The 1,069,324-nt window shown below is 44.2% G+C and overlaps 2 protein-coding genes, 2 long non-coding RNA genes and 1 pseudogene across 4 annotated transcripts; 3 read left to right on the forward strand and 2 right to left on the reverse strand.

Annotated features, from left to right (window-relative positions):
• Positions 1–227,645: 227,645 nt before the first annotated feature.
• On the reverse strand, positions 227,646–755,332 carry AGBL1 (AGBL carboxypeptidase 1). Its single transcript, XM_059180043.1, has 22 exons — positions 755,050–755,332; positions 682,011–682,074; positions 680,249–680,395; positions 677,464–677,595; positions 673,728–673,821; positions 615,020–615,057; positions 595,430–595,638; positions 588,683–588,848; positions 587,459–587,526; positions 583,300–583,416; positions 581,694–582,274; positions 580,115–580,198; positions 579,786–579,872; positions 577,006–577,154; positions 575,379–575,466; positions 566,824–566,968; positions 553,564–553,717; positions 454,856–455,036; positions 358,462–358,591; positions 341,399–341,530; positions 333,038–333,214; positions 227,646–227,813 (listed from the first exon to the last, which is right to left on the reverse strand). The coding sequence occupies exons 1-22, from the start codon at positions 755,098–755,100 to the stop codon at positions 227,646–227,648; spliced, it is 3,162 nt and encodes a 1,053-aa protein (XP_059036026.1). The 5' UTR covers positions 755,101–755,332.
• LOC131837353 (U4 spliceosomal RNA) lies at positions 381,557–381,633 on the forward strand (annotated as a pseudogene).
• On the reverse strand, positions 627,048–628,042 carry LOC131835634 (uncharacterized). The gene is made up of 3 exons (XR_009355280.1): positions 627,854–628,042; positions 627,506–627,705; positions 627,048–627,169 (listed from the first exon to the last, which is right to left on the reverse strand). It is a non-coding gene; the product is annotated as an uncharacterized LOC131835634 (long non-coding RNA).
• Positions 704,035–705,904, forward strand: LOC131835635 (uncharacterized). Its single transcript, XR_009355281.1, has 3 exons — positions 704,035–704,071; positions 704,530–704,564; positions 705,475–705,904. It is a non-coding gene; the product is annotated as an uncharacterized LOC131835635 (long non-coding RNA).
• Positions 755,333–1,012,681: 257,349 nt separating the features above from the next.
• On the forward strand, positions 1,012,682–1,047,094 carry KLHL25 (kelch like family member 25). The gene is made up of 3 exons (XM_059180045.1): positions 1,012,682–1,012,841; positions 1,036,544–1,038,347; positions 1,045,334–1,047,094. The coding sequence occupies exon 2, from the start codon at positions 1,036,555–1,036,557 to the stop codon at positions 1,038,322–1,038,324; it is 1,770 nt and encodes a 589-aa protein (XP_059036028.1). The 5' UTR covers positions 1,012,682–1,012,841; positions 1,036,544–1,036,554; the 3' UTR covers positions 1,038,325–1,038,347; positions 1,045,334–1,047,094.
• Positions 1,047,095–1,069,324: the final 22,230 nt, after the last annotated feature.

Raw genomic sequence — 1,069,324 nt, forward strand, 5'->3', positions numbered from 1 at the left:
ACTCAGGCTCACCCCTCCCATTCCCTTTTAATCAGAGGTGGAACCTGGGAAGATGGTGAGATTTTACTATTGTCATTATGTTGTATCATAAGGAACAGGGTGAGCCCAATTTAATTGCACCAGCCTTTCATAAGCAGAGCGTTTCCTCCAGCTAGTAGCAGAAGAAATCAGAGTGGAAGCGTGAAGGGGGTTCAACATACTATTCATGGTTTTTAGGTGCCACCTTCTACGGAATGAGGGCTGAGCACAAAACAGCCCCCCAGGTGACAACCAGCAGGAACCCAGGAAGTTCAGTCCTATAACCACATGAACTGAATTCAGCCAAACTTATGACCACGCCCAGAAGCAGATTCTTTTCCTGAGCCTCCACGTCAGATCCCAGGCTGGCTGATACTTGGGTTCCTTGGCTTGGAGGAAGGAAGCAGAGAACCTAGTGGAGTTTTCCCATACTTCTGAGGGCAGAACTGTGAGGTAGTAAGTAGATGTTGACTTGTACTGCTAAATTTGTGGCAACTGACTTTGCAGCAATATATAACTAAGGCATAATAACTGATATTACCTATGGGATGGCCCTTGCCTCCCGAGGTCCATGACAGAGTGGGTTATCCCAAAGTCCATGACAGAGTGGGTGAGACAGCCACAACCCATTCTTTCTCCCTTGTCCCACTCTGATCCTATAGTTCTTCCACCACACCAGTGAGGATGCATCCTCAGCTGGACGCATGACACCATCTTTGCCATATTTCCTTGCATAAGATCTTGTGACACCAATTATAACGCATCATGAGAAAGGCTGCTTCAGTATCTTCTATTTATAATCTTCTTCCTCTTGCCACAGAAATCCTGTTCTCTGCAGTGGTCACCAAATCAGTATTCTTGAATGTTCCATTTTGCCCTTGATCCATAAGAATACTTAAGAAAGCTGTGTGTGTGTGTGTGTGTGTGTGCACGCGCGCATGGCCACAGTGAGCAGCTAATCGTTGATGATCCTGAGATTTGACTTCTCTCTAATTCTCTGGGTTCTGACTTTCCTTTTTTTTTTTTAAGCTAAATGTCTCTGGTCCTATTATTATAGAGCCAGAGCAGATGAGAACAAAACAAATGAATCAAAAAGAACAAAGATATTCAGAAGAAGAGTAACATGACTCAGGTAAACTGTCTTTGTGGAATATCATTGACTTAATGCCACATGAAATGGAAATCCATTTCCAACCGAAGAGGGCAAGTTCATCCTGTTGCTCCTTGCTGAATGGCCTTGTTGACATGGCTGGCTCCCTTGAGCACTGGTAAACAGAAATTAAGTGAAGCTGAGAGGTAGTGATAGATTAGGTTTCAGAGATCAGAGATCCTGGACAAATCAGTTGAGAATACTTGAAACTAGGCAATGGCTACATGATGCTCATAGATTTCCGTACGTAACATTGAAGAGGATCCTAAGTGCCCTCACCCTAAGGTGGCAGCAAGATAGAACTCTAACAAAAATATGGCCACTGGGAACATCTCATATTGTCCAGAACACTCACAGCATGACAGATGGAGATCTGAAAATCTATCTCCTGACCCACGGCAAACATCATAAGGAAAATCTTTCCTTATCCTAACCCAACCCTGATTTTGTTGGGATGGGGCCACATTCCTCCATGATGTTCACTTAACCCATCTGAAATTCATGTTATTTATCTTTGAAAACATTGCTCTTGGCATTTGCTTCAGGAGACTTACAGTGTGCTTCATGAATTTCACATGCATGGTGTCAGCCACCACCTTCAACCCATTGGGAGATCCCTTTAAAAGGTCATGCAGCATTTTCAGCTAGAAATATGGAAAGAAGGCTGAGTAAAATTAAGATTAATAGGTGTGTGGGGAAAGAATAGTTCCTGACGAAGTTTGAAAATAAGATGCTGAAAATTACAGATTCACTTCTAGTTAAATCTGAGGAAGGAAGCATGAAGGCTAGTTTGCTTCAAGAAAAAGAATAAAAGGAAGGAAGGAAGGAGGGAGAGAAGGGAAGAGAAGGATATTCAGGAAACAAGAGAGGTAGGGAAAGGAAGGGAAGGGAAGAGAAAAGAAGGGAAGAGAAGGGAAGGGATACAAGGAACTTCCAGCAAATGATTCACTAAAGATAATTTCTTTTTAGGGATTATTATACCATAGAGAAAATGAGTTTAGCTCAGAGCCTAACGAGGCCTCTCTCCTAGCTACTTACTTAGCACACACTACTGAGCACCTTTACAAAATGGGGACAGTGATGGTCACTTACCTCACAGGGATTTTGTGAATAATAAACCCTCAGCCTAAGAACTGGTACATAGTCAGTGTTCCTGGTAACTTGGTGACTATTACCACCATTATTATTTTCATCATTTTCATATCAGAATAAAATGGCTGAAGCTTCCAAGGAATAGTGTGGGAACTGTACATGTAGTCTTTTTATCCAAAATGCATAAGCTCATCTTCCATTTCCTCAAAATATAACCAGAACCCCACTCTTGGGGAAAGTCAACTTTACTGACTATAAAGATTTTATTTATTTGGGAGAGACAGAGAGTGAGTGAGTGAGAGAGAGAGAGGAAGAGAGAGAGAGAGCATGAACACGGGGGGCAGGGAGAGAGGGTGGGAAACTGAAGCAGACCCCCCGGAGCCTGAGATCATGACCTGAGCTGAAACCAAGACTCTGGTGTTTAACACCCAGGCACCCTGGCTTTTACAGAAGTTTTGAGGGTGTAGTAGAGGCCTGAAATTAGACCCCATAGATCAGGAATTGACTTAAACTCTACGCATTGTTTATAATTTTATGAGTCAGGGTTTCTCACAAGGCCTGAATTCTCCTTGGATTCTGGCCTCCGGCCTCCCAGGGAAGCCCCCTCCTTTCCAATTCTTCCCTCTCCTTTTCAGCCAGCATGTGAGACCCCAAAATCTGTCACCATCTAAAGACAGCCAGCAGCTCCTAGACCTTCACCCCAATGACACCCACACTGCACAGCCCCAAGTTCACTGAGCTGACTTGCTAAACAACACCTCCACCTGCTTTTGCTCTCCACCCTGGGCAAGGTGGAGGGAGAACCAGGAAGGGCCTGCAGGCATGCAAAGGTGGCGTTGGCGCAGGAGTGGAGTTCACCCGCGACTTCCCCCGCAGCTGCTTCTCCGACCCCGCTACGGCAGAAAGTTCCGACCTCCAGGGGCAGCACGTGGAACATGCTTCGTGTCTATTAGCTCCGTTTCCCTGCCTAACCCTCTTGCAACCTCCAGCCCAACTCACCAGATCCTAAAGTCATTTGCAATGAAATCCTGAGTGTGTGCAAAGAGGAAGCTGGTCCCAAATCCGGGCTGGGGGGGGGGGGGGGGGCGGGGAAGACAAGGTCAATGAGGGCAGCTGGCCCGGGCCCCAGTAGAGGGCCCACGACAGGCCTTGACTCTTAAAGAACTCTCTGAGCTTCCAACAAAGAGCGGGGCTACGAGTGGGCGGGTCAGCTGTGCCGGGAGAGGAAATGAGCCCAAGAGCCAGTCACATCTCTGCTCCGGGAGCATCCTCTCCGGGCATCACACCGCCCCTTCCCAGAGCACTTGCCACCCCACAGTTACCCAGCAGGGCTATGAGCAATGAGAATTTCATTGCCCCCCACAATGCCCCCTGACTCTGCTGACTCAATTTGCCCCCCTCCCCCACTTTTAGGTCTTCCTGTTGATGTCGCTTTGTTTCATTATTTATTTTTAGCTCTGATTTCGGAAGCTTTGATTCTGCCGGGCACTGGCAGTGTCTCAACGGCATCGGCCTGGGCTCTGAAAAGATCATTGTGCGCGCCTGGCCTCGGGCCCCGGACGGACAGAGCGCTAGTGTGAGCCAGCTCACGCTGCCCCTGTGTGCGCTGGGCCAGCCCAAGGCTTGGAGGCCCTCTCCGCGGGCCTGCCGGCACAGCCACGGTGAGGGGGACAGAAAGAAGCGACCGCACATTTCACCAGGTCCGGCTCTGGAGTGGAGAAACTGAGACCCCTAGAAATGAAGCGTCCTTCCCGCAAATCACACATTGAGGTTGCAGAGCCAGACCTCAAATCATGGACTCTCAAATTCTGGTCCAAGGCTCTTTCCCATGCATGAGAAAATAATTTCTGGAACAGAGTCATCAGTTCCTAAATTTCATGATGGGAAGCCACCAGGCTGCCTGCTCTGTCTTTATGGTACCATCTCCCCCATTCCCTGGACTCTGAATGGGCTCCCATTCATGGGGGAAAAAATAAAAGGCTAGGGGTGCCTGGGTGGCTCAGTGGGTTAAGCCGCTGCCTTCGGCTCAGGTCATGATCTCAGGGTCCTGGGATCGAGTCCCGCATCGGGCTCTCTGCTCAGCAGGGAGCCTGCTTCCCTCTCTCTCTCTCTGCCTGCCTCTCCGACTACTTGTGATTTCTCTCTGTCAAATAAATAAATAAAATCTTTAAAAAAAAATAAAATAAAATAAAAGGCTAGGACAACAGTGGGAGCGCCTCTCATCGTGCCCATAGGCCCTTCTATTTTTTTTGTTGTTTTTCTCTAAGAGATACGAAAACATTTTTGCTGTGAGTCAGGAACAGTGAGCTGGTGTGGCTCGCCTCCTCCAAGGGGCTGCTGCAGCGATGCAGAAGGGACGAGCTTCAGTTCCCTGGACAATGGGCTCTTTGACTGGGAATATACCGAACCAGAATTACAAGTGTGCAAGAATAAACAAGGCCGGAGTCAATCTAAAGTTGTTTTACACTCTGTTTTATTAAAGTCAATGCATTTCCGTTCCTATGCACTGCGCCTAGGTTTGCTTAATTGTAGACACCCGGGGTGAATGCTAATGGAGCGGAGGGCAGCCTGCGATCTGAAACCAAGGCCCTTTTCTGACCTCTACAGGCCATTTGGAGGAAAAAAGGAAGCTGCTTCTGGAAAATAACAGCGGAAGGCATCACAGAGCACGGGCTGAGGGAGATTTTTTCCTGGAGGCTTCCTGGCTGCTCTGAGTGTGCTGGACACAGGCGTGCCCTACTTTTCTGCAGCTCTGCTTTTCGTGTTTACTAGGTTACTGAGGCAACGAGGACGAGGTCATTCTCAGAAGACCTTCGGAATGGAAATTGAGATCTCAGTCACTCAACACATACTTAATGAAGGCCCTCCAAGTCTTGGGCACGATGCTGGGCCCTCAGGATATAGCAGTGAACCACGTCTCTCTTCAACAAAAATGCAAAGTCTCGGGGGGCGGGGTTGGGTGGGTAGAAAACCCAGAGGCCCCAGCGTCCAACAGAAGCTATGGCGGGTTTCTACAGGACCAGAGGAGAGCTTGGAGTCAAGCTCCCAGAGGTGGAAACAGAGACAGCGAAAGAGTAAAGTGCTTTCTGGAAACTGAAAATGATTTTTTATGGCTTCAGTAGAGGCTTGTGTTAAGACAGGATACCAGAAAGTTAGTCAGTGGCTGGATCCCCAAGGCCTCAAGGGCCAGGGGCTATTTGCATTTTATCCCTGGGACCCCGGAAGGCCACTGAAAGGTGGTAAGCAGCAGAAACAGAAAACAGAAGCTCATTCCAAACATCATCTGGCTGCACAGGGAAGAAGGGACTGGAAAGGAGGCAAAATCACAGATGAGGAGAGCCATGGGGAAACGATCACTGAAACCCAGGCAAGAAATGAACCAGGAAGAGTGAGTAAGGGACAGATGCATTTAAACCGAAGATAAGAAGAGCAAGACTTGGCAAGACTGGTAGGTCCATGGATTTAGTGAGTGCTTCATGCCTGTCTTGCTCAGACTTAGGGCTGTGCATCGGGTACACAAAAAACAAGACGACATAGATTCCTGTCAAGGTGATCAAGTAAGGAACTTGGAGGTAGGCTTGGTGGGAGGAAATCACGAGGATGTGACTTCAAACCTGTGAGTTTGAGGTGGAGTTGGGCGTTCTGCAGGGATGTCTGAATCACGGATGGAAAACAACAACAATTCTGCCTCCATGGAGACAGGGAACTACTCTGTGGCTTCTAAAACGCCCTCAGGGGTCTCTGAAGAGCCCGCTTGTCTTTGGAGGGCAGATTGGGGTGTCAGACCGCTTGAGACCATGAGCCCACCACTTAGTGGCTGCATAATCATAGGCGAGTACTTGCCTTCTTATGTCGGAGCATCCCTCCTGCCACAGTAGGGATGACCAGAGGGCTTACCTCTGGGTTCAGTTGTGAAGCATCACATGACAGCACATGGCCTTAGACATGTGCCATCATGTTCAGCACAGGTGGATGTTAGCATGATGTGTGTGTGTGTGTGTGTGGGGGTGCGGATCAGAACTTTCCCGGGAGCAGACTCTAGTCCCAACACCTACAGAAAGTGCAGCTGGTCCTCACTTTGAAAATGGCAGTACTGATGCCCGTCTATCACACGGAGCTGTAGGGAGAGCTTAAATGAGTATGAGCAGAGAGGGAATCACAGACAGGTTTTTTTCCTCCCCGATACCTTCTAAAATCACTGATTCTTCAGACAGAAGTGTAGGTGGGGACCAGTTGATAGGATTCTGTCTGAGAACATCCATTCATTAAGCTCCATATTCTGGCTGACAGGGCTGTCCATGTCTTTGCTCCCTCTCCCTGTCCCCCAGCTAGCACACGGAACCGACCTCAATGCCACTGCTTATCCTGACCCCCAAAGCACAAAGCCACACTCAGACACCCCAACTGAACTGCTCCAACAATGGCGCTTAATTATTAGTAGTAGTATTTTGTCAGGGGTGAGGGGGTAGTAGTGATAATATTTGTCTACTGCTAAGAAGTCATCAGCCCTAGAAAAGATCAGAAGCTCCTAACCAGAATAACCAGTTTGTTCCAGATAGTCATCCACTGCTCTGTCGCTGTCTTGTCATAAGACCCAAATGTGGTTTATCTGGTAATTCTCCCACAAGGATGCATTCTCTTCCAGAGAGACTGGATCCATTTTTTTTCTTCGTGACCTAAGCAGGCTCGAAATAAACACAGACTACTTTATACCATATGCTGATAAGCAGGCTTCACCTTCTTCCTGAAAAGTCTTCCATCTCAAATTGTGTCTGGCAGTGTGGGGTAAAAGCACTGTCTAACTGCTGCCCACTTTTATGATCATGTGTCTGATCATAAACTTCCCCTCACTCGCTGTTTTCTTGCTTAAAGCCCTGAACTTATATTTTGAGTGTGTGTGTGCCTGTGTGTGTGTGCGTGTATGTGTAAGGGAACTCGAACTCAATCCCATCTCCATTGGGTTGGAATGTGTGCAGTAGATGATGTTAAGTTACACACAATTGTATTCTTTTCATTATTAGGCACGGAGCGGCTGTAATACAATCTGTTTTTATCCGAAAGTGTCTTTTTACCACTTTCTTTTATCTAAGCAACACTTTTTTTTTTTTTTTTTTTAAATCAAGAATCAGTTGGGCACTCGGGAAGCCAAACCACAACATGAACAAAAGAGGACATCTGTTGGGAAGACAGCAGCAGGCTCCAGACCTAATGAATTATTTTTTGCCCAAAAAAAGCTCTCGTGGTGAGGACCCAGGCTACTGTCTCTGTGCCTTTCCAAGCCTGGAGCCTTTAGGGGGCTGGAGCGGATTGCACCAGCAGGGCAAAAGGAATCTATCACTCTAATGCAGATGCAAATGTTCACACCCACCATGCAGGCCACTGTCCTGAGTCCCTAACAAGGATGACTTATGTCAGGCGTTCCATGGAAGCTCCTTCCCTTGGCAGAGAGCAGTGGCTCCCCTTGGAATATGAAATTATTTTGGCAGCTCAGCTGTCCAGGCTGCGAAATAAAAACTGGGCATCAGAACTTCTCCTCTTAGGGGTGTCATGTGACCCGACGAGTGCTGGCATCCCTCAATGTGAGCCCATAACTCAAGAATCAGGTTATTTTCAAAATGTGCTTTGTGGCTCTGAACCCTTTTTTTTTCTGGAGGCCTGGCAGAAATGGGAGCCAATGGCTGGAATGCTTGGAGTCTCACAGACCGGACTGTAAGAAGGCCCCAGGCGGCCATGTTGGCACGAAGCACACAGAGCCCCATGCCCATTCCCACCAAAGGCAGTCCTTGCTGCAGAGCACCTGGCTGAATCCTGCTATCATTGGCAATGCCTGGGGATTCTGCTCCCCCATTCTCTCTGCTCTAGCTAAACATTTGCACAATACAGGCGAGGGCAAGGCCACTCGGCTCCTTCTCAGGCTTGCCTCACATGGGAGCCAGTCTTCCACGGAAGCCATCAGCTTGAGAGGCTGAAGTGTGCCTGTGCTCGATGCCCTGTTAGTGAAATCAGTTACCTTTTCTGTAACATAAACTCTGATTTGAGATGGGAGAGGAAAGAATTGAAGGGAAATATATGGGATTTCACTGAAACATTGGACGTTCAAGTTTGAGGTTGGGGGAAGATATATTTTGACTGCCGCCAATGTATCAAGATGAATGCCGGCTGCAGGAAGAGATGGTAAGATAGACTCAGGCCCAGGCGTCTTAAGAGTTCTCCACCCATTGGCCAGTGGGGGTGAGGCTATGCAAACCCCATGAATAAAATTGTAAATAAAGAGGGGCGCCTGGGTGGCTCAGTGGGTTAAGCTGCTGCCTTTGGCTCAGGTCATGATCTCAGGGTCCTGGGATTGAGTCCTGCATCGGGCTCTCTGCTCAGCAGGGAGCCTGCTTCCCTCTCTCTCTCTGCCTGCCTCTCCGACTACTTGTGATTTCTCTCTGTCAAATAAATAAATAAAATCTTTTAAAAAAATTGTAAATAAAGAGCACCCTTCAGGAGGGACGTAGAAATAGTGCAGCAGAGACCTAGATGAGAGATTCTAGAACCTGGCTGGGCAGATTAGGAAAGGTCTAATAGAAGGAAGGTGTTATTTGAACTGGGTCTTGAAATGCCCAAATCGCATAACGGGAGATGCTCATCAGAGACAGAGGAAAAATGTGAAAATGTGTGAAAAATCAAAGAAGGTATTTAGGGAGCTTTGTGGCTCGAGAAATGATTGTATGTGTGTGTGTGTGTGTGTGTGTGTGTGTGAGCACATGTGTGCATGCATCTGTGTGTGTGTCTATGCATGTTCACACATACATATGTGCAGTGAGATCAAATAAAGCTATGTCCCATGACAAATGGAAGAGACTGCAGATAAGTAGAAACTAAGTCAGCAGAGAAGAGTGGGGGCTGGGTTGTGCAGGGCTCTTTCTTCTGTGGGAACTATGGAGCTAAAAAGTCCTTTGCCATGGAAAAGTATCAAGAGTAGCCAGCAGATTCCACCCTTAGGGGATCCTGAAAGTATGATCCTTAGGGGATCACAAGAAGCCTTGTACTTCTCTACCCCAAATGGGATGTCCTAGAGGTTAAAAGGCTAGCTACCCACATTTGCCCATCTGAGAAAGGCTACCCCCAGGAAACTGCAGCCCCACTGCTCACTCCCTTCCTGTCCTAGCCCAGCCAGGCAGGGCACTGAGGACCAGCTGGTCTGGCACACCTGTGCCCATGGTCTGGCTCCAGCATCAGTGCTCCAGACTCGCATCCCCCCTGCACACTTTGAACCACGTCTGCTTCCCATTAGAGCCCATCACTGCCTGGAATCCTTGAGTAATCTTGTTTGGCTCTGAGTTCGGTGGAAGAGGGTTTTCAGAACAATTCACTGTAGTGGTTTGGCCTGTAAGACACATGTCTGGCCGGGCTGGAAAAGCCACTCCTATTACTATCTGGAGTTGACTTGCCAGTGAGCCCTCTCTCCCCCAAGACTGAAAATCAGTGAGGTGTAGCACACAGTGGTCTTCAGTCCCAGTGAGAAGGGACGAAAGTCAGCTCTCTCTCTAACTCTTTTGTTTCCTCTGAGCAAACTCCTCCTCAGCTGACTGGCACCTGGGCTTAGTTACTCAAGACTCCCACCAGTCCCCATCTCACTGTTTATGCCTCTTCTTCTACTGATGCACTTCTAGAAGCCCATTCCTGATGGAGCTGTCATCGGCGCCCAATATTCAACATGACCCCAAACTGCACTCATGATCTCCCCTCTTACTGAAAACCTGCTGATCTTCAAAGAGGGTCATGTCACACTGAGGGCTCTCATACTACCGAGCTACCACCATAGCAGAGTATCCAGTCAGTGGGACGGCAGTCCTAATGATGCCCGCGAACATCATTCCTGGGCATGCTTCTGCTGAAGATTCTTGGTCTCCGCCAGCACATTCAGAACAAAGACCAACCTTCCCATCCGGCCCTTTCCATGTCCAATGTTCCTTGATCAGGTTGAGGGCCATGTTCTCCCGTTCATCTCTTGTCACTCCCCTCCCATGCCCACATACAAACACATCTTTTAAACCAGTCACAATCATGATTTTGTTCCAAGCTCTAACCCCACCACATGGCTTTTGCACAAAGTCATTCTACTCCTTAGCATGTTTGTTCCTTTTTACCTGACAACTCTTGCAAGTCCTTCAAGCATCACCTCAATTATCATCTCTCGGTAGACGTTTCCCACCACCACTGCCCCATAGATGATCTTCTCCAGAGGCGTGAGCCCCTTTATTAAGATGTTTACTGCTCATCTTTCCCACTTGTAAACAGAATAGTTCTTTCCCCTGCATCCTTGGGGCTTAGTGAAATACACGACACACAGTTGGTACTTAATGTATGTTTGTTACATGGCTCAATCACATGTTCCATGTCCCCAGCTTTTCCTAAACCTGCTACATAGAAGTTTTCATGTCTGGGTCACTTGCCCTCAGAAACAATGTCAGGTGACTGGAAGCTCACCCCGTAAATGAATGCCAGATGAGGCATCAAGTGGCGACGATGAGTCACTATTATTCCCATCCCTCCCAACGTTTACGTTTTCAACACAACTGTCTTCCCTGACTCCTCCAAGCAAGGGGAGAACAGAAACATTTTTCTATCCTCTATTTAAGAGTGGAAAGGTTTATAAGAGCAGTTGAGCCCTCCTGTTATCTAGGATTTGAATGTGGTGTCTTTGCTACTTCCCTTAAACCTCTTATATATGCTTCAGCCATTTGAGTGTCTTAACACCAAGAATGGATATGTGGTTTCTGAACTATAGCAAGGAAATTCGGAAAGGAGTTGGAAGAAGAAGGGATTATCAGTCATAGTAGTAGTAGCAGTAAAAGTAATAATAATAATCATAGAATAATATTATCAGCTCTTCGAATCATAACACACCTGCCTTTCTCCTATGCCTCAGAGCTAAATGATGGCAAAGTCTTACAGTGTGGCTTTCTGCTGGTCTTGATGGCTGCTGAGAGTTTTTTCTGAAATTATTGTTTCCAAAATCTCATGGTGGTGATTGGTTTATCAAGAGAAGTATTTGCCAATATTTGATCCCCAGTGTGCATTATCCTCTTTTCCCTATGCCCAACTCAAACACAGACTATATTTTCCAACCTCTCTTGCAGGTACTTGTGGCCACAGGACCACTTGTTAGATGGTGGAATTGTGGAGAAGTGCAATGTATAACTTTTTGAAATACAGAGAATGAGTTCTTCTTTCTCTATCCTTCTTATTGCTGACTGGGACGCAGATGCAAAGGCTGATGCTTTGGTAGCCATCTTGGGCTAGACAGAAGCTACAAGCAGCAAAGCTAAAAAGCCATAGACACTGGGTCCTGGACACCAGGTACTCAGGATACCAGCTCTGGCCTGCCTATATCTGGAATCCACATAGAAGATAAACAGATTTTGTTTTACAAAGGTACTGCAATTTTGGGTTCTCCTTTTCTTATAGCTAAACCTAATCATAACTAAATATAGATGGCATCTGGACAAACATAAATTCCACCTACCGTATTTTCTCCAGATTATCGCTCAATTCAGTATCTGCCTTCTCATCCTTTCTGCTTGGGCCCTGTCCAGCTAAAGATCATCTAAGTCTCCAAGCTATTTGCCTCTGTGTGCCAAAGTTCTTTACTCCATTTCACTTACTTTATGACTTTTCAACCTCCTACACTCTGCTCCTCTGTAACCTCCTTCCCACATTCTTTCCAGGAAGAGGGAGTACCTTCTAACCATGTGACTGCAGGTGATGCCTTCTGTAACTGTGAGAATGCCTATGCACAATGCTCTACTTGTGTTAGGGAGGAAAATCAGCCAACATTATTGGGTAACTACCATGGGCCAATCTGTATACTTTTATATATTATCTCATTTCATCTTCACAATAACTTTATCATATAGATAATGTTCATCTCCATTGAACATACAAGAAAACTGAGGTTTGGGAAAATCTAATTAGTTGCCTTAGTTCTCCTAACAACTGACTGCCAAATCCAGGATATGAGCCCCATCTGTCTCCGTCTGAAATGAATGATTTTTCCACCATGACTTGCTGCCTTCCAGCATCATGGTTAGTGGCCTGAATTCATAGGATTTTAAAGTTTGTAAAGACCAATGGCCATGTCTTATTCAGTACTGTGCCTTTTCCCTTAGAATCTAGGATGGTTTCTGGGTATACTGGATCTGTAAAGTATATGTTGTTAAAACAGACTAAGCATTAGGCTTGCAAATTCCCCTCTGTTGTGTGGCCATTCAGGCTCAAGAATTCAGCAACCGAAGACCCTGCTAGGACCCTCAGAGGTTCTCAGTGGGGCTCATAATTTGTGCTGAGGAGTTCAGACGCTATAGTAGGAATACAACTATCAGAGAGAACACTCATATGTAGAACAGCTTAGACAACCATACAGAAATCTGGCTGAGAAGTCAAAAAGAAGCCCAACTCCAACTTGCAGTCAGCTCCAGTTTCAAGCACAGGAAGGGAGAAGAGCTCAAAATAGTGATGAGAAGATCCATGGTAATCCTGAGAGTAGCCCTTTCTAGAATAATGGCAGCTTGCGTGGGCTCCAAAGGCCACCTAATGATGTATGTAAAAGGTAGAACTGTAATGTGGCCAGTCTCTATGCCTAGTGAAACTAAAACAAAATCTGGCATTCGGTTGCTGGGCTCACACGGGCTGGCTTTTGCACCGATGCTGTACAAGTCTGATGGTGAAGAAACAACACAGCTGCTAGTTCCATGGTTAAAGACATGGAGCTCACTCTGAACCTCAGGGCTAAGGGATGGCTTTTCTTCCCTGGCCTGGCCCCTCTTCTTCTTCCCCTTCCTCGTCCATGTTGAAAGCGCACTCTTGGATCTGCCGGTCCAGCTCAGAGAAGCTCCCTTCTAGGTCTGAGCTGCTGTCTGTACTGTAGTCAATTTCCTCCATGCAGGGGGGCTCATCATCCAGTTCTGACGTCACGCTGCTGCTGCTGCTACGTCTGCCGTGGGTTCCCAGGAAACGGGGGAAGAGAGGGGAGGAAGGGAAAGGGATGAAAAATACAGAAGGGGAGGGAAACAGAGAGTGGGGGTGGGTGGGGAGAAAGGAGAAGGAGAGGAAAAGAGAAGTTACTCAAAGGAAGGAGCAGTTACAGTAGATTGGAAAGGGAGAAGGACAGTTGTCTTTCCTGAGTCTGCATCTCAACAGCCCCTGCGCCTTTAAACGTGTCCCATACACAGTCCCTGGGTCCTCAATCATTATTTTGAGATGGCAGAGGAAATCACATAAAATCTTTGGGATTCCTTTGTCCTTTGCCAGAACATTTCTAAGTTGGATCAGAAGATTTCCAGTCAGAAGAGGTGGACGACCTCATGCATTTAAGGTCTTCAGGGTCTCTTTGGCTCAAAGTGAAACATCAGAGAAGGGTGTCACTGTCACTGAGTATGGGAGAATGTCACGTCAACTGTGTCTGGGGAAGGGTGGGGTTGGCATTTGGGTAGCTAAGACCAAAAGCCCTAATGTGTCCCATGGCAACTCACAGCGCTATGACTCACTGCATAGCTCTCGTTCATTGTGATGGATGGTTTGTTGGAATTAGACAATTAATCCAGGTTGAAATTAATACAGGAGAGAGTAAGCAGGCAAACAGCATTCTCTTTCTGCGACGTTCGTGCATCCCATCATCTTCCTTCTCTGCCATTTATGTTAGTTTATTTACAAATGGAAGATCAGCAGGGGCTGACCAGCAAGAGGTAGAAGGGTACCGCAGGAATGGACAACAAACCTTGACCACATATTGAGAGCAGGGGATATTTCTTCCCAACGAACTGTAGATCTATCTCATTTGCATGATGTACCTTCTTTCCTGAAGACTTTCTAATCACTCCCTACTTAGGACTTAACCAATTAGGATTAACAGCGTGCTGGGTTTCTACTCTGTGATTTATAGAAGGCAAGCACTTCATAAATCAGGCAGAGCTGTTCATCCACCTGCCTCGCCATAAACAATGAAAATGGGTAATCAGCAGTATGGTTACATGTTAGCTTGGGAAATGAATCAGAGTCCAGTTTCCTAATTGTCCACCGACTGATGGGAGCAGCCTCTATGTTCTCCAGGCCCTAAACCGAAGGTCTGGTGGGACACTGCCTGAGTGCAGGGGAAGGGGAAGAAATACGGATCTTGTTCCCATAGTAGCACAGCATTAAACTGTTATCATATTTTACAAGCTGAATTGTAGGTGATAAAGCAGTTGAGTAAAGGAAGGTAAGAGCTGCCCAAGTGTAACACGAGCTCAAGTCAGCAAGAACTGATGGCCTGTGACTCAGCCATCACCATACTAGGGACCGAGATGACATGCTGTACAGTGTCAAGAGCCTGAGCTTCAATCCTGGCCATGAGACTTTAGAAAACCCCCAGCCCCATAGGATAGCAAGAATAATACCTTAAGAGCTATTGTGCAGACTAAATGAGAAAGCACACAGATGCTATCTAGCAGAGTGTCTGGCAGAGGAAAGGCCATCAACAAATCTTCATTCCATGCTCTACTGTGGATATGGAAGAAGAGGGTGAATCACGGTCTTGAAGGAAAAAAGCACTGAGCTTTGTTGCTTCACACCTGAGTCATAACAATAGCAAAACCATTCAAATTTACACTGCTGATAGCTTCTCTAAAGCATCATTTTGATTATGCCACTTCCAAATTTGGAATTTTCCATGACTTTTCCTTGCTTATTAATGTAGTGTGGATATTGATGGATGGGATGCTCCCTATGGGGTCCCGTTGGCAGAAGTCTATAAATAAACACCACAGTCAGTCTTCCTCTAATGAGGGCCTGTCTTTCCTCCACTGTGGAGTCTGCCCCAATCATTCCTGGACCTGGACCTTTCCCACCACAGTCAAGTCATCAAGCTGTTCTGGTTGTGATCATCCAAACATATCAGACTGCATGTTTTTCCAAGCCTTTAGTCAGGTAAAGATTTCTCATCTCTAAAATGATCTTCCAATTCCTCAGCATCCAACCAAATAAGATACACCATTTTTTTAAAAAGGCTCATCTTAATTTCTACCAAATGACTATCTCGATAGCTCTATCTCTTTGAAATATTCTCCCTTTGAATTTTGATCTTCACAGATTCACTTAATTTGTTTTGATCCTTAGTAACATTTGTGAATAAAGCCCAAGCCTCTGCCTAATTCTATATTATTCTATAGGAAGTCTAAAATGTGCTAAGAACACAGTAGGCATACAATAAACAGTTCCCAAACTGAACATATAACATGTATGTATGTAGAGAAATACATACATGCCATTTTGGACCATGTTTGGAAGGAATTACTTTGGTCTTGATTTTTTTCAAAGGTTTTATATATGAATTAAGCCATAATTATCACATTATTGATTTCAACAAATACAGTTTCTTTTGCAATTGATATATATATATTGTATAACATTCAATGTATAATACAGTATTAAATAATATATTATATTTATTTATATAGAGATATATATATTTACATTTAAATTATATTTGTAAACATATGTTTACATTTATATTTAGTTTATATATGTAAAGGCTTAAAAAAGTTGAATTACGTCTTTCACTTATTTCTCCAAATAAAGTACAATTATTCTTATAAATTAGAAAATCAAATTACATGTTGAGAGACTTCCACTTCTGTATGTAGAGAGAAGTACTTCTCTTTTTTCTTCCTCATACATTATTCTGGATATTTTATATAAAACAAACATAAGAAGATTCTGAAATGTGGATGACATATGGAGGGAAGGAAGCAGATTAGATGTGGTCCCGGGACTAAAGGACAATATGGTGGTGAGCTCCCTGACATTTCTCTTGGCCTCTTATATCCCAGACATGGAGCTAGACAAGCTGACAACCTGGAAATGCTAACAGGTATGGACAAAAACAACCCCAAATGGAGCTAGTTCTCTCTAGCCAAATAATAAGGAAAGAGGCAGCCTAGCAAGAAAGATGAGTTTAAGCTATACTAGCTCTACTCTAGCCAAAAACCACAGAAAAACCAGTGGCCCCAACCTTACCCTACTAAGAGAAGCAGGGAGCCTAAACTTCTACTCTCACTAGACTATAACAAGGTGCTCACAATCCCTTTCTTTCCCCCAAACTAAGGCATCAGAGAAGGTAGGATAGGAAGCTGGAACTTTCATTCCTAGTGTACAGTAGTGAGGTTCCTGACCTCTCAATACCACTGGAGGCCATGTGGGAGCCTGAACTTCCACACACAACTGTTGGTAACAAGAATGACCCCTACCAGTGTCAATGGAGAGCAGCAGCAAGGCCCTCCTGCCCCTTGACTCAGAGTGGTATTAGTAAAGGTCTGGGGTGGGGGGCGGACCTAAAACTCTGAAACTCTCCCCACTGCCCATCAGCAACAAGGACGCTCACACCTAGAGTGTCAGTGTGGCTAAACAGTGAACCTAGACCTTCACCTCCACCTGCCCATAACGGGCCCCTTCTTCTCCTATCTCAGTGGTGTTGGAGGGGACAAGTTCAAACAAAAGATTCAAATAAGATCTTAGTCTCATAGGGTAATCCCCAAAATGTCCAGGTTTCAATGTAAAAGGATTCACCACACCAAGAATCAGGACAACTAACAGATACTAGCATCAACATGACAGAGAAGTTAGAATTATCTAATGAGAATTGTAAAACAAGTATCTCGCAAGTGCTCTACTGAGAATTATGAACACACATAAAAAGAAATAGAATGTCTCGGTAAAGAAATAGAAAATCTCAGCAAAGAAAAAAATATATTTTTATGTATTATTTATGTATATGGGGTATACATTATTTACATATATATTTTTATATATGGAGTATGAGGAAAAAAACAAATGAAATTTTAGAAGTGAGAAGTGTACAATAACAGAAATGTAAAATGTGACAAAGAATAGAAGGTTTTGCAGAGAAATATAAGATATAAAAAAATCAGGTAGAAAGTTGAAAACTGAAAATAAAAATAAATGAATGAATAAATAATTCAGCAGAAGCATGGAAGAGACTGTGGAGAGATTCAGTGGATTTGAAAATAGAACAATAGAAATTACTCAATCGAAACAGAGTGAAAACAGACTAAGCTAATGAGCAGGACATCAAGACTTGTGGCACTATAACAAAAGATCTATCATTCATCCCATCAGAGTCTCAAAAAGAAGAAAATCGGAAAAACTTTTCAAAGCAATGCTTGAAAACTTCTTAAACTTGGCAAAGACATAAACCTACAAGCACAAGAAGCTGAGCAAACCCCAAAGAGATAAATCCAAAGAAATCCACACCAAGACAGACTGCTGACAATCTTCTGAAAACACATTAAAAATCTTGTAAGCAGTGAGAGAGAAACTTCAGGGGAACAACACTCTAGGGAAAACATAACTTGAATGGCAGTAGTGTTCTCCTCAGAAACCACAGAGGCTAGGAGAAAATGGAGAAAGAACAAATGGAAAAACAACGAATGGAAGGCTTAGCCTTAACATACCAATAACATTAAATGTAAGTTGTCTAAACACACCAATTAACAGAGATTGTCAGAGTGGAATAAAAAACATGATAAAATTATATGCTGTCTATAATTACTCACTGAAAATATAATGAAAAAGGTAGGTAGAAAGTGAAAGGATGGAAAAGATACTCCATTTAAACATTAATCAGATAAGTTAACCATCAGGTAGAGGAAATGGCCAGGGACATAGAGGTGTATGATGATAAAAATGTCTACACATCAAGAATCATAGCACTCCTGTATGTGAATGCACCAAACAAAACTGCATAGAATGTGAAGCAAAACCTGATAGAACTGAAAGGAGAATTAAATCTATAAATATAGCTCAAGACTTCAACATTCCTTTCTCAGTAGTTGATCAAACAACTAGGCAGAAAATCAACGACAACACTATCAACTAACTGAATATAACTGACGTTAATAAAATACTTCAGCCCTAAACAACATAATACATATTCGTTTTCAATGTACATGGAATACATGAGAAGGACCATATGCTCCACCATATATAAAGCTCAATAAATTTAAAAGGAGCAAAACTACACTGATTGTATTCTCTGACCGCAGTGGAATCAAGCCAGAAATCAAAAATGGAAAGACAAAAGGAAAGTCCCCAAGCACTTGGAAAGTAAGTAAATACACTTTTAAATAATTCAGGAGGTCAAATAAGCTATTTCAAGGAAAGAAAAAAAAATACATTTAATTGAATGAAATTGCAAATATAACCTATCAAACTCTATGGGACACAGATAGAGCCATAGTGGGATGGAGATTTATAGCAGTAAATGCTTACCTTAGAAAAAGTCTAAAACCAAAAATCTAAGGTATTACCTTAGATTAGAAACCTAAGAGCAAAGTAGAAAGTAGAAGTAGAAACCTAAGAGCAAAATAAACCCAAAGCAAGTAGAAAAAAGGGAAGGAAATAATAAAGAAACAGAAAACAATGTAATTGAAACAGAAAAACAATGGAGAAAAATCAATGAAAAAAGAGCTGTTTGAAAAAAAAAAATCTATAAAATTGACTTGCCTCTAACCAGACTAACAAAAAAAGAAGGAAGGCATTAAATACCACATCAGGAATGAAACAGGACTATCACTATAGACTCTGCAGGCATTGAGAGGAGAAGGAAATACCACAAAAAACTCTATGCACATAAATTTGACAACTTAGATAGTATGGACCAATTCCTCAAAAAGTATAAACTACAACAATTCATGTAATATTAAATAGATTGTTTGAATAGCTCTATAACTCTTAAGAAATTTAAATTTATAATTTAAACTCTTGAAGAAGAAATCTCTAGGGTCAGATATTTTCACTGGAGAATTCTACAACATGATTTAAAAAGGATTAACACCAGTTCTACATAATCTTTTACAGAAAACTAAAACAAATTCCTATTCATTTCATGAGTCAAGTATTACCCTGAGACTAAAACTAGACAAAGACAGTAAGAAGGAGGAAAGAAAACTACTGACCAATATACCCCATGAATATAAATCCTTAATAAACTATCAGCAAGTTGAGTTCAGCATTATATAAAAAAGAATTATCTACCCTGACGAAGCTGAGTTACTTCCAGGGATTCAAAACTGGTTCAATATTCAAAAAGCAATCAGCAGAAGCCATATACTAACAGGCTAATGAAGAAAAATCAAATGATCATATAAATTTATGCAGAAATGCATTTGACAAAATTCAACGTCCATAAAAGAGAAAAATCATCAGAAAAGATATTATAAAGAAGGCCTTGATAAAGAACATGTATGAAAACCTACAATTACTATTATACTTAATGGTGAACGACTTAATGCTTTTCCCCTGTGATCAGGAACAAATCAAAGATGTCTACTGTTAAACTTGACACTCAAAAAACAAATAATCAAGTCAAAAAATGGGCAGAAGACATGAACAGACACTTCTCAAAAGAAGATATACAAATGGCTAACAGACACATGAAAAAATGTTCATCATTAGCCATCAGGGGAAATTCAAATCAAAAGCACATTGAGATACCTCCTTACACCAGTTAGAACGGCAAAAGTTGACAACAAACAACAAGTGTTGGACAGACTGTGAAAAAAGAGGAACCCTCTTATACTGTTGGTGGGAATGCAAGCTGGTGTAGCCACTTTGGAAACCAGTGTTGAGATTCCTCAAAAAATTAAAAACTGGCTACCCTTGACCAGGCAATTGCACTACTGGGTATTTATCCCAAAGATACAGATGTAGTGAAAAGAAGGGCCAAATGCACCCCAGTGTTCATAGCATCAATGTCCACAATAGCCAAACTGTCGAAGGAGCGGAGATGCCCTTCAGCAAATGAATGTCTAAAGAAGATGTGATCCATATATACAATGGACTATTACTTCATCACCAGAAAGGATGAATACTCAACTTTTGTATCAACATGGACAGGTCTGGAGGAAATTATGCTATGTGAAATAAATCAAGCAGAGAAAGACAATTATTGTATAGTTTCATTCATTTGTGCAACATAAAAAATAGTGTGGAGGACATTAAGAGAAGGAAGGGGAAAATGAAGAGGGGGAATTTGGAAGCAGAGACAAACTATGAGAGACAAACCATGGACTCTGGGAAGCAAACTGAGGGTTTTAGAGGGGAAGGAGTTGGGGATGGGTTAGCCCAGTGATGGGTATTAAGGAGGTCACAAATTGCATGGAACACTCGGTATTATATATAACAACGAGTCATGGAACACTGCATTAAAAACTAACGATGTACTGTATGGTGACTAACATAACGTTAAAAAAAATGTATGTCTATTGTCATCACTGAGATTCAGCATAGTTTCAGAAGCTCTAGCCAGCACAGTGAGACAGGGAAAGAATATAAAAGCATATAGATGGGAAAGCAAGAAATAAAACCATCTCTATTTTGGGGATGTACAAAAACAAAAACCAAGTAAACAAAAAATGACTCCTAGAGCTATAACTGAGGTCCATTAGGTCATAGATAATAAGATCAATATACAAAAATCAATTCTACTTCAGTTAGTAAAAAGGGTAATGTAAACATCACTAAACTTTTATAATCACTAGACAAAAATCAAACACCTAGATGTTAATAAGCACAAAAGATATACCAGCCCGGTATACTAAAAAAAAGATGAAAAAAAGCTGATGACAGAAGTCCAAGAAAATTTAAATAAATGGAGAAACGTATATGGCCCAGAAGGCTCAACATGGTAAAGCTGGTAACTTTCCCCAAATTGGTATACAACTTTAACAGGACTCTTAACAAAATTCCAAAAATACTTTTGTTGATCTGGATGAGGTTATACTAACATTCATGTGGAAAGGCTAAGGAATTACAAATAGCTAAAACATCTTTGAAAACAAAAATTGAGCAGGAGGGAGGGATCCCTCTGCTCAAATTTCATGATGTGTTCTGTATCTACAGTTACCAAGACTATAGAGTTCTGGCAAAGTGATAGACATGTAGGTCAACAAAATCAGACAGAGAACCCAGAAATCTGTCAACATAGGTAAGACCAACTGATTTTTAACCAAAAGCAAACTCGACCATGAGGGAAGTTTTTAATTTTATATTTACACGAAGCCGATTTTACGAAAGAAAGACATCAGCAAACGTGCAAGACTTCAAGAAATATAAAGCGATTTGTTTTTCTCAGGGAGGTGAAGTTGAGGCTGGGGAAGACTTCATGTGAGAAAGTCTAAGTGACTCAAAGATGAAACAGAATAAAGATTTCAGAATCGGAAATGCCATAGTTAGAAAACGTTGATGAGCATAGAACCGTGTTAAATAAGTAAGGCTAATCTGGAGATGATGTTTAGAGAATAGAATATAAAGTTACAAATCTTGTCAATGTGAAAACAATGTTGTAACTGATACAAATAACATAACGTATGAGTCGAAAGGAAATGCAAATTGGCATCGTTTGATCATTTACCACACGAGTCAATAGATAACATAATTAGTTCAAAAATAAAGCAATGTTAACAATGTAATAATTTGAAAATTTAATTGTGGAAAGGGGAAAGAACTTGACAAACTAAAGAAAACACGGATGATAGAGAAGATTCGGGACCCAAAAATTGCACTGTGCATATAACCAGTGCGATTCTGGTTGGCAAAACCCTAAGGTCCGCCTCAGAAACTAGCATAAAACTACCATGGAGGTATTCTTCCAAATCCCAGGGTGGAGGTGAAGGATACGGCTTGTTGAAGGTAAAACGCGAAAACAAGTTATGGATTAGGTGAGGAAACTATTCAGATATCCACAAACCTGAAACAATATGACAATCTGGAAGACAAAATAGAATAAGGACATTTAAAATGATCTGGGGATTAGAATAAATTCCAGAAACATGAAAGAATAAGATCCTTTTGAAGAAAAAATAGGAGAATTTAGAAACTGAACAGATTCCTCTGGAAGAACAAAAGATGCAATTATAAGATCAATGGGCAGTTTGACAGCACAAAAGACACAGTTAAACAGAATTCATAAATAAGAAGACAGAGGTATATAGGGGGTTGTAGGTTAAATTGGTAACGGGCAATCTCCAAACAGATAATAGTGGGAAGTGGGAAGTTCTCAAATTGAAGAAATGCTCTGGGAGACGCCTGGATGGTTCAGTCAAGTCATGAACTCAGGGTCCTGGGATCCAGCCCCACATTGGGCTCCCTGCTCAGCGGGGAGCCTGCTTCTCCCTCTGTCTGCTGCTCCCCCTGTTTGTGCTCTCTCTCTTTCTCTGATAAATAAATAAATAAAATCTTTTAAAAAAAAATACTCTGGAACCCAGGAAAATTTAAGTAACAAAACAAAGTCCATGATTATACATATCAGGATGAATATCAATTTTAAAAAAGGGGTGAATCAGAGAAACTAGGAAAGAAAAAACAGATTATCCTTAAATGAATGACATTTAGAGCAACAGATTTCCTATTAAAACACAAACAAACATATAAATAGGGGGACCAGGTAAAGGGAACTCTCTATCTTGGCAGCTTCCCTATAAACCTAAAACCAAAAAAAACCCAAAACTAAAAAACCTAAAACTCTAAAAAGTTCATTTTTAGAAGCTTGAAAAGCAATATAAACATTACACATAGCCAGAAAAACAAAACAAAACAAAAACAATGAATGGATGTCTTGGAAATGCTGAGGAAAAACAAACCCCAAGTTGCAATTACATACTGAAACCAACATACATGACTTTATTTTTTTGTGAAAAAGAAAAAAACAAATACACTTTCCCTCACATGGACCATCACTGAAAGAACCGCTACCGTGTATACTTCTATATGAAAGAAACTGACCTCAGAAAGAAGAGATAAGATCTCGAGAAATAATTTTGTAGAAAAAAAAGGCTAAACATGGGATACTGAGGGAAGTATACTCCTACAGTCTCACCGTGGTTGCAGTTGGATAGTCAGACTAGAGTAACTTAAAATAATCAGGGACCAAGAGAGTGTGGGCAGACGTGATGTTCGACACTTTCCAGCCTGGCCTTGGGGTGCCCTGAGCAAGCAATCCTCCATGATTCTATGTTTTCTAATATTATAGTATATATACACCATCAAATATTATATTTGATATATAATATATACACCATCTAATATTATAGTATACATACACCATCTAATATTATAGTATATATACACCATCAAATGATTATTTTGGTGAGAAAAAAGTGATACTAAAATGATTTTAATACAAAAGATAAAAGAAAGGGGGGGGATATAAAGAAAATAATGGGAAAGAAACTATATCAAAAACTGGGGTCGGGACGCCTGGGTTGCTCAGTGGGTTAAGCAGCTGCCTTCGGCTCAGGTCATGATCCCAGGGTCCTGGGATCGAGTCCCACATCGGGCTCCTTGCTCGGCAGGGAGCCTGCTTCTCCCTCTGCCTCTGCCTGCCTCTTTGTCTGCCTGTGCTCGCTTGCTATCTCTCCCTCTGTCTCTGACAAATAAATAAATAAAATCTTAAAAAAAAAAAAAAAACTGGGGCACCTGGGTGGCTCAGTGGGTTAAGCCTCTGCCTTCGGCTCAGGTCACGATCTCGGGGTCCTGGAATCGAGCCCCGCATCAGGCTCTCTGCTCAGCAGGGAGCCTGCTTCCTCCTCTCTCTCTGCCTGCCTCTCTGCCTACTTGTGATCTCTCTCTGTCAAATAAATAAATAAAATCTTAAAAAAAAAACTATATCAAAAACTAATGATGTACTGCTATATGCTGGCTAATGGAATTTAAATAAAAACATAAATTTAAAAAAAAGTAAAGAGAAAAAGAGGGAAGGAGGGAAGGAAGGAAAGGAGGGAGCCAAGGGGGGGCAGAGGGTGGAGGAGAGAGGGTTAGGGAAGATGAGCTGTTGGTGGCAGGTGTCCTTGGCAAGGTCCTGCCCCCACGTCACCCATTATCTTATTTCCTTTGAACGGAATTGCTCACATCCAGTAAAACGCAGTGAAATTGTCCTTGACGCTCCTGACGATCTCGCCCATCTTGAAGGCAAAGCTTGCATCCCGCCTCTCCTTTGAAATCCTGGCCAAGCACAGTGGCCTCTCTCCTTTCTTTACTGGTTCAAGCACATAGTGGGTCCACTGTCTGCAGCACATGCTACTGTCTAATATTACCGTCCGTGTTCAAAGCGATTCCCTGTAGGCTGATCTCTGGTTAGGGGCCAGACTACTCGTTGCACTGTCCTATGCCCAAGGCAAGTGATGAGTACGTCGGAGCCGGACTGGCCCGAGCTCCTGAGCGGTTTGCTGGCTCTCTGCAATGCCCACCCTCCTCAAGAGCCTCACCCTAATGTTAGCCCAGCACACCAGAACAGTAAACAGAGCCCCGGCATCCAGGGAGAACCTTCTAGGGACAGTGTTCCATGTGACAGAGTACAGGCTTGAGTTTCTAAAATGAAGCTGTGGATGCTCTCACTGTAGCTTACAGATTCAGCTACTTACTAGCTTCTTCTCTCTTTCTCTTATTTTCCCAGACTGATGAATTTGGTAAGAAGGAATCATCCTCTAAATAGAAATAAAAGGAATGAACTTCATGCAGAAATCAAACGGTCTTTCCAGCTCCTTAATACCCAGATGTGGGAAGTGTATGGAGTAAACACCCAAAAAGTGATTTCATTTCTTCCTTCTAACCTGGATGCTTCAATAGCTTGGAGATACGCATTCAGATCTCACACTGGATGGTGTTGGAGAATCATGTGGTACAGTAGGAAAAAATGCAGATCAGGAACAGAATGTAAACTTGGAGTGAGACAAGTAATTGAAGGCTTGAAACCCGGCTCCAAAGCCCAAACGAAAAATGGTAAACTTACTTTCTCTGGGCTGCACTGTCTTCATTTATATAATGGGCATCCTACTAGCTTTCTTCTTGAAATGCTATAGGGGAAGCAAATTTCGCAGCACCAAACCTTGACTGAATTTTGATTCCTCTTCCCTCTCCATAGCGTTTGAAGACAAGGCATGAAAATATTTTTTATCCTGGCAAGTCCATCGTCTTGATCGTCCCACATAAACCCAATAAATGCGGCTGGCAAACAGTTTCTAAGCAAAGCCATTAAGAAGTCTCCGTCCCTTGCAATCCTTCCAAGCCAGCCCAGTACAGCAATTTGTAAATTTATGATGTGATAGATAGAATTTCTTTGTTTTGATTTTGCATTTGCATATTTATTGAGATATGACGATGTTAATTAGTTCTGCCTTTTTTGTTTTGTTTGTCTTCCTGGTTGGGAAAAGACAGCTTTCTATAGTGCAAAATAATTCTGCATGCTAACAGGGTGAGCCAAACCCAGCCTGTGGCGCTCCTTGATGTTGATGCTGCTTAAAATGCAGCTTTGTGGAGTCTCTTTTCACTTGTTTTCTCTTTAAATGCTGAGGTAATGCTAAAGACTTGGGTGAATGCCAGACCTCAAGAGGCAACCACCTACTGAGAAGCAAGAGAACTCTTTTAAAATTCCAGACACTTGTACTCATCCTACATGTTCTCCCCAGACTACCTATCACCCGTCTCCCTCCTGAAAAAGCTAAGCCCCATCAAATGCCTCTTCGAAATGCCTCTCTTGCTTCTTGGCTTTTGGAGAGGAGAAAATGCATCCGAATTTCCTCGGTGGATGCATCCCAGGGGAGTATCTGGACATGCTGTTCACACTGGGCTTTTCATCCTGGACCTTCTATTTATTTTCTGCAGGAGCAGAGCTGTGCGTGAATTCTGTGCCCCATCCGAGAGGCAGCAGCAGCCCAGTGGACAACACATAAACACGTGAAGACATACAGATCTTGCCCACCACGGGCATCTCCCCATCCATCCTCACCCAGAACAATTAGCACGATTCCCTAGAGTTTCCCATTTGCCTAGTTCTTCACACCATCACGAGGTCTGTCACTGTTTCGACACTTCCACGAGGAAGGATATAATTTATGATTTCCCTGGGATTTTTTTTTCCTTTTGGTTTTGTTTATGAAAATAACCCAGTAATGGAGAATTTTCTGTATACAGAGAAAAGCACCAGGCACCATTGGTAAATGGAGGCAAAAATAGCACCGCTCATCACCTACTGTATGTCAGATGTTTTGCATTTGTTTCATTTCACTCAAAATGCAAACCAATATGCATATCTATGGGGTGATATTATGATTTTATAGCTGGGAAAAGAGAGATCTTGGGCATTTAGAAAATGTTCGCAGTATCTTAAAGCTACACATGGCACAGAAGATGTATGATAATCAGATAAGACTGAGGGTTTCTGCATCCCTGAATTCAATCAACAAATCCTGATGTATGAAATCTACTTTGCCTGAGGGAGAAATGGAGGAGGTATTAATTCAGCCAAAATCAAAGCCATGGGCTCTGTAAAGTGGTCTGGAAAAAGTCCAATGCCATTCTCACCAAAAAAGTCTTTTTTTGTTTGTTTTTTTTTAAAGATTTATTATTTATTTATTTTCGAGAGAGAGAGAGAGAGAGCATGAGCCAGGAAAGGGGCAGAGAGAGAGAGGGAGAGAGAATCCCAAGCAGATTCCATGCTGAGTGCAGAGCCCGATGTGGGGCTTGATCTCACGACCCTGAGCTCATGAGCTGAGCTGAAATCAAGAGGCAGACAATCAACTGACTGAGCCCCCATGCGTCCCTCAATGTCCTGCTTCTTAATGAACAAGTGAATCCATGTGGGGGATGTGGTCCCAATTCTTCACAAAAATAGAAATACAGAATAAAAAAGGATGAGAGTGGGTTAAAGAGAAAAGAATGAAAACAAAACGAGGATGAGAGAGACAGGAGAGACAGAGATGGAGATGGCGTATGAGGTGTTCAGGAAACTTGTCGGTCAGCAAGAGCTTTACTTCTGTGATAAGCCAGTTGACCTAAATGGCCTGGGGGGAAGGGGGGGGAGATATGTAAGATGCGGGGTTACTGTGGAGGATAATGAAGAGCTGAAAAAGTTGTATGACAGAAGATTTCTGAGGGATCCACGGAGGTTTCAGACATTCACTTTACATTATTCATCTAGAACAGCCAAGGAAGTACCGCTGAGCCAAATCATAGCCTCTGGCTCCGTCTTTCGCTTTAGAAATATATCTGGTGGTAAAACAGGGTGTGCGTCTGGGGTGTGTGGTTGGCCATACTCCGTCGCTAAGGGATCTAGAGAAGGGAACTAGCCCATATAGGTATCCAGTGCACGAGCGGGATGACCGTTGTCAACTGACTAGAGAAGGTGTCTGTGAGCAAGTCAGCTCATCGCTTCAGAAATGAATGACAACAGTAGAGCTCAGTCTCTCTCACATCGCCATGTTCCAAAGACACCCACTTTCCCACCTGTTTTCCACCATTCTCACTGTGTTTTCTCATTGAACAGTTCCAAATACATCCTATCGAATATTTGCGGGTAACTGCCCAAGAGCCACAACAGAGTGGGGCAAGCTGAAATACGGTGCCTTTTGCAACATTCCCCTGAGCAGTGGGACCCATGGTGCAATGTCAGTTTCAATGGATCAAAACAAAACAAAAGCCCCAAAACCACTCTAGGTGGCACCAAACAATAGAACTGTGGTTGTGTCTCACTCAGTGACACTGTCACACTTATCACTTCAAAACCTTGCCAGAGAACATTTTCTCATTGTCTGGAAAACAGAACATCTGAGAGAAGTACACATTGGCGGAAAGCACTTAGATTTCTGTGTAATTTTTGGTCCAACTTTTCTCTGCTGAGAGGCATCGCCATTCCAGCATTAAGAGAGAAGGACTTTCTTTTGTTCTTATGTGCTTCGAAACCACAGAGAAAGAAACCTCGTTACCAGAAATAAAATAAACAACATTTCAAGGATAAATTATGCGATGGGAAAGGTCAGGGGTGATTTCTCGGCAAAAACAAATCAAATTAAGAAATTTTAAAAGGCGGACATAGGTTTTGATCCTTTGAAAAGTTAAAAGGTAATCTGTGCATTGATGTTCTGACTCATAATTTTATAGGCATATCTCCTTAAGTGCCACCCCGCACTTATTTGCTATAGAACTCTTAATGTTATAAATGTTTATGTATTGTTGGTCTCACAGTGGAAGCAAACACCATCTATTGGGCTCAGCCAATGAAAGCAGTATGCCATTCTGCCCTCCTTTTATTTTAGAAAGTGCTCATTTTTAAACTCCTCCACATTTTTCTCTTTCTGACATGATTTTATGTTCTGGTGAACAGTTTTGACTCATAATGGCTCACAAAAGACATGCGGATAATAGTGCCGGTGGTACAGACGGTGAACACTGGTTTTAAAGTGGTTGGAGGCCATGAGCACATTTAAGGAAATTAAGGGTAAGGGAACTGATGGTAATGTCCAGGGCCAACTGAGGTCTCCATGGAGGTCACGGAGGGAACCCCATTTTTACCGGGGTTTAGAATCACTCCGATTTCTTCTGTCTCCAGAAAATTCCATTTTATATTTGGATCTTCTGTGCTTTACCATCCTCTCTCCTGGAATTGTTGACACCTATCAGCCCAGATACAACACTGGCTGAGAGGACTTCTGACACACCCAGACATAGGCACGTGGCTGGTTAGCATGAGTAATGAGGATGACCCTCTGATAAAGTCTAAGGTGACAAAATGGGTCATGGTTCATGTTGCTCCTTTCCTCCTTGCTGGTTCCAGGACTGAAGTTATGTACTCCTTGAGCCCAAAGAAAAAGAATCCAGCTTTCCAAAACCCTGAGACTCTCACAAGGATGCAGCTTCTCTTCCCTACAGTTGGCATGTATGGGTGGCAGGAATGATGAGAGACTGTAACCTAAACTCCTCTTTTTGCTACACTTCCTCCCCATTCTTCCCCAGAGTGCTGAGAGTAACTGATGGGAAATTAACAGCTTGCTGGGGTTTATGCACATCGTTGTGCATCTATGATTCTGTGCCGAGATCCCTTTATCCGAGGGCAGGGGACCATGTTTTCTTTTTTTGTTTTGCTTTGTTTTGTTTTTATTCCCTCAATCATACAAACTTAACTGGATCTCTGTAGAAGTCCTTTGACATTATTGAGAGCTTCATAAACCCCACTGGATCCTGTGAGATCCCTAACCTCAAACTGCGTCATCTGTAGCCAGAAGAATCTATGGTGGGTGCTGGAAAAATGTCAGGGAATTACAAGTAAAGAAGAACAGCAGTTCTACAGTACGATGTCAGAAACTCCTCTGCAAAGGGACTTTGTGTCACAGGACTTGCAAGGATTTGATTCAGGTGCAATTCCCCTTTCCACAAACACCTCCTCCCCTCTCAAGTCAGAATGGCTGTACATACTAGAAACCGAAAGATTCATAGGAGAGCACAGCGGGATACAGCTTGAGGGGGAAGCTTAAGCAATACTGGAGGAATGAGTCTTAAGGAATAAAAGTCCTGGTGAGTATGTAGTCTGAGCTCAGACAGGTGGCTTTAAGTGATTAGGTGGGCGAGCAGCAGAGAAAGTGTTTCAATAACATTACAATATATAAATGTATCAAATTCACATGCTGCACACCTTAAAGTTACAAGGATGTTATATGCCAAATATATTTCAATAAAAAAAGCTGAGATTTATGGTTCAAAAGATGGAAAAGTTTGAAAGTAAGAACCAAGATGGAGAGATCGATAGACATATGTATCTTTCCATATATATATCCTATCGTTTCTATTTGTTTTAATAAATGACTTTTATGAAGCAGTCTTTATATAAACAGTTTAAACATTTTTTTACTTAGTATCCATATCTTAAACACATATTATAACCAAAGACCCTTCACAGTGGGCACTCTGTGAGCTCTCAGAAAATCCTGGTTGATTTCTCTACCCCTTAAGTTAATAGAGTTTTCGTTTATATCAATACTTCTATTATAGAGACTTGATATTACAAACCTGGGAGAAAAAGGAGCTCCTGCAATCTGATCTCGACTTACTTCTTTATCCCACTTTTCAAACTATATTCTCCCACATAATCCCTCCATTAAAGTTGGTCTCTCGCCTCTCCTCAAAGCCGTGAGGGGCTTTGCTTCTGCTCTGACTTGGCTCACATGGACGCTACCTGCAGTGCTGCCCTTCTCACCACTGGCAACACAAACCCTCATACGCCTGAAGATCAAGTCCAAATGTTACTTCTCTGATAAAGAGCCTGTGACTCCACGGGCTAGAAATAATTACTCATCTGACTTTAGTGCACTTATTCACTGCCCTACTGTCCCTTGGGGGTCAAAGATGTGTTTCAGATTCATGTGCAGCTTTCCTAGTTCTTCCTCCTCGCCTTATACACAAAAAATGTTCAAAATAAAATACCAATTACGGAATGGCAGAAAAAAAAAAAAAAAAAAAACCTTTCCTAATGTAAGAAAAAAGCACTTCACTCCCAGATGAGGGATAGATAGCCCTATGTCCCTTGTCATTTCTCCTGGCCAGCCACAGAAATCGAAGAGGTGGGGTGTGTAAGAGAATTCATACTTTGAATTTTGAAACTGCATAAGTGACAGTGCTAGACTAGCCCCTTCTCTACAAGATCATTTGCTAAAATTCAATATAATTGGGGTTTTTACATGAGATCCCAGTTTGCTTGCCCTAGGCAAGTATCTGTGTTCTCTGCTCTAGGAATGGAAGGACTAGAATCAGGTGTTTCCAGATAAAATGAGAAGGGCAGACATGGACAGAAGTTCCAGATTTGCAGGACGGGGTGGAAGGTAGAGATTCTCCATGGAAAAACAAACTCATGCACTGCTATTTAAAGGCTCTGTTTTGTTACCTTGGGAGCTGTCTCCCAAGTTCTATGTTTCTATCAGGCTCTCAGGTTTCAGATAAAAGGATTTTGTGTTGCTATTGTTACAGCCTAAAAGAATTCTTTACACAGACCTTTTTGTTGTAAGAACACAATCAAATCTCCCTGCCTTCTGAAACACCCAGGGATTCCAAGGAGTTTACAGAGCAATGAATTCTGATCTCAGTTGTAAGGAAAAATACACACACACACACACACACACACACCCCAAAATCAAACCTGAGAGCTACTGGTTTCTGAGCAGAGAGCCATATATGTACCACCTACCAACAAGCCTAGGGTGAAAACCACCATTTTCGTGGCCACCTGATTCCATTTTGGCTAAAAGTAACCCATTTACAGTTATGTGCTGGTCATCGCTGTGACCACACATCTTTCTCCTGATAATGAAGTTACATGATGATCAGGCAGAGTGATGGGAACCAACCAGTGCCATAAGCATCAGTGGGAGGAATCACAGGGTGAGTGGGACGAGAATGGAGTCGCTATATTATCAGAGATTATATGACGTTGGTTATTTATCTTCCTGATGGCAAAAAGGATTGCGACCCTCTGCCTCACAGAAATTTTAAAAGATGTGAATCGTTTCTGATCGACTCCCCTGTTGTACAAGCAGAGTGCAGAAAAATTGAGTGTTTTCACAGGGTGTGTGTGAGAGAAAGCTATCAGTACCTTCTGAGGGGGGTTGCCCTAATCCTAGTAAGTCCATTTTAATTTACGTCACATGCAGTTCTAAGGGAATTTAACTAAAAGGGCGTTAACCGAATCAATTTTACTCTAAACGTGACTGTTGACCTTCAAGGAAGTAGTTGGATTTGAGCAGTTAACTAGGCACAGCTTGCATTGGGTTGATGAAAAAAAGTTATAATTTTAAGTGACAAATACGGCCTATTTTGGAATATCGAATGATTAACTCCTTAGAAGACAGCTTCTGATGATCGTGATAGTGACGAGGACAGAGGTGACGATCAGAAGCAAGCCAGCACAAGCTGGTCACAGGGAGTCACAAATAAAATCACTGTAGGAGGGGCTGTGATAATTCGTTACAAACATCATAATAAAATGCATTATGTAATTTATTATGATAAAATTTAATTGATGCATAATACGTCCTAGCAAGTTGGCCTAGGGCAGGAATAAATAAATAGCCCTTAACGAATCCATAATACGGTAGGAACACAATTCTAACAAAGAACAGAGTCTACATATGTAAAAATTATTTCACACATTATATATAAACTACATTTTCTTATTATTATACTTCCAAAGAAAGCCTCTTTAAGGGAAAATAGCACTATTATATAGATGTTTTACTTTCATCTGGTAGCATGTCCTATGAGGCAGTATTTTTACTAATTACTGATTAACATAGCAATAATGATAAGAGCACAATGAAGGAAATCTATGTGCTTCAATGCTAGATATCTAGTATCTTAGAGTTACAAATTTAATCTACTCACTCATGCAATAAACATTTATTGATTGTCTAGAGATTTTCTTTTATTCATGTTTGTATTCATTAATTGAGGAATAAAAAGGGGAAGTGAAACAACCCTTAATCCACCTCCCATGTACTGGGGGCTGTTGCTTGGGAAGTGAACACAAAAGAGCCCAGGAGTGGAGTTAGGGGTGGGAGCGGGGGGTCAGATGCCCTCAGAGGTCAGCTAGGGGATGTTCAGTGAATGTTCTAGTAGAGAAGCAGGCAATGCACCCTGGGAGCTCAGTGTATGGAACAAGTCAGTCTGTCAGAGGGAGGCATGAAGGCTTTCTCTTGGGGCTGAACATGTGAGTTCCATCCAGGCCAAGGGAGGACTGGACTCCCCAGGGTGAAGAGTAATGTGTGTGTAGTTCCAGCATCATGACGGTAAACCCTTCGGGGTGCTGGAAGCATAAGCTTCTGGTGGTTGGTGGGGACACAAGAGGCTGGGGGTCTAAGGGCAGAAGCTAAGGGAGCTGGTTAGCCAAGGAAAAGAAGTCAGACTTAATTTTACAGGTCATCTTATTTTGTATTTATAAAGAAAATGCTGGAGCACACTCTTTATCCCATTAGCATTAGACATAATTATTTAAATATAACTTGTTAGAGATTAGCTGTTTAATTTAAAAAACATAATTAATTGGAGCAATGTATTAAATAATAATATTTGACATCATTAATGAGGGTATAATTATATGTGCTATTTAAAAACTTAGTGCAATACCAATATTTTCTCATAAAATGAAGCAAGAATTATTATCCACAAAGCAACTTAGCAACTTGACTAAGTTCATTTTGGAATTCACATCCCTGGCAATAACCGCTCGAATTTAGAAAATCTATCTAAAATCTCTCCACATCAAGTCACATAAGTATAAGAAAAATGTAGTAATATTTTCATAAGGAATAGGTTAAAGAAAAAAAGGAGGGAGTAAAACTCCCATTAAGAACATGTGAATTTATAAAAAGGTCTCATCTCTCCTCTCAGACTTCAGGGGACTTGGAGAGACTGCCACCTACCCGCCTCCTGAGATTCGTCATTTATTTATTTATTTATTTTGGGGGAAGTTTTTATTTACTCATTTGAGGGAGAGAAAGACACAGACAGAGACAGAAAGAACACAAGCAGGGGAGAAGCAGAGGGAGAGGGAGAAGTGCTATTTATATGCCTAATTCTTATATAAGGAAAATGAAGCTCAAAGAGGTTAGGTGACTTGCCCAAGGTCATTCAGCTAATAATTAATAGCATCAAGCCTGGCTCTGAGTTTGTGACTATTCCATAGTGAGAGAAACCATGCACTGATCTCAGAAAGGATACAGTTCCATTGATAACAGAGGCAAGCATTAAATGTAGGCATTGACATGTTTTATCATTTGATTTGAACATTGCATTTTAATGGTATATATCTGCTCTTTGCCGTCTGTTTTCTAGCAAATAGCATCTATGAGAAATAAGGCACATATGTAATTCCGAGTAAGTGACCAGGAAACACAGTACAGCGATGTTCCCTCAAAAAACTGCTGTCATTGGATGTCACCAAAGACTTGCAAGCAACATGCTGGTATCTAGTTAAACTCTATTAAATGGTGCTTTTTGAGGTCAAGAGAGGTGCAAACACTGCCAATGTTTGAACTTAATACAATACGATCTTTCTATGGGACGATCACTTTCTATGGGAAGGTCACCTTGGCAAGGGGACTAGCATGGAGAAGGGGAAATGGAACAGGAAAAGAAGTTGGAATGTTCTTGCCATGATACCCACGAGAAAGAATGACTGTGTTCAGAAAAGCAACTAACGAAGACGCTGAGAGGTTCCTGAATCATCTGCAAGCCAGACTAACACATAACCATGTGGACATGAGGAGGGAGATAGAGATAACAGGATGACGCTGAGACTTTGGGGGGAAAAGAAACAGTGTTTAAATGAGATAAGGTTTCTTCCAACCTGAAGAATTATTTTTAAAAATATTTTCTTCTTGTGCCTACAGGAGTTTTTCTCTATTTCATGTTGGTTTCGAGAAATATATTTCTGTTTTAAAAAACAAACATGCCAGGGCACCTGGGTGGCTCAGTGGGTTAAAGCCTCTGCCTTTGGCTCAGGTTATGATCCCAGGGTCCTAGGATTGAGTCCCACGTCTGGCTCTCTGCTCAGCAGGGAGCCTGCTTCCCCCTTTTCTCTCTCTGCCTGCCTCTCTGCCTACTTGCGATCCCTCTGTCAAATAAATGAATAAAATCTTTTTAAAAAAATGCAAAAAAAAAAAAAAAACACGAAAGAAAGAAGAAAAAGAAAAAAAAAAAAAAAAAAGGCAATGAATCCCAGACTCCCAAAGCTGCAAAACTGAACTTAGCCCTTCTGATGGGGAAGGAGGGAGTAAGTGCCAGTCAGGCGCGCCCCACAGCTCTGATTCTCATAGCATGGTGTAGTTTCTCCACTTGGCAACCTACCAGGAGTCAGGCTCAGAGTCAGATGCTGGGCGTGGGGTGAAGAATACAAGCTTTCCCCTGCTCTGCCCTACCTAGTAGGGGTCAATGAGATGTGCATTTGCAACACCAGCTGTGCAGGCAGCTGAGGGGGGCGGGTGGAGGAGTAATGAGGGTCTTAGCTGATCTAGTGTGTATCAGTGCTCCCTACATGCACACACACATCCATGCACTCACACCCATATGCGTGCACATATAAACACAAACACACACACTCTTGCACAAACTCATACACATATATATATATATATATATATATATATATATATATAGGGCACACACACAGTCACCTCTGCACCCACGTGTGCACACGTGAGTATGCACATCAGCACATGTTCATGGGCACATACTCACGCCTACACCCACACATACACCCTTGCACACACACTCTCCCACAATTCAAATCTGTACCCATCCACACACATGCCCATATCCAGCCACACACGTACCACAACTGTGCACGTGGAAAGACACACAACCGTCACCGCCCCCAGGATATCCTGAATAGGAACATCCTCATTACAGTTCAGATACAAAGAACATTTTTCCTTTTCTCAGCCATCCTTGGCTCTCCTAACACATACAATTGCTTCTCAATTTCTCCATCCTCTGATTCCCTGCCTGGAATGCTTACAACTTCGCTACCCTGTTTCCTTTCTTCTTTTGTCCTGATAATTATATTAACAGTTCCAGATAACCCCTCCCACGGATGGCAGTCCCAGGCAAAGCTATCTTCTACTTTAAGGCTATGGGTCCTAAGAATGGACTCATTGCGTATTCTTTATTATTGATATAATTCTAGAATTTGCTTTCCCACTTCCCTTCAGTCAAGGAAAGCCTTTAATGGTACCTAATGTTGAGATTCAGCAAACTTTAAGATTCCTGGCTCTGTTGTTACTGGGAAAAAAAAGAAAAAGAGAAATACAGATTTCCAGAGTCTGCTTCTGAGTTTCTTCCCTGACATGCCTTCTCACTGAAGGAGGCTCTGATTACTGCTGGGGCCAACAGAAACATGGTGCTTTGTTTTCCATTCTAAAATCCCCCTGCCCCTTTGCTTTCCCATTGCCCTGCCCCACCCCCAACCCATAAGATTTTCACCAGGTAAACCAAAGCTCCTCCCTGTGGTGGGATGACAGCACAGAAGCTCAGGGATCACCTTCTAACTTCCATTCCACCAAAGTTATTAGCGGCATGGCTGCTTCCCAGAGGGGACCCTAGGGCCACCGCTGACCGACACCCAAAAACACACAGCACAGCCAAATCAAGAGCAGACTCACGGTCACCCCTGGCAGGGCTGAGAGGCATGCTTAATCTGCCTCCTCATAAGAGTTTTCTGGAATATAAAGCCAAAGGAAAGGGGTAATTTATTGTGTGGATTGCGTATTAATTAGTTTTCAGGAGTTCCTTGGGTAATTACAATCTGTAACATTTGTAATTGATTTGGCTAGATTAAAAATGGATGCTTTGGTGCATCCGTGAAATTAGCAAGGAGCCAAGAAGAAGTGGGAGGAGGAAATGTCTTACCTATGCGATGAGGAACCAGTGGGCCTCAGGCCAAGCTCCAGATGATAGATACCTTCTCTGGAGTCAAAATCCCAGCAGACATCTAAGACTGTACGCTCAGCAGGAGAGATCTTTCCCCAAAAAGACCCCATGGGGGACGGGTTCTACCTATGGGTAGGTGACCAGATGTCTCCTGGAGCAGCTCTTTTAACAACTGCCCTCGAGGAGAGCTTTTCCTAGGACCTTAGAAAGTCAGACACCTCCCTCAGTTCCACCTTGATAGTGGTCAGGCCAACAAGATGGGCATAACTGAATCTCAATCAGTCCACAAAACAGAAGGAAGGAGCCCTTCTCCTGGCAGGGAGGAGGAACCAGGCCAGGAGGAAGGGAGCAGGGATGTCGAGAGGGAGCTGTCCCCCGCAAGACAAACTCTGGGGCGGAATGCCTCCCTCCTAAGTCCTGTGGATGGCTTCCTGTCCTCTGGGACCCTTCCAGAAAGACTCTTGCTCCCTGTCTGCCTTACTCGAGCTCCTGCCAGGAGTCCTTCATGCATCTGTCACCACCGGTCATGCCGTTGTGAACCAGACCCAGTGCCCCACTCTTCGGGCAGGGGCTGGGACTCAGAGCATCCCATCCAAAAGGCCACACCCTCACCCCTGACGCTGACAAGTCTTAACACAGAGGTGATGAGGTGCTCCTGGAAGACGGATGCTGTGGAGTTGTGGGTGGAAGACCAAGTACAGAGATTCAGGAGAAGAATGATTAAGCTGTCTCAATTTAGTGGGCATGTTAGCTAAGACTCATGGGACGCTTGCTATGTACAAAGTACATAGTGCCTAGGTGCCTCAGTCGGCTAAATGTCTGCCTTTGGCTCAGGTCATGATGCCAGGGTCCTGGGATCGAGCCCCGCATAGGGCTTCCTGCTCAGTGGGAGTCTGCTTCTCCCTCTCCCTCAGTCTGCTGCTCCCCCTGTTTATGCTCATTCTCTTTCTCTCTGATAAATAAATAAAATCCTCTACCCCCCTCTCAAAAAAAAAAAAAAGAAGCACTGCAGGAAAACTTAGAAACTCTCAACTACAGAGCTTCAGGGAAGTCTAGTAGTGGGCAGGTGGGGAGGGTTATAGGACAATATGGTGAGCAAAGGCTTTAGAAGAGATACGGATAAAAGAGATGGAGGACCTAGAAAAGGGAATCAAAGGGAGGAGTACAGAGAGAGATCAAAAGATAAGGGAGGGAAAGAGAAGTGGAGAGAGACACCTGCACTGGGCCAACAAAAAGGAGGGAAATCCTCACAGAGAAAAGAGCGATTTTCTCTGTAACAGACTTCTGCAAACTAGAGCCCACTGCCTGTTTTTGTAAATAAAGTTTTACTGGGACACAGACATGACTGTTCATTCACATATTGTCGGTGGTTGTTTGTGTCCTACAACGGCAGAGTTGAATACTTGCATGAGAGAGATATGCAAAGCCAGAAATAGTTACCTACTCTTTATGGAAGAAGTTTGCTAAGCCCTGTTTGAGAATAAAACCCTAATCACAGAAGCCTGCTCCACAAACGAGAGCATGTGTCCATTCTCTCTCCAGGATTGACTGACAGGGGTCTGCTTTTGAGATCCAGGTAGAGATCAGCCCTGCTGGGGGAAATGTTCCGCTCCAGGAGAGAGAGAACTGGCATTCGCCAGCGTTACTCATCTTTCCCCCTGTCAACACGGCGTGAGGAGGAAGTAGGTCTCACCAGGATGGGGATGACTCCATTTTAAAATACAGATGGGGGCGCCTCGCTGGCTCTTGATCTCCCCCTTTGTAAGTTCGAGTCGGGTGCATTACTTAAAAATAAATCTTTGGGGGTTGAAATTTCACCTTTGGCTCAGGTTATGATCCCAGGGTCCTGGGATCAAGCCCATTGTGGGGCTCCCTACTCAGTCGGGAGTCTACTTCTCCCTCTCCCTCTGCCTGCTACTCCCCCTGCTTGTGTTCTCTCTCTCTCTGTCCAATAAATAATAAATAAAGTCTTTTAAAAAATAAAATAAAATCTTTAAGATAAAATAATACAATAAAATAAAATTTAAAAATAAAATAAAATACAGATGTGTGTTGTTAGAAATGATCTTGGGGAGAAAGCAAGTGAGAAGAGAGAAGCAGGCCAGTAACCACACTGCATGTGGGGCGGACGGGTGGTCCTGGAAGGAACAGTGTTTAATCCAAAACAATAGCCAGAAGAATGTTGCTAAACTATGGAGCAACAAGTGGCCACCAGGTCTCTTTACTGGATGTATTTCTGATAGCTGACAAATACAAAATGTAGATAAGTGCTTAGTATCTTCAGGATTCAGAGAGTAAGCCTTCTTAGTAAGGATGGCAAACATCTAATTGAACTTGGAGATGCCCAGACTGGAGTTTTCCCCCTGTGTGTGGGGCTCATGCCTCTTTACTTTCTGCGTGTCTCCCCCATCCTCACCATGCTCACAGCAAGAATAGCTTCCAAGTATCTTTTGACAAGGTCTGTCTTCAGTGGTCACTGGTTTCCCCCTCCCTCCAAGAAGACTACTTAATTTTCTACAGAAGGGGTGGTTTTCCGCCCAATCTCTTCTTAACAGAAGAGCACTCCAGCCAGGTCTGGGGATATAAGTTTTAGCAATCCATTCGGTTAAGTATAAACACATTTGTGCCATCTACTTAGCGAATAGCTAGGCACCTGCCACCTTCTTCCCATCCAGGGATCATAACTCAGGTTTCCTTAGCTAGTTCACTGCTGAGTGGCAACTAGGATGACTGAAGCCCATTAAGCTAGACGAGCCTTCAGTAAACACACGGGGAATGGGATGGGCATTAGTTATGGGTTTTTTTTTTTTTTTATACATCTGTATAGATACAAGTTTGAGATTTGGTAGATGACCCATGTACGCTGTTATCATGGGGACCTGGGAAGATTTTCTCAAGCCCAGGGAGTGAGATAAGTGAGGAGAATTGGTCCATGCACACTCCTTCATAGCCAAGGAATAGAAAAATAGTATTAATAAAGACAATGAATATTGTATCGGTCTTGGGATTGTTACCACTGTGCCAGGCACTACACCGCATGATTACCCTGTACTCTCTCAACCTTTCAACCCTAGAGGTAGGTGTCCTTATTCCTTTTTATAAATGAGGAAACCAGGGCTTAGGGAGCCCAAAGCATACATCAGCTGGTCAGCTACACACTTAATCTCTCCCTGACCCTGAACCAGTGGCAGTCATTCCCCCCAGGGACTCTCTCCCACAACAAAGGAGGATCTGGGAGAAGTCCTTTTCTTTCATCCAGAGCATCCGACCTGAACATCACTCTGGGAGCCCATAGGAGCATCACTTCCAGGCTCCTGACTACCCCTGGCTTCTAAGATCTATTTGATTCCTTGTTGGGCCTGGGGTCCTCCTGCCTTGAACCATGGACCAGGTTACTGGGATAGGATCTTTCCTCATGTCCCCCAAGGTGCCTTCCCTTGTGGTTGAGACCTCCCTCCCTCATTGTTCCCTTCTGCTTGGATGGGCCTCCTGGTTGTGTGACTTGAATCCAAGATGGCAGCTCCCTAGAAACTGAATCTGAGGGCTCCATCTTTCATGGTTTTGACTGGCCTGGATCAAACTAGAGTTGGTTTATATTCAGTTTTATACTTGATGACAAAAGGGCCCCCAATACTTATGGTAAATAAGATCCTGTATTCTGTCTGACAAAGCTGCTAGGATGATTCAGGAGTCAAGGGACCACTTTGTTTCTTTCTATACAAATTGGCTCATGGTCCATACGAATTGCCTGCTCGTGGAGGATGAGCGATGGGCAGGAAGTCAAGTCTCATGTTGAGGTAAGGTGATATTTTAGCCTGGATCTTCCAGCCTAGGTTTTCCTGACCTCCACCCCATTCTTAATGATCACCCCCTTAAGGGTCCCTTGCTAACCTCTATCTTTAATCCAGCCTTTGAACAGAGAGGCCAGAAAGTTGGAGAAAAGCCAGGGGTTCAATATCCTATGCAGTCGTTAATTTCTTTCTCACAGGAAACAAATCTGTATGTCAGTGCTGTGCTAACATTGCATCTCTAACATCATGGCAGTAGCTTTAGGCCAGTGAGCATTAATAAAACAAACTGACTTGAACAGATGTGACGCAGACACTAAAGAGAAAGCCATGAGGCTCAATACTAACCCCAATTGCTAACTCATCCCCTCTTCTTCTATGGAAACTTCCATTAAATTATTTTTTTTTTAAATGGGAAATCTTCAATTAAACTGTGGCAAAGAACATGCTGTGTGTCTAAGGGAAGTGGGATGTTCGTCACCCACAATCTGGATACCGAGCTGTGATGTGGCTCTGATCTCATCCCATGCAGCAGGCTTGCGTATGAGACCTACATGTTACTTACGGCGGCAGTGGCAAAGCCTGATGAAGCAGTGCCCTGAGTGGAGGGCAGGGAGGCCCAAGTTTGATTTCACACTTTCACTGCTTAAGAGATTCTTAGCATTTAAGTTGAAGGAAATTGTGGGACTTTTCCTCTGGGACTCAGTAGCAAAAATTCCAAGAAAGAACAAGGTATATATATATTATATATTACATATTATATATTATATATATATATTTTTTTCTGTTCTGTATTTTTTATCTCCTCTAAACTCACAGTCCTGGTTATGACCTCTCTGTTTTCATATTTGCGACACAGTAACAGTTGGCTCTGTTACTTCTCAGATAGGGATATCTTAGGAAGGGTCAAATGAAGTTGTGGTGTTGGATGCCATGCTTGGAGACCCTCTCAAGAAGCATTTTTAAACTGTTGGATTGCGACCAGTTAGGGTGTCACAAAATCTTATATTTAAAGATCATAGGATGAATATACCAGGAACTCGTATACAATAAGAACAGGAAAATCAAAAATTTTATCTTTGGTTATATCTGTGTATGTTGAAGTATAAAGAGTCTCTGTATAAAATGTACTTCATAATGTGGGTTGCATTAAAAATTATTTTGATAAACTATGTTCTAATGTTTAACCCCAGATCAGTTAGAGGGGCAAAGAATACCACCCCTTCTCCTTCATGTGGTTTATCCCACATAGGGGATAAAACTTACAATACTGTACTGTCTGGTGCTCAAGAGGCAGCTAGTGTTTCTGGGCTCCTACAATAGAGACCCCATGCATCCACTCTGGTACTCCCTCAAAAAGGACTCCGGGCTTTCCTCAAACCAGGAGCAAACCAGACTGAATAGACAGTCAAAGAAGGAACTAACCTTAATTTGGTACTTACTATGTGTTGGGTACTTGACCCAAAGCATTAATGTATATAATGATACTGTATATTATATACATTATATTATACTATAGTATTGTGTATTATATATGTATATTATATATTAATGTATTTACAATATGCATATTACCTGTATATGCATATATATATACACAATATAATAGATACATGCACATATTAATGTATATGTATATTATATTATATGTATACTATATAGATGTATAAAATATGTATTTTATATATCTATGATACACAATAATCCTAGGACAGTTTTTTTTAAGGAAGGCATCTTACTTACTTTTGCACATAAGGAAATGGAAGTTGAGAGACACAGCACCACGACTTTTGTTTTTCTTTTTTTTCAAAAGACCTTATTGTCTAACATTTTTTTTTAAAGGATTTTATTCATTTGACAGAGAGAGATCACAAGTAGGCAGAGAGGGAGAGAGAGAGAGAGGAGGAAGCAGGCTCCCTGCCTAGCAGAGAGCCCGATGTGGGACTCGATGCCAGGACCCCAAGATCATGACCTGAGCTGAAGGCAGCTTAACCCACTGAGCCACCCAGGCAGCCCCTAACATTTTTTAAAATCGTTTTTTTCTTACACATAAGTGACTCCTAAGACTGTTACCATTCTCTCTGGAAAGAGTTGGGAAGAACTGAAAAAACAGTGGCCCTCCATAAAGGCACTTTACATATCAGGTTTCACAATTAACAAACCACTCCCATAGTCTTATCTGACTCGACCTTCACCATCTGTCAGTTAGTTAGGGGAAGTATTGTTCCCATTGTACAGATGGAAAAACTGACATTCGAGAGGGCCGATCACTCCCATGCTTAACAGAGCTTGAACCCACTGCTCTGCTTCCAAGTCCACTGCTGTTTGGTGTATTTCTACCATTGTTATGAGGGCATAAAGACTGTGCCTTGAGTAGTAGTCTACAGTTTTTACTACTGGAGGCAAAAAATAATAATAATAATAATTAGCATAAAAAGAAAAGGAGGAAAAGCAGACATTATGAAGACTATGGAATAGAGATTTTCAAACATCTTCAAAACCACTGAATAAAAGTGAATTTCTAAAATTTCCATTCTCATTATTAATATCATCTGGCACTTCATGGTAATTACCCAGATTACAAAGTCCTTTACAGAATCCTGAGAATTTTGTTTAGAAATCAACTCATCTGGCTCAGCAGGGAGACAGTACGGACCAACAGGCCTCTGTTCCCACCGCATTCCCCAGCTCTGAGAATGAAAACCAAGAGATAAGCGTTTTCTCTGTCATTTTAAACATGGAAAATTAATTGCTCCTGCAGAGATGAAAACTTCATGTTTGAAAGGAAACCAGGGCAGAATTCTTTTTTCTTCTGTTCCCACCTGTGGAGACCCAAGGTTTGGCAGCAATTGGAGCTTACAAAGTGTAGTCACAAAGACAAATGCCAGATCCCTCCCTAATTAGGAAGCCAACCGTCTGGTAGACACCACAGCCAAAGGCTGAATGTCCGTAGAGGGAAAGGAGATGAGGTGTATAATATTTGCATGTTTGAGAGTGAACATATCACACTGGTTGTGTATATAGAAGTAGGTCTGCCTATTGAATCCTGAGTGAGTACTGAAAATTAAATAAACAAGATTTACTAATCATAATCATATCATAGTAGAATTGCAGGTGACCTAGGAAGCACTTTCTCTGTATTTTTATCTTTTTTTTTTAAGATGTTATTTATTTTTTGCAGAGAGAGAGCACAAGCAGGGGGAGCAGGAGAGGGAGAAGCAGGCTCCCTGTTGAGCAGGGAGCCCAAAGCAGGGCTCGATCCCAGGACCCTGGAATCACAACCTGAACTGAAGGTAGATGCTTAACCTACTAAGCCACCCAGGCACCCCCATATTTTTGTTATTCTGTCTGCAATAATAATTACCAGGCTTACTCTACCATGAGTAGCAGAGTCCAATACACTGATTCTTGAATGAGGAAATTTTGACCTAGTGGTTACAGTTGGCTGAGGATTCAGAACTTGGAGCTGCTAATCTCAGTCTTCCAGTAGCCCAGGTATAGCCAGGTCAGGCCAGTTTGTGTCTCGGTTTCCCGCTTCTGAAAATATGAGGAATGGGAATGCTTCCCTTCTTGACTTCAAAAAATCTACCAAGAAGAGATGGGCAAGGGGATGTGGTGGGGATCCACAGGACGCTTTGTGATTCAAGCAAGCAAGTGTTCTGTCTCTACAATCTAATTACTGTGGTCGCCTTGATAGAGCGTCGGAGTGTGCTTGGGACTGCATGTGAGCTCTGAAATCCCCTCTTTGTTCACATGCTAGATATGCCTCTGTTGATCGATATGAATGTGAGAAATCCATTTTGACATCACACCAACTGCTTTCTCATCCGAATGAGGAAATGGGGATATGAAAACCTCAGGTTGACTAGTAGGAGAAGCCATGAAAAAATATGCACCAAAGGGCTTCATGATTGTAGTTGTTGAGTATTTTAAAGTTCGCTGTATCAGGTGGCAATCATTCCAATAAACAATCTGGCCAGTCGTTCTTCCATTTGAGGAATGATGTGGAAAGACAAAGTGTATGTGTTTAGACTCTCTTGACACAAAGGGTGGTTCTGGACTTCATATTGAGGGAGGCCTTGTGGGAGGTGGGCCATCAGATATGGAGAAAGGTCAGAGCCTGAGGTTACTGGGAAAAGCACAAAAGGCAAAGAGTATCCAAGAGTCCAAGTGTATTATCAGAGAAAAAATCTGAAGGTGGAGCAAAGCACCCCTCAGCTGCCCTAACTGCAAGGCACTGAGGCAGTTAGATACCTCCGAGTTTAGTCAACAGGTGAGGAAGGAGGAGAGCAGGTAGAAAGATAGGAGTCCCTGAAGAGCTACACCACCGGCATGCTAGCCTCTTCCCAAGGAGCCTGTGGGAAGGAAGAAAGAAGTGTGGTGAGTCTGTTTAGTCTACAGGTTGAATAATATCACTAGTTATGGTGAGCCGAGGAATCCACATCAGCTTGTTTGATGAGTGAAGAATGTTCTAGTAGCTGGACTTCCTGACAGAACAGGTGTCAACACTGACAGGCTGAGCCTGAGCCTGACCCTTCTGAGTGTCTCAGCCAATGGATATTCCCCCCTTTTTTTTTTTTTTAAAGATTTTATTTATTTGACAGAGAGAGATCACAAGTAGGCAGAGAGGCAGGCAGAGAGAGGAGGAAGCAGGCTCCCTGCTGAGCAGAGAGCCTGATTCGGGGCTCCATCCCAGGACCCTGGGATCATGACCTGAGCCAAAGGCAAAGGCTTTAACCCACTGAGCCACCCAGGCGCCCCTGGATATTCCCTTTGAAGGATGGCCCAACTTGTGAGAGACAGATGTCTCTAGCGGTCATGGACACAGGGGCCACTTACTCTCCATCCCAGGCTCCTATCCACAGATCGTTAGAAAAGACACAAAAGCAACATGACACTGGCTTTCCCTGGTTTGAAGCCTCGAGAAGACTTCCTGGTTAAGCCAATCAAGGAAGTCTATCCGATTAATGGAATGATTCTAACAACAAAGCACAGCACGGGTTGCTAGGTATGGCAAGATATAAATCACAAGACCTAGCCAATTAGCTACTGGGTTCCAAAGCCAATTTACCCAGTCCCTCTGTCTTGACAATGACGGGATCCATATTTTAGATATTCATTCCAGCTACAAACTTTGTTTGGAAACTTCCAATGTCATTTCTACAGCCAACCGGCCAAATTGAAAGATCAGATCCAATATCAACTTTGATGAAACAGTAATCTCTCCATCCGATGTATTCCCTGCAGTACAGACAGCATCGGCATCCCAGAACATCCCAGAAGGCATCGAGGCTGCAATTATACTGCAGCTTTATTTCTCATGGCCTCTCCCACTCGCTTCTTCATCAGATAATTTTTTTTTCCTCCTCGCCTTTCTTGCTTTCCATATATCTATTTGAAGTATGTCTGAAATAAACCCCAGGACTCCCAAGAATATTCCTGCTCGTGTAAGCACATGTACAACTTCCCTCCTTGTGTTTTCATAGAACAATGTTTAAGTGTCGAAGGGATTATGTGTCTGCATGTTTTTCTTTTGTTTTTGGGTTTTTTGTGTTGGCAGGTATGCTCTATGTCCTTTTTACCACCGTCAGATACAGGCTCTGGGTCCTTTTAAATGTCCTTTCTGAGGCAGAAAGAAGTCATGGAACAGCTTAAATCCCAGCTCTGTGACTCACTACCTATTTAACCTTCAACATGTGACTTAAATTCCCTAAGCCTCAGATTTCTTCCTAGTAAACTGGGGGTGGAAAATAAAGCAGCCTAAGAGGATTGCACTTGGTTCTTAAAAAGAGACTGGATATAAATGGCCATAAGTTGACTCCCTTTCCTTTCCTTTTCTGATTAGACTCTATTAAGACAATTCAAGATGATGACGTTCAATTATAAACATGAATGGCTTAAAAACATCAAAGTTATCTGATAACTTAGAATAGATTAGGGGGGGTCCCAAAGGCACTGCAGTCAGAATGGGAGTGGATGACCAGCCCAGGAGGAGGAAGGGGGCCCCGGCTTTGCTGAATTTGTTCCACAGCATAAGCCTGTGGGCTATGGGATGGCCTGTTTTCCAGCTCTGCTGGATACAAGCCCAGATAAGGAGCCAGACTGTCAAGTCAAAAAAATGATGCTGGTCTCTCCTTCATGAACTCCCTGAGAAAGTGGGGAATCCACTTAATAATGGCTCTAGACATGGGAAGGATATCAAGAGATGCTTGAGTGGAGGTGTTGGCCAACTGAGCTAATGTGGGCAAAACACTTGGTCAGGGCAATGCTCATCAATGCTTGCGATAGTTGGGGTTTTAAAGGCTGTTTGGGTTGTTACCTGGAAGTATTTGTCTGGAATCAAATCAAAGCAAAGTCTGATAGCACCCTATTTTGCGTGTGTATATTCTACCTACGTATTGGACTTACAGGTTCTAAATGGACATCCTATGAAGAGCACCTCTTGAGATTTCTGGACTCTGCTCTAGGTTCTTCTCCAGGATTGTTAACACCACATAGTACCTTATTCAGCTTTATCTCATCTTGGGACTAAAATGTCTACAGATTAATTTCTAAAGAAAGAAACTAAGGCCCAGAAAATGGCCATGATTACTAGTCCAAGGATGGTCGGGGGCTCAGGGCAGGGAGGAGACAACTGCTGGGGTCTCCATGATGAGCAGGTTCAACTCTCCATGATGAGCAGGTTCAACTCTACCACGGCGTTAGGGGCAGCCATCCCACTGACTGCTGGGAAGAGGTAGTGGGTAGCTTTTGTACAGTTGTGCCCCGATCCCCCAGCCCCTCCCAGTTTTTCCACTGGCATCCGCCAGTGACCTCTCCAGTGAGGAGTGTGGGGACAGACCATGAGAGAGTACAGCAGTCATTCAAGTAGAGATTCATAGACTTTAGTCTGCTTAACTCAAATTCAAAGGCAATTTATCACCCTGCCACCAAGGCAGCTGACAGCTAGGATACAAATGCTCTAAAAATTATTTCAAAATGATGCCTTTGCTTGGTCCTTGGAACTGTGTGATTTAAAGGCTTTGCATTTGAAATATCCGAAGCTGTGGGCCAAGGTGGGCATGCCACTTTCTTTCATTACCCTCAATTGAAAGCATGGTTCTTTCATTAGTAAGAATTTTTTTTTCCTATTCTTCTTCCTACTTTGAGACAGCTTTTCATTTTCTCAACATCTGCTTTCTGTCACCATTCCATTAATTTGTTCACCCCCACTCATACCTGCTAATGGTTCATGGGCCCCACTTTTAGCAGTTTTGTTGGATATAAGCCCAGATACGACCCAGGCAGTGTGAAGCCGCAGAAGAAAGCTCTTCTCTATTTAATGAACTCCCAGGGTGAATGGGAATTGATTTAATATGGTTCTAGGTAGTCATCTTTCCTGACAACGTCTTCATGATTTCCTCACACCTCTCTATTTCTTCAGCATGCCTCTACCAGATTTTAAAATACTCAGAATTCTGTGAGGGAGCTGAACCTGAGTCATACGAATCATCCTTTCGGGGGAACTGGATTCTTCTTCCATGGTTTTTAGCTACTTAATCTGTAAGAATTCCCTGGGCTCAGGACTAGGAAGAAAGGTCATAAAAGGCTTGCTTAATTGCTGTGCAAATAAAACTTCTCATCTGGAAAAGACTCAAGAGGCTGCAGTCTTGTGTGGCTTGGTTAGTTACAGGAGAACCTTGTACCATGAAATCGGCACCACATATAAGTACTCTCTGGTGACCTCACAGTGCTGGAAGCTTCTCTTCTGGCCCGTTGAACAAAAGCATCTACACTCCATTTCTCGACCTGTTCCTTTGCTTCCTGCCTATGTGTATGTGCCTGTGTGCATGGAGAGGGGATTATTTTTTCAAGCTCCCTGATGCCTGGCATTCTTTCATTTCATCTGGTGTCACATTCTGACTTCCATTTTTGATCAAAGAGTGGATGAGCCACGCTGACAATTCATCCTTCTGACAAACTGTAGAAGACACACCACCGTACATCTATCTCTTGGATACTGCCCCAGAAGCCTGATCCAGATCCAGACACGAATGAAACACCAATATGCGCTCACCCTTCGGTGGTGGTTATGATTTCCCTTTGTCCCTGTCACAAAAGCCTCTGGATTAACTGTATTTTTGGCATTCACAACAAAGCTGAGAAATTTGCCTCTAAGAGACATATTCATGTCTCAGTCTTTAAACTCAACCCTACCTATCTCCTCAGTTTCAAATTCTATCTACTGATTTATTTCCCTCAGCTTTTACACAAACGTAGGTCGTGTTTCTACCAAATGCCCATCTATTTTTATACGATGCCGAGAAGAATGCAATGGAACCCCAAATAACTGGCACCAAAGCCGTACGTAGCCAACCTACATTTTGCCATTTTCTTGTTGTTCTCTTGGTTTTCAGAGGTAGAGACGATGGCCTCCCCTCATAGCTCTGCTCACAGGGGATGGTCCCATCTCAAGTACCACACTATGTCCATTTACTAAAATACCAAAAACCCATTACTGCAAATAAAAATTCAAAGTACCAAATATAATTTGGCACTTACATTTATTTTGTTAACGACTGTTTTTACTGTTGCCACATACAGAATCCCACATTCCTGAGGGGGCTAGTAAGTTGAAATACATACCGCAAAATTCAGAAAGTTATTCTCACCTACCGAGTGGGAGAGTTGATTTGTAAAATGTAGAGTTAACATGCTGCCAGCTCTGGGCGAGAGGGAAATTGAAGTGCCAGCACTTCCAGCATGGTTTTGAAGGAAGTGTCGTACTGGTATCATCCAGACTGTGACCAGTATGGGCAAAGGGAAATTGAGGGCGGAGTAAAACCCCAGTAAATTCTATCATTATCATAACCATTTATGATTCTGTGACAGAATTTACCCACCCCTAAGACAAGGATAAAACCTAAAGCCCTGAAGCATGAGATGTGAGTGTTTTGATGAGATTACTTTTCTCTCCCCTAACTGCCCCCCACCTCCCCATGCCATAGCCACGCTATGGTCCATATCCATCAAGGGGGGGGCGTCTATACCCTCACCCCATGCCTTTGCATCTCATGCCTTCATCAGACAGGAGCTCTGATACCCACTCTGTGTGACTTCCATCCATCCTTCCAAATTCTCTTATGATAGTCTCTTCTCTGAGAAACTTTCCTAATTTCTGCAGCCCGTGTTTGATGGGGGCATAGCAGACCAAGTGCAGTTCTGTTACAGGACATGTGGTATTTTTCTACAATATAACCTTTTCTCCAGTGAGTCCGTTGTTTGAGATCAGACAGGGCATTCTGTTTATTGTTAATTCACCAGAGTTTAGCACAGTGCCTTCTTTGGCAAATAGTAAGTACTCAAAGATTACTTCCTCAAAGACCCTTGAAAGAGGAAGTAAATTAATCACCACTCCCCCTCCCCTTACCACCTGGTTTTGTCTGAAGAAACGGGAGCCCAACTCACATGTTGCCCTCACAAATGTGATCAACGCCAGACTGAAACGAAGTGAGTATTGCTCAGGCCATCGGGGGGTGGCATTTGGGACTGGGGTTCAACAGACTAGTCAGGAGTAGCACAATGAGGAAGCAACAGATAGCCAGTGATCTTGGTCACTATTTAAAAAAAAAAAGAAATCTAGAGGCGCCTGTGTGCCTCAGTCAGTTAATATGCATCTGACTCTGGATTCCAGGTCAGGTCATGATCACAGGTCATGAGATTGAGCCTCACATCAGGCTCTGTGCTGGATGTGGCACCTGCTCAAGATTGTCTCTCTCTCTCTTCCCCTCTGTCCCCCTCCACCACCCACTTCTACACACACACGTGCTCTCTCTCTCGTGCTCTAAAAATAAATAAATAAACAAACAAGCAAACAAATAAATAAGTAAAATCGACTGTCCTTCAGTTGACAAGATGACTTCCAATTCTTCCAATGGAATGTTAATTTTGAGTCATATCCCGGCTGTGAGAGAACAAATGGTCTTGTTCTTGTATTTAGGACTATAATGAAAGGAAACTGTGGTTTGAGAATTTAGAAGGGAGGTGAAGAGAATGGCAGAGAAGGATGAGCTGTTTCTCCCAGTGTGACCCTGGGGGAGGAGAAGATGGCTAAGGCAAGATCATCTGGACGTGAGAACACTAACAACAATGAAAATCATGATGGTAACAGCCACGAGTGAACAAGCCCTTGGTCACATGCCGGGTCTAGAGCTAAGGACTTCATATATGGCCACATAGTTAATCTTCTCACAATTCTGTGAAGGTGTGAAGCACCAGGAGGTTACCTATCTTGCCCCAAAGCTGCACAGAAGGAAAGAGGCAGACCTAGGGGTTGAACCTGGGCAGGCTAACTGTGGACGCCAGTTCCTTCAGAGGGGGCATGGGAGAAGGGGAGGTAGAAATGGAAGCAGTACAATACTCTGAGTTCGGCTCGCTGTGGTTGAGATTCTTATGGATGAAGCTAAGGTTTGGCTTTGGACAGCAAGTGCAGGGACTGGCTTTAGGAGACGGGTTTTTCCTCTTAGTTCTACCCAGTAAAGAAAATTAAATGGAGTTCATCTACTCCATTGGTCATCTACCTCAGTCATGTACTCTCTTTTCTTCAGAGTCATTGTGGAATTCGGAAGGTAGAAATTGTTTGCCTCTCCTCGCTTACTGATCCAATTATGTCAAGGACCTGGGTTTGTGAAATGCTCAGTGATGTGGTACCTCCAAAATGTTTTCATAGTTTCATTTGCAATGTGGCAAAATAAAAAGTGTGAGGCTTTGAGTCAAAGGGATTGGAGCCTTCCATGCTGTATGCCTTTGGATAATTCAAATAACCTCTTTGATACTCTGATTCCTCTTCTGTAGAGTGAGGAGAGTAATTTTAGCTCTCTCATGGGGCTGTTGATGAATATCAAATGGAACATTACATTTGCCAGCATTTTCTAAGCTTCGGGGAGATGATGTAAAGTGTTATACGAGGGTTCATCATTGTCGTGTTCACTCACTGTTCACTCAACAGCTATGTACGTAATTCCCGCAGTGTGTGAGCTCTGTTGTGGGTGTTGGGGATTCTAGAATGAACAAGTAAACAAGACACCTACTCCAGGGGGAAACAAATATGTCCACAGGGTGGACAAAGGGAGAAAGGCAATAAGCCAGTAAACAAATATAATCATTTCAGATGCTAAGTACTATGAAAAATCAAACTATGAAAAGATTTTTGGCTGTTTTGTGCTACACCATATTCCAACCACTAGCAATGACGGATTGCAGAATACTCACATAAACGTATCTTCTAGGCATTCATACCATGGCGGTGTGAAATCCAGAGTGATTTGCTGCGCTATTGAGAGCCCGCTGTAACTTTTGCAACCTGCCACCCAGTAAACACATCGAACACATGCTTGTCAACGCTCCAGAAAGTGCATGTCCGTGACTGGTGATTTCCTGGTGTCCCCTTGCCATGAAGGATTCATAAAAGGGTTATGCCATGTCGAGTTAAAAGGTAACGTAGGGCTTTAATGAGCTCAATATCGTGACTTTGGTGGAGGTAGTTTAGAATAAATGCACATTGTCGAGTAGCACACTCTACTAGGATAGTATAAAGGCAAGCCCAGGAATTACCCTTAGCTTAATCCAATTACCAGGCTAAGTTACTTAAACTCTGTATACTCACTTTCTCATCTACAAAGCCGGGTAGTCAAAGTACCTTAACTCATGGGATTGTTGATTGTATGACCTACACTATTGTAGAAGGTACTTAGAATGGTTCCTGAATACGGTACACTTCCAATACATGTTGATTATTACAGGTTTCCTCTCTTCTTCCCTCCCTCTGTCCTTCCTCCGTTCTTTCTTTCCCTTCATAGATGAGAAAACTGAAGACCTCAAGTTATTTTCCCATGCGTCAAAGTCAAGTTAGTGGAAAAACATTTAAAAATCAATGTACTGTTCAGTATTTACATCTACTACGACTCATAACCGTAGGTTCACGGTCCCTCTGGGCATGGGATATTTTTTCAAAGGGATCAGGCTACAGAGCGAGTAGATTTTCTTTCCTCTATCCCCCTCAGGAGGAAAGAATGTACAGCAGCTCTGCATGGATTCTTTGCCTTCTGTCCTCATGCAAAGCTGTGGCACCGAAGCAGTGAGACCAGCTCCGCACACCAGGATGCCTGCCATGGGGACAAACGGGCAGTCCTTTGCCACTCTGACTCTAGGACATAATCATGATTACCTTTTGTGGAAACCGTGCTCTATGCCAGACCCTAGGCTACATAGTTTATATATAACATTTAATTTTTTCAGAATAGTTGTTATTATCCTACTTTTAAAATTGAGAGAAGGCAGGCATGGAACTCATTTGGTATCACACGGGAGTTTCTGGTCCGTCTGATTTCCAGCCTGTGAGGCTTCCACTACAAAGCACTGCATAGAGATAATCAAGTTCCTAAAATTATCACGGCACCATGTCTATGATGCCATGAAAGACGGCTTTCTGAAATTTAACATGCGAAAAGTGGGGAGCCTGGGTGGCTCAGTCGGTTGAACATCTGCCTCTCGAATTCAGATCATGTCGTGATCTTGGGGTCATGGGAATTGAGCCCCGCAATGGGCTCTGCAGTGAGCATGGAGTCGGCTTGAGGTTCTCCCTCTCCCTCCGCCCCTCACCAACTCATTCTCTCTCTCTCTCTCTCCCCCTCTTAAAGAAACAAACAAATAAATAAATAAATGCCAAAACCTTGCCACCCATACTGGGCATCATGGCTAATAAGCACCATGAATACCTTTGCCTTGAGTAGGGGACATTGACTCCTTTTACTAACCACAGGAAAGAAAAACGAGGATTTTTTTTTTTTTTTTTTAAAGAAAACTGGCCTCTGCAGTTGGTGGTAAGCTTTCACCAGCACTGATGACTAAGGCTTCCCCAACACATCACATGTGAGGCATCCGTTAGACCCCATGCGCTCAGAGCTAGAGCCAGAGCGGCGGCTGCGGCAGCTAGCACGATGTAAATGTTTAAAGCTCTAATCAGACATCCAGTCACCAGCTTCACGGTTGCTTTTCCTTTTGATGAGGAAATATGCAATCCCTTAGGGGTGAATGTCAAGTGTTCATAAACAGAGAAGCATCTGAAATACCTGCGAGCGATACTTATTTATATGAATCATTTATCCCGCATCTCCGTGTGCCTTTCCAGCTCCCGTATTCAGCTGTCACATTACCGCTCACTGCACGGCACCCATACAGCCACACGCTCTTTCTATTTATGTGCACGGAACCCAGCGCCCTAATTGTTTCCACGTCTCTAAGTAGCGCCCACAGCAATTCCCCTCCTGCCAGGTGGAAGCCTGAGTTCCTCGACGTCAGCATCTCCCCACAAAAAACCTATTGGCAAGTCATGTGTCTGTCCATTCATGGTTTCTCCCCACATCAATCAGCCACTATGTTCATTTCTATCGAGCACGTCTGTCCTAACCAACGCAGGGTTCTTTCCTTATTCAGTGCATTTCCTGCATCCGCCTTTTCCACTTCCTTCCTCTTCGGACCCTCCTGTGAATGTTCACATGTATGCACATCCTTGGCACAACCAGTGACTGTTCCCTAATGCTCGTGGCCAACATGGTGGGGAAATACATTTGTTTTACATTATGGATATGTGAGTTCAAGCCCAATTTTATCACAACGCCACTTTGGGTTAACATAAACTATTTAAGTCTCCTCGTCGGTAGGACCTGATTAATAACACTAATCTTACTGTTTTTGTGGAGGGTATGCTATAAATTACCTGCTCTGCCTATAAATCCTGGTTTTCTGTGAAATAGACTTTCTCAAGACCTTTATGTAAATATTTGCTAGAACTTTCTCTGTGGAGGCACCTGGGTGGCTCAGTTGTTAAGCATCTGCCTTCAACTCAGGTCATGATCCCAGGGTCCTGGGATCGAGCCCCACTTTGGGCTCCCTGCTAGCTGGGAAGCCTGCTTCTCCCTCTCCCACTCCCCCTGCTTGTTTTCTTTCTCTCACTGTGTCTCTTTCTGTAAAAATAAATAAATAAATAAAATCTTAAAAAAAATTTCTCTGTGCAGGGACTATTGTTCATATTTTTCAACTCACTTAAGCTCCAAGTACCTCTAAGAGGTAGACACTCTTGTTATTCCAGTTTCATAAGATGAGAACACGGATTGGCACAGAGGTTGGTAACTTGCATAAAAACACACAACTACAAAGGCAGGCAAGAAAGATTCCAGTCCTCATCTTTCTGGACACAAAGCGCCAAATAAACTATTTACTGTTGACTCCTCAGCGCCTAAACAGTGTGCTTGGCTCTATAGATTTGACTTGATGCTATGAGTTACTGCTATCTCCAGAGTGCACTTATATTATTGTGTTGTGATAGTTCATGACCATCTAGTTGTCTTGAGAATGTGACTAAACTGGGCAGGTAGGTCATAAATGCAAATGAATATGGAGGGTCTAGAGTTGGCCATTTTAAACAGGTTGGTCTCTTCTGGGGAATACGGATGACAGATTGAGGACACTGATGAAACTGTTTAAAATCACCTAACATCTGGTATGCTTGCTACAGGCCAACACCCAAAACCAACAACTCAATATATACTATCTTCTTTGAGCCTTACAACAACCCTATGAGGTAGATAACATTGTTACTCCAGCTCATTGGATGCGGAAACTCAGTAACAGAAGTTTAAGTAACTTGGTCCTTACTTAAGTAACATTGATATTAACAATTTAAGCCAGGGTATGAGCACTGATACTCAGTCTCCAAAGCCCCCTTATGGTTGAGCATCATTTCAGGTATAAATTTAACAGAGTTAATGATATTACCTAACTCACAGTGTTACAGGAATTAATGAGATACTACATTCTTGACATAGTTCTTGGTATGTTGAAGGGTGAGCTCAATCCATATTAATCATTCGTGTTCACAGCTGCTAGAGTTCAAGCTCTTTGAGTGCAGATTATCAAGTCTTTAGTGTCCTTTGATATCTCACCCCCAGGACCCCAGGAAGTGTGCTGCTGCCTAGGATTCGCACATAATAAATGCTTTTGAATGAAACTGAACAGAAAATGGGGTTCAGGCAATGAGGATCAGAATCCCTCAGGAGGGATTTAGGTCAGTGGATTTCAGGAATGCCTCGGGGCTTGGAGAAGGGTGTGGTTGCTTGATAAGTCCTCTTCCATCCACAATAAAATCTAATCTTAAAAAGCCTCATCTCTTTGGAATTCCACTGACCTCCCTAATCACAGGAATGAGACTGATGCAAATTCCTACCTCCTACTGTCCCCCTCTGAATGGGCTGGCCAGAGCCACAGAACAGCCAAATGCCAAGAAAGAGGAATCAAATGGCTATGATTGACTCCCTTCACCTCATCATTGCCTCCTACCCACAAGGGACACACTCAGAGCATAGATTTACCTGGAGCAGGTGGCAGGCCCAGTCACACGTTCCAAAGCACAGAAAACTATGTTCATCCGGACGCCATATGTCTACATATGCATACATAAGCAGACACTCAGAGGAAAAGAAACGTCAGGGATGGTGGAGCCTATACGAAATCCAGCTCCCTGGGCTTGGTTGTTGAACAGGAACCCCCTGCTGCAGAACCAGGTATCAAGGCCTAATTTGTAGGCATGTAGTGCATGCCAACACACCTGGGTGGCCGTGTAAAGTGTTTATAAATCAGACCCTAATGAACACCCCCTGTGCTTTAGGACTGCATTTAACTCTTTCTCACTTCTCAGTTGGTAGGAAATGGAAGAAATAAAAAAATACACCAGGAGGGAAAGAAGGAAATCATATTCCTAATAATTTCCCTTGCAAAAGAGGAATGAAGGGAGTTCACTGTAGCTGTGATACTAAGACAATTATGGCTACAGCACGTTGAGAACTCATTATGTGCTGAGCGGGGAGACACACAGGTCCGACGGCGGGCACAAGGTATCTTTCTGACAGACCGTGACTACTTTATTTCACACGCGTGCATGCACACACACACACACGCACGTACTCCATCCCCAGGCACTCAGAATCCCCGCAACCCTCCCAAATTCCTGTTCTCCAATGCACTCCCCACCTTCCTATATACCGTAGGTCTTACCTTTGTTATTTCCTCTCTCCCTGCTGCCGTCCCCACTCCCATCTGAGAACCCAAACTCTCAGAGCAGGACGCTACGTCTCCTTATTTACTGTCGTGTCTCAAGAGACACGATGCCTGGAACAGTGTCCAGTGCAGAGCAGGCTCTCAGTGAATGTTTAGTGAACGGATGAAAGAGTGATTATTTACCATTTTGCAGCTCGTCTCTCCCTCCCTAACATGCAAATACACACACACACATACACACACACGTGCACTCCTGGCACACCTGGCTTGGTACTGGGAACTTCTTAAGGTCAGCACCGGTTTTGCACTGACTCTGGTCCCAGGCTTCAGCACAGTGCCTGGCCCAGCCTTCAAGGACCAATGGTTCTGGTTGGTAAAGCTTCTCCCCAGAATGTCCTCCAGAGCCCCATTCCATTCAGTTTTAATAGGCTCTATTAAGTCTCATTTTTCAATTCTTTTCTTCACTTTTTCCCCATAGTTTTCTTCAATATTTCCTTCTGAGCAATTATTTCTCCATTTTTCATTCTGAGTTTTTGCATTTTTTTTTCCACCTTGCGATACCGTCATCTACTGCTGAACGACATACTCCCTCCTGGGCGACTATGTTGAAGTCTGTGCTATAGATATTATATCAGCAGCACCGGCTGATATAATCTTTGCCAAAGTGGTATCTGGGGAGCCCCGCCTGTGTAGAGGGGCTACAAGGTGTTACTTGGGCATAATGAAGAAAGGGAGCTGGAAAGACTATTCTGGAAGGAAAGGAAAGTTCTGGCTAGGGCTCATATTAAAGGCAAGAGCCCAAGACGAGTGTGCCAAAAAAACATTTGTGAAAGAAGAGCCCTGGCTGTGGGATACAGTAAAGAAGTTGTGGAATAAGGAGGAAGCCAGATAGAAAGAAATGTAGGAATGGATTATGGATTCTAGACTGATTTGAGCCTGTTCAGTCATTATTTCAATTAATACTTGTTGAGTACCTTCTAGGTGTCAGCTCCTGTACTGGGTGCCAAGGAGACCCCGATGAGACGGACATAGTTCCCACAGCGCTACATCTTGGAGCCCAGCGGGGAGCTAAGCACAAATGGACTGGTCATGTGAGTACATAATGAAGAGTGTGTGTGTGTGTGTGTGTGTGTGTGTGTGTGTGTGACGGGAGGTTCTGATCTACCCAGAAGGGTCAGGAAGGGCCTCCTCAGAGAGGCCACCATTAAGTTGAGATTCAAAGATGAGGAAGAGTTACAGTTAAGGAGGCAGAGGAAGGTGAGCAGAGTTGGCAGGGAGTCCAAGTAGAGGAGATGACAGCCACGGAGCTTGTATCTGGGGAGAGAACACGGAAGAGGAAATGAAAGGAGACCCAAGGGCTGGATCAAGAAGATACAGAGATCGGTTTGAGAAGAGGCCCGAGAGATAGGCAGGGATCCCACCCTGGAGAGAAACAAAGACCACAGAAGGGATTATGGCCTCTACTGTAAGAAGGGTGGGAAGCTACTGGAGTGATTTTAGCAGAAGAGTGATATGTCACCATTTGCATTTTCTAAAGTTCATTCTGGTTAATATATAGGAAATGGCGTGGATGGAATAGAGGGAAGAAACAGGAGAACCCACTGGACGGTAACTGCAAGAGTCCATACAGGAGGTTATGATGGTTCGGAACAGCGTGCTGGCCATGAGCAGAAGAAGAATGGGGATATATTCAAGAGGTTCAGAATATGAAACGGCCAGGAATTGGTAACAGACACAATATGCCAGGTGACGGCAGTTTCCAGCACGGTGCCTGGGTTTTTGGATTGTGCTGCTAAATGGCTAGGGGAGCTACGTGGGTGAGGACGGGTGGGTCTAGAGAAAAGTATTTGGGAGTTTGGGTCCAAAAGTTGGCTTTCTCCGACTTTCTAGTCATGAAACATGTATGCCATGAGCTTCACTTTTCAAAGCTTATTTTCTTCATTTGCAAAGTGAGGATAACAACTCCCAGCCCAGAGTTGTAAAAATAAGATGAGACAAGATACATAAAGGGTGCGATGCAGCACCCAGCTGGAAGCCCGCACTCCACTGACAGTAGCGGTCACTGCATCTCTGACACCATGAACTCAAGCCAGGCAACTCACCTCTCTCTCATCCATGAGGTGGAAGAAAAATGGCGGCCACCTGGCGCTCTGCTGAGAACAGCACAGAGGAAGCACTTGCTACACTTGCTGAGCACACATGACTTACTAACACCAACATTCCAGAAATGTACCTGTTTTCTGTTTAGCTGAAAGGGTAGGAAACAACTGCATGAAGGGGCTAATCAGCCAAGAGCAAAACGTCAGACATTTGCCTGTTTTCGTTACTGCCCGCCTTTGACAGAGTTGTCTGCTGGGTCTGGACTGCCACTTTCCAATCTGTGAAATGGCGGTAGAGTCTGTTTCCAGTTTATCTCCCAGGAACCGTGGAGAAGGTCATGGAAGAAAGGACTGCGGGTACCTGGGGAATAACAGATCACTGCTTCTCAACACGCTCACGGGAAGAGCAGGTTCTTCTTCAGGAAAGTCCGAGATAGCATCTCAGCCTCCAGGGAGCCACGAGACAGAAAAGCCAAGAGAAAGAGAGAGGTAGGTGGACAAAGACATAGCCTGGAGTTAACCGTGAGAGACAGTCGGCCTGCCTGCTGTCCACCCCTATGCGGCAATGTCAAGTCGGGGCCCATCACTGTTGATGAGAAATCAGATCTAGGGGCTGTGAGAAGGTACATTCCAAGGAGTAATATATCTCCAGAGGCTGAACCTATGTAATGTCCTTACTAATCTCGGGCTCCTGGGTTATGAAGCCTGCCGTCAGGGATGAGTTATATTTCCAATAAGTCATTCTAGCTAATCAGGCTTTCTCATCATGAGCTGCTGAAGAAGAGACAGGATGAGCCGCTCAGCAGCTTCTGAGCAGGCGTCCCAGATGAGATGAGAATTCTCGGCAAGGGCTTCCTTCCTGTCCCAAACGGGCAGTGCCATGCCCCCCTCCCCTTGGCAAGTGGCACAGAGGGAAACACAGACTGCGCAAGCACAGGAAGATGACGGGGTCTGTTTGATAAGGTTATGATTAAATCAAGGTTTTTGCTCTAATTACACTGCCTTTAAATAAATGCAGCCTAGTAAGTAATTGTAATTGATGTGCAATTAAACATGTATTTATATCACCATTGCCTTTCTCTGTGCAGCTGTCTATTCCTGCTTCTCATTGTGGCTGGAGATACTGAAATGCGCCTGCATCTCAGGAGGAGGAAGCCCCACTTCTCTCATGTGGGTGCCTGGTCCCAGGGCTGTAGGAGGAGCTCTGGGCACCGTCAGAAATGCCACAGCATTCCGGGGCCTGAATGATAAATTCAAGTCTTCTCAACTGACCTTTCCAGAAGAGTTAGGGGGCTAAGCATCCCAATTATCTCTCCCTCTGCCCACAGAAGGTTCTTATCTTCTCTGTGTGCTGGACAGGCCATTAAACATGGACCCGGCTTGAAAGGGGATGACAAATCACAATCAGGTAAAGCATCACTGAAGTCATTAAAAAGCAGTGATGAAGATCTCTGAGAGGCTAAGTGGCAAGTCTGTGAATTTCTATGTGTTGTCGCTATCAGGAAGGCAAGACCCAAATACTGCGAGAGGGAGACAAAATGACATGCAAGGAATCACATGAAGTCTGAAGCTCCATTATTATTTCAGTGAATACTAACTAATGCTAGCATCTAGAATAAATCATAAAGCTAAACATGCTCTCAGGATGTTCACAGTCCAAGCTGTATGAAGGTGGAGAACCAGCTCAGGCAAAGGGTTTAAAACATGGAAATAAAAGGTGAAATGCTGAGCTCAAACAGAGTGGACTGTTGCTTTGGGACCTAGATGAATGTCATAAACCTTTGGCCTCATTCCCCAGCCGCCATGATGTAATGCCTCTCAGATGGGCCCCTCTTTACCCATCAGAGTGCTAATCACAGGGCCAGAGAAATGCCACCACCCACCTCATCTGTTTTTATTCTCCAGCTAAAGGACACCATGCATCTCCCTGACAGCTAGTCATTACGGGAGCATATGGGCACCGCAGGCTCCTGCCAGGGACAGCTAAGGCCCGTAAGAACCCAAGCAGAGCTCTGGGCTACCCTGGTGCTCAGAAGGGATCCACACTGTCACAAGATCCGATGACTGGTGTAGGTTTCTGACACCCAAAGGAGTGTTGTGAGACGGGCCTCAAGGGGGTGCAGGTGTTGGTGGAAGAGAAAAACCAGGAGGAGGGAGAAACAGCTCGCCTTGTGTTATTGCAACTTTCTGAGTTCAGTTTCAGATCGAAAGCACTTGGAAGGTGCAAAATGGTTTTCAGCATATTAAAGAAAAAAAATGCAGCCTTTCTACTCTTCAGAGCTCTTCTTAGCTACCAAGTGCTTAGCTACCAAGCACTTCTCTATTTTATTTGACCTTGATCCTATGGCAGGAATTACCATCTCTAAGTGACTCATTCTAAGAAAAAAAAAAAAAAAAAAGGAGATCCAGAATGTTTAAGGGACTCTTCAAGGTCAGAGGATTAGGTGAATGACAGGCTTGGGAATAAACCCAGCTCTTCTGATTTCTAGCCCAATGTTCTTTAAAAGCCAGTCAAGTAAATGGGCACAAGGGATGTTTTAGGGATGATGGAAATGTTTCAAAACTGGCTGCACAACTCTGTAAATTTTCTAAAAATCACCGCGCACTTAAAACAGGTGAACTTTATGGTATGTAAATTATATTTCAAGCTGCCCTTAAAAATAAAGCAGCCAAGTGTAGTCAGCAGAGCGTGGGATCTGCTGTCATTATATTATGGTCCAGATCCTGATTCCAGCCCTTTATGCCCTAGGTAACCTTGGATAGGTGCCTTAATTTCTTTACATATACATTTCTTCATCTTTAAAAACTGGAATGAAAGAAGATGGGATTGGGAGGGAGACAAACCATAAGTGACTCTTAATCTCACAAAACAAACTGAGGGTTGCTGGGGGGAGGGGGTTTGGGAGAAGGGGGTGGTATTATGGACATTGGGGAGGGTATGTGCTTTGGTGAGTGCTGTGAAGTGTGTAAACCTGGTGATTCACAGACCTGTACCACTGGGGATAAAAATACATGTTTATAAAAAATAAAAAATTATATTAAAAAAACTGGAATAATATTATCTACTTCTCAAGATTGCTATGATGATCAGAACTGAAGCAATAACAGCTAATTTTATTTCTGTTATTTCTGATGCCTAAGAATCACGATATAAAAAAATAATTAGCTCTCTGCTGCTTCCTTAACCACTAATGCTTATTTGTGTCAAGGATGAACCTTGTATGAGCAGAAGGCATATAATGTAGTTTTAGTCGAAACCCCAAATCAGTGCATTTAATTGGCATTCAACTAGCAAATAACAGTGGTTCAGCATACCAAGGACATACGCGTCCTCACCTTCTCCTAAACTGTGTACTCCCGAACCTGACTGTTCACTGGGATCATTGGGAGACTTGTAAAAATGCTGATACCTGGGCCCCACCCCAGAGAATTTTATTTAAATGGTATGGAGTGTGGGCCTGGGCTTTGAAGGTTTTGCAACCACCCCATGCGATTCTGGATTCTGACTGCAGCACAGTTAGAGAACCATAACGTATGGGCTTTTAACTCTGAGTACAATATGATCTATCTGGGGAGCTTAAAAAAGACCAAGCCTGAGCCTCACATCAAGAGGTTCTGATTTTGTTGGTCCTGGGTGGAATGTAGGCAGCTGGGCACGTTAGACGTTCACCCAGGTGACTCTAATGTGCAGCTCCAGCAGAGAACCACAGCTTCAAACCTTCTCAGGAAGATGCCGTATGGATAAGGGATCTACTCCCTAACTCCCCACCTCATTCCTCTTCCCTCCATCCATGAAAAGGGCTTACAGGATGGTAGGACAGGTACTTCCTATAACCCACCAGGTGTTGATCTCAGAGGATAGGCCAGCTGTAGCTACACAAGCCCTGGGGCATTTCAAATTCTCAGGAGTGAAGGAAGGGGATTATAACCAATGCCGACGCAACAGGGCCATAAGCAAAGTAGCTACGTTTCTTCAAGTCACAGGGTCTGCATTGTGCACGGAAGCCGAACATGCATCAGAATAGAGCTTCCAAGTAGTGGAAGAATTCAGGAGGTGCTTCAAGAGACTCTCAGGAAAGGGACTGGCCATCAGACCATCCATTCAACGAAGGTCCATGGAGTTGTGACGCTGTCATAGGTACAGCGCCATTTTGAGCAAGGTAGACGTAAAAAATAAAAACTGACCTCTGCTGTAGGCAAGCCATTCAGTAAAATGAGCCTGAGCTCACCACCAACTCTTCTCTGTTGGTCATCCCTGCTGCTCTTTAAGAAAGGCTCTAGCATGTCCCATATATGAATGCTTGTCACAGACCCCACTGCTCATCATCCCCATGCCTTCCCAGCCCAAGCTTGGGATGATACCCTCCCTTGCTTCCCTGATCCTGCCCTACCCAGATCCAGACTCCATCCATCCATCTATCTACCTATTTATTTATTTTAATCAAGCCAGTTACCACTTAAGAGACCATGAGAATGGAAGAACTTTGGGGGTAATCCATGAATCATCTGGAACTAAGCCTTGCTGATTGGGTCTGAAAAGCATGCTCTTTTAAAGGAGTTTTCATAAAACTCTAGGAAAACAGAAAGTTTCACTCACTGAACAGGTTCAATATGTGTCTTACCACTTCAACTACATTTCTAGTTCTTGATGCCTAGAGCAGTGCAGCAATGTCTTGTCCTTGATTGTGAGATGAGCCTTTCTGTCTTTATTGTTCATTTCATCCGTCATGTGTGGACCCTTCCTACAAGGTCGGGTTGGCAGAATTCACCAGATGTGGTAGACTTAGCTGTGAGATAGGGTCACCACCTGCCCCAGATCCTGGCGATTTGTATTCTCAGGAACAAGAGAACCCACAGGTCCAGCTGCCAATTTCCTCTCTGTGGCTTTATACCTGCACTCCTTTCTCACACTTATTGCCCTCTTTCCCAAAATAGTTGATGAGGGTGATGCTGTCGGGAAAGCACTTAGAAGGGATAAGAGTGGGTAATCCCTTCACTACTGTGATTTGTGACATCACTCACCCTTAATCAGATGGTCTAAAGTACCTTATAAATCTAGTCCATTCAGCAGTTGATCAAAAAGCCCACCCAAACACATTTCCGAGGTGAAGTCAGAGAACTATTTTTAATTTTCTATAGCCCTGTTTCCTTATCAGTAAAACAGACATGATAATAATTAATGAGATAAGGTACTTCACATGGAATCTAATTGATGCCAATGCTGTCTCTTATTACTGATGTTGTTAGTTACCAGGAGAAAATGATTGTGTACTTTTTTAGAAGGGTTTGGAATGACCCGATGATGTGAAGAGTGCTGAATGAGTGCTTGCCACGTGGTATGTATTATTTTAAGCACTTCTTTAATATGACCTCATTTAAGCCTGACAACAACATATCAGATAGCTACTGTTATCGCTCTCATTTTATAGTTGAGGGAAATGACCAGAGAGAATTTAAGTAAGCATACCAATAATTATTTTTGCTCTGCATTAATAAAAACATGTGGTAGATTCCAAGGGAAATGAAAGAGAGAGAAAAAAGGTGTGTGTGTGGGGGGGGTGATGGAGAAATAATCTGAAACAGGTGCAAACAAAAAAGAAAGAGCCAACATGATGGCAGGTAGGAGGCAACTGAATGCTTGGTTCTTTGGTGAAAAAACAGTGAAGTTGTATTCACAGAAAGGACACGTGATAGATGCAGACGTGAGTGAACAATAGGATGGAGGAGGGAACGAGAGTGACAGAGAAAAGATGGAGAAGTCAAGCAAGGCAATTCACGTGCCCTCTGCACATGGGTAACTCCTCTGCATTTAATCCATGCCATGTGCAGACACTATTTAATAAAATAATGAATGATGGAATGAATAAGTAATGTCCATAGCCTAAGGCGGCAAGCACGGTAACAGCTTTCTATTTCCCAAGCCCTGAACATGACTGTCCTTTGGAATCCAGTTATCAGTACATTTTAACCAGTACTAACTAGGTGTTTTATAGTTGGGAAATAGCCAAACAACATCTTTTTATCATTCCCATTGCACACAATTGAGTTGAGAGAGACTGAGTATCATACCACCACTTAGGTGGGTACACTTATGCTATGGAAACCACAAAGCAAAAGGGTTGAGGTCTCCTTGGCCAAAACGATTGGCTGGAGAACCAATGGGAAGAGTAACAAATCCTTCTTTATTTTCAAAACCATAGTAAGATTGAAAAGAACAGCTCCTTCTATGAACCTCCTATTAAAACTAAAGCATATTATGGACAGAGGCCCTACCCACTCTGTTTCCAAGGGAAGCAGATTGCTGCTGAGGCAGGAGAAGCTTTGTTCTCCTCGGAGGAGGATTTGGGCTCACAGGCTAATAGAAATGTGCTCAGGGGGTCGTAGAGGCTGAGCTGGCATAACCTGTGCCTTTTCTGTCACTTCCAGAACTCAGGGATGAAATTGGATAGAGCTTTCTCCATTCCAGACACGATTCCATTTTTTTTTTCTGTTATAAGATCTATCAGGATTTCAGCAACATTATTCTCAAGCAACTTGGTATTCTGATTCTTTCTGTGTGGTTTGCATAAGATTGGTCAAAAAAAAAAAAAAAGAAAGAAAACAAAAAAACATTGGAAACTATCACCTTATTTTCACAGCCTCTTGTTCCACTTATCCAATGCCCTCTGATTCAGGGACTGCCAGCAATTGTGATCTAAATTCCCCAGCCCCATCGTGATTTGTGTACCATTGTTCTAGTGGAGGCGATGGGGCTACTTATCATGCTGGAGGTACTTCCGCCCTGCAGAGCAGTGTGGCTGCTTCAGCAACCAGAGGACCTGCTTCTTAGGGAATTTTCCTAGGGACTTGCAAGTTTTTGAAGTAAAGCAGAGACATCTGCGTGAACTGGGACCATGCAACGCTAAAATGTGCTGTAAATTGGACTTGTTTTAAAATTGTACACCCGTCATCTTCCCTCAGTCTGCCCCAGAACTGGCAACAGTAAGGCAAGGCACTCCCAAATAAGAAAACTCCCCTCACTGGATAAGGAGCAGCATGGCCTGGTCAGTAGGTGACCAGCTCTGGACCCACAGTATCCGCACTCAAACTCCAGCTCAGCCGTTTGCCAGTTCAGCAATTTTAGGCAGGTTGCTTACTCCAGCTGATTTCGGTTTTGTCATCAGTGGCATTGTGAAGATTAAAGAAATAATAAGTAACCTGTAAAGCACCCAAAAAGGTGCCTGAAATAGGAAAATCCTTCAAGAAATGTTAGTTTTTATTGATACTAGTACAGTTGGCTTTTATTCCTAAGGTTATTTCTATGGCCACCATCAAAACCAGATTAATAAAGAGTTATGGTATCAACCCCAAATTCTCCTATGGCAATTTATTCTAGTGGCTTTTCTCACTACTTTCCTACCCTGGACCTTCAGTCTAAGCCTAAACAAAGACTACTGAAAAGATAAACCTTTATTGTTGACTACTGAACACAGGAAGAAAGAGTCCCAGGAAATCTGTCCTCCAGAGGTAAACTGTACTACTTAAATGAGGGAGAACGTCTGCAAAACTGTATCCAATCCAGGGATCGCAAATTAAAAAGGGGTGTTAGTAATCAAAGATCTAGATTAAGATCATGAGGGGCCTTGATATATAATAAAAAGGATGCGCATGGGATACCATGTCTGAATTTTTGTTTTAATGGGGGAATGATGACAGCTGCATTCTTATTGAATCATTTATTCCTTCTTTCAAGAATAATTTTTTGAGACAGAACTTCCAACATGGCAGTTTTTGCCCAGCAAATCCTCTCCCCACAAACCAGCTATAAAACCAGAAAAAAAAATATTAAAAGATAAATTTGAGGGCTTTGGAAATCACCCATATGTAATACATCAAGTTGGGAAGCAGTTACCAATGAAAGAATAGACAACTGGAAGTCTGTGGCATCCTTGTTTTGGGGTACTCCCATCCCCTCCTCCTCAATCATTAACACGATAGTTCTACCAGAGTGGGCCAGTCTGTGAAAACTAGAAGTTTCACTGATGAAGAGGGATGACTGTATTTGCAACAAGAGGGAAAAACAATACTGTATCTAACAGCATTGTTGATTATCATAGCTAGCTCTGCCACAAGTGAGTCAGAGACCAATAGCTCAGTTAGACTAAGATGTAGACCTCATTGGGTTAAGCAATGAAGTGGCACAGTAGTCAGAAATTTAGCAGGAAAATCTGGGAAATGACATAGTGATAAGGGGCCTTGCTAACTTTTCCACTTATACCCAGCTGACTGGAAAGCTGTGCACACAAGCAAAGTAAACCAAACAGAATCTAAGTTATCCACATATCATTGTGTGACTCTGTCTTTACATGTGCATGATAGGAACTGCAGAAATTAGTGTTATTTCAAGTTACTAATCTTGTAGTAATTTGCACCACAACATAGAAAATGACTATAGCTACAGTGTCAATTTTCTTTTCACAGCACACTACAGGCTTTGCCACAGAAGCATGTATAGCTTTGATAAGGACGCAAGCTTTTGACATAGAAAGCAAAGAAGTACCACTTCATTTTGTAGTATTGGCAAAAGTTTCTATTAACCAGCGATGCACATGGGCTAGAGCAACACAGTAAGATACAGAAAAAAAATTATTTTATCTAATATAACCTCATTAATCATTGCTGACTGTTTACAAATCATTGTAAACCACTTTGTCCACATAAATAAATTGTTTTGCCTGTCAAAAAATATAATAACTAGAATGAAAATTTCATTAGAGGAAAACAATAGCAGAATTGAGATGTCAGAAGAAGGAATCAGTAAACTTAAAGATAGATCAATAGAAATTATCCACTCTAAAGAACAGAGAAGAAAAGGTTATGAGGAATAAAGACCTCAAACTCAGAGGATACCAAAAGACATATCAATGCAGTCCCAGAATAAAAGAGGACAGAGAAATTCCAGAAAAAAATTGTGAAAGATTAATGGACAAACACTTCCCAAATCCAATGAACAATATAGCCTCCAAAACAAAGAATCTCAAAAAGTTCCAAGTAAGATCCATTAGACACACTGTACCCAAACTGTTCATAGCCAAAGGCAAGGAAAATATGCTATTAATATAAAGGACACCGAAAATGAAACCAACAGTTGACTTACTATCAGAAACAATAGAAGTCAGAATGCAATGGAATGACATATTCAGAGTGATGAAAGCCAAAAACAAATCAAAACAAAAGATGTCAACCATAATTCTGTATCCTGAAAAGCTATTCTTCAAAATGAAGACAAAATAAAGAGATTGCCAAGCAAAGGCTGAGTTATATTTTAGCTGACATGTCATAAGAATAATAATAAAAATATTTCATTTCATTTAAGTTCATATTAAGTTGAAATAAAATGACACCAGATGGTACTCAAATCCACATAAAAAAATAAAGAGGACAAGAAAAGTAGGAGTTTACTATTAGTCTAAAGAAGATTGTCATAAGTTAAAGTACATGCTATAGTCCTTAGAACAACCACTAGAAAAATAAAATAGTAAGAAAATCAGTGAAGGAATTAAAATGATACAATTAAAAATTCTATTTAACAAAAATCATAGAAGCATAAAAGAGCAAAAAAGACCAGAAACGTATAGAACACAAAGACCAAAATGGTAGATGTAATTCTAACCTGACAATAACTACATTAAATGTGGATGGACTATGGAATTGCCATCAAATGACAGAAATTGTTAGACTGGATTTAAGGATCATAGTCCAAATATATCTTCTCTATAGGAGACACACTTAAATTCAAAGATACAAATGGGGTGAAATTAAAAAGCCGTCAAACAATATACCATGCAAACATAACCATAAGAGAGCTGGAATGATTATATTAATATCAATTACATTGTTTAAAAAAGATCACTGGGGGGGAGACAAGATGGCGGAGTAGCAGACTGAGATGACTTCAGGTCGCAGGAGTTTAGCTAGATAGTTATCAAACCATTCTGAACACCTATAAACCCAATGGGACATCTAAGAGAAGAAGAGCAGCATTCCAGAAACAGAAAATTGACCGCTTTCTGAAAGGTACGACGTGTGGAGAAGTGAATCCGAGGTGATGGGGGTGGGGTAGGGTCGGCTCCCGGCAAGCGGTGGAGCAGCAGAGCACAAAATCAAACTTTCAGAAGTCTGCTGCACTGAGGGACATCGCTTCAGAAGCTATGCGGGGTGGGAGGTGGGGTGGGGTTGTGAGGACAGTGTGGTCTCAGGACCTGCAGGTTCACAGAAAGACCTGGGGTCTCTGAACGTGGCAGAGCTGCCAGGTGTCAGAGCGGGGAAGTCGGCTGCAGAGATGGAGCTGGGGCGGTGGGGGGGGGGGGGGGAGGCTGTCAGCTCAGGGTCAACTTAAATTGTGATCCAAGACATAGTTGAGTCACTGATCTTTGAGCATGGATCCCAAAAGTGGTAGATTCAGGGAGACTTACCGTCCTCAGGGAGGAGCCGGGCTGCAGGAATCTGCTGGGTTTGGAGACTCCAAACAGGCCATGCGCCAAAGACAGAAACACTTGGTCACAGGCCAGGTGAGCTCAGAGTGCAGTGGGAGACCAGGGAGATGGGAGGGATTGACAGCTTTTCTCTGAGGCTGCACTGAGGAGGGGGGCCCTGAGCACGTGGCTCCTCTGGGTGGAGATTGGGAGGCGCCATCTTTATTCCCATCCTCCAGAACTCTATGGAAAGCGCTCAGGGAACAAAAGCTCCCAAAGAGCGAACCAAGCAGATGACTTAGCCGGGCCCCTGGCAAGGGTGGTGCAATTCCACCTCAGGCAGAGACACTTAAGAATCACCGCAACAGTCCTCTCCCACAGAAGATCAGCAAGAAATCCAGCCAAGACCAAGCTCACTGATCAAGGAGAACGGCAGAATTCCAGAGGAGGGGAAACCAAAGCATGGAATTCATGGCTTTCTCCTCATGATTCTTTAGTATTACAATTTAATTAAATTTTTTAAATTTTATTTTTTTCCTAATTATATTTTTAAACTTTTCCTCTTTCCTCTTTTAACAGTTTTTAACTAGTTTATTGTAATAATACCTTTGTAAAATAAAAAATCTTTCTAAGCCTTCATTATTGTAGTCATATTTTATCCTTCATTATATCTAACTTTATTTTTGCGTACATATAGGGTTTTTTCTTCTAAAAAATTTTGGGATACCATTTCTTCTAATAGATCAAAATATACCCTAAATCTAGCACAGGGCTTTGTTCTGGTCTCCAGTCCGAGCAAATTCTCTCCACTCTCTTTTTCTTTCTTTTTCCAACCAACTTATCAATTTCTTTTTTTTAATAATTTTTTTTTTAATTTTCATTTTTACAGTCATAGTCCATCCCTTCATCATGTTTACCCTTGTTTTTTTAATATATATGACTTTTTCCTTCCTTAAAATTTTGAGAGGCAGTTTCTTCTAAGAGACCAAAATACACCCAAAATCGTGCTCGCTTCGGCAGCACATATACAAAATACACCCAAAATCAAGTGGGTCATTCTGTCTAATATATGCTCACCAGTCTAATATATATGTAAATTTTAAAAAAATTTTTACTCCCTTTCTTCTCCCCTAATTTGGGGTCTCTTCTGATTTGATTAGTGTACCTTTTCCTAGGGTCTTTCCCACCCTTTTAGTATTTAATTCTCTCTTTCATATATTCTTCTGGTATTTTTAAAGATTTTATTTATTTATTTGACAGAGAGAGATCACAGGTAGGCAGAGAGAGAGGAGGAAGCAGGCTCCCCACTGTGCAGAGAGCCCGATATGGGCCTCGATCCCAGGATGCTAAAATCATGACCTGAGCTGAAGGCAGAGGCTTTAACCCACTGAGCCACCCAGGTGCCCCTCTTTCATATATTCTTATCTGGATAAAATGACAAGGCGGAAAAAGTCACCACAAAACAAACAAACAAACAAACAAAAAGCAGTACTGAAGGCCAGGGTCCTAATTCAATATGGACATTAGGAATGTGTCAGATCTATAGTTCAGAATGATGATTCTCAAAGTGCTAGCTGGGTTCGAAAAAGACATGGAAGATATTAGAGAAACCATGTCTTGGAGAAATAAAAGGTCTTTCTGGAGAAATAAAAGAACTAAAATCTAACCAAGCTGTTAACAAAAAAGCTTTTAATGAGGTGCAATAAGAAATGGAGGCTCTTACTGCTAGGATAAATGAGGCAGAAGAGAGAATTAGTAATATAGAAGACCAAATGAAGGAGAATAAAGAAGCTGAGCAAAAGAGAGCAAACAACTACTGGACCATGAGGAGAGAATTCAAGAGATTGTGATACCATCAGATGAACAATATTAGAATAATTGGGATTCCAGAAAAAGAAGAAAGAGAGAGGGGGACAGAAGGTATACTGAAGAGAATTATAGTAGAGAAGTTCCCAAATATGGCAAAGGGAACAAGCATCAAAATCCAGGAGGCACAGAGAACCCCCATCAAAATTAATAAAAATAGCACCACATCCTGTCATCTAATAGTAAAACTTACAAGTCTTAGCAACAAAGAGAAAATCCTAAAAGCAGCTCTGGACAAGAAGTCTGTAACATACAACGGTAAAAATATTAGATTGGCAGCAGACTTATCCACAGAGACCTGGCAGGCCAGAAAGAACTGGCATGAAGTATTCAGAGTACTAAATAAGAAAAACATGCAGCCAAGAATACTATAACCAGCTAGGCTATCATTGAAAATAGAAGGAGAGATAAAAACTTCCAGGACAAACAAAAACTAAAACAATTTGTAGACACCAAACCCGCCCTACAGGAAATATTGAAAGGGGTCTTCTAAGCAAAGACAGTCGTAGATCAGAAAGGAAGAGAGAAAATTAAAAGAAGAAGAAAGGAAGAGAGACAATATACAGTAACAGTTACCTTACGGTCAATACAATGGCACTAAATTCATATCTTTCAATAGTTACCCTGTATGTACCCAATCAAAAGACACAGAGTATCCAAATGGATAAAAACACAAGACCCATCAATATGCTCTGTACAAGAAACTAATTTTAGACCAAAAGACACCTCCAGACTTAAAGTGACGGGGTGGAAAACAATTTACCATACTAATGGACATCAAAAGAAAGGTGGGGTGGCAATCGTTATATCAGATCAATTAGATTTAAAGCCAAAGACTATACTAAGAGATGAGGAAGGATGCTATATCATACTCAAATGGTCTGTCCAAAAAGAAGATCTAATAATTTTAAATATCTATGCCCCTAACATGGGAGCAGCCAATTATATAAATCAATTAATAACAAAATCAAAGAAACACAGCAACAATATGGTAATAATAGGGGACTTTAACATCCCCCTCACTGAAATGGACAGATCATCCAAGCAAAAGATAAACAAGGAAATAAAAGTCTTAAATTGACACACTGGACCAGATGGACATCACAGATATATTAACATTCCATCCCAAAGCAATAGAATACATATTCTTCTCTAGTACACATGGAACATTCTCAAGAATAGATCATATTCTGGGTCACAAATCAGGTCTCAACCAGCACCAAAAGATTGGGATCATTCCCTGCATATTTCAGACCATAAGGCTCTGAAGCTAGAACTCAATCACAAGAGGAAAGCTGGACAGAACTCAATTACATGGAGGCTAAAGAGCATCCTACTAAAGTATGAATGGGCCAACCAGGTAACTAAAGAAGAACTGAAAAAAATGCATTTAAGATTTAAATACATAGTCAGTTAGATAAAATTATGGATCCCCCCTCCCAAAAAAATGCACGGAAACAAATGAAAATGAATACACAGCTGTTAGAAATCTCTGGGACATAGCAAAGGCAGTCCTGAGAGGAAACTATATAGTGATACAAGCCTTTCTCAAGAAATAAGAAAAGTCTCAAGTACACAACCTAACCCTACCCCTAAAGGAGCTAGAGTAAGAATAGCAAAGAAAGCCTCAACCCAGTAGGAGAAGAGAAATCATAAAGAACAGAGCAAAAATCAATGAAATAGAAACCAAAAGAACAGGAGAACAAATCCACGAAACTAGGAGTTGGTTCCTTGAAAGAATGACTAAGATTGATAAACACCTGGCCAAACTTATTAAAAAAAAAAAAAAGACAAAGGATCCAAATAAATAAAGTAATGAAGAAAAGAAGAGAGATCAAAACCAACACCAAAGAAATACAAACAATTACAAGAACATACTATGAGCAACTATACGCCAGCAAATTTGACAATCTGGAAGAAATGAATGCATTCCTAGAGACATATAAACTACCAAAACTGAACCAGGAAGAAAGAGAAAACCTGAACAGACCCATAACCAGTAAGGAGATTGAAGCAGTCATCAAAAATCTCCCTACAAACAAGAGCCCAGGGCCAGATGGCTTCCCAGGGGAATTCTACCAAACATTTAAAGAAGAATTAATACCTATTCCCCTGAAACTGCTTCAAAAAAAAAAAAAAAGAAATGGAAGGAAAACTTCCAAAGTCATTTTATGAGGCCAGCATTACATTGCTCCCCAAAACAGACAAAGACCCCATCAAAAAAGAGAATTATAGACTAATATCCTTGATGAACATGGATGCAAAATTCTCACCAAAATACTAGCCAATAGGACTCAACAGTACATTAAAAGGATTATTCCCCATGACCAAGTGGGATTTATTCCAGGGCTGCAATGTTGGTTCAACATCCACTAATCAATGTGATACATTAATAAAAGAAAGAACAATAACTATATGATACTCTCAATAGATGCTGAAAAGAATTTCACAAAGTACAGCATCCTTTCTTGATCAAAACTCTTCAAAGTGTAGGGATAGAGGGTCCATACCTCAATATCATTAAAGCCATCTATGAAAAACTCACAGCGAATATCATCCTCAATGGGGAAAAACTGAGAGCTTTTCTGCTAAGGTCAGGAACATGGCGGAAGTGTCCATTATCAACACTGCTATTCAACATAGTACTAGAAATCCTAGCCTCAGGAATCAGACAACAAAAAGAAATTTAAGGCATCCAAATTGGCAAAGAAGTCAAACTCTCACTCTTTGCAGATAATATGATACTTTATGTGGAACACCCAAAAGACTCCACTTCAAAACTGCTAGAACTCATACAGGAAATCAGTAAAGTTTCAGGATATAAAATCAAAGCACAGAAATCATTGCATTTCTATACAACAACAGCAAGACAGAAGAAAGAGAAATTAAGGAGTTGATCCCATTTACAATTGCACCCCAAACCATAAGATACCTAGGAATAAACCTAACTGAAGAGGCTAAGAACCTATAGTCAAAAACTATAAAGTACTCATGAAAGAAACTGAGGAAGACACAAAGAAATGGAAAAATGGTCTATGCTCATGGATTAGAAGAATAAATATTGTTAAAATCTCTATGCTAAAGCATCTACATGTTTAATGCAATTCATATCAAAATCCCATCAATTTTGTCAAAGAAATGGAACAAATAATCTTAAATTTTGTATGGAACCAGAAAAGACCACGAATAGCCAGAGGAATGTTGTACAAGCCAACGTTGGTAGTATCACAATTCCAGACTTCAAGCTCTATTACAAATCTGTCATCATCAAGAAAGTATGGTACTGGCAAAAAAAACAAATACATAGATCAATGGAAAAGAATAGAGAGCCCACAAATAGACCCTCAACTCTATGGTCAACTAATCTTTAACAAAACAGGAAAGAATGACCAATGGAAAAAAGACAGTCTCTTCAACAAATGGTGTTGGGAAAATTAGATAGCCACATGCAAAAAAATGAAACTGGATCCTTTCCATTTCCTTATACCGCACACAAAAATAGACTCAAAATGGAAGGCAGCTATGCTCGCCACTATACTGCCAACACAATAGACTCAAAATGGATGGAAAACCTCAATGTGAGAAAGGAATCCATCCTAATCCTTGAGGAGAACACAGGCATCAAGCTCTTCGACCTCAGCCAAAGCAACTTCTTCCTACAAACATTGCCAAAGGCAATGGAAGCAAGGGCAAAAATGAACTATTGGGACTTCATTAGGATCAAAACCTTTTGCACAGCAAAGGAAACAGTCAATAGAACCAAAGACAACTGACAGGATGGGAGAAGATATTCACAAATGACATATCAGACAAAGGGCTAGTATCCAAAATCTATAACAAATTTATCAAACTCAACACCCAAAGAACACATAATCCAATGAAGAAATGGACAGAGGACATGAACAGACATTTCTGCAAAGAAGACATCCAGATGGCCAACAGACACATGAAAAGGTGCTCCACATCACTTGGCATCAGGGAAATAAATATCAAAATGACAATGAGGTACCACCTCACACCACTCAGAATGGCTAAAATTAACAAGCCAGGAAACAAGAGATGCTGGCAAGGATGCGGAGAAAGGGGAACCCTCCTCCACTGTTGGTCGGAATGCAAGCTGGTGCAGCCACTTTGGAAAAGCAGCATAGAGGTTCCTCAAAAAGTTGAAAATAGAGCTACCCTATGAATCAGAAATCACACTACTGGGTATTTACCCTAAAGATACAAATGTAGGGATCCAAAGGGACACACGCACCCTAATGTTTATAGCAGCAATGTCCATAATAGCCAAACTATGGAAAGAACCTAGATGTCCACCAACAAATGAATGGATAAAGAATGAATGGATATATATACTAGTAGTATATATATACTATCTATACACACACACAGACACACAGACACACACACACAGAGTGGAATACTACGAAGCCATCAAAAGAAACAAAATCTTGCCATTTGCAATGACATGGATGGAACTAGAGGGTATTATGCTGAGCGAACTAAGTCAATCAGATAAAGACAATTATCATATGATCTCCCTGGTATGAGGAAATTGAGAGACAGAATGGGGGGTTTGAGGGGCAGGGAAGGAAAAAAAATGAAACAAGATGGGATTGGGAGGGAGACAAACCATAAGAGACTCTTAAACTCACAAAACAAACAGGGTTGTCGGGGGAAGTGGGGTATGGAGAGGGTGGCTGGGTTATGGACATTGGGGTGGGTATGTTCTATGGTTAGTGCTATGAAGTTTGTAAGCCTTATGGTTCATAGACCTGTACCCCTGGGGCAAATAATACATTATATGTTAATAAAAAATAAAAAATAAACTTAAAAAAGATACAAACTTCTAGTTACAGGATAAAGAGGATAAATAAGGGATGTAATGTATAACAGGAGAATGTAGCTAACACCACTGTATGATATACAGAAAAGCTATTAAAGAGAATAAAATCCTAAGAGTTCTCATCAGGAGGAGAAAATTTTCTTTTCCTTTCTTTGTTTCCTCTGTTTGAAAATATGGATGTGAGCTGAACCTACTGTGGCAATCATTTTGCTATATATGTAAATTAAACCACCATTCTGTATTCCTTAAAAAAAAGTTCACTATGAACAATGAAGGATATTAAATGATGATAACATGATCAATTCACTGGGAAGATACAATAATTACAAATCTATCCACACTTAACAACAAAGTCCCAAAACACATGAAAAATAGGACAGAGGTAAAAATATAAATATAGAGTACAACAACATTTGAAGACATAAATATCCCATTCCCAAGACAATGAGAAAGACTATAGATACTTAATTAGTACTATTCTCTAACTTTATGTGATTAACATATGTAGCACCTTTCACCTAATACTGCAAAATATGTATTCATTTTAAGGGTGCATTTCTCAGGGAAGATCATATGCTAAACTACTGAGTAAGTTTCAGTACATGTAAAAGAGTTTAAATCATTCAAAATATGTTCTCTAACCATAGCTAGGTTGGAGAAAGCCATGGATGACCAAACAGAATTGATTAGGGCCGAGTTGAAAGCGACCAGACAGGATGTTCACAGTGTTAGGGCGGAGCTTAAAGTTACCAGGGAGGGAGGAGGTTCACAATGCTCTCAATGAGTTCCAATCTAATCTAAACTCTCTCAAAGCTAAGGTAACTGAGACAGAAGATAGAATTAGTGATCTGGAGGACAAACAGAGAGAAAGTATCAGGAGGAAGCCTGGAACAAACAGCTTAGAAACCATGAAAACAGAATCAGGTAAATAAATGATGCCATGAAATGTTCCAACATCAGAATTATTGGAATCCCTGAAGGGGAGGAGAAAGACAGAAGTCTAGAAGATATAGTGAAACAAGTCCTTCATGAAAATTTTCCCAAAGAAAAAATTAAATCAGAAATTTTAAAAAGAGGGAGAGAATGCCCTACATATTTGGAAATTTAAAAAAATCTCCTATCTAGGGGTACCTGAGTGGTACAGTTAAGTTGCTGACTCTTGGTTTCAGCTCAGGTTGTGATCTCAGGGTCGTGAGATCTAGCCCTCATCACATTCCCTACTCAGTGCAGAGTCTGCTTCAGATTCTCTCTCCCTCTGCCTCTGCCACTCCTGCTCATGCTCTCTCTTTCTAAAATAAATAAATAAATTGTAAAAAAAAAAAAAAAAAGGAAACTCATATCTAAATAAATCATAGGTAAACAAATTACAAAAAAATTAGAAAACATTTTGAACTGCTTGAAAAATAAAACACAATATATCCAAATATATAGGATGCATCTAAATCAGTGATTAGAGGGAATTTATAGCTTTAAATAACTATATTTAAAAATCACATGAGTCTTAAAATCAGTGCCTTAAACCATAACAGATTAGAAAAATGCAAACAGACAAAAGTGTAACTAAGCAGAAGAAAGCAAATAATAAATATTCTGGTGGAAGTTAATAAGACAGAAAACAGAAAAAAACAATAATCAGTGATGGTGTTAGTTTGCAACTTCCTCAGAAGCTCCCTAGGTGTGATTTAAAACCAGCTCTCATACAGAGAGAGCAGGGAAAGACCAAAGAGGGAGGCCACTCCAGATTAGTAGATGACGGGTTTAATGAGCAAGGGAATTTACTTAAGAGGCTTGTTGTGGGCAGCTGCAAAATGAGTAGATGTCTGGACCTGCATGCCATAATCAAAAGTTTATACAGAGACCTTCACTGGGCTCAGCCATTACTACCATCCAGATGATCTCATCACTAAAACACTATCTCAAGTCTATGTCCTTGCAGCAGCTTCTGGGAGCAGAATGCACATTCCAAGGACTGGAAATGGGGTGAGGAGTCTCCAATCACCAGGGTCCAGCTCATGGGTCAATTTAGTGGTCACATACTCTCAATGACCTCCTTCAATAGTCCCAAAAGTTTGTTCTTCGTAAAGATTCACAATATTGACAACTATTTATATTGATAAGAAATCGAACAAATTAACAAAATCCAAAATAAAGGAACCTTAAAAAATGGAAAGGTATTGTTTAAGGCAACAGAGATTCACAACAATTTAGATGAAATGGATAGACACAATTTACTAAAACTGACTCAAGAAGAAATGAAAAATCTAAATAGACCCATAACAAGTAAGGGAATTAAATTAGTGATTATAAAACTTCCTACCAAGAAAAACTGAGGCCCAGATGGCTTCACTGGTGTTTTATCAAAAATAAAATAAAACAGGGCGCCTGGGTGGCTCAGTGTGTTAAGCCGCTGCCTTCGGCTCAGGTCATGATCTCAGGGTCCTGGGATCGAGTCCCACATCGGGCTCTCTGCTCAGCAGGGAGCCTGCTTCCTCTTCTCTCTCTGCCTGCCTCTCAGCCTACTTGTGATCTCTGTCAAATAAATAAAATAAAATCTTTAAAAAAAATAATATTGATCTTTCACAAAATCTTTCAGATAATAGAGGAGGAGGAAGCATTTCCCAACACATTGTATGAGGTTGGTATTACTATGATATCAAAGCCAGAGAAAAACAATACAAAGGAAAAAAATGTAATAACTACAGATCAATATTCTTCATAAACATCAACATAAAAATTTAGCACAGTATCAGAAACAAAATCCAGCAAAATATAATGAAGGATTGTACTCCATGACTGAGATTGATCTTAACAATGTAAGGTTGACTGAATATTCACATCCCAATTAATATAATGAACAGTATATAGTGCACTGTGTTATAGTGTACAATGTATTGTGTATGGTGTATATTGCAATAGAGACAGCATAATCATCTCAATTGCTGCATACAAAAGGAGCTGACAAAGTCTAATACTCATTAATTATAAGACTCTTAAACTAGGAAGAGAAGAAAACCCCATTAATCTGATAATGGGCATTTATGAAAATCCCCACAACTAACATCATATTTAATAGTGAAAGAGTCAATGCACCTTAAAGATCATGAACAAAGCAAGGATGCCAGAACTCTGTATTCTATTCGGCACTATACTGGAAATTCTAACTAGTACAATAAGGGATTTGAAAAAGATAGCCAGATTGGAAAGGAAGAAGCAATGTGCGCATTTGCGCGCACACACGCACACACACATACCCCTTTCTAGAATAAATGAGTTTAGCAAAGTTATAGGAATGTATAAAGATATAAATATATTCAACAAATATAGTGCAAATTCATATACTAAAAACTACAAAACATCACTGAGATTAAAGTTTAAATAAATGGAAAGACATTCCTGTTCATGGAGAAGATTCAATATTAGCAAGAGGAAATTCTCCCCAAATTGATTTAGAGATTCAAAGTCATCTGTAACAAAATCCCAATGGACTTTTTGTGGAAATTGACAAACTGATTTTAAAATGTATAGGACCCAGAATAACCAAAACTTATAATAAAGAACAAAGCTGGAGGACTTCACTTTTAAACCTTACTATAAATCTATAGTCATCTAGACAGTGGGTATATCCATAATGATATAGATCAAACAAGATTAATTCTAAAATTAAATTAATTCTAATTAAACATACATAATGATACAAAAATATATATTTGAGTATATATTCAAATATATAAAGTGATATAAAAATAAAATTAAAATTTAAATTTAAAAATATTTGTACTTCAGAAAATACAGTGAGAAAAACAAAAAAAATACAAGCTACAGACTGAGAAATAATATTTGCAAATTATTCATCTGATAAAGGATTTCTCTTAGAATATATAAAGAATTCTAATGACTGACTAATAAGTAGATAAAAAAGCATAATTATAAAATATTTGAATAAACATTTTAGCAAGATGTTCAAAGGGCTAACAGGCATAAGAAAAGATGTTCAGATCATTAGTCATTAGGGAAATGTAAATCAGAACCACAGTGAGATGTAACTACACAGTCACTAGAACACCCATAATAAAGATGGACACTAACAACTCTTGGCAAGGATGGGGAGAAATTGGAAACTTCACACACTGCTTATGGAATTGTTGAAATGATATAGCTACTTTAAAAACTTTACAAGTGACTTAAAAGTTAAATATACCCTTATCATATAACGAAGCAATTCCATTACTAATGGAATTGAAACATGCGTCCGCACAAAGATGGTGTGTGGATGTTCATGGCAGCATTATGTGTAATAACCCCAAACTGGAAACAATCTCAGTGTCTATCAACTGATGCGTGAAAAACCAGAGGTGGTAGGTTTACCCATACAAAAGAATACTATTCAATCACAGAAAAGAAACAGACTCTTGATATATGCTACAAGACAGAGGAGTCTCAAAGACACTGCTGCGTGAGAAAAGCCAGATGTAGAAGATTACATATTATATGATAACGATGTGTATGAAATGTCCAGAGGAAGAAATTACCTCTAGAAAAAGGACTGATGGTTTGCTGGGCTGTGTCTGAGAGGAGGGGTACTAGGATTGATTCCAGGTGAGCACAAGGAAATTCAGGATGATGGTAATATTCTAACCTGGATTGTGGTGGGATTGCATGACTGTAAGTAACTAAAAATTATTGACTCTTACACTCACTGTGGATGAAATTTATGGCATGTAATTTATATCTCAATGAAGCTGTAAAAAAAAAAATCTTGACTATAAGATTCTTGAGGTCAGAGTTCCCACCACAAAGTTCAGTTTGAAGACTTTAATTTCAATCAAGTGATTAGGGTTGAAAAGAGGAAGGTAAGTATTTATTCATTCTAGATGGCCTTATTGCCTTGCCTGGGGAATAATGTTCTAGGTACCTCCAACCCAGCTAAGTTCATCCATAGATAACTTTAAAAAAGAAAAGAAAAGAAAAGAGAAAAGAAAAAAAGAAAGAATAGAATTTTTTTTTAAAAAAGAAAAAGAACAAACAAAAAGCCTAGAATGTCATTGGTCTGTTGGTTGATTGGCTGGTTTTTCTGGTTTAGTTAATTTTCCAGGGCTAAATGTCCATCAAATATCCTTACCATGGAAATTGTTTGAATCCAACCTCTACTTCTTTTTCTCACAACTGCCTTGTTCCTTTTGCCTTAAAATTCTGACCCTTCACCATTTGTAAATCATTGTATAAATAAATAAATGGCCCCATGGCGACTGCATTCAATCTGTTCTTGCTATTACAACATCTGTCATTCTCTCCACAGCAGGACCATCAAGCTGGCAGGGCTGAGGGAAGCTTTGCTGATCCCTGTGCCCCTCTGTAGAGCCGGGTCGGAAGCATCGGGCTGTGGTGGATCCAGATGTATTCTCTTTAGGCAACTGGCTTCTTTGTTGTTGTTGCCCATTAAGGATGCTATTATCGCTTGCTGTGTCTTTGAGTCAGAGGTGCACAGTCAACACCTGCTGTTCTTTGCTTAGAGAACTGTCCCCACATCCATGCTCCCTAAGTTCCTTCCAATCATGGTGCCCTCTCTGCCCCAAGGTGTGACTGCTGACCTGGTCTGCAGGAGCCCTAAACCCTATCGTGAGGATAATTCCACACGTTGAGAGGCTTGCATGCACTTTCCAGATGGGATTCACTGTCGAGTAAGATCATTAAGGAAGCAAGGGAGAGCCAGCACGGTCCGTCTTTAATCATCTAGTCTGATGGACAACTGCATGCTGGGGAAGGAGGCTACTGCTCAGGCAGATCTGCTGTGCTAATCACCAAGCCTCTGGTCGAGAGTTATTCTGTGCTTCCAGTTGGAAGGAAAGAATGTCTCTCCTAGAGAGTCTTTGGATGATTGGAAGAATTAAGGAAAAATACATGATCCCATTTGGATCCAGTACTAATTGGAATGAGCCAAATAATCAGCTCATCAGCAGGAAGCATAACCCCTTACCTTTTTGCCACAGAGAGGAGCATTTCCCTACATAATAATGAGCCCCGATGGCCCCTTCATCAACAGTTAGATTGCCTGTTCCTCCAGAGTACCCTGTGGGACGTGCCTATACCATTTCTTCTGCGAGCCGCTCTCCGACTCAGAGGAAGGAAACCTTCTAATTACATCGAGATGGAAATGGAAGACCAGCCCCGTGGCTAGGCTGGGCTCTGCCTGGCCATGGAGCTCAGGCAGAGGTGCCTGCAATATCACAGAGCAAGTTTCAGAGGTTTGGTTCATTAGAGAAAAATCGATCTATCTGAGGAGCTCGGAGTCCAGAACAAAGTTCTGAGGCAATTCTTGCACCACCACTTCAATAAAAGCCTTCCACTTCCTGAAAGCAAAAACACTCAAGGCAGATGAAGTTTTACTTTCTTCGACATCAATGGCTGAGGTCTCTTGTCCTTCCTGAAGAATGAACACTTAATTCTTTCACACTGTCAATAAAGGCTACCAAAATGAAGCTGTTTCCTTTAGGTAAGAATTCAGATTATATTTAGACTCCTGATGGACCCAGAGTTTTGGGTTCTTCTACACCACCCACTCACATATCCATTCATCTACCTTCCTTGCCCTTCTTGACCTTTAAATATGAGTCTGGCTCTGTTAATTGATTTATTCTGCTTTATAGATGAGAAAACAGAGTCTCGCGATAATTGAACTTAATCAACTCCCATATCTAACCAGGACCGGAGCTGGTATTTAATCCTGATTTGCCTGGCTTAAGAGCCCAAATCCTGATATGTATGCTGGAAATGCTAAGTTTTGGAGACAGAGTGGTTAAACATAAAATTTAAAATAATAAATTTAAAATGGATTTTGAAAAATCTGTCCTAGACCCTTGAAGACACTAATATCACATCAAAGCCTTCTCTGGAATTCTTATCTTCATTCAGCATGTGCCCACGGGGCTTGCATTTTTCCACAAAGAATTCTCTACCTACCGCATTAGTTTCCTCTTCTGCCCTCACTCCTTATAGCTCCTCTGTTCTCTCACTTTTGTTAAAAGAAAACTATTTCTGGAAAGAATCTGGAAGTTAGCTAGGACTGAATGATGCACCTTTGAATCCTTTTAGCAATAACTACATTTTGTCTACTGCCCTACCGCTCTTCCTTCTTGTCAAAAGGGAGCAGACAAAGAAATGCAGGGGAGCTGCCTAGGGCTGGTAAATGCCGTTGCCTCATCCAGGTTGCTTCCTTCTCCCCAAGGATAAGCAGCAGTGGGCGTGTCCTAGGACCTTCTGATTAATAGAAAAGAAACATTTTAAACAATTTTGGGGGAAAAGTGACCTTGTAGTCTTATTTTCAAAGAGCACCTTTTTTGGATGGGGATGGTAAAGGACGTGGGCTGCTGTTTGTGAATTGCAGTGAAAATGATGTAGTACATCTTCTGTTGGGGCTACTCTGGTTTGTAGTTCTGGAGAACTAGCAGGGTCGGGCATGACCTAAAGAAACAAAAGACAGGGACATAGGTGATTCAAATGTGATGGAGGGAAGGACCGGAAGATAGAGGCTAGACATGAGCATGGCTTACTATTTCTAAGAATAGACATGCATTTGGGTAGAAAATCTTGGGATGTAGCTTTTCGGAACTTAAGGTTTGTGGATGAGGGATATTAGTAAGAAATAGTTCTCATTTTAACAAGTTAAAAGAAGCCAAAGAAATAGTTATTTAATGTTGGGGGTGAAATTCTGTAAGTGGATAGGTGAGGAATTCTTCATGCTCTAAGATGATACCACTAGACATTTGGGCAAGAAACCTTTAATGCCCTGATCTAAACATGATGTACTCCACATTCATAATAGATGCAGACCTATCACTGGCCATGGGCAGAAGCAATACACAGGAGTGTATTACAAAAGCATTACTAGGTATGGTTACATGGTGGGGAATAGAAGACTTAGAAGTAATGTATGAACAATCATATCTATTTGCTTGAAGTAGGACGCCCAATATATCACCTACCCACATATGAGGCAGTGTGGAGTTACATAGTATAAAACCACACCACTTGGTGTCAGAAAACCCAGGTTCAAATCCCTCTTTTTAGTACTGTTTTGAAGCACATCAATTCACTCCTCTGAGATTCACTTTCCTTATTTGAAAATGAAGTTGTTGAACCAGAAGACTCTTCTATCTCAAGCTCCATGAGTCAGTTTTCTAATGAAAGGGAATTGAAAGGCACATTAAGTTAGGTTTCAGGTTCAGTCAGTTGTGGGCTCTCATAGATACTGTACCTCTCTCATATTAGGCAATATTTTTTTCTCTCCCCATAAAAATATGCTCTGTATAACTGAGCAAATTTCTCTCCTTAGGCACTATAAACTTCCTGCCCAACAAGATATGAGAAAATTGTGACCTGCCTGGAAAGATACTTAAACATAGTAATTTCATGGAAAGAAGTCTGAGTTGAGATTTGCTTCTCATAAATACTTTGATTATGGTAAGGGGAACCTCAGAGGAATAAAAGCTAGGACAGTTAAGAGTGTGAAGTTAGAATCTGGCCTGACAGGTTTGAAGGCTCTTCCTCGACATTCTTGAAAAGACTTTCTCCCTTGTACTCTTCTATCCTCTATCAAAGTGTTTTTCAACCAGGAAAGATTTGGGTCCTGAAAGAGATTTAGCAATGTCTGGGAACATTTTTGGTTCTCACAACTAAATATTACCCAAACCAATCTGTCAGTAGTGCTAAGGGTGAGGAAGTTTGCTATATATTGACAGTACCTAGAGACCACAGCGAGATACTCTAGAACTTTGTGAATCGAACTGATACATTTAACATGCAACAGATCAAATGAGAAATAATGACATTGCCTTCAGAGGATGAGCATTCCTATGGCAGAAAGAGTAGGCTTTAATGGAGTAATTGATTATCTGACAATATCTAAAGCAAGAATGTCTCAATAAAATGCATGTAGAAAATCGGCTCTGTAGAGGCCAAAGCTAGAGATATTCATCCAGGACTGTTCAGAGGATAAATTACTTCGACCCACAATGGGGTTTTGTTGTCTTCTGAAGGCTCAGCTCTTAAATAGTCTAGAAACAGCTGTGTACCTATTGCCAACTGTTTAATCTCACCACCATCTGCTTGAATCCTGTACTCACCAAACAACCTTCTGGGCTATAGTTTGGCTTCTCATGTAGCATATCTTAGAGGAACATAATGTGCTGACCAAAGAAAGAAAATTATTCTGATCTCCTTGGCTGTTCTATCTCTTGTAGTGATTTGATAAACTGGCATTTTGATTACTTTACCAGATGAAGCCTTGGGAATTTTGTGGGGGTCAGTCCTGTGAGAAGCATCCCAAAAACCTGAGGACCCAATCAGGGTCCTTACTAGGACTTTGTGAGCATAATTCCACTGTTGACAGCCAGCTAAACATTATCTCTGGGCAATATCTCTTTCATAGCCTAAAATTCATGGCACCTGGAATAGCAAAGATTTAAAAAGAACTAATTTAGCCCTTCCATACTTTTTTTTTCCCCCTCTCTAAGTGATCTAAAGGGAGTTTATGGAAAAGAGTAAGGGTTTACTTTGTATCCACTCTAAAGCTTCTTATATAAGAAGTCAAACTGTGGAAAGAACCAAGATGCCCTTCAATGGATGAATGGATAAGGAAGATGTGGTCTATATACACTATGGAGTATTATGCCTCCATCAGAAAGGACGAATACCCAACTTTTGTAGCAACATGGACGGGACTGGAAGAGATTATGCTGAGTGAAATAAGTCAAGCAGAGAGAGTCAATTAACATATGGTTTCACTTATTTGTGGAGCATAACAAAAAGCATGGAGGACAAGGGGTGTTAGGAGAAGGGGATTGGGGTAAATTGGAAGGGGAGGTGAATCATGAGAGACTATGGACTCTGAAAAACAATCTGAGGGGTTTGAAGTGGTGGTGGGGTGGGAGGTCAGGGTACCAGGTGGTGGGTATTATAGAGGGCACGGATTGCATGGAGCACTGGGTGTGAGGAAAAAATAATGATACTGTTATGCTGAAAATAAATAAATGAAAAAAAAAAGAAGCTCAATGTATACTACAATATATTGTAGGTTACTGATTTTTTTAAATAAAGTATACCTTTTCAAAGTAGGAAAAGAGTGTGAAATGTTTCAAAGGGGAAATATGAAAATAAAACTTTTTTTTTTTTCATAAGGCTGGAACAGGAAATTGAGGCTAAGTTGGTTTATCAGACAAAAAAAAAAAAAAAAAAAAAAATCCCCAAATAGCAAGGTAAGATCTTGTGGGAATGCCTTGAGGTAAAGCCAATTCAATTAGTTTTTGCAGCATAACTGTCAGGACCCAAAAACTAGGTGGAATAATGAACTGATTAAAACCTGTAATTGCAATTCAATGGAGGAAACCATTCATCATGAAGATGGCAGCGTTCCCTACATTCCAGATTGCATGGAGAGGAGACAATGACAAAGGCAGGCATGGGGGGCTGGTATGAATCAGAGGAGAACAACAACACACTTCTTCATAGGAGAATGCAGCACTAGCCTGAAAGGGGAGTGTGGTCTTCATCCTGTAAACTGGATTTCTGACCTAACCACTGAAATGTAGGCGTCTCCCTCAGGCTTTAACCCAGACCATTTTGAGGATGCACTTCTAATCTGATCACTATCAATGTTCCTGGATTTTACCCAAAGCCAATACTAGTCAACGCTCTTGATTTTTCCCTGATGTTCTGAGGTGTTTTTCTCATGCATCTTCCTATCTTTGAACACACATTGCTTTGTATCAGGGTCGGTCAACTTTTTCTCTAAAGGACCAGTTAGGAAATACTCTTGACTCTGCTGTTATGGTCCAAAAGCAGCCATAGAAAACATAAACAAATGACTGTGGGCTGTGCTCCAATATAGCTTTTTCTACAAAGATAGATGGGAGGTCGTATACGCCGTGGTGCTGTAGTTTGCTCCATATATACAGTCGCAACCAAGATAACATGCAAAGCAAAATAATGAAATAAATGACCGACATAAAATAGCTTTCTTTTTTTTTTTAAAGATTTTATTTATTTATTTGACAGAGAGAAATCACAAGTAGACGGAGAGGCAGGCAGAGAGAGAGGAAGGGAAGCAGGCTCCCTGCTGAGCAGAGAGCCCGATGCGGGCCTCGATCCCAGGACCCTGAGATCATGACCTGAGCTGAAGGCAGTGGCTTAACCCACTGAGCCACCCAGGCACCCCATTAAAATAGCTTTCTTAATTTCTTCAAAGACTTGGTGGTCGTTTTATACAAAATGGCATTTTCCTCTGAGAGCTAAGACTTTAAGACCAGCTTGTAATAAAAGCAGTAATCAATGCAGGAATCCTGGTAGTAGACAAATGGGAAAAATGCATCAGGGATACTTAGCTTCATTCACTGGTTCTTCTTCATTGGCTCAGCAGTATATGTATAGACACTGGGGTGCGTGTTGCTATCGGTTCCAAGTACTCTTCTAGGTTCTAAGGATGTCACAGTGAACAAGACAGAAATGGTTCCTGCTCTTTTGGAGACCATACAGTGAACAGATGAAGATACAAGCAAGATGATTGCAGTAATGGAAATTACTAGAATGGAAATAAAATGATGTGATATGGAACATGTGTAGGTAATTAGCTGCTGCCATAGCTTGGGAAGTTGAAGAAGGCCCCTCTGACAGGGACCCTTAAGCTGAGATTAAAGATGGCAAATCTCCTGCAAAAAGACTTCAGAAAAGAAAAAAAAAAAAAATAACACTGGTACGGTTGGAGCTGGAGTGTGGTGGAGAACACCAGACACAAGGTGACAGAGGTAAGCCAGAGCCAGGCTATGCCTTGGGACTAGGTGCTGATGTTTGATTGTATTTTTAACAGGAGGAGAATGCATTTCATGGTTTTATAGGAAAGATGAGGCTATCTCACTAGATTCTTTAAAGGACAGTTCTTATTGGGATGTGAGCACAAATTCTTGGAGGTGTTGAGGGACATTATTGACTGGGGGACAAGTTAGGAGACTCTTGCATGATGGTGGCTTGGCCTGGAGAGCTTCTTTCATCTGTCCCCACTGTATCAATATATTTCAAATGTAGACCTTGGAGGAAATTGGCATTTTAAGCCCTATTACTATGACAAGTTAATTCTACAAAAAGGATCAATGTCTGGGTCTGCTGGGAATGGATCCTTTGTTGTCTTAACTCTTAAATCACTAACCTTCTATACTAACCCTCCTGATTTCATCAGATTCTATATTAAGCGCAAACCAACTGGCCTTGGTTACTCTGGCCTATTGGACAGAGTAAGTACTGGGTTTCAGAACACAGTCCTCAGTATTTTTGTCAGTGACTATGCTTCTAATCTGGCATCACTTTCTAGTTTTCTTAAATAGTCAATCTTTGTTAAGCAATGGAAAATTGAACTCCTACCTCTCAGTCTCTAAGGCTATACAAGTGGTTTCTCCCTTAATCAGCAGAATAAAAGGAGTTGGGACAGCTGGGTGACTCAGTCAGTGAAGTGACCGACTCTTGATTTTGGCTTAGGTCACCATCTCAGGGTCTTAACATCAAACCCTGCACCAGGCTCCCCACTGGAGTCTGCTTCAGATTCTCTCTCTCCTTTTCCCTCTGCCCCTTGCCAAAATAATTTTTAAAAATTAAGAAATATAGTCTGGCTCACATGCCTGGGTGAGAGAGGGTGGACTTCTCTTGACATGTTTCAGAAACTAACTGGATACTGTATAAGCCTGAGTAGGGAGTCAGGTGCCTCTCTGATATCTCCTCTACATGGGCCTTGTTGTGAGTTAACACCGCACATCTCTGAACCCTGCCCAGGCTTCTCAGCTTAGTCCTTCACACCCTAGGACGTATCAACTTCCAGTTCACACCCCTGCTATATACTTTATGTGCCAATACATTAGAGAAATCCCCTTGCCCTGCAACTATTTCTAAATGATATTCCTCCCTTTCTTTCCTCCCATGCTTCTCTCTCCTCACTTTTTTTTTTTTTTTTTTTTTTAAAGCTGCTTACCAAAGACACCCTCCCTTTCTCTAGCAGGATGTTTTGCCTTAGTATGTCCATAGTATAGAATACTTTCGCTATACTGGTCTACTCCACATGGGAAGGCACTGGCCTTGCGTTCAATCTCACTGATTAACCATCATTTCACTTCTAACCATTTCTAGTCCAGGACTTTCATTATGTACCATCCCATGCAAACTGGGACTGCTGAATCTACAAAACTATTTTGTTTTGTTTTGTTTTGTTTTAATCATTCTAGATGTCTTCAACAATTAGGTCATGTTTGTCTTCTATTAAGCCTTTTAATTAAGAGCTGGATTGTGAGTCAGGTGGGCCTATGTTTAAAGAAGCTAGATATGTGAACTTTAGCAAGTTGGGTAACTTCTTTGTGCCTCAGTTTCTCATCTATAAAATGGGAATAAACTGAATACACTGTCTTAGCCTGTACTACCCAGAAGGAAGTGACTGAGGCTACTAACTAACCAGGAAGTGCAGCCCCAGGGAACCAAGAGTCAAGAAAAAGGGGAGTGAGTCAGGGAAGAGGAGAGCCAATAGGAGGCCACCTCACTGAGGTGGTCACTGCTTGGTCACAAGCTCCCATGATTGGTCAATGTAATGGGACATCTTCTGGGTGTTCATAAGAAATAGCACTTGTCAAGAGAGTCTGTGGAGCAGGAAAGAAGAACTGGTCCTCTGGATCCCATATTCCATAGGTTTTCCCCAAAGGGAATTAACTGTTCCACAATTCTGACTTGTGTATACCTGGCTGGTGCCCAGGTTCATGGCATCTCATACCTAGTATCAAGAGGGCAGCTCCAGGGTAGAGAGCAAGAGTAGTCTGGCATAGGCATGGGGCAAAGGGTATTGGTTTGTATCCTTATGAGGCAAGTCACAGGCCACACAGAGCTGGCTGCCTCCTGGAAGCCACGCAAAACAAGAAGCCTCCAGAAAGAAGAGGCTGAAATGACCTGAGTGGTGCCTAAGAGCTGTCTGATTTGTCCCTCACTTGAAACACTTGGATCCGTGTGGGCCCTTTTATCACACCAACCTCTCAACACCCAGGGCATACCTCCATCTTTATGAGAAGATACTAATCACATCCCTGAGAGGGCAGGTAAAGAGTCAACCATTCCTAGAGTTCCACTCAGCTGGTGGCAGCTCATCCCTGTGAGGAATTAAGGCGAGGGTGTTCATGAAACAGATGAAATCCCCTGGAACCACAGCTGATACGAAGACCATGACACTCATGATCTCTCTTCTCTTCCTTCCTTTCATGACTTCCCACACCTGACCAGGACATAAGCTAGTCTGTGTTGTTTGCCTGATGGAGCAAACCAGATCTTCATCCCTAAAGGGTGTGAACTCTCGACTGTCTTGCCATTGCTGGGGTGCTGTGTTTATAAAGACACTTGTTTGCATCTATCTGGGAAGGAAACACTGAAATGTCCCAGTGAATCCCTTAGGACCAGGCATTGCTCCACATTGTGTTGGAGCAAATGCAACCCCTCATGGTGATCAAAGGTAGCTTCAGGAGTTGGCATTTAGCCCTTCCTAATGTAATATCCCTTACACTCCAGCAGGTAACCAGCCGGGGCTGCTATTTAGTAAGTCCACATCAATTATACATGCAGGATCCAGGGAAATAACTACAAGCCAGGTTCAGGTCCCATCAGACATGCACTATGACTTGGGTTAAATTCCATGTATTATCTGGCTTTCCTATACCTCAACTCCACTGGAGGATTGTGAAAGCATAGCAGGTCTCCTGGAATTAGTGTTAGAAGGCCCCTCTAATAATCGTCAAAAATTTGGGACATTCCCTAGTCTGTGTATGCACAGCAACCCTTGCATAGGTCCCTCTGAAAGGATCACACTGATCCTCATGACATCTACTTGCAAAAGAGTCGAAGAGCCCTGACTCATGAGGTGGAGATATTCTTTAAGTCAGAAACTGTTTTTTAAGTCCTGATCTTTCCGCCACTGCTACAAACCACTGCAGGCCCAGGCACCCTATTGGGCACTGCAGGCTTCTATCAGAGTGATGACAGCAGGTGCCCCACACTGTCTCTGTCTCTGATGGTCAGGTGCTGCCACCTAGCTTCAGTCGTTCTGGCATCTGGCCACTGATGTCAGACAGCTTACGTTATGTTCATCTCTCCCACTTGTCAAACTTGGCCTGCAGAGGATAACCACCACTGAACTTCTCAAAGATGCTGGTGCTGCGCCCCCGTCCAGCACCTTTCCCATTCCCTTAGTGCCGAGTTCTCTCAAAGTGTGGCCTTCAGAACTAACTAACATAGGTATGCATCACCAAGGAGCTTTTTAGAAATGCAAAATGTATAACCCCAAACTTCAGGGCATACTTCATCAGACTTGGGAGGTGGGGCCCAGAAAGTGATGTTTCACAAGCCCTCCTAGAGATGCTGATAGCAGGTCAAGTTTGAGAACCACTGACTTAAAGAGAGGAGTATCCTCTAAGATAATAAGATACTCATTCTAATATTTCCACTGCTCTGAGTTCTCAGATTCCATCCTCAATATTCTGCAAAGTCATCTCTGTCTTATTCATGTAGGACTTGGATGTGCAGAAGCTCTAGAGAGCTACTCTGCAGATTTTTGTTAATACAAGGAAAACAAAAGAAAGCTGTAGAAATCAATGAGTTGCATCAATGTGAATATTCTGATACTGGACTATTGTTTTGTAGGAAGTTACCACTGGGGGAAACAGAGTAAAGTATACATGGGATCTCTATATAATTTCTTATAGCTGCATAGGAACCTACCTCAATCTATCTAGCAACTATCTATCACCTATCATCTAAAATCTATCTACATATCTATCACCTATCACCTAGCAATCTATCATGTATTTATTAATCTCATGTATCTATGTACCTAAGTATCTACCTATCTATCATTTATCATCTATCAGTATTTTACAATCCTACTAGCAAAGAACGAGTAACCCATTTTCTCTGCATCCTTGTCGGCATTTGGTGTTGCCACTATCCCACTGTGGGTTTTTGTATGCTGGGTCAGTTGTTTTTTTCTTTTGCATTTCCCTGCCATCTACCTATCCCCTTTAATAAAGTTGGCTTTTGCGTCTGTTTTCTAATCGCATCATTAGATTTTACTGATGACCTCTGAGCATTCACCATATCGTCTATATATAAGCCCTTTGTCAGCTCTGCGGTTTGCACCTATTTTATTCAAACTTGGAGCTTGGACTTTCATGGCCTTCACATCGTCTGTACCAGAACAAAATTTGTAATTTCTATGAAGTCTAGTTCATCATTTTTTCCTTTAGTGGATCATACTTTTGGCATCAATTCTAAAAATCCAGTTGATTTTTGAATAGGGTGTGCAGTATAGGTTAGGTTTCATTTTACTGCCTCTGATGGCCAGTGGTTCCAGCACCGCTTATGAAAAAGGGTTCCTCCACTGAATTGCTTTTGCATCTTGTCAAAGTCAGTTAAACATATTTATGTGTGTCTATTTCTGGGTTCTGGGTCTATTTCTGCATTGATCTATGTACCCATTCCTCTGCTAAGATCGAACTGTCTTGATTACTACAGCTGGGAGCCTTAATGTGGAGGGTGATTCCGCCCATTTTATTCTTTTCATCAAGATTATTTCAGCTGTGTCTTTCTAACAAATTTTACAATAAGCCTTTCTACCAAAAAACCTTGCTGGTATTTTGATAGGGGTTTCATTAAGTGTGTAGATCAATTTGGGGAGTATTCTCATCTTTACCATTGGAATTGTCTTTCCATTCACGAACATGGTATGTCTCTCCATTTACTTGCCTCTTTGATGTCTGCCACAGCATTTTGTAATTTTTACCATAGAGATCTTGTCTCTGTTTTGTTAAGTGTCTGCCCAGGTGTTTTAATTTCTTTGCAGCAATTATAAACTGTGCTGTATTTTTAATTTCTGCTTCAGCATATACAGTTTTAGTACATAGAAATGTACCTGACTTTTGTGTGGTGCCCTTATGTCCTGCAGTCTTGATCATCCTACTTATGAGTTCTTGAAGGGTTTTTTCCTGGAGGGTAGTGTATGTTTGGATAATGAATTTCTATATAGACAATTATGTCATCCAAAAATCAGGACAATTTTCTTTCTTTCCTTCTAATCTCTATGTCTTTTATTTCCTTTTCTTGCCTTATTATACTTTCTAGAGCTTCCAGTCCTACATTAGATAGCAATGGAGCACACATCCTGTTCTGTTCCCAATCTTAGGGGTAAGACTGTTTTTACTAGTAGATATGATATTAGCTGTGAGGTTTTCATAGATCCAGTTAAAATAATTCTTTTGCATTCTTCACTTTCTGGAAGTTTTTATCATGAATGGATGTTGGATTGTGCCAGATGCTTTTTTCTGCATCAATTGTGTCTGATTATATGATTTTTCCTCTTTAGCCTATTGATACGGTGAATATAGCAGACATTTAGAATCTCTTCTAGTTGCCTGTGACAGAACATTAAACTCAGAGTCTCAGGTGAGCGCTCCTCTGTCCATACATTCTCCCCTCCCCGGTCTCAAAGTTGTCTATCCCTACCCCAATCGCCCTTCCTCAAGAGGCATGCCTGTTCAGACTCTCCCAGTTCTTACTTAAACGCATTAGCAAGGACCCACAAATGCTTTCCTTTCACATGAGGTTATATCATCGTGGAGCAAACTACACTTTCTTAATTGAGCTGTGCTATAACCTAACTCAGACTATTGGCCTGGGGGCATCAGAGGGTAAGAGGGAAGACCTTGAGGAGTATAAGCATTACCTTGCAAGGTTTTTTCTTCTAGTAAAGAGATTGAAAGTTTCTAGGCCCAAAGAGACTGCTCTCCTGCAGTAAGTGGGAGGAGGGTTATTTCTGCTGGCTTCAAGAATTCCAGGGAGAATTTGAGGCTTAAAGATTCTCAGGCATGTCCAGCCAAATGTCCGCATCCCAGATTTCTGTGTCCATTTGTCTTCCATTCAGGTTTTCAAATTTTTCCAAGGTGATTGATTGAATGCCAACAGTCAGGTTCATTTACAGTTCTGTTATCCTTAGAGTGAACTCTGTCCCTGACTTTCAGTACCATGAGCTTTATGGTTACAGAAGATGAGAGTCTGTTTCAAAGGTATTCCAGGCTTCATAGCATGACTTAAGCTCGCAGTAGACTGCCCTGAGCCTAAATAATCTGTTGTCAAGGCCACCAGCGCTGTTAACAGAAGCCATTCTAATCTATAATCCTTACAATGGTCATTGTGTCCATTGGGCACCATCTCCATATAGCCTCCATATAACCAATGCTTCACCTTCTGCCTGTCTCTCACCCCAATCATCCACAAGTGAAGGCCACAGAAATAGTGATGCCCCTGCACAGCAGACAGATAACCACCCAATCCTGCTGCCATTGTCTTAGCCTGGGTTCTCAGAAAGGTCAACGTTCATGGCCTAGTTGTTCATTGGGAAGAGAAATACCAGAAGAGGAGGAGTAGAGTGAGGGAAAATTTAATGGGACAGAGAAAAACAGTGACAATAAATGAGGCTGAATCACTGTGGTACATACTCCTTGTGATCAGGAACAAGGGATTTCTCTACCTTGGGAGATTCTTATCTCTGTGTTATTGCATCATAGGAAAGTCAATACAGAGAGAGGAAGGGAGACAAACATATTCACTGATGCCCATTACCCATTGGTTATTGTTTCATCCTGTATGGCATTAAATCTCCTACACTTTAGGAGGCTGTACACATAGACTGTGCCACTGCATATCTCAAGGATTATTAGGAAGCTCTGGGGTGAGAGGGAAAAGGTGAGCAGCACAGATAGGTGCTAAGGTGCTGTTGGGTTGTGCCCAATGACGGTGGTTGGAACCCATGCAAAGTTACTTACTGCCGGAGCATATGGGATGGAACAAGAAGCCAAAAGCTCTGGAAATGAGCGAGGCTGGGCAGATCGGAGGCAGCGTGTTGGAAGCGTGAAATGCTAGCTCAAAGGGTTAAGAATTGTATGACCTAAATGGCTAACAGACACATGAAAAAATGACATTGAGATACCACCTTACACCAGTTAGAATGGAAAGAAAATTGGCAAGAAAAGAAACAAATGTTGGAGAGGTTGTGGGGAAAGGAGAACCCTCTTACACTGCTGGTGGGAATGCAAGGTGGTGCAGTCAGTTTGGAAAACAGTGTGGAGATTCCTGAGAAAGTTAAAAATAGAGCAACCCTATGAACCAGCAATTGCACTACTGGGTATTTACCACAAAGATACAGATGTAGTGAAAGGAAGGGCCACATTGCACCCCACTGTTCACAGCAGCAATGTCCACAATAGCCAAACTGTGGAAGGAGCTGAGATGCCCTTCAACAGATGAATGGATAAAAAAGATGTAGTCCCTATACATACAATAGAATATTACTCAGCCAGCAGAAAGGATGAATACCCAACTTTTGCGTCAACATGGACGGGACTGGAAGAGATTATGCTGAGTGAAAGAAGTCAAGCAGAGTAAGTCAATCATCATACAGTTTCACTTATTTGTGGAACATAAGGAATAGCATGGAGGACATTAAAAGAAGGAAGGGAGAAATGAAGGGGGAAGAAGTCAGAGGGGGAGAAAAACCACAAGAGACTATGGACTCCAAGAATCAAACTGAGGGTTTTGTGGGGGTAGAATGGATGATCCTGGTGATAAGTATTAAGAAGGGCATATATTGTATGGAGCACTGGGTGTTTTACACAAACAATGAATCACAGAACACTACCTCAAAACTAATGTACTGTATGGTGACTAACATAACATAATAAAAAAGTATAAAAAAAGAATTGTATGACCTCATGCTCATAATATCCTTAAGACTGTAAGAGGAAAATAGTAAATGCTCAATAAAATCATGAATACCAGTAACGTACGTTTATACCACCTCCTGGCTTCTATAGCCATCACATAACAGGGAAAAGATCCATCAATATAACATACTGCTCTGTTACACAAACAATTCATTTTGAGTTCCCTGTCTTCACCAACTATCTTTTTTAATGCATTATTTTTTTATTTTTTTGTAAATACTTGGTCTTGTCCTCCATCTCCTCTCTGTTACCTGGAATTACTTTCAGTTTTCCTACCTGAGACCAAAACCATGTCCCTTGTATCAACTGAATTCATTCTCAGTCTTGGATTTGGAATGTGAATGTTGTCCTCTCCACTACATCTCACATTCTAATACATGCAAATCACCTGGAAGATGTTTGGAGCATAATAACCAAAAACCACATTTGCCTTTCCTCTTTACCTTTCTTCTTACCACAACCTCTACTACGAATAATACCACTACCTACAGCATTATGGTATCTTTAATATAAAACAAGTTATTTTAGTGTTACATTCTTTCCTCATCATTCTCAGCTTCTACTGTCTGTAGCTCTGGACAAAAATACTGCTAGAAAAAGGCATATATGGGAATGACATAACTCTATTACAACCATTACCAACTCAAATTTATCAAGCACTAAAAGGTACAGTGGTTCACCTTGTACATGTCCATGCCATTTAATCTTCAAAATAATACCATGGTGTCAGAACTATTATATTTATTCTACAAATAAGTAAGTGGTCTTAAAATCCTTAAATAACATCCTCAGTGCTTCCCAGCTAAATAGAGGCAGGCAACAATTTGAAACTATTTGTGTCTGGTTCCAAAAATACTGTTTAGCCACAGTAATATCTTACCAGTCTTGGTCCACTGCAAATACTCTGGGGCTTTCTTTACTCCTTTGTGGGCTCTTACACTTACCCTCCATTTTGGTCATTCATACCTTCTCCTTTCTGTTCAGATTTTTACGAACCACTTAAATGATGTCCCTCTGTGCAGTTTTCTAAGGCTGCCATAATAAAGTATCATAAGCTAGCAGCTTAAAACCATGTAAATTTATTGTCTTAAGTTCTGGAGACCACAAGTCTGAAATCAAGGTGCCAGTAGGGCCATGCTCCCTCAGAAAGCTACAGGAAAGAACCCTTTCTTGCAAATCCTTCCTTGCACCTTCTAGAATCTGGTGTTTGTTGGCAATCTTTGGCTTGTTCCAGTCTCTGCCTCCATCATCATCTGTCATCTCTCTGTTTGTCCATCTCTGTGTATCTCCTCTTAGAAGAACACCAGTTACATAAGATTAAGGGCCTACTCTACTCCACTATGACCTCATTTAACTTACATCTTAATTACATCTGCAAATAGCCTATTTCCAAATAAATTTATATTCCCAGGTGGCAAGGGTTAGGGCTTCAACATATCTTTTGGGGGACATAATTCAATCCATAACATTCCCCAATGAGTGTGCACATGTGCATGTGCGCACGCACCCACACACGCACACACAGACGCATACACCTTATTTAACAGCTTAAGGCCACCCAACTGCATCACTGCCATTTTTGATTTATTCTCCAGCATAAGTGCAGATGTGTGATGAGCATGGCGAAGGCTAGGCCCTTGCCTACTATCCTAAGACTAGGGCATGTGAATTGTTGGCCTAATGCCACCACTCTCCCATATGTGTGTGTGTGTGTGTGTGTGTGTGTGTGTGTACATATATATATATAAATTCCACAACTCTCCAATATATATATTGATGAATTCACTTGCCTGATCTAAGACATCATTTACACAATGTAAGATGGGAATAATAATGTTTTCTTAACAGAGTCAGTGTGAAGGTTTAATGATCTAAGGAAAATGGTAAATGAGAAATTGGAATGATAGATCCTGTAAGCCGTGAGGTATTTTCAAAGGTAAAATAACATGATCTTCATTTATACGCATTTACCTCTTTTCCTCTGGCATTGATCTCAGGGAGAGGCCAGTTTTCTAGTGGCCCTGAGCTCCTCTCTGCCTGCTGAGGGATTTTTTTCCTTCCTTACTATAGTTCTCCATCTTGGTATCTCCAGATTTTCTCCCTCAATTGAATCAGCCTCAAATACACTGTTTTGTCATTTTTTTTCCCCCCTAAATCTTGAAATGATTTTTAAAGGGCTCTACTCACTGCTTCTGCTTGTCTCCTTCCCTTCACGGCCAACTTCCAGATGAATGCTCTACACTTGTGCTTTCATTTCCTTTTAACCAATCTCCCTGATATCTCTTTGACATCGGGGTCACTTGTCAACTGAGCTGCCTTTATGAAAGTCACAAGGGCATTAAAGGATTTTGGCATTGAAAGCAACTGGCTGGGTGCAAATATGTTTCTCCTTGGTCTCCATGCTCTTGACAATTCTGTTGTGTATTCCAGCCGGCCACCCCTCCTTCTTGATCTTCTCTTTGTCTTGACTTCTGTGATATGACCAAAGGCTCTCTTGGTCCTCTCACCTTTGTGAATAAGACCTCTCAATCCTGCCTGACTACACAGAGAGTTTTCTTCTGTTTCCTCCTGGTGGGTGTTGTCCAATTCTCAGGCTTTCATAATGTGTCCTTTCTTTAATTCCTTTGGAAGAACTCATGTTTTCTATGGTTTTGACAGACACCTTATAGTCATCATCCAGCCCTACCTTCTTACTGTGTACCTATCTTTTATGCCTGGCTGAAGTTGGAAAGTACTCACACAGCACTTGAAATATATGCCCGTGATTCCTGCTATCAACAAATATAAATGACAAGCGTGCTTTTTTCCTTCCTCAGTCCTTGATTCACCAAAGCATCCTTCACTAAATTCCTCATTGGTCTTTCTTCTTTTCTAAAACAAGTCTCCCTAAAAGTATAATTGTATACAAAAGTACAATTAGGTGCCTTCCTTTCTTCGACAACTCCTAGTAACTTGCAACTGTGAGCCCTGGCTGACTTCTTAAATGTTCATGACTTTCTAAACATGAACATTTTACCAGAATGATCCATCTCTTCAATCTCTCTCATACACAGATTCTGTCCCCCTGCTCCCAAATCCTTGCAGGGGGAAGGAAAATCTTATAATGTTTTACCAAAAAGAATACCAACAACCATGCTAGAAATTGGGAGTGGATACTATTAACTCCTGCTCACTGATCTAGCCCAGCTCACCTCATACTTGTAACCTCATTGACTTGAGTATTCCCAAGTCTAACATTTAAAGAGTAAAAGTTGCAAATATCTCTTAAATTATCCAATCAATAAAAATTTCTTGAATTGCTGCTGAGTGCAAGCTACTTAGATCATTACTGCGGGAAGATTAAAGTATGAGGCAGTTTCTCAGTCAATTACCTCACAAATAAATGCCAGTTACTTACTGGTACACAAAATATTATATTATACTGTCCCATAATTCCTTCCCAGGGGATACACCAGTGGTCAACTGCTGTATAACCAACAGTTTGATTCTTGAAGTATTCTATGTAAATTACACAGGGACACAAGAAGGTGAAAGAGAGAAGCCAAGCAACATTTATTTGCAATCTATTATGACTAGGAAGTTGGTACTCTGGGAGGGACTTTATGTGTTCAACTAGGTGATCTTCATCAGCACATGCTGGGTATTTCTAGTTACACTTAATAGAGGAGGGAAATGAAGTTCAAAGTTATTTTAAAAATCCCCAAGAATCGACTATTTAAAGAAATCAGTACAAATTTATTATTTTCCATGGTGGGTGCTGGGGTATCAGGATGACAAAGACAGACACAATCTCTGCCCTGGTGAGATATAGGTGTCACCAGTGATAACAGAATCGGATTTGAACAAGATCATCCAGATATCAGGGTCCTAACTCCTACTCCAGATAACACTTTCTCCTCTTCCACGCTCCTCTTACTTCCTGAAATATGAGGAACCATCCCTTATGAGTTCCAAAGAGTATATTTCTGTGACCTGGACACTTCCACAGGTGAACACTTGTGTATATCTGTAGTATGTTAATGGTCAATATTCATCTTGACTTTCCTATCTGAGTTCAGTCCTGCCTGGTCACCCCATCCCTTCTTGTCCGTCTACACCCTCATTCTTCCCAGGTCTTAAGCTAAGTCAGGGGAGGGCAGTTGGCAGGTGATATGGGCATCTGGATTCCGCTCCACACTCTTGAGTCTGCTCTCCTCTCATTCCCAGTCAAGACCCAGGGCCAAACACAGGCGGAAAAGGAAGCAGTGTTTCTCCTTAACTCGAACAGCAGGTGTGTGTGGTTCATATCTCAGCTTAGATCACTAGTGTCCTCTGGACCTAGAGCTCAGTCCTGAATCTCCTATGATTTTATTAGCACTGTAGCCTCTGCCTCGTCATTGCAAGCTCTCTCTCTATCCGGAATGCTGTTCCCTCCTGCCCAGTGACTGACAGACAGCTTGTTTTAATCTCAACAGTTCTCCTCAGAACAAAGATGCTGCCACCCAAAAGAAATGAGAGCTGGTGAGGATTTCAGAGGCTCTGTAGGCTGGCATGGGAGGAACGGAGGGCAGAGCGGACATCGGGAAAATGTTCTCTGGCAGTAACCTGTGTTGGAAAGCAGCAGACGAGTGGACAGGGGTTCCAGAAAACATCTGTGCCCCTTTTGACTAAAAAGGAAACAGATGATAGAACCATTTGCATCAGAACATGTCTCTTGGTTCAGAAATGTTATTAGGAATAGCTTTTTAGTTGGGTTTATATTAATATATATTATATTTGTATTAATCATATATTTAATTTAGCTATATACTATATTACGTATCATGTATTTTATTATTTATGTAATAGTATATATTAAATATATTATATTTATATATTATATATTTAGATATGCCCATATATACACACACACACACACATATATATATACACACATACATATATATTGGGGATTTTATATATATGTGTGTGTGTGTGTACACACACACACACACACACACACACACATATACTACATAATCTTATTAGAACAATGAGAATGGAAAGCCATGCTATGTCTTGAGAACAGCACAGTGTCAAGCATGGCATCTAAATCTAAATCTTTTTCACTGGCCCCTGCTGGTTTCTCCCTTGTCATCCACGGATGACAAGGGAGATGTCACTGATCTCACGGATGCCTCCCATCTCCTCACACATTATTCGTTACTGATCATGCCTATCCAAAGTTCCCACGAATAGCTTTCCCAAGAACAGCTCAAGGCTCTTTGTGACTCCTTACACATGCTCCATCCTCCTCCAAGAATATCTTCTTTCTACCTCCTTCTACCAGCTCCCTGTTCTCTGTTTGCCCTGGCTTGACCCACTTTTCTCTGACTGGAAAATTCTCATTCACCCCTCAGATCTTGCCCAGGGATAGTCTCCCCTGTAGAGTCTCCTTCCTTCCTGCCCTCTTCTCTAACAAAGTACTCCCAGTTCTTGAAGGCCTAGTGGACTTTACATATGAATATCACAGCAAGTATCACATTCTTATTAGGTTTACATCTTTAAGTGCCCCATTCACCCCCAGAGTGCCCCATAGGCAGCAACTGTGTTTATTCATCTGTATATCTAGCATCAAGTTTGGACTTGTAAAATAACCATAGATCTCAGTGGGCTTGCCTTTTGTCCAAAGTACGGGGAGGAGGGGCTATGAGGTAAGTCAGGGGATAGAGCAACATACCAGATCAGTTGTGTTGCATGAATTTATATGCCTGAGACCACGGGTACAGACTGATGCACAAACACACACACACACACACACACGAATCACATTTGGCTCTTTTTAGTTCTCTTTAGCTAAATCCATGTGCTGGGATTTAACCACTCTATGCAATTCAGGACATCCTAATTTCAGAGGTCCTTGGTGGGGTTTTGACACCAAAACTTTTTAAGAGAACTCTACAGGGGATTCTAATACCAAAGCAGAGCTGAGAATTCTATTGGTCATTGAAACAAACAAACAAATAAACAAAAATAGCAGTTTAACAAATCCTCCTTTTCTTTGTAGATTCTTCTAAGGTTTTTGCTCTAAGTACCAAACAGAGTGGTCAGAATTGGGAAGAGAACATGGGGTCAGAGTGTGTGTGTGTGTGTGTGTATGAGAGAGAGAGAGAGAGAGAGAGAGAGATGACAAAGTCAGTTTGCTGTGTGGAAAAAAAAAAAACAACTGTGGGTTAAATTCTCTTGGAAACAGAGTGAGGTGTACACACACACACACACACACATATATATATAATAAAGAGTAAGCAAATTATCATATGGTTAGGCTAGAAGTCAGAAGCTCTGGGCTTTAATACTGGCTCTGTCATTAATTAGTTATTTGCCCTTAGACATTATAATTAAAGTCATCTATTCTGAGAGTACATTAAAGTTCACAAACTGTTTTTCCACATGTTGACTGATCTGAAAAGGGGGCAAACACAGCTATTTCCCCCTGGTTTTCCAAGTTGAAGAAATGAGTCCTGGAGTGGATAAGCAGCTTGAACATGAGTAAAGCTAATTAATATGAATTCATAGACATGTTAGAAATGGAAATGACTCTAAATCAGCAACTTAAACTGTATGTGTTTTATAACTGCTTCCAAACTCAATGGCAGGTGTTATTCTGTCAGTTTAAAAAAGACTCACTCAGGGGCACCCAGATGGCTTAGTGGGTTAAAGTCTCAGCTTTCAGCTCAGGTCATGATCTCAGGGTCCTGGGATCAAGCCCCTCACTGGGCTCTCTGCTCAGCAGGAAGCCTGCTTCCCTCTCTCTCTCTGCCTGCCTCTCTGCCTACTTGTGATCTCTATCTGTCAAATAAATAAATAAAATCTTAAAAAAAAAAAAAGACTCACTCAAAATTGTTGTCACATCTTATATTGGCCTATAACTTTCTTTTTACTATTGTGCTTCCAAGAGCTATTTCCAACATCTTGAATATTTTCTTAAGATTTATTTATTTTTGTGTGTGTGCACAAGAGAGAGAGGGAGAGAGAGAGCAGGAGTGGAGGGCAAGGGGCAGAGGGAGAAGCAGAGTCCCCTACCTCCACTGAGCAGGGAGCCCAGTGTACGACTCGATGCCAGGACCCGTAGATCATGACCTGAGCCAAAGGCAGATACCCAGACACTCTGTGTTACCCAGACACCTCCCAAAAACTTGAAATTTGGGACTGACCTCTCTAAATCATAGAAGACTAAGAATATTCCATGATCATTGATTGTAGCAGTGCTACAGATTTAAATATTCAATTATACTTAAATCAGAAGGGAACTTTGGAGATTTTTTTTTTTTAATTTTTATTCAGGACCTGGAAGGGCACAGAAAGCCTGTTAGAACACATTAGAATGTACTGGTCCATCACAGAGAGTTGATTTACCTATTTTCTTTCAAGTGAAGGAAAATGTTGGGGCCATGAGAGAGAAATGTATCGGCAGAAAGAAGCAAGGTCACATCGGAGGCCCCAAATCCCATGACTCTATAATTTTCTCATATCTCAATCTTTCCTATAGCCTCTTGACTGTTCCCTCCCACCTTTACTTCCCTCTCAGGTTCTATCCTTTATTCTACCAGACTGATCTTCTCAACACTCTCCTCTGCTAAAACATGTCTGATGGTTCCCCACTACCTACAGGACAAAGACCAGGCTCCTTGGCTTATTCTATATAACATTTTGATGCTTATCTTTTGCCATTACTCCACCTGACCCTGAAACTTTGGATATACTGAATTATTTCAGTCCAATCATTATCCATATATTTGCACATCATCATAGCCCCCTGCTTAAAATAACCTTCTGGGTCCTATCTGCTTGGCAAATAATAACCAAGTCCTTGAGATTCGGTTCATGTGTTGCCCCCTCTGTACTGTAGGCAAAGTTCAGCACTTCCTCCTCTGTGTACCCCAAGGGACTCTTTCTGACCAGCTTCCCCTTCCAGACTGAGAGCTTCCTCAGTGTTATTTGGGGATCACAGCTGCGTCCTCAGCAGCCCCGTGCGCTGTGCCTAACACATACCAAACTGTAATCGTATTTGTTGGTCAAATGACTGTTTAGAGATAAGAGCCAGAGTTTAAGGGTAAGGACACTCCTACAGCAAAGAAAGGGCATCAGTGAGTGAAAAACTTCTCTGAACGTTCCCTCAGAAGCTTCAGCACAGAGAGAGATCTGGACTCTGAAGGATTCTGAGAAATGGGGCTAATTAATCAAAGCAACACAGGAGACTGAGATGACTTCAGGTCGTTTAGCCCTGCCAGGACTATAATATTCCCCACAGTATATTTCCTAGTGTATTATCCTGTCACTCTTTAAATATTCTCAGTAATGGGGCCTTTCAGAGGTACTGATTAATAGGGTTTAAAGAAAGACTGCAAGATGGAAGGCGTATGATAAGGTACACAGGGAGAGAGATGGGCAATCTCATGTCTTTGAGGCTAGAAGGTGAAATGATCATTCTCCATAGGCTGTGTGTGTTGGAAACAGGCAAGAAAACCTTTGGTTGTGTTGGTGCTAAAAGCCAGATGAAAAAGCCCCTTCTCACTCACGAGGGACAGTGATGGGTCAAATGCCGAAGAAGCTCGTAGAACTGCATGGCAATGGCACATGCTTCTCTCTCTTTCTTACCACCCGTGGCAGCAGAACTGAAAATCTACTTAGTCCTGAGGGAAGGAGAACTGATATTTTCCACCAAACGTTCCTGCTTTTGAACTCATTTGACACATACCCAGCAGGGCTGCCAAATCTCTTACTTCAAGATGGTAGGAATCTAGGGCCAAACTAATGTGCCATTTTAATGGACTTGAAAAAAAAAAAAACAAAGCCTGAAACCCAATGTTTCCATTCCAAGTATAGAGGTAATCATTCATTTACCTTGTTAAAAGTCTAATAATCCAAAAAAGAATTGACGAAACAACACGTAATACACACACGCACATACACACACACGCACATACTCACGCACACGCACACACACACACACACAGAAAGAAGACAAAAGCCAGATTCTTAGCTATTTGTCCTCTTAGAAATTTCCAGTCTTTCCTGGATAGCCTCAATTTCAAATATTACATCAAAACATTGTGGTCTACCCAACGGCTATAGACTACTGACACTGCTAAATACTGTTCCTTTAAGTCAAATAGATCTTAATGTCTTTACAAAATGATCCAGTATGACTAGAAGTTCCCCAAGTCCATATGATCTTTTCATAATGTCCAGGCACTGCCTGACTCTCTCGGCCACTATTTTTGTGGGTTAAGGCAATATCTCCAGAACGTTCCAGCCAAAATAAAGTAGCATTGACACTAACAGCTACTCACAAGTTAGCACACAAGTTAACATTAGTGTATCAAGTTAGCTGGTTTCAGAGAATAAGGGAATCCGAAAACTACCAGACACAATGGGGTTGTGGGGAGAAAGAATCCTGGATATGGGATGGATTAGATTATGTGGTTGTATGTGGGGACAGGTGGCTTTTAAAGATGTTAAACTTGGGTGCCGGGGTGGCTCAGTTGGTTAAGCATTTGCCTTTGACTCGGGTCATGGTCCCAGTGTCCCGAGATTGAGTCCCACACTAGGCTCCCTGCTCAGAGGGGAGTCTGCTTCTCCTTCTCACTCCTCCTCCTCTCTCTCTCAAATAAATAAATAAAATCTTAAAAAAAAATAAAGGTGTTAAACTTGACATGCTGAGGATAGGGACTGTTTTGGGTAGAAGCAGTCTTTAAACTCTCTTAAGCTCGTATTTTGTCCAAGGAAGACCTCAGTAGTAAAAACGTTCAAGTAACCATTCTAAAAGAAGAAAAATTAGAAGACCAACATGAATTATTTCACTACTCACCCAAATTAGAATGAACCATTGTGCTTCAGTGAAATGTCTTAGATTGAATCATGAATCTTATCACTTTCTAGTTAGTGACCTTAGGCAAGTTAATTATTTTCCCTAATCCTTACATGAGTGAGAATAAAATGAGACAATGTATGTGACAAGCCTCTCTTTTTTTTTATGTATTCATATATAATTTTTTGAATACAGAAGAGTGATTCATCAAAGAAACTATGAGATTGTACCTTTGTTCTCTTCATCACCATCTCACACAGTGTCTGGACCAATTGAAAGTGACCAATAAATATTCACAAAGTATACGATTGAATGAGTTATCCAAAGAAAAACAAAATTACCCATGATTACTGCTCATAAAGGATAGAGCTAACTAAAATGAAGTCAAAGAAGCATTAAGAGGGGTAAAGAACAGATGATTCCGATGAGAATGGAAGCAACTAAAGAAACAATGGAAAAGTTGGAAAGAAGCGAGAAGGGGAAGGAAAGATGGAGGAAGGGGGGCAGGGAGGAAGAGAAACACCATAAAATTGAGCAGAACCATCAGTTTTTCATTCTAGCAGATGTGGGAGAGGTTTATACCCATTTTTATATTCCTCATTCAGTTCCCATGGGGCATTTTAAAGATGAAGGAAGACCAGTGGGAGTTAGAAACCAGAACTCATCAGCTGTGTCAGGTTAGTGCATGCTATTCCAATCTTGGCCAGCTCCTCAGTGTTCCTCAAGGTCGTATTATAAAGCCTTGTAAAGGTCTCCACAGAACACCATCTCCTCCAGGAGAAGGGCATGAGGAACATGGAGAAGTACCACTTTCAGAATCTCTTGACTGAGAAATGCAGAGGTTACCATGGGTCAATCAGTGTTTGGGAGCCTTATTTCTCAGAAGGATCATTTTTGCATAAAATTCATGGACTAAAAATCCATTGGAAGAAAGAAAAGAAGGGAGGAATGAAAGAAGGGAAATCCTATCTATTAATTTCTCCCTTGGAGTAATTCTCTTTTTCCGTTCAATCCCATTCTAACCCACTGAGGTCAACACTATTATGAGCGCTTCACAGATGATAATATTCAGACCCTGAAAATTTCCATGGTTTGCCCGATTTTACACAGCCACAAAGTTGTGGAGCCTCTATTCACACTCTGATGTCACTACCAGGGGAAAGAACATGTGTAACATTTGTTCTACTTCTACTCTGCCTTATGTACTTGATGTAGACTTTCTTATTTGATAACGAGAGTTCTAAGGGCACCTGGGTGGCACAGTCAGTGAAGTGTCTTACTGTTGGTTTCAGCTCCGGCTGTGATCTCAAGGTCTGAGATGGAGCCCCTTGTAGGGTCTGCCTGGGACACTCTTTCCCTCTGCCCCTTGCCCCCTGTGCACTTTCTCTCTCTCTCTTCCTCTGCAAAATAAAAAAATATATATAATCTTTTCTTTAAAAAAAAAATTCTGTAAGTCAGGCTTTATTTTCCATATGTGACAATTGGAAAATGTGATTCAGAAAGTCGAACTCCCATATTCAAAGTGAGGATTCACTTGAAAGCACTGCAAGTCCCACACCCTGGAATCCTTCTTCCAGCCAAGCTGCAACAGACCACCACCTTAACCATTCATGGTTTCACGGTCAATATACTTTTCATAATACCCAGGACTCCCAAGGTACATGGACAACCCTGGTGGCCTGTGTGGCCTCCTGGTTTGAAGCAGGGAAATTACGGGAGGTTCCAACTCCCCTTTACCAGAAACCAGTAACTACAGCAAAGACAGTTGTTCCTTCTGTCCTCCTTCACCGCTGCCATCACCCTGCCCACAAGACAGTGCTTTTGGTGCACTTACTATGTACCAGGCCTGGTACTCAATGCCTCACATGCAATGTCCTTCTCAGACTTTCTGTTATGAGCTCAGAGAAAGTGATAATATTTGTAGGCCACTCTAAGATAAGAGAACAGTTGTTGTCAGAGACAACCAGCCAAATGTTCCTATTTTCCTAGATCCTGCTGCCCATTTGTGAGGCGAAAGTGCTCCCTGTGTGGCCCCGTTGTAACTCATGCAGAGCACACCAACTGGGCCACTTTGCTCTCTCTTAGTCAAATTCCCCACTTGACCTTGTTTCCAAGTTCAGTAAACTGGGACGTGAAGCAGGTCAAGCTCCTACAGCTAGTACATGTGAGAGCTAGTCTTGAGTCAGCTTATGTAGACTATTTTTCATAAAACTTAGAAAGCAATTACAAATTTTGAGAAAAGAGTAGACACCAGTTTATCCTCAAAGCTTCAACACAGATGTAGTCACCAATAAAGAAGAATATACGATACACGACATGATATATAACATACAGTATATACCATATCACAATACAATAGAATATAATCCACGGTTATATATATTATAATAGCTATTAATTATAGTATTTTATATGTTACATAATTAAATGCAATATGCATTACATAATTCTATGTTGTATACGTTATGTATAATATAATAAATGTAGAACAGCAATACAACAATGAGCACTTACACATCACTTTCTATGCATCAGCACTGTCACAAGAGCTTTCATATATAAATTAACTCAAGTCATCCTCACAACAATGTTCTAAGGTAAGTGCTGTTATTCTCATTTTAGAAATAAGGAAAGGAAGGTGCAGAGAAGTTATGTAAACTTGCCTAAGTTTGTATAACTAATGCTAAAACCAGAATGTGGACACTGCCAGCTCCAGAGTCCCTGTCTTTAATTACTGACCATCACAGCATGTGAAAGTAACAAGGTACACCTCTTGGGATGCCCAGACCAGGAACATGCATTCTAGAAGGCATGAACAACTTGTTCTTCTTTGGGGAGCTTCAGCTCTGCTTAGCCACGCAAGCGAAATCTCTCCCCAGTGTTTCTTTCCCAGGCCATGTTTCCTCTTCTTGTTTATTAGGGTTTTGTGCCTTCCTGGTCTGCTTCAGACTGATCCAACAGGGTCCCTCTGGAGTGGTGGAGATGTCTTTAGCTTTCAGTTTGACAGCATTGATCTAGACTATGAGCACCTTCTCATCATCTCAATCATTGAGTACCAAATCCCACAACTCGTTCCAAGTCTCTGGAATCTATCTTCATGTTTCTACAAGCACTCCAACCTTCTTTCCAATACCTAATCCCCGAAGGGCCCCCAGGCAGGAGAGCCAATATATGAGTATGTTGGGCCTTGAGCTCTGATGAGTTCTTGGCAGGAAGAATTCTCTGGGGAAGGCAACTCTTGAGGTCAGTGTAGACTGTAGTGGTATTTGCCAGCCCTAACTCCAGGTTGTCTTGGTTTTTCCTGCTGCTACACACCTACCAAGAACTCATTAGGATCAGTATAGTGCGAATGGACTTTCAGGGATTGTAACTGGGTTATAAATAGCTGTGTGCTGTCATTGGTTATGGAAACTCAGCTTTTAATACCTTTTTTTTGTGCTTTTAGAGAAAAACCAGTATTTCATTTAGAGGAACATACTTCTTTCCATTGAAAATTCGAAAAAGATAGGCATTTCAGAGAATACTGAGAAAATCAACAGGCAGGTCCCACCAACTGCAAGGGACCATATCATGGTCCTTTTATGTCTTCCTAACAGCTAAAAATCATTCCGAGCTATCCCTGATCTTGTCTCCTATGCCAGCCAACATCCTAATGAGCACATGGCCACATAACAGAGTCCTACACATTTCAACTAGCTCCTTTGTTGGCAGGCTCAGAAGAGGGGATCAGATGCTGAGTGGCCCTCAGTACCAAGGAACTCTCTCATACCAAGTAGGGGTGTTGTGTAGGTGGTAGGGCGGGCACAGAAACCGAGCTCTTGAGGTAAGTTTTGAGGGATGCTGGGAGAATTTACAGAGGAGATGCAGTGTTTTTGCTCAGTGAAGTCACTATTATGTGAGCTAATAGAAAACCTCAGTCTCTAGGGTCTATTCGCCGGGTGCTCCTTACAAACATAAAATTCATTTTGAGAATGGGTGGAAAAGAAAAACCACCTTCTTTTTCCTTTTTTTTTTTTTTATAAAAATAATGGGTTGTTATAATTTATCATTGGCCCATGGGTGAGACTGCTCTGCTCAGCTAGCCAATTATCTCCTGGGGCCAAAAAAGACCGCCGAAGTCCTTTGCAATCGTTTTATCTAATGTGTTCTAAAAGCTTCGCACTGGGAGTCCCTAAGCCCCTCCCCGTGGGACCCTGCTCACTCCCTGATGGTTCTGTCTTAACATTTCCCTTACTGGCTAATCTACACTTTTCCTACTTCAACTCTGAAACTCTGGCTCATATTCCATGATTTCTGGCTGCTGATACCTCTTTTCTCTAGGAATGCTTGGAAAATAATTCTTCCAAAATGTTTTTGGCATTGCGATACTAAGATCTTCTAGAACTTCCCTTTCACGTAGAGGTAAGAACTCAGGACCCTTGCCCTCAGAACCCACTCTGCCGTGTTTCCCTTCAGGACCTCTGTGATGCCTTCCCCAGGAACAGGGATCCAGCTATTTCTATGTGAGAGAGAACAGCATGGCCCAGGCTGCTGGAGGTGTGTCTTGGGCCAGAGCCTAGAGAACTGGCCTAGCTTGCCTTCCAGTTTAGAAGCACATCAAATTGCAATCAGGACCCATGCACGGCGTGTACCCTTGGCTTTCCTTCCTTCAGTTTTGTATCTTTCCCGAGGCCAGATCTGTTGTTCCTGTAGTTGTTATTTTTCATTTCGGCTTTTGCTTTTTTCCTGCCTTCACCATTGACATGATGCAGAAAACCAGCAAAGGGAGAAATAGGATGAGTTAGAAATGGGTCAGAAAGTTCTGTGTTAAATTGTGGTCTTGTCAGTAACCAGTTCCATGTTTGTGAGCTCATCTTTACAATGGTAAATGAAGTTGCTTACCTGAGCTTGTTTTTTTTATGATAATTAACATGAGATATACATAAAGCTTGTCACAAAACATTTCCTCAACAGATGCCTGTCTTCTTCCCCCATTTCACATTCACTAATATGACTAGTGAATGACTCCCTTTGGAAATTATGTCAATTCTTTTCACTCTCTTAATATTCCTTATTAATTTTTAAATTATACAATTACATAATTCGTGGTGCTGGATTTTCACTCCCTTCCCTTTGTCTAAACCCCTTTGTCTTCCAAACCAGTTAGTATTCCTTTCTTCAAAGAAGGTTTCTATAATGTCTATTTTCTTGAGATGTCCTCAAGAAACCATTGAGTGGCAGACTTGTTATGAACACTAGACCATTCTTGTTTCCCTATGACAGTATTCCTCAACCTTGGCATCACTGACATGTTGGGACAGATACGTTTGTTATGGGGACTGTCCTGTGCATTGCCAGATGCTTAGCAATCACCATTGGCCTGTCCTCATTAGATGCCAGTAGCATCACCCTCCCTGGGTGTGACAACCCCAAAGTCTCCTTCGTATTATCAAATGTCTCTTGGAGGGCACAATTACCCCTGGATAAGAGCCACTGCCCGATGCCCTTCCCAGTCTCTTTCTCTCAAGACTCTTGGGATAAACTTGCTCCTTACCAAAAAAAAACAGAAGTAATTTGCTATATTGGTCAGAAAAGTCCAAATAGCCAAAAGATCAGGGAAAACTCAAAGGAGAGAGGCCAGTGACCGACATGATTCACATGGATCACTCATGACACACCAGAGTTGCCTCTAATCTTTTCCAAAATGAAGCAGGGTAAATATTGAGACACACACACACACACACACACACACACACACACACACACACGTATATATGTATATACACACATATATATATACATATATATTATATAAAATTATACACATATCTCTCTCTTTCTCTCTCTCTCTCTATATATATATATATATCAGTGCTGCATATGATGCTTCTTATGTTAAACAAATCTAAATTGCTCCCCATGGTATTGTCCTGGAGTTTCCTATAAAAGAAATACAAGGTGCGCCTGGGTGGCTCAGTGGGTTAAAGTTTCTGCCTTCAGCTCAGGTCATGATCTCAGGGTCCTGGGATCGAGCCCCACATTGGGCTCTCTGCTCAGCAGGGAGCCTGCTCCCCCCCCCCCCGCTCTCTGCCTGCCTCTCCGCCTACATGTGATGTCTCTGTCAAATAAATAAAATCTTAAAAAAAAAACTAAACCGTTTGATTTGCTTTCATGTGCTAAGTTGACATATTTACTGCTGAGTATATGTTAGGCTTAAGAAACATGGTTCTACTTTATGATATAAGGGAGAGATGCAATAGAGGTGTGTCTGAGATTGGACATTTGCCTACCACAAGCACATTAAGCAAGAGATATGTGTTTTAAGCCCTGCCAAGTGCCAGGCTCTATGCTAAGAACTGGGATACACTGGTGAATTAGTAGACACAACTCTGTCACCACAAGTTTCTTTTTATTGAACATTAAAAGATTTGAAAAACTCATTAGAGAAGACACTGATTCATTTGAGAGTGGGAATAGCAGTCCCAAGTCTAAAAAAAAAAAAAATAGAGCTGGTGAGTTTAATATGAAGAAACAAGTGCTGCCCACTGGTTCTGTCAGTTGAACCATTCATGGAGACTCATAAACTCAGGATCCCTCCATAATCACAAAAAAGTACTGGACAAATTTAAATCCCTCTACTATCATCAAAAATGTTTTTAGGATTTATTCCCACTGTCTAGAGAGTTGTTTAATCTCCAAAGGAAATAAAGTTTAATTCTTCCAAACCTTAGTAGCATCCATCAGTTGTTGGCTGAGCTTAAACATTCCTCTTCCTTAATGTAAACTGACCAGATTTCAAATCTCATTCCCTTCAAGAGTCTAGGACTCAGGTTCCTCTCGCCTTTCTCCAGAGGGTACATGTAATAATAATAGCAGTGGTCTTTGAGCTTATTGGTTCTTGCTCCCCTCCCCGCTCCCTTATCACCCCCCGCATACTTCCAGGGCTTTAATCATAAATCCATCAAATCTTCATGTAACAAGTATTGGTGGAGACTTTAGGTCCCTGCTGTGATAGGAAGACCTTCATGATGCAGACTGAAAATAATCTATGTTATAATTATAATAATCTATATTATTATATTAATAATCTATATCTGTCCCTATAGAGAGATAGATACAGAGATAGTTGGAGGTCAGAAGATGTCCTCAGCGATGCAACATCTTCCATTATGAGAACATATTCCATTGTTTGAAGAGGGGACTACCTTACAAAGGAAAATAAAGCATGACATAATGTGCAGAGGGACTAGCGTCCGTAGGCAGATCAAATAAACTCAAAGTGGCTCATCAGGCAGCAACACGATGGCGGATTCAGAAGAGCAGGATGTGAGTTAATGTGTAAGGGTTGTGACAGGCTTTTGTATATGGTTACATAAATAAGGGGATAGGCTGAACAGGTGGAAGCTAAGAAAAAAACACACTTAGTTCTTTTCTGCTTCTTCCCCACATTTTTCCAAGCAAGAGTTTTGCCGCCAGATAGAATTTAGAAAACGAACTCAAGAGAACCAAGGGAGCCATGATGGTTGCCCCAACAGGAAGTGGTCTTTGAGGCTGAGTGATGGTGAATGTGAGGTGCACTTTGAGGTTGGGTCCCAAAGAGGCATCACACATGGAAGTTCTAGGTTCCTTTGGTTTTGTTTTATTTTGTTTTGTTTTTTGTCTGAAGGCAAGTGTGTACCAAGAGACCTTGATTCCATACTCAATAACCCTTGGCTGGGGAAATTGGCTTTAAAAAAATTTCCTCAATGCTCATTTTTAGTTGGTATTTTACTTATCTGACCTCATGAAATGCCACCTGCTATGACCTAATTCAGCCACTGCTGCTTCTGATGGAAAAAAAATTTTTTTAAATGTATTGTCCTCCATCAGAAAGGATGAATACCCAACATTTGTAGCAACATGGACGGGACTGGAAGAGATTATGCTGAGTGAAATAAGCAGAGAGAATCAATTATCATATGTTTTCACTTATTTGTGGAGCATAACAAATAGCATGGAGGACAAGGGGAGATGGAGAGGAGAAGGGAGTTGAGGGAAATTGGAAGGGGAGGTGAATCATGAGAGACTATGGACTCAGAAAAACAATCTGAGGGTTTTGAAGGGGCGGGGGGTGGGGTGGGAGGTTGGGGGAACCAGGTGGTGGGTATTAGAGAGGGCACAGATTGCATGGAGCACTGGGTGTGGTGCAAAAATAATGAATACTGTTACACTGAAAAGAAATAAAAAAAAATATATTGTCCTCAAATTAGGTGATTCAGTTCTCTCCTTATGGTCCGTCTTCCACCCTCTCCTTACATTCCACTTCTCTCTTTGTAAGTGACCTTCTTTTTTACAATCCACCAGGTAACTGTAGAGCAAACATTTTCAGATGGGGCAGACAGCATGCCAAGAGTGTTCTGAAACGAACTTGCCAGATGGTGGCTGCTAGCATATGGCTCCTGCCTAAACCTGGCACGGCTTGCCAAATTCAATTTTTAAATTATGTCTCACTTAAAAAAAAAAATCCCCTAAAAACATAAGAGGCCAGTCTCCTCAGCCAGACTTTTGAACGAGGTATGTAGAGCGAGGATGGTGTCATTGGAAATAACAAGAGGTGGGGTGTCAAATACCAAATATGCTTATGGAAGGAATGTACTTGGGCTCCAGATTGCAGCTTTCTCTCTGTTCTAGAAACTCTGCAGGGGCAGGCTGACCCCATCTAATTGCTTGTCGTCAAGAGTGTCTCTTTGCAAGAATATAGAAAGAACAGAACGATAAAATAAACTTAAAACTCCTTGATTCGAATGGTACATCAGTAAACTTAAGAGTCTCTTTCCCTACTTTCAAACATTTTGTAGTTCTGCGGTATACTCTTTTGCTACCTAAGGTCCGTAAGAATGTCCCCAAAGAATATGTGCCTATTAATGGCTGGGATCCATGACAAAAACAATAATATCCTATGAAGTGATATCACTTCAATTATTTTATGACGGGGCAGGTGTTTGCTGAAGAGAAAGTGTCCATTAGACATAAATTAATAAACAAGCATGATATTGGCTCCGATATTAAGAGAAGTGAGAATAATGAAAAATTACTTAATGTTCTCAAAAGAAATTTGCTATTTTGAGAAGCCTGTATTCCTGAATGTATTAAGCTGCATTATACCTGGGTAATCATGTGGATATTTTTCTGTTCTTCACTGGAACCTTAATTTTCTGATCTAAACACTGCCAGTTACATGGTAATTAATCTTTGAACTTTCTGATGACTTCAAGTATTATTAAGCAGTAATTTGCAGAACCATTTCATTACAAGGTAATAATTAGTTTTATATGCAATTCTCTAGCACTTTTCAGCTAAGAATTTCAAAATGGCTTATAGATTCAAGATGAAGATGTTGGGGTTTCATTTTCTTGTCCAAAGTCAACAAAAAACAGAAGTGAAGGTCAGAGTACTTATTCCATCTCCCCAAATGCCTGGAGCATGCAGGATTTCCCTAGAGGAAGAATTCTAGAATTTAGCTAATCGATTCAGAATATTGGAGGCCCCCCCCTTTTTTTTTAATCTGATGAGCTACTCTGAAAAAAAGAAAGAGTATTAGGAAATCAGTGTTTATGGATGACTGAGTACTTGAATTATCTTGATCTAGAGAAGACAGTGTTACCTTTTGTGCCAGATTAATCTCTTAATACCCACCCCTTTTGCCTACCCTTCAGACTGCTCATTTCTATGTGTCCATACATTTTTTAAAAGATTTTATTTAAGTATTTGAGAGAGAGAGAGAGAATGAGCAGGGGGAGGGACAGAGGGAGCAGCAGACTACCCACTGAGCAGAGAGCCCAACATCCCAACATGGGTCTTGATCCCAGGACTCCAGGATCATACCTGAGCCAAAGGCAGATACTTAACTGACTGAGGCACCCAGGAGCCCCAGCGTTTATGCATTTTTGAAGATATCAGAGATAGGTTTATTTAATATGGGGGGGACTGTCTAAGGACTTCTGCCCATAGTAAGAGGCCCTTGAAAGTCATAATTACATTCAGATGCAAACAAAAGGAATCAGGGATGACATTCAAACCAGATAGGACTCTGAATCAACAGCCTGGCTACTATCCAGATCCTGAGTGCTAGTAAAACACTGCAGTATAAAAGAAACATGTTTCTAAAAGGAAGACTTTCCTTGGATAGATAGGTATTTAACTTATGCTCAGGGTCCCAAACAAAGATTGCCAAGCAAATGAGCTTCTACCCCAACACATAGTAAGTCCTCAGTCTCCCCATTCAAGGAGTTTCACTTAAAACAACAATTAAAAAAAAAAAAAAAAGGACAAACAACAAGCAAGAACCACCAACAACCACCAAATATCTCCTACCTGTTGTTTCATCCAACTCTTCAGTAAGGAGAAGACCCTAAGCTCCCTAACCCAGTGATCTAAGGGCACATCTCGGATATCTAGACATACTACCTACCATATATGTGGTGTAAACAGGACAAGTTAAGTCATCTACCCTACAGTTGTCCAAAGGCTAAACGGGATAAATAACATGTATCTAATATGGTTGTTATGGGACTAAAGTGTGGCGTGCAGAGTCTAACTTTTTTGCTATTGGAGAGTAATGGCCCATTCAATGGCCCAGTTAGTTAGCTGATAACTAATCCTAGTCACAAAGGAAAGTAGGATCCTCTTGATTCAAATTTCTAAGAATGTCCAGGGATTGAAAATACTCCTGTGATGAAGAAAAAGGCTGTTTCAGCAACCCAGGTGATTTGTTTATGCACTCTTTAAAATGTAATTCCAGTTTTACAGACATTATAGACAGATTCACTGAACTCTATTCCAACACACTCATGGCACACATTATAGTGTACTTAAATGTTGGCAAGCTAGAGTCTAAATTTCCCAGTTTCCCTTGCAGCCAGGATTCCAAGGGTATCCTGGCTGCCACCAAGCTGACACTTTTACTCAGGACTTTGAAGCCAGAAGCTGATACGGCGAGCAGTGGCTTCCTGGCTCTTTAAGCGAGCGTGTGATTGAGGACATTGTAGGTGGTTTTTTTCCTGAAGAAATAGCAGCAGTTTTATTTTGAGGTTGGCCGTCTAATGGCTACTGAAGGACTGCAGTGACAACCTCAGAATACAGTTGGGACATTCGCCCTGAGCGGCTGGCCATTTCTCCTGGCTGTATGTATTACTTATGGCTGGGTAGCACCCAAGCTTAGTTACATGAACCTCCAAGAAATTCTGTGTAATAATCATTGCCCTTAATAAATCTTTTCCTGCTTAAACTAAAACTTTGATACATTAGCAGACTATAATCTGATAACACGGTCATATCCAAAAAAGCTTTGCTTCACATCCAACAAGCCACCTTCTTTCTTTCCATTGCATGTTGGTCCAGATTTTGTACTGATCCTTCTTGTTGATGACCTTTCCCATGCCTCTACTTAAATGTGATGGGAAGCTTGTCATATCTCTTAAAATGCATCTGTACTCGGTGTGTGTGTGTGTGAGTGTGTGTGTGTGTGTCTGTCTGTGTTCCCTGCAGACACTCTGCTACTGAAATATTTAAATAGGGCCCCTATGTCCTGACCCATCTCAGTTGTGAGTAGCTGGAAGGCTTGCTCTGTAACATGAGATGGTGGAGCCAAAGGGGAGATCATAGGGAGGGAGGTATCAGCAGTTAGCAACTCCCTGGGACATATTTGATTCATCAGAGCAGGCAGGTTGAGATACCTGTAGGATAATAGGTCTCTGGCCTAAGAAAGACTAATGAGGGAAAGGAAAGAAGAGACAGTTTTGCTACTTGTTTGAAATGGCTTTGCTTTTCCATTCCATTCATAGGGCTTCAAGGCACCCAGTCTCCTGCAGGCTGTGCATTATGGGATGTATAAAACAATCTGCCAGCCCACCAATGGTAAGAGCTGGTGTGTGCAGACCTCCAACGTGCCAGCATCACTGAGGCCTTCACCGTGTGGCAATGCAGTCTTTGGAGGGCCATAAAGAAAATATCACTTAGTAAGACCTGCTATGTATCAGGCACTTGGGTACCCAATTTAATCTTTAAATAATCCTGCAAGGTAAGATTATTATGTGTACTTCCCAGATGAAGAAATTGAGAGTAGCCAAGTGACTTCCCTATGAGTGCACAACTAGAAGAGCTTGGAATTTTCTGATTTCCAGAGTCCGTGTTCTCTATCACTCCTTCTCAAGAAGCATCTCAGCCCTTTCAGCCCTACACAATCTACTTTCACTGACACTGGGAGTTACACTTCAGCATGAGAAAGCACCAGAGGGTCCTCCCTCCTGAGCCATCAAACAGGGCTCTAAAACCTTCCTCTGTACAGGGCCAAGTAGTAAAAATTTTAAGCTTTGTGGGTCTTACAGTCTCTGATACTACCCCCCCCCCCAAATCAGCCTTGTAGCACAGAACCAGCCTTAAACAACTTGTAAATGAGTGCGTGTGGCTATGTTCCAATAAAACTTTATTTACAAACAAAACCAAACACAAAAACAAAAACAGTTAGAGGACTAGATTTTTCCCTTGAGCTCTAAAACCAAAGCCTTTTGGTGTTCCATGAGCTGCTAAGTCGTATGAACCAGAATGGCTTTAAAGTTCTGAGGCCATAGCTAAATTTTTGGTCATTTTTAAAGATACTCGTCATGCCTTAGGTATGAGTTGCAGGTGGTCAGAGTCACTTTGACCAGTGACACATGAGAGGCAAGTAATACTATTTTCATCTTCAACCCTTGCCCTAGTTGATGTCAACGGATAGACTGAGACTAACTACTTTGGGTTTTGGAGAGTTCACTAGTGAGCTTGTGGGGCTCAGATCTTTTATGACAGACATGAAAGGACAGAGTGCATCACATTCAAAGTCTGATGACATTTACTTTTCTGACAGACCAAATGTCCAGTCAGGCAACCTGTCTCTTCACTTTCCCCAATGTGAGGTGGAATGAATGTGGCCTTTGGATCATAAAGAAGGAGAGAATGCTGGTTGCAGCAGCTGCTTTTATGTATGACCTTGGGCAAATCATTTTATGCTTCTGAGCCTGAGTATGTATGTGGATCCTGACTTGAAGGTATGAAAACCAATGGGAACCTCCCAGGCTTGATGTGAAAATTTAGTTGTTGAGCACATATCAGAGGGCTACTGAACAGGCCCTCGGCGCAAAGTAGACACATGACACTTTCATAAGAATGTGAAACTGAAGGCCATTATCTTCAGGAAAGTGGTCTATAGCTGCTTTCCTGTGTACCAGTAAGCCTCCCTTTGGACTACAAGACCAAGAAGCAAGCAAGCAGGCTGCTTACCAGCCTGATGCCTGTGTTGGGGGGGTGTGGAGGGAGACAGTGCCCTTATGATGGGAAGGAAGATTGAGCTTCTGAACATCACACTGGAACTCAATCTCCAACAAGCACTTGCAGAGTCCTGCTCCCTGGCCCAGGTAATGGGAGCCCCCGGAGAATGTTCAGGAAGCTTTTATTTCAAGGATGAGCGTTTCTGAGTGCTCCACACAATTCCAGTCCTGGTCCTAAAGCCCAGAAGCTTTCATAAAAGATTGGCTGTCAGATATCGCAACAGGGCTCAGCCAATCAACCTCCTTCCACAGAACGATTTATCTTTTTCCCCATTTCTCCTTACCACTGGGGGATCCTGGCAAGAGCAAGCAGTCAATGGGAATTGATGATCTGACAATTAAAGCTGAGGATTCCAATTGTGGCTGAAGTGCCTGAGCTGGACCCTGTTGCTGTCAGAGCTACAGAGACAAAATTTCTAATTCTGATAGCCATCTTCTTCAGATGACCTTTAGCAGATGGCCCTCAGCACTACGTTCTGAAGCTGATTAACTGATTGTCCCTGGGGTGTGGAGTCTACCACTTTTCCTCCTTTGGCAATTTTCTTGCTTTTTGGCAGATACTGGTTCCCAGGTGGCCCTCTAATTAGGAAGTTTCTGTGATGTGATGCCTCAGATCACCATGTCCACTTTGGGACCCTCTCTACAAAACTAGCTGTTAAACTGTCTGTGCACAGCTCTTTGTTCAGGACGGAAAGACTAGCGCCATCCACTCCCGGCTTCACTGGGGATGAGCGAAATATTTTCCATTACATGGAAAATCCCCAGGAATATATCCGAAGGCTGTCCAGTTTCAGAAAATCATGGAACACAGCACTGGGGGAAAGAGCACCAATGTGGAAGTAGTCAACTTGAGACCCCACATGCTTTTGGTTATTGTCATTTTTCTCCACTGAGATAAAATTCACGTAACAAAAAATCCCGCATTTTAACTTCTTCAAAGTATACAATTAAGTGGCTTTCTGTACATTCACAATGTTGTGCAATCATGACCACCATCTCCTTCCAGGACATCACCCAAAAAGAAACCCCATTAAGGAGTCACCCCTGCCCCATCCTCATGGGAATCTGGCAACTACTCTATCATTTGCTTTCTGTCTCTATCGACCTCCCTACTTTGGTCACTTAGTAAGAACGGAATCATACAAGATGTGGTCTTGTGCAGCTGACTTCTTTCTTTTCTTTTCCTTTTTTTTTCTTTGAGTGAAGCATTCACAGTTTATTATAATTGGTATTTCTAAGTAGGCTGCCTAGTAACTTTAAAAAAAACACACAGATGAAGCTGCAAATCTCTTTTTAGGCAGAACAATGAGTGCTTTTATTTTAAGATTTTATTTATTTATTTGACAGAGAGAGGGAGAGAGATCACATGTAGGCAAAGAGGCAGGGAGTGGGGGAGGCGGGAGCAGGCCCCCTGCTGAGCAGAGAGCCCGATGCGGGGCTCGATCCCAGGACCCTGAGATCATGACCTGGGCCAAAGGCAGAGGCTTAACCCACTGAGCCACCCACGTGCCCCAGAACAATGGGATTTTATTAATTTGTGTGGTTGTTATAACAAAGTTTAATAAATTTTCTGGTTGAATAATCTTTGATAGACAAGCTGTCTTTTTTCGCTTACTATAATGTGTTTAAGGTTTACCTCTATTGTTGTAAAGCGTATCAGTCCTTTACTGCTCATTACGGCGGAATAATATTCCATTGCGTGAATATACCACGGTTTGTTTATCCATTCATCAGTTGATGGGCAATTAGGTTGTTTCCTCCGTTTGGCTATTGTGAATAGTACTGCTGTGAGCGTTCATGTACAAGTTTTTGTTTGGACATGTGTCTTTCATTCTCTAGTTATATGTCTAGTACAACTGCTGTGTCATACGGTGATTTTATGTTTAATAGTTTTGAGGAAACAACAAACTTCTTTCTATAATAACTTACAGTACACCATTTTATATTCTTACCAACAATTTCTACATAATTTCAACAATACTTGTGACTTTCAGTGTTTTTGATTATACGTACCCTCCTGGGTATAAAATGGTATCTCATGGTGGGTTTTATTTGCATTTTAAATGCACATTTATGTGCGTCTTATTTGCATTTCTCTGATGACTAATGACTCTGAGCATCTTTTTCTTTACTTGTTGGCCATTTGTATCTCTTTGGATATATGTCTATTCATGTCCTTTGCCCACTGTTTAAGTTGAGTTGTCTTTTTGTTGTTCTGTTTTTATATATTCTGGATACTAGCCCATCAGCAGATACAGGATAGGAAAATATTTTCTCCCATTCTGCAGGTTGTTTTTTTTTTACTTTCTATCATCCTTTAATGCAGAAAAGCTTTTGATTTTGATAAAGTCTAACTTATCTATTTTTCCTTTCATCATTTGTACCTTTGGTGTAATATTTAAGAAACCACTGCCAAATCTAAGATCATGTAGTTTACAACTATGCTTTCTTCTAGGACTTTTATAAGTTTAGCTCTTGCATTTAAGCCTATGATCCATTTCATGCTAATTTTTTTGTGATGTGAAGTAGGGATCCAGCTTCATTTTTTTTTTTTTTTTTTTTTTGCATGTGGGTATCTACTTGTCCCAACATCATTTCCTTAAAAAATTATTCTTTGCCCACTGAATGGGCTTGACACCCTTGTCGTAACTGACTCTAGATGTTGGGGTTTATATCTGGACTTTCAATTCTATCCCACTGACTCATAGGTCTACATTTACACCAGTCCCTCCAATGCTCTTTTAGTCAACTTAATCCATTCTGCATCTCAAATTTCTCATATTCAAAGTATATACGTGGCAAGGAGGCAGATGCAAGAATAATACTCTACAGTGCTTCTCTAATTCCCAGAACAAATGTTTTCTTATGAACATTTTATTACTATTAAAATCATATAAAGAATGGTAAATTCTATAGACTATTTTTAATCCTTTGTATATAGAGTTTAATAAAAAATTTTAAGTATGGATACTGTTAGTATTTGTGGGGCATTAAGTGACCACAAAAGTGAAAACAGCTCTGTAGTTTTAAGATACATAAGAAATAGGGCTGCTTTGGCAACAGAAGGGATGAATATCCACATTTTTTTGATAAAGTTACTAAGAATCATAACATAAAGAATTGCTGAATCACTATAATGTATACCTAAAACTAATACAACACTGTATGTTAATTATACTGGAATTAAAATTAATACACCAAGAATCATGGAAATACATCCTTGACTTTCTAAATTTCTGTCTTACGATCTCTGGATGTTGTTACATTTTATGAGGAGTATTGCAAAGACCTAGCCCTGACAAATAAATATGGGCACAGTAGGTAATGATTACAAGCCTGTTTAACTGCTTTATTCTCTCCAATAAATTTCTTCATAATCTGGATCCTACTGTATATATAATTCTGGATTCTCCCAACAAACATCAACCACCCCTTGACAGCCCCCCACGCCCCACCAACACTGAGTAAACCATGTTCATACCCGGCTTGGCATCCTCATTCATATTATATCCCCAACCCTCTGGACAATTTTCAATCCATAATAATGCTTCCCAAATTTTAGCCAATGGACGGGTTATAAAAGAATCACCTGGGTACTGATTGATAGTAAACGGAATTCCAAAATCTACTCAGATCAATCAAATCGGAATATGAAAGGGGGAAGGGGACTGGAGAGGAAAAGAAATAAACAAAACCCTCTGTAATTCTGATGTAGAGCGAAGGTAAAGGCCCTTCTGCGTCCTGCTCAGGGCAGGGGGCAGGTGATCAATGTAGCTATTACGCAAATTTAGAGCAGGACTGTTTCAGAATAGGTGTGGGCTCTGGAGTTAGAGGTCGAGTCACAGAATGTTAGCCAGATAAAATCAGATATGGATTGGGGCAAAGAATTGTGTTAAGTCTGTATGAAACCAGTAAAGATGGTTTTGGAATCCTATAGCAAAAATCAGAGGAAAGGGAACCCTGGGTGGCTCAGTCAGTTAAGTGTCTGCCTTCGGCTCAGGTCATGATCCTAGGGTCCTGGGATCAAGCCCCACTTCTAGCCCAAGCAGGAAGCCTGTTACTCCCACTCTCCCTGCTTGTGTTCTCTCTCTCTGTGTCATATAAATAAATATATTTTTTTTAAGTCAGAGGGAAAACATAATGACTGTTGTCTTGATTAAAGACCTAGGTGAGAAACAGAGGTACCCCGGAGATATTCAGTGACAGTAGTTTGGTGAGAAAGCAATTTGAAGGAAGGAAACATTTCTCATTCAAAGTTCCATCTGACTTTACTCTTCTAAAGAATACTGCCTTGGAAAAGGGCAACCATTGTTTTCAGCTTTCAGCTTTCCTACCCCAAGAACACAGGCTAGCCTTTACTAAGCCTTTACTAACCGCTATGGGTGAGGTGTTTAGCACGAATTATTTACTTCTCCAAGTAATTATATGAACTAAGAACATCCCTAACTTTTAAAAAAGTGAAAGTTAGGGAGTTTAAATATTTACTCAAAGTGATAAAAAAATAACAGAGGGAAGGACTGAGATTCACTTGGCGCTAACCCATTCAGAAATTCTGGCCTTAGCCTTGTCAGGATCTCATCTTCAGACCTCAGCGGCTCACTCAAGTGACATCGTCAAACGGCAGAAGACTGGAGAGGTTCACCCTCAGCAGAAGGTAATTTCACATTCATGTGTTTTCCAGACCACGATTAAGATCTCAGACTGAAGGCTGGGTCTTTATATAGTTCTGAATAGACCCCATAGGCCAATGCTACCTCTCTCTTGATGACTGCTGATAGTCTGAAAATTCTGATAAAGACTGACCTTCCTCCTTCTTATCCCCCTGCAGCATGGATTATTTGGTTATTTTACTGATGGATTTTGCAACTTAACCTATTTCATCTCTGTTTAGGGTTTGGGACTCATTACCATTCTCTCATGAAATGACTTCCTATGGGTTACGGACGCCATGCAGTATGTGAAGGGAGTTGCTACTTCATGGAATGGTGACACGATTCGCAAGTGCTCACTGAATTAAATTGAAGGCACGGTAGATCTTTCTAATGGGAGAGACTTTCAGCCACATCAGATGAAGAGGGAGCAATCACTATAAATTCCAAGGCTCTGCTGATTTCATCCTGCCTTCCCTTATTGCTATTTCAATGGAAACCATTTCCCACAGCCATACAATAAGAAATAACAGGATCCCCCAAAATAATAATAATAAAATACAAAATACGAGTCCAAATGATCATCTCTTATGACACAATATTCTAGAAATAAGGCTCAAGTTGCAAGTTTGCCCCCAGGGCACTGGCTTACTGGCCCTGCAGTGGTCCACCAAGCCCTGAGACAGCCTTAGAGGACAGAAATGGCAGAAATGCAGTCTTTGCAAAATAAAGCTCGCAATCGGTGTGTGTATGTGTGTCTCCCTTTCTGTTCTGCTGGTGAAATCAATACACCACAGAAGCTCCTTTCCCAAGGTTGCCAGAGTCACGCAAATGTCTTGATGGGATAACATCTATAGCATCTTTCTTCTGGAGAAATACAGTGCTGTCCCCCGTGAAAGGTAGGTGAGCTTTATGATTGGGAAATGATTGCCCAGAGCAAAAATGCAGCTGTGGGCACCTTCTTGAGAAGACCGTGCATTCCTTGGGAAGAGATGTAAGGAATGAGAGTACACTGCTATGTACAGAAAACCATGAAAACAAAACACTTTTTAAATAATGTCTAACTTTAAGAAATCTGATAAAAGAAGGGAAGAGAGTGAAAATCAGGAATGAGTATGTTTCTGATTAAGGGGAGTGGTGTCTCTGAGTCTCTTGGTAACTATTTTCATCACCAGAGACTATTCAAATGATTGGAGGCATTTAAGCAGAACTAAGAGCCATAAAGTGACTTGAAAAGACTATCCAGAGCTAACTCCTGGGAAGGAAGAGCTATCCTATGCCCCCTTTCATCAAGCAGCATTCAGCAGGTCAAGTGAACATTTCTATTCTCTCAAAAGCAAAGGGGGGTTTCTCTAGGGCTTAGGAAGACTCCTAAAACATGCACGTGTTTAAAACTACCCCTTAGAGTGAGTGATGTTAAGAGCTGAGAGGGGCGCTTTGGAGATTCGGGGGTTGGGGCTGGATTGCAGTACTGCGTAGACCCGGGTCATTGACCAGGAGGTATGATTTAAAGTTTCATGGCTTGCCCCTGTTCAGCATTCTGATGAAGCCTGGTCCATTTGTATTCAGCTGTTTATCCCCAGTAATGAGATCATCTAGAAACCTGCATGATACATCTGGCAAAGAAAATGTCACCCGACAGCTACTACCAAAGCCGAAGTAGAAGCTTCAGTGATGGGAATTTAGTTGAAACTAACTAACCCTCTTACCCCTTGCTAAAAAATCAGAATCTGAATTCTGTTCCAGTCACATCCCCGGGGGAAAAAAAAATCTCCCCTGGCTGGATTACTTGATGGCTTTTGTCTGAAGATGGAACCTATAGAGGTTTCAGGACTCTAGATTAGGAGACACAAGTGTGCAGGCAATTGGGCTGAGCTCACGCATCAGGAAGAACCACATACCGTGGCCTGCTGGACCTTGCATCTGACTCTGTGGTTACACAGATTAATGGACTTCGATGCTGAAACTTTGACTTTGCCCAGTGTATTTACTCTCCTAATCTCTGTTCGTGTATTTCCTATAGTTAGAATGTTCTTTAGTTTCTATCCTTCCAGATTTTGCCCAATACGAGCTCTGCTTCACAACCTACCTTCAATCTCAAAGCCCCCCTGCCAACAGTTCCCATCTCTCTCTTTTTCTGTGGTTTCTGTTTATCCCCGAAGCCTAAGCTCATTCTTCCCTTGCAGACCTGCACTTGACTCCTTCTGTACACGGAATATTGTCCTTCCGGAAGTCATGTGGCCAAGTCTTTCCCATTGGATACATCTCAAACAGTGGCTCCTCAGACAGGCCTTCTTTGGCCATACCATCTGTATAGACCACCTCTCTACACTTGTCACTGCATTATCCTTTTTAAAATATGTCCAGCATGCAATTCATCATTATGTGAATTAGCTTGCTGAAGAACTTTCTAATAATAATTATTTATTCATGGCAGTAGCTTTATTTGCTGAGAGTTTATTAGTCATCTCGCATCTTTAAAATATGGGCTCCTGGAATTCTTGTCTCTCTTGTTCACTGCCATGTCCCTTGTCCCCATAGTAGGTGTTCAAAAAATACTTCACACATGAATGAAGAAATCAATGACTCCAATACTACCCTGTCCTCGGCTCTCTTAAGGCTCTTGTCACACCATCACACAATGGCCTCTTTAGAGGTGGGTCCCTTTGGCCATACTGAGAGCTCCTGAAGATCAAGGTCTGTGTCATCTGCACATACTGTATGTAGTGTGTGTATAACATGAGTGAGCCGGTGCACAAGACTGGTGTGTAGTGTGCGTTCACTGAGTACTGACAAAAATAACAACTCAGTTCCTTATTCTTCCCTTGATTCATATTTGGTTCTGTGATGGTGGTGCTGCCTGAGCCCACAAGGGAGAGACCAAAGAAAGCATGAAGATTCTTCCAAGGGCTCAGCCTCAGACTCTAACTTTTGGCTCTTGATCCCATTCCTCTGACCTTAGCAATCCATTGTTATTTTCCATTCTCTTCCTTCTCTTGCTTGATCCTTTACGTTCAAGAAGATGTCTCTTCCCCCCAAAGATACCCCACAGCCTGAGAGATATTTTTAATACAATTTAACAACTAGAATTACTGTCCAGAATATGTAAAGGACTCCTTGAAATCAACATTTAAAAAAAGAAACAATAATCAGAGGTCAAAGAGGTATAAGATATTAATAGGATATCCTTGGAAGAGAAAACCTAAATGTCCCACCTCAATAATAAGTAAGAAAATGCAAAGTAAAACCACAATCAGATGACCAATCAAATATTTGACAATTATAAATGAAAAGCCAACCAAGACCAACTATTGACAACGAAGTGGAGCGTGGAGAGGTCATACACTGCTGCTCTCCACGCCACGGAGAGCAATATGGAAATATCCAGAAGATGTGTACACATGACAGCACAGAAAGCTCTATTCCTTTTTTTTTTTTTTTTTTTAAGATATAATGTATTATTTGTTTCAGGGGTACAGATCTGTGAGTCATGAGTCTTACACAATTCAGAGCACTCACCATAGCACATACCCTCCCCAACGTCCATCATCCAGCCACCCCATCCCACCACCCGCCTCCCCTCCAGCAACCCTCATTTTGTTTCCTGGGATTAAGAGTCTCTTATGGTTTGTCTCCCTCCCGATCCCATCAATTTTCATCATTTCCTCCCTATCCCCTCTGACCCCCTGCCCTGCCTCTCAAATCCCTTATATCAGGAAAATCATATGATAATTGTCTTTCTCAGATTGACTTATTTAGCTTAGCATATTATCCTCTAGTTCCATCCACATTGTTGCAGGAACAATTACACAAGGGCATAGGAAATATATGCAAGAGAGTTCAGTGCAGCACAATATTTAGTAACAAGTGAATAAATTGTGATGTATTTATACTACAAGAGAATTCAATAAAAGTCCTGGACCTACATATATTAACATGCATAATTCTCAAAAATACACGTTGAATTAAAGAAGAAAGTAGCAGAAGAATACATAAAGCATGGCAACAATTATATAAAAGTTAAAACATGATAAAAAATCATATAAATGTGGTTTATAGATACATGCAGAAATAGTAAAGATAGAAGAGAGGCCTTGGACTGGTACAAGCTAAATCCAAAATAGTGGCCACCTGAGGTTGTAAAGAGGAAAATGCATTATGACACAAGCATAAAGAGTGCATCCATTTTATTTGTGGTGTTTTATTGTCTAAGCTTGAGAGTAAGTACTAGTGTGCCTTTTATATTTGTCCATATATGTTTTATATGCCTTAAATATTTTATTAAAAAATCACTGTACCTGCTGTCCTTTGCACCTGTTATTCCCTAGTACCATGGTTCTAGTCAAGGACCAGAGGACTCTGACACCTGTCTGGCTATGCCCTTTTCCCAGGACCAACACAGGCACTCTGTCTCCTTCAGGAAAAATGTGCCCAGAAGAGGACAAGTATGCGGGATGGCTTGGCACAGGCTACATCTGGCCCTACGCTCTTCCTACAACTCACAGTCTCTAGCAGTCATGAGCCTTCAGAACCAAGGCTGTCGCACAAAGGTAAGTCTTGGAAACCAGTAACAACCCTCTGAGAAAAATCCAGAAAAGTGCAAAGCCTCTGAAGAGAAAGCAAACCCTTTCACTACTATTTACCCAGTGGTGTCTGTGTACAATTCACCGGATAATTCTCCTAGAGCTTTGATCCTGCAGCATTGGTGCTAGCCCAGAACACCAAAATAATTTCCCATCTTGGGTCTCAGATACAGCATCTGCCTCTGCTACAGCCCCAGCCCTCCTGTCTTGAGTTTCTGCAATGACATACTAGCTCCTACCCTCTGTGCCCCATTGGGAAGAACTCTCAGAGCTGTGCTCCTCATTCTCCTGGGGTCCAATTATCTGAATACACAACTTGTGATTTTCTTCTAGCTTCTAATTCTTTACTGATATCTGTGGTTCCCAAACCTGGCCAGTCATCATAATCACTACTGACTACTTACCCCAGGGCTTTCGAATCAGCAAGACACCTAAGGGATTCTGCTTGTCTGCAAAACACTGAGCTGGACCATGCTTCCTCCTGATTCTCTCGCCCCACCTCCCATCCAGTGGGGCATCCCCTGAGCTGCCTGCGTGTGCTTCTCTACAGTCAGACCCTGGTTCTCCCTTCTCCTTGACCTTGGGCCTCAGAGACATGAAAGGGCTGACAGAGTCCCTTATGAATGGATGGTCTCCTGCAAAAACACCAAATCACATTAAGGGTCCTAGCATGAAAAAAATGCAGACTTCCTGAATCTAGGATGATAATTATTACTATTACATGGAATACCAGGAGTTGAAAAGGCACTTGGGATAATAAGAAGAATTTATAACCTAATTTTTTAAAATAACCTTTTTCTTTGGGGATAACTTTAGATCTACAGAAAAGTTGAAAAGAGAGTATAAAGACTTCTTGTTCTAATGATGTCAGACTTTATTTTGACCAATGAGCTTAACACCGAAAGGGTTCTAGTGCCTTTGAAAGGACTCAGGCAAGATCTATTGAAGACCATTGTTCTAGAATATTCTAGAGGCCAAGACAGGCTGACTGACCTGACTTCAAAGACAATTCTCTAAAGCACCAGGAGTCACAGTTACCTTTGGAACTAGACTAGGGTGGTTTGTTATGTAGAGTTAATGGAAACATCTAGGTTACTTCCTAAAAAGCAGAATCCTTACTTCCAGGGAGACCAAAATAAAACCTATAAGGACGGAACCTGGGCTTCTGCATTTGTAACAAGCTTCCTGGGGATTTTTATTCACAGTAAGATTTGAAAACCATTGGGGCAGTGAATATACTCTGGCAAGCTGAAATAAATGTTAGCTATTATTTCTGGAATTTGCATAACCACGTCTCCTGTTTGCAGTCGACCAGTTCACAAAGCAAATTAACTCTCTGGCTATATTTTTTCCTGAATTCCATCAGTAGGTTGCCTCTGTGGGGAACAGTACTCTCTATGCCCCAACATTATTAATATCATTATTAATATTTAACATGGCATTAGGAGCTTATAATGTGCCAGCTCTGTCCTAAACGCTTTATATAAGTTATCTCATTTAAAATTAACACTCCTTTATGGCAAGTATTATTACTATTATTCACAAGTTACAGATGGGGAGCTGAGGTTAAGAGATTGTGCAAAGGTGCACAGCAACTAAATACTGGATCAGGGACCTAAAGTCATGTCACTCAAACCTCAAAATCTATGCACTAATCTCTCCTCCAATGCTGTCTCTGCTGTAGCCCAGAGATGTGATTTTCTTAGTGAATGGGTCAGAGCTCCACAGAAATTCACAGTAGTTTCTTCTAATGTATTTTTCACCTCTTTTTTAAATTAAAGAAAAAATCAACAGCTTAATTGAGGTATAACTGATAAATAAAAATTGCATGTTGTGAAAGTATACAATGTGATGTTTCCCACATGTATATGTCATGGAGCGATCGCTATAATCCAGCTAATTAATGTGTGTACCTATCATTTCCCATAGCTACCATCATTTGTGCATGGTGAAGACACTTCAAATCTATTCTCTCAGGAAATTGCAAGTATACAATGTAGTATTATTCATGATCGTCACCGTGCTGTACATTAGGTGTCTCGAAGTTATTCAGCCTGTGTAACTGCAACTCCGTACCTTTGGACCAACATTTCCCCATATCCCTTCTAATGAGACTGAAAAACAGAGATGCAGAGCAGACTGGCGGCCGGGAGTCTTCGCAGCTTGGAGACGGAGCCAGGATGGTGTGGATACAACACAGTCTTGAGCACACAGATAAATACTTCTCCTGTTTGCAATGCTGTGAAGGAAAGCAAGACTGTTTCTACCCCGAAAGGGAGAGAGAAGGTAAAAAATAAATAGGAAAGTTTGTTTCAAAGGATGTAATTTATTTCTAGAGAGCTTCAGACATTAGAAAACTCCATAGTAGCTGATCGCCCTGAACACAAAGCAGGTGCATGCCTTTGAAGAAGATGAGAAAGAAGAAGGAACAGAAGACCCGAGCTTAGTCTTAGGACTCCTGGTAGGGGAATGTACATGCCTTCAAATGGATTAACAGGAAGGAAGGTGGCAGTGGGGACATGGCGGGGGGTGGGGGTTCACAAGAGGGTAAGGATTAAAATAACAATTTCATTTAGTGGAAGAACTTCCTTACAACAACTGGAAAACACAAGCAATTTGGAAAGAATGAAGCAATTTCATGGATATGGATTCCCCGGAGATCCAGCTGTTTTTCTCAGCCTTTTAACTAATTATGCATGCCACTGGAGAGATGGAGCACCACTTAAAAGAAACAAACAAGCAAAAAGTGGCCAAAGAGTTTGGTTACTGCAAGTGGGAACTAATTTCACTTCAATCAAAAGCTCCCATGGAAAGCAGTTAGCTCTGGGGCTTCTGGCAAATTTAGTAACGATATCCCCACTGTCTTTAAATCTTAAAACATTTCATGGCTGACCGTCCTGAGGATAAGATATCTGCTTTACCATTGCGAAGCAAAGTTCCAGATGATCTCCACAATTATAAAAATGCTTTCTAGGGCTAAATGGTTGTTTTTCCTTCCTTCTCCACTATCACCTGTCCCCCTCTTGGTCAACCTTGAATTTGTTTGATATACTCAAACTGTAACGTCAACTTGAAGCAGTTTCTAGTTTCTAGAGGCCTCTTAGTTTCTAGAGGCCTTTTGGAGGCCCACACCAAAGAAGGAAATTGTTGTTTCTGGATCTTGCTTCCAATTCCCCAAGTAAGATCAGAATGGACTAGGTAATATTTCAGAAACATTTTTTGTTTTAAAGTGGGAAGGGGTAAACTCTTACTGCTTCCCCTATAGAATTTACACCCAAATCATCCTGTCTGCTTTTGCAGGGGAAGTAGGATATTGGAATAAGAAATCAAATCTACCAGGTAGCACTGAGTGTAATAATGAGTCGGACATTACATCTGAAAGGTATACAAGTATTAGTGTTATGTAATCCTCACACAGTATTAGTATTATGTAATCCTCAAGTAACAAGAACAAAAAAAAAATCATAAGGATTTTGAAATGAGTCAAGGCCCTTTGTTAGATGTGTTCCCAGATTACATCAGGGCTGATATTTGCATGAACCATGAACAGTGTTGTAAGATGATGACATTACAGTTGGAAATTTTGCAGATTGAAAAGACCGTGAACCCAGAATCCATAACTGTTCCTCAGAGCCAGAGACCCATGAATTATGACTGGAAGGAATTATGAACAGGGGCACGGGGTGGCTCAGTTGAAGAAACATCTGATGTTGGCTCAGGTTATGATCTTGGGGTCCTGGGATCAAGCCCCAAGCTGGGCTCCCTGCTCAGCAGGGAATCTGCTTTTCCTTCTGCCTACCACCCCCCAACTCATGCTCTCTCTCAAATAAAAAAATTCTTAAATAAAAAAGAAGAAGAAAGAGATTATGAACATCCAGGAAAAACTCTTTCATGGAAATGAGAAGGCACAATTCTGTTAATAAATGAAAGCATCCCAATTAAATACTTCGGGGGGGGGGGCAGAAATCCCCAAAGATCAATACAGTGACACTCTGATCATTTACTGTGGATCACAACTAATCTTTTACAAGTCACATTTAGGCCAGCTGGAAACAGCACACATCAGTGTCTAGGCTCAAAAGCTTCAAGGGGAGACTCCACTATCCTGGCCTCGGACATCTTGGGAAGCTATTCTGTGTACAGGCATCCTTGGTGCTTTTAGTAATTCAATTTTGTTCTTATGATGAGAAAACTCAGATACTGAAGTCCTTTGGTTACCACAGGTTTGATATCCAGCCTTACAAAGATCTAGGGAGTGATCCAGAGAGGTACACAGTGAGAGGAAGTAAGGGAAGATGATGAATTTTGGATCTTGATAATATTTCTAAAAGTCAGGCAGGAATACTCCTAACGATAATTACCATTTTTTTGAGCACATATCATGGGCCGTGCACTCAGAATACACTGCCTCATTATTGCTACTAAATTCTCATATCAACTCCCACAAAGGAGGTGTTATGTTGAAATATTAAGGAAAACCAATAAAAGAATAAAAGCATAATGTGCACCTTCCAAAACAGTAAGGAGGAGACTAGAATAAATAAAATTTATCAATCCCATGGAAGACAGAAAATATGGAGATAAAAGTAAAGAAAAAACACGATATGCAGACAATTCAAAATAGGTGAGAGAAAACAAATTAACACACATCAGTGATGTAAATGGACTAAACTTGTCAGAAAAGACAGAAATGGTCAGCTTGAAAAAAAAATCAGCTTCATGTTATTTAAAAGAGATATAAAACATAATATAGCCTTAACAAAGATGTGATTTTTAAGAGATGCTATTTATCATAAGATGTCAAATATCTGTGAATAAATTAAGTTAATGAAAGTTCTACAAGACTTCTGAAATGAGAAATTTTAATAATTATTGAGAGAAGTTAAGAGAACCAATTAATTAGAAAGTTACTCTCTACTCATAGAATGAGAGATTTCATGTTGTCAGGTTGCAAATTCTCCTGCAGAATATAATTTTTGTGGAAATTTATAAGTTAATTCTAAATCTATGACAATGCAAATGTCCAAGAATAGGCAAGGTAATATGGAAGAAGAAAAACCAAATCGAAGGACACACCCAATAGGATACCAAGTCTTGTTATAAAACTATGATAAATAAGACAGTGTGATATTGGCCTAATGATAGACAAATAGGTCACTGGAACAGAATAGAGTCCAACAATAGTTTCTAACATATGTGGTCATCTGATTTATGATGAAAGTGACACTTCAATGTAGTAAGTGCAAGAATGTTCTTGTCAATCAATGGCAATGTGTCAGCTGGATATCCCAAAGGAAAGAAGATATCCCATATCTTGACTCCCTCATCATGCTGTTTACAAAAGGTAACTAGACATAGATCATAGACCTACATATGAAAACAAGATAATAAAGCTTTTAAAGAACACAGAAGAGGATGGTTTCATGACATTGGGGTAGGTAAGAATGTCTTAAATAGGACACAAACAGCACTAGCCATATAAGAAAACAGTGATAAGTGATACTACATTAGATTAAGAATGACTGTTCATCAAAATACACTGGGAAGGCAAAGAAAAGCAGAGTGTGTGTGTGTGTGTGTGTGTGTGCGCGTGCGCGCACATGCAAGCGCCCAAATACACACTTGTCCAAATCAATCAGAGAAATACAACCAACTCAACAGAAGAATAATGAAAAATCTGAACAGGCTCTTCACAAGTGAGGACACTCAAGAGACTAACAAAATAGAAAAATGAAATACTGTATTTCATTAGTCTTCTGAAAAAATGCAAATTAAAACACAGTGAGATATCACTATTCTCTCATTATAAATAATCAATGAAAAAGAAAGACAAAACCAACGATTGGTATTGTAGAGCCCCAGAATTCTCCATATAGTGCCTAAAACCTTTTTGGAAGTACTTGTTACACAGTGAATACTCATTTACCTGTGATCCAGTGATCCCACACCTAAGTGTATACCCAAATAATTGTAGGCATATATTTATTGAAAGACACAATAATGTTCATAGCAACAGTATTCATAATGGCCCTCCACTAGGAGCTACCCAAATGTCCATCAAAGTTTCAATAGATAAATAAATAGATAAGTAATATTCACACAATAGAACATTATACAGCAGTGAAAATAAATGACAACTTTATGCAAAAGTACGGATGAATTCTAAAACCCTATGTTGAGTAAGAACAACAAAAAAGTCAAATCCAAAAGAATGCATAGTATATGGTCAAATTTATATAACATTTTTTAAAAGGCAAACTGTTTTATGGTTTGATAAAAAGGATAGCAAAAGATCTCAAGGAAAGGCAATGACTCAAAGCCGGCATGAGGGGGCTTCTGGAAAGTGCACATTCTCTTTCGTGATCTGGGTGACACTTTTTTACCACAACCGTTTTGTAACCAACCCTTCCAGTTATGATTTGTCCCCTTATCTGTATCTACGTGATATGTCGATAAAAACTAAAAGAAAAGAAGCAGAGAAGAGGTATGCAGTTGTTGTCGAATGCAAATGGGGACTTACTTTCCAGACAAAATATATTCCAAATAAAAATTGTAATGTACAAAACCCTTCTGTCCAGAATGTAGGATTTTACAAAAAGATGAAAAAGAAATCCTATGAGTGAGAACAGAGAAATCTAACACGGATGGTCATTACCAATTTAACAAAGACTCCAACTGCTCCAAAGTTAATCTGCAAATTCAGTGTGATTGCAGTCAGATTTCCAACAGGACTTTTTGTGAACCTGGATAAAAAGATTGTAAAATTCCTGTGGAAACTGAAAATCAAATAGGCTAAGATAGCCTTGAAAAAGGAAAAAACATGTACATGAGAAAGGCAACTTTGATGAGAAAGAGGGAGAAGGGGGAGACACAGGATGAGTATGGGTTGGTATTAGGAATATTTTATTTTAATGGAAACATGTAATATGCTTAATCTGCATACATTTGCATATAGATTATTAATATGATATAAGTCACATTAACAATAGTAATATTAATTAAAATGTTAATATTTTAATCAGGTAGCACATGTACAGGAAAAAATAATCCAGGGAACAGAACAAAGACACAGACTCTTGAGTGTATGGGAGTTTGCATGACAGAGGTGGTGTTATAGAGATGACTTCAGTAATGGTGTGGAGACTGTGAATTGACTGTCCATACTGAAAAAGATAAAATGAGAACCCAGCCCTGCCTATGTGTAAAAATAAATTTCAGATGGATCAAATACCTAATTATGGGAGGAAGTCCCATAAAACATTTAGAAGAACAAAAAAATAGAGGAAAAAAAGCTTGATTGTGTTTAATTAGGCAAAACTTTCTCAAGCAGTACAAAAGAAACAAATTCTAAGGGAGAAAATTCATAATTACAATGCATATTAAATTAAATGAATAAACAACAAAAAATTTTTTTTTTTTTGCCATAAAGAAAAAAAAATACCAAAAAATGAAAAGAAAATCACAGACTAGGTGAAGCCAATTGCAACCCCTGGACCAAAAAAGAATCAAGCACGCATGATGTAGAACACATTTCTACAAGTCAGTCAGAAAATCAATATAACAGAAAGAGAAACAACAAATGGACAAAGCCTGTCAATGGGTGACTGATGGCGGAAGAACCTCAAATAGCTGATAACATGTGAGGAAAAAACCCTCAACCTCACTCATAATCAGAAAAGTAAATACTTAAACAATTAATGAAATATAAATTCACTTCCAGACTGTCAAAAAGCACCTATAAGGATATCACCAGGTTTTGATGAGGATACAGCCAGCTACAATAGCGAACACAGAGAAATTTTTACCTAAGGGAAAAAGTGGAGAGAAAGTTACGATCTCTCAACAAGGAAAATGGATCTATAAATGGTAACTATCTTTGCAAGGGGCTACACACGAAGACAGAATGAATGAACTGAATCCACTTTTGTCAACATGGGAAAATCTCAAGAGCAACATTTTGAATGATGATGAGATGGGAAATGATCAGGTGTGATTCAGTTTCTGTAAGTTTTTAACACAAATGATGAGTTGTTTGTGGATACGTGTATGTCCAGCAAACCTGGAAGGATAGGCAATGACATTCACTGACTTACAGTGACAGTTTCCTCTGAGATGTTCAGGATGATGAAGAGAGATGAACAATGATTTGATTACACTTAAACTGCCCAAGTAAGATCTCTGAAACAAACAGGATGAGATGTCACTCTAAAATATCAGTGATTGGGGCACCTGGGTGACTCAGTGGATTAAGCCTCTGCCTTCAGCTCAGGTCATGGTCTCAGAGTCCTGGGATTGAGCCCCGCATCGGGCTCTCTGCTCAGCAGGGAGCCTGCTTTCGCCTCTCTCTTTGCCTGCCTCTCTGCCTACTTGTGATCTCTGTCTGTCAAATAAATCAATAAGATATTTTACAGAAATAAAATAAAATATCAGTGATGGTTACATAGATGTCATATTATTTCCTGCACATTTTTGTTTGAAATATTCATAATTAAAATTTTAATATAAAATACACCTATATCTTGGGGAAAATAATCTCCTGGCCTGAGTTACAAATATAAGAATCTGCAACTGCAGAGCTCTGGCCCAAGAAAAGTTCTAGATAGGAACTCTGAATGGGCCTTTCTTGCATATTACCTTATACTAAGCCTTTCTCATGTTAGCTGCTCAGAAACTGGCTATGCCGAGTGATCTTCTCCTGAGGGTGTGAGGTATTGAGATTGCAGCCTTGGACTTGCATGTCACCTCTCACCACGTCAGCATTCATTTCAGGGATGCACCAACTGAACTGCAAAGTTTGGGTGGCCTCCTTTTTCTTCATAGAGAAGGCTGAATCCTAGTCTACGGCCATACCACCCTGAACGCGCCCGATCTCGTCTGATCTCGGAAGCTAAGCAGGGTCGGGCCTGGTTAGTACTTGGATGGGAGAAGGCTGAATCCTATCATGTCATTTCAACAAGAGACATTTATCGTCACCAGAAGATCCCAGTTGCCTTCTGTACCTTCCTTCCTTCACATATTTGATACCGGTTTCCTATGGCCTCTACTTCTATTGCATCCATGGAATCAATTCATTCATTCCAGCTCTCTGCCTTGGTACAAGCCACCACCATCTTCTGTCTGGTTTACTGCCACAGGACTTTAAGATGACCCTGACCACCTGCCCCCCAAACCCCCTCTCTGCATTCCACAATGCTATCCCAATGACCCATTAAATCACCAGCATAATATCTGTGTCACTTATAAGCTCTTCAAGAGCAGGGACGCTGCCTGCTTGGAATATCACAGTATTTCCAGTGGTCAGTAGAGCATCTGACATAGAACAAAGACTAAGAAGTATTTTCTGAACATGAGTAAATTAATGAATAGTTTCCGAAGTATAAACATAAGGATACCTCCTTTCCAGTGAAACCTGTTCTATGGTTACCTAAAGGATAACATCAGAACTCCTTAGTGGGCCATCTGAGACTCTACATGATCTAGTCCCTGCTGACCTCTGCACCTCATTTCTTTTTTTCATTTATTTATTTTCAGCATAACAGTATCATTATTTTTTCACCACACCCAGTGCTCCATGCAATCTATGACCTCTATAATACCCACCACCTGGTACCCCGACCTCCCACACCCCCCCCCCCGCCATTTTTTATACTTCTCTCTTTGTCCTGCAAATCCCATGCCATGAGTCATTCAGCAAATACGCCTCACTCATGGTCTCCTGGTCTTAATACCTATCCTCACTTCATACAACTCCATCCCTTCCTTCTTCCTCAATATAAATCCCAAGGTTTCTTTCATTTTACCTCCCCCTGTCAGCCTTCCATGACCACTCAAAGACTGGATCACCCACCTCTTCTTGAGGCTCCCTAAACTTACAGCTCCCGAACCTAAGCCTCCCTACTGTTGCAATGATCTCACTGCACTGAAATGACCTAGTTGATGTCATTTGTCTTAAACAATATTGTGCCCCCAGTCTATGTAAAATGCTAAATAAATATTTGCTCAGTGAGTGAGCTGAATGAAACAAAAGGCAAGCCAATAGTGTATGCAGGACATTGTCCCTATTCCATGTCCCATCCATTCTGTAATGACATTCAAACTTCGTGTTCATATCCTTATTTGAAACCATCCATCGTTGGCATGCTGGTCCACATGAAAAGGCCGTAGAGAGTTTAAGTTTCTGGGGGGAGAGTGATTCTGTTTTGGGGATCTATTGGGCTGTCAAGATGACTCACCTCAGTGAGGAAAATAGGGGAAGAGATAGAGCACTTGGCTCAGGTTCAGAGCCCTCTTTCTTCTGCACACACCACCTGATTTCTCACACTTGGAGGTCTTTCACAAGACTGAAGTTGCGGATGATCTTGGTTACAGTTGCTAGGCAAAGCCTTCTGGGATGGAACCACCTGCCCTAATTAATAGACAAATATTCCTGAATGCGGGTCATTGGGTCCCACCAATACCCACATCTCTGAGAATAGATTTCTGCGACTGTGTGGTCCCTCTTAGAGCCAGCCTATTCATTTTCCATGGCTTGTTAAATAGGTTCCCATCTGTCAGAGGCGTCCCTGTGGAGCTGATGTATTTCATTCTGAAACCCCGTGGAGATAAGAAGTTCAGGAGAGGTTCTTTTCGATTCACACCTAACAGCTTTGCTTTTTCCCTTTTCAGCGGGTACAGAGCCAACTAGTGCTGGTTAGACTACATCATCAGTAGAAGTAAACTGACTTCTAGCTTTCTGTACATTTATTCCATTAAGTGCATGAAGGCTTATTGTATTGATGCCCATTTTTTTCCCTATGGATTGGCTCCATGTACGGAACTGTTCTAATTCTACAGAGAGAGACACAAATCCTACAAGACTTGGTATCCTTCAAGATTTGGTTCAGCTGTCCCCTCCCACCAAGGGGCCTTGGCTGCCCCTCTCAGAAACATCTCCTCTGCATTCCTTCACTGCACTACCATGTTGAATTAGAACACTGTTTTTACAAGTCTGTCTCCCCAACTAGATGATCGGTTCCTCAAAGCCAAGTACCAAGTCTTGTTCAACTCTCTACATAACGCAGAAATTAACAAAGGGTGTATATCAAATAATCTGCATGAACGTAACTGAACAATGGACAAAGAGCCAAGCATAATTGTGCTCTGAGAAATCTAGGCAGATCTTACCCCACTTCAATTGGCCAGGCATGCATCTAGCTGCTGCTGGTTCCTTTTTGCACATGCAAGTTTTACTGCCTTGAAAGTGTGGTTTATGAGACCCATCTGCATTTCATCCCTCCTCACTCCCTCCTCCACTCACTCCATCTGACCTGTGCTCTGATCACAATATTGAAGCAAGGTCATCAGTGGCATGCGTGTTGCTAAATTTGATTAGCATTTTTCAGTTCTCAGTTTATTAGACCTGTCAGCAGCAATCAGCAATGCTGACCACAACATCCGCAAGCACATTTCTCCTGCCTTGGCTGACACAGTGGCCCCCTTGATTTCCTCCTACCTCTCTGGTTGCCCTTCCTCTGTCTTCAATTGTAGACTCACTCTTTTCTGCTTAGCCATTAAATACTGGACCCAATGAGTAGCCGAGGCACAGTCCCAGGCATATTCCCCACTCGCTCTTAACCTCTCACTCCATGATCTTGTACAAGCCCATAGATTAAATTGCCATCAATGCACAGATGACTTGCAAGTGTTTACTCCTGGCCAGAGTTCTTCCCTGAAACTCAGGTCCAACTTTCCAGCAGCCTAATTGAAATTTTCATATGAGTGAAATAAGAACAGCGAAAATGTAATAGATTCAAAAGTGAAACTCATGATCTCCACACCCCCTCCAAATTTGTTAGTCTTACCAATTGCTCTGTTTTTCCTTGAACAACCCCCCAGTTCAACCACTCTCCTAAGCCGGAAACATAGGAGTGATCCTTAACAATTCCCTTTCTTTTCCATACTTGATTTATTAATACATGTGTTATATTTTATCCCCTAAATTCTCTGTGTTATTTTCTCCCCTCTGAGCTCCCATACTCAAATCCACGCTACTCACCTCTCTCATCTCCATTACCATAATCCCCTTCTAGCCAGTCCACCCACATCCTTTCTGGCTCTCTCCACTGTCCTCCACGGGATAGCCAGTGTCATGTCATTGAAGCACACCTGTGAGCATGTCTCTCTCTTGCTTCAATCCATCAGTAACTTCTCACTGCTGCTGGAGAATAGGTCCAAGTGCTTATCCTGATCTACAAGAACCTTTAGTATATGTGTTCCTTTGGGTTGCAAATGAGAACATCCCAACGAAAATTAATTTAGAAAGAACACAGGAAAGTATAGCTCTTAAAACTGAAAACTGGTTTTTTTTTTAAGATTTATTTATTTGATAGAGAGAGAGTATGAGCCAGAGGAGCAGAAGGGGGAAGAAGAAAATCTCAAGAAGACGCCCAGCTCAGCCCAGAGCAACAGAGAACTTGAACTCACGACCCTGAGATCATGACCTGAGCCAAAATCGAGAGTCAGATGTTTAACCAACGGAGCCACCCAGGTGCCCCCTAAAACTGAAATCTTGAAGCATTTCGTTGATTTTATTTATGACTATATCTAGGGCTACACAACATTATCTGGATGAGTTTTTCTTTTTTCCTTCCCCAATCTCTAAAATAGCTTTCTTCTGTGAGGCTGCATCCTTAAACAGGTTCTTCTCAAGGACTATTCCTAACACCGCACTGGACAAGGCAGTTAAATATGTCTGTAATCAGAGAAACAGTTCCCAGGAGCAGAGACATCCTCGGGGTAACTCCTATTGGTGCTGAGAAGGTAATATGCCCAGGCCTAAAGCGGTCACTGGGATTGGGGTTATGGTGGGAGATGGGGACAGAAAGAAGTGATGGGTCAAGTCTGGATCAGATTCTCCATCCTGGAAGTAGAGGTGTTCAGCCACAACTTCATTCCAAAGCCTAAACATGGAGGAGAGTGGTTTCCCAAAGAGGTGCTGGACAGAGTTAAAAACCCACGCCCATCTCAATGTCTCCCCAGCCTCATTTCTCACACTTGGGAGACCCACCCACACCAGCCCTAGAAGGAGCCCCTCGAAGATAGCCATGTTGCCCATCTCAGCCCTGTCTACACAAGAGCTGCCGGATCTCCCATGGCTGGTAGAGGTGAACATCCATTTCCTTTAATGGCTCTTTGGCTACTGCTAACTTCCCCTTCCAGCAGCCTTGGGGACCAATAAAGTCTCTGACTGGGAAGGAAAATGCAACCTCCAGCCACTGGGAGAGGCAGAAGGTTCTTTGCTTCATGTATATTCTCAGTTCATTGAAGAAAAAAAAAATAAAGGAAAACTTCAAGCAACCCCATTTGTGAAGGTTTTGTTTTCATCCATCTGGGAGTGTTTGACAGCAATGTTCAGCTCCTGCCAGAGTAGTTCCTATTTAATGACCATGTCACCTCTTATTCTGGGTTAAATATCCGAAGCAATGGGAATGCTGTGTTGATATAAACCAGCCATGGAGACCGGGAAGAAAGCCGGTGGTTCTTCCTCTAAACCGGAAGAGAAGAGAAGGATGCAAATCTCTGGAGAGAAGCTCTCCCTCAAAAAAGTTATCCGGAGTCATTCCAAACTAGTTCCGACAGAGGAAAGGAGCAGAGCTAAGTCAGCACAGTGAAAAGACCATGCATTTGGCTCCGGATTCTCTCCACTTAGTAACTTAGGTTACTTCGGCACACCTGGCCCTTTCTCTGTATGTTTTTTTTTTTTTTTTAAGATTTTATTTATTTATTTGACAGACATCACTAGTAGGCAGAGAGGCAGGCAGAGAGAGGGGAGGAAGCAGGCCCCCTGCTGAGCAGACAGCCCGATGCGGAACTCGATCCCAGGACCCTGAGATCATGACCTGAGCTGAAGGCAGCGGCTTAACCCACTGAGCCACCCGGGCACCCCTCTCTGTATGTTTAAATACTGAAAATAACACCCATCTTGCAAGGTTCCTGAAAGGATTAGAGGTAATGTGCCTCAAGGACCTGGCCCTACTGGTTTAATTATGGTAGCCCTCCTACTAGAACACATAAGCCCTGAAATCCCAAGGACTTAATACCATGAAAATTTAGTGTTTGCTGCAGGAAAACCCAGTGCATGGCCTTTCAAGCAGTGATTCAAAGTCCAGCCTCTTTCTGCCTGTGGCACCTTCATCCCCAGGCTCTTATCATCCTTGGCTCCCAGCCAGGGTGGGGGAAAGACAGTGAGGGCACACACAGGAGGCTTTGGGAGCCTGGAGGTGGACAGCCCACGCTTGCCCGCAGTCTGTGGCCGCGCAGTCACACGGCTGCCTCTACCGGAGAATATGGCTGAACAGGTCATTTAGCTGCTTGGCCAAGTGGAACAGAAGACAGGTCTGAGCAGAGCTGGCCAGTCTGCTCCCCTGCTCTTCTTCTTCTTCTTCTTTTTAAGATTATTTATTAGAAAGAGTGAAAGTTAGAGAGAGAGAGAGAGCATGAGTAGGGGAGGGACAGAAAGAGAAGCAGACTTCCCCACTGAGCAGGGAGCCCTATGGGGAACTCAATCCCAGAACCCTGGGATCATGACCTGAGCCAAAGGCAGATGCTTAATGGACTAAGCCCTCCAGGCGCCCCAGGCCCCCTGTTTCTGACACAGGGAGTTTGAATGTGGTCATGACGTCATTGCTCAAGTGACTTCAAAAGTTTCAAAAGAGTAGATCCTACACTCACTGCAACTATTCCTATGTCCTGCCTCCAAAGGCCCCTTGTATTCTTGGGGGTTAAGAAGTGCTCTGGTAGGACACAAATGCCGTGTGTTCCAGCCAGGGAGAGAGCCCACCTGCACCGTCCACACCATCTACTCAGAAAACCGCTCGTACCCTGTGAGGTTCAGCTCAAGGCTCGATTCTTCAGTTCCGGCCTCTGGGACTGTCCCTGCCACCCTCCAGTGAGTTATCAGCCCCTCCCCCTGTGTTGCTCTGTGCATTTCTTACTTTGGATGCAGCCCTATTACCCTATCACAGAGTCCCTAAATCTCAGCGCTGTTGACATTTTGGATCAGATAATTCCCTGTTGTGGGAGAAGAGGACTGTGAATTGTAGGATGTCTCGCCCCATCATGGGCCTCTGCCCAGTGCATGCCGGTAGTAATCCCGCCTTCCCCCAGCCACGACAATCAAATGTGTCCAGATATTGCAAAGGCTTGCTGGGATGGGGGTGGGGGACAAAATCAACCCCACGTAGGAACCACGGCCCTGTTTTCGTTTATGTTACCCATCCCGGGAGGTCATGTCTGGCCGCCTCTCCAAACTGGACTCTGCTTCACATCAAGTCACTCTCTCCCATACTGTACTCCTAAGATTTCCTTCACAGAAGTTATCACCAGCTACAGATAAGCTTTTTCTTTTTTTTTTTTAAAGGATTTTATTTATTTATTTGACAGACAGAGGTCACAAGTAGGCAGAGAGGCAGGCAGAGAGAGAGAGAGGAGGAAGCAGGTTCCCTGCTGAGCGGAGAGCCCAATGCGGGTCTCGATCCCAGGACCCTGGGATCATGACCTGAGCCGAAGGCAGAGGCTTAACCCACTGAGCCACCCAGGTGCCCCCAGATTAGCTTCTTGACTTGATTCCTTGTTTTTTTCATCCCCTGCAACGTTAAGACCCATCAAGTCAGGGGGCTGTTCTATGCAATTTACTGTTGTGTCCCAAGGGCTTAGAGGAGTCTCTCTTGAGCAAGAAGTGCTTTTTAAGAAAGCTGCTGGGTGAAGGTGGCGCCGGGGTGGTTCAGTCGGTTAAGCCGCCCTTCGGCTCGGGTCATGATCCCAGAGTCCCAGGATCGAGCCCTGCATCTAGGTCCTTGCTCACTGGGGACCCTGCTTCTCCCTCTCCCTCTGCCTGCTGCTCCCCCTGCTTATGCTCTCTCTCTGTGTCAAATAAATAAATAAAATCTTAAAAAGAAGAAGAAGGAAAAAAAAAGAAAGCTCCTGGATGAATGAATCGTTGAAGAGATTAAACATTTAAAACATGGTGTTCTGTCAGCCACTGTGAAGGGTATGAGATTGTAACCTACTTGCCAGATAACATGAGACCTCCGGGTCAGAGATAAAGACAGTGTATTACTCACAACAGAAGCAGCTGCCAAAGCAGCCTGTTTCATCAGTTCCCAGGGCCCATTCCCCGGATGCAGCAAGGGCTCCTGCACATGTCCCGGGTATATTAACAAGGGAGGGACCTGGAAGGAGAGCCGCTGGTGGGCTGCCCATCTGGAGAGGCAGGGAGACAGCGGGAGAGAGAGAGGGAAGGGGGGTGGTTGGGGGAGAGGTTGGGAGAGGGAGAAGTAAATCCCATTTTCACTCTAGAGTATAAGCAAATATTCTCTGATGAGGGCAAGGGGACGTCTGTATCTTTTCTACCCTTGGGGTGAGTTCTGCAAAATCTCACATTCGAAGAGAATGCAAGTTTGTCTGATTTCTCAGCTTCGAGTCTGATGTCACCAGAGGGACAGTGGCATGTGTTACAGTAAGAATATCAAGAATAAGGAACAGCACTGTCCATGGCATCAGAAAATCTGACGTGAGGGGCACCTGGGTGACTCAGCCCTTTAAGCATTGGACTTCAGCTCAGGTCATGACCTCAGGATCCTGGGGTGGAGCCTCGTGTTGGGCTCCCTGCTCATCGAGGAGTCTGCCTCTCCCTCTGCCCCTCTCCCTGCTCAAGCTATCTCTCTCTCTCTCAAACAAATAAATTAAATCTTAAAAAAAGCGAGAGAGAGAGAGAGAAAAAGAGAAATTCTGATATTAAAACCTCTATTCTTACTCCCATGGGAGAAACCTCAGAAGCAAGGCTCAATTTTCTCAACTACAAAATGGGAATATTAATAAATCCATGATGAGTCATTGAGAAATATAAGCCAAGTAACATAACAAATAAAAAAAAAAAAAAACTGGAGAGAGGGGGACAAACCACAGAAGATTCCTAAAGACAGAGAACAAACTGAGGGTTTCAGACAGAGGTGGGTGGGGGATGGGCTACCTGAGCGACGGGCATTAAGGAGGGCACTTGTTGTGATGAGCCCTGGGTACTGTACGTAAGTGATGAACCGCTAAACTCTACTCCTGAAACAAACAAACAATCTGGGGCCCAGTAAATCCTATATCCTTTCCTTCAGTTTAAGACACGGTGTCTGTTTGCCTCTGGAATCTTTGTTATCTCCTAAAATTAAAACCAGGCTTTGAGTAAACAAATCTCCTCTGCATTTCTTACAAGGGGATCTAATAACAGTAAAAAGCATGGTTAAATTCTTAAAGGAAAAGGAAGACAAATAAGCAAAGAGAGAAAAAGAACTCTCTTTCCCGAGCTTAGCTTTACTTATTTCAGACGAATCTGTAATGGCACAAGACCAAGGCTAATTGGTCTGTATCCCTAGAGGCATCACCAGAATGCCTCTACTGCAGCTACCCTGAAGGGCCACAGATTAATTCCCGGTGGGGGGTGGCTATCTCTTTCCCCGGACTTTGAGGATTCATCTCTGTGTGGGATTTCATTCTCCAAACAAAGATTTCAAAATCTGAACTTCACTTGTACTGTTAATTATGTTTTTAAAATAGTGATACTTCTTTAAATAATAGCTCAAAGGAAGTAAGCATTAGACACAATGGGATGCTTCGCCATGAATTCTTAAACATTACTATGCATTACTATTTAATACAAGATAAATAAATGTCTTACCTAAATTTTAGTATAACCCTTTTTACTCACTTACCCAGAATCCTTCTGTGAGAGCTACAGCTCCCCCCTCTACGGTTCCCAGTCAGATTTCAAAAAGTGGCTCGGTAGATTATCTTGTAGATTCTCAGAGCAGAGGTGTGTATGTTGAGATTCTTTTGCCAAGATTTTTCCTTAAAAAAAATATTTTTTTCCTAAAAAAATTTCTCTGAACATTTGATTTCATAATTTTGGTTTAACTAAATGAAAGAGAGCCTCTGCTCTCCAGGTTTCCTGATTCCCGTTGTCCTGTCTCTCCCATGAGAGACAGCAGCAGAAATAGGAATTTGATTAGGCCCAATTGACTGAGAGATTCTGAGAGTTAGGACCGTGTCTTTTGGACTTTATGTCCCTTGTACATGAGCAGCATCCAGGATATAATTAACACTCAATAAATATTTGACAAATGAATGGATGGATGGATGAATAAGGGAATTCACACTGAAATATAAATCACTATGACTTTTTCCCCTATATTAGAAACAATTTTATATGACCATCTATCTTTTCATATAAATTTTGAATCTCTTATAATTGATGGGTCTAGGATGAAATAAAAATGTTGAATGAAATAATTTCATTATCAATGAGCTTAATGACAACATCAATTATTAACTTGTCTAGGACACTGAGTTACAGAATCCTCATGTTACACCATCTTTATAAAAAGACCAGCATCTGGTCTAAAGAAAATAAATTCTACATAACATGCAGAAAGTCAAACAAGCCAAACAGTGGAATGGCTTTATTAATGGAAACAGGAAATGGTTTTACTCTAGAAGGTGGTATAGCACGGCAGTGAGAGTATGGACTCTAGGGCGAGAAGACCAGGGTTTGACTCCTGGATGTACTCACTGGCTGTGTGACCCTGAGAAAATTACTTAACCTCTCTGTGTTTTATCTGTAAAATGAGAGGATAACTGCCACTTATCTCATTGGGTTGGTATGAGAGTTCAGGGAACGTACATGAACTTCTAGATCAATACCTGGCACCAGAAAATAATTCAGTAAGTGTTGGTTGTTGTTTTATAATGGTGAGGTAATACAACAAACATGGTATTAAAGAACTAAAGGTACTTTACAGCAAATAACTGTCTCTAAGTTGGAATCTGCTCCTCCTTTGTTAAAACGGCCTAGTGAATCCTTCTAGCTCAGTCTACTGAAAACATCAAGGAACCAGAGTGTTGAATCAGATCCCTGTAATTTTGGTTAATTTTTCTCTCTCCCTTGCTATAAATTATTTCACAGCCAAAGACAGCTTTCTGTCTTCAGACTCATTCCCCCAAGAAGGCAGCACGTACCCTGGTATGGAGGGTGACAGAAGTCTAGTCACCACCTCAGAATTTCCACAGCATGCTATGAGTATGGTCTGTCGTTAGGTAGTTCCTGTCAGACCTCAGCCCCTGAGGCTCCAGGGATTTAAAAGTACTGCCCCTACCATGTGGGATGTGCTGTCCTTGTTGGTTAATTTTATAAGTGAAAGGGAATGGGCTGAGGGATAGCCTGAGAGCCTGTAAAACATCATTTCTGGGTGCGTCTGTGAGAGGGTTTCTGGAAGAGACTAGCGTTACTATCAGGAGAGCTTCCACACCAATTCAAGTGGGCAACATCTCATCCTTTAGGGGCTTGAATAGAACAAAAAGGCCGAGGAAGGGGGGGAATCTGTGCTTTCTGCTTGAGCCTGGATGTCCATCTTCTTCTGCCTCAGACACTGGCATTCCTGATTCTCAAGCCATTGGACTCAGACTGAATATCATACCAGCAGCTTTTCTGGGTCTCTAGCTTATAGACTTAGGTGGTGGGACTCTTCAATCTCCATACCCACATGAGCTAACTCCTATAATACATTTCTTCTGGTGCGTCTGGGTGGCTCAGTCAGTTTAGCGTTCAGCTCTTGGTTTCAGCTCTTGGTTTCTTGATCTCGTGGTCCTGAGATCTAGCCCCATGTTGGGCTCCGCACTCAGTGGGGGGAGGGGGGTTTGCTTCATATTCTCTCTCCCTCTCCCTCCCATTTACTCTCTCTCCAAATAAATAAATAAAATTAAAAAAAAAATCTTGGGGCACCTGGGTGGCTCAGTCAGTTAAGTGTCTGTGTTTGCGTCATCTCATGATCTCAGGGTCCTGGGATCCAGCCCAGAGCTGGGCTCCCTGCTCAGCGGGGAGCCTGCTTCTCCCTCTCCCTCTGTCCCTTCTCCTTGCTCATCCTCTCTCTCTCTCAAATAAATAAATAAATAAAATATTTTTAAAAAATCTCTTCTTACATATATTTCTATATATCTTATTAGCTCAGAATATTTGGAGTACTCTGACACACGGTCTTCTCTTTTTCAGTTAGCCAAAGGTTTCTTCTCACCAAGTGGTACTTTCTCCAGGTTTGTCTCTGGCCAGGTCCCCATCCTGCGCCCGCCCTACTACACTGAGCGTCTTCACCAGTAGAGCTTGCCCGTTGGGATTGCTGTTGTCTACAGCCCACTTCTCTTTCTCACTGATCCATGAGGGCCTTGATGAAAGTATCTCTGTGTATCTCTGTGTCTCCTGGGCCCGTGACAGTGCATGGTACTTATTTGGAAAATGATTATTTGTCTTAAAAAATGATTTATCACAATGGGAATAAAGCGAGGGAACTGGACACAGAGAATCTCAACTACTGGGAAAATCCAAAACAAGTATGTTCCTGCATCTAGATCTGAATCATCTTCGGATGTGGAAAAATCACATGTGCGATCCTGATGTAGTCGGGCATCATGATATGGGGTAGAACGAGTTAAAGTTCATTCCAGTCACAAGAGAGACCCTGGGCTGCTTTTCCATGTTTCTTATCCTCCTGGTTTCTCCCAAGAACACCAGCCCGCCACCTTCCCATCTTCCCACCTGCAATGGAAACACCTCTCTTGGGGAATCAAAGGCATCCTGGTGTAACTGATTACAGAGGTTCGGTGCTCTTTATCATTGTCTGGAAATAGGTTCATTAGAGTAGAGATTAATCAGGTGTTTTCTGTATAATCTACATCCACCCAGCCCCCAAATGGCCCAAATTAACATTAACAAGTCATTTAAGGTTCACCTGCAAGATCTTAAAAAAAACTTCGTGGCCAGAAATGGCTTAGACATTTATGACCTCCTAATGACCCCAGGCACTGAAACAAAGCAACCATAAGAAATTTATGTTACAAAGTCTTTACAAAAAAAAAAAAAAAAAAGTAAAGTCTTTATGGAGTAGATTATCAGATTTATAACACTATTATCAGAAGTGCTAAGGATTATAAATAATGTACTAATTTCATGTTTTAAAATTTTTATCATAAAATAGAACTTAAATATACAAAAGCATAAGGAAGATTTATAACAGGCACCCCATACGCCCATTTTATAGACCTAACCCATGTTAACATTTTATGTATTTGTCTCACATCCTTCCTAAATACACATACACATCATCAGAACAAGTTCAGTTAAATACTTCAGCCCGTGCCCACGCCCCATCCCTGTCTTGCCTCCCTGGTAACCCTAGCTGACAACAGCACGTTTCTGTCGTGTCAATGTCTTTAAACTTCTACCACATATGGTTGTATCCGTAAACAGCCCATACGTCATCGTCCTGCACTCACCCATCTAACCATCGATATGATTGCACTACTTTCCTTTTTATCTCCCTCCCTTCCAACCCCTTGCTTATTTCTGGAAGCAAGAGTCCTATAAGGCTCAGTAGTCCCAACAAGTGGCAACTGGGCCAGCTTCCCAAGCCAATTTGCTTTCTTGCTCCTCAGAGATCATACAAGCAAGACTTCTTCTCTTTTCCTTCTCCCTCTTCTCATCAAATGAGCTCTTCAACACATACTCATCCGACCTTTCTGTCTATTCATTTCCTACACATGGAAAAATATCCAACCCTCACTTCTTTCCATTTTTGATTTATCTCCTGACAAGTAACAATAGTCTTGGGGAACAAAGGTGAGAGCTGCATTAGCCATGCACCTCCATCGGCAACAAAGAAATGTTATAGACTTAGAAGTAAAATAATGATAAAGAAGCAAGGCAGCCATCTCTCAAGTCCTAGACACTGCCCAGAAATGGATCTTAGAATTTCAGTCATTTCCCCATCTTCCTTAAATGCAGATGCTTTTTTTCATTAAAACAAGACTAACTTATATCCATATATATTTTTCCTAAGTTGTTGAGCATAAATTATCAACATTAGTAATATTTCCTGATGCTATTTATTGAGGATAAGAAATTCCCAGACACCTTGTGAGTCAAATAGTTCTTTAGTGATGTTTCTTGAGAATCTGCAAATAATTCAGAAAATTTTTCTTATGGGAAAATATTTGGGAGAGTGCCTGAGTGAACCACCTCCTAGGTGTCCATACGCATAAAACACAAAACTCACAGTCAATAAATATCTGTAGAGTTATGACTGGTAGAGTTAACCATTGCTGCTATTATCAATGGAATGCAGGCCAAGAGAGTATGATACAAAACAAAAATGCACCACACCGATGAAATTCAACCATGATGTGGCCCATTACTGCTCCTGCCTTCCGCTGCTCAACAACCTAGCATTTCACTTACACACTATTATGCAACCCTGGATTTTCTGTGATTAGGTACTGGACTCTAATTTTAGCCCCGTGGTGTATGTGTGTGTTTTGTTGGTGTTGCACTCTGTTTCTGTCTCTACCCATCCTAACCAAAATCACCTTTCCCCTCCCTCCACTTCTGCTCTTCACCTGAATGCATTCACTCAAAACATACTCCACTCTCCCATAAATATTCAGCAAGAAAGAACACCAAATATATGTGGAAGGGAGTACATTCTTTGAGTCGGAATCACAGAATTCCAAAGCTGTAGTAAAAACTCTCTGGTTTCACAGCTGAGGAAACCCAATTTAACTTCCCTAAAGTCACGGGGCTCAGGAGTGACAGTTCCAGAGCTAGAACTCAGGTCCCCCCAATCCCATTTCTGTCCCGTCTCAATAGACTTTGTGTCCTTGTGGAGCTGTCCAGGGCCCACCAATCATGGCTTGCTCTGTGAGTTTCATGATTCCCCAGCTAGGGAGACGCATCCAGGATTAGTTTCCTCTCTCCCCTGAACTTTCCCAAATCTCCTCCCAGCTACTGGGATACTGACATCACTCTTTGCAATCCCACACTTGGCTTTGAATTGGTAGGACAGTCCTCTTTTCTAGATGCAGAAAATCACTGTAGTTAAGACCTCAGATTGGGGAGGGGAGAGCACCTGGGTGGCTCAGTCAGTTGGGCATCTGACTCTTGATCTCAGCTCAGGTCTTGAGCTCAGGGTCCTGAGCTCATGTTGGGCTCTCTTCTGGATTTGAGCCTACTAAAAGCAAACAAACAAACAAAAAACTAAACCAAAACAAAAACCACACAACATAAAAACAAAAAAACACCTCAGATGGGCCTGCATCAGACTGGCCTCTCCCAGGACAAGCTGAATGGAAGCCCACATACCATGGAGCAGGTAAAGCTCTACCTAGAGCGTTCCCCCTTCCCCCTGCAGAGACTCCTCCTGTAGGCCTATACCTAAATTTGTATTCATTTCTTTCCTCAGAGGCTCTTCAAATAGTATAATTCTTAGGCACCAAAGAACTTGGATCTTTCCTGTCTAAGCTGCGTGAACCTAGGAAGATCATCACTAACATCAGTTTTCTCAACACAAAAATAGGATAATAATCCTTACTTTGCAGTACGGTTGTACAGATCAGTTCTTTTAGTGTATGTCCAGTTAACTCATCCCAGTATCTGACGTATAGTCAGCCCCCAGTGAACATATTCTTGTTATTACTGACTTTCTAGTCTTGCCTGGAAGACCCCAGTAAATGGGAGCTATGAGCTTCTAAGTTCCATCATCATAATCAATTGGGTATGCAATCAGAGGCAAAAACCTAGGATACCTGCCTAAGAAAAAGAGCCCCAAATCACTTTGTGTACATGCATCAGCACCAAAAAGTCTGTTCCAAAAGTAGGATATGAGGTGGGAATACTGTTTCCTCCTAAAAATTACTGAACGGAGCTCTCTGTCCACACATCACTATGGTATCAACTTTTATAAAGGTGTCCACCAACCTAATCAGTCTATGAACTAACTAGCTCAGTTTTACTGAACTTCCCGCTTCTCTCACTTGCAGACCTCTAGAGCATCTTCAGTTGTGGTGTTCCGCTCCAGGATGAGGGGAGCAAATTTGGGGAGATCCGATTAATTTCCCAAAGCTGACATTTCCTCCACAAAGCACTCAACCTCACCACTTTCCTTGTCCATCAGGATATGATAACCAAGTAAAGACAGAGCTGTCTTCCACATCACAGGAGGAAAGCTATCTGGGTGGACACCAAGTTGTTTATTTTTGCAGGGGGAAGAGGAGAACGGGAGGCAAAGCTTCTGTAGCTCTCCCAGCAGCATCTGGCTGGCTGAGTGATCCATCATTTTGTTCTTACATTGGTCCATTTACATTCATAGGAGCAGGAGGCAAGCAGCAGAGACATCTCTCAGTTGTGTGTTTCCATAATGTCCCCCCATCCTTCACCCCTTCTGCGGTTTTTCTCCGCATTTAGAAAGTCATTGAGAAATGTTAATGGTCTAGGGGAAGACTAGCGATTGGGGAATGACGAATGGGTGAGTAGCGGAATGAGGGTTTGCAGCTAATGATTTCCTACAAGTGATGATTAAACATCGTTCCTCCATCTCTCAGCACCTAATTCTCCCCAAGGCTGATTTATGGAAGACACCCTAACGTACAGTTCCTGCAGTTTTATTAGCCAGGAACAATTTAGTCATGAGAGTAGTCTGCCCCTGCTTCTCATTTTCTTCCAGCCCAAGAAGAAAGAAATGATAAAATGTAAAGAACAACAGGAGCCTCATTCTCTTAATACTAAAAAGACAAAATAGCATAATATAGAGACCACTAAAGAGGCAGGTAATCATCAGCGGGATAAAGTTTATGATGGCAAAGTCATTACTTCATAGAAGTCATTACCTTGTCCCAGACAGAGGGGAAGGTCCCTACAGTTCCTATAAATGGAAACCTGCTGTTGCTATTTCAGTTCATCTAAAAATAAACTGCATACCTCATTTTTCCAAATGTCAGAGTGCCTGCCTTTACTCCTTTAGGAAAGGTTATAAGGTTACCGTAAGTACTCACTCAGACACAATGTGGGCACTGTGGTTTTTAAAAGTGATGACAAAAAAAAAAAAAAAAGTTCCCATTGTGGGCCAAGAGAAATTAGGATCATGTGAAGATCATCCAAAAGAACGTGGAGTCATCAGGATCTTTCCCTCCCTAACGGAATCTACTTGCTGGTTTTCTATCAAAGATTTTCCTATCTTCCAAGGTGCAATATCAGTATTTTTAAAGAGTGTCTTTTTATTTTAGGATTTTATTTATTCATTTGACAGACAGAGATGACAAGTAGGCAGAGAAGCAGGCAGAGAGAGGGGGAAGCAAGCTCCCTGCTGAGCAGAGAGCCTGAGCAGAAAGCCTGATGTGGGGCTGGATCCCAGGAACCTAGGATCATGACCTGAGCTGAACGCAGAGGCTTTAACCCACTGAGCCACCCACATACCCCAAAAGAGTGTCTTGATGGCATCTAAAGTCATGACTTTCTAATGCAAGTGTTACAAAAGGAGGTGTGGTCTGTGGATTTTGGAAGAAAGCCAAACGAAATGAATTAATATTTATTAATTCCCTAGTAATTTAATAATATGCATTAATCCCTTAATTACATAAGATATAACATTTATTGGGCACTTAATTAATGCCTAGTACTATATTATTTATGTACTTTGTAAAGATTATTTTGTTTTAGCCTTATCAATCTTAGCTGGAAGTTGCTAATATTATTTCTATTTTACAAGTGAGGAAACAAAGGGAAATTAAACAATTGACACAAGGTCACATACCACTAAGCAGTATTTGATGTGAAGAAGTCTGACGCTAGAACCGAGCTTCTAGCCTTGTAGTACCACAATCCCCTGCCTGCCTCCCTCTGTGACATTCACCTTCCATAGGCCAATGGATGGTAATCAGCATAAATCAATCCCAGAGTATTTAGGAGTTCCAAACTAACCATGAGTCCTATAACATTTTGCATGAAATGCAGAGTTTGGAACTGATCTGCATAGGAACACGGTTCTCTATGAAGATACAACTCAGAACTCCTTCAAGCTACAGAAATCTATATCAAACCTTGTCATCCTCTTTATCTAGCCTCACAGAGTAGTTTAAATGCTTTTTGTTTCAAAGATTGATAGGCTGGTTTTAGAGAGAGCACATGCACAAGAAGGGGGAGGGGCAGAGGGAAAGAGAGAGAGAGAATCCTCAAGCAGACTCCCCGCTGAGTGTGAAGCCCGACTCAGGGAGCTTGATCTCATGACCCTTAGATCATGACCTGAGCTGAAATCAAGAGTTGGATGCTTTGCCAACTAAACCACTGAGGTCCCCCAGTGTTAGTTAAATTCTAATGGAAATGGATCAGTTGCCATTCCAAGGGCAACTGAGTCACCCATAATGTAACCCAGAGCAGGGAGTCAAACTTGTAACAGGCTCACCAAGCATGTCAGCACCAGGGACAGAGACTGCAGGGTGTGCATGAGTAGACCTCAGGGTCTCAATCACGAGGCCTCTCACCCAGTGCAGGGGACAGTCATTTATCAGTTAATTTCAACACAGAATGCAAGTAACCAGAACCACCGTTCTAAAGGAAGGGTACATGGTACCCTGGGAGCAAGAGTCTGAACTATTCTAGCAGCTAGGAAACACTTTCTTGAGTGAGAGAAGAAGAAAATGAGAAGATGTTAGCTAGAGGGTCGGTAAGAGGTTTCCAGGCAAAAAGTGACTAGGTGAAGTTGTTAAAGCAGGAGGGAGTTGGGTATTTGAGAAACAAAAAGAATACCAGTACGGATGGAGCATGAAAAATAAAGGGTCTTAGGATACCAGATGAGATATGTGTGTGGGGGGGGGGGCAGGAGCACGGACAAGAGTCAGCTTGGGAGGCCATGGCAAAGCTCTTGGTTTTAAGTATATAAGCAGTGGGAGGCCATGGGGACCCTGACTTGGTGTCAAAATAAATAGATAGTATTTTAGAAGCCTTAATGATTGCTTGTTTCAAGATCTCCCCACACTTTAAGAGCAAGAATGCCAATCTCTACATCAGAGATGAGACGGTGCCAGCTCCATCAGGTGGAATGAAGTGCCCCAAATCTTTCTTGTCCCACTTTTCAAGATCAGAATCAGAAAGAGAATCTGGGTTTCTGCGATTCACATCTGCATTTATACCCTCCTACCCTCTGGTCAAAGAGCAGAGTCCTAGGTGGCAGATGCAAATATGATTCAAGACTAGAAGCTCTAAATCAGCTTAGAGTAATAACGGGCCAGATAAGAGGACCAAAGGGAGAAAAATAAAAAGGAAATCCTGAGAGATTCAGAGGACGGAGCCAAGGCAAGACTGTTTGGCATTTAAACCAAACATACCATTTCTTTTTCTGTTTTCCAAGGAATATTCCAGAGCTCTGTGACCCTTGGTCAAGTCACTTAGCCCCACTGAGCCTTGGTTTTCTCCTTTGTAAAATTAGAGTTAATAAATCCTTCCCCAAACTGTCATAGAAGGGATCAAAAAGGAATGGCAGTGGCAAGTATTTTTCACTTGGGCAGCTGCTCACTAAAAAATTAGGCCACTCTTCTAGTTCACAGCAGAACATTAAAGTCAACAGCTAAGGAAGTGATCTGTTTCCTCATCTGGGAGGCGCAGAATACCAATACTATGCACTCATCCCACCTGAAGTCAGGCCACCAGATTAAAATGGGACAATGTGGAGGAACTCCCCAACTGCCTAGATTGGGCAAGAAAAGCAGCATCCAGCTTATACAAGAAGCATGCCAGGAGGGTGGGGCTCTCTCTATGCTGCCAAGAGGACGGGGCTTTCTCTATGCCGCTTCAGAAAGCAGCACTGGATATCAATCATGAATAAGCTTGCCTAGACGTCCGGAGATGACAGGAATTTAAAAGGCAGGACAAATCTTACACTGTTATCAGTTGTCAATAGATTCTCAATGAACAATTTGTGAAACCCAAGATATGTCACTCTCTGGGACGTGGTTGCTGCATAATTACTTACAACTTGAATGATGGGGAGGATGGAAGGGAAAAAAAGGTGCTAACTGGATTTGAGTATCAACCTATGGCCAGAGGTATGTGAATAGCCAATTTTCTTGCTTAAAACACCAAAGGGGCTTCCAATCAGCCTATTAATAAAAGCCAAACTCCTTACCATTATTTATACGATGGGCACAGCCTACCTCCCCAGTGTCAACAACCCTCTTACCTTCTGTCTACCTCTCCCAGAAGCAGCCATATTGAACAGCTCTCCTTTCCTGCAAACTCAGGATGTCACCACCAGGTCGGCACACATGCTGTTCCCTGGCTCACAGCTTTCACCTGGCCACGAGCCTCTAAGGCTGGGGGTCTTCTCCGTTTACAAACGACCATATCCCCAGTGCCCAACACACAGTGCTTCCTCTAGAAGTCCCACACATGAATAAATGAATTCCAGAAAAGGGATTTGAAATCTTCAGAGCAAACCTGACCCAAAGCCCAAGAAATTTGTGAAAAAGGGGCTCTGTAGTCTTATTTGGTTTTGTTTTAAATGGGGGCACTAAAGGGAAATTTGTGGGACATAGCTCATGGTGTGGGCCTTTTCCGCGTATCTTAGGGTATTTATCACTCATTCCTGTCTCCAGGCATTCAATGCTCCTCTTACCCCTCCCACCCTCGAGTCATCGAGAAACTTACAAGTGATCCCAGCACCGTCACTACATATATATTCTCAGATACCCCTGGGGGATGTGCTCTTCCCAGCTGAGAAAGATGGCAGCCCATCTAAGCCCTCTGGGTCCTTCATAACTAGTGTAATTAAATCTCAACCTTTAGCCACTTTCTTTCCTTGTCATTTTAATGATGTCCTTTTTTAGGGTCCACCTCTCAGGGAATAAGCCCATGTGCATCACAGCCTGCCGGACTGCCCCCCATGGGTCCTTCTTCCCCATGCTGCCTCTCCCTCCCTTAGTAAAGGTGAAGCAAGAAGCTCTGTGCTGGAGAGAAGTCCCTTCGTGGCGAGAAAGCCCACGTATATGAGCGCAAGTCAAGTGCAAGCAAGTCTTGACTCTATGAGTCAAGAGACGAGAGATAAACAAAAGCTAAAATCAAAGCATTCCATGTCTACCTTCAACAGCCAGGCAGGAAGGCACAGAAGGAGAGGCACAAAAGAAGCTGACGTGCACACCAAAGGAAGACAGAAGCACAGAAGTGTACAGAGGGGTAGGCAGTCAATCAAGGAAGAAAACAGGTTTCCCCCACTACTCCAGAAGTAGTGTGTTCCTATAAAATCTTTCATAAACCCAAATGGTGAAAAGCCAAGAAGCAGTTACCATTAATTTACACAGAAAAATACTTGAGCATTCCCAGATCCCCCCAATAGCCTCACTCTTAGGCTTTCCTGATACCCTAAGACACATCTGGCTAAGGGATGCATGAGATAAAGTGAGCCTGGATGCTCACACACACAGTTCAAAGATCTCTCAACTTGATGCTGAGATGCTGAGGGTAGCTCTGGGGAAGGGGCTGGCAGGGGGCACCCCCTCACTGCTCGGGGAGCATGCTGCTTCTAAAACAGCTCACTGGAAAACCAAGTCTGAACCCTATTTTCACTTTTTACCATCTATATATATATATATGTATATATATGTGTATATATATATATGTATGTATATATGTATATATATGTATATATGTATATATATGTATATATATATGTATATATGTATGTATATATATATGTATGTATATATGTATGTATATATATATATACATATATATATATGTATATATATATATTAATATATATACAAAAGCAAAAATCCTCTTCGGATTTCTTTCAGTAAGCGAAAACAGGTACTAATGTAGGTCTTTGATAAAAGCAAGTTGGGGTATGTGACCTTGGGAAAAGTGAAGATACCTGTTCCAAGCAGAGGGGGAAACCAATGCTACTTCATCTCTAACAACACAAAAGGTCTTTAAGAAATGGCATCAGTGCCCATCGCCCCTTGGAGAAGACAGGCCGCTGGACTTGTTACGGGATTTTGACATTTTGGGAGCCACTTTCCTCGATTTTTTGCTCACTCCAAACCGAAAAGCAAAGGCTTGCCCTCTCAAGGACTCTCGCGGTTCTGGCTGGTCTGCTGCTCCACGATAACATAACTGTATCTGAAGTGAAACACAGGATTGAATTTTCTGCACTTCCCACTCCACAGGGCACTCGGTGTTTTCATTCTAATTTTGAACTGAGTCTAGATGAATTGGCTTCTTCTCAGTCTTCGAGGGAAGCAGCCAAAAGCCTGAGGTCATCCATCCTCACTTGTATTTGTCTTCGTGTATCTTTCTCCCTCCATTCTTCCTCCTCTTTTGTCTTTTTTATACACACATCTTCTCCATCTGGCCTCTCTTCCTCAGACGAATGTATGCATGTCCCATCACTTTGCACTGAAAGCTTTCTGATAAATCTCAAACTTCGTGTCACACGTCCCCTGTTCTCTTTGGCTAGTGAGACTCCAAAGGTGCTCCAGGGGAGAAAATGAAGTCGAAATGCTAGAGGAGGAAGGGAGGGGCGGGAGGGGGTGGGGGGAGGGGGAGAGAGAAATGGCAGAGAGCGGCGACTGCCAGGTAAAGGAAGGACAGATTAGGTTTCTTCTCGAGCTTGGCAAAGCGTGCAAGCGAAAAGGTCAGCACTGCTGTAGAGAAATACAAAAGGATAAAAGGATGGAAACAAAGAGAGCACTTGACGCGGGGATTTTAGTGCTATCAGCAGCAATAAAGAAGCAGGGCCAGGATCGAAGAGCATCGAGTGGAAGATGACACTGGGCAGGGGCTGGCTGGCGCTTTGCGGCTGCGCGGAGCACACGTCCCATGGCGGCAGCGTGAGCACCAAAGCATCGCCAAGGATCCTCGGGGTCAGATCTCAATGATCCCAACAACAAAACACGACAGAGTTGGTATGTGTGCCCACTTCTGGACAAAAGTCCCTCCATCTTTGAATAACCGCAGAGCAAAGGAAAAACCCAGACGATGTTGTTTGAACATCATGAATGTTCTTCGCTGGCTGGGGACTTCAGAACTCATGTGAGTCCTGTCTTCTGCCCTTAGGAATCTTGCCGTCTAGCTGGGCAAGTATGACATACATATGTGTGTGTGTGGCAGGGGACAAACAAACAAAACAAACAAACAAACAAACAGCAACAACAAAAAACATGGATGGCCGTATTAATGAAGGCCGTGTTTCTCAAACTTGGAGTAAGCACAAATCCCCTTTTAAAGATAAATGTTCCCTTCAAGCTCTTAATTTTTTAAATGATAGCATTCCAACCTGCACCAACATGAGACATGACACTATATTTAGAGCTCTTACACCACAACACTAACGAAATTGCAGTGCATCCTTATAATTTAGTGGGCTAGGCGTTGTTCTTCTGCTAACATGAAACCAGTGACATAGATTCCATGATTTTGGATTCCCTGGTGTGGGACCCAAGCAGCTACAGTCATAGCCTAGGGAGACGGGAAGGCTCTCAACATGATTTTACTTAGGCTTGGTTCCTTAGGGCACGGGAGGCATGGAAGGCTCACTACCCTGCTGTCAAGTTGTTCAGGCCTCTCTACAGAGGCTACGTGAGCCCTGGAGAGACATCAGAACACGGGAGACCTGTGTCTAAGGAGGGACAGACTTCCATTTCATAGACTCAGTGCCCTGACATTCAGAGATCCCCATGGACAAATGTTGCTGGAGAGACAGAGGGCACCTTTCCCCTCTCTCCTTAGTATGGTCTTGGTGTAGTAGTTAGGATCAACAGTTAGAACGTCAGCCTTGATTCCTGCCTTGGATGACTCTTACGCATCCCCGAGCAAATCTGTGTAAAATGTGGCTCCTTGGAGCTGACCTAAACAATCACTGGTACCTCATCACCGGCCAGAATCCTTGGCCAGCACAGCCAGAATGGAGACAGAGCAGGAGAAGTCCTGTCCCAGGGCTCCCCAGGGCCACGCTGTGAAGACACCATAGGATAATAAACATAATATATTATCCATATAACAGAGACACACATTCTCTAAGTGCATTTAGTCTCTGCTCTTAACTGATTTATACAGACGGGCCATGAGGTCATGAAACAGAGTGAGTTTAAAAGGAAGAAGTTGTCAGGGATGAGTAGGTAGAATAGAGTCTCTTATAAACAGCACCTTGATTTTGAAAGGCCCAAAGACAGAGGAAGAGAGGGGGAGAAGGAGGGAGGGAGGAAGGAGACGCAGATTGGTTATTCTGTACTCAGGAGATTTTATTTGTGAATATCGCAGAATTTTGTGCGTAAATATTGCAATACTCTGGTCCATTAATTCTGCTAATTCACTGTCCCCTTATCTAATCGTATGTCCTTGATGTTTGGTTCGGAAAATGTCTGGCTTGAAAAATGAAAGAATAGCACAAATATAACCACTCTTCGTGGAACATAAAAGGGTTGGGTCACAGAGTCTGCTTCACCTTGTTTCCTTCCTCAAAAATATAGTTCCTAATGTATCTATTTCGTGGAAGGTAGGGTAAGGTTGTCACCCCTCATGTCAGCCTTAAAAATACATCTGTAACAATAAAGAGGGTATGGGAACCCTTTCTGCCTGGTCTCTGACCCCTAGGAATGGTATAGGGGTGATGAGGAAGAACAGGGCTGGGGTCCTGAGCTTGAGGGTTGTCATTAGGACAGGAGACCCTGCAGGGTGGTGACAACAGGGAAATAACCTGCCTCCTTCTGCTGTCACCACATCATCTGAATCAAACTCATTACCTGGGGAAGTACCTAGAAATCCCTCTACACCAGATAAAAGATGAAATGACTTTATCCCCTAAACCTGGATGGATTAAGACTTATTTCAGAAACATATCTGTTTTGCTTCAGCACTCAACACGTCCCAAACCCACAGGTTACAAACGCTGGTTCCAATGAAAATCAAAGATGGATAAGCATAAAACCAGGAAAACTGGAATGGGAGGGGGAGGGCAGAGGTCTGCACGAATGGAATTACTGCTATGTGATCTAAAGGTTTCGCTTTGCCTTTTGGTCTACATGATGGTGACACCACACACGGAGAGATGAGTGGAGGTTCCAGAACGTCCACCTACGGAACATTAACTCCCCACCAAGACAGGCCACCTGGACAGGAATGTGATTCGTAGAACAGCATAAGGGAAAGTTAATTTATTCCCTTTATGTAACAAAGTAAACCAAGGTAATAAAGGGCTGCCTAAGAAAGATTGTTACAGAACAACTTAGATAAATATGTTAGGGTAGTTTATAAAGAGAATATCACTCCTTTAATGTTGAATGAGCATTTCTAAAATTCTGGGACCTGTGATTAAAATACATTTTTCTCTAAAAGGGTCTTGCCATTGCCTATGTAATCCTGTCTCGATTTATGATTTGCTTTCACAAAAAAGCTGTTGGGTTTTTTGGTTTTGTTTTATTTTTAGCTGATTTCAGTACAGCATCCAAGATAAATGCATAGTAATAAACAAGAAAATATGTGCAATCTCATTTATAAAGAAGATATTTAAATAAAAACACGATATAGAATTTTTCATCGATCAGATTAACGAGCATTTCCTATTGCTGGGGTGTCTGCTAGAAATCATTCTGCCCCTACACTGATCAATGGGATGTGGAGTTACGGTAAGTGAGAAAAATCTTATAAAATATAAAACGATCACTTGTCTTACCAGCAAGCCCACTGCTTAATATTTATTTTGGAGTTATGCTAGAAGGAAAATGTCAATGAATGTTCCCACCAACATTGTTTTTCAAAGCAAAAACAACACGGCAACAACAAACACTACTGGACAACAACCCAAAGGTACAACAGTGGAGGCTAGCTAAATAAATGATGTGATAGCCATAAAAAAGAATATTACACAGCTGATAAAAAGAGAAAAGGTCATTCCCTGTGTGTTGTCATAGAGGAGGTACCAGGATATATTTTTCAACTAACAAGTAACTACAGACCACATGCATAGTGTGGTTCCTTTTTCTATTAAGAGTAATTACACACACATAGTTGTTTGATAAATTTTTTTCTGTAGGAATTCTTAAGAGAATATTAAGAATCATTACCTTTAGCAGGAAGAATTGTTTCATGCTTTTTATGCTTTTACAACTTTTATATATTTCACTTTTTTTTTTTTTTTTTAAAGTAGGCTCCGCGCCCAGTGCTGAGTTCAACACAGGGCTTGAACTCACAACCCTGAGATAGATACCTGAGCTGAAATCAAGAGTCACCAAATGAAATCAAGCTTCACCAACTGAGCCACTCAGGTGCCCCGATTTTGCAGTTTTATACATGTTAAAATTTTTATATGCTTAATTTTTTATATCATTTCCATTTTCTAACTAAGCATACATAATGTCTTAATTTACAAAATGTCATCAGGAAACTTTCTGGAAAATGGGGACATGGACCACTATTGTTTTCTTTTAAATATTTTTTATAATGTATCTAAAAAAATTATCTTAAGCTGTAAAATGCCTTCATGTTTGACTGTGAGTTCCAGGTGAGAACAGCAGGAAAGCATGACGCAGGTAGTTGGCCCCCTCACTCCTAGGAAGGGGAAAGGGGGAAGCGCGCCCTCTAGAGTCTGGAAATGCCCGGGGAGGTGTGAAGGCTGACACACAGGGCTGTGCCATGGCCCCTCATTTTCTATTTCCATTATGCTAATGAGCACACCACTTAATGGCTGAGATACTGAGCACTAAATTTTCACGTGACCTCATCTACTCCATGACTGCTAAACAATGTCAGTCTATGACTGGTAATAGGGTCTGTTGCAATATTTTTGCACGGAACTTAATCAGAATTTTCCACGGTAGTGTGTGAGTTTATGTAGTTATGTAGTTACGCATTTCGACCGATAAGACGGCAAGCTCCACGAGGTCAGTCTTCACACTAGCTTTCCTCTCCATTATTATCACCAGCACTAGGCTCGTGGCTGGAATCAAATATGCTGCAGAGAACGGAAGAGCGGCTTACCAAACATCCATGAAGCATTTCCTCACTTAACAAATCTTTAATGGATACCTGTTTTGGGGCCAGCCTGGTGCTAAATGCTGAGGACATCATGATGTATGAGACAGATAAGGTTCCCAGTCCCCAGGGGTTTACAGCCCACAGGTGGAGACTGTGGTGCACATTCAGGGCACTACAATACAGGGTGGTAAGTGTGAGGTATGGAGTACATGCAGGAGGGTGTGTTCTGAGCACATCATAAGGGATCCAAAATGAGTTTCTTGAGAGAAGTGAATGAGGAACACTTCATCAGCCTGATAAAGAGGATTTAGGCCTTGGGAACAGCAAGTTTAAAGACTCTACAGCAAAAGAAACCACGTCTTGTTTGAGAGAATAAAGCCATTTCAATACGGATGGCGATTCTAGAACAAGGACCTTATCTCCCAGGATGCTGTGGGAATCACGTTAAGAAGGACATGCAAGGGGCACCTGGGTGGCTCAGTGGCTCAAAAGCCTCTGCTTTCGGCTCAGGTCATGACCCCAGAGTCCTGGGATGGAGCCCCGCATCGGGCTCTCTGCTCAGCAGGGAGCCTGCTTCCTCCTCGTTCTCTGCCTGCCTCTCTGCCTACTTGTGATTTCTCTCTGTCAAATAAATAAATAAATCTTTAAAAAAAAAAAAAAAAAGAAGGACATGCAATGATCAACAATAGCCAAATTATGTAAATAAAAACTTTAAAAATCCACAATAGCCAAATTATGGAAAGAGCCCCAAATCCATTGACTGATGAATGGATAAAAAAGAGGTGGTAAACATATACCGTGGAATAGTACTCAGTCATAAAAAAGAATGAACTCTGGCCATTTGCAATGACAGGGATAGAGCTGGAGAGGATAATGCTAAGTGAAATAAGCTGGTCAGAGGAAGACAAATACCATTATGATTCCCTCAGGTGGGGAATTTAAGAAACAAAGTGAATGAGCAAAGGGGAAAAAAAGAAAGAGAGAGGAAACCAAGGAAGAGACTCTTAACTCTGGAGAGCGAATTGCCGGTGACCAGACGGGAGGTGGGATGGGGATGGGGAATCAGGTGATGAGGAAGAAGGAGGGCGCCTGCCGTGCTGAGCACTGGCTGTTGTATGGAAGGGCGGAATCACTGTATTGCACACCTGCAACTAATGTTACATCAAGAGTGACTGGAATTTAAAAAACGATAATAATAATAAACTTTAAAAATTAAAAAAGAGCTACTAGAATTTAAGTAAAAACCTCAAAAAACATTTTTTTTTTTAAAAGGAAGGACACACAAGAGGATCCAAGTCCATCTTTTCAGTGGGGTGGGTTGTGGGCAGGTGCGTTTTGGAAAGGTCTCTTTGGCTACGGCGTAGGGGAGAGACTTCAGGGAAGAGAGAAAAGAGGCGGAGAAGAGGCCTTAACTGGGACAAAATACTGAGACGCCACCAGGCACCAAAATGGTCACTGCTCTCCGCTGCCCTGGCTTCTGAACACACAGCAAGGAATGGAAGACCCCCTCCCCCCACTCTAATCAGGAAAGAAACATCAGAGCATCTGGGTGAGACGAAATACGGAGACGTGATCGGTCCCCACGGGCTCCTGTCCCCAGACTCTTGCTGGCAGCTGGCTTGACGAGACAAAGTCACCTGGAGTTCTGCAGGTGGTCCAGGAGAGATGGCCCAAATGGACCTTAAACAAGACGCTTTAACTGCCCCGAGTAGGAAAGGATTAGTTACCAGGGGAAGGAAAAGACTTATAAACCCCACGGACCTGAGTGACAGCTTTGTGTCAGCCGTGGACTCGCCATGTCCTTCTCTTGTCTATTTCCTCAGGGATAAAAGGCAGGAGGGGGCGTGTCCTACTGTGATTTCTGAAATCTGATGGGCACACGGGACATTTTAATATGGTAAGTTCTCTATGCAGTCTCACGTAGACCAAGATTTTAGTCCAAATGCTTGGCTCCTACCCAAGGTCCAGAAAAGAGCGAAATGCCTCTGGGGGCTAGCTCCCAATTCCTCACAGCTCCTTTGTACAGTGCCAAATGCATGCCCTTTCTTGTGGCACGGAAACGTGCTTGGTCAGAGAGCCCCAAGCAAGATAGGCTTCACTTAATATTTTCCACACGTGTGACCCAGAACAAATCACTTAGACTTCCAGAGCCTCTGTATCCCCATCTGTTAAATGGGGCTAACGATACCCCCACTTAAGGGCTGACATGTTTAAGAAAGATGCGGCACAATGCCCGGCACATAGATCTCAGCAAACAGCAGCCCCTGTTCTCACCATCATCTATATAATTGATTATTTCTCATATACCACATATTGATGTCATTCCCTGAATTAAACATACTCTCCCTCTTTGTTCTCCTTGGTAGATTATGATGTTACATAAATAACAAATGGGTCAGGGGAGAAGCAACAGGTCTAGTGTGGAGATGCCCCATGAACTCGTCTTGACCCAGTGGCTACCTGGTGGCCCTTGGGACTTGGTGGTCCCACTTCTAGCCCCATCCCTAACAGGTGCCTCTGCAGAGAGACCAGTGGTTGCTGATGCAGACCAGGAGCAGGGCAGAGCTGCATTACGGAGCAACGGAAGGCTTCGAAATGACACCGATCCCACACCTGTATCTAGCACCGCGTTCACAGCGAAAAATTAAGAAGAGCTAAAGATAAAAACAAACAACCCCATCTCTCAAAACTGCATTAACGCAATCAACAAAAAAAATAGACAGTAAACCATCCTGTGAAGGTGAGAGTTTCTTCCAGCTGAATTCCAGGACACAGAGTGTGGTGGGTGGGGGTAGGGAGGGAGGGGAGAAGTGGGGAGGGGGCTCGTGTTCACCCCTCCCCCTATGCCGGTGAATGTCTCCCATCTTGTCTTAGTCTAATGTTGATCTATAGAGGAAAGCACCTCTGCCCTTTGCCTCCGGAATTGATGGTCTTGGACTCTACTGTTACTGCCCCAGCTCTCTGAAAGATCTCTTGATTTATTCCCTTTATATTAGAAAACCATATCTTCTCATTATCTAGGAAGGTCACTGGAAGAGAGATATTTCTTCCAGCTTCAATAGCAGATCACTTGGCTTTTTTTCACATCTCTCTTGGCACGGCAGGGGCTCTGTGAGAATGGGGGAGGCAGGGACCAACAATAAAAGCCAGTTTATTCCTAAGCAGAAAGCACAATCAATGCAAGGACCTGGCAGATTATGTAATATGCAAAGCAGGCTCGCTCCTCAGCGAGTGTCCTCCGTTCCTATCTCAACTTTTATTTCCAAAGCTAATTATTTCTGTCAATAGGAAGTCCTGCCTTAACTAAGGTGGCCGGAGACCATTAGTCATCAGAAATGTTCTTGTGCTTCAGAGGAGGCTTTAATTCCCCCATTCCATTCATTTCCCAGCAGGGATCCAGGCTCAGCTAACATTTTCGAATGGGTATCTATATTTAACAAGATGTGACATTGTTCTAAAAATTATTGTCATGGGGAAATGATAGGTATTTAAGGTCTATGCTACTTTTTCTGCCTCATCCATATTAGATTGCCCTTTATTCTAGCCAAAGAGAAACGTGTACATGTGTGTGTTTCATTAGATGCACCAGAAGGGCCAGGATAGCACTAGAAATGCTTAGAGCAATGACATCAACATTTCCAGCTTCCAGCCGTGCTGATGTTGCTGTGGGTCTGTCCAGCATCCCTCAGAACAGCTTCAGGGACTCTACATCAGAATGCCCTTGGGCATTCTGTCCCCTCCTGAACCAAGCATTTTGGGGAGGCAGAACTCAGGAATCTGCATATTGAACATGACCCTGACTGGGATCCACTGGGCTGTTCAGGTAAGAAGTCTCTAGTGGGAACACGGGTGTAGAGCCCAGGAGCACTGTGGCCCCAGCCGTTCCTTTGTCTCATAACCGGACAGCGGAGAAAGCTCTCCCGCCAGGAGCTCAGCCTTCTATGGGTACAGACAGCCCAGCGGGCTCTGAGACCACCAAGTGGGTTTGTAAGAAAGCACAGTTACAGCTTTGATGGTAACCTTTAACCTCCCTAGGTTCCCCAAAAGATTCAGAGAGTCACTCTCCCTTTCATTAGAACAAGAGTTGAGTCAGGAATAAATGCAACGTCAGGGTCAATAAAATTGTTGAAATAAATAAAATATTGTAAAGAAAAAAAATTTTTTTAAGTGAATATAATTGGAGTGTGAGTATCTTCCATTGCTGATGTGTTCACGCCTTTAATAGCTCCATGGTTAAACTCTCTGGGCCTCTCCAAAATGCACCCATTCACCCAGTGAATAATTACTGAGTCCTGATCTAGCCACAGTTTAAGACTAGCTTCTATGATACGAAGGTGGGGAAAAATCTTCCAATAAACTGTATACACTACCATTACCGGAGAATTTGTCCATATAACAAGCACTGAGGTATGCTGATTTTTTAGTTTGGTTCCCTCATTATTTGCTGTATAAAGCTACCTGTAGGCTTCTGACTCTTTCCAATGCAGAATTTAATTTGGTGACTAACAGACCAAAGCAGAGAAAGCGGTGGGGACCATTTGATCTGCATAAGGAGACTTGTGTTTACTGTGATTCTATCTATCAAAGGAGCACGAGCACTGCAGGGAAGGGTTTCTTTTCTCTGACACCGCTAATGCCTCAGACGTCAGGTCCAGCTCCCTCTCTGTGACAATCTAGGCAAACACTAGGAAAGACACAGCTCGGGGAGTGGCATAGAGGGACAGGACTTGGACAGGCAGGGGACCTCGGCAGAACCTCAAGACGAGCCAAAGATGAGAGGCAGGTGCTCCCTTTTCCTTGCCTGCATCCCATAATTGGATTTCATGAGACTCCAACCCCGTGGGAACAACAAGCTAAAGAATACATCATTGGTGAACAAGTGTAAGGTCAGATGACCAGAGTCAGGACTTCGGGCTGTTGTAGAAGTGTAGGGACAGAAAGGTCTAGTCATCGTGTCATTTATTTTGTTGCAGAGAGACTCCGGAAACCAGAGGGCATTGTTCCATCTGTAACTAATTCTAATCCATCTTCCCTTTTGAGGCGCCTGGGAAACCACGCAGTCTGATCCTACTTGCCAGGGCTCATAAGGAGGGCAGAATGGAAATCCTGGAGGAACAGAGTTCTGACACAGTTGGTGCTTTGCTGTCTGGGTTACTTCACTTAATTTCTACCCGATCAGAGGGATGCCCATGTCGTCAGTGAGCACGGATGGCTCAGTGTCTCGGCACTGGGTCTCCGTGCCAGCCTCTCTGCCCTTCCTCTGCACTCAAAGGGCCTTCCCCTTCCCTTTCCTCACACTCCACCTGACACAGAATTTAAACCATCCATAGTTAAATTTTTTTTTTTTAATTTAAAAAAAAAAGAAAGAAAGAAAAGAATCCCAGGCGTGCCTGGATGGCTCAGTCGGTTAAGCATCCAACTCCTGGTTTTGGCTCAAGTCATGATCCCAAGGTCGTGAGATCAAGCCCCGTGTCAGGCTCCACACTCAACGGGGAGTCTGCTGGAGATTCTCTCTCTCTCTCTCTCTCTCCTCTCTGCCTCTCCCACTCTCTCTTTCTCAAATACATAAGTAAATTTTAAAATAAAAATCCCTAGTAGACAAGGAGAATTAATACAGACCTAGATCTAAAGAAAGTTAGGCCGGAAGTTAATTACCCTCTACAAACATCTACCATATATCTGGGCACTCTGCCAGACGCACGGCCTTAACCCTTAAAACAACTCTCAGATGTAATCATTGCTTCCCTGTTTCATTGATTGAATAAAACAGGGGGAAGTTAAGTGAAAGGCTTACTAGTGAACACTGAAGCCAGATTGAAAACTTGAGCCTGGCTTCTTTTCCATCAAGCTGTGGTGTTTCAAAACCCAATAAAGAACCAAACTCTTTTCTCGAAGGTCAATTAGAACAGCGTATAAAGTTTTTTTCCCTGCTCCTGTTTGATCACCCGATAATCTGAAATTTAAAAGGCTCTGCGGACATGCCGCTTGTTGTCTTATCACCCTTCAAGGCTTGAACATCGTCATCTCCATCTTCATGGTCAACAATTCACGATCCTATTTATTTACCTTGTCAGTGTTTATTCTCTTTCCACTCATTCATCATTTTCTTGAATTACAAAACCATGCCTGATCTGGCTGAATTCTCTCTTCTGAGTTTGGCTCTAAAGCACTGACCACTCTAGCCAGCAATCTGCTCATAATCTTGGTCTTGGCCCCTACTTTCCCCTAGCATGGCGTGCCATTTTGCACTATTGGTGTCATTCCCCTTCCTTGTCAGGGGACCCTTTCCTGCTTCCAGACCCTGGAGAAAAAAGTTCTATACTCTATACTGTGTGGCCCTCCTTAACCCTAGGAATGGCTGACTAGCCCACCATGGGCCCCTAACACAGGAGGAAGGGACCAACAGGCTGTTTCCTGGCAAGCTGATGTGTAGAGTTCTGTCCTCACGGAGAGGTGGGGCTCCAGGCAAGAGAATGAATATGCAGTATGTTTTTCTAGAGAAAAGAGGTCCCGCAGGCATTCTTGAGATCTACAGGCATCTACCTGTCTTCTGAGGTCTACAGATGGTGACATCTCTGGACCCTGACCTTTCATTTCTCAATTTCTAGTCACCTAAAACTGGGTTGAATTTCCTTTCCTATCTGGAATTAGCAAAATTACTTTATCCTTGTTCTAAAACTTGACTTTTTTCACTTGGGACACCTTAAGTCACCTCATCTTTCTCGCAAATGAAAAGACAATTTCTCACAAATGAAGGAGGAACTTCTTTCTTTTGATCTACCGCTCTGTCAACCCATCTCCCCAGGAAGCCGTTCCTGAACGAAAGTGATCTCTCCCTGCCTGCGAGTCCCCTGCAGGCACTTGTTACGTGTATGCTGGAGTCCCCCCTCCTCTTCTCACTGACTGACTGTTTTCTCGGTCCGTCTTATGTCCCCCAATAGACAGCCATCTCCTTAAGATCAGGGACAATTTGGGATTAACTTGCATCTGCCTGAATCCCAACAGAACCTCTAATCTCATCCCTTCTATCAGATCCTCAGAGGCAAAGAAGCCAACTATGTGGTTTATGCCTAGCAACACGTTTATGCCAAGTCATAGAACCTTCTGGGTGATCAGGCTGCAGGGATATATACAGGAACCTCTTGAATTTACATCTAGGAAAGTGCGGAGCCTCTAATGATCAGTCAGCTGAGAAGACTCAGCATCAGCTCTCGAGCAAGGCAACTACGGAAGACAGAGAAAGAATTTTACTCTTTGTATTTGAAAATGAAAGAGACAAAACCACCCAGCTTTTCATTGATAGAAGACCAGCGAGCCCATCATGAAACATACTGGCAGAACATCTATTCTTTGAGTTACTGAAGTTCTAATCAGGGCACGTCTATTCTTCTTCTTCTTCTTCTTCTTTTTTTTTTTTTTTTTTTTTAATTGTATTGCCTTTTTAAAGCCAGGTTATTTTTATAGCAATAGAACTCCTAGAACAGTAAACAGGAGGTGAATGTATTAGGCTTTAAAGGTGAAAGGGGTTATTTAAGAGTGTTATCAGAACTAGCCAGCTGCAAACACATACGGTATCGGAACACTGAAAAGAAATAAAATTTTAAAAAAGAAGAAGACGACCATAAATGTTTCGCTCCATAGCAGGGCTCCGTCACTCATTCCGCCACCCTGCTGCAGGGAAAGGGTCTTTGAAACTTAGTGTCACACAACCCTTGAGGTGTCTAGCCCTCGCTGCTATCCTACTTTCTAGATGAACAGTTCAAGGGAAGTAAAAATGATCTATCTGTCCTCCCTTAACCTGATGGCATTAGGGTTTTCCAAGGGATAATGATAATGATAAGAATCACCATTTTCTGCCACTTTCCAAGTGCCAGGGTGAATCTATTTTCCTAAGGGTCAGTAGGTTACTTACAGGAAATGATACAGCAAGTTAGAGGCAGAGCTGGAATTTGAACCTGCATCTTTGGGAGACTGCTAACCTGGTACTCTGACATTTCTAATCTCTTCTCTCCAAGGAACGCTAATCTGATTGATCTCACGGTTAACTTCTTTAAAAGTTAAGGAGGAAGGACCTAATAGTCAAATTATCCGCCCACAACTTCTAAATCTGGGGGTTTCAGGAGGCACACTAGTATATTAAAGGATCTGAGAAGGTCTACAATACAGATGCATGCTTTTCTTATACAATGCAAGTTTCCCAAAGTCATGAGAATTCCATTTCCTATCACATGAGGCAACAGTCTATTGCCATGAACACCTCTTGGATAAGGATGCATGCCACATACAGGCTTGGCAAGCAGAACCTTACCTAGTTGAAAATGGAATAATATTTTCCCTTATGGAGAAGTGTAAGAGGAGCAGAGCAGGAGTCAGCAGGATAGGGACCATGCTCAGTTGTGCTCATTCTCCCAGGTTTATTTTTGGAAAATGGAGCCTGCTGCAGCTCTGGGGTGGGGGAGGTTCTGGGCAACATGGATGAAGGGGAGTGGGAGGTTCAGTCTTCCAGTTATGGCATGACCAAGTCACAAGGATAAAAGGTACAGCATAGGGAATATAATACAGTCAGTGGTATTGTAATAGCCTTGTGCGGTGGCAGAGGGGAGCTACACTTGTGGGGAGCAGAGCATAACATACAGACTTCCTGAATCACTATGCTGTACACCTGAAGCTAAGGTAACCTGGTGTGTCAACTATACTGGAAGGGAAGGGAAGGGGAGGGAAGAGGAAGGGCAGGGCAGGGGAGGGGAGGGGAGGGGAGGAAAAGGAAAGAAAAGGGAAAAGAATAAAGAAAGGAAAAAGCCAGAAAGCCTGGTTTTGCCAGGGCAGTGTGGTTGTAGTGGAAACAGCCAGGCTCCTGAGTCGGCTTCGCTCTCTCAGCAGAACCTAAGGTGTCACAGACGCTTTGCTACCCTTTTGAAACCTCAGTTTCCTGATGTAAAACAGGGATTTAAAAAAAAATCTTTACTCTGCAAGAGTGTTGTATAGCTAGAAATAATGCATCTGAAGCACGTTCAACAAGTCACCGATTACCACGGCTCTCCGTTAAGTTTGACAAAAGTGATGTTCCCTTTGCCTGGAAATCGCACCTGCTGTTTCTCTACTCGGCAAAGTCCTGTTCACTTGATCAGGCCCAGATCAAAGGTCACCTCCTCCACAAGACTTTGCAAGGCCCTGTGACTTTCCCATTGACCTTCTCACCTCCACTCTCCAGGTGCTCACAGAACCCACTGTTTGCCGCTCCCACATCACTCACCCCGTGGTTTCAGTCTTATTCTGTGTCTGTCTTCTCCAGGACACTATCAGCTCTTTGAAAGCAAGGCATGTGTTGTAAGCACAGTGTCTTCTACACTGAGCGTGCAGTGCAGAAGAGGGCATACACACGCCCAATCAATATCATCCAGAAAGAGATAAAAGAGAAAGGTATTATAGGGGCGCCTGGGTGGCTCAGTAATTTAAGTGTCTGCCTTTGACTCAGGTCATGGACCCAGGGTCCTGGCATTGAGCCCCCCACATTGGGCTCCCTGATCAGCGGAGACTCTGCTTCTCCTTCTGTCCCTCCCCCTTACCTGTTACTCTCTCTCTCAAACAAATAAATGAAATCTGTTAAAAAAAAAAAAAAAAAAAAGAGGAAGGTATTGTAAACTGTCATCTTTGACTCCAGAGACTTGGCATTCTGAGACTCAAATATACATATACCAGAAATGACCAATCATCAATCAGTGCCTCCTTGAGCTAAGAGTTTAGAGATCATAAAGAACTAAGTGGTTGGAGGGAATTTAAGGATATCCATGAACCAGTGTAGTAGCCACACATAAGTATTATAGGTCTGTTCACACTCACCAACAAGCACACGCACTATGTACTTATGCCCCATGGAGACAGTGAACAATTTTACATGAATATTGAGAAATAATGGATGAAGTCACTGGAAGAACCAAATGGCTTAACAATATGAAGAAGGGCAGCAGCTGGCCTCACGTGGACATGGCTTTGGATTCTAGTTAGACACTGGGCACTGAGAAGGCTATGGCTACAATCTGTTTCCCTCCCTATAAAGATTCGGTAAGAGAGTCCACTCAGAAAGTTGGTAAGGGGATTAACTTGGAGACGGTATGAATACATCAAGCAGAGTAGCACAACATTGGTATTCAATACGTTTTATCTGTGGAGAATTACTACCTATCTCACCGGCTGGACTGAGTCTTCAATGTCAGGGATCTCACAATGGAAATCCCCAAATCCATCCCCAAGCACCGCACCAAACACACACCACCAGCAACTCTACAAATCCTTGCCGCATGATGAAAAACGACATCAGTGGGGCACCTGGGTGGCTCAGTGGATTAAGCTGCTGCCTTTGGCTCAGGTCATGATCTCAGTGTCCTGGGATCGAGCCCTGCATCAGGCTCTTTGCTCAGTGGGGAGCCTGCTTCCTCCTCTCTCTCTGCCTGCTTCTCTGCCTACTTATGATCTCTCTCTCTGTCAAATAAATAAATAAAATCTTAAAAAAAGAAAAGAAAAGAAAAGAAAAGAAAAACAACATCAGGAGCTATGAGAAGGCTCTGAGTCACCAACCACCCGACGCTGTTGAAATTCTAGCTTCCGTACCTGTGAGACGGGGTGGTTCTGCTCTCGTCCATGGAGGTATTACTACCCGCCAGGCTCTGGACCAAGCCCTTCCCTGTTTATACAATGGAGCATACTTGTGCCAAGCACGTTTACACATTTTTTACTAGTTTAATCTCACTTGACAAAAGAAGGCCCTCCAAAGAGACCCCAAGAGCAAGCATAGAGACAAAAAGCGCACACACAGATGCTTTGTAAAAAGAAGGAAATATTTACCCACGTATATATGTGCACGTTCCTTCAAAACTTATCTCCACTTCTAAATGGCTACAACTAGAAGGTATTAACAGTAGTAAAAGTAAAAGCATGGCAGGAGCAGGAAAGGAGATTACAAATATACGTGTGTGTGTGTGTGTGTGTGTGTGTGTGTAAGTCACATGAAACAGCTTTGATATAATTATACGCCAAGGAACAACATCCTTACTTCACGTTGAATGGGGCACTGTAAACCTCTGGAAGGGTGAGCACAAAAGAAAAAGCAAACCTGGGGAAAACACATTGTGAGCCTGGGGTGGGGAGCGGCTCCCCTTTCTCTTCGGTCCCCTGAGGTTTTTCTCACCCATTCCGGAACGTGTTCCTCATCAGCCCACTGGGGGAATAATGGCAGAAACAGGAGGAAAGTCTTGCTTTTCCATTTTCTTTGCTGCCTGTCTGCAGAGGATCAATCTGAAAACAACGGAGGGCTACGGAAGCAGTGGGAGGGAGTTGTCAGGCCCCATCAGGGAGGGAGCTGATGTGTTTCCTAAAGTGGCTTCACTGCTTTGTGGCAACAGGGACGCCAAGGGACCATAAGGGACACTGTCCCCATAGCACGGGAAGTGGTAGGCTGTGGCTCTGGGCATGCAGGAAAGCCAGCATCAGGGGATCATTTCTGCAAACCAATGGTGTCCAGTCCTTCCATCTCTCAGCCTCCTCCCCTTGTAGATGGAAGCATGGTCCACGGCTCTCGTGCCTTCACCTAAATCATCTTACTCATCACAGCTGTCCCTCAACAGCTGCCCGTCTCTGCATCTTTCCTGACTGCAGATCTCCTTCTCACCCCCTGCCATAAACTTCGTGAAAGCCATTATGCCATACTCCTCCCTACAATGTGAATTATGATTTCATTACTGTGCTGGCCATCCTTCTTATAGGAGAAGCTGTCTCATGGTCATATTACATTAGAAATACATAGAGTCGCACAGCCTAAATTTCAATCCTGACTATACCTCCAGATCACTGTGTGTCCTTGAGCAAGTTTCATAGCCTCTGAGAACCTAAGTTTCTTGGATCCAACATGAATCTAGCTGTCTGTCTGTCCCAAGGTCGCTGACAGCCTGAGCGCTTGAAAAACAAATGTCAGCTACTAAAATCAGTGTCCAGGACAAAGTACGGCTTCAATAAAGGTCACCTGCCTTCTTAAGATATCAGAGGGAACCAAATCCATGCCAGGGGTCACTGAAAATGTAACAGACCTAGCAGAGGTAGAAGTTTCGTACAGAATGGGAAGAGCCGTCCATCTCGTCTGCAGTTCAGCGTAAGAATGGGGAATCGTCTAGATACTTATGTCGTGTGCAGATGACTTTACCCCTTTCCCAAAAGAGATCTCACCGAGGTGGAGGGGGGAGAGACTTGCAAACAGGTACACATAAACCAGGTAAAAATACCAGCCTTTCCCATTTCTGCTTGTGAGATTCCAGGAAAGATCTCTGACCTTTCTGGTATCGGTTTCTTCATTTATAAAATTGGATAAAGAGAGCCCCTGGCAAGATTGTTGTGAGTTCACATAGAATGATTAGCACCATGCCCCTTCCATGGTAAACAGTCAATACAGGTTAGTTAGATTTCCAAGAGAATTCCTGGGTTTTCAATAATAGTCATCAATGCTAATACTGTGGTTACTGAGCATTGGGCATTATTCTAAACAGGGGCTGATTTTTCTCACAGAAGTATTCACTGAATTTCAGTGCTCACAGGAAACCTACGACATAGACACTATCATTTCTCTGTGATAAGAGGGGGAAATGGAAACCGATCTCAGGGGCATCACCTGACTTGCCTAAGGCACACGGCTAGTACGCGGCAGAGCCTCGAGTCAACACCTCTATTCCAAGCAGTCAGGCTTCAGAATCTGTTTTTGTTTTGTTTTTAAGATTTTCTTTATTTTATTTTACAGAAAAGGCGAGAATGAGCATGAGCAGGGGAGAGGGTGGCGGGCAGAAGGAGAAAGAGAGAGAATGTCAAACAGACTCCCCGCTCAGCATGGAGCCTGACGCTGGCTCGATCTCACTGCCCTGCGATCACAACCTGAGCTGAAACCAAGAGCTGGGCTACTCAGGTGCCCCCAGAATCTTTTTTATTAAGCACCCCACTACTCTGCCTCCAAAATTCAGAAAAATGAACCCCTTGCCACAATACCCTGTATTTGAGAACTTCAAGAGTAAAACCTTTCTTCTTAATCTCTGTAATAATTCATTATCAATCATGGTTTCTTTTCTTTTTCTTTTATTTCTTTTAGAGAGAGACTGAGCACATGAGTGGGGGGTAAGGGAGAGGGAGAGGGAATCTCAATCAGACTCCACACTCAGCATGGGGCCCATCGTGGGGCTCAATCCCACCACCTGAGATCACGACCTGAGCCAAAATCAAGTCAGATGCCTAACCGGCTGAGCCACCCAGGCGCCCCCTCAGTCACAGTTTCTAAGTGCAAGGGACTGAAACCAAATTTGTCTGATTTAGGAGCACATAGAAGAAATACAGGGGGATTCACAGCACGAACCGGAATTCTGAAGAACCAAGATCACAGAGAAGGTCCCGACAGCAATGCATGCATTTAAATAGACCTAACATATCGTATCGCCGGAAATGTCTAACCTCAGCTCCAGTGGAAGAGACTGTATCAGACTCCCTCTTACTGAGAATGGTAAACCTGGATAAAATCTCACACACACATGCAAGCAGACACCCCTAACATCTGTTGGAAGAAACTACAAACTACATTAAACACATAGACCCTGGAGCCCCATGCCTGCATTCAAAGCTTGACCCTACCATTGACAAACTCCATGATCTTGGGCATGGCCATCAACCTTGCTGTGCCTCAGTAGTCACATCTGCAAAATGGGGATAATAAGACCTGTCTCCTAAGACTGTCCAGTAAATTTTTCTCTCAGTCTTCCTGAGACAGCCAGTCAAACAGAGCAGCGGCCAGCCAATGTCCTTGAGGAACGTCCCTTGAGGAAGTGTGGGGAGGAAAAATGGACTAGAAATCAGACCGTCAAGGGCTGGGATATCACTTTATCCACACCCAATGGCTAAATTGGTGTCCTGGAGCCTACTAACATCTAAATTCCAAATCTCTGGCTTCCAAATCTACTGCCTTACCCATCAGCAAGCAGTCTCTACTTCAAAGGCGTCCAGAAAACACAGCTTACTCTGAGTTGCCTCAGGCCAGTGACTTCCCTTGAAACTCTAAAGTCAGCCTGGTGGGAGAAAATCCCTGTGTGAAAATAATACCTTCTTCCTCTGTCTTACTCTCCTGCTTATGACCAAGTTTTATCTATTAGTCTTTCAGAAGGGAAAAAGAAAACCAACAAGATTCCCTTCTTGTTAGCCCTGCAGGATCCGACAGAACCCAGAAAAACAAAACTAGCTCCTTGGCAAATCATCGGCTGAGCCTTCAGCTACAATCTCAGCGCAGAATATTTATTGCTGGTGATAATGTAAAGAGGCAGAAACATCACAGTGTGATTTGGGGATCCCCCGTGGTATCCGCTGCTTTTGACAGGGGAGGAAATCTGCTTCCTGGGGGGAAAGCTTGACGTGGATGTCAGAGTAAGAAACTGAGGCAGTCTCTCCACTCCTCACTCCTCACCCCTACCTTCCCGAGAGAGGGCTTCAGGCACATTAATTTAATTCGTGGTCAGTCTATGTAGGAAAAGCCCAGCTGAGCCCAGGGCCAACCCAGCAAGGCCACAAACATAACTCAATAACAGGGGTCTTACAATCATATCTTTTGTTTTTTTTTTTTCTTTTTGACTCCCAGTTTGTTTATATAAAAGTGCAGGGGGCACCTGGGTGGTTCAGTCGATGAAGTCTCTGACTCCTGGTTTGGGTCGTGATCTCAGGGTCCTGGGATTAAGCCCCACATTTGGCTCCCTGCTCAGCATAGCATCGGCTCGAGATTCTTTCCCCTACTCTGTCCCTCCTGCTCATGCGCACACGCTCTCTCTCTCTCTCAAATAAATAAATAAAGGGGCATCTGCGTGGCTCAGTGGGTTAAGCATCTGCCTTCGGCTCGGGTCAGGATCCCTGCTCTGCAGAGGACCTGCTTCTCTCTCTCTCTCCCTCTCACTTCCCCTGCTTATGTTCTCTCTCTCTCTCTGTGCCAAATAAGTAGATACAATCTTTAGAATAAAATAGATCTTTAAAGAAAATAAAAAATTCAAAAAATAAAAGTATAAATCTGATTTTTGCTTCTGCATGGAATTAGTAATATATACACTCTTAAATTGGCATTCTTTACCACTTATAATGTCTGCTCTGATGCATTCTTATTTAATCCTTACTAAACCGTTTGTGATAACTTGTATTATTGCCAGATGACACGTGAATAATTATATGTCCAGAAATATGAAAAAATATGGCCAAAGCTACCAAACAAGTAAATGGTGGCATACAAATTTAACTATGGGAATACTAATAGCAAGAGATCCTGAACTGTATCTGAAATGAGGCGGGAATGATTAAAAAAAAAAAAATCTGTGGACCAAAAATAAATGTTCTAAAGTTTAAGGACAATTAGAAAGTGAAGATTTCAGAGAGCAGTTATAAAACCATTTGAGCTACTCTGCAGTTAACAATTTAATATTAGTATTGGATTGAGAATCATCATTGTTCTCTCTTCTCTTAGAATATTCTAGTAGTCAACCAAGACAGAGAGCCCAATTCACAAAGAACTACCAGGAGACTATGTTGGAAGAAACAAGTACAAGTTAAATAGCAGATCATAGACACTAAGAACTGTAGAGTTTTGCTGCATTTCTTTATTTGATCAACAAACAGCTGTGCATTTTATACTCTGCTGTAGTAAGCTCTGTGGATACATCAGAGAACAAAATACACAAATTCCCTGCCCCCATGGAACTTACGTTCTGTGGCTGCACAAATCCATTTCCTAATGCAAACTACATCTGAATGGGTAAGTTAGATTTTTATGGAAAACGTGTGGGATGTACGCAGTTTCTATCTGAAAGTTGGCAGTGAGCCCTAAGTCTACAGCAAGTCAAGAGAAGCGTGAAATTCTAGTCAATCGAGAATCCTGGACACAGAATTTTAGAGGGTACAAAGAAACTCAGTAATCAAGACAAACAATGTATTTTTCTTTTAAAGATTTTCATATGCATTCTAGAGAGATGGAGACGGCGGGGGGAGGAGCAAAGGAAGGAGAAGAGAGAGCCTCCATCAGACTCCCACTGACCTGAGATGAATCAAGAGTAGCCCAATTAAGCAACTGAGCCACCCAGGCTCCCCAAAAGAAGCAATATTCTTAAAAATCAAAATTAATGCAAAAACTCAATAATGAGCATAATACCAAAATTCTAAGTAAAGGCAAGCTTTTCCCTTTAGTCTGGCTCCACAGGGCTCTGAGTGAGTAGGTAGAGGCTAAGGGCAAGAAGGGAAGCTCTGTTAATGCCTGTCCAGTTGCGAGCCCTGAGGGCACCTTCCTAACCCAACCCCAGCACCTGTCAACTTGCAAATGGAACTTAGAAGTGTAGTGACTCCTGCAAATGAAGCACAACACTGCTTTTGTCAGTTCCAGTGTGCTCGTAGTTAATGATGCTCCAGGATAGAAGGAACAGAACTCGAAAGTAGAAAGCCAAAGGGCCCGTGTTTCCAGCACCATTTATTTCCGATGTCACTGTGTGCAGCTCCCTAGCTTTTCTGGGCCTCACGTATGACATCTATAAAATAGGCACATCCTTTCCAGCTCAGTGGCTCCAGCAGACCCTGATCAGCTGGCACAAATGTGGCTTCACAGGGAGGACGGCGATATCTACTTGCCTTTACGTGATGCTTTGGAACCAAAAACTTAGTCCATTTTGTCCAGCTTCGGGGTACGTTTTGAGGTCAAGTCCAAAACAAAAACAAAAACAAAAAACAAACCAAAAAAAAATGCCCTTGATATATTTTATTTTCATGTAGGGAAACTGGGGAACTTGCCTATTATGAAATTTTTGCGTATGGGTACAAAGTAAGTCTCCATAGGAACTAATTCTATATCCAGGAATCCACATCCTAAGGGCACCTGTGCTTATGTGACCCAGTAAACTCACCAGATAACTGTGGGCAAGCCACTGAACTTCTCTGGACCTCAGTTCTTTCATTTAGAAAACAGGAGATAGACTTGATGATCTGTGGTGTCACAGCTTCACAGCCTGATCAAATACAGTGTCTCCAAGCCAGGAAATCAGAAACAAGCTGCTTCCCCATGGAAAATACGCCATTATTATTAGATTATTTTTTTTTTAATTTTCTAGGTTCCATTACATTTGGCCCTGCTGATCTTTCTTTACATCTGCAGAGATAATGAATCTAAGAATGATTCATTTCTTTGTCATGGGGAATGAAAATGAGATTTTGGGCAAGTACTATCCCCATGCTTCTCTCTTTTCCAATAAAGACCTTTCTCCTTCACAGTGAGTCTATTTTCAGAACCATAAGACCTGGGAGCTAATCTGAAGGTTAAACACTTTTTACGATGATATCTCCTTCCCAAGCCACTCGTCCAAAGCAACACAGTCTTTGCTAGCCCACACGTTACTGCTGGGTATTTCAGCTGACATTCAGAAGAATTCCCACATTCAGCCAGTCTCTGGGTCACTGGAGTCTTCCTGAGTCTTAATTTCTGTGTTACCTTTGTGGTGTGGAAGGTCCTTGAGCATGGCAAGATGTCTCATACCTTCCCACGTTTCTCATTTTCCACTTGGTAAACATTTGGATGGAGCAAACCCTCCCCCCTCTGAGGCCACTGGTTCACCACTGCCCTACCTGCTGACTTACTGCCATTAACACGGGCTCCTCTATCATTTCCAGTCTTGCCTGACTCTTCCTCTTCCTCCCCTCTGACTCAACACAGTCAAGAAGGAAGATAAAATGGGGTCTACACTTTCATCTCCTTTTCTCCACATCCATTCTTAACCAGGCCAAGCCACAGAGAGGAGCATCTCCTTGTGCTTCTGACCAATGAGAAAACCACTTGACCCCATCATTGGTGTAGCTACAACTAACTAGCTAACCAATGAACTAACTCCATTCCATTGGTCCTGACACTTTCCATGCCTCTCATCTCTTCCACATTCTCACTGCCTTTCTTGTCAAGCCTACATTCCATGCACCATCATTACAATCACTTGTCATTGCTGTCTTTCCCCCCATCATGCTTGTGTGGCAAAGCCCAGGGCTAGAAATAACTATTGTCCACTGCAGGTCTGACCAGAGCCATGACAGCCAGCTGGGAAACCAGCCATACTTAACATTCATGACCACATTTTATACTTGGCCCCTCGAGCAGGGAGGGGATGTCCCCTCACAGGAGGTCCTGTAAGTTCCAGGGCAAGGAGCAGATGCAGTCATTCCTTTACAGAAGAAAAAGAGAATAAATACTTGGGAACATTAATATAATCTAGAGAGGTGGCGATAAAAATAAAAATAAACATGTCTATTGAAGATCTATTTTGAAGATAGAAAACAAAAGAAAGGTAACATAAAGAAAAAGAAATAAAAAATGACTCAGTCTGATAATTGGGTAGATACTGGTTAGTTATCCAACTTAAAAAAAAAAAAACTAAGGAGGAAGAGGTACAGGATTGGGATGTGGACAGAAAGGTCTTTATCTCCACTGGTCAGGCTGTCTGAGTCATCCAAGGGAAGTGTTCAGAGAGGTGACTGGACATCCAAGTTTGGGGTCCTGGAGAGAAGTCAGGGCTAGAGATATTAATTTGAGCACAATCTGCACATATTTGGCATGTGAACATATTAGGTTCCTTTAAGGATGGAACGTAGATAAGCAGAAGCCAAGGGCTAAGATCATCAAGGCATCATGGCACACCAACATTTACAGGTCCAATGAGAAAGTTAGTGACTAAGTCAGCAAAGAAACTTGAGAATCAGTGACCAGAGAGACTGGAAAGTGATATTATGAAACCAGGAGGTCACTGGTTTGTGTCAAAGACTTCATACACAGCATCCTGATCCTCTCCCCTTGCTGGGTGTTCCTGCCACCATTTAATGGGGGAGTCCACCAAGAACTAGAAAGAATGATGACCACATCCAAGTTCACTCAAGGAATGTATTTCAGCAGTAGTAATCAACCTGATGTCTGCTAACCTCAGAACTCCTATACCTCCCATCACTTCTTATTATCTCCAGGGAGAATAAAAAGGAATGAAGGGAGGAAGGGAAAGAGAGGCAAAGGGAGGGATGAATGAATGAGTGAAAGAATCGTAACAGAAAGTAAAGGTTCACGACTGGGAAATTTATCAAGCTCTATAAGCTTATACTGGAATGCAGAGGGGTAGTCACTCACCACGAAGAATGCCAACCACCACGATAGGGTCGTTCTTTTTTTCTTTTCTTTTTTTTTTTTTAAAGATTGGTAGATTTCCCTTAACCTCATCTTTAGCATGGATGCCTATTCACGGGTTGATAATAATTAACTTAATATCTGTCAAGTGCTTGGAGGGTAGCAGAGAACTGGGGCTATACATGTCTAAAAAAAGAGTTGTTTCCTACATAACCACTACGGCCTTCCCCGTGTCACTGTTCTTGTCATTAGATTAGGCAAAGAAAAGGCTATCAAGTGAGTGGGACACGATTTCTCCCTCACAAACTTGACATTTGGCTTCTGGATCATTCCTGCTCTACTGTCATATGCTTACAGATTTTTCTCAGTTAGGTTCTCCAGCAAGTCCATTCTCATCACCCCCCCCCCCTTTGGAGAGTAGAATAGGAACTGCAGGTGGGAAGTTTGGGGAGACATATACTTTATGCCTACAAATAATCTTTTAGAAGTGCCAGGTGTAGGGATCCTAGTTCTCTTTATTCAGAAATGCTTAGCTTCCAGGGGGTCAAGGTTAATGGTTATTTCAATGAGATCATGATTGGCCCCTTGCTTTACCTGCCTAAGTCTTCTTTCATTTGTTTTTCCTGTTCAAAAGACAGATTTACAAAATACAACTTAAAAAGAAACAAAAAACAAAAAACAAAAAAACTCCTTCAATTCCGGCCTCCTGTGGTCCCCTGGCTCCATGCCCCTTTTCCAACCATTAACTTTACCTCCGATTTTCCAAGCACTCTTTTTTCTCCATAACTTTAGCCAAGTGCTTTCTTGTCTTTGCCCTCATCTTTCCTTGGTTTGGGGCACAGTTTGTTTGTTCCTCTGACTAGCCTCCATGAAGCTATACTATTTGCTTGTCCTGCGTGATTACAGGATATTTTGTAGCTCAACTGCTCTCTTCAATGCCCATGCTAGCCAACCAAGATGCAAGGAGGAAAGTAGCTGATTTCTTTCCTATCTAAAGAACAAGAGGCTAATTAATGAACTGCCTTACTTCAACGGTATGGTCCCAGCTAAGCTGCTGACACACAGAGAGCTGAATGTCTTCTTGGGCTCCTACAATGACTAGGGCTTTCAATTTTCCCAAATCTGTGGTCTTCAAGGTGATTATGATGCTGCGACCCCAATTCTCTGGGGATAGGTGAGGGGGGCATTCTAAATATGGAATAAGATCCCTGAAGCATAGGCTGATAGGAGGAAGTTCAGACATGCTTCTCAAGGAGCCAGGCCTTTGTTCTCCAGCACTGGCTGAGGCCATGTCTGCTCTCCGGGGCAACTGGTCAGTTAGCAAAATGGAAAGGTTCTGGGAAAACTCTACAAAACAGGTTGAGAACCTCAAGATGAGGAGATGCATAAGGACTATTATTGAGGAAACACATGCGTTTTTTTGTGTTTACAATCACCATACAATCATAGCATTTGGTCTTAGAGTCCTTTTTTGTTGGATCCAATGGTGCTTTTTTTGCTGAGCCTATAAAACCCTTGGATAGCACAATCTCCCCTGGGTTTAGCATATTATGCAGAAAAATTTGCCAAGATCCACAAGGCCCATATTAGCTCACTGTTTTGTCCTTGACATATTAACTTCATCTGCAGAAACAGAGGTAATGGAATAGAAACTAATATTTCTTATTATTAAATGCCACCCCACACCTTCCCACTGCTCCTCTATTCTGTTTTATCTTGAAATTTACCTGGCCCTTTCCTTGCAATTTCTTCAATCTTCCCCTCTGAACCATTCTGTCACTTTGGACACCTTTCTATCGTGCCTTAACACTAGTAATTAGTATTTGAGCCCCTGTTATATGTCAGGAAATTGTCTAAAGCACTTTGCATTGCTTATTTCACAAAACAGTCTTTGAGTTAGGTTATATTATTATCTCTTATAGATAATCACAAAACAAAACGAAACCCCTGATGCACAGAAAGAAAGAAAGAAAGAAAGAAAGAAAGAAAGAAAAAAACTCATCCCAAATCACATACCTAGTAGATAGTAAAACTAGAATTCCAACCCAGGCTCTCTGACCGCAGAGCCTGACCCTTAACCTGCCTAGTTCAACTGGATTCCCATTCCGTCCATGAGGTCTTGTTGCTTTAAGTGAAACCTAACAATTTGTAGGTAAAAATGAATTTGGTTTATCTACTCTGAATAATGCCATACTGGCTTTAAGATGACTGAGATCCAAGTTAAGAGCTCTTGGATCAAATTTGTTGATTGCTTCAGGTCTGGGAGTCCTTCCTACTCACATCTGAAATCTGTGTATTTCCTGGAGATATTCATGGACGTCTATTTCTGCCATCTTTTCCATCTGCTTGCCTCTTTCTTTTTTCTTCCTTCCTTCCTTCCTTCCTTCCTTCCTTCCTTTATTTCTTTTATAGCTTTATTGAGGTGTAACTGACACATAAAAAAACTGCTTATATTTAATTTATACAATTCCATGAGTTTGGACATATCCACACACCTATGAAGCCATTAACATAATCATGGTAATAAACATATTCATCACTTCCAGAAGTTTCTTCATGCCCTTTTGTTTTTTCTTTGCACTTAACATGAGAGCTATATCATAACAACTTTTTAGAAGTGCATAATACAGTATTGTTGACTATAGGCCCCTACGTTGTAGAGCAGATGTCAAGAACTTATTGATCCTTGCATAATTGAAAATTTTCCAAGTCTTGATTGGTTGTTTATTTATTTTTAATCTCCCTGGGATCTTCTAAGCTACAGAAAATATAAACAATGATTTTCAATGACATATTCAATGCAGCTATGATTCAAACTGGACAGAATGTCACACGAAATGGAGGTGTCAAGAACCCTACCTAGTTCTGGCACAGATGTTCATCTACAACCGTAAAATGAAGTCCTCCATGGGACCCCACTGCATATGAATAGCCCTTAAGGTTTTTGCTGTGCAATAATGCCAACTAGAGAAATGGACTGGTCTGTGTGTTTGGTAATTGTTATGGTAATTTCAGTGCAAGACTCCTGAGAGAGACCTGGGAATGGCAGAGAGGTTCCAGGAATGGAGGGGGACTCCCTGATGTATCTATAGAGAGAAGATGTCATTGTCTATCTCATTTATACCATGGCAGGTGTAGAGGAGCTCTCATGGATTGGGGACATCACCACTGGAGAAAATATTTTAAAAGCATGCATTTCAGAAGGCTAAGGGAAAAATAAAAATTGCTCTTAAATTGTACATTAAGTAGTAGATGCTTCAAAGCTTAGATTACTATTATTACCAACAGGCTAGCCAACAAAGATGCAAGAGGGGAAAATAACTGATTTCTTTCCTATTTAAACAAACACAGGCTGATCATTGAACACTCATCAACTATACCTTTTGCTGTGCTTTCCTCTCCTCTCCCTTTCTATTCTCTGAAATTCCAACTGCCACCTTTGTTCTTAGTCGTACAACCTTGCAAATAAAACAGATCCACCATCCTATCCTTTCTCCCAAAAGAATTCAGAAAATAATATTACTATAGTTTTCATTCCTAACGATCAGTTCCACACCAACCAGTAACTATTCTGGTTGCTGGAGATCCAAAGAAGAGAAGAAAAAATCAATCACAAAAAAACCCACAATCCATTCAATCATTAGTTACAGAACTGCACATTCCCATTTCTCAGCATTAAATACTCAGGTTTAAACTCTTCTGCTATGAGGAGACCCCAGATTGTCTCTGTGAGAGCAGAGCAGGCTGTGATGGTGGTTCATCAGAGTCGTTCTTCTTGTGGCTCCTCTGTGCTGTGTGTGATAAGGGTAACTGCCATTACAGACATAAGAAGCGACAACAATAACAAGTACATAGGTCTCCGCCGCTAATTCCCTGCGCGGGATTTAGGTGACTTTCCTCCCCATGTCTGACTCCAGAACCGGTGGGACAACTCCATTCTGAGCATTTGGCCTTGTGCACTTATATCAAGTCAACTTGCCGGGTCAGGTCAATTTCGCACATGTCCTTTCCTAAATGCAGATGAAGTTCACAAGTCTGGACCAGCAGAAGTGCTGCAGGGAGTACAGATGCCTGGGGGGACCACAGGGGGACCCCTGTGGAAGTGAAGCCATAGGGAATTCCATTAAAGTACTTTAACTTTATTTGAGTGACCCTAAATTTCAATAATCCCCAAGTTTCAGGTGGTGAGAACACAGCTCAACACACTTGGAGTGCAGGCTGATGGCATGCCCGATGGGGAAAGGCGGCCGAGGAAGCTCAAGCAGGAGAGGCTGAGGGGTCCTGCCAGTTTCCCTGGACAGAATCCTTTATGTCTTAGTGGGCTGTAGATGCAAGGGACCTCAAGTACTGTCAGGAAATGGCTTTTTCTCTTTTGTGCAATATTGACTTTTAGAAGGTTGCTGACTTGCAGTCTTGACCTTGGTCCACAGCAGAAGACTCTGTGAGCTAAACCACTGTGAGAGCTCCAAAGGGCCAAAATAAGCATCCAGGATCTGTAACTTTCTTTTTTTCTTTAAAACATTGGAATCCTCGTAGTTGCTGTTTTTTATAGACTCTACCATTCTCTGTTGCTCACACCAATCCAAATCCATTATTCGGGTTCACTCCAAGACCCCTGGTCATCTACACACACAGGCGGCTTCCTACAGCAGCACTACCCCCAGATTCCCCAGAGCTTAACCTCCTTTAACTCTTCTCTTCCAGTCTTACCCCCGACAGATGACACACCTGCGTTTATGGCTTTGAATCTGTGCTGTATTTTCTGCTTCCACCGCTTCTCACCCCAATCTTAGGCCACCAGAATTCAACTTCATTTCGGGGTCTGGTTCCAGTATCACCTAAGCCTTGAACTCCTTTATCCCTGTCGCCATTGAACGATGCCTTCATCCTCGTCCAAAACTCAGTGGCACATGGGTTGTATTTCTTGGGCCCCTGACCATTGTCTCATAATTAATTCTGTGTTTATACATCCACCCTCTCCCGATACTATATGAGCCTCTAGGTCATCGTAATATTTATAACTCCTGTGCCTCCTCACCAGTGTCCAATATAAATTCTTTGACCAGAAAGAGTAAGAATTCAGCAACTGATGAATTCTTTCCTGTTGCCCGTGTCCCCATACGTGGCCTAACGTGCTCTGACAAGGTGTGCTGAACCGGAGCACAAGCTAACTAATTAGCAGACACTCTACTCCTCTGTGCCGACTTTATAGCTCTGCCATGATTAATTCAATTCTAGTGGATTTTTTTTAATAGTTCCATACTTAGAAAAGAAAGTTCATTTTCTACCCCATTCACCTTAGCTTTGCCTCTTCTTATGGGGCTGAATGAGCTCCCGAATCAGGGCCTGGTAAGTTACGTACCCTGAAGAAGCAGGTGTATGCTTCCCAGCTGATCTCAAAGCCAGGTCTCAGAGCCGGGAGAGTTCTGGAGCCCAGTTCTGTCTGCCGTCAGCTCCCTGCAGTTAGCAGCACCCTGTTCTCCCCCCTTACTCATTCCTTTATTCGGCACATCCTTTAATCTCCACACTGTGTCCGGTGCTGTCCTGGACTCTGGGGATACAGACCATGTAATGCTTCCTGTTCTAGTAATCCGTGCAGTCCAGACCAAGCACGGGATCATGTTTAAAGAAATGCAGTTCAGTAGCCACAATGAAGCAAACGGGAACTTAACACAGGCATTTATGTGTTTGAGAAATTAAGAAGGCCCCACCCATAAACTGGTCAATGCTTTGTAATACGTCCCTCTGGTTCCAGCGCCCTCTGCCCCTCCAGAATGCCCACATCCTCTCCCCAGCAGAACTCTACAAACATGCTGCCTGAATTTTCTATCTCTGTCCTTCCCCAGTCTCTTTCATAATTAATGATGCAGCTATACTTAGCCTCCCTCCCTCCTTAGGAGGAAGAAAAGGAAAAAGCAAAGGGCAAAACCAAGATGCTGTAGCAGGAAGGGACGTACAGGCGCCCGTTTTGCACATGGAAATACGATAAAGACCTTGACGTCAACAGGCGGACTCTAGCGGAGAGATGGACACTTGGGCGTCGTCACACCTTCCGCCCGCTGGGCTGTAATACACACCCCCTGCGCATCGGGAGACCCGCATCTGTTAGGACCTGGTCGCACAGAAGTGACCCAGCTCACACGACGCATGCATGCGGCTGCAGAGACAGGATGCCCCATCCCACCTGGTCCTTTAGGGCTTTTGTTCAGGAGGCTCAGCAGCCCCGGCTCTCTCTGGCAGCTTCACTATCAGCAGTCTTCGAACCCTTGGCAGTCATTTCTAGTTCCTGGAAACACACTTCTCTTCTCTTTTGTTACCTAATGAGTCCAGAATTGGACCAGATGCCTTGGTGTGTTCTAATCAGCACCTTCCAAAAGGCCTGGCATCCCAGGACGAACAGCATAGCCCTCTGGGCACGAGCTGACAGCACATTAGCTCGGCCCATCACCGCTGCACACGGAACCCCAGATGTAAATGTTCATTCTCCAAGTGCATGCGGATCTTTCTTCTCTGTCATATTAACTAATTAAGCACCACTTAAGTTGTACTTAGCCTGGGCATTGTTTCTACCCAAGTGCATCACTTAGCCACATTACATTTCATAGTCCACGTTGAAGCCCATTTGCCTAATCTTTCAGAGTTTATCCTGTGAAATGGTTCTATCTGGGTTTCTTCACATTCCCTCTATTTTAATGTCAGAGGTAAGTGTAAAAAATGTGCATACCACTTACGTAACTGTTTCTATTAAAAACAAGCAAAGCAAGAAAGAAGCATAATAAAGAGAAAGTAATTATTTGGGGCAACCAAACTTCACAAAACCAGTCCGGGGTGCTCTTGTTTATTTTTGTTTGTTTTGTTTGGCATCGTGTTTTTAAATTATTTTGGCCCTAAGCCCGTGAAGGAAAAGGAAATGGAGACACTGAGAATTCTTAAAATGCCCATGGTAAAAAGGTTAGTAGCTGGGGCGCCTGGGTGGCTCAGTCGGTTAAGCTGCTGCCTTTGGCTCTGGTCGTTATCCCAGGGTTCTGGGATCGAGTTCCGCATTGGGCTCTCTGCTCAGTAGGGAGCCTGCTTCCCTGTCTCTCTCTCGGCCTGCCTCTCTACCTACTTGTGATCTCTCTCTGTCAAATAAATAAATGAACTCTTAAAAAAAAATGTTAGTAGCTCAGAACAGTATAAAGACCAGAGGCTTTGGAGACAGGTTGAGGGGAAGGAGGGTGGAGCTGAGCTCAGACACTGTTGAGCTCCTGCTAGATCCTTGCAGAAGTGGTTTCTCTTGAGGGTCCGTTCCCTCATGTGCAAGACAGAGGAAGTAAGATTGGCTTTGCAAAGGCCGTAAAGGGACCAAACAAAAGCATCTAAGACATCCAGCCCCTAGAGCACTGCTATGTTGATGTCACTGTTGACAAGGACGATGATGTTTTGGGCATCACATTATTGTTCTCTATCTTCTAAACCAGGCGAGGACAATGTTTTTCTTTAAAGCCCCAGATAATAAATAGTTAGACTTGGTGGGTTACCAGGCCACACATTCTGCCACCGTAGCAGGAAAGCAGCCCTCGAGAATAGACAACTGAATGAGGACAGCCTGTAGGCTGTTCAAAGCAAATAGCCTGCAGGACTGACTGGTGGGCCATAGTTTGCTGGCTTCTGTTCTATGCTATCAGCTATTAATTCATTCAGAAAGTCTTTATTTGAGTGCTTGCGATGGATGAGCAACTGGAACTGGACTAGGAATGCTAAGGGCTTACAACTCAGGGAAGAGAGCAATAAGGAAGAGAGGGGAAAAATGTGGTTTGTATAGGGTCTACCGACCTTCTTGGGACAGGAGGCAGAGAACAAGCAAGCACACAAGGAAGTAAATGAGAAAAGTCTTCGACGTGAAGACTATGTAGGAATTATTAACGGGGGAGGGGCAGCTGGCTACAGGAGGCTTCTTGCCCTATGTCAGCTCTGTCTCAGTATTCAATACCTAGAGTCCTCCAGAAGCCATTTCCTAAAAAGCTTTCATTGATCCTGTTGGAGCTTTTATCTTAGGGCTGTGGCAAAGATTTTCAAGTTTTCGAGTTTCTTGTTTCCAAAGAACCAAGCTGGGCTCTTCAGGGCTGACCTCTTGAACGGGTGTCTACAGAGAGGTAAAAATACTTGAAACGTAATATAAGGTGCCAACGGCTCAAGGACACAGTAGAACTTAGACCTCAATATTGCCCAGAGTCTCAACTGGATATTGAAGCGACGCCCTCCTCAAACTTGCTCGGATCCCGTGTGATTAGGAGAAGCCATCTGGTCATAAGGGGTCTGGAACTAAGTGAGAAATATCACATGGATGCTGGGTCCATGTCGGGCCCTGAGCTGCACTCTGTAAAAACCATCTAATTTGCTCTTCTCAAGAGTCCTGGAAGGTAACTATTACGATCTTTATTTTAGAGATGAGAAAATTGAAGTTCAGGAAGGTTGTGACTTATCACAAAGCCAGTAATTGACAGTGCCAATATGTGACCTCAAATTTGTCTCTAAAGCTCTCCACTTCCGGCATGTGGTGCTTTTCTAGCCATTCCAAAAAACTGCTGTTTCTTTCTAGATCCTCAAACCCTTAGTACACATTGTCTGTTGCCTCTGGACTATTTGCTCATAAACACACCTGAAAGTAATGCCTATACTTCCCTATGCTTAACACCGATAAGGAATGTTGCCAGGTGGCTTTAAAAAGAAAAAAAAATCAGTTGCACTGAATTTACTTGTTTCTTCTTCTATCTATTGCAATGGCAATTTAATTTTAAAAAGTAATCAAATGTGTTTGACATGATTTATTTTCAGAAATCTGTGCTGTCTCGCACCAATTAAATTGCACTCTTCCAAACGTAATGCTGAGTGGAGCCTTAAGTATCAGCTAAAATTATCCTTCCACTGGAAATAATAGAACTACCTTGGTCCACAGTCCTTCATTCTTTACTTAAAGAAATAACAGGATGTTATTTTCAGTTTTTCATTCATTCATTATGTCTCCCAATTCACTCCTAAAATAGATGTAATGAGTGTTGCTAAGTGAAACAATGGCTTCTCTAATCAGGTGTGTCACCCGAAGATGAAACCCATCAATATGGGGCAATCCTTTCCAAACAGTAAAGCATCTATAGGATTGGCTGGTTCCTATTTTCTCTTAAGTTGAGCAAATGCATTGCTCCTGTAAGGGAAGATAAGTATGATGAAAAGTGATTGTACACAGCATTTCTATTCATGAATACCTTTGCTGTAGGACATTTCATCCAGGTTTTCTGTTTGTTTGTTTGTTTGCTTTTTATTTTTTTCCCCCATGCAAAGCCAGGATGGTAATTTGGCTATGTTTTAGAACCAGTTATGAATATTTGTCATCTGTGAATCAGGGAAAAGTTGGAGAAGTAAGAGATGTAGAGCATGAGTGAAAGAGTAACCAGAGAACCAGGTTCTCTACACAGTGATTTCCAATGGCCACAAATAGCAATTAGGAGATTTTTTTGGCATTTGCGGTGAGCCAGGTTCTGTGGCGGCTTTACATAAGGAGACTGTTCCTGAGAAAGTCAAGTAACTTCCTACGGAAATAAAATGAGGAAGTGGATGAAGATAAGATTCAAGCTCAGTCCATATGGCTTCCATCCCACCACACTGTTTTTCCTCTGCATGAGACAGCCAGCCCATTCATAGTATGGGTGGTATGGGTGGTGAACAAAAATGAGACTGTGCTGGATATTCTTTGTTTTTCTGAGTGCATGGAAGTAGTATCATCATGCATTCATAAAATGGTCTACCATTTATCAAGTGCTTTGTACCTTTGAAGCATTAGATTAGTTATGAAATCTACTAAAGAAGAATGGAGAAGCAGTCCTCCCTTATCTGCAGGGGACCCCCAGTGATGCCTGAAACTGGGGATAGTACCGAACCCTATATTTTTGCCCTATACATACATACCTATGATATAGTATAACTTAAAACTTGGGCATAGTAAGACATTAACAGTAACTTTTTTCCATTGGACATTCTTTCCTGCTTTGTCGAAGATTAGTTGACCATAGAGTTGAGAGTCTATTTCTGGGCTCTCTATTCTGTTCCATTGATCTATGGGTCTGTTTTTGTGCCAGTACCATGCTGTCTTGATGATGACAGCTTTGTAATAGAGCTTGAAGTCCGGGATTGTGATGCCACCAACGTTGGCTTTCTTTTTCAATATCCCTTTAGCTATTCGAGGTCTTTTCTGGTTCCATATAAATTTTAGAATTATTTGTTCCATTTCTTTGAAAAAGATGGATGGTACTTTGATAGGAATTGCATTAAATGTGTAGATTGCTTTAGGTAGCATAGACATTTTCACAATATTTATTCTTCCAATCCAGGAGCATGAGGGAGACAAACCATAAGTGACTCTTAATCTCACAAAACAAACTGAGGGTTGCTGGGGGGAGGGGGTTGGGAGAAGGGGGTGGTATTATGGACATTGGGGAGGGTATGTGCTTTGGTGAGTGCTGTGAAGTGTGTAAACCTGGTGATTCACAGACCTGTACCACTGGGGATAAAAATATATGTTTATAAAAAATAAAAAATTATATTAAAAAAAATAAAGATTATACTTTATGAAAATATTTTAGTGAGATGTAATATAAATTAGGAGTAACATAGTATCTATATGGTAATAAAAGCTTCTGTACTTTTGAAAAAAAAGACATTAACAGTAACTAATAATAAAATAGAATATTATATATATAAAATATATATATAACAATATACTATAACAAAAGTCATGTGAATATGGTCTCTATCTCAAAATATCTGTGATGTAATCACCCTTCTTATGACAACGTGAGATGATAAGATGTCTATGTGATGAGATAAAGTTGAGGTGAATAACGGAATCCTTATGATCTATCATTAGGCTACTTACCATGGACCTTCTGTTGATATGTCAGAAGGAGGATCATCTGCTTTCAGCCTGAGGTTGACTGAGGGTAACTGAAACCATGGAAAGCAAAACCATGGATAAGTAGGTGATCTACTGTCTATTCTTATCCAATGCCATTTCAGTCTCCACAAAGCCTAGATTATAGTAAGTGATAAGGAACTACTTCTTGTTTGGTAGATTTGTAGCTTGGTTTGTTAGGTATTTGAACCATGCATTCAAGGAGTTTTCTGTTTTCTTTCTCTCTTTTTTTTTTTTTTTTGAGGGGGAGGGGCTTGGGGGGGGAGGTCCTTGTAAACTATGGAAGAATATGTAACCAGATAGTAAAAAAGTAATACATTGCAAACCCCCTGCCCCCTGCACACAGACAAGCAAACAAACAAACAAAAAACCTTTAAAACTGGAAGAGTTCCAAGCAGAGGATCAATATAGATGGACATAGGAAAAAATTTATACCGATTGTTGGACTGAGTTTAGCCTCAGATGATAAGAAGAATTTTTTGTGTGTAGATAGGAGAGGAAAGTGTTTTCCAAGAGAGGGAATGCCACAGATAAGATCACAAAGATGATATTGAATGCGGTATGTTCTTGGTAGAGTATGCTAAATGGGGAATGTGCATATGCATTTCAAAGCAGTAACATATTTTAATTAAGTGGGCTCAGTTTTTGAACATATCTTTAAAGACCGGTTAAGGATTTGGGGCTTTTCCTATGAACATTTAGAGGTGCATCAAATGAGCTTAAGTGGTGAAGGCCAAGTAACAAAATGTATACTCCAGGACTTGATGGGTTTACAAGATTAACAAGAGTGCTGGAGAACTGTAGGAAGATGCTGAGAACCTAAACAAAGAGGGCCTGGCCTTGGGTGAAAATGTTGATGCTAGCATGGAAGAAACATAGTCTTCAAATAGAGCAGGGTTCATATCCTATTTCTTTCATCTTTACTTCTGAGTGCTTGGAGAAAATAATTTAACCTCTTAGAAAATTAAAGCCCTCATTTGTAATAAAACCTCATCATAGGCTTTTTTTTTTTTTTTTTTGGAGGATTTATTTAAGTCTGGCACCATATATAACAGCTCTGATTTTGGAATATTATAATTAATCTATGCCTTAGCTCCAACTACCATAACAAGTATCATACACCAGATGGTTTAAACGCCAGAAATTTATTTTCTCACAGTTCTAGAGGTCTGAAAGCTCAAGATCAAAGTCTACCAGGGCTCCACTTCTAATGCAGGCTCCCTTTCTGGTTTGCAGATAGCTGCCTTTCCATTGTGTTCTCACATGGCCTTTCCTAGGTGTTTGCACACGGAAAGAGAACAAGCTCTCTGGTGTTCCTTTGTAGAGGAACACTAATCCTATTGGATTGGGACCCTACCCTTATGACCTATTCAACATTAATAAGTTCCTTAAAGGCCCCATTTCCAAATACAATCACAAGAGGGGTTATGACTTCAATATACAAATTCAGCATAGAGGGACACAATTCAATCCATGCTGGCCTATACGTGTTAATGGCCATTCCATTAAGAGGATTAGCATGGAGAATATTAAGAAGGGAACTGGCAATACATAGCTACTAACTGGGAAAAAGAAAACGAAGACAAAGGACAAATTAAGTGGAAGGTCAAAATTTTGAGCCTGAGTGGTTCCAGGAATTGTGGCCAATGTTCTGCTAATGCCTTCCATCTTCATCTATTTATTCCTTCCCCAACTTCAAATTCCAAAGGAAGAGTCATTCATGGTCTAATCAAGGATGGCTCTTCAAAACCATACCTAGCTCCTCATCTGCATTTAAGGAAAAAAAAGAAAAAAAGAAAACCTTCAATTTTGCTTCTATTTTGAGAAAAATTTTCAGAGGATTTCATGATATCCTTTCTGGTGGTATCTGTCATGGAAGAAGTTCAACATGGCCTTATTCAATGTTGCCCCAATATTTTATACAGAAAGTCTGAAAAAGAGTTTTTCATCAAACTCTGGGTACTTTCTTTTTATTAATGAGGTTGCTTTAAATTCCATCCATTTGGTTTTGTCTTACCAAATTATGGGAAAAGGGCATGTTGCATTTCTACAGTGAATCATGTTTAGAGCCCACAAAGGTGTGGTGTGTGTGTGTGTGTGTGTGTGCACGCTTTGTTTAATGATTCCTTTACTCAGAACAGGTAGAAGAGGGAGACTAGAACTGTGTGTTTCATGGAAACTTATTCTTTCCTCTTTGCTGGACTGGAATGTGATACTTCTGGAGATGCTGCCAACTGATTAAGCGGGAGTCATGCTCATAAGACTACTGAGAAAAAAGGAATTTATTGTGTACTTGTATTTGTTTTTATTTCTGTATTTCAATTCACTGGTTGGAGTGGATCTTTGTTCCCTATTATGGTTTTGTGCACTGATACAGAGGTGATGTGGTGTTGCCAGCAGAAACATAAGAGTGGGGAAGGAGAAAAAGGAACCTCTGTATGTCAGGTACCTGGCACATGAAGTGCTCTGTTAGGCTACAGCAGGTAGCTAGTAAAGACAGACCAGATGGACACATAGAAATTTACAGCTCAGGGAGAGAAGGCTGTAGTCATAGTCCTTGGTTCCTGCCCTATTGTCATCTCTGGTACATGCAAGCTCCCTCTATTTTGTGTCTACTCATTTATCCCTTTGAATACCTTCTTCACTCCTATACTTTTTTTTTTTTTTTAATTCTCCATGGGAAAATACATAATTTTACAGATCAACTAACTGAGGTTAAGAAAAGTCAAGTAAACTAAATAGATTTTTCTACTGTCCCACAACAAATTAGTGCCAGTGCCTAGATTTGCACTGGGGCTTGTTGGAATGCTTCTATTGAATAGACTTATTGTGTGAAATCCTCACAGATTAGAATGAAATATACTAGAAAAATTTGGAGCAATGAGATGAGTTCATCTCACAAGGAGAAAAGTCTGGTGTTGGGATGCCAGGTTGGGCAGGGGGAGGTTTGGCAAGAATGTTAACTACCAATGGGGACCATATGTTGAAGTTGTTACGACCCTTGATTACAGAATAAATTATGAATCTTAATAAATTGTGATTAATCGTATTATAGTAAGTTCCACAGAACAAACTTAAAGCTTTCCTGAAGAGGATGTTCTCTAGGAGATGAACATGGGGTGAAGGGAGGGAATTAACAATGATTATCATAAGCACTGATTATCATAAATAAGAATGATAATATTTAAGAATCTAAAGGTTTATATTCTACCCCCCCAAAATTAACAGCCCAGTCAGAAGAAACTAAGTTCTTCCTTTCTGATTATGAAATAAGGCACTTCCCAGTCTTTTTTTCCTTTATGAACTCATTTCATAATCATACACAGTTTTGTAAAATTCTCAAGATTTCCCAAAATATTTTGCAATTTGTTATTGTGACAATAAAAAGTAGACTGAGGTAAAAGCAATATTTTATATTTGCTCAGTGAAGTATGACACACCATAATAGAAAGTTAATTTATCCTACCTTCAAGAATATTCATATAATATAGACAAATTTTACTTTTTCCATTTAATAACTGATGTGCATTATTTAATACTTAATTTCAGGCTAACATTAAACCATGAAATTAAACATTGCTTTGCAGACCTAATGGGTGGAATTACTGCATTTCCTATTGAGAAAACATTTCGTTTATTTTTAAATTTGTTTCTAGAAGATGAGATAGGAGTGATGCTTCCAGCATTCTACTTGCAAACACTTCACATGTAACACGTTATTTGTGAGGAGAGTGTTTATTCCCCCCAAATGAAAATCAAATTGGATATAATCACCACTAAATTTTTTCTTTTGAACATTGGTTTTCAAAGCACTAGAGACACCTTGATGTGCTCTATGAGAATTTTGATCAGATAAATGCATCTTAAAGATCCAGCGAAAATGCATGCACGTCAGTGCGCCTTATGCCTCTCCCATCTTCAACCAGCAGCATGTTGTGAGTGTAAATCAAACAATATACGACTCAAAATAAAACAACTTAAAGCTGTGCAATGCTTCCATCCCCATAACGACTAGCAGTGTTCAACTCAGGGATAAAATGAATGGTTGGGTCATGTAAACCAAAACAAATGATGAACACATTGAACAGTATTTCAGTCCCTGTGTATGGAGATCTTACCATGCACAGAACACTTTACCATGGACAATCTAGTTTGATTTTTCATAACTACTCAATGAGTCTGGAACCTTGATTACTCACATCCAGCATGTGAGGAAACTCATAAAGTACTAGTCACTGAGTGCTTACTGTATGGCACTCTTCTAAGCTCTTTACTTATTTTTTTAAGATTTTATTTATTTATTTATTTATTTGACAGAGCAGAAGTAGGCAGAGAGGCAGGCAGAGAGAGAGAGAGTGGGGGAAGCAGGCTTCCTACTGAGCAGAAGCCTGATGCGGGGCTTGATCCCAGGACCCTGGGATCATGACCTGAGCCGAAGGCAGAGGCTTTAACCCACTGAGCCACCCAGGCATCCCTCTTCTAAGCTCTTTAAATACATTTCATCAGCTAATCCCTTGAGCAGCTTTATGAATGAGAAGCTACTATCATTCCCATTGTATGGATAAGGAAATCGAGATTTAGCATAAAAAGCTCATCTAACATCAAATGATATGCTGATAAAAAGAGCCAGAGTTAAACTCAGGTCACCTGACTTCAGGGTTCAAGTTCTTGCCACCATGCTAAGCTCACTGGAGGCAGAGCCAGTATTCAAACCAAGTTTATCCAATCCTGTTTATCTATCTATCTATGTATCTATCTCACATGTTCTGATGAGCACTGAGTGTTACACACAACTAATAAATCACTGAGCACTACATCAAAAACTAATGATGTACTATATGCTGGTTAACTGAAAAATACAAGAAAAGAAACAAAAGTGGGGCGCCTGAGTGGCTCAGTGGGTTAAAGCCTCTGCCTTCGGCTCAGGTGATGATCCCAGGGTCCTGGGATTGAGTCACACATCAGGCTCTCTGCTCAGCAGGGAGCCTGCTTCCTCCTCTCTCTCTGCCTGCCTCTGCCTACTTGTGATTGCTCTGTCAAATAAATAAATAAAATCTTAAAAAAGAAAAGAAAAGAAACAAAAGTGCTACAACCATTTGTCATAGGGTCACCTTATCAGCATACTCTATCTGTGGCTGGAAATGCTGATCCCCTGTCGCCACTTCACCCAGGTTACAAGAGACATCTTTGATGGCTTAAAAGACCTTTCTCCTTGAAACACTGCCTTCTGTTGGCTCTTAGGACATTACAATCAACCTGCTCTTCCTCCAAAGGCCTGGCCATAAATTCTCACTCTACTTTGGTAATTTCTTCTTATCTCTCAGTCCCTTAAAAGCTGGAGTCCCCAGGACTCAGTCCTTGGACAACTTTTTTTCTTTTTTTTTCCCCATCTATACTTGCTTCTTTGAATGCATATTTTTAATCACAGAGATCACAGTCCTTTGAGGTTTATGTGATCACCCGAGCAGAACAGGCAGGAAAAAAAAAGAAAGAAAGGAAGGAAGAAAAGAATAAGGGAGCTAAGGAACTCCTTGAAACAACAGCAATGAAGGAGAGCAAATGATTGTTGTGCGTGAGCTTGTGTGTGTTTGAGTACGAATGCATCTGACATCTATGTGAGCAGACACGTTCATTAGCTTGACTACAGTCACCATTTCCCTATGTGAATATCCATCAAATCATCACGTTGTACACCTGAAATATAGGCCATTTTTATTTTAAAAATAAAGCAAGAGCAAATGAGTGATACTAGGGAATATTCAAACTGTTAGGAGGAGAGCCAGAGGAAAGGGAAGAAGAGTAAAATGTGGGAGAAAATAAAGGGATAGGAGAATCGGAAAGCAGAGGAAGCCCTGAGCTGCTGGATTTGATACGAAGAGGAAAGTATACTGAGAGCATAAAAGGGGAAAATGGATTTGCTGAAAGCCATTTCAGTGGACTGGTGGTAGCATGAGGTAAGAGGTTTATGGCAAAGGAGAAAGTGGAGTTCATGATAAAGAGGAGGAGAGAGAAGTAAATGGCAATTAAAACATGTAGACACCTTCATTCATCTCATCCATTCAGTATTTATTGAGCACCTATTATTTGTGTAAAAATTATTTAAGAAATCGAATGCATGACATTGAACAAAACAGGAAGACAAACCCTGTCCACCTACAGTTCCATTCTGATGGACTTGACAGAGATATATACATTTTTATTAACCTATGGGGAATGATTATATGTGTAATACATATGGCTTCTTAGTACCTTTATCATACTAATTCCATATCTATCCTCCCTTATTTACTACAATTTATGTTTTCTTTTTTTAAGACTTTAGCTATTTATTTGAGAGAGAGAAAGAGTGAAAGAAAGAACACAAGTTGGGGAGGGGGAAGGAGCAGAGGGAGAAGCAGACCCCCCAGGACCCTGAAATCATGACCTGAGCCAAAGACAAGAGCTTAACTGACTGAGCCACCCAGGTGCCCCTATAATTACAGTTTCCAAAATAAAAACAAAAACTCCTCACTTTTTTCACTTCTGTATTTCCTGCCTATACCCTCTGATATTTGAATTTGTTTAATATAAGCTATGGATTGCAATTGCAGGGTCATAGGGAAGTTCTATTTTTTAATTTCTTGAGGAATCTCCACACTGTTCTCCAAAGAGGCTGCACCAACTTGCATTCCTACCACTCCTGGGTATTTACCCCAAAGATACAGATGTCGTGAAAAGAAGGGCCATCTGTACCCCAATGTTTATAGCAGCAATGTCCATGGTCGCCAAACTGTGGAAAGAACCAAGATGCCCTTCAATGGACGAATGGATAAGGAAGATGTGGTCCATATACACTATGGAGTATTATGCCTCCATCAGAAAGGACAAATACCCAACTTTTGTAGCAAATGGAAGGGACTAGAAGAGATTATGCTGAGTGAAGTAAGTCAAGCAGAGAGAGTCAATTATCATATGGTTTCACTTATTTGTGGAGCATAACAAATAGCATGGAGGACATAGGGAGATAGAGAAGAGAAGGGAGTTGGGGGAAATTGGAAGGGGAGGTGAACCATGAGAGACTATGGACCCTGAAAAACAATCTGAGGGTTTTGAAGGGGCGGGGGGTGGGAGGTCGGGGTATCAGGTGGTGGGAATTATAGAGGGCACAGATTGCATGGAGCACTGGATTTGGTGCAAAAATAATGAATACTGTTATGCTGAAAATAAAAAATAAATTTAAAAAAAAAATTTAAAAATATATAAGCTATGGATTGCAAGAAGGTATGGTAGGATCATTTGGTGATCATTTTTGTGGCAGACCAAAACAGAAGGAGGAGAGTGGGAAGGAGAGAAGAGGACACATGTACTGTAACATGCTACTTTGTTCTCCCAATCTGCTCTCCTTCCCTCTCTCTTCCTTGGACCACTCATGAGATAAGATCAGTTTCAACCCTTGAGTCTAAGGCTCTTGCTGTTTTCATAGCCTAATCTCAGTTTACCCAGGGTCCCAACAACATGTATCTTACTAGCACACACTCAACACAATTCCTCTTGGTCATTTGTAACAACAGAGCGGATTCCTACCCTATTTAGAAGGACTTTCAGAAAATCCACAACTCGTGGTTCACATACTCTGATTGCATGAGCACATAATCAGTAGCATGATTTATTTCCCTACCCGTCACTTCTTCCCAATACAACCTCTCAACACACATTACACACACATGCACACACACGTGCGCACACACCCATGCACATATTTTGCTCTTTAAGCGCCAAATATGAAAAACGTGTCTTCTCTTTTCCCCTTCTCAGCAATAACTACTCCACTTCTTTACTTTATAAAGTGTGTGCAGGCTGAGATCCTCCCGGCGGAATGTCATCATTTGCTTTTCAAGGCAGACACAAAATTAAAAAGCATTGTGGGTAATGGAATGCAAATCATGTGAGGCTGACACCTTCTTAACAAAGTTAAAGTGTTAATAGGCACCTGGAATTTTGGGGGGAGTGAGGATGGGGTCAGTTCTGGAGAAGCCCTTCCAGCAGCTTATTGCCCTTAGACTCACAGCTTCCATGTGATTCCTAACCTGCAGACTCTGTTTGTCTCTTGGGACTGTATGTGAAGGCTGACACACACCATCTCAAACACCAATGTTTTCGGTTGGCTACACTGGTTTAACATAAACTTGAATCTGAAGTTTGGTGACATCATGTTTCTTGGTAATAAACTGAACCTCATATAGAAATTTCTCTGGAAACAATGCGGCATGAGAGAAGGAAAAGTTGGAGTACTTGAGGCAAGAGAATGGAATGTCTAGGCAACAAAAAGCCTTGCGTGTACCCTTGGCATGTCATTTGTTTTATCTTTGTCCTCATTTCCCCCAGCTGAAAACTGCAGTTTCTGATTATAACTTCAAGAGTGTTAATGCCAAATGCTTACATCTTTCCTTAAGGAAGACTCCATAGGTTGCTTAAATTATTCCTCGTCAACATAAAGACCACTTCAAGATATGTAGATGTATATTGGTCTAAATTGCTAAAAAAGTAATATGCACACCTAACACCTAGATCTTGGTTTTTAAATACCATTTCCATAAAAAGGACCAGGAATCCTTGGAAAAATGGGTGATTCCAGAGATGAATCATGGAAAGTACAAGACAAACTTAGAACATACTGCTGTGCCCTAACATAAAGACAGGTTCAAACAATGATGGTATATGTCAAAAGGATACAGGAGTCAATGTGAAGGAATCCCCCACTATCTAATTTTGGACAAATTGAGCATCAAAATAAATAATGAGGGGCAGCTGGGTGGCTTAGTTGGATATGCATCCAATTCTTGATTTTGGCACAGGTCACGATCCCATGGGTGGTAAGATCGCACTCAATGGGAAGTCTGCTTGAAGATCCTCTCCCTCTCCTAACTAGCTCTTTCTTTCTCTTTCTCTCAAATAAATAAATAAACCTTTAAAAATAAATAAATACTATATGTTAGCTAACTGAACACAATAAAAAATAAAAATAAATAAATAAATGGTGATAGTAATTGATTAGAGCTCATTGAAGGAAATAGTAATCCATGAATCCAGAGAGGTAGATGAATGAATGAATGAACAGAATGAATGAATGAGTGAGTAAATGGGAAGGAATAGCTCTTCCTTATAGCTGAGTGCATGCCAACTAATACATGTGGAGGGAATAATGGAATTGGAAAATAACCATTTGGCTTCTCCCATAATAATTATTTCAGTCAGAAATACATCAATAGATGCTAAAACTGGTGGGTGAATGTTTGATGAAAAGTGGAACATTTCTATGGTCTCAGGGAATCTTCCCACATGATACCTTGAATTGAAAAGGGAAAATAGTAACTTTGTAGAAACTTGGCAGATATCACCTTAAACAAGTGATCAAAGTTAACACCACTAGTAATGGGACAAATATGTATCACCTCCCTCTTGATCGGAAGCACTGAGAAAGACGAAACCATTTTTGTGGTATTCTTGCCAAAAGCACATAGCCTAAATTTAATCATGTGAAGACATCAGGCAAACCCAGATTGAGAGACATTTTCCAAAATAACTGGCCTGAAATCTTTTTTAAAAATGTAAAGGTCATAGATAGATTTTATTTAGTTGAGGAATGTTCCCTCTATCCCTATACTTTGAATCATTTTAATCAGGAATGGACACTGTATCTTGTCAAATGCTTTTTCTTCATCAAGTGAAAGGACCATGCAGTTCTTCTCTCTTCTCTTACGGATTTGTTTTCTCACATTGATTGATTTGCGAATGTTGAATCACCCTTGCATCCCATGGATAAATCCCACCTGGACATAGTAGATCATCTTTTTAATGTACTGTTGGATCCTATTAGCTAGGATCTTGTTGAGAAGCTTTACAGCGAACATCAACCTCAATGGGGAAAAGCTGTCAGCCTTCCCTTTGAGATCAGGAACACAACAAGGATGTCCACTCTCACCACTATTGTTCAACATAGTACTAGAAGTCCTAACAACAGCAATCAGACAACAAAAAGAAATAAAAGGTATTCAAACTGGCAAAGAAGTCAAACTCTCTCTCTTCACAGATGACATGATAATTTATATGGAAAACCCAAAGGCTCCACCCCCAAACTGCTAGAACTCATACAGCAATTTAGTAATGTGCCAGGATACAAAATCAATGTACAGAAATCAGTTGCTTTCTTATACACTAACTATGAAAATATGAAAAGGGAAATTATAGAATCAATTCCATTTACTATAGCACCAAGAACCATAAAGTACCTGTGAATAAACCCGACCAAAGAGGTAAAGGATCTGTACTCAAGGAACCACAGAACACTCATAAAAGAAATTGAAGAAGACACAAAAAGATGGAAAAGCATTCCATGCTCATGGATCAGAAGAATAAACATTGTTACAATGTCTATATTGCCTAGAGCAATTTATACTTTCAGTGCCATCCTGATCAAAATTCCACCAGCATTTCTCAAAGAGCTGGAACAAACAATTATAAAATTTGTATGGAACAAGAAGATACCCCAAATTACTAAGGAAATGTTGAAAAAGAAAAACAAAACTGGGGGCATCACATTGCCTGATTTCAAGCTTTACTACAAAGCTGTGATCACCAAGACAGCATGGTACTGGCACAAAAACAGACACATAGACCAGTGGAACAGAGTAGAGAGCTCAGATATGCACTCTCAACACTCTATGGTCAAATAATCTTCGACAAAGCAGAAAAAATACCCAATGGAAAAAAAGACAGTCTCTTCAATAAATGGTGCTGGAAAAAATTGACAGCTTTGTGTAGAAGAATGAAACTCGACCATTCTCTTATACCATACACAAAGATAAACTTGAAATGAATAAAAGACCTCAATGTCAGGCAGGAATGTATCAAAATCCTAGAGGAGAACATAAGCAGTAACCTCTTTGACATCGGCCAACTTCTTTCGAGATATGTCTCCAAAGGCAAAGGAAACAAAAGTGAAAATGAACTTCTGGGACTTTATCAAGATCAAAAGCTTCTGCACAGCAAAGGAGACAGTCAACAAAACCAAGAGGCAACCCACGGAATGGGAGAAGATATTTGCAAATGACTGTACAGACAAAGGACTGATATCCAAGATCTATAAAGAACTCCTCAAACTCAACATACACAAAACAGATAATCACATCAAAAAATGGGCAGAAGACATGAACAGAAACTTCTCCAAAGAAGACATACAAATGGCTAACAAACACATGAAAAAATGTTATCATTATTAGCCATCAGGGAGATTCAAATCAAAACTACATTGAGATACCACCTTACACCAGTTAGGCCAAAATCAATAAGACAATAAACAACAAGTGTTGGAGAGGATGTGGAGAAAGGGGAGCCCTCTTACACTGTTGGTGGGAATGCAAGTTGGTGCAGCCACTTTGGAAAACAGTATGGAGATTTCTCAAGAAATTAATAATAGAGTTATCCTATGACCCTGTGATTGCACTACTGGGTATTTACCCCAAAGATACAGATGTGGTGAAAAGAAGGGCCATCTCTACCCCAATGTTCATAGCAGCAATGGCCACAGTTGCCAAACTGTGGAAAGAACCAAGATGCCCTTCAATGGCTGAATAGATAAAGAAGATATGTTCTATATATACAATGGAGTATTATGTCTCCATCAGAAAGGATGATACCCAACTTTTGTATCAACATGGACAGGACTGGAAGACATTATGCTGAGTGAAATAAGTCAAGCTGAGAGAGTCAATTATCATATGGTTTTGCTTATTTGTGGACCATAAGGAATAACAAAGAGGACACTGGGAGATGGAAAGGAGAAATGAATTGGGGGAAGTCGGAGGGGGAGACAAACCCTGAGAGACTACAGACTTTGAGAAACACACTGAGGGTTTGGGAGGGGAGGAGGATAGAGGGTTGGGGGAGCCTGGTGGTGGGTATGACGGAGGCACATACTGTATGGAGCACTGGGTGTGGTGCCTAAACAAGGAATTTTGGAACACTGAAGAAATATAAAATTTAAAAAAATATATAAAGGTCGGGGCGCCTGGGTGGCTCAGTGGTTAAGCCGCTGCCTTCGGCTTGGGTCATGATCTCAGGGTCCTGGGATCGAGCCCCGCGTCGGGCTCTCTGCTCCGCAGGAAGCCTGCTTCCTCCTCTCTCTCTGCCTGCCTCTCTGTCTACTGTGATCTCTGTCTGTCAAATAAATAAATAAAATCTTTAAAAAAAAATATAAAGGTCATAAAATGTAAAGTAACATCAAGGAACTATTCTAGATTAAAGAAGACCCAGGAGATTTGACAACTAAATGAAAGTTGCGATTCTGACTTGGATCCTATGCCCAAGTTTTTTGGCTTTTTTTGTTTTTTTTTTTGTTTGTTTATTTGTTCTTCTGCTATAAAGGGCACTACTGAAGAAATTAAAATTTTGCCTAAGAGCTATAGATTATTTTTTATAGTACTGATTACCATTGATGTTTATAATTATACTGTGATTATATATAGGAATACCCTTGTTTTTAGGAAATGTATATTTACATATGTAAGGGTGAGGCTGTATTATGTCTACAATTTATTCTCCAATACCTCAGAAAAAAATAATAGTGTATGTCTGTGTGTGTGTGTGTGTGTGTGTGTGTGTGTGTGTGCATGCGCATGTGGTGACGGGGTGAAGAGAGAAAGAAAATATGATAAAATAATAACATTTGAAGAATTTCAATGAAGATATATGGATACCTGTACAACTTCTTTTTTGTAAGGCTAAAATTACTTCCAAATAAAAGTTTAATACATAAAAAAGAAAAAAAAAAGATAGGTATATTACCTCAGATTGAAAATACTTAATCGTCCTGGTCTTAAAGATTCTATTTTCTTTTTACCTCAACTTTATTATTTTAAAAGAAAGTTTTAGAAACCAAGATTCTGTCTCATCTTACTAAAAGGAGTCCAAAGAAGTCTAAATTATGTATACAACAACACAAACATATTCAATAAATCTATAATTTGTCCAGCACTGATCTGTATATAACCTTCACAATGTGCCTTCAAGGTCCATTTCACTAATGGCACAAGTTCCCAGAATGGCATTTCAGGGCTTGCCCAGAATCCTTGGCTCAATTTCCTCTTGCTTATTTTAGACATCCCATAGAAACTAACAGCAATGGATAAAGGGCATGCTGTAGAACAATAGGACTGAGCTTCATTGCCTAATAAGTTCTTGCTAATAAGCTCCTGTCAGTCTCTTTTTGAAAACTGTAATAAGTACTACGTATGATATAAATCTCAGTAAGGAGGAGAGGCAATATAACAATATATTTTCCTCCTTCTATAGATTATCTTCCCTAGAGATCATCATTGGAAACCCTGGGGAGTTGGAGGGGGGGAGTAGATGTTACAGGGGAAAGAACATGAAGTGTGAGGTCACACACACTTTAAATGTTGGGAAATTATTTAACCACATTGAACCCCAACATACTTATCTATAAAATCATGAAACTAATTGGTTTAGGGATGGGATATTTCAAAGAATAAGTAAGCTGAAATGTGGAATGTGCTCTATATTCTCCATCTCCCCCCACCACCACCTAGAACTGCTCTTCATTTTTCTCCATCCTACTGAAGTCCTAGAAAGCTGACTTCAAGAACCGTGTCAACTAAGACTCCTTATGTTGGGCTACTGGTTGGGTTGAGACATTATCTAGAGGCATTATCTAGAGGTTTGGGAGTTCGTAAGAGAAAAAGGTGTGGTACTGATTCCTCCATTTCCCCACTCTCCGACAGTGGCCACATGATTCTGTCTGAGCAGTTCCTGATGGACAGCCTTTCTTCTGCAGATACAGCTCTCACAGGTTAGGGCAACTCTTCCCTGGCTCTACCACTCTACTTCATGAACATGATACTATCTTCCCACTACTACTCTTCCCAGAGCATATCCCCATCCTTTATTGCTTACCTTAGTCTTGCCTTTGTGAATAGTCTCTTTATTGAAATCTCCTCACTTATGCCTATGCCATGTGCCAGCTCTTTGCTGCTAGCATACAGACTGGCTCTCAAAGAAGGTCAGTTTCACAACACTTACTTCTTCTGCCTGGGCTGTAGTCAAGTTTAAGAGACCTCATACCAAGGGAGGAGAAGGCTCTCCAATTGCTTTTTGACATTAGGAGGAGATTTCAGTTAGGATACTTCAACTCTTAAATAACAAAATTCTTTATTATTGTGTTCATACTTAATGTACTATTTATTAAGGATTAGTAATAATGTTCCTTAGTATGTTCTACAATAGCCCCAGGCAAAAGGTGGGGGAAGGAAAGGATGAAATAGGTTTTATATAGTAAAACTCTATGATTATTGACCTTTTAAAGGGATTTCATGTCTATGATCTTATGTTTCTTTAGCTTTTACTTCAGTAGATTATATAATGCCTGAAACCCACCTCAATTTGCTCCTTGTTCCTGGCATTTTCCCTCTTTTGCATCAAACATCTGGGAGCATTTTATAAGGCTTTCCTGTAATCTGCCAAACTATGCACACATGTGTCTTTTAGAAGCCTAATTTTCTCCTCCCAGTAATTGGTCAATGCAGAGAAACAAAGTATCATTTTATTTTACATAATGGCGCTATGTAAAATGATTCACTAATTCAGTGCTGAAAAATAATAATCACAACTTGGAAGATTTAAAAACACATGTGAGAAGATAGCACCCAGGGAAATCTAGGCTCTTAGCGCATACACAAGCTCACTCTTGCCCCCTGCAGTCTGCTGAGGGACAAAGGAGTATTTTGTAATTAGCCTTGTGTTTTGCTTGCAAACTTTAGCTGAAATGTTCATTTGCCTTACAAGGAGCTGTCAGTACCTCCAAGAATACACCACACAACAGTATTATTTAGAAACAGTTTTGCTTCCACATCACGTAACAAATATGTCTTTGTTCTTCCTTTGTCTCCATTTCTTGTTAATAAAGAAAATCGTCTAGAAAAAAATGCAACCTACAACTTAATATGGATTATATGTTTTGTACGTCTTACAATTTGCAATAAATGTCTGTATAAAAGAAAGATACAGCAATAGATGATGCTTTTCCCTGGGTAATAATACAATTTTCAAAAATAGAATGCCTAAGTAAATAAATTGAGCAAGCTTACCTTATCGCCTGCAGTTTCATTTTACTAATGATATTGCTAAGAAAAATTCCCTTTAAGAGCCCTACAATTCAGCACCCATGCCGGTGGACAGTACCATCTCAGCAAAACCACCCCACTCAATGAAAACTGAGGAACAAAGAATGATTTTCCGTGGTAATTAAGATCTCCATATACCAGAGTCTTCCATGTACCCTCCCTAAACTATGCTACAAACTACTCTTCTCTGGCTTAAAACAAGCAAACACACACACACTTTGTCCACCCTGCCCAGTAGCCACACTTCAAACTTGGCTCTACAGTGAGGTGCCTGTATCAACAAGGAATTTAGGGAATAATTCAGGGTTTCAGCTATTTTAAAAGGTGAACGGGCTAAATCTCACTCTAAATGAATGAAATAAAAATTAGTGCATTTCTTTATTAATACAGGACACATTTTAATTTATATCTCAAAGTTGATACAGAGTCTAACCATGCTGTGATCAGGAGCAATTCATATTCTTAAGTCTGTCCTACAAAGCCTTTTCCAAATACTATACGTGCCCAAAGGCATTAAGAGTTCATTCTACCTTTGGGCATCTTTGACCATCAGATAGCTCTCCTGAGCAAACTAGGTAGTGTCAGATATTAATAGATATTAGTTCCTTGCTTTGAGTCAAACCAGGACTAGCTTTAATTTCTTTTTGTTAGGGAATTGTTTGAAGACAGTTAACCTTCCTTCTACCATGTATATGCACTACACTTTTTACATCAGTCTTCACATCATTGTAGATGCATCCACTGAACCCATTTCCATTTTTGAGGCTCCAGAATGAACAATAATAGGTTTTGTGCTGACGAGGGCGAAGCAAAAGAAAACACTTCTCGATCTAATTCTGGATCTTATACTTCTACCAAAGCCACTGAGTTTTTGCCTCGGCGCGTTTAGCACCCTGAGCCTTACTAAGCTCAGGGGTTGTTCGTAACAACCCCCATATGGACAACTGTCTACTCTTCCAAGGGGGTGTGTCCTCGGTTGGGGGTTCTCTGAGCAGCATTTATCTTTATCTAATTTCATCACTTGAGTGCCATCCATCATTTCAATCTGTAAATATATTGTGGAATATCCATTATTAATCATTATGTGCAACCCATTCACGACATGTATTTAAAGTAATACATATCCTTTTAAATTCCCTTTCTCACCTTTGACATCTCTTCCTTCTTGGCAAGTGTGATTTTATTCTCCTTCTCCTCCTCCCCTTTCGCCTTTTCCTCCTCCTCATCCTCCTTCTCAGTATGAATATCATTCAGAAAGGAGTAATCCTTATTTCTATAAATAGAGCTAAGTGCTCTATTTTTTAAATGAATAAAATTATGGAATTGGATGGGTTTAAGGTAAAGCCATGAATATAAATTCCTATTCAGGTTGAAAAGTACCCATTAATCAGCATCCTCTGAATATATTCCTTCAGCTAATAAAAACTTCCTTGAATTATGCTATTATTTAGCCCATCGGTCTCCATATTTTCCCACAAACATAAGATGAAAGGCTTGGCAAAGATTTATTCGTTCACATTATTGATTACCTCCAATGCATCAGGCATTGTTCTAGGTGCTAAGAATATAGTTTTAAACAAGACAAATAAAGTTCCTTTGCTCACAGATTGTACATTCTAGCTGGGAGAGACAGATGATACTAACTTAATGGTGTCATGGCATATAGTAGTGACTGGTCATGCTACTTTAGGCAAGGTGGTCACGAAAAGTATGGCTGAGATGGTGAAATTTAAGCTGAGATTATGACATTTAAACTGAGGCTTGAATGTCATGGAGAAGCCAGCAATGCAAGATCTGTAGGAAGCGGACACCAGGCAGAGGAAACGACAAGTGAAAAAAACTCTAAGTTAGGACTGATCCATCTCAGGCTGTTAAAGAAACAGAACATCTACTCGGAAGCCCAGATAAAAGATTTCCGTGACCCACTGGCTAGTAAACATATAAAAATAAAACCAGAATAGAACTTGTATAAATCTGAAAATATGCGAATTGAAAAAATGAAAAAATATGCTAATTGAAAAAGAATGCTATTGAAAAAATATGCTAATTGAAAAAAGAAAGGCAAAGGGGGAAAAGAGTAAATACTGCATAATCCCATTTCTAGGATGTTCTAAAAATACAGACCAATCTTTAGAAACAGAAAGCAAATCAGTGGTCATCTTCGTGACGGCTGGATTATCATGGGATTCAAGGACAGCCTGGGAACTATGGGAATGACTAGAATTTTTGTTGTGGCGATGGTCTCATGAGCACATTTTTATATGCCCAAACTCATCAAATTACAAATTTTAAATATGTGCAGGTTCTTGTACACCAATTACACCTTTACAAAACCATAATAAAATCAAATGTTCAAGCATTTTCTTTCATAAGCAATACATCATAGTCCCCAGACATGCCCAGTTTATTTCCGAAGATGTTAATAAGCCTCCCTCGATAATACAACCCGTGCTTTCCTGCTATCTCCATCACACTCATCTGCCGATATCAAAAAGACCGTATCTCTTTCCCAGTTTTGAAGAGTGAAAGGGTGTTTGTCCAACTTCAGTTCGCAAACAGGTCTCCTCGAAGATCTTGGCAGGAGTTAGAGGACCTACTTTGCATAGAATTTCAGAATTGCATTTTAATTCAGCTAATCTAGAAACCCTGAACTCATTTAAAGGAGTATATATACACACATATAAATGATATTAAGAAATATGTATATTATGGGATATATAATATATAATATATAATTATATATTACTCTAAATGAGTTCAGGGTTTGGGAATTTATATATTTATAAACATTATATACTATTATTTGAATATGAATATAAGTATATACATATTTAAATTCCCTCTCCCACCTTGGACATCTGTTCCTTCTTGGCAAGTTTGATTCTCTTCTCCTTCTTCCCCTCCTCTTCCTCTTCCTCAGTCTAAATAACATTTTTTTCCCCTTCTAAACACCATTCTTTACGAAGTGAAGAAAGGAGCAAGCTATGAGTCACAGAAGACCCCCCCTTAAGCATCAATTACTTACAACACCAAGAGGTGTGCCTTCCCTTAGCTGCATTTAGGAATAACTTATAACTAGAAGGTTTTGTTCCCTCTTGCACTGGTTTTATAAATTCTAACCCCTTTAGGAAATTAAGTGTCCCTGACCCTATTCTTCTGCTGCTAACAAAAGTTAGAAGAAGGACGTGGGGAAGGACTTGGGGAAGACGCAAACTCTGAGCTACCAATAGCGTTAGTGACAACCACCCTCCGGGAGGAACAGGAACATCTGAGACACCTGTCACAAATCCCGAGAGGTAATTCTGCAGCCCTGGCTGCCCGAGTGAACACTTATGTTACCCTCACACCATTCCGGTTCCCACCGACGGGCTCACACACAGTTGCTATAAACAGAAGCTGAAACACTTGTAAAGAGTGAAGAATTACACAAATTAAAATGACTGTAATCATTACGTACACATTGAGAACGCAACAAAAACATGTGTATTTAAGAAATACCATCACTCTACTCTGTGGGAACTTGTGGAACAAACATAGCATCGTGTTTTATTCTGATAACAGTCACATCTCTGCTCTGAACCCTCACATCTCTCCATTTGCAAACCATGAGTTTTTTTGGAATCACTCGTAAAAAAATATACTAAAAATTATCACCTAGTACAGCCATATAGTAATTTTATCTGTCTGATTTTTGAAGGTTTGGGGTTAGATTCTACCAATATATTGATCAGATTTATTAGGAGAACAGGAGAGGCCATTCATCCTAGGGAAGGGGGTGGGCATTTGCAGTGGTTGGATGTGGAGACAGTGAAGGCCAGGGTCTTGTGTCAGCATTCAGAACGCCTTAGACAGCCACAGGCCACAGAGACAGGTGAGGGCACTTTCTCTGGAAGCACCCCAGCAGACCCTAGAGATGGATGGCCATGTCCTGGAAGTTCTTGAGATTCTCAGCAGCTTCTGGGCAGGTTCTCAAAAACCCCTCGCTTTGCTACTGAACATTGTCTGGCCACAGAGTCCTTACCTTGACCCCTAGCCTTTCCAATTTTCTAATAAGCTTCTCATTCCCTTTATGCAACACTCAGATTTAGAATTTATAACATGCATCCTGTTTTCCTGATAAGATAAGCAAGTACAGATACAGGTAGGAATCAGTTAGAAACTAGAGATTAAATTTCACAAAACCACTGCTATTGTTAAAACTGGTACCATGGTTAAACACGCTGGTCTTAGCACCATCACTCACAAGTCATTTTAGGCAAGTTATTTAACTTCCTGTGCCTCGGGTTCATCTCTACATAATGAGAGAAAAAGAATATTTACCTCTTAGGACCATCTATGAGGATTAAAAATCTTGTATGGATAAAAACTTAAAATAGTGTCTGGCATATGCTGAGTAATTAATAAACATTATTTATTATTATCAGTGGTTCCATGCACGGTTTTTTGGATGAGTATATCCAATTCCCTGGTATCTATTTGCCCACTATACTAATGCCTGAGTGCTTCAGCTACAGCTGAGGCTGGATTGCCAATCACCCCCATGTCCTGGGGGCTTCACTGATAGGAAGCAGAGACTACTCAACCTCTCCAAGCCCTTTTTCCAAAAGTTAGATCAATCCTTTCTAAAGTACACCTTCAGTCACTGATGTAGATAGACCTGGAAGCTAACTGCACATCCTTTGTTTAGAATGAGAAGTTCCTTGACCCTCACTAGGTCATCCCCATGTGATTAAATACATAAACAACAAGAACACCAACAAAGATGGGTTAGCTGGTTTTGCCTCATGGCCTTTGAACATTAAGTGGATAAAAGATTGACCAAGTTGAGATTTATGGGCATGTATGTTTCCCTACCATGGAGGATGCTGTGATGTTGGCAATGAACCTAAAGGAGCCAGCTGTTTGGTTAAGAATGTTGATTTATATAGATCAAATTTCATAGCCTAAGTTTTCCCCATTTGTACTGAAGACTGCTTTATGGGTTTTGGGGGGGAATAAGAGGCAACACATTTCAGAAAGAAAAAGAAGAAATTTGGATTCAGTTACTTGTGTTTGAATTATGGATCAGTTACACAGTAGAGGGTTAGCCTTTTCAGATGCATGATATCTTAAGACTCCATCCATTCATCTATGACATAAGTACTATGGCTACTACTACTACTACTACTGGTTTCCTAGGGCTTGCCTTCTTTAAGATACGGCATATCAAATCCTTATAACACTCCCTGGCACATGCTATTCTATTAGCACTATTCTGCTCTTCTTGGTATATATTTTGTCACACACTGGCAAAGCACAGGGAACCAGTCAGCCTCCTGGTTTCAAAGCCACATAACAAAATGATGCATACCATCATCATACACACACTGGCTCTTATTTAGTTTCCATTCATACACACACTGGCTCTTATTTAGTTTCCATTCCCACTGTCCTGGGGCCATATTGGTTCCTATCTGTTTTCCAGTAGACTCGTCTTTTACCACAAACAGAATCAGTAAGTCTGTGATGAGCTATCACATGACTGAGGAGACTTTTTGCCTTCTTAGGACATACCTGAGGTCTGGGTTGGACAACCTTGTCTAAAGGGATCCTCCAAGCAGAGGATGCTAGGGTGGCTCAGTCGGCTAAGCATCTGCCTTCAGCTCAGGTCATGACCCCAGGGTTCTGGGATCAAGTCCCACATTGGGCTCCTTGCTCAGCAGGGAGTCTGCTTCTCCGTCTTCCTCTGCCCTTCCCCCTGTCTGTTTTTTCTCTCTCTCTCTCTCTTAAATAAATAAATAAAATCTTTAAAAATTTAAGTGGTCAAGCAGAAGTGAGTCAGGATTCCTTTCTCCTGAACCATCTACCTCTAGGAACAGAAAACAGTACATGTTCTGATTCCTATTAAGATTATTTAAGGCCCCCTTTTAAAGGGTCATCTTGTACCTGATTCTGCCTTAATATTGGATGGTTAGCTGGACATCCCTCCCTACTACATAATTTCACCCCAAATTTGTGACATTGTCTTCTGCATTTACCTTTTGTGTCTTCATTTTCCCGCCTCCTTTTCTTCATCATTATTTGTATCTCCTTTAATTTGTCTATGCATGGTTATGCTCCGTCCCTTTATTATATACCCAGTAGGCATCAAGATAAAATTCAATTTTCATGCAGCCAAATATCAGCTTTGTGCCATTTGGCATAATTCCATTGCCTTTCCTTTCACGTCTTGAATTCAGGGTTGCAACCTTCCTACCCAAGTTGGAGTGGGAGGATGTCAATGGCAGCAGTCTTGAAAATGAGCACAGGACATTAGAGCTAAAAGAAATTCAAAGACCTTTACGTTGGAAGCTAAGAAACCTGAGGATAAACAAGATGAGCCACCTCTCCAGAGTCACAGAGCCAGCTGTCTGCGGCAATACTCTGAGCCAGAACCTAGCTTCCTGGCATCAAGGCCATGTGTCCTTAAGGACAACCAAGCTGGGCATTAAAGTGGGGCTTTATGGAAACTTGTGGGAGAGCAAAACCCATGACAGACTCTTCCCTCTTGGGTGCGGTGGATGTGCCCAGGCTTCTTAGCTTGGTCCCCTCCCAAGACAGGGGAACTGGACCCCTGGCCAGCATCAAGAAATCAGGCAAAACATGGAAATGTTCTTAGAAATTTAAAAGCAGCCTTCTTCCTTCTGCATCAGAATCATCTAAGTTCAGGATCTTGTGAACCAAAAAGGTAAGATTTCCGTGAGTCTTTTTATCCTATTAAGGATATCCTGGTTTGAGTATCATGACCTTGATTTCTGCTCCTGAGATTGTTTCCTTTCCTCCCTTCCTCCTTCCCTTCCTTTCTTCCTCCCTTTCTTCCTCCCTCCCTTTTCCCCTCGCTTCCTCTCTTCCTCCTTCCTTCCTTCACCTTGATCAAATCCATAGTTTGATGTTCCCCTCCTAGTTACAGCTGGTAAACTAACTCCTACAGGTGAAGTGGCTTTGAACCACAACACTAAAGGGCCAGGTCCTTGAAAAGGTCACAGGGAGTCCATGGGGTTACATAACAGAGAGTCAACATGGAGAATAAATAGAACAAGGAAGTACTCTAAAAATTAATGAAAAGCGACTGAGTTAACTTAGCTACCCATGCCAGGCTATTTGCAGCCTTCTTAAGTAAAAACAGGCTCTCCTATTTGGGAAAAACTTCACAGGTTTTATTTGCATTCCATTTTTAGAATTAACAACAAAGACAAAGACAGAATAGGCTGAAGTCGACAAAGAGTAGGAGGAGCAAGTTTCCTGATGGAAACCCTTCTCTAGGGTCTGGTAGCCTATTTTACTTTCAGGTATTTATAGATTCAGAGGCAGGAGACCAGCTGTTCATTTGGTTGAGCCTGAGGCATAGGTATCCCCAGTGTTGACTGGCAGTAGGTAAATCACTTAACTACACCTAGCAAGTCACTTAGCCTCCCTGGGCTCCCATGGAATCACTCGTAAAATGGGATTTCTTTTAGGTTAGCGTCCATGGTTGTTATTAAGTGTGAACATTTTGCAAATAGCAAATGCAATATGAAAAAAAATGCACTTTGACTCCCCTCTGTCTGCAATCTCTTTCATCTTCCTCTTTTGAATTCTTCTCCCCATGGTTTGCGATGCATCCCACCTACGGAGATAAACATTCCATCGAAGATGACATGCGCCGACTTCCCTGAATGGTATTAAAACAATCAAGGGATATTTCTGGGCCAAAATGACCCAAATCATTCAGATTTTAAAACTTAACAAACACACAGAGACGTATGTGCACCCAAGACATATATATAGTTGGGGGACTGTAGGATTCAAGAAACTAATAATGTTACCTTCAATTTATATTATAACCTTAATGGCCCCCAACTCTAGGAGTTACACAGATGAACTTCAAAAGCCAGCAGTCTCTTAAGATTCATGACATTTGGCTCAGTGGGTTAAAGCCTCTGCCTTCGGCTCAGGTCATGATCCCAGGGTCCTGGGATCGAGCCCCACATCGGGTTCTCTGCTCAGTGGCGAGCCTGCTTCCCCCCTCTTTCTGCCTGCCTCTCTGCCTACTTGTGATCTCTGTCTGTCAAATAAACAAATAAAATCTTTTAAAAAAAATTAAAAAAAGATTCATGACGTTTGGCAAAACTCTTAACCTCCATAAAACTTAATTTCTTTGTTTGCAAAAGGGGAGGCTAATAATAGCATCTGTCACACAGGATTATATATCTGATTGACATAATAATTTTAAAATGCTTAGCCCAGCAACTGATTCATAGTTAAGCTCTAATGAATGTTTGTTATTATTGTTATTATATATATATATATATACACATACACACAAATATTAACATACAAATTATTTTTACAGTTTCATACTATTCTACAAAATTAATCAACAATGGTTTTCTTTTCTTCTTACTACTGCTAAGAATCTGGACTGTTTAAATTCATTGGGGGATATAAGTATCATTGCTATAAATACCTACATATTAAATATTGTTTTCTGTTAAGTTTATTTTCTTAAGGGATATTAGAGCTGGAAATACAGGATTAAATGAGAGGTTTTGATGGACCATTTTACAAGTTGCTAGATTCCTCTCCAGAGGAAAGTAAACCAGTTTACAGACAGCTGTATGATATTAAATCTCCCTCCTCATAGACACACTAACATTTGTATTTTAATTATTTTATTTAACAGATTATTTTAAATAACAAAAATACTTGACTTTGCCTTTCTTTACAAATGGAATTGGGTTTTCTGTTGCTATTTTTCCAAGCTAAGATTAGCATTTCTTCCTGGTTAGTTCATTTATTTTGATCCACTAGGGAACCATTTACTGTTTTAAAGGAACATATGATATTCAGTCTCAAGAGACCCCCAGCCTAGGTCCCATTCTAGCATTTCCCTTCTTGTAATCACTGGGCATTTCTCTGCCTACAACTATAGAATGAAACTAAAAATATTCTCCTATTTGGATACCATGGGCTACTTTTAAAAAATAATCTGAATGTAGTAAGGGTGACAAAAGACAAAGGAAGAATGATATTATCAAAATTTCAAGGTAATAAGAATGGGAATTGATGGAAATAGAGTATAAAACACTGAGCCTCTATGACTGTTTCGTTATAATGGTACCTTTTGGGGAGGGATTCTGCTGATTTCTAGAGTCCCCATTTTGGCCCATCTTGGCCCCAGAGTAGACATTTGTACTCCACTTTCTGTCCCCATTCATTCTTTCTAAGGAAGGAAGAATAACATGGAACTGGTGGTTTGGGGGGAGATGCTGAGTGAACTTGAGCACCCTGTGGCCTCAGTGTTCCTTCTCTTCCTGTATGACCTGACTCAGAACACACCCACTGCTCCCATGCATGACTGGCTTAGCAAGGCAGACTCTAACCCTATAGTTCGGGGTAAGGAAGTTCAATTCTGGTGGGGACATGATCACGAACTCATTACCAGTAATAAAGCAGTTATGTTTTATTTCAATCTGATCAGCTCCTGTGTTCTGTTTCTTATTTGATTTGGAACTCAGGAGAGATGAGATAGGTACCATTCACTGACCATCCTAAAGGTCGGTAAGGCTTAGTATTTGTAGTCATTAAGCATCAAGGATGCCTAGCCATACTAACTGGTTTTACCCCTAATCTTTTTACCAGCTTCGGGGAAAGGCAAGACACATGGCTTCTCCGAGTTCCAGTTTCTTCATCTGCACAGGGCAGATAATAATCGTACACACCTCAAAGAAGTGTTGAAAGCAAGAGTTGGCGAACTATGGCTTAGTCGGACAAATCCAGTCCATTGCTTATTTTTGTAAATAACGTTTTCGTGAAATACAGCCATGTCCATATATTTACATACTGTCTATGGCTACTTCTATGCTAACACAGCAGAGCTGAGCAGTCGCAAAGAGACCATATGGTCCACAAAACTTAAAACGTCTTCTGTCTCTTTCCAGAAAAAGTCTGCCAACCCCCAGTTTAAAAGATAAAACAAGGAAAGAGTGATGCATGCAAAATGCACAGTCCGGTAGTGAAAAGAATAAATGTTTCTTATGTGTTCACTATTACTATCTATCAGAAGACAGAATGTCTTTGTGATTAAGAGCACTGATTCTTTGGCCTGGTTCAAATGCTAGCTCTACAACTTACCAACTCTGCCATTTTAGGCAAGCCTCAGGGTCTTTCTAAGTCACAATGGGTTTACCAGTACATGGACATAACAATGCCTACTTTGTAGGGTTATTGAAATGCTTCAATGAGATGATATGGCAAGTGACTTCGGAGAGTACATCATGGCCATCACAACTGTCATTAATTTCCTCCAAAAGGAATCTAAAATATGAACTCACTTCTAATACTAGTTCACTGATAACAGTAAATCTCAATTAATTCACATATTCTCTCAGAAAATATTAAGTGGTCATCCTGAGAAAGTCAGAGCATGTCCAGGGATGCCTAGAACTCTTCCTTCCTCCTTAACTTCCCCAATACAATCATCCTAAAATCTATACTCTCAGATAAAAGCCAAAGTAACATGAAATCTCAAAGAAAAAGCACCATCTAAATCAAGTCACTACACACAGGGGAACGATCTGCATTGGGTGAGACTGCACCAGAGTTCAAAGAACACCCAAAGCCTGGATTATCATGCAATTGTGAGTCTTTTTTTTTTTTTTTAAAGATTTTATTTATTTATTTGACAGACAGAGATCACAAGTAGGCAGAGAGGCAGGCAGAGAGAGAGGAGGAAGCAGGCTCCCTGCTGAGCAGAGAGCCCGATGCGGGACTCGATCCCAGGACCCTGAGATCATGACCTGAGCCGAAGGCAGCGGCTTAACCCACTGAGCCACCCAGGCGCCCGCAATTGTGAGTCTTGACAGAGCTCTCATGATTTAAAGATGAGTCAACAAGAAATGAGGGAATAGAAGCTGAAAGAAGAGGAGGGACGGATCAGAACAATCCGGGAGGTGAAAAGTTGTGATGTGGTGAAATGTTGAAATGTTGACCTACAAAGAAATGGATGCCTCCACCAAGAACAGAGAGATGCACACTTTGGGGAATGACCGGCCACCAGAAATGGAAGCCAGTCTGACGTAGTTCCTGGGAAGGTATCAGGAAAATTTTTTTTAAATGGAATTTATGAAACATTATATGAAAAAAGTACAGATTGAAATGGAACAGGAACAGACCATATTACAAAAGGAATAAAAGAGATGATGCTGATGAGAAATAATGAAACAGAAGCAACGAATCTCAATGTAAAGTAACGGAAATCAAAACACATTATTAGCAAAGAGGAGAGACTCTGTGAGGACAAATAGCCTCCAGAACTTGGTGAATGGGACTGAAGAAGAAAGATGATGAAGGGGGAGGAAGAGACAGAGGCATAGGTTGGGAAGCAGATGCCAAACATTCCAGAGAAACAAAGACGAAGACGTGGTATGGAATCACTGCTTTCTGGGAATTGAAAGCCATGTCAGAGGGGAAGAAAGGTTCGAACTGAAATCAACCAGAAGTACCTAAATGCCAAAGAAGAAATATTTCTGATGTGCTAGAAAAAGAATGTTGATGTTAATGAACAAGAAAAACCAGGACAACTATTAAGGCAACAAAATCAGGGTGCGTGCTGAGGGTGCCCAACCAGACTGAGTGTGCAGGATTAAACGGTAGAATATGTCCACACTGTTACAGTGAATGAATTCTCCAGGGAGGCTCAGTGGAATTTCTGTGTAAGGGGAAGAAAGAGTCACACGGATATGAATGTGCCAAGAGTAGACGCCTTTGAGGGCGTCTGCGTGGCTCAGTTAAGCGACTTCCTTCAGCTCAGGTCATAATCCTGGAGTCCCAGGATCAAGTCCCACATCAGGCTCCCTGCCCAGCGGGGAGTCTGCTTTTCCTTCTAACCCTCACCCCTCTCATGTGTGCACTCTCTCTCTCTCTCTTTCCCTCATTCTCTCTTTTGCAAATAAATAAATAAAATCTTTTTATCAAAAAGAAGAACATACCTTTGATTTACTTTACCCCGCAAAAAAATTCATTAAAAAAATTTTTTTGTTGTTTTTTTAAGGTATGCTCTAGCAAAAAATGGGACATGAATCAACCTAGAAAAAATAATGGGGACATGATTGTATGGAATGGATAGAAAAGAGCAATGCAAGTAATTAAACAAAACTGAATTTTAAAGTGATTTGATTATGACTATAAGGCAATCTAAATGTCACAGATACTCCTTATATGGGAAAAGAGAAGTGGACAAGTAATATCTTTGTTTCGAACAAATGGGAAACAAATGGTTTTACAGGTAATTTGTATATGTTCAAGATGTGTATGTTCAAGGATAAATCCTAGGAAACGGAAAGTGTTCCACATCATAGAACAATACACACTAAACACAGATTTTACTCATTCACAAATACAGGCACAAACCTCCTCAATTCACAGTAAATAATACCAATATCTATGATAAAATGGTATCTTAGATTTTCAAGGATGGATGAGTATTAGAGGCTCTACTAACATAATTTTAGACTTTATTAATTCAAAGTAATAATCATAGTCTCTCATGGTTCACGAGGGACTATGGACTCTGGAAAACAATCTCAGGGTTTTGAAGGGGTGGGGGATGGGAGGTTGGGGGAACCAGGTGGCGGGTATTAGAGAGGGCACGGGTTGCATGGAGCACTGGGTGTGGTGCAAAAACGATGAATACTGTTATGCTGAAAATAAATTTTAAAAAAAGTAATAATCATTTTTCTAGATACCAAACAAATGGATGAAATTCATCATCCAACCCTGCTTTTTTAAATTAATATGCTAAAAAGCTAATTTATAAAGAAGTTATCAGGCATTAATATCAAAACAACAGATGTGGGTGCCCAGGTGGATCAGTCAGTTAGCATTTGCTTTGGGCTCCGGTCATGATCTCAGGGTCCTGGGATCCAGCCCCACACTGGGCTCCCTGCTCAATGGGGCATCTGCTTCTCCCTCTCCATCTGCCCCTCCCCCACCTCCTGTTCTCTCATGCTCTCTCTCTCTCTCTCTCAAGTAAATTAAAAAACAAAACCAGACATTTTACTTAATGTTCAAATGTTTAGAGTCATTCCCATTTTGAAGTTAGGTTCACAGCAAGGATCTGAATAGAATATAGGATCTGAATAGAAGCAGCCTTAAAAATGTTCTCAAACTCTAGCCAATACTATAAAAAGGAATAAAAACTGAGTAAAGCTATAGGCCTGCCTGGGTGGCTCAGTGGGTTAAGCGTCTGCCTTCAGGTCAGGTCATGATCTCAGGGTCTTGGGATCAAGCCCCACATTGGGCTCCCTGCTCAGTGGGGAGCCTACTTCTCCCTCTCCCTCTGCAGCTCCTCCTGCTTGTACTCCCTCTCTCTGTCAAATAAATAAATAAAATCTTAAAAAACACAAAAATGAGTAAAGCTAATTATCAAAATTTATAAATGGCATAACAACTTCTCTAAAAAAAAAAAAACAAACCAGAAAAATCCATGGAAACACTTTTAGGTATAACTACAGAGTTCAATGAAATTATAAACAGATAAATATATAAATATATATATATATATATATATATATATATTCAGAGTTTTCCTATATCATGATGACAGCCATTTAGAAAAATATGTAGAAAAGACTTTTAAGAGTAATGAGAAAATTTAAAATATGAAAATTAAAAGCTTTTGATGATATATCTAAGAATTGCACAAAAGGGTACAAAAGGAACCCCTACAATACTTCCTTTGTGAACACCAAAGAAGAGCTAAATTAGTGGGACAAAATTTCAGATTTTGAAAAAGCAATATGGGCAAACAGTCAACAGACCAAAAAATCTATAATTTTAATGTAGTTTGAGTTAAATTTAATGTAGTTTGAGTTAAAATCCCAGTGGTTTCATTCTTGGCAGTTAACAACTCATTATAGGGCCCATCAGTGAAAAAAAAAAAACAAGGAAGGGAAAATAGCAAAGCACATTTTTAAAACAAATATTAATGAGGTGGTGCTTGTAACATTACATATTTAAGTTGTACAGCTACAGTATTAAAAACTGAAGAGAACAGAACATCAAAAAATAGACCTAGGTACATTCACATGTAGATACTGTAAAGAGACTCGCATTACTAATTAATGATGGATTATTTAGTAATTACTAGGGCAAATGGTGACTAATTTAGAAATACGGAATTATTTAATTGTAACTGGAAAAGAAATTATAATATGTAAATAGACTCATTATAAAAGCATCTACCTCAGTATAATAATATCAATTGACACAGTTTTACAATGAATTATTATTTGGATAATTGAGTTATGAATCATTTGTTATTCAACTGAAGGAGGTATGCTGTCAAAGCTAAAAGGGACAAAGAAAAAAACTGGTACACCTGTCCATGTAAAAACAAAAACATCCAAAGTCAATAAACTACATTAAAAAAAAATGTGAAAAGGTAAATAGGAAAAGTATTTGCAATATCTATGACAAAGAGGTGTTGAATAACTTTAACACAGAAATTTCAATTAATTTAAATATAAATTTAAGAAAGGAAAAAACATGATGCTGAAAGGAATAAAAACCAAAAGACATACCCAGGAAATTTATTTTAAAAAGAAATAATACAGAAACATTTTATCTATATCAGAAGAGGTAACACTATAAATTAAAACCACATCCTCTTTTCACCTAAAAATGGCAAAGACTGTAATGCGAAAGCAACCGGTGTGTCTAGAAGACATGTTAGAAAAAATCCAGTTGAGTTTGGCGATGACTCTTCAGATATAATACCAAACAAAGGCAGGATGAATGAAAGGAGTAACTGATGAGCTTGACTTCATTAAAATGAAAGATTTCTGCTCTGGGAAAGATACTGTGAAGAGAAGGAGAAGACAAGCCACAGACTGGGAGAAAATATTTGCCAAAGACACATCTGAGAAAGGACTGTTACCCCAAATATACAAAGAGCTCTTAAAATTCAACAATAAGGAAAGAACCTGATTAAAAAATGGGCCAATGACCTTAAAGACTTCTCACTAAAGAAGATAGACATATTGGGTGCCTGGGTGGCTCAGTGGGTTAAGCCGCTGCCTTCAGCTCAGGTCATGATCTCAGGGTCCTGGGATCGAGTCCCGCATCGGGCTCTCTGCTCAGCAGGGAGCCTGCTTCCTCCTCTCTCTCTCTGCCTGCCTCTCTGCCTACTTGTGATCTCTCTGTGTCAAATAAATAAATAAAATCTTTAAAAAAAAAAAAAAAAAAGAAGATAGACATACATCTGGTAAATAAGCATATGAAAAGACATTCCACCTGGTATGCCATCCGGAAAATGCAAATTGAAATGATGCCATTAGACACCTGTAAGAATGGCCAAAATCCAGAACACTGACAAAGACAAATGTTGGTGAGGATGTGGAGCAGTATGAACTCTCATTCATGGCTGCTGGGAATGCAAAACAGTGCAGCCACTCTGGAAGACAGTTTGGCGATTTCTTACAAAATAAAACATGCTTTTACCATACGATCCAGCAATCACACTCTTTGGTGTTTACGCAAAGGAGCTGAAAACTTCTGTCCACACAAAACCTGTCCACGGATGTTCATAGCAGCTTTATTCATAATTGCCAAAACTTAGAGGCAGCCAAAATGTCCTTCAGTGGCCAAATGGGTAAATAAACTATGAATCATCCAGACAATGGAATATTTGTCAGTGCTAACACTAAATGAGCTATCAAGTCATGAAAAGACATGGAGGAAACATCAATGCATATTTCTATGAGAAAGAGGCCAATCTGAAAAGCCTGCATACTATATGGATCCAATTATATGACTTTCTGGAAAAGGTTAAACTATGGACACAGTAAAAAGATCAGTGGCTGCCAGGGGTTCATGGGGAGGGAGGATTGAATAGGCAGAGTACAGAGGATTTTTAGGGCATTGAAACTTATGCTGTATGAAACTATAATGATAACACATGTCATTATACACTTGTCCAAACCCACAGAATATACAACAGCAAGAGTGAACCCTAAGGTAAACGATGGACTTTGATGATAATGATGTGTCAATGTCACTACATCAACTGCCACAGATGCCTCCATTCCAGTGGGGGATGTTGATAATAGGAGAGGCTGTATATGTTGGGGGCAAAATATGCATGGGATATCCATACTTTCCTCCCAATGGTACTGTGAAGCTAAAACAGCTCTTAGAAATAAAATCTATTTTAAAAGGGATAAGGTTTAGAGACCACAGTTTGGGAGAATAAACCAGATCCTGAGCCATCAGCCAGGCACAGCTCGGAAACTCCGAGCGTGTCTGTTATTAATGGAGGGAGAAGCGGAGATGGGGGAGTTCAGCGGAGAAGAGCTAGAGGCAGCGAAGGGATACTGATGGAGAGGCGCAGGGGCTGACGCAGCAAACCTGTGAAATGACTTTGCAGAAGACCTGTCACAACGGATACACGACACCTCGGAAGACACGGCCGAGCATTCCTGCAGCATGTGCGCAAGTATTTCCGGGGAAAAGACCGAGAAAAAGGAGGAGGGAAGAGGAGAGAAGGAGTCTGCAGGCGTTTTTCTTAAACAAGCAACTGGGAAGAAGAGACCTGGAGAAGACAAACCCAAACAAAGAAGGCCCGCACCGTACTTCAGTCTGAGCTTCAGTCCCTGGGCAGACATCCACCATTTCTGCTCTTTCTCCGCTCATGAAAAATGGTGAAGTTGCTCCGTGGATGTTGACTACACTCTAATTGTTTTGATGGTAAATGAGGCATGAAACCTATTGTCAAAAAACACGTTGTTCGGGGCGCAGAGCCATATTTTATCTTCCCAGAACATCACTCCCCAGGGGTGAACAATTTCTATGGGGCCGAAGAGACTCAAAATACCATGTCCTCGCGTTTCTTTAAATACAGAGTTTTAGGGGCACCTGGGTGGCTCGGTGGTTTAAGCCTCTGCTTTGGGCTTAGGTCATGATCCCAGGGTCCTGGGATCAAGCCCAGCATTGGGCTCTCTGCTCAGCAGGAAGCCTGCTTCTCCCTCTCTCTCTGCCTGGCTCTCTGACTACTTGTAATCAATCAATCAATCTCTCTCTCTCTCTCTGTCAAATAAATAAGTTTTTTAAAAAAATCTAAAAAAAAAAAAAGAGTTTTAGGTAAAAACTTGCCCTTTACCTTCCCTAGTATTTCCTTCTGTGCAACTAAAAAAGAATCCTCCTGAAGTCTGCAAGCCTGTCCTGCAGAGCATGCCCAGGGAAAGGTTAGGTGGGGAAGGGGGTGGCAGATCTCTCCTCTTGAAACCATACAGAGCGCAGTGTTGATAAACATTAGTCACACCCTTCATATTAGAGGGAGAACCTGTTGCTAACTGGATCCCTAGGATTTGCTTGGCTGTCCTGATTATTATATCTTGTGATGGAGCCCTATTCATCAGAAACTAATCAAAGGGTACTCGAACAGCCTGCTGTTGATTGCAAACCAACAGATTTTACTGTCTTAAGTTCCCCTCTGCCATTCTTTAATGGATACACGCTTATTGGCTAGAATATTTACTGGGTCAAGATAAGTTCAAGGTGATTTTGCTCTCAGGTAGTTTGGGGTCCTTTGGGCAGGAACCACATCTATTTTGATCAACTGCCTGGATGAACAGAAAGACGGATTGAGATACACACATTTGGGTGAAATGGGCAAATTCCATCCTGCCATCGGCACCGAAACTCAGTGCCTCTTAAACTGAATTCAAATCCAATTAAAACACACACATGAAAAAAATAAAATAATAAAATAAATAAATAAAACGCACACATGAATCACATCCTGCATGTAGGTATCCTGCCCTTAAGAAGCTGCACCAGCCTAAGGAGGGCCAGAGGTCATGGAGGATTTCAAGTGTCAGGACGCATGCGCTGCTTGTGACTGAAACATTAACAGGAGTGCAGAGTGGCAGGCAGGAGCGGGAAATACCATCTTCTTATGACAACCCACACAGCAGCCATTGTATTTGGAGCTCGACACCAAATTCTTTAGACTTGAATTAGAAGAGGCACTTGTTTGATAGATTTCCTCTTGTTCCAGTTTGCAGGCAACTAATCCTCACTGCATTGGATCAAACAGACGGGCGCAATCAATTCAGGGAAAGCAAGCAATGCCAGGTCTGCTCAATCTTCCCTCAATGAGCAGCAGAGAAGAAGGGGAGGGGGAAGAAAGAAAGAAAATTCAGGCATGCCTGCACCCAACACAGCTTAGCAAAGGAAAAGATGAGAAGACAAGTTGAAATATGTATCCTGGCAGGTGGAAGCACTTGCTGTCAAGAGGGAAGACACTGACCCGCCACAGTGATGCCCAACGCACCACGCCTGGGGGTGCTGAGCGGGACCGAAAGGAGCAGGGGCAGACAGCAGTCGGGATGATGTCAAAACAATAGAAATCAGGGCCAGTGTCTCGAGGGAGGAAAGAGGTCCAGATTTACTTAGGTCTCCATGGTCTGTGATCTACAGTACAGTGTGATGAGCAAGTTAATTACCGCATTTAGGTAATTAAGTCTCAGAGAAACCAGTACCTTCCAAAGCAAAATTAATTTACGCTGCTAGATCTTTCCAGGCTTGACTGGCCATTTGGTGAGAAGTCACATTGGAACCGCAGCCTCACAGCGGCAGGAAGAAGATTAATGAAAATACGCTAGAAATAAAACAGCCCCAGTATCAATGGCTTGATCTCTGCCTTTGGACCAGAAGGGCATGAGGAGATGCTTCCTGGTTTACCAGCAGCCACTTCCTCCCCCAGCCGCTCAAGGCCCCATCCATTCCCTGCCTCAAAGCATGGCCAATTGACTTAGTCTTCTTTGACTCTTCTTTTCTTGGTCCTCTCTTCTCCCACACGGCCATTCTTTCTTTCTTGCCCCCTGCTTCTGTTTTGATCAAGTCTAAAATATCTGTCTATAGTAAAGAGCATCAAAAGAGCTCATTTGGATAATGGTTCTCCCTCTCTTGACTCAACACCATTAATGATCCTCACAGTTCTTGGAGATCCCTCATTCCCCTGCGGTGGCCGTGAGTCAAGGTCTCCAGGCCAATACATAAATCACCGTCAGGTGGTTCTTCTCATGATCTGAGAAGGAACAGTGCTTTTTAAGAACAGGGAGAGTCAAATATTTCTTGTCCCCAAGTTCCTAGATGCTGTCCATGAGATTGCCTTTTTTTGCTGAGTAATGGCTCCAAAATGATGCTTGTATACATACAAACACGCTACTGGCACGCTACTGGCAAGCAGATGCATAGGTCCATGTGTGTGTGTTTGCTAAGCTGCATCTTCTCTACCATAAGCAAAATTTATGTATAATACATGTTTATAGATACATGTAGCTTTATATATGCTTTTATGTGTACAAGTAGGCACCATTCGCTCTGTGTTCAGCAAGAAGTGAGGATGCCCCGGGTCTGGCTCCATTAAACCACCACTGTCCTTACCTTCTCCGTATGGTCTCCTCGTCAAAGACCTGTAGGACCACTTGGCTTTCACCTCCAAGATGGGCTCCGATCGGAACACCGAGGTCCAAATCTCCCTCCCACTGCTGTGAGCAACTTACCGTTGGAGGTGGTGGTCTAGGGCTTCTTCAACCGCATTCAGGAGAGTCGCGGCCCGGGTCAGGAGCTGACGGCTGCAGCTTACGGACTTGAGTTCCAAGATGAGTAAACTCGAGCAGAACATGGCTCCCATCTCCTCCAGCTCACTGGTGCCAAACTGGAGACCCTGCCAGGTAAATAAAACCATCAGAAGAGACTATATAATGGGAATGGAGTGAAGACAATTTGGAATAGAGAGAGAGAACTCCTGGACACATGACTATCACAGAAATTGAGAATTAATAGCATTCATCAGCCGCTATCTAATGGGCTTTGTTGGGTGTTTTCTGGATTGGTAGTTCTCAGTCTACGTTATGTGTCATCCAGGGTTTCCCAGAAGGAACCACCCCCCACCCACCAAGGACAGTAATGCGCTGGCAGGGGTCCTGAAGGGCAGAGAGGTATGTGGTGTTCCAGAAGTCACTTCCCCCTCTTTAATCAAAACAACAGTGCTTCCATCTGTATTTTTAAAAAGGGTTCCACTGTTGAAACAAAAGATTGTAAACGACTGTATTAAGAGATGCCCTTTCCTTTCTGTCAACCAGTGGACAAGAATGAGGGAGATCCTTTATATATAAATTCCAAAACTTAAAGACAACGCCACCAGCATTTATTTAATCTATAATGTGATAGTACGTGAGAGAAAAGCCATGATATTTACTCTGTGCTATTACCCATGAAGCAACATACAATAATAAACAATTTTATTGAGCATTTACTAGGTGCCACATGCTGTTCTGAGCCCATTCACATGGATTTAATTCAATGAATACTTATTAAAGTTATATGAGGTAGGTGTTGCTATTTCATCCATTACACAGGGAAAGGAGAGTTAGACCCATGCAGCTGATAGTTTATCCATGAATGCACAGTGATAGGGACTAGTAAGTGAATCATGAGTTGACTCTTCAACAAACTGTTATCCATTACATAATGAAGTACAAACTGCATGGTTTTTGAAATTAGATAGGAAATGGGTTTGAATCTTGATTTCACCATTTTCTGATTGTGTGATCTTGGACTTAATGAACACTATTAGCTCCAATTTTCTCATCTGAAAAATGAGATCAAAATTCTTCCCTCCACACGTTTGGGCATGTGGTGATAATCCAGGGTCTACAAAACGCTGGTCAGTATCAGCTCAATTTCTCCTTCCTTATGCCTAGCAAATATATCTAATATGACAGAATTCAACGTGGTCCTGAGTTCTCTATCTCTATAAATATATTTCATTTCAATGAAAAAGTATTAATAGTTGAATATTATTTTTTAAAGAGATTTTCATATCCAAATAGCAGTGATACAGGAAACAGAGATGTAATAGTAAAAATCCAAAAAGATTGGTCATAAGCATCACAACGGAAAACAAAATTGCAAACTGGGAATTTATCAGCCTCACGAAAGAATTTCTAGGTAAAAGGATAAAGGAAAGTAGGTCTATTTCAGCTTATTTCAAAGTTGTTTGAAAATTTTATTTGCTGCATGTTTGGACACCTGTTTTCCTAAAGAAAGGAGACACTGCTTCAGAGTAAAGGGAAGTCTGTTCCTCTGTAAACAACAGAAATGGGAGGGGAAGACAGATGTTTAACAAGTAATTTTTCTTCAGTCGGTAGAAAAGATCACTGTTTAAAGAGAGAAACATCTCAGTCTCTTTCCATTTGCTAAAGTTCCAACCTTGTTCTTACACCTTGTTTTCCTGGCTGTTCTTCTTCCTTCTAGAATGGCCAGCTGTGCGGGGAGTTACAAAGCGAAGGCCATGCCCTCCTCCTCAATCAGCCACCTTGCTGGTGGCAAGAAAGAGTAAACAAGGAGCATATGAACTAAATCCGGCCCCTCAAGGCAGGCAGGTTGCCTGATACATATGTGTAACCCCAGCCTCTAGCAGAGCACCTACAGGTCAAAAGGAGGACAAATCCTTGGTGGAAACAAATCTCACTGCATGAGCCATCTTGAGAGGTCAGGGGCAACACCATGGTATAAGTCAGCTTCTATAAAAAACAGCCAAAATGATAGCAATTTTATAACAAAAAATATTTCCATATCCCAAATATCAGTCCATTTATTTCAAGCAATTGTTGGTATTCTAAAAAAGACTTGTTGAGAAGACCTGGATTAAAGGAACTTGTACCACTTACTGGCTTCGTGGTCTTGAGTAAATCACCTATTCCATTTTGATCTCCATTATGAATCTTTCTTTAATACACTCTTTTTACTCTCACCCGGTATCCAAAAAATTTATTGATATGGATAGTCTCTTCTTACCGCCATACACAATCTAGAAATGAAATCCTCAAAGGCAAGAACCGAGCATGATCCCTGGCATGGAGCCAATAGTTTATTATATAGCTTATCTTCAAAATATGAGAAATGGATAAGCAATGGCTTTATGTGGACGGCTATGGAGCAGCATGAACGTACCGTCTCTTGGATACACACCCTATTTGTCAAGTGGAACTTCGCTTTTTGGGGTAGCAAGTATATGAATGCCTTTAATTATGTTCCGCCACTGCCAAATGTCACGAAGAGTGAAATACTTCATTTTTGCTTCAGGGGATGCATTCACATCTCTGGATATGATCCAGAAAACAGGTAGACAAAATTTAGAAAGCCTGAGATCTGCCTGCATCAGTTATCATGGGTCTACAGTCACAAGTTCATAAATGAAACTGCCTTTGGGCTACTTTAAAAGTGAGTCTTATTAAAATAGAGACTCGGGGCACCTGGCTGGCTCAGTGGAGTAAAGCCTCTGCCTTTGGCTCCAGTCATGATCCCAGGGTCCTGGGATCGAGCCCCGCATCGGGCTCTCTGCTCAGCAGGGAGCCTGCTTCCCCCCGTCTCTCTGACTGCCTCTCTGCCTACTTGTGGTCTCTGTCTGTCAAAATAGAGCTCCAACTCTCCTCTCCTCTCAGCCAATATGTGTTAATTACAATTTTTTTTTCCATCGCCAGTAACAGAAAGACTGACTATAGTGACTTTAACATGAATGGTGTTTTATTTTCCATGATAAGTTTTCAGGTAGAAAGTTTATGGCATTAAACATCAGTGCCCTAAGAAAATCAGGACTACTGTATCTGTCATTCTCCAGGTTTTCTCATGATTGCAAGGAGGCTGCTGTAGCTCCAGCCAGCACATCATTCAAGGAAAGAGAAAGAGAAAATGGAGAATGGAGGTACCAGCACACACTTGCTTATATTTTATTGGCCAGACCTGTGTAATAGAGCCAACTCCAGCTTTACAATGGTCTGGGAGCTGAATATTTTTTGCTTGTTCAACTACTTTAAAAGGGAAAGGAAAGAGAGAACAGTGTTAGAAATGAGTGTTAGCGGAGCCAGACAGTTGATTCACATGTATATTCGTCTCCATAATTGGCTACTACCCTCACCATCACACACTTAAGTACCATAGATATGGGAGGAATATTTGTGTTAATTAAGAAAATTACATATTGGTAAGATAAACACAGGGTCCACAAACATGTTTAAAAAGTACATATATTGATAATTGGTGAACAAAAGGAGGAAAGCAATTAATAACCAAGCATGGAAAAAATACTTTATTTTATTATTAAATAAAAATGCCTCTTACACCCAGCAAATGGGTAGAAATATATTCAAATTTATGATACATAGTGCGGACTCTTATGATAAAAGCTGGCACATATCAAAATGCAATGACATCTGACATGGTAATGTCACTTCTGTAAATTTTTCCTGAGGGATTGATTCAAAATAAAAGTGAAGCTATATGCATAAAATATATATACTGTGTCAAAGTTATATATAATACTCAAAATTTGAAGGAAATAAAACACTAAATATCTAGTAAGGAAGAAATGGCTGAGGAAATTATAATGGAATAAATTTGATGAGTTATAATAAAGCCATTAAAGCGATAATTATAACAGCCATTTAACAATATGGAAAACACTTCTGATTTAACCACAGGTGGGTTTGAAAAAAGCAAAGTACAAGACACATAATGACGTGATTTCTGGTGACCATCTCACAATGAAGATGGAGGTGACCACCACCAATACCACATATACCTTTTAGACATTTTTGGTGTGATTTGCTGATAAAACAGAGAAATTTGGAGGAGAGATGTTATCAAGAAAAGATCCACATACCAGAAACTTTTTTAAAAAGTTTAGCATGCTAATAAAGGAGGAGACTTCCCTTCCGCACTACACTCCTGAATTACATTTAGATTTACTTTTATTTCTTTTATGTGTAATTTACTGACACTACAGACTGGTGTCTCTTATCAGTTTCAGAAAACTGTAAGCCACTATCTCTCTGGGTGTTGCCTCTCCCCCGTTCCCCGGAAAGAAAGCAAAGACAAGCATAACACTCCTATTAAGCTTATTTATTTTTACTCTGTTGTCCATATCTCTTAACTTTACTTTTACATTTTTTAAATTTCTCTATCAATACAATAAATTCGGAGTATCTTTTCATATCAATGTTCCGTTTTAACAATTTGCTCTCCAGCTTCACTGAATCTGCTCTTTGATTCATTCATCTCAAAAACTGTCTCTGGAACACTATAAACATGGTTATTTTATATTCCCCTTCCCGATTAGTCCTGTATAAATGGTCTTTGTGGGCATCCATCATTAAACTTCCTGTTTAATGTCAATACTGTAGGTCTGCCTGCTAAAATACTTTATGATATTTTGAGACTCTAAATTCACATTTTTTGAATTTGAAGAAAGTCTCTGTGGATAGGGCTCAAGGCTCTTTGCTCCAGAGTTTGTGTTTTCTTCTATGAGGTACTTAGGGACTACCCATCGGGACCACTACTGGCTAAGGCCTCAGTTTAAAGCCTTTAGGGCCACAGCATACACTTAAGCTTTGACCCCTAACCTGCTTAAAAGAGGATTTGTGTTTAGAAATTATGAATGAGGACTTTTCCTTTTCTGTCTGCTATACCCAAAGCCATGGCCAAGACAGTCAAGCATCCTCACGTCCTCCCTTCACACACTGTGATGTCACTGATTCAGCAAGATGTCCTCATCTTTGGAGGCCCTGCCTTTATGTGGTGCTCTTCCCTTGGTTCTCAAAGTTCGCACGGGCCTCTGTTTCCATCCCTAAACCCAAGTTGTAAGTGGAGAGGAATTAGTATCCTATAGATTCAATAATCTTACAGATCCAAAGATCTACAACACCTTTTGGCAAAGCCTGTCTCTTTTGGTAAAATTGGACACTCTCTAAAGCACACACAGAGGGGAAAATGTTACACCTATGCACAAATACTGCACAAATACTGCAGTTAAGAGAATGACACTCTGAAACACTGAACAAATGTCTTTTTTATGAAAAAGATTCACCACCAGAAATGAGAAAAATCTAAGACATTTCTTGTTTATAATCTCATAAAGGATCAAGAGTAGATTGCATTGGTAAAGTACAGTTAAAGATGTGACAGGAGCTCAGAAGTAGCGATATGTTGAGATGGAAAATATAATTTTTAAATTAAAGAACAAGTGGAAAGAGTTAACAGACTGTTCAATACAGAAAATAAAATCCATTACGTAGCAGACAGCCTCAAGAAATTTCCCAATATCTCAAGAAAAAATAGGTTAAAATAATGACACATATATACATATATACATATATATTACATATATATGAATGGCATATATGTGTATGTGTGTGAAATATATATACACATATATATGTATATGTGTATGTGTATTATTCATATATATATATGAATAATATATATATATATATATATATATATATGAGAATAAGAATTTTAAAGCACCTTAAGGAAAAGTGATCTAATTCCCTTTCTAATTTCAGATTCAGACAAGTTGGGTAATCAACACAGAAGCCAAGAAAAAGAAAAAAGAGGGGAAAGGGGATGAGGAAAAGGAGGGAAGAACTATTTTGTATTTTAAAATAATGGAGTACATAGGTGGCTCAGTCAGTCAAGCATCTGCCTTTAGCACAGGTCACGACCTCCAGGTCTTGGGATTGAGTCCCACATCAGGCTCCCTGCTCAGTGGGGAGCCTTCTTCTCCCTCTGCTCCTCCCCACTGCTCATGCTCTCTCTCTCTCTCTCTTTAATAAATAAATACAATCTTTAAAAAAAATCAGTCTGCAGATCAGACAGGTTCACCAAATATATGAGACATAATTAATAAAAAGAAACAAGAAAAGCATTGGGGACTCTATAAATAATCAAAATTAAAGAAGCTAAAATTGGGGCACCTGGGTGGCTCAGTGGGTTAAGCCTCTGCCTTCGGCTCAGGTCATGATCTTGGGGTCCTGGGAGTGAGCCCCGCATCGGGCTCTCTGCTCAGTGGGGAGCCTGCTTCCCTCTCTCTCTGCCTGCCTCTCTGCCTGCTTGTGATCTCTCTCCCTCTGTCCAATAAATAAATAAATAAAATCTTAAAAAAAAAAACCCTGAAATTTAGTCACACTCATAAATATCAAAGACAATGAAGCAAATGTACAGAATTGGGAGGAAAAGTTGTGCCTCAAAAATGTTGTTTATGTGTGATGGCCTCAAGGAGAGAAACCCAAAGAAGAGAAGGCATTAAATGTACACCATATTGCATGGAGCACTGGGTGTGGTGCATAAACAACAAATTTTGGAACACTGAAAATAAATAAAATTAAATAAAATTTTTAAAAATTTAAAAAATGTAAAGTGTCAAAATGTCTCTTAAAATACTTACATTTACATTTACAACATCCAACACATGGAAACAACCTAAGTGTCCATCAGTGCATGAATGGATAATAAAGATGCATGTGTGTGTGTGTGTGTGTGTGTGTGTGTGTGTGTGTAATATTACTCAGCTATAAAAAGGAAGGAAATCCTGCCATCTGTTAGCACATGGATGGACCTGAAGGGCATCATTATAAGAGGAATAAGAAGTCAGGCATAGAGAAATAAGTACCGTATTTTCTCACTTATTTGTGGAATCTAAAAAATGAAAAAAAGATGAACTCATAGATTAGGAGAACAGGTTGATGGTTGTTAGAGATAAAAGGGTAGGGGGTACGAAAAAGGTACAAGCTTCTAGTTATGAAATAAGTCAGTCATGTAATGTAATGCACAGCTTGGTAACCATAATTAATACATTGTATTGTTTATTTGAAAGTTACTAAGAGAGTTGATCTTAAAGAGTTTCCCTCCCAAGGAAAAAAAAAATGTTGTAACTATGTGTGGTGATTCACGCTACCAAGATTTATTGTGTTCATTTCACACTATGTCTATATGTTGAATCACTGTGTCATACACCTGAAACTAATATAATGCTATCTGTCAATTATATCTATATATGCCTACGTAAACCTACAGATAATACATATATCCACATACAGACATAACCCAATTAAAGAAAATGTTGTTTGTGTTCAGAAATAGGAATATATAAAAATGATTATGCAGCGTGATCTAGAGAGTATTTTTCTAAGAAAGGCAGGGGGATGATATCACTAGGAAATCTACTAACATAAATATTAGTACATAAATAAATCAAAAGCCGGAAGAGTGAAAAACAAGAACTTCTGGATGGATGCATCCATTTCCAATACAAGACTTAGTATCTGAGATCTTTCTAGACCTGAAGGGGCAGTATGGCGGGGTGGGTGTTAACACAGGCCCTGAGGCCCAGGTTGCTGGCATCCCAATTCCAGTGCCGCCACGTGCTAAGTATATGGTCTTGGGGTAGTCATCTGACCTATTAGTGTCTCATTTTTCCCATCTGTGTAATGGGGAAAATACTACTATCTCATGGAGGTATGGAGGTAATTCAGTGAGTTTTATATATACAAATTTACATTGGCACTTGGTCCCTTGCAGGTAATATAAGTATTTATTATTACCATTAATAATAGCAAATACTTAGATAAACCAATATTCCAAGCCAGACTTGACATGAACAGTCCTTATTAAAACTATGACCAAAACTATGACCTGCTCTCACTACTGTTATTTATAATTTTTGACAGATTCTAAACAATTCAATAAGATAAGAAAAAATGAGTCATACATATTAGAAAGGAAGGAATCACATTATCATTATTTGAAGACTGATTATGTACTAAAACAAACCAAAGGAATCAACTGAAACAGAAAATCTATTAGATATAAGGCAAGAATCGAGTAAGTAGACAGGTTACAAATTAAACATCCAGAAATCAATTTTCTTTCTATAAACCAGCAAAATAAATTATTAAGTATAATAAAAACCCCATTCACAATAGGAACACAACTATAAAATATCTAGGAATAGAATTAATAATAAATACCCCAAGGGTTATATGATAAATCCCAGGACCTCACCAAGAGATAACAAGGAAAATTTAAAAGAATAAAGCAATATGCTGAATTCTGGGAAAGCAATATTATGCCGTGTCAATTCTCCTCATATCAGTAAAACACAAATGGGGATTTTCAAACTTGGCAAATTAATTCCATTTTAGAAGAATAAACAGCAAAAGTATCCAAGAATAATTTTGGAATGAGGAGTGGAAAAAAAGTAACAATGGGAAGATCTTATGCACTTACAATAATTCAATGCTATGGCATTAACACAAGACATGGCAAGACATGGTAGATAAAGAGAAGAATAAGAAAAATGCCGAAGCCTGTGGAATGTGTACAGGTTTGCATACAGGAAAGGTGCCTTCCAAGTCACCAGCAAATGAATTGTAATGGGGCTCAAATAAAAATCACTGGTTAATACTCTGGGGGAAAATCTTAACCCAAACACAAAATTATTCCATTTTGACGAAAGGATTAAATGTTAAAAAAAAAAAAAACTTGAATGATTAGCGGAGGAATAAAACATATATTCCAATGCTCTATCATCTCCAGACCAGGAGAAGGTCTTCCTATGCACATCCTCAAAGAAGAAACCATAAAGGAAAATAGTAATGATTGAATAAATAAAATTTAAATGTATCTCATTAGCCTGAAATATCAGAAACCATGCTTTAAAAAAAAACAGATGTAATTGCAATAAAGGACAAAAAATAACATGATATAAAAAGCAAATTAATAGAGCAATGAAATGTCATAATTTGCTTTTCGATTCATGTTTACCTCTCACTCCCCAAATCATCACGCTCTGCTGGTAAAGGGCTATAAACGGACATTATCATAACCTGTTGCTGATGGAAGGTCATATCTATGCTATTTCCATAGGGTAATTTGGAAATCTATTTCAAAAGCCTTAAGAATGTTTACCTCTTGGAGCTCACAATTCAAATTCCAGAAATTTATCTTAAGAAAATAATCATAAGAGGAACAATAGAAAAAAAAATCCTAAATGTGTGGCAATATATTTCTAGTCAAGTTTGAATGTATTCACAACATGGAATATTAAGACTATGATGTGTTTTGTCCCCAACACCATGGGGACAGACTCACGGGATAGCACCGAAGTACAGTAGGTTGACTAGAGTGTGACACGTCCGTTATGATCTCAATTTTATTTAAAATTGTTAAAATGATTGATGTGCGCTAAAACATTCACAGCAGTTAGAAATACATGGTGGGGGGGTGAGTGTGTTCTTCGTTTCCCTTATTTTATTTTTAATCATGAAAACTACGACATTGCTTTTGCCATTCGTACTTCCTTAAACAATGCTTGGGAGCCTGGAAATAGTGATATATCTGAATTAATACCTTATTTTAGATACTGTGTGATTTAAAATTTAAAAGTAAAATTAAATTCAAAATTCAATCTTCTATATTGTTAGTGTAATTAAATATTTCAATAAAATAATTAAGTATTTAATAATAACAGAAGGCAGAGGAACCTTGGTTGGGTGTAGTCAGTTTCTCGCTTCTCCCTTCACATGCTACCAGGCACCCTCTAGGGTCTTTCCATTTCTCCAGGTCACTGGCCTGAGCCTGTTTTCCTTTCGGGGTAAACAGCCTGCAGTAAGAAATCTAGTCCCGGAAACATTTTCAGAATCTTCCCAAAGGGTCAGCATGAGCTAGAGACAGTGACTTTTAGAGTTTTAACCAAGTTTGGAGAGTCTGTGAACAAATTAACTTTGCACACCCTCTGCCTTGACGTGCACAGAGCAGGGAAGTTAGAGCCAATCCAGGCCCTCAGATCTGGGAAGTCCCGCAGGCAGCCAGGGAGGCGAGCCAGAGGGCCAGTAGAGGGCTCCTCGGCTCCCCAAACCCATCAAATGGACTTTAAAGCTTCAGAACCCTTCCCCAGGCATGTTGGTGCCTCCGCCATCTGACTGGCTCCTCTGCACACAAAGAAGCCCTTCTGTGTCCATTCTTCCAGCCCCAGCTTCCTGACCCGTTACTGACAACTGTTTCCGTAGTAACTGCAAAAAGGCCCTACATTCACTGGAACGGCAGGCCGGAGGGTGTGGGCTGGACTTCCAATGTGTCCTTTATTTCAGTGCTGGACCTTCCCTGCGCCTTTTATTGGTGAACTCGTGTGCAAGTCATGAATGACGCAGCGGACAGTGAAGTCCTCGGGGACTGTTGTCCATGTCCTCCCGGACCATGCATGTGAGGGTCAGTAGGAACAGAGCCTGAAACCCAGGCAGCTAGGATTTGAGAGGAGAGAGCATTCTAAGTGAGCCCAACCCTCTTCTACAGATGCAAAAAAGGGCCACAGCTTACACGAGTTTATGTAGCTGAGCACACCGGAAAGACGGTTACAGGAAATGTTCTCCCGACACAAGTTAAACGTCCATGTCAATACACAGGGTTTAAATTGCACATGTTTGTTTATAAAAAGCTTTTGGTGGTTTTGAGGTCATGTGTTCTTAGAGGTTATATGACCCTGTAAGTCCTGCATTTTTAAAATTCCCCATTCCCAGGATGCCTGGGTGGCTCAGTGGGTTAAGCCTCTGCCTTTGACTCAGGTCATGATCTCAGGGTCCTGGGATCAAGCCCCACATCAGGCTCTTTGCTCAGCAGGGAGCCTGCTGCCCCCTCCCTTTCTCTACTGTCTCTCTGCCTACTTGTGATGTCTGTCTGTCAAATAAATAAATAAATAAATCTTTTAAAAAATAAATTAAATTAAATTCCCCATTCACTTTCCTACCAGAAGGCTCACCCAATATGGCACCAGGGGCATGCACAGCCCCAGCCGTGGACAAAAGGAGTTCATCCCCCTCTTCCATTATTTGCCACCCACTGTCCCTCGTCCTCAGAGTCCCCTTCTCTTTGACCTGTAGCCCTGTCCCTGGCTTCTGAAACCGCCCTAGGCCATCTTGTAAGGTGATACCAGGAACGATCTCTCTAGCTGTGGTCACTATGGGTTCTCTCAGACCCACTCTTAAGCTTCCCTTCTAGAGCCCCAGACTGGACAGAAAAGAGAGAAGGTCCTCCTACCTAGGCCCATATGAGTCTTATACATATTGTATGAAACTCATCTGACAAAAGGCCAAGACTCCTGAGAGTAGATGCTGGTCACAGCAACAGAGCAGAGTTCTGCTTTGCCAGGTTTCAATCCAATTCAGTTTCTGAAGCCCGACCAGGTCCTGAGGAGCATGACAGAGGAGCGAGGGAGGCTAGGATAGTGAGGGGCAGGGGGAGGCTTTGCTTGGTGGGCATGGGCAGTGCCTCAGAGCCCAAAGGTGTGCAAGCATTTTAATACACTGATAATCGGCATGGCCATACTGGAATACCATCCCTGACCCTGACCCAGGACTCCACGCCCTACACCAGCATATCCAAGTGCAACCAGCCTCCTTGTCAGATGAGGTGGCAAGACACAAACCAAAGGACCTTCACGAAAAGGTAGGATGACATTAAGGTGAAGCCTCAGCTCCCAGCTTTCCTGTATGTATGGTGGGTCCTCAGCGAGTGGCCCACCACACATGTCCTCACGGATCACACCGGAAGGCCAGCAGCTTGCAAAAGGTATGCGCTCCGTGATGATATTCAGATCAGCACCTCTCGATGCATGATCTCCAGATTGGTGTCGGCCTGTTCACAAACACTGATCTGTGATCAAATAGGGGGCCTCAGCCCACATGTGAGTCAATCCCGTTATAAAGAACATGTTTCTAGTTCAGCTCCTCTTGCAAGGAAGGAAGCCCCAGGATCATGTCCCTCTGCGTTCTGGTACAAGTTCCTAATCTCTTTGCAGCAACAAAGGGATCAACAGCTCATGGCCCAGTCACTTTGTACAGCAATACTTCAAAACATCATCCCCGAGAAGGCCTCTGCTTGGACTCCTGCAAAGGGAATATTCTGGTACTCAGCTGTCTAGAATGGGAATCTCAGCTCTGCCACTTCCTAGCCAAATGACCACGTTCAAGTTGCACAACCTCACCAAGCCCAATGTCTTCATCCTTAAAATGGGAAAACAGAACCTATCGCTTAAATGTTTTCATGCAGATTAAATGGAGTATAATATGCACCTGCTCTGGGCAGAAGTGCAGGGTAGATGCCCTATCAACGTGCATTTCGAGCACTTTTTCCCACATGCACTTACACACAAGGGCAAAGCAGAATCGCTACAGATTACAAATATATACACATATACCTATAAATGCATGTATGCATGCATGGGTGAATAGGCCCTCAGTTTTGCTTGGTTTTCAAGCAACCTTTCTTCCAACTTAAACCTCTGTTTTCCTCCAATATAACCTGGTCAGATGATGTGGATAAGACAAGAGGGGCAAAGTATGGACCTTGACATTCAGGGATGCTAGAGCTTTCATCTACCAATGGGCATCAGGTTACTGAACAGGGTGAGATAGAGTTATATTCCTAGCATATGACATTTTTATGGAAAGGAAAAGCTGAATTAAAGAAAATACTGAGCTTGAGCAGAAAAGAGAGAAATCACCCCCAAAAGAAAGCTTCATTTGATAAATCAAGCAAGTTGGTCAAAGAGTGAGACGGAGCCACACGACAGTCCAAGAGGACCAGAGTGACTTCGTGGGGAGCCCTGCACCTGATAATACCATAGCAACATCGCCATTGCTACCACCACTTCCCAAAACCCTAGACCATCTTGTCTGGGGACTGTTTGCCTGTTGCAGCTGTGAGGCTTCTAACGAGGTTTAACCAACCAACAGGGACCCATCAGTAGCTGATAGCTGCTCTCCAATCACATGGGCATTTACACGTGGGGTCTTCTAGGAGCATCCTCGGCTTCATGAAGAATTCGAGAGTTTTCTGAAGGTTGGTGAGCAGGCTCAGTTTCAGCAAACATTATGAGAGTCTACTCTATGCTCACTCATTCATTAGACACTTATAGCTCCCTGCACATACATGACCTTGTGCTAGGCTTTATGGAAGGAGAAAGCATGGCCGCAGTGCTCAGAGGGCACTTCTGTGTCTGTCCCCTGCAGGGGACCACCTTCATTTCTCTATCTCTGTATCTCCCAGTGTATACGGCACAGGGTGGGATTTCGGAGTGCAGGGCAGGCATTTAGAGATCATGGAAAGAGACAGAAGAAGATACCAGTCCTCATGGATCCTACCATCTATTAGGCAATACAGGACATACACTACAATGGAAAACATTCTGGATGTTGAGAGGAAGAGTAACAGCTCTGGCATTAGCTGGATTTGGAAGCTTACGGACCTGCAGATATATTTTGTTCGGCCATTTTACCTGCTCCTGCGCTATGTTATCAAGGTGGTCTAACAGAGCAGGTATAGCGATGGAAGAAGCAAGCAACTGAACACATAGCCATTTTAAGCCTTTCTAACCTCTGCATTTTATCCGCCTAGCCCCTTCAGACATTCAAGTGCTGAGCATTTCTAGTCACTAACACTTCCCCTTTGATACTTTGATTATTTCTCTTCAAGCTTCGCTTGACTGAATACTTTGGAGAGGGAAGGAGACGGAAGAAAACAAAAACGAACAGAAAGAGGGGCTGAGATCCATTCGGGCGCGCAGACTGATGTGTGGCTGGGAGTCGAACGTTACGATCCGAAAGATAGTATCTGACCAAAAGCAATATAACAACTTTATATTCAGTCGGCAAATGAGGCCTGACCAAATGCAGAGAAAAATCATCATTCAGGACTTAAAAGCTATGAGATGGCTGCATAAAATTTCCACATTGGGTTGATAAGTAAATTAAGAAATAATGGTTAATTTTAAAGTGTTTGAACTAAAGGAACCAGGAAGAAAATTTTACGGACAGCACTGATTAATACAATTAACATTCGGGAGGGGAGAAAAGATTATGTCTGAATCCTTCTAAAACTTTGCTGTTTTTCAGCAAATCACGCCTACCAAATTGCAAATAGATTTGGGATGTTGATGTGTGAGACCGTATGCATACATGTTGCATTTAAAAATATATGTACAGTGACAGTGCAAGAAGCAATGTGATTCATAAATTTATTTAAGAAAATTATTTTTGCAGATGCCTGGGTAGCTCAGTCGGTTAAGCGTCTGCCTTTGGCTCAGGTCATGATCCCAGGGTCCTGGGATAGAGACCCATGTCAGGCTCCCTGCTCAGCGGGGAGTCTGCTTCTGCCTCTCACTCTGCCCTTCCCCACTGCTGGTGCTCTCTCTCTCTCTCTCTCTCTCTTGCTCTCACTCTCTCTAAAATAAAATAAAATAAAATAAAATAATTTTTGCTATGTGCAAAGCATTGACAGAATCACCAGCTGCAAGTCTAGGCTCCAAACTGTGTGGCCTTGACTATGCCTCTCAGCCCAGATGTAGGCAGGAGGCCCCTGGTGTAGCAACACATTCAGATGAAAATGAAAAGGCTACTCTTCTTCTACCTGCTCGCTGCCTAGAGTGGCAGGCTGACATTTTCTGCAGGGAACCCTCTCTTTCCTGTGCGTGTAGGTCTAAACACCCCTGGCTCTGCTTCCCTGATAAAGGGAACGTGCTAAACCCCTATCAATCCAGGAACAGTCGCCAAACGTGCACCTGTAGCTTTGTGATTCCCCAGGGTTTGCTTCCGTGTAGGGAGGCCTTCAGAATCCATGAGCAGAGAAGTAATAATAATAGTAATAAACACAGGAGCAGAGCTGAGCACTGTCAGGCTATAATCGCTCTGGCAACAGAGCAAACAGTCCTACGGTCGGCCCGTGCAGCTTTGATACCCAAGTGCTCAGGAGGAAACAGCTGGAAACCCCAGCAAGCGGGAGACATATTAGCAGGCTGTGTTCACTTCAAAAGGGGAGAATGTTTTATTTTGTAATGGAACTCTTCCCAATCAGTCCTGTCTTCTCCCTTCCTGCTTCAGCCTCCTTTGGCTGTCTCATTTCTTACAGGAAGGGGGAGTGTTCAGGTTAGAGCCTGTTGTTGGCTAAAGAACAGGGATGTCCCATCAGGGGAAGAGACTTAGAAGTTCAAGGTCCAGTGGCAGAGTGGAGAAGACAGGAGTGGGCTGCTGAAATCCCCCAGAGGGGACGCCGATGCTGCCCAGGGAGGGAGAGGCCCTGGGCATGGGGCTGAAGACATACCACGTGCACCTGCAGACCAAGAGCTCAGCACCTTGATCTTCTGATGCCCAGACGTCAGCAAGGTCTGATTTTAACAAAACCAAAGATCTCCCTGCTTCAAATCATCCCCTCTGCCAATCTGACAATGCTCAGATGCCTCCTCTTTTTTTTTTTTTAATTTATTCCTTTGACAGAGACATATCAGAAGTAGGCAGAGAGGAAGGCAGAGAGAGGAGGAAGCAGGCTCCCTGCCGAGCAGAGAGCCCGATGCGGAACTCGAACCCAGGACCCCGAGATCATGACCTGAGCTGAAGGCAGAGGCTTTAACCCACTGAGCCACCCAGGCGCCCCAGATGCCTCCTCTTAATAACCCCTGAAAACAATATCCATGAATAAAATCGCACCAAGTCCTGTTACAGCTTATAATGCGCTCCTACCACCTGGCCATTCGCTGGAGGTTTGGGACTGGAAGAAATGAGACAGAGAACAGGTACATTCTGGAAAAAGTATCAGGAATCTGGAAATTTCCAGGTTTTCTATGCCCTTCTTGAGGGTGGGGACCAGGGAAGGACAGATAAGTAATAAAGGAGGCAGAGAATTTCCTTAATTAAAAAACTCCACCTTCCTTGTTCTCATAAACACCCCTTTTGCTTTCTGTGCAGTTCAACGAACCAGTACAGACTCTGCATGTACAGGAGCGACGTGACCATGACCCAGCCACCAAACCCGTGTGGTGCTTGGCATTACATCCTGCCAGATTGCTTCATGGACATTGTCTTCCTCCTGCTCTGGAATGAACGTGCAGGCAGAGCACGACTTCTAGCTCTTATGTGACAAAAGTTCAAGTTAGAAACATCCTGTGAAGTAGGTAGATAGGTAATTTAATCCTTATTCAAAGGCAAGGGTTCTCCTGGTCAAGGTTGCTTCCTTCCAACTCTTTTATTGCTATTTTGGTGCCTCCCGTTAGACCCAAGGAGAGGGCATAAGAAGGAAAAGTCCAGTCTCATTGGGTGGGTTGGTTACCCTCTGACGCGGGGGCCACCTGGTGGCCAAGGAGAGATGTACAGCTGCTATTCTCTGGAAGGTCCTGACGAAGCAGATAGATCTCTGTCCCAGAGGGTCACTTGAGACCCTGCTGTCCGGTCCCTTCAGAGCGTTCCCTCTCCCGAATGATGGTTGCTGGTTCTCTACCACTCTAGATGGCTCAGGTGAGTGGAGCCTGAGGTGGCCCTTTGCTAACTCTCTTGCATCTGACCCACCATCAATGAACTTATTCAACCTATTGCTTATCCTCTAGATTTACCTGGGTGGGACTTCAACCCCAATCCACAATGGCACCCAGATTTCAGGGTCACATATTGGGGCTCTTTCCGTGTTCTCACTGTAGCTGCTCCTCCAGGCTTAAGGCAGAGCAGGGGAGGTGGGATGGAGTCCATAACACAGTATTATCCTCACCAACCTTCTTTCTACATTGGCCTCTTTCTACATTCTTGGTTTGGCTACCAGGTCCAAAGATTACGGCATTTGATGGCGCATATTTCCTTTGAACCCCCCCCACCACCTCCAACACACAACTCATGTATTGGGCAGCATATATGCTTGGGAACTTCAGTGGTAATTTTAACACCTGATTACATTCTGAGTCCACTCTAACATTCTGGATTTTCTATATAAGAGTTGAGGGCTTTGCACTGATTTCCCCAGTCTCTTATACTAACTTATTTATGAAAAATAGGCTCACTGATCATAAGGAGGACCACAGTCTCTGATCAAATGGAAGCAAGATTCTAATGCTGTTCAGGGTGATGGAACAACTGTTCATCTCCAACAACAGTGCCTCCAGCCATGGAGAAAACCCTTGTGCTAAGTGCCCAGGACTCATGAAGGCACCTGCAGATGTAGCTTATTTTAATTCTCCTTTTACCCCCTTTATTTCATATAATAAAGGGTTGATTTCCTTTATTTTATGATAATTGTGTGGACAAATCCATGTGTAAATGTCACATTTTTAAGCATACACACAATAATAACATATTTTCATCACTCCAAAAAGGAAGACTTTTTAATCATTCCCTTAGTTTGCAAACTAAGTTCCCTAGGTAGGGCCATTTGTTTTTTCCTTCTTCACTCAGATAAACTGCGCCCTCCTTGAGGAAACGGGTTTTGCCTTATGAATGTGTCTATGTCTGTTTCCCCTTACTTGGACTTGCATTGATTAGACATTGATCGGTGTTTGCTGAATAGGGAGGCTTCTATTGAACATCTCCTATCAGGCCTTCTGCTGAGAATCTTCCAGGCATTATCTCCAGTTCTCATCTTGACCCTGTAAAGGGTGATGTTAACATCTCCATTTCATTGTTGAGAAGACCAGAGCACAGAGAAATTATGTATCTGGTCAAGGACCATCCAGCTGCTAATTTCCAGACTGGGGATGTGAACCCCAAATTGTCTGGCTCTGAATCCTGTGGTCGTACAACAGTAATACATAGACCTTCATGGTCAGTTTAAGTATCAGGTCCTTCACTGATGCAAACACTCTAGTGTGTTTCTGTTAGGGTTCATTCATTCATTCATTCATTCATTCAATTACTTGTTTATTCTTCTAGGTTTCCACATACTGCGAGTGAGGACTCTGGCAGATTACTTAGGGTCCAATCCCACACCATAGAGACATTAATTGTCAGTTTAGGCATAGCCATAGGATCTCTTTTCTGGGAAAGTCTGTAACCCTAAAGTATCCTCTCCCCAGATAAATACTGCAAAAATAGTAAGAAAAAAAATGCTTAAAATAGGCAGTAAACGGGCACCTGGGTGGCTCAGTGGGTTAAAGCCTCTGCCTTTGGCTCAGGTCACGATCCCAGGGTCCTGGGATTGAGCCCCACATCGGGCTCTCTGCTCGGCAGGGAGCCTGCTTCCCTTCCTCTCTCTCTGCCTGCCTCTCTGCCTACTTGTGATCACTATCAAATAAATAAAATCTTAAAAAAAAATAGGCAGTAAACCAATAGCAATCTTCTAGGAAATGATGCTAACTACAGAACATGCAACTCTGAACCCAGATATGAAATTTCTAACTAAGTATTAGAGGTCAAGACAGAGGCATCAGACATCTGTCTTCTCTTTGGACATAGGTGTCAAGGAGAATGGCGATCGTGGTATAACTCCTCTGCCTGCCCAGCATCCAACGGCTGTCCAGCTCTAGCCTCCCAGCTTCCACTGTGTACGTCAGATCTACAGGACCTACATCTCAGCAAGCATCCAGCCAGCCAGAAAGAAAAGGCCAATCTTTCTTTCTTGTAGCCACCTCCAATTTCTACCACCAACTACTCTGGAACTCTTAGCTAACTCGGCTTCTGAGGACAGAGGAAACAGGAAGCATTCACACGTGAGCTGGTCTTACAAGAGGCTATTGATGACAATTCCCCCAACACTGCCCCACCAGTCTCCCTTTCTGTATTTTGGAGTGGGGTGTGCTGCCAGGAGAAGTAGGCTTAAATCTGACTCTTCTTAGTAAGTTCTGGGGAAGGGATCTGCCCAATGAGTTTTTTGCTTGTTCTTTGGTTTTTGTACTTTTTGTTTTGTTTTGTTTTCATGACTTTTACTGCAATCTACTAGCTGCAAATTCCAAAACTAGGGGAAGTGTTGATTAAAATTCTCCTACCTGGGGCGCCTGGGTGGCTCAGTGGGTTAAAGCCTCTGCCTTCGGCTCAGGTCATGATCTCAGGGTCCTGGGATCGAGCCCTGCATCAGGCTCTGTGCTCAGCAGGGAACCTGCTTCCCCCTCTCTTTCTGCCTCTCTGCCTACTTGTGGTCTCTGTCAAATACATAAATAAAATCTTTAAAAAAACATTCTCCTACATTAACAATCTGGATTATAATTCTGCCCTCATCAAAAATTTCATGGCGGGGGGGACAATTTTCTGTGTAGTTTTGAGTATTTCTATGATGTCTCCACACTTCACCTGTAAGATACAGTTGGAAGTGAGGCCCAAAGGCCAACTCCAATGCTTCTCCCAGTTCTGTGTGTGTGTGTGTGACTGAGAGAGAGAGAGAGAAAAAGGGAGAGCTCAAGTAGGGGGAGCAGCAGGCAGAGGAAGATGTAGGGTCCCTGTTGAGTAAGGAATCTAATGCAGGACTCTATCCCAGGACCTGGGATCAAGACCTGAGTCAAAGGCAGACCCTTCACCAAATGAGCCACACAGGCGTCCCTATGCTCCTCCCAGTTCTAACCCTTCATGACTCACCTCACCATGCTCACAAGGACAGATGCCCTCCTTAGCGCTCTGTGACCATGTTTTTAAAATCCAACTCCAGGGACACATGGACAGCTTAGTTGGGTAAGCCTCTGCCTTTGGCTCAGTCACGATCTCAGGGTCCTAGGATCTGGCCCCATGCTGGGCCCCACACTGAGCGGGGAGTCTGCTTCTCCCTCTCCTTCTGTCCCTCTGCTTAGTCATGCTCTCTCTTTCTCGCAAATAAATAAATAAATCTTTAAAACAAAACAAAACAAAAACCCAAACACAGAGCCAAGTGAATGCTAGATTATTAGTGGGGGTCTTGGCACAGGCATCAGAAATGCACACCAGCCTAGGATTCTGACTATGGAGTTTCTGTCTCTAGATCCTTGCATCAGCTTTGGGTCAGCAATCCTGGGAAAGGTCAAGACCTATGGTGCCAGGCAAGAGTCAGTCTACAAACGAGGAACACTGGCTGAAATTAGAGTCTAGGAGGCGGAGGCCTCAAGAGTTAAAACGGGGTTCCTGCTCTCATTTTGTGAGGCAGTTATTAAAAGATACCAAATGAGATAACAATTATTAGTGGTATAAACATCTAGGATAACACAGAATCATATTTAGTCCAGAATCATGAGAGACCAATAGGGATATCAGTGTCCATTAGTCACAGAAACAAAACAAAACAGAAAACCCTCATACTCAGACCTAACAAACATCAAAATTGTCTAGTCATTCTTTAAAAAAAAATACAATAAATTCCTTCCAAGTGACAAACACTGTTACATCATTCTCAGGCTGAGGACACAACCCTGCTCCCTCATGAAACTTAGTATAGAACAGTTACTTAATAATTGTTTTATTATAGTTTTAAAAATGCTGTGGTCAGGGGTGCCTGGGTGCCTCAGGGGGTTGGGCCTCTGCCTTCAGCTCAGGTCATGATCTCAGGGTCCTGGGTTCAAGCCCCATATCAGGCTCTCTGCTCAGCGGGGAGCCTGCTTCCTCCTCTCTCTCTGCCTGCCTCTCTGCCTCCTTGTGATCTCTGTCTGTCGAATAAATAAATAAAATCTTAAAAAAAAAATGCTTTGGTCAAAAAATGCAGATATATAAAAAGAATCTAACAGAGCCCAGATAATTATGCTGGTCAGGTCCTGTCACTTTATAAATAAATATACTCTAGACATATATACCACAGACATTTACAAACTAGGCACATAGACACACAAATACATAGATGGATGGAAGCATAGATGTGTTTGTCCCAGAGGAAGACCTTCCTCTTCCCTATGGCCCTTTTAGCTGGATTTAAGAAACAAATAGATGGGCGCCTGGGTGGCTCAGTGGGTTAAGCCACTGCCTTCAGCTCGGGTCATGATCTCAGGGTCCTGGGATCGAGTCCTGCATCGGGCTCTCTGCTTGGTGGGGAGCCTGCTTCCCTCTCTCTCTCTGCCTGCCTCTCCGTCTACTTGTGATTTCTGTCAAATAAATAAATAAAATCTTTAAAAAAATAAAAAAAAAGAAACAAATAGACATGAGACAAATTTAATAAGAGGAATCCACATAGACATGGAAATTCCAAAGATGGTGAGGCAACAGGAAGATTATATGATCTAAAAAGAGGGGCAGGGTCTGAGAATACTGAGGTGAGAAAGCTCATTTGCAAGAAGTTGAAAAGGGATATTTGGAAAAACAAAGTTCCCCTATTACGCAGGTAAATTCTGGAGGTAAAGGGGACTCTCTGTTATTCCAGGCTCTCCTTTCCAGTGCAAATTTTGGCAGTTGTGAGGGATACAGAGAGCTTCCTCTGCTGGGTTTTGATTATTTTTAACTCAAAATAATCTTTATGTCCAAGTAGCCCCTCTTGGGATAGCCTGTCCTACTCTGCTACAGTTGGATAGATGACCGATACAAATATACAGACATAGTTTAATCCTAAATAAATCCTAAAGAGGAGGTTGAAAGGAGGTTAAAGTAAGATTATCTTTGAACCCTCATTGAGCAGGACCCCTGATCTTGTGCCCAGGATGCTTTCTGCCAGGACATCATAGCTCCTTGCCTGCTGGAAGCCCTTACTCCCTCTTCTCCCTTGTGGAATGCCCCAGGCCACTGACCCATTTTATCCAACCCAGAAGTAGGAGACTTAACAAAGATGTTTCCTTGCCCATGATGTGCAACCAGGCCCCCTTAAGTTCAGACAGAACAAGGTCGGTAAGAATGAGTCCACACGGAGGACACTGTGATCACCCACATAGCGCATATAGCATTCCTGGAGAAAATTATTAACCACAAATTTGAAAAAGTGACCTGCATTTAGCAATAACACCCAGTCTTTCCCTGGCATTTTTATATCCTACTGTTAGTCACTTTTCCAACCTGTGGGGCAATGGATTTCCACTCTAAACGTCACCTCTAGTCGATATGTATATATACACACACACACAATGTTTTCTGCATCTCAATAGCTTTACACACGCAGGGTAGTGCTGCCCCGAGGCTGGGTATAAATAAATTGACAGTCTGGTTTCCCACTAATGCCATCAGAGAAAGCGGTTTCAGAATACTAATCAGAAACTCTCATGAAGTGAGAAAGCCTTGTGTCAAGAAGCAGGAAGCACTTAATGGGGCCAAAAACCAATTGGTCAGAGGGACTCTGGGGCTTCGGGGCTTGGGGGGTTGGCTTCAGGGACCAGAGAAAAGACTGCTTAGGGCTTGGCGAAATGGCTAGGATGGAGTGTGGAGCCTATTATCAAAAAGAAATCAAACAGATCAATGAAGAGGGTGAGGGTCTCCAATGCAGCCATAGTTGGTAGGAAAGGAAGTCAGTCGATCTTCAAGAGAGGTAAGTTCAAGGGCAGGAAACCAACATGACTAGTTGGGTTAGAGAGTTGGGAAAGCAGGCGGAAGCAAGGGCAAAGAAAATAGGATTTCACAGAGGGAGGGAGAGGGGAAAACAAAAGTCTGTCACATGGGGTACCTTGGTGGCTCATTTGGTTGCGCACCGACTCTTGATTTCGGTGCAGGTCATGATCTCAGGCTCAGGGGATTGAGTCCCACACTGGGCGCCCTGCTCAGTGGGGAGTCTGCTGGAGATTTTCTCCCTCAAACTCACTCTCCCTTCCTAAATAAATAAATTCTTTTACAAAACAAAAACAGAGCCTGTGACATAAAAACTAATCTCAGTTGACCTGTGTTTCTAACCTCCCATGGAGAGGAGGCATCTGCCCACCTCTGTTCTACCCTGTCCAGGAAATAGGGCTTTTGTGATAGGAAGGACCTTTCTGATACTCACTAAGGAGGCAAAAGAGCCAGAGAACATTTTATCACTAGATACACAAAGGCAGGAGCCTCAGGCTTACATTACCAAAGCTCACTTGAGTCTCCCACATCATTTCCTGTTTCCAGCATTCTCTACTAGAGAATAGACAGTGGAGAACACGGGGCTCCAGGTTCAAGGTAGGGGAAGGGCTCCACCGGGAGCTGCAGTAAGGGAGAGGATGGAGAAAGTCAAGGAGTGCCCAAGGGTTGTATAATTCATATGACAGTGGAGTGACGAGATCAGGGTCCTGTGCCTCAGGACGGAGGCACTCAAGGACGTCCCAAACAACATGCACTTGTTTGAATTTGAAAGTTTGCAGGTTTATGAAGAGAGTAACAGGGAAACCAGGCTACAGAGATCAATGGTCAGTCAAATCAGAACCATGTCATGTTTTAAGATATATATATATTATTACTTTTTGTAATAATACATAAAGGACCTGTACCATCAAAGTCTGGCAGTGAAGAGGTCCACTAGATACACCCTTCAATGAAGAGCCAAGTGTGATTCATAATTAGATCTCAGTGTGTGGCAAGGAAGCATTTCCTTTAGGACTGTATAACCTCGCATTAGTGGTAAAGTTGTTCTCCTAAACAATGTAAAGAATAACCCCCCTAAACCTCCATGATGGTATCTGTGCACTTTTTAAACACTATTAATGTTGTTAGCCCACTCTTTCTTTCTAGAAATGCTGGTCATACTCAAATTATTAGAAATTTCCAATTATTAAAGTAAAATGTAATGTCCTACACAGTTCTTTACCCTCTCCTAATTCTAATGGCTGAGAGCAAGTGATGAGTGTTTAATATAGAATGGGGGCTTCCTAGAAATCACACTTCCATTGCCAAAGGCTGGAAGAAAAATACCCAAACTCATCAAAGACCACCATGATTTCATCTATTAAATTAAGAGTGTAAAAAAAAAGGTACCATGTTTCACACTCTGTACATTATCACATTTATTTTACTTAATTACACTTGTAATATATAACATCATAATATAATTAAATATAAGATATATTATAAAATATATAATTTATAATATATTGTATAATATATAATACCTCAGGGGAAGTAGCCATGATTATCCTCATTTTACACGTACTCAGGAAAGTGAAAGAACTTGCCCAATATTTCAGGTGTCCACCAGTCTTCCTGCTGTATCACAGTATATTGTAAGGACCTCCTACAGTGGCCACACCATTCCTAAGCCCACAGCCAGATAGTCCTCTCGTCATGTTCACTTCAACCCAGCCCCAACTCTCTACCAACTACCTCTCCTCCTAACTATCCAAATTGTATACCTTCTTGATGAATTTCCTGACCTCTACAAGCTAACTATGACTTCCCATCTCCCAAAGAACAAAAACGACAATGATGGCAGCAGCAACAGCAGCACTGAACATCTAACGACACCCAAGTGCCATTTCTAACTTCCCCAATGGTGTGTGATCTTCCTGTCAACACAAAATGAACCTGATGGTAAGGGAACCCCCTCCTAGAAGTTAGCCCCAACAGTGTGCATGATAGAAGATTTTTAACAAATATTTAGGAGAGGTGGGGGGAGCAGTGAAAAGAGAGAAAAACGAGAGGGAAAATATTGATTATCTACTTCTGAGTGTCAGTTTGGAGAAACTTAAAAATCCTTCGTATGTTTATATATTTCCACCAAATATTAGTGAAGACATCGTTGCATGTATTGGTAGATAATCAGCTAGTCCAATTTCTATCTTCCAACTCTGCACTCAGTTATGCTCCAACAGTAGGAGAATAGGTTATTCATAGGTGTTCACAATTCAAAGAGAAATGAGAGGAAGACTTGTTTGCATTCCCTAAACACCTGTACCTCCTTGCTAATAATCCTTCCAGGGAAGAATGCCTTTCCGGGGATTGACAGCAGCTCCTGATCTATCCCATTGGATGTATCTGGAATGACAATGCCAGTTGGTCCAATAAGCCCTTCCCTTGCCCCCCTTCCTGGACCTTCCCTTGTGAACGAATGCATCACCTTTCCCAGCAGGCTGTGGCATGAATTTTGGTCAAAACAAGCTATCCTCAACTGCTTTAGTGTAATGCTGCTCTGAAAAGGAGGAGCTGTTAAGAAGACTTTTCATTCCAACAGAGCGAAACCAGATCAAGAGAGATTCCAGGGAGGCAATCTCTTGGTGCCCCTGGCTATATGAAGCTTTTATCTGATTTTGATGGTTACTGGCCTCTTTAGTCAAGGGAAGGCGGTGTGTAATCTTTGTTTCTCCGTGGCTGGCTGACTTGGTAGGGCCAGGTCATCAGGAAAGACTTACTGTGAAGGGGACTGGGAGGTCAATAGCCATGGCCCCTCCCAAAGGAAAACGTCAGTGGCACCTGGAGGAGAAGGCTTGGAATGAAAGATGCTTTCATTGAATGAAAGATGAGGCTATCCTGACACCCTGCCACTGGCCACCTTCTAGGAATGCATGTGGGTCCTACTGTGAAAGTTAAAAAACACTAGGATGTGTTCTATATGATGAGGGAGCACGAGGCTGGCTGAGGACAAAGCAAAAGCTGGCGCCTTGTACCCCCCCCATCTGCTCCCCCTCAGTCCTATATGTAGCATCCCTCAGGCAGCCCTGACTGCCATGAACAATAAGCAAATAGTTAACTTGCAGAGATCACAATCCTGCTAGACAGGAGTCTCCCTTGGCTTGCAAATGTCCTAAATCTCACAAACAAAGATGATTGATAGCAGGATTGTGACACCCCACCAAAAAGTCTCCCAACTATCTTATTGTTAATGGCTGGTCTAAAGACAACATTGATCAAGCCGCAAGGGCAAGGCCTGCAAGGGCAAGGCCTCCAGTAGGCTTCCCATATCCTGGCACCCTGTAGGCCCTCTTGAGCATATGAAAACTCCGTTGAAACCTCCCATCCCTTCACCACCCCCCCAATGGCAAGGTATATAACCTGCCATCCCTCTCAACCCGGGGCAGCAGCTCTTCCTGCCCACAGGTCCTGTCCCCGTGCTTTAATAAACCACCATTTTGCACCAAAGATTTCTCAAGAATTCTTTCTTGGTCATCGGCTCCGGACCTCAGCCCACCGAACCTCACCTACGTTCTAGAACTTCATCATATACAACCTTGATCAGGGCCCTGGGACTAATGTACATCATAAACTAGTTCTTTTCAACTGAATACAAGATCATGGGCAAGAGAGGGCCCCAGTCTGGACACCCACAGCTGAATCCAGCCCACAGGTACATTTTAGTTTGTTTTTTGGCTCATGCAATCTATCTTTCTTTCTTTCTTTTGAAATTTTTATGTATGTATTTATTTATTAAGGGGGATGGGAAGGAGCAGAGAGAAAGAAAGAGAGAATCTCAAGCAGGCTCCATGCCCAGTGCAGAGCCCAACACAACTCAATCCCAGAACCCTGAGACCAAGACCTGAGCAGAAATCAAGTTAGACGCTCAACCAACAAGCCACCGGTACCCCCAACCCACAGGCTATTTTTTTCTAAACAAAATTACACAACTAGGGTTACATAAATTGGAAGATTTTTCATTAAAATAAGTATTTATCACATATCTTTGAAAAATGAGAAGATCTGAAAACACATTTCTATTGCCAACAACTAGGCACAGCAGTTGGAAGAAGGGTAGAGACATTTTTGTCTAACCCTAACCCCTAACCCCATTGTCCTCTTACCCCCTGGGTTTTACTCCTTTATGTCACCTGCTTGGCCCCTAGACATATCTTACTCTGGGGTGAAGAAAGACAAGATAGTATTTTGACTACCAGCAAACCCTTGTCATCATTCTGCTGACGATGGAGTCTCCCCCATGAAAGGACCAGCATTCGAACTTGGTTTCCTCTTACCTCTGCTTTGGGGCAACCTACTTATTAAACAACTGACATTCATCAGTTCTGATCTGTTTCCATTTACAGCAAAGACTACCTGCAGCTCCCTCATAAAGTAAGACTTTATGGGGAAACACAGTTGGGGGAAAAAAATGAACTCCACAATTTAGTTTTATTTCGTGCTCTGTGTCTGAGAGCACGAGACATGGGCTAGTTACAGCCCAAGGTGAAGGCACTTCTTTGCCTGCAGCTCCTGAACACAAAGGGGAAAGGCATCATGATTAAAGATGTGTATGAATGCTTTCCTCCTCTCCTTCATTCCATATGTTGGCTTGTGTCTCTCCCAGCTAGGACTGAGACAGCCTGTGGTCACCAGAGGGGACAGCACAGGGAGGGTGAATCAATCCATTAGGAGCAATAAGGGTAAAACGTGGGTGCTTTTATTATCCTTGATTTGTATTGCTTTCAGGGCTCACGTGTGGGGTTTATAAAAAAAAAAAAAGGAAGAAGCAAGCAGTTATAGATTCTGCACTGCTCTTTGCTATGGTTTATATCTGATGTCTGTAAAGGTTTTATTGGATTATTGGTAGCGTGTTTATTTGCCCGAACACAAAAAGTCCTGCTAGGCCTTGAGAATAACACAGAGGGAAGGGGGAGATTTGCAATATTACAGGATTTGAGCAGAAGTCTACTCCCAACACCCCGGGTGGCAGGGAAGGGGGAAATGAGCAGACACTAAAAATCACAGTGTAAGGACCATCATTTACGATGAGGTCACTGAATAGATGTGGAGGGAGCCCGCCAAGCCAGAGCTGTTCCTTATTTGTAAATCATGATCCCCTGGGATATTTGTGCTGATTTAACTCATCTTGCTTTTCAGTTGAGGGGATTATGAGAGGACAAATCAAAAAGGCTACTTGGCAATATCCCAATTGGTTGATGGGTGGATTAGCTTTTCATGAAAATAAAAGGAATATACATTCTCAGGGATAAACTCATTGTAAAGCTCTACGCCACGAATTCTCGAGCTCAGCACTAGTGACATTTGGGCAGCAAAAATCTGTGTTGGGGGGGGGGGGCACCTGGGTGGCTCAGTGGGTTAAAGCCTCTGCCTTCGGCTCAGGTCATGATCCTAGAGTCCTGGGATCGAGCCCCACATCAGGCTCTCTGCTCCGCAGGGAGCCTGCTTCCCTTTCTCTCTCTCTGCCTGCCTCTCTGCCTATTTGTGATCTCTGTCTGTCAAATCAATAAATAAAAATCTAAAAAAAAAAATCTGTGTTGTGGGGACTGTCCCACACATCACAAGATGTTCAACAACATCTCTCATCTGGACCCACACAAAGTCAGTAATACGCCCACCGGGTTATAACAGCCCCAGATGTCTCCAGACATGGCCATGTGTCCTTGGCAAAGTGGCGGGGGGCACATATCTTCCCCTGCTTAGATCACTGCTTTACGCAAACTGAAGTGTGTGTGTGTGTGTGTGTGTGTGTGTGTACGCGCACACATACATGTTGGGACAATGTAATGAAGTTACTCATAAAACTCAATGAGAAAACTTCAAAAGTGATGATTATAATTCATTTAACTCCATCAAAATGAGTCTCCAAATGAGTTCCCAGCAATCGAAATTGGCAGATTTTTTTTTTTTTAAGAAAGAAAAGCAAATAGTCAGTCAGTTGAGTATTAGTTCCAGGGAGGTCTTACCTCAGCAGATGCATCCATCTACAGCCTAAGGGGGGGACACACATAACTGTGACATACAGAGTACTTAAACCACATCTCCGTGTGTTTATATTGAATCCTGGGACATCTTTCTAGAAGTTTTAAGCCACAAAGGAAAAAAACCTCCAATAGCCAGGAAAAAAAGTGTGTTGTGTTCCCCAACCCCCCACCTTCCAACATTAAAACCTGGTTCTTTTTTTTTTTTAAAGATTTTATTTATTTATTTGACAGACAGAGATCACAAGTAGGCAGAGAGGCAGGCAGAGAGAGAGGAAGGGAAGCAGGCTCCTGCTGAGCAGAGAGCCCGATGCGGGGCTCGATCCCAGGACCCCGGGATCATGACCTGAGCCGCCTGGGTGGCTCAGTGGGTTAAAACCTGGTTCTTATCTTTAGATCTTCAACAACAACAACAAAGAAATTAAGAGATACATATCTGTGTGCTTCTCTGTAAGAAACCACAGAAGGAGGCACCAATTTTGTTCCCTTTTTCACTCAGAGGAAGTCATGTCATAGCTGCTTAAAACCCCCTACGTTGCTCAAGTTGAACGGGAGATGGGGGGCGGGGGCAGGACTGCCGCTAAGTATTGCCCGCCAATCTTTTGATTCCCAAATAACATTTAAATCGAAGGTGCACTTGGGTTTAAGCACAGGTGTCCAAGTTCCTATTTTGGCAGAGATTTCTCTTTTACCATATCGGAGAAAGATAGTGATGACCATTCACTGGTTAAACGATGTCACACAATGACACTGTTCCAAGCTGAACTGGAGACTGTCAAGACCCATGAAAGCCTCGGTGCCATTTCTCAAAATGGGACCCTTGCCATGTCTACATCAAAGCCACGGGCTGACAATGGCTAAAAATGAATGACATTACACCAAAAACTGATGATGTCCTGTATAGTGACAAACGTAACATTATAAAGTAAAATATAAAAAAATGAATAATTTTTGGCCTTACCACCAGATCCATCAAAAAAGGAACCGTGAGACGGTGGTCTGGTTAAGATGCATTTTTTTATCCAGATGATTTTAGGCCCATTAAGAGTTGGGAACCACTTACTTGAGTTGTAGTTTGGAGCAATAGAGAAAACACAAGAAAGGAATTCTTGAAGACACATGAGAGAGTATTATTGGAATTTCAGTCTCAGAATCAAGCCAATTTGGGGATTTGAACCAAGAAGTGCTAGCAGGATTCACTAACTACAGGGTTTTTCAAGAATCACTGCTCTGTCAATGAACTGTGAAATCAATGAAATCCCCAAATCTGTGCTATCTGGGATTTGTCCTTGGCAGAGAGCAGCATGGTTAAGACCAGCTGTAGGCTATAGGAAATTATACAAGTACCTATATTCAGCACCCACAGATCTGAGGGATGAGGGAGCTTGGGAAAGGAGACTCTAGATACTGTGCTGAATGCTGGCCCATGTGATTCAGTATTATTTATTGGAGGGCCACAAATCTGACCTTCATGCGCATCTTGTCTTATGGTTTTTAAATTCAGTTATTTTTCAGTTATTTTCTTCTTTGCTCTTTTCAAAGTAATTTGTTTTGCTCTTATTTTCAGATAATCTCACGTGGGCTAAAGAGAAGCAAGAACAAAGATGTTCAGCCTTTGAGAAAAAGGCATACTAAACTTTTGTACTTTGGTATGGGGGCAATTTACCTGTGAATTCCCCCAGAATTTCACAATGACACTGGTTTATAAAAGATGCCAATTTTCTCTCATACTTATTTTGGTATTACCCCCATGGTATCAAAGACCAAGTTTCCTGATAACAGAAGTTGATGTAGCTTCTAAGGTCAAGGTTAGGGTCCCAGATGAGGGATATGTCTTGCATTTTCCTCCAATAGGCCGAAGATGGTCACATCTGGCAAGAAGTCTTTATTTCAGCGGTTATGTACCAAACTAAAAAATGGGGAAAGGGATTCTATTACTATTAAATAATGGGAGGGGCGCATGGGTGGCTCAGTCACTAAGTGTTTGCCTTTGGCTCAAGTCATGATCCCAGAGAAAATACTCCTCGCTGGGCTTCCGGAACACTATGCTTCTGGTTCATCTGGTTTTCTTCCAACCTCATTCCTCAGTCTCATGTGTAGGTCTTTCTACTTCAAATTCTCAATGACAGAGCACCCAGGACTAAGTCAAATATATATGTCCAGTCCAGACCTCTCCTCTCCTGGCTCATGATCCAACTACTTAGTTGGCATTGCTTCTTAGATATCTAATAGGAATCTCTAAATATTTACAAAACTGAATTGTCTATAATGGCCCTACCTTCTATAGATCTGTTAAGTTTTCCTCATCTGAACTGACGGCAATTCCATCCCGCCATCCTTCCAATGGTTCAGGCAAAAACCAACCAGCCAACCAACCTCTGGGAGTCTTTCATAATTCTTGTTCTTTCCCTCACCTGCCACATCCAATCCATCACAAAATCCTGCTGGTTCTACTCGCAGTATATATGTAGAATCTGACTGACCACTTTCATTTCTAGCACCCTGGACAAAGCATCATTAGCTTTTACTGGATATAGTCTCTTTCTAGTCTCTCGGTTGCCCCTTCCCTCCTACCCTCCCTCCAACATCCCAAACATTTTTCTCAAAAGTGTAGCAAGACAATAAGTCAAATCACGTCACTGGCTTTTCATTGTTCTCAGAAAAAACCCAAAGTCTTTATCATAGCCTAATGTATATGACATGATACAGCCCTTGGCCAACCTCCTATTTCCTACTACTATACTCATTGTTTAGAATGTTCAAGTCACACTGGCCATCTTATTGTTCCTCAGAAATGTCAGACATGCCCACACATTGTGCTGACTCTTCTTTTTGAAATATTCTTCTACAACTTACCTGCATGGCTCAGTCTTTTACATATTAAATCATCAATCGAACATCACCTTCTCGATGATAACCCCCTCACTTCACCTTAGATAATCCCAAAGCCACTTTTCCTCAGTTATTTTAATTTCCCACTTTCTAAAATCTAACTGATTCCAGTATTACACATATTCATCTGTTTGTGTATATAATACAAAAAAATGTATATTGAAAATTGTACAAATTACAATGTGGGGTGCACAAGAATAAGAATTAATGTTTGTTTTGTTCAAAGATGTGGTCTTGGCCCTTAAAAAATGGCTGATCACCAATAGGTTTTGGCCCTTAAAACAATGGTTGATCACGAACAGGTGATCAACATATTTAGGAAATTAACAAATATGAGACATGGGTAATATTTTTTGTAATTTTCTCATGTTTTAAATATTTCTTATTTTATAAATTACCTTTAATGCAATATTTTGTTAACTATATGGTAAAAAATGACCTATTAAAATTAAGATTCTTAAACTCTTAGTTTTACTTCTAGTTCAATCAAGTATTAGACTTAATATTAGATCAATCAATTACCTTATTGCACTTTAGCTGTTATCTTCTTAATGTGCTAGTTTAGAAAAATAAGTAAAATAAAAATTTAAAAAGCATGCTAGTTTAGGCTGAGCTGAAGAAGATCCCAGCTAAAGCGCCACCAAAGCATGTTCCAATATGTAAAGTCATACTAGCATACAGGATTGTGATGATGCTTTGTTTTTAAATGAAGCAGCAAAAAAATCCAACTCCTCCTGGATAAGGAAGCATTGATTTTTTTTTTTAAATACATCTTTTGGAATGTATTTTATTTTTTTTAATTTAAATTCAATTAACCAACATATAGTACATCGCTAGTTTTTGATGTAGTGTTCATTGATTTATCAGTTGCACATAACAACCAGTACTCATCACATCACATCATGTATTTTATATTTTAACTTAAGAACAAATAAAACTTGATTTCTCACCATCTATCACACACACACTAAGGATGCAAAATGATATATTTTAGGTCATAGTACTGACCAAAGGCAAACTGAGAAGTGAGCTTCTGATTCCCAGTCCAGAACTGTTCCCATCATATCACATGGGATTCTACAGGAAATCTCTCTTCAGTGAGGCAGAGTATAATATTGTAGAAGGTCTTTCATTATCTTAAAAAAACAAAAAAACAAACAAAAAAAACCACCAACTAACCCAAACTCAGGACTCAGAGTCTAAGCATGGGAAGGGAACACCAGAAACATCTCTTTCCTCTCGGGTAAGGCTGGGGGCCAAGGAAAAGCAAACAGAAAGATGTGGATAATGGAAACAAGGAAATTGAAAACAAAACCTTCTCTATGAGAAGAGGATAAATAAGACTGGATAGTGCTCTCAAGTTCAAGAGGACTGTCAAGGGTCCAGCATACCTATTTCCAAAAATCCCTCTAATAGCCACTAAACCGAAATGAACAAAACCAGACATAAGGAAGCCTTCTGTTTGGAGTTTTTACTGCCACCAGGCAAGTCAGCATGGCTCTCGGCAGAACTATTTACAAGGAATTACCCATAATGCTTGACACCACGATAATTCCCTTCTGCCCTGATGCATATCCGACTGACAGCATGGAAACTCTGTCTAAAGGAAAAAGTAAATGATTCAGCAAAGTGTGGATGTAAGACAGGGAAATGAACATCCAGAAATTCCACTACATGCGAAGATTCACTCCCCACCTAGCCAGGTAAAGAAAGAAAGGATATCACACATTCAGAGAAAAAATACAAAATGTTCCCAACTCAACCAATAAATAGTGCCTCTCTGATATGTGATCAGAGATTAGTCATAACCTGAAAAGGAAGCTGAGGAATCGGAGGTGTTGTTTGTTTGTTTAACTTTGTTGTCCTAATGTTTCCTGGCCCAGAATTCTTCCTGCAAAAATTTTCAGAGTTTTTATGGTGTAGTGAAAATAATTTTGACCTAAAAATCCCAAAACCCAGACTGTAATGCAGGCTTTAACATTCCTTATTCACTGTGTGAACTTGGACCCAACACTTAACTCCTCTGGACATTACTGCTAAGATCAGAGTACTGATTAGCTGACCACTAGCATCCCTATCTCCTACTAAATTCCAGGATGTCTTGTAGTTCTCACCTTCTTGAACTGTCCATCAACAATATCCTTGTGGCTTCTGTGGAAGGAGCATAAAAGACAGAGGACCTGGGTCACAGTCCCATCATGGGCTCTGAGCAGTTTAACCAACTCCGAAGAGCTTCAGTTTCCCCACATGTTAAATGGAATCACAACAGAAAATCTACTTCTCAGATTTTGAAAGTTAGGAGTAACTCACAATGTATGTTTATTTTTCATATTTTTTTTTTAGTTTTCATAAATTCAAATTCACAGAAAAGTTGAAAGAATAATGTCCATGGACACCCATATATCATTCATTAGTGTTTAACATTACATCACATTTCCTTGCTATTTTCCTACACACACACACACGTGTGTGTGTATTACTTTTATTGAACTATTTTAAAGTACCCTGCAGACCATACAGCATTTGTATTTGACTCCTAAATACATCATCATGTCATCACCAAAGAATAGACATTCTATGTAACAAGAACATTTCACATTCAAAAAGTTTAACACTGATAAAATAATCTTAACTAATAAATAATCTGTAATCAAATTTCTCCAATTCAATCATATTTTAGGTTGCCATGGCTTTTTTTTTTTTTTTGCCTTTAATCTAGAATAGTCCTTCAGTTCTTTGTTTGCTTATTTGCTTCTGATGTCTCATGATACTGATTTTTTTTTTTTTTTTAGTATTCAGGCCAATGGTTTTTTAGACTATTCCACACAAAACATATGAACAAATCTCACAATGCTAAGTGAAAGATGCCATACATTAGACAATACAAAAACAGACCCAACTTATCTCTGCTGTAGAATCAGGAATCTTAGGGATGTGTAGGGGTTACTGACTAGAAGAAACATAAGGCTGAACCATCAATAGTCTAATCCTTGACCCAGTACTGATTATGTAAATGTGTGTTCACATATTACTTAGGAAATCAATGATTTAAAATTAAGTGATTATTTGTCAAAATAAAATTAATCAAGAAATTGAAACAAATATAATTGGAGTTGCTTTAATTCTTTATTTTCACTATATAATGGAAAAAGTAGTCAAAAATAAAAAAAAAAAAAAAAGAAATACAGCAGAAGATATTGCTTCCCAAGATACTGAGTACCTTGTATGCTATTGCTTTGTGTAGACAAAGCTTTCTGCTTAAGTGTTTAAATAAATATTTTGAAGATATTTTCAGAACGTTGAAAAGCGAAGATTGCTCTTCACATTCACTCCTAAAAATTGTGGGAAACATTACAAAATCAAGAAAAGATGATTTTGACAGAATTAACTGAGGTTTTGTCTATTAAAAGATTTTTGTTTATAAAATGGGTTTAACACTGTTTAAAAATAAAAAAAAAAAAAATATAGATGGATATCAATGATTATACTAACATAATTAACAAAAGTGTGTGAATAGATATTTGTTGAATTTTATATAGTAGAAACTAAAACATTATTCTTTCTTTGTAAGCTTGAAAGGAATGGTCTTCAAAAAAAAATGTTTATTGGGACACAAGCCTGCAGTGAGTTCCCCAAATTAAACGTATAGTTCAAGATTATTTGTTTAAAATTCAGCAACAGCAAAAATTTCAAAAATAAGTTTACAAAGCCCTAACCATAGAAATCGAAAGCTGCTACTCTATGAGTCTATTAAGTCAAAGACTAAAAGCATAATAAGTAGTAAAGTAGTTAGAAACCATCTTAAATGAGAACATCATAAGTCTACATAATAAATATAAGCATACATAAATTCAAGTCCTTAATACTTTGTTATTAAATAATTTTTTTAATTATCAAGAATTTAGAAAAAAAATAGAAAAGCAGCCTCAAGGAGGAAATGATGAAATGCAGCAAAAAATAATTACAAAATAATGTGAGAGCCAGCAGAAATAAGTAAATCAAAGAACTGGTTCTTTAAAAGAAGGTAAAAAACAAAAATTGTAAAAAGGCTTAACAATCTAATTAAGAAAAAGAGATGAATTAGAAATAAGATATGTAAAGCTCTTTCCACAGTACCTAACCCAAACTAAGCTCTCAATTCTATTATTATTGTTCACCAAGAAAATCAAGGATATGGGAATAGATACAGGGACATATAGGAAATAAACAATATAAGAACACCATACAAAATGTTGGCTAACATTTAAAATCAGGACAAAATGGATGATACCCTTGGAATAGATTTAAATTACAAAATAAACTCGTAAGTCATAGGAAACCAAATAAATTAATAAGCAGAATAAATCCAAAACATACTGAAAGTGTAAATGGTTTTAAAGGTAGATGTCTTCAATTATTAAAGGACTCTTTTTAGTGAACATTGAGGTTATGTCTCCAATAACCTATCTATCCTTCCCTCACTGTCAAAAGTCCTGGGAAGTGTCCCCACCAGTACTTCCAGGCTGGGGCTCCCACTGTTTTAAGAAATCCAGGCAACAATTCCTTTATTATCATAATTGGATCAGGTGACTCATCCATAAACCCATCAATTCATGGCATTTGCGAGGCCAGAGAGTACAGATGGCTCAATTCAACAGAATGAAACCCAAGAGCAGATTGTATATGGACTTCTCAAAAGAAGATACCTCCATCTCATGAGACCTTATAGAAGCCAACCCTCTTTCTCCTGAACAAAGTACCACAGAGATGTGATGCCTGAAAATGCTACAGTCATTTTCCCCTTGAGCCAGCCTGAAAAGTCAGCCACCCCAGAAGATAGAATGGAACTGTAAAAAGACACCAATTTACTGGTGTCAGATGATCACTGAATCAACCACATAACCTGCCAATCTCCTTACTATCCGGGTAGATAAGCATATGAACACATTTTGTGGTCGGTGTTGTTGTTTTATAAACAGTGTGAGTTAGTTTTCCTATTGTAATTAAAAAGTCAAGTCATTCTCCTAAAGCACAGAAAAAGATGGTACTCCTCAGCACTTCTGGTGAAGGTAGTACAATCATGATTATCAAACTGAATGAAGAAAACAAAAGGCAACTGCTAACATAGAACACAAAATCCTAAATAGACTATGAGCAAACAGAATTCAATATGATGTTAAGAATAATTCACTATGGGGGCGCCTGGGTGGCTCAGTGGGTTAAGCCGCTGCCTTCGGCTCAGGTCATGATCTCAGGGTCCTGGGATCGAGCCCCACATCAGGTTCTCTGCTCAGCAGGGAGCCTGCTTCCTCCTCTCTCTCTGCCTGCCTCTCTGCCTACTTGTGATCTGTCTATCGAATAAATAAAAAATTAAAAAAAAAAAAAGAATAATTCACTATGGCCAAATAAGATTTATGCTAGGACTACAAAGGTGATTTAATTTTAGTAACACATTAATATAATATTTCATGACAATAAGTAAAATGCTCAAAAATAATACCATGATAATTGTAAAGACAAAAAGTGAATGCTGGTTAAATATCTTAGTTGGTGAACATGTCAGAAGAGGACACACCCCAAATCAATGGGGACAGGACAATTCTGGACCTTGCTCTATGTACCTCTGTATCTGTATCTCTTACCAAATGCTTTATTACCAACAGATCTAAGTATTCCCCTGAGTTCTGTGAGCCTTCATAACAAAAGAGTAGAAGAGGGGAGTTATGGGAACCACTGATTTATATCCTGTCAGTCAGAAATACTAGAGGTCCTAACATGTGATTGGCATTTGATGTAGGGGAACTTTGTGGGACTGAACCCTTAACCTATAGGGTCTGACATTAGCTCTAGGCAGATAGCTCAGAACTGAAGTGAACGTAAGACACTCAGCTGTTGGCATCAGAGAATTGGTCCATGTGGGGAAAACACTTTGATACATCAGGTATCAAAGTGTAGTACCTAGTGTGTAGAGGAAAAGGAGCTTCTCCCTTCAGAAGGTAACAAAAGACATTTAAAAATAAGACACAGAAAGAATAGATCCTAGAGGCAAAGATTGATACACCCATCTATGTAAAATTAAGAATTTCATTTCATTAATCAAAATACATCATAAGGAGTAAAAAGTCAAGCCACAAATAAGCAGCATATATTTGCAACACTTATGATGACAAAAAAAATTAGAATAAAAACAAAGAACACTCATGATTCATGATTCAATTAGAAATGATTCAATTAGAAAAAGATTAAAAAGAAAGAAAAATGAGCCAAAAATTTGACCATTTCTCAGGAAAAGAAACATGAGCAACCCCTAAACATGTGGAATGTGCTCTAGCCCATTTACTAATCAGGAAAATTATAATTAGAATCACATATTTCATATCTACCCTAAAGTCAAACTTCAAAAGCACAAATCCTAATATTGTCCAAGAAAAGACATGAACACTTCTTCGATGGCTGAGGGAAAAGAAAGCTAGAATAACCACTTTAGGATACACTTTGGTGTTTACACCAGCGAAACTGAACATATTCATATCCTGGAACTCAACGGTTTGGTTCCTCATTATATTCTCTTGAGACATTTTTGCAAATTTGCAACAGGAGACATGTCATGTACAAGAATGTTCAAACCAATATTGTCTGTAATTGCAAAACAACAACAAAACCCTTGAAAACAACTCAAATATCCATTAAGAGTATAATGAATAGATAAATGGTGGCATATTCACTATATTGCAGAGAGCAAGAATCACAGTGACATGTATCAACATGAGCAATTTAGAACTATGCATCGTTGAATGAAAGGAGTAAATGCCAGAAAGAAAATCAGTGGGATTACATTTATAGAAAGCTCAAATATGAGAAAAATGAAACAATGCATTGATTGGGAACACATACTTGAAAGTTACAAAGAAATGGAAGGGAATGTTCATAAGAGTCAGAAGAGTGGTTACCTTGGGGAGTGGGGGGCAGTGGTGTGATTAGGTAGGGCAGCTGGCGGGAAGACAAGGGCTGGCATGCTTCCTTTTCTTAATTTGGGCGGCAGAAAGAACAGTGTTCATTTCATCATTATTCTTCAGATAGTACATATATATTTTACACATTCCTTCTGTATATATTTTATGCATTCTATGTGCACAAAAATATTTTAAAACAAAATTAAATAAGTGATGGCACTAAATAATTTTGGGAAAATAGCTGAATATGGAACACTAGCTCTACAGAAGAAATTAATTTATTTAGATGCCAAAAACATCAGAAACAGAATCCTTGGGGCGCCTGGGTGGCTCAGTGGGTTAAGCTGCTGCCTTCGGCTCAGGTCATGATCTCAGGGTCCTGGGATCGAGTCCCGCATCGGGCTCTCTGCTCAGCAGGGAGCCTGCTTCCTTCTCTCTTCCTTAAGGCAAACAGGAAAAAAGCTTAAAAGTGGTTGCAAAATGATACCCAGAAGGTTAAAATAAGCTATTAAAGAAACTTTATCAGTTAAGAAAGAAAATATTAAGATCCATCCAAGGTCAAATAAGCAAAAATTATGAACAAACCATTCACAGGAAAATAAATATAAATAGCATATATATATGGTGGGGAAAAAGTCAACCTCAATAATTAAACGATACAATTAAAATGCAAGTATACCTCTATCAAATCAGCAGTAATTTAAAAAATGATGTTATTGATGCATTTGAGGCTGAGAAGAGGGGCAATGTTCTAGATTCCTAGAAGAATATACCCTGGCCAATTCTTTCCAGAAGTATGCTTTGCCAAATGTTTTTTAAAAACGTGGTAAAAGTTCCTATCACCGAGTAAGTAATTCAACTCTTAAGACCGCACAGGAAATAACTAAAGTTGGCGGGCAATGGCTTCTTACTAAACATTAACTGGAGTATTATTCATAAGTAGGGAAGAGGTAGAAATTTAAATCTCCAAGAAGTAGAAAAAATGGTGAAACATGTAATCACTTATATTTAAATAGAATATTATGTCACCAATAAAACAATATTTTCAAGCATATATATTTAGTAATATAGAAAATTGCTTATGATAACCTACTAATCAACAAGGCAAAAAATCTATATAAACACTTATGCACACAGATATCTCAGCATGTGCATATATTCCATCTGAGTGTATATGTGTATACATGTATGTATGTATATATACCTATATATGTACTTATGTGTACATACATGTATATACACTCACATATATAAAGGCTGGAAAGATAAGTTCTGAACTATTAACAGTGGTTTACCCTATGTCCTCATTCTATTTCTGAATTCTATACAATAAACCTGATGGCTTTCATAATCAGAAAAAAATATATTTGGAAACATGAATGACATACTATGTGATAGTCCCACTCTATAACATTTATAGTCCTGAATTTCAAAGCAGAAGATTGATGCACCCATGCATGTATCTTTAGAAGGGATTTGTTTCTTTTGCTGAGCTTAAATTCTAAAGGTCTAGACAGAGCATCTATCTCGGAAAGGACTTATTTTTCAGATAGTGCCTAAAAGATGTGCTAGAGGAGGCGGTGGCTTGTGATGGCAGCAGCAATAGTCCCCGTGACATGTATACAGAGCGTTACAATTTACATAGCACTTTCGGACCCATAATGTCTTTTAATCACTCAGTCCCATGGAAAAAATGTTACAGCACAGCACAAATGCCCCCGCTCCCCTCAAATCAGCCCAACACTTGCTATGGCGGCAACACGAGAAAGCAGACAATAGAGGATGTTTTCAAGGAGCTTGCAAATCTGGTTAGAGAGATAAAACCTGCACCCAAAATACGGGTTATGTGATGAGAAATAATCATAAATGTGGGTTTCCGGCCTTCGTCCTCTCCTGCCTGCTAAAGAGAACTTGCTTTGCTCCTGTTCATTCGCCTCCTTCATGCCCCCTAGGGGGTTCAGCCACTGCGGGACCGTTTCTGGGCTGCCCCTGGGCCCACTTCTCTGGACTTCTGTAATCTAGAGCTGCGTGAAAGGACAAGAGATTGGGGGAGATGTTTGGGGGCAATCTGAGAGTAGCGGGTGAGTTAAGTGGGTGGGGAGGAGATAAAAGGGTGTTTTCAGAAGAAACAGCATCCTGTGGAATTTGCGCACCCTCCGTGATGTCCGAGAAAGAGCCGTAAACAACCTGAATCAGTGAGAAACCACTTTCAGCCACCAGACTGTTTCTCTGACCACCACGTTAATCTGAGCCTAAATCAGGGCTCAATACTGGAGTCACAGCAGCAGGGAAGGTACTTACCAAGGAAACTTCTCTTCCCTCCCTGGGCCATGACAGTTTCATTATCTGCGACTAGATCTACTTCAAGGGCATTGGGGCAAGCCAACTTCTACAATGACCTTCAGTGACCTCCATCTCCTGTATGTGCCTCTTGGTGCAATACCTTCTTCAGTTTGAACTGGAAACAATGACGGGCTTCTAGTCCATGGGGTACAGCCACCAAAGGCAGCAAGATGACAATTCTGTGATTAGAGGTTATACGAGGCTGGGACTCCGACCTTGCTCTGTCTCTAGAACCTTCTCACTCACACAGATGGATTAAAGCAAGATGCCTACATGATGAGAAGCGTGAGGTAGCCTCCACAAAACAGCCAGCGAGGAGCTGAAGTCCTGCTGACCGCTGAGGACACTTGGAAGTGTCCCTTCGCCAAGCCGCATTTGTGATGACTACAGACCAGCTGGCAAACTGACTGCAGCCGAGGACAGTCCCCTGAGGCTGAGGACCCAGGGGCACCATGCCAGACTCTGATGCTGACACTGAGGTAACAGACGGGTGTTTTTACGGCCTCTACGTTTCATGGTACTTTGTTACTCAGCGAGAATGGCTAATCCAGTCGTATATTTACTTTGTCTTTCCTTTTGCTTTTTCTCCCAGAAGCTTCTCATTATTCCTCCATATCAACCCAACCCTCTCCCTAATTCAAGTGTTGTGTTCGGATGGTGTAGACACTGAAGCAGGGCGTGAAGAACAGCGTATCTCTGAAGGGGGAGAAAAATACTGCTTTGGCCAAGTTCACTGCACCCCCCAGAGCAACCCCTTTGCCCTCAGAGCTCACAACCCACAGCTGCTTCACCACACAACGGAGAAACAAATCGAGGCAGCTTGATGGCAGCCCTCCCCATCCTGAGACGGGACAGGAGGTGCAGACGGTTGACAAAACCCAGAGCATCGCCTCCTTTGAAGGTCACTGAAGAACACCAGATCCCACACCATTTTCTGGGACATATGCACAGAAATGCGCAAGGTGCATTTCGAGACACTTCCCAGGTCCTCTGGTCACTCTGCCCACCAGAATACATCCCGACCGCCACACTGCCCTTCCGAATCTCAGAAGGGCTATCAACTGCTACCCTGGTGACAGTCCTTTCAGGGTAGCCACCAAAAGAGCAGGCAGAGTTAGGTGTCTCCAGCCCGTGCTAAGCTGAAAGAGGTCATTAAGCAGCCCTGTGGTGCAAGGTGTGAACATTATTTTTTTACCCCTGTTCTTCCTCCAGGGTTCTGAACAGGAAGCATATACGCAGTAATGGAAAGAGAACAAGAGAATTCTGAAGAGCTAAGGCTAAGGAAACGAGATTTTTTTCTACCCAGTACAACGATCTCCAAATCAATACCTCTTAACTGCTTTCTACAGTCTTAATGATGTCGGGAGCATGAATCAAGGAGAAAACACGTCCATTGCCTCCAAGAGCTTGAGGGCTTGTCACAGACGTAAGCTTATACTAGAACCAGAAACATCTGGAATGGTTCTTCTCTTCCACTCTCCCCACCTGGTGCATATCTACGTCTTGTTGGTTCCACCTGCACAACTGGATCGCTTTTCTCCCACGTGGCTTCTGCCCTAGTTCATGTCACCAGAGCCTCTCCGTTGGATGACTCCAGCAATCTCTTGTCAGTAGCTGCTTTCAAGACATACTCTACATCACCCAAAATGTATCTCCAAGGGATTCCCAGAGCGTAGAATTAACATGTCCGTAAGTTCCTTCGGGGATGAGTTTCTGCCCCTCCTCTACGAACCCCCTTGTGCCACACTCACCCCTCCCTGTAACTCACCACATTCACCTTCTTTCAGTTCCTTAAACTCACCAAGCGTGGAACCATGAGAACCACCAGCCTTAGAACATTTCAACCTCTGCATCTCTCTGCCTAGAACATTCTAGCCCATCCACCTAAGCCACCCACACTCAGTATGTGGCTGTCCCTGACCTCTCACCTTCTCAGTACTTACAAACTTCCAATCTTAATCAGGGTGCTCTTTAGTTGCCTATAAAAATTTCTTTTTTATAATACTTCACAATTTACGATTATATATTCATGAGTGTGTTGAGTTAGTTATGCATATCCTCCTCGCTAGACTGCAAACTCTGACAGGTCAGGACCAAGTATATTTTGTTCGACTCTTTCAATAAATGACTGGATGATACTCTCCCTTTTCTGAATTTTTATAGTTCTTTTTATCTACCTGTTACCCAGCATTTTTATTATAGTTACTTGTGTACATGCCTCATTTTGTCTAAAAAATTTATGAGCTCCTTGAGGACAGGGTCTGTGTCTTATAAATCTCCAGATCTACCTTAGGTTCAACACACAGCCCTATATGTAATTGGCACTAATAAATATGAATTGAATGGATAAGACAACTTAATTGTGTCTTATGATTCTTTAGAGATGGTTTCATGGTGTTTGGGTTAAATATATTAAAGAATGTGATCTCTTTCTGACTTTCTAGATATATATATCAGTGATGATTCCATGGGATGTAAGCCAGTATGATAAGATTTAAAATTTCTAACTCACAATGACTCAGCAATCTAACAGACTCCCACAGGGAGGACATTATAGAGGATTTATTTTGGTTTTGGTTTTAATGTACCTTATTTATGAATGGAAGAGAAATTTCATCTCTGTCCTAGTGATAAGGATTTTTTTTTTAAAGTGAGGGATACACTAGGAAAATACATGTTGATAAATTAAAGAGTATTTTTCTCATATTGCCTTTTCTACTATATTCCCTCTGTCTCAATGTGGACTGTTTCACAATGTCCCATGGACTCATTATGCCACATAAAATAATGGGGGAAATGGATTTATTTAAATGGACATCTATAAATGTCTCTGAAGAAAGGGGGTCAGTAGAGGTGCCATTTACCATGGAGCCAAAGACACGGAAGCTTAGGTATCTCTCACAGTCTCCTTCCAGCGCTCTATTATCATGAAATTTGCATAAGTATTTTAATGGCCATGAGTTAATACTGTTATTAACTCCCCCCCTCTCTGGCATTGCTACTTTCCCATGTCCTCCATCACATTTCCTGTCACGTATGGTAAATGGTGCCATGGCACTTGGGCTATCACACTCAGGAGAAATGCTGAGGTATACCTAGGTCCTGGTTTGTGGTACCCATGTATGAGGTTCACGGTGAATACCACATGTAGATAAGTCATTGCCATCATCCCAGGGTAGAGAGAGCTTCCAGGAATTCCCCCACTGCCAACTATGCCAATGTATCTAGTGATGCAACACAAAGGTCAGGACCAGGAGTAATTCTCTTGTGTTCCACATACATCTGAGGGCTTGTGGCATTAACAGGAGGGAAGGATGGAGGATACGAAATGAATTACTATTTTCTAGATTTTGTGTTGGTGAGATTTGGCAATATTTCTGCCTGTGCGATTTGTTACATCTTTTCTCTCTCTAAATATTCACCTTCGTAACTATTTTTAAATTTTTAAAAGGATTCCCCCAAATTCAGCAGAAGTCCCCACAAAAGCTGGATTGACTCCCAGCATCCTCACCCCTATTGGGTGACTTTTCTAATAAGAGCTCAGGGTAACTGTCAAACACAACTGAATCCTTAAAGGACCACTCTTGGCAAGAACACCCAAGAGCAGGCTGGATCTCTTACCTTAGACTTCCACGGATGACGAAGCCATCTACCTGCTATTCCTCTAAGTTACCCCCATGGGAACCTGAGTAACAATTCAGGCAGTAGTATTTTGCCTTTGAAATGAGAACAACAACAACAACGAAAAAGGCCATATCCCCCCATCATCCAAAAACAGGGCAAGAAATAAGATTATGCGTAAACTCTGAGTTTTCAGGCTTAAACTGAAGAAAATAGAATCTCTCTTCTTCACAGTCCTTAAAGAAAAAGACATTACAACCTTGACAAAATTGCTTTTCTTCTAATTCAGAGAATATTTTTCTTTTAGTTTACACAGCATGTTCAAATTCTTCAATATACATCCAGTGGGCTCCCTTTTAGACCACCATGAAGACACACAAAATGGAACACGCCATTGCCTGTGAAGCTAGTGCTTATGATGATTTTAAAGACATATATCATGTAGAGATTGCGCTATTTAAAAGGGGGGACCGCAGGTGGAAATGTGGCCACTTAACGTAAATGGAGTTGAACATTTTTATTCTCATGGTCTTCTCAGGGACACTGGCTTCAGCCAGTTTGGGTGAGTTTCTCTAAAGCAGTGGCATTCAGATGAGTTTTCTTCTCTTTTTTTCCTTTTTTCAATAACAACTCTATTGAGATGTAATTCAAATATCGTAACATGCACCCTTTAAAGTGTGCAATCAAGTGTTTTTAGTTTATTCACAGAGTCATACAACCCTCACCACTCTCTAAGTTTGGAATACTCTCATCCCCCAAATTGGTTGTTGGGCTTTTGGGTTATTTCTACTTCTTGGCTCTTATGAATAATGCTGCTATGGATATCTATGTACAAGTTTTTGTGTGGACATATGTTTTCATTTCCTTTGCATATATACACAGGGGTGGAATTGTTGGGCCATATGGTAACTCTATTTTTAACAATTTAGAGGATTGCCAGATTGTTTTCCAAAGTGGCTGCACCATTTTTCATCCTCACCAGTAGCAGATAAGGGCTCCAATTTCTCCACATGCATGTCAACATTTGCTATTGTCTGTCTCTTTTATTTTAGTCAACTTAATGAGTGTGAAGTAATATCTCATAGTGGTATTGATTTGCATTCCAAATACTTTTCGTTTTGCATACCTATTAGCATTTGAGTATGCACCCCATGTTATGTGTGCTGGGTTATTTATAAACTCGTACACATATAGTACAGTACAAATGTAGCATACAGTATACTGTATAAAACACTGACTAAAAATATGTTCTAAATACAAGAAAGAAGTTTTAAGATTTTTCTCCAAGATGTCACAGAATGGTCCTTTTTACTCTCCTGGGGTAATTTGTCCCACTTGGAATGGAATATCTATCTAAAAGACCTGGAAATTTTTAAATAAGAATTCAGCTGACAGTCAAGGATTCTAATTTTCTTTCAGCCCTATTTATGTGTTGGGAGCTCACTATATGCTCTGCATTCTGCTAAACACATTCCGGTATATAAATTTCATAAAAGATGGTCCATGGCGTCAGATGTCACAGTCTACTGTGTTCCATAATCAAGACCCTTTTCCTTTTAAATTGGGAGCATGTGACCATATTACATAAATAGTAATTCATGGTACAGTCAAACACACAAAACTAAACAAACTAAACTGACATATCTTAAATTATAGACAGTAATTCGTATGTGTGTGACAAGCCACAGAAAGTAATAATTCATCCAAGTTCCACCAACTCATTGTTACAGAAACAATTTCTTATATTTGTTCCTCTTCTTTATAAGTACTAAATGGTATTTGCATAATCCACTTTTTCTCTCCAGGTGCCTTCAAGATATTTTCTTTGTTTTCATTGTTCTGTTTTTTTTGTTTGTTTGTTTTTTGTTTTACTATAATGTGTCTGTGTATTTTTACTTGTCATATGAAGACTTGATTATATCTACCTACTGGTAAGTTTCATAATGTTCAGCAAATCTAGAAAGTTCTCATCTATTTTGTCTTCAAATAGGGCTTTTTGGGTTTTGTTTTATTTTGTTTTGTGGGCGTACTGGTTAATAATTGAGCGGTGCAAGTGAGCAAAGGATAGTTAGTTTGGAGCAAGACAATCTCCAAGATAATCGAAAGATAAAAAAGAAATCAGTAATAGAATTAGCAAAATCGTTTTGCAAATCAACTGTGAAAACAATATGAGGCTGTGGAAGACACTCTTAAAATATGTGGCACCTGCCTCTGTAAAGCAATAGTAAGTCATATACTTGTTCAAATTCCTTTACTGCTAGGTGACCTCAACTAAAGAATATCACAGGTGAGTTGAGGCAGCCTTTGGGCCAACAGATAGGATGAGCTTTGGTGATTAACACGGTTGTGAGGATGGATGCCAGGAATTTTGACATCCAGGAGCAAGATCTGCTTGATTTGAATGGACTGTGGGGTCCACCTAACTTCCTCCCTTAGTCAGGAATAACCACATGTAGTTCAAAACCCAATTAACCTTCAAAACCAAGAAAAGCAGGAAACCCAATGGCAACAAGGGAGTTCAATTAGTTCCTGAAATTCCTCAACAAAAGAAGGGCCAACATGGGGTGGAGGCAGAGGCAGGAGAAGGAGGCTACCAGCTCTGTGGAAAGACAGCAGCTCAGACAGAAAGAGATCTAGGACTTGAGGGTGGCTGGAAGAGGCCAGTGGACCCTCTCGCTTCCCTAATAGCATTTTTGTACATCTCCCTGGGGACTCTTGAGAGACTGTGAAACATTTCGTCATCTCATGAAGGACATGTGTTTATCTGTATAGAAGGTTCTAGTACTCAGGCAACTACACACGGCTCATGGGAAATGACAAAAGAGATAAATAAAAAATTTAGCAGGGCTCAAATTAAACTATAGGTCTCAAAGAATGAGTAAGTCAGAAACAGCATTCTTTATAAATAAAGGAATATGGGCTATAGGTCTTCCTAGTGAACTTGGCTCTGGGCAAGTGACTCACTCTCTCCAGATCTCTCTAAGTCCCCCTGAATTCCTCTATCTTCGATATATGATATTACTGACCTGTCAAGGCTTGCTAACATTAAAACCTGAAATATTTGTTAAGTAGAGCACAAAGAGTGCCCAATAAGCGTGACTTCTTCTCCTCATATCCAGGTCTCCCCCACTTCTTCCTAGGAACCTGTGACATGAGGAAGCCATTCCTGAAAATTAATAACTAGAGTTGGAGTGAACAAGCCAGCTTCACTGTTCTCACTGTACAATCTTACTGCTTCTTGCTCTCTCTTGCTTCCGTATCTTAAAAAAAAAAAAAAAAATTTAAATTAAAAAACCAAGAGCTTTTCCTCGTATACAAGATTTCAATCCTGCTGATTAATTTTCATCCAGTTTGAAAGAAAAGCTATGTGGCGATCTAAGCAAAGGTCCAGTTGTTCTTATCGTGGATGAGAGAGTTACACCGAGGATGCTGAGGCTTATCCCAGGGCAAGAGAAGGGAATTTCAGGGTGACTCAAAGTCTGGTTCATAGACCACCGGTGTCTGCATCTGTGGCAGCTTGTAGAATCAGCTATGTTTCTTAGTAAACCCTAGGTGGCTTGCACGCAGATTAACATTTGAGAAGCACAGTATGCACTACCCTCCCTTTGCCTGGGCACCACTGGCCCTGATCCCCTTCTTCTAAGTCTGGGGTAGAGTCCAGAAGGCCCTACCTCTGCTCGGTCCCCATTTTAATCCACTGCTGAGGGCAGGGTCATTCATAAGTCCCTGGTAGTTCCGTGACAAGACCCGTCAGAGCTGAGTTCCATAGACTGTCCTAGAACAAGCTGGTTCTCTTTGTCAGGGCTTGGGCCAGAGTCCCAACAACAGCCAGGAGGGTAACAAGGATGCGAAGATTGTGGATTCACAATGCCCAAGGCCCACAAGCAAGGCATAGTGTATTCCTTAGACACAAAGGCAGCTGGACAGACACAGACCTACTGCCCTCACCCCATGACCCACCTCCTGACCACAGAGGAGATCCTATAAAGAGAAACTTCTAGGATCTTCAAAGCGCTAAAGTGAAAAATTAAAGATGTTGGATTTAGCAAGCAAATGGGAGCAATGTATCTGCTGCTATATAAACCCTCTAGGTCGGTTGGGGCATCTTCTCTGCTTTGTATTTATTAATGTAATGCTAATTTGTTCCGCTAATAAGAGTTATAACAGGAGGGTAATGACCAGAAGCCCCGTACAAATTGTTCGTCATCTGTTTTCTTTTCTCTCTCGCTCTCCCTCTTTTTTTTTCCCCCCTTTTAGCCATGAATTGATTAGAGCCTGGAATGAAGAAAATGCAGTATCTGTCAACTCACTATAAATATGGACGGGAAATTCTGAGAGGGGTTTTTCTCTTTCTTTGGCATTTGTTTCAGTGCTGCATGGATTTATTCAGAAATGAGCTGGGAAGCCAGTATCATAAAAATGACTAAATGCGAACATAAAAAATTAAACCTTTGTACCTTGGACCAAGCTGATGGTTATCTGGCTGCAGCCTCATCTCCATTTTTATTGAAAGCAAATTTTGCATCTCTGGATGATTCAAAGGGTGCTTCATTTTATTCTTCCCCTTCTAAATGTGTGTGGTTTGGGTGCTCTGCTTAACGCTGTCCAGGGGAGAGGATAAAGCTTGCCTTCAGGCTGCTATGTCCTGCTCACCCAGCCAGCTCCGAAATCATATGCTATTTCACAGAAATCAGTTGATTCAGACCAAATCTGTCGTCCTCAAACATGCCCAGATTTCCCCATTTCTTAAATAAGCAACATTAAAGTATTTCCTTCCTGTATGCTACATCCTCAAGCTCAACCAGTCTCTGTCTTACTAATTTTTTTTTTTTTTTTTTTGCTTCAGCCAACGTGTTTTAACTACGTACTGTGAGGTGGGACTCGCTTTAATACTCCGGTCTACACCCCATGGTCTTCATCGTGCATACGAGCAAATATGCACAGAAAGAAGTCAAACAGACAAGAAAAGAACGGGCTGGGGCTCCATCTAGGATTTCAAACTGAATATCCAGGGATCTTTTTATTAGCTCAGTGCTTCCCAAAGTGTGGCCACTAGAGCAGCAGAACGGAGGTCCTCTAAGAACTCGTTAGAGCAAAAATCAGGAGGGGGGGGCACTAATCCCAGACCCACTGAACCAGAAACCCAGCAGTCCACATGGCACGCCTATAGGTGATGCGTTGTCAAGTTTGCGAAGGGCTATCCCACCGCAGAGCTGGCTTCTGTCTTGTCCTTCAGAACTTTTTTTTTTTTTTTTAAAGATTTTAGTTATTTATTTGTCACAGAGAAAGAAAGAGCGCACAAGCAGGGGGAGTAGCAAGCAGAGGGAGAAGCAGACTCCCCGCTGTGCAAGGAGCCTGACTCTGGACTCGACCCCAGGACCCTAGGATCATGACCTGAGCCGAAGGCGGACACTTTACCAACTGAGCCGCCCAGGCGTCCTCCTTCAGATCTATCTGGAAAGACAGAGGATGCGCATCGTCAGCTTGTACCCAGAAGCCACTCCGTCTTTAACAACTCTGTGTCCATGCCCACAGCTTTCTGAACAGCCCTGCTTGCACGTTCTCCTTTCTCCATTCAGCAACCGTGCACTGGACGCATTCGAGGGTCAGGATGCCACCCTGGGCACTCCGCATCCAAAGGCACCGACGCAGTCCTGTGTTCAGAGGGAACAGCAACGCTGAACAACAGTCCAACGGTCATTGGTGACTTTGTCACGGGCACACCTTGTCCTGCTGGTCTGGAGGCACCTGGCACTACCGACTGTGCTCCCGGCCAGGACGCTCTCCTTCTGTAACTCTGCCCTGCGGCAGGTGGTTCCGCTGTGCTCGCCTTAGCTTAACCTTCCCCCACTCATTCCACCAGAGGATGAGCCCTCCTTAGTACCTCGCTTGCCTCCATCTCCTTTTCTCTTACATACCTCCTCCTGTTCGTCTTCTCAGAGCTTCCAAACTCCGGATTTTCTGCCTCTTAACGGCACCGTCATTTTCCACTGAGGCTCACAACCCTGGCTAGTCCTTCACCCTTTCTCCAACACCCCAGACCCTAAAGTAATCAGAGGCCAAGTCCTCATGCTCATGCTGCGTGTCTCTAGCATCTCCTCATTTTCACGCCCCCTGCCACCGGGTGAGGCTGCGCCTTCGTCTCCTCTTACAAGGACTGTTTCACCAACCATGCATCTGGCCCTCCCCATCTCTCTCCAGAACCCATCCAACAGAATAGACAAAGACATCTTTATAAAAACTGTGTCACTAGCTGGCTTCAAAACTCTCATTGAGGGGCACCTGGGGGCACAAGTGGTAAACGTCCGACTCTTGATTTTGGCTCAGGTCTTGATCTCAGGGTTGCGAGATCAAGCCCCGTGTTGGGCTCCACGCTCAGTGCCAGGTCTGCTTGAATTACTTCTCCCTTGCCCCTCCTGCTGTGCTCTCTCTTTCCCTGCAAATGAACTTCTCCAGGTGTTTCTTCCCTATGTGCTCCATCATTTCCATAGGAGAGACCACCAATAAAATGTTTCCAAAGGCAACCATTTTTTGTTTAACTTCTGTTTATGTGTTCTGTTTATGTGTTCGTTCATCTTTCACATTATTACCTGTTGACAACCTATTTTTCTTTGAGATCTAACTGAAATAACACCTTCTTCACGGCTCTGCCCTAGTTCCACCAACAGGATTTGGTTGGTTGCCTTCCCAAAGTCTTCCAAGAGTTCTTTGCTGGTCTTTCCCTGCTTTTGGTTATTCTCTTTTGTGTTTGGATATTGGTGAGGCCAGATTGTCACCAGCCCCAGAGAGCTGCATGTCTTTTGTTGCCCTAACTGGTAACTTTCTCAAGGGAGAGACTCATTAGATATTGGTTAAACATAATTGAGATTTGTTTTCCTTCTTCTGTTTCTCCCTTACATACCACCAACGTATGATCCCATTTTGTTCTCAAGAACTGATTCACGAATCAGATTTAGCTTCCACCGCAACGATCTAGAATTTCCCTTTCACGGACTCTAATTCAAATATATCCACGGTGCCTTTTCTCTCATCAGGTCTTAAATCCAGTTTCCCAGGACTCATGGGCTGTTGGTGTATGGTTTGCAAATTATCATTTTGATTATGATGCAATTAATCCAGGCAGATCTGGGTAAAAATGTCTATACTGTGTGACCTTTGTCAGTCTTTCAGAAACTCGGTTTCTGTACCTATAAAAAGGGATGAATTCTTCCTGCTTTGGAAGGTGTCAAAGCCAAATAAGACTATAAAACTGAAATGTCTAGCAAAATAGCAGGTCACAAAACCAGAGTTGAAGATTTGCTTTCATCTCACAGATAAAGACACCAAGGCCCACTTCTTCGGTCACCAGCTTGATGGAAGCAGAGTCGGTTGTTAAAATCACTCTCGTTTGACCCTCTGCTGGGTCCCTCTCCAGATAAATGAGACCCATCCCTCCCAGGCCCTCCAGGGCCTGCGTGGCTGAGGGCTTAGAAGGGAGCCAGTCCAGAGCAGGCTGGGTCTGTCCCCAGCCCTCCCCCTCTCAGGGGGCCAGCCAGCGCTTACATCCCCTCCTGTTACACAAGGAGCCTCAAAAAGCCAGAGGAGCCATTTTGGAGGCATTTTGGCAAGTCTCCAGCAGCAGGGTTCCTGTAGCAGCCGGGCTGACTCGCTCAGCAATGGAGGCAGAAGTCTGCTGGGGTCTGACCTCTCCTCGGATGGCTCCTGAGTGCCTCCGGGAGTCTCTGGGGCAGTTGTGATACCCTGTGGCCAGGTTGGCTCATCACAGCAGCGTGTCCCTTAGTAAAACAAAGAGTGCAGGAGGGAGGTGCAGGAAAGGGAGAGCCGGTCCCCGACTTTGTGGAGCATCGGGCCTCCTGGCTTCCCCTCATGCTCACCACCCCTCCACTGCCCAGCCCCACCTCACTTCCGCCTCCATTAGATTCAAGTGCACCCTCTCCGGCCTCCGTGAATCCAGAATACCCCCAAGAGAGGAAGTAAAAAGGACCAGAGGTGAAGAGCACAAGACCCAGAATCAGCACCAAATCCCTCCAGACGGCCCTGTCTTCCTTTCCACGGCGCCCTCCGCCACACATCAAGTGAGCCGTATACTGTAGGTGCTCAACAAATGTTACTGAAGGCGGAAGACGCCCCATGTCCCACAGCTTGATCAAGGGGGGATAGTTGTCATATGCTCTTGTGTCACATTAAATCAATACAAGTCAATCTCATCCTTGTAAAATTCCCGTGTGATCTATACTGAGTCTCCAACAGCAGGAATGAGGAGCCTTATCAGAGAAGTGTAGAAGACAGGAATCTGCCTGAGCATGGATATAACGAAATTCTTTCCACCACAGCAAGACAACGCCATTCGTGGAAGCCTGGGCTTTCTGTGAGCTGCCACGTTTCTGTTCCGTGGTATTTTCCACTCTAGCTCCAATCTCTTTTCCTTCCCCTCTGGAAAGGCCCTTAATTCCAGTTTTATCTTTTTGTGCTTGTCTTTATCCCGTGAGAATTTTCTGGTTATTATTATTATTGTCATTGTTATTGTTATTAAAAAATTGAGCACTGTTGCACCAGACTGAAATGAGATTAAATCTAACCAGGGCCTCTTCTAGATAAAGCATGCAACAGTTAAGCTTTCAGGTGAACAAGACAGCAACAGCTGTCAGCAGAAGTAAACTCACTTAACAGGATTTATAATTTTATGAAACTGTTTATAAAAGGACAATCATGTCACTTGCTCTGGAGGAACTGACAGACTGAATGCTTCTTTTGGCATATGCTGATTTCCAGAAGTGTCTTAGAATGTTACCATCTACTTCTACCAGATAATGAAAATATAAAATAAAATAGAATAAACTAGAAAGAGAGCAAGAACAAGCATCAGGAGATGATGATATTCCCATGGTTTGAGAACAGTTTGGAGAATAGGCAGAAAGTATGCCAGCAGTGAGAGACCAGAGTTGGAAAAGAAGGGCCAAGTTTGGTGTCACCTAGACAACTCAGTCCAGGCTGGCTACCTTTCCAGACTGTCGCTTATGGTAGCTGTCACTCTTGGAAACAGTGCTCTGCTGGTTACTAGATCTTACCTAGCATGTATGGCAGGTCCAATCTCGACCCTGGTTTACCTCTACATGATCCATCTCCTGTCCTCTCCAAATTCTACCTCATATCCCAAAGTTTTAGCAATCCTAGCTGTCCTGCTTTTCCTCCATCTGCCACAGGACCTTTGCACTTGTTCTCTCTGCTGAGAATGTATATCCCCCAGCCTCTTGCATAGGCTGACCTTTCAGTTCATTCAGAACTTGCCTTAAATATTACTTTTTCAAAGCTCACCTTTCCCCACTTTTCAATCATGCTCCAACTCGGTCCTGTTGTATTTTTCTCTATTTCATTCATACTTACCTGGAATTATATTATGTATTTCCTCTGTTATTATTTATTAACTTTCTATGAGGACTGGGCCCTTGTCTCTTATAGTCAGTGTTTAGCTACATGGTAAGTGCTCGATAAACATTTATTGACTGAAAAGGTTTGGTCTGCTTGGCTTTTTGTCTAAATCCCTTCCTGCCCAAATTTCCAACTTTGTCTTATAGACCAATTATTACAAGGAAAACTTATTTACCCATTTTGTATAGTAATACAGCACTCTATCTGTAAAAATTAATTTTCCAGTCTGTAAAATAAGACTGCATCCATATTCTTAAGTGGCATATCAAAGGTGTACAGATAATCCTCATGTTACAATGGGGTCACGTACCAACCAACTCATCGTAGGTTGAAAATATAAGTTCAAAATGTATTTAATACACCAAGTCTAGTGAACATCATAGCTTAGCCTTGCCTACCTTCATGTGCTTAGAGCACGCACATTAGCTGGACAACATCATTTAACACAAAGCCTGTTTTATGATAAAGTGTTGGATGCCACATGTGATTTACTGAGCGCTACCAAAAGTGAAAAACAGAACAGCTGCATGGGCACATATCAGTTGTGCTTATCATGCTTACGATGTCACTGCCCCACATCAGGAGAGAGGATCTTCCCGCATACAACTAGCTTAGAAGAAGATCAAACTCCAAAATTCTAAGTACAGAGTCTACTGAATGCATATCGCTTTCACACATCTCAGTGTTAGAACATCTTAAGTCAAACCATCTTAAGTCGGGGGCCCTGTCTAACTGGAATTTGGGAGAAGGGATGAATATTTACTCATCACTTACTATCTACCTGGCAGAAGGCCAAAGGCTTTCCAAATAGTTTGTGATTTATTTCCCTCAAAAGCTATGCTGGTTGGCAATATCACTTCTATTTTGAGGAAACAAGTGGAGATAGAATAGTCTGCCTAAGATTGCAATGGGTCGAATGTGGCCCCTAAAAAGATATGCCCAAGTCCTGATCCCCAGTACCTGCAAATGTAACCTTATTTGGAAATAGGATCTTTTTCGATGTAATTAAGTTAAAGATCTCAAGATGATATTGTACTGGATGTGGAGTGTGTCCTAAGTCCAATGACCAGTGTCTTTGTAAGAGGAGGAAAGGACACAAAGACACAGAGAGGACAGCCATGGGAAGATGAAGGTAGAGCTTGGAGAGATGTGTCTACAAGTCAGGGAAAGCTAAGAGTGGCTCACAACACCCAGAAACAAGAAAAGAGGCACGGACCTATAGCTTTGAGAACTGCGAGAGGATACTCTTCTGTTTTAAGCTATCCAATCTGTAACCATTTGTAACCTACTCAGCTAGTACAAAACCTTGGCTGGTAAGTGGCACAGCAAGGACCTGAACTTGGATCTGTTGCATCCAAATCCTGTACTCACCCCACCACCCCAGGCAACTCCTCTGAATTCTACAGCAGGGAAGCCATGCTTGCTTGACACGTTGTAACAATGCAGAAAGGTTTAAAAGCAGAGCCCCATAACCAAATGAAATCTGCAAGCACGCTTGTTACCTTTGGTCACATTATCATCTATATTCATGCCCAACATGCAAAAGAAGACCTCACACTAAGGAAACTCTCCGGTGATTCCAAAATGAAAGGGTTGCAAATGCCAGGAAAGAAAGAAGAGGCTTGCCGAGGAGCTCGGCAGCACAAGCGAAGAGAGCAGAAAATAATAAAGAGAGATTTCACTGGAGGGAAAGAGCAGCGGCTCCCTTTGAAGGGAAATATTCAAAGCACAGAGCAAACTTGAAAAGGAGGCGTGAAAAGAGACATGTAAGAGGGGAGTCAGATTTAGATGGCCATGCAAGCCTGGAGAAAAGAGAGAGAGAGAGAGAGCACAAAGATCATTTCCAAGTTCATTTTCACAGAGGGGGAAACTCACACAACTGCCAAGTCCCTTTTTACAAGGTTCTAATGAGACGATGGGTTATTTCCAAGAGATTTGAAAGCCAAAGGTGGAAATGCACCAGGACAAGGCAGGAACCCGAGGAAGGGGTTAAAGGAAAGCCATGCATGGAGAAGATGGATTGATTTCTGCGCATGTACCCTTGACGAGGTGATAGTCAAGGTCACGGGGGAAACTCTGGGAGCTGCCTGGGAGCAGGTGAGCGAGGCCATCATGGAGGCGAGTGGGGAAGAGGCTGGAGCATCGCAGGGGAGCAGGCGGGCGAGTGGGAGGGTCAGGAAGAGACCACAGAGGAACGTTCACTAAGTCCCAGTGCAAACTTCCTGACAGGACTAACTTTATTCCATCTCCGTGTAACTCAAATTTCCAGTGACCTTCTGCCGTGGCACAAGTGAAGTCATTTCCTCTGAGGAAAGGCGCTGTATAAAGGTAGACGTGTAAGTCGGCTCCAGGTAGAAAGCCAGCAAATAAACACATCCCAGAATCCTCCCGCCGGGGACCGCAAGAGACAGGCCGGACGTGATCGCCCGGACCGTTCTCCTCACCTTCTATTTGTGGGAATTGTACCTGACACCAGCAATTTCTGTACCCTCTCCACCTGGGAGACTCACCAGTAAGTGACAGGACTGGAGGCCACGCTGTTTTGATGAAAACACTGTGAGGTCAGTTGTGACCCAGACTGTCTGGAAGAAATGTTACACACCTAATACCGGGGAGTCTGGGAAGGCCCTGAGCAGCAGAGACTGGGATCTGATGGGAGAAATGTGGCTGACTCCCGACAGAACTCTCCAGAAGCAGAGCCTTGTACAGATCAAGCTGGCCCATCTGCCCACCATGTGCATACATATTTTGGGCTCTCTGTGTATGTGGCGTCTACTGTCTGAAATGGCCTTCTTCTGGGCCCTATTGAGCCAAAGCCCAGTCATGTACCCTATAAGGCCTCACCTGGGTGTCATATCCCTATTTCAATGCTTGTCCCACTTCCTTCCACCGGCTACTGTAGTCCAGGGTGTGAGAACCACAGGTCGGAAGGAGGAGAGCCAGGTTCCGCCTCTCTTCACCCCCATTGCACGGCCCTCCCCACAGGGCTACGCTTAGCAGCAGCATCTAATTGCCTACAGATAGAAAAGACACTCAGGGTAATTTTCTCCTGGCTGTGAATTAACTAAAAAGGTTACCCCAAAATGTGACTTTTTTTTCCCCCAAGGAACAGTGAGATCAAAAGCTAATGAAATCTGAACTTTACCATTTTCCACTGAACTTTTCATTTCATTTTAGGACATTGAGGGGGAGAGAGAGAGAGAGAGAAGCAAGGAAAAAGGGAAAAAGTAGAAGTCAGGAGTTAGATCTTCAGAGGCTCTGCCATTAGTAGGCCCAACAGCAAGAACAGTCGTGTTGTTGATAAACAGGATATTGCAGACTTGGTGAAAAGAGGCGTTAGGTCTGTTGGAAAAGATATATTAAGGGAAGGGGTGGGGAGTGGGGAAAATGGGTGAAGGGGGGTGGGAAGTCCAGGCTCCCGGTTACAGAATGAAGAAGTCATGGGGATGAGAGGTGCAGCCCCAGGAAGATAGAGCATCGTGTTGTAACAGCGCTGTCGTGTGACAGGCTGGAGGTCCCCTGTCAGTGAGCATAGCACACGGACTTCCTGAGTCACTGTGCTGTACACCTGAAACTAATGTAACATTATGTGTCAACATTGTGTGTCCAATAACAAGTCAGTCAGTCCATAAATAAATAAATCAAATTTTGGAAATAGTAAAAAAAAAAAAAAAAAAAAAAAGATCTATTACCTATGATGCGCTTGACACGATAACTGGTGTTCCTCTCGGGTCTAGCATAGTGCTCTGCTCCTAGCAGGCATTCAATGCATAATAGTTTAGCTTGTGAATGAATGAATGAATGAATGAATGAAGAGGGTTGAACCAGACCGCTGCTTCTCCTGGCCACAGATTCCTGGGGGCCCTACTTACAGAAGAGTCCACAAAATTTTCTGGCACTAAAAGTCAGATTTTTTTTTTTAATCCTTCAAGACCTAAATGGTCTCTAATGACATTTACTGCCCATGTTTGTTCTCCGTTCTGAGGGAAGGAGCGATTATAAAATAAGGATTATAAAATAAAATAAGGAACAATTATAAAATAAGCGATTATAAAAAAAGAGCGATTATAAAAATAAAATTTTTGTCCATTCTATTTTTTGCTTTACGATACTTGTTCCCTCTCTTTGAGCTTTATCTTCAGAATGGGAATAAAAAAGCCTCCTGTGCAGAAATATTATGGTTAAATGGAAAATTATGGAAAATGTAGCCCAAGGAAAAGGTTAATGTCAGAGGTCCAGGGAAATAAGGCCAGGCCAGATGGAGCAGGGTCCCTGGCAAGCAGCAGGATCCGTGAAGAGCAAAATAAGGGCCCTTAGATTAGACTCGTAACTCTCTACCATATACTGCAATAGATCAAGATATGAGCCACTCCCCACTGTCTGATGGAGTGAGGGACAGGAGTTCAATGACAAACACACATGTGTGTCTTCCTCATGCCACACCTGTGGTTTAGTGATATTCCCTTGTGAGGAGTCCGAGAGCTAAGACCGATCGGTAGTGTTCATATTACAGTATGAATGGTCAGTCATACAGTCTTACTAAAACCCCAGGCCTTTTGGAAAAGTTAGTTAAAATACAGATTCCCTGATTCTATGCCCACAAATTCAGCAGGTCTGAAGTTGGAGCCTAAAACTCCTTATTTTTAATGAAAGCCCCAATTGAGCCTGATGAGGGTGGTCTTGGCACTAAAGCCGGAGAAAGATGTTCTATCTCCACTAGCTTTATTACCTTAATAGACCTGTCTGTGTCATCATGCATTTAATGAGCCGTATAGGGAGTGGGAAGGATCTTTTAAATCATCCCGGCCAAATCCTAATGGTTTACAAATGAGGAAACCATGGTACAAGAAAGTTTCCTGTTCTTAACCATAACTGCAGTTTCTTAAAGGCAAGACTATGCTAACATTATTCTTTTTTCCTTTGTTTATATTAAATTCTCTTCTCTGGCATCAAAATTAGCCTCCTGCACCATTCAGAATTTAAGAGTAATTTTGTGGTCCATACCTTTCCCCCTCATTGAATATCCCATCCAGACTTCCGTTTCCAAAATATGCATGAGAAATTGTAGGCTTTGGTGGGAGCATACTGCAGTGAAAAGTTCCATTCTATTTTTTGCTTTATGATACTTGTTCCCTCTCTTTGAGCTTTATCTTCAGAATGGGAATAAAAAAGCCTCCTGTGCAGAAATATTATGGTTAAACAAAATACTTAAAAATTCTGGTTCATAGGAATTTCTTAATGAACATTAGTTCCACTAATAGCATACAATCATTGATCCAAGAACAGTAACATATTTTTGTTTTTAAAAGGGCCAATCGGGGCGCCTGGGTGGCTCAGTGGATTAAGCCGCTGCCTTCGGCTCAGGTCATGATCTCAGGGTCCTGGGATGGAGCCCCGCATCGGGCTCTTTGCTCAGCGGGAGCCTGCTTCTCTCTCTCTCTCTCTCTCTCTCTGCCTGACTCTCCGCCTACTTGTGATCTTTCTCTCTGTCAAATAAATTAATAAAATCTTTAAAAAAAATAAAATAAAATAAAAGGGCCAATCAAGGGGCACCTGGGTGGCTCAGTGGGTTAAGCCTCTGCCTTTGGCCCAGGTCATGATCTCAGGATCCTGGGGTCGAGCCCCACCTCTGGCTCTCTGCTCAGTGGGGAGCCTGCTTCCCCCTCTCTCTGTCTGCCTCTCTGCCTATTTGCGATCTCTCTCTCTGTCAAATAAATAAATAAAATCTTTAAAAAAAATAAATAAAAATCAAAAAGTAAAATAAAAAATTAAAAGGCCAATCAACACTTTGCTATCAAAGTTCCGTTGCCAAGGACTTGCATTTTGAGACAATAAGCAAGGTCTCTGCCTCCATGTCTGTCTCTCTCTCCACATAAAGCGGAACCGAATTCAGTTGGGTCATCAACAATTTTCAATCTATGAGAACAGCAGTTTTGTACAGTTTCACCTAATACGTCTATGATCGATTTTGATGACCCCATATTCACATTCACAGCACCAAAATCAAAAGTTCTCCTTGTAGCTCCAATTGTCGGTCTTCCGTGTGAATTACGGGACATCAACACATGTACAACTCATTAGTAGATGTGTTTCTCATCCTCGGCCCTCTTGGAGAAAATTTTATACTATTAATATAAAGCCCTTCTTATCTTCAGTCAAGGTACCATTTCTCCTATTGTTAAAGCCAGTTTGGACAGTTCTTTTGAACCTCTTGTGTCTCGCCCTTAAAGCAAAAGGGAACCGTGGCTCTCGGAGGTCACAGGGAGATTGTTCTCAACTATCAACCCGGAAATCCAAACTGTCAGACCGCAGGAAACATCAGTTTTGTCAAATGAATCTAGCTCGAATTCCCGTCAAGGGGTCAATAAATTGTGTAAAAACAGGACCCCTTATGGAATGCAATTAGAAATCACAGATCAAAGGTTAGGGCAGGTCAAAGGTAGCTTGTCAAGGGAAGAAGGCACAGAGATGATTCTCACATTTGGACAGAGAGTAAGGGAAGCAGTGCTTATGTGGGAAGGTGATCCTAACGTTTATTAACAGTAAAGGATCAGAACATAAACTCCTTCCTACAAGGGAGCAATTGTTCCTGGTGACCAAGGAGGCAGAAGAAACTGACCACGTGGCACAGATCCTTTTTCACAATACTTACTTTGAGCCGAAGATATGCTACTAGCTCTTAGATTCCTTTTTAATTCTTAAAACTTTAAGTAGAATTCACAAAAGGATAGGGAAATGGGATAGGGATGGGCAATGTAAATGCCAAACATGTGACAAATTGACAAGGGAATGGTAAAAACTCATTGATAACTGAATATTTTTTCTGAATATAGAGACAAGCACAATAATATTCCCAATTCTGTGAATGTGGGGAAACATCAAATCATTTAATACATAAACATTGGATACAGCCTCGCCCGGGACACTATCAGATCCAGTTGATAACAAGAGGAGACAAGGGCTACTGAATTCTGTACTTATCCAGTGGTCGGGCATTGCTGAAAGTGTCCTCTGCTTGCTCACCTTTGTGTCACCTCCCATGTGTCACTCGCCCCTGTGCAGTTTCTGCAGTCCTTACCACTCTAGAAGCTTCTCTCACAACCACCTCCAGCCCCGTCTTCCGTCATCATCCGCTGCAGTGTAGGGACTGACATGCTCATCGACTTGCTATCCTATTCCCACCTCCTGAAACTCTTCTGCAGACGATCTTCCACATCCCTGGGAGTATTTTCTTTCTTTCCTTCTTATTGAAATATTTTCTTTGCTGAAACCTACCCCCTTTCCACGTTATTTCCCAGAAATGTTAATCCTTCTTCATCATTCATTTAACAAATATCTCTCCTTAGGTGTCCACCTGCTCCCGTGACTTTAATCTCTACGTTGATGACCGTTCCCTTTCTTTGACCTCTCAACACTGAGCTCACGTTTCTAACTCTGGTCTGCATCTTCTCAGGGTGCACGGTCCAGCGTCCAGATGTCAACCAGAGTCCTGGCTGCCCTGTTGGATCCAGACGGGATTGTTTCAAAGGCCATGGAAGGTTCGTTGTCTTCCTTCTGGGTCAGCATTCTGTCATCTCCACCACCTGGATGGTGTGTGGCCTTCTCATGCTCAATGTGTTACCAGTAGTGCTCTCCTCGTATCTTCTATGTCTGTCCCTGCTATTTGTGTTGTCTATTTCAGTGAAAGCTACAGTAACCACCGAATCATGCTCAGCTGCCAACTTTGTAATCCTTTTGCCTTCTTCTCTCATACCCCACATCTCAATGGCCACCCCCTGTGTCAGATCTACCCCTAAGTAGCTCTCAAATGTGCTCCCAAATCTTGATTCCTACCACTATAATCTTACACAGCCCCTCGTCACTTCTTTTTCTAAACTGATTTTTAGTCCGTAACTCCTGTTTTTCATTTCCCTGGTCCTCTGTTCTACCTTTAATGCGAGAGTTAGTCTCCCACATTTTTGGCAGAGGGAACTTTCTAGAAGGTGAACCTGCTACTGTCATTCAAATTTTTAGATTTCTTCAACGGCTCCCCATGACTGCTTCTCAAGTCAGTCAAGACATTTGACATTATAATTCTAAACTCTCCTGAAAGCCCTACTCTTGATGTCATAATTATTTCCTCCACACCGCCATGCCATCACATCTCACAGCTCCAATTTTCTCTCATCCCAGAACCACCTGACCCACTCCCTTTGATCTACCTTCACAGCCTGGTCAACTCTGCATGCAGCTGGGCTGTCACCTCCAGAAAGAAACCCCAGTAGGTATTTGTAGGCATAATGAATGATTTGCTCACAAAGCACTTTCATCTCACTTTTAGAAGAAGAGAGGACATCTATTTCCCCACTCCATCCCTTCATTAATTGAAGTTAGATATTTTTTGAGTGCCTGCTTGGTGTTGGCATTCTTCTATGTTCCAAGGACCTGCTGGGTCATGGAGCCTGCCCAGACCAGCTCACCGGGGTTGAGGGTGTATGGCCTTTCCCAATGCCACATTCAGTGATGCCACAGAGGTAGTTTGAAATTGGCCAGCATGGGACTATTTGCATCCCAGAAATCAGCCAACACAACAAATCAAGCCTCCTGTCCACTCCCACACCACCACCCACCCTGCCCTAGGAACTGTTTTACCAGAACTCCATGAGAGTACACACAGACAAAAATCCGTGTTCTAGTGAAACAAATATTCTAATGAAAGAAAGGCAGACAGTACACACGCCAAACAAGAAAATGATTCTTAAGATGTCCAAAGGTGCTAAGTACTATGGAAAATAAAAAACAGCAAAGTAAAGGAATCCAGGATATTAGCGGCAACACCTACGGGCACAGTAATATTACCATATTACCAACTAAGAAAGGAGCAGTGTCAAGGGACACTGACAGTGGGGAGGAGCTAAATTCATGCAGAAGTCAAGGACAGGGCCTCAGGGTCAGTGGACAATTTCAGCCATTGGGAGTAGACTGTACTATACTCTAGTACATAGACCTCAATGTACATTTTACCCATTTTCATTTACTCTTAGTGCCTGATGGAGCACAGTAAGTTCTTAATCAAGGTAAAGAGAGAATCTTCTAACAGGAGCCCGGTAACTAGTTCTGACATGCACTTGTTTATGTCCTTAAGTTGTATTCTGCTTGAAATCAACAACTGGGAACCATCAGTGCTTCCCTTCTCACATTTACAATGACACATTAGCTCCCCTTTACCCCAGGAGACCAAAGGGAATCCGCATATACATTAATGACCTGAACTGCCTTTAATAACACCCCAACATTAGATTATTTCACTCAGGGCCTCTCAAACTTTAATATGTAATGGAATCACCTGGGGACTTCCCTAGGATGCATTATTGTGACATAGTATGTCCGCAGGGAGACCTAAAATTGGGCATGTCTATTCAGCCCCCCATATGACGCACTGACGTCTTATTGACTTATGAATCCTACTTTTGACTTATGAACCCTTCTTTTAGTAGCAGGATTCTAACCAAGGGTTGCTTACCTCATTCAATAGGAAGCTTACTCCTGAAAAATGTCACTCCTTCATTGGGTAGCTGTGTCCTCTTGAGAAGTTCTTACTCCCTTTCCTTTGAAGGCTGGCTCCCAGTAATATGGTCCCCTATTTCCTTGTTCTAACTCTTGCCAACAAGAGGACAATTCTAATCTCTCTTTCACACAACAGCCTTGAAGTAACTAATAGCAAGTCTACTCTGCGCTAAATGTCCCCTTCTTCCTGCGCTCACTCCAACAATGCTGTTCTGAATCTTCTCAACAGGCCAGGCAGGCTCCTTCTTCACACACCCTCCAGCCATCCAGATGCCAACCAGAGCCACTGCCCTGTGAGATCCATCTACCCTTGCCTCAGAATCCAGACAGCACCGCTGCCCCCCTGCTGCTGGTGTCGGAGGTTTTAATCTCCAGTCACCTCTGATTCTGATCCCTGCTTTGCCTATGTCCTTGTCCTTGGCTGTTCACATTAAGGCTGTTCTTTGATCCTCTTCCTGACAACAGCACAAGCATGGCGCGCATCACGTTTCCTTGATTTACAGAGAGAAGCTCACACGGTCCTTTGTGCTCTTTACCTCATCACTCTCATTTTCTTCTCGCCTCTCTCCTGTTCCCAGGGAGAAAAAACATGGTTCCCTTCTGCTCTTCGTTCTTTTTTCAATAACCAGGGAGAACGGAGGCTGTCAGGTACTGCTCTAGGAGGAAACAGGCACTGAATGCAACAAAGTCCCCACCCCCTGGAGGAGACCAAGAGGAAACAAATAGATACACACCATGTTGTCAATTACTGCTGCAAGTTAGGAAGGAAAATAAAGCGAGTAGAGAGGTGGCAAGAGGGAGGGAGATGATCTTTAAAATCAGAAAATGAGGGAAGATCTCCAGGAGAGCGACTTGAGCAAGGACAATTTCAGCTCCTTCTCTCAGACTCGGTTCTTGGGATCCTGTTCTTGGAGACCCCAGCCAGGGATGTGCTGTCCTTCCGGAGAGAGGCGCAATCCCTTCCTCTCTCCTCCCGACACACACCACTTTCCAAGAAAGACCAAGATGAAGAGTACACCCCTAACTGATGGTAACTGTTTTCCTTTTCCCTCACCTGTAACAGACAGGGCAGCAAGAGCCTGCTTTGGATTTTAAATTTGGGGTTTATCTGTTAAATTACTCTCAGTTACAAGGCTCCAGACAGAACACAGTCCTCCAGGTGTGTTCTGACCGGGGCCAGGAGAGCACTACCAGCCTGCCCCTTATTTTAAATGCCAGCCACTTAGGAATGCAGCACAAGATCACATTAACTTCCTTGGCATCTTGTCATTCTGTTGACTCACTCTCCATTTACAGTAAACATGGGCCTCTGAGCCTTTTGTCACTGAGCCTCTGCTTTCCGGATTATCTTGCAAATGGGCTTGCCCTCTTAAATGAGAACCACTTCCCTGCCCTTTGTAACCTGCTGAACGAATACCAGGCTTTAAAAATAATAGAATGATAATAAAAATCCCACATAAATGTAAACTGACTTTCTGATTAGATTATAGGGTAGCGGGTGGGGAGAAACCTTCTCAGAAAATGCTGCAACAAATCAGTATAGATCACCACACCCCATCTACATTGCACTGATACCTTATAGCCCCTGAGATGAACTCTTTGACCATCCCCACCCCATATTGGTAAATAGTCTTCTTTCTAACCCCCTTTTGGTTTTGGTTGGGTTTCAATCCTAAACCCTCAAAAAATTAAGGCTTATTTTATGGCTTCCAAATCCATAAAAGCATTGAAGGCCTGTTTCATACCCTCTGTGTTAAAAAATAAAAAAAATAAAAAAGCCTCAAAAGGGCGTTAGGATTTTCTCCTGGTTTGCTGTTAGAAAGAGGCAATGGCTGGGTGTCTGCTAGTTTAGGAGGGACCCGGTATGGCAACAGGTAAACATAAAGAGGACAAGAGAGTGAATATAAAGTGTCATGACAAGTTCTTCTGACACACACATTTTGATTTTGTTGTTCCTTCTTTCGTCCCATGCACTGTGTGCCTGCCTGGATCCTATCATTTATCATAGACCAGTAGCCTTCATGGTGTTTCCAGGACCAAATTGTAAGCTACCAAGGGCAGATTATCTGTTTGATCTTGTAGTCTAGACCAGTAGCTGTTCTCATTAAGGCAAGGGTGGGGTGGTGGGCGGGCTTCTCAGGGCACAGGGGACCCCACCCCTCCATTTAGGATTCTGTAGGTATAGAGTGCGCCTAAGAACCTGCATTTCCAACCAATTCCCAAGTGACGCTGAAGCCTTGGGTCCAGGGATCAGACCTCAAGAATCAGCGGTCTAGAGCACCGGACAGTTGTCTGTTTATATATTGACCTCTGCAAACATTAAATGAAAGGCAAAACGCAAAAAAATAGAGAAGGAGGAAAAATTAAATGTGCTTAAAGAAGTAAGGTTAGGCCTGAGTTTGGAGCCGTCTTGGAATATCTCAAAATTGACTGTGAAGTAGAGCTTTACATTCAAAGTCTAAATCAGAGATCCTTTCTTTCTCCCCCACCTCACAGATTTGCTGGAAATGGTTTAGGAACCAGATTTGTGCGTTTCCTATTTTAAACACCGACTGACAGCAGGAGGAAAAAGTCCAGGGTTCCACGTGAAGAGAGAGGAGTTTAAAAGAACTCCATTATTGCGCACATCCAGAGACTTCCATCAGTTTATCTCCTCCTCTCTGGGGCAGAACGGGCACATTTTCTGAGCCATCACCAATGGCATGTGCGTCGTTCCCATCCAAGAAAATGTCTCTTCACGACTGAGGGCCAAGGTAGACATTTCAGCCCATCTGCTACCTGTGAAACATTTCCATTTTTCTCAAGCCTTCCATGTCGCTTCATCTGAAATTCTGGTGCAGGGCCACGCGGACCAAAGAACCAGCGGGCTGATGACGGCTCCTCTTTCCCAGTGGCTGTGCTGGGCTGGTTTGTACAGAGCGGTCACCCAACGGCAGGGCGCTGGGAAAACCCGGACCTGCACTTTTCACACCCACGCATTCTTTGTCCCTCTCTCTTGGCCACAGAGATGCAGTAACTGTCTTTAGCTGAACATGCTATGCTGTGGAAAGGAGAGATCATCTGCTTATTAAACCAGAGGTCTAACTGAGTTCCTAATGTTAATGGTTGTGCCCAAAGGGAAATTAAAGTTCCTGGGTGCCACGGGAGGAGGGAGGGGGCACACATGGTCTTTGTCAATTTATAGCTCTGTCATCGATATGCTGTGTGACCTTGTGCACATGACATGTTCCCCAATGCTTGGTCTCATCTATAAATTTGGTGATGGAAATCTGAGATAGACTTTGTGAAATGCAAACACTAGCATATTGTTGGCGTAAGTAAGCAGTTGGGGGGAAAGGGAATGAGCCGTTTTGATCTCCACTAGAGGTCCAGGTAGTTATTTTCTTTTGCTTTGCTATTTTTTTTTCTACAATAGTAAGTCCCTTAAATACCCTTCTCTCTGCTGTCTTCTTGAGAGAATGCCTTGTTCATGTGGCTATTATGGTGTTGATTCTCACATGATCCTCATTTACTTTACCAAGTCATTTATTAGAATAAATGGAATTTTTTAAACAAGAAGCTTTTAGTGGAAATGAGCTTTGTGCTGAAGGCAGTATTAAGTCCAAGAGTAAACCAACCGGAATTGACTTCTAGAAGTTCTCAGGCCCTACCCCAGGATACTCACACTCCTTGACACAGTGACTTACATATGAATGAAGTATGAGTCAGCCCAGGGACCAGAACTCTCTGGCCAAGGCAGCGTTTCCCAGGTGGTCGTGCTGGTCTTCCACAGGGTTTCAGAGATCAGCATCACTGGATGGCTGATCCTCAGGTCTCCGGAACCCAACAACCTGTTTCCTGGGATTCCTGCTCTGAGTCCCTCCCCCAACCTGCCCTCCCTACAGCCATGCCCCTTGCACCAGTGCCTGCTTTGCAGAGCCTCGGGTCTAGGAATGCATGAGAGCAAGACCGGTTCTAGGGATCTTTACCTGGATGAAGACAGCAACTACTTCACAAATGTATCTCTCTGAGTGGGGTGCATGGGTTGGATCTGATGGCATACAGAAAGGGAGTGTGACCTTGCATATTCTCAAAAGTTGACCAACATGTTTGGGCATAAATATCTTTGACCACAAAAAAGTAAGGAGTTTATGGGGCACGTGGGTGGCTCAGTTGGTTGAGCGTCTGTCTTTGGCTCGGGTCATGATCTCACAGTCCTGGGCTCCTTGCTTGGTGGGGAGCTTGGTGGAGAGCCTGCTTCCCTCTCCTCCCTGCTGATGCTCTCTCTCCCTACCTCTCTCTCTCTTAAATGAATAAATAAAATCCTTCTTCAAAAAAAAAAAAATTAAGGAGATTATGGGGCATGTGGGTGCCTTGGTCAAGTGTCTGACTCCTCATTTCCGCGCCAGTCATGATCTCAGGGTTTTGAGATTGAGACCCATACTTAGTGTGGATCCTGCTTAAGATTCTCTCTGTCCCTCTGTCCCTCCACCACTGCTTGAACACACACACACACTTTCTCTCTCTCTCTCAAAAAAAAAAAAAAAAAAGAGCAAGAGAGAGAAAGTGTGCGCTTACAAAATTAAATGCTGGGTGCTCCGTGTGTCATTTTCTGCACAGACACCTTGTGTCTGTCAAAGGGCAATTTCCCATCAGCAAATCACCGCCAAAGTGAACCCACGCAAAGCAGAAGTCACCAACCCGAGGTCTTGCAGCAATCGGCCCGATCTCACGCACAGATACACTTTATTAAGCTCACAAAGTTTTCAAAAAGATACAAATCCATTGCTAATATTTGGAATTCAGGAGATGTCACGTTAAAATCGGATTATCAGCTTCCTCTGAAAAGTTAGATCTGACTTGAGCCCCCATTTCAGCCTGTAACAACGAACTAGGCTCCAGGGTCACTGCCCTTTCTGATGGGCAGAGCAGCTCACCACCAGCTCCCACTCGGGCACCTGCTGGGTCCCGGTCCTGCCATTCGGCCTCCTGTCAGCTATCGTGGACTCTCAGGGAAGGCACTTCGAGGCGCTCTTTTTTCTCCCACTACCTCCTTTATATATCTCCAGATCCAAGCATTTTACTTCTCCATGAGAAGTTACGAAACTATACAGTTTGAGTTCCACATCTAGGGACAGAATCTTGCGAATAGGGAAAAAGACAAGGCTATACTTGGGCAAACATTCTCCTTGCTCCTATTTGCTCCTGATTTAAAACTCAAGATTGAGAAGTGGGAAAGGCAGCTGGCCCTCTTGCCGGCTTTGGTTCTAGCCCAAGCCTGTCTCTGGCTAAGGCAAAGAAAATCTTCCCCTCACAGAGTGGAAGTTATTGCAGTTTGGGACCAAAGACATGCAGTGATATTTCTGGTGTTTCTCACCAGTGAGAAAAGGGATGAAATTCTCCTGGATCCCAAATAATACACCCACAAATTAGCAGGAATCTATCAACTTCGGTTTTAAAAGTACTGCATTAAACAGAGATGATGTCACTGTTGTGTCATTGGTGTTAAATTGTCAATACCAATGGAAAAACAGGTACAGAATGTGGAAGATTGCTCCTGGCTCTCCAGTACATGATTCCCTTATGGTTTACAGACTGAATCTCAAATAACATAAGAGATCTGTAAACCTCTGACTGTATACCCATGCACCTCCTAGATTTTGCGAAACATGAACTCTGTATAATAGCAGTGATATATGAGAAGTTAAAAGTAAAGCAAGCACGACTTCAAACTCAACAGTAAGAAAATAAAACAACCCAGTTTTTAAAAGGGCAAAAGACCTGAACATATACCTCACCAAAAAGATGTACAGATGGCAAATAGGGAGATGAAAAGATGCTCTACATCCTATGGCCTTAGGATGCAATCAGAGAGATTCCACTCCATACCTTCGAGAATGGTCCAAGCACTGACCACCCAAACTGCTGGTGAGAATATGGAGCAATAAGAACTCTCATTCACTGCTGCTGGGAATGAAAAATGGCACTACTACTCTTAAAGGCAGTTTTGCATTGTCTTATAAAACTGAACATACTTTTTCCATACAATCCAGACATCATACTCCCTGGTATTTACCCAAAGGAGTAGAAAGCGTATGTCCACACAAAAACCTGCCTATAGATGCGTATAGCAGCTTTCCCCATAACTGCTAAAACACTTGGAAGCAAACAAGATGTCCTTCAGTAGGGGATAGATAAATAAACTGTACATCCAGACGATGAAATAGCATTCAGTGATAAAAAGAAATGAGCAATCCAAGCTATGAAAAGACATGGAGAAAACTTAAATGTACATTTCTAATTGAAAGAAGTCAATCTGAAAAGGCTACACACGGTATGGGTCCAACTACAAGACATCCTGGAAACGGTGAAACTATGGAGAGAGTAAAAAGACCAGTGGTCTCCAAGGGTTGAGGGGGCAGGAGGGATGAAGTGGCAAAACATAAACAGTTCTGAGGGCAGTGAAACGACTGTATATGATACTATAATGTTGCATTACGTTGTTGCAATGAGTCCAAACCCAGAGCATGTACAACATAAAGAATGAACTCGAGGAGCTCCTGGGGGGCTCAGTCCTTGGCATGATCCACTCTTGGTTTCTGGATTTGGGTAGTGATCTTAAGGGTGGTGGGACTGACTTGCATTGGTTGGAGCTATCTGAGATTCTCTTGCTCTCTCTCTCAAATAAATAAATGAATAAATATATTTCTTAAGATTTTATTTATTTATTTGACAGAGAGAGAGATCACAAGTAGGCAGAGAGGCAGGTGGGTTGTGGGGAGGTAGCAAGCTCCCTGCTGAGCAGAGAGCCCGATACTGGGCTCGATCCCAGGACCCTGAGATCATGACCTGAGTCAAAGGCAGAGGCTTTAACCCACTGAGCCACCCAGGCGCCCCTATAATAAATATTTTTTAAGAAAAGCATGAACTCTAGCATAAACTGTGGACTTCAGTTAATAATGGTGTTAATATTAATAATAATTAGTTACCAGCAGTAATAATTAGTTAATAATAATCATTATAAGGGGACAAGAGGAGAGGGTGTATGGGAACTCTCTACTTTCTGCCCAACTTTTTGTAAACTAAAGAAGATATTAATTTTAAAAAAATACAAAGCATGCTAATTTCACAGAGATCAGAAAGGAAGGGCTGCTTCTGAGTTGTGTCTAGAAACACGATTTTACTCTCACTTTATTCTTAACAAGATTTAAAGACAAAACCAGGTAAAAGAGAACCATTCAGCAATCAGTAGGTATCTAACACATGTCAGACACTAAAAAAACAGACTCTTCATATACCTTCCCCTAAATCTTACTTAGATGAAGAGAATGTTGGCCATCTCTGTCTTTACTGAATATTTTACCCAAACTAATTCACAGGAACTATAACACTGCCAAGTCTCATCAACAAATTTATTATGAAGCTGCTTCTCAGGAGTTACTAGAAGGGCTGCTGCCACTTCTCCCAATGTGCCTTTGTGCTTCAGCAGAACCAAGGAAATCAAACCTTGTAACTTCGTCTTTAAAACACCAAGTGACTAATTCAGTAATTAAAAAACTTCTGCCATCCAGACCAGACAACTTTCCTCTTTTGTCTTCCTATTCATGTTCTCTCCCCAGTCCCAGCCAGCACACACATACGCACACGTGCACGCACAAATTCCTGAGTTCAGCTCACTACAATATCCACATTTTGACACATTCTACAAATTAAAACCCGGTTTCAACTACAGACTTCACTCTGAACTATCCAAATCAAGCCCTTAACTTTGAAGGGCAATTTCTATATTCCATGTGATGTTAAGAAGAGACAAGCCACATCAAAGATTTGAAAAGAAAAAAGGATTTAGAATAGAAAGTCCACTAGCTTCCAGTCCCCAGTTGTAGCATCCACCTCCATAAACATTTCCCCCATGGAAGAAGTTAGGGCTTAGTGCATGTGTTGAATCAAAGGACGATTTTTTTTTTTTAACTTATGCACAGATCTATGCTAAGAACAAGATGCATAGAAAGAGACATAAGAAATCAAAAAGCAAATCATGCTGACTGCACAGAAAACTTAAAGAAAAATGTAGGATTCTCCTAAGCTCTTTGAAGCATCACCTACAAGACAGAAATCCTACAATATTTCATTTGTAACGTAAAGGACTTTACTTTGCAATAAAAGGTTTGCAGGTAAAAGCTGAAAGAACATTAGCTTCATTTCTTTTGAGTAATGCTGATTACCATCTTGAAGATCCCAATTTGTTCTTTCCAAGAAACTTATTATCTATATGCTATCAGTTTTGACTGCTTGGTATGAAAGGTAGAAAACACTGATCATTGCAATTTACTGATTATTTACAACATAATTTCAATTAATGGGTTCAATCACTTACTCTCCCAACCAACAAAGAACAGAGATAATTTTGTTTCCTCTTCCTTTCGGATGGTAATGTCATAACCCAAGTATACAGGGCTTGGCAAAAGGTTAAACATCTAAGAAATAAGCCACAGGGAGAGAAAAGGCGTATAAATGAAGTACAAGAAATCCACAAGCTTTGTGCCACTGTGTTAGTGAAAACACCAATGGTATTACCTGGCCTTGGAATCAGAAAACACTGATTGAAATTTGGACGCTGCTCTTCATTGGCTGGGTAACACTGGCCAAGTCTTAACTTCACTGAAAACCTGGCTTTCTCGGGGCGCCTGGGTGGCTCAGTGGGTTGAGCCGCTGCCTTCGGCTCGGGTCATGGTCTCGGGGTCCTGGGATCGAGTCCCGCATCGGGCTCTCTGCTCAGCAGGGAGCCTGCTTCCTCCTCTCTCTCTCTGCCTGCCTCTCTGCCTACTTGTGGTCTCTGTCTGTCAAATAAATAAATAAAATCTTTAAAAAAAAAAAAAAAAAAAAAACCTGGCTTTCTCTGAATCTATTAAATGAGGTTGTTGTGAGAAATAATTATAAGACAAATAAAATGTGTGGACTTGACATACGGTAAATACTTGGTAACTGTTGCTTAATGATAACACTAATTGCCATCTAATTGCCTGCACTTCCATATTACAATTTTTTAAATCTGTTGTTTATTTGCTTGTTTGTTAAGCTTCTGCTACCCCCTTCCCACACAAAAATTAAAAACCACCTACTTTAATATCTGCTGAGGTAGACCCGGATGGGTTAATTAAAGATGGATATAATTTTCATACAATGCATATGGGTAGATGATTGATGTGATGAGCAAAAGTGTAATAAATGTTCTCCTGAAGGGTCAGGTCTCTCTCTCTCTCTCTCTCTTTTTTTTTTTTTTTTTAGATTTTTTTATTTGTTTATTAGAGAGCTAGAGGCAGAGACAGAGACAGAGACAGAGACAAAGCAAGAGCAGCAAGGAAGAGCAAAGGGAGAGGGAGAAGCTGACTCCTCACTAAACAGGAAGCCCGATGCGGGGCTCCGTCCCAGGACCCTGAGATCATGACCTGACCAGAAGGCAGAGGCTTAACCCACTGAGCCACCCAGACACCCTAGGTTGTAGGACTCTTAATGCAGAAGTATTTGAGGATAGCTCAACAGTTCTGTCTCTGATGGCAGAATCTGAAACACCCTTTGGAAGTCTCTAAGGGACAATCTGTCCTCACTCTTCTTGGAAAGGAAAAGTGGAAATTTGTTAGTTGGGGGCTAAAGAAGAAAAGAGAAAAACAAATGGCAAACAGACTGCTACAAATGTCCGTAGGGCCCTCTGGGTTCCTTCCACTGAAGGATAAGCTTTCACATTTTTTTGGCACCTTTAGGAGAAGTAATTAAACTCTGGCAACTCCCGAATCTCTCTGTTTCTCTTTTCTTCCAGATGGAGGGGGTGGGAAGAGAGGGAAGGTCAGGCTCCTGTTCTGTCAGAGTTGATTCAATGTTCCCCTCTGAAAATTATTCCTTTTCTGGTAGATAATATGCCAGCTTGATCCCATTCTTAGGCAGAATGCCCATCTTGGAAGCAAAATGGATGGGTATGAGAAAGTTGGGGCTACGGAAGAGGGGAAGCATACATCACTGCAACATTACACTAAGCCTTCCGCCAAGTGCCCAGATTCTGGAGGCAGTGGGGGAAATAAGAATGGCATTTAGGAGGAATCTGAAATGAATTTTAGGTCCCACTCCTAAATCAGCTTCCAATGATCTGTTAAAGAAGATCATTAACATATAAAGAGTGGGATGCTGAAACAACAATCGGGTATTGAGTCTTTTAGAAAGAAGGGTTTAAGGATGCCTCCTGTCTCAGTTGGTTGAGCAACCAAAGCCTTGGTTTCTGCTCAGGTCTTGATCTCAGGGTCATGAGACTGAGCCCCCTGTCAGACTCCCTGCTTGGTGGGGACTCTGCTGGAGAGTCTCTCCCTCTGCCCTTCCACTGGGCTCTCTCTCTCTCTCACTCAAATAAATAAATACAGCTAAAAAATGAAGAAGGGAGGGTTAATGCTGTAACTTGGGAAACCTGTATTTGGAAGTCTAGAGAGCAATGCAAAGAAATATGTGTGGCAGGAATGGTTGACTTTGGAGGAGTAAGACAGCTTCCAGTTCGGAGAAGAGGCTGAAACCAGTTTCTCTTGCTTGAGTGATGCTAGAAATGGCCCCACCTTCCAAATGGATGTTGACCAATCCTGCCTTCATCCTGTCATTGCTTTTTACTGAACTGTAAGTGAACCATGTGCCATGGGCTTCGTCTCCAATTACAAGGGCGGTCCACACCCAAAAATGTGTCAACAGGCAGAGTAGGATGCCTGATTTAAGAGGTGTCACGGCTGTGAATAGGGGCTTTCCTGGTCCACTGCTGGAGGAGCAGAGACCTTAGAATTCCACTTAGAAGGAATGCTTTTGAAACTGACTCCAAGAGAACAAAACCATGACTAAAGTCTCCCTCCCCTTCAGGACCTTATTTCTTTTTCCTACTAACACATTTAACTTTAGCATTCTCACTTTCAAATTCTGAAGACACTTCTCCAGTCAAGTCCCGATCTTTAAATAATTTCCCATCTTGTTGATAAAACAGTGGTTACCCATTCCAGTAAATCCCAATTATGATTCCACAAACATATTGGTAACTAGATCACTCATGGGTTCCCTTCTAGCTGTGCATTTTTTCATCCCATTACAAAGGTTTTCATATGCAAAGAAGATGTTAACATTGACTGGGATTTGGCCTGAAGTGGCCCTAAACCAACTGATACAATACCTGAGCTTGACCTCAAATCAGTGTTGTCCATTCTGTGACTCTACCCCCATTCTTCGAAATGAGGATGGATATTTCTTTGTTAAAATTTCAATGTCATTGTTGTTTGGTGAGCATAACAACAACTTAGTAGCAACAGCTACCATGTATGGAGTCCTCTCATCTCCAAATGTGCTAGGACTTGTGCTAAGCACTTCTCATAATAATCAAGTTTGATGCTCGGAAGAATTCTAGGAGGAGTTGATTTTAGACCAACCCAGCTCCCACCAGACCTCATACGATAAATCAAAAATGTAAACCTTAGGGTTGCAGTTAGTGTGTGCTTGAGAATTCAGTATTCAACGCCAACTAGTTATATTTAGGATGTAAAGTCCACTCTAAGTAGCCAGGCTGCCATACAGAATGAGAAAGGAGGGGTGACGAGGGTTTCCGAGGATTCCTCAGACAAGGATGTGACTAACGTCTGCTGATGTCATGGTATTTCAACAAAAAAGAAACCAGAAAGCAAGGAAGGGAGAGACAGAGAGAGGAAGGGGGAAAAAAAGGAAAAGAAAGACCTCGAGAAGGAGGGAAGAAAGAATCAAGATACGGTCAGGTCAGCTGTTGTTGGCTTAAAGTGGGTGGAGACCATAGGCTGGAGTGTAAGACTAGCGAGTGGAAAGTTTACCTGGTACAATCCGTTTTTAACCAGCTGTGTGACTCTAAGCACATTATTGACCCTGCCTGCCTCTACTTCCTTATCTATTGAATGGGATAATAATGATAACTTGCCTAAATCCCCTCAAAATAAAATGATATGCTGCATGTAGAGGGCTTTGGGAAATTAAAACCGACATTAAATGGAGTACATTCTTACGGACGGATTCTGCTTAAAACCCCAGTTAGAATGCTTCCTTTTCCTTCCTTTTGTTCCACAGCACACCACGCCTGGCTTCTTCTTAAATAGCTGGGTAGAAAGTTGCCTGTCCTTCCAAAGACAGAAAGCACCTTAGATATATTTTTAAAAATCATTAATGTGATCATTAATTTATTCATTTCCTGACTTGATTAACCCACCTGTACCTAACTAGTGCATGATCGATGCCTAACTTCATGGCCAAATTTTTGTTCAATGTACCTCATGTTCTGAAGCCCTCAATTCTAATTCAAGAAATGCAAACTGCTTGTATTATCAGCATAAGCAATGCATAATTAGAAAGGTAAATATACTAAAAATAAGTCAGTCTATTGCCCAGCTATTTTCACAACATCTGGCTTATAGATTTGATAGCTCTCTGCTGAGTGCTGGCTGTCTGCAGAAGAATCTATATAACTTCCTCCTTTAACCGAATGCCTGTCCACGAGAAGACCTGCTCCCCGTATTATCCCCACCATCTCCCTTGACAATGGGCCTTCCTTCCAGGTTGTTTGCACCATGGGGTCTGCCAGAAGGTTAATGCAAATAAGCAGATGGGAAGAAAACGGTTTCAGTTACCACCAATCAAGGTATTTTAACATTCAGTAGAGTTTCACAAAAGGAGAAGTCTACAGAAATTACCAATGAAGTCCAGCAGGCTCTGGACCCTTGGAGAGTGTCAGAGCCCAGGGAATCCTGCTAGAGATTTCCGCCTTTGTCCTGATTAAATAAGCATCAGCTTTTCCTGGTCTACTTCAGGGGTGTCCAGAATGTTTAAGATGTAAAACTCCTTGGGATTCTGCCACCGAAAGAACAAGTCAGCTCAATTTTGTCTCCCTTTCACATTCTCTCGTTTTCACACTGGTTAGCAATTAAAGTAGATTCCAGAGTCACTTTGGGGGTGAAAGAAAGAAGAGGAGAAGCAGTGCTCCTTACCCAGGTTCTTTTCAATCCAGCTTCCTGTCGTAGGAAGCGGTCCCCAGGTTGCAAGCAACCCTCCCAATCTATCCATCTGAAATGCCTTCAGCAAGAAAACAAAGAGCAGACTGAGGGACAGATAGGAATCCAGCCCAGGACTGCCAGGAGAAGACTTTCGCCAGAACACGGTCTCAGAGATGTGTACAGAGGGGTCTTGACAGGTAGTCACACGGCAGTAATCTGAAAACCACACCATACAGACCTTTCACGAGACCTTTTAGAATCTTCTGGACATTTCATGAAGTCCATTTTGGTACCGGGAACGTACGCCACATGCAGAGGTTTATCTGCACTTCTGGAAGACTTCATTCACGTACAAAGCTTAGTGGACAGTGGACCAATTCAAGTCCGGTATTTGAAAGAAGTAAATGTATCAACTCAGAGTATTTGCTTTCCCAGGTTGAGCATTCAGGGTTCCAGAAGGAGATGGGACAAGCCTGTAAAACCCCCTACTAATTTGTTAGCTGCCTCTGAATCCATTTCAACATGCTTCATAGCGTCCTTCCCCAAAGTTGGGGCCCAGAACTGAACACGGCATTCTAAACATTCTCAGTAATAATTGCAGAGAAGCAATCATTTTTTAGTACTATGAGTAATTTAATGTTAAATCTAGCAACGATTGTAGTGCAAGTATACTATAATTTTGGGATGAGTCACTGTAAATAGCTCTTATATACATAATTCAGCAGGTATTTTCACAAGTTTTACTTTGAACCTGGGTCCTATAGTGTGAGACGTACCTTTATTGCATACGTCTAGCATCTACTGAACCCTAATAATGATATGCAAAACAAAGCCTAGGACACTGTCGACCAAGTTGCCATTAACCATTTATTCCATTTTTTATCACCATTATTCAGAATCAGGATTGAATTCAGGCTGATGGTTATCGCAATGGGAACACAATGGGGAAAGAAACACGTGGATATTGGGTAATGGAGGAAACTGCTGGCATTTATAGATCTAGCTTACCAGATTATCATGAAGTAGGATGACATCACTACTTCCTGACACTTTCCAAAAAGAACACTAATTTGCCATCATTATGCATGTATCCACTTATTCAGCCATTGGTCTATTTTCCATCTCATTTCACAAAGGATTTGAAGTCCTTAGAAGAATGCATAATATAAGTAAACTCCAAACATAAAAATAAAGGGCTAAGGCAATGTCATTTAGAAGAGAAGACCGAGACCACAAATAAAAAGCATAAAGACAACCTGAACCTACACAGCTAGAAAGTTTAACTGAAAACTTGCCCCTGGGTTTCATGCCAGCTAAAATGGGAACATTCCCCAGTTACACGATTCACAAAGCATTTAAGAGAAAATACACCAAATTATTAGGGGAAGAGCATAGGACTATAGGATACTGTGTGTGGAAGATGAAACAACACAAGGCTAGTAAATGTCCCCTTAAAACTTTGGCTCAAAAACCAAGCATAAGTCAATCCAGTGCGAAACCACTCTCTGTTCCCTCTATATGATCACCCTAAAATACGTCATTTTTCTTTTTCTTACAGCAGTCTGTCATTAATCAGCATCTCTCAAGAACTGTTCTGAGACATGGACTCTTAACATTGAAAGAGACATTAAAGTTAACCCATTTCAATCTCCCATTTAAAGCCAGAATGTGGGACGCCTGGGTGGCTCCGTTGGTTGGACGACTGCCTTCGGCTCAGGTCATGATCCTGGAGTCCCGGGATTGAGTCCTGCATCGGGCTCCCAGTTCCACAGGGAGTCTGCCTCTCCCTCTGACCTTCTCCTTGCTCATGCTCTCTCTCGCTGTCTCTCTCTCAAATAAATAAATAAAATCTTAAAAAAAAAAAAAAGACAGAATGTTGTACACTATCCCAAAGACACCCCTGCAATGGCTAAGCACTGCCTGAAAGCATTCCATAGCAAGCTGCCCAACACGTTCTCAAGGTAGTTGGCTTCATCGGCACGGTTCTTGTCAAATTCATCCATATTTTGACAGTTGACAATGGGTCATAGCTTTACTGCCTAAAGGACAGTAACATCTAAGTTGAATTCTTATATTGAAATGCCATTAACATGTCTATAAGTCACCTCCATATAATATCTTAGATGCTTCCATGTTTTAAAATGACCCAGGGTTTATGGGAACAGTCAGAGCAGCATTCTAAAGAGTGAGAGGCGTACACATAAAAACAAAAAAAAACAGAAAAACTTAACATTAACTGTGGCAGAAGTCATTAAGGATACAGCCTCTGCCCTAGATGGAATATAGATCAGCCTCACTTGTTGACATGAAGAGTAAGGTACAATCACATTGCTCTGTATTGCTTGTGGGCTAGTCATGGTGGCATCCGTATCACTGCCAATCCCTTTTTTGCACTTGGCTCAAACAGGCAAGGTAGAACAGGCTGCATCTCAGATTAAGTTAAAGTCTACTTAGACTAAGTAGACTTAGTCTACTTAGACTTTGATGCTCATAGCTTCTGGGATTTGGACTCTTGGCAATTGGGGCTCTCGGGCCCAAAGCATCTTACAGGAACTATTTATTGTTCTTTTTGTCAGAGAGGCAATAACACTCATCCATTACATTCCACCCAGAGTTTTAAATGCTTCTGCACACTCCATCGACAGCTCATCACCATGATGACAGAGTAAAAAAAGGTCAAGAAGACCTCATAAAGACAGTTGATGATGGTGACAATCCCTGAGTAGTGGAGATATGGAATTTGGGCCTTCTCTGAATTAGTCAATCTCTCATAAGCAAAAGAATGACTAAACCAGAGGCCCAAGAGACTGAATATACAGACAATGGCAAGATGATTTATGACAATTGAATTCTGATCCACCAAAGAAGCCCAGAAAGCCAAACTGTAAATTCTGCAGCAATCATCCCAAATGGTCAAAACTGGGTCAACAATGGCCAACGCCCCATTGTTGCCTCTCTTTCTCATCCAACTAGAGAAAGATGAATATTATCCCCAAACCAATCATATAAGTTTCCCTACTTCTGGTTATCCATTTTCTCCATGCCTACAGCCCCCAATCTGCAGTCTTCCCCTTTTCTCACCCTTAAGTTTTCCAACTACTTGACTGCTTTTGAGTCTATAGTAACCATAGATAATAGTGGCTTATTCCCTTGATATAGTAAGCTGTGAATAATTAAACTAGGATTTCTGCATTTATGTCCACAAAACATAAATACTGCAAGAGTCCATTTTAAGGATCACATTGAGTTATTTTATATGGGAACTCTATGCTTTGGAGTTTAATGGCTTGATGGCAAGAGATACAGGTCTTATGCTTCCAGGGACACTGGTAAACTGGTTTGTGGTTGGATGTGATGAGAAAGACTTTGCTTTATAGAGTTTCCCGATTTCTACGACGCAAATGCTCTTCCTGTGACAAATTTCAAGCAATCGTTGGTTTAACATCCATTCAGCTTGTAAAATTCCTGGATATTTAACAATCGCTTCCAACAAGCTGATTAGAGTAGCTTTAGTGCACCCCTGACATTTCTTTATTTTTTCACCAGGCTCACCATTGTGCCTAACAAAAAGTAAATGTTGAGAGTCAAATAGCAAATGGTAGATATGGAGATAGAGGCAGAGATATGACAATAATTATAGCTATATGATGGATGGATGCATGGTTGAATGGATGGAGAGGGAGATGTGTGATAGATAGATCTACCTTATTTTAGAAAATAGGAACAACCTGTCTAAATTACTCACTCAGTGTGCATTAGTAGAATGTCTGCTATGTATTGGTTAGAGGCATGATATATTAGTGAACCAAACAAAGATCATTGCCTTTGAGGGGATTAAATTTTAACAGGAGTATCAGCAATAAATAATACATGTTAACAAATAAGTAAACTACGTAATATTAGGTGTTGAGTGATATGGGGAAAATGAAAAGCGGAGCAAGGGGAAACTGGGAACCCTGAGGGTAAGGAGCTAGGCATTTAAGATTTTAGCAGGATGGTCAGGCAAGGCTGCCAAGGGAGGGAGAGTTGAGTGAGGACTTAAAGGTGTTGGTTAACCACCATGAAGACCTCTGCAAAAAGAGGGAGTGCCAGTGCAAACCTCTAAGGCAGGAGGGCACCAGGGATTGATCGATTGATTGATTGATTGATTTCAGTAGACTCCACACCCAACATGAAGCCCAACACGAAGCCCAACACAGAGCTCAAACTCATGACTCTGAGATCAAGACTTGAGCTTAGATCAACCATCAAATGTTTAACCAACTGAGCCACCCAGGCTGCCCCTTCAGGAATTTTAAGAAAATCAATGTCTGGAGCAGTGAACAAGGAGGAGATGCACCAGGGACCAGATCAGGTAAGGCATTATAAACTGCGCTAAGAGTGGGATTTTTTTCTGAGTACATTTGAGAAACACTGCAGCGTTTTGAGTAGAGGAATGCCGTAACTGGAGTCAGGCTTTAAAGGGATCCTTCTAAGCATGTTTTGAAAACAGCTTCCTGTAGGAAAGGACTGAGCTTGACATTAGCCATGCCACTGGTATCACTGCAGTAAAGAAGGCCTCAGCAGAGTGGGTTTTAGGAAAATAAGTGTGAGTATACCAGTGGAGAAATCAGGTAAATAAATTGCCATATAGGCACAGAATGAAACACTCTAGAGTACTCATGTATATTTATTAATGTAGAAATATGCTGCAATACACTGTTGAGTTTTAAAAATTAGATTCTACTTTGTTATACTTCTGATGATGAAGGAGCAATGTGTATCATACTAACTGGCCTCCAGGTTACAACTCTCAATACTGGAAAAAAACATATATATAACATTATTTATTTAAAAATATATATGTGTGTGTATGTGTGTGTATACATATCTATATATATATATGTGTGTTTTTTTTTTATTTTATTTATTTATCAGAGAGAGAAAGGGAGAGAGCGAGCACAGGCAGGCAGAGAGGCAGCAGAGGCAGAGGGAGAAGCAGGCTCCCTGCTGAGCAAGGAGCCCGATGTGGGACTCGATCCCAGGACACTGGGACCATGACCCGAGCCGGAGGCAGCTGCTTAACCAACTGAGCCACCCAGGCGTCCCATATATGTGTGTTTTGAAGGTACTACAAAGTGACCAAAACCTAATCTCATTATAAAAAGTCTCGTTATAAAAAAAGCATTTCCAAAAACTAATGACATTCTGTATGGTGACTAACCTAACATTAAAAAAAAAAGAAAAGAAAAGCATTTCCACAAAGAAAATACAGGTTTAGATTATTTCACTGGTGAATTCTATCCAATATTTAAAGAATTAATAATACTAATATTCTCCAACCTACTTAATGAAATAGGGGGAAAAACATTTTCTGCCACATTTTATGAGACTACCATTATACTGTATAAAAAACTTGAGAAAATACAGAAATAAAATTAAAAACAAATAAGCTCCAAAGCATAAATGAAAATATCTGTAACAAAGTATTTTCAAACAGACTCTATAAAACATATAAAATGAAAATTAATCATGAGCAAATATGGCTTTATCCCAGGAATGCAAGGTTGGTTTATCACTGAAAAAAAGCAATGTTGCACAAGATGAAGAATTTCAGAAGCATTGTACTGAGCAAAGGAGGCAGAGACAGGAGTGCAAAGGTTATAGGAATGATAGAAATGAGAAAACTAATTGATCTGGGTTGGCAAATGGTTGCCATGGTGGTTACCATGGTGCCTGACTCCAGGCAAACGAGTTATATGTATATGCGTGCTTCAGACTTATTAAACATGTTGAAAAGACAAAAACAACAGATCCCAACACACTGCCTGAAGTAACTTCCCTCAAGCAGGGCACGAAAGCCAGGTTGTCCTCTATAGCTACCACAGTCACTTTTCTTCCCCTAAGGTATGTCCCTTTGTGTGGGCGGGCAAGAATCATACTGACTGAATCGTCCATGAACAGTGGTCACTTGAGAAGACCAACTGTGTCAGTCTTGATAATACCTGGAAGGGACCCCATCCCCTAAAGCTTTGATTCTTCACTTAGCTTCACTGAAGGGATGGATTATATTCCTGTCAAGTAAGTAGTCAGGCTCACTCTGATTTCAGATATCACGATATCCTATTAATGCATACTTCTAAAATTCTCTTCATAAACTTTATTCTTATCCCTTAATGTAACTCGCTAATTGTGACAATCAAACATCAACATTATTGATATCTTTATATGAATTAATCTTCAGAATCACTGATAAAAGTGCCCAGAACATATAGGTCAGTGATTAGTAACACTTTCCATGGACCTACCAGAATATACCATTAACGTGTTTCAGAAAAAAGATGGTGGCTAAAGATAACTCTGGCCTAGTGAGTCTCCAGGGCCGTAGAAGAGTCAGAAGCTTCCTATCGGGCTGTAACTCTCATTGCAGGATTTTTACTCCCATGGCCCCCATTCTGGAAGGTTCCCTGGCCCAGGCACTGCTGGGTGATCACTGCACAGGTTCACTAGGCAGCATCTTTGCTGGGCCTGGTCAGTTTCTGAGGCCGTCCATCCGTACTGGCTTTGGTCAGCGTGTCCTTATCTCTTGGTAACTCAAACCTTTTTTTCTTAGTTCTGAGTTTCCCTGTATTGTTGTCCTTTCCAGAATATCTTCAGGACAGGATACACCCCTCTCACTGCCCTAAACCTCTTCTTGACCAGCTGGATGACATTTCCAAAAGGACACCCTACACCATTCAACCTCTATGTCTTTGTGAATGCTTGTTTTTCCTTCTAGAAGTCTCTCCCCCAAATCTCTGCCCATAAAATTAAACCCATTTTCCCAAGACCTAGCCAATACCACCCCTCCATGAAGCCTTTTTAGATGTGCCCTTCCAGGCAACCAAGTATCACATCTTTTCTGGAAAAGGAGAGTACACTACCCTGTATACTCTGTGACTCCAGTGATACCTGCCATCCCGCCAAGTTACTTCGGACAAGCCTTAAGCTCTTCCAAAGGAGGTCAGAGCAAAGGCTGAGGGTTGTCCAAACTATGTAAAATTTCCTTACTTTGTTCCTACGTGACCTTGACAAGAGATTCAACCTCTCTGCATCTAGGTTTCCTAATCTGTGGGAAAAAGATAAAAATAATCCCTAGTCCTAGGGAGGTGGTTAGGATGACAGAAGGCCATGATGGCATATGCTCAGTGGAGTGGTATGAGAGAGCAGTCAAAGGCAAAGACTCCAGGAGTGAGTCTGATTGGGTCCGGAGCTCTTTCAACTCTTTCAACTTCCTCTTTCAACTCTTTCAACTTCCTCTCCGTGTTACCTAACTATTCTCTACCCTAATTCTCTTATCCTAAGAGGCAGTGACTACCTCATGGGTTTATATTGGCAGTTAGTCTAGCACATGCAAAGGCAAGAGCTCTAACAAGTATAGTGAGTTATTATAAGGTCAAGCACTTAAATAACATTTCTTGTCATTCATAGTCCCAAATGCTTACTGTACGACTCTTAGAAGTTGTTCTGCCTGGGATCATTCGGAAGTACAGGGTTAGGAGAGAGACAGAGAGAGGAAGGGAGGGAGGGGTGCACGGGGTGTGCTGACAAGCCTGTGTGTTCACAGACACTGATGATGTCCATGGAGTGTGGAACCCGGCTCTGCTGTTCTTAGTCACCTTCTGCACAGTCCCACCCACCCTCACAGCTATGGTAGAACTTCAGAGCCTCTGCTTCTCACCAGGGTTTAGAATTCATCAATCACTCCTTCCCATCTACCAACTGACGATTTCACACTTAGTCTCCAATGTTTGTGAAATGTAAGCAGTCAAATGATGAAAGAACAAGCCTCCCAGTACAAACATGTGCTGTTAGGAAACCAGTTCTTGGACTTCTTGAGCTTTTTCCCCCTTCCCACGTGTTTATGTTATACTTAAAAAAAAAAAAAAAAAGTGAGGTGTATATTTTCAGATTTGAAGCCTATTGGCTTTTCCTTCACTCCTATTTTATTCTTAGTTTTGGTCACTTTTCTGTCTTCTGACTCCATCATATTCCAGCCTGTTTCCAACCTTAAAAATTTAGGGCATTTAGCACAAATAAAATTTCCAGTATTGGAAATTTTTTTCCCCTTATGGAAAACAGTGGCCCATTTTGTTTATATTCCCCAATGATAACACCATGGTGTTTCTCTGAAAATATTTTCAAAACCTTGTTGTCATTGTTTAACTTGAAGAATCACCAAAGTCTAGGTTTTAGAAGATCATGGACATGAAGTCCATTTCTCTGGCTCAGGCATGAAAGTAACATGGATATCAACCAATTCAATTTCCTGATTTTTCAGATGGGAAGACCAAGACTCAAAGAGGGGACTGGGAAATGAAACACCCAGCAAGCCGCGATTCTCAATGATGGTGGTTCTAACACAAAAGGGACAACTGACAATGTTTGGATACATTTTGCTTATCCTGACCAGGGAGGGATTACTGATATCTGATGGGTCAAGGCCAGGGATGCCTCCAAACATTCCACAATGTACAGGACACTCACCACAACCAAGAATTGCTCAGCCCCAAATGATAGCCATACCAAGTTTGAAAAACTCTGAACTAGAGAGATCAACCTTGCTTCAGTAAACCTTTCACTGTCTCAGGCCAACATATATCCATAATCATTGCATATCAACCTGGTAATCCAAATTAAACTTGTATCCTGAATCCTTAAAGAAGGGAAGGCTTTTGGGTTCCATTTTATAGAAGAAAACCTTCCTTGGTAATCTCTTTAATGTTTAGCAACTAAAATTACACATCTTTTCTCTGCACCAATGTTGATTCAGTGAGGGAGTACCTCTACCAGAGCCATTTGTGGGAAGGAAGGTTATAGTTCTAGGCTATATTATGGGGTCGATTGTGAACAGCTGTACTCAACCAGTTCATGGGTGACTGAGGAATGCGTAAAGGAATGTTAGGACACAAAAACTGATTTGTTATGGTAATGTGCAATGACTGTCAGTGGTAAATGACATTCTAAATGAATGATAAAATGACCATCCAATTTGGAAGTCAATCTGATGGCCGTTTCAATGGTTTCTTCTAGGATATCATTTCACAAAAGCTAAAAAATAAATTGACAAACAAACCTATGAATTCCTTTCAATGACAATGTATCACATTAAAAAAAAAAAAAGTAAGGAACGCTGGCACTACATCTTGCCATTCATTAGCTGATCTAAGGGAAAAGAAGAAACTTATCAAAATCAAGAGATGCCAGAATTTGAGAAAAATATTTAAAATAAAAGCAACCATTCCATTTCTATCCTGTCTTCCTTCCTATCTATGCTGAGTTGCCCACTGACTCATTTAGCTGAAGTGTGTTATATATACCGTTAAACTAAAAAGCCCAAGTGAAATTCAACATCTCAACAGTGATGATGAGCAAGAGGTCGAGGCCAAGTCCAATCTCAACTGCTGAATGATATTTTGTAAGATCAAGTTCCATAATGTTTTCTAAAACACTTTAACCTAACAATTTCCCTTCGGAACTCTAACCTATAATAGTTAAAAATATTGGTGGTGAGTGGGGAAAAATTATACATAAACTCCTTTCAAGAGTTAGTATAAAATACCCAAAAGTTTGGAAGCAGCCTGTCTAACAATTTTAAATAAACTGCTGTGGGATAAATGCAGTTTTGGGGAGGGGGAATGCAGTTGTTAAAAGCATGGAGTCTTCAGAGAAATTTAGAAATTTCTTACGATGTACTGTTAATTAAAAAATGAATAATCCTTGGGGCGCCTGGGTGGCTCAGTGGGGTGAGCCTCTGCCTTCGGCTCAGGTCATGATCTCAGGGTCCTGGGATGGAGCAGCGAGCCTGCTTTGCCCCCTCTCTCTGCCTGCCTCTCTGCCTGCTTGTGATCTCTCCCTCTGTCAAATAAATAAATAAAATCTTCAAAAAAATGAATAATCCAAAAAAAAATTTTAAATGAATAATCCAGAAATACAGGTACTGATTGATGACAATTCTATAGAAGATGAGCATATGGTCAAAGTCTAGAGTAAATCACCAAACCCACAAAATCAATGGTGCACATATGTGTACATATTTCTGGGGCATGCTGTTTTTTTTTCTTTTGATTTTCCTACATTATGGTTAGAAAAAAACATATACTTAAAATATATATTATATATATTATGTATATTGTGTATATTTATTATGTATATACATAATATATATATACACACATACATATATATAGTCTTGGACATATATATACCTTTAAGACTTCTAAGACACATGCACTCTCTCTCTCTCTTTCTAGATATACATATATATGTAGACAGCATCAGGAAGCTAGCAGCAATGAGGAAACCTGTAACAAGCATTCTGGAGTGCGTAGATGGACTAAGCTTGAGAATTTTAAACTGAGCTGCAAGGAAGATAAGGTCAGTTGTATTGAAGCAGTAATGAGTGTATGTTAAAAAGTCCCTCATAAAGATAACACAGCAGGGGCACCTGGGTGGCTCAGTGGGTTAAGCCACTGCCTTCGGCTCAGGTCATGATCTCGGGGTCCCGGGATCGAGTCCCGCATCGGACTCTCTGCTCAACGGGGAGCCTGCTTCCTCCTCTCTCTCTCTGCCTGCCTCTCTGACTACTTGTGGTCTCTCTCTGTCAAATAAATAAATAAAATCTTTAAAAAAAAAAAAAAAAAGATAACACAGCAACTTCACCTTCTCCGCATTAATGTCCTGATCACAGAATCAAGAATTTCACAGAGCAAACTGGCATAGATTTATGTATCAAGGCAAACTCTGCTTTAGTCTTCTGTGACATGCAAGGAAGTAGCGCTTCATGTCCTGATACATAGGACCAGCCTTCCTCTCTCACACTTGCCCATAAGACGAGTTCCCTGACGCTTCGCACCTTGAACCCAGTCCTGACACCTGCAGGTCACTGAGTTGTTCCCACTTCTCCGTCCCTCCCCACCCCATCCAGCCCTGGACCCACACTGGTCTGCCCCACATCCTGAATCTCTCTTGGATGCATCTGTCTCTCTCCTCCGCCCTCTTTCAGCCTCGGACCTACCGCAGCTCCCTGACTGGTCTCTGTCCCTGGTCCCTTTCAGCACATAGCTGTGAAGAGACAGATAGGATCCCATTACGTCTCTCCTTCAGTTACACCGATGAACATCGATTATCCTTGAAAATAAACTCCATCCTCCTTAGGATGGCTCAAAAGGCACCTTTTACCCGAGGACTGGATATTTCTACCACAATTCTCGAAAGTCAAGCCCTGTTGCTGACAGAACACATTCTCTGTGCAATTCCCCAGAAGCAAAATATCAGCCTTCTCGTTCTAACCAATTCTGATGATTTTAACATGGTCCAATATTATACGCACAATTGTAAGGTACTTCACGTTTAATCATATTACATAATCAGTAAGTAAAACCTCTAAATACTTGTTTTTTATCAACTTTCTTGTACTTGAGTGATTTCTTTTTGTTTTAACCAAAGGTAGGACTTCTCAATTAACCATATAAAGTTCCTCTTTTGATAGTCGCCTAAAGATTCCACTTTGCCAAGGTCTTTTTGGACCCGAATTCTGCCACATAACACCAGAACTGCTTGCTTGCCCCAGCCCTGTGTCATCCCAACAATTTTTTAACATGAGGGGACGTGCTGTAACTGAGGAACACGGGATTTCATGGTTCCATTTTAATTAGAATGGTTTAAATTCTAACCCCACCACGGACAAGTTGCCAAGCAGTAAGGAATACCCCATAAGGGGCCCTGGCTGGCTCACTTGGTGGAATGCGTGCCTCTTGATCTTGGGGTTGTGAGTCTGAGCCCCCCACTGGGAGGAGAGATTGAGGGAGATGACCGTTAGTGTGATGATGCGGAGAAGATGACGATTAGCTAAGCATTGTGTGTCAGATGCTGTCCTGAGCGCTTTCCCCACAAACATGCTGAGGAGGGTACATACAGGCAGGAGCCCCATCTCTCTGATGACCACGCTGAAGGTTAAAAAGAATAAATAACCTGCCCTGTACACGGTCAACAAATGATGGCGCCAGTAGACAGAAATGCTGAAGCCCACATGAGTGCACATGTCTTGTGCGAGCGTCACCCACCGTTCAAACAGCTGTTTCACTGATCCTCAGTTGATGGGAATTAAGGCCATTTCTCCTTTTTCCCCATTAACAAGCAATGGCATGCCTGTTCATGTATCTTTGCACCCTTCTGAAGTTAAATTTCTAGAAGTGGAAATTTTAGGATAGATGGTTATGACTATTTTTGTTGAATATTGTCATTTTTGTGCTCTAACTTTTATGACTAAAAACATAAATCTTTGGGGGGTAATTGTCAGGGACTTAAGTTAGGTGCCTCCTCAGAGTCCCTGGGTGGCGTCAGCTCTGGACCGCCTGTGGTGAGCTTTGCCTCGGATGCTACCAATCCTGCTTGGGCCCTCACGCTCCACACCCTGGGGCTGACCAGCTGCATCCTCAGGAGGACTTCCTTCATTGCTGCTATTCTAGAACCAATCAACCAGCCTCCCATCCTGAGCTGCTGGCCCCTCCCACCATTTCTGGACCTAGACGAGTGGCTGCAGTAGGGGCCCAGTGATGGAACATGTCAGCTTTCCTCTCTGGGGATACGCTTAGACTAAAAGGAAACAGGAGCGAGTGTAGCAGGCAGGCCAGTCCTTCTTCCTTCTCAACACCTCCTCTGGGAAACGGTTCTGCAGACCGCCTTAACCCGACACGTGCCACATAGCCAAGCCAACCCACAGAGGACCATTTTGACATGTCCAGGAATGCAACACCCCGTGCCACTTTCCGGGTCATCCCAGGCTTGCTGTCCCTACCTCTCATTCCCATTGCCACTCACACCCCATCCGTGCTGGTTTTCTGGCTCACCCAAGGTACTGAAGTTTATGCAAGTGTTTTAGGAGTTATAAACCACGAAGCAAAGGGTATTTTATTACTGTGTTTTCTGTTACATTCAGGAATGTTCGGGGGCATTCAGACAGACATTCATTCATTAAGATAATCAAGATTACTGTTATTTAAATGTCATCACTCAGTACGGGTCTAAGAAGGATTTTGCAACATTTCTGATGTTTGCAGTTCTGTGTTTGCCTTCCGGGCGTGGTGGTGAACTGTAAGAAGGTACCCTAGGAACGTTGACATGGAAGGGACACCTTCCACCTGTCCCTAAGGAGAGTGTGCGGGAGGAGGGAGTAGAACACTCTAGCACGCTCTTGTGCATTCAGATTCGGCAGCATGTGCACTCCCGGTGTGGAGTTCCAAGGTGAGATTGAGAAATACAAAATGAGCCAGAAGTAGCACGAAAGCGAAGGAGGGTGAAAGAAAAAAATCAAGAGCTCCTTGATGTCACCGCTTTCAGACAAGTACCTTTCTGTTTTGCCAGGTGAGTTCCCTTTTCCAGTCTCTCACACACACACACACACAGGCACACGCACGCATGCGCGCGCACACACACACCTTGTGGATAATTCATATTCAATTCACCCCACAGTTAGCAAAGCCCTAAATTATCTCCTTCCATGTGCTGTTACAGCACCCAGTTGTTTCCAGATTACTTTCTGCTGTTATTACCGACTTAATTAACTGCTTTCTGGCTGGACTATAAACCTGAGAGAGGGGGAAGCTCTCAATTCCATTCTGTCATGGACTTGGCACCTAACATATTGTCTGGATTTTTTTTTTTTTAATGTTTACGGAATGATGAATGAAAGAAAGGAAAAATGAAGATGAATTGACCATGTGTCTGGCCTTTGCTAAGTGTTCTTAGTTTTCTGTAACTATCCCCAGTCGCAACCTTCGGCTTAAAGCAAAGTCGATACCTAATAAATGTGTGTTGATGAATCAATAAAACAGGTATAAGTTTCTATAAAACTAGCTAATGGCTCAAAGTATTCTAAAATGTTCTCTTCTCACTTACATTCAAGGAATATAGGCCAAAGAGAATGACTGCTTAGTATTTAAAAAAAAAGAAATCTTTGGGGCACCTGGGTGGCTCAGTGGGTTAAAGCCTCTGCCTTTGGCTCGGGTCACAGTCTCAGGGTCCTGGGATCGAGCCCCGCAACCGCAGAAACGTATCTCAGGTTTGGCTGGTCCTTTTCCCCTATCATACACACTACATAAAACCCTGGATTAAAGTAATCCTTTCTTTGGTTTAAATCCTTTCCTTTAGGGTATTTTGTTGATTGCACTTACATTGATCACAGGGGGAAAGTGAGATTTACAGAGATAAACCATCTTTTCTTCCTCTTGGTCCTTTGAAGCCAAATTATTTTTAAAGGATCAGAGGTCATTTGAAGCTCATGGGACTATCCCAAGGGCCAGATTCTGTCCTTATTTTTTTGATAGAGTGAACCATTTTCTTCAATGGGCATTTAAAATTTACAGCTCCCAGGGCCTTAGTAATCCTAGGAAAGGCCCCTGCTGGCAATCTTATTAGCATCTCTGCCTCTTGATTTTTATTTAATTCCTTTTAATATTCTACCATAATGCTGACATACATTATGGAATTGAGGGCTACAGAATGAGACAATTATTTCACTACATCATTAAGCCTGCAGTGAGTTAATAAATGGCTCAGAATGTGCTTTGAGATCATATACAAAGAGATTTAAAAAAACAGACTGCCAAGGCAACACTTGTTGAATCACAGTTAATAAGAGAGAAAAGGGCATTGAGGTGAATGTTTCAGATAGAGGCTCACTCTCAAACGACGGATTAGGTCTGTGTTTCCTATTTGTATTTACAAAGGATTGAGTGGCATTCTGATGGCCAAACAGGCTTTTGGGAAATTGTCCTTCTCTTTTCAAAGCCCTAGAGCAGAGAAGGTCAGAGCAGAGAGATGAGAGATGTACGGGGAATGGTAGAGGGAAAAAACAGAACACTCATCTAGCATTCAAGTGTTGGCAAAGATAACAGAATATCTCTTACTAAGGGTCACTTGTAATTTTTAAGCCCCATTCACACACGGCATCGCATTCTAGCTCATAAAAACTCTGGAAACAATGTCCTCGCCCCAGTAAAAAAAAGTAGAACTCCCCAACTTCTCTCTCCGGAGCCCTAACCCTATCTCACCTCCCCGCAGACGATGGGTGCTCTAACTCGGTGCTTCTCAGCCTTTCCTAGGGACACGGGTCACCTGAGGATCTTGTTAAAATGTAGATCTCGAGGCAGTCTGTGCAGCCCGGGATTCTGCATCTCTCACAAGGCCCAGCGGAAGCTGAGGCTACGGCCGCTCAGAACCGGCACCTGTGAGCGGCGTCATCCTGGAGAGATTGGTGTCCCGTGTAATCACACAAAATTCAGAAGGAAGGAGCTCAGTGCACACTTAATGAGCTGCATCATTGCTCTTGTGCTCCTTGATAAGTAGGAGACGTAGTCAGTGAGGGACAGACTCTGTCTGACTTTCACAAAGGCAAGCCAAGCACTTCTAGAGCTGAATCAAGAGCAGAGACCAGGAAGCTGTGAAGGGCCTCCTGGAGATCTTGGGTTCAGGACACTAAGGCATGAGGCCTTAATCATTTTAGGGTCGTCCACCCTTTCAAGTATGTCTAAGAAACCATAAATTCTCTCCCCCAGAGAAATGTACACATAAGCCAACAGACAAGTTTGTATGTAATTGTATCTGTTCCTACACTCTTTTGTTCCATAAGCAATTTAAGAAATCTTGACCTGGGGACGTCCCAGGAGCTAGAAAAACAAACGAAAACATTTTTAAACTCTTATTGGGATATAAACAGTTTTTGAATGCAACTCTTGTGGGAGGGCTAAGCCAACAACTCAAAAGCACGGATGAAACACACACACACACACACACACACACACAAACACGCACAAGGGTGGGGGGGAACCAGAGAATTTGAGACTTTCTGACTTTAAGACAAAAGCCATAGAAAATTATCAATAGCCCAAAGGAGATCAGGGGCAAGCAAACAAAACCAGAAATTGCAAAAATTAGCAACTCACCCCATTTCTCAGCGAATGGCCCCTGGATCACCAGAATCTGAAACTTCAAGGGTGCTCAATAAAATGTGGACTTCTGGGCCATCCCCCAGATCACGTGGAGACATGGTTCAGAAACTGGAATTGTATAAGACCCCTATGTAATTCCTTTGCACATTAAAGTTTGAGAAATACTATGCCTCAGATTACATTAATGAAATTAAGCGATCTCCTACCACCACTTCCATTCAGAGCTCAGAAAGAGTCAGATGCTGTTTGAGGCAGCCCTTAGAACAAAGAAATGGATTCCAAGAGAATGGTGATCCAAAATGCATTCTTTTTTTTTTTTTCTTCTCCTGTCTTTTTTTATATATATATATAATTGTTTATTTTTTATAAACATGTATTTTTATCCCCAGGGGTACAGGTCTGTGAATCACCAGGTTTACACACTTCACAGCCCTCACCAAAGCACATACCCTCCCCAATGTCCATAATCCCACCCACTTCTCCCAAACCCCCTCCCCCCAGCAACCCTCAGTTTGTTTTGTGAGATTAAGAGTCACTTATGGTTTGTCTCCCTCCCAATCCCATCTTCTTTCATTTATTCTTCTCGTACCCACTTAAGCCCCCATGTTGCATCACCACTTCCTCATATCAGGGAGATCATATGATAGTTGTCTTTCTCCGCTAGACTTATTTCGCTAAGCATGATACGCTCTAGTTCCATCCATGTTGTCGCAAATGGCAAGATTTCATTTCTTTTGATGGCTGCATAGTATTCCATTGTGTATATATACCACATCTTCTTGATCCATTCATCTGTTGATGGACATCTAGGTTCTTTCCATAGTTTGGCTATTGTGGACATTGCTGCTATAAACATTCGGGTACATGTGCCCCTTTGGATCACTACGTTTGTATCTTTAGGGTAAATGCCCAATAGTGCAATTGCTGGGTCATAGGGCAGTTCTATTTTCAACATTTTAAGGAACCTCCATGCTGTTTTTCAGAGAGGTTGCACCAGCTTGCATTCCCACCAACAGTGTAGGAGGGTTCCCCTTTCTCCGCATCCTCGCCAGCATCTGTCATTTCCTGACTTGCTGATTTTAGCCATTCTGACTGATGTGAGGTGATATCGCATTGTGGTTTTGATTTGTATTTCCCTGATGCCGAGTGATATGGAGCACTTTTTCATGTGTCTGTTGGCCATCTGGATGTCTTCTTTGCAGAAATGTCTGTTCATGTCCTCTGCCCATTTCTTGATTGGATTATTTGTTCTTTGGGTGTTGAGTTTGCTAAGTTCTTTATAGATTCTGGACACTAGTCCTTTATCTGATATGTCGTTTGCAAATATCTTCTCCCATTCTGTCAGTTGTCTTTTGATTTTGTTAACTGTTTCCTTTGCTGTGCAAAAGCTTTTGATCTTGATGAAATCCCAATAGTTCATTTTTGCCCTTGCTTCCCTTGCCTTTGGCGTTGTTCCTAGGAAGATGTTGCTGCGGCTGAGGTCGAAGAGGTTGCTGCCTGTGTTCTCCTCAAGGATTTTGATGGATTCCTTTCGCACATTGAGGTCCTTCATCCATTTTGAGTCTATTTTTGTGTGTGGTGTAAGGAAACGGTCCAATTTCATTTTTCTGCATGTGGCTGTCCAATTTTCCCAGCACCATTTATTGAAGAGGCTGTCTTTTTTCCATTGGACATTCCTTCCTGCTTTGTCGAAGATGAGTTGACCATAGAGTTGAGGGTCTATTTCTGGGCTCTCTATTCTGTTCCATTGATCTATGTGTCTGTTTTTGTGCCAGTACCATGCTGTCTTGATGATGACAGCTTTGTAATAGAGCTTGAAGTCCGGAATTGTGATGCCACCAACGTTGGCTTTCTTTTTCAATATCCCTTTAGCTATTCGAGGTCTTTTCTGGTTCCATATAAATTTTAGAATTATTTGTTCCATTTCTTTGAAAAAGATGGATGGTACTTTGATAGGAATTGCATTAAATGTGTAGATTGCTTTAGGTAGCATAGACATTTTCACAATATTTATTCTTCCAATCCAGGAGCATGGAACATTTTTCCATTTCTTTGTGTCTTCCTCAATTTCTTTCATGAGTACTTTATAGTTTTCTGAGTATAGATTCTGTGTCTCTTTGGTTAGGTTTATTCCTAGGTATCTTATGGTTTTGGGTGCAATTGTAAATGGGATTGACTCCTTAATTTCCCTTTCTTCTGTCTTGCTGTTGGTGTAGAGAAATGCAACTGATTTCTGTGCATTGATTTTATATCCTGACACTTTACTGAATTCCTGTATAAGTTCTAGCAGTTTTGGAGTGGAGTCTTTTGGGTTTTCCACATATAGTATCATATCATCTGCGAAGAGTGATAATTTGACTTCTTCTTTGCCGATTTGGATGCCTTTAATTTCCTTTAGTTGTCTGATTGATGAGGCTAGGACATCTAGTACTATGTTGAATAGCAGTGGTGATAATGGACATCCCTGCCGTGTTCCTGACCTTAGCGGAAAAGCTTTCAGTTTTTCTCCATTGAGAATGATATTTGCGGTGGGTTTTTCATAGATGGCTTTGATGATATTGAGGTATGTGCCCTCTATCCCTACACGTTGAAGAGTTTTGATCAGGAAGGGATGCTATACTTTGTCAAATGCTTTTTCAGCATCTATTGAGAGTATCATATGGTTCTTGTTCTTTCTTTTATTGATGTGTTGTATCACATTGACTGATTTGCGGATGTTGAACCAACCTTGCAGCCCTGGAATAAATCCCACTTGGTCGTGGTGAATAATCTTTTTAATGTACTGTTGAATCCTATTGGCTAGTATTTTGTTGAGTATTTTCGCATCTGTGTTCATCAAGGATATTGGTCTATAGCTCTCTTTTTTGGTGGGATCCTTGCCTGGTTTTGGGATCAAGGTGATGCTGGCCTCATAAAATGAGTTTGGAAGTTTTCCTTCCATTTCTATTTTTTGGAACAGTTTTAGGAGAATAGGAATTAGTTCTTCTTTAAATGTTTGGTAGAATTCCCCTGGGAAGCCGTCTGGCCCTGGGCTTTTGTTTGTTTGGAGATTTTTAATGACTGTTTCAATCTCCTTATTGGTTATGGGTCTGTTCAGGCTTTCTATTTCTTCCTGGTTCAGTTGTGGTAGTTTATATGTTTCTAGGAATGCATCCATTTCTTCCAGATTGTCAAATTTATTGCCGTAGAGTTGCTCATAGTATGTTCTTATAATAGTTTGTATTTCTTTGGTGTTAGTTGTGATCTCTCCTCTTTCATTCATGATTTTATTTATTTGGGTCCTTTCTCTTTTCTTTTTGATAAGTCGGGCCAGGGGTTTATCAATTTTATTAATTCTTTCAAAGAACCAGCTCCTACTTTCGTTGATTTGTTCTATTGTTTTTTTGGTTTCTATTTCATTGATTTCTGCTCTGATCTTTATGATTTCTCTTCTCCTGCTGGGCTTAGGGTTTCTTTCTTGTTCTTTCTCCAGCTCTTTTAGGTGTAGGGTTAGGTTGTGTACCTGAGACCTTTCTTGTTTCTTGAGAAAGGCTTATACCGCTATATATTTTCCTCTCAGGACTGCCTTTGTTGTGTCCCACAGATTTTGAACCGTTGTATTTTCATTATCATTTGTTTCCATGATTTTTTTCAATTCTTCTTTAATTTCCCGGTTGACCCCTTCATTCTTTAGAAGGATGCTGTTTAGTCTCCATGTATTTTGGTTCTTTTCAAACTTCCTTTTGTGGTTGAGTTCTAGCTTTAGAGCATTGTGGTCTGAGAATATGCAGGGAATGATCCCAATCTTTTGATACCAGTTGAGTCCTGATTTAGGACCGAGGATGTGATCTATTCTGGAGAATTCCATGTGCACTAGAGAAGAATGTGTATTCTTTTGCTTTGGGATGAAATGTTCTGAATATATCTATGATGTCCATCTGATCCAGTGTGTTGTTTAAGGCCTTTATTTCCTTGCTGATCTTTTGCTTGGATGATCTGTCCATTTCAGTGAGGGGAGTGTTAAAGTCCCCTACTATTATTGTATTATTGTTGATGTGTTTCTTTGATTTTGTTATTAATTGGTTTATATAGTTGGCTGCTCCCACGTTGGGGGCATAGATATTTAAAATTGTTAAATATTCTTGTTGGATAGACCCTTTGAGTATGATATAGTGTCCTTCCTCATCTCTTATTATAGTCTTTGGTTTAAAATCCAATTGATCTGATATAAGGATTGCCACTCCTGCTTTCTTCTGATGTCCATTAGCATGGTAAATTCTTTTCTACCCCCTCACTTGAAATCTGGAGGTGTCTTCGGGCTTAAAATGAGTTTCTTGGAGGCAACATATAGATGGGTTTTGTTTTTTTATCCATTCTGATACCCTGTGTCTTTTGACAGGGGCATTTAGCCCATTAACATTCAGGGTAACTATTGAGAGATATGAATTTAGGGCCATTGTATTGCCTGTAAGGTGGCTGTTACTGTATATGGTCTCTGTTCCTTTCTGATCTACCACTTGTAGGCTCTCTCTTTGCTTAGAGGACCCCTTTCAAGATTTCCTGTAGAGCTGGTTTGGTGTTTGCAAATTCTTTCAGTTGTTGTTTGTCCTGGAAGCTTTTAATCTCTCCTTCTATTTTCAATGATAGCCTAGCTGGATATAGTATTCTGGGCTGCATGTTTTTCTCATTTAGTGCTCTGAAAATATCATGCCAGCTCTTTCTGGCCTGCCAGGTCTCTGTGGATAAGTCAGCTGCCAATCTAATATTTTTACCATTGTATGTTACAGACTTCTTTTCCCGGGCTGCTTTCAGGATTTTCTCTTTGTCACTGAGACTTGTAAATTTTACTATTAGGTGACGGGGTGTGGGCCTATTCTTATTGATTTTGAGGGGCGTTCTCTGAACCTCCTGAATTTTGATGCTCGTTCCCTTTGCCATATTGGGGAAATTCTCCCCAATAATTCTCTCTAGTATACCTTCTGCTCCCCTCTCTCTTTCTTCTTCTTCTGGAATCCCAATTATTCTAATGTTTTGTCTTATGGTGTCACTTATCTCTCGAATTCTCCCCTTGTGGTCCAGTAGCTGTTTGTCCCTCTTTTGCTCAGCTTCTTTATTCTCTGTCATTTGGTCTTCTATATCACTAATTCTTTCTTCTGCCTCATTTATCCTAGCAGTGAGAGCCTCCATTTTTGATTGCACCTCATTAATAGCTTTTTTAATTTCAACTTGGTTAGATTTTAGTTCTTTTATTTCTCCAGAAAGGGCTTTTATATCTCTCGAGAGGGTTTCTCTAATATCTTCCATGCCTTTTTCGAGCCCGGCTAGAACCTTGAGAATTGTCATTCTGAACTCTAGATCTGACATATTACCAATGTCTGTATTGATTAGGTCCCTAGCCTTCGGTACTGCCTCTTGTTCTTTTTTTTGTGTTGAATTTTTCCGTCTTGTCATTTTGTCCAGATAAGAATATATGAAGGGTCAAGTAAAATACTAAAAGGGTGGCAACAACCCCAGGAAAATATGCTTTAACCAAATTAGAAGAGATCCAAAATCGTGAGGGGGGAGAAAGGGGATAAAGAGGTTCAAAAAGGAAGAAAGAAAAAAAAAAAAGAGAGAAAAGAGAAAAAAAAGAAAGGAATTTTTAAAAAAAAGAAAACACCTAAGAAAAATATAAAAAAGAAAATATATATATATTAGATAAACTAGTAAAAAATCGTTAAAAAAGAAAAAGGTAACAGTTAAAAAAAATTTTACCCGAAGGCGAGAAAAAAAAAACAAAAAATGAAAAAGAAAAAAATTAAATTAACTGCAAGACTAAAAAAAATCACAGGGAAAAAGCCATGAGTTCCGTGCTTTGCTTTCTCCTCTTCTAGAATTCTGCTGCTCTCCTTGGTATTGAAACCGCACTCCTTGGTAGGTGAACTTGGTCTCGGCTGGATTTCTTGTTGATCTTCTGGGGGAGGGGCCTGTTGTAGTGATTCTCAAGTATCTGCCCCAGGCGGAATTACACCGCCCTTACCCGGGGGCCGGGGTGAGTAATCCGCTCGGGTTTGCTTTCAGGAGCTTTTGTTCCCTGAGCACTTTCCGTAGAGTTCCGGAGGACGGGAATACAAATGTCGGCCTCCTGGTCTCCGGCCTGGAGGAGCCGAGAGCCCAGGGCCCCACTCCTCAGTGCGCCCTCAGAGAACCGCGCCCAGTTACTCCCGTCTGCCTGACCTCCGGCCACGCTCTGAGCTCACCGAGCCTGCGACCGGTGCAAGGTCACCCCGAGCTGCGAGCTTACTGTCGGCTCTGTCTCTGTAGCTGGCTTTCCCGTTCCAATATCCGCAAGCTCTGCGACACTCAGCCCCGATCCTCCTGTGACCCTGCAGGACCTGAGGCCACGCTGACCCCGTGTGGGCTTTGCCCCGGGTAGCCTCTGGAGCGATGTCCCTCAGCGGAACAGACTTTTAAAAGTCCTGATTTTGTGCGCGGTTGCTCCGCCGCTTGCCGGGAGCCGGCCCCTCCCCCCGGGGTCTATCTTCCCGTGGCTTTGGATTCACTTCTCCGCCGGTCCTACCTTTCAGAAAGTGGTTGTTTTTCTGTTTCCAGAATTGCTGTTCTTCTTCTCTTCGATCTGCCGTTGGATTTTCAGGTGTTTGCAATCTTTAGATAAGCTATCTAGCTGATCTCCGGCTAGCTGAAGTAGTCTCAGCCTGCTACTTCTCCGCCATCTTGACTCCATTTCCCAAAATGCATTCTTGAGTTATACTCATGATTAGAGTAGGCTTTTAAATTCAGCAGCCTTTGAAGGAATCCAAATCTGTTTCCTGTCCTGAGCTCCACTCTTCATTCCTGCCTTCCTCTCTTCCCCTATACTCAGGCTCACAAATCCCCTTCCCTTTCCTAGGGCCTCACATAAATTGGCTATAATACGGGATAAATTATGTAGGAAGTTTGTAGAATAAAGAGTAGGCCGTAGAGGAAATGTCAAGGTAATACACACAGAAATGGCTTTGATATAACTAAATCTATTAATATTGGTATATGGACATGAGTCTCTATAAAAGCCAAAGCCTATGGTTCTCAACCCTGGCTTCCTATTAAATTGAACAAAATCACAGAGACCTAATCTCCAACCTCAATGGTTCTAATCAAGAAGGTATGAATAAGACAATTATGGCTAAGGGTTGGGGTTCTAATCATCTGTGTTTAAAATAAAAAAGAAAATCACCATTAAATATTCTCACATACAATCAATAAAAGACAACAATAAGGTATTGAGTGTCTAGTATGAAAATAGCACTAAATGTTTTATAAGCAGTAGCTCATATAGTCTTTATCACATTTCTTTAAGTAGGAACTGTGAGGAATACCACTTTTATAACCAAAGTCACAGAGGACAGATAAGTATCTCAAGGTCATGACTGCTAAATGCAGAGCCCTCCTTGGAACTCTGACACAAGTACCCACACTAAGCAGTTAAGTTACGCCCCCATGAAGCCATCATTCAGAACCACTGGTATGTATGTACAACCGCATATGTGTGACATACACACATGTATGTGTGGTGGAGAGAGAAAGAATGTATGTGGATACCCTGGGAGAGAGGCAATTCTGGGGCTTAGGACACTTGGGGCAGAGAGATGTCCTCAAATAAAGGCTGTGCCAGCCCAAGGAGCCATTGAGAGCCATCATTTGCTCATGGGCCAAGGAGAGAAGTCACCACGGAGTGAAGTGAGCACAGAAAGCAACTAGGAGGTTGACTAATGTAAACTTAAGTTGACATTTTCCTGAAGACTAGCTCCGCTTCCCCCACCTTCGGCCACACTACATATCTCATCCTTCCAATTTCTCTTCGTTTACTCTGCTAAGGTAAAAAATAATAATAATAATAATAATAAATAAATAATAAAAAATTTTTAAAAAGGCAGATGGAGGGATGTAAAAGAACAAAGTCTTCTGACAATTAGCTAATTTGTGCTAAAAGCACAATACTTTCTCCCTAAAAACATGTACCCAGAATGTGCCACAGAAGATTCTTTGGGGTTTCAGAATCAAGCCTGGTCACCTGGTCTAGGGGATCCATAACTCCTCAGATACCAAGCAAAGGCAACCTTTCCCAAGCATGATTTCAGCAGAGCCCCTGCCCGTTTCTTCGTTTTAAGTATGTTTTTCGATTATAACTATGAAACACGTTGCTGCAGGTCTACTGAGTGACAGCCTAAAGGGGAAGCCAGGTCTCCTGCTTCCAAAGCCCAGGCTTACTTTCACCAGTGACATCCTACTAGGCAGAAAGCATAGGGCTAAGAGCCAAGATTCCAGGGCCAATCCTCCTGGGTTCAAATCTTGGTTCTAAAGCATCCTGTGTGACATAGAGCACAGCCTGGCAATGGGAAGACAGAAATAAAAACTTTCTTGGGGCCGGGGGGTGGGGGGCGCCTGGGTGGTTCAGTTGGCTGAGTGCCTGACTCTTGGCTTCGGCTCAGGTCATGATCTCAGGACCCCGGGATTGAATTCCGTGTTGAGCCCCATGGGGGCTCTGAGCTCTGCACTCAGCAGAGTGTCTGCCTGAAGATTCTGTGTCTGTCTGCCCCTACCCCTCCATCTCTTTCTCTCAAATGATTAATCTTTAAAACACACACATACACACACACACAAAACTTTTTGGTTCTTGGGTCTGTATATTCTGTACCCCCTTGCCTGACCCAGTATACTAGGCGGAATGGTGTCCCCCCTCCGCCCCGCAAAATCCGTGTCCTTCTCAGAACCGCAGGATGTGACCTGATCTGGAAACTTTTAACAGTACATTTTGGCCATAAGAGACTCTTAATCTCAGGAAACAGACTGAGGGTTGCTGGAGGGGGGGGAGGGTGGAAGGGATGGGGTGGCTGGGGGATGGGCACCGGGGAGGGTGTGTGCTATGGGGAGTGCTGTGAATTGTGTAAGTTAAGGACACAGAGTGTGAATAAAAGGACACTGGGAGCCCTGAAAGCCATGTGAGATGACTCAGTTCCCTACATGAACGTCATCCGCACCAACCCATCTTCCCTAGCTGAGCACTGAGTCCCTGTGTCTGTTTCCTAATCCCGGCTGTTCTGGAATACAGGTGTGAGCTGCCCCGTGGAAGGGTTTTGGGGGCACACACCAGAACAGCACCTGTCAGTGGGGCAAAAAGCAGAGGTGGGGCGAGGAGGAGGGCAAAGCCCAGTGCAACTGTGACAGAGGCCCTGGGCAGTCCTGCAGGGAGTTTCTGGAGCTGCAAAAGTCCTGTGGACGGTTCCCAGCCTGGGCTAGGAGGCCCGGCCCTCCTTAGACCTACCCTTAGATGCACAAGGCTCACCCGCAAGAGCCACAGCTTCGGCCAAGGCTACTTCTGTCGGCGACAGACAGATTCCGGTGATGTATCCAGCTGTAAGCAGCTGGGAGTGCACAGCTGGGTCCCAGGTCTGGCAGGTGCATTGAAGCATCCCCCCACCTGTACGAGTGGCCTTCCTTTTGTTGAACCACCATTTGTTATGAGAAGGCGGCCAAGTGAGAGTCGGCCTGGACTAGAATCTCCTTACTCTGGGAAAGAACCCACGCCAGGTATCGCATCTAAGGGGCTCTCACATCACACAGACAGCGACGATCGGAGTGGTCTCTGCCTTGCATTCTTACACACTTCCCTCTCTCGCTCACACCTCTTCCATGACTACCCACTACAGTGACTAAGAATCTCCACTTGAAAGCAGCTCCTAATCACATTTGGACCATGGCAGTCCCTCCTTTTTCTAGTGATCTCTGGACAGAGAGGATACTCCTCTGACTCTGCCTGGAAATCGCCACCCATCTGTCCATTTCAATCATCCATTCATTCGTCAATCGTCACACAGATTCAACACGTCTTCTACGCTAAATAAGGTATTGAGCATTCAAATGATGAATGAGATTGTAAAAGGCCTTACCTGTCATAACAAGGAGTGAAAATTTCTCTAGACAGCCTGAAGGATTATGGGCAATACTGTGACTTGAACAGGTCTGGGTTACTGAAAGCCCCTCTGTCGGCGACGGAGCAGATGGGTTGCTGGAGGGCTCACGGGAGGCAATGCAGGTGGAGGCTATATATTAGCGGAGACCTTCAGACCTCCTTGAGTCTCCCAGCTTCTGTCCTTCCTCTCAGACCCCCTCTGTCCACAAGTCCGCCGCATTGCCAATGAACACACGGAGAGCCTGCTTGGGTGGGAATACTCACACTGTCCTAAGCCACAAGCAGCCCATGGGGCCCGGTCACATGCCTTTGTATGTGCCCACACACCATGGATGTGACCCCAGGTCACAAACACTCAGTGGGAAGCACACGGCTATCTATGTAGACTGGGCACCTCTAAAAAAAATGAGCCCCAAGGGGATGGATGATTCCATTTTGGCTTTTCCCCTCAACAGCCTCAATAGCTTTAGGCCCGTCTCTCCGTGGGTGGGACTTTCATATTAAACACAAATTATGGATCTAAGTGTATAACCTGGTAGTAGAGACCATATTCCAAAGAAACAAAAGGGAGTTGTTGGGTTTTTTGTTTTTTGGGTTTGTTTTTTTTTTAAGATTAGCCAAGTATAGACTGTAAAATAGAAGAGAAAATATCATATTAATAATAATTATTCGAAGGCAATAGCTTATGTTCTTTAATGCAGTTCCAACATAAATGTCACTGTAAGAAATGATATTTCATTTCAATACTAACAAATCAGGTACTTAGTGTGCTGGGGGAGAAATGATTGGAACTACTTTAAAGCCGTGTTAACCAGAGAAACTGCAAAAATATTTATATTCTTATGAAGGAAGGAAGGAATGCCCCTCATGGGTGTATTTAAGTGTCCTCCATCTTTTGGATAAATGGTAATGCTGAACAAAAAATGGAAAGATGACCTTAGAATAATAACCTCAGGACTCAATTGGGACTAAGCTTCTCAATGTACAAAAATCATTTGCAATATGTTCAGGATGGAAATTTCTATGCTGCTTTATAGCTCATAGACTTCATTATATACCTCAAACAAAATCACCAAAACACCCAACTCTGGGCTGCCTTCCTTCCCCTGGGGTGCCCCCCCATATGTAAAATTATTTACCATCCTCTTACTCACTGCCTGCAACTCTGCTCAGTGACTCAACAATGTTTGTAAGGATAGAGAAACAAAGGGAAAGAGAAAACCAATCCACTCGGAGAGGTGTTTCATATAGAGAACGGGACTGTTAAAGCAAAACCAGGTCTGGCACCATTAGCGCTTTTCTCTAGCCAATTTCCTACAAAGGAAAATTTGTAGGAAATTCTTTCCTACAAAGACTCGTGCAAAAGCCACGTGGATAATTTCCCAGGGCAAGCTGGGCTGATAGGTGAAAGCCATCCCACTGGGCATTCTTTGTCATTTCTGGCAGCCCCCCTGTGTTTGTTACATGGCAGAGTTTGGGCAAGGGTGGGTGTGGTAGGGTCCTGAACCCAAGAGTCATTTAGTTTACAAACAACAACTCCAGAGGACTTTGAGTTTCTAGTTGACTTATGGTGAATGGCATTGATGCTTATCTGACCAGAAGCTCTTAGTCTGAATGGGGGCTTGGAGAAACAAAGTCAATGAAAGTCACCAATCCAATAGATCTGTTAATGATGCATGTATTTGTCCTTTAAACAAGTGACTGGCCCTTATCCATTGAGAGGCACACAGCTAGAGGGAAACTAATCTATATCCATAATGCCTTTGAGTCACAATACCCCAAGCTTATTTTTCCCAATCCTACAGGTTTTGAATGCCAAGATACTGAATTTATTAGTGATGATATAACCTCCAAGTTGCATTCCTATCTGAATTTTCTTTTGGCCTTTACAAAACTCTTGTGCAGTGGGGAGGAAAGGAATCCTTAAGATTATCAATATCTGATACGTGACACACAGGTTCATAGCGATATGTGGCTTGTGGCATTGCCGATAAATGGAAAAGTGAGGTCTGTTGGTGCCTGACCCCTATGCCGCTCCGATGCTCTCTTCTTATTCTGCATCAACATTCATGTGGGTAAAGTAGACTAATTCAACCTAATAATTTATTAATTCAATAACACAACATTATTTTTAGCAACTGCTTAAACAAACCAGTTATTTAACAGAATTAATAGGTCAAAGCTGATGGTTCAGTAGCCTTGTGTATCAGAAAAAAAAAAAAAAAAAAAAAAAAAAAAAAAAAAAAAAAAAAAAAAAAAAAACCTTGGCCAGGTGGGAAGTTAGGTAATATTCCTCACCTGTCACTCCCTATACTCCCTTTGATAGCTAACAAGATTTTCACAAGCACAGGACCATGTAGATGCCAAGTGCTTTCTGGTTGTTCTAAGAGAATATCAAAGCCAACACAACGAGCCTTAATGCTCATAAGGTCCAGGTATCCTTGGGGTTGAATGGAAGGCTGTCAGCTCGCCTAACAAATTTAAAAGAATCTATTACCATGGCACTGTCACAGTGTCCCTTATTTATGCTCCTCTAGTGGGGGAGTGGGAAGAACAGCTAGAACAGCCCGCTACAGCAGCTCTCCAGCTGCTCATGCAGTTAATATAGCTGTAGAAAGAATATGATTTATAGGAGCCTTTCCCTTGACACCAGAGCCTGAGTCCCAGATCCACTCATGTTGGGGAGACGCATGTCAGGTAGTCACTTCTGTGCACTCTGATGACAGCAGGGTAATAGCGAGCTGCTGATTTAGATAAGCACGGAGGCTAGAGGCATAAAATATCTGAACGGAAAGCTCACTCTCTATGCACCAAATCACGGCCACCAAACCACGGTGATGCAAGGGGAGCTTGGTTGACTGGTGCAGGGGGTAACAAGGGAGCCCCGTGCATCAAATAGGGCCAGGCAGAGTTTCCAGGAAAGCTGGGGATATGTGTCTGAGGGAGGCTCCCTGCCCCTTGCTGGCAAGGGTAGATGATTGAGAAAGCAAATCAGCAGGCACGTACAAACTGCTGGCAGGATCAACACAGACAGGGCTGCCAGGGAAGGCAATCGTTGAGCTAGTTCTGCAAGATCAGGTCGCTGGGCCAGACTACCTGGAGACTTCTTCCACTCCCAGGAGAGAAGAAAGAAATGAGTGGTCTTTGACAGCCTCTCCCCATCCTTATGGTATACTGCTGCCGGAAAGCGTTTGGATGCCAGAGCCTCACATACCTGATAGGGTCCCTGGTTGCAACCACAGTAGCTGCTCTCCATGGTGTAGCTTTTGGACACCCCCATCTCTCTCCACACCACCACCCGGGCCGTGGAGGCTCGGGATTTCTCCACAAGGAAGCTGCAGCTACTCATCGTGAATGCTGGGGCGAGCTTATCAAGGATTTTGGGAAGAGTCTACGATTAAAAAAATAAAGCCGTGATGAGTTGGGGAAGAGCATCATAAAAAGTAACATCTCAACATTTATTATGCATCTCAGTCTATCAATCACTTAATATATACAGCTGCAACTGTTACATCATCCTGAAGAAAGAAATGCCAAGGGTTTATCGCTTTTTGCTCTTAAATGAGGAAATTGAGACTTAGAAAAGCAAGAAAGAAATAGCTTGAGTCCAGCTACAAAGATGCTGGCATGGGAGCCAAATGCCAAGTGGGCCAACCCCAAAGACCACAGTCTTTCAGGTCCGGGTTTCGGCATCCCCGTGGACCGATGTCGCACGGACACTCAGGCTCATGCATCACTGCTCTGAGCTCCATGGAAAGCCACAGATGCCACAGGGACTGCGATTCAGAGTGACTCCACCCAATCTCAAGGTTTCCCAGCTCTAAGTCGGACTAGGGACTGTTCATTTACCCCAGGTGTACAAGTCACTAATAACCACTGGGGGTTGCATATAAAGTTTCCTGAAAGGGTATGACTGCCAAAATGAGCTTTCTAGTCCCACCTTGTTTGTTTGTTAAAGATTTTATTCATGACACAGAGAGAGAGCACAAGTAGGCAGAGCGGCAGGCAGAGAGAGAGGGAGAAGCAGGATCCCCACTGAGCAGGGAGACCCATGAGGCTCGATCCCAGGGCCCTGGGATCATCACACCAGCCACAGGAGGATGCTTACCTAAGCCACCCAGGTGCCCCTCCCATCTCATCTTGTGAGCCATAAATCTGAGGCTGGGCCAGTTACAAAAGTCTAAAAAATATGCCTTTTCTGGGGGCGTCTGGACAGCTCAGTTAAGCATCTGCCTTCGGCCCAGATCATGGTCCCACCGTCCTGGGATCGAGTCCCACATCGGGCTTCCCGCTCCACGGGAAGCCTGCTTCTCCCTCTCCTGCCTCCCCTGCTTGTATTCCTTCTCTCACTGTGTCTCTCTCTCTGTCAAATAAATAAATAAAATCATTAAAAATGTATGCCCTCTCTGGGTTCTAATGCATGCCCTCTCTGGGTTCATATATATATACATATATATGTATATATATATGATTTTATTTATTTATTTGAGAAAGAGAGGGCACACACAACAGAAAGCAGGGAGAGGCAGAGGGGGAGGAATTATCAGTCTGCTGATAATTTTCAGCAGACTCTGTGCTGAGCACAGAGCCCATAACATGGGGCCGGATCACGACCTGAGCCAAAACCGAGAGTTGGATGCTTAGCCAACTGAGCCACCCAGGCACCCCTCTTCTCTGCGTTCTTCCAGCCCACCATTTCCTAAAGTCAAAAGTTTTATGTGAGACCACTTAATTTATTTTAGAAAGCATCTGTAGATCCTTGCCACTCTCTGATTGACAGAGAGAGGGGGCTCCTAGTCACCAGATCTCCCCCATCCAAGGACAGTGACTCAAGATATGATAGCACATCAGGTCCCTGGGTTAGTGGAAATGCTGGACCTAGATAGTCCCAAATTTCTGCAATATTAGCAAGAAGGTTTCTCTACTTCACTGTTCACAGAATATCCACACACTAGCACATAATATAAAATTATGTACATTTGATAACAGTGAAACTTCAGGTTTTTGCACAAATTGTGGGGAGAAGGCAGAGCAGCAGGATGAGAATATGAATTAAGAAATGGTTTTTAAAGAAATGCAATTTTGTGGGATGCCTGGGTGGTCTCTACCTGCCACTCCCTCTGCTTGTGCTTTCTCTTTTTTCCTCTCTCTCTCACAAATAAATTTTTTGAATCTTAAACAAAAAAAAGAAATGCAATTTTGTGAATTTCTAGGACATTGAACAGATCTCTTAATATCCCTGGGTTCTTACTGTCCCCATGTTTGATATAACTTAATTACATTAATATAACAATACAATTGTTAATTATATTATAAATCACCTATGATATATGTGTAATGTAACACAGTTATTCATATAATTTAGTATGATCTTTATGTTCCCACACAGCTTGCAGACCTGCAGCATCATCTGAGCAAGGAAACTGAGCTGCTAATGTCCTCACTTGAGTTTCCACAATTGCCCCCATAACTGGTTTCATCTCTCCACCCTTGTCCCCCTCTCCCTGTGATTCCTTCACCCCGCTTTTCTCCTTCAAAGTGTTCACCACAATTACAGTAAAATTAATGTTCATGTAATTAGCTGTTTATTTTCTATCTTCTCTGCAGTCCAGGAGTTCAATAGGGCAGGTCTGTCTCTCATTCAAAGGAAAATCTCTACACACAGATGTGCAGCCATTGAGGGCACTCCATAATTAGTTGCTGAAATAAATAGAATCTGCTCGCCCAGACCCTTAGGGGACTGCTTAGACATAAGTACACCATATACATATATATATGAAACACATATAGTGTATGTGTGTGTGTATCTATATCTATATATATCTCAACTAAAGTGATTTTAAAAACTTGAAAATAGTTTTAACTTATCAATGTTTTACCTTGCCGTAAAAATTCTAATTGGACATTATTTAAATGATCGCTCCTTTCTTTCTTAAGCAACCCTGATTTTCTTAATTCACATATCCCCTGTGCAAATGACCACATGTTCAATTTAATGGCGTGTCTCTCAGAAAGCTCTACCAGCTGTGATCCCCTCATTTACAAGGTGCAGTCAGAGTGCCCCTCCTATATACCCACAGCTGATTCCTTTCATTAAATAATGGATTCCAAAACTACTACAGCATTGATAGTAAACTCCTGATTCTATATCTCTTGATTTCACACAAACTGATCTATGGCAGAGCGAGAAAGGAAGATAATGACAGCTCTAACAGCTGGAGATGGTCTTGCTCTGTTTTGTAAATGAACGAGGTGCAGATGAACTCTGTGTATGAACTGACCCACGAGGCCTTGTTTCAGTGCTCCCAGGGATCTTCATCTTGGGTGGGAAAAGACTCGGGACTCTCAACTCTTTCCCTCCTGCTTGCTCTGTGCCCTTAAACTTAACCTGGGTTTCCAAAGCTTGAGTATTATAATAGATACCTTTTCATTGGACACTCACTATGTATTTTACATGCATTAGCTCTTTTAATCATCACAAGTCTTCAGAGTAAGTTCTGTTATTATCTCATAATATAGAGACCCGTCAAGTCTCTTTTCAAGGGTCACAGAGATAGTAAGGGCAAATCCAGAATGTCAACCCAGATGTTCTGACATAGATCACATGAGCTAAGTCTAACCACTGCCAAGAACTACTTCTTCAGTAAGTATTATAATCCCATAGACTATAAAGAGATACAAGGAATGAATGACAGAATGGACACACAGGGCGTGGCCCAGGAAGTGGCCTTCAGTGTGGTCTCAACACAGACCCAGCAGGGACCAAGAGACTAGACATGAAGCAGCGCTGAGAGTCATCTGCATCCCCATAGACACTGAATCCCATCTTTCCAGGAGCATCTGGGTCAAGAGCAGCCTCTGCTGATGGGGGAGGGGAGGATCCTGATTCATTAATTCCAGTTTTGAGGCATACGGCAGAAGCCCGAGTTGCATTTCAATTCATCTGCTCTCTGTGGACTCTTCCAAGCCCTGTCTGGCCTCCCAAATTCACAGAAAATACAACTCTCAAAGATGTGCTGACTACGAACTCCCCAGACAGCTCCCAGCTCAGGACTCATTTCGAGGGAGAGGCCATCTCTGGGGCTCCAGTTCCCTGTGGTCGACCCTACAGAACTCAAATGTCTTCTCTCTCCTCTGAATTAAGCATGGGGCAAGGACCTGGCTGGGATTAGGGGTCAAAAGTATAAAATCTGGGGTTCACACTCCACGGTTTGAGTTGGAGCAGTCGTTTAACTCTGCTAACCCTCATTTTTGTCATCATTGAAGGGGGAGGGGTAGGACTAGACCCGACCTTGAGCGAGGGGGCAAAGCCATGGGCACCTTCAGTAAACGTGCAGTGTTTATTGTGCTCTTAAGAGGGGACTTTGCTGATGGGTGAAGGTTTAGAAGAGAGGGGAGTCGCTCTGCTCAAAATGTCAAACTTCCAAGATGGAAAAAACAGCTCTGAAAACCTCTCTTTGCTTTGTAGATTTCCCTTCTCCTCACTGAGATAATCTCCTGTTTACTAAGTACCCAAGGAGGATTCCTTCCCATTTTGACCTCCTCTTTCATCCTGAACTACAGAGCAGCAGACTCTCAGTTTAGCTTCCGTCTCACTGAGCACATGCTCTAGAAGACCTCTGAGGTCAGCACCGGAGGCGAGCCCTGGCGTTGAGTCACCAGGGTCCCCATCCCAGCTCTTGCTACCTCTGGGACCGTTAGACATTTCAGCTCATCTCTGCACCTCCCCTCCTTCACGTGGGAAATGGGGTGCTGTTCAAAGTCCCTATTCACTCCATAAACACTGCTAAGCATACTCTATTCGAGAATAGACAGTCATTGAGAAGATTAAAAGACTGAGTGTACGTGGGATACCCCGGTGGTCTCCTTGCAGATGTTCCCAACTGGAAGCTTAGGAGAAAGATCAACGCCAGGAAAGGTCACGAACAAGAGATGCTTCCCAGGCAGAGGTGCTGAACAACTCATCTCAATCTATCTCCCTAATCCACTGTGATCCGCAACTAGCGGTTAAAATTCTTTAAGGCTCAAGTTTTAATTATCACAAAATTCACATCACTCCATTTCTTCAGATTTCTCTTAAAATAAAACTTAGTTAAAAATCATTCAAATATATATATATATATTGTTTGTTTGTTTTGTTTTCAGGGAACGTCCTAACACCGCTCCTATCTGTCCCTCAGACATTTGTCCATTGGGATCATTTACTCAACTCCGCACCAATAGAGAGTTAATCAGTCTTCTCTGTGTTACCTCCTAATATTTCCATTCTTGAACTTATTTTTTCTGTCCTTTTAAGTTTCTGATATTCTACCTCTTTCCCCAAATGCTATTTCTTAGAAATCCATGCTCTGCTCAGCTTCATTACATAAATACCTAGCATAGTGCCGGGCACATGGTACATAATCAATGAATGTTTACTTTTAAAAATACGTGTACCAGCTTTATTGAGGCATGTGAACAACGCGATGATTTTTAGGAAATGTATAGAGTTTTGCAGCCATTATCAATAATCCATACACTTTTGTCACCATAAAGACAAGTCTTTTATGTTCATTCCAGTCAATCCTGCCCAAGGCAACCTCTGATCTATTTCTTTACTCTGTAATTTTTTACTTTTTTGGAAATGTCACATAAATCGAACCCTACATTTTTTTATTTGCCTCTGATTTATTTTTAAGTTTATGTTTTTGTATATACTGGTAGTTTATCTCTCTTTATTGGAGGAGAGGCAGAGGGAAAGGGAGAGGCAGACTCCCACTGAGCCAGGAGCCTGACGTGGGACTCGATCCCAGGACCTGGGATCATGACCTGAGAGGAAGGCAGACACTTAACTATCTGAGCCACCAAGGTGCCCTAGATCTTTCCACCTTTCTAATAGAAGCATTCAAAGCTACAACTTTTCTCTAAGCACTATTTTAACTATACACCATACATTTTGATATATTTTTACTTTTATTCATTTTAGGACATTTTCTAATTTCCTTCTGATTTCTTCTTCGACCCAGCAGTTATTTTTGAGTATGCTGTTTAATTTCCAAATATTGAGACATCTCCCAGATTCTTACAAAAGTTGATCCAAAGTTTAATTCTGTCATGGCAAATGAACATACTTGTATGGTCTAGTGTAAGGTCTACCTAGGATAATTCTGATGTGGACTCAAAAACAATGTATATTCTTCTGCTTTAAGAATTATTACATATATATCAATCAGGTCATGTCTTCTCTAGTTACTAATTTTCTGTTTGGTTGTTCTATTGCTTACTGAGAGGAATATTAAAATAACCAACTACCATTACTGAATTTTTAAATTTCTTCCTTCAATTCTGCCAATTTTTGTTTGTATATTTTGGAGTATACACATTCACTTACATTCATTATACCTTTCTGATTAATTATTCTATTCACTATTACACTGGATGCTCTCCTACGTCTCAAAGGCTGTTGACTTTTTTTTTCAACATCTGTTTCTCTATTACTTAAGATTAGTCATTTTGGATTGACCTTCAAGTTTAATGACTGATTCTCCTGCCATTGCAGATCTGCTCATGATCCTATCTAGGGAAACGTTCACTTTGGCTGTGGGACTTTTTGGAGCAAGAATTAACTTCCTTGCTTTCTTCCTCCGTCCCTCTCTCCCTCTGTCTCTCCTTCCTGTCTTCCTCCGTCTTTCCATCCCTCCCTCCTTTACTTCCTTCACTGGTTTCCTTCCTTCCTTCCTTCTTCTCTTTCAGATTCTAATTCTGTATCAAAATCCCCCCGACTGTAGTTGGGGCTTGGAGTAAAGAGGACATTGAAGATTACTTGTTGGTTCTGCTCTTAATCGCCTTGAGGGACCCTCTACTGACAACCAGGAGTCCCGCATCTGGAGGACATGAAGGAGAGAGTGAAGAAAGACTGAGGCAGGAGGGGAGGTATTTCTAGGTGAAATAGCAGTTCAGTGGATCTCTCTCTCTTTTATACTCATTAACCCAGGGAATGAAGCTATTGTATACCCAGTAAATTCATATATCCAGAATAATAAAGAATTTGGAAGAGGTAGGTACCATGATAATTGTAATATTGGGATTTATAGTGGGAAATATGTATTTGTCCTTCATCCCTAGTCCCTGACATGGGGCTCCTACAACCCTTATAAATTCCTAAGTGATAAGAACATTAGGAGCATCTTTTGTTCTAATGAGGCGATTCTGGGAGGGCTCCTGGATCAGGCTATCCCCACTGGGGATGGGAGTGGGAAGAGGAGCTGGAGACAAGTTAATAACTGACCACAGCTACATGAAGAAGCCTCCATAAAATCCCAATAAAAGGGGTTTGGAAAGCTTCTAAGTTGGTGAGCACATTCACATACCCAGAGGATGATACCCACCCCTGACCCCACAGGACAGAAGCTCTTGTACTGGGACATTGCCAGTCCCTGCCCTGTATGTTTCTTATCTGGCTGCTCACCTGCATCCTTTATCATACCCTTTAATAAACAGGAAACAGTCAGGAAGTGCTTCCCTGAGCTCTGTGAGCCACTCCAGCAAATCACTGAATCCACGGCAGGAGGGGAGGTCATGGAACCCCCCAACTGAGAGCTAAGTCAGACAGAAGTCATGGGGAACCTGGAACCTGACTACTGGTGACATGCATCTGAAGGAGGAGGCAGTCCTGTGGGACTGAATCCTTAAGCTGTGGGATCTGCTGCTGTTTCTAGGTGGATAGCGTCAGGATTGAGTTCCATTGCAGGACACCCAGCTGGTGTCTCAGAAGTCCCTGGTGGGGTAAAACCCCCACAGATCTGGCGGCAAGTGTCGGAAGTTCTGTGTGAAAGTAAAGGAGAAAGACGCAGGAGAACTGGAGGGTTTTCCAACTCAGTAATTTTTCTTCATTTTCTATATACATTTGAAATAAAGGCCAGCTTTTATTTTGTATTTGGACAATGTTGCCTCATCAACGTCTCTTCCCTGTATCCTAACAGTAAGAAGTCCCTCCTTCTTCACCCCTCCTTATCTTCCCCATTGGTTCAGTGGGGGAATCCCTGAGCTCTAGCCACTGGGACCCAGAAAATATAGAATTAGCTTCAGTGGATCACTGCTCTGCTTTTCAGAGCGTGCTCACACAGAGGGGTGCAGAGGGTCTGATTTTCTTTCAACCCTTCATAGTTATTTAAGATCCTTTCATATACAGTATCATTTTGTTGCTCTCATAAACATGAAACAGAAGCAGTATTTGTACTCTCCTCATTTCACAGGGGACGAACGGTGGTTCAGCGAGGTGGCGTTAGTAATGACTCCTAGGTGCACAGTTAATAATTGTAAAGCCAGGCATTAAATGGAGGCTTCCTTTCTCCAATTTTTATGCCCTTTGCACTACATCATATCATCTAGAAAACAAAACACAGCAACCAGGTAGGAAAGCTATTATTCATCAAAAATAGAGAGAGGTTGCACACGCCTCCAACCTGTTTGTATTATAATCCTACAGTAGAAATAATGAAAATGCTTATTTAGGGGGGAAAATGGGTGGGGCATGTGTCTCAAAGGCAAGAATATGGACATAAAGTGTCTTTTGTCATTGTGCCCAGAGGCTTACCCTGTAGCCGATGTCTTCCAAAAGATTCGATGTGCCCACACTGGACTCTGCTTGCCACAAGGTCTCCTTGATGCTACAGCCATAAAGGAATACATTCTTCTTTTGAGAGTGGCCATGGAAATCACAGAAGACCTACAATGGCCAAGCAAAGGAGAAAAAAAACAAAACCCAGGTCAGGTCTATTGTCGTCGTCGTCGTCTTCTTCTTCTTTTTTAAGATTTTATTTATTTATTTGAGAGAGAGAGAGAGAAAGAAAGGAAGAGAGAAAGAACATAGGCAGGGAGGAGGGGAAGAGGGCAAGGTAAAAACAGGCTCCCCACTGAGCAGGGAGCTGGATGCGGGATTTAATCCCAGGATCATGACCTGAGCCAAAGGCAGAAAGTTAGCCAAGGAGCCACCCAGGCACCCCAAGTCTATTGGTTTCTTACAAGTCTGAAGTGTCAACTTTCTCAGACAAATACTGCTTACTTAGCAGAACCTGTTGCATGAGGATCACTGGTGATCTTGGTAAGAGTTGGTTGTATTGGTACAGCCAGGCACTAGACCTGTGAATGAATCCATCTGGCTCGGACCCAAAGAACCACCCAGCTTACCTGGATGATTCTAACATAGTCTCACTGGAAATAATGTGTAGTTTCTGCTTAAGCCACTGAGTTTGGGGGTTGTTTGATATCCAGCAAAAACCAACTGCGCAATAAGCTGTGTTCTTAATCTAAGTATTTACTTCCCTTCCTTCCTCATGTAAAATACACTCATCTCCTCCCCCAAGGAAGCCTCCCTGAACACCCATCCTGTCACAGGATCAGACCCTCAGTCCAAACTCCCATGATGGTTTCCAGACCCCATATGTGCCTCCTGATCCATGAACTAAAAAGGCCAGTCACCTGCCTTCCAACCACCTACACACAATGGTGGAATGACGAAACATTATCCCCAATAAACACTCATGTTTCAAAGAGGAGGAGTAGGATGGACACAGAAGTCACTTGTCCATAACGATTCTGAAATAATAGTGGGCAGACACTGAGAGGTTCCTATATATGGAGTATAATTTAATTAAATATTATAATATTATGTTTCCTCCCTGAAATCAGAAAAAGACCTGATGCTACCAATGGCATTTGGTGATGCAATTGAGAAAAGAGGAAAAAGAAATGCAAGAGAAAAAATAAAAGGAATAAGATTTGAAAGGCATAAATAGCAATGTCTTTATTCTCTTAAAGACTGTAAAACATAGAATATAAAAAATCTGTATGTACATACGAAATCACAGGTTAGAATGTCAATATCTAAAAGTCAAGTCCACTTATATATCCTATCAATGTACAAATAAAAGCCTAAATTTCAAAATGGGATTTAAAATAGCTGGAAAGTGGGATGGCTGGGTGGCTCAGTCAGTTAAGCATCTGCCTTTGGCTCAGGTCATGATCCTGGGGTCCTAGGATGGAGTCCCATGTCAGGCTCCCTGCCACATGGGGAGTCTCCATCTCTCTGCCACTCCCCCTGCATGTGCACTCACTCTGTCTCTTCCGACAAATAAGTAAAATCTTTTTAAAAATAGCAGAAAGCATTAATCTCTTAATTTTAAAGATGTGTAAGACACATTATTGAGAAAAATGAAAATTTGCAATTCTTAGCAAATTTACCTACCTGGGTTCAATGCAATTTCAGTCAAAACCCACAGAGGGTGTTTTGCTATTTTTTTTACCTTCTGGAAACTTACAAGCTGATTTCAAACCAAACTGAAAATGCAAGGAACCAAGAAGACTGAGCCAGTCTTGACAAAGAATGAGAAAAATGGACAAATTACGTAGAGATATCCAAACTTGTTTTGAAGTTACAGTATTTCATACACAGTATTATTGATAAAACATAAATCAGTCAATGGAGGAAAATAGATATTCCAGAAAGGGACTCTTATATATAGTCACTTGGTTTATGACAAATTTGATACTCCTGATACATCGGGAGAAAGGTGGTCTTGGAAGACTCATGGTCCCATGTAAAAAAGGTAGAAAATAAAAATAAATGTGCATCCCTACTTCACACTATATTAAAAAAATAAATTCCACACAGAAGGTAAATCCTAATAGGAGAAATAAAGTAAAACAGCTACCTACTTAAGTTGTAGGCTACTCTGTATGACCCTGGAGTTGGGATACAGTTTTTGGAGGAAACAAACAAGAAATACATATAAATGAAAAATACTTAAAAATTAGATAGAGTCAGGGGTGTCAGGGTAGCTCCATTGGCTAAGCATCTGACTCTTGGTTTTGGCTCAGCCCATGATTTCAGGGTTTTGAGATCGAGTCCCATGTTGGTCTCCAAGTCCAGCATGGAGTCTACTTGAGAGTCTTTCTCTCCCTCTCCCCTCTGATATTCTCTCTCTCTCAAATAAATAAAGAAATATTTTAAAAACATTAGATATAATCCAAAGGCAGTTGCTTGACTGACTGAGCTAGCCAGGCATCCTGCTTTTCTACTATTTTAAATCCAGTTTTTGAATTTAGATTTTCATTTGTACATTGATAGGGTATACAGGTGGACGTGATATTTAGGTATTGACATTCTAACCTGTGATTTTGTATGTTACAAAGACATTACGAAGAATGTAAAAAGGCAAACCAAAGAGTGAAAAGACCCATTTATAATATATATATCCCACAAATAAATAAATATATATATATCAATGAGGAAAAGAAAGACAACCCACTTTTTAAAAAATGGGTAAAAATCTTACACTGAGGGCGCCTGGGTGGCTCAGTGGGTTAAGCCTCTGCCTTAGGCACAGGTCATGATCTCAGGGTTCTGGGATCGAGTCCCACATCGGGCTCTCTGCTCAGCGGGGAACCTGCTTCCTCCTCTCTCTCTCTCCGCCTGCCTCTCTACCTATTTGTGATCTCTGTCTGTCAAATAAATAAAATTAAAAAAAAAAAATCTTCCACTGACATTTCACAGAAGAAAATGTCCAAAGGGCTATTAAGAATGTGAAAAGGCAAACCAAAGAATGAAAAAGACCTATTTGTAATATATATATTTCTCACAAATATATATATATATATATATATATATATATATATACACCCCTCACAAATAATATATATATATGTATTTTTATATATATATAATATATATATATATATATATATATATCAACAAGCAAAAGAAAGACAAGAAAAGAAAGACAACCCATTTTTTTAAAATGGAAAATATCTTCCATCTACATTTCACAAAAGAGAATGTCCAAAGGGCTATTAATCATCAATATCAAGAAACTCTAATTTGCATACCACAATGAGATGCCACCATCTCTCAGGGCTTATAAGGATGTTAACATCATGAAGACAGACAACACCAAGAGGTGACCACAAGACAGAAGAAAACAAACCCTTGAATCCAATTTTTCGACAATAAATTGATGACACTCCTTTAGAAAATAATTAGGGATTGTCTTCTAAAGCTGAATATGCAGATATTCTAAAAACCTCCCCGCAGAAATGCATGCACTGAGCACCAGAAGATATCAAGAATGTACACAGCAGCACTATTTTTATTAGCTTAAAACTGTAACCAGCATAATAGATTAATTAATCGTGATAAAATCATTTGACAGAATATTGCTGAACACAGAGAGAAAAAATAAAAGCAAGCTAGACACAAAAGAGTACATCTAAGGATTTCTTTTTTTTTTTTTTTAAGTTGTATTTATTTATTTGAGAGGGGGTGGAGAGGGAGCAGGATCAGGGGGAGGGGAGGGGCTGAGCAGGGAGCCTGATGCAAGGCTTGGTCCCAGGCCCCTGGGATCATGATCAGGGATTTCTTTTATATGATGCTCAGAAATAGGCAAAACTAATATGGTGGTAGAAATTAGGGTTGTGTTTATTTTGGGAAACAGGGTATTATTGTCTGATGTGTCTGGATTGCTGGTCAAGTTCTTTTTCTTGATTTGGTGGGGGTTACATGGTGAATACATTTTGAGACAGTTTATCAAGCTGTGCAGTAGTAATCTGTGTTCTTAAAATTAACAGATGATCCCTATGCATAGTGTGTTTCAAAAGAGACAGAAATCCTAATTTTTTTTAAGATTTTTATTTATTTGACAGACACAGATCACAAGTAGGCAGAGAGACAGGCAGAGAGAGGAGGAAGCAGGCTCCCTGCTGAGCAGAGAGCCCGATGTGGGGCTCAATCCCAGGACTCTGGGATCGTGACCTGAGCCGAAGGCAGAGGCTTTAACCCACTGAGCCACCCAGGCGCCCCAGAAATCCTAATATTTTAAAGAGTTATTTCCTCACGTCGGTTCCTTAGTCTCTAGAAATCTAGCCGTTGCATATTAAGTTAAGGACACAGAGTAGGTACCTGAAGGTGTTTGTCAAATTTAAGATGCAGAATTGAGGGTACGTAATAGCAGAGCAAACAGGTAAGAGTGGAAATTGTTAAGTGGCAAAAAGAACAGGATTAGCAAAAATAGAAATACTTAAAGTGGAATAAATGCAATGTCCTACAATCAGATTCAAACAAGGGCCCAAGTGAAGGATTTACATTTCGCTGAGAAGTAGATTTTGAATGAGAGATCCAGAGGTTTTTGATGGCAATTCATTCAGAATAAATCAGAGGCCACAGATGTCAAAAATTAATCTAATCACAACTGCCTATGGAGAAGTAAAGAGGCCATATATTAAGAGAACAATCAGTCCAATGTACCTCCTACTGGCCAATTTATGTCTAATAGAGTGTTTCTCATGCCTGTATGGCATTTTAGAAAATGCCAGGACACCTCAAGAAGGAGGAACCAGAAAGCCAGGAGAAATGGGAATGTCTGTAAACAACTAAAGATATGGGAGATGTTTATCCCAGAAGTAAAAAGGCTCAAAGGGGTCTTGATAGGAGACCCACAGATTTCCGAATTCTCCCAGTGGGAACATGAATAAATGTACTTGCTGTCAGAAAGCAGGAGAAGGCAAAAGGAAAGATCATGTGCACCCAGATTCCAGCTCTATGTTAAATTCAACAGTTGTTGAGTATCTATTGCTGGCAAGGAATAACTCTCCATGGTTATAGCTGTCTTGATATGCTGTGTCCCGCTTTTAAAAACTTCCGTTCTCTGGAAATGTTTCAGCAGAAGCCAGACGAATGGTTATCAGTGAAGTTGTTGGTGAAGTTAGACTGGATGATGATTTTTTTGGTGTGTGATTAAAGCCCTGAAGTTCACTGCGTGAACAGGAATTTGTTAACAGCAGAAGGGCATCCCAGGATGCCCGGGGTGCACGAATAAAGCCATAAACACACACACACCTCAAAGAACACTAAAGGTCCAAGTGAGTTAATGGTCTGCCCAGCCACGGCCAAAGAGGAAGATCAGCTCTCTGATGGCAGCTTAGAACTGAGAAGCTGTGTTGCTCTGTTGATGGGCCATGGGAGTAGGGAAGCATCAGAGGTATCAGGACTGATTTTCTGGAAACAAGCTTGTTGAAGAACAAGCGGGGCTGATTTGCTCGGGAGCCAGAATGTGGGTTTTTGGACAGACCAAGTATGTATGAGATGAGGGTTTTGAGGACTAATGGATTCTAAATTGTTCTGTATGTTCACCTTCCTGTCCTTCTCTTTCTCCTGACTGTCAATAACAGACAGCTGCTGCTACTACATTGGGGGGATTGTTAAATTACATTTTAAATTTCCTGTTAGCAGAAAAGTATTTAAGTATTTTTTCTCTCCAACAAAACAAGAAAATAATTTTATCTTTCTTAATTGGGGTCTTTTAGTCTTGGTTTAGGTTGAAGTCTGATAAGAAAATAAATCTCCCCAGCGTCTAGAGATCACTGAGCTCTGGGTGCCAGAGCCAAAATGATCAGCAGATTTGGGAGGAGGGAGTCAGTTCAATGACAAGTCACATCCCACACAGGACACAAAGCAAAAGCAAAGAAACAGTGAATGAGCAGAGAAAGTTGTTCCCTAAAGAGTGGGGTAATCAAGCAAAGGCTCAGAGAAAAGCAGAACACAGAAAACATGGGGGTTGAAAGAAAAACATGAGAGATGGGAACAACAGTGCGGGCTCCTGGTGCTTTCCATTGCTCTAAGAATACAGGACTTCTTTCCTTCAAAACTCTCTATCTGCCTATTTGGGCTACTTTGAGCAAGATGCTGTTACTTCTAACCAACAGATCCCCTAGGCCAGTGTTTCTCCATCCTGTCTCTGCACTAAAGTCTCCTGAGATTATAAAAATACCGATGCCTGGAGCCCACCTCCAGAAAGTTTTAGTTAATTGGTCTGCAGTGACACCAGAACTGTGGGATTTTTTTAACTTTTCCAAGTGATTCTAACGCGCAGCTCGGGTTGAAAACCACTCTGGTCCCGTCAAGAGTTGAGAGCAGTGGATCTCACGTGTCAGGAGTGTTAGAATCGCCTGGAAGAGTTTCCAAAGTACAGTCTGTAAACCACTCCCCAGCAATAATGCGATTCAAGTAAGTCTGGGGTGGGCGCCGGGAGTTTGCATTTCTAGCAAGTCCTTGGTGATGCTGAGACCTTGGACCTAAGCCCATGTTTTGGAAGTCTCTAGGCTAATGGAACCAACAGAACCATTGGAGCTTTAATCCTCTGCTGTCACAAATTTGCCACCAACCTTTGCACCTCAGTGTCTCTATGTGAATTAAACACCCACCATTCTTATGAAAAGTGTGCAAAAAAAAAAAAAAAAAAAAAAAGAAGAAGAAGAAGGAGAAGAAGAAGCTGTGTCTTAGCAACAGATTTCTCAATAAAGCCAGAAGCTTTGCCTTCGTGGTGACAGGGCACCCCTTAAATGCTCAAGTCAACTGAAGAAAAGAGTTTTCTTTCCCCCTCGCCCCCAATCCTGACAGACTCTGGAAGCTGAGGTAAATGATGGAGTAGAGACCTAGTCACCTGTGGGACTGAGCCCTGCTTAGCCCTGGGACTTCTAGTGGCCTCTGGAGACTCAAAATAGAGGAGACGCTGACATTGTCCTGCTTTTGCTCAAATGACATCTCTAAAAATAAATGCTTGTTAATTATAAGAAAAATGTATGCCTCTATACTATAGGTGGTAGTTATAAGACAAATTATCAAGTTATTTCTGTTGAGGGAGCTTTTTCCTTCCAAAGGAAGACGTAGTACTTATTTTTCCTTTCAGTAGAATTCTGTGCCAGGTGGGTAGGAAGTGTGCCCAGTGGTGGCACTCGAACATTCATGGGCTAACCTATGGTCTTATCTTGCTTATTTATCAATTGACTCAGCAAATATTTACCGGATGCTTGCTTTGTGGCAGGAGAAATTAAAATGTTAATACAGCGTTATTCTTAATAGAACAATAGTTATTTTATTGAAGACTTATAACGCTTCAGATAATGAACTAAAAACTTAATACACATTATCTCATGATGAAGCAGGTGCTACCATTAACCCCATTTTGCAGCCAAGAAAACTGAATTCAGATCAAATAAGTAACTTATCTTTTCCAGGCACACCCAAGTCTGCGCTTAAGTATGTGAATAAATATCTGAGCCCCAGTATGTCCTAACCCAGAATCCATGCTTCAAAACACTTTTTATAAAGATTTTATTTATTTATTTGACAGAGAGATCACAAGTAGGCAGAGAGGCAGGCAGAGAGAGAGAAGGAAGCAGGCTCCCCACCAAGCAGAGAGCCCAATGTGGGGCTCAATTCCAGGACCTTGAGATCATGACCTGAGCCGAAGGCAGAGGTTTAACCCACTGAGCCACCCAGGCGTCACAATGCTTCAAAACACTTGTGAAATTTCTGTATTGCCTTTTCCAGGAACTTGTGTTCGGATGATCCCATGAGTAAAGAGGAAATCATATTGCCATGAGAGGAGGATGGAAGTAGAGGTAGAAACAGGGTCAATGGGAACCCAGATAAGGGGGTATGTGCACAAGTCCAGGTGTACCATTCACACTGTGCTCCATAATGATGGTGCCCATGAGGGTGTGCGATGTAGGGGTCCTAGGATTCTCGAGGCAGAGGGAAGGGTGTTCCTAATTTGAGTCTCACTGGGTGAGAGCCATCCAAGCCAAGGGAATGAGGAAGAAGGCATCATGGATCTGAGGAGTTTCACCCATTGAGAATAAGACTGCAGAGTGAAAGGAAAGGAGAATGGACCTCAGGGCTTAGGGCAGGCAGTGGGCAGATCAGTGATACCCCTGCACACCACTCTGGGATGTCTGGACATTTCTCCGAAGGTGATGAAGGAGCCATTAAAGTGTCTGCACGGGAGGAGCAGTATGGTCAGGTCACCAGGATAGGAGTTCGAAGAGTAGACTAGAGGGATGGACACCAGGCCCCAAGAGTTGACAAAGGCCTAGCTAATACAGCAGAAGTATGTGGCACTTAAGGAAGCTTAAGCATGGAGAGAAAGGAAGTTGAGTGAGAGGGGAAGGCAGTAAAATCTACAGGAGTTGGAGACAAAATGGATCTAGGGGCCAAGTGAGGAAGAGGTTAAGGATACTCCCTAGATTTCTGGCTTAAGTGAACAGGCAACATGATTGTGCTTTTCCCCAAGGCAAAGAATATAGGCAGGGATGAAGATCTGGAGGTTTCATTTCATTAAGTTGTGTTTTGCTTGAGCTGGAGTGGTTAGTTTTGAACTTGCTTGCCCTGGGCTAAACTGACTCCCCTGCGTCTCGCTTTCTCCATCAGCAAACTATATGGTGTTGATTGGATTACGATTTTGAAATCAGGCTCTTCTGCATCTCCCCGGTACCTTTGCCAATGAATTCTTGTCTGAGCTAAATTGCAAGGTTAATTTAATTCATGCAAACGTGAGTTCCATCATTTCTTGCTCAACAAAGAGATCGTTTGGGGCCACATTGCTATGCTCCTCACGCACCTTCCCCACCTTTTGCCTCCATTCCTTGGTCCCATTCTTGTTCCTCTGTAAGCTAATTGGGCCCTTTATGCAAGAGGTTAACCCCCATCTCAAATGCACCCCCCCCCACCCAGGCATTCTCCTGCTCCCCACAGCATACCTATCCCTGATTGTGTTTACTGCTCTGCCAGCTTTAAGTTGCTGTGTTTTCCATTCCTGACATCTGGGTCTTATTCCCGCTTCCCAGCAGTGAGACCTCTGCATTATTTATGCCACTGCCACAGGAAAATGAAGGTGAGGCTGAACTGTGAGAAGGCACATTCTGGGGTATGTGATGGAAACCCAGAACAGCAATGCTTCCAATTAAGCCAAGCAAGGCTCACAAAGGCCCTGGAGACTCCAACGTGTGCACAATACTTTGCAGGCGGCATTCAGCCCAAGCTCGAGTGGAATATCTCTATGAGGGAAATGATATTGGTGGCATAGCCAACTGTCTTCCAAGAGCCCCATCTGCAAGACCAAATTTTCCAGACCTTTTACAGACAGTCATGCTTTCTCCTTAGTGTTTCGTCTGAGTGACAGCAACATCCAGTCATGGCTGAGGCGAACCACAGGGGGCCTGGGCAGAATCTATTCCTAAGAGGAGATTTTACGCTCCATTCCCTTTCCTAAAGGGAAAGACCTTTACTAAAATTGGGCAACTATGGGCTAACGTTCCAACATGGCCTTAGAAAAAGCAGCCTTTGCTTACAGATCACTTGGGTCCCCTCCAATGGCGAGCATGGGGCGATTATTTCACATTAAACTCAGAAGAAGCTCCAATAACTAACCAGCAATGAGACTGCCCAGAGTGGGACCCTTTATTACACGTTATAAAATGCTGGAGGACGTTTTCTGACATCCCATTGCTATGTATTACATTGTCCTTCTTTCCAAGATAATTTAATTACATGAAAATTAACATGAAACGTACAATCTAATACGTGGCTCTGTCTCGGACATAACAGTCTCCGGTAACTAACGTTAAGTTTAATATCTGCTATTTACTAGACTGCCTGATAGGTATCAGTCACACTGGTAAGATTTTACACACATCTACACTCAGTATCGACATCCTGTAAGGACGGTATCATCCAAATTTTCAGATGAGGTTCCCACTTCTCCTAAAGTTAAAGGAGGTTAACCGCCTGCCCATGGCCACCCATTACAAAGCAATGTTTCACCTCAGACTTTGATCAGTCTGGCTTTAAAGGTTTTCCACAATAAAATATTTTAAATCATCGGACGTGCCAGTGATGAAGAAAAATATAACAAGATTGTCAATTACCAATATTCAGATGGAACTACTGGGCTTACTCTGAGCTCCTACCTTGGCTAATTTCCACTCCCTGTCTCTGGCTGGCTGGACCTCTGTGAGCAGTGAGGGGGATACCCTGAAAGGGCATTCAGAAGGTTCCTCAGGAGTTAGAACTGTTCCTTTTCCCCACTTTTAGAGGTGGGAGGGAGAGAAGCATCAGCCCGGGTGTCACGTTTGGACACAGTCCCAGTGATCTGACAGCCTGGGTGAGGCCACTGCCTTCTGTCTCACTCAGTTATAGGTATTGAGGCTCTCAATGTAGAAGCATTGATCTACCCATTTTGTGCACCACTCCCAATCAGGGTAGATGGGTTATTGGGACCCTTGTCTTCCCCAAGACGTGGGGCCTAGACTAATCTTTTTGACCCATTGTGGATGTCCAGGTTGTCTGGATAAACCCAGAGGGTGGATAAAAATGCTGACCCACTACCATGTTTACTTCCTCCATGTAAGAAGGCTTACCTCAGTTTCCTGATTTGCATCCCTATCTTCAAGGGCTGTCAGTAGTCTTGGCCCCCGAGGCTCTCTTGGGCTTTATGGTTGGCAACTCCCACTTTCTGGGACTAGAACTTTGAGGTCTACATCCAGTGCCATTTGCTGTGATCAATGTTACCTTGCTCCACTCACCAACCAGTCCTCCTCAAACATGTGTACTGAGCAGATGCAGCACAAGTCCCCTGTTTCTTCACCTGATGTCTGTTTTTACCTGTGGCCCTCCCTCGTAGACAGCAGTCTTATGGCAAAATTAGCCCATCTGGTCCTGTCTCCACACATTTCTTGCCTCCTCCCCATTCCACAAGCTCTAGGCAGAAGCACCATCACATTAATTTAGGGAACTACCCTCCTACTTTCCCCTCCACTCAACCTCATAGCTTTATTCTGTCTCACAAAAATATGACAAAGAGGGAACTGGCTCAAAGTTCTTTGAAAAATCTGACTGACCCTCCCCGTGGCACATAGAAAACCCCAGATTTCCACTCCTGTGATGCACACAAAAGATACATTAGAGATACCAGCAAGGGAGAAAGAAGAAAACTTCTCTGCTTGTCAACATAAATTTATTCAAGAAACTTTAGCAATTCACTTAAATGTGAAAGTACTAGTGTCTATAAAAATATCTACAGAACATGGTTTCTGGTATTTAGAGAAGCACTGTTTAATCTGTATTCTGATACAGTGGGAACAATTTTAAATAAAAGAATATGGAATCAAATTTAATTTTTTTTCACCCAGGACCTCCAAGAACATTCTGTACCCCCCCAAACCATATCCTTACACATGAAAAGAGGGGAATTCTAGATGTAGTACCTTAGCATGAATCAACAAAAATGAGCAAAAATAACACTTGTCCTTCTGCCACTTCTGAGGCATAAAGTGGAAATAAATAGTGAGTATAGTGTATCTTGAGGCCTTGGGGAACTCAGGTTTTAGGAAAAGACATGCCATACATTTCTGCAATCTCCTTTTGTGTCTCTTAGAAGAAGCTGATTAACTAAAAACATATGCCGGAGGGACAGAATAAGACCAGGAAAATCATTTAAGTAGCTAAAAATTCTGTTCCACTGGGCCCCAGAGAAAGATAAAACCAAAATATGCCCACCCCGTCCCTTGGCAGAAGGCGGCCTAGTTTGTAGAAGTTGTAAATGGAAATCAATGAGCTCTTCAAAGAGCACTGAAATCCCTTTACCAGCACATACTCCTATAGTGAGATCCAGGAGGGAAGAATCGATACTGCTCCTAATTCCAAAGCCCAGATTCTTCATAGAGACACAGGGGCCAGGCCAGCTGCAACACAGAAGCCTAGAAGAGGCTGTTGGCCTGCCTTCTTGGGAGCCTGAGGGAGACTCACAGCTTTCTTCCAATCCCCTAGCCATGTCCACACCTCTTTGTGGGGACCTCCCCAAAGAGGAACAGATTCAGTGTCTCCTACTAGCTGATAGTGGTGGAGTCTGTTCTTTGGGCTTCTCTGCTGGCATGCCTTGTCCTTTGGCTGGACATTTCTGACTCATAAATAGATCTTTCTCCTACAGCCTTTCCACTCTGCTGTGTGCATGCCTGCATGTTGGTCTGCCTCATTTTGGGCAGGTCCCTTTGTCTCCTAGCTGTGCTTCAAATCCCTGTGACTATGCTCTGATTTGTTTCTCTTTAATTTTCTGTATTTATGTAAATATGTGCCTACAGTGACATGCACAGACCGTGAATGACTTTTCAGTCAATGAGTTTGGGTGTAAGTGACTCTTTAATTGAGATATAGAACATTTGTACTCAAAAGTCCCCCTGGACTCCATTATTGGATCCCTTGCTAGAGGCAACCAACATTCTGATTCCTCAATCTTGAACTTTCTACTTGAACATAAGTAGAAACAGAGGAGTGTATACCCCCTAGTGTCTATCCTATGTCACTCAACATGCTTCTGAAGTCTGTCTATTATTGCATGTGCCAGCAGCTCATTACTGCTGGGTTCTGTCTTGTTTATTTCTTACTGAATAGTATTCCAATGTATGAGCATATTCTTATTCACTATGCTTCTGGGTTTTAAATCCAACACCTGGAACAGAATTTTTGACCCTCTCTTATAAATTAGAGACAGAAAATCGGGCTCAACAAAATGGGAAAGAGACTATAATGACAGTGTCATATCAAACGACAGCAAGTAATAAGAAGTGTTCCTTCCTTTGCCCCTTGCAATCACCCCAACTGCAGAAAACTTGTCAGAACACCAGTTTCATAAGGAAGAACATCTAAGAGATCACAGGCAGTCCTGTTGACCCTCTGGGAAAAGACTATTATATTTATGTACTTTACTGTAATAAAAACAAACAAACAAAAACTCTTATTAATCCTTCAAGTGCAGGTTACGTGGCATCTCTCCTCTCTGGTTTTTCCATAACCTTGAGGGAAGATGACTCAACCCCTTATTTGTGTTCCTACAACAACTCACATGGAGTTTTGTTGCAGTTTTTACCATTTTGTACTTCTTGGTTCTTTGCAGACCCAACTTTCTAACAAAGTAAACTACAGAAACCACCTTCCCCCATGTGTGCAAAAAAAAGGACCATCTTTTTCCTTTCTGGTGATTATACACACTTGCTGTAGAAGAATGGACACATGGATGACTGCCCAGATGGATGGGTGGGTGGATGGGTGAATGGGTGTATGGATGAGTGGATGAATGAATGGATGGATGGATGGGTGGGTGGTTGGATAGGTGGATGAGTAGGTCAATGGCTAGATGGATGAATGGATGTATGGATGAGTGGATGAATGAATGAATGAATGGATGGATGGATGGATGGGTGGATGGATGGGTGGATGAGTAGATCAATGGCTGGATGGGTGGATGGATGGGTGAATGGGCATATGGACGGATAGATGGATGAGTGGATGAATGAGTGGATGGGTGGATAGATGGGTAGATGGGTGGACTGACGGATGGATGGATGGATGGATGAATGAGTGGATGGGTGGATGAGTAGGAGCATGAATGGATGGATGGATAGATGCATGGGTGGATGGGTGGATGGATGGATGGATGAAACAATATGTAAATACTGCCATACTGTCTACAAACTCAATGATCTGTCTGGTCTTCAGCAACCCCTGGCAGTATCAGGATACTTCTTTCTCTCACTATCTCACATTCTCATTGGTTCTGGGAGTTCAAATTATTCTACTTACCAACAGGCAAATGTCCGAGTACCACCTACAGGTTATATCTCCTAGCCACCAGAAGTAGCTTCCTGATACTTTCATTCCTATGAGCTAGAGGTTGGACAGAGTCAGTTAATCTATAACCACGTAGCCCAAGAGCCAATCTGGACACCATGGTTAAGTTTCTGTGTCCAGGACAGGTCTGGCTCTAGTAAGAGTGGCACTGCTTCTGCTGTCAGCAGGCGGCTGGTTAAATACAGCCTCACAGGGAACTAAAAGGTGATGTTGAGCCCATTAGAGAGTTTTGTAACACTCTGAATAGCATTTAGTACTCAGCTGTTTCTCACCCACCTCTCAGATGCTCCCAGCAGGAAACAAGTCTGTAGCTGTCATGTTTACAGTTAATTAATGTTTATTTATATTTTTTAAACAAGGCATTCACCTGTCGCGCTTTAAAATAAATGTTCTGCTCTTCAATTAGAGGTTGTCAGAGTAGAGAAGAATCCTGTTTGTTATGGGTTGAATGCGTGTATATTTAAATGTGTATCAGGTAAGGACCTCTTTCCCTGTAATCTCTCTTCTCACAGAGGCTAAGTTTTCTTTTCTCGGAGAACACATCCTTCCCAGGCCTTGATTGTAAGATTGGTGTTCTGCTATATAGGCCATGACCTTGCTTCTAGAGCGTAGACAACATAGATTATAATGTCTCCTTAGATGGGGTGGCGAGAATTAGCATGAAAATACTGCACATTGCACAGTGTAGAACATGGATTTTAAAGGAGAAAGGACATTGTTACATTGGCTGTTCTCTTTGTAGTCAAGTATTGCCTCAAACCTTGCACATTGCCAAGAAAGGTCTGGCTCCTGAGAGATCACTCGAACACTCTTAGAATAGTCTTCTAGACAAGACTGTCTTCTTTACCAGGACCTTGGGTCATGCCGATGGTTGATGCTGACAGTATAATCTATGGTGAAGGTCTTGGGCCATAATGTGTCAGTTTGACCTCTAAAGGGGCTGGAGACGGAGTAACTAAGATCAGCCATGTGGGGTTATTACTATAACTGAGCCCCAACAAAAATCCTGGACATCAAAGCTCAGATGAACTTTCCTGGTTGGCAATACTCTCTATGTTACCACACATCACTGCTGAATTAAGCTTTGTCCATACAGCTCCACAGGGAGCAGATGCCTAGAAACCTACCATTGTCTCTCCTGGGTTCTGCCCTATGCACTCTTTACCTTTGCTGCTTTTAATCTGTATCCCTTCACCATAATAAACTATAATTATAAGCACAGTAGCTATTCTGAGTTCTGTTTGTCCTGGGGAATCAGTGAACCAGAGGATAGTCTTGGGGACCCTCTCTCAGAGAGTATGTGATAAAGATAGACTGGGTTCCAGGGTAGAAAACAGGTCAGAACTGAATGCCAACTCTGCCATATACCTCCTGATGATCTCAGGAAAATCACTTGACCCCTTAGTCTTTTTGAGACTATAGTAAGAATCTATACTAGATACTCACCAAATATTTCAATAAATATTCACTGAACGTGCCACCATTTTAATCACATAGTGTATGTTCAGACAGTGGTTAATGGGAGAGGTGATTGTTTGGCCCATCTGTGGGCTTCCCCATACTATTTTATGTTCTTTGGTTAGACAAGCACTTGAAGTCTGGACATATGCCCCCTCGATACTTTTGCAGAGAATACATTCACAGTTTGTAGCTGATAAATTATTGTTCTTAGACCATTTACTTGGCTGTCATTGCTTCCTTCCTTATCCTAAGCATAGGCCTCTGGTTCCAAATACACACCTTCATCAATTGATGATGAAATTACAACCTGTTAAGTCCATCATCAATTGAAAATATCATACACTGAAAATGTATTTAATACACCTAACCTACCAAACACAGCTTAGCCTCCCCTCCCCCCAGCACTCAGGACACTTACATTATTAGCACACAGTCGGGTGAAATCATCTAACACAAGGCCTATTTTATAATAAAGGGCTGATTATCTCATGTAGTTTATTGAACACCATACTGAAACTGAACAACAGAATGGCTGCATGGGTACCGAAATGTGGTACCGGTAGAGGCTGCTCATCCTCCTGATCTTGTGGCTGGCTGGGAGCTCTGGCTTGCTGCCGCTGCCCAGCAGCACAAGGGAGGATCAAACCATGTGCCTCTTGCCTGGGAAAAGACCAAAGGTCAAAATATAAAAAATGGTTCCTACTGAACGTGAATCAGCTTCACTTGATAGTAAAGAAAAAAAAAAAAATCCTAAGTGGGAACCATCAGTAAGTGGGGGCGGGGGGTGGACGATCCGTCATGTTTTCTCTCAATTGTACAGTTGCTAAACCCGACACATAAAAGTACCTGGGACAGTACCAGGATCATCTCTGGAACGGAGTGAGTACTACTTGAACATGAATATGAACATCGAGAGCATTTCTTCCAAACACTACTTACTAGATACATATTCTTTGTTGACCAATAACTTAAAACCCAGAAAAATAAAGACATAGAAAATGGGATAAAATGCAATTTTTGTACACCTCTTACCAACGGGTGTTGAACCAATGTTTTCCACTATTGTGGATTAAACTGTGCCCCCCCCCCAAAAAAAATAAAAAGCATGTTGAAGCTCTATTCTCAGTGCCTGTGAATGGGACCTCATTTAGAGACAAGTCTTTGAAGAGGAAATCGAGTTCAGATGAGGCCTTACTCACTGTGGTGGCCCCTATTGAAGTCACCCCAATCCAGTGACTGCTGTCTTATGAGAAGAGGGAATTCTGTACACAGACACGCAGACACACACACACACATACACACACACAGGATGGTAGAGGGTTGAGACTGGCTGCCACAAGCCAAAGGATACTCGGGACCACCCAGCAATCAGCTGAAGCCAGGAATAGGCATGGAGGGTTTTCCCTAGAGCCTTTGGAGATATCATGGCTGGCTGATGTCCTGATCTTAGATGTCTAGCTTCCAGAAAAGTGAGAGAATGTGTTTCTGTTCTGCTTCAAGGTACTCAGTCTGTGGTGCTTTATTATGGCAGCCCTAGGAAATGAATACATCCCCCCATTAAAGCCTGTCACACATAGGTCTTTGGCTTGTATCCGGGTTTCTTTCCTTGACAGAAAGTAAGCTTCCTCGTGAAAGATAGAAGGAACCAGCCAAGAGTGTGGAGGCAGAAGGAAGTGACTCACCCTGGGACTTCGGCCAACACTGCTCAGGTAGTACAGGAGCCCTTTGGCGTGGTAGATCGTTGGCTGGAGACGAGCGCTGGGAGAGAGCCACTGTCTGTTCAAATCCTCCCCTTTCAGTGAGCATCTGTGGCTGCGGGAACAAACAAGGAGCAAATAAATACTCGTCGAGAAGAAAATAACTCGAGAAAATAGAGCTCGACAAGACAAACAAACTAATGAATCCCGCGTCCCTCTGACTTCTGCCCAATTGGCATCCATTGCAGATGTCCAGAAAGCTGCGGATCTGTCATTCAAGCTCCCCAAGGGTTGGGATTATTCCCAGGCCCCAAAAAGAAATGGGAGCCATATTTGACTTGCTACTGGGTTATCGCCGTTTCAGGACAAAGTTTGGGTAATGATAGTTCCCCGTTACATGCATCTACAGAGAATGAGTTCGATACATTTTTCTGGGCTCTGGGACCTTCAATTCTACAAATAATTAAGTTGAGCTCAAACTGTCACATCGGGTGCGTTATATACACTATTTCCGGCTGGTCCAATAAGTCTGCCAGGTAGATAGTACTGCATCCCAGTGAAGAGACTAGAATTTCAAAATGATTACAAAAATGGCCCAAGATCCCATAATTAAGAGCTAGGCTGCATACCCAGGGCTGTTTGCCTCTGAGAAAGCATACAGCTCTTTCTCCCGTCTTATCCATACACGTGGCGCTGCACACTTGACCTTTACCCAGAGAGCCCGGGTATCTTTTGCGAAGACATCATGACACATGAGCGGAGTCATCCGTCCCCTCCTTTGGGAAACGGAGATGTCCACACTGGAAAGCATCAAGTCACTTTACAAAGTCGACGCAGCTCGTTATGAGAGCGCGGCTGGTGATTCAGGGGGAAGCCAAGACGCTGAGCTGTCAGGTCATCCAACAAAAGAGATGCTCTGAAATGACCAAGTGCAGCCAGCCCAAGCTCGGGGAGGCCCCCAGCAGGCCTGCGACGATGCTATTTACTCAGGAGAGCTAATAGGAGAGACACCACGAATGGAGGGGAGGCAGCCCGGCATCCCCCACGCCCAGGCCACATCTCCTGCAGCCCTAGTCCTTCCGCACATCAGGTCTTTCCAACAGGTCACAGATCCCTCAGAGCAACCCTGTCCGCTGTCCCTTTGCCAGGCCACTCCCTTCTGCTCCTATTAGTTACAAGACCTGCCCGAGTTCCCCTTAATCAGAGTCTCTCATAAACCACTTTGGGCGGGGTTTTACTGTTATTTAGTTATTTTTACCTCTCTTTCCTTGGACGGTGAGCCTCCTGGGGGCCGGAACAGTGCTTTGTTACCATCAAAACCCTAACATAGTAACTGCTAAAATCAGTATTCGGTAAATAATTTGGAAGGAATAAATGCACTAGCACTTAAATGTAGAACCAGATACGTTTTCTGTGGTTTTTATTTAATCACTATTTTCAATGAATCTTGGAGGTGGAAGGAAAAAGGTTCAGCCTCCCTCTTTCACCACTTTCTCGTCTTCGTGTTTCTGAAATTATCTTTAAATATTAGTTTCTTGGTGCTTGTCAGCCTCCTCTTACAGATCGCTAGAAACTAAAAATCTTTACATTAATCATTTATCCTGATCTCACCATTAAAATATTTTGACTTGAGAAATAGTAGGTTTTTTTCACCTTCTTTTGTGATTTTTTTGTCCTTTTCTTGCTATTTTTTTTCTCCCTCCCTCTTTTTAATAGCAATGGCATCTAGAAATAGGGCTTATCTGTTCTGCCTGGCGACCAGGGATGGAGGTAAGACATAAAGGAGATCTTGAACAGTGATAGCAGCGGAAAGAAGCAGTTGTCCCAGACTTGGTCCTGAGCGTATTTGCTGTGTTTAAATGAATTTCTTTTCTCAAATCAAGGTACTCGCAGGCACAACATCCCTGAGCCCTGGGATACGAACCGCTCTGTGATTCTCCTTGCCTGGACCTGGTTTCTCATCAACACTGGGGATTTGTGTTTTTTTCTTAGTAACATCAAAAGTGATGAAATCAGTAAGACCCTTTAAAAGCACTTCCATCTGTATAAATGAAAATGCAGGCAATGTATATATCCAGTAACCATCACTTCCATGTCAACTCTCTCTTTCCATGTGCTCCTTGGAGAACATGTGTGCGGACAATGACTCTGTGGAGAACATGTGTGGGGACAATGTCTACATGAGAAAATGCTCACAGCAAAAGTAGAAAAAAGTAAAGCTTGTGTTGCAGTCACAATAAGCCCTGGATTAGGGTTAAGAGGACGACTCCCAACTCACAGTCCTATCGCTGGATATGGGATTTGGGATTCTCTTTGAGAGTCAACAGCCTCATAGGCAAAAAATATAAAAATATGTGTAGCCCACTTCCCCGAATTATGCTGAAGATCAAATGAAATGATATTTCCATGGGGAAATATCTACAGAACTCTCTCTCTACCTGTGCCTCTCTTTAGGTCATGCCCATACCTCTATCCATATGCGCATCCCCATCTCTATCTAAATTTACATCTTTGTCCCCATCTAGAAGGCTCAGGGATGCACAGCAACACATGAGCAACGTTCATTGGTTGCTCACCTCACCCTAATTTTTTTTCATTATGTAGAATAATGAAGGAGCTCTATACAGGTTGATTGGAAGGGATCCTATTGGCTAGGAACCCCAAACAAGAGGCTGTGGTCCAATGACCAGCTCACTTGAGCAGACTTAGAGGTGGAAGCTATGAGACTAAAAAGAAAAGAATCAATCTAAGAAAAAAAATTCTGAGGCAGTAACAATGTAAATTTTTAATTGGACTTCAGGCTGTTAAACAGTGCAGAGGGGGCTGGTGGATGGCATCTGAGATTATCTAATTATGTGGATTTGGAGAAATGACCCATGTAAGATGGAGGAAAGCCATCATCTTTGGGTAAATTTTGTTGTGCAGGGTATGGAGAGAGCGATGCATTCATTCCCTTTGTACCCATAGGTTGTGTGGATTTGGAAGCCCATGTGTTTGTATTTGTACTCAGGGCTCTCTGCATGGCTATGATTTGGAGAGTATCTCTGGGTCTGCCTATTGCTACAGCAGTCCCTGTATCTATGCAAGCGCAGATTATCACAATATGTACTACACGTAACTTGAGTGCTTTTCCTTTTAAAGCAAATCCATTTGCTTCCAATCTCCAAATCCATTTGGCATTTTGTGTTAATAATATCAGAGATTCATGTAGTCAGAGAAACTGCCGCTGTTCTTCCCAGAGATTTGTTTTAAGCATTTGAAGATGAAACGTACCCAATCTTATTATCTACTGTAGTGTTTCTGAAATGACAGCTGCTCCCACTATGTGGAGAGAATTAGCAGATGGGCAGCTATGACTGGCTGGCAATAAATTCAGTGCCTCTAATTTCTGAAAAGGGGTCATCCCTCAAATAGAGTTTAAAGTCCTGCTTTGCTTATAAGAATAAAAGAGTGAGCATTGCTACTTTTTGAAAACTGCAAACTTACAGAGGAAAAAGAAAAAAAAAAAAAAAAGAAGAAACACTTCTTTATGGTTCTAATAGGTGACACTAATTGATCCAACAAGTCTTCCCTATATTTAAAGCTTTAGTTTAACTACAGTCTAGTTTAAGACAATGCTCATATGCACTGAACATGCTAGAGCTTGGGTGAAAAACCATCTGGTTTGTCCAGGAACGTTTCAGTTTTAGCTCTGAAAATGCTACCTCCCCGAGAACCCCTCAGTTTCCGGAAATCTGGAGCAGTTGGTCCCCTCAAAGCCAGATCTCAAATTCTGAAAGGTGTTTCCAAGGTAGGATGTGGGCCAAAATTTGCCCTGTTTCACACTGACTTTGAATGTTTTAGGTGGGACGTGTACCTTCCCACCAGCCTGCCTGTTTCTACCACTTACTGCTTTTACATACATGTTCGGCACCTGTTTTTTCAGGCATTAACATCCTGTGTCCAGGAAGTCTTAAACCTGTGGTGTTTGGCAGGCCATACTTTTTCCTATGGGGGAAAAAAGGCCTCCGATCTCCTGAAAATATGGTCAAACACAAGCATCTCAGCTAAAGCTATTCAATAGGGAATCAGGGCGCCTGGGTGGCTCAGTGGGTTAAAGCCTCTGCCTTTGGCTCAGGTCATGGTCTCAGGGTCCTGGGATTGAGCCCAGCAACAGGCTCTCTGTTCAGCGGGGAGTCTGTTTCTCTCTCTCTCTCTGCTGCCTCTCTGCCTCCTTGTGACCTCTCTCTGTCAAATAAATTAATAAAATCTTTAAAAATATAAATAAAAAAATAAATAAACAGGGAACCAGTGGCAGTAGTCCTAAGAGGTCACTGATTGGGAGCATGGCACCCCAGATAAAGAATGGTCTCAAAAGTCAAACAACCAAAAGGCAAATGGCGTCACTAGAATTCATTCTTTTAGCATTAATTACATATTTTCCTATGTGCTAAGAATAGGGATCACCCTGGCCAGAGACAGGGAAACAAGTAATATAGCTAAGAGTCTTGACTGAACAACCAGGACCCCTAATACACAGAAAGGACCACAAGTCAGAGAGAAGGAGGAAAAGCAATTCTCTTCTTAAATGAGAATCTATCTAACTTCGGTCAGGTAAAATGATTCAAAAATCCCTCAACCATCCGTGACTGATAAATGGAGAGACGGGGCCCATCAGACTGAATGAATGACGTCTGGCTTGATCATCTCCATGGCCCCCAGCAGAGCCAGCTGAAGAGAAGCCGTGTGTTGGAGACTTAGCAAACATCTTCACCATTCCCTGCACATCCGAGTAACAGGAGGCAGCATGGATGCAAGAGGAGAATATTTATAAAGGTAAAGAGACGCATGGAAGCTTCAGGAATAAGGCAGAACAGCATGAGGCACTATCAGCCAGACACTGCACCCAGAGCTTTCTAAATAAACGCTGCTTGGCTAGAGAAAAAGAGAAAACCAACGGCAGCTTCATTTGAAGAACATGGTTGCTGTGAAGCTGTAGACGATCAGAGTTGCCAAGGACATGTTAGCATAGGGTATTTTTTTGTCATGCAAAATGCTCAGAGTCAACAATCCAGAGAGCAGGGGAACAGAAGAGACTAAACTTAGGTGTGCCTCAACACCTCTGACACCCAGCAGTGCATCCCTAAAGGTCTGACCATCCCAGAGCCGAGGCACAGGAGAACTTGAAGTCTCCAAAAGATGGTCCAGGTGAACTGACCTGGGTTCAAATGTCAACTTCTTCAAGAAGAAAGTTATACACAGTCGACCCTTGAACCTACGTTAGTCCAAATCCAAACCAGTTGGGTCTTTATGTCCTTGTTTCTCCAAGTACGGTCACCAACCTGGGAGCTTGTTAGAGATGCAGAAATTTGGGTCCTACCCCAGAATCTGCATTTTAACAAGACCCCTCCCCCCAAGGAATCTGTAGGCATACTTTTTAGTGTGAGATGCAGTGTTTTCTACCAAAACTTGAGGAAAGAAAGAAAATTAACACTCACACGGAACTCAGGTATGTTATAAAGGTCTACAATGTCCACAATTTCAGGAACCTGGATCACATGCTAGCATCTCACCAGGAGCAGCCCCAGCGCCAAAAGTCTGGATGCGCCTCCCCCCACCACTCCACTTTCCCCAGTCTTGTATCACTTTCACATGATTTCATTTGCAAACCAATACAGAATTAAAATGAAAATGTGTTTTCTCTAGCTTATTTTGACAAGTCTGGTTTCATAATACTATTCAAACACCCAAAGGAACAATTTAAAAGGTAACAAGGGGAGGACAAGTTCAGCTGAAATCAGACCAGGGTAGCGGCACCTGTGTGGGTCAGTCGGTTAAGCTTCCAACTCTTGATTTCAGCTCAGGTCATAATCTCCGCACAAAGCAGAGTCTGCTTGAGATTCTCTCTCCCTCTCTCCTTCTGCGCCTCCCCCTACTTACTGCACATGCAGGCATGTTCTCTAAATACATAAATAGATAGATAAATAATCTTTTTTTAAAAATTTTAAAAAATATGAAATCATACCAAATTAAGGGGTGGGCCAGACTGGCAAACAGAGTGAGCCTCATAATATCACTTGTCTAAATCAAGAATAGATAACCAGGGGCACTTGGGTGGCTCAGTGGGTGAAAGCCTCTGCCTTTGGCTTGGGTCATGATCCCAGGCTCCTGAGATTGAGCCCCTCTGCTCAGCAGGGAGCCTGCTTCCCTTCCTCTCTCTGCCTGCTTCTCTGCCTTTGTGATCTCTCTCTCTGTCAAATAAATAATAATCTTAAAAAAAAAAGAATACATAACCAGTTAATTCACTTATCTACACAGCATTTGATCCCATATACAAGTGATTCCATAAAAATAGGTATCACTTCCACTGAAACAGTTAATACCAAGGTTGAGGTTTCTAAAGCTGTGTCTTGATATCAAGTATCTGGGAAGGATTTGTCAAACACATGCATATCAACAGCAAACCTTAGCCTCTGCCAACAGTTCTGAGACCAGCGGACCAACAACCCCCGGAATTCACCTATTACAACTGGCTCGCCTTTTGGACCACATCACATTACTTAACAGGTGTGAGTAAGAAGGATTTCTTTAATTTCTGAGATTTAAAATCCATTAACAGTCTTTGCCAAAAGGTGTGAGAGTGGGAAATTATAAAAGAAAAAAATTTAAAAACCAAGAACTAATGATTATCTCCCTCATGTTTAAAAAGAAAAAAAAAATCCTTAAAAAAAATAAATTTAACACTCATTTCCTGACAAAGACAATCAAGAAAATAAGGATTGGGGTGCCTGGGTGGCTCAGTTGTTAAGCATCTGCCTTTGGCTCAGGTCATGATCCCGGGGTCCCGGGATCGAGCCCCTCACCAGGCTCCCTGCTCAGCAGGAAGCCTGCTTCTCCCTCTCCCACTCCCTCTGCTTGTGTTTCCTCTCTTGCTGTGTTTCTCTGTCAAATAGATAAATAACATCTTTAAAAAAAAATTAAAAAAAAAAGAAAAGAAGGATTGATGGACACTGCCTACTTGACAAGTTAGGATAAGGTATAAAGTTATATTCAAAAGAGAAAAGTATTGTATCAAAACATAGTCATTAATTCATCAAATATTTATTATCACAACATCTTCTACACGTCAGATACTACTCTTCTCCTGACGAATACGGCAGTGAACATGCCCTCCTAAGAATGTAGTCTAAGGGTTATCATCGAGGGGCAGCACAAGGCAGACATCGGGTACATCTTGTTCTGTTAATGTCTTAGCCCCAACTCAGCATGCTGATCAGCATGTGGTGGGGAACTCATCATCATCATCTAAGGAATAAATGAAACCCAACTCTCCATTTTACCGCTGTCAGAATCTTTCTTCTCTGGGCAGCCAATATCTAAATTAAAACTGTGACTTTTTTTTTTTTTTCACTGTCAATTCAACAGATTTAATTATGGGATATTGATTTTTCCTATCATCTCTCTCTTGGCAGGGGCCTCTGTACTGCTGCTGTCTGCTTTGGATTAAAAGTCACTGTACTTTCCTTGTTTGGGAGAAACCTTTGATGAAAAAATTCCATGTAAAGCTCAAAACCATTACCACTGAGAAAAATAATTTTTTAAAAAAATAAAATGGCTGTGGGAGTTCTATTCTCTTTTCCTAAATGCAAGAGTTGATGAAGAAGTTTAGAGCTGAGACCTCCCAAGGACGCTCAGAAATTAGGGTTCTTTAGTGGGCCAGGAGATTAAATAACACCCCAGGTTTCTCTTCCTGCATGGAAAGAATTCGTAGCTCTCTTTTTCTACGCCTCAGAGACTTATTTCAGTTTAAGGTCATTTTTCCTTATGGACCAGAAAGCAGACCATGCATTTACATCTCCCTGATGAGTTCATCAAGCCAAAAGTTATCTCCAGGGAATAACAACTCCTCCCTTCCCTGCTAGCTAGGAGAGGTAGCCAGAAAGGTGATTCTCTGTTTTCTCCAGAGGATGTCACTGTGTTTAACTCTGGTGTATAATAAAATCCAGATGAGTCTCTTGAGGCAAGGAAAACAGATGTAAAAAAATTATTTGTAAAAAAATTATTTCTGCTGATTGGTCTTTATGGGTTCCTGGACCTAATTCTGACCTGGAGAGAAGGGAGCGTTTCCCCCAGACAAAACACCAAGCAATTCTCAGAAGGCCAGAAGGTATCTGAGAATTCACCTCAGTTCTGACACTACCTAGAGATAGCATCAGATTCCACAGTCCTACAAGATACCCCCCCACCCCCATGCCTCAGGCTTCCCTGTGCTTCTGACCTACCAGTTACAGACTGGAGGTTCCAATGACTTCCTCCTTAGGCTTGATTAATTTGCTACAGGGGCTCACAGAACTCAGAGAAACACTTGTGTTTACAAATTTATTAAGGATATGATAAAGGATACAAATAAGACCCAGATGAAGAGACGTAGAGGGTAAGGTATGGAGAAAGGGCACAGAGCTTCCTGGCCTTCTCCAAGGCACCGCCCTCTCTAGCCTCCACAGGCTCACTAACCTGAAGGGTCAGCTAACAGTTCTGAGGCCAGTCGGCCAACAATCCCTGGAAATCTCTACAGAAGCTTCAAGGCAGGGTCATAATTAACTAAGTCTTTGCCCGTTGCCTGATTCAACCTTCAGCCCCTTTTCCCTCCACTGAGGTCTGGGGATAAGACTCTAAGTTACAATCCTCTAATCACATGACTGGTTCTCCTGGCAATCAGTCTCTGCCACTGAGTGGGGTCCAAAAGTCATGTCCATTAACATAACAAGATACGCTATAACAAGATATAGCCCATATCACAGGAAATTATCAGGGCTGTCGGAGCCAGAAACTCTGGACAAAAACCAAATACATATGAGAAACATATTTTGATCAACTGAATGACCAAACATGTACTTCTTATAAATCATGACTTCTTATAAGTCAGTTTCAGTAGCTGGGAAACATGAACTTTATCTCCTAAAAGCAATAGGATCACCAAGAACATCCTGGGTTAAAAGAAATGCGAGAGAACTATCTGGGAACACTGGAGTTCCTTTTCCTTGAAGTCCTGGCAAGAGAAAGTGGAGAAAGGAATGATAACACTTACAGTGCTGAAGAGAAAGTCAGAAAACAAATTTTATTTTAGTCTTGGCTTTGACACTTGTTACCATGCGATCTTAGGCAAGTTTCTTAATTTTGCTTGGCTCAGTCAAGTTAAAAGAAAAAAAAAAAAAGATTAGGACACATGATCTCTATCCAAGGTGATTTTCTCCTTTAAAAACCTGTAATTTTAGAAAAAAAACTTTCAAAAGTAAAGAGAAAGAAAGAGGGAGCTACACAAGGGGGGAGGGGAGGAGGGAGGTGGGCTGTACAGTTTTATTTTTTTGAAACACAGATTCATAAGAAGAGAAATTGTCCAAGATTTATCACCTACCTGAATTGCAGCCATGGCCTCCCCACTGGCTTTCTCCTCTCCTATCTCTCATCATGTTTCTCTCCCAATTTGACATAATTCCAAAATGATATCCAAATTCTTTCAATGGCTTCCCATTACCTCAAAGAGGATGTGTAAACCACTTTGGCTGGCATTCAAGATCTACAAACTGGTTTCAGCTCACTAATCCAACTTAACCTCTTATTACCGCCCAACCGAAACCCATGGTGACAGGCAAGCCAGATTTCCTGGTTGTTCCCACAACACTTTGTGCTCGCCAACCCATTAAATCCTCTCAACTGCTCACGGAACCATGTCTGAAATCTGATTATTTTTTTCTCTTTTTTAGTCTAACCCTCTTTCAGAGAACTTCCCAAGCCCTGCCTCTTCCGTGAGTCTTAATTTGACTACTTCAATCCATAGCACTTACTCTAACCTCTGAAATCCCTTAGGAAAACAAAATGGTGAAGAGTTTATGGGTCTAGTCCCGGAAGTCGGACTGTTCATTCAAGTCTGGTTCTTACCCCTTACTATGTAAAGTTGGCCAAATAACTTACTTCACTTAATGAAAGACTCCTCAATGTCAGGTAAGAAATGACCCTGACTCTCAATCTTTACCTGAGGATAAAATTAGTAGATAACTCACAGGGTTTTCTTTCCTTTTTTCCTCAGAATTAAGTGATGTGACGCATGGAAGACACTTAGCACGAAATGGTTAGTACACATTTCCTGATCAATAAATATTTGGATTTTTAAGAGCAATTCTTCATAGCATTCATATTTGCATCACCATCAAATACTGTCCTAAGCTTTCACTTAAGTGAAGGACGTATATACATTATAAATCGCTGGAGGAAAAACCAATTTGTATGTTTATTGAATGTGCTGCAGTCCTTAACATCACGCCCTACATTTAATGACTCTCTATAACTACTTGTTATATAAAAGCTTAGAGACAAATTAGACCATCAATAGAGGAATTTTTTTTTTCTTTTTTGAGACTCTCAGTATAGCATACAAGGAAAATTAAAATAAAAGAGGAAAAAAAGTTGTATTTATCACTTCATCCCCCAAAAGCTTCCGTTTCACACCTGAAGAGACAGTGTAGGCGTACATAACTATCCTGCATCACATGATTACCAGCAAGAACTTGACCCCTGGTCTTTCACCAAATTGAACATAGGTGGTTTAGAAGTCTGGAAATTTCTTTACCCAAAACACAATCTTCTAATATCTTCTTTTTGTCTCATTTGCTATCTTCATTCTCTGTTGACATACTCTGTACCATTTTCTTTTCTTTTTCGTTTTCTTTTTTTTTTTTTAAAGATTTATTTATTTATTTATTTGCCAGAAAGAGAGTGCGGGAGAGAAAGAGAGCAAGAGTATAAGCAGGAGGGAGCAGCAGGCAGAGGGAGAAGCAGGCTCCCTGCTGAGCAAGGAGCCTGATGTGGGTCTGGATCCCAGAACCCTGGGATCATGACCTGAAGGCAGACACAGATGCCTAACCAACTGAGCCACCCAGGAGTCCCTGCAAACCACTTCTTGCAGGAAAGGTCTTGCGTTGGCTTTAATTTTATCCATTCCTTGCAGCCCATTTGGATTCTTCCGCTGAACTTCTCTCTCTCTCTCTCACACACACACACACACAAACACACACACACACACAATTTCAGGATGCTAAAAAAGAAAAAAAGCAAAGGAACTGCTTACTAGGTTTCATAACTAAAGAGGGAGTAGGACTACCTTCTCTCTGTTCTAGAAACGAGCTCCCCCATTCCTTTGGTCGCTCTGACCAAAACCAAATATCTTCTAGTGACCTCCCATATTCAATGCCTCCCTATTTCAGACCGTCATCTCATTTGCCAGTCAACCTCACATGCTCTGTCTTCAAAATATACACAGAAACCAAGTACAGCTCACCACCTTCGCTGTCACTGCCCTGCCACAATCGCCTCTTACTTACACCACTACAAAAGCCCAACTATTTCTGTTTTTTTTTTTTTTAAATTGGGGCAATACTGTATATAATTTCAATCCTCCATTTTACTTAATATCTTTTTTTTTAAGATTTTATTTATTTTTTTTGCAGACAGAGGTCACATGTAGGCAGAGAGGCAGGCAGAGAGAGAGGAGGAAGCAGGCTCCCTGCTGAGCAGAGAGCCTGATATGGGACTCAATCCCAGGATCCTGGGATCATGACCTGAGCCAAAGGCAGAGGCTTTAACCCACTGAGTGACCCAGGTGCCCGCAACTATTTCCGGTTTTGATCACGCCAATCCCCCGTCCTCATCATCTAGTCTGCATACAACTGCCTGAGACCCTTGTGATTTCTTTTCTTTTTTTTTTTTTTTTTAAGATTTTGTTTATTTATTTGACACAGAGAGAGAGAGAGAGATCACAAGTAGGCAGAGAGTCAGGCAGAGAGAGAGGCAGAAGCAGGCTCCCTGCTGAGCAGAAAGCCTGATGCAGGGCTTGATCCCAGGACCCTGAGATCATGACCTGGGCCGAAGGCAGAGGCTTAACCCACTGAGCCACCCAGGTGTCCCCCCTTGTGATTTCTCTGCTCAAAACCCTCCAGTGGCTTCCAAACTCATTCTGAAGGGCACCCGCCCCAGAAGGCCTACTCTCATCTTTCACTGTGTTTTCCCCTCCTGGGGCTCAGGGGCTCCCTTCACTCAACCCACACTAGCTTCTCTGTGCTCAGGGCACACTTCACCCTCAGGTTTGCATTTGCTATTCCATCTACCTGATAGTCTCTTTTCCCAGATATGCATGACTTTTTCTCTCAGATTGGTGCACAAATATCATGCTATCAGAGATCATCTTTCTCCCCCACCCCCACAATGCCCCTCCACCCAACCCTGTTACTCTCTGTTCTCATTTACTTCATTTTCATCACTGCATTTACCACTCTCTGCCATCCTAGTCTGTAATCCCCTCTAGTTGACTTTGTGTTCAGTCTTCCCACTAGAGGATAGGTTCAGTGATGACATGGAACTTACAACTACTGTATCCTCAGCACTAAGAAGAATTGCTGGAACATGGCAGGCACATAATTGATAGTGAATGAATAAAAGAATGAGTGAATGAATGAATGAATTAAAAAAAAAGGAATGAATTCTCTTATCTCTAGTTCCTGGGAAGCATAGGTGTATGGTCAGAGCACATTTAACTTTCAGAAAGGGTATGACTGAGTATGGATATAGTATGAATGGCTCCTCCCTGACACGGTCAGATCCCTATCTTTTAACTGATGAAGAAGTAAGCTCAATCCTTTCCAATGGCCTAGCTCCCTCAGAAGTAAGGGGTGCTTTAGCTTATCTTCACTAAGACCCAGAATAAAATCAGACAGATTTATCATTAGCAGCTTGGTTCCATTATTTTATCCAGGGAATCATCTCATCAATATGAGAAATCAAAACATCCTTCTAGCTAGGTCTTACAGACCAGAAAAAAAAAATTATCTTTGATCTCCTGTGTATTTTCAACTAAAATATACACTTCAATCTAAACATATTTAATATAACTTTTACATCTATCAAAGAGAATAATTGTCAAAGTTATAGTTCACAGGAAAATTCTCCTCTATAAGATAATATCTGCTTTCTTCTTCCTTGCTCCTCCTTTAAAGTAAGAAAATCGTTCCCCCCACAAAAAAAAAAAAAATTAGGTAATGAAATGTACACATTTATTTATTCAGTGCCAATCCCTTTATCCGAAAGCCAGAAGCAGTCCTTCAGACACCAAGGCCCCCTTCCTTCCCCAAGATATAGACTGGGTATCCACAATTACAGGAAGGTGTTGTTTTCTCCTTTCACTCTGTCATCTGTTCTAAATTTACATTTCACTGGTCTCTGACAAGGATAGTGCAGCAGATGGCAAATGAAATCTAATTAGTGGTATCTTATAAGTTGTGTCAAGACTCTTCAATAAGGTAGTTTTGTTGAGAAGCCACTGCATGAGTGTTAGCTCTGTCCCCTGATTTTAAGCAAAAGGAATCAGAAGCACTGGTCTTTATTATACCTAGTTCAGAGCTTGCCAAGTGGAAAGAGCCTTTTTCCCAGGAGCATTTGTCAAAAACAATCAGAGACAATTGTTGAACATCACAGATACCTGAGGCAGGGGAGAGCAGTTGGCAAACAATGAACCACAAGAAATGAAACTGAAAGTTGGGGAAGAAAAGTTTGTAAGGGGATGTGAAATGCTCTCACCTATTCCTTAGAGTATAAATGCACTGGATTACACGCACACCTAGCCTATGTGCATGTCCGTGCTCAAGAAGGACCTGAGAAGGCCCTGGGCTCTCACCTGTGATTAAATGTGAAGCTCTGACAAGCAGGAAGTAAAGACTAAGGCAGATATACATATCTGCCTGACTGAGTGTTGAAGGCATGCCCCCTACAGGCTCACATGCTCCCCAGCAGAGGCTATGGGACTCATCAGTTCCAGGCAACCAAGAAAATCTCTACCTAATAATTAAATCGATCATGAAGCTAGCCAAGCAGAAACTTCAGTGACTACACATGACAAATAATATAGACTTTAGAGACTTGGTTCGACAAAGTTACTAAACAAACAGCAAGCTGGTAGAGGGGAAGGGCCTAATTTATAGAACTGTTAACACTATGCAATTTAAAATGTCTACTTTTCAGCCAAAAAATTACTAAACATGACAGAAAAAAAAAAAAAAAAGACCCATACCTAGGAAATAAAGCAGCAAACAGAAACTCCCTGTGTAAGCTCAGATACTGGACTTATTGACAAAGATTTAAATCTGCTACTGTAAAAAAATGTTCAAGGAACAAAAGAAAACAAGGTCTGAAAAACTAAAGGAAATTATGAAAGCCATGTTTCCGTGCATAGATATTATCAATAATGAGATAAAAATTACATGAAATTACCACGTAGATATTCTGGGGTTGAAAAGTACAGTAACCGAAATGACAAAGTCACTAGAGGTATTCAGCAGAAGACCTGAGCAGACAAAAGAAAGAGCCAATGAGCGTGAAGATAATTCAGTTGGGAATATCCAGTCTCAGGAACAGAAAGGAAAAAACAACAAAAAAACAAAAAAAACATTAACAGTCTCAGATACTGCTAAGGACACCACCAAGTATACCAACATGCACCTAACAGGAGTCACAGAAAGAGATGAAAGAGAGGGACAAAGAAACAGAAAGAATAGTTGAAGAAATAATGACCAAACACTTCCTGTATTTGATGGAAAGCGTTAATCTACAGGTCTAAGAAGGTCATCAAACCCCAGGACAGATAACTCAGAGTGCAGTTAGACACATAATAATCAAAATGTTAAAAGACAAAAAAAAAAAAAAAAAAAAAAAAAAAGAAGAAGAAGAAGAAAGAAAGAAAAAAAACAATAGATGGAGGCCTGGGTGGCTCAGCCAGTTAAGCATCTGCCCTTGGCTCAGGTCATGATCCCAGAGTCCTTAGAGCTCTGCTTGGTGGGGAGCCTGTTTCTCCCTCTCCCTCTGCCTGCCACTCCCCCGTTTGTGCTCTCTCTCTATCAAATAAATAAATAAAATCTTAAAAGAAAATCTCAATAGAGAAGTAACTAATCTTATACAAGAGATCGACAGTGAGATTAAAAACTAATATCTCGTTAGAAACATTGGAGGCCTAATGATGTACTATATGTTGATTAATTGAACATAATAATAAAAAATTAAAAAAAAAAAAGAAAGAAAGAAACATTGGAGGCCAGAAGGTCATAAAAGAACATATTGGAAGTATTGAAAGAATAAGACTGCCAACTGAGAATCATATCTAGGAAAACAATCCTTTAAAAAATGAAGGAGAGGGATGCCTGGGTGGCTCAGTTGGTTAAGCAGCTGCCTTCGGCTCAGGTCATGATCCCAGCGTCCTGGGATCGAGTCCCACATCAGGCTCCTTGCTCGGCAGGGAGCCTGCTTCTCCCTCTGCCTCTGTCTGCCATTCTGTCTGCCTGTGCTCGCTTGCTCTCCCTCTCTCTCTCTGACAAATAAATAAAATCTTTAAAAAAAAAAATGAAGGAGAAACCTGATGATTCTCAGATCTGTACCCCTGGGGCAAATAATACATTATATGTTAATAAAAATAGCTTTTAAAAATGAAGGAGAAATTAAGAAGATTCCAGATAAACAAAAGTAGAGAGTTCATTACTAACTGCTCGGTCTTACAAAAAAATCTAAAGGAAGACTTTCAGGCTGAAATGAAAGCAGATTAGACAATAATGAGAATACACATGAAAAAAATAAAGGCACCGACAAAGGTAACTACATAGGTAAATATAAAAGACAGCATAAACATTTTTATTATAACTTTTTCTCCACCTGATTTAAAAATCAACCACGTCAGGAGTAGTTATAAATTGTGTTGATGTGTGTACAATATATAAAGGTATAATTTGCATGATAGCACAAAGGAAGAAAGAGGAAATGAAGCTATATAAGAACACATTTTTGTATGCTATTGCATTAATATGACCTAGATCTTTATAAATAAACACATTAATTGCAATCCCCAAGGAAAATTCTTAGAAAAGAATTATATATAGGCATATTAATTTAAATGACATATTAAAAAATACTTATTAATGCAAAAGGGGGCAGTACTGGAAGTATAGAAGAATAACACCAAAAAGGGACATAGAAATATAGGAAACAAAAAAAAAAACAAAAAAGAAATATAGGAAACAAATAACAAAATGGCAGCTATAAATCTTCCCTGATCAATAATTACATTAAATATAAATTAATTAAACCATTCAATCTAAAGATAGAGATGTACAGAATGGATTTTTAAAATAATTTTTTGAAGATTTTATTTATTTGACAGAGAGAGACACAGCGAGAGAGAAAACACAAGCAGGAGGAGTGGGAGAGGGAGAAGCAGGCTTCCTGCCTAGCAGAGAGCCCAATGGGAGGCGCGATCCCAGGACCCTGGGTTCATGAGGTAAACCGAAGGCAGACTCTAAATGACTGAGCCACCCAAGTGCCCCAAGAATGGATTTTTAAAAAATAAGTGTTACAGCTATAAGCTGTCAACAACAAATATATTTTGTATTCAAAGATACAATGGATTAAAAGTAAAAGGATGGAAAAAAATATACCATACAAACAGCCATTATAAGAGATTGAGGGCTAGTATCAGACAAAATAGACTTTAAGCCAAAAAGTTTTGCAAGAGGCAAAAAAGGTTATTATAAAACAGTGAAGAATCAGTTCATTAAGGAGTTATAACAACCATCAACATATGTACTGGTAATGGCAGCCATAATATATGAAGTCGAAACTGACAGAAACAAAGTGAGAAATAGACAATTCAAGCATAATAGTTGCAGACTTCAATTCCTCACTTTCGGTAATTAAAGGACAACTATGTTGAAGATAAACAAGAAAAGATAAGACTTGCCTAGCACTGTAAACCATTTAGACTAACACAACTACTGAACACTTAGTCCAAAAACAGAAAAATGTACATTCTTCTCTAATGCATATGGAGTATACTCCAAGAAAATAACCATATCTGAACCATGGCTAGACGCTCAAGGTCCTGAAAACGTCACTTACAGATTCCTTAGAGACTTACATTATCCCTAAACCCCACTAAATGAAAAAATATAATCAGTCATTCCTTAAAATCCCAGTGCCCAATCCTGTCCCTGTGCTGTATAGAGAAAGTACCTTTTGCACCAGAAAAAAAAAAAAAAAAAAAAAAAAAAAAAAAAAAAAAAGTCTCAATAAATGTAAAAGATTTAAAATCACACAAGGTAATTTCTGTGATCCAAAGCAAATGAAATTAGAAATCAATAACAAAGATAACCTTAAGAAATTCACAAATATGTGGAAAATAAACAGTGTATCACTAAAGAATCAATGGGTCAAAGCAGAAATCATAAGGGAAATTAGGAAACTTTTTGAGAGCATTGCAAAGAAAACACAATGTATCAAAAGTATGGGACACAGCAAAAGCAGTGCTTAGAGGAAAATATATAGTTACAAGTACCTGTATTACAAAAGACCTCAAAGCAACAACCCAACTTCCACCTTAAGAAACTAGGGGGAAGGGGCGCCTGTGTGGCTCAGTGGGTTAAGCCTCTGCCTTTGGCTCACATCATGATCTTGGGGTCCTGGGATCAAGCCCTGCATCAGGCTCTCTGCTCAGTGGGGAGACTGCCTCCTTCTCTCTCTCTGCCTGCCTCTCTGTCTACTTGTGATCTCTGTGAAATAAATAAATAAAATCTTAAAAAAAAAAAAAAAAAGAAAGAAAGAGAGAGAGAAAGAAGCTGGGGGAATAAAGAGGAAATTAAACCCAAAGCAAGTAGAAGGGAGGGAAAAAAAAAACAGAAATCAATGAAATAAACAATAGAAAAATAAGAGATAACTCAATGAAGTAAAACCTGGGTCTTGGAAAATTTATAAACTTTCAACTAAACTGACAGAATAAGAGAAAAGACATCGATGGTTAAAATAAGGGACGAAAGAGAGAACATGAATATTACAGAAGCTAAAGGGTTTAAAAGAAAATACCACAAACAGGGGCGCCTGGGTGGCTCAGTGGGTTAAAGCCTCTGCCTTCGGCTCATGTCATGATCTCAGATCTCAGGATCCTGGGATCGAGCCCCACATCAGGCTCCCTGCTCAGCGAGGAACCTGCTTCCTCCTCTCTCTCTGCCTGCCTTTCTGCCTACTTGTGATCTGTCAAATAAATAAATAAAATCTTAAAAAAATAAAAAGAAAAGAAAATAGCACAAACAATTGTACAACAACAAATTAGAAAATCTAAAGAAGTCAGGGCCTGGGTGGCTCAGTCAGTTAAGTGTCAACTCATGATTTTTGGCTCGGGTCATGATCTTGGGGTGGTGAGATCAAGCCCTGTGTGGTGCACTGCCTTCAGCACAAAGGCACCTTGAGATTCCCTCTGCGCCGCCCCTGCTCACTCGTCCTCCCTCTCTCAAATAAATAAATAAATAAATATCTTTAAAAAAAGAAGAGCTAAAGGAAGTATAGATTTTATTTAAAAAGACACAAACTACTACATTAGATTCACAGAGAAACAGGGAATTGGAACATAACTATAATAGACTGAATTAATAGTAAAAAATGTGGTTTTTTTTTTCAATGGTTCCACAAAAGAAAGCGCAAGACCATATGACTTCACTGGTAAATGCTACTCAACTTTTAAGAATTAAAATCAATTTTTCACAAACTCTTCCAAAATATAAAAGGAGAAAAAACACTTTCCAACTCCTTCTGTAAGTCTAGTACCAACATTAGTACCAAAACCAAAGATATCACAGAAAAGAAAACCGAAGATCAATATTCTCTAGAAATGTAGATCTTAATATCCTCCACAACATAACTGTCAAACCAAATTCAACAATGTATGAAAATGATTATACATGGTGTTCACAAGCAAGTGGGATTTGTTCTAGAATTGGAAAGTCTGTTCAATGTGAAAATCAATGCACATTGAAAATCAATCAATGTAATATACTGTATTAATAGAATAAAGGACAAAAACACACATTATCATCTCAGTACATGCAGGAAACCATTTTTACAAATGGCAATACGCTTTCATGATAGAAAACATGAAAAAGTAAACTATGAATAGAAGAGAAATGCTTCAACCTAACAAAGGATATCTATGAAAAACCCACAGTTGTCATTAGACTTAATGGTGAAAGGTTAAAACTTTTTCCCCAAGACCTAGAATGAACCAAGAGTGACTGCTCTCACCACATGTCCTCAACATCAAACTGGGTATGTTAGTCAGAAAAATCGGGTACGAAATGAAATAAAAAGCATCCAGAGTAGAAAGTGAGAAATAATCTATCCTTATTGGCAGATGAATAATGCTGTATATAGAAAATTCTCAAGAACCTATAAAAAAAAACACTAGAACTGATAAATACATTCAGAAATAATGCAGGATACAAGATCAAAGTGGAAACATGAACTACATTTCTGTATATTAAGCAATAAACCTGAAAATAAAATTTAAAAATAATTCAACTTATGGGGCACCTGGGTGGTTCAGTGGGCTAAAGCCTCTGTCTTTGGCTCAGGTCATGATCCCAGGGTCCTGGGATCAAGCCCCACATTAGGCTCTCTGCTCAACAGGGAGCCTGCTTCCTCCTCTCTCTCTGCCTGCTTTTCTGCCTACTTGTGATTTCTGCCTGTCAAATAAATAAATAAAATCTTTTAAAAAATTCAACTTATAATAGCATCAAAAAGAGTAAAATACTTTGGAATCAATTTAATCTAGAAAATGCAAGAATTGTACACTAAAAACTACAAAAAATTATTGAAATTAAAGGACACCTAAATAATGGAAATATCTCCTGCTCATAAATTTGAAGACTTTAATAGAGTTAAAATGGCAATTCTTCCCATGTTGACCCAAAAATTCAACACAATCTCTATCAAAACTTTAGGCAACTTTCCCCCCTCCCCGCCCCCAGAACTCGATGACCTGAACTTAAAATTCTTATGGCCATACATGGGACACAGACTAGACAAACAATCTTGAAAAAGAGAACAAAGTTGAAGAATTCCTATTTCCAAATTTTAAAGTCTACTACAAAGATAGTTATTAAGATAGCACGGAACTGGTTATAAGGACAGACATACAGCTCAAGGGATACGGAACTGAGCATCCAGAAATAACCATCACATTTTTTGGTCAGTTGATTTACTACAAAGGTGCCAAGACAATTCAAGGAGGAATGAATAGTCTTTTCAATAAATGGTGCTAGGAAAACTTAATATCCTCATGTAAAGGAATGAATTTGGATCCTCACTGCAAATCGTACAAGTCTGAATGGATCCTCAGCCTAAACATTAAGAGTAAAAGTATTAAATTCCTAGAAAGAAACACAGAATCACATCTTTGAGACCTTGGATTAAGCAATGGTTTCACAGATATGGCACCAAGAGCTAAAGTGACAAAAGAAAAAAAAAGTAGATAATTGGATTCCATCACAATTAAAAACTCTTGGGCATCAAAGGACACCTTAAGAAAGTGAAAGACATCCCACAGAATGGAAGAATATATTTACAAATCACATACCTGACAACCCAATTAAAAACTAGGCAAATTAGGATAGACATTTCTCCAAAAAAGACATACAAATGAGCAATAAAGCACATGAAAATATGGTCAACATCATTAGGTAAATGCAAATCAAAACCATAATAAGATACCACTTCACACCCACTAGAATGGCTAACACAAAACAGAAAATAATAGAGAATGTGGATAAATTGAAAATCTTGTGCATTCTCACGGAATACAAAATGGTTCGGCTATTTTGGAGTAGTTTTGCAGTCCCTTAAAATGTCAAGGATAGAGTACCCCTATGACCCAAGAGCGTCTCTGAGGGACCCGAGAAAAGTGAAAAACAAATGTTCGCATAAAGTCTTATACATGGATGTTCATAGCAGCATTACTCACAGCAACCAAAAAAGTAGAAACAAGTCAAATGTCTATCAACTGATGAATAAACAAATGTGGTATGCCCATTCAATGAATATTATTGTCATCATTAAGTCAAACATGCAACTTGGATGAACTTTGAAAACACTACGCTAAGTCAAAGTTGCCAGGTATAAAGAACAATGTATCATATACACTATTTTTATGAAATGTCCAGAACAGGCAAATTCATAGAGACAAAATACATTAGTGATTTCCAGGGACTGTGAGGACGGGAGAATTGGGAATGGCTACTAATGGGCATAGCACTTCCACTGGGGGAATGAAATGTACTGAAATAAGATAGTGGTGATGATTTTATCACTTTGTGAATATGTATTTTTAAAATATTTTCTTTCTTTCTTTATTTATTTGAAAGACAGAGAAAGTGGGAGCATGGGGAGGGGCAGAGGGAGAAGGAGAAACAGGCTCCCTCCTGAGCCCACGGAACCTGGAAGTGATGACCTGAGCTGTTGTCAGATGCTCAATGGACTGAGACACCCCTGCTTGGTGAATATATTAAAAATCACTTAGTTACACTCTTGAAATGGCTGAACTGCATAGTATGTGCATTATACCCCAATTTTAAAATGCAATCCCTAAAATTTGTGGAAAAAAAAAACACATTACATTTTACAGAGACTCCATCAATTAGCCCCCTAACTACTGAGGTTTTACTCTATCAGCATTTGTCTACTTATTATTTACATACTGAAACGTGGAATAAGCGGTCTTCAAATTTTTTTTATACCTCAACTTTCCTATTTATTAATCATCTATCTGGAAATGAAGTGTAGAACAGCCTTAAAAATAACGTTAGAAATTCTGAAGCCACACAGCTTGCTTTCCAAAATCTTCCACATATACCAAATCACAGCAATGATACATTAACATACATCTAACCTACTAAATATACTTATGTGGGAACTACATTAATTTTATATATCTTGATTCCACTTGTTTATCAAGGATCTTGCTTAAATTATATCAGGTGTTTTGACTTGTCCTCAACGTTTTGTTTTGTTTTTTTTTTAAAGATTTTATTTATTTATTTGAGGGAGAGAGAGAAAGAGAAACAGAGACAGACCATGAGCATGGGGGAGGAGGCAAAAGTAGAGGGACAAGCACTCTTCTCTGGAGCAGGGAGGTTGGCACAGGGCTCGATCCCAGGACCCTGAGACCATGACCTGAGCCGAAGGCAGAGGCTTAACCCACTGAGCCACCTAGCACCCGTGTCCTCAACTTTCTTACCCACAGCATGAATCTCCAACTTCTATTTTGAGGTCAAGCGTAAGATGTCAGTAAATTATCTACAAGGTAATGGACATCAGCAAACCCTGAGACAGAGACAAAACCTCCTTCCACAAATGTGGCATGAAAGGCACTTCCATCAGCTGGCACCAGAAAGCTCTGAAGTCCTACCTATAGGATGGATGTTTGTCTGTTCTTCAAGAGAAGAAAACAGTAGTACTAGCTGTCCATTCTTTCTGACCTGTCAGCAATGACTACCCACGCTGCGGTTACTTGACTTTCTCGCATAAAAATAGCTCAGAGTGAAAACTGACAAGCTCTTTAGATAACCAAAGGAGTCACACCTGAAAAGCTGCTAGATATTAGCAGAGTACATCCTTGATGCTATAATACAATGTTAATTAATTTGATCTTTCTGAAGGGGAAGCAGTATTCCCCTATTCCCCACCATTTACATAACAATTCAATGTTTCAGCTGCAGACTTGAAACTTGGGTCTCCTGGCTGCTAAGCAGGTTACTACTTTCACTGAACACCTTGTGGACAGTTTAAGATGGCAAAATGATTTATTTACCACTTTAGCTTCCTTTAATGCATTTAAAAATGCACAATTACCTACGAGCTAATCTGAAGCTCGAAACATCATTCCATGGGGCACCTGGCTGGCTCAGTGGGTAGAGCACAGAACTCTTGATCTTGGGTCATGAGTTCGAGCCCCACGTTGGCCACAGAGTTTACTTTAAAACTCACATACACACTTCATTCTATAAATCTAGTTGAGAACTAAACTGTAAGTACCAATTAGTGGAGGTTGGAGGTTGCATTCTTTGTTTATTCCACAATAAATAAACCTATTCAATGTACATTCCTTCTTTTTAGTCTGAATTAGCACCCTTTAAAGCTCTTACGGGCAGACCTGCTCTTGGATCTTTCCCTCGATTTTGAAATATCCCTTTGTAGCTTTGAGCAGTGGCAGTATCGTAGCCAATGAGGTTTATCCAAGGCGCAATTATTGCTAATTGAAAATATCCCTTTGTGTAATCAGAGCTTCATGCTTCTATTTCACTTGGTTCCAAGTGTGCAGTCACAGACTCTCACCTTTGTCAAACCTATACCATTCCTCTTTCCTGCCACAATTCCCAGGCCTCCTGGTTCTTTCAGGACAGAACAGACAATATTCAGAATTAACAATGGCGACTCTTTCTACTCTAGGCAGAAGCAGTCATTCATCCTTTTGCCGACTTTTGTTGTTAGTCAGCTGTTGTGTGGGTAAGAATATCTGAGGTACTTAAAATTGTGTCTAGCCATTTGTACTAAATAGAAACTTAATTTGTATGTATAAAAAGAATAAACAGAGGTCTCTTTACCCTTTGCTTCTCCTAGTCTTACAGAAAATCACATTAAAGACAAAATACTCTTTTATTTTCCCAAATTGATGATAATTATCCCTACCAGTATCTTGTATTCTTTGAAAGAATACACAAAAACAAAATAAAATACACCTTGTAATTCTCTAATATTGGGATATATGAGGTTAAAAAAATATGAATACAGAAACATCTTAAGACAATAAAAGAATTATACAAACATAAAGTAATATTGTTAATTTAGCATTACTTGAGGTTTTTATCTCCTTATAATGCCAGTTTCCAAACCCAATGATCAATCAAATCGTGTGGCAAATCTGGGAGAAAAATCTGGGAACACAGTGAACATCTGGTTGAAATTTCTCGCCAATGGGTGAGAAACACTCTTGTCATAGCTGGAAGTTTCTGTGCTTATTCTGATTCTAAATTATTCAATTTTATTGAAGAAGCATTTACGAAGCATCCTCTGCACCAAGCGCTGTGATCGAGACTGAAGATAGTCAAGTGCAGAAGTGCCTTGAACATAATCCCAACTAGTTCACACTCTAGTTATCGAGGCCTGCCAACCAAAAACTGTAAATATATAAAGGAGATATAACAGGGATAGGGAAGCAATTAATTCTGAATCGGGGGTCAATTATAAAGAGGGAAGCATAACAGCCATTTATAATTATAAGTTAATGTGCTATGTCTCCCTGGGATATTTCTAATTATGAAATGAAGGACTCTATCTTCTGTTAATAGAATTTCCAATGTCTGTAAAATCTTAATGGAAGGGATTTTTATTTAAATACTGAAGACTGAATATATGCACTCATCCATTATATCTCCAGGAAACCCCCTCCAAAATTACTGTAAAGGATTTTAATAATATTCATAAATCTCCAAACACACAGAAAATAGAAGACATGACAACAGACAAGAAATATCTAAATATTGAGAGACTGAAAGCAGATGGTCTAGTGCTATGTGAATTAGCAGATCAGAGATCCCTCAAATTTATACACTAAAAGGAAGCAAGCCAATTTACAAGAGAAAGAGATCAGAAAATGGGTGCAAATGATGTCTCTGACACTAAGAAATACAGAAAACTTCCAAACACGAATTGGTTGGAAGTCTGTATGAAAGGCATTCAGACCCTCAGATCCCATTCCCCCATGTTGTATGACTAAGCAACCTTTCTTTCCCTTCCATGTCAGAATACTGAAGACTTATTCTCATAACCATACAGAACCCACACATGGGGTCATCAAGCACAGATGGGAGAAGGGTGAAATGCCACACTGAAAACAGGAGGACACACTACAGTGAAAGTTGAAAGAAACGTTCTTAAAACTGTCAAACAGAAAAGACAAATTTCTTTCAAATACATGTCAATTAATTTGTGTGTAGATTTAACATTATTAATGATAAACACCTGAAAACAACAGAGAAAAACAATTCAAGGTGTTGACTTTCCAGTTTGACAATTCTTAATGGTCAGGATGAAAATTCATTCAAGTGAGATGAAATAAAGATATTTTCAGACATGAAATGAGCTTAGAGTTTCTTTCCCATAAATCAGTACTGAAAGAACTACTAAAGGATGTACTCTAGTAAGAAGCAAAAACAGCACACAGAGAGGAAGTGAGAGGCAAGTGGGTAAACTTATGTAACTGCAGAATTTAAAATAATTGACTTTCTTTGCTTCAGGTAAGTGGAATTAAAGTAAAAACAACATTAAAGAAGGTGAGAAACAGTGTTTAATGACTAGTTCGGTTGGTTCAAGTCCTCATCTCGGGTGGGAAAGTACAGAGATACTGCATAACTTTAGCTAATTTATGGAACTTAATTAACTTTATTTCTTTTTCAATTCTCATGTATTTTTGGCTCTTGGGGCAATGTCATCACTTCAATATGGAAAAAAAAAGCTAGTTCAACACAAAATAGAAATTTGAAGTATAGGATGAGACAAAATCAAGGGTGGGGAAAGGAAGGGAATAGCAAAAGGAACGGATGAGATATTGCCAAAAGACGAAGGATCTCCTTGTCCCCTCTCTGAAGGAATGACTCAAATATTTAGGTGGCAGTACACAGCTTTCCGTATATATACAGCAGGACCGGGTTTTGTTAAGAAAAGGTGGGGATGGGGGCGCCTGGGTGGCTCGGTGGGTTGGGCCGCTGCCTTTGGCTCGGGTCATGATCTCAGGGTCCTGGGATCGAGACCCGCATCGGGCTCTCTGCTCAGCGGGGAGCCTGCTTCCCTCTCTCTCTCTCTCTGCCTGCCTCTCCATCTGCTTGTGATTTCTCTCTGTCAAATAAATAAATAAATAAATAAAATAAAATAAAATTAAAAAAAGAAAAGAAAAGGTGGGGATGGGACATTCCAGGGGTTTGGGGACCAAGGCCAGTCTCTCTTCTCTCTCTTGGCCCCCTTCTCTGACCAGGAGAGAAGGAAGGAATCCAACACGTGAAGGAGGTAAAGTAGGAAAGGGAAGCATCCTACTTGACAGTGTGTGGCAGACCCCTTGCCTAGCAAGTGGCTCCACTGGGAGCCCTGCAGGCAGTCAGAGCCGTCTACCTCCTTCTGTACCACATTCAGGACCAAGTCAATCACCTTGACAGCTCGACAGAACAGTCCTTGGCCTGCCCCAGACTTACCAAAAACCAGGTTGTCTGGTCTCCCTATCTGGCTAAAAGGACCTGAATGAACAGAGCCCACCACGCCGGGTTCTAGATCCACCAAGGCAGCAAGAGGACTGTATCTGCCACCTGTGGCTTCATCATGACACACAGAGATGTGGTCCAGCTGAAGGTTATTACAGGCAGACTCCAGTGGGGTCGATCCCAGGCTCATCAGTGATCACCTGAAGCCTGCACTGATCTGCTTGCCCCACGGACCAGCCTGGAAGAGCAAGATTTCCCTCATGGTTAAAATTTATTTTAATCTCTCTGTTCACCTCAAGGTGTGTATAGGGCAAGGAAATGATACGTGATTCTTTTTTTCTATGCTGCCAGCTGCAGGCTAGAAGGATGGAACATGTCCCAGAGGCTGAAGGTTTCAACAGAGGAGCAGGAAATTTCTGAGAGTGGAATTTAATTAACGTTAAAGGTTTATTTTCAAAGTGCATTAATGCTTTGTGCTCCTGAAATATTAACAATGTTTTATTGCTTTTTTAAAGAGATTTATTTATTTATTTATTTATTTATTGCGCGGGGGGAGGGCAGAGGGTGAGAGAGAACATCAAGCATACTCCACTCTGAGGTCACACACTCACCAGGGGCTTCACCTAGGAGGACCCCGAGAACATGACCTGAGTTGAAATCAAGAGTCCAAAGCCTGGGGCATTTGGGTGGCTCAGTGGGTTGAGCCTCTGCCTTCAGCTCAGGTCACAATCGCAGGGTCCTGGGATCGAGCCCCGTGTCAGGCTGTCTGCTCATTGGGGAGCTTGCATCTCCCCTCTCTCTGCCTGTCTCTCTGCCTACTTGTGATCTTTCTCTCTCTGTGTCAAATAAATAAATTAATTAAATCTTAAAAAAAAAATAGAGTCCGAAGCTTAATGGACTGAGCCACCCAGGAACCCCAACAATGTTTTATTTCTTGTATGTGAGGTACGTGGAAGCTCAATTAGTGTTAAATTCACTTTTGTTGTGTTCAATTTTCTGTACATATATTATATTTCAATATTTTTTTAGTTAAGGAAAATTTTTTTAAATAATTTTAAAAATGAGTAACTTCTAATCTGGCAGAGGGGAGAAACAATGGAATTTTTAGAAATCCGTAAGCCAACTAAGGTAGAAATGGTGGGCTTAAAAAAAGTAAGCAAAGAAAAAATTGTTAAGTAAATAGCATAAAATACGATGAAAGAAATAAACCCAAATAGATCACTGCTTCCAGTAAACATAAAATTAAGTAATCTTTTAAAAGATGCTACTATTCATTGGATTTTCCAAAAACAAACAAACATCTGGGTTACATAAAATTTAGAAGAACAATACTTAAATTACCAGAGAAAGGTCGAAAACACTGGATCCTGATCCCATACCCAACTTGTTGATTGGGATCCGGTCGTGAGACTGTCTCGAGTTACTATAGTGCCATAGCCACCTGAGAGCAGACATCGACACTGCATGTTTGCTGCTGCAGTATCTCACTGTCCTCGTACATATGGAAAGAAGGGCAGTTCTAAACAAAAGTATTAACACACAGACATAATCTTTTATACACAGTGTAGTTTTTATATATAAAATATGTAGCTCATAAAAGTATATATACACATACAGTCTTTTACTTGGGAGCTTTGAAAAATAAATGTCAATAATTCCCATTTCATAACCAGTATACCAGGGGCCATTACTATTCCTGTGTTTGTTTTGTTTATAAACTAATTTGCACATACTGTAATGCAGAGAAGAATGTGAAGAATACACTTAAAACGAATGCTAATATGTGACAAATGGTGATGCTTTCACATATTTGCTTCAGGTTTATTTTTAAACAAAATATTGAAGATAAGGGCTGAAGCCTCCTTGTATCCATTCAAAATCCAGTTTCCATCCTTTCCTTTCCAAGATTACAAATATACTGAGCTGGTGGTAGTCATTCATATCTCTCCATGTATCCATCTCTCTCTCTGCTTCTGATTTTGAATGTTCTCTTTGCTTTTTTGGTCAATTTTTCTATGCCTGTATATGACTAACTTACAGTGTTTTTGTAGAAAATGTTAATTTAAGGGGCACCTAAGTGGCTCAGTTGTTAGGCATCTGCCTTTGGCTTGGATCTTGATCACGGGATGCTGGGATCCAGCCCCAAGGCAGGCTCCCTGCTCCACAGGGAGTCTGCTTCCCCCCTCCACTACCCCTGCTTGTGTTCCCTCTCTCACTGTGTCTCTCTCTGTGTCAGATAAATAAATACTATCTTAAAAAGAAGAAAATATTAGTTTAAGTTCTCCATTAATTAAAAGTAAACACACATATACCACCATCACCACCCAGATAAATACCCTAAAGTTAACAACAACAATAAAATTCTCAAATGTAACTTTTCCCAGGTTGATCTACCAGCTTTTGTGAGATACTTGTCAAAAAAAAAAAAGAAAGAAAGAAAGAAAGAAAAGAAAAGAAACAAAAAACTCCCACTATGATTGTGATCTTGTCGATTCTGCTTGTAATTATTTTTGCTTCTGTGTTATGAAATGATGTTGCTAGGGATATACATATTCATGGTTTTTGAGAGTTTCTTAGTGCATTGTTCCTTTGGGGGTTATATTTTTCTCCCTTTGTTCTGATTAATAATTTTGCTTGAATATTTTTTCCATGTAATAGTAACTGTTAGAGGTTTGTTACTCTATTTTCTCTCTTATTTTGTGTTTGCTGATCATCTCTCTTTTCCTATTTTATTCTTTTTTTATTCTTTGTGTGTGTGTGTATTCCATTCACCTTCTTTCTTTGGATTTACTCCATTTTTTTTTCCTTTTTGATCCTTGATTTGAAGAAATTCATTTTATAATATTTATCACTTATAAATTTGATAAACATTATTTTCTTATATTGTTACCTAGTTTGTAATTTTCAACATTATTTCTTTAAATCTATGGATTGATTAAATTCTGTCTTAGGTATCTGATGGTGGTAGAGGTGGCTATTAATGTTAAAATAAGTGTTCTTATAAACTTTGAGGTGATGCTTGATTTCTAATTCAGCACCATTGTGATCAGGGAACCTGGACTAAATGGGAATAGTTCAATATGTATTGAATCTTCTTTATGACATATATAGTACCTGGCAAATTTTTATGAATGTTTAATACATGGTATAAATATGGACATATTCTCTGTTGGGAGAATTATTTAAGATCAAGCTTTTTGATTATAGTATTTATATTTTTATCTTCCTTTTTCTTTTCTTTTTTTTATTTATCAGTTTCTAAAGGAAGTTCATTAAAAAAATCCCAATATTATTTGTCCTTAGAACTATTTTATCTTGTCTCATGTTCTTGTCTTAAACTTAACTTCCCCCCAATACTAGTACAGCTAAGTCAGATAGAAAAATATCTAGTGAATCTTTTTTTTCCCCAAAGATGCATTTTTGATCTTTCTCTGGTAATTTAAGTATTCTTCTTTTAAATTCTATATAGCCAGGATGTTTCTTTTTAGAAAATCCAATATACAGTAACATCTTTTAAAAGATTACTTAATTTTATGTTTACCCGAAGCACTCACCTATTTGGATTAATTACTTTCATCATATTTTGTGCTCAGCAGGGTCAGCAGGGTGTGAGGACTGGACCCCACTCTACCAGGACTGTTCCCGTTCATCAGGACAGGAAGCATAAACCCAGCATGTATTGGGTGAGTCAGTACTCTTCATGCTCAATCCCAATGCTTCAGGAGAGGCTCATTTCATATTCATTTCCAGGGCTGAACACATGACCCAGATCTGGCTAATCAGAGTGCCACATTCCTTCACACCCACTCCATGGTTCTTGGATATGCGGATAACTAACGTGTGCTGATGGAAGCCTCCCCTAGGACTGCTGCTAAAATTGTCAAGGAAGAGGAACCCTATCTAGAAACCACGAGTGCTGAAAGGGTGTGAGTAGCTGAAGCTTCTGGTATCATCTTTGCTATCATTTGGGGGGCCTAACCAGGAAAGAGAGAGGGGACAGGTTTAGAGGGAGGAATGAGGAAAGGAAAGGAAGCCCATTGTCCCCTTGATTTTTCCAATAAATGAGCACTGATTCTCTTTTTTACTTAAGCTAGTTTTCATGAGTTTTTGTCACAAGTAAAAGGGTCCTAGTCCATTTATCCTAGGCATAAAAGCCAGGCAAAAACCCTAGTGCTTGCTAAAGAAAGAGTTTCCTGGCCAATGAATGTATGGATGTAAGAGTAGGCTGACAGTCCCATAGTGGTGATCGATTTTTCCAGGTCATTCATACCCATTTAACTTTGTGATCAATGGCACAGACCTTTGAGGCAGCTAGCAGAATGAAGGTGCAGCCTATAGCAATGGAATTGGGACTTTTTAATTATATGACTGCCTAGCCTGAGCATTAGATGCACAGTCTCATCCTCTCCAGGGCAGCCCACCAAGACAAAGTGAGGTCCTCTGCCCAAACCTGAGACAGGATCCTACAGAACCTATAAAATCAACATGGAAACAGCCATTGAAAAGGGAAGATAATACACAACAATCACATTTCTTTAAATATGAACCTTAGGAAAATGACAGGATAAACCAAAAAACTAGTGCTTCTAAGAAGCATCTCCAAAAAGGAGTAAAACCGGGGAGTAAACTTGATGTCCAGGAGACAAGTACTAACCCTGAGCCTGAACTCCATCCTAAAGGAAAATCTTAATAAACAGAATAAAAGGTAATGGATGCTTCCCTGACTCTTTCTGTCTCCAGGTCACAAGAGCCAGGATGCCAATGAAGACCAAATGTTCAGAGAATAAGGAGGAACCACTCTGCCTGAGAGTGGGGAGGTTTGGGAAGTGGTTTGTGGCTCCAGAGAAAGAGGGAATAGGAGGAGAGAACAGAGTGTGAACAAAGGAGTGAAGAGGGGAGTCAAGTGTTCCTAGGAGGCCAAAGGCAGGAGGGCACAAGGCCAAGGGGGTTTTCGAGCACAGGCTTGTAAAGGAAATAATTTGGAAAGCTTTCTTTCCTGGTACCCATGGTGACCACCATCTGTCCACAAGACCTTGGATGGAGTCTACAATGTTCAGGAAGGTTTCTCTGAGTTATCTGTAGCAACAAGTGAAGTGGACAGTTTCACATGTGCATAAATATTGTGTAGAAACCCACGGCATTACAGAAGAAAGTGCATAGACTCAGGAGATCATGAGAACTTAAGCCGCATGAAATCTTGGAACTATCAGAAGGCTTTAAAACTTCCACAAGGAAGGTGGGCTCAAGGGACTCTTTTCTGTTTCTCAAGGGGCCACAAGACTCCCCCTGACGAGAGAGCACCGGGCTCTATAATTGATGCCTTTGTCCTTTGGGCTGTTCGAGTCACCCCAGGTTTCTCTCCCTCACCTCCCACACTCTGCCAGTCCATCTTCTTCCATGAGTCCTCTAAACACCTCTCAGAGTCCTACCCCCAATCTCTTTCCTCCCCAAATACTCCTCTTCTTAGCTCTATGACACTAACCCAACCACTGTTTAGGCATCCTGTCTCAGAGGATGTTTCCCTGGGCACTCAGAGTGAATAAACTATTCTTCTTCTATATCCCTATACAACCCAGATCATATTCCATCAGATCATATCAAGTCATAATGAAACCATCTTTCTATGTATCTGACTCCTCTGCACAGGGTACGCTCTGAAGGAGAAAAAAATTATATTTTTGTATAATCACAGTGCTAGACAAAGAGCCTAGAAAAAGTATGTGCTCAAGAGAATTCTGTCAAAATGAAGAGAATGGAGTTGAGTGCAGTGAGGGTGGTGATCTTGTGATCATCCAGGTCTCACAGAAGAGGAAACTGAGGCTCAGAGTAATTACAGAGCAGATCAGGCACAGTCCTGGAGCTTGTCGAATCATGGAGATGTGGCTTGAACTGGGTTCTGATAAGATCCTCTTATCCCAAAGCCTATGCTATTTTTAGCATAGCCGATGACTCCCCGAAACAGGATATTTCAATATTCTTTTTACTTGCAGGGTTTCAGTCTAATCTTGAAGTCAATTAACTAGTTTGCAATTCGTTTTTATCTATAACCCACTGGTAAAACCAGTAAAGCTAAGTGACAGTCACCAAGATAAAGAAGGGACAGACTGCAAATCCTGGAATTCGACATGTTCTAGGGATGCTGGTGTGGTCGAGCAGATAAATAAAAAGCATGAGCCTGTGGAAAGACCCACCCCAACCTGTCAAAGCCTCAGAGTCACCCGGATGTGAAAATCTCCCCGCAGCTAACCAGGCATCTCTTGGTGTCTCCTGCCTCCCCAGCTCTGAGAAAGGCAACATCTTTCAGAGGCTGCAAGAATAAATAGATAAATAAAAGAGGAAGCTGCTGGTATAACTGAGCAGAGGGTTACAAATGGATTCATCAGAGGAAATAGCTAAAATGCCTACAGGTGTGTGAGGTCCCATCTGTTCACTCAACTCGGGAATCCTTTGGGGGAAAAAATTAAGTTCTCCAAGCGAAGGCAGTCTGCACCCACTCCGTGGATGATGAAAGGCACCCAGACCTAATTACTACATCTGGAGCGACTTCTCAAATGTGAAGATAACAGAAAGTACGAGAGAAGGAGCAAGGCTACAGAATGTCACAGAGGCCCTGTGGAACCGCGGGCCCTGAGGACTGCCTCCCGCTAAGACTTTTGCAAACTCCCAACAAACTGGAGTAGAAAGTTCTGGGTGCTCTAGAGTATCTTCCCCCACGTGTTGATGGAAGGAGTTGTTTTCCTGTTCTTTTTAAATTTATCTTCCCCAGGCTTACTCCCTAGACTTTCTCTTTAAATGTGTTCTGTACATCATTGGTCAGAAAATGCCTATCAGGGCACCTGGGTGGCTCAGTCCGTTAAGCATTTGCTTTTGGCTCAGGTCATGATCTCAGGGTCCTGGGATTTAGTCCTGCCTCAGACTCCCTGCTCAGCGGGGAGCCTGCTTCTCCCTATGCCCCACCCTCCACCGCTCATGCCTGAGTTCATGCATGAACTCAAGAGAGAGAGCACATACTCTCTCTCATGAACGAATGAATGAATGAATGAGTGAATGAATTAATAAAATCTTTCTTAAAAAAGGAAAAGAAAACACACCCAACAATCAAGAGGTGCTCTGAATGCAGGTAGGATTTCCCTACCTTCTTTGACATCCCAATACATGACATGTGCACCTGCTGTTAGCAAAATCTAGACCAGAGGTCAACACATCTTCTCTTTCAAGGCCCAAGCAGTCAGTATCTTAGCCTCGTGGGCCTGACCATCACTTACAACTATTCAACTCACCCACTGTAGGGAGAAAACAGACACAGACATTACGGAATGAAGGAGCATGGCTGGGTTCTGATAAAAGTTTATTTATAAAAATGACCTGCGGGCCAGATTTGGCTCACAGGCTATTGATTTGCTGACTCTGATCTAAGCCACAACAGGCCAGGTACGTGACAGACCTGGATTATAAATGCCACTGTTCCTCCTGGTTTAATTCTCTGCTTCAGAGTACTTGCTTATTTTTACGCTTTCTGGCTCATTCATGAAAGAGTAGGAAAAAAAAAGTGACAACTCACTAATAGTCACATCAAGTAAGATGATATATGTGGAAACACTCTGGAAAATCTTGCAAATGTAGGGCTATAAGGACAAACAGATCTGAACAGATTTGACTGGAGTACATTCATTCATTCACTGTTCATTGGTAGCATCACTTTTAAATGTATGTCAGATGTCAGGATCTGGGCTTAACCCTGAAGAACAGAAGAAAGGCCCCTTCCATTAAGGATTTTTGTTCTAGCACAAAAGAGTAAAAAACCAGGGCAGCGTAGTACTATAGGCCCAATGAAATGGCCAGATAATGTTTTCCACTCTCAGTCTCCTTTGTCACACATTCTCCTTCCCTCGCCTTGCCGGCCCTTCTGCTATTAAGACTAGTTAGTCCAACAGGCTGAAGATCAGTACTCCAGGGAGGGAGAGAACAAAGAAAGTGCTCGGCTTTTTAAATCCACCGTGACCTGACCCTCTTGCAAGCCAAATTTCAAGCAGAAGAAAACGAACTACAAAAGTTCGGTTGTGTCTTTCCCTCGTAGATCAAGAACAAATGCTTGGAAGATTAACTGTATAAAGACAGAAGGATGAATATTTGAGGTCAGGGAAATTCCTGCTACAGAAGAAGAGAGCCCTCTCAACGCTTGGGAGAGACACTCAAGTAAGACGAACGTCCGCCCGCGGTTGGAACAGGCCCAGCAGGAAAGAATGATGAGTTGTCTGGTTGGAGGACAGAGGAGGGCATGCATCTCGATAAGAGAAACAGGGGGAAGGAGGGGAGGGAAGGAGGGGAGGAGGAGGAGGGTGGGAAGGTTGAAGAGAAGAAGCAAAAGGCCCCGCTCTGCATCTTGTGGAAGGTGTTGCAGGCGGTGCTGCCTTTGAGACCCCCACACATCTCACCGGAGGCCCGCCTCGGAGTCTCATGTCTGACATAACCTTATCATCATGTCCCCCTCCAGCTCCAGCTGATCCGTCCATCTCCTTGGCTCAATCTTTGGCTGGATTTACAAGTCTGGAGCTGGGTCAGCTCCTTAATAAGAAGTGAACATCATCTGCAGGCTGGAAATGGACTTCGCGTTTTGGCAGCGATCTTGGGGGTGGGGGAAAGGGAAGTGCTTTTCGGTCGGGGTGGAGCGCATGATTGCTGGATTACAACACAGAATATATATCTTCTGGTGACTTCCCAGCTGCAGATTCCTGGCTGCAATTAGAAACCTATATGTCTAGTCATTTTATCATTTTTATACATTTAGGAGCTCAAGTGTTTGCTCTAGCAGGCTGCAGCTGGCTGGCTGTCAACCCCCAGCTGTTGTTTAGCTGAAACACCACAACTAAAATTGTGGGCCAATATGACCGGAAACCAGATTGGGAGTGAACAAAAAACCTCAGGATTAGTTAAAGATGTTTCGCGTTCTCATCCTTTGCTCCAACCAGGTGAACCCACACTCGTGTGCAAGAAGGCAAAGGAGGGACTGGAACACGATCCAGACACTTTCTCAAGAGCTCTTTATGTGAAAGAGCCACACCCCGCAGGCCAGAGTTCTCTCCAGGTTTACTCAAGTCCAACACGCGCCATGCTATCAGGCTGGCTTCTGGCTTTCTCCACTTCCCAAGGGTCGCCAGGTCAGGGACTCGATTCCAAATAAGTTAAGATGCACTGCTTAGAGAAGGAATGAAAACACAACATCTAGCGCTGGGGGCGGTGCTGCTGGATGAGACCTTGGACAACTGCAGGAACAACATTAATCCTGCGGTTGGGACCTTTCTAGCTGAGGTCGAGGGGCTGCCCAAACGTGTTAGCCTTGCTTAGTGGGTACTGTGTCTCCTTGCCAACTGAGCCTTCAGCTCCCCTTGGACTGGGGTGGTTTTAAAAAACCAGGGGGCCTTTTCTTTACCAAGTTTGAGTTCACTGCATCGCTAAAGACACGTGGGTTTCTAAGAAGTGTCTTTAGGAGATGCAGATCCTGCACTGACCCAGCATGGTACAAAATGTTTGTGATGTGCCCAGAATGCCACATCACTGTTAATTATGACGTCCGCCGTCAGGCTGTTCCCTGCTACTGGAGTCAACCGTGCTGTCACCACCCAGGGCTGGGCATCACTTCAGCTGTCACAGGGTTGACAGGAGAACCTGCCTTTGGAGGAAGAAAACTTCTTTCTTACACAAAGAGATGCGATAGGGCGGAAGAAGATTTCAGGCAGACTGAACTTGTGTCTGGAAAAATGTTGTACTGGGTAGCTGAGCCCTAGCGATGGGACCTCTCCACTCTCTTGTTTCTGATTACAGAATGCCTTCTGGTGCCTGTTCGAGAAGGTCAGGGAAGACTGCAGATCAGAGCAAGGCAGAGCTAGCAGGCCCAAGGGCTAGCAGAGTGGTTGAAACCACAGAGCACTGAGTGACCACTGATCCCGGCCAATTCCATGAAAGAGGTGAGCAGTACCATTGGAGTCCTATGGCTTAACGTGACATGAAGATCAACTTCTAGCAGGATACGCAAAGACAAGAATATGGAAAACTGTGCAGGGAGGACTGTCAATTAAGACTCTAGCTGGGGGGGCACCTGGGTGGCTCAGTGGGTTAGGGCCTCTGCCTTCGGCTCAGGTCATGATCCCAGGGTCCTGGGATCGAGCCCCGCATCGGGCTCTCTGCTCTGCGGGGAGCCTGCTTCCTCCTCTCTCTCTCTGCCTGCCTCTCTGCCTGCTTGTGATCTCTGTCTGTCAGATAAATAAAATCTTAAAAAAAAAAAAAAAAGACTCTAGCTGGGAACTAGGCCACTAGGTAAAGATATTGCCAAAGCTCACCAGGAACCAGCGTGCAGAGATCCGAGGTGAATGAAAGCACTGGCAGGACTAAGGGAAACAGAGACAGGTATAGCTGGGATCCAGGTCTCTACAAGCAGGGGGTCACGAGGAGGGAGAAGGACACACGGATACTCAGTGCACGGAAAGATGTCTTACCGACAGAAATAACACTGAGAAAACACAGTCATGATAAAAGGCTCTCGATCACGTTAACGGTGTTCTCACAGCTCTCCTCAGGCTCCGCGCTCGTACCACGTATACCTGCTACATACGTCTCATTCATTCCCATGCAAACAGCTGTCTTGTGCCTTCCGTGTGAAACGGACCAGGCTGGGTGCTCGGGCAACGGGCTGCACGGCCAGAGTTTGTGTCTGCAATGTCTCGTCACCCTGCCAACGAGGCCAACTGACACAGGAGCATGATAAAATGTGACAAGGATGACGACGTGATTAACAAAGCGTCAAACGGGGAAGGATGACTCTCACCTCAGTGGGAGATGGAAGAAATGGGGTGAGTTCGGGAAGATTTTACAAAAGGACTGACTTGAAGACATAGGAAGTGGGTCAGATTTAGCCCGAGGGCCACCATTTGCCAACTCTTGATACATATTAAACTGTATTTAATTTTCATTCCAGGTACAGATTTATCCCTTCAAAATTAATTCTTCTTCTGCATTTATAGTAGAGAACTCAATAACCACCCAAGGTAGTTTTACAAGAGCACCAAAGACGTGGGCAGAGGATTGCAGAGAGATACCTTTACCCAGCACGCATGGATCAGTGAACCTGTCCCCAAAAAAGCCTGCATAGCTCAAAGCTGAGTTTCCCTCTGAGAATGACTTCTTTCAGTCCCCAAATCTGCCCTAGCCTTGGTCACATCCTTTCCTTGGGGATACCCGACAAGATCTTCTATGTGGGAACAGGTTTGGCCCCCTAGCCTCAGGGCTCTGAAGAGCGTCTCAGCTGCAGAATAATCTATGGAAACAAAAGAGGCCTCTGTTGCTACTGCCTTGCAGCCCATTCTGCCCTCTGCCCATTCCTTGGGTGTTGATCTTGAACACACTCGCCAGTAAACTTCCTGCCCACAGATCTCTCTCTCTCTCTCTCTCTCAGAGGCTGCTACATACACCAGAAAACTCAACTTAAGGCACGTGTTTCTTGAGAGCCACTCTTGTCTTCTTGAGTCCTTCAAACATACCATGTCCTCTTCCCACCACAGGGCCTTTGAACATGCAGTTCTATTGGACTGGACTGCACCTGCACCAGCACTGCCTCTATGTCATCAGTTTATGTGTCTCCTCCTGGGACAGAAGTTTTTTCCAACAGAAATCATTAGTTTTGGCTCAGAAAACTTACTGTTGTTTGCAGGGAAACTTCATCTTTCTTGCTCCCATTCTATTCTTGATCCAAGTCCCTGGCATTCAGTAAACCTTTGCTGGGATAACCAGACCTAACACCTCCCCTAACCACCAGATGAAAAGCAATGTATTATGAAATGCTGAGCTGCAATGTCAGTTTTCTAGAACAACATTATGCTCTTGCACTTGTTCTGAGCGTGCTCTCGGCAGGTCCAGTCAAAAGTGTGACTGAATCATCAATATGTCAGCCAACACCTTGCTCAGGATACTTTGATCATAACCCTTGGCACAGTCCACTTTGCCCACTGCCTTGTAGTTGGCCCCCCAAGTGCTCTATTCTTCTCTTTGCGAGGCGGTTGCAGAGACCACTGAGGTTCAAAGTTAGTTGCTTTACTACTGCACAAGCCAATAGCAGGTGGAAACTCACAAAGACACATGTCCTAAGTGAGGTGGGGGTCGTAGAGAAGGTCAGGCCAACTGGAAAAATCTAGGAGACTTTTCAGACTTTTTCCATCACCTTCAGTGTTCCTTACCTAGCTCCAGCCATAGCTTTGAAAATGTTCTCAGAGAAGCTTTAGAGCAACTACCCTGGGCAAGGAGCACAGTCGTAGAAAGGAAACAGACCCCAAGAGAGGGGAGAACTTGGGGATTTCTTGAGAAGACACGGAATAAATGGCTAATAGACCGTCCTCTTGAAATGAATCATCTGCACGCAGGCAGTAGCATTTCAGTGTGCCCAGGGGAGCGAGCCTGCATGGAAAGATGGAAGCGACAAACCAGTTTCTATCTTCGCCTGCCACGTGCCTCTGTGAGGATAAATCTGGGCTCAGGGCAGACTTAGTCATGGAATCAGAGCAACACCTCCCAGATGCATAAACGATCCCTTACATTTTCGGTTTGAGAAAACAGCAAGTTTTCTTGCTTGTGCTCTTTCTTTTGTTTTCTGTCTTGTTTCTTCCTTGTGTGTTGATTTGTTACTTTCGTTTAATTAAAAAGCAGCACCGGCGTCGTCGGGCACGTGTTACCAGAACCTCTCTTGCAGAGGCACAGATGAAATGGAATCGATGCCCTGTGCTGTGTGATTCTCACACCCTTCGAAGTCCCACAAAGCCTACCTCCCCCCTCCCATCCCGCTTCCTTGTCTCCTGTCTCAGTCCCTCCTCCTGGTTTCTGCCTAGGTCTGTGCATTCTTGCAATTACAGGTTCTCAATTACACACACTTGCTACTAGCTGGAGGGGACAGAAAGTGTGCTTCCTCTCTTGGCAGCTGCTCAAGCCAGATGTTAACACTGGCAGGCTGGGATTGGCTGGCAGAGAAAAGAGAACGGCTCTTCATGGACAGACAAGTGGAGGGTTGTAAACAAACCATTTCAGGCCTGAATCAGCAGGTCCTCATTAACCTGATTGGAAATGTCCTTCAAACTTCACTGGAAAACAGGGAGGACACTGTCACGAGATCATTCAGCTGAATACCAGCGGCTCCCTCTCTGGCTAAAATAGCAAAAAGCTTCATTTGGAGACATCAATGCCGCATTCAAGATGAGCCGGGATTCATTTGGGCTGCATCTGCATTGGCAAGCAATAATTGTAGAGATGTAGAAGTTTGTTTATTTTAACAGCTAAATGTTTGTATCTCAAAAACCAATGAAACTTTTCTGTAATCACTTTTGAGATGTACTTGAACCATTCCATCTGCCCAGATCTTTCCATTGTGCTTCTCATCCGATGGCAAAAGACCGTGATTGGGGGCAGAGTTAAACCACCACCAACTTCCCCCCTTGCCTCCTTGGGACAAGCGTGGAGCAGAGGGAGCATGCTGTGGCATGGCACTTGAAGCTTCTGTTGGAATAGTTAAGAACACTTAAAATACAGTAAGTGATAAAAATCCCGGTACAGGTTGACCTGGGATAAATGTTCTGGGTGGCAAGAGCTAGCCAGTATCACACAAAGTAGGCAAAAGCCACAGAAGAAGCAAAACCACTTCCCCGCTTGGTCGTCTTCTGATCCTACATAAATACGTCAATCTGTGAAGTTTCTTTGCAGGGCTAGCCAGTGTGAAACAGAAAGGGTCTGGGCAGGGTCTTAGAGGACTGTATTTTCATTAGAGATGCGTAGAGTCACCAGATGGAACAGGAGGGGAACAGGACCGTTTATTCAGAATAGATTATGGGAAATTGTTTTTGTTTTTTGTTTTTTTAAACAAAGTAGAGTTAATCCTTCTAAGGGATTAGGCATTTAAGGCACACTGGACTGGCACCTGAAGCTACACTCGTGGAGATAAAGAAGTGGCAGAGACCATCCATCCCCGTGACTCTGAGCAGGAGTCGACAATAATAATAATTAACAGTTGATTGTGTTCTCCAGGTCCCGTCAAGCAGGACCGCAGAATATTTTACTAACACAAATTCATCAAGCCTCAAACCACATCTGGGCATTCAGAAAACGCTTGAAGGTTAACTCTGTTATTATTTTATATTTATATTGCATCTTTCCTCCAAGGACCTCAAAAGGATTATAAATATATTACCAAAGTAGGTTCACTCATCACAATTATGGGTCAGGAATACATTTCTTTTCTCTCTTTAGCACAAGAGTGCCTAAGCTGTGAAAGATGGATAAGGCTGAAAACAACACAGCGGACTCTTGGACTTACTTCTAGCACTATCTATATACATCATGTTTTCCATTCAATGGTTAACCTCTCTAGAAGCAAACATGGCTTGTTCTCTTTCATTCCACTCCTCGACTATATGAAGTGATTCCTTCAAGTGTAATACAGTAAGGTTTTGAAGCAGAAGTTACCCATCTTAGATGTGAATGAGGACTCGAGTACAGCAGATGCTTAACAAGACCACTTAAGTTCCTTCTAGTCTGGCAGACAGAAAATAATGTGCAAGGCAGGTAGCTCTGCTGGGCATTCATTGCATATGTCAACCCAAGCCCACTAAGCCCCTGGGCTCAGACAGAGAAGTTAATAACAAAACCAAAAAGTCCTGCTCATGAAACCTGTATGTCTAGCGCAGGATGGTGTAGAAACATAATGGAACCATTCCTGAAGCAAATGATATTAAGTTTCATTTCCTATAATTGACAAATTGTATGATCCTGAACAAGGTATGCGAACTGACTAGTCTTTGGCTTCCTTATCCATAAAATGTAGTTTAACACCCGAATTGTTATGGACATTCAGTAAAAGGTTAAAAAACCATCCAACACATAATTGTTACTCAATACATGGTGGCTATCATTACTGCCACAAAACCATCAAGAAGTCCAGTACGTTAGGGACTCCTGGGTGACTCAGTCAGTTAAGCAGCTGCCTTCGGCTCAGGGCATGGTCTTGGGGTCCTGGGATGGAGCCTTGGGTCGGGCTCCCTGCTCAGAGGGAAGTCTGCTTCTCCCTCTCCCTCTCCACCTCCCCCGACTTGTGCTTGCGCGCTCTCTCTCTCAAATAAATAAAATCAGAAGAAAGGAGGAGACGCAGGAGAAGGAGGAGAAGAAAGAAGGAGAAGCAGTAGTCCTGTCTTTCAAAAGACCAAGACAGGAGAATGACTTTTTCTCTGCTCTTTCTCTGTCCTTCATCTGTTATGTTTCATTTCCATTTCACTGAAAATATTTCACTTTTTTTTTTTCCTTCCTCTCCTTGTATAATACTGCCTCCCTTTGGACTGATGAATCCTACCCATTGGAAATAGTCACCAGCATTTAATGGCAGAAACAAAAGAAAACAACACCAAAAGCACCCAAACAGTACTTTGCCATTAGAAGAGAGTTCAAAATTCTTAGCACTTTGCTCAAAGCCTTTCACATTCTTTCTAGGTTTTAGCTCGATAGCTCACCTTTACAAAACTCTCTCTAGCCTTAGTACTGTTCCTTATGGCCTTCAGGACATAGACATTCTACACATGCGCGCTCACACACTTCAAGGAAAGGTTGCAAGTCAGGACAACCCTCCAAAGGCAATTTGGTACAACTTTTTAAAAGCAATAAAAATGTTAAGAGACTCAATCCTGCATTTCCATTATGGGAATTAATTCTGAGCTTATACTCAACGGTGTGGGCAAAGACTGACAACAGCGTTCACAGAAGTAACTACAAGTCTAATGACAGCACAGAGGTAGATCAATTCTTTTCCATTCCTGTGATAAAATACTTATAATATGGGCATTAAAAATGCCATCTCAGGAGAGTTTTGATATGAGGAGAAAAATGGATGAATACAAAGTGGGTTACATGGTCTTTTCTTTTAAATAAAAAAGGATGGGGCGCCTGGGTGGCTCAGTGGGTTAAAGCCTCTGCCTTCAGCTCACGTCATGATCCCCGGGATCCTGGGATTGAGCCCCACATCAGGCTCTTGGCTCGGTGGGAAGTCTGATCCCCACCCCCTGCCTGCCTCTCTGCCTACTTGTGATCTCTGTCAAATAAATAAATTTTTTAAAAAATCTTAAATAAAAAATGAAAAAAATGGCAAGCAAAACTATACATATGCAAAATGATGAAAATGTATATACATCAAAACATTAACCGTGGTTATCTCAGAGAAATGAAACTACAAGCAATTTTGGGTTTTGTGCTTTTCTTTAACTTTTATTTTTTATTTATTGAAAAATCAAAGCAGATGATGAAGACAGAGACAGAGAGAGTGGAAGGTGAGGAGAGAGAGAGAAATCCTGCTAAGCACACTTGGAATGGTCTTATGAACTGGACCTCACTGTGATCATCACATCCCATTTTTCCTTGATGTCCCCCAAGCTGAGTCAGACACCCCTTCTTTGGGCTCCTAGAGCAAATGCCCAGAGCACAAATGAGTATTTGTGTACATAAGACATTTGGATGAAACCTAAATGCTATTCAATCCGAGAAGAGTTTTCTCTGCAAAGGACTTTGTAAAGCCACTGGGATGATATTTTCAAGCAGCATTTCACCTTATGGGGAGATACTTAATGGCATGTTAAAGTAGGGCAGACTATTCAGAAGTGCATAAAAGTATAGCAGCATATAAAATAGGAGGAAGGTGGTCTGCCTGGGTGGCTCAGTCAGTTCAGCGTCTGCCTTCCACTCAGGTCATGATCGCAGAGTCCTGGGATCCAGCCCCATGTCAGACTCCCTGCTCAGGGGGAGTCTGCTTCTCCCTCTGCCCCTCCCCCCGCCTGTGCGTGCATGCTCCCTCTCCCTCTTTCTCTCACTCTGTGAAATAACAAAATCTTTAAAGAGAATGGGTGGAAGGAAATCTGTCAAAATGTTTACTATGATTAATCCCTTGGGGTTAGAATAATAGTCGATGTTTACTTTATTTTCGTCTGCCTATATTTTCTAAGCGTTCTCCAATTAGTGTTTTCTCGACTAGAATATTTACAATCAGATATAAGAAAATTTAACAAACACTTTGATAGCTGGTCTCTTTTCACTAGATGTAAAATTGTTTAATGTTACGAGATGCATCTACCTCCCACAATGTCTAGCACAGAAGCACAGAAATCATTATGTATTTACTGAATAAATTACTGGGTTCATGATGAATTAATGAATGAACCGATCAGCGGACCAACCAGGCAGATATCAGAGAGAATATTTTTGCCTTAGGCTGTGTAAGCTATATACTGTGAGAAACTACACCTCAACTAAGGTTTTTATTCACCCAAATCCATGAACTTTGCCACTTTGCCTCCCTGATATACATTCTAGTTATCTGTATTCACTTCCTGGAGCCGCGAGAACAAATCATCCCAAACCTGGTGACTTAAAACAATGGAAATTTATTCTGTCCCAGTTGTCAACGCTGCAAGCCCAGGATCAAGGTATGGGCAGAGCGATGTGCTCTAGGGGCGGCTCTCGGGGAGACTCCTTGCCTCTTCCTGCTTCTGGTGACTCCAGACATTGGCATATGGGTCCTTCTTGCAATCTCTGCCCCCGTTTCCTGTGGTCTTCATTTCTGTGTATCTTCTCTTATTGTCTCTTATAAAGACACCTTTTTTGGTGGGGGGAGGGTCACTCTTCATTATATCACCCTTGAAATGGTCCCCGACTTCCTCCATACTCCACTCTTAGGCGCATCGCCCTTTGAAAATGGAAGTGAGGGGAGGCCTTGAAGAGGAAACCATTTGCAAGGAGAAGCCACAACCACCAGAACCTGTCCTCACCAACTACTGAAAACATGAGCAGAAAGTATCAATCACAACCTCCTCTGCCTTCTTCACTTCGTTTAAGCCAAATGAGATTCACCGGGTGGAGATGGAAGAAAAGTCTGTTCCCACTGAGTTTCAAGATTATTTGAAATAATAATCTCCTAAGTCCTCCATTCTCCTCCAATGCCCACGACGCACAACTGTCTTAACGCCATGATCACCTGCATCGTAGCTAAGGAGGTCACAAACCTTGCTCATTAATCCTCGGTGATGAAAGGAACTGCCGTAAACACGAACGCTGCAATTCGGAGGAAACAAGGAGAGGAATCTTACAAGTGACAGATTCAGTGCAACTCAGATCCCGTCAGAACAGATGCTCTGCTCCTAACGGGCCAGCAAGGGCTGATGATAAGATTGCTTGACTCTTGACCAGATGCACGAAATGATTCTCTCCCCAGAAGAGTAAGGACATGCAAGCCTGTAGCAGAGCCCATCACGGAGGATTGCAAGCCCCTTTGTAGGGAATGTGGCTTGCCCCTAGAATTCACTGGAACCAAGGCACAACAGCCAAGTGTCTGAGGTGCAGATACTGGGAAGGGCGTCTGAGAGACTCCACGCTCAGCTGCATATCCTCTGGACAGACCAAGTCATCTGAGCATAAGTGTACCACAACCTTGCAAAGAACGGAGCTGCCCTAGTTCCATTCTGAACACCAGACCTTGCAAAATGTATGCCAAGGTCTACTCAAAGACCAGTTAGGAAAGGGCCCTGAAGGCCTTATCTAGTGCTTTCTTCTGATCTAGCCAGTGTGGAAACTCAACAGGCAATATCTAGTCAAGGCTTCAGTGTGAATCACCCAAGTGTATGTAAATAGCGAGCTTCCTGCCCAGCTCTGTACGTTCACGATATGCTCGTGTACCTGGCAGTGGGAGGACAAGGTTTCAGTCACATCCCTTCCCTCTAGAATGTATAGCCTAGGGGACAGAGAAATGCTACCAGAAGAAATAAAGGAGCGTCTGTAAAGGGGGTATAAATAGTGGGAGCGAGGCAACAGGGACGCAAGTCATGGAATCTCCCTGTAGGAGTCAGAAAAGATCTTAAAAACAAGTAAAAGCAGGGGCTGAAAGCTGGAGGTTTGGCAGTGTCCATAAGAACATCACTTCACTGATGGCTTACCAGACCGCGCATGGACGCACTCCACTCCACACCGTGCACGACTCTCTCAGTCAATCCTCGCAACACCCCAAGAGAACAGGCACAGAACGGTCATTTACTTTAAAATGGTAGAATCTGAATCCAGATCTGTCTGACCCCTTAAGTGTATATATTCCCAATGCCTACATGACTGGGCCTTGACACAGAGGCTGGTGGGGTGCTTGGGGGGGGGGGCTCAATTAAGCATCTGACTCTTGATTTTGTCTCGGGTCATGATCTCAGAGTCATGAGATCAAGCCCTGCACTGGGGATTAAGCCCTGCTTAAGATTCCCGCTCTCCCTCTCCCTCTGCCCTTTCCCTTACTCACGGCTGATAGACAGGAAGGAAGGAGGGAGGGAGGGAGGGAGGAAGGAAATGAATCTTGGAATAAAATGAAATAGATGCTGGTAATTAGGGTGACCATTACTTATGGCTCAATGCATGGAGCAACTCAAAGTTCATGAGCAACTACCCAAAGGAAACCAACAGCAGACAGCAAAGCTTTGTACGAACCAAGTAAGGCAGAAAGGATGATATGGGAGGATCTCAAGCAATGGACGCTGCCAGAGTCTGACTGCGGGGACAACTCCCAACCTGAATGTAGGAGAAATCAGCCAACGCAGTGAATGATCCGCCTAAAAGCGTAGCCATGGGAATTCCAGCCATAGAGAGATGAACATTCTTATAAAGGGAAAGAGAAAAGAACAGGGCACTAAAGAGTAAAAGGCGGCTCTGGAAAGAACTACTGACAAATGCAGGCACAATTGGGGCATTTGTTTTATGCACGTTATATAATTTTATATGTTTTCTATATACATGTACACATATATATATGTGAACGGTTATGGGATGTAAATATTAAGTTAGAAAATCGTGGCACTTATACATATTTTTAAAATAGTGTTTTCAACATTTACATATTGGTGTGATACTCCCGTGAAATCTTAAATAAAAAAATCTGTGAGGATTAATGAGATCTTTTAAAAATCTACATGGTATATGCGCTCCAGGGAGATAAGCGCTATGTAAATACCAGATATTTTAACATGTTCTTCTCAGATGGGGGTTGGGGGAAAATAGTGGCTAGGCATTAAAGAGGTTCGCTGGAATTTCTTCTCTCCTCAAAAAAAGAGTTTGGGTAGCAATATGGTATACCTTGGCCGAGCCCTTCAAAGATGCCTCAGTGGTTTCTATGGTTGAAGCTAAGTTTGTTACAAATCTAATTTCACTTCCCAATAGACAAGTTCAGTGGCTGAAGTACATCCAAAAGCAGTGGGTCTAAACCAGAGGGCACCTTAGAGGCACCTATGGCCTTTGATGACTGTGACACCCATGCCACACCCCACATCAGAATCATGGTGGGAACAGAACATGGGGAAAGATCCCTAGGAAAGCCCATTCAAGGTTGAGGTTCATTGACCTAAAATATGCTTGCCTGGCATATTTATCTAGAACCAAACTAATGAGAGAAAAGGATCATTTCATTCTTTAACCTATGGGTTGGAAAAGGTTTAGGCACTAATCGGCCAGCTCTTACAAGTGGGTCAAAATGACAAAAATAAACTCAGGGTTAACAGCAAAATTAGGAAGTGACTGTGACCCAAGAGGCAGGGTGGTGGAGATAGGCAAAAGCTCAAGAAGACTCGGGGGCCCCCAGGGAGGCAGTGCTGAGCTAAAACATCATTAGGACTAGCAGTAAAGGCTCAGGAAACCTAAAAGAAGTTCCAAGGAAAAGTTGCAGGAGAAGTTCAATGAATTCTGCCAGGCCACATCTTCCTTCCCTCGGCAGAGTATCTCAAAATTCTCTGAGAATAAGATCTCCTAGAGTATTTGTTAAACAGGCTAATAATGATTTCGCAGACCCTCTGAATCCCAGTCTTCATGGGGAGGACCCTGGGAAGCTCTACATTCAACAAACACCCATTTACAATTTTTAATATACGATTGGCCTCTTCATGTCTACACAGCTGCAGATAAGACCCAAGACCGGGAGACCAACTTGCACTGAGTGTCCAGAAAATACTCCACTCTATCTGAGACTTTCCAGTTTTGATTTAAAACTGGTCCAACTTTTGAGCTCTTTCCTCTACCTTCCCCAGGAGCAGTAAGCTTTTGTCATCAAACTCTGCTCAAAGCTTGACTCAAAATTGTTTCCTCGTTTTGAAATGCTCTAGGATCTCAAACAGGTAGCAAGTCACTAGGCATTACAGCTATGCAAGCTGATTCTAATACAAGGGTTGTTTCCTAAGGAAGCAAGTAACATTATATAAAAGATTTAAGGCTTATATTGGGCAAAGTTTCACAGAATCTCAAATTTATATCCACACATCCTTCCTCTTCCCTTAACTATGTATGACAATGAGAATTGAAAATTTGTTTTTAGTGTTTTATATAAAAATAGGGAATGAAGATTTCATTGCTACATATTTTTAGGCAAGCTAGACTATGGGGAATAGCTCTTGGGGACAAATGAATGTCTGCACTGACCTTACCTTCTATCTCCCCGTGTATTTGAGTATGCACTCCATGGTCAAAGTGAAATGAGTCCAGAGAACTCTCGGGAGACCAGGAGTACTGCAATTCTTACTCATCTTTCCAAACCGGCAGCAAGCTCAAAAATGTGAACCTTCTGTGAAAGTAACAATACATCTGTTCTCCTTGAGAAGACATCCTTGAGGTGGACACAGTTAGAGGGTGTCTATTATATAGAGAGGGTCCCATGATTATTGTACATTCAGAGGCTAAGAAGGCAAAAGCTATGTGCCAAAAGAAATGAATGCAATAGTTCCTGCCCTTATCTGCAGGGAATACATTCCAAGACCCACACTGGATGCCTGAAACTGTAGATCGTACCAAACCCTATTATACTGTGTTTTCCCCTAGACAAACAGACCTATGATACGTAACTAATAGGCAGGTAGTATACACAGTGTGGATATGCTGGACAAAGGGACGATTCACGTCCCAGGCAGGACAGGGGAGGAGAGCCCAAGATTTCATCACACTACTCAGAACGGCACCTAACTTAAAACTTATGAACTGTTTATTTCTGGAACTTTCCATTTAATATTTTTGGAATGCAGTTGGCCATGGGGAATGGAAACCATGGGAAGCAAAACTGCAAATGGGCAGGGAGTAGGGGTGGTAGACTGCTGTACAAGCCAGAGAGAGAAGCAGAAAATCCCAATTTTCTCAGGTCAAATGATAATTTGTGAGCAACCGTACTGAGGAGGAATAGTTCACTTGAAGATATTTGTGAAATTTTACTAAGCTTTTAAGGCAAAAAAGGTGAGAAGAGTTATAAGTTCATGATTAACTAATTCTGTAAAATATAATTAATTCATAAAGCCCTCGTCTGAGCAGCACTCAGTGGGACCTTGCTATGTCTATTTGACTCTAGTACAAATCAGCTGCCATTTCCCATATGTTTTCTTTCCAACTTCACCTTCCTCATAATACTGAACTGCAAGTGACAGCTTATGATAAATGTAATTCTCTAAACAACCCACAATCTGAGATAATCAACCCGCACCAGCTCGTAGTGGTGGTGTGCCCTTGGGTGAGAATGCAACCTCTATCCGCCTCAACGTTCTCATCTCATAATTAGGATGATAAGACTATCGCTCACATACAGTTATTGAGAGAAGCAGGAATTAGGAAACTGGTGCACATGGAGAGTTCGGTGCCTGGTACATACATGCAAATCATTATAATACAGCATAGTATAAATTAAGCTATACAGACTATATTAATTATAATACTATGTTTCATTGAATGACATTAATTATGATTATGATTTTGATTTTATAATCCACTTCTCAAATTCATCATTTTTTTAAAAGAAATCCATTCTCTGACTGTTGGGGAAAAAACTGGGTTGACTTTCACATTTCTTCAGATTGCTAACTCATCATTGTTAGTTGGCCTCATCTCATGTGGTCTTCTGAGCCTTGTTATTGGGTTTAAGTCATTTATAAAAGCAGCAATACAAGAGGTTAGTCCATTTGACTTCCAACAAGGAAAGCAGGATGATCTTTTCTCCTCTTGCCACCATTTTTTTAAAAAAGATTGATTTATTGGAGAGAGAGTGTGTGGCTAAGAGAACACAAGCAGGGGGAGGAAAAGGGGGAGAGAGAGAACCCTCCAGCAGAACTCCCTCTGAGACAGAGCCTGACTCGGGCTTGATCCCACCACCATGAGATCATGACCCAAGTCAAAATCCAAAGCTGACCACTCAACTGGCTAAGCCACCCAGGTGCCCCTCATTCTTGCCACTTTTATTCCATAACAATTCTAACAACACACTATAATAAAAGTAATGTGAACGGGGTCTCTCTCTCTCTCTCCCAAATATCTTACTGTTCTGTATTCGCCCTTCTTCTCATGAGGACTGAGATGGTAAAATGCCTACATGAGGAGATGGAGTGAGGTGAATGAAGTAGTTGAGGGATGGAGCATCAGGCTTCTACTGATGCTCTGCGGAGAGGTCAGGAGGATGATCTGCTTACGGGCCACGGGTGGCTGCGGGTCACTGATACTGGAAGTAAAATCACAAATAAGAGGAGACACCTGTGCTCCTGTGACTGAAGGCACTGATAGAGCAAAGAGGCAGACCCCCTCACTTGGAAGAATCTAGGGTCCTCCATCATCTCAGGCGCAGAGAAATCTCAGAGGAATGAGGAGAACTGATGGCTGTAATATGGGTTTCTAACATCATTTCTGCTACTGGCAGAAAGTAAACCTTTATTTTGAATTTTTCAAAAGTGGGTAATTTATATAATCCCCTGATGCTCTTTAAGCCAACAAACCTGTATAATCCTGCATAATATAACTATTAGGCAGACATATCCTACAAGTGTTCCCTGGAATGCTGCTAATCTTGTTTGGCTTCCAGATGGGTCTTAAATCTTCCTACAAGATATGAAGTTTGAAGCATATTAGGGATACCTGTACTTGGACATAAGATACTCTAATCATACTTTCCTAGATCTAGAATCCTCCTGAATGAGTTAAGATAAAATTTTATGAGGACCCCTTTGTGTTAAGTATTCCTTGGGTCTCCTGCCCCTTCAGAAAGCTGAGGTTTCAGATGTTAGAATTGTCCCACAGTGGGATCATAAGAAAGCTGCCACAAACCTGTTGAGTAACCCTCCCCTTCATTTGATAGGGTCAAAAATTGTAATGTGTTACTGATAGCCCAATTACAAATAAAAAGCTCTCTGTGCATGCCCACAAAAGATCAAAGTACGTTGCATATCTAGCAGACTAAGTCATCATCCTAGTGTTCAGCCTTTAAGGACGGAGTTACTTTCGTAAAGGAAAAAAATAATAATATTTATTTAATTAGGTAAAAATAAATCTAAAAATAACAACAAAGTTAGGGAAAGAAAGACATTTTATTCTTCCTCTTTGCACAGTTTTCCACGGGGGAAAAATGTAACTTTGGCCAGGCTCCATGATGAAAGGAATTTTTTTTCCCTTTTATTTTAGTTTACTATCTAGACAAAACATAATGTATGCTCTCCCCCTCTCTGTATATATATATATATGTTTTTAAGTGAATATCTTACAAATATATCCATCTGCAGAGTTCAGGCAGTCCTTTCTTAAGATGTTCAAATGTTGGCCATTCTTCCTCAATCGACACAACAGCACAGGTAATAGAGATTGAACATGAAGGCATTAATAGAAATGCTGTTTTATAAAACCAATCAGGTAACACTGACATGCATTAAAAAATGCAACTATTCTCTTCTTAGGCTGAAGCATCCAAACTGTCATGAACTGGATTAAACTTCACTTGCTCTGGAGGCATGCTTAATCATGGATTCCTCACTAAAACATCCTAATCAAGCTGTGGCTTTGACCAGACCCCCTCCAAAAACTTATTCTCCTCTGGGATTCTTACACCAAGTGCGAAAGCCCACCTTCAGACACGGATGGCTATCTGAAGAATAAACTACCTGGCCCCTTCGAGGTCTTCTTCTCTGAGGTCAGAGGTTCTTCTAGGCTTCTCTGGAAAGCACCATCACCTGCTGTGCCCAACACTGTATGGTCCTCAGGAAGAATGTTAATTAGCTGATGTGCATGAACCCTTTAACCATTCAGCTGAAGAATCAGAATGTGGTCATTCCAGGATGGATCTGGCCAATAGACAGATTTTCAATAGAAGGAAAAAAAAAAAATCACCATGGATGGAACAGGCAGCATGGCTTTCTGCAGGAATTAGCCCTTTGTGTTTCTTCCACTTAAGAAGACATTGCCCAGATAAATGTGACGTGAATTACTAACGTTAAATTTACCCTACCTGGGTTGGCAATAATAAAAGTCAAGCTGGGCCATCATTTTATTTGTTTGTTCATTCGTTTTTGTTGTTGTTGATCTAACCTAGAACAGTAGTTTCCATTCTGAATAGGAAAAAGGTCGAAATTTCAACTGACCCACATAAACCTGTAAAACTTGCAGCCTGCTAATCTATACAGTCAACCAGCATGAGCGGCAATAATGTGACAGTATCACTGAATGAACATTGTTTGTCAGATGTGTAGAAAGGGAAAATCCTGAGAACTGTTACTCTAAAAACGGATGGATAAAGGAATGAATGGATAGGGGGACAGGTGGATAGACTGATGGATGGATGGGTAGATGGACAGATGGATAGACGGTTGGATGGATCGATGGATGGATGGACAGACAGACTGATGACAGAGGGGCAGATGGATGGCTGGACATACAGACTAATGGATGGATGGATGGATGGATGGATGGATGGATGGACTGATGACAGATGGGTGGATGAATGGATGGACGGATGGCTGCGGATACACTAATAATCATGAGGTATCTGAACATAGACTATCTGGATTCAAATTCTGGCTCTGCCACTTACTGCTTCTCTGGCTGGAAAAACCTACGTGAACTGTGGTCTTCTCCCCTATAAAATAATGATGATGATGATGACACTTCATAGGAACTGAGTGGTTCCTTCTGCTATACAGCACTTGAAACCGTGTGTGCTATATTGTAAGCACTCCACAAACGTTAGTTAGCTCATGATAGATTAAAAAGAAAGCCAAATTCTACACCTAACCATACTGCTTATTTCTTGCATTTTAACAAAACTTTAGAGTTTACAAGGATTATTCACATACTTTCAATTGTTTGACCATCAACACAGGAATATGACTTAGATATAATAACAATGTTACACAAAAACAATTTGGAAGTAGCATACCTTGTATTAAATCAAATTTTGATTTAATGGAAAACCAGATGCTAGAGGCCTGGCCTTGCATCTGGCATTGCCAAGTATTAGCTCAGAGATTTTAGAAAAGTCACTTAACCTCTCTGACCTCAGTTTCCTTATCTATAAAATGATGATAAAATAAGACACTTACAACACTGTTAGGAAGTCTGTCCTGTCATTCACTAAGTACTTACAGTGAGTCTGTCAGGCACCAGGCACTACACTAAGTACTTGATGCAATGAAGAGAAGCCCTACAAATGAGAGGCATTTCAAGCAATCCCTAACACCCATCATTTTCACCGCCTTTATCATTAGTTACTATTCCTGAGACCCCACAGGGAGAGGCCAGCAGAACCAGATCTGGAATTCAGAGCCTGCTTCTCTCTAATAATTTAATGAAGTGTTGTAAGACTCTCCTGATGGGTAAATGGCCATCAGAGTTTTGAAGAGGCAGGAATACCTTTTTGGACAAAGGGCTTGGCAGATGAAGAATTTGGATGAATTCTTCAACTTTAACCTACATTTGTTTTGTTTTCATTTTGTTTGTTTTTATTTTAAACTAATGCTGTTGGGAAGCCTGGGTGGCTCGGTCGTTAAGCGTCTGCCTTTGGCTCAAGTCATGATCCCGGGGTCCTGGGATCGAGCACCCCCGTGGGGCTCCCTGCTCTATGGGAAGCCTGCTTCTCCCTCTCCCACTCCTCCTGTTTGTGTTCCCTCTCTCTCCCTCTCTCTCTCTCTCTCTCTGTCATATAAATAAATGAAATCTTTTAAAAAATAAAAATAAATAATATTTTAAGGATGGCTGTATATACATACGCTGATACGCAGCCATCTGTAAGGTAGGGTTTGGTAAGTTTTCCCAAGTGTATACCTCCATGCAGTCACCCCCACAATCAGATAGAGAGCACTTTCAATGCCTTTAAAAGTTTCCTCTTCTCTTTCATATTCAATAGCCACCTCCCCACCCCCAGGCAACCATCAATTTACTTTCTATCACTTTCAATTAGCTTTGCCTTGTAAATAATTACATAACACAGAATCACACAGTAGCCCAGTGTGCCTGGCTTCCTTCACTTTTAGAGGCTCAGCCATGTACATATCAACATGTGGTCCCCGAATACTAATTCACTGCACACTGTGCCTCAGTTGGTTATCCATGCATCTGCAGATAGACATCTGAGTTGTTTCTAGTTTGGGGTGATTATGAGTAGAGTTGCTATCAACAATCATGTGGACATGTGTTTTTATTTCTCCTGGGTAAACACCTAGAAGTGGAGATCACTGAATTATATGATAAGTGTATTTTTTAATTTAAAGAAACATCAAAATTGTCTCCCAAGTGGGCTGTACCTTGTTAAAGCTCCCACCAGCAGCACTGGAGGGTTTCAATTGCTCTCCATTCTTGCCAGCGCTCGGATGGCTATTTTAATGGGTAGAACTGCAGTGACAAGGCTGAAGTAATTCTCATGCAGACAGACACAGAACTCTCAGAAGCCTTAAAGATATTCTAAATGAACCTGTAAGGGAACTTTCTAAGGTGTTTCCCCCATAGACTTATAATCCCAACAAGCCTTTAGCACTGAGTAAAGAAAGCCAGCAAAACAAAACAAAACAAAATTAAAAAAAAAAAAACCACATAGATGGGTGAGAGAAACTGAGGAAAATAACAAAGAGTAAAACATAGACTATTCTAAAAAAGATAAGTCACATCCATCAGCTACCAACACAGAGCAGAGGGTAGAAAGATAAGCTCCACAAAAAGTATAGAATTATTTTAATTAACTGTTTCACCATTAATTTAACAAGGTAAATAATTTTGTTTCATGAAACCAGAATGATGTTTTTAAAGATACTAGACAAAAATTCTTTTTCCAAGTTTTGGTTTCTGGTATTGGGTTTTGCTCAGATACCGAGAGCTGACAAGACCTTCATTAGCTTGCCACTAAGAATATAAACACTGAAATCAGTGATTTTAGGGTCAGACACTGGAAAAGGTTCTAATAAAATAAATTGACCACCTTCCTATGGATGAGAAAACTCTAAAACCTGATGGCTTTCTGCTGGTAACTGCAGTAGTAAATTCAGGCAATCCTGGGTAAATGTCAGGATGGTTTCTGGGATAACTGTCTCTATCGAACTACCAAAATATTATTAAGAAGGGCATGGGATTGTTGTAGGGAGAAGTGCTCAGGCCTTCTCCTCTCCGTTCCCAATCTTCTTCACCAAGTGATACCAGACATGCTGGCATTTTGTATTATTAATACTACTGTGCCTTTATGGGACTTGAAGATTCAGGAACATGCATCTATATTTAATGCAGGTGTCTATGGAAAGGGAAGTATGGACGGCTGAGGGCGGGGGTGGGGGGGGGGAACAGAACACCCAACACAGTCACTTTGTGTGCTATGCGCACTCTTACATCTCCCATTCCTTTAACATGTACTCATTCACTGAACAGAGAGTACCTGAGTATCTAGGCACCGTGTTGGGCACCATTCTAGAAGCTGGAGATGGGTCAGCAGACCAGACAATGTCTTTATCCTCACCCTGCCAGAGAGAGAGGGAGAACCCACTGTACATACAGCGAGGAACGTCTCTGATGTCGGACGGTGCTGGGCACTGTGGGAACAATGAAGCAGAGACAGTGTACTGTGTGGGGCAGTGCTGTGTGATATGAGGTGATTGGGAACACCTCACTATGAAGGTGACGTCTGAGCAGAGCAAGCCATGTAGATATCAGTGGGAAGAGTGTTCTAACCAGAGGGAACAGCCAGTGCAAAGCGGATGAGTCTGGGCTGTACTTGATGAGTCCCCAAAAAAGAGCGAAGAGGCCAGCAGAGCGGAAGCAGAAAGGAAGGTCAGAGAAAGTATGAGGAGATGAGGCCAGAAATGTATGAGGGGTCACCTCGTAGAGAACGTTCCTCTTTGCCTCTTTGGTCAAAGTAGTCCAAATACGAATAGTCCAGGAAGGAGACAGAAGCACGTTTTAGTAAACAAGGCTGGCTGGGGGGTTCTCGGGAGTCAGCGAAGAGAACCAAGTTCAAGTACAGCTTTGATCTCACTGGCTCACGGAGACCTCTTCTTCCTCTGACACCCTTGTACTTAGGGCTTGTACATCTCTCTTGACACCTTTGTGTTGTCTTAAATCATTAGCTCTTTTTAAAGGCACAGGTCCCTCTCTTCCCTCAGTCAACTCCTTGAAGATAAGAATTAGGGTTCACTGGGGTGCCTGGTGGCTCAGTGGGTTAAGCTTCTGCCTTCAGCTCAGGTTATGATCTCAGGGTCTTGGGATCGAGCCCTGCATCGGGCTCTCTGCTAGGCAGGGAGCCTGCTTCTCTTCTCTCTCGGCCTGCCTCCCTGCCTCTCATGATCTCTTTCAAATAATAAATAAAATCTTTAAAAAAAAAAAAAAAGAAGTGAGGTTCACAACTCCTGATAAACCACACTGTTCCTTAAACAGTGCTGGGCCCCAGCACATACTCAATGGGTATTCCTAGAGTCAAGTACGTAGTTGATACTAACTTTGGATTCTCTACCTTTTAGAAGGAAAGTCGGAGCAGAGTCTCCTACCTTTGGCAGTTTGTGTCAGGTAGAAGTCTTTTGGTTGTGAGTGATTGAAAGCCCTACTCGTACTGGCTTAAGCATTTTGGCTGATGCTACCGAAAGATCTAGACATAGATTTCCAGCCAGACAAACCTGACCAAAGGCTCATTCGATTCATTAGGTTTCTTTCTCCTTCTCTCCACTCTGCTTTCCAGTGTCAGCTTCCTCCTCGGGCTGCACACAGTGGCCTCCAGGAGCACAAGGCTTTCCCGGGCTACAGCAAATTCCAAGGCTTTCCCCACTGCAACTCTAAGGCTCATGTCTTCATCTGTCACCTTCAGAGGAAAGGAGTCTTTGGTAACAGCTCCAGGACTTGGGACTCAATCTTTCACACTGGCCTGAGCCAGGTTAGGGTGGGTCTAGCTCACAATGCAACCATGCAGTGGAGAACCGGGCAGGCTCAAGACACAGAGGGAAATCTGGGTCCTCGTAGCAGGAGAAGGGAGACAATTGATGTTCAGGACACAACAAATACCTTCACTCTACTGATGATCAGAATCAGCAGGATAAACCCTCCCACATCCCGATTTATGGGCTTCTCTCAAAACTTCCGAATCAGAGTCTTGTTCTACAGTCTGGGATCTGCGTTTTGGAGAGTCCCCAGGTGATCCCAGGTGAGGGCATCAAAGTGTCTTGCTACCTACTGCCTGTGCCTTTCTTGACATCTATAACACAGGAAAGTAATTCAGACATATATTAAAAAGATATAAAGTGATACTTAGAAAGAAATATGAGCCCCAAGGAAAGTGGCTCTGTAAATATGAAAGTGTAATTATTTTCAATAAGATTCTTGCTTCTCATCTGAAATAAAAGCACAGAAGCTCCAGGGATGTCTGGTTCTCATCTACTGGACTCACTAATACAGATTTATTCTCTCCGATAACATGATGAGCGGTTGCATCTTCGAAGGGAGTAAGGAATCCATTTATCTTCCCAGGTGCCACAGCCTCATCGTGGAAAAGTTACATAAGTAATTCCACAAAGGAAAAATCTAAAACAAATGCAAGTTTCCTCGGAGGCCACCCCAGTACCAGAAACTCTTCACCCAGCTCAGGAAGACAGTTAGAAAGGGGAAAGGCTGAGACATCCACAATGCAAGGTCCCTCCTGGCACAAAGCCCGCTGGGAACCCGGGCTTCAGAGCATCACTCGGACGACTCTAATCTAGCTTGTCGGGCCCATGAAGCTGCAGAATGCTTGACTGTCTGGCCCTGGAGAGAACCGGCGCAGCTCCAGAGTGCTGTGTCTGGAGAAGGAATGGACCAGTACAACGCTGCCGCCAGGCCCGAGCCCTCACTTGCTGGCGTGACGGTTTCATACATTCAACCCTAGACCAGTTAAATTTTTTAAAAAATAAAGAGAAAGAGAGAGATGCAAGGAGCAGGGAGAGTGGTGGTTTGCTGGAGGGACTCGCTCGGGCTAACTCATCTTCTGGCATCACTTGGGCTCTCCAAGGGTCAGCAGGTTCTTCTCTCAGCTGTCTTGTCTCGCTTTCTCTTAATTTGCAACGCCCCCCATCACTTTTTTCTGTCTCACTCCCTTCGTTCCAAGTGTTCCGAGGAAGGAGGCATGATGGATAACAGATGTTCTTTGACATATTGTGTCATTTATCACACGACAGCCCCAATCCTGCTAACGGGCCCTTCCCCATATGTCACTGTCGGCTTTTCCGCAGCCCCAATGCATCAAAAAGAAATGGTTTAATACAATGTGCTGTAATTCCTGAGTCACAGCTCAATGGAGGGCTTGGGGATGCTGAGTTCTCTTTCCTCTCCACCTTCTTGATTTGTTTCAACGAACTCCTCCTCCCGAGGAGTGGATGCGTGAGCTCGCTGGAGCCAGCGCAGAGGGGAAGATGGAGCACACAGCCGTGCTCCGGGGCGGAAGAGAACGGGAAGCTGGGTCTACAAAGGGCTCGCTAAACGCAGACTGCAGTATATCACCACACTGGCCCCTGCTCGCTTCCCATGGAGTCCAGTGTCCACTGCGCTTGAGGACAAGGAGAGCTCAATGGTGGAGATCTACAGATCCAAACTGACCCAGGAGTGCCCTGCTCTGTCCCCAAAGGAGGGAGTTCAGTGCATCCACCAGAAAGGAGGTTCCCCCAACCGAGCCTTCCCCAGCAGCTGCTCCTGCTTTGGCTAAAGCAGAAGGGTTCTAAGGTATTTCCTGTTACAACCCATTTGTCCCAGAAGTATCACCATAGCAACAAGTCACATCTCTATAAACACCAAAGGCTATCACAAGTGCACACGCTCTGTGCTTCCTTTCTCTCCAGATCCCCGTGGAGAACTTGGCGACTGCTCTCAGCTTGCCAGGAGGTCCCATCTCCCCCGAGGGAGGGGCTTCGAGTCAGGCAGAGTAGCAGCGTGGTTGTTTTTGACCTCCTGGGCCTTTGACTCGGCGCACACTCACTCCGTGGGAAGCAGACAGGATGGTACCCACAGCAATAACGTCACCCACGCAGCAGAGCCACCCGTGTGCTCCACTCCATCTCAGACACGCGAAGGCCGTGTGGCTTCCTTCTTTTCTCCCAAGAAGACACCATTCCAGCCCACCACGTAAGGAAAATCTTATATTTGCAAATTGGGATGTCTCAGTTATCTTCTGATTTAAATTGTCTTTTTAGGTTTAAAACTACTCTGCTGGGGGGTGGAGAGACAGCCAGTCAGCCAGTTCAGAATTTAAATCTCTATTAGAGCTCTCTCCATCTCCTTCCGTTTTTCCAAAATGTCTTGTTAGGCCATGAAAGCACAGGGAGCAGGAGCCCTCTGGCCTTGATCTAGTCCTTGGACTACAGAGGACTGGGCTGACCCACAGATGTGGGCTGATGGCATCTATAAAGCATGGTGGCACTGGTGTTGACCTAGACACCCTTCTCTTTCCTAATGCTTGGCACCCCAGGTGGTCCTCCTGCCCTTTCTTTTTGCTGTACAGACAATGTTCCCAAAGATCCTAATTGCCACCTTGGTTCTCAGTGCCTGGAGCTTCTACGCAGGCACTGAGCCACATGGCCTGTTCCCAGGTAGACTTTTGCCCTAAGCTCACTTTACCCTTATTGTAATGAACTCTTCTGGCAAACTCTCCAGCTAGATATCCAGGAACTTTTCATTCCCTGAGAGTCATGGGAAAATTTCCAGATCTTTTCTCACCCCACCACACAGAAGCTCAGCAAGATCAGGGAAGGTTAACCCCAGTTCTCTCTCTCTCTCACACACACCACTGCTTATCTTTGCTAAGGTTTTCCAAAAAGCAGAGCCTGAAGCAAGGATTCTTAGCCAGCGAATTTATCGGGGTGGGGAATTCTCTGGAGAACAGGGGAGTGAGGGAAGCCGGAGAGAGCAAAATAAAGAACTAGCTAAAATGTGGTCTCATCGGGAGACTGAGACCCACATGACCACACAGCAGGGCTGGAGTCCACGGACCGCACCAGTGATGGTCATGAATCCCAGTTGGGGGCCTATACACTTGTCCAGCCAGTCATTAGCCAAGGGCCACAGAGGAAGAATGGAGAGAGGGAACTACTAAGCCTCCCTGGCTTAGTGACCTGTCTGCTTGAGGGCAACTTTCAGGAGAAAGAAACAACAGTTTCTTGTTAAAGTCAACATAGCATCTGGGGAGCAGTGCACAGTCTAGTCAAGGAGGTATCTGGAGAGGATGGCAATACACCCCTATACTAGCCCACCACTTTTTTTTTGCTGCAGCCATCTTGCCTTGCTGGGGGACCCTCCTATTCACATTTCTGCTTTGTCTTCCAGATGGCTGAGCAGAGAAATCAATCTCTCCTGCTCCCTCTTTACCACTCTCTAACACATCCCCACCCCCCGAAATCATTAGCCCTGTGTGTGGAAGCCAGGATGTATATGACTAACCACCTGCCTCCTTACCCCCTTTCTTTTCCTCTGCATAACCCACCAGAGCTATAAGAGATGGGCTCCTTACTTTGCTTCTTTTCTATCATTGGTTCTCTCCCTGTTATACCTTTTTCTTTCCCAAAATGACATTCAGCAGGGCCCATTTTCTACTGCCATTAACAGTGAAGGAAAGAAGAGAAAGTGGTTTACCAACAAGGAAAGATCTAAAATGATCCTCCTCTCATTATTATTATTATTATTATTAATAGAAATATTAAAAACGTACTTTGGGTCAGGGTCTGTGCTTGAAATTCTCAATGATTTTTTTAGAAACCACCATGAAGTCAATAGGATTCTATTCCTTTTGCAAATGAGGAAGTGGGGGCTAGTCAGGCTACTAAGTTGATACAGGTGGCAAGAAATGAAACCAGCTCTGTCTGATTCTGAAATTCAAGCTCATTGATGACACTATATCCCGACAGCTCTTTACAGGACAAGGTGGCCCTAGGTATACTTCAGGGTAGGGGGAAATATCATGTATTCCACTCTCACTTTGCTCCTACAGATTCAAATAGACAGTGTGTTTTTTATGACCTGGCTATGGGCTTTTGAAATCCAGCTGAGCACTGCACACCACATGGCAGGCCCCCAGTGAAAACCCAACTCAACCTCCCAGATCCATGCAAATCCATCTTAAATCAGGCTTTGCTCCTACCAGGTTTTTTTCCTTCTCAGTTCCTGAGGCTCCTGGGCTCCTAATGTCCCAAACTCCACCAGTAGTCTCACCATATGATTTGCCCTGCTCCTATGGACTCTTCTCCTTTGGACACCCTTTGATGTTCAGAGCTCTCCAGAGCATGACCTGAACCTTCTCCAAGAACTGATCCCACCCCAGTCCCTGAGCACTCAACTGGACACTGCGCTATTGGGCTGGTGTCCTGCCAGGCTTATCTCACCACGGGCTCATGCAGTCACCACAGGTGGAAGAGGCTGGCTTAGCTCACCCCACTAATTCCACTGTGATTACATTCAACCCAGTAAACTGACCCTTTGGTTGGACAATTGCCATGGTTAGATCCTGGGGAAGGGAAGCTGCCTAACTTCTTCCAATGACATAGACACAAGGTCCCTGTGATATAAGGGTGAACACTGTCATTCAGTCATTTAGTCCCTTTATGGGTTATGGTGATATGACACGGGCCTGTTGACACAGATAGCTGGACGGTCTCCTTGAAACATAACTATAGTCCAGCCACACCCACTGTCATAATCATCTTCTACAGTTCTCAAAGTCATGAATTAAACAGAACTGGCCATTAGAAGGGCACCTGGGTGGCTCAGTCAATGGCGCAGTTGGTGTCTGCCTTTAGCTCAGGTCATGATCCCAGGGCAGAGCCCAGGTTGGGCTCCCTGCTCAGTGGAGAACCTTCTTCTCCCTCTCCCTCTGCCCCGGCACCTATTCTCATGCACTCTCTCTCTCAAATAAATAAAACCTTTTAAATAAAGGAATTAGCCATTAGAAGCAATCCACTCTATGTGCTAATCTCTCCGCAAAGGCCATAAACCTTGTTTGAGCAGGAATCAGAGAGAGCTGTTGGATATTTCTTTTCCTTTCCTTTCCTTTCCATAGCAGGAGATGAAGGTTTGAGCTCCAAAGCAAAATACTGGGTCAATATGAAATTTAAAAAGTCAAATTTGGAATTAACTAGTTTAAAAAATTCTTCTGTGATCAATGGCAATCATATCCACCAATCCAATTTGCTGTATGAGCCGCCATCGGTCTTTGAGATATTTCATGCAGTCACATGGCACAATGACTACACAGACAGCCCTTTACAAAGCAGGTCTGTTCCAGTAAACCTTCATCTGCTGCATCTAAGCAGCTATCATTCTTGAGTCCTTGTGGCCCAGTGGCTTCTGGCCTTGTTCATCAACTACATCTCTAACTGTACAGGTTAGGGCTTCACTCCATCCATTTCTGACTCCCACGCTGATGTGAAACTCTGTACCGCCCATGCTCACCACTGCGTTTGGTCAGGATGCTTCCCAATGTCGCTTCCCACACCTGACGCTGACTCTGATGCTTGTTCCACTTAACTCTTGGCATCTCTTGTCTTCAGGAAAGGTCCTTTACTCTGACTGTGCCCCTTGGTTCCACTCACTTATGAGACTGTTCTGCAGTGTGATTGCTGCTTCCTGGCTCTATTCCCATTGTGTCACATTCTCAGGTGGTCACCTACATGCATGGTCATGCGTGTTTCATCTCGGGTGAGAGTGTCAGTGACATCATTCATAGCTATGTGCATTGGGGCAAAATACTGGCCCTGCTTCCTCATCCAGTAAGAAGACTGAACTCAGAAGTTGGTTGTCAGAAATAAGTGAGATACTTATCTATAAAATACTGTATGCAGTGACTGAAATAAAATAAGTGGTTAATTTTCATCCACTAGTAAGAGTCCTGTTATCGTTAGTATTATCTTCTCCAGCGTACAGCAGGGTGAAGCAATCACACATGTCAATATAGTGCCTGATGACAGATTCCATTCTTTTAAGATTTATTTATTTGAGGGGGGAAGGGGCAACGGAAAGGGGGAGTAGACTCCCTGCTGAATGTGGAGCCTGACATGGGGCTCCATCCCACAACCCTAAGGTCATGACCTGAGCTGAAATAACGAGTTGGACACTTAACTGACTGAGCCACTCACGTGTCCTCCATAATGACAGATTCTTGATCAAACTTTCAACCTCTCCTTTCTTGAAGAACTAGAAGACTTTTACAAAGATGTCTACATTTGACTATAACCAAATAATAGATGAACCAATCATGAGTGGATTATGGGCTTTTTAGCATTTCCCCGGTTGGACAGATTCCCTTATGATTTTTTTGTAAATTACTCTATGCATCCCCCATGAAAAGGACATTAAATTTTCTCACCCAAAATGCCTCAGATCCCAGTGAATGATTTTCAAAGTATCTTTTGCTCTTTTATTTTCATTATTATGCAGCCTACGAACACAGTGTTTCCATTTCATAAAAATATAATATGGCTGCACAGGAATCACAGACAAATTATGGTGAAAAATTAGTCAATAAACTTTTATTATACCAGTCCTTAATGCTTCTATTAATATTGAGGAACTTAAAATTAATTTCTTTCCAGAGCAAGATTTACTGCTGGACTTCCACAGAGAAAGCTAGCTAGGACACCTGTTAGAGGGCCCTTCAGTGCCTCAGTGGTATTCTCACCTGGACTGTGTGCACTGACATTAGGTCCTCCCCAAGTAAATTGGGCATGCTTCTGTTTATATAACCTCTCTGCCATGGGCTGTTTGAGTGAATGAGGCCTGTGGAGTGCAGCTGTTGTAGAGAGGAGGCATTCACTCATTTCACAATGTCTGAAGAGAATGTAGATGACACAGGGCCACATCAGAACGGAATCAAGTTGTCCCTGCCCAGTTATAGTTTACAACTATTTCTGTGCTTTGTTCAACATTGCCCTTTGCTTACTTTTATTCTTGGCTCTGTTGATCATCTTAGTTGAATCCAGCTAAGCTAGAATTTATTTATTCATGTATGTATGTATGCATGCATGTATGTATTCATTCATCTTTTCAACCAGTAATGCATTAAACAGGAAGCCCTAGAGAATCAGAGATGAACAGTGTTCCCCCTAGCTTGAAGTTGATAGTCTTCTTGGAAAACATCAAGATCTACCATCCAGGGCCATAAGAACTGGGCCATCAGAATGGAGCCACTCATGGAGGTCACCTGAAAGAGACAGCATCTCTAGTATGAGCTATCACAGGAAGTCTGCATGGGAAGAAAGAAATGTACCCAGCCAGAGTTTTGGCATTGGTGACCCATGAATACCTTTTTAAAGACTTCACTAGTTCTAACATTTGAATGGTGGCAGACGACACATTTATTTTTTTAAGTTTCCAAATACACTTGAAAGTGAGCACTATGAGTCCCACATCCATTCACACATAGAAACAACCAGCTGGAGGTGAGATGCTTCTGTGCTGTGTGCATTTCTGGGTTACAACAGCCTCCACGGCCTCCTTTTGAACCCTCTGTATCCCCTCCCTGGCCATTACAGACATAGGACTCTGCCACTCCAGAACAAGGCTTTCTGTAACACACAGGGTTTGGTAGGCAAAAGGGAGAGAGGGAGGAAGTTGCCAGATAAAATACAGAGTCTTCTTAAAACGTGAATTTTAAATTTGGTAACTACATAAAATTCGAGAAGAAGCATATCCCATAAATACTGCATTGGACATACTGATCCTAAAGAAACACTAACTATTGTTTATTTAAAATTCAACTTTAGGGTACCTGGGTGGGTAGCTCAGTCGGTTAAGTGTTGGACTCTTGATTTTGGCTCAGGTCACGATCAAGGGGTCATGAGATAGAGCCCCACATCAGGCTCCACACTCAGCAAAGGGTCTGCATAAGATTCTTTCTCCTTCTCCTTCTGCCCCTCCCCAATATGTGCGTGCTCACTCTCGTTCTCTCTCACATAAATAAATAAAATAAATCTTTAAAAAATTAAAGTTAAAATTAAAAACTCAAATTTAACTGGGTGCCCTGTATTTTTACTAGCTAAATATGGTCACCCTGGATGATATGGGGAAAAAAGAGATAATGAGGAGGTCATTCTTAACAAAGTGAGTGGTATTGAAAAAGGAGAGAAAAAGACAAAGCAACTTCCTGGTTAGTAGGTATCAGGAGATAATGAGATAAGAAAAAATAAGAACTTAGCCATAGTGATCATTTTGTTGAGACCCAGCTGGATCATGGCCAGTGAGACCTGTTGGCCACTGGAAGGCTGGATTTGACCTCCAATGGCTCAAGCTCATGCTCTTACCCTATACTCATCACAGCTGCCCCTAAGAAGAATGGGAAGAGAGGAGGAAAGAGATGAAGAAGTTGGGAGTTCTTAAGAGTAAAATTTGCCATCTTTTCAACTTTCTCTCACCTGACCCCCAAATCTCCACCCGGAAGTGTTCAATCAGTATTAAATGGATTTGTCGATGATCTACTAAGATGCGCAGTCCCATTAGTCACCTGCCAGGATTAGGATCACGGGAGGTGGTATGAGACAGGCAGCAGGACCCAGCTGAGTTGGGACAGTACCATGAACGGTGGGAGAGAAAGAATTTGAAAGGACAAGATAACATGGTTCTAGGAAGGCACTGGACTGTTGAGAAAGGATGGCATCTCACTGTGTTTCTTGAAATTATGGTGCTCAATAAATGTCTCATCATGATAACACAGCAAAGGCCCAGAGCAGGAGCCAGCCTGGCTCTCTCTGATTTATAGCCCACGCTCTGGTCTGCGCTGGGGGAAAGGCGGGAGCACATTACTGTCCTGGTGCTCCACAAAAAGCCAACATTATTTCTATCAATATCAGTCCTCGAGGAAGAGAGTTTAGGTCAAAACCTCAAGATCCTTAGAATTCTTTACTTGATAGCAATATTTATTATGAATGTTTCTCATTGAACCTTTCTGAAAGAACCTTAATACATAGTCTCAGTGTCCTCCAATTGAGTTAATATATAAAATCATGAAAACAAGAATGTGTTGAGGGGCAATGTCTCTGGTGATAGTAACTAGGGGCAAGGCTGGCTTAAGATGGTTTCAGTGGGAAAACTGAGAAGTTCACACCCATGGGATGGACGCAAACATGTGAGAACCTTGCTCAGACCACATGCCAGTTGCTATTTCCAGATTCTTCCAAGCAGATTTGTTTCACTCCAGTGGAGTCTTGAAAACATGAGCAGTGCTAACTTCAGTGCTTATTTATTCTTTATTCCCCGACACTTACGTTCCAGAACCGTAAGCAGGTCCTCGGGCTCTCTCTCTGAACACTGTTCATACATTCCTTCCTCAATCTTTCCTTAACTGAGTCGTTAAAAGTCATCAACTTTGGGTACTGACTCATTAACAGCTGCTGCCCTGTTCTGTTTACAAAATAGTAATTTTGAGATCGTGGTTGTCAACCAATATTATTACTAATACAATGCTTCCCACACACCTCGTGTATCTGCCATTACAGCAAAGGTCGTGCCTCTGGAATCTGTTACTCTTAAACAATGCTTAGCATGGCGCTGGTCAGTCAGCGGGAACATGTCAAGTCTCCACTGAATGGAGAGAAACTAGATTGAGTTTCCTGGCCTCCAAACTCTCCTTGAACATGAAGCCCATCCTAGAGAAGGCCATCCTTCTCAACAACAAACTTGCTCCCACATACCCAACGGACACACTTGTCCCACTTAAGGTCTATTTTGTTCCTTCACTTAATGTTACTCCTCTCTATAGTCAGCCATTTTTAGCTACTTCATTTGACTCTCCTCGGCTTATCGCCTGATGCAGACCTTGCCTTTCTCCTCCATCCCATCTGCCTCCAGTGATGCACAGCTCATAGCAGGATATGGGCCTTCCACTACCTCAGTCTCAGTGGGATGCTACTAGACACCCCCCAACACACACTCTTCCTACCACCACATGGACGGGTAAGTCAGCAAGTGTCTATACACATGCAAGGCTCAGAATTAGGAAGTTCAGTAAGAGATGAAAAAGGAGAGAAGAGAAGTCCATAAGGATGTCTGGGTGGCTCAGTAGGTTAAGCTCTGCCTTTGGCTCGGGTCATGATCTCAGGGTCCTGGGATCGTGCGCTCCATATCAGGCTCTCTGCTCAGCAGGGAGCCTGCTTTCCCCCCCTCTCTCTGCTTGCCTCTCTGCCTGCTTCTGATCTCTCTCCGTCAAATGAGTATATAAAATCTTAAAAAGAAGAAGAAGAAGAAAAGCCCATAAGAAAAAGCTAAGAGGTCTTCACTGTAGTCAACCCAAGGAGGCCCTGAAAGTACTGAAGGGGAAGAAACTGAATTCAAATGTCTCTTGAGGCTGCACCTGGGTGGCTTAGTCGGCTTAGTTTCTTGCTCTTGATTTCGGCTCAGGTCATGATCTCAGGGTCCTGGGATCAAACTCTGTGTGGGGCCCCCACTCAGCACAGTCTGCTTCTCCCTCTATTTTCCCCTCCTCCTGTCTGTGCACGCTCACGTGCACGCTCTCTCTCTCTATATATATACATATATGTATATATACACACATAATAAATATTTTTGAAAGTTAAAAAAATAAAAAATAAACATCTCCTGAGCTTCTGATGACTCATGGTGACAATAAATTTTAGCTAAAATAAGAAGCCAATACAGTTGTCAGTAATTATTTTTGTATTGTTAGGATATTGATATTAACCTACAATTTATTGAGCGTTTATTATACGCCAGGCAGAGAGTTAAGCAGTTTATTGGATTACCTCATTCAACTGACAGGTTCTACTTCCTACCCCACAGGTGAGGAATGTGGCACTTGGGGAGTTAACTAACAAGCCCCAGGTGACCAGCCAGTCTGGGGAACCCAGAGTTCTGGCTGCTGGGCCCACTTGCTACATTGCTAGTGCACCCTAGGCTCGTGACCTACTGGAAAGTTAACCACAGATGTCCCAAATTCTAAAGAAGTCGGTCCACTGTGTCTTAGTAAATGACACAGTGCTGTAAATCTGCCATGCGGTTCAAGATAATTCACAAGGAAATGATTCTTGAAAAATTAGCCTGGAGCGCCTGGGTGGCTCAGTCAGTTAAGCACCTGCCTTTGGCTTGGGGTCATGGATTTGAGCCCCAGGACAGGATCCTAGCTCATCGGGGAGCCTGCTTCTCCCTCTGCCTCTGCCCCTCCCCCTCACACATGCTCTCTTGTGCTCTCTATCAAATAAATAAGATCTTTAAAAAAAGAAAAAGAAAAATTAGCCTACATGGAACACCTTTTGTAAAATGCTTCAAGCTTAAGATTCTTTAGAAATGGGCATTTATCCCAAGTCTGATTAAAGGGAAACTATTGCGCCAGATGGTTTCAGTGGGTCAGACCCTCAGTCTTCAGAGGGTCCTCACTACACATCTGCATCCCCACAAAGACCCAAGGGTTTCGGGCAACCCCCGGCTGGAGCCACAGCTTCGGGGTGCTGAGGAGCAGGTGCATGCAGAGATCAGAGCTCGCTGGAGAGCTGCCGATGATCGCTCAGCATCGGCTCAGCCGGACCTCCTTTCATACAGCCAGGCCTCCCCAGCCCAGGCCTCCCCCAGCAAGAAGAGGCCTCCTCACCACACTCAGTGCAAAACCTTCATCACCCACAGTTTATTTTCCTCCTGCCTGGTCTCAGACTTCCCCGATTTCCTTCAGCATATCCAGCACAACCTCAACTCAGAGCTGAAATGAGGCAGGGGGAGGGGGAGGGCACGGAGGAGAAAAATCAAGACCATCAATGGGAGAAGGGATAAAAAATTTAATACGGACAAGTCTGTAATGCGGAACTCTTATGTATTTATGGAGAGAATTATTTGGGTAGGTAAATGACTGCAAAATGCGTTTCCTGCCCTGTCTCTTCCCCTCCTCCTGGAAATTACGACAAGAGCTGTTTGAGGTGGCCAATCGGGTTTTCTCCCTGTTCTGCTTCCGTTTCAACTGAACGGATTGATAGTAGCTCAAGGATATTTCGGCATATATATTCAATCAAGAAAACTTACTACTGAATGCACATCCTAATTTATAAGCTTCAGTAATTGCTGTGGCTGTGAGCAAAACGAATCCAAAACAATAGGACATATAAGCCCCAAATGTTACGTGTTCGCTTGCTCTGGATCAGTTACGGCCAGAAGATGAGCCGCCCTGGGAAGGCGGTGGCGACCGTTCCATCGAGCTGTGCCCACTACCTTGTAGGAGCCCAGAAACACAGCGGGTACCCGATGTCACCAGAGTAACAACACAGCTCCCCTGACCAATTCCTTCACTCTCTGGGGCAGGATCTTTTTGGCAGCAGGTAGGAAAGGAGGGGGTGGGGACCCACTCCCGGATTCTATTTAAGGACATTTGATGAAAATGGTGACTGGCCCATGACCGATTTTATTCTTAGCACTTAAATGTTAGTTAGTTAGTCAATTTGAATGTTAATTAGCCATAATGACAAGGAGTGTCTCTTTTTATGATCCTCTTAAAATGTGCCCAGGGGCTAATAAGCAATGGGCGCATCCCATAAATATAATAAGTAAATAAATTAGCATCAGTTAATTTAAATGTAAGCAAACTGCACAGCGAGGCCTTTCCTCGGCTTCTGCTCTCTCTGGCTACTTCCCTCACAGCATCCCTTCTCCTCGGCTCATCAGTTTCACGATGTCAACAGTACATGCTACAGCCGAGGAGCAAGGTCAGGTATCACTGAGTTCAGTGTAAAGCAAGTGGGCCCTTTTCAGTTTTTAGATCCGTGTTGTCCAGTAACGGGGCAGGGAGAGTAAAGGTCAAAGAAAGTGAGACTCATAAAATCCTGCCTATGGGAACCACTGTTACACGGTGGTGATTACCCCAGATGGCCGGAGCAGTCCTCAGAAAGGTGGATTTGGTTGAGTAACTACCTGGATTCTGTTTTGTTGAAAAGCGGACATGGCTGGGCAAGTGCGATCAAGTATTTCAGCCAGATTGGCTGGGTGCGTGAGTGCCTGTCTCGAGAGGACAACCGATTCCCCCACGGTCCGGCTCAGCCAGACTTCCACGCACCGGCTCCACTCTGGATGGCAGGACATAGGCAGGAAAACCTTGCAGCCCGTAACGAATGCTTTGGTAAACCATGGCTCCAAGGGGAAAAGGACCATAGGGATTAAGTCTAGATGGCAGAGGAAGAAGGAAGATCGGCCTGGGAAAGATACTGGGTCTATCCCTACCTTCTTGACTCAGCATTGATTTCTGGATTGTCCTAGTGCACACATTAAGGAATTCATTCTACAACAGAGAAAGGCTGACCTTTGGAGTCCGGGTGGGTGTTGTCACTGGCAGGTTCGGGCAAGGGGCACCCTCCATGGGGCTGCCAGTGAGCACGGCCTAAGCCAGAGTTCTCCAGGACATGACCCCACCCAGCCACAGATGCAGATGCTCCAACAGTGCAACTTCTCTCCCCAGTCACACTCAGAGCTGCTGATCTGTGTGTCAAGGGGAGGGTTTTGGAGGGACTGGTCTCGTTGGCTGGCTGCGGTCCACTTAATGTCCCCGAGACCCCCTCTCACTGTACACACGGACTAATTTCTATGGCACAGCCCTAAACAGGAGCTGTCAGCTTCCCCTTCTGCCAGGAGCAAAGCAAGCCTGCTTAGAATGATGCCGTCCATCCCGACCCTGTTACAGGTCCTGCACCCGTCCATTATATATGTGGCCACTGGCCAAAAACAAAGTGAAAGGAGATTCATCTCTTACAAGGAATTCACTCACAATCCTCATCTCTCCAAGGCCAGCTGGGTCACTACCCCCCCATCCCTACTAGGCTGCTGACCATCAGGTTCAGCTGGTGCCTGCCAGACGTCCCCAGCCCCTCTGCTCCAAGGCACCTAATCGAGGGGAAAGCTGGCCCCGATGTGATCGGCAGCACTGTCCTCCAGCACGGTCCCCAGCAGCCCTCCGGTATGCAGCCTGTCCCCCATCCCAGCACCCAGGAGGAGTACGGAGACAGAGGTCATTGCCATCAGGGTGGCCTGCCCCTGGGCTGACACACCAGCTTACAATCACCTGCTGGGGGTCAGCTCCTCATTATTCTCAAAGAAAAACTCTGTCCATTTTTACTGCCCCTGGACCCAGAAAAAAATTAAACTGAAAACAGAATAGCCTTGGGCTTTTGATCTCCCAACCCCTTCAGGCTTTCATCTAAAGCTCCTCTTTATCTCTGCCATCCTTTGTGGTTCCTGATGGTATTTAAGTGAAAAAGGCTGGTCACAAAGAGTACAGTATAGAAATGGTAAGGACGGGAAAGGCGGGGTGGGGGCAGTAACCCTATAGTGGAGACATGTGACAAATCCAGCTCAGCCGGGTCCAGGGCAATAGTGACAGATCATGTTGATAGCATGTGCCTTTAGTACAGTGTGATAGAAATGGCTCTGGACTCTGTGGCCTTCTTCTCTAAAACCCATAACCCCAGTCTAATCACAAGAGAAACATCAGGCAAATCCCAATGAAAAGGCATTCTAAGAAAGAGACCACTACTCCGCACAACCGTCAAGGTCACCTGAAACAAAGAAAGCCCAAGAAACTGAGAGCCAAGTGGAGCCTAGGGAAGCACGATAATGAAATATCACATGGTATCAGGGGTGGGATCCTAGGACCAAAAGAAAAAAAAAAAAAGCATTAGGTAAAAGCTAAGGGCATCTGAATAAAATGTGGACTTCAGCTAATAATGTATGAACATCAGTTTATATTACCTGCGATTTGCCAAGCACACAGTCCTTTGTTGGGAGGTTGAAGGCCTGGGAAAGCCCAAGTTGGGTCCTGGACAAATGAAATCCTGATCCACAAAGTTAAAAAGCCCTGTTCTGGAAGCCGCAGGGGTCGGGGAGTGGGGTGGGCAAGAAGCACCGAGGACCCCAACTTAGGAGCAGGAGGGGAGGATAAGAGGCGAGTCCCTGAGTCCCACACTGGCTGGCTGGAAAGGAGATTCCGGCCTCCCATGACCGGCCCTGGCACGTTCAGACCTGCTGGAGGGATGGGAAGCAGTCTGAGGTTATTTAAAAATGTCTGGAGTGGGGGGGCGCCTGGTGCACTCAGTCAGTCCAGCATCTGGCTCTTGATTTCGGCTCACATCATCATCTCAGGGAAGTAAGATCAAGCTGGCATAGGGCTCTGCGCTAGGCAGGGACTCTGCTTGAAATTCTTCCCCTCTGCCCCCTCCCCGCCCCCACCACTTGCTCACTCTCTAAGTAACAAAAACAACAACAAAAAATACAACTGCCTGCCCCAAGTCAAGGCAACCAGGAGTCTCAGCTGAGGGGCGGGGGGTGTCATGGAAGGCAGATCCTAGGAAGACAGAGAGGGAGGTCACACTTGCCAGCCCCAGAGCAGGGCTCTAATATAATTACCCCAGTTCAGCCCCCAAGCCGACACAGTCTATTAGATGAGCATTAACATTTTAAAATGCATGCGGAATCCTACGGCTTGGCCGACACCGCATAAACACCCAGAATTAGTAATAAAGTGATAGAGAATCATATTAACTAAGGCTAATTAGGATGAAGGTCAGTCTGGTTATGGAGAGGTCTCAAGCAGTTCTTCCCCTCTCTAGGACTGAGTGAGACCAGAGCGGACTCTGAGGACGGCTTTCCTGACAAGGTGGGAATCATGGGAGCTGCTGGAGTACAAATTACCTAGAAATTTATACAGTAACCACTGCCTCCCTGAATTGCTCACTGGGTGCCAGGCAGCACTGAAAGCCACCCAGTGAATGTCCTTTCCTTTAACCTTCCTAAAGACTCTATCCTTACATTCATTTTACAAATGAGGAAATAGAGCCATCTGACTTTTCCAAGATTGCTCTAGCAGTGAAAAGCCACTTTTCCAAGACTGCTCTAGTAGGGAAACAGTCACAGAAATGGAGAGCCCCATATTCCGAGTTAGGCACTATGCTCCACTGACTTTGTGTCAGCCTCAGTTCTGGAAAGTGGGTTCCTAGGGGTGGGTTCAAATACAGTGAACTAATTAATAAGACCACTGTCTTTAAGCAAAAAGGTGCTCTTCAAATACTGGTAATATAAGCGTGGTGAGTGAAAAATCCCATCACAGCAGAGCGGTCACTATGCGCTGGACTCTGCGGTCAGACAGACCAGGTTCGATTCCCAGCTCCACCACTCAAAAGCTGTGTGACCTTGAGTAAGTTACTTAACCTCTCTGAGTGTCCCTTGCCTCGCCTGCACAAAGGGATTTCAACATTACCTCCCCATAGAACTGTCATGAGAATTAAATAGGCTCTTGTAATATGAAGTGCCTGACAGACACTGTTTCTGTCACATTGTAAACACCCGCACCAAGATTCTTTTTTTAGAAGACACGTAACACAAAGCTAAACTATAATCCAATCTCACTTCCTCATAAATCCTATAAAGTCTGTTTTCTTTGAAAGTCCAGCTTAAAACCCTAATTACCACCTATAAACAGGGGTACTTCTGGTGTGCCTCTGCAGCAAAATTAATTCTCTGTGTGCCTCTTTGCTTCCACAACTTAACTGACGCATGCATTAAAACATGTGGTGATTAGCTCTTCTGGGTCTGCCTCTCCAGCTTGACTGTGTGGTTTTTAGGACAACATTATGTCTCTGCTTCCCTGAGACACAGAACAGTGTCTAGCACTTGGAAAATACACACACACACACACACACACACACACACACACACACATCTTCCATCACTGAATTCTGCCTCTTGGGGTGCTAAGCAAACCCTATATCAAAAACATCCTATATATATCCCAACTAAAACCTAATTACTAAAATAACATCTTGCATTTTGTAAGTACTCTCCCAATATACAATAATAATATTATGCTTTAGTTTGCAGTGTCTTGGAAGCTCAAAGACGGGATAAGTCAAAGCTGACACTCTATTTCCAAGTACAAAATGCTGGGATTGAAATAAGCTGGATTTCGTTGTGAGGATCTCCCAGAAGAACAGCCCCAACCCTGACTTTTGAAAGCTAAAGAGCTAACCAAACCACATGCCAGTATGTGGACAAGAGCAAAGATTCATCACAGTCAATATATTATTGCTGTTGGTTGCAACATGGGTTTTTCTTTCATTCCTTTTTATTTATGTCTCTGGCTATCTTGGCATTATAAGCAGCAAAGCTCAGAGGCCAGGATAAGAAGGATGCCTGATTGCACAAACAACATGTCCAGTGAGGAATTCATTTGCCTGAAATAAAATGAAAAATGTTGACACAGTTCAAGGTTGTAGTCACCCACATGGTGAGAACAGAGCCTGAAATTATAGGGCCATGAGTATCCGGGAGAGGAGACCTTTCATGCTGATTCCTCGGAGATGAATTGAAGTTATGATGCCAGGCAGTGTTTGTGCAACACTTGGCTGTTGCCCTATCTGTCAAATTTCCATCGTGAGTCTGCCGTGCCCACTATAATTTTAGGTTTGATAGTGTGGCTGACAGTCTACTATGCTCAATGCATTTTTTTTTTAAACTTTAACTTTCAAAGAAAAAGCCTTTCTCTTCTCTTCTATTCATCATATCTATGTTGCAAACATGGAGTTTTAGAGTTTATTTGTTTTTTTCCCAATTTCAGTGGGGTAGAATGGACCCACCCCATATAGCTTGGCCACAAGGCTGGCCCAGGAGGAAGGCATAGGTGAAGCTGCTACATTTGACAAGTTTTAAGCTGCTCGTTGGAGATGGACCTGACTGTCTGTTTTCCCAGTAAGACAGAAACCTCCCAACAGAGAGACCACCCTGCTTTCTATTCCAGACCTAAGGTTCTCATGATCTAGTCACTGGGTACCCTTTACAATGGCTTTGTGAAGCAGAAGAACACTGTTTCCAGAACCTTCTCTGAAGTCAGCAACCATGCCTGCCCTCCTAGGTCCACTCTGTTTCTCGCTCCACCTCATTGCTCTCAAAAAGACTACCTCCTCTGGAACACATGGAACAATCAGGAACGCCTGGAGGATGGGCCTTATCTTTTAAAATAAATATTTTTATTTATTTCTTTGACTAGGAGAGAGAGTGCACAAGCAGGGGGAGTGGCAGGCAGAGGGAGAAGCAGGATTCCCACTCAGCAAGGAGCCTGATGCAGGGCTCCATCCCAGGAATCTGGGATCATGATGCGCTGAAGGCAGATGCTTAACTGACTGAACCACCCAGGCTAAAGATGAGTCTTTCAATGTCTTTTTTCCTTTCAGTGATAGCTGAGAGCATAAGCCCCCAAAAGGGCAGAGTTATTTAATCACAAGGCAAGAAAAGGTTTCAGATAGCCCCCTGCCTCTATTTTGTGTTACTTCTGTCTATAAGGTCAAGAATAAGAAAGAATAAGAAACAAACAAACAATGAATGCTTGGCCAACTAGTGCTGTTATGTTCACCAGGTTTGGGTCCCAAGAAAAGTTCTGGAGCAGGAGTTTCAATTCTTGGAGAAGACACAGCTTCTCGAAGAGTAAATCCGACCAAGAAAAGAAACTGCGAATGCCACAGTTAAATTCTAATAAGTTGGTATCTCTGGTACTGCCTTTTAATATGGTCACGTGACCTATCATCCACACTTTTGAGAATAAAAGGATATATACTGAATGATTACACTGGGAAACCAGATATAAACTGCCCCGTAAAAACTGGCATAAATTATCCAAACCATATGAATGGTCACTCTCGCTAACTATGTATCAAATTGCACTGCTTTATGATAAATTATAGGTCTAAATGCTTACAATAGACTGAAAGAAAAAAATAAAACAACATAAAAGACACAGAATGGCAGCATAAAGTTGGAAATGTCATTTAGGACTCTGGAGATGTCCTAGTTTCAAACTCCTAGAAATATTGCCTAATTAATGGGATCCAGTATGTACTAAAATATCTTATGAAAGACACTAATATTCATCCCTATGCAATTTCTGTTTCTTGGTTATGGATGTTACAAAAAGGTCTAGCACATTTGTCATCTCCCTTACAAAATGAAGCTTTTATAATTTCATTCCATGAAATGTTCCTCTTCTTCCTTCTCCCCATGAAAAATATTTCTATGCAGTGTCTATCCCCATACTGACTTGCCCACTCGGTCAAAAACAGAGTAATGCGGTGACAAAGAAAACATGAATGAATTTCTCTCTTTAAATGATCACCGTTGGACCCAAACAAAATAAAATAAAGATAAAGTATACAACAAAACAGAGAACATAAAGACCTGGGAAGCCCCACGTGGGCCTTTAGTACAGGCTTTGGGGAGGATTTCCACTGGTGTGTGCTTTTCTATTGCACTGTGTTCTCAAGAGCGGAGCCCCCCTCCTTTGGGTGCATTCAGCGGACCCAGAGCTCCCTTCCACTGGCCACTCTGCCCACCATCCTGGAGCCCTCAGTCATCAGCTGGTTCTAGCTGGCTCAGGTGGGGAGCCCCTGAAGAAACCCTTTTAATCAGGACCAAAGCACTGTAGGCAATGCTGTGCGTATGTGAATGAACCCACACTGTGGGACCATGTGCAACTCACTTTTGGGTTCACCTCAGCAAATGGCTGATGCACAGGAGATATTTTACAGGCCAACCATTTGCTTAAGTAGACACTTACAAACAATGATACAATTCTCCAGTTAGGATGACCTGCCACCCTGCTTTACAAAAGAACAGGTGAAAGCTGGCAGAGGAGATCTTCTTTGTCCCGGATCTGTTACAACGCCTTCTTTGGTGAAACTGAAGTTGGTTCTAGGTGGTCCACTCACCTTTCTTGTACCGGATGCTGATTTGCCTGGCCTCTGCCTGGGGCAAAACAGACAGGCCCTCCTATAAGGGCTCTGACATCAATCTCAGAGAATTCTGGGTCCTTCTATTTACAAAGCTTTAATGTTCAAGCTCTGAGTACAGAGTCTTAGCTGGTTTTATTTCTTTATTGGTTCCTATTTTCTACCCCGTGTGTTCTGTTACAATGTTCTACGGCAGAACAGAGATGTGGTGGAACTCTCTATGGGATGCTTTAAAAAGGCATTTACTGCCTCTCCTCTGGACGAGGCTCCTTCCAGTTTCTCTTGGTGAGTTCTCTTTGTGTGCACTATTTTTTGTGTTTTTTCTCTCTCTCCCTCACAAGCATGCACGCACGTGCACACACACACACACACACACACACACGCCCATGGCAGCAGACTTTCTCCATAATCATCTGACAGTGCGACAGTCAGAATGATTCCACAGACAAGTAGCATACAACTGGCCTATTTTCAGAATTACCTAGTGTATTAAAAATACAAACTTGCGGGGCACCAGTGTGGCTCAGTTGGTTAAGCGACTGCCTTCGGCTCAGGTCATGATCCCAGAGTCCCGGGATCAAGTCCCACATCAGGCTCCCAGCTCCAGGGGAAGTCTGCTTTCCCTCTGACCTCCCCTCTCATGCTCTCTCACTCTGTCTCTCTCTCTCTCTCAAATAAATAAATAAAATCTTAAGAAAACAAAAAACAAAAAACTTCTAGGCCCCATCTCCCTCCTGAATCAGAAATTCCACAGAGGTGACCCTGGATTCTAGCTTTTACCAAGCTCCTTGGGGCATTCTGATGATCAACTATATTTGAAAATCAGCTATAAAATACCAGAATTTTCATTGAAGAAGTTAACACTTTTGTAGAAAAAGTCTCTCACACTATGCAGGAATCACTGACTTAAAGTCACTTCCCAAGTTACATTAATGGAAATTTTGCTATCTACTCTATCAAGCCTACCACATATGGAAAACATTTTTGCATTAGAAAGTGCCTAAAATACACTGGACATATTTTTCGTAATGTGTCATACTATCAAAAAAAGAATGAGACAATCTTTATAATCTATGATCTAATCATATCCAGGAGGGAACTCTGTTGGTACAAAAGAGCATGAAAGTCAACAGAAGTAAAATAAAGAAGTTTCTAGATTAAAACACCTGAAGCCACAATGATTCTGACCCATGAGTATCATATCAGTTCCGTGAGGTAAGGTCAAGAGCACTGCAGTTCTCACGCCTCCAGACTAAATCATCCTGACAAGCATGGCAAATGGTCTGTTCCGGGACAGGGAAGACAAAGAACTGTAAGCTCCCGAGTGGGAGAGGTGCCCCCAGGAAATCTGAGTCACCCCAAAATCAGGAGGTGGGGTCTCCTCCTCCCTTTACAAAGACTCTGGCTAAGCCCACCGTTAGCCTGAGTCAAGATCAGTGATCTCCTAACAACTCCAAATAACCAGATTGGAGATTTTTTGGCAGATACCTCTCCATTTTTGAAAATGAGAAAAGGCAAGGAAATCGTCAGCTTGACTCTGGAACATACTGGGGTGGGGGGGTAGTTTGGGGGTGCCTGGAAAAGGAAGCGAAAATCATAGAAACCATCCCTGATCACCAAGAAGAACTTTGTGAATCCTTCCAGCTGTGCCAGCCCAACCTCATTTCACACTTTGACAGGTTATTAGATAAGGAGACAGAGTTTAACACACCTTCAGCAGGAATTTGCAAGCATCTCCCAAAATACCCTTGCATGTTACATAAAGAAATATAGGTTCGATGGCAGCAGTAAAATAGATTGGAAAATGGTTGAATGATCATAACTAAATGCATCTATGTCTTTCGTGATATGTACTCTAGGATATGGTCCTTGGTTCACTCAAGTTCAACAAATGTATCAATGACATGGTAAAAAGACTATAGAAATTCTTGTCAGCACTGAAGGCTGCATTACATAAGGAGGTAGCCAAGTGAGATGAATGGCAGAGTCAAGATCCAAAGTGGTCTCATAAGAATGAAATCCAACTGGATGAAATTGAGGTAAGTGTAGTTCAAGCAGTTGGTCCTATTGGATCAGCCACGCAGCGAAATCAGCAGGAAACATTCATTCTGATGGCAATTAGTATGAAAAGGGACTTGGGGACTTTGCTGGACACCGAATGGAAAATGAGTTATCAATGTGATTAGGCCATCAAAAGAGCTTCATGCTTCATGCTACAAGCTTCATGAATAGCATTTGGGTTTTCAGAATGATAATGGCGGTCATCCGGGAATCCCATCTTCAAAGGGATGTGGATGCTAGTTTCTTCTATAGAAAGCTCTCATACTGCTTACCTCTACCAACTCACATATGCTTTGCTCCTGGCTAACTCTTCTTTCAGCTCTCAATGCAGATGGCACAGGAAGTTGTTCCTGACCCCAGGGTTAAGTGAGGCACCCTTTCTCTGGGCATCTGTGGCGTTAACAGCCATCAAATCACTTCTGACACTATCTTGTTCTGTTTTTAAACTATTTCTGCCTCTACTCTGTGAACAGCTTGCTGTGTTCATCATTATATCCACAGGTTCACAAACGTCTCTTACCAGATGTTCAATAAGCTTTTATTGAATGAATGAGTAAGATAGTTCAGAGAGTAATCAGGGCAGTAGAAGAACACAAAAACATATCACAAATGCAGTGGAAGAAACTAGATGCTTACCTGGGAGAAAGGAAGACACATGGGAGGAACATGGAGACAGTCTTCAATTATGCATAGGTCCAAAGGGGAGTGCCTCAACTTACTCTTTATGGCATCAAGGGTGGAAATTCCAAGGAGACCTATTTTACCATAGTTCAGGAAATGACTTCCCAATGGGACTACCATTAATGGTGTAAGTCCCCAAGACAGAAAACAAGTTCACAAGCTATTGGCACACGGTGGCACAGACTGTCTGGATACATGGCAGAAATGCCATAAAGGGATTCTAGCCCAGGATGGGAGGTGTAACTAAATGCTAAGATTCCCTAGGACCCCATGGTTCTATGATCAAGTCACAGAAATACATTCATCAATAACTCAGACTATCTTCTTCTGTGGAATCATCTATTAGGGGTAAAAAGTCCACCCAAAAGAAATTGCATTCTTAGAAATATCAGTAAATTGGAAATTCAATTGTGTTTTGCCTTGATGTCATCTATGCTAGGAAACTGGGTAAACTTTTATAAGGAGCAACAAAACTCCAAGCCTATTTCTTTCTCTATGCAATGGAATACTAGGCTGAATCAAATGATTCTGAATACTCTTCTAGATATATAATCTATTTTATAACGTGCAATACCTTTAATGACCTACCCTAGGAGAAGAAGCTGTTTTTCAGAGGCTATCCATTGCACTACATGCATTATAAACTAACTCTCTCAGTGGCCAAATCCACTGAGTTAGAACATCCAGTAATTCAGTGTCAAGATGACTAGATTAATAGCTAGATGCTGAATTAGATTAAAAAAAAATTCTCCCCCACATTAGATCAGATGGACTTCTAGGCCCTTGATTACTGTTGAAGAGAGTCCTGCTGTCTGAATTTCCAGAATTACTACTACAAATGATGGGCATTAATGTGATGCTGTCTCCTTCTGGAGAGGCCCAGCTCAATCAGGACTCATAAACACTGGAATTCTTTGCCTTGACATTGGAAAAGTACAGACCAGGTTTTGGATGTTTTCACTTAACACTGCACTTAGGAAAAGATCTCAGTTCATCTCTAGCATCAAATCTTCTGACATCAATTGTAGGAGAGGCCATCTCATCCATGGACACAGTTCCTTTCAGATCAGGGCAACATCACAATCAACTTTGTCGGCACTGATCAATATTTAGCAATCTCTACTCAATTCACATCTTGGCCTGGATTGTATTTTTTTTTTTAACCAAACACATGGGCTGTCTGAGGGAGTGCCTTCTGATGGCCTGGTCTGCTCTCATCATATAATTACAATATTAGGGAGAGAACACAGCAGAAGACACAGTACAGGCCTCTCCATCACAGCCTATGAAAGCTATGAAAGGGCCCACTGGTGAGGGTCTGTGGTTGCATACAGGCACTAAAATAGTTTTTAACTCACTGCAAGTAAAAAATATATTACCTTCGTTCTTCCAGTTTTCACTGGCTCAACTATAATTGCGAATTCCAGGGTAAACAGCTCGCATCTATCTTAGGTATTTATCTGATTTTTGATAAAATCAAGATGGTTCTTTTTTTGGAAAGAACCAAGATGCCCTTCAACCGACGAATGGATAAGGAAGATGTGGTCCATATACACTATGGAGTATTATGCCTCCATCAGAAAGGATGAATACCCAACTTTTGTAGCAACATGGACAGGACTGGAAGAGATTATGCTGAGTGAAATAAGCCAAGCAGAGAGAGTCAATTATCATATGGTTTCACTTATTTGTGGAGCATAACAAATAGCATGGAGGACATGGGGAGTTAGAGAGGAGAAGGGAATTGGGGGAAATTGGAAGAGGAGGTGAATCATGAGAGACTATGGACTCTGAAAAACAATCTGAGTGGTTTGAAGTGGGGGGGGTGGGAGGTTGGGGTGCCAGGTGGTGGGTATTATAGAGGGCACAGATTGCATGGAGCACTGGGTGTGGTTCAAAAATAATGAATACTGTTATGCTGAAAATAAATAAATTTAATTTTAAAATAAATAAATAAATAAACTGAATTTTTATAAAAGGACCTTCTTGTGCAAGTCTGTGCCCATTCTCTAGAGGCAGTACATATTCAGTGACTGTGCAACTGGTGGACGTACGGAAGACAGATTGAGTCTACTTGCCTTAATCCAGGACACTGAAAGACCTTCCTAGCTTCACAGTTCCTCACTGGCCAGCTGCAACCTCTGTGAAAACCGTGCCACATCCAACTCTACCTTGATTTGGCTTCCCCCATCCCCAAGGACATGCTACAGTAAACATCCTGCAGCAAACCCTCATTTCAGAGATAACCCAACCCATGCCTGGTGCTTGTCGAAGGTCACACAGCTAATCAGTGGTAAACCCAGGCAATCCGGCTTCAGAATCCATGTCCTTAGCCACAAAGCTATTGCACTTCTTTACAAGGAGGCTTCATTTAATGTCTGCATCTCCCTTAACAGCCTGGAACAGTACTTCCCAAGTTGAAGGATCACTAATAATCCTCAGCTATTCTAGATACACATCAACAAATGTGACCCTGTGCAAGTAAATTCAGTAAATGCCACAAATGCCATCCCCGATGAGATAGTCTCCAGGCACCTTAATATTTCAACACAACTGGTAAGTTATGCAATAAAGAAGTCTATTTATACGAAATTGGAAATTGGTTTCCAACCCAAGCACTCTTTGTGTGTGTGTGTGTGTGTGTGAGAGAGAGAGAGAGAGAGAGAAACATCTATTAGTACCAATCTGCTAGTGTCCCTCAGAACCGGTTTGGGAAATGCTAGCCTGGAGAAACCTTCACCACTTCCAAGGCCTTCTCCCTCCCCTTTTAAAACTCTTTGATGTCTGACTGCTTCTGAGAAGCTATCTCAGACAGACTGGACTGAAGTGTTTCTAACAACTTTATCCTTTTCTGTGCAAAACTTCCCATTCTGTCTTAAGAAAGCCCTTTACTTTACATGCATAAGATGATGAGTAACATCTGCACAGTTTGCAAATATGTTATCCTTCTACTCAGTGGCCATTCAGTGGGAGAGGGCTGGCTTCTCAATTCAGCTCTAACACTGTGAGAATTTAAAAACCTAACTGAAGCTTACTGAGCATTTTTTGTCTCTTCTCTGGAGAGGGGACAGGTCTAGATTTTTGAAATGCAAGAGCCCTTCCAATGTTAATTTTATAGGATTCTACCACCTTCTGATTTCCTGCATACTGTAGTGGTTGAGTCGGTGGGTTCTAAAATCATACACACACACACACACACACACACACACACACAGATTCATTACCCTCTTCACCCAATCTCTGTGCTCTATATGCCCTTATGATGTGGGAAACAAAGGCAGAAGAGAAATTACCTTTCCTTACTACCTACAGCCTATTAACAAGTCTTTGAAATAGGCAGAACGACATACGTCTAGGGACTCAACTGCCTCAATGCTAACACTTTGCTAAGGGCAAAAGGCAATCCTAGTCCTAGCCTGACAGCCCACCCTCCCCACCCCAGGATCCTGTAAACCTACTCTAACATAAAAAAATTCCTTTGGAAATTCCCTTTATCTCTAAACCCCCAAGATAAGTGTTGTCCATCATCCCCCAAGCATATGGCCCACTGATATACATCTGAAGGGTCTCATGACTAAGATTTTATTAGACAGTATTAAAAGACCTTTTCCCCAACAATAGCTAGTCCCCTCCACATCCCTTGTTTCCAAAATTCCTTAGAGACTTGGGCTCTCTCTAACTGCCTCCCAACTTGGAAGTACATAATGGGCCACTCCATTGACCCCAGTGCAGCTCTTTCTGTCCAGGGGTCCCATCCCTGTGCTTTAATAAAACCACATTTTTGCACCAAAGACATCTCAAGAATTCTTTCTTGGCCATTGGCTTTGAACGCTAATGTCTTTCCTACATCACTGAGACATTTATTTTGCCCTGAAAATATGAGTTTCCTCCTGAGTGAAGTCACATTAGTACATACCACAGAGCTGTCGTGAGGACTAACAGAGGCGGTGGGTGTGAAATGTTACACCTTTTCAAGCACATGTTACGCACTCAGCAATACCAGCCATTTTCTTGTCACTGATGTCAGTTGTGATCATGGACATGGGACATTGTGGTGATGGTGATAGTCAGGAGAGGAGGTGGAATGACATAAAAAAATAAATAAATAAGAATAAGTACACTGTGCATTTGTCCCAGATTTCAGGTGTGTGGATGACTAAGACCAATCGGCCAGAGTAAGCAAGGAGAGCACGGCCGCCCATAATGCATTAGTAAGTGTGCCTGGGCTTGGGAGGATGCCGACATGTTGCCGAGAAGCCTGGCTAGGCTGTCCTACCCCTGCCCAGTCTGCCTTCCACATTCAAGCCAGACTTGAAAACCACCCAGTGACGATTACATTATCGTTAAAAAATGCCACATGTTGAGACTAACTGTGAACCATACATGCTTCAGGTTAAAAAGAAGTGAAACTCAAATAAGGAGCTTTTCAAAAGGACTCAGAAAGATGGCTCTCATAAACAGAATGATAGTCCGACTTAATGAAGAAAAACAACTGTTCCCATCTCTACTGCGGACCACGCAAGAACAAATGGGCAGAAATCACTTGCAGATAAAATTAGATTGACTACACGGAGAAGCATTTGAGCTCTAAGAACTGGTCAGCACCAGCCTATTTGACAAAGGGATTCACAGCGACCTCTACTTGGATTCACAAATGTCAGGGGGGATACCCATCTGTTTGGATAGTTAAGGGGAAGATTATCTACAGTCATGGGGAAGCAAGCCAAGCAATTCTTTGCAATCCCAAGCTTTGGTGATGATACAACCATAACATGCTAAATGGTGCTGTTCCCAGCATGGGGCTGCTGACAAGGGAATTTCTCAAGGGATTCCTCGGGCCAGAATCTGCCTTTAAAGGCCCAAGTATAAGTCAACCAGAGGTGGGTATGTATCCAAAGAGCAATAACAACCCTCTCTAATTAGACACAATCTCCTAAGGGAGGCATCCACAGAGCGGTGAGACTGGCACTAGTAAATTAAATTTTTAAAATCCTGTCGCAATCACTCCCCTGATGTGCCCCTTCCTTAGGCCTCACTCTCAGTTATTTTTTATTTATTGTAATTACTTTAGTAATAAGATTTGTTTTCTTGTTATTATATATATTACCGTGCAGAGTAAGAAAAAAAACAATAGCCAAAAAGAGTTATGTTTCTTATTTATCTCCTTGGCCGTTATTGGGCCAGGGGGAGGGGTGGGGAGCAGGGAGAAGCTGTAAATAGAAAAGAAAGTGTTTCCTACGGAGTGAAGATGTATAGGAGCATATTTGCAAGAAGGAAGCAGGGCAATGAAGAAGAAGGCTAATAATTCAGAAGGGCTAGGTGGCTCAGAGAGATAAATAACTGAGGAAAAGACACTATGGAAGTCGGGCCAGGGAGGGTGGCTCCACATTGCCAAGGCTAATGCGATGCGTCCGACTTTCCTGTTTATAAACAAGGGCCTGCAGGCGGAAGGACCCAGAACTGGAGAGCCTGTGGCCCCAGACTGTTCCCCAGGGCAGCCTGACAGGTGCAATTCCTTCTGGTTCCTGATGGGGCGCACTTTCCTAGGAATCAGGGCTCCCAGGGATAGATGGGGGCGGGGGGCCATAAGGCTGTGATACCCAGGCTAGGTACACCAGCGAGTCTCTCTGCAGGCTGAGAAGACCCGTTCCACCAACCACAAACACTGTTCATGACAGATACCCTGAAACACTATGTGAGATGTCCTGAAGCTGACTGTAGGCAGGCTTCTAAAAGGCAAGAAGCCAGGCTTTCGTCCATTCCAATGGGACAACTAGATCTATTTAAAGGGCGAGCATGAGGAGGGGAGCCTGGGTGGCTCAGCTGCTTAGGCAGCTTACTCTTGGTTTCAGATCAGGTCATGATCTCATGGGTAGTGAGTCTGAGCCCCCCATCCAGGCACAGAGGATTCTGAGATCATCTGCGGAGTCTGTTTGAGGATTTGTTCCCTCTGCCCTTCCCCTGACTCATGCCCACTCTTTCTCTCTCTGGAATAAATATATAAATCTTAAAAAAAAAGAGTAAGCATGAGGAGGGGAAAAGGCACTGGCTGGATTCTTCCAATTCCAAGCTTTATATTTTATAAAATTTATTCAGTCCTACACCTTCTCCATAATTTTAAAATCACAATCACAAGGACAAGCAAAGCTTTAGTAACATATTACATATTTAAAATACATATATTATATTAAGATGAATATTATATATACTATATAGTATGATAAGTTATATATATTATGTATAAAATAAAGAAGTCTTTTTCACCTTTTTCATCTTTGACCTTGTCCCTCCCTCTGCAGAATTTCTATCCCACTGCCATATCTTATCTTGGATCTCTTTGAGAAACTGAAAAATGGAAGTAGGAAATCATTAAGCCTATTTGTCTCAACTACTGAGAAGAGCTTTGCATGGCTCACATGAAATCCAAGCATCAGAATACAACCGGAGGGACCTTTACTTTTGTATTTTCAGACAGTTTCAAGTACTACGTATTTGATCGTGACACTACTCAAGGGAGGCACCATGGTTAGGGCTTACTGACCTCTTAGTAAGTTGAAGAAATAAGAGTGCAGAGGTTAAGTGATTTGTCCAAAGCCACGTGGGTGGAAAGAGGCTAACCCTGACCAAAGCCTGGGCCTTCTGATTGCCCAGGAGGAATTCCTTATACTGAATCATGATCACAATCATCCCAGATGAAGCAAAATAAAGAAAGTCAGCAAAACCAGGAAAAGCACAAATCGTTTCCTTTGAGAAAGGCAGTGAGATCTTACTAAGATCTGATAACAAGGGGATTGGATCTCCTCTTACTTCCCCAAAGCAGAGCACCCCAAGAGTAAATGGCAGAAGGAACAGTACACACAGTATTAGAGGCGGGGGTGGGGGGGCTAGTCAGAGCTGTGCCTCCTATTCTCCAGATAGAGACTCTCATGTGTTTCAGGGAGCATGGAACATACATCACTAAGTACACGGTAGATGTGATGGGAATTGAGAAATAATACATCTGTATTATCCCCAAGGGATTGCTTTATAAAGACTTCTAAGTGTATGTTGAAAGAAAGTGTCAGGCAAGGGACACTGGGAAGAGAGAAGTCTGAAGGGGAAACTGAGAAGGAAGAATGGATGTTTGTCTACCTCCCTCCCGGCCTGCATCCCGGTCCCATTTCTTCCTCCGGGGAAGGAATACAGAAACACCAGAGCGCAGACAGAGATCCGAAGAGGCCCAGCCAATGAGGGAGCACAGCATTTAACAAACAAGCACATTTCCCCAAGAGCCTCAGCCCCAACTTGATCAATGATTCTGCAACATTGAATCATTTTTAATTTAATGCTTCTGGGAAGTGAGGGGGGGGTGGAAACCCATCAACTACAGGCACAGTTGGCAAGAGCTGGGTATTAGCATTTGGCAGCATTTATTATTGCTGTTTATGATGGCATAAATTAGGTTTATGCTGATATAATTAATAACCCTAAATTTAGGAATAATAAATAGTAATATTTGTTCAGAACCGCAATGTCTGAGAAAGGCAAATGGAGTACTCAAGCTCCTGACTCCCCTCTGTATGTAGGAACGGGTGTGGGCAAGGAAGCCCTTGGGAAAGCTCTCCCACAACGCCCTGGCCCTAGCACCATGCATCATTGAACACTATGCAAAGGACTTAGCAGCAGGACCTTAAGCATTCCCAGAGCAAATAATTTTCATGTTGATCTCTATGAACAAGTTCATCTGCAAGATTTTGTATGCCACATTTCCCTCTAGAACCAGGACCCTCAGCGATCTCTAGGTCCGCACTGCTCTGTGCTGTATGTCCAGAGCTCTGCACAACTGTGCCAAATGCCGTGTTCTTCATGGATCCCTCTCCCCCTTCCACATCCTAGAAGGAAAATCTTGGATGTCGCACAAAATCCCAGTAGACCATGATTTCAGAATTACTGACAGATTTGCAAGGGAAGAATTCAAGGCAAAAAGTCACTTCTGCAACTTCAAAAAAAAAAAAAAAAAAAAAAAAAAACCTAAATGTGTAACTTCATTTTATAAAGTTGTAAAAAAAAATTGGTGAGATTAAAATATTCCTATAAGTGTTCCTTTCTGTATCTAGGAGAATATCTTTTTTTTATTTTTTTTAAAGATTTTATTTATTTATTTGACAGAGATAGTGAGAAAGGGAATGTAAGCCAGGGGAGTGAGAGGGGGAGAAGCAGGCTTCCTGCTGAGCAGGGAGCCTGATGCAGGGCTCAAGCCCAGGACCCCGGGATCATGATGTGAGCTGAAGACAGTTAATGACTGAACCACCCAAGTGCCCCTCCAGGAGACTATCTTAGCATCCAAAACGGACTGAGACCTCCTTGTTTCTAGTGAAGTCAGGAAGTAAAGGAAGAAAATTATAGTTCCTCAGACCAAATAATCCCCTCCTGATCAAAATAAAATTTTTCCCTGTTTTCAAATATAAGCAAAGTAAAGCAAAGAGAAAGAGATTAAATGCTCTTTGCCCATCTCTCCCCAGAGATCCTTTACACAGAGACACACAAACCTGCTAGAACCAGGCCCACACTGATATTTCCATCCAAATTGCCAATTGTGTCCAGAACATTTTAATTTTCCTAAACACAACTAGAGCCAAAATAGCCAACCACTGATCATTCTGCTCTGTTACAAGCAGCGCAAACTGGCAAAACGGTCTAAATTTGAAAAGTACGTGACTGCAAGTTAACGTTCCTCTGTCAGCTTCCAGGAAGGGCCGCGGGGCTCCACAGTAACACAGTGTATGACTAGCACAGGCTAAGCTTTACTAGCTCAGAAATATGATCTCTGGCTAGCAAACATTCCACAGGGAGATTCCACGGCAGAAACTTCACATTCCCCTGGCCTAGCTGGAGGGAGAATTTGGAGTTGAAACTCTGGAATGAGAGTTTTAAGGAGAGGAATACGCTCACATCCCCTCCTGGCATTGCATCGTGACCACCAGCATCATTTGGGCAGACCACGGGGACTCTGTCACTCAGCTTCCCAGACGCCACACAGCATGGAGACCTTTGTCCTGACACCCTCTTTAGCTTGTGGCCATCCAAGCCCTCAGAGAAGGGGACACAGCGCCGTGCTGAGGAAGAGAGACAGTCAGACCTACTGGGAGGGTGTCCATGGGACAGCTAGCATCCCTCTGCCTTTACTGGTCCCCCCTGCCTTTCTCCACCCTTACTTCTCTCCTGGACCAAGGATCCCTACTCTACTACCCTCGCTTTGCAGGAAACACTGCAGAACTCAGCCACAGGCACATGGAAAAATCAATGTTTTGGAAGCCAAATATGGACAGTGAGTCCATAAAGGAATGAGTCACTCCCACCTAAGGGTATATACCCGAGGGAGGGTCCAGAGGCCCCATACTTATTAAACCCTAGGTTTTTGGAGACTGCCTGGACAATCAACCAGGCTCCCCAGTGTGTGCTCAGTTGTTGTTCAAGACACTGAATGATGATTAAGACAAAGAGAAGAAAAGAAGACCAAGTAATTTTGGTGCCCACAGCTTCAACAGGAACCACCCCTCAAAGGGGTAGGATACAAATCCCCCCTTGCAATCTAGCCTATAATAAAACACTATGGGCAGTACACCAGCACCTCAGTACTAATATCTAACTAAATATATATCCAACAGTTCATTTCTCACAGAAGTGGCCCAAAGCTTTTTAGAGCCCTTGCTCTGGTCTACAATGATCTATGTGAAGTCCACACCTTAAAACACTTTAGCAAGGTGAGGTGCACCCCAGGTTAGAGTTAACAAACATCTCTGAGGCATTTACTACCTCCCAGACTCTATGTTAAAAACACTCAAGAGGTAAGTCACCCAGATGACTGCCTCGAACTGTGGACGTGAGCAGAGCTCACAGCCAAGTGGGAAGAACACGAGCTTTGCAACCAGGCCAACCTGAATTTAATCCCGGACTCTGAAATATCAGATACGCTGCTGACCCTGTGTATGTCATCTCATCTTTTGCCTCACCTGCAAAGTGGGAGTAATTTTTTCCTAAGTATAAAAATTAAAATTAAAATCATACTTTAATTTTATCAGATTAACCCCCCCAAATTAAAAGGATTGATACAATGTAGTATTGACAAGGGTATGGGGAACAGGCACTTTCACCCACTGGTGGTAGGAATCTCTATCTACACATTTTTCTAAATAATCTGGTAATAATGTCTCAAATATAAAATATGCATAGCATCAACTCAACAGACTTGAGAATTTATCTTAAGAAAACAGCCATAGGATTTCACCAAGAGAATAACAAGAATATTCCCCTGTCTCCTGTTTATAATGGAGAATTGTTTAAAATTAATTATGTCAATACTATGACATAGCCATTTTAAAAACTAATAATGCTATTTGTATTCTTTGCCACAGGAAGATGTTCGTTTATAAACTCTACTACAAAATATATGATCTTACTTAAGACAGAAATATATTTAAAGAAATAGCTGACATTCCCGGAGTTGTCAGCTTACAAAAAAATGGCTAATGAATGTTCTCCAACTTGACAATAGCATTTATGTCTGGACAGCCTGATTCGGGAAGGGCCTCCATGTTACCAAACCCTAGAAGCGCTACGTAATTACCATAGATTATAATGTGAACAATGTCCCTTGGAGTCACGCAATGCAGCAGCCCTGAGTTTGGGTGCTTTTTAATTTCTTCCCTCAGCTTCTTCTCTACGCTGGAATTTTCTACAGTAATGATGCCTCCCCCCACTGGAAACCATAAACGAAACCATTTTATTTTTTGAAAACAAAGAAGTCACATGTAGACAGTAATCAGCCCGAGGCTAAGGCATGTCGGGAGCTCAGCTAATGGGTGCTTCGTGTGCGCTTCTCACCAGCCACCTCTGAGCGCTCTGGCCCGCCACAGGGCAGCTAAAACTGCAAATTACCCTGCTCAGACTCCCTTGCCAGTCGGCCTCCTGGTAGGTTCTGCCAACAGCAGGCACTTGAGGGAGGGAAGAAGGCAGGGGAAGACAGCAAAGGACGCCGTCTCTGCTCTCCAGTCCAGTTAATGAGACCAGAGCAGCAGCTGGCATCTGGTTCAAGCCCTGCCTCTTAGGCTGCAAGACGCCCTCACAGGGGACAGCAGGGGGCAGATACGTCCCCTCGGCATTCAGACACAGGTCACTCCACACTCTTCCACCCTCTCATCTGTGTCCCCTGGGCCACTGAGGCCCTGGCCAGGTCAGACGTCTTTCTCAGCGTTCGAAATACCAAACTAGATCTACATGGCGTCCCCCCGGCCCCTGGGTTCCGGTCCCTCCATCACTTCCCCCTCCTTCCCTCACCCTGGCAGGTGGGACCTGCTTCTGCAATTATCAGTCTCTTGGCTTCTTTGGCATCCCTTTCTGAGCTTTTAGATGTCTGCCACCAGTGTGAACCAAATCTCATCTTTAGAAACATCTACCCTCTTGCTGTACCGTGGATCATTTTTATAATTAGAAAAAAAATAAAGCTATTTTTTTTTGCTCTCCTAATTTTTCTGAGCATAACTCTGAAAGCATAACTATTATATTTCTTCTTCACTGTTCCCTTAGGAATTTCTTCTCTAAGCATGATGGCCACTTATCCCCACCCCCAGTCTTGGGCATAGGTACTTTCTTTCAGTCTCCGTAGCACAGCTCAAACAAGATGAAAAGGCTGATTAACACTTTACTAAATCATGGAACAGAAGAGGACTACTCACAGGAAATTTGGAACTGATTATTGGTGTAGCTGTTTTCATTCTCAAGTAGCCACTTAAGGGACTGATTGCTTCTTTTGGCTTCCTCCAAATGGTACATGCCATCTTTCCTCTATGACCTCTGGTTGAGACCAGAGTTTCGCCAATTGCAAGCCCAGGGGAATTATCTATTTTTCTTAAAGACCCATTTTTCAGGCATCTTTTCTTGTTCCAGGACCTGTTTTCTTGTTCCAGGGAATGCTTAACAACAGGAAAAAGCAAGGCAGTCAATGACGATACTACTCCCGCTGACAGGGATGTTCACGGACACACTAGCGCAATGTATCACAGCACAAAGAGCAAGGCTGCCTTGATACACCATGATCTGAAGACCCGGCACACAGACCTCAAGGCCACTCGTGCGATCACCTGCAGGTGGGGAGGTAACCCCAGCAACATCCCATGTGGGATTTCTCACTGGTCTGTTACCAGGGAGCTCAGAGCATATCTTCCATTCTTACTCGTGCAAATTGAAAAAGATAGTAATAATAAAATTACGTACTTCCTGTGGCCCATTTTTTTTTTCAAATGTAACTGCTCCATGAGATCCAAAAGTCTGAGACGCAACCACTGCTCTATGCTAGTATATTGAAGAGATGTGAAATACATTAAAAAGTGAGAGTTGAGGTCATATCAGAGGGAAGCCCTAAGCATATCAGAACAGGAGGGAATGGACATGGCCCTGCCCAAGCTGAAGTCCCCCCAAGAAGGATAATCATCAACCCTTTGGGATCCTGAAGACTCAGCTGAATTAAAATACACTATGGAGTGGGCAGGGGAATGCAAGTTCCATGACCAAAACAAAACAAAACAAAAAAACCCTCAAAATTAGCTGGGTGTTGCCTATAGCCAAAAACTGGCAGCAACAAGAAAGGGCATATTCTCCAATGGAGAAGGCTGGCAGGACAAGACAGCATCAAGGCCAAAGCCAAGCTGGAAATTCAGATCCCATGAAGGAAAACTGACAATGAACTGATTCATTCATCCCAGGCCCAAATTACAGAGCTGTATGTTGGTTTGTCCCAGGCACACTGGATATGAAGGTCCAAGCCTATAAGACTAATTTCAGAGACCACCTGATGGTAGTAGCTGTGAACAGTGCTGAAGCTCTATTTGCATCTCCAGCCAAGGGTGGGAAGGGCTGGTAGACCAAAATGCACCTGGGCTTTGGAGCTAGACAGAGTGGGTTCACACCCCAGCTCTGTCACAAGCTGGCCACGTAACCTTGGGCACAGGTGTGTTTATGTGCAGGTAGTTCAATTATTCAGACAATTTCTCATGCCATTTCTGCTTTGAACTAATTTTCTAATCTGGGTAACTCATTTTTACCTCTCTGATTTCAGTTTCCTTAACATTTGAAGGACCAGGACTAAATGATACACATGAACCCTCCTAGCTAGAACACTTTTTTAAAAAATTCTAATGCCCTTAAATCCTTACATAAAAGTGGTATAGCAGAGACAGAAGTTCTGGTTTGCCTCTGTAACACGAGTTTTTTAAACTGGACCCAAGATTTCACCCCTGTGTCCTCAAGATTTTGTATCTAGGTATTAGATAGAAGACCTGCATTTTGGGGCCATAGGTACAATTACATAAGAAAATCTATGTAAAAACAAACAAACAGGTTCTTTCTTGGCCCATAAAAGGCGCTGAATGATTTTTTTTTTATATAAAGTCTGTGAGTTCTCTTATTGTAGTAAAATAAAGCCTTTACAACCCACAGTGGAGTAAAGGAATATTGGCACTAACTTTAAATGGTCCCAGATAGTTTAAATTGTCAAGATTTTTTATCTGATTTTTACAGTTTCATTTGTTTCCCCTAGAGCATTCAGCTATTACTTCTTAATACCTTGGTGTGTTTACTCAGAGTATGCCCTCTGCTCTTTATTGTTGTTTCACTCCACGATGGCCTTGGAAGAAGAAAATCGAGTTTGTAGAGTTGTATGTATCCTAAGAATCAATATACTCCGATTCTCCTGTGAATAAAACGTTGGGCTGTGTGTTGACTTCATAAAAATTATTTTGTCACTACATTCTACCCAACAACAAAAGTCCAAAAATTAGAAACCATGCTAGATCTCTTCAACCCCTTCCCTTACGTGCCATGCCAACCTTTTGCATGTTCTGCAATCATCTGCCTTCTCCCCACTTCAGACCCTGAACAAGCCACCATTGTCACTTCCACCCTGACCCAATTTGTTGACCCCTTGGTTTTTATCCCAGGCAGCAAAGAATGACAAGAGTCAATGATCCTCCTGGATTCCTTAGAACTCAGCCCAATTCCATATAAACAATCAGGCCAGCAAGATGGTAGATTGTTTCTTTGGGAACCCATCTTTATAGTTTGTTTTCCTGCTATAGACATATGTTGCTAAGAGATCTTTGGCTTGGCAAGACCCACTCAATTTTTGCTAGAAAATCCTGGCTTTGTCTCTCTGACCACTATTATCAAAACCTCTCAGCCATTCTCAGAGGCTCTATTACCATCACCACAAAAGGAAACTATTCTACTTTTACACATTCTTGCAAACCCCATGGGGGTCCGTGAAGTATTTTGAAAGAAGAGTAGAGTCCAGTAAGTTAAGTACCATGCTTGGGTTTAGGCTCTCCAGTCTTTATGCAAAATTTGCTTCTCTGTCATTCAGACCACACACAAGGCAGTTCACTAGGCTTTAAGAAGCCTAGTAGTAAAAATGCATCCAAAGAAAATCAGCGAACTGATCTTCATCAGAAACACTATCACATAAGCAACATTTAGGTAAACTATATTAAACTCAGAGCGGACTTCCCACAGGGAAGTTAAGGCATGTAAAAGGGGGATTCGATTTCCTCTGTGGGGCACCCCAAGGTAAGACTGCACAAAATGTTTGAAGTTCATAGGGCAAAGATCAGAGCACAGAGAAATACATATCCATCCAGTTACGTACAACGGAATGGTCATGCCCTGAAATGCAATGTCAGTCACAGAGAAAGTTCAAGTAGAAGTTAGAAGAGCCACACGTCTGCTAGGCTCTAAGAAGGGTTCATGAGCTGAGATTTTTAAGGCTTTAACTGTGAGCTGCTGTGTGTCCATTGTAGTCTTGTGTCTTTTGAAATTGGTGTGCTGTGACTTGTGGATTTCCGATCAGTACAATAACACTATGGTTTCCAAGTCCCTTTCACCCAAAATTGTTTGAGTGATCCAAATAATCTATGATGTGCTTTGAGCTCCAAAGAAAGATGCAATATAAAAAAAAGGGTAATTTTAGTCATAATAAATAATGGTAATGATGATGAATGGCAGTGTCACTGAGAAGGAGCTGGCCTGCCATTAGGGAGTCCAAAACAACCAGCTGTGAGCTGAAAATGACTGTGTCCAGGCCAGGAGGATGCTCCGTGACTGAGACCACATTAACCTTTCAACCAAAGACCTGGACCAAGCCCCTGATGTCTAGGTGTGACCAGCTGTAATGGAAAAAACTACAATATTTATCCTTGAGCCTGAATTTGCCATGGGCTTAAGAGACATTTTCCCAGACAGGTCAATAGGGAGCATGTTCCCTTACTCTTCCAACAGAAGAGAAAACTGAGTTGGTCGGGGGAAGAGCCAGATTACACACAGGAGTTATGACTCTAAACCTAGTACACTTTCCATTCTCTACCAGCCCCCGGACAATTCAATGGAAAGAGAGACTTCAGAAAAGAGCCAACTTGGATGAGAACATGCTGAAACGGGATCCTGTCCCTCAAGATGGCTTGCAGAGCTGTTTTCCATCCATTTAGGCTGACAGAGCTTGCTAGTGAAATCTTGGGCACCTCAAGCAGGCAGAAGTCACTCGTTAATGTCCTAGACCTGATCTCCAGAGCCAATAGCACACGGCGGGGGCCCACCGAGTTCCACTGGACCAGGAGGGAACACCGCTCTAGAGCCTTGTCCAGCTGGATGTCTCAGAGGGCTAATTGCTGCCAGAGGCTTAATTAACGCTCCTGACGGAGGGGCCTGGCCTCCTACTCCTCCCATGTGCTTGAAGACCAACCAGTGACCACTGGCAAAGACAAAGGACCCTACTCTCTGCCCATCAAGAACCTCCACCAAAAACGAGGAGACTTGCTAGAACACACGAATCCTTTACTTCTTTGCCTTTTTTATTCTTTTGCTGTATATACTGAAATTTTATTTTTAAAGTCTATAGCTTTGACTTGCTTGCATTTTGGCATAGTTTAGCATATTTTATCATTTGGAATGTACTCTGCTCCTCTTTTCCTATTTTATCATGATACTTTACATTTCTAAATTTTTTAACTGATCAGGATTCTTTTTTGTGCTTATCCTTTGAAGCTAGTCTATTCTCAGCTGTTTGACGTGTATTTCGTTTTTTTCCTTAAAGAAATTAATTACTATTTTATCTTTCTTAAAAGGGTCTCTTGTTCAGTTGAAGCCATTTTAAATTTTATCTCTTTGAAATTTTGGTTTTCTTTTGTATATTTTTTAGCAGTTCTCGTTTTATCTCGCTTCACCTTTTGCTATTGCCCTCGTTTCTTCGTCTTCTAAACTTGTGCTTTGCTTCTTTAATACTGACTTTTTAAACCGTAAATTATTTCCCATAATAGCCTCTGAAATTATTTTTCTTTCATTTTTTAATGCATCTTACGCTCTATTTTGATACTGTGTCTATTCCCCTAGTGAGAAGAATCCTCAAGGACCACAGGAAGAGGCTCGAGTCTTCTTTCCACAGGGATCGAGAATTTGTGAAAGTTAATCCTACCAGCTCCATCCTCGGGCCACATCACCTCGGGGACCTGCTCTGGTTCTGCGCTTCGGCTCACAGCGTCTAAAAATGCTGACGTCTTCCAACAGACCTCCTAGGACACTGGACTTCCTCATTCCCTTCCTGTGTTCTGAAGGCGTGTGGGAACGCAGTGGGGAGAAGCACCACCCACCGCTTCCATGTCTCCTTCCACCAGCCCTGACCCTCTAGCCATTCCATGCCAGCCATCCCATTTGCATACAGTGACACCCTTCTTGGCACTGTATCCAGAATCCAATAAAATAAAACTCAGAATAAAGATGCCCCTGCAGTAAATATTAGTAAGGAAATGAAAGCACAGGTCTTAACTGTAAAGAAATCAGAGTTTGAGCTCTGACTTAGTCACTAACCCACCATATGACCTGGGCAATCACTTGATTATCACAGATACTGATATTCTCCTCTAAAAAAAGAAAAAGACTAGGGCGCCTGGGTGGCTCAGTGGGTTAAGCCGCTGCCTTCGGCTCGGGTCATGATCTCAGAGTCCTGGGATCGAGTCCCGCATCAGGCTCTCTGCTCAGCAGGGAGCCTGCTTCCTCCTCTCTCTCTGCCTGCCTCTCTGCCTACTTGTGATCTCTCTCTGTCAAATAAATAAATAAAATCTTTAAAAAAAAAAAATAAAGAAAGAAAGAAAAAAAGAAAAAAAGAAAAAGACTATTACACCAGATTATTTCTAAGGACCCCTCTGGAGTTAATTGAACCTATGCCCTTGAATTCAAGGCAAAACAAAACAAAACAAAAACAAAAACCTGACATGACCTCAGGGTGTTTGGAGAGCACGTTGTTATTTGTACCCGTTAACAGACCAGACGGCCCCCAAAATTTATTCCTGCCACAGTACCAAGGTCTCTTGAGTGACACCCACTGAGCGACACAATGCATTCCAATGGTGATGTAAATGAGGACCCAGTTGAGCTGAGCACGTGACGTACTTGCCATTGATGACACCGTCTGGATTGAGCATGGGGATGATCTTGAAAATGAAGTTTTCCCGTAGGAGTCTAGCCACAGGGTCACTGCTGACCAGGAACTCCAGGGCCCCCTTCATTACCCAGCTGGCGTTGCTCTCTCCTGGATGCACTCGGGCAGTGATCAGCTGGTAGGGACGCTGCCCTGCGGAGAGAGGAACAGGAGAAACGTAAACCTAAGTCCACTCTCCATTTCCAACAAGATCATCTCCCAGGGGCCAGACTAACTCCTGACCGGCATGAAGTCCAAAATAGGCTGACCGTTTCCCATATGTATCTGATCTACACTGATCCATTTTCCATTTGCCTCTACAGTCTGCAAGACTCGAGAAAGTATAAAGTGAAAGCTCAAGGCTTTATCAAAAGCAGAAGTACTTAGCGCCATGAAAAGAAGCCAAGAAGCCGATTTTATCAAGACTACCAAAGGAACAATTAACTCTCCAGATTCCAATAGCATGATGCTGTATGTCACAGATCTGAAATTGAATCTTATCTTCATACTTAGCAGCTGTAAGATCTTAGGTGAGTAATTTGATTTCTGCAAGGTAAGTATCTCATCTGTAAAATGGGGACAGTGATACTGATCTTGTGTGGGTGTTAGAGAAACAAAAAGATGTCAGTAAGGCACACGGCATATTGCTTGGCATTCACTACAGGTTAGTTTCTCCCACCTCAGTTATGAGGTCTGTGGGTAAGATGGCCCTTCTCATTCCCCAGTAGAAATGGGATTCAAGGGCAGCACTTGTGCTGGGAACTTTATGTCTGTAGGACACTGAACTCAAATATTGAAAAATATTTGACAACAGTGAAGCACCTGGCATCTCAATCATGCAAAAAAAAAAAAAAAAAAAAAAAAAAAAAAAAAAAACAAAAACAGGAAAACACTCTTTGCCCAATCACAGGGAACATACACGATCTGAAGAGACCTTATGGAGACTGCATAGACAAAAAGCCCAAAGACAGGCTTATCTTTCTTTCTTATTGATAGAAAACATCTGGACCATTGTAATGTTGAGATGTATTCTAAGACCACATCCTGGCTCAGGTGAAAAGTGTGTTTTGATTGATTAATAGTGTCTGTCCTCTATACACTTGGGGAAGGAGGGGGGAATATGTGGCATCATACCAGAAGTTAACCACATCTGCTCTAACTCCTTGATTGTGTGTGTGTGTGTGTGTGTGTGTGTGTGTTTTCTGACTCTCTTTTCCTTTTGTATCCTCACCCAATTCCTTATGGCTCCTAAACCCACCTGAGGGACAAGAACTAAGCATTTGCCAAATATAAATACCCCAGCCATCAAGCAGCCTAAAAGTTAAAATAGTCATTTCTTGGGGCACCTGGGTGGCTCAGTGGGTTACAAACTCTGCCTTTGGCTCAGGTCATGATCCCAGGGTCCTGGGATTGAGCCCCAAATTGGGCTCTCTGCTGGGCAGGGAACCTGCTTCCCCCCCCCCCCTGCCTGCCTCTCTGCCTACTTGTGATCTCTGTCAAATAAATAAATAAATATTTTTAAAAAATAAATAAATAAAATAAACTAGTCATTTATTTCCACTCACTCAAATCACCGTGAGCTAAATATGCCTTTTCTTCCCTTAAACTGTAGCCTTTTTGAGGAAATAAACTGTGTCTCTAATTCCATGCAATAAATAAATAAATAAATAAAATTGAACAACTTTCAATAACAGAGCTAAAGAACAGGTACTAGTGAATTATTATCATCCATTTAGGCAAGGAAAAAAAAAAAAACCACTATCTGTCAACAACCTCTGAGATCTCAGTTCGAAGAGCAGAGATGAGTACATTTTTACTGACTATGGTGGGAGCAGTCACGTCATAATATTTGGTTGTTTTTCCCTAAGCAGGTGTCTTGAGCATATTCCAGGAACTACAGAAGCCTTGGGATATAAAAGCTGAATAAATTATAGTCCTTGTTCTGTAAGAGGCCATAGCCTTTGCCAACAGTGACAAACACACAAGCAAATCACTGCAAGTGAGCTAACAGAAGTGTATACAAAGTACCAAAGTCTGACTTACATAAAATCAGGTTTGAAGTCATCCTGATAACATTGTTACTTTGGGTTTTTGGTGGTTTTAAGATGTTATTTATTTATGTAAGAGAGAGCACAAGCAGGGGAAGAGATAGAGGGACAAGGAGAGTCCTCATTGAGCAGAGAGCCCGATGCGAGGCTTGATCCCAGGACCCTGAGATCATGACCTGACCCAAATTCAGATGCTTAACTGACTGAGCCACCCAAGTGCTCCTAATAATGTTACTCTGAATGGCATGCAGTCTCGTGTGCTTTCTGGATTTGGGAGGAAAAAGGGAGAGCCTTCGTGAGAATATTTGATATGCATGTCCCAGCAAGGAAGAGAGTTGAGAGCCACTAGTTTAAGTAGAGAGTCCAGGAGCGCCTAGGTGGCTCAGTTGGTTAAGTGTCCACCTCTTGGTTTCAATTCAGGTCATGATCTCAGGACATGACATCAAGCCAAGATGGTCTCAGCATGGAGTCTACTTGAGATCCTCTCTCTTCCTCAGCCCCTCCCCCAACTCATAGGTGTGTGCTCGCACTCTCTCTCTGTCTCTCTCAAATAAATGGATAAATAAAATCTTAAAAAGAAAATAAAAAGAAGGTGGGGTGCCTGGGTGGCTCAGCGGGTCAAAGCCTCTGCCTTCGGCTCAGGTCATGATCTCAGGATCCTGGGATTGAGCCCCACATAGGGCTCTCTGCTCAGCAGGAAGCCTGCTTCCTCCTCTCTCTCTGCCTGCCTCTCTGTCTACTTGGGATCTCTGTCTGTCAAATAAATTAAAAAAAATCTTAAAAAAAAAAAAAAAGGAAGAAGAAGAAGAAGGAGGAGGAGGAGGAGAGAGTCCATGATGGTTTTTCAGCAGGAGAAAGACATGTGAAAGGCCATGTTTCATAAAATCATTTTGACATTACTGCAGGTCATGTATTTGCTGAATCAGAGACAGTATGGCCTGTTGAGTACAGAACGACTTTTGGAGCCGTAATTCCAGAGGTCACATTCCAGACCCACCATTTTCTACAGAATGAGTCATGGAAGTTTCTGACGAAATCGAGTATTAGATTGGTCATCTTGCAGGTAAGACTAATGATTTGCTAACTGAAGCTTACTAAATAAGCATATTGAGGAGGAAAAGAGATATACAGTTAGCTAGCTGAGCAGAGCAGAACCTAACTGAAGGCCAATGTGCCCCCTCCATCATTTGCTCACAATCACGTCTCACTCTCTCCAAAGCAAGTCATATTGGCACTCCGATAAAAAGCTTGTTGAGAAAGAGGCTTGATGAATTCGTACCAAATCAGCAGACTATTTTCAGTTCTATAATTCCATACCACTCTCTTTGTGGTCTTTGAACCAAGTTCATCTACAGCATATGGAACAACAATGGTAAGTACTCCCAGCCCAGCAAGAAGAAATAAAAAATAGCTTAAGCTCTTGTAAATTTCCAATACCAACTGAACACCCTCATTGTCCAGGACACTTGGCTCCCACTGCCTGTTCCCCAGTACAATTCAATGCATCAGACCATAAAGCGAACAGAGCCCTTGCAAAGAGATGCCCACAGTGTGCCTTTCCTTCCAAGAATCAGATTGATAACGTGCTGTATTGTAATATACCACAAGACCTAGCAGGCTGCTCGGAGCACGATAATGGAGCAAACAGGGAAAACTGTGGATTCTCATGAAGACATAAGCAGCATGTTAGCCATTTCCAGTTAATTTTCCTCTCTTCTGTGATTTAAGACAATTTTACAGTTGTACTGGTGAGTAAACTTAGGAGACCATTCAGTGGCAGCCGCAAATGATGTTCTAGAGAACCCCTAAGAGACAACAGCTGCAAAGAGTATGCGACACACATACATGTGTTTTTTTTCTTGTTATTGACAATTTCGGTTTTAAAAACTCATTTCTGCTTAGGGTAGGGCAAAGAGGATCAGGCATCTGCATTTTTTTTTTCTCTGCAATTTATAAAATCTATTCCGGAGGTCACCAAAATCTATGGGGGAGTCATGGTTTGGCAATAGGCTAATTCTTAAAGCTCACTATTGAATTTATGTCAGTGGTAAGAACATCTGTAAAAAGAGGTTAGAATCAAGGAGGGAATTATATAATGCCTAAGAGATAGCAGGCTCGCGGCCAGTGAAAAACTGAGTCAGAATTGAAGACATATGTGATGATACACGTGTGTACCCAACTCCATAAACATCCATCCAGTTTTTCCTTTTTTCTTTCAATAATCTATATTAAATTCCTACTGGCACTCTGGAAGATTGTGGAAATTGGAGGGAAATAGCGGTTTCTGCCCTCAGGGAACTAATCATAGTCTGGTGGGAAAGAGAGGCACACAGATGATCAGGATCCAGTGGGATCAGGGACATTTCTCAAGACATTTTCAAAGCATCGTGGAAGTCTCATCACAATGTTATTTATAAAGAAGTGAGCAACTGGAAATAACTTAAATGTGCCCCCATAAAATCTAGCTAAGGGAAGGATTCATAAACAGAGTGCAAGGCAAGTGTTAAAATGGCACCTGGATATTTCTGTTGACACTAGAAGATATCTGGGGCACTATGATAACTGACAAAATATAGGCAAGAGAGCTACATCATAGTGGATCCCATTTTTATGTAGCTGTCACATTCTCTTAAAGGTATCTATATATAGGACACATTGTGGGTGGAGGTCATTTAAATAATTTTTATGTCCTCTATATCCCTACCTAGAATGTTCTCCTCTTCAGAAAATAATAAGCATATGTCAATTTTCCCAAAGGCAAAATATTTTCAAATAGTAAACCGCAGAGGAGAAAGAGGCAAGAAATGGATTTTCACAGAAGAGGTAACATTGGATCTGGTTTGTCCAGATTGAGTGGGAGTTTTCCAGATGAAGTAAAGAAAGGAAGAAGGTGACAGAAAAAGGCTAAGTAGATGCATTTGCAAAATAACAACGTCATAGAGCACCTAATGCCTGAGAAAGAGCAAAGTGGTTTGATGTGGTTACAGTCCGAAGCTATACGGAAGGGAAAATGGGAGTAAAGCCACGAAGTGGTTTGCATCTGTGTCTGCAGACCTTTGGAACCAATGCTAAGGAGACTGGAAACCATCTTGCAAGTTGTGAAGGCCCCATGGAAAATCCTCATGCAGGGGTATGACCAAACAGCAAGTCTCACGGGAGCTAAAGACTCAGATACTGGGGGTGAGTGGTGGGAGAAATAGCCAAAAGAGGAGACTGATTTTCAAAGTTAAGGAAGACTACCTTTGCCTTAACTTTGGGAGAGTGGATAAAAACATCTTGATTGGGGTGCCTGGGTGGCTAGATCAGTTAGGTGTCTGACTTTGGCTCAGGTCATGATCTCAGTGCCCTGGAATGGAGCCCTGAGTCAGGGGTCCACGCTTGGCGGCAGGGGGAGTCCTGCTTCTCTTTCCCTTTGCCTCTACCCCTCCCCACGCTCATGCTCACTTGTACTCTCTCTCTCTCTCTCGCAAATAAATAAGTAAAATCTTTAAGAAAAATTTAATTAAGGCCAAGGGAGTAAGGAAGGAGCAAGGAAACAGATATGGGAAAAACTGTCAATGAAAGAAGATTCTGAAAAAAGAAAATCTGAAAATAGGTGTGGGGGGAAATTTTTATACATTATAGAATATACTGTTTCCCACCAAAGGTGGCCCACTATATACATTTTCTGCACCATGTGTTCCATCTCTTTTTAAATTAGCGTTATTTATAGTGTAATTTATATTCAATAAATTTCACCAATTTTAATTTTACAATTCAGTGAATTTTGACAAATGGATTCAGTGCTGTAAAACCACTACGATCATAATATAGAGCATTATTACCATCACAAAAATCCCCCTCATTCTGTTTTGCTGGCAACTCCCTCCCCATCCCTAGCCTACAGCAACCAGTGATCTGCTTTTCATCTCAATAGCGTTGTCTTCTCTGGAATTTCATAAGAATTGATTCATACAGCGTATAAGCTTCCTGTCTGGCTTCTTTCACTTAGCATAATGTTTGTGAGAATCCTCCACGTTGTTGTATGAATGCATCAATAATCTGTTCCTTTTGGCCACTGACTCATATTCCCGTGTGCCACAAAGCAATAGATGTGCCACCACTGGTTTATCAGCTCAATATAATCAATCAAACATTGGTTTAATATTTGAGTTATTTCCAGTTTAAGGCTATTACGAACAAAGCTGTTATAATTTGCATACACATCTTCCTTTGGAGTGAATTCCTGACTATAGAATTTGTGCATCCTACAGTAAGGATAATAGGAGAGTAGGTTATTACAAGGGGCTGCCAAACTGTTTCGCAAAGAACGCAGACCATTTTGCATGCCCACCAGCAATGTCTGAGAGTTCCAGCTGATCCTCCAGTTGATCAACCCTGAACACTGTCAGGCTTTTTAATTTAGCCATTCTCATGGGGAGACAGTAGCATCTAATTGTTATTTCAATTTGCATTTCCCTGATTACTAATGATGTTAGAACTTTGTGTTGTTTTTGGTCATTTCCATACCTTCTTAAGTACCTGTTCAGATCTTTTGCCCATTTTAAAATCAGGTTGTCTTATTATTGAGTGGGACAGGTTCTTGAGATCTTCTAAATGCAATTCTCTGGCAGATATATGTTCAGTCAATACTACTCCAAGTCTTTGGCTTACCTTTTTGTTTTCTAAACTATGTATTTTAAGGCACAAAAGTTTCTTATTTGATAAAGGCAAATGTATGCACTCTTTTTCTTTTGTAATTTGGATATTTTGTGTTTCACTAAGGAATCTTTGCCGAACGCAATGTGACAATAATTTTCTTCTGCAAGAGTTAGTCTAAGTTTAACATTCAGATCAATTACATAAGGTGTTTCAAGTTAATTTTGGATTACGATATGATGTAAAGGTTGAGATTCACATTTTCCCTCCCATAAGATCCTTTAGCATTTCCTACATATTCAAGCTTATCTTCTGCAGAAAACAACAGTTTCATTTTTCCTCTCCAAACCTTAAGGCTTTTTTCTTTTTTTTCAACTGGGTGGTGTTATCAACCTGACATTCCTGAAATATAATCAATTTGATTATATTATCTTTTAATGTAATCCTGGATTGGTTATTTCTTTAGAATTTTTGCATCTATGTCCCATGAGAGAGATGACCTGTAAGGACTTTTTTTCTTGTAATGTCCTTGTCAGGCTTAGTTATCAAGCTTATGAAGAGTTGGAAAGCACTGCCTCTTTTTCTTTTCTGTGTAAGATTTTTGAAGATTGGAAATACTTCTTCTTTAAATTTTATGGTAAAATTTCTTAGGGAAGTCAGGTAAGCCTAGAATTTTCTTTTTCAGAAGATTTTAATAATGACCCAATTTCTATAATCACAAATCTAACTTACTTTATTTTGTTCTTAAAGATTTATTTACTTATTTTAGAGAGACAGAGCTCACACATGAAGGGAGGGGTGGAAGGAGAGAAGCAGACTCCCTAGTCAGCTTAGAGCCAGACTCAAGGCTCAATCTCAGGACCCTGAACTCATGACCTGAGCCAAAATCAAGAATCATATGCTCAACCTACTGAGCCACCCAGACCTCCCAATTATTTATTTTATTTTATTTATTTATTTATTTGACAGATAGAGATCACTAGTAGGCAGAGAGGCAGGCAGAGAGAGAGAGAGGGAGGAAGCAGGCTCCCCGCTGAGCAGAGAGCCAGATGCGGGCTTAATCCCAGGACCCCAGGATCATGACCTGATCCAAAGGCAGAGGCTTTAACCCACTGAGCCACCCAGGCGCCCCCCTCCAAATTACTTTAAAACATATTCAAATTGTGTAATCCAACTGTTCAGATTTTCTATTTCTTCTTATGCCCATTTGGTAATTATACTTTTCTGTAATTTTGCATGGAAAACTGTATTTTCTAATTTGTCAACATAAAGTTGTTTTTTAAATACCTCTTCTTATATATAAGAATCTCTAGTGATGATCTCTTATCTTTATTTCTGATACAGAGGATTTTTTTCCTTAATCATTCTCATAAAGGGCATAACATTTTAGTTTTTTCCCAAAAACTATTTTACAGCCATTTTCTCTTTAATTTTGCCCTCTAATTTTTATTTATCCTTCCTTCCACTTTCTTTGCCTTTCATATTTTTGTTCATTTACAAAGAACTTGAAATGATACCTAGATCGTTAGCTCAACATATGATAAGGTTTGATAAATATCTCTATATTTAAAAAAATGTTGAGTGCCATGTTCCACATACACCAATTATATCAAGTTAGTAGTATTAGTTCCTATTTTCTTTATTCTTGCTTGATATTATGTCTCCTAATTCTAGGAGCTCCTGAAAGAGGTATGTAACAAGTTTCCAAAGATACTTCAGATTATCCATTTTTCCTTGAAATGTTAATTATTTTAAAGCTATGCTATTAACTGATCCTAGATTTAGAGTTGCTTTGTTGCCCTAACTGAATTTTTTTCATTGTTATAAGGTGTCCTCCTATTTCCGTTAAAACATTTTGCCTTAGCTCTCATTTGTCAAGGTATTCACACAGACTAGACTTCTTCTGGCTAGTATTTACAATGTGTATCTTTTCTCATCCCTTTACCTTCAGACTTTCTGTAATTTTTCATTAGGTGTTTATTTCTTAGAAGTACGGTACAGTTGGATATGTGTATTTTATTCACTGTAACATTATTTTATTTTTTTAAAGGATTTTATTTATTTATTTGACAGAGAGAAATCACAAGTAGATGGAGAGGCAGGCAGAGAGAGAGAGAGGGAAGCAGGCTCCCTGCTGAGCAGAGAGCCCGACGCGGGACTCGATCCCAGGACCCTGAGATCATGACCTGAGCCGAAGGCAGCGGCTTAACCCACTGAGCCACCCAGGCGCCCCACATTATTTTATTTTTAAGTGGAGTATTTACTCTTTTTACACGTGATGAAATGAATGATATATGTGGGTTTAACACTATAATTTTATTATTTCTTCTCCATTCACCTTAACTATCATATTATCTATTTTCTGTCCTATCTTGTCTTCAGTTGGATTAACTGCATAGTTTTTCCACATTGGTCCTTTTTTCTTCACTATTAGTGTGGTACTTATATGTCTTTAATTCTTTAATTAGTTACCTTAGAGATTATACCCTCTGAGCCACCCAGGCGCCCCACCTTAGAGATTATAATATGCATCTTTGCTTTATCACAATACGATATAATTACTTTATTTTAATTTCCATTATAAGTCTTAGAATTCACAAAACATTTACATGGTGTTAATTTCAATCAAATGAAATATTTGCCCTTTTTAATTACTCTTCACTCTTGCTGGCATTGAGGATTCATTCTTCTTCTGCTTGAAAAATCATCTGTTAGTGTTGCTTCTAAGAAGTTTGGGTCTGCTAGAATTGAGTACTCTCCCTTTCTGTGGTTTCTTCCCTTGCCTGAAAACAAATCCACCTCGTCTTCAGTTCTGAAAAGTATTTTTGCTGAGTGTAGGAATGTGACACTCCGGATGCTGAACTCTGTTTTCTATTGCTTTCCATGTTCCCTCCACCAGCATCCTGCAGTCCTACAAGTACTGAGAAGTTTGTCTTCTCGTTTTGCAGAAGTAGGAATGCCTGTTTTTGTTTTCTGCTACATACACTCTCTTTACACGATTTCCAAAAGAAAGGAGAATGTTTTCGTTGGAATTTTCAGGTTCTTGAACTGTGTTATATTCTTTTTTGGGGGGGTGGGCACATTTCGGTTGATCGTGCTAAAACTAGCAGATGGCCTATCCTAACCTCTTCCTTCTCGCCAAAGCTTGTATCATTTATTCCTCATACATTTCTAATTTCTTTGAATTTCTTCAACAATATGAACCAGAAGAACCCTTTCATTTCGTTCAATGTTACCATAACTGCTGGCTCTCTGACAGATTAATACACAATTGGGGCTTTTTAAGTGTGAGATTATAGGCAAACACACAGATGGCACTGCTATAGAACTCTGCAGTTGGGAAGCTACTTTCCCCTCTATTACTTCTTCGGTCCTCACAGTAAATCTGGGAAGCAAAGACAGGTATTATTCTCTTCTTGTTTATAAAGCCAAGAAGGAGAAAAGGAAACACACACACACAAAAAAAAAAAAAAAAAAAAAAAAAAACACAAAAAACAAAACGAACAAAAAAAAAAACCTGGGGTGCTTTGAATCAAGATCCAATGTTCTTTTCATTTGACCATGTATTATTCTGTGTGTGTACTTAAGAGGAAGGCTGAAATGAATCCTATCGAGACAATGCGTGATGATACACTGAGGGCAATCAAGTATCACACAAATTATGAACCAGGCAACCAGCTTCTGGCTCGGACTGATTAAATGGATTTGGGAAAATTAAACCCTTTTGAAATCACAGTTCCTGACCTATAAAGCAAGTCTTCACAGCACTGAATTCAGTGATTATCAATGGCAACTGAAATATGGTAGATAAAAATAAAACGTTTTAGCCAAGGGTTTCAATCCCCTTTGGTTCTATTATGTTCTCCTGTATCATGTTAATAGAGCTCCTAACAAGAAACAAAATTACATGAAGCTTCATCTCTTTTCTCACTTTTTCCAATATTCAGATGCAAGCGCTGATAAGTGGCGAAGTGGTCAGAAGTCAGACGGCAGCACAAGAAAAGAGAGAAGGTAATCACTGCTAACAATCCACTTCAGAACGGCCAAGTTGGGCTGGATCTCTCTTGCTGGCCCCAAGCATGGGGCACGATCCTTCCCAGAGGAGCGGGGTCTGCCCACTCATGAGGCCTCCTGTACGAACTCCCCAGCTGTGGTCTTCCGGCCCACAGGCCATCAGACCAGACTGCAGTTTCCTCCAGTGGCAAGAAGTGGCCTCAAATCTTGCCCCTTCTCGCTTTGAGCCCTGCCTTCAAAGCCCGAGGTGTGACCTTCATACCCCCAAATGCCTGACACAGAGCCCTAAAAGCCCTGGCTTCTGTTGGATGTTTCTTCATTATCACCAAGGAGACGTGGGACGCCTGCACTGACCAGGGTCAGGGGAGCGTGCCCCATGGAGGAGTCTCACGGAAGTAAAGGAAGCCATGGACCATAGGCTCTTCACACTGATGAGCTACAGAAACTGACCGGAGGAAGGTCGCCATCTTGCCACTGGCAGCCCATGAATCTTCTTCTGGACTTTCTTAAACGTCTCACAAATTCTAAGAACAACATACAGCATTGCTGGGAAGTGTTAAGGACGAGGAGTCCTCCCCATCATGCCGGGACCTCTGAGGCCTCACCCTCGCTCATGCCTCCTCTCTCCATCACTCGTCCCTCTTGCTTCTTTGCCACAAACAGCCCACCTCCTCCTCAGCAACTGCTCTAGCCCCACAGAAGCCCCAGTGATCTACAAACACATGGAAAACCCAAATCTGACTGCATCACCTCCCATATAATGAATGGTGCTAGAGTTTACACTCCTCACAGAGCCCTCAGTGAATGCCCCAGCTGCTGGCCTCAGCTGGACTGTCTGGTCTTGCTTCCCGTCATTCCTGAATCAAACAGTCTTCCCTCTGCTGTGTGCTGTTTCCCGAACCAGAGTGTCCTGTCCCTCTCACGGCTCTGCACTGCTGCCCGAGCTCTTCCCTCTAGTTTCTGAGCCTTGTTTCTTGCTTCCTAAAGCTGTGTACATTGGGGCTTTCCAGAAGATGTTTGGTGACTAGATGGGAGTAATTCACTGTAATTATCGCCTATAATTAACCCTTCTGTGCCCAACGGTGCCACAACATATTAATTCACTGGGTCTCCCCCCAAAATTCATTCCTTCATTCATTCAACAAGGATTTATTGAGCTCTTAAGAGTGCCTCAGGAGGCACTGTAATGGGGACTGGCGCCGCAGCAGGGAGAGTCGAAGTCCTACCTGTCAGAACCTTGCCTTCCTGTGGGGAAGGCAAACAATAATGCCATGTTCAGTTCTATGGAAAAAATAAAGAAACATCAGAGGGGAAGCAACAGAGGATCCAGAAGAGGGGCGGAGTCATCATTTTAGAAAGGATGATCCAGAGAAGGCTCTCTGAGGGGCTGACACCTAAGAATGGACCCCCCGGAAGGAGGAAACTCAGCCGGTTCCCAATACAGCCTTAAGCAGGGCTGGAACAGAGAATGCAAAGTGGAAGAGCCCCACGATGCGTGTCTTACAGAGAAAGGCTGTGCTTGTCACGGGAAATCATGGAGGCTTCGAGGAGGGCAGTACCAGGATCCAATCTGTACTTTTGCTCCCCTGAAGACACCTGTCCACGCCACAGTCAGCATGACGTCTGTGAAGACCAGACAGAGAGGCCAGCTAGGTTCCTCACATGTAACAATCACACGCTGTTCTGCGTTTCACACACCAAAACGATGCTGTAAGAGCACAGATCAATGTAAATGACTAGCCCTCAGTAGGGATCACCATCTGCTTCTTTCACTTCCTGCGACTACTGTGAAAGTTTCCACCCATCAAGTAATAGGCAGGATGATGCCCCCATTCTTTTATTCAACATTTATTGAGTATCTTTTGTTTATCAAACACTGGGGATGCCAAGGGGTTCTAGACCAAGTACCTCTCTTCAAGGAACTACCACTTATCCCAAAGGGAAGTAATTATTTATTGGGAGTGAAAGACTTCTGGCCTTTTGGAAACTTCTCTCCACTAGGGCAGTGTTTCTCCAACTGGATTGTGTACGTAAATCCTCCAGAAATCTTGCTAAAAAGAAAATTCTGTTTCAGTGACTGTGGAAAGGGGGCCTGAGATCCTGCATTTCTACCAAGCTCCTGGGAGGATGCCAACATGGTTGGTCCAAAGATCACACTCAGAGCAGCAACGCTATCCCCATCCAACAGAAACATAATGCAAGCCACAGAAACATTGTGCAAAATTCTGTGTTTTCTAGTAGCTACAGTTTTCTAAAATACAAAAAAATATAAAGGGGCACCTGGGTGGCTCAGTCAGTTAAGCCTCTGCCTTCGGCTCAGTTCATGATCCCAAGTCCTGGGATCGAGCCCCGCATCGGGCTCCCTGCTCAGCGGGGAGCCTGCTTCTCCCTCTCCCACTCCCCCTGTTTGTACTCCTTCTCCCTCTACCCACCTCAAGTAAATAAATAAAATCTTTTTAAAAATATGAAATTAATTTTCATAAATTGCATTTAACCCAACAGATCAAAAATATTACCATTTCAATGTGTAATTAATATGAAAATGATTAATGGGATCCTTTATATTCTAGGGTCCTGAGTCATTGGAAGTCTGGTGTGTATTTTACAATTTCAGCACACCTCAATTCAGACTAATCACACGTAACTTCTCAACAGCCTCAGGAGGCTTATGACTGCTAACCTGAACACCACAGCCCTCGATCCTCTATCGACTGTCTTAACTGAACCCCTTCACCACACTTAACGGTAGAAGTTTATTACACTCCAATGGAATATAGCTAAGGCACCAAGGAAATGAATAAAAGAATAAGGCTTTTCCTCCCCAAACAAAACATTCTGTTCCACTGTCTTCTTTCTTGTGAAACAATCCAATTTTGAAATATTACAAACTCATATTTCTTTGCAAAGGGCAATCTTGCCATCTTACTTTGTACCATTCTGTCTCTGAATTTCATATATATATATATACACACATATATATATATATATGTATATATATATATATATATATATATATATATAACTGGGCTTGGATAATGGGTATAAATGAAGGGAAAATCAGGAAATCTATTCCTGAGCAATTTTCAGATAACCAAGAGGAAGTGGCATAATCGAGGCTGAGATAATAATTTTCGACTCTGCACAAACGTGAGAAAATTCATCTGCATTCCCTCATCTGCGTCAAACTCTACAGATTTTTCAGGAGATTTTGTTATATTATAATATGCTGGAAATAAAAAATAATACATCTGTGCTATAATGATACATAATATATCCAGTACGATAATAGAGTATTTGGATTGGGTTTGAGGAATTTACTACACACAGAAACGACAGTCACTCGGGAGAAGTGTGTAATCGCATCAGGAAAATTGCAGACAGATGCTGCTGCACTCCCCACCCCACCCCCGCCACCCCCAATCTGTCAGCTGATCTCAGTTAGGGATGTTTGTAATTCTGCCTTAGGATCTGCAGACTCACTGGTAGCGCAGGGCACTGGGGCCTCTGCCCCCGATCTCCCCAGTAGAATGAATGCTGCCCAGAGGAGAGCATTGACTAACTTCCTCAAGCTCCAGGAGGTCCCGGGAGGACTCTGTCACCTACAGACCACTCAGAGTGGGGCCAAATCAATACAGACTGTTTCTAAATGGAGGCCTTGTGAAGACACAGTCAAGGCTTATGCAGTCTCTGGCCAGAACCCGTGGCCTGACCACTACCTCAACAGAACTATGCATCACAGTATCTTCCAGAAATACCAATAACCAAAACGAGAGGGAAGGAGACCTTTTCATGCTCCACGAAGACTCATCCCACACACCCCACCGGGGTACGCTAGCTACATTATGTTTCTCTAGGTTTAGGTGTAATAGAAGGCACCAACAGCTATGAATCTTCAAGAAAGAAATTAAAGAGCTGTAGGCTTTGCTCAGAAAACTTTGAAATATTCTAATGAATCATTCTGCTCCCAGGTCACATACAACGGGTCTCTTGCTTTGTTCTTTCCCACAGTATTTGCCTGAACGTATCTGGACGGCAGTAGAATCCAAAGTGCCTGAGGGAGCAGATTCCAGGTTCCAGAGACAGAAGGAGTTCCTTCCAGAAGCAGAATCTCTGCCCCTGCGGGGTTACCGCGGGCTGCTGGGGCCACCTTACCGAGGGAGGCTAACACGCCCCCATGAGGGAGGGAAGGAGACGATGAACCAAGCGAGGGGCAGAAACATGCTCTCATGTGTGATGGACGTCTTTAAACCGCTGAACGGCACGGTTCTCTCGGTTAGAAATTGACAAAGCGAGAGCACGCCCTCATCAGTGTCATGTCCTTCAGGAATCTCAGCTCCCCACAAACTCTTCCCAGACCCGGCGATTTAAGACAGCAGAAAAGCCACCACGCCAAAACTGCACGACGAATAAATTAGGGGCCCGAGTCATAAGGACCAATAAGGTAGGAGGAGAAAATTTAAGAGTTTTAAGCCCCAAACATATGTCACCACCTGACAGTGGAGCAGAGCATTTTAGAACTGAAACCGTGCCAGGAAATCTCAATAGTTGCGTTACTCGCTTTGCACTGTGCAAATTTCTACTCTTGCAATTGAGTAAAGGCGCGGTCTAGGTTGTGGGGTTGGGGAGGGGAGCTGGAGGTGTTTAAGGAAGTGGGGGGGGGGGCCGCTGGCATAGGCAGGTAACCTTGATGCCTAGTTACTCCACAGACAGAACCAAGAGCTGTTGTGGGTACACGGAACAGAATGGAGTTATGACATTTTGAAATGAACTTTAAAATTCAGGCTGAGCTGCCGGTTTGCAGTAAGGGACGAATGGAGGGAGCGAGGGAAGAAGTAAGAGAAAAAGAAAGGGAAGGGGGTCATCATCACTGCTGTTCCAATCCGAATGCCTCGAGTGGTGACCCGCCAGGTCTTCGCTTATGTAACCCGACAAGCCTATTCCAGACTCACAGTTGCTCGGCAACGTGCCTTTTATGTTTAAGCCATTTAAATGTATTCACCTTCTGAATTAGGTATATTCACAGATGACTGGGCAAGAAGAAAGAGCCCCTGGCAGGCCAAGAGCTCTTAGGATGTGTGGAATCAACAGAGTGTGTGCAGAGTTGGTCTGGTCAGAGAGCCTGACAGAGGATATTAGTGACACATTTAGGCCTGAAAATGAGAAATTGAGATCAGCATACAAAGTCTTTGGCTGCTTCCAAACCAGGCTTCCATCAGCATCAAAGATGTACTTCTGCCCCTTGGCCACATCAGTGTTTCCTTCTGCCTTTCCAAAACCCTCCCGCAGGTCCTGGTGGCGGAGGCAGCAGCTGGCACATGGCCCCTGCATGTGGCCTTGAACCCAGCTGTGTCTGGGTCTCATCGCCACCCTGTGTGGCCCCACGTGGTGACAGTGAGCCATCACCATCCTTTTGGACAACTCCACTGGAAATGGGAAGGTCTCACCAGATTCCACGTGCAAAGAATGACCCAGCCTCTCATTTCTGCCTCCAAAATAACTTTTGGATATTTTCCATCTTCTGCATCCCTGTTGATTCAAAATACTCAGTGACACCTCTACCACTGCCCTCAGGATCAAATTAAGGGCACAAGGCCCTTCATGATCTGCCTTCCCAGGGCAAGGAGCCTCAACCCTGGCCACCCCTGCCTCAGCAACCCCTCACACACACAGAGCACAGCCAGAACCCTCCTGTTTCCCTGTGCCCTACTCTGCCCTTTGTGCAGGCTCTTCTTTCTTCGTAATGCCCGCCCTCCTGTGCCCTCTCTGCTGGACAGCTCCACTGGACTTTAAGTTCAGTTCCAATGTCACTCATTTCAGGTTAATTTCCCTCTTACTGCCTTCAGAGTCTGAATTAAATACTCCTGAGCCTGTCTCTTCAGCCATCTGGCACATACCTACCATAGCATAAGTCCTTTGAGCCCACTATGCCTCGTGCTTTGCACTTGGCTTACCTGCCTCTCTCTGGAGCATAACTCAAGGTGGGCTACAGTGCTCAGAGCAAGCCTGCTTTGCAAAGTTCAGTAAAGTATCTGAGATCTGAAAAAGCATGTACACTGGCCCTCAAAAATAAAAAGAAACTATGAAATTGAAACAAATGTTTGACTGTCCAAACAGAATATGATGTCAACTTCATTAATTGTTAAATTCAGTATTCATACAAATGTTATTATCTTTGAAAATAATTTGTAGGGTTAGATTTTTGTACCTGGCAGGAATTACTGATTACAAACCTTGATGGCTAAGGAACCACGGCCAACTATAAATTATCAGCCGTAGCCAAATAATTGTGAAAGCATACGAAATTGTTTCAACTTCAGTAAAAAAAAAAAAAAAAACTTGATGTGGGATTTGAGCACATTTTATTATGTTCAGTGTTACACAGGATGGGGTCTCCAACTTTTAAAAGTGCCTTGGGCCTAAAAAGATCTTAAAAATGGCCCTGAGGATGTATATTTAATTCAATTTTATTTTCCCAGGAACTAAGAATTAGCTCTGTGACTGGTACACACCTGTCACCTGCACACACGCACGTGCGCACACACACACATGCATACTTACATACACAAATTTCATTAAAATATGGATTAGAGAAGCAAATATGAGTGAGAGGAATGTCACCCTGTCTGAGAATCAGGTAGTCACTGAAAGCAAGACTTTGTAAAGTTGGACTGTGCAGCCTCTGAGCCGTGGCTGGGGAAGTGGATCCCTATGAGGACGGCTAACCTTAAAAGAGCACAGCTGGAAAGATGGAGCTTGATCAAAAAAGGTTTCTAAACCATGCATCTGTATGGACAACCTTATACATTAAGAGGAATGAAAGAAGCAAGAAATGCTTCTTTTCTTCTCTCCGGGCTTAAGAGAGAGAGAACAAATGCTCAGAGAAACAGAGAGAAAGACACAGACAGATGGATGAGAAGGCGGGGACTGTGGGCCCGAAGTGTAACAATTCTATCAGACGAGATCTTTGGTCATCAGTTCTTCCTGCACAGTATATAGATTTAAAGGTCCCTAGAAAGCCATTTAATACAAGCCAAATGACATCCCACTAGTGCCTTGGTTTAAAATAATCCCCCAGGGGGCGCCTGGGTGGCTCAGTGGGTTAAAGCCTCTGCTTTTGGCTCAGGTCATGGTCCCAGGGTCCTGGGATAGAGCCCTGCATCGGGCTCTCTGCTCAGCGGGGAGCCTGCTTCCTCCTCTCTTTCTGCCTGCCTCTCCGCCTACTTGTGATCTCTGTCTATCAAAAAATATAAAATAAAATAATCCCCCAGACCATGCCACGGGATTGTGTCAGAGGTGTGCCTTGCAGATTGCATGTCAATGGATATTTTAAATATCAAGTCATCATTTAAACTTAGCAAGCTCTCAATTTTGAATCTTCTCAGAAAGTTAGAATTCTTGCATTTATATTTTGAAGTGAGACACAAGGACACAAAATGACTCAAACACAGCCCTAAAGCTCTGCACAGTGAGCAGGTAAGCCATGCTCCTGCATGCCCTAAGCTGGCCAGCAATCCGGCCTTGGACTTGGCTGCGAAGCCCAGCTCAACATGCTCTTCCTGTCCGGTCACTTAAGTTCTCTGAGCATCAGTGCCTCATTTGCAAAACTGGGGGGAAAAAACTGTACCATGCAATGGATGTGTTCACTGACCTTATCATGGTGATCATTTCACAACATGTGTGTGTAATAAATCCCGACACTGTACATCTTAAATTTCACACATTAGATGTCAATCGTATCCCAATAAAGTTGGGGAAAAAAAAGTACCCATCTCACAGCACTGTTGTCCAAATTCAATAATAGTGCATTTTGCAAAGTATAAGGTATATGCTAATTACTCAATAATGTAATTAAGTAATTTGTGTACTGATCAATTAAGGAGATTTATATTATTATTCACGCTATAGTAAATTGAACAAATGAATCAATGAGTGAGTGAATTATTAGAATGACAACATCTACTTTGAATGAGAATCATTCAAATTTGACTTTAAAAACTTTTGTCTAACATGAAAAAGTGCTCCATATCACTCGGCATCAGGGAAATACAAATCAAAACCACAATGAGATATCACCTTACACCAGTCAGAATGGCTAAAATCAACAAGTCAGGAAATGACAGATGCTGGCGAAAATGCGGAGAAAGGGGAACCCTCCTACACTGTTGGTGGGAATGCAAGCTGGTGCAGCCACTCTGGAAAACAGCATGGAGGTTCCTCAAAATGTTGAAAATAGAACTGCCCTATGACCCAGCAATTGCACTACTGGGTATTTACCCTAAAGATACAAACGTAGTGATCCAAAGGGGCACGTGCACCCGAATGTTTATAGCAGCAGTGTCCACAATAGCCAAACTAGAACCTAGATGTCCATCAACAGATGAATGGATCAAGAAGATGTGGTATATATACACAATGGAATACTATGCAGCCATCAGAAGAAATGAAATCTTGCCATTTGCGACAACATGGATGGAACTAGAGCATATCATGCTTAGCGAAATAAGTCAAGCAGAGAAAGACAACTATCATATGATCTCCCTGATATGAGGAAGTGGTGATGCAACATGGGGGCTTAAGTGGGTAGAAGAAGAATCAATGAAACAAGATGGAATTGGGAGGGAGACCAACCATAAGTGACTCTTAATCTCACAAAACAAACTGAGGGTTGCTGGGGGGAGGGGGTTTGCGAGAAGGGGGTGGGATTATGGACATTGGGGAGGGTGTGTGCTTTGGTGAGTGCTGTGAAGTGTGTAAACCTGGTGATTCACAGACCTGTACCCCTGGGGATAAAAATATATGTTTATAAAAAATAAAAAATTAAAAAATAAATAATAAATTAAAATCTTTTGTCTACAACCCAATATAGACAGATGGGAATAGAAAGCGAGTGTTGCCATACGAATTCATGATATTATGGTGTCATATTCTACTCTGTGAAGGTGACACTGTGTCCATAATGGCTAAGATCAAGGGCTTCCAGCCAATCAAATGGACTGTGATCGAAACCCAGGTGACCAACTCTCCTAATTGCCCAGGACTGTCCCAGTTCCATCACTGAAAGTCCCATGTCCAGTGGAACCACCACCTCAGCCCTGGGCAAAACAGGACAACTAGTCACCCCACCCCCTGGTCCCTCCATGTCACAATAACTTGAACCCATGTAAGCTATTTATACTCAGCCTCAATTTTTCTGGTTATCAAAGGAACATAATAATAATAATCTCACATCATCATAATAATAACACAGTGGTGTTATTGTGACAATTAAAGCTGGAAGCTTAAGCTGCTCAGAGCTTACACAAAACCCAGCATGGGTCAACAGGGTGGGCAGGGTGACTGTCTTTCCCTCTGCTCTAAGATGCAAAGAGATCCTAGGAGACTGCTCTCTGAGACAGACCCCCGAAAGCACAAGGCAAGAGGGGGAGGCTGATGGGAAGGGAGAGAATTTCCACTGACACAGAAATATCTTCCATGGTAATCAGCATTGACGGGAAAAGGAAATAAGGGGAATTTATGTGACAGTTTAATAGGTTTTTGTGAAATATGATATTATTTTAAAGTTTGCCTGAGTGAGGCAGACAGCACATTAAGGTGACTCTGGCTCTAGAAAGATGACGACGCTGTATTTTAAACTATGAAATTTGCCCCACTGTTTCCTTGCTGTATTATGTAGAGCGTTTTGGATTTATATTGTACATACATATGTACACATTCTGGTATGAGCCCTATTGAGAAGCAAAGTCTGCCCACAGGCAAAGTAAAGCATAAAGCCTAGGTATGTAATGCCAGGATGCTGCCTGAGAACTTAAAATGCCCACCCAGAAACAACCATCTATTTTTGTCCCACCATTATTTTTTTCATGGTCTCTAATCTCCCGTGGGGAAACAGTTTTGAGGAGATCCATCTCCTGAGCCTGACTATTTCCCCCAGGCAATTATACAAAGCACTCACTTGTTGGGTCTCTACAGAGGAGGAGAACAGAGGGTTCAAAGTTGGTCTCCAAATGATCGCCACCGTGTCCTGGAATCTGCGGGAAGTCTAGCTCCCCAGAACGTGCGAGCATGGCGGCCCCCGCCGGATGAAAGCAGTATTAACCCACTCCATGTGGTGATTTAGAGCTAGTTCATCAGTGAGATTAACATGCCGGGAACCCGTTACTCTGAAATGTCACTTCTATAAAATAAGCTTGTAAATTGTAATATAAAATAAGGTAATGAGAGAAGCCTTTGGGACCTGATAAGAAATAATGAAAATGGACAGCTGGAAAATCAGGACTTGTCAGCGCTGACCAGGAGAAACCGTGCTCTCGTTTTAGGAGTCTGGTACAGTTGTTTAGACCAAAAATGCTGCTAGATGGGAGAAGTCCAGCCCATCAGACTGTGGAAACCACTATCTCTGATACCCAGCTTGCTTTGGTCAGATTCTGTGCTGACTAAGCAGCCTTCTGGGGAATTCTGGTGTCCTGAGTGGATGAACCACTGGCACGGGGGCCCCATGTGGGGGTGACCTCCCCTGGTTCTTAGTAAAGGCATGCACACGTATGTATGTGAGTGTGTGTACTTCGTTACAAATTAATACACGGGACTATGATTTTTAAAACATGTTTCTTGAGACTTCAGTCCATGGAGTTCAATCCACCTGGATGAACAGATACAGTCAGGTTTCTTGGAAAGCAAAGCAAAGGTTACAGCTCGACTCATGGTGGGCTCTTCCCGTTGGGCTCAGCCAACATAGCTCTTACTCATAAAGACCTAACCACCCCATCTGTCTTTCCCATGGAGAGAAGGTTACAAGTGAATGTGGTCCAGGTGTGTAGTTCTTATAATCTGCTTCTCCTTAAAGATTTTTATTTATTTATTTGACAGGGAGAGATCACAAGTAGGCAGAGAGGCAGGCAGAGAGAGAGGAGGAAGCAGGCTCCCTCCTGAGCAGAGAGTCCAATGCGGGGCTCGATCCCAGGACCCTGAGATCATGACCTGTGCCGAAGGCAGAGGCCTTAACCCACTGAGCTACCCAGGCGCCCCTATAATCTGCTTCTCCTCTTGCATCACCATCCACAGATTAAATTCAGAGAAGGACAACCCAACACTTAGTAAGTAGAAGAATTAACTGTACCCAAAGCAAAGTCCAGCCTTTCCCCTGGGCTACCTGGAGGTGAGCCTGAGGCTCCAGAAATGTCCTTCCTGATGGGAGTCTTTGTTTGCCAGGGGACTTTGCTGACCTGATAGGTTAGCAGCGTGATTTCTGATGGGGCTCTGGACCAGGCGGTATCACTTCTGACTTTCAGGGGAACTGGAAATTACAGGTCACCCATAAGGGCAGTACGTGACCAAGTCCCATTAAAACTCAGGATGCCAAAGGCACTGGGAAGCTTCCATAGGTGGCAATACTTCATGGGCACGATCACACACCATGGTGGGGAGGAAGTACTGTCCAAGACTCCACAGGGAGAAGATAAGCAGAGTCTCTGCATTTGGCCCTCTCCTGGACTCTGCCCCCTGTGCCTCTTCCTTTGGCTGATTCCATCTTATATCCTTTCCCTGTAACAAAGTATAACTAACGGCATAGTTTCAGTGAGTTCTTTGAGTCCTCCAACAAACTATCCAAACTGGGGGTGGTCTCGGAAAGCCTCCAAAGTAGCAGTTGGTGTCAGAAGTGAGGACAGATTTGTGGGGCCTGTTCCCTCAGACTTGAAAGCTTCATCAACCTTGGGTAGTAACTTTCACCTAGTACTGACCCACTTCTCATCCTACTTATAATGCTCCTTGATTCTGACACCAGCCCTCCTTCTCCTTTGTCTCACTGAGTTCCTTGCTTACCACTCATGCTTAAAACACATCTATTATCCCTGGCTAAGACACATTGGTATCTCTCTGGCAAAAATTTGTTCTCTATCTGCACACACAGCCACAGGCCTCCTTCAATAAACATCTGCTCCGATTCAGCTTGATGCAGGGTCTACCACCTTGTCCCAAACAGTGTGACCACCTGCCTTCCTCAGACTCTGAGAAGAGGAGTAAGTCAGGATTTCACTCTTCTGTTTCCAACATGTGCCTCACCTTGACATTGACTTAGGTCCAAATTAGCACATTTCCTTGTTGATTACAGTGTTCTTCCACTTCTCTTTCATCCATGGCCCACCTACTTAGATCTGCTACCCTTTCCTGTCACATGGTAAACTATAAAGTAGGAAAGTAACACAGAGAAGAAACCAGAATGGTATGTACACTGTCATAGGACCAACTCAAGGGTACATAAGAGGCTGTAGTTCTTCCCTGAATAACGACACATATGTACTCATTCATGTGGTCAGCCCATAGCTCACTGAGTGCCCTCTCTGCATCAGGCACTGTGCAAGGCACTACAGATGTATCTGTAAGAAGGTCATTTGGGCCCAAGGGACAGTAGAGTCCACCAGGGAGCTCAAGATCATGCTATAAATCATCATCAAAAGTCCTGCAGCTCTCAAGGAAGATCTATGCCCAGCTCTGATCTTGCCACGACTTAGACAGGCTGCCTTGGGCTTAGCCCAAAGACAAGATCAAGAGTTGAATCCCAAATGGTGGAGTAGGGTATGAGGGGATGGCAGATTCCATGAAGAGAAGCCAAGAATCAGTAGCTTTAGGACCAGATAATAATAAGTTAAGAAGAATTCACTATGTGTCCATCCCCGACTAAGCACTTTGTTTGAACACATGGTAATCCTCAAAACACCTCATGACGAGGGTGCTATTATACTCACCATTTCACAGATTAGAAAACTGAGGCTCAGAATTGTTACATGACTACCTCAAGGTCATACAGAAAGCAAGTGATGGAGGCTGGATTCCAACTAAGGCAGTCTTGCTCCTAAGCCTACCTCCTTAACTATGCTCTGCTACATACTTGGTATAAGTCAGCTTCAAATGGATATTCTTGTGGGAGGTATACCCCATGTTGAAGGAGGTAATCAACAGGATATGGCCAGCAGTTAATCCTTGAGCTGAACCCAAACAAACAGAAGCTCCTTATCCCCATCCCCTGCCCTTGGAATATATGTTCTGCCCACCATTCCCACATCTTTCAAGGATATAGCCTTGAGAGAAAGGTGTTGTTAAGACCATCAACATGGCAAATGTGACTGACTGAACCCTATTACAGCCTCTATGGCAAAGACTTAAGATTCTGGAAGGCAGTATGGAGATCTACTCATCTTCCAGATGCCCAAGACAAACCGCATAAATAAGTCCCCTTGCTTATTAAAATTACCACCTACTCATCCAGAGTGGTCTGCTTCTTCCTTCCGTCTCTCCCTGCCCACTGGGTAAGGGAGGTGGTTTGCAAACCAATACAATTGCTGGTATACTGAGAGAGAAGCTAGGCAGTGACTGGAGGGAAATGCAAGGACTCTGAGGGTCTCCTCTGACCTGACAGATGAGTGAAGCAAGGCTGTGAATGGAGATCCCAGCTTACAGGTTAAAGACAGACAGACTGGCTCACTCCATTCCATAGTCAGCTCATGGCTGTCATTGCCATGGGGACCAGGATGGAAAACGGCTACAGAAGAGCAATCTATCACCACCAGTGTGTAAGCAAGATGAGTTGCCTGCCCTGAAGAAGATCACATCGTCTTCTCATATGTTCTTACTATTACTTTTACGATATTTAGATAAATGCAAGCATTAAAGTCAAACATGCAGACCCCTAGGGCAGCCATAAAAACACATGCATGAAACACAAAATTACACTTATCTTCATAGACTCTGTAATAAATCACCAGAGGTCTCCTCACCAAGATACAAATCTTACTTCACCCCAAATTCCAACTGAAATCAGTAAGTATTTACACGCTTAATTGGAGATGCCTGTGGGTTAGAATTGAGAAAAATCTCGGTAATATTTCTGGCTCTTCTTCTAACAACCACTAGGACCTTTCACCAAGCTGAGTAGCCACCCTGGGCTCTAGTTCCCATCCAAATCTGAAAGCAAGGCAGGCTAGGGTAGGAGACCCGTAGGAGCTCCTACATAAAGCTCTGATGGTGACTCAAATTCCATTCTTGCAGCTCAGGCCAGAGGACCTTGCCCAGGGCAGGAGGGAGATAACTAACAGCTATTCAGAGTTTCTATGCTGCAAGCCCATTATTAAGCATGTTGCACACCAAATTCCACATAATTCTCACCATAACAAAATGAAGGGAGTTTACTGGCTCTACTTGAAGTAAGATAAATGCCTGACAGATGTTAATTATGCTCATGGACAGACTTCTGGTAAACAGGGCAAGAAGAACTTAAGCCTAGCCCCTGCGTATGAGACCTAGCAGCTTCTGGTCTTACCATGTCATGCTGTGTCTGGCCGATGGTTTCTCCCCCATTAACCAACATCATTGACAAAAGGCTCCTGACCTTGTGATATGCAGAATCTCCACCTGGGTCTTGAGTTTCTGTGTCTGTTCTTCTGGCCTGAACTCTGTCCAGTTCTGTGAATTACAATCCCTGGGCTACTGTCCACCTGTCCGTCTGCAGCCCCACGCCTTCTGCTGTGTGTCCTAGATCTCATCTCTGACATAGAGAACTTCCGGACACCATCCATACAGCCAAACCACTGGTCCTTCCAGAACAAGCCCACTACCATCCCCATCCCCACCCCCACCCCCTTCTGGGCCATTCCTGATCTGTCACTGCTCACACGCCAGCATGTCAAGGTTATTTTCTCTGCCCGTGGGAGCAGAACTCCCAAATGTTGGAAGGGTGCCAAGGCCTATTTGGGGGAACTAATTAATCACATTTTAAGAGGCACACACTGTTAAAGCACATTGCATACAAAAATTCAGCCGGGAAAATTTCAAGCAGAGTAACACCGAAGTCTCCCCTGGGATGCAAGGACTAAACCACAGTGAGTTAATGCACTGAGAGCTGAGGAGGTATATTTATAAAGGTAATGGTCCTTCAGGCTGCAGACTATTTGAAAGGGATGTGGGACCAGTTTCAAAATTTCACGTTAGTTGGATTATTTCATTACATGTATGAAACTTTGAACAACAAAAAATAATAATGAAAGAAGGAAAAGAGGGATTAGAATGATTGGATCCGTTACACCACTGCTTTGACCAAAATCTACTCCTGTGAGATCTAAGTCCCTCTCTCATCACCCATCAGCAGCTGGATGCTGGGGTCTGTGGGGGTAGCAGCGACAGGAGGAACCTCTCTCTCACTATGACTAGTTTGCTACCTTCTGATCTGAACCCTGTGGGCTTTGAGTCCTTGGGTTGGTAATTTCTCCAGATAAGGTTTCCCAGCATCTAGAACCCAGCTGGCCTGGCTGGGGGGTGGGCCCCAGAGAGCAGCCACCCCTTGGAGACAGGTTCTCAGAGATGGTCCCCACTGGCATGCAGAGGCAGCCAGGGACATTACCATTAGGAGAGAAAGAGCCAGAAGTCTGCACTTCCAAACTGGAATGAACTATATACGTGCATATTTGCATTTGTGTAAACATGTGTGTCTGTGTGAACGGGGAGAAATGAATAGAACATGAAGGAGAGACAGGAAGAGGTGGGCAAACAGATGGAAAGAGGGGCGGATACTCAAAGGAAGAGAAGACACAGAGACAGAGACACACGGAGAGAGTGAAGATGGGGAGAGAAAGGGAGGAAGGGAGAGAAGAAAGAAGATCTACATTTGGCCTTAGCTTATGTTATATTTGAGGCCAAGAAGCAGGGAGACGGAGAGTGGGTGCCACTCTTAGCCGAATCAACTGAGGCTCTGTCATTTCAAACTCTGGGAAAGCACAACCTGGAGCGTTCCCAGAACCCACGTTCACTAATGCCCAGGGGAAAGCTAAAGACAAGGACGTGTCCCAGCAGCCAGCCCCACCCTGACCCCAAGCACATCAGATCAAGATGAAAAGGCCAGTCAGTTGAAAAATCCCAGCATCTCCTGATCTTAGAGCGCTATACTTTTCTGGGAGATGTTGAGGGGTGGGTGGCAGAAGAGTGTAAGTAATGTCTGAAGGATGCTTGGGACCCTTCCCCCAGATGGAAGAAGCCATGGCCATGTGGTTTGACGAAAGCCACTCTTGACAAAGAGTCTCCGTGCCCCTCTCCTCTTACCAAGCCCCCAGACACGCAGGCCCGAACTGCCTCTTCATCACACAGGGTGTCCAACGCCAGCTTAATGGGCAAAAAATTATTCTCATTATCCCTTTAGCTCTACCCCACACATTTTGACATATAGTACTTTCACTATTCTTCAGTCCAAGACATTTTCCAATTCCAGGGTGATCTTCTTGAGGAATGAAGTTTCTAAATACTTTTATGATTGATAGGGAATTAAATCGCCTTCTGCTCATAAAACCTGGTCTGTTTGTTATAGGTTCATTGCAACTGCCTGAGAATTCTATTTTTGTGACCTAGAATATGGTTAGATTTGTAAATCTACTTGTTGGGGGTGGAATTAAATGTATACCAATGAGACATGTTTGTTGAAATTATCCACTGTCTAGATTGGTCTATGTCTTTTTGTAAAGCTGTCTGGTTTTGTTCTGTTGGTAGGAACACAGTATATCAGTATAAAAATATAAAGTTATATTTTTATATAGTAGCCCCCTGTATCCCTATTCTTATTTTTTTCCCTAAATTCTCTCCGATCTGATACTGATATTATTCTGCAAGCTTGCTTTTGGTTTATAGTTTCCCACTTCCTGAGTTTCACCTCAGGTAGGCCCCTTGTTAGCAAGATGGAAAGAAATTCCATTTCTATCAATCTGATAACTGCAGTCAAAAATAGCTTCCATCCAATTATATTTATTGGTATGATTGATACACCTATACATTCATTTCAACCAACTTATTTTGTATTTGCATCTTTTTTTTTTCCTTTTCTGCTTTTTCCCTCTCCTTTCCAGGTGAGGTTTGGGTTAATGGATTTTAATTAATCTGCTTTCTTTTCTTTCTCTAATAGTTTCAAAATTATGAATTTTTACATCTGTGGTTATAGTGATTATCTTTGTACTAGATTATACTGTAAATCTTCTAGGCAAAATTTAAAGTTATTCACAATATATTCCCTCCCCCACTAAATGACAGGAATTTTAACATATCTTAAGTACCCATTAAATACTGTCTTCCATCTCATTATTACTGTCTAGAGTTTACATATTAAATAATAAATTAGTTTTTGAAGCCAATCCTTACTGTAGTTTTCTTCTAAAATGTATCAATGTCACCATTATCTCTCAGGTACCACATCTTCTGTGTCTTGTTCACTATTCTTTCTAAAGTAACATTTGCTAACTGCCCTTTGGCTGATGGCCCTCTGCTAAACTCTCTCCATCTTTTATGATTTAAAATATTTGTATCTACTTCATTCTGTTTTATGTTTTTGTTGCTTTTTGTTTTCTTGTGTTTTTTTAATTTAAATTTTGTTAGTGAACATACAGTATAATATTGGTTTTAGGAGGGGAATTCAGTGATTCATCACTTACATGTAATAATACCCAGTGCTCATTACAACAGGTGCCCTCCTCAACACCCATCCCCCATCCAGCCCATCCCCCACCCACCTCCTTCCAGCAACCCTCAGTTTGCTCTCTATCACTTACAGTCACTTATGGCTTGTTTCCCTCTCTCTCTCTTTTTTTCCCCCCCCTTCCATATGCTCATCTGTTTTCTTTCTTAAGTTCCACATATGAGTGAGATCATATGGTATTTGTCTTTCACTTCATTCTCTTTTAAAACATTGCATCTTGTTGCCAATCAGTTTCTTTCAGTCTACTTGCTTTTTGAAAGCCATCTGTCTTTTTTTCCTTGGATAGTTTTTAAAAATTTTTTTCTTATCCTGGTGTTCTGTTTAAACACGATGTTTCTGGTGTGGGTTTATCTTTATTTCTTCAGTTTGGTATGGAGAATGTGCTTTTGAAAGACTTGGGTCCTTCTATTCTATACTATCCAAAGTTACTATTTCTTCAAACATTATTTCACCATCACTCTCTCATTACATTCCTTAAGTCCTATTAGATGTATGTGGGGGCCCCTCAATACATCCTCCATGTCTCTGTTCTTTACAAGGCATACTTTAGCTCCTTCTCTCTTTGTGCTACTATCTGAGTAAATTTCTTCCAATTCATTAACTCTCTCTTCATCTGTGTCTAGAATTAAACTGATCCTATTAACCTTTTTTAATGAGCTATATATAATTTTTTTATTATTTATAAGATTTCTAACTGGTTATTTCTCACACTTGCCTGTTCTTGTTTAATTTCTGCCTATTCCTGTTTCATGTATTCTGTCCTTAACTGGTCCTACTCCTCTGTTCATCACTTTGTGCAACCTACATGCAGTACCATTAAAATCAGTATGAAATTTTCATACTGATTTGAAATCACCTGGATTGAATTTGTAGTCTTATTATTGATTTTTTTTTTTTTTGCTATCTTTTTTATCACATATTTTCAGATTTTGACTCACAGGTTCATTTTGAAAGTGTTTTGTTGTCCTTGTTTATTTTTTTTTTCTCTTTCCCCTTCCTTCTGTGATCACTAGATATCTATCTAGTGGTTCTGTGTTTCTTTCCCCTCCCCTGAGATCCCCAGCATTTGGGGATTCTTCAACCAATGTGATATTAGAACTATCACATCTCAGTGCTATTTCTGCTTGCATATTGATCCTGGCTCCCTAGACTAGCAGAATCCTAAAAATCCAAATCCCCAAACACTGGGTAAGCAGGAATTTTCTTTTCAGTGTAATTTCCTTTGTAGGAGGTGGGCAGAGCCCAGCTCCAGCCTCTGACTTCAAATATGAGCCTTACTCTGGGTCCCTAGCTCACATGAAGCAATTTTAGCAGAAACAGCCTACTGTCTCCTTCCCTCCTCAGAGCCCAGTGGCCAACTAACTGTTTGGTATTTTGAATTCCTGATCCAATTCTGGTCCATGCTTCTTATTCTTGAGCTTATATTCTTTTCTTTTTCATTTTTATATTTTAACCAATCTATGCTGAATATTCAGAGCATGAGAAAAGTATCATAAATGCCTTTTTCTTAGATGTGGCTTGTGAATGTGGAAGGAAGGGGCCCGACATCACAACCTCTGGATACACTTTGGTTTTGCCTGCCCCTCCCCATCCATCTTCTTTCTTCTGCTAAGAGAATAGAAACTCAATTTTCCTGGGCGAATTATTGCTTCTCTACTTTCAATCCACACAATTCAGGTGAGTATGACTTCTCCCCTGCGTTGCAGGCATGGAAACTTGCACATGTTCTATCATCACCGTGCATCTGGATAAAAACTGGCATCAAAATCAGTCCAAGAAGTGGTTCCAGGACTTGTGCTTGACCTACAGGGAAAGATGTTTTCTTCTGACTCTGGACTGGCTAATTAATACCATGCAAATCCAGGGCTGAAAGAAGTTGACTAAGCAGAAACAGCCTGCCTAAAATGAATCCCATAGAGAGAGGAGTATGGCTGAAGGACTAAGGCAACAGACCAAGTCCTGATGACATTGTTTAGTCCTTGGATAAAATCATACCTGAAGATTTCCATTCTCTGAACTTCTGAATTACCCATATATTTTCTCTCTTGCTAAAGCCAGTTTGAATTGAGTTTTGTCATTTGGTTCCAAAAGCATTCATAACTAATGCTCAAATTTTCATAGAATGAGGTGAAATTTAAAAGGCACATATTCATACATATATACACATTAAATGAATATAATTTCAAGGCACTCAAAGATGCAGAAGGACACTTAGATCTATGAGAATATGACATAATAATCAGAAATAAGAAACCCTTAGACTTAAGAACACATTTTCTCTTAATAGATCCACTCAAGATGATAAAACCTATAAATACATGATTAATCTGGGTGGAAATCCTTGGAAAATGCCCCTGGAGGCACAGCATCATCTATAGGCCTGTATGGTTACCACACAACAAGCACTATGCCAAGTACCTCATTTAAGACCATGCTTCATATCAGGCATTTTGTCCAAGATAGGGAATTAAAAACCAACTTATTAATGGCTTCCCTCAAAGGACTTCTGTGCCTCCCACTAATTTAGTCTCAGATGATTGCATAAGGCCTTCATCTCTTTGTTCTCATGGAACATTTTTATCCTAAATACCTTGATATCATAAAAGAGTCTGTCAAAAGGGCAAGAGGAATACCCTACTATGCTACAGAACTAGGACAGTCAAAGTACTAGCAGGTTCTACAAAGTAGACTTGGGGGAAGGGTGCTTAATCTGACCCCAGCCGCCTGGGAACATAGATGCTGCATCTGAGGTAGATTTCTAAGCATAGTCCACACAACCTAGGTGTCCCAAAGAATACACAGACAAGTGTGGGAACCTAATACCTTCCTGCGAGAAGAGACACAATCTCTTAGCCCAGCCTCACCACATTTCACAGATGAACACAACAGCTGAGTAGCTATTTCCCCCAAAACCATAGGACTACTTCCTGAGTGAGCTGAGACTGAATCTCTCAGGCAGAAGTCATTCTAGGATTTGGGAATCTAAACATATCCTAATGCTTCCAGCATAACTAGTTTGAACAATGTGAAGGAATGTGGTTTGCAACATTCTTCTACTAGAGTCCAGAGACTTAACAAGGAGGAGCCAGAAAGGCATCTGGGAGAAGCAGATGATACCAAGCATAGAGGCAAGGCAAGCAGGACAACGGAATGTGGAGGGAGCACTGTCACATGCTTCAGAGCACGGATCCTGGCACCCTGCTGCATTTGAACCCTGGCTTCACCACCTGATGGCAACTTTACTTTCCTGTGCCTCAATTTCCTCTTCTGCAAAATGGCTATAAAAATGAGATGGATGGGACACCTGCGTAGCACAGTCACTTAAGCATCCGACTCTTGGTTTTGGCTCAGGCCATGATCTCAAGGTTTGGGGATCGAGCCCCACATTGGGTTCCATGCCCAGCAGGGCGTTGGCTGGAGAGTCTCTCTCTCTCTGCTCCCTCCCTCTGTCCTTCTGACTCATGCCATCCACCCCCCCCTAAAATGAATAAAACATTTTTTTTAAATGGGATGGACACCATAGGATTATTATAATCTGTAAATTAGTTGATATTTAAAGAGCCCTGGGAACACCACCTGACTCAGGCAGGTGAGTGTTTGATGAATAAGCACCGATTGGTCACACTCCATCCTTAGCCAAGTTCTAATGAGTTAACGGAAAAGGCCAGTTCTGAGACATAATCTTGGACTCCCCAAGTCCTCCCTAATTTATGAAATGGGGCTGGATGGAGAGAGCAGGCGAGGCTGTGTCTCTGCCATGGCTAGATAAATTTCTGGAGGAAAACCAGAGATAAAACCGGAAAGCAACACATTAAATCAAGAACCTGAGCAACTTTATGGAAATACTTGCCACCGGGCTGGGGGACACAAAGGGCTGAAGGAATATAAGGTGACTTCCTTCACAATGTGCACAGAATCTGCTCTGCTTTGATTTGAACTTCTCTGGGGGAAGAGAAAGGTGTTTTTCTCTCTCTTTTTTTAAATTTTGAAAAGGCACTGCAATCAGAGGCTTCCATTATCACAGGGATAAAATATCAATTTTTGTCAGGATAAAACGAAGCACAGATTGGCCCTGATAGGGAAAATTAAATTTCTGGCCTCCACTTGATTTGATATTTATCACTCCTTTACTCCAGAAATGTTCTGTCACAAAACATTAAAAAAAAAAACTTATTCATCACACACCAAACAAACTTAAAGTCTCTTAGAAAGCAGAACTGACAAATAACAGGTGTGATTGAGAGAAAATCAAAGGGATGAGTGAGAAAAAGGAATAAAGAAAAAAATCAGAAATATGAATAATTTCAGGCAGCTCGGCGACGAGGGAAAGGGGTGTAGAGAGAGACTGCAAGCATGAGCTTTACATGAGAGGCAAAATTCCATTATCCGTCCTCGGAAACAGGGCTGCCAAGTGGTCGATATCAATTCATTCTTGCAGACAGTTGCTGAGACCACCACATCCCTCCACCCTGGGCACCTGGGACACGGATCTACAGCAAGGAGCCAAGTGCCGATCATATCCATGTTGCTCACCTTTCGTTACTCATACTCCTGGGATCAGAAGCTGTCAGAGGACTCGAAATTAGCTTTTCAAAAGGAGCTCCTCTAGGGGCACCTGGCTGGCTCAGTGGTTAAGCATCTGCCTTCGGCTCAGGTCATGATCCTAGGGTTCTGGGATCAAGCCCCATGTCGGACTCCCTGCTTGGCAGGAAGCCTGCTTCTCCCTCTCCCACTTACCTGTTTGCGCTCCCTCTCTCGCTGTGTCTTTCTCCGTGAAAATAAATAAAAATCTTAAAAAAAAAAAAAAAGAGATCCTAATCTATCAAAAAGTTAAGACTATTCATGTCAACTTGAATAGTTATGACGAATCTCTAGCTTCAATGTCTTCAGTGTCTGATATAGGAGACCCAAATAAGGTTATAATTAACCCATTTTTTTCAAATGTTGCCATCCATTTGGAAATTGGTATTACCCTTGTTCCGGGTATTATCATTCGTCCATTATAGAAATGGGACTTTTCTTTCCCTCACTTGGAAGGGCAGTTCTTGAAGTGAAAAAATATATACACATATATATAATTATGATGTAAACATATGATATGTATACAAATACTATTGTTGTATATGTAAAGAAATCACACACACACAAACACACACATGTGACATAAATTAATGAGCCTACTTCAGGTTGTCGAAACACTAGTGCTAGAGGTAATAATCATAAGTGCATGAAAGGGGGGCACTGTACTAAATTAGGACAAGATTTGATCTGTTATCTAGTTAATGCACCCTGTCAATTCAATTTAAATGAAGATTCTACTATGTCCTAGGGAAGGTGCTCTATTAAAGTAACAAAGAATCAAAAAATGGTGAATGACACAGCCCATGCCTTTACAGAGATGATAAATATCACTGTTAAGAAGCTAAGAAATCTTACCATTTAAAATGATTTGGATGGAACTGGAGGGTATCACGCTAAACGAAGTAAGTCAACCAGTGAAAGACAACTACATGTTTTCACTCATATGTAGAAATTAAGAAACAAAACAGATCATAGGGGAAGGGAGAGAAAAATAAAATAAGACGTAATAGAGAGGGAAACAAACCATAAGAGACTTCTAACTCTAGGAAACAAACTGAGGTTGCTGGAGGGGAGGTGGGTGAGGGGCATTAGGAGGGCCCGTGATGTAATGAGCACTGGGTGTTGTATGCAACTGATGGCTATCTAAACTCTACTGAAACTAATGATAAACTACACATTAACTAATTGAATTTAAATAAAATAAGTTTTTTAAAAAAGAAGCTAAAGGATACACATTACTATAAATTTAAAAAAAACACAAAGTAAACATGGGATATGTATACAAATACATATGTATTTGTATTTGGGGGCAAGAATCAGTGAGGAGTCCTTGGGAGAACAGATCTTATCTAATACAAAATCCATAGAAGAGTATTCCAATCAGAGGGCGGTGGGGCGGAGTTCATGGCAGATGCGGTGAAATTTCTGATTAATGCTGCCTGTGGTAGAAGGAGGGAATAAGCCAAAGGACACCAGAGCAGCTGAAGGTACTGGAATCCCTTCACCTGGGATCAAATGACTGCTAGCTCAGTGACCAATGGCAAGTTCCTTAAATTACACTAATAGTACCTAATAGGCTCATTGCAATTACTTAACACAATACTTAGCCCACAGCAGGCACCCATATATGCCAGCTATGATAAGCAGCTGTTAGTAGCAGTGGTGAAGATATATGGAGCGGGGCCCTATACTGTGGACGTCCAATGTGGAATTTCAGAGAGCAGTGAATTTTGCCAGTGAGAAGAAACCAATGCTCATGTCTGAAGAGGGGCGTGATCATTCTAGAGGATGTAGGTTATGACTGGAGAGGACAGAGACTGAAGGTGTACAGATTATGGGTGGAGATGCTGCAGAGGTTTGGGTGACAGAGAGATAACCAGATCCACACCAAAGCAGACAGGGTAGGAATACAAAAGGAGGATACTCACTTGAAAGGAATCATAGGTAAGACAGGAAGGTATGGGCATGAGCCATGGGGTGAGAAGAAAGAAGAATCAAGTCTGATTGCTACATCTGGGGGCTGATCGCTTGAATAATGGTGGTTTCACACACAGCACTTAAAGAATGAGCTTCGGGGGGCGTCTGGGTGGCTCAGTGGGTTAAAACCTCTGCCTTCAGCTCGGGTCATGATCCCAAGGTCCTGGGATCGAGTCCCGCATCGGACTCTCTGCTCAGCAGGGAGCCTGCTTCCCCCTCTCTCTCTGCCTGCCTCTCTGCCTACTTGTGATCTCTCTCTGTCAAATAAATAAATAAAATCTTAAAAAAAAAAAAAAAAAAGAATGAGCATTGGAAGCCAGTTAAGGGGGCGGAGGAAGTGGTATAAATTTGGTTTTGCCATGTCGGTTCTGAAATTCTTACGGGAACCAGGGAGAACACTCGAGCAGACATTTAGAAATATGTGTCAGTAATCTGGAAGAGAGGTTGGGGCTTAAGCTAATGAATTTGAGAGCCATTTGCATAGAAGTCTGTGGCTGAACCTGAGTTAACACATCACATAGCTGAGGGGTAAAACACAGAGAAGGAGAGAGAGAATGGGCGAACACTGTTGTCTGGAAAGTCTGCAATTAGCAAATGGGAAGCGGGAATAGAAAAGGAATCAGCATCACTGCCACAGACATCAAGGGCAGAGAGGTGAAAGAATGCATCACTTATACCAAAGGATCATGAAGTTTATTAAGAGGACAAAGATAGAGAAGATATTGCTGGATCTGACAATTAGAACATCCTAAAGAAACTTTTTTATTATTTTGATTAAAAAAAAAAAACAGGGGGCGCCTGGGTGGCTCAGTGGGTTAAGCCGCTCCCTTCGGCTCGGGTCATGATCTCAGGGTCCTGGGATCGAGTCCCGCATCGGGCTCTCTGCTCAGCAGGGAGCCTGCTTCCTCCTCTCTCTCTCTCTGCCTACTTGTGATCTCTCTCTGTCAAATAAATAAATAAAATCTTTAAAAAAAAAAAAAAACAGAATGTTGAATAAGAATATTAGAGGGGCGCCTGGGTGGCTCAGTGGGTTCAGCCTCTGCCTTCGGCTCAGGTCATGATCTCAGTGTCCTGGGATCGAGCCCCACATTGGGCACTCTGCTCCGCAGGGAGCCTGCTTCCCACTCTCTCTCTGCCTGTCTCTCTGCCTACTTGTGATCTCTGTCTGTTAAATAAATAAATAAAATCTTAAAAAAAAAAAAAGAATATTGAAACAAATACCTATGTACCCAGTGCTGAGCAGAATGACTAGGTAAAAGGCATATAACAAGAGTTTGAGGAGTAAGCATGAGTCAAGAAGTGTATTAAATAAGTGTAATGTGTAATAATGTAAACAAATTATTGTTTCATGAAAAGGTTCAGAACGGAAATATGAGAGGTGGCCGAATTACTACAGGAATATCGTTTTAGGGTAAAGAAGCCATGGGATGTAGGTGTGAAGAATGTGTTGCTAGAGAAGAATACAGAAAATTGAAGGAGACATTTACATAAATCACTGAGCACATCAAAAAGGAAGTGGGAAAAGAGAGAACTAAGCCCAGAAAGGGAAGTTGAACTTTGCATCCAAAAGGTCCTTTTTTTTTTTAAATCTTATGTAGGAACAAAAGCTTAGATGGAGAACAGATATCAAGAGTAAATTTGAAAAAAAAAAAAAAGGGGGGGAGGAAAAGACATTCGGGGGGAAGAGGTTTAATTTTGAGGAAAGCAATGAATGAATTTCAAGGTCTGAGTTATCTAGCACAAGCGCACTCCACTCTCATGCCAGTTCTAGAATTCTCTACAGCATCCCTGGCAAACAGTCAGTCAGTCTTGACTTACTTTAGGAGAGAAGAACTCACTACCACATAAATTAGTGAATTTCATTTCTAGACTTTTCAGGTCGGAAGGAAGTTCTTATCTTTATCCTGAACTGTAATCTGCTTTCCTGTAACTATTACACCTCAATCGTGCATCTGCCTATTGAGACCACAGGAATTTCAGTAAATCTCTCTTTTACATGACTCCCTAATAAATATCTCAAGATAACAATCATGTCCCAGCTGAGCTGCCTGGTTCTGGCTAAAATAGTTCTTGAGTCCCCACACCTGCCTCCCGATGTTTATAGCAGCATTATCAACAATAGCCAAACTGTGGAAAGAGCCTAAATGTCCACTGACAATGAACAGATAAAGAAAATGCAGTTTACAAGCACACACACACACACACACACACACACACACATACACACACAGAATATTACTCAGCCATCAAAAAATGAAATCTTGCCATTTGCAACAAGGTGGATGGAGCTAGAGTGGATCATGCTGAGCAAAACAGAAAAAGACAAATGATTTCACTTATTTGTGGAATTTAAGAAACAAAACAAATGAATATAGGAGAAGAAAGGAAAAAAAGAAAGGGACGTAAAGCATAAGACTCTTAACTGCACAGAAGAGAGTGAGCATTGCTCAAGGAAGGAGGGCTGGGAAGATGGGCTAAATGGGTAATGGGTAAGGAGGGCACTTGTGATGAGCACTGGGTGTTAGATCTAAGTGATGAATCACTAAATTCCACTACTCTGAAACCATGATCACACTATATGTTAACTAGCTAGAATTTAAATAAAAACTTGAAACAAAAAATAAAATAAAATAAAATAAAAAATAAAGTTTTGATGTTGAGAAAAAGAAAAGAGAAGATTTCTGAGTCTTCAATGTGCTCTTATCCATGGAAAAGCTCACTGAGGCTCTCAATGTTTGATCACAGAAAAACAGGAAACAAGGTCCTCTTTAGGAGATACAAGCATAGTATTAGGGTTTAGGACTCAAACAAATGCAGTGTTTGGATCAGTTGGCGTGATGCTGCTGTGTGATGCTGGACATTCACAGCACTCATCTGGGACTTGGTGACCTCAAATGTAAAGTGAGAATCTCCCGCACCTTACTTCTCCATCATGCTCTACAGAAGAGGCTACAAAACAAAATGCCAGAGATGCTGCCCAAAGGAACAGCTCCTCATTTGCGTTTGGGTAAAACCCTAACTCTTGCTCCAAACAAAAGCCTGGGTCATGGGAACTATAGCCCTTGGTTCTCATATGCTTCCCTTGCAACTCTCAGGGTGGAAATCCTCTGCATATTATCAAAATAGGAGACACTGCCAAGGACCTGTGCTGAGTCATCTAGTTTGCCCTAAGAGATAACTTGGGATAGCTTCTAATTCTACCTAGATTGTAAAATGGACCCAGCATGCTGGCTTATTATTATGCCTCATCCTCAGAAAAGCAAGGGCTGCACCAAGATTTGGACATTAATTGATCTTCCAGAAAGGTGTTTGACTCCCTGAACACCTATTCCCAACCCCGTCCACCATTTCTCTACTATCGAAGAGAAACATGTATTTTCTGTTTTCCTACATGTAAATCTACATGTTCCCCCCACCCCAAGTTTTTTCTACCCAAGACTCTCTCTGGGTTAACTCCAAAAAATTCTATTTTAACCTCTCTGGTTTGATTCCCAATTAGTCTCCGTATTTCTCACTTCCATTCTCTTTCTCCCCTTCCCAGACTCGCCAAACAACCTCTCCCTCTGCTGTTGTGCTTCCTGTCAATCTAGCTCGTGCTTATCATAAATTAGCATTTTTCAGTATCTACCCTGAGATTTGTAACACAAAGACAGCTCTGTTGATGACATAAGCAGCGCACACACAAGGCCCTGCAACCTAGGGGGGCTGTCCATCCCTGCTGGTACTGAAAACGAAACAGACAAACACCGGGGTGGCTCCCAGGAGCATTTCATTACATTCTTATGATCGGAATGTTTGAGAAGAAAGAAGCAGGAGCTGCTTCTCTGCATAAACTCATGAGTGAGCTTTCAAAACACAGGAAATCGCGCATAAGGAAAACCGGTGGTGATAGAAACCAAATCCTCCTACCCTCTTTTCACCCGCTATGCCCCAATCCATAGAAAGTCAAGATCTCAGTGTTTCCAAAGGGCTAATTTCCAGTTCTATATTTAACACATTAGAAAACCCTTTTGGAAAGAAGAGTTCTGTACCTGCACACATTCACACTACACACACATACATACTGGCTGGAAGGTTTATCAAATTTCACAAAGGTGTAGATGAAGGCTGAAGCTGGGTTTGAATTTCTGAAAATTTTTGTGAGCCATCGGCTCTCAAAAGCAGACAGAATGATAATCTCACAGACGGAGCCTCTTTCCTTAATTAATCACTGAAGACCTTTAAAAAGGTCAGAGTGCATCATGTTCCCAGTCCAACCTCGGCAGGGAGGACCAGAAGCACCTGACGGCAAGACTGTATACACCCATGCACTCTATTTATCCCAGCTTGTTATCAGAGTGCGTGGCACTTTTCCTGAGATACTGTGTGCACACACATTTTTTAAAAATGATGCATTTGTCTGTATAAACAGAGATATGAGAATGAATTCTCTCTCTGTTGCTGCCATAAAGTTACCAAAACTTAGAGGCCTAAAACAAAAGCAGTATCTCTCACACCATTCCATAGGCTTGAAACCCAACAAAGTCATCACCGGGCAGAACTCAAGGTGTCACCTGTGCAGAGCTCTTAGTGGAGGTTCTGGTTCCGGCTCATACAAGGTGCTTGCAGAATACCGCTCCTTGCTGTTTTAGGGCTCAGGGCCTCATCTCCTCGCTGGCCGTCATCGTGGGGCCCCTCTTAGCTTCCTTCCTCCATCTTCCAAGTCAGCAACAGAATATCAAGTTTCCTTCCATGACTCCAGTCTTTCCAGCTTCCCCCTCTACCGTGTGGCTTCTGAATCCTTCTCCAGTGCACCTGACTGCAGCCGGCAAGTTCTCTGTTTTCAAGGGCTGATGCGAATAGATTGGGCCCATTTTATAATCCAGGATAACCTCCCCTTGTTAAGGTCCATAACTTTAATTATATCTGCAGGACTCCTTTAACACGTAAAGTAACCTATTGGCAGGATCAAAGGATTAAGGCTAAGGCAAGGACATCTAAGAGGGTCCATTATCTGGCTTTACTACACTGAATGTATCATCTGAGTTCCTTTTTATACTAAACTTCCAACAGACATTTCAGGAATATTAGCTGTTGATTCAGAACATGCACATCACTTCAAAGATGTCCCTCCTCTTTGTTATCACCACATTTTTGTAAATCCATTCAAGCTTATCTAGCCATTGATTATCCCACTGGTAACTCCCCCTCGGCCCCCTTCAGTTTCTGAACCGTTCCATACAGGGTGAAGACCAAAGGCCCAAGCTGCAACTGAGTCAACAAGAGTGCGCCATGACCACTGGTCCATCTCACACAGAGGCTAAAAACGTGTCCTTGCATTTTGTCTACTATCACAGATCCGATCATGAACCATATAATACCTCAGCATCCTCATATCGCTGCTCAAGATGACTGTATCAGCCCTCCCGGGGCTCTCTGGTATTTTCCCAAAGCACCAAATGAACCCCTTTCTTACTTCCGCCTACCTGACCCATATCTTCAAGTAATTTTACATTCACTTTCCATCTACTTGGCTGCCCCTCAGGGATCAGCTTCTGGAGTAAGAAACAAATTCTGTTGTTCCACATGCCAGGTCTGGGCACACCCCCTGCTTGAGCCTAGGGAAGGCACAGCAGCCACATGGAGTCTGCCTTCTTGGGGAGGTGAAGTGCAGACCACATGGCTCATCCATGTGCCCCACAGAGCCACACTCTATGGAATTAAAGTGACTACATCACCCCATGTATAGTCAGTATACTCTGTCTTGACACATGCATGAGAGAAAAAAGCAGCTGCTTTGTCTAGGGTGGCTCGGATCAATTTTATCGCTAACAACCACTGCTACGGTAGACTTCTCATTGCCCAACACAACTCCATGGCTTGGTTCTCCTGTGAGTCTCATCTGTCAGGTGTTTGTTGGGGCATCTGGTCCCTTTTCTCTAATTTTACTTCCATGATGCCCTAAAAATCTGGACTCGGTTATTGGATATTTTTACTATGAAATCTCTCCTCTGTGGCCATTTATGCATTCTCCCTCCCACTCAAAAATTGAATTCCAGTGGCTTGCATCCAAAGGATATGTCCTGTAGTTTCTAAAATAAACCTCTCTTGTACCTGTATTTCCCTGGCACATTCATTACTTTCCTTTATCCTTCAAATTATTTTATCATAAAATCAGATGCATTGCAAAATTTTTGGCAAGGCTTTCTAAATGTGAAGAAAGACGAATGATATTTATTTTGTTCCTCTAGCAAGGCAGGGCCTTCCACTTTGTAATCATGATGGGTTTCATTAATGTTCTCCCCAGTCCACTATTCTTTCATTAGTAAATGAAGCTTGACCTGGAGCTGGCCTCAGTGGCAGCCCATTAGCTACGTCCTCACAGTGAAGAACATCACTTTGTACTGATGGCCTTTGTTTACAGGCACGCAACCAGACTGAAGCCGCAAGACTGTCCTGATCCTGGCCAATTTAATTTCACAAATAGAGTTCCATAAAACTCTTGTCTTAACTCTTTTTCCTGGCAACAGCCTAAATATTTTCAAATAGCCCGCTGCCAAACCAACTGACATCCCTCCCCCAAAGCTCTTCTGCAAAAGCATGGAGGAAAAACTACAATAGAAAACAGGCCGTTAGTTCGGCATAATTAAAAATCTCATCTGACCCTTTGTGGGCAACTCTCTGTCCACCTCCCTGAATTTCTTTCAACTGGCATCCACTGAAACAGATGCTTCATAAAAAGAATGACATATTCCCTAAGGGAAGATTGTTAACATCTCTTTTTTATAATTAAAACAACGGCTTGGCATGCTTTCTACCATATTTATAGAACACAGCGCAATGCATGATCTCTTATGACTACTAGGCCATTTTCTTTCTAACTAAAGAGGTTTGTCTTATCCTGAGATCTAGAAAATAGACTGGTAGGGAAGAATTAGAGAGTTTAACACAAGAAAAGATATGAAACAATGACACTATGGCTCTGTGAAAATATCCCTGCCCGGGTGGGTCATGTCCTGATAGAAAAAAAATACGTGGATGCATGGGCAACTTTTCAGCAGAACATTTCCTAGAAAAAATAAATTAAGTGCATTCAAGTGATATTCCAGTGGACAATTTTTGTATATGAGAAGAGAATTAAGACAAGGGAAAATCATTCTTATATTCCCATAACTGACTTATCTATTCTGCATAGTTACACCAGATCTGCTACCCTGGAACTTTACGTTGGAAGCCCGTGTGCAGAGGAAGCACAGTCTTCTCTGACCATGGATCGGGTACCAGTAGCACCCATGGTGCCACTGAAGGGTCAAGGTCACTCCTAACATATGCGATGCTCTAGATCTTGCCTTTGGAAGGCTCCAGCTTTTATCACTCGGTTCATGTGACATCTGTCAATCTGATCATGTGTGAATACTGAGGTTTACCCTTGCATGCTTTTTTTAAAGGTCTGGTGAGGGATGGGCCTCTCTTATAGTGATCATCATCAAAGATTTTTGAAGGTGATTTCCTTTTGGGGCGCCTGGGTGGCTTAGTCGGTTAAGCATCTGAGCAGGCTCAGCTCAGGTCATGATCTCCAGTTTGGGTGATCTAGCCCTGAATCAGGCTCTATGCTCAGCAGGGAGTCCACTTCCCCTCTCCCTTTCCCCTCTCCGTACTCACATGCTCATGCTCGCTCACACACACACACACACACACACACACACACACACAGCATGTGCTCTCTCTCTCTCAAATAAATGAATAAATCTTTTGAAAAAAAGTAATTTCCTTTCACAGAGTTTCTACAAGAGCAGACATTTGATCCCTAGAGGAAAAAGGTTAACTTGCTACTACTATCCTGTATTCAAATGCATTTGCCAAGGATATCTTACACTGAAACTTTCACATTTCTGGATTTTTATAAGTTTATATCCAAAAGGGTCAGATGTGAAACATGTATTTCTACACACATCTCCACTGGGGACAGACAGCTTTGGGATTCACCACTCCTTTGTTCCAACTTCTGCTTTCTCCCTGAGCTGTAACTACTTATTTCTGTATGAACGGTGACATCAGAAAGATTTTTACACTTTCATTCTTTGGCTCATCTAGTTTTGACAAAACACACATGAAGGGTGTTCTTTGAGTCTTGCCCTCACATTAGAAGTAAATTCCATGGTATCAGACACATGGCTTATGGATCTCCTCAGTCATCCCCCCTCTTCCTGTGGGAGGCACCATCCACCTCCTGAAGAACATGGCAGCCGCAAGGCACTGACCAGTCACTTGCTCTAAGTCCCTCCCTCTCAGAGGGCCTCTGAGCAGCTGGGCTAACCAGCAAGAAATCTAGGTCTCTGGTTCTTCCAGGCATTTCTGGACTGGGATGAAGCCCCACAATGAAGGAGTGGGATGTGGCATCTCAGAGCCACGAGAGCAACCGAGATATGGAGAAGCGTGTCATACCCTATGAAGTGAACTCTCACAGACTGGAAAAAGGGGGCAGAAGTGAGATGGTAAGACAAATTATCTCCCACTCCTATCTTTCACCGGCTATTTGGACATGCAGTTTCTTGTTGCAGCTTGTCTGCAGACAACCCACACACTGAGAGACATGTTCCACCTATTCATGGAGGGCTGGAAGTCAATGTCATTGCTATCAACTAAATTGCCCCCCACCCTCCATCATTCATATCTGGAAGTCCTAACCACCAGTGGACTGATTTGGAGACAAGGTCTTTTGGGAGATAATTCACATTAAATGAGGTCACTAGGATAGGGCACTAATCCAATAGGATCGGTGTCCTTCTAAGAAGAGGAAGAGACGGTATGAGCACAGAGGAAAGGCCACGTGTGGACACAGGAGTGGGGGGTGGGCATCCTACAAGCCAGGAAGAGCGCTCTCACCAAAGAGTGAATTTGTGTGGGCACCTTGATCAGGGACTTCTGGCCTCCAGAATAGTGATAAAATAAATATCTGTTGTTTAAGCCACTCGATCATTGGTATTTTGTTATGACAGTGCAAGCTGACTAATACAATATACAAAAATTACTCACTTGGGTATCACTTAAATGTACTTATTTATTTTTTCTACAAAATGTTCTACTAAAAACTTGCTCATGGATCCACATATTCCTTTTCTATCAGGACATGGCCCACCGAGACATGGACATTTTCACAGAGAAGTTGCCAGGGTATAAATCCCTAATATGAGCATAACTAGATGGTTTGGAAATCTTCTTTTGGATTGCCTCTTAATACCCTGTATCTTTTCCCCAGACCTTGCCCTTGTCATGCCTTCACTCTGAGAGCTATATTTCCATGACCACCAACCCAGGACGGTGCTCTCTGGAACTCCTGAGACCACGGTCCATCATCGTCTCCATCCCATGGCGATAGATGATGCTCTTACCCTTCACCTAACATACTGCTGCTGTGTGCTGAAGACCAAGCAGCGGTCAGCACTGACTTACTTCTACTCTTAGGGAAAAAAAGAGCCCAGATATATGGTCTGGCAAGAGCGGGCCAGGAATGTTGTCTTCCTAAAGAGAAAACACCTTACAAGCACAGGCTCACGTGATGCTATCTCCGTATGCTATCTTCTGTTTCTGCACTCTCTGGGCCCATCGCTTTCTCTTGACTTAACAAACAACCACTCAGAACTTCTCACAGAAGCTTGGCAGGCAGTAGGCACAGCTGAAATATCACGGACCGAAAATTCAAACCTGAGTCTGTCACTGTTTTGCGATCTTCATTCCCTTGTTCCAAAGTGAGAACAGCAAATGCTACCTCATTGTTTTGTCCTAACAATTAAATGAGAAAATGGAGAAAGTGCCTGCCATGCAGGAAGTACTCGACACTATGTATTACTTCCTCTTCCACGTTTCCTTCTCCCCAGGCAGAACTCAACAGCCTCACCATGCACGTATTTATACCCCCTGGGGCTCATCCCAGCTTTTCCACGGATAAAAAATATTTCCTTAGTACCTTTGTCACACTTCTTATGTTGTAGCCTGTTTGACCATAACAACACTACATAGGAGGTATCATTCTTCTCATTTGCAGATGGGAAAATTTAAGCTCAGAGAGAATACGAGATTCCCAAAGAGTCTACTCCAGAGTTCTCCCCATGAGACCACACTCTACATCTCGTCCACATCAAGCCTTCCTTACTGGGTCAGCAGGTTCCACTGGGATTGTCAGACTTAAGGGACGTTGATCACAACTTGGGAAAGTACAGCCTCAGTCCTCACAATGTGTTGTACGGACATAAATGGGCACAGGTGCCACCGTAAGTGGATCATGTGCTGACAGTCATCGTTCATTCGTCCAAGAAGCATTTATTAAGCTCCTACTAAATGCATATTAATTAGCTGTAAAGGAATCAAAGAACCAAATATATGCTCCCTACCATCTAAGAGTTCACAACTTAGGTGTTATGTGGACACACAAAGGCGCAAAAAGTCAACACATAAGAATCAGATAAAAAATTCGCAAGCACAGAGACTGACTCAAAACCTATATAATAAAGTGTTAAATTTTATAACCTACATCCCTTAGCTCCCCAGTGATTTCTCAGTCTTGACACCATCAACAGTGGGGCCATAGAATTCATTGCCATGGTGGGCTGGCTTGTACACTGTGGGGTATTCAGCAACATCCCTAGGGCTACTATCACACAGAGTGCCACGGACTGGGTGGCTTAGAGCAATAGGAATAGGAATAGGATTCTCTCACAGATCTTGATGCCAGAAGTCTGAAATCAAGGTATCAGCAGGTCATGCTCCCTGCAAAGTTTCCAGCACAGAATTCTTCCTAGTGTCTTCAAGCTCCTAGTGGTTCCCAGGAATCTGTGGTCGCCGGGCTTGTGGCAGCCTTACCTTCAGTCTGCGCCTCTGTCTTCACATGGCTCTCTTTTCTCTGTGTCTGTCTCTACATCACTAATTCCCTCTCTTATAAGGATACTAGTCACCAAATCAGGGCCTGCTCTAATCCTGCATGATCTCATCTTAAGTCAATTACATCTGGAAACCTACCTTATTTCCAGTAAGATCACATTCACAGGTTCCAGATGGACATGGATTTTTGCAAACACGATTAACCCAACACACCTGTTTTCTACCACTATAACACCCACCCCACCATATATCTATCTATCTATAGATAGATAGATATGCGCACACATGCAGGCGTGCACACACACACACACACACACACACACACAATTTGGCAATCAAAAATATCTCCAGGCATTGCTCGGGTGGAAGAAAGCATCACCGGTCGTTAAGGACCACTGCTCTACAGAGATCAGAAAAGGGAAAAACAAATGCAAGCTGAGCAGTGGGTCAAGGCTTTGACGGACCAGATGGGGGTCCAGGGAGCCCGGCTTCTCTGGCTTCTCCCAGCTGCTCCCCCCTCTTGATATCTCTTCTACCTTCATTGCTATTTCTTTCCTCTAAATGTTTTTTTTTTTCCTCCTCTTATTTTATCTTCCCTATCTGTCTTTGTCTCTATTTCCCTCCCCTTCTCCTACTTCCTGCCAATACCTTTCATTCTCCTTCCTTCCGGGTACTCTGCGGGCTAGCCTCAGTCAGCCGGGCAGGTGCCACAGAACATGGCCGGTGTCGGCTGACAGGTGACAGGCAGGCAGCCACGGCTGGGAAAGGAGGGGGTACACAACGGGCTCGCTTTCCTGTCACCTCGTGAAGAATGGCTCTCACCCAGTCTTTTCTCTTTCAAGAGTTTGTGAAATTCATTCAATAGAAAAAAAAAAAAAGGTAAAAGGAATTATGAAGTCTTGAGGAAAATCGCTTTTTTTAAAGTTAAGACGCATGACAATACAGCTGATAGAGTGAATTAAATTCTAACTGCACCAGCGATTTGATAGGTATCATTTTGCTAAGCATTACCGAGAAAATGCCTTCTAGGGGATCTGAAGTTCAAATTCAGAATGAACACGTGTCATCTGTGACATCTGATTCAATTAGGTGAAATTCATTAATATAAAAAAGGAAAAGGGTCAGATGGAAATTCGAAATTTGTAAAACAGATTCAGAGCACTTTTCTAGAAAACCTACCCACAACATCTTTCGTAAAGCCCACACTGATTTAATTAAGGATCTAAAAGGAAGGAAAACATTTCACTGACAGATCAGTGGCATCACAGGTGCTTGAAATAGTTCTTTTTTTGTGTGACATTTGGGAAATATTTGTAAACTATGTTTTGTCTCCATGAACCCAGTATGAAGCTTGCCAGTCACTCAACTGTCCCAGGAAAGCATTATCAGTCATTTGGACATAGCTCTGTTGCCATGGATAGCAGGTAAAGCTGGTAATGTCTGTAACTACTCTGGGGCAATCCTAAACTCAAGACTTTGGAACACCAAAGGCAACTGCCAACTGAGACTTTCTTAAAAAAAAAAAAAAAAAAAAAAAGAAGAAGAAGAAGAAAGAAAAAGAAAAAAAATTAGTCAAATGGGTGCTGTAAAATGTTCTCCATGAAATATTTACCACCCATTTAGCAGATCACTTCATCTAAGGCATTCACATAGGGCTGGCTAAAAGAGTTTCAAAATCTTACTTTGCCTGGATGCAAGGAAGTCTGCCTCATTAGTGATCAATTACCAGCCAGATCTGCCCTAGTAAGTCATTAATATATACCTTATACTGTCAAGCCCTGTAATTGGGCACCACATGGCCAATAAGCCATCAGATGCTATTATTAATACCTCCCTCAAAGCTCCACCAGGATCCATATTGTATAAACGAGGTACCAAATGGGGTGATTTTTCATTGCCTTCCAACCTGGCCTACAGTAAGTAGATCAACACAAACCAGCGGTGCTTGGACCCAAAGGCAGAGTCTCACTATGTGGCCCATCACTGACATTGATTTTCAAAGCTTCCAATAGTGCTGTCCTTTACACAAGCTTCTTCCTATGGGCTGGTGATCCAGGGCTAACTTCAAGGAGCCCATTTTTTCAGAAGTCCCTGCTTCCTCCTCTTCCTCCTCTTCAACATACAAGAATGAATGGAGATGCTGCTAAAGAATGAGATTACAGGGAGCCTGAGTGGCTCAGTCGTTGAGTGTCTGCCTTCGGCTCAGGTCAGGATCCCAGCGTCCTGGGATCGAGCCCCACCCCGGGCTCCCTGCTCCTCGGGAAGCCTGCTTCTCCCTCTCCCGCTTCCCCTGCTTGTGTTCCCTTTCTCACCGTCTCTCTCTGTCAAATAAGTAAGTAAAATCCTAAAAAAATAAAATAAAATAAAATTTAAAAAAAAAAAAAATAATGAGCTCCCATCCTGCAGCAGGTAAGTGCCCTGTGCAAGGAGGAGGCATTCATGTCCAGCGACAAGGGGAGGAAGCATTAGAGAGAGATATTACAAAAGCCAAAAAGCAGCAAGAAGAGGCCCATGGAATAAAGATACTGAGTAACTTCCCCCCCCCCCTCAACATACTGAGATCCCAATTATCTTAATCCAAGAATCTTCTAGGGTTTTCTCTACTCAAGGATTTTATTCACTCATGCATTCACTCATTCAATGATTCATCCATCCATTCACTCTGTCGTCTGACAAATAAGTACCGAGCCAACCAATCATCAGATTCGTGCCAGACCCTTGAATGGGAAAGGACTGCTTTAAAAAAACAGCCATACATCTTTATTCTTTTAGGAACAGTTAGAAATCTCAGCAGCTCTACCTGCCCTTCCCCTGCTACTCCCAGACCTCCTTCAAGTGTCAGGTTACAAGATCACTTCCTCAGGAAAGCCTCCCCTGACTGCTCCTTCCTAGTGTAAGTGCTGTGGCATTCTGTACTTCTTGGCACATTTGCTATCACAAAGAAGCTGCTTTCAAATCGTCTTCAATGTCTGTGTGCACTGCTACACTACATTTCTGATGTGTTCGCCACAGGACTCCCTGTGCCTAGCACACTGCCTGGCACATAGTAGATATGCAATTAGTTGGTGCCGACTGATTGACTGCTGGTGTCACAGATCGCAGGAGGCCATTCCTGATGGGATTGCTTGCAGGCAGCAGTCTCTCCAGGAAGCAATCAAGGCCTTGACTAACAGTTCTAGCTTTACTACCCATAAGAAATCTTCAGTCAGGGTTCCCCACCCCCTCCCTTCATTTCTCTCTCCCTCCCACCTCATCTACTCCCTCCCTGTTCCCCTTCTCCCCTCCCTCCCCCTCTTTCTCTCTCTCCTTCTCTCCCTCTTAATCAACAGGCTCCCTGCGGGCAGAATGAGAGCAGGGACAAGGAAGACAGTGAAGAAATACATCGCTCAAGCAAGAAGCAGGGACTGTAAAGAGCTTCGGATGTGATGAGTTGATTGTCTTCTCTGTTCACTGCTGCTCTCCAGAACCTGAGAGGGACTGAGAAGGAGGACGTGCTCGATTAAGACTTTGAAGAAATGAAAGAATGGGTTGATTAAGTTATTAATTGTAGAAAAGATCTGCTCCTCCGATGACGTCTCACGACTGAGGGAGGAAAAGGAGTCAGGCATGGACTAAAGACTCAGAGCAGGGTTCCTTTCTGTGCTCTCCCATTAATCATTGTCATTTCTGGCCATTTTGGGGTCGGGGATCCCAGGAAGGGCCTACATTTTCAATAATAAGAGCAGTAATTGCTAACAGTCTGGGATCGCTTATCGTGCTGAGCAAAGAGCCTCTCTTACATTATCTGATTTCATCAAGACCACACACGGAGGTGTTGTTAACACTATTCTTAAAGTGAAGACCCCGCGGTTCAGAAAAATGTAAAAGACATGCTCCAGATCGCACAGCTGCCAAGTACAAGATCTGGTTTCCTTCCAGCTCTGTTGGACCTCAGAGCTCTCACTCTTGGCCACTGGACTATGCTGCCCCTTCTAGACCCACAGGGTTACAGACCGAGGCCCACCCTCCAACAGATGCACAGCCCAGCCGCTGCACCACACCAGGGAGCTCCCTTCCCATGGAGGATGATGGGAAAGGCGCCCTCTGGCTTTATGCAACATGGCAGCAAAGCTCACACTAGAGGTGATATGGTCACATGACCCCGAGCTATCAGCTCCATCCTTGGTGGAAGTATAATACTTCCCTCCCCAGGGAAGCTTTGGAAAAAGTCTTCCTTCCACTGCCTCATCATGCCATTCCAGTGATTACTCAGCATGGCCACAACAGAGGACTCCAAGGTACAATTGACCCCGGTACAATTCTACTTTTTTGCCCAAATCACGCTGCCTCACAAGCCAGGCCCCCCGCCCCGTTGCTCTGCCCATCGATACACATTTACAACAGATTTCATTCAACTCCACTGGTCCTCTGGTTAATTTACACAGTGCCAAACTGACCTTTCCAAATGTGTCCCACGGCACAGGGAGAGTGAGGAAAATTTACTGCCAGGAACCAAAAATATGCTACCTTGTGAAATATGGGTTTTTTCATGGCTTGATTTGAACTTCGTATCAGAAACTGTGGAGCGGTTCAATGATTATTCACCATTTGAGGAAGGGAAAAGGCAGTTCAGAGGCCTTCAGGGCCCATATTTCACAGCCCTATCAGACGCTCACACAGGTGATTAAAAGCTCCGCAAGCAGCAGCAACTGCAGGGCCTGCTGGTCACATTCTAGAGAAAGAGATGTATTTCTCTAAACGAGAAGAAGCTTGAGAACCTACCAGCACTGAAAAAGTTGGCACGAATTCCCCTGGTGAATGCAGAGGGGGAAAAAAGCTCTCCAACTTCCCCTTCCCCTTCTCATCTTCCGTTCATCCATGAAAATCCACCAACGCCCCGTTAATCCGTGCTTTTCTGAGCTCAGTGAGGGCCTGAATGGTGTTTGGATTAACCTACCTTGAGGCAGCTATCCTGTGAGGAGATGCAGAAGTGAGAATAATCTCTACGAAGACCAGGGCGTCACTTAGAGCACTGGAGACAAGAGCACAAGAAACTGAGGGAAACAGCAAGGAAGAGTACAGGATCGTGGAGTGAGGGGTGACCAGCCGTGGGCTCGGACATGCAAGGGAAGGAGCCATTACTGGCAGCTTGAAAGGACAGTGGTCTGGACAGGGGAGTCCGGCAAGAGCTGCTCCCTTCAGAGGAGCCATGCAGCCAAGGAGGAAGCCAGGAGAAGGAATATTTTGCTCTCTCTTCCCTTCTCCATTCTCTTGGACTGTCTTCCATTGGCCCAGTGAAACCACAGCAGTTCCAGCTAAGGACCCCATTGGTATGAACCCTAAAGCTCACTGCCAATTCATAAAGTCACTCTTCAGGGCTGGAAACCAGATCTGGGATGCTGGAGGGGGTAACTTAAAAATGTCCAGCACACCAAGAAAACTCTTAAAGCCCACCTTTTATGCTTGACCCCCCCCATTCCTCTTCCAATTTCGCGAAGACCATTTTCCTGTGCACCCCCAGACTGGGGTACAGCAGTGCACTAAGTCTGAGCTACACAGCCCGCTGCCGGTTTGAAGTGAGTGTTCTCCTCTGAATTCACAAAATGTGGCTCATGGGGTAAATTCTAAAAATGTTCTAATTACTTTGAACAGAAGGATATTTTCTTCTCTACCATAATAAAAACTCCTTCAAGGCAGGCAGCATGATTTGTTAGTACCTACATAAATTGAGTACCTCCTTATGCCGGTATCCACACATCTGTTATATGTCATTGGCTCATCATAATGAACATAGAGATGAAGAAATCAAAGCTCAGAAAAACTAAACTTCACAAAGTGACACGGCCAGAGTAGAACAGGTCAGAGATCTAAACTCAACTCTTCCTGACTCTCAAGTTCAAGCTTCTAACCACCATGTCACTCTGTCTCTTATTCACTTTCGAAATCTCTACAAAGCTTAGTAAGCAGCATAAGACACAGCAGGCCTCCTTCTGTTCACTGGGTGGGTAAATGGACACACTCGAATGGAAAGAGACCATCATTCTCAGTCTTCATTACTATCCCCTAGGCCAGATTCTCTTCATGGCCTTCATTAACTCATTACACGATCAATTATTGCGACTGTACTTTTTTTTTTTTAATCATCCCCAAAGTCAGAAAAGAAACAGCAAACTTAGCCCTGGGTCTAAAAGCAATGTTTCCAAGTCAAGGAGCATAACTGAATTCCTAATCAAACACTACGTATGGTGCATAAAGGATGACTAGAATTCGGCTATTTCCCAAATGTTCATCCGAGGAAAGCTTAAATCATGCTCAAGAGCAGAGTAGGAACTCGGATGACAGAAAAGTGGCAATAAAGAAAGGGTATTAGATAACAAGGTGAGAACAAAACTGGGAAAGGAGAGATCTTATGGTAGTAGCCTTTCTTGGTAGGAGAAAAGCATGGAGAAGGAGGGCCCAAGCCCAGGCCCACAAACCAGGAGGGCCTTTCACGAACCAGGATTTCAATAAGTAACTGTTGATTTTAAAATCTGTATTCATGAAAACATTCATGTAAGCTGAAAAGCATTTTATTTACACTGAAAGGACTAGTTTTTTTGAAAAATTCTATGGTTCAGAAAATTCTACATGAAGGCTCTCTTTAAAAAAAAGAAAAGAAGGAAAAGAAAATTGAATTACCATCCATTTGCCTTACTCCTTAAAGCAATGACTCAAGTGGCTAATTCACAAGTAAAGGCAAAGGACGAAGGAAATTTCTGACCAAAATTGCATTAACGTTCATGGCCCTTTTCAATCTGGGAGACTTGATTAGCCTACGGGCTCATAATTAAAGGGCGACCTAACAGGATTCCCTAGATCTCTGTAGGGCTGGAGGATGATACTCATCAAGAAAGGGCTTAGAATAATATAAACTCTACAACCTAGCAAGAGTAAAGGTACGAGGAATCTTAAAAAGGCACCCAAAAGACTTTGACATTGAGGAATATTCCGTAGATTTATCTTTGCCCATTCCTCACACAAAGTGCAACTAAAATCTCTGGTCGCAATAGATGAAACAAACAGGTGATGATGACAAAGGGAGACAAGAAAGTATACTATCTAGGGACTGCAGGACCCAAAGAATGACATAGGAGGAAGGTTCCTGGGTTTAGTTATGCCTTCTGCTTCCCAAATTTGGAGCCCAGCAAGTCAGCAACCCAGAGTCCCAATGGGCATGAACAAAAAGGCCCGACAAAAGCCTGCTTTATCTAGTCACAGGATCAGGAAAAGGACAGCCTCGCAGATCAGAAAATTTAGGTAGTAACCACTGTACTCCAGCCAAACACCACAGAAAAACTGAGGCCCCATCCACACCAGCAAATCCCCTGGATAGACTTTAAGGACACACCCCAATCCTCTGTCCCTTCTTCCTGCAGTGGCGTGTGAAAAAGGCCAGAAGCCAGAGATCAGAGAACACGTGGTGCTGGGGAGATCACACTGGACCTCTACTCCTACCCCCACAGCAATGAGGCACCGGCCTCTGCCGGGATGGTGTCAGAGGACACTTGATAGGCATAGGACTCCTGCCACTGCCCGGTAATGAGGCCACCTTCTGCGTGCTATCAGAAGAGGTCACACGGGGAGTAGTCATGAGGGACCCTGGACCCTCCCTGCCAGATGAAATCATTTGAAGCTTAGTATACAACCCCCACCCCAATCTGTATTAATATGAAAGATTTCTCCCCCTGGGGACCAACAAAGGCTAAGCAGAGATCCAGGATGCCTACACTCATCTGGCAGTAACACGGGGCACCCCACCCCTTCCCCCACCAGAGCAGTGCCAGAGGAAGGCATTCTACCTTGTTTCCTAGAACAACCATAGAAAATTACCACAAATGTAATGGCTTTAAAAACAAACAAAAACAAAACAAAACAGGAATTTAGGGCACCTGAGTGGCACAGTTGGATAAGCATCTGACTCGGTTTCAGCTGAGGTCATGATCTCAGGGTCATGAGATCAAGCCCCATGTCTGGCTTCTCTCCCTATCCCTCTTGCTTGTGTGCTTTCTCTCTCTATCTAAAATAAATAAGGGGCACCTGGGTGGCTCAGCAGGTTAAAGCCTCTGCTTTTGGCCCAGGTCATTATCCCAGGGTCCTGGGATCGCGCCCTACATCGGGCTCTCTGCTCCGCAGGGAGCCTGCTTCTACCTCTCTCTCTGCCTCTCTGCCTACTTGTGATCTCTGTCTGTCAAATAAATAAATAAAAATCTTTTTAAAAAAATAAAATAAATCTTAAATTTAAAAAAAACAGGGATTTATTCTCTCACACTTCTAGGGCCAGAAATGTGAAACCATGGAATATCACTCAGCCATAAAAAAGAATGAATCCTTGCCATTTGCCAGACCATGGATGGATCCAGAGAGTATAACACTAAGCAAAACAAGTTAGAGAAAGACAATACCGTATGATCTCACTCCTATGTGGAATATAAGAAACAAAACAAGTAAGCAAAGAAAAGAAAAAGAAACAAACCAAGAAGCAGACTCTATAATTAACAGGTGATTACAGGCAGGGAGGTAGGTGGGGGATGGGGAAACAGGTGATGGCACTAAGGAGTACATTTGTTGTGATGAGCACTGGTGACGTGTGGAAGTGTCGAGTCACCATATTGTATACCTGAAAATATTACAAAACTCTATGTTAACTACACTGGAGTTAGAATTTTTAAAAATAGAACTTATGTTCAGTTAGTTACATATAACACCAGTGCCCTCTGTGCTCACTCTCTCTCTAAAATACATAAATAAATCATTAAAAAATTATTTAAATAATTTTAAAATGGGGGGGAGAGACCTGTAGGAGAGGCTTTGCACCCCATCACTTATTAATTGCAGACCCCAAAAGGAAGAGACTTACCTTGATTCCCAAAAGGAAGAAGGCTATGCTACTCCTCCAGGAGGAAGAATTTCTCCTTGCCCAACAACAAGCTCAGCCAATAAGGAAATACCACAACTCAGCCAATAAGTAACTGTCATCACCCTAAACTCTCCATTTCCTCCAATGAACTTTCATACAAAGCAGTCCCTCCCAACTTCCTCCTTTTCTCCATAAAGCAACATTCCTCCCCTGACTTGCCTATGCTTTTCCATTGCTTGAATATCCCTAACTGCAATTCCTCTACTATTTCTAAATAAACCTATTTTGCTGGTAAAACGAAACAAAAGAAAACAAAAATAGAACTAAAAAAGAAAAAAAGAAAGAACTGTCCAACTAAGTTGCTGCGGGGCCACGCTCACTGTGAAGGCTCTAGGAGCTAACCCTCCCTCACTTCTTCCAGGCTCTGGCTGCAGCAGGTGTTCTATGGCTTATGACAACGTAATTCTAATGCCTAGCTCTGTCTTCCCATGGCTTTCTTCTGTGCATTTCTTTGTATCCTCTCCTCTATTGTTAAGGACACCAGTCATTGGATTCCCAAATCCAGGATGATTTCATCTCAAGACTCTTAATTAATGACATCTGCAAAGATCTTATTCCCAAAGAATGTCACCACCTGAGCTTCCAGGCAAACAGGAGTATTCCTGGTGTACACACTACTCAACCCACTACACCTGCTATAACAAATTTTAAATAAGAACCACAGTCTTATAATGTAATACCCCAAAATGCCCAGGTTTCAGTCCAAAAAATCACTCAGCAGGGGCACCTGGGCAGTGCAATCAGTTAAGCATCGGCCTTCTGCTCAGGTCATGATCCCAGGGTCCTGGGATCAAGTCCCGCATCAGACTCCCTGCTCAACAAGGAGCCTGCTTCTCCCACTCCCTCTGCTGCTCTGCCTGCTTGTGATCTCTCTCTCTCTCTCTGTCAAATAAATAAATAAAATATTTTTTTAGAAAAACCACTCACCATACAAAAATAAAACAGAAAGACTGTCTGGAAAGAGGTCAAGCAACAGAATGTAACACCAAAGAAACAGAGATATGAGAACTTTTTAAAAAGATCTTAGAGCAGCCACCACCATGTTTAGTGAACAATTATGAACACACTTGAACCAAAAAAAAAAAAAAAGTTCCAGCAAACAAAAAGACGTAAAGAAGAACCAAAAATACAATTATTTGAAACTACAAAAAAAAAAAAAAAAGAAAAGAAAAATACCATTAGCAAAATAAAAATAATTAATGGATGGGCTAAACAAGCAGAATGGGGGCAGGGGGAGACATGAGAAAATGCGTGAACTGGGTCAAAGAATGACAGAAATTGCCAAATTTGGGGCACCTGAGTGGCTTAGTTGGTTAAGGATCTACCTTCGGCTCAGGTCATGATCTCGGGGTCCTGGAATCAAGCACCACATCAGGCTCCCTGCTCAGTGGGGAGCCTGCTAGTCCCTCTCCCTCTGTCCCACCCCCTGCTCAAGCTTTCTCTCTCTTCCTTTCAAATAAATAAATAAAATCTTCCCAAAAAATTGCCCAAATTTGATCAACACAGAGAAAATAGACTGAAAAAAGAAAAGAACAGATCTTCAGAGACCTTGGGACAATAATAAAAGATCTAACAATCGTATAATTGGAGTCGCAGAGTTAGAGGAAAGAGAATACAGAGCAGAAAGAAATAACAGAAGCATTATAATAATGGCTGAAAACTTCTTGACTTCGACCATAAACTATGACCTACAGATTCCAGCTAACTCCAAACACGACAAATCCAAGAAAATGTACAGCAAAACACTTTATAGCCAAACTTCTGAAAACTGTAGGAAAAAAAAAAATCTTAAAAATTTTTTCTCCTATGAAGGAGAGGCTTCCCTCTCCTTTCTTTCTTTCCTCCCTTAAACAAACATACAAATGTCTCCTGGGAGTACAAGGCAGCACTAGAGTCTTACAAAACATGGGTGAATAGGTCCGTCTGTTCTCTGCAAACATCCAGGCATGCACACAAAACACCACAGGAGAGGCAAACATCAACCCAGCTTATGAAAGTTTCACTAGTGTAAATCTGTGCAAGTTACTATAGAAACAAGCAGAGAAAAGGACCAGAGAGGCCTCGGGAACACAAGAGCTCCCAGGATTTCTAAATTAATTATTTCACATGTCCATCAAATGCTTCACTATTGAGAGTAATGCTAATAATAATAATTCTTGGTCTCATTCCCTGTCAGCCAGTCCTTGAAAAGGCCTCCCAACATCCTAGACACAGAAGACATGGCCCCCGAACGCAGATGATTCCTCAGCACTCCAAGACTATTCCTACTGGAGTGGTGGGTGACAGGGTAATTCTCGCTTAGGCTTTCAAAGATTACGTGTTCAAAACAGGAGCCTGCCTTGGGCCTCTTTTATCTGTCTCTCTCGGGGCAGTAGCCTGTCTGTTGTTCGCTTTCAGAACCCCAAGAAGCACCCAATAAGTCTGTGCCTCTAGAGGGGCTGTAAGGAGACAGGTCTTCATCCACCCACAAGGGCCCTGTTAATGGGCAGAGTCTTGCCTGCGGTCGCCATCTAGGTACAAATCAGAACTGGAGGGCGTCCAGCCCACCCAGCAAATCTGCACTAACTACACTCCCCTTGCTTCTCTTCGGGCCAAAGCCAGACCAGGGGGTGCCGACAGCACCACCGAATGCCCGCTCGCACGCCACAGTTGGTATTCCTGACAGGCGCCTTTCTCCAGCCAGCCCAAGAAGTGGGGAAGATGATTCATTTAGCTCCAAATGCAATTTACTTTCTGAACTTGTTTCAGTTTGATTCTCTCGTGTTTTATGCTCCATAATAAGTTTATATTCTGTTCTACCTGAGTCGGTGAAACCTCAGGGGCATCTCTTGCAGTTACCGAGACTAACGATCAGCAGCTCGAAACAGAAGCATGGCCCAGACTTCCAGAGATAGAGCCCATCTTCGACGGGGCAAAATGCGGCTCTTGAGCAAAGAGCCTGGGGCAGATGGAGCAAGAGTCTTTGGTTTGGGGAGATCACCTGGGCCCCTCCACTCTGTGCAAGGCTCTCAAAGCTCCAGTAGGGACTGAACAGCCGGGGTGCTCTGAGGCAGCAGGTGGAGGCTGGTTTGGGCCTCTTCCCAGATACTCCTGGAGCCTCCCGGATTTCTCCGCCCTTTCTCCCCACCACTTGGCAGGCTGACCTCTGTGTCAATGTCACAACTCGAGCACACTCAGCTCTGCAGGGGGAAAGAACGAGCACTGTGTGCTAGGAGTTGACAGCTTAGGGTTGAGGCTTGCTGAGAAAAAGACAGAAACAGAAAATATCCTGCGCACTTGCTTTGTTTTGTTTTAGAGAGGGGGAAAGGGGTTGGAGTGGGACAGAAAGAGAGGGAGAGAGAAAAGAATCTGGGCTCCATCTCACGACCCTGAGATCATAATCAAGAGTCCATGAATTAACCGACTCGGGCACCCAGGCACCCCTTCTGCCCACATCACAATCAGACAAGTAACTTGGTTAAATTCCCACGGTGACAGACCCAGGGCTGCCGACTCCCAGATCTGAGTTCTGTGACTCTCCCTCTTTTCAGTACCCTTACTACTGTTCTTTTACCTTCTTTTTTTTAAATATTTTATTTATTTGAGAGCAGTGGGAACAGCAGAGGGAGAGGGACAAGCGGACTCCGTGCCAAGCACAGAGCCCGATGTGGGGCTCGATCCCACAACCCCAGCATCCTGACCCAAGCCAAAATCAAGAGCCTGTCGCTCAATGGACTGGGCCACCCTGGTGCACTTTTTTTTATTTCTTACAATTGCTTCTCAATCTCTCTTTTTTTTTTTCCTTGCCCTTTTCCTCTAGAGTTTTCTCTAAATTCCTCCTAACACGTCATCTTACTTTTGAATTTTGAAAAACATGTATCAAGCACTGTATCATTTCAGGTGTTTTTCCCTTCGGTTGCTTCCAGAATTTCCCTTGATATTTAGCGCCCTGACATTTCATCTCAGCGTGTCCAAGTGCAAAATTATTCTTTATCCTCCTCGGCATAAGGATTCCTTTCTTCCGTCCTTCTGGAAGATTATCCACCAATATCCATAAGACATTGCCTCTTCCTACCCTCCACTCTCTTTCTGCCTCCACTTAGACCCTCACCCACTCTTGCTCATGGGTCTCAGCCTCTTTCTTGGTGTCCACTTCCCTCTGGATCCCAGGTTATGACCTCAAATTGTGTTTTCAGTTTTCTTAAATTCTTTCACTGTGTCTAAACTGCTACTTCATTTTTCTATTGTGGTTTTAATTTCAATGTAATTTTTTTTTTTTAATTTCTAAAAGGGGTAAGGGCGTCTGGATGTCTCAGTGGGTTAAAGCCTCTGCCTTTAGCTCAGATCATGATCTCAGGGTCCTGGGATCGAGCCCCGCATCGGGCTGTCTGCTCAGCGGGGAGCCTGCTTCCCTTCTCTCTCTGCCTGCCTCTCTGGCTACTGGTGATCTCTGTCTGTCAAATGAATTAAAAAAAAAAAATCTTTAAAGGGTATACTTGTTTTATTTTCTTAGATAGGCCTACATTGTAACTTCCTGTCCTACCTTTATGATAGTGGTTCCTTCCTCCATCTTTTTGATCATTTTAAATGTGAATAATTTGAAGCCTCTTTCAGATTATTTTATCTTCTCAAGTTCTTTAGGGGCTAATATTCCGATTACTGTGATTTTTGGTTTTCCTCCATGGTGCATCATTTCGTGGCGTGCAGTATATACTCTTTTATCATCAGCGAGCCTTCAGCAATAGAAGTCAGGTGCGCCTGGCTATAAAAGTTTCCTCAAGAGTGGTTCTGCATGCCTTTTCCTGGGCACAAAATCAGTTCCAGCAGGACCTTTCTTCGATTTACCCATTCCCTTCCTGCCAAGTTGGTGTTCTGCATCTGTGGCAGAAATCTGGGCTTCGTTGTCTCTCAGAAGATATTTTTTCTCCCCAATCTAAGCTCCGGGCAGGAAGAATCTTCCTCTTTGCTTCTCTAGGCTGGGAGGAGAGGTCCTTTCACTTGAGCCATCAATGGGGGGACATGCCTACCAGCCTCACATCCTGCGTATACAGGGGCACATCACCTGTTTTCATGAGTCTCCATGTGGAACATGGTTCTGGGCTCACATCCATACATCTCCTCCGGCCTCACCAGACAGGCTATTTCTTCTTCACCTCTGGCACCCAGGCATTTTTGTCCTTCTTTTAGGCTTAGATGTACTTTGTTTTCAAATTGTGATTTTTTTTTTTTTAAGTTTTACTTTGAAATAATGTCAGATCTACAGAAGAGCTGGAAAACATAGTTCAAAGCATTCTTCCGGACTTCACTTAGATTCCCCAAAACCATAATTTGTTACCACACTTGCTTTAGACCCTTCCCTCTTGTTCCATATAGTTATAATGGTTACATTGCAATTTTTTTTTTTTTTATCTATTTGTTTGTCAGAGAGAGAAAGCACAAGCAGGAGGAACAGCGGGCAGATGGAGAAGCGAGTTCCCCACTGAGCAAGGAGCCTGAAACAGGGCTCAATTGGGATCATGACCTGAGCTGAAGACAGATGTTTAACTGACTGAGCCACCCAGGCACCCCTAAATTGTGATATTACGATCCCATACTTTTTGTTCTTATGGGAAAAGAACCACAATAAGCATCAACTTGGTCTCCCATATTTAGGCACCAGAAGTTACTACAGGTGGGAGTCAAAAAGGAGGAAGTGAGGATTATAGGTCTCATTTTTAAGTAAGAGAAAAACTAAGGCTTCAGAACAAAGACTAGCTCAAGTTCATGTCAATATGAAGTCCACGTCACTTTAAAGCCAGGATTCTAAGTCATAGCTCTCCTTCCTGTAAAACACACTGCCTGAAACTACTCAGAGAGAGAGACCACAACAGACCCCCTCCGACAGTTGCTGCAACTCCTCCTATCACGACTGGAGTGTAAATAAATTAGAATAGGTGTGCTTTTTCTATCAGCAAGTAATTAGGCAAGTCACACCTGCCTCAGGTTCATTTGTAGATACATTCTGGCTGCTTTCTTAACTGTCTCTTTGGGCAATTAACAGACTCAGCTGAATTTTTTCTATGACTCACCTCAAAATGCCATATGCTCACAGAGGTACATGTACAGAAAAAGCAGCTGATGCCTAAAGGAAAAACATAACCAAACACTAAGTACACAAACACTTCTGCTGGCATATATGCCTACAATTTATCTTCTCCTAGGTGGTTTCCATCATTCCTCGAAATAAATAAGCAAAACTAAACTAATTTCCGGTGGCATTTGCATTAGGACCAGAATGTCTGCATCCAAAAAAATAAAATTTATTGTCAGAGTGAGTCAGAGGTGTTACGACCTTCAGCTTCCTCGGTAAAGGACAACATGCCTAGCTCTCACACATTCAGAGAAAAACTGTTATCTGGGGTATGGAACATCACCAATTTATCAGTTAAGAACTTAGTGGACTCTAACTCTATTCAACAGAAGTTTATGAACTAAGTTTGCTTTTAATCCCCAGTCTTTCCACTTCCTTGTCCTACATACCTTCAACATTGGGTCAGTCCACCCCTTGACTTTCTCACTTCCAACAGCCCTGCTGGGCACTGCTGGGGGAAAGCTCCCATCCACATAGACTGGAACCAACCCACGATCTCCCTTATCATTGGTCCTTAAGCCCCTCTCCATCACCCATCTAAGTCACTGGTCACTTATTTCTCCCATTCCCTTTGATGACACTTTCTACTTTGACCATCCTCAAATTATTCTCCCACCCAACCCACCATCAGTGGATGACCTCATATTAGTCCAGGAAGAAAGTTGAGGCTGACAGGAGTGACCTCCTTCTACTTGCTGATTCCCATATCCACAAACGTGTCCTTGTTTTTGTCTAAAACCTACTTTCTTCTTTCCAGTCTCAAGGCAGAGGTTCCTATTCAATTGTTCATGAATTTTTCATGATTAACCTGATCTAATTTCCTTCTAGCTTCTTTGGAACATTTCATCATCAGTCATTCCCAGTTTGGGCTGTGTATTCAATCTCTTTTATTTCAAAACTGGCTTCCATTCTGGCCAAAAGTTTTTAGAAGCTTTCCCAAATGTTTCCATCTTTAAATAAAACAAGCAAAAAAGCCCAAAAAGGCAAAAACCAATATATATCGCTCTCTCAATCCTAAAACTTCTCTAATTATTGCCCTAATGTTCTTTTCCTCTTTACAATCAAATTTCTCAAAAGAAGACTATATCTACCATCTTCTTTCCCACCAGCCAACTTTCCCAAGTATGGAAACAAAATTCTTCTACACACTCAAGTTATGTGGTCTACTGTAGTATTTGACAACTTTATTTATGTTCAAAAATAAATCAAAAACCATTCTCTATGTCCCTCTCCTTTCTACTTGAAAGAAAACATAAAAATAAAAAAGAATTCAATGGAATTAGTTTTGACCCAGCCCAGAGAGCTAAGAAAGAGGTACCCACAGTGAGTGTAGCCTGACATTTCTGCATTTCCTGTTACACAAGGAGAGAGGAAAATATCTTCTTTTTAAGGGAAGGAATATCCATTGCGCATATGAGATTGATCTATGTTGCTTTGATAGAAGAAAAGTGCTCACCTTGATAAAGTGTGTTAGCTTCTCCAGTAATGGTGAGGAAGTCAATTATAGCACTTGTTGAAAGAGAGAACTAGTCAACAATCAGAGCATACCTCCATTTTCACTAAAGGAAAGCTCTTTAGCACCTATCTGAAGCTGTATGTGGTCACATTTGGAAGGTTCAAGAGAACGAGAGGGAACTGAACTTTCTGTTCATGCGGGAATGGCTAGAATTTTCTCAGGGAGAAAGTGGGGTACTGCCTTTGGGGGCCTGACTATAGGAGATCCAACAGAAAACTGAAAAGCAATTAAGAAGTAATATTTGAAGTAAAGGATCAGTCCCATGAGACACCACCTTTTCAATGTCTAGCAGATGTTTCCACCTGGATGCAAGAGAGCATCTAAGCCAGATAAAACACTAACATCCCCAGGCCCTCCATCCCTCACAATGCCCCACTCTGTGAGTTCTATAAGAAAATTGACAAAAAATACCAGTGTTTCTATTTTGTCCAGTGTTTCACCTGACAAAACAAACCAGGAAGTACAAAGAAAAGAGACATTAACTGATCTATACTCATCTTGCCCAGGGCATTGAGAAATGGCTGTGCAGGCTGAGATGGGGCCAGGGGACCGACAGACTCAATAGCACAATCACACCGGGCTGGCGGCAGAGGCGACCACTCCTCAGGTGTGGGGTCTGATTCCCCATCAGGTAAGTGAGCAAGTCACAGGAAAGAGGGCCCTGTCAAACCTGTGTTCATCCCTAATTCAACCCCTCACTGCACCCCGAAGCTCCAAACAGATCTGCATGTCGACTGAATGCTGGTCTCCTGCCTTTCGCTCCCAGGACTTCAGAGGTTATCCATCTGAGAGTAATTCACTTGCTCTCCCCTAAAAAACAGCTCCTCCTGCTGAATTTAGAGATTTGAAAAACTATACCACCACCTATCCAAGGATGTCATTTGCAATCCCTCCTCTTTCTGGACCCAAACATTTCTCACGTGTTTTCTTCCTCTCTACTTCCCAGTCATACTGGTTATTGCCTATTTATGTGCTCACAAAAATCACTCCTTGCCTCTCTCACTGGTCTAGCCTTTCCATTTATCCTGCCTACTAATGGCAGGGTAATGTTCCTAAGATTCTAGTTGTCAATAACTTTCTTTTTTTAATCCAAACTCTTTAAAGGCCCCAGACTGACTGCAGGATAAAATCAAAACTACTGCTTAGCCTGGTCTGCTGTGCCTCCAAGGCCTGTCACCTGCCTGCTCGCCAATGTCATGGACAGCCACCCTCCCCCTTGGCCGCTTGGCTCCATTCACCCTGGCTTCCTTTTCATTCCTGGAACGTACTACATTCATTCCTGCTACGTGGCTTCTCACAGGCTGGCCCTATTTGCCTGTAACCTCTAACCCTCTTCCCAACACTCCATCCTAGCTCACTCCCCTTCTCATATAGCACGTCTTTATCATTGGGAGGTTGGCCTAAATGTCTCTTCAAAGAGGCACTGTTGTCTAATGGAATCACCAGCACCATCCCACCTTATTTATCACTTCAATCTCTTTATTTTCTTTAGAACTGTTACTATATCCTGTGACTATTTACTTATTTGATTACTGTTTTATGACTGCTCCCCCTTAGTCTGAAATCTCCAAAAGGTCAGAGATTATACCCATATATTTAATACCTGATATAGTCCCTGGCACCTAACAAACACCCAGTATAAATTGGTTAAATGAATGAATGAATGAATGAATGAATGCAGGCTGTGAGATGTACATGGCTGCCTCACACCAGTGGACTTCTGCTCATTATTGTCCTTTAGCTTAGAGAAGGCCCTCTGTCTAGTCCACTATACTGGGGAATGGCTATGCTGATTCCACACCTTAATGCTAGCATCAATACCTCTTCCAAATGTCCCCTGATTTCTTCCCTTACCTCCCATGTGCCATTCTCAATTCCTCTCAATCTGCATAAGCTTCTATCATGATGTTTGCAATACTGAAGCATACTATTTTTGTGTTCCCTCTTAAGGAAACATTATTGCTTAAAGAAAAGACGATGTCTTCATCATCACTGTATCCATAATACCCAGCCCAGTGCTGGAAACTAAATGAGCCCTCTTCTAATGATTTTTGAATTAGCAAATGAATGACCGAACGAAACATGCTATGACTCTATTTTTTTTTTTTTAACAACACATGAAACATCTCACTGTAGAAATTATCACACTGCCACCCATTCATTGGGGTGCTAAGATGTACAAAAATGCAAAATAGAGGTTAATACCTAGTAAAATACATCCCTTCCAAAAGCAAGACATGTCAGACTGAAAAGACAAAAGGAGAAACACCATGAAGAGAGGCCAGTAGTAAGTCCATTAAGTTTGCAAAATATTACGTAAAACTGAGCACCCATGGTCCGTGACCTCAGTCAAGCAAAAGGAATAGATTCAGAGGTCACTCTGGCAGTCTTGAACACAGAGGCTGCCAAGCAAGGTAGAGGCAGGGCACTGACCTTTTGAAGATTAATTTTTTACACCTGGATGAGAGGTATCACTATTAAATCCAGACATCCTAACACATTTAGCACAAAGGTCTGAGCAGGGCTTTGCACTCAGTTACTTAACTTCTAAATGCCCTTGTTTCTAGTCACGAGTATCCTTAGCATCATCTGCCAAAAAACTGATCGCCTTTCCTAAAAATGGATGGAGCTTTATCGGACGACTTTTCAACATAATGATAGACAATATCAAGGCTCATACAGTCAGTTTACAATACAGTGAATTGATCTGATTTTTTTTTGCCAAGCATGGAGCCTGCCTGACATGTTTTACATCAATTACTGATGTTATTCAGGTGTCTATGTCACTATTGAAAAGCCAAATAACTTGATTGCTTCTAAAGCTATTTGGCACACATTACTTTATTGATTCCCACAACCTGATAAGAAGACATGACAAATATTTGTCAGGCTTCCATTTCTGGCAATGTGGTAGATAAGACAGTTTCATTCAACCTCCCCACAGAAGCAAGTGAAATGGTGGATAAAATGCAAAGCATTGCCACGCTGGACCGAGAAAGGAAATGTGCTCTACTCCGGAGTGAAATGAAACCGGAAAACCTTGGGAATAAGTGAATGTTGAGGCCATCTCTGACCCAGAGAGTTTCCTGCCAACCCCTAAAAAAACCTGAATTTCTTCTCTGACAACACACATGGCCCAAGAGACAGAAGCCAATGTCTGGCCCATGTGTGGAATTCAGGACACCACTACAAAAAGCTGGTACTTCGAAGAGCTACTCATATCATCAGAAGTGAACCAAAAGCAAAACCCTTTCTCAAAGGGGAGAACAAGAAACATTACTTGACTCTGGGGCTACTCTGAAAAGCTATCCATGTATAACTACTCTGAAAAAGTATCCACGTATTAGGATTTTTTCAGTCCCAAACCATACCTACGTGGTTTGAAAGCCCTCAAGGAAAGAATTTAACTTAGGGTGTATCCATGTTGAGAGGGCTGCTATGGGTGACTGGTAGATGCTCTCAGGAGGAACCTCAACTCAGACTACAATGTGTCCCTCAGATGTAGCTCCAAGTAAATGGGCATCTTACAATCAATAGTCATAAAGCATACTAGACATGGGGTACTACCTATGAAAACCAGCAGAAGTAACTGACAAAAAATTAGCTCTCAGATACATATACTGTTGAAAATAGATAAACCAATCAAATACAAACCTGAAGATAATTTAAAGTTATTAATATCAGACAAAATTATTTTATTTTTAATTTATTTATTTGACACACACACAGAGAGAGAGTGCACAAGCAAGGGGAGCAGAAGGCAGAGGAAGAAGCAGGCTTCCCGCTGAGCAAGGAGCCCAATGCAGGGCTCAATCCCAGGACCCTGGGATCATGACCTGAGCCAAAAGCAGATATTTAACCAACTGAGCCACCCAGGAGTCCACAGACAAAATTCTTTTTGAGACACTTAAGATAAATAAGATTAACATAATGACTAATGTTTCAGTTAATTAGGAAAATACAATACAATTATAAATTTATATGCAACTAACAACATAGCCTCAAAAATAGATAAAGACTATGGACTCTGAAAAACAATCTGAGGGTTTTGAAGGGGTGGGGAGTGGGGGGTGGGAGGTTGGGGGAACCAGGTGGCGGGTATTATAGAGGGCACGGATTGCATGGAGCACTGGGTGTGGTGCAAAAACAATGAATACTGTTACACTGAAACGAAATTAAAAAAAAGAAAGAAAGAAAAATAAATAGGTAAAGCAAAATTTGTTAACTAAACAGGGAAGATTAACAGCTCAGTCACTGTAATGGGAACTCTTAGCACACTTCTCTTAAATATTATAGGTCAAGCAATCAAAAAAGAAGTTATTCAAGATATAGGAGATTCAAATACATAAATATATGTTTGAAATATATATTTGTATTATATATATAATAGTATATGTGTATTATATATAAGGTATAGTATGTGTTTATATATATACATATATATATTAAAATGGTGTTTCTAATAGTTGAAATACACATATTACTTTCATGTAGATATTTACAAAACTCACCTAATATACCAAGCCATAAAGACAGTCCCAACAATCCTTAAATGTTGAGTGCGGGCAGATGACATTCTATATTCATAATAAAGTTAATTTAATATTAGTATCAAATAAATAACTAGACAAACACCATCTATATGAAAATTTACAACAAACTACTAAGCAACCCATGAGTAAGAAAATGAATAATAACGGATATTAGAAAAAGTTTAGTACTAGCAGGAAATGAAAATACCACATAGGAATGCTAGTAGTATGGAGTGTAAGTGCTCCTTAAAAGGAAATGGATTGCTTTAAATGCTTGTAAGTGCATCTGGTATTTGAAAAAGCATAAAAGACTATGATATAAACAATGTTAACAATGAAAATAAAATCATAACTAGACAAACTGAAACTTTTAAACAGATTAAACAAAAGGACATATAATCACAGTTATGCCAGCAATTTAAAAAATTTTAGATTAAATAGGTACATTACAGGGAAACAAAAGATAACTTCCCCAACTTGTATCAAATAGAAATAGGGAAGCCAAAACAAACTATTGAATCATTAAAAGAACTGAATCAGTAAGTTATAAACTCCTAACAAGAAAGCACTATAATCTAGGGGAAATCCAGAAAAAAAATTTCCCCAAATGTATAGGAAAGATATCATTCTAATATTGTATGAACTCTTCCAGAGAACAGAAAAAAACAAACAAAAAAGAATATGCCCTCATCTCTCTTTAAGGGACAAACACAGCCTTGAGAACAAAAACAAGGACAGCAAAAAAGAGGAAAATTACAATCCTCTTGTAACCATGGACATATACGGAAATCCTAAATAAAATAAGAGCAAATTTAATCAAGCAATGTATAAGAAAGATAATATGTTATGACAAATGGGTTTATCTCAGGATTGCAAGTTTAGCTTAATATTAGAAAATCAATTAATGTGATTTATCTCAATAACAGATTAAGAGGGAAAAACAATCTGATAATTACAATAGATGTGGAACGAAGCATCAAATACAATTCAACATCTATTCATATTAAAAATCCTTCAGCAAATGAGGAACAGAAAGGCAATTTCTTAACTTCATAAATGAAACACACACACTCTTCAGTAAATGTCATACTTAATGATGAAATGTTGAAAGCATTTCTTTTAAGATCAAGAACAACAAAAAAAAATGCTCACCATTGCCGTTTCTACTAAACATTGTTCTGAAAGTCCAAGTCAATGTATTAAAAACATGAGATAATAAAAGCTAACACACAGAAATAAATAAATTGTGACTTCACCAAGAAAAAAATGAAACCAAGAAAGAAACCACCACTTGCAGAAGGCACCCTCACTCACAAGAGAGATAAGCTGTGGGCAACTGAGCCACAATGCGCATCATAGATCATACTAGCTCAAACTCTTTTACGTACCATTTTATCTGGATCTATATACTCCAAGATAAAACCACATACAAAATGATCTGACAGAATCTCCACATGAACTCAGTATGCTCTAAAGCTCCAATCTCTTGACTATTCCAGTAACGTGGCTTACCAATTCTGACCAATCCCTGCCAAGATAACCTATGACCAAAGCCAGCCTCCAAACCCTAAAAATACCTTCCTACTACTTCCCTTTCGAACTGATTCTCCATTCTCTCCTGCTACAGCAAGTTTCTCCATCTAGCACTGGGTGACTACGGGTCTGGCCCCAGTGGTCTTTGGGCCCCAGGTTTTATCAAGAACTATACAGATCTATGTGGATGAAAGGCCAAACACTTAAGTAAAAGATAAATGTCCAAGAAAAGCACTCCAATAATTAAAACATCAAAGAGACAAAATGAAGCTATATATCTTTAATGAAATATATGTGGTTAAACTATAAATAAGGCAAATAAATAATTAACGCTAGATTCTGAGGGAAGAGAGGGGAAGGCTTAGGAAAGACACACAGAGGACTTCATAGATACTGGTGTCTTTCTATATTCTTTTACCATGGGTGGTGGGCAAATGGGTGGTTATTTTATTAATACTCAACATACACATATTATAGATTGGATTGTATATATAATATGGCTCATGATTTTTAAAAAATTTTATTTCCAAATGAGAAAACCAGGGTAATGTTGGTTCAATGGTTTGCCCAAGCTAGCACAGCTAATGATAACGTGAAACCTTTGATGATCGAGATGTGCACACTGTTGGATTCCAAAGGCCCAGAACAGAATAGTTCATGAAGCAGACCCACAACAAATGTTTGTCTGACTACATGGAGAAGCTAGAACCCCTCCATTCACTCATGACACCATAAAGCCTAAATGAGAAAGTCCCAGGAGGAAGTCTGCTGTCAACACTACCATCAAGGATCTTTCCACTCAAATGTGTTTATATTCTATAACGTATTTCAAGAACTTCTTAGTGCAAATCCAGCCCACCTCCAATTTTATAAAGTTTTATTGGACACAACTATGACCATTCGTGCATGTATTCGCTATAGCTGCTTTTGTTTCACAAAGTCAAAGTTGAGTAGTTGAGGCAGAGACCATCTAGCCACAAAGCCTATAAAATTTACTATCTTTATGGAAGAAAGAGTAAAGTTTATCTTTACTCCCTTTATGGAAAAAGTGTGTCTGTCCTACCCTATTTCACTGTGAATACTACTCAACCTTTCTCTCAAAGCTAGCTAGCCCTTGTTGTGTTCCACGGGCCTGGCAAGTTCCTCAACCAGTAGGGGTTTCATTTCCTCATCTTACTCATGGTTCATCACCCTGAGAGAGTTGTTCAGATTCGTCACTAATAATGCCCGGAAGGAAACAAATACTGCTCACAAGGATTGCTGATTTCCACCCCTAATTTCTCTGATGTGGTCTGGAAATGATTCTTCTTTTTCATTGCTTCTTTGTTTATCTCTTCCCCTTGTTCTTTATTACCCAGGAAGTCTGTGTGGAAAGGATATTGTTTGCCTTTTCTTTTTGTTTGTTTGTTTGTTTGTTTGTTTTTTCCCAAAAGCCCACCTCCCTTGCTACCTAATTCCCACCTCAGGTCTTAACTTCTGTTTGTGACATCATGACCAGCTGCTATGGAAACACATGAGCTAGAGATTAGGTTGATTTAAGGTTTTTGTGGAGACTTCCTTTAAGAAAAGTACTGAGAGCCTGAATTCATGCACACCTCCTTGGATAGAAAGACCTGAGAGGAAGGGGAAGTGGGAAACAGATGAGAGGCAGGAGGCACCAAAGTGCATGTTTATATGTGTTGTGACTGAATATGGCAAAAGAGAAGTTAGCAGATTGGCAGCTGGAGAGGACAATGTCGTCTGTCTATCCACAGGACAGCTCCCAGCCCTGCAAGTCCCACTGTAGGTGTCCACCACCTGAGAGACCTTCTTCTCTCAGGATTGCATTGTTCTGGCAAGGATCTTCATCCCTTGGAGGGAGGAAAAGGAAGCCAGAGATCAGGACTCATACCCAACTAATATGGGGGAGAAGGACACGCAGTGACTTGACCAAATTTTGAGATTCACAAAGTAGAGCTCAGACTGGTGCTAGAAATACGGCAAAGGAAGATACGAATCAGGATGAGCCAGAAAATGTGATGGTGCCATCACTATATCCTCCGATCTGTCACCTCCTTTCCAGGAACATGTTCTCTATTTACAGATACAATCTAGTCAGACAGGAAGAGCATATCAGCCTGCAGAAAGTCAAGGGACCCGCCAACTGCCAAATCTTTCAAAGCAGGATCAATTAATCCTCTAAGGCAAATGCTCCAATCACAAAATGGCCGACCTGGTATGAGAACCTGGGCAGTCAGGCTTCAAAGCCCACTCTCTTCATTCCTGTGTTTACTGTGTGCGCCTTTCACTTGCACCATGGATGCATGTACTTGGCATAACTGTGTGAGAGAGAAAGAGAGGGAATCCTAGCAAAAATGAACCAAGCACAACTCAGAAAATGGAAGTTCTAGGGAACTAGGTGAGGTCTCTGGAGGATCTCCTCACACCAAAGATGAACTGAGATTCTCTTCTGTCAGGAAACAGCAGTTGACTCTACTGAGAGACTGCTTTCACACAATGAGTGTTATCAGGACACATCTCCCTGCAGTTCTGTCTCAACTCTCTCCACTGCCATAAAGGGACCCTCTCAGGCACTCACCATGGGTACACCCATGGTAGACAAGCTAGGTATAAGGAAAGGGGTAAGGGATACAAGGAAATCCACCATTTATGCTAAGGTAAGATACATTTGGGTTCATTTGGACAACAAGAATAAGAGAAAATTCTTCAGTCTCTGTCCAAAGGTGTTCCTTAACTTGGTGTATGGAAAAGAGTCTCCCCCTCACCTTGGAGAGCTTCAAGCTGTTCAAGATAGGATGTTGTGTAGTTTTTGCTACTTCCTGCCCACAGGTACTGTTCTGAGCTTACAAACAGGAAATGTTATGTTCTCCTCTTTAACCAACACCATTTTGGAGATAAATACTAGCTGTAGTACGCACATACAAGATGAGTAAGGGGGGAGGGTTGAGTACTAATTTTTACTGAGCACCTACTACGTACCTGGCATGGTGCTTTATATGCATGGACTATTTTAAGCTTCACCACAGTCACAGGAAAAAATATTCCTGATGTCACATCACAGATGAAGAAACTGAGGCTGGTTCAGACCAGAGGTTGCCCAGTGACCAGTGTTTTCATAGCAGCCTACCCAGCTACTGTGAGAGAAAGTCCAAATCTGCATGCAGATCAAAATGACTCAAACACCTGTGCTTGAGCGGTAGCTCTTGGCATTACCTTCGGACAGCTTATCTCCACTTGCGTCTCACCCTGCACCCCTCAATTCAGAAGTCTGTGGGTTAACTGGGGTGTGAAAATGGCACCAAAAATGGAGGATTACACCAGCTTCCAATAGACAAGGAGGACAGAGTGAGAGAGTGTTTATGTGAGCCGTTTAACAAGGACCTTCTCTCCGACACCCTGTTCAGATTATCGTGCTAATCCTCAGCACAACGTTATGACAATGGTAATACCTCCATCTTTCAGAAGAGGAAGTGGAAGCTCAGAGAGAGTGTAAGTCACTTTCCAAAATCCAGGAAGAGAGTCCAAAATCGTAACCCAAGACTGATGACAAACCTAGGCTTTATCTCTAACTCTGTCAAAATGTCTTCTTTCCTGGAGATACACACTTGACAATGTGCAATGTGCAGTTTTTATGGAATTCACACACTCTCACACACACACACACACACACACACACACACACTCTGCTGGTCTCCAGGCCAGGTGCTGGAGATCAAAGAGGGGTCCTAGTGGGGAAGCAGTCTCTCGGGGAGCCAGTCACTCTTCTAGTGGGAGCCTCCATTCATCCTGGAGTGAAAAGCTCCCACCGTGTGAAGAACCAGAGTGGTGAGAATGACACATCCCAGGGAGTCTCCAACCAAATCCAGTCCAGTCCTTCCACAAGGACCTTGGTCCTTCCACAAGGCTTTGGAAAGAGACTCACAATGTAGGAAGGGACAGTGGGACTTCTCCAAACTGGCCCCAGATTTCACCCTCCCCTTCGGCACGGAATGTGAATCCACTGTGCTACCAGCACCAGGTTGGCCTCAGGATCCCTGTGCCTGACCTCAAGTATGGACTCATTCCCAGCTACTCCTGTTTTGACCTCTGTGGTGCAGCTGATACCAGGCAGGGTCTCTGAAGCAAGATTTTACTAACCAGCAAAAATAACCACATGGAGCTAGAATGGGAAGTAACATGCAAAAACTAACCTGGTTTAGATGGGATAATTCCTCTTTCTCAAACCAAGGCCCCTCTAAAGGACATTTCCCTGAATAGCCCTCATGCTTCCTGTCCCTAACCAACAGCAGTCCAACGATTCCACCAGAATCCCCAAATACCTTTGGGCATATCCAAACCTCAAAGACAGATGCACTAAACTCCAGAGGGACAGGAATGATATCTACATATCCACTGTCTGATCCAGTTAGTGGCACAAAATAGGTGTCCTTAGACTAACTTTTTGGCATGATCTCAGCAGAAGGAGAAGGTCTTCTCCAACGTCAACCCCAGTGATGACTGGTACATATCTTTGATGTCAGAAGTTCCAAAGAGTTGTTCCTCCTGCAAGGCAGGAGACTCATCTTGCATGTTGCCTGTTTTATTTCCATCTCTGAGGACCTACCTTTCCCCCAGGCAAGTGACAATGGGAGCTCGCATCTCTTTCAGGGCCTACCCCATTCCCTACTGGTTTGGCACCGGCCCGCTCAGTAAGCAGAATCCCCCGGCTTACGGCTACGATGTCACCTACCTCATTAGAAAAGCTCAACATCCAACTCTGGCATGGGGCCATCCAGTTCTGCCTTTTAATTCTTAAAGCCCCAGCTCTTAAAAAGTCAAATGCCGGTTCCCTTGTATTAAATAATACAGGGTTGAGAAAGCCTAGCTCATTCTGACCAGCTCTGAACTAAAGATAATCTTACTTCATTAAAAACCCCATCAGCTTTATCTCTAAAGTTATTCCAAAGAAAGTGCTAGAGCATTTCATAATTAACATGTGGCAGCAGGTGCTGTGAACAAAGCAGGCATAATTATAATAACTTGAAGTCAATAATTCATAAACGATAATGTATTATTAATCAATTATTGGGGCCTGAACAACATTTAATGAGATTAAGCTGATTGTCAGGCTGAACTCTAGGATACATATTGATTCAATCAGAGTGCTTAATTAAACTATGTAAGTTGCCCACCAAATCATTACATCACAGCTTCCTTCAAAGAAGGGCAGTTTCTATTCTACTTTCCTTCCTTGTGAATTAGGAATTGTTATGGATCAAAAAGAAATTAAGGGAAGGACTCTTGGTTTTCATAACAACTTTAGAAACAACCACATAATCAGGCTCTATTTCTTTCTGATTATAAAAATAAATGCTGTTTGCACAAGTGTACTCAGAGTACAGTTCCGCATCTGTGAATCCTTGAGAGAACCAGATTCAAAAAAACAGGGCTGCACTTCATACCTAAGCATAGGTAGCTGCTCACAATGCTCCATTTTAAAAACCAAATCACTGAGCTTCCAAAAAATGAAAAGCCCCTGCAAAATACTGAAATGAATTGTGATTTGAGTTCCCATGCCCTTCAATCCCTTTCCTATCCAAAAGGGGTTCCAACACCTCAAATTAAGCTTCAGTCAGCTGAAAACCAAGGGGCCTAGCCATTCGACAGGACGAGTCTCCGCTAGCATCTTCCAGAAGCTGAGAGCTGCTTCCCCAGCCGCTGCAAGTTCTCAGCATCACTCATCACGAACACCATGCCTACGTCCGTGTCTTGTCAACGTGCGGGTCCTCCTCTCACTCGTCACACTGCTAATGATGGCAGTTATTTATGTTGAACATTGGACAAAATGTTTTTTGCTCCGTGTTCCACTCCAGTGATCCTGCCCGAGGGGAGACGGTGACAGCTCTGTCGGAGCATCCTGGGGTGCAGGGAGGCCTGCTGGTCTTTCTAATTAGGGTTTTACCCTGTCAGTTTCCTGAATAGCCGCTACCAACCCAGATGCGCATCGCTACGTGCTGAGGACAGCCTTGCCCTGTAAAAATCTGGGATGTCAGAATCCACAGCTGCCACCTGGACTCAACGTTCAATGAGCCACAGAAAATCAGCTGCAGGGAAGGTACACAGAGAACACTGGGGCACTGCTGATTCCCTCTGAGTTGTGGCATGCGAGCTCCTAATGCTCTCATCTGTTGCTGGGGAAAGGCAACACTGCACACACCAGCTTGAGGTGAGAACTCCATCACAAGATCATTACCAAGGTGGCTATGGGCATACGTTTTAATTATCACATTTTGGGCGGTTATGCCCAGTGACTCGGCCATGCTCCTGGATGTCTCTCCCGTGACTGGAAACGGTGGAGTGATCTCTCAGCTCTGACCTCAAGACGCTCATGCTTACACAAGCCTGTCTGGCCAAACTACTTCCTTTTTTTACAGCTTTGTTTGGGAGGACAGGGATATAGAAAACCACAGCAAACAAACTGGAAAATGTACCAACGGCATTGGCTTGCCTCCACCTTAATCCAGCCCCTCCCTACTTCTAAGAAAAAGTCTTCTAATACTGCCAGCTTCTGTAAGTTAGCCTTGCTGTGTGACTGTGCATGTTTTGTTTTGGAGCGAGAGGGAGTTCCTGCTATCAGCAAACTCACCACTCACCTCTGCCTGAGTGGAATCAAGGGTCCCTGTAGGTTCATGGACATTAATTACAGAAGAACAGCTAAAACCCATCTCCAGGCTCTACCCCTCTCTCTGTCCTGGCTTTCTGAGAGCATGGGGAACACTGACCAGCTATGCTGAGAATCATTCACTGTCCCAGTCATACTAAATACACCTACCCTGCAAGTTACAATTTAGACACTTCACTGTGGGGACCAGAAGAAGCTCTACCAGCTGGAATGGAACAAAGAGCTCCTCCCACAGCTGGAGTTCCCTCAAGCAAGCCTCCCAGGGCAGAGCAACAGGGAGAGATTAAATAACATATCTTTTTGAGGTTTCTGGTGTTGACGTTGGATGTGGATGGCTGAAATCAGACCCAAGAGGTGCCTCTGAGCAAATCAGTCATCTTAAAGGCAACAAAACAAACACTCTTCTGATGATAGTCATGATGTCAAAGAAAAGAAAGAAAAGAAAAAGCAACAGAGAAAACCCAGTCCCTTCGTCGGATTCTAAATTCAGAAATTCCAAAATACTTCATTAAAATTCTTACTTTCTGCTAGGAAAAAAAAAAAAAAAAGTATTCCAAGAGTCGGAAAAGAAAGAACATTCTTTCAGCAGGAGTAATGTCAATTCTAAATATAGGAGAGCAGACATGTTATTTCAGATTCACAAACGGACGTTCAAATTCATCTTATCCATTATAGTAAACAAAAAAAAACCAGACTTTCATTTTCCTTTGTAATAGAAAGAAGTAGCACATAAAGTGAAAAGTTCAAGGAGTGAGAACCTCCATTTCCAGCCGAATAATAGACTAAATATTCTGAACAATCCTCTGAACAAAACTACCAAATGCTAAAATAAAATATTTGTTTCAAAAGTCATTTTTAACGCATTGCTGAACTGCTCTGAAAAGGAGAAATCTGTAGCTGCCAAAAACAGAGTAAGACAAAAAAACAAAACAAAACACTTTGTAACATAAGCAAACATCAAAGCAAAATTTCTCCCAGAGGGTTTCTACCCAGCCTTGGAGACCTTGAGCTTCTGCTTTGAAGCCTGCAGGAGCCGGGGGGGGGGGGGGGGGGTATCAGAAAAGGAGAGCGTGAACAATGTGTTATCTCAAGTCTTCCCCATGGATACACACCTATAAGCAAATTTTCATATACATCTGAATTCATAATCTATATCCATATGTGGCCCCCAAATCTGAGGCAAGTAATGTAGTCATCTCAATTTGCTGGTATCCTCACCTGACTAGCAGAAGTCAATACGAATGCTTGCTTAAATTAAGAAACATCAATTCAAGCCTTGATGATTTTCCACCGATAAAATTCCAAGTATCGTGAGTGACTTACTGTCAAAAATCACAGAACAAACCAGGAAACAAAGCCCCACGAGTGAGAGGCAACAGGAGACTGAGAATAAGGGAGACTTGAGATACTAAACTTATGGAAACCACATAAAATAACTACCCAGAACATCAAGAAATAAAATAAATTTGAGATATGAGCAAAGAATAAGGCTATAAAAGCAGAAACACAGATGTAGAAATAAATTTCTAGAAGTGAAAATTCTAATCATTGAAACTAAAAAGTCAATAGAGAGAAAGATGTTCAGTGGATAGCCCAAGGGTAAGGAGACCCACCAGTAGAAAGATAATAAACTACTTTAAAAACCTTCTCAAGAAAACATGCAGAAAGCCACTGGAGAATACTGCTTCCATCCTACCCTTAAGTAAAAGCTAAATTATCCATTCATTGTAACTTTCCTTGAACCTATCAGAGGTTAAAATGAGAAAGCAGACAAGTGAACTGAACTCCATAATGGTAAGTCCCTATAAGGATAGACACACAAACTTTGCCCCTTTCTTGGAGTACAGAAGGAAAGACGGGGCTGCTTCCTTAGAAAGTAAAATTTTTTGAGATTCCTAAAAGCCACGTGTGGGACAGTGTGTGAACTAGAATCCACAGAACACAAGGGGAGCTCACGCTAACTTGTATCCTCTTCTGTTTGGATCCGTTGTAGGGCAGGAGAGTGAGAAGAGCTCCCCCTACAGGCAAACACGGTGGCACAGGCAGGTGGAAGGTCGGTTGCTGCTGATGGACAAGAAAAATACCGCCGGCTTCTTAGGATTCTCTCCTACAAAGCAAAACCTCCCACTGCTGTGGGGAGGAGCAGCCCCTCTCTCCCTCAGAACCCTGGATAGTACCAGGGTACTTCAGAGATAGGGGTAGACGCAGAAATTGTCTTTCCCTGGGGAGGGAAACTGTGTGGAGCCTTAGGTCCTCTGTAAGGCAGACGTGCAGGAGAGGGCTCCGGGTGGAGGGGCGGGAACATTGAGCTCCCCCCACCCCCCACCCCCGCAGCCCTTCCTAGTAGACTCTTAGCCACCTGCATGACAATAGCAACAACCACTGGAGGAAATAGAAGCCTGCTGCATGCTAACAGTAATGAGGAGATCAAAACCCTCTCCTGACCAGACCCACTGCACTCCACATGGACAGAAAGAGGCAGATCCATTTCTGAATGTACATAGTGTTGGTCTCATTCGCTGCTGTTTTCCCATACCTGCTGAATACCATTCAATTAAAAACAAACAAACAAAACACTACCAAGATACAAAGCAGAAACAAGCTCAGAGAAGAGTTCAATGCTAAAATTATTAAATAGGGACTTTCGAAGAAATATGATTACTATGTTAAGGATCACATGCTAAAGAAGGAAAATGTAAATGACCAGATGGGGAATTTTAACAAGGAGAAAGAAACTATAAAAAGAGAGTCAAGGGGCACCTGGGTGGTTCACCTCTTGGTTTCACCTCAGGTCATGAGCTAAGGGTCCTAAGTTCAAGGCCCATGTCAGGCTCTGTGATCAGTGGGGAATCTGCCTGAAGATTCTCTTTCTCTCCCTCCTTCCCTCTGCCCTTCTCCCCCATTTGCATGTATGCTCTGTCCCTCTAAAATAAGTTTTTTTTTTTTAATCTTTTTTTAAAAAATAGCCAAGTAGAAATTGTAAGGTTTTTTTCCGGCGAGATAAACACAACACCAGGCAAAGTGGGTGCAAGGCAAGATTTATTAAAAACGCTCTCCAGCGAAGTTTCAGGGCTCAGGAGAAGGGGAGCCAGGAAAGTTGCGCCGGGAGGAGGTGGGCACCCTCGGGCGAGGTTCCGCCACTCTGGAAAGCAGAGTGGCGGAAGTCGCACCCAAGGCAGGGAGGAGGGGGCTTTTAAGGTGTCTCGGAGGAAGCTCAGGGGTCTTTTGGAAGTTTCCCTTATTTGGATATCCCGCCTGCTCATCGGGATCCCATTGGTCCACAGGAGCCCGGGGCGGGGGTCTCAGATTTCTGCTTGGGCCTTTGTTCTCCTGTCCGAGCTCAGGTCTTGTGGCGGGAACTTTCGCCATCTTTGGTAGCCCCCTTCCTGCCAGCCCAACAGAAATTCTATAAATTTTTAAAAATTATGTCAGATATGAATGTTCTTGGTGGGCATGTTGGGAAACTGGGTAGACAATGAAATAATCAGTGAATTTAAAGGAAGGCCAATAAAATTCTGCAAAACCAAACAAGCGGGGGAGGGAGGTGTGATGAAAGAAAAAAACAGAACAAAGCATTCAAGAACTGTGGGATAATACAAAAGGGTCTAACACATATATAATCAGGGTCCCAGCACAGAAAGACAGAATGAGGCAGAATACACATTCTGAAGAGATAAAGGCTGGGATTTTTCAAAAATTAATGAAAAATGAGTCACCGGTACAAGTAGCTCAGAGAACTTTGAAGTGATACAGAAATGACAGATACATCCACATATATACATCACACCCACATAGATCAGAGTCAAACTGATAAAAACTGAGGACAACCAGAGAAAAAGTAAAATAATGAAGAGGGAGAAGCAAAGATAAGAATTATAGCATAGTTCTTACCAGCAATTACGCAGCCAGAAGACATTATACTTAACATACTAAAAGGAAAAAAAAAGACTGCCAACCTAGAATTCCAAACTCAGGGGATTAAAATAACAAACAAAAACAAACAAAACAACAAAACAAAAAATGCTTCCAAAATAAAAGGAAATAGAAAAACTTTTTTTTTCATAAAAATAAAAGCTCAAACAGTTATTGCTTATGGATCTGCCAAAATACAAGAAATATGAAAGATCTTCAGAAAGAAGGAAAATTTTCAGGTGAAAAATTGGATCTAAAATAGAAACAATATAGACTCAAAAGGGTAAGAATATAAGAGATAACATGCATTAATTCCTTAGGACTGCTATACCAAATTACCACAAATTAGGTGGCTTAAAACAACCACACAAATTAATTCTTTTATGTAGTTCTGAAGTTCAAATAGTATGAAACCAGTTTCAGTGAGCCAAAACCAACGGGTTGCCAGGATGATGCCCCTACAGGAGGCTCTAGGAAAGAATCCATTTCCTGGCCTTTTCTAGCATCTAGAGCTCCATTCCTTTCATTCCTGACACCGTGACCCTTTCTTGTGTCTTCAAAGACGCTAGTGCAGCATCTTCTCTTTGTGCCTCTGCTTCTGCCCCATGACCTCTCTCTTTGCAATCTCCTCCTCCCCCTCACTTACAAACATGCTTGTGATGGCACTGAGGCCCCACCAGATAATCCAGTACAGTCTCCTCATCTAGAGACCCCTAACCTAATCAATCATATCTGCAGAGTCTTTGCCATATAAAGTATTTTTCACAAGTTCCAGGACATGAATAGGGATTAGGATTCATTAGGATATGAATGTCTTGGGAAGAGGAAGGGCCTTAGCCAGACTACCACAATATAAAAACACTTCCAGTTCATTTTCTGAAGCTAGCATTAAGCTGATACCAAAACCATATAAAGATATTGCAAGAAGGGGTGCCTGGCTGGTGCCATGGCTTAATGGTCTGACTCTTAGTTTCAGCTCAGGTCATGATCTCAAGAGTGGTGAGATCGAGCCCTGCATCAGGCACCACACCCAGTGCAGGGTCTGCTTAATTTTCTCTCTCCTGCTACGTCTGTTCCTCTTTCTCAAATAAAAAAACCTTTAAAAACAGATATATTGCAAAGAAACGAAACTACAAATCGATATTCCTCATAAACATGGTGCAAGTATATTCCAACTAAATGGAGTTTTTCTCAGAAGAGTCTACTCATTTTTTTTTAAGATTTTATTTACTTATTTGACAGAGATCACAAGCAGGCAGAGAGGCGGGCAGAGAGAGAGGAGGAAGCAGACTCCCCACTGAGCAGAGAGCCCGATACGGAACTCGATCCCAGGACCCTGGGATCATGACGTGAGCTGAAGGCAAAGGCTTTACCCACTGAGCCACCCAGGCGCCCCGAGTCCACTCATCTTGATGAGCACTGAGTAATACCCGGAACTGCAGAATCACTACGCTATACCTTTGAAACTAATATAACACTGTATATTAACCATACTGGAATTAAAATTAAAAATAAAATAAAAAACAAGGTGGGGTCAACAAGTGAAAATCAAACAATATAATGCAACAAATGAACAGGTTAAAAAGGAAAAAATCATAAGTTTATATAAATTCTCAGCAAACTAAAAACACAACTCAACTTTTTCAAGGGTATCTATGAAAGAGCTACTAATAATACCATTAATGGTAAATGACTAATTTCCCTCTCGAATCAATAACAAGAAATAGTATCTCCTCTCACCACCTTATTAAATATTATATTGGAGTCTGCAGGCAGCATTATAAGGCAAGAGAAAAATTTAAAAATAGAAAATGAACAAAAATAAATAAAATTCTTTGTTCACAGTCAACATGCACATGTTGTATGCTAAAAATTTAAAAAAACCTACCTGAAAAACTACTGGAAGAAAAATGATAGCAAAGTCACATGAATCAAAGTTGATACACAAAAACCAATTGCAGTTTCATATACTACCAATAAAAAATGAAAATGTTTGCCACTTACCATAGCATCAAAGGTGAAATACATCTAAATACATCTAAAAAAAATATATGTAAGAAGTTTATACTAAACACTACATTAACATTAAAGAAAAAAATTAAAGAAGGCCTAAGTAAATGGAGAGATATGCGACGTTCATGAGTAGGAAAAAACAATATTGTTAAGATTTCAATTCCTCTAAAATTTCAAAATCTCAGGAGGCTTTCTTAAAGAGAAAAAAAAAAAAAGAGAAGAACCTGAGTTCTTCATCCACGTCTCATAGTATAAACTAAAATCACCTTGACAGATATACTTAAATGCAGAACTTAAGACTATTTTAAAACTTTAGAACAGGGACCTCAGTCCATTAAGTGACTGCCTTCAGCTCAAGTCAGGGTCCCAGGGTCCTGGCATCAAGCCCCGCATCGGGCTCCCTGCTCAGTGGGGAGTCTGCTTCTCCCTCTGCCCCTCACCCCACTCTCATGTTCTCTCTCATTTTCTCTCAAATAAATAAAATCTTTAAAAAAAATAAAGTAAAACTTTAGAATAAAAATTCTGTGACCTTGGTGTAGGCACAGGTTTCTTTGACTCGGCACTATTAACACTTTGGGGTGGGTTGTAGGGGACTGTCCTGTGTATTATAGGACCATTCAGTAGCATCTCTGGACTCTTCACTCTAGATGACAGTAACCTCTCCAGTGCGACAATCAGAAATGTCTACAGACGTGGCCAATTTTCTCCTGAAGGGTAAAAATATCCTGTCAACAACCACTGGGTCAAGTAAGTATTTCTTATCTACAACACAGAGAGCACTAACCCTAAACTTTAAAAAAAAATGACAAATGGCCATAGAATGCCATCATTTTAAAATTTCCACTTCTTAGGAGACTTTTAAGAAAATGAAAATCAACTCAAGATTAGGAAAAGATATTTGCAAAACACATATCTGATGGAGAATCTGTATCCGGAATAAAGAAATCTTTTGACTCAATCATAAGGCAAACAACCCTAATAAGAAAATGGGCAAAAAATTTTAATAGATATTCCAGTAAATCATTAATTGCTAAGGAAATACAAAGTCAAGAACAGTGAAATAACTATTTCATACCTACTAGAAATGGTAAAATTTTAAAAATAAAAATACAGGGGCACCTGGGTGACTCAGTGGGTTAAAGCCTCTGCTTTCGACTCAGGTCATGATCCCAGCGTCTTGGGATCAAGCCCCGCATTGGGCTCTCTGCTCAGGAGGGAGCCTGCTTCCCCTCTCTCTCTCTCTCTCTGCCTGCCTCTCTGCCTACTTGTGATCTCTAGCTGATAAATAAAACCTTTAAAAAAATACAAATACAAAGTACTAGCAAGGATATTAACCAACTGGGACTCTCATATAATGCTGACAGGAATGAAACGCTTTAGAAGAACAACCAGTTTGCAAAATTGGGAACTTTCTTAGAAATTTAAACATACACACTTCTTTACCCAATATAAATGAAAAAAAAAATGTCCACTGAAAACTTGGATGTGTTAATAGCAGCTTTATCTGTAATAGCCAGGCTGGAAACAACCCACATGTCTACCTACTGGTGAACGGAAAGCAAACCATGGCATATCCACTCAAAAAAATAATACTCAGCAGTAAAAAGGACTGAGTGACTGACACACGCAAACAACAAGACTAGACCTCATGAGCACTATCCTAAGTGAAAGAAGATGGCCAAAACACCGCATACTCCACCTGTATGGCATTCTGATAAAAGCAAAATTGTATGAACAAAAATCAGTGGTTGCCAGGGCTAGGGAGAGAAGAGGGAAGAACTGACCACAAAGGGGTACAAAGAAAATTTCTGAGATGAAAAAATATTAGGGCCCTTTATTGTGATGGTGGTCACATGATTGCATACATGTTTGTTTTTTTTTAAGTAGGCTCCATGCCCAATGTGGAGCAGATCACAGGGCTTGAACTCACTGCCGTGACCAAGACCTGAGCTGCAATCAAGAGTCAGACACTTACCTGAGCCACCCAGAGTCCCTGCATACACTTTAAATATTTACCTAATGTTACACCTAAGAAAGGTCTACGTTCCTGCTGTAAATTACACCATAATAAAGCCAATCCTGAAATAATGGCAACATAAATAATCAAAAATCTCATCAAGACAATAGCAAAGATTAAGTAGATTAGACATATATATTTATGCTATACTGAATTTATAAATGCAACTGTCAGTGGAAATGGGTCATTTCACAGAACTGAGATGAATTAGATATTTAAGGAAAGAAAATATAAATGGCCCCTAAATATATAAAAAAGATGCTTAATGTCATTAGGCATGAGGGAAATCCTTATTAAAATCACAATGGGATACTGCTGAACATGACTGATTAGACTGGCAAAAATTAAAGTGAGACAATACCAAGTTCTGGGGAAGGTGTGACACTATAGGCATGTTCATACACTGTGGGAGTACAAACTGGTACAACCATTTTAGAGAACTCTGGCCTTACCAAGTTGAACGAAAGGATACCCTACGACTCTGTCACTGTAATTACCTATACCATAGGAAACTCTTACCCATGCATTAGGAACCACGCCCACGGTAATATACTCTTGGCTCTATCTGTAACAGAAAAACACAACCTGGGAACATTCCAATTAGCCACCAACAGTAAAATGGATAAACTGACCTAAATTCTGACGCAGGAATATTATACAGCTACGAGAAATGAATGACTCAGTTACCAACTCAAACATATCAACGTGGTTCAATCTCCAACATGCTTAACGAAATAAGCCAGTCACAATACAGGTTGTACAGGTAGAGCCCTAAACAGGAAAACTCAATAAGGGGCTGTTTAGAGAGATGTAAAAATGTGATTTAAAAATATAAGGAGGAACAAGAGACCATTTAATCCACAGTTCAGAGTAACAGTTACTCTGAGGCAGAAACGGTGGGGAGTCATTGCAGAAGGGGTTACAGGAGAGCTAAAATATGCACCATATTATGTTTCTTAAATTGGGTGTTCAATACTGTACCTTATCGTTACTCTCTAACCTAGACCTGTATGTTATATAAATTCTTTTCTAAGTATTACATTAAAAATAGAGCACTTTGCCTAATTACAGAAGACCTAGATTCCAGTTTCTGGCTCTGCACTGGAGAGCTACATAACCATGCACAAGTCACTTCAATGCACTGGGTCTTACTTCTACCATCTTTAAAATGGGAAATTTCGCCCAAACACATTACTGTCACAAGTATAAAGGAAAATACTGTTAGAGGAGACTCCATGAAAATTGGGCAAGAAAGCAAATTTTTAACAAGTGACAGACAAAAAGAACATACCTGCTAAACACCCTATCCTCAGTGCTTAGAGCAACATCAATATACTCAGTAAATATCTGCAAAATGAATGAATTACTGTTTAACAAAAAAAAGAATACACCTAATATGCAAACAGTTCCAAATAAATCATTTAGAAAGAGACCATCTAATAACATATCAGAAAAAAACTTGTCAAATCAGTATGATGGACACCTAAAACTAATGTAACATCATGTGCCAATTATGTTAATTAAAAAATGTTAAGAAGAAATATAAATGACAAATGGTTTTTTAAAAGTATGGACCACCTGAGTTACACTCAAAGAAATTCAAACTAAAATAACATTGAAATGGCATATGGAAAAAAAATGAGAGAGGGATTTCTGTTGTCATCTTTACTAATAGGTAGGAAAATGTAGAAGATTGATAAATCCATTGCTAATGGAGCCATAGAGGAGGAAACCTCCTATTTTTTTTAAAGATTTTATTTATTTATTTGACAGACAGAGATCACAAGTAGGCAGAGAGAGAGGGGAAAGGAAGCAGGCTCCCTGCAGAGCAGAGAGCCTGATGCAGGACTCGATCCCAGGACCCTGAGATCATGACCTGAGCCAAAGGCAGAGGCTTAACCCACCAAGCCACCCAGGCGCCCCTCTTTGGAGAAAGTTTAAACTGATGGCATAGAATCTGGTGAGGCTGTCAATTCTCAGAATTCCTGGGGAAGCGATTCAGGCCTCCACAGGACGGAACTGTCAGGAGGCTAATACTAATAAATGAAGGTAAGTCCATTTTATCTAAATTTTAAGACTTAGTATTTATGAGTTTCTGTGTCTGTGTGTGAGTGTATACGTGCACATGCGCATGTGTTGTGAAAAATAAACACGAGACTGTCAGCAGCCGTTGCTTCGGGAGAAGTAACAGGAGAAATATGAGGTTATTTTCACATTCTACTCTAATTTACCAAACTTCTTCAACAAGGATGACATGTTGGCACTTTCTAATTTAACTTTTAAATTTTAAAAAGGAAATATAAATATAGTTGGAGACGCTACGAAAATTATATGACAGACATCCAGGTACCTACCCATACAGATAGGAAAGTTGACAGTTTGGCAGATTTTCCTTACAACTCTTTTCTTTTGAGAAATACAAATTTCCGGGGCACCTGAGTGGCTCCGTTGGTTACGTGACTGACTCTGTTTCTGCTCAGGCCATGATCTCAGGGTGATGAGATCGAGCCCCACATCGGGCTCCACGCTCAACACAGTCTGCTTCAGAGTCTCTCGCTCTCCCTCCCCCTCTGCCCCTCCCTGGTCACACTCTCTCTCTCTAAAATAAATAGAATCTTTAGAAAAATAAAAAATAAAAATAAAACAAATAAATCTTAAAAAAAAAATACAAACTACCCCCCACAAGAAAAATACAAACTTCCAAACAGATTTAAGAGACATTTCTCTTTCTCTTTCTGCTCTCTTGATCCTCAGACAGTGTCGTTGTCTTGAACCCGGATCGTTTTTCACCATGCTTCTACACTTTTTCTACATATGTAAATATCCATAAAAATAAACTGCGCTGTTTTTGTTATATTAAAAACCAGGTATTTTAATGTGAAATTTAATAACACGTTCATGGTCGTGTTGTGAGACTTCCCTGAAACATATGTGTCAAAATATCATCTGGTTAACACAGTCTGACAGCGTAGGTTTGACTGTTTTGGAACCTGATGGGTTGGTGATGAGCCTCTTTTCAGAGCATGTGTTGACAGACATGAAAACCTTTGCATGGAGGTCTGGAGGACAAGGACCTTGTCCTTAGGCACAAGGACCCTGAGAGAGAAAAGTACCCGGATAACAGGCCCTGGCTGCCATCTGGTCCCCACTTAGCCAGTGAAGAAGGAGCTATTACCAAAGGAAACTCGGGGAGACTTTGTGACAAGCGATGTCTAGGTGTGGCACAGTCTGGATCCAGCTCTCTGGAAACCCAGCCATGACACTGCGAGTGTCCCTTCACGACAGCAGGGACAGCGGACCACCAAGGTCAACCGTCAGGGAGAACGGAGTGGCCTCTAAGTGTCGACTATAGGCCATGGCTGCTTTAGGAGCCAATCTGAGGCTCCCCTTGGGTACCCCAAGAAACAGGAAAGAGGTAACTTCTCTTTCTTAAGGGAGGTTAGAGGCCCTACAACTGTGGGTGCTAACAAGAACAGACACCTGGATTTCATGTATTTGCTTAGTAAACACTGAGTGCGCACCTGTTGTGTTCAGGGTCTCTAAGGCCCTAGAGAAACAGTGGTGACAAACTACGTACGACACACCGTCTGTGTTCTCGTGGACGCACAGGGCCATGAGGGAAACAGAGCAGGGGCCTGTGATCAGGGGCTCTGGAAGGACGAGTCCCTTTCAATACAATGATCCAGCAAGGCAAAGAGTCCATCACAAGAAGAAAGCAACCATGTCAAGCTATGGAGAAAAAGGATTCTATTCAGAGGAAACAGCACATGCAGAGAGGCCCAGGGGACGCAGGTAGGATACTGTGTTCAACGAACAGAAAGATTAGTGTGGGTGAAGGTTCTGAGTGACAAATGGTAAGTGAAGGTTAGAAAGGCATGTGGACCCTTGCAGAGGAGGTATAACTGAGATCGTAGGAACATCACAAGGGTTATTCATGTTCACATGACCATGTATGCACTCATACATCTGGAGAAATCTAACACACCTGACTTGCAGTGTAAACAACCCTTCCCTACGTATAAGGAATTGCATCTTGAAGGCAGAGGATTTTCTCTCATTATTGGACGGCTGAAACAGGTGGCAGAATATGGGGCTTACGTTCCAGATCGTTTTGGGAGCAACTAGAGCTCCGGCCCTTCCTCCTCATAGGACTTTCCAGGGCCTCAATTTCTGCCACCAAAAAAGGAAGATAATAAATACAATTCTTTTTTTTTTTTTCTTTACCTCACAGAGCTGTTTTGTGAACAATGAATCATGTGTACATACTGTGTAAAGGAGTTAATTCCCTTAAAAGGTATTAATTCTAGCTCACGAGCATCCTTACACAGTAGAAAGTTCTGTGATTGATGTCAAAGGAACAGAGTACGTGTTCCTGCCTCAGTAACCACACAGAGTCAACTTTTTGTACCCTGGCTAATTGAGAAAATTGTTCAGGTAATACAAATTTTATTTCCCTCTGAAATAGAGGATATTTTATAGCATACTGACTTTATAATTATGTTTAGCCTGACTTCTTATGTAATTTGCAGGCCTCTGAAAATGAACATTTCCAAAACTGAATTCCTTCAGCCCCCACGGAAGCCCTGGTTCTCACGTAGGCCTTGGTTGGCATTACACTGTGCACCCATAATCAGAGTCAAAATATTTCCACTCTGTCCCGACTAATCAGCGAGGCCTCTCACTTCTAACGGAGACCTCTCTCATACGTCTGGACCCTTCCCTCCCATTTCCGTAGACGTATCCTCCTTGAAGACCTCCTCACCCGTCTGGATGACTAACCACTTCCGGTTATTTCTGGGGCACTCACTGAGGGCCAGGCCCTGCTCCAAGCCCTTTACAATCTTCAGATTGCCCCCAGGAAGAAGGTACTAGTTATTATTCATAGTTTATAAACAGAGAAACCGGGGCACAGAGTGTCTGAGCACCCTTGTCAAGACCACCAAGCCGATAAATGGCAGAGCCAAGATTAGAGAACTCCTCCCCCACACCTAGGGCGTCTGAATCTAGGGTCTACATGTGTAAAAACTCCTCTGTGCCAGGGACCATGTCACCTGACTTATCCCTCACTCTGGACTTCCCTCCACGTTACTGCCACAGAATTTTCCTCCAAAACGAATCTGATCTTAATAACATCCTATTGGCCCATCATTGTCTACAGGAGACACTTCCTAACAGGAAAAATAATGGCCTTTACCCCTCGGCCCTAATGTCCTTTCTCACCTATCATCTGACCCCATAATCTATCCACCATCCTACTCCCAACCAGCCTTGGTGCCCTGTGATTTTCACAGCATCGTGTCCAGGCTTCCCTGCCTCGGCAAATGCTATTTTTCCTACTTGAAAAGACACTACTCAGGGGTGCCTGGGCGGTGCAGTTGGTTAAGTTCTGACTCTTGGTTTCACTCACACCTTGATCTCAGGGTCATGAGATCGAGCCCCACGTCAGGCTCTGTGCTCAGCGTGGAGTCTGCTTAAGACTGTCTTCCTTGGCTGCATAGTATTCCATTGTGTATATATACCACATCTTCTTGATCCATTCATCTGTTGATGGACATCTAGGTTCTTTCCATAGTTTGGCTATTGTGGACATTGCTGCTATAAACATTCGGGTGCATGTGTCCCTTTGGATCACTACATTTGTATCTTTAGGGTAAATACCCAATAGTGCAATTGCTGGGTCATAGGGCAGTTCTATTTTCAACATTTTGAGGAACCTCCATGCTGTTTTCCAGAGTGGCTGCACCAGCTTGCATTCCCACCAACAGTGTAGGAGGGTTCCCCTTTCTCCGCATCCTCGCCAGCATCTGTCATTTCCTGACTTGTTGATTTTAGCCATTCTGACTGGTGTGAGGTGATATCTCATTGTGGTTTTGATTTGTATTTCCCTGATGCCGAGTGATATGGAGCACTTTTTCATGTGTCTGTTGGCCATCTGGATGTCTTCTTTGCAGAAATGTCTGTTCATGTCTTCTGCCCATTTCTTGATTGGATTATTTGTTCTTTGGGTGTTGAGTTTGCTAAGTTCTTTATAGATTCTGGACACTAGTCCTTTATCTGATATGTCGTTTGCAAATATCTTCTCCCATTCTGTCAGTTGTCTTTTGATTTTGTTAACTGTTTCCTTTGCTGTGCAAAAGCTTTTGATCTTGATGAAATCCCAGTAGTTCATTTTTTCCCTTGCTTCCCTTGCCTTTTGCGTTGTTCCTAGGAAGATGTTGCTGCGGCAGAGGTCGAAGAGGTTGCTGCCCGTGTTCTCCTCAAGGATTTTGATGGATTCCTTTCGCACATTGAGGTCCTTCATCCATTTTGAGTCTATTTTTGTGTGTGGTGTAAGGAAATGGTCCAATTTCATTTTTCTGCATGTGGCTGTCCAATTTTCCCAGCACCATTTATTGAAAAGGCTGTCTTTTTTCCATTGGACATTCTTTCCTGCTTTGTCGAAGATTAGATGACCATAGATTTGAGGGTCTATTTCTGGGCTCTCTATTCTGTTCCATTGATCTATATGTCTGTTTTTGTGCCAGTACCATGCTGTCTTGATGATGACAGCTTTGTAATAGAGCTTGAAGTCCGGAATTGTGATGCCACCAACGTTGGCTTTCTTTTTCAATATCCCTTTGGCTATTCGAGGTCTTTTCTGGTTCCATATAAATTTTAGAATTATTTGTTCCATTTCTTTGAAAAAGATGGATGGTACTTTGATAGGAATTGCATTAAATGTGTAGATTGCTTTAGGTAGCATAGACATTTTCACAATATTTATTCTTCCAATCCAGGAGCATGGAACATTTTTCCATTTCTTTGTGTCTTCCTCAATTTCTTTCATGAGTACTTTATAGTTTTCTGAGTATAGATTCTGTGTCTCTTTGGTTAGGTTTATTCCTAGGTATCTTATGGTTTTGGATGCAATTGTAAATGGGATTGACTCCTTAATATCTCTTTCTTCTGTCTTGCTGTTGGTGTAGAGAAATGCAACTGATTTCTGTGCATTGATTTTATATCCTGACACTTTACTGAATTCCTGTATAAGTTCTAGCAGTTTTGGAGTGGAGTCTTTTGGGTTTTCCACATATAGTATCATATCATCTGCGAAGAGTGATAATTTGACTTCTTCTTTGCCGATTTGGATGCCTTTAATTTCCTTTTGTTGTCTGATTGCTGAGGCTAGGACCTCTAGTACGATGTTGAATAGCAGTGGTGATAATGGACATCCCTGCCGTGTTCCTGACCTTAGCGGAAAAGCTTTCAGTTTTTCTCCATTGAGAATGATATTTGCGGTGGGTTTTTCATAGATGGCTTTGATGATATTGAGGTATGTGCCCTCTATCCCTACACTTTGAAGAGTTTTGATCAGGAAGGGATGTTGTACTTTGTCAAATGCTTTTTCAGCATCTATTGAGAGTATCATATGGTTCTTGTTCTTTCTTTTATTGATGTGTTGTATCACATTGACTGATTTGCGGATGTTGAACCAACCTTGCAGCCCTGGAATAAATCCCACTTGGTCGTGGTGAATAATCTTTTTAATGTACTGTTGAATCCTATTGGCTAGTATTTTGTTGAGTATTTTCGCATCTGTGTTCATCAAGGATATCGGTCTATAGCTCTCTTTTTTGGTGGGATCCTTGTCTGGTTTTGGGATCAAGGTGATGCTGGCCTCATAAAATGAGTTTGGAAGTTTTCCTTCCATTTCTATTTTTTGGAACAGTTTCAGGAGAATAGGAATTAGTACTTCTTTAAATGTTTGGTAGAATTCCCCTGGGAAGCCGTCTGGCCCTGGGCTTTTGTTTGTTTGGAGATTTTTAATGACTGTTTCAATCTCCTTACTGGTTATGGGTCTGTTCAGGCTTTCTATTTCTTCCTGGTTCAGTTGTGGTAGTTTATATGTTTCTAGGAATGCAACCATTTCTTCCAGATTGTCAAATAGGAATGCAACCATTTCTTCCAGATTGTCAAAAGAAATGAAATCTTGCCATTTGCAACAACATGGATGGAACTAGAGCGTATCATGCTTAGCGAAATAAGTCAAGCAGAGAAAGACAACTATCATATGATCTCCCTGATATGAGGAAGTGGTGATGCAACATGGAGGCTTAAGTGGGTAGAAGAATAAATGAAACAAGATGGGATTGGGAGGGAGACAAACCATAAGTGACTCTTAATCTCACAAAACAAACTGAGGGTTGCCGGGGGGAGGGGGTTTGGGAGAAGGGGGTGGGATTATGGACATTGGGGAGGGTATGTGATTTGGTGTGTGCTGTGAAGTGTGTAAACCTGGTGATTCACAGACCTGTACCCCTGGGGATAAAAATATATGTTTATAAAAAATAAAAATTAAAAAAAAAAAAAAAAAAAGACTGTCTTCCTTGGGGCACCTGGGTGGCTCAGTGGGTTAAAGCCTCTGCCTTCGGCTCAGGTCATAATCTCAGGGTGCTGGGATCGAGCCCTGCATCAGGCTCTCTGCTCAGCAGGGAGCCTGCTTCCCTTCTTCTCTCTCTGCCTGCCTCTCTGTCTACTTGTGATCTCTCTCTCTGACAAATAAATAAATAAAATCTTTAAAAAAAAAAAAGACTGCCTTCCTTCCCCCCGTATGCACACCGTCTCTCAAATAAATAAAGAAACAAATAAATAAGACACTCCCCCATTTCTCTGCATGTGGCAGTCTGACTTCTAGATACAGATGAAATGACACTGAGCTTTGGTTTTATCATTATACAATGGGCATCATAATTATTCTCTTCCTCAGCTCACAAGGGAACTCTGAGGGCCAAATGGTATTATGTAAAAACTTTGTGAGACCCAAATACTTACATGGTGGGGAATAAGCAAAGCTCTTCAACTGAAAGGTTTTACAATCTTCCCCACTCCCTGCAACCAGCCTTAGAAGGAAAGAGGATCCGTAGCCTTCTTTTTCTTGGACTGCTGAGGTGAAAATGGGAAGCAGAAAGGAGACAGTCGGCCAGTCAAAATGTCATAGGTTTGAGGGTTTGTACTGAAAAAAGGAGGGGGTTATAGTGACCCCCTATTTAAGTATATACAGACCCACAACAGGAAGAAAGACGAGGACAAATTTAAGATAGTTTGGATGTGTTCTATGTATTCCCTCTGTCATGTCTTCTCAAGAGAGATACAAATAGGTCTTCAAATGGTTCTGAGCATTTCTGACGGAGGTTTCTTTGACAGCTGTGTCAGTAGAAGACTACCACACACACGGGATTTACACAGCTCGCCCTTATGGGTATAAGCCCCCAACAGAATCACATTCTACCACGCAGGTAAATGCTGTCTTCTGTCTGCTTGCAATGACCTGTGTTTATCCCCCGGGTCTGGGCTAACCTGCATATCACGATGTCCTGTTAGCAAGACTCACACACACACACACTCCTTCCCTACCTTACACATAGGTTCTGAGTGCCCAATGATAAGGATTAAATAGTATTTACCTTCATATTCCTAATACCTTCCATGGGTCCTAGCCCTGGTTGCCTGAAGAGACAGAAATCCCCTGACAAGGAAAGGGCACAGTTCATTATCTCCCTGCTAACTCCTTTTATTCTAAAGACGTCCACAGAGAGAAGTCTTTATCTTCTTAAAGCTCATTTGTTAGTTCTAATATTTGTCAGAAGCAGTGCTTTACAGAGAAGGAAAAGAAAAGGATCCCACCAGGAGACGAGAGATCTAAGGCCTTGGGCCACCTCTGCCATCAGCCAGCGAGGTGCCCTACACAGGTCAGGCCAAGCCCTGGCTTCAGTCCCTCCCCTGGGAAGTAAGAAATCTGAACTCGGTGGTCTTTACAGATTTCTAAGCTCTAACATTTAGTGATCCCTTAATAATCCTTGGCCCTACACGTCTGGTGGGGGCTAGGAGGGTGAGGGGGGAAAAAAAAAAGCTGAGGAAGAGGTTTTTCACTTCACTCAAGTTTCTGTTTTCCTTGGACGGCTCTGTCCCTTCTCACCGTCCCCAGCAGAAAAGCTCTGTTCTTCATACCTGATCAGGTGTCTTGAAAAGAAATGAAGGCCAGAGAGGATGCAAAAATGATTTGCAAAGGAGCCAAGAGGGGAACTTTGTAACTGTGTATTTTTCCACTCCGTTCTAATTTAAAACCACTTACAAGTGACAACTCCCAACCCGAGGCAGGTGCCGTGTGGTAGCTCATTATACCCTTGGGACCCCGTGTAAATCTTTTTTCTGAGAACAGCTATTGTCTTCCAAGGAAAAGCTTTTAGCATAATGGCAGGCTGAATAGAACATTGCTTTTTGTGAGAATATTTTTAAGAAAAGAAAAGAAAGGTGTTCTTGAACGACCACAGACGCAGCTTCTCGCCTCCCCCACCTCAGCCCCCCCGGAAAGAACAGCGCGTGCCCACGGGAGACCCTGGCGGTGCAGTGACATCGTCTCACCTCCGGAGACACACAAAGGTTACGCTCTGCTCTTCTCGGTGACGATGCAGGCTGGAGGTGTCTGCGGTGGCCAAAAATAGCAGGTCCGCCCCCTCCCATCTACCTTTGCTGTTTCCTGGCTCCTCGGGAGTCACTGAGTCAGTCAGTGACGAGTCACTTCAAGATGAGAGTTTCTAATAAGAGAGTAGTGTCTTCCCTTGGAAAATTCCCCCAGATTCGTCCCTCCGATCTGGTTAACTCATGAGACCAGTGAAGACAACACTGTTTTTGTTGTTGTTGTTATATTTTGTTTTAGAGAGAGAGAGCATGAGGGAGGTAGGGGCACGGGAGAGAGATTTGAGAAAGAGAAAGCACAAGAGGCGGGGGGGGGGGGGGGGTACCTCAAGCGGCTCCCGGCTGAGTGTGAGACCCAATGCAGGGCTTGATCTCACAGCCCTGAGATCATGACCCAAGTGGTCATGGACCTGATCCTAAGCCCCTAGGTGCCCAAGACAATATTGCTGCAGCGTCTGAATGCATCATTGTCCCAAGGGGGGAAATCTGGCAATACAACTCCTGGAAAAAAGGAAGCCTCCATCACAGAAACCTAGCTCCCCAAACTAAAAAGGGACCCAACCTCCTCTGGGTTGAAATGGTAATTTAGAATATGAGGTTGTGGGGGAAATGTGGAGGAAATGGAAAAGTCAACAAAATGACGGTGGTCGTTCCTAAGCAGTGCGTCCTCCTCGTGCACCTTCCCCAGGACTCTCCCAATGAGGGCAGATCCTGAAGGAGGGGTCCACCCTGGAACTGTGGGCTAGAAGCCTGGGGTCTCTTCCCTGAGCCCCCACCTGCCACCCTGGTGGCCCCCAGCTGCTTTTTCACCAATGTGAGCCTTAACTTGGCCACCTGCAAAATACAGATAACTAATGGCCAGCAGAGGAAGGTCTGAGACAGCCCTTCTGCAGGCCTGGTTGGGGGACGGCCCAGCCTCAGAGACACAGGACCATTCTCCTTTCTGGGTTTCTCACTCACTTTCTCTAGGGTTTGAGTAAACAGTGACCTTCAGTGCCAATCCAAAAGCGCGCACGCACACACACACACACACACACACACACACACACCCCGTCTGTGAAAAGTACATAAACTTAAGAAAATATGAATTCTCAACTCTCTACTTCTACGCTGCATATTCAAAGCACCTGCTCATGGAAGTACTTCCTGTACTTTAAGGTATGAAGGATCTGTCCATGCTAAGGGTAATTATGCCGGATCACCTCTAGTCGAGGGAACCAGCAGCTTCCGGGATCGGTCTCATCTGCCACACCTGTCCCCAGACCTGCTTGGAGGAGGCCTTCTGCTCCAACTCACCGGGGCCTCTGCCCCTTTCTTCTGGATGCTGTTCACTCCGCACTCACACTCTGCTCTCCAAATCCCAAAGGCCCAGGGCTCCTCCAACATCTGAAAGCCTCCCAGGCAGCAAGGGCCTGGACCTGCTACTTCCCCCCTGACTTAACCACTGAGAGCCCGAAGCTAGGATGAACTGTTTGTCCTTTTGCAACGGTTCCTCTCATCCTGAATTTCTCTTCAAGCCTGTCTCCTGCATAATGATTTCAGGGGCAATTTCTCAGACAACTTCGCTGTTTGCTGTCGCACTGAAAAGGTCAGACAGTGACTTTGCTCTTGGAGCTCTGCCAGCATTTTGGCTCTGAGGTGTGAAGTGAGTTTCCTCTCTTGGGAGCACCGAGAGGAGGCACCGGCCCCCCTCGATTCTCCAGACAGCGAGAAAAGATGCACCAGGGAAGCTGGCCTACCACTGAGCTGAAAATATATTTATCAAGAAAATAAGGCAAAATGTTTCCAGGAAAATATCTTTAAAAAAAAAAATTTTCTTTTGAAAAATAAATCAAACCAAATTAATCCTTCAAGGAGACTCCCTGGAGCCCAGACCCAGGAAGGAGTAAAAGTAATCAATAAATTGTCCTGATCGTCTCTAAGTCCAGGACTTTTGGCCCCACCACCAGGGGATACAGCCTCAAGTAAGGAGCCCTTCTCTCTGGGCCCCAGAGCCACACTTTTATTTCTTGGGTTTCTAAAATAAGCCTGGGGATGCCTGGGTGGCTCAGTCAGTTAGCCATCTGCTTTCCATCTGCCTTCGGTTCGGGGCATGGCCCCGGGGTCCTGGGATCAAGTCCCGCATCAGGCTCCCTGCTCAGCAGGAGCCCGCTTCTCCCTCTGCCTGCTGCTCCCCCTGCTTGTGTGCTCTCTCTCTGTCAAATAAATAATATCCTAAGATAAAATAAAATAAAGTAAAATAAAATAAAATAAAATACTGAAGCGATAATCCTACACAGTGGAAAGAAAGTCTTTCAGGGCATGAACACCTCTGGTGTGTGGCAGCCACCACACCAGAAATTACCAAACCACCGCTAAATACAGCTGCGATCTGAAAACGGCCTAGTCTCTGGGAGGGGGGAAGCCGGTGACATAACGGGAGCTCTCCTGGAGGGAGGCTTGAGGTGCTGGCTCATTTGGTAAGTTTCCTGCCCTAAAGCAAGGCATCCCATTCTGGTTCAAAGGGAGTTAAGTGGTTTTATTACTAATTTACAGGCAAGGATAATTGCAATTTGGAGGGTAGGTGGTGTTTATAACGTGCTGGATTTTTTTCTCTCTCAGAAACACAGCAGTGGCATATATTCATATGACATATGTACACACACACACACACACTACCCTGCCAAGGAAGCATTTTATTCTGTAGCCCAGGATCTGTAGCCCATGGCCCGAGACTGTTCCCAGCACGATGGCCCAGCCACGCCACCACAGCTCCGCACTGGGACCCGCCGGCTCTGAATCCTCCCTCCACCCTGTCTTCCTGCCAGAGTATGTGAAACGCCCACCACACAAAGGTTTCCACTGGATTAGGAAAGGAAAATAAAATTCACTGTGAGCAGGAAAAGGGTAATACGCTTATTTGTTGTCAACCTCGTGTGAGTTACTTTAACAGCTACACTAGCATCTCATGTGAGGACATGAAACTGGCAGGAGGGAAAGTTCTGGTTCAGAGTGGAACTGGAGCACCTCATCAAATGCCTGTGTTAGGACATCCGTTGTGTGTATGGACTCTGGAATCAGAATAACAAAATGGGAAACTAACGGGCACCACCATCGAACCTCCCTGAGCCTCCACTTACCTCATCTGTAAAACGGATGACTTCGACCATCATTACAAAAGATACCAAGCCGCTCTACAGTGCGTACAAAGACGACTTTCAGTGTACTAGCAAGGCAGGCTGCCACTCACCTTCCATGACTTGGCAGTAAAGGATACGGATGGTAGCACAGGCAGGGCACCAGGCTTTGTCACACTGTAGCTGTGTGACCTCAACTTAGTCCCAGGATTGGCTACACAATTTGCAGGACCCACTGCAACATGAAAACGCAGGGCCCCTGTGGAAAACCTTTTTAAGAACTGAAGCAAGGTGCCCGGCCCTCCTTCTAAGCATGGGACCTGGGCCATTGTGCATTTGGCACACCTATGAAGAAGGGCTCTCACCCATCCTCTCTTGTGGGGCAGAGCCCTAGTTTCAGCTTGATGACCAGCACTTACTTGCAAGTCTATTGTGCCCCAAGGAAAATGAACAGCATTCGTGGCACCATCATCTGGGCCCTCCCCACTCCTATGCGGGATATTCCCTTTTTTTATAAAAGATTTTATTTATTTATTTGAGAGAGAAAGAGAAAGAGAACACAAATAGGAAGGGGGAGAAGCAGACTCCCTGCTGAGCGGGAAGCCAGGCACAGGACTCAATCTCAAGACCCCGAGATCATGACCTGAGCCGAAGGCAGATGCTTCACCACTGAGCCACCCAGGTGCCCCCGATACCTCTGAAGATGAACAACAGCTGGACCTACCAGCACTTTTTTAAAAAAAGATTTATCTACCCATTTGAGAGAGAGAGAAGCAGGGGGTAGGGAAGAGGGAGAGAGTGAGTCCCCCACTCGGACCCCCTGCTGAGCAGAGCCCAAAGCAGGACTGGATCCCAGGACCCTGAGACCACGACCTGAGCCAAAACCAAGAGGCAGCTGCTCAACCAGCTGAGCCATCCCAATGCCCCTCGGCACACGTTTAAGAGTGGAAACTGTAGAGACACAGAGGAAAATGCACTTAGGATTACTAATCTTACGCAGCAGACAGAAACCAGCTTTCTCTGACTCCTAGAAGGGTGTGCCGAGATGTCTTTTCTTTCACTAACGGAACTATGTCAGAGTGCCAAGTTATTTAGGGATCTTTACCACGTGGCAAGTCTTCTCCTTAACATGGGAAAGGCTCTCTCTAGTTCTGACACCAGCACGTGCACCAGGGTCAGCGTACCCAAAAATGCCAAAGCGGAGGCAGCTCCATGCTGACCCCACGCTGGGTTATCTCCCGGGTCCCGCTCGGAAACTGACACTGCGGAACACAGGCTCCCCAGACCCGCCGTCTCACACCAACACTGTCCAGTGAAGGCTGCGCCAGAAGGACTGCTGTCGCTCACATCCAAATCTACTCGTGTGCGAGCAGAGGGCTCCGCGGCTGTTACAGAAATTGCTCTTAAATTCGTAAAACAGGTAAGAGAATTTTTGGAACATCCCTGACTACTCATTATAGCATTTTCGGGCCGCATTAATTCAGGTGGGACCATCAGTTGTTGATTACCCAGGCTGCTAAGCCGCGATGGTCAGATGCTGACGGGATTCGAGAAATTACATTCCGGATCCACCCAACAGTCACCTGAAGGCCATTAGCACGTCAGCGGGGAAGGCTGCATCTTCTGGGGATAAACCAACTGGAGTTTTTACTCCCCCGTCTTTTCTTCCGTCGCGCAAATGTTTCTGTATTGCAAGGCAGTCCTTATTCTGATGGGTTTTTCTTGCCTACCTAAGGTCTAAGATATGCCAGAGGCCACCTTTTAAAGTGAATTGGTTACAGGGAGGTCACACTGGCACACAGGGCTGGAACATTTCAGGTCCGCGCGCGCGCGCGCGTGTGTGTGTGTGTGTGTGCGCGCACGCGCGCGCGCGTGTGCTGGTTTGGTTGGACAGTTCAAGCCACGATGGGGCTTCTTCAGCCAGGGCTCCAAAACTCAACTTCCTTTCCTGCCAGCCCTTGTCTGGCCTTGGGAGTGTTATAATAGCACTGAGTTATGGGCAGAAGAGGGCCTGGCTGGAAAATGTGATGCCAGGGTCTCTCCTGACAGTTTGCAATCAATTTTTTTCTCCCTTTAACAATAGGGCAACGTTAATATCTAGCCTTCCTGCTGTCCCAAGAGTGGCGAGTGCATTTCTATAAGACAAATGCGGTCCCCAGCCCTTTATGAAGCCTCTGATCCCAACAGGACAGGGAGATTCCAAGGCTGTGAGGACACCCCATAACCACCACATCTCCAAAGAGGGTTGTCATCTTTTACTCACGGAACTGCTCCAGGTGGTCAGCGCTATTGGACTCAGGCGTGGCCGTGATGGTCACCAGTGGACATGAATTCCCTCCCAGTGTCTGGCAGAGAACGTCCTGGCGGAAGTAGACTTGCCTGGGGTTCACACTTCTTTCCAGGGTGTCAAGGTGAGTCTGAAACAGAGATGAAACAGAAGCGATTATGGTTCATGAAATATTTTTGACCACTAATGACAGAAAACAGCAAGAGAGTTTATAATCATCTATCTCCCTTAAGTTAGACATCCTTTTGCTCATCTGGTGTGCCCAATATTAGGCACTAAGTGATTAACAAGGGGGCCGTTCCCACTGGCTAGAAGTTCAGGGAGGCTGAACAGGAAACGTAGTTTTCACACCTGTCTGCGCAATAGAATATCTGTTTTCGAGTCGCACTCAAAGCAAGAGGGCAAGGCCTACAGCATGCTTCCCGATATGGAGAGAATGTGGCCACGAAGACAAGACGTTTGCGAACAAGAGACAGAGAACTTCAGAAGCGTGGGGTACTTTAGAACCAAGAGATATAAAGAGTGTTGTGAGCACATCCAAGGACAGTACGAACCATCGATCCACGTGGGATGCTGGCTGAGAACAATGAGTTGGTAGTGATTCATTTCCTTCCTCTACCTTCCCATTTACACACTCATTTAAAACACAGAAAGTTACAGAAATGGGCTAGCCATTGAAACTAAGAGCTCAACAGTCTTTAAGACCTCTGCCTATATTTTCACTTGTTCAAACAGTGGGACTGATCAGGAAGAGGTGAAGAGATTTCCTCCCACCCACGTTGCACACTCTGAGCACAGCGACATAGTAACCTCAGTAAGCGGAGGGAGAAGCTGCCCCCTCCTGCCCAAGAACGCCACTGCACAAAACGTATCCTTCCAGCTGAAGAGCTGACGTTTTCACCATAATCGAGAAATTATGAGAGCCAAGGGGAAACTGTCCACCTTGTTTTTTTGACAAATGACAAGCCTGTTAGGTAAATGAAACAAATATGAATCCTATGAAAATATATATAAAATATTTGTAAAATGTGTTGTGAAAAGGGAAGGAGTGCCCTCAAAAAATAAACGATGTGCTTGCGTAAAAAGGACTTACTTTGGAAGCGGGAGGCAAACTAACAGCTCCCCCAAAGATCCACACCCTAATCTTCTGAACCTGTAAATAGTTTACCCTCCATGGCAAAAGGGACTTTGCATATATATTTAGGATAAAGGTCTACTTGAAATGGGGAGGTTAGACCACATTATTCAGCTGGGACCAATCTAATTACAAGTGCTGAAAAGCAGGGAACTTGTCCTATCTGCAGAGAACCAGAGATGGCAGCATGAGAAGGACTAGGCCACCACTGCTGGCTTGGAAGATGGGGGAAACAAGCCAAAAGCCAGGGAACATGGTGTCCTCTAAAAGCTGGAAAGGGCAAGGAAATGAATTCTTCTCCAATAGCCTCCAGAAGGAACGTGGCCCCAAAACCTTGACTTTGCCCCAGTGAGTCCCATGTTGAACTTCTAAAGAGCTATAAAACAAAACAAATGCTTATTGTTTGAGCAACTAAGTTTTGATAATTTGTTACAGCTGCAACAAAAAAATCAATTCACAAATAAACAAGAAAAATAATTTTCTAAACTAAGGAAAAATCCTAGCATTTGGGTAAATGTAAACTAAGACTTACTTGTACTCTATTAAAATACCTGAGTTGCAAGGAGAAAGAAAAAGTCCCAAGGAAGGCGATTACCAGATGCCTCTGTATAACCTTTCTAGAAGCCTCGGGGATATCTGAAGATCTGACGCTGAGTCATATACTCTTTGCAAGTGAGATCCCAAATCATCTACCCCCACATAGCCTTCTGATGCTATTATTCCCTGTCTCAACACAACTACTGGTCTAGGAAACTCTTGCCTGGGAAAAAATAAATCACAGATAAATTTATTGTTCATTCCATGAACATCTCATCAACTCTTCCTCAGAAAACAACAACTGACTCATTGATCCAAGACCCTTAAAGCCCCTCTCCTCAAGATTCTTGTCCCCCAATCTTAAACCACTGCATAATGATCTTTACCCAATGCTAATAATCAAGCCCCCACATTAAAAAAAAAAAAAAACCTTCTCTTAAACAAGACTTTAAAGACATAATAAACAGCCTCCCTTCTCCCTTCCCCTTTTGAGGTGCTGCCAAGACTCTGCTACGTTCTTCCTTGCAAGTATGTTGGTTTCCTCTTGCTACTATAACAAATTACCATAAATTTAGTGGGCAGAGGTAACACAAATTAATTATCTAATGGTCCTGGAGGTCCAAAGTCCAAAATGGGCCTTACTTGGCAAAAGTCACGGTGTTGGGAGAACTACACTCTCTCTGGAGGCTCTAGAGGGTAATTCATTCCCTTGCCTTTACCAGCGTCTAGAGGTCACATAGGTGCCTTACCTCATGGTGCCTTCTTCTGTCTCCAACCCCAGCAATCCCATTGTTCCCAACTCTGCTTCCATGCTCACATCTCCTCCTCTGACCCTGACTCTTCTGCCTCATTCTTTCATGTCTAAGGACCCTTGTGATGACACTGGACCCAACCTGATAATTGAAGACAATCTCCCCATCTCCATCACATCTGCAAAATCTCTTGTACCAGATAAAGTAACATCTTCACAAGTTCCAGAAATGAAGATGTGAATGTCTTTGGCGGGGAGGGGCGTTATTCAGCCCAACACACCATGGTAAACGATAAACTCACGTCTGTCTTAGAAACAGGTTGCTCTGGTGATATTTCTGGGACGAGCATTTGACACGATACTAAGTAATGGAATTGGAAGGAGCAGGTCTATCCCAGATTCAAGAGGAGAATTCAGCTGAGGCCCATGTATCCAGCCAAGCCTCTGCATTCCATTCTTGCAATTGTTCATTGGGTAGTAAGCACCAGATATTGCTGAGATGCACTGGCTGGAGACTGGGAGGTAGTCTCACACCCCTGAGAAGACAAGGTGACTAAGTACATGTACACAAACACACATGACCAAAAGGCCTATGAAGCTAACTAGGTATGAAAGTTGCAGAAACCCTGCGGCCAAGGGTCAGCTTCATCTCTCACGACCACACATTTCTAGAGCCTCATCTTGTGTATTTGCCGATCTACCTAAAATCAACACCCCTATTCCTTATCGGGCAGAATGGGAGGATGCACCCTACAATTCAGATTATTTTTCAAAAGTAGGTATGTGTGTTTCATGTGTAGGTAAACCTACACAGGTACATATATGTACACACACAAAAATCATACTTGGGTTATACTTCCTTCTGCAACACCAGATGCCAAAGGAAAAAGAGCACTACATTGTGTTTGAAAGTAGAAAGGACTGTTATCTGGTAAACCTATAACCAGCCAAGTGTTCGTGCATGACCACATGTGGCGTACATGCTCAGATGGACAAGAGCATATCACCTTATCTTTACTGAAAATAGTAACTTGAAGACATACTTCGTCTGCCCCCAAATCAAGCTAAAATACAATATAATAGGACAGTCCAGTTAAACAAGGTGTGAGTTTACGTGACTACTGAAAGCAGGGTTACTACATAATACAAACATAAAATACAAATACACAAAATATAATCTAATAATACAAGTACACAATGCAAATATAAATATAGTACAAATTTAAATATATTGAAATATAATAATGCCACTATAAAAAATAATTGGGTAGGGAGAAAATAAAGATTATCAAATCTTAGTATCATCATCCAGTTTTAAAATGAAATTCAAAAGAGATGTGCAGTCACCTGTCAGAACGGTTAAAATTAACAACTAAGGAAAAAGCAGATGTTGGTGAGAATGTGGAGAAAGGGGAACTTTCTTACACCCTTGGTGGGAATGCAAACTGGTATAGCCACTCTGCAAAACAGTATGGAGGCCCCTCAAAAAAGGTAAAAACAGCTACACTATAATGCAGCAATTACACTACTAGGTGTATATCCAAAGGATACAAATGTAGTCATTTGAAGGGGCAGCTGCTCCCTAATGTTTATAGCAGCAACATCCACCAGAGCCAAAACAGGAACAGAGCCCAAATGTCCATCGATAGATGAAGGGATAAAGAAAACGTGGTGTGTGACTCAGCCATCAAAAAGAATGAAATCTTGCCATGTGCAATGACGTGGATGGAACTAGAGGGTATTATGCTAAACAAAGTCAGTCAGTCAGAGAAAGACAAATACCATATGACTTGACTCATATGTGGCATTTAAGAAATAAAACAGATGAATGCAGAGGAAGGGAAGGAAAAATAAAATAAGACGAAAACAGAGAGGGAGGCAAACCATAACAAACTCTTTTTTTTTTTTTTAAGATTTTATTTATTTGACAGACCAGAGATCACAAGTAGACAGAGAGGCAGGCAGAGAGAGAGGAAGGGAAGCAGGCTCCTTGCTGAGCAGAGAGCCTGATGTGGGGCTCGATCCCAGTACCCCAGGTTCACAACCCAAGCTGAAGGCAGAGGCTTTAACCCACAGAGCCACCCAGATGCCCCATAACAAAGTCTTAGCTCTAGGAAACAAATTAAATGTTGCTGGAGGGGAAGCGGGTGGGGAGATGAGGTAACTGCATGATGGGCATTAAATAAAAGAGCACTTGACATAATGAGCCCAAGGTGTTACATCCAACTGATGAGTCACTGAAACTAATTATATACTGTATGTTAATTAAATTGAACTTAAATTTTAAAAAATTTAAGAGCAATGTGCAGGGGCACCTGGGTATAGTCTGTTAAGTACCCAACTCTTGGTTTCTGTTCTGACTGGAATCTCACAGTCATGGGCTCAGTTATGTTTGTATTGGGCTCCACGGTCAGTGCAGAGCCTTAAGTTTCTCTCTCCCTTTCCCTCCAACCTTCCCCACGGTACGCTCACTTGCTCGATCTCTCTCTTTCAAATAAATCTTTCTTAAAAAAGTGATATGCGGGGCACCTGGGTGGCTCAGTGGGTTAAGCTGCTGCCTTCGGCTCAAGTCATGATCTCAGGGTCCTGGGATCGAGTCCCACGTCGGACTCTCTGCTCAGCAGGGAGTCTGCTTCCTCCTCTCTCTCTCTCTCTGCCTGCCTCTCTGCCTACTTGTGATCTCTCTCTGTCAAATAAATAAATAAAATCTTAAAAAAGTTTTTAAAAAGTGATATGCGAGGGAAGAGTAAATTAAAGCAAAATATGAACTTTCTTAACTTACACAGACACAGTGGCAGTGTATCATCCTTGAAAACAGGCAATATAGCAAGATGACTAAGAGGGTAGGCTCTTGCATCAAACTGCCTTGATTCAAATTTGAGCTGTGGAAGCTGGAAAAGGTATGTAAATTCTATTCTTAGCCTCTTTGTGACTCAGTTTTCTTATCTTTCAAAGGGATATAAAAATACCCACCTCACTCAGTGGTTGCTCTAATTTAATGTGTGAAAAGTGCCTATCATACAGGAAACACTCAGTGTTAGCTGTTATTATTGATAGAGAAATATAGGCTCACATATGTTTTTTAAGAACAAAAAGGGAAACACTAGTAGAATTATAAGCACTAAGGGGAAACAGTGAAAGAAAATATGGTCAGCCCGTGTTTCATGAAAGAGAGAGAGAGAAGGAGGGAAAACGGAAGAAGAAAAGCAGGAAGGAGGAGGGAGACAGAAAGAAGAGCAAAGATGCCTGGAAAATAGTATAAAATCATAATGAAAGAACACCGAAAATTGTTATAACTATAAATAGATTAAACAGCCTTATTAAATGACAGAAACTTTCAGATTCATTTTTTTTTAAATCCCACCATCTACTGTATATAAGAAGTACTCTGAGAGAAAGGAAAAATACATAATGCATATGAAAAGCACTCCTAAATGATCTATTTTGTTTGCCTCCACTAAAAAATTTCAGGAAAGAAGTATTGAAACTTAAAGGATAAGCAAATATAAATTAAAGCAGGCCTGGCAATCGTAATATATGACAAAGTCATGTTTAAGACCAAGTACCTTAAATGGGATTTAAAAATCTTATTTTGATAAAGGGCACGATTCACGATGAACATATAAAACTCATAAATCTTCAGAATCAAATAACATAGATTGAAATATATATCGCAAAAACAGCAGAAGGGGGAAAATGGTACGAGGAATAGGAGACTCTTTAAGGAAGTGTTGAATAAATCAGCTGCACAAAAGTAATGATATGGGTGTTTGAACAATATTGTTTTTATAGATAAATGTCAAGCTTTGTCTCTGCACGGAACATTTTTTCCCTCAAACATCCATGGAACTGTAATAAAAACTAACCATATACAGGGCTTTTTAAAAATTCCCTAAATTTCCCCCCCCAAAAGTAGAAGCTGTACAAACCATATTACCTGACAATAATTAAATGAAATTAGGCATATCTAAAAATGGTTTGAAATAGAGCAAACATCAAAACATTAGAGAATAGAAAAATGTCCTCCTGAAAGCAGCTCATGGAAGAAATTCGTGTATGAAAAGGAAAAATCAATTAAATCGTGTAATTAAAGTCCCGGTAGAAGGAGTGGGCCATCTGGTCTCCTGGGAGAGATGGTCCAGGACAAGAAAGGAAATGTCCCTTTCAGGCTGTCAGCCATGTCTCATCCATCCCAGTAAAAGGGAATTCCAGAAAATTAGTGAAGAGAATAAAGACAGTCATGAATTTGGATGAAACTCTCTGAGATCATAAACGAATTATTTTAATCTCTTTTGTAAGTTTCTACGTGAAAGCTGCTCCCAGTATGGGTTATTACTGAAATCCAGACTTCATGGCACCTGCTTCCGGATTACTCTCAAGATTCCAGATTCCCAAACCGGGAAAGCAATATTCTTTTCTGCAGAATCTTCCCCAAATATATTCTGCAGGATGTTACAAGGGCTGGGGTGTGGACAGGGAGGTGGAGACGTGGGAAATTCACAGCCAAAGGACTGGGAACATGGTGAGTTAAAGAAAATGAAAACATTTTCATGGGCCCAGAACTTTTCAGATTCTTCAATTCGCCAAGAGGCGCTATGAACCTAGAAGAAAAACTAGCCCACAGTGTTTCATGAATTTATACGACCACTAAACTCTCTTTCTTTAAAGATCTCAGGATACTGGAATGCTACAGAATGTGCTTTGGAAAATGCAGTCTTTGCTGAACTGTTTCTATGAGGCTTTTTTTTTTTTTGCCATCAAAGTTAATTCATTTATCATTTCATTATGGCTACAAGGGTCCTTACGGGATGGAAGGTGGGGAGGGGAGGGCTTCTCAACAGAAGCACTGGTGATGTCACAAAGTTAGACACAGGCCACAGGTCTTTGGTGTCTGATGTTAAATCTAAAAAATAATAACAACACATCCAAATTTTATAAATCATATATAGGAAGCAGGTTTGGAAGCAGTGTGTCTACGACAGAAGTCACCAAACACAACTGAGTATGAGAGGAAAAAGTTAAAAAAAAAAAAGAGAGAGAGAGAGAGAGAAACCATCATTGTGAACACTGCCTTTCATAGCTGCAGGACAGACAGAGATGTCCGATCACTTGTCATACACCTGAAACTAACACCGTAACATCATGCACCCACTCTACTCAAATAAACAAGAACAACATCACTGTTGCATGCCACCTAGCAGCAAATCTGGGAGCAAGCATGGTTACACTTTTCTTCTCCCGTGAATTCTCTGTGAAATTTTCAATGATTATTTTTTATGATTAACACTATCACAACTCAACAGCTGCCGATCATCTTTCAGCCGAAGTTCATTTTCTGTTCACTGTACTTGTTCACGCAACCATCTCCCCACACGCCTCAAGGGAATCTCTGCCCCATTCCACCTGCCACGGAATATGGGACACCTCCATCCTTAGGGCGTTATCCTGACTCCAGTCATACCAAAGACGTCCAGAGGCAAACCAGCCAGCAACTTCTGTGGGGTTTCCTTTTACAGAAATGGCTCTGCATCGTTCTCCGGAAAACGGTTTGGAGGCAAACGCTCCACTCGAGTCCAGCAAGGCCATGTGTAACTGGGCTTTGCTGGGATCAGTGAGGAGAGGAGCAGGGCTTCTCAAAGCCCATGTCAACAACCAGATACAATCGTGGCTCTGTGGGAGCCACAGGGGCAGGTTTCTTTGCAAAAATGGGAATGAGTTCACAGCAATGATGGGAGCCCCAGAGAGACTATCTTCTTAGGAGCAAATCCTACCTCTCCATGAGAGATGCCAGGATGACAAGGTAGGCTGCAGCCTCCTGGGCTCCTCTCCACAGGAGCCTTCTGCCCCCTTCTCCCCTAACAGCTGCTCTCTTAAAACGTCCAGAAAAGGTTTCACTTGACCACAGCAGGTTACCCCCACCTATGGCTACTGATAAAATGAGAAGCACCTGCACTCAAAAATCACTCATTTTTCACTGGTAGCCCTTAAACTACTCTGTTCTCTGTCCCCTTAATGCAGAAGAAAGCTCACTCCTAAGGAGACAGGCAATTTTATCTGTATACAGACTAGTCCTCAGTTGTCACTTAAATGTACTTGTTGGAGACTGGAAGGTGTCTCATCACAAGGTAAGAACAAATGACCCAGGTAAGCTAAACAGAAGCCATAGAGCGTGCCGCCCAGGGCTCTAACGGGCTTTCTCGGACCACCCGTCGGCCAGTACCTCTCTCCCTACGTTAAACAGACTTAATTTAAGAAATGTCTGGTCACAGATTTGCCAACTGGAAAGAAAAGATGATGTTAATGTCCTTTTTCCATTAAAAATAAATGAAGTCATATCACTGATGACTTAGAAAAGAGAGTTTAAAAATTATTTTAATCAACATCCCTAAGACAGCCATCAGTAACCTTTGTATTTATTTCCTTGTGGTTTTTTGTTTTTTGTTTTTTACAGAATTTTAATTTTATTGTGAGTTACAGAATGGGTATCTCCCCATCAGCCTGATGGAGAAAATGATTACACATCATTATAAAAAAGAGAATAAATGCTCTGATGCCTACCATCTAATATCACTCAGTACACGCACATGCTTGGCCAACGCTTTCCACGTAGCAAGTCATTTACCCTTCATAACAACCCGTGTGGTAATTGCTTTTATATGCTGAGCCCTTCTAAAAGATTGTGCAAATGACGCTCTAATTTTCTCTTTTCTTTCCTTCTCCCATTCTCTCTTTCCCTACACTATACTCCATTTCGTCTCTAAAGATAATAGTGGGAACGCCTGCCACCATACGTATATATATGTCCAATGAAAAATCCTGCTCCAACTTTCAAAGCCTTAAGCTCTGCCAACATATGGACCCTACTTATGATAACTCCTGCCAACTTGTACTGTTTTAAGTGCCCACTGAGATCCTACCTTCCTGCCCTCTAAAACGCCCATCAGAAACTCTCTTGGGGTCCCATTTTCAACCAACACTACTGGCTACCTTGGAACAATCCACAATATAATCCAAATACTTTAATGAGAATTGCTAACACTTGAACCATCGTTGCAATTACTGACAGCTTGATATGGATGGTTAAAATAGAATTCCACTTGCTTGCTTCCTAACTATAATAATATTATATTTCTTTATTTTTGCTTTATTTTAATACTATAATTTGGAGAATTATCTCACAGAGTTCCTGGCAAGCATCTGGAAGACATCAGTTGGAAAGGACCAAATGCTAATTCTCATATTATAAGAGAATAATAAAAATTTTTTAAGTTGCAAAATTGCATTCATGTTGAAAAACATCCAATACACATGTCCTCCACTTCAAAAATGCCTGTGATTATTAAACATAATCCATATTAGAGGATATTTACAAATTGTAAACTCCACACAGAAATGTATTCTCCATCCCCTCAGCATCAACCCCAAGTAACATGCAGTTAATTCTGCCCTCGGGGTATCATTCACATTTAATTATCACTGATCTGCTGGAAGGAAAACTGTCTCTCCTTAGGACATGTCCAAAAATAAAAATGGGTACTGTGCACTGTGGAACGTACTCCTTGTGTGCAGGACGGGAGGAAGAGATTTTGAAGAGAAGACTTAGAGTCCATTACAGTCTTAAACCTGGAGAGAACAAAGACCGGGCGTTACCGGAAATGTAAAACCCCAAACTGATCATATATCATTTTTCACCTTCAAGTAACAAATGTCTTTCTTACTCTGCTCTGCTCATTTAAGAGAAATGAAAACATATCCTTTATCCTTTGTCTCTTCTTCATTAACTCTCCTCAAACTTGCTCAACGGGAAGAGGTTCCAGTCAACGGGCTAAGGAACAAGTCAGTGAGCTTCGATTCTGACAAGGTCTCTCTTCCTCTCATGGAGACCAAGGAGCTGGGAGGGGAGGGGTCTCCTCTTTTCCTGTGTTCTTGTCCCCGCTCAAGACAAAATCACCCCCCCCCGACTCTACTGGTTCCCAAGCTATTTGTTGATTGTAAATTCCAGATCCTGTGGTCTGACAAGAGCACAAGAGGTAAGTGGATCCCAGAGGCATAAGGCATGATGGACACTAGCTCCTCCAACTGGAGCCCACTGCTGTAGGTTCACGCAGCCACTGAGCTGTGCGTGTGGTACAACCTCTGATGGTGGGGTCAAGTCATCACCCCATGGTTTCATCCATAACACTGAGAGCCATGGACGTGGTTCATCTGGATAGTGCTGTTCCCCTAACACGGTCCCATTTTCTTTTTTAAAAATTTGTTATTTAAATTCAATTTAGTTCACATAGAGCCTACTATTAGTTTCAGGGGTAGAGTTTAGTGATTCCTCAGTTGATGTAAATGTAAATGTAAGAGCACCCAGGGCTCATTCTATCAAGGCCCCTCCTTAATGCCCATCATCCAGTTACCCCATCCCCTGACCCACGTCTCCTCCATCCCCTCTCAGTGTGTTTCCTACAGTTAAGTCTATACAATGGAATATTACTCGGCCATCAAAAAGAATGCAATCTTGCCACTTGCGATGATGTATTATGGATATTATGCTTAGTGAGATAAGTCAGTCAGAGAAGGACAAATACCATATGATTTCATTCAAATGTGGAATTTAAGAAACAAAATAGATGAGCATAGGGGAAGGGAAGGAAAAAGAAAATAAGATAAAAACAGAGAGAGAACCAAACAGGGTCCCATTTGTACCATGAGATGGTCTCATGGGTTCATGCAAGGTAGGCGCCTGCAAGTTGATTCAAATCTGAAACTTTTTCAGCCAGAGCCCGACTGCATGTGGCTTCTTACCTTAAGTTCTAGACTTTGAAACAGCAGGACCTTCACAAGAACCTGTCAGAGCTTCTGGGGGTAAAAACTGCACTGTGTTTGAGGAACAACATGATCCTGCTGAACCACATTTGAGGCACTCAGTGTTTCAGATAAAAACCATGGGTTGATGACTTGAATGAACCATCAGACATTATACAATCACATAACTTGATACTACATGTACCTATAAAGGCAGACTACTGTTACAGTAGCTAAATCAATCAGAGGAGGCAAGGTCACTGATCTTGATCCCAGAACAGAATTTTGCTGAATTTCTTCTACACTTTTTCTACAGAACAGCAGAAAGGGACAGGACTAGCCATCAAAGGCTGGGGTTCCATTCCCTGCTTGGCCACTGGCTAGGTGCAAGGTGTCTAGGCCTCACTGTTTGCATCTGCAAATGTTAAGGGTGAATCAGATGATTTCCCAAACCCCTTTCAAGCTCTAAAGCTGTATATTAACTGCCACTGAGAATCACATCAGTGTCTAGATATTCCAACAAGGGCAAAGAACAGGGTCCGGGACCCCCGGATCCTTCCCCCAACAGAAAAGGCAAAACATACACACCCAGAGGAGTCCCCTTCCCCAGTCGACTTTCTACACATGGCGCTTCTCAGGCAAGACAATAAAAGCAGCTGTTGAAGGCGATCACGAATCTCGCCGGCTCTACGTCCCCAGAGGCGAAAAGCACGTTTTATAATAAACATAGCTTGTTACGGCATCGCCTGTGACGAACATTTGGATTAACTTTTTGAGATCTCTGAGTGTGAAACACAAATAATACTAGTTGTGTATCTTTTGCAATCTGGGAAAACAATAAAAAAAAACCCTCTCTTTAGGCCAGACAACCATACGGGGCACAGGGTGGAGACACTCTCCTGAAGCAGTTAGCCAAGTGGTGTCAGACAGGCCTTCTCGATGGAGGAAAATGTTCATGTATACCTGTACGCTCCTTTTGAAGGCAAGGGACGTTCTTGATTATTATCTTTTCCCACTCCTTATCACAGACTTACAATGAGAATGCTCGTCCTTCAGGCTAAGTGACAGATAACACACACACACACACACAGAGCACATATTACTACAAATATGCTAATAACATTCTGCATTAACACAGAGGATGAGAGTGCTTTACTGAAGATACTTCTAGCTCATTAATCCTCGGGATAGCCATGAAATAGCTCAGTGGGGGAAGGGGGGATAGTTGGCCAACTTTTCCCAATGACAGGCAACTGCACAGTTTAAGCGGTTTTCTCAGATCTGTCCAGTGAGGCTTCTGCAGGGACCAGACAGACCCAACCCAGGAATGCTAACATCAGGTTTGAACTCCACACCCCTCTTATAGCCAGAATGAGGCCCTCATCTGCAGTGACCCTGTGTTGGCTTCTTCCACACCTCTTGCATACCCTGGATTCTTCTAGCACCTCCCGTCCAAGGCCAAGGGAACCACGACCAAGAAAAGCTGAAGGGGCTGCTTGCTCACGGGCTCAGGTGCTTTCCTCCAGCTTCTTCTCCACGTCTTTACCTTCTGCTTCACTCCTCTCAGTGGGGTGATGGGCTTCAAATCTGCCTCTCGGCTGACCTTGTGGGTTTTACCCCCATTTCTTTCTTTCCTTTTTTTTTTTTTTTACCCCCATTTCAACTAGATCATCTCACTCCAATCTCATGACTTCATGTTTCAACTTGAGGGTTTCTTAAAGACAGAGCCCCTACAACACAGGCCCACCTCCTTGTATACTCGACCTGCCAATGCAGAGCCCTTGGTGTTCCTGGGGGCCTCAGAACATCCCTGTCATGACCCCCAGCCTCCCGCTCGGCCCACAGAAGAAGCTGGCCCCCACGGAAAGTCACCAGATCAGTGACAGCAAAGCCTGGCTCCCTTAGGAAGGCAACTATCATTCCCCACCAGGATGCCAGGGCCTCCTAACTGAATATTTTCAGGGAAACCCCAAAGAGCCCCTTCAGCCCATCTGGGGTGATGCTGCCGAGGGCACATTACCAGGAGGGCTGTGTAGGTATAGGGATAGTGGTAGGCCAGGTAGCAGGCATCCTCATTGTGCGGGAAGGTGACCACAAAGGTGAGGGTGTAAAAACACTTCTCAGATGCTCCTCCCGTGGCAGCTGTGCGCTGGCGATAATGATTCCTAAAAGACAAAGGAGAAGGCAGATGCCATAAACCTGCCCTGATACATAGTGACAAATGTTCCTCACTCGAAAGTCTATTTGGGTGAAATTTAGAAAAGAGGGAAACTGACAGGTCATGAGCCAAACCAGCAACGTGTAGGCGGGTCCACCTGTCTCTCTCTCTTTAGGGAGAGAGAGAGCACACTCACGCGGGGGTGGAGGGGCAGAGGGAGAAGGGGAGAATCTCAAAGAGGCTCCACAGTCAGCAGAGAGCCTAACACGGGACTCAATCCCATAACCCTGAGATCAAGACCTAAACCAAAATCAAGAGTCAGACTTAACTGACTGAGCCACTGGAGCACCCCAGGTCTAATCTAACACACACACAGAGCACATATTACTACAAATATGCTAATAACATTCTGCATTAACACAGAGGATGATTTGTGGCACACATCTTGTGTGGCACACATACCATGAGCCTTTCCCTGCTATGTCTGAAAGTGAAGCCTACAGAGTCACGGAGCAAGAAAACAGACAGGTATGTGAGTAATTCTGTGCATCTCAAGACGCAATGGCAGAGAGATACTTTATTACCCAAATGTGGGCTCCCCCAGCCCCTGCCTTACCCCAGCCCCAAGTTCAGCTCTTTCTTTCTCTTCTGCCGGCCAAGTGGTTTTGTTAACAATCATGACTACTACATATTGAGTTCCAACGCGACACTTAACCCACGTCACCTTATGTTATCACTGCAACAACACATCGTGGGCATGAAGAAACAAAAGCTAAGGAAAATTAATTTGTCAAAGGTTGCAAGACTCGAACGTGGTTGGGATGGAACTCGAACCCAGATCTGTCTGTCTAGGAAGGCTTTGTTCATTCCACTGTACAATACTTGCTTCCCAAAGGAATACATTTGTCACCCTAAATGTGGTTCAGCGTCTCAGAGCTTCAGAGTACGCATTTTCCTTTGTCAAAGATGAAGAACCAATTTTGATACTTCAGAGAACAGTATCAAAGTAAATTGCACCCAGAAGTACATTCCGAGCAATATTTTCCCCACACGCTGCCGGTTATGCCCGCGCCTTGCCTGTTGATGAAGAGGCAGCTGTGCGGGCTTCCCTGAGAAATGTTATCATCAAGACTGCTTTATGATGCAAAATACGCCCGGACACCCAAAGATTAATTCCACCTTTGAACATTCACAGTATTCGCTTACTTGTCCATAGTGCTTTGGGGTTTTATTGGGGGAAAGGGTGGGGAGAGGGAAGAAATAGCAGGTAATGAATTTCTGTTCTTGCAAAATGAAAAAAAAAAAAATTTTTCTGCCCTTTTTCCTGCCTTTTTGTTACCTATGGGCCACCACGAATCCCCAACCAAAACAAAAACCAAACAAACAAACAAACAAAATCAGGCAAGCAATAAAGGAAGAGACAGAAAACAAACTGTCTTGTTTCTTACGGTTTTGTGGGTTTTCAATACTGATATAACTAGGAGTGGTGGTCCCACAGACGGTGGCTTGACACATTTCTCTTGCCTCAGCTTCTGCCAACACAGCACCCTGGGGCCCTGCTCATTTTGGGAGAGAAGGACACCCCCTAACAATGCACGCCCCAAGTGATCCTCCTGGTCACTGTTTGGATCACATGAAGAGGACCCATTTCCTTTGTGACTCCAGCACCAGCAACTTCAATCATGGTGCCATCTGGATCTTGATACCTAATTGGGTCTCCTTTCTCCACATTTCCCCAAAGTTCTGGACTTCCTTCCAAGCTCAGGCTCTGGTTATTAGAAAGTATGTCAAGAAGCAGATGGCAGCTCAGAAAGCGTGCCCAGCACATATGCTCTACCTTTTCTCTCCGATTCCACCCATAAAAGGGTCCCCTGCAAATGCTCACCCAGCGGACACCTACCTGAACGACGGGAACTGGTCAATTACGCCTCTCTACGCTGCCAACCCACGGGATAGGAAACGAGCCAGTCAAATGATCAAGATGTTGGCCACCGACCAAAATGTGGAAGAGCACATCACCTATTAGCACATGCATGTGAGCACACACGTGTGCGCACGCCCCATATAGCATATTCATGCAGGTAAACACAGGTGAAAACAGAACACCTAGTGCCTCTCCATCCCCAAGTTCTTCACCCATGAAGAGTGAACACAGAGCCTGCATCTTGCTCCGGTATAGAAGATTTCCCTGGGGGTGGTCTCCTTTGACACGAGGCATGCTTCCTGGTCTACTTCCTGCTCTACTTCCTGGTCTACTTCGCACTCTACCCTTAGATACACCGAAGTCACACCACAGGGACATTGGCTGTAGGCAAACTCAGCCTCACCCCACGAGCCATCAGAATAAGCATGAAAGGAAGAGAAAGCAAGGATGTGAAATCCCCACCCCTAGGCTCTTTCCACCATTCAAAGCAAACCTGGACTCCAGGGAGAGAAGAGCTACTGTGAAACAGAAAGAGAAATAAAATAAAAGGATTCTTCATTTTTGAACTTCTATGGACCTACGTTCTCATGATTTAAAGGAAGTATAAGGAATTCGAATAGCCATTTTTGTCACATGAAATCCACCTTATCACAGCCCCAACACTCTCTCTCTCTCTCTCTAAAGCTTGGCGGGCAAGAATCTTGTGGGCAAGACTAGAAGCTCCTCACTGGGGCACCTGGGTGGCTCAGTCCCCTAAGCGTCTGCCTTGGGCTCACGGTATGATCCCAGGGTCCCAGAACTGAGTCCCACATCAGGCTCCCTGCTCTCTGGAAAGTCTGCTTCTCCCCCCGCCTCACTCATGCTTGCTCTCTCTCTCTCGCAAAAGTAAACAAAATCTTTTAAATCAATAAATACATACATACATGCTCCTCACTGGTAAGCCAGCCCTCCCCACGATGACTGCAGAATGCTGGGATTTAAAAATGGGTATCCCTTCATTTACGATGAGGTTCTGCTGAAGGAGATTCCATGACCACCCTAGTCTGGAATCGAAACTCTAGCAGAGGCTAAAGCAAATGTCAGGTTTTCCCACCGGAGTCTCCTGGTGGCCGTGCACAAGGAGCAGGAGAATCCAGATGACTGTACCAGTAGCAAAAACTCTCCTCTTCAGGGACCTGGATGGTCCCCCAAGATCACCTTCTTCAAAGTGAAATGTCCAATAAATCTCTAAAGTGAAACCCTTCTCTTGCAACAATTCCGTTTGTGCACGGTCAAGTGACTTATGTTTCCCCAACTATGATGTGAACATCCTGAGGGATGTTTGCAAGGAAGCTAACATTCATCCTTTCTATTTTCAGGGGGTCCCATGTTCTTTCTTTACACAGACAACCCTTTCCTTCTACCTCATTCAGACAACTCCTTCTGCCTTCAAGTCTCAACCCGAGGGTTTCCTCTTCCTGGAAGCTTTCCCAGATACCTGCTCTTTTCCACAGTTCTTACCACACTCTGTCTCTCCCTCATGACTAACCCTTTATGATGGCTATTCTGCTTCTTTGCTTGTGTATTTTCATGCTCCACAGGGGAGCTGGACTTAGCACCTGTCCAGTTACAGTCTGTAGAACAAATGGACTCCAGGAATAGTAACTAGAACACCTAGAATATTCCAACCTCTAATCCTACTGGTATCTTTTTAAGGATAAGCGTTACTGAGCACTCCACAGATGGGGAAATCAAGGGTTATGGACATGAAGCATCTCAAGCAACTCCACACAGAAAGCATAACAAGCGGGGTTTCAACCCCACGAGTGGGTTCCAAGACCAAGATCTCTTTTATTATATCTCTTGGAAATGGGTAAGACGAAAAGAAGTCTTTTGGCCCAGTTGAGCCAGTAAGAATGTGAAGTTCTGGCCTTCACAAGTCAGGGATGCTTATAAGCTTAAAGTCTAAAGTAACAGAAGGAATATAACTCAGAACAGATGAGAACTCATGAAAATGAAACATTTCACTGATTCTTTATGTCCCTGGTGCCACTGAGAAGTTTCTACCAACTACCGATGACTGCTGACGTTCACTGAACACCTACTGTGCCCCAGACACTGTGCTCAACTTTCCACCTGCTTTTCCTCATTCCATTATTGTCTCCATTTTATAGATAAGGAATCAGACGTTGGGGCTGGGGTAATCTTCGCACAGTCATACAATGATGAGAAGTGGCGGAAGCCTGATTCCAAGAACCTTCTCCCCTTGATCTGCTCTTTGAGATGGAGAAGGAAGGAGCCTGGTGAAAATCAAGGGTTTGCTCAGAGTTGCCGGACCCTAGATAGTTCATGCTGGGTCAAAGATGGCCCAGGGTCGGATAGAGCCAGCTCTTCCCGTTAAAAGGCTCCCCCTTTGCTTTTCCACTCCCTGAACCATTTGTCTTAGGACCAATCTACACCTTTATAATCATAAAGCCTTCAATGAAGCAAGGAGCAAAGTACACAAATGCATACTTATGAACTCAATCTATTTCCATTTGCACTTAAAAATATGCTGGGAACTCATTTCCCCCCTCTCCGGGTGCATGAAATAAGCAAATGCCAAGAGAGAAAGTGAAGTAGATAATCTTACAACGATCCAGCTCTGTTTAACGAGGGCGCATCATTTCACTTAACAGGGTCTAATAAAGCAGAGCAGCCAGGCCACCGGGCTTCCCCGTGTCGGCAGCGGTACTAACACTCCACACACGCCAAACCTCCCCCCGAGATCCCTCGGAAGGATGCATGACGGCACACCTCGTGTCCGACATTCATCTTCATGAGTGAGCTGTTCCATCTCCTCTCGCGAGCGGAGATAAATGTCAGAAGAGATCAGCCGGTGTGTATTACATGGCCACTCTGAGCCTGCGGCTTCCCTCCCTCTGCCCTTAGGCAGCCAGATTACTTTAGACCGGAGCTGGGAAAGGATTCGGAAAGGTGTGAGGCTGTGTACGTTGCAGGGAGAAGCAGGCGCGGGGAAGTAAATAAAGCAGAAACTGCAAGTGTCCTTGCTTACTTTCACGAGAGGCACGGATAAAGGAGTCTGCTCATTTAGGTCCTTCCCTCCGGAGGATCCCTTTTACTTTCTGGCCTACCCATCTGCAAGGTGGGTGGGGGAGGGGGAGGGGACTGAGAGGGAGAGGGGATTCCGGGGGACGGGCAAGAGGGTCTACTGTGCACAGGAGAAAATATTAGAATTTTTCCTCAAACCGAGTATGATCTGGGCACTAAGGAGGAAATTCAGCTGCCTCTAGGTTTAATGGGGGGGTTGACACTGCTGTCTTTATGCTGTCCAAGTCAATCTGATGTGATGCCTAATTATATAGCAAACTAGAGTAAGAGCGATCTTATCTGTTCTCTGCTGGGTTCCAGAGCCGGAATACGAACAACACATTACATTATACGTTTCTGGTTTTCATGCGTCAGGAAGCTGAGTATCGATTGCTGGACGGGAAGAGCTCCGCACCTGCCTCAATCTTTTGCTTTTAACTTCTGGCAAGGTGGTCTGCAGAAGCCTACTTTAGTGGACTGACAGACTGACTATTTTCCTAAATTAAACTAAACCTCACAATATAGACCGTTAGTTGTTTTGTTGTTGTTTATTCTGGTTAGAGGCCAGATTGATGGTAACATTAAATGTCAAGCACTAAGGACCCCTCAAAAATGGAAGAATGGACATGGCCTCTTTTCTACTCTTCCCACTAGTTCGCAAAGATTCTGGCAAAGTCGATCTGGCTAATGAGATCTTTCAAAACTACGCAAAAGGCTACTGACAACTGTATTTTTCATGGGAACCGCAAGGGTACAGTATGCCCTGGCTATCAATAGAATAGGCATGTAACAACTGGGTAGACATTGCTACTCCTTCATTGTTCCATCTCTTTGTGAGACTTGTAATTTTAACTCTTCGCATGTCTTCTGATGCACATATTAGTGTAATAATGCATATGTAACTGATTAAAGTTACTTATAAGCAAATCTGTATTAGAAGGACACGCATGACTCGATCTTATCAAAACAGGCAGGAGACCACTTTCTAACTGATGACGATGAGAACCACAAAGCTGTCAGCCCACATCCTTAACTAATCACCACTGCTGTCTCTTTCTGAAGGAAATGAATATCCCATTCCTCTGTCCTTTTCTCATTTGTGGTTCCCTAGATGTACTCAGGCACAATGAGCACCCTGGCGCCCCCTTTAGAACGTGGCACTAAATCTGGGAACTTAACAGCACAATAGAAATAGAACTTCCGGGACGCCTGGGTGGCTCAGTTGGTTGGACGACTGCCTTCGGCTCAGGTCATGATCCTGGAATCCCGGGATCGAGTCCTGCATCAGGCTCCCAGCTCCATGGGGAGTCTGCTTCTCCCTCTGACCTTCTCCTCGCTCATGCTCTCTCTCACTGTCTCTCTCTCAAGTAAATAAGTAAAATCTAAAAAAAAAAAAAAAAAAGAAAAGAAAAGAAAAGAAAGAAAGAAATAGAACTTCCAAGCTTCTGATGATGTGCTGGAGACAGAGAAATAAAAATATAAACTTCTCTCAAATTAATACACTGGAGAGAACAAAGGCAGGGGTAAAGCAAACAGATCTTCTAGAGCAAATCAGCTCAAAGTCTGTGATGGGTAAAAAGGGAGAAATATGTTCTCCAATCTAAGGCATTCGACAGTAGGGAGCTGTGGTTGAATAGAGATACACACATCTACCCTGTTGTTAAATCATGTTATTAGAAATATGTTAACATCATGTGGTGAATTATTGTAAAACAAACTACGTTACAATGTAGCAATCTTATCCATTCATCTCTGTTGTATTCATGACTGCAATATGAAAAATGAATTACATTACACATTCATGGTTTTCATGTTACCCCTCTGCTGCTCTTTAATCACATAACAATTGTCTTGCTAATGAATCTAACAGCTATTAACATTAACTTTGGCTTTCCTGAGGCCAAGGCTGTGCTTTTGGAAGTGGGGCTTCTTTCCTCCTTCTCTTTTTGGCAGAGGCTTAGTCCCCTCAAGACTGCACCTTACTCCCCACCTCCCAGAGGAACAGCCTCCAGGGAGAGTTCTACTCCCCTGGGAGAAAATACTGAATGCCATGCTTGTCCCATCTCTTACTAAGCTCCAGATCCAACCTGGAAGCCAGCTTGGTCCTTCACGTTTATTCAGGGTTACTATTTTCACAGGACACCCCAAGATTCAAAATTCAGACTTTCGCTGTTTTTCCTTGCAATTGTTGGCTTCTACCACTTTGGATGGGTTTTAACCTAAATCTCTTTGGAACATGAAAAGATCCTGACAGTTTCTAGATATGGAGGGTGGAGAGAAATTGCCATATATAGGTGAATGGAAAACCAACAAAATCGTAATATTTTGCTATCGTTCTGAAGAATATAATGAAAATACCGCCCAGGTCCATATCCTAATACATCAAGGACTGAAGACTGCCAACTCTTTTATTACAAACTGTAAGAAAGCCCAGCTCTGTGTTTTGTAGACAGTACTTATCTCTATGGTGATTTTTGCCTTTGTGTCTGACGGATAGGAAAGGTCAGGAATTGTGTTGCTCTATCAGTGTTCCTGTCCTCAGTCTCGACATCCAAAAGGCATGGAGTACATATCCCCTTTCTTTTTGATATTAATAACAATCCTAAACTTTAGAATGTCTGATAATACTTTTCTCACAGCCCTCTTGTAATATCAGAAAGAGATACAACTTGCTTTATCCAATAAAACAAGTGCTAGCCTACCAGTGTTTATAAGAAACCAGCAACGTGCTAATAATTAATTACATATTTCCTGCCTGTCCTAACAGTTCCTGTCCCTTTTTTTCCATATGAATTTGTATTTTATTTTCCACCAAGAGAAAATGCACAAATGGGCAATTCATGGGTTGGGAATCCACTTCTTTCATCAAAAGATATGGATAATTTAGATTTCACTCACAACTTTACAGAATAAATTGATGAAACTGGCTGCTGATCAAGGGATGAAGATGAACTCCGTAAATGCTCCCTCTTTTGTTTTTTTTTTTCCTAAAAAATCACCTCGCTATGGAGGAACAGTCACTTACGTGCACCTGTCACAAGTCCACTCCCACCTACTTTGGAAAACTGAAGTACTGGATGAAGAAGGGTAGGCCAGAACGTCTCAGAATTTTTTGTTCACTGGACTGCACCGAAAGAAGTCAAGAATGAAGGCTTGACCAACTAGTCACAGGCTGCGTCCATACAAGTCCTGACATCCAACAACAGGGCCTAAGGGTTTCGGTGTGTCGAAGTGAGGACAGGTGACTTCTCTTCTTGGGCTCCACAGTGGGCGCCATGTAACGTACTTGTGCTTCTGAAGGGCAGGGCACACACCACTGGGACATGGGAAGAGGGCTGAGGTTTCTCCGGCCAATAGAGAAGAGCAGGAAATTGAGAAAGAATGAAAGAGCGGACCAAAGGAAGCTAGCAATGCTCTAACTTACTTGTAATAACAGATTTCATAGCCCATCCGTACCCAGGTGGGTCTGCCCAGAAGAGCCTCCTTCACAGAATACACAGTCGGCTGCATCCCTGCACAGAACAAAGGCAGGATTAATACCAGGGAGGGGCACCTGGGAGGCTCGGGCAGCTAAGCACCCAGACTCTTGATTTCAGCTCAGGTCATAATCTCAGGGTCATGAGATCAAGTGTCAGGCTCCAAGCCCAGCATAGAGCCTGCTTAAGATTGTCTCTTTCCCTCTCCCTCTCTCTCTGCCCCTACACCCCACATTTAAATAAATAAATAAATAAATAAATAAATAAATAAATAAAACAAAACAAAATAAAATGAAGTATTAATCTCTGAGGAAAGAGAAAATGGAAAGAGAGCTGTGATGGGCTGAATCACGGCCCTCCGAGATATCCGGGTCCTAACCCCTAGAACCTGTGACTGGTGCCTTATACGGCAGAAGGGATTTCATAGATGTAATTAAATTAAGGATTCTGAGATGGAGAGATTATCCTGGTGGGCCCTAAATGCAATCCCTTATGTCCTTTTGGGAGGGCGGCAGAGTGAAGTTTGACTGCACAGGAGAAGCGATGTGACTGGGGCAGAAGGAGACTGGGAGATGCTTCACGGCTGGCTTTGAAGATAGAGGAAGGGGCCACAAGCCAAGGGATCCAAGGAGCATTAACTCTAAACACTGGGGAAAAAATACCAAACAAAGAGAAAACCCAACAGATGCTCCAGTGGGCATGGCCTTTCTGGTACCTTCACTGTAGCCCAGTGAAACTGATTTTAGACTTGTAGACACTAGAATTGTAAGAGAGTAAATCTGTCTTGTTTTAAATCACCAAGTTTGTGACAATTTGTTACAGCAGCCACATGGAGCAAATACAAGACTCAGGGTTCATACTTTCTCTTTCTACACCAGGAAGAATCTATTTAGTCGCTACAAAATAGAGACCTAGAGATACCGGAATATTCGTTCCTTACTCAAAGCCACTCAATGAATTAGTACACGATCCAGCAGTAATTTGCTGAATCGTACGCAATGCAGAATTTCCCATTCCTGGAAACATTCAAAGTAAATGTGGGCTGCCAGTCACTTTGTCCCTGGAATTTCTCCCGCAAAATTGGCCGAAAAGTATCCAGGAGAATTTGAACTCCCCCCTTATTTTCTGAGAGTGCAAATCAGTGTCATCCGACTGGCTTCTGCTGTTTTCCTTTCTCGGACAAACAGGCCAATATATTTACTGCTGTGGGATTTAGGGGATGAAGAGAAGGAATAAATGAGAGGTTCTCATGGACCTCCAAAAGTTCAAGGTGGGGGCAAGGCAGTCAGGAAGCAGTGGAATGGCAGGCATGGTGTTCACATTCCATCGCAGAGTGAGGACTTCCGGCTTGCCCTCCCTGGTGGCAGTCTGCCACAGGTTGGCCACCATCTTGCCACACATAGTGACAACAAACATTCTGCCCAACATCAAACTCTTTGGGAACCCAAAAAGGGCTTCCAGTAGTAAGCCAATCAATCACAGAGGGGTGCCATTCCTGGTGTAAGCCAGAAAGTCTAGCTTCTAGACCTTCTGGAAGGTCTAGAAGATTTAGGGCGTTAGCCCAAGATCTCATACCGTAATTAAACTGGCTGTTGGGCTTCTCACAGTTGATGACGTTGAAGCGGTAAGGGACGGCTGCCCTCATGCCGCTCACCTGGAAGTAGAACCACTGCTGATGCTGGCTGCTGTTCACATCAGTGTTGACCAGCAAGTCGTACTCCCACCTGCAAAGCCAGAAGCAAGGTTGGAGGGCTACAAGTCTTTAAGGAAACATCAGACACTGAGAAGTCACACACATCAGTTTCCAGAGGACAGATCTAAGACCCAGGATCTCAGCGGGTTGGTAAGTTACAGTGATTGTGCTCATCTCACAAAACTGGGGGCTGTAGAGATATGAGGAGAGGGGAGCAGGTTCTTGGTATTAGGAGAATCAGTTACACAATCACAGCATATCTTTTTATTAAACTGTGATTTAATAAATTAATAATGAAACTCTCTTGCAGGAAAAATGCAACTGTGCTCTATCCCAGAGAAAATTCAATCATATCTGGTTGTGTAGGTCATTCCTATTTGATGCTGCACCTTACTTTTGAGGCTGGGTCTCCTCATATGGAAAATGGAAATAGTGCCTAAACCTGCAGCGCTGTTTGAAAAGATTAAGTGGTATCATACAGGTAAGCCCCCAGCAAAGCAGCAAACATGAATTAGGCTAGCAGCGCAGGAGTTTTGTGTGCATTGTGTCCCTTTTTAATTGATTTAACTTACATGCAATAAAGTGCACAAAATTTAAGTGCACAACTCAATGACTTTCAATAAATTCTTCTGGACACTCCTGTTTGGCAATTACCCAGATCAAGATATAGAACAGTTCTAGTGCCCCAGGAGACTCCTGCATGTCCCCTCTCAGTTACTATCTGCAAAGGTAATCAATTTTTGAGCTGTAGCAACAAAATTAACAATGCAGTTTTGACTTCGTTCAAAAATATGATTGCTTGCTCCATCCCCGTGCCGTGTTCTCTGAACTGCTCCTCTAGAAAGGGTAATGTATTTGTCCCAATCCGCTCACACTCTGCCACTCTGGACCCCTGAGAAGTGGTACAATGAGATTTCTGGAAGGGGGGAGCTTTGCAGAAGGCATATCAGAGCAGAACAGAGCTCCCCGATGGAGACCCACTGCTAACACCATCACTCTAAGCATCTCCCTAGAACCATCGAGCCCAACATACGACAAATGAAGCAAAATCCAGGAAGCAACACTCATACGAACAAATCAACAAAGACTACAGCCCTCCAATGGTCTGCTACACCCACCATCCGCTCCAAAAACTAATCATCAAAACTTGCCTATACGTAGGTTTGTTTTCCATCCTCTGACTCTATCACCCAGACCATAACTAACTGGTTTACGGTTCTACACTCTGGCAAAGGCAGATATCTGAAGAGAGACCAGAGCAAGGCCAGCAGGGCAGACACATCATGGACTGACCACTGTCCCCTAAACCCAGGAGACTCTGGCCTAGGTGTTCTCTCCCGGATCCCTTAAACATGATATAGAGAGAAACGGAGTAATGTAAGCAGGCACTACCACAAGACGTAGAAGCTGAGCTGGCAAGAGAAAGAGAAGGCGGCTGAGAAGGATGTTAACAGAACTGCCTTTCTCTCTTCAGCCCGCGTAGCTCAACCTGTATTTGTTTAATACATTGGGTTTCCCTGAAATAGTTCATGTACAAACTAACTAACAGAAAAGGATCCCTGCTCACCTGCCCTCCCCCAAAAAAGAAGAATTTCGAAGATGACTCCTCAGATAGCTACAAAACAGGCTGATCTAGCTGAATTTCTGTGCTGTGTACAGCCAATATGCAGCCGAGGACAAGCTCATGCTGACTGAGTGCCGGGCACTATTCGGAGAGCGTGACGTATTTTTAGCTAACTCACGTTAAAAAAAAAAAATCCCTATCATGTGGGTGCCATCACTGTCCCCATTTTCTGGGTGAGGAAGAAAAGGCAGGGAGTAAAGTCAGGGAATTGCTCGAAGTCTCCTGGTGGACAGGGGTGAGGTGGCCCCGGCATTCTGATTCCAGAGTCTGTGACCCCCCACGACATTCACTGTCCCGGACTGCTGTCTCCGGGAGTTCACCCATAGAAGATGGAGACAAATCCTGACTTCTGGCATACAACAGAGCTCACTCGGTATCAAGGGAAGAACGATACCACAGTCATCTCTTCTGCGCCGGAAGCTTTTGCTTTGTGTCCTCTCTCCCTGTGTAGTTTGTACAGCCCTAGACTCCCCTCACCTGTGAAACACTGGTCTAGTGATAGGAGCTGATTGAGAGATCGTGGCAAAGAGGCATGGCACTACACATGCCCTTGAATGATGATTAACACTCCTCTCCACGGGGAGCCCAACGTTCCTGCCACCTACGTCCACAGCTATGGAAGCAACGGACGTGAAAACATACAGGGCCAGGGGACCCCACGTACCCTGCTGTGTGAATAGAACAAGCCGCGGCATCAACGTAGGTACCACCATCCCAGTCAAAGGACGCCCACACCCACACCCACGGATGGAGCCGTTATCTGGAACACAGATGTCTTCATAACCTTCACCTCTGGTCGCCTCCCGGCAGCGACATCAGCCAGTGAGCCCCCTAGTGGTCATCCCGCAGACGTTCAGCAACCGACTGTGCGGAAAACCTTTCTGTGCCCTGTTTGCCAGTCTCCCGGGTATAAACACTCCCGCCAGGACCGTTTTCAAAGGACCCATGCGAGACCGCTGTACAGAGAACAGGGAGGAGGGAGGCACTACCCGCTCCCTCAAGCTGCCAGGAGCTACCTCTGTGAGCTTCCGTACTCACTCGCGCACTCGGATGGCTTTGCGCAGATTTCCTGACTCGAACTTGGAGGAGAACCGCAAGCAGTCGGAAGCGGTGTCTTGCAAAGGCCTGTAATGAAATAGGAAACATGTGAACACATGCGTTACTGCTATTCTTGGGCATAGCCTGACATTTCTGAGAGAGAAGCTTTTTCTCACAGCTTCTCCAACATGAATTCTGACCGTGTTTCGGGGAGAAGGGATGGATTGCTAACATCAAACATGCTTGTTCTCGTGTCATTAAGAGGAGATTCTATACTCCCCCCCCAAACACACATCTTCCAGATTCCACCAACGCTCAAGACCACCTACCAAGGCTCATCTAAGCTGAAGACGACTTTATTTATAACATCACTTGGCTCGATGAGCCTCCGGACATCCTCAAATATCTTGATCCTGGAAAGGAAAATTGGAAACATTTGAAGGGTTGGCTCTCACTCCTTACCCTGTCCATCCTATGGCCCTCTGGGAAGGGCCTTGAGAGTCATCAGAGATTTATGAACGAAAAAATTAATAATGCCCCAACCCGGGGGGAAAGCACTGCCTCACCCTCCTTTCCTCCTTTACCAAAAACTGAAACTACAGCAGGAATGGAGAACGGACTGATTCCAGAGTTTTAGCTGGAAGATTCGTGACTTGAGGGGGAATTTTTTTCAAGAGCATTTGCACTAATAGGCTCCAAAGGTCTTGGCTGTGAGAGTAACAGGGTCCTTTGCACAGAGACAATTTTTGAGGGAAACTTTAGGATTGTTGATTGTTAGCACCCTCAAGGCCTGGGAGGCTTCAGGAAGCCTCTGAACTCTTGGGTCATTTATAGTCCTTGGGTTCTGTCATTCCCAGAAAATTAAGGTCAATCTTCTATCTGAAAAATACCCATGTCAGGAAGTTTAAGTAAGAGGACAGAAGGAAGCCCAAGGAATCATGGGCCTGAATCTCTAATCCATGCTTTTTGGGTTCAGTGAGAGGAGAGAGGATGTAGACATGAGGCCTGGGCTCAAGGGGAAGATGTTCTCTCAAGGGGGGAGGTGTTGCTGGGCCAGCCCCTATGCTGTGGCTCTCAGGAACTTGAGCCTGGCAAAGGGTAAGGTCAGAAATGTCAGCAGGAGCCTAAGTCCAAGCAGTTACTTGCTGATGAAATAAGTTCCTGAAACTTTCTGGTGCACACTTGGCCCCACTGACTTAGCATATGCATAGTCAATGTCTGTCTGTTTGTTTTCCAGGGAAAATCATTTTTCCTTGGCTTTAGCCATTTACATTTTAATCTCGCAATGTTGATCCAAAGGCAAAGCTCCCTTTCCATCATTCTGGGAGTAACCTCCCACTAAAGTTTCTGTCCTAGAGAATGCATATTTTCCTTCCAGTCCTCAGTGCTATAGCAGAACTACTCTCCCAGCCAAGCCAGGGTTTGTAAGGTTGAGACTCTGAGATAGGGGTACGCCACCAACTTTCCTCCACAAGAGATCCAATACCAATTTACAGGGAATTTAAAAAAGAGAGAGAGAGATCCCAAATAATCCACACTGGGTTTTTTTTGTTTTTGTTTTTGTTTTTTCTGAGAACCTTCCTTTGAGGAATGATCCCAGTATTTGGACAAACTGGGTTGTCTTTCCCTGTTATGATCCACAGAGCATTCTGGGATACAGGGTTGCATTAGAATCATCAAAGGGATTCTTTTTCTGTCAACACCTGCCTGCCACTATCCCACACATGGTTCTGACATGTCCGGGGAGGAAGGCAAGCTTCTGCGTTTGGAAAAGCTTCCCAAAGGCTTTGAACATGCTCCTGACGGATTCTCACTTTTCCAAAGACAGCAGAACTCTCTACACAAACCATTCTACTAATTAAAATATTAAAGAGAAAAATAAAGCTTCCAAATCAGCACCAATGTCACCTTTGGACTCCACATTTGCGTTCCAGCATGGACTGAGCAGAGGGAGGTGGACGGTGACCCCAGAGGTCGGGAAATGCCATCCTCTTGAAGTCAGCCACAGATCTGGTTCTTCTGGCTTTGGCCATATAGAGATGGGGGTCATGGAAGGGGATATGCTTGGGATGTGTCTGCAGAAGCTTATCTATTACTTCAGCAGTTTCTGTAGGCCTAGCAGAATTGGAGAGGGAGGCACTCATCATTGGGCAGGAAATCACGTCTATGTCCCAAGCACCCTGTTTGAGGGAAGCTTGACTGTCAGGGGCTTCTCTTCCAGAAGAATCTTTCCCAAGACCATTTGACTGCATATTTTGGTATGCATTCATCCCAGGGCCTCTTTTGGAGGCTGGATGCATGGTGGACCTTCCCATCTTCACCATGCTCAGAAGAGAAGTCTGGACCATGTCTTCTCTTTCTTGCCCCCAGGAGCTTTGGTCCTTAGTCAAATAATGCTGCTTTGGGGAGGTCACAGGCGGAATGTGGTAGTGCTCGGCATCCTGAGGCTCTTCAAAGTTCAAATAATCTCCAGGTTTAGACTCAAGTTCCTTCAGGTTTAAATTGAAAAAGAATATGTCAGTGTTTCCTTCCTGATAGAAAATACAATGTGACCCCTATTCTCACTCTCCGGGCACAGAGTTAAGCTTAAACCCTGTGAATTAAGAAGCTTTTTCCAAGGTCAGATAAGAAAAGACTAGCTTCAAGAAGCAAAGAAATGGGAGAATCATAGAAACTCATGTTTGGAAGGGGAATTGGGTGGGTCTAGTGTAATTCTACAGAGCATACAAATGCACTCTGGAACATCCCAAAAACTTACAGCCTGGTTGAACAAACTTATTTACATTATTTTCACTACACCCCAAGGCAACACCTTTTACTTGAGGACCATTCTGATTGTTTTGGGGGGAAAAAAAAAAAGTATTCCTTACACTGAACTGAAATTTCCTTTGCTGAAATTTTTACCAACTGATCCCCTTCGGTTTTCTGGAGTAAAACAGAATATGCTGCCCCCCTTCTCCATGGGATTTAGCTGGTATGCTTAGAGGTGGGCAAATTCACGATATACTAAGAGCCGTAAGAAAATAACAGAGATCCAAAGGCAGGTCTAAAATCTTGACAACAGCAACCATAGTGAGAGCAGCAATTAGCCACTACCTCACCAAGTGGAAGGTTCTCAATTTGTTTCTACTCAAAAAACCCTGGAATCGGACTGGACACCTTCAGAAAGCCATCTAGGACAACTTTCCCATCGTGCAGGGGAACAAGAAATCATCGAGAATTTTCAGTGCACTTTCAGGACGTGAGGACAAGGCACTTTGTCCTCCGGACAATAGGCGGTGATGCGTACGGTCATCCTATGCCCATCTCGGCGCCAGGTGCCTTGCCTGCATCCAGCTCGGCCCCCTTTTTCACATTTTGCTTAGCCTTCTGCTTCACTCTCAGAAAGACCCCAGAAGCAGATTGCTAATGATAAGCAATGCTCTCCATCTGGAGACCTCCTGCTTGGCCTCTCACGTTCTGCAAAGAACCCACCATGCATCACCAGGGAGCAGAACCACGGCATATGTCCTACCTCGAAGCTGCAGGAGAGCTCCAGGCACATGGCCTCATACTGCCTGAGCTCCTCTTCAGGCCGGTCAAGACCAGGCTTGGAACTCAGCTTGTTCACATCTGTTTCCAAGTCATCATCCTATAGTGGAATATAGAAATATATATCTATATCTGTATATCTATCTATCTATATCTGTATACCTATCTATATCTATATCTTTTATCTATATCTATATATATATTACACTCAAGACAGCCACCCTGAGAAGCATCAAGTCAAGCTAGTACATGTGCAAATTTTCAGAATCTTGGGACATGGTTTCCTTGATTCCAAATTATAGTGCCAGCCTATGCTAAGGAGAATTCAAGACGTCAGGTTGTATACTTCTTAATGAAAAGAAAGAATGTAGGGGTGCCTGGGTGGCTCAGTGGGTTAAGCATCTGCTTTTGGCTCAGGTCATGATCTCAGGGTCCTGGGATCAAGCCCCACATGGGGCTCTCTGCTCAGCAGGGAGCCTGCCTCCTCCTCTCTCTCTCTGCCTGCCTATCTGCCTACTTTTGATCTGTCAAATAAATAAATAAAATCCTTAAAAAAGAAAAGAAAAGAAAGAATGTATACAAATTTTCTCAGCATCCATCATAGGATTTATCAGTCCTCACCATAAATAACCAATTTATATAAAAATTAGTAAAGTGCGATAAGAAAGAATTCTGTGTCTTGCCACCACCAGCATCCACAGAATGACAACCACTGCACCTATTCTTCTATCCCCCTTGCCACTTAGGTCCCTCGGTCTTCTCAAAAACGTTTAATGAGCATCTACTATGAGCAGGTACCATTCTGAGTACTGAAGAGTTAGTAGTAATGGAATAGACAAAGGTCGATGTTCTGTGGAATCTGCCTTCTGGGGAGAGAAGGAAGACAGCAAACAAATGAAGAAGGTCACTTCCAATGGTGATAAATGCCATGGATATATTGAGAGGGGCACTGGGTTGTGGGAAGTTGTGGGAAGTGGTACCAATGGAAACCCAATCTGGCACCACTAGCAAGTAAGGCTGGCATGTCTGGAGTAAGGAGTGTCATGTAGCCCATGAATTGCTGCCTAATGCATTCTACATGGGGTTGGGAGACCTACTGATCTTGAGAGCAGGAGGTAACTAACTATAAGCAACTGTTGGTTTTTTGTAAATAAAGTTTTATTGGAACACAGCCACATCCTTCCATGGTTGGTTTCTCAGTATAACAGTGAAGTAGAGTAGTGGTAACAGAAACCATCTCTGGTCCCCCAAAGCTTTGTATCTCCGTCCCTGAGTATCCAGGCACTCAGGTGGGTTCTACTCTTCTTCTGTATTTCTTATAAAGGCCACTTATACTTATTCAGCGATGGGCCTGCCTCCGTGTTCTCACAGCAACCCAAACAGGGTTCCTCATTTAGGATTCTGGGACCCAAATAATCCAGATCATGCTTTCTGGTCCTTCTTCGTCAGATTGGACCCTTCCAATATGATTGACTTTCCCCAGCCTGACACTTGAGCTCACCACCCTTTCAAAGATGGTGACTTGAACTCTGGTAGGGATAATCTCTAAGTTCACTAGACTGCAAACCCCTTGAAAATAAAAATCTATGTCTTGTTTGCTTTTGTATCGTATTACCATCCCCAGGAACTTAGCCTGTAGCCTCTCACATGGATCACGGCCAAGGAAGTACCTGCAAGAAACAAAAAACTAAAAAGGAAGGAAAGAGGAAGCAAAGCAGAGGAGCGCTTGAGGCCACTCTGGTTACCCTCCTCTGCTTCAGAGCTTGTCCAAGTCTAACAGCTGTGTTTGCGAAGAATAAAAAATATATATTAAAAGAAAAAAAAACATAGCCAACATCTGGTCTGTACTTCTTTTAAGTTTCTCTTTTCTTATGTTGACGTTGAGTTTTCAAAGAAAAGCACCCAACTTTCCATTCTCAAGACCCTTACAAAAGTTCCTTTTAATCATTCTTTCTAAACAGCTGAGCCCAATTATTAACTAAGAATTTTCAAATGAAAAGGCCATCAGTTAACAGCCTGGGTCAGATCTATGACCAGAAACAAATATTCCTGGCTTCATGCCCACATTTCTTGCAGCAAATGCTTCTGGGTTCACGAAGGAAAATCAGTTTGCTGGAGCACCAGTTCCCTTGCTCTTTTGCAACACCCCAGAACCAAGCCCTGATTCCCATGTGCCCCATTTCTCTACAACTCACGCTCACCCACTGACTTCTCATCCTCTGCTTTTGGCCCGAAGACTTTGATGAATAGTTTCCAGGCCCTCACCAATTTGTCCTGTGCTGCTTTCCCAGATGGATTTGTCGATTTGTTTAGGTTTCTCTCCTCCCCAACCCACCATCATCTGCAGCGCGGTGGGGGAGAAGGAGACCATCCTGAGCACTCCGTTCCAAACGGCCTGAGTCACCCACAGGCGTGCCGCCTGTCCCTGCACATTAGATACAGGAGGCGACGGCACTCTGCATCAGACAGCCAGTCATCAAACAGCAAGGAAGACGGTAGGGGAAGTGTCATTGACAAATGATCGCCGCAGCACTGTATTATTCAAGTAACTCAGAGTACACAATAGGCCTGTGCTGCCAGCCCACAGCAAAGACCCAATTTGCTACTGATGACTTTGGAAATGATTCCATTTATCAACAAAACCCTGAGAACACTGAAGGGTCAATAGCGGTCTTAACCTAGAGACTGAGCGCTCTTAACCTACGGTCTTAACCTAGAGACTGAGCGCTCTTAACCTACGGTCTTAACCTAGAGACTGAGCGCTCTTAACCTACGGTCTTAACCTAGAGACTGAGCGCTCTTAACCTACGGTCTTAACCTAGAGACTGAGTGCTCTTAACCTACAGTCTTAACCTAGAGACTGAGCCATAGCCTCTACAAGTCTGCAGCTACCATCTTATGATAGAGAACTCTCAACTCCAGAGAACTCTCTAGATAGGTAGGGAGGTAGGAGGGAAGGGAAGGAAAAGAGGAGGTGGGTTGGTGGATGGATGGATGGATGGACAATGACAGGCAAATAAACAGACCATAGACCTTTTTTTTTTTTTTTTAATTCAGGTTTCATCTCCAGGAGTGTTATAAAAAGTAGCATCTACTTCTCAGTTTTATTTTGCAGATGACAAATTTAAGGGGCTCTCATTTGAAAGAGCTGGTCCACATCCATCTCCGCCAACAGAAACAGAAGCAGAATTCTAACTCAGAGACACATTGTCATTATTCTGGGACAGTGACATTGCTCCCCCCACCAAAGGACACTCAGCAATTCCTGGAGACATTTTTGGTTCATGACTTTCAGGGGAGGGAGGAGCCAAGGGTAGGTGCTCCCAGTATCTGGTGAGGAGAAGCCAAGGGCCTTGCCAACCATCCCACAATGCACAGGATAATCCCCCATGGCAAAGAATTCTCCAGTGAAATGACAAAAGTCCTTTTCTAGAAGTGCAGTCAGTGGACTATGTCCCATGGCGTGTTTCTCATCAAGAACAGTTTTACTGGAATCCAGCTGTGCCCAGCCACTTACCTACTGTCTGCAGTTGCTTCTGTGCGATCACAGTGACACAGAGCAATTATGGCCGAGACTAGAGGTCCACAAAGCCTAGACTAACCTTGTCTGATCTTTTACAGAAAGTTTGCTAACCTCTGCTCTACATACCATGGGTCATCATGGGACAGAGACCAAAGAGCCCCCTCCCTGCTGGCCCGCGTACACATCCCATACCCGAGTGAGCACAGTTCACACAGACTGGGTGGTGAATGGAAGTAAACACCATAGGAGATCCAAGCACAGATCGACCAGAGAGAATTTGCTAGGAAATGTTTCCATGGTCTCTGCCTGGATGCCATTCGCAAGATTACATAAACCAACCAGAAGGGTCTATAGAGAGGCTCATCCTGACAGGACATTAGAGCCTCGGTAATGGAGGGCCTCCAACTTTACAACGAGACATTGCTCGGGACCTACCAGGGTGGAAGTCGACAATCGTAGCTGTCATTTATTGAGCACCACTGTGTGCCAGGCATTGGTGTGGAAGTACAGAAGTGTCTCCTTACAAGTTACACTGGTCTTAGCTGGACACAGAGAGGCGTGTTTCCCTCTGGACCACGTGAATATGGAGAGCCCTGGAAGTGAGGGCTGCTGTACTTACTTGCTCTTTCGTATCTTCGGAGTCTGAATCTTGATCCACTTCTTCGTCAGCATCATCTTCAAAATCCTCTGCATGGAGAAAGAGACAGAAAATGGTTGCAGCTTTCCCTGTGCCTCGGATCTGGGTTCTCACCACACAGTGGCTAGTTCTCCTTTTTCTCATTATCAAGGGCACTGTCCCCCAACACCCTGACACTTACTGGCACGTGCAAATCATACACACAGAGGCACAGGGAATCACCATCCCATGAAGTCTAAACTGCCCCATGTCGAAGGCAGAGCGAGCGCAGTATAAAAGAACACATGAACAGGGCACCTGGGTGGCTCAGTTGGCTGGGCAACTAACTGCCTTCGGCTCAGGTCATGATCCTGGACTCCCAGGATCAAGTCCCACATTGCACTCCTGGCTCCATGGGGAGCCTGCTTCTCCCTCTGACCTTCTCAGCTCTTCTGCTCTGTCTCTCTCTCTCAAATAAATAAATAAACTCTTTAAAAGAAAAAAACAGAAAACAAAAAAACGACACATGAACACCATTCTGGGTTGCCCTGCCCAACTTACAACTATTTATGCAAACAACATCGCCAAAGTTTAAAGATCACATACAGGCAAAATTCGCTGTAATTCAGTACCTTGACTGACTCCCTAATTTTGATAAGAAGGGACTTAGTTACAACAAAAGACCACAGAAAGCGTCCAGGGCCATTGTGGCAAGAGGATGCCAAGGGAACTCTGTTCCGTGAAAGGAGGGCAGGGTTGAAAGGCATTAGAATCTTTCGACAGCAAATTCTTCACGGAGATTAAATAATCCTACTTTCAAGCATGTAATGTGACTAGCATGGGCTTGTAACTAGCCAAAGCTTTATTTCAAGTTCGTCCTTAAGGCAAATTAATTCCAGAGCGAGTCAGTACAGTAGAGAGCCTCAATCATGGGACCGAGGATATACTTTTTTTTTTTTTTTTAATTAGCTGAGATGACTGTACAGGCATTCAACAGCCACCGGGCAAAGTGGCTACAGTTAATAATTAAGAAGAAAATAAGTGATCTTAGTATCTGTTCATTCCGTCTATGGAAAGCTTGCTTTTTTCATACATTTCTCTAATTAGCTTCTTGGAAATTTATGGTTAGCCTGCAAAAGCACTGATGCTACTTTCATCTAGGTCCCTCTGAAATACTGCCAACCTGCAAGACTGGCCGGAAAGCTCATCATCACCCACTGGCTTTACCTTCAGTTAGAGCACACGGAGGCTCAGGGGGGATGCTCCCCGGGACCGGGAAGGCATACGCGCTGCTGGATGTGACCAAGGGAAGCGGGGTCCTTGGGTAACACTGCCTCAGGATCTGAATCATGACGGAGATGACGGGCTCCAAGTGTTTGTCATCCAGGCAGTTCTGAACAAAGAGAAGACCCTATCAGATGCTGACCCCTTACTCAGGGTGCCTTTGTTAGATCGGTAGTTCCAGTCATGGCTTACACATGTGGACAGCAAACGTCCTTCACAGAGAAGGTCTACCTGGAACGTTCTAAAGCAGAATTCCGTCTAATGTAGAATCTGCTTTGGCCCAGGGCATCATCTGAAACATTTTTCTTTCTTTTTCACAGCTCATATGTGATTGGAAGGAATTAAGTCCAAAAATAGACTCAAAGGTCTTTCAGGGGATGCTGTGGCTAAGGGAAGACATTATCCAGGAGAGCCCAGGAAAGGGGCAGGGTGAGGAACTTCCTTCAGCCATCATGGTGTCATTGTGAATTACTGCCTAAATTAGAGAATGAGTAGCCAAATTGATGGAAGGCTTACTCTTCTCTTTCAGCTATTACCTGAATAGAAAACCATAAAGGAAAAAGATAAAATATGAAATCAGAAAAAAAGACTAAGTAAATCCCAAGCACCTAAATTAAATAACATGCCTGTTCTCAAAGCCCACGGTGTTGAGCCCTCTTGGTACCTACCCAAAGCAAAGGAAAATTGGGTTTGCAGATGTAACATTTTGATACTGATGGAACCTGACAAGACCCTTCTTTTCAGACACTTTGAAAAATGCAAAAACAAGTTTACTAAATTGAGAGAGAGGGCTGGGAGTAAATCGGTAACTCTTTGGCAAAACTAGGCCATTTTCTTCAGGCTCTTAGTAAATGCTTTGTCTACTGACTTTGTGCAGAAAGTTGCCAAGTGTGAGCTTCTAATCTGCTATTCCCAGGGGTTCCGAGTGAGCTCTAGGGCCAACGAGTCATAGTAGGAGACAGGGAGGATGCTGAGCACTTGTCCTGGGGAGAGGGGCTGTGATGACACCACACTATGGTATCTCCAGGCCCACATTACAGGCAGCTCCACATTTAAAAAAAAAAAAAAAAAAAAAAAAAAGGAGAAAAAAATTTAACAAACTTTTAGCCATGAATTCAAACTATCCAAATGATTAAAAAAACAAGAACAAAAGCAAAAACCAGTTAGCCCAACGTTCAAACCAGGAATGTTTTAACACAATCAAGAATGCTATTTCCCCTTCTGTGTGCTCAAATGGTTCCCATCTGGTGTCCTGAACCCACAGCAGGAAACATTCTCCATGGAAAAGGAATCAGTCAAGGCTACCTCACCCCTGAGACTGGTCAAATGGTGTCTAGTGCTTTGTGAAAAGTACTGTTATTGGAAAAAGCGAGAACTGAGTCTGGGGGAGGGAGAGAGGAAGGGTGGTGGTTCATCACGGGTCAGGTTCTGAGCTTTATTCTTAGGAAGCACGGAGCCAGGAACAAGCCAGGGAACTGTCAAAACTTTTGGAAGTCAGTTGTGTCTGTGATTGTCACTGGTACCATTATTGATGAATGTGGCAATAATGCTGTGTTTTGCTTTGCATGGGATGGTGCAGGTGGCCAGTGAGAGGAAGGACAGAGGCAAGTTCACCTGTCCTGATAGGCGGGGCCACACCATGAATATGGGGGATACACAAGGTATTAAAATCAACAGAACCAAGGTATTAGGATTTTAGTGAATGACTGCCTAAATCAGGTTGGTAGCAAACAGTGTAGTAAACACAGTCTGCGGAAAACTTTTATGAATTTTAAAATCGTGCTTGCTTCCATAGTCACCTGCCAAGGTTTCCCTAGTGTTAAGAAACAGGTACTTCCGGCCCCCAGGGCTGGGCGGGAGGTGGCCCACGGGAGGCGCTCTGGATGCAAAATTTAAGGGGGCCTCGCTGTCAGCCTCCTGCTACCCCAGGGATGGCACTTGGGCGGCTCTGCATCAAAGATGACAAGACCCCAAGAAACAGGATCCCTGAGAACAACTGTCTCAGAATTGGGGGCAAAGGTGAAAATTTCTGGCTCACATTCCCCATCACTTCCAATAATACATCTGCTACTTGGAAAAGATGATGAAACATGACAGCGCTTACCATACTCAATTCACACGTAACGTCTCTGGATCAGCTTTGGAATAATAAATACACTACTTCTGCGAGATGAGGGCAAGCGAGAGGAAAGTAGCTCCTTATCACGGTCCTGTGATTCCCAGATCTGAGGTGGCCGAGGTGGTCAAGCCCAGTCTGGAAGCAGACGAGCTCTTTCTGCAGTATCATCAGAAGGTCGACCGCCTCACGCCACGTCCCAGTGCCTCACTTCATCCCACCACGTGGGCGGTTTATCATCTCCTGTCATCCCGAGAAGGATGAGGACAGCACAGAAACGCACCTCAAGAGGGAGGGACCGTAGCCTCACAATTTTTATAACAGCATATTGCTGTAATTGTTCAATGCTGTAATTGTTGCTGGTGCTAATCTCTTGCTGTGCTTAATTTATAAATTAATTTTATCACAGGCATGATTGCACAGGAAAGAAACAGAGTGGATATGGCTTTGGTACTCTCCAGTTTCGGGCATCCACTGGGGGTCTTAGCAGGCAGGGGGTGGGGGGTCGCTGTATAGTACTCGGCTCAAATCCTGGAGCAAGACCACCTGAATTCAAGTCCCGGCCCATGACCACGAACAGCATCACCCTGGCAAGCTGCTACACCCGCTCGGCGCTACACTTCCCTCGTCTGTAGAGCAGAGATATTAACAGAACTTCTGTCATAAGGAGGTGTGTGAATTAGAGTTAAAATAGGCAAAGTGCCTGTCCAATACTGCACAGTACATGGTCGCTAGCAGGATGTCAACAGGCAGCACGAAGCTCCTAAAATCTCCTAAGAATGCAAAAGGAGATCCCAGAAGGCCACTGCTACTCAGCACAGAGCCCTGGTAATAACTTTCACAATAAGAAAATGAGACACTTTAGTGGAAAAATCCAGAAAGCCTTGATGTAAGTTCCAGTTCTCCTCCCGACGAGCCAACGCCGTCTGCATCTCTGCCTGAGCTAACCCCCGCCCCCCTCCTTCTTTCCGTGCCCCCGGATGCCCTCCTGTCCAAACGGCAGCCGGAATGGTCCTTCAAGGTCATCAATCAGTTTAATGGGTATAGAGTTTCGGTTCTGCAAGATGAAAAGAGTTCTGGAGATGGGTTACACAACAGTGTGGGTGCACTTGATACAACCAAACTGTACGCTTGAAAATGGCCAAGATGGCCAACTTTATGTCGTACAGATTTTATCACAATTTAAAAAAAACAAAAAGCATACATTGTATCATGTCACTCCCCTGCTTCAAACCTGATAGAAATAAAATCAGAATTTCTTTTCATGGTCTAGAAAGTTCTGCCCTCCTCTTCTTCTTCCCCCTCTCCTCATTCTATCTTGCTCGTCTTTGGCTATTATGGGCACACCAGCGGCAGCATCATTGTAATTTGCAAACAGCCACCACGATGACACAGACTAGATCCCAGGTTCCCCTGTTGGCCATCCAAGGACCGCAGTCCCTTCCCTGGCAGAACGCAGAGGACTGATGGGCAGCTCAAATCAGTACAGCTACAGCAGTGCTGGGCTTACGGCACGCAGCCCGGGTGCAGAGGCCCCACAGGCTAGAGCAGCCTGGCACACAGGCCTGGTTCGGCCTCTGCTCGTATCCTGTGTCCACTCCTGTAAGAAACTGGAGGCTGGGAGCTTGCTGTGAATTCATTTACTGAACAGCCGAGGTCTTCACTGACCTGCCGAGAACTGCTTGTAAAATCCTGCTTGCCTGGGTGCAGGGGTGGCTCAGTGGGTGAAGGGTCCGACTCTTGATTTCCACTCAGGTCATGATCTCAGGGTCCTGAGATCGAGCCCCTGCACTGAGCTCCACACTGGGCTCTATACTTAGCGTGGAGTTGGCTTGAGATTCTCTCTCTCTTTCTAAATAAATAAAATCTTTTAAAATAAATAAAATAAAATTCTGTTTGCAGAACCAGACTCCTAACCGTAGAGAACTCACTTCTTGTCACCAGAGAAGTGGGTGGGGGAGGGGAAACAGGTGACGGGGATTAAGGAGTGAATGCGTGACAAGCACCAGGTGACATGTGGAGATGTGGAAACACTACATGGTGCACCTGAAACCAGTATTACACTGTATGCTAACTAACTGGAATTGAAATAAAAAAAAACAAAAGATGAAAGGAAAAAAATTAAAGTGAGGCCATTAGGGTGGGCTCTACTCCCATAGGACTGGGGTCCTTTCAAAAAGGGGCATTTGGACTCAGACTTGCACCCACGGACAACGTCCTGTGAAGCTGGAGGCAGAGATGAGGGGCCGCTCCAACAGGCTGAGAGGCACCCGCAGAATCTGTGAGCAGGACCTACCAGAGAGCCTGGGGCAGGATCCCCCCTCCATGGCCCCAGAAGGAACCAGTCCTGCTGCCACCTTGCTTTGGGACTCCAGCCCCCAGGCCTGGGAGAGAATGAACTCTGGATTGTGGTGCTCCGTTCCAGCAGCCCCAGGAGACTCCCGGGTTCCTCCCGCCACCCTTGGCTGTGACGATTGCCTAGAAAGGCTCAGAGCTCACTCAGAACTGCTGGAGATGTGGTCATGGTTTCCAGGGATGAACAGGACGGATTAAGATCAGCCAAAGAGCGAGGGCTGCGGGGCAGGGTGCTGCTGCCTCAGCCCGCTCTGCCCTGGAAGGACACCACAGACCCAGGGCTGGAAACAGTCCACACTTGTTTCAGGCAGCTCTGGAGGCTGAGGTCTAGGTTTAGGCACCAGCAGGTTCCCCGTCTGGGGAGAACCTGCCTTCTGGTGGAGATGGCCGAGTTCTCACAGACAGTGAGGACCAGGGAGCTGTCGGAGGCCTCTCTTAATAAGAGCACACGTCCCATTCCTGGGGGCTGCACCCTCATGATCTCACCCCTTCCAGAGGCCCCACCTCCCCCATGCCATCACTTTGGGCAGCAGGGATTCAGCACATGGGTTTGGGGGACCCAGACAGTAGTCTACGGCACCAGGAGAAAGATCAAGCCTGACACAGGTAGACAGATCTTACGTATACCCTGCTTCCCGGCTCATGGGCCCTTTCGTGTCTGTGCTTCTCTTGCTACGTTCTGCACCCCCTCCCTCTCACAGATGCGTACTTCGGGGCCATCTTCTTCATTTCCTGCCCTTTTAATTCCTCCTAATCCAGAGCAGAGAAAGAGCCAAAGGAGGCAGAGGACTTGGCTAGAGCACAGGAGCTGGCATCGGGGGTTGCTAGGCATCAGCAGTGGGGGCGGCGGGGGTGTCTCACTAGAGATTTGGGGGGACACGGCTTACAAAGTACGGTGACACTTGGAGACATTCCAAGCACAGCTTCGTCCAGAGAAAAGGAAGGTTCCGTGCAGCTCGTTCATGACAGAGAGGCTGCGAAAGCCACACTGATGGAGAGAAGCCCATGGGTGACAGCACACAGGAAGGCAGGTACTAGTCTGCAGGCCAGGACGATGTTGTCGTCCAGATGCAGCGGAGAGGGGGATGCTGTTTTAATAGAAAAATCTGCAGATGCCACTGTGGGAAGACAGCACTCTCAAGTGCTTCCCTGCCTTGGATGTGTGCAGGTACAGAAAAAGGGGAGCGTGTCCTGAGAGGACTGAGGAGACCTGGGAAGGGGGTGCAGAGAAGAGGAGGTAAAGGGCAGACAGCAGGGAGCTCCATGCCTCCACGTGCATCCAGCAGGGCTGCTGGCCCCTAGCCCCAGCGAAGGGGAATGAGCAGATGAGGGATATTCGAGAAGCCTTCTCCTCCTCCACAGAGAGGGCGCATGTAGCCTCGCACTGTGATGTTTAAATTAGTCCTAAGCAAGTGCATTTAAGGACTGTTGTAAGGGCTGAAATCCAGGAAACCAGAGACTACAAATCCCACTAGGGTACAGAGCAGCCCCAGCCCCCGCAGGTGCTCCCCTCTGCCTGGGATGCTGTTCCTCTCGAACCTGGCAGGACCGGCTTTTCCAATAACTCAGGTCTCAGCTTGGTGGCACCTGCTCAGAGAACACTCCACTCCTCCCGCAGAACAAGTGCTCCCTCCACCTGGGGGAGTCACCGAGGATGGCCTGACTTAACTGATGTCAGGGAGCAATATGAAATGACCCTCCTCGTTGAATGGTTGCCTCCTTCGTATCTGGCTCTCCTGCTAGAATGTTTACCCCACAAGATCCGGGGTCTTGCTTGTCGCAGTCACCTCCAGATTCCACAGTGCTAGTAATTCCAGCAACCACTCACGCTCCTAAACCAGCCAAGTCGCGCCAGCACTCCATTAAATCCAACACATCTCTACGTTAATGTAGTCAGGCCATGCCGCAAGCCAGGCTTTAGTATTTTCCTCTTTTCAAAAAAGAGGAAAGCTGAGACCCAGAGGGTCTCAAAGTTGCACAAGCATCAAGCGCGAGGGCCGGGGACACTCCTGACCACCGCACTGCACAGCGCAGCCAATACACACGTAATGGAATGAATGAATCCACCCTCGCAGGAGTGAACAAGCAGATAAGTGTCTGAATCCAGAGCCTCTGCCCACAGCAGGCAGCAAGAGAGGTACTGAGAGTCTCAACAGCTGTGTTCCTCGGGAACCATCCAGGTGTCACCCACCTGCAGAGGTGACCCCAGGGCTCATTACCTGGGCGGAGCTGAAGAGGATCTCCATGCCCCGGGCTGCCAGGATGGCCTCCCTGCCAGACCGTAGGTTGGCAACGTGCCTGAGGCAGAGCAGCAGCGCCCGGCGGATCCGCACGTAGGCATTGGCGGCGTCCCGGTGGTGCCAGTCCAGATGCAGCCTGAGCAAGCTGGCGACGTAGCCTCTGTTCACGGCCCTGCGGCTGTTGGACTCTGAAACCAGTGGAAAAGGGATGTCAATCGCGGGCTCCCCCGGCCGCACCCGTCTGGGCATGTCCGGCGCACCTCCCGCGAGACACTTATCGTAAACGGATACTAATAACTTTCCACTGGAGAAAACTGGCAGACGCCACCTTACTCAAGTGATCAAAGTGAACATCACCTTGTGCATTGCACGGAGAAGGACACGGCATCACCTCTATGGTCTTCATGGCCAAAAGGCACGGCCAGAATTTAACCATAAGGAAAATCAGCAAACCCAAAATGAGGGGCATGCTACCAGTCATCTGACTGATACACTTCAAAGATGTCAAGGTAAGGCAAAAAGAAAAAAAAAAAAAAAAGGAGGGGAAGGAGAGAGGGGAGGGGAGGGAGGGGAGGGGAGGGGAGGGGGGAGCTAAAGGATTTATATAACATGTAAATACAATACAGCATTGCAATTTAGATCCTGGGTCAGAAAACAATTTTGTCCTTGGCTACAAAAGGCATTAGTCAAACAGTCGGTAAAATCTGAATGAAGTCTATAAATTCACTAATAGTATTATAGCAGCATATATTAAGTTCTGATAAACTGTGCTTATGGAAAAGAAAATCCTTATGTTTAGGAAATTCACAATCGGAGTATGTGAACACCTGTAATTTGCCCTTGAAAAGTTCAGAAAAAAAATGTAATAGTGTTGGAAGGCAAGGTTGAAAGAATGAGCGAGAGAGAGAGACACAGAGAAACCTTTCTACCAGATTTCCATTCCTCCTTGCTAAATCTCAGCAGACTTAGGGTACAGTCACTGGGCTGAGTGAATCACCAGACCTGGCTTGGGAAGAAGTCACTGAATGAGACAACGTGGCTGCAAGGCTGTTGTGTGCCACAGATGTGCTGCGTGTTTCCCTGAGAGCATGGAAGTCAGATTCTGGAGACTCAAGGTCTGGCTCCGCCCCAGGAGGAATTTCTCATAGTCGAGGCTACCCAACGAGAAAGCGGATTCCTTGTGGTACTGGGAAAACGGGACCCTGACAATGTTTGGACGGTGCTTGGAATTCTCCCCGGCGGGGATGTGGTATGAGGCTTTCTTCCATCTGATGGGGAAATGTAACAGAGGGCTTTCCAGGTTCCCTTCACATCTTCACTACCACAGTTTTTCTTGGTAACTGAAGGCTCCTGGTGGAGCCCTCCCATGAGACACACATCCTGTGGGATAAGTGCGCAATACCCAGATTTTCCCAAGATGTGCTTTAAATGCTCTTTGAGGACACACAGAGGGAAGAATGGTCCAAGAGACCTCTCTCAGCACTTAACACATGCTCGTTTCCAGCATAACCTCCTCAGCCGGGCTACAGGCTCAGTGGACAAACATGTCAGAGTCCGGAACTCTCCAGCAGGTGGCTGGTCACCTCTGCGCCTGCAGGCCAGGCATATCGCAGGACTGTAACAGACAGACTGTCACCATGAATGCCCAACTCTTACAGCTCTGCTCTCACTACTACATTTCTCCATTACCCAAACCCTTCACGCCAGCTTATGAGACAACATAAGACCTCTGGCCGAGAATGTGTGTGAGAGAGATCCCCTGAGCTGTAATTGGAGAAGCAAAATTTCAGCTCAAAGTCAGATTTTTCCCTAAGACCGTGTAAGTGCACATAAGTGAAAAAATAACATAAAAATTCAGTGCTTTATTCCAGAGGGGTTTTCTCATATTAAAGGAATTTTTTTTTTTTTCTGCAGGTTTGTCAAATTCTAAATTGTCAGGCTTGGCTGAGCCCCACGGAGATTTTTGACCCATTTGTACTGTTGGGTGTTTTTTTTTTCCCCCACTTTTACATTTCATTCAGCCATGACCCTGAACTGAGAGTAATGAGCTTTATTTGCCCACTGATGTGTTTGTGAAAGGTTTAAATCTCCTTCATTACCTCCTTTACTGAATTATTCTTTTGCATCAAAAATATTTCTCTCGTTGGCTGGTCCCAGCCACAGAGTGCCAGAGTCCTTCACTGCTTAAATGAGGTTCCAGCCTATCCAATATCTGATGTTTAAAAGAAAATTGGGGATTAAGTAGGAGGTATTAGAGTATTGCCTGCTGGAAAAATGCCAGAATAGGAAAAAAAAAAAAAAAAAAAAAAAAAAAAAACAGTGCACAGAGGTCCTGAGGGGAGGGAGAGGTTTGTCTTGTACCTGTTTTAAGAGTAGGAGACTAAAAACATGTTACCTTAATGACCTTCATCCCCCACTCTCTTTGGGGGTGGATAATGAAAAAAAATCTTTAATTGTCTCAGAGAAAAAGTCATTATTAAATCCTAATGATTTTATTCATGATTTCCTGTTAATCCTCCGCAAGCGGCCATGTTTACTAACATCTAAAAGGGCTATCCCCCCTTCGCCCACCATCCCTATGTCCGTCAGTCTTTCTCTCAGACTGCCTCACCGAATCTTGCACAAGTCAGTGTGCCACCGAGACCCTACAAGAGGAGATTCAGCAAACTGAGGGGATAAATGTGGAGGAGAAACAAAGAAGGAAACGAGGGTCACCGAGATCAGCGACATGCGGGAGTTCCAGACGATTTGAGAGAGAAACGACACTTCTCCGAGGGTGGTCAAGGAGCCAGGAGAAAAGGTTTTGGGTGAGCTCAGGATCTGGAGCAGGAGAGGGCTCCAGGTCCCCCGACCCTCTTCAAAACCCGACCAGCCACCCTGAAGTCTGTTTATATATAAAGGGATTCTTGCTAAGAATTCTTCCAATTCTTCCAATTTTTCTTGGAAATTCCTGCTCCATACTTTATTTTTTGATTTCTCAAGCAGATTGGTTGATCTTAACTAGTAGGCGGATGTGGGTAGGAGGGGCAGACAGAGGCGCTGAGTTTACATCTCCCTCCGCATCCCATCTCCTCGCAAGGCTACCCTCAGTGCCCGCTCTCCATCCTGCTGACGGTCCTCTCTGGCCAGCTTTCCTTTGGCAAATCCACGGACGCAACCTTGACCTTCCCTCCAACCCATCCCTCCATAGCCTCCTGCCTCGGCCTCTCCAGATCGCATCCTCCTGAACCAGGTCTTCCTTGTAGCTAATTATCAGTCTCAAATTTGACCTAGTGAGATCCTTATTTTCACCCCAGGTATTACTTCTCTGAGGTTCAAATATGGTTTTGTTTCGCTTTGTTTTTCTTTAGTGTAGACCCCACTGATGCAGCAGATTTTCACACTCAGCTAAAAAGAAAACAATGAATAACTAGAGGGGACTCTGCCAAGATGGCACTAGGACTTAAGGGGCAGGAAGAGAGTGAGGACTCTATTTGCTTTAGACCTTTCAGATTTGATTTAGGCTTTTCTGTAGTCCTTAATCCCCACGTTCTCTACGATGAACTCTGCTAATCAGGAGGGGTAAAAAAATGCTACCTTTTGACAGGTCCGTAGACTGTTGGTCGCGCCATGTTGTAAATGCCTGTGGGCAGGGCCAGTGGTCCCCAGGTTGCCATAGCAACCAGCTCACCTTTTTCAGCCTTACCCCGTCCCCTTCCAAAGTGAATCACCTGCCTACTACCCCCGAAGGCATTTGAGATCCAGATCATCTCTACAAAGATGTTTGTCTTTTAAAGAGGAAAGTCTAGACACCTTCAAGACTCAAAGATGGAATTTCTCCCGGGGCAGATTCTTCCCCACAACGGGCTAGTGGAGAAATGCTCTGTGGCCCAGATTATTACACCTGCCAGTGGCCCACTCCTCTGCCACTGCCCCTTGGCAAAACCAAAGGAAATTTCCTCTCTGCTCTTCATTTTCCATATCTGGGGATTTCATCAGCCCGTTGAGGGTGAAGCAATGGCTTCACAGAGGCCGAGTAGGCATGTGCAGCAGAGCAATGAGCTGAACAAAAGAACACCAACGGCTCTCCAACAAGACAGACAAGTTAGTGCAGACTCTAAACTCATCCTTCCCATAGTCCCACACACACCCTGCATGGCCCTGCTGGGCCTGCTGTCAACGGGGACTTCTGGGACTCCTCATACCTGGCCGGGAGCTCCACCGCTTTCTAGCTGTGTGGCCTGGGACATATGGGTTCACGATCCTATCACTAAGTCTTTATCTGAATGACAAAACTAATAATATCCCTTCCTCGGGAGCTGTTGAGAACATTAAATGAGATAATATATATAATGTTGATAGCTCAATGCCGGGCACATAATCGGCGTTCAACACCGGTTGCCTGCTGGGACTGTCATTAACAACAGAAGCAAAATCCATTTATTATTCCAATGTCCCCTCTATTGTTAGACAATAAAATGCCAAAGGGTCAAAGGTGTGAACATATTCTTTGCGGCAGCCTCATCAAGAACAGGAGCTCCAGAGTCACGGAGCTGTTGCTGTGAATCTGAGTCCTACTAGTTCCTAGCTGTGTAACCCTCCTTAAGCTGATTAGCCAGTCTGAACTAGATTGCCATCATCTGCAAAGACTAAAGCAAGATGAAAAAAGATTAATTACAACATCAGCCTCCCAAGTCTATTATAGGGAATGAGTGCATAGCATAAAACCGGGCACAGGACAGGTGCTCCGTGAATGATAATCCCCTTCCCCATAAGGATGACATCAAACGTCACATAGCTTTGACCAGTGACAACTGCCCAAGGGAAAGTTCCTAAATAAATAAAATATACCGAGTTTCTTCAATCTCTACGTAATGACTTCTCCCCCCAGAATATCCCACCAGCTTTACTTTGCTGCCCATCTGTCCTTAGACACCCCCATCCAGACATCCTGAGGGTCACAGCTCACTTTATCCCAGGGGTGCATGCAGAAAAGCCCAAACTGTAGACTCTTACTGTTCCCCTCTCTGGCAAAAGTTACCTCAGTTGGGTCCCATTACGCCAGCGCTTTTCTAGCAGACAGGTTAGTGTGCTAAGATCCTCTTAACTGATAATGTTCTAGAGGTGATGAGCGCAACCTTGCCTTGGATAAGGCAGAGCTGACCAGGAATTAACACGAGGACTCCCGGTTCCCATCACTCTTGAGAACAAAGTCATCTTCAGTCGCACAGAGGACTCTGACATTACCATCTCAGGGAGTCCTTGTCTAGGGAAATTAAATAGCCTTACCGCTTCTTTCAGGAACTTCAGGAAAATCCCATTCATACAAACTACTAACAATTCAGCTAGTCCTTTTCAGGATAGTGGCCCCTTCTCAGAACAGAAGACCACTGTGCTGATCAAACTCCCATTTACTCAGCAAGGTTGCTTCCAAACCCTCTCTGCACTGTGTCCCTCAACCCCGAGCAATTCCATCACAAACACTGCCTGATCTCTGTCAGGAATCCACACTGAGAGACCCACTTTGGACACGGCACTCCCCCTCCGTAATAACCCCCTGAGAATGCCACCTTTGAGACATTATTAAAACTCGAGGTACTGACAGCTAATACGCTTGCCCTTGCAACATATTACTTTTGTAGTCTTTTCAGGGAGTCAATTTAGAAGATATTTCTGGACAAAGCAGGCTTTTACCAAGACTTATAAATCATATTATATGAACAACAGGCTGCCTACTTTCCCATAATAACACCAGTTACAATTACCGAGTATTTATTTACTGAATGTTTTCTATGTGCTCAGTACTGGGCTAATCATTTTAAATGATTATCTCATTTATTTCATGAAAATGCTTTGAGATAAGCACGACTTTCCTCCTTTTACAGATGAAGGTGTAGAGGCGGAGAGGAGTCAGAAAACTTCCCGAAGCCCTTAGAGCTTACAAGATTCCAATGGGACTCCCCATCTGCCTCCAAAGCTTACACCCCAGACTGTTACTCCCAAAGCTTTTGATGATGAAGCGATGACAGTTTACACTTTTTTGTGTGCCCAGAAGAAGCCTTTTACCTATGACCAGAATAACCAACTTCCTGAGGAAGGTTTCTGAAAGGCTACTGGAGATAAAGCCATTTGAACACCTGAAGCCTAAGGTGTCTGAGGGGACACCTGGCTTTCTGCTGATGTCACCTTGGCTCAGCCCCTCCACCCAACCCTCCCCTCCATCTTCTCTGTCCCCCCCACAATCCCCCAAATTAGGGACAGAGTTGATTTTTAATTGGAGATTTGACAAGATTTTAAAGGCCCCAGGACGTGGCACATAGTTCCTCAGGTCACGGGAGGAGAAGTTTGGAGTCTTCCTGTCACTCAGCCCTTGATTCAACGAGGCCAGCCCAGAAGTCAGGACCAGACATGAGTGGTGCTGCTGGGAAGGAGAGACTGAGGCAGCTCTTCCTGGCTCCCCTCCTCCCAGGCAGCTGCAGCCATGGCTCTCTCACAAAGGAGGAGCCGCCATCCATGTACTGAGGCATAACTAATCTTAATGTCACTGATCCTGGAAGTTCTACTCGATTATCATTAGCCCAAATAAGAATAATGACACTGAATTAACTTACAGGTATATCCATTTTTTTCCCTCTTTGTAGAAGAGCTGTGTATTCAGGAAACTTGACTGTTAGTAAATTTTAGTTTCAGGCAAATCTGCCTTTAAAAAAAGGAAAGAGGCTTTTCATGAGTCCCAGAAATAGAAAGCGTTAGAGAATGTCCTTCGCAGCAGTTTTAAATCTAGAGTCTTCTACTGCTTTTGTGCATTAATCACCAGTTCCTTCTAATACCTCTTCACAGAGACATTCCCAAACCATAGGCATTCCTATGTGGTACCACTCTGAGGAAATCCTTGGATTTCACACCTGCCTCTCCCGCGGGCCCTCGGTGGGAACCAAGTCTAAGGAAGGGCATCGGGCTGCAATGCTAGAGGAGGGGGTGCACCACCATCACGGACACACTCTGGACACCAAACTCCTCCAGTTCAGTACTCGGCATCCCACGAGAAGGATCAATCACATCCTGCACTTTATCCATTCCGAGGCTTGTGTTTTTTCCCCAGGTTAGCATTTCCAAAATTAAGTGCCTCTTACCAAAAACGGTGTTTCAATTACAGCTGGCAGCGTTTTTTTCACTCCATGGCACATAAAAAGTGGTGCATCTTACAGTCAATGACAGCTTAGATTTGAGGAACTATGATTAATTTTTCAATTAGTTTGAAAACTATCTGAAATTTGTTCTCTGCAAGGGGTTATCACTTGAGAGGTTTGCTGTGCATTGGCAAACATACAGAGGCATTTTGTCCTGAAAGCCAGATCCTGCAGTGGTGAGGCACTCGGTAAACTGTCAACTAAAACCATGCTCATTCACCCAAAACCCAAGGCACCACCATTCATTCGTTCAACAAACACTTGGCAAGTACTGTGTGCCAGCATGGGCCAGGCATAGGCACAGGAGTCCTACAGCAAGGGATGAGATAGACCATGTCTCTTCTATTAAGGGGCTTGTTTCCCATGGCAGGGAGTGGTGGGGGGCAGGGGCAGAGCTGAAGAGCCACAGATCCAAGTAGTGCAAAGAAAATATAGGTGATTTCAGAGAGTGACAAGTGCTATGTTGCTAATAAAACAGTAATGGTAGATGTGGCGCTTGGGGGCTCAGTCAGTAAAGCATCTGACTCTCGGTTTTGGCTCAGATCTTAAATCTCAGGGCCCCAGGATTGAGCTCTACGCTCAGTGGCAAGTCACTTGAGAGTCTCTCTCCCTCTGCTCCTCCCCCAGCTCACACGCATGCTCTTCTTCCTTCTCTGTCTCTCACTCTCTGAAATAAATAAATAAATCTTAAAAATAATTTTCAAACGGCAATGGTAGAATGACCAGGGGACAACTACTCTAGACTGAGTGGCCAGGGAAGACCCTTTGAGGAGAGGATATTAGTACTGAACCTGAAAGACAGGAAGAAATCAAGAAACAGAGCTCTTGTGGCAGCAAATTCCAGAAATCCTGAGAGCACCAGCAAGTGGAAAAGCCCAAAGTTGGTGAGTACAAATAAAGAGTCTGCAGCTAAATCCAGGTGAAAAAGTTGAGAGAGAACAGTAGGGGATTACTGGAAAGGAGGGCAGGGATCAGAATGCATGACCTCCACCACTTGCACATTCATCATGGCAGGTTCAGCAAAAGTGGAGGGGGTACATCATGCTGATATGTGCCTTCACTCTCCTTTTGGTTATTTGTTTATGGCATCTCTGCAAGAAAGCCCTCAGGAATGATCATCTTTGTCTAAACCTAAATGTTTCCAGTTTTCCTGTCCAGCCGGAGTTTTATTTTGAGTCTACGTTTCAGTAGGGAAAGAAGTACTTGGGAGGCCCAAGACAAGACACTGTCCCCTCTGGGTCCCTGCAGAAAACCTTCCTGGTTTGACTGTCTTTCCACTGCCAACTTATCCGATGACACTTGACAAAGAAAGCCAGGATTAACACCAGGAAGGAGAAAGCTGAGGCCTTCCCCACTGCCTTTCCCCGTGGACTGATAGGAGAGCTATCAGTCTGTCGGCATCCCCTGCTTCTGGCTGGGAACAGACTGTGGGGGAAAACGCACCTGCCAAGCCCTGCAAACATGGTGCAACAGGCTTTGCGGCAGTACGCCTTCGGGCCAGGAGGGGGCGCTGGAGGAAGGCGGGGAGCCTGAGCAGCACGTCACTATAAAATCACAGGACCTGAACCTTGTGCTCGCTGGTTGCAACCTGACTCCCCGTCCCCTGTGATCCAATCGGGTCCTCTCTCCTACCACGAAGACTGTGTCCACAGTAGCCTCCTAAGTGGCCTCTACACCTCCAGCTGCCTCCACGGTCCAACACCTTGCTGAAGCACCACAAGGAGGCTGTTATCACCCCCTATTCAAAAAAAAAAAGCAATGGCTGCAGAGAAACCCAAAAGTCTGGGGATGCCAGGACAGGGTCTGGTGTTCTCTGGGTCTCATGGTGGGGGTGGGAGGGTAGGGCAGTGGTTGCTGTGCACCGCTAAGGCTGGGGGAGGGGCTAAGGGAGAGGGAAAATGGGGTCTCAAACTCCTGTTGCCACCAGAGCAGCCTCATTGTCATCCATGTTTGCGTGGTGCCTCTGCACAGGATTTCGACTAGGCCAAATTTTACTTATTAATTAATTTAAAAAAAAAAAAAAAGATACGAAATCTTGGGCAAGTAAGTCAAACTCATTGGGCCCCAATGTTTTCCCTACAGAACAGTTTCTCAACCTTGCACTACTGCCTTCTGGGGCTGGACAGTATTCTTCCCTGGCAATGGGGGGGGGGGGGGCGGTGCTGTTCTGTGCACTGGAGAAGGTTCAGCAATATCCTGGCCTCTGCCCCCCAGAGATGCCCCAAGAGCCCCAACCCCGCAGACATGGCCACCAAAACCATCTTCAGACCTCGCTAAACGGCCCCTCTGGGACAAAACTCCCGTTGAGAACCACTGTTATACTACAGTTAAATATTTATCTGTCTTGCAAGACGACCGTGAAGATTAAATGGGATCATACATGAAAAGGTGCTTTGTAAACTGCTAATACCAGACGTCTGTAGGAAGCACCTGACTCACACCTCGGCATAAACGAGTAATTGTGCAGTCAATCCTGAATGTGGTGAAGGAGCCCCCGTGCCCCTTCAGAGCGGGAAAATGTTTATCTTTTTGTCTATCTCTTTAGATCTCTGCGATACTCTATCTTTGTTGATCCATAGCCAGTCATTCATTACGCCAGGATGATACAAGTTCTAAAATCTGAAACACTGAGAGCTCAGCAATCCTGAATGTTAACCCCTGATTCCCTAGACTGGAAAGGAAATGAGAGTATGTGGGTCAACTGAACGGGCCAGTTCATTCAGTGATGCTGCATTCAACAAACAGCTTCTAGAGGGAACGGAGGCTGAAAACAGCGATGCATCATTTGGACACTCAGGGAGATGTAAGATGAATTTACATTGCAACAAGCTTTATGCTTTTATGGGACCAATTCCTGAAACTCCCAGGATTTTCCAAAATGGTGGTGATAGGAAAGTGAGAAATGATCTTTACAGAGATTTACTAAGGTCTAGTGTTATATTCCCCCCACTACATGTCCAGCACCTTATTTAAATCTAGGTCTCCTTGGAGGGTATCGTGTTTCCTGCCTTACCGATGAGATGGTTCCAGCACAGTCACTAAGCAATGCACCTTGAGAGGCTCAGAATGGAATCCACAGTCTCCTGAGAGCCAGCTTTGAGACCACAGGGCAAACACTGTTCTCCACCAGGTCTTACCCCTCAGATAGTAAGAGGTTTGAGCTTTGAGCAAATAAACACCCTTCATACATGACCCTGAGCCTCCCCGAGGAGGCCTTCGGAGGAAGAACCTTCAGGCAGATCATCAAGCCAGAGAGAAGGCTCTGGATACAGAACTAGTTTTACATGACCGCCTGAGTCCAAGATCACCTCTTGTAAGACAGGACCCTGCATGGTGTAAGAACTGGGACCAGTTCCAAGATTTTATGTAGCCAACACTTTTGTGTCCAGCAGGAAAAACTCAACACCACGTGCACATCCGTTGGATGCAGTGCTGGTACCCTGAACGGCCTGGCTGTCTTGGGAGGGTGGTTCACCATCTTCCTGCCCACACTACTAACCATGATCATCTCCACCGGGGGCTGCTCAAAGTCCCCCATTTAATGAGACCGGGTTCAGTTGTTTAATTAAGTCTCTTAATCCCAAGAGCCTTCAAAGTTCCTCCAGGACAACCACATAGTAAAAATGAGCAGAGTCTTCAAACTCCCTGAAGGGCATGTCCACACATCTTTAAACTACAATCTCAGACAACAGACTGAGCTCTGAGAGTGTCCTGCGAATAATTATTTCAGAAGTTTTCAAACTTGATTCCTTTAAGCCCTGAGGACCTTCCATGGAAGTTTCTTGGGAGGCAATCAAGAGCCACGGAAGGGAGTTTTCCAATAAGTCAGTCAAGGGGATAAAAAACAGAGTGTAGGGAATATGACCAATAATATAGTAATGATGTTGGATGGTGACAGATGGGGACAGACTATCCTCATCACGGCGAGTACTGCATGACGTACAGAATTGTGGAATCACTATGTTGTACTTCAGAAATCAAGAGAAGAATGTATGGCAACTACACTTCAATTATAAACAAACAAATAAATAAATAAAGCAAGCCAGGGAAAGAGTGGGTAGCAAGGGAGAGACCAGGCCATCATTCATCAGGACCTCCCCTTTCTGCTTCTATTTTATCTGCTGAAGATGTGTCATTTCCTCAATTTTGGGGGGAGGGAATCTTCTTCTAAGTCATTCTCAAACTACTCATCTTGTGGAGCCCTCCCATTTTTGCAGAGCTGAGCTGAAATCAAGTGCAACGATGAAAAAGTAATTTAACAGCACACAGGGCATCAAAAAGCAGAGTCTAGGTTTCCCCAGTTTCTTGTGGAGGGCACAGATCAGCTTTGAAAGATAAAGGTTTTCTGTTTTATTCTTTTAAAGATTCTATTTATTTATTTGACACAGAGAGAGAGACAGCGAGAGAGGAACACAAGCAGGGGAGCCCGATGCGGGGCTCGATCCTAGGACCCTGGGATCATGACCTGAGCCGAAGGCAGACGTTTAACTGACCAGGCCACCCAGGCACCCCAAGGTTTTCTGTTTTAGAGACAGTCATAACGGAGTTCAAATCCTAGCCCTCTGCTGACCTTGTTGGGGACCTTGGGAAAATTCATGAACCTTTCTCACTAATACGTCCCTTGTATGTAAAATGGGCATGGAAGGTGCCTAGTAAGTGCCAGAGCTCTGTAATCAATAGCCATGATCACTGTTCCTTGAAGGTACTCTGGCCCTTTGCACTGACATGCTGCTGTGTTGGGCAACTCTTAGCAGGTCCCAGCCCATTCTCTTTCCACACCCCACCCTGCTTCCTACGTCCTGCAGGAGCAGCAGTAAACAATTCAAGAAGCATATTATTAAGTGGATAAGGGATGCTTGCCGGCCGTGGGAAGGCAGACAGGCATTTCCCTTAAGTGGTGCCTTTGGCCTTGGCCGCAAAAGCAAGGAAGAGAGAGGTTGTCAGGAGGGTGTGAGGGTGTGAGGGAGATGGGGAAAGGGAACAGCAAGATTCGCTGCTGCTCTCCAGAGGCAGCCCTCAAAAAAGCTGCTGGGGCTGCTCCCTGCCCTCCATAAGTCCTGCTCAATCATGCTCACATCACTGGGGAGAAACAAATTCCAGAGGCTTTTCCAACCCAGGGCTCCACTCACCCTGCCTCCTCCCAGCTCCCTTAAATAATGGCTGAGCAAATGCCTCTGAGACCATCTTCAGCTAATTTCCTTCAAGACATGCAAGCTGCTAACGCTGGGAAGTACAGATAGTGTGGAATAGCAAATATGGCCAAAATTAGATTAAAATAACCTCCTGATAAACAAATTACTCACTGAAAATAAATATTCCACTGCTGCAGCCAAGATAACTAAAAGAACAGCACCACCACATGGCAAGAAGTGGAACTACACATGCTCCCATCTGGCCAGTCCAGGTCTGCCCACCCGGCTCCAGAGGAGTCTGACCTAGGGGGCAGGGAAGGGGAGCACGGGGGGGGGGGGGGGGGAGAATCAGTATCCTTTCCGCTTAAACCCTAACAATATTTTATGTACTTGTGCAAACGATAGAAATATTTGGCAGGGACGTCTGAACTTTGAGCCAAGGTTGGGGAGGAACAATGTGCCAAGTTGAACGCAGCATGACATAATGGGAGTCTGTGATTCTTCCTGTCCCGGTTCCCTTCCTCTCCCTCACCCCATCATTCATCAGGTTCGCCCTGATGCTCTGCCTCACAGCAGAGACTCTGGCCCTTGGCACAACCATGCTGCTGTGTTGGGTGACTCTTAGCAGGTCCCATTCGGATGCTTATATGGGATGGGTCCACGCACTGCTCTTTTCTCAACTAAATGGCAAATTCTCCCCCACCCAAAATCCTTCAGATACTTAGAAAGTATTTATGTAGCTGCCTTTCAGCTGTTGGTCTAAATAAGCCTATCCTCGTTATTCTCTTCTTGGAAGGCACAGGGCTCAGGCCCCAGGCATCAAGATGGGCAAGGCAGTCCAGCTTACACGCAGTGTGCATTACACAAGCTTCCAAAACCTTAGGTCTTATGCCTGTAAAATGGGGATGACAATGCCTGCCTCATAGGCTAAATGTATAGAGTCATTGACACACTAAGAACTCAATAAACTGTAGACATCTGCGTTGTCATTTCAATCGGGCCCTGTGATGGATGTAGCTTGTTATTCCGCATTCATACAAAGTCGATTGCAGCAGTCCATCCCGGTGTGACAAATGCAAAGATCTATCAATATCATGTGAAGCAGATTTTTGGTTCATCACAGAAATATATTGCACGCTTCTCCAAAAGATATGGCGGAAGAAGAGACATCGAGTCTATAATCACACCACAATTTGATTCTTTCCGGGAACAGGAAATGGGCTGGCCTCTTCACAAAGGTATATTGAAAAAAAAAAGGGGGGGGGGGGTATGAGACTTAAATCAAGAAGCTGGAATCCTTTCTCCATCAACATTAATGTGTTTGCAGCAGCTCTGGGCACAGCCCAGTGCAAAATACGGAGAAAAGAGTAGGGACCCCAACCCTCAAGGAGCTATACCCGGCAGGAAAAATGCATACACACATACACATAGGCAAAGATACAGCAATCATTCATTACAGTATGGTTTGTTCTTAGGAGAGTAAATACAAGGTTCTATAAAAAGGTTTAATAGGGCATCTAACACTGGACAGTGGGGTGGGGGGTCTAGTATTCAGAAAAAAAATCCAGACAAAGGTATGTGTGCTGAGATCTGAAGAAGGAGCCAGAGTCATCTGGGCATCTGGGACAGGAACCTTTCAAAGTCTCAGAGATCTGGGGGTGGGGGGTGAGGTCACCCCTCTCTCTGCTCTTCAGTTTCCCCGTGTGAACATGAGATGGGTGGGCGGGCGTGGATGATGCCAATAGTTTTCTGGGATATAGACAACACTGTATGATAATCACCAAACCTGCTAGAAGATTTTATCTTAATTATTCTAACCACTAAAAAGAATTGATAATTATGTGACATGATAGAGGTGCAAATTATTGCTATAATGACAATTATATTACAGTACATAAAGATATCAAATCAACGTGCATTATTACTTTATACCATGTTTTAGGATGCCAAGTATATTTTAATTTTTTAAAAAAATATCAATCATTGTCGTTGCGTGGGTTCTCAGGGGCCTTGTATTTTTGTCAATGTGTCTATGAGGCCATCTTGGGGGGAAAGCAGTGAAAATGGACAGACAGGGCTCTGAGCTCTCTCAAAAAAAAAAAAAAAAATTGAATACCACTGCACTAAGCAACCTCAAAGGTTTTTTCCAGCTCTGTCTGACCCCATGGTCCTTGCCCAGTAACAGAAGAGGAAATTACATGTGCGGCATGACACAGGAGGACAGGCCCCACGGGTCACAGATGACTCATTTGAGTCCCCCAAAGGCAGTGCTGACCCACTGCTACTTATGTGTCATCACGGGATCACAGGAATCACAGTGCCAACCATCCTACAACATAGACCGTCATTCTGAGAACTCCTTGGAGCTCCTAGAAGTCCTACAAAATCCTCAGGTGGGTCCATCTCAAAAATGGCTCATTCTTTGACATTTTGGAGCAAAGCAACTGCCTGGCCCTCATGCCTTCTCGTCACTGCCCTGTTGACGTGGTCACTGAGAACATGAGGGTGTCTCTAAGGGTCAGGGCTCTGGGCACTGGAAGGCTCTCCCTTCCCACACTCCCAGCACAACAGGCGGACGGCCCGTTCCAGGAGCCAGCCGGCCAGAACATTAACTAGGGAGACGCGTGACAAGTGTCACCTTCCTGCCAAACCTCCCATTAGCGCCCTCATATCTCTCCTTCCCTCCACCCCATCCCCCTTCCTTTATTAACTTACTTTCCTATTTCCACCACCTTCCCCACGCCCTCGCTTCTGCCAACTTCCAGACTCCTCTAGAGGCTAATTCTGAAGTTGGGGAGTAGTCTGCAGTAAAACCATTCTCTTCTTCTTGAGACTTAGAGCCTGGACCAGGACGTATTGTGGGTGGTTCCTTGTTGCGGGAATGTGACCTTTAAATCTGAGCAGCAAAGTTAACACTGAGGCCTGACCTAAAGGTTCGTGGCTGGAGCCAGCGCACATCAGCAAGCGGGAGACCCCTGCCACACGCTCATTCAAGTGCCATTTCCGAGGGCCGCAGGTTTTCAACCCTGTGTTTATACCTAATGCTCACGGAAGGGGTGTTAAGGAGAGAAAAGAGAGAGGAAGAGGTGAGGCGGTGGGGGTGGGGGAGAGCAGACAGTGAGAAAAGGAAAAGAGGGTGAGGAGGAAAGGAACACACACGGGGCACAGGCCGAGGGAAAGGCAGCAGGAGGCAATCCACAGGATGGAGAGACACAAAAGACAGTATGTTGCTTGGGTTTATTAGAGGGAAAAAAATTGCCTGCACTAGAAGCACTATTTCTTAATCAAAGCCTTTATTAAGTTTTGGTAATGAAAAGCTAAGTGTTCTTGCGTAGGCTAACACATCAAAGAGTAACACTTTCCGCACAGGGAAACTGAAGTAGGGCTTGTGCTCCTGTGAGTAGAGTGGGGAAATGGATGCCACGAGCGGTTGGGATTTGGATTAGACCATTCTAGCCCCTGCACGTACAGAAAGGTCCCTTGAGTGGGCAATGCCTTTTCGTTGCTGGGGTCCTAAACTGCGGAGACAACTGGAATAGCAGTCCGGGACGCCCGAGCTTATTCTGCCTGCTATCGCTCAGGAAGGCAAAGAGACGAAAGATGCCTTCTGGATCATTTTCCTCTTCTCGCCACCCACCTACCCTACACTGGCTCCTCGTGCAGTAGCTATGGGGTGGAAGACAGCTGAGGTGACTCAACAAGTGTCCTATGCAACCCAGGTGCTCTTTCCCTCTCTTTTTGTGGCTAAAGTGGGCAAACTCCAAGTCGCCCAGATCCTAAGTCCTGCTTTCCCTGATACTGGTGGGCATCGCCTCCAGCCACTCTCTATATCCATTAGGTATAGAGAGGACCCTACTGGCCTCAGGGGCCCAAGCCCACCCAAGTTTATTGCCACAGAAGCATTGACTGCCCCAAGGTAGAAAGATACATCCTTCTGGCTTTATTTTGACTGAGGAATGCGCCTTCTTTGTGAAGCAATCACAGAGATACATTACAGGGCCAACTTTTATACAACAAGCAAGCACTAAGACCCGACAAGCAAAAAAACAAAAACAAAAAAACAAACAAAAACCAGACTAATCATTAGCTGAAAGGATTATACATTTAGAACTAAAGGGTCACATAAACATTCCCAGATATCCATTGCCAGATGGTAAGGGTTTGAATTTTAGGCAGAAACTGACTTCCTGAATTTAGGTCCAGGTGAAAACAAACTCGCCTGGGATCCAAACAGACAGACACTCCACGTCAGGTCTTAACTGTGCGTGAAGACCATACAAAGCAACTAGAGAATTCCGTGACATTCCCCTGCCGCACAGCAGCCCCAGCCAACGTGGAGCAGCACCAGCCTTGCCCAGAACCTCCACGCCACGCGACACTTGGCTTACGCTGGTAGAACCAAGATGGCGACTACCTGGTGTTCTGTCACTGCTCCTCCCCAATCCATGAGAAACTTTGCTACTTAAACACCTTTCCTGCTGAGCTCAAATATGATCTCAGAATCCTCCCACCCACATGTGGGAGCTGGCACGTGTAATGGAAACTACTTGCCCTCCTTGTTCTAAGATCTTCTAGATCTTTAGAACCTGTTCCTTCCCAAGTAATTTCTGCACGTCCACAAGTGACTTTCTACCATCTGGTTTTTTTTTTTTTTTTTAAACCTCTTTTAAACCTGCAGGAATGAGACCAAAGCTGGGGAATTCAAGATTAGTTATGCAAGAAGAACATTTCTATGAGATACCAATAAAGTATCTGAGGAGAAATTATCTGAAACCTTGAAAGGCCTTCAATTCACGGGTTTGGTCCCATCGGTATCTGTGATTTTCAATAGGAGGCAATTCTGACCTCTCAGGGCACATTTGGCGGTGTCTGGAGACAATTTTGTTCTTTCTAACTGAGAGTGCTACTGGCATCTGGTGAGTCAAGGTAAGGGATGCCGCTAAACCATTCCGAAATGCATAGGACAGGCCTCAACAACCAAGAATTACCCAGTCCAATATGCAAGAGTGTCAAGGTTTGGAGACCCTGATACATATGATGGCAGAGGAATCAGAGATTGAAAGAATGTTAGAGAACCTCTCATCCAACTCTCTCACATTATAAAGAACCTAAGATCCAGAGAAAGTCTGTGCAGACGACTTAGCAGAATTAGCAAATAACTCCATACACCCTTCTGATGGGATGATAAAACCCATTTTATATGTGGAGGACAGCAGGCTATCAGGTTCCCAATAGTCTATTAGTATAGTTAAGTAGACATCAGAACAACAAATGTTAAGATCATTGGTTCTACGTGTGGGTTGTTGGGTTCAGGTAGTAGAGGGGAGTACTGCCGTTTTCATACATGTAAGTATCATTCATTCATTTTATCCATTCATATATATTTCTTCAGAAATCATTCATTCATTTTAATGTTTAGTCCACACCCTTTTTTCTAGCTTTTCACGTGCTGACACAAATAATCCAGCGACCTACAAAGATGGCCTTTGCCTACAAAAGTTGTTTTAAGATTCATTTATTGATTTGAGAGAGAGAGCAGGGGGAGGGGCAGAGGGGTAGGGAGAGAAGTCCTCAAGCAGACTCCCCAATGAATGCAGAGCCTGACCCAAGGCTCCATCTCAGGACCCCAAGATCATGACCTGAGCCAAAGTCTAGTCAGTCACTCATGTGACTGAGCCTTCTGGGCACCCCAGAGAAAGTTGTTTAGAGGAAAGGTCTGAACTGAGCTCTGAAGGCAAAGTAGAAGTCGGAAAATTTTAAAGCTGGTCCCTAGCACAGCACACTCAGTTTGCTGTGTGTAGCCGGTGTGACAGAAACCCGGCTACGTGTTCTAAGCCTGAATTAGTTGTTATGTTGTCACTGCTTTTTGGTTTCCTTGAGTCCATGCCTGGTGCCTTATATGGAAATACTTAATAACAGGCATGTGCCTGCTTTCAGATTTCCACACATGGTAGGTACATTATGTCTCAGGACCCTGTAGGCTGAGAAGTGTGTGTGTGTGTGTGTGTGTGTGTGTGTGTAAGGTGTGTGTGTAAGGAGTCAGCTTTTCTCCAGTCTCGGGGCTCTCCTCCTGTAGTGTGTGTGTATATGTGTAAGGTGTATGTGCATGTGTGTAAGGGGTGTGTGTGTGTGTGTGTAGAAAAGGAGTCAGCCTTTCTCCAGTCTCGGGGCTCTCCTCCTGTGAGACATGAAGGCCCCCACCACCTAGACTGCGCTGGCCGCTCCCAGGCTATACGATACCCCTCCATTGCACCTGCAGGCCCCAGAGCCGTGAACACGCCTGTGTATCGTATCGCGTCCCAAATGACCACATGAATTCAAGCTGTAATTTCTTCTTTTTCTTCAGCCTACAAGAGGAAGTGCTACATGACATGGCCCTTTCTCTGTGCTGAGAGTTGACAAAGATCTATGGTTGGGGGAGAAGGTGTTATTTTTATTTATTTATTTATAAGTTTTATTAAAGTTCACCTATTACCCACAGGCCTCGGGCTCCCTATAGAGAAACAAATATCACAATTGAAGGAACGGGTTTCCAAGGCTCCAAATTAAAATAGATGAAAAGGTAAGGAGGGGGAAAAAAATAAAAACATTAAACTAAGACTTCTTTGCTCCCAAATGCATGGTGCCTTCTATTACACTGCACACATGAAATTGATTCTCAATGTAATTAGACCAGGGCTACTAGGTAAAAAAAAAAAAAAAAAAAAAAAAAAAAATTCTTCAAATTATTCAGACCCCCAGAGCTATTCTTTTGCAATCACTCAAGTGACTGAGAGGAGAGTCAACTTTTTAATATAAATTTGTTATTAGAATCTACACTTTCCAAACGATTCCCAGCACCCCACCTGCCCGAGAATACAGAGTCATGAACTGGGATCAGAAGCAAAAGCAAGAGTCCTTCTTCCCACACGCCCAGTGTCATCACCTTTTGTTCTACAGAACAATCCTGCTGGAATGGGACCTTATTCCAACAGTGCTCCTGTCAGAAGGAACTGGAGAGTTCCTCGGGTCTGCAGAGGACAGCACACTCCCTTTAGAGCAAACCGCCTTGATGGCATTGCACTCATGCACACCCCTATGGACAGATACTCACTCTCTCTTTGCAGCCTGGCACTGGGAACAGCCATAACCCTCTCCATCTCACCCCCAAAGACCCAGGAATGGCTCTATTGCCGTCCAGGTTGAAAATGAGCCATGGAGATACAGAGAGCATCTCTCACTGAACTCGGAGGGGAAAGAAATGACCACTTTCCAGAAGAGGTGCTTACTGGATTTCAGCAGTGCTGCCAGGACTTCGGCGGCTGCCCTGGGGAAAGAGAAAGAAAAGTGAAAAAGTCAATGTTCAATGGTCTTTTTGTCAGCCCATGGATCCCAAAGCCAGCAGGCTCATTGCTGCCACCACACAGCTGCATTATTAACCAGGGAGCAGGCATTCTATTGATTGCACCACTGACCATTAAAGAGGCACAGAGGCAGAAATTGCTCCAAGCAAAGTGTCTGTCTTGAAAATGGGTCTCAGGAGTCCCGGCTGCTGCTGAAAACACCTTCCCCTCCCCATCCTGCCTCCCACCTTCCACCACCTTCCTTATCCTGTGCTGCTTCTATTTCTGTTGTACATCCCTGCCAGGGCCCTTGTTAGTCTCTTGGTTTCTACTTGGGAACCCTGGCGACTCTGGAGGATGGGCTGGGAGGGGCTGGGGTGTGGGCTGAGGGAAAGCCCTGCAGCAAGAACTGCTTCCAACACTCGTGGCCCTGGGGACATACAGGAAAACACTCACAGGTTGGAAAGCAGTGCTGGTTCCTTACTTGGGGGGTGGGTGGGGGACAGTTAGGTCATGATTTTTCTGTTTCATTCCATGGAAGAATTTCACAACTTTTGCAGCAATGGGAGACAGATGAGAATGAAAATCCTTTGGCCCATGTCTTAGTGACTTTTCAGTTTGTGCCCTGAGCCTGAGAAGGTCATACAAAGACCCACTCACTGGACAGAAAAAGACTTCAAGGTTAAGGACACAATGCTGTGATTCTGGAAGGGAGAGTTTATTGCTTGTTTGCTTTTTTTTTTTTTTCTTTTTTAAGAAAAGGAGTATTCTGCACAGTTCCAGTAACTCATCCTTAAGGCCTGTTAAAGAGTGATCTGTTTCCCCATCAGCACCCCCAACCCTGAGAACTGGGGGAACAGGTCAACAAGGCTGGATCACCTTTCCAAGATGACAAACATGTAGACAGAGTGGGACCCCCACCCAGGACCCGCACTTCCCACCCCTGTTCGCTGCATACCTGTTATTCTCCTGAGGTTCCCACACTGGCCCTGCCCTGATCTCTGCCCACCTGATGAACAACATTCCTCTTTGCAATGTATTATCTAATATTGAGCAACAGAGAGGCAGTAAAAATAAAAACAATGAGTTAAACTAAACTGAAATAAAAATCTAGCAGTTAGACATCAGGGCTACCCACAACCGACAGAAGAATCCTATGGTATCAGTGGTCTGGGACTCACTAGCCCCAATGCAAACCCACAGCAGGGGTGACCCCCAGCTCCAAGAGAGCAGCACAACCACACAGCACTCGGCAAGAAGGTGAGGCTAGTTGTCACCGATGGGCCATTTCATTTATCCTTCCCGAGCACGTTTTCTTCTAATCACCTTTCAGCTTCTTCAGCCCCTCTCTTCATGACCCCACATGATCTGGCGACCATGAAATTTAAGAAGAAACATACTGAAGGACCCCTGGATGGCTCAGCTGATTACGTGTCTGCCTTCGGCTCAGGTCATGAGCTCAGTATCTTGGAAATCGAGCCCAACATTGGGCTCCCTGCTCAGCAGGAAGTCAGCTTCCCCCTTTCCCTCTACCCCTTCCCCTGGCTTGTGCTCTTTCTCTCTCTCTTCTCTCTCTCAAATAAATAAATAAAAATCTTTTTTTTGTAAGATTTTATTTATTTATTTGATAGAGAGAGATCACAAGTAGGCAGAGAGGCAGGCAGAGAGAGAGAGAAGGAAGCAGGCTCCCTGCTGAGCAGAGAGCCCGATATGGGACTCGATCCCAGGACCCTGAGATCATGACCTGAGCCGAAGGCAGAGGCTTAACCCACTGAGCCACCCAGGCGCCCCTCAAATAAATAAATAAAAATCTTAAAAAAGAAACACATGGGAAGAGTAACTGTGAGGCCCAAGTAGTGTGCAAATCTAGGAGCCACAGTATACAAGACTGGGGCTGGGCTGGTGCAAGAGGAAAATCAGTCCTGGGGGTCTGGGGGGTAGTGAAGTGGCCACATCAAGGGGGTCAGCAGAGAAGGAAGCATGGAAAGAAAGTACCCAGCCCTATCCCGGATGACAGGCCTGGTCTGTGAGGTGACCTTGCGTTTCTGACTTGCATAGCACTTTTGTTTTGGGGAGTTCGCTGCAGAAGTAATGATCCGTTAGATCATAGTTTTATGAGGGACACATGAGAGGTGGGGAGGGGTGGGCAGCATGCAGACCAGTCAGGACAACATGAGGTGACAAGGCCAACAGACAAAAGGGTGGCATGGAGCGAGAATGGAGAAAGAAGGGTTGAAGAGAAGCTTGGAGCCTGGCTGCTCGAAGCAGGAGACTCCCGAGCCCCACGCTCGGCCGGCTGAATCACAACTTTCATGCCAGCAGGTAAGTTACATGCACCTGAATGTCAGAGAATGACTGGTAGAGTGGACAGCATCAGTATGGCTTGGTTACCCTCTGATGTTGACCAGAAGATTAGAGGTGACTCCCAGATCCAAACCCTCTAGAGAATACCTAGTAGCATGACAACCTAGCAAATAACTACGAATCCAAACAGTCACATTATATGGCAGGAAATACATGGTAACTGTCGTAGTAGTCAAAGAGGTGAGGCTGATTCCTGAGTAACAAGAAAAAATTTCCTTCTTCTCAGCTCCTAATTGGGGATCAATACATAATGCACTGTGGGGCGCCATTAGGGCAGTGATGGACATAAGGTTTGAGACCATAACCCAGTATCCTAAAGAGATCAGGTGTAACTCCACAGGTAATAAGCCACTGGATTCTTTTTTTTTTTTTTTTTTTTTTTTGATCAAAGGGTGGTGGCAAGGATGGAAAAGTGAGGTGAAGGTTGTAAGCAAAGAATTCGTAGGACTTGAGGACAGGCTAGTTGTGGAGAGCAAAGTAAAGGGAACAGCTGGTGACGACCCGAGATGCTTAGTCCACGTAAATGGGAGAACAAGAAAGACATTAATCAGCTAAGGAGAGAAACAGAGGTGTCGAGAGAAGATAATTATTTCAATCTGGGACATCCTTAGCTCAGGATGATGGGCAGAGAGCTACATGGAACTTCTCAGAATCATGCTAGAAGCACAAATACAGACTTCTCAAGAGATCTGGTCCTGAGGGTAAGATTCAGGAGTCACTCTAGTAGCAATGACCCTTGAAGCCAAGGGAACAGACAATATCTGTGAAGAAATGCAGTACAGGGTTGGCCCCCAAAGCATCTATGCTAAAAGTCTCAGAGAATGTTCAGTCAAGGAGGTAGGAGGAGAGGGGATGAGGGGGCTCTGTTTTGAAACAAAAAAGTTTACGAGTCAGGACAGGTCCCTGGAGTTAAACGAGTCCCTACCCCCAACACATGGAGAAACAAAATGACCAAATCCTCTCATGGAACTGAAATATTCTGTAACTCAGATGGCTTCCATCTAGAAATTGCCACCTACAGAGTTTATCGATATTGTTGTTTAATAAATTACCACAAACTTAGCAGTTTCAATCAGTACTCATTTATCTTACAGTTTCCATGGGGCAGGAATCCATGGCTTAGCTAAACTCTCTGTTGACAGTCTTATGGGCTATAATCAGATGGGGACTTGGCCAGGGCTGAGTCTTCATCTGAAGGCTCTGCTGGGGAAGGGTCTGCTTCCCCCCCCTCAACCACCTCTCGGAGGTTGGCAGTGTCATTTCATTGCAGCGTTGGTGCTGAGGCCGCTGGTGTCTTGCTGTGTGTTGGCTGAAGACCATTCTCAGCTTCTAGAGGCTACCTGCAGTGTGGGCTTCCCCAACATGAATACTTTCTTCACCAGTAGGGAGAGTTACCATAGTGCATGTGTCAACAAGACAGAGTCTTGAACAACACAACATAATCACAGCACAAACATGTCCTCACTTTTCTCATATTCTTTGGGTTAGAAGCAAGTCCCAGGACCCCGCCCCCCCCCCGCACTCCAGGGGAGCAGAATACCAGGAGATGGGATCGTGGGGTGGAGGTTGTCTTCAGTTACACGCACCACACAAAGCTTCTCGCAGTCGTTAGAATCAGGTACCAGGATCCTAATGTTCTCCACACAGCCAGGACCCTCCCAGTCCTCCCCTTCCCAGAGAACGGAAAACTACTGTTTAAGAAACTGATCTTGCATCTTCCTTAGCCACCTGACCTGACCACCTATGTCTGGGCGCACACCCAAATTCCTCCATTTTGACGTCTAGACTGCTCTTAAGTTGTCCACTCCTTTTGATTTCTGTTGTTTCTGCCCTAGTTCAAGTGCATGGGGGTCTGGGACCTCAATGAGAAATGTGATTTCTAGAGTTTCTAGAGTTATTAGCCCTTGGTTGAAATTTACAGTTTAATTTCTTGCATAAGAAATGCAAATGAGCTACATGATCATTTTAGAAAAATCTGAAAATACAGTTAAGCATAAAGAAAGGGAATAAATGAAAATCACCTATCACTCCCCTAACTACTGCCATAACCCCAGAACAAATCCACCCATATGCACTCTAGGCCCCCTTCAAATTGTTCTTCAAGTTGCAACTAAGGTGATCTTCTCAAGAAGCCCCAGTTAGAGCACCCACCCATTGCTATCCCACACCCAATCTTGCTCTTGGATGAAAACCCAAATCCGAAACATGGTCCAGGAGAATCTTCCAAGTCTGGGTGCTGCCATCCCTCCACCTAGCCTTGTCCCACATCACCCTCTCATACGGTCTACATTTCCACCCCTTCAGCCTTTTGTCAAGCTTTGGAACATGTTCCCATCACCTATCCTCTGTCCTTGCTAATGCCACAGCCTAAAATGCTCTAAGCCTTCCTTTTCCTTCACCTGTAGCTCATACCTCATCCTTCAAATCCTAATTTAGCTGCCACCTCCTCTGGGAAGCCTTCCTTGACTGCCAGTCTAGGCCCAGGTCCTTTATTGGTGTGTTTATCCTTTCTTCCCCCTCTTCTCATTGCACAATTCAATTTGTAATTTATTCACTCAGCTTTGTCTATTAATGTCTGACTCCTCTTCCAGCGTGCAAACTTCAGAAAACAGGAAACTTTCATTTTGCATTATTTTACCCCCACCATTTAATAGTATTTGAATACAGAGCACCATCAAATATTCATGGAACTTTCTCCAAAAAGTAGGCTCTGGCCCAGGCACTTTAAATGTGCTATTCATTCACCAAACAAATATTTACTGAGTACCTATGCTATGTGCTGAGATAAGTGGATAAAGATTTTTTGCACTCGAAAGGGTTGAGTCAGCGTGAAAAAAAAAAAAAAGTAGTTAATAGACCATGTATTTTTGAATAGTACATTAAAGTTGTATTCTAAAATGTGATAAATGCTAAGGGAAAAACAGAAAAAGTAAAAACAGGGTAAAGACATCAGATGTACCAGGATGGGTTAAGATCTAAGAGATTGTCTAAAATGGGCCTCCTAGCGAAGGTAACGTCTCTGAACAGGGATGTGAAGGAGGAAACAAAGTTGTCATACAAATATCAGAAGCAGCCTATACAGACCCTCTGAATGACAACAGGCTGATTTGTTCGAGGAAAAGCAAGCTGCGCAGGACTTCCAGAGCCAAAGAGGGTGAGGGAGGGGAGCGTTAGCTGAGGGGAGTAACGGGGACCATTCACGCAGCACCTGGAAAGCATGGCAAAGGCTTTCACTTCTCTCCAAGCAAAGCATTCCCTATAGGATTTTGAGCAAATGAGCTAACATGTTTTAGGGTTTCTTTGGATACTCTATTTTTTGAAAAGTAAATGAAAAAGGACTCCAGGGAAGCAAGAGTAGAAGCCAGAAATGGACTAGAAGGGAAATCTACAAGAAGCAAACCAAATACAGCAACAAAGAAAAAGGGTTACATACCATGGTGAAGGGGCATTTATCCCAGGAACAAGGTTGGTTTAACACCTGAAAATCAACCAATGTAATCATCCACCATAATAACAGAATATGGGATAAAAACCACATTATTGTCTCAACCAACACAGGAAAGGCATTTGACGAAACCCATCACAGTTTCATAAAAACCCTCACCACATTAGGGACAGAAGAGAACCTTCCGCACCTGATAAAGGAATCCACTTGAAACTCACAGCTAATGTGATACACGGAGAGAAAGACCGAATGCTTTCTCCCCCATGATCAGAAGCAAGCTAAGGATGGCCATCCTCACTCCCCGCCTCTGTTCAACACTGTACTGGAGGCCGTAGCCAGGGCATTTAGGAATGAATAAGTGACGGGCATACAGACTGGGAAAGAGGAAGCAGAATGATTCTCTACCTACAGATGGCCTGTATATACAAGGTCTAAAAGAATCCACCAAAAAACTATCAGAACAAGTTCTGCCATGTGGCCACCAAAAAAAAAAAAAAAATCAATATACAAAAGTGAATTGTGTGGAATATTACTCAGCCATCAGAAAGAATGAAATCTTGTCATTTGCAATGACATGGACAGAACTAGAGGTTATTAGGCTAAGCAAAATAAGTCAGCCAGAGGAAGACAAAAACCATATGATTTCGCTCATATGTGCAACTGAAGAAACAAAACACATGAATATAGGGGGAGGGGAGGAAAAATAAGAGCAGAGAGGGAGGGAAATCGTAAGAGACTCTTAACTCTAGAAAACAAACTGAGGGTTGCTGGAGGGGAGGAGTGGACGTGGGGGGATGGGGTCCCTGGGGGATGGGCAGTAAGGAAGGCACGTGATAGGATGAGCACTGGATGTTATATGCAACTGATAAATCGCTAGTTTCTACCCCTGAAACCAATAATACACTAAATTGAATTGAACTACACTGAATTCAGTAAAAAAAAGTTTTTCAAAAGTCAATTGTAGCTTGTATACTAGCAATGAGTAGTTCAGAAATGAAAATTTTAAAAAAGCAATCTCACTTGTAATGGCAGCAGAAAGAATAAAATTCTCAGTAATAAACTGAACAAAAGAAAAACAGAAAACGTTGTTGAAAAAATTTTTCAACGTTTAAATAAACAGAAATTACCTAAATTTCAGCAGTCACCAAACTACTGCTATCAACCCCCAACCAGAGCACCCACACTCCCGGCCTCCTTCCGACTGTTCTTCGGACACAGCTAGAGCGATCCTCTCAAGAGGAGGGTCGATTTATTTTGAATTTAGAGCGAACAGGACTTCCTGACAGCTTAGTGTGAGAATAACATTAGCTCAGTTATTTCTCTAATGATCCCCATTTTAAAGATGAAGGAACTAATCATGGTACATGAACCTGCCCGAAGAAACGTTAGGAAGCAACGGAGATGGAATTTGGCCTTGAGTCTGTCTGACCCCAACCTCTGGGCACTTAACCCCACCACTGGGCCCACAGAGCTTTCAGAGAGAAGGAGAAAAGTGGGCAGAGAGAAGGAAGGGAACAGTCCTGATAACTTAACCCTGAGGCCTCTCGAGAGCTGGGTGCCTGGGATGCGGGGGTGTAGCAGCAGAGACAGAAAGTGGCGGGGGGCGGGGAAGTTGGTTAATAACAGGTGCATAAAGCAGGAGGACGCTGACAAGAGATAGAACACGTTGCCTGCAGAGCACAGGCGCCCAGAACGCCATCTGTCACAGTCCCGGCCTCCTGCCCGGCTTGAGAGAGAGTAGCGGATGGATAAAACAGGCATGCACCCGTGCGCGCACGCGCGGACACACACACACACACACACACACACATACACACACACACACACACACACACACACACACACACACGGGGCTGGGTTACCAAGGAAAATGAATGGCAAATGGATCTTGCCAATCACCATTTTCAAGGGAGAGACGACAAAACAGAAATGCAAACCAAGATGGCCCCTGCATCATGAAAGAAAAGAAAAAACCAAGAATGCATAGTGCACAGTGCAAAGGTTGAGTCCAGCATGGAACAAGTCCCTCTTTCTCTTTGGGGGGGGGGAGGGCAGGGAGGAAGGAAAACAATCCCTGCCCTCCAGCTCTACCCAGATGCTGCCAAAGACAGCTCCAGGGAGCCATTATCCATCCCTGAAAATTTTTTTAAAAGATTTTATTATTGGAGAGAGAGACAGAGATAGCAACAGAAATGGTGACCGAGAGAGCACAAGCTGACAAGCAGACTCCCCGCGGAGCAGGGACACCTCTCCACCCCTGCTGCAGGGCTCAATCCCAGGGATCATGACCTGAGCTGAAGGCAGAGGCTTCACCGACTGAGCCCCCCAGGCGCCTCCATCACCAAAAATGTTTATAAGAGAAACTGAAACCCAGACCTCAGCCTGGCTTGCTGAGTAACGGTCGGCAGGGAGTGTGACAAGAGGTTGCGAGCAAGGCTGGAAGGACCCCGCCCGCCTGGTCAGAAGCAGCAGCTCTGCAAAGCAGACACGGTGTTGAAGTACTTCCAGATCCAGGGACAGCAGCATGAGGATCAAGGACTCAGGCAAAAGCTTTGGAGACTCCCCAAGGCCAGGACGGGGAAGACGAATGCCTAAGGGGGAAGAAGGGTGGGGATTCCAATAAGCTCTTGCACATTCTGGGGAGTCTTTCTCTACATGGGGGTGTAAGTCTCACGTTAGCACTTAAAGCAAATATTACCCTTGGGCTTTCTTAAATTATTCATAAAGTAAAATATACAGGGATGTGTGACTATAATCCTCTACTGTAACACATATATAAATGTATAATGAGTACAGTATGTAATTATACACATATATGCAAAATAAAATGTGACAGAGTGTTTGCTATATTGCTACAGTACAACTGTTGCTCTAGCACACACTCCATGTGATACAATCCACTCTAGAAATGTCTGGAAGCCCAAAAGGACAGACAGGATCCCTAGCTCACTGCAGAGCACAGAGCAGGGACCCAACAGATAGTTCCGGAATAGTTCATGAATGCATCAAAATGCACCTGATTTTGCTCCAGCTAAAGGACAGAACAAAGACAGGCCTGACCATTACGGTCTGTTTGGCTGAGGTATAACGGGGGGCCCCATGCTCGGTACCATGACTTAGCGCCCCCTAGCACCAACACAACCAGCACTGCAAAAGGTGGCCATTCCCAGAAAGAGAAATATTGTTATGATTCTGTCTAATTACATGAGCCACTTATTATGGGCAAATTCATAAGCAGATTCAAGGCAATCTGGGGCTGTAGGGAGGGGAACGGGAGCTATTCCTTAATAATTGCAGAGTTCCGTCTAGGGTAATGAAAAAGTTTTAGCAATAGGCAGTGGTAATGCTTGCACAACACTGGGAATATAATTAAGGCCAATGAGTCGTACACTCAAAAATGGTTAAAATGGTAAATTATATGTTATGTGCATTTTACTAGAAAAAAAAAAGTTGTCATTGGATCTAATGGTGAGTCATCTCTCTCCAAAAAACCACTTAGGTCTTTTGGGAAAGAAGGGGTAAAGAGGATGCAAAGGCCTGCAAAGTGCCCCCTCTCTTGGCAGGACATGGGAATTGCACCAGAAAAGTTCACCCACCCTGGCTGGGGATTCCCCAGCCGGAGCAAGCATCAGGATCCTCTGAAGGGCTCCTTAACACAGTGTGGGGAGCCACATCCCCAGAATTTCTCACTCAGGAGGTCCAGGTTGGGGGCCTCAGAAATCACACTTCGACTTCTCAGGAGCTGCTGCTGCTGGTCTCCGAATCACTCTTGCACACCACAGATCCAAGCCACCGGTACTCAGTAGACCTGGCTGAGGGGAACACTCCCAGGGCCATCTTCCTTTCAGGCCAAATGCTCAGGACCCTCAGTTGATGCCTCCTGCAGGTGCCACAATTTCTGGACCTCCAAGCAAAGATTCATGAACATCCTTCTCTCTGAACTAAAATGAAGGCCTTAAAAGCAGATCCAAGAGTTTTCAGAGGCTCTTTCCAAACTAGAGCCTGAGGTTCAGACGGTAGAGGCCCTTATTCACTTACATCTGTCTCAAAGCCCCACTGTGACTGGGGGCTCAGTTCTTGACTGACGGGATTAATGCCCGTGAATCCCAACATCCTTAAAGTAGTTCTCTCTTCTAGAAATCGCGGTCTTCACTGAACTCAGATGATGGGGGCGCCTGGGTGGTTCAGTTGGTTGGGCGGTTGGGCAGCTGGCTCTCGGTTTCAGCTCAGGTCATGATCTCAGGGTCATGCATTCCAGCCCCCCGTCAGGCTCCACATTCAGTGGGGAGTCTGCTTGAGGATTCTCTCTCTCCCTCTGCCCATACCCCACCCCCGGCTCTCTGTCTCTCTAAAATAAATATTTTAAAAATAAAATTAAAAAAAATAAACTCAGATGATAGCGGCAATCCCACTCCTTTAAAGGATTTGGGTTTATTGCCAACAAATCCAACAGCCTCCCAGAGAACATGAGACATGTGATGCTCCTGAAATTCCCCTCCACACATCACAGTCTGGTGTTTTCCTGTTTTTCCACAGGTTTGACAAAGACTCTCCACTCTCTAGAAAGCCTTCCTTCCCTCTGTATCTTTTCCCATCTAGCTAAGTCCTACCCATCTCTCCACACCCAGCTCAAGTCCCAGCCTCCTTAAAGGTCTTCCTCTGAAGAACTTTCTCTTCACGCAGACTTTGTACAGTAACACAGACATGATCTATTTGTATATTTAGGTCCACATTCAGCTCGAAGTTCTTGGAGGACACAAACTATGTTATGATCTTTTAAGTCTGAACATTTATCATAGCTCCTGCTCTGCAGTCATTTTTAAATATACATTTGGTGTGTAAATAAATTAATAAGTGAATAGGTTGCAAAAGTCTTCAGCTAAACTTAAATGTTCCTTAACTGTAATCCCATATTATCTCAAGAAACCATATAAAGTAAGTATCACAAAGAAGGCTTTTGTTTTTGTTTTTGTTTTGAAGGATACGAGGAGTGAGTTGGAGCGGTGAGAGGAGGGCAAGGGAGCAAAGAAGTTACTGGGTGGGCAGTGGGTACCGGGTGCTGCTAGGTGGGTTGCTCAGCTCTGCTGAGAACAGGGACACGGCCTAACGATTCCTCCAGGGCAGTCGAGAAGCTTGTAGTGAAGCCTACAGTAAAGCTACCAGTGGAGGCCCGCTGCTTTGTTTCAGACTCCCTCTAGAGAGCCTGGGTACCTTCCCAGACCCCCCACCACTATAAGCCTCAGCTGTCAATCTTCACCCAGAAGTGCCATGGAAAGTTTGATGGCTTGCTTAGACTGCAGGGGAAGAAATTTTTCTTCTACGTTTAGCTGTTTTTCTATTCCACTTGGAATTACTAAATTATTTTCATCTATTGTATCCTGAGCAAGTCTTGACCAAAAGGAGGGGATGGTGAGTGGATGGACAGAGGGATGCGTGGAGAGACAGCACAACAGATACGGGCTTCTCATTCAAAGCAAACTTGTAACGTGAATTCACGTGCCCGCCTCCCAAAACTCCATTAATTTCATTGGGGAAATACAAAGACAAACAATTCCATTAACTGTGGAGGTAGCGGGAGGGGGAAGTCATCGGGCAACTAAAGGTTTTAACACATTTCGGAAGACAAGAACTAGAAAGTCTACTGATGAATGAGCCTGGCAAGGAAACCGCAGCCATGACGGGACAGCAGAGAGAGCCAGAGCACACGCAGGGCTCCATCTCCCAACCAGAAAGCCAGAAAAGCTGGGGACCAAAATTCTATCTAACCATCTACTCTCATCTGAAACAACAGTTTCCTTTTTTTAAAGATTTCTTTATTTATTCTGAGAGACAGAGGGAGTGTGAGAGAGTGGGGAGGGGCCGAGGCAGAGACAGAGAGACTCTCAAGCAGACTCCCTGCTGAGCATGGAGCCCAACGCAGGGCTCGATCTCAAGACCCTGAGGTCGTGACCTGAGCCCAAACCAAGAGTCAGGTGCTCAACCGACTGAGCCACCCCCCGAGCCCCAGCAATGGTTTCTTACTCCTGAGTGATACAGAAACCTTATAAGGGAAGTAAAAATTCAGACTGCGGTTTCTGGAATCAATATCCTAAGGAATGAGCCTTACGACAATACTTTCAACACTGAGTTATCATTTAAAAGACAAGTGTTGAAGGAGGAGTCAAGATGGCGGAGAAGTAGCAAGCTGAGACTGCTTCAGCTAGCCGGAGATCAGCTAGATAGCTTATCTAAAGATTGCAAACACCTGAAAATCCATCGGCAGATCGAAGAGAAGAAGAACAGCAATTCTGGAAACAGAAAAACAACCACTTTCTGAAAGGTAGGACTGGCGGAGAAGTGAATCCAAAGCGACGGGAAGATAGACCCCGGGGGGAGGGGCCGGCTCCCGGCAAGCGGCGGAGCAACCGCGCACAAAATCAGGACTTTTAAAAGTCTGTTCCGCGGAGGGACATCGCTCCAGAGGCTAAACCGGGGCGAAGCCCACGCGGGGTCAGCGTGGCCTCAGGTCCCGCAGGGTCACAGAAGGATCGGGGGTGTCTGAGTGTCGCAGAGCTTGCGGGTATTGGAACGGGAAAGCCGGCTACAGAGACAGAGCCGACAGTAAGCTCGCAGCTCCGTGTTACCTTGAACCGGTCGCAGGCTCGGTGAGCTCGGAGCGCGGCCGGAGGTCAGGCAGACGGGAGTAACTGGGCGCTGTTCTCTGAGGGCGCACTGAGGAGTGGGGCCCTGGGCTCTCGGCTCCTCCGGGCCGGAGACCAGGAGGCCGCCATTTGTATTCCCGTCCTCTGGAACTCTACGGAAAGCGCTCAGGGAACAAAAGCTCCTGAAAGCAAACCCGAGCTGATTACTCACCCCGGCCCCGGGTAAGGGCGGTGTAATTCCGCCTGGGGCAAAGACACTTGAAAATCACTACAACAGGCCCCTCCCCCAGAAGATCAACAAGAAATCCAGCCGAGACCAAGCTCACCTACCAAGGAGTGCGGTTTCAATACCAAGGAGAGCAGCAGAATTCCAGAGGAGGAGAAAGCCAAGCACGGAACTCATGGCTTTTTTCCTGTGATTTTTTTTAGTCTTGCAGTTAATTTAATTTTTTCTTTTTCATTTTTTTTTTTTTTTTTTTCTTTTTCTCGCCTTCGGGTAAAATTTTTTTTTTTTTTTTAACTGTTACCTTTTTCTTTTTTAACGATTTTTTACTAGTTTATCTAATATATATATATTTTTTTTTACATTTTTCTTAGGTGTTTTCTTTTTTAAAAAAAAATTCTTTTCTTTTTTTTTTTTTTTTTTTTTTTTTTTTTTTTTTTTTTTTCTTCCTTTTTGAACCTCTTTTTATCCCCTTTCTCCCCACTCACGATTTTGGATCTCTTCTAATTTGGCTAAAGGATATTTTCCTGGGGTTGTTGCCACCCTTTTAGTATTTTACTTGCCCCTTCATTTACTCTTATCTGGACAAAATGACAAGACGTAAAAATTCACCACAAAAAAAAGAACAAGAGGCAGTACCGAAGGCTAGGGACCTAATCAATACAGACATCGGTAATATGTCAGATCTAGAGTTCAGAATGACAATTCTCAAGGTTCTAGCCGGGCTCGAAAAAGGCATGGAAGATATTAGAGAAACCCTCTCGAGAGATATAAAAGCCCTTTCTGGAGAAATAAAAGAACTAAAATCTAACCAAGTTGAAATCAAAAAAGCTATTAATGAGGTGCAATCAAAAATGGAGGCTCTCACTGCTAGGATAAATGAGGCAGAAGAAAGAATTAGTGATATAGAAGACCAAATGACAGAGAATAAAGAAGCTGATCAAAAGAGGGACAAACAGCTACTGGACCACGAGGGGAGAATTCGAGAAATAAGTGACACCATAAGACGAAACAACATTAGAATAATTGGGATTCCAGAAGAAGAAGAAAGTGAGAGGGGAGCAGAAGGTATACTGGAGAGAATTATTGGGGAGAATTTCCCCAATATGGCAAAGGGAACAAGCATCAAAATTCAGGAGGTTCAGAGAATGCCCCTCAAAATAAATAAGAATAGGCCCACACCCCGTCACATAATAGTAAAATTTACAAGTCTCAATGACAAAGAGAAAATCCTGAAAGCAGCCCGGGAAAAGAAGTCTGTAACATACAATGGTAAAAATATTAGATTGGCAGCTGACTTATCCACAGAGACCTGGCAGGCCAGAAAGAGCTGGCATGATATTTTCAGAGCACTAAACGAGAAAAACATGCAGCCAAGAATACTATATCCAGCTAGGCTATCATTGAAAATAGAAGGAGAGATTAAAAGCTTCCAGGACAAACAACAACTGAAAGAATTTGCAAATACCAAACCAGCTCTACAGGAAATATTGAAAGGGGTCCTCTAAGCAAAGAGAGAGCCTACAAGTGGTAGATCAGAAAGGAACAGAGACCATATACAGTAACAGTCACCTTACAGGCAATACAATGGCACTAAATTCATATCTCTCAATAGTTACCCTGAATGTGAATGGGCTAAATGCCCCTGTCAAAAGACACAGGGTATCAGAATGGATAAAAAAACAAAACCCATCTATATGTTGCCTCCAAGAAACACATTTTAAGCCCGAAGACACCTCCAGATTTAAAGTGAGGGGGTGGAAAAGAATTTACCATGCTAATGGACATCAGAAGAAAGCAGGAGTGGCAATCCTTATATCAGATCAATTAGATTTTAAGCCAAAGACTGTAATAAGAGATGAGGAAGGACACTATATCATACTCAAAGGGTCTGTCCAACAAGAAGATTTAACAATTTTAAATATCTATGCCCCCAACGTGGGAGCAGCCAACTATATAAACCAATTAATAACAAAATCAAAGAAACACATAAACAACAATACAATAATAGTAGGGGACTTTAATATTCCCCTCACTGAAATGGACAGGTCATCCAAGCAAAAGATCAGCAAGGAAATAAAGGCCTTAAATGACACACTGGACCAGATGGACATCACAGATATATTCAGAATATTTCATCCCAAAGCAACAGAATACACATTCTTCTCTAGTGCACATGGTACATTCTCCAGAATAGATCACATCCTCGGTCCTAAATCAGGACTCAACCGGTATCAAAAGATTGGGATCATTCCCTGCATATTTTCAGACCACAATGCTCTAAAGCTAGAACTCAACCACAAAAGGAAGTTTGGAAAGAACCCAAATACATGGAGACTAAAGAGTATCCTTCTAAAGAATGAATGGGTCAACCGGGAAATTAAAGAAGAATTGAAAAAAATCATGGAAACAAATGATAATGAAAATACAACGGTTCAAAATCTGTGGGACACAACAAAGGCAGTCCTGAGAGGAAAATATATAGCGGTACAAGCCTTTCTCAAGAAACAAGAAAGGTCTCAGGTACACAACCTAACCCTACACCTAAAGGAGCTGGAGAAGGAACAAGAAAGAAACCCTAAGCCCAGCAGGAGAAGAGAAATCATAAAGATCAGAGCAGAAATCAATGAAATAGAAACCAAAAAAACAATAGAACAAATCAACGAAACTAGGAGCTGGTTCTTTGAAAGAATTAATAAAATTGATAAACCCCTGGCCCGACTTATCAAAAAGAAAAGAGAAAGGACCCAAATAAATAAAATCATGAATGAAAGAGGAGAGATCACAACTAACACCAAGGAAATACAAACTATTATAAGAACATACTATGAGCAACTCTACGGCAATAAATTTGACAATCTGGAAGAAATGGATGCATTCCTAGAAACATATAAACTACCACAACTGAACCATGAAGAAATAGAAAGCCTGAACAGACCCATAACCAGTAAGGAGATTGAAACAGTCATTAAAAATCTCCAAACAAACAAAAGCCCAGGGCCAGACGGCTTCCCGGGGGAATTCTACCAAACATTTAAAGAAGAACTAATTCCTATTCTCCTGAAACTGTTCCAAAAAATAGAAATGGAAGGAAAACTTCCAAACTCATTTTATGAGGCCAGCATCACCTTGATCCCAAAACCAGACAAGGATCCCACCAAAAAAGAGAGCTATAGACCGATATCCTTGATGAACACAGATGCGAAAATACTCAACAAAATACTAGCCAATCGGATTCAACAGTACATTAAAAAGATTATTCACCACGACCAAGTGGGATTTATTCCAGGGCTGCAAGGTTGGTTCAACATCCGCAAATCAGTCAATGTGATACAACACATCAATAAAAGTAAGAACAAGAACCATATGATACTCTCAATAGATGCTGAAAAAGCATTTGACAAAGTACAACATCCCTTCCTGATCAAAACTCTTCAAAGTGTAGGGATAGAGGGCACATACCTCAATATCATCAAAGCCATCTATGAAAAACCCACCGCAAATATCATTCTCAATGGAGAAAAACTGAAAGCTTTTCCGCTAAGGTCAGGAACACGGCAGGGATGTCCATTATCACCACTGCTATTCAACATCGTACTAGAGGTCCTAGCCTCAGCAATCAGACAACAAAAGGAAATTAAAGGCATCCAAATCGGCAAAGAAGAAGTCAAATTATCACTCTTCGCAGATGATATGATACTATATGTGGAAAACCCAAAAGACTCCACTCCAAAACTGCTAGAACTTATACAGGAATTCAGTAAAGTGTCAGGATATAAAATCAATGCACAGAAATCAGTTGCATTTCTCTACACCAACAGCAAGACAGAAGAAAGAGATATTAAGGAGTCAATCCCATTTACAATTGCATCCAAAACCATAAGATACCTAGGAATAAACCTAACCAAAGAGACACAGAATCTATACTCAGAAAACTATAAAGTACTCATGAAAGAAATTGAGGAAGACACAAAGAAATGGAAAAATGTTCCATGCTCCTGGATTGGAAGAATAAATATTGTGAAAATGTCTATGCTACCTAAAGCAATCTACACATTTAATGCAATTCCTATCAAAGTACCATCCATCTTTTTCAAAGAAATGGAACAAATAATTCTAAAATTTATATGGAACCAGAAAAGACCTCGAATAGCCAAAGGGATATTGAAAAAGAAAGCCAACGTTGGTGGCATCACAATTCCGGACTTCAAGCTCTATTACAAAGCTGTCATCATCAAGACAGCATGGTACTGGCACAAAAACAGACACATAGATCAATGGAACAGAATAGAGAGCCCAGAAATAGACCCTCAACTCTATGGTCAACTAATCTTCGACAAAGCAGGAAAGAATGTCCAATGGAAAAAAGACAGCCTTTTCAATAAATGGTGCTGGGAAAATTGGACAGCCACATGCAGAAAAATGAAATTGGACCATTTCCTTACACCACACACAAAAATAGACTCAAAATGGATGAAGGACCTCAATGTACGAAAGGAATCCATCAAAATCCTTGAGGAGAACACGGGCAGCAACCTCTTCGACCTCTGCCGCAGCAACATCTTCCTAGGAACAACGCAAAAGGCAAGGGAAGCAAGGGAAAAAATGAACTACTGGGATTTCATCAAGATCAAAAGCTTTTGCACAGCAAAGGAAACAGTTAACAAAATCAAAAGACAACTGACAGAATGGGAGAAGATATTTGCAAACGACATATCAGATAAAGGACTAGTGTCCAGAATCTATAAAGAACTTAGCAAACTCAACACCCAAAGAACAAATAATCCAATCAAGAAATGGGCAGAAGACATGAACAGACATTTCTGCAAAGAAGACATCCAGATGGCCAACAGACACATGAAAAAGTGCTCCATATCACTTGGCATCAGGGAAATACAAATCAAAACCACAATGAGATATCACCTCACACCAGTCAGAATGGCTAAAATCAACAAGTCAGGAAATGACAGATGCTGGCGAGGATGCGGAGAAAGGGGAACCCTCCTACACTGTTGGTGGGAATGCAAGCTGGTGCAGCCACTCTGGAAAACAGCATGGAGGTTCCTCAAAATGTTGAAAATAGAACTGCCCTATGACCCAGCAATTGCACTATTGGGTATTTACCCTAAAGATACAAATGTAGTGATCCAAAGGGACACATGCACCCGAATGTTTATAGCAGCAATGTCCACAATAGCCAAACTATGGAAAGAACCTAGATGTCCATCAACAGATGAATGGATCAAGAAGATGTGGTATATATACACAATGGAATACTATGCAGCCATCAAAAGAAATGAAATCTTGCCATTTGCAACAACATGGATGGAACTAGAGCGTATCATGCTTAGCGAAATAAGTCAAGCAGAGAAAGACAACTATCATATGATCTCCCTGATATGAGGAAGTGGTGATGCAACATGGAGGCTTAAGTGGGTAGAAGAATAAATGAAACAAGATGGGATTGGGAGGGAGACAAACCATAAGTGACTCTTAATCTCACAAAACAAACTGAGGGTTGCCGGGGGGAGGGGGTTGGGGAGAAGGGGGTGGGATTATGGACATTGGGGAGGGTATGTGATTTGGTGAGTGCTGTGAAGTGTGTAAACCTGGTGATTCACAGACCTGGGGATAAAAATATATGTATATAAAAAATATATGTTTATAAAAAATAAAAAATAAAAAAAAAAAAAAAAAAAAAAAAAAATAAAAGACAAGTGTTGTATCTATCTCAGGTGAGATGGTACATGGCGACTTTCAAATACAAGCACAGCATTTTTTGATGATGTGATGCTCTCTGACTGCTGAGAACGTGTTCTGTCTAGACTGACAAACACAGACTACACCAGGAAACATTTCCGCATGCTTCGCATTCCCCTCCGCCTCTCGGAGCCCTTTTTCTTCCTTTTTTTTTTTTTTTTTCAGTATTTCATTCATTTATTTGACAGACAGAGAGATCACAAGTAGGCAGAGCAGCAGGCAGAGGGAGGGGGGAAGTAGGCTCCCCGCTGAGCAGAGAGCCCGATGCAGGACTCGATCCCAGGATCCTGGGATCATGACCTCAGCCAAAGGCAGGGACTTAACCCACTGAGCCACCCAGGCGCCCCTCTCAGAGTCTTCTGAGGGGATTGTTGGACAGTCATTTATGCCCTCGCCTCAGACCCATTATGCAACCTAATCTTCTCCAGGGAAAGGACGTACTCTGGTAAGTCTTGTAACACCCGACACCAAGGCTTTTGCATGGGGTAGGTCTCCAGGGATGTTGTCTGAATGAAAGTTTACCAGCTTCCAAATCATGGGGTAGAGAACAATTTTGCCAGTATAATGGGCTGGCCTCTTTACCTGGGCTCTCTAAAACACCATAGGGAATAAGGACACTGAGGCTTTGCTATGTTAAGGATACGAATATGTTGGTTCTTCCCTGTTTTGAAAGTGGATTGGTAGTCACTAGAATCCACTGAGCAGTCACTGTGTGGCAAGCTCCATGCCAAGCCCTGACTACCTTATTTCAACTCTTCTACAACAGATCTGAGATTGTCCCATTTTACTATGAAGAAACGAAAACTGGGGAGATGAACAAACTTTCTCAGAGCAGATATTTAAAACCAGGGTGGGTTTTTTTGAGATTTTATTTATTTATCTGTCAGAGAGAAAAACAGAGAGCACAAGCAGGGGGAGTGTCAGGCTGAGGGAGAAGCAGGCTCCCCACTGAGCAAGGAGCCTGATGTGGGACTCGATTCCAGGACCTTGGGAAAGACCTGAGTCAAAGGCAGATGCTCAACTGACAGAGCCACCCAGTGTCCCTAAAATCAGGTTTTCTGATTCTAAGTATAGTTCTGGTTCTAAAGCACAATGACTTTCTTCCAAGAAACTGATTAAGAAAGAAAAGCAGAGGGGCGCCTGGGTGGCTCAGTGGGTTAAGCGGCTGCCTTCGGCTCAGGTTATGATCTCAGGGTCCTGAGATCAAGCCCCACATCAGGCTCTCTGCTTAGCGGAGAGCCTGCTTCTTCCTCTCCCTGCTGCTCTGCCTACTTGTACTCTCCATCTCTATGTCAAATAAATAAAACCTTTAAAAAAAAGAAAGAGAGAGAGAAAGAAAAGCAGAGGGACACCTGAGTAGCTCTGGATGTCAGCTCAGGTCTTGACCTCGGATGGTGGGCATAGAGCCTACTTAAAGAAAAACGAAGGAAGGCACGGAGGCACAAAGGCAGGCAGGCAGGCAGGCCAGGGAAAGGAAGAGGTGAGGAAACAGGGTCACATGTAAGTGCCCCTTCCTCCCCTGCCCAACACAGAGTTTGGTCTTCATGGAACTTTTGTGATCAAAAGTTAAATGGATGGTCTCAAACTGGCCTTCTTTGTCTGCTGGCACCTCCCCCCATGTGGTCAGAACCACCTGCTCTTGTGCTACAAAGGCCCTTAGGAAAGAAGGAGCTTCCAGCCCTCTGGGGCCCATGCAGCATCTCAAGTGGCTGAGAGGACAGAGTCAAAGCTTCTAAGCCTCCACATAAATGCATTTCAATAATAAAAAGGTGGCCCCAAATTCCCAAGGTGGCATGAGAGTTGGACACTTTCTACATTTGCAGATAAGCATCTTGATATCCTTCAGCGATCTGTAACCCTGCACCTCCCCACTGCTCTTCCCACCCCGCCCTCCAGCCATGAGGTGTCTCAGGTAGTGCCTGATGTGTGCCATGGGGGTGGAGACGAAGACCAGATGCCATCACCTGACCCCTGGACAAAGCTTGCTCCGTGAAGCTGGACAACAAGCAGTCTCTGCATGCTGAGAAAAAAAAAGGTCTGTCAAGCCACTGAGTCACAGAGTCATGTGACACCATCATCTTTGTGGACTGACAGATTTCTAAAAGTCATGTTCTACTTAAAGCAGCTCCTACTCTGTGGTCAAACATCTCAGACGTGGGCAGCAGGAAGCTGCATGTGTTAGTTAAACCAGTTTAAAAGACCAGGAAGATGACAGTCAAATGACATCTTTAATCAACACCCTGCCCAAAATGGCCTTCCTGGACATGAGAGCACAAGAAACTCTCCCTCTACCTGAGGGTGACATTTCACGGGTGACACTTCTCTCTAGAGAAGAGAGGAAAAGATCTGGAAACTATATACAGAGAATCCCTCAATATCTTTCCTAGGTGTTAGTAGACCCATAGACAAGTCAACAGTGGTTCTAGGACACTTGTAGACCAGACTATCCCTATGTATTATGAAAATTGCATTAGCCAAGGGGCACCTGGGTGGCTCAGTCAGTTAAGTGTCTGACTTCAGCTCAGCTCAGGTCCTGGGATGGAGCCCATGTCGGGTTCCGGGCATAGCAGGAAGTCTGCTTGTCCCTTTGCCCCTCCCTCTTGCTCATTCTGTCTCCCTCTCCCTCTTGAATAAATAAAATCTTTTAAAAAATAATAAAAAATAAATAAAATTAAATTGCATTAGCTGAGTGTGATGGTAATAATAGATACGCATTTTAATCATATATAATTTATTCACACAGGTTATATAACTGAATACATGCTTAATATACTTACGATTATCAGTATATTAGTAGGTATATAATTGTACTTATTACCTCATTATTATATGCCATGCCCTTGTAATACATGAAAGTGTTTGGGTGGGAATTTGAATAAGAAGACTATATCCTCTTTCCCAATTGAAAAAAGTCTCGATTCTTGGCGGCAACAGCATGATGAAAATGAATGAAAATATGGGTGGCCATTACTCTTGCAGAATATGATGGAACTAAGAAGGCCTATAAAGTTAACACCTTTAAGCAATGAAGCTTGGGGAGTAGCTCCCCCTCCAGGGTCTGTAGTCTGGGTAAATGGTAAGTCCCCTTGCCTAGAAAGACATGATATAAAAGAAGTGCAAAGGATTGAGTAGACTTGGGAAAGATATTTTTCCATCTAACTTTTTTAAATCAAGAGAGAAGTTCATTTTTTAAAAAAGACTTACTTATTTGAGAGAGAGACCAAGGGAGGGTAAGAAAGAAAGACAGAGAGAATCCCAAGCCAGCTCCTCAGAGCGCAGAGCCTGATGCAGGGCTCCATCTCACAACCCTGAGTTCAGGACCTGAGACGAAACCAAGAGTCAAATGCTTAATGGACTGCGCCAACCAGGTGCCCAAGAGAAGATTTATTTTTTAAAAAATTACCTCTCCGATCCATCGGTTTAAGGACTCGGCTTCTTTTTCTTTGCCTCGACTTCTACATGCTATCCCCTAAAATAAACCCAACCCAAATAAGGCTTTAAAAATGAAGAAATGAAAACTTAGATTGTTAGACAAACCTTTCAAAATACCTAGTTGGAGGGTATCTGGACCTTCCAACAACAGAGTCAATAAACGGAGATGTGTGTGAAACAATGAACAGCACTCATATGGGAACTGGATTTACAGAATAATCTTTCTGTTGGAAATCAATCCAGTCCCCAAGTGAAGGTCATCTTTGTCTATGATAAATACAACAACATCTTGGCTTTTGCAAACTGGGTGGTTTTGTCAACTCCCAGGCATGTTAGAATCTCCTGTGTTTATTTTAACAACCCCAATTGGTAGGATTAAGTGGGCTTAAAGATTAAATGCCTTTCTAGGGTGGGTTTCCTACATTTGCAGAGTGTTGTTGACAAACAGAATCAAATTCAAATAACATAAATCATGGGAAATAAATTCCTTATAAACAACAGGAAAATGTTTAAACCTTTTCTAGGGAGGCCAGAATTTTTTATGTTGCCAAAACCTTGCTTATAAATTCATTAGTCAGATTTACTCTATTCAAGCTATGTAGCTTGTAGAAAAGTTCACCCAAGACAGACTTAAGTCAGCGGCTGAGTTATGTCGCAGTTTTCTAACAGTACCATGTCGTGCATGAAAGAACCAAATGTTTGGTCCCCTGAAGACTGGGACATTAGCACTCCTGATACACAGGCATCAGATGAGGACTGTCCAGCACATGGTCATTCAGTAGTGCCCTGAGTCATCTGGCCCTTTGGGTACCAACAGCCAACTACATGTGGCTATGGTCAAAGGTCATGAGAGCCTCAAAGAAGTTAAGTCTTCCTTAGGACAACCGACAGAGAGAGAGGGAAACTGTCATGCTACAATCAGCATGTCCAAGAGGCTACTGTGCTGAACACCAATCCCAGCAGATGCTGCGCATTCACTAAAGCATGGGAGCCCCTTCACACAACGTCCTCCTGCACTGGGATGGGCTAAGAAATGGTAATACGTCTTCATGATGTGTCTACGCAATTCATCCAAGGAACAGGGTAGCGCTCTGTGTTTTTGCTGAGTAAGAATAAACAACTGGCAGAACAGCAGGTAAAATTTAACCTTAAAAAATAAAAGGTAATCAACAAAAAACCAAGTGTGTATAATGGTATACACACGTATGTACATGTGAACATACAGGACCTTTGGTAAGCATTAAAAAGATGAGCAAAGTCCACCACAAATTCTGTTGAGCAGCTCGAGGGCATGGCACTGGTATTAAAAAAGGAGCATTTCATAATTTTTCTAGAAATCATACTATTTTAATTTCCTATCATACTGCTGTGTATATCAGTCCACTTGGGCTGCCATAACAAAACACCATATAGACTGCACCACCTAAAGAGCAGAAATTAATTTTCTTACAGGTATGGAGACTAGAGGTTGCAGATCAAGGTCCACAGGGTTGGTCTCTGGGGAGAGCACTCTTCCTCGCTTGCAGATAGCTGCCTTCCTGTACCACGTTCACTGGCTTTTCTCGGGTGTGTGCACCCCCGTGATCTTTCTCTTCTTCTTCTAAGGCTACTGGTCTTATCAGATTAGAGCCCTACCCTTATGACCTCATTTAACCTTAATTACTTCCTGAAGACCCTATTTCCAAATACGGTCAGCTGCAATACAGTTAAGGCTTCAACATATAAAAATTGGGAAGGACACGATTCAGTCAATGTTGCTTTAAAGGCCGTGATTAGCAGCCTGCCCACCAGTCATCTCCTTCCAAACGGAACCTCAATTTCGCGCAGGTATCGACTTATCCCCGTGTAGCCAGGTGCTTCAGGGAGGGTTCATCCATCCTCCTTGCCATGGATTAGCTCGGCAATAAGGTTGAGACCCAATTCTAGTCAAAGACATGTGAGAGATAGTCTACTGGGGGATTCGGGAACAAGCTTCTTATCGCCTAAGAAAATGCCCCAGGAAGAAACAGTCACTCCTTTTCTTAAGGATACTGTCATTTTAGATTTGAGATCCGCACCTGCTTCAGCCATCCTGTGACCAAGGTATAAAGTCAACACTGAATATGGCAGAGGCAAAGAAGGGAAAGACTTAACCCCTTCATTTTGTCACTGAGCCACAGATCAACTACCTATGGCTGACCTTCCAGACATGTGAAACAATAAGATTTCTTGTTGCTCAGATGATTATAAGCCAGAGTTTGTGCTGTGTGCAGCCAGAGTCACCATAAATGATATAAGGGCTAAGAAATACTTAGGATGGATCTTTTTAAAGATTTTTAAAATCCACTTTCTTTTAAAAAAAAATCACTTTCTTGGAAATTTACAACATATGTTAGTGTACTAAAGACCGCCAAATCTGTTTTCAAAATCCTCTTGTACTTGAACCAGAGCTCCCCAAGTTTATTTGCTTATGGAACCCTTTTAGTTCTCTTCAGTAAATCCTATTATCTTCAACAAAAGAGAATAATTGTTGAAGGACTCCCCCAGGTCATAGCAGGGATAGACAGAGCAATGTGGGAAAATGAAAGTCTGCACTGAAGGGACTAGAAGCAAAAATTCCCTAAAGAGGAAAGGAAATGCTTGAGGGACTTTTTAAATTCTGGGATGTCCGTTTTTGTTTGTAGGGTTTTTGATATACTGCCCTGAAGTTTAATGACCATCACAACTGTCTTCGGTCTCAAGTCTTCAGTAAAACCTACCATGCAGACATTTATCAGTGAACACCAGGGGTAAAAAGAAACTTAATTTTCTACCAGGTTTGGAGTCAAATTCCACTTTGATCCAAAGGACATGAAATCCCAGCAAGCCAGATGATTTTCAGACTTTCAAAGATCTGTCTACTAATACTATATACAAATGCTATACATATCTCTTTTATTAAGATATATATTTTTATGTATATGTACATATACACACGTATATATATTAATTTTCTAGGCATCACGGGGATACCTAGAAATATGGGGATATTACATTTGGGACTCATCTGATGAATCTCATAAGCTAAACAATGTTAAGTAAGTAGTAAATACTAGTTAAAACTACCAAATCCTAAGCAAAATAGGCAATGCAACATGACCTCACCTTCGCAGCCATCACAGAGAAAGGCATTTCTATACAGGGTGTCTCATTTGGTCCAGGATGACCACAGGCAAATTCAATTAATCAGAAATCTGAAACCCCCAGCCATAAGACATTCATCGAGGTACCTTGCAGACACGTTATCATAACTATGATTTTATAAGTATTTATGGAATGTTATGATTAACATGTCTTTATGAATTTAGAAAACCCATCAGGATAGAGACCATATCTATTTCTACTCACCATCCCGTCCCCAGTGCCTTACATAGGACTCAGCTTATTGTAAACTCTTAATAAATGTGTGATAAAAGAATGAATCCATCAGTGAATAAGGCATTTAAAATGAATCCATCAGTGAATAAGGCATTTAAAAACTCTCACAGATCAACTGAAGAAGTGAATCACTCATGTTTAGTGACTGCAATAAAGAATAAATATATGTCCATTATAAAATAATGTCTACAAGTAGAAGAGAACGTGTCAAAGACAATATATTTGCATCAGGTTCTGCAGAAAGACCTACATGACAAATTGTGGAAATATCTATCTTTCCTTATATGTGTTTGTTGCCTAAAACTTGGTCGCTTGTTCCCTTTATGCATATTTTGGTGGGGGCGGGACCAAGATTAAATCACAGGGCAGAACTGAGGGGCCTGAGGGGCAGTTCCGGCACTCCTCTTGGAATGAAGGGCTTCCTGTTCTGTGTCCGAGTTCGGGCATATCCTCCCATCGTGCTGACTACCCAAGAAGGGATCAGGAATCCATCCCATAATTCATCTTGTCTCTAGAGTGATCACCAAGGTCACCATAGGTTAATTAGTTGTAAAACTGGCTAATGTTTCAGGAAGTTAGATCTACGTACACAGGGACATAGACACAGACTGTATTGATTTCCAGAACGCTTTCCTTCTAAAACCACCATCACGGAAATCCACAAGTCCATTAAACTGAACAAGCCTCTTTTTCGGATTCGGAAAGCAGTGCTCCCATCTGGCAGGGCACGTGGGGAGCAGAGGGAAAAACGTGGGAGGGAGATCTCAAGATTGCAGCTAAGTAGACACTGCACACGGCACACTATTAGTAAGGATCACTCTTTCTTCCTTTCTTTTCCTTTTTTTTTGAAAATGCCGCAGCGCAGACACATTTTGACAAATGAGTAGGATCATGGAGAACATTGAGGAAGATGATTAAGGGAGTGGAGTAATTGATATATGAGGAGAGAGGTTTTTGGAAAATCTAATTATGAAGCAACCCAAATGATGAGTTTGCTGAGAAAGTGCAGATGTACTTCGACTTGGCACTTAGCAGCAAACTCCAGAGCAGGTTAGGAACCCAAGGACTTGTTCCAACAGGATGTGAGGAGGAGGGAAAGGAAGAAATAAAAAATGGGAATGTAAAGACCCAGGGTCAGGACAAAAGTCCTCATAGGAGAATGTGTTACTTTGTAAAGATCCTCCTCCAAGGCTGTCTCCTCTCCAGACAGAGGACAGCGAGCAGACCTCAGTTTCTTTCTGTGATGTCCCTCTCTTGACCTGACGGATTAGCCAGAAGAGTCTTGTCACTTCCAATTAGTATGACTGTTTATTGCGAACAGCTCTGTGTTTATGATGGCAGACGGTTAGAATAAATATGGACAATATTCCTAAATTAATAGATTTTGAACAACCTTCAAGCTCTGGCTAAAATGTTGACCCAGCCCAAGAGGGAACCACAGGAACTGCTCTTCACAGGCTGGATTTCTCCATGGTCTGAAGAAGCACAGCCCCTTATTCCGAGGTCTAACTACTTCTCTGTCCTGTCAAGGCTTTCCAGCACCCAAATGAGACTCATGGAGCCAGCCCCCTGCTCTGTGCCTGAGTGCAAGTCTTGAGCACCTCAGGTTTACCCATTAAGCAAAAATTACTCAGAATGAAGGGGTGGATCCATCTCAAGGGAACTATGGAGTCAAAACCAGAAAGAACCATGAGGAGCCAGAATGACACTTTCCATCTGCCACCTTCTCATTTGAAACAAATGGTTACATGGCTCTGTTGAATCGTTCTGAATTCCAGTGGAATGAAGCAGTCTTTGCTTAATGGATCAACCTCCCATTCCTATGATGGTGTTCCTTGAGCCTGGTTTCTGGACTTATGCTCCGCCAAATGCAGTAGCTTTCATAAGGTCACCTCCTCTGCTGGGAAAGAAATGGTTTGGGGAAACGGGGCAATAGTAAGGGACCGATTCACCTGCCTCTCAGTGACATTTCAAAATAGAGGCAGGGACAGCATTCCCGTCTGGGACGAAGGAACTCCCAAAATTTCCTTAGACAGCCATCACAATAACTGGTGTGATCAAATTTACAAATAAATCAAGTTGATGTTATATATGTGCTCATATTTATTTACTTTTCAAAAAAGCCAAATTAGGTTTTTAAAAAATAATTTTTAAGTACTTTCAAGCAAAAAAAAAATGTCAAACAATCAATATAAAATAAATCTATTTTTGGTATTTATCATGCCTTCTCTCAATAGAGAGGTGAGCTTTTAATAAAGGTAGCACCAAAACCGAAGGAAGCCCCTGCCCTTCCCAAAGACAAGGTCAAAGCAAAGTCTTTGAAGCCAAGAAGGTGGTCAGAAAGGCATCCACAGCCAGAGAAAAAAGATCTGCAGATCACCGGGCTTTCCAACAGCCTAAGACACTACAACGCTGACCACAGGCCAAATAACCTCAGAAGGGTGCCCCCAGGAGGAACAAGTCTGACCACCATGTCATCAAGTTCCCCCAACCATGAAGAAATAGAAGATAACAAACAACACAACTTGTGCCCATCGTGGATATCAAGGAAAACACACCAGATCAAACAGGCTGTGAAGAAATTTACGACATTGATGGGGCCAAGGTCAACACCGTGATCAGTCTCCTGACCATGAGGCTTTAGATGTTGCCAACAAAATTGAGAGCATCTAAACTGATTCCAGCTGACTAATTCTAAAGATGGATATTTTCACCATAAAAAATCAAATAAAGACAAAAGATGGAATGAATGGGTGAACCAACAGACTGCTAAACAAGATGTATATGTACTACTGATCATCCTACATATACTATTTTATAACCAGGTGCATAATATAGTACTATTAATAATCATGTCCATGCTGTACATTAGACCTCCAAATTTCATTCATCTTGTGTAACTGAAATTTTGTACCCTTTGACCAATATCTCATCTCCCTTCCTCTGGTCCCCAGCAACCACCTTTCTACTCTCTGTTTGAGTTCCACTTTTTTAGATTCCACATATAACTGAGCTTATGCAGTGTCTTTGTCTCTCTGTCTGGCTTATTTCACTTAGCACAATGTCCTCTATTTTTACCCATAATGTTGTAAATAAAAGGATTTCCTTTTTTTTTAAGGCTGAATAATATTCCACTGTGTGTGTATTCCACATTTTCTTTATACATTCATCCCTCAGTGGGCTCTTGACTATTATGACTAGTGCATTAATGAATGTCAGAGTGCATACATCTATTTGGGGCACTGATTTTGTTTCCTTTGGATACACACCCAAAAGTCTGACTGCTGGGTCATAAAGTACTTCTGTTTTCTAATTTTTTGAGGAACCCCCATACTATTTTCCATAATGGCTGCACCAGTGTACTTTCCCACCAACAATGTCCAAGGGCTTCCTTTTTCCCATATCCTCACCATCACTTGTTAACTTCTGTCTTTTTGGTAATATCTCATTGTGGTTTTGCTCTGCATGTCCCTGATGATTAGTGATACTAAGCACCTTTTCACAAACTTATTGGCCATTTTTAGTTAACTAATCCTCTACCAGGGTGCCAAGAACACATAATGAGGAAAGAGAAGTCTCTTCAATAATTTGCATCGGAAAAACTGGATATCAACATGGAGAAGAATGAAACTGGACCCTTATCTCACACCATTTACACATTCAACTCAAGATGAATTAAAGACTTAACTGTAAGACCTAAAAATTTGAAACAACTTGAAGGAAACCTAGAGAAAAGTTTCCTGACGTTGGTCTTGACAACAATTTTTGGGTCATGATACCAAAAGCATGAAAAACAAAAAGCAAAAATAGACAAATGGGGTTACATCAAACTAAGAAGCTCCTGTATAGCAAAGGAAACAATCAACAAAGTGAAAAGGCAGTCGATGGGATGGGAGAAAATATTTGCAAACCGTATGCCTGATAAAGGATATTTTTGCTATTTATTCTAGTGTTTGCCATCAATCTTGCAAATATGCTGATAATGCTACTTAATGACCTTAAGTTTAGACAATGCCCAAGGACAGCTATTTCAGTAGATGGCTCAGACTGGGCTCCCAAAAGTCATAGATAACCTCTTGTCTTGCCTTCCCCAACGATGGAGGAAAATTAAAACACCTTTCTAGGCTCCCTTGAAGCTAGATGTGGTCATATGATAACTTTTGGCCAATGAGTATAGACCAATATCCCCGGGAGAGCTTAATTCATCTTAAGTGAAAAGAGAAAGTGGAAAGCAATGTGCCTCATGTCCTCATCCATCTCCCCTCCTAGTACATGAGGGCATGATAACCACACAATGAACTTGGTGGAACAGAAAAGCCTGGAAAGAGACTAATTCCTGACGGCTTATGGGTGTCATTCTGCCAGTCCCAGGACGCCGGACCCAGGGTTTCTGAGGCTCACTACGGTGGGGAGGGGGGGGGGGTTCTGTCGTTCACCACTGTTGTGTTCTTTTTACTCTGTACTTCAGGAACACCAACTATTCTTAGTTAAAAATACCACCTCTCCCCTTTGTATCCATTATTGTCTTTCTGATTACATTAATCTCTTTGATCTTCTTAGTGCATTCAGGGTCATCATTTCAAGTCTTTGCTCTAAGTCATGAATTCACTTTTCCGCTGTTTCTTTTCCATTCCTATTCTGCTCGTTTCATTGGAAAATGAATTTGTACTCATTTTTTTCTTCCTCCGCAATATTCCTTTTCAGCTCATTCTCTTGTTTTATCAACTTGGAGCTCTTGAGTCACTGAATTCATGTTCTCTTTAAATTGTTCTACATTGCAAAGCAGCTGTTAGAAATTTTCATTTGCTTCTTAGGTCATGTTTTCTTGAGCTTAGATTCTTCTGGATTTTTTTTTTTTTTTAAGTGCCCGACTTCTTGCTTCTTTTACACAGTGTTCCCCTATGCTATTACTTTCCACATTGACGCAAATGGCCTTTTTTGTATATTTGCTCTATATAGATATGGTTGAATTCTCCATAGTCCATTCCCACATTATTTGATATCTGATTAGCTTCGCTTCAGAGTTTCAGTTGGAAGACAGACTGTTGTAAGCCAGACTGTTGTAAGCTATCTCCGTTTTTACAGGACTAAGTAAGTTATATTTGCTTTTATGCATCCAATTGGAAGAGGCAGAGGGCATCCAGGAGGGGCTAGAGGTAGTTGTAATGCATTTATCTAGGTAGACTCACCAACTTTTTTAGAAAACCAAACCCATACTAAATACACAAAATCATAATAACATAATACACAATAAATATACACATGTGTTATTACTTTAATATAAAAATATGGAGAGTAGATGTTCATTTGAAATTATAATTATTCTACAGTTACATAATGCAAATACTTAAATAAAAATAATCCCTAGAGTGGCAATTAGCAGTAATTAATAGTAGGTCTAAACAAATAACATGTATAAGGAAAGTATAGTAATATTTTTAGAATATTTCTTTCTGCCTTTTGATAGAGTACTTAAACCTTTAAAACTCTATTGTAGGGCACCTGGGTGGCTCAGCTGGTTAAGCAACTGCCTTTGGCTTGGGTCACGACCCTGGGGTTCCAGGGTTCTCAGGACTGAGTCCCACATTGGGCTCCCTGCTCGTCAGGGAGTCTGCCTCTCCCGCTGACCGCTCATCCTCTCTCACTCTCATTCTCTCTCTCTCTCTCTCAAATAAATAAAATCTTTAAAAAGAAAATCTCTATTGTATGTTACAGTTATGCTATATATACATCATGCTATTTTAATCTGTATTCTTAAGATACATGAATATTTTTAAAGAGAGAAGATATATGTAATAGGACTAATTAGGCTTACTATCCATATTCAATAAAAAATAATAACAACATGTTTCTTTTGGCCCCATGATACAATAGAATAGCTTTAATCCTTCTAAATCCTTCTTTAATAATATTTCTCTGAACTGCCTGCAGCCTTTAGGACATCCCTCTTTTATGTAGCAGTGAACCTGAATACAGTCCAATATGCAATTCATTTGGTCTGGTAGCTCTGCTCTCATCAAACCCACACTACACTGGCTTCTGGTTTTGAAGATGTCAAGCTAATACCATCTCCACAAAAGCATGTGAGCATGGAGTACTTAAGATCTTATTCATTAGCAACACCAGGTATTTAGACTTGTAGGAATTTATTTCCAGTTCCATAAGAACATCCACCCATGGGGTGCCTGGCTGGCTCAGCAGTTAAGCATCCAACTCTTTGTTTCAGCTTAGGTCATGATCTCATGAGTCCTGAAACCAAGCCCTGCCTCAGGCTCTGCACTCAGCAGGGAATCTGCTTGAAGATTCTCTCCCCTTGACCCTTCCCCCACTGACTCTCTCTCTCATTCTCTCTCCAAAATAAATAAACCTTTTTAAAAAATGTTTATCCACATCATATCCACTGGCTTGCTTTAGTAGACCAAGTGTCCCTCCATCAGGTTTTTGCATCTTTAAATTCACCAAATAGATGCCCACATCTAAAATAATCCATAATCCTGAAGTACTCCGAAGTTAAAACCCTCTCAAGGAAAATGGTTTTAAAGCACAGAAGTATTCTGAAGTTGTGAAATCAAAGGTCGATTCCAAGTAAGTTAGTTTTTCTAAAGAAACTGAGAAATCCTGTTTAATTTGGCTGCCCTTTCTGTTGACATTTTTTTAAAAAATTCTGAAGCAGTCTTATTTCTAAAAAGAAATGTGTCTCTTGTTTTTTCCCACAAGTATCTGTCACAACCTAAAACAATTGTAGTGCAGTCAGTTCATCCTTTTCTAAGCTTCTTTATATCTCTTCCAAGATCGCCAAACAGCTTTGGAGAAACAGTATATAAATCTGTTTTAAAGTAATCCTTTTCTCCATTCTCATACTGAAGGTATTTCCAAATTAGAGAAGGAGATTCTTCTTATCTCACATTTGAAAATATTTTATAGCTGGCTGACATTTTAAAACCTTTTTCATAGCCAGCAACAATGTGTCAAGATGTGCCATCCTATAGGATGTTATCTCATCTCTATAAAGCCAAAAATTGTATTAATTGCTTCCGCGCATTTTGAGTGGGAAGGCCAACAGATTAATTACCGAATTTCCCCTCTTGTTCAACCATAGAATACTTAACTGCGACATCAGAATCAAAAAATGCACCTCTATTCAGTTTCACAGAACATTCCAGAAAATAATACAATAATGTATATTTATTCATGCAGTATGCTCAAGCCAATTCAGAGGCTGCTATTTTCAACTAAGCTTTAGTGTTTTTGGGAAATGAAAACCTTTAAGTTTAAGAAGTACCTTACTGTCTCCTTCCAAGCTTCTGAGATTCATTGTATGTGATTTTTCTTCCTCTTCTCCAGCATGCACAATCCCGAATTCTTCTCTGCATATTGTGCAGTATGCTTGGTTTGGGTTATTTCCTTCCCTAGTCCAGTTGTATGTGTTCTTCTGTCTGTCATTAAATTTACAGTCATTTACCTTGTTTCTTCTTCTTCTTCCTTTTTTTTTTTTTTTTTTTTTTTAGAGAGAGGAAGAGGAGGGGGCAGAAGGAGAGGGAGAGACTCTTAATCAGGCTCCACAGCCAGCATGAAGCCTGACATGAGGCTCTGGTGAGATCATAGCCTGAGATAAAATCAAGAGTCAGACACTTAACCAACTCAGTCACCCAGGCTCCCCCAGCTTTCTTTTTCAATAGTATCTAGGCCATGCTGGCATTAGCATCAATGGTCAGGGGCAACAATGGTGACCACAGAAGGTATATATTTACCCATTTATCTGTCTATGCCAAATCCACTTGACATTAAAGACACTATTACTTTCAGCCCCTATTTTTGGGTTGCCCTATGAGTTTTGAACTTTCCCTTCAACTTTCCACACCTATCACCAGAATTAAGACCTTTCACATCTCATGGGGGTATTTCCCAGAACACAAGGCAAAGCAAAACTGATACTGGTCCAGCCTAACTAGGATGGCTGGTCACTCTTTCTTTTGGAATTTGTTAAAAATCTGGTAACAGGAGCATCTGGGTGGCTCAGTCAGTTGGGCATCTGACTCTTGGTTTTGGATGGGGTCATGATCTTGGTGTTGCTAGAGCCTATGGTGAGCTCCATGCTCGGCACGGAGTCTGCTTGGGATTCTCTCCCTCTCCCTCTGCCCTGCTCATATTCTCTGCTCATATTCTCTTTCTCTCTCCCTAAAATAAATAAAATCTTTTTTTTTTTAAATCTGGTGACGGCTTTCACATGGGTGAAAATATAGTAGAACACGGTAAGAATAATGAGCTTCTAATCATCCCTTGGATAGAGGGGGAAGCCAACAGAAATCATGAAATCTAGTTTATTTTTCCCACTCCATCTACCTCCCTGGCAGCCATTTATAATGACTTCCCAGCCAGGGAAAGAAAAATATTTGGTAAAACTGATGAGTTTGAGGTAGAGAGTTATTGCTTTGCAAGGTTAATGGGAAACTTCCTTTAGGGGGTACTCAGAGAATCTTGCCTTATGTACTTCCCTAATATGGTGGGCAACCGTTGCTTCTTCTGCCCAGGGTCTACTTTTCCTTTCCATGGAAATAATGCCTTGCTTCTACAACTGACATAAAGGTGGGGTGGAGTCCATCACTGAATAGTGTGCACATATTTTAAAAAGCTGGCTAGATCAACAACAAAAGGACAAACAACCCAAATAAAGAACAGGTAAAGGACTTGAGTAGATCTTCGTCCAAAGAAGATGGTCAGTAAGCACATAACCAGATGCTCATGTCATCTGTCATTAGGGAAATGCAAATAAAAATCACAAAGACATACCACTTCATCCAGAGAAGATGGCTATAACAATAACTTTTAGGGGCGCCTGGGTGGCTCGGTGGGTTAAAGCCTCTGCCTTCGGCTCAGGTCATGATCCCAGTGGGATCGAGCCCTGCATCGGGCTCTCTGCTCGGCGGGGAGCCTGCTTCCCTTCCTCTCCCTCTCTCTGCCTCCTCTCTGCCTACTTGTGATCTATGTCTATCAAATAAATAAATAAAATCTTAAAAAAAGAATAACTTTTAAGAGTGAAATTTGGGAACCATCATACATTACTTACAGGAATATAAAATTCTGCTGTGGAAAAGAGTTTAGTGGCTCCTTAAGCATGGAATTATTAATCTAGCAATTCCACTGCTAGATAGATACTCAGAAGAACTGAAGACAGATACATGTGAACACGTGTGTTCAGAGCAGCACTATTCACAACAGCCAAAAGGTAAAAACAACCCAAATGTCCACCAGCTGGTGAGAGGATACACAGAATGTCCTATATGTTATTTGTCCGTAAAAAGGAAGGAAGTACCAATACATGAACCTTAAAAACATTCTGCTTAGTAAAAAAGAGACATAAAAGGTCACATATCATATGATTCCATTTATATGAAACACCCAGAAAAGGTAAATCTCTAGTGAGAGAAAGCAGATTAGTGGTGGCCAGGGGCTGGGGGAGGAGGAGATAGGACAAAATGGACAGTAACTGCTTCACGGGTGTGAGGCTTCCTTTGGGGTACTGAAAATGTTTTAGGATGACATAGAGGTGCTGGTTACAAAACATTATGAATGACTAAACGCCAATGAATTATAAACTTTAAAATTGTTAATTTTATGTTCTAGGAATTTTACCTTCAAAAAAAAAAAAGAAGAAGAAGAAGAAGAAAGGATGGCAAGAAATGTTTATGGCCGAACTCAGAAAGCATTCACAGTGTGTCATTAAATAAAAACTTTAACAGAAGAGCAACTGTTTCGGGACAACTGTGTTTTTGTAAAATAGTAAGTCATGATATATAATACAAATACACGCATGTTAATGTATTCGTAAAATGAATTAAAAGGATTTGCATGAAATTGTTCAAGGAAATCATCTCGAGAGAGTTAAATTACAGGAGATATTTATTAAATACTACTTTTTGAAAGAAAATCAGAAACTTGTAACAGACTCTTAAAAAAGTACTGACCCCTTCACATAGAAAAATGAGTAAATTAACATAAATTTACATATTGCCAATTCATTCTAGTTCTCTCTATGGTGTATGATTTTTAAATTTTGCCATTCATTTTTTTTTAATATTTTATCTTCACTTTTATCTGCCCTTCATTTTGGCAGCTCTCCTCCTACATCAGTGGATGAGGTAGTTTTGCTGAGAATGGGGGTGGTAAGAGGGCCCCTGACTCCTTTCCTCAGCCTGGACCCTTCTGTACTAGATCTACTAGGAAGCCCTTGAAGCTTCTAACAATGGATGACAACCGTACTTCATTTCCAATCCTGATGCAACATTTTCCCTTAATCATCTACTTCTTTATCCTGTCAGTAATGATTCTAGAGCAGCAGGGTTACACAGCCTGGCTCCGACTGCTGTCTAGCCAAAAAACCCAGCATCACCCACAACTCCTCTTTAAAGGGAGGAATGCTTGAAGTCACAGGGTGAGGAAACAATCTGAAACAAAGTAGATCTTTGAACAAATGCTAATGCAAGATGATGAGTCTAATGGCAGGTGCACTGTAAACCAAGGGATAGGGCTGCATACGCCTTGGGAGTAGTGCACTTGAACAGTAACAGGTTTAATCCCCTGCCCTACCTCTGACCTTGGTAGTTTTAGAGGACTTGGGAGTGACTGAGAATGAGCAGTAACCAGTAACCGGTACTGTCCTTTACTAAGGCTTGTTACGTTCTAGTCAATATCCTTTATGTACATCAACCCATTTGAATCCCTCAGCAGCTGCACGGAATAAAGCACTACCATACTCATTCTTAAAGTTTACAAACTGAGACTCAACAAAGTTGTGAAACTTGCTTAAGGTCACTGAAACAAGGGAAGCCCACTCTTGAATCCAAACCCAAGACTACAGACCCAGTGTTATTTTCAATAGTTTGGAGGGCTTTTAGAACACACATTTCTCCAAGTCCTGGAGTCCTGGGGAATGTGATGGGGAAGAGAAGTTTAGGGTGCAAAGTGAAGGCAGAACTCTAGATTTCCAAGCACCTCCAACAGGCTGCTCTTATCTGGGCTGTACTGAAAAGCCCCATGTGAGATTTTATTTGGAAAGAGGAACTGGAAACTTCCACTTAAAATTTATATATATATTATATATATAGCATATAATATATATATATATAAAATTATAAGTATATATATATTTTTTGTAAAGAAGTCAGACTTTTAAAGTGGAAAACAATGTATTTCCTTCCCCCACATCCTTTCTTACCACTAATCTCTTATAGGATTTTGATAACTGATCCATAGATGTGGGTGTATGCTGGTTTTCATGGGGATATGTGAGTGGACAGGAGTTGGGATGTTTTGCTTACAACCAAAACGACATGTGTAGATGTAAGTTCTTTAGCTTTCTTTGATATAGCGTCCTATCAATGATAGACTGGAGATCCTCATTGTAGATGGAAATAAGCGTAGCCTGGGGTTCAAGGAACTGAAAAACCGGTATGTACTGTCTGAAGAGAAAAAAAAATTGGAAATTCGGCTCAGATACTCTAACTTGAATATCACTCTGGTATGACATGTTGCCAAACAATTCTGAGACTCTGTTTCCTCTTTTGTCATATGGGGGCACAAAAGCCAACTTCATAGTGATTCTGTGGAAGCCAAATAAGATAATGTACATCAAAATGTCTGACACATCTTAGGCTCCTAGTTAATGTTCCATTTTTATTAATGTGCTGAATCAGATTCTTGAAAGCCTATGGTAATGGTACCCTTTGTGGGATTTATTTGGAAGAGACCTCTGGGGAGGCCACAGGGGTCCCCATCAGACTGGCTCTTAAGGTTAAAATGCCACTCCCACAGCAAAAAGTTTGACAAGTCCAAGGGAGTTGTTGTCAAATTGAGCCCCACACTCAACATGGTGGGCTAAGAGGCCCGGAGCACCATGCAAAACAGAGCGATCCTTACACTGTCATTAATTTCCCCACTTTTCCTTTTACTGATCATGATGTGAGTTTGAAATTTCTGTTGCAACAACACATGGTATTTTCAACTCCATCTTGAGGCGTGTCAACCATACCAGCTTCTGAGTAAATTTAATTGTCTAAGGCCTGGACCCCCATAAACCGGATCTAGCCATGAAGTCCCACCCTCTAGGAACTCATTCTAGGGTAATTTTCAGGGACAGAAGTTGCATCAAGAGGAAAAAAAATTGTTTTAAATCCCCCCCTTTTAAGAAACCAGAAGTTATCTTAGAACTCCTTTTTAAAGTCGTTTTCCCCTTGAAACAAACAAACAATAGAATATGTATAAAATTCCATGGAAAATCAAAAGCCATTCAACAGTTGGCTTCCAAAATACACTGTTCAACTTCTGCTCTGAACAACAGAATCATATTGACCCAGTGACTAATGGTTCAATGAACTCATTTCAGCCTTCACCAGCAACTCTGATCAGAAAAGAATACTAATAGGATACTACTTGGGGTGAACCTATATTCCCATCACAAACAAAATTCAGAAAGGCAGTATATGGGTTCCCCAAACAACGTAAGAAAATAAAATTATGAGTTTCTTTAAAACCTATATTGAGTGTCTTGGAAATAACATCTCTATAAATATGAAGCCTTCTCATCATATATAACATTTTACATGTTCCTAATATTTTAAGAAATGTATGGCAGCTTGTGGAGGAGGCAATTTGGTGCTGTAATACCCATGGCCACCAAGAGATGGCAGTGGGCTACCCATGTGCTCAGGATTAGTGGGTCCCCGCCACTTGGAACTGCCTTTCCTGTTTCTCTGTGTCATAGATTCTCTATCTTGTTTCAGAAACATTCCTTTCCTCCTTTGCTATCGCCTGATCACTCCCCACTTTACCTCTTACCCATTATTATTATTATTATAACTCTGCCACTGTATTATTTAATTCCATAACAGCATCATATAATTGGCAGACCTTGATATTAACTCTGAAAAGCATGTTGGGGGGATTTATTTGGCCTGAAGCATGCCACATAAAATGGGATTTTATTATATGTGATGATGATTACTATGATTAGGGTGGGCCATTTTCAAAGACAAATTATTTCAACCTCAAGGAAACCAAGGCCTGATGCTGCCTCTTTCCTTTTTAGAGCCCTCCGGCCCCAGTAAAACTGTCCCCTGCACATGTTTTATTTATGTATTCTAGCTATTTAATCATTCCTGCTTTTAAACATTAAGGAAAAGGCAGTCATCACGCTGCAGCACGGTGGGGTGAAAACAGACTTGGATATTCATACCAGGAGAACTGAAATCTTATCTTACCTCTCTCCTACCCACTGCCTGTGTAAATTGCAGGAACTCGCCTATTTCTGACTCAGAGCATTTATCAAGTGAGGGTATGGAAAGGAGTACTCTCTACTTTCTCTCCCACATAAAACATTTAAAGATTCAGTGGAAATTAAAAACTTTTTGCTAGGTCATGGAGTCTATAATGGCTTCACCCTTAAAAAGTATGGTAGAAATATTTAAATTGCAAAAAATGTTAGCACTGCTGAGAATCAGGAATGAAACTAACCCACGAAGCACCAGAAGACAACAGACAGGGAGACTTGTCGACTCCTGGAGAACACCTCCATCCCAGAGAAATGAGAACTCACTATGAATGCAGCATGCAAATCTTTCAGAAAGCACAAGTGTGGTTACCCTCCTCTTAGCATACCCGCATCTGAGAACCCCCAGAGTCAGCTCCTGACCACACACTGGAGAGTGGGCCATGATGGCGCACACCATCTCAGCAATACTGAAGTAAAAAAGCAAAATCTGTTGCTATGGCTATGGGCCTCCTCCACTACCATGTTTCTTTAGGTTGCCAGATTTTGAAACTGGCAAAATACTAACAGCTAGGGTTGCTTTTTCTCCCCCCACTCCCTTAATCTGACCCTAAAGATCCTGTTATGGAATATTTCACCAGAAACATTTACCAAACTCCAACATAATCCAGCTCAATTGTTGATGACAAACCAACATGGGAGAGAACACAAGTGTCTCTGTAAAGCTGAACCAACAAAGAAAATTGCTGTTCATTTCCAAAGGAAGTCATTAGCTTTCTTAATACTCAAGGGTTACCCCCCGTGATGCACTATACATACAGTCAGAAAAGGGAAATGAATTCTAAAATACTTGGTGTCTCTTCTTAAGAATATTGTAAATGGCACCTATGCCTATATCCCTAGAGCAAACTGTCACAAAGCCATATAAGACTAAGAATGTGAAGAACTGAATATATAAGTGAAATACAGGATTATAAATGTGAAATTTGGGGCACCTGGGTGGCTCGGTTGGTTAGGCGTCTGCCTTTGGCTCAAGTCATGATGCCAGGGTGCTGGAATCTAGCCCTGTGTTGGGCTCCCTGCTCAGCAAGGAACCTGCTTCTCCCTCTGTCTCTGCCTGCTACTCCCCCTGCTTACACGTTCTCTGTCAAATGAATAAAATCTTTTTTTAAAAAAATACACAAATTTGAAACTTTGTTGAAAGCAGTGAATAGTAGACAGCATATAGCAAAAGACTGAATTATTCAAATTGAAAACAAAGTATTTCCCTAGAATGCAAAAACAAAAAACAAGACAAAACAAAACAAAAAGAAACTAAGAGGAGAAAGGAAAGGGGAAAAGAGAGGAAGCCAAAGTGAAAGAGAAGGAAAGATAGAGAAAAAGATCCTAGATGGGTTCATCTTTCTCTCCTACTACCACTCATATCAAACTTTACCTAAATAACCAACGACCTGTTCACCCCCCCAAACCAGTCTGTTTCGTGCTTCTCCGCATTTTCTAGTGCTTTTCTCTGTGCCCAGAAAACCAACCTCTGTTTTGCATCCTCTATTCCCCATGCATGACACAGGGAAGCTAAATCTTCCCCATGGTTCAAAACTGCACTTTGATTCCTCTGTGAATGAATCAAGGAAGTGACCGATCTAATGCTCAATAATGGTGGTGTTAGTTTCAGTGCCTGTACCCGACGATCACATAAAATATTTGGTGGACTAGACACTACTGCAACTATTTTCATTTAGCTTTAGTTTTCATAATTATAAAATTAATATCTAGTAATTATAGAAAGCAATTCAAAATAAATTTAGAGTCCCAAGATAATAAGTAGTTATTGGTGTTCTTTAAATATTTTGCTGCATCTATTTTCCATGTAAAGAGAACACTTTTGGTGGGGATTTTATGACTGATATATTGAGATATAATTGGCATACAATAAATTATACACAGATGAAGTATACAATTTGAGAAGATTTTACGTATGTATATACGTTGGAAACCTCATCACCGTCAAGAACATAACAAGTCATAACCCCCAAAGGCTTCCTCGTGCTCTTTGGTGATCCTTCCCTCCACCTTTCCTTTAGTCCCAATCCCTGTCTCCCTGAAGCCACTCATCTCCTTTCTGTCACTATGGTTTATTCCGCATTTGCTAGAATTTGAAATAAATGGAATCATGTAGCGCACATTTTTTTTTTTAGTCTGGCTTCTTCCGCTCAGTGTAATTATTTTGAGATTTATTTATGTTATTGCATATATCAAGAGGTCGTTCCTTGGGCACCTGGGTGGTTCATTCGGTTAACCATCCCACTCCTGGTTTCGGCTCATGTCATGATCTCAGGGTTGTGAGATCGAGCTCGCATCAGGCCCCATGTTAAGCATGGAATCTGCTTGAGAATCTCATTTCCTCATCCTCTGCCCCTCCCCTGCTCGTGCATAAATACTACATACATACATACATAAAATAAAATCTTTTTTTTTAAAGATTTTATTTATTTATTTGACAGACAGAGATCACAAGCAGGCAGAGAGGCAGGCAGAGAGAGAGGGGGGGGAGGAAGCAGGCTCCCCGCCAAGCAGAGAGCCCAATACGGGGCTCGATCCCAGGACCCTGGGATAATGACCTGAGCCGAAGGCAGAGGCTTTAACCCACTGAGCCACCCAGGCACCCCAAATCTTTTTTTTTTTTTAAAGAGTTCATCCCTTTTTACTGCTGAGTAATATTCCATTGTAAGGAAATATCACAGCTTATCTACTCACCAGTTGGTGGAAATTATTACTGTTTCTGGATTTGGGCTACCACACACATTTGTACAAATCTTTGTAAGGATATATGCTATCATTTCTATTGGGTAAATACCCAGAAAAAGAGTAGTCCTCTTTTTAGAGGTTATGCGCTCAATTTTCAGAAACTGCCAGACTGTTTTCCAAGGGGTGTTATCCTTCCACCAGCAGAATGTGGGAGTTCTACTTCTTCCACACCTTTGCCAACCTTTGTGATCATCAATCTTTTTTATTTTAACTGTAATAAACAGGTACATAGTGGAATCATAGGGTGGTTTTAATATGTATTTCTGTCATGAACTTGAATGTCGCTCCTGTTTTATGTGCACATATTCACCTGTATATCTTCTCTAGTGATAGATTTATTCAAACTTTTTTTTACTGTTTTATTTTAATTCCAGTTACTTGACATACAGTGTGATATTAGTTTCAGGAGTACAATATAGTGATTCAACACTTCCATACAACAACTGGTGTTCCCAGAACAAGTGGTCTCCTTTATCCCCATCACGGATCTACCCCAGCCTCCCACTTCCCTCCCCTCTGGTCATCATCATTTTGTTCTCTATAGTTGAGAGCCTGTTTCTTAGTCTCTCTTTCTCTCTCTTTCCCTTTGCCCATTTGTTTTTTTCTTAAATTCTTTATTTGATTGAAATCATAATGTATTTCTTATTTCACTTAGCATTATATTCTCTAGTTCCACCTGTCATTGCAAATGACAATATTTCATTTTTTATGGCTGAATAATATTCCATTGTATATGTATACCACAATTTCTTTATCCATCTACTGACAGACTCTTGGGCTGCTTCCGTAATTTAGCTATTGTAAATAATGCTGCAATAATCCCTTTGATTTAGTGTTTTTGTATTCTTTGGGTAAATACCCCAGTAGTATGATTGCTAGATCATTAGGTAGGTCTATTTTTAACTTTTTGAATAACCTCCATACTGTTTTCCACAGTGGCTGCACCAGTCTGCATTCCCACCAACAGTGCAAGTAGGTTTCTTTTTCTCTGCATTCTTTCCAACACCTGTTTGTTTATGCTGATGATTTTAGCCATTATGACAGGTGTGAGGTGATATCTCATCATATGTCTGATTGACACTTTTCTGATAAGGAGTGATGTTGAGCATCTTTCCATGTGTCTGTTGGCCATCTGCATGTCTTCTTTGGAGACACATCTGTTCATACCTTATGCCCATTTTTTAATTATTCATTTATTCATTTTGGGTGTGTTGGTTTGTATGTATTTTGAATACTAACCATTCATCAGATGTGTCATGTGCAAATATCTTCTCTCATTCAGTGGGTTGACCTTAAGATTTGTTGATTATTTCCTTTGCAATGTAGGATCTTTTATTTTTTTTTTTGTTTGTTTTTTTGTTTTTTTTTTTTTTTTATTTTTTATAAACATATATTTTTATCCCCAGGGGTACAGGTCTGTGAATCACCAGGTTTACGAGGAAGACACAAAGAAATGGAAAAATGTTCCATGCTCCTGGATTGGAAGAATAAATATTGTGAAAATGTCTATGCTACCTAAAGCAATCTACACATTTAATGCAATTCCTATCAAAGTACCATCCATCTTTTTCAAAGAAATGGAACAAATAATTCTAAAATTTATATGGAACCAGAAAAGACCTCGAATAGCCAAAGGGATATTGAAAAAGAAAGCCAACGTTGGTGGCATCACAATTCCGGACTTCAAGCTCTATTACAAAGCTGTCATCATCAAGACAGCATGGTACTGGCACAAAAACAGACACATAGATCAATGGAACAGAATAGAGAGCCCAGAAATAGACCCTCAAATCTATGGTCAACTAATCTTCGACAAAGTAGGATCTTTTATTTTGATGGAGGTTCCAACAATCTATTTTTGCTTTTGTTTCCCTTGCCTCAGGAGACATAACTAGAAAGAAGTTGTTATGGCCAATGTCAAAGAAGTTACTGCCTGTGTTCTCTCTTAGGATTTTTATGGTTTTAGGTCTCACATTTAGGTCTTTAATCCATCCTGAAATTATTTTTTGTGGTCTAAGAAAGTGGTCCAGTTTCATTCTTCTGCCTGCTGCTGTCCAGTTTTCCCAACACCATCTGTTGAAGAGACTTGTCTTTTCCCATTGGATATTCTTTCTTGCCTTGGCAAAAATTAACTGACCATATAATTGTGCATTTATTTCTGGGTTTTCTCTTCTGTTATATTGATCCATGAATCTGTTTTGTGCCAATAGGACTACAGCTTTGTAATATAATCTAAGTCTGGAATCATGATGCATTCAGCTTTGCTGTTCTTTTACAAAATTGCTTTAACTATTTATATTTAGGGTCTTCTGGGGTTCTATACAAATTTTAGGATTGTTTGCTCTAGCTTTGTGAAAAAGGCTGTTGTTATTTGGATAAGGATTGTACTAAATGTGTAGATTGGTTTGGGTGGTCTGGACATTTTGGCAATATTTGTTCTTCCAATCCATGAGCGAGGAATGCCTTTCCATTCCTTTGCATAGTCTTCAATTTCTTTCATAAGAGTTTTATAACTCTTCAGAGTACAGGTCTTTCACCTCTTTGGTTAAGTTTATTCCTAGGTATCCTCTTGTTGTGGTGCAATTGTAAATCCTTAATTTTTCTTCCTTCTGCTTCATTATTGGTGTATCGTAATGTAACCAATTTCGGTATTTCTATATGTTGATTCTGTATCCTATGACTTTACTGAATTTATCAATTCTACCAGATTTGTGGTAAAATCTTTCATGTTTTCTACATAGAATAGCATGTCATCTTCAAATAATGAGTTTTACTTCTTCCTTACCAAGTTGGATGCCTTTTATTTCTTTGTGTGATCTCATTGCTATGGCTAGGACTTCCACTGCTATGTTGAATAAAAGTGATGAGAGTGGACATCTTTGTCTTGTTACTGAGCTTAGGGGGAAAGCTCTCAATTTTTCCTCGCTAAGTATGACATTAGCTGTGAGTTTTTCATAAACAGCCTTTATTATGTTGAGATATGTTCCCTCTACACCTACTTTGTTGAGGGTTTTTATCATGAATGGATTCTGTACTTTGTCAAATACTTTCTTCGCATCCATTGAAAGGACCATAGGGTTCTTATCCTTTCTCTTATAGACATGATATATCATGTCAATTAATATGCAAATATGAAACTACCCTTGCACCCCAGGAATAAATCCTACTCAATCACGGTGAATGATTTTTTAATGTGTATCTGTTCAAATCTTTTGCCCCCTTTTAAATTAGATAGCTCATTTTATTATTATTGAATTTTGAGTTTTCTTTATATATACAGGATAAAACTTCTTTATGATATATATGACTGACAAATATCGTTTCCCAGTCTGGGACCTCTAACTTCATTCTCTTACTAGTACTTTCAGAATATAAAGTTGTTAATATTGATGATGTCCATTTTATCATTTGCTACTTCATAGATTGTGTTTTTTATACTGCATCTAAAGAATTTTTGCCCAAAGGTCACAAAGGTTTTCCCCAGTGATTTCTCCTAGAAATTTCATAGCTGTAGGTTGCCAGCTTAGAGCTATTACCCATTTTATCTTTATAGTGTGAGATGTAAGCTGAAATTCATCTTTTGCATATGAGCATCAAGTTTTTCAAGGACCATACATTGAAGAGACCATTGTTTCTGTGTGGAATTCGCATATGACAAACATCAGTTGTTTCTATACATGCAGGTTTATTTCTGAACTATTTTGTTTCATTAATCTATTTGTAAATCTTGATATCAATACTACATTGCTTTGATTACTGTAGCTTTATAATCAATCTTGAAATATAAGAATAAATATAAACCGTGTTGCCTATTCTAGATCCTTTGCATTTCCATATGAATTCCTGAATCAATTTATCAGTTTCTACAAATAAAAAATTCCTCAGAATTTTGACTGGGAATGCATCCAATCTACAAATCAATTAAAGAAAAATTGACATCTTAACAATATTGAGTCTTCCAAGCCATTAACTCTTTTTATTTAGGTCTTCATAAATTTGTTCCAGAAATGTTTTATAGTTTGCAGTATATAGATCTTTAACATCTTTTGTCAGATTAAGTATTTCATATTTTTTGATGCTGTTGTAAACTGTATTCTAAAACTTTTAGTTTCCAATGCTTTGCTGCATTATATAGAAGTATAATTTATTTTTGTGTATTGATTTTGCATTCTAGAACTTTGGTAAACTCAATTAATAGTTCTGGTAGCTTGTGTATGGGTGTAAATTCCATCAGAATTTCTGTATAGAGAATCATATCATCTGTTAATAGAGAACTATACTTATTCCTTACCCATATGGATGTCCTTATTTATTTTTTACCTTGTCTACTTGCCCTAAGTAGAATCTCCAATACAGTGTAGAACAGAAGTGGAGAAAGTGGACATTCTAGTCTTGCTTCTGACCTCAGGAGGAAAGTATTGTCTTTTGCCATTTAAGTATGACATCCCTTGATGGTTTTCCCAGTTGTGATTTATTGAGAAAGTTCCTTTCTACTTATTTGTTGAATTTTTATGAGGAAATGGTGTTGAATTTTGTCAAATGTTTTTTCTATGTCTATCAAGATAATCATATGTTGTTGCTCTTCTCATTTTTTTTACAAGGGAAATTATATACAATGATTTCTTCATATTAAATCAGCCTTGCATTCCTGGGATAAATCTTAATTTGTTTTGATCTTTTTATACACTGTTGCTATCAATTTTATAAACTTAGGTTAAGGATATTTGAATCTCTAGTCATATGAGATACTGGCTTGTGGTTTTCCTTCCTTGTAATGTCTTTGCCTACTTTTGGCATCAGGTTAATGCTGGCCTCACAGAATAAATTGGAAAGTATTTTCTTTACTTTTCTTGAACAGTTATATGCAATGGCTAATATATTCTTTAATTAATGAAGACATCTGAACCTGGAATTTTCTTTCTGAGGATGATTTTAACTATACCTTCAATTCTTTTTGTAAATATAGAGCTATTTAGGTCATCTGTTTCTTCCTGAGTGAGCTCTGGTAGTGTGTCAAGGAACTTTTCCATTTCATGTTAAGTTGTCACATTTACTGGCATAAAGTTGTTTGTAAAATTCCCTTATTATTCTTTTCATAACTATGTAACTTGTGGCAATCTCATCATCTCTCATGCCTGATAATCGTAATTAGTGTCTTCTCTCACTTTTTCCTGGTCAGTTGGAATATGGATTTTAGCAATTTTATTGATCCCAAGGAATCAGCTTTCGATTAATTTTTCCCTACTGTTTTTCTTTTATCATTTCATGGATTTCTATTCTTACCTTTCTTATTTCCTTCTTTTTACTTACTTCAGATATTAACCTTTTTCTAAAGGTTTCTAAAGGTGGAATCTGAGGCCATTAATTAGAATGGCCTTTCTTTTCCAAGATGTACCTGTAATATATAAATTTCCAAGAATGTGGCATCCCAGAGATTTTAATATGCTATATTTCATTTTTATTCAGTTCAAAATATTTTCTATCTTCTCTTTGGATTTCTTCTTTAACTCACTGATTTCTCTAGAAATATGTTACTTAATTTCCAACATTTGGGGGCTCCTCAAAAGATTCTTCTCTTATTGATTTCTAATTTAACAGCATAATGGTCAGGAACACACTTTATATTTTATACCGCTTGAACTCTTTGGAAATTATTGTGACTGGTATTACAGCCCTAATATTCTCTACCTTTGTAAAAGGTCCATTGGCACTTGAGAAGAATCTATATTCTGCTGTTTGTAGGTATTCTATGAATATCAACTATGTTACATTGGTTGATAGTGTTATTCAATTTTTCCATATTCTTACTGATTTCCCCTCTACTCATTCTGTCAACTTTTGAGAGAGTTATTAAACTCTCTAATTATGGATGTGTCTACTTCTCCCCTCAGTTGTACTGATGTTTACCTCCTTGATTTTGAAGTGCTGTCATTGGGTACATACATACTTAAGGTTTTCAAGTCCTCTTGATAAATTGACCCTTTTTCGTTATCATTATATGATCCAGGGTAAAATTCTTCGCTCTGAAATCTACTGTATCTGATTACTAGTAAATGTAATCCAGCATTATTTTGGTTAGTATTAGCTTGGTGTATGTTTGTCATCCCTTTACTTTAAACTTACTTGTGTCTTTATATTAAAGTGTGTTTCTTGTATGCAGCAAATATTTGAGTCTTGCTTAGCTACCAATACGATTGCCTTTATTCTTCAACTGGGATGTTTAGATCATTTATGCCTTTTTGATGTACTTAAGTATGAATCTACCATCTTCCTATTCATTGTCTGCATGCAACACTTGTTCCTTGATCATCCTTTCTTCTTCTTCCACCTTTTTTTGGATTAAATTGAATATTTTTATTCCATATTATCATCTTTATTGTCTTAGCTATAATGCTTTGTTTTATTATTTTACTGTTTGCCTTAAGAGATCATGGTCTACCTTTAAGTGTTACTGTTCCAGTTCACAATAAGACCACTGCAATAAAATACTTGCATTTCTCTCAGGCTGACCTTTGTGCTCTTGTAGTTACACATTTTAACTTTACATGAACTATAACTCCAGACTACATTGTGATTATTTTTACTGAAATACTTTCTTCTGTTTAAGATTTTATTTATTTCAGAAAGAAAGTGAGTGAGTGGTGGGGGGAGAGGGAGGGCAGAGGGAAAGGGAGAGAGAGAATCTCAAGCCGACTCCATGCTGAGTGAGGAGCCTGACACAAGGCTTGATCCCATGACCCTGAGACCATGACCTAAACTGAAACCAAGACTCGGTGATTTAACTGACTTAGCTACAGGTGCCCCTTACATATCTTTTAAAGAGATTAAAAATAATAAACTAAGAATCAAATATATTTACTCATGTGGTTACTACTTCCAGTGTTTCAGTCTTCTGAGCAAATATCTTTTCACCCAATATTACTTTCTTTCTGCATGAGGTTTTCTTTTCACACTTCCTGTAATGGGGAAATTTCCTGTCAACTACCAATGAATTCTTTTACTTTTTTTGTATGTTTGAAAAGTTTTTATTCCATCTGCATTTTTGAAAGATATGTTAGTGGCATATGTAATTCCATACATGAAAGATAAAGCTACACTCTTTTTTCATTTGTATTATTTCCAAAGAAAAATCTGTTGATTCTTTCTACATACCTGTCTCTTCTTTTTCCAGCTGCTTTTTAATTTTTTTTTCTTTACCATTAGCTTTGAGTGATCTGATTATGTTTTGTATTAGAGTAGTTTTCATGTTTCTTGTGCTTGTGGTGTATTAAGCTTCTTGGATCTCCGAATTTAGAGTTTCCATCATATTTAGGAAATTTAAGCCATTGTTTCTTCAAATATTTTTTTCTGTCCCCACTCTTTCCAGAGATTCCCATTATACATATATTATTAGGCTACTTTCAGTTGTCCCGTGATTCACTGGTGTTCTCTTTATGTATTTTTTTTTCTTATTTTCTTCTCTGTGTTTCATTCTGGGTACTTTCTGTCATTATGTCTTCAAGTTCACTCATCTTTTCTTCTGCCAGATCTAATATAACTTAATTCTTGCAGACCATAGCTTTCATCTCTAGTTCAATTTATATCTTTTTAAATGATTTTATATAAATATATATATAATATATATATATTTTTATATAAATATATATAATATATATATATTTATATAAATATATATAATATATATATATTTATATAAATATATATATATATTTAGTTATATGGTTAGAATAACTTTTTAATGTCTGATAATTTTTATTGGGTTCTGGACACTGTGACTTTTACTTTGTTAAATGCTGAATATTTTTGTGTTCCTACAAATACTCTGAAGCAGGTAAGTTTCTTAGACACAGTTTTATTTCTTCACTTCTTGCTTTTAAAATATAATAGGCAGAATCAGAGTAATGTTCAGTTTAGAGGTAATTACTCCCCACTACTAAGGAAAGACTCTTCTGTGTATTCTACCTAATATCCCACAAATCATGAGGTTTTTCCAGTCTCCCTTGTAGAACTGAGCATTATATCTAGCCCTATGTGAGCACCAGGCATTTTTCCCTCCATTCCTTTTAGGTGGTCATTCCCTAGCTTTGCGTAGTCTCCCCATAAGTACGCCCTGATAAATATCCAGATGAATTCTTAAAGGAGAACCTCTGAAGTTCTTCAGAGTTCTCTCTCTCTCTCTCTCTTCCTTCCAGCAACCTGTTCTGTGAACTCTGGGCAGCTTGCTATCTCCAGACTCTGAGTCCTCTCCTCAGCTCTGTCCTATCAATGTCAGGGCATCTGCTAGGCTATATCTTGGGTCCCCTGCTCTTTACTGCAACCTGGAAGCTCTCTAAGTCATCAACTATGGTAATTCAAGGGTTCACCTTTCAGGGATCACTGTCCCTCATTCCCTGATGCCTAGTATCCTTAAAAACATTGTTTTATATATTTTATCTATGATTTCATTTTTTTCAGGTGGGAAGATGAATCTGTCCCCAGTTCTTTCATATCTGCCTAAAGCAGAAGGTGTGTGTGTAACCGGGATCATACTGCATTTTGAACCTTACTTTTTCTAGTCAGTATTTTATCATAAGCTATTACCATTAGCATACATCATTCCTAATCTATTTTTGTGTGTTGCCATAATATATAATATTATGATGTATAACTATATCACTATTACTATACCTCATCCCCTGTTATCAGATTTTTTCTGGCTATAATTCCAATTATAAATGATACTATGTTTGAGATGTTTGTGCACAAGTCTTCATCTACCTTTTTCAGTGATTCTTTTTGATAGATTTCAAGGAGTGAAAAAATTGAGTAGGAATGGAAACTTCAAAAAATAATTATGTACATCACCCCATCATTCTCATGAAGGTTTTCTCAGCCTGCATTCCTAGCAGCATATGTGAGTGCCCATCTTATTGAATCCTCACCACTTTCATTTCTCAAAAATGTCTGCTGCTCTGATTTATGAAATTGGTGTCTTGATCTAAACTGTGTTTTCTGGTTATTGGCAAGTTGAATATTTTTTGAGTTTATCAGTTTTTCTATTTCCTCTTTGTGAATTATATATTCCCATTCTTTTATTGTCTAGTGAGATACTAGAGTGTTCCAAATCAATTTGGGTGAGGTCCTGGACCTTACTTTCTTGCAAAATACTCCAGCCTCATAAGGTTTTCTTCACAGGTTTCTCTCTCTCTCTCCTTTTTTCAGTCTTTGAACTTGCTTCTGTCCCTATCTTGCTTCTGTCCCTTTTATAATCTTAACATCCTGGAAACTCTTTCCCTATTTCAAAGCAAAAGCTGCCTTCTCAGTCAATTCCTCTTTGCCAGTTCCTGGGTAGACTAAAGTCTTCCTTCTTCAAACACCCTGCTATTACAGTATTTCTGTGTGTGTGTTGGTTTACATGCTGATGTGTACATATATCTTTGAGCTCCTTGAGGGCTAGGAATATTTATTTTAATCTCAAAGCTCACACATCTCTGCTGATAACAAATGCCCCAAAACACTTACTGAATAAATGGTTAAAAGAGGGCAACTCAAACTAAAATAAAAGCGTTCATTCAGCTAGCATTTACTAAATACCTATTATGTACCACCTAAGAGAAATTCAAACCTAACTTCTAGTAATTCACTTCCTTTAAATGGTAGTCTAGCCATCTTTCTCATTGGCTCTGTTGAATGTAATTAATGATCACGTGAGCTCTAATACTAAAATAGCAATACAAATGAACTGAGAAAGCCTCCTATCTGTTCCCATCCCACAACCTCTGCCTAAATTCTTAAAAGCAGCTAGCTTTAGATGACGGTACATCTGCATAATGGCTTCCTTTTGACCCTTTCCTTTCCACCTAATTGAGCTGGTTTGTCACTGCTAAGTAAGCACATCTCCAGGCAAGGCACCCACTCACACCCCCACAGGAAAAGCAGAGTATGTTTCCTCCCCCCATGTGCTTTATCATTTGTGATGTCTGAGTGTGGAATCAATCCCTGAATTTGGTAATGGCCTATTAGAAATATCACTTTCCTCAAAGTGGAAGGTGAAAGTCACAAGAGGCTCTGTTGACCTATCATATCTTTTCATACCTCTCTCCTGTTTTTCAAATCTCCTCTCCCACATATTTGTAGGCAGCTGCAGTATTGCGGGGAGGGTACGATTTACAGGAAGATACAACCTTCTTTGCAAAAGCTCCTTGCTGAGTCAGGCTGGGCTAGAAGATTAACTTCTATGAAAAGCAAAAGTTCCTCAACAGCCCGCCTCCAGTCTCCAGGGGAATAAAGGGGGGGGGGGGAATCAATGGAGAGGTCCAGACAGTACATGCTTCAGCAGATAAAGACGGAAATGGAGTTTCTATCGAGAACCTCACCATGGCGAAGTGGCCCATGAAGCATCATCCCAGGATACGCGGGGTCCAAGATGGTTTTTGTTTGTTTTTTTCCTGAGCCTCCTTCTATACAATTTGATGTGCCCCAAATCAGCAAGTCAATAACTTTCTGTCTGTGCCATCTCACATCATGCTAAGGAAGAAATACCATGCCAGATAGCAGGAGTAACCTGCTTTCCAAGCCATCCTACTTTAATCAAGGACTGGCCATGGACACTCAGGGAAACCCCATGGGCATGTTCCAGGACTCCTACTGCTCAAGGTGTCTGGCCCACCTCACTCAGGTGGCAGGGGGTCAGAGTGCAAGAACAGAGACTAAGAGCCTTGCCTGATGCCATGCCAACCCCAGCCCATGTCAGGCACCGGGGAGTACTGTATACATTTCAAGGAAGGCTCTCCAGGGTACAGGGTTTCCTGAGGCATAGGGCGTAGCTATAAGGGCACTTCGGGATAAAGACATTACGAGAAATCATTTCCACACAACAGGAAGCTGAGCCATTGCACAAGCCAATACTGGGTCAGAAAATTGCTACAACACTGCATGTTTCTTGTAGCTATACGATCAGCAACTTGAGAACTGGGTGCACCTTCTGTTGTTTTCAAACCCCCATGCCCAGCACCAAGACAGACCATAGAATACTGTTGAATAAATGTTAAAAATCCTACTTTGGGGCATGTTTAATTTGCATTGTGCAGCGGAGCATCTCAGGAAAGGGAATAATGTCCTGACACTAGGATAGAAGACTTAGTCCAACCTCTCTGGGTCTCAGTGACCTCATCTTAAAATCAAAGAGTTAGACCAGCAGATCCTTAAAGACCTTCCAACTTTAGATCCCATGACTTGAATATCTATGATGGGCTCTAATCAGGGAGAGATCGCTGGCTTCCCAAGAAGCTGAACGGGATTTAAACCAACCAACCTAGTTGCCAAGGCTTAATATGTGTAGGAAACTATTCATTCCACCGTCAGCTACAGGCTTGGAGTCAGGTGGCAAATGCACTAATCACTCCGTCAGTAAGTTGAGACCATGTTGCACACTCCACAATATCAGCACTTGTGAGGCTGGGACGGAATTTTTTTTGTCCCTGTTCCAAGGTATTTGAGTCCAAGTGATCTGGAGCACACAGCTTTGGAACCCCTAATGTGAGCCCATGCCCCAGAGACCACAGAGTCTAATTATATTGAGTGGAGAGCAGCAAAAGTCACAAAGCCATTAATGGGGAGGTAGGAGGAAATGAACACCCAGGGAGAAATTCAGAAGCTATTTTGAGGAACAGGAAAATTTGCCTCTTTGTCTTGGTGACAAAGTAGCTGAGTCACCCAATCGCTCATAATCTCAGGGAACCCATTAGCTTTGGTTGAGTCCCCACTCATCTGTCAGATAAAGTGGAATGGTGCGATGGTTGGAGAAAGCCCAGAAGGCCTGGCTCTGGGAAAACACAGTGATTTGCAGGGGAGGAAAAATAGGAGCAGGACATTTTTTATAGCTCATAAATTGAAGATGAAATCACCATAAAGGACTTCCAATGAAGCAATGCCCAGTAATCCTGCACTCAGGGAAAGCTCAAATGCCAGAGATGCCTTGAGATCAGGCCTTTGATGGGAGAAGATCACCGAGAAGTATTCTGAGCCCAGGGAACTACAACAGGAGGGTAAGCAAAAGAATTCGCTTGTAGGGCTTGCTGAAGACGGACATATCCATCTCCTTCTGTCACCAAGGTGTCTGAGCACAGGGAGAACACACAGCCTCTAAACCCCTTAGCCCCACTGAAAGTCAGGCCCCCAGGCACCCCTGAACCTAAAGAGTATAAATCAGAGCATGAGAACCCTGCTGATAATCTGAGAGGACATTGGCGGGAGTGGATATTGGTGATTCTGGTGTCTGTGTCTGTGTGAGTGAGACCAGCATGGTCCTAAACGACACACTTCCTGACCTCCTGTGTTCTTTGAATCACTCTATAGAGAAAATGGAGGTGAGGGATGAAGGAACTCGCTCAGCCAGAGGGCAGCCCTGAGTCCTCTTTTCCAAAGTGTGGCACAATGGTCAGAGACTACGATGGAGTTTAAGAACCAGCTTCTCTGCTGGAAGACTCAACCCACTTCTAATTGACGCTGATGTTCTTGCGGGAAGACAAGCCAGTAGAGTGTAGAGACCTGGGTGGTGTACTGATGACAGCAGCCGGTAACTCAGCTTCAAAGCTTGGGTTAAGTATCACAGTGTGACAATCCAGCAGGATCAGAGGGGATGCGGCCATCCTCTGGAAATGGTCAGGTGGATAAGCAGTGAAAAAGGCCATTCTTATTACCCAAACCCTCAAGTCCATTCAGGAAATAAAGGAGCGAAGGAGGCACAGCTCCTAGCAGAAGGTGTCTGCTTCTGGGACAAATATAATCTTCTCTAAGGTCACAGTATGATTCGGTCACAGACAAGCAATCCTTCTTCAACTCAATAAATTTTCCCACTTAGTGAATTTGGACGGCGCAAAGACAGCTCTGGTGCAGATAAACAAACTTGTCCACAGCAGAACAAGTTAGCAAGAGCCAGCTCACCCTGGCCTGGTGTCATTTCTCCCTCCCTATTGCTATAAAAAGCTCCCCCATAAATTCTAAAGCCCCAGCTGAATCAATCATCAAACCAAATCCTGGAAGCCTATCTCAAAAACTAAGCAAAGTTTTCATATGAATGCCGCCCCTTGGCGTCCCCCCAAACTCAGACCTTTCCCTTCCGCCAGGAGAGGTCAGTTCCCCAGACAGCTGTAAGGAAGACAGAGAAGACTCCCCAGTTTTCCCTTCCCTGGAGTGAGTGATGGTGTGTTGCCTTTCAAGCGGATGGACTCCGCTTCTCACTCTCCTAGAATGAGTTATTTCCCAGAAGGCACCTCAGTCCCTCACATGACGGCCGGCACTCACAGAGACCTGCCGCACCATGTCCCAGGCATGTTTGGACATGATGGAACTATGCATGTGGAGCCAGCTTGAAGTCAAGGAAGAATGGGCTCACAAATCCAAAATGTCTGCTATAATGTACACTCACCAAATGCTGGCTTTTACTCATAGAGAAGTTATTCAAAAAAACATTTTTTTAACTGAATTAACAGTCTCCCATCATCCAGGCATTTAGACAGGTCCTGTGGAGAGCACCAAGGTCAATATAATTTGATTTCTACCTTTATGAAGTATAGAATTCAGAGACAAAAGAAGACACGCAGGCCAACAGAGGCCAGCGTTAAATCTGGTATGGGTCGTGAAAATGTGAACAAAATGCAAGAGCAGCACTGTGGGAGACGATGCCTCCTGCCTGGTGAGCTGGAGCAGGTGGGGCCTGCAGAACAGGGAGAAGGTCTACCACGCAATAAGGCAGCAATGCCACTCCAGGGCAGGGGTAGCACGGAGGGGAGAGCTGGGGCCGGACAGCATGGGCCGCACGTGGGGAGAGTAGGCTGGGAAGAGAGACCAGCAGATGAACCCAAGGATGGAATGGAGACTGGGACAGGGGCTGCAGGGCTTGGAAGTCAGGCAAGACCAGGTAGAGGGCTGGAGGAGCCAACGCTGCTCCTGCTGGGCTGACGGTCACGAGGGAACGGGTACAAGCCAAAACAAATGCACAGCAGGGCAAGCTGGCCGGCATGGTGGGTTATCTGGGAAGCGAAGAAAGCCAGGCCAGGAATAGCCACCTCCCCTGGGAGTGAGAACAGGCACAGGGCCACAGAGGGCTTGGAGCACTGCTCTGCACGTCCCTTCTCTCTAGAAGGTGTGTGGTTAGTGCTTCTGCCATAAATCTCCCCCTGAGTACTATATGGAGACAGGGCTTCGCTGGACGACAGCTGCACCACTAATTTTAGGTTTGTGCTGGAGAAGTCAGGCAGGGCAGGGAGGAGTCAAAGTGATGGCCCTGGGCATCTGCTCCCACAAAGGTACCTGAGAACAACTCACCCATAGCTCGCTAGCATTTCCAAGATGACACTCAGTAGGGCTATTCACGTCCTCTGACATGGCACTTCATCTCCTTCCCAGAAGACCCCTTCAAACCGGGATTCTAGCATCCAAGTGGAGTTGAAAATTCACTGGGTACATCTTAGCTATTATTTTGGGAAATAGGAGTTCATGGGAGAAGGTGAGTAGTGGCAGAAACTTCCCATCTGCACGCTCTCCGCTGGCTCTGCTCTCTGATCTGAAGCAGCGAGCACAGTATCCAGCGGTATTTGTATTAATAATGGTTAACAGTATTAGGGCACCTCCAAACTCACGAGATTTTTATGCATTATTTCTTAATGACCATCACAAGGAGGCAGGACTTGACATCCACACTTCGATGAATGTGAAAGCTCCGTGAAGAAAGGTTAAATGACTCGCCGCAGAATCTACTAGAAAGAGGGCTACAATGCTGGTCTTCGGATTTCAGTGCCTTTGTCCTTACCTGGCTATGGGGGTGCTGGAAGTAAGATCGAAAAAAAGGCAGCTGTGGGAAAGAGTCCAAACATGGAGGGAGCAGAAAATTATTTAGCCTTTGGGAGGAAATGGCCATTCTACCGAGGAGAAAGACTCCCCTATCATTAAGCAAACTGTTCCACAAGTAGGAGCCATTTAGACGGCAACAAAAATTTAAACAAACTCTAAGTGCTTATGATCGTCTTCCATGTGGTGGTTTAGAAATAAAACGCTGGAAACAACCCCTGTAAGACACTCCAGTGGTGCTTAAAGAGCTAAAGCTCGTGTATCAACCTGGGTTTAAATCCCAGCTCTTGCACTTAAATCCCAGCAAATCACTTAACTTCTTTCGGCTTCCATTTTTTTCCCCGTAATATTTGGGACAGTAATAGCCCCTGCCTCGCCGAGAAGACTCAGATGGGATAACGCCTCCTAAGAGCTCAGGACGAGGCAGGGCACAGCATGAAGGCCACGGCCATGAGAGCCACATGGTAGTGGTGGCAAGAAACACCTTCCCTGTGGAGACTTGGTTTTAATCGGGCCTTGGGCTCAGGAAGAGGAAATCCTTTTGTCTCCTTTTTATAGAACAGACCAGAAATGCAGAAATCAGCCCGAAATCCCTGAAAGTTTCGTTTTGTCATGTCAAACACCCACCCCTCTGAATCCCTGGTTTTTCCCACGGCACCCTGATCAGATCTGTGCCTGAATTCAACTCACTTTGCAGCAAAAAGAGCAAGAGACACAGCAACCTGACATGAGTCTCTGAGAAGGGGACTTCTGTGCCTTGTTGCTTACTCTGCCCCGGCTCGGCCTGAACAAGGAAGACAATAAAAGTTGTCAGTGCCCCAGAAGGGAGGAGTCTAGTGCCAAGGCTGGCTGGGAAAGTGTCCTAGAGAAGCCTTCCAAACAGCATGGCATGCGCGTGGCAAGAAGACATAACTGGGTGACACTCCTATGCAGATGGGCCCGGGGGACATCACACCGATTTTCACACAATGTCCGGGAGGCAACCACATACTCCTGAGCTGCCAAACAGATGAATGAAAACACTGCGAGATTAGAGGCGGTCTTGTCGATAGAGGAAAAAGATACAAGTTCACAGACTGGTGACCACAGGACATGTTGAGACTGCATATGTCCGCAGCAAAGGCCCACGCAGGATGAGAAACACTGCATGTACCCATGTCATACACATCCAAATAGAATTAAATGGAAGTTTAAGAAGAATGAATGGACCACTACAGAAATTCAGGAAAGCTCCTCTTTATTGGTCACTAAGCTGGTGACCCTGAAGTTCTCTATTACTAACTGAGGATCCCCTGGTGGAATTCAACTGACTTCCACTTGGCAGAACATTTGATCTCCAGAAGTTTCTAAAGTGAGGTACACAGAACAGCGACTCCCCCCAGATGGTGGTCTTCAAACAAGACCCATTCCCTGGCCAAACTGGGTTTAGGACAGGGTGAATCATGGACCCATCCTGAATATTCTGGATGTATTCGTGCTTCACAAATGTTGAGAGTGGTCTCACTGTAAAGGAACCTGCGTAACTTGGTCTAACCCCACAGCTCTCGATGTATCTGATAAGGACGTTTTTTTACTGAAATAGAATGTATTTCACTCTAGGAAATGCTGGCGTGGAGAGCCACAGGTGAGGATAGATGCTAATGACATTCTGGGGGTGACACAGGAGAAAAACCGTCAGGAGGAACAACAGCCTAAGATAGATGCTGAGATGCTGAAAAATCTCACGGCCGGGCATGGAAATGCTACTCCGCCAAATGACCCCATATATCTCAGAAATTGGCTGAATTCTTTCTAATATTCTTTCAAGGTCCTTGCTGAGTCACCCTCATAAATGATGGATCTTAATGGTTCCAAATATCTTCTCGTGTCTAACCATCTCTCCCTTTTTAGGTTTGTGATTCACTCCACTCCAGCAAGCAGCGCCAGAGAGAAGAGTCTAAGTTTCATTTTCCAGTCATAAAAGTACATCTCAAAACCAGCACACAGCCATGATGGACTGTGCTAAGGCCTGGATCTTGTACCAAAATTGAACTGGCCAATTCTAGAGATGAGCTGAGGGGCATCACCTCTGCCTGTCATCTCTAGGCTGCCTCTTTTAAGGGCTACCCAAACTCTGTAGAGTTACGATGAGCAAATAAAGGATATCTTGAGGCTTCAGGCAAGAAACATGGGCTTTTGAGTCAGAAAGATCTAGGTTCAAATCCCAGCTTTGCCATTTCTTAGTATTGTGACCTTTGGATGAGGCTCTCTCCCCATGGTTTCCTCATCTGAAAACAAGGATGATAACATAGCCGTTCAGGGGCACCGTGCGGATTAGAGGAAATGATGCATGGGTGGGGAGGGATGCCCGTTGAAACACAATAGTTCCTGCACCGTATCTGCAAGAGGGCGGTTATCACTCAACTCAGCTGCAAGCCACTGCACGAGTACACGAGGCCTTCTCCAGCTCTGCATCTGCTACAAAGAGGGAAAAAGCACTATGCAAGTGCCCCTACCTGATTATTCGGGTGCGCTTCTGGCTATAAGGGGTGATGACCTTGAAAAGCAGTTCCATGGCTCCATTAATTCCCAGCATGGCTCCCGTGGTGACTGTGAAAGAACAAATCACAGTAGTTACTGAACCACCTAAACCAAGAATTCTTTATGGCATTACAGAGTAGGCCTGAGAGATAGGGGAGCACCATCTCTTGCCAAAGGCCACTCAAAAGCAAGGACACTTGATGGTCTTTGCATTCTTGGCCTGGAGGCAAAGATCACCTGTAAAGCATACATTGCCTTTTCCTCCTTTTCATACTATTTTCTCAAAGCGGGCCCAAGCCATGAAATTATGTTTTTTCACTCCTGATGGCCCAGTGTACCTCTTCATTGTGTTCTTACTCAGAATAGCCAAAGCCAATGCCAAGCAGAAGATTTTCAGAAAGTAGACCTTCGGCTTTCTGTTCAAGTGCTTTCACCCATCATCAACTTGCCCCGTGATGCAAACACACGAGCACACGTACACTCGGGCGCACACACACGCGCGCGTGCGCGCACACACACACACTGCCAGTATCTGACCAAAGCATTCCTTAGACTCATTTTGCCATTGGGAGACTTCACCATAAAGAAAAGTCATGGATTAAGGTTCAATCCAACTTGGACTGGCTCCTTTACCTTTGAGGGGCAAGCTAGTGAAGAAGGCAACCCCCTTTCTTTTGCACCCTGGTTCCAAGTTCCCCAACAGCTTTTGTAGTTGGATCTCCCATGACTGAGTCTCAGACTTGACTGTGCCCCCATCTACTAGCACATCAAGGGAAGGATCAATTCTTCCTCCTCAAAGGTCACTAGCCTGGGAAATTTTTTGTCTTTTCGCCCAACTGAATGGTTATTTTTTTTTTTTAAGCCATAGATCTGAGTGAGAGAAAATAACTGACAATGGTATCTGATCGACCCAGCCTGACCAGGGGCTTCAGATACGAGTTTTGCACCCAAAACCTCTGGATGTCACGCTCATCTCTCCAGTGACACCGTGGCCTCTCAGCAGCATCCCCAATTCCTCGCAGCACTCAGCTCACTTTAGGAGGAGCTCTGGTTGTGTCAAAAAAATAAGGAGAGCCTCCCAGAGACAAAACGGAATCAGTCTGGCAAGGGGAAGAAGTTCCCATGAAAGAAGGAAAGAAGGGATTTTGCATGGTGTGACTCTCTTGTCTCTTTCCTCCACCGCAATGGGGGTGCTGAAACCAAGGCTCAGGAATGCCTTGTGTGTTGGGCCAGTCTTATTCCAGGAAATACGAGTGGGAGCAAGGGGGTCATGGAAAAACAAAGAGAAACACAAGGGAGGCTTATCCTGGCTTGCTCCAAGCCTTGGGAAAGAAGGAGAGATGGAAATCTGGGGGCTCTAATATAGTTCATCCCAGTACAGTCCACCAGAGAGAGACTGAGGCTGATGTCTTTGTGATTACAGAGACTGTGTGTTCCTGGAACACCCTCTCTGCATATGTCCCTCCTGAGGCTGGTACAGGCAGTAACTGCCTGGATCCAAATTCAGAGATTTGGCATCCTGGTCCTGCCCATCAATCTTCCATTCTCATGGCTACCAACTCAGTCATTTATTTCTAAACTGGGAAAACATGCTGGAGCCATCTCTTGGCAAATCATTCAGCGAAATTCTAGTATTAAGTAGCGTTAGGGATGAAATAGTTTTAGGAGCACGGGTTGTAATACGGAAGACTTTAGACTTGGAATTGAAAGATGGGGACAATAAGAACCCCCCGCCCCCACCGCCGAGTTCTTCCTTGCTGGCTGGCTGCCCAAGGTCAGCTGCCTCCAGCAGCTCCATCAACATCCCCACTGACCAGCAGAGCTGCTGAAGGCTTCACTTCCTGTGGCAGCCCCATTATGGTTCCAGCCAACTCTTTCTGCAGATAGGAGATGTTTAGAAAGCTTTCTGGAACATTCAACAGTGGATAACAATTCACCAAAGAGACAGCGATCAGTCCACAGATTTCGTGAACTCTGCTTGCGTCTCATGTCATTGTATAAAGACTCACGGTATGAATTTTAAAATAACCTTTATAGAAAAATTCACTAGTACAATAAATGTGGTCTTAGACTACGAGACGGATGGCCATCTCCTCATACCTGCAGTTAACTCTCAACATTTTTAGAGCCCCTTGCTAAAAGGAATTCTTCAAAACATCTACAAGCAACAGACTTAATAAGAAAGCTAAGTTATTCAACCTAATTATTCTTTAGGAAACTAAAATGAGATACTTTGAATTTTCCACTGTTGCAAACTCCCAGTGGGGGTGAGCCACCCTCGGGCTGCTTATTAATGACAGTTGTCCTCTACACAAAGCCACAGCTCTGCACTTGGGCTTTCCTTAATTAAAGATGGGTTTGTACAATCTTTTCAGCCTCTCCCATTCTGATCTTCTGGTCAACATATATGAGGGTAGGAGGAGGTTCCTTCCATGAACACGGAGTGAAGGACCCATCTTGTTTTTTCCTGAAAGTACTCTATCATTATGGGTCCTCCGTGGATATTAATGGAATTAACCAATAAAATAGGGCCCCCACTTACTTAGTAGATAGCTAACTAATCTTAGTAGTTCTGAGGATAGTTGGGGGAAAAGTCACTTCCTCATTCCCCTTAGGTGTGCTTTTCCTATCATTTCAAAGGACTACGGTAAAAGAGTAGAACAGGGAAGGGAAACTCTAACTGAGCAGCTACAATGCGACAGACATACCCGTGGAAGTCACCTCACTTATCCCATCTTCCAGGTCAGAGAGCTCTTACAACCACTATAATTTTACAACAGAAGAAATGGAGGTAAACAGGTTAAATGCCCATGCCGCAGGACTCCCAAGGAATGAAATCAATGTCAAACCGAGGTCTTCCTGGTTCTAAGACATGTTTTTCCCACTAGAGAGCATGACATCACTTCTACTGTGCAGGAAAGGGGCTCAGAAATGAGAAATAAAGTCTGTGCTCATTCTATATGGGAAGGGAGGTACAGAATCTACTCTGTTCATAGCAAGTGTCCCCACATGGAGAGTCAACGTGACATCTGAAACTCAGCCCCCAAACGTTTACATAAACTTAAGCAATTTCTTCTCTCTTCCAAGCTTCATTTCCCTCTTCTTGGCTAAAAATGCTAAGTCTAGACACAGGATTATTATGATAATTTGAAATAATCCCAGGCAGGAGATAGCAGGTAAGTATGAACACATGTGCCATGATGCATCTAGTTACCCGGAGGACTACGTTGAGAAGCACAGAGATAAAATGAGGTAAAGATGTTTCGGTAAAGAATGCTGTGATCAACAGGCAACTTCGGAGACACAGTATGGAGATCTGTGATGTGAAGGTCATTCTTAACATCGCCCTATGCCTTGAATAGGACAAGGCTTGAATAAAGCCCTACACTCTCTCCTGTCGTCTTTTTCACCATGTGGTACTAATGGAGAAGCCTAGACTACATGATGTGTGGTTCCCAAGGGCAAACAATACTGGCATCCAACCTCAGTAATGAGCTCAAGAGTTCTACCTGGATGAGGAAGAGACAAAGAAAGAACTTTTTACCTCTACAACCTCCAGAACATGACGCTCCTCATGACCTATTTATCTTGCTGGGACAACATATATCCTACACCCAGACCCTCCTTCCAACCCCAGCCCCTAAATGGTTGCTAGGTGTCCTGGCCCAGGTCTGGAAGCCACCCCAGAAAGCCATAATTTGAGTCACTTACCACTAGAGGCGAACACACGCAGAGCCCAGAGACAGTGAAGGAGGTTCTGGCTGTGGGACAGGTTTTTCCTGGCCAGAATCAATGTCACATCGAGTGCTTCCAATTCCAGGGCCTTCTGTCCAAACTTTTTATCTAGGAACATAAATCAATTATCTTAGTTATGTTCCACACTAATTCGGAGGGCTGTACAATGCATGGAGCACAGGAAGGCGAAGATGGAAAAGGCAAGAGAATGATCGTAGCCAATGTTACTTTTCCCATCTAGTGGAAAATGCTACTAAGTATGTCCCCACTGGAACCAGGGGGGGCCCAGAAGAGCCAAGGCAGGGTATAAATAAAGTCCACTCATTCTTCAAGTAATATTTACACGAGGCCTTGTGGGTTGTATGACTCACACACCCCGTATGTTCGCATGCTTCTGGCTGACCTCAAATGTGAACTACAGTTTAGAAGGGTATAAATTTCTTCCTTTAAGATAGTTCTGGAATATAGGACACTTAAAATACAGAACATCCAAATGCAATGTGTGGAACTTGATTGGCTTCTTCTTTGAACACATCTGTAATTGCCCCACTGGGATACATTTGGAGAAACTGAAATGAGTATAAATTATACATGTATTGTCAATTTTGTTAGATTTGTAATCGTGGTATCAGGATTATGTAGGAAAATGTCTTTTCAAAGAAAGGCACTCAACGTATTAAAGAGCAAAATTCTATCTGTAATTTTCCTGAATTGCTCTCAGACTCACTGAAGGTAGAAATGAGTAAAACAGACAATATCCTAAACCCAGTTTGCCAATATCTACCTCTAGACCAAAGGACACCAGCAAAGAGACGGCAACCAAACTAATACGACCGGAGCCCTTCACTAGCACAGAGGCGTCTCTCGGGCTCCGTTAGGTCAGCCCCCAGCAGCCTGCATGGCAGTGGGGAGGGCTACAATCTGGCGATGGCAGAGGCTGCAGTGATACAATGATGCTGATAGGACTATCCAGGTGCAGAGCTTGGGAATCAGGGCCCTGATGGCCTTGGTCCATCCTGCATCTCTCTCTCTTCTATGAAACCTACATGACTCTAGTTTGTCAGGCCCCCACACTAAGCAGGTGACATCCAACCTCACTTAATCCTTACAGCAAACCCTAAAATTAAGGACTCATACCTCTATTTTGCAGATGAGGGACCAATGGCTCAGAAAGGGTAAGTAACTTACCCAAGCAGCACAGCTAATTAGTGCTGGGGTGAGGCCTGAAACCCAGATTTGACTTCTCGGTTAACACTACTTACAACCAGGGTAGAGATGGTGTCTCTCCAATCTTTCTCTACAGTTCACGTGGCCACTCTCTGCTCTGCTGACTTCTCCTCCTCCTTCTAGTGTCGGCTCACCTGTTACCTCTCTCTGAACACACCATCTTAGAGGAACATCTCCCCTTTTTTTCCTTCCCTCACAACTACTAGCTAATTATCATACTCTGCCTAGCAAATTATTCACTTTCGGCCCTTCCCCACTTGAATGTAAGTTCCGTAAGAGTGGGCCCCTTATCTGTCTTGGTCACCAGTGTTCCCAACGCCTGGCACAGTGCCCAGACATTCCAGGCTAAATATTCAATGAACGGACTGGATTGGTTTTGTTGAGAACATGCTCACGCAGGTGCTGGCCGAGGCCTGGGTCTCCGTCATGACCTGAGGAGTGTGGAATGGACTCAAAGCAGAGATCCAGACAGTGCAAGGTCAGGGCGCCCCTGAGCCCCTGCTCCCTTGTGGCCACTGCTGCCTGCACTGGACAACACAGGTCTACCTTCTGCAGCGCCGGAGCTCTCCCACTGTGACTTACATGAGGCCTCACACAACTGGAGCTTGACTGTTAATGACTAGGTTGCAAGGGCTGCGTGCCTCCTGAGTGTGCGCTAAGAGGTTCTACGGTTTTAGGGAGGAGCTTCAGGGTCTTTTTCTGAGCAAAAAGAAATGGGTATGGAGCCTAAGGAGAAAGAGTTCGAGGCCCCCATCCTCTACTAGGGAAACTCTGGTTCCGTGTGGCTTCTAGTAATAGGCTGAAAATTCACCCCCCAAAATTCGTGTCCACCTGGAACCTCAGAATGCTATCTTCTTTGGAAATGGGGTCTTTGCAGATTTAATTATTTAAAGTGAGATCACAGATTTATGTGGGCCCTGAATCCAGTGACCAATGTCCCTGTAAGAAGAGGAGGACACACAGAAGGACACAGAGTAGGACACCACGTGAAGACGCAGGTAGAAACTGAAGTGACATGTGTACAAGCCAAGAAACTCCAAGGATGACTGGAAACACAGAAGTTAGCAGAGGGGCATGGAGTGGATTCTCCCTTGGAGCCTCCAGAAGGAACCAACCTTGCCAACACCCTCGTTTCAGGCTTTCCGTCCTCCAGAACTGTGAGAGAATGTATTTCTGCTGTTTCGAGCCACCCAGTTTCTGAGAATTTGTTACAGGAGCCCCAGAAAACTCACACACTCATATAATGAACTTCTGTGTAAGAGTCTGCTCATAGAAATTTTCTGTTTATTCTTAAAGTGATTGAGCCCTTCCCCTCTGTCCCCCATCCGCTCCATGCCTCACATAGTCCCTGTCTGCTCGGGGCCTCACCCTGACACTGGACAACAAAATGATGTCTCCTGTGGGGCTGGTCCTGGCTCCGAAGTGTCCAGGACTTCCCTGCACTTCCCCACTAGAGTTTCCTAAATTGCTGTCATGAAAACAACCCCATAAGTGCCTTTTCAGCCACATTTTTAGATGCAGGGGGGGTGGATACCTCGTAGGCCCACTTTGGCCAGCAGTCGGAAGAGGGGCAGCAGGACATCGTAGTCTGGAGAAGCTGACCTGGCTGTGTCCACCAGGGTCTGCAGAAGTGCCTCGCTGCCCCCTTTACTGATCATGTAGCGAATCCTTCGGTCAGTGCCTGAGGGAGAAAGCAGAGGACAGCTAGGCCCCCAAATAATCACCCTCATTTTCTTGGCGCAGAAAGCAGACCCCTCAGACAGAGACAGAGCAAAGATCGGTTTGCCCCAGAAACAATTCGCACCAGAAACCAAAACAGAGTGGTTTCTGAAGGAACTCATGTAAAGCTGTACTTTTAGGGAAGGGACTGGCATGGGGGTGAGACACGGAGAAATAATAGAATATCTAAGCACCTAGGTGTGTCCTCCTGCATAAACTACTTTCCTGAGAACCAACGGAGTCTCAGTATATGCATGTGTTCTTGTGTGTGTGGCTTCCGTGGAATCATATCTTTAATAGAAAAGGGAATATCAGTATCCCTCTGGTGTAGGCTTGAGTCCTCTGTAATGAGGATCCGGGTGACAGTTTGCCTGAAATAATTTAATTGGTGATGTTACAGCTTTATGGTGCTGGTTTCCAGCAACTGACAAGAGGAATATAGGGAAACAGCTGGAGTGCTTCTTTAAGAAACAGACAGCCAGTCATCCACGTCGGGAATTTTGAAAAGGGACTGGAGCTAGGATCAGGTATATTGGTCTTTCTACCTAAGACTAGTCGTCAACAGGGATCTCCCCCACCTTGCCCCAGGACAAGCTCAAAAGCAGGGATTACGTTTCAACTTGGAAGGGGACCCCCGTGGTTGTCCACACACCATGCATGGTTGACACATGTCTACGAAAGAAGCGGGATCAGCTCCTATAGCAGAAGGGCAACTGCAAGGTTTCAGTGCACGGGTTCCAGGCACCTGGGCAAAGTGAAGGAGTCCCCATCCCACAAGATAAGAGACTTCCATCTCCACAGGGTACCACACTCAGAAGGCTGTAGGGAAAGGCTGTAGGGAAGTCACCCTGCCATCGGAGGGCAGCACAGCCTATGGGAAAACCTCACTGGGAAGGGCCCCTCCCTCCTGGAACTAAAGCCCGATGCACCTGGACTGGGGAGGGACGTTCCTTTTGGTCCCGCCCTTGGGTGTGCAGATTTCTTCCTAATGCAAAGTGGCAGGCATCTGTAGCAATGAAACCCGAGTGAGTGCTGAAATGTCTGAGAGGGTCTTTTTTCCAGAACCCTCACACTGAAGTGAGCTAGCAGAGGCATGCCCCAGTTAACCAGCTGATTCCAGTGTGGTCAACTCTGTCATCGTTTCTCTGAAAACTTAATAGCTCACCACACCGCGAAGTCGAGCTCCTGCCTCATATTCCCATCTGCACTTGACATAGGTTAGGAAGCTGCCAATACCTGACTCTCTAAGTGGGCGGAGGGAGTGGAGTAGAGGAAGGGGTGGGGTAGAGTCATGAGGGCTGGTGCCCTCCAAGGACAGCCACAGGCCCCTGGAGGACCTTGGGTTAACCACAGATGAGACACCATAGAATAACCACCCGGAGCAGAATTTCCTCCTACGTTTGGGTCACCATGGGGTGGGGGACAAGATTAAAGAGCCTGACTAAGGTACAACCAGCCCACTCTGGGGGCAGTTGATTATCTCTGACAGAAAACGTGACCTGGAGCACCGCCACCCGCAAACCACACAGAATCCAGGAGACACCACAGCCACAGGCCCCCCACCTCCTCCCACTCACCAACAGAAAGCAGCTCTCCGAGGACCTGGAGGATGGTCAGGATGGACTCCTTGTCAGAGGACCTCTGCAATGAAAACGCAGGCACCATCATCATGAAGGAACATACAAGGAGAGACACGGTGTGGTCACGGACGCCCATGGACCTGGCAGGGCTGTGCTCCCTTCTGTTGAGAGACACTTGGCGGCAGTGAGAAACAGCTGAAGGGATGTTCCTTCAATGGTGGCCATGAGGGGACTCACAGAGACAAGAGTCCCAGGGGCTCTGCCTCCGTATTTAGCCTGCAGGACCCCTTTTTGGGGGGCCCATTTTGTAGTAACATCAGCACGATGGGCAAGAGAATAAGCAACACATGTCGCTCCTATATGGCATTTAAGAAACAAAACCAAGGAAGAAAGGGGGAAAGGAGACCAACCAAAAAACAGACTTTCAACTATAAAGAACAAACTGATGACTGGAGGGGAGGTGGGTAGGGGCATAGGGGAAACAGGTGAAGGGGATGAAGACACACTTATCCTGATGAGCCCCGAGTGACGTAGAGAATTGCTGAATCCCTACAGGGTACACCTGAAACTAATAGAACACTGTATGTTAGCTATACTAGAATTAAAATTTGCAAAAAGAAAAAAGAAAAGAATGTGTTTCTTAAACAACAACAAAAAAAAGGGGGGGGGGGAAGAAGCATCAATACTTTTGGCAGAGATAGCAAATGAGAAGGGGTTTTGCCTGCCAAGCTGGCGAAGCAGGCTTAGATTGCTTTGAAATACAGGGCAGAGAGCAGGAACAGAGATCCACGAAAATGTTCCGAGGGAAAGGCATCTCTGAATGGTAAGGATGAATACTCATTTTCTCAAGAGAAACCTAAGGTAGTACCAAATCTCACCACTTCCACGCCCTGGTAACCATCATTCTACTCTGTTTTTTTCTACATTGCACACTTAAGTGATATCCTATAGCATTCGTCTTCCCCTGGGTGACTTATCTCACACAGCATGGTGTCCTCAAGGTCCATCCATGTTGCTGCAAATGGGAGGACTTTCTTTCTCATGGCTGAATAATATTCTGAAGTGTGTGTGCATGGGTGTGTGCGTGTATTGGACTTTATGGCTCCTTTATGGTTCAGTGTGGTAGCATTCTGCGAAACACTTTCCCTAGAACAAACTGTGTTCCAGGTGCTAGGATCACAGATGTACACAAAACTTTGTCCCTTCTCTAAAGATTGGTATCACTATCCATTCTTCCATTGATGGACACTTCGGTTGCTTCCATGTCTTGGCTATCATTAAACCTGCTGCAGTGAACATGGGTGTGCACAGGTATCTCACCAAGAGTCTGATTTCAATTCTTTTTTATAAATACCTAGGAATCCTATCTTTTATACTACTCAAGAACATTATCTTGAAATGGCTCAAAGATTCAAATGTAGGACCTGAATCCACAAAACTCCTAGGGGAAACACACACACACACACACACACACACACACACGGGGGAAAAAAGCCCTGACATGGGTTTTGGCGATGATTTCTGGGGTAAGAAACTGGAACAAAACCTAAAATAAACAATTGGGACCATATTACACTAAAGAAAGAGCTTCCGCACAGCAAAAAAAACAATCAATAAATTGAAAAGGCAACATGGGAGAAAATACTCTCAAAGCAAATATCTGATAAGGGACTGATATCCAAAATATATATTAAAAAATTAATACAACTCAATAGCAGAAAAACAAATAATCCAATATTAAAATGAGCAAAAGACCCGAACAGACATTTTTCCAAAGAAGACGTACAGATGGCTGATACGTACATGAAAAAATGCTCAAGATCACTCATCATCAGGAAAATACAAATCAAAACACAGTGAGAAACCACCTCAGACCTACAACAATGGTTTTTATCAAAAGACCAGAGATAACAAATGTTGGCAAGAATGTGGAAAAAAAGGAGCCCTATATGCTATATTTTTTAGGTAGGTTATTTAAGGCAAAGCTTTAATCTTCACATTAGTCTCAGGTTCCCCCATCTACTTCAAAGACCTTAATAACTCCCCCTTACATGTAGGATAAAGACAGAGCTCCTTAATAGGGTTCCCAAAGCTCCTCATGGCCCTGTCCCACTTACCTCTCCAGCTTTGTTATTCATTACTACACCCCTGCATATGCTTTGACAATGTGGAACTACTCGTTTTCTGCTCAGCCACATAGGTCTTGCCCCTGTACCTATGATCACACTGTTCCCTCTTCCTGAAGCCTGGTCAATGCCAGTTTTCCCCCATGTATACCAATGTCTTTCTATAGGATTCCAACCCCCCCCCCCCCGCCCCTGCAGGCTGGGTCTGGGTCTCTCTGCTCCCCACATCACTCTGGGCTACTTCTGACAGCGCACTCACCACATGGTACTTAGGCATGCTTCCCACTCTACTCCCACTCCATATTAAAATATAATCTCTAGAAAAGGGACCAAAGTTTGTGCCTATCTGTATTCCCAGCACCTGCAACTGAGGCTGTTGCAGGGAAAGTGTGCAATGTTTTTCAGATGGCAAACAAACTGAACCGTAAAGGAGCCATCAAGTCCAATACCACACCCCAAGGCAGAGCGGTGCTTACACTTTCTCCAATCCTGGGCTTATTACTTCCAGGAACTCACACTTCAACGGCACAGCCAAGACCAGGACTGGGACGTGGCAAATGAAGCCCCAGCTTGGGTGCAGATTTTTAACTTAAAAATGCAGTCATCAGGATAAATGATATTTTAATGCTCTATTTTTTACAAATGAAAATCAATGCAAAAAAAAAAATTCATAATGATTAAAGAGCAGACTGGGTGACTTGGTTGTGTGCCTGCCTTCAATCAGGTCATGATCCCAGCGACCTGGGATCAAGCCCCGGTTTGGGCTCCCTGCTCAGCAGAGAATGTGCTTCTCCCTCTGCCTCTCCCCACACTGCTCGAGCGCTCTCTCTCAAATAAATAAAATTGTATTTTTAAAAAATCTGTAATGAGCTTAAAATAGCAATATTTAACTCTTTAACTCCTTTTTAGGTGTGATGAGACATCTGAGACTTGGTAGCTACACGTCCCCAGGAAAAGACTTGGGTTTGCTCTGCCATCTCCACTGAGCGCTGTGGCTTAAGGAGGACAGTCTCAGCAGGCACTGGGCTGACATCTCCCATCACATGAGTGCCACCCTCCAGCACATGTCATCTATACATGCGCACAATGTCAGTGCTCCCTGCCCCTCCAGAGTCTACCCAGGCCTGGGAACACAAACCAAGAAGCAACAGAGCCATCATTCTGGGGAGTTTGCTGGTCTTTGATTCTGGTACAAATTCCAATGTGTGTTTGCTTGGGAACAGGTGTCCCTACACCAAAAAACCATGCTTCAGATGCCAGTGTGTGTCCTAGGATTAAACTCAATTCAGACACTATGTACCCGGAGACAGCATAGATTCCACAGGCCAAGGGTTCAGTCCCACAACCCTGCTGGCTGCTTTAGACTCCAGCCTCAACGTCCAGGTTGTCACTGTACAGCTGGCCCTTGAACAACACGAGTTTGAGTGCACAGGCCCACTCGCATGGGGATTTTTTTTCCCATAAATACAGTAATGTGCTAAAAATGTATTTTCCCTTATTATTTTAAAGGAACTTTCTCTACCTGACTTTAAGAATACAGCACATCATACAGGTAACACACGGGATATGTGTTAATCGACTGTTCACATCATCAGTACCGCTTCTAGTCAACCCTAGTCTATTTCTTAGTTAAAGTTTTGGGGGAGACAAAAGTTATACGAGGATTTTTGACTGCGTGGGGAGTCAGTGCCCACGTTGTTCAGGGTCAACTATACTTCTGAGCCACCGGCTACAAATTCAAGATTCCCTCCTCAGGTGCCGCTTACTCGCTAGAGCAGCTCACAGAACTCAGAGAAACATTTTACTTACTAAGTTACCAGTTTGTTATAAAAAGGTTGTAACTCAGGAACAGCTGGGAGCTCCCGCATTCTCCCGAAGCATCTCCGCCTGGTCACATGTAGCCTTAAAAATAAAACTGCCAGTTATTTTACCAGCAAAATCGGGTTTGCTTGGGAGTAACCCACATGCACGTTCCTGCAAAAGTACAACCACGTCCTGGGAAGGAAGCGGCGCGGGGCTCTTTTATAGAGGGAAGGTGGGCAGGGCCACTACAAGCGAAAGAGCCATTGGAGTAAAGTGGGAGTTCAAATTATAGGGGCTTTTGATTGGCTGAGTTGTGGCGGTCCCTCATTGGCTGGGCTGTTGCCAGGGCAAGAAGGAAAATTTTCTTCCTCCTGCTGGGATAGTAAAGTAAAATGTATCTCCCTAGGAGGCAAGTTTCTTCCTGTTGGGTCTGCAGTTGACAACCCGTAGGGCAAGGGAGCTCCCCGGGCTCGCCCCTCCACTGCATTGTAAACGGGCTTACTTTTGTTAATTTTTACTCCACCGAGCTAGGAGTTTTCTGAACACTGTTGTTTTGGGGTTTTACATGTATTAATTTTTTTTTTTTTTTAAAGCGGGTAGGTACCTGGCAGGCTCAATCGGTAGAGCATGAGATTCTTGATCTCAGGGTTGTGAGTTGAAGCCCCACATTGTGTGTAGAGATTACTTAAAAATAAAATCTTTAGCCCTTCCGGTCAAGATGGCGGAGAAGTAGCAACCTGAGACTGCTTCAGCTAGCCGGAGATCAGCTAGATAGCTTATCTAAAGATTTCAAACACCTGAAAATCCATCGGCAGATCGAAGAGAAGAAGAACAGCAATTCTGGAAACAGAAAATCAACCACTTTCTGAAAGGTAGGACCGGCGGAGAAGTGAATCCAAAGCGACGGAAAGATAGACCCCGGGGGGAGGGGCCGGCTCCCGGCAAGCGGCGGAGCAACCACGCACAAAATCAGGAATTTTAAAAGTCTGTTCCGCTGAGGGACATCGCTCCAGAGGCTAAACCGGGGCGAAGCCCACGCGGGGTCAGCGTGGCCTCAGGTCCCGCAGGGTCACAGAAGGATCGGGGGTGTCTGAGTGTCGCAGAGCTTGTGGGTATTGGAACGGGAAAGCCGGCTGCAGAGACAGAGCCGACAGTAAGCTCGCAGCTCCGTGTTACCTTGAACCGGTCACAGGCTCGGTGAGCTCGGAGCGTGGCCGGAGGTCAGGCAGACGGGAGTAACTGGGCGCTGTTCTCTGAGGGCGCACTGAGGAGTGGGGCCCTGGGCTCTCGGCTCCTCCGGCCCGAGACCAGGAGGCCGCCATTTGTATTCCCGTCCTCCGGAACTCTACGGAAAGCGCTCAGGGAACGAAAGCTCCTGAAAGCAAACCCGAGCGGATTACTCACCCCGGCCCCGGGTAAGGGCGGTGTAATTCCGCCTGGGGCAAAGACATTTGAGAATCACTACAACAGGCCCCTCCCCCAGAAGATCAACAAGAAATCCAGCCGAGACCAAGTTCACCTACCAAGGAGTGCGGTTTCAATACCAAGGAGAGCAGCAGAATTCCAGAGGAGGAGAAAGCCAAGCACGGAACTCATGGCTTTTTTCCTGTGATTTTTTTTAGTCTTACAGTTAATTTAATTTTTTCTTTTTCATTTGTTTTTTTCTTCTCGCCTTTGGGTAAAATTTTTTTTTAACTGTTACCTTTTTCTTTTTTAACGATTTTTTACTAGTTTATCTAATATATATATTTTTTCTTTTTTACATTTTTCTTAGGTGTTTTCTTTTTTAAAAAATTCTTTCCTTTTCTTTTCTTTTTTTTTCTTTTTCTTTTTTCTTTTTTTTTTTTTTCTTTCTTCCTTTTTGAACCTCTTTTTATCCCCTTTCTCCCCACTCACGATTTTGGATCTCTTCTAATTTGGTTAAAGCATATTTTCCTGGTGTTGTTGCCACCCTTTTAGTATTTTACTTGCCCCTTCATTTACTCTTATCTGGACAAAATGACAAGACGTAAAAATTCAACACAAAAAAAAGAACAAGAGGCAGTACCGAAGGCTAGGGACCTAATCAATACAGACATCGGTAATATGTCAGATCTAGAGTTCAGAATGACAATTCTCAAGGTTCTAGCCGGGCTCAAAAAAAGGCATGGAAGATATTAGAGAAACCCTCTCGAGAGATATAAAAGCCCTTTCTGGAGAAATAAAAGAACTAAAATCTAACCAAGTTGAAATCAAAAAAGCTATTAATGAGGTGCAATCAAAAATGGAGGCTCTCACTGCTAGGATAAATGAGGCAGAAGAAAGAATTAGTGATATAGAAGACCAAATGACAGAGAATAAAGAAGCTGAGCAAAAGAGAGACAAACAGCTACTGGACCATGAGGGGAGAATTCGAGAGATAAGTGACACCATAAGACGAAACAACATTAGAATAATTGGGATTCCAGAAGAAGAAGAAAGAGAGAGGGGAGCAGAAGGTATACTGGAGAGAATTATTGGGGAGAATTTCCCCAACATGGCAAAGGGAATGAGCATCAAAATTCAGGAGGTTCAGAGAATGCCCCTCAAAATCAATAAGAATAGGCCCACACCCCGTCACCTAATAGTAAAATTTACAAGTCTCAGTGACAAAGAGAAAATCCTGAAAGCAGCCCGGGAAAAGAGGTCTGTAACATACAATGGTAAAAATATTAGATTGGCAGCTGACTTATCCACAGAGACCTGGCAGGCCAGAAAGAGCTGGCATGATATTTTCAGAGCACTAAACGAGAAAAACATGCAGCCAAGAATACTATATCCAGCTAGGCTATCATTGAAAATAGAAGGAGAGATTAAAAGCTTCCAGGACAAACAAAAACTGAAAGACTTTGCAAATACCAAACCAGCTCTACAGGAAATATTGAAAGGGGACCTCTAAGCAAAGAGAGAGCCTACAAGTGGTAGATCAGAAAGGAACAGAGACCATATACAGTAACAGTCACCTTACAGGCAATACAATGGCACTAAATTCATATCTCTCAATAGTTACCCTGAATGTGAATGGGCTAAATGCCCCTGTCAAAAGACACAGGGTATCAGAATGGATAAAAAAACAAAACCCATCTATATGTTGCCTCCAAGAAACTCATTTTAAGCCCGAAGACACCTCCAGATTTAAAGTGAGGGGGTGGAAAAGAATTTACCATGCTAATGGACATCAGAAGAAAGCAGGAGTGGCAATCCTTATATCAGATCAATTAGATTTTAAGCCAAAGACTGTAATAAGAGATGAGGAAGGACACTATATCATACTCAAAGGGTCTGTTCAACAAGAAGATTTAACAATTTTAAATATCTATGCCCCCAACGTGGGAGCAGCCAACTATATAAACCAATTAATAACAAAATCAAAGAAACACATCAACAATAATACAATAATAGTAGGGGACTTTAACACTCCCCTCACTGAAATGGACAGGTCATCCAAGCAAAAGATCAGCAAGGAAATAAAGGCCTTAAACGACACACTGGACCAGATGGACATCACGGATATATTCAGAATATTTCATCCCAAAGCAACAGAATACACATTCTTCTCTAGTGCACATGGAACATTCTCCAGAATAGATCACATCCTCGGTCCTAAATCAGGACTCAACCGGTATCAAAAGATTGGGATCATTCCCTGCATATTTTCAGATCACAATGCTCTAAAGCTAGAACTCAACCACAAAAGGAAGTTTGGAAAGAACCCAAATACATGGAGACTAAATAGTATCCTTCTAAAGAATGAATGGGTCAACCGGGAAATTAAAGAAGAATTGAAAAAAATCATGGAAACAAATGATAATGAAAATACAACGGTTCAAAATCTGTGGGATACAACAAAGGCAGTCCTAAGAGGAAAATATATAGCGGTACAAGCCTTTCTCAAGAAACAAGAAAGGTCTCAGGTACACAACCTAACCCTACACCTAAAGGAGCTGGAGAAAGAACAAGAAAGAAACCCTAAGCCCAGCAGGAGAAGAGAAATCATAAAGATCAGAGCAGAAATCAATGAAATAGAAACCAAAAAAACAATAGAACAAATCAACGAAACTAGGAGCTGGTTCTTTGAAAGAATTAATAAAATTGATAAACCCCTGGCCCGACTTATCAAAAAGAAAAGAGAAAGGACCCAAATAAATAAAATCATGAATGAAAGAGGAGAGATCACAACTAACACCAAAGAAATACAAACTATTATAAGTACATACTATGAGCAACTCTACGGCAATAAATTTGACAATCTGGAAGAAATGGATGCATTCCTAGAAACATATAAACTACCACAACTGAACCAGGAAGAAATAGAAAGCCTCAACAGACCCATAACCAGTAAGGAGATTGAAACAGTCATTAAAAATCTCCAAACAAACAAAAGCCCAGGGCCAGACGGCTTCCCGGGGGAATTCTACCAAACATTTAAAGAAGAACTAATTCCTATTCTCCTGAAACTGTTCCAAAAAATAGAAATGGAAGGAAAACTTCCAAACTCATTTTATGAGGCCAGCATCACCTTGATCCCAAAACCAGACAAGGATCCCACCAAAAAAGAGAGCTATAGACCGATATCCTTGATGAACACAGATGCGAAAATACTCAACAAAATACTAGCCAATAGGATTCAACAGTACATTAAAAAGATCATTCACCACGACCAAGTGGGATTTATTCCAGGGCTGCAAGGTTGGTTCAACATCCGCAAATCAGTCAATGTGATACAACACATCAATAAAAGAAAGAACAAGAACCATATGATACTCTCAATAGATGCTGAAAAAGCATTTGACAAAGTACAGCATCCCTTCCTGATCAAAACTCTTCAAAGTGTAGGGATAGAGGGCACATACCTCAATATCATCAAAGCCATCTATGAAAAACCCACCGCAAATATCATTTTCAATGGAGAAAAACTGAAAGCTTTTCCACTAAGGTCAGGAACACGGCAAGGATGTCCATTATCACCACTGCTATTCAACATTGTACTAGAGGTCCTAGCCTCAGCAATCAGACAACAAAAGGAAATTAAAGGCATCCAAATTGGCAAAGAAGAAGTCAAATTATCACTCTTCGCAGATGATATGATACTATATGTGGAAAACCCAAAAGACTCCACTCCAAAACTGCTAGAACTTATACAGGAATTCAGTAAAGTGTCAGGATATAAAATCAATGCACAGAAATCAATTGCATTTCTCTACACCAACAGCAAGACAGAAGAAAGAGATATTAAGGAGTCAATCCCTTTTACAATTGCATCCAAAACCATAAGATACCTAGGAATAAACCTAACCAAAGAGACACAGAATCTATACTCAGAAAACTATAAAGTACTCATGAAAGAAATTGAGGAAGACACAAAGAAATGGAAAAATGTTCCATGCTCCTGGATTGGAAGAATAAATATTGTGAAAATGTCTATGCTACCTAAAGCAATCTACACATTTAATGCAATTCCTATCAAAGTACCATCCATCTTTTTCAAAGAAATGGAACAAATAATGCTAAAATTTATATGGAACCAGAAAAGACCTCGAATAGCCAAAGGGATATTGAAAAAGAAAGCCAACGTTGGTGGCATCACAATTCCGGATTTCAAGCTCTATTACAAAGCTGTCATCATCAAGACAGCATGGTACTGGCACAAAAACAGACCCATAGATCAATGGAACAGAATAGAGAGCCCAGAAATAGACCCTCAAATCTATGGTCAACTAATCTTCGACAAAGCAGGAAAGAATGTCCAATGGAAAAAAGACAGCCTCTTCAATAAATGGTGCTGGGAAAATTGGACAGCCACATGCAGAAAAATGAAATTGGACCATTTCCTTACACCACACACAAAAATAGACTCAAAATGGATGAAGGACCTCAATGTGCGAAAGGAATCCATCAAAATCCTTGAGGAGAACACGGGCAGCAACCTCTTCGACCTCTGCCGCAGCAACATCTTCCTAGGAACAACGCAAAAGGCAAGGGAAGCAAAGGAAAAAATGAACTATTGGGATTTCATCAAGATCAAAAGCTTTTGCACAGCAAAGGAAACAGTTAACAAAATCAAAAGACAACTGACAGAATGGGAGAAGATATTTGCAAACGACATATCAGATAAAGGACTAGTGTCCAGAATCTATAAAGAACTTAGCAAACTCAACACCCAAAGAACAAATAATCCAATCAAGAAATGGGCAGAGGACATGAACAGACATTTCTGCAAAGAAGACATCCAGATGGCCAACAGACACATGAAAAAGTGCTCCATATCACTCGGCATCAGGGAAATACAAATCAAAACCACAATGAGATATCACCTCACACCAGTCAGAATGGCTAAAATCAACAAGTCAGGAAATGACAGATGCTGGCGAGGATGCGGAGAAAGGGGAACCCTCCTACACTGTTGGTGGGAATGCAAGCTGGTGCAACCACTCTGGAAAACAGCATGGAGGTTCCTCAAAATGTTGAAAATAGAACTGCCCTATGACCCAGCAATTGCACTATTGGGTATTTACCCTAAAGATACAAATGTAGTGATCCAAAGGGGCACATGCACCCGAATGTTTATAGCAGCAATGTCTACAATAGCCAAACTATGGAAAGAACCTAGATGTCCATCAACAGATGAATGGATCAAGAAGATGTGGTATATATACACAATGGAATACTATGCAGCCATCAAAAGAAATTAAATCTTGCCATTTGCGACAACATGGATGGAACTAGAGCGTATCATGCTTAGCGAAATAAGTCAAGCAGAGAAAGACAACTATCATATGATCTCCCTGATATGAGGAAGTGGTGATGCAACATGGGGGCTTAAGTGGGTAGGAGAAGAATAAATGAAACAAGATGGGATTGGGAGGGAGACAAACCATAAGTGACTCTTAATCTCACAAAACAAACTGAGGGTTGCTGGGGGGAGGGGGTTAGGGAGAAGGGGGTGGGATTATGGACATTGGGGAGGGTATGTGCTTTGGTGAGTGCTGTGAAGTGTGTAAACCTGGTGATTCACAGACCTGTACCCCTGGGGATAAAAATATATGTTTATAAAAAATAAAAAATTAATTAAAAAAAAAAGAAAAAAAAATAAAATCTTTAAAATGTGTATATATATTTCTCTTTCATGTTATAACTCACACGATCACAGCAGGACTGCGGCCCTTTGAAAGTGGACCCAAAGGTGGCTCAGGGTAAAAAACTAAGTCCCTGAATGGTTCCTGATAGTCCCTAGTGGTTTTGGATCCACCTCCAGCACCCCCAAAATTGCTCTCCTTTCTAAGAAGAGGCAAGGGGATAAAAAGTAAAAGCCAGGATCTACCATATTATGTAACTTGTAAAATGCTGGATTCATGTGTTAGAATCAGGAGCCAAGAAACGGAACATAAGAGAGGAAACGGGGAGATGAGAAAAAGGAAAAGAGAAAAACTAATACAGTAGAAACTTATTGAAGAGGAATAAAAGATCCAGATTTAATTTCCTTTCATTCAATTATTCATGCACTCATCCCACAAATGTTCACTGAAAACCATCTACGTTCCAGGCACCAGGCTAAAGATGCAAATTGATCAAAATGCAATCTGCCTTCATGGGGTTCCAGGCCTGGCGCACGATCAGGACCTAGGATGGTAAAGACCACAACAAAGAGAAGAGGCTACAGGATCCAGGGAAGGAGCTCTAACCTAGCCAGGTCCGTGAGAGACTACTAAGAGAAGCCAGGCGGAAAGGGGGTGGGAGGGGAGGGTTCCAACTATGTTGTAGCCCTGTGAGCTCAGAGGGAAGCGTGACAGAGTGTGGTGACATCCGGGGATGAAACTGCTTCCATATGACCAGATTGAAGGAGGCAGATGGTGAAGGGAATTGTGAATTCCTGTGGGCAAGAACTAGGTCTTATTCATCTCTGATTCCCCATCTCCAAAGGTGTGATAGATCATCCATATATTGTGTTGAATTAATATCTCAAGCCTAAGAATTGCCTGCCTTATTGCAATGCCCACTAAAACTCTCTGAGAACAAGCATTGTTCTATATGCTTCTATTGTATCTGCCAGCAGGGATATAGAGCTGGGCATGCAGAATATCCTAAATCACCACCCCTAAATTGTTTTGACCTGTGGCCAACACACTTGGCTGCAGATGCCTGAGACATCCCTCTGTAATTGCTTCCAAGAAAACCCCATTTGTAGCAGTGTGCTGATGGAGCACGCTTGTCATACTCTCCCCTGCCCCAGGAAGGGGCCCCGGAGCCTCTCCTCTGAGGCTTTCTCCATTTCATGAGATTGATTAAGAGATGAGTCTAACCCCAGATCTGGATAAGGAAACCTCAATAAACATCTGCTGAGATTCCAAAAAGATCCCCCGCCCCCAGGATTTAAAAAGGTAGAGAGAGAGAGAGACCCTTTTCTTTTCTTTTTCTTTTTTTTTTTAAGATTTTATTCATTTATTTGAGAGAGAGAGCATGAGAGGAGAGGTCATAGGGAAAAGCAGACACCCTGCTGAGATGTGGGACTCGATCCTAGGACTCTAGGATCATGACCCAAGCCAAAGGCAGTTGCTTAACCCACTGAGCCACCCAGGCACCCCCCAAAAAGAGAGAGAACTTTAAAAACAAACGAGGCAGGGGGCGCCTGGGTGCCTCAGTGAGTTAAGCCTCTTCCTTCAGCACAGGTCATGATCCCAGGGTCCTGGGATCCAGCCCCGCATTAGGTTCTCTGCTTGGCAGGGAGCCTGCTTCTCTCTCTTTCTCTCTGCCTACTTGTGATTTCTGTCTGTCAAATAAATAAATAAAACCTTTAAAAGAAAAAAAAGGCAAAAAAAATTCTCTTTCCTGTTTTTGGGTGCTGTCATATAAGGACATGTTGACATTGTGAAGCCACTTGAATCAACTTTATGGAACCCCCTATCTGGGCACTTTCAGATATGTGAAATAATAAATACCTGCCCTTGTAAAAGCCACTGTTAGTTAAGTAGTTCGTTACCGACTTATGATGTGATGGAGCAAAGAAGAAAATTTCACACCTCCACATGCCCTCTTAGCAAATATTATGGTCTTAATAAACAGGAAAGAAATTAATTTCACAAACCCCTGGAAGGCCAGCCGCCCCCATGGAAACGAAGAGACGGTATCATCCTATAGATGTTGCGTTCCTAATGTTCTCACTCAGCCCTGAGCCAGAAGGAATCAGCACAATACTGTTTTTCTTTAAATAAAAATTATGGCTATCGGTGGAGAAAAAAAATGCGATACCAAATCCCAAATGGCATTAATTTATGCACTGCTATATTTACCAATAAATATTTTACACTGTTTAGAAGAATAACACAAAGCCATTATCTCACCCACTGTAATAATAAATGAGCAATTAAAGAAGGCAGGATGTGATGTGCCTCAATTTTCCTTTAATGATCCTTTTAAATGAATCATTGAGTAATCCCCTGTTGTTTAAGACTTTCCTATGAAAACTGGTTCTGCCAAGCTTTCATGGAGAGGCAGGCAGTTGGAAGAACAAACAGTGTCTCTCACAGTCTGTGGGGTTTTGAACTGCAATTTTCTCAAATACTGTTTCGCATTTGTTGCTCCCTTGCTTTGAAATCATCTGCGGCTCCCATTGCTTTCCTCCTGCTGACTCCTCATGATAATATGTAATTAAGACCCTTAACATCACACAGCTTTTGAGGCTCACCTGTGGCGACTCCGTCCCTCCCAGCACTGAGCCTGCTGACCACACAAGACCATGGGCCATGCCCCAAGTCCATCATAGGTACCCTTGACTGCATAACTTTGCTCAGGTTGCTGCCCCCTGCTGGAGGACTAGCTCTTTCCCCTCGGCCTTAGCCCATGAAACCTACTTGGAGCTCAGTTCCAAGCTCCAGTGCCCTTCTTATACAGTTTTCCCAGCTAAGCTGCCTTCCCGGCACCCATTACCCAAAACCGCCATACGTCTGTTCATGTTGGGCACTGCACAACTCCAGGGGGTACCATTCATAAATACTACAACATGATTGGTGCTCCCTTAAGTGATGCAATGTGGTGTCTTAGCTTCTCTGAACTGTTCGCTCTACATTTGTTTTCCCACAACCCATGTTGTACCTACTTTTATGAGAGAATTCTTATTTTTTTAAGATTTTATTTGTTTATTTGACAGAGAGAGATCACAAGCAGGCAGAGAGGCAGGCAGAGAGAGAGGGGGCGGGGGAAGCAGGCTCCCTGCTGAGCAGAGAGCCCAACGCGGGGCTCGATCCCAGGACCCTGGGATCATGACCTGAGCTGAAGGCAGAGGCTTTAACCCACTGAGCCACCCAGGTGCCCCTATGAGAGAATTCTTATTAGACCTTGCTCATTTTCTTACCTCTGATGGTCTGTTGTGGGGTGACAAGCTGAGCCAAAATGTAATGGCTCAAAACAAAAGCCTTTTTATTTATCTCTGTATTTTGGGGGGGGGGGGGGGTTGGGCAGAATTTTCCTAGGGGATTCTTTTATTGTCCATGGTGTCAACCAAGGTCCCTGGTGGTCCTCAGCGGGTAGATGGGCTGGCTGGTCTGAAAGTTCTATGACGGTGACACCTTGGCAGGGATGGTGTCCCCTTGGCAGGTTGGAGAACTGGGCTCACCATGGACTGTTGACCAGAGTACCTACATGTGTCCTTTCCAGCACGACAGGTAATTAGACTTTTTACATGGCAACTAGCTTCCCCCAGAGCAAGGATTCCAGGCTTGGAATCCTGGGGCTTTTGAGGCTGGGGGGAAGCCTCAAAAGTCCAACCACCATCTCTGCTGCATTCTCTTGGTCTGTCAAGTCACCCACCGTTCAAAGCCCGGATTCGAGTAGACAGAGTTAGGCTCCACCTCTGAGCTGGAGGCGTAGTAGAGAATTGAAAACCATTTTTTAATCTTGCACACTCCCTTTAGACTGAGAGCAACTCTGGAGCAAGTATTTTGTCTTGTTCCCCTTGGTATCCTCAGATCCTAGCATGGGATCTTGCAGAGAGTCGACGGTAAATTCTGGAATGGAAGCTTAGTGCGTGATCTGCCAGAGTCTTGCTGTCCTTTTCTAGTCAATGAACGACTCACCTCAAAGTATCCTCCAGTGATAACATTGTTACAGAAGTTAACAAGGTACTCAGTTCAATGTTTCTATCAGCGACTGAACAAATGATCGAACACAGCGGTCCCCACTTTACAGGATCCCCAGTGGGTGCCTGAAACCACGGATAGTAGGAATCCTCTATATGAGAATCCTATCTATCCTACGTGCTTTCTTACACCTACACATCTCTGAGAAATCTTCACTCATGAATTAGGCACAGGAAGAGATTAACAGCAATAACTGATAATAAAACAACAATTATATCGATATATTGTCATAGAACATATGTGACTGTGGTCTCTCTCACACACACACAAAATACCTTATTGTTCTGCACTCACCCCTCCCCTGGGGATGAGGTCAGGGAGTAAAATGCCTATGTGATGGGATGAAGCGAGGTGAATCAGGTAGGCATTGTGACGGTCAGAGTGGGGGTCGTCTCCTGCCAGACCACAGCTGGCCATAGGTAACCGAGAACACGGGAAGCAAAACCACAGATAAGAAGAGACTACTGGGGGCACCTGGGTGACTCAGTCAGTTAAGCATCTGTCTTCCGCTCAGGGCATGATCCCAGTGTCCTGGGATTGAGCCCTGCATCGGGTTCCTTGCTCAGTGAGGAACCTGCTCTTCCCTCTGCTTGCCACTCACCCTGCTTGTACTCTCTGTCTCTCTCTTTCTGGCAAATAAATAAATAATAAAATCTAAAAAAATTAAAAATAATTAAAAAAAAGAGGAGACTAATGTAGGATGCCAATAAATAGAGAACATCAACACTATCACAGGCTTAAAGTGAAGGAAGAAAAGAAGTAGTCCATGCCCCTCTCCCCAATTTTCTCAAGTTCAGGTCCAATTTTACTGACAGTGAAAAAACATCCCCATCCCATTTTGCATAGCACCCCTGGTACCACAGAAGTAGGGTGCTAGCACTCTGCTACTTTCTTTCCACAGGTTGGAAGAAACTGTGAATTCTGAAATTCTTGATCTCTAAAGAATAAGACAAAAAAATCTTCCAAACTCATGAGCCAGGAGCACAGGACACAGCTCATAGCCCAAGAAAACCATATTGCTGAAAATAAATTTGTTCTTCCAGTCATGCAGTGTGAACACTCACTAGTGATGGTCCATTGGTTAACTAAAAGACATTATTAAATTTGGAGTTGGTAATGAATGACGGAAGGGAGCACTAATCACTAACTTCAATTACCAAAAGCGGTTGTAAGACCAAAAGTGGGGACAGGTGGTTCTCTGTTTTTAACCCGAAGGAAATGGACAGAAGCTGCATCATTAGAACTATAGTTTAGACAGAAGGTAAAACTTCCTGTTGAGTCTGAAACAGGTTCAAAAGAGAGAGGTGTTTTAGGAATATGAGCCAAAAGATCTATGAATGAGATGAAATGAGATTTGTTTCAATATTATGGGGGTATTGGTGGAAATAGTGGGGCATATAAAAAGTTTGTCATATAAAAAGAAAAGTTGTCATAGTTACGGAAGCTGAATGATGGGTGACATGGTTTTATAACACAGTGTTACAAAATAAAGTAAAACAAAATAAAATAAAATGGTGGGTAATGTTTTCTGGCTAGAATGTCTTAGATGGAACCTTGAGAATGAACAATCCCATAGTTCTCATTCTTTTCTCATAGTTCTCAGGCCCCAGAATTTGACAAACATCCCAATTAGAAATTGAGTCTTATGTAATTAATTGTTAAGGAAATCACTGATCTTCCTCCCAGGTAAGAGGATATCCAGAGTCCAGTGTGGGGTAGGATAGAATGTGGTCCATTTTTCATTCATTTGGCAGACATTGTTGAATACTTACGGTGTATCAAACACTGTATTAGGTACCAGAACACCACAGGTAGCATAAATAATGCACAATCCCTGTCCTCCTGAGGCTCTCAAGCTAGTTAGAGCAGCAGTGATTACCTAAGTAGTCACCCAAAGGGGTGTAAAATTGAGACTAGGGATAAGTGTCTAGGTTTTGTATTGTCATGTAAAATAAGCTTATTTGACATGAGTCAGAAAATGATTCCCTTAAGAAGTCACAAGAAGGTCAAGAACTGAAGAATAAGCAGGAATTAACCAGGTGAAGATGGGAGCGAAGGAAGCTCAGGGTGAAATAGAGCCAAAGGCGAGTGGCATACAGAGTGGTATACCGAGTCCGGTGGCTCGCAGAAACATGGCAAAGGTAGGGGACATGAAGACAGCCACGAGGCTGGAGTAGGGAAAAGGGAGAGGAGTTTAAAAGGATGTACTTTTTTTTTTTCCATCACCTTACGATAAGCATTGTGACCAAAGAGGCCTGTTTCAGCCTTCACCTCTTAACCCTGGCTAGTCCCTGCATACATTCACACACACTCACACCCTGTGTTCCCTTTCTCTGTATTTTCCCTTTCTCTGACAGCTCCAGGTGGGCAGACTTCATACCTATTATAAAAGCATGTCCTTTTTAAAAAGATTGTATTTATTTATTTATCGGGGGGGGGGGCATAAGCCAGCAGAGTAGCAGGCAGAGGGAGAAGCAGGCTACCCACTGAGCAAGGAGCCCAATGCGGGACTCGATCTCAGAACCCTGGCATCATGACCTGAGCCACAGGCAGATGCTTAACCAACTGAGCCACCCAAGCATCCCAAAAGCATGTACGTTTAATTGAGATAAACCTATGTTACCATAATCACTTGAAGATTTCATTTTATCACTCTCATTATGGGACTAATGTCCCTTTTTTCTTTTTAAGATTTTATTTATTTGACAGAGAGAGACACAGCAAGAGAAGCAACAAAGCAGTGATGAATGAGAGAGGAAGAACCGGGCTTGCAGCAGAGCAGGGAGCCTGATGCGGGATGCAATCCCAGGACCTGAAGGCAGACACTTAACAATTGAGCCACCCAGGAACCCTGGGACTAATCCTTGTACCTAGCTCATGGGTACAGTTGGGTTAGAAGTACCAAAGTGGGTGTGAAATGTTTAGCTCTTTGCATTGGTCACAACATGTGCTCAATAAACCACTGGTAAATAAATATGTGCCATGACGCTGCCCAACAAAAAGTGAAGAACCTAAAAATACACCTGAAGAACCTTTGAGATGCAACTTCTTGGATCAATCTTCCACCCTCTTCACCATGGTCCCAACGCAGTGCAACACTCTTAACTGGGGGGAAGGCGATGATAAACAAAACACTCAAAGAGGCTGAGGGTGTGTCCTCTAGGAAGACCCAGTTTGGAATCCTGTGCTTTGTCAACGCCAGGCACACTTGCCGCCACCCCGGAAATGGTGAAGACTTCGAGTCATCGTAATAATGACAGCAATCAACAGCATTGCAGCCCTGAAATGGTCTCTGATTTCTTTTAAATGACATTCACTGGAAAGCAGGTTCCATCTCTACGTCTAGGAGGCCTGTGAGGTCTCTCCAAACACAGTTGACAAATTACAGCATGAAACTTGCAGATTAGAATTCAGGGTTACTGAGAAGAAGTGCCAAATAGTGTTCGGCTCTTCTGAATACATCTAAGTGCAGCAAGCAAATAGCACTTGCAGGTCCCAGCCCACCCAAAGCTTGGCACCAATGTGGAGGAGGTGAGTTGCTGCCTTCTTGTTTAGCCAGCAGCTGCCACTCACTGCCTTAATCCTTGAACCCATCCACCTCCGAAACACACATGAAAGATTAAGAGCACCCAGGACGGGCTGGGTCAGCCGTGCCTCTGCATGGACACCAGACCACCAGTTTCCAAAAACACCAAGAAGATGGCATTTTCTAAGCAATGTAGTCTAAAACACAACTATGAAGCAAGAACACGTTGACTCTGGTCTCTTAGAGTGTCTCCCATTTTCAGGAAGCCCTGTTACCTCACGGCCTTGCTCCAACACTTGAGTGTTCCCTAACCCAACAGATAATGCCCTTCGCCAACCCACTCTGGGAGAGCAGGTTTTCAGAGATAGTCTAAATAGTTTGAGAATAAGACATAGGCATCAGGGTATGGATTGGCAACCCATAGAGCCAACAATACTATGATTATGACTGTTAATCATAGTGTAAGTGTCCACTATGTTTCAGACACCTCTTGCTGCTTAATCCTCAAAACCACCTTACAATTTAGGTACCCTCTCCCTACTGCACTGAGGAAGAGACTGAGGCCAAAAGACATTGAACAATTTGTACAAGAGTAACTTTTCCTCACGTTTTCTGAATTGAGTTTCAAAAGCTAGTAAGTTTGCCAAAAAAAAAAAAAAAAAAAATTAGGACATGCTGAAGTAACTAAATTAATGTCTCTTTAGTGAAAAACTCTTCATTCTAGAAACCAAACTGTGACGATTTTAAAATATGTCTGCAAATGCTTTGTCACAACCCACTACCAAGACATGGAATCACAGCCTTGAATCTTGGCCAAGGGACTCTCTTAACGCCAAATATAATGTAGACTGTAGGACTAACTACCAAGGTGGAGCCATATAAACCAATAAATTTCATGCTCAGACCCCTGGCACAGTGATCTTTGGAGCCCTGAGCCACCGATGTGAGAGCACTGACTTCTCTAAGGCAGACATGCTGTAAGGAAGCCCAGGAGATATGGAAAAACCCATATGGTGTGGTGGGTAGAGAGCCCCAGTTAAGCTCTCAATGAAGCTGGGATCACATGGCATCTGCTGTGAACTATGAGAAGGAGCAATTTTGGATATCTGGATGGGTTGAATGTTCAGATCATTGCAGCCTCAGTCAACTTCCAAGGCCATCACACAAGAGACACCAAGTAAGACTTGCCCTGCTGAGTCCTTTCAAAATGGTGAGAAAAACGAAATGGTTATTTTGAGCCACTGAAGTTGGGATAATTTTGGACACAGCAATAGTAACTGCAAATGCACACCAATCTCAAAAACCTGTCAACAGGGGCGCCTGGGTGGTTCACTGGGTTGAGCCTCTGCCTTCGGGCTCAGGTCATGATCTCAGGGTCCTGGGATCAAGGGAGCGGGGAGCGGGGAGCCTGCTTCCCCCTCTTTCTCTCTGCCTGCCTCTCTGCCTACTTGCGATCTCTGTCTGTCAAATAAATAAATAAAATCTTCAAAAAAAAAAAAAAAGAATCTGTCAACAGGGAGCCTGGGTGGCACAGTCAGTTGGGTCTTGGTTTTGGTTCAGGTCATGATCTCAGGGTCATGAGATAGGTTACTAATCAGGCTCCATGCTCAGTAGAGTCTGCTTGAGACTCTCTCCCTCTCCTTCTGCCCCAGTTTCCACATTTTCTCTCCTTCTCTAAAATAAATAAATAAATCTTTAAAAAAGAACAACTATCAATTCAATAAAAAACATTGAAAATTTGATTTTTAAAAACTGAATTTGAAATGCATGACAGCAAAGAAAAAAACAAAGGATCTAAACCAACCATTTAAACTGCAAAATATCACAAACATTTTACTGAGCTTCTTTCTCTCTTAATGCTTTTTTGCAAAAGAAAACATGACTGAGTAGAGAAAGTATGAGACTTGGATTTGATTAATCTGATGCAAACCTAATTTTTCCCTTATGACTTTAAGCAAATAACCTCCCTTCTCTGACCCCTACTTGCTTTCCTCATTATTCAACTAAGATAATCAAAAGTAATGACCTCTCGAGCCCCTTCCAGTTCCAGGACCCTGTGGCATTCAGTGATGTCAGACTGGGGTTAGTAAAAGGACCTCATGGTAGGACACCAACTTTCTACTTTGGGTATTGTGGGTTCAGTGGTGGTTAATTAATGGGTCAGACTCTGAAAAGAGGAATGAGAGAGAGAATGGTGATGTGTGTTCATCTGCTTGAAAGTTCTCCAAGAGTCTTTGGGGACAGGTGTGCCCTCAGCGATCCCAGGTAGAGCATAAAGCTCTCCTAAATGTATCCCCTGGGATCCAGAATAGGTCGAGTGAGAGACACATTAAAGAGGTCAATGTTGACTTCAGGTCAATGAACCCTCTTCTTACCCCCACCAAGAGACCTCTCCTGACCTTTCTCAAGTTAAGGTAACACTCTGACATTCTAAAATTAGAGCCTACATTTGGCATATTTCCCAGGAAGATGTAATTATTTTCCTTTCAGTTCACAGATGTTGGCCAGTAGCCTCTAAGGCATATTCCAGCATTCAGCTTCCAGCTCTCCAAATTTTCTATTAATGCCTTTCTGTCTACCTTGCCCACCCTCTCTTAAAACCTCCACTCTGCTATCTCCTTGGGAGGATCTGTCAATGACTTAGTTTGTACTCGGGTTTATGACCAACATCTGTACCTCAGCACTATTGATATTTGGGGCCAGATAATTATTTGCATGGTTCGGGGATGTGCTATCCCATGCATTGTAAGATGTTTAGCAGTATCCCTGGTTTCTCCCCAATGGATTCCAATGTCTAGCCCACCCTACCCCAACCTGTGACAACCAAAAATGTCTATAGACACTACCAAATGCAAAACTGGCCCTGGACAAGAACTAGACTAATACATTAATGACTAATTCCTGTGTTACACGGTAACCCTCCCAGGATACCTAATGAGGATAATGACATAAATCAAAAGAATAAAGTTCTCTTTGTTTCAGGGATCAGTGAAAGCCAGGTCAGAGAGATATTCTTGCAACTGGATCCTTTCAATCATCCCATAAACTACTTCTCCCTGACAGTTTCCTGGTTTCTACTTTCACACAAAACCAGCTGTAGATATTTAGATCAGACATATGATTAATCAGATACACAAACAGGGTTACATAACAACTTGTTGAATTTAGCATATCTCATTCTACGGTGATGTCTACCATCTACTCAACTACTTGAAAAAACATCAACAACCAAGAATTAATTAAGGGTGTGACTTTGGTTAGCATGAGACATTACATCTATTTATTTGGGGAGGATTATTAGTTCATCCGCCCTCTATAGTGATTGGTTCTGATTCACTAAAGAACTTCCAGCACATTCTAGAAGGTACAGACTAAGATTCTCCTTTGTTTTATTTCCAACATTCTTCATGAGTTACCCATGATAGACTCAGTTATTGAAAACATGGAGTTGATGTAAGTGGAGGGTATGTATTGGGTGGGTAGTAAAGGAACTGGGAATGCATTGTAAACAAGTCAGTAAAGTCTTGGTTGTCACGGACCTCTCAGTCTAAGAAGTGTTTTCTTGACTAATGTATGGTTATGGTAAGATTAGTAGATTTTGGTCATATGGATGAGTTAGCATAACCTATATGGAACTTCTTGCTTCCATTAATAAAATAGGCCCAAATATTTTAAGGTTAGGTTAGCAGGAGAAGTTGAGAGAGCACTTTACCGAGAACAGCCAGTACAACTAAGAGATGATCTGCTCCTGGGGATTCACCTTCTTACCAAAACTACTGACATAGTAAATTATAGAACTAGGACACAAACTTTACCATGACTCCAGATTTTGCATTACAAGAAGAGAAAATGGGTTTGGTAGATGGGTAGTTTGGCTCTAACATACTATAGTTTCTTTCTCTCCCACCAAGGTTTCCCAAGAGGTATGATCTCCCACCTTCCTTTGGTAGGTATCCTTCTAGTATATGCCACCTTTCCATGCTACCTGGGGTTACCCTAAATTATGTCTACAGTCACCAAACTATAGGCCAAAGTCAGTAAAATCAAAAGACATTGGATTTACTATCCTGCAATCTAAGGATATTTTCCAAATTCTTCTTTCCCGTATGAGAACCCACCCCATTCACGAAAGATTTATGCTGGCATTGATTAAACCTTTCAGGAGGAACCAAGGCTTTAACCTCAATGAAAAGCACAATATTATATATGAAAAAATTCAAACAGTAACAAGAGGGAGTCAGTATATCATACAACCTATGGCCGAGGTTGAAAACACAAAGAGACCTTGTGCTTCTGGGTGACTTATCTCACGTAAACATAGTCATCAGCAGCTAAGGTCTGTAGTTAAGGTCGAAGAATTTCTATTGTAATTTCCTTGTTTGAAGGCCAAATTGTGGTGAGCAGCTCAGAACAAACCTTGCAAATGCTCAGCTTTAAGTTACTATGAAAAGAAATTACTCATCCCCTTTAGATAGCATGCCTTTATCTCATGAAGCATAAATCAGAAGCATCTCAACCCTTGTCCTGACACTGTGGGACCAGCTGGTCCACACCAAGCACCTCTGAGAAAACTCAACCATGATTTCCATTCCAGTAATTCTCATCTTCAAAGGAAAATATTTCCAACCAAATACATCCAAGAACCTCAGTGTCATTGGCCAGCTGCAATGAGAATTCCTTGCAAGATTTGTTATATTAATTATAACCGCAATGCAACTGCTAAACAGAAAGGAGTTTGGAAATAAGTTTGTCATCTTATTAATCTTTCCAGATATCCTATACATTCATAACCAGATCATCCAAAGACCAAAGACTTGGTTAATAACATGTTTTTTTCATCTGTATCTCTACTACAGGTTCTGTTGATCTCCTTTAGTAAATGAAGGTGTTCAAAAATTAATCCTCATTAGGTAACATGTAACATGTGGCAGCATTCTATAAACCATTCTCCCGGAAAAGGCTCATCCCTCACCAACAGGAACTTCTGTATAATGCATTCTTAAATTCATCCAGACTCTACCCTCTATTTATGAATATCCTGGATATCTCTTTAGAATGTGAGCATCCCATACCAGAGCCATAAAGATGTACAGATGTCACCCCATAACCCCACCAAGGACACTGTGCCTACTTAATGTGAATTCCTCTTGTTCATGGCTTCCCTCCAGGTTCTTTAAGAACCCAGACTGTATTTCATGAAGCAGAGGGAGAGTAAGAGAAAGTAAACAGTTTTTACTTGAAGACCACACTGAATACAAATGGATGGTATTTTGTCTTTTTCATAGTTCATGCCCAAGAAACAAGAAGATTCCAGAAAATCAATGTCAGCAGGCTGGTATAAAATCAATGAGGGTTGAGAGGTTAAATAAATGGGAAAGGTAATAGAAAAAAAGAGTTTCTCGGGGTGGAGATGGTAGTTTCATTATGGATCAAGTCTTCAAGGGTCAGAGATTATAATGGGACAGTGGGAGGAAAAATAGTCTATTAAAAGATTCAGCAACCAAACCCTGAATGTTTGGCAATTAGCCATTTAAGTCACAATTTTAATAGCCCAGAAAAGTGCCTGCAGCTGTGTAGGATCACATAACCCACAAAGAGGACATCGGGCTACTCTCCTCTAATTGCCAGGGCTGAATTCCAAAAACTAAAGAGATACTCTACAAGCTCTCCACTCTCCCACTTAAGGAGTGCAAATTTGTTTCGATTTTCCTTTCTGGAATTCAGATAAATGTCATAGTGATGAAAGTTGCTTTGGACAGTGATCCTTTGGATGAATCTGAAAGAAATGGCTGGGACATCAACACAGAGATCCAGGGACACCTCCCTATCTCGTTTGAAGAGGAGGAACTGAAAATTACTGTTTGAAAATCCCCAAGAAGTACAGTTACAAAGAGTCATGACTTCCTCCATAGGCAATAACTTGACAGAATGTCTGTTTATCTGTCATTCTACCCATCCATTCAATCAATTGTTTATTAAGCTTATGTGATACTCATTAATACATTAAACCCGGGATGAGGGGGGCTCAGCAGGTGCCACCATTATGGAAGTTCTCAATCCAGCTGCAAAACAAGACAAAATAGACAAAAATTATTGGTGCATTATCACTATCAAATTCAAACTGATTTTAATACATAAGTGTAGTGAATGGGAGATCAGGGAGAGGTATGAGAGGAGACGGAACGTCTACTCATGAGAAGTTTCATTTTGGAAACAAAGTTAATAGAGATGGACAATGAGGAAGCAGGAAGTTCTTTCCAAAGGGGCAACAGGTTCTTTTGGTTAGCCATGGCTCTCCCAATTCCAGGGTGGAAACCTCTTCTAAAAACCTTTTGAATTGTTTCTGACCTACTCTGTCCTTTTTTTTTTTTTAAGATTTGTTTATTTATTCATGGGGGAGGGTAGAGGAAGAGGGAGGGAGCAAGAACCCTCAAGCAGACTCCCCACTGAGTACAGAGCCCCACCCAGGGCTCCATCTCACGACCCTGAGATCATGACCTGAACCGAAATCAAGAGTCAGCCACTTAACTGACTGATTAACTTAACTGACCAGGCACCCCATGACTGATTCTATCTTAAGTTTTGGCTCCTGTCTTCTTGGAGGTCAACCAATCACATAAATTAAGCACGAGATTCACCATAACTAAGAAAGTTCTCTTTCTTCACTCAGATGCTGCAGAGGCAGGACCGTACTTGGGAGCCGTGTTTGACCCAATTCATTCTAAAGCCCCCTTTCCTCATTCCTGCACAAAATAAAGTCTACTGTTTTAACATCACCACACTTATGCCCATTTTACCTAGGGTGATTATCATTGTGTCTTGCCACTACACGGGCTGTTACTAGTGACTTTGTACACAATTAGGGTAAGCATTATGACCCTCTTCTGGTTTTCAGAGCCGCTATATGGTCAACTGTCAAGCAGTTGATGAATGCTCCCGCTAAGCTTTTACTTTCCCGAAACACAACTCACAAGTCTGGTGTTTGAGCCATAGAGTTGGAAGCATAGACACCTTCATGAGGAACATACTAATTTCTTTAAAACCACCTGACGGGTCAGAATCAGAGGCATAAACTGGGTCCATTAATAGACAGCAGAGAAATTTTCACAGAAAAAAAGAAAATCTTTGAGAATCTTAGGTAAACTTTTAAATTTAGAGTAATTTTGGATTGACAGAAACGTTGCAAAGATACTCGTCATCCTGGTTTCCCATTGTTAACATCTTACAATAGCACGGCACATTTGTCAAAACAAACACACTGACATTGATTGGTACGTTATTATTAACTAAACTCTATACTTCCTTGGATTTCACCAGTTTTTCCACTCATGTCCTCATCCTGTTCCAAGTTCCAACCCAGATACTACGTTGCATTTAGTTGTCAAGTCTCCCTAGTCTGCTCTGGTCTTGACAGTTTCCCAGTCTTTCTTTTTTTTCCCATGACCTTGACAGTCGTGAGGAGTACCAAAAGGTATCCTTTAAAATGACCCCCTATTTGGGTGAGTCCAATTTTTCTCTCATTATCAGGCTATGGTTATGGGTCTTCAGAGGAGTGCCTTTCTATCCTCCATCAGAATGCATGAGTTCCAGATGACATCACAGATGATGACATCACCAATGAGGTCATCCCTGGGTTCACTTGGGTAAAGTGGCATTTACTAGTTTCTCCCACTGTGAAGTTACTATTGATTGCTTGCCATACTCTACTTTTTTTTTTTTTTTTTTTTTTTTTGCAGAAAATCACTAAGGGTAGCCTACACTGGAGCAGAAGGGGTAGGATTAAGCTCCATCTCTTGGAGGAGGGAATATCTACCTATATCCTTCAAATCCTTAACATTTGAGGGAGAAACACTTAGTTCATTTAGCTTTCATGGGAATATCTACATTCTCCTCCATCCTATTTTTCATAATCACATGCCCATTACTTTGCTTGGAACAGGACTTTCTACAGCACTCAATCTGTCAGTACTTCCTGCGACCCTGTCAGGAAATGGACAATATCACGTTGTTCCGATGACTGTTTTGCCATCAGCAGTGGATTCTGGCTGCTGAGAGGTGAAGTGGAAGGATTGTGGAGACAGCTCCTTGGAGGGAGAGCTTGCATTCAAACGCAAATGTGTGCAGTAATTAGGTATGATGGGCTGTAATTTTCCAACTTCTTTTTGCAAAGCAAATTGCTTTTTGAGTTGAAATGTTCTTTGGCTTTCTTTCCCTCAAGTCTGGCCTTGTAGGAAAGTCCCCCTTTTCAAAATGCCAGATTTGTTTCATTTTATCCTATAACTAATTTAATGCTGATTGCACAATGACTACATTGGGCATTACTGGACACATCGTGGGACAAAAATTCCTCTGTCGACCTGAAAAGTGTTAGTAAGCCTAAGAGTGTTCAAAGATTAGCCTCGGAGAGGCTGCCTTGGGGCTTTAGGCTGGTTAAGACAAGGCTGCAGAATACAGCAGAATACTACCCATTCTGGCTCTCAACACAGCACACACTTTTAGAAAAATATGTCCCCTGTGGAATCCAGGAGAATTCTCCTAATGGATCAGAATCTTGGACTCTAGAAATTCTCTAATCCAGCCATTGTCAGAGGCATGAATCACCCCTACAAGATGCAAACAAGGAATTTTCTCATTTAAAAAAAATATATATACATCCAGGGACTCTCCAGCATGTCCCAAAGCAGCTTACCCTACTGTTTGAAACTCTAATTATAAAGAAGGTTATCGTTAGGCTAGGCTATTTCTTTGTGGTTTACAAATTTCCATATTTGCCTAATCTCTGTTTAAGGGGCATGATTCACTTTGTCTAAGATAATCACCCACACCCATGTATATGTTTTGCATAGAAAAATATCTGGGGAAGCAGATGTAAACAGTTGTTATTCCTGAGGAGTGGGATCACAAATTACTTTTGCTTATCCAATTTTCTATTTTTTCTGAAATAACCGTAGATTTCTTCTGTAATTAAAAAAATGCCAACAGTAAAGTAGGACATCAGCCAGGGAAGGGTGCCGTGAGGGAAGCGTGGAACCAAGACTTCCAACATCTTCGGGCCAGGGCCGACACCTATACTGAAGAGACATCTTTACAGCACTTAATATTCTTGCCTTATAGCCATTCATGCTTATACTTGACTCATTTTTTTGCATCAATTCAGCAGAAATTTATGGGGAACCCACTACATGCCAACAGTTCTGCGAGGGACAAGGCATACACAATTAGCGAGATAAAAATTGCGCCCGTGGCACCGTGGTGGAGACAGACATGCGAACAGATTGATCCAGCCTGTTGCATAGTGACGGTGGCTTATGGCCACTGTATCCTGTCGTACGACTTTGCTCCGTCATGTGCTCCAGGTCTCAGGGCCCTGTCTCCCATCACAGTCAGGTCAGATGTGCATATTTAACTGCAACAGCCTTCCAACGTCTGATGATAAGGGATCTCCGGGAGGAGTTTGGATTCCCACAAGTTAGTGGAGTACTGAAAACAGGCCCACGGAATGTGGCGGGTACGGCATCACTTAGCTCTGGCGGTAGGAGGAGACGGTTGCTGAGAAGTTAGGAAGAGAATGCTGGGACTTTGCTTTAAAGCCAACTGATGCTCATTTATTGAATAAAGAAGGCAAAAGAGCCCTGTGATCTGGACTAGGGCTGCAAGGGCGTGCAAGGAAAAGTGACAGATGATCTGCAAAAGTAGCCTTGGTGAGGCGTTCAGACGGTTATCCTACAGGCAATGGGGAGCCTTTGTATTTAGGGCTGTTTCTCCTGTTCAGTAGGTTGAATGGAAAATGGGTTATGGAGTGAATGAATGAACAGATGAGTGAAGGAATGAATGAGTAAATGAACGAATGCCAGTCTAGTTGGCTTATTTGCAGCTCACAGATGCCTGGAATTGATGCCGAGAATGTGATAGGCACATTCTTCTCTTCCCTGGCTTTCCTTCAGCCACCACCCAGCGCCCTCCATCTTGTCCCTTGTGGCAAGCCATCACCAGGGACAGAATTCAATGGGATAGTGTGGGAAACTATGCCCCCACCAGATCACCACATACAGGAGACACCTGTAATCTGCACAGACCTACAGGACATCTGCCTGCCCGGTTTCCACGTGCAGACACACACGCAAACGTGCACACATATACACGCACACACATTCCCAACCTGCCTGAGAACTGCTCTTCCTTTTTCCTTGCTGGCTACTGTGGGCACAAGCCGGATGTACACAGCTTTAGTATCCCCACTGGTCCCAAATGACGGGTCCTGGGGTGGGGAGGTTCCGTCAGACTTGGCCAATTAATCTATTTATCAGGACTGTAGCAGGTGGTATCTCGCTCTGGGGCCTTGACTGTCTGACGTTAACCTCAACGACTGCTGGTTGGAAGCTGCGGCACGTGGAGAGAATTCACAGGAAGAGCCAGGAGATGCCCATTGACAGCAAGAAAGAAGAGTGAGCTGAGGTGTATGAAAAAGCCAAAACAGACAACATCATGAGGTCTGCTGGGAACTAAGTGCTGGTTCCAGCTCATTCGGGAGATGCAGACCCGCTTGGGGGACTAGTAAGAAGCCTCTGTATCTCCACGCTTAATCCCCACTTACATGTATACTGGAATTGAGTTTAAATGGATTTTATTAAACTCCAAGTGTGTTTTCAGTGGGGTTTGAAGGGATCCAAAAGTAGACTTAAATGACTTGCAACCCAATGAGCCCCAACCAAGCCAACAGTGAGGTATCACTTAGAGAGGACAGGAAAGATTTCAGACCCTCTGGGTTTGGATCTTGGTTCTACCACTTCATAGCTACATGCTCCTTTGTGTGCCCTCAGAGAGACACTCAGACTTTTACAATACTTTCCCCATCATTTCTTTGTGGAAACTAGAATTCATGACTACAAAGTACCTGGTGGTCTGTGTGGCAAATGGTAGAAGCTAAGATGGGAGATACTAGCATTGTGTGTGCACCAGGAGACCCTTCCTGCCACAAATGCTTAACACTCAGAGTATATGAGAAATTAAAAAGCTCATGATCTAAAAAAAAAAAAAAAAGGCTCATGATTGTTTATTAGTACAAATTTGCTTTCTAGCTCTACCCACCCCCCAAAGCTTTAGATAGTCCTCCTTATCTTTGCTTTACTACACTGTGAACAGAATCCAGGGGAAGAGGACCCCATACCCTGGCCTGTCACCTCCCTTCACACCCAAGCCTCCAGGAAAGTATTCATATTCCTGACAGATAGGACAGAAAGCAAGGTACCAGGTTCTAGATTTTGCTGGGTGTATTTTTAACCTCTGCACCTGCTCAACACCGAACTTACACAGGCACCCCTCCAGCAACCAAATAAAGGGTATTTGAGATGCAGCTTCTTGCTCCCTTTGTTTAGAAGCGTAATTACCATGTTGTCCTTGGTGCTGATTTGCAGGGGGCCAACAGTGTACGTGGTGCCATAGAGTTCCTGCAAAGACAGCCTTTTGTCAGCATAAACAGAGGGGAGAGATGCCTTGAATATTACTTTTGTTCTCTGAAATCAAGTCTGCCTATTGGGAATCTTGATGCTTTTCTCCTCATTCTCCCCTGCCAGCCAGAGAAAAGTGAAGGCAAAAGGGCAGGATGAAGCAAGGGTCGCCAGGACCTTGAATGAGAGCTGCTCTTTCAGAACCTAGGCAGTACCTATAAAAATGAAACCGAGCCCACCCAGGAAAAGGTGAGTGGCGTCTCCTGAAAGGGTGAATTCCTGAGGATGAATCTGAGAAGATAGACTACATTGACACTTCCCAGGAGAGTGGTAACAACGTCCCTGAGACCAGAACCTCGGGGACGGCTGTTTAATATAATAGCACAAACTCTGGAAGAGGCCAAGTCTTTTCTACCCAGGAAGATACCAAATTAAGACTCACAGAACATTTGTGGAAAGCTACTCTTCTTCAGCCAGAGTCTCCCTCATGGAGATATACATCAATTTTTTAGTCCACAGATTTTCAAGAACATCCAGACCTACAAAATCAGAAGCCCACAGGGTTACATCTCAGACAGACACATTTTTTTCAAAGTCCTGTGACATTCTTCAATCATCTCTGATCACATTAAGCTTGTATCGTTTTGTTTTTTCTGCAAAAACTTCAACAAAGAGGAAGCAATGAAGGATACAAGGCCCTATATGATAGTCAGGAGGAAAACGGGGAATTAAAACAAGGTAATTAAGAGTTTTGATCATCCCGGGTGCCATGTGAAGTGTTAATTATTGTGTATTGTACGTTATTTGACATTCAGGAACACATTCTGAGCCTTGGTTTTCTCATCTGTGAAACAGAGATAACGTCCACTTTGGGAGCTTCAGGAAGAGTCCAACCGAGAGGACCGTGTAAAGTACCTTGCTTACAGTTGCTGCACAACTTGTCCAACACAACCAAGTCCATCACTGAGAAAGCTGGGAATTATAGCCAGGTCAATCAGATGGCAAATCAGCCTCATTCCATGCTTTATTCTTTTTCTTTTTCTAAGATTTATGTATTTATTTTAAAGAGAGAGAGTATGTGTGCTTGTGGCCGGGCCAGGGTGAAGAAAAAGGGAGAGAGACAGTCTCAAGCAAACTCCACACGGAGCACAGAGCCCAGCGCAGGGCTCAGTCTCACGACCCTGACGTCAGGACCTGAGCTGAAACCAAGAGTTGGACGTTGAAATGACTGAGCCACCCAGGTGTCCCATGCTTTATTCTTTTTTTTTTTTAATATTTATTTATTTAGAGAGAGGGAGAGTATTTTTTATACACTCATACTCTCACTAGGAGAGAAAAACACTGAAATAATGAGAAATAAAGGAAAACAAAGTCAATCACCAAACTGTTCATTTCTCTGCATCTTCTCTAGAACCCGAACCAATTTTTGTAGAACTTTCCAGCAGCCATCTTGGAACACAGGGTGATTTTAAGGGAGGTAATCATGCACTGCAATGTCAAAGGAGAAAAGAACCAGAACCATGGGTATGGGGCTCCGTAGCAGCTCAGGACTGCTCACCTCCAGATTTCTTTATGTGACAAAGAATAAAAATAAAGCAATGATTTTTTTGTTTGTTTTCATAATCCATAGTCAAATCTAATCTTAATCAATACAGTCCCCCCAGAGAAAACCTTCAACAAGATTATGGTGACGACAATTGATACATCATTAGGCAAAATGCCCAAGTAACACAAAAACCTCAGTGAAAGTATTCTTGAGGTCAAATGAAGAAAGATGACTGTTTGCCAACAAAGTGATTGGAAAAAAACAGATAACCCTTGTTTAGTCCTTAAGAGAACTAAGATTCGGGGGGAGGAGTCAAGATGGTGGAGAAGTAGCAAGCTGAGACTGCTTCAGCTAGCCGGAGATCAGCTAGATAGCTTATCTAAAGATTGCAAACACCTGAAAATCCATCGGCAGATCGAAGAGAAGAAGAACAGCAATTCTGGAAACAGAAAAACAACCACTTTCTGAAAGGTAGGACCGGCGGAGAAGTGAATCCAAAGCGACGGGAAGATAGACCCCGGGGGGAGGGGCCGGCTCCCGGCAAGCGGCGGAGCAACCGCGCACAAAATCAGGACTTTTAAAAGTCTGTTCCGCGGAGGGACATCGCTCCAGAGGCTAAACCGGGGCGAAGCCCACGCGGGGTCAGCGTGGCCTCAGGTCCCGCAGGGTCACAGAAGGATCGGGGGTGTCTGAGTGTCGCAGAGCTTGCGGGTATTGGAACGGGAAAGCCGGCTACAGAGACAGAGCCGACAGTAAGCTCGCAGCTCCGTGTTACCTTGAACCGGTCGCAGGCTCGGTGAGCTCGGAGCGCGGCCGGAGGTCAGGCAGACGGGAGTAACTGGGCGCTGTTCTCTGAGGGCGCACTGAGGAGTGGGGCCCTGGGCTCTCGGCTCCTCCGGGCCGGAGACCAGGAGGCCGCCATTTGTATTCCCGTCCTCTGGAACTCTACGGAAAGCGCTCAGGGAACAAAAGCTCCTGAAAGCAAACCCGAGCGGATTACTCACCCCGGCCCCGGGTAAGGGCGGTGTAATTCCGCCTGGGGCAAAGACACTTGAAAATCACTACAACAGGCCCCTCCCCCAGAAGATCAACAAGAAATCCAGCCGAGACCAAGCTCACCTACCAAGGAGTGCGGTTTCAATACCAAGGAGAGCAGCAGAATTCCAGAGGAGGAGAAAGCCAAGCACGGAACTCATGGCTTTTTTCCTGTGATTTTTTTTAGTCTTGCAGTTAATTTAATTTCTTCTTTTTCATTTTTTTTTTTTTCTCGCCTTCGGGTAAAATTTTTTTTTTTTTTAACTGTTACCTTTTTCTTTTTTAACGATTTTTTACTAGTTTATCTAATATATATATATATTTTTTTACATTTTTCTTAGGTGTTTTCTTTTTTAAAAAAAAATTCTTTTCTTTTTTTTTTTTTTTTTTTTTCTTTTTTCTTTTTTCTTTCTTCCTTTTTGAACCTCTTTTTATCCCCTTTCTCCCCACTCACGATTTTGGATCTCTTCTAATTTGGCTAAAGCATATTTTCCTGGGGTTGTTGCCACCCTTTTAGTATTTTACTTGCCCCTTCATTTACTCTTATCTGGACAAAATGACAAGACGTAAAAATTCACCACAAAAAAAAGAACAAGAGGCAGTACCGAAGGCTAGGGACCTAATCAATACAGACATCGGTAATATGTCAGATCTAGAGTTCAGAATGACAATTCTCAAGGTTCTAGCCGGGCTCGAAAAAGGCATGGAAGATATTAGAGAAACCCTCTCGAGAGATATAAAAGCCCTTTCTGGAGAAATAAAAGAACTAAAATCTAACCAAGTTGAAATCAAAAAAGCTATTAATGAGGTGCAATCAAAAATGGAGGCTCTCACTGCTAGGATAAATGAGGCAGAAGAAAGAATTAGTGATATAGAAGACCAAATGACAGAGAATAAAGAAGCTGATCAAAAGAGGGACAAACAGCTACTGGACCACGAGGGGAGAATTCGAGAAATAAGTGACACCATAAGACGAAACAACATTAGAATAATTGGGATTCCAGAAGAAGAAGAAAGTGAGAGGGGAGCAGAAGGTATACTGGAGAGAATTATTGGGGAGAATTTCCCCAATATGGCAAAGGGAACAAGCATCAAAATTCAGGAGGTTCAGAGAATGCCCCTCAAAATAAATAAGAATAGGCCCACACCCCGTCACATAATAGTAAAATTTACAAGTCTCAATGACAAAGAGAAAATCCTGAAAGCAGCCCGGGAAAAGAAGTCTGTAACATACAATGGTAAAAATATTAGATTGGCAGCTGACTTATCCACAGAGACCTGGCAGGCCAGAAAGAGCTGGCATGTTATTTTCAGAGCACTAAACGAGAAAAACATGCAGCCAAGAATACTATATCCAGCTAGGCTATCATTGAAAATAGAAGGAGAGATTAAAAGCTTCCAGGACAAACAACAACTGAAAGAATTTGCAAATACCAAACCAGCTCTACAGGAAATATTGAAAGGGGTCCTCTAAGCAAAGAGAGAGCCTACAAGTGGTAGATCAGAAAGGAACAGAGACCATATACAGTAACAGTCACCTTACAGGCAATACAATGGCACTAAATTCATATCTCTCAATAGTTACCCTGAATGTGAATGGGCTAAATGCCCCTGTCAAAAGACACAGGGTATCAGAATGGATAAAAAAACAAAACCCATCTATATGTTGCCTCCAAGAAACACATTTTAAGCCCGAAGACACCTCCAGATTTAAAGTGAGGGGGTGGAAAAGAATTTACCATGCTAATGGACATCAGAAGAAAGCAGGAGTGGCAATCCTTATATCAGATCAATTAGATTTTAAGCCAAAGACTGTAATAAGAGATGAGGAAGGACACTATATCATACTCAAAGGGTCTGTCCAACAAGAAGATTTAACAATTTTAAATATCTATGCCCCCAACGTGGGAGCAGCCAACTATATAAACCAATTAATAACAAAATCAAAGAAACACATAAACAACAATACAATAATAGTAGGGGACTTTAATATTCCCCTCACTGAAATGGACAGGTCATCCAAGCAAAAGATCAGCAAGGAAATAAAGGCCTTAAATGACACACTGGACCAGATGGACATCACAGATATATTCAGAATATTTCATCCCAAAGCAACAGAATACACATTCTTCTCTAGTGCACATGGTACATTCTCCAGAATAGATCACATCCTCGGTCCTAAATCAGGACTCAACCGGTATCAAAAGATTGGGATCATTCCCTGCATATTTTCAGACCACAATGCTCTAAAGCTAGAACTCAACCACAAAAGGAAGTTTGGAAAGAACCCAAATACATGGAGACTAAAGAGTATCCTTCTAAAGAATGAATGGGTCAACCGGGAAATTAAAGAAGAATTGAAAAAAATCATGGAAACAAATGATAATGAAAATACAACGGTTCAAAATCTGTGGGACACAACAAAGGCAGTCCTGAGAGGAAAATATATAGCGGTACAAGCCTTTCTCAAGAAACAAGAAAGGTCTCAGGTACACAACCTAACCCTACACCTAAAGGAGCTGGAGAAGGAACAAGAAAGAAACCCTAAGCCCAGCAGGAGAAGAGAAATCATAAAGATCAGAGCAGAAATCAATGAAATAGAAACCAAAAAAACAATAGAACAAATCAACGAAACTAGGAGCTGGTTCTTTGAAAGAATTAATAAAATTGATAAACCCCTGGCCCGACTTATCAAAAAGAAAAGAGAAAGGACCCAAATAAATAAAATCATGAATGAAAGAGGAGAGATCACAACTAACACCAAGGAAATACAAACTATTATAAGAACATACTATGAGCAACTCTACGGCAATAAATTTGACAATCTGGAAGAAATGGATGCATTCCTAGAAACATATAAACTACCACAACTGAACCATGAAGAAATAGAAAGCCTGAACAGACCCATAACCAGTAAGGAGATTGAAACAGTCATTAAAAATCTCCAAACAAACAAAAGCCCAGGGCCAGACGGCTTCCCGGGGGAATTCTACCAAACATTTAAAGAAGAACTAATTCCTATTCTCCTGAAACTGTTCCAAAAAATAGAAATGGAAGGAAAACTTCCAAACTCATTTTATGAGGCCAGCATCACCTTGATCCCAAAACCAGACAAGGATCCCACCAAAAAAGAGAGCTATAGACCGATATCCTTGATGAACACAGATGCGAAAATACTCAACAAAATACTAGCCAATCGGATTCAACAGTACATTAAAAAGATTATTCACCACGACCAAGTGGGATTTATTCCAGGGCTGCAAGGTTGGTTCAACATCCGCAAATCAGTCAATGTGATACAACACATCAATAAAAGTAAGAACAAGAACCATATGATACTCTCAATAGATGCTGAAAAAGCATTTGACAAAGTACAACATCCCTTCCTGATCAAAACTCTTCAAAGTGTAGGGATAGAGGGCACATACCTCAATATCATCAAAGCCATCTATGAAAAACCCACCGCAAATATCATTCTCAATGGAGAAAAACTGAAAGCTTTTCCGCTAAGGTCAGGAACACGGCAGGGATGTCCATTATCACCACTGCTATTCAACATCGTACTAGAGGTCCTAGCCTCAGCAATCAGACAACAAAAGGAAATTAAAGGCATCCAAATCGGCAAAGAAGAAGTCAAATTATCACTCTTCGCAGATGATATGATACTATATGTGGAAAACCCAAAAGACTCCACTCCAAAACTGCTAGAACTTATACAGGAATTCAGTAAAGTGTCAGGATATAAAATCAATGCACAGAAATCAGTTGCATTTCTCTACACCAACAGCAAGACAGAAGAAAGAGATATTAAGGAGTCAATCCCATTTACAATTGCATCCAAAACCATAAGATACCTAGGAATAAACCTAACCAAAGAGACACAGAATCTATACTCAGAAAACTATAAAGTACTCATGAAAGAAATTGAGGAAGACACAAAGAAATGGAAAAATGTTCCATGCTCCTGGATTGGAAGAATAAATATTGTGAAAATGTCTATGCTACCTAAAGCAATCTACACATTTAATGCAATTCCTATCAAAGTACCATCCATCTTTTTCAAAGAAATGGAACAAATAATTCTAAAATTTATATGGAACCAGAAAAGACCTCGAATAGCCAAAGGGATATTGAAAAAGAAAGCCAACGTTGGTGGCATCACAATTCCGGACTTCAAGCTCTATTACAAAGCTGTCATCATCAAGACAGCATGGTACTGGCACAAAAACAGACACATAGATCAATGGAACAGAATAGAGAGCCCAGAAATAGACCCTCAACTCTATGGTCAACTAATCTTCGACAAAGCAGGAAAGAATGTCCAATGGAAAAAAGACAGCCTTTTCAATAAATGGTGCTGGGAAAATTGGACAGCCACATGCAGAAAAATGAAATTGGACCATTTCCTTACACCACACACAAAAATAGACTCAAAATGGATGAAGGACCTCAATGTACGAAAGGAATCCATCAAAATCCTTGAGGAGAACACGGGCAGCAACCTCTTCGACCTCTGCCGCAGCAACATCTTCCTAGGAACAACGCAAAAGGCAAGGGAAGCAAGGGAAAAAATGAACTACTGGGATTTCATCAAGATCAAAAGCTTTTGCACAGCAAAGGAAACAGTTAACAAAATCAAAAGACAACTGACAGAATGGGAGAAGATATTTGCAAACGACATATCAGATAAAGGACTAGTGTCCAGAATCTATAAAGAACTTAGCAAACTCAACACCCAAAGAACAAATAATCCAATCAAGAAATGGGCAGAAGACATGAACAGACATTTCTGCAAAGAAGACATCCAGATGGCCAACAGACACATGAAAAAGTGCTCCATATCACTTGGCATCAGGGAAATACAAATCAAAACCACAATGAGATATCACCTCACACCAGTCAGAATGGCTAAAATCAACAAGTCAGGAAATGACAGATGCTGGCGAGGATGCGGAGAAAGGGGAACCCTCCTACACTGTTGGTGGGAATGCAAGCTGGTGCAGCCACTCTGGAAAACAGCATGGAGGTTCCTCAAAATGTTGAAAATAGAACTGCCCTATGACCCAGCAATTGCACTATTGGGTATTTACCCTAAAGATACAAATGTAGTGATCCAAAGGGACACATGCACCCGAATGTTTATAGCAGCAATGTCCACAATAGCCAAACTATGGAAAGAACCTAGATGTCCATCAACAGATGAATGGATCAAGAAGATGTGGTATATATACACAATGGAATACTATGCAGCCATCAAAAGAAATGAAATCTTGCCATTTGCAACAACATGGATGGAACTAGAGCGTATCATGCTTAGCGAAATAAGTCAAGCAGAGAAAGACAACTATCATATGATCTCCCTGATATGAGGAAGTGGTGATGCAACATGGAGGCTTAAGTGGGTAGAAGAATAAATGAAACAAGATGGGATTGGGAGGGAGACAAACCATAAGTGACTCTTAATCTCACAAAACAAACTGAGGGTTGCCGGGGGGAGGGGGTTGGGGAGAAGGGGGTGGGATTATGGACATTGGGGAGGGTATGTGATTTGGTGAGTGCTGTGAAGTGTGTAAACCTGGTGATTCACAGACCTGGGGATAAAAATATATGTATATAAAAAATATATGTTTATAAAAAATAAAAAATAAAAAAAAAATAAAAAATAAATAAAAAAAAAAAAAAAGAGAACTAAGATTCAAATGTGTGGCATTTTCATTCTTTCTGAGACTCATTTTTCTTGTTTGTTGGTTAGCTTGTTTTGTTTTGCTTTGTTTCAGCTGGAATAAGCTGGAATAATACCTACAGTACAGAGACGAGATGAAGCTTAAATTAAATGAGAGAACAAACGCAAACAACTTAGCACAATGACACTCAGTAATTCTAGGTCCCCTGCTTGTTTTAGTGGCACAGTAAGTTCTGTTATTGTTCCCAAGTATTTATTTACCTTCTTTCTTATAAGAGGATTTCAGGCAAGAAAGTGACATGATCTGATTTAAATGCCAGCCTAATTACCATACGGAGAATGGATTTTAAGATCTATCCAAGTAGGAGACGATTGCGTCTTGGACTGGAATTTTTAGTGGAAGAGAGAGAACTGAACGGATCCAAGATGTATTTTTGAAAGCAGAGTCTGTAGAGTTTATTGACTGATTGGATCAGAGAAATCAAATAATCAAGGAAAAGTACTAGATAACTGGCTGAAGCCACTGGTGGATGTGGATGTCATTAACTGAGAAGAAAGAAGGGAATTGGATTAAAGAATTAAGGACTTCATTTCAGACCCAGTCATTGGGATGTCTATGTGATATTGAAGTGAAGATGCCAGACTGGTGGAGACATATGTGTAGCATGACATAACCAGGACTTGCTGAAAGAGAAATGGGGAGCTACTAATAATTAGAATGGGATAACAAGTAGAAATTGGGACTGTTTGTTCCCAGAAGCTGGAATGTTTGGTCATCCTAGATTGAGTCTGGAGTTTTCTGGAAAAGGTCAAGCCTAGAGATAGCATGGGGGGCATCAGTGACATAAAGATGGTGTGGGATTAAGGTGGTCTAAGGAGAGTATACAGACACAAAAAAAGACAGAGGAACCCAAGAGAGTTTTGAGCTTTTGGTGTTATAAGATGAGCAAAAAATGAGGAGCTGGTAAGAAAGTAGAGAAGCAGCAGTCCTCACCCCAGAGCACCAGGTATTGGGACATGACTGAACAGTGTCCAGGCATAAGCGCAAGTAATTCTGAGCAGATACTCCCTTGGGTCTTCATGAAATCACAACAGAGTCACTCAAAGGTCCTATATCTTAAAAAACAGTGATCACAATGATTTTCCTAATATGTCCTTCCAAGCCCCAGAAAACAGAAGAAATTTCGTGTCCATACAAAAGAATGAAGGAAATAGCCAATAGAGGGAATATTTACCAGCGCATGCACAACAGTGCTCCGTTCATCCACTAGCGCAACCTAGTGGCAGTGTGTTCCACAGGCACATCTCCACCGTGATGAGTGCATGCCTGTGTGGACATTCCACCTTCACCGACTCAGCCCACCACCGTGACCTCACCATACTCATCTAGATCGCGGGATGTGCAGAAAGACAGATGTCCCAAACCAGCTAGAGAATGCCTGCAGCATTCTTCAGGGAAGATATTTTCAGGAAAACCAAAGAAGCCTCGTCTGCCATTCTAAGGTAGCAGTAGCCAAGACATTGGCTCAGGTCCGGACTCTGCATTCCCTTCAGCCCATGCTCCCACCAGGTATTTACTCATAACCCAGGGGTAAACAGTGAGTGAAAGTCTGCAGCAATTTTTCCTACCTTTCCACATTACGGAGTATCGTGGAGCTCAGTAAATGAAGCAAACTCATTGAACACTCGGGCCACTCTTACTGGATTCCAATGAAATTCAACTGAGAGAGGGACCCCTTGAAGAACCCCCGAATTGGTATAAATAATGCCATAATAAACTGGTGCACACTGAAATGATTCTGAAGTGAGCAAGGATGAGATGAGTTGTCATTTGCACCAAACCCGGCACACAGTTATCTCACTGGCCTTACTCCGATATCTAGGATCCCTAAGTCACAGAGTCGGAAGCGTAGACAAGATTCAGAAGCGTCAAGCGGACCACAGTATCAGTGAAAAGAAAAGGCCCTTCCTGGAACTCCCTCGCCCTCTCCTCTTCCCCCGCCCCACCACCCAATCTTCTCTTTGTTTTAGAGGTCAAGCTGATGCAAAGGAACTCCGGCCCTGGAATTTAGAAATCTTGTCATATCAGGGGTCAAATCAACATTCAGACCATAAAGAATTAAGTTCCTGCTGCTTTTCACAAAAGCAGGGCTCCAGGAATCCCACTGGATCATCAACAAGTAGACTTGCCCACACAAGCAGACTGGGGTAGAGGACAGAGGTCATGTCCCACAAGTTCCACTGCAAAGGGTCCCTCTGAGCTCTTTTTTTCTGGAACCCTGCTGTGGCAGAGTGTGCATTTACTTCCCACCCCCACCCCACCTAGTCCAAGGCTGAACAGACAGAACTGACGTCAAAATGACCAGTTTCAGATTTCAAATGTAACATCATTGTACTATTTCAAGTGGAAAAAATGGCATACATGTTATGTATAAAGAATTCCTTAATTGAATTGTTCAACAAGACTAGAAACAGTATTGGATTCCCATTTCAGCCAAGTTTATAAATAATTTCAATTTGTCAAGGCTCAGTTATTAGCAAATATAGTCCTTGAAATGTCAGTGGTAACTCACACATTTTATTTCAAATGTAGTTAATGATCTCTGCATAGAATACTCTTAATTGGGATTTTTTTTTTTAGCAATACAGTAATTCTCATCATTTTCAAAGAACCAGTGTAACACACAGCACCTTACAAACAAATATTACCTCTTTTCCTTTGGGGCTTGGAGAATGAAAAGCACCATGAAGTCAAGCCATTTTTCTAAGACCACATAGCAAGCTGCAGAAGGACTACAAAACTCAAGATCTCCTAGAACGGCAATGGTACTATCGGGCTAAGTCTGGGTTTCACTCTCTAAAAACTTTGTTATTATAGATGTAGGTTAGGATACAGACTTCACCGAGTCAATTTTAGTGGCTGAAGACATTCAAAAGAACAGCTTGTAAAAAATAATAAAAGAAAATGGCTAATAAAGATGGCACTATTGGGAAGTGTCCTTACCCATTCATTCACACTGATTAGAGAGCACCTGCTCTGAATAAGCCACTGGCTTAGGTGTGGGAGGACTTTGAAAGGTGAGGAAGACATCGTCTTGCCTTTCAGGAGCTTAAAACCAGGGATAAGGCAGGGTAATGCCCCGTCTATTTGATAATAAGAGAAATTGCATAACATAAACTATATTACATCTGCTTGACATAGATACTCAAATATCTAGACTATAAGGTAGCTTTAGGTTACTCCTGTAGAAGAAGTGTAGAATTTATTATTTTATTTATTTGAGGGAGAGAGAGAGGGCACAAACAGGGGATCAGCAGAGGGAGAGGAAGCAGCAGAATCCCTGCTGAGCAGGGAACCCAATGCAGGGCTTGATCCTAAGACCCTGGGATTATGACCAGAGCCGAAGGCAGAGGCTTAACCCACTGAGTCACCCAGGCACCCCCAAGAAATGTAAAATTCTTATATGGTCATGAACACTGGTCATCAGAGGCAACTCTGAGCTGAGAACTAGCAGTTGAGGCAAGAAGCCTAAATTCTGCCCTTTCCCATTGTTGATGAACTCAACAGTTGCTATAGCCACACCACGTCCTCCCTTTAGACTGTCTCTTCATTTTACCAATGGGAGGCATCTAAGTGTGAAAACAAAAGACAGCGTTTTATCAATCTGATCTTAGTATCAAGGGGAGAGTTTCCTGAAGAAAAAGATCCTCTTGCTTGAAAGAAATAAACCGGCAATTTACAAAAGCAGAAATGCAAATGGCTAATAGGCTTATAAAAAATGCTCAATCACATTAGTAATCAAAAAATGCAAATTAAAACAAATTACCATCTTCCCCTCTCAAACGGGCAAAGATTTAAAAGCATGATAAAATCTAGCCTGAGTAAGGGTGAAAGGAAATGGGCATTCTTCTACACTGCTAAGAAGAGCTTCAATTGCTTCAGCTTTTCTGGATGGGCAATTTAGAGATACTTAATCAAAAGCCTTTAAAATTTACAGACCCTTTGACCCAACAATTCCACTGCAATTATTCCCAGGAGATGGAGACAAACATTTCAGTTAAAAACTGAAAACACTCTAAATGTCTAACATTAAATAAACTGCCATAATACAATGGAATGATATTCAATCATCAGTAACAATACTGCCATAAAACATTTTTGCTAATGCAAAAATATATTCGTGTTATATTATTAAATGTACAAAATACATTTATAGTGCGTCTGGTTTGTTTTGCTTAAACATGCATTTATATGGAGAAATGCACAGAACAAAATTTGGAGTGATATAAACACCCATAACCCCACAGCCTTTCTATCCATTGGCAGTCTCTGTTTGCCTGGGACAGTGGGACATTTCAATGCATGCCTTTTACTCTCCCACAAATGCCTTGTACTTGATTTTCTTTTCTTTTTCTTTTTTTTTTTTTTAAGATTTTATTTATTTATTTGACAGACGGAGATCACAAGTAGGCAGAGAATCAGGCAGAGAGAGAGGAGGAAGCAGGCTCCCCGATAAGCATAGAGCCCGATGTGAGGCTCGATCCCAGGACCCCGGGATCATGACCTGAGGGGAAGGCAGATGCTTAACCCACTGAGCCACCCAGGCACCACTTGTACTTGATTTTCTAAGAAACTTTTCCCGAGTCTTTAAAATGTAACTTGTTAAAAAAAAAAAAAAAAGATAATAGCAGCATTATTTACAATAATCAAACTGTGGAAGCAGCCCAATAGATGAATGGATAAAGGTATACACACACACACACACACATACACACACACACACACGATAGGCTATTACTCAGCCATCAAAAAGAATGAAATCTTGCCATTTTCAACAGCTTCGATGGACCTAGAGGTTATTATGTTCCATGAAAGAAATCAGACTGAGCAAGACAAATGTCATATGATTTTGATTATAGGTGGGATCTAAAAAAACAAAACAAAACAAACAAACAAAACAACAACAACTAACTAACAGAAAAACGAACAAGTGGTTGTCTTGAATACAGAACAAACTGGGGGTTGCCAGAGGAAAGCTGGAGTAGGGGCAAGACAGGTGAAGGGGATGGAGAGTCACAAACCTCCACTTATAAAGCAAGCAAGTCACAGAGATGAAAATACAGCAGAGAATAGAATCAATGGTATTGTAACAGCAGCGTTGGGTGTCCAACAGGGATGACATTTATCATGGTGAGCCCTGTGTAATGTATAGGATTCTCAAGTCAATATGTTGACACCTGAAACTGACGTAACATTGTATGTCAAGTATATTTCAATTAAAAACAAAAAACAGCCCCAAATCGGAGTCACTCACGCTAAGCTCCTCATCACCAAACAAGCCTCAACTTTGCTACAGCGTCCCCTCTCCCGGGAACGGAACCCTAAACCAGTGAGTCAGGAGTAGCCTGACTGATCAGCACTAGTGACGTAATATGCCTGACAGACCCTTGCCATCCCCTAAACGAAAGTAACTTTGCAAGAACCAACCCCCTTGGGGCCTCATATGAGTTCTTTGTTCCTGCTCCCTTCTACATTCAAGTCCTCCATTTTGTCCAGCTCCTCGGGGCTCCTTTCTGCCTGCTAAATTGGATACTGACAGATTCAGACCAGGTCTTGCTCAAATGAACTCTTAAAATGTTTCATATGCCTCAGTTTATCTTTTAGCAGTTCTGCCTATCAGAAGAGGGAACTGAAGGAAGCCCCCAGTAGCCCCCAGGAGCAATGAGCAACCAGAAGTAGGTACCTCTTGAGCCTTTCTTCGAGTTCACTGCTTTCTTGCTATCTCTGGAGATGGTGGGTGGGTCCCTCTCCTACCTTCACTCGGCATCTTTCGCATTATGTGCTTTCAGACTTCATTGGAGCATTTCTTTTTCTGGACTGGGTCCAGAAACTGGCTGGAGAAACACTGGTTCGACTTAAAAGCTGAACTGAGTCCGACTGAGAAACCAGACTGGGTCTGGGGAATGACCAGGTCTGACTTAGGCTATACGAGATTGACTGTAAGACTTCAGCTAAATACAATTTTATGGCTGAACAAGCAGGTTACTCTTAACAAAGATAATATTGAATTCCACTGGCCTCAGTGGAGAACTTTCAACCTAGATATGCTTATTCATCTATGAAGTGTCCTGGAAAAAAAAAAAAAGTGGTCTCAGCCAAGCACTTATCCTAAAGGACAGAAGGAAAATTATTTTCCTTCCTCTACAGTTTCTGGTGACCAGGATGAGAACTGGTGGGACACCGACCTTCCTCGAGAGTCTGTAGACAAGATCCTGGGAAATACAACAGAAGCTTAGAAGAAACACAACAGAAGCTAGAAACAGGTGACAATTCTTACCAGGGTCAGCTGTCCCAGGTCTCTGTCTGGGGTGTCTGGTTGAAAGAAGAAGATAAAATTTCATGTTCCTTCCTCGCCCGAGTATAAATTGACAGGCAAAAAGCATTTATAAGATTTAGATCTTTAATTGTGACTTACGGATTTGATTTTGGATACCCACTGGTGGATAACCCCTTCTCTTCCCAGGAAAAAACTATTGCCTTCTGTCTCCTTTTGTGTCCTCAGAACTTGACTTGGAAACCATTAGGTTGGGGGTCCCCAAAATATGTCTGCACAGAAATATGGGTTGTATCCCCCATGTGGCTAGGGTCCTACCCACGGCTGCCCACTCTCAGAAGAACTGTTTGAGTCTGTCTTTCTTTTGGTTATCTTTGGGAGTGACTCCAGTGCCTCTCGCATCCTTGAACACCAAGGAGGTGTTCAGTACTGCCAGGAATATTTACTGGTTGTCCCAGCCGAAACCTGACTAGACATGCAAAAAGATTTGTGGATTGTTTCGTATTGTTTTGTTTTGTTCTAGATAGCTCTATGGTCAGAAGTTGGCCAAATGGGAAGCTGATATCCAGAGCCAGACAGAAGCTTATTTCTGGCCTTCTTCCCTAAGCTAAAATGAAGGTATGTACTCAAAGGGAAAGAAAAATATTCTGAAGCCATGTTGGAGGGTTTACTAAAACATTCCCAAAACACACAGTCCTAGATCTAGAACACAGGAATCTTCTGATTTCTGTCTTAGTTGAAGATGTTCTCCCTGATTCAAGCAATTCTCCCCATTTTCAAGCACTTTGAAGAAAATATAGTTAGATGGGTGGGTCAGCTTCTTGATATCATTCAAGTTTCCAACCAGTACTTAGAGGAATTAAAAAAGCAGTCTTTGTCTTATGAGCTGAGTTTTTACAAGAACAGAAATGAGGCTCTAGAAATAATACCAAGGCCACCTATCCTTTTTACCCATCTCAAACCCTTCCTATTCATCTCTAAAAGCTTGCAGATATTATAAAAGATCTGGATTTAGTAAACAAAAGTGCGTCCTGATGGAGCTTGCCTTCTTTCTCTGTGCCTTTTGCGATGCAAATACCCCACCTACTCCTCTCCGGGACCTGAGGTAATTCTGATCAGAAGGAGGAAGAAAAAAAAAAGGAAAGGCTGTTTTGAAAATGAGGTCCATGAAAAATCGGAAAAGTGTCTTTCATAAATACCAGTAAAAAGCTTTACCAATATGAGCAGATAACCTTAACTTATTCCATCTGCCAAAAACACAATCTGGATCCAACTGTTCTTTTATAAACTGGTGACTTTTGCATTATTGTACCTGTCTCATGGCTAAAATTGTTTAATGAAAGCTCTAAGTTTTCTGCGTCTTTGTGTGTATGTTCTAGACATGCGATTCTTTTTCTACGTCCGAATGGTATTGCCAAAATTAGTTTGGAAAGAGCTCAATTTAATTGGCTTAAAGACAAACAAGCATTATATATATCAAGTCTACTCTCAGAAATATAGAAACTAGCCCTAATGTTTTATAAATTCGTGTGATCAGGGATAATCTTTAGTAAATAAAAGGTAGCTTAAGTTTGTTGGCTCAGTTAAAACAGGCATGTCTTTAGACTTATCCGCATGAAACATAATACTTTTATTCTACCTACGTTAATTAAAAGCCAAAAAAAGATGTCTCTGTAACAGAATGTTCCAGCAAGACAGATAACTTAAGATACGCCTGGCTGGCTCAGTCAGAGGAACATGCAAGTCTTGATCTCAGGGGTCATGAGTTCAAGCCCTGCACTGGGTGTAGAGATTACTAAAAAAAAACAAATAAACTTAAAAAAAAAGATAACAAAATGATGGTCTGCTGTTTAATATCTCATGGGATTTTTATGAAGGGTCTAAATACAACTGTTAAAAATGACTAAATCAGGGGTGCCTGGGTGGCTCAGTGGGTTAAGCCTCTGCCTTTCGCTCAGGTCATGATCCCAGGATCCTGGGATCAAGCCCCACATCAGGCTCTCTGCTCAGCAGGGAGCCTGCTTCCTCCTCTTTCTCTGCCTGCCTCTCTGCCTACTTGTGATCTGTCAAATAAATAAGAATCTTTAAAAAAATGAGTAAATCAAATAAATATAAGTAAGATAAAAAATTTATAAATGAGCTTTTCAATCAACAATAATTACGCTTTATGGGATATCAACTTAAAAAATAGTTTCCAGGGGCGCCAGGGTGGCTCAGTGGGTTAAAGCCTCTGCCTTCGACTCAGGTCTTGATCCCAGGGTCCTGGAATTGAGCCCCGCATCAGGCTCTCTGCTCAGCGGGGAACCTGCTTCCTCGTCTCTCTCTGCCTGCCTCTCTGCCTACTTGTGATCTCTCTCTGTCAAATAAAGAAATAAAATCTTTAAAAAATATAGTTTTCAAAATCTTTTTGGTCACTTGAAACCTTCAAGTTTTGGTGAGATGAGTTAAACAATGGATAGTCGTGGAATATCTAGATCGCCTCCAATTAAGATAAAATACTGGAGCATTAATAACTGAACAGAGGATTGTCCACTATGGGTTTCCTTTTACAGAGGAACTATACATATTTGGGTCCATAGGTAAACAGGTTTTGTGCCCCACTGGAAAATTTACTGTGAGGAAGAATATACTTCTAGAAGTTATGAAACATAGTTACACATTTGCCAATCCACAGGACCCTAATGTAGCAGATCCACAAAGGGGTCCAAGGATGAAAAATTCTAGAGGCACCTGGGTAGCTCAATGGTTAAGTGTCTGCCTTTGCTTCAGGTTATGATCTGAGGGTCCTGAGATCAAGCCCCACATCAGGCTCCCTGCTTGGCAGGAAACCTACTTTTCCCTCTCCCACTCCTCCTGCTTGTGTTCCCTCTCTTGCTGTCTCTCTCTCTGTCAAATAAATAAATAAATAAAATCTTTAAAAAAAAAAAAAGAATTCTAATCACTATATGTCATTAAAACTCCTTAGAAATAATAGGGGTAAAAGGAAACAGCTACCTAAGCAAAACAGATTAGGAGAGTATAATGTCTGGTTGTTCCAGAATGAGAAAAGAAAAAAGGACAAGAACTGAGTGGATATAAAAGCATTTGTAGGTGGTTTGTCAAAAAGGAATCTCAGAAAAGGAATTCTGGGCATGGTCAAGCTGGCTAAGATCGGAATGAATTTCAGATTTTTTTTTAAGATTTTTATTTATTTATTTGATAGAGATCACAAGTAGGCAGAGAGGCAGGCAAAGAGAGAGGGGGAAGCAGGCTCCCTGCTGAGCAGAGAGCCCGATGTGGGGCTCGATCCCAGGACCCCGAGATCATGACCCAAGCCAAAGGCAGAGGCTTAAACCACTGAGCCACCCAGGCGCCCCTGAATTTCAGATTTTAAAGAATGAGTTCTCATATCAAAACTGCAAAGTAATTAATGCCCAGGAGAGACCAGTCCCCACTCACCTGTCTCCCATTCCCGGTCCACCCATCAAAGGAGAGGAATTAAAAAGCCAAGAGGTGAAGAGAGAAAGCGCTGGAGCCTTCCCTAGAATTAGGCTGACCCGTCTTCTAGGTACCGTCAGAAGCAAGCCCGGCTGGGAGCAGCCGGGGAGATTGGCCTGAGCCCTGCTGCCTCGAGGACAATTCTTCAGCTCTGATGGTTTTCCGAGAGGAACTCTGGGGTCAGTCACTCAGAAAGCTCACTCCTTCCAACTTGCTCCCAGGAAATTAAAAGATAGGCCTGTCACAGCCAGTAATTGTAGAAATACTCAGTGGAGCAGAGTTTTCCTAGCTGTGCTGTGCTGGGAAACACGGGGCTTGTTTGCTCTGCAAACTTCTGCTGGGGGAGAGAGGGAAGGAGGGACGGTCCTTAAGGCAGTAACTGTTTCTTCTCGCTCGGCCCCATCCCCCCTGACCCTGTCCAGCCCACTCAAAAAGCCTTCTACTGCTGCGGGGTATCAGGAACCTAGCACATCACGGCATTCACACGTGTCACTTTGGAAACAGGAAAGCAAGGTCCATAAGAAGTGAGATGATTTACCCAACGTCACCCGGCCAGTTCCCTGACCAACTGAGGGCACACATCCACTAATTCTCTTCTCTTCTCAGGGCTATTTACTATTATCAGAGTAGACGGACCATGAATCGAATGGAGCCTGAGCCCCAGGACCGCCTCCACGTGCATGGGACCCTTCTGAGACCAGAGGTCCTGGTTATGTTCATATCATTGGCAGAAGGAAGGTATTTTAACCACCATTAAGACCCCTGTTTCTTTCCTCTTTGACATCCCAAGAGCACTTTGTCCACATACTGAGTGACCTAGGAGTTAAGGACCCAGTTAGCCAGGTTCAGCCAGATTTATTTCTGTGATGTACAGTAGCAACCTTTGTGTCTAGTGAAGTCACGGAGAGCCATCCTGGCTTCTGGAAGCGTTCCTACCCAAGCAGACTCACCAGCCAGCATCATGACCCAAAGGTCCTGTCATGATGAGAACACAAATGCAGGAGAAACAAGGCAGGCAATTGTACAAAGTCAGAAATATGGTCTATGGCACATTCTTTCAAAACTTACAGCTCAGAGGGACACCTGGGTGGTGCAGTGGGTTAAGCATCTGCCTCTTAGTTCCCAGTCAGGCCCTGATCTCAGGGTAATGAGATCAAACCATGCATCCGCCTGTCTGGGATTCTCTCTTCCTCTGCCCTTCCCACTCATGAGCCCCCTCTCTCTCTCTAAAATAAATAAGTAAACCTATTTTAAAAATTACAGTTCTTTTATTTTTATATTTTTTTAATATAGTTTATTCTCTCTCTCTCTCTTTTAATTTTATTCATTTATTTGCCAGAGAGAGGGAGAGCACAAGCAGAGGGACAAGTAGTCTCTCCGCAGAGTGGGAAGGCTGACATGGGACTCAATCCCAGGACCTTGAGATCCTGACCTGAGCGGAAGGCAGAGACTTAATGGACTGAGACACCCAGGTGCTCCCTTGCAGCTATTTTACAAGAAACTTAACAGAGGTTTTCTTAAATTTGACAATAATCCTAAAAGTTTACCAGACATGACCCCAAAATAAGCTGGAAAGACAAAAGAAAATTTTCTTTAATTATCAATAGTACAAAAATAAATTCTGATCCATCATGCTAAAGAATGGGTTAAATTATCCTTATTCTCTTTAGAAAACAGAATTATAAAATGCCATGTGAATAAGTCAATCAGAGAATATTCAGCTAAAAAAACTTTTGAAAAAAAGAATTATAAACAAATGTTAGGAAGTCATTTTAAAAAATATGTTAGTGGGGCACCTGGGTGGCTCAGTGGGTTAAAGCCTCTGCCTTCGACTCAGGTCATGATCCCAGGGTCCTGGAATCAAGCCCCACATCGGGCTCTTTGCTCAGCGGGGAACCTGCTTCCTCGTCTCTCTGCCTGCCTCTCTGCCTACTTGTGATCTCTCTGTCAAATAAATAAATAAAATCTTAAAAAAAAAATAAAAAAGTAAATAAAAAATATGTTATTTTTCTGGATTTTGTGATATTTGTGTTATTTGTCAGCTTTTTAAAAATCGTTACTTTGTAAAGGTTTATTATTCTAAATACATATTCCCATTCGTATTTAACTTTGTATTTGTAATTTCGTATTCTTTTTCTTTTTTTTAAGATTTTATTTATTTATTTGACAGACAGAGATCACAAGTAGGCAGAGAGGCAGGCAGAGAGACGAGGAGGAAGCGGGCTCCCTGCTGAGCAGAGAGCCCGACGTAGGGCTCGATCCCAGGACCCTGGGATGGTGACCTGAGCCGAAGGCAGAGGCTTTAAACCCCTGAGCGCCAGGCGCCCCTCATATTCTTTTTCTTAAAGGGGGATCCAAATGATGTATAAGCTTTAGGCCCAGAAAACCTGGGTCTACCCCTTGTTATTGTATTGCAATGTTTTATATTAATAGCAATATTTACCAAGTACCTAGTAAGTACAGCAAGGAACTATAATGCATATATAATTCCTTTTCACTTTATTTCATCCCTATTTTATTTTATTTTATTACATATATTAGATACATATGGAGAGAAATATATGTAGCTATACTGATACATAAATTAATATGAAAAACATTTTGAAATGTCCTATTCTCTTTTAAGTAGGAGACATCAAAAATCATTTCCGCTTTGATGAGGATGCAGACTTATTATAATGAGAATTAATTATTACTATAATCAATGTGTGAAGTTAAGTATCTGCTGGGACATAGAGTTGCCATTTTTGGCTTTTGTTAAAAGAGTTACCTTTAGTGTTCTTCCCTTTTAACCTTTAATCGGTTGTTCCCAGTGACATAATTGGCTTGAAAATTAAACCAAAAGTCTGTTTAATTGCATGTAATATAAGAGTAAGGCAGCCCTGGGGCACCTGGGTGGCTCAGTTGGTTAAGCGTCTGCCTTCGGCTCAGGTCATGACCTCAGGGTCCTGGGATCAAGCCCCGCATCGGACTCTCTGCTCAGCGGGGAGCCTGCTTCTCCCTCTGCCTTTCACCCTGCTCCTGCTCTCTCTCACTCTATCTCTCAAATAAATAAATAAAAATTTTTAAAAACTTTTTTAAAAAGAGTAAGGCAGCTCTGATTATGGTAGCATGGGGCTCTCCTAAAGCCGGTTCTGAGTTTTATGCCATGATACCAGTTGGGCCCTTTGCAGGTGTTCATTGGTTATGGTCTTGGTTCTCGGTTACGGTTTGAGAGAACTGCTCTTCCCAGAGAACTGAGTCACGAAAAGCAGGGTGTTACTATTCAAGGGTGTTACTATTCCAACTGGAATTGGAACCCCCATGGATGCCCAAATGTCCGAGAAATGCTTGAGAGGACAAAACAGCTGCTAGCTGTTTCAGAGACTCCTGTTTTCTAGACCAGGGAAGAGACTGGACACGAGCGTTGGCCATCCTCCTTCCTTCCATCTCACCCCCCCTGCCCCGCTACTAATGATGGACGAGAGAATGCTGGTTAAAGATGAGCAGTAAAGCAAGGATAGTAAGCCATCCTCCTGTCCCGACTGAAAATTCTAGATCATGGCTTGCACACCCAAAAGACTTCCAAATAAGTGCTCTGAGAAGCTCAACATTTTGGTGGGATGGCGAGAGTTGGCCCCACTCCAGCTGCAGGGGAGAAAGAAGCAGGTGACTATTCCTCAAGCATCTTACGTGTGCCCAGACAGCCCAGCATGTTCCCAAACACTCTCCTTCCTTCTTCATGACAGGTAGGTATCATGTTCCCCATCTGGTAGGTGAGGAAACCAAGATTTGAAGAAGTTAGGTCACTTGCCCAAGAGCCCATAATTTGTATGTGTAGAACTAAGATTGAAATTCAGCTCTCTCTGAAGCTAATTCCACTGTCTGGTCATGACAGATCAAAATTAAGCTCTACAGTCTTCCATCATGCTGCAGAAAACAGAAGAACAGGAAAGAAATCATGGAGAACCAAAGTGTTTATAAAGTTCTCCTGGTTCACCTCGTCCTGTGGTCTCCTGTGTGCTTGTAAACCAGAGGACACTGCGTCCATCTCTGCTTTTTGGCAAGCCAGGATCTTCCTGAATGATTTTGGGCTTCATATATTTCCCACAGAGTGTTCTGTTTCTAATCAACTCTAATTGGTCTCCTTCTTCCCTTTGTGACTTATATTACTCTTTGCCTCCAGGCATGTGTCATTCAAGGGTTCAACAATTCCTCAGGCCCCAGGAACGCATCAAAGCAAATCACATTGATTACTGCCGATTGGTTCTCAGGGCTCGGCAGCACATTGCCAGAGGGGAGCGAGGAGCAGATGGCTCAGGAGAGAAAATGTCCTGAGACTCACTGGCCTGATTCTTCTATGAGCAACTCCAAGAATTAGCAAGGACAGTATCACCATCTTTCTCAGAGAAAGCATTATGTGGACGAAATTACACTGTGCTCTCTGGTATGGTGCCATGTTAAATTTCAGCCTTGATTAGTAAAAAGAATAAAGTGTTGATCGAATAGAACAGGACTTGACTCTCGGTGGTATCAACGTGTTAAGCTGAGTAATTCTTTATTGGGGTGGCAGGGAGCAGGAGTCTGTGTATCCTAGGACACTTAGCATTTAGCAGCATTGGGATCTAAGCATTATAGGATGTTGAGCCAATGGCATCCCCGCCATTGTGACAACCAATATAGTCTCCAGGCATTGCCAATTGTCCCCTGGGGGAGGGGGGCACAAAATTTTCCTGGTGGATGACCACTGGAATCGAGTGAAAAGACATGGGTTTCCCCCAAATGGAGGTATCCTGGCTTGATTAGGCCCCTAGATAGGTCCAGAGATCTTCTACGTTGTATCAGCCTTCCATCTTCATGACCCCCAGCATACCATGCATGAAAATTGCTTTCCCCACGGGTACTTTGAGTACATCCAAATGCATTTTTGTTCTGAGCAATGGGGAATGTAGCTCTCCTAAAAACAATTCAATGAACCAAATCTTACAAAGATCAAGCACTTGTAATGTAAGCACCACATTCATGAATATCGAACAATCTTGTTCTCTGCATATCCAAGCGCTCGACAAAACCGAACACTAGCTCACAAGAACACAGGAGAAGTTACCCACGCATCAGACTGAACACACATTTATTTGTGCATTATTACTCATATACATTTTGTCTCTGTGCCATTCTCAGAATTAAATGACAGCATGTGGAGCAAGACATTTGGAGGTAAAGAGAAAAATGATTCTCAGATGAGACGGAAGAAACCGGAGGGCTGACTTGGCAGGTCATTCTGTAAAGACCACATATTCCATGTGACGTGTAAGTCACACCAAATAAAACCATATCTATAAAACTAACTCACTTTCACAAACTTGTTGAATCAGGCCTGAGGACTGACTATATTCCAAGAGACAGAGAGAGCCATAAAAATTACTGATATTGGCTGGTCTAGAAGGGAATAAGAGACACCAGATGCTCGGTCGCACCTGCACTCTATCTAGATCTTGGGGGATCATTTCATCAGGCAGAGGCATCTGCATTCAAAGAAAATCAGGGCGCCTGGCTGGCTCAGTCAGCAGAGCGCACAACTCTTGTTCTTGGGATTGTAGGAGTGAGCCTCGTGTTGGGTGTAGAGATGACTTTAAAAAAAAAAAATAAAATATTTTTTAAAACAAAACAGCAAGAAACAGAGACTGTTAGCCCTACCCTTGGGAAAGGCAAAGGATCACACTGGAACTAGTATGTGCTCAGTAAAGCTCTCCCCTTTCTGTCTCTCTGGTCTCCTCCTCTTATACCCCCTTCTCCTCAGCCTCACCTTCTTCCTCCTCCACTATTAGGATGATGATCGCCGTTATCATTATTATGTATACATGGACTTAAACTGGTTTTACGCTAGAAGCAAAGAGCCCCATGGTCCCAATTCCTCAGGAATTTTCAGAATGTTCGTTTAACTAAAAGAGGGGGGTGCCTTCACGAGCCTCAAGGATGACAATTTTCTTAATTGAATTATGGGAGAAATTACTGACAGCACTTACCGACCTCAAATTCTAGGCACCCTGGGGTTCACTAGTTTAGGTGAATTCAGTAGGAGATGCCAAATCCTAACATTCGGGAATTAAAGGAAGCCCAAGATTGGGATAAAATATCTGTTACCAGCAGTTGAACAAAGAATCAGGAAGAGTGACCCTAGTGAAACTTAGAATACAGCTGAAATTCTATATTTCTTTTGAAGATTTTGTTTATTTACTGGACAGAGAGAGACACAGTGAGAGAGGAAACACAAGCAGGGGGAGTGGGAGAGGGAGAAGCAGGCTTCCCACTGAACAGGGAGCCCGATGCGGGACTCGATCCCTGGACCCTGGGATCATAACCTGAGCCGAAGGCAGCTGCTTAATGACTGAGCCACCCAGGTGCCCCTAGATTTTATTTATTTACTTATTTGAGAGAGAGAGAGAGAGAGCACACATGAGCAGTGGGAGGAGCAGAGGGAGAGGGAGAAGCAGGATCTCCAGGCAGGAAGCCTGTAGAGGGACTCGATCCCAGGACCCTGGGATCATGACCTGAGCTGAAGGCAGAGGCTTAGCTGACAGAGCTCCCCAATGCCCCAACAGCTGTAATTCTAGAGGAAACTCAAAGCTCCACTCCTGAGTGTGTCCAACATGTGCAGAAGTGAGAGAAGTCTGAAAGCAGGACGGCAGGTTGGGACAGCTCAGTGCGGGCTCTGATATCTTCCAGAAAGATCACGGGAAGGAAAATTTTCTAGGCTCCTCCTGTGAAAGCCTCAATGTCCCAGGATAAATTGGTGAGCCCTTGGTCAATGGGGAAAAGGCATCTGAACGAGAAATTCATGTTCTCAGGAGAAGAGCATCCTACAGCTGCTACTTGGGGTTGACCCCTCTTGAGGAGGAGACGCTGGGGCACAACGTAGGCTGTGCTGGGCTGCTCAAGGAGAGGGTGTCTACCTTCTATGAAAGGCTCCTTTTTCCAAGAAGACTGGAAGGACTAAAGCACTAGATTCTCATTTCTTGTCACCGTGGCTACATCTCAGATAAGGTGCTTTCATAATATTAGGCACCCTAACGGACAAATTTAATTCCTCCATCTTGAAGCCAGTACTAAGTCTAATAAATGTATGACCTTAAAAAAAAATGATAACTCATACACGTCTTCTCCCCAACACTCCTGTCATGCAAAGAGAGAATCATGGGATAAGATGCTTTTACCCGACAAACTGCCTAATCCAGGATTCTCTGGAAAGGTCAGAAACCCCCTACTGAGACGATATTACCTGGATTTGGTGCCACAGGAAACATAGCATTAAATATCACTGAATCACATGGAGAAAAATGTTTCTTCTCCGTAAAGTGTATATTCTTATTTTGGGAAATGTCTGTTAAAGTCTTAGTTGTTAATGTATTTCCAATTCCTCTCCAACAGCTGCTGGTCTTTTTGGAAAAGACAGATCGCAGGCTGAGAGAATCCACAGGTAACCGTGTTTCCTTGACTTTGATGGCATTGTGTTATTTATAATTAAATTTATTTTTGCGACCACTTCCTATTTGTGCTAAAAGCTACTGCTATATTTATGGTTGCATGTAAAGTGCCACCTGCAGTGAAGGCAAAATGAATACATTTACTGGAAAGAAACCATGTTACATAAACAATAGTGTTGAGTAACAGTACTGCAGATCTAAGTGTATGAAAAAAATAAGCATGGATCCGGCACATGCAAATAACTAGAGTGGAGGAAAAACTGACCTCTCTCCTATTCCTTATTTTATTTTTTTCAAGATTTTATTTATTTGTTTGACAAAGAGAGACTCAGCAAAAAGAGAGAACACAAGCAGGAGGAGTGGGAGAGGGAGAAGTGGGCTCCCTGCTGAGCAGGCAGCCTGACTCGGGGCTTGATCCCAGGACCCTGGGATCATGACCTGAGCCGAAGGCAGAGGCTTTAACCCACTGAGCCACCCACTGGCTCATTAACTCATTAAATGATTTTTAAAAAAATTTTTTTGAAGATTTTATTTGTTTGACAGATCACAGGCAGAGAGGCAGGCAGAGAGGGAGAAGCAGGCTCCCCGCTGAGCAGAGAGCCCCATGTGGACCTCAATCCCAGGACCCTGAGATCATGACTGGAGCCAAAGGCAGACACCGTATGACTGAGCCACCCACGTGCTCCATCTACTCCTTATTTTGTTTTATTATTATTTTTTAAAGATTTTATTTATTTATTTGACGGAGAGAGACAGAGATCACAAGTAGCAGAGAGCAGAGAGAGGGAGGGGGAAGCAGGCTCCCCGCTGAGCAGAAAGCCCGATGTGGGGCTCAATCCCAGGACTCCGGAATCATGACCAGAGCCGAAGGCAAACGCTTAACTGACTGAGCCATCCAGGTGCCCCTACTCCTTATTTTAAAGATGAGGAACTATGCCTCGGAGTGTTCAAGCCTTTGTCCAGATCACACAGTTGTTTAGCAGCAAAGGTAGGATTCAAACTTAGGTCTCCTGATGTCCTGTCTTATCAGTCATCATGCATCATAGATGATGCTGGTGGGCCTCCTGGGTCTCCCCCTCAGGACTGAGGCACACCTCTCCCCCACTCCCACCCAGAGGGAACCTTACTCATTGGCCCCTCTCATTCATCCCCCTCTGGGAATTGAGATGAGCTAGAGAGTCTCTAAGGACATGTCCCATATCTGGAAACAGCCTGTGTCCAACAATGGGTCCCCAGTGCTGGGGCAGAGGCATAAAGTCTCACCCACGCGCTAAACAACAGGACAATTTCTAAAGGACCTTCTGAGTTCCAGAACTCCCTGAGAGATCAGCTGGAAATTTTGCTGTGACTACACTGGGGGTTGGACTTGTCCCTCTGTCCGATCCTGTTTCCTTGTTTCCCCCAATGTGTGGACCCCAGACACGCTCCAGGAAACCTCCTGCAAGATCTCTGTCTTCAAATCTATTTCCCAGGGAGCTTATAAAACATCATGTTTCCTATTTTAAAGGAAAACATAAAGTTACTTATCAGAATACCATATCATTAAAGGGAATAGTGCAAAGGCAAGTAAATAGAATACTTGAATTAGTTGTGACCAGATTAGAATTGATAACTCATTGCCAAAGTCTGCTATAAAGCTTAAATAGCAAAGAAACCAAATGGAGCATAATAGATAACATAAACGAGTTTGAGAGGATTTTTTGATCAGAAATAAATCATCGGACCGCAAACGAGAACTGCAACTTCAAACACAACGTCAGCTGTAGATTAAGTTCTACCTTTTGAAGTGGCAATTGCAAATACAGAGATTTGGTTATTTGAATGTTTGTCTCCATCAGACAGTGATTTCCTAATATTGTTTTAAAGATATACTATTTTAAAAGAACTTCCGATGTAATTCTGAAAATGCAAAATGAAATAGAACATAAGGAAGTTTCCTCACCTGACAACCTCAACAAACAATCAAATACTTCTAGTTTTTTGGGGGAGCACAGACTTGAGTCAGGCACTGTGGCTGTTTTCAAGGAATGGAGAGCATCTTGATGGTTGGGGACTCTCTATCACGCTCCCTTTAAAGACCACTGCTTCATTCTGTCCTACCCTGCCAGAACTTCAGCTAAATGTAAGCTTAGACCTTCTCACTCTGTCTTCTTTGGCTCCTACCTGCCCTTCTGCATGTTCAATTCTTTCGACCTTTTGTGCTACGTTCTGGATAATTGCTAATGACCTGAATTTCAATTCTTTCTTTACTCAAGTCTCATCTGCAGTTGAACCCCCCTCCCCCATTGAGTTCTTCATTTTGTAATTGAAATTATTATTTTTCAGTTCAAGAATTTCCACTTGGTTCCTTTTCAGATCTTCATATATCACTTTCGATGGATTATAGTTCACTGCCAAATTTTTTACACTTGCCCTTACTCTCTCTGGATATAGTAACCAAAGCTCCCTTACATTCTGGGTCTGGTAATTCCAGTTTCTGGAGCCCTGGTGGGTCTAACTCTGTCGTGTTATTTCTGCTGGTATTTACTTATACTGATTTATTTCCCTTGTGCCTAGTTTTCAAATTATTGGTAGAACTGATGCAAGACCTCGTGTGACATTTTCTTTCACTAACAAGATTTTAATTGGTACTTCCAGCCATACAGGGGCTCTAGAAATCTGAGACCACCTGTTCAATTCTGAAGATATTTCTGGGGCACCAAGATAAGGTAAAGAATGGCTCAACGTGAAAATTAGATAATGTCTAGTTCACTTTTACTTTTAGGAAGCAGGCCATTGGGTATTAGCTCAAAAGCAAGGAGTAGTTGGCCAGGGTCCCCATTCTCGGCAAGTCCTATGTCTTAACTCTTGTTGTTCTAGGTGTGCAGAGCTACAGAATATATACACAACTCAGTCTTTCCAACCACACCTTCCAAAACAGTAAATGACTCCCAAGACAGAAGAGCCACAATTTTGCTCATCTCTCTGAGTTGCCCACCTCTCCTGACCTCAATACATTAAGTGTTCATTACCTTATTAGAATATTAAAACTCTTTAGAAAAAGTATTCCTATTTTATCCACACTTTTTAACTGGGTCCAGTGCAAGGGTTGTTCTGAATTATCTAATCTATTCCTTAGGAGAAGTTCATGGAAGGTTAGATATTGTTTGAGATTCCCCTTCTTCCAGAAATATACGGGGTATGTTGTTATCTCTTCACTTTTAATAATGCCGTATAATCACTTGTTCCTATGTCGACCTGAGCAATCACATGGCACAGATTCTTATTCAAACTGTAGGCAAATCCTCTAAGATTTACGTGCTTGGTTAAAGTGTATACACAGGCTTGTCTAGGGAGAGGGTCTGCAACTTTCAGGAAATTTTCAAATGTATATCTGATTCCTCTTCGTGCTGTGTGTTCTCGGAGGACAATGACCAGGTCATATTTATTTTGGGATTCCCAATGCCTAATAAAAGTTTATTGAATAGACAAAGAACATCTAGAATACCAATATTTATAAAAAAGCAAAGAACAGATGATTTGAGAGTACAGAGGCTTGCAGGTTCAGAGGAGGGAGAGTTATCTACTCGGGTTATCAGAGAAGGGTAGTTTTTTTTGGTTTTTGGTTTTGGGGGTTTGGTTTGTTTTTGTTTTTGTTTTGTTTTGTTTGGAAGGAAATTAACATTTCAGTTGATCCAGCAAAGGTATTTGTGATTTTCACAAGCATAGATCAGGAATGAAAGATATAGGACTAAGTCATGATTTGGAAGTAAGGATATTGTGCCCAGGGGTGCCGGGGTGGCTCAGGTGGTTGAGTGTCTGACTTTGGCTCAGGTCATGATCTCAGGGTCCTGGAATCAAGCCCCATAATGAGCTCTCCACTTAAAGAGTCTGCTTCTCTCTCTCTCTCCCTCTCCCTCTCCTTCTGTCCCTCCCCCTGCTTGTGCTCTCTTTCTCTCTCAAATAAATGAATAGAAATCTTAAAAAAAAATAAAGAATATTATGCCCAGTTTGGAGACATGAGGGAAATGACTTAATTGGACAGAGTTGTGGGGTTTCTCTTGTGCAATCAGAACTTGCCTCTACTGATCTGACTTTGGAGAGCTCCATGCCATGAAACAGACCCAAATAAACACTTTCGAAAAGTGAAACCTGCAATTATTTGCAAAAGTTTGTTTGCGCATTTATCTGGGGAAAGTGTCTTTAGACTTCAATGCCATCAAAAAGTGAACTGTGATACCCTGCTTCCAGGAATTAAAAAAAGAAAGAAAGAAAGAAAGAAAAGAAAGAAAGAAAGAAAGAAAGAAAGAAAGAAAGAAAGATTGAGAATCACTGCCCTTTAGTTTTTTAAAAAAAGACTACATACAAATTAACAAAGGTGCATAGGTATAGCTGAACATACTACAGCTGCTGAGTCTTCTGATCTCCCTCCAGAGACTTGGAGTGATGCTAATAATGTGTTCTCAGCCAGTCACACCAGGATAGAATGGTCCATGGAGCAGAGGGGGACAGGTGTGACCACAGCATTCTGGATCTCATTCTTCCTGACGTTAGTCGTTAGCATTTGGAAGACTTTCAACAGGATAGTGCCTGGCTGATAATATTCTGAGAATCTTGCCACCCATTACCTAGTACAGGCTCTGGCACAAGAGAGTTGTTTAATAAATGAATGAACCATAACAAGAGAGTCATAATATAGCAAAGAAGCAGATGATATTGCTGGGAAAATCTCCTAGCACTGAAGTCTGAAAACCATCAAAACATAGAGGATGCTGGCCCAGGGGATTCAAGTCGAACAGAAAATCAGTGGCAGCATCCAAAATCAACTCTGGCCTCCTGAAATCCAGCCAAGAAACCTTTTTGCGTTCATTTTAAAGAAACATTTATGTCAAATGTAAAGCTTCCAAATATTATGAAGCAGAACTCTATTGGATGCTACAGAACTGGGATCTTCCAGGAAAGAAATGTGAAAAACATAAATTTAACTCTTTTGCCATATACTGGTGAAGTGTGGTTTTGGAAGGGCAGCTCTTTGAAAGTAGGAACACTTAAGAAAAGAGAAGGGAACAGGGTTAAATTGAAACATCATTAGGTGTAAAAGGAAGACCCTGGGGGAGAAATGTCTCATGGACAAAAATAATCCATGAAAATTGAGAAGAGCACTTGTCATGATTGTTGAATCACTCTATCATACACCGGAAACCAATATAACAGTGCCTACAAAAACGGTAATAATAATCACCCATGAAAGAAGAGTTTGGTGAAGTTGACTACTGAAACGTAACATATCTAATATCAAACAAGAGTCAAATTCAAGTGAAACCCTAGAAGAAAATGCACTTCTCTTTATTTATATTATGGCACATCCATATACTAAACTACTATATAATTACCACAAAATATTGAGCTGGGTCTATTATGTGTTGGCTTGAAAGATGCTCAGCTATACAGATGTGTAGGAAAAACAAACTGAACAACAGGGGGTTAAAATGATACAGACATAGTTACATAGTTGTAGAAACATACATATTGCCGCATGTATATAATCATCTAAAAAAATTGAGGGCAGACCCTTGCGGGGTTATCTTTTGGAGCAGGACTTGATGCGGGAGGGGGGAGGGTTACTCCCTATAATTTATATCTATGTGTTCATTAAATGTTTATAAGAATGAGCCTAATGGGTGTCTGGGTGGCTCAGTGGGTTAAGCCTCTGCCTTTGGTTCAGGTCATGATCTCAGGGTCCTGGGATCGAGCCCCGCATTGGGCTCTCTGCTCAGCTTGGAGCCTGCTTCCCTCTCTCTCTCTCTCTGCCTACTTGTGATATCTCTTTCTCTGTGTCAAATAAATAAATAAAATCTTTAAAAAAAAAAAGAATGAGCCTACATTACTTTTTTCATTTGATATTATTTAAGTATGGTTGATACACACTGTTACCTAAGTTTCAGGTCTAAAACATAGTGATTCAGCCATTCTATACATTACCCAATGCTCTCGACATTCAGCGTAGTGACCATCTGTCACCATACAACATTATTACACTGTCATGGATTCTATTCCCTATGCTGTACCTTTCATCTCCATGACTTAAGCTTATTTTATAACTGGAAGTTTATACCTCTTAATACCCTTCAACTCCATTCCTCTTGTAATACCTCTTCAATCAGGAAAAAAAATGTCTAGTGGTAACAAGGACAGATCAAAGGAGAAGAGATGCTTTACCTGATTAAGAAATAGCGGTTAATTAATAGCAGTCTGGAGCCCGGCTGTGCCTGGGTTCGAATCCTGATTCTGCTACTTACAGGGAGCAAGCGCCTTGTGTTCCTCATCTGTAAAATGAGGATAATAATTGTACCCCACTAGGAGTCTTGTGAGGTTGCCTGAAAACATACATGTAAAGTGCTTAGAATAATTCTTGGCATATAGTAAGAGCTCAGCAAATGTGGGAGCGGCTTGCAGCAAAAAACACTCCTTCAATTTTTATACCCATTTTTCTTCAAATATTATCATCATCTTTCTTTCTTCCTCAGTCCAAAATTTTAGCTTGTCATTTGGGAATCTTTTTCTTTTTAAGATTTTATTTATTTGAGGGAGAGACAGTGAGAGAGAGCATGAGAGAGGAGAAGGTTGGCGGGAGAAGCAGACTTTCTGTGGAGCTGGGAGCCTGAGGTGGGACTCGATCCTGAGACTCTGGGATCATGACCTGAGCCAAAGGCTGTTGCTTAACCAACTGAGCCACCCAGGTGCCCCTGGGGAATCTTTTTTCTTTAGAACATTACATATTTATATATAGATATATAGATAGAGATAGATAGGTAGATATGTATGTATGATATATACCAGTATACATGAGGATGTGTAATATATATTTTATGATTTAATAGTGAAAGTCAAGGAGAAAAGGTGATTTGCTCATAACCTCTTTCTATTATGAAAAGTGAAAGATACCTGTATTGTCATAGGAACTAGTTGCATTAATTTGAGTCTTTAGAGGGACGGGATAAGGAAGATTAGTATTCAGAAATGCAGGGCATTGAACTGTACTGATCGGTGGGATCCAGAGATTAGAGATGTTAACGCCACTTGGGTTTGTTTGGGGTTTTTTTTTCCGGCAGGATAGGGAGAGAATTCATTACTGACATTTATTGCAGATGCTGCCTTCTCCCCAAGTCCCTGAGGGAAAGTTTCATCAGATACCCCAACTGTGAAATCTGACCTTGCCTTTCATCTGAAACCTGAGACTAATGCCATCCTTATCACCACCTGGCATCCTGATCAGAAGCAGAATGGCTCTCTTGACCTCTAGGAAGAAACTTCTACTAAACCTCCATGTCTGCTTCTTATATTCTTTCTCCTTATTAAGGACCAGAATTCATATCTACTCCAGACCAGCGGACAGGCGGTGGAGTCATCAGCTAGTAGAATTCACTGAACAGAGGAATGACTCTAGGTCTCCCAAGGAGTGACCTTTGCAGCCACTCAGATCAGAATAGTTTCGGCATGCCAGAGGTTGTTTCCAGACCAGGGGAAATTCGACCTTCACAGACTCACAGTGATTTAACATAGCATTGGCCTATGACTGTCATTTCCCAAATGTGTTCCATGTCTCCCTAATGTCCTGTGAGATACAAGTGGGATTTTGCCATAAAAATTATCTCGTCCCCAAGACAGTTTGAAAATGTTACATATTAAATCCCCAACTTAACATACCATGTACCTTTAATTATTTGATTAACAAATATTTATTGAGCACCTACTATGATTTAGACAGTGCTTTAGGTAGTAGAGACAAGAAGTGAACAAGACACATGAGATTCCTACCCTGATGGAAGATGGAAGGGAGGACACAAAGAATATTATTATTCAGGGAATATAAGCTCTTTTTTCCCCCTAAAGATTTTATTTATTTGTCAGAGAGAGAGAGAGAGAGAGTCCAAGCAGAGGGAGGGGCAGGCAGAAGGTGAAGCAGGCTCCTCTCTGAGCAGAGAGCCCAATGGGGAACTCGATCCCAAAACCCTGGGACCATAACCCCAGCTGAAGGCAGAGGCTTAACCAACTGAGCCACCCAGGCGCCCCAGAGAATAGAAGTTCCATGTAGAGAGTCAAACCACAGAGAGGGCAGCTCTTTGAAAAACAGACATTTAAACTGAGAGCTGAAAGACACAAAGAGTTGAAAAGATTTTAAGATTAATGATCTTTCAGTAAAGACCTCTAGTAAATTGATCACAACATTTCAAAACCATCTGTCCCTAAGACCCTCTGCAAGGGAAACACCTGTTGGGATCCCTGGGAAACTGGGAAATTGGTGTTCCATAGAACCTAGTTTGAGAAGTGCAGGCTTAACCATATCCTGAGCAGGTAGGGCTGTGGGATGCGAGCAACAACAACAGAACCGCCACCTGTGAGGCTGACGAATGCTGTGGAAATGACCTCGGAAGCCCATGCCCAGAGGGCTGACGGACACAGTCACTGCCTCCACCGATCCCTAGAGCAGAGAAGGCGACAGCAGCAGAAAGGACTCGGGACACGGCTTCTGAACTGGGCACGTCAGGTTCTGTAAGACTCACCCCCAGAGGGACCCGGACATCCAGAGCATCATTCGATCTGCTGCCTTGGCAAGAAGGGCAGTCTAGGGGCAGAGCGGGACACCCAGGGAAGAGGAGGGGAGGTCCCCCGTGGCATTTTGCGGCTACTAACATACCAGGCTTGTGACAGAAGGCCTCCAGACCAGGGGTCGGCAAACCGCTGCCCACCGGCCAAACCCAGCCCCCTGCCTGCTTTTGCACGTAAAGATTTCCTAGAACACAGTCATGCCTGTCTACACCATCTACTTCTATATCATCCACAGCTGCAGCAGCGGCAAGATTAAGAAGTTGTGACAGAGACCCTGTGGCCCACAAATCCTCAAAAATTTGCTCCCTGGCCCTGGCCGAGTTTGCTGACCTCTGCTCTAGGCACTCATTCTTCATCCTCTTGGCCAGTCTTTCCAGCCTTGTGGGGACAGTCGCTATCCTCCCCAGGGATGCCCAGTGCCAGGCGGGGGGAGGAGGTCCTTCATTTTCCCAGCAGGCACACCTGTTCAGAACCTTCTCGATGCCCTTCCTTGCCCTCAGAGAGTCAATATAGCTGGCGACTGACACCCAGCAATACCACTGATGTCAGAGTCCGTCACTCAAATCCCAGCGATGCCCCCGCTCTCACTTTGTGACAGAGGGAAACTTGTCAAGCTCTCCAATCTTTTAGTGCTTTAAAATGAGGATAAGGATACTGCCTGCCTCTTAGGGTTGCTGCAAGGATTAAATGAGAAAAGGCATTTGAGGAATGAATTTGCCTGGCTCCCAACTGTTCAATAGAAGTTAGTTATTATTTGAACTAGTACCATGAGAGGGATCACACAGGGGGGGCCAAACCCACAGAACAGGAAGCTGACAAGGTCCCTCCCCGCAAAACATCTCAAGTCACCTCCAGCATGCGCACCGATACTCACAAAAACACGTACTAGAATGTTCCCAGCAGCAATGTTTGTTAGAACCCAGAAAAGGAAACTATCCCTGATACCATCAACTCTAGAAAGGACAGATAAATCATGGTCTATTCCTACAACAAGCCATGGTCTGCAGCACGGAGAACGGGAGTGATCTCCAACATAGAGGAAGCTCACAGGGCTGAGTCAGACGAGCGAGACACAAAGCAGGCTGGCAGCAGGGTTCCATTGATGTAAGTACAGAGGGTGTAGGACTCATCTGTGGTGTAGAAACCAGGCTGCGTGGCTAGCTGCTAGCTAGCATCTACACTGCGAGAACAGTGACTGAAGGGAGAGAAGGGGGTGTTCTGGGATGCTGAGAGTTCCCCGTTACTCCATCTGGGTCCTAGTGACAGCAATGGATTCAGTTTGCAAAAATTTATTTAAAAAAGGAAAGAAAGTGGGGAGGGAAGAAAGAGGGGAGGCAGGGAAGGAAAGAAAAAATATGTATTGAGTACATACTCCCCATGATGCTGTTTGTTTCCATGTCCTTCGTTCCACTTATTGTTTCGTTCCCAGAAGCTCTTCTATTATTAATCTCTGCCTCATCCTACACACCCATGACAGCCTGGTTTGGAGATCTATCACTTTGAAGTAATATTCGCTCCGTGGAAAAGTACAGATCCCACAGACCCCCCAACTTCCTTCATTTCAGGTTTAGCAAAAAGGATCTGGAGGTGACCCCCGAGAAGATGCATTTCTCTGTGCCCATTTCTGAAAGATGAAGAGACCCCCCACCCCACCCCCAGCCGTACTCAGAGCTGCCCGTGCCACTCTTACAGACTCAGTAATTGGTAACACAGATCAGATTCCCCTCCTGGGTTCCATACTTCCCCAGTTCCCAGGGCTCAGACTGAGACCGTTCAGCTTTTGTAAGAATGCGTCCATGTGGAAACATCATGCTAGGTGAAGTAAGCCAGACTCAAAGGACAAGTACTGTGCGATTTCCATTCAAATGAAGAACCTGGAACAGTCGAATTCAGAGACAGAAAGTAGAAGGCTGATGGCCAAGGGCTGGGGGAAGGGGAGAGGGAAATCAGTGTTTAATGGGCACCAAGTTTCAGTGTGGGGACTTGAAAAAGTTCTGGCGATGGATGGTGGTGACGGTCACTCGACAGTGTGAAATTGTTTAACGCCACTGATCTCTACACTTAGGAATTATTAAAATGGTGAATTTCACACAACAAATACTTTACCACAATTTTTTTTAAAAAGCGGCTCCAGTTTTAGTAACAGTAAATTGTGGAGTAAATGTTGCCAGGTTACAGATTCCTACTGTGGGTACGGGTCTCTAAGTTGGCCATTTGCTTCAACATGTTACCAGTAATGCGAATTTTTTTTTTAATCAGAAACATTTCTGTGTGACCTTATTTTAAACTACCCCACTTGTTTTGTTTGTTAGTTTCGAGTTTTTATTTAAATTCTAGTTAGTTAACATTTCGTGGAATATTGGTTTCAGGAGTAGAATTTAGTGATCAACATTCAGTGTTCATTACACCGAGTGCCCTCCTTCGTCCCCATCTCCCATCTAGCCTGCCCCCACCTGCCTCCCTCCACCAACCCTCAGTTGGTTCTCTAAGGTTAAGAGTCTCTTATGGTTTGCCTCTCTTTCTTTTCTTTTTCCTTCCCCTATGTTCATCTGTTTTGTTACTTAAATTCCACATATGAGTGAAATCATATGGTATTTGTGTTTCTCTGACTGACTTCTTTCACTTGGTATAATACACTACAGTTCCATCCATGTCCTTGCGAATGGCAACATTTCATTCTTTTGATGGCTGCGTAATACTCCACTGCAGTTATATACACCACATCTTCTCTATCCATTCATCAGTTGATGGACTTTGGGGCTCTTTCCATAATTTGACTATTGTTGATAAGGCTGCTACGAACATCTGGGTGCAGGTGCCCCTTCGAATCAGTGTTTTCATAGAGGATAGGACTTTTCAACTCAACGCTGGTCTTTGAGTATACCATGTTATCAGAGCCACTTTGACACAAGAACATTTGAATGCTGCTTCTCAAATAATTTGTTTCTTCCAAATAAAAAAAAAGGGAAGAAAAAGAGAAAATGTTTAAAACAGTGTTCCTCCCCCAAACCCTGAGCCTCCATTCATCCCAGGCTTTCCCCCTGAGGTGGGATTAGGAATGGGGAGAGGCTCAGTTTGGGGTGAAGTGTAGGGTTGAAAAAAGAAAATGGAAAGGTCTGCAGGTTAGGGCTGGAGGCTGGGGCAGGGGTAGGAATAAGATGAGAACAGAAGGCAGGTCAGAGATGGGGTGGTTATGGGGAACATGTCACATTACCTGACAAGAAAAAAACGGATGCGATCATGTCAAAAGACCCCCCTGTCCAAATTTCTTTAGAACTCTTGTCTTGGCTGACTCGCCTATGGCCCCCACCACCTGGATTTAGAGACAGGAAGCCATTCCCAAGGACCTGGTTAGATCTGAAGCTTGCACTCAAGATTTTCCAACATTTAGGCAAACTTCCATTTCTATTTCCTTTCTTCCCCTTCATAAACTTCCAGTTTTACTCAAATTTAGTGCCATGGCAATTCCTGAAACCTCTCCACACTCTCCTGACATGAGGAAGATCACTGCGTACTCTCCCTAATGTGGGAACCACCCCTTTCCCTGCTGAAATCTGACCCATTTTCTGAGGCCTTCTCTGAACCTCCAGCCAGGAGGAGTTTCTTCTCCCAACTTCCGTAGAGTTTGCTTTTGATATTTACATTTACCATTGCATTCGTCACATGCAGACTTGCTCTACAAACCTTTTCATTCCTTACCTTTTCACGTGAATGCTACGTTTTCATGAGAGCGGGGACTGTGCTTAATTACAGTAATTATTAGCTATTGGGTGCATACCACCATGCTCATATTTTACATGCATTTTTATCTAAACCTATAATAAGCCCATGAGTCAGTACTATAATTCTTGTTTCACAGATTTAAAAAAAATTTTCAGTAAAGAATAGTTTAGTAGTTTGTCCTGGGGCACAAAAGTTTTGAATGACTGAGCCAAGAGGCAAAGACCTTCTCAATACATCATCCTACCAAATAGTCTCCTCTGATCTCTTTGAGCAAATAGAAGCTATGGATGGATGGATGGATGGATGGATGGATGGACATATAGAAGGATGGATGGATAGATGGGTCGAGAGATGGACAGAGGGATGGATATTGAAAATATCTAATTTACCCAAATCAAAAGTGTTACCTTCCCTTATCAAGAGTTATTTATCCACATAACAAATAAGATATGGAAGGTTTTAGTTCTAAATAAGCTTCTCTCTTTCATTCAGAACCCACATCCCCTCAACCTTCAGGTTCTATCAGGCCAAGGTCGTGCCCTCAAAATAAAGAATGAGTGGGCATTCCCTAGGTCATGTAAGAACCACAGACCACTGGAAGGACTTCGGATTGACAAGATCCACTTCCTATCCTTCCTCTAGGGATCTTCTAGGTTTCTCTCATGAACCCTTGGGAGTCAGTGGTCTCGTCTATAAGAGAGAAAAACCACACCTCCCTCACAGGTGGCAGAGAGAGGTGTGAAGTCACGAGTGAAAAACTTGGCATAGAGAGGACCCTTAATAGATGTTCGTTTTGTTCCAATCTCTAATTCCGAAGAACTTAAGGAACAGTGACAGCAACGGGTCCTGGAAAAACAAAGCACCAAATAAAGGCTTCTCCCCACTCCAAGCTCAACATCCGCCTCCACGCCTCCATTCCCTTCATTCTCCAGTTTGACTGGCACCAACTCACTCCTCAGACACTGACAGAGGCTAACTCTTGCCAATTCTGTCCCTTTCTCATTTGGCACTTGTCCTTAGGGGATTTTCTTTTTCTTTGCTTCTACTGATGCTTGAAATTAAAACAGACTTCAGTTTCTGTTCCCGTTTGTGTTGAGGCTGAAATAGGGCTCTGCAAATCCCTCCATCTCAGACTCCCCAAGAGAGCATTTCTGTGATCTCTAAAGGTCTACACGGTGCTTTCTACCTAAAGTCCTCTTGATTTGTCCAAACCTTTTTGTTTATGTCCAGGGGGAAGTCTCAGTTTCCACTCCACCTGGCCCTATGGATGTCCAATACATGGATATTCCCACATCCTCCATGGAGAATTCTAGAAAGGAAATTTTCAAGCAGATCTTTTAGAAACAAAACCCCTAAGCACTGTGAATGAAACATATCAATCACCGTTTTTTTCACTCATCCCCTCTTCTCAGCCCAGGGGCTGAAATCACCTGTTACTATCTTGCAAATCCTTGGAGGAAGAAGTCCAAGGGAGAGAGAAAAGTTGTTGTCCCATCTGGGTTTTCTACTACCTAAGCTTAACGCTAAATCGAGGCAGGAAGCTTCACATCCTACAGTCTGACTCTCAATCCATAATAGATAAAGTTCCTGGAGCCCAGGTCGAGAAAAAAGGAGTTCACGACGCACATTTTGGCAAAGACGCAGACTTTGGTTTCAGAGTGAGCAGCTAGAACATAAAGTAATAAAGTACAAATGCAAACAGAAAACTGTGTCCCCCTTCGCGGCTCAGAGCGCGCCAAAGCTGACCGAGTAATTATACATTTTTCATGTGTTGATAAGGGAGTTAATTGGCACACTGTGGGACGCGGGCGGGTGAGGACTCGCGGCATCGGAGCTGGCGTGGAGCCCACTTGCTGCTACCCTGGCAGCTCCCCATCTTCCCCATTAGCTCAAACCCCGCGGAGAGACGAGAGCAGGACAGACTGAGACACCTTCCCTTTTTTCCGAGTATGTCGGAGTTCACCCAGGAAGCAGAGCAGGGCAAGTTGAAGAACAGGGGAGGCAAGCGTTCCCAGCCTCTCCAGTGGGCGCTCGAGCAGGGAAATCATAAAAAGTACAGTCGTTGGAACAGTCGACTGTTCAACAGTCATTCCCCACTGATAGTTTATAAACCCTTGTCAAATGGATTTTCTTCATCCTCGCACAAGGCCCTGAGGAACGTTATTATTGTCCCCCTTTTACAGACACAGAAACGAAGGGACTTGCCGAAGGACATACAGCTGGGAAGTGCCAGAAATGGGGACAGGATCCCGTCCTCTGTCTCTCACACCTGCTCTGGGGCCTGCCTCTCCCTCACTCAGGCCCCCGAGACGCAATCTGATTTTCTGCCTCAAACCCAAGCTGTGAGTCGGGGACTTGGAAAACGTCTGGGTGAAAATCTGATTCTCATACCTTCAGGACAGAGGTAACCTGCATTTCAACTGAGGTGGGAAAAATCATTTCCCCCTTTCCTGTTTGCGCAATGAAAGGGAAGCTGCGGAAATGGATGATTTCTTCATGACCCCTTTTATTTTGTTATTGTGTCCCAAAGAGGCAGAAGGGGTGATATTCTTGGGTGAGGATTTCTACTCTCTTACCATGGGGACCTCTGTCAGCCTTGTGCTTGCTTTGTCTGTCTGTTCGCCTTCTCTCTCTCTCTCTCCTTTCCCTTAGCAATGTTCTGGGGTGCTCCCGAAAGACACAAGGAACTCACCATTCACATTCTGCTCACGTGTAACCACTGTCTTCCTCAGATGTCTGAGAAGCAATACAAAGCCTTCTATCACCTTTGTGCACAAGGAAGGAGGAACGGCCTTGAGTTCGTAAGAGCTTTGGGATTCCCCTGTGGAAAGAATTTTGGCAAAACATTTCTCAGGAACCCAGCGTCTCCTGAGCTACAAACCCATAGCGAAATGTCATTCCACAGAGTATCCCTGTTCTCTCTTTTTTTTTTTAAGATTTCATTTATTTATCAGAGAGAGAGAGGGGGAGAGAGCGAGCACAGGCAGACAGAATGGCAGGCAGAGGCAGAGGGAGAAGCAGGCTCCCTGCCGAGCAAGGAGCCCGATGTGGGACTCGATCCCAGGACGCTGGGATCATGACCTGAGCCGAAGGCAGCTGCTTAACCCACTGAGCCACCCGGGCGTCCCGCTGTTCTCTTTTTTTAAAGTATGTCAGACCTCTGACATCCGCTGGCAAGATGGGAACGGGGCTGGTGGAGGCACTTGGAGAGGGCTGGGCCAGGAAGCCAAACCAATTCAACCGCTAGATTCTGATCAGTGAGGCGCACAGGGGAAGCATGTTCCGGTTATTTTAATGTTCTGGTTAATTGGGAAATAAGTAGGGTATATTGAACATAATTAAATCTTTCTTTGATGATTGAGAATCTTGCGTTGCCCTGGAGCGATCATTCTAAATATCAATTACAAATCCCCACTGGTGGGAAATACAGGAGATTGAACCTGCCCAAATGCAAATTTATTTTGAGGTCCACTCCCACCCCCAACCCTTCTAAAACGCATCCTTGCCTTTTATACATCAGAGAGAAGGGGTCAAGAGACACCAAGTCTACCGGATATGGGAGTTCTTTGGTGGGCGTCCCAGTTTCTCTATTAGGTAGTTTCATGACCTTTGGGGAAGCTGTTAGACTTCCCAGACTCGGTTTCTTTGTCTTCTGGAAAGCAGAATTTATTGGTACTCAATTTTTTTTTTTAAGATTTTTATTTATTTATTTGACAGAGAGAGATCACAAGTAGGCAGAGAGGCAGGCAGAGAGAGAGAGACAGAGAGAGAGGAGGAAACAGGCTCCCTGCTGAGCAGAGAGCCCGATGCGGGACTCGATCCCAAGACCCTGAGATCATGACCTGAGCCGAAGGCAGTGGCTTAACCCACTGAGCCACCCAGGCGCCCCGGTACTCAATTTTTTAAAAAGATTTTATTTATTTACTTGACACAGAGAGACAAATCACAAGCAGGCAGAGGCAGGCAGAGAGAGAGGAGGAAGCAGGCTCCCCACTGAGCAGAGAGCCTGAAGTGGGGCTTGATCCCAGAACCCTGAGATCAAGACCTGAGCCGAAGGCAGAGGCTTAACCCACTGAGCCACCCAGGTGCCCCGTATTGGTACTTAAATTTTTTAGGATACAGATTTCCTTAAGGATCAGAGGAAAACTAAGACAGCTTTTCATAGAAGGGTAAGAGGAACATCAGTACAAAACATTTACCTTCTGAACCAGGGAATGGGGTCCCGGAGCCCCTAAAGCCTGCCCCCTTATGAGGTCCGTCCATGGACTTCAGGTCTAGAATGCTGTAGCAAAAGACCTTTTCAGCTCCTGTGGGGCATCCCCTGCCCCGGGTTAAGTGCAAGCATCTACCCGAGCCTTAAAGTGAAGGTTCTGGGCCTTAGCTGCATGTGGAGTCCCCTGAGGGAGTTTTCAAGCTTCCGGGGCTCAGGTCGCTCCCCAGACTAATCAAATCCAAATTTGGCCAAGTGGGTACCAGACGCCCCCATTTTTTAACACCCTGCAGGTGATTCTAGCACACAGACAAGTTTGCAGACTACTATTCTAGGACAAGAATTCTTCAAATCAGGAATGAACAGGATCCCCCAGAAGGAGACAGATTCCCAGGCCCCGTCCCTGGTGATTCCGATCCCTTCTGGCCACATCCCACCTGGGAAGACGCAGGCTTCGCATGCATCCTAGGCAGTCCTGCTGCAGACCCCGCTCTGGGGCCCCTGCAATAACCATGGAGCAGGAGAAGCCCACAGGAGTCCTCTCCCCTGCTCCCCTTTTGTTCCAGGCTTTTCTAGGCGTTGCTGGCAGGGCTCCTGCCAGGTCTTCATTTGTCATACAGACATTTTCTCCATCTTTCCCACCTCTAGCAAACCCAGGTCCTTCAGCCCAAGCCTCTCATCCTACCAGGTTCAATAATTTAAGCAGACACGCTCATTGACACAGTCGTAGTTAATATTTAAAGATCACAGCATCACTTAGGTCAGCCTCAAGGTGAGAGCTGCTGCTGGCTCCCGGGCTCCGCTGTCCCTGGTTAGCAAACTGGCCACCGGTGCCAGAGGGGACGGCGGGAGCACAGCCCCAAGGCAGGCTGGCCAGCAGAGCCCCAGCCTGCCGGGCCGCAACCCCCTCCACCTCTTCCTACCTGAAGCGTGCGCAGCAGGACCTGAAGCCCGCTGGCTTCCTGGTCGGCCATCCCCTCGCTGGGTCCCGGGGCAGCGGCTGCCTGTGGCCAGATCGGAGCTAGAGGGAGGCAGCGGCTGCCAGGCTGACCTCGCTGCCCACCTCGCGGGAGACGGCTGCACGGTCGCTCAGCTGCACATGGTGCTGCGTGTGAAGTCACCGTGGTGCAACCCTAGACCTCGGCTCGGGTGCAAAGGCCCCCCGACTCCCACTGTGGGGATTAGGTGAGCCCCGGGCTGGGGAGGGCTGAGCATTTGGGCGCGGGGGTGGAGAGGGCACTAGCGTGAGTCACTCACCCACCTCCAGGCCCACGCAGGAGCCACCCTGGACGGCTGACAGGCATTCCCAGCTGACCTGGTCAGACTCCCTGCAGAGGCTCGCTCGGCCCTCCCCGCTCGTCCCCTCCCTTTATTTTGGTCTGTTGCCGGCTCCCGGGTAACAGGAGACCCAAGAGTGCTTGCACAACCGTGCGGGCAGGGCACTGAAGCCCAGGGCCCCCTGAGGTCCCAGGCTCAGGAACTGCAATGCTGGCCCAGAGGCAAATAAGCACAGGACATCTTCTCCCAGCAGGGTCCCTTGCGCAACCTGCTAAATCTCACCGGCTCCCTGGGGGGCCGTACTGTTAGCCCCGCATCTTCGTTTCACAAATGACCAAAGCGAGGTGGGGGGAACAGCTCGCAGAGAGGCAAGCTGGCCCCCGAAGCTGGGCACTCACCGTGACACCACCTGGCCTCTTGCTGCTGCAAGCACGTGATCCAGGTAATGGAGCTCCGCGAGGTGGCCTGGGCTGAGTCTCCTCGAGACCAGGGCAGGATCCATGACCTCTTTCTGGGCCTTCCCCTTGCCCGTGTCAGAAGAGTTTGACTGGCTAACTGGTCACCTAATCCTCTTCTTCATGTCAGCACCTAGGTGTCCTTTAGGGGCCGGCTTTCGGAGCGTGGTGGGGGGCATCCCCGGGGAGCTTGGTGGATAACCAACCCTCAGCCCCCAAAAGAGCTCCGGGATCAGAATCTGCATTTTCACAAGATCCCCCAGAGGATGCACAGCTGATGAACAAAATTTCCAGGGTACTAAAGTCTGGGAGGCCCCTGTTTTAACTAAATTGATTCCATCGCCAGGAGCAGCCCGTGTGTGTGTGATGTCTGACCATTTTTAATCCCACAGCGGGGGCCCAGCAGACTCACAGCACAACTTCAGTGTGTGAAATTGGAGAGTGAGCTCACTGAGGTTCATGACCGCCCAGGAGCATGGCTACACAGAAGGGACTTGGCTCGTGGCCAATACCCCGGTGCAGAGTTTGGGGGAATGCTCGTGAGCCGTCCAGGCATCCAGTTGGCAGCTGCCCGAGCACGTTGGGGTGACAGAGGAACGAGAATTTGCATTTCTTGATCCCCCTTGTCCTCTGTGTCCCAAGGTCCTGAGTTAGGAGTCAGGCAGCAACTTAGTCATTCCCTCCTCAATGCCAGACCTGGCTGAACCCTCATATTCAAGGACAAGTTCATCTGGTCCCTGCCTTCCAGAAACTTCCACTCTTAATGGCTTTAAATGTGAAGACTTGTCAGGCCAGGAACTGATTATAACGTCTCATGTTTACTTGGGGAGGGGTTCTGGTTGAGCCCCTCTTATCTCCTTGCACTTCCTACTCCTTGCAATGACAGGAGGGAAGGAATAAAGACTTCTGAGGATTTCCCTTTTCTGTGAGGGGTAGAGCTTTTCAGGGCACAGGATCTAAGCACCTCATAGGTCCCTAGTGATTATCACTCTCTCTTTTTTTTTAAAGATTTTATGTATTTATTTGACAGACAGAGATCACAAGTAGGCAGAGAGAGAGGGAGGAAGCAGGCTCCCTGCTGAGTGGAAGCAGGACTCGATCCCAAGACCCTGAGATCATGACCTGAGCTGAAGGCAGAGGCTTTAACCCACTGAGCCACACAGGCGCCCCCTAGTGATTATCTTAAGGGCAAACTTCTCCATGCTCCTTGACAGCAGAAGAAAGAAAAGGGAGAGGTGAGGGGAATAAAACCTCCCAACATAAATCTAAAGAACAGTTTAAATAAAAACCACCCTCATAGTGAAAATTCATCAAAATGACCTCTGATGACAAAAATAAAGAGATTGTGGTCATAATCCCTTCTGTTAGCACTCAAGTAAAATTGTCCCCATTTGAAAGCACTTCTTGGTTCATCTCCCCAGAATTGTGTAGCACAGAGCAAGGTAAAAACCCTATACAGAAAGGAATGACCCTCTTCTACTTAATGACACCTTTCCCCTGAAGCACCATGAACCTTGTTTTCAATAAGACCCCTGAGAAATAAGTCAAGGAGTATAGTCCCTCTTTCTCTGCAGACACACCTGTGCCACGTGTCCAGCTTCCCCATCACCCCAACAAAGCTCCACGCTCTAGACAATCATCGCCCATTTGCCCACAAGGAAACACAACAGATGCCAGACTAGGAATGAAGTTCTGGCTTGTGACCTCTGATTTTCTAACAAAATTAGGGCTCGCCTCTAACTTTTTTCAGCTTTCCATCAGTCTGCTTCAACACACTCCTCCTTTGGTTCCCCCAACACTCACACCTCAACATTGCCCTGTGGAGACGTGAACAACACTACTTCCACCACCCTCCCAACAGCGGAAGCTTCTTCACTCACAAACTGAATGGGAAAGCCCCCGCAGTGCCTGCATCCAAACCTCCCATTTCTGGAATCCATCTTAATGAGAGTCTGGTTCTATTTGTGGACTGATTATCGTAATCTGAATATGAGTGGGTGACTGCAGCTTAGTGTGTGCTTTCCCATTAGTATTTGAATTTTAGCAAGGAATTTTCTAAGACAGGAACCAAGACCCAAATTTGGATAGTATAATATCTCACCCACAGTAAGTTGAAATGAGCATGCATTAAACCACATGGGGCAGCCAACAGCGGAAGGTAAGGCCCTGGGGCAGACCCAGAAAAAGGTCCTCCTACTTGCTTCTCTTTGTATGCTACAAAGGAGGCATTTAGGGAAGCCACAGGCAGACCCAGGCAGAAGCTTAGCTAGACTCAGTCCTCTGGCTTCAAAGAAAAACACATTTAATATGGTCCAGAGATTCCTGTTGCAATTCAGGGGTTCCCAAGACCACCCTCAGATTCAACGATTCCCTAGAAGGACTTACAGAACTCAGAAAAGCCATTATACTCAGTTATTGTTTATCATGGAAGGATGCAGATTAAAATCAGCAAAGGGAAGAGGCATATAGAGCTGGTTTCAAGAGCCACCAGGCATGAGCTTCCGGTTGTCCATCCCCCGGAGGAATCATGCAGATGCTGCCTACTTGTCCCAGCAACTACATTGCGAACCAGGGAAGCTCACCCAAGCCTTGCTGTCCAGGATTTTTACTGGGGATTGGTCATGTAGACATGGCTGACTTTAGCTCCCCCAGAGCTCAAGCTACCATTTGGCCTGAGGTCCCCCCTAAATCATATTGTTGGTAAAGACTATCTACCATGGCCCAAGGCCTCCAGGCAAACAAAAACACTCTCATCAAGCTTGGACATTCCAAGGACTGAGCCAGACCTTTCAAGAGCTGGGCAAGAACCAGACCTTTCTTTGGGCAAAGCTAACTCTGCCGCACTCCTTTCCTCTTATCCCCATAATCCCAGACCCAAGATTCTCCTAGTATCTCATGGATAAGATGGAGGAATGAGTGCAGGCCTGGACAATTAGGATGACTTAATAGCTACTATAATGCTAGTACACAAAGAGTAGTAATAAATTGACACTGGTGTGTAACATCACCCAGAGAATCTAGTCCCCTGGCTCTTTCCTAGTCAACATTTTTATCAATGACTAGGATGAAAATAAAGGCTGCATGCTCATCAAATTTTCTGATGACACTCAGTTGAGAAAGATAGATATATGTCATATGACACAGCTGGGATTCAAAAAGACTTCAGCCAGTCCTGTGTGTTGGAGCAGATCCTACAGAATGAAACACAACAGAGCCAAGTGGAAGCTCCTTCCCCAGGATCCCCAACACCAACCGTGCAAAAATAAGGTATGGAGACTTGGCTAAACAGTGTTAATAGAGGAACAGCTTGAGGGTTTAGACAGAGGTAAGACCAATACGAGTTTTCAGCATGGCCCGTATCCTAAAGCATCTTTTCGATATAACGTCATTGTCCTCAAAGTGGGGACAAACATCCCATCCATAGCAGGGATGATAGGGAGGCTGAGCAGAGGTCCCCCACTGTGCAGGGTTCAACAAGGTGTCTTGCACAGAGATGTGTCCATCAATGAGAGCCTGGCATTATTTTTACAAACATCACCAACAGATATATCATAAGCGCAACAGATGAGAGCCTATCCTGCTCATTGCTGCTCAGCCTCCTAGAAGCATGTGACAGCTGTCCCCAAGGCTGGCAAGGATGTGGAGGAGGAATGTATTCCAAAAGGGAGAACCAGAAGCAAAGGGCAGAGCTTCAGGGAGTCCCATCTGGGACAGGTACAGAACAGCCCTGGGCTTGTAGGGCTGCCCCACAGGGCTATTCCACAACCCTGGGGGTGCCCAGCAGGGACTGAAAGAACATTTGGTTTAAAGGTTGCAGAGGGGAATTCTGGGACTGGGATGTCTTAGACATACCGTACATTCAGCAACGTTGCTGAGATGAAGAGAAAAATAGGGACTCACTGGCCCCAGGTCACAGGCTTTCTGCAATGTGTCCCACTCTCCCCAGGGGCACATGGGATGATTTTGGTGCCAGTTTAAATTTCAAAAGGCAATTCTATAGTTTATATTTCAACCTATATTACAAAAAAAAAAAAACCTAATTAGCATAATAAAACTATGTTTTCTCAGGTATTAATGCTCGTGATGAAGTTTAAAGTTTAAAAACGAGTCAATGTTGAGTAGTACGCATGGCACCCAGACACGACCAAAGTCTGGAGGGATGACGGATAATAGCTCAAAGTATTGGAAGGACCACGTTTCCCCATGCTTGCTAATACTTAGTTCAGGTAATCTTCTCCCTAATCTGATAGTGAAACCAAATCTCACTCAAACAATAGCTACCTCCCCCTCCCCTCAGATGCATTTTAAGCTGATTAGTATAACGATTTTCCCGAGTACACGCATGTGCCCAGTCCATCTATAACGGTGACTTACATGTACTGTTACTGTCCTGGAGCTTCCCATTTCCTGCTCTGGTTTCCCTGATTTTTACTTTCCTGGGTTTTTTTTTTTTTTCTCCTGCCCCATCTCCAGCACACACGTCTGCATACACACTAGCCCACGCACACACAGATACACACATGCACCATAGCCTTCTGCCAATCAGAAGAAGCCTGCCTTGATAGCACGATATCAGAGTTGGTAGCCTATCCCCCGGTCTCTCCAAAGATTTCCTTCACTTCTCTGAATGTATGAAATTCCTAAGGGAAGAGGGGAGCAGAGTAGAAGGAAAGGAAATCTGGGGACAGGAGCTGCTGTTTGGGGTACATTATCCAAATTTAATCTGTACTAACCCTCTGCAGCATTATTTCCATTTCCAGATGAGAAAACCAGGGTTTCATTACATAAGGAAGTTGCCCAGGGATTTACTCCAGGATCTATCAGCGCCCGTGTGTGTGCTCTCCAAGAAGAGGAGAAGCTGAAGGTACAAAAGCCCTGGAAGGATTTTCAGTGGATTTACATTCACTAGGGAGAAATGCAGACTTTTCCCTGGAAACAGAGGAGAGAGCAGGGGACAGGAGTGAGTGCAGGTCCCGCAGCGAGGATAGGAGAGCAGCCTCCAGAACTTTTAGCAGGCCTGCAAGTGACGCAGTGACTTAGATGCTCAGGAAGGCAGGTGACTCCAGCATAAGAGGAAGGATGACAACAGAGACTTCCTCTCCCACTGTACCTGAGACCAGCCCTTCTGACAAGCCTCTTTCCACTTTCAACACTGACCACCTGAGATCAAACTTCTGTCCCCTTACTTCTGAGCTACGTGACTTCAGGAAAGTTACCTAAACTCTCTGTGCCTCAGGTTTGTCCTCTGTTAAATGGCGGGGTGAGAAGGCCACCTTCCAGGGCGACCAGGAGAACTGACTGGAGAAACACAAGGTTCTCAGCACCGTGACCCACCCAGGCACACGCGATAGATGCCGTCGTTATGGACGTGCTTCTGATTAGTATCACTGTTGTTAGGGATTCAGTAATGCCTACCTCCAACACCTGGTAGGAGGATGAAATGAGCAATTACACGTGGAAGTGATGAATGTAAGGTGGGGAATGGATGGGAGATTACTGAGCAGTGCTGTCCTGGCCCCCTACAAATTAAAGGGTGCTGGCTAGAGGAAGGGACTTGACAGCCATATTTCAGCCCAGTGAAGGGGTGGTGAGTTCTCGTACATCCAAAGTGACTCTGAAATGAACTCCCCCTAACCATGAGCCACCTGCGCGACTGCTGCCTGGCTGCCCGAACTGAGACACCAGACAAAGCAAAGAGCAGCCTCATCCTGGCTGAAGGGACAAGGAGTCCACGGCACCATAAGCCGTGGATGGGGGCCCTTGTGAGCCAAACCTGTGGGAGATGTGGCCGCGCCACCCCGGCTGCTTTGCCCTTGGAACAAGGGTTAACTTGGCACTTTAAAGGTGAAGGGTCTGGGGACACCTGAGCAGCTCAGTTGGTTAAGTATCTGAGTTTGGCTCAGGTCATGATCCCAGGGTCCTGGGATTGAGCCCCATGTCCTGCTCCCTGCTCAGTGGGAGTCTGCTTCTCCCTCTCCCTCTGCCCCTGCTCATGCTCTCTCTCTCTCTCTCTCAAATAAATAAATAAAATCTTTTAAAAAAATGCAAGCAGTCTGAAGCAGCATAGCCATCCCCGCTACCACCAGACTTGGTGACAAGACACAAGAGAGTTGGGCAGGGAGAGCGTCTTCAGGCAACACTAAAATCAAGACTGTCCTTGGGTCAGTCACAGGAAGATCCTGAGCTCACCTCCTCCCATAGACACACCGGGTCTGCTGCTACACGTAGGAGAGTTCCCTCGGATAAAGAACTAGAAACCAACTGAACTGTTCCACCACAACAAAGGATAAAAGGATCACATCAAGATGCGTTGGAGAAGAAGATGTGGTCTTACCAAACCCCCACCCCGCGGTGCAGTGACACCATAGGGAGGATCTCACAAGTTGGCACTCTCTCCTGGAGGAGCAAAGGGTTTGTGCACCCCACCAGGCAACCCAATCTTGGTGACCTGCCTTGGAGAGACAAGCCCCCAAAACATCTGGCTTACAAAACCAACAGGACTGGGGTTCAAAGGACCCAAAGGGCCATAGGGACCTGAGATCCTCCTTTTAAAGGATTCACATGTGGTCTCACTCTCCCTCGGAACCCAGTGCCAAAGTAGTAATTTGGAAAGCACCTAAAATATCTGAGACAGACCCTCATTTGCTAATATCAAGGCATCTTCCAGAGGGCAGGGGACAACTGGGACCGTCTGCAGAGATAGACACCCCGGCAAGGACCCTCTCTGCATTCTCTCTTTACCCTGCTAGGCAGGTATGGACATGGTGCGCGCCCACCACTTTGCTGAAATGGGTAGGCATGTGCAATTGAACCACACATTCCTGCTGCCTTGCTGGGGCCGGAGGGTCTGAACAGCCACAGCATTCTCCCCCTGCCTTGCTGGAGCTGGTGGGCACGTACAGACACAGTCTTTTCTCGCTGCCTCCCTGAAGCCAGGGGGCATGCCCGGCCCACCATGCCCTCCCACTCTGCCGCTAAAACTAGAAGGCACTCGAAGTCCACACAGGAAATACCCCCTTGATTTTCTGGCCCTCGTTGCCAGGGAGGCTGGCATTCTTGGACTCCATGGGACTTGTAACAAAAGGAAGGACAATTCTTGGCAGGCTGCCATGGTCAAAGCACAGCACAGACAGTCAACTGAAGCACATCTTCAGTCTTTCTGCGAAAAAGCCCTATTTACTGCATCCCCAGACTGAGGGACAGGAGTCAGGTTGGCCACAAATCTAGAAATTACAGAAGAGCTCTCAGGAAACACCCTCCTTACACTCTCCCCTGACCTGTCTACAACTTGCTGGTAACTCCTCCCCACCCCCTCAGGAAAAAGCTTAGACACCCATCTGGAGCCCTGATCTTTGCAACTATTACTCAGGGGATACCATCAGTTCTTCAGGTCTGGAGGCTGGCAGGGTTTATAACTGCAATCCCATGGGGTTAGATATATATATTTGCATACTTTATTTTTTTTAAAGATTTGATTTATTTATTTGACAGAGATCACAAGTAGGTTGAGAGACAGGCAGAGAAAGAGGAAGAAGCAGGCTCCCTGCTGAGCAGAGAGCCTGATGCAGGGCTCAATCCCAGGACCCTGGGATCATGACCTGTGCTGAAAGCAGAGGCTTTAACCCACTGAGCCACCCAGGCGCCCCTATATTTGCATACTTTAAAAGGTGCTGCATGAGGGTCTAGCTTCTAATCAACCTGAAACTAGGCGTTAACTCATGCTCCTGCCCTTGGAACACTGGCCTTGGCAGAGGGACCTATCAAGAATAAGTCAGGCTGCTTAGGTTCAAAGGACAACCAGGTTCAAAGGTTCAATGGACAACAAAGGTTCAGTGGACAACCAGGAGCTAAGGCAAGGCTGAACAATGAAGTTCGCCACCTATGCAAGGCTAGTCCTTCGAGACTGAGATAGACAGCTGTTTTGCCTAATACATAGAAACAAACAGAGAAAGCCAGGCAAAATGAGGAAGCAGAGAGACATGTTCCAAACAAAAGAATAGGACAAAGCCTCAGAAAAAGATTCAATAAAATGAAGAGAAGTAGTCTACCTGATAAAGAATGGTGTATCTTTTTTCATCCTTTACTTTCAAGCCATCTGTATTTTACATTAATGTCATTTCTTATACAAAGAATATAGTGGGGTCTTGGAATTCTTATCCAGCCTGACAATCTCTGCCTTTTAACTGGCATGTGCAATTTATTTACATTTAATGTAATTATTAATATGATTGGATTTAGAACTGCCATGTATTTTTTCTATTTAGATCTACCATTATTTTTCTATTTGTCTCATTTGCTTTTAGTTCCTCCTTTCCTCCCCTTCTGCCTTCTCTAGGCTTAATCATTTTTTTTTTTCCATTTTAAGTCTGCTATTGGCTTTTCAGCTCTACCTCTATGCACTATATCTTAGTACTTGCCCAAAGATTGCATCATGTATCCTTGACTTATCACAGTCTAGAGTTTACATAGAACCACCTCTTGTAAGATACTATAACCACACAACAGAGTAACTCCGTTTGCCTTCCTCTATTTTTTATATCACTGTAATATATAGTATATCTATGTGTGTTATAAACCCCACACAATATTAATTTTGCTTAACACAGTCATATATCTATTAAAGAAATTATAAGAAGAAAAAATATATAGTCTGTTATACTTACTCATTTACCTTTCCCAGTGCTGGTCATTTATTCCTGAAGATATGATATTCTATCAGGAATCACTTTCCTTCAGCTTGAACAACAACAACAAAAAAATTCTTCAGCATTTTTCAAATTGTAACCTTCTGACACCAAATTTCCTCAATATGTATTTATTGGGAAATTATTCATTTTGCCATTGTTTTTGAAGGATATAGAATTCCTGGATTCTGGGTTGACAGTTTTTTAAGAGATATTTTCTACTGTCTTCTTGCCTCCACTCTTTTTGCAGAGAAGCTGGTGATCACACATATAAATGTTCTCAGTATATATTGTGTCATGTTTGTCTGCTTTCAAGGTTTTTGCTTTTTTCCTCTTTCTTTGACTTTTAGCAGATCTACTATGTAATACCTAAATGTGGCCTATTTTGTATGTATCTTTCTTGAGTTCAATGCGTTCTTTGGATCTGTTAGGTTTGTTGTCTTCCACAAAATTTCAGACCTTTTTAGCATTTCCAATATTTTCAAATATTGTTTATTCCCCATTCTTTCTACTCTCTTTTTCTTGGACTACAACTAATATATGTTAGATCACTTGATACGGTAACACTGGTTTCTTAGGCTCAACTGGGTTTTCTCCAAGGCTTTTTTCCCTCTGTTCTTCAGAATGAAGAGTTCTTATTAATTTTCCAAGTTTACTTCCCTAACATTATTTTTTAACTTTGGGTAATTTCATTCTAATATTTAATTATACAATACCCATTGGATTCTTTTTTGTACTTTACATGTCTCTGTTAATATTACCTATCTGTTTATTCACTGTGACCATATTTTTTTCAAGTTCTCAAGCACATTTAAAATAGATGTTTTAACGTCCTAATCTGTTCATTCCAATATCTCAGAGTCATTCTCTATTGTTTTTTTCTCTTGACTATGAAATACACTTTTTCCTCCTCTATTACTAGACATGTATGTCTACTAATATTTTATTGATTCCAAGACATTTTGATTGAGACATTGTGACGATTGTAGATTCTGCTATTAGAAGGACACTTGAATAACATGTAGTCCATTTTTCTGCATTTACTAATTATAAAAGCGGGGAGAAAGAATATGCCCAAAGCGCACAGTTGTATCCAACCGAAAGTATAACCCTGAGCTAAAGTTGGGTGTCTTCCCAATTTCCCAAATTGAAAACTGCTTTTTAAAATACCTTTTCTAAATAGATTCCTTAGGAATAATATTTTCTCTTCTTAAGCCCTTTCCTGATACCTGTCCCTTAGATCACTCACCCATTCTTCTAGATCTAGGAGTTCTACTGCTGTTGCTATTGATAATACGATCTGATATCACTGACACTGTTTGTGCTTACACTATCGTGTACCCATCACTCTGCAGGAGCTATACTCACTTTATTTTACCCTAAACTGTATCTTCTTTTGGCAGCTTACCCTAACACCACTCTGCTGGGTGGCAGAATTAAGAACTCCCTTTTCAATATCTCCAAAGCACCTGTATGTCTAATGTAGTCCTGATAATAATATTTTACAATAATTAGTTTATGTGGACACCATTGCCATTAGTTTCAAAGTCTTTCAAGGGCCAAGGGGAGCCCTCTATGTTTATAACACGCAAAACAATGCCAGGCATATAGTAGTTGGCAGAAAACACTGAGTTCCAGTAGCCTCCAGTGAAAGGGGAAAGCTCATCTTTAGGCTAGCTACATGCCAGTATTCCCAGCCTTGTCACAAGTGGCAGCTCAAAGGTCACTGTATCCTTGGCCCCATGAGGCAGAGGGCCAACTCTCTGCTCAGCATCTACTTGGGGCTTTGTTGCTATGGACACCTGATAAAGTTCTTCAGGAAGAGCCAAGAAAATCTGCACCCTCCCGTCCAGCCTTGTCCCATCAGTGGCCAGACCTGGAGTGCTGACAGGTGTGGAATGTACATCAGGCCCTTGCAGCTGGGCCAGCCCAGAGGCTCATGGCTCCTGGGCCCCAAAGCTGAAGTATCAGGTCACAAACAAGCTGGAACCAAGGGCTCCTAAGGTCAGGCTGTCTAGAGTGGGGCAGGGGAGAAATAGAGATATCAGCCATCAGGGCCACCCGTCCAGATGCTTCCTTCTGCTTCAATGAAGGCGAGGACTGCAAGCCAGGACTACAGGAACCAAATGCCAAACTGGACAGGGGTATGGCTTCACTGGGGAGGGGCTATGAGGACAAGGCCATGCTCCAGCTTGTGACATATCCATCCAGTCATTCATGTCACAAATATGTATTCATCAGAGCTCTATGCTGTGTAGAATGCATAATACCATTGATAGCTAAGAGCAAAATCTCTGGAATTAGACAACTTCGTTTCCTATCTAGGTTCTGCCAATTATAGTTGCATGACTTTTAACAAGCTATAAATTCTCTATACCTCAGTCTCCCCTTCACTAAAACAGGGATAATAACACAAAGGATTATTTTCACTCAAATGCGTGATACATTCATAATATGTAGCCAGTGTCTGGTATATAATAAATGTTTAATAGAAATTGGTAATTTTTTTTTGTCATCCCCTGGGATGGTATCACAGAGATTAAGGTGGGAAAAAAAAAAAATACAGTTCCTGCCCTCAAATAGTGGGAGAGATCAACCTGTATATAACCTTTGCTGGTGTGAACTGACCAGGGCAGCTGCAGGATGGGAGTGCTCAGAAGAAAGCAACTTCTGCTTGGAGAAGTTGGGGAAACTTCCCCCTACAGGATGATCCTGGCACTGGACCTCAGCAGGCATCCAGGCTGTAGGCAACAGAGAGGCACTCTAGGAGTAAAATTACAGTGAAAAGCAAACCTATGTAAGGGAGTTTGGAGTATTTTATGTGACAAAAGGTTAATGTACAAGTGACAGAGCATTCGTGATAAAGCTATTGAGTTAACTCAGGCCAAATAAAATTGTTTTATTTTCCATAATGTGGAATGGGAGCCCACTGAAATTCTCAAGCAGAGAAGGGACATAGATAAAGTTCATTTTCATGTTTTAATGTCTTCTCCATGGAAATGTGAGGTTTCTCTCACTCCAGAGGCAGTGAAAGATATGGCAAATTAATTTCCCTCTTCCCTCATTCATACTAGACTGTGAATGACTAACAAAGCATGATAGAATGCTTCACCAGGAGAATTTACAGTTTACAAGGGACAACTGAAATCTGAGATATCATCCAGGGGTTGGAGGAAGTCTTCTGTGATTCAGGGGACTTCTCCCTATTCCCTCTTCTCATCTTTCCAGGTCAGGGTCTCATAAGTTCATCACAATAGGAGGCTCTCTTTATCAGTTAAACAATTGATTAACAACTTCTTTTTTTCCCCCCTATGTTCAATTTAGCCACTGAACAGTACATAATTCAGATTAACAACTTCTGATGGAACTGTTTTTGGAATACCCAGGATTTTGTGAACATATGGGAGACTCTGGATTTCCCCCTTCTGGGACATTTTGACCAATACGTTTGCTGAGCCATCTGTGCGCGCAATCGTTTAGATTTATATCACTCAAGGATGCAAGATCCATGGAAATGACAAAGCCCCTTATCTCCCTTCTTAGTTTTTATCCCTCCTTTATCCAGGGGGACCTTAGCTTTTTCCTAACAGATCTCCCTTCCCATGCAAATAATTAATGTTCTGACATTTGCCATGAACTGTGGTGACCAAGTTGGGGTAACTAAATTCAATCACGACTAACCTCAGAGAAGCATTTGACATTTAAGACTTCTCTCTTCTACCAATTTATAGCAACAACAACAAAAAAAATCAGCTCATTTTAGAGAAATATTAAACATCTGAAACAGGTAGGAATATTTGAAAGGTAAGGAGGACCACCCCCTTGGCAACCTGGGAATTACTCTGGATATCCTTCCAAGGTAACTTGAAAGATGATATTATTTAACCCTTTTAAGACCTTTGGTAATGGAGTTCACCAGAAAGGACCTGATGGACAATCTCTAAGGTGTCCCCTGCACCCCCTGCCAATAATCCCTACCTCCTGGTGTTCACATCTTTGTGGAATCCCCTCCCCTTGAGTGTGGATGGGGTCTAGAACCTGCTTCTAGCCAATAAAAAAAAATGGCAAAAGTCATAAGATGTCACTCTCACAATTACATTGCACTATATGATTCCCCTTGGCTAACAGACTAGTTGTAGAAGTACCCTATGCTGGGGTGATAAAGTAAGTCAACAAGCTGGAAAAGCCCACGTGGCAAGGAGTGGTGGACAGCATCCAACAGCCAGCCAGCAAGAAGCCAGAGCCCTGTGACTCTGATTCCAACCCTGGCCCCCTTCACCATTATGTTGAGCACCTAAAGAGGATTAAACTGAAGGCTGGTGGAGGAAGCCAAGGCCACGAACAGACCATCTAGCCCAGCTGGCCTTCCATCTGCCCTTCTGGCTTCCCTCCCCTCTCTCTGTACCCTCCCCCGACCCCCGACACCCCAGCAATCTGCTCCCTCCACCCAGAAATCCCAGGGAAACTGCTCGCATGCCTGCGCATCACTCTTACAGAAAAATAAAGAAACAAGAAGAGAGAAACTGTAAAATCTGATCTGGCTGGTTGAAACCAATTCTCATTACAGTGATTTACATGAATAGGAACTCAAATTTGCATACCATTAAGTGTTTAAGATTAACTTGTGCAAGTTTTTATTTGATTTCAGCCTTAAATTCTTCATGGAAGCTGAGCCTTCATGGTTTTCTCTCCCAAGTAACAGAGCTTTAAAACAAAAATTGAAAGACCTGCCACGTCCAATGGATTTCTTCAAATTCACTAACTTTGGGGAAGGTGGGGTGGGGGGGATCAGTTACACTTGGGATGCTCCCTCAACAGGAAAATGGAAGCCAGCGCTGAGATCAATACCAGCATAGACACTTCTTTGAATAAGAAATAGAATTTTAATGGTTAGCTCTGCCAAGCCCAGAATAAGACTTTGCATAATACCTCTAACCCCTTGCCAGGGTTGGCAGAATGGTGGCTAGGGAGTCTGTCTTTTTCCACAGGCAGAAAGAATTTAATATGCACCTTAAGACAGAAAGAAAACCCACCTCTGAGCTTAGGAGCCACACCTGTCCACTAGGCACTGAGTGGGAAAACCTGTGCGGGCGTGTCCCCTCAGCGGACCCTTATCAAAATCTAATAACAGGACCTTGGTTAGGACCAAGAGCGGCCCAGAATATCCCCTCACCTTGGAAGATGATCAGGGGGAGAAACAGGTTTTATGAGCTGTGCTAGCACACTGTGTCTTGCTGCGATTAATCCATCTCGGGAAAATGACTTTAAGAGCCAATTAAAGGCAACTTAGAGGAGCTATTTTGCATTGTCTCTTTATTCTCTTTCTGGCGACAATTGTACCTGTCAGGAAGGATGTGAGAAACGATCCATTCCTGCAGCGTGAATTTTCAGAGGAAAATAAGAAACGCTGCCCTGGGAGAGATGGGCCCGCCGTCCCCTTCCAGAGCGCAAATCCCCACTGCCAAGATGGGGACCTTCGAGTCCGAGTCCGCATGGCTGCCAACACCGCCCCCCCCCCGGGGATGCCTCCCCGCCCCTCCCACTGACCTTCTGCTCTGGAACATGGGGACAGGAGAGCTGCCACCCCTAAGGACAGATGTAGCGAATGCCTGCCATCCTGGGGGAAAACCTCCTCTTATCACCATGGGGGGTAGGAGTTGGGAGGGGGGGAGGAGGAGGAATGCGTCCCATAGATCAAATAAAATTATTTTCCTGGTTTAAAATGGCAAGCCCTGAGAGGCGAATGAGCAGAGTGGGGTCTGCTTTAAGGCAATGACGTCACCTCCCTTTCAACTTCCGTTTGGTACACAAGTAGGTGACAAAGCGTATTTGTAAGGGGGACACCCCAACCCATGAACCCTCCCACTTAATGCCTCCCCCCCACCCAGGAACACAGTGTGAGTCACTGAGGAGGGGGTTAACCCGGAGGAAGAGAGCAGCTCCCAGGACCGAACCCCGAGGCAGGCTGTCAACGAAGGCCCAGGCTGCCACCAGGAGAAAGTAAACACTCCGGAGCTTGGACCGGGAGGCCCTGGGGTTTCTTAGGTTACTACTACTTAGTGGTGAGCCCGTGGCTCGGATGTCACCCCGAAGGGAAAGGTCTGGCTCATCTAGCGGCTCAGGTTCTGTCACTTTGACCTGGGTAGGGTTACAAGTTTGTTGCGATGCCCGCTGACCTTCGGTCAGGACACACACCCATTCGCTCGCCTCTCCCAGAGCTCAAGGCGACGCTGGGAGGGCCGGACAGACCCAAGGCTGGGAAGTCTAGAGACGCATTCTGTGATCCCCTGAAACTTCCTGCGGGTGAGTGACAGGCATTTCCCAAACCAGATATGGCCCCCCTGCCATGGTTCCCGTTGGGCATTCCAGGGACCCACGTAGCCCCGTCTGGGCTGGCCAGGCTGATCAATTAATCTGTGCTCGTGGAGCCCTGTTGCCGCCCACCCCCGGGAAAGATGCATAGTTTAATGGAGCCTGAAGAAGGTAACGGCCCTAACCGCCGCCTGCTCTGCCTGCAAAGACTCTGGCTCCAGCAAAGCGAGCCTGTGGCCACTCCCCAGTCCTTTGCCCCAAACCACATCACAACTGCCCCCCATGCCCACTTGCAGACCCTCCTCCTCTCCTGCTTCCACAAGATTCCATCCAGAAATCAGCCACAAATCTGACTCCTGCGTAAAAAATCCCCAGAGACCTCCTGGGAACAGGAGGACGTTGTTTTAGCCTTATCGTGCTTCACAGATGTTATATTTTTTAATACAAATTGAAGGTTTGTGGCAACCCTGCATGAACAAGTCTGTCAACACCATTTTTCCAAAACCATTTGTTCACTCTGGGTCTCTATATCCCATTTTGGTACTTCTTGCAATATTTCAAACTTTTTCTTTATTATTGTATTTGTTGCGGTGATCTGTGACCAGTGATACAACTCACTGAAAGCTCAGACGACCATTAGCACTTTTTAGTGTTTTTCAAATGAAGGTGTGTCTATTGTTTTTATTTTTCCAGACATACTGCTATTGCACACTTAATAAATTACAATATAGGGCGACTATAACTTTTAGATGCACTGAGAAACCAAAAATCCATTTGGCTCGCTTTACTGTGGTATGGAACCGAACCCACGGTGTCTTGGAGGTGTGCCACAAGGTATCACACTCTCCCACACTCACCTGTGCATCCCCAGCCCTAACTCAGGAAATGGAAGAGAGATGCTCAGGAAAGGTGTGTAGAAGAGAGGTAGAAATAGAGGTAGGAAGACTTACTTTTACATGAAGGTTAGCTGGCTTCCTTACATTGCTAGAAATAGAGGAGATCACCCTTTATTACATGAGTATATGAATCTGGCTTTATTCTAAATACATTATTTTATTTCCCCCTTACTGTATTTTATATATGAAAAAATCAGAGCAGTTAAGCAACACTCCCAAGGGCACACAATGAATTGGGTTTAGAGTCCTAATTCTGAATCTAGCCCATCCGACTGTGGTGTGTGCCCTCTTTTTCTTTTGTAATACTGTCTTCTCAGGGTCATAAACTATTAGAACCAAAATGGACCTCATAGATAATCTAGTCTGAACTGCCTGAGGCCCAGAGAGGTTGAGTTACTGGCCATGGGTCACGCAGCCAGTTCGTGGTAGAGTCAAAAACCCTTTTCCCTAACTCCCATCCCAATGCCTTCAGCATCTCCCCAGCCTCTCAGAAGAGCCCTGTGTGTGATGTTATCCTATTAAATCAAGTCAGTAAGAAACAGAGCAAAACATCCAAGGAACAAGGTCAGCACACTGTCTTCCCAGAGCAGCTGCATAAACTGTGTATAAACATGTTCAGGAACCACACGAAGGAGGCAGCCAGCTCTGTGGACCCCCAGATGCTCCTCACACCCCCTACAGGAGTGGAAACCCTTGGGAGAGCTTCTAGGAAGACTGTCAAAACCTGCTCTCCAGATGGAGGGACTAAATGATGCCCATGATGGGACTTTCATTGCCTTCCTTCTGAAATGATTCATCCAAAGGCTCTGATGTGCGTCTCTTCACACCTCAGTAGTTTTACTGCCCATAAGGACACTCTGAAACATTGAGATGCCTGCTTAGCTAGCAACGAGACTTTAATGGCCAGGCAGGACCCACCAACACAGCGTCCAAGTTACTGGGCTTGACCAAGAGAGGGTTGCTGGGCTTCTCCCTCTACCTTTCTCCTGGATGGATCTTCTTTTGTCTCCTCCTTACCTTTATCCTTGCTCCTCCTTCCTCGCTGGGTACTCTCCCCAGCTCACACCCCTGTAAGGACCGATTTAGAAACTGTCCCTGCTCCCCTTCCCCCAGGGGATTTACTTGGAAACCAGCTTCAGGTAACAAAGCCCAGATACAAAGGTGGGTCAGGCCAGATGGAGATATCCAATCAGTGGGGGGGCTGCACACTGTCTCCCTGGTTACCAAGGAGTATGGGCCCCGCCCTTTGGGCGCCAATCCCAATCAAGGTGTAATAGGCTGGTTCAAATGTCTACTAGGGTAAATTGTAACTCAGTTGGTCACCTAGCATCTCTGTGGAGTTTTCTGTGTGTGTTACAATCTCATTGGCCACCTGTGCGTGGCCAGGCCAGATGGCATGGCCTTTGCCCTTAAAAGCTAGTCTGTGAAACAGAGAAGGGTCACCCTCTCTTGTAAGAGGTGCGTCCCCGAACGTTCGGTTAGATTCTTGATGCTTGGCACAAAATAAAGCTTTGCTTGACCTTCGTTTTGTATCAGTCTCACTCCTTTAATCACAGACCCATTATTGGGGCGTTACAACCCCCGCCGATCAACTCCTTGTAACCAGCAGCCCTCACCAACATCCTCGCTTGCCCAGACGGAGCTCAGGCGAGTGAAAAGAGTATTTGACCCAGCTTTAGAAGACTTGGAGCCCCACACCAGATCTGCCAGCCCTTTGCTGCCATATCTCCAGTGAGTGGCCTGGGTTCTCTGCACTTCTCTTTTCCCCTTGGGACAACCAGGATGCTATTCAAGGCCTTCTTCAACTGTGACATTCTGTGATTTATTCCAAGCGCCTTGGATGAATTCACTCTCCGACCCCCAGCCCCCTATAGCATCGCTGTGCAATTTAGTAATTCATGACACACAGTCCCCTCAACCCGTAATCACTTTCCATACAGTCTCATCTTCCTAAGAAAGGTGTGACTGCTTCGAGGGGAGACCTGAGGCTAACAATCCTGACTTCTTCTATGCAGCACGTCACATAATGACAAAGAAACATGAGGCACTCAGAAGACATCTGTGGATTAACAGGTTGCTTCCAGAATGGTCTTGCCTCCATGGTATGCCCCCCCCACCACCTGGCAGGACAGAAGAACAAGGCACCCAGAAGAGAAAAAAAAAAATAAATAAATCCAGTTAGCCATCCCAGAATCCGCTCAGAAGAGAAACCGGGCTAGGCCCCACAAGGAAAGCAGGTACCCAGGTGTCTGGGGGGGCGGGGTGAGTGCTATGCCTGGCATCCAGACAGATGGGACTCAGCAGGCAGGCCAGCCGGCACCCAGGAAGCAAGGCAGAAGGACAGAGAAGCTTCCTGGAGCAGCAGGAAAGAGGAGGAGTCGGAAGCTGAGCTGCTGAAGGCACCTCCAGGCCTGGGTCACACGGTTGAAAACTGGTTCAACAGTTAACTCTGAAAACACGGTCCACCTGCTGGGCCATCCCCAGTACAGGAGGCAAGTTCTTCCGGGGTAGCAGGGGGTCAGAGGCTGCTTCTGTGTGAGCGAGAGCCATGCCCCATGCCGTGAGGGATCAAGGCTGTTTCCTTCCTTTCTTCATCTGCCAACTGTAGGACTCCAGCCCTCATGGATCATTCGCTGGGTGGTTCACTGTCCCCCATCTAGACATTGGTTTCCTTAGAGGGTGGAACCTTGGAACCAGATAATCTCAGTTCAATCTCTATTCCCTGGTTACTGGTCCGATGTGCTGTGCAGCCTGAGGCTGGTTGCTTCCCTTCTCTGAGACTTGGTTTTCTCATCTGTAGAATGACTGAAGGTCGTGAGGAATAAGGGAGCTAATACATTTGAAGTCCTCAGAATGGTTCTTTACAGGTTTTCTTTTTGTTCAGTTTTAGCAAAATGTTCCTCCCAAGTAGCTGAGCCCCTCCTGTGAGGTGTCCCCATGGAGAAGAAATTCAGCTTCCTGTCTGCCAAGCAAATGTGTCCTAAGATACAACTGAGTGATTTACCTTTGGTGAATGCTTTGGTAGTTATTTTTCTCTTATAATTTGCCTCACCTTTGAGCTTGAAAGGGATATATATTTTGATTAGAATTATTCTAGGAGTACCTGGGTGGCTCAGTCAGTTGAGCATCTGCCTTCGGCTCAGGTCATGATCTCGGGGTCCTGGGGTCGAGCCCCATGACCTGCTCCACATTCAGCGGGGAGCCTGGTTGTCCTTCTGTCTCTGCTCCTCCCCACTGGCATACACATTTCTTTCTCTCTCAAAAAAAAAAAAAATATATATATATATAAGTAAATCTCTTAAAATTTTTTTTTTTTACAAATTATTTCATTCTACAAATGATTATTGCTCCTGGTATGGCTTAGGCACTGTGCCGGGCTTACACGAAGTCCTCAAGCTTGGTGCATTTGCGGGTGAAGGAGCAGACTCCTCTGCTACCTTATGTACCAGGTGTCCTAGCAGAGCTGTAAAGGACTTTGGACAGCACCCAAGGAGGAAGGAGGACTTTTTATAAGACGAGCATCATTCTGTTGCAAGAAACAGAAATCCACTTACTCTAAGTAAAGAGGAATTTGTCGTGAAAATAAGGAAGTAGGATGTTGAAGTAGGTTATTGAAAATAAGGAAGCATTACAACAAAGATGAGAAGAGCATTACGTGTGTTTATTCATTCAACAAACATCTGCTGTGTCTACGGTGTGCCAGGTACTGGGGGTCGAGCAGGGAAGCTGTCGGGACAAAATGCCTGCCCTTTTGGAGCTGATATTCTGGTGGGAGGAAACAGACAATAAACGAAATGCACAGAAGGAGAGGAGACCCGGCAGCCGAGAAGGAACAGTGAGAGGAAGGAGGGGCCCGCGTGATGCTGTTACACCTGCCTCACCCAGCAGGCCCTATTTCAACAAGGTCTTGAAGGAGATGAGAGTAAGCCTTACTGATCCAGGGGGAAGGAGCATTCCAGACCTAGGACCAGAGGGAGCAGAGGCCAGCGGCAGGGCCAGACCGGCGTGGCCCAGAACAGTGAGCAGGGGGACAGTCCCAGGGGACGAGGTCCGAGGCTCGGAGGCCAGAGCACGGGGGCCTCCACGGACTTTGGTTTTTACTCTGGGGGAAGTGAAACCCCACCAGAAGGGCGAAAGCAGGCTTCCTGTGAACTAGACATGCACGTGAGGGAAAGGGAAGCACCAAGGGGGCTCCAGACCTGCATATCCAGCTGGTCTGACTCCCTTCGCATCTCTTACCCTTCCATTGATCTCAAACAGGCAACGCTCCCTTATACGGACGAGGCAAGACTCCCGATTCTCACCCGAAGCCTCAGCTCGCCACAGTCTCTTCCAAAGACTTTGTCCTTCCTCTCACATACCCGTTTCAGCCAAACCACCAGCAAGTCTGTCTTCTCCACCTGGAAAGATACAGAATCTAACTCTCTCTGTCCTCATCTCCGGCTACCACCTTGGCCCAAATCGCAAAGTGGCCTCCTGGGCATCCCTGCTCCTGCCCCTTCCCTGTGTGGTTCAGCCTCCACACAACAGTGCAAGTGATCTTTTTTGTTTTTTTAATCAGATTCTTTTCCTTTGTTGGGATCTTCCATATAGCATTCTTTGGGGTTCTACAGTTTTTTTAAATTTAAATTCAATTGATTAACATATCACGTATTATTGGTTTCAGGGGTACAGGTCTGGGATTCATCCGTCTTCTAGAATACCCAGCACTCATGACATCACATGCCCTCCCCAAAGTCCACCCCCCAGTTGCCCCCATGCCCCTCTTCCCTCTGGCCACCTTCAGTTTGTTTCCTATGATTAAGGGTCTCCTATGGTTTGTCTCCCTCTCTGATCTCATCCTGTTTTATTTTTCCCTCCCTTCTCCTAACGATCCTCTTGTTTTATTTCTTATTTCTCTGTTTTATTTCTTATTTCTTATACACATATGAGTGAGATCATGTCATTGTCCTTCTCTGATGGACTTATTTCGTCAAGCAATCCTTTTAAGCCAAAATCAGAAGATGTTCTCTTTCTTTTCTTTTCTTTTTTTAAGATTTTATTTGTTTATTTGAAAGACAGAGATCACAAGTAGACAGAGAGGCAGGCAGAGAGAGAGAGGGGGAAGCAGGCTCCCTGCTGAGCAGAGAGCCCGATGCGGGACTCGATCCCAGGACCCTGAGATCATGACCCCAGCCGAAGGCAGCAACTTAACCCACTGAGCCACCCAGGCACCCAGAAGATGCTCTCTTTCTGTGGCTCGCCATCATACTCCGAGAAAAACCTGAAGCCTCTGCAGTCGCCTCCCAGCTGCCTGCTGCTCCCCTGTCCGTCATCATTTCCATCAACCTCCCTGCTACCCACTCTGCACTAGCCCCAAAGTAGTAGCTACCCACTCTGCACTAGCCCCAAAGGGCTTCTTGGCATTCCGTGAAAATCCCACCAACCATCCCTTGGGGTTCTTGCACTTGGCATTCCAGCTGCCTGGGGCACCTTCCCCTGCCCGGATATCCTCATCATTTGCTCCCTTGTTTTATTTAGGTCTCTGCTCAAATATCCTGCTAGAGAGGCCTCTGCTGACCACCCTCTAAGAAAACAGCACCTGTTCCAAGACTCCTTATCGCCCTTATTCAGCTTAAACCTTCTTCATAGCACTTCTCAACACCTGGCCAGTTCAGTTATGGGCGCCTACCCCCATTAGAATGTAAGATCATCCATGAAGACAAAAATAATCACTTGCATTTGTTCTATGACCAATGCCTTCAACAGGGCCTGGCCTAGAGTAAACCCTCAGTACGTGTTTGTTCACGGGATACACGGGAGGGTGGATGCTAGAACTGAAAATCTGAAAGCTCTCAGGAACCAAGACAATTGTTCTATCTTTTGGTCTGTACCTCCATTCTTGCTCCCCAACTTTGTCTCTCTCAAAGGAGCGAATCATACTAACCTCAGTGTTCATTTTTGGTGCAGGTAGCCTGCCTCTGTTTCTAACAAAATCATACTACGTTGCGATTCCTTGGGTAGGGGATGTGCTGGGGAGAAAATGGGAAGTCTCCCTGGCACAGAAGCGACGCATAAAGAACTTGGCAAAGAATTCAACAAAAGAGATTAACAGAATTCTGAAGAAACTAGAGAATTCTAGAAAGGGCCGAGGGAAGGGTCTGGAGCAAGAGAACCATTATGTATTTATAACACTAACCTAATTGTAAGGTAAGACTTTGGACACGGAAGGCTGGAACAAGTACGTAGGTTGAGGCCAGATGACAAAGGCCAGAAGAAGAAGTGTGAAGCTCATTCTGTAGACCTCAAGTTGCCATTGTGGTCAAGTGGAGTGTTCGGTCACTCTCCTCCAAACACGCTGACCACTCACAGACTTATACAACCGTATTACAAAGCTGGACATTCATATCATTTGGAGCCAGAGAGCTGGACTCCACTCCCCAGATTTACCCTTGCCATCTCTTGGCTGTGCCAATGCCTCTGTTACTAGAAAGTATGCAACAGAGCTCCTCCTGGGAACAGAGCTTCTCCCTAAATCCAATTAAACATCATCCAACAAATAGAAGTTAAGAATCCCTCATGTGCAGGAAAAGTAAACTCCTGGCTCCGGTCTCTGAGTTGTGTTGTTGGTATGATAAGCTATACAAAGTTGAGATAATTAATTACCTATTCACAAGAGGACACAATCAGGAGGCAGATTGTATAATTCAGACCCTTCTAAGTCAGTGGTCTTCAATCCTGACTGTGTATTTGAATCACCTGGATGATGGTTGTGTCCTATACATAGAAATTCTGATTGAGTTAGTTGTGCATGGACCCCAGCATGGGAATTCTTTTCTAAGATTTGATTGATTGATTGATTGATTGAAGAGCAGAAGTGAGTTGCAGGGCAGAGGCAGTTTAATAAGCAGATTCCCCGCTGAGCAGGGAGCCCTATTGAGGATTCAATCCCAGGATCCTGAGATCATGACCAGAGCCAAAATCCAGAGTCAGCCCTTTAACTGACTGAGCCAGCCAGCTGCCCTGCATGGGAATTTTAAAAATTTCAGCACAAAAGTACAGAGTGGAGAACCACAGGCAGCAGGAGGACACCTGAAAAGTCATGGAGTTTAATGGACAGGAGAGAGAGAGCAGGTGTTTGAAGAATAAGTACAGAGATTGAGGTCCTATTTGGTGAGAAAATCAAAATACACTTGGGCAGAGTCCTGGGAGCAGCCATGTCCAGAGCTGGATGGGATATATTAAATGCTGGGTAAGACTGGAAAGGTTATGACCAAAACAAGATGAGATGTCTTATCCAGATACCTGGACCAGCTCGTTCAGTCCACTCTGGATCAGATGTTGAAGGCTTAGAACGAGGTCCCAGTTCCCCAGTTGATAACTTGGTGATTTGGGATAGTCACTTAATTTGTTGTCATCCAGAGCCATGTCTAAGTTTTACTGATGTGATAGGCTGGACCACCACAGGAGGACTGTGCTCTGCATAAGGGTTCTTTTTTTTTTTACTCATGGAGGGTGTTGTTTTTTTTTTAATCCTGCCTGGAACTCACTTATCAAGCCTTGCACATCAGAAGGGGCCATTCGGCCCAGGAAAAGATATCTGATGGGTGGGAAGTCTAATAATCACTTACTGAACAAACTGATCTTCTCAGTTTCTTCTGCTAAATACCCAGACTGAGCCCACAGTGCACTGACTCACATACACAGTGTGTCCTCACGCTGTTGTTTTCACCAAATCTCGGCTGCATTTGTTCACAAACCTGGTTTGCCAATTATTACAATGTGTGGTTTTATTAAATATTATCTAGACCAATGAAATATGAGTGCAGAAAGATTTTATTTCTATGGAAACTAAGTTGAATACTTAGGAAAATCACAGCAGAGGCAATAGACCTTAAAAATTGTGTCCAGAATGTAAAATGGTATAGCCATCACGGAAAACAATGGATGTTTCTCAAAAGATTAAAAACAGAAATATCATGTGATCCAGCAATCCTACTTCTGAGTATTTATCCAAAGGAACAGAATCAGGATCTTAACAAACAAAGAAACAAATAAAAACCACCAAAAAACAAAAAACCCTGTGCTCCCATGATCTCTGCAGCATTATCTACAATAGCCAAAATAGGGAAACAACCTAAATGTCCATCAATGGATAAATGCATAAAGAAAATGTGATATATATAGATAGATAGATAGATAGAATGGAACATTACTTAGCCTTTAAAAAGAAGGAAATCCTGCCATTTGCAACAACATGGATAAATCTTAAAGATATTATGCTAAGTGAAATAAGACACATAAAGAATATACTTGATAATCCCACTTACATGTGCAATCTAAAATGGTCAAACTTAAGGGAGCAGAGAACAAACGGTGGTTGCCAGAGTCTGGAGAGAGGGGGAAATGGGGAGCTTCGGGTTATGGGTATAAAATTTCAGTGATGCAAGGTAAGTAAGATCCGCAGATCTACTATACCACATAGTGCCTATAGGTAATAATACTACACTGTTTACTTAAAATTTGCTGAGAAGGTGGGTCTATATTAAGTGCTCTTGCCACACAAAAAAAGTAATAATAATAATGATGTTGAGGGAAACTTGGGACGATGATGGATGTGTATGGCCTCGATCGTGGTGATGGTTTCACAGGTGCACACTTATTCCCAAACTTACTTAGTGCACTTCCCAAACTTACAGCACTGCTTTTGCCACGTCAATCATACCTCCATGAAGTGGGGTTTTTTTATTGTCATGTAATTAGGTATGAGTGAAACAATCATAAATGATTGGGGTAGTTTATAACATCTAGAAGAATTCTAAGCTCCTAATGCCTTGAAAGTATTTTACATTTTGATTTCACTTTAAAGAAACTAACCCTAGAGATTGTAGCTGATGCATTATGCATAAGGCTTGTGTATGAAAAACAATGTATATCCCCAATCAGTAGATCCAAACTCACATAAAAGGCCACATCAAAATGTTGGTGAAAGGATGTATATTTATGTGCTGTGAGTTCACATAAAAGGGCCAAATCCTGTGTTATTTTATTATCAACCCATCCAATTGGTCTTCCAAAAGCTTCATCATCAGAGATGAGTTTTCCTGACTCTGGCAGCCTCGCAAGATTTTTTTTCAAGGTCAGATGAGAAAGATGAATAAGAATGCATTCTGTAAACAAGAGAAGGCTACATAAGTAGCCATATAAGGAGTTGCTTATTATCTTGTTATGTTTTGTTTTGCTTTTAAATACAGAGTGCAGTGCTCTAGGCATCGTAGGTGATCAATGAATTGTAATGAGGATGTGTTTCAGCACCACTGGTTTCTTCCCAGTACCCTGCTCCAGGAGCACCCCAATTCTGGTTGTCAAGATGCCCCCAGCCTCTGCTGGAGGAATTATTCATTAAAGGATTGCTAGCAGCTGCTGCAAATGAATCGGGCTTAACACAGTAGAAGGTTATTTCTTGCTCAATGTAATAATCCATTGCCGTATTTCCCAAATGACAGGTGTCTTTCCTTGACGTATATGATGCAGAAACCCAAGTGCTACCAGCCCCTAGGGCTTTAGAATCCTCTGCCGCCCGTCTGCAGATGAGACAAGACAAGAGAGTTTCCCAAAGGAAGGCATACACAAATCATGCCTGCCCTTCACCATGGGTTCTGAAGTGACTAGCCCTGGCTGAAAGTCATTCTGGGAAATGCAGTCCCACGTGAAATCTGGGATTTTGTTAATAGCAATTGTGTATGCTTTTTCTAAATGACAGCCAATTCCCCAGGACCAACTGGGTGCCCTGCAAATCAACTCAATTATGATACTAACTACCCAGAATTAGGACAGACCTCTCTCACAGGTTTATGATTCTATCCTACAAGACTGCTCCCACTTCAGATGTCAGCTGCATATGAGGTGCCCAGCCTACCCGTCCTGGCAGCCCCGTAAGATTCCACCGAATAGCTACAAATGTGAGGTTTCCACAGAGCCCTCCTCAGGTTTCATAATTCACTAAATGACTCACAGAATGTAGGAAAGGACTTTAGTCAAAATAACCAGTTTATCATAAAGGATACAACTCAGGAACAACCATATGGAAGAGAGGAACAAGGCAAGGTATTAGGGAAAGGGGAGCATGGCACAGAGCTTCCATGCCATCTCCAAGTGATCCACTCTCCCAGCACACTGATGGTTTTTGCCAATCCAGAAGCTCTCCTAATCTTGTTGTTCAGGAGGTTTTATCAAAGCTGTGTAACATTAAGCATGATTGATTAAGTCATTGGCCATTGGTGGTTGAACTTAATCTCTAGTCCCTCCTTCTCCAGGGGCTGACAGGGGCTGAAAGCACTTGGTTCCTCTGGCAACCAGCCCCCATCCTGAAACTATTAAACCCTGATGTTATTAAACCACCACCAAGAACCATCTCATTAGCATTAACTCAGGTGCGGTCTAAGGGGGCTTGTTATGAACTACAAAAGACATTGCTATCATATAAGAAATTCTAAGGGGTTTAGGGGCTCTGTGCCAGAAACCAGAGACAAAAACCAAACATGTATCTTATATTATATCATAGTAAAGCACAAATAGGTTACTTTGATTTAACAAATGCACCATGGTAATGGAAAAAACGAACATTAAGAGAAAAGTGAAGAAACATAGAAAGAAGAGTGAAATTGGACCCCTATCTCACACCACTCACAAAAATTAACTCGACCTGGATCAAAGATTTAACCATAAGACGAGAAACCATAAAAGTCCTAGAAGAAAACATAGAGGAGAAGTTCATCAGTATTTGTCTTGGCTGTGTGGGGGTGCCTGGGTGGTTCAGTTAATGCAGCATCTGACTCTTGATTTCAACTCAGGTCATGATCTCAGGGCTGTGGGATCAAGCCTCATATCAGGCTCTGTGCTGAGCATGGAGCCTGTTTGAGATTCTCTCTCTCCCTCTGTGCCCCCCTGCACTCATGCTCCTGCTCTCTCTCTCAAACAATACAGAACAAAAATATACGTTGGCAATGATTTTTTTAAAATATGACACCAATTGCACCAACAACAGAAGCAAAAATCAACTAATCGACATCAGACTCAAAAACTTCTGCACAACAAAAGAAACAGGTAATAAAATGAAACAGCAGCCTACAAAATGGAAGCTTTGCAGACCATTATGAGATAAGGGATTAATATCCAAAATATATAAAGAACACAACTTAATACCAACAAAAAATTCCAGTTTTGAAAAATAGGCAAAAGAACTAAATAGACATTTTGTGGAAGAGGATTTCAAAATGTCTAACAGACACATGAAAAGATGCTCAAAATCACTCATCATCAAGGAAATGTAAATCAAAACCACAATGAGATATCACCACATACCTGTCAGAATGGCTATCATCAACAAGACAAGAGACAACAGGTGTTGGCAAGGATGTGATAAAAAGGGGATCCGTTTACACTGATGGTGAGAATGTAAATTAGTCCAACCACTATGGAAAACAATATGGAGGTTTCCAAAGTTAAAAAACAGAATTACTATATGGTGCAGCAATTCAATTTCTGGGTATAAATAAGTCATGGGGATAAAAGACACAGCATAGGGAATATAGCCAATGCTATTGTAACAGCGTTGTATGGTGATGGATGGTGGCTTGTGGTGAGCACCACAAAACATGCAGAGAAATGGAATCACTTGGGTTGTACACTTGAAACGAATGTAACATTGTGTATCTACTAAACTAAAAAAAAAAAATTCTTTTGAGATGGGATAGGTATACACAATGGAACGTTATTCACCCTTGAGAAAGGAGAATATCCTGCCATTTGCAACATGAATGGACCTTGAACCCATTATGTTAATTGAAGTAAGTCAAACATAGAAAGACAAGTACTGCATCACTTTCATATGGAATCTAAAAAAGTCAAACCTGTAAGAAAAAAACAAACAGTAAAATCAGTGGTTACTAGGGGATGGGGGATGGTGTTTAGCAGTACAACTGAGTACTAAATCAGCTTGAGAGATCTAATGCACACTATAATAAAGACAAAAATATTGTACTATTATAATGTGATGTGGCAAATAGTGCTTCGATGCAATCATACTACAGTATGTAAATATATCAAAGTAATACCCTGTATACCTTAAATTTATAAAATGTAACTTGTCAAATTTACCAAATGAAAAAATATATTAACACTAAGGGAAAGGGGATGAGAGGTGTGTGTGAACTCTATTATCTTTGCAATGTCTCTGTATATCTAAAATTATCCCAAAACGAAAAGGTGTTTATATAACCATACCTGTGCTAGCTCTGTCCAAAGCCCATGCCCCAAAGCAAATGATACCTTCACTTTCCAGAATCTGGAAAATTCCAGGCATTCAAGAAATCTATCTCGACCCTCTACATCACACGGACTTTCCATGTCACTCCAGGAGTCACCACTGCATAAAGTTTTACACTCTTCTTTCCCTTCCCATAGTCCAGATGGGCCTGGCACTGAAGGATCTAAAGTAGGGATCCCCAAACTAGGGCCTGAGGGCAAAAATCCAGTTCACAATCAGTGTTTGTTAATAAAGTTTTATCGGAACACAACCATGGTCACTCATTTACATATTGCCTATGGCTGCTTCCATACTATGAAGGCAGAGCTGAGTTGTCATCACAGAGACTATACGGTCTATAAAGCCTAAAATATTTGCTATCTCGTCCTTTAAAGAAAAAATTTGCAAACCTCTGCTCTATGAAGTTGAACTCTCCCTCCCCAAACAGGCACTACTCTAGGAAGCTAAGCTCTATGGTTTCTGGCTGCCCATGAGAGTCCTGCCTGAAGAAGATATGTCTCAATTTCTCTCATACATCAACACACATTGCTATAGACTGAATATTTGTGTCCCCCCACAGAATTCGTACGTTGAGACCTAACCCATAGTACTAGGAGGTGGGGTCGTGGTCATAGTACTAGGAGATGAATAGGTCATGATGAAAACACCTTCAAAACTAGAATTAGTGCCCATGTAACAGAGCCTCGTGCCTCCCCCAGTCATGTGGGGACACGGCAAGAAGACATCCAGGAAGGGTCTTCCCCAGACACTGAATCAGCTGCTGCCTCAATCTTGGACCTCCAAGTCTGCACAACTGGGAGAAATACATTTCTATTGTTTATAAGCCATCCGGTCTGGTGCTCTGTTCTAGCCACCGAAAGGAACGATGACACCCACATGCACAGTACTCTATAAAGACAGCAAATCACTTTGATTTTCCAGAGCACCCACTCAGCATCAAAGGAGGTTTCTGAGCCATAGAGGAGCTCTCATCAGTGGTCACAGTTTGAAAACACCTTAATGAAAGGAGCTTTTAAACATGCTCCTGTGGAGTGCTTCCTTGCAGGGGCGGGGGGGGGGCGTGGAGGGGGGATGCACTGGTGACACCCTATCACATCCCTCCTTCTTCTCCTGCAGATGCCCCAGAGCAGCAGGCTGGTGTTTTATCTTTTAGTCTTCCTACACACCAGGAGAGCTGTTTATTGTTGTTGTTGTTGTTGTTGTTGTTGGGGTTTTTTTGTGTGTGGGTTTCTTTGGGTGCAATTTTCCTTTAAATGGAGCATTTTCCCTATTAACTTTAGGCTGCTGTCTGAACAGAGACCGAACACAGAATGGTTTTTGGTCAAAAGCTCCTTGGGAAAAGATACAGTTTGTTCTGTGAATCCCTCGAGTTAGTAGAACAACTGAAAAGGAGATGTTGCTCAGTAGAGGTTTGTTGAATTGCACTGAATCGAGATGAATTATTAAATTGCATTTCACACCTAATGTAACCCACATCACCCTTTTCATCAGCTTCAGGGACAGACCTGGCAGCTTCTATTTTCTCAGTTAATGCTTTCCTGTCTGACTCTAGTCTGCACAGATCTGAAGGCTGGTTCAAACACTTAGCAGCTATGTGACCTTGGGCAAGTCACTTAACCTCTCTGTGCCTCCAGTCCCTCATGTTAAATAGGAGTGATAAGGGCACCTCCCTTAAAGGACTGTAATAAGGATTACATATAAATTATGTGGAATCGTGTCTAGCCGATAATATTAAGACAATCAGTCTCTAAAGATACACCGATGCCGCTGTCTATGCTAGGTAATTTTGTTAGTACAGAGTTTACTCAGTCCTCGTTGCAAATACCAGATGGAGGGAAGTAGGTAGTCAATGGTCAGTCCACTAGCTGACAACTTTGGGTGGCCATTTTTTCTATGGTTTCTGAACAGTGCCTCTTTGGAAAACTAGTTCCTTCCAGGAAGATGTGCTCTTATCCACTGTTGCCATGATGTCCTTGGGTCCTTCCAAAGACTCCTGTACTAGTCCCAGACTTGTATATCCAAGATCACAGCTTTCTCAGTTCACAGCTTTTTAAATTATGTGTTCAGTCCTTGAGCTTGGAATGAGATCCCTCCACCACAGTGAGTAGATCCAGATATCACCACTGGTCACCCTTAAGTGACCCTTCCTTCTGGAATAAATGTTGAGGCCTTGGTGCTGAGAACCACCAGCCCAGAACCCTACCCCTCATGATAAGTTGCACTAAGGAGACCCTGTGTCTTTTTCTTACAATTACCTTTATAGAAACTTTCTGAAGGCAACACAGATATTTTAGGATTATAGAACCTTCAAGTAGAGTCATACATTGTATTCCCTTTTCTCCCTAGGGGACCCATGGTTCCTACACCCATCTGCCCATCTCTCTTCAGGACAAGCTCTGCCTATTGAAGGAATTAGAAAGGGTAGCCTTTATCACACCATGAATGAGCCCACCTACCTGCCTAAGAGCTACTCAGTCATTGAGGTTGGATGCCTTGGAGGGCCACTTAACTTGAGAAGTGGCTCAAACTCTTCCTATAGGATATCTGTTTCTTAAATTTAAATTATTTTTCTTTCCGCCCCACCAGTTGCTAGCTATCCTTATTTTTTCTCCTGAAAAGTAATGCATTATTTATGGAGTTAAGATATTTCCCATCTGTGAGATCTACTCATCACAATTCCTTTTTTTTTTTTTTAAGACTTATTTGTTTATTTGAGAGAGAATGAGAGAGAGCACATGTGTAAGCAGGGATAGAGGCAGAGGGAGAGAAAGAGAGAAAGAGATAGAATCCCAAGCAGACTCGGTGCTGAGCAGGGAGCCTGGTGCAGAGCTCGATCCCAGGACCCTGAGATCATGACCTGAGCCAAAGGCAGAGGCTTAACCGACTGAGCCACCCAGGCACCCCTGTTCATCACGATCCTTTTTTTTTTTTTTTTTAATCATGATTCTTTATGTGAACTTCTAAAGGGGCATAGGGTCATGTTATCTTGATCTGTGTATTGCAAACTCTTAGTATACTTCTACGCCCCATTTCAGTTAAACATTGTTCATCCTCCTAAAGCATGTCTGAAGTTGACATAAAGTTTTATTCTTGAAATGCTTATGACCAGCTCAGATTTCTTTTGAGGATTTTGTATTCTAATATTCAGAAATTATACAGTTATTGTTAGAGCCCTGAGAGGTACACTGGTCCATTTACAGCTTTGTGAGAAAACATTCATTCATCCATTTAACATTTGCTACGGGACATTTGGTCTTGCAGTAAACAAGACCAGTGCATTCCTGCCATCAAGACCTCATTGTTCCAGTGGGGACAGACAGACAAATAAAACAATACTTACAATAAAAGTCATTACAATCATTACATTATTGTAATTATTATATTGTATATAAAATCATTACAAATAATTACAATAAAAAATCATAAGGGTTATGGAAGATCAAAATCTGAATGGTGTGCTCTGCAGGTATGTGGAAGGGAACTTAATCCTGCACGAGAGTAGGGAGATATAAGGGCAAGAAAGCTGATTCAAAGAGGGTAGATCTCAAGCTGCATCTTATGGGCAAAGATTTAGATGAAGAAAAGAAGGCAGGTATTCCAGACTGAGGCTAGAATACGTTCAGGCATATGCGAAGCGTCCCTTGTACACAGTGACTTACAATAAGTGTCATGACTAGTGCAGAGCCAAGGTCAAGGCAAGAGAGCCGCATAACTAGGAAAGGGCCCCATATGTCAGGAAAAGAAAAACTCTATTCTTTAGAAACCAGGTTTGAAAATGACAACCCATAGATTTATGGTTTCCATCATGTTTCCAAAAGAATATATTTTTAAAAGATTTTATTTATTTATTTATTTATTTATTTGAGAGAGAGAGAGAGCATGAGAAGGGTCAGGGGGAGAAGGGTCAGAGGGAGAAGCAGACTCCCTGTCAAGCAGGGAGCCTGATGCGGGACTCTATCCCGGGACTCCAGGATCATGACCTGAGCTGAAGGCAGTCGCTTAACCAACTGAGCCACCCAGGTGCCCCAAGAATATTTTACTTAGTAAGTGTATCAGCTTCAATGCAGTAACAAATAACCCATAAATTTAGTGGCTTTTAATAAATTGCACTTTCTTTCTTGCACACGTTCGGGTCAGCTGAGGAGTAACCCCAGCCCTGCCCCACGGTCTGTGTATGTGACACAGAGGCTGAGGGGGCAGCCCCTGTCTGGGAGGTGCATTCTGGGAGAGGAGAAAAAAAGAATACAGAACCATGCAATGGTTCTTTTTTCTTTTTCTTTCTCTTTTTTAAATTAACATATAATGTATTATTTGCTTCAGGGGTACAGGTCTGTGAATCATCAGTCTTACACAATTCACAGCCACATGATGGTTCTTAAAGCTTCTGCTCCTAGGTCCTACACATTGATCCCACCTATATTTCATTGGCAAAACCTGCCCTGTAAACAAAGCCCTCTCCCCCCATAGGCTGGTTAATGTAAGTTCTCCTGCAAGCTGAGCCTAGTAAGAGGGCATAATGAGTATTTTGAACAAATTATTTTAGTTACCACTGTAGCCAATACTTAAAACTTGACAGATGGCACAGAAAAGACAGGACTGCCAGGTTTTATTGAGAAAAAAAAAAAAAAAAAAAGTCAAAATACCTGGCGATGGCGGGGCTCTGTTTCTCTGTGCCAGCAACTGGTTGGAGCTGAGCTCTAACCATGGCTTTGAGACCAAAGAGTGTCTCTCACCAGTTGGACCCAGTCCCCACCACCTCCTGCTCGCTCATTCGCTCAGGTTCCCTGCCTGGCCCTGATGGTGCACACCAGCAAGACGCAGCCTCCTTTCCAAAGGAGGAAAGTGACTAGACCAGACAGGTTCAGTGTGAGACTCTGAAGATGAGGGAGACCCCAGAACAGAACCAGGAAGACCAGTTAGGAAGTCACTGCAATTATCAGTAATTTAGCCTAAACCTGTGGCTTAAAAAATAAATAAAGTAAAATAAAATAGAATCTATCCACGATCATATCTGTGGAGCAGCCGGCGAGAGCCAACAGCACACCCCCTCCCGTTGCCTGGGAACAATGAAGGCATCTTGGAACCAGAACAAAAATGGACATTGGAAAGCTTGGGTTTAAACAGCATCTCTCCACTCCGCCCCGACCCAAAAGGAAAATCTGCTTGTTTCAAAATGAAGCTGGACTCCCACCAGCGCCTCTCTCAGGGCAGGGGGTGGGGGGTGTGGGGAGGGAGACATTCTAACAGGTGCCATTAAAAATACCCAATTCCCTCCGCTATTCTCTGCCCCCTCCCTTCCTCCCTCCCCGACCCCCTCCCTCCCCCACCCCGCTGTTGGCCTAAATTAAGTTTTCAAAAGGCAGAGAGGCTCTGTGCTGGTTTTTGCTGAAGAGCATTGAATTCAATAAAACATAATTATTGATTTAATTAAAAGAGTTGCTCTGTGAGAAGCGAAGCTTTTTCAACAGGCAGCAGAGATGGAAGCGCCCTCATTCATTGCCAGGGTAGCTTCTGAAACAAATCCCGGCTGCCTTTTTAATAGGCCGATTCTACGCGGCTCTGAGACGGATCCTCCAGCCATTCATCCGCGGTAATTCAACCAGTGAATAAGGTGCCTTTCTCATTGGCTGCCTTTCAGGACGGGAAGAGGAGGCGCTGCGAGCCCCCGAGCCCCCGAGCCCCCGACGAGGAGATGAATAATTCATTGTCCTTCTTCTGGGGCCCCTCTGTGCTCCTTTCTGCTTCCTTGTACTTACATTTGAAAGGAAACGTAGGGCTGGGGACTGTCGCGGTGTGGGGTTCCACAGCCTCCCTTGATCTCCCGGGAGAGAGGAGCTGCCCCGAGCACCGAGCACCGAGCACCGAGCACCGGGCACCGCGCACCGGCAGCCTTGGCTGGCTGCTAGACCCCGACTCCCCACCACCCAGCAGGAGCAGATCTCCCCCGGAGGGCAGCGCCCCGGAAAGAGACACAAGGAGTGGGGAGGGAAAGGTTGTCCTCCTTGATCCTTGGAGCAGGACCTGTAAGGCCACCACGAAGGCAGCACACCCCCCCCACACACACGCACACCCCTCTTTCTGCACCTGCCTGGTCCTCGGGCGGGCAAGCCAGTGGCAGGGGCACACACACACACTCCAGTCTATTAACAGAAGAGAATAATGATGCATCCTCAGAGAAGACATTAATGAGGTGATGACACATTTTTAATTAAATGCCTTATGTAAATTATTAATCCATTCCTCCTGGAAAGAGAGTGCCATATTACGAATGTGAGACGAGGCAGTGTCTCTCCTGCCCCTGCCACCCTCTTTCCTCTTTCTCTCTCTCTCTCTCTCTTTTTCTCTCTCTCTCTCTCCCTAGACCTTAATAAGGCTCTTTAGTGCCAACAGTAGCTCTGGGATGGGAAGCTAAAGCTGTCTTTCTTTACCTCCCGCTTGTCTCAAAATGGGTGTTGACTGTGGCCTCAAGCCCGCACGGGGAGCCAGTGGGACTTATGAGCGAGCCCTCGGGATCCGCAGGACCAGTCAAGGTGGAACCATGTGGGGGTGGTGGGCGATGCCTAGGGTTCTCAGAAGCCCGCCTGAGGCACACACAAAGGCAGCCTATTTGCAGCGGCACCCCCCCACCCCCCACCCCCCACCCCCCGCCCCCGCACAGACTGCCCTTCTCCCTGCCAGCTGCATGTCCCCTTCCTGCTCCCAGTGCCTTTGCCGCTAGGGACCTGCCCTAGCTCCGTTATTTGGTGCCCCCCCTGAGTTCCCAGAGTCTGACAACAAGTACCTGGGGTCAGATTGCACTCTACAGACATGCTCTTAAATTAAAAAAAGAAAGATTTTTTTTTTTTTTTTTTACTGAAACAACCATGGTATTAATTGTTAAATAAAACTGATCATTATTGAGGGTTTATATGCCAGGCACTCTCCTTAGTATAGAGCGTATATTAATCACCTTTATCAGTTCTCACCCCAAGTCCTGGGGAGGAGATGAGGATTATCATGGTTAACACATCCATTTTGCAGGTCAGCTATGTTCAAGGTCAGAAAACTGGAAACTGGCACAGATAAAATTCAAATTCTGGTCTGTTTGGCCTCACATACTGCTTGCTTAGGACTTTCTAACACTCAACCTCTCCTCGCTATCATGATTATTTTGCAAATGAGCAAGTTAAGGCACAGAGAGTTTAACCAGCCCCAAGTGTCACACAAGGAAGTAAAAGATGGTGTTGGCATCCAAACTGTCATGACCCACAGTCCGTGTATGTGCCCACTGCGCTAAGTTTAGGGCAGGACATCAAGTACTTACGTCCTATCTACGTGGCTGGAGAGGGGACCAGAGGGCCATATGTTCCCAGTCGTTGTCCTCATAGAAATAAGCAGATGGAGTGGGAGATATCAGTCTCTTGGTCGTATCACAATTTTCCCACAATCAGACCAAGACCCATCAGAATTTTAGGAACAAGTTTCCATTTCTATCCACCGCCCAAACTTTATTCTGGGCTCTCTGCCTTCACCTCTCATCCCAAATCACCTTGGGAAACAAGGACATATTCTGCTTTCTTACAAGGAGTCACCAAGGATCGAGGGAAACAAGGGACATCAATAACCCAAAGGGACAACGTGCTTTTCTGCCTTTAAAAGGCAAACTCTCACCCATCACAGAAAAGTAACCAATGAGGAGGAGGAAGACAGATACGTGACATTGTGAAGACATCATTGTGGCCAAGAGAAGGAGGTACTGTAGAGACGTAAGCCCTAGATCACATCAACTATGAAGGTACTAAATGTATAATTATTGCTTAAAGGAAACCATATGCAATGACATTTCAAGAACAAGTATTATTGCTTCCATAAATAGAGCTATGTCAACAACTTGAAATAGTTCTGGCCTTTCCTCCTCAAGCCAAGTAGTCAATGTGTGGGAAAGATGCCCTCAAAACGGCTCTCCATTAGTGCCACGGCATAGTAAAAAGGCATCTCCCACAAGGATGACATTGGAAACACTTAACGATTGACAAGCCCATTGAAGCCACAACAGGCATTTATAAAAGGTGTTTGGAAATGTACTTCACAAGGAGTCACCTCATGTCTCATTCAGTCTGCCCGGCCACATCCCCAAAGGCGGCTTACAAAACTGGTCATTACCTTGTTTGGGTAATTACCTTATATAGAATAAGGTCATTACTTTATATAGGATATTAAAAACCAACGGCCCTGCCATTTTCCTTTGTAAAAGATTGAACCCCCAACTAGGTTTCTCGAACTTGTGCCTCGAAAGGGAATTTTTGAATGAAGTGCCAAATAGTTCTTGTAAAATTAGATGGCATTTTCCCCAGTTTGCCTCCTTCTTCTTTTCCTGTGATCTTTAAAACCTCTAATAATGTTGATTCTGGGACATTAGTAGAGGGTGGAGAGTCATAATTGTTTAGAGTTTAGAACGGATCTCAGACAGGAAGCAGAAAAGGGTGCAGGTCTGGGGTGGCAAGGGGGGACAGAGTAGATCCCTGAGACAGAGATCTCTTCCCGGCTTTTCTGCACAGAGTGTGATTTTGTTCAGGGAACTAAAAACGATATCTATGTTTGCTGCTCACGTTCACAACCAACTGGGTCATGGGTCATAGGTTCAGCCAATAGGCAGAGGGAAAGCAAGCTTCGACCTCAGCATGGAGAAAGTCTGCTCTCAGACATCCATCCTTGCAGACCCTCCTTACCACTGTGTGATCCGGGGCAAGCTACTCAGTAAGGGAACCTTCCTCCTCCAGGCTGTCGTGAGGATAAAATAAGAACATATCTCTGACCTGCTTTGCACGATTGTGGGCACACGGTACGTCCTGAATTCATGTTCACTTTCGTAATCATTTTCTCACAAATGGAACGAGCTAGAACACGGCGCAGCCAGGTCCAAATAATGGTAAAATCCTGTACACGCCCCTCCAAAAAAAGGTAACATGGATTTTGAAAACATTGCAATTTTAATTTAGGAGCACAGAGATAATCCTACCCCTCGCCAAGGCAAAAACAAACAAATAAATAAATAAATAAGACTTGAATCCATAATTGTTTTACGACGCTAATTTCACTTTTATAGACATGTTGTGAGTTCTCCCTTTCAGAGTCTGGTATTGATTGTTCTTGTGTTGTTAACTCATAACCAGACTATATTTGAACACATAAACTTTAAGAGAGATAATAAAGAAAGTGACACACTCTTGCATGAGCTTTGCTTCTCCTGGTTGAGTGGAAGACTTAAACACTTAAGAGATCTGTGAAGTTATGTGACCCGCCGTTAAACCGGGATTGTGGTGATCTGGAGGTCACTGAGCTTCTGTTAAACAGCAATGCCCGGTCAGGTCACATCTGGACCATCTAGGGCCATTTTTAAGAGCACTATTACCGAACCGGAGCCCATCCAGTTAAATGGAGTATAACAAGTGAACACATAACCATATTATGATTCTGATTCTAATTCCATTGTGGGGTGGGGTGGGTTCCCTACAACATCAGGAAGTCTCCAACACCTGCTGTGTGTTCCACGATTCAACTCAAGTCTGACACCATCTACCCGGAGAGAGTGTCAGATACCACAGATTAGGGACTTAGTCCCATGAACTGAGCCCCTATCACATGCCAACTGTAAGTCCTGATTGTTACCTATGCATCTGACCAATGGCTTCTAAATCAGAGGTTCCAAAGACCACCTGTTTGGGTTTGATTTATTTGCTAGAGTGGCCCTCAAGCCTCAGAGAAACATTGTACGGACTAGATCACCAATTTATTAGAAAAGGATATAACACAGAAACAGCCAGATGGGAGAGAGGCTCTGGGCAAAGGGAAGCTTTGGAAAGAGAACAGTACTTCCATGGTCTTTGACCGTGCCCCTTCTTCCTGAATCCCCACATGTTCACCAACCTGGAAATTATCCAAACCCTGTCCTTTTGGGGTCTTTATAGAGGCTGCATTACATAGGCACGGTTGATTAAATAAACCACCAACCCTTGGCTATTAATTTGATCTCCAGCCTCCCTCCTCTCCCTGGAAGTCATGGGGTGGGACTGAAATTTCCAACCCTCAATCACCTGGTTGTTTCTCTCGGAAGCTAGCCCCAACCTCCTGTGCCCTCCCAAAGTCACCTCATCAACAAAACAAGACACCTTTATGACTCTCATCGCTTAGGAAATTCCGAGGATTTTAGGAATTCTGTGCCAGAAATAGAGATGCAGATTGAATATATATTTTTTGGTTATAAATCACAATATCACATATGGTTCATAAAGAAGAGTGGAGGGGCCTGGGGAGCTCAACATGGAGGAAAAGAAGGCACAGGGGGTCTTGAATTCACTAAAAGATTGTCATATGCCAGGTGGATTTTCTGCTTGTGGGAGGACCCCCCAACAGAGGACATGCATGGAAATTGAAAAACAGATGGCGTGGTGTAAGTGCCCGACAGTTCCGAAGTTAAGAGACCAGAGGTTGAATCCAGTTTCCTTCATTTCTAAGTAAGATTCCCTGAATTCACATTCTCTCCTGAGACCAGACGGGTGACTTAAATGTGTTAAAGTGATCCACTAAAAAGATAAGGAGAGTGGTGGCAAGAAGACTAGAGTCTTTCCAACCCAGGTTTTTTCAACCTGCATTAGCCAAAAAATAGTAACAGTAAAATAAAAACAATTTTTTTTAATTAAAAAAAAATCCTGGAACCAGTTTGATTGTATCTGTCTCTAGTTGTCATCCCTTAAGTAATCTTGGGCACGTTAGTTTTGTTGATTTTTCTGGAATTGTTCTTCTGTAAAATGGGGCTATTAATAAGATCTGCCTTACCAAAATTGTGTGGGACTCAGGAGAAATAAGATATATAGAAATACTTGGTAAGAGTAAAGAGCCACATAATTGTTGGATATTATTTTTAGAACTTTTCTAATTATTAGAACTGTCTGCAGAGTAGCTTGGGAGAGCTCCCTGTATCACGAGGGCTGGGTGGGGGGGCACGGGTAGGGTCTTGGTGCTGATTTACTCTGTTGTAAAGAAGATTCAGATATTGAATAGAGTAAATCCTAGAAACACGGAGATTCTGAGATGGTGAGATTTTCATGTAGGAGGCTTAATGCAAGTGCTAGAGAACAGTCCTTCTTAAAAAAAAAAAAAATATTCATTAACGAACCACAAAAGAGATTATGTAAGAGGCGAGGGGCTGCTCCATTAGGATTTTATAACAGGGGAGAGAGAGCAGGCTCAGCTCCTCAGTCAACAGGGCAAAGTGGGAATTTATAGCCAAGGAGCAGAATGGGGGAAATTTCTCAGAGGAAGCATGAGGGGCATGATGGTTAAAGGGCATTCCAGCTAAGCCAACCTAACAAGGTTCTTACTGAAGGCAGTTCAGGGTGACCAGACATCACCAAGGGAAAGTGGGGAGTAAGGAGCCTGTTCAGATATCCAGGTAGACCAGATGATCAGATATCAGGGATGGGGAATTCTGGCCAACCGAACTTTCCAAGATCCTTGCCAAAACCAGGCAATTGTAGAAACAAACACGGCAGCCCAGAAGTCAAGGCCTGGTAGGGAAGAGGAATTCAGAAAGCCTGCCTAGAGCTTTTGTCAGTCCTTGGGAAGGGAAGAAGGATTGGTCACACTGCAGTTACAACAGGGGCCTTGGCCTCGGGGAGTCTGGAGCAGGCAGGTTCCTGCAGAGTTTTCCCAATGGAGCAAGGAGGCCAGTCACTGGGTGAGGCCGCTCCCCTCAGCGAAGGGCCCCCAAGTTGACTATGAGCCATCAGTAGCCAATAGTCCCAGCAGCTAGGGAATGAGAATCTGGATCCTGAATGAAGAGTCAGGGCAGCACAGCCCAACATCATTACTGTGTTACAGCATTATTACTGTAATATTTAATACTTGCATATCAATATCAATTGACATGCAATATTTAACAATATAGCAAATTAACATTTATTAACTGCCCTCTTTGTACCAAGATCTATGCTAACCCCTCTCATATATTTTTTCATCTTCGCACTGACCCTAGAAGGTGGTTATACTGGATGGACCTCTAGTTAGTACCGAATTACAGCATCAGAGAGGCTCAAACAGTCACACAAGCAAGCGTGCACACTGATCAGTAACGTGCAGAATCTGACACAGCAACTTCAGACCCCAGAGCCTGGGCTTGTCATCTAGCAGAAACCGTCATATCGCTCCAGGGCCTAGCAAGTTCCTGTTAAGTTTTACACAAAAGATAACCGATGGCCCTAACCCCCTGGGTGGGACTCATGCTCCCTGTTTCCCAGATGAGAAGACTTATGCTCAGAAGTCTCGGGTCCTCATCAAACAGGCTCCAGGTTGGATTCCAACCTAGGTTCGTCTGGCTCCAGGCCACCACGGGCTGTCCCATGAGACATGTTGGCTCTTCTACAAGATTTGTTGTCTCAAAAGGATCACATTTCATACCCAGAAAGCTACATATGGTGCAAGTCTGATGTTGCTCTCATGGCCCCAAGAGGGTTGAGGGAGTAGCAGAAAAGATCACGAAGGTGGCCTGAAGTGTGGTGGCCAAGCACTGCCGGAGGTCTGGCGGAGAGGTTTGGAGGAACTCATGAGCACAGAAGGGGAGACTCTCTTCTCCAGCTGTCCCCAGAAACTGAAGCCAGAGGCTGCAAAAGTCTACAATTCGTCTTCTGTGTATCACCATCACCACCTCTGAGCAACCGTCGGAGAGAAAGAGAGAAGAGTCTAAACCTCTCCCCTCCATCATCACAACAGAATTACATTCTCCCTGGGATTAAGAAAAGTGCCGGCCTCCCAAGACCCCATCTCTAAGTGTGAGGGAAACAACTACCAGGTCCATCCCTTACTTGTGTGATCACAGCTCTCCTTGGGGATTTCAAGGTCACCTGCACCTTCCATCACATAACCTACAATGTAAGCCACTGAGGCTGTCAGAGGAAGGCAGAGAATCGAGAGATAACAGCCCCAGAAGGGTTTCCGTAACTCCTCTGGCCAATGGGCATGCAAAATTGTGCTGTGGGCACCCCATTTCCTCCCTCATTTCCTGCTGACCTCACCTGGACCTTTTCTGGACTTAGTGGGGGGCGGTGGGTTTCGATGCTAGCTCAGACGTGGAACCTTGATGTATTCCTCAACCTCTCTGGGCTGAGATGTTCACGTCCGTCAATGAGAGTAACAAGAGCACACTTGTGAAAGTGCCCAGGAACGGGGGATCCCTTCTAGTACACACTCAAAAACAAGACAAAACCAGAAGACAGCATGAGCCCTCTCCTCCCTCTCTCCTTCGGTCTCTCTGTCTCACTCAGATAATAAAAATCTAGGCTCCATCATCCCAGAAAAGAACAGGAGAGGTTTCAACACAAACCAAGCCATAGGATGGAGAAAAGAGCATGTAGTTAACATGCTAGCCAGCTGTATTCTTGTACAGTGCAACCTTTTCCAACCTTAGTTAAATGTCCAGGGAATTTTTCATTTTATTTCATGAAATCAAACATGAGGCATTTTTAATGGGTTAGGCCCTGGGACAAGAAGGCAAACAAAGACATCCCCTCAAAGGGCTCACCCAAGAACCGTTCAGTACTCATGCCTCTGTCCGTTTCAATCATTTGATGGAACCCAGGGAGTGTCAAAACATTCATATCCTTCCCCAGAATTTTTTATATGATCACCTTTCTCACTCTTCATTGAAAGCAAGCCAATTAAAAAAAATTTAGAGTATTTTCGGGCTCTCCTGTCCATATGGTACTTGCATTTCCAGAAGAGCCACGCTGTCATGGCTGCCTAGCGAATGGAGCACGCAGTTGTGAATGACTTGGTTGAAAGCGTCTCTCTAGGGACTGGATTTGGTCCCTTAGCAGGCACGTGGGCACCTTACTTGGTGCCCCCATTTGTGGGAAAGAACAGAGATGTGTGTTATGTCCTAGAAGGACCTTTTCACATTTGGTCTGACTGAAGCAGACATCAGTGGTTACTCCAACCATCGATCCTACTGAGAATTTGAGGAAATTGTGTTCCCATGGCCCCCAAATGAGGGAAAACCAATTAAAGCACAAATCATTATTACATTCTGAATATGGGCCAAGTTGGGTCTCCTGAAACCGATTAACCTATTAACTACATGTACTAGAAATTTACCGTCACATGGTCTCTCAGGAAAGTCGTTCTGTGCTGGAAACTGGGGGACAAGGGAAGTCAACAAGGCCCTAGGAAGAGTCCTGTAGGCGGAAAAGGTTTGCAAGCTCTGGGAGAGAGAGGCAAATGGAGACAAGACACACTGCTGGATCTTCATATAAGACCCACGCTATTTAAAACAAACAAACAAACATGGAAGAGGAAGGCAAATGGTGGGGGGTGCGGGGAGGAAAAGAAAGGATAAAGTGGGAGAGAAATGGGAGAGGTACATACTGAGTTCCTACTAGACGTCAGCCCCAATGCTTTCTACTTGTGCTCTGCTCTGTACTGTCAGGCCCTTTTACAGAAAACTGACTCCATGGAATTTAAGTTGTTTCCCAAGTTCACGTAAAGCAGAAAGTAGCTGGTCTCGAGTCATCTCCTAAATTTTCAGTTTGACCATTCAGAGACAGAGCCTCCTAACGTTCATTTTTATAGAACGTATCATGTCTTGCATTTGCCTATAAGATGGGGCTGATCCTAAGACATCTCAACTGCCTTATCCCACATCCTGTGCCAATTGGGTATTTTTGGTTGGTTTGTGGGGTTTTATTTAGAGAGAGAAAGGGAGAGAGCATGAGCAGGGGTGGGGGAGGGCACAGGGAGAAGGAGAGAGAGAATCCTCCAATAGACTCCTTGCTAAGCCCAGAGCCCATCATGGGGCTCGATCCCAGGACCCTGAGATCATGACCTGAGCCAAAATCAAGAGTCGGATGCTCAACTGACTGAGTCATCCAGGCATCCTCCATGCCAACTGGTTCTTTAGAACCAGTAGAAGATCTGGAAGAATCTTCTTTGGGACTCGTCAATATGAAAGAGAATGAGACTGTCAGATTGGCCCCTGGAGGAACCTGAGCTTCTGGCCCAGATGCTGGTCCTTGAGATGCAATCAGGAGCAGCCCAGTGGTCTATTGCTAGAAGGGACCATGCTCTTGTGAACTTGCAACCCAGTGGAGGTGAGTGACAATTTGACCGAAGTGAGTACTGAGCGCTATAAAACATGCAAGAGGGGAGCTGGGTGGGAGAATAGTGTAAACCTCTCGAGACTGATCAAGGATACCTGGGGGAAAAGATCTGGGCAGAGGAAACAGCACACCTGGAGGGGGAATGTGCTTGGCACAAAGAAAATCAGGAAAGCCAACGTGTCCAGACATCATGAATAAAGGGGAGATATTTGGGGCCCTGCCTACCTCTTCAAACTGGCTATATGAGCAGCAGACTTATTCCTCTGGGCAGTTTGCTGAATTGTTTCCCAGCCTGTCATGTTTCCCAGTTCAGCATGGCCATGGCCTAAGCTGTAGACAGTGTGCTGTGCGCGTCTGCCTTCCATCTGCCTGGTCCCCATCACCACCTAACACCTTTCAGGTTCTTTCCCTTCTGCCAGCTAGAGGAAGTCAAGCCCAGGGACCTTGGAAGACAGGTGTTAAAGACGATGGAGCCACAAGACAGAGGGAGCGTGGCTGACGGAGGCCCACCACTCTGAGTGATGAAGACATTATAGGTCTTCAGTTAGGTGAACAGACAGAGTTGACCCACACACTTCCTTCAAATTCTGCAGTGCTTAGTGAAGCTACATTAACACAGCCTTACATATGTCACCAAATTCACTTGAAAGAAGTGTTGGTCATGCAACTTTCCATGTGCTAGGCAAGGCAAGAGACACCGAAGATGCAGAAATGTGCATATCAAAATTCCTGTCCTTGGAGGTCTCAGGGTAAGAGTCACAAAATATGAAGACAAGGAATTACACAACAGAGTGTGTGTGTGTGTATGTGTGTGTGTGTGTGATAATCTCTATAATTGGGAAATAGAAAAAATAGTATGATGAGAGCACAAACAATAACTACAAAAATGTAGTTATGGACTCTGCCTGGGAGCTCAAGGAAGTCTTCACAGAGGAGGTGACATTTGATTCGGGTTTTGAAGTATGAGTAAGAGTTTTCTAGGTGGGGAAGGAAAGGCGGGGCAATTCAGTGGGAGGAAATAGCACATTCAATGAATCAGAAACCTATATTCTTTAAACATCAGGGAATCCATGCAGAACTGTGTCATATATATAGTTCGTGTTTAATCTGCATAATCATCTGTTAAGCCTCTAGATAACAGGAGATGCCTTTAATCTCCTTTGTATTGCTCAAGTTGTATGCATAAGAAGGAAGAAGAGAGAGTCAGAGAGGAAGAGAAGAAGAAAGAGACGGAGGGAGGAAGGCTGTATGACACGATGCAGATGGCTGCAGACCACACACCCACCTTAGTCACCCAGGGTTGTTCTCGCTGCTGAGAAAGAACATCCGGGTTCACGTGAGTTTTATTTACCCTGTGTCTGTGTTCATTTCACACCATCTGACAGCTGTTTGAGACCATTTAACTCACTACCGGAAGCATGATCAGGCCTGAAGTGAAAGCTGTAAATAGTGCACATTGCGTAGTAAAGTTAGATTTAATGCACAGTGTGTTTTATTAATGTTGCAACATTTACTGTGTATTTAGAGTTGTCATTGATTTTTATTAAAAAGGGCACTTTTATTACATGCACATGATGCCAGCAAAATAAAAACCTACCCCCCATATTCTGCCAGAGCAAATTTGGGTTAATTTGCTGTAAGTGCCCATGAAAGGCCCGGCTAGATTTGGCTGAATTGGATTATCCTTCCCAGTGAAAACTCATCCACACACCTCTGCATGAAGCACAGAAAGGGAAACCGATAGCATCCTCACCTGGACCAGAACGAATGCCAAAGAAGCAGAGAGACACTTTGTATCATTTTTGACCGTAAAATTAATGGCAAAATGACTCCAGCTGCAAGTCAGCTCATATGTCAAGGATATAAGATTGACCATCTTTGGGATGCTGTCATTTTATTTATTTCCCAACTTTGCACCTACGATGAACAGCCCAAGCCTGAAATTTCACCGTAGAATTTCCTGCTGCTACTCTTGTCTTCAATTTCTCTGCCATCTTTTTCCCGGACCCACAAAACCATTTCTGTGATTTGGAGATAATAGAGTATACTACCCAATATGGTAGCTACTCGCCTCATGTGGCTATTTAAATTTAATTACGAATTTCCTAAATTAAAAATTCAGTTCCTCAGCCACGTTAACCACATTTCAAGTGCCAAAGAGCCACATATGGCTAATGGCTACCATATTGGACAATGTAAATACAGAGCGTTTCCATCATTATAGAAAGTACTATTGGACAGCACAGCTCCACATCATAGAATTAAGTGACCATCTTGCTTGTATGACATGTCCTGCATCCTCCCATTTTTTTTCCCTTTCCAGAACCCATTTCTATAATGGGTCCGCCTCCCTGGCATTATGTCTGAGTTCTCTGGCCTCTTCCCCTGGTTCTAGTCCCTTCCAGTTTCCAATTCACAACCTCCAACTCCGGCCTCATTCCTGCCTGCACTTGCAGACTTTCATGCACATTCTTCCATGTATTCAAGATTTGCTGAGTAGCAAGTAAGTATAAGGCACTTGTTTGCCAGATGCTAGGGGTGCAGAAAGAGGGTTTCATTCCTTATCCTCAAGAGCATCCCAACCAAGCAGAGTATTAACTATAACCCTCAGTTGTTGAACAAGAACTCACAAATCTGATTGTAGTATTTCCCTGCTTAAACACCTTCAAGAGATCACCATGGTTAAAATATTTGCTGCAATTATCCAACCTGCACACACACTTCCCAAGACTAAGCTTTTGCACGTTGTAAAAGGAATAGAAAGGAGCTGACCTACTTCACTTTCCATTAGGAACAATGTTTCCTTTCAACTCTGATAAGCCAACACGTTTGAGAAATATATTTTCCTCCCGATGAACGACTGGACACCATAAGACATAGCTTGGAAGGAAGAGGCATGAGGTTTTTCCCAGGGAGGACTCAGGAACAGTGGGGAAGGCAGCCCCAAAGGTGGTTTGAGTCAGTGGCTCCTCAGAAGGATGCTGAGGTTCTCCTGTTAGTTTACACCCCATTAGGCCACCATTAGTCACTGCCACAGACCACTTCTGGAGGACGAGTCAGCTCAGGCCAACAAATGAGACTTCTCTAAGTTCCTCAATATGGCGATGGCTGTTGTAACTGTTATGTGCGTCGTGTGAGACATATGGTTGCCCTTGCTTCTCCTCGGCATTTTGGAAAGATGGACAAAGAGAGGAAGTAATGCCCTCCACATGAGAACGACCTCAGCAAAGCCAGGCTCTGTTGCTCCCAGCCTCACTCAGTGATCTACAGGACTGTCCACCCCAGAAGGGTCAACCAGTTGACTGCTTTCTCTCCACCCAGGAGAAAGATCTGGAAGAAATCTGCTGGGCAGCCTCTATGCCTCAAGCCCCCTGGACAGCCTGGCACCTTGACTGGTTGCCATCCAGACCATCCTTCCATAAGTTATGACATGCTTCCTGTGTACTCGCATCAACTCGGATCTCTGAGAGACACCTCTTCTTTTTCCACTTTACGTCTAGAATAAGAGCCACCCAGAAGCCTTTTCCTCCACCTTGCCCTGTGTATAGGATGCCTAGGGGACTAAGGCCAGCTGACCATGGACCTCAGCAGCAGGACTGCATAGTGGTTAAGTGTGTGCCTCTGAAGCCAGGTAGCTTGGTTCTGGATCATAAGTCCACTATTAACTGGCTGTGGGGATCTGGGCAAGTTGATTCTCCTCCAATCTTTGATTTTCTTATCAGTAAAGTGGGGGTACATGTGCTAAGTCCACAGGGCAGTTGGGAGGACTCAATGAAATAACCCCACTAATAATCAGACACAAAACACCATAACTCCTGGGATGTACTCGGTAATGGTTCACGACTTCTTTTATTGGATCAGAATTTGTTCCTCTGTTAGGCTCAGCAATATAGACAGCCAGGTCTTGGAGGGCAGGGACCTCTGTCTGTCCAAGTTTCCCCAGTTTCTACCTTTCATAGGGGACATAGCAGTGACAAGTTGGCCCACTGCCAGGACAGAACTGCAAGCCCTGCTTAAGACTTCAGGAGAGCCTGGCTAGAAGGATGGTCAGAAGGAGTGGGCAGAGCTGCTAGGGAACTTCCCATCATCTGTTTGCTACTATCACATGAGCTTGAAGGCTCTCACTCATCTGAGACCAAATCTGAGCAGTTTCTTCATGGCAGGACCAGAGGCATAACCCAAAGAGAAGCAGTTCTACACCCAAGACCCCACCTTCACTGTGGATTCTCATCATTTCCCTGTTCCTACATGGAGGGCTCCAGGAGCTATGGTTTTTTGATCTCTTCTTCTCGGGAATGCTGAGGATGCCAGGAGTTGAGTGAAGTCATCTCTCCAAAGCCAACATCTCTCTTTGGTAACTTGAAGCTTGGGTGTCTCCAGTGCATTACAAGAAAGGAATAGCTAAATTAATGCCATGACAAAAGCATAATGACATACTTACACTCATGGTCTGTCTCTGTCATTTGACCTACATATTATCCTTAAGACAGGTGAAAAGCTTCCAGTTGGCCATGGTCAAAACTTGAAACTCCCCCAGAAAAACAGTCTTTCCACAGTGACTTGTTAGAGCAGAATGACTTTCCATGGAAGCCAGTACAGAAATGCTGGGACTCAGAAAGTCCTAGGGAAGTCCTAAGTAAGTTTGAGAATAGCTGGCCAAGTCATATATTTGAGGTAGGGTATTCTCTTTATCCCACTCAGTCCTCTGGATGTCACTGTCCCCCAAGTTGCTTTGCCCGCTGACAGTTGGACTTAACTGAAGCCTCACTTCCCTTCTCTGAACTGGTCACAGTCTTGTTCCAAACAGAACAATCATGCAGTAGACACAAGGGAGAGTTAGTGTCTGGGGACTTAAGGGTCAAGCCTAAACCCTATCCCGCAGTGTTGCTTTTCCAGGTGCATTCTCCTTGGTGCTCTCTATTCCAAACTCCTTTCCCTGTGGTCTGCAGTTAAGTCATGATTTTCCAGAACTCTGAACCTTTGCACATAAGATACCTCTACTGCAATCCCTATATTTGTCTCTTGGACAACCTATTCTCCCTCAAGTCCTAGTCCAAATGTCCTTTCCTCTGTAAAGCCCCACCGTGACCCTCTGAGTCAGAATTGATGCTCCTACGACCTTTCTGACAGTCTTAACCCAACTTTAGGATTTTAAAAAAAGATTTTATTTATTTATTTGACAGAGAGAGATCACAAGTAGGTAGAGAGGCAGGCAGAGAGAGGGGGAAACAGGCTCCCTGCTGAGCAGATAGCCTGATGCAGGGCTCAATCCCAGGACTATGAGATCATGACCTGAGCCAAAGGCAGAGGCTTAACTCACTGAGCCACCTAGGTGCCCTATAATTTTTTAAAATTGTCTTTGATTTGTAACTCCCTTAAAACTTTGATAAAGGAAGTGGACCCTCCTCAGAAAAATGCTCAAAACCATAAATCATTCTCTAAATAATTTTACTTAGGGCTCTCCTGAGTTCATTGGGCCAATTACAAATTTGCCTTATTTTTTCAGGCACTTGCTATCCCTAACATCTGCACCAGGCAGAATACGCTGGCTAATCCGATCTGCCCCAAGGCAAATATGCCTACCAAAGCTGCTACTGTTAAAAAGTGGTAAGTAGAGGTAATCAGACAGCTGGCCATGGTGAGACAAGAAACGTCAGAGACCACTTAGGTAGTTCTCCCCGCACACTCAGAAACCCTTTGTCAAGTGTTTATACTCACACTTCTGACACCAAATGTGTAAGAACTCTTGACAATTCCCCCACCAAACCAGAATTGGTTAGTATCCTACAATTCCATTCAATTCCAACCTAACTACCTGGAGTTAGTAAAGACTCCACAGGTCTGAGGACTCGATCCCACAAGCCTGCACCCACGTCAGATGCCAGCCACAAATATCAGATCCCTGGATTACCCACACATCTTTCTGACTTGGCTACAAAATCTGGGGGTTCCCAAAACCTCCCTTTCACATTTGCTTGAATAGTTCACAAAACTCTGGAAAACACTTATTGAAACCTGTTTATTATAAAGCATATGAGTTAACGGCCAGATGAAGAGGTACATAGGATGAGGTCCAGAAGGGTCCTGACCACAGGAGCTTCTGCCTTCCTGGAGTTAGGGTGTGTTATCCTCTCAGCATGTGGATTTGTTCTCCAACTTGGAAGCTCTTTGAACCTATTGTTTAGGGAATTTTATTCAAGTTTCTTTATATATGCATGATGGAATAAATTATTGGCTATTACTGATTAGCTTAATCTCCAGCCCCTTTCCCCTTCTAGGAGGTTGGGAGGTGAGGCTGAAAGTTCCAAGCTTCTAATCAAAGCTTAATATTTCTGACTACTAGTCCCCATCCTGAAGCTGTCTAGGGACCCACTACCTCTTCAGAACAAAAAGGATTTCTGTCACCCTTATCACTCAAAACCTTCCCAGGACTTAGAAGCTTGGTGCCAGGAACCGGGGACAAAGACCAAATATCACTCTTATTATACCATACCTTCCCTGGGGACCTGTTTCCTGTTTCCATAGTGGAACTATTTCCCTGGCTCCCCAGATTGATTAGAAACTGCCCGTGTCCAGAGACAGCTGTCAGAAGAGGGGCACAAAGAGCTGTTTCAGTATCTCATGCCATTCTTGTGGGCTTCAAAAGTTTTGAAAACTGCAGAGGGTTGTACAAGAGTACAATGACTCCGTTGATGGAGAATGAGAGTGAATTTGGTGATGGCTGCATCACTGTATCCCTTCAGGGCTCAGAGAGCCAACCATCTAATCCAGGCACACTAGACCCCATACCAGATGCTCCCTGTGCCCTGTCCCCCTGTCCAGGAATGTGTTCTCCCCCCTGGGATGCAAGTTTCATCCCTTCTGGCTGGAATCCAGTGATCCTGACTCATCATCCATTCATCTTTTAGGGTCCGCAGACCATTATGCTAGAAAGAGGGGAAGGGCAGGTGGAGGCTGAGAAACTCCTTCTATCTCCCATCTGGACCATCCTTCCATGGGGGCTTGGCTCCCATTCACACCCCCAGATGAACGCCGGAACTCACACTCAGAGGGAAGAAGGGATTTGCTCTCTTGTTTCAAATGCTTTGCTGGTTGTGTTTATTGGCCCATTAATTATCTATCTGTGTCTTTTAACAGTCTCAGTCCTGGAAAAAAGCTGCAGACAATGATTCCAATGTGACTTTTCAGGGTGATGGAAATTACAAAGTTGTCCAGCCTGGGAAAGCATCAGGCAGTGTAACAAGGTTCTAATGTAAAGCACAGGGCAATTAGCAGGGAGATTTACCTCCCTGTCTTAAAAGCATTTTTATTACTTAATCAATCACAAGCAATTTCTAAACAAGGCTGGGGTTTTACAAGGAGCCATAAATCTTTCCCGTTTGCTTCCAGGAGAATGAGCAGGAAAAACAGACGTGACATTCCAGAAGGGACATTTTATCAATTAAAACAAAAGTGGAAACCAAGTCACTTGGGAAACAAAAAGTGGACAGGAGGGAGTCACAGGGTCATAGACGGTCCGGGGAAAGGGCCGATGTCTGATCTTGACCACAGGTCCAAGTTCAACTTCTCTTGAAGAGGAAAGAGAAACAAGGAACACAAAATGAAAGAAGCCCCAAGAGTTAGCCTCGCAGATTTTCTGCATTTTGTTTCATGGCAGGTGGCTTCCCAGCAATAGCCTTTCTCTTGGCCTCAGTTTCTTTCCCTGCAAAGTTTGGAACTCAGGTTGGATTACATCCCAGCGTTTCTCAGTCCTGACAGCATGTCAGAATCACCAGGAGAGCATTTTAAGAACATCATCCCGGGTTCCTTCCCAGACCAATGAAATTGGACTACCTGAAGCTGAAACTCCGTTGTCTTTGATCTCCTCTAGTTCCAGCTTAAACATCCATGCAGAGAATCATATTTTGAAAATGAAATGTGTCACGTCTGCACAGCATTGGGCTCAGCAATTCCAAGATGGAGACATTCAGTGGTGTTCTGTCTTTCTTTCCCTCCATGGGCTCTTCCTGAGCTCCTCGACCTAACACATCCTGGGTGGGAGCGTGAGCATGTGGGTCTCATCGCCCCTTCATAATGCTTCTGCAGGACATGCCTCGCCAGTTCTCACCTAGACCGGAGACGAGGTTCTTGGAGACTTGGCTGGCAGGTGCACAGGTTGGGAACTGCTGTCCACAGACACACAGTTAACACCTATTAGTGCTGTTGACTGACTGTTTCCTGCTTCTCAAGACTTGTGAAGAGAGTGCAGAGTGACAATTATTCCCTTCCAGGATTGGACTGGGCAGAGGGGGCGCCCACAACCTTAGTACTTCAACTGGCTGCACTGTCAGCAAACGCAGTGAAGACCAGGTGGGGTGGCTTCAGGAGCCAAGAGACAGAGCCCGACACAAGTGATGGTGTGTCTGCCTTAAACATTTTCTGGGGCCCGTGATGGACCTCCCCCTGGAGTCACCACAGCAGCCTGTGGGTCCCACGCAGGAGGACCTCCCCATGACATCGCCCAGAGTCAACCTCTTTCTTCAGTGAAATGATCATTTACCTCCCAGTTTTTGACCCAACATATCTGGTTCCACTGTTTCTGTCTCCTTAATTTTACCACAGACCTCAGATTGGGAAAAACATATATTCTTATCCTAGCCATCTGGAATTCCAATCAAGATCAAATGTTTCTATCTAATAAGATAACCCTTTATTCTTCTGGACTCTCCTAGTGTTTATCTACCTTTATATGGAAGAGATGTCCTTGGGACTTTCATTAAAATGTTTGTACCATGACCTCTTTTCTGCTAGACTGTCAGATCTCTGGTGCGGTAGTAAGAACAAGTTTTTGGAGTCACATAGCTCAAACGCCAGCTCCAGTCCTTTCATGGCTGTGTGGCTTTGAGAAAGTTATGTGACCTTTCTGAACCTCAGTTTCTGAGTCTATAAAGTCAAGAGAATAAGACCCACCTCAGAGCATTGGTGTAAAGATGGAAACAGAGCTTCCAAGGTAACCAATGTTCAGCTTAGAGTGTAGTGCTCAGGACCTAACTGGTACCCTTGCCCTGGTCCATGGACTGAAGGGCACACGATGGCCCTCTGGTCAACAGAAGGCAGGACAGATCCCCGGTTTCACAGATGCAGTGTGAGGAGCTCAGAAGGTTCCAGAATTGGGAGTGGGTGGGGCCAGAGCTATGTGCTAGGAGAGGTCAGGCCATGCAGGCAAGACCAGTGCCACTGGTTGTTGGGCGAGCAGGCATACTGGAAAGGCTCCTGCTGATGGAAAACTTCCTTAAATATTTCCCACAGCCAGACTTCCACACATCTTCCTCTAGCACCTTCTAGCATTGCTCAGCATGTTCTGTCAATAGCAGTATTAAGAGTACAGAAAATTTTCTAAACAGCTCAAAGGTGGATGGTCATGCCCCATACTCTGGCTACATACATGTTACACACACACACACACCTGCCACCACACAGAGGATACCTGGCAGAGTGCAGTCTTCTCCTACTCCAAACTGGTAGTGGAAGAATTTTCTGGAAAGGGCCAGATGGTAAATATTTTCAGTTTTGTGGGCCAGTAGGTCTCTGCAGCAACCACTCAACTCTGCCTTCATAGGGCAAAAGCACTGTGAGATGATGCATTAGTAGAAGGACATAACTGTGCTCCAATAAAACCAACCAAACAAACAACAACAACAACAACAAAACAGGGGTAGCTGGGTCGCTCAGTCAGTTAGGCATCCAACTCTTAGTTTCAGCGCATGTCTTGATCTCAGGGTTATGAGTTTGAGCCCCGCACTGGGCTCCACACTGAGTATAGAACATACCTACATACATACATGCCAAGTCATAGTAATATTTGACTGCCTCCTGCTCTAAAGTCGTATTCTTAACCCCTAGGCTATTGAGTTCAGCCTTCTTCTCCTGAATTCAAAATATGATTCCTTTAATTTATAGATAGCAAATGTCTTAACTATCTCTACATCTCTTAACCTAAAAATTCCACTTCTAGGAATTTACCTTTAATAAGGACCAATAGTGACTGGTCATTTTAAATTCAGTATCTATCTAGGCATCCCAGTAAGAAATGAGGTGAGTCACAGTGGTGTGTCCATTTTGCAGATGAGAAAACTGAGTCTCAAAGATGTCAAGTGATTTTCCCCGTGGACACACAGCTAGCAAGTGCTAAAGCTGGGCTCTGAACCCAGGCAGCTGTTTTTAACTCTTAAAGGAAAAAAAAGTATACAAGAAAATCAGACAAATACACAAAAAAAATCCTGTTCTTGGCATCAAATCTAAATATCAAATATGGACCATGGGAAACAATCATGGCACAGTAGAATAAAAGGCCATGTTGTCGATGCTAGAGAAGGATGCTGACTCTCTGCTTGCACAGACGGCTGCAAGAATGCCTCCCACCCCAGATCCAGGGCCTTCACAGCATCACCTTGCTGTTCCTCCCATCAGAAGTGAGAGTCTGTGGGGCGCCTGAGTGGTTCAGTGGGGTAAGCCTCTGCCTTCGGCTCAGGCCACAGTCCCAGGGTCCTGGGATCAGGCTCTCTGCTCAGCAGGGAGTCTGCTTCCCCCTCTCTTCCTGCCTGCCTCTCTGCCTACTTGTGATATCTCTCTCTCTCTCTGTCAAATGAATTTTAAAAATGTTAAAAAAAAAAAAAAAAAAAAGTAAGAGCCTCGTTCCCATCTGTTGAACCGGGCTGGCCTGTGACTTTTGGACCTCTAGAAGGAGGATGAAGGGACACTGCATGACCTCCAATGCTGCCACCTTTGCCCTTTCGAAACACTGCTCTGAGCCCACCTTGTGATGAACTCCCATCCAGCTTAAAGCAAGGTGAGCCACCACCCGGAGGGAAACCAGGGCGCTCCAACCAGAATGAGTGACCCCAGGTGAGGAGGGTGACCCGCTGAAATGGTAGAAAGTGTAATTGCTGCCATTATTCTCTCCCAAATATCACGTGGACATGTTTACCCTAAAAATTAGCTACGGCTCATCTGAGGTTCCCATTTAACGGGATATCCTTGCTCGCTAAATCTGAGAATCCTACAGGTGAATTCACCAGGAGGAGTGTCTGGCTGATCCCAGCCCCAATTGCTGACCCAAAGAACCACGAGAAATGATGAATTGTTGTTTTAAGGCACCACCTTTGAGGGGAGTTTGTTACAATTATTAACAGATCACCAAATTATTGGAAAGAGGGAGCAGAAAAGTAATACAGTGAAAATACGTTCATATCATGTGTTCAAATTAAATATTTAATGTGTCATGCTATGTTTTGAGGATGTGTATGGATGGATGTACATGTCAGATACATATTGGGGTTGGGGGAGATCCCAAACTTTTAATTTTGGATTCCCATATCCCATCCTTGAGATATTTTTGATAATGATTTCCTAATGAAATCCCTGCTTGGGCACAGTCATAAAAGAGCGTACACAGCATGACCCCGTGTCGATCCAAAGCCACAGACCACGCGCGAGCACCTGGGATCGGCCGTCTCTGAGAGCGCACAGAGAATGTAGGTGGTTTCCGGTTTCTTTTTCATTCTCTTTGGCCCTTTGTCATTTTCCTGCAGCAGACGCTTCTCTCCCGTGGAACGAATCACATGCAATCATCTGGGAACGTCTGTGTGCTTGGGTGTGTGTGCTTACTGTGGCCTTTAATTCCCGGGCCTTGCATGCATCATTAAATATGTCCAAAGTTCCTGCCCTTTCCCTAGCGCTGTCTGTGAAAGAGGACTAGGAGCCATAAAAGGTGAACCAGGGACTGAGTGTCGACTTCTGGGTAAGCTGTAAAAAGTACTCGGACGTATCATAGCAATGCCCCTTTGGAGAGACAGATGAGCATTCCCTAGAAAGCTTTTTTTAAAAATACATATTCCTGGGCTCCTTCCCTGAAAAACGTAATTTAAGAATTCTGGATGGGGCTCAGGCATATTATGAAGCAATTTGAGGGAGAAGCAGTGATCTGGGGTTCCTCGTGGTTATTTCTTGTCTGTTGAGATTGGCCCAGGAAGAGACAGAGAGCTTCTTGGGTGGGGGGGCCTGGCTGGGGTCAGAGGGAGGAGGGGCTGGGAGAGCCACCTGTAGTCTTCATCGTGGACAGGTAGAGTCACTGCCCAGCACAGTGCACAGACGGCTCCCCAGCAGGCTCTTCTCCTCCATGACACTCGCCCTGCTGTGTCCTGGAACCAGCCCTGCCCCCACTCAGCTTGGGGCCTCTCCATGCTCCAGCCTGGTCTCTGCCCACATCCACACCCCAGCTCCCACCTCTGGGCTCTGCTTTGTACCTGCTCTCCCTGATTCGTCTCGGCCCCCACTGCCTTCTCAAACCCCCACAGGACACAGAGCACCCCGTCAGTGGCTGAAGGACCCACCCCAGGCTGCTCCAGGCATCAGGACCCCCACCCTACCTCCCCAAATCAGACTTTCAGAGAGAGAACGCAGAGGGCTGGTGCGGTCACTCAGTCTCCTGGGCAGCTGTGCTACGGTTTCATCACATGTCTTTGCACAAGCCAGGGGGGCTGGTTGTTCCGGCCCCTGTCACCCTCCCCTCTTCAGCATAAGATCAGTAGCTCCTCGGGATGGTAGGCTGGGAGGGGGTCTCATTCCTGCAGCAGCCCCACAATGTGCACGCAGGTGGTAAGACCACGGCGGGAGGGAGGCACAGGGACCAAAGCAGGCAGAGCTGGGACCTACACCCACCGATCCCTAGCTGGGGGGTTCTGGCTATCCTGCACTGACTCCAGGGCTCATCTGGGGAAAACTCCTCTGCCCAGGGGCTTACAGCCTTCAACAGCCACCAAAGAGAGCCTGCTTTATGCAACCGAGCTAGAATGCCAATGTCCGCAGTCAGAGCAGCTCCGAAGAGCAAAGTACATGAGATGGCCCATCTGTCTCAGACCTAAAGGGCGGGAAGATCAGAGTCTACTTACACCAGTCAGCGTGACTCAGCCCTCACCACCCACCTTCCAACCAAGAAGTGAGGGCCCTGTCTTCCTCACGGCATGCACGCAGACACAGTCCCGAGCTACATTTTGCCGCAGCAATCTAGGTAGATCAGGAATGGGGCTGGGACCCACGGTACCCACATCTGGCGGATCCTGCCTTGGATTTGAGTCCAACCATCGGGGACATTAGCGGTGACATGACATCGGTGCTTATAAAAAAGGGAGGAGAGAGGAAACAAGTCAGGGCTGAAAACAAGAGCCAATTCAAGAAAATAAATAAAAATCAGTCTGCAAATAATAGGCTAGGAGGATCATCTGTATTTGCGTAATTGAGCTATGACCACAAGCAAGCCATTTATTCAGCCAACTTTGTATGTGTAAACCAAGACTCCAATTTATTAATTCCCTGCTAAAAATGAATGCCCTGTCGTGTGGCTCAGACAGTCACATCTGTCGGAACACGCATTTGCTCCATCCCTGGCAGCCACCGGGGAAGTCAAATTATCAAAAGGTTGCTTGGTGAGCTTGGCATCCATACAAGAGAAGCTTGCTTTGCAATTTAAATTCAGCAAAAATTTAATGAACTTTATATGTCAGGAACCACGTAGGGTCATGAGGACACCAAGATGTGAGGCTCCACTCTGAGGGCTTGCAGCCCACCAGAGAAGAGCAGGTAGACGGTACCATGGTAACGTGAGATGCCATCAGTGTCATCACAGAGGCTTTGGACGTATAGGCAAGTGCCCTGGAGACCCGGCCAACGTGGCCTCTCTGCAGAGCCTTCAAAGATGAATAGGAGTTTGCTGAACCTGAGAGCATGTGTCTGCTGGGGTGGACTTCAGTCGGATTAAAGAGTGTGCGGGAACAGTCAGAGAGGAAGGTATGAAGATTCCACACATCTCCATTGGTGTGCGAGATGGTGAGAGTGAACAGATCATCACACTCCTGGGATGGGAAGAAAGCCCAGTGTTCTACCAAGTCGATGGTCTTCAGCTTCCCTCACACCAAACTTATCTAGGGTACGTTTTTATTTACCCTCTTTATTTATTTATTTCCGAGAAAGAGAGCACGTGTGAGTGGAGGGAACCGGCAGCGGGAGAGGGAGAGAGAGAATCCCAAGGGCTTAACCCTGAGCACAGACCCCAATGCAGAGCTCAATCCCACAACCCTGAGATCCTGACCTGAATCAAAACCAAGAGTCAGATTCTTAACCAACTGTGCTCCCCTACACATCCTATCTGGAAGCACATTTTAAGGACCGAATGCCCAATGCCCACCCTGAGTCTGCTGACCCAGACTCTCAGAGGGGGCCTGGGCATTCGTATAACTGAAAGACTATAGCCCAGGAAGAGATCTTAACACGGAAGGTGATGGGAGTGTATTTCCAAAAACTCTTAGTGGACTTCATAGGGATGTTGTCTCATCCCCATTCTACAGGTGAAGAAATTGACAATATGGAGGAAACACTATGAATGGGGAAAGAAACAGGACTGATAGAATAATCAGAAGGGTTCTCCACAGAAACAGAACCAAGAGGAGCTAGATAAATATAGATCAGATATAGATAGACATAGATTGGATATATATATAGAGAGAGGGAGATTTTAAGGAACCAGCTCAGAAGACTGTGGGGGCTGGCTGGTCTGAAAACTATAGGACAGGCTGGAAATTCAGGTCAGAGTTGATGTTGTGGTCTTGGGTCCGAACTCCACAGGGCAATGGGCTGGAAACTCAGGCCAGGTTTCTGTGCTGCCGTTCTGCGATTTCCTTCCTATTCAGGAAACTTCAGTCTTGGCTCTTCCGGACTTCAAGTGATTGGATGAGGCCTCTCCACTTTAGGAAGGGTAATCTGCCTTATTCAAAGTCTACTGATTTGAATGTCACGCACATCTTAAAAATACCCTCACAGCAACATCAGACTAGTGTCTGACCAAACAACTGGGAAGCATCAGCCGCGCTGACACAGAAAACCAACCCCGACAGCTGGAATCCCAGCTTAGTCTCACCACCGCTTCTCTTTCTGGGTGGAGGAGAATTTGGAAATGTTGAGACTCTCCTCATGACAGACAGGCTGTCCCCTGCTCTGGCCTCCTCTGTCCCTGAAACAGGGTGTTGCATCTACAGCCAGAGAGACAGTGCCTTCATTCAGAGAGAGGGACACAAAGCTCAGACCCCACCATCTTGATACACACCCCATACCATGAAGCTGGCCAGCCCACGTGGTCTTCTAGAAGGAAACTTTGCTAGGTAGTCTTCCCACCTTATTGGGTCTGCTGGGGGATACGGGGACAACCCCTTGTTTCTGCCATTTTAGTGCTTAATAAGAATAAATGTGCTAGTGCACAGTTCGCCGATTTAACCACGCTGAGGATTTCGATAAATGTCTCTTTTATATTTCCATTTCATGGATTTTTATATCACACTATGAAAGACAGGAATGGGCTGCTTCGTGATGCAAAGCTTGCCAGCCAAGGAGAAGCCTTTTCCAGGCATGGGGAGCTCTGCCTTCTTCCCTGAGCCCCAGCCCTGTAGTGGGGGAAAGGGAGAGGCTGCTGCCCGCAGTTTCCTGAAGAAAATGTAATGGGTTTTGTTTTTTTTCTTGGACTGATCTAAATCAGTGACTCTGGTCCCGTCTAAATCTTACTTTATTCTACTCATTCGATGGCAAAAAAGAAAGACTCAAAAAGCAAATATCATATAAAACATTGAACTACCACATTGTTTCAAAGGATGTTTAAACCAGAAGGGACCTTTAAAACTTACTCACAAAAAATAATAATAATAACTTTTAAATACCTTACCCAGAATACTATGAATTCTCTAGAGCTAAGAAATAAGAAAAAACTTGCCCAGAGTCACTGCTCAGTTCTGTAACCAGAGGCTTCAGATTCTCCATCCATTGGTCAACCTTCTCTCCACCCTCGCTCCCTCCTTTCCAACCTCCCTTTTGATCTTACTTTTAGGACAAGGTCCCTCAAACACATAGTGGCCCAGTCACGGTTTTTAGTTGTCAACAGAGTCTACTTTGGCTAGTTTGAGCAGAAACAAGAATTATTTTTTTTTAAAGATTTTATTTATTTGACAGAGAGAGAGATCACAAGTAGGCAGAGAGGGAGAGAGAGAGAGAGGAGGAAGCAGGCTCCCTGCTGAGCAGAGAGCCCGATGCGGGGCTCGATCCCAGGACCCTGAGATCATGACCTGAGCTGAAGGCAGAGGCTTAGCCCCCTGAGCCACCCAGGCAGCCCCAGAAACAGGAATTATTAAAGGAGGTAAGTTAGCTCACAGGGAGATAAACAGATCAGAAGCTAAGCGTCCAAAAGTAAAACTCAGAATAATGAGCCGTAGTTCCAGCCTGATGTGAAAACAGCCTCCACTATGGCCACCGAGCAAAATGCCGAGAGTCAAGTGAAATGCCGAGAACCTAATGTCGTTGGCCCGCGCCCCATCACTCCCCACCCCGCCATGTCCTGAGCAGCCAGGCCACCTCTGAGCCAGGAAGCTGACCGTCCAGTCTCTGATATCCAGACCCCACAGCGACCACCAATAACTAGTCCTGCGTTCCTGACCCTACCCACTTTAGCGCTGAAGTCCCATAAGCCAGCAGCATCCGAGTGGTGAGAGGGTTTCAATGTGGCTCTGAAATCTACTCTACAGATTCTGGGACACTGTAGATTCAGTCACCAGGTGACTGGTGACAGTCGCTTGGCCCCAGGTGAGAGGCTCTGCTGGGCCTCCAAGTCCATCTCCCCGTGGTTCCTTGAATGTCTGGTGTGAGCTTGTGATGGGCATCCAGAATGAGATTTTCACAACCGGGGTGTTTGGAGAAGTGAAATGCTTTGGGGCTCACTTTTAGATATCCCCCTGTTTCCTCCTGGAAGTAATCTAGTTTAAGCTACGCAAACACTGTCGCTCTCAAGTCTGGGCCGTCTCTAGTGTTCTGTCCCACCAGTCAAGGAACACCCAGAGGACAGAGACCAGACTAAAATCACCTTCGACTCCCACACAGTGAAGGCACATATGGCCAGGAAATCAGTCCCTCTGTAACTCCAGACCTTCAGGTCACCTATTCTGGAAATGAAAAGGATCTTGCCCAGCAAACGGAATCTGGATGTCATAATATTTTATTCTCCTGGACAGATGCTGTAACTCCTACGTAGACTTTGTTTGTTTCACTCCCCAGCATAAATACCATGACCTGCTATGATCCTAAATATTTTGTGGGATAAATCTGGTGTCCCCTTACAGATATATGTCATTTGTAACCCTTCCAAAACTCTTGCAAAGAGTTTGACTCCCAACCCCAAGGTCCTCCTCCTTCTCCTCTGGGTTGTGTCTTCAAGTTCCACCTTCCCTGCCGGAGGGTCACAAGACTCCTCTTCCCCGGGAATTACAAGGCAAACCTTGGAAGGGTCTTGGGTTTTACTCAGGTGTAAAGGAAAGTCTTGACTTTTTAATGTGTGAGGGAGCTGCTGGTGGGCACACTCCCCCTCCTTCCCAGCCAGGCAGATCTTGCGCACGGTGAAGTCTTGTTTCCGAATTCTAGGTCTGTGGTCCTTTCCCCTACAGCATGTGGGGTATATACTGTGAAAGTCTAGTGCGGACAATGATGAATGAATGAATGAATGAATGAATGATGGCTAAAAAAATAATGCATTTGAAAACACAAAATTTTAAGATATATTTAATAAAGTAATCGATGGGGGCGCCTGGGTGGCTCAGTGGGTTAAAGCCTCTGCCTTCGGCCCAGGTCATGATCTCAGGGTCCTGGGATCGAGTCCCGCATGGGGCTCTCTGCTCAGCAGGGAGCCTGCTTCCTCCTCTCTCTCTGCCTGCCTCTCTGCCTACTTGTGATCTCTGTCTGTCAAATAAATAAATAAAATATTAAAAAAAATAAAAATAAAAATAATCGATGGCTCTGTTTTTCCTGTTCTTCAAAACTTGCTTTTTTCCAAGTAACCATCTCTCCAAACCTAAGTGTTTCTTGCCCATTTTTCTCTGTTCTGCTCACTCTGCATAGTGGGACATAAATACTGTCAAAGCCCTCCCATCTGCCTACGAGGGCAAATCCAACCAGAGAAGCTATCAAACCCAGTGACATTTTCAAAGAATCTGAATAAGGTAATTATTGTGCGGAGGTAAATTTGCCCAGGGGAGGAAAAATAACGAAAGAAAAATGATTGAACATTTCAACTGGAAAAGCTGCTCACTGCGAGCTACAGCCTGACCGGCCAGCGTGCCAAGGGATTTTGCCCTGAGGAAGAGCCAGATTCAGCAGGGTTAATGTCCTTACTCCGACTTCCCACAGGCCATTCCTACTCAGGGAGCCAAGAGCGTGAGGAAGCCGTCCTAGCTCCGACTACAGGGGCCGACGCATGATTGTGTCTCTGCGGCTCCTGCTCTCTGCGTCGTCACGATTCGTCCTTGACTTCTTTGTTTAAAGCCTGAAACCTCTTTTTGCAGTTCTTGCCCATGTATGACAGGTGTTTGGCCAGACACGGGGATACCAAGAGCAAATACACCGATGCACACAGACACGCGCATGTACACTAGCACAGACACACCCACATACCCTCATACACACATATACTCACACAGACACAACCAAATACACTCACATACACATATACTCACACAGACCACAATATACACTAGCATAGGCCCACACCCACATAGACATACAGTCACACAGACACACAGAGCCCCTCACACAAACACACCCACATACACTCACACACATATATCCTCACATGGACCATGTGTATACACCAGTGTAGAAGCACACTCACAGACACACACCCAAACACACTCACACACACACATATGTACTCACAAAGACCACACATACATACTAGCACAGACATACACACTCACACACAAACTCACACAGACATACACTCACATAGACACCCACCCAAACACATATACACACACACACATATACTCACCGAGACACACCCACATACACTCACATACACATATACTCATACAGACCACAATACACTAGCACAGGGATGCCTGGGTGGCTCAGTGGGTTAAAGCTTCTGCCTTCCACCTCAGGTCATGATCTCAGGGTCCTGGGATCAAACCCCGCATCGGGTTCTCTGCTCAGCAGGGAGCCTACTTCCTCCTCTCTCTCTGCCTGCCTCTCTGCCTACTTGTGATCTCTGTCTGTCAAATAAATAAATAAATAAATCTTTAAAAAAAATATACACTAGCACAGACACACACTCACATAGACATATAGTCACAGAGACACACAAACCCACACACACAGACACACCCACATACACTCACACACACATATATCCTCACACGGACCATGTATATACACCAGTACAGACACACACTCACACACACCCAAACACACTCACACACACGTATATACTCATACACAGACCACACATATATATCAGCACAGAAATACACACTCATATTCACACTCACACACACACTCACATAGACACCCACCCAAACACACTCACACACACATATATACTCACACAGACACACACGGGCACACCCAAATACACTCACATACACATATACTCACACAGACCACAATATCCACTAGCACAGACACACACTCACATAGACATATAGTCACAGAGACACACTGACCCACTCACACAGACACACCCACATACACTCACACACACATATATCCTCACACGGACCACATATATACACCAGTACAGACACACACTCACAGAGACACACCCAAACACAGTCACACACATATGTACTCACACAGACCACACATATATACTAGCACAGACATACACACTCACACAGACACAAACATATACATTCCCACAAACACACGCATATACACTCACACAGGCACACACATATACACTAGCACAGACACACACACAAAAACACAGCCACACAAACACACACACCAATCCACACACAGGCATGTGTACCTATGCAAACACAATCACATACACACACACAGCCAGCTCTTGAGAAGCCGGCAGTGCAGTGGGACTGTTAGCAGTCACCCCAAGGATTGCTAGCGTGGACTTCCACCCGAAGTAAAGGGGAAATGCAGGAGGGAAGCAGAGCTTGGGGCCGGTTTGCTGGGAAGCGTCAGGGCCGGCCCTTCCAGGCAGTGAGATGCTGCGTGGAAATCTGAAGGGTGAGGAGGAGGGCAGGGAGCAGCGGAGGGAGGGCTTTGGTGAAAGGAAACACAGGGGCAGGACGGCTGGAGGGGCCGGCAGCCTGGCACGTTCAGGACACGGCGAGCTCAGGACGTCAGAGAACAAAGGCTTCTGTCAGCTTGAGCCATGGCTAAGGACTCTGACTGAGCCCCCAGCACTTTCCCTGGGTCACTGGGGCTGGAGGAAGAGGAAATACACCATGACTTCACTCTGCATTTGTACATCCAGAATCCAAGGGGTAGGAGGACCAAGGAAAATAAACGTGTGTTTCCAGCCCAAGGCCTCCTTGATGACGGCGTTCCCCTCTCTCCGTGGCATGACCGAACTCCCAGGATTGCACGGGTGCAGAAGCCAAGATCACTGCCGAATGAGCCCTCAATGTAAATAACAAGCATGCGTCTGTCTGCACCCTTTGACAGGGACTTTGTGAGAGCAGAGACAGAACTGCCCTCTCTGAAATCTGTATCATGCCTGCTCTGGGTCACGAGGCACAGCCGGTCCCACTGAAGTCCTGATGCCAAAAACACGACCCAAATCCCTCCGCTTCTCTCTCTAGGGCCACAGCCCTCAACAAGGTGAGTTGTCACCTGCGTCCATACGGCTGCCTCCTAACTCTTGTCCTTGCTAGCTCCTCTGTCATCCGTCCCAGCCAGAGAGACATGCAAAATGTGAGATGGATATGTTATCCCAGCTTCGAAGCACACAGAGGCTTCCATTCTGGACCCAAGTGCTGGGTTTGGATCTCAGTTCAAACCTTAACAGCCCTGTGCTTCTGTGTCCGGCTCGTCAATGAGGTTAATAACTGTACTCGCCCCACATAATTTTCGAGACAGTTACATGAGTTATTGTATGTTAGGTGGCATAACGTCAGCATTCACCAATATTGGGTTTTAAGCAAATAAAACCCAATTCCTTACCAGGGTGCCTCCCTCTTTCTCTGACCTCATTCTGATCTACTCTGCAATACCCTTCTTGATCTTTAAACAAACCAAGTTCACTTGGAGCTCAGGACTTTGGCATTTACTGTTCTCTGTTCTCTCTTCCAGGCACCCTTGTCCACAGGTCACCACAAGGTCCCTCTCATCATTCAGACATGAGCAGAAATGTCACTGCCTAGGCCCCATCAGCTTTCCCAAGTCCGTCTCCTGCACACACACACACACACATGCCCACACACTCACTCATGATTCCCCTATTGGCCATGCTTACAGTGTCTCTCGTTGGTGAATTCTTATTGTTTATTTATTGGTCTGCTTGGTTGTTCCTCAGCTTCCCCTAACTGGAAAGAAATCTTCACGGAGTGAAAACATGTTGAACAGTGTCTGGCATGTAGGAGAAAGTGAGAAGATTTGTGCCTGACGGACGGATGAATGAATGAGGCAGGGAGGGAGAGAGTGAATTGAGTGAATTGATGTCGTTAGCACGCGGCAAGTATTTACTGAACAAGGCGAAGTAAGCTCCACTCACTTCTGGAGATAGAAACAAACCAAAGTTTAAGGAAACTTAGTCTCTGCCATGTGTGAACGCTCTTGTGACAGATGTGAAACTCCCGTGCCATGTGATCCAATTAGCATCACTCTTGAAAGGTCATTATTCTCGGATATGATTACACCATCTGTCCAAAAAGCTTTCGTGATTCATGATCAGATAAGCACTGAACCCCATTTGGCAGGCCTTATCGAGTGACTCTGTCTTCTTGGCTGGGTGCTGGCCGTGTGTGGGCACTGTTTTGACATTTTCAGATGAAATATGGGCTCGAATAAAAAACACATAAAGTGGTGAGATGATACAGGCCAAGGAAGAATATTGTATTCTGTAAATGCTCCCGATATAACCAGGATGAGGAATGGATACACTGAAGTCTAGAAAAAAAGGTGGAGAAACTTTGTCCAGTGGGAACTGTGTTTAAACTCTGGTTTCATCTCCCCAAAGGGACCGCAGTCTGGGCAAATACTCAGAGCGCACACACCCTGCGTGCTGGAGGGAGCCCTGCGGGGGTAGACTATGGTAGAAAAGGCATCAGAGCAAACCTCTGACCCACGGGGAAGAGGTGATTGCCCAATTTTACAGATAAGGAAAGGAACCTGAGAGCTAACTCCTGCCGTCTGTGTTCCTTCCTTCTGGTGGCACAAGCTCCCCTTTCTTCTGCTCATTCCCCACTCTTGGTTCTTGCACTTGGAGGGGAGCCCACCTGACCACATGGTTAGCTCGTGGCCGAACATGTGGCCTGTGCCAGACAAAAGACAGAAACCTGGAGACTCTTCTGCTGAAATTATCGGGAATGGGACGTTTTCCGTAGTAGAGGTTGCTAAGCTCCGAGAAGAAAAGTCACAGGCTGCTAGCCATCTGTTTTCCTTCTCTTGCAAAGATCCTGACCAAGAATGTAGCCACCACCAAGGGAGGATGAGGCTGAACAAGGGAGGGAAGTAACTCCCAAACCAGCTGTGTCTACAGCTAGAACACGTGCTGTGAATGTCCATGACACAGGACAAATACTCCCAAAACCCTGGTCATAATTAAACTCTGTGATATAATAAAGTGCCTGTATTTGGTCTTTGTCCCTGGCTGCTGGCACAGAGTCCCTAAAACCCTCGCATTTCTTAAGTGGTAGGAATGTCTTTTGTTATTTATACCAGCCCCTTTGGGTCTCACCTGAGTTTATGCTAATGAATGATTTAAGATGGGCTTCTCACCCCCTGGGGCAGGGGGCAGGGGCAGGGGACCTGAATACCTAGGTTTGCAGAGCTTCCAAGGTAGTACACATGTTGTTTCCTTTATAATAAACAGGCAGTATGAATAAAGCACTTTCCTAAATTCTACAAATCATTCTAGCAAATTATTGAACCTGTGAAGGGAAGCTGTGGTCCTTTGAATTTATACCTGATCCATCAGAAGCTCAGATTGCCTCCAGGACCTCTGTCTGGTAAATGAAGTAGGATGGTCTTGTGGAACTGAACTCCTATCCTGTGGGGTCTGTACTAATTCCCCATACTGTCAGAGTTGACCTGAATTCTTGGACACCCAGTTGGTGTCAGAGAATTAGGGAATTGGTTGTTGGGATGGGGGATAATGCCACACATTTGCTGTCAGAAGAAAATACCATGTGAACCCATTCCAATGGGATTTTCTGTTACTTGCAACCAGCCTCAAGATTCCAGGCTTAGAAAATTTACCAACTCCCCCACGGTCCTAAGTGACAGAACTGGAGCTAGATCAGATCCATGTGACTCCAAAAATCCCTTGTGTTATCTCCTGAGCTGTTCTGTGTTCCTGAGAGGGTTATCATGGAAGGGATTCCATCCTTAAGTGGGAGGCTATAGGCTCTTGAAGTTCCAAGTTTCCATCACTGTAGGTATCTCCCCAGAGAGAATCTACCCACCAAACTCAAAGAAGCCAGATCCTGCTGTCACAGCAAGCCCAGTGTCCCTCTTTGTCCAGACATTCTGAACACCATGAGCAAGGTGCTCTTTTGACTCCACGCTCTCAACACAGCCCATGACATACTCAACCAACTCCCATCTCCTGAACATAGCTCAACAGCAAGTTTGAAGAAAATAATCTCTCTTTAGCTCCGAGTCAAGCGTGTGAATGGGAAGTTAATAAACTCTCTCTAAAATGTTGGCTGTTTGCTCATTCTATTTTCTTTCTAATTTCCTCTTATCTCTCTAAAATAAATTAGAACATCCTTCTGGCAAGGACCATATCTTAGACATTTCAGTGTGTCCCTCTACCTCCAACACTGTGCCTGATGAGTAAGAAAACATGTTGAATGGCTGACTCACTTAGGATCTTGTTCTTGGGTTGGTTGGATTCCCTTATCTGTCTCCTTCCAGATTCAATGTTTCCAAGCCCGACATTAGAAAGTCCTTTTCTAGCCTGATTTAACCCTCCTGAGATGCTTGTTTTCACAGATACTTGTCATGTAGGTTGTGCTGATTGGCTGTGAAATTGACCTTGTTTAATATCAGCTCACCTCTCATTTAAAACAAACTGGTACCTGAGAAAAAGAAAATGAATGGGGAAGAGGATCACAAAAAGAGTTAGGTAGAGAAGGTTTGGGGAGAGAGGAGAGAGCGGTGAAAGAAGAGAGACATAGCCCCTGGCACTGTGGATATCTGAATTTAATGCAGAAGATGACAGAGCAAGAGTTGATGTGAGGTCAAGGAGAGCTTAGTACCAAAAAGCTTGAGTAGTCAGGGTGCACAGTATGGAGCAGACTGTGGGGTGGGATACGGGGGCCGCTGTCATTGATCAACAGCTTATGGGGACAAAACCTAGAAAGTTCCATGGCACAGGCTCCGTGGAAGCAGCCAGGATGAACCAAACATGATCCAGCCCCACTGGTTTTCTTTCCAAAATGCCAGGAGCTTTTATCTCTAGATCTTTGTGCATACTCTTCTCTTTGCCAGCAATGGCTTTTTTCTCCCCATTCCCCATTTTCTTGGCCACTTCTAGTCTTCCTGCTAGTCTTATCGTATGTTACCTCCTCCAAGGATCCATCCCTACAAACTACAGCACCCTCATCTCCAATCTAACACTTAACATACCGTATGCTACCACATGAAGCATTTTGCTCTATGTCAGAGGTCAGCCTCCTTCATATTATTTTGCCCTTCAGCTTTTATAAAGTGTTCTCACTCTGTTATTTCAGCTTCCCAGCAGTCCTGAGAGGTCTGGCCATGTCTTATCCACCCCATTCAATGGTACAAGCTGAAGCTCAGAAACATCGCAAGATTCCCATAAGAACTAGGCTAACGTTTCCTAGGACATATCTTGAACCCAAGGCTTCTGGTACAAGTCCAAGGTCTTCCAACCTTACCAGACTCCCACAGGATTAGCTGGACAGTGGGGAGCTCTGTGGGTATAGGGGCGTGAGTCCTACAGGGTTCTGTGTCATAGCCTTTTGGGGGAAGAAATCAGACCTTCTGGTACCAATGGTCATTCTGAACAGAAAGTTACTTTTACTCTGTTTCATTCACCCTGTGCCAGCTTACGAAATAGGCATATACTGGATTCTGTGGTTAATACCCTTACACCACTGAAGGAAAAGGAAGACCAGGTCTCCAGAGAGGAGATCCTGGAGCTATTCCCTGGAGGCCAATTGCCAACCCTAGCTTGGCACACAGGGAATAGATAGAGGCAGGCTCTACATGCGTATCACCTATGCTCAGCCTCTCTAACATTCACGGAGTCTTACTGGATCCTAGGCTCTGGGGGCACCTAGGGAATGAAATAAGATGATCCCTTGTCTCCAAATGTTCAACGTGTGAGGAAAATAGTTAGTCTTATTATTTTACTATGATTCTCCTTATTTTTTCTTGCTTATTTTTTTGAACATAACTTATTTTACCGAGTTGGGTTTTTTTTCCCCCCAGCTTATTCTATCATTTTTATGTCGTGAGGTACTAATTTGTGTTTGTTTTTTCAGCAGACCATTTCTCTTGGTGGCTAGTTTGCTTATATGGTTTTTTGGGGGTCTTTTTTTATTACCATTGTGTTAGCTCATTCTCAGCAAGTATTGTATGCTCTATAGGATTTTGATGTGCTCTGGGTTGTAAAATATCATTACAGAATAGCTTGGGGGTTGTTTCTGTCAGGCTCCCAGACCTTCGACAGTCTGGACCGCTTTTATACGAATCCCTTGCTTTTCAGTGAACTTGGACCCCACACTCAGATTGGATGCAGATTTTCCTTCAAGAACCTTTACTCGGGTGAGAAGAGCTTCCCAAGACTCATGGGCTCTTTGAGGCTTTATGAAGGGTAGGTGGCTTCTAGCTATTCCCTTCACTTCCTGCTTTCACCTGCCCTTAGCCGGATCTGTTATCACTGAATAAATAACAGAATCTTGGTCTCAAGGACACAAAACCTTTATCCAGTCAAAATCCCAGCCAGCCACCAGCAGTAAAATCTTAGCATTCTGACTCCAACCACCTTTCATCTTTATAACACCAACAGGCTTCCCTTCTCTTTCTATTTATTTATTTATTTTATTTTATATTATTTTATTTTATTTTATTTTGTACAGAGTATCTGCGTCTTGGAGCAGACACACCGGCACTGTGTGGCCAGAAGCCCCAAATGGAGACTTAGAAACCATAAAAAGTCATTTTTATATCTTCCTGAGGAAAAACCGGAGACCTAAAAGGCTCCACAGTGACCTCTTTCACTGACAATGTTGCTCTCTAGAAAACGCTGCAAAACAGGCACCCATCAGGGGCCCAGGAGGCAGCAGCCAGTCCTATGTGTGCTCTGATCACACTCTGGGACCCTGATGGGGTCACTAGATTTCTCTAGAGATCCATGTCCTTCTCCCTAGTGAGCAAAGCTCCTCTTCTGTGTGACACGAGCAAGGGTGAGAGAGTTCGCAGAAGTCTCCGGAAATAAGGAGAAAGGTCAGATACTAGGAGCGACAGACAAAGACAAGGTATTGGGTACCAGAGAGCAGATCCCTAGGGAACGAGATGATGAGAGAGAGTGCCATCCTGTCCCTGGCGTGCCTTCCCAGGCTCCTAGAAGAGGACGATGCCCACGATGTTTAATAGACAGACAAGGCAGGGTGATTGCCAGAGAAAGTGAAGGAAGAGAAGCAACCATTTATACATGTGGGATCTACTCAGCGAAGTGTTCCATGATGTGTTCCCTCTTGTATGTGCTCTCCCTCTCTCTTTCTCTCATTGGTGAACTTTATTTTTACAGCAGTTTTATGTTTATAGAAAAGATGATCCCAAAGCACAAAGAATTCCCATATACCCCAGCTCCCACATAACCCCCTCCATGGTCTCTCCTAATGTCAACGTCTTGCTTTGGGTTCTCACAACTGTCACAATTAATGAGACAATATTAAAACGTTGTTGGTTTGCAAGCTACGAGGGAGTTTCCAGGTGACATCTGAAACAGGTCCCTATACTTGGAAATCAGGTATAGGGAATATACCTCTTCCCTATTCTTCAGAAGAATAAGCAGTCACTCCAGATTGGAAGGTGGCAGGTTTAATAAGCAAGGGGACTTGCATACAAGGCTTGGCTTGGGTGACATCAAGATGACACCTTTGTACCTGCCCACCAAATCTTAGAAGTTTCTGGTAAGGCCTTAACTGTGTTCAGTCACATATACCATCCAGATGATCTCAACACCACATCACTCTCTCAAGGCTATATTCCCGGGGCAGCTACAGGGAGAGGGGAAGGCAAGCGAAGAACACATTCCAGGGACAGGGAGGGGTGAGAAGCCTCTGATTATCTGGGTCCAACTCCTGGGTCAATGAGCAGTGACATCTTCTTGACCTCACCTCCTGGGTCAATGAGCAGTGACATCTTCTTGAACTCACCCAGTAGACATTATTATTAACTAAAGTCCACAGTTGACATTAGAGCTCATTCTTTATGTTGTACATCCTGTTGGTTTGGACAAAGGTTTAACGTCACGTATCCAGCATTATGGTATCATACAGAATAGTTTCACTTCCCGTCATAGACTGAATGTTTGCGCCTCCCCGCACCCCTGTTCACACAATGAAACCTAATCCCCAATGTAACAATATTAGAAGATCAGGCCTTCAGGAGGTGATTAGGTCATGAGAGGGGAGCCCCTATGGAAGGGATTAGTGTCTTTACAGAAGAGACCCCAGAAAGCCTCTGTGCCCTTGCCACCACGTGGCAACACAGCAAGAAGACAACCATCTATAAACCAGGGAGCAGGCTCTTACCAGACACAGAATTTGCTGGTGCCTTGACCTTGGGCTTCCCAGCTTCCACAACCATGAGAAATGAATTTTTGCCATTTGTAAGCCACCCAGTCTATGGTATTCTGGTTATAGCAGCTTGAGCAGACCAAGACACTGCCCTATAATTTCATCTTTAAAACATGTATTTCTAAACACATAATTGCCATATGATTCAGCAATTCAACGTCTAGGTATATACCCAACAGAGTTGAAAGCAGAGACTCAAATAGATATTTGTACACACATGTTCACAGTGGCATTACTCACAACAGTTATAAGATAGAAGCCATCCAGGGACACCTGGGTGCCTCAGTTAAGCATCTGTCTTTGGGCTAAGGCCATGATCCCAGGGTCCTGGGATAGAGCTCCTTGCTCAGCAGGGAGCCTGATTCTCCCTCTGCCTGCCACTTCCCCTGCTTAAGCACACTCTCTCTCTCTGATAAATAAAAAAATAATAAATTCATAAATTAATCCATAAATAAAATCTTTAAACAATAAAAGATGGAAATAATCCAAATGTTCATGGATGGATGGCTAAGTTCAACAGAATGTGGTATATACATACAGAGGAATATTATTTGACCCTTAAAAAGGAGAGAGATTCCAATACCTGCTACCGCATGTATGACCTTGAAAACATCCCACTAAATGAAATAAACCAGGCACAAAAGGGAAAAATTTATATGATTCCATTTATATGAACTACCTTGAATGGTCAAATTCATGGAGACAGAAGGTAAAAGGGTATTTACCAGGGGATGCAGGGGCAGTGGGCAATGGAGCGTCAGTGTTTAATGAGGACAGAGATTCAGTCTGGGAAGATGAGAAAGTTCTGGAGATGGACGGTGGGGATGCATGGACACTACTGTGAAAGTGCGTCATGCCACAGAACTGCACGCTCAACGGTGATGAAGCTGGTAAATTTTATGTTATCTCCACAATGAAAAAAAATAAACGTGAAAAACATAGGTGTTCACGTCTTATTTCCAAAAGGCTTTAAAGAAACATGATGTCTTAATCCTCACCGAAGCCATAGAAGGAGACTGTCATACTCGGTGTGTAGAAACACCAGCCATCCTTCCCGGCCAGCGCCTCTGCGTCACCCGATGGGACTGATGCCGACAGCCACCCCACGTCTCCAACATCGCACCCCAGCAAGGTTCAGCCGGATGCTCCTCATCCAGATCATGACAAGGAAACATAAGCCTCTGACATTCTCTACCAGAGACCAGAGAGCAGAAGACACAAGCCAAGGTGGCCACTGCAAGCCAAGAAAAATTCCTCTCATGGGTCCATGGACCACTCCGCAGTTGGGAAATCTGGTTTGGATGACCTCCTTCTTCCCTACCAGCTCACAGTCCTACCCTTCTGGGGCTCGAATGTACCATCAGCTGTTGGGAATCCTCAGCGGTGGGGGAACAAACACAACACAGCGCTCCCATGCGTTCACTGGGACCCTCCAGCTTTGACCAGGGGCACCAAACAGAAGGAATCAGTATCTCCCTGCTCGTGCCTCCCTCCGCCCCCAGCCATATTCTCACTCTCTTCCTGCCAAGCAGAGGTAATGACATTCCTGTCCCATTCCTCCTGTCCGACCTGCCTTTCTTCCCGCCCCTCGCCACCCCCACACTGACACACCGCAGGGTGGTGAATGGCCAGGTCTGGCAATGCTGGAAGTCATGGATCGAAGTTGGAAATAAATGGAAACAAATGGAAACAAGCAGGCGCCAGCGACTCAACAGGGCCCCTTGCCCAAGGACCGACAAGCCACCCACAGCGGTTCTTTCTGCTTCTGACAATGTGTTATGATTGGGTAGCTGAGTCACCTACAGCAAATGATAGTAATTCAGCTCAATCATGACAAAAATAAAAAATGAGCAGCCATCTGGCCACAGGCTTACTCACCTATTAGAGACACCCCTTTGACACACTGTTGGCAGGAAAGGTCGTGGAAGGTGGGTGGATGGAGAGATGGCGCTAAGTGGCTTTAGGCCACGGGTCTACGACTTGGCCTCCGTCCCGTCTTTTTGAAATAAGCCTGCGAGTTGAAGGCAGATGGTCAGAACAGAGGTTCAGACGGAAATTTCCCTTCGTTCCTTCTCTCTCCTCATGGCTGCAAATCTTCGCATTGTGAAATATTCTAGCTACCACGTTTCTCCAAGGCGCTTGGGAAAGATAAAAATAAAATAAAAGGCAAGATTTGTTGGCGACAACTTTGCAGTGGAACCTGCGCTTTCGTATATGGCTACTTAGATGATAAATGACTAAGTTCGGGGGAAGCACTCTGGCATTAATGAATGTATCCAGATTTTTGTAATTGCTCCAACCCTTTGACCCTCTTCTAAATAATTCCCCTCCCAAGTCTGTATTCTAAGGATACAATCAGAGATAAGTACAAAAGTTCATGTTACAAGAATGTTTATATCAGCATTATTTAGAATAGCAAAAAAAAGGGGGGGGTGAAAGGAAGGGAAAGAAAAAGAGAAAGAGGAGAAAAAAAAAAATCAACTATCGTCCAATGATATAAATGGTTCAATAAATTATGGCCACATATCCAGTTTATCAGAAGACAACCATTAAAAACCATGGCTTCAAAGAAAATTTAATGACATGGAGAAATGTTTATGATCTAACAGTATATGCGGAGTAGGCCATAAAACTTTATATACAATGTGAAATGCATTATGTTGAACCATATATAAAATTTCTGTTTTTTATAGGTCAAAACGGTGGAATGTCATCAATTTTATATGATGCGAGTCAGAGGAGAAAAATTACTGTAAACAAAAAAAAAATTCAAGTTGTAAGTTGTGGCTTCCTGTCGACTTTTCTTTTTCTTTTCTTTTCTTTTCTTTTCTTTTCTTCTCATCTTTCTTTCACCCAGGGTCTTGCAAAAGGCCGTTTGCAATTAGAGAGCAAGAAAAGTATAATTTAAAAAGAAGAAAAAAATAAATAAATAAAAAGGAGAAAAAGTGAAGGTTCGGGAAGCCACCCCCTGCGGCGCTCCGTCCAGGAGAAGCATTTGCTAGCAGCAGCATTTGCGGGCTCACAAGAGCCACCGTGTTCAATGACATCACCTCAAGTTCGTAGCTTGAAATTACCCGTGGTCGCAGCATTTATACCATGGAAATGGACAAATGTCCCAAATCAGGGACTTCCTTTCTGAATCACTTACCAGTGCATCACTGGTCCAGGGGTTCTGCTGGTCAGGTACCAAACAGGTCTGGGCTAAGGGTATCGGTGAATTTCCCATCATCCCCTTGAATGGGCCGTGCCTCAGTTGCAGGCTCTGAGTTCATGCCCACCACGCAAACTTCTGATCTGGAAAGCTAAACGTGGATCTTTCCCAAAGGGACAGGTGTGTGTGATGAACCTGTCCATCAGGGGAGAGACAGACAGGGGAGTCACATTTCTCACTATCATTCAATAAATTAAAATTACTAAATGGGGGAGGGCGCTCCTGAGACAAGTTCCATTTCCACGTGCTGTTGAGTCAACTTTCAAAGCTTACAATGCAAAGGTTAGTCCATGGGCTGTGCTGGATCCCTAGCTCCCTGGTTGACCACTTAGCCTCTGCTCTTTTGTTTTTAAATATTTTTTTTATTAATTCACTTGAGAGAGAGAAAGAGAGCGTGCACAAGCCGGTTGGAGGGGCAGAGGGAGAGAGAGAGGCAGGCTTCCCTCTGAGCAGGGAGGCAGATGAGGGGCTCGATCCCAGGACCCCAAGATCGTGGCCTGGGCAGAAGGCAGACATTTAAAAGACTGAGCCACCCAAGGACCCCCAGTCTCTACTCTTAAAGCCACACGTCCTGCGTGCTTCTCCTCGGCATCTCCACACTCACTAGCAATGACCAGCAACGTTAGCAGCTAGCATCCGCTGCTTACCCACTGTGCAGGGACTATGCTAAGTGCTTAACTTGCACTGAATCACTCCATCCTCGCAGGACCCTGGCAGAGCACCTTGGAGGGTACGAAGTCATGGTTCTGATGCCCAACACCTCGAAATAGCTTTCTTTTTCTGTGTTCAGGGACGTTCCCCCCCTTCTGAGAACTCTCCTCCCCAGGCTGGAGCACTGGAACTCATCTTCCCAGCCTCCAAGGCAACTAGATCACAGGCATGTCAGAGGCATCCTTCTCTAGGAGCAGGGGGCATGGGTGATGGAGTCCAGGGCCAGCCTGGCTGGGCAGGTATAGTGTCCAGCCCGGCAGCGGTCATAGGGGTGCCTGTCCTGGAGCATGCCTGTGTTTCTGTGACTTCCAAAACCATCAGAACCCTGACACGTGAAATGACTGCAATGTAGAAACATGCTACTGATAACCCCATTTTATAAATGAGGACTCAAAGGCTCAGAGAAATGATTCGCCCAAGGTCACATACTTATCAGGATTTAACCCTGACCTCCTTGACCCCAGAACACCAGCTCTTACTTTAAAACAATGCTGCAGTTGACCATGCCACACTCCCCCAAGGTCAATGTTATTGCTTCTGTTTTACTGATACTTCTGAGCTTCTGAGAAGGTCGGCTGTCTTATCAAGGGCACACAGAGGTTGGTGGTTAGTGGAGTCAGTGTTCAGTGGCAGGGCCATTCCTTCAACACATTCCTCTTTCCTTCAACAGCTGACTGCAGGCTCCGCGCCCACATTCTCTCACCCATCCCTCCCCAGCACTGGGCGGGACCAGCCCCAGCCCCAGTCCCTCTCCCTCTCCTACGTGAGTGACGGCCCCGCCCAGCAGAACCTCCTTCCTCAGCCTCTTTGCTGCCCCAGAAGGCTCCCCTTCTCCCCCCTCTCCATCGACATTCTACCATCTTTTCATGATCCACATTAAACATCGCCTCCCTCGTGAGGCCTTTCTTACTGTGCCAACTGACACGGTGACCCAGTTTTCTGAACTCCCTTACATGCACATCGTGTCTGAACCACCCACCTGGGGATATCATCCTGTGCTGTCCAGAGTACTCTCTAATTCTGTCCTCTCTTCCCTTTCAGAATGACGGCCCTTGGCAGGCAGCAACCTGCCTCAGTGGCACCAATTCTGCACGAAACCCAGCGCTGGGCATGTAATAGGCAACAGGAAGCCTTGCTAAACAAATAACTGAACACGCTAGCAGTCAGCCTGCCCTGGTCAACAGCACGGTCTGTATGAGTAATTCTCTTAATGCTGTTTGTTCAGCTCTGCCCCATTCCGTTAGTAATGGAGATGAACAAGATGGAAATCGGTGAGAAATGTATCCCTCTATTCGATGTGACAGTTTGGTGGGAACCCAGCTCTTGAACACATAGGCTAGACAATCCCCATCCATCTCTCCAAACAAAGGGATTCTAGATCCCCAGCCCTGCCTGTCCTGGGGTCAGGTCAGGCTGCATCAGGGCGCTCTGACCCAGCTCCACAGCCTATCTGCCCCCATCTCCTCTCCCTCCCACCAACACATACTGAAGAACAATCCTGCTTCCTCTTCTTCCCCAAAGGCACTGCAAAGTCATAGCTCGTGCTCTGGTGTCTGTTCTACCCCCCGCTCTCCCAGCTTCTTTATTAATTATCCATGGTGTTGTTCTAGCTTCCCTCATGCTAATCCCTCCACCTATGCACACACACACATCTGTCAAAATCTCTACCTGTACCAAAGCATCATTGTTTTCTCCAGCATACCCATGGTGGACACCACTCTTTGTCCCAACCCTCATCCAACATCCTCTCCTCCTTGAGTGCCTTCCAACCACAGATGGTCAGTTAGGCTTCTCTTCTGGGATTTTTAAATTTTTTTTTCTAAAGATTTTAGAAAAAAAATATTTGATTTATTTGACAGACAGAGATCACAAGTAGGCAGAGAGGCGGGCAGGGGGTGGGGGGAAGTAGGCTCCCCACTGAGCAGAGAGCCGGATACGGGGCTCGATCCCAGGACCCTGAGATCATGACCTGAGCTGAAGGCAGAGGTTTTAACCCACTGAACCACCCAGGCGCCCCCCTCCAGGATTTTTTTTAAAAGAATAAGAAAAAAACCTTCTTGAAGAGAAGCTCTTTTTCCCCTTTGCCCTTCCCACTTTCTTCTTATTGCCTAGAATGTGGACCTGAGACCTAGGAGATGAAGCAGCCATTTTGTAACCATGAGGCAACCAGTATAGTATCAAGGCCTTCACACTAGGGCTGGTGAAGTGGAAATGCTAGAAAGAGACTGAGGCCCTTCTGAGTCATTGCGCCTGCCCTGAACTACCTACCCAAGACGTCTCTTGATATGAGATGACTCCAGCTTGTCCGCTGAAGTCAGAGCCAAAGTGTTTGCTGAGTTTGGAAGCTAATATGACACCTTTTCAGATGCCTGCCCTCCCGCCCCCGAATGAGAGAGTGGTGAAATAGTGTCACTCGTGTTTCTCCCTTATGATTTCTGCTATGACACTGTGAAAGGAACTGATTTGTGCCCCTTTCATATCCTACCCTCTAATGGCTTCACATGTTCTGGGGGTAGACCGTATCTTCCTCACCTTGATCTCCCTCAGCACTTCACCAAGGCTGTCCACAAAGTGGGAACTCTCTACATATCTGCTGATTTGGGGTAAAGGGTGTTTCTTTCCAGCTCAGTCCTTTGGCCAACGTCTCTCAATTAGAGGGAGGAACCTCCCAGTCCTTCCGTCTCTGTATACGGAAGGAAGCTGCATCTTTCAAGCAATCATCAGAATATCACGTACATTTTTCCCTGCTGCAAATCAGTTATTTACATATTAAAGTGGTTATTAGAGGAGAGAATTCACTGATGCAAATTTGACATTCAGATGTCACCCACTCCGTGAATAAGGTCAGCTGTGATGAGGACACATGTTACTCTCCAATTAGAATCTCTTAATGTCGAAATAATGCTAATGCGAGGCATCTGCCAGCGCCAAGTAGGCTCATAAACAAAGACGCTGACGAGAGTCAACCTAGTCCACAGCTTCTCCCACTGCCATTTCACGCCTCTCAGCTCCCAGGAAATGAGCCGTCTCCATCTGGGAAGAGTTCTGGTCGGCTAGTGGACACAACGGCCAAGGCCTGGCAACATGAAATCCCGCAGCTCTGTGGACCTCCGGAGCCAACAGCGGCTTGGAGTGGTTCTGGCTGCCCACCCCACCTCTTCTCATGGAACGTGGACTCAAACAAATCCTGTGCATGCAGACACTGTCTTCTGGGAAAATCCATTTTACTCAATGACTTGGTTAGAGGGGAAAAAAAGAAAAATCACGTATTTTTCACCTGATGATCATTTAAAGCATTATTTGATGAGGCATGAATATAAAATGCAAAATCCATATAGTTTTCAAATAAAAGAAAATTTTAAAAAATAAATGAAAAACATAAAAATATCCACAGAACTTTCACTGTGTCAGGTTCTTCCAAGGGGGTGGTGCTTTGGATGGAAATGTCTGAGAAACGCTGGTTTCCGGGAGATACCTCCAAGGCCAAGGCCGCCATCATTCATTCTCCCGCAGCCTGGAGGAATTATAGGCGCATCAGAGTGAGAAAAAAGACTCTTTCTAGAGGTAGTGTCAACTGTGCTTCTAGGAAAGCCCTTCTCCCCTTCCGAGGAATTGTGTTGCTTTCTTTGGCATAACTGGCCGGTGCCCCAGAGTCAATATAATGTTCCCGTTGTGTCATGACCCCAGGAGTAATCTGGGCTCTTCCCCTCCCTGGTTTGGAGAATCAGGTCAAACTAGGTCAAACTGCCCTCTCTGAAGGACGGTTTCCCCTACTTTGAATTCTGGCCATATTGTCCCCTCACATGTGGTCTGTCCCCTGGGACCACACACACCTGGCCTTCCCTTTGCCCTGCCTCTTCCATCACGAGAAGGGAATTGTGCATGACCCATGAAAATGTCTAAAAAAGCAAAACGGCCCTTCCACTCAAGATTCATAAGGTATTTTTAAGACACTGGTAGCAATTACCCCCATGCCAAAATGATATAAAGCTCATTCTCACGGGCTTAATTCCCCTGCCAAAACTGCACTTTAGCAAATCAAGTGTAAACTCTTTAACCTGACATTTGAGGATCAGGCTCACCGAGAAGTAGCCGTGGCCCCTTCTCCCAAATGTGCCTTTCAAGCTCTTGTCGCTAGCATATCCATCTTCTTCTCTGGTCAGACTGGATCTTCCTTACGAGTTCTCTTTCTCTTTGTCTCAATCTCTCCCTGTCTCTGTCTCTCTGTCTCTGTCCATTCTTAAGTGCCCTCCACATCCAATTCTAGGACCTGACACTCATTTTTTTCCCCCAAGTGACATCTCTTTATTGAGAGTCCCGTGAGCTGGGACTACCCTATGACTGGTGCAAGATACCCAGAAGTGATGGGGGCTAGGAAGAAAATAAAATTTGGTCCAGACCAAAGAGTGTAACCAGGAAGTTCAGATGGTCCACAAAGTCCTCTCGGAAAGGAGGCTCTCAGCGGAAACCTACAAGGAGGAAAAGCATTTCAAGGAGAGGGAACCCAGGGAGCAAAGGCTACAGGCACAGATAAGCTCGGGGGTCTGAGAAAATGCAGGAACATGGGGGAATCTGGAGTACATGAGGTTTTGAGAGGGGCCTGGCCAGGTAGAAACTTGCAGACCAGGGAAAAGAATTTCACTTTTACTTGGAGTGTGAAGCGACACCGTTGGAGGGTATTTAGAAGAGAAGTGACATGACCCTGGGTGAGAATCCTTCCTCAGCCCCTTGCAAGTGCTGTGTCCTTGGGCATTCCTTGACCTCGCAAAGCCTTACATTTAGGACCTACCTCCTTGAGCTCTCCAATAAACAAAAGGAAAACATACAGTCTACCAGAGCAGGAACCCAATCTCTAGGCCAACAAACACATGGCAGGTGTGACATTAAAGTCATAGCTCCTGGATTCGCCTTAGGGGGAAGGGATGGCTCCTGCCTCTGACATCTCTCGGCAACGTCTTGTACATCTCATAGCCTTTCTACCTCTCTATCCATCCATCATCATCATGGATCATCACTTTCTCTCTTTCTGCATGTTTTAATCTTCCCCTAGCAATCCGTGACTACCTTGCGAGTAAAGATCACATCTTAACTCATTTCAGGGTCTCGTACAAAACTGATTACAGTGTAATTCACTGGGCAAAGATTCAGTATTTATTAAATAAATACATGGAATTAAGAGAAGGAAGGAAAGGAGGGAGGAAGCAGACACCAGCAGCCTTCATGTTTGCACGGGGAAAGGATATGCACATCCCTTGTGAGCTTGGACTTTACTTTCTCTAAAAGGAGAGATGATGAAGGAATAGTGTGCAAAGCCCTCAGAGGAACAAACTTAGGAGATGATGGTGACCAGTGTTGTGATTGCAAAATAAAGAGCCAAAAAAGAAGAGTGCCCTGCCCTGAGGTGCAGCCCAACAAGGGGGTCTTCAGAGCAACGTGTGGTTTGCGGGACTCTGCCAACACCCCATTCCCTGCCCCGCGACGGAAGTCACTAAACCTCAGATGTCCTGTGTCAGCCCAACCTGCACGGAGGATACACGAGCCTTCCCAGCCCAGCAGATATGAGATCTAGAAATGGGATTGTCACTATTTAAAACAAACAAACCAAAACAAAAACAAAAACAAAAACAAAACAGAGAGAGAAAAGTGAGTCGGCGGGGGGGGGGGGGGGGTGTTCATTCAGTTAAGCATCGGCCTATCGGCCTCTTAGTTCCAGCTCAGGTCACAATCTCAAGGTCGCGAGATCGAGCCCCAAATTGGGCTCCGTGCTCAGGGCAGAATCTGCTTGAGTTTCTTTCTCCTCTCTCTCCCTCCCCATCTGCGCCTCCTCTCGCTCACTCTCTCTCTTTCAAATAAATAAAATCTTAAAAAAAAAAAAATAAAGAAGAGAAACAAACAGTAATGATGAACCAATACTGCTTCCTGAGTCCTTGCCGTGCACTTGTAACTGCACCAACACTTTGATTTATTTTTATATTTTATTTATTCAAGAGTCTTTTTATCCTCACGACAGTTCTTAGAGAGTGTCAGCACTTGTCCAGTGTTGCACAGCCAGTGGGTAGAGAAGCTAGGGGTCAAACACAGACCTGCCTGACTCCCCAAGCCCTGGCCCAAACTGGCGTGAACTTCAGCACGTGCTTGCCAACCAAATTACAGTCTCTCCTGTCCCTGCTTTTTTACCCTTTTTGCCCCAATCTTGTGCCCAGGCTTGTGCCCACTTCCTGACTAGCTCCTACATACACCACGACCTGGGTCATACCTCAGAGGCTAGAAAGCTGACCGTTCCTGCCTAGCGCTTGTGAATCCCTCTTCCTAGGATGCTGGACCCAGTCTTTCAGGTCTTGACCTTGGGAGTGAAGCGTGAGATGGACATTATCTCACAGTGATGTTCACCCCCAAGTCAGTCTTGAGGAGACGGGGGGATGACGGGTCATTTTCCCTGGCCCTGTTCAGATCTATAGGACTTTCTTCCCTTCCATCACCATTCAGACTCTAAGATTCTCACCAAGCCTCAGGACGTCCCGGACCAAAGCTGAGGCTTCTCTGAGGCCACTGCAAAAGCACAAAAACCACCAGCCCCATCTGTACCCCAGGTGGTTCTGCAAAGCTCCCCATGAGCCCCTTGGACTACTGTAAATTGAATTTTAGGGTGTCTTAGTTCTCTGGTCTTATGCATCTGGTTTTTGGATGGCCAGATGTTAAGACAGATAGAAATATGAATAAAACATCATCCCGACTCTCAAGAACTTGCAAACATGTCAGGGAAACACAGAAAGTTAAATAACAACAAATGGCTTAGCAAACCAATCAATAGAGAAATTGAAAATGTATGAGAAAATAGTCATCAGGCTGAATGCTTATGTCTGTTAGCTGATGGGATTTCCTTTATCCTTGAAGTTTACCAGGATTTTCCCAGATTTTGCATGAGTCTGTCTCAATTCCACATAATCTCAGTTGGAGCCGGCATAATCTCTCAATTTGAAGATTCAAAGAATTTGCTTCCGCTTAAGAAATGTTTTCATTTTCTGTTATTTGTTTCATTTCTAACTCGCTTCCTTTTGTTTCTTTTCCGCCTTGGGGACCTGACCTGGGGTCCCAGGATTCGTCCTTCGAGCTGCTTATCTTGTCCCGGGAGAATTTCCCTGCATTTTTTTGCTCCGTTCCAGTGGTTTCTTCCTCTTGGTCTCCCTGGCCATTAATTCAGGTCTGTATCTCTCTATTCCATTTGTCTATTGAACTCTTAGCTGGCAAACTATACATTTTTTAGTACCAGAAAGTTCTATGATACCTAAAATCTCCTTTCATCGGAGAGTGGGTTGAGTAGGCTCTCTCCAGAATTTATTCCCACCCAGAACCTTGGAATGTGACCTGATTTGAAAATAGAGTCTCTGAAGAGATAATTAATTTAGACGAGGTCATACTGGATTAGGATGGGCCCTAATCTAAGGGCCCTGATTTAAAGGGAAAAAAAAAAAATAGGAAGAAAGGACACCCAGAGTAGAAGTCCATGTGACAGTGGGAGAAGAGACTGGAACTACAAGGAACACCAGAGCGTCCCGGGAGCCACCAGCAGCTGAAGCCACAGAAACAGATCCTCCCCCCAGACACTTCAGAGAGAGCATGGCCCTGCCGACACCTTGCTTTTGCACTTCTGGCCTCCAGACTAAGAGAATAAACGTCTGTTATTTTAAGCCACCAACTTCTCGGTGATTTGTGGCTTCAGCCATCGAACACTAAGACACATGGTCATAATTCCTGCTGAGATCTTTTCCAGCCCGTGTGCTAGACACCTCTTCTGGGGATTTTACAAATTCCTCCGGGGCATATGCTGTTGGCTTCCCCTCCTCTGCTCACAGGGGCTGAGTCTGAGCTGCCGTGAGTGACAAGGACACGGCCCAGCCTCCGGCGTGCTTGGCTGGGCCAGCGGGTGTCTGATGAGGCAGACAGGGGCCAGTACTCACTCAGCCTCAAGGGCAGAGAAGCCTCCATTCCTGCGACCTTACCAGGAGTAGGCAGCCCAGCCGGTCCTCCATGCAAGCAGGGGTCCTCCCGCTCCCCAAGGCCCCAGACATCATAGACCAGTTTCCTTCCAGAATCCATCACTCACTCACTCCTGGGTCCTCACCCACCATCCCCAGCCAATCCACCAACCTGGAAAGTAAAACCCTATAAAGAAAAATCTCCACAAAGAAGCCTGGGGCTCCTCCAGGACTTCCTGGGGGTCTCAAAGAGGTTAGAAGAGCCATCATCCCCCCTCCATGTCCCCACACACATGCTTTGGAGGGTCTTCATCAGCGTCTTGCTTCCTAGAGGTGGGAAGCACCCAGTCCAAAAGAAGAAAAAGGAAACCTTTTGAATGCACTTACTCTGATATGCTAGGATTAAGTGTTAGACATTTCTGGGGCATATTCTTATTTCTCCAGGATAACCTGGAGCCAACATGAGCCTTCAGACCTGCCCCAGGACCATGAGTACGGCGAGAGCAGAAGTCTGTGCTCTCTGAAGCACTCTTGTATGCGTGGACTATGTTTCCCTTTCATTGTCCTTTAGAGCCTGTCTTTAAAGAGCCAAGCTCCTAGTCTGGGCTGTGGGAAACCAGAGGGAGCTTTGGTCCATGCTGGGCCCACATGTGAAAGGAGGCTTGAGACCCCTGAGGATCCAGGACAGCAACTGTCAGGGAGCGCACCCCACAGGGGAAACCAGGGCGGCCTGACCTTCCACCCCTGTCAGCACATTCTACTTTAAAACCTTTGAAAATTCAGGGGTGCCTGGGTGGCTCAGTGGGTTGGGCCTCTGCCTTTGGTTCGGGTCGTGGTCTCGGGGTCCTGGGATCGAGTCCTGCGTCAGGCTCTCTGCTCAGCGGGGAGCCTGCTTCCTCCTCTCTCTCTGCCTGCCTCTCTGCCTACTTGTGATCTCTCTCTGCCAAATAAATAAATGAAATCTTTAAAAAAAAATAAAATAAAGCCTTTAAAAATTCAGATTTGACTTCATTATGGAAGCAGCATCCCCTTCTTCTCTTAAATTTTTTTTGAGACGGGCACAGGACCATCCCAGTTTGCAAGACTTTTTGTGAGTCTGCTTCCTGAGATGACATTCAACCAACACAAAGGCAACCATTTTAAAGGGAACACTTCAGGGGCCTCTGTTATAGTCCCAATGTTGTGCAAGCATCACCTCCATCCACTTCCAAAATATTCTCACTACCTCCAAAGGAAGCTCTGTACCCATTAAGCTGTTGACTCTCACTCTCCCGCTTCTTCCCACCCCCTTAACTACCCACCTGTGTTCTGGCTCTGGATTTGCCAGCTCTGGACACTTCATATAAATGCAATCATATAGAATGTGACACCTTATATATGGCCTCTTGGATCTCAGCATAGCATTTCTGAGTTCCATCCACACTGCAGCAAGCATCAGTACTCTGTTCCTTTTTCTGGCTGAATCATAGTCCATCCCATGGCTCTACCATTTTGTTCAGCCATCCATCAGTTGGTGGACATTTGGGCTGTTTCCAGTTTTTTGTTTTGTTTTAAAGTGTTTTGTTTTGTTTTAAAGATTTTATTTATTTATTTGACAGACAGATCATAAGGAGGCAGAGAGGCAGGCAGAGAGGTGGGGAGAGGGAAGCAGGATCCCTGCTGAGCAGAGAGCCCGATGCGGGGCTTGATCCCAGGACCCTGGGACCATGACCTGAGCTGAAGGCAGAGACTTTAACCCACTGAGCCACCCAGGCGCCCCTGTTTCCAGTTTTTGACTGTCGTGAATAATCCCACAACTAACAGAGGTGTACATATATTTGTTTGAGTATTAGCTTTAGATTTTTTTTAGGTACATACATTGTGAGGCTTTCCATTTTAAAACCCAGAAAGGCTCAGGCAGACCAGGATGAGACTATCCCCTACCTTCAGTGTGTCAAGCATTAGGACCCCCCCGCCCCCGACACGGTGCTCAGATACAAAGAGGAACAAGAGAGGTGCTTCTGGGTGGAGGCACTTAAACGGACGATTGTGATCAGGGTCAGCAGAATTGAGGGGAGACAAGAAGAGGCATCTGCCCCAGGCAGGGGCTGTGGGGAGGGGACGGGGTTTCATCAGGAAAATGCTTCGTGAAAGGACAAGACAGGCCCCGCCCACTCTTGGGGACTTACAGGTGTTGGGGAGGCACTTAGGCAATTAGATTGATTAATGCAAAATTAGAAAGAAGCACCTGGTCCTAGAGGAACATGGGAGTGGAGAGGGGAGCCCTGGAGGGCCAGGAAGGTTTGTAGACCACGGGACACCAAGGCTGACTTTTGAAAGACAAATAGAAGTCATCCTGATGCCGAACGGAGGAGGAAACTGTAGGCAGAGTGAATAACGTCGCCCGCTCAGAGACACAGAAGCCGGATGGTACAAGCCCTCCCTTACACATTTCGGAGTAATGAATGTCCCCCTCCTGCGGATTTAAGCAAAAGACCTTGCAGCTGTGATATGATGCCAGAAACCACCATTTCACCCACAAATTACAAAATGCCAATGAAACACAAAGGTTCGATAGCAAGGGGTCATGAAAAATGTACTAATAAAGGGATGCAACGTGAAGCTGGATGGTAGCCTGATTCGGTCAGGTTCCAAAAGGACCACTGGCCTGAGCCAAGACATAATTTTCTACTGGCAAAATCCTATTTGAAAAGACTTCGTCTAATCTCTAAAGAAAGATGGCCCATTGTTTATTCTGTTACTATGGCTATGTTGAACACCAGCTTCCAGGGTGGAACCCCGTAAGTATCATGAAGGAGCTCCTGGCTATGATCGTAAATATGGCTCTTGATGTGCTCGGGCTGCTGTGACTCGCTGGTCAGGCGACAGTCCTGAGGGGAAGAAAACCTATGACATCTCATGGCTTCAAGCCCTCATGGCTTCAAGGAGGCCAGGCAGAAGAGGCAGGTCCTCTTTTTCAGCTTGCTGAAGAGAGGCAGCACCAAGCCCTAGGGAGGGGTGGGGTGGAGGGGTCACTCTCTGGGCCCTTTTCAACATCCGAGAGCAGAGTCGTATTTCTCTCCCAACTGGGAAGTCCACATCATCTCCTCCTAACTAGACTCCCTGCCTCAAGCCCTGAATGCCTCCAGTCCAAAACTGCCCTCAGGGGTCAGCCTTCTCATTCACCACTCACATTAGAAGACAGGTCCAGGCAAAAATCCCCCTCCCTGATCTGAAGCAGGGTAAGTGGCCAGGAGCTTCGCTTGAAGGAATCCCCCACCCCTGTCCCGCTTCTACTACCCCGCATCTTCTCCAACGTTCCCATGTTCCCTGCTGTGTCCCCCCCAAATTCTTATACTGAAACCCTTATCCCCAGCATGATGGCGTGAGGAGGTGGGGCCTTTGGGATAGTCATGGATGTGGAGCCCTCCTGAACGAGATGAGAGAGCTTGCTTCCCAGCAAGGGAAAGTCGGCAGTCTACAACTCAGAAGAGGGCCTTCACCAGAACCCAGCCGTGCTGGCATCCTGATCTTAAATTTCCAACCTCCAGCACCATGAGAAATGAATTCCTACCGTTTATAAGCCCCCCATCTGTTATTTTTGTTACAGTAGCCCAAGCTGAAAAAGATAGCCCCACTGTCCCTATCCAACCTTATTTGAGGGATGAGGAACTCACTTACTTCTAAACAAGTTCTTGATTTCCATCTTCAAACTATCCCTTAAAACAAAGTTTGAAATACAAATATGGGACACCTGAGTGGCTCAGTTGGTTAAGCAGACGACTCTTGATTTTGGCTCCGGTCATGATATCAGAGTTGGGAGAGCCAGGCCCCCCATCGGGCTCCAGGCTCGGTGTGGAATGCACTTAAGACTCTCTCTCTCTCTCTCTCTCTCTCTCTCTCTCTCCTCTGCCCTTTCTCCCTCCTCCTCCCCTCTCTCTCTAAAATAATTTAAAAATAAGGGGGTTTGATGGGGACTTGAGAAAGTAGAGGCTATAGGTCCCACGTAACAGAATTGTTTCCATTCGTTTTCAGAGAGATGGATTCATTCCTAGATGCGGAGATGGACACCCCATGAATCAAAACTCAAAGGCTGAATTTCAGGATCATTGGAGAGAGACCTTGGACTGGTGTCAAAGAGGGGGAAGAGCCCTGCCTGTCAGATGTGACCTTCTGAAACAATGTCTCCAAATTTCTCTAATCATACACCTTTCTCTGTTTTCAAAACCGGAGTATGCCCTCCAATACATCACTCATTTATTTTTGCATGTCTGAATTTGTTAATATATTATGAACTTTATAAACCAAATACAAAAAGTAAAAATTTTATAGAGAGAAGATAGAAATCCAACTCAAAACTCTCTTATTTTCTTCTTGCACTCTGAGGGACTGTCTTCCAAACACCGCTCCAAGTGCCTCCAACCCAGATCCTGCCTTCTGAGACGCGTCATGCTCCCTCCCTTTGAAAGCTGGAGACAATTTCTGCTAGGCTGATAAACTCCACACCAGCTGAAATCAGGAGCCGGGACTTTGGAAGTCGGTGTCTCTAACCTTCTCTGTCTGGTTCTGTCCTTCCCTCCTCTGGGACCCCTTCTTGGGCTGAGTCCCACCTTTGCCCTGCAAAAGCCCCACACTGTTCTGAGGCCAGGGGACGGAGGGGCATGCTGGCAGAAGTCAGACCACATCCTCCCGTTGCCACGGAAACGTGGAAGTTGAAGATTGTTTTCTTCCACTGGCAACGCTGTAAACAGAAACACAACAGCCTCACCAGTCCCGAGGCCCCGTCCCTAAAGGGCATAATCTACCCTTGATGGACAGGCGGTAGGAAGGGGGGCCCATTTGTTCCTCTCATATCACATTAGCGATCCCTGGATTAAGTTTGATGATCCTGACGCCACCCCATAGCAGGTGGATTTGTTTATTGGGAGTCCTGTCCTGACCACAAGGGAATTTGAAACAGGGTAGCTTCCCACTGTTCGGAAGCTCACATGAACTACAGCTGCCACGAGGCTGAGGAGCCACCAAATGGCCAGAATGGGACCGTGGCTTCCAAATCTCATCTCCCACAAGGGAGGCATAGAGGATGGACAGACATGGTTGTAAGGAAGTCCTTGACCTAAGAGCCCACTGAAGATTCGTGGGCAAGAGTCATGTGGTAACAGAGTTGAGTGACCTTGGGAGTTACATTCAGAAGGTCTCAGGCTGGACTTCTGCCTTTGCCAGTTACTAGTTGTGTTCCTCTCCTAGGGCTGCCCTAACAAAGCAGCACAGGCTGGGTGGCTTCAACAACAGACACTCGTTCTCTCGCAGTTCCAGAGGCTGGAGTGCTGAAATCAAGTTGTTGGCAGAGCCGTGCTCCCTCCAAAGACTCTAGGGGAGGATCCTTCCATGCCCTCACAACTGCTGGTAGCCCCACGAGTCCCATGGCGGGCAGCAGCCCGACTCCCATCTCTGCCTCCAGCTCCACACGGCTGTCGTCCCCCTGGGTCCATGCCTGTGTCCAAGTCTCTCTCTCCTCATAGGGACACCAGTCCTGTTGGATTTATGGCCCTCTTCACTCCAGTATGAACTCATCTTAACTAATTATATCTGCAACAGCCCTATTTTTAAAGAGGGTCACATGCTCAGACACTGGAGAGGGAGGTTAGAGCCTCAGTGGATGTTTTCGAGGAGACATGTTTCAACCCATAACAGTACCTGAGTTACTTGTGCAAACTTAATCAGCCTCTCTGAGTCTCGGCTAAAGGGAACAGTGCTGTGGCCTGCTTCCCGTGACAGATGGGCAGCTCGGGTCAGATCCCCCGAGAATACTCTTCTTGCCTCTTCTCCCTCCATGACTTCCTGCCTTCCCCCTTGACCTGTTTCATTCCCACTGTGGGGAAACATTTGCCCCTACACAGATAGAAATTCTCTGCCTGCTGAACCTAAGATCTTGCCAGAAGCATAATGCAATCAGAGCCCAAATGGAAAAGAGGTAGGGAATGCATCGGGGAGGTGACTAGGATATGAATCTGGCCTGGGAAATATCCAGATGGGCTTGGTGTGGAAAGCATTAAAAACCTTAAGGTTCAGGGGACAATTTGGGAATATTTCAATTGAAGGTTAAAAATATCTATGCTCCTTGGACGGTAATTTTACTTCTAGCTATTTATCCCAAAGATCTTGTCTATGTACCAAATTATGCATGAAAAGGATGTTCATCCAGCTTTGTTTACTAAAGCAACAGATTAAAAACAGCCTATGCTTCATGGTACATCCAAGTCATGAAATACTACACAGCCAGTAAAAATAATGAGGCAGCTTTTTGTATAACAATTTGGAATGATCTCTAAGATAGAATTTTAAGTGAAAAAAAAAATTTAAGTGAAAAACAATGGTCAGGAAAGGAAGAATGAACAAGTGGGGCACAGAGAATTTTTAGGGCAATGGAAATACTCTGTGTGATCCTCTAACAATGGACCCAGGCCATCACATATTTGTCTGAACCCATAGAATGTACAACATCACGATTGAACCATCTGAACTACAGTCTTTGGGTGTTTATGACATCACTGCAGGATCATCAGTCATAACAAATGTACCCCTTGAGACCCCTGAGTGCCTCAGTCAGTGAAGTGCCCGACTCTTGGTTTTGGCTCAGGTCATTGATCTCAGGGTCATAAGATCAAGCCCCACATCAGGCTTTCTAAGCAGCACAGAGTCTGCTAGGGATTCTTTCCCTCTTCCTTCCACTCCTCCTCTGCCCTTTCCCGCCTCAAATAATTAAATGAATCAGATCTTTTAAAAAATCAAATGCACCCCCCTGGTGGGAGGTGTTGATCCTGGGGGAGGCTGTATATGCGTGGGAGGTAGGCGCAGGGAGAATAGATAGAAATATTTGCATCTTCCTCTCAATTTTGTTGTGAACCCAAAACTACTTTGAAACATAAAGTATATTTAAAAATGAATGAATGAATGAATAAGTAAAAGAGTCTAGAAAAAGCAAGATCAGACTAATGTTCCTTTATAACTCTCACAGTGGGAAAGAGGGAAACTGCATACACACACATATGTATACCCACACACATGCATGTACACACATATACACACATGTAATATTTTCAGAAGGATGTATGAAGAAGTAGTAACCGTGGCTGCCTCAAAAACAGAAATCAGGCAACTGGGACGGAAGACAAAAAAAGACCTACTTCCCACTGTTCATCTCTCTGTGCCTTTTGAATCATGTACCATATAAACAAATTACCAAAAAAAATAAATCAAAATGTTAAATACTAATAATAGATTTCAAAGGCTTCTGACCAGTTTGGCTCCACTAGAGTAAGGAGGAGCTCAAGGGAAGGTTCCCATCTGGTGCAGAGAAGGAAGTGTGTCAGGAGTTGATGGTGTGTACCCAGGCAGAGATCTCTTCATTTGGGGTTCAGCTGCTAACCACAGCTGGGAATGCAGGAGCAGGAGCTGGCCCTCACAGAAGGAGAATGATAAACGCTATTTAGGTAGTGGTTGATGTCGCTGTGTGCACTGAGAGCTGAAGCAAGGCTCCAGGAAGGAACAGGGGAGAACACATATGATTGCAGGCCTAGACTGCGTGGGGGTCACATGGGAGAATGGGGGACCCAAGGAAGATGGTGAAGGCTCTGGGGCACAGAGGCCCAGCCAGCCTCCACAGGCACACACACCTTGGCACCTGCTGGAGAGGGCGCATCCTCCAACAAGGCCAGCAAGATCAGACCAGAAGGCCAGGGAACGGACGACGGAGAGAAACCATCCGTCTGTGTTCATACAATGTCTCATTCCCTCAACTTCTTGCTCAGGGACTGGATAATTTGGTAAACTAATCGAGACACATTATCAGGCATTATCTCATGAATACCTCACGGGGGCACAGAAGATGTTTCCTCTTGAATCAACTTGACATTGCCGTATTAATAGCTGTCAATTGTTTAATTTGTTCATCTTTCCCCGGGGCAATTGCATTTTCACTGGCACTTCAGACACTCAGAGGAATGTGTGTCTATGGAAAGTTACCTCAAGACTGTGGCAGGATGCTAGAAGAGAGCTATTTGGGACAGGAGGCCTTCTCTTTTACCCTTCAAATCCCATGACGAAGGGGGTGACCCGGTTCACCCACCTTTCATCCTAGGTCATCCCTGGAAAAAGCCTGGGGACCACTTTAAGGGGACCAAAGCCACTTAGAGTGGGGCCTGCTGGGGCCTGCTGTCTGCTTCAGTTCTCGACAAAGCTCCAGTGTCACCTAAATGGCTCACAAAACACAACAGACTTGGGGTCTGTCAATCAGACATTTTCCGCTGGCATAATTTAGCTGCCACAGTATGTCAGGGCTATAAAGAAATAATTGCTGAATCCCGAGACAATCAACGCTCAGCACAAGGCATTGCAAGGGCCTGGGAACATCCCTTTCTTCCCCTACCCATGAAACTGCGAGAACTTGTCCAACCCAACCCAACCCACTAAGAGAACTATTAATTACTTTTCAAGTACAAAGCCTCTTCCTTTGTGTTGGCACAGACAATGAAGAACTCAGCCTGTCTAGTCCACCCTTAAAGATAAAGCCAATCAGGGCAATTTGCCACAACCACCCACCATTCACTAGGACGAAACAACTCCCCTAATGACCGGCTTCTTTTAGTATGCAAGGTGCACAAATCCCGTGCGCCTCTCAGTTGCCCTGGTGCAATTATTGTATCGATTTGATGCAGCATTAGCTCCATGTTTAAGGTGGTTTATGTTTTTTAATTTGTAATTAAATCGAATGACGCCTCTTCACTAAGATGGCTGACACGTGTTTATATACTGCAGCGAGCAATGAAGGCAATGTTTATTTAGCATCATAAAACATACAGGATGGGGAGCTCGAAATTTCAAGCAACTCAGTTTCTTGCCTGGTTCTTCAGCCTAGTTAAAAAACCAAAGGACACACCCATCCATTGTAAAAATGGTCCGAGTAATAATCGGTGCTTTATGGTGATGATCTAACGATGTCACCAAGCAAACAACATCAGAGGCATAATGTTATGGAATGAATGTCTGTGTCACCCCCCAAAGTTCTCATTGTGAAGCCCTAACCCCCAGAGTGATGGTGTTTGGAGGTGGGGCCTTTGCGAGGTGATTAGGATCAGAGGAGGCCGTGGGGATGGGACCCTCCTGATGGGATTAGTGCCCTTATAAGAAGAGGAAGAGAGATGCTTCTCTCCACACATACACACCAAGGAAAGGCCATTGGAGCACACAGGAAGAAAGTAGCTGTCTATAAGCCCTCTCCAGAATGAAACCTGCTACCACCTTGACCTTGAGCATCCCAGCTTCCAGAACTATAAGAAAATAAGACTGACGCTGCCCAGTCTTTGATGTTTGGTTCTATCAGCCCAAGCAGACTAACACAGATAATGGCCAGAAGAGCAGCAAGAAAAATTGATGGTTTTGTTGCATCTTCCTTTCTGGGTGATCTCCAAGCGCTTGACCCACTCCGTTTCTTTCCAGTCCCTGATACAGATGCACTCTCTCTCCTTTTCCTATCGCATCCCAGCTCAGCGTTGATCTGAGGATCCTGCTTCCTCCAAGAACAGGCAAGATGGTAGTTGACAAGAGTTGACGTCTCAGGAGGGCATCCCAGAATCAGAGCAGTATCCTCAGTCACTGATCACTTCCTCTGAAAACTCAGAAATATCTCAGGCTGCCCCATCCCCAGCTCCTTAAATACAGTGTCCCCAGCCACTCACCACATGATGACTGGCACATAAATAGCAGCAGCAGAAAATAGTGCCTGGTTTTTGAATTATCCCAACGCTTAACAGCCCAGTAAAGGAGGATGAGTCTGCAAGAGGCATGGAGGAGAGAAGGGTAGAAGACAAGGGTGTCCTGGAAGGGAAAGGTTTCAAGGTCATCCACTGCTGCTAGGAGACAAGGAAAGAAGAGGACCCCAGGGAAGGTGGACAGGATGATTTCCAACATCAGGGGACACTCAGGTGACCTCGGTGATCACTCTTTTGGTGGAGTGACAGAGGTGGGAGGCCACATGAAGGGTCCAGAAGAATGAGAGTTATCAGTGGGCAGAGGGACGCTCGCCTGCTCCACACACCCAGAGACCAAGGCTGTGATTACCTAAGAAAGATCTCTCACTTCAAGTACCTCCTCTTAGCAGTATTCCAAAGGATGCTTCTCATGCTATAATGTTCGTCTCTTCAGGATTAGCATCCATTAAAATGGTAACCTAGACATTGATTCACATAAAAACCAGCGTTACCTTATGGGTGTGGGTTTGGTGTTAACGGCGCCTCCCCCTCTCTCAGGTAGTGATGAAATTCTACCAGCAGTAGCTAGAGGAGCTTCTCTGGGCTGGCCCTCTGGGCTGGCTTTACTACTTCTTTGTAGCCTCTTGGTTTCACCATCCTTACGCCATCTCCATGCCCCATGCCCATCCGAGATCATTGCTGACCCATGACCATCTGTGATGGACCAGCCACTGGTTCATACCGGAGTCAGACCAGCATTTTCTGAGGGTTCTATTTCTATATTGCTCCTAACATCTAAGTAAGAGTCAGGCTCTGCTCTGTCTTGTCCCATGCAAATACTGAAGCAACCAAAGGTGGAGGCTTTTGCCAACACCCTGCAAAAAATCCCATGAGATAGTCCTACAGATACCATCTCTAGCTATGGTGGGTGGGTAGTTCAGACTTCCCTGGTGTTCATGGGACAAAGAAGTCTTGAGTACTCTTGTTACCTGGTACTCCTTCCCCATTACTCTAAGACCCCTGAGACACTGGGTAATGGAAACTTGCTCTTTCAAACAAGTTTTCTTGCTATAGTTTCCATAGCTCTAAGGCATTGTGGAAGGGGCATAGGTTTGTGGGGGAAATACGGAACAGAGATGATACAGATTCAATCTTCTCCTGTGGAAATAAAAATGAACCCTGGAGATACAAGGGAGACAGGAAAGGGATGGTTCTTGCCCGTTGTGGGGGTAAGATTCATGAATTGATCTGAAGCTAATGGCAGAGTTAAAAAGAGCATTATGTACAGTCAATTACTAACTAATGATTCAGGCTATTGGGACCAGGAAAAGTCAGGGCAATTAGACTCATTTAAAAAAAAAATGATACTGACATGCAACAGTCTCTCCCTATCAAGTGACCATGAGGAAAATGTTCAACAGTAGATTAAGGGGAAAAAATGAAGAGGAAAAGCAATACTGTCATTGCCCAATTGTGTCCCTTCAAAGAAGACATGCTGAAGTCTTAGTCCCCAGTACCTCAGAATGTGACCTGACTGGGGAAGAAAGGAGTTTTTACAGCAGTATTGAGGTCATCAGGGTGGGTCCTAATCCCATGGGGCTGGTGTGCTTCTAAAATAAAGGGAAATTAAAAGACAAAGACAAATACAGGCAGAGGGAATACAATGTGAAAACCCAGGGAGAAGACAGCCCAGCTTTATGACGGGAGGAAAGCACCTACCTACATGCCCAGAAATGCTGAAGATTTACAGCAAAATGGCCACATGCTAGAGACAAGGAAAGATTCTCCCCAAAGCCATTGGAGAGAGAATGGCCCTACCAACATTTCAATTTCAGACTTCCAGATTCCCAAACAGTGAGACAATAAATTTCTGTTGTTTTAAGCTACCCAGTATGGGGTCTTTCTTACTGGCGGCCCTGGGGAAACTAACACACTATCATATCCAATGCATACACGGTTTGTAGGTCTTATCCCAATTTCTGAAAAACTTAAGTACGAAAGAAATCTCCATCTTATGACTGAATAACCACATCATACAGATTTTTTTAAGTGGTATGTCTGGTAAGGCAACTGTGGGAACATTAAGAACAGAAAGAAAGAAGAAAAAAATCCAGAAGACAAGTTGGAAACACAGTATCTAAAATTCCTCACAGTTTGCTACATGGGTGTACATTTTGTTCCAGGCTTCCTAGTGACCAATTTAAAGAAAGAAACCAAGAGTTTAGGGCCATGTGGCTGTGACATCTGTCACCCCATTGATCACCAGGGTTGATTTGGCTGATCTGGCTGGCTAGGCTGGTGGCCCCTTCCTCCATCACCGCTCCATATGCATCCCTCCTGCAGCTGCGCACTCAGTAGAAGTGAAGTCTTCCTTGACACAGGAGGACCATTCTTTGATCAAGGGTAGCTGTGCTCCCCTGCCAGAACTTCCGAACAGACTCTCAAGGTCCATTTATAGAAGAATGTAGGGTAATCAAACTTCTAAGACTCGAGACACATCCAGATGAGGCACTGCATGTCACAGTCTGCCTTTCTGGAAGCGAGGGAAGGAGGAAAGGAAGGGAGGAAAGGAAAAAGGAAGGAAGGAAGGAAGGAGGAAGAGAGAAGAGAGAAAGAAAGAAAGAAAGAAAGAAAGAAAGAAAGAAAGAAAGAAAGAAAGAAAGAAAGAGGAAGAAGGGAGGAATGGAGAAAGAGAGAGAGAAAGGGAGAAGGAAGGAAACCAAATCAGTGACATAACACAATTTCCACATGGAGGAAGAACAGTTATCAGGAGAAGCAAAGCTATTTCTGGTACTGAAGCCTAAGAGAAAGTTAATTAAGAGACGTGTCTGATTACTGAACTATATCCTCAGCAATATCCTTCATCCCATAAACACACTCTTTAGTTCTGACTCACATAGGGCTATATCTTATAACATCCTTCATTTTTAACCAATGACCATGCAGCCTGGCAAAAGCTGTGATTTTTCAAAGTTAAAAGGATTGCAACTGGTTTATAGTTCTCGAACGATGAGGTTTAATCCAGAGACAAAATCTATGATATTTTAGGCTGTGGTTCCCAAATGCTAGCCCACATACTAGATCAAGGTCACCTGGGGAGCACCTTTAAAAAGATACAGATGTCTGGACCCTGTCCCTGGGAAGACGTTTCATTGGACAATTCTGGTACCCAGTCACGTCATCTTTGGAAGATCAAGTGCATGGCCTCAGGCAAGCCTCCTGATCTTTAGGCATAATTCTCTCTGTCCTGACTTTGATAACTCTTGGACAAAAGAGAAGTCAAGGTGAGACACACCCCACCCCAGCCAATCATCAGTTTCCTCCATATGTCAGTGTAGACCACTTAACACATCACTCCAAAACAGTTGCATCATGGAGCTGGAGTGGCTTCTCACCTACCCCTCCACATGCCCAGTGGGGCTCAGGACTTGGTTTGAATCCCAACCCCTCCATTTATCATCTACATGGCCCTTTGCTGGGTCAGGGGACCTCTCCTGGCTTCGCGTAGCCCAGAGAGATGGGGATGCCAAAACCAGTCGCATAAATACATTGCAATGATTAAATAAGACAAGCTATATGAAAGACTTAGCCAAGTGCATGTGCAGTAGGAAAATCCAATAAAGGAAAATTTGTTGCTTAATTTTCTTTTAGGAAATATCCTTTTTCTGTGACTATATCCCAAGGCACCCTCCCTGATTGCAAGGTAAACAGAGGGATGCTGGACCACAGTGGGCACCCCTCAAGCTACCACCAGCCCTTGGTAATAGCATCTTTCCCATGGCCCCCTAGGGAGATGTAGGGGCAAGTATGCGAGATGTCACATGTAACTGAGCAGAGCATAGCCTTACAAGAATGAGGACAGATATGGGAGCAAATGACTCAAAACCTATAAAAATAAACCCGACTTTGCTTGCAGCACTTAAAGGCAATGAGGACTCAGGAGGCCTCTTGGAGATTGGTTCATGTTATTTTTATTTAGTGAGGGTCTTTTAAATCCTTTATTGGTTAATCCTCCTATTGTCTGGATAGCTCCTTCTTGTAGGATCATAAAGCTAGGTGCAATCTCAGACGGGCTATTTGGGGCCTTATTTTCCACCTCCAAGCGCTTGTTTGTCTAAACCTGAGTGCTCAAAGTACCTAAAGTGTGTATTCTAGATAGCGGATTTCTATGTCTCCCCAAACCCAGGAGCAGGGGTGCAAGAGGAGAGGCGTCCAGGGACCCTCAGAGGTGGGGTGGCGGACTGGGCAATTAGCAGCAAGCTTATTAAGGGTCTCTGGGAAGGCAGTGTGACTGCCAACATCACTTTTGTCTCTGCCGTGTCTCTGTGATGGTGTGTGGATGTGGCCATCTACAAACGTCCGCAGAAAACTCACAATAACATGGGAAATGCTACTGCACACCACTGTGTACACTCGGTACAGAAATAATAGCCCCACTTGACTGATTACAAACACCCCCAACTCCTTATTTTATGTATATTAATCTCATTAAACCAAAAGCCCAAGTTTTTTTTTTTTTTTTTTTTTTATTATTCCAGCTGGGAAGTTGGAGATACCGAGATTCAGAGAAGCTAAGTCATTGGCCCAATGACTTGAGCGTAGAACCAAAGGTTTAGAGGTTGACCCATCTGACTCCAAAGCTGGTGTTCTCATCTTTGCCACAGTACGGCACAACCAGTGATGGCCAACACAAACGGACAGAAGGAAACAGACTCCTGGGATTGCATCTGCATTTGTAAAAAGTGTTTTGTATCTGTCCAGAAGGATTGTACATTTCTTTCCTAATGAAGAACATTAACCCTACTTTTATGAAGTCCCTTCCCACAGGACATCCCAGCAAACAGGCAGCCTCTCCCAGACCTCATGGCAGACCCTGATTCCCATCTGGGGCTGTGGGCTGAGAGCCAAAGTGTCCATACTTTGTGGTCTGCAGGAGGTGGGCTGCTTACCACCCCCCCCCAAGAAACAAGACCTGAGTCATTCAAGTGTCTCTTCATCCCTCTCGGGCTTTTCACCAGCTCCAGCCAGACAAGCACCGAGGGAAGCAAAGCCAGGAGCTCCTGCTGCCCCACAGCCCCTTGGAGACTGTATTTTTGTCCTGCCGTAAGAAATTAACACAAACCGGGTGGCTGAAAACAACAGAAATTGATCCTTTCTGAAATCAAGGCATCAGCAGGGTCCTGCTCCATCCAGGATTCTAAGGGACATTTCATTTTTTGCCTCTTCCAGCCTCTGGTGGCACCGATGTCACATGACCCCGGTGTCTGCCTCTGCCTCCTCTCATCTCTGTCTCCTCTGTGTGTCTCTTCGAAGGACACTTGTCACTGGATTTAGGCCCCACCTGGGTAATCCAGAGCAATCTTGTCTTTGGACCCTTAATTAAATGACATCTCTAAGGCCCTTTTCCAAGTGAGGTCACATGCAGGGAGTTCAGATGTTCACATAGCTTTGGGGGGTGTTAATGGTTTAACCCACCATAGAGACATCCCGCCTTCTAGCCCAGGGCTCACGACACGAGACAATGGAGACAGACATTAGGGTCACATCTCATGGCATCACTTGTCCCAAGTTTCGGCACCAAGGGTTGAATCGCCCCCTTCAAATGAAGAAAAGTCTGCTGCCAGTTGAAAAAGGACAGAGAACAGTAAGTCTATGTCTCCCAAAGTGAGCAATGTCTCTTCCACAGTAGGCAATGACTGACTGTAAATGAAGCCATGTCCCTTTAAGTTCCTGAGGCCCCAAACCTTGAAATCTCTCTTTAATTGTATGGTAATCATTAGGGGCTTTGTCGGGGAAGGATGACAGGAGTAATCACCCGAAAACAGATTTCTAGGTAATTTATACTTAGTCAATCCAAACCTAATTCCTGAGTGACCTATACTGTGCCTAAGGAGCCTGAAATAATCATGTATTTACCCTTTACCCTGAAATTAGATGGTACTTACTATGCAATTATCCAGCCACTAAGTGACAATTACCGTGTAATTAAATGGTCAGTGGTTACCATATTATTAAATAGCATTGACATGATATTCGTTCCACAGAAGCTTGAACTGTCACCACAGAATTAAACTCCCCATCAAGAAATTACAGCCATTCCTGGGAAGTTCTGCTTTTTTGTTTGGATGGCTTTCAAGTTGGCAGAAATTCCCAGCGCCGTGTGCCTCCGAGGGAGCCAGGACATGGCCAGAGCTGGGCACAGATGGAACATAGCCTCCTAGGCATGCATCCTTTGCCAGATCGGGGCAGGACCTCTATAGCCCAACTCCAGTCCAGGACAAGGACATCTGGGCAAATTTCTCCATCCTTCTCCAAAACCATGCTGCAGAGCCATGCTATACATCATATTCTTTCTCTCCTGGTCCGGTACCTACCCAGAGATGTCACGCACCTGGAAAGCCTGAAGTCCTGAGTAAGGCAAGAGTTCTGTGTCAGCCTGGGAGAAGGAGTTCTTAAATCATCATTATCAGTATGAGCTGGCTCCTAAACTCCATGGAGATAGGATCTCTCTCTACCTGCTGCGTTTATTGCCTTATCACTAACACCAGCCCTGGCACATAGTAGCTGCTCAATATATAATACTAGTTGGCTTGATGTATTTTTATTCATTGGTGTGGGTTCACTACACGCCAGCCACCATGCACTAAAACAGACCCTGAGCTCTGATGGACACTCAGCAAGACCGAGTCACTTGCCCAAGGTCATTACACAAGCAGTCAGTGGAAAATCCAAGACCAAACACAGGTCTATCTGATTCCAAAGCTGTGCTCTTTCTATAGCCTCAAACAATCCCCAAAACTCAGGAGAACTTAGAGAAGGTAATGGCTTTCCTAGGATAAATTGCTTCAGGGTCTAAGGGATTTATGCAGAACAATTACACCAAGCAACCACAATAGTTTATGTCAACTGTTTCTTACATTCAGTAGAGAAAGTAAGGCTCAGAGAGGTTAAGCAACTCGTCCAAAGTCACACTGCTGGTAAGTTGCTTGGCCTTGAACTTGGAAAACGAAGTCTTTTGTCCTCCTGGTGTAACTGGAGAGATACAGACAGCTTGCCTCACTGTCTCACACCCTAGATCAAATTACATCACCTCCAAAGAGCGGTTCAGTGGGAAAAATGAGACCAGACCGGAATGGATAGAATTTGAAGTTATAAGGAGGAAAATATTCAGGCAATCAGTAACAAGTGAGTCTTGTTGTGGCCTTGAAAGTCAACTCTGGTCAATTGATGATAGTTGCGTGAAGCTTGTGAAGCCTTCTGAGGTCACATTAGAGCTCAGCAGGATGAAGTATCGTGATCGATTAATAATGTCTGCCACGGACACTAATTCAGGAGTGGCCACGCATGGGCCAAGTGTTCACCATCTGTGATCTAGACTCTGGGATTCTATAAAATAAGGTCAGACTTGGCAACTGTCGGGGCCAGAGAGAAGCCAGTGCACGAGGCTAGAAGACCAATGAGCAAAGTAAGCAGCCAGGGACACTGTTCTCCTCAAATTCAGATACTCAAAGGGGAAAGTGAAAAGTCTCAGTGAAATGAACACTCGTCAGGAAACTGACTCAGCTCTGTGGTTAATTGACTGTAAGACTCTGACCCCATCATTGCCCCCATCTGGGTCTCTAAAGGTATTTGTGTAGCCAATCTCCAAACCACGTTCAGGATTCTAAAGTCTACCATGCGTTGCACTAAATTGAGGGAAAAGAAGGGAAGGAAAGAAGTAGGTAAAAGCTGATCAAACACTCTTTAAACTCTCTACTAGTCAGGGGCACCTGGGTGGCTCAGTGGGTTAAGCCACTGCCTTTGGCTCAAGTCATGATCCCAGGGTCCTGGGATCGAGCCCCGCATCGGGCTCTCTGCTCAGCGGGGAGCCTACTTCCTTCTCTCTCTCCGCCTGCCTCTCTGCCTACTTGTGATCTCTCTCTGTCAAATAAATAAATTCTTTAAAAAAAAAAAAACTCTCTACTAGTCAGGTATCAGATACAGGGTAGAAACTGATACTTCCATTTTGGCCAAGTTGAGGGTTTGAAATCAATTCAAGACCCAAACAGAAATATCCAGTAGGCTGCTGATATGTAAGTCCAGCACCCAAGGCATATGTCTGGGTAGAAGAAATAAATATGAGCGTCCTCCATAAACAGATGAAACCAGGTAAGATTTTCCCGAGGAGAGAATGTGGCTAGAGAAGGGCAGAGGGTATTCCCACATTTAGACTTCATGTGGGGAAAAAAGGAGGATTCTACATAGACGGAGAAGGAATGGCCAGTAAGGAAGGGAGAAAAGCCCATGACTCTCACAGAAGCACAGGAAGAAAGGGTTTCGAGGAGGCAGCTGTCAGCTGGTCCATTGCCGCTGAGAAAGAGTCACAGGCAGGAGGAGAATTCGCCTTGGCAAGTTGCATCATTAATGACCTTGATTTAAAAAAAAAAAAATGTTTAGGGGCGCCTGGGTGGCTCAGTGGGTTAAAGCCTCTGCCTTCGGCTCGGGTCATGATCTCAGAGTCCTGGGATCGAGCCCCGCATCAGGCTCTCTCCTCAGCAGGGAGCCTGCTTCTCTCTCTCTCTTTCTCTCTCTGTCTCTGCCTGCCTCTCTGCCTACTTGTGATCTCTGTCTGTCAAATAAATAAATAAATAATCTTTAGAAAAAAAAAACTGTTTAATGGAGCAATGGGGACAAAGCCTGACTGGAGTGAACAGATGAGATACTTGGAAATGGGGAGGTGTGGACGGCAAGCACGGACACATGCCTGGCTTCAAGGGACACATGACCCAAACTCATTGTTAGCTCATAACGTTTATGAGAGAATATAGGTGAAGGGTCTTTCTTCGCACTTGATCTAGGAGGTGCTCACAAGCACAAATTGCTACCTCTTTAATCCACCTGCATGTAACGTCTGCCGTTTTCCACAAAGATGCCTTTCTGACAACTTGTCCGGGCTCCCTGTCAGATTCTAGTATTAAAGTCCTTGACCTTGGCCCTGCAGGAGACTGATAGACCTGCAAGGCTTGCCTGCACATCTGTTCACCTCCTATAGCCCCTGTCAGACAGGTGTCTCATCAGGCCGGCCACAGCCGAGGCCAGATGATGCCTTATCCAAGGAGAGGAAATTAATCGTGTGCAAACAACTTGGAAAGAGCCCTGCCAGGCCGTGTGTGTGAGAGACCCGTAAATACTGCAGTGAGGGCTGTCAGCCTCAGCCACAGACTCTACTGTCCCTCCTGTAAGGACTTTAGAGTCAGTGTCCTAGTGCTACCAAACAAATGTGGGTACGGGTCATTCATCCCCCTTTCCTGCAGCAGAGACAGTAAACCATCTGTGATAGCCGCTGATGCTCCTACTGGCCAATCGAATCCATCCATTAATGTGTTCAACACACATTTCCTGAGCCCACACCTGCAGATCACTATGCTCCACACCGTAGGATATGCAATGAGGTATAGGACGTCCATGAAAAATTCGTACACATGCATGGAACGGCTACAAGATGCCAATATTCTAAGCTCTGAGTTTCATCCATGAACAAGACCAACAAAAATCCCAGCCTTTGTAGAGTTTATTTTCTAGTAGCTCTGGGCCCTCGGGGCCACAGTCTCGTAGCTCAGGTCATGGAAAGGATAATAATTGACATGAAGGGTGAAATCCCCAGAGACCAGAGAAAATGATTAAATGTCTGCCCAAAGGTTCAGGGGGTAAAAGCATCAGCACCCATCCGTGGCGCAGTCACCCAGGTATGGAAGACTTCTGGAAATGGGTGGAAGTGAAACGGAGTCTTAGAGGATAGAAACTTTTTTTTTAATTGAGTATTTTTTTTCATTTATTTATTTTCAGCATAACAGTATCATTATTTTTTCACCACACCCAGTGCTCCATGCAATCTGTGCCCTCTATAATACCCATCACCTGGTACCCCGACCTCCCACCCCCCCACCACTTCAAATCCCTCAGATTGTTTTTCAGAGTCCATAGTCTTTCATGATTCACCTCCCCTTCCAATTTACCTCAACCTCCTTCTCTCTAACTCCCCATGTCCTCCATGCTTTTTGTTATGCTCCACAAATAAGTGAAACCATATGATAATTGACTCTCTCTGCTTGACTTATTTCACTCAGCATAATCTCTTCCAGTCCCATCCATGTTGCTACAAAAGTTGGGTATTCGTCCTTTCTGATGGAGACATAATACTCCATAGCGTATATGGACCACATCTTCCTTATCCATTCGTCCGTTGAAGGGCATCTTGGTTCTTTCCATAGTTTGGCGACCGTGGTCATTGCTGCTATAAACATTGGGGTACAGATGGCCCTTCTTTTCACTACATCTGTATCTTTGGGGTAAATACCCAGTAGTGAAGTTGCAGGGTCATAGGGAAGCTCTATTTTTAATTTCTTGAGGAATCTCCACACTGTTCTCCAAAGAGGCTGCACCAACTTGCATTCCCACCAACAGTGGAAGAGGGTTCCCCTTTCTCCACATCCCCTCCAACACATGTTGTTTCCTGTCTTGCTAATCTTGGCCATTCTAACTGGTGTAAGGTGATATCTCAATGTGGTTTTAATTTGAATCTCCCTGAGGGCTAGTGATGATGAACATTTTTTCATGTGTCTGATAGCTATTTGTATGTCTTGATTGGAGAAGTGTCTGTCCATATCTTCTGCCCATTTTTTGATATGATTGTCTGTTTTTTTGTGGGTTGAGTTTGAGGAGTTCATTATAGATCCTGGATATCAACCTTTTGTCTGTACTGTCATTTGCAAATATCTTCTCCCATTCCGAGGATAGAAACTTTTGACCAAGGAGGATGAGTGCAGGCAAAATGAGCACGCAGAATCCTCACCACGAGACCACCTGGAAGAGTCAAGATTTAAAAAAAAAAAAAAAAAATGTAGCAAGATGGAGATGAGCAAGGATATCCAAGTCACACAGGTGAGAGAAGACGAGCAGGACAGACTGAGGAATGATGATAGGGCAGCTTCCAAAGCAGCCCAGGGAGTTTGGGCTTGGTCTGTTTACATGGAGCCATGGCGGGAGTCTGAGCAAGAAGAGGAAATGATGGACACGGTGCAGGAGGAAGAGCTCTGTGCTGAGAGATGAAGGAAGGTAAAAGCAAAGGGAGTCCTGTGTTCTCACGCTCCACCCTGTGCGAGATGTCCCACACACAGGATCTTGTGTTTTTAAAATAACTTTTTATTTGGAAACAACCACAGACTTACAAAAAAGTTACAAGTACAGTTTTTCTTTTTTTTTCCTGAACCATTTGACTAGAAATCCCATCACCTCCAGATTCTTTTTTTTTTTTTTAAGATTTCATTTATTTATTTGACAGAGAGAGAGAGATGGTGGGAGAGGGAACACAAGCATGGGGAGAGGGAGAAGCAGGCTTCCTGCTGAGCAGGGAGCCCGATGTGGGACTGGATCCCAAGATCCTGGGATCATGATCTGAGCCGAAGGCAGATGCTTAACAGCTGAGCCACCCAGGGGCCCTACCTCCAGATTCTTTTGTGTTGAGTTTCCTCTGCAAAAGGATAATCTCCCACATAGCCATGATATAATTATCAAAATCAGTGAGTTAAGATCATTACCATCATTTGCTCTTCAGACCAAGAATGCACTGTGGGTGGTCATCAGATACGATGAGTAAAATTGAAAAGCCAGACTGCTTTGACGCTAAGAATCCTGGGTTCTAGCTTTCGTTTCTAACGTGCAGCAGGGGACTAGCATATAGCTTTCTTTTAAGAATAAAATGAGATATGACCTAGTAAGGGTTTAGGACAGGGTTGGCCCTAAATAAGTAGTCAATGAATGTTAGCTACTGCCAAATGAAAAACAACTCTGGAGGTAAGTAAGGGAAGAATTTATTTGAAAGCATTATCATAAGACAGAAAAGTCATTATTGCAATTGAGAGAACATTCCGATCTACAAATATCTCAAGGGCTGGGGAGAAAAGAAGTTTTTATCAGATGGAATGAGGGGCACCTGGGTGGCTCAGTCAGGGAAATATCTGCCTTTCTCTCAGTTCATAATCCCAGGATCCCGGAATCGAGCCTCTGGCTGGGCTCCCTGCTCATTGCGGACCCTGCTTCTCCCTCTGCCTCTGCCCCTCCCTCCTGTTCCTGCACTCACTTGCTCGCTCGCTCTCTCTCTCTTTTTCTCTCAAATGAATAAATAAAATCTTTTTTTTTTTAATGGAATGAAACAGACTAGGAGAAATCAGGAGTGGGGAAAATTATGAACAGTAGGAATGCATAGAGGTGTCCTGATCTGACAGTAAATTAGAGATAAGAATCCACACTATTTTCCAGGAATACAGGGCTCCAGTAAAATGCAACATTGTCACATGGTGAAAACTTATTTAAGGTCTGGGAGCCTCTGCTTCCCCCTCAGTAGAATGGAGCAGTAACAGTTACTTTCCAGGAAGGCTTGTCAGCTAAATGAGACAAAGGATACAATGTGCCACTCGCAGGTCCTGGTACATGGTGAGCATTGAATATTGTTTATTTTTTTTTAAGATTTTATTTATTTATTTGACAGACAGAGATCACAAGTAGGCAGAGAGGCAGGCAGAGAGAGAGGAGGAAGCAGGCTCCCTGCTGAGCAGAGAGCCTGATGCGGGACTCGATCCCAGGACCCTGAGATCATGACCTGAGCCGAAGGCAGAGGCTTTAACCCACCGAACCACCCAGGCGCCCCTGTTTTCTTTTTTTTTTAAATGTTGCATATCCAATATGTATCAAACACCATGCTCAGCACCATAGGAATGAAAAACAGCTTGCAGATGCTTTTCTGCACTGAGGCAGACAAGGCTGGTAGTAACAGCCTCTGGGATTACTCCCCAATAAGTTGTAACAGAGGTGAGAACCAATGCCAGGGTCTTGCCTGCTGGCTGGTGTTGAACTCGCTCCAGCTGCTCAACGGATCATCCTCACTAACCGTGCTGGCCAGTCAGAGGAGCCATCCCTAGTGTCCCCACCCCCCACCCCCAGCCTGCCTGACCACCACCGGCGGACCTCGGGAGGACAAGGATAACCCCTACTCCGTTCTTGCTGCCTGCCTGTAGCAGTGAGAGAAGACAAGTTTGATCACCTCTCTCATCCCTGGGCTGTGCAATTCTAAGCCACAGGCGGTGTGAAATTAACACAGCATGGTGTTCGGGAAAATTCCAGCATCTTCATAAGTCTTCCCAGACACAGAATCCTGGCAAATGCGCGCACTGCCATCCTGGGGCCTGGAGGCTGGGCACACACTCCAAGTCTACCTTTCCTACAGATGGGTGGTGGCTGGGAAGGGCAGTGTACAAATGCTCCTGCGTGTGAACCCAGCCAAGAACCAGCGACCTCAGACCCTCCCCAGGGAGCCCCACAGTCGTCTTGTCCCATGACACTGCAGAGCTCGCCCTGGGAGTACTGGTGTAAATATAGCTCCTCGGGGTGGCCAGCTGGAGCCATGCCCACCAGCATTCCTGTTCTTCACACACTACTTGGTTTCACTCCTTGGAGCTGGTCCACCACTCCAGCTTCGTATTCAAAAGGCTCTGGGAAGCAGAGCCAATTTGCATTTTGATGGTTTTGTTCCTGCCTTCTCAGCCCCGCAGACACCATCTCTAAGGTCCTCTTCCATGGGGCACCTGGGTGGCTCAATTGGTTAAGTGTCTGCCTTCAGCTCAGGTTATGATCTCAGGGTCCTGGGATGAAGCTCCCCATGGGGCTCCCTGCCCAGCATGGAGTCTGCTTCTCCCTCTCCCTCTGCCCCGCAACCAGTTCATCATCATCTCTCTCTCTCTTTCAAATAACTAAGTAATATCTTCCTTTTAATAAAAATATTTCCTTAATATATTTTTGTATTCTCGGTGTTTCTGTCAGCATCTGTCATAAAGAAGATTCTTAGCAAATAGAAATAGAGACATGGGAAGATAGACACTAAGCTTTGGTGAAATCGAACACATTAAAAGAATAACTTGGAGACCGCTTAGGGGATCTTGGTTCAATTAGGCGAAAATGACCCTGGGTGAGCTTGAACAGGATTTGCCTTGACACCTTCCCCCGTCTGAGCAAAAACAGCTGCCAAAACAGTTATTTCTTTGATGCCTTCCTTGAGGATCGGGCCACCTCATGTTGTGCCTCCTGGGATCAGGGCTACCCCAGGACTTATGCCTAGAAAATAAACCTTGAGGATATCCCTGCTGCTGAGCAGAAGACGGCGGGAGATGTGGAGTAACTGACTTTGCATCAGACAGAGCCCACCAAGCACAGCAGGTGATCGAAAGATGCCAGGATGAGAGACCACGGAGACACCAATTGGGACTAGTGTCTCTGACAGCTACCGGACAAATGCCTAATTGTCCTCAAGGGCAAATTTTTAATGATAGGGACCAAATGGGGAGTACCCATGGAGCCTGAGGCAGCCCCTGTAAAGTCGGTTCCAACATGGTATGGGAGCTGGGACATGGCAGGACTGCAGCCAGGTGGGGGCAGGTTGGGAGCAACAGGCTCTGCATGGCCCCACTCATCCTGCCCCTGGACAGCAGTGAGGCTCTTCGGGGCACCAGGGCTTCCTGAATGTTCTAGATAGAAAGACCTCATTGGCTCCTGATGGATCTGGTTTTTGTCTTTGATAAGTCATTGAGAGCTGGATCTGGGAACTCTTGGCTGAAACAGTGGAAAAGAAGATCCAAGACCAATAAGAACAGCTATTCCTAAAGCCATCTGGTCACCTGCATAAGTCACTGCTTCTCCTCTTTCATTCCCTCCAACAGCAAGATGTAAGCGGTGGCTTGACATCAAGTCCACCCAAGGGAGGAACAAGGATAGAGTAAAGGTGGGGGAAAAAACCCCACGTTAGCTGAAAACTTGCTGAATGTGAAACCTTTTGCATTGCCTCATTATTCCTCCCTCCAAACCAATGATGTGGTGCTTTTTTTCACTCTCTACTGTAGACCTGAGGGAATTTGGACTTGGAGGACTTCAGCAATTCGCCCTAGGTCACACGACCAGGAAGGAGAACTTGAATCCAGGTTGACTGAATTTCAGACTAGCCACAAACACAATATCTAAACTCTCGACAATCCCCCAAATATTCTGGTGGGAGGAGTTTACAGACATTAGTCCAAATTAGACTGAAAGAGTCTCTATGAATTGACTTTCTTGGGATCTCCACCCCTCCCACTAGCTCCCATCATAACAGATGGGGAGGGGGTAAGAACTGCTTGGAGCTTTCCCAGGAAATCCAAAAGCCTCCTTCTCTGCCTCCACTCTCCTAATACCCCCTAATCCCAGAGATAATCAGAACACCAGAGGATGAGGTTGAATTCCAATGGGGAAGTACCCAGTTCCCAGAGCTGAGAAAGTCTTAATGCAGGCTCTGAGAGCTGGAGGGAATCAGCCAAAGCCCAATGAGCAAAGTCAAAGCATGAAGGAGGTTGCCCAACTGGACCTTCCCTTCTCTCCACACTCTCACCCTAAGAGCTGGTTCCATGGCTTAAACTACCGGCTATGTGCTGGAGATTCTAGGTTCCAGACACACATACCCAAAGTGGATGTCCCACCACTGGCACCTCAAATGTAATGTGTCCTCAACAGAATTATGAAATTTCCCCGTCCAAACCTGTCCCTGCTCTCCCCCATTAGTAACAACACTCCTGTTCACCCAGATACTAAAGCTAGAGTCCTAGGATTCAATCTCTCCAACTCAACTTCTCCTTATGAAAAAGTTCAAATACATAAAAGTGAACAGAATAGTATAATAAACCCCCTTGTACCCATGACCCAACTTCAGTGATTACCAACTCATGGCCCCCATTTCATTGATAGTCCCATTCCCTTCCTCCCTATCAAAGTTTTTGTCTTTGTGGTCCATGGTCTTGGTGGTCCATGGACTCCTGGGAGTCTCTAAGACCATTTTAGAGAAACTTCGATATCAAGTCTGTTTTTCTTATCATGCTAAGCTTTTACACTGTGCTGACGCTTGCATTGATGGTGCAAAAGCCATGGTAGGTAACCAGCTGGTGCCCAAACGTGAATCCAGGCAGCATAGAGACATTGCTTCCTTGAATGCCACCCACTCACGTTAAAATGAACACCAGTGGTGCTGAAGAGGTCCTTGAAGAAGTAGTGTGATACAAAGAAGTACTCATAATTGTATTAAACCTAAACTTTTGGGTTTACATCTGCTTCCTACGGTGTGCTACAGAATGGAAGTGTGTACCCATACACACTTCTTCAACACACCAAAGTATAATAATTGTGTAATAATTCTCAAGGAGAAGTGCTTACACAGATGTTTCCATGACCAGCTAAACTAGCCACTTCTGTTCATGGAATACCATTACCACCCAAAAGTGTGACTAAGAGACAAACTCTGGTTAGACAGATGTGGTTAGACAGATGAGACAGATGAGAACACAAATGTTCTCAAAAGTGAGTAAAGGGAGCTTGTCCTTTCAAGGAAAGCAACTGACAGCTTTTGTTGTCAATGATAAAATTCAACCTTTAACACAAACATTAGAATTTTGGAAAAATTGTATCTGGCACCCTGAGTTTGACAGCTTCCTGATCAGTGGTGATCTTAACATATGTGATTTTTTAAATATCGTACAGTGAAATGGGCTAACATTTGGAAGATCTGCATGTCCAGTAAACCAGTGCTAGCAAATGACCAATGAATGATAATATATAATTGCACATGGGCAGAGACCTATTTTAAACTCTCGGACACACCGGTGGATTGTGATACAGCAGAGTACAAAAAGTTCATTGAGATGATTACAAATAGAAGCTACCACCTTTGATATTTTATCAAAGAATATCCACAATGATCTGAAAAAGTCTATTAAATACTGCCTTGGGGCACCATCGGCACCATCGGTTAAATAACCAACTCTTGGTTTCAACTCAGGTCCTGATCTCAGGGTCCTGAGATAGAGCTTTGAGTCTGGCTCCCTGCTCAGGGGATCTGCTTGAAGATTCTCTCCCTCCACACCTCCCCAGTGTATGTGCTCTCTCTCTCTCTCTAATCAATCTATCTATCTTTAAAATTCTCTTCCCTTTACCAACTAGGCACTTGTGTGAGGTCAAATTTTTTTCATATGCTCCAACCAGAACAACATATTGCAACAGACTAAATTCAGAAACAGAAATGAGAACCCAACCATCTTCTGTTAAGCCAGAATATCAGAGAGTTGCAAAAACGTAAAACAATGGCACTCCTCTTGCTAACTTTTGAAATGCAGTGATTTTTCACAAAATGTCACTTGTGTTACAAATAAATACACATAAGCAAACGTTATTAATTAAATATTTTGCATTTTTTTAAGGTTTCCTTTCCAGCATAGTAAACATCAATGACTAAACTCACCTTAAAACATCCTCTGGGTTCTTCAATAATTTTTAAGAAGATCCATGTTCTGAGACCAAAACATTTGAAAAACTGCTGATTGGTACTGTCAATATTTCTGTTTGGATCTCTTAAAGATCAGGAGTCTTTTTTTTTTTTTTAACAGAATCACAATCTCACTCCTCAAATGAACAGCTGGCAGCCAAGCTGTCAAGGAGAATTTAGAATTAAAACAGAAGCCACAACTTGCAAAATATACCCTGACTCATCAGCAGATACTCTGTGCTACACCAAGCCACGGTGTGTGTCCCAGACTACCTAAAGCACAAAGTCTTTTGACACCAGGTCCTTCAGACTCCTATCTTCCAGTTAAGACCAGGCACACTGATCTTGGAGACAGACTAATCTGCATACAGACTCATGAGTTCTAAAAATAAGACCTCTTAGGGCACCTGGCTGGCTCTGTCAGTAGAGCATGTGACTCTTGATCTTGAGGTTTTGAGTTCAAGCCCTATGTTGGGTGTAGTTTACTTTAAAAAAAATAATAATAATAAAATTAAGAGCAAATAAAGATAAGATCTCTCACTGTGAGAGCAGCTTCCAAAATAACAAAATTCTGGTCAATTCCTGTTAATGGCACCCATGATTAACTTTAGTCCCCAAAACTTTCTAATCACCTTTTCCCTATGGGGTACTTTGAGTACTCTATGGTTCCCTGTGGTGTGCAGTCTTCCTTGCTGCAGCAAGTAATAAACCCAGCTTTTTTGTAATACAGATGTGTTCCTTGTGTGATCTACAGCTGATGGGATCTGACCATCCCAAATCCAAGACATTACCTTCTCTTGCCCAAACCACTACAACAGTTCCCTACCTATGTTCTCTATTCTGCTACGTAACAAATTATCCCAACACCCAGCCACTTAAAACAACCCCTTTAACTTGCTCATGATTCTGTCAATCAGGATTTTGAAAACGGCACAGCAGGGACACCTGTCTCTGTTCCCTGCTGTCTGGGGTTCCAGGGGGAAGATGCAAAGGCTAAGGGTGTCTTGACATTCGGAAGCTAAAAGTATCTGAAAGCTTGTTCACTCCCATGCCTGGCACATGAGCTGGGAGAACTCAGAATCTGAGGTTGCCAAGTGCATCACCTCCGTGGGGCTTCTCCATGTGTTTGGCGTCCCCAAGTTTTATCAAACTTGAGCTCCTTATTTGGTAAGGTGGATGAGAGAAGAGGTTGACTTGAGTTAGATGGTAACAATATTTTGTTTTGATTTTCTGATCAACCCTCCAGGAGAATTTCTAGCATGTTAATGTTTGTATCTAAGACTAGCGGTTACTAAAAAGGCAACCATTTTTTCTTCCTGATAGTTTCAGAGACGGATTCTGGGAACCAGGTATTGGGACATCAGGGATTCTGGGAACTGGGTGTTGGGACATCAGAGACAAATCACCCCCTGTCCAGCATGGCAGCCTTGGGGGGAAAGGGAGTCCAACTTCTTCCACTGGATTCTATCAGTTATGAGCCAGTCACAACCTGCTCAGGTTCCAGAGGAATGCGATCAGACTTCTTCTCTCTCTCTTTTCAGACTTCTTCTTTGATGGAATCTTGATGCATTTCTTTTTTTTTTAAGATTTTATTTATTTATTTGACAGAGAGAGAGCTCACAAGTAGGCAGAGAGGCAGGCAGGGGGGGTGGCAGGTGAAGCAGACTCCCCGCTGAGCAGAGAGCCTGATGTGGGGCTCGATCCCAGGACCCTGGGATCATGACCTGAGCTGAAGGCAGAGGCTTAACCCACTGAGCCCCCAGGCACCCCTCTTGATGCATTTCTAACAACTTTCCAGGTTCTGGAAGAATATGGGAGAAGAGCATTATTGTTGGCAGCCATATTTGGAGACTATAATCTGCCCCACCCCCTTTTAGTTTTCTTGCTCTATGGACCATCTTCCATCCAGTGAAGTTATATATTTCTAAAATTAACCAGATTCTGTCACATCCTTGCTGGAAATGCTTCAGTGGCTTCCCATCACACGGGGGGGGGGGGGGGGGGGCGGTTGCCAAAAAGGCATTTTATCACAGCCCAGAAGGGCCTGCATATTCTGGCTCTACATATCTGCCTTGTCTTGCTCACCCCCTCCCTCCAGCTGCAGGGCTCCCTCCCTAGCTCCTCAGAAGGCTGGCTTCCCCTCGCCCTTCAGGGTGCCCTCTGAGCAGCCCTCCTCACTGATGCCCTGCAAAGTAGCCCCAGAACCCAGAGTTCAATTCACTGATTGGCTGGATTGATTGAAGGCGATACAAAGAGCAGAAAGCTGCTGCAGCATCAGAATTCTCTTATGCAGCTCCCAAAATTTGTTCTGTGAAACATTAGTGTAGCCAGATGTTCCATGGACATTATTTAAAAATATGAATCCATAGCACATATCCTCATAAAAACGTGGGTAAAACAAAATAGCAGAGTTTTCATGAGAGCACGTTGGCTCCAAATCAGTAAGATGCTAGTTGTGGGCTCCGTCTCCACGAGAAGGATGGCAGAGGCAGCTGTCCTCAATTTAGGCAACCAACCAACCTCTTTTTTTTTTTCCATGTAGTATCTCCTGGCTCCACGTCACAAAACCCTTCTCCAAACATGCATGGCCCTAAGTTTACAAAGCCAAGGAAACTAGAGTCCCCAGCAGGTTGTTCTGAGTCCCTGGCCCGTGGCTTCCAAGTGAGTTACAAATAGCAGGAAATCTGTAGAAGGTCCAGCTCTTCTGGGAATTGCCTGATTGGGTGGAATTGAGGTCACACTTTTGACTAATGGTCCTGATTGGCTATCAGTACCACTCCACCATTGCAACAGTGTCCAGCAAATATACGAGCTTCTCATCTAGATATATGAATTATATTCTTTAGAGCAGTGAGTCATTGAGGCCAGGCTCTGCTGAGGATTGCATTTTTTTATTGGGCCAGGAACCTCCAGGCTGGCTCTGGGCCTGCTCCCATATAGTAGAAGCATGTCTGCAGCTTCCCAGAAGCAGACCGGCCGGCCCTGGGGATGAGGGAGTGGGTTCAACGAGGGGCTATAACCTGGACAGCTCAAAGGGGGTGATTTGTCTGTGATGTCCCAACACCCAGTTCCCAGAATCCCTGATGTCCCAACACCCGGTTCCCGTCTCTGAAACTATCAGGAAGAAAAAAAGGTTGCCTTTTTAATAACTGCTGGTCTCGGATACATACATTAGTATGCTAGAAATTCTCCTGGAGGGTTGATCAGAAAATCAAAACAAAATATTGTTACCATCTAACTCAAGTCAACCTCTTCTCCCAACCACCTTACTGAATAAGGAGCTCAAGTTTGATAAAAATCCTTCAGTCCTAACGATGAAATCAGCACATCGCAGTAGTGCTGGTAGCTAACACATGGTCCTTGCTATGACCCAGATGCTGGGGAGAACACACCATGGGGAGTTCCCTTCACAGCCACCCTGCCAGACAGGTGTGCATACTGTCCCCATTTTACAGATGAGAAGACCAAAGTCCCGAATGGTTACTGCCTTGCCCAATTCCTCACAACTAATCAGCAGAAGAACGAGGTTTTGAATTCAGGGGTAGCCCACCTTAAACACCATGCTTTCAACCACTCCATGGCTTCTGACTAATACAACAGCTCAGCAAAGCTGTTGCATACCTAGTGTAAGAGCTCAGGAAAGCTGCTGGCCAGTCCCACCTACCTAGGGGCACAGTATCTGACGCAAGCTTCTCAATCTTTTCTGGGCTCGTGAACTACCTGGGGATCTTAATAAAATGCAGATTCTGATTTGCCTGGGGTGGGGTCTGAGCTTTTGCATTTCTAACAAGTTTCCAGGTGGATGCTAGATGCTGGCCACCCCCAGCCGCACTTTGAGACAGTAGTTTTCAAATGTTACTGCGCATTACAGTCCCCTGGAGCTATTAAATATCCCGATGCATGGGCCCCTACCAAATAAATAAAAATCTCCAGGGGTGGGCGCGGATATCAGGAGTTGTTAGAGCTCCCATGCAAATCCAATGTGCAGCCAAAGCTGAAAATACTGCTCTGGGGCCCTAAGAAGTCCTCAGAATAGTTAGAGGGGGAAGCCGGGTCTCCATTTGCAGCTGAGGTGGGTGAATTTCATAATTCATTTCCTCCTTGTTGGAAGTTCCCCCCAAAATCATGACCCTCTTTGTTAACCCATTACCACCTACAAAATCATGGAGGCAGGGCTCCCTCCAATGTAGCCACCGGGCATAATGCCAGATATCGAATGATTTCCATGCCCTCCCCCTCCTTTATACACCCCGCACACCACTCTCACCTCCCTAGGGCTCAGCAATACGACCCTGGAGTTGAACCCGGCCATTCCCACCACGGTCCACCCCCCACCCACTCGCAAAGCTCGGAACACCGAGCTGCTTTCCTGCACGCCCACTCCCCTCATCAGATGGAAAGTGTGAGCATAAACACCCTGGTGTTACCGAAGCAAGGAAGGCTGCACCAGCTGTCTGTTTCTCTTGAGTCAAACCAAAATACTCACAACTGACAAACGGAAGGAAAGGAAGACAGAGGGAGTGTGCGGGAGTTAAAGGCGAAGGAAGGAGGAAGGAAGGGAAGAAAAAGAAGGAGAGAGGGAAGGAGGGAATTAGGGCAGAGAAAGATGTCAGAACGGCCTGATGCTATGAATTTGGGCTCTGTCTCCCAGAAGCCTACTGTTCCTGGTGTGTGTTTCCTCTCCTCGCGTGGGTGCCCTGGGCACACTCCTCAGATCTCGGTCGCACTTTTCTCCCTCACCGCCCCCTCCAGCTGTTTCTCTCTCTATTCCCCCTTTCCCTCTGGAAGGCAAGGAAAATAAATTAAGGAAATCTTTTTATGTTTAAGATTTAAATAGATGTTCTTCTCAGTGGAGGCCTGGAGGTCAGTGGCAATAAAATGAGAAACATCCCGGCTTACAGAGAGTGGGGCACAGTGGGCCACCGTCTGTTCAAACGGGGAAAGTCATGAGGAATCTTGCCTAGAAGTGCCCAGTGATACATCTTGGCAGGAGAAAATACTATGGGAGGAAGAAATCACAAAGGAGGCCCATAGACGCATCCCAGGACATTTGATGCCACAAACAAACCAAAACTATCTTAACAATGAGATATAAATGACTTGCTCTGGAAAACTGGGTTGAGTCCCCCATACTCGGTGGCAAAGGGCTCCCCACACGCTCAGAAGGAAGCCTCCCATTCAGCCATGTGATGTGTCCCATCACCCTGGAGCAGACAAGCCAGCTCAGGGTGACCCTCAGGGTGACCACCTTATCCCAGTTTGCCTGGGACTCCCCTGGCGATAGTCTCGTCTATGTCTAAAGTCTTGTCCACCGTGAACCCCCTCAGGCATGGGCAACGAGGGACAGTTACTCATTCTGCCCCTTCCTCGGCTGGGCGTCGGTCCTGGCCAATTGTGAGAGGCCTCTCATCAGGACTGGGTTCCTCGTTCTCACTCCCAGCTGCGGCCCCCACAGATGGGCAAGCAAGCAGGCCAAAATTTCCCTTAGCTTTCCGGGTACCAAGAAATCAGTGACCTAGGGGCGCCTGGGTGGCTCAGTGGGTTAAGCCTCTGCCTTCAGCTCAGGTCATGATCTCCGGGTCCTGGGATCGAGCCCCACATCGGGCTCTCTGCTCAGCGGGGAGGCTGCTTCCCTCTCTCTCTCTGCCTGCCTCTCTTCCTACCTGTGATCTCTCTGTCAAATAAATAAATAAAACCTTAAAAAAAAAATAAAATAAAATCAGTGACCTGCCTGCTGGGCTCATCAAAGTAAGACAAGCCTGCTCTTTCTTTCTGGGCTGGTGGAGGGGTTGCCCTTGGACCCATTTCAAATATTCAGCTTTAAATATAAACAGTCAAGGCTGAACCATGACAATGGGCAGGGTCAGGAGATGCCCTGATTTCGATCCCCAAGATCTAGCAAATGGCCAAATGCTCAGTTAGGCTTGAGCAGGTCTCCTCGAAGACCAGAAACCCCAAGAGTCACCCTTCAGGAACAGGAGAGGGAGACAGCCATGATGGATGGCCTGGACGTCTTCAGGCAGAAACAAGCAGGAATAACTGGCCTGAGCCATTTCCTCTTCATTTCTCATCCACCCTCGTTGCTCTCCAGTAACTTTCCAACCCTGACTTGAGGGACCTCTAGGTGTTTCACCTGTGTGGTGATGTCATCGCTCACCCAGCCATGCCCTAGACCCAGCAGGGGCACCTGCAAGCCTAAAGGAACCAGGCACTGGCTAAGGAGATTTGGGCCACTTCCATTCGGAGGGGAGAAGGGGCAGAGCGAGGCTACAGAAAAATAAACACGAGGTGAGCCAACACATCCATTATGCTTTAATCACGAAGAAATCATCCAGTCATCAATGTGAAAGTCTTTGTGACATTACCAGATGCCTTCCCATCCCCCACCCCCTCCCTGAACTCTCAAAGGTCTCATCTCAGCCCAAACTCCCCCTCATTTGGGGTTTGACTATTCCTGGGCTGTCTGTCAGTGACCCCCCCCCCACTAATGCCTCCATACCACTCCCCAGGACACAAAGAGCCCCAAGAGATTTCAGGCGGGTTGGCTGCAGCAATACTGGCCTGGGCGCTCTCAAAATTAATTTGGAACAAAAGCCAGGAGACCACCAAGACAAAACAGCTGAAGAGCAATGCATTAAGCTCAGGGCACCCCCCCCTCCGAGTGTGGCCTTCATGACCTGGCTCTGAAAGGTAATAATGACACACCGAAGGGCAGATCCCTTCTGCCCCCACCCCTCCGTGACCCAGAGCAAAGGGGGAGGATGCGAGGTGGGTTTTCAAAGATGCCTCCATCAACATCCGATGGGGGGAACGCTCGGGGGGGGTCTCAGGTCTGGGTCCTTAAAGGGGTGCTTCTGCTTTGTCCAGCATTGCTGCCAATGCTACAGAAAACAATGTAGCTGAAAACGCTGATGCCGTGAAATGTTAAGAAAGCAGATTGTTAAGGCTGGCTGCCCTGGGTTTCTCCAGCAACACTTGCAGTTCCAGGCCTTCCGAACCTTCACCCTGACCACCCTGAGCTGGACCCCCAGAGGTGCCCTGCTCACTCCTACTCCCAAGCACGCTGTGGTTGACCAAAATGATAACCGTGGCTAGCGGTGGCCCCAGGGCTGGGATGCGGACCCAGGCCCATCTGACTGATGAGCTGCATGGGAGTTTCCTTGCCCCATTGCTCAGGCTGCAGGCTTCCCCCCAGGAAGACCCGCTCCTCCCTCAAGATCCAGGAGCACAATCTGACCCTGCACAATCTGGGCACGCTTCTGCTCCTTGGCAGCATTTCTTGAGCTGAGCTTACTCTCCTCCCAGCCCTCACCACACGGTGGGATTTGAAATGATAGTTTAACTCGTCTCTCTCTCTCTCTCCTGCAGCCCCCCTCCCCCCAGTGGTAAGGGTCCGAGGGGGCCGGGACTTGTTTTGACCATCCTCATGGGCCCAAAGCTAACAACTACCTAGGGCATTGTGAACCCTGGTACGAACACCCTGTGAGGTCAAGGTCTATACTTCAGTCACCCCCGCCTACCTCATGTGGAAGGCACAGCACGTAATAGGTGCTCACCTAAATTTGTCCAATGCATCCTTACGAACGAACAATGTACATTCAATCGCATTTGGGACCTCCCTGCTCACTACCCAGAGACTCTTATCAACGATCAAAACATTTCTCCAAGGTTTCTTTTACCTCCCTCTCTGTGTTTGGTTTTTTTTGTTTTTTTTTTTAAGGATTGGCTCAAAGCTTAACTCTGTGTGACTGACAAAACAGACTTATTTTGTGACACTGTCCAAATTGCTCCCAGAATTGAAATCTCCATCCTACGTGGCCACCACTGAAGACAAGGCACACTCAGGGGCACTCCATGGTCCAGCCTGCCTGTTCATTATTCAGTATAGCCACAGGGTCCAGGGCAAATCTTCAGCCAAATTGGCACATTTTAAATGCCTACTAGGAGAAGAACAAGGTACTAGGCATTCTGCAAAAATCTGAGTCAGATCAATCATCACTCTCAAGGACTTTATAGATAGAAGATAAGAGGAGGCGTTTACCAACAACTACGACATAGGGGAAACAGGTTCCCTGGCAAGAGGTCAGGTTGCTATGGGAAGACACGGATGCAGGAGGAGATGTGCAGAGGGCTGTGCAGAGGCACACTTCGACGGCAGAAGCTCTGATGTTGGACAGCCCTCGGAATGATGGGGACTTTGGCAGGGGTGGGCGGAAGGCATGGTAATTATAAAGGGAACCCAGGTGGAGGCAAGGACACCTTTGCAGAAACTGTGTGTGCAGTGAGTGCCCAGAGAAGAATCTGGAAGCAGAGAGGTGACCCGAATAGTGCCGAGCTTGGAGAGGCTGAACAAGGATGGGATAGACCACAGGAGTGACGGGAAGAGGGGGCAGAGCTTGACCCGAAGCTGCGTTTGTTGGGGCTTCAAAGAGAAGCTGGCAGGTCTTGGCAGCCGTGGAGGAAGCATCTCCAGACCTACATCAGGGGCTGGAAAACCTCTTAGGGAAGAGAGTCATCTAGCTCGTGGCCGAGGAAGGGACAAAGAAAGAGAAAAGATGGGAAATGTTCTCAGGACATGGCTACTCCCAAGACCCCAGGGCCCAGCCCCCTCGTGGAGGCCTGAGTCCCAGCATGCGAGGGGGCTGGTTTCTTTCTCCCTCTGTGACAATCCATAGCAGAGAAGCCTCTTTTGGTGTGAGAGGTGACAGGTCGCTTCCTGCAGAGCACATGCACAGGAGAGGAGCCAAGCAAAAAACTTCTGGGGCACAGGTACCCCTTTAGGCCCCTTGATGGGAATCCAAGAAGGACCGACTTTCCCATCTAGCAGAGGAAGGCAGATGTAGGGGAATCCTGTTATAAAACATTCTGATGTCCCCCATTCTTAACTCCAGGCTGAAGTTCTCTGGCAAGATGTTTGTGGCTGATATGTTCTTTTCCAGCAAGCACACCTCTCCTCCCCACGCTTTCAAGCACCCCCCCCCAACCCCATTGCTCCTGAATGGCACTCCCCAAGAAAAATCGAAAAGGAAGCTTAGCTGTTACATAAACTTTAAAGACTGTGCTTAACAACTTGCCTGAGCATGATAAGCTCTAGCCAAAATAAGAATATCTAAAGTAAAAGGGTTCAATTAAAATCATTTGCTCTCACATTCAAAATCCTTTTCTCCCTGATTCTTAATTCTCACTCATACAGACTTCTGGAGATTATCCTTCCCTTTCTCTAAGCAACGGTATCATCTGCTGTCCTTCTAGCTTTTCCTGTCTCTTGTCCCTAAAACTTCCCGTCAGCTTTGTGTGCCTGGTGATTAATGATGATATAAGAGGCGGGTTTTCACAAATATGGGCAGCCTGGTCCACTTGGATTTGAGGCCCCGGACCCTGGGAAGCGTTTCCTGCTGATTACCCCCAGGGATAACATAGACGACCACTAAACTTTGTGGCTTCTGCCAGTCCCAGGAAATTCCAGAGACCATCTTGGTATTTTATGACTGATGGGGTCCATGATCAAAGGAGCATAACTGATACAAAGCAAAGGTCAAGCAAAGCTTTATCTCACGCCAGCACCAAGAATCAAACCAACCGGCCAGGGCTGTCTTTATGGAAAGAGCTACCACTCCCAGCCTCACAGACTAGCTTTTATAGAGCAAAGGCCCTGTGGTTGAGCCTGGCCAATGAGACTGTAAGACACGGAGAAGTTGCATAGTCATGTTAGGTCACATGCAGGTGGCCAGTCGAATTACAATTTACCCTATAGTAGCTGTTTGAACTAGCCTATCACTCTGGTCAGAATTGGAGCCCAAAAGTCGGGGTTTACATTCTTTGGTGGTTAGGGAGATAGTGTGTGCTTTACTGATTGGAGGTCTCCACCTGGCCTGACTTGTCCTTGCGTTCTGGGCTCTGTTATCAGGGACTGGTCGACCATATTTTACTGTTTTCCCAGACTTGCTTTTAAGTAAGTTCCTCGGGGGTGGGGCAGGCAGGGTCAGTTTAAGTTTTACTGCACAAACAACAAAATGGCTATTTAACCAAGATGGAGTCACTCTGGCTAACTAGGTCCCTACAATGGCAATAGTAAGAGAGGGTTCTCTGTGCACACAGTTGGGAGACAGGTGACTGTACTGAGGACACACCGGTGCCATCGATACGTTGTCTGAGAAGATCTGCAGCAGCTGAGCAGGGAATGAACACGACCATCCTCTTTGCAGACGCAATTTTCCCAGGAGCCTCAACGAGATTAAAAAGTCAGGCCTCTCCCCATTGAACAGTTCATCTCTGCCTTGTGATCTGCTCAGTTTTGTAAGATGTTGGCTGTGATGAGTCTGCCATACACTTGGAATGTGAGGCTGAGAAAGAGGAGGTTGTTCGTCGAAGATCGCACAGGCCACCAGGACAGAGCCCGGAAGAAAATACAAGTACCTCTCACCACATCCTCCCCTGTCCCAGCAATGCCGTGGATGGCGAGCTTCCTGGGGACAGGATGTGTGAGCAGACGCTGTGCTGGATGCTAGGAACAGACAGAGAAGCAGCATGGACTGAGCCCCGCTCTCTCAGATCTGTCACCATGGAGGACTTGGATCCAAGGAAGTAGATACAGAATTACAAACTGTGGTGATAGGATAGAAACAAGTCTCGGGGTTTAGAAGGAGGAAGGTGGGAGGCGGGGCTTTTTTTGGACAGACAGGGGCAGAGGTGAAAATTGAAAGCTGGGGCTTGCAGCGTGAAGAACCACCCATTTAAGAACGGAAGATGAAACTTCCAGAAAGAGGGGGGAGAAGGGAGAGCAGGAGAAAACCCGAGTTAGGAAAGGGCTTGGGGGTTGCGTTCCCACGCTGGAAACAAGGCCAGTGTGGGTGGAACATGGGGAGTTAAGGCCGGGAGGACAAGGAGGGGCAGACTGAGACAGCCTTTGGGCTGTGTTCAGTGATCTCAAATTTCGTTATAAACACAATAGGAAGTTATTGAAAAGTCTTAGCCCAAGAGTGACATGATCTATATAGATAACCAAAGCTCTATTCTTGGGGTGTTAAACATAGGACTGTAGGACAGCAGGTAGGAGTGGAGAGGAACAGAGCCAAGAGCTTTGCAGGATTCCTCCCAGGAAGGTTTTCTTGACTAGGTCAATGGGATATAGAAATCGGGGTGAAAAGGATGGAATTGAGCTATGTGACAAAATTGGGGGTGAGCTGGGGGTGCCTGGGTGGCTCAGTGGGTTAAGCCGCTGCCTTTGGCTCAGGTCATGATCCCAGGGTCCTGGGATCGAGTCCCGCATCGGGATCTCCACTCAGCGGGGAGCCTACTTCTCCCTCTCTCTCTGCCTGCCTCTCTGCCTACTTGTGATCTCTGTCTGTCAAATAAATAAGTAAAATCTTTAAAAAAAAATTGAGGGTGAGCTGTAACGAGGACAAAAAGACAAATCACACAATCCCACCTATCTGTGCTCAGATTTCTGCGTGGCTGGTGGTGCCACTGAGAGTTGGGGCAAGACGGCATAGGGACAGGCTCTATGGAAACCATGATGTGGCTATAGCAGGTCTGCGATGTGAGAAACAAGACCTTTGGGTGAAAATAGCAAGGGGTCAGTTTGGGATGTGGGTCTGGAGCTTACGGACGAGGTCTGGCTGGAGATACACTTTTGGGAATCTGGGTTTGAATGGTGATGTTTACGTCTGGAGGAAGAGATGATGATACTCCCCAAGGAAAGAATGAAGGGAAGAAACAAAAGCTGTGGCTTCCAGCCTCAAGAAATCCCCAAATTTGGAAGTCAGGTAGAGAAGACAGTAAGGGTGACAGTGGAGAAGTAGCCAGTGAAGCAGGAGGAAAATCAAAACAGTCCAGAATCTAGGAGAATGAGAATCAAGGAGGGGAGAGTGAGTGTGAGCCATGTGGCTCACACGGGAGGAAATGGGGTGACCAGAGACTCTCACAGAGTCTTAGGGGGGCGAAGGCAGAAAACCAGAGTGGAGCTGTTGACGAGTGAGGACCGCATGAGTGGGAAAGCTTCTCAAGAAGGTTGGTTATGCTGGGAGCAAAGAAAAGGAGCACAGCTGGAGGACAGGTGTGCAGGGAGGCTACTGTAAGACAGGGAATCCTTGGGCAAGAATGAGTGTGCAAAGACGGGTTCGTGATGGAGGAGACAGAGGGGCTGCCAGAAGGAGGGTGGGTCCAAACACAGGGGGGTGCTCAGGTGGGCACGATTCACATCTGAGCCTGTGTGTCCTCAGGGACGTGCAAGGTGCACACATGGGGAGAGAATGGCTGTGGAGGAGGGAGCACAGATGACCCAAGAAGAGAGTCTGCATTCCTCTCAAGATGCAGAGAGGCCATTTGAAGATTTTGTATTCAAAGTCAATTCTTAATCAATTAATTAGTTAATAAATTAATGTGAATCCGGGCAGCACTGTGGTGTGACCTCGTCTGGCTATGTCCAGTAGCTCAATACGAGGACAGTGATGGGTCATCCTATGAACCACCCTGGCTGGGCCATGGTGCCCAGGTATTTGGTCTAATATTATTCTAGATGTAGGGGGTTTTTTTAATGAGATTAACTTTTTTTTAATATTTATCAACTTTTTTTAAAAAGATTTTATTTATTTATCTGACAGAGATCACAAGTAGTCAGAGAAGCAGGCAGAGAGAGAGGAGGAAGCAGGCTCTCCACTGAGCAGAGAGCCCGATGTGGGGCTCGATCCCAGGACCCTGGGATCATGACCTGAGCCGAAGGCAGAGGCTTTAACCCACTGAGCCACCCAGGTACCCCTGGATGAGATTAACTTTTAAACCAGTGGCCTTTGGGTAAAGCAAATTATCCTCCATAACATGTGTGGGCCTGATCCAATCAGTTGAAGGCCTGAACAGGACAAGCCTGACATCCCCTGAGCAAGAAGGAATTCTACAGCGGATTGACTTTGGAATGCACTGGGTCCTCCACAGGTCTCCAGTGTGATGGCAAGGCTTCTAGATTGTGGGGTTGACAGCTTCTATAACCATGGCAACCAGTTCCTTAAAATCTCTCTCTCAATCCCTCCCTCTCTCCGTCACTGTCTCTCTCCCCCCTTCTCTCTTGCTCTCTCTTCATATATGCGCCTGCTATTGATTGTATTTCTCTAGAGAACCCTGACGAATACAGGAACCAAGTTGCTCGTGGAGGCCAATCCAGAGCTGGAAAGGAGGGACAGAGAGGTGAGGAGAATTTCAAGCAGGTGGTTAGAGTAAATACCCCGTTATTCATGGGAGGCCCTCTCTGGATTCACAAGGACCTTGATTTGCTAAGGAGACTACTGGACTGGAAAGAGCAAAGCTGGGTTGGAATCACATCCTGGTACTGAGTGGAGATGGGCCCATTTCTCTCCATTTGTGATGTTCCTTTCACCATGAAGACCTTTCTCCTCTTCCTTCAGGAAAGATCTTCCCAGCCTCTGGCTAATCCTGAATCAGAGCTTTTGTGGATCTCGGGAAAAGGCAGGGATAGCAAATGGTTCAAAACAAGCCCTTCTCAGGATCATTTCTATGGGTCCCCTATTCAAGAAGTCCACAAAGTAAGCCCTTTTAACCTTCTCTGCAGGTGGGATCATGCACAGCAAAGCAGAGCCACAGAAAAACAGTGAAGAAAGGTGACCAGCAAGAATGTTCACCTTACAATCCTGCTACCAAATCACAAAATCTGCTACGCCCTCTGACTTGCCTCACTGGTAAAGAGGGATCCCCAGCCCTCTGTAATCCAAGATGCCCAGACACACAACACCCAACAGTGGATATCAGCAGCAGCTTCTGAGCCACACACACTCACAGCAAAGGGGAGGGGGACTCTGCACCATGGTGGCCTACATGGGGGTGACATTCAGGAACAGAGTGAATGACCACATGTGTGAGCAGCAGGCTCTGCGGTGACAAGAGGGTGACACAATCATTGGCTCTGGTGTGAGAATGTGAATGCTTTGTTTGAACGACTCCTTGGGTTGGCAGGAACATGAGGCCGTCAGGCTGGGGATGCTGCAGGAAGCAGCTGACTGGGACGGTAGGGGCAGGGAGTAGGGACGCCCTTACCCAGCTGCTCAAAAGGACGTAGGTGGTGAAGACTTTGGGGCCCTATGAGGCTCCCACTTGTCAAGGCAGCAGCAACACTCGAAATGTCTTGCCATGCAGAACTCCAAATCCCTCTTTTTACATGTTGTGATTATCTTGTGAACGGCACATTTATAAGGAAATATTTTGGTATGTGTTAAAGGAATTAATGAGAAATGTAAACATTTGAAATATATCATAATTAGTTTTTTTTAAATGTCTACCCATATGTCTCAGTCAGCTCAGGCTGCTGGAGTAAAATACCACAGACTGGATGGCTTCAATGACAGGAATTTAATTTCTCACAGCGCTGAGGGCTGGAAATCTAAGATCAGGGCACTAGCATGCTTGGGTTCTGGTGAGAGCTCTCTTCCTGCCTTGCAGATGGCTGCCTTCTCGTACGTCCACCCAGAGGCAAGGCAGAGAGGGAGCACTCTCTGGGGTCCCTTTTGATAAGGGCACTAATCCCATCATGAGGACCCCATCCTCATGACCTCATGTGAACCTGATTATGTTCCAGTGACCCCATCCCCACATACTATCATATGGGGGCTTAGAGCTTCCAATTATGAAATTAAGGGGGACATGTTTCTGTTTCCTGCAGTGCACAGTGGGAAACCACTCAATAACAAACAAACAACAAAAAAAGGCTACTGATACACACAACCTTGTGGGTGAATCTTGAAAACGTAACACTAAACCAGGTACAAAAGTATCTATTTTCATGTGCACAGCATTCTATAAAATGCAAAACTATAGGGCCAGAGAGCCAATCAGTACCTACCAGGCTCTGGGTGGTGGGAGAGGGAATTTACGACAACCTAGCACAGAAGAATTTTTTGGAGCAACGGATGGAATGGTTTCATATCTTCACCATGGCCATGGTTACACCAGTGAAGGTGTTGATCAAAATTTATCTAGGTGCACACTTAAAAAGGTGACCTTTATTGCAGGTGATTTATTCCTTAATACACCTGACCCCTCCAAAAAAAAATCATCTTCCTTTTTTCTTTAATTATTTTATTTATTTGAAAGAGAGAGAGTACAAGCAGAGGGGATGAGCAGATGGAAAAGCAGACACCCTGCCCTACCACTGAGCAGAAAGCCCAACACGGGGCTTGATCCCAGGACCCCAAGATCATGACCCAAGCCAAAGGCAGACACTCAATTGACTGAGCCACCCAGGCACCCCAAAACATCATCTTCCAATTGGATAACGCTCTATAGTTAACCATGCCCTTCCTCATCCATTATTTTGTTGGGAGAGTGGTGTAATTACCTTATAGGAAATAAGGCAATGGCAGTTCGGTGACTTCTGAGCTCATTCAGCCTGAAGGAGAATCTTCTGAGTCCTAAGTAAGACCTCTTCCCTCTCTGCCTGGAAACTCTGCTTGGGCAGGAATGTCAATCATGGCCCCCTCCCCTGCTCTGCACTGCACTCTGTGATACATGCTTTCCATTCATTCTTTCATTCTCTTCTCACTAATCAGCTCTAAGGGAAGGATCATTGCCCCACCTTACAGATTAGAACAGAGAAGGGTTAACTAATTGGCCTAAGGTCAGATCGCAGGAGTAAGAGCATCTCGATTTGAACCCATGTCTAAAAGGTTAAATAAGCCCCTGTTTTCCAACACCAACCCCCACACTTCTCTAAACCAATCTAGTTCCAAATAAGAACCCCGAAAACAAAAGTCTAAAAGAATCGCAGGGAAATAAAATAAATATGAGCCCCTTGAAGTCAGGAAGGCTAACCAAACAATGCTCTCCCGTCTTCCGGGGATTCTTCTAATTCATTAGCCTTTAAAAGTGTTCAAACCCTCCAGACATTTCCTGAAAGACTCTACATTCAGCAAACTAGTCGCCCTCTCCATGCCCTGTCCACCTCTCCTAGACTTTCCATTCTGCCCAAAGCACAGTCCTGCGCTGCTACAAGTGGGTCAGCACAAGGGGAGACTGCCGTGTGACATCAAGAGGTCTTAGCAACAGCACAGTGGACACTGGCAGCTTTTCTACCCGTTTCAGATAAGCCCTAGGGCAGGGGCGCAGCCTCTCGCTGCCCCTCTCATGAGCACATCTGCAAATGCCTTTTCACTGGAAGAGGAAGGCCATGACTTGAGAACAGCTCTTTCCTTTGCCCCTGTGCTCTGGGCAGCTGCAAGCTTTACAGATGACTTCACGGCATCCCCCTTCACAGATCCAAACATGTTGCCAGCTGATTCCACTTTGCCTATGGACAGGAGAGGGAGAATATCTCGCTGGGTTCCTTACAGCATGCTAGTAATACTTGACATCTAGAGAACATGTTCTGCGTGGCAAGAAAGCTTTCTATATGACAACGTATCCACGAAACACTTTCTCTGTGACACATTTATATACATTATCTCATTTAATCCACTTGACGACCTGAGTTGATAAGTACCGCTACTATCTTCACTTTGGTGTTTACCAAAATCGAGGTTTATGATGACTGAGCAACTTGCTTTGGGTCCCACGGCCACCATGGAACAAAGAGGGATCTTAAACCCAAAGAGGGGCACCTGGGTGGCTCAGTGGGTTGAGCCTCTGCCTTTGGCTTGGGTCATGATCTCAGGGTCCTGGGATCGAGCCCCGCATCGGGCTCTCTGCTCGGCAGGGAGCCTGCTTCCTCCTCTCTCTCTCTCTCTCTCTCTGCCTACTTGTGATCTCACTCTGTCAAATAAATAAAATCTTTTTAAAAAATAAATAAATAAAAATAAACCCAAAGATGCGGCTCAAGGTGTCAATTCTTCACGTGACACCACCCAACCTACAATGTCAGACAACCCCCCCCCACCCAAGTCCAGTGTGTCTATTTCCAAAATCATCTCTGAGCCCATCTAGCACAAAAGAGGAGGCGGGTATTTCAAAGGAATCCATGTGTCGCACTCCTTTTCCCCTTAGAAAAAAATCCTGTGTATCCACTTACATTTCAGAAACATTTTCTGAGCTTCTACTACATCCCAGGCATTGTACTAGATGCTTCCACATTGTGTTTCCTACCAGATGATTTAGAAATTCAGGAATGACCAATGTATGGCCCGCCTCCCCACTTCGCACACATCCCTACTCAATCAGGATGCTCATCCAATTGGGTCTAAATGCAGCCTCAGAGCCCTTCTTAACACAGAGCTCCAAAAAAAAAAAAACTGCTAAAAATGGCCAGCGTCACCCTCAAAGAGGCCTGCAGGACCTTCCTGCTGCAGAATCCAGGCAGGAATGACTGTGATAACATGGCAACAGGGAATGGAGTATTTCAAGCCAAGGTTCTCAGATCAAATCCTTGTTCTACTTCTCACTGGGCGTGAGCAAGTAAATGAAACCCTCCCAGGCTAATGGAGATGCTAGGAAGATCTCATCTGTGTCCCAGGGCTGCTGGACCCAGAATTGTTGGTGGGGAGGAGAAAGGAAGGCTATAAACCAGAAGCCTGGTAGTAAGGGTCCCGGCAAGAGAGCAGACGGAGAGCGAATACAGAAAACAGGTTTTTGCCAGAGAAGCAGCCTAAGATTTTTCTGCAAAGGAGCCGTGTTGGGGGCAGGATGCCTTCAAGGTCGAAATGCCCTATGCTGCACCATGACGTTTATTCCGCATGATGGCAGTGGACTTCACAGGAATGTTGGGGGGCTAAGCCACGGCCCCACGCTGACTGCCTGGTTTGACTTCCAGTGCCGTCACACACCAGCTGCGCGATCTTGGTTAAGTTCTTTAACAACCAGAAGGTGGAGAAACGGGGAAGCCAGAGTGTGAGTGTGTTACCCTTCACAGGCAGTGTCTTCCTTCCTCCTGGAAGCAAAGCAGCTGTGTCTTCAATATCTGTCCTTTCACAGATGTTGAAGAAGAGCCTCCGAGGTTACATGAGCGGCCGAGGACAGGAGCGTCATAGAGCGGGGCTTCCACCCAGGGAGGTCTGACTTTAACCATGACAGTGGCTTCCCTCCTGCTGCCTGTAGCAGGAGCTGGGATCAGTACCCGGCAAACTCCACTGTGCCCACGTGATACCTGATGCCTGCCTTCCTCCGATGCTTTGCTGCAGTGGCTACGCTAAGGATGCTTCAGGAGCTGAAAGAGAAGGAGGAGAAGCTGCAGATGACAAAGACACCAAGGTCACGAGAAGGACAAGCGAGGGCTACAGCTGGGCCGGCCTTTGCCCTTGGCCGCTCTGAGAGGCGAGCTACCTTCACCTCTCTCGCGTGCAAGTCTGTGCCTTCTCTACCTGTCACCTGCTCATACAAGGGAAGCACTGGGCATTGCTAAAGCATCCATCGATTTCCAAATACAGTGCTAAATGATGTATCTGGGTCATAAATACTGTATAAGCACTTTGCAAACGGGTTCGTTTTTGTCAGCATTTCATTCCTTTTATACATCATTACCTATTCTGACCATTTAGAGCAAACTGTCTGAGAAACAGGAGCACAGCCCACAGCTAGCCGTAGCCCCTCTGAGATTATTATTCTCGGGAGATCGGGCAGGGTGACAGAGGAAGGATGGGGGCAGACATTTATCATCCTCCGCTCCCCTCCGCGTCCAGCCCGCCTGATCAACTTGCACCCAAGTGTGACCTAACGGGCTTTACTGGAGCCTCCCTGGGGCCGTTGAGCTCCTTGCTACAAGCTGAGGGTCGGTAGAATCATGATCAGAGAGGCAATTACTCCCTTAGCCAGCCAGCTCCGCTTGGAGGCTGCCTTGTACACGTCGTCTAGCTTTGCTGCACTAGCAAGCCCAATGCCAGAACAATGGAGCCCAGCGTCCTCCGGGAAAATCCTAGCTGCCCCAGCTCTGTCACCGAACAGCCAGTATGACACAGCTGGAGGTTTAGCCTAGTTCAGGGAAGAGCAGCTGGGAGGAGGCCAGTTTCTCAAATAACGCGAGATCAGCACTGAACGTCCAGGTTGGGTTTCCTTCCAGCCTGCGGCAGGGAGGCTCCTGTTCAGGGAGGGTGGGTTCGCCTGTGGCAGATGGTCCCTTCTGCTGAAGCAACTAGAAAAACAAGATACTGGGGCACTTGGGTGGCTCAGTGGGTTAAGCCTCTGGCTTCGGCTCAGGTCATGATCTGGGGGTCCTGGGATCGAGCCCCGCATCGGGCTCTCTGCTCAGCGGGGAGCCTGCTTCCTCCTCTCTCTCTCTGCCACTTTGATCTCTTTCTTCCTCTCTCTCTCTGCCACTTTGATCTCTTTCTCTGTCAAATAAATAAATAAAATCTTTAAAGAAAAAACAAAAAGCAAAAACCAAGATACTTAAACTACCTGCATGAAGGCACCAGAGCACTACCAAGGAGGCAAGGACTTGATACAAGAGTGCCGAGTGAAGTGGGGATGGTTGAGTCAACAGGGGACGCTGATTCTCCCCTTGTGACATCTGCCATTTCCAATATAATGACTGGTGGCCAAAAAGCTGAACACAGTTTAGGTGTCGAAAGAGCTTCGAAGGAATAAAGCAGGAGTCCAGAGCCCACCAAGCAGCAAAGTCTCCAGAAAACAGTCCAGACTCACCGCTGAGAACTCTAACGGGCTCTCCGCGGGGAGGTGGGTGACCAGGGTGCAGACCAGCATCACCAGACTGAAGCCCGCCTTCCAAGGGAGCCGAGACCCCAGGCCCTCCACACAGCCGCTAGGGAACACTCAGAGCTAGTATGCCAGTGGAGGCTCGTGTGCCCTGGGAAGAGCTCCGACCCCAGAGTTAGGAAGACCTATCAGTGCGCCTGAGATGTCCAGGTTCCTCAACCATTCTGCCCCCTCAGTCTCCTACCATCAAAATGGAGGCTGATAGAGGCAACCCCAAAGGGCCTAGGACCTCCCCAAGCACATAGGCGGCATCTGCGAGAAACAGATCCTGGGCTGAGTGGGGAAGAGCAGCGCACTTGAACAAGGCAGGAAGCAGGGCCAGCCCCCGTTCCGTTGCCTGGCTGGGAGATACTGGGCAAATCACTAGGCATCTCTGGGTCTCAGTTCTCTACCTAATTAATCAGGAGGTTGAATTACAACCTGTAGGGTCACTGGTGACTTTATTCTCTGTTTCTCTGCTAGGCATCTTGCAAAGTCTAAGATAGATAGACAGATAGATAGATAGATAGATACGTATACACATATATACCCCATATATATGTATACATGTGTATAAATAAATATAAACTCTATATAAATGCAAATATTTGTGTACATATGTATATATGTGAGTATAAAAAGTATATACACTTCTTTAAATGTTTATATCTTCTTAAAAATGTTTTCGTTAGGGCTTCACTCCTCAAAGGACCTCTGGCAGGCTTCACAAGGGGGAGGGGCGGGAAGGGGAGGCATTTCTGCCTGAACATAAGCAGTTTGTTCTCCCAAGCCCAGAGCTCAGGATGCCCCCAGATCATCCCAGTCCAGGTACAGCATTCCCCCTCTTCCAGAACTGTCTCCTGGCTCAGGCAACAGAGGGCTCAAAGCCAATAGAAGAGGAGAAAGAGTTTTTTTAAAAGAGCCTAAGAGCCTCCCCAGCTGACTCTGGCAACAGAAAGCATTACACTTAAAAAAAAAAAAAAAAAGAAAGAAAGAAAAAGAAAGAAAGCATTACACCTGAACCTGGAGCTTCTCCCTTAGGAGACTAGAGCATTCCCGGAGGCTCTGAGACTGGACGTGCAGAGATGCTCCTGTAGCCAGTGGGCGGGGGAGCCTACGAGAAGCATCTGCGGCTGGTGCCAGCTTCTGCAGACACCTGCTTTTAGGGCAGGCTGGGAGGAGGGAAGACAGCGTTCCTGGAGCAGGCTTGAGGAAAACACACTGAGAGAATACGGGGAGGGCTGGCAAGTGGAGGCAAGTCAGGGGCTCCGTGCACTGCCTCCGAGAGACAGATGGGGCCTGGATGGGTTACTCAGGATGCTAGCCTTCTCCACAGGCTTGAACATTTTCCCTTATAGAACTGTGTAACAGCTTCATTGCTACCAGAAGATTCAGCCTCTGTTCATTCATTTTAAGGGTCAACACCTGAGCCAGACCGCCTGAATTTGGATCCCAGCTCTGCCACTTTCTATCTGTGCAACCTTGGGCAAGTCTCGGGATGTCTCTGTGCCTTCATTTCATCATACGTAAAATGGAGATGATAATTGCATCTGTTTCGTAGAGTGGTTGGGAGCTAAATGAGTGCTTGAACACTTGGCCCTTGTTAAGCTCTAGCTAAGTCTGAATTATTATTATAAACAAAGGTCCTGCTTACGTTGCTTCAGCGCCCTTGATGGGAGCAAGTGCATCTCTCCTGGCTGATCACTGATAATTTCTCTGCTGACTCGTGGGCACAACATGGTACAGGTTCAACCTTTTGCTTCTGAACTGTCCTCTCCCCACTCGGGATAACAACCCCTTAGCAGTTTTCTCTCTTTCTTGGGTCCACAGGAAATACTCCCGTTTGACCTCAGTTGGTGGGGGTGGGATGACTTTCCAAAGGTATCCTGTTCAGAGTCACCCACAGACAGCTGCAGCCACAGGCTTTTGCTCTGCATAAATTCCTCAGTTTGAGGTAGACAGCAGACCCCTGTGGCTCTCAAGGACCAGGGGATGCTTGCCCAGATCTTTGAGAATTCCCATTAACATCCCTCTCAATAGGTTTGGGATCAGAAAGAAAGTGTCCCCAGGACCTCTGCCATCAAGGGTAAAAAAAAAAAAAAAAAAAACACCACACACAATGCACAGTTCTCCAAAGAAATTTTAATTACCCCTCTCCTCCTTTCCAAGTTTTTATGTCCTGTCTTTATACCCCTTTTCAGACACCCTCAGGAATAAGGGTTTAAGGTTCCAAAACCAGTTTTCAACCATCTCTTTCCTAAGTTGTGTAGCATCTGACTTTGCAATATGGCAAGAGTTGGCCTGGGTTGTCTTAGAACACCAAGTGAGGTGCCACGTTCCATTTTAATACCCTTTGGAGAGAATGAGTTCATAAGCAAAAAGCACCTGTTTCGTATAAATACTTGACAGAAAAGAGCCCGGGAAGCTCCACAGATGGCCATAATGACTCCCAGGGTTCAGGGCTGAAGGGCGACAGATAGCTCTTCCTTGGTGTGAGGCCATTTCCTCACCAGCAGAAACCCGCTGCCAGGGGGCACAGAAGATCATGCTAAATCAGCACAGGAACATTTCCCACCAGCTCCCTGCTAACTTCCCTAGGAGGCCAAGTTCATTATCCTCTTAAAAGCTTGTTTTCTCATGCAGCAGGCCAGAGCGTCTAAGCTTCCCTGCTCACAGACTGTTGCTTTCACAAGAACTCACTCCCACCGACCACTGCTCAAGCCCAAGGCAGCTCCCGCCCAGGGAGTTGTGTAACTTCTGTAGACCCCAGTCTCCTGCCTGTAAATGGGTGTCTTAGCTCCTCCCTTTGAGGGTCGGGTGTATACGTGATAGGAAGTTGTACGCAAAGCATACAGCGAAGTGCGTGGAGCATACCAGAGTCTCCGTCACTTCGTTCCTATTCCTCGGGGGCATGCTATCCCCCAGGATTCCCTACACTGCTCTTTGTTCTAAGGGTCTTAACTCCATGTCAGCACCAGTGTGACAAAAATAAAAATACTGTCCTACACCAGAATAATACTCCCTAGTAATGTATACCGTGCGCATTCATAGGGACACAAAATATAGGTGACATGTCATATAGAGGACGAGACCAATGACCTTCTCATTTCACAAAGGAGGACACTCAGGGGACAAGGAAGATGCATGGTTTAGTCCACAAGCCACTTAATTCAAGATCGGGCCCAGGAGCAAGGCTTCCTGCCTCACCTGGGGCTGTGTATCTGATTACCCTATTTCTGAGAGTGGCCAGCAACAGCCTGGTAAACCACAGCTGAAAGAAAGGGGGAGTGTGGAGAGAACCAGAACCAGAGTGACAAGTGAGGCGAGGGGAGCCACGGAAGAGACAAAGCCTGGGTGACAACAACACACTGTCCATCGTTATTGGGCATTGACTTTCTGCCTGCTTAGAGCTGCTTGCCTCACGTCCATGACCATATTTACACTTAACAAGCCTCTAAGATTATTATGACCATGCCCGTTCTAACATGGGAAATCCAAGGTTCTTGGAGATTGAGTAAGTTGACCTACATCCTATAATGAGACCATAGTGGAGCCAGGTCTGCCTGGCTTCCCCGTTGCATGCATCAAGAGAGCTCAGTCTGCGAACAACATCTCCAAAGCATCCAGAAACAATCTGTCCAGGAAGTTAATCATCAGCCTGTGTGTCCAAGATAAAGCCACAAGGATACCGCCACAGGAGGGCCCACTACAGAACGTGTTCATTCAGATGTCCATTCTCTTTTTTTCTTTCTTTCTTTCTTCCCTTCACTGAACAAGCACTAGCCCATACCCCAGCTGATGCTGAGAAACATTTCCCATGATTCCTACTCTTCTGCCCATGAGGACATCCCAACCCCACTCCATCCTATGAAAGCCATGGCAATGTCCAAAACATCCAGGTAAATGTTTGGGGGGGGGGGCTGTTATGGGTTGAAAAAAAACAACCTAACCCCTAGTAACTCAGGATGTGATCTTATTTGGAGATAAATTCTTTGAAGATTTAGTCACGTTAAGATGAGATCCATAGAGTAAGTCCTGGTCCACTATGCCTGAAGTCCTTATAAGAAGGAGAAATTTGGACACAGACATACACAGATGGATGATCGTGTGAAGTGGCCAGGGGAAGACAGAGGATTGGTGTGAATCATTTATAGGCCAAAGAAGACCAAAGATAGCCAGAAAACCACCAGAAGTAGGAGACAAAGAAGGCTTCCCTGTAAGTTTCAGAAGGAACATGGCCCTGCTGATACCTTGATTTCAGACATCTTCGCCTCCAGAACTCTGAAACCATAATTTCCCACTCTGTAAGCTGTCCAGTTTGTGGTCCGTCCTTATGGAAGCCCCAACCACATAATACAGAGATGCCCCCACACTGCACCTTCTACCCTCAAATCTCTCTCTGCCACACTCAGAAACATTTAGACCTATTGCTCAGAGGGTTCCTAGAGGCCCTTTGACCGTCAAGCTAGCCCAGCCTTCTGTATCTCATTCATGCCTTCATTCCCCTAAAATTGCCAAGTAACGATTTCCAAGTAACAACCAGATACTATTCTGGTTGCTGGGGTCACAAACATGGAGTCACAAAATACCTCTGCCCTCAGGGAGCTCACATTTGAGAGGGAGAAACCTGCTCAGAAATTTAGGCAGACAGCTCAGTGCACCCTCCATAATTAGGTCATCCAGGAGGGGGCCATGGAGAGGGAAGGCTTAGGAGTCACGCAGAGTTGGGCTGCCAGGCACAGTATCCAAGACAGAAGTCTAGAACCCATATGAGATCTAGTGCTTTGGTAAGACAGGACTGGGAAGTTGCCTCCCAGCTAAGGATTCATGTGGGGGCCTGGGCAGGGCTGGCCCTAGGGTGGGGAGATAATCAGTATCACCATTACGGTGAGAAGCACCTCTATCCAGCACACCCCCGGATCTTCTCTCCCTACTGAGACTGTCCCTGTGGCTAAAGAAAGGCACACATTTGGAAGAAACTTGGCAGAGGATCTCAGATTTGTCAACAATCTTCAAAATTGGCATGATATTACCAATAAAGAATTGCCAGGTTGAAAGGAACGTTCCTAAGCCCTCAATAATGAAAAGCCAATTTGATCAAGCTTGCTGCAGGGAAGACTGAATCATCTTTCTATATGATTTTATGGCCTCTCTTTAAAAGTATTCCAAAATCACTGTCCTGTGAAAAGGAAAACAAAGAATACACAGCCAAGACTGGTAGGGAAGAAAAACATTATAGAGGTGTGAGTGTAGGTCATATATATATATACAGAATGTTCCCTTTCTAGATTGTGTGATGTCTAAGCTCTTCAATGGCTTTTTTTTTTTAATTAATAGACTTTTTTCCAATTTTAGGTCTATAGAAAAATCGAACAGAGAGCACACAAAGTTCCCATAATCCCCCTCACACACACACTCCCACCTCCAGCTGATTTGGCAGCTTTTTAAAGTTTATAATCTGTTATGATTCTTCAACCTAAAGAAAAATTCATTTTAGGGACACCTAGGTAGCTCAGTCAGTTAAGCATCCTACTCTTGATTTCGGCTCAGATCTTGATCTCAGGGTGGTGAGATCGAGACCCATGTCAGACTGCGAGCTTAGCGTGGAGCCCGCTAAGGATTCTTTCTCTCCTCTGCCCTCTGCCCAGACTCTCTCTCAAAGAAGAAAAGAAAGAAAGTGAAATTCTTTTTGTAGTTAATTTTATGTTTGTCATTTTGTACTCTTCTCAAGAACAACTTCAAAATCTCACAAGCTCCAAATCCCATGGAGCCCAGAACAATCGCTCTGGTCCTGCCACCTCCTTGGTTATTTCCCTCCCCACTACACACACAGCACACACCACAGCCATCACAGCCATCCTTCCAAAGCGCTCTGTAAGTGATCTTTGGGCTTCCTCTTCAAGGTCCAGCCTGGCTCATGTCTACAAGCAAGCCTGGGACTTTACCTGCCCATCTGGAAAAGGGACCGTAATAACAAGAGGTCTGTGATCTCCTGAAATTGACTGAAACTCATGAAGCTCTGAAAACTGAAAGTTTTCAAAAACTCATCAACCCCAGAACTTTTGGTTATCTTCATTGACCTAATTTGGTGTGAATATTTATATATTTTGCTGTCTGATTTAAAGCAGTGCCCCAGACCCCACAAGGACTATTCCATTGTACACAGGACATGCACCGTGGTTGCTTTTCTCAAGTCTGCCAAGCTCAAAATTCAGGAATACATCTGGCTCCAAGGGCCTCCATGAAGGGTATAAACCCAAACCTACCCCAAAGCATTGCTGAAAGGATAAAAAGTGGTAATGTACATGAGCAGGTTTGGAGAATTACAAACCCCTGGCCAGATGTAGATGGTGGTGATGGTGGTGGTTGTGACCATGACCATCAGCTCCATCATCGCCCTAAAAGTGGGATAAGTAAGAAAAGAAAAGCCTTATTTCAATCTGAAGAACATGTCCACTTGAGATGTTACCTGAGAGCCAAGCACACCACCTGTGCAGGGTAAGTCCTGACTCCGTGTCCATTTGGGGGACACTAACCAACACAAGCCCTTGGAGCTACTTCACATGACTTGGTTTTGCTGGAGCCCACTGACCTGCAAATGTAGCGGGAATCTAAGGTCTATTCCCAGTCCTGATTCATCAGGTCACCCCAAAGTTCTCTGGACCCCTACTCCCTTTTTCTAAAAGACAGGAAGTAATAACTAATCACAGTCTGTATTACAGCTGAATTGTGTCTCCCCTCTCCCCCACCTCCAAAATTCATTTGCTGAAATCCTGACCTTTCTTCTCTCAAAATAGGGCCTTATTTGGTCATAGGAACTTGATGGAGGTAATCATGTTCAAATTTGACTCATAGGTGTCCTTTATAACAAGGGGAAATTTGGACATGAAGACATGCACAGAAGCAAGATGAAAGGAAGAAACAGTGGGAGAACATGGCCATCGACAGACCAAGGAGAGAGACTGGGTACAGATCATTCTGCCACAGCTTTGGAGGGAAGCAACCTGATAACACCTTGATTTTGGACTTGCAAATCCAGAACTGTGGGATAACACATCTCTTGTGGAAGCCAACTCATCCATGGTCCCTCATTATGGCAGCCCTGGAAAACTAACACAGTGTGCATGTAAGTAAGATTTGCCTTGTGTACCTGTTACTCCAACACTGCTAATTCTCCAATGGCAATGCAAGTCATACGTGCATCATCGTGTATATGGTCATCGCAGTAAATCTGGCTTTGAGTTAAGCCTGCTGTTGACAGGCAGCAAATCCCATAGTTCTGAGTGCTCTCCTGAGAAATCAATTTTGCATAAGCGCTCCAACTGATCACAGAACAAATGCAGCATTAGGATCTCTTGGCTTGGTCTGTCATCCAGTTTGGGATCTACTCTGCTAACAAGTCAACAGAGTTGAATTTCACCTCCTGTCTCTGCCCATCTGTCAAGTCAACACATTTCAAATGAGTTGCAGGAGTATTTACCAAGCTGCTCTAACCACAGACCGTAATTGCTACTATTTATCAAGACCTACTCTGGGCCAAGCACCAGGCTGTGCACTTACAGACATCATGTAACTTAAAAGTTCACCACAGGACTAGGAAGTAGGTAGTTTGATCTCCATTTTATAGATGGGGAAGCTCATCTGTACCACTGAGAAAGGCACTGTGAGCCGCGCAACGTTGGAGTCTCTGCTCACGGGGATTTAGCAATTTTGTCACTGACTCAGGTAAAGAATCACAAGACTGGATGCCTATAACAAGCTGTTAAACTGAATATAAATGACTGTCAACCCTAGAACATTATGAGGTCCTCATAGTACAGAGCATGTCATATTTGACTTTGAATCCCTGTGGTTGGCACTGTTCTAGCATTCAGAAGAGGTTTGTGGAGGGGAAGGAAGGAAGGTAGGAAGGAAATAAGGAAGGAAGGGAAGTTTGAGAGGAAGGAGGGGAGGGTGGAGGGGAAAGAAAGGAAGAAGGGAAGAAGGAAGGAAGGAATTGGTTCCCCCAAAATAAGAGCCACTGCTCTGTCTTGGCCTCAGAGAAAAACAACAGGACTCAGAATCATCAGAGTGGGGACAGGAGTAGCAAATCCAGAAACAGAAGAAATGCACAGGACAGATCTCAGAAAGAGCAGATCAAGTCTAGACCCTAGAGATAAAATGAAGGACACAGCGTCTATATTAAGGAGCAGAAGGGAAATGCATTCCTGATTTATAATCAAGACTTCGTCTGCCAAAGCCCCCTGCTGGAGTGGACTTATAAAACACATTTTGAAAGCACATTCCATATCAGAATTTCTAGGACTGACAGGATGAAAAGGCAAATGCACCCGGATGATTTCTCGGAGCATATTCTATTATGTTCCTTTTTGAGCATGTTCTATAGGTCTTAAAATCACTGTGCCACACACCCCAGGTCCTAAATTCCCTGCTCACCAGGGAAAGGGAAAGGAAAGATTAATTTACCACACACACACACTTTTTTAGAGAGATCTTATTGGATCTTGATGGGTTGGGATATCTTTGAAGGATGGGGAGGCGGGATTGCTCACAAGCAATAAAGCATCTGGAAGGTCAGGAAAGGGGTAGGAGCAAGATGGCAGAGCAGCAGGAGACATAAATTTTGTTGGATCCCAGGGATTCAGCTAGACAGTTATCAAACCATTCCGAACACCTGCAAACCCAAAAAGAGATCAAAGAGAAGAAGAGCAGCAATTCTAGGAACAGAAAATCGACCACTTTCTGGAAGGCAGGACGTGCGGAGGTAAAATAGAATACAGCGGGGAGGGCCAGCTCCCGGCAAGCGATAGAGCAGCGGAGCACAAAATCGGAACTTTTAGCAGTCTGCTCCACAGAGGGACATTGCTCCACTGGCTAAGACAGGGGTGGAGCCCTTGTGGGGACAGTGCGGTCTCAGTTCCTGCAGGGTCACAGAAGGATCGGGCGTGTCTGAGTGTGGCAGAGCTCACAGGTATGGGAGTGGGGGAGCCTGTGTCAGAGATGGAGCGGAGGAGTGAGCTCTCAGCTCGGGGTCACCTTAAACCGTGATCTGCAGCACCGTCAGGCCACTGCTCTTCAATCAGGGATCCCACAAGTGGCAGATCTGGGGAGACTCACCTTCCTTCTCTGGGACCCTGCAGCAGAATCTGCTGGGTTTGGAGACTCCAAAGGGGGCCGAGTGCCAGAGATAGAAATGCTCTGTCAAAGGCCAGGTGAGCTCGGTGTGCAGCCGGAGACTAGGGAGACGGGAAGGATTGAGCGCTTTTCTCTGAGGCCGTACTGAGGAGTGGGGCCCCGAGATCTCGGCTCCTCCAGGCAGGAGACTGGGCGGCGCCATCTTCACTCCCGTCCTCCAAGCTCTGCGGAAAGCGCTCAGGGAACAAAAGCTCCAAGAGCGAACCCGAGCTTAGCCTGGCCCCAGGCAAGGGTGGTGCAATTCCGCCTCAGGCAAAGACATTTGTGAATCAGGGCAACAGACCCCTCCTCCAGAAGATCAGCAAGAACATCCCACCAAGACCAAGTTCAAGTACCAATGACAACTGCGGAAATTCAGAGCTAGGGGAAAGTAGCACGTAGAATTCATGGCTCTTTTCCCATGTTCCTTTAGTCTTTCAAAGTTAAATTTTTTTTAATTTTTTTTTCTTATTCTATTCTTTTTTAAGTTTTCCCCTTTCCTATTCTAACCTCTTTAACTATTTTATCTTATCAATACCTTTTTAAAAATCTTTTATAATTTTCATTGTTCTAGTCATATTATATACCTTCACTGTATTTCAACCTTATATACATATAAGTTTTTCTTTCTTTAAAAGTTCTTTAAAAATTTGGGATACAGTTTCTTCTAACAGATCAAAATATACTCTAAATCTAGCATATGCCTTTATTCCAGTCTCCAGCCTGAACACATTCTCTCCTTTTTTTTTTCCTCTTTTTAACCAACTTATCTTATCAATTCCTTTTTTAAAATATTTTTAAATTTTCAACTTTACAGTCATATTCTATCACTTCATTGTGTTTACCCTTATTTTTGTGTATATGTAAGTTTTTCTTTCTTTAAAATTTCCGTAGGCATTTTCTTCTAACAGACCAAAAAACACCCAAAATCAAGTGTGTGACTCTGTTCTATTTACATATATACATATATATGTATATATATATGAATATTATATTATATATTATATAACTATATATATACATATGTGTGTGTATATATATATATATATATATATATATATATCTTCAATCGATATGCAATGCATTTTAGACTCGAAAACACTTCCAGATTTAAAGTGAGGGGGTGGAAAACAATTTACCATGCTAATGGACATCAAAAGGAACTTAGGGTGGCAATGCTTATACCAGACAAATTAGATTTTAAGCCAAAGACTATAATAAGAGATGAGGAAAGACACTATATCATACTTAATGGGTCCGTCCAACAAGAAGATCTAGAAATTTTAAATACCTATGCCCCTAACATGGGAACAGCCAATTATATAAATCAATTAATAACAAAATCAAAGAAACACATCAAGAATAATACAATAACAATAGGGGACTTTAACACCCACCTCACTGAAATGAACAGATCATCTAAGCAAAAGAACAACAAGGAAATAAAGGCTTTAAATGTCACCCTGGACCAGATGGACATCACAATCAGAACATTCCATTCCAAAGCAACAGAATACACATTCTTCTCTAGTGCACATGGAGCATTCTCCAGAAAAGATCACATCCTGGGTCACAAATCAGGTCTCAACTGGTACCAAAGATTGGGATCATTCCCTGCATATTTTCAGACCACAGTGCTTTAAGACTAGAACTCAACCACAAGAGGAAAGTTGGAAAGAACTCAAATACATGGAGGCTAAAGAACATCCTACTAAAGAATGAATGGGTCAGCCAGAAAATTAAAGAACAAATGAAAATGAAAACACAACTGTTCAAAATCTTTGGGATAGAGCAAAGGCAGTCCTGAGAGGAAAGTATATAGCAATAAAAGCTTTTCTCAAGAAATAAGAAAGGTCCCAAGTACACAACCCAACCCTACATCTAAAGGATCTGGAGAGAGAACAGCAAATAAAGCCTAAACCCAACAAGAAAAGAGAAATAATAAAAATCCATCAGAAATCAATGAAACAGAAGCCAAAAGAACCCTAGAACAGATCAACGAAACTAGGAGCAGTTCTTTGAAAATTTAAAAAGATTGATAAACTCCTGGCCAGACTTATCAAAAAGAAAAGAGAAAAGACCCAAACTAATAAAATCATGAATGAAAGAGGAGAGATCACAATCAACACCAAAGAAATACAATTATAAGAACATATTATGAGCCACTATACACAAGCACATTTCACAGTCTGAAAGAAATGGATACATTCCTAGAGATTTATAATCTACCAAAACTGAACTAGGAAGAAAGAAACCTGAACAGAAAACCTGAACAGACCCATACCCAGTAAGGAGATTGAAGCAGTCATCAAAACTCTCCCAACAAACAAGAGCCCAGGGCCAGATGTCTTCCCAGGGGAATTCTACCAAACATTTAAAGAAGAATGAATAGCTATTCTCCTGAAACTGTTCCAAAAAATAGAAATGGAAGGAAACGTTCCAAACTCATTTGATGAGGCCAGCATTACCTTGATCCCAAAACCGGACAAAGACCCCATCAAAAAGGAGAATTATAGACAAATATCCCTGATGAATATAGATGTGAAAATTCTCACCAAAATACTAGCCAATAAGATCCAACAGTACATTAAGAAGATTATCCACCACAACCAAGTGAGATTTATTCCTGGATTGTAAGGTTGGTTCAACATCCCCAAATTAATCAATGTGATACAATACATTAATAAAAGAAAGAACAAGAACCATATGTTGCTCTTAATAGATGCTGAAAAAGAATTTGACAAAATACAGCATCGTTTCTTGATCAAAACTCTTCACAGTAAGTGTATAAACCTGGCAATTCACAGACCTGTACCCCTGGGGTTAATAATACATTATATGTTTATTAAAAATTTTTTAAATTAAAAAAAAAAAACTCTTCACAGTATAGGCATAGAGGGTACATACCTCAATAACTTCAAAGCCATCTATGAAAAACCCACAGCGAATATCATTCTCAATGGAGAAAAACTGAGAGATTTTCCCCTAAGGTCAGGAACACAGCAAGGATGTCCACTGTCACCACTGCTATTCAACATAGTACTAGAGGTCCTAGCCTCAGCAATCAGACAATTTAAAAAAATAAAAGACATCCGAACCTGCAAAGAAGTCAAACTCTCACTCCTTGCAGATGATATGATACTTTATGTGGAAATCCCAAAATACTCCACTCCAAAACTGCTAGAACTCATAGAATTCAATAAAGTGTCAGAATATAAAATCAATGCACAGAAATCAGTTGCATTTCATAGGAATTCAGTAAAGTCTTAGGATATAAAATCAGTGCACAGAAATCAGTTGCATTTCTATACACCAATAGCAAGACAGAGAAAAGAGAGGTTAAGGAGTCAATCCCATTTACAAATGCACCCAAAACCATAAGATACCTAGGAATCTTGGTGCCCAGGATGCAGAAGCTACAGGCACCTGTGTGGCTCTGGGGAGGACAGAGGTTTTATCTCTAAAAAAAAAAAAAAAAAAAAAGAAGAAGAAGAAAGAAAAATGGATTTCCTTCTCTGAGAGGACTTAGTAAGTTATCCTATGCATTATCTCTGAACTAATCAGCTATGGCTCTGGGCCTCCTACATTGTTGATGGGAATGCAAGCTAGTACAGCCACTCTGGAAAACAGTATGGAACATCCTCAAAAATTTGAAAATAGAGCTACTCTATAACCCAGCAATTGCACTACTGGGTATTTACCCTAAAGGTACAAATGTAGTTAACCAAAGGGACATGTGCACCCCAATGTTTATAGCAGCCATGTCCACAGTAGCCAAACTGTAGAAAGAACCTAGATGTCCATCAACAGATGAATGGATAATAAGATGTCGTATGTATGTATGTATGTATGTATATGTATATATTCATATATATCTGAATATATATATGAAATCATATATATATGAATACTATGCAGCCATCAAAAAAACTTACCATTTTCAACGACATGGATGGAACTACAGTATATTTTGCTAAGCTAAGTAAGCCAATCAGAGAAAGAGCTATCACATGATCTCTCTGATATGATGAATTTGAGAGACAGGGCAGGGGGTCGTGGGGGGAAGGGAGGGAAAAATGAAACAAGATGGGACAGGGGAGGGAGACAAAACACTCTTGATCTCAGGAAACAAACTAAAAGTTGCTGGAAGGGAGGGGGGTGGGAGGGATGGTGTGGCTGGTGATGGACACTGGGGAGGGTATGTGCTATGGTGAGTGCGAGAGTGGTGTTAAGACTGATGATTCACAGACCTGTACCCCTGAAACAAATAGCACAACATATGTTAATAAAAGAAAAATAAATAAATAAAATAAAAACCCCACTAGAAAAACAGTATTAAACTATTAAAGACACAATCGATCAATCAATCAATCAATAATCGGGAAATCCTCAAGCTGAGTCATCTGTCTTTGACTTCACAGAAGCTGATTGCAGTGAAATGGAAGAGCTCAACTTCTGAAATGATCCAAAAAGAACTCATTGTCTCAGATGTCCCCACTGGTTCTCAATGTAATTCTAGGGGCCCAGAGCCATAGCTGATTAGTTCAGAGATAATACATAGGATAACTTACTAAGTCCTCTCAGAGAAGGAAATCCATTTTTCTTTTTTCTTTTTTTTTTTAAGATAAAACCTCTGTCCTCCCCAGAGCCACACAGGTGCCTGGAGCTTCTGCGTCCTGGGCACCAAGATTCAGCCTATTTTTCAGGGACTGGACCACAAATCTGAACTTCTTAAAGTCACCCCTGCCTTCCCCTGTGACAGAGAGCCATAAAATAGAATTATCCAGATTGATTTATGGGAAAAGCCTAGAAAATCATCACCTGCCCTTGGCTAGAGTAGAAGGTCTGCCGGCAGAGGGGAGTAGACTAATTAGCAGCCCAAGGCAGGTTCAGCACTGTCTTTGGGGTCTGCCTGCCTGAGCTCCGCTTCTTAGCCTGGGATTGGGGCCTCTCCAGTGAACACACAAAGCTTTCTTTTCCATTAAGCAAAGATCAAAGAATAGAGCTTATTATTGGCAAGAAATTCCCAGGGAGGCACAGGCATGGGGCAGGGTCTGTAATCCTCTTCCAGGTGCTCAGAGCTGCCATTGGCCCAAAGGTGTGGCTCAATGGATTTGGAAAGTGAGGCTGAAGGTCCTCAGGAATCCTTTCTACCCTCCTCCTAGGGACTTCTGACCCCAGGACATCTTCTGTTGGCAACAAGGCTAGACTCAGTCTCTTGTCCATGTAGCCTAAAAACAATGTGAATCACCTTCTGAAATGAACCTACTTTCCTTAACCCTACTTCTGAAGACCCAAGACAACAGCAGGTTGCTTTTTTTCACTCAACTACAGTAAATTGGATTTTTTTTTCTTTTAAGTGATTATACAGTGACTCAAATGGAAACTTGATCAGATTATAAATTCTTGGGATAATATATGACAACTATAGATTTTTAAAATGTGATCTTGAAAATTAGTTGCATAGTTGTCCAGCGTTTTTGTTTTTATTAATAAATTCAGTAAAATAAATAAATAAAATAAATCGGACCAGGTAATGGGTTCTGCTGATTCCAACGTCCTTGCACTTGTCCTGAGGATTGGTCGCCCACCAGGACATTTAGTCTCTGTTCTTAGTTTCAAAGGTGGCTCCATGTCGCCTATCCCCACCCGCACAGATGAGGGACTGTCAGTAACTGTTTAATCCCACATACTTTTGGACCAGCCAAGCCAGACCTCCTCCTGCTCCCCTTGCAGGGTACATAGTAATAGTTTCCCCCAGATCACATCTCCTAAAGTCCAAGCTGTTGGGGTTGGATTCTAAACAGGGAAGAGTTAAGCGGGTCCCTCTGTGTTTTACCCGAGACCACGTGGGCTAAGGGAGATATTTTCCACGGGCCTCAACAGGCAAGGTGTCCAACCTTCGTGAGGCATGCAGTCTGCCAGGTACAGGCCTGCTGGGAGAAGGGGTATGTGACAATTAGCTGCTTACAACTGGGATGCCAAAGGATTCAGCTGTTCCTCCATGTAATGCTGGATGGTCCCCTGAGAACCAGAACAACAGAGTCACACCACCACACAGCTGAATGAATAAATGACCCATCAGCGTAAGTCGGCCAGTACTCCATGTTTCCCCACTAATTATTCACGTCGAGGACATGCTACCTCATTCCATTCCAAATTCAGCAGAATGTATCGGGAAAGCGAGCCCTACAACAGTGGAGCTCCTGTTGCAGTAGTGGAAGGTTTAGTGCAGTCACTCAAGTCTGCTTAGCTTATCTTCTCTCTGCCAGGGGCGGACCAACCCTCCCTACTGCACTTCAAACCCCACTCCCTGCCCTGCTTTATGGAGAACAGGTGGGACAGCTCTGTGCTAGGCTGAACTACATTTCCCAGAATTCCCTTCACTGCCTGTTTCACTCCAGAGGTGGGATTTTGTAGCCCTTGTATTTTATAGCTCTTTTGTGGCACTTACCTTGTTGCTGATCTGCTGACTAGCCCCTTGGACCTGAGGCAGTAGCTGGTCTTACAACTGCTCTCTTCTCTCCCTGAATTTTTCTTCCATTTCTCTGACTGCTGGGTCAAGGGGTGGGGCGTGGGGATGATGTATTCGGCTCCATGTGCAAAAGCACTCTGGCTCCTGTATGATACCCTCATCCCCAAGGTTAGTGGCAACAAGGACAGACTTGAGGTTCAGGCTGCCTTTATGGCATTCCAGCTTATGCTCATTGGGGTCCAGGCAGCTTGTGATCTTTCCTTTCTGACCACCTGCAGGGGGCGGGGGGCTTCAAGCTCTACCATGAGACTAATGGTAGGTGGAGGCTGTTTAGCCTGTGCCCGTAACTGCAGAAGCCAGTTCCCAGTAGAAAATAAATTATATATTTATCCTGATTCTTCAAATGAAACGCTGCTCAATGCAACAAGAAAGGGATTCTAGAGGGGAAAAAAAAAAATCTCTTAAGGAATAGATGGAGAGGACCACACAAGATATAAAAGTAACCAGCATAGGGTCGCCCAGCTGGCTCAGTCAGTAGAACATATGACTCTTGATCTCAAGGTGGTGGGTTTGGGCCCCACACTGGGTGTAGAGATGACTTAAAAATAAAATCTTTAAAAAAAAGAAAAAACACCCAGCACAGATTATGGCCTATAGTAGGAGCTCAGTAAACGTCAGCCAATTTTGAATGGACAAAGCTTTGGTGCAGATGAAATAATGGAAGAATGTTCAAATGTGTTGAGATCTATAAAATACTATCCAAATGTGGTTTTCATTCTTTCAGTACTCAATGGTATTATTTATACCATCAGAAATAGGGACAAAAAATGTCAATGATTCTGAGGAGACAAGATCTAAGTCTTTCAGATTAGGAATATATCGTTTGAGATACCTATTTCTGTACTGAATAACACCTTATGTTGATACTACCTGAGTGCTCTCCTCTACCTACACTGGTCAACCAAAATGCCATCCCCTGAAAGCTTGCACATGGTCCCAGGCCAGTCTCAGGGGTATGCACGGATTACCTCTTTTCTACTTCTCCCACCCAGTGGGATTTGAAAGGAAGTTATATTTCCAGAACTGGGATCTGACGGCCAGATCCCACTGTTGGTCTCCTACCATATGAGCCAAATAATCTTGTTTTCCAAACATACTTGATACCTAGCGCCCTAGAAGAACTATAGAACCAGTCATAATGGTTCTATAGAGCTATAGAACCTAGAAGAGCTATAGAACCAGTCATACTCACTCTTTCTTCTCTCCAACATGGGTAATAAATCCACTGTCTCCATTCGAGTTTCTTCTGCTTCATTCTCTGCCTTCTGTCCTACTCCCTACAAATTCTAATGGACTAGGGTGCTGGGACCACCCTTCCCAACCCACAAGACCTGATGTTTTGCCGCCTTCTTAAACCAAATCTCCTGGAAAGACTGATATTTCCCACCGGGCTCTGAAGAATTCCACTGCTGTCTTTGGGGTCACACGATAAAATGACCTGGCATGGGCCAATTCTAGAATTAAGAATGAGACTTCTATGCCCCTTTAGAACTGTAGCCAGTCCATGTGGGTGCTCTCTCCCACCCAATCCAGCCTAAGAGGCCAGGTTAGACCTCCTTTGGCTACCTCTTGCTCCCCTCAGCCCTGACTAACCCTGACCCACTGCTTTAGAGGCCAAATTTGCCTTAATCCCTTACTTCTAAAGACACCTGAAGGAGCTCCAGGGAGATCGTTATGCTTTAAAAAAAACATTCAGGAATTGGATCCCAATTCAGACAAACCAACCACAAAGGACACCTTTAAAACAATCAGGGAAATTTTAATATGAGCATCTAGTAGATGGTATTAAGGGAACCACTGTTAATTGTTTTGGATGTGATCATTGCAAGGCGGTTTTTAAAAAGTCCCTAATGGAGATTTACTCTGAACCTTTTTATAGGTGAAATGATATGGGATTTGTCTTAAAATAATGCAAAATAAATAAATGGGAGAAAGTGGTAAAATGAGATGAACAAATGGTAATTGTCAGATCTGGGGTGGAGGGGGAGGTCCGTCAATCTATCCTCTCTCCATTTTGTATTGATCATAATTTTCCATGATAAAGGTTGGTTGGCTGGTTGGTTGGTTGGTTGGTTTTAGCCTGTGAAAAACATACAGAGACTTTTTACCTAAAAGGAAATTCTACCTTATCTCAGCTCTAGTCAGTAAATGGGAGCCCAACATGGACAGAGAAAATCTTGCACTTTCTCCACCTGGAGAAAGATGGCACCAGGAGAGAATGAACATCCCAGAATCCTGGGATTCTTTTTCTTTCTTTTTTTTTTTTTTTTTTTTTGTGTGTGTGTGTGTGTGTGTGTGTGATTCAATTCTTTGATTCTTTTTTTTTTTAATAAACATATATTTTTATCCCCAGGGGTACAGGTCTGTGAATCATCAGGTTTACACACTTCACAGCACTCACCAAGGCACATACCCTCCCCAATGTCCATAATCCCACCCCCTTCTCCCAACCCCCCTCCCCCAGCAACCCTCAGTTTGTTTTGTGAGATTAAGAGTCACTTATGGTTTGTGTCCCTCCCAATTCCATCTTGTTTCATTGATTCTTCTTCAACCCACTTAAGCCCCCATGTTGCATCACCACTTCCTCATATCAAGGAGATCATATGATAGTTGTCTTTCTCTGCTTGACTTATTTCGCTAAGCATGATACGCTCTAGTTCCATCCATGTTGTCGCAAATGGCAAGATTTCATTTCTTTTGATGGCTGCATAGTATTCCATTGTGTATATATACCACATCTTCTTGATCCATTCATCTGTTGATGGACATCTAGGTTCTTTCCATAGTTTGGCTATTGTGGACATTGCTGCTATAAACATTCGGGTGCACGTGCCCCTTTGGATCACCACGTTTGTATCTTTAGGGTAAGTACCCAGTAGTGCAATTGCTGGGTCATAGGGCAGTTCTATTTTCAACATTTTGAGGAACCTCCATGCTGTTTTCCAGAGTGGCTGCACCAGCTTGCATTCCCACCAACAGTGGAGGAAGGTTCCCCTTTCTCCGCATCCTCGCCAGCATCTGTCATTTCCTGACTTGTTGACTTTAGCCATTCTGACTGGTGTGAGGTGATATCTCATTGTGGTTTTGATTTGTATTTCCCTGATGCCGAGTGATATGGAGCACTTTTTCATGTGTCTGTTGGCCATCTGGATGTCTTCTTTGCAGAAATGTCTGTTCATGTCCTCTGCCCATTTCTTGATTGGATTATTTGTTCTTTGGGTGTTGAGTTTGCTAAGTTCTTTATAGATTTTGGACACTAGTCCTTTATCTGATATGTCGTTTGCAAATATCTTCTCCCATTCTGTCGGTTGTCTTTTGATTTTGTTAACTGTTTCCTTTGCTGTGGCTCACTCTCCCTGGATTCTAACAGCTGCAATTCATTGACTAACATTTAGTGGCTACCTCCAAGACTCTCAGACTCTAAGTGGAAGTGAGGGTTAGAAATAAGAATGCATAAAGCTGTTTGGAATTTTTTTTTTATAAATTTACTTTTATTATGTCTTGAAATATATGTGTAATATCGTAAATGTATTTAAAGTGAAAGAGTCGTTACTGTTCGAGGAAGCAATAAAACATGCTATCAAGTTCAAATCGCACTCAAACGTTAATAAACATGTAGGCAACAGAAACTACTATCCACATTAGATTTGACTATTAATATGAAATAGAACCACCATCTGCACTGTCAAACAGAAAATTTTTCACTCTTCCAGATTATACTGTTACCCAATAAAAATACTAGTACATTTTAGTCCTAATGGAGTCTTCAAGGGGTGTAGGCCAAAGTTAAGATTTCCAAGGGGAAAATAATTCTGAAAAATTTCCTGTTGCCTCTTTTAATAAACAACTAACTTCAACTTTCTTACCTGCTGTTGGAAACTCACCCTGCACAGTGGATGGCGTCTACGTGTGTAAATCCTCATCTCCCTTCCTGTGAAGTAGCAGTCCCATTAAGTAGCCATCAGCCCCTCTTGCCCAATGGTCAATGAGTCATTCAATCAAAAATAGGTATTGAGTTGCTACAATGTTCCAGGCACTTCCAGAAGCAAAGGCTTTAAGGAAATAGGCTTATTCCATTATATAGTAATGAAAGCTAACATCTGAAGAGCATTTTTGCAGATTGCAAAATACAAAGAACCAAACTCTCTTGCTATCCAAGTAAGTCTCTGAGTCTGTATCCTCCTTTGAAAAGGAAGGGCAGGGGCGCCTGGGTGGCTCAGTGGGTTAAGCCGCTGCCTTCGGCTCAGGTCATGATCTCAGGGTCCTGGGATCGAGTCCCGCGTCGGGCTCTCTGCTCACCAGGGAGCCTGCTTCCCTTCCTCTCTCTCTGCCTACCTCTCCGTCTACTTGTGAATTCTCTCTGTCAAATAAATAAAAATCTAAAAAAAAAAAAAGAAAGAAAAGGAAGGGCAATATGATTCTCCAGCTGAACAGTTTTGGGGTTTAGGGGGGCTTCGGGTTTAGGTTTGGGGTTTTTCATTTTTGTTTTAGGGGTTGTGGGTTTTAGGGTTTGTTTGGAGGGGGGTTTTTTTGTTATTCTTTGGTTTGGGGTGTTTTTTCTGGTTTTTGTTTTTGTTTTGTTTTGTTTTTGTTCTTGCCTTTGTTTGATTTTATTTAAAAAAAAATTGTCAAGCAACCACTTTGCAGCAGGGCTGTATTTCTATTGATAGCACAGACAGCTGCTATAATGATTCAATGAACTGTGACAGCTCCTAGCATCCAACTTGGCAGAGTGCAAGCTCCTTAAATGGCCATTCCTTTCCCATTCACTTATTTCACTGGATCTTTCCAGAGACCTCCTCTTAGCCCACTTTCCCAGCCCACCTCTTTGGCAGTGAGTCAGTCTCCCTTCTGCCACTAGACCTCGGGCCTCGAAGCCCGGCCCATCGGGGAAGCATTCAGGCGGGGCTCTCACCAGTCCCAGTCCAGCCCATCCCAGCCCTGCCATTAAGACCCAGGTGGAACAGTGGCTCTGGGGGATTAGAGATTGGGGGGTGGGGTGGGGGGGATGATTCAGTCAAATCTGCTGATTTGAATTCGATGGATTAAGACTTTTAACTGCTTCTACTGCTCCTGAATTCTGGGGAACCATCTGAATAAGCAGCACTTTGTATATTCTTATTCCCGGCAAGGCTGCCCCACAAAGAGGGGTCCCCCCTCAGAGCCTATGTGGTAGGGCTGGGAAGGGCTCTGAATGGCTAGGCAGGCTTTCCCTTTGGAAACCAGGCTTCCCACTCCTCAGCCATTAGTAACACCAATCTCTTCCCCCACCCCCACTCTTGTCATATTGTCTGCATTCTCACTTCTGACCAAGGAACCCCATTAATTTTCTGTGATGTACATTCCAAATGACATCACTTCAGTTCTTTGAATTTCAAAGAGCTGGATTAATGAACCAAAAACTTCAAGCAAATTGGCTGCATAATCCATCACATCTGACCACAGCATTGCCAGTGCCTTGAATCCCAAAGAATGGCAGAAATTTCCCAGGCTGCTTTTGAAAATGAACACAGAAGCCGTAAGCAGCAGACTCGGCTACGTTCATCCTTTCTAGAAACATTATAGGTCTTCTGTGGGCTGGAAATTAAACGGTCCCATTCTCCGCCTGGTATTTTATTGATATAAATTTAACCTGTTCAAATGTTATATTAAATTCCAATCTTTTCCAGAATAATCTACATTTAATTCCTCATTCCACCAATCTATTGAAAATATCCCTCTTGGCAGACTTTCAGAAAAGCTATATGAATTGCAAAGTCTTTTAGATTTTGTTGAAGTATTAAGAACACTCCTTATCCACATATTCAACGGAGGCCCTTCTCTTCCATTTCATTTCCCCAAACTCCTTTCATATAATGTCAGAGCCACAAAAACCAGGAACAGTGACTGGGCACAGCCATTCACCTTTCCCTCAGCAGTGAAAATGGCATTAACATTCACCAATGAAAAAATATATATCAAACTAATTACCTCCTTTTCTTCCAAAGTAAAAGACAATCTCACACCATTCTTTGGGACATAATGCCATTTTTTTTTTCCACAAAAAAAAAATGGGGTTTTTCTGGGTGCTCAAAAAAGATGGTGTTTAATATGTGTGAATCAAAACCCAGATTAGCTAATTAACTGTTGTGTCTGAGGCTGAAATGAAGAATCAATATACTGTGAAATTGTTAAAGGCACAGAAGAAATGTCTTGCCAGGTGAGACTAGTTCATATGGTCTAGACTTCTCTCTGCCAGCGGAACAAAAGGTGCTTTCTTCCAAAAGCCCCACAGAATAAAACTTTGGTTAGTGGGAATGGTCAGGATATGAATCACTGCTAGACGGCTACGTTTTCTGGAAAGCTGAAGGTATGTTCTTTGAGCAGCAAAAGTTTTTTCTTTATCTGAACCATTACTGTATTTATAACATCACTCGTTCATTTGGAGTGAGTACTATGAGGACCAAACATTATTTACTGGGGTGCCTGGGTGTCTTAGTCGGTGAAGCATCTGCCCTTGGTTTCAGCTCAGGTCGTGATCTCAGGGTCATGAGATCAAGCCCTGCATCTGGCTGTGTGTGGAGCATGGAGCCTGCTTAAGATCTCTCTCTCACTCTGTTCCTGCCCACCTGCTCACTCTCCTTTTCCCATTCTCTCTTTAAAACAAAACAAAACAAAAAAAAACTTATTTATCAAAGGCCTGAGGACTTGATGAATTGAACACGGGGTTATTTCTCCCCCATAAATTGCCCCAGATTATACTGGAGGTGCCTGACGGTGACTTCTAACTTGGATTCTCTATTTTCTGACCCTCGGATGGGCTCCAAAAGACAGAGTCTCAGACAGGGAACGTGATGCTCGGGTGGTTTCCAAAGTGTCATTTCCGATGATGAAGCATTTACCTTCCCCAAATCCCTAACCCTCAGAAAGAATTGGGTAAGACATTCATCATGGAGAATTTATCCACTCTAAGGGCTCCCATCAGGTTTTTTTTTTTTTTTTTTTGTGGGAAGAGACAAATGCACACATCATTTCTTTATTAGTTACTGTCTTCAATAGGATGTGATAGGGGAGCCCAGCCCTAGCGGGTCCAATCTTGAGTTATGGAGGAGAAAGGACAGAAAATTGGATTCTTGAGTAGAACTTGCTGGCTCTGGCAGTCCAACACCTCACTGAAAATTCTAGAAAACCACAGAAAAAAATTCAGGCCAATGGAGAGAATAGGCAACATCAACATCATCGCGAAGTTACCGTATAATGCTTCAAGATAAATCAATCCATTAATTTAACTACTGCTGTAACATCTCTGTGTTTCTGGTTTGTAAAATTTCTTGGAGTTCCAAACATTTATACCTGTACTTCACTGTATATAAATTTTCTAGGAACTCGAAGCTGTTTAATGCAATTACAAACTTTTTATTTTTCCCGTTCCGTGCAGAAGCCGGTAAATTTCCAAAATGCACAGTGTCACACGCACACCCAGACACAGCCAGTACTAGATGGAGCAATGGGACAGTTTTCCTGGGGATTTCCTTCCCAACTGGGTGATGTTAGGAACATTTCGTAATTTTTTTTTTAATCTGTAAAATACAGAACATGATAGTACAAGGGTGCCTGGGTGGTTCAGTCCACTGGGTGTCTGACTCGGTTGTGGCTCAGGTCATGATCTCAGGGTCCTGGGATCAAGCCCCGTGTAGGGAGTCTGAGCCCAGGGGGGAGTTGGCTTGAGGGTTCTCTCGCTCTCTCTGCCACTCCTCCACTCATGGGCTCACTCTTTCTCTCTCTGTCTAAAGCAAATAAATAAATCTTTAAACAAAACAAAGACTATAACAGTACCTCAGCCCTAAGGTTGATGTAGTAAGAGTACAAGTAAACAAGCAGACATGATGTCTCTCTCAGAGGAAGAGGAAGTTTCTTGGACTATCACTGTATCCTGGACTCTGTCCCTTCTCTTGTTCTTGTTTTTGCTTTTCATGCTTCTTCTGTGCTCTTCCAGATCACATGGCTGTCATCCATCTCTCTCTCTCTTTTTTTTTTTTTTCATTTAAATTCAATTAGCCAACCTAGAGTACATTGTTAGTTTCAGATGGAGTATTCAGTGATTCCTCCGTTGTATAGAACTCCAGTGCTCATCATATCACATGCCCTCCTTCATGCCCATTGTCATCTGTCTCTTACCTTGTTTCCAGACCACCCACTCGTCCCAATTTTATTTCCTATTCCCTGTGAGTCCCCAAAATAAAATGAAGCTTCTTAGAGTTGTGTGTAAAGCAAGAAAAAGTGGGTCCTGGATTGGGGGCTTTCTCTGCCCTCAAACCTCCCTGAGGGAGTTTGTGACAGCTATGCCCGGCCTCCAGAAGCCTCTATCATTACCCAGTGGTAGTGTCCTGGGTGGCTGTGATTTGCAGGAACCCGACTGCTGATATGCTTTGAAGGATCACAGCTCTATGTCCTTGTTCACATCATCAGTTTTGTCCAAGGACCAGGACCTGGAATAAATACATACACAAGAAACAGAATTCTTTCCAAATGTTGCAGGTTCAAGAAAGTGCACAATTTTATTTATGAAGTATTTTCCAAAAGGAAAAAAAAAAGTACCTGAATCTGATTCAGTCTCTTGACCTATCTATCTTTTCTATCTATCTATCTACTATCATAGACAGGTATCATAGATGGAAGGAGATACCAAAAAATGCCAGATTGACTCAATGCAGTGTGGACGTCATATGAAATCTTATTTGAAGAATGTAACAAAAGAACAGAATTTGGAGACAATCATGGAACACTAAACATGAAGGAGGTATTCTATGGTATGAAGGAATGATTGTGACTTTGTTGTGATGGTGATATTACGGTTATATATTTTTTCAATCACTGTGTATTAGAGATATATACAGGTGTATTTGCAGGTGAATGATATGGTGTTTGGAACTTCCTTTAGAGTACTCCAGTCAAAAAGAAATTCTCTCCCACCCCTCCCGTCTCCCCCGCCCAAATTGCTTGTGTGTGTGTGTGTGTCTGTGTGTGTAAGGGGAATCAATAAACAAAAGTAGCATAATATCAATAAGCATTGAATCTGGAAAACAACACCTTGGAGCTTATTATACTATTCTCTTTACCTTTTGTAGGTTTGAAAATTTTCCAAATGCATCTTAAAATTTACAGGCTGGTATATGTTTGGAATGTTATTTTAGCTGACACATGAAAGCACCATGCTCCCTGGGATGGAAGGCTAAATGAAAACTTGATCAATCCAGCCAACCATCAGCACTCATTGAGCACCTACTGTGTACCCAGCCAGGCAGCTCTTAGAAGTCTAGCTCATTAGCAACCATTCCTAATGTAGCCTTTGACACTTGAATACATTTCTCTTCATCTAATCAATTTTACAAAAACATGGTCACAATGGGATTCTCCTTTGGGGATTAGCACAATGTGAAAGACAATTCAACGTGTGATTTTGACCCTGTATCAAATCTCAAGTGTTTTTAATTAATATATAGAAATGGACCAATGTGACATCAATTATTATTAACCAAGTTAATGGAAATTTATACAATGAAATAGGTCACCTATCTCAATCTTCTCTGGCCTCAGATCCTTTGGTCTTTCAAATCGTTAAGCACTGCTAAGGTTATTTCTGGAATCCCTCATTACTTCCAAAGAGTCTGGGTTCTTTAATACTTTGAGTCTAACAAAAACAGCGTGTACCTGAGAATCAGGAGATAGGAACTCGTGCCCCAGACTCTGCCAGCGATGAAATGTATGACTTGAAAGAGTAAGTTTTCTGCTCTGAGTCTCCATCTCCCCATATAGGAAGTAAGGCTAATTGTATCTTCACACATTTTATAGAGAATATACAAAACTACACCTGTCCCTATATTATAGGGATTATGCAAAAAATAGTGTACAAGACATGTGGTAGAAAATAATGTTTAATAACTTTAGAGGCAGAAACTGACACCTCAAGGCATCTGTGACCTGGGTTCAAGACTTGCTACCCTTCTTAGGGCAAAAGCACGTCTTCACAGAAATCCTCACCTGGGCTTTCATGTCCAGTTGGGTGCTAGAGCCCATTCACTCTTGAACCTCTAAAGCACAATGAGGTGTGGATACAGTGACAGGATGTCCTCAAGGCACCTGGAGTGATGCATAGATGACCTTAGCCCCTATTTCCTGGAGTGATCAGAGATGACCTTAGCCCCTATTAGCCCCAAAGGTGGTTAAACAATATTTCCCAGCTCTATTTTTCAGCTCATTGACCAGTAACAGTTGCTCACCGCAGCTCTGTGACTCAATGAGGAGACCGCCTCACTCAGCAGGACAGGTCAGAATCCTCGGGGATGTCTTTTCATAAGTTCCCCTTGAGAGCACTTCTCCAGGATTTCCTTTGCTCTGGAACACTAACATCGCTCCTGGAAAAGATCAAAGGAACAAAATCCACCCATCACATCCCTCACCAAGAATACCATCGTAGTGCATTCCAGCAACAGGCACAAACATTCACACCATGACCATTCTCCCTGGATAAGGAAACCCAGTGATCCAGATAAAAAGCAAGGGGAGAAAGAAATGACTGTCTTATCTAATGGGACCATTAAAACCTTGGAAGTGACCCTTAGGAGAACTGTAGGGTTGTTAAGTATGAACAGAACGTTGTATGAGGATGAATGGCACCTGTCCTGCAGCCCTGAGCTAACACAGCGGCCAGGAACCACCGCTAATCATGTCCCTGGAAAATTCATCTTTCCAAGCCAAGCCCTAACAGTACGTAATGTAGGCAGGTGGCCTCAGACCTGCCAGAGGATGGGTCTAGAATTAGCGTCAGGGCATTAGAGCCTACCTCTGTTAGTGAGTCTTGAGTCCTCTCTGGTCTGCCCACCCACGGGCCACCCTCTGCTCCTACACCCCTTGGCACTATACAGCCTCCCGGCTTCTCCATCCGCCTTCCTCAGCGCGCCTGAGGGAGCCAGGCCACGGTGATCTGAGAACGCTCCTTTCACTCTTAGGACTCTGAATGTCCTTCTAATAACCAGGAGCACATTTCTACCCACTTGGCCTAGCCCTTCCCATTCTCATTCGAATTTGACTTAGAACATTGCAAAACCGGAGAGGTCTCTAAGAGACCAAATAATCCATTCGTGTCCCGGGGTTCTGTTTGGCTCAGATCCTGAGCCAAGGTATCACTACTCCCACCACAAATGCTAATAATTCCGTTTGCATTCTGGTTCCTCCAAATGTTTCTGTGTAGCTTCTCTCCCTGGATTTTGGGTACACGCTGAACAGGGTTGAAAAGACTTTGATCGCAGCTGCATGGCGGGCATCTGGAGAACTCCGGGTTCCAGACCGCAACGGGGAGCGATGGGCGGACCCTGCACACAGAGCCCATCTGATGAGCAGGAACGAGAGGCCAGCAACCCCCCTACTGCACACCCTGGCCTCCTGGGGAGCAGAGTGGGTGCTGGGACAGAACCCAGCTGTCAGAGAACAAGATCGGAGAGGGAGGCAGCCTTCTGCTCGGACAAGCCTGGGGTTAACTTCTGCCCAGACACCCGAGCACTCACCGCGCCAGCCTCACTTTGGGATGAGAGCGATGGCTGGCAGAGTTTGTGACAAAGGAGTTCTGTGGTCACTCCTGCTGTGACCTCTTCCCTGTCACCCCCACACCCCAGGAGGGCAAGAGTGTGCTGTCTTCCTGCATCAGTCCCAAAAGAGACACTCTCTGTACAAATGGTAGTTAGAATTTTTATCATGGCAAGGATAATGAATGGACCTTTCTCTCCTTGCGTGTGTTTTTAAGGTGATTGTCCAAAGACAAAAGCTCATGGGGAAAGATGCCCCCAGCCCCTGGTACCACTCTGATCACAACGAGACAGTGAAGGAAAGCACCCACTGACATTCCCTGCCACGGCCATGGGGAGGGATGGACAGCACACAGGTCTACACAGACTTCTCTCAAAGGCACTCCCCCTCCAGGCCTCTTTGAGGGCAGCGTCTCCACTCCCGAGACCCTGCATGGCTATGCCCAAACTCACAGTGAGTCAGAAGGCTGCACACACCACCTGGCTGGGAGGGAAAGAGCCCTGGGTGCCCGAGCTGGTGCCGGCAGCTGATCTGAGCGGTCACCAAATCCCAGACCTCAGACATTCCGGGGTGTCCCCAAAGTGTCTGCATCATGGCCAGCACAGGGGTATGGCCTGCGAAGGACGATTTCACCAAGTTTTGACAAGCTCTAGGACAGATTCCATAATAACACCTAATCAGTGTTAACATTGTGTTGTTCCAAAAATGTTGTTGGCACGCATTTTGTGTGGTTGCCCGGGAGAAAAGAGAAGAAACAGAAGCAGGGTCCACAGCCGAGTAAGTTTGTACCCGTTGGGCTGGCCAGGAGAAAGGAGGCAGGATTAGGTAAAAAGCCAAATACAAATCATGTAATAATTCTGTGAGGTCAGTGGAGGTCACTGTGGGCCAGATTAGAAAAAGCTACCTAAAGAAGAGAAGGCTTTTTTTTTTTTTAATACAATTAGCCAACATGTAGTACATCATTAGTTTCAGATGTGGAGTTCAGTAATTCATCAGTTGCATATAACACCCAGTGCTCATCACTGGGTGATGAGTTACCCTATCCCCCCCACCCACAGGAAGAGAAGGCTTGAGCTGGACCTTATGCAGAGCAGACATGTAGTTGGTTATTACTGGGTGACAGGGCATACAATGACTTCCCCACCAGGCTTCAAGGAAGCTCTTCTACAAATGAATAAAAGACACTCAGAAGCATCATCGTTGGGGCACCTGAGTGGCTCAATCAGTTAAGCCTCTGCCTTTGGCTCAGGTCAGGTCATGATCTTGGGGTCCCAGGATCGAGCCCCACATCAGGATCCCTGCTCAGTGGGGAGTCTGTTTCTCCTTCTCTCTCTGCGTGCTCTCTTTCTCTCAAATAAATACAATCTTTTAAAAATAAAGAAAGAAAAAAGAAAGAAAGCTCGTCGTCAAGGATCGGGTAGGCCACTCTGAAATTATGCACCAGCTGGTCTGATTCCAATGCTAGTTTTTCCAACCCCAGCATTATTATTACTTAGCTTCCCACTGTGTCAACAGCCTCCACGGGGCATGGAGAGAGGCAGGCCAAAGGGGACAGAGACCAGGCTAACCCAAGAGGTAAAGGTAGAAGAGAAATGCGCAAACAGATGCTATCCCATCCCCTTTCATTTTTTTTTTAATTTCTTATTTATTTGACAGAGAGAGAGATCACAAGTAGGTAGAGAGGCAGGCAGAGAGAGAGAGAGGGAAGCTGGCTCCCTGCTGAGCAGAGAGCCCCATGCGGGACTCGATCCCAGGACCCCGAGATCATGACCTGAGCTGAAGGCAGCGGCTTAACCCACTGATCCAACCAGGCGCCCCTCCAATCCCCTTTCAAAAGCAAGTTTCCTTCCTACCCGTAGTGGCTTTCCATTTTTTTTTCCCCTGTGCTCATCTGCATTTCCAAAATTTCTCCCATGAACCTATAAATGTGTGTCATAAATAGCAATCAGTATTGTATTAGAATTGTGGGTGGGGCATAGCTGGGGAGCATTAAGTCAGAGGAATCAGAGTTCCTAACATTCTGCTAATGGCGTCACTTCCTGTTACTGAGGAGGGAACAGAGACGTCAGAATTGTAAGCCTCAGGGACCCAGGGAGAGGGAGGGAGCAAAGGGGGCGAGAAACCAGGTATGTGCCTGGTGCGTGCTCTCCCTTCCTGTGCTCTGCTCAGGTTTTCCAGCACAGGAGGCACGGGGATGCCAGGGGCAGTAGAGCAAGATTGGTGGGGTGGCAGGTAGAGTTGCTGCCGGGAAAGACGTCACCAGAGAAGGGGTGTCCAGGCTCCAGACTTGGCCTCGACCATGACACTGAGCAGTCAGAAGCAGCAGCAACCATTTTAGACCATAATGAAGGAAAGAGTTAAAGCAGGAGAGATTTATGTTCTGGAAGAGAAGACCATGGTGCAGCAGATAAGCTTCCTGACCGGTCTGTGACCCAGACGTCCGCCAGGGCTGAGCTCCAAGATCGTGAAACCCAAAAGCAGGAAGAATCACCTGCTCCCCACCCCTTCCCGTTCAACCTCCCTGCTGCGGCTTCTGACATTAAACTGGCAATTCTCAATCTTTTCCATTCAGCAGTGCACCTGACACTTGTTATTTACATGTATAATATGCTCCTCAAAGGTTGATGAAAACCCATAAAAAAAAAAAATGCGTGGAAGTAAAACGCTGCACAATATTTTATTTTGCAGGTCTTAGCAGAAGGTTTTCCCTTGTGGAAAGCGGCGTATGGGGGGGATAGTCCCTGTGGATCCTAGTGGGCTCTCTGAACCCCTGATCTTTTTTCCCTTACATCAAAATGCAAAGTCAATAAGCTCTTGTGAAGAAATCATCTTGGAAGGAAAAAAAAAAAAAAGACGTCATCTTGAATCTACTTCAACTTCTTAAGAAAATTACCGGCATTGGGTCTTTTGCTGTTGTTTTAATGACAAGCTCGGGAGACCCCTGCTAAGACACCATGTCTCTGGGTAGGCGAGTTCCTGTGGGAGTCCCTAACTCCCTGGCCACACTCTGACCTCCTGACCACTAAGGGCCAGATGCTCAGGCACTTTCCAAACCTGGACGCCACCCTGACCTCAGTCAATTTCTGACCCCCCCTCTCTTGGAAAATAGATCCCTGACCCTGTCCTTACCCCCAACCCCCAACATTCTGGCTCCACGGATCCACATTCCTGGCCAAAATCACTGGCTTTCTCCAATCAGTCCACCCGGGACAAGGACTGGATGGGATCGTATTGATTTCCTCATATCCACCATGACATAGTCATTCCTAAAATGGTCAAAGGCACAGGAACAGAGAAGCTAAGGCGACCAAAGGTGACAGCAGGTAAACACTAGTGCTCACAAAAGAATACACGTCTTGACACTCAACTTCTTGAGGCTTGTTCCCACGTATCACACCCATGTGTTTCCCAGTAACAACTTATCATCTGGCCCTGGTCCAGTATGTTATTCTGTTCCGCACAGCTGTGGTCACACAACTCGCACAGCTCAGCTCCTTTTGCCCAAACACCCTGCAACTACTTCCGCAAGGCTTTACCTTAACCAGCAGACCATTCTGCTCACCGCAGTGCTGCTTACCCCCCGACCAGGCCCTGCTTCACCGAGAAGCGCCACAGAATGAAATGGGGTCTCGTGTAAGAGGTTCCGTTTTCCAGGACAATTATGACTTAGTGACTTGGAATTTGATGGCCTTCCAGTAGAGATTTTCCATAAGGAAAATAGAACCACACAAGCAGGGGGAATTTGAGAAGTCCCTGCCATTATGAATGTTATATCTACTTTATTCTGGTAGACAAGAGAAACCTGGTATAAATTTACCAAGGCTTTACAAGATCCTTTGATGAGGCACTAACCACGTTACGCTCATTGAACTGACCTGGGAACAAGAGAGAGAATATCCGAATCCAGGAAGAGTTGGGGAGGGGGAGACGTTTATGGCGATTTCATCTGTTGTCTGAGCACATTTTCGCAGCCGTTACCCAGGCAGAGATTTCCTGGCACAATCATTATTGTAATTTCATTGAATTAACACTTCAGGTCCTCACTTTCCATTGTCTTTAAAGGAGGAAGCCATGTGTGTTCACCCCTGAATGAGATCATCTGGAGCTTGAGATCCTTCCTCCTTCCTTTTCTTTTATTGATTTTTATGTCAAAGCAGATTTTCCGGACAATCTTTAACTTGATCCTGAATCGTGGAGTCTGGGAGACGCAAGCAGGTGATGAAGGAGGAGAGAATCGCGCAGCAGATTAGAAAGCTTTCTTGTTTCTGCCCAGTTGGCAGAAGCCCGTGTGTGTTTCAAAAGAAAATGAATGTTTGGCTGGCCTGGGGAGCAAGCTGAAATAAACAGAAAAACATTTTTTAATGAGGGAAGAGTTATCTCTTGCAAAGTGCCCCCTCCCTTCACCACAATTTAAGGTGTTTGCTTAATTATGAGACAAATATAAGAGAACTGGCAGGGAAGTTGAGCTGATTGGACCTTAGAAATAAAAAGCCTCCCTGTCATCGTAAGATGAGTCAAATGGGTTTGGAGAGGGAAGACAGAATTTTATGCAAGGCAAGGATCCATGATTATATAACAACCTCGCAACAAAGGTGATTTGGTGCCCCCCCATGACATCACTTATTCATCCCTCATTCATTCGTGTTTAGTAAGCCTCAGTTTGCACCAGGCCTCGTAATCATGATGCGACTGTTACTGAGAAGTTGCCGGACTAAGGGGGAGAGAGACAAATCTGCCAGCCCCACGAGAAGGAGGGAGTTTTGCCCAGCAGACCCCAGCAAGGAACCCAGGGCGAAGGCTGTTGCAATGTTGCAGTGACCTCTAAAACCAGGGACAGGACCCAACCACTGAGCTGATAACTACTGGAGGGAAAAAAGGATGGGTTCGGGAAATATTTAAGCAGGGAAAATCAGCAGCAATTCTTGCTGATGGTTGGGATGCAAGCAGTAATACAGAGGGGAGTTCTCAGTGCTCCCCAGATTTTTTTTTTTGTCTTGAGTGACTGGGAACTAAAATTTAAAAATGGGATGTGATGAGGAAATGTGCAAATTATCCAGAATGACGTTAGAATGGAAAAAGCAAGAGAGAATCAAACGCGAGTGCTCTGAGAGGAGATGGACTGGTTCACTCCCACCTGGAGAAACCGGGAAGGCTTCCTGACAGAAGTGATATTGGAACTGAGGGGGATTTGAAGAGGTGAAAACAGGGGAATGAGGCATTCTGAGCGAGGACCCAACATGAGCAAAGCAGAGGAGTGTCTGGGGGAACGGAGGTGACCCATTGTGACGAAAACAGATGGTGGGAGGGGGTAGGACAGCAGGAGATGTGACTGGCTGGGTGGCCCACTTCCCGCATAGTGTCTGCAATGCAGGAGAAAGGGTTTGGATTGTCTCTGAGGGCAAAGGGAGAGAGCAAGGGTTATTGACCTGGAGGGTGACAAATCAAAGCAGAGTTCTAGAAGATACTTCCATAATGTTTTCAGACTTCTATCATCTTCCTGCACCTAATCCAAGACCAGAGGAGTCGATTCCACTACCTGGGAGACTCGAAAATGAACAAAAATGAAATTGAATAAAATCCCTTCCATATTCCCCGGGCTGGCCTCTGTCCAAAAGCACAGATGGAAAGAGGTAGGCACGGCTCCTGTTTGCCTTCTGACACTGAACAGTGATCAAGCTGCAGTTTGGAGCTTCCTGTGTGGGTCTTGGATCAACTGATGAGCACCAGGGGTGCCCAATGACCAGCCCTGAGCTTTCTGGGGAAGCTGGGGCAGGAAGCTGCCCATCTGGAGTCTTCTTGCAAAAGGGGACTTGGAGGAGGAGAGAGGGAATGGAGACTGAAGAATGTATTGTCTTGTTCTTGGCTAACCCAGCTCCGTGTCGGGAAGGAGCTGACCAGCAAACAGGTGCCCAGGAGGCCAAGAAGCACTTCACCGTCACTCACAGCAGCCTCGGGGTGCTGAATGGGTCCCAGCCCATTGACACTGGGTTTGGGCAAGTGACGCACAGGATTCCTAAGGGAAGACATGAGTATAGGGCCTGAGAAACGCCCTAGGAATCCTGCAGAGCTGAGCGCGGTCAGTGCCCCAGGCACAAACCCTGGAGGCAGAGCCCCTGGTGTTTGGGCTCAGGCTGCACCTGCAAATCCAGAGTCTGGTGGCCTCCAGGCCACGGGCCATCTAAAATTGACCCACTCACCTGACCATCTCTCTTCCTCGATTTGGGACTCCCTGAGGACGTGGGCCACTCAGACTTATCCCTGGACTCCTTCTTGGAGCGCGGGACCACTTTCCTAACACAGCAGGAGACAAACAGACTTGGGTGACTCAGATGGTGAGCAGGAGGGAGGGGGCGGGAGGGTGAGAGCCTCGAAGTACATTGATGGTTGGATGTCAGTCAAGAACGGGTAACAATGAGGAACCGCGTCCTTATAAAATACACCTAGTTATGTGTGTGTGTGTGTGTGTGTGTGTGTGTATGTGAGAGAGAGAGAGAGACAAAATGATTAAATTATACCATTTCTTTCCCCTTTTGTTCAAATTGAATAGCTGCCACTATAAAGTAGTTTGTTTATTGGGCTTTACATTTTTTATGGGTGTAATTGCTCAGAACCTTGGAGTGGAGATCGGGGCTTTTCTCCACCCCCTCTCCCTCTCCCCTGTACTTCCTGCAACTGTGACCCACTTTCCTTTTATGAAGTCAACTTGCCCTAATTTGCCGGGTAGAGCTGTAAACCAGAGCGACATTCTCTCCCCTAGCTGAAGGGTTGGGCACATCATCAAAGCCAGACACATTAAACGGTCTCTCTCCCTCTCTCTCCCTCTCTTTCTCCCACTCTCTTCTGGGATTTTGTGTCTTGAGCAGTGATACATGGAAAGAAAGAGATTATTAGAGCTTTGTTATAAATAACATCTACTTTATTATTTTCACACGAAATAATGCATGATCATAAAAAAATAATAATTTCACATCACTCCTGAATCAGAATTAAGACTATGCAGACAGCCACACTGTGGTGGGAGGGGGGGCAGATGCGGGGGGATGGTTACTATAACTCAGTTCTTTACCATGGAGAGAGCTAAGGGACGCCCCACAGCTGCCCCCTGCCCTCGTCCACCCTCCTCCTGCCTTTAAACTTTTGATATGAACCAACAAAGGCTTAGTCGCTGGTTAGCATATGGGGGTAGGGAAAGACATGGAAGAAAAATTAGTTATACTCCTTGCCGCTTATACTTCCCTACGTGTCGGGCTCTATGTATATATTATACGATTGAATGCAGCGAACTCACCGTGTAGCTGTTATCATGCCCATTTCAGCGTATAATTGGGAAGGAAAGCACAGGAGACAGCGGTGCTGTCCCTCCCTAGTTGCATTCAGAAACATCTAGCCCACCACGGAAGTGATTCGCAAGTAGAGGCAGTGGTTGGGCTAACGCAGACCCCCGGCTTATCATACAGCCTAGAAGGGATTATTTTAGACTGTGCTAATAAGCATGTATTCATAAAAACCAAGCATACCGAGCGTGGAATGACTATACAGTACCACCAGGTGTAACGGGAAATTAACTACCCAATCGCCAAAGACTGACACGGACGGCAACATTGTTCATGGGGCTGAATATTAAACATAGGAGTCGCAGGGATGTCCTTCTATCAGTGATAACTGCTAAAAGTAACTGCGGGGCGTGGGGGGTCATCTAGGGGCTGGCCCTCAGATGGTCTGCTACGCCTTTTGCCAGGAGCTGACCTCAGAGTCCCTGGGTAGGAGAGGTGGGAAGGGGACGGAGATGATGTCGTATCTGGGGGCTGAGGCTGAGATCTGGACCCTGGAAGCACCAGGCCTGTTTCCTTAAGAGATTAGAAATCCAAAGCGCATGGGCTCCTCTGAACAGATTCATCCAGGCAGAAGCACGTGGATTCCCGTAGCTCAGACTCTCAGCCTTCCGCTTTTGCACCTGTAAGCTCAGGGGCAAATGAGCCCGGCTCTGTTGCTGTTGCTGGGAACCAAACACCCTGCCTCCTAGAGGCTGCAAAGAAGAACAGCTAGAACCAAGCCCAGGCTATCAAGAGACATTACCAGTCACATTCAGGATGTGTTAGTCTTCAAGGGGGTGGCACGGGTAAGCCTCTAGAAGATCCTTCTTTCCATCGAGGACCACAGAGTGGGCACCCATCAGAGCAGCAGCCCAAAACAGCCATTTTCAAAGAAAGAGAACAGAAAATCGTTCTGTCCCGTGCCGTGTACCCTGCTCTCAAACATTTCCTTGGGTTTAGAGCGACCACCGGGGCTGCTGGCACAGGTTATGTTGTAGTCTGTCTTGTTGCAACTTAGTATTAATTAATTCTCTGAAAGTAAGTATGGCAACGTGCTGTTCTGATTGTTGCCCTGTTGTTCCAGGGTGTGGAACATGTTTTCTGGGAGGCTGAGAGGAGCAGACACAGACTGCCTCAGGGGCTGGTGTGGGAGGCACAGAACTGAAGTGATTTCTAGTTAAATAATAATGAAAGTAATAATTAATAATAGTAATAATACGGTTTTGAGCATTTGTGTCTAGCCCAAATAAACAGACTTCAGTGAAAAGGTCCTGGTTTTAGTGATTGTCATAATATTAGCATCGGTTTCCTGAGCACCTGCTCACTATGAACCTGCCACTATTTTAGGTTTTTTTTTTTTAAAGATTTTATCCATTTACTTGACAGAGAGAGATCACAAGTAGGCAGAGAGGCAGAGAGAGAGAGGAGGAAACAGGCTCCCTGCTGAGCAGAGAGCCCGATGCGGGGCTCAATCCCACGACCCTGAAATCATGACCTGAGCCGAAGGCAGCGGCTTAACCCGCTGAGCCACCCAGGCGCTCCTATTTTAGGTTGCTTTAATTTGTGTATCAAGTAATCCTCACTGGTGAAGAAAGAGCTCAGGGCGACTGAGATGCGTCCAAAGCCTCCCAGCTGTCGAGGAGGAGGAGAAGCGAGGAATTCAAGTCAGGTCTTCCCCGTTCCAAAGCCTAGGGCTTTCCTCGGCCTTCCTTATAATCAACCTAATAATTAGTGATTCCTTGAGACTTGTGGTACCACCAAGGGAGTTTAATCCAACGCTCTCTTTCTAGAAAGGAGGACACTGAGGTCCGGGGCAGGGGGATTGTTCTTGACCAGCGTCAGAATAAGGACTAGATCTCCAGGACCATTTCTCTTCCCAGGCTCTCACCCTACAAGAAGCCCTCCCTAAGTCCGTCACGCCGCAGATTAAGTCGATGTGCTTTTTTCTTTTGTAATTGCAATCCTGCAAATATTAACCCCCATCCCTCCTTCCTGCTCCTCAGCGTGTCCATCTTTCCAGTGGCCCCTCGTCTTGAACCGCCTCCCAGACCCTTCCACCCTTTTGCCCAGAGCCACTGCCGGAGCAGGTGACGGCAGGTCCGCGTTGGGAATATGGAGTCATTCAAGAGCGGCCAGGGACAGCGGGGAGGCCAGGGGACAGCCGAGGGGATCTGGTCTCAAGGGCGAAGGAACAGCTGGCCCTTGAGAAGGCCACTGTCAGCCCAGGGAGGGCAAAACAGGCCCTCATCTCCAGCTGCCAGCGAGAGCCGGGGCCTGACAAGGCTTAACTGTCCCCACAGGGCTGGGGTTGGGATGAACAGGTGTTCCCACAGCTGACGAGGCAGCTCGGCTCCTAGCGGGGACATGGGGTGAGGCACATGGGGCCAGTGACTGCAGAAATCCAAGGAAGAGGAGACACCCGGACCCTTGCAAAGCAGTCGAGAGTAGCAGGCTGGGACGGTGGTGCCTATTCCCAGCAGGTCAGAAACACGGAACCTTCAGCCCTTTGAAGGCTAAAGGCAGCATGGTATAGGGCAACCCCAGCCACAGAGCAGTCCTCACAGGAAGGATCAGCGTCCTCCAGGATGCTGGTTCTCGGGCCTCCCCCCCAGGCCTCCTGAACCAGAAGCTGCATTTTAACAAGATCCCCAGATGACTCCATGCACACGAAAGTTTGAGAAATGCTAGATTAGGGTAACCGTTCTCCAAGTGTGGGTCCCACACCAGCAGCAGCAGCAGCGTCCCCTGAGAATCTGTTAGATGTGCGCACTGGCAGGCCCCTGCCCAGACCTTCTGGGAATGGGTCTTGGCAAACGGCTTTAAGGAGGCATCCAGGAGATTCCAAAGCACAGTGGAGTTTGAGCAGCACTGGCTGAGGACACAGCTTGTGCCTTTCGGAAGGAGGTAATCTGGAGGGATCTCAGAAAAGGCGTTCTGATTACAGCTTGGAAGGAGGATCCAGAAGGTCGACTCTAGCCAGCAGGATCTGTCGCCATTCCAGCCTCCCAGCACAGTTATCCACAACGACCCGTTCCGGAATCCTGGCCCTGGGATTCCCAAGCTTCTGATCTGAGCTGCTCAGGGCTCAGTGCGTTTAGTAATGATCATCTCCGATTAGCGTACCCTATCAAGAAAGCCCGACCCCGGATGAAAACAGAAGAGCCGAGATATAGAATCCATCCTGCAGCTGGGGTCTCTCTGCTCTTAAGGAGCAGGCCTGGCCAGCTAGAACTTTATTCCCTGACCTGTGGAATTCCTAGGATCCTCTCCTAAGACTTCTGGGTGTTCCTAGGCGTTCCTAGAAATCTCGGGATGTCTTCCAGGTTCAGGATCCTGTAGGTGAATCAGGTCAGCCGTTGGATAACCTCACTCACCTTGCTTGCAGTCCTGCTACCCCATAACAGCAGTGTGGGTGAGAGATCCAGCACAGTGGGCTTTCATGGGGAGGGCAGGGGAGCAGAGGGGAGGGGAGGGGAGAGGAGGGAAGCATTTCATCTTCTATACCAAGCAGGATATTTTTCTAAGCAAAATATCTTCCCACCCACCCCTCCTGTCCACGCCATCCTTCGAAGAGTCTTGCTCACGCCTCCTTGTCCCGTTTTCTTAATCTAACCCTGAGATCTCTTCTTTCATGTATCATCATTCAGGCTATTTTCTCTCCTTCCTGTGTCTGAGACTGAAACCTCCTTCCTGGGACTTCTGCGACGTCCAAGGGTAACCATTCCCCACAGCACAGCCCGGAATTATGCACCTCTCATCTGTAGGACCTTTCCAAGGCAGCTGGCGGCTATATACAAACCTGAAATCTAGCTGTCCTTACTGTAAAGGCTGGTGTCCTCCCCTCCCATATTGGGGGACTTAGGGATCCCAGAAAAAGAGGAGCTCTGGAACTCGGCTCTGCTTTCCAACCCCGCCCCAGCAGAGGGCGCTCACTCTCCTTGCCTCGATGGTCACAGCGATGCTGTGAATGATGTCTGCCATTGGGTCCTTCGCTGATCCAACCTACCCCACCCCACCACCCCGGGTGCTCTGGCTCCCCACTGAGAGAGGCAACCTGGTGCCTTCACGTCTTCGATGGCTCCCACTTGCTTAAGAAGACCACCAATCTCCCTCCCACCCCCAGCTCATTTTCCCGCTAAGATCAGAAAGGGAAGAGTGGAAGGATGATGGATGGACAGAGGGACAGAGGTAGTGTCCATGCAAGACAGGAGGACACGCAGTGCAAGCCAGAAAGCCGACCCATGGGAGAAGGGTAAGACATACCCGAGGCCACCATGTCACTCATTGAAAGTTGGCTTGGGGCTCACACCGCCGGACGCAATTATTATGGAAAAAGCTGGAATAAGAGAACAAGTAGGGGTAGATGCTGGACATTGGGCATGCAGAAAAGTAATCCAGATCAGGGGTGCCTGGGTGGCTCCATCAATCCTGGGATCGAGCCCCACATCAGGCTCCCTGCTCAGTGGGGCGTCTGCTTCTCCCTCTCCCTCTGACCCTCCTCCCCACTTGTGTGCCCTCTCTCCCATTCTCTCACTCTGTTTCAAATAAATAAAAATCTTTAAAAAAATAATAACCCAGATCAAAGGCCAGTTTGCAAAGGGAATCAAATATGTGCTCTCTAGGAAATGTTTTTGTTTTTCACGTTATCCTCCCCTGAGATATAGGGCTGTGCATCTGCCAGCATCAGGATCCTATTTCCAGAATAAGCTCCATTCGGTTCCCTTCTCCTGAATATACCAGAAAAGTTCATGGATCAAGTGTTTTTGTGCAGTCTTTTGTTGGGTGGCCCGTGCTTCAGGATCCGTGCTGCCTCAGATAGAAAGCTCCGGAAGGTCAGGTGCTCTGCCTTATAAGTTAAATCGCCACGTATGGCCCCATGACGGCCCATGAGCTATAGAGTATCATTTTAATTTTGCTAATAGAGGGCTGGGAGCAGCCTAGGGAACCATCTCGGACTGGGAAGATGCTCGTTAAGAACATCCCGTGACCACCTACAGTGAGAAATCATGATTTTCCTGTATTTAAAGGCCAAAGCTAACTCCGGGGGAAACGTGGAATATTGAAAAGCATAGATGAGGCGGAGAGAAAGTCACAGCCATTCGGCTCAAAGGTAAGGTGGCCGTGCCGTGGTTGTTTCTGTGATGAAATGGAGAGGAACGTTTTCTGGGGAGGCTGGTGAGTAGCAAAGAGGTTCCACAGGGAGGACTAAGCAGGGACCAGATCTGGATTCAGAGAGACCAGGATTTGAATCCTCACTCCTGTTACTCCCCAGATGACTGGCTAGCTCCGTTTACAGCTCAGTTTCCACATCGGCAAAATGGGGATCACAGCACCCCATCCCAAAGGTGTATTGAAAGAATAAAATGGGCTAATAGACATCAAGGGGTCCGACATCTGATCCGTGCTTATGAAGTCCTGTTTCCTTTCAGCCTTCCCTCCTGCCTTCCTCATTTCCTTCCTTCATCCCAGCAAACCAGCTCTGGAAATGAAACAGAACCACATTCGTTCTCCCCCAGAAGGGTGTCCCCCACGAACTCCGACAAAGGTGTGAGCACTTGCAGATAAAACTATAGGAACTATACTACGGTGAAAGAGATCACTAGAAGGCCAATGTCAACCCTAGCTTCGGAGGGATATAAAGTGCCTGATGTTCATCCAACAACATTTTTTTTTTAAGATTTTATTTTTACTTATTTGAGAGAGAGAGAGCACAAGTGGTGGGGGAGGGGCAGGGGGAGAAGGAGATTCCCCGCTGCGCTGAGAGCCAGATTCAGGGCTCGCTCCCAGGACCCTGACATCATGACCTGAGCTGAAGGCAGATGCTTCACCAATGGAGCCACCCAGGCCCCGCATCAAACAATGTTTTCAAAGATGCTCAGGAATTTTTTTCAAAACCACATTTCATCTCTCACTCAAAACAAGCATCTTGCTCGTCTGTGAAATGATGGTGCCACCACCACCTCCTTGTAAGACACACGGCCTCCATTTAATGGCCTCAGAAACCCTATGGGCCACTAAGTTCACAGGAATTCACACAGGGGCAGAAGAGAGGACATGATGATTTGCTTGGGGTCTAGTCAGCATGTCGGAAGGTTGTTCAAACATTTGGCCACAGCTGTTGTGGAGCATGCTAGGAGTTGCCACACAAATAGCGCCCTCTGTGAGGTACCTCCATCCCCCACCTTCCAGAAGCTTCTATCCCACAGGTTTGTGTAGGGAATGGAGTGTTAAGAGCTGCCACGTAGACCGTGAGCCTCCACTGGCTTTATCCTGTGGCACCTACGCTCAGGAGAGCCTTCTGGTGACCCCCACGAAGGCAGAGAAACGACTTCACTGACAGGAAAGCACACTGTCTGCATCTGGCAAGCGCAGACTCCCACGGGGTCTCAAGGGACTCCCAGTGACTCAGAGAGGAGAATGTCACCTCCTGAATCACCAACACGACTCTGGCCAGCTGGCTCTGCTTCTCTTCAAAATCTCCTCCTCAGATCTTGCGTGAGAGCGCAACCAGAGACCACTAGGAGATGTTTCGACCTTCTTCCTTCACACTTCGTCGCCTGTACACAAAATGAGTCGGCGTTGACAGACACGGAGTAGTATTCCCATGGCTATAGGACAGCCTTGGGTCAGTGAAATGACGGGGGAATTTGGCAGCTACGCTAGAAGTAAATGTTGGACATAATCAATTTTGATTAAGAAATCCACCCAGGGCCGACTTGAAATTACCATACCAGGATCCTCCAGCAAACAGAGTTGTTGGAGCAAAAAGAGTATGTTTATGGACATTCACTCCTGTCTATGCGCCTTCTTGTCTGATGGCTCCAGGCAGAGCAAAGTGTGACCCCAGATCTAATACATCCCAGCTGGTTAAAGTCTGAACAACACCAGGATGTGGGAATGATGCAGAACCAGGATAACTGCATGAGGAAAACCACAGACACACTGAAATTTATTTCAGTAAAAGAGATCCTTGGCTGTATGGACTTTCAGCCAGACTTGTGTTTTTTTTAATTCATTAACCCTTGTGTTCATTGAGTGCCAGGAAACACCAGGCAGAGAGAACATGATATGCCAGAAAGAAAACAAGCTTTGGAACCCAGGTCTGGTCTCCCTCCACCTCTGTCCCCTCATCAAGAAAACGGGAGCAACAGCAGATCTAGCACATGGGTTTGCTGTCGGGATTAAACGTATTGTGGAGGTTGCATTATGGGTCGTTATCCCTCCCTCAGACTTTGCCCTGTGGCTTTTGCACCGTCCCCTCCCTGCACACCGCTTCTTTCCTACCCTTGATTTTGGGTTTGGCCATGTCATTTGCCTTGATGCATTAAACGAGGTGGACATGACTGTGCATCAGTTCCTAGCGTGAGCCATGAGAGGCCTTGTGTTTTTCCACTTGTTCTCTTGTGCCTCTGCCGTAGTCAAGAAAAGAGCATACCTCTGTCCCACAGCTGATCCAAGAAGGGTGGAACCCATGAATTAGAGCCACCCCAATGACTAGAGCCCCAAACAGAGCCATCCTGGCAGACCTGCAGACCAACGATCAGAAGAACCACCCAACCAAATCCAGCCCTGCTCAGCTTGGGTCAGTCAAACTCCACATAACATGAACAAGACAAAATAATTAAGGCTTTTTAAGTGACTGAATTTTGGAACGGTTTGTTATGCGGCATCACTGTTGCAACAGCGAACCAATACACATATACTTACATGCCCACGTGCATAAAGTATCTCCCACAGGACCTAGTCGACAGTAGGTGCCCAATAAATACTAACTTCCTCCCCTCCCCCTATTACATTCCACGTACTGCGATACCTTCTGGAAGTACGGAGATAAATAAGACCCTCGGGAAATTTTTAGTTTGGTGGAGTAAGAACCGTAATCTATCAGTTCACGTCCTGGATCCCTCGCAGAAAATCAATGGAAGCTGTAGAAAGGAAAAGCAATGAGTAAGGGCCTTCTTTTCCTCATTTTTTTCACTAAAATATTATTAAACAGATGCTCTCCTCAAACACAGATGTCTTTCCTATTTCCTGAGACCACATCCCTCCAGACCCTCTCATGAGTGTCTAGAAAGAAGGACTCCTTAAAGATGGGGAGAGTTGGGGCACCTGGGTGGCTCAGTGGGTTAAGCCTCTGCCTTCAGCTCAGGTCATGATCTCAGGGTCCTGGGATCGAGCCCCGCATCAGGCTCTCTGCTCAGCAGGGAACCTGCTTCCCTCTGTCTCTGCCTGCCTCTCTGCCTCCTTATGACCTCTCTCAGTGTCAAATAAATAAATAAAATCCTTAAAAAAGGGAAGGGGGAGAGTTTTGAGAGCCATGCCTGATCTTTGCCTTATATCAGGTTTCCATTCGAGACATCAGCAACCAGCCCGGTTTCAGTAGGGTCAGAGAATCTAGCTGACTTGAGCTCGGAGCAGAAGGCCTTCAAGGGACATAAAAGGACTTCTCTCTTTATCAGTGTTGAATAAAGTGGTTCAAAAGTGGACCTATTTTTGTGAAGACAAAAGTGTGCTTTCTGTAGCTGCCTTCCCTCGTGAAAGGAAACAGTTCTCGGTGGGGACTTTGTCCGCAATGGAAGAATCAGATCCACTAGGAGGTAAAGCGTGAAGATATTAGCGATTTTATCACCAGCCATGTAATGCCTGTCACTGAATGTTCATCCAGTAATGGTACAGTCCAATAATACCCTTCCATGTGCTTAAATCTCTCCTGTCAGGGGAGCTTTAAGGATGCTTTCTATTCTTTACCCTTTTGAAATGACCGTTCAATGATTTGCTATGAGAGGAGCCTCAGCCTGACAGAGAATTATTGGCTTTTTACTTGTCAGCTCAGAAAAAAATGTCTGGGTGATGCGCTGGCAGCCAAGGCGGCCCGCAGACATAAGGGCACCAAGATGTGAGGCTTGGAGTCCAGAGGGAATGCTGTTATCCAGGATTCAGTCATGCCTCGGCTCCAGAGAGGGCTGGTCTCCTCTGGCAGAGGGACCTGGTTTAGGAGAAAGGGCTAGAAGATGTGTTTGCGTGACCAAACCCAGTTCCGGGGGTGGTCAGAGCCCTGAGCAGCATTTCCCTCTGACTCTGGTGAACAAGGAACTCCCTTCCTTCCTGGTGGCTGGATGGTTCCAGAGTCTTCCTTAGACTACAGGCTACCAAGCACTCTCATCTACATGAGCTCACGTGAACCTCACCGCTACTGGGACCACCAGTCTAGTGGAACACATCACAGTATACAATAGACCACTGGAAATGGACTGTGTTTTGGCCTACAAAAACTGCGATTTCAAGAAAAGTATTAATTTTTCTGAGTCAGGTTTATTAGACACAGTCAAAGTCAGACTTCTTTTATACATATCTGTATAGTTCTATAAATTTTGGCAAATGCTCCATCATGGAACCACCACCACAGTCGAGATACAGAACGTTGCCTCGAACCCCAGGAGTGCCCTCATGCTGGCTTTGTAGTCCGTTCCCATCCCCCACACCCAGCCCCTCGAAACCACCTCTACGCATTCGCCTTCTCTAGGATGCCACAAGGATGGAGTCATCCAGTAGGAAGCCTTTGGAGTCTGGCTTCTTGCATCTAGCATCATACACTTGGATTTATCCTTATAGTTACGTGTATTAGTATTTTCTTCCTATTTATTGATGAACAAGATTCTATGGTATGGATTTTCTTCTTTCTTTCTTTCTTTCTTTCTTTCTTTCTTTCTTTCTTTCTTCCATTCCAGTAGATAGAAAATTAGGTAGTTCCCATTTGGGGATGAGAATAAAGTCACTCCAAACTCTTGCATACAGGTTTTTGTGTGGATGAATACTTCCATTTCCCTTGGGTAAAAGCCTCCAGGTGGGATCACTGGGTTGTAAAATAAATGTATTTAACTTTTATTTAAAAAAAAAAAAACTGCCAAGCTATTTTCCAGAGTGATTGCTACACTTTTGCATTCCCAACAGCAGCGCTTGAAAAGTCCAGCTCCGCACTGCTGCCCACATGGGTACTGCCAGCTGGCAGGGACTGGGGCTGGGTAGCCCCTCTAATAGGTATGGAGTAGTATAAGATGGACCTCTCCCTAGCTTACTTTCTATCCATGTATCCTCTTTGATGAAGTGTCTGCTCAAGTCTTTTGCCTATTTTTTTAATTGGGTTATTTGCCTTCTTATTATTGAAAGTTCTTTATTCCAGTTCTTTGTTCAGAAAGTTAGCATCTAATATCAAGATCCTAGTCTTTTATCAGATATGTGCTTTGCAAATATTTCCTCCAAGACCATCTTGCATTTTCATTTCCTTATACAGTGTCTTTTGAAGACCGTAAGTTTTTAATTTTAATGGAGTCCAATTCTTCATTTTTCTCCTTTCATAGCTCACACTTTTTGTGTCCTCTAGAAGAAGTCTTTGCCTAACCCAAGGTCACAAACATCTTCTCCTACGTTTTCTTCTATAAGTTTTATAATATTAAGCTATGATCCATTTTGAGTTAATTTTTGTATAGGGTGCAAAGCACGGTTTTTTTAAAAATTTTTTTGCATTAAGATATCCGATCATTCCCGCATCATTTGTTGAAAAGATCATCCCTTCTCCATCGAACGGCGTTGATATCTTGGTCGAAAACAATTGACCATCCATGGGCAGTCTATTTCTGGACTCTATTCTAGCCCATTGATCTATGTGTCTATCCTTTTTCCAATACCATATGGTCTTGATGACTTTTTCTAATACCATATGGTCTTGATGACTTATGGCTTTATAGTATGTCTCAAAATCAGCTCGTGGGAGTCCTCCAACTTTGTTTTTGGATTGCTGTTGTTTTGTTTCCCAAAACTGTTTCGGGTCTTCTAGTCCCTTCCATTTCCATATACATTTTAGAATCAGTACATCCATTTCTATAACTACACCTGATCAGAGAGTGACTTACCCAAGGGCACACAACGGATGTCCTTTCTCAGCTCAGTCTCCAATTGTGTTTGTGGATCCAAGTTCATGATGCAGCCATGGGCTCCACACAATAGAATAAAGGAGAACATCATTATGGCAAAAAGCTGAGGTGGGTCCTGCAGAGCCTGCCAAAGGCCAGAATTCTGGCTCTTGATACCTTGGGAGGAAAACCAACACTGTCTTCAGTCACTTAGTCCTGCCTTGCCCTATCACAGTAGGGAGGATAACTGGATATTGTCTGGAACAAATCACACAGTCACAAACATGGTGTCTGGGGAGCCAAGGTGAACCCCAGACAGCTCATGGAGCCTTGGTTCTCAGCTTTGATACGCATATCCTGTTGAGAAGTCTATTCAAGCAAGCTTCTGCCCTGGTTTCCTGGCTAGCGTTCCCCGCCCCCACCGTCAACTGGTGCTCGGCACCTTACCTTACCCACTGCACTGTTCTCCACTGTTTCCTGCGCCCTGTCACCAGCCAGGGCTCCCAAACAGTGAATGCTCAGAACAAAATCTTTCTCCCTGTGTCTGTCCCTGGGAACAGCCCCTCAGTCTGGGCTGTTCCACTTGTCTCTATCCCCTTCCCAAACGCATGCCAGCTTTATGCTTCCCCTCTGGTCTGCTTCTCCAAAGCATCCCTTCCAGCCACCCAGTACCCCACAGCTGGGATCAGCAGTTGAGAATTCCACAGCTGGGATTTGGGACCAGACAAAAATGGGTCTGCACAGCGCAGCTCCCTGTCCCCTGGGGTCCATCCCACTAAGATGAAGCCCTGCCTCCCAGCACAACCCTGGCTAGTGTCACAGGACACAATGCCTCTTCCTGTCAGTTGTGTGGAAACAGATTCAGCTACAGAAAACCCTCCATCATGAGAACACTGAGACTCATCCCGTAGGTACCTTATGCTGACTGGACTAGAGAGAAATGGGCATTTATTTTTCATGATCCAGGGGGAGGGAAAAAAAAAAAAAAGCCTTTTGCACTTAGAGAAAGGAACTTAAATCTAATATCCGACTCTATTGATAGACTTACTCACTTGTAATGGTGAATGACCAGGGGGAGAACCTGTTTCTATCACTAGAGGACCTTAATGAGTGCTTTAATTCGCTCATTTTCTAGCTTACGGTAGAGCCAAATGAGAAGCTATCTTTCATTCCTCAAGACGGTGCCAATAGCTCGGGAACAGAGAAGCCTGAGTTTGTTTTCTGAAGGTGCTGCTGGATGGTAGCGGTCCACCCCCTCTGCAGGCTCTGCCCATGACCAGAGGCAGGGATTAATGAGAAGGCGGCCTGAGCTTGGGATGGAAGCTGAGGTCTGGGATGCAGCACTGCACACCTCGCATGCAGATATCAAGCCTGCAGGACGCCTGGGAGGCTCCGTTGGTGAAGCGTCTGCCTTGGCCTCAGGTCATGATCCCAGAGTCCCTGGATCGAGCGTCACATTGGGCTCCCTGCTCAGCAGTGAACCTGCTTCTCCCTCTACTCCTCCCCCAACTCATATTCTCTCTCTCTCAAATAAATAAAATATGTATCTACCATCATGGTGCATCCCCATGGAGCCCTAAGCACATGATGACAGGTAGGCGTCCACTTGCTCAAAGAACCAGCACAGGGGTCCTCTGAGTCTTGCAGGCGAGTAATCATTGGAAGACAACAAGCACGAGAAACAAAAGCGACCCCAGGGGCACAGCAGAAGTCTCCAACTGCATGTGTGGCCTGAATGAGAGCACAGCCCCCCGCCGCTATGCCAAGAGCAACACCCAGGGAGGTGGGGCGAGTTCGCAGACATAGATCCGAACTCACCCCCTTCCCGTCCGCCCTCTTTCCCGTCCCCATCCATGTCTGCCGTCCCTCCTTCTCCCGATCCCTCCAGCCTGCCGTGCTGGCCGCTCCAGTCTTCCCCATCCTGGACTTCCTAACTTGTCTGCCCAGCGTCAGTTGGCCTCCTCCTTCCTCAGAGCAAATCTCACTTGGCACATGGCAGGGGTCAGCACCGGGCAGCGACGCCCCCTGAGCAGCCCAGCTGAGGTTCCAAACAGGCACTGCCCCGTTCTCCCAGCATGGCCTGGGAAGGGCTGATTCCACCCCCCCAGGAGCGCATGCAGAATCCCAACTCTCGTCCAGGGAGGACAAGCACCTCATGGGTATGCCTCCGCTCCCCCAAACTTTCCCTGTGACACACACGGCACCCTGCTGTGCCAAAGGCAGGGGGTTCAGCCTACGTTCCAGATCAGACATGGGTAAGAGCATTAGTTTGCCTGGGAGTGTCCCAATTTCAAAACCCAGACCTCCACGCCCCCCTGAAATAAAATAATAAACAAACAAAATCAAAAGTCCTCAATTCCAGGAAACCCCACAATTCCAGGTATACCAGGACAGCTGGTCACCTAATTGGATGACACCACATCCAAGGGAAAGCCAGGACAAAAACTGCCCCCTATAGAAGGAGCAGAGGGCCGAGGCGGTAGGAAGCTGGAGGCCAGGCCAGAAGGTCCGAAGATGGTTCTAAAAACTGAACGGTCCCGTCTTACATAAAGAACCCATACCAGGCAGGAGAGACCTGGGCTCAAAAACAGACCCCAAAGCTCCGTGTCTTAAGTACTAATGTTTGTTTGTTGCTTAGATGATGACAACAAATTCATGTGGGCTGGCAGAGAGACCCTGCTCCACATTCAGGCATGGGGGCCTTTTCGTGGATTTGCTGGATACTCTTAAGGTAGGATCTCCGCACCCCCCAGGTCCTCTGTCCTCAATCAGACCCAGGAGGAGAGAAGCCAAGAGTGCCTGAAGACAGGGTTCATGACCGGGTGGAGCAAAGCCACAGGGTGGGAATCTAACTTCAGGTGGGCAGGAAAACGCAGCTGTGTGCCAAAGCAGGACAGGAAATAGGCTGTTTGTTGAACATCTAGCTCACTTTCGTCTGCAGAACTCATGAGTCAGAAAGTCCAAATGCTCCCTTACCCCACCCACCCTTCATAAGGCGACAACACGAGCATCCTGCGGGGTGGCAGAAGAATAAAGGAAGGGAAGCCAGCGACTCCAGTCCCGGGTTCGCACCCAAGAGAAGCAAAGGCACGGGTCCTCACTAAAAGTCACCCCTGAATGCGCATAGCTGTTCTAGTCACAGTAGCCAAGAGGCGCAGCCACACAAATGTCCGTCAGGCAAGGAACAGACACACAGAATGTGGTGCGTCCATATCAGACAATGTCATCCAGCCTGAAAGAGGAAGGCGACTCTAGCACGTGCTGCCGTGTAGACGAGCCTCGAGGACATGACGCTGAGGGAATGAAGCCAGGCACACAATTCCGCTGAGATGCAAGGTCCAGGACAGCAAACCCTCAGAGGGGTGGCTGGGGATGGAGAGGGGTCGCAGGGCCTCCTTCGGTGACATTAGATACGGGTGACAGTTGCACCACCTGTGAATTACTAAAAACCATTGAATTGTACACCTTTAAAGGGTGAATTTTATGCAATGTAAGTTATGTCCCCATAAAAAGAGGAGGGGAGGAAGAAGGAAGGAGAAACCGCCACTCTGTTCCCCACCCAGGCCCTCCCACACTTGCGCAGACACCCCACTCCCCTGCCAACTCCCTTGACCCCTCCTTGGGCCCCGGGCACACCCCTGCCCCACAACTGGCTGGTGAGTAGCAAGGGGACACATGTGCAGCAGTTGTCATGGTGACGTGTGACAGGTCCAAGCCTTGCTTCTGCTTCTCTGTCTCCAGAGCAGCAGGTGGGCGGCTGTGCCAGGAGCCAGCCGGGCTGCAGGGGTGAAGAGGGCCAGATGTATTGATTACCAGTGGCATTATTGATCCTCATTTCTGCGGGGCACTCCTGGGGCACCGGGGCTTCTAACCAAATCACAGATCTTCTGGAAACCATAACCTAAAATGTTTCTTGGCCATCTGGTCTTTTAATGACCCTTCAGCTCCAAGTGCCAGGACTTCCAGGGAAGGATTTTGGGCAAAGAGGGCCAGTTTTTCTTGCTGGAACAGCTGCAGAAAGTTCTGAAGACACAGACGATCTGAGATAGCTATGTTTCCTGAGAACCGCCCCTGGCACAGATCTGCCTCTTACTGTTGGAGACCGTGCTGTACAGTTGGCCAAGTTTGGTCATGGCGCCGTCACCGGGCTCCTCGCAGCGACCCCGGGAGATGGGAGTCATTAGTTCCATTTCACAGATGAGGTGAGCGAGGCAGAAAGGGAAGAGGTTTGTCCAGGGCCACCTGCACACAAACAGTAGAACTTCGACTCATTGACAAGAGAAAGAAATGAGGCCAAGAGAGGGTAAGTGTCTGCTCCGAGATCACACAGCTTAGAGGCTCTCTGGCTCACAGGACTTACTCCAACACTGCCAGCACAGCATTTTTTTTTTAAAGATTTTATTTATTTATCTGACAGACAGAGATCACAAGTAGGCAGAGAGGCAGACAGAGAGGGGCGGGGGGGAAGCAGACTCCCTGCTAAGCAGAAAGCCTGATGCGGGGCTCGATCCCAGGACCCTGGGATCATGACCTGAGCTGAAGTCAGAGGCTTTAACCCACTGAGCCACCCAGGCACCCACTGCCAGCACAGCAGTTTAAGGAGAAGTCTGTGCCACAGTGTATGAAGGCAAAGGTTCTGTAGTCACTCCCCTTCCTGAAAGGTTAGTCAGCCACCCTCTCCACTGTATGCCCAGAGCACCCGTATTAGACCGCAGCCATCTTTGTATAGGGACGTCATCCCCACCAAACCAGGAGCTGCCTGTGGGAGGAGCCATAGCTTCCTTGTTTTTCCATCTCAGAAACAAAAGCAGTGCCCCAGTATGGCATCGAATGGTCTCCATTCATTCGCTCGTTCACTGGTAAACATTTACTGAGCACTTACTATGTGCCAGGTTTTATTCTGGGGTGCCAAAGCAACGATGAGCAAAGCAACCCAGGGGTTGGGTGGCCCGTGGAATGGGGCAACCAATAAACTAGAAGTGAAGGAATAAGGAAACAGGTCATTTCAGCTGGTGACCACAGCTTCACAGACAAAACGAACAAGAAAAGTAAGACGGGGTGGCGATGTTAAACCTGAACAGAAACCTGAGTGATTAGAAGGAGCCAGCCATGCCAGAGCACGGAGAGCTGAGGGAACTGGAAGTCCAGAGCGTGGTGTCTGGGAAACACAGAAAGAGGGACAGTGAGCAAGGAAGAGTGGTACCAGACGAGGTCAGAAGGGGAGGCAGAGGCCCGATGGTGCAGGACAAGAAGGCCATGACGGGGCGTCTGGAATTTGCTCGGGCGTGATGGGAAGCAGCAGATGGAGTTCAGGCAAAGCAATGTCTTGATGCCCTTGAATCACCCCCTGAGCGCGGTAGAGAGGGAACAGCCTGGGAAAAGTCAGTTCCCAGTTCAGGATGGCCGCCGTCTCAGAAAGAGTGCTCTGCATGGGATTCGGTACCTTCGCCAGGAGTTCCAACGTAGTGCCACCAGCATCGTGACTACCCGACACCATGTACCACCTGAGCTAATGCAGCAGGAAGGACACCAGACCGCCCCCCGGCCCAGGCAGAATTCTGTCCCAGATACTTAACTTCGGTTGAATGGGACAGAAACCATAACACAAACCCCCAGGGCTGGGCATTCTACGCAACAAGTGAACTGAGAGAAAATCCTGCCCCCAAAGAAAGGCAGCTCGAGAAGGAGGAGGAGGAGGAGAGAAGGAGAAGGAGACAGGAAAGGCGAGGAAGACAGAGAAGGAGGAGAAGAAAGGGGGGGAGGGGAGGGGAAGAGAAGGAGCGGGAGGAAAAGGAAAAGCGGCTAACGAGACCCAACCCTGCAAGCCACGTGTGGTTCTCAAACGGGTTGAGGAGCGGGGACTGGAAATCCCTGTAAAGAACATGCGGGACTACCGCGGCGGTGTGGGTATGGATTTCCGGTCACAGATGAACGCACCCATGTTCAACGCCGGGAGAGTGATGAAGACGTTGCGCTCGTGTAGAAAAAGGTCTCCGTGCTCAGTCACGTTGCGTGACGGAGGGGTGAGGCATCCGGATGCCTGTAACTCGCTTTCAAGCTTCTCCTCCCCAAAAAAGGGAGAAAGAGAGAGAACGTGAACACGGCAAAATGTTACCAACCAGTGGGTCCAAGGGAAGGGCAGGTGGGTGTACTCATCTTCTAGCTTGCCTATAGGCTTGAATTTTTAGAATAAAAGGTGGGGAGGGGCACCTGGGTGGCTCAGTGGGTTAAGCCTCTGCCTTCAGCTCAGGTCATGGTCTCAGGGTCTGGATTCAAGCCCCACATCGGGCTCTCTGCTCAGCGGGGAGCCTGCTTCCTCCTCTCTCTCTGCCTGCCTCTCTGCCTACTTGTGATCTCTGCCTGTCAAATAAATAAATAAAATCTTTAAAAATAATTAATTAATTAATTAATTAATTTAAAAATAAAAAGTAGGGAGGATGGGAAATGGGTAAATACTGTGATTAATCCACTGCTGAAAGGCACGGGATTTGAGGAGCCCCTTTCCCTAAGTGCTTCATGAGCACTTCTGACATGCACGGTTCTGGAAGGATGGGGGCAGGATTCAGAGGAATGATTTTTCATGGTCTCCTCCAGATTGCAGATTTTTTTTTTTTAAAATTTGGAAATTCCAGAAGCAGCAGAGACCGTGTGTGCGATGCTCTGGTGGCTACTGCCATCTCGTGGATCTCTGAGTCTCCGAGAGGGTGGAAGTCACACATTCAGGGGCACCGGATGCTAATGAGCTGCCCTCCCCCGCCTAATGGTAAACACGCAGGAGGTCAAAGTTTAAGCGCTTTTGTTAACTTCCCTCCACAGTGAGTGATGGAGAAGCCCAGCCTCCATCCTCCAGGGATGGGGAGAGGGGGACAGGGGGAGGTAGGGAGGAGGGGAGGGGGAACGGGTCCTGGACGCACAGCATCTTTAGCCCAAAAGTTCTTTTCGACTGATTTTATTCACCGAACTGGAACCAGAGAGCCATTTAGGGAAACATTACTGCCGTTTGCACACAATATGGGTTTGTTGGCATTGTTCCCTTATTCATGAACACTACTAAAAATGCGACTGGGGGCGCCTGGGTGGCTCAGCCTCTGTCTTCGGCTCAGGTCATGATCTCAGGGTCCTGGGATCGAGCCCCACATCGGGCTCTCCATTCAGCAGGGAGCCTGCTTCCTCCTCTCTCTCTGCCTGCCTCTCTGCTTACTTGTGATCTTTGTCTGTCAAATGAATAAATAAAAAAATCTTTTAAAAAATGCAACTGGACACTTTTGATTCTGCCCTTTCAAAACTCTGTCTAATTCACAGACAAAGCTTAAGAGCAGGGGTCGGAAGCTTCGCCTGGACTGGGAGGCTATCAGAAGTGGGCCGACTGCCCTGCCAGAATAAAGAGAATGTACGAAGCAGCTGGAAATCAAAACAGATCCTGCATTTTCTTTGCACGCAGGATAGATGGGTACAAGCTCTCGAACCTCAAAGATGGGCTTACTTGGGTGAGCATTTTTGGCTCTGTAGGGCCACTTCCCATTTGGGGCAGCTCAGACATGTCCCCTTCCTGAGGGTTCTTCGTCAACACAGTAATGATTACACATGGGGTTGTGTTAACGATTAAGGACGTTTTCAGGCATTGCTCCTCACACTTGAGCAAGCACCAGAAGACCTGGGGGCTAAAACACAGATTGCTGGGCTCCGCCACCATAATTTCTGATTCACGGAGCCTCAGGTGTCGTGGAAATGTGCATTTCTGATTTCTAACAAGTTCTCAAGGAATGCTGGTACTACTGGTCTTGGTCATACTTTGAGTACCATTATTTTAAGAATTAAATTAACACTATAAATATCCAGTGGGCACCTAGCAGGTCACTGACAGTCAATAAAATGTCTACCTGACATCCCCCCACCACTCCATCCTACACACCCCTGCATCAACCTTGGAGTTGACAAGCGTTTCTGAGACTGAGGTCATCTCTAAGAACAAGCAGAAAAGTCCTTCCTAAAGACACTTTGCAGCCCGTAGCGGGTAGACCAGCACTCCTCCCCACAAATGCTCATCCATGTGGAATCTCGGAAGGTGACCACGTTTGGTAATAAGGTCCTCACCGATGTGATGCAGGTGAGGGCTGAGATGAGATAATACTGGGTTAGAGTAAGCTCCAAGTCCCATGAGAGTGTCCTCAGGAGGGAAAGGGACACACAAAGAGACACATCAAGGGAAGACAGCCATGTGCAGACAAAAGTGAACACAGGCAGGATATTGACATAAAGCAAGAATGGAAACATTTGGCCATCTCTGAGATCCTTTGGAGCACAGTCTAACAACCTAATCCAAGGAAACTGTAGGGTCCTGGCAGGATCAGTTGCCAAGGGTCCTTCCAGGAGATTTTAATAGACAGAGAAAGGGCCTCAAATTATCCAAGAACTTAGCCACCATCTCCATGACTTCTTTTCCTCACCTTAACCTCTAGTTTTGGGTTCTTTCTGCATGGACATCTTTGAGATCCATCTGCTGGTTTTGCATAAGCTCATCCCTTCTGTGTGTGGTACCTGGGTCAAGGATCCAAATGAGGGCCTACCTACCACATATCTAGATCTAGATCCTAGAAATCAAACCACCAGATGACGTGTTCTGGCCTCCTGCCTTGACAAGTACCCCTTCACTTTGACCTGCAAGATGAGGTGTGACTCAAACTCCTGGGCTCATTAGTATTCTTTCCTGAAATATGGCAGCCTGGGGAAGTCCCCCTGGCCCTCAGCACCCAGCCCATTCCTGCACTTCATAGCCCAGCTCTGCCCCACACCTCCAAGGACCCTACACACATGCAATGCATGTGGATACTAGGGATTGGGCCCAGGGAAGAGATACACATAGGCCCCGAAAGTGACCCCAGGCTACCAGATAGGTGACATCAGGAGTAGAGTGATATGGTACAGTCTCTTACCCCCAGTGCTGTGGGCCCTCATCCTACAGTAGGACCTGAGAAGGGCCTTCTACAGCTACAGCACAAGACCTAGCGGATGGGTCTAAGGGCAACACTGGATTTTGCCTGCCCAACATCCATGTCCCATCTTTGAAGAACAGCTCTTCAATTTTCCTTTGGGGAACCATTCTCCACCCTTCCAGTCTCTGTGGTGCCTGTGGGTCTCACTCTTGCCCCTTGGGGCTGTGCAGTTCATGCCCCACACAGGGGCATATGGCTGAGGAATGAGAGGGGCTAAACTCCAGCTGGGCTGAGCATGTGTGGCTTCAGGCCAATGGGTCGGGCCCCTTGTTATTAACATGCCCTGTTAGGTCACCCCACCACCTCTCCAGGGACTAGGCCCACTCTACCCTTGTCCACAGGCACCGAAATTATCACCAGCAAAAGTACCTGATGGAAGAGACCATTTCAGCAGCAGCGAACCTGAAGAAGGCCTGGAGATTGAGTTCTTTCAAAGCCCAGTGGAACAGCACCTTGATGAAGCTGCCAAAAAAAAAAAAAATTAATTTTTTAAAAAAATTAATTTAAAAAAAAAATTAAATTAATTTTTTTTAAAGCTTGGAGCTGTCCTCAACCACACTTAGAGAAGTCTGGCCCTCAGATCAAAGGAAGCTACAGATCCAATAGGTTAGAACTGGTCAGACCATATTGGAAAGCTTACATTTTTAACACATTTGCTCTATGAAAGACTAAAAAACAGACAATAATCAAATGCAGCCTCCAAATGCAGTTCATGAGAAAATTCTATTTGTTCTTTAAAGATTTAACATAAAGGTTCTCAACCTTAGCTGCGTGTTAGAGTCAACTGGGGAGATTTTTTAAAATATTAGTGTCAGAGCCCACCCCTCCCTCCTGAAATTCTGACTTAATTGGTCTGGGGAAGGCGGTGCGGGGTGGGAGGGGGCCAGTCCAGGTAACAGTATTTATTTAAAAGCTCCCTTGGTGATCATAATGTGCAGCCAGGAATAAAAACCACGGGTTTCATATTAGGCAAACACTTCAGGAAATGTGCATGTTCGCTAAACAGTACGAATAGCCCCTAAAGCAGTAGTTTCTACCCCAGAAGGATCAGCAGAAACATTGAGGCAGTTTTGTGTGTGTGTGTGTGTTGTGTGTGTGTGTTTTTAATTCAGGTTCCTGACCTGAACCTTAATCAACTAAATCAGAATCTTCTTCACTGAAGCCCAGAACTCAGGATTTTTTCAAAGTTCCCTGCTTAATTTCTTTTTTTTTTTTAATATTTATTTATCTATTTATTTTAGAGAAAGAAAGAGCACAAGCAGTAGGGGCAGAGGGAGAGGGAGAGAGAGAAACTCAAGCAGACTCTGCACTGACCTTGGAGCCCAACTCGGGGCTCGATCTCACAACCCTGAGATCATGACTTGAGCCAAATCCAAGAGTTGGATGCTTAACTGACTATGCCACACAGGCACCCCACCTGCTTTATTTCAGTAACCAGTTAGTGACCTATAATAACATTCTTCTGTTAGGGAGGCATATTGGCTTCATCTGGGATTCAGCCCAGGGGGACAAAACCACTATGGGGCTGAGAATCAGTATTTTTGAAGTTCCCCTTCCCTGTGATTCTGTTATGTACCCAGCCTCTATCACTAACCTGAGGAAGAACAATTAAAACCATAAACCTATTTTTTTAAAGATTTTATTTATTTATTTGTTTGTTAGAGAGAGAGAGGGAGGGAGAGAGAGAGAGCGCTCGAGAGCACAGGCAGACAGAGAGGCAGGCAGAGGCAGAGGGAGAGGCAGGCTCCCCACCGAGCAAGGAGCCCAATGTGGGACTCGATCCCAGGATGCTGGGATCATGACCTGAGCTGAAGGCAGCTGCTTAACCAACTGAGCCACCCAGGCGTCCCCATAAACGTATTTTAATGGCTACTGTGTTAGCTATCCACTGCTGCATAACAAATTATTCCAGTCTTAATAAAAAATGTTATCTCATAGTTTCTATGGGTCAGGAATCCAAGTGTGGGTTAGATGGGTCCTTAGAGACTAAATCTCTCCCTGACTGCAGTGAAGGTGTCTGGGCTTGGCCATGGGGTGGACCTCACTCACGTGACTGTTGGCAGGATTCACTGCTCTCTCGCTGTTGGACTGAAGTCCTCAGTTCCTTGCTGGTAGTCACCTGGAGACCTTCTTCTGTTCCTTGCTGTGGGGACCTCTCTGTAGGGCAGCTCACAACATGGCAGCTGGCTTCATTGGGGTGAGCCGGAGAGAAAACGCTAACCAAGATGGAAGCCACTGTCTTCCGTGACCTAGTCACAGAAAGGGCATCCTATCCCTTGTGTGGTATTCTGTTTATGGAAACCAGCCACTGAAACAAGAGATACTACTGCATACCTATTAACACAGCCAACATTCAACATGCTGACAACACCAGTGCTGACCAGGATGTGGAGCAGCAGGAGCTCTCATTCATTGCTGGTGGGAATGCAAAATGGTACATCCACAATGGAAGACAAATTGATGGTTTCTTACAAAACTACACATACTCTCACCCTATGATCCAGTAATCATGCTTTCTGGTATTTACCCAAAGGAGCTGAAAAGTATGTCTATATAAAACCCTGCACATTGCTGTTTACGGCAGCTTTATTCATGATTGCCGAAACATGGACACAACCAAGATGTCCTTCGGTAGATCAATGGGAATGAATGAATGAATGGATGAATGAATGAATACTGTGATACATCTAGACAATGGGAATATTATTTGGCACTAAAAAGACGTGGGCTATCAGGTGGGGTGCCTGGGTGGCTCAGTCAGTTAGGCATCTGCCTTCAGCTCAGGTTATAACCTCAGGGATGCTGAGCATCAGGGGATGCTCCTGGGATGGAGCCCCGTGTTGGGCTTCCTGCTCAGCAGGGAGTCTGCTTCTCCCTCTCCCTCTATCCTTTGCCCCTCACTTTGTGCTCTCTTTCTTTCAAATAAATAAATAAAATATTAAGGAAGGAAGGAAAGAAGGAAGGGTGAGAGAGAGAAAGGGAGGAAGAGAGAATGAAAGAAAGAAACAAGGGGGCTATCAAACCATGCAAAGACAAGAAGGAAACGTAAGTGCCTCTTAGGAAGTGAAAGCAGTCAGTTTGAAAGTCTACATACTGTAGATTTTAATTACATGACATCTGGAGAAAAGCAAAACTATGGAGACAGTAGGAAGATCACTGGTTGCCAGGAGTTAGAGGAGTGGGGGGATGAGTAGGCGGAGGCTGGGGGATTTTTAGTGGAAACACCCTGTGTGATACTGTAATGAGTGATAAATACCATCACACATTTGTTCAAATCTGTAGAATGTCCAACACCAGGAGTGAACCCTAGTGTAAACTAGAGACTCGGGGTGATTCTGATGTGTCCGTGTAGGTTCATCAATTGTAACCAACGTACTACTTAGTGGGGGATGTTGACGGGAATTCTGTGCATGTGTAAGGGCAGGAAACCTACAAAAATCTCTGTAGCTTCCCCTCAATTCTGCGATGAACTTAAAATTGCTCTAGGGGCGCCTGGGTGGCTCAGTGGGTTAAGCCTCTGCCCTTGGCTCAGGTCATGGTCTCGGAGTCCTGGGATCGAGCCCCGTGTTGGGCTCTCTGCTCGACGGGGAGCCTGCTTCCCCCTCTCTCTCTGCCTGCCTCTCTGCCTACTTGTGATCTCTCTCTATGTCAAATAAATGAATAAAATCTTTTTTTCTTTTTTTTTAAGATACTTTTTTATTTATTTGACAGACAGATCACAAGTAGGCGGAGAGGCAGGCAGAGAGAGAGAGGAGGAGGAGGAAGCAGGCTCCCTGCTGAGCAGAAAGCCTGATGCGGGACTTGATCCCAGGACCCCGAGATCATGACCTGAGCCGAAGGCAGAGGCTTTAACCACTGAGCCACCTAGGCACCCCCAAATGAATAAAATCTTTTTAAAATAAATAAATAACATTGCTCTAAAAAATGTCTTTGAATGATTTTTTTAAATTAAGCCACTAGCAAAAAAAAAAAAAAAAAAAAAAAAAATTTTAAAGATGGTTTGAGAGAGAAGAAAAATAGTAATAAAATAAAATATAAATAAATAAAGTCACTAGCCTAGGCCATACTCAAGGAGAGGGGATTTTACACGGGTATGAACACCAAGGGTGGGGATCACTGGGGACCATCTTAGAAGTTGGCCTGCCACATCTCCCATGCTTTAAGCACTCTCCCAACACCTGGCTAGGAATTCTACACTCACTAATTCATGGAGTCCTTAGAACAATCTTATGAAGAATTAAAGATTCCAACAATTTAGAAATAGAACTACCCTATAATCCAGCAATGCCACTTCTGGGTATTTATCCAAAGGAAATGAAGTCAGGGTCTCAAAGAGATAATCTGCATTCCCATACTCTTTGTGGCATGACACACCATAGCCAAGGTAAGGAAACCACCTACATATCAGACAACAGATGAACGGATGAAGAAGGTGTGATAGGAGATATATATCTCGATATAGATACCCACGATGCAGTATTCTTCAACCATGAGAAAGAGGGAAATCCTGTCATTTGCCCCATCTTGAACAGAACTTGTGGGCATTAGGTTAAGTGAAAGCAGTCAGAGAGAGAAAAACAAATACTGTATGATCTCACTTACAGGTGGAATCTAAAAAAGCTGAACTCACAGAAGCAGGAAGTGGGATGGTGGTTACACGGGCCTGGGGAGGTGGGGGAATGCGGAGATGTTAGTCAAAGGGCAACAAACATTCAGTCAGAAGATGAGCGAGTTCTGGGGATTGAAGGTACAGCATGGCAATTATGGTGAATAATACTCTATTATTTACCTGAAGGTTGCTAAGAGAGTTGATCTTAAATGTGCTCACCACACACAAAAATGGTAATTATGTGACATGATGGAGGTTGAGTAATGCTCTAGTGGTAATCACATTGCAACATGTAAGCATAGAGAATCAACACATTGTATACCCTAAATTTACACAGTGTTGTAGGTCAATTATATCTCAGAACACCTGGGAAATTTTGTAATTAAAAAAAAGAGGGGGTACCTGGGGGCTCAGTGGGTTAAGCCTCTGCCTTCGGCTCAGGTCATGATCTCAGGGTCCTGGGATCGTACCCCACATCGGGCTCTCTGCTCAGCAGGGAGGCTGCCTCCCCCCCTCTCTCTCTGCCTGCCTCTCTGCCTACTTGTGATCTCTGTCTGTCAAATAAATAAATAAAATCTTTAAAAAAAGAAAGAAAGAAAGAAAGAAAGAAAGAAAGAAAGAAAGAAAGAAAGAAAGAGGGGTGCCTGAGTGGCTCAGTCACTGAAGTGCCCAACTCTTGGTCATGATCTCAGGGTTATGAGATCAAGCCCCCCGTGGAGCTCTGCACTGAGCATGGAACCTGCTTAAGATTCTCTCAGGTGCCTGGATGGCTCAGTCAGTTAAGCATCTCAGGTCATGATCCCCGGGTCCTGGGATCGAGCCCCATGTCAGGTTCCCTGCTCCACACAGAGTCTGCTTCTCCCTCTGCCCCTCCTCCTACTGATTCTCTCTCTCTCAAATAATAGATTAATTTAAAAAAATATTCCCTCTCTCCCTCTCTGTCTGCCCCTCCCCACCGTGCTCGTGTACAGTCTATCTCTAGAAAGAAGGGTCGGGGGAGAAAAAGAAAGAAGGAAGGAAGGAAAGAAGAGAGAGAGAGAAAGGAAGGAAGGAATCAAAAGATTACAGCTGATGGGGAATGGGGTGGGGGTGGGGAGGGAATAATGTCTTTGAAGCCACGTGGCCAGAAGGCACAAAGTTACTCCCTCCCCCAGCCCCCACCATTGCTACTGATTGCTCAGCAAGACACTTGTCTGCATAGATCCTCATTCTGCCCATTTGTGAGCAGAGAGCCTCCTGCAACCAGCTGTTGGAAAGAGCACTGGGGACAGACTCACTGGTGCATATGTAAAGGACTGCAGTCCCGTTGTCCGAATGGGGGACAAGAGCAAGGACACACCTCACTTCGCTGTGTCCCGGCCAGGAAGTGGCCAACACCAAAACCTGTAGCTCCTAGGGGGTCCTGGCCACGCACAACTCTTGTGACTCCAAAGGGGATTTAGAACTTTCCATCTGGTCCTGCCCCTGCCCAGCAGAGCCCTAAGACACAGTTCCAATCAGCATGAAGAATATTCACCAGCTGCCCCGGTCTCCCGACACTTCCTCACCATCTTGAAGAAGTTGGACGAAGAAGCGATCTTTCATTTGCCATCCCTTGGCATGAATTTTGCATTACGCTGAATTCCATTAGATTCAAGCTTACGTCGTTCCCTCCAAGACAATGCTCTCCGCTCACGGGCATGCGTGTGCTTATAGGAGGGGTCCCCAAGGGTCCAGGGGCTCCTGGCACATCTTGAGAGTGTTTTTATGCACACTCAAGCCTTCAATGCTTGGGAGTTAAATCTGAAGATAAAACCACTTTCAGATTTATGTTATTAATAAAGCAGGCTTCTTTCTCTTTGCGTGAGGGGAAATGACTAGACGTTCAGCTGAGTGTCTGGTATGGTTCAGCACCATGGAAGGCTGTGTGCCTAGAGGACAGGGTTGAGAGTGGTCTTGTGGATGGAGGAAGAGGCCACATGCACAGTGCCCTCAGGGCTGTGGGTCCCACTGGGTTTCAGTGCCCTCCGCATGGATATAAAGTCAGCCCCATAGCTCCCAAAGGAGCCCCTTGTGAGGTTTATCATGCAGGGAATCTAACTCCTGAGCTCAAAGCATGAGGCTGCCCACGTAGGCAACCCCTTGTTTATCACTGAGTGCCTGGGGAGGGGGAACTCCTCGATGCATTGGCTGTCAACGGCACACCCGAATGACTGTTCACTCCATGGGCCACCTCTGTCCCCACAGGTCTTCTGAGAAGAGTGAGCATGCTAAGAACCGGGACACTGTGGTCTGATGCCGACGTGCCGAAGGGGCCACGCTTCTGCCTCTCCAGGCCACTGCAGGGGATGCTGCCAGTGCTGGTCTGTGGACCACACTTTGAATAACAGAAGTCAGCTCGGAAGTCATGGAATGACAAAGACAAGGCAAGGTCCTACTAGGGTTGGGCACTCACTGACTCTGCCCTCTGCCCTGAGTGTACATTTCTAAGCAGGCAGTGAAACTTGGAAGAAGGAGTACAGAAGAAGGCTCTCACTCTTGTCCTGGTTCTTCTATCAGCCTGCCCTTTGACTCCAGGCAAGTCTCCCGGTCAAATGTCCCAACCACCACAGCACGCCATGTAGCATCTCAAAGACAAAGAGATCTGAGAGCATTCTGAAAATCACAGAAGAGGACATAAGCGCAAGGTCAAAGAATCACGACCTTGGGGCACCCGGCTGGCTCGGTCAGTGGAGCATGCAACTCTTAATCTCAGGGTTGTGAATTCAAGCCCCACACTGGGTGTAGAGATGACTTAAAAATAAAATCTTGGGGCACCTGAGTGGCTCAGTGGGTTAAGCCGCTGCCTTCGGCTCGGGTCGTGATCTCAGGGTCCTGGGATCGAGTCCCACATCGGGCTCTCTGCTCAGCGGGGAGCCTGCTTCTCTCTCTCTCTCTCTCTCTCTCTGCCTGCCTCTCTACCTACTTGTGATCTCTCTCTCTGTCAAATAAATAAATAAATAAATATCTTTTAAAAAATAAATAAATAAAATAAAATCTTTAGGGGGCATCTGGGTGGCTCATTTGGTTAGGCATCTGACTCTTTTTTTTGTTAATATATAGTGTATTATTTGTTTCAGCAGTACAGGTCTGTGATTCATCAGTCCTATACAACTCACAGCACTCAACATAGCACATACCCTCCCCAGTGTCCATCACCCAGCCACTCCATCCCTCCCACCCCCCTCCCCTCCAGCAACTTTTAGTTTGTTTCCTGAGATTAAGAGTCTCATGCTTTGTCTCCCTTCCCGATCCCATCTTGTTTCATTTTTTCCTTCCCTAACCCCCAAACCCCCTGCCCTGCCTCTTAAATTTCTCATATCAGAGAGATCATATAATAGCTCTCTTTCTCTGATTGACTTATTTTGCTTAACATAATACCCTCAAGGGGCATCTGGGTGGCTCAGTCAGTTAAGCATCTGCCTTCAGCTTGGGTCATGATCCTGGGATCCTGGGATCAAGCCCCACATCGGGCCCTCTGCTCAATGGGGAGCCTGCTTTCCTCTCTCTCTCTCTCTGCCTGCTGCCCTGCCTACTCGTGATCTCTCTCTTGGTCAAATAAATAAATAATCATTAAAAAAATACCCTCTAGTTCCATCCACATTGTTGCAAATGTCAAGATTTCATTTTTATGGCTGCATAGTATTCCATTGTGTATATATACCACCTCTTCTTTATCCATTCATCTGTTGATGGACATCTAGGCTCTTTCCATAGTCTGGCTATTGTGGACATTGCTGCTATAAACATTCAGGTGCAAAGCAGCTTCAGATCACTACATTTGTATCTTTAGGGGACTCCAATTGCTGGGTCATAGAGTAGCTCTATTTTCAACTTTTTGAGGAACCTTCATACTATTTTCCAGAGTGGCTGCATCAGCTTGCATTCCCATCAACAATGTAGGAGGGTTCCCCTTTCTCCACATCCTCGCAAACACCTGTCATTTCCGGACTGGTTAATTTTGGCCATTGTGACTGGTGTGAGGTGGTACCTCACTATGGTTTTGATTTGTATTTCCCTGATGCCGAGTGATGTGGAGCACTTTTTCATGTGTCCGTTGGTCATTACGATGTATTCTTTGCAGAAATGGCTGTTCATGTCTTCTGCCCATTTCTTGATTGGATTATTTGTTTTTTGGGTGCTGAGTTTGATAAGTTCCTCATAGATTTTGGATATTAGTCCTTTATCTGATATGTCATTTGTGAATATCTTCTCCCATTCTGTCAGTTGTCTTTGGTTTGGTTGACAGTTTCCCTTGCTGTGGAAAAGCTTTTGATCTTGATGAAATCCCAATAGCTCATTTTTGTCCTTGCTTCCCTTGCCTTTGGTGATGTTTCTAGGAAGAAGTTGCTGCGGCTGAGGTCGAAGAGGTTGCTGCCTGTGTTCTCCTCAAGCATTTGGATGGATTCCTGTCTGACATTGAGGTCTTTCATCCATTTTGAGTCTATTTGTGTGTGTGGTGTAAGGAAATGGTCTGGTTTCATTCTTCTGCATGTGGCTATCCAATTTTCCCAACACCGTTTGTTGAAGAGGCTGTCTTTTTTCCTTTGGACATTCTTTCCTGTTTTGTCAAAGATTAGTTGAGGGTCAATTTCTGGGCTCTCTATTCTGTTCCATTGATCTATGTGTCTGTTTTTGTGCCAGTACCATACTGTCTTGATGATGATAGCCTTGTAATAGAACTTAAAGTCTGGAATTGTGATGCCTCCAACTTCGGTTTTCTTTTTCAACATTCCTCTGGCTATTTAGGGTCTTTTCTAATACCATATAAATTTTAGGATTATTTGTTCCATTTCCTTGAAAAAATTGATGATATTTTGGTAGGGACTGCATTGAATGTGTAGATTCCTCTAGGTAGCCTAGACATTTTCATAATATTTGTTCTTCCAGTCTTTGAGCATGAAACACTTTTCCATTTCTTTGTGCCTTCCTCAATTTCTTTCATAAGCACTTTATAGTACAGATTTTTTGCCTCTTTGGTGAGATTTATTGCTAGGTATCTTATGCTTTGGGGTGCAATTGTAAGTGGGATTGACTCCTTAATTTCTCTTTCTTTGTCTTGCTGTTGGTATATAGAAATCAAATGATTTCTGTACATTGATTTTTACATCCTGACACTTTACTGAATTCCTGTATGAGTTCTAGCAGTTATGCAGTGCAGTCTTTTGGGTTTTCCATATAAAGTGCCATATCATGTGCAAAGAGTGAGAGTTTGACCACTACTTTGCTGATTTGGATGGCTTTTATTTCTTTTTGTTGTCTGATTACCAAGGCTAGGACTTCTAGTACCATGTTGAATAGCAGTGGTGACAGTGGACATCCTTGCTGTGTTCCTGACCTTAGGAAAAGCTCTCAGTTTTTCCCCATTGAGAATGATATTCACTGTGTGGGTTTTTCACAGATGGGTTTGAAGATATTGAGGTATCTACCCTCTATCCCTACACTGTGAAGACTTTTGATCAAGAAAGGATGTTATATTTTGTCAAATGCTTTTTATCGTCTATTGAGACTATCATATGGCTCTTGTTCTTTCTTTTATTAATGTGTTGTATCACATTGATTGATTTGCAGATGTTGAACCAACCTTGCAACCCAGGAATAAATCCCACTTGGTTGTGGTGGATAATCCTCTTAATGTACTGTTGAGTCCTATTGACTAGTATTTTGGTGAAAATTGTGCATCCAGTTTCATCAGGGATATTGGTCTGTAATTCTCCTTTTTGATGGGGTCTTTGTCTGGTTTTGGGATCAAGGTAATGCTGGCCTCATAAAATGAGTTTGGAAGTTTTCCTTCCTTTTCTATTTTTTGGAAAAGTTTCAGGAGAATAGCTATTCATTCTTCTTTAAATGCTTGGTAGAATTTCCCTGGGAAGCCGCCTAGCCCTGGGCTCTTGTTTGTTGGGAGATTTTTGATGACTGCTTCAATCTCCTTACTGGGTATGGGTCTGTTCAGGTTTCTTTCTTCCTGGTTCAATTTTGGTAGATTATAAATCTTTAGGAATGTATCCATTTCTTCCAGACTGTGAAGTTTGCTAGCATACAGTGGCTCATGATATGTTCTTATAATTGTTTGTATTTCTTTGGTGTTGGTTGTGATCTCTCCTCTTTCATTCATGATTTTATTAATTTGGGTCCTTTTTCTTTTTGATTAGTCTGGCCAGGGGTTTATCAATCTTATTAATTCTTTCAAAGAATTGCTCCTAGTCTCGTTGATCTGTTCTAGTGTTCTTTTGGTTTCCATTTCATTGATTTCTGCTCTGATCTTTACTATTTCTCTTTTCTTGCTAGGTTTAGGCTTTATTTGCTGTTCTCTCTCCAGCTCCTTTAGGTGTAGGGTTGGGTTGTGTATTTTAGACCTTTCTTGTTTCTTGAGAAAAGCTTGTATTGCTATATACTTTCCTCTCAGGACTGCCTTTGCTGTATCCCAAAGATTTTGAACAGTTGTGTTTTCATTTTCATCTGTTTCCATGAATTTTTTTAAAGATTTTATTTATTTATTTGACAGACAGAGATCACAAGTAGGTGGAGAGGCAGGCAGAGAGAGCACTGAGCAGGCTCCCTGCTGAGCAGAGAGCTCAATGCGGGGCTCGATCCCAGGACCCTGGAATCATGACCTGAGCCAAAGGCAGAGGCTTAACCCACTGAGCCATCCAAGCAACCCTGTTTCCATGAATTTGTTAATTTTTCTTTAATTTCCTGGTTGACCCATTCATTCTTAAGTGGATGCTCTTTATTCTCCATGTACTTGAGTTCTTTCCAAATTTCCTCTTGTGATTGAGTTCTAGCTTTAGAGCATTGTGGTCTGAAAATATGCAGGGAACAGTCCCAATCTTTTAGTACCAGTTGAGACCTGATTTGTGACCCAGGATGTGATCTATTCTGGAGAATGTTCCATGTGCGCTAGAGAAGAAAGTGTATGCTGTTGCTTTGGGATGGAATGTTCTGAGTGTATCTGTGATGTCCACCTTGCCCAGTGCGTCATTTAAAGCATTTATTTCCTTGTTCTTTTGCTTAGGTGATCTGTCCATTTCAGTGAAATGGGTGTTAAAGTCCCCTACTATTATTTTATTATTCTCTATATGTTTCCTTGATTTTGTTATTAATTGATTTATATAATCGATATATATATATATGTATATATATATATATATATGATTAGACTGGTGAATAGAACAGAGCCACACACTGATTTGGGGTGTATTTTTTTCTGTTAGAAGAAACTGCCTCCCAAAATTTTAAAGAATGAAAAAATTATATATATATATATATACAAAAATAAGGGTGAACACAATTGAGGGATGGAATATGACTATAAATATGAAAATTTAAAAATATTTTTAAAAACGAATTGATAAGATAAGAAGTTAGTTGAAAAAAGAAAAAAAAAGGAGAGAATGTAATAGGCTAATAGGCTGGAGACTAGAACAAAGCCATATGCTAGATTTAGGGTATATTTTGATCTATTAGAAGAAACTGTATCTCAAAATTTTAAAGAAAGAAAAATTTATATGTATACAAAAAACAAGGTTAAATACAATGAGGGAATAGAATATGACTATAACAATGAAAACTTAAAAAGATTTTTTAAAAGGTATTAATAAGATACAATAGTTTAAAAGGTTAAAATAGGAAAAAGGAAAATTTTTTTAAAAAGAGTAATAAGAAAAAAATAAAATTAAAAAATACTGACTTTGAAAGATTAAAGAGTCATGTGGAAAAGCCATGAATTCTATGTGCTGCTTTCCCCCAGCTCTGAATTTCCGCAATTCTCACTGACATTCGAACTCAGTCTTGGCAGGATATTCTTGCTGATCTGCGGGAGGGGGTCTGTTGCTGTAATTCTCAAATCTCTTTGTGGGAGGGAGAATTGCACCACCCTTGCCTGGGGCCGGGCTAAGCCATCTGCTTGCCTTGCTCTTGGAGCTTTTATTCCCTGAGCGCTTTCCGTAGAGCTCGGAGGATGGGAATGAAGATGGCGCCGCCCAGTCTTGGCCCAGAAGAGCCAAATGCTCAGGACCCCACTCCTCAGTGCGGCCTCAGAGAAAAGCTGTCAACCCCTCCCGTCTCCCCGGTCTCCGGCCACACTCTGAGCTCACCCGGCCTGTGACCAAGCATTTCTGTCTCTGGCACACGGCCCCGTTTGGAGTCTCCAAACCCAGCAGATTCCTGCCGCAGACTCCCGAAAGAGGAGTCAATTGTGGGGTCCCTGCTGGAAGAGCAGTGGCCTAACTGTTCCTCAGATCCTGGTTAAAGGTGACCCCGAGCTGAGAGCTCACCCCTTGGTTCCATCTCTGTAGTCGGCTTACCCGCTCTGATACCTGCGAGCTCTGCCACACTCATACACGCCCGATCCTTCTGTGACCCCACAGGTCCTGAGACCACACTGTCCCCGCAAGGGCTCCACCCCCGCTTAGCCTCTGGTGTAAAGTCCCTCAGTGGCACAGACTTCTAAAAGTTCACTTTTGTGCTCCGCGGCTCCACCGCTTGCCAGGAGCCGGCCCCTCCCCCCGAAGTCAATCTTCCCATTGTCTCGGATTCACTTCTTCGCACGTCCTTCCAGAAGGTGGTCGCTTTTCTGATCCTAGAATGGCTGCTGTTACCTTCAAAATCCTGTTGGGTTTATACGTGTTCAGAATGGTCTGATAACTCTCTAGCTGAAACCCTGGGACCCGACAATTTGGGTCTCATACTCCTCCACCATCTTGCTCCTCTAGGCATCTGACCTCCCGGCCTCGAGGTCATGCAATCAAGCCCCACATTGGGCTCTGTGCTCACTGGGGAATCTGGTAGAGATTCTCTCTCTCCCTCTGCTCCCCTCCGCTCAGGTTTGCGCTCTCTGTCAAATAAATAAATAAATCTTTTAAGAATAAAATAAAACCTTAAAAAAAAAAAAAAGGACCACAAACAAAAGCTCAAGGTTTAGGGCGATGTGCTGCACCCCAGACCCCCTTCTCATGAGCAGCTGTACGGGTCCCTTACAGTGTCAGGCACCATTAACAATTCAGAGAAGTCCCATAGGCTCTTCTCAGTGCCTCCCTGGGTGCACAGCCTGGGTCCCCATCAGCATGGTTATCCCCAAAGCAAGAGGCTTTCTGAAGGAATGTCAGACCACCTCTTAGGTTTTCAAACCCTAAGGGCTATGTTTGCCTGTTTTTTTAAGCCATCAGCCACTAAGGAGGTTGTAGGGAAAGTGTGTCCTTCTCAAATTGTGGGCAGTGAGGTGAATACAAGTTAGTACCATCCCCATGTGACACAGATGGAAACAGAAGGATGAGGAATAAAGGTGGGGAGTGGGTCAGGATGGAGGGCCTTGCTGTGGAGGGAGGAACACCCAGGAATCATCAGGCGCCTGCAGCTCCTGGGTCTCACTTTCGGTTTCTACATCACTGCCCATGTCGCCATCACCCCATCAGCAGCAAACACACACAGAGACCCTGTTCCAGACCTAGTGTCCGAGGGGTGGGGGGCTGTTGGCTAGCAGAGATGGTGATGAATCAAGCAAAACTAAAAACGCATCCCTTCTCTCCAGCGACATAAAGCTAAAGATAGGGATAAGGGATATCCAACACGAAAACCACAATAAAATGCAGAATATGCCAAGTGCCCAGCATACTAAATGCTGAGAAGGCCTCTGAGAGAGAGGTTCCCCAATTCCAACAGAGGAAGGCATTGCTGACCTGTGGTTGCAGTAGAAGGAAAGAAGGAAAACAGCTCATGGCAGCAGCTCTAGGCCCTGTGATCAGGCTTGTCATCCCGCAGCAACTACATTTTGTTGCAGGCCACGTGCTTGGCAGAGTACCTTCAGCCCTGGGTGCCTGGGTCCGCAGGAGGAGCTGGACAATACTGCCCCCCAGAGGCCAAGTGAGAAACGTCCCTGAATATTGGAGACCTAGCCAATGCGCAGCCACTACCTTGATGGACTGGAGTTCCGGTCCTCCGTGAAAAAACATTTGAGCCCGTCTCACAGTTAGACATGTACAGATCATTTGCTGAGCTGGGGATTCTCCTGGGTGAGGCCTGACCTTGAAGCCCAAAGGAAAATTCAGCCCAGGTGCTCCTGTCTGAGAGCAGGGCCAGGGAGCTGGAGCGGACAGGAACCGCAAGAGGCTGTCCAGACCATCACTGCCCCTGCCTGCACCCTCAGTGAAGAGGGCTGGACTCTAAGGAAAGAACTTGGCCGCTAGGGGTGTGTGCACATGCATGCACACTGCTGGGAACTCTGGGGAAAACTGACAGTGAGAAATGCAAGCCCTTTCTCCACCTGCCGGTAAGCATGCTTCAAGAGGAAGGAGGGCTGGACAGAAGCTCAGGGTAGAGCCCAGTGGTCAGCGGGCAGGGGACAGGTGAACAGCCCCTGCCAACTCTGGCTGCCCAAGCCCAGGACACACCTGCCACCTATCCACCAGAGGGGAATCCTGCTACCTTCATTCTTACAGATGAGAAAATTCTGTGATGAGAAAGACTGTCAGTTTCCCAGGGCCACTGATTTAATTAGGGACAAAGCCAAAGTCCATGCTGTCCGTCGGTGACTTCAGTCTCTCTGGGCAGACAGCATCGGAACTAGCATTCAGGAGTAAATATTAACAAAGAAAATAAATGCCATTACTAGAATCCTAATGAGGGGGAAAAATTATAGCTACATATGCCTGAGGTTTGAATGTGTAGGAAACTGAAGTCAAATTACCTTCCTGCAGATCAACTGAGGACATCCTAAAAATCGCAAACTCCAGGTGTTGAGGGAAGCTCTAATGCAAAACTGCCCCCACCCTGCTGTCCTGTTTCTACATTTATTTCTGCTACACATTTCCTCTGCTGTGTTGGAAGATAAATGGCCATAGAGGAAGTATTTAAATTCTTATCCCAAAGCAGAGAAGGGGAGTCAGCCAAATATAGAGATCTCTTATTTTCCTAATGAGAATATGTTATTTAAAAAAGTTCGGGGGTCCATTCAAAGATGCAAACTTTCTAGGAATGTGGGAGGAAAAGTCAAATGTCTACTTATAAATATTTCATTTATTAACTTCGTGCTAAATGTTTTACAGAGGCATAACTTTTTACACCATGTATTATTATAATAAGTCTAAAACTGGGTCATAGTTCCTTCATGGCCCCACATTCAACTGCCAATCACAGCATCCTTTATGGCCACTTATACTCGGGATGGATGGTGCCTGTCTTAAATCTTGATGCTCTAACTGAAAGAAATGCAAGGTGCAAAAAAATGCAAAACCTAAGACAGACTTATGGAATTTGTCAGACAATTCTTCCTGGTTGTGTTTTCCTTAATTTTACAGGATCAGGAATTCTGAGAAAAAGTTGGCACAACCTCTCATTATTGTTAGAGATGCCACTCCAGAATGAATCCTCACCAATTGTTGGAAAATTTTAACATTTTAACAATACCGTTTCTTGAGAATTGCTTTAATTTTTAATTATCGCATTATTTGAAAGTAATAAAATGGTAGAACTTCTGATCTGTACTGTGAAAAAGATTCCTAGAAAAAAAAAAAAAATTCGTTGGGGCTCCTGGCTGGCTTTGTCACTGGTGCATGCAAATCTTGGTCACGGAGTTGTGGTTTGAGCCAAATAAAATCTTAGAGAGAGAGAGAGAAAAGAGGAAGGAAGGAAAGAAAGAAGGGAGGGAGGAAGGAAGCTTTGCAAAAATATTGCCCAAATCCCTTTTTGCATTTTTTCTCTTTTTTCCTTCTGTCCATGAAAACTAGAATTAAGACCTGCAGGACACCAGCTAAGACCAAAGAGAGGCATTTCCCAAAGGCTCCCTGGCAGCCCAGAAACAGGCCTCAGAGCAGCTGGCTTCCTTCCAGAGCAGCATTTACTAGCCCTCTGCAGGATGTGGCACGTGGGTCCCCTGCAGGTCTAAGAGCGGCCCCCGACCTGCAGCCAGAATCCAGGAAGTCCCCGCAGGCAGTGCATAGTGAATACGGAGCACCCGGCTCCCTGCTGTGATAAAGTGGGAAGCAGAGAAGGATCAGGGACTGGGCTTTTGATCAAATCAGAAAGCTATCAAGGGCTCGCAGAACCACCTTCTGGAAACACATTCTATACACAGAGCGTGGGATACCCACATACGAGAGAGAGCACTCGTCAATGTCTAGACATATAGTAACACGTAGAGCTGGGTGTCTGGGCTTATGTAATATTTTCCATCCCAGTATCCCTAGAACATCCACAATTCAAGCAACCCAGGCTCCCTCCTCCCCAACCCCCAGGCTGAAGTTGGGCTGCGGTATCTTGCACAAAGCCGGTGCAGCCCGCAGCCCACCCCCAGGTTCCCAGCATGCCTCAGACCCTCGCTTCCCATCCACCTGCATTCGAGAACATTAAAGCCCCAGCCGCCCGGTGCAGGTAGTTTGTAACTGTGTTAGAAGGAGCCACGTCTCCACTCCCGCGTTCTTACGGCCTCGCACAGGGTGATAATGTTTCCTTGATTCTCTCACTTTGACGGCTGCGTATCAACAGTCCCTGCTGCACAGAGCTGACTTTTCTGAACACTCAAAACTGCTACACACACACACACACTCACACACACTCACACACATGCCACGGGGCAAGGCCAATTCTTCCTATAAATTTGTGCGCTTGTTGCCATGGAGACAGGCTCCGGATGCTCCAAGTGCGGATCAGCAGTGCCACCTAGTGGGATATTGCTACACTGCATTCCCCGAACCGCTCAATGTTGGATGCAGGGGGATGCCTTTTTTTTTTTTTTTTTTTTTTTTTAAACAAAGCTATCTGGTGTTTTCCTTCAATATTTCCAGGGATCTGCCCACTAATATCTCTTTAACCAAGTTTTTGGAGCCTCTTCGCCTCCCACGTGCAGAACTGGTGCTCAAAGTCAGATTTGGCACTGGTGTTCCATCTCATTTTCTGAATGTTCCGCTGTGCTATCCCATGCCTACACCAACCCTCCCCCCCCCACCCCGCCTTGCATATTGCACTGAGGTTCCAAGAAAGTTCTGTTCCCTCTCAGATCACAATCGATCTGAAATTCCTTACGTTTGGCACTGCTCGAGGTTTTTCAACAGCAGTCTTTCATTCTCATGCAAGTTCGACCACACCAGCAACCAGCAATAAGGACAACACATTCTTAAGGGATTTGGGGGGAGGGGAAGGGATGGCATTTGTCCTGAACGAAAAGGGAGAGAGGATAGACTCCTTCAGGAATCCCGGCTGTTTTCCCTCCTTACCCTCCATTTACAGAACAAAAACTTGTCCCTCGGACTCTGGTCAAAAGATAGAATATTTTTCTGTACGTTAATTCTCGAATCCATGAAACTTCCAAAGCAGTGGTGTAAATATTCAGGCAATAAACAAGGGGAGCCAGATGGAGTGGTCTTCACAGTTATTTTCACTTCTCTGTCAAAATATTTAGCTGATACATAAATCTTTTAGCACACATTAATTTGGCACTGCCTGCAAACATTGCCATGAACGCTAATCACCCCTCAATTGCTTAATGTGGCTTCCATTTCCGCAAGTCTTCAGCACTTGCCAGAGGACTGGACCCAAAACTCAGAATACAAGACCCAGAAGAGCCCAGCCTGAACTAAGGGACAGGTGCAGCCCTCCCGTACCTGGGCCCGTGCTGCAGACCCAACCCTTCTCCTGCCTTCCCAACCTGCCTGGAAATCGGTGGGCAAAGCTGACTCCTGTGTTGTAAACAGATGCTGAGGCAATTCAGAGAGCCGGTGGGGGTGGGGGGGAGCAGAATGGGGATATTTCTGGAATAGGTCTATTCTCTGGGGCTGCATAAATCAGCCTGAACTCCTCAGAACTCTGTTTCCTACAAACTGTGGGAACATGAAACCAGATTACTGCTTCCGAGTTGACCAGTGTGGGGGTTTTCTCAGCTTTCAAAGGCACACATGGCATAAAACCAAATATATTTTTAATACACTGGAAACGTGAGGTGGATTTTAAAGCAAGGGATTAGGGGCGCCTGGGTGGCTCAGTTGGTTAAAAGTCTGCCTTCGGCTCAGGTCGTGATCCCAGGGTCCCAGGTTCCCTGCTCAGCGGGGAGCCTGCTTCTCTCCTCTCCCCACTGCTTGTGCCTTCTCTTGCTCTCTCAAATAAATAAATAAAATCTTTTTTAAAATTAAAATAATAATAATAAAGCAGAGAATTAAGGCTAGGAGAAAAAATTGGGATAAACTGGAGGAGGTCGGTCGGGTCTGCCTCACTTCCCTCCCCGCCAGCCTGACTAGGAAGAAATCTGTAATGGCACCTGCTCAAATTCAGAGAGACTGGACCCTGCAGAGAGTTCCAAGGGCTACTGTCTAGAACTAACAACAGAGCTTAAGAGAGAGACAAAGCTCAAGCTATGAGAATCCCCTCCCATTCAGCAAGACCACTTGAAGGATGGGCTTCCTGCTCAGCCTTGTGCTCAGCAGTGAGGATGAAACCATGAATACAGCTCTGACTTGGCCATTGTGGCAGGAGAGATAGAAAGGGTAGACAGAACTATGGCCCCCAAAGATATCTGCAGGCTAACCCCCTGAACATGCGACCACGCTCTCTGACATGGCTCAGGAAATTTGCAGATGTGATTAGGCTAAGCATCCTGAGACGGGAGAACATCTTAGGTTATTGGGGTGGACCCTTTGTCATCACCAGGGTCCTTATAAAAGCAGGCAGGAGGCTCAGAGTCAATCATAGGGGATGTGAAGCGGGAGGTTAGAGGGATGTGAGGAAGGAACCACGAGTCAAGGAAGGCAGGTGGCTTCTAGAAGCTGGGAAAGGCAAAGCACCAGATTTCTCCCAAAGCCTCCAGAAGGAATGTAGCCCCACCAGCACCTTGACTATAGACCTCTGAACTCCAGACAGTAAATATGGACCGTCTTAAGGCACTAGGTTGGTGATAATTTATTGCAGCAGCTGTGGAAAATTAATCCACCTATCAACACATTCTTCCCCAGTGTCAGCATGGCCGTAATAGAGGTGTTTGTGGGTTACTTGGTGGGGGAGAAACAAGACCAGGGTCAGTCCTTCCAGAGAGGCCATGGAAGGCTTCACAGAGGAGGTGATGGAACCACTCCCAGAGACAGAGGAGAAGTTTCAAAGCCAGGAAATTTAGGAAGCATTCCTGGCTGTTGGCAAGGCATGAGTAAAAGCACAGACACAGGGAAGAGCACAGCATGTTCATGCAATAGAAAGAATGTTCTAGAATGTTCTAAGGAGCTGAACAAGAGGTCTGGAAAGATGAATTTGCAGACCAACTCTTAAGGCAGGGATGGCTTCATGAACCAGGCAATGGAATGGAAAATGAGCCATCTTCTCAGGAATTTGACTAAACCTCAAAGCCACTTGTGATAAGTGCCCGTACACAAGATAGAGATGTGTGCGGCACTTGGCTGAGAAGCAAAATTGAAGGGGGAGGAAGGGCCAAAATGCTCAGGAATCGAGACAATGCAATATTTAAAAATCCAAATTTAAGGCCATAGAGTGTTTGCGGGGAAGGTGATCTCAAAGTTTTAAATAAAGACAGGATCAGATACAGTTCCTCTCGTTGAAGCACAATTGAGCCTGATTAATTCTGATCCTGTCCTTACATTTTTTTATTATTCTGCTCCTCGTGCATCATTCACATTGATTTTGATTGCTTTGAACATTGCAGAAAGATGTTAGTTACCTCGATCACTGAGGTTTTGGCATTTCTTTAAATCTCACACCTGAGCCAGTGCCTCACTTATCTTACCCTAGTCCCGGCTTCGCCCCTACACTGTAAAGAAAGCACAAGCCTGTTGGCTGATAGCCCCCTCCACAACCCGTGTGAGAGAGGCTGGAGATTCAAAGGGGATTTCTTGGGGACGGGAATGTTTTTTAAGAAATTCAAAGAAATAGAAGGGCGAGTCTAGTGTGTGCTCCCTGGTATCTGGGCATACAGAAGCAAAAGCTTCCTGCTCTCCTGGCCATAACAAGGCACCAAGGAAAGGACCATAGGTAAAGGATCGCAGGCAGGACCATTTTCCCTCCAGAAGGGTTCATATGGGAGAGGGGGTCCAGGGATGATGCCCCAGACCAGGTGTAGGCTGGAGAGAGGACTTAGAGCAGCGCTGAGGGGCCTCTGCTCAGATTAACTGAATGCTGCAGAGAGGGGACCCCAATAGAGGGGAGTCACTCGTGGGGGTGACTGTCAAGGGAGAGCCAGAAACTGCTCAGAGGGTGAATCACCTGTATTAAGAAGTGAAGGCGCCCGTGGGATGTCTCAGAGGAACCTAATGATATGCCCTAGAGAAGCCACGTGGCTCACAGCATCCAACAGCCCATAGAAACGTAGGAACAAAAGCTCCACCTAAGTCAAAAGACCTTTGACCAGAGTCCCGCTCATCCCTCCAGCACCCACCCTGGAAAGGCCAGCTGTAAGGCAGAGGGTGTGACTTGGAACAAGGGCACAGAAAGGACAGGCAGGTGCCCGCTTCCTCCTGGTGGCTGAGGCAGACCGAGTGAGGAGGGGAGGGAAAACTATTTGAACGGCCTGAGAAATTCATGTCTTGTTTCACATCGGATTGGACTTTTCAATACCTGAAAAGGAGGCTAATTAGGCCCTAAAGTGGTTAAAAACGAACAGGCTTTGCCCAAGATCAGTTGGAGTATAATTGAAGGTAGCGATGAGGAAAAAATAAAGCAATCTCCTAATTGCTTCCTATGGAGTTCAATTCACTTAATAAAATAATTATGCTGGTTATTCTCCATTCATTCTCCTCTCCAGTCCTCTCTCTGTCCTTTCCTGTCCTCGGGGATCTTGGAAACCCATCCCTGCAGACTGCCGCAGATGGGCTCCAAGATGGCCACCGCAGTGGCTAATTTCATGTGTCAGCTGGGCTGGGCCAGGAGGTGCCCAGACAGCCGGACAAGCATTATTCTGGGTGTGTCTGCCAGGGTGTTTGGAGGATGAAATGAACATTTGAACGGATAGACTGAGTAAAGCACATCACCCTCCCAGTATGGTGGGTCTCGTCCAATCAGTTGAAGGACTGACTAGAACAAACAGGTTGAGTACAAGGGAAGTTCTCCAGCCTGACTGTTTGAGCTAGGACGTCAGTCTTCTCCTGCATTTAGACTGGAACTTATACCCTAAGTTTTCTTGAGTCTCCAGCTTGCCAACTACACATCTTGAGACTTCTTAGCCTCCATAGTTGTGTGAACCAATTCCTTACAATAAGTGTGTGTGTGTGAGAGTGTAGAGACCGAGAAACAGAAACAGAGAGAGATAAAGTGACCAAGAATGAAAGACCCTGTTTCTCTGAAGAACCCTCCCTAGCACAGCTGCCTTCCAGATGGGCTCTGCCAAAGGCAGCCAAGACCTGCCCTCCCCCACGCCTCTGGCAGCATCCCTGTTCCTCCATGACCAAAATCTCTCCCACAGCTCCAGATCTCAGAGGCTCTAGGAACAAGATTTCTAATCTCGGTGTCATCAGTCCAAGGGTGGTGATGTCTTTCACTATTGCTAGTTCTGGGAGTTCCAACATCTTTTGTTCATACTTACAAGCCCAACCCACAAACACCTGTTATGATTAGACCCTTTGTTAAAAGCCTCTCCCATTTAAGCCATTTGAATAAACCTACTTCCCATCTGGACCCCAAATGATTGTACATCCAGGTAACGGATACCTCTTCCACATTGGCTATAGAGAATAAGGCAAGAACGCATGGAGATACAGATGTGTTTTAGGTAAGAATGAAATAGACAGGTGGCAAGGTGGGGTCACACTGTTGGCTTGCATTGTCTTTATAAAGAAAGAAGATCATGCAAAAGCACAATCAAGGCAACACAGCTTTGAAGCAGGTGGTAAAAGAAATAGAAGAACCACCATTAGATTGGAAACCATGAGTTTTTAGAGGCACCACTCTGTACCTTTAATGGGGTGGGCTCGTTGTTGGCTTTGAGCAGCTGATTCAGATAGCACCATCTTCAGAGTCTGCACTGTTCCCCTTAGGAAACCACAACTACAAATAACCATCCAAACAGCTGTTCAGGGCAGCCTGAGTTCAGAGACTGAATAGGATACATTGTATGTGTAACAAAAAGAGGAACAGGACTCGGCACATCTACAAAGATCAAAGGCACAAATACTGCAAAGTCAGGAGCCCACAAACTCTTATCTTATCTTGGAATGTTTTATGGCTTGAATGGCCAGGGTGAAAGCTAATGGTCCATAATTCATCAAAGGCCAGATCAACTGACTTGTATAATCAATAGACTTACCAACACTGACTTTACCACTCTGAAATATCACAGTATGGTAGAAAGAGCAAGAAGTCGGATAACTGGGGGCATGTGGGTAGCTCAGTCGATTAAGCATCCAACTCTTGATCTCAGCTCAGGTCTTGATCTCATGGTCATGAGTTCAAGCCCAGCGTTGGGCTCCTTGCTGGGCGTGGAGACTACTTTAAAAAAAAAAAAAAAGAAAAGAAAAAAAGAGGTCTGGGTAAATTGAAGACTTACCAGCTGAGTTTTGGCAAATCACTTAAATTCACCAGACCTCCATTTTCTCATCTGTAAAACAAGGATAATGCCACTTATCCATATGAGTTAAAGCACCGGGCCCTGAGCTCAACAAAGGAGAACTATTCTCGAAGCCTGGCTTAACATGTTAATAATGGTAAGGTCTGGACCATACTAAAGGGTCTGGATGGAAAAGGAATAATTAAAGAGGTCACCCAGATCATTCTTTGACAACCAAAATATCAATTGGTTCATATTTGGAAATATTACTTAGATCATATTATAGCTGCTGTAGATGACTTGGAATAAGGTCCTGCAGAAGATCATGGGAGAGAAGATGATAAAGATTCAAACACAGGTCATCTACGGAGTCACTCCGTAGGGGAATGCATCTTTAAAAGAAGATCAAGACTGAATAGCCAAGCGGACATTCTGGGGTTATTCTGTACCCACCATGGGGAAATTTCAAAGCTTTCTCAAAAAATTATCAGACACCTGGACTCTCCTGTTTAAGCTCTCCAGTGATCGACAGTCTTACTCCCGTGTGGGAGAGTTTCTTTGAACCTTCTCTTTGCACTGCTGTCACTTTCCCACGTTCTCGCAATAACAGACGGGTCTGCATCTGGAGGTTGGGGGTGGGGGGGGCAGGCAGAGATGGAGAAAGACCACCTTGAAGCAAAAGGGAGACAGAATAGGACGCCAGAGTGTTGGAACAAAATTATTCTCTCCAGTTACTCCCAGGAGCTGATCCTTTGCTTTTCCAGTAACTTTCATGGTTAATTTCCACAGTATCAATCACATGGAGCCGTTTCATTATTATGTGACATCACAGATCAAGACTGAAAGTATTAGCCTATGAAATGGACCAAATACTGAGGCTCAGAAAAGATAAGGGACATACCCATGAACACACGGCCAGAAAGCATTCCTCCACAGTGTTAGCGAGCCTTGGAGCACCCTACTCCAATTTGGCCTATTGGAACTGAGATTTACTAAAGACCGTACATGAAAGAAGTGCCTGGGTGGCTCAGTCAGTTAAGTGTCTGCCTTCGGCTTGAGTTGTGATCTCAGGGTCCTGGGATCAAGTCCTGCTTTGGGCTCTCTGCTCAGCAGGGACTCTGCTTCTCCCTCTCCTTTTCCATATTCATGCTCTCTCTCTCTCTCTCAAATAAATAAAATATTTTAAGTAAATAAAAATGTTTATTTTTTTGTTTTCATGTTAATTTTAGTCCCTCAATTACAGTCAGAACTACACATTATTTTTGAAACCTGGTATGATCTTTTGAAAGACATGGATTTGATTCCCAACCCTGCTGTGGCCAAACCACGTGCCCTTGGGCATGTTGTCTTCCACTCTCCTGTCTGGGCCTGGGTCTCCAGAAATGCAAAATGGGAACAGTGGCAACTGCCCTCACCAAAGATATTCCAGCAAGAGGTGAAGGGGGCCCACGAGGCTGAATCTGCCCAGATGGGCAACCTCTACTAATTCCTACAAAGCTACCATAGGTGCTAGAGCTGCCTCAAACATTATAAAGACTAGAAATGCTATTTCTACACTGCTAAGCAAAGTAGGGGGTACATAGTAAGTGGTCAGTTAACAGGGAAGGATGCCTTTGGCTGACAATAACAAGCAATTTTCAACTTGGTTGATGCAAGAAAATATTCCTTGGTTCACAGAACTGCAAGTCCTGAGGGAGGGTGGGGGCCAGGAGGTCCAGCCACAGAATCTGCTCGCCTCTGCCCTTCTCTGGGCTGGCTCTTTCTCAGACAGGAAACAAGATGGCAGCAGCACTTATTGTCCTGATAACTGTGCACCCCAATGTCCCTGGGGAAGAGAAAGGGCAACTTCCAGAAGGTCTCGAAAGAGCTGAAAGCTTCTTTCTCGGGATCACCCAACATGTGCCTTTTCCTTGTCTGTGTTGAGCCACGGCACATCCATTTCCTGAAAGAAGCTGAGCCCAGAACAAGACCAGGCACAGCCTAGCTCACACTTGCTCGTCACGGAGCCCGTCATGGCACCAAGGGGTGGGTCATCCTGATGGCCTTAGACCATCCCACCCCGAAGCTTGGGCGTGAAACAACGGCAAACAGTAGAATATCTCAGGAGAACAGCATCTACTACCAAGGGCAACGGGGGGATCTCAATACAACTGAACCTTAAGAGGCTCATTCCACTGGAGCAAAATAGTAGCACAAGTCACCTTCCCTTCCTGGGCTCTTTTCTCCGCCATTTTCTTTCAGTGGCCAGAAACGCAAGTTTCACTTCACGCAGATGACCATAATGATTATTTGGGCCAAAAGTGATTTATTATCTAGCCAACAGCACTGTTCTGAAATTCACCCATTGAAGATGTCATGGAAGGGATGCCTGGGTGGCTCAGTCCATTGAGTGTCTGACTCTTGACCTCAGCTCAGGTCTTGATCTCAGTATCATGGCTTCTAGCCCCATGTTGGGCTCCATGATGGGTGTGGAGCCTGCTTAAATTTATTAAAAAAAAAAAAAAAAAGGAAAAGAAAAAGATGTCATGGAGATTCCAAAACTTGCTGTGGTGGAGGCCAGCAACAAAGAGAAGTGCCTGGGCAGCGGCCACCTAATGAATATACTCGTTCAGCACTGACTCATTCTGGACCCGGTTCTAGATACTAGAGATCCTTTTGTTCCTGGAGAATCGAATAATGAGTGAACAAATGTAAAACAAAGTAATTCCCCATTGTGAAAAGTGTTTAAAAAAGAAATAAAATTTGGTGATAATACAGCATCCGGGGGGCTGACTGCAGCTAGGACCATCTGGGAACATATCTGCAAGGAGAGGAGAGCCTTTGGCAAGGGAGGGAGGGTGGGGAGGACCCAGGGTCCTGGATGCCTGGGTGCATACGGAGTTGCGCTCTTATCCCAACAACAATAAGAAGGGTCAAAAGAAGGGCAGAGAGGACCGTGCTGGGAGTGTGACGCAAATTGAGTCCCAGCTCCATCAGATGACTTGTAGACCCTCGGCATCCACACCCATCAAGTGGGATTTTTAAAAAACCTACCGCAAGAACAAAATATGAAAATAAACCTGGAAACTGTGTGGCAAAATAATTACTAGCAACCTCTTCCATTGGCTCCTGAGGGCTGAGGTGTTTAGAGGGGTGTCCTGATGTCTGCAAGTCACCGTGGAATGCATCAGAAAAATAAGATGTTTGTGGGCAGAGAGGTGGATGGCGAGATGGGTAGAAATACAATGGAATGAGTAGAGCAGAATGGTAATGAAAGAATCTAGGTGATGGAGAAATACCATCTGTGTGTTCACTGTAAAATTCTTTGAACTTTTAGGTGTCTGAAAGTTTTCATAGTAAAACATGCAGGAACGGGGGGGGGGGGGGGGGGGAAGGTGCCGCTTGTATTTTAAGAAATTCAAAACTGCTCTCCCTCTCCAGCTCCACACGCCCTCCCTTCTTATCTGGATGCTTTAGCAGGTCCGCTTGCAGTCCTTCCCAGTGACTGGGTCTAAAGGGGGAGGGGGCACAGGCCACTTAAACTGACTTGGGTCATCTCTGCAGTGACCAGAAGGCGACAGGGCTTGGACCAGGAAACTTGGTAATTGAGCCCTGACGACGGCAGAGCCTCTGCCGCAAGAGGGCGCTCCCGTGGCGTCCTGAGCTCCTAGGCTGAGGGCGCTTTGACCAAGAGCCAGGTTCCCTCCTCCTCATCAGGGCTTGGGACCCACTCACGCACGGCCTCTGCAACTACCTGAGGAAAACAGCTCTTCAAACAGAACAGTCTGAAAGTCAGGGCCTGCGGTCTGGCCCCCCAGAGATTCTGATGAAGAAGATAGGGAGGGAGGGAGGGAGGGAAGAAGGGAGGGAAGACAGTAATGTGCACTGAGCAAGTGTCAGTCAGTGCTAAATGCTTTCACATCACTTATTTCATGTTTTAGTTATGAATCAGTCTGAAAATAGAACAGGTCTTGTAGGGCAAAGGACGTCTATTTCGTTCTTGGTAGACATGGCCCCATTAGGGGCTCCCGGGTTCTCCCAGGGCAGAGCAGCTTTTCCGGGCAGTAATATACCTCCCCACCCCTTGCTCCAAGACTCAAGAGGCTCAGAGTAGCTTGTTCTCCAGGGCTGATAAAGCACCTCTAGTGACTTCCTATGACCTCACCCAGCATCCTCAAGAAGCCTACCCACCCCTCCCATGCCTGCCCACCAGATTCTTCACGTGAGGTTAGAAGAGTAGGTTAACTTTGCACCCTTCCTCAGCTCAAACCTTCCACTGCTCGCATTGGTCCAAGTATTTCCAAAGACCATCTGGCACCTTAGCCACCAGAGATTCAGGCAAGAGTACTCAATCATTCCATCTTTCAAAATCATAGTCACGTCTCAACTATAGTACTTAGAGACCTCCTGCCTCCATCGCTCCAACAGGCCAGCCCAGCAGGAAGCCCAGCCGCCAGGACTCCCCAGAGCTGCCTGAAGGTTAGACAGCTCATCTCTTCCTCTAAGGAAGCTGGAAAAGCCACTTTCTGGCTTTCGACCTGTCAGATTGGGAGAAAGAGGGTTCTGAGTGAATCCTGTGGGAATCTGGTTAGAAAGGGTGTCATCTCCTAGATTTTGATGAGTGCTCCTTTGGTGTTTACATATCGTTACTCCGTGAGTCATACATGTCAAGCCGAAGAAATGAAACAAGCATAAAGATAATTGGATTCACCTACGCACCCATCCCGAGGTATACACCCTAACATGATGATGAATTTTCCGCTGAACCGTTTCTTCCCATGCATCTGTGGGTACACACACTACCTTTCCTGAAACGTGATGTCAAATGCACTATTTGCAGTTTGTTTTTTATCATTTAACAATAATCCCAAGTACCTTTCAATGGTTAAGGAATCTCTCTCTCTCTCTCTCTCTCTCTCTCTTTTTTTTTTTAAGCAAGATCATGACTCTTGGGGCGCCTGGGTGGCTCAGAGGGTTAAGCCTCTGCCTTCAGCTCAGGTCATGGTCCCAGGGTCCTGGGATCGAGCCCCGCATCGGGCTCTCTGCTCAGTAAGGAGCCTGCTTCTCCTTCTCTCTGCCTGCTACTCTGCCTATTTGTGATCTATCTGTCAAATAAATAAATAAATAAGTCTTTAAAAAAAAAAAAAAAAGATCATGACTCTCCTGCTGATACCAAATGAACGCATGTGAACAATTTTATTTAACTTGTTACTGATGTGGAAACCATGAAGAAGCTTCCGGAATACTGAGATGGATTTGCAGGTGGACACAGACATGGCTTCCTCCCCAGGGACAGGTGAGTCAAACAAACATGCACTCGACAGAATTTATGTTACACATCCATAAAGAATAATTTGCATTGTTGTTAGTTGTCTATAATCTATAGATTTAAGAAATAGCCCAAAGACCACGAAAGGTGGGGAATCCCCCAGAATCAGAACCAGCAGACCCTGGTGGGTGTACTCCGCACAGTGTCTGCTTTTAACTGAAACACACGTTTGTTGTTGTTTTTTTTCCCCTACACTGTGCAAACAAATATACTTCTATGCTCTCTTTTTAATGGTTATGGCTTTTTATTATGTCATGTTTCTATAATTCATGTAGCAAACTATCACTAGGCTTATAGTTGGTTTTGACCCTTCATCAGTGTAAACAACGCAGGGAGAATCCCCTCCCTGTGAGCATCTTTGTGCATTATCTGATTAATTCCTTCAGATTAGTTCCTAGGGATGAAAGTCCTGGGGTGGGGTAGGGGGGCACCTGGGTGGCTCAGTGGGTTAAAGCCTCTGCCTTCAGCTCAGGTCATGATCCCAGGGTTCTGGGACGGAGCCCCGAATCGGGCTCTCTGCTCAGCAGGGAGCCTGCTTCCCTCTCTTTCTGCCTGCCTCTCTGCCTGCTTGTGATCTCTGTCTGTCAAATAAATAAATAAAATCTTTAAAAAAAAAAAAGTCCTGGGTGGAAGGATGTCCCCACGTTCAAGGTTGGATACATGTTGGCAAATGGCCTCTATGAGCTTCTTTCTAAACTTTGAGTTCTACCTAAAATCCAAGCCCTGAAGTCTGATTTAAGACTCAGAGATTTTACGCTCTTTGGGCAAGAAATCATTCCTGGCACCAAAATTTCAATCCACTTCTCTGTAACATTATTCTCTAACGAAGATCAAGACCACAGCGTGTGAAGTCAACGGAGAATTCAAACAAATGGGGCAGATAATTCAACATAAACAATCTTTTGTTTCTGCAATTTCCTCTTTCCTAGCTGACTCCAAATAACCCACTCCCCTCCCTGTGTCTAGATTTCCCCCCACGCAGCTGCTGTCCGCAGAAGCAGAGAAAAGAGGTCCTCAGAGCTCTCCCAGGAGCTGTCAGCTGAGGCGTTCCCAGCAGCCCCCTCCCCATTCTGGAAAAGCTGGGGTCTGATCTGTGTCCAGTGCCTACCTCTCTGCCCACTTCCTTTCTTCGAGGCACGGCCCTAGTTGCCAGAAGTTTCTGCCCACTACTTTGAGGGAGAATTGGGATGTGGGGGCTCTGTCTACGTTGCCTGGTCAAACTGATTGTCCTCTAGTGGGAGAGGAGTGTGGAGCGGCATAGAGAAAGCCCGGAGAATGAGGGCGGGTGGGCTTCGGCAAAGAAGGCGCTTGAGGGTCATAAAAAGGCTGAGACCTTGGGCATGGCGCCCTGTGCTCACACGAGAGGCCGCCAGGCCACCCACAGCTGAGGCTAGCTCCAAAGGGGGTCTAATTCTGGAAACGGACCAAAAGAGCAAGAAGGACTGAGGGGACAGGACACGGGAAGATACGGAGGATGCGGAGGCAGAGGGGACAGCTCACTCACACAGTCAGTCAACAAACTGCAGCTGAATTTACTCTGCTGAGTGTCAGGGGTATTCATATGGAACGAAGGAATGACAAGGACTGAGTGGACACCAGGGAGAAACTGAAAGAAGGGAAGATAGAGTCCGGCACTCTCGGAACTCATCTCTAGGAGGATTCAGTGCCAAAATATGTATAATGCAGGATTGTGCATGAGAAGCGCCGTGACGTTCTGTGGAAATGAGGAAAAAAGACAAGTCATTTCTGGGTGCCTGGGTGGCTCAGTCGGTTAAGCATCTGCCTTCAGCACAGGTCATGATCCCAGGGTCCTGGGATGGAGCCCCGAGTCCTGCTGTCTGCTCAGCGGGGAGCCTGCTTCTCCATCTGCAACGCCCCTGCCTCATGCTCTCTCTCTCACTCTCTCTCTCTCTCTCTAATAAATAAATAAAATCTTAACACAAAAAAAGACAAGTCATTTCTGGCAGGGCTGTGACACCCGCCTAGCCCCAGGGAGCCTTGGTGCAAATCGGAAGAAAGAGTTTGCCTTCACAAAGCCAGCTCCCTGAGCCCAGGGCTTGGCAAACGAAGAGCTAACTGGCTTTTAACACCACCCCCTCCTCAGTGAAAGGCCCTCAACCCCTCTGGTCACCCTAGTGTTAGATTCAGCCTGCTTCTCATGGAGGGCTTCATGGAGGAGGTGGCATTTGAGTCTGCAGAAAGGACAGGCAGGATTTGGTCAGGTGGAGGGGGGAGGTGCGTGGCAGGGGGGCTGTTGAGGGCAGAGGGTGGGATAATCCAGGCAGAGGGGTTGGTTGAACAGCATCCTGGGGTCAGGGATGGAGGAGCCCCCACTGGGAGCATGGAGATTCTGCTGGGCCCGTCCCATGGGAGGTCTCACCACCAGCACCTTCTGGGGGAGCACTCCCCGGTCAGCCAGCAGGCAGACTAGCGACTTGAAGAGCTCATGTTTGAGAGTGATTATCGACTGAATTAAGATTCCCCCAGATTTCACATGTTGAAAACCTAATCTTAGTACCTAAATGTGCTTATATTTGGAGACAAAGCCTTTAAAGAGGTAAAAAGGTTAAGTGTGGTCACAGGGTGGGGCCCTAATCCTATCTGACCGGGGCCCTTCCGGGAATGAGAGACCGCCGGGGTGTGTGTGCACAGAGGAAAAGAAAACTTCATGAGGACACAGCAAGCAGGCAGCAAAGAGGAAACCAGCCCCGCCCACACCTTGATCTTGGACTTCAGCCTCCAGAACTGTGGGAAAGAACTTTCTGTATTTAAAGCGCCCCGTTTAAGATATTTGTGTCCTAGCAGGCTGGGCTGACAAACATTAGGATGGACCGCCTTCCAGACCTCCTCCCTGTGTCCCAAAGGAGGCCCTCAGCCTCTCTGGCCTGTCTCCTGATCTGATGTGAAAACAAAGGGAAAGACACATTCCACCCCGCATAGCCGCCACACGGCAGTGAAATTCTGTGGGTGGGATGGACCCCTGGGATCACGCTCAGACGTTGAAGAAGAGTATCATTTCTGGAATGAGGTGCCTGGCCCTGGGAGTACGGAGGACAGACAAGACCAGAACCAGGGCCACCGTCCACAATACTGCACTGTGGATTTGAAGGTTGCTAAGAGAATAGTTCTTAAAAGTTCTCATTGTAAGAACTACGCCTGATAACAGAAACTAACTAGACTTAATGTATAATCGTTCCACAGGAAATGCTTGTATGTTGCACATTTTAAAATAATACAATGTTGTAGGTCAGTTATACCTCAGTGAAAAATAAAGATTTTTTCAAAAGACAAGAGGTGGGGTAGAGGCAGAGAGAATAAGAACACTTCTTTGCATTTATCCTATCCGTCCTGTTTTTTTGTGTGGTTTTCATAAATGTAACACATAAGTACATAAGAGTTTCTATATTATGAAAAAGATTATCCTTGTACATTTCCACTTTGTATCTGGTTTTAAAATGTATCCTACATCAGTGCAGAGCTATATGTATCCAATACATGAATAAACAGATTTGCACATCCAGGTGTAGAATACTCCTTCCCTTATCTTTGGGGGTTCCAAGACCCCCAGGGAATGTCTGCAACCACAGATAGTACCAAACCCTATTTATACTGATTTCCCTATGCATCCATAGCCACAATAAAGTGTAATTTATAAATTAAGCACGGTAAGAGATTAAGAACAATGATTAATAATGAAATAGAATAATTTTAACAATATACTATAATAAAAGTTATGTGAATGTGATCTCTGTCTCTCTCAAAATACCCTATTGTACTGTTTTGCCCTTCTTGTGGTGCTGTGAGATGACAAAATGCCTACCCGACAAGACAAAGTGAGGTGGGTGACGTAGGCGCCGTGACGTAGCGTGAAGCCACCACTGACCTTCTGTTGCTAGGTCCAAAGAAGGGTCACCTGTTTCCGGTGGACTGCAGGCAGCTGAGTCTACAGAAAGCGAAATTGTGGACAGGGGAGGACTAGAGTAGCCAATTTTTTAAAAAATGCACTGATAGGAATGTGCAAGCAGGAAAAAAAAAAAATCCTTGAAGACCCATGTGGACCATAAGAATATTCCAGCAATATTTCTTCACACGCTTTGATGGCCAGGGTCAGAGGGCAGCATTTAGGACCCAGGGGGAGGAGGAACGCCATTACTGTCAGATGCCTCTGGCAGGTTGGAAGTTCGTGGGAGGAAGGCAGAGCCCCTGTGCCCCTGCCGGCCTTCTGGGCACGTGTGGAGATCCGTGAGATGGGGCTTGAGCGGTCTCTGGAAGGGCCTTTGCAAGATGCTGCCAAAAACTGTGGTCCTCCAGACATGGATATCAGCAGAGGAGCCCTCCAGGCATGGGCTCCAGCAGACACTGGCACCTGTATCATTGGGACGGTCCCCTTTCGTGGTTACAACGGCGGAAAGCTGTGAATAGTGAACAAATAGTGGACTTGCTGCGGACAGACTGAGCACATGTGAGGCTCCCTCCGAGAGGTCCCCAGGATGCCTAGAAACACTGTGATGGGGGGAGGGTGGGGGCGCCTAATGTCCCTGCCCAGGGAGATGAGTGGTTTAGGACCTCTGTCATTTGGGCGTAAGTGTAAGTGGGGTCTTATTTTTCAGTCACAGACCAAGGGACAGTAGTCCCCGTGGCGTGTGAGTTCCATAGCTCATGGAATCTCTGCTTTTGGAGCAGAGGGAGTTCAGTGCTTAGAACCCGTGTGATGAGAGAGTCCAAGGGATCCCCAGAGTGCACCGCAGAGGAGGTAGGGAATGGGTGGGTGTGCCCTGACCCTGAGGGAGGTTTTTGTCCCTGAAGGTGGGTGGGGTCTGAGAATCAGAACGCAGACCGACAGCTCTTGACAGCTTGCGGTGTTGGCTTGTGTTCAGAAAACACGGCCCAGACCCTGGCTTCCAGCATACCTGGTGGAAACGCCTATCTGTGTGACCCTGGACGAGTCACAGTGTCTCTGAGTCTCAGTTGTTCCATCTGTAAGATGGGAATATTCTCTTCCTCAGGGCAAAAAAGGGGAGAGGTCTGTTTAGCCGACCCCTCCTTGGCTTCCAACACCTCCCAAACCTTTCTCTGAAGAATGCTATTCTGAGGGCCCAGCCTTCACGGCTCTGGGAGGAGTAACCTCATTGCCATGATTCCTTCTCCCACAAACTGTGGCCAGTGGGATGGGGCTGGTGAGATGCAGAGCAGCCGCCCCTGAGGCCCTTCTTCCAGCATATTCTCATCGGGCATCTGGCCAACAGCTTCCCCATGCCTGCCCAGGCACCAGCAGCCCCTCTCCTTTCCAGCCCAAGAAGCGAAGCCGCATGAAAGGACCAGCTTTGCCTTAGTCACTCCAGCCCCCACCGCCTGGGGCACGCAAGGACCACCCGGCTTCCCCGAGCACCTCGGCCCGGCAGCTCTGCCTGTCGTCCTGGGAGCCAGCTGGAGGCTGGGAGCACGCATCCTCCGGGCCTCTGCTCCGGCCCCCACTCTGAGGACGCTGGCCCCCTTCCCCTCGCTCCTCCCATCCCATCTCCTGTCCGTCTGGCCTCATCACCACCACACGGGCTCACCTTTCCTGAAAGACTTCGGTTCTTCTGTCCCCTTGCGGTATAAGGAGCACTGGACAGACCTTCCCCATAGCTTGCAGAGCATTTGCAGGAGACCTCCCTGGAAGGACGTCTCTCTTAAACAAGTCACCAACCCTGGGGCCCTGGCATTCTTCTTCCCTTCGTGGAAAAGGAAAATGCATCCAATTCCGCATGGTTATTGACCGTCTGCTCCACGCTAGGCACTGGGAACACAGTCTGTCCCAGCTCGGGCTGCCAGAATGACATACCACAGCCCGTGTGGCTTGAACCGACATTTAATTCTCATGGTTCTGGAGGCTAGAATCCAAAATCAAAGTGCCAGAGGGCTGCTTTCCTCCGAGGCCCTTATCCTCATCTTGGAGATGGCCATGTCCTGGCCGCTTCTCACGAAGTCCATCACCTTCCTCTGCAGGACGGTGCCTTGTGTCCCTGCCTCTTCATATATGGATACGCTTCATGGCCTCATTGTAACTTTACCACCTCTTTAAAGACCAACTTCTCAAACACGGCTGCATTCTGAGCACTGGGGATTAGCTCGTCCACACAGGAATCTGGGGGCGAAACAATTCAGCCCCTACCATCCAACAAGCAAGAAACACTCCCTGCTCCCCTGGCAGCACATAGAGGGCTGAAATGGCCCTATAACCTCGGGCAGTTTTTCCAACATCTCGCCGGAACCTAGATGTAGAGAAAAGGTGTGAGGTCTGGTGGCTCGGGGTGCAGAAGCGAGGGCAGGAGCCACCCCTCCTCCCGGCACCTCCGGGCAGTTCTCAGACTCTGCACGGGGCTAACGGTGAGACCTTTGAGAAGGAGTGTTTCTTAAGCATTTAGCACAGACCCCATGCTATTTATTCTAAACGCAAGATTGCGTTCACTCTCCTGACCACCGATGAGGAGCTATCCCCCCCGCTTCACAGATGAGAAGGGGAGCACAGAGGAGAAAGTCATTACCCTGGAGCCCAGCACTTGTGCTGCGGTGCCTCACGGAGCTCCTCAGAAGCGGAGAAGAACGAGGTCCATCCACCCAAGAAGGCACCATTGAATCTGGTGACGATGATGGTGACTATGATGGAGAAGCTTCGTCCCTCCACGTCCTGCAGCCAATGGCTGTGTCCTCCAAACAGCTGCCTGCCTTCCTTTCATTTTACCAGTCCCCATCAGAAGCGCTTTCGGCTGCAAGACGTCTCTCATGTTTTTGGAAGGAAACGCGTGAATAACAAAGGAGTTAACCCTTTCCCGTGCAGACCCCCTTTACTCAGGCATTCCGAGGAGCGTGAGCCACAGACAGCCTAAGAGAAGGTTTGCTAAAGACATGACCTAGGCACTCAGCAAGTGGTAGCGGGACACAGTGGGGCTTTTCAAACTGCCGGTTCTGGCTGGGACTCTGTGCCGTCATATGCTATCTGACACGTCAGACAAACAACAGGAATTTTCTGAGCTTTAGGTTTCCTTATCAACATCCCGTGGTGGGGGTGGGGGGAGGGGCGCCCACATTAAATGACACCTGGAACACAGTGGGAATTTGGTATCCATGAGGGCCCTTCTGTATCCTGAGACTCCTGGATGGACCGTCAACAGGAGGCACTGTTTGGTCTGGGGTCACTCTATTTGGGATGCTTCCAGTGTATTTTCTTGGCTGCTTCGGTCTTGAGGGTAGAGGCCTGGGGACTCTGAACCAAGGTCGGATTACCCCACCTGTGGGCACCCGCCCTGCTGGGGACAGAAACAGATCCCTCTGAAGGCGCAATTAAGCATCATTTGCATTTCTTAGAGAAAGCAGATGCTCACTTCCATTGGGAAACGTTCCCATATGGCTTGGCCTTGTTGCAATTTCCATCAAGGGCTGGTCTTGAATTTCATAATTAAAGGTGTCCCTTGGCCACTGCCAGAAAAGGAACTGAGTTTCCATTTGGCCCCCAGAGTCCCTTTGTTTGTCTCAGACAGGAGGGAAGCCAGCCCTCTCTGGCCCAAAGTCCCTGCCAGCTTTCCCTAACGTTCTCACTGGGGGAAGGGATAGGGTCTGGGCTCCAAACCCCAGGGCGCAGTCTCATCTCTGCACGAGGAAACCCACCTGGGGAAGCCTGCATCTGCAGGTAACCACAAGCAACACGCTGTCCGCCTCCTGGCAGTCCCCGTGCTTTCCTACTTCCCAAAAACCGCCCCCCCAAATGCCAGGCCAGCCAGCTGGGCTTCCCCGTGAGAACGGAGCCTTGGGTGCGCCGTTTGTGTTTTTCCAGCAGTGGCCACGGGAGGGCGACGGTTCCCCTCCTGTCCCGTGCAATTCCTCCCTCCCTAGGAGCTACCAATCACTGTTGTGCTCCCCAGGCTGTGCCCTGAGTCAGGTGCCCCCTGAGCTTTGTTTCCTATCACAGAATTATCTCAGAGTCCCATTCCCTCAGGAACTGGGTGGGTTCTGAATCCATTCACTGGCTGTGTGACCCGAATATACAACTCACCCGGTCTGAACCCTGGGCTCCTTAACGGTAAGTTGATGGTGCTAACACCCACACTGGGCCGCTATGCGGATTCCATGAGATAACAAATGGAAAAATCTCCCTCCCCTTCTCTGGGTGGCGGGAAAGCTCCAGGATGGGACCAGGCTTGGACAAGTTTCCTGCTTCTGCCCCCTCCCCTCCACCACCAAGGAACTCTCCTGGCCCCACCCGGCAGATCACAGAAGTGATCAGAGATACCCCCGCTCTAAGGACCGGGTTTGATGGAGAATCACTTCCTGCTGCCAGGACCCAACGGCTTTCCACAAGCTGACCTACCAAGACTTGGGGTATGTTGGTGGCTCATTTAGAGGTCACAGCACCCAGACAGAGACCACAAAGATTTGGCAGGTTTTTGCACTTAGCTGTTAACACATGATTTTATGGGGTTAAACCAACTGCCCTGCTCAGAGCCGCCTCTCACACTCTTCTCCCAGCTGAAAAGAGAGTGAACGGGATTTTTTTGTTATGGGACCTACAGGGATAGGGCATGAGAGGGGCCCTAGCCAAGAAAACCAGCCAGCATCGTCTTGGAGCCTGGTCCGCGGGCTCAGAGCAGGGGAACCTGTCTGTTCTTGGCTGAGTCTCTTCAAACCACCTGTCAGGAAGCCTCTTCCTAGGTTACGGAGCATCAGGAAGACTGAGTTGATTTCTGCCCTTTGGGCTACTGACGTCAGAGGCACAGTGGGCAGATCAGAACATGGGTGGGATGCTGTATTCCGGCACTTCCTGCCAGACTTTGCCTACCACACATGGACGGGTGTTTAGGAGTGATCTAAAAAGTCTGGTGGAAAGAGCCCCCGAGTCAGTTGGGATTTTGGAAACATAAGTTTGCCAAGTGTAGCTGACGCTGATGGTTGCCCACTCAGCATGAATTTCTCGCCCACCCTCCTTTCCTCTTAATTCAGAACAGGCATCTGCCCTCCTTCACACCGCCATGTGCTTCTGGGGGGGTTCGTGTCAGCCCAGGCTGAGGGCTGAGTCCCGGTAAGTATCAGTCAATCATGGGTTCCCAATTTAGATAAGATTTAGATAAGCAGAGAACTGGAGCCTGGGGTCCCCCTGGGCTTGTCCTGCCTAGGGCCTTCTTACAAAGTTGAGCTGAGGTTGGCCATGTAGGCGCCCTCCTGTTTTACCACATATGCTTGGTCCTGTCTCTCTGGGCTTCATTTTCTGTAATGTATAAAAGTAGTTTTCTTTCCTCAAGCTACTCCGGAGAGAACGCTTCCATGGTTAGTAAATATAGTGCCCACCCACACCGGGGCATGTAGAAGAAGATCACTTATGGTGGCACCCAATAGAATTACAACAACAGGATTCTATATTATTTTATACATATTAAAAAATCCTTTGGATGCATTTGCAAGTCACCCGACTTGAACCAGGCTTATGCACAAACGAGAACTGATTGTAAGAATATGGGTCTGTCTCCCAACACTCCAAGCCTGGAGTGTGATGTGGTCCTCTGAACACATTCAAATCCAGGTTCCAGATGCCGCCAGACCACCCCCTCTGTACTGTGTCTAATGGTGTCCTCAGAACTTTGTGTCTAGCTGGAACCTCAGGGGATTTTATCTGGAAATAGGGTCTTTGCAGATGTGATTGGTTAAATTAAGATGGAGTCACACTGGACAGGGTGGGCTTTCAGTGAAGACATGGAGAGGGACGCCTGGGTGGCTAAGCCTCCACCTCTTGGTTTAGGCTCAAGTCATAATCTTCTGGGTGGTGAGATCAAGCCCTGCATCAGGCTCTGCACTCAGGAGGGAGTCTGCTTAAGATTCTCTCTCTCCCTCTGCCCCTCCCCCTCCTCACAGGCACTCTCTCTCTAAAAATAAATAAATAATAATTTAAAGAAAAAAGGAAGAAGACATGCAAAAAGACATAGAGAGATGTGATATAAAGTACACAGGGTAGAATACCACATAACCACAGAGGTGGAAATACGGATGTGGTACATCCCTAAGGCAAGAAATGCCACGGATGGCCAACAGCCACCAGAAGCTAGACAAGAAGGAAGGAAGGATGCTCCCTTTGAGCCTTCAGGGGGAGTATGGCCCTGCCAACATCTGGGTTTCAGGCTTCTCACCTCCACAACTGTGAGAGGATACATTACAGTTGTTTTAAGCTACCAGGTCTGTGGTCATTTGTTAGGGCTGCCCCAGGAAACTACTATGTATGCCTTCTACTTGTCTTTGCTATGTGGGCATCTCTTTTCCCTCTGGCTACAGACGACCCATGTCCTCCCTAATGTAGCTGCCACACAGCGACATACCACATAGCTGACAACCCCTTGCAGATTTGACACCTGTCCATCAGGCTTCCAGAAGGAGGGGTAGTATTGTCTGCCTCCGAGATTGAATTCTCTGAGAAAGAACTCTAATTGGCCCAGCTGAGCTGGGAGGTAAATTTGGGTGACCAAGCACTGGTGGCTACAGGGAAAGTGACATTGCACCAGGATGGCGGGTCCCAAAGTAGCCCTGGGGAGGGGGATAGGGTGATAAAAGGGGAATTTCTAGGGTAATGAGTGTCCACTGCAGATACTCTAAGTCTTTATTCCATAAATACTGGCCTCCCTGGACCACATGAATCTGTCCTTTTGTGTTGTCATGCATATCTATCAATAAACAACGGGGTAAAAAAGGAGTCTTATAAAGCCAGAAATCTGGGGCACCTGGGTGGCTCAGTGGGTTAAAACCTCTGCCTTCAGCTCAGGTCATGACTCAAGGTCCTAGGATGGAGCCCCGCATCGGGCTCTCTGCTCAGCGGAGAGCCTGCTTCCCCCCTCTCTCTCTGCCTGCCTCTCTGCCTACTTGTGATCTTAGTCAGACAAATAAATAAATAAAATCCTTAAAAAAAAAAAAAAGGCCAGAAATCTAGGCTGAGCAGTGAAAGAGTGAGCAAAGACAAAGAAGATAGACACCAGTGTTCTGAAAATTCTACTGGCCCAATTTTAAGTACATAATTTTGTTGTCCTTAGCCTAGAATAGTGATTAGATGGCATTCGGCTCTGTGCAAAGCAGGTATATAGAAGTGGCCAAATGAAAGTGTGCTCTTGCTTCCATCTTTGTCTCTGCAGACTTCCTGGGGCGGGGGCGGCGGGGGTGGGGGGTGAACCTGAGACAGGTTATCGGAATGGAGGGGTGAATCAACGTTGTCCAGTTTCATTGTTTCTGGCAAAGACAAAAATCCCACGATAAAAATTGAATAGATACAGATAGAGAAACACCCAAAATACACCCACATTGATCTTAGAAATTCTCAGCTACATCTGCATAGAAATGGCTAAAGCAAGTCTTGAGACACTGGCTGGTTAATATTTCTATAAGGAGAACTTGTGTGATGTGCTCAGAGGTAAGAGACTTTTAGCAACTTCTTGGCTATCTTCCTGGATCGCTGGTAATAGCCCAAGCTGACGGCTCATAAAATTCCCTATACACAAATTTCACGATTTCTACTATAGAACCATTACCACAGACTTTCCTGTCTGGCAACCACATTGCTTATAAATAACGGTGCAGGGCTTTGGTTACTGAAGGGAAGTTTTGAGATGGGAATGAGAACCATCTTCAGCCCTTTGAGAAAAGTCAAGTTATTCCCTAGGTATAGTTCTGCATAACCAGTGTGGTTTTTAAAAGATACTCTAGGTCACTTACTGTGGCCCAGTAGGTTCCTTTTGTGGAGTTTCTCAAGCAGGCTCCAGGAATCATCAATTTCAGCCTTTTCTACGCAGACCAATTCTGAGAGCGAACATAGATGCCTTTCTGTCAAGAATTGCCCCAATACCCTGCTACAATGTGGTCAATATAATGTGGTAAAAACCTACTGAAATGACAACAGTTTTTCCCCCATAAAATGCCTCCTTTGTGGGCAGATAATTCATACTCATTAGTGAATAGTTTACATTCCTTGGGCAGTTTCTCTCTTGGTCACCCCCTCCACACCAAGTTGAAGACACAATCTGATCAGAAACTGTGAAATTCCCTTTTCTCTTCAAAAGAGAAGGAGGAAACCTCCCTAGATGCCAGCATCCCATGGAGTTAGGGGAGCTCTCGCGGAGCGGGAAAAGGTAGTGTAGAGAGACAGGGACTGGGATCAACATTCACCATTGCCCTTCAGTGATTGTGTTTTTAAAGATTTTATTTATTTATTTGACAGACAGAGATCACAAGTAGGCAGAGAGGCAGACAGAGAGAGAGGGAGGAAGCAGGCTCCCTGCTGAGCAGAGAGCCCGATGCTGGATCCCAGGACCCTGAGATCATGACCTGAGCCAAAGGCAGAGGCTTAACCCATTGAGCCACCCAGGTGTCCCACCCTTCAAGGATCTTCAAACCGAGTATCCTCACTGGGACAGAGGGAAAGAGTCCCACCATCCCTAAAACAGTGCCAGAGTTCATCGTATGGGTTTGCTCTTCGAAGAGCCCCCAGAAAGCAAAAAGATGGCATGTTGGAAGGATTTAGGATGCAAATAACCCATGTGACATGCTGAGAGGCATTCGATAGTTACTGTTCTTAATGATCAGAAATGATGAGGGAACTTCTTTTTTTAACATCTGTGATAACTACTGGGCTGCCGTGTTAGGTTGTGTGCAGTCTAATCTCCAGAAGACTTGGGGGAAACCACCTGGTACCGAACAGCCATCAGGCATTCTGTGGCCAAACACAGCTCCAGACCCATAAGGTGGGGCAACCACAGCAATGCATAGGGACTGCCTTCGTGGAAATCTACTGGCCTTTCCTGGGAAGGCGAAAGCTGGTTGACACCCCTGCCACCCCTCCCCCACCCCGGACGCTCGAGTCCAAGGCCAAGGAGCACCCCTTTTGATTAAACATAACATGATTCAGCAATGGCTACCACTTGTAAAGAAAAAATAACACAACAACATGAGTTACCCTGGGAAGGCTTCAGGCACTTTGCTTTAAGTTTTAGTGGGTTCAGCATAGACTGTGCATGACTTCCCTTAAGGACCGGGAGCCCTTGAACGGTAGTCATGGCAGCAGAAGTAAAACAGGAAGTCCCACGGATTATTTGTTTTTTCCTCTTATTCTCCACTTCTGTGTCTGACATATCTCAGTGATACCTGGCATCCTGAATTAGTTCTGGGTGGTCTTCCTCTGTTGACCTGATCCTTGAATCATAGGAGGAGGATAGTTAAGGCATCAGGAAACTTTAGGACCGGCAAAGATTCCTGAAAGTCTCCAAAGACCCGTGATTGGGCATCTGTAGATCAGCTTGGCCAAGGTCAAGTATTGCAATATCTGTCTCCTCCCGGCAAAGACAAGAGGGTGCTTGCTAAGCCCCAGGCATCTGACGTGGGTGGTACTTTCATCCAGATCTTGTAGATTACTCCCAATAACCCAATAACCCCAGAATCTTCAATCTCAAAGAATCCAAGCTCCTCTGCAGACTCTCTATGGGAAACTTGAGCAGCCTAAGTTTCTTCATCTGTAAAATGGGAATAATAATTTTATCTACTCTATAAGGTTGTTGTGAGGTGGAAAATATGTGTTCAACATTTAGCACAGCACCAGGCAGGTGCTAAATGCCCAACAGTGGTGTCCCCTGCTTTTTGAAAGTTTGCATTATGCCACTTTATTTTTAAGAAAAATCTCCCTTGATGCCAGTTTTTGCTAACCAAAAGAAACCCAAGATTTTCTCTTTAAAAAAAAAAAAAAAGGTGGAAAGCAAAACCATAATCTGTGTTTGGCAGGAAGCCTCGATGCAGGCAGTGTGCACCAAGCAAGAGAGTGGCTCCCCCAAGCCCTTTCCCTGGAACTACACTCCGCATGTCAAAATCAACGTCCTGAGCTTTGAACTGCGTGGGTGAGCAACTCTTCTTAATCTTGACCGATTTTGTACATCGGTTAGCAAGATGTGTCCTAAGGTATTAGAAAAGCCTAAGAGAGGTCACTTTTTGTGTCTGGGAACCCTCAAAACTTTTTTAATATACATTAATAGTAATTGCTTCTTTGCTTTATGCCATTTTGACTTACGACAGTTTTCATAGGAACGCCCTACTTTCAGAGAGCAGGGGAGACCTGTATGTAGAAGAAATGGAAAAGACAATTACTAGTGCACGTATTGTAGACTGTTAGGTACTTCGTAGACACTTTAGGGATAGGTTAAGGATTTGTAAGCCGAAGTTCCTGGCTCCTTAGAAGAGCTTACTTAAATTTTATGCAAAATTTTATGTTTATGGGCATTTTCCTGGGGAGAAGTCGCAGGCTTTCACCATATTCTCAGATTCTCTGCTCTGGCAAAGTTTACGAACCACTGTAGTTTCTTTGTCTTAAAAAGAAAGCACTTTATCTCACACCCAGTCGGATAGCTATCAAAAAACACAAACCCATGGGATGCCTGAGTGGCTCAGTTGGTTAAGTATCTGCCTTCATCTCAGGTCATGATCCCGGGGTCCTGGGATCAAGTCCCAGGCCAGGTTCCTTGCTCAGCAGGGAGCCTGCTTCTCCCTCTGCCTGCCACTCTCCTTGCTTGGGCTCTCTCTGTCTCTGACAAATAAAATCTTTAAATAAACAAAAAAACACAAACCCAACAAACAAACAGAAAACAGCAAACATCAACAATGGGGAGAGATTGGATCTCTCGTGGTGGTGGTGATGAAAAATGGCGTGGCTGTGTGGAAAACACTATGACACTTCCTCAAAACATGATCACAGAATTACCCTCTGACCCAGCAAGGCCAGTTCTGAGTGCATATCCCGAAAGAACTGAAAGCAAGGCCTCAAAAAGATATCTGTAGCCCAGGCTCATAGCAACACTATTCACAATAGCCACAATATGGAAGAAACCCACTGTCCATCAGTGGACGAGGGGATTAACAAAACAATGCAAACAGTGGAATATCATTCTACTGGTCTGCTCAGGCTGCCATCACAAAATACCAAAGAATGGGTGGCTTCCACAACACTAATTTATTTTCTCATGGTCCTGGAGCCACAGGTTTCTGGTGAGGGCTCTCTCTGGCTTGCAGAAGGCTGCCTTCTCACTGTGTCCTCATGTGGCCTTTCCTTGGTGCTTGTGAGCAGGTACGCGAACACGCCTGGAGACTGAGCTGTCTGGTGTCTCGTTTTATAAAGACACTAATCCTGGAGCACCAGGGTGGCTGAGTTGGTTAAGCGTCCAGCTCTTGATTCTGGCTCAGATCGCAACCTCAGGGTCATGAGATCAAGCCCCATGTCAGGCTCCACATTCAGCAGCTACTTCTCTCTTTCTCTCCCTCTCCCTCTGCTCTTCACCCAGCTCATGCACTCTCTCTGTCTTCTGAAATAAATAAATTTTTTTTTGAAGGACACTAATCCAATGAGATCACAGTCTTACCCTCATGACCTCATTTAACCTTAATTATGTCCTTACTCCGAATACAGCCCCACTTGGGGTTGGGGAACGACATATGAGTTTTGAGGGGACACACTCAGTCTGTAACAATTATTAATCTTTTAAAAGGAAGGAAATTCTGGCACAGGCAACAATAACGATGAATCTTGAGGACATTATGCTGAGTGAAGTAAGCCAGTCCCAAACACAAACAGAGTCTGGTGCCACTTCCAGGAGGTAACTGGCAGTTAAGCTCATAGAGACAGAAAGTAGAATGATGGTTGCCAGGGGCTGGGGGTTGGGAGAAGAAAGGAATGGGATTATTTAACGGATACAAAGTCTCAGTCTTATAAAATGAAAGGAGTTTGGGAGATTGGTTGCCCAACAATGTGAACACACTTAACCCAGCTGAACTGCACATTTAAAATGGTTAAGATGATAAAGTTTATATTATGCGTATTTTACTAAAATTTAAAAAGTACTAAGCAAAGAAATAAAGCCCCACTGAAGGCATTGTTCAGTTCTTGCCCCAACTAGAGTAACGAGGAGTAGTTAAGAGCATACAACTTGAGGGGCGCCTGGTGGCTCAGTTGGTTAAGCGTCTGACTTTAGCTCAGGTCATGATCTCAGGGTCCTGGGATTGAGCCCTGCATCAGGCTCCCTGCTCAGTGGGGAGCCTGCTTCTAACTCTACCTCTGCCCTTCCCCCCAACTCGTATGCTCCCTCTTTCTCTTTCAAATAAACAAATAAAATCTTTTTAAAAAATTGGGGCACCTGGGTGACTCAGTTGTTAAGCATCTGCCTTCAGCTCAGGTCATGATCACAGGGTTCTGGGATCCAGCCCCATCACTGGGCTCCCTGCTTGGTGGAAAATCTGCTTCTCCCTCTCCCGCTCTCCCTGCTTGTGTTCCCTCTCTCATTGTCTCTTTCTCTGTCAAACAAATAAATAAAATCTTAAAAAAAAAAAAAAAAGAGCATACATTTTGAAATAAGAGATGTCTGACTTCACCTCTAAGTTTCCAATAGACCTGAGCATGAACTTGAACAACCCTCAAAAATGTTCTTAAACCAAAACATACATTTTACCTTTCAAGTGACTAAATCTTATTGGACGCCAGGTTTCCTAAAGACTTCTTTGGGCCTTTATCCACACATTTGCAGTAGTCAGGCTGTTTTGACAGCCCTGGAATGGGTCCCCCAGCCCACACCAGACTTGGTAATCCAAACGGGTCCATGAATATTGGGGACTGTGCGTTCTCTCTGCTCTGCATGTGTATTTCAGAGAGCATTCCACAAAGAAGGCATCTGATCTGGTTTTAGAAATGAAGAGCGACATGACCCCATTGTCATTAAACTTGCTGAGTCTATTCTCCAAAAACGTACTTCATGTAGCTGACGCCAACACCCAGCAAAGCTGGAATTCACCCTACGAGGCGTTCAACGTGAAAGGTCCTCAGCAGCAAACATCCCCCTTGCTTTAAAACTGAGGCCCACAGAGGCTTCAAGGACTGGTTTAATAGAAAGTAGAGATAGAAAATGGCATCAACCCTATGGCCATATCACCCTGAACACACCCGATCTCGTCTGATCTGGGAAGCTAAGCAGGGAAGGGCCTGGTTAGTACTTGGATGGGAGAAAAAGGCATCAAACCCCAGCCTCTGGAGACCAAGCGCAGACCTATTTCAGCTATCACAGGCTGCCTCATGAAAATACAACTGCCTCGTGAGTGTCCAAGTCATCGCTGCTCAGAAACCCAGCCAATTTTCTCCGTATTGCTTCAGTTTTAATATATGCACTGTCAAAGGGAGCATATATAAAAATGAACATTGTTAGCGATGGTAATTAAATCCTGGACTCAACGCTATATTCCGCTGTAACGGCACGCATCACATCATTTTAAAGCTGTCTCTTTGCTGGCCCACCTCCCCTTCCTTCCCTACCACACTGCAGATCCCCCTGACAACGACAAGTGTCTTGTTCCCAGCACCTAGCACAGCCCCTGATGCAAGTCTGACCCTGGAGAGACGGTAGGCAGGCCACTGAGGGCGCCAGGGAGGTATGTCCCATCTATAATAATGAATATTCATTTCATACCTCAGTCTTAGAAGAAGCAAGGCATCTGAGAAAATTGATGGCCTGTGCAAGGGTCCCAGCGAATTGTCAGAGTGTAAGAAAATTCTGTAGATGCCTTGCAGGGGTTTTTGTCCTATGGCTTTGTAATAAAATTAAAGCCTCATATGTGTGTCAGGAAGCAGGATGGCTGAATCCAATATTTTAGCATGTTGCAAATTTTAAGCATCTGATCTGCTCTATTTCTAGAATTAAGTCATTCGTTCATTTTTTTTTTTTTTTTTTTTTGACAGACAGAGATCACAAGTAGGCAGAGAGGCAGGCAGAGAGGGTGGGGGGTAAGAAGCAGGCTCTCCGCTGAGCAGAGAGCCCAATGCGGGGCTCGATCCCAGGACCCTGAGATGATGACCCGAGCCAAAGGCAGAGGCTTAACCCACTGAGCCACCCAGGCACCCCAAGTCAGTGGGTTCATTAATCCTTTACATATTGAGAACCTGGCTGGCCCAGCCAAAGATATGCCGTCTGGCAACCAAAAGCAATTTCAAAATAAGCTAACTCTTTCACTTATATTTCTCAAAAACCATGAAGTAGAGCTTAATACATACTCAGAGGAGCCATGATTAGAAAGGTCTGACCTTCCCTGACCATTCCCCCCACTTTCCTGCCATTGCTTTACCACTCCCCTCCAGCATCCTTCTGGATCAAAAAGGTAAAATAACACGACATCTTTATCTACTCTCCAACCTCAACCCTAGAAAATGGCACCAAATTAATTTGAAAGGTATAAGCCCTCAGTAGAAAAGAAAATAAGAGGGACACTCGGTGGTTCAGTCGGTTAAGCGTCTACCTTCTGCTCAGGTCGTGATCCCGGGGTCCTGGGATCGAGCCCCATGTTGGGCTCCATGCTCAGCGAGGAGCCTGCTTCTCCCTCTGCCTGCTGCTCCCCCTGCTTGTGCACTCTCCCACACACATATACAAATAAATAAAATCCTTAAAAGGAAAGGAAAGAGAATTAGAGGTGGGAGGCAAGCAGACAAAAGATTCAGCAGGGTTCTCCAAGATGGTGAGCCTATGGAGGGAGACTCCAGAAACTACCTGTGGGTGAGCGGAAGTCCCGCCCAGCAGTGACGCAGTCGCTGTCACTCTCCACGAGGACCTCAGCCTGTCTTTCCGACACATGCAGAGACTCGGGATTCAGAAACGCCTGGCGGAAGTGAAATGTGAGGCTGGAATGGAAAACTGTAGAAGACCTACAGATGGAGCTAGGAGACCCACAGCCACTATCCCCTGGGCACCATACATCTCACACACACACACATGTGGAAACACAGACGGCTGGAAGCAATACAGACTCCCCCCCAGACGAACAATCAGACAACTTAAAGCAATTGAATGTTCCAGGGGAAAGAACTCTGCGTTCTGGCATTGAGGGGCCCACGATAATAGACAGCAGCCCTCCTGGTCCCCCTGAGGCAGAGCCGTCCATTCGAGAAGCCCCACCTATGAGACACAAAAGGGTGTCATCTCTATAAAGGGGAATTGGGCAACACAGAGCAGAATCGCATATGCTCCTACACTCTGACCGGCAAGTCCTCTTCCAGGAATCTGGCCACATGACACATACGCAAAAATAAGCATAAGGCTATTCACTAAAGCTGTATTTGGTTTTTATTTCAACTCCAGATAGTTAACGTGGAGTGTAATACCAGCTTTAGGTATACCATAGAGTCCACACTCACACATCAGCCTGAGCTCATCCCAAGTGCACCCCATAACGCCCATCACTCTTTCTTGCATCCCACCCCCACCCTCTCCCTCTGGAAACCGTCAGTGTGTTCTCCGTAGTTAAGAATCTGTTTCTTGGCTTGCCTTTCTCTGTGTCTTTTACCCATTTGCTCATTTGTTTTGTTTCTTATCATATGGTATTTGTTTTTCTCCGACTGATCGTTTTGTTTAGCGTAATACTCTCTACCTCCATCAGTGTTCCTGCAAATGACAAGATTTCATTCTTTTTTTTTTTAATTTTATTTATTTATTTGACAGAGAGAGATCACACTAAGAGAAAGGAAGGGAAGAGATCACAGAGAGAGAGGAAGGGAAGCAGGCCCCCTGCTGAGCAGAGAGCCCAATGTGGGACTCGATCCCAGGACCCTGAGATCATGACCTGAGCTGAAGGCAGCGGCTTAACCCACTGAGCCACCCAGGTGCCCAGATTTCATTCTTTTTATGGCTGAGTAATATTCCATTATATATATAATGGGATACTCTCTATATAATATGTAATATATTTATATATAATATATGTATATATTATATATATGTTATACTCACACACACACTCACACACACACACAGACACTGCATCTTTATCCATTCATCAATCCACCGGTGGGCACTTAAGCTGTTTCTATAATTTGGCTGTTGTCAATAATCTTGCTATAAACATCAGGGTCCATGTAGCCCCTTGAAATGGTATTTTTGTATTCTTTGGATAAATACCTAGTAGTCCAATTGCTGTATCATAAGGTAGTTCTATTTTTTTTTTAAGATTTTATTTATTTATTTGACAGACAGAGATCTCAAGTAGGCAAAAAGGCAGGCAGAGAAAGAGGAAGGGTAGCAGGCTCCCTGCCGAGCAGAGAACCCGACGCAGGGCTTGATCCCAGGACCCTGGATCACGACCTGAGCCAAAGGCAGAGGCTTTTTTTTTTTTTTTTTTTTTTTTTTTTTTTTTTTTTTATTAGATTTATTTATTTATTTATTTGACAGAGAGAAATCACAAGTAGATGGAGAGGCAGGCAGAGAGAGAGAGGGAAGCAGGCTCCCTGCCGAGCAGAGAGCCCGATGCGGGACTCGATCCCAGGACCCTGAGATCATGACCTGAGCCGAAGGCAGCGGCTTAACCCACTGAGCCACCCAGGCGCCCCAAGCTAGTTCTATTTTTAAATTTTTGAGGAAACTCCATACAGTTTTCCACAGTGGCTGCACGAGTCTGCATTCCCACCAACAGTGCAGGAGTGTTCCCCTTTCTGTGCATCCTCGCCAACACCTGTTTTTATTGTGTTGTTGATTTTAGCCATTCTGACAGGTGTGAGTGAGAGGTCATTGTAGTTTTGATCTGTATTTCCCTGATGCTAAGGGATGTTGAGCATCTTTCCATGTGTCCGTTGACCATCTGGATGTCTTCTTTGAAAAAAATGTCTATTCATGTCTTCTGCCCATTTTTAATTGAATTATTCATTTTGGGGGTGATAAGTTGTATCAGTTCTTTATTTATTTTGAATACTAACCCTTTACTGGAAATTTCATGTGCAAATATCTTCTCCTATTCAGTAGGTTGCCTTTTAGTTTTGTTGATTGTTTCCTTACTGTGCAGAAGCTTTTTATTTTAATGAAGTCCCAATAGTTTTTTTTGTTTGTGTTTTTGGGGGTTTTGTTTTGTTTTGTTTTGTTCTGTTTTGTTTTGTTTGCTTTTGTTTCCCTTGCCTCAGGAGAAGTAATTAGAAGGAAGTTGCTATGGCCAATGTCAAAGAAGTTACTGCCTGTGTTCTCTTCTGGAGAAACTATGGTTTCAGTTCTCACATTTAGGTCTTTAATCCATTTTTTATTTATTTTTTTGTGTGGTGTAAGAAAGTGGTCCAGTTTCTTTCTTCTGCCTGCTGCTGTCCAGTTTTCCCAACACCATTTGTTGAAGAGACTATATTTTCCCATTGGCTATTCTTTCCTGTCTTATCAAAGATTAACTGACCATAATCGTGCATTTAATTCTGGGTTTTCTCTTCTGTTCTATTGGCCTGTGGGTCTGTCCTTGTGCCAGTAACACACTGTCCTGATGACTAAAGCTTTGTAATACAGCATAAAGTCCAGCTTTGCTTTTCTTTTTCAAAATTACTTTAGCTATTCAGGGTCTTTTGGGGTTCCATACAAATTTTAGGACTGTTGGTTTCTAGTTCTGTGGAAAAAACTGTTGGTATTTGGATAAAGATTGTATTAAATGTGTAGATTGGTTTGGGTGGTCTGGACATTTTGGCAATATTTGCTCTTCCAATGTATAGCGTGGAATGTCTTTCCATTTGTTTGTGTCATCTTCAATTTCTTTCATCAGAGTTCTATAGTTTTCGGAGTACAGGACTCTCACCTCTTAGTTTAGGTTGATTCCTAGGTATCCTCTTGTATGTGGTGCAATTGTAAATGAGACTGATTCCTTAATTTCCCTTCCTGCTGCTTCATGATTGGAGTGTCAAAATGTAACAGATTTCTATATGCTGTATTTTATAACCAACAACTTCCCTGAATTTATCAGTTCTCGCAGTTTCTTGGTATGGTCTTTCACGTTTCTGCAACTGTATTTCTAATAGTGAGAGACAGGACCCAAACGTCATCAGTAGGAATGGGTTGACTAAACATTGGGACCTCAAAACAAAGCAAAGCTCGGCAACTTTGCAGAAACATGAAAGGCACCCACAGGTGGCTAAGTCTGTCTCCATGATACATTGTTAACAGGGGAGGGAAAAGCAAAGCACAGAACCATGTTTAGAGTATGTTACATTGTATGAGGACGGAGGAAATACAAATATAAATGCATATATTTATACTTTTTACATAATAGAAGAATAAGACAAAACAGACTTTTTAGAAGATTTTATTTATTTATTGGCAAGAAAGAGAGAGAGCAGGAGCAAGGGCAGAGGCAGAGAGAGAGGGAGAAGCGGACTCCCTGCTGAATGCAGTGCAGACCCTGACATGGGGCTTGATCCTAGCACACCGAGATCATGGCCTGAACCAAACTCAGATCCTTAACCAACTGAGCCAACCAGATGCCCCAAAACAAAATCAATCTTTAAAAACCTTTACCAAGGGGCACCTGGGTGTCTCAGTGGGTTAAGCCTCTACCTTTGTCTCAGGTCATGATCCCAGGGTCCTGGGATTGAGCCCCACATCGGGCTCTCTGCACACCAGGAAGCCTGCTCTGCCCACCCCCTACCCCTCACCCCCGCCCCGCCTGCCTCTCTGCCTACTTGTGATCTCCGTCAAATAAATAAATAAAATCTTAAAAAAAAAAACCTTTCCAAAAAAAAAAAAAAAACACCTGGGCCTAAATGCTTACCTAAAACCAAATCTTTAAAATGCTGACTTAAAAAAACAGAGATTTGCAGATTCAATGAAAAAGCAAGACCTACCAATATGTTCTTTACAAAAAACACTCCATAAACATCAAGATGAAGAGAAGTTGAAAGAAGGTTGAGGAGAGACCTGTAATACACAAGCAAAGCATAAGCCAGCTAGTGTGACCCTAAACAGAACAGGCAAGGGAACTTCAAGAGACAGAGTGTTACAGGAGATCGAGCAGGACATTTCCTTCCAGTAAGAGCATCAATTTATCAAGAAAATATAGCAACCTCGCGTGCCCCAGAGACACAAACAAAATTTGACAGAAGTGATTTTCGGAAGCATTTGTTACAGTTAGAGGAGGCTACGTCTCTCACTTTGTCACCTTCAGAGCGTGCCTACAGTTGACAGCCGGCCACCCTGAGTTACTTTTTGAAGGCCCCTCGTGCCATTACCAGTAGCCAGTGCCATCCACAGTGGTGGACTTATCATTGTCCCCTAGCACCCAAGTCCTCCAGCCACTGCAGCAACAAATGCCCGGCTTTCCCCTCTCCCCGCCGCTCTGAAATTCTTTCTGCTTTCAGGGGTCACACCTGTTCTCAACTATCTTGGTCTGAACCTCCCAGACAGCCAAGCCTGAGGCGATCCCAAGGAGCTGTAGGATTTTTCCGGGGGGTGGAGAGATTCGGAGGAAGGGAAGAGGGAGTGAGGCAGGGAAGGGGGGAGAGCCATTAGGAGGGTCCAGCACCAGCTGGCTGTCGCCTTAATGTGTACTGTCCTGTGGGACCATCTGTTCCTCCCCACAGTCTGTCCAGGAGGGGAGAAAGGAGGAACATTTGATCAGCTGACTCCCATGTCCACTGTCAAAGCTTGGCCCGGGAGGTTGCACCCAGTGGGGACCCATGATGTCTGCCCCTTCAGCATCAGCAGGAAGCCCCCCCTCACCCCCGGGCATGGGGGAAGAAGAATCACAGAGCAGGACACAAAGGGAGACGCTGTCGAGGCATGTGTGGTGGTGGTGGTCAGAGTCCATGAAAAGATGCTTCTAGCAGCAACAGTTAGAACAGGACATCTGAGAGAAAGAATCCAGATGGTACATAGGAGGGATTTGATACAGAATATGTACAAAACCTACACCAAACAGTACATTTAAATATGAAATCTCAAATGCTTTCCCCTCAAGTTGGAAAGAAAACAAAGTTGCCTATGAACACCATTTCTATCAACAGTGTACCCGGAGTCAAAGGGAGCTCAGGAAAGGAAGAGAAGGAAAAAGGAGCCACAAGGATTGGGAAGGAAGAAATAAAGCTGTTATAATTCATGGAGAATATGATTGAATGCTTACAAATGCAAAAGAATCTATACACTAGCCATTAGAATTAATAAATTAATTTGTTGGGAACCATGGGGAAAAAGTCAGTTTAAAAATCAGTTGTGGGGGGGGGGGGCGCCTGGGTGGCTCAGTGGTTAAGCCGCTGCCTTCGGCTCGGGTCATGATCTCAGGGTCCTGGGATCGAGTCCCGCATCGGGCTCACTGCTCAGCAGGGAGCCTGCTTCCTCCTCTCTCTCTCTCTCTGCCTGCCTCTCTGCCTACTTGTGATTTCTCTCTGTCAAATAAATAAATAAAATCTTTAAAAAAAAAAAAAAAAAAAAAAAAAAAAATCAGTTGTGGGGGGGGGGGGCGCCTGGGTGGCTCAGTGGATTAAAGCCTCTGCCTTCAGCTCAGGGCATGATCCCAGAGTCTTGGGATCCAGCCCTGCATCAGGCTCTCTGCTCAGCAGGGAGCCTGCTTCCCCATCTCTCTCTCTGCCTGCCTCTCTACCTACTTGTGATCTCTGTCTGTCAAATAAATAAATAAAACATTTAAAAAAATCAGTTTGGGGGTACCTGGGTGGCTCAGTGGATTAAGCCTCTGCCTTCAGCTCAGGTCATGATCTCAGGGTCCTGGGATCGAGCCCCGAGTCGGGCTCTCTGCTCAGCAGGGAGCCTGCTTCCCTTCCTCTCTCTCTGCCTGCCTCTCTGCCTACTTGTGATCTCTCTCTGTCAAATAAATAAATAAAATCTTTTTTAAAAAATCAGTTGTATTTCTAGATAGGAGCAACACTGACAAAAAATGAAATCTTACATGCCATTTATGACAGCATCAAAATCATCCAACACTGTCTGGCTCTGAAACCCATGGATGTATGATAAACAACTCAAGGATGATTACTTTAAAAGGCAAAACAAAACAAAACAAAACAGAAATACTCAAGGCTCTGGAGCTGTGACTTTCCATTTCCTTTTTACTTTGTTCATATTGTAAATTTCTCCCCCCACAGGTGCAGATCCCATCTACTTCAGTGTGTCTCCCTGGGAGGTGTGATCACAAAGGTGGTAAGACCTGTCCCATTGATCCAAAGAACACTAATTAATGGTAGAAATAATGCCACGAGACTGCTTCTGAAGGCCTCCTGGGGAAAAGTCAGGCATGCTCCGTGAGTGGAAATGGACACCGTGCAGGTAGAAGCCACAATCTGAAGGAAGAGCTAAGAGATTTTACAAACTTTTGTAAAATGTGGAGCTGGAGACTCAAAGTCTCTGGTTCCCCTTTCCTTCAATATCGTCTTGGTGGTAGTCAAATCTGCTCTCCAACTTCGAAGTCTGCTCACTTTGGGGAGAAGAAGGCTATGTATCTTCCAATAAATCTGGGAGAACTTCCTTGGGGCAGGGGGCAGGTTGGAAGCTACTTGAGTACCTTCACCCACCATCATACCCAAAGCCCTGAGTCCTTGCCCTTCACTCGCTTTGTCAACTGCCCCATTTTGTTTGTTTAAAATAAGTCTTCTCTGGGCACCTGGGTGGCTCGATCAGTTAAGCATCTGCCTTCAGCTCAGGTCATGATCCTAGGGTCCTGGGATCAAGCCCCAAGTTGGGCTTCCTGCTCAGCTGAGAGTCTACCTCTCCTTCTCCCACTGCCCACCACCCCCCACCGACTCGTGCTCTCTCTCTCTCTCAAATACATAAATAAAATCTTTTAAAAAAAAATAAGTCTTCTCAGTGTAGTGTTGCTCCCATACATCGCATACTTCTCATGGTCGGCCAGAACGTTCTTTGGGACTTCAGAAACCTGTCTTGGTTAGCTTGTTGGACTCCAGGGCCTTTAACCCACAGGGCACTTTGGTTTCAGTGACTAAAGCTGACAAGCTTTTAAGGGACCTACTGGGATGTTACAAACCAGAAGAAACACATGGACTCTAAATATAAAAAAAAATCAATATAAATACATATTTAAACGTCCATAAAACATAACACTAGGCAGCTAATCAATTGGAACTGTAGTCAGCTTGTCCTTGGTTTGGTATGAATTATACACAGCAAGGCCGTGGGCGCATTTCAATGTGTGTTTTGGGGCGGTGCGTTCTCTCAAATGAGGAACACTCGTGCCCTTCTGAAGTCTTCTGTGACCTTCCAGAACTCCCAGCGTGGGCCTGCAGATTAGGACACCTTCTGAGTTTCACGGGGTGTTGATTAAAGAAATTAAAGCCCATGGAAAGAACAAGAAAAAAAATGCCAATACATATTTTTTTAGGTTCTTTGAGGACCCTTCTGTCATCCTTTGTCCTCTCTTTTTTTAATATCAGAGAACAAGGCACGGTTCCTTGGAGACACGTCCTCCCCGACCTCCTACTCTGGTTTCTCTGCTCACCAGTCCCACTCGAAATCTGCCACCGGGGTCCAGACAAAACTCAAGCAAGGGAAAATTTTGTCATTTCTTGTGCCTTGTGGACGCTTGATTTTTCCGAGGCTTCCACGCAGTGTTACACTCTACTTGCCAAGACTAGGAGCAACTGATTAAGAATCAGTGCCCTTGGGGCACCTGGGTGGCTCAGTGGGTTAAAGCCTCTAACTTCGATTCAGATCATGATTCCAGGGTCCTGGGATCGAGCCCCACATCGGGCTCTCTGCTCAGCGGGGAGCCTGCTTCTCTTCCTCTCTCTCTGCCTGCCTCTCTGCCTGCTTGTGATCTCTGTCTGTCAAATAAATAAATAAGATCTTAAAAAAAAAAAAGAATCAGTGCTCTTCTCTCCGTTGTCATCTGTCCCACTGGAACCCTCCCAAACCCCCTCAAATTTTCCTGGAATATTTAGCTCTCAGTGTTCTCCATGACTGATGAAAGAGGGCTTTTCTTTCTGTCTTCTTCTGTCTTTCTCGTTTGAAAGCTCCTTTCACCCAAAGCTGGATACTCTCTCATTACTGTAAATTCCTGGGAGGAGGGTGGTAATAACAATCACGACACTAATTATTGACGGAACTTACTCCAGTCTGCTCATGGGGCAGCCAAGAGTGGCAAAGCTGTTTTTTGTTTTTTGTGGGTTTTTTTAAGACTTTATTTATTTATTTGCCACAGAAAGATCACAATTAGGCAGAGAGGCAGGCAGAGAGAGGGAAGCAGGCTCTCCGCTGAGCAGAGAGCCCGATGCAGGACTCGATCTCAGGACCCCGAGATCATGACCCGAGCCGAAAGCAGCGGTTTAAGCCACTGAGCCACCCAGGCCCCCCTGGCAAAGCTGTTTTAAAGCAACACAAGACCACACTCTCTACATGGGATTTTTCCAGTGGCTAAGAATCCATATTGGACTTTAGAATCCATATTTCTTATCTCTAGCAGTTATTAGAGAATAATGTGATTAATCAAAGTTTTGCTTATGATAAAAAAAATTCTTTCCCTGGAGTGTTGGAAGACCTTGAGTCAGGAAGAAAGCAACAGATGCCCTTGAGGGAGGCAGTGTTTCCCTCACACCTCCTGCCCCCTTCTGTGGAGTTACGGAAGCACAGAAAGAAATAGGGATTTTATATGCTGCTCCCCCAAACTGCTCCTTCTCCTCTGCTCCATTTCTGAGTCTGACATCGTTCCTTGATTCGCTCTCTGAACCTTGGAGTCACTTCGGATTTCTTTCTTACCTTCATTGCTCCGGCCATCCGTGAACCGTCTCTACCTGGCAAGCCCAGACTACCCAGTTGCATTTAACTTGGTCTCCCCACCGGGAGCATCTCCCCACATACACTCCAAAAGATGAGGCTTCCTACCTGATAGTCTATCCAGTTAAGGAAATTTCCTTCTATGATTAGCAACTTTTTTTTTTTAACGAGAAGTATTAATTTTACTGAATTTATTTTTTTGCATCTCTTAAACTCAGCATGTGAATTCCTATCGGATTTAGCGATATGCTGTATCATATTAATGTATTTTCTATTTTTACGCCATTTTAACCCTCCCGAGATAAACGCTACTTCCGTGTGATAGCGGATAATTGTTTTCAATTGAATTCAGTTTGCTAGTGTTTTGTTGGGGATTTTCACAGCTATGATTTTCAATAATTAGGGGTTTGCAAGGCAGTGATTTTCCTAGAGTGAGCTGCGCGGCCCTTTGTTTCCATGGAGGCCCGAAGTCTAGCTGGGGGCGGGCGGAGGCCGTGGGGGAGGGCGGTGAGAGCCAGTAGGTCACGCCCCTCTCACTCTCCCTGTTCTGCCTCAACCAAAGACGCTTTGTGTTTTAAAACCTCTTTTATACAGGGGGCTTCCACACGTGGCTTTAGTATTTATTCACATTTTCTGAGTCAAAATGAATTGGGTGGTTTTCCATCTCATCATATATGCTGAAACACTTTAAATAGCATGGAACATGATCTATTCCCTAAAATCATTTCGACTTGGATCCTTTTAATGGGGGGGGGGGGTGTAGTAAGAGGGTCAGTAACTTTAAAGACCTTTCAAACTGAAATTGATTTATCATTGTAGATGCCCATGCAGTTGTAAGAAATAATACAGAGAGCTTCTTTATTACTTTGCCCAATTTTCTCCAACGCTAACATTCTCAAAACTATGGTATAAGATCATAACCGGGATATTGACTTTGGTATAACTTACCGGTCTTTTTCAGATTTCCCCAGTTCTACTGGTACGTGTGTGTGTGTGTGTGTGTGTGTTATGCTATACAGTTTTAGCACTGGTGTGGGTTCCGGTTTTGATGAGCACAGTCAAGCTACTCAACACTCAGTCCCTAAACCACAGGAATCCTTCACGCCGCCCTTTTATAGTCAGACCCACACTCCTCAAGCGTCCCTTCTCCTTCCCCATTTCTCATCCTTAAAAATTACGACTATGTCCTCCATTTCTCAATTTTTTTCATTTCAAAAGTGTTACATGAATAACACTTTTCATACAGTGTGAGCCCTTTAGGGATTGGCTTTTCTTTACTCAGCCTAAGTCCCTAGCAGCGCGCCTGGCTGACTCAGTTAGTGGGACATAAAGCTCTTGATCTTGGGGTTATAACTTCAAGCCCCATGTTGGGTGCAGTGATAACTTTTTTTTTTTTTTTAAGATTTTTCTTTATTTATTCGACAGAGATCACAAGTAGGCAGAGAGGCAGGCAGAGAGGGGGGTGGGAAGCAGGCTCCACACTGTGCAGAGAGCCCGATGTGGGGCTCGATCGCAGGACCCCAAGACCACGACCTGAGCCGAAGACAGAAGCCCAATCCACTGAGCTACCTAGGCGCCCCACAGAGATTACTTTAAAAAAAAAAAAAAACAAAAAACCGTGAGGGCATCTGGGTGGCTTAGTCAGTTAAGCCTCTAACTCTTGGTTTCAGCTCAGCTCATGATCTCAGGGTTGTGAGATCAGCCTCACACCAGGCTCTTTGCTGGGCGAGGATCCTGCTTAAGATTCTCTCCCTCTGCTCCCCAACCCCTCTCTCTAAAAAAAAAGACACCTGGGTGGCTCAGATGGTTAGGCATCTGTCTTTGACTCAGGTCAAAGTCCCAGGGCCCTGGGATTGGGTCCCTCACTGGGCTCCCTGCTCAGCAGGGAGCCTGCTTCTCCCTCTCCCTCTGCCATTCCCTCCACTTGTGTTCTCTGGCTCGCTCTCTCTCTGTAAAATAAATAAATAAAATCTTAGAAAAAGAAAGCTTTAAAAAAGAAAAGAAAATTAAAAAAAAAGAAGTCGTCCCTGGCTACTCATCCAAGTTGTTTCACAAACCAACGGTTTGCTCCTTTTCACTGCTGAGTACCGTCTGTGGTATCTGCTCATAATGCACAGTTTGTCTAACCACTCATCCGCCAAAGGACATCTGCGTGACTTTCAGTTTGGGGCTATGGCAAATGAAACGGCTATGAACATTTGCATATAGGTGTTTTGTTTTGTTTTGTTTTTTACTTATTTATTTGACAGACAGAGATCACAAGGAGGCAGAGAGGCAGGCAGAGAGAGAGGAAGGGAAGCAGGCTCCCCGCCAAGCAGAGAGCCCGATGCGGGGCTCCATCCCAGGACCCTGGGATCATGACCTGAGCCAAAAGCAGAGGCTTAACCCACTGAGCCACCCAGGCACCCCTGCGTATAGGTTTTTGTAAGAACATCAGTTCTCATTTCGCTGGGGTAAGTGCTCAATTTCTGGGTTATATAAGTGCATATTCAATTTTATAAGAAACCACCAAACTCTTTTCCAGAGTGGGGATACCATTGTACAACCTCACAAGCGAATGTATGAGTGTTTTAGTTTCTTTATTTCCTCACCAGCATTTGGTGTTATCCCTATTTTTGATTTTAGCCATTCTGATAGGTAGGTAGTAATAGCTCACTGGGGGGGGGCATTTTTAAATTTATTTTTGGAGATATAGTGGATATATGACATTATGTTAAATTTCAGGAGTTCACTGTGGTTTTAATTTACATTTCCCTGATGGCTAATAATGTTGAACATCTTTCCATATGCCTGTTTGTCATCTCATACTCTTCCATTAAATCCCATATTCATGTCTTTTGCATGTTTTCTTTCTTTTTTTTTTTTAAGATTTTATTTATGTATTTGACAGAGAGAGAGAGCACAAGTTAGCAGAGCAGCAGATAGTGGGAGAGAGAGAAGCAGGCTCTCTGCTGAGCAGGGAGCCCAATGCGGGGCTCAATCCCAGGACCCTGAGATCATAACCTGAGCCGAAGGCAGCCACTGAACCAACTGAGCCACCCAGGTGCCCCTTTTGCATGTTTTCTAATTGGATTATTTGCCATTGCTTTGACTGCTAAGTGTGGAGACGTGTTTATATATTCCAGAAACTAGTACTTAGTTGGATGTGGGTTTCCAAGTATGTGGTCCCCTGTGCAGAACTTGTCTTTTCATTCTGTTCATATGGACTTTCACAGAACCAAAGTTTTTCGTTTTGATGAAACCCAATTTGTCACTTTTTCCTTTCATGGATCATGCTTGAAAGTGTCAAGGCTTAGAACACTTTGCATCGCCCTAAATTTTGCAGATTTTTGCCTATTTTTTCAAAAAAGGTTACAGGTTTGGAGCCTTTGGTTGGTGCATGTGACTCTTGATCTCAGGATCATGAGTTTGAGCCTCATGTTGGCTGTCGAGAGGACTTAAAAAAATAAAATCTTAAAAAATAAATTAAATAAATATGTAAAAATCTTAAAAAATAAACCATTACAGGTTTATGCTTACATTTAAATCTATAATCCATTTTGAGCTAACGTTTATAAAAGGTGTGAGATTAAGATTGAGATTCTCTCTTTTTTTTTTTTTCTTTTGTGCCTATGGATGTCCATTTGCTTCAACACCATTTGTTAAAAAGTCTGTCTGTCCTCCCTTCATTGAATTGCTTTTACACCTCTGTCAAATAAGCAGTTGAGGGGCGCCTGGGTGGCTCAGTGGTTTACAGCTTCTGCCTTTGGCTCAGGTTATGATCCCAGGGGCCTGGGATCAAGCCCTATATCGGGCTCTCTGCTCAGCAGGGAGCCTGCTTCCTCCTCTCTCTCTGCCTGCCTCTCTGCCTACTTGTGATCTCTCTCTGTCAAATAAATAAAATCTTTAAAAAAAAAAAAAGCAGTTTAGCATACTTGGTGGGTCTATATCTAAATATCCTACGATCTGTATGTCTATCCCTGTGCCTTTTTTTAGTCTTTTCTTTTTTAAGATTTTATGTATTTATTTGAGAGAGATGGAGATAGCGACAGAGATAGTGAGAGAGGGCACAGCAGGGAGGAGACGGAGAAGCAGGCTCCCCAGAGCCTGACGCAGGGCTTCATCCCAGGATCCTGGAATCAGGACCCGAGCCCAAGGCAGACGCCTAACCGACTGAGCCACCCAGGAGCCTCAACACACAGTCTTGAATAATGCAGCTACATAAGTTTTGAAAGGTAGTCTACTCAGGTAGACTGAGTTTTTGTATCCTTCTCTTTCAAAATTGTCTTGGCTATCCACTTCCTTTGACTTTCCACATGAATTTTAGTCTAAGCTTGTTAATGTCTTTAAAAATCTTGCTGGTGTGTTGATAAGAATTGTATTAAACCTACCCATCAATATGGAGAGAATTGACATCTTCACTACATTGAGTCTTACAATCTAAACACATAATATATCTCTCCATTTTCGTAGTTCTTCTTTGATACCTTTCATCAGCATTTTGCAATTTTCAACATGCAGACCCAGTACCTGTTTTGTTAAGTGTATAAGGCAGCTAGTTCATCTTCACTAGAGGGACTAGTGAAGCACAAATGACATTGTGCTTCTATTTTCCCTTTTGCATGCTCATTGTTATTGTATAGAAACGCAATTGATTATTCTGTGTCGATCTTGTATCCTGTAACCTTGTAAAATATATTTATTTGTCTTGGAGGGCTTTTGTGTGGATTCTTTGGAATTTTCTATGTAAACAATCATGTCACCCATAGATAAAGCTAGTTTTATTTCTTCCTCCTTAATCCATATGCCCTTAATTTATTTTTTCTTACATGTGTGCAATGGCTAGACCTTCCAGTACTGTGCTGAGCAAAAGTGATGAGAACAGACATCTTTGCCTTTTTCCCAGCTTAAGAGGGAAAGCAGTTTTTCACCATTAAGTTTAATGTGAGGTGTAGGATTTTTGTAGATGCTCTTTGTCAAGTTGTAGTGATTCTCCTTGATTCCAAATAATTATGAATAGGGGTTCGATTTTGTCAAATAGTTTTTATGTATCAATTGATATCATTATGTGATTTTTGTTTTATTAGCTTGTTCATATGATAAATTTCACTGTTTGATTTTTGAATGTCAAACAAGCATACCTGGAATAAATCCCACTTGGTCATGGTGTATAATTAATTAAATTCTAGTTGCTAATATTTTGTTGGAGAGGTTTTTTTCTGAGTTCATGAGAGATATTGGTCTACAGTTTCCTTATTTTTTTTTTTTGTACTGTTTTTGGCATCAGGGTAATAATAACAACCCCATAAATTAAATTGGGAGGTGGTCCCCTGTCTTCTATTTTCTGAAGAAATTGTGCGGAATTGGCATTAATTCTTCTTTAAATGTTTGGTAGAATTCTCCAGTGAAACTATCTGAGCCTGGAGATTTTTTCTGTGAGTTTTAAAATAATTAATTCAGTTTCTCTCATGGTTATAGGATGAGTCAGATTGTCTGTTTCATCTTTGTTGTGTTTGGTAGTCTGCGGTGCTTGAGGAAATGGTCCATTTTGTCTTAAGTTGTCAAATTTACCACTGCATAATTGCCCAGAGTATACCCTTATTATCTTTGTAGTGAAACATCTACAGTCCCCTTAATTTTAAGAAAGAGAAAGATTTTGTTACTCTATTGTATGTTACAAAAGAACCAGAGACTGGAATGCAGGGTTTGTTTTTTTTTTTTTTTTAAGATTTTATTGACTTGTTAGAGAACGTGCATGCATAAGCAGGGAGGCAGCAGAGAGAGAGAGGGAAGCAGACTCCCCGCTGAGCAGGAAGCCCAACAAGGGGCTCAGTCCCAGACTCGGGATCATGACTGAGCCAAGGCAGACGCCCAAATGACTGAGTCACCCAGGTGCCCCATGGAATGCAGTTTGAATGCAGCCAACGAATGCCTTGTATTATACGACACTGCCATATTCAAATTTTTTTTTTATTTTGAAGTTGTTTAATATTTTTTTTAATTTTTAAATTTTTAAAGAAACATATAATGTATTTTTATCCCCAGGTCTGTGTATCACCAGGTTTACACACTTCACAGCACTCACCATAGCACACACCCTCCCCAATGTCCATAACCCCACCCTCCTCTCCCGACCTGAAGTTGTTTAATATTAAAGATTAGAACTTGTAGGAGCACCTGGGTGGCTCGGTCAGTTAGGCGTCCACGTCTTGGCTCAGGTCCTAATCTCAGGGTCTTAGGATCAAGCCCTACATCAGGCTCCATGCTCAACTGGGAGTCTGTTTAAGATTCTCCCTCTCCCGGCGCACCTAGGTGGCTCAGTGGGTTAAAGCCTCTGCCCTTGGCTCAGGTCATGATCTCAGGGTCCTGGGATTGAGCCCCACATCGGGCTCTCTGCTCAGCAGGGAGCCTGCTTCCTGCTCTCTCTCTGCCTGCCTCTCTGCCTACTTGTGATCTCTATCTGTCAAATAAATAAATAAAATATTTAAAAAATAAAAAAGAAAAGATTCTCCCTCTCCACTGCTCTCTCTCTAAAATAAAAAATAAAACCTTTTTTTTTTTTTTTTTAATTAAAATTTGTAAGGGCATCTGGCTGGGTCAGTCAGAGGAGCATGTGACTCTTGACCTCAGGGTACCGAGTTCAAGTCCCACATTAGGTGTAGATATTACTCAAAAATATTATCTTTTAAAAAAGGCTTTTTAGGGACACCTGGGTGGCTCAGTGGGTTAAAGCCTCTGCCTTCGACTCGGGTCATGATCCTAGGGTCCTGGGATCAAGCCCCGCAACGGGCTCTCTGCTCAGCAGGAAGCTTGCTTCCCTCTCTCTCTCTGCCTGCCTCTCTGCCTGCTTGTGATCTCTGTCTGTCAAATAAATAAATAAAATCTTTAGAAAAAAATTTTTTTAAATTTGTGCTCACAGAACACTCCAGGTCTGTACCCTATAAGCATGGTATCTGTGATTTTTTAAAAAATTATAATTCCGGAGCCTCAAAAAAGCATTGTAATTCTGTAATTATTATTTCCTTCCTTCAGTTATTTCTGGAACATGCCACACTGATCTTTGTTATTTGAAAAAATGAGTTTTTTACTCTCTTATATGTTAAAGGATCAATAGAATCTGTGGTGATGTACCCTGTTTCATTCTTGCTATTAGTACTTTTCATCTTCTCCCTTTTTGTTTGTCAATCTTACGAGCGGCTTATGAATTTTTTTTTTCATTTTGTTTCAAGGACCAGATTTCTTTTTATAAAAGATTTTATTTATTTATTTGACAGAGAGAGAGTTTCCCTATTTTCCATTGTACTGGTTTCTTCTGTTGTCTGTATTCCTTCCCTCCTCCTCCTCACTGTGGATTTTTTCTCCTCTTCTTCTCTTGGTCTGTTCAGGGAGAAACTTGGGTTATTAACTTGAGACTCTTTCTCATGCCGAATGTCAGCAGATAGTGCGACGAACCTCCCCCTCTCTCCTCCGCTCTCACTGTGTCCCTCATGCTGGGATATGTTGTCCTTTTGTGGACATGCAGTTCTGTGTCTTTTTCAACAGCAGAAGTGTACATGATTCATTGCCCATGACCCACTCTCATCCAAGTGATGAACAGCTTCAGTGGCATATGGTTTTCAACCACGTCCTGTATCTAAAAAAGGAAAAAAGAAAACACAGAGAAATGCTTCCAAACTCAGGTGTACATCTGAGACATCGTGCTCAGATAGCCTGCCAACTGTGGAGGAAAGTCAGGAAGAAATTATGTTGGAAGAACAGGGTGTAGGGAACGTTGTTGGCCAGCTGTGTGCAAGTTTCCTGCTTTTCTTCTATAAGGGAGAAAATTTTGGGTCACTTTCTCGCTGGCGCAGCACCAATCAGTCCTCTTTTAAGTATGCCGAACAGAATCTTGCGAAGACCTTGGTTTCTCTGTTTACAACAGGTTTTACAGGGCATTGAACTTCTGTGGCTTTTAATACTGTATCGGGTTGACAGATGTCTTGTTGAGGTTGATTGCGTTGTGTTGTGTTGTGTTGTGTTGTGTTATGTTGTGTTGTTTTTATAAAATTTCTTTTGAGACTTCCCTCTCGACCCGTAGATTATTTAAAAGCGTGTTGTTTAATTCCTACATGTTTAGCGATTTTATTTGTCTTTCTGCTATTGATTTCTACTTTGCTTCCATTATGGTCAGAGAACACACTCTGTATGATTTCAGTGTCTCTTTTTAGTTGACGTTTCTTTCATGGTCCAAGATATTTTCCGTGCTAGTGAATATCTCATGGACGCCTGAGATATGGGTGGATTGTGCTGTCCGATCTTCTCTGTCTTTGCCGACATCACGTTTGATAGTTCTAGTAGGTTGCTCTATCAGAGAGGGGAGTGTTGAGGTTCCTAACCAAGCTGTCCGGTTTCTCTGTTTCTCCTTTCAGAGCTCTTGGGTTTTTCCATCACGTAGTTTCCTGGAGGATTGACCCTTTTATCAATAACTTGTCAAATCCCTTCTATTGTCGTCGAGCCCTCCCTGTTTTTCACATACCTTTGAGGTAGCTTTGACAACCTAAATCTTCCCAGAAAACCCTCCAGCAGATCACTGAGGCTCCCCAAGTATTTTGTTACACTGCAGCATATCCTGTGTGTATGCATACATTGTGTTTTTACAGGCACACAACATAAACAACGATCTGCAAACAGCATGTGGTTCAGAGCATTGCTTTGTAAGATTTTATGATGCACATAAATGCAATGAGACTCTTTGTATCCATTTACAAGTTGGTTTTCTCACTCAACACCACTGTTTTCAAGATGTGTCCATGTTAACACATAAAGATACCTCATTGCTGTGCTGTAACCTTTTGTGTGGATAAATATTAACAGTTTCTCTGCTCAAGTGGTTCTTTATGTGATGGGAAGGCCTGTTATGGGATAGACCTGGGACAACAACCAGAAACCAGCCATTTCTTTTCCTTTTAGTCTTCTCACCTCTCCCAGCAACACCCACTCCCCATGCCCCCAGATCCCCATGGTCCTCCTAGGGACTTCTTTTGGAAGCTATCCCTACAGTTTCCCCCCCATGCCAGTTCTTTGTTTTCACCTTGGAATGCTTTCTCTACCCCTGTTAAAACTTGACTCACCCAGCAGGGCCCAGGGCAGATACCTCCAAAACTCATCTTTCCCTGCTCTGTCACCACATTATATCCGAATCTCTACAGCATTCTTAGTCTTATTTTGCAGTTCGAGCATCTTCTGCCCCATTGGGCATGATTCGTTTTCTTTTAAAGGATAGGATGATAATTTGTTCAGCTCTGAGCCCTGTCTCCCTTGGGAACTGCTTATCTCCCAGCATTGTGCCTAGAACATGCTGAGCACTTGATAAACATTTTGAAATCAACCCATCCAACAAAGCCTCTGGCCTTTAAACAACTCCTAGGTATCACACCCACGCAGTTATGCATGGACCCACTTGAGTACGCAACAGAATTGCACGGCGCACATGGTCGCTTTCCCTGGAGAGATTCTTCTGGAGCCAGGCCCAGGCATCCTGCAGTCCTGTCCCGGCTACGTTCCTCCTTCCTCGCAGCTTTCATGGATGCCAGGGAGAAAGCCTCCGGGCTGGAGGCCACCCCCACCCCCACCACCCACTGGATGGGACAGATTTTCAGGGGTGGCAAGTGAGAGGTACATGACTCCTGTCCCCCCCCAACCCCAGCTGGAGAGTTATCAGAGCACACCTCCAAAGTTAGGATGATATTCCCAAATAATGACTATAATTAATTGAACACTTACGCTAAGTAACTCTTACTAAGTAACACTTACACTAAGGGACATTTCCTGGCACTTTGCAGACACCTAGTTGGTTTGTTTGTTTGTTTGTTTGTTTTGTTTTGTTTTCAAAGATTTTATTTATGTATTTGAGAGAGAGAGGGAGAGTAAGAAGGGGGAAGGTCAGAGGGAGAAGCAGACCCCCTGCCTAGCAGGGAGCCCGACTCAGGACTTGATCCCTGGACTCCAGGATCATGACCTGAGCTGAAGGCAGTCGCTTAACCAACTGAGCCACCCAGGCGCCCCTGCAGACATCTAGTTGTAGCTGCTGCTGCTGCTGCTAATATCTTTGGGGTTTATTTGGTCCGAGACTCTGGGCCAAGGGCTCTATACAAATTATTTTTTCTTACTTTAACCTTCTCAAGAATCCTAGAAAGTAGAAGCTATATATGACTTTTATTATCATTCCTATTTTACTGATGGAGAAACTGAGGCTCAGAGAGCGGAATAACCTGGTCATGGTCACACAAAAAGTGGTAGAGGCAGAAAGCAAACCCAGGTGGTCCCGGCTGGCTCCGAATGCCATTCTCACCTTCCTCCCCGACTCCTTTCCTTTATTAAAGGTTGCATGATTTTTAATTATACAGAGAAAACCTGATTATATTTTTTAAAACTCCAGGCCACGTGGAGTACAGCTCTCTTTTAACCTTCCCTTTTTCCCACCCTAATCTGCATAGAATTTCATTTTTTTAAACTTCTGACTTTGCTTTTAAATTCTTTTTTGGTGAAGCAATAGATGCCACAGTTCAGAAATTAAACCGTCCCGGGGCGCCTGGGCGGCTCAGTGGGTTAAAGCCTCTGCCTTTGGCTCAGGTCATGATCTCAGGGTCCTGGGATCGAGCCCTGCATCAGGCTCTCTGCTCAGCAGGGAGCCTGCTTCCCACCTCTCTCTGCCTGCCTCTCTGCCTACTTGTGATCTCTGTCTGTCAAATAAATAAATAAAATCTTAAAAAAAAAAAAAAAATCAAACCGTCCAACTCTCCAGCGCCGTCTCCACCTCTGTTCCTCACGGGCCCCACCACCGTCTGCCGGAGGCGGGGGGACCACTGGGTCCCTTCTCTGAATGTCCTCACACAGTGTCTTCATCTACATGCATGCTTTTACAAGCGTACTTTCTGATTTTTTCCCACTTGGGGCTCCAAAGATAGCCCAAGATAGCCCACGATACCCACGGCTTTGCGTTTCAAGGGTTGTTTATTAACCATTGTTCCATACTGTGTTTTGCCTTCTGGTTTCTGGGAAGGAAGGGAGTGGGACAGGCCACAGCCCACATTTCTAAAAGGAGGCGTTTGTTCTGTGCTGTTCTCTTATCTTCCTTCCTGCGGCTCACTCCCACCGCTCTGTCCCCTCCTCCGCTGCGGCTGCCATCACAAGCTGGGCCCTGGACCTCAGTCTCCTCCGTGGTGTGTCCGTGGGAGCCCCCCACCCACAGACAGCCACGGCCACCCCTTGGCCTTCCCATAGCGCCGGTATGCCCTGTAAGGCACAGAAGCACAAGGATGCTTTTGATAGCAAGTAAGCGTCTAAATGTTGGACTTTCTGATTGAACGAGGAGAGCACATTTTGGGGCAGGGGCTTCATGGGGAACACTAAAGGGCGGCCACCACCAAGTGGCTCTTCCTTGGGCTGGAAGGAGCAGCCAGCTCAGAAGGACTTCTTCCTCATAGAGTTCCCCACCAGGTGAAGGCAGGACACCCTCCACCCTCCGCAGCCTCCGTCCTGGCCAGACCCAGCCCTGCCCTGCTCCCTTGTGCACCCAGAGCCTAAGCGGTGACTCATTGGTGACCTTGATCCCAGCTGCTCCCCGAGAAGGGCAATCACTGACACCCGGCCCCTCCCTTGGGAGCCGAAGCTGACAAAGCCATCTCTTGCCACAGCCCTGCCCTGGGCAGCCCCTTCAGACCAGGAGTTCCGTCTTTAGGGAGTTGGACCCAAAATTGAAGATCTGGTTGAACCCTGAGATCAGAAACCACTGGCTGAATGGTGACCGACACTGCATCCAAAGGTACTTGCAATTCACCCCAAATTCATAGAGTAATATTCGTTGTGAGCCTACCACATGCCAGACACCGTTCTAGGTCTCTAAATGGAATGGCTAGCCAGGGCCCCTGCCTGCCTGGAACTTCCACTCTGGGAGAGCAGACAGCCAATCGCCAGGCCAAATAAAATGTATGGGTGTGTGTATTTGTACCGTCAATGTGTGTGGGTTTGTATTGTCAACCGGGAACACCTGGAGACACCAAGCTGGGGTCATCATTTGTCATAAGGGCACAGACCACTCACCACGGTACAGGGGTGTTAGAAGAACCTCCATAGGATTTAGGCGTTGGGCAGGTGGTTTGGGGAAGGGCCCAAGGAAGTAGGGTTTTGCTCTAGATTGGGTGCTGGAGAAAGCAGGGATGAGTATGTTATGATAGGATATCCCCATACATCATAGCCGGAAAAAAGGAGACCAGATCAAGGTCAAAGCTGTAATTAATAAACAGCACTCATACTAACTAGGAGAAGTGTATGGTTGGTATTTTGTGACTTGCAACATGCTTATTACTTGCTGTGTTGAGACATGATTATGGAGTGGTCTTGCTTTTGTCTTGACCCAAGAGTGGCCTTGTCTGATGCCAATGTTCGGTGAAATTCTTTGTGTTCAATGGGAGAACACCAAGGCCTAACTCTACCTGCAGGGTCAGCTTCTAGATGTTGGGGCTGTTTCCTGCTTTTCCCCTACCTTCCCCAATATATAAATATATAAATAAGGTTTCCATTATAAGTAATTACTAGGGAGTAAGGCCAGGGATCCCCAGGGTGGGGAATATGGAGATGTTATAGAGAGGGTCAGGTAGGCCTGTGTGGTCAGGTAACTAATCTGAGCAGAAACTTAAAGAAGCAGGGGGGTGAACTGTGTGACCTTCGGGTTGGGGAGAGCTTTCCGGGTAGAGCCAGCAAAGGCAGGGGCCCTGCAGTGGGAATGGGTTTGGCTTGTCTGACTGAGGCCTGGCAATGGGGTCCGGGGTTCCAGAGCAGAGCGAGGGAGGACAGAGAGGTAGGAGATGATGTGGGAGAGGTGGTCCGGGCCAGATCAGGTGAGGGCAACATAAGGAGAGTCTGGCCTTCACTCTGAGATCCGAGGATTGTGAGGGGAGGACAGCCACAGCACATTCTGTCCTTAAGCTCCCTCTGGCTGCCGTGTTGAGAACGGACTCTGGGTGGCCAGAGGGGAAGGAGAGAGACGAGCCAGACAGAGGCTCTGATGACCCAGGGAAGAGATGACGGTAGTTCCGAGCAGCCTGGTGGCAGCCATGAATGTGATGTGACTGGCTGGCTCAAACTGGTCAAGGACTGTAGGCAGGTAAGGGAGCGTCTTACCTAGACTTTTTATATGAGCAAAAGACTGAGTTGCTGTAGCGTCAGCCCTGACAGGTTTTCTCTTTTTTTCTGCTTTGAAGGCAGGGGCATCCACTTCAAAGATGGCTATCCAGAATAAATACACCAGCAGCCACGACCCAGCTGGAGATACGAGCCAGGCCACCCCCACCCCCAGTGCTGCCCCTCCCCACCTCCGCCCCCTCCCCCCCAACACTGAAGCTCCTTTGTTTTGGAGATCTTGTTTGGCTTCAGTAACTGACCATTTGGGCCACTTCTTTTTTCTCTTCCTGCTCTTTAAATTCCAGCTTTTATGTTTGGAACTTATCAATAAAGAGTGAGCCCCATGAAACCCTAGGCTCCCCTATCCTGAATCCCAATAAACACAGAGCTGAAGGCATATATTTGCTTGCACTCTCTCTCTCTACCTGGAAACTCGCTATGTGGCCCCAAAGGTGCTATGTAAGATCTACGTTCTGCAAGTAATACATTTACAAAGTTTCCTGATGGGTATCTTGTGATCATAAGAGCCACAAGGGCCATTCCAGCCATGACACTGGATATTGACAGGAGGAGCAGGGTATGTTTTGCAGGGTAGTGTAGTAGGAGCTCAGTGGGGGCATGTTAGGGTGAGGTGCTCCTAGACATCCAAGCTGAGACATGGAATAAGCAGTTGTACCTGTGGGTCAGGAGTTATAGAGAAGTTGGGGTGGGAGTACAGATTTGGAATTTGCCAGAAACATAAGGCAGGGTCCTATATGAAATCGTCTGGAGTGCGAATGCATGTAGAGAAGAGGTTTTAACTTCTGGAGGTGACTCCAATACGTGGTCATTTGGGAAGTGAGGAAGAGTTCAGCAGAGGAAACTGAAAAAGGAACATCCCAAGGGCAGAAGAACCAAGAGTTCAATCATCTATTAACAAGTTTGCATTTCATTTTGTGTTGCATCTCAGAATTTCTAAGACTTTAGATTCTAAGCCACCAGAAGACTGGACAGATGACAGCAACAGGAACAAAAGAAAAAGGTGTCGGCTGAACTGTCCATTGACATGAAGAACCTATTCCCTCTTTTTTTTCTCTTGGTAAAAGAGCCCTGACTCTGTTTAGAGAGGCAGTACACCCTGCTTAAATGGAGCTAACATGGTTAGGAGGCACACATCTGGTCTTCTGCTCTATCCCTTCCTGCCTCTGAAATGTGGATGTTATGGCTGGAGTTCCAGCAGCCACCTTGGACCATGAGGCAACTGGAAAATGAAGCATTAAGTTTGGGGTGTTTCTACTGCTTGATAACTGTGGAGTCGCCAGCCGTGTTCTGGATGACTTAACTTCAGATTTATTTTGCATGAGCAAGAAACAAACTTCTGTCTTTTAAAAATTCATAGTTATTTTAGGTTTTCTGTCACATGTAGCAAAAGCTAATTCTAACTGATAGGAGATTTGTTCATAGGATTTCAAAACTGTGTAGACGACTTGTGAGAGGAAGCAAGGATTCAGTATGTCATAATCCCCGCTCTCCCAGAGCTTCCTGTGCAGTGGGGTGGACTAACAGGTCATAAGCGGGTCATTACAACACGGGGGTAGGGGCTGTGATGGTGGTTATGCTCCTGGGTCTAGAGTGAAGACTGAGACAGATGGCAAAGCAAGCTTCATCTCCTCTTTTCCTCACAAATCATATCTAAATTCAATAACTCAACACGTGTTCTTGGTCTGAATTTGTTCCACTGCCGGCATTTGATTTTAATATATTCCAGTACCTAATTTAAGCCGTGGAGTTGAGGAGGGGGGAAATGATAATGCAGACTCGATTTTAGATGCTTGGCACTTATAATATCTCAGAGAACCTGAATGGAATAATAAACAATGCTTATGAGCTTGCTAGGAATCCATTTTGTATGCAGAGTTTCATCCAACCAACAATTATATAAATACTCTAGCTCTAGAAAATTGGTGGGATGCTAAAACTACAAATGTGATCTGTGTCATTTCCCTAATGGGCCAATTATTTTGATGCCTCCTTTTCCCCTTGGAGGCATCTTAACAGCACACTTGGCCAACTTCTTACTTCTGGCCAACACTGCTCTTAAATACCAGAACCCTCCTGTCTTAACTCTCTCCAGATCTCCAGAGACATAAACCTATATTGAGCACTTCCTAGGTGCCAGGCCCATATGCTCTCTTATTTAATCATACGCTTTCTTATTTAATCTTTACAGTAACCCTGCCATAAGTTCTAGAAACCTCAGAGTCAGGGCTCTTTTACCAGGAAGAATCTGACACGCAGCCTGAGCAATCTGCCTCCAGCCCTCTCCAGCTCCTGAGGGTAGAGGCAGGATTCAAATCCAGATCAGGTTTCCTCTGCTGTCCTCTCTCTCTGCACCATACAGTTTCCCCCAGATGTCTTCCCTGCTGTCACCTCACACCCTGAAGTCTCTTTTGTCCAGACAGGTCTTTAGGCAGGGGTTCTCCTTCCCAGCTCCCACCAGAGAAAATCCCACCCCCTCTTCCAAACCTTCTGGGTGCTCCCCTCCCCCTCCATAAACCTCAGATCTCCTAACAGTGTGACCTCTGCTTCCTGGGAATTCTCCCTGCCCCATAGCACTTGGGACTTTCTATATTTTACCGGGACTTTTCGTATCCTTAAGTAACCTATCTTATTTTCGATTTTCAGTCGAAGAGAAAAAAGACATTGATTGCACACTTAACCTTGTCGTAGGAGTTCTTGTCCTCTAAGCCCGAAAATAGGACTTTTTACCCGCCGTGTTACCGATGAAGAAGTCGGACACACAGTAATCTGAGGTCCTGGAATGAAATGCAAAACTAAAAGACAAGAAGTAGAAAATTATTGGCTCCCGTTGGGAAATTAGCATATGGCACAGGCGTCAATCAAACGTTTGTGGAGTGAATTAGCGAATGGACGAATGAATGAACGAACGAATGAATATTTGAAGACTGGCTTACATAAGAACTTAGTGAGAAATCTATGGATCGGAGAGCTGAAGAACCCTGAAAAATACATATTCCAAGTACTTAATAGGGTTTAGTGGCTGCAGAAAACCCCAAACATTGAAACAAACCCAGAATAAAACAAAAGGGCTTCCCTAACACTTTCCCAAGTAGAAGCGTGGTTCCGCACACCCCGTACAGAAGAGGCATTTGCAATCCACACAGTTCTCTCCTTCGGAAAGCTCTAGAACACCGGCGGGTTTTTGTTCCTAAACTTCGGCCGCGGGGGCGGGCGGGCGCCTGTCCCTTTAAGAATCTGGTCAAAGTCTTTTTCCTCTCCCCGCCCCGCCCCCTCGCGGTGCCGGCGCGGCCCGGGCGCCCACCCCCTTCCCCCCACTGCGGGCTGAACTACGGGTTCGGCCGACCATCCGTCACAGAGGCGCCGCTTCTGATTGGCTTCTCGCTGGGAAGGCGGGGCGGGAAGGCCTGAGAAACTAGTTTGTTGGCGGCGCCGGGGCTGTACCGCAGCGGCGGCGCGCTCCGGCTGTGGCGAGCCGGGGGAGGGGAGCGGCGGCGGCGGCGGCGGCGGCGGCCCGGGCTGTGGAGCCTCGCGCGGGGCCTCTGAGCGCGGCGGCAGACCCGGGGTGACGAGCGCGGCGGGCGGCGGCGCCCCGAGCGGTGAGTGGCGGGGCCGGGCCGGGCTGGGAGGGGGACGCCGGCCTCGGGCGGGTCTAGCCGCGCGCCCCAGTCTCCGGGCTGGCACTTGTCACCGTCACCCCCTCCCCCGGGTGGGGGCCGGGGGTGCAGGGCCCTGCGCGCCCCGCCGTGGGAACCCCCGGCTGAGGGAGCCCCCGCGGTGGGGGCCTCGTGCCCCGGCAGCCGCGGCGCCGTCCTCGGGGCCCGGGACCGCCCCGACCGCCGCGGGGTCTCGAGGGCTGGAGTCGGGGACAATGGTGGGGTGGGAGGGGGCTGGCGTCGGCCACCTCCGCTCGGGTCCCGGCGCCTGCTCCCGCCCCGCGCGCGCCTGCGGATCCGGCGAGGGTCTTGGCGGAGAGTTCCCGGCGAGGGAATGAATTGTTTTGCAAATGGATGTTGCGCGCGGGAGATACAACTCTTTCCCTCGGGAGCGGTTGATTCATTGAGTCCGCAGACTCTCTTTTTAAAAAATTACTATCGATCCTGGAAAGAGGAGGCTGCTTGTGTGTGAGGATGTGAGTGGCTGGGCTCCGCGCCCGGGCTGGGCGAAGTCCCCGCGCCCTGGACGCCCAGGGCCAGATGGCCGCCTGCCTCGTGCGGGGCGAGGGCCGGCTGGGGGAGTTAACCGGGGCAGCGTCCCCCGTCCCCGTGGCCCCGGCCGCGCACGCCCTGCCTGACGGGACCCCTCGTCTCCGCGTGGAGAGCTGTGAGCAGCGGAGCAGTGGTCACACGCTGCGAAGTCCCCCCACCTGCCCACCGAGGTGGCACCCCCCCGGCAGGTCGGCAGGTCCGGAGGGAGCCTCCTCCAGCCTGGCAGCCCTCTTCCCCGCATCCTGCCCCGGCTCCTGGACCGCCTTTGGGCACGCCCCCCGGTTCCCTCTTTTCCTCCTCTAGTTGCTTGAGAAGCTTTTCCTTTCATAGACTGTACCCCTAGGGGCACCGTCCGTTTTTTTGTGCCATCGCTTCGAAGTCCCCAAGGTGCGTTTTCACCCTCTTTGTGCAAAGAAAAGTCTTTATAAAACCCGATCAAAGGGATTGGGGTGGAGGGCGACCCAGGCCCCTGCAGTGTTAAGCTGGGCACTCTTGGGTCCTTCTGACTTGCTTTGAGCAGGAGAAAGGCTTCCGGAGCTTTGGCGGTCCCTGGTGAGCCAGGAGGGAGAACGTCAGGTGTCTGGGCCTTCTGGTCTCCACTCTGGCCATCTGAAGAGTGAAGTTGCCATGCCACGGGGTGTGGGGGGAGTAGGGGGGAGGCAGGAACCAACCAACGCCCTCAACCCCGTTCTTATCATACACCAGACTACGGGGACAGTGATGTGGCATCAGGCCCTTTGGGACCCTTGACTTCTGTGTCCCCCTTCATAGGTGGGACTGATGATGCTCAGTGGGCCCGGGTGTGCTGTTAGGATTCCGAGGGACTATTGTTAAAGACTCGCATTTGGGGGTTGGGGGCAAGTGGGGAGTAGGACACAAGGTCCATTCCACCCTGGACAGACTTGGTATCCTTCTGAGACCAGTGGTCCTGGGGTTCCCAAGCTGTACCTGAGGAGGGTGATGGAGTCAGTCAGTCTTCTGGGCCCGGCAGCCCTCTTGGTCTTGAGTCATTCCGTTTGCCAGGAAGTGACTCCAGGGAGGTTGCTAGAAGGAGGTAGAGAGAAATGGTAGAAACCTTCATCCTGGGGCTGGGGCTGCAGCTGGATTTATGTTTGTGGTGCAGAGAGAGGGGCTGCGGGGGAGCTGCACACTCAGCGTCTGAGGCAGCCTCTGCAGCCCCTTCCTCCCTAAAAGCCTCTCAAACCTCTGGGCATCCAGTGTGGGCAGAGGAGAGCAGGAGGCCAGGGAAGATGACCCAGGCCTGGGACTTGGAGGTCTGCAGCAAAAGTGGGCTGGCTTCTTCCCTTCTACCAAGCTCTTGCTCCAGGGGGCTGGGGAGGGAGTAGTATTCAGTGAGCGGTTTGTTTATTCATTTGTTAATTGACTAATTGAGTCTACGTGGGGAGGGCCTTGATCAGGGCTCTGTACTCTGGGAGCTCCTAGACAAGGGTGTGCTGGCCCGCAGAGTGGGGCCTTGGCACATGGGCACACAGGTGTGCGCACAGTACCCCCCCACCCCCCGCAGTGATAGAGGCAGCAAGGGGAGCTGAGGGGAACGGGTGGCAAAGGCTTTTTGAAGCGATGATGCCTGGGCAAAGTAAAGATGAGAAGGGCATGGCAGAGCCCTGAGGCGGTGGCCTTCTCCCACCACCCACCTGCACTTCTCCCAGAAGCCAGTGCCTTGCAAGTTCAAGGCAGGTGCAGGTCTGGGAGAATGCAAATGGGAGGTGAGAGAGGGGGGGTTCATCTGAGACTGTGGAGTCAGCGGCCCCGGGAGTCTCCAGGAAGATGGATGCCTTCTCCAGCCTGGCTCAGCCTCTCTGCTCAGGGGGTCCTGGGAAAAGCCACCCCACCAGCCCCGAAGACCAGCCCGTCGTCTGAGCCTGCGTCCATCCGGACCAGCCTGCAGTGTGAATGTGGCCTGGCCAGGGAGGGGTGGACAGAACCTGCAGGAGGAAACAGAGTGGCCAGACGCAAATGAATTGGCTGGTTGAGATGCTGGTTTTCATCTAATGTGGTAAATTTCATAATTGAATTGCCTCCGGCAGCCAGAGCTATTGAAGCATTTTCCCAGCCAGAAAACACTTAGTTGGGACAGCTTGGGGGCAGGGGGTGGGGGCAGTATGTGTGCATCCACAGCTTTTACTCACCTCATCCCAGCAGGGCCTTCCCCTCTGTAATCTGGGTCTGCCTGCCCCTCCCCCCAACCCCCCCACCCCCCTCACTCCCCCTACACCCCCGCACCACACTGCACTGCAGCCTTCACAGCAGGTCCCAGCCTTGTTCCTGGACCACCTGGCCTCTGAGCACCAATGCCCCTGTCCCAGTCAAAAGGTCGGGAAAGCTGGTACCTGTCACCTGCAGGTGATGCTGACTCCAGGTCCCCGGGCTGTGGGGATGGGGATGGTGGGAGCAGAGAGAGAGCTCAGAGATGGGCGGGCTTCCTGTTCAGTCTCTTCTGCGCAAGGCTGGGGAAAACAGCTCGGGCTCAAGAACCAGACTTGGATTCAGATGCTGCTTGTGTATCTGTGGTCTCTTGGGCCCCAGCCACCTCCACCCACCCTTTCCCCCTCCCTCTGGTGCCAGGAGACTCTGTTCTTTCTCACAGCTGAGCCTTTCCTTCTGAGCCCCGGCCATGCCTTTTGGAGGAACAAAGGTAGGCATATATGGCTCATTGACCTGTTTACAAAACACTGGGTCAGTAGTGAGAAACCCAGTTTCATTGGGAAATCTCACCCTATTTCCTCACAGTGGTCTCTGGCACCCCTGGGGTGTATACAAGGCTGGACCAGGCTGTCCGGCCACACTGTTGTAATGGGACTGAGGTTCAAGACCAACTCCACCTCTTCCCCATCCTACGACAGTTGGAACTCCTGGAGCCTGTTTCAGAATGAATGCTTCAGTAGGGAGCTGAGAGTCCTCCTGTGCCTCTGTGTGTGTGATTTCATGTAGGTCCCCTTACCTCTCTATGGGCCTCAGCTTGTCTTCTTGAACATGTGTGGATGCTCTTCGGTGCAATGCTTCTGTTAGGTGTTTTGCTGTAAAATCCCAGAAGTTCTTACAGCCTCTGATGTCATGTGATTTTATAGGCTTGAGTTACTTGCCTAGCGTCTGGGGCAGGAAGAGATAGCAGCCAGTGGAGTGTGGTGGGGCAGATTAGAAATCAGGAGTCTAGACTTCCTGCTCTGCCTCTGCTGTGTGCTATGGGGCTCTGGGCAGGTTGCTTTCCCTCTCTGGGCCCTAATTTTTCCTCCTGGAGAACTAGAAGGGTATATAGTAGGCAAGCTCCTCAATTTTCTTTCCTTTCTTGGTGAGTGGAAACTGAGTCAGACTTTCCCAGTTTCCCAGGCCTCCCTTGGCTCCCTGCCTCTGTCCGCTGCCTTGGAGTCCAGGGCCTAGGTGTAAAGGTACTGGTGCCCATGGATGAGGGGCTAGTGACGCGAGAGGACTGGGTCAAAGAAGAAAAAATCTGGGCCCAGAGGAAGGTGGCAGATGCATGGCTTACTTCCCAAGGTTGCTCTGGCTGGTCCCAGGCAGGGGCCTGGGCAACAGGTGTGGGAGCACTTAGGCTGACACCTCTGTCCCAATCCCCAAATGGATGGGTTGGGATCTAGGCCACAGGTGTCCCTGGGGCCACTTCCAGGAAGAGAGATGGGCACAGATCTCCCAAGATTGGTAGGGATCGTGAGTGAGCCTAGGGGGACAGGAGGAGGACGCGAGGCTCCTACACATCAGACTTTGCCAAGGAGGCGCCTGCAAGACCAGTTGGATTGCTCTTCCCGCAAGAAGGCGGGGGCTGAGCTGGGCCGTGGGAGAACCGCATCTCTGTTGCCAGAGGGAGGACCACGTTCTCCTTGGGTGTCATTTCCCACCCACTTCTGCCTGCCAAGAAGATACCTTCTGCCGTCAGCCAATCCACTGGAGTAGGATGCAGGGATAGGATGGAAACAAAAAGCCTTGTTTATTTTCTACCTGTTCTTGTTGGGCCCCCCAAGGAGAGGCTGACCACAGCTCAATCTAGGCTGAATGGAATTAATTTCCTAATTACGCTAAGAGGAGTCTTGCTCACCCAATTCTAGGATGAGCTGCCTGCCAGGTTTACAGGTGGCCAGGCCAGATTTGTCTGGGCAGGAGCGAGGGCCAAGAGACACAGGAGTTCTTTTTCTAGAAAGTCATTACATCCAGCATCCAGAGTTCGAGTTCTGCTGTGTGCTACCAGATTTGTGAGACCCTGGGCAGCAAGTCCCTTAACCTTTGCAGCCTCTGTTGTTCACAGCTTTGAAAAGGGTGGGGGGGAACCATACAGTTCCATTCATGCAGCAAGCCTTCGTTTGGCACCTTCTGAGTGGCTCATCCTGGACTAGAAACTAGGAAAAAGAAGTCAGGTTCAAAGAGAGTCGTTTCTTGGAAGGTCAGTCTCTGATATGTGAGGCAGACAGGTAGTTGTTGTGGCATACTGCTAAAAGAGTGAGTGGCATGGCAAGAGTCTGCCTCAGTCTCCCCGTTGGAGAGGTGAAGAAGTAGACTGTCCCTAGCATCTCCATTCCAGATGGGTCCAATGAATATTTTTTGCCATCTGTTCTCTACCAGGCTCTGGGATGCAGCAGAAGAAAGGCAAGATCCCCACCATCCTGGAGCCCCTATTCAACTGGGGCCAGATAGACAAAATAAATAGAGCTGCCATTAGGGCTGCTGGACGTGGATGGTCAAGGTGGGTGACCGAGGGGTCCTAAAGAAGGCTTCTCTGGGCCGGTGACCTTTGAGCGGAGACCTGTAAGACTGGACAGAGGCACCCCTGGGAAGATCTGAGGCAGAGCATTCGGGGCAGGGAACAAGCGAGTGTACAGACTGGGAACAGCGTGGGCCGAGGCGGGGACCTGGCTAGAGATAGTGGCAGCCAGCACTCACTGTAATCTTCTGATTCCTAGGGGGGCCAAGGAAAACGCGTCCCTTTAAGCTGATTAATTGTTTCCTTTAACTTGGGTAGCACTTCAGTAGATTCCCTTTATAAACGCACAATGAGAGATAAAATGCAGTGTGGCCTGGAAAGTCCCCTGTGTCCTTGGTATCTGTCAGCGATTTGGCGCACCCCCTTCTGGCCACCCTTCTTCTGTGTTTCTGTCCACAGCTTCTGTGGCCCAGTGTGTGGTGACACTCCTGTCCATCCTACAGCTGCACGACACTCCGCGTGGGCCAGTCACTGGCTTCTATCTCAGCCTCTCCGAACATTAGGTCCTGTCTGACCACCTCCCCACCCCTTCGTACAGTCCATAAAGTCCAGTGTGTCCTGGATCGTGCATATTTCTGATTTTTAAATGTTTAATGTCAAAGCCAAATGCCTTTCCCAAGACTCAGGCAGGCCACTCAGCCACCGATGGTGTCTGGGGGCCCATTTACCCACATCCTCACCCATACTCGATAATTCTTGATATTATCCACGTTTTCACTTTTAGCTCCTGTGATGGGGGGTGCGGGTGTGGGTAGGTAAAGATCTCATCATTTCTTTAAAACAAGCAAACAAACAAACAAAAAATTCCAGTTCATACAGGCTTCCTCTTTGTTTTCATCCATCTTTGTTTTTTCCAGAATGTCGAGGTTTAGCAGTTGCTGGCTCTGCCTCTGACTGGTCTCCTGACCTCCAGCGCAGCTTCATCTGTGAAATGAGGCCCTTTCAGTCCCTGCCCTGCCCCCTGTCAGGCGCCATTGCTTGTGGCGCATGGGAAACATTCCTGAAAGTTCATTTTATGCTGAAAAGTTCTGCAGACATCATGGGTTTTACTAGCGAGAGACAGATATTTGAAGCCCAGAACATGTGAGTGAACCCGAGTGTTTCTGAATAGCCAGTGTGTCTAGGGGAGGGACTGGGGTGGCTTGAGGTGGGACATCTGCCTGGCATCCCTCACGTGTCCTGAGAGAGATGTCAGAGGGCTAGCCAAGTGGTAAGTTTCTCCCTGTCTGACCTGCAGGAATGAAGGAAGGAGCCAGAAGGGTTGAGAAAGATCTCTAGCCTTCCCATAAAAAGGCTCTGAAAGGGACATTGGTCATCACAGGCTGATTCCCTTTTTCACTGCTGGCCAGGGCTCCTAGAACTTTACAGATTCCCATGTTAATTACTTTGGGGGCCCTTGTCTGTTTTCCTGTAAGAGGAGGCTTTATAACAAGCAAAAGATCGACAAAAGGGCCCATGTATTTGATTTGGAGACAGAAGGATAGCAAAGGTTTGGAGATTGGTAGAGAAGCAAAGGAGGAGTCTGGGACCTCAGAAAACCACTCCCGTGTGATTCCTGGGTGGCATCAGGCCCTATGATGGGGGACTCAGGGGGGCTGGCAGCTCTGTGTCCTGGGCCGCTGGAGGAATTCACAACTACCAGGATTCTGGTGCCTGGGGATACTTTAGCCTGACTCTCCTGTCATTCCCCGGGTGGACTCTAACAGCTCGCTCCCTTTACTCCAGGGGCAGTATTATCTAGCTGGCCTGAGCCCTGCCACCCTGGTGATGACTCAGACCTAAGCCCTACTGGAGACTTCTATCATCCCCCCAGCCCAGCCTGGTGAGGTCAGATGCTGGGGACAGAAGGCTCCAGAGAGGGAGATAGACAGACACCGGAGAGGATAACAAGGGGGCCACAGGACCCCCAAAGAGACTTGATAGGGGGCCTCTCCTCTCTGTAGTTCTGCAGTTAATGAGCAGGAGGAGAGGGGCTGGGGGCAGGTTTGTGCATTTCTCAGACATCCCCTGATGCTGAAGGTTGGGATTTTCAGGAAAGTTGCGAGGGGAGCATCTTGGGAGCTGATTTGAGGGTGGTTCACCCGGGGGCAGAGGCACAAGGGGCTACCTTCACTGGGTGCCACCTGCTGCCAGCCTGAGCCCAGCTTGCAGGCGTTTCCCGGAGCTAAGAGTGTGAGACCAGATCGCCAGGTTTCCTTTCAGGCCCTGACACGGGCTGGTGTAGTTGTGCTGCGGGAAGTCGCAGCTGCTATTTTTACCACTCCAAGTAGGACTTTTTACTGGAAGGTACAATTACAAGCAAAATGTCAGGGTTTAGTTGGCCAGCCAAGCCCTGGGAGGCTGCCGCAGGCTGAGGCGGGGGCCACGGCGTGGTCGGGTGGTGTGTAAAAAGCAAGACATTTTGCACGTGGACACGTACCTACCCTGGTCGCCGAGTTAGCTTCTCCTAACCGCTGGCAGTGTCTGGAGTTCTCTAGGCCAAAAAGAGCCCCATGCCGGGTTTTGCCCAGATAATTGCACCTGGACCCCTTCTAACCGGTTGTCATGGGACTGAAGCCAACCAGCTAAGCAATCCCATTCCCGAGGGCCCTGAAAGTTGACACTATGTTCAGTGAAATTATCGAGAGCCTTCTGTATGATGCCTGCACTGCTAAGTGGTAGAGTAGACGTGAGTCAGACAGTCCCGGCTCTCAAGCAGCACCTGTGAAATGATTAAAGATACAGAAGGTGTGAATGTTCCCCAGACCCTTTGAACAGGCACTTGGTATGCTTTTCCCCATATGCATGGTGGTTTGCGACCAAGCTGGGCTTCTGTTAGATCCTGTTGCTGCATAACAAATCACCACCAAAGTAGTGGGTTCAGCTGTATGTGTTTATTAGCTTATAGTGCTGGAGGGCAGAAGCCTGAGCTGGCTGCGCTGGGTTCTCTGCTTAGGGTCTTGGACCAGAAGTCCAAGGTCAAGGTATTAACTGAGCTCTTACCCTGAGGCCCTGGGGGCGAGTCTGTTTCCTGGCCATTCAGGTTGTTGGTGCAGTTGAGTTCCCCGTGGTTGCAGAACTGAGGTCCCCCATCCACTCTGGCGGTCATCTGGATGCTGATGTCGGCTCCTCGAAGCTGCCACATTTGGTGCCACATGGCCCCCTCCATCTCCAGACCCAAAACCAGGATATCAGATCCTCTCCTGCTGCAAATCTGTGGCATCCACTTCTGTGACCCTCCTGTAAAGGGCTCCTGTGATTAGGCCAGGCCCACCCAGGTAACCTCTTTGTTTCTAGGTCACCTGATCAGTTAGCACCATCATTAATTATATCTGCAGATTCCTTTGCCGCGTGGGTGACGTGGCAAGTGCACCATATAGGTCACAGGAGTAAGGCCAGGCTGGAGGAAGGGGGACCGGCCATCTTTGCACGTTCCCACCACGGAGCTTATGCCACCAAGGGCTGTGACAACAGTATGAGGAGCAGCAGCTTTCATGAATGGAGTGACTTGTGTGCTGCATTGTACTAAGCTCTTCCCCTGGATTCTCACCTTTAATTCCCACGACAGTACTTTGACATAGGGACCGTTATTTTCACCCCCATTTTCCAAATGAGAAGACTGAGGCTCAGGGAGTGTACGTATCTGGGGCCAGTCATACAGGTACAAACAGCAGAACTGAGATTTGGAGCTTAGAGCTTGCCGTCTCGTTAGTTGACCTCTCCTGTGTGATTCCTGCGATTTCTGGAACACCGTCCAGGAGGGTTGAGGATTTCTCTTTCCCGTCTAGCACTTAAAATATTCAAATATGAAACCTGTCAGTCATGTTGCAGATAATACAGCAGACGCCAGGAACCCCTTCCGTGGGTCTGACGGATGTCTGGATATTTCTGATTCTTAGTCCAATGGATGTTGTGGTTAATCCACTTCCCTTCAGCCATTGACTAGCTTTGCATATACTCTAGGCAGCAAAAATGACACTGAATCCTGTCCTCTAGGAGTTGGAAATTAAAATAAGGGCACAGTGTACAATGACCTAAAGGAATAAAGAGTGCCAGTCAAGAAGCACCACAGTGCTACAGCAACGAGTCAACGGGTATGAGAACGCTAACTGCAGGGAACAAGACAAAAGTGTGTATTTACTCACCGCCATGTCCCCAGTACATATTACGGAGCCCTGCACATAGTAGGTGCTCAGATTCCTTATCGGGGTAATTTTTTGAGCATCTCGTGTGTGCAGGGCTGTCTGCATGCCAGCTGCCAAGTCCAGAGGGGCTGTGATGGTGAGTGAGGTCTCGGGGAGGAGTTGAGACTTGAGGGCAGAAAGGTCGGGGGGCGGGGGGGAGCTGGAAAGGCCAGCCTGTGCCTGAGTGCTTGGTGGCAGGGAGACGGGCCGTGGGGGGTGATGAAGCTGGAGTGGGTGACAGAGAGAACAAGGCTTGATGGCCAAACCTCGCTGAAGGCTTTTGGGCAGGAGAGACTGGTGGTCAGGAGCAAAGCATGTGGCCTCAGATTGCTGGGGGGAAAGGGGGACACGTTGGGGACAGGGGCCCTTCACAGCCAAGTGTGCAGTGGGGAAGGCCTCACCTTGTCTCCAGCGTAGGACTGGTGACACAAGGAACCCAGGAAGGAAAATTTAATGGAACTTGGTGGCCAAGCAATGTGCTAAAAGTGTATATATGAATGAGTTGCGATTTCTCGGCAACCATGTATTTGGCTATAAATATACACACATCTGTAATTTCAAGCGACCAAGAATTATCAGCTGCAAAGCCCAAAGGCAGCAGCCCATGCGTGGCCCCTGTAGTTTGCTGTCTGAGGTCCTGCCCAGTACAAAGTACCCAGATCTGTTATTTTGGGGAAGAATGAGGGGGTCCTGTGGTAAGAAAGCGGCTGGTAATGAGAGGAGGATCAGGGCAGGCCGGGAGAAGGGAGGTCCCAGGGCATGAGGGGAGGCCGGCCAGCCACAGGGTAGAAAGTGCTGGCCCTTGTGACCGCCCCTCCGTGCAAGCTGGGGAGGGGGCCAAGACCCAAAGGGGCAAGTCATCTTGCCGTCACCCGCTCCATGCTTCCATAGTTTTCCTCTGAGTTCTTAACAAAAACATGGCTGATGTGGAAGGTCAGGGAGTTCTGTTAACCTGGTGTTGTCAGAGTGTGGTTAGGAGGATCCCAGAGCTTCTTCTAGGGGTCCCCAAGGTCAAAACTGTTTTCATGGCAACGCCAAGATATTATTTGCCTTTTTCACTAATCTCTCCGAGCACATGGCTTAGTGAGCTGATGTGTTCCGAGTGACCATTGCATGGTGTTACCAAAGCATGCATGGTGCAAGATAGACCAGGAGACCGGAATGTCACAGAGTACAAAAGTTCACGGATTCAGGCTCAGGTTCTACATTGCCTAATCTGCAGGAGGCTACTGCTGTGCAGGCCTTGGTGAGGTATCAGAGAAGAATATCCTACATTATCTGAGAAGGCTCTTATAGTTTCCTTACTTTTCCGACAGCCCATTCCTATAAGGCTAGATTTCTTCGTATTCTTCAGTGAAAACATTTTACCACAAACATTTTGAGTGCACGGTGCTGCCCAGAGCCCCTGGGAGCTGGGTGCCGGGCCCTGAGGCCAGCTCTCTGCCTTAATTTCCCCCCAGTCTGCTGCGGTGGGTGTGGTGAGGTTCACACCCGTTTGACAAATGTGGAAACAAGGGCACTGACTGAGCATCTGAATTAGGTCCCACATCACGGCCGAGGCAGTAGCAGCACGAGGGGAGGCCCAGACTAACGGTGGCTCTTCTCCAGGCGGGGGCAGGTGGGGGACGCAGATGCCTGACAGAAAGCTCATGTCTGTCTCCAGGTCATCCGCTGTCCTCAGCAGCGGGCACCCTTCCGGCGGTACTAAGCCTGTCAGGGAGACACCCCTGCACATGCTTCCTTCTTTCCTGAAGCCCAGGAGGGAAGGTGCAGGTTTGCTCCATGGGACCGGGGTACTCGAGGAATCAAGGGTTTTCATTTAAAGGACTATCTCCTGTTCAGCTGGACACAGCGTTTGTGGCATTTGTGGCCGGGAGGGTTCTTTGTCTTCATAAATAGCCCTCATTGTGCTCTTTGAGCAGGGACTTGGGAGCGGAATAGCTTTGAACACTGAAGATGGGTGCACAGTTTTTTAATCTTCTCTGGGCCTCAGTTGGCCCGTCTGTATGGCTGGGACCTTGAAGAAGTGGCTTAAGGATTGAGCGAGAGAATGCATTTAAAAGCAGCTGCCACAAAGTTTCATGCAGGGTTTTGGAAAAGTGATACTGTACCTGGCACAGAATTCAGTGCAGAGGGGTGGGCGTCTGCCCCGTTCCCACCAGCGACACTACTGTCCGCTGGTTTCTTACACAGCCTCCCAGAGGTAGTCTCTGCATACGCCCACAGCTATGTGTCGTGTCTGCATGTGTACAGAGGTCGTCTGGTTTCTAGAAGACGTAAAAGCCTCCCATCTGCAGTGCTTTTCATGGTAGCGTGGAAAGCCACCTGCTATATATATATATATATATATATATATATATATATACATATATATATATATATATATACATAAATATATATATATATATGGCTGCGTAGTGTTATACTCTATGAATGAACCAAGGTTTATTTGACTAGGACTCTTAGTTATGAATATTGCGGTTATTTTCCAGCCTTTTGCTTGCAGCCAAAAGATCATGTGCAAATGGGACTGAGGGCAAGGTTCCCAGGCGTGGAAATGCTGGGACAGAGGGCACCTGCGTTTGTCATTTTGAAAGATATTCAGTTGTTCTCCAGCTACACTCCCCTGCTCCTGGCCCTCAGTGGGAAGAGAAAAGATAGAGCTTATATATTGGGCATTAGGAATTGAGGAGCATTCTGATACCTTTTTGACATTCACGCTGACAGCCTGGAGAGGAATGAACCAGGAGAAAGACCCACCATGAGCAAATAGCCAGTGCTTTACTCGGTGCTTTTGTTGGTTTTTTCCCCCAGTTCTAGTCTGCATATTCATTTCCCTCCAAAACTGTTGCTCCAGGTGGCTCATTGAAAATGATATCTAGGCCAGAGTGCTTTTAATGGCTCCATCTGTGGGGCTCTCAGAATCTTTTAAGGGACCAGACAGGAAAAGAGACCATCTCCCTCCGGGTTCCCACCCCCACCCCCTCATTTGCCAAGGGCTGGGCCAGTCCTTCTGAGGAGGGAGGAACCCAAGACCATGGTGCAGTGTTCGCTTTGGAGCGGGCTGTTCTCTCTGTCCTTCTTTGCTTCTCTCCGTCTCACTCTGGATAAGTGAGAGGAAACAAGTTATTTCAACAGATGGGTGAGCTTGAGTGTGGAGTTCTCTGTCCCCTCTCTGATTAGAGCACTGGTGTCCATTTCATTGGCATTGCTCCCAGCTGGAGGAACAGCTGGGCTTGCAGACTCCCAGCTTTGGGGGCCAGAGACAGTCTGGGTGGCCCCCGCTGAGCTGAGGGGCAGCGGGATGTGGTACCTTCTGTCTGTCCCGCCCTGATGAACTTGGTGCTATCTACACCACCATCCCCTTTAGCTGTAAGAAGGCACTTTGTTGCAGGGGCAGTTGAAGCGTGTGTAAACAGAACCTCTAGGATAAAAGGACATCGAGCATCTGTGAATCTTCTCCATAGATTTTTATCCCTAGAGGATACAGCAATTCAACATAAGCAAAAATGTTATTCTTCAGGTAAAAAGTTTTAAAACTGGATGAATGACCCAGATGGTCGTTGTATATTTCACAGACCTTGAAAGTTACATTTGGCAACCACAGAGACACTGGGCTGTTTGATAAGGGAGCCAGAGGCTGTGGATCCTATCGCCTGTAAGCAGCAGGCATTTAATTAACCTTGTTCAATAGTGAAGGAAGGATAGGAATTTGGAAACTATGTAAATAGGTGAAAACGATGTAAAATAGGGTTCCATAACTGCGACACTGTAAACTGTTTGGGGATAAAAGGGAAAAATAAGCCAAAGTGAAAACAGTTCCGCAGTGTTTCTTAACCTTATCACCTTCCCCCAAAACCGTTTTAGACCTTTTTTCCCCCAACTGTTTACTCCTCCCATAAATGTTAATACCAGATATACTGTAAGTCAGTGTGCTGTGTGTGTATCTGTGCTTTGTACATAAAAAGAACAAGTGGGGCGCCTGGTGGCTTAGTTGAGTGTCTGACTTCAGCTCAGGTCATGATCCTGGGGTCCTGAAATTGAGCCCCGCCTTGGGCTCCCTGCTCAGCGGGAGTCTGCTTCTCCCTCTGACCCTCCCCCTGCTCATGCTTTCTCTCTCTCTTTCAAATAAATAAAATCATTTTAAAAAAAAGAAAAGAGAGGGGCGCCTGGGTGGCTCAATGGGTTAAGCCGCTGCCTTCGGCTCAGGTCATGATCTCAGGGTCCTGGGATCGAGTCCCGCATCGAGCTCTGTGCTTCCCTCTCTCTCTCTGCCTGCCTCTCTGCCTACTTGTGATCTCTCTCTGTCAAATAAATAAATAAAATCTTAAAAAAAAAAAAAAAGAAAAGAGAAAAGTGCACACCCAGGATTTTCATCCCCCAAGAACTAATTTTCACCCCTTAGGGCAGTGTCCTCAGCGATAACCACCCTATCCCCTTACCCTCAGGAAAATGCCTGCGTTCAGGGTTGTAATTCTGGGGGATTTGTGTCTTTTGTATCTTTGGCTTCACCCTTAGATCGTCTTTTCAGTAAAAATGACTGGGTGTGTGCCTCTTGGCCTGTCTCATTTGATCTGTGGAACTCATGCCGTGGGAAGACAGGGCTCTGGGCAGAGAACGGGGTGCTGACTGCCCAGAACTAAGGCTGCCCAGATGGTCCCTCCTGAGGGTCTGCTTCTCTCCTGAGCAAGATAGCTTCTCCTAAAACACAAAGCCTTGTGGTTGCGGAGCTGGCAAAATCCTTCCATTGTCTTAGAGCAGCTGGGCAAGACCTGGGAGACTGTCACATCCTTTCCCCGAGGCGGCCTTGCTCAGCTGGGTGTCCTCTCGTGAACAGGACCCACAAAATGACCCTAGAGACTGGAGGCCCCTTTGCAGTGCACAGGAGAAAAGTTAGTTCGTTACCCACATTGGATATCCTGGAGCCCGGAGGCTTCATTCTTTGCAAGTTGGCACTGCCCCGGGTGCACGGAAGCTAGTTGACGGGGTGGCTCCAAGGGGTAGACAGAGAAGGGAGTGTCTGGTGGCTGGAACCCCAGGCTGTGGCCCCTAGATCTCTGTCTGTTGGTGCCTGGGAAAAAGTGAGAGGGAGCTGCACCCTAAGCAGCCTCATGATGTTGGGTGGTGGGAACTCATCGCCCCAGATCCAGCCGGGGAGGTCCAGGTGGTGCGTGTATCTCGGGCCGCAGGGGGGAGGCCGAGTTAGCGCAGAAGGCGCGCAGAATACTGCCTACTGTGTAGCAAGTACTTGAGAACTGCGATGTACCGTTCTGGCCCTGAATCCCAGAGCTCCTGTGCTCGTGGACAGATGACAGAAATGGTGGGGCAGATGGCAGGAGTGTGCTTCGGGTGCTCACGGGTGAGTGCAGCCGGGGGCCTGGTTTTGGCCGATGAGATGGGAGCAGAAGGGCTACATGTCTTCAGGCCAAGAACGGGGTTGTCAGTGCTCACGTTCCAGAGCGCTCTCCCTTTTCCCATTGGCATACCGACTGATGACACGGTGCTACTCTGTCCTCGGGGTCCCCAGGGCTGGCAGTGATGACAAGAACACTCTCACACTCCCCTACCCGCCACCACTGAGCTGTGATATGTGCGGCATGAGCAAGGGACAAACCTCAGTCCTCTGAAGCCGCTGACGTTTGGGGGTGTTTGTTGATGCGGTGTAACTCAGCCCACCCTGATTAGAGCGGACGGTCCCGATCGCTTACGGGGATCGCAGCTTCTGGGGGAGAGGCCCAGCACAGCAGAGGCCCACTGTAGTCATGCATTTTGTCTGGTTCCCCTCCTGGCCGGAGTTCCCTGCTAAGGCTTTGCAATAAGTGTTGCTTCATCTTCCAGCAGGTTGCACAACTTGACCCCTTACCTCCTGTCCTGTGCCTCTTCTGGGAAGGCAGAGCCTGGTGCCCCGGGTAAGCCAGCGCTGCACAGCCCCAAGCCCTTCTTCCCCTGAGCAGCGTTTCCACACTGGTGGAGCTGGCAGCCATCTCTAATGCATCTGTCAACTGTAGTAATAGCCCGCCGGCTTCCCGGCCAGCAGAGGCTGCAGTAGGCTGGAGCTTGGCTATCCGTCATGGATGCCAAAGAAGCTGGCCTTCCTCAAGTGCGCCTAACATTTGGGGGCATTAAGTGAAAAGGCTGTAAAACACATGGAAAAGGCACGGAAGCCTTTGCCCACCCTCTGGGTCTCCCAGGACCTCCCTTCCCCTTCCAGGCTTTGGCTGCAGGTGGACAGGTGGACCATGTGTAGAGAAGCCTTAGGACTCACTAACCCACCGGGGACACACCGTACGGGGAGCTGGGCATGTTTGAGAGGGTACAGTGGCACTGGATGTCCTGACCTCAGAACCGCAGGCGAGAGAACCAGGTTGTCCCACAGTGTGGTCTGCCAGAGATCTCCGAGTTGGCTGGGATTCTGCCCTATGGGGAGGTGAGCTCTGGGGCAGGCTGACCTGCTGTCTCCCTTTCATGTGGGCCATCTGAAGCAGGGTCATGTTGGTACTGCTGAAAGAGGAACCTGGTTGTAACCCAGTGCTGGATGAAACAACACCCTTACCCCTTCCCTGAGCCGTGCTCTGTTCTAGAACTGTCCCTGTGGCCAGGCCATTCCCCTGCAGGAGGAACGGGGGTGAGGCTGCGGGCTGGGGTGGGGCAAAGTTTCATCTAGCCAACTAACCACATTGAGCAGAAGGTGTATGTTACACAATTCTCCCCACTTTGCTGCAGGTTTGAGATCTTTCACAATAGAAATGGAAAACGAAATCGAAATAGAGACACAGCAAAAAAATCCAAATAGTTCTAATCCTTTGTGGTTTAATATAAAAACAGGGTATGTATAAGTTTTTGAATGTGTATAAAGGTTTATTTTTTTTAAAGAAAGGACTCTTGAGAGGTAGAGGCATTTAGGGAAAGGACCCTTTGTCTGATGATGCACTTGTATCTCGAATGATCTCGCCTCTAATTCAGTTACCGTGGTCATAGTGAATTTGCTTTCAATTAACAATTAGATCTGTGTGCTTTGCAAGGGTGCTTAGTTTGCTTTCTACTTGAAAAATGGAAGAATGGATACCCCTGCACCCTGTGTGCTCCCTGAAGTGCTTGGGTTCCCAGATGTGGGGGTGGGGCAGGCGGGCACTTGAGCTGCCGGGTCACGTGGCCACCCCAAGATCCCTGCCTGGGAAGCGTGTTGCATCACACAGCCCAGCGCCTGTGCGGTGTTTCATAGCATTTAACTCCTTCGTTTTTACAGCTCCCAGAGATACCGAGATCTAGCCGGCTTGACATACACCTTTGGTGTTTTCTTCTGATTGCAAAAATATTACATAATAATAAAAAAAATAAAACAACTTATAAATGAATAGTAGTGCAAATTGCCTTAATCAAAGCAGAGGGCGGGGACGCTGGCTGGCTCTGTAGGATGCTACGCTGGCTCTGTACTCTTGATCTCAGGGTCGTGAGTTCAAGTCTCATGGTTGGCGTAGAAATACTTTAAAAAAAAAGGAAAAAAAAAGAAAGAAAAGAAAACCCAGACCAGAGGGTAGGGATAGAGTAAGGCTTAGGGGTGTCTTCTGTGTCCTTTGCTCAGTGACAGTGGTAACAAGGGGCAGTACTGAAACAGGCCACGGAGGGAGCGTGACCAGGCCACTTGAAATGCACATCATTTACTGTCTCAGTTGTCTCTCAGTTGTTCTCCGTGTCCCTCTGTGGTTGAAAAAAACAGACGCAGAGAGATGAATTAACTTTCCCAACAGTGCCCAGTAGTGGCTTCCTGGTCTTCAGCAGCCCCATTCTAAGCAGTGGCCTTGAGGAACTTTGATCTCTCCTCCCTCGGCTCTGTCACAGTTGTCTGTACATCAGGGGCAGAATCCCACCAGAGAAGCGTCTGCAAAGTACTGGCTGCCTCTCCCCGGGCACGCTCCCATCCCGCTCACACGTTAGCCTTGGTGCGATGCGTGTGCTCTGTGGGCCTGAGAGGTCGTAGGAGCTCACCATCTTGTTTTTTGGCCTTCAGCATCGCCTGGTATCCAGCAGGTGCTCAGTCAGGATTTGTCTTGGGCTTTGAGGTTGGGTGATGGGTGACCTTTGCGGTCACCGGGGTCCTGTGTCTGGTGCCCCGGTTCGGACTAGCTGGCTGGGCCCACCTGCTGCCGCTGGGCTACGTGAGGCGAGTTCCTCGCGCGTGTGTCTGGCACATGGACTCAGGTGGCCAGATGGAGGGGGAAAAGCCGGGCCACCCTCCGCCCCGCAGGGCAGGCCAGCGCCGCATCATGGTGTGGTGGGCTCACATCGTCTGGCTTCCCCTCGAGTGAGCACTGCGAGAGACAGGGAGTGGAGGCCGCCAGGCTCTGAAGGTCTGGGCCCACCGGTCGGCCCAGGGTCCCTTTGGCTCCATTTGGTCATCCACAGTGCCACCGCGGAACCCGCTCAGATGCGAGGGGATGTGGACCCTACCCGTCAGTGGGAGCGGTGTCACAGTTTGTGGGCGTCTCTGGTCCTGCACCAGCCTCGCCTAGCTGTGCCCCTGACTGTGCCCCTGGTCCTTTCTCTTCCCTGAGTGTGGACCAGCCTTGTTTCTGCCTAACCTTTGTGTTTTCCCTTCCTGCACCCAGAGCCTTCCTTTCCCTGTCGTCACACCCTGGCTCTGACTCCTCACTGAAGCTTCAGCTCATATGTCCCCTCTTCACAGGGGCCTAAGTGACCCCGCTGTCTTGTCACTGCGGCCCACTGCTGTTTCGTTTTCCTCACTGACCTGTTCCCTCACTGCTGATCTCTCCGCCATCCCCACCCCAACTGCCGACCGCAGAGCACAGCCCCGTGGGGCAGGAGTCTGGCTCTGTCCGTCACCTCCTCCCACACCCCGCGCGTGCGTGGCGCACGGGAATTGCTCGGGAATCTTAAGGCTGCTGAGTGAGTCGGAGCCACATTACCCACAACCCACCGCCCGGGCCCTGGGCTTCCCCACTCCCTCTGGCCTCCGGGGAACAGCAGGAGAATTCATCCTCATCTTGGGGAGCGTGCATTCCTGGATGGTAGAGGGAGGAGGGCAGGGGGTTCATGCTACAGCCAAATCAGTCAGGCCTTCTGGACAGTGGCCCAAACAGCAGGATTTGGGATTTGGGGGGGTTTTTTTGTTTTTAAAGATTTACTTACATATTTTAAAGAGAGCATGGGGGAGGGGGAGAGGCAGAGGGAGAGAGAACCCTCCAGCAGACCCCATGCTGAGCACAGAGCCCAACACAGAGCTCCATCTCAGGATCCTGAGATCAGGACCTGAGCCAAAATCAAAAGTCCAACTCAACCAACTGAGCCACCCAGGTGCCCCCCCACCCCCAACAGTAGTTTTGATCATCTTGTGGTGCATTTTTTCCCTGAGAATGGAGGCCTTCGGCTTTCTGGGGTTGGGATCTTGGGAGAGCATGGCGAGTTTCTTCTGGAGGTCTCACCCCCTTGGCTACTTTGTTTTCTTGTGCATTTAGTTAACTTTCCAAGGGTGATGGGAGAAATGAGCTAGGTACGTGGTTATCTGGTGCATTTTAACTGCGTCTGTGCAGGTGAGGATTGCGGTGTGGGGAGCGGAGGTGCTGTCTGAGGGGGATCAGTGCCCCTCAGCAGGGTGACGGATTGCTGGGCTGGAGCATGGCTGTTACTTCATGTGCCTTAAATCCGTCAAAGCCCAGGAGGATGCTTAGGTCATCAGAAGACTTCTCATGCACACAGTGTGAGAGCATCTGATTCATCATGGCCCCCAGGCAGGGAGCCAAGGAGATGGCCCTTGAACGCACACTCTTAAATGCCCATCCCTCCTGCCACTGGACGGGAGCCTGTGCGCACTCTGTGTATCCCCTGCCCTACATAGGGCTGTGTGTGTAACTGCTAGTGAACACGGAAAACCAGCTCCTAAAACCCATGCTTGATGTCTGGGGTGGCCCCCCACAGGTCAGGGCAGAGGGACCCACACAGCAGAGACCCTTGACTGAGCAAGGAGCACAGCCCCAGGAAACTGATATTCAGTGAGCACTTGTCCTGGTGGGGACTCTAAATGGCCAGTGACAAAAGGAAGGGAAGGGACAAGAGGCCCTACTGTGCCTCCTCCATGCGGTGCCTGTCTTGGGCAGCGTGGCCACCATCCAGTCCCCTGCCCTGCTCCAGTCCCGTCTGTACCTGCTTTGTTCCCTGTAGTTCCAGTAAATGTCATAAACTAGAGTCTCCTTGACCCATCGTGGTGGTTAGGAGGACAGCACACTGATCGGCCTGGCCAGGGTCCCATGCAGGTAGCCCCAGGGCTCGGGGATGGGCTGCTTCAGCCAGCCAGGCCCGAATGTGCCGGCCCAACCACCTGGAGCAGAGGAGGCTGGTTCTGACAGCAGTCAGGGCGTCGGTGCTGATGGGAGCCAGTGCTATGCCCCACCCCCGCCCCCAGGACAGCCTTCACCATCCGAGTCTCCTCCTCTGTGTCTGCAGAGCGGCTGAACTCCAGTAGACGTCAAGTGGAGTAAGTTTCATGCCTTGTACATGTCTCCGGACTTCATCATGAGCAAAGGCAGGGGGTTCATCCAGTCAGATCGAGTGGCTGCTCTGTGCCAGGTTGCGCTGCATGTTGGGGTCACATCAGTTGGCCCCACACATGGCCCCCCACCTTCAGCAGGTTGGGGAGACAGGAGACAGATAAACACATACTGTTATGCAGTGGTGGGTGCTGTGAGGAGGGCAGAAGTGGATGAGGGGAGGAGAGGTCAGGTTACCCTCTGAGGAGGTGACAGAGTGAGCCATGCAGAAAAGAAGTGACAACAGGGGAGACTTCCAGCCAAAGGAGCAGCATGTGAAAAGGTCCTGAGGCCCAGTAAGAAGTCCAGGGTGGCCTGAGAGGGAGAGCAGGGTGGGAAGTGGCAGAATGTGAGGAGAGAAGACAGCCAGTGAGGAAGGGTCGACTCCTGTGGGGCCTGGCAGCCACGGTGACAACCTGAGATTTCTCTGAGGGTGTTGGGACACCCCTTGGTGGGTTGTGACTGGGCGTGATGGGATCCAGGTGAGGATCCCTCTGGTGTCTGCAGGGAACCCAGATCATAGAGGACAGAAGGAGAACCAGGTGGGGTGTTTCCAGTAGTCCAAGGCAGAAGGTTCAGGTTGGAGACTCAGGAGGCAGAGCCACAGGGCTTGCTGAGGGCTGGGGGTCGCTGGGGGGGAGGGATGGGGTGACCCTGGAGGTTGGGCCCGAATAAGAAGGAGCATGGCTGCCATTGCTCATTTCCCTGGGCGGGGTGGGCCTCAGGTTCAGAGGAAATTCAGAGTGCTCTGCTCTCCCAGACATGTGATGGTGGAGGTGACCGGCTTCCAGATGTTTTGCAGGTGAGGTGAGGAGCCCTCCGCAGGGCAGGTAGTGCCCAGGGCCCCCAGCTCTGAGCCTGTCTTCCCGTGCCTGCTAGCCCGGAGCTGAAGCACAGCCCTGGGGACCTGTGGGCCCAGCTGGAGACTTGCTCCTGCGATTCCCTTCCTGTGTTTGGGTCTCAGCATCCTCATCTGTGAACTGGGGTAATGAGACCCTCCACCTCCGGGAATTATGATGCTTCTGGGATACGATCACCTCACCTCAGGGTCTGGGGCAAGTCAGTGCATGCCTGATAGCTGCTGTCACCGCAGGATTGGCTCGGAACAGGCACTGCCCAAAAGGAGGTGGGACAATCCGGGGCCACAGCCAGGCAGGTGCCTCTGCCCTCGGCAGGGAGGTGCCCAGACAGGCTGCTCTCTGGGGGTGGGAACCTGCTTGGGTGTGTGCGCTCAGGTCTGGCTCTCTGCCTGTGCAGGGGATTTGCGTCAGTGGGCAGGCCTCTTGGTGCTGAGCAAGACAGTCAGTCAGCTCTGGAGCCCTGGGCTGCTCAGTCGGCATTGGCCTTGGAGAGCTCACCACTTGACCTCCTTCTCGGGGCAGACTCAGCTGCTCCACTTGGGTTTGCCCTGCTTTTTGACACTCTCACTCTTTGAGTCCTGGTTTGCCCTGCACTTAGCCCCCCCCATAAGGAGTCTCCACCTGATTCCCTGAATCGGAGTCCTTGGACGATCCCCCCGGCTTGGTGCACAGGTCAAAGGCCATAGCTTCTCATCTGCCCAGGCCCAGTGGGGACAGGGTGGATGGAGTCACTTGATGAATGACCGCATTTGGGAAAGTGTCTGGGAGCAAGATTTGGGGAAACGTGTTGCAGTGTCTGGAATTCGGATCTGGGCCAAGTACAGAGCTGCCAGTAAAGCCTCTGGGGGCCAGGCCACTGGAGCTTCTCGATCTTCGGGCCTCCCAGTCCCAGGGCCAGGCTCAGAGGTCATGTTCTGTAAAAAACTGCCAACAACTGAGTAATTCTGAGGTCCCAGCAGGGACTTTCGTTCACAGAAGAGAAAATGAGGGTTTAGGAGAGAGGGTGGTGGCTGAACGGGGACCCTCCGGTCCAGCCTGGACCTGGGCCCAACTCTCTTTCCCTTGTGCCGGCTGCACCTCCCACCCCGTGGGCTAACCTCTTTACTGCAAGCCTGGTGGCCTACAGTGGCAGCTGTGCACAGCAGTGTCCCTGGCAGGTCACCTGCCTGGAGCTTGGAGGCTAGGAACAGCACTGCCAGCCCAGCCTCTGCCCCTTTCCTGCCTGGGCCCGGGAGCAAAGGCCTTGCCCTGGCAGCTTATCCCGTCAGGTTGTGGTTTCTCTGGTTCTTTGCCGGGGGAGGAGTGAGTAGACAGCAGAGCTCTTGGACGCTAATTTACAGTCTCAGCGAAGCATGAAATCGCTTCCTTCCTTTACCAGATTATTACTTAAGCAGAAAATTGACTTTGAGTAGGGGTTGGGGGTTATATACTTTTGAAAATTAAAAAGGAAAAAGAAGAGGTTTGGGGGGGCGCCTGGGTGGCTCAGTGGGTTGAAGCCTCTGCCTTCGGCTCAGGTCATGATCCTGGGGTCCGGGGATCAAGCCCCGCATCGGGCTGTCCACTCTGCGGAGAGCCTGCTTCCTCCTCCTCTCTCTCTCTGTCTCTTCTGATCTCTATCTGTCAAATAAATAAATAAAATCTTTTAAAAAAATAAAAGAAGAAGAAGAGATTTGGGGTTTTTTGAGGGGGGCTCATTACCAGCAGGAAGAATGTAACACAGGCTTTGGGGGGGTCAGGATGCTAATGCGGAGCAGCCCCCTGAGCCCTGAATCCTGGCCTGGCATTGGAGGGCACGGCGGTTGGGGGCAGGTGAGGTGCTCGCTGTGGCCCAAGATCCTTGGAGTTGCCTGTAGGGACTAAGGAGGCTCCTTTCGTTCTGGGTTTTCCAGAGGCTTCAGCTGAGGCAAATCTGGACAGCTTTCCTAGTCTGCATATCTTCCTGTCACCCGGGCACTTCTTGTGGCTCTCTTGTTGGGGAACTCAGAATTGAGCAGGTGTCTTGTAGGTGAAGCCACTCACACTGGTCCGCCAGCTCTGCCTCCCAGCCCTTGCTGCATCAGGAGGCCTTGGCCAACCCTGGATCTGGAGAACATGTCTACACTGAGCCCTTGGACTGTAGTGGCAGCTCTTGGGCATTTTCCAAGGGCAAGAGAGTTGAGGGACTTTAGCCAGTGCTGCTGGGAGCCCAGCTCAGGACAGACAGGTTCCTCTGGGGGGATGGGGGAGGACATAAAACTCTGCCTGTGGCTCCTTGGGCTCATAGTGTGTCCAGCCTGCCACAGAAAACCCTGATGGACTCTGTCTCCTTGGGCCCATGGAGAGTGGAAATTGGGATTGGAACTGGATAGCCGATGTGGGATGCGTGGTTCCGGCACTGTGGGGCAGCGAACTTGCTTCTCGGAGCCCTGGCTCGCCCAGCTGAGCCGTGTCCCCAGAGGTCAGCTAGAGAATGCGATATGGCCCAAGGCCCATGCTACTTAGCCCTGCTCTGACCTGAAGTCTGCTGAATGGCCCAAGGCCACTGCTCCCTTGACCATGGGAGGCAGCTGCATTTCAGACTCACCCTGAGGTGGTTCATTTCAAGGCCAAAGATATTTGGTTCCAAAGCTGGTCTGAAATCCAAAAGATCAGTTTCTGAAGGGAGAAGTATTCACTAGCCGCTACCCCCCACACCAGTGCTGGCAGAGGGGAGGGACAGAGCCCAGCGAGGAGGGCTGGGGCTGAAGGGTGGGCTCCCTGGGCCGTCTGTGCCGCGAGCCAGGGCCTTGCCCTTCTCACCTGTGGCATTATCCCCCGGCAGGTCGGCTCAGCATGTCGGTCAGCGTCCACGAGACCCGGAAGTCGCGGAGCAGCACGGGCTCCATGAACATCACCCTCTTCCACAAAGCCTCGCACCCCGACTGCGTGCTGGCCCACCTCAACACGCTGCGCAAGCACTGCATGTTCACGGATGTCACGCTCTGGGCCGGCGACCGCGCCTTCCCCTGCCACCGCGCCGTGCTGGCCGCGTCCAGCCGCTACTTCGAGGCCATGTTCAGCCACGGCCTGCGGGAGAGCCGGGATGACACAGTCAACTTCCAGGACAACCTGCACCCCGAGGTGCTGGAGCTACTGCTGGACTTCGCCTACTCGTCCCGCATCGTCATCAATGAGGAGAACGCCGAGTCGCTGCTGGAGGCCGGCGACATGCTGCAGTTCCACGACGTGCGCGACGCCGCCGCCGAGTTCCTGGAGAAGAACCTGTTCCCCTCCAACTGCCTGGGCATGATGCTGCTTTCGGACGCGCACCAGTGCCGCCGGCTGTACGAGTTCTCCTGGCGCATGTGCCTGGTGCACTTCGAGACCGTGCGGCAGAGCGAGGACTTCAACAGCCTGTCCAAGGACACCCTGCTGGACCTCATCTCCAGCGACGAGCTGGAGACGGAGGACGAGCGTGTGGTCTTCGAGGCCATCCTCCAGTGGGTGAAGCACGACCTGGAACAGAGGCAGGCCCACCTGCCCGAGCTGCTCCGGAGCGTACGGCTGGCCCTGCTGCCGGCAGACTGCCTGAAGGAAGCCGTCTCCGGTGAGGCCCTCCTCATGGCCGATGAGCGCACCAGGCTCATCATAGATGAGGCGCTCCGTTGTAAGACCAAGATCCTGCAGAACGACGGGGTGGTCACCAGCCCCTGTGCCCGGCCGCGCAAGGCGGGTCACACGCTGCTGATCCTGGGAGGCCAGACCTTCATGTGCGACAAGATCTACCAGGTGGACCACAAGGCCAAGGAGATCATCCCCAAGGCCGACCTGCCCAGCCCCCGGAAGGAATTCAGCGCCTCAGCCATTGGCTGCAAGGTCTACGTGACTGGGGGCCGGGGCTCCGAGAACGGGGTCTCTAAGGACGTGTGGGTGTATGACACTGTCCATGAGGAGTGGTCCAAGGCGGCACCCATGCTGATCGCCCGCTTCGGTCACGGCTCAGCAGAGCTGGAGAACTGCCTCTATGTGGTCGGGGGACACACTTCCCTAGCAGGCGTCTTCCCCGCCTCCCCTTCGGTCTCCCTGAAGCAGGTGGAGAAGTATGACCCCGGGGCTAACAAGTGGGTGATGGTGGCCCCGTTGAGGGATGGAGTCAGCAATGCCGCCGTGGTGAGCGCCAAGCTGAAGCTCTTCGTTTTCGGGGGGACCAGCATCCACCGAGACATGGTGTCCAAGGTCCAGTGCTACGACCCCTCGGAGAACCGGTGGACCATCAAGGCCGAATGCCCCCAGCCTTGGCGGTACACAGCAGCCGCCGTGCTGGGCAGCCAGATCTTCATCATGGGAGGCGACACGGAGTTCACAGCCGCCTCAGCCTACCGCTTTGACTGCGAGACCAACCAGTGGACGCGGATTGGGGACATGACCGCCAAACGCATGTCATGCCATGCCCTGGCCTCCGGCAACAAGCTGTATGTGGTGGGGGGCTACTTCGGGACCCAGAGGTGTAAGACGCTGGACTGCTATGACCCCACTTCCGACACGTGGAACTGCATCACCACCGTGCCCTACTCGCTCATCCCCACGGCCTTTGTCAGCACCTGGAAGCACCTACCATCGTGAGGAGCACCTGCGGAGCCCGCCAGGTGAGTCCTCGGCAGCCTGGGGCCTGTTCCCACTGCACTCCCGGTATCCCGGTATCCCTGCACTCCCAGGCAGGGATAGTGTGTCCGTCAGGGAGGGCTGGGATGGGGCAGCAGGTGGCTGGGTGCTCTGGGAGCCTGTTCCAGATCCGGAGCTAAAGCCCTTACTTGCCATTGACCTTGAGCAGAGTGCGTAAGGCCTCTGCCAAATGGGAACAACCACCTGATGGGTGCCGTGCGTCCCAGACAAGGCTGCATGGCAGAATCCCTGGGGGTCTTTGACAGCACTACATGGAGGTTGGGCCGCCGGCCAAGTCCAGGAGCAGCCCGCATGCAAGGGCATCCTCACGGCTGACACAGCGGCGAGTTAGGGCCTCCCCAGATCACTCTCCGATGCGAGCATTCACGGGAAGGACTCACAGAGTGCACCGCAGGCGATTGTGGTCACGGTCATGGCCTGTTACAGGAAGGAAGGGTCGGCCAAGTACAGATGACCGGGGCAGAGCCCTCCACCGGGGCAGTCCGGACGGTGTCACTGTGCCGCCATCAGCGAGTGGACACATAGAATATTGCCCGCCGGGGATGCTCACCCAAGCTCCAGACTTCTTCCCGGGGCCCCATCACGGAGGCTCGATGTGTTGTCTGCGGGGTTCCTCTCCGACTGCAGGCCAGCTGGTACAGCAGGACCCAAAGCCCCTACCCAAAGTCACACGGATGTGCCCACCCCACCCCTGCCCTAAACAAGGAGAGTCTATTGGGTAGAGCCACTCATCTCCCAGATGCCAAGGGCAAAGGCCAGGCTTCTTCATGACACAAGTGCTGAAGCCCACGCCACGCCCCAGACCAGGCGAGTCCAGTGCACATCCAGCGTGCGAACGGCACCCAGGGGCCCATGAGAAACAGGGGCGGTGGACAGGAGTGCTCAAGGGGCGGGGGGCATGCTGGAGCTGGGGGGCAGGCACCCTTTGGAGGCAGCAGCAGGGTGCTGCCCCCGTCCCGTGCGGTGGTGAGCAGGCCTTCCTCCGAGCGGGCATCGTGGTGAACCGTGGGCCCCTGGGCCGGGCAGGACTGCGACAGAGGACTGCCCAAGTTGCTGCTCCTGCTCTTTGTTCTTGGGGCTGTTAATGATGTGAGGTCTTTACCCAAAAGGGGAAGGTGACAGAAGATGCAGGGAGCTAAGGGGCACCATCAGGGGCTCTTTGGAGTGATGGAGGGACACAGGAGGGACTTGCCCAAGGCCTGAGGACAGGTGCAGAGTCAGCTGGAGGGAAGGACCAGCTTATCCAGACAGGCCTCTTCTGAGGGTGGAGGGGGTCTCTCCTGCAGTCCCTCTGGGGCAGGGACAGTTTCAGAACCACGGTTGGATTAGGGCACCATGAGCTCCCAGCCGGAGTAGGAGCTGAAAGCCGGTGCTGGAGTTGGAGGCACCAGGGAAGGGATTATGTTCTGATCCCTTGGTCAGGCCCTGGGGAAGCCAGACTCTGTGTCCCAGCCCTTAGAACTGAGTTCCGGGGCCACTGGAGTGGGTGGGAGGCAGGGAGCCTCGGTCCCAGGGCCATGAGAAGCAGGGGCACAGGGCAACAGATCCCAGGCTCAGCGTGCAGCATGAGAAGAGGCCTGGCAGGCTAGCCTTCCCACCAGGGAGGGTTGGTCGCCAGCCACAGTTCCAGAAACCGGCTCTTAGGCCAGGCCCGGACTCGGCCCCCTTCAGGTCAGGTCACAGAAGCCCCCTCAGGAGCCAGCCTGGGCCGAAAACCTGATTTCCTCTCTGACGTGGTGGCTGCTGGGACTACACCTCCCGACAAGCACGTGCTCCGGCCCAGAGATAGGTCGGCTGGGCCTCGAGGCCCTGATGGGGATGCGCTGGCCCGTGAAGCCATCCAGGCTGCGTCCTCTCCCATGTCCAGGGTCTTCGGACCCCTAAAGGCCAAAGCTTTGTCCCGTTCTGCGGTTGCCCTGTTTTGTTTTAATCTGCTCTCTCCCTCTTTGGGAGAAAAATCTGAGTGGCCCCAGTTGTTGGTCCCCTGGGGTATAAGCTTCAGGAGAACAGTGACAACTCCTCATGGCCTCCCTGTTCCTGCACTTGGGGGTGGTCCCCTGTGGGGCCTGAGGGCTCCTCCCGTTGGTGCTCGGCCCTCCCCATGACCCTGGACAGCAGTTCAACCCCATGTGGGAGGGGTGGGGGCAGGCCAGCAGACCTGGTGAGCCCTGTGCTTCTCCAGGAGCTTCCCCCATCCCAGGGATGGGGATGCAAGCACTCGTCTCTCCTTGGTTCTGGTTCTCACTGGCTGCTTGACCCTCCCCTGAGCTCAGCGTTGCCACCTGGAGTAGAGAGTAGAAATTTCGTGACCCCTATTACTTGTATAGGTCAAGTGAGGGTGGTTCAGAGTCGGTTTTTACACGAGGTGATGATGCAGAAGGATGGTGGCAATAATGGCTTCGGGATGCGTTGGGCCGTGGAGGCCTCTCTGCATCCCCGGGCTGGCCCAGGGTCTAGGAGGCACGTGGGGTGTGCCCTTTCGAGTGCTGCCGGGGCCTTGTCCCTCAGTCAGGCCCAGTCCATAGTGGGGGTGCCGCTGTCAGCCCCATTTCAGGGAGGAGGAAGCAGGTGCAGAGGGGCTCGTGGCACAAGAGGAGCCCGTCCTGCATCGCAGTGGGAAGCTGTGCTGGGCCCTGCCGTCCCAGGGCCGTGGCCACACAAGAGTGTGTGAGTGTCCTGGGCACAGGTGTCCCGAGCTCCTGCGCCAGCAGGAGGTCCTTTAGCTCTTGCCCCGTATCCGTGCCATTTCCTCCTGGAGGGCCCTGCAGCCAAGCAGCCCCCTTCCTGCAGTCCCCTGTCTGCCTGTGAACTGCCGCTCCCGTGTTCTGTCCGGCAGGTTGACCCGGGGTTCCCACGCTCCGCCCAGCCCTGCTTCCCTTCAGCCTTGTCTGTCCTGGACGGCTGGGAGTTCTCCAGATCTCTTCAAAGGCCGGGGTGTAAACGGGGCTCTCTGGGGAGGCGCCTGTGCCAAGGCACGGGGCAGGAAGCTAATGCCCCCCGGTGGGGCCGGGCCCTCCCTTCTCTCCCCAGGAGGTAGGGCTGCAGCGGCAGGCCTGTAGCCATCCAGTGTGGCTGCTCAGCTGCCACCGCAGTGCTGCAGGCTGGGGCTGGAGGGGGGCCCTGAGTCGGGACGGCAGATGGAGGCGGAGGCCGGGGCCTGGGACAGCAGCAGCGTGGGGGTGGGGACTGCTGAGCTGTGGCACCCAAACGAGGCACAAGAGGAGCCCAGGCCGAGCACTGTCCGTGGGGATGGAGGACCGGAAGAGCAGAGATGTGCGGGCTGGGCGCCTCCCCGTCTGCCTGCCGTGGGCACCCACAGTGGACCGTGGCACTTTCCACTGAGGCTGCCTGCCAGCTGGGAATCCCCGGCCTAGTGCCAGAGCACGGGTCCCGTATCTCTGCGCCCACCTCCCTGTCCCACTGTCTCAGGCCCTCCCGCAGGGACCTTTCTGCCTCTGTGCCTGGAGTGCCCCTCCGTCCCCAACCCCTCTGTCCAGCCTGTGCGACTCCAACTTCAGACACCAGCAACCAGAGGTCGCCTGCACTCGGCAGCCCCTCAGCATCCCCCCGGCTGACGTCCCCACAGTGACGCCCAGCTCCTCCTTGCCCTTTCCCGGTCTCGGCCATGGGCGTTGAGTTCCTCCGTCTACCGTGAGCGCGCTCGGCGTGCTATTGAGCCCTCAGAATGAGCCGTCCCAGGTGCTGCTGTTGCAAAGGTGGCAGCTGAGACACAGGGTAGATTGTTGGCATCCGGTGAACGGTGTTAGGAAGGGTTGGAGCGGGGTTTGAGCCCCCGACATGCCCCACTCCTGCGGGCATCTGGAGAGCCAGGCACCGGTCTCTTCCCGTCCGCACCCTGGCACCGAGCAGGGGACCGGCACGGGCAGGGCTGATGGCTGTGTCAGAAGCCTAATGCCTGCAGGAGCTCCAGGGCCAGCCCCCGAGCCCCAGCCCCCAAGTCGTAGCCAAACCCATGTATCTGTGTGACTGCAGCCATCGGCCGCTGGGAGGCCCCCAGAGCTGGGTCTGGGTTACCCTGGGTTACCCGTGAAGTGTAGACTAGCCATGAATGTGCTTTTCTCTTTCTCTCTCCCACTGAGTCCCCCTTCCCCCATCAAGCCCTTTAAAGGCACAACGCCCTCGTCTTTCTTCCCCTGACCCCCACCCAGCATGCCAGGCAAGCGTCCAGGCCACCAGGAGCTCATCTCTCCGCGGTCATTGTTGGGACGCAGCCACTTGGGCTGTGGGGGTGGAGGGGCCTCCAGTCCCAGCTCTGGGAAAGGCTGAGCCTGTCATTCCCCCGCGGGGCCCTGCTAGGGGCTCAGTCACTGCCACTGGAGGGGCGACTTAGCACATTCTGTCCTGCCTTAAAAGAAATTGCCACTGAGAGGAAATCCCAAGAGCCCAGATCCACACAGATGGGGCTGGTGTCGTGAGAAAGGTGCCTGGGCGGGAGTTGAGGCCTCTTGAAACACCCCAGCTCCATGCATCCGTCCACACACCCACAGTCCCGTGCTTGGTGGGGTTCACTGGGTTTGGCCGTGTGCCAGGCCTTGGATCAGGATGCCGGCTGCCCTTCCTCGCTGCAGTCCTGCAGGGCGGACCCCTCACCCACGACCTGCAGGACTGTGAGAGCCGTAAGGGGTTTCCCAGGGCCAGCCGTGCGCGGGCAGTGGGGGTGACCGCAGACACCACGCCACTCTGCAAGGTGAAGGCATGTCCCTTCGGACAGATGGGGGGCACCTAGGCCTCAGAGAAGCACCTGCCCCAAGTTGGGGTGGCCCAGACCGGAGCAGCTGTGGCTGAGCCCGAGGGTGGCCGTGTGAGCTGGGAGGGAGTTCAGGAGCCAGGTGGCGGGCTCCCCAGTTCCTCCGCCGCAAGACTGTGTCTGTGTGCTGTCTCCTCTTCAGTGAGCCTAGAGGGGCCACTCAGGGTCCCAGTTCAGGGTCCCACGGCCCCTCACCCCTGCCATGGGGGGCTTTGAGATTTGGCGTGGGAAAGCAGTGGGGCCTTGCTTCGGGGGGAATCCCTTGTCTGCCTAGTGCGGCATGAGGATGTGGAGCAGAGACGGGCCCCAGAGGTGTGGGTTGGCCACCTTGAAGCGTCTCGGGATGTTAGAGGCCCTGTGACCGAGCTTCTCACTTGTGAGGGGCCTTCACCAGCCCCCACCCCGAGGAAAAAGTGGCGCCCTGCCTGGCATCTGGGGATTACCTGCCGTGTTCAAGCCAACCTTCCAGAAGCCTTGGCAGTGATGGAGCAAGGGACATACCCCACCCGGAGGAAGAAAGTTTCTCAGGTTCCAGTGCTGGCGTGAATTTTTAAATGTTCCCTGAGTACGTGCAGATCTGCAGGTAGCTCCAAGCCCCGTATGTGCGGAGATCTTATACAGCGGACACAGATGCGGAGGCTCAGTCTCACCGAAGCTGCCACACCAAGAGCAGCATCATTAATTGTCCTGCAGAGATGGTCTTGCCTCTTGGCCTTTTGGCGAACGCACAGGTTTCCTGGAGCGCTCCACCTGCCTGTGCCCAGGGCCTGCTTCTCTGGGCCTCTCCGGAGCCCCCAGGAGACTCCTCCGGGCAGTTCAGCGTGCTGGAAGGACATCCTCCTTGTCCCCTGGCACACACATGTCTCCTTGGTTAGGGCCACCCCTGATCCCATGGCACTTCCAGTCCTGGCCAGAGTAAGTGTGCCGTCGGCGCTGAATGGGTGTGTGGACGAGCAGGTGCCTGGAAATCTCTGGGAGCTCTCCAGAGAACCTCTTCTTACAAAGCTGCCCCCACCCCTGGGGTTCGGCTCCCTGTGGAGGACAAGTGGGCAGTCCCTGCTGTGCTGTCCTGAGCGCCTCCTCCTCCCCACCCAGCCAGGCCCCCTCTGCGCCCACCTGGCCATTTGCTCCTTCAGCTCCAACCTCGGGTGTCACCGCCTGACCTGGACACACATCCACAGCCACATCTCCACACGCTGTGCTGAGCTGTCGCGGTGGGTCAGGCTTTCAATGGACCACGCTGGCCCAGGTGGGCTATCACAGACGTGTCAAGGACATCCTCCACGAAACCTCTCTCGTGCGGTTGACCGCTCTGTCCTCTCCAGGAGGCTCCGATCCATCCCTCTTCTTCCAGAGGACAACAGGAGGCTTAGAGAGAGTAGACGCTGCATTGAGGGAGAAGCCAGGCTGGAGTCTGAGCTCAGTGACCACAGGCCTGTGCTCCCTCCTCCACCACCGTCGGCCCCCAGCACCCGTGTCAGGGCGCAGTAAATACCTGTGGAGACCAGCATGCTGGCTGGCATCTGCACCTGCCTCTCTGCTCTCTGGCCTTGTCCGCACCTGTCCTGTTTCCACCTCACTGGCCTCATTGTCGATTTTGAGACACATCAGCTTCCCACCCCCGGGCCTTTGCATGTGCCATTCCCCCTGCCTGCACTGCTGTTACCCCCTCTAGCAAACTGCTGTCCCTCATTCAGCTCTCAGGTTAAATATTACCACCCACCCACACCCTCCACCAAAATAAAAAGTCCCGGTTCTACTTTTTTTTTTTTCACATACGGCACCTCTGTCGGCGTGGGATTGCTGTCTGCGGTTCCTGCGACCAGCGTACAGTGACGATCGGGATCCGGTCGCTGGTGTCTGTTTGCCCTCCTGTCTCCCCGGTGCCGAGCGTGGTGCCTCTGGGTTGTGGGGGCTCAGGGCATGGAGTTGAGGGGCTGAAGGGACAGGGGGTGGTTGCCACGTTCCAGGTGAGGTAACCAGGGCCCAGGGAGACGGCTGAACTGCCCAGGGCTGCACTGCTGGTAAATGGAAGAGCTGCGTTCTCACGCCCCGGCCTTCTCCCGGGGCCTCACTTCCAACCCCTTACATGGGGCCTCCCCGTTCTCGCTTTGTTCCAGGTTAGGACAGAGCCGTGTGCACATGACTCATGCTCTCTCCCTCCCTCTGTCTCCTCTGCAGACTCTGCGTGTCTCTCCCCACCCCTGCGGCTGCAGCCCTCAATGTCCCAGAGTGGCCCTCACCCCGTCCGTCACCGTGGGAAGCTCAGCCCGGCCCCGAAGCAGCACTTGAGGTGGCCGGAAGCCGGTCCCACCAGCTCTGGGAGCAGCAGTCTTAGGGGCGGTCCTGAGCTTCAGACAGGAGGAGAGAAGCCGTCTCGAGTGCCCCGTGTGTCTGCCCGAGGCCTTTTCCACTTTGCAGTGGTTTGTAGGGGAGAGGACCTTCCGCAGGCACATTGACCGACCCCAGGACTCCCTCGGCCGCGGGGACAAGCCATGTGTGCAAGCATGTGTTGAGGTCGCCGGTCTCAGCACATCCTGTTCAGGGGCGCGGGAGGCTGGGGACGGGGAGCCCCGGGTGTGTTGGGCTGGGCGGTACCGGGAGGCCTTCACGCAGCTCCCACAGCACAGCCGTGGCCTCGCCACCTCCCTGTTGTCATTGTAACGTCACCCAGCAGAGGGTGTCCCGCACCTCGGGGAGACGGGGTCCCCCTGGACTGAGAATACAGGTTGCCCAGGAGGAAATCAAGGACATGTGTCATGGGCAGAAACCCATCGGGTGACCTCGGTGGTGCCCACGAGACTTCATTAGCAAACGACACCAAGACCCCAGGGTTAAAGAGGAAGCTCTTTGGGGCCCCTCCCCCAAGTCAGGCCAACCTTGCCCTGGTGCGGAGACACTCGGGCCCTGACACCGGACTTGGGGGCTGCCCGTCTCCTCAGAGCCCGCCTGTCCTCAGAGCCCACCCCAAGAACTGGCAGTGGCCCCCATCTCCTGACAGGACCGCGCTGGCCCTCAGAATGTGTCTGGGCCCCTGAGCCTGGTTGCAAATAGGAGGTGGCATCCCCAGGGTTACTCCAGGGCACCCACTCTAGATCCCTCCAGGCCTGGAGGATAGCAGCAGGGCCTGGGACCCCGGGCCCCCAGCCAGCACCAGCTGTCCTCTGGCATCTGGGCCTTCCAACTGGCCCATTTGCTCACTGGGCCCCAAAAGCAAGAATGTTCCCTGGGAGAATTGCGAGGTCTTCAGTCATTTTCTCCACGTCTCAAGTCAGTGGGTCCCTCATCCGTGCATCCCCAGTATCTGGGGTTCCGGAGGGGCAGCTCACACCTAGTATTAGGGTTTGCAGCCCAGCCTTGCCACCCCTGGGCATCACTGTTGGGGGGCGGAATGGGGCCTGCGCCAAACTGGGGCCTCCCTGGCCGCCTGCCGTTTGCTCAGTGCTGCTTGGCTGGGTCGGGACTGGGGCGCCCGAGCGAGCTGCGCCGTGGATGGGGCCGCATCAGAAACCAGCCGCCGTCTGGAACCCTGCCCTGCTGCCTCGCGGGAACTCCGCGCTGCCGCTGGCCCTGTGGGCGTCCCTTGGGGAGGGTTCTCGGTGCTGGGTTCACGCACCCTTGAGCACCGGCCACGGCCTGTTGCCTGCTGCTTGGGACAAGCTGGAAGCAGAGAGTGCATCTCCAGGTCTGCCTGGGGCCACAGACGCTGCCGGCCCAGAGACTGGCCTCCGCGGGTCCAGTGCACAGCCTCAGCCGCGAGAAGCGCAGGATGCCAGACCCGGGGGTGGCTGGGGGTCAGGAGGCTGTCGCCTGGCAGCCCGGCTTCTGGAAGGCTGAGGTGGGACAAGCACACTTGTCACGCAGCACCGCGAACCTCGTGGTGGTGCTTCCCCCAAGAGTTGTGTTCCTTCTGTTTCTAACTTAATAAAAGAGCTGAGAAAACCTGTGCTTCCCTGGGGGCTGGGACCTGTGTTGCGACAGAAGGCACCGGCACACTTGGCTTTCACCCTACCAGTCAGGGCTGGAAGTCTGCCCCTGGCATCTGCCCCGCCGAAGAGTTGGGGGCCGGGGAGGCTGCTTTTCCAAGGACCCCTGGCGCCCAGAGGAGACGGCTTCCTTTCCTCAGACTGTCCCAGCTGTGAAGCCTTCAAATTGGCCCTTGACTCTCGTAGAATCCAGATTGCTTTCCTGAAAAAGCCCGTGCGGGGGACTCGAAGTGAAATGGGCTTGTCTATGCGGGAGCCCCACCTGCACTTCGTGTGAGCAGGGGGAGGCGGCGAAGTTGCCCCCAGGGGCCTCTGACGCTCGTGTCCCCTGCTTTCCCTCCACGCCCTCCACAGCCACTGTAACTCCCAGTTTGGAATCGTGAGCTCTGGGCACCCCTCAGAGGGGGCAGCCCAGCATGGCCCCCACCTCCGTGCGCTTTGAACCTCCGCAGTGCGCAGGCCCCCAGAATCCAAACTGGCCTTGAACGTGTGAGTCAATCTTGTACGTGTGATAAAGTGTGCTGCACTGAGAAGCTCCTAGCAGACGACCTCCCCGTCCCTCCACAAACCCCCAGGGACAGCCCCTCATGCTGCCCGCCCCTGCCCGGGTCCTGGGAATGACCACAAGCACACCCTCCTCACAGGCCTGGACGCTGGCCACCAGAAGTGGGCGCGGCCTCCTGTTAGGCTGCAGTAGACAACGGCGCAGGAGGTAAGCAGAGGAATGTTTCTCAGTATGCAGCCTCGGTGTGACTGTGAGCGAGCCCAGGCGGAGTCGCTCTGTGGGATCGGGGCCCAGCCTCCTATCTTATCCTGGCCACTTCCGTGCAAGGCTTCATCTCCTGGCCCAGCGTGACCACCCTGTTCCTGCCATCTCATCTGCATTCCAGCCGCTGGGAAGGGGAGGGGACAGGACCAGCAAACCTCTTAAAGGGTGTGCCCCCAAACTTGCACACGTAAGTTGTGCGCACTTCCATGTGAGGCTGGACGTGCCAGCCACAACTCCAGTCACTGACTAGAGGGGAGGTGGGTACCAAAGGGCAGGGAGCAGCCTCTGCCCCTGCCCGTCTGTCCTGGGGTTGAAAGGAGCCTTTCCGCTCTGGCTTGCTCCTCCTCCTCTGGAGCTCGTCATGTGGTGCTCGCAGAGAGCCTCCGGCCTCTTCAAGAACCTGGCCGTATATGTGCCTGCGTCGTGGCGGCCGTGGCAGGGGGCCCGCGCTGCTGCTCACCAGCGCTTTGCCTGCTTGCCCCTGTGGTCTGCACTGTGGCCCCAGGAGCTGGGCCTTCTCGTCCTCTTCCTGCTGGTGAGGAAACGGACCTAGAGGTTAAAGCCTCCCTCGCCCTGCGCAAGGGCTCACACTGGTGGTGGGAGGCAGGAGGCCACAGCGGCCAGAAGGAGTCGGGCCGGTTCAGCGCTCCCCTGTGTGCGTCTGATTTGGGGGCGGCAGGGTTAATGAGGAAGTGAGGCCAGGTTCTGGGGAGCGCTAAACGCCACACCGCACACCCGGAGAAGGGCCGCCGCCATCCCGGTGCCGGGGTGGGGTGTGCACCCAGTCACTGGCCAGCACCCCACGTTCCTTGGACCCGCCCTGCTGCCAGACGGTGTCTGGGATGGGGCTTTGGGAAGGGAGCCCCAGCAGCGGTGAGAAATCCTGGGAACCTTGTCCCAAGCTGGCCCACAGAGCTCTCGTGGGTTATAGCTCCCCGTGGTCGGGCCACGTAGAACCATCAGCACCCCATGAGACTACCTAGGAGGCTACATTTCCCAAGGCCAGTAAGGGGGTCCGGTTGTCCCTCCTCATTGCTCCTTCGTCAGGTCTGCCTGTGTCCAAAGGCCCTTCCCGGGTACAGGAGCCAGTGAGGGGCCCAGCCCAGATCATCGACCCCAGTGGCCTGTGGCCACCATCCCTGCTCAGCATCCAAGGCTATATAAATTCTGATGGGGAGAGAAGGAGCCTTGTAAGCAGCGAACAATCGTCTTTAATGAGGGGCACAGAAAGAGCCTTTGGTTCTTCTGGGTCATCTGTAGGTGGGTATTCTGTGCGGTAAGAAATGCACTGCATCATTCCAGCCACGGTCGTTGCACCAGCCTCTCCCCCGTGGGAAGGGGGGACATTCTTCTCAACTTAGAGGTGGCCAGCCTCCCCCAGCTTCCCTGCCCCTCCGGCTGCGGTGCCAGAACGGGCCCCACCTGACCTCCTGGCCCTGGGCTCGAGGCCCCTGCCAGCATCGGGCCCCGTCCGGAGGCAGGTGTGGTTGGGGTCCGTTTCCAGCAGGGACGCACGGCTGTCCTGGATTCTCACCTGCTTTGTTGCACCTTAGGCCTGGGTCTGGGCTTGGGATCCCGAATCCCAGAATCCCCTGGGATTTGGGATCAATTTCAGGGGCCTGTGCCCTTCAGTGGGAAAGAATCCCACCCTTATTTTCACGAACCTCTAACCAGCAGCATTTTCTTCAACTGGGAACAGAGCCGGCCACCTCACGGGTATGATCAGCCTCCATGACCGACTGGATGTTCTTCTCACGTTACAGTCGTCAATATCTTGGAATATCATGAACTCATGATCGTGTCCAAATTACAGTCATTCTCAGACTGGCCACCAGATCACAGTAGTAAAAGAGAAGCATGGACCTGACGTTATAAATTTGGTTTCTAAAATATTTGATGGGTTATACGGGAACTGTGTCCCCACCTCTTATGTTGGAATCCTGACCAATCCCCTGCGCCTCAGAATGTGGCCTTTTGGGAAATGGGCCTTTTGCAGATGTAATCAGTGAAGATGAGGTCATAGCACAGCAGGCCGGGCCCCTCACCCAACCTGGCCCGTGTCCTTAGACGGGAAGTGTGAGAGCGGACGTGCACACGGGAACGCGCGCTCCCCTGGAGAAGCTCGTGGTCCAGACTCCCTGGCAGGAGGGTTGCCGTCCAGCCCCCCAGCCTGGGTCACACGACTCCAGGACACCAGCCACACACAGGTTCAGGTGCCCGATGCCAGCCACTCTGGCCAAGCCTCTGAGAGCCACACACACCCACGGAGTCTTCCCCAGCAGAGGCCCCGCAGAGCCCCGCAGAGCTGCTCCTGGGGATCATCTCCGACCTCCTCCTCCCCGATGACAGGAGGCCAGCCAAGGGCCCTGGGGCAGAGAAGAGCTGCTGGAGCCTGGCAGAGCCCTGAACGCCAGGGACACATTTGTGATGCACGTCCCCAGAGGCCAGGATCCCAGTTCTTGGATCCAGACAACGGGGACACTAGGGCTGTGAGTCCTGCCCCCCCCCACCCCGACAGGTACAGAGCAGGGGGGGCATCGTTCTGCCTCATCCTTCTATAGTCACACACCTGGCTGCCAGGTGCCCGCCCAAGCCGGGACTTCCGGCTGCCTTTGTGAGAAATGGGTGTAGAATCTGTAGGCAGAGGAGACAAGGCTAGTGCCCACCCAGGTCGCTGCTCACCCCTCCAGCCGCCCGTCCGTCTGGCGCCAGGTCCCTTGGGTCTCCGGACTTCAGCACGGAGCTTCATCGGGCACGTGTGTAAAGGGGACACACAGTGAGTGTGGCCGTGGCAGCAGGTCCCTAGGAGAACCCAACAAGTTAAGGACTCACGAGTGTCTGACACGCGAGGTGCTGAGCAGGCCTGGCTCTCAGGAAACGCCTGGCAAACATCATCGCTGTGTAGTCCTCCTTGGTGGCTCCGGGCCAGCCTTCCTGGTGTCGAGACCGCAGCTCTGGCCAGCTGCCCCAGGCCGAAGCGCATCCCTGCCTTCCCCGCCATCCGAGAACGTCCTAGTTCGTGCTGTTTTCCTTCTTGGGGCAATGCTTTGAGCCGCCTTACACGCCAAAGTGGTTTTTGAGGTCAGGGGCCCTTGGGAAGCCCCGAGCACCCAGTCGTCGGGCAGCATCCTTGGCCCCTGGGCCCAGCCCGGCATCTGTGCCCTCTCTGCTGGAGCACATGTGTTGTTTCCCGTGTAGGCCTGCGACTCAGGCCCACAGAGGCCAGGGTGGCCTTCAGAGGGAAGCTGAGCAGAGCACAACGGTGGTGAACTGCCTGGGCCAGACGGAGAGCCTCTGTGCCAAGGGAGGAGCCGGGCTCACATGCTCCCGGGGAGCCCTGGGGGTTGGTTCAGAGAGTCTGGGGACCAGGCATCCCAGTTTGCCCGGGACCGAGTGGTTCCTGGGAGGCAGGAGAATGTCATGCTGACCAGGACGGAGGACTTGCTCCACACGTGTCCCCTCTGCTGGCGCCCGGAGCCCAGGGGACTAGTGTTGGGGTCAGGCAGGGTGCTGAGCTGGAGGTATGCCCCAGGGGAGGGAGCAGGGGCCAGCTTCCCCCCAGGCAGGGCCCACTCCCTACCAGCACCGTGTCACAGGCAAACGCCAGACAAACGCCAGACCTTTCGGGTCTCCCATCTGTCGGGAAGGCTGGTCATCCCCTTATGGGGCTCATCACAAAGGCTGTCTGTAGGCACTCCCGGGGTGGCAGTCCTGCAGGAGTCTCCCTGCAGGAGGAGACTCTGTAACTGGTTCACTGGGTCAAATTGGTTCGGACTGGACTGTGTTCCTAGGCAATTACTTCCTCTAATTTCTGGAGCACCAACTTCGTGCCAAGCACCGGGCTCCGTGCTAGCGGCTGTCATTCCCCCCAGTAGGTGCCAAGGTCCTTTGTGCTTTCATCTGCCCTCTCTGCTGCCCTGTGAAGACCGGCAGCGGCCTCCCGAGCCCCCTGGGCCAGGACAGGGGAGCGGGAGGCACTGTGCTGCTCCGTCCCCTGCGGTGACAGCAGAGCCCCAGGCAGCTGGCAGCTCTGAGAACAAAACACACGCTGAGATTTCCTGCCCTGCCCGAGCTCCTTTCCACTGCGGGAGAACTTCCGCTTTGTAGAGTGGACCCTGGTGCTCCGTGTCACATCTCTGAGCTCCTGCCCGGCCTTGTCGTACACAAGGGACACTAGGCCCGTCTCCCTGCTCTCTACCTACCTGCTTCTCAGGGAGAGAAATAAAGGGTTTTTTGTTTGTTTGTTTGTTTGTTTTCCTCTCCTTGTTTTAGTTTGAGAGAGAGCAAGCAGGGGGAGGAGCAGAGGAAGAGGGACAAGCAAACCGTCCTCAGCGCGGAGCCTGATGAGGGGCTTAATCCCACAACCCCAAGATCGTGACCTGAGCCAAAACTAAGAGTCAGGCACTCAACCGATCGAGCGCCCCAGGCACCCAAGAAATGAGATTTTAACATGAGCAGTGAGACGACACCCCCAAACCCAAGCTGCTGAGTTGGGCTATGAGGCCCCTGTCGTGGGGACCTGCTCGGGGCTCCAGCTCTGCTCACCATGCTGGGCGGCGGTGTGGCCCGCACTGTGGCTCCCTACGGGCCAGCACCGTCCCTGCCAGGGGGCCTGAGCCATGCTCAGGGGCACGTAAGGCTGGGATGGGCGTCGGACAGCATGTCGTGTCCCCACGAGCTGAGCTGCTGGCTGCCTAGGGCAGGGTGGTGCCGATGCACGGGGGGTCAGGCCAGCTGGGGCCCAGATTCCAGCCCTCCTTGAACCCTGGCAGGGGTGGGGGGCTCCCTCTAGGGCCACTTCTGTAGTTCAATTCCTCATCTGCAATGAAAGGGGGGTGGGGGCAGATCATATTGGCTATTGTAAGGTTTAAACTGAATCCGGTAGATAAAGAGGTAGCTCGGCTTCCTTGCACAATGGTCATTTCCTCTGCTCATACGGTTGCAGCGGAGTCACGCGTGCCTGTTAGAAGAAAAATCAGCTAGGAAAGACAAAGCACATCAGAGTTCCTGGAGGGTCACCGGAAACCCCATTAGAAAGACACATTTCCCTTCTAGCCCCGGCTGCCGGGAAACACAGGGCGCACGGCCCATTCCAGCTGAGGCTGGATTTCTCTCCGCGCCCCTCGCTTCCTCCTCCTTCCCCGCAGAGGTCCAGTTCACGAGCCCCCTGCAAAAATCGTTAGCGCGTCACAGGACCTTGGCCTCCGATCGGAAAGTGCAGTCTGGAGAGACTTGCTTGGGCTTCCTGATTTTCAGACTTACCTCCCTGGACAACTGACTGCCTCCAGGAAGAGTGATTCCTGAGCTGCTGGCAGGGATGGCCCCCCCTCCAGGTCCCGGGCTGGGTCTGTGGCTGGAAGAGGTGTGTTCTGGTCTGACCCTGCTTGGCACAGGGCACACCAAACATCGAGGGGCTGGCGGTGGGGGTCAGGGTAGGTCTTCCCCCAGGAGAGCGAGGCCGTCCCTGGCCCTGGTGTGAGCAGCGCTCCCCGGGCCTGTCTGAGCCGAGGTCAGGGCGGGCCACCGAGGAGGGGTTTTTGTCCCTGCAGCCTGGCGGGGATGGAGGAAGGACGCAAATCTTCCCTGGGAGCGAGTGTCCGCTGCACTGGCTGCAGCCCCGGGGGAGGCCGTGCAGTGGCCCCGGGCTGGGATGTCACCGGGCTCCCGTGCATCTGCTCTCTCCCCGGGACGCCACCTTGCTGGTCTTCCTTTCCGACCCTCCGTCATGGCTCGCCCCTGCACGGCCCGAGAGAGACCCCGGTCCCGTCCTGAGACCCATTCTGTCACACCGCCAACAGCGTGGAAACTTCCAGGCGGCCAAAGGGATGTGCTATAACAGGTGGCACGGAGGGAGAGGTTGAGAGCAAAGCATAAGGTCACCGAAGCGGAATCCCACTGACACGCCCAGCAGGGCCCCGCGTCTGTGTGTCCGCCTGTCCATCCGTCCATCCATCCTACGTACCTCCCTGCCTACCTCTCTGTCCGCCTCATAGCTTGACTCATAATTCAAAAACAGGAGTTGTCCCTGGCTTGACAATTTTATTTAAATTTAAAAAACAAAATCGTTTGTTTTTGTTTTCCTGATGGAAATGAATTCTGGATTGGTGGGTTTGCCAACAAGGGCTGGCTTGGTTGACTGGGTTCCAGTAGACATTTTCTGTACATTGAACAATTTAAATCCTCATCCTGAAGTCTATGTACGGCCCGTAAATTGTATGTCCCAAGTCCTATACTTCGTACCTATTAAGTTTGTGATACCGTTTTAGAGATCAGTTTAAAACTGCAAGAGGTTGGGGGCACCTGGTCGCCCCCATCGGAGGGGCTCACGACTTTTGATCTCAGGGTTGTGAGTTCGAGCCCCACGTTGGGTGCAGAGATGACTTAAAAGTACATACTGTAAAAAAATGCAAGGGGCACCTGGGTGGCTCAGTGGGTTAAGCCTCTGCCTTTGGCTCAGGTCGTGATCTCCGGGTCCTGGGATCGAGCCCCACATCGGGCTCTCTGCTCGGGAGCCTGCTTCCTGCCTCTCTCTCTGCCTGCCTCTCTGCCTACTTGTGATCTCTGTCTGTTAAATAAATAAGTAAAATCTTAAAAAAAAAAAAAAAAATGCAAGAGGTCGGTGAGTGTTCAAAATCGTTCTTGGCGGGGGGTCAGGGGAGGCATGTGGCTGGCTCAGTCAGTGCTGTATGAAATTCTTGATCTCGGGGTCATGAGTTCGAGCCCCGTGTGGGTGTAGAGCTTATTTAAAAAGAGAAGAGCTGAGCATGTAAAATTATTTTAGGAGACAAATGACCAAGAAGTTTAATGACCAACACTGGGGTCCTGGCCGACCCTGGGCTGGGACTAGGCTGTCGCTTTGGGCTTATGTGAGGACCATGCTGCCCTGGTCGGGGGGAACACCACTGCCCAAGACCTACTCGCCGCCAGGTGTCAGCCGGAGCCAGTGAGAGGAGGCAGGAATGCCAGGAATGAGCAGCTGGCCAGAGGCTGATTCCCACGGGCTCCGTGCCAGGCTCCTTGCCAAGGAGGTCAGGCTGGGGAGGGACAGGCCTGGAAGTCTATACCACTTGTGGTAGAAAGGGGGACCCAGCACCCCGAAGGCCCAGTGGTCTGGATATCACCTTAGATATCCCTGAATGGAACACATTAACTACATTACCAAACATAAAATTCTGTGTGGCCACGAAGCATCATTATTTAATGACTTAGAAAGTTGCTTACGATCTACCACCCTGTGGAGAAAAGGAAGGGTCATCCCGTTTTGTAAAATAAAGCATGTGTGTTCATAAGGAGATTAGAAGGTCATATAACGTCAACGGTGCACCTTTCCAGACGCTTGCCGTAGGTGATTTTTAGAAACAGCTATATGGAGATATACTAGATGTATAATAAACTGCCCATACACATTTATTTTTATTATTTAAAAGATTTATTTATTTATTTATGAGCCAGAGAGGAGAGGGGCAGGGGAAGAGGGAGAGACAGAATCTCAGACTCCCTGCTGAGCATAGAGCCCGATGTGGGCCTTGATCCCGTGACCCCGAGATCGTGACCTCAGCTGAAGCCAAGAGTCAGACGCTCAACCAGCTGAGCCACCCAGGCACCCCTAAACTGCACGTATTTAGAATGTACAGTTTTATATATTTTTTCTTTTTTTCCCCACCTTTTAAGTGCACTGCTTAATTCCCACATCTCCTGTTTCCCCCATCCCCCACACATACCTCCCCTCTGGTAACCATCAGCTTGTTCTCTCTAGTTAAGAGTCTATTTCTTGGCTTGTCTATTTTGTGTTATTTTATTTTTCATTTGATTTCATTTTATCTATTTTATATAGACTCTATCCCTAACGTGGAGCTCAAGCTCACAGTTCCCAGCTCAAGAGTCACGTGGTCTCCTGACTGAGCCAGCCAGACACCCCACCCCCCAACCCCCACCTCTTTTTCCTCTTTGCACATCTCTTTTGTTTCTTAAATTTACCATATGAGTGAAACAATATGGTACTCGACTTTCTTTGGCTTATTTTGATTAGCATTATCCTCTCTAGCTCCATCGATGTTGCAAACAACAGAATTTCATTCTTTTTTATGGTTGAGTAATATTCCATTATATATGCAGTGCATTACAGCCATATATAATGGAAGGCATATACACATGCATATATATATATTCAGACAGACAGACACACACATACACACACGCATGCACACACACATTTTCCCTATCCATATATCTGTTGATAGACACTTGGCTGCTGTCGAAATTTGGCTATGGTATGTAATGCTGCTGTAAACACCAGGGGGCCGGTATCCCTTTGAATTATCGTCTTTGTATTTTGTGGGTAAATACCCAGGAGTGAGATTACTGGGTCATACGGTAGTTGTATTTTTAACTTTCTGAGGAGACTTCATACTGTTTCCTACGGTGGTTGAACTGATTTATGCCCCCACCAAACAGTGTATGAAGTTTCCTTTCTCCCCATCCTTGCCAGGTCTTGTTATTTTTAGTCTTTTTGATTCTAGACATTCTGACAGGTGGGAGGTGATACCTCACTCTGGTGTTGACTTGCATTTCCTTGACGACAGTGATGCTGAGCATCTTCTCGCGTGTCCGCTGGCCATCTGCGTGTCCTCTTTGGAGAAATGCTGATTCATGTCTCCTGCCCATTTTAAAACTTGGATTGTTTTTTTGGATTGAGTTGTAGCAGTTGGATTGTCACGGGTGAATGACTTCCCCCGTTTTGGAGGTTGCCTTTAGTTTGGGTGACTGTTCCCTTTGCTGCGCAGAAGCTTTTCATGTCGATGCAGTCCTACGAGTTTATTTTTGCTTCCATTTCCTCACCGGAGGGGACCGATCTGGAAGAATTTGCTACAACCAGTGTCAGAGAGATCACTGCCTGTGAGCTCTTCTAGGATTTTCATGGTTTCAGGTCTCACATTGAGGTGGTTAATCCACTTTGCGTTTATTTGTGTATGTGGTGTAAAAGAGTGGTCTAGTTTCATTCTTTTGCCTGGGGCTGTCTGGTTTTCCCAACACCATTTATTGAAGAGACTGTCATTTGCCCATTGAATATTCTTTCCTGCTTTGTCGAAGATTAACTGACCAGAGCGTTTTAAGCATTGTGAGGTATGTTTCCACACAAGAAATGGTCGCAGTCACTGTAGCGATCGACCCCTCGCCTGGGAAGGGTGCTTCGTGTCTCCTTGTTAATACACGTAACAGGTTTCCTGAGATAGAACTCATGCCCTGTGCCATTCATCCGGGGAAGCATACGACTCAGTGGTTTTTAGTATGCTCACCGTGGTGCAACCGGGACCACAACCTATTTTAGAATCTTCTCATTCCCTCCCCCCAAAGAAACCCCATCCCATTAACAGTCATTCCCCATCCCCTACAGGTGCTCCCATCCTGGGCACTGGAAAGAGCACTCCAACTTGATCTGTACTTTCTTTCTTTTTTTTTTTTAAGATTTTTATTTATTTATTTGACAGAGAGAGAGAGATCACAACTAGGCAGAGAGGAGGAAGCAGGCTCCCTGTCAAGCAGAGAGCTCGATGCGGGGCTCAGTCCCAGGACCCTGAGATCATGACCTGAGCCGAAGGCAGAGGCTTAACCCACTGAGCCACCCAGGCGCCCCATCGATCTGTCTGATTAAGTTCTTTCCAGCTTACCCCTTAACTCAGGCCAAAGGCCCCCTGGGCAAATCATCCGTGATGGGGGCTGAAACCCCTCCTCAAGCGGTAGGGACTGGCCTGACACCAGCAAGACCCTGCGTGAGTGACCCCAAGACAGCGATCGACGTGACCTTCACTGCCTACTTGTGCGTGCCCACCGCCCTTGTCCCACATTCTCCTGATACAAACCTGGAAGTATCTTCGGCACTTGGGGGACAGTCTTTGAGATGCTGGTCCGCCGTCTCCCCAGTCCTGACCTCCTGAAAGACACTCCTTTTCCTATGTCACCGCCACCCGTCCTTCTGCCTTTGGATTCTGTCAGTGGTGAGTGGCCGTACCTGGTCTGTTTGGGGGCCCCGGAGCCAGATGCTCCCCGGTGGCCAATCTGCCTTCTGTCTCTGTGCATGTCCCTGTTCTGGACAGTTCGTATACTTGGAATAAATAATGCGTGCTTCCTTGTGATTGGCTTCCTGACTCCGCGTAATGTTTTCAAGGCTCATCCCTGTTGTCGGTACTGATGTCTACGCAGCCGGGGAACTGTCGGGATGTTTTCCAAAGCAGCTGCACCACTGTATTCCCCTGAGCCTGGTGTGAGCGTTCTAATTTCTCTATATCCTTGCCAACACGTGTTCTCATCTTCTTTCTCAAGTCGTAGCCCCCTAGAGAGTATGAAGTGGGTTCTCATGTTCGGAGGTTTGATTTGCTTTCTCTGACAGTTAAAGATGCAAACTTTTTTTTTTTTTTTTTTTTTTTTTTCACAAGCGTATGGGCCATTCATATCTTTTCTTTGGGGATATGTCTTCAGATGCTTTGCCCATTTTAAGATTCGGTGCTTTGTCATGGGGCCGCCTGGGTGGCGCCATTGGTTAAGTATCTCGGTCTTGGTTTCAGCTCAGGTCGTGATCTCAGGGTCGGGCGATGGAGCCCCGTTGGTTCTTGCTCAGTGGGGAGTCTGCCTGGGGACACTGTCTCCCTCTGCCCCTACCTTCAGCTCCCTCTCTCTCTCCCTCTGTCAAGCGAGCATCGCTTGACTGTAGGTGTGGGGAACCCCGCTCCCCCACACAGAGGCCTTTTGGAATTGGTCTCGGGACACTTATTTCATGGGTGTCCAGAAGCGGGATTTGCTAGATGGGTGCCAGCTCCCAGAAGCTGGGGCAAAGAAAGGAAGAAGGGATTCTTGGGTGGCTGTGTGGTCACCCTGGGATGGCACAGCCGCCGTGCAGCCTCCAGTGGCTGGAGGCAAAGTTACCAATGGAATTAGGAGATGAATCCAATTTGGGGTGGGGGTGTCCCTGGATGCCCCAGGAAATACACACTAAGAAGAAAAAGGTAAAGTATTATTCCCCTTGGTTCTTGTTACCTGTAACAGCTGTCCCGGAACGCTGGGTCAGGCCCGGATGCTGGAGCAAGCGGCCATTTCAATGAGCCAGAGCTTCAGAAGCCACTCCTGAGGGGAAAGTGCCGGGACAAGAGAACACCTCTTAGACCTTGAGTCACAGAGAAGGCGGTGAGCCAGAGGGTGTCGTGGGAGGACTTGTCTCCTCAGCCTCCTCGGAGCCCGAACCAGAGCAGCGGGGAGAGTAGCCCATGGGAGCGGCATCCGGTGGTGAAGGCTGTGGGGTGGAGAGCAGGTTCAGGTTGATGCAGGAGCCACGGCTCTCTGGGACACAAGCACACAGGGCTGCAAGCGATTCAGACACTCAGAACGGTGTTCCCGAGGGAATGGCCAGCCTTGCAGACCGGGTCAAAGCCCCTGTAAAAGCAGGTTTACCCTGAGAAGGGGGGCTGCCATTCCCCATAAACGCGAGTGGAACACCCCAGTAAAGCAGCTGCTGTATTTTGGGTGCAAGCCCCATGGAGCTGCTCTCAGGACGCCCAGATAATCACCCGTACAACACGCTGCTCCCCAGCTTGTGACAAATACTGTGGCTGAGGGGCTCCTTTCATGTGGGCACATGAAAAACCTGCCAAGCCTTTTTGTTGCAAAACAGAGACACCTGTTGGGAAGCCTTATGAAATGTGCTGGCTCAGCTTCCCCTCAGGGTGCTTGCAGACGCCGAGGAAAACATTCGGTTGATGAACACTTTTCCCTCATAAACTTGCATTACTTTGAAATAGGAAAAGAGGTGGATGTCAGTAAAACCCTGTGTTCCTCATAAAAGGGAAAAGTTGGAAATACCTAAGATCCGAAAATCATATGTCTGTAAAGTGGAGTATTAAGCAATGTCCATACCCGTGTTCATACCAAAATGTGAAATGAGGTAAGTAGGACATAAGGGTCGACATAGAACATGACTTTAATTTTCCCTAACCACCCCCCCCCCCGTTCCCGCCCACATACACAGAAAACACTGGGAGTCTTTTTTTTTTTTTTTTAATGATTTATTTATTTATTTGACAGCGAGAGAGCACAAGCAGAAGGAGCAGCAGGCAGAGGGAGAAGCAGGCTCCCTGCTGAGCAGGATTCCTGACCTGGGGCTCCATCCCAGGACTCTGGGATCATGACTTGAGCCGAAGGCAGCCGCTCCGGGCGCCCCAGCACTGGAGATCTTAATGAAACGTGAGGGATGGTTTATTCCCGCTGATGGGGTTATAGGTGTTTTAAAAAGTTTTAAAAAATAAATCTCAGTACTTCCCCAGGGCCGCTGGGCGGCGCAACCATCCGACTTGATCTGGCTCAGGTCAGGATGCCAGGGTTGACGGATGGAGCCCCGCACAGGGATCCCGGCTGACCCGGGAGTCGGCTTGAGATTCTCTCCCCGCTGTCCCTCATCCATCTCTCTTTCTCCCTCTCTTAAAAACAAAAAAACCGTCCTATATTCTTTAGGGAGTATGAATTGCTGTGATTACTGACCGTAACATTACTGTAATAGTGACATTACACAATAAACACCAGGTTTTCCAGGTTAGGAAAGCCGAGTCTGGAGGCTCCCGTCAGCCTGCGGGGGAAGTAGAGGGGGAGGTAGCCGGGCCAGGGCAGGGGGAGCTGCGGCGGGACCGCGATGGCGGGGAGCCCCGGGGGAACGACAGCTAGAGGCTGGCACCTGCGTCGGGCCCGCAGCGGAAGCTCGGGACACCCGGAGTGGCCGGTGGGGGAGGGGGCTGCCCTCTCTGCCCACCACCGCTCCTCGCTTCTGGAAGCCCCTGGATTGTTCCCTTCTGGGGCACGCTTGTGCTCGCTCGTGCAGCCCCCGCGATGCTCGGGCTCCGGCTCAGGGCCAAGGGCAGCAGGGGCTGTGGGAGACCCCGGGGGAGGGGCCGCACCTGCGGGGCTCAGCGGCTTTGCGGTTGCAGCCTGGGGATCGTCCTCAGCTGCCCCCGGAATCACGTGTGAGCACAGAAGCTTCCAGCACCGCCGGCCCAGAAGGCCTGGGGGCTCAGCCACAGGTGAGTCTTATTTAGGTCGCCAGGCCTTGCGGGAGGGGGTTGTGCGCACCGTAAGGACCAGGGAGCAGGAGTCCGAGCTGGCCTGCCACTTCTCGTCCCCGCAGCCCTGGGAGGTGGCATCCTTCGGGTGTCGCAGAGGAAGGAAGCAGAGCGCCGCAGGAGGAGGCCACGCAGCTCCCGCCACGGTTTGCGAGGCTCCTGCACAGCCCGTGTTCCTCGAGAGTCATTTGCAGCAGGAGAGGCACCGCCTCGCAGAGTGGGGAGGACCTCGCTGCTCCAAGGGGGTGGAATTGGGAACCTCCTTCCCACCTTCCTTCGATTTTCGGTTCTCCTGCCTGCCTTCCCTCCCTCCTTCCTGGCTGCTCTGCCATGGGGGTGCATGGCGGTGTCTGGAACTTAGCATGCGTTTGAGACTCTGCCTCGCTAAATCTGGGCTTGGCTCAGCGAGATGGATTTTAACAAGCAGCCACCATCATTCGAATGCGGGAGATCCAAAGACTGCACTTTGGGGGTTTGGGGTTTTTTTTAAAGATGTATTTATTCATTTTTAGAGAGAGCAAGCAGGGGGAGGGGCAGAGGAAGAGAATCTTTTTTTTTTTTTTTTTTTTAATTTTATTTATTTGGCAGAGTGTGCACAAGCAGGAGAAGCAGAGGGAAAGGGAGACTCAGACTCCCTGCTGGGAAGCCTGGTGTGGGCCTGGATCCCAGGACTCTGGGATCATGACCAGAGCCCAAGGCAGACATTTAACCAAGGGAACCACGAGGGCGCCCCCGAGGGAGAGACTTTTTACCGCAGACACCCCCCCCACCCCTCATGAGGAAGCTGGTGCGAGTGTTGATCCCGCAACCCTGAGCTGGTGAGCTGAGCCCAAACCAAGAGTCAGTGCTCCACTCGCTGAGCCACCCAAGTGTCCCCTCCCCTAAGACTGTAGTTTGAACTCTGGTCTAAGGGCAAACCTTGAGTCTGAGGGTCCATAGGTGGTGTGAGGCCAGCGGCTGGGTCATTTGCCTAATTCCCTGAGCCATGGGGCAGCCATCCACAGGTGGAGCCCATGCGGTGTCAGGTTCGGTGGGATCAGGAAGATCTGTGGGTTTCCAGCCAGCGAGTGCCTCTGTCAGGCCCCCTCTGGGGAGCTCCTCCCAGGGAGACAAAAGAGTGACCGGCTTTCTTTGATCCACATGACCGGAAACCATGCGGGAGCCCTGAAATCGCAGCAAACGCTCAGACCTGGGCCGGTCCAGCCGTAAGGGTTGGACCTACACACCTTTCTCAAGATCTAAGCCCTCCTTGTTCAGTCCGTCCAGCCAAACAGGAAGAAATGACAATTATTTTTCTTACAAAGGGGTACGTGCCATCACGGCCTTTTTCCAGATGGAAACTAGCTCAGAGAGGGTCGCGTGTTGCCCCGGACCCAGGGGTGGGACACCAGGGTGGGAACCTGCCTCTGTTTCCAGACCACAGCGCCTCGGCTGCCCAGCCTGCCTTCCCGTCGCGGCTCTCATTCCCAGGGGAGACGGGGAGAGGCCCCTGGGCTCCCTGGTCCCAGAGCAGGGGGAGTGGTCTGGCCTGCTTTGGGCTACAAGGCCCGGTGGGGTGGGACTCCGTTGCTTTGTAGGGGAGGAGGTTGAGGGGCCACCTGGGAGCAGAACTCTGGACAGTCTAACCGGGGTCTCCCAGCGGGGAGAGCTTTCCCCCAGGGCCGCCTTCCATATTCCACTCTGCTGGCAGAAAGCGGGTGGCCCTACCTGTTTAGCCCCCAGGACACACTGCCTGTCCGTATCCCCAGCACCCCAGCCTTGGAATGAGGCTGTGGACAAGGTGACCTTCAGCTCCTTCTTGGGAGCAAGGGACAGGCCTCAGTCTCACACTCTAGCCTGTCAAGCTGGGGGGTGGGGGAGGCGAGCAGCAGCAGAGCTGGGGAGGGTCCAGCCCATGGGAGGGCAGGCGGGTGGCTTCCGGGAGTAAGCACCCAGGAAAGGGGCTGGATTTTCCTTGGGTGTCAGGGAGGGCTTCCTGGAGGAGGAGACAATTCAACCAGGCCAAGCAAGGGTATTGTGAACCAGGCAGAGGCCCGGAGACAACGCGGCCGTCCTAGTGGAGCCCTGTGCTGGTGCTGGGGCCAGGCGGAGGGAGAAGGCCTGTCAGCCCTCAGGTGCCCTCCTGGTGGGACACGGTCCCGGGCGTTAGCAGCCCCAGGTGCAGAGACGGGTGCATTAGGCAAATCTGCACGTTGGCTACGTCGGTCCCGCCTGGAGGGGAAAGGGAGATCCTTAAGTAACCTGTTGGAGGTTGGTCTCCCCAGTCTCTGTCCACAGCCCCCTCCAGACGGAGGGGGGCCCTGGCTTGGCCCACTCCTGAGCGCCTCACCGGGCCGGCTCCTGCAGAGAACATCGTTCCAGATGCTCAGATGCCCAGAGTCCTGCTCTGGCAGGGACTGCGGCCAGGCCGGGAAGGAGCGAGCTTGTTCGGTCAACCACCAGCCCCGGCAGCCCCCACCCGGCTGGGGCGGGGTGGGAAGGGCAGGGACCCTTGGAGGGAAGGGGGTGACCGGAGCACCCTGTTCGGGGAGCCCCTTAGAGCCAGCCCTGCCCCAGTCGGTTCTCCCTCAGAGGCCTTCCTGGGTCCCTCCCCCTTGACTCCCATCCTGAGGGGCCACAACCATTGTGTGGGAAGAAGGCAAGCGTCCAAAGAGCCTGGCTGGGGGCGGGGGGAGCCCAGACTTCAGAATTCAGCCAAAATTCTTCAGAGCTGTGTCCTGTGGGCCATTTCCATGTGAATGGAGGCGCGGGGTCCTGGGAGGCAGCCAAGCCCAGATACACTTGCGTGTCCCCCACCCCTGCGACACCTGTCAGGCCTCCAAAGGGGTAGCAGGACAGGGTCCTCCCTCCGGGTAGTCTGAGGCCCCTGAAGAAACGGGGACAATTTGAAGGAAAAAATCTCAGAACCCAAGAACAGGAGGCGGGGGAGGGAGGCGGGCAGGGCGCTGCTCACTGGGGTGGTATTGGGGCCCCAAGGCTGGGCCGGGGTGAGGGACGGTCCGGAGAGTGAGGGGAGCCCCCGGTGTCATTTCTGATGCTCTGCGGCTGGCTCAGCCCAGCCTCTGGGAGAACGAGACCCGGGCGCTGCCTGGCTCCTTCCCCTGACTCCTTTCTGGACTTTCTTCCTGTGGTTCTGGTCCGATGAGGTCTGTGCTGCTGCGTTAGGTGCCAGGCTTCCTGCAGGGCACAGCCGCGCCGCAGACCCCTCCCGGGGCACTAGGTGGCCGGCCGGCCCCCCTGGACCTCAGGGACACCCCCCCAACCCACCCCGCGCCAAGGCCAGGCAGGGCTGTCACTGAGCTGCCTGGGCGCGGCGCATCCCTCAGAGCCGCGGGAGACAGGCCGCCCCCGCATCCCTGGAGCCCTGAGCGCTTTGTGCCCCACTGTTCTTCTGGAATGCTCCAAGCTGCTCACTCCGCCGGCCTCCCAGGCAGAGCCGTCCCTGGCTCAGACCCAGCCACCCGGGACCCCAGGCGGGGGCCAGGGGAACCGTGCTCAGCCCGCGGGGCGCCGGGGGAGGGTTCCGGGCCTGAGGGCCGGGGTGACAGTGACAGCCCATGACGGCGAGCAGCTCTGGCCAGGCTGCGCCCTGCCTGCCGCAGAAGGACAGCCCCCACCCCCGCTGGCCTTCCAGCAGGACCGTCTCCTTGCGGCTGTCAGGAGTGGGGTGGCCACTGTGCCCACGTTTGCGCCGGGCATCGCGGGGGTGACGTTGGCATCCAGCCGGCCATTGGGGGCTTGATGGGGACAGCAGCTCCAACTCTGAGGAGGTCCCCCTCCTGTGGGCAGCCTCGGCCTGTGGCTTCAGCGGTCTTCCCCCGGGGCTCTCCGTTCTGACATCAGACCCAGAAAATCCCCGTGCACCGGGGTGCAAATGGCGTTTTCCTCCCGAGCTAGTTGTGTTTCTTTTTTATTTATTATTTTTGCCATAAATGCTATAAAAATGTTAATTCCAGTAGAGTTCATGTACAGTATTCCATTAGTTTTGGGTGCACAGGGCAGTGATTCAGCCTCCACGGGTTACTGGGTTTGCAGCAAAGTAAGCACTTTCTGCATCGAGCCACCTGCTTCCCCCACCCCCCAACCCAGGTCCCCCTTGGGAACCATCTGTTCTCCGTAGTTAAGACTGTCTTGTGGTTTGTCTCTCTTTCCTTTGTTCGTTTCATTTCTTAAATTCCACATATGAGTGAAATCATACAGTATTTGTCTTTCTCTGATTGACTTACATCCCTTAGCAGAATACTCTCCAGCTCCAGCCGTGTGTTCACAAATGGCAAGGGTTTGCTCTTTTTTATGGCTGAGTAGTATTCCCGTGTGTGCGTGCGTGTGTGCGTGCGTGTGTGTGTGTGTGTGTGTTGAGGGTTTGGGGTTTTATTTGTTGCTGTTTTTCTAGGTCCTGTAGATATAAGGTTAGAGTGAGATGTTTCTTCTTGAGTTAGGCCTGTTTTGCTGTAAATTTCCCTCTTAGAACCACTTTTGTTGCATCCCAAAGGTTTTAGAGCATCATTTTGTTTTATATCTACACACACACATATATATATTAAATATATATTTTATATATCTATACATATATATGTAAATATTGTATATCTATGCACACACACATTTTTTTCCTTTAAGCGCTAAGCCTGATGTGGGGCTTGAACTCACAACTCTGAGTTTAAGAATTGCACGTTCTACTGACTGAGCCAGCCAGGAACCCCTATACCACATTTTCTTTCTCCATTCATCTAGACCCGAGGGCTGCTTCCATAATTTGGTCACTAGAAATAATTCTGCTACAAACATAGGCGTGTGTGTATCCTTTCAAATCAGTGCTTTTGTATTCTTTCGGTAAAAACCCAGTAGTGTGAGTACTGGACTGTAGGATACTCTTAACGTTTTGAGGAAACTGCACACTGTTTCCCACCGTGGGCGCACCAGTTTGCATTCCCACCAGCCGTGCGTGAGGGCTCCTCCTCCTCCACATCCTCGCTAACACGTGTCCATTTCTTGTGCTTGTTACGGTGGCTATTCTTTTTTTTTTCTTTTTAAAGATTTTATTTATTATTTATTTGACAGAGATCACAAGTAGGCAGAGAGGCAGGCAGAGAGAGAGGAGGAAGCAGGCTCCCTGCTGAGCAGAGAGCTGGACGCGGGGCTCCATCCCAGGACCCCAGGATCATGACCTGAGCCGAAGGCAGAGGCTTAACCCACTGAGCCACCCAGGCGCCCCAGAAGCTTTTCTTTTTGATGTAGTCCCCATAGTTTATTTTTGCTTTTTACTTCCCTTAACGCAGCAGACATATCTCGAAAAATGCTATGCCTGATGTCAGAGAAATTACCGCCTGGGCTCTCTTCTAGGATTTTTATGGTTTCAGGGTTACTCTCAGGTCCTTAATTCATTTTGAGTTTTTGGGCTTTTTAAAAAAGATTTTATTTTATTTATTTGACAGACCGAGACCACCAGTAGGCAGAGAGAGGGGAGGGGGAAAGCGGGCTCCCTGGAGTTTTGTTTTTGTGTGTGGTATAAGAAAAGGGTCCAATTTCATTCTTTTGCTTGGAGCTATCCAGTTTTCCCAGCACCATTTGTTGAAGAAACTGTCTTTTTCCCATTGGATATTCTTGCCTCCTTTGTCAAAGATTTTTTTTTTAAAATATTTTATTTATTTATTTGACAGAGAGAGATCACAAGCAGGCAGAGAGAGGGGAGGAAGCAGGCTCCCCGCTGAGCAGAGAGCCCAATGCGGGGCTCGATCCCAGAACCCTGGGATCATGACCTGAGCTGAAGGCAGAGGCTTAACCCACTGAGCCAACCAGGTGCCCCAAAGATTAATTGATCATAAAATCATGGGCTTTCTGCCCAGGGTCCTGGGATCGAGCCTCATATTGGGTTCTCTGCTCAGCAGGGAGCCTGTTTCCTCCTCTCTCTCTCTGCCTGCCTCTCTGCCTACTTGTGATCTCTGTCAAATAAATAAATAAAATCTTAAAAAAAAAAAAAAAAGAATCTGCTGGAAAGCTAAAAATAAACATTAAAAAAAATCTTGGGCTTATTTGGGGGCTTTCCATTCTGTTCCATTGTTTTATGTGTCTATTTTTGTATCAGTATCCTACTGTTTTGATTACTACAGCTTATAGTATAACTTGAAATTTGAAATCATGATACCTCCAGATTTTTCTTTTTCAAGATTGCTTTGGCTATTGGGGGTCTTTTGTGGCTCCATACAAATTGTGGGGTTGTTTGGGTTCTGTGAAAATGGTTGTTGCTATTGTGACGGATTGCACCGAATCTATGTCGCTTTGGGTGGTATGGACATTTTAGCAATATTCTTCCAATCCATGAGCATGGTATGTCTTCCCATTTGTGTCATCTTCAATTTGTTTCCTCTTCATTTCCCTTCATCAATGTTTTGTAATTACTACGTTCTTTTTGGTGCGATCGTAAATGGGATTGTTTTCTTAATTTGCCTTCTTGCAGTTTTGTTATTATCGTAAAGAAATGCAACAGATATCTGCATGTTGATTTTGTATTCTGCAGCTTTACCAAACTCATTTATCAGCTCCAGGAGATTTTTGGTGGCGTCTTTTGGGTTTTCTATATAGAGTAACAAGTCATCTGCAAATAGTGACAGTCTTACTTCTTTCTTACCAATTTGGATGTGTTTTGTTCCTTTGTTGTTGTCTGTTGCAGTGGCTAGGACTTCTAGGACTATGCTGAATAAAAGTGACCTGCTTTGCTGAGGGCTTTTTTAAGATTTTATTTTTAAGTAATCTCTACACCCAGCTTGAGGCTTGAGCATACAATCTTGTCATCAAAAGTCACATGCTCTACAAGCTCAGCCAGTCAGGCACCCCTGCTAAAGTCTTTTATTATATGTGGACATTGTACTTTGTTGAATACTTTTTCTGTGTCTATTGAAATGATCATATTTTTTTTATCCTTTCTCTGATTGATGTGACATGATGTTGATTGCATTACAAATGTTTGACCTATCCTTGTATCTGGGGAATAAATCCCACTTGATCACGGTGAATGGTGAATGATTTTTTTAGTGTATTGTTGGATTTGCTAATATTTTAGCAAATATTTGCAAATATTTTGCTAATATTTTGTTGAGGATTTTTTGCCTCTATTTTCATCAGAGGTATTGACCTGTAGTTCTCTCTCTCTCTCTCTTTTTTTTTTTTTTGGTGATGTCTTTCTCTGGTTTTAGTATCAGGGTGGAGTTAGCCTCACAGAATGGATTTGGAAACTTTCCTTCTATTTTTTGGGATAGTTTGAGAAGAATAGGTATTAACTTTTCTTTAAATGTTTGGTGAAATTCACTTGTGAAGACCTCTGGTCCTGGACTTTAGTTTGTTGGGAGATTTTTGTTTTGTTTTGTTTTTAAGATTTTATTTATTGAGAGTGAGCAAGAGAGAGTGTGAGCAGGGGAGGGAGGAAAGGGAGACACACACACACACACACACACACACACACACACACACACACACCATTTCAAGCAGAGTCCACGCTGAGTATGGAGCTTGATGTGGCGCTCCATCCTACAACCCTGAGACCATGCCCTGAGCCAAAATCAAGAGAGGGATGCTTAACTGACTGAGCCAGCAAGGTTCCCCTGTTGAAAGTTTTTTGATTACTGATTCAACTTCATTGCCAGTAATCGGTCAGCTCAAAATTTCTAATTCTTCCTGATGCAGTTTTGGGAGATTATGTTTCTAGGAATTTATCCATTTTTTCCCCTAGGTTGTTCCATTTGTTGGCATATAGCTTTTTATAATGTTCTCTCAAGGTGTTTCTATTTCTGTGGTGTTGGTTACTTCTTTAATTTGCAATTTTGTTTGAGTCCTTTCTCTCTCTCTCTCTCTTTAATGATTCTGACCAGAGGTTTATCACTTTTGTTGATCTTTTCAAAGAACCAGCTCCTGGTTACATTGATCTAGTCTACTGTTTTTGTTTTTTAAGTTTCTATTATTTATTTCTGTGAATCTTTATTATTTCCTTTCTTCTGGTTTAGGGTTTTATTTGTTCTTTTTCTTGCTCCTTTAGGTGGAAGGTTCGGTTGTTTGAGATTTTTCTTGCTTCTCGAGGTCGGCTTGTGTTGTTATAAACTTCCCTCTCAGAACTGCTTTTGCTGCATCCCAGAGGTTTTGAAGCATTGTTTTGATTTTTATTTGTCTCCATGTATGTTTTGACTTCCTTCTCTTTGATTTCTTGGTTGACCCATGCAATGTTTGGTAGCATGTTATTTAACTGCCTTGTATTTGTGGTCTTTCCGGATTTTGTGTGTGTGTGTGTGTGTGTGTGTGTATGTGGCTGATTTCCAGTTTCATAGCATTG

Source organism: Mustela lutreola, chromosome 7, assembly GCF_030435805.1.
Source record: "Mustela lutreola isolate mMusLut2 chromosome 7, mMusLut2.pri, whole genome shotgun sequence".
In the NCBI taxonomy this organism is placed as follows: domain Eukaryota; kingdom Metazoa; phylum Chordata; class Mammalia; order Carnivora; family Mustelidae; genus Mustela; species Mustela lutreola.

Excerpts from the sequence above, each read along its gene's own strand:
- AGBL1 (XM_059180043.1), bottom strand. The coding sequence starts at position 755,100 with ATGGCCGACCAGGAAGCCAGCGGGCTTCAGGTCCTGCTGCGCACGCTT. Across the intron at positions 358,592-454,855 it reads GACGGTGTCATCAATGGCAA|CCACAGATGCTCACTGAAAG; the intron begins GTACGTCACGTG and ends TTGTTCCCGCAG. Across the intron at positions 341,531-358,461 it reads GTGTTGGCCGAAGTCCCAGG|GTCTTCTGTGATTTCCATGG; the intron begins GTGAGTCACTTC and ends TGGCCATTGTAG.
- KLHL25 (XM_059180045.1), top strand. The coding sequence starts at position 1,036,555 with ATGTCGGTCAGCGTCCACGAGACCCGGAAGTCGCGGAGCAGCACGGGC.